General features: G+C 44.7%; 23 protein-coding genes, 1 non-coding gene and 3 pseudogenes across 37 annotated transcripts; 16 read left to right on the forward strand and 11 right to left on the reverse strand.

Annotated features, from left to right (window-relative positions):
- Positions 1–5,541: 5,541 nt before the first annotated feature.
- Positions 5,542–14,146, reverse strand: C4H3orf18 (chromosome 4 C3orf18 homolog). The gene is made up of 5 exons (XM_004615212.2): positions 13,898–14,146; positions 12,284–12,649; positions 9,136–9,161; positions 8,494–8,623; positions 5,542–6,949 (listed from the first exon to the last, which is right to left on the reverse strand). The coding sequence occupies exons 2-5, from the start codon at positions 12,515–12,517 to the stop codon at positions 6,869–6,871; spliced, it is 471 nt and encodes a 156-aa protein (XP_004615269.2). The 5' UTR covers positions 12,518–12,649; positions 13,898–14,146; the 3' UTR covers positions 5,542–6,868.
- Positions 14,147–15,817: 1,671 nt separating this feature from the next.
- On the forward strand, positions 15,818–26,826 carry HEMK1 (HemK methyltransferase family member 1). Of its 4 annotated transcripts, XM_055135554.1 has the most exons (12): positions 15,832–15,885; positions 16,951–17,026; positions 17,110–17,285; positions 17,630–17,721; positions 17,984–18,077; positions 23,182–23,313; positions 23,547–23,611; positions 23,843–23,892; positions 24,709–24,817; positions 25,896–25,991; positions 26,167–26,280; positions 26,425–26,826. In XM_055135554.1, the coding sequence occupies exons 5-12, from the start codon at positions 17,985–17,987 to the stop codon at positions 26,516–26,518; spliced, it is 753 nt and encodes a 250-aa protein (XP_054991529.1). In that variant the 5' UTR covers positions 15,832–15,885; positions 16,951–17,026; positions 17,110–17,285; positions 17,630–17,721; position 17,984; the 3' UTR covers positions 26,519–26,826. The 4 variants fall into 4 exon arrangements, with proteins under 4 accessions (XP_004615172.1, XP_054991527.1, XP_054991529.1 ...); XM_004615115.2 differs by having other exon boundaries at positions 15,818–15,885; positions 16,951–17,285; XM_055135552.1 differs by having other exon boundaries at positions 15,818–15,885; positions 16,951–17,285; positions 17,636–17,721.
- Positions 26,827–50,874: 24,048 nt separating this feature from the next.
- On the reverse strand, positions 50,875–57,034 carry CISH (cytokine inducible SH2 containing protein). Its single transcript, XM_004615211.2, has 3 exons — positions 56,706–57,034; positions 52,626–52,846; positions 50,875–52,415 (listed from the first exon to the last, which is right to left on the reverse strand). The coding sequence occupies exons 1-3, from the start codon at positions 56,723–56,725 to the stop codon at positions 51,883–51,885; spliced, it is 774 nt and encodes a 257-aa protein (XP_004615268.1). The 5' UTR covers positions 56,726–57,034; the 3' UTR covers positions 50,875–51,882.
- Positions 57,035–65,005: 7,971 nt separating this feature from the next.
- Positions 65,006–95,024, forward strand: MAPKAPK3 (MAPK activated protein kinase 3). The gene is made up of 11 exons (XM_055135601.1): positions 65,006–65,132; positions 65,394–65,670; positions 87,204–87,343; positions 88,828–88,892; positions 89,292–89,371; positions 91,505–91,628; positions 92,796–92,871; positions 93,117–93,241; positions 93,768–93,853; positions 94,073–94,153; positions 94,780–95,024. The coding sequence occupies exons 2-11, from the start codon at positions 65,446–65,448 to the stop codon at positions 94,930–94,932; spliced, it is 1,155 nt and encodes a 384-aa protein (XP_054991576.1). The 5' UTR covers positions 65,006–65,132; positions 65,394–65,445; the 3' UTR covers positions 94,933–95,024.
- A 19,760-nt stretch (positions 95,025–114,784) lies between these two features.
- On the forward strand, positions 114,785–555,158 carry DOCK3 (dedicator of cytokinesis 3). 5 transcript variants are annotated; one of them, XM_055135368.1, is made up of 53 exons: positions 114,785–115,192; positions 161,857–161,940; positions 207,204–207,244; positions 229,026–229,081; positions 248,474–248,570; positions 284,562–284,710; positions 291,617–291,701; positions 300,777–300,818; positions 302,767–302,921; positions 372,534–372,615; positions 380,481–380,541; positions 381,960–382,107; positions 392,938–393,026; positions 401,579–401,704; positions 411,733–411,857; positions 413,409–413,571; positions 414,082–414,188; positions 414,945–415,116; positions 415,863–415,960; positions 419,547–419,630; positions 422,666–422,766; positions 425,369–425,450; positions 432,891–433,061; positions 437,360–437,552; positions 442,204–442,331; positions 445,042–445,188; positions 447,657–447,755; positions 479,719–479,813; positions 484,323–484,398; positions 484,908–485,008; positions 485,284–485,342; positions 487,874–488,022; positions 497,775–497,860; positions 500,525–500,551; positions 500,683–500,778; positions 506,283–506,343; positions 507,562–507,655; positions 509,614–509,762; positions 522,844–522,930; positions 524,466–524,570; positions 528,247–528,388; positions 529,412–529,578; positions 529,726–529,812; positions 531,000–531,179; positions 531,782–531,865; positions 531,988–532,104; positions 536,230–536,351; positions 538,404–538,542; positions 539,052–539,199; positions 545,253–545,371; positions 546,378–546,465; positions 551,290–551,372; positions 552,179–555,158. In XM_055135368.1, exons 1-53 carry the CDS (start codon positions 115,156–115,158, stop codon positions 552,686–552,688), a joined length of 6,093 nt encoding a protein of 2,030 aa, XP_054991343.1. In that variant the 5' UTR covers positions 114,785–115,155; the 3' UTR covers positions 552,689–555,158. The 5 variants fall into 5 exon arrangements, with proteins under 5 accessions (XP_054991343.1, XP_054991346.1, XP_054991347.1 ...); XM_055135371.1 differs by having other exon boundaries at positions 539,118–539,199; XM_055135372.1 differs by having other exon boundaries at positions 539,118–539,199; positions 545,271–545,371.
- On the forward strand, positions 550,110–550,209 carry LOC129404602 (U6 spliceosomal RNA; annotated as a pseudogene).
- Positions 555,159–556,213: 1,055 nt separating the features above from the next.
- MANF (mesencephalic astrocyte derived neurotrophic factor) lies at positions 556,214–559,845 on the forward strand. The gene is made up of 4 exons (XM_004615208.3): positions 556,214–556,370; positions 557,054–557,181; positions 558,166–558,307; positions 559,407–559,845. Exons 1-4 carry the CDS (start codon positions 556,286–556,288, stop codon positions 559,589–559,591), a joined length of 540 nt encoding a protein of 179 aa, XP_004615265.3. The 5' UTR covers positions 556,214–556,285; the 3' UTR covers positions 559,592–559,845.
- A 183-nt stretch (positions 559,846–560,028) lies between these two features.
- On the forward strand, positions 560,029–565,164 carry RBM15B (RNA binding motif protein 15B). The gene has a single exon (XM_004615113.3). It carries the CDS (start codon positions 562,183–562,185, stop codon positions 564,847–564,849), a length of 2,667 nt encoding a protein of 888 aa, XP_004615170.2. The 5' UTR covers positions 560,029–562,182; the 3' UTR covers positions 564,850–565,164.
- A 3,519-nt stretch (positions 565,165–568,683) lies between these two features.
- Positions 568,684–653,653, reverse strand: DCAF1 (DDB1 and CUL4 associated factor 1). Its single transcript, XM_004615207.2, has 24 exons — positions 653,541–653,653; positions 640,642–640,759; positions 627,327–627,403; positions 623,414–623,487; positions 620,560–620,673; positions 617,782–617,919; positions 612,762–613,274; positions 612,187–612,288; positions 607,308–607,466; positions 604,954–605,133; positions 604,303–604,512; positions 603,214–603,383; positions 600,748–600,872; positions 598,233–599,496; positions 595,986–596,184; positions 593,763–593,845; positions 592,828–592,912; positions 590,192–590,425; positions 589,568–589,661; positions 588,352–588,456; positions 588,061–588,134; positions 586,960–587,061; positions 574,847–575,099; positions 568,684–569,667 (listed from the first exon to the last, which is right to left on the reverse strand). The coding sequence occupies exons 2-24, from the start codon at positions 640,749–640,751 to the stop codon at positions 569,609–569,611; spliced, it is 4,524 nt and encodes a 1,507-aa protein (XP_004615264.1). The 5' UTR covers positions 640,752–640,759; positions 653,541–653,653; the 3' UTR covers positions 568,684–569,608.
- A 32,459-nt stretch (positions 653,654–686,112) lies between these two features.
- Positions 686,113–805,098, forward strand: LOC101555744 (RAD54 like 2). Of its 5 annotated transcripts, XM_004615204.2 has the most exons (26): positions 686,113–686,308; positions 717,311–717,503; positions 730,874–731,075; positions 732,601–732,740; positions 733,229–733,345; positions 733,670–733,896; positions 735,014–735,196; positions 735,334–735,467; positions 738,312–738,508; positions 739,848–740,190; positions 741,298–741,475; positions 743,283–743,534; positions 743,750–743,868; positions 746,202–746,320; positions 749,314–749,413; positions 750,486–750,691; positions 751,115–751,287; positions 751,934–752,130; positions 756,548–756,747; positions 759,326–759,415; positions 761,087–761,179; positions 763,489–763,939; positions 776,524–776,815; positions 786,623–786,844; positions 801,200–801,368; positions 804,509–805,098. In XM_004615204.2, exons 2-26 carry the CDS (start codon positions 717,365–717,367, stop codon positions 804,799–804,801), a joined length of 4,836 nt encoding a protein of 1,611 aa, XP_004615261.2. In that variant the 5' UTR covers positions 686,113–686,308; positions 717,311–717,364; the 3' UTR covers positions 804,802–805,098. The 5 variants fall into 5 exon arrangements, with proteins under 5 accessions (XP_004615261.2, XP_054990384.1, XP_054990383.1 ...); XM_055134408.1 differs by lacking the exons at positions 686,113–686,308; positions 717,311–717,503; positions 730,874–731,075; ... (17 more) ...; positions 761,087–761,179; positions 763,489–763,939 and adding exons at positions 772,522–772,617; positions 773,612–773,788; XM_055134410.1 differs by lacking the exons at positions 686,113–686,308; positions 717,311–717,503; positions 730,874–731,075; ... (17 more) ...; positions 761,087–761,179; positions 763,489–763,939 and adding exons at positions 773,215–773,358; positions 773,612–773,788.
- Positions 757,615–757,720, forward strand: LOC129404578 (U6 spliceosomal RNA). Its single transcript, XR_008629970.1, has one exon. It is a non-coding gene; the product is annotated as a U6 spliceosomal RNA (small nuclear RNA).
- Positions 805,099–807,737: 2,639 nt separating the features above from the next.
- On the forward strand, positions 807,738–819,592 carry GRM2 (glutamate metabotropic receptor 2). The gene is made up of 6 exons (XM_004615201.2): positions 807,738–807,854; positions 809,961–810,542; positions 813,224–814,061; positions 815,766–816,841; positions 818,863–819,043; positions 819,232–819,592. Exons 2-6 carry the CDS (start codon positions 810,093–810,095, stop codon positions 819,300–819,302), a joined length of 2,616 nt encoding a protein of 871 aa, XP_004615258.2. The 5' UTR covers positions 807,738–807,854; positions 809,961–810,092; the 3' UTR covers positions 819,303–819,592.
- A 31,659-nt stretch (positions 819,593–851,251) lies between these two features.
- IQCF6 (IQ motif containing F6) lies at positions 851,252–852,024 on the reverse strand. The gene is made up of 2 exons (XM_004615200.3): positions 852,010–852,024; positions 851,252–851,783 (listed from the first exon to the last, which is right to left on the reverse strand). The coding sequence occupies exons 1-2, from the start codon at positions 852,022–852,024 to the stop codon at positions 851,373–851,375; spliced, it is 426 nt and encodes a 141-aa protein (XP_004615257.2). The 3' UTR covers positions 851,252–851,372.
- Positions 852,025–887,097: 35,073 nt separating this feature from the next.
- Positions 887,098–890,750, forward strand: IQCF3 (IQ motif containing F3). The gene is made up of 3 exons (XM_055137140.1): positions 887,098–887,201; positions 889,203–889,289; positions 890,266–890,750. Exons 1-3 carry the CDS (start codon positions 887,175–887,177, stop codon positions 890,659–890,661), a joined length of 510 nt encoding a protein of 169 aa, XP_054993115.1. The 5' UTR covers positions 887,098–887,174; the 3' UTR covers positions 890,662–890,750.
- A 14,273-nt stretch (positions 890,751–905,023) lies between these two features.
- On the forward strand, positions 905,024–907,990 carry LOC101553542 (IQ domain-containing protein F2). The gene is made up of 2 exons (XM_055136672.1): positions 905,024–905,038; positions 906,516–907,990. Exons 1-2 carry the CDS (start codon positions 905,024–905,026, stop codon positions 906,918–906,920), a joined length of 420 nt encoding a protein of 139 aa, XP_054992647.1. The 3' UTR covers positions 906,921–907,990.
- Positions 907,991–917,366: 9,376 nt separating this feature from the next.
- On the reverse strand, positions 917,367–919,596 carry LOC101553279 (IQ domain-containing protein F5; the record flags this gene model as incomplete). Its single annotated transcript, XM_055137244.1, has 2 exons — positions 917,367–917,786; positions 919,588–919,596. Coding segments are annotated over 2 exons (429 nt in total), but the record flags the coding sequence as incomplete, so codon positions are not given.
- A 12,987-nt stretch (positions 919,597–932,583) lies between these two features.
- Positions 932,584–932,684, forward strand: LOC129404488 (small nucleolar RNA U3; annotated as a pseudogene).
- Positions 932,685–940,459: 7,775 nt separating this feature from the next.
- Positions 940,460–940,885, reverse strand: LOC105943244 (IQ domain-containing protein F1). Its single transcript, XM_012934196.1, has one exon. It carries the CDS (start codon positions 940,883–940,885, stop codon positions 940,460–940,462), a length of 426 nt encoding a protein of 141 aa, XP_012789650.1.
- Positions 940,886–951,044: 10,159 nt separating this feature from the next.
- Positions 951,045–957,427, reverse strand: RRP9 (ribosomal RNA processing 9, U3 small nucleolar RNA binding protein). The gene is made up of 15 exons (XM_004615199.3): positions 957,271–957,427; positions 956,911–956,993; positions 954,605–954,717; positions 954,174–954,241; positions 954,057–954,098; positions 953,618–953,744; positions 953,216–953,340; positions 953,036–953,128; positions 952,662–952,762; positions 952,449–952,583; positions 952,317–952,379; positions 952,015–952,160; positions 951,849–951,928; positions 951,314–951,387; positions 951,045–951,209 (listed from the first exon to the last, which is right to left on the reverse strand). Exons 1-15 carry the CDS (start codon positions 957,355–957,357, stop codon positions 951,116–951,118), a joined length of 1,431 nt encoding a protein of 476 aa, XP_004615256.1. The 5' UTR covers positions 957,358–957,427; the 3' UTR covers positions 951,045–951,115.
- Positions 957,428–958,067: 640 nt separating this feature from the next.
- PARP3 (poly(ADP-ribose) polymerase family member 3) lies at positions 958,068–965,802 on the forward strand. The gene is made up of 11 exons (XM_055135951.1): positions 958,068–958,231; positions 959,281–959,467; positions 960,696–960,821; positions 961,038–961,226; positions 961,418–961,550; positions 961,639–961,865; positions 962,082–962,231; positions 962,528–962,614; positions 962,774–962,951; positions 964,475–964,630; positions 964,973–965,802. The coding sequence occupies exons 2-11, from the start codon at positions 959,288–959,290 to the stop codon at positions 965,140–965,142; spliced, it is 1,596 nt and encodes a 531-aa protein (XP_054991926.1). The 5' UTR covers positions 958,068–958,231; positions 959,281–959,287; the 3' UTR covers positions 965,143–965,802.
- A 7,953-nt stretch (positions 965,803–973,755) lies between these two features.
- On the forward strand, positions 973,756–975,857 carry GPR62 (G protein-coupled receptor 62). The gene is made up of 2 exons (XM_055134370.1): positions 973,756–973,885; positions 973,979–975,857. The coding sequence occupies exon 2, from the start codon at positions 974,004–974,006 to the stop codon at positions 975,240–975,242; it is 1,239 nt and encodes a 412-aa protein (XP_054990345.1). The 5' UTR covers positions 973,756–973,885; positions 973,979–974,003; the 3' UTR covers positions 975,243–975,857.
- Positions 975,858–975,938: 81 nt separating this feature from the next.
- Positions 975,939–985,517, reverse strand: PCBP4 (poly(rC) binding protein 4). The gene is made up of 13 exons (XM_055134372.1): positions 985,297–985,517; positions 979,405–979,548; positions 979,267–979,290; positions 979,149–979,181; positions 978,764–978,880; positions 978,447–978,578; positions 978,164–978,292; positions 977,849–977,923; positions 977,661–977,705; positions 977,513–977,576; positions 977,347–977,399; positions 977,088–977,257; positions 975,939–976,696 (listed from the first exon to the last, which is right to left on the reverse strand). Exons 2-13 carry the CDS (start codon positions 979,483–979,485, stop codon positions 976,408–976,410), a joined length of 1,212 nt encoding a protein of 403 aa, XP_054990347.1. The 5' UTR covers positions 979,486–979,548; positions 985,297–985,517; the 3' UTR covers positions 975,939–976,407.
- Positions 985,518–986,175: 658 nt separating this feature from the next.
- On the reverse strand, positions 986,176–990,935 carry ABHD14B (abhydrolase domain containing 14B). The gene is made up of 4 exons (XM_004615196.2): positions 990,580–990,935; positions 989,295–989,529; positions 987,493–987,734; positions 986,176–987,169 (listed from the first exon to the last, which is right to left on the reverse strand). Exons 1-4 carry the CDS (start codon positions 990,919–990,921, stop codon positions 986,990–986,992), a joined length of 999 nt encoding a protein of 332 aa, XP_004615253.2. The 5' UTR covers positions 990,922–990,935; the 3' UTR covers positions 986,176–986,989.
- Positions 990,936–991,446: 511 nt separating this feature from the next.
- On the forward strand, positions 991,447–997,144 carry ABHD14A (abhydrolase domain containing 14A). 3 transcript variants are annotated; one of them, XM_055134374.1, is made up of 7 exons: positions 991,465–991,623; positions 992,326–992,675; positions 993,248–993,371; positions 994,017–994,228; positions 994,682–994,797; positions 996,398–996,633; positions 996,826–997,144. In XM_055134374.1, exons 3-7 carry the CDS (start codon positions 993,255–993,257, stop codon positions 997,042–997,044), a joined length of 900 nt encoding a protein of 299 aa, XP_054990349.1. In that variant the 5' UTR covers positions 991,465–991,623; positions 992,326–992,675; positions 993,248–993,254; the 3' UTR covers positions 997,045–997,144. The 3 variants fall into 3 exon arrangements, with proteins under 3 accessions (XP_054990350.1, XP_054990349.1, XP_054990348.1); XM_055134373.1 differs by lacking the exon at positions 993,248–993,371; XM_055134375.1 differs by lacking the exons at positions 992,326–992,675; positions 993,248–993,371 and having other exon boundaries at positions 991,447–991,623.
- A 1,283-nt stretch (positions 997,145–998,427) lies between these two features.
- Positions 998,428–1,004,503, forward strand: ACY1 (aminoacylase 1). Its single transcript, XM_055134371.1, has 15 exons — positions 998,428–998,716; positions 999,090–999,199; positions 999,945–1,000,009; positions 1,000,093–1,000,197; positions 1,000,512–1,000,606; positions 1,001,719–1,001,795; positions 1,001,876–1,001,965; positions 1,002,059–1,002,115; positions 1,002,392–1,002,465; positions 1,002,546–1,002,595; positions 1,003,046–1,003,190; positions 1,003,288–1,003,356; positions 1,003,870–1,003,949; positions 1,004,059–1,004,119; positions 1,004,205–1,004,503. Exons 2-15 carry the CDS (start codon positions 999,106–999,108, stop codon positions 1,004,367–1,004,369), a joined length of 1,227 nt encoding a protein of 408 aa, XP_054990346.1. The 5' UTR covers positions 998,428–998,716; positions 999,090–999,105; the 3' UTR covers positions 1,004,370–1,004,503.
- Positions 1,004,504–1,006,062: 1,559 nt separating this feature from the next.
- RPL29 (ribosomal protein L29) lies at positions 1,006,063–1,008,211 on the reverse strand. Its single transcript, XM_055135691.1, has 3 exons — positions 1,007,797–1,008,211; positions 1,007,422–1,007,486; positions 1,006,063–1,006,603 (listed from the first exon to the last, which is right to left on the reverse strand). The coding sequence occupies exons 1-3, from the start codon at positions 1,007,831–1,007,833 to the stop codon at positions 1,006,166–1,006,168; spliced, it is 540 nt and encodes a 179-aa protein (XP_054991666.1). The 5' UTR covers positions 1,007,834–1,008,211; the 3' UTR covers positions 1,006,063–1,006,165.
- A 15,362-nt stretch (positions 1,008,212–1,023,573) lies between these two features.
- On the reverse strand, positions 1,023,574–1,023,693 carry LOC129404718 (small nucleolar RNA SNORA53; annotated as a pseudogene).
- Positions 1,023,694–1,054,266: the final 30,573 nt, after the last annotated feature.

The following is a 1,054,266-nucleotide window of genomic DNA, read 5'->3' on the forward strand; positions in this document are numbered from 1 at the left end:
AAAAAAAAAAAAAAAAGAAAGAGACAGAGAGAGAGAGAGAGAGAGAGAGAGAGAGAGAGAGAGAGAGAGAGAGTGTTCAGCAGGGAGCATCTAGGAGGGTCTGTTACTCCAGGGTATTTAAGGAGGATTTTCTGGACCAGCAGCCCTGGTTGGGATTAGTTGCTCCTCCCCCTCCTCCTTTTCCTTCTCCCTCCCTCCCTCCCTCCCTCCCTCCTTTTTCCCTCCCTCCCTCTCTCTTGTGGCCAGGCTGCTCCCAGCTGCTCCCAGCGCCCAGCCCAGCCACGCTGTGCAAGTGGGAGATGGTTCTGGGGAGAAGGTGCCGCCCCAGCCCTCCCAGCCACATAGCTTGGCTGCTGGTGACAGCAAATGTCCCATCCACTGCATTCGCTCGTGCAGGAGCTCAGGGGATACAGGAGTTAAAGGAGGGGGACCTGAGTGGCCCTGCTCTGAGGGGTGCAGGGAAAAGGGCGGCTGGTGAAGAGCCCCCTGAGCAGTCCAAGGGAGGGGCGGTTTGCAGCCTGTGTGACAGAGGACAAGCCTCTCACCTGGTGGATCCTCACGGTAGGTGGAGCAGCAGTGGATCTGTGAGAGTACTGGAAAGGAGGGACCTCCTTGATGGGGAGGAAGAAACACTTGCTCACTAACTTCCTGGGCTCCAGGGAAAGAGAGGGCCAGACATTTCCGTGGTGGTCCCTGAGCAGCTTTGAAGATGGCCCAGAGTAGGTTGTGTCAGGGGAGCTGTGGAAGCCCCAGTCTCCCTTGCTGACCTCCAGCCCTGTCTGGATGCAGTGGGGGTCTCTCTCCCTGCCCGAGGACACTGCCAGTGGGGCTAAGGAGCCTGTATCTGGTGCTCTCTGGTCTCCAAACACCCTCCAGGGCTACTGTGTTGAGCTGGGCCTTGGGGTTCAGTCTTTATCTCCTACTGGGAGAGGCTGTCTAGATCCCAGCGGGCAGCCCACAGCTGAGACCCCCTAAGAAGGGCCCTGTGTGATCTCCACAGTCCATGCACAAATAGCAGCACCCCTTGACACTGCCTCTCCGTGTGACCTCGCTTCTCTCCCAGGCTGGCAGAACCTGTCAGCGAGCCTCCATCCCGAGACAGCCCTGAGCACCCACGGCACCACTGGGCTCTGCTCTGGGGGTTCCCAGCAGGGAGGAACTAGCTTTCTGGGGGCACCAGTCATCCAGTCTCAGCTTCTCCAGGCTGTGGGAAAAGGCATCAAGGTCAAATTTCCCTTGGGGCTCCTCCCAAGCCTTGCCCTGCCCCCCTATCCGGGCCTGCATCGCCCCCAGGCGGTCACATGGGGAATGATTCAGAACTGAGCGCCCTGGCGGGGCTCTCTCCTCCAGGGAAAAGTGCTCAGCCTCGGAGGCCCTCTAGAGGCAGCACGGGAGGATGCATGGTCTCCCCGGGAACCATTCAGCCTCTCGTTGGCCTGGTGGTTTTTACAGGACAGTGTCTGGCTTCTCCTCCAGCCCCACACGGGCACAGAACACAAGAGGGTGCTCAGCCGGGACAACAGGGTATGACGTGGGTCTGGCCTTGACCAGGGGAGGCCCTGCATGTTGTCAGGGGTCCCTGGTGAGAGCTCTGTGTCCGTGTTCAACTGTGAAGAAGCCCACCAAGCTTTACCCCTCTGTCCCCCGCCCAGCTGAAATGTCTCATTACCTCATGTCCAAACCCAACATGGGGTCCAGAGCCAGGGAGGCCCTGTCTTGGCCCCAGTCAGCAGCGACGGTTCCTCTGAATTCTAGACCCTCTTATCATTCCTGGGGAATGTGTCCTGGCATTCCCGGAGGACGGGACTCTTCCAGGCCCAGCCCCATCTGGGTACCCCTCAACTCCAGAACCCAGCCAGGTGTTTGCAGGAGAGCTGGGAAGCCCTTGGGGAGGAGAAGTGTGAGAAGATGCATGGTGGTGAGGGGCGCAGGCACGGTCTTTCCTTCTGTGGGGGTCTCAGGTGTGCGCTCTGCACCCACAGGGGGTCAGACCAAGCCCTGCTGCAGGCTGCGTGTTGGACAGCCCCGTGCCTCAACTTCTCCACGTGTAGCTGTGAGCAAACCAGTGCCTGTTCTTTGGACTTTCAGGGAAGTCAGAGGGGCTTATTCTGTCTGCAGGTGCCCTGGCAGGTTTACAGTCAGGGTCTCAGCCACGGCAGGGATTTAGAGCCACAATCCCACCCTCCTCGCTCATCTGGGGCTTCAGTGTCTCCATATTGACCTGTTTTTGAGCCACTGAAAAGTCCCTTAAGTCTTTGATTATCTGCTGTTCTCCACTTCTCCCTGGTAATGAATGTCTCCAGTGAGCTCAGGACACGGCTCGGCTCATGCCCTTAGTGCTTAGCCCTCCAGGGCCCTCCAGGGCCTCCCATCCTGGCGCTCAGTGCCTGCCTGCTGGGCCCTGGTCAAGAGGGGCCCAAGGAGCAGGACCAGGACTTGACTGAGGGTTGAGGCTCCTGCGCATACATCTAAGGAGGTGCTCCCATGCAACTGGTGTGGGGGAGGGGGTGCTCCCATGTGGCTGGTGTGAGTACGGCGTCTCAGAGCCCAGCATGTACAACCTTAGCTCCCCCACCCTCACCCTAGCTCTGGTCTTGCCAGGTAACCCCCAGGCCAAGGTCTGTCATTTGAAGGAGAGGTTATCCTTGCTATATGGGGAGAAGCTGAATGTAGGCAAAGAATCTGGGGATGGGTCCAAGACCTCCGTGATCACCAAATAGATGACTAGGCTCAGGGTGGCACAATCGTGGCAGTGCCTATAGCTGCCAGTAGGTGGCAGCACAGTCCGCCATTGAAAGTTGGAAGACTGTTCAGTAGGAGTTTTTGTTTGTTGCTTTTTTGCTTCTTTTGGTTTTGGGGCTACACCTGGTGGTGCTCAGGACTTACTCCTGGCTCTGTGCTCACGGGTCACTCCTGGTGGGATTCAGAAGTGGGTTGCCAGGGGTCAAATTCAGGATCATCACCTGAAAGGCAAGTGCCTTCCCAATGTATTATCCGGCTCTTCTTTCCAGTTTCAGCTGAGAGGGAGGGAAGAGTCCTCCCATAGAACTCTGAGGGAAGCCCTAGAAGCAGCCCCTCCTGGGCCCCACATGCTCCCCAGCTGGGACGTGTCTCTTCCCAAACCCACCGCCCCAGGCACCCCCTACAGCTCACTTCCCTGGTCACAACTGCACCCGCTTTTTTGTTCTCCTCCAGCTGCCCTTCTGCTAGTTCTTGAAGATGTGCGGTGGGCTGGAGCGATAGCACAGCGGGTAAGGCATTTGCCTTGTACGCGGCCGACCCAGGTTCGATTCCCAGCATCCCATATGGTCCCCTGAGCACCGCCAGGAGTGATTCCTGAGTGCAGAGCCAGGAGTAACCCCAGAGCATCGCCGGGTGTGACCCAAAAAAGAAAAAGAAGATGTGCGGGTGTCCAGGAACCCCTGCAAAGTCAAGACACATGCCTCAACCTACATCCTGCAGAATCCAAGAGGGGTGGGGAGGGGCCGCTGTCCGGGGCTCTGGGTGGGGTGAGAGTGAGGCTCAGTTCAGGCCCAGCTGGGATGGCAACCTCGTCTCGTGCTGCGTGGCTGCTGGTAAGGGCTCTCCACTGTCTCGCCGCCTCTCTCACTCTTGCTCATTTCTCAGCACTTTCAAATCAGTCTTGCTAAAGATCCCCGCGAACAGATGCCCTCCTCCACCCTGAGACCTCAGAGCCGGGGGCTGGGGATGCCAGACCAGTAGTTTAGGGGACCTCTCTCAAACGCCTCCTAAAACAAGGCCCTCCACACCAAGGTCTATTGAGGGGTGCACATGGACATGGTAGAGTGGGGTGCCTGTCCCTGGCCTCTGGAACCCCTAGACTCCACCTTCTTTTGGGTAACGTGGACAGACACAAACACATAGACAATGACAGCATTTATACTTTCGCGCATTCTTCTCACATCTTTTTGTGTGTGGGGGGAAGGGGTTCACACCCTGAAGTGCTCAGGGTTTACTCCTGGTTCTGTACTCAGGGTTCACTCCTGGTGGAGCTTGGGGGACCATCTGGGGTGCCAGGAATTAAACCCAGGTCAGCTGTGTGCAAGGCAAGTGCTCTATCCGCTGTACTTTCTCTCCAGCCCCACCCGACCCCATCAAGAATGGAAGTATCACTGATAGGCCTGCATCTGTGGGGTTCAGAGAAGTTTCTGGAAGTGATTTGAGATCATCCAGACTGCTCTGCTGGAGTTCCTGACTAGATCCCATCAGAACAGTCCTTTGTGTTCTGAAGCCACCCCACTGTCTGCCTGTAGCCAGGCCACTCAGCCAGAGGTGACACTTCACTTCCAGACCCAAGGACGGCCTGCTTTGAGGGCTCCCATCTGTTCACCCTCATACCAGGCACTGCTAATCAATCCCAGCTGGAGCTAGACTGCTGCTCCCTAGGGTTTCACTATTGGGTACACACTGGGTAGGGGTGGAGGGGCTGCACAGGAAGCCCCTTTAAGCCCCTTTAAACATCTGGAGCAGAAGTGGCAGTAAGCAACTCTCTTTGTTCTCTCTCCCACTCTCCCCCTCTCCTTCTCTCCTTCCTCTCTCTCTCCCCCTCCCTCCCTCCCTCCCTCCCTCCCTCCCTCCCTCCCTCCCTCCCTCCCTCCCTCCCTCCCTCCCTCTCTCTCTCTCTCTCTCTCTCTCTCTCTCTGCTTGGCTGAGGATGCAGAGACTTCTGGGCTGTCCACCAAGCCATCACAAGGACTCAACTGGAAGCTTTCACCCCAGTAGTCATGGGCTCAGCACTCTGTAGAAGACCTGGACACTTGCAGGGGATTTGGTTTTCCTCCATGACTGGGAAAGACGAAGAACAGAGTGGACAGGAAAAGGGAACAAGAGAGCAGGATGCGGCCCCGCATCCCTGCACCCCCACACAGCGGCCTCAAGGGGCTAGCAGTGGGAGAGGATGTGGACAGGATCCTCCTGGGACCCTATTCCCAGGATGCGAGGTTTATGTTAGGGCACCCCAGACACAGGGTCTTCTGCGACTCACATTCTTGGGTGGCATATGGTGCCTTACAACCCACTTATATCTATCTCCTCCTCACCCTGTGCCCATCAGAAATCCAGGGTTGTCACTGACAGACCCTGTGTTTGTTTGTTTTTTGCGGGGGGGGGGTGCGTATACCTGCTGTGCACGGGGCTTACTCCTGGCTCTGCATTCAGGGATCACTCCTGGAGGTACCCAGGGAGCCATATGGGATACCAGGGTAGAGCTGCATGCAAGGCAAACACTCGAACCACTGGACTCCCTCCCCAGCCTGACCCTACTTTTTGACTCTAGTTGGGGGACCAACAGGTACTTGGAGACCCTCACCTTTGCCCAAGGCCCTCTCCAGCCCATCTCACCCTTTGGACTGAGGTCCTGGTGTGACCTGAGACTTGGGGCAGAGGCGTGTCATTGGTGAGATGGAAGGAAACCAGCTGGACGGCCGCCTCAGAGCTGGGGTGCCTCCCCCAGCCCCTCACCGGGCCGCCCCCCTCTGGGATTTCGCGCCCCGTGTGTCACAGGCTCACGTTCTCTTCGTGTAAACATCTTAATTACATCTTTAATGTGCTCACTTGGAGATGTTGCGAGCTAAATTACAGCTTCTGTGCATCCTAAATTACCCACAGCCCTCCAGTCGGCTCAAGTGCTAACGTATTTATAGCATCCAGAGGAAGGAATAAATCCAAAACCTTCACTGCACGGGCCTCCTGTGCCCTCACATCCTGACATGTGGCATTTGCCAACAGAAGATCCACACAGGCCGCCTCCGTGCCCCCTCCAGCCCTGCCATCCACCGGCACGAGCTAGGCTGGGGGTACTTCTGAGCAGGTTCTAGTGTGCCAGCAGGCCCAGGAGAAAAAACGCCCCCTTCTGGCACTTGGCCCAAGGCTTGCCCAGACGCCACGGACTGTCAGAAGCCTGAGGGTGAGAGGGTGGGGGCTGGAGGTAGGCTGGGTGGACCAAAGAACAGCCTGGGGTGCTCAGGCCTGTTTCTAGGAGGCTGTCCTCACCTGGCTTCAGATGGTCATTAAGTTCCCTCTGACTCACAGCCCTGGACCACCACCCTCCTATAGCAGCCTCTCCCCCTGCCCCAAATCCACAAGTAGACCAAAACAGGAACCTGATTTCAGAAGCAGGTTACCAGAGCAAACAGATGCCTGGGTGGTACTCGTGCCCTCCCCTGGACACGGAGGGTAGGGTGGTCTACCCCATACTGCCCAGGCAGCCCGCTCTCTGGCCCTCTGGCTGGGCCCACTTTTGCACATTGGTGAATGAGGCTTGTTAGATCTGGGGGCTGCGTCACTCACCCCTGCTGCCCCTCTCCTCCCTCCTCAGAACCCCGTGCCAGGGAGAATGGCTGGGATACCCCTAGGGTGCTCTGTGATAGAGATGGCCCCTGGGGACCGACACCCCTCTTCCGGGGCCCTAGCCCTGAGGCATTTCACCTGCATCCCAGGGCCTCTCCCAGGTGTCACCTTACCCTGGCTCTGAGACACGTGCCGCCTGTGGCCTCTCCAGGGGAAGCTACTGATCCCCAAAGCATCTCCCCTTGACTAGGGGACGCTCCTTCCCTCCCCCCTTCTCTGCCACATCAGAGGAGCAGACCCTGATTTGAGGGGTCTGGGCAGGAGATGATGTAGCAGCACCTCTCTGACCTGCTGACCCAAGGGACGGCCTCTCTCCAGGGACCTCAGATCCAAGCACAGAGAGGCCTGGCCTGCTCAGGGGCCTCTCGCAGAGCCGGAGCGTTGGCTGCAGGCCCAGGAATAGCTGGGGCTTCAGCGGGGCAAGTCCCACCAGAAGGTCTTAACAGTCGTGGAGTGGGAGATCTGGGCACTGCAGGCGCCGCGTCCTCATCGGGGTCACTCAGGCGTGGATGGCGTTGGCTACGTCGGTGAATACCAGCCGGCTGGGCCTCTGCACTGGGCCCTGAGAGGGGCGCGGGACCTGCGGACAGAGAGGCGAGGGCGTCAGGGCCCTTGACTAAGGCTGCGCCTCACTCCCATCCCGCCTCCGGGTGCAGGCTTGTGCCTGGCACTCACCATGCCTTCTGCCTGGAATTCTATCCCTGCAAGCGCAGCATAGACAGATGGCTCCTCCCCGTGGTACCCCACCCCCACCCCACCGCCCGTGCTTGGCACTCACCCTGTGAACCCCTATGCCGGTTAATCATGCAGTGGGGAGGTGCACAAAAAAAAAAAACTACTCTCAAACGGTCCATAGTTCCCTGGGCTGGCAGGGCCAAGGTTCTCAGCCTGACTTCCTGAGTGACACTGGGTGGGGGTGGGGGTGCAGCCTCTGAGCCAGTTACACAGAACTGGCGGCATAGCCAGCAGCTCTCTGGACAACTGGCTGGACTCTTCCTGAGTCCAGACTCTTAGTTCTGCCCCTGTAGGTCCTGCCCCCGCCCCCCGCGCCGCACCTGTGCATCAAGGCAAGGACAGGTGTAAAGGGGCAATCCACAGGCAGCCAGGCCTCTTCACGGTGCTCTGGCTCTTAGGGGGTCTCAGGTGGGGGCCACAGGGCCTGAGAGAATGGCCACATGGACCATCTGCCTTTTCGACTCAGGAAACAAGTTTGGGTGGGGTCTCCACCTGCTTGGGATCTATCTATGACTAGGGACCCAACAGACTACTTAAAGGTGCCCCATCCCCAAATTTAACCCAATCTCAAACTGCTCAAACTATTGACCCTCAACTGAGGACCCGAGGTCTTCATTGTATCACTGTCATCCTGTTGCTCATTGATTTGCTCGAGCGGGCACTAATAACGTCTCCATTGTGAGACTTGTTGTTACTGTTTTTGGCATATGGGTAGCTTGCCAGGCTCTGCTGTGCGGGGGAGATATTCTCAGTAGCTTGCTGGGCTCTCCGAAAGGGGCAGAGGAATCAAACCCGGGTCAGCCGTGTGCAAGGCCTTACCCACTATGCTATAGCTCCAGCCTGAGGTCTTAATCCCCAGTAATCTTACCATTAAGTCCTCACCTGTTTGCCTCACCAGTGTATGGGGGGAATACAGAGCAAAAATTATTCACTTATATTTTCTTTTTCTTTTCTTTTTTTTTTTTTTGTTTGTTTCTGGGCCATACCCAGCAGTGCTCAGGGCTTGCTCCTGGCTCTGTGCTCAGGGAATAGTCCTGGTGGAGCTCAGAAGACCATATGCTGGGGGTTTCAACCAGGGGTGGCAGCATGTTACCCCTTGCACTATTTCTCTGGCTCGTCTGTCACTTACAAACAAGAAATCCATGGCCCAGGAAGCCAGCAGACTTCTGAAGTCACCGGTGAGCAGGGGAGAGCCTGTCTGGGTTGCCAAACTCCAGGGCCGCACACAGTGGCTCTCCCAGGGGCCAATGAGCAACTCCACATCTCTGAACCAATCGAGAGCTGCCACCCCCTGGCCACAGGGGAAAGGAGGGAGCCTGGGGTGGAAGAGCCTCCGGCCTGCTGCGGGGCAAGGCTGGGGAGGAGGGGTTGCGGCTGGTCAGCACTTACCTTGCCCTGCAGGGCCTGCACGGAGGCTGCGTCCCGCCCATGCTCCAGCAGCTCCTGCTCCAGTTCATCTTGTTCCTCCGTGGGGTCAAAGTTGTACATGGGCATGAGCTGGTGGCGGAGCTTCTCCAACCTGGGGACACACAGGGGCTATGGAAGCTGGGCAAGCCTTTCCCCCCCACAGCCCTGGAGGTCTGGCTGAGCCAGAGAACACAACCACTGTGGGTACAGGGGGCCTGGGTCTCCCCTGAATTTAGTGAAAGACATTGTTTGTCTCCATTGTTCCAGCTCTACCCTTAGATGGGAGGAAGAGTTCCCTGGGGACCAGAGAGGGCGTCACACTCTGGCGCTGTCATCTGCAGGGCCCCAGGGACTGCCTGGGGTAGACCTGTGAGAGGTACAGCCTGGAGGGGGTGAGGGTGGGGGCCGGGGCAGCCAGAAATGGGGGTTCAATGCTGCCTGAGGGCAACAGTCACCCCAAACCTCAGTGGGTAGAAGCCTCTCTGACTCCCTGACCAGACAGGGGGCCCCTGATGGTGGAGGAATCTCCTTTCCCGCCCCAACACTCCCCTCCCAACCCCCCCTTTCCTGGAGTTCAGCCCAGAGCTGCCTGGAGCCAAGTTTTGAGCGGCAGCTGGGAGTTACCTCCTCTTCTTCCTGATGTACAAGACCTGCAAGAGAAGGAGCAACGTCAAAGACCCAGGAAGGGAGGCCCTCGTCAGCCCAGGCTAAGTCATGGGATCCCCAGAGACTGCATATCGTCAGAAAAATCCCAGGGACACACACCACCTGCATCTGTGCTTTCCTCTGATGTTAGGTGGGGAGGGCCTGACCTCAAGAAGGCCCATGAATGGGGGCTGGAGCGATAGTACAGTGTGTAAAGCGCTTGCCTTGCATACAACTGACCCCGGTTCGATCCTTGGCACTCTGCGCCCCCTAAAGTCCCCTGAGCACTGCCAGTAGTGATTCCTGAGTGCAGAACCAGGAGTTTCCCCGAGCACAGCCAGGAAATGCCATGGAGGAGGGCCACACGGTCAGTGCTGGCCTGGGGCTGGTGGGACACACCTCTTGTCAATAATGACAAAAGACTCCCTTGCTCAGCACCTGCCCTGGCCTCCTCAGGGAAGAAGCGAGAAACAAAGACCTCCGGACCACTTAGCTCTCTCCAGGCCCAAAGCCGGGCACAGGAAGAGGCACACTCCAGCACAGGGCTCTCAGAGCCAGAAATCTGCTCCCCGACTTCAGAGGGAGGCAGATGGCCTCAGCGTACAGAGGCTGGGGAGGAAGGCAAATCCAAAACCCTGATGCAGAAGGAACCTCGGATGTTCCTGTGTCTTGCCCCCTTCGCGCAGCTGGGAAGAGAAAGGCATAGCAGCCTGAGGAAAGAGCCAGGAAGCAAGGGCTGGGGCTGCAGCAGGAAGCATGGAGAGAGGGAGAACAGGGAGAGGACACTGGCCCCTGGGCAGAGCTCCAGGACTTTTCCCTCCTGCTCCCTGCCGCCAGGAGCATGCCATCTCAGCTCTGAGTGGTGCCAACACCCCTAGTGAACACCCTGGTCACTAGGCACTCAATGCCCATCCTGCTCTCACTCCCTGGGAAACAAGGCCTGGGAAGAAACTGAGGTGCTTCTCACTGCTCTCTGTTCCAGGCACCACGTGCAGGTGGCGACCTTCGTTCTCTGCTGAGCGGGATGCAGTGGCGCTTTGGGCCTTCTGCTCTAGATGCTCCAGCCTGGGCCAGTGGCTCCAGACCCAGTGGCCACACTCCCCAGCCCCTCAATGGCCCCAAACCTCTCCTTGCCTGTGGCCTTTGATACAGAAGAACCTTTAAGAGAGGCCGGAACCTCTGCCCAATTTCCATCCCTCATCCTTGCTACTTCCTTTGCAGAGTTTTCTGACACTAACAAACCCCTACAGACACATCGTGTGTGTGTGTGTGTGTGTGTGTGTGTGTGCCTGTGCCTCTGTGTATGTGTGTGTGTGCGCGTGCGCGCAAGCACACATGCGCACTCATTACTGAGAATTAGGGATAGGACCTCATACATACAAGGCAAGTGCTCTATCATTTTTTTTTTTTGCTTTTTTTTGGTCACACCCGGCGATGCACAGGGGTTACTCCTGGCTCTGCACTCAGGAATCACTCCTGGCGGTGCTCAGGGGACCATATGGGATGCTGGGAATCGAACCCAGGTCGGCCGCGTGCAAGGCAAACGCCTTACCCGTTGTTCTATTGCTCCAGCCCATGCTCTATCATTTTTATCCCTGGCTATCCACCCTTTTTTCTAAAATTTTTCCTATCTTTCACTGTCCAGCTGCAGTCCCATCTCCTCCAGGACTCCTGCCCATCCCCTCACCCTGGTGTGATGCTCACAGCCCAGCACTGAGGTGTGCCTCCTTGCACCCAGCACAATTCAACAAGGGTTGGGCTGGAGGCGAGGGGCAGCAGCTCCAGGGAGCAACTCTGGACCTGTGCCTGGTGTCCAGAAGCTGTTCCTTGCCCCCTCCTGCTCTGGCCCCACTACCACTATAACCGCCATAATCTCTCCACCATTCTGCTTTTGGTGAGAGTCATCTGCCTCCAGATTGAATAGTAAAAGAGTTCCAGAAGCTAAAATCTTGTTCCAAGTTCCCAAGACAAAAATCTTTTAGTGGGTCACATGGGCAGATTCTAGGGCCTGCGTTGCCCCTGAGGTTGGGAGTGTCGTAGTGTGTGTAACTGCCACAGAGTGCTATAGGGACCCCCTCACAGAGGGCCCACCCTCACTGCAGGACAGTGCTCAGGCCCTGGTTTCACTCTGTGCCACAACCTGGCCAGCAGCTGTTCCCTGGCCACAATCCCGAGCCTGCAGGGCCCATATGGCAACACTAGCTTACCCGCAGCTCCAGCCAGGTTTTGGAGGGACCAGCTTGTCCCTTTGTGTTCATGCAACATTCTATGATCTTGGATATCAAAGCTGTGAGGGCCCTAGACTGTGTGCTCCCTGCTCTTTGTCTCAGGTGGCACAATCTGAGGGACCTCTGAGTGTTTATGTATCATCCTACAGGACAGCCCATCACTTCAGGGACAGTGATCCCCAAATCTGGACACACCATAGCCACAATTAGGGACTTACAGCCCCTACCCCTATTTACCTCTACCCCTGCCCTTCTCGTGAGCTGGGGCCGGGCTGTCTCCCTGAGGTCTCAGTGCTAACACCACCTAAGAAGGCCTCTGCCTCAGCCCCCCGCCCAGTCCCCATGGCTTTCCTGGGCACCTCTGGTTTGTCTGTCCCCCTTCTCCACAACAGCCCAGCACCGGACTTTGTCTCCCCCATCCCTGAGGTCACTAGGTTTGGCCCAGAACAGGTGCCCAGTAAATAATTGCCAAGTGAGCAAATGAATGACCACTGCCTACCATACCTGGGGCAATCTACCTAGACTCCCCACAAATGATCCCAACTTCTTCTGGTCTCTATTCTTACTACACTCCCCAGACTCCCTTGCCTCACTCTCCTGCTTGCTGCACATGGAAATCAGTTTGCCTCCAAACTTTTGCCATCCAAGCTATCCACATGGCACTCCCTCTTCCCCTACTCCTATGTGGCCTTTGTGACCCAGCTCAAAATGCCACAAATTCCTCGGAACTTTCTCTGGTGCTTTTAACCGAGGGCAGTTTCTCTTCCACCACAAAAGCCAAATCCCTGGGGAAGGGAGAATTGCCCAACTGTTAACAGACAACTGCCACCTGGTTCTGTCCTCTAAATGCCCAATCTGCCCCTGCCCCCCAAGATCACTCTCTCAACCCCATCTCTCACCATGGCTACGGCCAGGCCAATCACCGTGATGATCCCAAAGGACAGAAGCATTGTGGCCACACCTCCAGGGCCTCCATCCACATCAGGGACTCTGGTGTCATTAAAGCTGGTAGTTTCTGGACTGAGGGTGGTGGTCTCAGAGGTTGGCCCATCAGTGGGAGGTTCCAGGTCAGACTCAGGCGTGGGTGGGTGACTGCTGAACCAGTCCCGGCCAGATGGGATCCTGGAGTTCATGCTGACACAGGGAATGCACGGCCAAGGGACAGCCTGGGGTCAGTCAACCTGTCTACTCACTCCTGACATCAGGACTATCTCAGCAAGGTCCCTCCTACCTGGGCAGGTGGCCACCTCCTTGGAAAATAGTTTCTGGAAAAGAAAGAAGAAAAGCCATCAGGCTGAGGATAGGGACTCTGGGATGAATTAGACTCTCTAAGCTTTGAAGGAAACAAGGAAACAAATTTGAAGGCAAAAGCAAATTCAGGGGACCTGGGAATTTAGAAGCATGGAAATGAAACCTGCCACCTCTTTGTGGACAAGAGGATCACAGCAATCAAACCTGGAACACTTGGAAGGGAAAAGTCTCTTCCCTTTATAATGCCTGTGCCCTCCACTCCCAGTGCCCCCTAACACCTCACTCCCTTCGATATGCAACACTCACCTCCTGCTTAGAGGAAAAATACTGGAGGTATTTCCTTTCCTGGAGGGTAATACTAGCCGAAGAGTCACAGGGCCTGTCCTTGAAGTCCCATTCAACCACTAACCCGGACTCCCCTCGGGGAAGTCTGTACCTCTCTGAGTTGGTTTTCCTGGGTCTTAGGAGGGGATAGTAAGAACAGCTCTCTCACAGGGTCACAGAATGAAACAGTCCCCTGGAGACTCAACTGAGCACTCCCTCCCCCATCCACTCTGTGTGTGTGTGTGTGTGTGTGTGTGTGTGTGTGTGTGTAGGTGGTTCAGCCCTCCCCTCTTCCCTCCTTCTGTGGGAGCAGAAGAAGGTGGGGAGACTGCAAGCTCAGAGTGTGGCTTAGGCTTTCCCAAACCGGGGACCCCTGGGGAAGACAGCACCGGAGGGACCTGTCAGGTGACAGAAGGGCTGAGTTAGGGACAGGAGGTGCTACATGGCCCATGTCTGCACACATGCCTCCCCTTGCCAGCTCATGGTCAAAGGGGGGTGGCCCAGTGCAGGTGCATGTGTGTGAGGTGTAGGCAGACCCACAGTGCACCCGTCCTGGGGTGCAAGGCCGGCGGAGGGACAAGAAGGAGAGCGGCTCATCCATCTCTGCCCTCTCTCTCTCTTTGGCCAGCCGAGGCGCAGTTCAGGAGTCCGGTGTTATGGGCATGTAAGGAGTCTTGGCTCTGTCACTGACCTTGGGCCAGACCCTTAACGCGCTCTCGGGTGCTCTGTTTACTTCACCATCCAAAGCAGAGAAAACACCCTCCTCATCACTTTCTGGGACTGTCTCAGGATCTGGATGAGAGGGAATTATTGAACTGCGACCTCCCAGATCCCGCCTACCGTTCTCCACCAGGTCCCTGTGTCCTCCGAGCCCCAATCCCCATCCCACCTCCGCTATTCCTCTGTTCTTGCAAAGAAGCAGCGACCTCAGCACTTACTTAATCCTCTCTGGGGCGCCGAGCTCAGGCGGAGAGGCTAGGGGTGGTGGCAACCAGCCAGGCCCGCGGTGGGGGCGGCGGGTCCGACCGGTGCTTCGCTCTCCCGGCGTGCGCCGAGCCGGGACCTGGCCCGCTAACCACTCACTGCCGGCAGCGGCTAGCGAGTCCCAGGCGTTCCCGGTCAGGACCCACCACGGGGGTGGGGTCGAGGCGTGCAACCTCGCGGGTCCGCTTTGCAACAGAGCCTCGCCTCTCCGCCCGCTCCGCGTCCCCGGCTTCCGATTGGCTGTCAGGCACCGAGTGCGCCCGACATTGGTCCGCTCGCTTGTCGCTTGGATCTGGCTCCGCCCTTAGCATAAGCGCCGCGTTGGGTCCCGGCTCTTGGGGACCACCCCTTCTCATCCATCGCTCTACGCTGAAATCGAGTGGGCCACTCACGCCGTAGGTAGGCAGGCCCTGCCGGGACTCCACCTCCCCCGAGACAGATTTGTCCTGCCAAAACTCAGAGGAAAGAGGAGACTTGGGGAGAGCACTAGACTGGGAGTCCTTGAGCCTGCATGAGCTCTGGCTCGACGCTCTCCAGGTTTTGTGACTTAAAGAAAAACGCCCCCAGTCCCTGAATGTCGCCTTCCCGTCCAGATGGAGTTCTGCTGTGGGAGTTTTGACAAATCGACAATGACACCAGGCAGGAATAGGAGCATCTTTATGCGGGTTCGGAAAAATCGGGAGCCAGAGAAACTTGTATTATTATCAGAGTGATATTATTATTGGCACCCTGACACTAAAAGCCTACATATACATCTCCCCCTTAGCCCCCCATAATAACAACCATACAGGGCCGATCATCTCAGAAGAGAGCCCCCCAGAGCCCTTCTATTTTTTTTTTCCAGAGCCCTTCTAATCCTTCGGTTTTCGAACGAGATTTTGAAGATTCTGGGAGTAGGAATAGCCAACAAGGTACAAGGAAAAGTTAACAAGGATTTATTTGTTAAATTTGTTTATTTAACAAATACAGATTCCTGTGGCTCCACGGGTCTGAGCCAGAGCCCGAGAAAAGGAAAGTTTTAAATGGTCAAGAACCATCTAGTTGGGACCGGCGAGATAACCGAGCATTATTAGTCTTACACGGTGCTGACCCGATTTCAATCCGTGGGACCTCAAGTCCCCCGACCCTGAGCGCAGAGCCAGGAACTGGAAATAAAAAAAACAACCCAAAATTAAAAAAACAAACTGATTTATTTAACAGTAGGTTCCGGTTGGGGGGGGGTGTCCACAGAGGACCGGCACATGAATGAAGTCTTGGGTTGACCAGAGTCAAGGTTCGAATCCAGGTGTCCAGCGTCGAGTGTCAAGGCTTTTTAATCCGAACCCTAAAATGCAAGGGAGGCGGTCAAGAGACTGACCCTCCAGTACCGCTCCGGTCCTTGGCTCGAGCCAATCCCGGGCATTGGGTCCCAACCCCCAAACTGGACCTGCCCCCAACTCTGGGACCAGCCTTGGCAGCTCACTGGCTGGGCCCAGCGCTCTGGCTGCACTAGATCCCGCCCCTGGACTTCGTTCCCCAATTCAGCGACCGCTCCCTGGCCGGCTGCTGACACGCCCCCTCGGGGGTCTGCCACATGCCCTCCGGTTACGCCAAAGTCCGCGCGCAGCCCAGCTCCGCGCTGACCTTCACCTTGACTGCTGGGTCCTGGATGCCCACGGGGCAGCCGCGCACACGCCCACGCACAGCCGCGCTAGTGTGCGGTCAGCCTGGCGTTCACCACTTTTCCCCCACGCCCCGCCCAGCCCCAGGTGGCAGGGGCCTCCCGCGTGGCCGTCAGTGTCCCCAAGGAACCTTAGAGCCGGGCGGCGGGCTCCGCCCGAGCCGTTTCCCAGCCGCGCCGGCTCCGGAAGCCGCGCGTCCGAGGGTGCTCCCGCACGGCCGGAAGCCGAGAGTCTGGCCTTTCCACCCGGGCGCTGGGCGGGTGGGTCAGCCAGTCGGGCAGGTATGTGCTAGAGCCGGGGAGGGGAGGAGAGGGGACCGCTGGATCTCAGTATCCTCGAGACCCCTCTCTGCCTTTTTTTGTTCGATGGGGAAACGGACTTGGAAAGAGGCCACCTGCCCTGGGCTATCGGCGGCGCCGCGTGCGCAGCGCCAGGGAAGCAGCACCCCTGACTTGAGGCTGGGGCGCTGCTTCTGGAATGCAGAGGACCTGAGTTCGCATGTGGGACAGTGCCTGGCCGGGCGACTTGGGCACAGGGTGCTCCCTCCTTTGCTTCTGAACATGTGGCACCCCAAATAAACGCTGGTTTGGACCTTGGTCTGTGTGAAAGGGAAAGGGAATGGAAAACCTTTGGTTGAATTCTGTGGCGGTAATTGTTGGCAGTGTTTGCTGAATTTAGGATTATTGGTTAAATGGGGTGAGGGTGAGGGGGGTTGCGCATGCATGTGAGAGTTCCGTAAAACCTCAGAAGCAAGCTTCCTGGCGAAGGCAGTCTCCTCCACTTCGTAACATTGGTTAAAAGCAGGTAGTATTTGAGTTTCTTCTGTGTTGAGCTGCCTGCCATGTCCTAGATATTCATGCTAGGGCTGATTTATTGCTCACCATGGGGTTGATGTATTTCCCCTGTTTTATGGTTGAGGTAACTGGAACTCAGAAATTCGTTTCCCAGTCTTCCTTACAGTGAGTGGGTCAAACAGATTTATCCAGCCCCTTCAGCCAGGGCCATGATCCAGCACCAGTAGTGCTGAGCTAAGATCATCATGAAAACATAAACATCCAAGATTCAAGCCCATGTGCTTCCTGGAACACATACCCCATTTGTCTCTGTTTCTTTGCCTATTTATTTCCACTTTGGAGAAGCCTCTGTTCTGTCTTGAGCAAGTACTTCTCTGTTTCTCTCCCCTCACGTCTTTCTAAATAAGTTTCAGGATAAAAAGAATTAGATAGCAAGCGAGGGCCTAAAATGGAGCAAAGGAGGTGGTAAAGCCAGAGGGTGCATCTCTCCAGCAGCAGATCAGGGGACAGTGGGTCATTCAGCTCAGCTGTCCTCCGTGTCCTGTCTTCCAGGTTCGTGGCCAGTGCCCGTTGCCTCTCCATCCCCGTCTGTCTCTGGTCCTCTCCACACATCACAGGGAAGATTCAGGTATCTTTAAGCACTCAGGGGAGCCTTTCCCTGAGACATGAATCTTGGGGGCCGAATGCTCCGGGCCCTCCTATATGTCCCAGGGAGTTGGAGAGGCACCCAAAGCTTCAGCTCATGGCTACCCCATCTCCCTGTGGCTGGATTATTGACCGCCACAGAACTGGTTAACCACTGGACGGCGGTCTTCGAAAGGAGAGGTGTCCCCGAGGCCCGGGAATCCAGTGAGTACATCGTGGCTCATGTCCTCGGAGCCAAAACAGTTAAGTGCGGTATTTTCAAGAGGACAGGAAGAGGGGGGAGGGAGGGCCTGGGGGAGAGACAGCTAGGCTTTTCTGCCCTGCCCAGATGGCTGAGAGTGGTGAGATTTCTCTAAAGAAATGTCTTAGGCCGGGTCGTAGAGAAAGTACAAGGGTTAAAGTGCTTTTCTGCATGTGGCCAACCCTGGTTTGATGCCCAGCACCACATATAGTCCCTTGAGCACTGCCAAGTGTGACCCAAAACCAGAAAAAGTAAGTGCTGATTCCACAGGCAGTGTCCATATAAGAAAGTTGGACCAGTCCCTTGGGCCAGGGGAGCCAGCCATTCACATTCTCTGTGGGCTAGTTTCAGAGCCTGAAGCCAGTACTTTACAACCAGCCCCTGACGCCTGGGCAGTTACAATGCATTCAGGAGCTGAGTAGCCGCCGGTTGCAAAGGTGAGCATCCATGAGCCAAATCAGAGGGTTCTGTGTGGGGAGCAAGGGTCCATCTTCCCCCTAGTCCTACCAAGTTCATGATCAGAGAGGAGATGCCCCAAGTATTGGGTTGAGGAAAAGATGGGAGGAGGGCTGAATCCAGGTAACAGGAAGGAGGGAAGAACGGGGGCTTGTCTAGTACTGGAGGACAGGACCTTCCCTGATGCCCTTGGTGTAGCCCTGTCCAGGCTCTAGTATTGATAACCAGCTGTTTCCTATGCAGGATGCCTGTGCAGTACATCCTCGGTGAGTGGGACTTTCAAGGGCTCACTCTGAAGATGGCACCCCCAGTGTTCATCCCTCGCCCAGAAACAGAGGTAGGTGTGCCAATCTTGACAAGGCTCATTGGGGATCAGTACAGGGATTCAGAACACTTGCCTTCCCCTAGGCTTCCTTCAGGGGGCGCTGGGGCCACATGACTGCTCCCACTGAGGCCGGGCCCTTCCATACTGATGTTTCCTAACAGGCTATGCAGATGGGGCCAAGAGGGCAGAGGTCTCTTGCTGTCTTTATTTATTTATTTGAGGTATTTTGACATCTGGTGGTGCTCAGGAGCTACTCAAGACTTGATGCTTGAGTTACTTCTCAGGTCCCAATTCTCTCAGATTCTGTCTTCTTTTTTTTTTTTTTTTCAGTTTTATTTTGGTCACACCCAGCGATGCTCAGGGGTTATACCTGACTGTGCACTCAAGAATTATTCCTGGTGGTACTCGGGAACCACTTGGGATGCCAGGGGTTGAACCCTGGTCAGCTGCGTGCAAGGCAAACAACCTCCCCTCTGTACTATCACTCTGGTCCAAAATTCTGTCTTTTTTGATTGTCTTCATATTTCAGAGTATCACCCCAGGTCTCACGTGCCCCAACTAGTCTTGCCTACTAACTGCTCAGCCTGTTCCTAGCATTTCCTAGGGTCTGTCCCCTGGAACCATGGCCTAGCTGGCTCATGGCAGACCAAGATGCTCTCCTCAGGAGACAGTGGGGGCAATGTAGCCATGTGACCTCAATCAGGTCACAACCTTCTCCAGACTTGGATGATGAGAAGGATAGACTTCCAGATCCGGAAGTGTGTGCCTTGGTGGGCCCCTCGGATCCAGGATCCAGTCAGGGAGTTGCCTCAGGTTACTAGACTCGGAGATGTGTGACCCCAGGCTGCTGTACCTTGCGGAAGCCCCATGACCCTGGCTTTCCACAGCCTTTCTTGAAGTTCCTGACCTCCTACGGAGCAGAGGTGGGAGACAGAACAAGTGGATGGGACTGGGTGAGGACCAGTGGGCAAGTCAGAGGGCTCCAGATTCTGAGAAAGGGTGTTTCTGGAAAGCAGCATTCCAGAGAAAGATTGGCCTCAAGTTCCTGTTCCAGCCATGGGCCCAGAGCGCCTCCTCACTTTCTGTTTCTCCCTCAACCAAGAAACCCTCTGGTCCCACTCACTTCGTTGGCATGTATTTAGGGACCTAGGTCCTCACCTCACTGTCCAGGAAGGGGGCTGCAGTCTGTGACCTTGCTGCAATCAAGGGTGGGTGGGGATCATGGGGCCAGCACTGGGACTTGTTGGCTCCAGGTCAGGACCCCGATTCTTCCATGCGCTGTCCACCTGGTTTGGGATGAGTTTAAACCAGCTGCAGAGTCCCAGGGCAGGATCTGGCCTGCCACCTGCAGGCTCTTGGGAGGCCACTCTGGCACTCTCCTGGGTGTGTGACCTCTGGCCAGGCAGTCACTCACCGAGCTGCTTAGGGTAGGGCATGGGAGGGAAGCAACCGCGATAACCTCGTGTCTCCTCAGAGCTGACCCGGCACCAGCGGGCGTGTTCGGGAGTTCTGAGAGGTGGGTGTGGTCTTCCGGCTCCTATGTGGTCCCCCCTTTCCTGGGTGGGTGTGGGCCAGGAGAGCAGCTCTGCTGTGAGCGGGGAGGCTGCGGTTGGAGGCCTGGTTCTTGCTTCATGGTACATGCATTTCTGAGAATTTGCCAGGTTCACCCCAATATAAACCACATTAGGGGGAGTATTACCAAGAACTTGAGAGGACGTGGCCTGTGGCAGAGAGTGGGGAGAATGGGGGCAGGGGAGGGATCGTTGGTGCCCAGCGCCTCACCCATTGGAGGGTGGTTTCTGACCGTGGGGGACAAAGGCTGAAGTGTGAAGCCGTAGGCAGCATGTGGCCTAGCAAGTGGGGTTTTCCCTGGGGGCGTTCAGGGCTGGGTCCCAGCGTGTGTACAGTGGGAAACCCAAGCTTGAGAGCATGAGCCATTTCTCGCAGCCTGGTGGGGAGGCTCAGCCTCTCATCTGACACTAGCTTGAAGGAGGCAAAAACACCATCCTGGGGCTGCCAGCCAGAGGTGATCCGAAGGGAAGGTTCTCAAAATGCCGGTCTCCACCTAGTCTCTGAACGTGGGTGGAGCCCTGCAGAGGTGGTAGCCTGGGCTGCCTGCTCCTTGCCTCTTTCCTGAATACTCCTCTAGCTCTGCATCCCGCTGGCTTCTCCCTTGGCCCTCAGGAGGAGGGGCCCTGGGACTGACCAGCTTTTCTACGACCTCCCCCAAAGAGCCACAGTTTTTTAATTTTTTTCAATGTTTTTGGCCCACACGTACCCTTAAACTTCCCTCCTGCTTTGGATGTGCGCGGGGTGAGAGGTAGGCCACACGGGCAGTGCTGAGGAGTCTCTCCAGTGGGGCTTGGGGGAGCAGCTGGTGGCAGGGATCTAATCCTAGCATGTACTCTACTCCTTTGAGCCATCATCCTGGCCCTCATTTTCTTCTTTGTAGAGACTCCTAGAAGTTCAGGATCAAAAGCTACATTCAGTTCCATTTCTGATACACCATATCTTTCTCTTCATTCTATTTCAATTAATTATTTAATTTTCGGTATTTGGGTCATAGCCAGCGATGCTCAGGGGTCCTCCTGGCTCTGCACTCAGGAATCACTCCTGGCAGTACTCAGGGGACATTATAGGATGCTAGTGATTGAACCTGGGTTGGCCATGTGCAAGGCAAGTGCCCTACCCACTGTCCTCCCTCTCCAGACTCCAAGCCAACAGCTTTAGACTGAGAAAGTCTCTTCCCTGGATGCAGAAGCTTTTTTTCTTTTTTTTCTTCTTGGGTCACATCTGGTGATGCACAGGGGTTACTCCTGGCTCATGCACTCAGGAATTACTCCTGGCATAATGGGACGGGACTGTATGGGATGCTGGGAATTGAACCTGGGTTGGCCATGTGCAAGGCAAATACCCTACCCGCTGTGCTATTGCTCCAGCCTACATCTGGATGCAGAAGCTTTTGAACTTCAAGAACGGCCTCTACCAACACCCCCAGGAGGGCTCCTTCTGTCAAGATGATCCTTTTTGTGGTCTGGGCTGTAAGGGAGAGGCTGTTTGCCCCAATTTCTCAGCTCTGTACCTTGCCCGTGATGGCCATGGCCATTCACCTCTATGTGTGTGTGTCTGAGACTGTGGGAATCTCCGTGAGGTGCCTGGCCCTGGTGCTGACTGAGGGGTCATTCTGCAGTCAGGGTAGATCTGTTTGTGGTCAGGAAACCAAGAGAAGCCCACACCCCTGACAGGTCTCAGTGGGCCACCAGCCGCCCAGCACGCGGCCTCACCAATGAGACCACAGGCTCGGCCGCAGCCTACACTGCTAGCTCTGTGCCGGTCCTGTGGGCTCAGCTTTGCGGCCAGCACCTTGGAGTCTCCACCAGTGCCTGGTTACAGAGCCTGTGGGAGTGTGAGAGAAGATTTCTCTGGCTGGAGCCATGTCTCACCTGTAGGCAGTTGCTTGGTGCTGAAGGGGCTTGGACAGGATTAGACTCACAGGCCAAGTTCTACCTAGAAGTTGTTTCACTGGGGACAGGCATGCTTTGCTCCTTCGGTGTGGGATGCTCAGGAGAAAATGCTTCTTCTGGGGACTCAGGACTGAGCAGCTTGGGTGAAAAATTGGATCCAAGTGGCCTGGAGCCACTTGGACAATTGATGTGGGGATTTGGGGGGGCTGGGGGACCTGGGACTCAAGAGTAGCATCCCGTAACCACCCAGAGCTTGCCCAGCACTGGGGAAACAGCCAAGAGGCCTCTGTAATGTGGGTGACACTGTAATTGGTTAGGGCCTGGCTTTCCCAAGGATTGGTATAATCCCATCCTAGCCCCTGAACTCATAGAGGAAGCCACGAGTGAATGGCTGGGCTGGCTTTTGTGTGTGAGTCAGGGAGCAGAGGTGTGTGTGTGTGTGTGCTGGGCTGGCGTGTGTGAGTCAGGTGTGTGAGTCAGGGAGCAGAGGTGTGTGTGTATGTGTGTGTGTGTGTGTGTGTGTGTGTGTGTGTGTGTGTGCTGGGCTGGCGTGTGTGAGTCAGGTGTGTGAGTCAGGGAGCAGAGGTGTGTGTGTATGTGTGTGTGTGTGTGTGTGTGTGTGTGTGCTGGGCTGGCGTGTGTGAGTCAGGGAGCAGAGGTGTGTGTGTGTGTGTGTGTGTGTGTGTGTGTGTGTGTGTGTGTGTGTGTGTGTGTGTGTGTGTGTGTGTGTGGTTGAGGGGAAGGCTCTAGGCATTTGCTCATCATACCTCTGGTTTCTGGAGCCTGCCCCACTTGGGGTCCCAGGGGCCTCTAGGGATCTACTCAGGCCTTTCATGGCCTCCTGCCTGGCTGCTCAGATGCCCACCGCTCTACTGGTTGGGAAATATCAACCCTAACCCTGACGGGCCTCTATGCACAGATCCTGCCAGGGGTGGGCGGACAGACAAGACCCTTCTGTTAACAAAGTGCTACTGTCTGGGAGTATCCCCCTTGATGCCTTTGCCACAGTGTGTGCAATGCATGAGGCACCACCTGCCACTCCATGCCCACCTTCCGTGGGCCTGTTGTGCCACACGCCCTTCAGGTATGGGATTCAGGCAGGACCATATTCTGCCCTATTCATGGAGGGAATTTTCTGTCCCTTTAGTCTAGGATCTTCCCCAAGGGCCTCCTAACTTCAGTTCTGAGGAAACTGAAACATACAAACCCCTGATCCTTTTTGTTGTTGTTGTTTTGGGGCCACACCCAGCAATACTCAGGGGTTATTCCTGGCTTTGCACTCAGAAATCACTCCTGGTGGTACTCAGGGGATCATATTGGATATTGGGAATCAAACCTAGGTTGGCCATGTGCAAGGCAAATGCCCTACCCACTGTACTATCTCTCTAGCCACTAAGCCCTTGATTCTTGGCCATCATGAATTATAGGCCAGCATGGATTAGTGCTTCCTGGGTGTGGGCCCCCTATTCCCTGCCACATCCTGGCAAAGTAGGCTAGTTTGACTTGTGCTCAGTTAACTAGGAGAAACAGATGAGGAGGGCCTGGCAGACGAGTCAGGCTGACTTTAGCTGGTCCTTGGGCACTAGCACAGGAACTGACTCTCTGTGCCACCAGGTGGGCGCCTCTCTGAGTCAGACCCCTCTTCCCTGCAGGAGCTGGTCGAATGGGTGTTGGAGGTGAGCCAGCAGGCCTGTGCCGTGGGAAGCCGAGGTGGTCCCCTCATCTTGGAGGTGGGCTGTGGGTCAGGAGCCATCGCCCTCAGCCTGCTGAGCCAGCTTCCCCAGGTGAGCCCTTTGCTTCCCTTCCCTGCTGTCTCTGCTGGGAGTGCCTCCGGCCCACTGTGGTCACAGCCTCTAATTGTGTCCCCTTCTCTCTGGCCAGACCCTGGCCACAGAGAGGAAGGCTGTTGGGAATTTACATTTTCTCCTGGTAGAAGGTTGGAAGAGGGCTTTGGCCTCAGGCCTGGCTCTCCCAGCCCTTCCTGGCCGCCTCCTTATCCCACTTTGCCCTTGGGCAGAGCCGAGTCATTGCCGTGGAGAAGGGAGAAGCCGCCATCCGCCTGACCCGAGAGAATGCTGAGAGGTAGGCAGGCTGGGGGCCTGCAGGGTCAGGGGCCTGACCTCTTCCCCCCTACGCGGCAACAAACCCACTTTCCTGAATGTGGAGAAACTGGGGTTCCTGGCATGGTCCTGCAGGGTTTTGAATAGTTGGTGGGTTTCACGGATTTCACCAGTCCAGGAAGGGGTCACTGCCAGTCCCTGTAGCAGAGAGTAGGTACTGTCCCTCACTCACAGTCATTTTTCTTCTCTCCAGGCTGCGGTTGCAAGACAGGATTCAGATCATCCCCCTCGATGTGACCTTAGGTACCTCTCTTGGGGGAGGGGGTTTCTAGGTATAGGTGCCACACGTGTGCACATGCACACAGAGAGTGTCTCAGACCAAGCTTTGCCGAGGACACACATACAGATACAGACACACACACACACACACACACACACACACACACACACACACACACACACACACACAGTGTCTCAGACCAAACTTTGCTGAGGATGGCAAATAAGTGTAATTCTAGCAGCTACTTTTGCTAGAGAGAAGCCTAAAGAAAGTCCTTAGGACCAAAGTATTGGAGCTCCTGCCTGGCCTGGGCCCTGCTCGGCTCACTTGGGGCCTTTCGAGGCTGCTTCAGGGTTCTGGTTCTAGTTTTGATTCTGTCACATGACTGCGGATCCCTGGGCCTCAGCTGCTCTCCCTGGCCCCCCTAGGAATGTGATGAATCTGGAGTAGCTCCTGGCACAGACCAAGGTCTGTAAATAGAGATGTTGGAAATCAGGTCAGAGAAGTCAGGCCTGCTCTGCATATGCTCGGCCCATGCTCACTCTGAGGCCAGTGGGGCTGCAGAGGACAGAGGTGCTTGCTTTGCCTCGGCAATCAGGGAGGACTGCCTGAGGTAGCAGTCCCTTTGGGTCTTGCTTACTGAGGAGGTCTTGACAAGAAAAGGAGAGGCCAGAACATCAGTTGCAGACCTGCCGTATCAGCACACATGTCCAGCGAGGCACTGATTCATGTGTGTGGACAACCACATCCAGAGACCAGCCGAGGGTGTGACTTGCAGAGAGCGACTTCTCACCTACCTCCCTGTGTCTGTCTCTGTTGTATATTCCCTTTGACCACAGAGGGGTGTTGGATGCAGCTCTTGCCTTTGGGCCCTCTGGACCTGGTCGTCAGCAACCCTCCCTACGTCTTCCACAAGGATATGGAGCAGCTGGCTCCAGAAATTCACAGGTACAGGGTAGGGTGAACCAGGGAGCCCAGAATGACCCATGAATGGTCTGGAAGACTTGGTGGGATGGGTATACCCGGAAGATTGCACCACTGGGGGGGCCGGGGAGGATGGGAAGGCTGCAAGAATCAGGGTTGACGAGAGTTGCTTGCTCTGGATTCCACAGACCTATTTGGGCTCCTTCAGCCATCTATTCAGGAGCACTGAATGACCATGAAACCTCTCTGAGCCTTTGGCTCCTACCTCTGAAAGTGGTAGAGCTTTGCAGGGCCACGGGCAGACTTAGCAACAATTTGAAAACAGCAGACACCTTACAGAATCCAGAGAAAGTACTCAGATGGGCCGGTTGTTCTACAGAGGAGACAGGCCCAGAAAGGGAAGCTGCCTTGATGAAGGTCGAGTGGGGCCTAGTTGGGGAGCCAGGAGGCTGTTTCTGCTCATGAACGGGCAGAGACAGGAGGTGTCGAGCCCCACCTGAGGCTATAGTAGTGGGGGTCAGGGTGTAGGCTCTCAGGAGTGGTCAGGGCCAATTCCGGGCCTTCCCTGGACCAAGAGCAGGAGCAGCCTTATCGGGCAAGAAATAGCCTGGTGGGTGCTGCTCTCTTGGGGCACTCAGATTTGTTTGCAATATGGAGCAGAGCTTCTGAGGTCCCTCCCTCCCTCCCTCCCTCCCTCCCTCCCTCCCTCCCTCCCTCCCTCCCTCCCTTCCTCCCTCCCTCCCTCCCTCCCTCCCTCCCTCCCTCCCTCCCTCCCTCCCTCCCTCCCTCCCTTCCTTCCTTCCTTCCTTCCTTCCTTCCTTCCTTCCTTCCTTCCTTCCTTCCTTCCTTCCTTCCACTCTTTTCTTTCGTTCCTTTTTTGGATCACACCTGGTGATGCTCAGGGGTTACTCCTGACTCTGCACTCAGAAGTAACTCCTGGCAATTCTCGTGGGACCATATGGGATGGTGGGGATTGAACAAATGCCCTACCTGTTGTATTGCCACTCCCGAGGGGTCCCTTTCATGGAGACACTGCTCAGCTCCTCCACAGCTTGTGGATGCCACCCGTCCCAGATTCTCCCCTCCCATTGTCCTTCTTTAGTTATGAAGACTTGGAAGCCCTGGATGGTGGGGAGAATGGCATGGACGTCATTGCCCACATCCTAGCCCTGGCACCTCAGCTCCTGAAGGACTCTGGGTACGATGTAGGGGGTTTCTCTGGTCTATCCCTGCATCCTTCTCCAGCCTTCCCAGTGTGCCCTGAGCCTGTCCTGGCCATCATCCTATTCCCACTCCTCCAACTTGGCACCCCCAGAGTCCAGGTATCAGCCCTGCCATGCTGAGCAGACCCCTCTCATCTCTCCCCTGTGTAGAAGCATCTTCTTAGAAGTCGACCCAAGACACCCAGAGCTTGTTCACAGTTGGCTTCAGAGCCGGCCTGACCTGCACCTTGATCTTGTAGCCGTGCGCAAGGACTTTTGTGGGAGGTGAGGCCCTACCAGTGTCTGCCCCACCCAGTATCCTTGCTGATGAGCTCAGGCTGACTGGAGTGTGTGAGTCATGCCTACTCCCTGTCCACTCCAGGATGCAGGAGCCCAGGCAGTAACTGGCCCTCTGTCCCTGTCTCTTAGGCCCCGGTTCCTGCATATCCAGAGGTCTGGGCCGCAGCGTGGGTACCCTGCAGATGCCTGGCCAGGGCCCCAGACTGTCGCAGTGCCTGGCTGACTCATCTTCCTGGAATGCAACTTGGAAGGAGGTGGATGGCATCATCCAGAACCCAAGATGCTTGCGGCATTTCCCGTCACGCTGTGATTTACTGCGCCCTTACGTTTCTAGGAGACCTGTGGGTAGAAGCAAGGACAGAGGTCTCCTGGGGGCGGCAAAGAGCCAGGATCCGGCTGCAGGAGCTCTGCAGGAGCCCAGTGTGGCTCCATCGCATCAGAGAGTTCCATGCCGGTGGCACCGGACTCAATGCGTGGAATTGCTTTGGAGACATTAGGAGTTATGACAATAAAGTGTCAAGAGACTGACAATTGGTGATCTAAGGTATTGTTGATATGTTTGTGGGTTCCCTGACCCCTCACACCAAGGTACTTCTGGGACTAAGCAAGGCTGGGGGATCGAGGGGACACAGCGTGATGCAGTGTGGAGGAAAGCGTGTGGGTGCTCCTCATTTCAGGTGGTGTGGCACTGAGCTGACCCCAAGGGTCCACTTACCTGTTGCTGCCCTGGGTATGCTTCCCACACCCCACTCTGAGCACAGGGTCTGATCTCAGGACTGACTGCGGGCAGGGAATGGGACTGAGGGTCTGACTGACCCTGGGACTGAGGGTCTCTGCTTTTGGAGAGTCATGCCTGGTCTGAGTGATGCCCCCACTGTGCCTGGGGCTTGCCTTCACCTTAGCAGAGGCTCTGCTGCTGCTCCTTGGTCCCAGTCCCCCGAGCCTGTCCTTGCACAGCTGCTCAGATTCCCGATTACCTCTGGCTTCCAAGAGGAGGAGCCAAGAGCTTCACCCCATGGCTACTCCTGAGGAATCTGGAATCCCAGTGGGGCCGGCAAGGGTGGGGGTCCCTTTATCGGTGAGGATAAAGCTTTCTGACCTTTGCCTGGGTCCCCATGAGCATTGCCCTGACCTCGCAGGTGTCTGTGTCCCCTTGGCCCCCTGGGCCACATCTCAGCCAGTGCCAGTTTCCCTGGACTCAGGCTACTGGCCTCAGATGCATTTCCGAGGAAAAGCCTTGGCAAGCATGAGGGTATGATTCCTCAGGAGGGTGTAATGATAGAGGGGCAGCTGGGGTCACTAGAGCAGGAGCTGCCCTTGGAGACAGCTTCTCAGAAAACTGTGGGGCTTGAGCCCCTGGGAGAAAGATCCAGGCCAAGTAGACCAGCAGGGCTAGGCCACTAGTTATACTGCCAGGCCTTCAGCCGTTGTCTCTACTGGGCCATGAGTATTGAGCTGTGGTGCTGGGGTGACACCAGCCTGCACCAGGGCAGATCCTGTCATCTGGCCCTTCCCAGGATCATCTCAACTCGGGCAGATGATCTTATCTCCTTTGACCTTGGTTTCCTAGGGTGAGAAATGGGACCAAGTGCTTTCTCTCCTTTTTTTTTTTTTAATTTTTATTTTATTGAATCACCGTGAGAAAAGTTACAAAGCTTTCAGGTTTAAGTCTCAGTCATATAATGATCAAACCTTCATCCCTTCACCAGTGCACATGTTCCACCACCAAGAGCCCCAATATACCCCCCCTTCCCACATCCACCCCCCACCTGAGTGGCTAATGATCTTCACTTTATTCTCTCTATACTTTGAATACTTTCAATATTTCAACAGAGAACTCACTATTATTATTTGGAATTTCCCCCCAACAATCAAACCTGCTGAAAATGCATTATTTGATAATTTGTTTTCCATTGCTGAGAATGAAGATTATATGAGCCTGCGTGGTTTTGGATTTATGATATTTTAGCTTAGTTCACAGTCTAGATGCATTTTTATAAGAAGCTGCTGGGTGCCAAAATGGGTTAGTAGACCTCCCGGATCATAGTCTTTATGCTGCGGATGTCATCTGGGTGGAGAGTGTGCCAGTAACACCCTCATCCCGTGATCTCCTGCAAGCCACGTCACTGCAAATTCATACCTCTGGGTTGTGAGTTCTAGAAGATGGCGGATGCCACGTGGGTGCTGCTGCTGCCGCTGCTGCCGCTGCCGCCACTGCCATCTCCCACATAGAAAGAGGGTTAAGAGAGAAAATCCTTTCCCCTCCCCGGGCAGCATGGGGTTGTAGCTCAGTTCACAGTCTAGGTGCATTTCTATAAGAAGTCGCTGGGTGCCAAAATGGGTTAGTAGACCTCCTGGATCATAGTCTTTAAGGAGCAGAGGGCCCGTTTTCCAAGTGCTTTCTCTTTTAGGAGGGCTACGGAAAGCCAATGGGAAGCACCATTCGTGGCCTCACACGCGTTCTCCTTGCCTGTGGCAGAGGGCAGGTGTATGGAGGGCCCCCTTGTTACTGGCTGCTGCTTGGCACCAAGACCGGAGAGACACTGCCATCCTGGAGGGAGGGAAGGCTCTCCGGGAGTGGAACCACTTGAAGGCTGTAGCCTGGTGGTCGCCACTTCCCCTCAGCCCCTTCTCTCCCTCCTTGCCAGGGCCTGAGCGTAACAAGATCCAGGCCAGAGTAGTCAGTGCATTTCCCGGAGCCATTCAGGGAAAGCCGGGCTTGCCTGCCCTTCCCTCTCCTGTCCCTGGGTGGAAGGCAGAGCAGCCAGAGAATGTGAAGTTGGTGAACAGTGTCCAAGCTCTGCTGGCTCTTCAGACTGTGTGGCCCCAGCTCCCACAGCCCACCAGGAGTCTGATTCATGATGATCCAGAAGAGCATTTCCATCCCCCTGCTGACAGCTAAGAAAACATCACCTCACTGTTACACGTTTTCCCCAGCTGCCCATGGGTTTCTCCAGGAGTTTCTCATTGAGCTGCTTTATTGAAACGTGTCTCCGTTTCAATCTCCTAACCTAAAAATAGGCCCTTTTCTGCCCTACCCCCTACCTCTCCACTTGAATACTGGACCATGCATTCTTCCAATCCCTGTCCTAAACTGTTAGCTGGCTCCCCATGACCTGAGTGGTCTTTGCCCTGCAGAACTTTGGGGGCCATCTCCAAGGTCCCCTTATTGCTCTGAGCAAGCTTGAATGGGAACAAACTTTGAGAACTGCTGGCTGAGGAAACAGACCTTTTACCCTGCATACTGGCATGCCCTTCCTGTCTACCTCTGGCTTCTTTTCTCCTCTGCCCTGAATCTCAGTCTCCCCACGGAACTCTCCATTCCCTAAACACTTGTCCTTCCCTTTGCCCTGGCAATGGAAAAACTCTTGCTTGCCAATGCCAGTTCAAATCATACTCCCTTTCAAGCTGCAGCATAATGGCTGCCTCATATATATACATATATATATATATATATATAGGCTATTTTTGTTATTGTTTGTTTTGGCCACTCCCAGCAGTGAGTGGTGTTTACTCCTGGCTCTGCACACAGGGATCACTCCTAGAGGGGCGCTGGGAGCACTGTTGGGTGCTGGGGATCGAAACTGGGTTGACTGTCCTAAAGCACCGTAGGCATGGCTGTCTCTCCAGCCTAAGGCTGCCTCCTATGAAAGACCCGCCCTGATCCCTGTGCTCACCTCATCTGCCCTTGCCCATACCTCTGCCAGCACCAGTGGCATTCTACCTCGGGCATTTGGAAACCGACCTGCCTTCTTTGTATCGCTGGGGCCCTGTGCTTGTCTGGCATCGTTCAGTTGAGTTCAGAAAATACCCACCAGTGCATGCAGTTTCTAAAATTGTGCTGTACTTCCCATGTGGTACACCTTTGACCTGGCAGCGGTGCTCACCTATTCTGGTCAGAAGGGCAAGGAAGCAGTGGGGGCCAGACCCCCTCCCCAAGACAGCAGCTGTCTAAGTGGAGCCGCAGCTGCTGCGAGGCCTCAAATGCACCTGACCTCCGAATGGTGGCCACATCGGGAGAACAGGCTGTTCCTGGCAGCAGCAGGGCCAGGCACTAGGTTTCCTGGAACTCTGGACCCTTGCCAGCCCCTAGCCAGAGTATCAGTCAAAATAATGCCTCCGTCCTTGCCCTCCCATTCCATAGTTACCCCTCAGTCTTAGAGAAACCTTTTGGACTGAACTTGGCGAAGCAATACCACCCTCTCTTCTGGTAAGCAGAAGAGTGACTCCGTTGGGTGCTCAGCATCTAATCCTCCAAACCTATGAATTTTACATAACAAAAGAGCCTCTGTGGATGTGATTAAGTTAAGGATCTTGAACTGGAAAGATTATCCTAGATTATCCATCTAGACTCAGTGTAATTACAAGCATCCTTAGAAGGGGGAATAGGATGGGCGGGTGGCAAAGAATTAGTATAGCAGATGAGGTGCTTGCCTTGTACGTGGCCAGTCCAGGTCCTATCCCTGGCACCCATATGGTCCTTTGAGCCCCAACAAGAGTGATTTCAAGGGGGAGAAAAGAAGCCAGAGGTGGACGGTTAGGGCATGTGAGTGCATAGGGTTGCTCCTTTAACCAGCAGTCCTCAAGGCTCAATGCCAAATATGACCTAAAAACAACCCCCCCCCAAAAAAAAGAAAAACAAAAATGAAGAGGGGACAGGATTGCCAGGGTCAGAGATGTGATGATGGAAGTAGAAGTCAGGGTGATGCAGTTTTCTGGAGGAAGGGGCCAGAAGCCAGGAAATGCAGACAGCTTCTAGAAACTAGAAAAGACAAGGAAATGGATTCTCCCTTAGAACCTTAAGAAAGAATGCAATTCTGCCAACACCTTAATTTCAGTCCAATGAAACAGATTTTTTGTTTGTTTTTGGGTTTTGGGTCACACTTGGCAACATTTAGGGGTTACTCCTGGCTCCTACATTCAAGAATTACTCCTGGCAGTGTTCAGGGATCCATATGGGATGCCAGGTATTGAATCTGGGTCAGCTGTGCACAAGGCAAATGTCCTATCTTCTCCAGTCCCCCAATGAAATGAATTTTTTATTTTCATTTTTGTTTTCAGGACTTAGTCCTGGCTCTGCACTCAGGGATTGCTCCTGTTTGGTTTGGGGGGCCATATAACATAAAAGGTGCTGGGATCAAACCCAGGTTAGCCCTGTGCAAGGCAAGCACCCTACCTGCTGTACTATCACTCTGGCCACAAATGAAACTGATTTTTATTTTTGTTTGATTTCTAGTCTTCCAAACAGCTCAGAGGGTCCAGGAGCCATTCCCATTGATACTCAGTCAACTGGCCAGGTGGTCCAATGCTTGGACTCAGTGATGTGGCGTTGCTCAGGCCTAGAAGTGCCAGGGGCTACTATGGTCATACCTGTTACTGCTTGGAGGACTCCAGGCCTATATATCTCATGGTACCAGCATTTGAACTTGGGTGCCTATGCATGCAAGACATATACTCTGCCCATTGAACCCTGATTTTGGATTCCTAATCTAGAACTACAAATGGTAAATTTTGTTGTTTAAAGTCTCCACATTTGTAGTCATTTGTTCCAGCAACTTATATAGATTTTGATATTGATTTTAGTAGAGTGTTGCTGTAACAAATAGTTAAAACTGGAAGTGGCTTTAGAATTGAAATTTGTAAATGAGCAGAGGTTACAAGAATGTTGAGGTGCATGATCGATGACCCTGAATAGCTCCCCTCTGAGAGGCAGAGTGACTATGATGGGGAATGGAAGCTGCATCGTCTCACATGGGACAGTGGGCCTTTCTGCAGAGTGAGAGGCAGAAGACAGCTCTTGAGGAATCCCACAGAGGCCAGCTGGAGCAGGGAGGCAGGTGGGAAATGGAACAGGGTCAGGGGAGAGGGAGCAAGTCTGCCAATGTCCATCTTCGGTGGCAAGTAAGCCCCTGAAGCTTTCAGGAAGGACCTCAGAGATAGTGCAGCAGGTAGGGCACTTGCCTTGTAAGCAGACAACCTGGTTTGATACCCGGTAACATATGGTCCCCAGGGCCTGGCCGGGTGGTCTTTGAGCACAGAGCCAGAAATGAGCGCTGAGCACTGCTGGGTGTGTACCGCCCTCCCATACACACATAATAAAAAGAACTTCTGAGACAGGATCCAAGCCTGACCCTGTACCTCTCAGGTGCATAAATACACACAGGTGCCCTGCACTCACTGGATTGCAGGTACCATGTATTTGATACTTTTTCTTTTTGTTTTGAACCACACCCAGTGATGCTCAGGATTTACTTCTGGTTCTGAACTCAGGGATCACTCCTGGGAGTGCTCGGGGATCATATGCAGCATTGGGGATTGAGCAAATGTAAAGCAAGTGCCAAAACCCTTATACTATCTCTCTGGCCTCTACCATGTTATTTGAAGCTGTGGTCACAACTTCTGACTCCAAGCTAGTGGAGAGGCCCCTCTCTGTAGGCTATGGAGGGTGGGCTCAACTCCTTTCAGCCACCAGTTCTTGCGTTCCTCCTGGGTGTCAGCAGTCGGAGAGGGGAGGGCACAGGAGGAATCCAGTAAGCAATGGCTACAATGTGGGCTAAATCCTTGAGGCCAGAAGGTAAGGGACAGTGGTGCCCTTGAGAGAGTTCCAGGTGCATTTCTGGGGACCAGGGACCTGCTACATGGTGAACCACAGGAAGCTCCGCTGCCAGAGCCTCAACTCCTAGAAGGGTCTCACACCTGGTGGGGAGTCACTGGGCTGATATGGGCTTCCAAGGCAAAGTAGTGAATCAAACAGAAAGTACCGGCTGTGGACTGGCTTCCTCCGCATGCAGCTGCTGACAGGTGCCAGACTTTCACCCCTTAGCAGAGGAGCCCTGGGAGTTCAGCGCTGGGGTGGGCGGGGAAGGGGGGCGGGCAGTGAAAGTGGCCGTAACTGAAAGGAGACTGATGTACTCCGGATGTGGGGTTGGGCTGACAGACGCCCAAATTCTGGTTCTCAGCTTCAAGGAGACTACAAGGGGCGGAAGCAGCCCTTCGGGTCCTCAGGTCTGGGAGGGCTTGGGAGGAGGTGCAGGATGTGGGGGTCTGAAGCCCTTCTTGAAGGCAGCTGCCAGGGCTCTGCTCCTGCCTGCACCTGAATCCGCGTGTCTTCCTCATTTCACCAACTTCCCACCCCACCCCCCAGCTTCGAGGCTTGTTCTTTCAAAACAACTTTCATGTGGAACACAAGTGGGTATTTCACAAAAGACAAACAGCATCTTTTTTTTTTTCTGCTTTTTGGGTCACACCCGGCGATGCACAGTGGTTACTCCTGTCTCTGCACTCAGGAATTACTCCTGGCGGTGCCTAGGGGACCATGTGGGATGCTGAGAATCGAATCCGGGGTGGCCTCGTGCAAGGCAAATGCCCTACCCACTGTACTATTGCTCCAGCCCGACAAACAGCATCTTAACATGACTGTTCTAGGAGTTCAGATTCTCAACCTGGAGTCTTTGACACTTTAGTGGTGGTGAAGGGGCAGTAAGTTTATATATCAAAAAGTACATGCTAACAGTATTGTAAATACAAGAAAATGAGACTCATTTTCACAACAATACAAACCACAGTGCTCAGCCTTTCTTAGCATGAAGGGCTCACGGCGAATGTCAGCACACAGATGTTTGACCTGGGGGCTGGATGGCAGCCACATAAGTTTCTTAGGACTTGATTTCAGGACCAAGCTCTGTTTGGAGAAGTGGTCACAGGCCCTGACGGTGTTTTTGAAGCCTCTCTGCTGTCTCAGGCCCATTTGGAGGGAACAGTAGGAGGAGCCTGTGAGAACCCAATGCATGCCCTGCTCTCTCACACAAACTGGACCGCAGGATCTGGGGGTCAAAGCTATTAACTTGAGTGTGAGGGTTCTAAAGTGGGTTTCAGATAATGGTCAACATATGAAAGAAATGACAGGTGAGCTGGAGAGATAGTCCAGTGGGTAGGGTGCTTGTCTGGCAAGCTGCTGACCCGGGTTCAATCCCTGGCACCATATATGTTCCCCTGAGCCCACCAGGAGTGACCCCTGAGCACAGAGTCGGGAGTCATTCCTGAGCACTGCCGGGTGTGGCCCAACCCTCCCATCATAAAAGGATAAGCAGGAGTAAAGAGAGAGGAAAGCGAGGAAAGGAGGAGGGGAGGGAAGGGGGAGGAAAAGCTCCCTGGGGTTCTTGGTATGGGTGACTCTGTCCTGAGTCTCCCCTCCTTCCTCCCCACACTCCGCTGAAGTCTCCAGAGTCGCCTCATCCGGCATCTCCCTTACCGAGTCCGGGACACACGCTCTGAAAAGGTCTCAAGAATCATGACTGCCCCCTCCACCCCAAGACACACACACACACACACTCACACTGACACTCACACATACACACGCACAGACCAGATACTCCATCCCTTGTCCTGGGGCTGGGAGGAGGTCCTAGTAGGAGATATAGATGACAATGGGGCTTCCTCAGGCCTCCTAAGGGGACCTCAGGGAGAATGGGGGAACCTGATGCTTCTGAAAATTTGGGGTTTCTTTAGTTCTGGGCACCTCCATTTCTGGGAAGTTGCTATGCTTTGGGAAGGGAGAAATGAGAAGCAAAACCCTAGAACACCTCCCCACCCCCCCTTCCTGTCTTCCTTCCGCTGAGTCACAGCCAAAAGCCCAGTATCTCAGCCTCCTCCAGGACAGCTGGGTGGGGTGGAATTCGGGTCATTCGAGGACACAGCATCTGGGACAGGCCCTTCTCTCCCTGCGACATCCATTGTGAGGGGCTCCAGGTTGCTTCAGGCTCTGCTGCTTTCCTAAGAACAGAAAAGGGTTGACTGAGGTGTCCTGTCCTATCCCCAGGCCCATGGTCCACCCACAGACATTGGCAGTAATGTTTGGTCAGGCCTGAGGGTGAAACGGGGAGGTCGTGCACATGGATACAGATTCTTCCTGTCCCCTTACCTCCTGTGCCTGTGGCCTTGGACCTGTCCTGCATAGCAGTGGCCATCCATGGAGGCTTTAGGCCCTGGAAGTCGGGCTACACCTCACATGGATCTTACAACAACTCACACCCTTCTTGAGGTTCAGGCACCCTAAGAATATGAAGGTGCACAGGTTGGGACAGAGCACATGGTCACCAGGATCACCAGGATCTGCTCAGGGTCTCCCTGGATGGGGGAGCCCCAGGCTCTGAGAACCAGGTCAGGACTATGTATGTGGGTGGGGGTGATGCCACCCTGTTCCAGAGGCCTAACCACTTCCTCTGCGTCATGGGAACTTGAGTACTGTACCCCATTTCATGGAAAAGGAAGCTGAGCATAGAAAGAGGCCATGATTTTCTCAGGGTCCCACAGCAGGATGGAGTAGATCTGGGAGGGGAATGAGGCAGACTTGGTGTCTTGTCCCCCTTCTGGCCTGGCACTAGGGGCTTGGCACCCCCTGATAACTATGGAACATTAGCCTCTGGCAGAGAGTGCCAAACACAGAACATCATCCTTTGTTCCTCGCAGACCTCCTTCCTCCCACATAGTGGCAGGAAGGGGGATGGTCAGGCCTCTGCCCCATGAGGTCCTGATCCCCCCCATTGCTATGTGACTTCCTCCTCTTTTCCTCCCCACCCCTCACTGGAAGCTGCAAAACCTTCTCCAGGGCTTCGACTGCTAGCCTCATTATGCCAGGCAGTGATGGAGCAAACACACACTCTGGAAAAATAAATTTGGGGAAGGACTTGCTTAGCTACATGACTTGGAGTCTCAGAGAATGTTTGGAACTCTGTGAGGGGCAGAGGCTTACAACTCACAGGGGAAAGTGTTACTCCCAGAGCTCACTCAATCTCTTAAGAGTTGCCAGGACCGAAGAAGAGTAAAACTGGAGTTTTATTCACTGCAGAGGGTCTTAGCCAGACACCTGGACCCCAAGTTGCAGAATATACTTTAATTTGTACTTTAAGCTACATTCCAGGGCCAGAGCAATAGTACAGCAGATAGGGAGCTTGCATTGCTTGTGGTCAACCCAGGCTCAATTTCCAGCATTCCACATGGTCCCCCAAACCCACCGAAGTGATTCCTGAGTGCAGAGTCAATAGTACCCCCTGAGCACTGCCAGGTGTGGCACCAAAACCAAAAACTAAAACTATAAGTAAACTACATTTTAAAGTGTCAATAAAGTCATGGGGCTGGAGTGATAGCACAGCAGATAGGGCATTTGCCTTGCACGTGGCCAACCTGGGTTCGATTTCCTCCTCCCCTCTCGGAGATCCTGGCAAACTACCGAGAGTATCTCGCCTGCATGGCAGAGCCTGGAAAGCTACCCGTGGCGTATTTAATATGCCAAAAACAGTAACAACAAGTCCCACAAATGGAGACGTTACTGGTGCCCGCTCAAGCAAATCAATGAGCAATGGGATGACAGTGACAGTGACAATAAAGTCATATTTGATTAACTTCAAATTTTACTTTTATCAGAAACAAAGCAACTTCCCCACATCCTAAGGATTTTTAAGTAAAATGAGATACAGTTACATCCATATATCAAAAGGGAGAGCAAGATATGGTTTCAGCAAGCTAGCCAAGGCATCAGAAAAAGGGAGATGAGATACAATTTCACCAGAGTGGAGAACCAGACATAGTTCGCACTGAGCTAATGGTCCTTTATCCTGTTCAGGGTCAGGGCACAATTTCTTTCAACCTTATCAGCACAGATGTTCAAGGATGAGATACAATCACATCAGAGGGGAAAACTAGACATAGTTCACACAGGAGCAAATGGTCTTTCCCACTGCTCAAGGTCAAGGCACACTTTCCCCAGCCTTATCAGCACAGATGTTTGCCTTAAATACTTTAGTCATCACCAAGCTGCAACTCCTTATTGCTCAGGACCTGACAGCATACGGATTCTATCTTAAACTTTTTAGTTACAAGGGTGTGTCTGTCCTTAATTAAGTGATATTTTAAAATATTATATCAATAATTTAAACTAACAAAACAATTTAAATAATTTATTTTTTTGGTTTTGGTTTTTGTTTTGTTGTTGTTTTTTTTTTTTTTTTTGCTTTTGTTTTTGCTTTTTGGGAACCTGGTGATGCACAGGGGTCACTCCTGGCTCTGCACTCAGGAATTACTCCTGACGGTGCTCAGGGGACCATGTGGAAGGCTGGGGACCAAACCCAGGTTGGCCGTGTGCAAGGCAAATACCCTACCCTCTATGCTATCACTCCAGCTCCCCAATTTAAATAATTTTGGCAGATAACAAGAGGAGGTGGCTTTGTACTAGCTCCCTACATCCATTTTCTCCTCCCTCGGTGGCCCTAGCACAGGCCCTGGTCACAGCTGCTTGTCTTCCTCGGTTGTTATACAGAGTTTGTTGCTGTTTATCCTGCAGAGAGACGGCCTAACTGGTTTTTGCTGCTGCCTGAGAATGCTGTTGATTTATGTAGTTTATCCTATCACTGGCCTCTTTGGTGGTTTCTCTTAGATTTGTTGTTCATTGCTTCCCTTGGATTTTCCACATTGACATTTTCCCATGAAAATAATAACAACACTGTCTTTTCCTCTCTAATATTCATAGCTCTAATTTATTTTCCTGCTCTTGTAGCTCTAATTTATTTTCCTAAGACTCTCCTATATACTATTGATAAATGGTGATAGTAGAACATTTGTATCACGCTTCCTACGTGCCTCGGATGCCTCTGGTGCTCCTCTGGGGCACTTTTGCTATGAATCTTAGATCGATAGTTTTTCCCTGCAGATGACCCAGTTTGGTCCTAGCTGACTTAGAGTTTTGTTCGTTTATTTTAGAAGATTTTTTTTTTTTTGGCATCACTCTTGGAATAAACCTTTAGTGAGTGTTTACTGGCAGCCAGGCCTACTCTCAGTATTAAAATATGTAGGAAAAATGGACTCAGTCACTGTTCTTGGCCTGGCAGAGGAGAGAGGCAGGAAAATAGACTTTTAACCTTGGGCTGTGTGTTGTTCATTCGGTCACTGTTTGCTTGGCATTGTGCCGGGCACTGGGGCTGAGTGTATTCAGATAAGGCCCTACCCACATGGAGCCCACTGTCTGGTGGGGCTCAATCAGCTCCATCCCCTGGCATTCAAATGCCCACACAACAGTCAGTTGTGATGCTCTTCCTAGCGTACCTGGAGACAGAGGCCATGGAGGTAAATGACCAAAAGCCCCAAGCTAAAAGACCAAAAGTGCTAAGCCATTCAGGGTGGGAGTTGAATGATACAAGCCTCTTGGCGTGGGTGGGTGTGTGTGTGTGTGTGTGTGACGGCAACCCTAAGGCTGCTGTCCTCAGCTGCAGGCAGAGGGAAGACACTGGTTACCACACCTGCTTTGGCTTCCTTCTCCTTCCCTGGCTCACTTCCCCTCACAGTGATGTGAGGGATGGGGAAGACTCTGAGATTTTATGCAACTTGCAAACTAGCAACTTAACCTGTCATATTCTCAAGGGTGTAGCACAGGGCACAAGACTTCTGTTCTGGAAGCGCAGATCATAGCAAAGAAACAACAGTAGATGGAGGATCAGCATTTTCTTGCACTATTGCCTCCCCAAGTCCCAAAGTGAATCAATAAGAGGTGAGTGATTTTTCATATCTCTGGGTTGTACTTCAGGAGAACCCTGGGCTCAAGAACCCAGACCTTTATTCTTTGCTTTTGCTTTTTGGGTCACACCCAGCGATGCTCAGGGGTTACTCCTGGCTCTGCACTAAAGAATCACTCCTGGCAGTGGTCAGGGGACCATATGGGATGCTGGGAATTGAACCTGGGTTGGCCGTGTGCAAGGCAAATGCCCTACCCGCTGTGCTATCACTCCAGCCTCAGGAACCCAGATCTTTTATGATACACCATAAGTAAACACCCAACCTTTGCCTCAGAAAGAGACAGTATCTTTATTACAGTGGACAATAAGCAAACCTGCCCTTTTCCCTGGAGGACAACCCTATCTCTATTGTCTAAGGCTTTTCATGACATGATCCCCATGCAAGGGTTGGGGTGGAGATGGTCAGGGCCTCCCTCAGGGTGTCTCCCAAGTTTCTACTGGATTTTGGGCCTCACCTCTTCAATAAACAAGCTGTACTTGGACTCTTGTCCCGAGCCCACTTCTGGGGAAACCTGCCCAGATGGGAGATGACACTAATTGGGTGTGTATGGATTTTGATTCAATTCTCAGACCCGCCCTATGTGGGAGGCAGAAGCTGTGGGAAGGAAGCCTAGGCTTGCTCGCCCAGGACCAAAGCGGCTGTGACTCTAGCGACATGCTAGAGAGCTGCATTCCCACAGTGGCTCCCTTCTGATCTTCATTCCCTCCCTTGACCCCCCTGTCTTACTGGTTTTGTGCAGCAGCCCATCATTTATGAAATTCTCATGTGTGACTCCTTTGGACTATCCCGAGGGCCCAAAGGGACCATATGGTCCCTAGCTGACTCCTCTAAAGGACTCTGAGGCTTTCCTAGTCCAGGTCTCAGCATTTAGCCCATCCAGAGTTTGAAGTAGTTCGATTTGTTTGAGCAGGCACCAGTAACGTCTCTCATTGAGAGACTTATTGTTACTGTTTTTGGCATATCCAATACGCATGGGTAGCTTGCCAGGCTCTGCTGTGCAGGCTCCATACTCTTGGTAGCTTGCCGGGTTCTCCAAGAGGGGCGGAGGAATCGAACACGTGTCAGCCGCGTGAAAGGCGAACGCCCAACCACTGTGCTATTGCTCCAGCCCTTGAAGTAGTTACCTATTGAAATAGACATTGGTCTGTATTTCCCTCCCCCACCCCCACCCCCACCCCCACCCCCACCATTGTTCCAATACCATTTACTGCAAAGTGCACATAGCCTGTTACAATTCTTTTATTCTTTTTGGGGATGAGGAGGGGCCAGACATGGTGTTGCTTGGGGGTCACTTTTGGTGGTGCCTCAGGAACCAAGAAATGTAAAGGCTCAAACCCATAGCTCTGATATGTGCTCAGCCTTCCAGCTATCTCCTTGGCCTTACTTTCTTCTAATCTGCTGGGAACCTGAATCTGTTACTTAGAATTGATCACAAACACGTACGTGCTTACTTGATAATAAATGTCCTAAAAACATGTCACTGTCCCATCACTGGAGATCGATACAGTGCCGGCAGTGTGACAAGCCCTACCCCACTTTTGATACCACTTAGACTGCAGGGAGATGAAGGCAGGCTGCGAATCTGCCTCAGAGGTAACATAGGATTTGACTGTGAATTGGGAAGATGGGTTTAAGCATTTAGCAGCTAATGAAAATTTAAAAAATTTATGAGTTAGATACAATTTGGTATTAACTTTTTCTGCATTAAATTTTGACAGTTCAGTTGACATTTTTCTTTTAATTTTGCTAATTTTTGTTTGTTTTCAGGCCATACCAAGTAGTGCTCTAGACTTACTCTTCGTTCTTTTTTCAGGGATCAATCTTGGCAGGGCTTGGGGGACCATGAGGGGTGTCAGAAATTGGACCTGGGTAGGCTGCAATCCAGGCAAACACCCTACCCAATGGACTATCTCTCTGGCCCCAGTTTTACTAATTTTGATTTAAAAAATAATCTTTTTTTTTTCTTTTTGGGTCACATCTGGCGATGCTCAGGGGTTACTTCTGGCTCTGCACTCAGGAATTACTCCTGGCGGTGCTCAGGGGACCATGTGGGGTGCTGGGAATCAAACCCGGGTTGGCCGCGTGCAAGGCAAATGACCTACCCGCTGTGCTATCGCTCCAGCCCCTAAAAAAAAATCTTTTGGAATATATTTAAATTACTTTCAGGATTGGGGAGATTACTCAAATGGTGAACATGCGTAAGCATGTGCAAGGCCCTGAATTTGATCCCCAGTGTACTGGTACACCCATCCATCACCTATGGGCATGGCCTGAGCACTGTGAGGTAAAAGAGCACTGAACCCTCAGGCCCACGTTGCTGTGCAGAGGATAGCTGGAAATGACCCTGCGTCTCCAAGTACCTTTTGGAATGGGCCCCACAATATATATTTATATAGAGACATAGATAAATATTTATCTTTTTTACCATATGGGGTTCTGGGGATTGAACTTGGGTTGGCCACGTGCGAGGCAAGCACTGTACCTACTATACTATCTTTCTGGCCCCTAATCTTTAAATTTAAAGTATCATCATCATCATCATCATCATCATCCCGTTGATCGTCGAATTTCTCTAGCAGTCTCAGTAACGTCTTCATTCGTCCTAGCCCTGAGATTTTAGAAGCCTTTCTCTACTCGTCCTTCCCAACAATGCTGAATTGGAGGCTCTTTCAGGGTCAGGGGAATTAAATTTAAAGTATATTTCATTTAAATAAATTTTTGTGCTCCTTTCATATATTAATTTGGAGGGGAATAATTGAAGAAGGAAGAAAAGAAGGGAAAGAAGGAGGCTTTTTGTGTATTTCAACATTTTAAATCCTGTCAAGAGAATTGTACTTAGAAAACAAAGAAAGAAAGAAAGAAAGAATTGTACTTAAGTGAACATTTTTGAAGAGTTAGTACAGGTTAAGGTATTTTGCCTTGTTCGTGGCTGACCTGACTTGATCCCCCGCACCACATAAGGTTTTCCTGACCACCACCAACAGTGATCCCTGAGCGCAGAGCCAGGAATTAAGTGCTGAGTACCCCCAGGTATGATCCAAAAAGAAACCAAAATTTATAACAACACAATACTGGAGTAAAAGCAAGAACAGTACATACCGTAGAATAAATGCACAGTGCCCTTTAATGAGGTGTGTTTTTATTCCTTTCTCACTTAAACTTCAGGCCTATCCTTGGATACATGGACATGAGCAGTAATCATTAAGTTCAATCTTTCACATCTGACTTTCTGACATTTAAAAATGATTTTTAGACACATAAAAAGCATAGACTTACAGACTTTATCATTATGAAAGTATATTTGTTGAGTGAGAGGAGAATGTATTTTTTGTTGGAAGTAGGTAGTATATGCGGTTAAATCATCAGACTGTAGTGGGGGGCTTCCACTGCCAGGAGCCCTATGTGTCTCAGGGCCAGTGCTGGCAGGGAAAATAGAGGTGCCCAATCCACAGGAAAGTACTTTTTGCTGCAATAAGGGTCAGAGAAAATGTGTTCCTGGGACTCTGTAAGGGCTCAAGGTTAGAGGGCTGGGGGTGGGAAGGACTTGGAGGAGACCCTAAAAAGAAGGGAGATCAGGGGTGGGGTAAAAAAAAAAGAAGGGAGATCAGCAACCTGCACATTTATTATTATTATTATTATTATTATTATTATTGCTCTTTGGGTCACACCCGGCAATGCACAGGGGTCACTCCTGGCTCTGCACTCAGGAATTACTCCTGGCAGTGCTCAGGGGACCATATGGGATGCTGGGAATCAAACTCGGGTCGGCCGCATGCAAGGCAAATGCCCTACCCGCTGTGCTATCGCTCCAGCCCCAGCAACCTGCACATTTACTCCCCATAGCTCCATTAGGAGAAAGGGTAACTTGGCTACCCTTTATAGAGGAGCTCAATGGGGATCACTAACCTGTTGAGTCGCATGGGCTGTCTGGTTCTGACCACCTCTGTTGGGGTATCAGAATGCCCTGCCATCCTGGTAGATGCACCCTGGCAGGTTCCAGTGCTTCCATGGTGTATTTTGTGGGTGTCGGGTCAGTGAGAACATGACCTTCCCATCCACTGTGTGGACTTGCGAACCTCTAACCCAGTGCCTAGACCAGCTACAACCCTAGGTTGCCCCACTGCTGTCCTGCATGGACCCCAGGATCTGTCATAGCCCCCCATCCAGGCAGAGTGTCAGCCCTTCTCAACCCTAGACTGGCCCCTGGAAGACAGACTGGCGCCTGCTTCCTTGTCACCTGTTGGATTACAAAGAACAGGTAGCAGGTAGCAGGAGGCTGGGTAGCCAGTGGAGAGCCATGCTCAGTGAGAGTCAGGGAATGGGTTGAGGGCATAGGGCAGAGGTCAGACCCTGCCCACAACTCTGTCCAGCCTTGGCTAAGGAGGCCTTTGTTCTTCTGAAGGCAAACAGATTTCAAGTGTTACAAAGATGCCTCAAGGGGCCAAGGACACAGCTCAGGTACTAGAGCAAATGCCTTTCATAGGCAGACCCTGGGTTCAACCAGAGTGCCACCCTGGAGCCCCGTGTGCCCCCCACAACTAACACCAACAAAAGGAAAAGGGAGACCCCCAGGCCCACTGAGCCAGAGAGGAGGACTCTTACTGTCCCTCTTGGCCAGTCCTGGCCCCACAGGCCTTTGCTGTGGAGATATGGAGGGGGACACTCCCAGCTCCCGTCTCATAGTGGATCAGTTTGAACACAGTCCCACACCCGGGTGGCACCCTTCAGGGGGTGGCTGGGTGCACCTGGGAGCCAGGCCGAGTCCCAGTGGCCCACACACTTGGAGCTGCTTTTTTCCATTCTCCAGGTTGGGAGACTGAGGCTCCACCAGGCCAGATGTGTTTCAGGGCAGAACAGCTGGAAGTACTCTGGTCTGGGGGTCCTGAAGCTGAACCAGGGCCTGTACCCTGGGGGTGTGCCAGGGATCTCCAGGGAAGTCTCAGAAGAGAAAAGTTTGGCCAGAGGCTGCCTTTCCCGCCACAGGAGCCTCAGCAAGCGAGTGCAACGGCTGCTCCCTGTCTGGCATATAGCCCTCACTGCCCCCTTCTCAAACCCACTACCCTGCTTTCTCAGTGAACTTACCCTGCCCTTTGCTCCTCTCACAGTGCTCTCTCTTCGCCTGCTGTGTCTGCTTTTCTACTCTGTCCCTATCCCTGGACTGGACACTGGGCCCACAGGGGCTGTGCCAAACCTGGGCCGACCAGTCTGCCCCTTTAGGGGGGCCCCAGACTTGGTGCGAAATGGGGGAGTCTAAGGAAGTCTCTAGCCAGGGAGAGCTTCCAAGAAGCAAGAACCCAGGGGAGACCTCAGCTCCCCTTTTCCGTCACTGAGGTCACTGCCTGCCCTTGAGCTTCTCTCTTTGGAGTGGCCGCAGGGTCCATGAAGCATCCCCTTGCCCTACAGGCCTGGTTCCAAGAACTGTAGCTCCCAGCAGGTCTTGCTCAGACCCTTTCTTGGAATGCAGGCCTCAAACTCCCCCCTCTCCCCCAGGCTGCTGGGGTCTCACTGTGCCCTGCTGCCCGCTTCTGCCCTTCCCTGGCAGCCCCTTGAGGCATGCTGCACAGACTTTCCTCTGTCCTCAGACCAAGGCTTGCTTAGGTAACCTCGGAGGGAAACTCCAAGGACAGGAGTGGCACGTCTGGAACAGGAAAGGGGACTGGACAGTCAGTATGGGGTCCTCTAAAGGACAGGACACTTGTGTTCCTCATCTCACTATCTCACCTAGCTGGGCTATCACAGAGGGAGTCACCCCTCCTCAGCCCATGACAAGCCAGTTTGGGCCTGTGGGAGTCGGACCCTGATTCATGAGCAAGGACAGGGTCCAACTTCCCTCAAGGTCACTAGGCCTCCCTCTCGGGTGTGTCTGCCACCCCCGCCATCTCTAACTTGGCACCAAGCCTGTCCACTCGCCTGGGACCTGCCAGATCAAGTTGAGCAACCAGTTCCTGAGAAGCGTTGAAAGCTGTTTGGTTTAAAATTAACTCCCCCGTGCCCCCTCCCCTGCCTGCGGCCTCCTCTGAGTTCTTGGAAGAGGCGCTTTGCTCTTCCTGGGAAGAGGCCCTCAGCAGCTGCTGCTGATTCTAGTGAAAACACCTCACCCACGAGGGCGGGTGCCCATGTGGTGCCTTCTGCCCTCTGCAGGGCCCGGAGCTTTCTCCAGCCCTGCGCCTGCTGCTACACTCCGAGAGACCCAGAGGAGAAAGGGAAAGACTACCAAGGTCTTGGCCCCAGTGCTCCAGGTCTGGCACCTCTGGAGCTGAGTGAAGAAGTAAAGGACTGAAGTGCCCTGTGGGCACCTCGGGGACCAGGGGGAGAACAAGCTGATAGCACTGACAGCAAATGCAGGATTTGGGCCAGCTCTGAACTCCATGTCACTGCCTGTCTGGGTCACCCTGCTAGTTCTGCTGAACCTTAAGCCACCTGCCTGCTGCCAGGCACCACTGCTGACTGAGCAAGGATGACCAGGGGCAAGTCCCATGGGCCCTCTGGCTTGGTGCAGGCTCTCGGCTCGCAGCCCTGAGAGGCTACTCTCCGTGCAACTGCTCCTGTGGCCATTCCCCACCCCATGGAGCTTTGAAAAACAAAGGAATATTGGCCAAGTAGAAAGGTCAACAAACACACACATACTCACACTCATACTCATACACACTCACACATATATACACACATGTACTCTCTCTTTTTTTTTTTTTTTGCTTTTTGGGTCACACCCGGTGATGCACAGGGGTTACTTCTGGTTCATACACTCAGAAATTACTCCTGGAGGTGCTCGGGGACCATATGGGATGCTGGGAATCGAACCTAGATCGGCCGCATGCAAGGCAAACGCCCTACCCGCTGTGCTATCGCTCCAGCCCCACACTCTCTTTTTCTCTCTCACATACACATACATACACATGCACATGCACACACACACACACACACACACGCACACATACGCTCAGTGCATGTAAGGGAGGAGGGAAGCTGTAAGGTTCTCAGGAGACTGAGGGCTGAGATGTACTTCCGTCCCCAACCACTCCAGGATTGAACCCAGGAACTGAAAAGTATTTTAATTTCATTTATTTGTTTTTGGACCACACCTGGTGATGCTTAGGTGTTATTCCTGGCTCTTCATTCAGGTGTTACACCTGCCATGCTCAGGGGCCATACGGATTCTGAGGATTGAACCCACGTTGGCCACATGCAAGGCAAGTGCCCTACCCACTGTTATATCACTTGGGCCCTGAGAAGTATTTTTAAAAAATAAAGCTTTGGTTCAACCCAGTCTGTGAGTGAAATCCTTAGCTCTGCTGGAGAAGTCCTGCTTGTGGAATGGCTCAGTCTGGTCCATTGGGATGTGGGTAAAGTCCCTGGACAAGAGTTCTCCATGGGCAGCATTTACTGGGGGTCGCTCGCCCTGTCACCATACCGAGTAGGGTCTCACTAGTGGAAATTAGTGGTAGAATAGTCCCAAAGGACTTCCTGAAAGAATCGTGGCAGTCCCAAGTTCTCTCAGCCTGCAGAGAGAATTTGACCTGCCTGCTTCAACCAGTGCTGGCTCATGGGAAAAACTGACTTTCCAACGAGCGGAAAGCTTTGGTCACAACAGAAAGGTTCCTCCTGTCCTGGGCTTGCAGCCTCTCCTGCTCAGTGTGCCAGCTTCCATTCACTCTGTTCCCCCAAAGTCAGGGCCAGCAACTTTCCAGCCACCTGTGACATGGACACAGCCACTATTTATACTAAACATAGGAAGAAATGGAAGATCCAAGAAGTTAAACTGTTTGCCTGAGGTCCCAGAGTGATGTGGAGAAGGGGGATGCGGTGCTGAGATTTGAACCCTGTCTGTATTCTTTTTCTTGGCTGAGTCGATGTGTCAAAGACCCCTAGAGATTTTCATGGGACGCACAGTGTGTATGTGTGTGTGTGTGTGTGTGTGTGTGTGTGTGAAAGAGAGAGAGAGAGAGAGAGAGAGAAAGAGAGAGAGAGAGAGAGAGAGAGAGACACAGACTGACTGACTGACTGAAGCCAAAAGAATCTCCTTGTGAAACTTCATAAGAAGCCAAAGAATGACTGTTTTCAGGAAGTGTATTTTCTCCTCTCTAGGCTGGAGAGAACTGGGAAGACTCAGGCTCTAGGGAGATTCCGCAGAATACAATCAGTATCTAAATCAGATATGAATAAGGAAGCTTGCTGTTGGAGCCGGGTGGGGTGAGGGGTAGGTCAGGAAAGGGAGCACTTCAATAATGGTGGAGGGGGAAAGTGCCTGACATAAAGGCAGGCTGTGGGTGGGAGGGAAACTGGGGACATTGGTGGAGAGGAATAGACACGGGTAAAATGGTTAGTGTTGCTGGGACATTGTAAAACTGAAACTCAGTAAAAATGAACTTTGTAATTCATGGTGAGTTCATAAAAATAAATAAATCAGCATGAAAAAATGAAGAAAATAAGAAAGGTTTCTCAAAGAAGGAACAACCAGATTGGACTTGGAAGGATAGTGGTGGGAGTGACGGAGGACATCTTAGGTGACCAACTGTTGTACTGGGCTCTTTGAGGAGAGCAGAATGGCGTGGCCCAGGAGTTTAGGAAACCATTTTCTAGAGTCTGGGGTAAGGCACTAGAAAGGTATGGGGGGAGTCTGTGAGTATCGCTAGGTGAGGAAGACAGGGCATGTGAACCCCTGAAGGGCAGAGCCAATAAGAGGCATCAGGATGGTCCAGTCAGGTGAGTGAGTGATGGACCCAGAGATCAACAGGTTATATATCAAATGAGTTGTCTCTAAGATGGAAGAAGAGGGTAGAAGCATGTCTAGGAGGAAATAAAAAGTTCTAGTCTGGACAGTGGGGGCCCAGGTGTGTCTCTGTCCCATTCCATAGTTGTAAGATCCACTAAGGCTCTGTGAGGCTGATGGAAACACTCCAGAACCAAGTGCACAACATACAACCCAGACTGGAGGAGAGACCTGTCAAAGGAGGTGTTTCTGTGTGTGCGTGTGCGTGTGGTGTGTGTATGTATGCACGTGCACTGCGTGCATGCAAGCTGCATTCATCCTCAGGGACCTCCTCTTTCTTGACTCTCAGATTCAGGAGCCCCAGCCTGTGACCACCAGAATGATCCCTTGGGTAGCTGACTGTGTAACCTGCCTAAGTCAGGGAGGGCCCAGACCCTACTGCTGCTTGTGGGCCTGATACCAGCACTAGGAGAGGTAGATGGATTTCTGGCAAAGCTCTAACTTGCTTTATGTTAAAACTGATTCAACAGGGGTGGATGAGATAGTACAGTGGGTAGGATGTTTGCCTTGCATGAGGCTGTCCCAGGTTCAACCCCGAGCATTCCGTATGGTCCCCTAGGCACCACCAGGAGTAACTCCTGGGCACAGAGCCAGCAGTAACCTCTGAGCATCACTGGTTGTGCTCCATTGTCCCCCAAAACAAAACAAAAACAGAAAAAAAAAACCACCAAAACCAAAACTGGTCCAACAGGCTGCAGGAAAATTGCTGCCCAGGCCTGCACAGGCTCTCTTTATCTGAAGGGAGGCTCTGTGAGTGCCCAGAACCCTCCTGCCTACTTGGGCAACTGATTTTGGGCCCTGTGCCCCTCCACTTCATTGTGGGCCACTGAACAGGTGGGAGGGTTCTCATCTGGGAGAGGAGCCAGGCCCCTACCATTCCCTCTCTCCTGCCCCAGTCCCATTCAGGCCGCAGATTTAGCCCAATTTAGCTACGGACAGCTGCTCCGTGGACAGCTTTTGGAGCCTCAATTAATGCAGGGCATGTGGTGGTCATGAGCAAACATTCCTATAAGGCCTTCCACTAATAAGAGAGACCTCATTGTCTCCCAGTGTTTTGAGTCCAAAGAGGGCCATGGGAGGGGACCCACCTCGCTGGAGTCTGGAAAGACTCCAGGATCCAGTCCCTGACCTTCCTCCAGAAAGCTCTCCTGTACCCTATCCCTGCCTCAGCTTCTTATGGGTGCCTGTGGCAGAGAGCAGAGAGGCAGTTACATAAACAAGGTCTTACTAATGTTTGAGCTTCCTGTGCCATCCTGCCAGGGCTGCCTCTTTTAGCTCCTCAGCTGGCAGCGGACAGGATTGCACCCACCAGGGATTAGCCCTTGCCCCCTCGGCCTCAGTGTCCTCATCTCTGCATTAAGAGAATATTTAGACCTATGCCCAGGGCTTTGGTAAACACTACAGCAGCACCCAGGGGCACCCTGAGCTATCTTTCTCTCTGCAACCATAAGCTATTTGCACTTTCTCTGACCCAGCAACCTTCTGTTTGGGTGGTGAACAGTCAGCCTCTGGCACCCTCCATGTCCTCTGAGTGACTCAGACCTGGGGAGTAAAGCAGACTGAGGGGCCACTTTAGAGCCTTTGGGAGTCAGAATGAGTCAGGGATCCAGGCTGAAGGAATGAGGAACAGAGGAACCATAGACATCTCTGGCAGGGGCATGGTGACCTGGGGAAGGCTGTCAGGTATTTGCAGCCAGCACAGAGAAAGTGCCAAGCTGGACACCTGGGCCAGGGCACCATGCCAGTAAGGTAGCTCTTTCCTTCCTCATCCACTTTTTACTCAGTTCTTTGCCACAATATCTCCATGCCCCATGAATGTGGGGTCTCCACAGTTCTTGTTTATCTTGTTTGGAGCTTGGAAGATGGAGGGGAGTGCATCTGGTGGTGCTTGGGGGACCATGCTGGTGATGGGACTGGAGCTCCCCTCATGTGAAGCATTTGTTCCTGCCCCTGAACTATCTCCCTGGCCCAGTTCTTATTTCTTATCTTTTCCTGCCTCCTTTGTCCCTACATCCCTTTGCAAACCCTCCTGATCCCTCCTGTCAGCATCGGCTTTTCTCACCTGCAACTTCTAACTGTCCCAGGGCTAAGAAAACAGGCAAGTTAGAACTGTTTCCAAAATTAGGTACAGCTGGCTCTGAACAAGATACAGAGCAACTTTCCTGGGAGGTGTTCAACACTGAAGCAGACAATTTCCAGACACAGCGGAATGCCAGGAGCTTCAGGCTGTCAGAACATGGAGAGTTTCATTTTAATTGTTCCCCCCGCCTCCCCCATACACACATACTTCTGATGTATAGGACCCTAAGCTAAAGAAAGGAACCCCAAACCCAACCAATTCCCGCTTCAGGCATCATACTACTATTCCTGAGTCTTGTTCTTTCACACCAATGGGCCTCCTGTGAAAGGGGTGCAAACTTCCCATCCTACCCTGCTGCCTCCGTACTCCCTGTACCTACTCCCTCTTTTTTGGAGGAAGGAGGCATACCTGGAGGTGCTCAGGATTTACTCTTGGCTCTGCACTTAGAGACCACTCCTGGGGACTGGAGCGATAGCATAGCGGGTAGGGCGTTTGCCTTGCACGCGGCCGACCCGGGTTCGATCCCCAGCATCCCATATGGTCCCCCAAGCACCTCCAGGAGTAATTTCTGAGTGCAAAGCCAGGAATAACCCCTGAGCATCACTGGGTGTGACCCAAAAAGCAAAAAAACAAAAAAAAAACTTAGAGACCACTCCTGGCAGATCATATGGGGTACCAGGGATTGAACCCAAGTTGGACATGTGCAAAGCAATCACCCTACCCACTGCACTATCGCTCTAGTTTCTGCACCTGCTCCCTCTTGACCTCCCCTGACTTCTCAGACCATTGAACTCCACAGCTCAGAGATGCTGCCTGGGAGTGCATGATAGCACGCTCCCTGGAATCCTCCACCCACCAGGCTTCATCAGGCTCTCCATGGGCATATTTTGGGTGCTCTGCCAGCCTTCCCCCTGGGCGGTCACTTGCAGGCAGTCTTACTGACCTTCACCTCCTTCCCACCAGGCTTTGAAGGGAGCAAGGGGGAATGAGGTGAGAAGGGCTGCCCTCTGTCCCTGCCAATCTTCACTGTGCCCCACAGCACCTGTCCAGCCATCAAGGATGTCTGGGCCTCGGCTGGCCCAGATGGAAAGTGGGGGATCATGATGAGGTCCAAGGGGCCAAATGGCGGACAGAACTCCAAAACAGGCCCCACTGAGGGTTTTGTAAACAAAAGGTACAACTTTATTGTCATGACAGTAAAGACCAGTGGAAGAAAAAGAACAACCAAACTGTTTGGAAATTCTAATAATTTTATAAAATCTTGTCTGATCTGTATTTTATTTTCTCATGTGTAGGCATCTTCTTGGGCATTAAGGTAACCCAGAAGCACTAGTGACAATCCTGGAATTAGCACCCCTTTTTCTTGACATATACAGGAGCGCCCGTAGGGCCAGGGCCAGCTGTGTGCAGAAAGAAGTCTGTCCTACAGCTGGGGAGCAGCAGGCTCTGTGGGGCCAATGCTTGGACTCAAGTTTCTTGTTCATTAGGCCACCCCCCACCCCAAAGCCAGGACTGCAAACAGAAGATAGTGGACCTATTCACAGGTGAGTGGGTCAGTGCCAGGGCACCCAGGACCATCTCGGTCTACCCATACATCTCAGGACAGGGCTCTCTGAGGGGAGGAACCAGAGAAACTGGGGGTTCTAGAGCACACAGCGCTCCAAGCAGAGGTGGGACTGGCTCATCCTGAGACCAGCCACAAGGAGAATAAATAAATAAATACCATAGAACTGTGCGATCCCCATCTGGCCTGCTCCCACCTTGGGGGTCTGCCACTGTCAGCTTCAAGTCTCTGGCCATTATTCTCCCGGAGACAGTCTGGTGGCAGGAGGGGGCCTGCCCCACCCCAGTGACTGAGAAACACGGGCTGGCGAAGTCTTCAGCTTAGGAGCATGGGTGAACACAGCTCACAGATGAGACCAGGGCCTGCCTGACCCCCTCTCCTCTGACACCGCTCACATGAATGGAGCCACGTGGGAGCTGGGGGGTGCAGATTCTAAGTTTTGACACTTTCTTCTCCTGCTTTTTCCCCATCCCAGCCTTGCTCTTTCTCCCTGGCGCAGCTGCCGGATATCAGGATGGCTGCAGGAGGAACGGCTGAGTGTAAGTCCAGCTGGGGCCCGTGCTGCCTGCAGGGTCTGTCTGGGTGAGGCTCCCGGGATGTTGGGTGGGGTCAGAGCTGGAAAGGATACTGTCGGAGGTAGTCGGCCATGCGCCGGGGCAGGGGCAGGCAGTCTACGTCGGCTGCCAGACGGTTAATGACCAGGCGGCATAGGTGCTGCAGGCTTCGGGCGCTACTTCTGCGCACAAAAGGCTGCACCAGTTTGAGATGCACAGCAGTGGCACCTGGTGCAGGCAGTGCTGGGTCACCAGGAACATCTTCTTTAGGGGCAGGCAGGGCGGGGGTGGGTGCAGGGTCAGGGCTGTCACTTCGGGTGTCCGCAGCACAGGAGGCCACATAATGCTGCACAAGACTGACCACATCTGGGAAGGCCAGGATGCGTGGCCTGGACAGGCAGTTGGAATCCAGGCGGAAGCTGGAGTCGGCGTACTCGATGCGGACGTTGGTGGGGCCGCGGGTGGTTTTGACTGACAGTGTGAACAGGTAGCTGGGGTGAGTGCTGTCGCGGACCAAGAATGTGCCCTCTGGCATCTTCTGCAGGTGTTGTCGGGCCTCACTGGCTGTAATAGAGCCCCAATACCAGCCTAGGCAAGTGGATAGGGGCAGAGAGACTGGTCACCATAGAAACGAGCTGGGGATACCCGGCAGGGCAGCTTCTTCCTGGGGACAGCTGTACCTCTCCCATTCGACCTTCCTGGGCATGGCCATGCCTCTCAAATCAGAATCAAGAGGCAGAGCAGTGCTTCCCTCATCAGACTTCCCAGGACAAGGCCTGCCTCCCTCCTCAGACTCACCAGATTCTCGAAGGTAGGAGAAGGTCTTAGCTATGCACAGCAGATCCTCCTCGGGGTCTAGCTCTTTGGCCTCGCTCTCTGGCTGGGCTGGAGTCTCCTCTGCCACCTCTTCCAACAAGGTCCCAGCAGGTAAAGGTTGCATTGCTGGCTCAGGCAGCTCTAGGGACTGGGCCCACTGGGGCAGCTGCCCAATCCGCTCCACAGCCAGCAAAGGACAAGGTCTAAAGGGGGCAGGGTGGACAGTGAGTGATGGCCCTGTTTTCCCCATATTTCACTTCCAGGGATTTCCTACTCCTCTGACTAGTTACATGACCTTTGGCCAGTTCATTTCACTCGGCCCATTTCTTCTCTGCCTACCCCACTCCACTTGTCATTATAAATGGCCCTCTGATTGCTTCCCCTTTTGTAGACTCACTCTTAGAAGAGGCATCTCCATCCTTTTGCATTTTTTAACTAGTAATTATTCTCATTCTTCATTTTGCAACAACCCAAACCTCAGATCAGTGATCATGAACTTTTTAGTTTCCAGTCACTAGTCGGTATCCCCACCACATTCTTGAAGTTCACTGCAAAAAATGTATCACACCAGTGTCCTCCTGGCTGAGGTAGGCTGAGTAAGTGGCATTGCTCCTGGTTGAGCCATGGCCTGTATGGTTTCCTCCAGAGAGGCACCAAGATACTGGTGGGAGGCCTGAGGTTACATGCTACCTTCCTGTGGATAAAAACATTTGTTGAAGGGACCTAGGATCGTACTGGCCAGGGCTTAGGGACTGGAACATTTTTTCCCCAAATACGCTGAACTCCCATCCTGTTCTCTGTTCCTTCTCGCTGAGAATCTGGGGTGGATAATGATTCATAAAGGTGCTGGCATAAATATGAGCTCCCAGTAAAGCACCAGACAATCATTCCAATTCTAGATCCTCACTTGGCAAAGCTAGGTTCTAAGAGAGGACTAGGTTCTATATGATCACTGTATCACTGTCAATCCATTGCTCATCAATTTGCTCGGGCGGGCACCAGTAACGTCTCCATTGTGAGACTTGTTGTTACTGTTTCTGGCATATCGAATACGCCATGAGTAGCTTGCCAGGCTCTGCCATGCGGGCGAGATACTCTTGGTAGCTTGCCGGGCTCTCCGAGAGGGGCGAAGGAATCGAACCCAGGTCAGCTGTGTGCAAAGCAAATGCCCTACCTGCTGTGCTATCACTCCAGCCCAGGCTGTATATGATATATTAAACAAAACTTACTCCTCACCAGGCTTTAGCTCCCTGCCTCCAATGAAGGGGTCTTAGTAGTCAGATACTGAGCACTTCAGACACATTATGTTCTGTTTTGTTTTAGGGCTATACTACCTAGTGCTTGGGGCTCCTCCTATCTTATTGTTCTGGAATTGCTCCTGGCAGTGATCAAGGCCCTTGAGGTGCAGGGAATTTAATCTGGGGCTCCTACATGCAAAGCTTAAAGTGCTCCAGTCCTCTGAGCAATCTCCCTGGCTCCTCATCCACACCATATTCCTGGATGGTTAGGATGGGTTTGCTGAGTCAGCCCTGATCTGAACAGTAGCTTCCCTCTAGAGGAGGCCCACCTGGCATGGTGACCCCAGGGCTTTCTGGGTGGGAGGGGCAGAGAAGCAATGTAGGATTCTGAAAGGTGGGACTTTTGGTCCTCCCTCCCTTCTCACAAAATACTCTGACCTCACTTCCAACTCTAAGGCCCTATTGGGCCTTAGGACACCAAGATAATGAAAACATTGGCCCTTCTCTTAAGAAGAATCTATAACCCTAAATCACATAAACATCACGCTACAAGGGAGCCAGGGTCTGCGTGTTCCCATCTGAATCTGCTAGATCAGTGCAAGGAGTGGGGGAAGGCACCCCACAAAAAGATTACAGCATTAAGCATAGGAAAGCAGTCCTAGGTACTGCTTACGAGGCAGAAAGAAGTGGGCAAGTGGGGCCAATAGTACAACGGGTAGGACTTTTGCCTTGCATATGGCCAATCTGTGTTTACTGCCCCCCTGACCCCCCGCCAAGAATAATTCCTGAGTGCAGGAATAGGAAAAAAAAAAACAAAAAACAAAACCTTACACTGACAGTAAGGGTTATAGGTGACTTCAAAAAGAAGAAAATTTTAACACATCAGGGTTTCATAATCACTCAGGAGAAGAGGCCACAGACCCCTGGCACACTACAGCCAACCTGATACTTCCTCTGCCTGCATTAGAGAGCTCCGGAATCCCACTCAAGGAGCAGGAGAGCAGCGGGGAGTTTTAAGTACTGGCTGCCTGCTGGGACCTGAGGTCAGCAAAGGCCCAGGAACTTTCCAAGCGCACAGCAGGCTGCTGGGAGGTGAGGACAGAGCCTTTGGGATGGTCACCTCTGATAACTTAGTGGTGTCCATGTGTTCATGAGCATGCTGGGGGCGACATGATATATCAGGGTGTGTGAATTCTCTGCACTGGTCCCCACCGACTCTTTGTGGGAGACTGTTTCTGGAGAAGGGTGTGTCCATGGCTGTGTCATCATCATGGCGGGGGTAGAGGCTGGTATGTTCCAGGTACATGTGTGTGACTGCTGCAGAACTCAACCTGTGAGTCCCACCTAGGAACACACGCCAATGAAGCAAATTCAGCCCTGGAGCAAAGCCCATGGCCCAGACCAATAGTTGGGAATCCCTGCTCTCTGCCGGGAGGTCACCAACTGGTCTATGAGGCACAGCTGTCTCCGAAAGTATGTGGCTGTATAAGTGTAAGTCTTAAAAAATCTTTGCTCTTTGGGCCAGAGAGATAGTACAGCAGGTAGGGCACTTGCCTTAAAGTGGCTAATCTAGGTTTGATCCCCTGGCACTCTATATGTACCCCTACACCGCCCCCCCCAGCACCACCAGGAATGATCCTTGAGCACAGTATCAGAATAAAGCTGTGAGCACCTCTAGATAGTGCCCAACCCCCCCCCCCCCAAAAAAAAATCTTGCTCTTTGACAATCAATGCTGGCCCTGAGGCTCCAGTAGGGGTTTTCAGCTGGAAGAAAATGAAAGAGAATGTGGAAGAAAATGAAAGAGAATGTGGTAATGAGGGGAAGGCATTGAAAAGGACTTGCTAAGAGTCCCAAAATTCAGAGGATGCATATGTAAGAGACAACGAGGGAGACATATTAGATGAGACTGTTCCTAGCATTCAAGATCTCCTCCCTTGGAACAGGGAAGCTCAGAGCAGGGGGTGTTTCAGGCTTGACCCCCCTTTCACGAAGTTCCTCACTTGGTACCATACCAATTTTGATGACAGCAGCTATTGTGCTACCCAAGCTCTCCCTGGGTGTGCAATGCCCACTTACATCTCTCCCTGGAGCTTTTGAATTCTTGTTAGAGCAGTCTGATGGGCATTAGACCCCTTGGTTGAAGAGGAGACAGAGAGTCATTCAGGGCCAAAGAATGTGCTGAGAATGTGTGGCTGACACCAAAACTGTCTTACCACTCATCCTGGCAGTCTTTGGGAAACTTAGAGAAGGAAGGCAGGAGCCAAGGTCCTTCTCACATTGGCATCCCAGATCATACCTAGAGGAGAATGTGGAGGTGCCCTAGGCCCCCCAAGCCCCCAAACCAGACTTTCTCAAGAGCTGTTGGTCATCTGGTGCCTTGCTGGAGAGACAGGGTTTCAGGCTGGCTTCCTGGGAACAGAGAAACTGCTAGCCTCAGGCAGCAGAACAGAAGCAGGAGAGAGAGGGGTAGGGACTGGTCCAAGGTCACCCATCGACCCTAGTGCCAAGAGCTAAAGAGAACTCCTGGCCCAGAGCGGAACTGGGTAGGTAAGCCAGGACACAGGGAGCGCGCTGGCAAGCGGCTCTGCTATTGGGATTCACCTGCCCCCGTCAGAACCCAGACTTAGCCTAACGTATGTTCCTTCCGACTATCCCCAGCTCCTCTGCCCACGGAGTGAACTGAGGTGGTAATATTATCGTGTCAGTCCTGCGCTTGGTCACTTCGGCCCACAAACCTCTCAGAACCCGGCAGCTGGCCCCAGCTGGTTACTCTGCAGCGCTCGCGACGCACAGGGGAGACGCGGAGCGGGGAGTCGAGCTTACCCCTGAACGCAGAGGACCATGTCCCGGCAGCGGCGGCAGCAGCTCTGGGGCTAGGGCTCGGCGGGACGGAGGCAGTTGGGGGAGCCCGTGTTCGTGGATCGGGATACCCCGGCGGCGCCCTCGTTGCGGGCAGAGACTGAGAGCCGCGGCGCAGGCGGGTGAGGAGGGCACAGGGGGCGGGACGGGAGGGAGGGGCGGGGCAAGCCGCCTAATCTTTTGTCCTCTGTGTCCCAGCCCTTCCTGGAAGCGTCGTCTTCCTAGAACCAAGAACTGTGCGCGCTTGCAGCCCAGGTGGGGCGCGGCCGGGGGCGACCGCTCTAGTGTCTGGAATGAGGAGCCGCTAAAGGAAACACCTTTGACAGAGTTCCAGGAACTTTCCAGGAAAAAAGGGCGGGGCCCAACGTGCAGGCCAATCGCAGCGCAGGGGGCGGAGCCAAATGCAGGGGACCGGCCAATTGCGGCGCGAAGACGCGAAGCTGACGTGATCAAGCGGGATTGGGCTAAGGAGCAGTAGGAACAACTGGTTGGAGAAATTCAGGGAGGGACTAAGGGCTCTGCCTACCAGAAGCCAGACTTCCTTCCGGTACTCCGCTTTTAGGGGTATAGACTCTCCCAGTGTTTGTGTGGTGTGGTGGCAGAGCGTGGGCAGGATCCCCAGCCTATCCTCCAGCAAGCCATTGCTCTAGGCGTTCTGCCTGAGGTGCAAGCGCCCTCCTGTGGTCCGCACTCAAACCTCGGACTCTTGTGGGGTTGAGTTGGATGGAGATGGCTTGGGGTAGGGCTGGGGTGTAGACCCCATCAGGTTTTCGGGAGTTAAGCTTGTGGTCGGTCACCAGTCAAAAGAATCCGCAGAAAAGCGTTTTTACTGAAAGAGTTGGGGTGGGGGGAAAGCACATCTCCACCTTGTACACCAGTGAGAGCCCCCTCGCTGATCAGTTAGAGAAATGATGACCTACTGGGAGGGGCTGGGAGGGATGGTCAACCTTCTGCTGACCTCACAAAAAAGTCCACATATGAGTTGGCAGAGTTTCCAAAAATGCAGGAGAGAGAATTTGAACTCCACATAGCCCAAAGACAAAATATACGGACAAAGTAGAGGGGCGTAGATGATGAAAACAGGGACACCTGCTCCTGTCTACATGAAATAGTTATTGCTCTCTTTATGCAGACAAGAAGACTGAGTCCTAGACAACAAAATGCCTTGCTTGGAAGTAGCAGGACCAGAGTTTCATTCCAACTACGAGTCAGAAGCCTACTCCTTTCCCTATGCTTTTTTAACTCTCTCATCTGGAGCAGTTTTTAAATTGTTGGGATATGTCCTGTGACGGGAGCTATTCCTGGCTCTGTGTTCTGGGATCATCCTGGTAGTGCTCACGTGGCCTCCCTCATGCAAAGCATGTGCTCAGTCCATTGAGCTACCTTTCTGACCACCAGGTAGCAGCATCTTGAGAGACCACAGGGGCTGTACACATTTCTCCAAGCCTTTGTAACAGATGTGGGGGCCATGGGAGAATTAAAGAAGTGCTAGAGTCCACCTCCCACTCTCTTCCCAGGGTATAATACATTCCTTGATGATAGTATCCAGATTTTACATAGAACACACGGATGTTTGCCCAGGCTGGGACAAAAAAAAAGGTTAATATGAGAAATGACTTCAGAGACCCACTTCTCTGTAAATTTCCTGAAGGGAAGTCCAGCTTTACTGTAGCCCTTTTCCATCTGAGTAAACCTGGCAGGGACAGGTGTGACCTCATGATCCTCTGGTAGGCACCTACAGAATCTAGCATAGGATCCTTCTGTCTGGTGCTCTCTTACCAGGGGGGCCTCCTTGCTATGAAGGTAAAGGAGCTTCACAGCTGCTACATAACAGTGCTAGAATTTGGATGTGGGTCTCTGTGAAACAAATCCTAAGCTCTCCAAGACTCTACCGCTTTTCTCTGTGATTACTTTGCTATGTGTTAATCACTCAGGAATTTCTAGCCCCATTTCACTGTTTGCCTATCACATATTGTTCCCTTTATACAGGTAAGGAAACAGATATAGAGAGGTGACAGCATTTTTGTTTGTTTTTTGTTGGAGCCACACCCACTAGCTCTCAGGCCTTACTTCTGGTTCTGACTCAGGAACACTTGGGGGGCTTGGGGGACCATTTCTGGTGCTAGGGATTGAACCTAGGTTGGTTGCATGCAAGACAAGTGCCCTATACTTATCCCTTGTATAATCTCTCTGACCTGAGAGGGGACAGTTTACCGTAAGAGGCAGACAGGTAGATAGAGGGCCCCTGGCAATGGTTTCAGGAAGTAATAAAACCAAGATCTGCTCTAAAGAAGTTAACTTTGTTGCCAGTCCGAAGAAGTATGGAAGCAAGAAGATTGTACCCCTTTGGAGTGGTAGGAATTAGGGTCCAATAAGACACTAAAGAATGCCAGCACCAGGGCTGGATCGATAGCACAGTGGGTAGGGCGTTTACCTCCACGCAGCCGACCCAGGTTTGATTCCCAGCATCCCATATGGTCCCCTGAGCACCGCCAGAAGTAATTCCTGAGTACAAATGCACAGGATAACTCCTGTGCATCACTGAGTGTGACCCAAAAAGCAATAAATAAATAAATAAATAGATAAATAAATAAAAAAGAATGCCAGCACCTGGCCAGAGATGGCTGGACCCTCTGTGGGAGGAGAAACATCAAAATAAACAAAATCCGGCTTAAGAATATGAAAGAAGGGGGGCTGAAGAGTGGGTAGGGTACTTGCCTTGCACAGATAACTCAGTTTGATTTCTCTAAAACACTTTAATTAAAAAAAGAAAACTATGAAAGACTGAAAAAATTCAAAGTTGTTCCTTTTGACACCATTCTGACAAATTTTATCATTACAAAAGGGTCCTAAAAGCAGAGTCAGTTCTGAAAAACCCTATAAAATTCACCTTTCCAAAAGCAAGTCAGGGCATTCCCATTCTGGGATTGCCAGTATTTGAATTTGAAATGTGTTACTTCCTTCTTTTACTTTCTGGAAGTTCCTCTTTTGTCTTCTCACTCATAAATAAAACTACTTTAATTCTCTATTGTCTTCTCTGGAAATTTGGTTTTCTGGTGGGGATTGGGTTACATCTGGCCATGCTCCATGCTCAGGGGTTAAGCCTATTGGTGCTTAGAGGACCATATGCTGTTCCAGGGATGGATAGGAGAGGTCCCATGGCAATGGAATTTCTGAGAAGTAATAAATCCAATAACACTGAAGCTGCAAAAATTAAAGCCTAGGCCTGATAAGATCTTCCTGGCACCCGTGACAGCCCCTGTGGATGTTGAGCCCCACAGAGACACAAACTTCAGCAGAGACAGAGACTACAATTAAAGATCTGAAGGAGATTTATGACACCTGAATGACCTCCACCTCTGCCAGAGAAGCTCCATACCAAGGCATCCCCTCTTAGCAACAACCCTAAACTCTTACCTAGCTAGAAATCCCCACTTGGGGGTAGGTTGGAGAAACTATAAAAGTCACCTTGAACGAAGGAAGGGTGTGCATATGCTGCCTGAGCCCATGTACTGCTTATGTCTACATGGCCAAGCACATGTGGTACCTGGGCACATGGGTTATGTCACCTGCATCTCCTGTCTTGAGATGCGTGCTGAGGCTCTCTCTTTGGAGAAGCCCACCTTCTTCCTTGGGTGTGTTACTCTCTCACTTTCTCTCCTTCCTTCCCCTTCCTGAAAACTGCCAAATAAGGTCTGCTTTTACTTCACTGTTCATCTACTCCTGAAATTCCTTTCTGCGAGGAAGACAAGTGCCTATAAACCCTGAATAAGGCGTAGGGCTGACTCTTCTTTCCTGCAAAGAGCAATTCCTTGCTCCATCCTGAGTCCCAGTCTTCCCAGCTGATCCCTGGGTGGCAGAGGTAGATCTGGACAAAGTGATTATCTGTCTCTCCTCTCTGCCTCACATAAACTACCCATGGGGGCCCACAGACTTCAGGATTGCCAATCTTTCACTTTGGAATGTGTAACTTCCTTCTTTTACTTTCTGAGAGTTCCTCTTTTCTCACTTATAAATAAAACTACTTTAATTCACTGTTGTCTTCTCTGGAAATTTGTTTTTTTTTTTTTTTTTGAGGGGATTGCGGGGTTATGTATGACAATGGTCAGGAATTACTTCTTTTTTTTTTCTTTTTGGGTCACACCCAGTGATGCACAGGGGTTACTCCCGGCTTTTGTACTCAGGAATTACTCCTGGCGGTGCTCAGGGGATCATATGGGATGCTGGGAATCGAACCCTGGTCAGCCACATGCAAGGCAAATGCCCTACCTGCTCTGCTCCAGGCCCCGTTAGGGATTACTTCTATTGGTGCTTAAGGGACCATATGTTGAGCCAGGGATGGAGCCAGAGTCCCCAAGTGCCTTACCTCCTGTACTATCTTGAGGCCCTTCTAGTGAGTTTCTTTCGAGGGGAGGTGACAACTTGAGAAACCTGGGTGAGGTCAGGACTGACTTTCTTCTCCTGCAAAGAGCATTCCCTTCCTCCTGCCTGAGGCAGCAGCTCCCCCAAAACTCAGGTGGTGGGGACCAGTTTCCATCTTGCATAGACCAAGTGGATCTCAGATGTAGTTTGACCACTACCTTGTGGGGCAGGAGGGACCCTATTGTCCATGCCCAGGCGCTTAGGGCAGATTTACCATTCCTCAACTCTCAGGAACTTCCCTGGGGAGACTGAGGTAGGTTAAGTTAGGACAGTAGCATCTCTACTGAGGTCACTATCTGTCTGGCTCCCTCAATCTCCGCTCACATCACTTAACCCTCACAGCTGGGGCTACCATGACAACTGCACAAATGCTAAGAATTCTCCAGGTTCTACTGGGAAGTAGTGAAGCTTCCCACTCTCACTACAGGCAATGTCAACACTGCCGGCTTTCCCTAGAAAGCTGTGACATTCTGTGTGTAAACTTAACTGTCTCAAGGTTCTGAGCCTCTAGGCTCTGTGAATCTGACAGCCTATGCACCTTACCTGCTTTGTGGGAACAGCAGTGCTTTTTTTTTTTTTAATGAAGCAAAATAATTTTTCATTTAAAGAAATTTGCTTAGAGACATGTGAGGGGAAAGAAAGAGAGAGAAATGTATTGAAGAGAGAACACTGTTTCTTCCCCCCTCCTGATGCCTGCCTGCTCTAGATTTTGGATCCTCCAGGCCATCTCATTATCATCACTCCTGATCTGGCTGCTCCACACTAACCCTAGGTCTGACTTGTGGCCCACACTGCCACCCAGAGGCAAGTTTTCAGATTCTTCCTTTTAGATTAATCTCTCCCCCAAATTGATGACCTCTTCCATCATCCACCTAGAAAAGTCGAAAGACTCTAAATCATGGTTTTTCCTCAAAGACTCATTTGGTTCCTATATTGTTACCAAGCACAGGCTCTTCTCTCCCCAAAGGACAGTTCACAGAAGTGTGGCTTATACGTATGTGTTTGTGTGTGTATGTGTGTGCGTGTGTGTGGGTGCGCACTCAAGGGAGGATTCAGCAAGCCCCAGGTACTCACTGGACCTCTTGGGCATTATAGGTTGTTCCAAAGGCACCTCAGACTATCTCCACGATATACCTCCCCAGAAGATCCCCCTGGTAGAGCTTGAATGATCACATGTGGCACAGGGATCTAACTGGGTCAGCTGCATGCAACACAAATGCTTTACCCCCTGTATTATCTCTCTAGCCCCTATAACTAAATTTTTTTTTTTTTTTGCTTTTTTGGGTCTCACCCGGCGATGCACAGGGGTTACTCCTGGCTTTGCACTCAGGAGTTACTCCTGGCGGTGCTCAGGGGACCATATGGGATGCTGGGGATCGAACCCGGGTCGGCCGCATGCAAGGCAAACGCCCTACCCGCTGTGCTATCGCTCCAGCCCCTATAACTAAATTTTTTAATAAAAAGGGTTAAGTTCAAAGATTCAATTAAAATTTTTTAATTTAAAAAATTGTTTGGCGGGGGCTGGAGCGATAGCACAGAAGATAGGGCGTTTGCCTTGCATGTGGCGGACCCGGGTTTGATTCCCAGCATCCCATATGGTCCCCTGAGCACCGCCAGGAGTAATTCCTAAGTGCAGAGCCAGAAGTGACCCCTGTGCATCGCCAGGTATGACCCAAAAAGCAAAAAAAAAATGTTTGGGGGTTTGAGGGCCGCACCCAGAAATGTTTGGAGGATACTCCCAGTTCTATGCTCAGGGGTCACTCTTGATGATACTCAGGGGAGCATGTAAATAAAATAGAATTATTGTAATCTAAGTATTTTAGAAAATAAAGCATCTTTAGAGACTACAGCGTACCTTGGCTGTGGTGGTGAGGAGCTAGCCTGCATCATCAGTGGTCTGGTCTTCTGCTTTTGAGTGTGAGCCTGTCTGTCCAGAAAGAGGTTTAGCTTGGTTTACCTGGTCTAAGCCAGTGGCCTCTCCTTCGCCTAAGCAGTAGAAGCTTCCAGATCACAAGGCTTCCTCCAAGGTGATGAGATTTTTTTTCTTTTTCTTTTTGAGTCCCCCCCAGTGATTCTCAGGGGTTACTCCTGCCTCTGGGCTCAGGAATCACTCCTGATAGTGCTTGAGGAACCATATGGGATGCCAAGGATCGAACCCGGGTTGGCCACATGCAAGGCAAACACCCTACCTGCTGTACTATTGTGATAGCCTCAGTGATGAGATCTTGGATCAGATTTCAGATGGGGCTAAGACAGAGATCTTAGGTCCAGATGTATATAAAGGGGTGTGTGTTGTGCATGGGAATGCACACATGTATCTCTGTGCCTAAGTAAACATTGTGTTTGTATGTGAATGTGTGAAAACATATTTCTCTCCATGGATTTGGAGAGGAGCAGGGAAATACACGAGAGGAGGCAATGCTTGAATGTGAGAGATGATCCCTAGAGTCATTCTTCAGAGACTGAGGTGGGGACTTGTCCATGGCAGACAAATCTTCCATGACTTGCTTGACCTCTAAGGGCTTGTGTGTTGTGTGTATATATGGGACACAGGATGGGAGTGGCCTTCCCTCCTCCAGCCCATTGAGGTCACAGGATGCCCTTCCAGAGTTTAGTTTGAGAGAAGGGTTCAGTACAGTCAGCTGTGGATCTCATTAGGGCCTTCCTCTCTGAATGATGCTAGTTTGAAGGTCATCTCAAGGAGATATAGTGCACCAGTACAGTAAGTTCCCAATTTCCAGAAACTGCTGCAAGTGCCTCATCATACATACTGGATATATCTGTGCTTTTTGGGTCATGGGAGGGGGGAGACACTCCTAGTCCCCACCGGGGAAGCTAGGAAAAGATTGAGACACAGTGAGATTGAGAAAAAGATTGAGACACGGTGGAATGCAGGCTGCAGTGCCCGCAATCCTGAGTGTAGCCTCTAGATGGCGGCAGAGGCCCGCAAGGAACTTCCCCACAATTTGCACCTTTTCAGTTCCATTCCAGCAGCCTACAGTTTAGGGTTGGGGGTGGAGGTGGGGGATTGCAGAGTAGCACAGATTTTTCTATAGAGACAGCAATACTGTCCTGAAGCTCTCAACAAATTGTTTCTTTTATAGGCTCTCAGTTTCCACATTTGCTAAATAAGTTCTTTAACAGCCCGTGATGGAAAACTGGCTCAAAGTCTACGGAGGGTTTTGACGAGACAGTGTGGGAGGCAAAACGGCAAAGCTAATAGAGAGCATCTCTCTAGGGTAGGAGAAAACCAAATGCCCAAACGTGAAGAGGAAAAGTTGATGAATCTGACCAAATGAGCACTTAGGGTTTCTGGTGTGTACGGATGCTGTGTACCAAGGGTGTGTTTGTGTGTGTGTGTGTGTGTGTGTGTGTGTGTGTGTGTGTGTTTGGGGGCGGAGAGTAGGGGAATCCTCAAGTATATAAGCAGGAGATGGTAGGAGAGAGATGCCCAGATGCTCCGGGGTCGAGAAACATGAATCATGATATGACACTTCATTGGGCATGTTGGCAAAAACTGAGACTTAAGTACGCTGGCTGTAGGTCACCCCTAAGGAGGTCTGAAGCCAGACAAGTGATGCTATAGGGCTCCCAGGCAGGGCACAGAGAAGACACCTGTGGCTCCAAAAGAAACAAAACTTCCCATGCTATCACTTCCTCGATCGCTTGTAATGAACTCTTGGGCTCACACTGTCCACTCGGGACTCGGGTGAGCGTGAACCCGGGTCTGGGCCTCCTGAAGTCCCGCCTCTAGGGCTGTCGCCCCCGCTGGGTCCCGCCTGGCCCTTTAAGGCTGACCCAGCCCTGCCCGAGTCCCCGACGCGCGCGGGGGCGGGGTGGGGGGGGCGGTCACGTGGGTCTCAGGCGGTGCAACTCTCGGCTCAGGGCGCTTTAGCGGCCCGGGACTTCCGCGACCGCCGCCCCTGCCTCTCCCGACCCTGCAGCCGACTCCAGGTGCACCGCCGCCAGGTACGCGATCCTGGGACCCTTCCGCCTCCCGCTCCCCGGCGCCTAAACTCTTCTCTTCTGACAGGTGTCCCGACCGGACTCTCTGGTGCTCGGACTCGCGACCACCGCCCTCTGCGGCCGGCGGGTTCTCTCCAGCAGTTCCCCCTGCGTGCCCTGTCCAGGCACTGATGCGGACCGGAGAACCAGTCCGCTCGGGGGGCTCTTAAGCTGGGTGTGTTGGAGAAGCCTGAGCTGAGCTGACTCTCTTTCCCTCTCCCCCAGGTGACCCTGGACGCGCCAGGCTGGGGGCACTTCTGAGAGCCCCGCGGGGCCGATGGAGGTGGAGACGGCAGAGGAGCAGGGGGTCCCCGCGCCCCCGGCAGGTGCACCCTGCGGACCTGGCCCTACCGGTGCTCCATCCCACGGCGGGCGGTGTGAGCCCAAGAAGTACGCAGTGACGGATGATTACCAGTTGTCCAAGCAAGTGCTGGGTCTAGGTGTGAACGGCAAGGTGCTGGAGTGTTTCCACCTGCGGACTGGGCAGAAGTGTGCCCTGAAGGTCAGTGACCATCTTTGCCACGTGGGTGAGCAGAGGGCCCCACGGTAAAGGTCTGCGGGTGCAGGCATTGTCCTTGGACCTTGTGTACTGCTAAGCTGCTTACTCTCAACACCAAGTTCCACTCATGGGTTCTTTCTAAAGACAGGTTCCTGGTCCTTTCTGCTTTACGAGGGGAGAAACTGAGGCTTAGCCTAGTCAAACTCTGGGTGTCCCAAGGAGCAAGGGCGGAGCCAGTATGGGGACAGCCTGCCCTACCCGGAAGCAGGAGAGGAGTAATTCCCAACTGAGGTTCTGGCTGGGACTAAGGTTTAGGCCCAAGGTGGGAGTGGCTTGCTCGGCTGACTTCCTTAAGAAGCTCTTCTAAACGGTCTGGGCTGGGGTTCTTCCTGGCCCAGGCTGAATCCCACCGAGACTTTGGGAGTAGGAAAGTTGAGGCTGCTTCCTCTTGTGGCTCTTTGGGCTCTTGCCTCCCTGGGCAGGAATGGTGAGACTGACTGGAGGACAAGGCAATACCCATCACGGCTGGCACGGAAGGCTGCTAATGGGGTCCTTCTGAGTCACTTATCCCTTGTTGAAAGGGACATGCCCTGTTCCAAGCATGATCCACCCTTGTTCCTGGGCAGAGGACAGGCCCATCATCTTGCTGGGTCAACACCACAGGATGGCTAGAGCTTGGCTGATCCTTACTGGATTTGGTGGAATCAGGGAATTCTGAGGGTGGCTGATCTAGTCATGTAGTTCTGCCTGGAGTCATATCATTCTGAGTTCAAACCAGACCCCATGCCCACAGTCCCTTGAATCTCTCATCACTGGGAACTTAACTGCAACTTTTATCAGTGGCCACCTGGATGGACAAAGCAAGGAAACTAACTTCTGAAAGTTATTGCAGAGCAAAGGATCTTCCTGTTTTACAGATATTGCAATTATGATCCTGTATGTAGAGTTTTGTAGATATGAGTCTAATTTCCAGCCTGAATTTGCCAGCTCTTTGAAATTAGAACCTTGAAACCAGGTTTATCTCTGTTCAGGGAGGAAAGGGGATTTATGTGTACTTGGTAGGATTAATGATACATGTAGGGTGATAAGAAGGGGATGGTCCATACCGAGAGAAGGACCCAATATCTGTAGACTATTAGCAGGGTCTGTGTCTTTCCCAGAGGTATGTGGACTGATGGGAGGGGGTCATGTCCTCGGGTGGTCTTGGAGGGAACATGAGGTTGGGTCTGGAGGAGGTTCAGGCTCGGCTGGTTCCACTTTTCCACCTTCTGACACTATAGTGGAGTGGAGTTAGGGGATCCATAAAAAAGGGAATGCCCTCAGTCCTTCATCTTCTGAGGGAGGACGGGACTAAAAGGATACAAGTGAGACTCTTGACCCTCTTCTTCAGCCTCATCTGAGGAACTCCTTCTCCTGTGCTTGAACTTGGGGGCAACTGAAGCCAGGAAGCTGCTGTGTGTGTGTGTGGTGGTGGGGGTGGGGATGAGGAGGGATGAGGGGAGGTAGGAGGGCACTTCCTGTGGTGTTCAGGGGTTGCTCCTGGCTCTGTGTTCTTGACAGTGTATGGGAGACCATATGGTATCAGGGATCAAATCTGGACCTCTTACATGCAAAGTAAGTGCTCTAGCCTGTTGAGCTCTCCCTCTAGCTCCCAGAGGATTTCTTCTTAAAACCAAGACCTGGGCCCTATGAGCAGGGCTGAGCTGTGACCAGCTTCTGTTCTCATTGCCATGAATGAGGCAGGAGGGAGTGGGAGATCAGAGTTCAGGACCAGTGGCACTAGCTTCTAGAAGGGCCATGCCTAGGTCTTCTCTGTAGGTGCTGTGTCTGACAAGCAACTTCCAGAGTGTATCCTCTGAATCTAAACCCTCAGTGCCAACCGGAGACTGGGGCAAGCCTAGAACAGATCCCCCTGTGGTACGCCACTCAGCAGTAAGGTGAGTGTGGCTAGGGCTACTTGCTTGGGACCTTCAGAACCTGCCCTAAATTAGCACTCTAAGGACACAGGATCTAATGACCTCACCCCCTGCCCTTGTGTGTGTGTGTGTGTGTGTGTGTGTGTGTGTGTGTGTGTGTGTGTGTTAACCATGCCCGGAAATACCTACCTAGCCAGGCAGGTCCTCACCATCTTCCAAGATGGGAGGAGCCCAATCTCCTTTCACCATGGTGGTGGTGGCTTTCACCATGAGGAGGAAGGCAGCATATTTCTGCTTCTAGCCTTGGGACCCTTTCCAGGAGGGACAGAACCTTGGGGCCTTGGCACAAAGGGGGCTGTGTCCAGGTAGCTCTGCCAGTTCATGAGTCAATTTGATCTTTTTTGCATGCTCTCTTTCTGACCTGCCCCAGGTTAGCCTAGTGGAGGCCCAAGTTCTGTATCTTTCTGCCTCCCCTGTCCTGTCCCCAGGTTCCCAGGCCAGCTTGTCTTGATAGCTTAGGTCATTCATTCAGGTCATTTCTGCTTTGCTCGGTGGTCCAAGTCTTGGTGGTCCAAGTGCCCTGGCCGCTTTCCCTGCCCATCCTCTCAGTCCTGTTACTTGAGTTAGAGAGTGCTAAGCATGAAGCCTGGAATGCAGCAGATACTCATAAAGCAGGAAGAACTGTGGTTGCTGTCCCGTAGCTATCACTATTTGATGAGAGCCCTAAAGGAGCAGTTCTCTCTTTTTTTTTTTTTTTTTTTTTTTTGCTTTTTGGGTCACACCTGGCGATGCACAGGGGTTACTCCTGGCTCTGCACTCAGGAATTACTCCTGGCGGTGCTCAGGGGACCATATGGGATGCTGGGAATCGAACCCGGGTCGGCCGCGTGCAAGGCAAACGCCCTACCCACTGTGCTATTGCTCCAGCCCCAGCAGTTCTCTCTTTTCAAAGGAACTGGGCCTCTCCCCCTTTCCCTCAGCTGCTGACCACTGGCATGGCCTTACTCAGTCAGCAGCTCCCTCCCTAACCCAGCTTCCACAGTGAATAGAATTCTTCCATTCTCCACTGTGAGCACTTGCTGCTGTGCCCTTGGCAGGAACTGGAGAACAGACTGCCAAGTACAGGAGGCAGGGAGCTGTCCCCTCCCAGGCCTAACTGGTTAATTGGCACCCCTCAGCTTCATTTCTTACTGGGTACAGCCTTGCAGATCTGTTCCCAAAACCTCATCTGAGACCCAGCTCCTTCTCCTTATCTCATAGTTGAACCCAGAATTAGTGGTCAGAGTCACATGACTTGATTGTCATTGGGATGAGGAATTGTAACTGAGGCCAGAGTCCCATTCCCTTATGACTTTCTACCCAGCCTGCTTGTGGTCCTTAGCTTCCTGGCAGGCAGACACCACCATGGTACTAAGATAAGCAAGCGCCATAAAAGGCCTTGGGGAGACGTTGGCGGGCAGATGGAGTCTTCCCGTGTCTGCTCTCTGCACTCTGAGGCTGGGACCCTTTCCCCTCCAGCTGCTGGGGTAGCTAAGAGGCCTGTGGGATTCTCAGTGCCCCCTCTTCCCTTATTAACCAAAGAGAGTGGAGTGGTTGGTTTGGGTACACATGCCTCAGAGCTCTCTGCCTGGCTCCATGGGTGGGGCTGACCTGTTGGAGCGGGTGCCGAGCTGGATTTCAGGCTCGGGTGGGGCTGCCAGCAGGCCAAGTACTTTCTCATTTGGCAGCTGCCACCCCTCACTTGTCTCCAGACCGGTCAGATCAGCCCTTACAGGGCCACCTGGTTCTGAGTTAACACAGCAGAAAATGTGGAGGGACTCATGGCCCCGTGCAAAGGAGTCGCCGGTAGTGGTTTCACAGTACCTCAACTAACTCTAGCCCCCTATTCTGTCCTCCTGAAAGGAAAGAATCTGGGGAGCTCAGCTTGCGGTACACTCTGCAGCCAGGGGTGGGCATTCACCTTTAAAGGGAAACCAGTAAACCCCCAGGAAGGCAAAGTCTATGGAAAATGACTTTGAGATTTGGGCTTCAGAAGGATGCTGGCCTCTTCCTCCAGATTCAACTCAGAATGAGTTGAATGAGCTGCCTTGCCCAGCTCAGCCCCCAATGAACCTGCTGGCGTTTGCCCCCATGGCCTCTCTCCCCAGCTCTTCTCATTTTCGGGGACTCTGTGCCTGAGAGTGGACGGGTGGTGGTTCCTGAGGCCAGCATTCAAGGATCCTGATAACAGCGGGCCACCTAGAAAGACTATGTGAATAGTAGCAAGCTTTATACATCTGGGGCCCTCCTAGCCCTCCCTGCAGTGTCTGGAGTGCCACAGGCAGGAGGTCAGCATGGTGAGAAGAAGTTATATCTGGGCTCAGAGCCACGGAGTCTTCCTAAAAAAAACCTGCAGCTTTATTTTATTTTATTTTTTCTGAGTAAACTTATTCTTTTTTTTTTTAATTTTATTGAATCACCATGTGGAGAGTTACATAGTTCTCAGGATTATGTCAATTATACAATACTCAAACACCCTTCCCTTCACCAGTGCCCCTATTCCATCACCAACCACCCCAGTATACCTCGCGCCCCCCCCATCCCCGCCCTTGTAATTGATAAGTTTCACTTCGTTTACACTTTATCTTGGTTACATTCTATGTTTCAACACATAAGTCGCTATTGTTGCTGGGGTTTCAAACAAGTCCCATTGTTTGTTACATAACTTTTCTATTTTTTCCCCCCTCGTCCCGTGCCACCGAATTCACGCCTGTTTAGTATTCACCACGCTGCCTGACAAAGGAAAAAAAACCGGAAAAGATGGTTATTTCCTGTCATCAGCCGGCGTGGGGCTCTGGCTTAGTTGATAGTCTGGTAGAAAGTCTGCAGTTTCTGGAACCAAAAGTAGTCTGCTGGTATTGGCCCCGACTCGAGATTCCACCAGCGTCCCGCTGTTCCATGTACATAATACTTTATTCCCTTGTATCCCATTCCCATGCCACCAAGTCCGTGTCAACTTAATGGACATTATACATACTTAAAGAGAGTGCAGCCACATGGGCTTTCCCACTTTGCCGCGCCCGCCGCTCCAGTATGACTGAGGAGGACAAGGGAGCTTTCCCACTTCCGCCCGTGCGGGGGCCCGGTATTTCTCTAGGTTTTCCCATCTTATGAGCACCATAAAAGGGTAAAAGATTGTAGCGATAGAATTTCAGGCAGAATTTTCCCTGGACTTTATACAGAAACCCAAAACCGCGCGGCCGCAGCAGCGGCCTCGCGACCTAATGTCATCTAATCATCAGCAATATGAAATGGTTCCCTTTTAATGGGTCGGACTTTGGTGGGAAACCCTAATAAGAATAGTAAGTTTTTTGTTGAAATATTGAAGGCAACCAAAATGGTAGCCATCTCTCTAGATTGAACTAAGCCATATCCCCACGCCAGCTGAGAAGAAATATCCTTCTTTCTGGGGAAGAAACGCGGCGTGGCGTTAACCATAGTATGATGTCCAAAAACTGCAGCTTTAATCCAGGTCCAAGAGCGTGTGCTTGACAGGCGGCCTAGGTGAGGTTGGGAGAGCTCAGCTCCAGCTCTGAAGCTCATTTCCTTACTTCAGTCCAATATCCTGGAAGGTGACCTCAATGGACCTACTGGCCAGGCTTAAGGCTAGGGGACAAACTTGGGGAACCCCAGAGGGAAAGAAGAGCTCTGAGGAAGAAGAGACATTTGTGTAGGAATGTGAAGGTAAGGAGAAAAGGTGGGCCATGATTACCCGTCTCCATTTGGCCACAGCTGAGGTTCATGTATCTCCCCATCAGAGGCCTATCTGGCTTTGGTACCGTCTTGCACTAGAGGTAAAAGTTACTCCCTCCTTCCTCCAGAGCTCTCTTTTATAACATCACCTGGACCCCAGGAGAAGCACTGTTTTTTGGGGTGCTGAGGACATCTGTTTCCCCAGGCAGTCATTGTTCAGGTTGTGCAGTGGGGTCTGGTGTGTCTCTGCTGAGGTTTGCATTTGGGGTTTGCTGTTTTCTGAAAAACTTTGCTCTTTTCCTACTTATAGTCTGACATTCTCACTGACATCCCAGGACATCACCAGGGGAGGCGTGTGAGAAGAGCCGCATGTGGGACATATGGCCCTGCAGCGCTCCGGCCTCCCTTGGTCCCAGCTGGTGGCTGACTGCTATATGTTGAGAGGTGATGGTTAGCCAGCAGGGGCTGAAGATGATGCCATCCCTAGATGAGGGGACGTTCCCAGCACACTCCTGCCCTAAGAGCAAGAGCGGACCAGAGTCCTTCCTGCACAGCTTCCCAGCTGCTGCCAGGGTTCCCAAATATTCTCAGGGGAACATCATTCTGCTGCCCTTGCTGCCATCTCTTGGAGATCTGGTGTGGCCCCACAGGGGAGACAGCCTGGGGTTCAGAAGGAGCGGTGCTCAGAGCTCCAAATCCTTCCCCCCAAGTGGTCTCAAACAGAAGACATTTTCAAGATCTTTCACCAAGGCATTGTGTTGGGGTTGCAGTTGAACCCTGCATTTGAACATGTGACAAGGAGCAGGATCCAGCCTCAGCGGTCATAGCTGTCCCCTTGTTTGTGCTTTGAGACAGCACAGTCAGAAGACAACCTCCGAGGTTGGGGTTCTCATTTGGGGTGGTCTGGGTACCCCTTTTGCCCCTGTGGCACAATATTGGTCTATATGAGGACTGATACTTGGGCTCCTTCTGCATTTGGGAAATGGATAGAGCTTCCACACCTTGTTTGGGGCATGTTTGGGGTCTGAGCTTCTGTCCACCTTCCTTCCCTTTTGGAACTGAGTGGATTAGGCCTGTGTAATTGTGGTTATAATTCTGTGATGTGAGAACCATGGTAGTTATGCCTAGAGCAGGAGTGTGTAGGCTCTGTTGGGGGGAACAAGGAGCCTTTTCGCCACTGGACAGGCCAGAGACTCCCCAAGTATTGATTTGGGTAGGGACGCTTTTGGCTATCAGAGATGCCTTTTTTCTGTTGACAGGGGAGCCCTCTGGTTGCCTTCACTTTGAAGTACTTTCTCTCCGTCTCCTCTGCTTCCTGTTCTCATTTCTTCTTTCCTGCTGTTGTTTCTCATGCTGTCATTCAGTCTCTCCTCTGCAGCTTTGGCGCTCTTTCTCTGTCTCATGGGTTTTAGGGATAGCTATGTCCCCTCTTTGCAGCCTGGCAGGCTGAGACCAGGTGGAGGATATATGGGGGCTGGTTAGGTGCTCAGGATTCACTCTCATTACCCTGAAATTACCACCAGGCCCCAGCTAAGGTGGGGATGGGACAGGGAAGAGATGGGGCCTGAGCGGATGCCTGGTCATAACCATGTCACTCACCGTGTCCCCGCTTGCTGCAGGCAGCCTTGGCAGTGAGAGCAGCGGTGTCAGGGGCATTTGGGCCAAGCTGTAACCTGAGGAATCCCCTGTGGTGTGTGACTGTCGCCTGTGCAGTCTGTTCTCCTTTTATGGCTCAGTGTTCTAAGGCTTTTTCTGGGGAGACAGTGAGGGACCAGGAGCATTAGGACTCCCAGGGGTACCCTGACTGGGGTGGGGGAGAGAAGAAGCTGGGGTCTGACTTAAGCAGGGGCCTCTGGGCCAGCCTGAGCACCTGCCTCCATCTGACCCAGGCAGAACTGACTCTGCACTGACCCCTGACTAGCCAAGTGAGCATCACTGAGTAGTCAACTCTATCCTGCACCCCTCTCCGACGCCTGCACCTCAGTGCAGCTCAGAGGCTATTGTCAGGAACATGAGGGCCCAGGCCTTGGCCTGCCATAGCCGTCACCTGCTTCCTAAGGGCTTGGGCTCCATGTGGGATTCATAGCTTGTTCTCAGGATGTCCCAACACACTCCTTCCTTCCCCCTTTTCTGAATGTGACAGAGGGGCTGAAGGGCTGCCCTCTGCACTCTCTGCCAGGGTTGGGGGATGGGGATAAGAGCACCCAATTATTCCCTGAGTGCTTCCTCCATGACGAGCACAGAACCAGCATGATCTGAGAGTGGCCTGTCATCACCTGTGTGTCATGAAGACAGAGGCTCTGTCTCAGGGCCACAGGGCAGGGACATGCCTAGGCTGGTCCTGCAGCCATCACTCCCACTGTAACAGGCTCAGTCTCCCTCCTTCCCCAAGTCCCAGTCTTCCTCCTGGTAATGTGAGGTCTTTGCTCTGCCAAGGGGTCCCTTGGTGGCTGTGAAGACTCTGGGTGGGCAATAACTGAGGTGTTGCTGGGCAGCAGGTCCACCTGGCTTCTTGCTGGGGCTACTCTTGGAGGCTGGTTACCTGGAGACTGGCTAGAGGGTGCCCCAGGGTGGCTCTGCTAAGCCAGTGAGCTAACTGTGTTCCCAGGAGAACAGCCCGCTGGGGTCTGTGTTCTTCTAGACCAGTGCCCAGGGATTTGGACTCAGCTCTGAAGTCCCCTTGGCTCTGTACTCCATTGCTTGGCTAAGAGTTTGAGTCGGGTGGAGTCTGTACCAGGCTGTGCCTCTACTGGAGGAAGGTGAGTCACCACAGCCCATCCCCATGGCAGAGATGCCCCTCAGTGCTGCCAGACTGCCAGTTTCTTCTCCCAAAGGGTAAGACCTTCCTCTCTCCACTTTCCCCTTCCTTATGGCTCTGGCTCCAGTCCAGAGTCGGAGACTAGGAAAGTTTTCCAGGTGCTGGCTAAGTGTTGGGGCCTTGGAGTGGGAGTGGGCCAGGGGACAAGGGAGCCCAGAACTGATATCCTAGCCTCTCCAGGGAGAGGCCTGAGCAGAGTGATGACTGCCCGCAAAGGGAGTTGCAGGATGGGGATGGATCCATGGGAAGAAGGAGAGATGTGGATGGAGATGGTGGCTTTGGAAAGAATGGCTCTGTGGGATGAGGGCGTAGGGTCAGGATTCCCTGAGCTCTCTGTACCCTGCCTCTGAGGGTGATTTAGTGGGGTCCCTCTGCCCCACAAGCTCCTTTGTCTTACTCCTTTGTCCTTTGTAGTGTCCCCTCCAGGGAGTGACAGACTGGCTGCCATTCTGAGAGCTGGAAGTGTGGGACCCCCATCCACAGAGCTGCCATAGGGGTGTTCCACAACACTCATGAGCCTGGCCATAGCTCTCCTGGCCTGTTCACCTTTTGCTTAGGAAAGGTGTCCCCAGCCTCCCGTGACCCTGTGCTACCTGTGTGGGTGTCACTGGAGCACAGCCAGTGAGCTGGACACAGACTCTGAGGCTGAGGTGGGGTCTTCTCAGGAGGAGGAGCCAATGAAAGAAGATATTTCTGAGATTAGAATGAAACACTTGTATTTGCTAAAATCTTCCAATCATATGATGAAAATGTCCTATTTTTACACTGGCATAGAAGAAACACAACCAGGGAATGTTTCTCCAATTATGTAGCTAATTTTGACAGAAAAAGCCCTATTTTTCCACTCTAAGAAGTTAAAGGGAAATAACAGAAGCTGAATGCTCTGAAAGGCGCTCAGGGAGCACACAGGGCACATGTGTGGCCGTACCCTAGCCTCTGCATGTGGGCTGCATGTGGTCAGAGTGTGGGCTCTGGTCCCACTCACTTATGTACCTTTTAAAAATTATTATTTGTAATTGGAATCACCATGAATCAGAGTTACAAAGTTATTCATGATTGAGTCTTAGGCTTGCAGTATTCTAACACCAGTCCCTTCGCCAGTGTCTCCTTCCCTCCACTAATGTCCTCTGTTTCCCTCTCGCCTCCCCCAGCCTGCCTCTATGACAGGTTCTTTTTTCTTTTTTTCTTTTTGTGGTTTATAATACTGTTGCTGATAGGGTATCATACATATCACTTTACCTCCTTTCATCCAGTTCTTGTCCAAAGTGGCTACTTCTCTCTAACATTTTTGTAGTGTTCCCATCACTGATCTAAACCTACCCCATACCCTCACCCCACCCTAATGGCAAACTTCCTACTAAGAACCTGTTCTCCTGCTCTTCGTTTCTATTGCCTTTGGGCATCAGTTATTCCCCTACTATGTCTCTTTATATTCTGCATATGAGTGAGATCATTCTGTGTCTGTCCCTCTCCCTCTGACTCACTTTACTCAGCATGATACTCTCAGACCCATCCATGAATGCAAATTGCATGACTTCATCTTTTCTTAGAGCCGAGTAGTGTTTCATTGTGTAGATGTACCTTAGCTTCTTTATCCAGTCATGTGCTCTTGGACACTTGGGTTATTTCCAAATTTTTGGCTATTGTGAATAGTGCTACAATGAACATAGGAAAGCAGATGTCTTTTCTGCATCGTGTTTTTGGGGTAAATTCTCAGAAGTAGAATTACTGGGTCCTTTGGAAGCTGAATTCCTAGTATTTTGAGGAATGTCCATATTGTCTTTCCAAAAGGCTGGACCAGTTGGCCATCCCACAAGCAGTGAGTGAGGGTCTCTTCTTCCCTTGCCATCCCCCATCCATTCCAACATTAATTGTTCTTTTTGTTGACTTCCACACTTTTTGGCCTCCAGCATAAGGGGAGTCAGTGCTCTCAGGCCTCTCTTCCCACTGGTAAAGTAGTGCTGATGATTCCATACATGCCTGCCCCTAGGGAGGAGGATGCAGGCCCATCACACGGAGGAGAGTCTGGGGCTCAGGAAGGTCGGGATCTGTGGGGCCTTACACACTTTACAGTAGGGAGCATTGTTCAGCAGGATGCATAGAGGATTAGAGCCTATGAAAGTAACTGCTCTCTGCAGGAGGTGGGTCACTGTGGGCAACAGGGATGTGTCCCCTCCTGCAGTGCACCAGAGCTGAGAGCTGGTTTAGTCCCCTGGTCTGGGTCTCTAGCTTTTAGCCCTGTTTCTCACTCCAGTGTCCCTTCCTTGAACTTGAGCTCAGTACCTTCTCCCTTCCCTGGAGGATCAGAGCCTTTCATAGGAAAACGGGATCCCACAGATTCTTGATTAGTGGTCAGCATTTGTAAAGCCCAGTCTGATTCTGCCTCTGTCAGGACCTGAGACCATATCCTGTGACCTGCTGGGCCAGGTGGAGTAGCATTCGTGAGGTCCCAAGGCTGCCTCTGGACTTCCCCAAGTTTTAGACCAAGAAAGCCACTTAAGGGCCAGACCCTGGGGAATCCTGAAGCCAAGCATCCCCAAGTAAACCTTGAAGGTCATTTTCATGGATAATTCAGTAACCTCTCAGTAGACTCAGGATGCATTTGGCACAGTTCTGATATGAGCTCTTTGTTTTCATTCCATCCTCATGGCCCCCTAGGGACATTTTCTGCATTCCCAGAATGTGCCAGTAAGACTCAGAGAGGTTGAGAGGTCTGCTTAAAGCCACAGGTGAGTGGGGGCTGGGGCTGGCCTCTGCTCTGGCATCCTGGTTTGTCTGATCCAAAGTCCTGTGATCACTGCTGGATCTGTACATGTACCCTGGCCTGGGGTACCAGGACGTCCTACTCCCACTCTTGCCCTGACTATATTCATTGGCAGGTTGTCCCTCTCCTTCACTGCCTGAGAATGCACCTTGGTTTCTTTCTGGAAGGTTCTCTTTATCCCTACCCTTTATCCCCTACCCTCGCTCCCAGACCTGATATTTTTGCCTCCATTCCCAGGTTGTCTGGGGCTGGTGGAAGAAGATTGAAGGAATCTTGTATCCCTGAGGTGTCAGTTTCAAAATGTGTGCTGGCCCCCCTTGTCTGCAGACCTTCCCAGGAAGTCAGTGGACTGGGAGCAGCAGCTGCTCACTCCCCTCGCAGGCGTTCTGGAGGAAAGTGGTTAGCGAGGCTCCCAGCCTACCTGCTGTGCCTTACCCCACCAATACCAGGGAAGCAGGTGTCCTGGATCAGTCCAGAAGGGGAGCAGCTGTTTGGGGTTATTCTTGTTTCTGAATTCCCTCAGGAGAGCTGGACTCCCCCAGCTTGCCTGCTCTGAAAAGAATGTCGGGAAGAAGCACCAAGACCACTTCCCTAGGGCTCTATGTTCTCATTACGCACCCCAGTTTGAAGTAACTCACCCACAAACCCCCAAATCCTTGAGGCCAGAGTGCCTCTGACAGGAGTCTGATCTCCAGGCAGACGTTTGCAGGAGTCAGGAAGGAATGGGTGGACTGGGCACCCTGCTGGGCCTGAGGGCTGGATCCTGGTTCCTGAAGGACTCCTGGGTTCAGCGTGGGCCCATATGTGAACCATGTGACCCGGAGATGCCATAAGTCCTCCTTGAACTTCCATCGCTTTATCTGAAAATGGTGGCTTTTGGAAGGCGGTAGCTAATTGGTATAATTTCCCTGATGCACAGCAGGGACTCTTTGAGCAGGCGCTGTTGTTGCAGTAACCCCCCAGTGGTCGATCTTGGCCTGGAATTGCAATGTCGTGCCAGATTCCGGAAGATTTTTTTTTTTATTTGTTTGTTTGTTTGTTTGTTTGTTTGGTCACACCCAGTGGTGCTCAGGGCTCATTCCTGGCTCTGAGCTCAGGGATCACTTGGGTAACTATATAGGGTGCTGGGGAATGAACCCAGGTGAGATGTGTGCAAGGCAGACACCCTACCCTCTGTACTATCGCTCTAGCCACAGATTCTGGGAGGTTTGGCTGGGCCTTCCCACTTTGCCATGAGGAATGCCATGTCCAAGCCTCATGACTGCACAGATGAGAGGCTATGCATCTATGCTGATGGCCCCCAGAGTTGAATTCAGCTGATCTAGGTTCAGTCTTGAGTCTCTGAGCCAGCCCAGGGACTTTCAGCAAGTTACTTAGCCTCTCAGAATCAGTTTCTCCACAGGGAGAAGAATGTGTTACATCTTCCTGAGGGAGCATGTTTGATGTAGCATTTGGGACCCAGTCCTGAGGCCAGCACAGCTCTGACCCAGCACCAGAGAGAAATGGCTGTTTTGAGGGGACACTAACTCCTAACTCGGACCTCATGCCAGCAGTTCTGAGCATATAGCTCAGGGCATGGTGGTGGTGGGGGGCTGTGTGTGAGTGGTGTCAGATCACATCTCCCTGGAGCATCACCTCTGAGGAGGGAGAGGTAAATGAACAGCATGAGATGAAGGACAGGATCTGGTCAGAACTTAATGAAGTGAGCTTTGATCTGGCGCGATGCCCACTAATCCATAGCTGCAAAATTGGTTCCATTAGCTCCCTTAATGAGCTACAAAAGCTGGAAAATGAGTGTGTGAGAGAATAATGGCACATGTCTGAGGTTCTAATTTGAAACTGTGGCTAAAAACTAAGATTTGACACTTCCGGCAGCTCTCCAAATAGCACCAGTGCTCCTGCGGCGAGCTGAGGGCTGAAGGCAGTGAAGTAGGGGATGGCTCTATTGGAAGATATCAAGGCTCAAAGGAGATTCCTGCTTCTCAGCCCAGAACTCCGGTTTTGTCTACAGCAATCCATCCCTGACATCTGCTTCCAGAGGCGAGGCCAAGCCTGTGGCCTCTGCTCTGAGTGGGCAGAGAAGCCAGCCAAGGCCTCCCAGGCTGGCAAAGGCACTGTGTATGAGCCTGCCTCTCAGCAACTCCTGGCCATAGCAGGGTGGTCTTCACAGTAGCCGTCAAATGATTCCTGCTATTCCTGTGATATCTTAAAAAATTAGAGCAGTGTCCCCAGGGGAAAACGTCCCAAAGTGTCACAGGATGGGAAGCCTGAAGGTATCTTAACTAAACTGGGTTGTTAACACTTGTCAGAGAGGGACTGGGGTAGCTTCAGACTTCTTTTTTTTCTTCTTCTTTTTCTCATTTTCAGCCTTCTTCTGTAGAGATTGGGGAGGCTGGGACTGTATTACAGCTGGTTGGGCATTTGCCTTGCATGCAGCTGACCTGGGTTTGATTCCCTGTGGCCCGAAAACAACATAAACAGTTGGGGGCCAGAGAAACAGTACTGAGGTTAAGGTGCTTGCTTTACGTGTGACCAACTTGGGTTCAATCTCTGATTCCACATATGGACTCTGAACACTGCTGGGTGTGGTGCCCTCCTGCCCCCTGCCAATTTTTTTTTTTAATGAAACAGCACGTAAAAGCTGTAGAATTCGTGTTTTTCTATAACGTAGCATTCTGTTTGGTTCTGCTGCCTGAATGTTTGGCATTGAGCACAGACACTGCAGCTTAAACATCAGGCCAGAAATGTCTCTGGCCAGCATTCTGGCCTGCCCTGCTCAAGGCTGGGTTAGAACCCCGCTCTCCCAAGGTGCAGCTGTCACAGTCCTTGCCTCTCTTCTGTGGCACAGAGCAAAGTGGGAACCCCAGGAAGTCAGAACCCTGATGATGCTTCATCTCACACTGCTAGGTGGAGGGCCACACTGCAGAGCCTCTGGATGGGCTGAGTACTTATGGAGAATCCATCTAGACTTATTGGAATCTCTGCATTGTTCGCAAAATTACTGCTGAAGATGTTGCCAGAATGTTACACTTTCCCTTCATGAAAGGTCTGAAACAAAACTCCTTTTAAAATATATGGTCTTGAAGTTTTTTCCATGAATGTCTCTGTCCTTTCATGGGGTGATAAAATCAGCAGAGCTAACCTAATTTCCTTCTTTTTTTTTTTGAAGTGGGGATGAGAACAACACCTGGCACTGTTTGGGGGTCTCTCTCAATGGGGCTTGGAGGAGGAGGTGGTGGCAGGGATCTAATTCTAGTATATCCTTTGAGCCATCTTCCCAGCTCCCTCATTTTCTTCTTTATGGAGATTCCCAGGAAGTTTAGGATTAAAAGCTCCATTTCTGGTACATTTTATCTTTCTCTTCATTCTATTTTAATTAATTAATTTTGGTATTTGGGCTACACCTGGCAATGCTCAGGGGTTATTCCTGGCTCTGCACTAAGGAATCACTCCAAACGGACTCAGAGAACCATATGAGATGTCAAGGATTATATCAGATTGACCCTGTACAAGGCTGTACTATTTCTCTAGCCACCTGTCTCTTCATCCTAAAGAAACCCTGGTGTGTGTTGTGTGTTTGGATTTTGGAGCACACCCAGCAGTGCTCAGGGATCACTCCTGGTGGAGCTTGGGGGACCATCTAGGGTGCCAGGGATTGAACCTAGGTTGGACACATGCGAAACAAGCACCCTACCCACTGTACTATCCTTCCAGCCCCTGATGTGTGTTTTATTTGGCTTCTGTCACACACTAAAATTCTAAGATGCCTGAAATCCTATGGTCAGTGAGCAGGGCATGTGTGGAGTTACCTTCAGGATAGTGAGAGGAACTAGATCTCTGGCCTCCGGGAGGTTCCCTTTGCTTCAGGACTGATATTACGTAGGCTGTGGGCTCTATGAAATCCAGCATTCATATTTCTTAAATTGCTACTGCCTCAAAGGAGAGAGAGGATCAGTCAGCTCTCTTCCCCCGGAAGGAGTGGGTGTCCCAGCAGAGGCCAGGCTGCAGGCTAATTGGCCAGGAGTGATGTGGGGGAGGCTGCCTGACCAGGCTGTTGGCCTTGGGACTTTGCATGTACTTGAGGCAGGTGGAGATACTATGAACACTTTAACATGAGCTGGGCATGGAGGTGGGCATGTCAGCCTTCCTGGACTGGGAGGTGGCTGGGGAAGGGTGTCAGGCATGGTTCCCAGGGCTGTGTCCTTCCAGAATAGCTGCGGCAGCCCAGCTCTGTCTGATGCTCAAGGAAGGCAGGCAGTGTGCCTTTCTAGGTCGGCCTGACGTGTTCTGACTGGGTTGTGGGAGAGGAGGTCTGAGTGGAGGGATCTGGATCTGGACCTGCTCTTTTGCTTCGGCGAGGCAACCACCAGTAGAGTGGTGGCAGCCAACCCCCCGGGTCTTTCTTGTGTATGCTTCCCTTCTGCCCAGTTTTCTATAATTGATTTGAGAAGGAATGAATGGACAGATTCCTACACCCTAAGAGGAAGCTTGCCTCACAAAGGCTGGAGACACATGTTTACTTCTCCTAGGCTCACCACACACACCCACCACCCCCATACTTCCTATACCCATCCACACACCCTTCCACATACATGTACCCATGTTCCCCTGCATTCACACCCCCACACATGCCCCTGCTCACACGCACATACCTCTGCCTCTATGCTCAGAACAAGTTTCCCGAGTCTTGTGTAAGCTATGGTTTTGGCCAGTGCCTCTCTATCTGGGAGCCACCCCCTCCTCTCATTTCCCCTTAGGGAGGGGGGTTGTCTGGATCCTCTTTCAAAAGCCCTGCTCTCCCTGTTTCAGCCTTGCCATGGTCCAGCCTGGTGGCCCCAGGGCAGTGACTTCATCCCAGGAGTCTGTCCTCAATCTGTAAATTGGGCCTGAGGTCCCCTCCCTGTTTGCCTCACTGGGTGGCACTCTTGGCATTCCCATGAGATAAGGGAAAGGAAAGTGTTTTGTAAACTGCAAATTGTTTTCCAAACAGGCAAGTGCTTCTGTTGTTTTCCTAGTTCCTGAACTCAAGAATTCCTCCACCTCTGTGAAAACCCTCTGGTGGGTGGTAAGGGAGGGGACACAGCTCAGAGGCTGTGGGGTGGCCTGGCAGGTTCTGAGACTCTCCTTCCGTCTGGTGTTGTGGGAGTGGCACCAGCAGGTCTGTTTGGTGGCATGACCCTCAGCCTTTGCTGGGGTCTATTGGTGGGGTTGCCAGGGGTCTCTGCTATCTGGCTTTGAATTCTGCGGGCAGGTACGAGAATTTGGCAAAGGAGAGTGAGGGGAGAAGGGAGAGGTCAAAAACCACTTCTCCAAAGCCTGAGACTCAAACAGTGACATGTGTTCAAGGAACAAGTTGTCTCAAGGTGAATTTTCTAGCTCAAGTTGAGGTACCACTTCAGCACAGCCTGGAGCCCACTCCCTTAGGAGAATCCCACGCTGTGTGTGTGAGGCTTGATGGGCACCAGCTAGAGCCATAGAGTGTCCCTTATGTCATAAATAGACCCTCCTGCTTGCGTGAATCCCTGCACCATTCCAGTAATGTAGCATGGGAGTGAGGGAAGGGTGGGAGTTTGTGAGTTGTCAGATCTTTTTTTATTTGTTGTGACTGGGGACCAAAGTACCATGTGGTTCCTGATGGATTCAGGGAACTGAAGCTCATGGAAATCCAGGAGCAGCTCCATGGAGTAGTGATGTGGACGAGAGTGATTTTCAGGGAACCCCTCTCCAGATGCCACCTCACCCCGTCTAATTCCAACCTACAAGTAAACTTGGGGAGAGCAGAGGCCCAGAGAAGCAAGGTCCAACTCAAAGTCACACCAAAGATGGGAATTGAACCTGGTCAATTATGTGACTGCCCCCAGATCACTCATGTCCTTATGTCCTTATGTAGGCCTGTGCTGAGTCCCCTGCTGGAAGGAGGGGCCCTTGCTTGGGGACATGTCTTTGTGGTAGATAATACAAATATGTACTGGCCAGAATGTAGCACAGGCTTGTGGACTGCAGCAGTCAGGATGAGTTCCTTAGAAGAGGAGATAAAGTCTGGCTCTCCAGAGATGGTGGATGAGGGATCCGGTGGGGAGCAGGTTTGACCAGGTTGTCATGTTTCATTTGTTGAGTCTTCTTGGGACTTCCTCAATTTAATCTTATTCTGGCTTCATGATGGTCTTATCTCCCTTGCCCTTTATACACTTTTCCATTACAGATGCAGATATTATCTGAGCTTGTGTACCCACTCCTGGGCCCTAGTCCTGGAACCCTGCTTGGGGGGACAGCTGAATGATCTGGGAGCAGTCACTTCCTCTCTCTGTGCCTCAGTTTCTCAGTTAACAAATGGTGGTTGTGAGGGGTCAGGGAGGTAGCTTGAGTATCAGAGCACTTGCTTAGTATGTGCAAGGTTCTCGGTGTGATCCCCAGCATCGTTTGGCACCCCATACCATCAGGCAAAGCCCTGGTGTTCTCCAGCACTGCCACCCCTGAGAATACAATGCTAGGCTCAAGCACCAATGTGTTAAGCTGCATTGCTGGCTGAGGGTCCCTGGGAATGACCCTGGTACACACCCCCTTCCCTGTGTGTGGCCCTGTTAAAAAAGTGAATGCTGATAAGGATGTCCTCTGCTGCTAATATTTATCAAGTGCTCAGCACAAAGCCAGCACATTGAAAATACAATATCTATATATGTGTGTTTGCTTGAAGAGTTATCAAAGGAACAAGCTAATTGTAGGTTTTGAGCAAGCACTGCACGGGAGGGAAATGGGTGATGACGTGAGAGCTTTCTGGGGAGCTGGAAATGTTTTCTGTCTTGGTGGGGGGGAGTGACTGTGGGGGTGTTAAAACTCTTGAGCTGAGTCAAAACTTAGACCTGTGCAGTTTCCTGTATAGAAAGCGTCCCTCAGTGAATACCAAGATCATAAACAGACAAGTCAAGGGTGAGGGAGAGTGAGGGCCCCTTGAGGACCTTTTGAGACAGGCTAGCTTGGGAGACTTGTGAGAGGAGGTGAAAGAGGAGGAAGCAATGGGGTAGAAAGATGAGGAAACTGAGGTTCTAAACAGTTTGGGGACACATTCCTGGTCAACAGACGGGATCAAGAATGACAACCCAGAGATTGCTTGGCAGCTGGACCACTCTTCCCTGCTAGAGGCCAGTGGGGCTCTCGTGTTTCCTGGGGGCAGCCCTTTCCTGCCTCTGGGCCTGTTCCCGGGGTCCTGGCACTCAGAGAAGGGCTATTTTAATCTGCGTGAGAAATGTTCCTAAATATGGACTCTGTGTGGTGGGAGGCACTGCAAGGCTCCAGCTCAGGGTGGTGCCACCTGCTCCTCCGCTTCAGCTAAGCCCAGGGTGCAGGCCCAGCCACAAAACCCCGTGGCCCCTCCTCCACCATCTCCTCTCCCTTCCACTCTCCGGGCTCCCTCCAGCCCCTCGAATATCTCCAGATCCCTTTTGTTCAGGAGCTCATTGTTTTCTGCGTGAGCCAGCCACCGCACTGACCAGTCCAGCCTATGCTTCTCAAGCTGCTTTCAGCCTGATGTACATAGACAAAAACCTCTGAGGAAGATGCTGGGAGGACTATCCAGAGGAGGAAGCATCTGAACCGAGCCCAGAATATTCCTAAAAAAAAAAAAAAAAAAAAGGGATTGGACCTGATGGAGAAGAAAGCAGGGCAAGAGCACATGTGGCCTCAGCATAGGGATTTGAGACTGTGGTTTCTTTAGGACCAGAATGTATCATCTGGCCAGAACAGAAGGAGGTTTGATGGCCAAATGTGACAGAAAATGAATTGGAAGAGAAAGGAAAGCTCTGAGTGCCAAAGGAGGAGGTGGCCATTATCTGGAGAAGGAGGGTGGTAGTGGAGAGTGTGTGTGTGTGTGTGTGTGTGTGTGTGTGTGTGTGTGTGTGTGTGTGTTTTAAAGCAGGGGAGAACAAAAGAGTCAGAGGGGAAAGTCTGACTGAAACCCATGGAAAGAGCCAGGCAGGATACCGCTGGGGCAGGCTGGAGTAGTTGGCGGAGAGTGGAGAAGGCGGGAGGGAGAATGTTGCATCTTGGCTGAAGACTGGGCTGGAGTCACTGCAGCATGTAAGGGGCCAGGCTTGGGGACGACTGAGACTGTCCCAGTGTCGTGAGCAGGAGGCTATTGCTCGGGGCATGTGGGCATGGAACTGAGGGTGTCCTGGGGGGCAGAGGCAGCAGAAGCTGGCACTATGGGTTCAGGGTTGAGGTGTATGTCCACAGCAGCCTCTGTGCACACGCCCAGCTTGGCCCGGATGATGGAAGAGGAGTCCCTAAGCTTGGGGGCTCACCCAACTTCTCACATTCCCAGGCTAGGGTGGAACAACTCCAGAGCAGAGGATCAGCCAAGGGGCAGTCGATGTGAAATTCACGTCTTCCTGTCCCCTCTCTGAGACTGTTTCTCAGCCTTTTCCCAACTATGGCCTTCTTCTGACTTTTCCCCTAAAGGTGCTGCCACCCCTATCCGTAGCCTAGATTCCCTGGTTGGACACCCAAGTCTCATGGCCCCCCATTTATGTATTTTTCACCTCTGGTCCTCTTGGAATATCTTGGGTCTCCCATTAAGAAATAACGTTGCTCTATGACACGACCTGCCCAGGTTTACTTTTGCCTAGAGAGTGTGGTCCCAGAGCCACCCTCAAATTGTGCCTTGGCACTCCCCATCCACAGAAGAGGAGTGCCAGGCTAGGGCAGCCTGGGGTCCAGCGGGTGCTGACAGGATGGGGCTGACCCAAGCCTCAGTGTTGGGCATCAGCCATCCTGGTCCACAGCCAGAGGAAACAAATGTAGTTGGGCCTCAGCTGAACAGCTCTCTCTGTCTCTCTGTCTCTCTGTCTCTCTGTCTCTCTGTCTCTCTCTCTCTCGTATGTGAGTGTGTGTGATTGTGTGTGTGTCTATGTGTGTATGTGATTGTGTGTGCATCTGTGTGTGTGTGATTGTGTGTGCATGTGTGTGTGCATGCATGTGTGTGGGGGTAATGGGATGGCTCATTTCTGCTTTCCCCCATTTTGGACCGCTTACCTCCTCCCGTGTGCTGATTTCTCCACCTCCACAACACCTCCTCCAGGTGGGACACTGCAGGGCCTTGCTCATTCCCTGGGACTGGCCATATGGTGGGCAGCCGTAGACCAGGGTGGAGTAAACCTGTGCCAGGATCCTGAGGCCGCCCACCTGTTGCCTGCTTTGCTGTGATGCATCCTGTGTTGGGGTGGGGGTGTGGGTGTGGCAGTGGTGATGGGGTGCTCTGATGACTCCATTCCACAGGCTTGTGGGGCTGTGAAAGTTTTCCTGAGTCATGGGAGGAATATAGTCCCCAAACAGTTTCACTCCTCCAGGCCATCATCTGAGCTGGGGTCCTCCCTGGGCTCAAACTCTGCTTCTCTGTCCACATCCCTTATGCTAAGGGCTATGTGCCTGGGCGGTGGTACCACCCTGAGACTGCCACCTCCCTTCAGCAAGGAGGGTGGCATATGGTCCCGCCCTGCATGGCAGACACAGAGAGGATGCAGAATCGCTCAGGGAGCTGGGCTCTGCCTGGTGTCCCTACCCGGGCAGCTCACATTAGAAGCAGTTTGCTTGATAGTGTCAGTTTTTTTCCTGTCCACACTCCTGGAGAGGTGAAGTTTTCACCTGCTGGAGTGTAGCCTTGACTCCGTCTTTTCCAGGTCTCGTGACCTGGAGGTCCTCGGTGACGGGAAGCCTCTCCTTACACCTCAGCAACCTCCTGGCCCTGCTGAACACTAACTACGGGGCCTATTGTCATGTCAGCACTCCTTTCCATATGTCTCTGCCCCTCTGTGTCAGAGAGGGACTGGACTAGGGTCCCCTATGTGATGGGTGCCATCCTGTTCCATCCTTACATGTGCCATTCCCAAACCTGGCCACCACTGTGTCCCCCTACTGTAAGACTGGGGTTCAAGGGGTGTGTGGTCTCTGGCCTGGATGTGGAATTTGATGACAAAGCTCAGTCAATTTCCAGTTCTCTTGTGCCCCCCCCAAGAAGGGCTTTAGGGGTTTCTCTAGCCTCTGGGAACAGCCAGCTGTCAGCTACCTCCAAGGCTTCCCTGGGTCATCAGCCAAACTGTGTGAGGCTCCCCGCCCCCACCCACCACATCTCCCTATCAGGTGCAGAGGCTTAAAGAGCCTACATCGGGGAGACAGCCAAACTCACCTCTTGCAAACTGTGTCACCTCAGGTTGCAGATTTCTCTGAGCTTCTGTGTCCTTGTGAGGGCAGGGGCATTGGGTGGCCACAAGGGTGAGTGGAAAGTGAGCCTGACATGTCTGCCCACCCTCCCTCAGCTCCTGTATGACAGCCCCAAGGCCCGGCAGGAGGTGGAGCACCACTGGCAGGCCTCAGGCGGCCCCCACATTGTGCGCATCCTTGATGTGTATGAGAACATGCACCACAACAAGCGCTGTCTCCTCATCGTCATGGAATGGTATGTTGGGTCACCTGTCTTGGACCTTCGTTGGGACTCCTGGGCCTCTGGCTCCTGGGCATTCTTCTCTAGGTCCTCTCTGTTCTTTTTTTGGGGGGGAGGGGGAGTGAGGGGTGGACTCCTAACGGGTGCTCAGGAGGTCCAGGGTCCCCTCCTAGAGGGCCAGCAGTGGCCCTCTCAGCTTTTTAGCTAGATGCTCTGAGAGATGTGCAGCCTCAGGGCAAGAGTGGGGGCCCCACGGGTCCTGCTTCGGGGTTATGCTGCATCCTCGCAGGATGACAACATTCAGGTGCTGGGATGTGGCCTCCTGGCTGTGCTTTACCTTCTGTAAGGAGGAGGGAGAGAGACGGCGAGGCCACCACACCCTGAATGTGGGGGTGGGGGAGGTCTGGGAAACACAGGACATTCCTAGACCCCTCTCCCCCCCACAGCCAGCACTACTGCATCTCTCACCAGGGGCCTTTCCTACCAGCCCCATGGCCCAGCCAACATCTTTCCAGCCCCTGGGCCTGGATTTCAACCCCTCTCTCTGCCTTTTAAGTCTCCCTTACTCCTGGGCTCGCCAGCCCTTGAGACAGATTTGAAGATCAGATTCTGACTCTGTCACCCAGTAGCTAAGTGACCCTAGGCAGCTATTAACCTCTCTGAATATGTATTTTTGTATAAAATGTGGAAGCAGATCTTAACAAAGCATCCACCCCTTTCCTGGCCCCTTTCTAAGGACTCCATGTGTGTTCTTTTTTCAGTCTTCAGAGATCTGTGACACTGGTGTTATAATCCACATCTTACAAAAGGGAAGGCTGAGGTACAGAGAGGTCAAGGCACCAGCCCAGGACCACACAGGAAACAGGAAAACATACCAAGGGGTTCATTCAGAGTACATGGTGGCTGGTGCTTAGAACACTGTGGCCCTGATGATAATTGGGATCTTAATCCACATTTGGGAAAACTGAGAAATTGAACAGGGGTGGAGCTGCCCAAGCCTCATGCCAGTAGCATTGTAGCACTGTAGTCGGGTTGTTCGTTGATTTGCTCGAGCAGGCACCAGTAACGTCTCAGTAACAGTAACCAGTAACAAGTGAGACTTGTTGTTACTGTTTTTGGCATATCAAATATGCCACAGGAAGCTTGCTAGGCTCTGCCATACGGGCGGGATACTCTCGGTAGCTTGCCGGGCTCTCCAAGAGGGACGGAGGAATTGAACCTGGGTTGGTTGCATGCAAGGCAAATGCCCTACCCGCTGTGCTATTGCTCCAGTAGGATGGGAAAACAGTGAAGATGACATGGGCTCCCTGGCAAGGATCTAAGCCCCTTCTCCTAGTTCTAAGACCTCAGTGAAGCCCATCCAAGCCAGTAGCCCCCCAGGCACTAGGCTCTGTAGGCCACAAGAAGGTCAGGAGTGATTGTTCTCAGGGGATGAACAACATGTTCTGAGGCCCCTGCTATGCCGATTCCTGCTTGATTCCTGCTTCCTTCTCTTACAGCATGGAAGGCGGTGAGTTGTTCAGCAGAATCCAGGAGCGTGGGGACCAGGCATTCACTGAGAGAGGTATGTTCATGCAGCTGGGCCAGTGCAAGACATGGGCTGGCCTGGACAGTTTTGCTCTGAAATGTCAGGCAAGGTGCCAGTCCTCTGTCTCAGTGTCCTCAAGGCCAGAGAGGCATTGACAGAGCATTTTCCTCCAAGTTGCTCTGTGATAGCTGAGGTCTCAAGCCTTCTTGGCACCAGCCAGCAATTGATCTGGGGAGAGATAGTCTAGGTCTGAGGAAGGAGGTCCAGGTGGGCTGGGGGTGCCCCCCGAAATGGCTAGGGTGAGAGTATGGCACAGGGATCCTGGGGGACGGGAGTGCTGCCCTCTGTTGGATGGTCCAAGCAGGACAGTTAGTGTGGGAGGTCCCCAGACTCTGACCTTTGACTGGCATCACTGTCCTCATCCATTTGGTGCAGAAGCTGCGGAGATCATGAGAGATATTGGTACCGCCATCCAGTTCCTGCACAGCCAGAACATTGCCCACCGAGATGTCAAGGTGAGGCTCCAGGACCTGGGGTGGAGGGAGGGAAGGGAATAGCATCACCTACACAGTGGCTTCCACCAGATTTAGCCAAGTGCCTTGGTGGGCATTTAGATACTAGACAGACTCTTCTCTGCCTCTTCTCTGATGATCCTAACATCCTCATTCCACTCTAGCCTCAGGGGTCTCCTGTCTCTTCCGAGTTCTGTGTGACTCCATAGCAAGAAGAGTAGACAAGTGCTGACCTCCAGCCACTAAGCCCTGACAAGTATCTCGTTTAATCCTTACCCAGCCTTGTGACTGGTAGCTTTGCTCATTTTACAGATAAGTAGAGTGAGGCTCAGAGAGATTAATTTTCTTGCCCAGGGCTATGCAGCTGCTGTGCTGGGATTTGTTCATTCATTTGTTTACTGTTTCAGCAAGGATTTTTGTGAACAATAATATGCCTGGCCTTAGGCAGGAGCTCCCTGGCACTGTTGGGGCTTCAGTGAGGGAATGGCCATAGTTTCAACAAATGAGGGCTTCTAATGCCAGCATATAAAGACCCATACGCTGGGCACTGGAGTTAGGAGCAGAGTAGTCCCGGTGAGGGGCCTGTTTGCTCCTTTAGTCAATGGACTTGAGAGACATTCTGGAGATTTGACTATTGAAATTTCTTATCAGGAAAGAAATGGGGTCTTAGGGTCAATGATGAAATGTCACCCAGTGCAGCCCCATCTGCACTTATACCTAGACATGTGAACCCACACACTTACACATGTACTTATATCTATTCTTGTGCACATACATGCATGCACTTGTGCTAATGCCTGTGCCACCCATGCTCACAGATAACCGATACCTATTCATGCATACACATGAACACTTATGCATGCTCTTGTCCTTACACATGCTCATGCACTCCTACTCTCACATGTATACACACACATGCACTTGCATGCTCACTTGTGCACACTTGTACCCACACACATGTGCCAGTCACCATCAGAGAAGAGTCTTCACTATCTGGGTCCTCTGCCCCAAGCTAAGAGCATGATACCCACCTCTCCTTCACCCCTTTGTTTATTCTCATGTGAAACCGGCAGAGGGTTCAGCTGCTGCATTGTTCTTCCCTCTGGCTGAGGACTTCCCAAGTCATACCTTTAGCCTTCACTGCCAGAAACATCTTCTGAATCCTGGTTTTACTTTGCTTCTCATTTCCTTTAGTCTCAAGGGCAGAAAAGTCTTCTGCAGAGGAAATGAGCTTGTACGGAATAAACCTACTTCCCTGGTTTTATCCCAGTCCAAAGTCAGACTGTCTCAAACAGGATCTGAGAAATAACTTTCACTGGCTCCACACTGAAACTTCATCTAACATCTCATCCTCTTGCCCACCTCTGATTGGAGATCCTTCCTGCTCCTCTCCATGGGCTTAGGTCCTGCTCATTCATTAAGAACTAGTCTCAGAGCTGCCTTCTCCATGAGGACTCCACTGTCTATACCTCTCTAATCCTCTTTCTGATCTATAACTAGCAAGAACAGCCCCTCTGTAGCTCTTTGGCCTCAGAAGAGACTTTCTTGAGCACCCTCAGGTGGGCCTATCCTGTTGGCTCATGTGGGCAGGCTATGTATTTGGTGCTCATGTGACTCGTGGGCAGCCAACCTCCCTACCCCCCCCCCATCTTGGCATTTCCTAGCAATTGCAACTTTGGTTCCTGCCCTGCACTCAGCAATGATACTTGGTTATCACAGCTTGACTGAAAACCTCACTTTCACTTCTGCAAATGGAGCTGCTTCCTTCATCTTCTCCATATTTGGCCCATGTGGTTGGTAGCCAAGGCCCAGGTCTTTCTTTTGACTTTGTTTTGTGTTTGATCTGGGGTCATACTTGGTGGTAGCCAGCAGCTATTCCCAGCTCAGAAGAGTGCTTCTGGCAATGTTTGCGAGACCATGTGATGCAGTGCTAGGGATGGTACCCGGGACTCCATCATGCACAGCACTCCACCCTCTGAGCCCCCACCCCTACCCAGCCCAGGTATTGTTCATGAGATAGACCTAGCTCCCATGTTCTGGGGCAAGGAAGGGAGGAATCCTGGCTAAAGATCACTTTGGGTGATGTACTTGATGCTTGACTCCAGACAATGCTTTCTCTCTCTCTCTTTTGTCCAGCCTGAAAACCTACTCTACACTTCAAAGGAGAAAGATGCAGTACTCAAGCTCACTGACTTTGGCTTTGCCAAGGAGACCACCCAAAATGCTCTGCGGACGCCCTGCTATACTCCTTATTATGTGGGTGAGTTGTTGAGGAGATGGCTGTTGCACCGGGCCCTGCTGTGGGTTGCAGAAGTCAAAGGGTTAAAGCCCGGTGAGGAGGGTGGGGGAGGATTCTGTCTGTGTGCAGGCAGTGATGTGGGGGGAAGGGGAGCAGGCGGAGGCTGCAAAAATATTCTCCCAAACTTGAGCTTCTGCTTTTGAAAATAGATCCAGGAAAATTTTGGCTGTGGCCTGCGAGCTGAGTGACATCACAGCAGCTCTAAATATATATGTGATAAAAGGCTGCCGTCAGCTCGGGATGGAGCCAGCCGTGCTGGTTTTCTTCCAACTCTTATCTTCCTGGATTCATATTCAGAAAGTGGGCAGGTCTTTCCTCCTACATTTGGGGCATACAGGGCACCAGCCCCCCTGCCGCAGGGAGAGTCTCCTAACTTAGGCCAGGGTCTGAGTAGCACCTGGGATGTGCACATACTCCTGCTCTGTTCCCCTGTGAAGAGAAGTCCACAGATCTGGAGATCCTGGCGGAGAGTGCCTTACCTAAAAGTGGGGTGATAACTCACCTCACTGAGGGTTTGTCTCCCTCAGGAGAGAGAGGCCTTTCAAGAAAATTGCTTAAGAGGTGGGGAGTCCCAGAGGTGATGGAGTGGCATTCTATTTGCCAGGAATTTCTACAGTAATTTGACAGAGAAATCTGGGAAATTTTTTTACCTGCCCCTTAGAGGGGAAGAGGCCAAGGCCCCAGGGGATGGTGGACAAGCTCGGAAGTGAGCCCCAGAACCCCTGAAACCACCTCTGCCTCCTGCTGGGCAAGCTGTGCATTCAGGGAGATAGGGTAGCCCCATCAAGCCCCATCAAAAGGACTCCTCCTTTTCTTCCCCTCCCTACTGAAGAGAGGGAAAGGCTGAGGCCAGCCTTGAGAGCGACTCAGGGCCCAAAGGAGTCAGGGGACCCACCCTCCTCTCAGCCTCCAAGCAGAGCTATTCCTCCCCCGCCCCCCCCAGCTGGCTTCCTTCCTCAACTTCGCACACAGGCTGCCTTCCCCGAAAGGTGCCAGACACCAGTCTGCACTGCCCCTCCCCCGCTTCTCCGCCTGGCACCTGCTCCCCACCTTGCCCAGGCTCAGGCTCCCACCAGGGCTCCAAGATCCCTGGGGCTGAGAGCCCTTCTGTGCCCTCTGCCCTGGTAGCCCCCGAGGTGCTGGGTCCAGAGAAGTATGACAAGTCATGCGACATGTGGTCCCTGGGCGTCATCATGTACATCCTGTGAGTACCCCCACCTCCAGCTCACATTCTCCTTCCTGTTTGTATCCTCAGTACCCTACACATATTGGGGTGGGACTTGAGTGGCTCCCACTCAGGCAGGCTGTCCTATGCTCACGCTATCCTGGACATGCCTCAGAATCCAGAAGATACTGTCATTGCCATGGAGCCAGGGACTTGGGGAGGAGAAGGCACCCACCTTGACCCTGCCCCCAATCCTGTGCCCAATGACCTCTGCCCTCCCCCAGCCTATGTGGCTTCCCGCCCTTCTACTCCAACACGGGCCAAGCCATATCCCCAGGGATGAAGAAGAGGATCCGCCTGGGCCAGTATGCCTTTCCACATCCTGAATGGTCGGAGGTCTCTGAGGATGGTGAGTGAACCCTAGCTTGCCAGACAGGGCCCCTTCAGCCTCATTCTGGGCACATCAGTGGTGTCAAACCTACCTGGGTTCAAATTCTGTCTCCGTCACATCTCAGCTGTGTTACCAGAGCCAAGCCACTGATGTTTATTTGCTTTATTTTTCCATTTTGTTTGGGGGCCACACGCAGTGGTTCTCAGGGTCTATTCATGGCTCAGTGCTTTGTGGTAACTCTGGCAGTGCTTGGGAGACTGTGCAATGCTGGGTATCAAACTTGGGCCTTCTGCATGTTACATATGTGTTCCCCAGCCCATTGAGCTTTCTCCTTGGCCCTTACCTAACCTTCCTGAACCTTAATCTGTTCTGTGTTTCTTCATAAATTACGGTAAACACAGTGGCTTAACCCAAACATTTATTAGTCTCTGTGGGTTAGGGCATTCAAGCAGTAACCACACCCACAGGGCCTCTGGTCCACCGGGAGATGAGGGGGGATAGCTCTGAGAAACTCTGCAACCCCTCTCTCTCCTTTCTTTCCTAGCCAAGCAGCTGATCCGCCTCCTGCTAAAGACGGATCCCACAGAGCGACTAAACATCATACAGTTCATGAACCATCCCTGGATCAACGTGAGTGTCTGCTACTGCCTGAACAGGTTCTGGAGGAGCCACTAGGAGACACAGATATCAGGGCATGCCCTGCCTACAACCTGACAGCCACTTCTCCTGTCTGACTCTTTCACTCTTTTCCCCATCTAAGACTAAAAGAAAGGAGCTGTAGTGGGGGAAGGGTACAAGTTGTCCTAGATGTCTGCACGTTCTAATATGTGGTCTTGGGGCTCCTTGCAGCAATCCATGGTGGTGCCACAGACCCCACTCCACACGGCCCGAGTGCTGCAGGAGGACAAAGAACACTGGGATGATGTCAAGGTGGGTGCACTTGGCTTCAATCTTCCTGTAGATCCCAGATTTGAGATTAAGGGCTGACAGGGTGGTGGGTTTCTGGAGCATATGCCTTCCTTTGATCCTCCACCCATGCTTGGAGCCTTTGGATGCCAGTCACGGCACCAATGTCTCGCTGTGGCTCTTGGAGCACTGATGTCTCCTTGCTCTGTGGGGGCTCAGATCCTCATTTGCATCCCCAGTGAAAGGGATTTGTAGACCAGAGGCTCAGTGAGGGAACATTAGCCTCAAGCTTTGGCCATAAATCTCTCTCAAAGCCAGCCTTTTGGAGCATGGCCAGCTAGGTGGTCCTGAAAGACTGGGTCTGAGCATTGCAGGATGCAATTCCCCATAGAACTGATGGGTCTGAGCAGGCGACATTAGTCTAGGCCCCTGTCTTACTTACCCAGGTCCCAGGCGGTGACTTTGTCCTTTTTGTGCCTTGTCAGATAAGTTCAGGGTCCAGCACAATGTCTGTCATGAAAATCAGGTGCCACAAAGTCGTGGTTCCCCATGCCCACGGGCACTGTTGTCACTGAAAGACTCCTAGGTGTGAGTATGATGACGTTTGGGCAGCTCGTCCTGACCTATGCCCCCTCTGGCTTTGTCCCCAGGAGGAGATGACCAGTGCCCTGGCAACCATGCGGGTAGACTATGACCAGGTGAAGATCAAGGACCTGAAGACCTCTAATAACCGTCTCCTCAACAAGCGGAGGAAGAAGCAGTCAGGCAGCTCCTTGGCCTCCCAGGGCTGCAGCAATCAGTAGCTTGTGGACTTCAGTGGAGCCTCTCCTCAGCCTGGGGGCAGACTGGAGAGCTCTGAGACCCTGAGTGGAGGATCCAGCACTCTTTTTTTTTTTTTTTAAAAAAAACAAAAATATTATTTTGTTGTGTTTAACTCATCTCTTGGGTCTTCAGGGTGGGGGATCCTGCCCCAAGTCCTCGGAGCCCCAGCCCGAAGGGCTCAAAGCATATAAATGGGAGACCTGCCTACTGCAGTCCTACACCTTTGATCAGAGGCTGAATGTTGGCAGCTCTGTCCACCTGTGGCCGTCATAGCCACAGGGAAGTGAGGGTCAGCTCCCCCCACTATAGGGTGGGCAGCTGGGCCTGGTCTTGGGAAAGGCATCTGACATTGGTTGCTATGGTGACCAGAGAGGTGTGTTGCCATCTCCGAATGCCAAGTGAGTGAGCTAGGGGAGGAGAACTATTGAGGTCCTGCCAGTGTCTTTGCTGGGAGGCCAGTCTCCTGCATGTAACCTGCCCCCCTCCCCCAGGCCTCAGCCCTCCCCTCTCAGCATGCCTCTCTGGTTTTTCTGAGGTCACAGCATCCAGTCTGTCCACCTTCTTGGGGTGGCATGATGATGGTGGTGGTGGGAGCTAGGGGATTCAAGCCCATCTTGCCACAGCCCCATCCTTCAGAGCCTCGAAATTCTTCCGCAGAGACCCAGCCATTTCCTTTCTATCTTCAATCAGAGTGTCCTCTCTTTGCTGAGTGGAAAGTATTTTTCATCCTTTTTAACTTTGGAAAGTGTTACTGTTACAAAAGCTCACACAGTTCCTCTGCTCTCCCAGCTCCCCTCATTCAGGCGGGAGAGCCCCTCTCCCTGATGTCTGAGCCACAGGGCTGGATCTGGGTACATATTTCTGAGAGTAGATGGCTGTGGGCAGCGGGGAGAGCCTCCCTATTGATCTGGGTTTTTTTTCTATACTCTGGGTTAGACCTGTGATGACGGACGGCCTCTGAGTGAAGCGCGGGAGGTCTGCTCCTGGCTGTAGCCTGAGTTGGAAGCAGGCAGGGCTTGTTTCTCACTGCCCTGGGCTTACCCAGCCCTTCACTGTCCAGAGAGTAACTTCAGGGTGCTGAGGGCCCAAAGTGGGTCTGACAAGTGCCTGACACCTGGCCTGGTGCCTGCTTCCTGCCCCTTCTCTTACTGACTGGAAAACTCTGGACCGTGTCACGTAGGATATTGCTGGACTTTAGCTCCAGACATTAATAAATTTAATAATGCCATTTTGGCATTTGTTGCCCCCCTGATTCCTAGGTTTCTCTTTATCCGAATGAGTGAATGAAAGTGGCTCAAGGGCAGCTGCTTGCGTCCAATCTTGGGTACTCCCCTCCTGGAAAGTGTGCCTGGGACATTTGCCAGCCTGAGACCAGGTGTGGCAAGGTCAGAGTAGCTGAGGGCGCATGGTGGCCCCCCAGCCTCCAGCTCTGTGCTGCCCTGGTGCCCTGTGTGTGTGACACCCACCTCCAGGCCCGCATGCGCCAGCATCTGCCCACAGTGGCCACCCCCAGCTGCGTGCCAGCCTGCTGAAGGGCGGGCAGAGTTCCTGCTGCAGCGCTGTGCTATTTTCAGAAGCTGCCAGATTTCATTTGGCAGCAAGAATGTTGGGGAGTGGAGGGGGCGGGACGCTGGGAGACTGTCTTTTGACTACTCCGGCAACAGCGCACCCTCAGCCGCAGGAACCCTTGCGGGCAGCCTTGAGGGGGCCTTGACAGTGGCATATTCTTTCAGCTCCAATCTCCACACCTCCTAGTTTTTCAAGAGCTCATCTGGCACCCGCAATGCTGCCTCCTCCAGGTGGGGGGGAAGGTGTGAGATGCTGGGAGCCAGCAGCAGGCGAGCGCTGAGATGTGTGCTGCTTCCCAGCTTGGGACCTTGGACAAGCCTCCAGGCTTTCCCAGCTTGGTTTTTCTAACTATGCTGTGGAGAATGACAGTGCCCACTGTGAAACCACCCAGGGGATCCAGGCTGTTATGTGAGTCCTTGGTTGGTGCGGAACTCAAGCCCAGCACCCATTTGCCACTCCAGAATCCTTAATCCTTAACGAAGAAGAGAAGCTCAAGGGAAAAGTCATTCAGCCTCAAATGCCGTACTGGAACTTTCCCACCCCACCAAAACTAAGCCTTTTCCACCCATGGGGGATTACATTCTCCACACCAATATCATAATGGGCTTCTGGGACCTTGATTTTAGCCCTGGGCCTCCTGAAGGGACCCTGGGCTCCACAAATGACTCCTGGGACCTTAAAGAGCCTGTGGTTTAGGGGCTGGAGTGATAGTGCAGCGGGCAGGGTGTTTGCCTTGCACATGCCTGACCCGGGTTCGATTTCCAGCATCCCATATGGTCCCCTGAGCACTGCCAGGTGTAATTCCTGAGTGCAGAGCCAGAAGTGACCCCTGTGCATTGCCGGGTGTGACCCAAAAAGAAAAAAAAAAAGCCTGTGGTTTAGATCGACCCTTGTGCTGTACTCAGTCTGGCAGAGATTCTCCCTAGGGGTAGACAAATTCCTTCATACAACTTCTGAGCAGCCTCCAGGCCTGAGACCAGTGCTAGGAAGATAGCAAGATAGCAAGCTGTGGACAAGGATTTCACCTCAGGGTATTTACACTGAAGAAGAAAAAGCTTCATACAAGTCCCTGTTCACTCTCAGGCTTGATGTGGCCAATGAAGGAATGATGTTGGCTTGAGGAGTTATGGTGCAGTTTAGGACAAAGGGAATTCTCCCATCCCAGGGTCTGGGAAGGGTGCCTGATGCTTATAGGCTTGGAACCAAAACTGTAGGGATCAAAGCTTTTAGGGAACTTGTGTGACCCTTAACTCTTTCTGGGGCTGGACTTGATCTGCCTTCATGGCCGCCTCCACATGCAAGTCCATGGCTACAGCAGTGCTTAGCAGGGGTACTTGCTGAGGTGTCTCAGGTGCATGTCAGTCCCAGAAAAGGATTTCTATGGGCTGTACCCGGCACATTGCTATTGTAGGGTGGTGAGTTCCCCTTCCTGTGACTAGTTCTATCTCTGTCTCTGTCTCTGTCTCTGTCTCTCCCTGTGAGTGTGTGTGTGTGTGTGTGTGTGTGTGTGTGTGTGTGTGTGTGTAGGGAGTTACTGCTCAGGTACTCAATAGAGGAGCAATGGAAGGGTTGATTCCCAATCTCCCACATTGGCTTAACCCCTTCCAAGAACCCATGAGTGCTCGGCCCAGTGGCAACGCAACCAAGTGTCTGGCCCCTCATATCTGGCATCAGGTGCAGCTCTCTAAAGCCAGAACTTGGAGGATGGCTGGCCAACTCACACTCTTTGGGCTTCAGTTTGACTGTGACATGGGAGCAAGCATCTGGCAATTCACTGGTATCAGTGAGCTAAGAAGTCAAGTGGCCATACATTCACAGCAGCCTTTTCAGACACAGGAATGGGCACGTGGAGCTTCCTTGGGAGCTTTTATGGGAGCTATAATTCCTTCAGAGATATACAAACAAATGCACATATGTAAGTGCACATGTATGGCACATATGTGTGTTAGTGCCTGTGAAGTGTTTATTCCTAGTGATGCTCCCCTGACCCAGTCAACAGCAGAGTTCTCTGTCTTGCAAACCTGGTGTTGGCAGGCTTCCAGTGGCCTGGCTCATTGCTATTCCACACCAGCCCCTCTCCGCCCTCGATTCCGCCCCTCCACTGCAGCAGCAGAATTGAGCCTCAGAATGCAGCCTGCTGCAACCTCTGCAGGGCTCTCCGAGCTCCCCGGTCTGCTTAAACGCTCTCTGGCAGGCATGGGAAGGGGACATAGACCCTAGCTGACTATCTTCCCAATTTGGCTGCTTTGGGTTGAGCCTGGTATTCCCAGTGGGGTTTTATAGCTGCCCCTACACTCAGATTCTTCCCTTTGTCTGATGGGGCAGTCAGCACGTTCAGTCCTTGGAATCTAGGCCAGCAGGCAGGAAAGGGTCTGGGAAGCCCTCCTCCTACCCTGTGTGTAGTGAATTTATTTAGAGACAGGAGTGCTTTAGTTTACATGAGGACTTGGGGAAGGCTATTCCGCTTTTTGAGGTTTCCATTAGTAAAGTGAGACACTGATTAATCAGGGCCAGATCTGATGGCACTCTTGGCAGGCAAGCTACCAGTAATTGATTCACTGTGAGCATGCTCTGCAGTTTCAAGCAGATGATGCATTTTGCTGGGCCTCAGTTGTCTTATCTCTTAAATGGGCTTATGCATCACAAAATGGGGCTGGGGTAGAGAAGGAAGAAAGGCTGTTATTCTATTAAACCTTTGCTATCAATGCATCTAAGTGTCTGCTGGGACTTGGTCAATTCTGCCAGCTTGTCTCCTCTGACCAAGAGGAGGCAGCTGGTGAGTCAAGGAAACCACTTCCTGGCTTTCAGAGCAGCTCAAGGCAGGTTAATTGGGGTGTGGGGCCATCTGCTGGTCAGTGGGGTGAGCACTTGCTACCTACTGTGTGCCAGAGCAGGGGGGAAGGGAACCATCGTGCTGCTCAGTAATGCGGGAGGTGACAGTAGAATCAATAGCTGCTGCTTCCTGAGTGCCTGCTGTGGGCTTGTATGGTTCTGACACTTTGCTGGATCAAGTCATTTAGTCTTCACATGGCCCTCACATAGCTGGAGACACGGAATGCAAAACTCTGAGCTACCCTCTCTCCCAAGCGCTGATGGAAGAATGCTGAGCCTGGCTGGGGAAAACCACAGAAAGCTTCCTGCAGGTGACAGCATGACTTTGAAGGGCAAGTCGCATTGAATAGACAGAGATTTGGGGGAAGGACATTCCTGCTAGTAGGTACAGAGTGAAACAAGACACAGAGGAAGAGAAGGAATGGCCCTTGCGAAGCAGGGACAACAGGTTGTTCTAAAAGGTGGGGAGAGGCAGCCTGGGAAGGAGGTGTCAGATTGCCTTGTTCCTTTCTCCATAGTAAGTCAGGATGGGGTACTCATGACCACCCCTCTCATCATGCCTAAGGGCAGTCTGCTGTATGGCAGATGCACTCCCCCATCCCCACATCCCTCACTCTTTTGGAGATAATAATAAGTTTGTGGTTCAGCTTTTCAAACAATCTGGCTGCCTTGTACTTGCTGCATTGGCCTTTATTTTCGGGTGGTCTGAGTTGGAGATCAGGGGCCTGAGTTGGATATCATTTTTTTTTCTCATCTGAAAATAAATTTGTTAGGAAATATCACATCATTTATTGTCAAATGAGTAATGAAAGCACACAATTGATACTTTAAATCAGATAAGCTGTACATTCCCCCCTTAATTATCTACATAAGCATTTCAGTATTCTTATTCCTATGACTTAAATCTTATTAGGCCCCATTAAGAAAACTTTTGATATGAAATCAGTTTTCAGTAACAAACAAGTTATTATTTTATCTGCACCTTGCTTAGTAGGCATCCTACTTAGTTCCATTCCAGGTGCCTCTGGAAATCTCCAAGGGGTAATTCACAAGTCAGTGTATTTTATTTTATTATTTTTTTGCTTTTGGGGTCACACCTGATGATGCACAGGGGTTACTCCTGGCTTTGCACTCAGAAATTACTCCTGGCGATATTCAGGTGACCATATGGGATGCTGGGAATCAAACCCAGGTCGGCCGAGTGCAAGGCAAATGCCCTACCCACTGTGCTATTGCTCCAGCTCCAAGTCAGTGTATTTTAGTAAGATCAACAAACACTATTCTCTACCACTTTGACCTCTTTTATCTATACCCTCTGTCCTTGGAATCATTGAATATGTCCATACTCCTGCCATTAATACTATTTTATTTCGAAAATGAAAACACAGTCACTATTTCCTCATACTCTCAATGTTTTCCACTCCTATAGTGTCAGAGTCCAACTCAAGAGCCAAATCTTTTTACACTGGTAAAAGTGTAAAGCCCCCAGGACGTGATTGTAGAATCCTAGAACACCCCACTCCTACTTCCAACAGAGCTATTTTCTCTGTCACTGTCACTGTCATCCCGTTGCTCATCGATTTGTTTGAGTGGGCACCAGTAACGTCTCTCATTGTGAGACTTCTTGTTACTCTTTTTGGCATATCCAATATGCCATGGGTAACTTGCCAGGCTCTGCTGTGCAGGTGCAATACTCTCAGTAGCTTGCCGGGCTCTCCGAGAAGGGTAGAGGAATCGAACACGGGTCAGGCGCGTGAAAGGCAAACACCCTACTGCTGTGCTATCGCTCCAGCCCAATCGAGCAAATCTATGTGTTTAAATTTTCTCTATCTCCTGATATTTAATTTGAACAAGGGTTTAATCACTTTCAAAAATTTGCATATCACTTCACCAGACAAATCCTGTTGGTAAGCACTGGAAAACCAAGGCTCAGAACCGTTGCATAGCTTGGGGCTGGAGATAATATGTGGGTAGGGTCTTGCATGCAGCTGACCTGGGCTTGATCCCCAGCACCCTGTATGGTTCCCCAAGCTCTGCCAGGAGTCATCTCTGAGCATAGAGTCAAGAATAAGCCCTGAGCACCACCGAGCACTGAGTATGCTCCCCCGTGCCCCCCAAAAAAGAATGACTACATGGCTTGCCAAAGTCCACGACAGGGCTCTGACATAGTGAAATGGCTTCAAGAGAGTAGCTACTTCACTGTCTGTGGTGGTGGGGAGGTAGGTGTCTCACTTCCAGATGACAGGACCGAGATTCATGGGTTATATCTCCTTTGCTGAGACACTGGGACTAAGAGCTCACTAAAAAAAGGTCAAATAGGTGAGGGGCTGCCTGGTTCTGAGGCTGGCCTTCTTTCGAGCACATGTTTGAAAACCACTTAGAGTGAGCTTGGGTTAGCTTGTATATGATCTTATTTATATTTCTGTGCTTTCAACAGATTTCATAGGGGCTGGAGCGATAGCACAGTGGGTAGGGCGTTTGCCTTGCACGTGGTCGACCCGGGTGCAATTCCCAGCATCGCCAGGGGTAATTCCTGAGTCAGAGCCAGGAGTAACCCCTGTGCATCACCAGGTGTGACCCAAAAACAATAACAACAACAACAACAACAAATTCAACAGATTTCATAGGCAGGGGTTATTCCCATCTTGTAGATGAAGTCACCGAGGATTGGATGATACCAGGATAAAACAGGATAAGGTGTTCAGCTGCCTGCATGTAGTACAGAGGTAGGCCAGTGTCTGAACCTGGAATATGTGGATATATAATCTCCACCCCAATAGGAAATTTTCTCTGCCCAGAGTGTACTAAATCTTTCTGACCCTTTGGCTGTGCTAGCATGGCCGGAGTGTCACAAATCTATCCCCAGGTTTTCTATGCCCCTGGTTTCCAGAGAAAGGCCTCTTTGGGTGATCTTCCAACCCTCTGAGAGGGAGTGCCAGATACCTCTAAGAATAGTTCAAGGACAGAGCATTTTCCTGTGGATGAGTTTGGAACCTATTCATAGACTGGCATCTCCCCTCACCGCACCCCAGACTATGAGACCATGAAAGGTGAGGCACAGCACCCCACAGAGCTCTCAGCATGCTGTGGGTTCTGAAAATGTCACCTCCTGCAAGAGACAGGGAAAGGACTGTTTGTATGGAAGTATTGAGTTATAGGCTGAACGCTTCCAGAAACAAGGCTATATTTTGGAGGAAAGCTGCAGTCAGAGAGCTGGTCTGATTTAGCTTATCACCTCCTCTTGTGGTCCCTCTTCTCTCTGGCCCCTGCCAAGCAGGGCCTCATGGGCAGTGCAGTGGAGCAGGCAAAGACCATTAGAAGAGACAGGTAAGACTTAGGAGAATCTGGTGAACTACAATAAGACAGATCCAGGAAACCCTTCCTCAATGGGGGCTACAACCAGCAATGATCAGGATAACTGGATAACCCCTGGCTCTGTGTTCAGGGATCACTCCTGGCAGTGCTCAGGGGACCATATGGGATGCTGGGAATTGAACCTGTGTGCATGAAAAATGCCCTACCCCATTCTACTGTGTTTCTGGTTCTAAAGATGGTTTTAACACTGCATTGCTGGTAATAAGTTGTACCCATTAAACTGGATATAAAACTCGGGCTGTTAACATCAGCACGGTCAGTGAGCAAGTTTGTTTCCACATTGAGAACAGACAGGAAGACATAACTCACCTCTGAAGGAAGATACTAGAGAGATAGGCCCTAGGGACTTGATTCTTCTTAGCTCCTAACTGGGGTTCAGTCTCACTGGAGTTATGTGAATATTTTAGCAGGAAAGCCTGAAATGGGAGTAATGCAGAGATTCTTAGTAACTGTCACACATGTTAATCTCAGCTGAAAGAAGACAAGAGTCTGTTCACATCAGCCCAGGAGTCAATGTAAGGCCAGGTGCCAGGATTGGGAGCACTGTAATAGATGACAGGACCCTAAGTGTTCTTCCTGGAACAGGCATCCTCCATGTCTGATCTTCAGGTTTTCTTCCTTCAGTTTTGGGCGAAGATTAGGTCAATTTCTTCAGAGATCTAACTCTGTGAAGCAAGCATTGCCGACCTAAAGCTGGGAGGCAAGATTGCTGTGGGTAGGAGGAAGCTGAGGGGAGGAGCAGGCAGCTAGACTCTGCTCTCTGGGAAGAAGGTGGTCAGAGGTCATCTGACTCATCCAAGGTCATATAGAATGTTAGTAGCTGGAGTGTGAACAAAAGAAGGATCCCTGGAGGTGGTCCTAAATTTGGAATGCCAAGGCACCCATTAAAAAAAAAATCACTTGGGGCTGGAGCAATAGCACAGCGGGTAAGGCATTTGATTGCATGCCGCCGACCCAGGTTCGAATCCCAGCATCCCATATGGTTCCCTGATCACCGCCAGGGGTAATTAGAAAAAAAAAATCGCTTGCTTGAATATCTGTGGTTCCAGTTCTGGAATCTTTTATTTTCCAGTGGCTCACTGTTGTCTATGTATTTGCTAGTGTCATGCAGTCTTTATTACACTCAATCCATGAACATGTGGCATATATTTTTGTTTGTTTAGGTCTTCTTTAATTTTTCTCTCCAATATTTTGTGATCTTACACATCTTGCATTACATTAATCCCTAGTATTTTTAGTTCTAGATGCAAATTTTATAATAGCTTATTACCGGTTTCTGAAAATATAATTTATTTTTATATGGAATCTACATTCTGTGACTTTGCTAAACTGACTTTTTAACTATAATTTTTTACATTCACAATAATGTTATCTGTGAATAAAGACTGCGTCACTTTTTCATCTTCACTCTTTATGCCTTTATTTTTCTTGCCCGTGCACTGACTGGGACAATGTGGGAATAGCAGTGATAAGAGTTGAGTAAGACTGAGTGAGTTCCTGGGGCTTTGTTTCTTGGGGCTGGAGGAATGACATGCTGTAATGCACACTTTTAAAAAATTCTTTGGGGCTGAAGCAATAGTATAGTGGGTAGGGCACTTGCCTTCCATGCAGCCGAACTGGGTTCAATTCCCAGCACTCCATATGGTCCCTGAAGGAAGCCAGGAGTAATTACTGAGTGCAGAGCCAGGAGTAAGTAATGGACATCAGCGGGTGTAACCTTAAAACTAAACAAAATATCCTCTGTGGCCTGAAGTAACTCAGTGGTAAAGCACCTGACTTGTAGGTATGAGGCCATGGTTTGATCCCTGGCACCACTCTTCACATCAAATGCCATCCTGGTGGCATCATCATTTGGGATTCCTGGCATCAAAAGAGAAAAAAATGCCATCTCCAGATGGCACCACAGTCAAGTGCTGAGCATTGCAACCAAGTGTGTATGACTTAGTCATTGTAACAACCATAACATGAACAATAATAGCAACCATAAAGGGAAGGGAAGGGAAAGTTTTTCTCTGGTTACCCAGGAAGAACTGTAGGGCCCAAAGTGAAAGCAAAGAGACAAACTAGGAAGTTGCAGAGTCTGAGTGATTGAGTGAGGTGGTTTGGCTTGGGCTGAGGGGAGATATGGGAGGCATTTGGAGTTGGGAATCACAGAACACATTGTGGAATGGACGTGGGGAAAGGAGAGAGATATTAAGAGTACTGATTTGGACTGCTGGGTTTTGGAGGTGGTGTCTCTTGAGATGAGAAGATTAGGTGGAGAGGAATGGCTTTGATCACTTTCAAGATAATATTAGACACTCAAGGTATTGGGACTTTGGCATGAATCCAAAGTCATACAATCTGACAAGAGGGGAGATGGTGTAGTGAGAAATGGGAGGGTGTATCAATTCTGGGGCATATATTGGGGAGACATGAAGGAACTAGGAAAGCATTCTAAGGGGGAACAGTGAGACAGGAGGAAAACCAAGACACCATGGTTTCTCAGAAGCCTCTTGAAGCAATGTTCCAAGAAAGGAGTTGTTACCAATATGCAATGCTGTGGAGCGGGATAGAGTAACAAACACCAGATTTTGCATCATAAACATTTATTCACACAGGCTTTAGAATGGGCATTTCAGTTGAATGATAAAACTGGAAGCCCACTTAAAGAGGACAGAGCTATAGTGGGGGCAGTGAGTGCATGAAGGGGAGTATTAGCCTTTCTGTACACACACTTAGTGAGGAGCCTTGAGTTCACGGTGTCTATGAGGGATCAATGTCCTCATTGACCTTGGTGAAAGAGAAAAGTGTGTCTTGTCCTCTAGAAGTCAGGCCTCGGGCCAGCCAGGGCTTGAATAGACATGAGTATACATGATACCCATGACAAGGTGGGTGAGAAAGAGAGGGAGTGAGAAACAGCAGGCACAAAAATCCATGCCCAATGCTATCCCTGGCTCTCTATCACAAGATCTCAAAAATCCTCTATGTTTATCCCAGGAGGGATGAGCTCCAAGGAAGGTGAGAGGGTGAATTCCGGAGTGTGGGGAAATCAATACAGCCCAGTTCCATCCCCATATATGTGTTATTTTCAGGAGAGAGCTGCACCGCTTTCTAGTGGCAAGTGTCATAAAAACAATACATACTCATTGGGAATTTGAAAAGGAGAGGGCAGGTTTCACTTCTTGGTTTATTCTACACTGGTTTGTTTCCACATGCAGCTATTTTCACACGATTAGAACCATGCTGTCAACAGTTTTAGACCTGATTATTTTTACTGAATGTTATATAAGAGACATTCTCCAAGTTGATATATAGCATTTATTGTTGCTGTTTGCATAAAACTGACTGACATAACATTTCATGTTCAAACAATTCATCCACTATGACTGGCTATCAGGTTATTTTGAATATCTCTGTGAATGGAACTTTCTCTCCATCTCTTTTCACAGAACTTAACATTTTTGGGGATTAGTGATATCCACTTGCCATGTTGTTGGCAGGTGTCAGATAGAACCACTTTTCTGGGAAATGCCACACAAAACAGTCTACTCTTGTATTTATAACACCTGAATATCATAATTTAAGTTCTTGGGGGGTTGAAGAGATAAGCAATTAGGGCGCTTAGCCTGGACACAACTGACCTGTGTTCAATTCCTGGCTCCCCACACAATCCTTTAAGCCCAGCCAGCAGTGAGCCCTTTGAGCAGAGCAATATGGCCCCAAACCAAAATAAGTAAATGAATAAATAAATTAAAGTAAAATTAAAATAAACTGAACACAGAATCTCAGGGTTAGGTTCCTTCCCCCCATCTCCTTCCGCCCTCTTTTCCCCGCCATCCACTCTTGCTTGCTTGAGGTGAATGATATCATAGACAGTGGAGAAAAGCATAAGGAAGTGAGAAATCTACCCCTATCCCTGTGTTCGTACCCTAGGGAGAAATTCTGTCTCATTACTTTCTGTGGGCTTTGTTGCTGCAATCTATATGAACTCCTTAAAACTAAGGCATGCACAGTTTCTTATATGCATAGAGCTTGTGTAGGTGAAGAGGATTTGTTCTTAGCAAATCTCACCTTCTCCACGCGTACCCACCCCAACTAAGTCTGTGATATTTATTTTTTGGTTTTTGGGGCGTAGGCCATATCTGGGAGTGGGTATTAAAGAAACGTAATATTTTTGTTTTTTTAAGGAGACAATATCTGCTTTCAGAGATCACTTATGGCAGGTTTGGGGACCATATGAGGTGATGAGGATTGAATCTAGGTCAGCCATGTGCAAGGCAAATACCTGACCAGCTTACTGTTGCTCCAGCCCCTAAGTCTGAAATTTTGTTCCTTTGATATATTTATTTATTTATTTATTTTGACTTTGAGTCTTACTTGGTGGTAATTAGGACTTACATCTGACTCTGTATTTAGAGATTACTCACAGCAGTGCTCAGGGGACCATGTGTGGTATGGGAATTGACCTTACCTATTGTAGTATTTCTCCAGTCCTTGCAATTTTGTTCATAAAGCCTCATTTCTTTATTGATGATCACCTGAGAAAACAGATACCCAGTGGGACCAGCCAGGGATATAACCATGACCGTTCACTAGACTTCAATCAAGAAGGGAATAAGCCTCTTGAGAACTGGCTTCCTAGGGAGTGTGGTGGGGGGTAAAATTATTCTTGGTGTCCTTGTACTAGGAATGAGAAGAAAGTAAAAAAAAACAGTTGGGATGGCACAGACATACTTTCCTTAACTCACAATTGATCCAAGAGGCCTTCATGAGACTTATTGGTGAATGATCAGAGCATGCAAGGCCTGGGGGATTTTTTTTTTTTTACTGAGAAGGGGATTCTTCAGACATAACCAGGTTGCACACACCACTGTTCCACATAGGATGCCTCTTTCTAGAAGAATTTGAGTTCTCACATAATTTGGAGCCCACCTGGTAATGCCTGGATTCCAGAGCTGTGGGTGCACACACATCATTGCACCGCAGAGATTTAGAAAAGCTTTCTCTAAAAATAACCACCGCGGAATATTTAATTTGAGAGCAAGACTGTGACTAATGCATGAAAAAAAACCACACACACAGAAAGAGAGAGTGTCTGTGTGACAAGACCCAGTACAATAATGGGGAGAAATTCATGGATGACCTTTAAACTAGTGCAAAATGAAACAGATCTAAGCCTTGGTAGCCGAGGATCCTGTGGGGAATGGCTATTAACAGTGGAGAGGATGATCATGAAGGAAAACTGATGGGAGATGTAGTTCTCAGGGGTGTTGCATCATGGAAATAGCTCAGAGAAATCAATACCTTTTGGTGTTAAATAGAGAGAAGGGACTGGTGCAGAGCTAAGTGCTGGCTGGGGAGAGATAGAAACAGGAGGCTTGTGTAGCTGAATGAGGGCAACCAACTAGCTCTTCCAGATCTGCTTGGAAGAGAAGCAGGTTCTCCAAATACAAAGAGACCCAGTATTTCTGGAAAGCAACCTTAGCCTGTGTGGGGAAGGGAGTGAGTTCCAGTGTTGAGTGAACCTTTATCCAGTGCTGGGCTCTGTGTGGAGAATTTCACAGGCATTATCTTTATAAACATCCCTGATATGAAAACATTATTCCCACTAGACAGAGGGTCAGAGAGGATAAGTTAATTGACATGAGTCACCCAGTTGGGAAATGTCTACAGATGGATATGACTCGGAGACTTCAAGTCCTATTTGCTGTTGTTAGACTACTTAAAACTTCAAAGGCTCAATCAAGGATTGTCAATCGGCTGGAGGAAGAGGTGGGGTGTGGGTATGGGACAGTTGAATCAGTGTGGTTTGGTGGGGGCCACCTATGTTGAATTCTTATGAAAAATTTCTAAGGCTCCTGTCATTACAAGTTTCCATATCAGGATCACTTCCCTCATCATTCTATAATTCATGATAGCGTATTATAAATTCTGGTCTATCAATCTCAGTCATAATTGGAGAACAAAATAGTCTTCATTCTTAGGGTTATTCTTAGGGTGACAAGTGATGACAAGCAGAAATGATCTTACTGATCTGCAGGCCAGGGTCCTGAATGTTCTAAGTATGCATATTAGGTAGGTTTTTGTGAGAAGGGCTTTAAAGATCTGGAATGGTGTGGGGCTGTACCTGGCAGTGCTCAGGGGCTGTGATCTAGGTTCAGGAGTGACTCTTGGCAATGTTCCAGGAACCATATGCTGTGTCAGGGATCAAACTGGGGTCATTTTCATGAAGGCAAGTGTCTTATCCCTTGTACTATCTCTCTGGCACATTTTAAGATTTAAAAGAAAATGGGCAGGAGAGATAGTACAGTAGGTACTTGTCTTGCATGCGGCCAATCTGGGTTTGATTCCCAGTATCCTATATGGTCCCCTGAGCACCTCCAGGAGGGAACTCTGAGTGCGGAGCCAGGAGTAACTCCTGAACACTGCCAACTGTGGCCCCAAAACAAAAAAGAAAAAACCCACCAACACCACCAACAAAAAGATTTAAAAGAAAATGTATCCTTTATTAAATGTTCCTTTCTCTGATTGGTTTAAAGACCAATTATTCCTTGGCATGGTTGGTGATGTTCTTCCCCTGGAGCCTAGTCTGTGAGTTGACAAGCAAGTGTTGAGATCTCAGATGAAGCAGTGGGACCCAGAAGAGTTGACTCCATCAGGTATTAAGTTGCTCTTCTGCTCTGATCCTGGTAAATGAGGGCTAAGTTTATGGCCATCCTTAGAATCAAGGAAAGTTAGGAATCAGGAGGAATAGGGAGAAGACTGGAGTGGTTCTCGTGAGGTGTGACTCTGCACATCTTTGTTGAGTGCTTTGAAAATGGGGTATGTGCAATGCTACCTCTGATCTCAGCACTCAAGAGATGCCAGCCTTTGCCTAGGTAGACTCTCCCTAAAGTCTACCCAAGATCTCTCTGAGGAGTGTCACTTGTCATCCCGTTGCTCATCGATTTGTTCGAGCAGGCACCAGTAACGTCTCTCATTGAGAGACTTATTGTTACTGTTTTTGGCATATCCAATATGCACGGGTAGCTTGCCAGGCTCTGCCAATCGGGCTTGATACTCTCGGTAGCTTGCTGGGCTCTCCGAGAGGGGCAGAGGAATCGAACTCGGGTCAGCCACGTGAAAGGCGAACGCCCAACCACTGTGCCATCGCTCCAGCCCTGTCTGAGGAGTGTGATTTTTAAAATTAATCAATTAATTAATTAATTAATTAATATTTTGGGGTCACACCGCACTGTGCTCAGGGCTTACTCCTTCTACTCTCAGGGATCACTCCTGGTGGTGCTCAGGGGGCCATATGGAGTGTCAGGGATTAAAGCCAGGTAAGTTGCATGCAAGACAAGTGCTCTACCTGCTGTACAATTGCTCTGGCTCCTTGAGGGGTGTGATTTTCACACAAATTTCTCATCTCTGCTATAACCCACATCCTGATAATAGTTGTTGGCTCCTAATATCATAGAACCAGAAAGGCCTCTTGACCTAGTACTGTGTCCCACTCCAGTTCCATCTTTCTCCACTTGCTGTTTACTTGCTCACTCATTATGTCATCCTGGTTACAGTGGCGTTTCTATTCCTTAACTGTATCAGGCTCCTTCCTCTCCAGGTTTATCTCCCTTAGTGCTGCATCCCTTGCCTAGAGCACCTTCTCTCCTTCTTTATTTGGCTCATGTCTGCATCATCAGGTTCCAGTTCAAATATCATTTCTTCCAGGAAGTCTTCCCTGACATGCCAAATTAGGTCAGGCCCCTTGGCAGATGCTCCTTTTGTCTGCTGTACTCCTGTCCTAGTACTTATGTCTCTAATTAGAGATTTGCTTGTGTGATAATTGGTTTAATGTGTCTCCTCTCATCCCCATCTCAGCTAGATGGCAAACTCTGACAGGAAGGAATGTGAACCTCTTCCACGATCTGGTCCATAATAGGTGCTCAATAAATATTCAATGAAGAAATAATTAATATACCTTACATTCAAGGTGACAATAATGAGAACTATGGGCATAAAGTCTCAGTTCCTTCTCTAGCCCCATACCCATTGTAATTCAAACATGGGGTAGGTGGTGCTACACCAAACAAATAGGCTTTATTTTGTGTTTAACTCAAGTGAATCAGTGAAGGCATTTCAATTGGTTGCTTTTTATGTGTAGAGAAATTACCTCTGTCCTGCTTTGCAATATCTGTGCTATTTTGGGCTGTTTTTATCTTTTGAGTCTATTTTTATTGGAGCAATAATTTCACCATTTGGCTACACAGAGGCCCAATTAATATTACAAATATGGTCCCATAAAATTCACTTCTTGACATTAGAACGTTTTGTTGCTAATTACTCTCCAAGGTTTTTAATTTCAATTCCTCCTTGGTGACTTAGTATAGAAATTCAAGGGCACAGTTATTTCCCCCAAAGGGAAAAGAGAACTAAGTAATGCCAAGTTTGTATCTACTTGCCCTTCCTTCTAGGAGATACCTTGTTTCTTTTTAGAAATTTATTACTTCCCATTTTCTTGACCAGAAAACCGATAAGCAAAGTTTTATTGGAATAAAGACATGAATTTCCAGAAGAAATGAAAGTAATCACTTGCAAAATAATTTATTCAAGCAATATTTAGTGAGCACCAACTATGTATCAGATCTTTTGAAAGATCCTTTATTAGGCTAGGCACTGAAGATGCAAAACAAAACAAAATACTCCAAACCCCAAAAAAACAAAAACCCAAAACTAGCAGCAAAAATAAACCCCATTAAATATATACAAATGAGCTTCGTACTGTCTCCAGGTAGTTAACAGTCTTGAGTAGGCAGGAAGGATATGCTGCAGAGTCTATGACGTATCTTTTCATGGTGGCATAGAGCCCATGCAAAAATGCCAAATCAGTCTTCCGGGGTTGAAATCAGGGATCCTTTGGTCTTTTTTTTCTATTGAAAGACCCTGGCTAACTACAAGGAGTGTGCATTTTAATAATATTTTGAATGGGTTGATAAAATAAGAACAGATGGCTAAAGTTTGTCATTTGAAGAAAAATAATGAAATATTGCACTGCTTAATCTGTCTCTTTTTCACACTCTTCCTTAACTCCTCCCCACTGCAAAGATATTCAGATGCAACAAATTTTAAAGCAAAATTCTAATAATATCTTCTTAGTCACTTAGGTCTTTTCACCTGAAAAGACCCTAACTTTGTCAGCCATCTCTGTGCTAATCTACTCTGTTAGCCATTTATACTAATGCTGCCTCCTGAGAGGAATTTTCCTAAAAGAAGTTGCTCTGGAAAAACATAAGGAATGGTGGTGAAGTGAGACTAGTTTGGGTATCTCTCTGCATTTGGGAAAAGTAGCTTTGTAAATGTTTTATTAACCAAAACAAAAAAGTACTAGAGGACCCTTGCTAGGTAACATTTTTTCTAAGTCTCCTATTCTCCTGCCCCTGGGCTGCATATGGCCATAAGTTCTTGCTGCATGTGCCTCCTAATCAAGAGAAGCACAATGTCAGCACATTCACCTAATCTTTCATGGATTATCCCTACACCGCTACTTTCCTCTGAAACTTTCCTAATACTCTGCTTCAACAAACATCAGATGAGATTAATTGCTAGCAGAGGGAAGTTACCACTGCTTTGGCAACATGGCCAAAAACTCCTGGGAGTCAAATGAGCATCTTGTGTTATTTGCCCACTGCTTGCTGACTTCAGAAGCATGAGCTTCCAGGATGCTCCTGGATAAACATCATCTCTGTGGCCACACATTGTTTTATGAGCTGAGTCATCAGACTGGCTGTCTCTTAAAGTGCTGCTCTCTGATTCTCCAGGCAGCAGAAGACAAAGATAGAAGGTATGAAATGTAGCTCGTTGGGCTTTGTAAAGAGGGCCAGTCTCATTTGCCAAAGGAGCTGTGGGGGTATTTATCATGACAGAGCTTGTTTCTATTAAAAATTGATTAATTTAGGTTTTATTTAAGAGAAAAAATGATACTATCTGCATGTCTTGTACATTATATAAAAATCTGTTTGATTATGGACTACTTTCAATAAACACCAGTCATATCCTGCTGAAAACTTGATTTCTTCCTCATTCATCAGGTTTGAATTTATTATCTGAGGTAATGAGTTTAACCCCAAATAATAGTGACAAGTTAAGTCAAACTGAAAACGTCTTTGATTTTTAGATAAATTGTTCCATCATGTTTATCTTTGATATAGCTACTAAATAACACATCTCAGTGGATTTTAAATTAAAGCCAGTGTGCCCTATATCAAGTAAATTTACTTTAATTAAATCATTTCCAAATTTGGAGATTTGTAATTTGCTGGAGTAAATCTCCCAGTTCTCTTCTCCAACCTATTTCATTCTAGTCTCAAACTAAACAGGCAGACCATTTACCCAAGAGTATATACTGAACAGCTATTAGGTGGCAGGCACTATATTGGGCTCTGTGGGGGACAAAATTAAATGAAGGGTGATCTTTGTCTCTGGAAAAGGAAACAGGGCTTTTTAAATGTGTACGGTGGAAACATTTGATTTCTTTGTTCCATTGGAGAGAAAAATTCGCTTTATCCAGGGATGCTTTCCTGGGAAAAGTGGTCCTGGGAAGGTTAGAAGCCATGAATTTCAAGATAGGATAGTAGGCTAGGAGATACTGTATACAAAGGACCAGCTTAAACCAGAAAACAGCTGATCTTGTGCCTGGAGTCATGATAGTCTGAGGAACTTTGGGGCTTACAGTTTCTCCGAGGTGACAGGACACAAACTAGACTATTGAAGGTTGAAAGTCTCCAAATTGTGTTGAAATAAAGGGATTTGGAATGAATGACTCAATCAAAGTCAGACTGAGGAAGGAGAGAGAATGGGAGATGAGAATACTGATAAAGTGTGTGTTCCTGGAATCAGGGAATGAACCTATAGACCAGAAGAAGATGAAAGGGAGCAGCTATGGTGTGGCAGATTCCTGGGGATCATGAGAAGAAGTAGGCAGTGAGAGCACAGTAAGAGCGGGTAGAGAGAAGGGGAGGCAGCTCCCATGCTGGGAGGGTGTGTACATGAGTTTTCAGATGCTGTCAGTTGTGTGAACCAAAAGCCTCAGAAACGGCTCACTGCAGAGGCTGCGGGTATAACAGAGCGGGAGCAGTTTTGTTGAAGTTTGATTCTTTAAGACAGTGGCGATGTCTTTGCTTGAACTAAATTTAGTACAAGCAGCAGGACTGTAGGAGCACTTATCATATGGCCTTCTCACCTTGATCTTTTTTACCCTTGGCGTGTTCGGATTAAAAACTCCCCCAATCTTGAACTGAAGTGTGCGGTCATGCATGAGGACTGTCTTTGCCTGGGAGTGTGAGGAACTACAGAAGGGTTTGTTTCTGTAGCGCTGAGATGAAGGATCTGGGGCCAGGAACACCATGAGACCCAGGTGTAGGTGGGCAGACGTCTGTCCGGGGTTCAGGCATTAGAGTCATCAGATTCTTAGCGTGGTGAGAAAAAGAAGGAAAAACTGGGGACCTAGTCAGAAATTCAGAATGGTGTGGAAGCAGCAGAGGCCGTGTTCCAGGATGGCACCCTAATGATGAAGTACTTTCTTACTAGGAAGGCAGGTTTGGTTGTTCAGGTCTCAAACAACCTCCGCAGAAACCAGCCAGAAGACGTCAGCGGCCTCGGGCCTTGAGGCATCCCAGAGCTCTCTAACTAAGGACTACGGACACCAATCTGCAGCTCTCCTATTCAGACTCCAAGCTGTGGGCCACAGAGACAGAGTAGTTTTGGAGCCCTTTCGGGTGATGTGGCCATGGCAAGCCTGTGGGAGATACTGGGATCGTTCTAGAAAGGGCATCGTTACCCCCGCCCCCAACCCCCCTTTCCTGGCGCTGGCTCTCTCCTTCTCGACGTGGGACTCGAAGCGATCCCTGACGCCAGGCAGGAGGCATAGGACGGGGGAGCCGGTCGTCCAGCGTCTGCTGCCGTCCAGGGCCCCGGTCCACCCCGATAGCCCACCGGGCCACCCAATCGCTTCTCGCGAATTTCCCTCCGCGGTGCGCGGCGGCGGCGCGTGGGTTCGCGCGGCGCGGGCTCGGGCGGCGCGAGCCCGGGCGGCGCGAGCCCCCGCGCGCCGGGGAGTGGCGCATGCGCGGGCGTTTTGCGAGCCCGCTGAGGCAAGCCGAGCGCGGCGGCGCCGGGAGCCGAGCAGCGGAGCTGTGAGGAAGCGAGCGGCGGCGCGGGAGCGGCGGCCGCGGACAGGTGGCGAGTCCTCCTCCGCGCATTCCGGGAGTGCGGGGCCGCCCGCGGAGCCTCTCGGTCTAGACGTGGCGGCGGCGGCATCCCGGACGGCCTGTGAGGGATGCGCCGCCTACTGCCCCGCGCCGCCTGACCGCCCCCGCCTCGGCTCGCGGTGCGCCACAGCCGGGCTCGCGGCCGTCCCTGCCGCGCTCCCGCCTGGCCCCGGAGCCCGCGGGTCCGCGCCCGGTCCGGCCATGTGGACCCCTACGGAGGAAGAGAAATACGGCGTAGGTAGGTGAGGCTCCGGCCAGGCCGCGGCGGGAGCTCGGGGGCCGCGCCGGGCAGCAGGGCCCCGCCTTGCCGCGCGCCCGCGCGCCCCCGCCCCTGCCCGCAGGCTGCACGGCCTCGTTGCGGGGCGAGCGCGGGCTGGGGGCGGCGCGGGCGCGGGGGTGGGAGCGGGCTCGGGGCGCGGGGAGGGCGGCAGGGGGCGCTGGCGGCGCGGCCTCGGCAGGTGCGGTGCGCGGGAGGGGCGGGCCGCCCGGCCCGAGGCCGCCCGAGGGTTCTGGTGCCCCCTACCCCCCCAGCCCCAGGCAGTTTGCTCCCCAGAGGCCCAGTCCTGGGCGTCTTGTTTTCCTCACTCTCGGACGGCGATTTTCGTGAGTTTCCGCACCCGAGTCCTCGAGTCCGAAGAGTGATTTTGGACCGGACCCTTCACGAGAAAGAGAACCACCTCCATAACGTTTTCGCTGTTCAGAATTTTGCAGTCGTCCAGTGACTGACTGCACGTGTCTGTCCAGTCTCGGGTTTTTTTTTGCCTGCCGTGTTAGGAATTTTTGCCTTACAAAAAAAAAAGGAGTGTTTTCGGTTGGTTTGCGGTGCTGGGCGGGAATCAAGCCCAGGGCTTCACACTTGCAAGGCAAGTGCCTTAGCGCAGAGCCACAGCTCGCCAGTGTTTCTGGAGCAGGCCTCTCTGCTCAGTTTAGTGTGATTTTGTAGTTTCCGCTGGTCTTTAAAACTGTCACAAGTATTAAAACTCCAGAAGCTAAATAATTTTTCGGACATTCTACTTCTGTTTGAAAAGGTATATTCAGTCATTTACGAATCTGAGTATTTTACTTTTAATAAATGTTAGCATTTTGTGGCAATTTTATGATGCAAGCACATTCATTTTTGTCAGAGACCTGTCAGCCTGTTCAGTTAAAAGATTTAACGTGTTCAGGAGTCCTCCCCCCCCACACTTCAGTCAAGACTTAGTTCACAACTGACTACAAAATAACTTTTTGAATAGTGGAAACAATTTCAGGTAAATGACCAAATGCACATTGAATTAATTTAAATGTATGGACCTGCAGAAAGATTTTATAGTCTGATAGAAAATCTTGTCTTGAAATGTAACTTTATGAATTTTTTTACTAACTGCATAATTTTTAAAATTAATTATCTCCAAGGCTGCTCCGATTATGACTGGGCCTCTTACACCCACATTCCCCATTTTCTGGTAGCTAGGCAGTCACACCCAGAAACTGCCCCCAGCCTCCTGTAATCCCATCAATGGCCAACCACACAATATCTGATAGCCTAGTTTTCCCTCTTGGAGAACCTGGAAGCTACAGAGAGTTTACTGCCCCCAAGGCAAGCTCCCCGGGGTGTATTCATATGCCAAATACAGTAACAATGATGGGTCTCATTCCCCTGACCCTGAAGAGCCTCTAATGTGGCACTGTTGGGAAGGATGAGTAAAAAGAGGCTGCTAAAATCTCAGGGCTAGGATGAATGGAGACATTACTGGGCCCAGATGAACGAATTGTTGATTAACGGGATGACAGTGATACAGTGGTATAACAACATATACTAAAATGGAAGTGATCGAATTATTCCTAGAGCTAGAAACTGTTGAGAGGGAATTGGGAAATGTGAATAGTCAAAATTAACTTCTGGGAACACTTACCTTTTCTCTTAGAGAATTGTCTTAATACTTAATAGATTCTGTAAAATGAAGAATTTGATGGTTTATCTTCTGTATAACTTTTAAGAACTGCTTAACTAGAATAACAATAAGTCAAAGTGGTCAGCTGTTCAGTGGCACCTGTGTGATAGTTTCTGGGGAGGAACCCTTGAATACCAATGTTGGCAGTTATGAGTCCCTCTTCCTCTTTTCTTTCTGATGTTGTTGGCAAGTAACTTAACATTATTTCCGTAATGCGTAAATTGGGGATAATATTTACCTATTTCATAGGTTTGTGAAAAATCAAGAGTATACCTAGTGTTCAGTAAAAGTTAATTTTCCTTTTCCCTTTAGTACTTTAGGGTAATAAACACTAGATATCTTCTCAGTGATAGTCCTGAGGAGGAGGCATTGCAGAGGTAGTCAGGATAAGCATATGTCACTCTCAAAGCCCTGGGATTTGGTGTGATTATTAAGGAATATAGAATAAAAATATTGAATTCTTAGGGCTACGTGTTTATTTTCCTGTGGAGGGCAGAGCTTTGGGCAGAGGACAGGACTTAGAATACACATTAAATGAGAGAGATAGTTACTCTGAAAACATTAGCAACTGCAATGTCATGTAGATAGATGCTTTTTTTTTTTTTGCCTAGCAAGGCAGCATTCTCCTTCACATATCTTCTAATCTTGCTCTCCCTCCTCTTTTTTTTTTTCAGTTAGCTTCTAAAAGTTCTTATATAAGTATAACTTCCCCAAAATTCAGATCCCCTGCCCCTCCTGCCCTGCCAATAAACATGTTAGGGCTATCTTCCCAGTTCTTTTTATAAAATCCAGTTAAATCTGTAAAGTAGCTTATATACTATAGTTGGAATGAGAAAAATAGTCAAATAATATTTTACTTGCATTATTTAATTGCTGTTTGGAAGATTGAACCATTATTATTACTCCTAAGATAAATGTTTTGAGTTTCAGTCTTGACTTTATGACCAGCTGGGAGCACCGATTTCTATTTTTGTGTGCATATCCTTAATTTGCATAGCAGGGAAGGAAAACATACCTAATTCCACCAATTTGAAGAAATTTCTGGGATATTGGTGAGGGAAGGAGTGTTGTGTGCAACACTGAAGAGGTCTTTCCTCCCCCCCCCCCCCCCCGCCCACACACACTGCAGCTGTTCATCTGTGTTTGACATTGGTAAGATTTTTGAGATCCTATAGTAATATTGAATTTTTTTTTTTTTTTTTGCTTTTTGGGTCACACCTGGCGATACACAGGGGTTTCTCCTGGCTCTGCACTCAGGAATTACTCCTGGCGGTGTACAGGGGACCATATGGTATGCTGGGAATCGAACTCGGGTTGGCTTCGTGCAAGGCAAACGCCCTACCCGCTGTGCTATCACTCCAGCCCCAATATTGAATATTTTAAAATTGTGTATGTGTACACCAAGGATCAAACCTAGGGCCTCATACATGTGAGGCATGTGCTGGAATAGTGTTGTATCCTTTGCCAACATTTTAATGATATAGGAATTATGGTTGAATTTAGATATTATGATTGGATTTAGAGGGAATAGAGAAAAGTATATCTTTTAGGAATAGGGACTGCCTATTGTGGTTCTCAGGTGGCTGTAGGCATCGCTCCAGGTAATACTTGGCTTGGTTGTAATGGCTTGATGATACGTCTCTGTCATGGAGAAACCGGAACCATCAGGGTCACCCTGATGATGTTTCGTGGCCCTTGGAGTTCTGGGATTGAATTTGGGGCCTTGAGCATTCAGTACATGCACTCCGACCCTTTGAGCTATCTCCCCAACCCAGCTACGCTTTTCTGAAGATGGTGGGGGCCAGTCATTGTGCTGGGGATTCTAACTCATGTTATACATGTAGATTCCCAGAGGAATCCTAAAGTTATCTTTATTATGGAATTGAAGAAGCTGCATCTCAGATTGTTAATCCTTTCTGTTGTTGTGTTGTTGTTGCTTTTTTTTTTTTGGTACTTCAACATTTAAACATTCTAAATTGTCTTGCTAGTAGGCAATAGTTTATGATATATTTTGGTCACATCTTTACTATCCTTCTCTAGTCTTAAGAAGGGACTTTTTTCCCTGAACTTTTTAGCTCATATTTTGACTTTTCATATCTCTTTCCTTTTAAAGAAGCTCTCCTTTCTTTTGTTATAAATGCTTGGAAATCCCTGCATTCTGTTATTCATTATTTTACCTAAGAAATTATATTAATTGGATAGGGAAATCACAATTATTTTTGTGAGACATCTGCCTTTTCCCATTTTGATAACACCCAGATTACTAAATATAGAAATCAAAACCAAGAAAATACATTTCCTGTCTTCTAAAATAGCAACAACATCACTACCAACCAATAAAACAAGAACATTTGTGGTTAAACTCTTACTCAGTGTAGCACCAACCATTTGAACACATGTGTATTAGTTTGATATTTCTGAAGTGGAAGCTATCTTAAAAGGTCATTTTGTATATTCTGTTGCTGTCATAAGATAATTAAAAATTTGGGGGGATTTTGTTGATTATTCTTTTTTAATTCCTTTCTTCATTACCAATTGGAATACCTTTATGTTTTAGTTTTGTAGTACTATATAAACTTTTTTTTTCTTTTTGGGTCACACCCGGTGATGCACAGGTGCACAGGGGTCACTCCTGGCTCTGCACTCAGGAATTACTCCTGGTGATGCTCGGGGACTGTATGGGATGTTGGGACTCAGGTTGGCTGCGTGCAAGGCAAACGCCCTACCCACTGTGCTGTCAATCCAGCCTCACTATATAAACTTTTAGAATAATTTTAAAGAGCATTGCAAGGCTGGAGAAATAGCATAAGTTGTTGAGTTTTAGGAGGACTGAGTTCAACCCCTGGCACCTGATGGTCGGTCCCCTGAGCACTATTGGGAATGACCCCTGAGCATGAGCCAGGAGTAGCATCCAACACCACTGGGTGTGACTCTTAAACTGAAAAAAAAAAGTAATGTATATATTCTGTGTATCTTTGACCCAATTTCCTTTTTAAAAAATTTCCCCAGGTGGGAAAAAAATAACTAAAAACAAAATAAAACAACCATGAAGGAGCAGTGACTTAAAGCTTTTTCTTGGTATGCCCAAGGTTGTTCAAACTTAGTGTCTCCCTCTAAGATCTCCAATAGGAAAGGGTAAGGAAGAGAATTCAAAGATTTAGAAAGTGCGTATTATCCACAGTAGTCCAAATCTGGAAACAACCCAAGTGCCCAAGAACAGATGATGATAAAGAAATGTACAACTATACAGTGGAATATTATGCAGCTGTTAGGAAAAATGAAATCATGAAATTTTCTTATACATGGATGGACATGGAGAGTATCATGCTAAGTGAAATCAGAGGGAGAGGGACAGACATAGAATGGTTGTACTCATTTACAGAATATATATAAAAATATAGTAGGAAAATATTAACTGAAGACAATAGAAATGAGGTGCCAGGAGGACTGGTGCATGGTAGGAAGATTGCCACAAGGCACAAAGGGGTGGGTGGAGGGCAGGTAGTATAGTTAGGACAGAGAAGGGACCACCATGACAATGATAGTTGGAAATGATCATGCCTGACAAGAACTGGGTACTGAAAGGAGGTAAAGTGATATGTATAACACTTCAGTAACAGTGTTGCAAACCATGGTGCCTAAAAGAAAAAGGAGAGGGGGAGGAAAGGGAAGGCTGAAAGTGGGGAGTGGGGGAGGGAGGGAGAGAGGAGAGGGAGAAAGAGGAAGGGAGGAAGGGAATCAGGGACATTGGTGGTGGAAAATGTACACTGATGAAGGGATGGGTGTTGGAACATTGTAGGATTGAAACTCAATTATGAACAACTTTGTGACTATTTCATGGTGACAAACAAAACAAAACAAAAAACCTGAACAAAAATAATGATGTGAAAGTTCTTAGGGCAAGCATGAGGTCTTGATCTTACTCCTGAGTACTATAGATGTTTTTTTGGTCTTTTTTTTTTGTTTGTTTGTTTTGTTTTCATTGTCCCTGGCTCTGTATTCAGGAATCACTTCTTAGAGATAGAGACATCAAGGAGTTGAGAATATTTTACATACCTATCTCTTGGTTATGTTCAGAAAAGTAAGAATGTACTGACAAATTGTGATTTTGGGTTCAGTGTTTACAGGAACTCCCATATTGAGTCTCATAGCACAATGTCATCTTTCTCCTCTTTTATAAACAGAAGAGAAGAAATGACTTAAGAGAAATGACTGTTCTAAGATTCTTTTTTTTTTTTTTTTTTTGCTTTTTTGGATCACACCCGGCGATGCACAGGGGTTACTCCTGGTTCTACACTCAGGAATTACTCCTGCGGTGCTCGGAGGACCATATGGGATGCTGGGATATGAACCCGGGTCGGCCGCGTGCAAGGCAAACACCCAACCCGCTGTGCTATTGCTCCAGCCTCTGTTCTAAGATTCTTAAGAGAGTGTTGACTTCAGTTTTGAATCTAGGACTATGGAATTCTCAAACTACAGCTTCTTTCGTTGTATCATGTGACTCTTAAAAGGAGTAGTGTATGTATATAGCTCAGAAGTTAGGACAGGCTCTATGTACAGACTTTTATTCATTTGTTTTTTTGGTCACATCCAGCAGTGGTCAGGGCTTACTCCTGGCTCCACATTCAGGGCTGTCTCTTTGTGTTGCACAGGGACCATAAGGAATTCTGGGGAATAAATCTGTGTTGGCCTCATGCAAGGCAAGTGTCCTATCCACTGAACTATCTCTGTTTCCCTAAACTTTTAAAGTGAAAGTAGTCATACTTCAGGGATTTTATAGTAAATGTTTTTGTTAGACTATATAATATATTCTGTTTTCATTGATAATGAGTACAGATTTATGAGACGACAAGGCAGAAGACAGGTTTTTAAAAGGTTCTGAGGATTTTTTCTTTCTTTTTGGGTCACACCCAGCGGTGCGCAGGGGTTACTCCTGGCAGTGCTTGGGGGGGATCATATGGGATGCCGGGAATCGAACTTGGGTTGGCCAGGGGCAAGGCAAATGCTTACCCTCTGTGCTATTGCCCTACCCGCTGTGCTGTCACTCTAGCCATGGTTCAGAGGACTTTGGTTGTGTATTGTTGCCCTCTTTTTTTTTTTTTTTTTTTAACCACACCCAGCTAAGTTTAGGATTTACTCCTGGTTCTGCCTTAAAGGATCATTCCTGGCAGTGCTGGTGGACCATATGCAGTGCTGGGGATTAAATCAGGGTTAGCCACTTGCTTGGAAGTATCTTACTTGCTGGACTACCTATCCAGTTCCTTAAAACATTTCTCCCCAACTCCCCCCCCCCCACCTTGTAGTGCTCAGGACTTAACTTCTGCCTCTTTGCTCAGATTACACCCTATACCCACTCTTGCCTTGAGGATTTGTTTTGATCTGTCATTTTTATAAACAAACAGGAAAGGAAATGACCAACATATTTTTTTTTTTTTTTTTTTGCGGGAGCTACATCTGGTGGTGCCCACAAAACCATATGGGTCATCAGGATCAAACCCAGGTTGGCTCTGTGCAAGGCAAGCACCTTATCCACTGTACTATTCAGCCCTGATTTACATTTTAAATAAAAATTCAACATACAGTACTATAGATGATTGAAATGTTAGTTAATTTCATCATACACTGTTATGAGAAGGAGCTTAAGAAACACTAAGCTAAGTTGCAAACATGGTGCCATTTTCTGGATAGCATTTTTTAAAAAAAAATATGAACTCTGAAGCATAGCAGTCTGAAAAGGATGATCATTAAGGTTGAAAGTACTTTACAGTCATAATATATTTTTATGTTAGTGCTGAATTTTAATCATTTATATTTTGAATCTTAAAAAAAATTCTTATTGGTGTCCTGAGAGATAGTACAGTGGGTAGGGTGCTTTAGAATGCTTGTCGTGCATGTGACAAACCTGGGTTTGATCTGTGGCATCCCATATGGTCCCCTGAGCCAGTCAGGAGTAATCCTTGAGTACTGTTGGGTGTGGTCCCAAAACAAAGTAAATCAAAAAACAAAAACCAGTTAACCAATCAACTAAACAAAAAAACCTCTCCTTTTTTTGCTTTTGCTGTTGAGATGCCTGGGGGGGTCTCACATTGCATCATTGCATGGTTGTGGTGCTCAGATACTCACTGGGGGGTTGTACCTGTTTAGTTTTGCTTTTTTTTTTTTGGTTTTTGGGTCACACCTGGCGATGCACAGGGGTTACTCCTGGCTCTGCACTCAGGAATTAGTCCTGGCGGTGTTCAGGGGACCATATGGGATGCTGGGATTTGAACCCGGGTCGGCCGCGTGCAAGGCAAATGCCCTACCCTGTGCTATTGCTGTGCTATTGCTCCAGCCCCCCTAGTTTTGCTTTTTAAACAAACTCTGCAGTTTGCTGTGGTGCTCACACACGTGCTAAGTGAAGGTGACATTCTTGGTGGTGATGCTCTCACATCTTTAGTTGCAGGACTTAACAAAGTCTCACACTCTGGCTGTGGTGTTTGCATACACTTGGTTGAACTCTAATTTTCTCACACTCTGTTGTGGCATCAGGAGTCCCAGAAAGCCGAGCTACACTTGGCCAGCATTGAGGACTGAACCTACAGCTCCACATTTGCAAGGAACTTGTTTTATTTCCTTTGAGTCATTTTACTTTGTGCCCAGGGTTGTTGTTTCTTTATTCTTGATAAGAGTGATCAAATTCTCAATGTTTATGCTTTTTTGCATATATTATATTGGGGTTTTAAAACCAGTGTTATGCCTTTACTTAATGAGCAAAATCTATTTGTGATTATGCTCTCAAGTCTCTTGTATATCCACTCTCCACAGATTTTTACATGAAAAATTTAACATAAGGTCTCTGGAAACTTAAAAATCTCATAAGTATGTTGCCAGATTATTTTAGCTGTGGCCCAAGTACTTGATTTGCTATGTTACACAGGATATATACGCTAGTAAGGATGATTACTAGACATTGGAAAATGCTATTCAAGGACTTCCTGTTTCCGCACATGTCTACAATGGAATAAAATCTCAACCCCCTGCTTCCATCTGTTTTCTTCCTTTCCAAAACTCATTCATTTGCTCTTAATAGTTGGCAAGTGAGAACCAAAATTGGTGAAAGAATTAGCATATGGTAAACATAGAACTTTATGTTGTAGGCTTGGTATCATACCTCAAAAAGATATGCGGTTGATTATTACTCAGATATATAGCTGACAGTGCTCTTACCACTTTTTGAGTCCACATCTTGTGTTAGACAATTGTGATTGGAACTTTTAAAAATATCCTATGATTTATTGAAGTAATATCAAATTGGTAACATTCTGTAACCTTCAGTTGCACATTATTATAAATCAACATCCATATGAACTAAATTATATTTACTGCACGAAGTCCTTCGCCATACAGTTGTTCCTGTTTACTTCATTTCTACCCTTTGCTCCTTCCCTTCTGATGACCAACAATTTGGTCTTAATATTTAGGGTTTATTTATTTTTAGGTCATTGATTTGTGTTGTTTGTGTACCACATATTGATGAAATCATACTCCAGTGTTTGGATCCCCAGTCTACCCATCTTGGTTAGAATTACAGGATTCCATCTATATTTTATTTTATTATATTTTTAAAACTTTAAAAAAAATTTTAGTGAGTCACCGTGAGATGCAGTTACAGACTTACAAATAAGTTTTTGTGATTACATTTTAGTCAAACAATGTTTAAGTACCCTTCCCTCCACCAGTGCCCATTCTCCACCACCAATGTTTCCATTGTCCCTCCCACCTCCCCCACCCCTTCCCACCCCCAGCCTCTGTGGCAGACACATTCTGTCTTACTCTTTCTCTCTCCTTTTGGGTGTATGGCTTGCAATATAGGTTCTAAACGGCCATCATGTTTGGTCCCGTAGTCTACTTTTAGCATGCATCTACTGTCCTGAGTGGTCCCTCCAACCATCATTTACTTAGTGGTCCCTTCTCCATCCCACCTGCCTTTTCCCCCAGCACATGAGATCGGCTTCCAAGCCGTGGCACGATCCTCCTGGCCCTTATCTCTACTGTCCTTAGGTGTTATTTCATATTATGTTACTTTATATTTCACAAATGGATATGGTCATTCTATGTCTGTCCCTCTCTGACTCATTTCACTTAGCATGATACTCTCCATGTTGATCCACTTATATGCAGATTTCATGGCTTCATATTTTCTAACAGCTGCATAGTATTCCATTGTGTAGATATATCAAATATTCTTTAACCAGTCATCTGCTCTCGGGCACTCAGGTTTTTTCCAGATTCTTGCTACTGTAAATAGTGCTACAATAAACATTCAAGTGCAGATGTCATTTCTACTGTACTTTTTTGCATCTATGGGATATATTCCCAGGAGTGGTATTGCTGGGTCAAATGGGAGCTCAATTTCTAGTTTTCTGAAAAATGTCCATATTGTTTTCCAGAATGGCAGAGGGTTTTGCCGACCTTTTCTTCAGTGTACCTTATGGATTCTGGTCTGATGTTGAATCTGACTTCTGTGCATGGTGTTAGGTAGAGGCCTGAGCCCATTTTTTTGGTTGTAGCTGTCAAATTTTGCCAGCACCATTTGTTAAAGAGTCTCTTCTTGTTCCACTTCACATTTCTTGCTACCTTATTATCAAAGATTAGATGATCATATATTTGAGGGTGTATGTAAAGATGTGGAACTTTTTTTCTAAGCAGATTCCCTATAAGTTGTTGTTTATATTCTGCCTCTCCATATTAATAATCTATACCATAACCCTTTAGAAATACATAGTTTTAAAATTGTAAGGGGTCTTAGAGGTAATATGATTTAATCTTTCAGAAAAAGATTAGATTGAAGGATTGACCAATGTTATGTGCCCGGCATTTTCATGTTATGGCTCAAATAAGTTTTTTAATCTTATTTATTTATTTATTTTTAATTGAATCACCATGTGGAAAGTAACAAAGCTTTCAGGCTCAAGTCTCAGTTACACAATGCTCAAATACTCATCCCTTCACCAGGAGGTTTACTGTGGTTCCTGGTGGTGGAATATGTGCACTGGTGAAGGGATGGGTGTTTGAGCATTGTGTAACTGAGACTCAGATAAGTTTTTTAAACCCTATCTGCTGGGCTGGAGCAATAGCACAGCAGGTAGGGCATTTGTTTGCCTTGCACACGGCAGACCCGGGTTCGATTCCCAGCATCCCATATGGTCCCCCAATGCCAGGAGTAATTCCTGAGTGCATGAGCCAGGAATAACCTCTGAGCATTGCCGGTGTGACCCAAAAAGAAAAAAAAAACCCTATCTGCTGACCTTTGTTTACTTTACGTGTATCTAAATGGAACTTTCCCCAAGTCTTTTCATGTGGACTCAGTACATGGTGCCATGAGCCAGGATCTTGTCATCAACTAAACATGTGCTAGGGTTCTATTTGGCAACACATACTAAACATATACTATTTTCTGCATCTTGTCTCTGTTTTTGTCATATTATATCTTCCACACGGGGTTCTTTTCCTCCTGCTTCATCTCTCACTTCTTTCTGTTAGGGCTCCTTACTATTTTTATAAATTTATATTACCAGACCTTGTTATAAATTTCTGTTACTAGTCTTACCCTTGTCTTCCTTTCTTTTTGCAATACAGATTTCATAAATTTATTTATTTGGCTTTTGGGCCACACCCAGCATTGTTTAGGACTTTTGCTCAGAGGTAACTCCTGGTGGAACTTGAAGGACAGTAAGGAGTGTTGGTGATCAAACCCGGGTTGACTGCATGCAAGACAAGCACCCTACCCACTGTACTATCTCCCTGACCCCCAGTTATATTTATTTATTTGCATGTGACTATTCAGTTTTACCAACACCATTTGTTGAAGAGATTTTCCTTGTTCTGTTACACACTCTCAATTCTTTTATTGCAGATTGTCAGTAAATCTGAGGGTTTACCTCCAGCTTTCTATTTTATTGCATTGGTGTGAGCCCTATTGAATTTATTATAACTAAACTCTAAGTTTTATTACCTAAAACTAAAGTCAGGCTAGATCTCTATCCTGAACTTGTACATTGGATAATAATCATACATATAAATTTGGCTCATTTAAAATATTTTATTTCCATTACATTTCAGTTGTATTTTGCTCATTAGTATAACTTGTTAAATATTTTTTAAGCTTGAGTTTATAATCCCATATACTCTGTCTGGACTGGAGTGATAGCACAGCGGGTAGGGCATTTGCCTTGCATGCAGCCGACCTGGGTTCAATTCCTCCATCCCTCTCAGGGAACCTGGCAAGCTACTGAGAGTATCCCACCTGCACGGAAAGCCTGGCAATCTCCCCATGGTGTATTGGATATGCCAAAAACAGTAACAAGTCTCACAATGGAGACATTACTGGTGCCTGCTCGAGCAAATCGATGAACAATGGAAAAGTTTATTTCCCTGAACTTTTTTTGGTGCAATTCACAAATTAATCTTCTTTCAAATATCTGATAAAAGTATTGAAAATGAGCCAAAAAATTTTACTACCTCAGGGCTGGAGTGATAGCACAGCCGGTAGAGCGTTTGCCTTGCATGTGGCCGACCCGGGTTTGATTCCCAGAATCCCACATGGTCCCCTGAGCACTGCCGGGGTAATTCCTGAGTGCAGAGCCAAGAGTAACCCCTATGCATCGCAAAACCCCTGTGTGACCCAAAAAGCAAAAAAAAAAAAAATTATTATCTAGAGGGAAATATCAGTTTATAAAAAAGTAGGTTTTGCTGTTTTGCATGCAGATGATGTGGATGACTTACTAAGCAGTCTATGACACTGCCAGCTATGCTGCTTCTGTTAGTGTTTGGAATTTGCACGGGCTCCTGACCAGATACAATCCATGGCAAAAGAGGATAGATACTGCTAAGAGATTTGTGCTGAGTTGATTACTTTTGTCTGAGTAGTGACAAAATGTTAGTGTTGAAAATATGTTAAATCCACTTTAATCTTTATGCGCAGGAAGAAAAGTAGGCACAGAATTTTGCAATTACTTGAATTTTGCTAATGTTCTATTCACATTTCCTGAATACACACACACACACACACACACACACACACACACACACACACACACACACACACACACACACACACACCCTCTTTCCCCATTTATCTGTGTGTATATCAGTATCTACATATACATATAAATTGCACAGTTTTTTTTTTTCCAGGCACAACTGGAACTTTCCTAACTTCATTGCTTTCTTCAGGTTCTTACAGTATGTCTGAATGCTCAGCACCTCCCTCAAAATCTGCTTTCTTTAAGTGAATGGAGAGCTACAACTTTCCCCTTCAATTCCTCCCCACTCCAGATTGAGCCTAAGGCATCTTCTTCCCTTTGTATCAGTTCTGTGCCTTCCTTCCCACCCCTTAGGGAGTGGTATTGTTCACACATCTAGCAACGGTGTGGTCAGGAAGTGGCCCTGGTATCTCAGCAAAGCTGCTAGGTTCAGATAGCAGAATCATTATTTTCAACCTCTTCTCCAGTGTATATGGAACTTGCTCCAGGATAGACAACCTGCTGGAACACAATGTAAGTGTCCATAAAAATTGTAAACATAGAAATACCAAGTGTCTTTTCATACACAATGCCATGAGGATAGAAATTAATGATACAAAGTAAATCTAAGAAAATTCTAACATTGGGACATTGAGAAACATATTGTTAAATAACCTCTGGTTAAAAGGGAAATTAAGAAGAAATAAAAGGATTTCTCTAAATGAATGAGAATGAAGACACAAAATATCAGAACCTATAGGATACAGAAAAAGCAGTAGTAAGGAGAGGTATTCATAGCAAAATAGACTTACGTCAGAAAAAAGAAAAACCCTACTAAATTACCTAATCTGACATCTTGAGAAATTATAAGAAGAACAATAAATGGTTGTTAAAGTAGAAGGAAATAAAAAAAAGTAAAATCAATGACATAGAAATTAAGTAAACAGTATAAATGGTATATGAAACCAGGAGCTAGCTTTTCAAAAGAATAAATAAGATTGAGGCTGGAGTGATAGCACAGCGGATAGGGCATTTGCCTTGCACGTGGCTGACCCGGGTTCGATTCCCAGCATCCCATATGGTCTCCTGAACTTTGCCAGGAGTAATTCCTGAGTGCATGAGCCAGGAGTGAGCCCTGTGCAACGCCGGATGTGATTCAAAAAGAAAAAAAATAAATAAGATTAACAAATTCATAGCTAGACTAACAAGGAAAAAGAGAGAAACCCAAGTAAATTGGATCATAGATGAAAGGGGAGAAATACATGATACCTCAGAAATATAAGAGATCATAAAAAGTTACTATGTACATTTTTTTTGTCACTAAACTGTATAACCTGGACAAAGTGGATTAAGTTTCAGGAACATACAAGTTCCCAAAGACTGAACCTGGAGGAAGTAGAAAAACTGAACAGAGCAATAAAAAATAAGGAAATAGAAATATTAATTAAAAGTTTCTTCAAAGACAAAAGGCCAGGTCCAGACAGGTTCACTAGTGAGTTCTACCAAACCTTTAAAAAAGACTACTTCTCAAACTTTGCAAACTATACAAAATAAAAAAACCCCAGGAATCCTTCCTTCTTTTCTTTCTTTTTTCCCCCCTTCTTTGTTTTTGGGCCACATCTGGAGATGCTCCGGGCTTATTCCTGGTTCTGCACTAGGGTCCATATAGGATGCTAGAGATTGAATCTGGCAGATTGGCTACTTGCAAGGCGGATGCCCTCCAGCTGTACTGTTGCTCCCCTAAAACAGGAATTCTTTCTAACAGCCTCTATGAAACCAACATTATCCTCATGCTAAATGCAAACAAAGATATTAGTAAAAAAGAAAATTTCAGGCCAGTATCCCTGTTGATCATCGATGCAACTTGGGCTGAAATAAAAAGAAAATTTTAGTGGATTAAAGAAAAGATTTGCACACCTTATATAAGATAAAGAACTAATAACCACCACATATAAGGCACTCACAAACAATGAAACACCATAATTGTATCAAAAAATGCGGAAAGGAGATGAACAGATACTTCGATAAAGAGGATATACAAATGTCAACAGACTTATGAGGAAGTATTCATTGTTACTTATTATTGGGGAAATTAAAATCCAAACAACAATGAGATATCATATCACCTCACTGAGAATGGCATATGTTAGAAAATCTAGAGGAACGAAGAGGTAGTATCAGGTAGTGTGCTTGTTTCACATGCTGGTAAACCAGGGTTCAGTCCTTAGTACCACATATAGTCCTCTGTGTACTGCCAAAACAAAAAACAACAACAAACCCCAAGAAAGACTGGAAGCAATCTGTGTTGGAGGGTGAAAAAGGTTAATTCATGGTGAATATCTTTCACTCATAGTGAGAATGTTGTCTGGTTCATCCTCTGGGGGAAACAATATTGAGTGTCTCAAGAAGGTAAGAATAGAGCCTCCATACTACTCAGCCATTCCACTTCTTTGCATCTGCCCCAAGAACACAAACACATTAACTTGAAAAATTTAGTATATATCTATGTTTATTGCAGTATTAAGTACAATAGCCAGGATATGGAAACAACCCAAATGTCTAGTGATAAATAAATGGATAAAGAAGTTGTGGTATATATACATAACAAAATACCACTCAGCTAATAGAAAAGATAGAATGTTGAAGTTTGGTGCTACTTGAATGGAACTGGAGAGCTTACTGCTAAGTGAAGCCAGGGGAGTAGGACGAATGTGAGATTATTTTACTCATTTGTGGTAGGTACATAGAGAAACTAAAGAAGGAAATAGAATCAAATATGAGAAACCCTCCTGGGAGCCTGGCAGTCACACCCACAAACTGCCCCTGGCGCCATTTAAGCTCATTATTAGCCATGATATAGACACTCACAAATAAACATCGGAAGAGAGCCACAAGCTGCAGAGATGCCTCAGACCCCAAAGTCACTATTCAGTTAAAAATTTAACTTCAGCTGTATTACCCTATTTAAAAATTTAAAATTCCTGGAACAACATCTCATACTTTATGCCATTGATGTACCAAGAGTAGCACACCACATTTGATGGGGTGTAAAGTAAAAAGGCAACCGATCTCAATAAAAAAAAAAAATTGCACATAGGCTCAATGTGTGACAACATGCTAGGAATCTGTTGTGCAAGGGCTTAATGGCTCCAGGGTGAGCTACAGCAATCTTCACACACTTTCCTTTAGGGAAACTTTTTGGGATCACTTTTAGTGGATTACTCATAACAAGCAATAAAAAATAAATTATTTAGGTCAGTCTTTGGGGGTGGTGGGAATATTTGAAATAATGGTGCTGGAAGATGCAATGGTGATGGGATTAGTGTTATAATATTGAATAATAAATTATTGTGAACAACTTTATAAAAAATAAAATAAATGATGACAAACCTTGTCATTTGACTATAAAACTGAGATTACCAAGCAATAGAGGAGGTCTTAGGAATTGGGGGCAGAGGAGAAAAGGATACTAGAGCTGACATAAAGACTGTGGTGGAGTACTGTTGGTGTTGGTGAAGATGCAGTTCATTTGTAAATCACAACCATAAACCTAAACACTATTGTAACTGTGTTAGCTAAACTATAGTGCAACTTTTGAGGAAATCATAAAGATAAAAAAATTATAATAAGGGCCTCATTCTCTATATGTGGTTAATACCAGTGATTGAATTTGGACCTTACACTTCAAGGCAAACTTTTGAAGCACTGTACATTACCCCCTGACCCTATTTCTATGTCTCTTTCTTTTTTTTTTTTTTTCCAGGCATGAGGTTTGGGTCACACCCACTGGTGCCCAGGGGCTGCTTTAGGCTCTGTCTCAGGAGTCATGCCTGACAGTGCTCATGGGACCATATGATGTTTTGGGGATTGAACTGGGTTTGGTCATGTAAACTGGGTTTAATCCCTTTACTAGGCCTCTGGGTATGGTTTTTTTTCTTCTCTGTGGATATTTTTAGTATCATTGTTTACCTTTTTCTACTTGCTAGCCACTCTGCTCTTTGCTTCTCTCCTCAGCCATATATTTGCAAGGTAGACCTGAATTGAATCAGTTCAGGGGAAACTGGTTAATGAGCATGTAAAAAACTGAACTGGTTCATTTCTTGTCCTTTTTGTTGCTATGACAAATTTGGTTGCAGTGCTCACATACTTGATTGCCATGCTTTCACACATTTGGTTGTATTTGCTGGGGTTGGACACTTAGTTGTGTTTGCACACTTGGTTGTGATGTATTGGAGTCTTCACACTTCATTGTTTATTACAAATGGCAGGGCTGCCAGGATTACACCCAGTCACCGTCACTGTCTCTGTCACTGTCATCCCATTGTTCATCGATTTGCTCGAGCGGGCACCAGTAATGTCTCAATTTGAGACTTATTACTGTTTTTGGCATATCCAATACGCCACGGGTAGTTTGCCAGGCTCTGCCGTGCAGGCTCGATAGTCTTGGTAGCTTGCTGGGCTCTCTTGAGAGGGATGGAGTCATCGAATCTGGGTCGGCCGAGTGCAAGGCAAACGCCCTACCCACTATGCTATCGCTCCAGTCCTTATACAAGGAGTGCAAGTGCTTGCAACTCTGAGCTATATCCCTGGGCCCATAAGAGTGGTTTTAATATTAGAAAATTATGAAAGAATAGTGGGATTTATTTTCAGAGTAACTACGCAATACTGTTTCTTACATGAAAAAATATTTAAGGGTTGTGAACAAATCACTTAAATACTCTCTGTTCGCTTCTTCAGATTAATATACTTACTTTTCCTCACATGAGAATAGAAGTTACGTATAATTTCAGTAAGAAAATATGTTGTATTAGGCATTATTGCTTAGTAGACGATATTACGAACTGTAATAAATGCAAATATATTTGTGGCATTTGGAGATTGTAAGTTGGAAATAGATAAAGAAATGGTAGTTATATTTTATTAGTTCATAAAGTAGATGAAATTAATACCTTGGACTCCATTTTTTTCCAAACATTTCTTCTGTTAGGTCAGTGACAAAAGCAATCTGGAACTAAACTTAAATGCTATATCTTTTTCTTTCTAGTCTTAATATTTTTAAAATTACTAAGGATTTTCAAAACGTTTTGTTATCATTATTATTGGACTGGAGCGATAGCACAGTGGGTAGGGCATTTGCCTTGCACAAGGCCAACCTGGGTTCAATTCCTCTGCCCCTCTTGGAGAGCCCAGCAAGCTACCGAGAGTATCCTGCCCACATGGCAGAGCCTGGTAAGCTCCCCGTGGTGTATTCGATATGCCAAAAACAGTAACAACAAGTCTCAAAATGGAGACGTTACTGTTGCCCACTCGAGCAAATCGATGAGCAACGGGATGACAGTGATACAGTGATTTGTAATTGGGATTTTGGACACCTCTACCTTGTGTCAGTGCTAGAAAAACTGTGTGCATTATTTCTGCTCTGAGAAAAGATTTTTGGAGAGAAAATGGCTTCAACTTCTTGACATATTTCTCTAATTGCTTGATGTCTCTAAGGCCAGGATGGAAGAGAGATTCCTTTCTCTCCTCTTCCATCACTCTAGCCATAGTTTCACCTTTCTTACTGTGCTATCCACTTATTTGAGATCTTTTTATTTTTCAGTAATCAGACATGACATGACCCTATCCTGACCTCATGACTGAAATTCACTTGGGATTCAGTCGAGATACCTAGTTTATACTTTCACATTAAGGCATATATACTCATCTTAATTTTTTGAAAAATTGAATCACCATAAGATACCAAGTTACGAAGTTATTCATGATTGAGTTTCAGTCTACAATGTTCGAGAATCACTTCACTCCACCAATTTCCCCAATTTCCTTTCTGCTCCCAAGGGAAGCAGACTCTATGGCAGACACTTATCTTTTCTCCTTTTAGGCACTGTGGTTTGCAATACTGTTACTGAAATGGTATGATACATTTAATTTTTACCTCCTTTCAGCACCCAGTTCTGTTTCAAATGACCACTTCTTACTCTTAGTGTCATAGTGGTCGTCTGACCTAACAGCTATACCCACATTTTGGAAGCTTGCTACCAAGGATCAATCTTCTGGCCTTTGTTTCTATTGCTTTTGGGTATTATTTTTCTACTCTTTCTTTATATCTCACAAATGAGTGTGATCATTCTATGTCTGTCCCTCTCTCTCTGACTCATTTCACTCAGTATGATACTTTCCATGTCCATCTCTGTGTATCAGCAAACTTCATGAATTCATTTTTTTCTAACAGCTGCTTAGTATTCCATTGTGTAGATCTACCATAGCTTCTTCTTTATCGACTCATCTTTTCTTGGGCACTTGGGTTGTTTCCAGATTTTGTGAATAGTGCTGCAGTGAAACATGAGTGCAGATGCCTTTTCTACATTGTGTTTTAGGGGTGATAAGGTATATTCCCAGGAGCAGAATTGTTTATTTGTATGGAAGCTCAATTCCTAGTTTTTTTTTTAAATTCCTTTTTTTTTTTTTAGGAATGTCTATATCATTTTCCAGGAAGAATGGACCAGTCAGCATCCCACCAGCAGTGAATAAGCAATCATCCCTTTCCTCTTATCTACACCAATACTGGTTTTTGTTCTTTGTGATGAGTGCCAGACTCTTTGGTGTGACTGAGGTGATATCAGATATCATTGTTTTCATTCACATTTCCCTAATTATTAGTGATATAGAGCATTTTTTCATATGCCTTTTAGCCATTTGGATACTTTCTTTGAGGAAGTTTCTGTGCATCTCCCCATTTTTTGATGGGATTGGGTTATTTTTTCTTGTAAAGTTCTACCAGTGCCTTATGTATCTTGGGTATTAACCTTTTATTGGATGAGTGATGGACAAAAATTTTCTCCCAGTCTGTGGGCTGTCTTTGTATTATGGTCATTGTTTCCTTTGAGGTGCAGAAGCTGATTAATTTAACGTAGTCCCTTTTGTTCATGTTTGTTTCTGCTTGCTTGGTCAGTAGTATTTCATCTTTAAAGATGCCTCTTGTTTCAGTGTCATGGAGAGATCTGCCTGTGTTTTCCTCTGTGTCTTATGAATTTAGATCTGATATTGAGATATTAAATCTGTTTTGATTTGACTTTGGTTCATGGCATCAGGAAGAGGTCTAAGTTAATTTCTTTTTCATGTAGCTAACCAATTTTCCCCAGTAACGCTTGTTGAAGATATTTTCTTGTTCCTCTTTATATTTTTTGCTCTTTTATTGAAGGTTAACTGAACATATACTTGAGGATCTATCTTTGGACTTTTAATTCTATTCTACTGATTACAGTGTCTGTCTTTGTTCCAGTACCATCCTGTTTTAGTTACTGCGGCTTTGTAATGCAGTTTGAAGTTGGGAAAAGTGAGTCTCCCAGTTTTTTTTTTTTTTCCCCAAGGATTGCTTTGGTCTTCAGGGAGGGAGGTGGTACTGTTCCACATGAATTTCAAGAATGCCTAATCTATTTCTTTGAAAAAAGTCATGGGAATCCTTATAGGGATTGCGTTGAATCTGTATAACGCTTTGGGGAGCATTGCCATTTGGATGCTGTTAATCTACCCAATCCACAAGCAGATGTGTTTTCATTTCTTTGTATCCTCTTATTAATTGAAGCAGTTTCTTTCCTTACTCCCTCCCTTTCTTCCCCTCTCTCTCTTTTTCTTTCTTTCTTTCTTTCTTTCTTTCTTTCTTTCTTTCTTTCTTTCTTTCTTTCTTTCTTTCTTTCTTTCTTTCTTTCTTTCTTTCTTTCTTTCTTCCCTTCCTTTCTTTCTTTCTTTCTTTCTTTCTTTCTTTCTTTCTTTCTTTCTTTCTTTCTTTCTTTCTTTCTTTCTTTCTTTCTTTCTTTCTCTCTTTCTCTCTTTCTCTCTTTTTCTCTTTCTTTCTCTTTCTTTTTTTGGCTTTTTGGGTCACACCCGCCTATGCTCAGAGGTTACTGGCTTATGCACTCAGGAATTACTCCTGGCGGTGCTCGGGGGATCATATGGGATGCTGGGAATCGAACCCGGGTTGGCTGCGTGCAAGGCAAATGCCCTACCCATTGTACTATTGCTCCAGCCCCTCTTTCTTTCTTTCTTTCTTTCTTTCTTTCTTTCTTTCTTTCTTTCTTTCTTTCTTTCTTTCTTTCTTTCTTTCTTTCTTTCTTTCTTTCCTTTCTTCTTTCTCTCTCTCTTTCTTTCTTTTTCCTTCCTTCCTTCCCATCTCCTCTCCATTCCTCTCCTCTCTTCTTCTCTCTTCTCTTCTTTCTTCCTTCTTATTAAATCACCATGAGATATACAATTACAAAGTTGTTCATGATTGGTTTTCCATCATACAATGTTCCAACACCCATCCCACCACCAATGTATCCAGTTTTCCTCCTTCCATCCCCAACCCCAGTCTACCTCTATGGCTGGCACTTTTCTCTTCTCTCTCTCTCTCTCTCTCCTTTTGGGCTTAATGTTTTGCAATACAGGCAGTGACAGGTTATCATCTATATCCCTTTACCTACTTTCAGCACTCAATTTTTGTCCAGAGTAATCATTTCCAGTTATCAGTGTCATAATGGTCCCTTCTCTATCTTATTTATTTATTTATTGAATCACCATGAGAACAGTTACCAAGCTTTCAGGTTTAAGTCTCAGTCATACAATGATGAAACAACCATCCCTTCACCAGTGTTCCACCACCAAGAACCCCAGAATACCTCCCATCCCTCCCCCCCACCTATGTGGCTGATGATTTTCACTTTAATCTCTCTTTACTTTGATTACATTCAGTATTTCAACGGAAAACTCGCTATTGTTATTTGGAATTTTCCCCCTACAATCAGACCTGCCGAAAAGGCATCATTTGATAATATGTTTTCCATTGCTGAGAATGAAGAGCATATGAGGTCGTGCGGCCACGCAATTTTGGGTTTCTGGTATTTAGTAATTAAGTTCAGAGAAATTTCTGCCAGAAGTTGCATCACTGCAAGCTCATACCTCTGTTTAGTGGGTTCTAAAAGATGGCGGTCACCATGCTGCCTCCGAAAGGAAAGGCCGAGAGAGTAAAACCTTTCCCCTCCCGGGGCGGCATGGGCTGTAGCTTAGTTCACAGTCTAGAGGCATTTTTTATATATATTTAAATATGAGTATTTATTATCATAACTCAGTTAATCTTTGTTGTTTTGGAAGGATTTAAAAAAAATAAAAATCAACAGACAAACTTCTGGTGCTGATTTTCAGAAAGCTAAGCAGTAGGCATTTCTGCAAGAAGCCGCTGGGTGTCGAAAGTAGTTAGTAGGCCTCTGGGATCATGGTTGCTCAGGGACGGAGGAGTCATTCGCGTGTGGCCACTTGGGGTCTTGCCTCCCTTCTCTATCTTAATTGGCCTCTCACCCATGTTTGAGGCAAGCTTCCCGTTGTGGGTCAGTCCTTCTGACCTTTGTTTCCACTGTCCTTGGGGTAATAGTCTCATTAGTCTCATACTTTTTTTTTAATATCCCACAAATGTGTGCAATAATTCTATGTCTGTTTATCTTCTGACTTATTTGACTCAGCATTATACTCCATGTCCGTTCATTTCACTGTCACTGTCACCCTGTTACTCATCGATTTGTTTGAGTGGGCACCAGTGACGTCTCCATTGTGAAACTTGTTACTGTTTTTGACATATCAAATATGCCATGGGTAGCTTGCCAGGCTCTGCCCTGCAGGTGAGATACTCTCAGTAGCTTGCCGGGCTTTCGGAGAGGGGCGGAGGAATCGAACCTGGGTCGGCCGCGTGAACGGCGAACACCTATTCGCTGCGCTATCACTCCAGCCCGTCCATTTATAAACAAATTTCATGATTTCATTTTTCCTGGTGGCTGTGTAGTATTCTAATTGTGTAGATGTAGTACCATTGTTTCTTTATCCAGTTGTCTCTCCTTGGGCACTCGGGTTGTTTCCAGATTCTGGCTATTTTGAATAGTGCTGCAATGAACATAGAAGTACAAAATGGCATTTCTGCTGCATATTTTCAGACCCTCAGGGTATATTTTTCAGAAGTAGTAATGTTGGGTCATATGGAAGCTCAATTTCTAGTTTTTTAGAGGAAGGCCCATATTGTTTTCATTAAATTTTTTAATTTTTTTTAATTTTTTTTTATAGTTTATTTTTAATTATCATTAAATTTTTTATAAGGTTGACCACAATATATGATTACATTTAATATTCAAGCACCAATCCCACCATATTTGGGATATTTCCATCTCAAGTCCCAATCCCTGTCCCAAAGCACAACTGAAATAATATATTTTGTATTGTTTGTTATGAAAAACCGCTGAAAATGCTACAAAAAAGTATTCATAGAGGAAACAGTGTGAAGAGTGCTGTTTTGGAAGGGCCATTAAGACATTCTTTAGGACATCACTAACATGTTGTTAAAGGTTGAGTGATGTGAGCTTTCGAATATATTTGAAAATATGTATATATGCATATGTATATTTCCCTCTATGATCGGTTGTCTATTATGTGAACCTATCAAGTGTGGTATGGTACTCTTGGAGAATAGGTAGGGAGTGTCTTATTATGTGTCACGCGGCACAAATGCAGCTGTGTGGTCCTGGAATACATTCACTTGTGCGTGAGGCTCAGCCAGAGCATGTGGGAAGTGGCCTTGAGCATGGCAGTGGTTGGGTTGTGGAAGTTTTCGGCTGCCGGGGCTGGGTCCCTTAGGGTGGGGAGGACTCTCACTGGGGCACCCTGAGTGAAGCAGCCTGGCGCTGGATCTGGTGGCATGGCTATGGTAGGCATCATGTTTCTCCTTTCTGGGAGAAAAAGCCTTGCAATCTGGATAGTGGCCGATGTTCAGATTATCTGGCACCTGCAGGAGGTGGTTTATGGGCGTGACCCCTTGGTCTCCTGAGACAGGGGGAAATGGGCAGAGGATCTCCACTTCTGGTCCTGTTGAACTCAGAGTCCCGAGTCACAAAGTTCCACGTACCTTGTTTCGTCGGGCTTCACTCATGCGTGAGGCTTGGCCTGAGCGTATGGCGAGAGGCCTTGAGCATGGTGGTGGTTGGGTTATGGAGGTTTTTGGCTGCCGGGGCTGGTCCAGTCAGCATTCCCACCAACAATGAATAAGAATTCCACTTTCTCCCCTCATCCTTGCCAGCACTGGTTGTTCTTTTTAATGTGTGCCAGTCTCTGTGGTGTGAGATGATACATCATTGTTTTGATTTGCATATTTCTGATGTTTGGTGATGTAGAGCATTTTCATGTGCCTTTTGGCCATTTATATTTCTTTGCTTTAAAAAAATTATTTATTTAAAAAATTTTAATAAATCACCATGAGATAGTTACAGATTTGCAAGTTTTCGTGATTATGTTTCAATCCAATAATATTTGAGTGGGCTGGAGCGATGGCACAGCGGTAGGGCAGTCACCTTTCACGAGGCCGACCCGTGTTCAATTCCTCCGCCCCTCTCGGAGAGCCTGGCAAGCTACCGAGAGAGTATCGCGTCCGCACAGCAGAGCCTGGCAAGCTACCCGTGGTGTATTGGATATGCCAAAAACAGTAACAAGAAGTCTCTCAATGAGAGACGTTATGGTGCTTGCTTGAACAAATCGATGAGCAACAGGATGACAGTGACAGTGAATGTTCAAGTACTCATCCCTCCACCAGTGCCCATTCTCCACCTCCAATGTTCCCAGTGTCCCTCCCACCACCCCCACCCCTTCCCACCTATGCCTCTGTGGCAGACACATTCCCTCTTACTGTCTCTCTCCTTTTGGGTGTTATAGTTTGCAGTATAGATACTAAGTGACCATCATGTTTGGTCCATAGTCTACTTTCAGCATGCATCTACCATTCCGAGAGATCTCTCACTCATCATTTACTTAGTAGTCTCTTCTCCATCCGACCTGCCTTTTCCCCTAGCACATGAGATCTGCTTCCAAGCCTTGGAGAAATCCTCCTGGCCCTTATCTCTACTATCCTTAGGTGTTATTATCCTATTATGTTACTTTATATTCCACAAATGTGTGCAGTCATTCTATATCTAGCTCTCTCTTTCTGACTCGTTTCACTTAGCATGATACTCTCCATGTTGATCCACTTATATGCAGATTTTATGGCTTTATCTTTTCTAATAGCTGCATAGTATTCCATTGTGTAGATATACTAAAGATTCTTTAACCAGTCGTCTGTTCTCAGGCACTAGGGTGTTTTTTTTTTTTTTTTCTCTCCAGATTCTGGCTATTGTAAATAGTGCTGCAGTAAATATCCAAGTGCAGATGTCATTTCTACTGTACTTTTTTGCACCTATGGGATATATTCCCAAAAGTGGTATTGCTCGGTCAAATGGGAGCTCAATTTCTAGTTTTTTGAGAAATGTCCATATTGTTTTCCAAAAAGGCTGGACCAGTCGGCATTCCCACCAGCGGTGAAGGAGAGTCCCTTTCCCCCCACATCCACGCCAACACCGGTTGCTTTTGTTCTTTTGGATGTGTACCAGTCTCTGTGGTGTGAGGTGATATCTCATTGTTGTTTTGATCTGTGTCTCCCTGATGATTAGTAAAGAGAATTTTTTCATGTGTCTTTTGGCTATTCAGATTTCTTCTTTGAGAAAGTTTCTGTTCATTTCATCACCCCATTTTCTGATGGGATTGGATGTTTTTTCTTGTATAATTCAGTCATGCCGTGTATATTCTTGATATTAACCCCTTATCGGAGGGGTATTGGGTGAATATCCTTTCCCATTCTGTAGACTGTCTTTGTATTCTTATCACTGTTTCTTTTGAGGTTGCAGAAGCTTCTTAGTTTAATATAGTCCTATTTGCTTATCTCTGTTTCCACTTGCTAGTTAATGGCGTTTCATCCTTGGAGATACCTTTAGCTTCAATGTTGTAGAGGGTTTTGCTGACCTTTGTTTCAGTGTACCTTATGGATTCTGGTCTGATGTTGAGGTCTTTAATCCACTTTGATCTGACTTTTGTGCATGGTGTTAGGTAGAGGTCTGAGCCCATTTTTTTGGTTGTAGCTGTCAAGTTTTGCCAGCACCATTTGTTAAAGAGGTTTTCCTTGCTCCACTTCAGATTTCTTGCTCCCGTATCAAAGATTAGATGATCATATAGTTGAGGGTGTGTGTAAAGACATTCAACCGTATTTCACTGGTCTGTGGATCTGCTTTTGTTCCAATACCATGCAGTTTTAATTACTACTGCTTTGGGCCGGAGTGATAGTGCAGCGGGTAGGGCATTTGCCTTTCACGTGGCTGACCTAGGTTCCATTCCTCCGCCCCTCTCGGAAGCCTGGCAAGCTACCAAGAGTATCTAACCCCCACGGCAGAGCCTGGCAAGCTACCCATGGCGTATTTGATATGCCAAAAACAGTAATAAAAAGTCTCACAATGGAGACATTACTGGTTCTCGCTTGAGCAAATCAATAAGCAATGGGATGACAGTGATGACAGTGGTGACAGTGACTGTAGTACAGTTTGAAGTTGGGGAAGGTGATGCCCCCCATCTTTTTTCTTCCCAAGAATTGCTTAAGCTATTTGTGGGGGCTTGTTGTTCCATATGAATTTCAGGAGTGTTTGATCAATTTCTTTGAAGACTGTCATGGGTGGAGCTGGAGCAATAGCACAGTGGGTAGGGTGTTTGCCTTGCACCCGGGTTTGAATCCCAGCATCCCATATGGTCCCCTGAGCACCGCCAAGGGTAATTCCTGAGTGCAAAGCCAGGAGTAACCCCTGTGCATTGCCAGGCATGACCCAAAAAGAAAAAAAAAAGAATGTCATGGGTACCCTTATAGAGATCACATTGAATCTGTATAATCCTTTGGGGAGCATTGCCATTTTGACAGTGTTAATCCTCCCAGTCTGTGAGCAAGGGGTGTATCTCTATTTCCTCGTATCCTCTTATATTTCTTGAAGTTGTGTTTTGAAGTTTTGTTTTGTTTTTTTTATCAGTTTTTCACCTCTTTGGTTAAGCTGATTCTTAGGTATTTGCTTTTTTTTTTTTTTTTTGACTTTTTGGGTCATACCCAACGATGCTCAGGGGTTACTCCTGGCTTTGCACTCAGGAATTACTCCTGGCGGTGCTTGGGGGACCATATGGGATGCCGGGGATCGAACCTGGGTCGGCCACGTGCAAGGCAAACGACCTACCCGCTGTGCTATCGTTCCGGCCCCAGTATTTGCTTTTTTTGAGGCACAGTTGTGAATGGGATTATTTGTTGGGGTTCTCTCTTTTCTATTTTATTGTTTACATATGCAAAAGCTATAGACTTTTGTATGTTAATTTTGTAGGCGGCCACTGTACTATACAAATCTGTTTTTTCTAGGAGCTTTTTAAAAGTCTTTAGGGTTTTCTAAAAAAAAAAAAAAAACCAGAATTATGTCATCATTTGCAAATAGAGTGTGGATGCCCTTAATATCTTTTCCTTGCCTAATTGCTAGGGCAAGTACTATCTCTCCATCCCAAGTTTCCAGGAATCTTTTGATTTCTTCTCGGTTACACTGGTTTTTCAGTAGTGAACTATTTATAGGTGTTTTGAGTTAATTCTCCATTTTTGTTTGTGATTAACTTATATTTTCAGAGCATTATGGTCTGAGAAGATAGTTGATATAATTTTAATCCTCTTTTGACTTTTTGTTTTGTGGCCCAGCATGTTTTGGAGAATGTCCCATGTGCATTGGAGAGAATGTGTATTCAGCTTTTTGGGGATAAAAAATCAGAAATTATTCTCATTATTCAAATTTGTTTCTTGCTGACAGCAGAATCACTGTCACTGTCATCCTGTTGCTCATCGATTTGCTTGAGCGGGCACCATTGATGTCTCCATTGTGAGACTTGCTGTTACTGTTTTTGGCATATCGAATACGCCATGGGTAGCTTGCCAGGCTCTGCCATGCAGGCGAGATACTCTCAGTAGCTTGCCAGTTTCTTTGAGAGGGGCGGAGGAATCGAACCCAGGTTGGCTACGTGCAAGGCAAATGCCCTACCCGCTGTGCTATTGCTCCAACTCTGACAGCAGAATGATGGATTCAATTTTCTAATCCATTTGCTACTCTATGTATTCGTGTGTTTAGACTATTGATATTGAGACAGATCATTGTCATGGAGTTTTGTGTCATCTTTCTGTAGGAGTTTGAAGTTTTTGTGAGAAGTTTTGTCTTGCTTTAAAGTAGTTTCATCTAGTTCTTCTTTTAAAATTGGTTTCAAGTCTGTAAAGTTTCTGACCTGTTGTTTTTCTATGAAGTTGCATATTGTTTCTTCAAATCTGAGTGAGAATCTTGCTGGCCATGTGTATTCTTGGTGAGACAGAAATTAATTGAGGTTTTTTTTTTTTTTTTTTTTTTTGTAAACTGTATTCTGCCATTGTTTTTGGACCTGGAGGGTTTTGTTTGGTAAATCTGCTGTAAATCTTAAGGATGTTCTTTTTTATATAATTTTTTTGTTTGATCTTGCTGCTTTCAGTAGTACATCTGTGGTTTTTGTCATTTTGATTAGTATGTGTCTTGGAATATTTTTATTTTGATCTCTCTTAGCTGGTACCTTTAGGCCTCCTGGATCTGCATGCATGCTCTTTTCAGCTCTGGGAACTTATCGGCAATGATATCTTTGACTGCTGCTTCTATATCAGAGCTGTCTTCCTGGCCATCAGGGACTCTGATGATTCTTAAGTTGTTTGTATTGAGTGCATTCCACAGTTCTCTTATCAGCTGTTCATTTTATTTGGGGCTTCCCCCCCTCCCCATCTTCTACTATTATCTGGAGGTTTTCTGCATCTCATCTTGATTTTTGTTCTCAGCCACTATTACTGTGCTGCTGAGGCTTCCAGTGACTTTTTCATTTCTTTTTTTTTTTAATTTCAGTATGCCTAAAGTTTATTTATTTATTTATTTTAATTTTAAATTTTTTAATGAGTCACCATGTGGAAAGTTACAAAGTTTTCAGGTTTAAATCTCAGTTATATAATGCTCGAATACCCATCCCTTCACCAGTGCACATATTCCACCACCAAGAATCCCAGTATAGCTCCACCCCGCACCCCCACACCCCTAACCCCCCCCACGCCCCTAGCCCCCCCACCCTTAGGCCCCCCGCCTGTGTAACTAATAAATTTCACTTTACTTTCACTTTGATTGCATTCAATATTTCAACAAAATTCACTATTATTGTTTGGAGAGTCTCTCCCCTAAAGTCAGACCTGCTGAAAAGGAAGCATTAGATAATTAGTTTTCCATTGCTGAGGATAAAGAGGTATGAGGTCGAGTGACCACACTTAGCGGCCTCTCTGTTTCGGGTTTCTGTATTTTAGTATTTTAGTACTAAGTCCAGAGAGATATCTGTCAGAAGTTGCATCATTGCCAACTTGTACTTCTCAGTTACATTATATTCCACATATGAGTGCAATCTTTCTATGTCTGTCTCTTTCTGACTCATTTCACTCAACATGATACTTTCCATGTTGATCCATTTATATGCAAATTTCATGACTTCATGTTTTCTGACGGCTCCATAGTATTCCATTGTGTAGATGAACCAGAGTTTCTTTAACCAGTCATCTGTTTTGGAGCACTCTGTTTTTTTCCAGATTGTGGCTATTGTAAACAGTGCTGCAATGAACATAGAAATATAGATGCCATCTCTACTATACCTTTTTGCCTCTCTGGGATATATTCCGAGGAGTGGTATTGCTGGGTCAAATGGAAGCTCAATTTCTAATTTTTTGGGAATCGTCCATATTGTTTTCCAAAAGGGCTGAACCAGTCGGCATTCCCACCAGCAGTGAAGAAGAGTCCCTTTCTCCCCGCATCCACGCCAACACCGGTTGTTTTTGTTTTTGGGGATGTGGGCCAGTCTCTGTAGTGTGAGATGATATCTCATGGTTGTTTTGATCTGCATTTCCCTGATGATTAGTGATGTTGAACATTTTCTCATGTGCCTCTGAGCCATTCGGATTTCTTCTTTAGGAAAGTTTCTGTTCATTTCATCACCCCATTTTTTGATCGGGCTGGCAGTTTTCTTCTTGTGGAGTTCAACCATTGCATTGTATATCCTGGTTATCAACCCTTTATTGGATGGGTACTGCGTAAATATCCTTTCCCATTCTGTAGATTGTCTTTGTACTTTGGTCACTGTTTCTCTTGAGGTGCAGAAGCTTCTTAGTTTGAGATAGTCCCATTTATTTATCTCTGTTTTCACTTGCTTGGCCAGTGGCGTGTCAGCTTTGAAGATACCTTTGGCTTCAATGTCGTGGAGGGTTTTGCCGACCTTGTCTTCAGTGTACCTTAGGGATTCTGGTCTGTTGTTGAGGTCCTTAATCCATTTTGATCTGACTTTTGTACATGGTGATAGGTGGAGGTCTAAGCCCATTTTTTTTTTTGCATGTAGCTGTCCAGTTTTGCCAGCACAGTTTGTTAAACATGCTTTCCTTGCTCCACTTCGCCTTTTTTGCTCCCTTATCAAAGATTAGATGGTCATATATTTGGGGGGATGTGTCAGAGTATTCAACCCTGTTCCATTGGTCTGCCGCTCTGCCTTTGTTCCAGTACCAAGCTGTTTTAATGATTACCGCTTTGTAATAGAGTTGGAAGTTGGGGAGGTTGATTCCTCCCATTTTCTTTTTCCCAAGAATTGTTTTAGCTATTTGTGGGGGCTTATTGTTCCATATGAATTTCAGGAGCACTTGCTCCATTTCTTTGAAGAATGACAAGGGTATCCCTATAGGGATCGCATTGAATTTGTACAATGCTTTGGGGAGAATTGCCATTTTGACAATATTAATTCTTCAGTCCATGAGCAGGGGATATTTTTCCATTTCGTCATGTCTTCTTTTATTTCCTGAAGTAGCGTTTTGTAGTTTTCATTATACAAGTCCTTTACCTCCTTAGTTAAGCTGATTCCGAGGTATTTGATTTTTTAAGGTACAATTGTGAATGGGATAGCTTTTATCATGTCGCTTTCTTCTCTCTCACTATTTGCATATAAGAAAGCCATGGACTTTTGGGTATTGATTTTATAGCCTGCAACTTTACTATATGAGTCTATTGTTTCTAGGAGTTTCTTGGTAGAGGTTTTAGGGTTTTCTAAGTATAATATATCATCAGCAAATAGTGAGAGCTTGATTTCTTCCTTTCCTACCTGAATGCCCTTAATATCTTTTTCTTGCCTAATCGCTATTGCAAGTACTTCCAGTACTATATTGAACAGAAGAGGAGAGAGTGGGCATCCTTGTCTTGTCCCTGGTCTCAGAGGGAAGGGTCTTAGTTTTTCCCCATTGAGGATGATGCTTGCCGTAGGCTTGTGGTAGATGGCTTTGACTATATTGAGGAAGGTCCCTTCTATACCCATTTTGGCAAGAGTTTTCATCATAAATGGGTGCTGGATCTTGTCAAATGCTTTCTCTGCATCTATTGATATGATTATATGATTTTTATCTTTTCTTTTGTTGATATGATGGATTATGTTGATTGATTTCCAAATGTCGCTGGGCCATGCAACATACCTCAACAGAATCAACAAAATAGACATTGTACCAGCTATTTTTTTCAGACCATGATGCACTGAAAATAGAAGTTAATCATGGACAGATGCAGAAAAATAAATCAAACTCTTGGAAATTAAATAGCTCGATGTTGAACAATGAGTGGGTCAGGAAGGAAATCAAGGTGGAAATCAAAATCAAAAGGTACCTGGAAACAAATGAGAATGAAGACACGAGCTACCAGAACCTGTGGGACGCAGCTAAAGCTGTTTTAAGGGGAAAATTTATAGTTATGCAAGCATATCTCAGGAAGGAAGAAAGGGCCCGCATAAACAACTTGACTTCACAGCTCAAGACCTTAGAAAAGGACCAACAAAAGGAGCCCAAACCAGGCAGAAGGAAAGAGATAATAAAACTTAGAGTAGAAATTAGCAACATGGAAACCCAAAAGACAATTTGAAAGATCAATGAAACCAAGAGCTGGTTCTTTGAGAAAATAAATAAGATTGATAAACCACTAGCAAGACTCACAAAGATAAGAGAGAGAGAGAACACTTATAAGTCGAATCAGAAATGAAAAGGGGGACGTCGCAACAGAAACCAATGAAATTCAAAAGATCATCAGAGACTACTTTGAAAATCTCTATGCCACGAAACAAGAGAACCTAGAAGAAATGGATAAATTCCTGGATTCCTATAACCTCCCAAGGCTGAATCAAGAAGACCTGGAGTTCCTGAATAGTCCTATTAACATCAAGGAAATTGAAATGGTAATCAAAAGTCTTCCCAAAAACAAAAGCCCAGGCCCAGACGGATTCACTAGCGAATTCTTCCAAACATTTAAAAAGGACCTATTGCCAATTCTTCTCAAGCTTTTCCAGGAAATTGAAGAAACAGAAACCCTCCCAAACAGTTTCTATGAGGCTCACATCTCCCTAATACCAAAAGCAAACAAGGACACCACCAAAAAAGAAAACTACAGGCCAATATCCCTGATGAACACAGATGCAAAGATTCTCAACAAAATATTAGCAAACAGAATTCAACAACTCATCAAAAAGTTCATACACCATGACTTTTTCATTTCACCTGTCAAATTCTTTAGTTCTGTCACTTTTATGTTATTATTACTATTATTATTATTATTATTACCTTATTTAAGCACTATGATTTACAAAGGTTTTTTTTGTTGTTAATATAGCCTATTATGGGCACTCAGTGTCCCAATACAAATTCCATCACCAGTGAGACTGACCCTGAAGGAGCCTCCAATGTGGCACTGCTAGGAAGAACGAGTAAAGAGAGGCTGCTAAAATCTCAGGGCTAGGATGAATGGAGATGTTACTGGCACGCAATCGAGCAAATCGATGATCAGTGGGATTACAGTGATACAGTGATATTTATTTCTGCCCTGTTTCTTCCCTTTTTAATTGTTTTTGTAATGGCTGGGGGTTGCATATACTTGGTTGTATTACTTGCCCATTGCTTGAAGTAGGTGCCAGAAGTCATAAGCTTTGGTAGCAGTGGTTGCTAGGGTCACAGCCTTTTGTTGTGTTCAAGGGCATTTTGGTTGTAGTGCTTGCTTCAGATTGAATGTGTGATTGTGGCTCTTGCATGCCTAGTTGTGGGGCTTTCAGGGGTTGAATTCTTTGTTGTGTTGCTGGGTGCCTAATGATTAGTGCTACTGTGAGGTGGAGACCAAAGTCAGCTGCATGGGTATAAGTCAGGTATTCTGCCAAACTCAGAATCATTCCAGATTCTTTTTTTTTTTTTTAACATTTTTCCCCCCTTTCTTTTTGGGAGAAGTACATGTTTGAGAGAGAACACAGACTTCTCCAGAGTGGAAATTAGCAAGCGAAGAAATAGAGAGAAACAATGAGATATGTATTCAAGGGAGAACAGAGGCCTGAAAAACAAGCATATTTTTAGCTTTTTAAGGAATCTCTATACTGTTTTCTGTTGAGGTTGTACCAATTTTTATTCTTACCAACAGTATATGAGAGTTCTTTTTTCCATACTCTAGCAAACACATGTTGTATTTCACCTGTGAGTATATAGGCATCCTGTGAGTATACAAGCATCCACAGATGTGAGTTAATATTTCATTATGAGTTTAATTTGCAGTTCCTTAATAATGAGTAAAGTTGAATGGTTTTTTTTTATGGATAAGTTGGCCATATGTATGTCATTTGAATCAAAAGTGTTGATTTTTTTAGATAATTAGTATAGTGTTTTATTTTGAGAAAGCACACTTTAGTTACTTCGTTTTTTGGCAGGGACAAGGGAGGATGTTTCTGCCTTGCTCAGGGGGCCTGGGTGTCACTCCCTGCAATTCTTGGCGAATTAGGTGGGTTGCTTATTGTGAGGGCTTGTGGATACCATGTTGCTCAGTACTTGTCATGCCAGGAACCACAAAGGCCACCCCAAGTGGTGCTGGGGCCTTCAGGGCTGCACTGGACAATGCTCAGGGGAACATGTGGTGCTAGGGAACTGGGTTGAGTGCCTGCCAGACACATGTCCTAACCTTTGTACCATATCTTCAGCCTTGAGAATAGCATACATTAAAAATATTTTAAAATTTGGGCTGGAGCGATAGCACAGCGGGTAGGGCGTTTGCCTTGCATGCGGCTGACCCGGGTTCGAGACCCAGCATCCCATATGGTCCCCTGAGCACCGCCAGGGGTGATTCCTGAGTGCATGAGCCAGGAGTGACCCCTGTGCATCGCCGGGTGTGACCCAAAAAGCAAAAAAAAAAATTTAAAATTAAAATTAAAAAACCTCCTGAGGTTCTGTGATTTACAATGCTACTAATAATGGTTTCTCAGAGCCAGAACGATAATACAGTGGGCAGGGCATTTGCCTTGCACGAGGCCAACCCAGGTTCGATCCCTAGCATCCCATATGGTCCTCTAAGCACTACCAGTAGTAATTCTCCTTTTTTTTTCTTTTTGGGGTCACACCCAGCAATGCACAGGGGTTACTCCTGGCTCATGCACTCAGGAATTACTCCTGGCAGTGCTGGGGGGACCATATGAGATGTTGGGAATTGAACCTGGATTGGCCGCGTGCAAGGCAAGTGCCCTATCCACTGTGCTGTTGCTCCAGCTCCCAGTAGTAATTCTTGAGTGCAGAGTGAGGAATAACCTCTGAGCATCACTGGGTATGACCCAGAAAAATGCAAAAATGCAATAATAGTTTCTCGTGAACATAATCCAACACCAAAGCCATCACCAGTATATCCCCTCCCTCTCCTAAGGAACCTCAGACTCTCTGCTCCCAGTCTCCCCAAACCAGTTCAATAGTGTGGATAATTCTTTTTTTTTTTTTCTTTTTGGGTCACACCTGGCGATGCACAAGGGTCACTCCTGGCTCTGCACTCAGGAATTACCCCTGGCGGTGCTCAGGGGACCATATGGGATGCTGGGAATCGAACCCGGGTCGGCCGCGTGCAAGGCAAACGCCCTACCCGCTGTGCTATCACTCCAGCCCCCCTAGTGTGGATAATTCTTACAGTATATTGTCTTTGATCCTTTGTTGCTATCTTGCTGTGTATCTCTAAGTCCCACATATGAGAGAAACCATTTTGTAACTATCCCTTTCTTTAAGACTGACTTCACTCAGCATATTTTCTAGTCCCAACCTTGTTGCTGCAAATTGTATGATTTTGGGCCTCCAAGTTGCTATGTGTTATTATTATTATTATTTTATCGAATCACCGTGAGATACAGTTACAAAGCTTTCATGTTTGAGATTCAGCCATACTATGAGTGAATACCCATCCTCCATCACTGCACATTTTCCACTACCGATGTCTCCAGTATCCTTCCCCCACTCCCCATTCCAGTCCTCACCCTTCCTCTGTGACAGACAGTTTCCCCAATAGTCTCTTTCTACTTTTGGGCATTATGTTTTTCCAGAATTTTCCCACCATCATTCAAGCCTGCCTGCCAGGAGCAGATGCTAGATAATTTATTATCCATTGCTCATTTTGAATATCATGAGAGTACAGTGGCTTCGTGCTTTTTGGGATCCTAGATTATAGATGGTTGGGTTCCAGAGACATCTCTGTAGGGCACTATATTTTGGGATTCAATAGGGAGTCTCTGGACCAGTGCTGTTGGTGTGCCAAGATGGCACCGGTTGAAGCTTGTGGGTGTGATAGCTAGGCCACGGAGCAGGCGGAGAGCCAGGGAGAACTGCCCAGCACCTCTGCCGCCATGCTGCCTGGAGATTTAGTCATGGTACCTGCATACCTGGGCCTTACTTGTGGGAGCTCTTGGATGCAGGGTTACATCTGGAGTAGGCAGGGAGACTGCACCTGTTCCATCTGGGGTGCCCTGACAAAATTAGCTTGGTGTGGGGCCCAGAAGTATCTCTGGTGCTGTGGTGCCCTCCGGGACTGGTTGCTGCGTCTCTGGACCAGGGCTGTTGGTCTAAAAGTGTTGATTCAGGTCTTCCTACTCCCCTCTTTTTTTGGGTCACTGTTGGTTGAGTTCTTACATAGTGTGTCCACTTGTCAAATGTCTGATGTGCAAATATCTTTTCTCATTCATTAGTTTCTTTTGTTATTGGAACTCTTCCTAATTTGGTGTAGTCATATTTATTTTTGCTTTTGTTTTTCCTTTGCCAGTGGAATTAGGTCCCCAAAGACATCTCTGAGGTTCATATTGAAAAGTATACTATCTGGAAGTCAGCCTCACATGCTGGGCAAAAGGCAGCTGAGATAGAGAAGGGACCACCAAGTAAAGGATGCTTGGAGGGCTCACTCGAGATGGGAGATGCGTGCTGAAAGTAGACTATGGACTGAACATGATGGCTACTTAATGTCTGTATTGCAAACTGTAACACCCCAAAGGAGAGAGAGAGTAGAAGGTAAAGTGCCTGCCAGAGGGGCGGGGATTGGGGGTGGTGGTGGTAGGGATATTGGGAACATTGGTGGTGGAGAATTGGTGGAGGGCTGGGTACTCGGTCATTGTATGACTGAAACATAAGCATGAAAATTTGTAAGTCTGTAACTGTACCTCACGGTGATTCATTAAAAAATAAAAAAAAATAAAAAATAAAGAGTATACTATCTGTTGTAGTGTTCTTACCTGTTGTACTATCACTTTGGCCCTGCATTTTAATCTTAAAACTTTTGCTTCACTTAACATTTTCTCACTTTGCTTTGGCCTATGTATTACAGAATTAAAGCAGTGTTTTGTGAATGACCCGGATTCTATCCATATGGTCCCTTGAGCTCTGCAAGAAATGATCCCTGAATCCGGCATGAAAAGTTTCATGCTAAGTGAAATGAGCCAGAAAGAGAGAGACAGACATAGAAAGATTGCACTCATCTATGACATATAGAATAACAGAGTGGGAGACTAACACCCAAGAATTGTAGAAACAACTACCAGGAGGTTGACTCCATGGCTAGGAGGCTGGCCTCACATTCTGGGGAAAGGGCAACTCAGAGAAGGGATCACCAACTATAATGTAGTCGAAGGCCATGTGGGAGAAGGGAGTTTCGGGCTGAATGAGGGCTAGAGACTGAGCACAGTGGCCACTCAACACCTTTATTGCAAACCACAGTAGCTAATTAGAGGGAGAGAACAGAAGGGAATGCCCTGCCACAGTGACAGGGTGGGGTGGGGGGAGATGGGATTGGGGAGGATGGGAGGGATGCTGGGTTTACTGGTGGTGGAGTATGGGCACTGGTGAAGGGATGGGTTCCCGAACTTTGTATGGGGGAAGCATAAGTACAGATGTGTATAAATCCGTAACTGTACCCTCATGGTGATTCATTAATTAAAAATAAATAAATTTATTAATAAAAAAAAGAAATGATCCCTGAATCAAGGGTAGGCCCTGAACTATGCTGAGTTTGACCCAAAAATAAAATTTTAAAAAATTATAACTCCCCCCTTGCAGTTTTACTTAAATTTTAGGAGGAAATGCATGTAGATCCTTATATTTGAAGTAGAGAAAGTGGTGATTTTACTTTTCTTGATAAACTCTAAGCAGAAAATTCCTTTTGATAGCACAGCAGGTAGGGCGTTTGTTTGGCTTGCATGCGGTCGACTTGGGTTTGATTCCTCCATCCCTCTCGATGTGGTTTATTATATTTTTCAGTTTGTGTATGTTAAATCATCCTTATATCTCCAGGATTATTCCCACTTGATCATGGTGTATGATCTTTCTGATGTGTTGTTGGACTCAGTTTCTGGTGTTCATTTTTTGTAGAATCTTTGCATCTATGTTCATCAGGGATATAGCTCTGTAGTTTTCCTTTTTCGTAATATCTTTGTCTACTTTTGGTGATCAGGATTGTATTTGCCTCAGAGAAACTGGTGGTGTTTCTGTTTCTTTTATTTCTGCAAGATCTGCAAGATCTTGAAAAGGATTAGCAATATATCTTCACTAAAGGTTGGAAGATCTTGCTGGTGAACTCATTTGGGCCTGTGCTTTTGTTTTTAGGGAGACTTGATTACCATTCCAGTTTTCTCCATAGTAATTGGTCTGTTCAGATGTTCTGTTTCTTCTTGTTTCAATTTTGGGAGGTTAAAGGTGCAAAATGTATCTATACATTTATAGATAAAAATGTATCTATTTTATGTTCTCTGATTTCATGGCATAAAGATTTTTCAAAGTAATCCTGGATGATCCTTGGGATATATGTAGTATCTGTTGTGATGTCTCGCCCCTTTTATTTCAGATCTGGTTACTAGGGTTCTATTTATTTCTTTGTGTATTTTACTACTAGTTTGTTGATCTTGTTTAGTTTTTCAAAGAGCCGACTTTTGGTTTCATTGATAATTTGGATTATTTTAAAAAATATTTCAATTAATTTTCTCTTTAAATTGTATTTTCTCTTTAAATTATATTAATTACATTAATACAAAGAGAATTGTATACAATTTCTCTTTAAATTGTATTATATTGTATTATAACCACAATTTATACAATACATGATATTTATTGTATAAATTGTGGTTAGATTATTTATGTAGACCTTTTTCCCCTAAAGATTGCTTTTATTGCTATGAACTTTACCTTCAGCATCACTTTTTCTCTATCCAGTTAGTGCTGGGAGCTTGTATCTTCATTCTTGTTTGTTTCTAGGAATTTTTTGATTTTTCTCTCTGATTTCCCTGACCCACTGATTATTCATTAGTGAACTGCTTAACTTCCAAGTATTTGAGGTTCCCTCCCCCACCATTTCTGTTTGTGTTGAACTCTATTTTCACTGCATCAGGGTTGAGAGGCTAGTTGATACAATTTTTTTTTCCTTTTTGGGTCACACCCAGCGTTGCACAGGGATTACTCCCAGCTCATGTACCCAGGAATTACTCCTGCCAGTGCTCTGGGGACCATATGTGATGCTGGGAATTGAACCCAGGTCGGCTGCGTGCAAGGAAAATGCCCTACCTGCTGTGCTATCGCTCCAGTCCCTAGTTGATACAATTTCTAGCCTCTTGAATTTATGGAGGTATGCTTGTGACCCAGCATATGGTTCCGTCTCGGATGGTGTTCCAATGGACATCAGAGGAGTGTATATTTAACTTTTTGGGGATAGAAAGCCGTATCTACAAGGCCTATCTCTTCCATTTTTTTCCTTCAAAGCCAGTGTTTCTTATTGAGTTTTAGTCCAGTGTTGAAATATCCAACAACCACTGTGTTGCTGTCAATAGCTTTCTTCAGGTCTTTTAACAGTTGTTTTATGTATTTTGATGATCCCTAATTAGGTTTATAAATATTCAGGTATGTGAGTTCTTCTTGAATGTGTATATATCCTTTGATAATTAAGAAATGACCATCTGTCTCATAACTTTTTAAAATTTGAAATTTTGTATAAGTGTGGTTATCCTGACCTTTTAAAGGAAATTGTTAGCTTGAAATACTGCCTTTCAACCCTTGAGTCTTATTTTTTAAAAAAATATTAAATTTTATTGAATCACTGTGAGATAGTTACAAACTTTCATGTTTGGGTTACAATCTCACAATGATCAAACACCCATCCCTACAACCAGTGCACATTCCCCACCACCAATATCCCGCCAACCCTTGACTTTGAGTCTGTGTGTTATCCTGACTTTTGGTTTCATTGATAATTTGGGTGTTGTAGTTTGCAACAGAGGTACTAAGTTGCCATCATGTCTGGTCAATAGTCTGCTTTCAGCACGCATCTCCCATCCCGAGCGGGCTCTCCTAGCACCCTTTACTTGGTGATCCCTTCTCTATCTGAGCTGCCTTTTCCCCCAGTATGTGAGGCTGGTTTCTAAGCTGTGGAGTAATCCGCCTGATACTTCTCTCTACTACTCTTGGGTGTTAATCTCCCATTCTGTTACTTTACATTCCACAAATGAGTGCAATCTTTCTATGTCTGTCCTCTCTCTGACTCATTTCATTTAACATGATACTTTCCATGTTGATCCACCTATATGCAAATTTCATGACTTCATCTTTTCTGACAGCTGCATAGTATTTCATTGTGTAGATGTACCAAAGTTTCTTTAACCAGTCATCTGTTCTTGGGTATTTGGGTTTTTTCCAGATTCTGGCTACTGTAAATAGTGCTACAATAAACATTCAAGTGCAGATGTCATTTCTACTGTACTTTTTTGCATCTGTGGGATATATTTCCAGGAGTGGTATTGCTGGGTCAAATGGGAGCTTAATTTCTAGTTTTCTGAAAAATGTCTATTTTGTTTTCCAAAAGGGCTAAACCAGCCAGCAATCCCACCACTGCTGTGAATCTTAAGGACACTCCTTTGTTTATAATTTACTTCTTTGATATTGCTGCTTTCAATATTCTAGCTTTATCTTTGTCTTTCATTATTCTGATTATGTTATATTTTGGGGTATTTAGCATGGTGTGGTTGGGGATAGCTGTTATTCCAGTACAAGGGGCCAAAGACAGTTCCTTGTGGCATACTAAAGGGGAGAATCTTCTGGTACTTGAGAGTTGCAGTTTTTCTGACTTGATGGTGGGGCCAGGAATCTGCTCTCCATCAGCTGTGATCTTGGGGTGTGTCCTACTATGCTTTATGTGGGCTGTGTGTAGGGGTACTGGGAAAAACCTAGGCTTTTTCATCTCTAGATTTGTTTTTATGTTGATTTCGCTGTATAAGTGGATTTCATCTTTGATCATCTCTGTGGGTAATCATATAGAAAAATCCTTTTTCAGGGACCCCTTATGATGTGATAACCACTCTTAATAAAACAGAGTAGGTAAGTCTATGTAGAGCAAATTTCAGTTGATATATTTCGTTTATAGTTAAAGATTTTATTAAAATCTTGGTCCAGATATAAACTTAATTATTCCAAATTCACTAAGGTGGCATTTAACTTACACTGTTTTCTTTGGAACCACATTTCATAGTTATCTTATTTTCACTTCTGTTTTCAGTTCATTATACACACTGGAATTTGCCCAGCTTCTCCTCTCTTCTTCTGTCCTGTCCTGTCTAGCAAGATAGATTTTATTGAACGAAACTTGCTTAGAAAGATGTGAGAGGAGGGGCTGGAGCAATAGCACAGCGGGTAGGGCATTTGCCTTGCATGCAGCCGACCCGGGTTTGAATCCCAGCATCCCATATGGTCCCCTGAGCACCGCCAGGGGGTAATTCTTGAGTAAAGAGCCAGGAGTAACCCCTGTGCATCTCCAGGTGTGACCCAAAAAGCAAAAAAAAAAAAAAAAAAAAAAAAAAAGAAAGATGTGAGAGGAGAAAAAGAGGGAAAATATGTGGTCAGGAGAGAACACAGATTTCTCCAGAGTAGAAATAAGCAAACAAAGAAACAGAGACAAGCAAGTGAGATATCTTTCAACGGAGAACACAGGATTGAAGAACAAGTTGGAATTTGCCCAGTTTCCAATATAAAACATATCCTTTATTTTGTATTGCAATGCTCCACTTGTTTTGCATGAGGTAGTGCTAATATATTCATTAATTATCATTTGAAAAAGAGGTGCATATTATTTTGAAATTATTCATGCAAACCTTTATATTCTTTAAGGACTTGAGAATGTGATTTAGTAGTAGAGCAATTTGCCTTGCATGCTTGAGGCTATAGGTTTGTTCTCTGGCATCATCCCCATCACTGAGAGAACAATCTCTGGTACTGCTATTGCAATTATAATGTTGTGCTGTTAGCGTTTGACTCCTTGTACTTCTTGTGTTCGGTTCTTAGTGATTACCACAACCAAATATGCGAACATCACTCACCAAAATAAAAATGAGAAGGAAAAAATTTTTGTTATCTGATAGAGTATGGGGGTTAAGGTGCTTGTCTTACTTGTAGCAATCACTACCTACAGATACCTCCAGGGGCCCCCAGAAATGATCTCTGAGCAAAGAGCCAGGAATAAGCCCTGACTGAGCACTATCACGTATGACCTTAAATCCAAAACAGAAACAGTTTCTTTGCCCTTCATTTAATCCCAAGATATGTGTTTTAATCCCTCTTCCACATGATGGAATGCAAATAACCAACTTCCCTCCCTTCCTCCCTCCCTCCCTCCCTCCCTCCCTCCCTCCCTCCCTCCCTCCCTCCCTCCCTCCGTCCCTTCCCCATCTCTCCCTCCTTCCCTCCCTCTCCCTTCTTCCCTCCCTTCCATTCTATTTTTTGGGTTAACCTTGGCAGTGCACAGGGGTTATACTCCTGGTTCTGCGCTGAGGAATCACTCCTGATTGTGCTGGAGGGACCATATGAGATGCTGGGGATTGAGCCGTTTTAGCTACATGCAAGGCAAGAGCCTTATCTGCTAGTCTATCACTCAGACCCCCAAGTTAGTTTCATTTTTGGAACAAGCAAAATATAAATGAGAAAAAAATAGGCCTAGGATATTTTTCTATTGTAAAGTAAAACAGATTATTTTGCTTGAACTATAATTTTTTCTTTCATTGGTAAGGATAATATAAAAATGAACTTTTGTTGGCATGGCTTCTTAATCAAATCATTCAAGTTTGATACAGCAATGTAATAATCCTTAAATGTAGCATTTTGCTGTTTTAACATATGTTATAATAAAAGAACTTAAGATATTTAATAATTGTGTAGGGTTTCTGAAGCAGTGCTCAGGTGATACTGAGGTACATTTGTTGTATTAAATTTCTTTTTTTTTTTTTTTCTCTTTGGGTCACACCTGGCAGTGCACAGGGGTTACTCCTGAATCAGGAATCACTCAGGAATCACCCCTGGCGGTGCTCAGAGGACCTTATGGGATGCTGGGAATCGAACCCGGGTCGGCTGCGTGCAAGGCAAACGCCCTACCTGCTGTACTATTGCTCCAGCCCCACGTTAAAACTATTTTTAAGGGAAAAGCCCATGTGGTAACTTTTCCCTGTGTCTTTGGTCTTGTAACATGATAGCTTCAGGGGGATTAAAAATATTTGAGTTTTTTTTTTTTAAAAAGCAGTTGTAGTGCATGCATGTATAGGCATTACGTTTTTGTAGTTGTTAAATAAAAGTTATAATAATAATTTTGAGATTATTGCTATAACAAAATAGCATCAATTAATTACATGCATAGTAGTTGTAGTGTACATAAATGCTCATTCTTGATAATTTAATGGTTTGAAATAAACTCAAGTACATATAATGCTCTTTTACCTTTTTCTCATTTCATAGGGAAGTAATCAAATAGTATAGTTCATAGAAAGCTTTCTTGGTATTTTATGAGAAAAGTGTTATGTAGTTTTAAAGTATACTAGTAAAGGGGTAATAAACTCAATGTTTATAGCGGATGTCAGTGAAAAAATGTTAACTAATTCCCTTCTAGAGAAATGACTTACACATTTATGCATTTATAATTTTAAATTAATTTATAAAATTTATAATTATAATTTTATTTATGAAATTTATAATTATAACTTTAATTTTTTTCCAATTTGATGCTACTTCTGTCACACAGTTTAACTTTCAAATACTGTAAATTATTTCCTGCTGGTACCACTTTTGCTTTGATTGGGAATCAGTCAATATTTTAAGAATCAGATAGTATTTAAACTTTTGAAGCAAGATGATTTTTTTTTTTTTGCTATTTTTGGGTCACACCTGGCGATGCACAGGGGTTACTCCTGGCTCTGCACTCAGGAGTCACACCTGGTGGTGTTCAGGGGACCATATGGGATGCTGGGAATTGAACCCAGGTTGGCTGCGTGCAAGGCAAACACCCTACCCGCTGTGCTATCACTCCAGCCCCAAGGCAAGATGAAAATTTGATATTATGTAGGCACTAATATAAAGGAGAAAGAAAATTACCACATATTGATGAAAATTAAAATGTAATTAGAATTGAGCCATTTTTTTGGTAATATACTACTTTTGGGGGGGCGCACGCTTGGTGCTTATGGCTTGCTTCTGGCTCTGCAGTCAGGGATCACTTCTGATAAGGATTGGGAAATTACATGGGATGCTGGGTTATCAAATCTAGGTTGCCATGTGTGTGGTAAGTTCCTTAGTCTCTACTGTGTCTCCAGCCCTGGTAATATACATTTAATGAGACGAATAGAACATTTTAGATTATCTTTTGGTTTAATTGGTATCCAAAGTTAGTGTTCCGAATGATCATTTGCAAATCTTTATTTGTTAATGATCTGTAATAAGTTTTTATATACTTCCTCCTTGTAAATACTTTTAGATAGTTATTGCTAAGAACTGATGTCAGGCCATGGAAAAATATTTTAATTTAGGAATTTTTGTCATAGTCATGATAATTGTGGAGTTTATTAGCATTTATTTATTTTTTACACTGTTAAAATATTCATGCAGAATAAATTATTGAAGATATAGTCACAATATTATTTCAAGTGAAAAATAGAAATAAAAATTGAAAATACATTATGTCCTCAGTGTTTTTCATTTAATGTTATTATTTTAACCACTTCCTAGAGCTGGATCACCAGATTCTAAAGGCATTTCAAGTTGGGCAGAGTAGACAAGTGGAAATAAACCCTCTCTGGAATTCTGTGTTTCTAGATCCCACTTCTACCCTGAAAGCTTCCAAAAGAAGCTTATTGATTGCAGACTAAAGTAATTGGTGATTAGGTAAAAGATTTTTAAATTGTCAAATGGGTCTTGAAATGGGACTTTTGGAGTTTCTAGAGACCACACCTGGCAGTGCTCAGGGGATCATATGCGGTATCGGTGATTGATCCGGGGTTGACCATATATTTGACAAACAGTTTAACCCTTGGACTTTTTCTCTGGCTTTAAATCTGACTTGTTTTCAAATGTGGGGCCAGATTTGGAATCCAGATTTCATGTATGCATTTAAAGTATGGATTTTTTTTTTTTGCAATTACATCAAGGCTTAAACAACTAAAGTGGTCACAGTGGGTAGGGCTCATGCCTGGCATGTGACTGACCTGGGTTTGATCGCTGACATACCACGTGGTCCCCTGAGTATGCTAGGAGTGATCATTGAACACAGAGCCAGGAGTAAGCCCCAAGTGCCTCTGGATGTGGCTCTAAATATCAAAAGAAAAATCAAGCAACCAAATGGTGAGCCCCAAAATGTTAGTGCTGCCCCAAAATGTTAGTCCAATTTGAGTGACAATGGACAATCTACTTTGATAGTACAGAAATGTATAAAGCTGTTTGAGGGTTGTAATTGAAGAGGTCTTTGAAATGACTTCACTATAAATTGTTTCATGTGTAAGCATGACATTAAATTTTATAAAGAAGATCATTAATATTAACAGAAAAAGCTAATTTCTAAAGTATTTATTATTTGATTATAGTGGTTGAGTGAAGTTCTCATTCAGGGAGATTCCAGCCATAGCATTATGCTTGCTAAATAAAATTTCACTAATGTGTGACACTACTCAAGCTATCTTGCTGTTATGTATTGAACAAGTCAGGATAGTTTTTTGTTTTTCATAGAAATTAATGAAAAGTGAAGACTCATGGGAAAATCTGTGAGAACAAATAAAATTTATTGTTATTAATGGTAGAGTAACACATTATTATTCATGAAATTTCAGCCAAATGCTTGCTGATGAATAATACAATAAATAGCTATAGCTTTTAAACATTGTCTTTATAATTTTTGTAAGTTTATTCATCTATACTTTTTCTGCTTCATGTATCTTTTTACCACAATTAATCACACATCTTAGTGGTGTGATTACACTTTAGATTGTACTTATTCCACCTCAGATTATACTGAGTTATTTAGTGTTGTACTTATTCAGGTTATACTCATTCCATGTTAGATTGTACTTATTCTACTTCTGATTGTATTTATTTTACTTCAGATTGTACTGAGTTATTTAGTGTTGTCTCAGCTTGTTCAGCAACTTCAGACTTGAACTGGTCTCCTTCAATATATGTTTACTCCTCAAGAACCAAGACATATCACTGGTATACTTTTACCTATAAAAAATCATACTTGAATATTATCCTATTCTGAGGTTTGTTCTGCTGCTATTTGTTCAGTCCACAATGGTAGGCTGGGCAGAGCTGAGTTATCAAGTTTGGTTAAGCAAGTGTCAGTGTTTAGAGATCTTAGTAGCATACCTCATGGGCATGGCCTCATCTGGGGATGAAAACTTCCAGTGCAGTTAGAGGAGGCAACAGAACACATCTTTCTGCTGCTATTATCACTACCACTACAGAGATAATTTTTCAGATGGACCCCATTTCTAATAAGTTTCTCTGCTGGAACTCAGATCAAGCTACATCTCTGCACTACTCTGTATCTTTTGCTGTCAAAGACTATCAAGTTCCTTCTCTCCTTTTAATTTTTATTAAAAGAATTATTTTAACCTTAAAAAATTAGACAACATGATTTACAAAGTTGCGAACTTTGAGACAATAAGGTTTTCAGACATATAGTGTTCTCACTTCCAATCCCACCACACTGTGACCCATCCTTCCACCTATTATGGTCCCAGGTTCTCTCCCACCTCCAACCTGACTCCTGGACAGATACATTTTTAAGTTTAATTTTTTTTTGATTTTTTTGGCTGCACCCACCTAGCTCTATGCTCAGGGATTACTCCTGGCAGACTTGGGACCCCAGGGGTGACTTTGTGCAAGGCAAGTGCCCTATCTACTTCACTGTTACTCCAGCTCATTTTTTTGTGTGTGTGTGTTTGAGGGGGACCCTCACCCAGTGGTGCTCAGGGACTACTGGATTTATGCTTGGAAGTTGCTCCTGGTGGTGTTTGGGGGAACATGCAGTACTGGGGGTGAAGCCCCCTGCCTTTTATAAAAGTGGGGTGTGGGGTGGGCTTGGATATAATTCAGTGGTAGCACTTGTCTTGCAAGTGTGATGCTTTGGATTCTATCCCTAACATTGCAAAAAGGAGAAGGAAAAAAATATGGCCAAGGGAATGGGTGGCATAAAAGGCAGGAGTACATGCTTTGCACATGGGAGTTCATGATTTTATTTCTAGTTCTATATGGTCTCCTGGGCACCATTTGGAGTGATCTCTAAGTGCTGAGCTTGGAATAGTTCCTGAGCATCATCTGATGTGGGGTCTCCCTCCAAAGTTATGTTTAATTTCAGTGATTCCCTGACTCAGTACTTAAAAGTGCTAATTTACTTGTTTTTCTTACCTTTTTTTAGTGATATGCAGCTTTCGAGGATCTGTCCCACAAGGGTTAATTTTAGAAATAGGAGAAACAGTCCAGATTCTTGAAAAATGTGAAGGTGAGTGATTTTAGTATTATATAAATATATATGTATGTATACACACAAACATAATTTTTTGTAACAGATTTTAAGAATCACTTTGAAGCCATAATTGTATTATGATATACTTTTATAAAAACTGGTTTATGTTCACAATAAAATTATAACTCTAGTAACTAATTGTTGGATCTCAGAATTTGAATTTTATATTCTATGTCAAATGTTTATTTTTTGTCTTATAAACAAATAGACAATGTACATAGACTTAACTGTACATTGACTATAGTTCATTTATATATTTCTGTATACTTGGATGAACATAATCTGTCAAAATGAAAATGAGATATTCAGTATGCTCAAATGAAGCTTCACTTAACTATGGTCCTGTTTGGGTGCTTATAAGAGGATTTCTGCTGTATCACATATAGTTGACATAGAACATCCTCAATAAAATAGGGATGGAAGGAACCTTCCTTAAGATAGTAATGGTCATCTATCTATAACAAACCCAATGTCAGTATCATTCTGAATGGTGAAAAACAACGCATTCATACTGCGATCAAGTATACGGCAAGGATAATCACTGTCTCCACTTTATTCAGTGTAGTATTAGTTGTCCTGGCTATAGTACAATTAGACAAGAAAAATCAGAGGGATCCAAATTGGAAAAGAAGAAAAATTACCACTATTTGCAGATGACATAATAGTATATCTAGAAGACCTTAAAGAATCCATTAAAAAGCTCCTAGAAACAATAAATCAGTGCAGCAAAGTAGTAGCTACAAAGTGAATATACAAAAACTGGTCACAGTCTTATATATAACAAATGAATAAGAGGAGAAAACAACGAAGGAATCTATCCCATTTAATGCAGTATCCCTAGATCAAATATCTAAGAATCAACTTAGCAAAAGACGCAGAAGATTATACTATGGTAATTTTAAGTCACTCAAGAAATATAAAAAATGGTAAGATATTCCATCCTTTGGGTTGAAAGAATCAATATTGTTAAAATAACTTATCTTACCTAAGCTATTATATAGATTCAGTGCAGTCCCCATCCAAATTTAGACATTTTTCGAGGACCTAAGAAAGGTTTTTATGGGATCAGAAGGGACTACAAATAGCCAAATCCATATTGAAAAATAAGAAATTGGGAGGTATCTCATCTAATTTGGAACTGTTATTATAAATTTATAGTGAATGCATAGTACTGGAATAAAGATTGCCTATCTGATAAATGGGTCAGACTCAAATACCCAAGGACAAAAACCACATATGGACAGTTTATTTTTGACAGGGGAACTGAGAACATGAAATGGAGTAAATATAGCCTCTTCAACAAATGGTGCTGGAAAAACTGGGTAATTATGTGTAAGAAATTAAAGCTAGATCCATATTTCACACCTTACACAAAAGTCAATTCAAAATGGATCAAAGACTTTGAGATCTGACCACAAACCGTAAAGTACTTTGAGGAAAATATAGGTAGAGTGCTTCAAGATTTGTATCTCAAAGGTGTCTTTAGTGATCTGATATCACTAGTAAAGAGAACAAAATCAAATATAAACAAATGGGGCTATATCAAATTAAAGAGTTGCTGCATGCAAAAGAAACAAGTGCTAAAACTGAAAGACTATTAGCTGAATGGGAAATATTTACATTCATTAGATAAGGGGTTGATATCCAGGATATAGAAGGTATTCACAAAAGTAAACAAAAAATTTCACAAACCTTATCAAAAAATGGGAAGAGGAAGTAAATAGACACTTCTCAGAGGAAGACAGGTGGGTGTCCAATAGTCAGATGAAAAAATGCTCATCTTCACTTAGCATTAGGGAAATCTAAATCAAGATGACAATGAGATACTCATTTCACGCTAGTGAGAATGGGTCATATAAAAAAATAGTAGGGTGAAATAATACAATCTGCCACTGTGTGGATGGAACTAAATGGTCAACTTCATGCTGAGTGTAGTCAGAAGGAGAGGGACAGATGATCTCTCTCATATGTGGGACATGAAGAAACATAAGAAGGGAACAAAAAGGCCAAAGGCTAATAAGAATATAAGAACTGGTCTACAGATCTCAGCTTACCAGAGGGGAAGCAGGAAGTGAATTGCAGAAGAACTTGGGCCATTGGTGGAGATAAGTGGAAATTCTGGTGTAGTTTGTGGTGTTGGAATATTGTACATATAAAATAATTTTTATCAGCAGTATTGTAAATCATGGTATTTAATTAAACAAATAGGAAAAAAACTTGCACGGTTAGTTAGAAGTTGAGTTAAATGGAAATAACTTTTGTATAAACAGTCTTAAAAGCTTTTTGATTTGGAATTCAAATATTTGTTATCAATAAAAAGATGAATCATGAGAAAAAAATGTTAGAGAAGCTTTGTTCAAGTTACTACAAACTGGAAAGGAACAAAATGTCAATGAGAGAATGTGTGAATTATGGGATATTTATAAAATGAATATAACACAGAAATGAAGATGAAGTTTGCTGCACATACAATGCAGAAGAGTCTCATATTCTAGACAGAAAAAGGGAGATGGAAGAGTTCATGCTGTTAATGTTCCAGGTATGCGAAGTGCAGAATAAGGCAAAACTAATATCTGGATCACTGTCACTGTCACTGTCATCCTGTTGCTTATCGATTTGCTTGAGTGGACAACAGTAACGCCTCCATTGTGAGACTTGTTACTGTTTTTGGCATGTCGAATATGCCATGGGTAGCTTGCCAGGCTCTGCTGTGTGGGTGAGATACTCTCGGTAGCTTGCCGGGCTCTCTGAGAGGGGCGGAGGAATCAAACCCGGGTCGGCCATATGTAAGGCAAATGCCCTACTCGCTGTGCTATCGCTCCAGCCCAATATCTGGATATATTTGTCAAAATTGCATTAGATAAACTTAGATCTAGCTTCATTTAGCAAAAGTGTGTTGTATCTTTAATACTGTTGTTTGTAGCAGTGCTACATTCAGCTGAAAGGTATGTGCATGTATAGACAAGAAAAGCAAGCTTAGATTTGGTGGGTCTGAGGAATATGGTACAGGTACAAAATGAAGAAAAGGGCATGTGTGTTAGTGGTTGAAAGAGCCACCAGTGACTTTTGGGTTGTTGCTAATGTTTTACTTTCTGAGCGATAGGCATACATGTATGTACTCTTTGAAAATTTAGTTAGCTGTAGACTAATGATTTGCACATATTTGGATGTTAAATATCAATAACAAATATATTTAAAAGAACTTTGTAAAAAGTTAATAAAATTTCAGAGAAGCAACAAGATTGAATCTACGAAATAGATTGAACAAGAGCTATATATAAGAGATTACGTCCTGTATAAACTCACTTCTGTGGAATTAAATAAGCTATTTTATAAATCCTTAGTGGTAGAAATCAGAAGTGGTTACTTTGGGAAAGATTGACTTAAAAGAGACATGAGAGAACTTTCAGGGTGATTGGAAATTTCTGTGTTTCAGTGAAATGTGAATTAAGTCAGTGTTACTTTTTTGATTTTGTTTTGTATTTTGGGGGCTATACCTGGCCGTGCTCAGGCTTATTCCTGGCTCTGTGCTCAGGGATCACTTCTGGTGGGCTCAGTCAGGTGCTGGGGATAGAATCTGGGTTTGACTGTGTGCAAGGCAAACACCCTACCCACGTTGCTATTGCTCCAGCCCCTACACTTCTTTAAAAAAATTGAATCATGTAAATTATGAAGTTACAAAGTTATTCATGATTGAGTTTCAGGCATTCAGTGTCCAATACCAGTCCCGTCACCAGTATCCACTTCCTAACACCAGTATCCCTGTTTCCCTCCTACACCTCAGTCTGCGTCTCTGGTCTCTAGTAGGCACTTTATATCTCCTTTCAGCACTCCAGACCACTTCCCTCTACCAATGTCATAGTGTGCCCTTTTCTGACCTGTTCCTGCCCCCCATCCCCAGTGGAAAGCTTCCAACTAGTTACCAGTTTTTTTTTTTTTTTTGGCTTTTTGGGTCACACCCAGCAGTGCTCAAGACTGACTCCTGGCTCTGCACTCAGGAATCACTCCTAGTGGCACTCGGGGGAACATATGGGATGCTGGGAATCCAACCTGGGTTGGCTGCGTGCATGGCAAACGCCCTACCCGCTGTGCTATCAATCACTCCAGCCCCTAGTTACCAGTTCTTATGTTCTATTGCCTTTGGAAGTTTGTTATTCCCCTCTGTTTCTCTATATTCCACATATGAGAGAGATCATTCTTTTTATTTATTTTATTTTTTAATGAATCACCATGAGATAGTTACAGACTTACAAACTTTCATGATTACCTCAGTCATACAATGATTGAGTACCCATTCCTCCACAAGTACCCATTCTCCACCATCAGTGTTCCCAGTAATGTTCCCAATGTTCCCGACACCCCTACCCTCTGCCTCTGTGGCAGGCACAGTCCCTTTTACTTTGAGAGAGCTCATTCTGTGTCTGTCTGTCTCCCTCTGGATCACTTCATTCAACCTGATACTTTCATTTTGAAACATTCACCTATCAATAAATTACAACAAATTGTATGGCTTCATTTTTTCTATGGCAGAGTAGTTTTCCATTATGTGCATGCACATAGCTTCTTTATTCAATCTTTTGTTCTTGGACATTTAGGTTGTTTCCAGATTTTTGGTGATTGTAAATGGTACTACACTTTTCTGCATTGTGTTTTAGGGCCCTTGGGGGGCATATATATTCCAAGGAATGGGATTGCTGGATTGTGTGGAGGCTCAGTTCCTAGTATTTTGAGGAATGTCAGAGAGGCTGGACCAGTTGACATTTCCATCAGCAGTGAATGCGGGTCCCTTTATCCCAGTATCCATGCCAACACTAGTTGCTGTTGTTGTTTTTAATGTATGACAGTCTCTCTGGAGTGAGGTGATATCTCATTGTTGTTTTGATTTGTGTTTCTCTTATTATTACTAATGTAGAGCTTTTTTTCCCCATGTGACCTTTGGCCATTTCTATTTTTTTTTTTGAGAAAGTTGCCGTTTATTTCTTTTCCCCATATTTTGATAGGATTGGTTTTTATTTTTTTCATTTAAAGTTCTACCAGTGCTTTATATATCTTGGATAGTAACTCTTTATCAGATGAGTAGTGGGCAAAAAGCTTCTCCCAGTCTGTGGGTTGTCTTTATAGTTTACTCATCATTTTCTTTGAGATACAGATGATTTTAATTTAATGTCCCATTTGTTTATTTTTGCTACCTTTTGATTGGTCAATGGTTTTGCATCCTTAGAGATGCCTCTAGCTTCAAGACCTTGGAGAGTTCTCCCTGTTTTCCTCTGTGTATCTTATAGATTCAAGAGGTCTTGAATTATAGAGGTCTTTCAATTGTTTTTTTTTTTTCAGACTGTAAACATTTATTTTTTTTTGAGGGTACAGTTACAGATTTATACATTTTTGTGCTCAAGTTTCTCCCTTACAAAGTTCGACAACCCATCCCTTCACCAGTGCCCATTCTCCCCCACCAGTAAACCCAACATCCCTCCCCCCATCCCCAGTCCCGTCTCCCCCCACCCCACACTGCCACTATGGCAGGGTATTCCCTTTTGTTCTCTCTCTCTGATTAGGTGTTGTGGTTTGCAATAAAGGTGTCTTTCAATTGTTTTGATTTGACTTTTGTGCATGGCGTTAGAGAGGATCTGAGTTCTTCTTTTTTTTTGCATGTGATCAAGTAGTTCTCAAATACCACTTATTGAAGAGGCTTTCTTTGCTCAATTTTATTTTTTGCTTCTTTATTCAAGATTAGCTGTCCATGTATTTGAGGATCTTTCTCTGGATTTTCAATTCTATTCCATTGATCTACCCTTATTCCTTATCACTTGTATCACTTGTAGTCCTGTTGATCTTCGATTTGCTCAAGCGGGTGCCAGTAACGTCTCCATTTGTTCCTGTCTCGAGCTAGTGCAGCCCAGTGATATCTGCTCGCTCCAGGAACAGGAAGAGCCTCAAATCATTTATTCAGAGATTTGACGAAGAAATCTGACCATCTAGTTGGTGGGCAGCCACGAGGTCTTCTGATGTCCCGTGGAATCCATTCGGTAACAGCTCTAGTCCAGTGGTTGTCTCTGAATCACATTACATGACCGGCCCATCTGATTTTTGATGCCTTGGCAAAAGAGACAGCATCCCTGATTTTTGACCATCGACGGAGGTCAGAACTCCGGATTCCTTCTCTCACCTGAGTGAGACATGATATTCCCAGCATAGCTCTTTCGATTCCTCTTTGGGATACCCTAATAGCATTCTCATCCTGTTTGCGTAGGGCCCAGGTCTCTGAGGCTTATGTTAGTGCAGGAAGAACGGTGGAATTGAAAAGATGTGCCCAGAGTCAGAGGTTCTTCGTTCTCTTAATACCTCTTCGACGCATTCCACGTTGCTCTCTTCCTCCTGCGCAGTTCTGGCACCAAGTCATTCCTTATGTTGATTTCTCGACCCAGGTACACATAGGCGACCTTCTTGGACCTATCTTGGCATTAAAATCACCAATAATGATCTTGTAGAAGGTGTGGTCTTTATAGAACTTCTCCAGTTCCATGTAGAACCTCTCAATTTCTCCTTTATCGTAGTTGGAAGTTGGTGCATAGACGATGAAGATAGAAACTGTAGGCAGTGAGCCACATCTATTCAAGCATAATGATCCAATTCAGGTTGTTAGGCATTCAAATGAATCGATGCTTATGGCCAAGTTCGTGTTGACAAGGACACCAACACCACCAACGCCTCTGTTGTCCCATGTTCCGAGGAACAATTCTTCTCCAGTGTCGAAAATGGTGTGATGTGATTGATGTCTCCTTGTTTCGGTCAGACCAATGATGTCGTACTTGATCTTCTGCGCTTGCACCATCAGGTCCTCGATGGATGCCAGTGTCTGTGCATTGAAAGTACAGACAATCATTTTAGTCTTTCTTCATTTTGGCAGTCCAGTTCATCACCGAGATTTTTTCAGCCTCTCTTTGCTCATCTTTCTTAACGCTGCCATATTGGGGGCTCTTTCGGTGACAGGTGAATGACGCCAATTGTTGTTACTGTTGTTGGCATATCGAATACGTGATGGGTAGCTTGCTAGGCTCTGCCGTGCGGGCGAGATACTCTCAGTAGCTTGCCGGGCTCTCCGAGAGGGACGAAGGCTTTTAGGGGGCCTCCAATTGCCCTTAGAGGTATTACCATGGTTCACACCAAATTTGAACCCTATCAAATATGGTGTGGGAATAATAGGTATTAAGTGTTTCATGGTGTGTTGCGCAGCCGCAACCTGTCTGGAGAGCAACCTGTAGCGTGGCAGTGGCTGGGTAGTGGATGTAGTGGGGGTCGGCCAGTGAGGTATTTATCTTGGGTAGGGTGGGGCGTCTGGGTTGGACCCCTCCCTCAGATGCTGGAGATTGGAGGAGGCAGACAGAGGATCTTGTTTCCAGGTCTCGTTGAACCTAGAGCTAAGGTCGCAAAGTTCTGCTTACCTGGCTTTACAGGGCTTCACTCGTGCGTGAGGTTCAGCCCAAGTGTCCGGAGAGCAACCTGGAGGGTGGTGGTGGCTGGGTAGTGGATGCTAATTCCTTATCATGCTGTTTTAATTACTACAGCTTTGTAGTATAGTTTGAAGTTGGGGCAAACAGTGCTTTGACTGTTCAAGGGGAAATTATTCCATATAATTTTCCCTTGAACAGTCAAATCAATATAATCATATAACACCATATAATCAATGGTGTTTGATTTATTTCTTTGAAAAATGTCATAGATATCTTAATAGGAACTGCAGTGAAACTGTATAGTGCTTTGTGGTAGATGCTTTGACTATATTGAGCAAAGTTACTTCAACTTCCATTTTATTGAGGGTTTTCTTTAAATCATGAGTGCTATATTTTTTCAAACACCTTCTCTGCATCTATTGGTATGATCAGAGGCATCGCCAGGTGTGACCTAAAAAGCAAAAAAAAATTATGTTGTCTTAGAAACCTTATTTTACTTTTTGTAAAGTTGGTTTCGAGTCTGTGAAGTTCCTGAGTTATTTATTTGTGAAGCTCTTCTCATTCCTTCAAATCTTTATGAAAGTCTGATTGGTTAATGTATTCTTGGACAAGCATTCATTTCACTGATTAAAATTTTTTTTTTAATTTTACACTTTTGACTTCAGGCTACAAGGTCTTGTTAAATAAATCTGTTGTGAATCTTACTGACTATTTTATTGTAATTTCCTTCTCTGATCTTGTTGCTTTCAATATTCTACTTCTATCTTTGGCTTTCATCATTCTGATTAGGATGTGTCTTGGTATTTGTGTGTGTGTGTTGTGTGTGTGTATGTGTGTATGTGTGTGTCTTTTAGCTGGTACCCTTCTGGCCTCTTGTGTGTGGGTACCCCACTGAGAAGTGGGAACTTCTCAGCAATTATTTCTTTGAGTACCTAGTGGGTAGGGTGTTTGCCTTGCACGTCGCCAACCTGGATTCGATTCCTGTGTCCCTCTCGGAGAGCCTGGCAACATCAAGAGTATCCCGCCCACATGGCAGAGCCTGGCAAACTACCCGTGGCGTATTCAATATGCCAAAAACAGTAACAACAAGTCTCACAATGGAGATGTTACTGGTGCCCACTTGAACAAAGCGATGAATAACAGGATGACAGTGCTACAGTGCTACCTTTTTTTTTCATTGGAGTTGCTTCCCAGGCCTCTGGGACATCAGTGATTCTTATGTTGCTCCTCTTGAATTCGTCCAAAGTTCTCTCTGCTGTGACTCATTTGAAACTTTTCTTGTTTTCTGCTTTTGTCTAGAGGTTTTCTGCGTATTGTCTTGGAGCTCACTGATTTTATCTCCACTGATATTTCTCTGCTACTAAGCTCTTCCATTGAGTTCCATTTTTTAAAAAATTTTTCATTTCACTTAACAAATTCTTTAGTTTTCTCATTTCTGATTCTGTTTTCTCACAAGTTCTTGTGTTTTCTTGGCTCTGTGTACCCCTGTTTTTTTTTTTTTTTAGTTTAGTGAACAGCTTCACCATTTCTTCTCTAACATTCTTACTAGAGAAACAATATAGGTGGTTAGAGCTGGTACAGTCTTCTGGGTGAATCTCTTCAACTTACCACTTTCACTCCTCCAGTGCCAGGAAGCTTTCTAAGTGGATTAGCTATTTGCGCTTTCTTTGTTCTCTGTAGAAGCTATGTAACTCACTTGTTGGTACTTGTGTTTAGATTTTTTTACGTTGTTTTTAGGAAGTACTGTGTTGGATATGTTAGGAGGGATGCTTCTGTACCTCTTAGGGATTTCCTGACCTGGCAGGTAGGATCACATGGCTCACCTGCCACACAGAGAGGCTAGCTGCTCCCCTGTCACTCCTGTCCCTTTTGGCCAGCTGGGGTCATGGCTGCTGGTCTTTGTGGTGCCTGGGGGTATATCTGTGACTGGTAGTTATTACCATGGATGGAAGGCACCGTAACTGGTTGGAATGTGGTGGCTATCACATGACTGAGTGTAGAGTAATACATTTAAAAAATTAAAAAGAATCATGATTTACAAGATTATCGATAGCTGAGTTTTTAGCATATAATATTTAAACACTAATCCTACCACCAGTGTCAACTTCCCTCCACTGGTGTTCCTGTATTCTATTCCTTCCACTCACTCAGTGCCTCACATTCCACCTTGATAGGCACATCACAGAGTTTGGTGATTATAGCTTAGATCTCACATTTTGATGTGGTTGAGTGTTACATTTCTTAAAGCTCACCACACTGTGCAGTCACAATTTATATATTTTACTGTATGTAATTATGTATAAGTGAACTTAATTAAAATTCAAAAAAGGATAAAGTCGGGGCTGGAGTGATAGTACAGTGGGTAGGGTGTTTGCCTTGCATGCGGCCGACCCAGGTTCAATTCCCAGCATCCCATATGGTACCCCAAGCACTGTCAGGAGTAATTTCTGAGTGCATGAGCCAGGAGTAACTCCTGTGCATTGCCAGGTGTGACCCAAAAAGAAAAAAAAAGATAAAATCAGATACTTAAGTGTATTATAGTTATAGGGGATGCCTAGATCCTCTTCACCCCAATTTTTAGAGAGGAGTAGGACAGAGAAAAAGAAAAATCAAGGAAGGAAGAAGAGAAAGGAGGTAATGGGTGAACAGGCATCAAGGCTTCTGTTATGCTAGTGATATGGGTGAGTGGTTTAGCCATATATCTAAAACACAGAGTCCACAAAACTGAAAACATGAAATCTAAGCTGCAACCACTGAAACTTTATAATGTGTCTGTCAGGTTGACATGTGGAGACAGGGTAGCAATTGGGGTGGGGAAAGAATATGGAAATACTGGTGGAGGGAAGTTGACATTGGTGGTGGAATTGGTGTTGAAATATTATATTCCTAAAACTCAACTATCGATAACTTTTTCTTTTCTTTTTTGGGTCACACCCGACGATGCACAGGGTTTACTCCTGGCTCAATCTAATGTGCACCCCTGACTAGGTGGCTCTCTGGACCCAAAAGAAGTACTTTTAAACTATCCTCATCAAATCTTCAGGCGATAATAAATTTCACTCAGTGACTCACTGTCAGCTGTTATGTTATTAAAATAATAAAAGAAATATAGTGCTGCATCAGTCATGATCCTGTAAGGAGACAGTAATGCTGAACATTGAGTCATATTTAATATAAATATATTTCAATTAGTAAAAAGTAGTTGACTACTCAAAGGGGTAAAAGAAGACTCAAAGGTTTATATGAATCATAAATGCAGAAATCAGCTCCTACATTTAGAGCTGAAGAAGAGCCCCAAGAATGATACTAAGAATTTAAGGAATACATTTCTGCTTCAAGATTCTATATTAAATACTTTTAGAAATACTCTAATGTCTGTAATAACATGAGAGGACTGGAGCGATAGCACAGTGGGTAGGGCATTTGCCTTGCATGTGGTCGGCCTGGGTTTGATTCCTCCGTCCCACTTGGAGAGCCTGGCAAGTTACCAAGAGTATCCTGCCTGCACGGCAGAGCCTGGCAAGCTACCCGTGGCATATTCGATATGCCAAAAACTGTAACAAGTCTCACAATGGAGACGTTACTGGTGCCTGCTCAAGCAAATTGATGAGCAATGGGACGACAGTGCTAATAACATGAGTAAACTTGCTGGAGGTAAGAGATTTGAAACTGATTTATAGAAATTATAGTTATTTCTATAAATTTTAAATTTTTTGGATAGCAGAAAACTTGTAGGGATAGTATGAGTGAACCAGTACTGAATTTAGTTTACTGGATCATTAACTCATTCTCAGGTAGTGGAGAGATATGCCAGAAAATAAGAACTATAGTGGTGCTGTCAAAGTGGCAGAAGTAGGTAGATAAGAACTGTGTCTCCAACATGTCAGTTAATCAGTTTGGGTACTGACAATAAAACAACAGCACATCAGACAATCCAAGGAAGATCTTTTTTTCCTTTGTGATTTTACAGTTTCCCATTAATACCCTTTTTAAAAAAAATATTTTTAAATTTTATTTTTTTATAAAGTAGTTCACAATATTTGATTACATTTAATATTTGAACACAATCCCATCATCAGTACAACTTCTCAGCACCATATGTTGGATATTTCCAACCCTAACCCCAACCTCTGCCCCAAAGCAGAACTGAAGTAATTTATTTTGCATTTTTTGTTATGAATAAAGTACTGAAAATGCTCCAAAAGACTTTCTTTAGAGGAGAGTGTGTGAAGATTGTTGTGTATCACCCAGGGACCATTAAGCCCTTCTATAAGAGATTACTAATATGGTGTTAAGGGTTGAGCCTTGTGTGCTTATATATACATATGTATTTATATATATTTGTAAAAATATATTTCCCTCTAAGATCAGTTGCCTTCTACTTTAAATCCCATCAAATGTGTTGTGCTACTCTTGGGGTATGAGTGGTGTGAGGTATAAGATATGTACGAATAGATTGAGTCAGGGGTGAGTCTCGGCCTGAGTGTGTAGAGCGGCCATGAGCATGACGAAGGTTGAGTTCTGAAGGTTTTTGGCTGCTGGGGCTGGGTATCGTGGGGCGGGGAAGGGCCTCATCTGCCCTTCTGTGGTGTGCCTTGAATGAAACAGCCTGGTGTGGGGTCCAGTTATGGCAGTTTTGTTTTATGCTCTCTCTGGAGTGAGAAGGTCAGTGAGTCCATTAATACCCTTTAGCAGAGGTACTAATCCTCAAACGAAGTGAATTTGCAAAGAAGAACTGTTTAGACTATATTAGTCAGAGTCTCCAGAGAAACTGTACCAGTAAAAGATATCTCTATTTAACTTTCTCTGTATATATAGATATAGATATATGTATCTTTTAGTAATAGGTATGTATATGTTTCCCCTGGGATATTGAAGACCTCATTATGGTGGGCAGAGGAGTATTGATTTTTGTGAAGAGGATAGATAGTGGAATCGTTCTTGGGAGACTAGGATTCTGTTTGAACTTTGTAATGGTTAATTTATTACAGTGAGGATGACCTTATGATACCTCAAGTTTCCCCTTAAAAGATATACATGAAAATTATTTTTTCATAGAAATTTAAATGGATATGTGGACTAATATTTTTGAAACTTTACCAGGAAATTAACAGTTTTTATTGAAGTGGGTCTTGGATGTTGTTCCTCTTAATTTTTCCTTAATGGCTTATTTACTAGTAGGGCTTAAAATATGTGTCCTTGTATCAGGCATTTATCTGCATTCTGATTTTAGTTTTAAATGTGACAAATAGGAGCAGTTTAAAAAGAAGTGTTGGGATTATAATGTGACTTGGGTAAAGTCCCTTCCTTTGGTCCCTTGCACCACCAAGACCAAAAACACCAAAATGAAATGTTACAGCTTTCAGCACTGTAGCACTGTCCTCCTGTTGTTTCTTAGATTTGCTCAAGTGGGCACCAGTAACGTCTCCGTTGCGAGACTTGTTGGTACTGTTTTTGGCATATCAAATATGCCACAGGTAGCTTGCCAGGCTCTACCGTGCAGGCGGGATACTCTCGGTAGCTTGCGGGCTCTCTGAGAGGTATGGAGGAATTGAACCCAGGTCAGCTGCGTGTAAGGCAAACCCCTGCACTACCCGCTGTGCTATCACTCCTGTTTGTTACAGCTTGTAACTAAGAATATTGCCCTGAGGGTATTCGCATTAGCGAATTCCGTCTGTGTTCTAACAATACTGATCACTTTCTATTATTTGGAATGTCTTTCCAGAGTAAGCTTGTGAATTCTAAAAAAGAATGGACATTTGCTACTATTCAAAAGAATGGGAAGTCAAAAGAATGGAGTCTTTTGACTTATAATAGAATATTTGTTTTTTTTTTTTTTTTGGTTTTTGGGTCACACCCGGCGATGCACAGGGGTTACTCCTGGCTCTTCACTCAGGAATTACCCCTGGCGTTGCTCAGGGGACCATATGGGATGTTGGGATTAGAACCCGGGTCGGCCGCGTGCAAGGCAAACGCCCTACCCGCTGTGCTATCACTCCAGCCCCAGAATATTTGTTATTTGCATATGATTATGTTTCTTTTTGTAACACTAAAAAATGCAAGTACAGGATTTAGAAAAAATGTATCTACAAGTAGAAACAAAGTTGGCAAGACAATGGAAGTATAGGAAGAACGTCTTAGCATTATCTCTAATAGTTGAATTCCAAGCATGTAGTTTGAATAACTGGACACAACATTATTTACACAGTAGATATTTAAAAGGTATAGTATATTATTGCACCAGGTTTATTTGGAAATGAGGATGAAGATATGTAAGTCTTTGTCCCAAATTCAACTTGCTTGGTGGCTATTCCTTGTAGAAGTTTTGAAGCTTCTTTTCTTTTTATTCATATTACTGGTTTATTGATTGATCTGTTTTTGGGCAATACCTGGTGATGCTCAGGGCGTACTCTTGGCTCTGTGTGAATCACTCTTGCCTGGTTCAGGGATCAAACCCGTAATCGCGGTGTACAAGGCAAATGTCTTTGCTGCCATACTCTCTTGCAACCCTATATTTAATTTTTTTAAGTTGTAGTAATATCTAAGTTAGGCTTTGTCAGGAAAGGGGCAGGATAGGGAGACCAGACTGGAAGATGAAGAAAGGATCTGCTCATTCTTATTCTTTCAGGGGGTCACTGTCATCCCGTTGCTCATCGATTTGCTTGAGCAGGCACTAGTAACGTCTCCATTGTGAGACTTGTTGTTACTGTTTTTGGCATATCGAATACACCACAGGTAGCTTGCCAGGCTCTGCCATGCAGGTGGGATAGTCTCGGTAGCTTGCTGGGCTCTCCGAGAGGGGCGGAGGAATTAAACCCAGGTCGGCTGTGTGCAAGGCAAATGCCCTACCCGCTGTGCTATTGCTCCAGCCCTCTTTCAGGTGGTCACTGTAGTTAATGGGGCCTCATGTGAGGTGTTTGGGGATATTAGGACCATATTGGAGGTGCTGGGGATGGGGCATGCAGTGCTGGGAGTCAGAGTCAGAGTCAGGGCCTCTTAAATGTAAGGCACTGCTACTTGAGCCAAATTCTTCTTTTTTTTTTTTCTTTTTGCTTTTTGGGTCACACCCAGCGATGCACAGGGGTTACTCCTGGCTCATGCACTAAGGAATTACTCCTGACGGTGCTCTGGGGACCACATGGGATGCTGGGAATCGAACCCGGGTTGGCCGTGTGCAAGGCAAATGCCCTACCCGCTGTGCTATCTCTCCAGCCCCTTGAGCCACATTCTTGGCCCAGGGTTTGTTTTATCTTTTTGGCAAACTTCTCACCAAACATTTGATACCTGCATTATTACCTGTTGCAGGTAGTGATCTTCTGATAAATGATCTTCAAGCAGCTCTTAACTTCAGCCATTGATAGATAGTTTATTTCTGTAGCAGCCCATTAATTTTTAGAAACTGTATCTTAAATTTTGGGGATTTCATTTTTTTCAAGTTATTAAGTGTTATATCTTGTTTACTCTCCCCTTATCCTTATGTGTGGTGTCCCTTTGGTATAGTTACTACCTTTGTCATATATGAGATTTCTTTTATGCATTTAAAATTTTCACTTTTGGCTATTTAATGATTATGTATATAAAAATTTCTTGTTTGAAGGTTATGTGCTTTATATCTGTTGGAAGACATGATGTCAGGGTCTCTAAAACAATGCCCAAAGGTTGGGGTGAGAGAAGGAGAAAGAGAGAGAGAGAGAGAGAGAGAGAGAGAGAGAAGGAGGGAGGAAGGGAGGAAGGGAGGGAGGGAGGGAGGGAGGGGGAGAGAGAGAGAGAGAGAGGGAAAAGCACTCTTACCTAGGTAGAAGCCATGGGTGCAGTTTGGGAGAAAACTTACAAAACCAACTCTACAAAGGCAACTAGCGAGCCTTTCCATTCTGGGGAGTGGTCCACATCTCCACTTGAGATATGTGCTCTCTCCATTTCTGGAGAAGCTCATGTTCACTCTTGAACTTGGTCATCTCACTCTCTTTTCTTTCTCATTACCTCAAAATCTGTTTTCAACATCATCTCCTTCTGAAATTATTTCCTTTGAGGGAAAGGCAACAGACTCCAAAAGCCTGGGTAAGATTTGGACTGACTTTCCTTTCCTGTAAAGAGCAATTTCTTGCTCCAGCCTGGGTCTGTGATACCTCAAGAAATTGGGTTGCAGGGATTATTTTCCATACCATGCCGAATAAGTGGATTTCAGGAGTAGCTTGACAGCTGTCTTGTGATACTGGTGAGACAGGAATTCTGGACTGTACAGATGCTCATTTCAGATTTTGATCAGTCCTTTCCTTAGACCCTTCCTGGGTGATCGAGGTGGCTAGAGAAGGATTTGGTAGATTCCACCTTCTTAAGACTATCATCTCTCCTTATTTGAAATGTGAGTGGTACAAGATACAAAAGATACAAAATATCTTTGATACCTCTAACATGAAAGAGGCTCTCTTACTTTCAATGGGCAAAATTTAAAATTAAAGAAAAGAAAAAGTAAAGGTCCAGAAAGATAGTACAGCAGGTATGGTGGTTGCCTTGCATGCAGCTGCCAGCATGGGTTCTGTCCCTGGCACTCCATATGGTCCCCTATGCCATGCCAGGAATTTTTCTGAGTGCAGATTCAGGAGCAACACTGGGTGTGACCCCCCACAACATAAAAATTAAAAACAAAACCAAAACAAAAAATAAAAAAGAGTACAATTGGGCTGTAGCAATAGTACAGTGGGTAGGGCACTTGTTTTGCACATGGCTGACCTGGGTTTGGACCTGGGCACCCTGGATAGTTCTTGAACCCATCAGGAGTGATCCCTGAATATCGCTGGGTGTGGCCTCCAAATGAAAACAAAACAAAACAAAAAAGAAAACAAAACAATAAAAGAACACCTTGCAGAATTAGAAAGGCAAAAAGGCGTGCCTTATCGGTATATTCTGAGGGAGAAAGAAATACGGGAATTTCTGAAATAAGAGCAAAATACTACAAAAAAATGCACATTGAGAGAACAGAACAGAGCACATGGTTTTTTTTTTCTTCCCAGATTCTGGCTATTGTAAATAGTGCTGCAGTAAGCATCCAAGTGCATATGTCATTTCTACTGTACTTTTTTGCATCTCTGGGATATATTCCCAGAAGTGATATTGCTTGGTCAAATGGGAGTCAATTTCTAGTTTTTTGAGAAATGTCCATATTGTTTTCCAAAAAGGCTGGACCAGTTGGCATTCCCACCAGCGGTGAAGGAGAGTCCCTTTCTCCCCACCTCCAACACTGGTTGCTTTTGTTCTTTTGGATGTGTACCAGTCTCTGTGGTGTGAGATGATATCTCATTGTTGTTTTGATTTGCAGCTCCCTGATAATTAGTGATGAAGAGCATTTTTTCATGTGTCTTTTGGCCATTTGAATTTCTTCTTTGAGAAAGTTTCTGTTCATTTCATCACCCTATTTTCTGATGGGATTGGATGTTGTCTTCTTGTAGAATTCAACCATGCCTTGTATATCCTTGATATTAATCTCTTATCAGAAGGGTATTGGGTGAATATCCTTTCCCATTCTGAAGACTGTCTTTGTATTCTGGTCACTATTTCTTTTGAGGTGCAGAAACTTCTGAGTTTAAGATCGTCCCATTTGTTTGTCTCTGTTTCCACTTGCTTGGTCAGTGGTGTTTTGTCCTTGAAGATACCTTTAGCTTCAGTGTTGTAGAGGGTTTTGCTGACCTTTTTTCCAGTGTACCTTTTGGATTCTGGTCTGATGTTGAGGTCTTTAATCCACTTTGATCTGACTTTTGTGCATGGTGTTAGGTAGAAGTCTGAGCCTATTTTTTCGGTTGTAGCTGTCAAGTTTTTCAGCATCATTTGTTCTCTCTCTTTTTTTTAAGAATTTTATTTTATTGAATCACCATGTGGAAAATTACAATGCTTTCAGGCTTACGTCTCAGTTATACAATGCTGAAATAACCATCCCTTCACCAGTGCCCATATCCCACCACCAAAAACAAACAAACAAAAAAACACAGTACACCTCCCATCCCGCCCCCCGCACCCTCCCCCCCCCCGCCTTGTAACTGATAAATTTCACTTTACTTTCTATTTACTTTGGTTGCATTCAATATTTCAACACAAACCTCACTATTATTGTTAGGAGTACCCCACTAGAGTCAGACCTGTTGTGAAGAGATATGAGGTTTTGGATTTCTATACTTTAGCAATTAAGTCCAGGGAGATTTCTTCCAGATATTGGATCATTGCAAGCTTGTAAACCCCATCTGTGGTCGTCATAATATGGCGGTCACCACGCCCTTCACCCCCGGCAAGGAAGAGGTGAGAGAGAGAGAAATACCTTTCCCCTCCTTGGCGGGCATGGGGCCGCGGCTTAGTTCTCAGTCTGGAGACATTCTGAGAGGAGCTGCCCATGCCGAAAAATTTAGCTGGCGTCTGGAGTCACGCTCGTGCAGCTGCGGAGAGGCCGCACACACATGCTGCCTCCGGGGATCACATCTTGGCAGCAGGCCCCAGCACCATTTGTTAAAGAGGTTTTCCTTGCTCTTAGATTTTTTGCTCCCGTATCAAAGATTAGATGATCACATATTTGAGGGTGTGTGCAAGGACATTCAACCCTATTTCACTGGTCTGTGGATCTGCTTTGTTCCAATACCATGCTGTTTTAGTTGCTATTGCTTTGTAGTACAGTTTGAAGTTGGGGGAGGTGATGCCCCCCCATCTTTTTTTTCCCCAAAAATTGCATAAGCTGTTTGTGGGGGCTTGTTCCATATGAATTTCAGGAGTGTTTGATCAATTTCTTTGAAGAATGTACTCTTATAGGGATCACATTGAATCTGTATAATGCTTTAGGAGTATTGCCATCTTGACAATGTTAATTTTCACAGTCCATAAGCAGGGGATGTGTTTCCATTTCTTCGCGTCTTCTTTCATTTCTTTTTTAAAAAATTTTTTAATTTATTTATTTTTTAAATTTTATTGAATCACCATGTGGAGGGTTACATAGTTCTCAGGATTATGTCAGTTATACAATACTCAAACACCCTTCCCTTCACCAGTGCCCATATTCCATCACCAACCATCCCATTATACCTCCCGCCCCCTCCCGCCCCCCCAGTCCCCGCCCTTGTAAGTGATAAGTTTCACTTTGTTTATGCTTTACCTTGGTTACATTCCATGTTTCAACACATAACTCACTATTGTTGCTAGGGTTTCCCCCCAAAAAAGAAAAGACAGTCCTACTGTCAAGGAAGCATTTGATAGCTCTCCACTGCTGAGAATGTAGAGATATTTAGTCCCGCTGTTTGTTACATAACTTTTCTATTTTTTCCCCCCTCGTCCCACACCACCGAGTTCACGCCTGTTTAGTAATCACCACGCTGCCTGACAAAAGGAAAAAAAAAAACGAAAAAGATGGTTATTTCCCGTCATCAGCTGGCATGGGGCTCTGGCTTAGTTGATAGTCTGGTAGAATGTCTGCAAGCAGTTTCTGGAACCAAAAGTAATACACTGGTATCGGCCCCGGCTTGAGATTCCACCAGTGTCCCGCTGTTCCAAGTACATAATAATTTATTCCCTTGTATCCCATTCCTACGCCACCAGGTCCGTGTCAGCTTAATGGACATCATACTATGGTTAACGCCATGCCGCGTTTCTTCCCGAGAAAGGATATTTCTTCTCAGCCAGCGTGGGGATATGGCTTAGTTCAGTCTATAGAGATGGCTACCACTTTGATTGCCTTCAATATTCAGCAAAAGACTTACTATTCTTGTTAGGATTTCCCACCAAAGTCCGACCCGTTAAAAAGGAACCATTTCAGGGGCCGGAGCGATAGCACAGCGGGTAGGGCGTTTGCCTTGCACGCGGCCGACCCGGGTTCGATTCCCCGGCATCCCATATGGTCCCCCAAGCACCGCCAGGAGTAATTCCTGAGTGCAAAGCCAGGAGTAACCCCTGAGCATCGCTGGGTGTGACTCAAAAAGCAAAAAAAAAAAAAAAAAAAAAAAAAAAAGGAACCATTTCATATTGGTGATGATTAAATGACATTAGGTCGCGCGGCCATGGCAGCGGCATCGCGGCTTTGATTTTCTGTATAAAGTCCAGGGAAAGTACAGCCAGAAATTACACGTCACTACAAACTTTAACCCTATTATGGTCCCCCCAAAGTCCAACCCATTACAAAGGAACCATTTCTTATTTGTGATGATTAAATGACATTAGGTTGTGCAGCCATTGCAGTGGCCTCGAGGCTTTGAATTTCTGTATAAAGTCCAGGGAAAGTACAGCCAGAAATTACATGTCACTAAAAACTTTAACCCTATTATGGTCCCCCCAAAGTCCAACCCGTTACAAAAGAACCATTTCATATTGCTGATGATTAGATGACAATAGATCGCGCAGCCGTGGAAGCGGCTGCGCGGTTTTGGGTTTCTATATAAAGTCCAGGGAAAATTCTGCCTAAAATTCTATCACTACAATCTTTTACCCTTCAACAAAAACTCAGTACTATTGTTTGGAGTTTCCCCCCACGGTAAGCCCTGCTAAAAAGGAACATTTACACGTTGCTGACAATCAAGAGATATTAGGTCTCGCGGCTGCTACTGCAGCCGCGCGTTTTTGGATTTCTATATGAAGGCCAGGGAAAATTCTTTTGGTAATTGCATCACTCGCTCCGAGCTCCGAGCACACAGTTTGGAGGCATTTTGGGGGCGCCACTCGTGTCCAAAGTGGTTCAGTTGCCTCCGGGGTCGATCTCGCGCGGCGGCAGAAAAGCCTTCTTTCATTTCTTGAAGTAGTGTTTTATAGTTTTCTTTGTACAGGTCCTTTACCTCCTTGGTTAAGTTGATTTGAGGCACTTGATTTTCTGAGGAATGATTGTGAACGGGTTTGCCTTTTTCATATTACTTTCTTCTCTCATTATTTGTATATAGGAATGCCATAGACTTTTGGGTATTGATTTTTATAGTCTGCGACTGTACAAATCTATTGTTTCTAGGAGCTTCTTGGTAAAGGTTTTAGGGCTCTCTAAATATAGTATCATGTCATCTGCAAATAGTGAGAGTGTATCTTTTTTCTTTTTGGGTCACACCCGGCGATGCACAGGGGTTACTCCTGGCTCATGCACTCAGGAATTACTCCTGGTAGTGCTTGGAGGACCATATGGGATACTGGGAATTGAACCTGGGTTGGCAAATGCAGTACCTGCTGTGCTATTGCTCCAGCCCCAGTGAGAGTTTGATTTCTTCTGTTTGGTCTCTGTTTCCTATTTGGATGCCCTTAGTGCCTTTTTTCTTGCCTAACTGCAATGGCAAGTACTTCCGGTACTATATTGAATGGTTGTAGTGAGAGTGGGCCTCCTTGTCATGGCCCTGATCTTAGACAGAAGACTGTTAGTTTTTCCCCATTGAGGATAATGCTTGCCATGGACTTGTGGTAGATGGCTTTGACTACATTGAGGAAAGTTCCCTCAATTCCCATTTTGCTGAGAACTTTCATCATAAACAGGTGCTGGATCTTGTCAAATGTTTTCTCTGTGTCTATTGATGGACTGGAGCGATAGCATAGTGGGTAGGGCATTTTCGTTGCACGCAGCCGACCCAGGTTCGATTCTTCTGCCCCTTTTGGGGAGCCCGGCAAGCTACTGAGAATATCCCGCCTGCATGGCAGAGCCTGGCAAGCTCCCTGCGGCATATTCCATATACCCAAAACAGTAACAATAAGTCTCACAATAGAGACTTTACTGGTGCCTGCTCAAGCAAATTGATGAACAACGGGACAACAGTGCTACGACAGTGTGTCTATTGATATGATTTTTTAAATCTTTCTTTTATTGATATGATGGATTATATTGATTGACTTGTGAATATTGAATCATCCTTGCATCCCCGGGATGAATCCCCACTCGGTTGTGGTGTATGATCTTTTTGATGAATTGTTTGATTCTATTAGCTAATACTTTGTTGCGGATCTTTGCATTCATGTTCCTCAGGGATATAGGCCTGTAATTTTCTTTTTTTATGGTGTCTCTGTTTGCTTTTGGTATTAGGGTGATTTGTGCCACATAGAAACTGTTTGGGAAAGTTTTTTTTTCTTCAGTTTCCTTGAAAAGCTTGAAAAGGACTGGTAATAGGTCTTCTTTAAATGTTTGAAAGAATTCGTTAGTGACTCCATCTTTTGTTTTTGGGAAGACTTCTGATTACTGTTTCAATTTCCTTGATGGTGATAGGTTTAGGTCTATTCAGGTATTCCATATCTCCTTGGCTCAGCCTTGGAGATATAGGAATCCAGGAATTTATCCATTTCTTCTTGATTCTCTTGTTTCATGTCATACAGGCTTTCAAAGTAATCATTGACGATCTTTTGAATTTCTTTTTTTTTTCTTTTTGCTTTCTGGGTCACACCCAAAGATGCACAGGGGTTACTCCTGGCTCTGCACTCAGGAATTACTCCTGGTGGTGCTTGGGGGACCATATGGGATGCTCAGAATCGAACCTGTGTTGGCCATGTGCTAGACAAACGCCCTACCCACTGTGCTATTGCTCCAGCCCCAGAATGTCTTTGCTTTCTGTTGTGATGTCCACCTTTTTTTATCTGATTCGGTTTATTAGGGTTCTCTGTCTCTCTTTGTGAGTCTTGCTAGTGGTTTCTCAATCTTTTTTATTTTCTCAATGAAACCAACTCTTGGTTTCATTGATCTTTTGGGTTGTTTTTTGGGTTTCCATGTCATTAATTTCTGCTGAGTTTTATTATTTCTTTTCTCCTGCCTAGTTTTGGCTCTTTTTGTTGGTCATTTTCTAAAATCTTAAGCTGTGATGTCAAGTTATTTATATAGGCCTTTTTTTCCTTCCTGAGAAATGATTTCAGAGCTATAAATTTTCCCTTTAACACTGCTTTAGCTGTGTCCCACAAGTTCTGGTAGCTCATGTCTTCATTCTCATTTGTTTACAGGAACCTTTGGATTTCTTCCTTGATTTCCTCTCTGACCAGCTTGTTCAATTGAGTTGTTTAATTTCCAGGTGTTTGATTTGATTCTACATTTCTGTGTGTGATTAACTTCTGTCTTCAGTGCATTGTGGTCTGAAAAGAGAGTTGATACAATTTCTATCTTCCTGATTTTATTGAGGTATATTTTGTGGCCCAGCATGTGGTCTATCTTGGAAAATGTTCCATGTGCACTGGAAAAGAATGTGTATTTGAGTTTTGGGGGGTGAAAAGCCCTGTATACATCTATCAGTCCTCTGTTCCATTTCTTCCTTCAAAGCCAGCAATTCCTTGGTGAGTTTTAGTCTTGTTGATCTATCAAGAGGTGATAGGGAAGATGGACCCTCTGCTCCTAAAGATTATGATCCGAAAGGTCATATTTTGGCACCCAGAGCGGCTTCTTACAGAAATGCATCTAGACTGTGAGCTGTGCTACAACCCTGTGCCACCCGGAAGGGATTTTCCCTCTCCACCCTGTTTTTCTGCACGGAAAATGGCGGCGGTGGCAACATCCATGTGGTGAGAGCCACCTCCTAAGACTCCCAGCCTAGAGGTATGAGTTTTGCAGTGACATTGCTCGTAGGCAATCATGGGAGGGTGGGGCTTAACCAGCACGCCCTCCGCCCAGATAAGATCCGGAGCTGCCGAGTGTGAAACGGACCCTCTGCTCCTAAAGACTATGATCCGAGAGGTCTTCTAACCCATTTTGGCACCCAGAGCGGCTTCTTACAGAAATGCATCTAGACTGTGAACTGAGCTAAAATATCAGAAAGCCAAATTCGAACTCATAGAATCTTCATTCTCAGCAATGAAAAGAAATGATTAAATGATGCCTTTTCAGCAGGCCTGATTGTTGGGGGAAAATTCAAGACAGTAATAGTGAGTTCTCTATTGAAATATTGAATGCATTCAAAGTATAGAGAGAATAAAGTGAAGATCTTTAGCTTCTTAGGTGGAGGGTAGGTGGGAGGGGGTTATATTGGGGTTCTTGGTGGTGGAACATGTGCACTGGTGAAGGGATGGGGGTTTAATCATTATATGACTAAGACGTAGACCTGAAAGCTTTGTATTTTTTTCACGGTGATTTGATAAAATAAAAATTAAAAAAAAATTTTAAGCAGTAGAATTTCTAAGATAAAAATACAGCATGAATTGAAAAAGCAATTTTATATTTGAGATTATTGCTGAAAACACTGATAGAAGTGAAATAAATGGTCTAAAAGTGAAAAATAAAAGAGGTGATGAGGCAGTGTTGAAGTCTGATTAATGTTGTGGTGCTACCAATGTCCTCCTTAAAATCTATTAGCAGTTATTTTATGTATTTTATGTATTTAAATGCACCTCATTGGGTGCATATATGTTTAGGAGTGAGTTCTTCCTGATGTACATATCCCTTGACTATTAAAAAATTACCTTCGCTGTCCCTTCTAATCTTTTTCCAGCTGAAATCTATATTGTTAGATACTAGTATGGCCACCCCAGCTTTTTTGAGGAAGTTGTTTGCTTGAAGAATTGTTTTCTATCTTTTGACTTTGAGTCTGTGTTTGTTCTGACTGTTCAGATGTGTTTCTTGTAGGCAGCAGATTGTTGGATTCAGGTTTTAAATCCATTTTGCCATTCTTTGTCTCTAAATTGGTACATTTAGACCATTGACATTGAGAGAGATTATTGTCATGGGGTTTTGTGCCATCTTTCTATAGAAGTTTGTTGTGCTTGTAGGGGTTTGTCTTGTCTTATAGTGGTCCCCTTAGTCCTTCTTTTAAGGTTGGTTTTGAGTCTATAAGATTCCAGAGCTGTTGTTTATCTATGAAATAGTGTATTGTTCCTTTGAGTCTGAGTGAGAATTTGGCTGGTTAAAGGATTCTTGGTGAGGCATTCGTTTCATTGAGTTTTTTCACTGTATCCCACCATTGTATTTGTGCTTGGACGGTTTCCTCTGATAAGTCTGCTATAAATATAAGGGATGCTCCTTTCTATGTGATTTTCTTTTTTGACCTGCTGCTTGCAGTATTGTGTCTCTATCTGTGGTATTTGTCATTCTGATTATCATATGTCTTGCAGTCTTTTTTATTGGGTCTCTGTTAGCTGGCACCCTTCGGTCTCCTTGGATCAGGATGCTTGCATTCTCTAGCACTGGGAACTTGCTTCCCTCATACAAAGTTCGGGAACCCATCCCTTCACCAGTGCCCATTCTCCACCACCAGTAAACCCAGCATCCCTCCCACCCTCCCCAATCCCATCTCCCCCCACCCCACCCTGCCACTGTGGCAGGGCATTCCCTTCTGTTCTCTCTCTCTAATTAGCTGTTGTGGTTTGCAATAAAGGTGTTGAGTGGCCACTGTGCTCAGTCTCTAGCCCTCATTCAGCCCGCAACTCCCTTCCCCCACATGGCCTTCGACTACATTATAGTTGGTGATCCCTTCTCTGAGTTGCCCTTTCCCCAGAATGTGAGGCCATCCTCCAAGCCATGGAGTCAACCTCCTGGTACTTATTTCTACAATTCTTGGGTGTTAGTCTCCCACTCTGTTATTCTATATACCATAGATGAGTGCAATCTTTCTATGTCTGTCTCTCTCTTTCTGACTCATTTCACTCAGCATGAAACTTTTCATGCCGATCCACTTAAATACAAAATTCATGACCTCCTTTTTTCTGACAGCTGCATAGTATTCCATTGTATAGATTAGTACTCTGATGATTCTTATGCTGTTCCTCTTAAATTCATTTCTTAGGTCTGTTATTTGCCTGAGTGCTATTTTGATGTCTTTTCCCATTATGTCTTGTATTTTGTATGCTTTCTGCAGCTCATCTTCAAGCTCACTGTTTCTGTCTTCAACTGTTGCCATTCTTCTGTTGAGGGTGCCCACTGATTTCATCTACCGAATCTTTTATTAGGTGACACTTCTATTTGTAGCTTTCTTATTTCTGCTCTCATTTCTTCCTGTATTTTGTTGACTGTTTGTCCCACTGTTTCTTTCATGTCTTCCTTTAATTTACTGGATTCCTGTTCCACTGTTTCTTTAAACTCATTAAACATTGTCAATGTTTCATCTCTGAATTCTTAATTGGAGAGATTGTATTTGTGGGTATTCCCTGTTGAGGCTTCAGGGCTCTTTTCTTCATCCACTCTTTGTAGTGGGGATCTGCGCCCTGTTTCTTCATGTTGCTGTGGTAGTATGGAGGTAGGTCCCTCCAGTTCACTATCAGTGACCTCCTGCTCGCTGCAAGGCGGGATTCTAGATGGACTCGGTCGATGGTTGTCTTCTTTACCCCGCTTTAAGAATACTACCTCTTTGGAGCTCCTCTGTGCCTTATGTGAAGCCACCAGTGCAACTTCAGCCAATGTATTCTTTTACATTAGGCTTGTTCAGATTCTTGTGTCACTGTTATTTTGGTGAGTTTTGGGAGTATGTTGATTGGAATAGGCTAGTGGACTATTGGCCTAAAGTGTTTGGGATAGCCAGGCTGTCCTCTTTAGAATTAGGTAATGGAGGCTGAGCTGTGAGTCCAAAGTGCTGGGAAAGGGAGAAAAAAACTACTGCAGACACCATTGATACTACGCCCACTGCGCCACTGAACCTGTTGGGGAAGGTGCTGCTTGGTGCCTTCTCGGGACTTGCAGTTCACTTCTGAGGCACTCATAAGACTTGTGGGGGTCCCTTTTGGCCAGGTGCTCAGAGGGCACCTGGCTGAGAAGGTGGCTTTTCAGGTTCCAGGTCTGGTAGTGGGGCACACTATCCCCTCAACAAGCATTTAAAGACAGAAAAAAAGTATAGCCTATACAATTGACTGAATTTAATTTTGTGAATTAGAATTATGGAAGCCATAAAACTGTGAAAGCTAGAAGACACTGAAGCAGTGTCTTCAGGATGTTGAGGAAAATTATTTCTAAGATTATCTAGAATTCTCGAAACACTATGAATTAGATTTGAAATAGAACTAATGGTATTTTTTGACATGTAAATATCTCAACTTTCCCCACATACAGCTTTTCTCTAGAAGCTACCAGGGATGTGTCATCTGAAACAAAAAAATAGAGAATACAAAGACATAGAATTCAGGAAATAGTAAGGACAGGAGAATCCAGTGCTGGAGAGACTTGTGAAAGCAATCCCTAGATTAGATTGAAGAGTGATAATTAGTATGAGAGTGAGTATATGTTGAAAATAATCAAGACAAGGTAGAGTGATGTGGTGAAAGGGGCAGGGAGTTGTAGTGGCAATTACTTTTTTTGCTTTTTTTTGCACTCCTCCCTCAATTTTATTGAGGCCTTGTGATTCATAAGAGTTTCATGCATAGGTGGCTCCAAAATACTCAGAAACTTTCTCTCTTTTATATAGTGCTGCTTTGATATCATTTTTTTTTGACACTAACATTTCTTTCAAAGACTGGTGCAAAAGGACAGTGGGTAGGGCATTTGCCTTTAAAGTGGCTGACCCAGGGTGGATCCCAGGGTGGTCCCTTGGGCCTGTAAGAAGTGATCTTTGACGTGGAGCCAGTAGTAAACCTATACCACTGGGTATGGCCCTGACCTGCCCACCCCCACTAAAAAAATAATGAAATATTTTTTTCAAAATTGCAATCAATCCTTTTAAATTCTTATATTGCTTTATCAACTATGCATTGTAATACTCTAAATTATTTGTTGTCATTTTAGCAATGTTCATAGCATCTTCAGTAGCATTAGATTCCTTTTCAAGAGGACACTTTCTTTGTTCATCCAGAATAAGTAGTTCCTCATTATAGTTCTATCATGAAACTCTAGTAATTTAGTCACATCTTATGCTCCAAATATAATTGTACTATTTTTCCATCAGTCGTTCCTCATCTGAAGTTGGGAACCCCACAAAGTTCTCCATAAGGGTTGAAATAAGCTAACTCTTGTTAATGTTGATAATATTGACATCCTCCCATGAATTTGGAATGTCCTTAATGGTATCTGGAGTAGAGAATTGTTTCCAGAAGTTTTTTTATTTTCTTTTTCCAGAACTATCAGAGGAATCACTGTGGTAGAATAGCCTTATGAAATGTGTTTCTAACTAAGACTTTAAAGTAGAAATTAGAAATTACTCCTTACTCCATGGTCTGTAAATTGGAGTTGTGTTAGCAGGCACAGAAACATTAGTCTTGTACACTTCTTTTAGAACACTTGGGGTTACCAGATGCATTGCCAATGAATAGTACTGTTTTAAAATGATTCTTTTTTTCTAAAAGTGATCCTTAACAGTGGGCTTAGAATATTCAGTAAACCACGTTGTAAACAGATGTGCTGTCATCCAGGCATTGTTCCATTTATAGAACGCAGAGTAGACTTAAGTGATTTTCAGAATAGTAAATGAACATTGAATTTAACTTAAATTCACCAGCTGCATAGCCAGCCCCTAACTTGAGACAGCTGATATTTTAAGTTTTCAAGCATTAACTTATTTCTAGCTATAAAAGCTTAGACCAGTGTTCTTCAGACTTTTCACACTTGCAGACTAGCACCTGTCCTGCATACTGATCATAGATGGGAAATTGTAACCAGAATCATAGAGCAGTGATTTTCAACATTTATACACTTGTGAACTGACACAGGTTTGTGAACTGGTGGTTGAAGACCACTACTTTAGATGAGATACTCTTCAATTATAAGACTTTTTTTTTTTCCACTCCTGGTAGAGCTCAGGGCTTATTCCTGGCATTACACTCAGGAATTACTCCTGGTGATCCTCAGCGCCCCATATGGGATGCTGGGGATTGAACCCACACTGGCTGTGTGCAATGTGTAACGACCTTCATCAATGATCTTAGCTAGATTTTCTGGATGTGTAACTTGCTACTCTCCTTTGCCACTTTTATTTGTTGGGGGGAGTTTTTGGGTCACACCCAGAAGTGCTTAGTGATTTCTCCTGGCTCTTTGCTACTCCTGGTGGTGCTTATGAGACCATATGCAGTAATGGAAATTGAACTGGGTTGGTCACACGCAAGGCACGTGCCTTATTCCCTTTACTGTCTCTCTGACTCTCCTTATCACTTAATATATTTATGTTTAAGGAGATGGCATCTTTTCTTAAATTTCATGAGTTAATGTCTTTTAGATTTAAACTTTTATTCTGTGGCTTCCTCACTTCTCGTCTTCAGATAATTATAGGTAATTAGGGCCTTGTTTTGTATTATGCTATGAATTAAGAACTATTGTAGCTAGTTTGATTTTTCTAACCAGGCAACTAAAACTTTCTTCGTATCAGTACTAAGGCCTTTTCACATATATGAGCACATACATTAAATTTTGTATCTTACTTGGACATGGCTTCTGGTGCCCCAAACAATTATAATAGCAGCATAAAAGTATACTGACCTTAGGGGCTGTACAGTGGTACAGTTATAGGACACTTGTCTGATCTTGGTTTTTTTTTTTTGGCACCACTTATGGACTCAGGACCCTTTCCAGAGTGATTCCGAACTCAGTGCCAGGGATAAGTTCTGAGTACAGTGAGGGTTAGCCCCCCACCACCTCCCAATACTGATCAAATATTGATCACCATAACCCATAATGACAAAAACTTGAAAATACTGTGAGAATTACCAAATGTGGCAGAAATATGAAATAAGTGTATGCTGTTGGAAAATGTTACTGCAAGGCTTACTTGATGCAGGCTGCCACAAGTCTGTAAAAAAAAATGTACTAAATCTTTGTAAAAAAATGTGAGTCTCAAAGTGACACATGGTAAAACAAGGTATTCCTATTTTGCATTGTCAAAATATTTATTACAAATATTGTCAATATTTCTTGATGCTATTATGTTTCTAAAATTTGAGGACATAATGACCAATTCAGCTTTCTCCAGAATTTCATGTGTACTTGTTTAGACAAATGCCTCCTCTTGTACATATACTGATTTTCTTATCAGTTGGTAATACTTTTTCACACACTGTCAGTGTGTATAGAGTTCAAGGAATAGGCTGGAGTGACCATACAGCTCATCTTAAAATGATTCCTAGGAACCCTCTGCTCCTAAAGACTTTAATTCCAGAGGTCTTCTAGCCCATTTTGGCACCCAAAGCGGCTTCTTACAGCTATGCATTGGGACTGTGAGCTGGGCTACAACTCCGTGCTGCCCGGGGATGGATTTTTCCTCTCCACCCTGTTTTTCTGCACGGAAAATGGCGGCAGCAGCAATATCCACGTGGCGAGAGCCACCTTCTAAGACTCCTAACCCAGAGGTATACGGTTTTTACAGTTGGTGGCTCATAGGCAATCATGGGAAGTGGGCATTACTGGCACGCCCTCGGCCCAGGTAAATCCGGAGCTGCTGAGCGTGAAACGGACCCTCTGCTAAAGACTTTTATTCCAGAGATCTTCTAGCCCATTTTGTCACCCAAAGCAGCTTCTTACAGCAGTGCACTGGGATTGTGAGCTGGGGATTGCAATTTCTGGCAGAATTTTCCCTGGACTTTATACAGAATTCCAAAACCACGTGGCCGCAGCAACGGCCGTGCAACTTAACATCTCTTAATTGTCAGCAATGTGAAACGGTTCCTTTTTTAGCAGGTCTGACTTTGGGGGGGAAACTCCAAACAATAGCAGTGAGATTTTGTTGAAATATTGAAGGTAATCAAAGTAGCAGCCATTTCTCTAGACTGTGAACTAAGCCATAGCCCTATGCCGGCCAAGAAGAGGAAATATCCCTCTTTCCCGGTTGCTTCCCATTTTCCGGGAGAAACTCGGCATGGCATCCATCATATTATGAGGCGCGGGAAGGGGGATGAGAGAAAAAAAAAGGAAAAGAAAAAAAAAGAGTTATGTACTTGGAGCAGTGGAACTACATATCTCTTCATTCTAAGCAATGGAAAACTAATTATCAAATGCTTCCTTGGTAGTAGGACTGTCTTTCTTGGGGGGAAACTCCAACAACAATAGTGAGTTTTGTGTTGAAATATGGAATGTAATCAAGGTAAAGAGAAAATGAAGTGAAATTCATCAGTTACACAGTTGGGGGCGGGGGGCGGGGGCGGGAGGTATACTGGAGTTTTTGGTGGTGGAATATGGGCACTGGTGAAGGGGTGGGTGTTTGAGTACTGTATAACTGAAACATAAGCCTGAGAACTTTATAACTTTCCACATGGTGATTCAATTAAAAAAAAAAGATTTCTAATGTATTTTTGATGATAATTGGTTACCAGTTCTCTCACACTATTAAATTCTTCTTTAATTTTTCCCCATTATATTGTTTCAGGAAATTTTTATATTTATTTTGCTCACTGTAAAATGTTTATTAGAATTAGAAGTTGGTCAGTTTATTATATGTATATTTCAGTGCTAAAAGAGTCTTAAAGTATTTTAATCATTGAAATTTGTTGGTGGCTTTTTCAAGTAGCTAATTTATTTCATTTTTTTGTGGGTGGGGAGAGTACCTGGCTATACTGAGGGCTTACTCCTGGCTATGTGCTCAGGGATAACTCCTGGCAGGCTCCTGAGAGTGGCTAACTTAGAGAAAACAGTAACTCATCTAAAGATTTGTTGTGGGTACTATACAGAGCAGTGCTGGAGGCTCAACAGTTCCAGGGAGTAAGCCTAGAGTTTCATACATTCAATGCATTGATTTGTTCCATCTCTTGAGTCACATTCCTGCCCAAAAGTTTTCAACTTTTAAATATACTTTTAAATTTTTCAACTGTTATCTTTTATATTTAGTGTTCATAAATGAAAGTTTAAAACTGTTCCTCTCTTTCTCTCACTATATACATATATGCATATATATATACACACATGCATACACACAGGAAATTATATATATGAAATTGCTCTTTAACAGTTTTCAGTGAGACTAATGAAAGGAGAATTTTGAATATTTCCCCCCATTTGGGTGCTTGAATTCCCTATAAGTATTTTTTTTAAAGCGGGTTGTCATTTTATTTCCTGCTTCTTAGTTATATTGGTAGGCTAAAGAATTGGTTAGAATGTACATGCTTTTACTGTTGTACCAAAGGAAAAAATTCATCGTCTAGAACATTATTTCTTAGCCTTTTTCGGACTATGGCACCTTTCTACTCTGTATCCTTCTTGACACTGTCCTGCCAGTTGGCCCCCTGGTCTCATTCACTTCTGGTATTCTTGGAACATCCTGGGTGCCCAAAAGGGTTTATATAGCATCTGTTTAAAAAAACAGACTTAAGACTCTTGGTTTGTGTTTTGACCTTTGATTTTATAATTGGTTACTTAAAAAAGTCTCAAACTGAGTCTACATGCAGATCTGCCCTTCACAATGAACCATGACTTTTTCAGTGGGGAATGTTGGTGGCCACACTGGGTAGTACTAGCTGCTAGTCTCCAATCTGTGCCCAAAGGCTCACATTTCTTGGTATTATCTGAGAGGCTCATGTGGTGCTGGGAAGTAAATATGGATTTCCTGCATGTAGATCATGTGCATAACCTGTAAAGCTATCTTTCTGATTCTTGGACTATGATTATTTTTTAATAAACCCTTCCCATTATAATATGGAATGGAATATTAATCATGCATGTCCTCTATCTGTATCTATTTCCTGTGTAGCTTTTAGCATGGGTAATGAGTGGTGGTAAATTTATTTGGAATTTTTGCCTGTTGTCAATAGAGTATGTTATGTCTTTAAAATGAAAAATTTGAAATTCACTGATGAAGAATGCTTTTTGTTGGGTTACATTTGGTACTTCTGATTTGACTTGATTGGTTTGTACCCTGAATTTTCATAAAGAATTACAGATTGTTTACTATCACAAGGCCTGATCTATATAGAGGCTTTATTCTTTTGGGTTAACACTGCTGACACTGTTCTGCTCTCTCTCTGTCACCAGCAATTGTAGTGTACTGTTGGCTCTTTACAGTAGTATAACCTCACTTGCATTGAATGACTAGCAAGGACATGTCAGAATCATTATCATCATCATCATCATCATCATCATGATGTGCATTTAAGAGAATTTATATGTATCTATAAATTCTATTAGTATTTCATATTCTAATAAATATGAAAACAACACAAAACCTAGCACAGAGGCAAGGACTACTGTTTTTATGTTTAAGTAATTGTAGATCTCAAGTGAATCACACACATATTTACACACTCAGAATATTTTCTCAGACTTTCTGTATATTTATTTCTCATATTTTCTAACTTAATAGAGTTATTTTTTTTGTTTTCCTTTAAACAATTTTGATTTGGGTTTTCAAAAATTTACGAAGTATGCTTATTATGATCAGTCATGGAGAGTGTAATCCAGATTAAGTTGACCAATATAGATTCTTACACTGAACTCATTCATTTTACACATTATTATTGCTGAATCCTTAGTGACAGAAAACACCCAACACATTATTATGCTATATTCTTAAATGTACTGCAGGTTGACTTTTGGTCTGAATTTGGACTGGAGCGATAGCACAGCTGGTAGGGCGTTTGCTTTGCACGTGGCTGACCTGGGTTTGATTCTTCCATCCCTCTCAGAGAGCCCGGCAAGCTACAGAGAGTATCCCACCTGCATGGCAGAGCCTGACAAGCTAGCCGTAGCATATTCAGTATGCCAAAACCAGTAACAACAACATTACTGATGCCCACTTGAGCAAATTGATGAACAACAGGACGACAGTGCGGTGCTACATTCTTAAGTTATCTGTAAATTATTTAAAATTTCAAGTTTCTATGAAGTTTTTATTAATCATCCTTAAGGATTTTATATTTAAGTTGTATTAGCTTTGAAAATATAGTGAATTCCTCTTTCTAAAATCACATTTTCTTCTTTCTCTTCAGTATAGTGTTATATTAAATGTTCAATATTTCTATATATTTTCTTGTCAGCTAATTGCTAAATTTATAATACATTTGAAATAGGTGTTATTATATAAATACATATACTTTTGTCATATAAATACATATACTTTTTTTTGGTGTCAGGTTGAATCCAGTGTTTCATACAATGTGATGTATGAAACACGTACTCTACCACTGAGCCACATTTCAAACCTGAAGAAAATGTATTTTGACTACCTCATTTTCAAATACCTAGTGATTTTAGTATAATGTTCAGTATTATTGGAAATTTTGTTTTGCTCATTACTCATTTGCTCATTTTATTTTACATTGCATTTTACAAAATTGTCAGGGGCCAGAGAGTACAGGGGGCAAGTCATTCCAGATGATTCCCTGAGCCTCTCAACTGAGTACCACCTTGAGTACAGAAACAATCAAAACAAAGAGTTTGTGTGTGTATCTATTTAGTACAGCAATTAGAGTACTTAACTTGCATGCTGCCTACCCTGGTTTGGTCCCCGGCACTCCAAAAGGTACTCTGAGTACTGCTAGAAGTAATCCCTGAGTGCATAGCCAGGAGTACACCCTGAGCACTGACAGGCAAAACACAAAAGCAAGTAATAAATGCATTTTTAGTCTAGATTTATGATGTACTTTTATCATTATTTTTGTAAGAGCTACATCCGGTGGTACATAGGGAGTTTATGATTCTTGCCAGTGATGCTTAACCCATGTGATTTTTTGGTTTGTTTTGGGGCCACACCCAGCAATGTTCAGGAGTTCTTTTTTGGCTCTGTGCTCATATCACTCCTGCTGATACTCAGGGGACCATATGCAATGCTGGTGATCAAAGCTAAGATCAGCAGCATGAGAAGCAAGCTCCTTAATCCTTTACACTATCTCTCCAGTCCTTATATGATGTTTTTAATGTAAATTTTTTTTTTTTTGCTTTTTGGGTCACACCCAGCGATGCTCAGGGGTTACTCCTGGCTTTGCACTCAGGAATTACTCCTGGCAGTGCTTGGGGGGACCATATGGGATGCCGGGGATCGAACCCGGGTCGGCCGCGTGCAAAGCAAACACCCTACCCGCTGTGCTATCGCTCCGGCCCCTTTAATGTAAATTTTTTGCGGGCCATGCCTTATCAGATTTTTAGCTTTATGAATGTATTACTCTAAAATATTTTAAGTGAGATAACCAGTTTAATGCACTGTAACACTGTCATCCCGTTGTTCATCCATTTGCTCAAGTGGGCACCACTAATGTCTTCATTGTGAGACTTCTTACTTTTTTTTTTTGCTTTTTGGGTCACACCTGGCAATGCACAGGGGTTACTCCTGGCTCTGCACTCAGGAATTACCCCTGGCTGTGCTCAGGGGACCATATGGGATGCTGGGATTTGAACCCGGGTCGGCCGCGTGCAAGGCAAACGCCCTACCCGCTGTGCTATCTCTCCAGCCCCCTTCTTACTATTTTTGGCATATCGAATATGTCATGGATAGCTTGCCAGGCTCTGCCATGTGGGCAGGATACTCTAAGTAGCTTGCCGGGCTCTCCGAGAGGGACGAAGGAATTGAACCCAGGTTGGCTGCGTGCAAATGCCCTACCCTCTGTGCTACAGCTCCAGTCTAACCAGTTTAATAAATATAATTAATAAGGTTTAAGTTGATTAAATGCAAATGTGTCAGTTTTTTATTGATCTTCTCTAGGATAATAAGATCTCAATGAAAGAAGATTACCCAATATGGACTATTTCTTCTTTGGCTTTGGGGCCAGACCTGACTATGGTCCTGGTGATGCTTTCTTTGGGGACAATACAGGGTACTGGATCAAACCTGGGTTGGTCTTATGCAAGGCAAACACCCTACCCTCTGTACTATCACTCTGGCCCCGAGTATAGATTATTACTTTATGAACAAGGACAAAATAAAAGAATACAAGCTTTATAAATAAACTTAAAAATTTTTTTCTTTGCAGACCAATTTATTATTTTTGCTCTTTTTAAAAAATTAATAGTTTATTTTTAATTAGTGAGTCAACGTGAGGGTACAGTTACAGATTTATACATTTTTGTGCTCATGTTTCTCCCATACAAAGTTCGATAGCCCATCCCTTCACCAGTGCCCATTCTCCACCACCAGTAAACCCAACATCCCTCCCACCCTCACCAGTCTTGTCTCCCTCCACCCCACACTGCCACTATGGCAGGGTATTCCCTTTTGTTCTCTCTCTCTGATTAGATAAGCTAAAAAATTTTAACTTATTTCCATGATGTGTTTTAAAGATTCTGGTCTTATCTCAAGGTCTTTGATCCAGTTTGAATTTCTTTTGTATAAGGTGTGAGATATGGATCCAGTTTCAGTTTTTTGCATGTGGTTACCCAGTTTTGCTAGCACCGTTTCATGAAGAGGCTGTCTTTTACTCCATTTCATGCTCTTAGCACCTTTGTCAAAAATTAGCTGACCATTTATGTAAGGGTTTGTTCTTGGATATTCTGTTTAGAATGAGATGTCCAGTAATTCTAAAATTTTAAATAGGGTGATACAGTTGTAGTTACATTTTTAACTGGATGGTGACTTTGGGGTTTGGAGGCATCTCTGTAGCTTGTTGCTTTCTTCCTCCAAGATTTATGTGTGAGACTCTGGATCATGGCTGTTAATGAGCTTTAAATAACACCAGAGGGAATTCACGGGAGTCACTGCCAGGCTCCCAGAACAATAGGGAGATGGAGAGAGGTTGCTCATTCCTGACTCTGTGGGAGCCTGGAGATTTTGGTAACAAAATTTACATACCTGAGTTTTTCAGCAGATTCATTCCCATGGATGAGCCTCATCCCTGTGGAGACCGTGAGCATAGCAGTGATTGGATTCTGGAGGATTTTGGCTGCCAAGGCTTTGTTAGGGCAGGTGGTGGGCTCACCTGCCCCCACTATGGGGTACCCTGGATGAGATTCAACCTCTCATTGAGTCTGGAGGCATCTCTGCAGCTTGTTGTTCTATTCCAAGATTTATTTGTGTACAGTGTTTTGAATGGGATAGATTCTTTGATTTCTTTCTTCTCTGATTCTTTTTTTGTAGATAAGAATGTGACCTATCTTTGCATATTGACTTTGTAGCCAGCCACTTTTCTGTATTGTTTATTGTTTCTAGAAAATTTGGAGGATTCTTTTGAGTTTTTATGTATAATAGTATGTCATCTGCAAATAGAGATAATTTGACTTCTTTTCCAATTTTCACCTCTTTGATTTCCTTTTCTTGCCTGATTACTACTGCTAGAACTTCTTATACAATGCTAGACCGAGGGAGGAGACATCTTTGCCTTGTACCTGATCTCATTGTAAGTGCTTTCAGTTTTTCACCATTAAGAATATTTGCTGTGAAGTTAAGATTTATCAGATGAGACTCTGGACCTGAAGACAATGGTGGGATATAATAAAAAAAATGAAACTAATACCTCACCAAGAATACTTTACCCAGCCAAACTTTGACTCAGATTTGAAAAAATGATGTAGAAACTTCATGCATAAACAGCTTGGGAATTTAATAAACTTGAAATCAACTTTACAAGAAGAACTGTAGAAGTTCCTTTAAGACAAGACAGATCTCACAAATATGCCAAACTTCTACAGAAAGATGGCACAAAATTCCATGATAATAATCTCACTCAATGTCAGTGGCCTAAATGCATCAATTAAGAGACACAGACTGGCAGGATGGGTTAGAAAATTGAATCTGACCATCTGCTGCCTACAAGAAACATTTGAACAGTTTGGGCAAACATAGACTCAAAGACAAAGATTGGAAGACAGTATTTCAAGCAAAAAACTCCCACACAAAGGGCTGGGTGGCTATGCTTGTATCAGACAACATTGACTTCAGTATTAAAAATGTTCTAAGGGAGAGAGTCATTTCTTAATGATCAAGGAATATGTACATTAGAAAGAATTCACTCCTAAACATTTATGCACTTAATCAAGTAAGAGCAAAATATTTAAAACAACTGTTATCTCCTATAAGGGTACCCATTACATATTACAAAGAAATAGATCAAACACCCCTGAACCAATTATCCCACCCCATTCTGGAGTTGCCAAAATAATTCTTGGGAAAAAGAAAATGGTAGACATCATTTCCCCCAGCTTCAAACTTGACTAGAAAGAGGTAGTAAATAAAATAACGTGGTACCGGAATAAAGACAGATCCTCAGATTAATATAATAGAATTGAAAAATCCAGGCACGGACCCTCAGGTATGTGGTCGTGGTCGGTTAACTTCAGTAAGAGAGCAAAACATACAAAGTGGAGCAAATGGAGCAAGGAAAGCCTCTTCAATTATTGGTTCTAGAAAAACTGGTTGGCCAAATACAAGAAAATGAATTCAGACTTTTATCTAATGATGTGCACATAAGTCAAATAAAAATTGATTAAAGATCTTATCTACCACTTATCCATTAAGGGGTTACTACCCAATATTTAAAGCACTGGTAGAACTTTACAGGAAGAAAAAATCCAGCTCCATCAAAAAGTGGGGGTAAGAGATGAATAGAGGAGCTGGAGCAATAGCACAGTGGATAGGGCTTTTGCCTTGCATGAGGCTGACCTGGGTTCAATTCCCAGCATCCCATATAGTCCCCAAGCACCGCCAGGAGTAATTCCTGAATGCATGAGCCAGGGGTAACCTCTGTGCATCACGGGGTGTGATCCAAAAAGCAAAAAAAAAAATAAAGAGAAATATATGATTGTTTTTTTTTAAAAGAGATGAATAGAAAGTTCCTCAAAGAAGATATAGAAATGGACAAGAGGCATAAAAATTCTACGCATCACTAATGATTAGGGAATGCAAATCAAAACAATAAGATATCACCTTACATCAGAGACTGAAATTCATTGAAGAGAAGAACAACTAGTGTTGGTGTGGGTATGTAAAAGGGACATAATTCACTACAGTGGGAATGCTGACTGGTTCATCCTTTCTGTAAAACAATATGAACATTCCTCAAAAAAACTAGAAATTGAACTTGTATACAATCAATCAATTTCAGTCCTGAGAATATATCCCAAGGGTCAAAAAACAATACAGAAAAGATATCTGCAATCCTATGTTCATTGCAGCACTATTCACAATAGCCAAAATCTGGAAACAACCCAAGATTCCAAGAGCAGAGGATTAGCTTTAAGGAAAGAGGTCATGCAATTTTTAATTGTATGGGTGATCTAAAGAGTATCTGTCATGCTGAGTGAAATGAGTCAAAGGGAGAGGGACAGATGCAAAATGATCTCAGTTATATTGCAGATATAAAGAGACATAGTAGGGAAATAACTAATGTTCAACAGCAATATAAGGAAAGGAGAACTGGTACTTGGTAGGAAGCGTGCCTCGGAGGGAAATGGAATAAGTTAGGGAAGGGACCACTAAGACTATGAGAGAGGAAAGTGGTCACCCCGAGGAGGACTGGGTTCTGAAGGGTGGTACAGTGATATGCATGATTAACAGGATTGTAAACCTCAGTGTCTAAAAGGTAAAATACAAACAAAAATAAAAAGTGTCTGCCATAGAGGCAGGCTTGGGGTGTGCGGGAAACTGGGGACATTGGTGGAGGAATGTAGATGCTGGTGAAGCAATTGGTTTTTGAAAATTGTATACCTGAAACTCAATCGGGAATAACTTTATAACTAACAATGATTCAATAAAAAAATTTAAAGAGGACAGAGTTTTTATATATTTCTTATCTGGCCCTTCATCGCTTCTGTCATTATTAATATTTCACACCAGAGGAGTTTATTTGTTATGATTGTTCAACTTACATTGGCAGGTGCCAGTATTATCTAACATTTGTAGTGTATTTTAGGGTTTACTTTTGGTTTTGTGCTTTATGTAGCTTTCTATAACAGTTGATTGGCATCTACAATGTAGTAGCAGAATAGACGAGTTCCTTTACCTATTTTGTCTTTTCCACTTCTTTTTTTTTTAATTGAATCACCATGAGATACAGTTACAAAGCTTTCATGTTTGAGTTTCACTCATACAATGATTGAACACCCATCCCTCCCACCAGTACACATCTTCCACCATCAATGTTCCCTGTATCCCCCCCCCTCCCCCTACCTCTATAGCAGACAATTTCCCCCATACTCTCTCTACTTTTGGACGTTATGGTTTGCAATACAGATACTAAGAGGCTATCATGTTTGGGCCTATATCTACTTTCAGCACACATCTCTCATCCTGAATGATCCCTCCAACCATCATTGAATTAGTAATCCCTTCTCTATTCCAGCCGCCTTCTTCCCCAGCTCATGAGGCAGGCTTCCAACTATGGAGCAGTATTCCTGGCCCTTGTGTCTACTGTCCTTGGATGTTAGTCTCATATTATGTTATTTTATATTCCACAAATGAGTGCAGTCATTCTATGTCTGTCCCTCTCTTTCTGACTCATTTCACTTAGCATGATACTCTCCATGACCATACATTTGTAAGCAGATTTCACGACTTCATCTTTCCTAACAGCTGCATAGTTTTCCATTGTGTAGGTGTACCAATATTTTTTTAACCAGTCTTCTGTTCTTAGGACAAATTCTGGATATTGTGAAAAGTGCTACAATAAATATACAGGTACATATGTCATTTCTGCTGTGCTTTTTTTCACCCTCAGATTTATTCCACTAGATTCTTCTGCTCCCCCCCCTCACCCTTTTGAACAACACCTGCTGGTGCTCAGTACTTATTCCTGGCTTTGTGCTTAGGAGACTAGGTGTAGTGCTGGGTATCTAACTGGGTGAGCTGCATATAAAGCAGCACTTTAACCCTTGTAATATCTCTTCCTTATTCCTAAATTCTGGCAGCTACTGATTTTTATTTTTTTTTTACTGCATATGGCAGTGTTCAGGGATTGCCTCTAGTTCTGCACATTCAGGGATCACTCTTGACAGCTCAACGCATCATCTGTAATGCGTTGGATTAAACCTGGGTCAGTTATGTGCAAGGCAAGTTCCTTACCTGCTGTGCTATCTCTCTGGCCCCAACCATTGTCGCCATGATTTTGCCTGTTCTAGTCATATTGTTGGAATCATACAGTACATTGCCTTTTAAAATGTACTTATTTAGTAATATACATTTAATTTTCAGTGCCTTTTCTGTGTCTTGATAACTTATTTTTATCACTGGATAATATCACAGTGTTTATTAATATGTGATAATTTGTTAGTTTGTAATCTTTCTTATAATATGAATTAACCTGATATAAACATGTATGCAGGTCTTGTGTATATATGTGTTTACAACTTAATTGAATAAGAAGTGAGACTGAAGGATTTTATGCCAACAGTATATTTAATTATTAGGAAAAATTCCAAATTATCTTTCAAATTGGCTCTACCATTTTGGATGAATGAATAAGAGCTTATGTCAGATTCTCACTAAATTTTGTGGTGTCAGTGTTTTGGATTTGTGTCACTTTATTAGTAGTAGTCTTATTGTTTTGGTTTTAAATTACTCAATCACGTGTGATGTAAATAATTTTTTCATATGTTTATTTACCATATGTATATCTTTTCCTTTGGTGAGGTGTCTATTAAAGTATTTTGTCAGTATGTTAATTATTTTCAGTTTTCTGTTAAATGTTTAAAAAATTGATGTAGTATAGTATTTTAGGGATACAATTTCATGCCTCTTGAAAATTTTTTGTATATTTAATTCATCATTTAAGGTCGTATAGAACCAAACATTTTAAATTTCTAAGTTATTTAATGCAGTTAAACTATATATATCAGAGTTAGGTCCAGGAACCCAAAGTAACTGTATTAAGCAAATAAAGTTTAAATATTATGAATAAATATGGACACAATAGTTTGATATTAAAAGTATAGGGTTTTGATTTTTAATAGCAGTTTTAAAAAACCTTTTGAAAAATTGAATTTTTCAAGAGGGGAAACACACTGGCTGTTACTGGTGCTTAGGGATCCATGCCAGGGATCAGACTTGGGACTCCTGCTGCAAAGTCTGCACTCCATCCCTTTGAGCCACCTATCTCACTCTTAAAATAAAATTTTTATGCTCGGATTGTAACAGTGGTTGAGCACTTGCTTTGCATATGTTAGACTCTGGGTTTGACACCTGGTACTGCAGACATTCAGAATTTTTTTTTTATTGAGGTAATTATTGGTTGATCTGAATGTAACTGTATATATGTTTTATGTATACAGTATTTTCATGCTATTTCCATTGCCACAGAGCCTCTCCACGATGGTCCATTTTAGTCTATTTCCCTCTCCTTGTTAACCACAGTTCTGTTACCAGTCTAAAGATTTAAGTGTTTTATTCTCACATCCAAAAGAACAAAAGCAACCAGTGTTGGTGCGGATGTCGGGAGAAAGGGACTCTCCTTCACTGATGGTGGGAATGCCGACTGGTTCAGCCCTTTTGGAAAACAATATGGATGATTCTCAAAAAATTAGAAATTGAGCTCCCATTTGACCCAGCAATACCACTCCTGGGAATATATCCCGGAGAGGCAAAACAGTATAGTAGAAATGTCATCTGCATTTGTATGTTCACTGCAGCAATGTGTACAATACCCCAAATCTGGAAAAAACCTGAGTGCCCCAAAACAGATGACTGTTTAAAGAAACTTTGGTACATCTACACAATGAAATACTATGCATCTGTTAGAAAAGATGAAGCCATGAAATTTGCATATAAGTGGATCAACATGGAAAGTGTCATGTTAAGTGAAATGAGTTAGAAAGAGACGGACAGACATAGAAAGATTGCACTCATCTGTGGAATATAAGGTAACAGAATGGGAGACTGACACCCAAGAATAGTAGAGATAAGGACGAGGAGGTCTGCCCCACTCTTTGGAAACTGGCCTCACATGCTGGGGGGAAAGGCAACTGAGATAGGAAGGAAACACCAAGTAGAGGATGTTGGGAGGGTCCATTTGAATTGAAAGATGTATGCCGAAAGTAGACTATAGACCAAACATGATGGCCACTCAATACCTCTATTGCAAACTACAACACCCAAAAGGAGAGAGAACAAAGGGAATGCCCTGCTGAAGAGACAGGGTGGGGTGGTGGGGGATGGGGTGGGGGTGGTCGGAGGGATACTGGGAACATTGGTGGAGGAGAATGGGCACTGATGGAGGGATGAGTAAACGATCACTGTATGACTAAAATGTAAACACGAAAGTTCATAAGTTTGTAACTGTACCTCACGGTGATTCACTAATAAAAAATTTAAAAAAATTAAAAAAGATTTGAATGTTTTCTTTGAACATTGTTTATACCCTTACTTTTTATAAAAGGACCATATATGGGTAAGTTCATCCAGTAAATGTGTTTCTCCTCCTGACTTCACTTAGCACAATCCACTCCAGTTCTATCCATGTTACAGCAGAAGATAAGGTTTCATTTTTTCTTACAACTGAGTAATAGATTATTGTGTATCTATGTAATATTTTCTTTATTGGGTACTTGAGTTATTTCCAGATCTTGGCTATTGTAAATAGCAGTAAACATAGGTATGCATATATCTTTTAAAATTAGCATTTTTTTGTATTGGGATAGCTACATGTGAATAGAGTTGTTGGGTCATATGGTAATTCTATTTTTAATTTTTGAGAAATCTTCATATTGTTTTGACAGAGGTTGAACCAGTTTTTTCATACAATGAATGAGAATTACTTTTTCTTCTTACCTTTGCCAATACTTGTTCCTGACATTATGATACACAGTCCATTCTTACTAATGTAGAGTGATATGATCTGTGATGATGAATATTTTTTCATGTGCCTTTTGGTCAACTATGTTTCTTCTTTGAAGTGTTCATTTATTTCTACTACCTAAGCCTTTATTTGTTAATTGAGTTTTGGGAGTGCTTTTTTGAGGGGAGGGGCGAATTCCCAAGCAATGCTTAGGGACCTAAGGGTCACTCCTGGTGGTAACTCATGAACAGGGCCAGATAGTTCAATGCTTGGCCTGGTGAGGTAATACTACTTGGGTCCAGAGTGCTGGGAACCACGAGGCCCATTCTAACAGTGCTTAGGAACCACCAGGACCATACCTGGCATTGTTAAGGAACCTCCAGGACTATATGAAATGGTTGTTGGTGAACCATTCAGGGACGGGGATTGAGCCTGGGACCTTGTGCATACAAGATATCTGTTATACACAGTGAGCTCTGTTGCTAGCCCCTTTGTGATACTTTTAAATTTAGATCTTTGTCAGATATGTAGAGTGCCATCCAGGTATATTTAAATTTGGTGCATTAGCCTTGCCAAACATTTGTAACCTCACAACACAGGACATTATTCAAATCTACTTGACCTTGCATTATAAGGTTGCTGCCATATGCTGAGAAATACAAATCTCATGGTACCTAACCGGTCTTCTAGGTGCTATCTATAGCTGGCTTATATATTTTAGACAGTAGTCCTTTATGAGATAAGTCATAAATATTTTCTACCATTCTGTGGCTTGCCTTCTCATTATCTTGGTAGTGTCTTGTGAAGTTTTTTGTTTTTGGGCTACACCTGACTTGGAGCTCAGGGATCACTCTCAGTGGGCTCAGGGGACTATATGGGATGCTGGGGATTGAACCAGGTCAGCCTTATGCAAAGGCAAGTACATTACCCACTGTACTATCTTCCTGGCCCTCTCTTGTGATGTTTTTAATTTTAATGAAGTGTGATATGACTTTAAAGATGTGACTTTCTGGATTTTCCAGTCTGCTTAATTTATCTGTGTATTTGTCTTAAACTAATTATCAGACTCTCAGTTATGATAATTTTAATCTTATATAATCATAAAGTCTGGTGGTATGAGTCATCTATTTTTAATTCCTTCTTTTGAAAATTGTTTTGACTATTACACTTATTTGCATTTACACATAAATTTTAGGAAGAATTGTAAAATGTAAATATATTTCTAGTATATATATTATTATTTATTTGTCTTTTTTAATTATTACGGAATGATTTTACACTTTTAATAGAACTTACCACCCACCATCAAAGTTACTTTATCATCTCACCATCAAAATGATTCCTTTAGGAACAGGACTGTAGCTTAGTGATAAAATACATGCCTCGGATTCAGTCCTGGCACTGCCCCCTCCCACCCATCCCTGACCCCCCACACATATCAGAACGACCCCTCTATCCTTCTACCTAATACACATTAACAGTGTACCCGAGATCCCTGACTCCTGTTCCCCCATTGCTTCCCTTTCTCTTCTTCATTCCCACCTAGATTTATTTTCTTCTTTGTGCTTCTCCTCCCTGTACTCTGGGGTCAAGGACGATCTTGGCATCTCCCCTTTAAAACATTGTATGGAATTGTTTCTTTTATATCCCAGCAGAGAAACTATAGCAAAACTCTGAAAAATTAGATTGAAATTGGGAGAAGTTGTTAGTACGTTTTCCTTTCTTTGAAGGAAAGAAAAGATTATTTATAAAGTATAGTTGAACCTTTTGTTAAGTGTATTAATGCTAAGAGGGACTAAATGAAACAAGAATGTCGAATTTAGTAGCTGTGCGATTAAGATTTGAGGGTAGGTCAGCTAAGTGCAAGGAACATCAAAGGAGACAAAATCTGGACCACTCCCTATTTGCTATCTTATGTAGAGATATCTTGGAATTTTTCTGCCCCTAAATCTTTCATCTGGAAATTTTCATGGACTTGAAGTACATGTCCTCTGAGTTATTATTTTTTTTCTTTTGGTTTTTGGACCACACCTGATCATTCCTGGCAGTGGACTTAATTTTGATACTGGGGATAGAACCTGGGTTTGCTGCATGCAAGTACTTACCTCCTGTACTATCGCTCTGATCTGATTTCTTTTAAACATTGTATCATATTTAGTTGCAAGTATTTTGTACCCTTTCATGAAAATTGGGAATGTTTTGTCTACTCTAACTGTTCTTTTAAGAGTAAACTACTCACAATGAAATCAAATGTAGTGTGCTTTTATCAGAAAGTTTTACATTCATTTTCTTCCTTAAACACTTTTATTATGTCGCTTACAGAAAATAGCAACATGAAGATTTTAATAACCTTTGTGTGCTTTGTTTTAGGTTGGTACAGAGGAGTTTCAACAAAAAAACCAAATGTAAAGGTAATTAAAGTTTATTGTTATATTTCCTAATGTAGGAAGCTACCTAGTATTTTTTGAAATATAAAGAAATTCTTGTTAACTTTTTACAGCATCCCCACTCATTCTTTCCAGTACAGAACTTTATCAGACTTTGTTTCAGGAGTATTAAAATCTTTTAAAAACAGATTATACTAGTACATGGGAAAGTGAAATGAAGTACAAATAAAATAATAGTCAAAATTTTTTGTTTAGTTTTTGTGTGATACTCAGCAGTACTCAGAGTTTACTCCTGGGGAGCTGGAGTTATGTGGTGCTGGAGGGCTGGGGATTGAATCCAGATCAGCTGCATCTTGCTCACTGTACTCTCTTTCCAGCCAATAGACAAAATTTTAAAATGGTAGGGAAGATAATGGTGCTGCTCAGGTAGTAGGGCGCCTGCCTTGCAATGAATCCTTATTCTTTGTGTTTCTGTTTCTCTGTGTTTGATCCCTGGGACCCCTCAGCTAGATGTGGCACCCCCCCCCAATAATGAAAATGTGATTGTAGCTGAAAAATTTATTTGTAAATATATGTTAATATTTGATAAAAATTAAATGGATACATTCTTAGACCTAATCCTTTGAACCATGAGATATTTTATATTAATTGAAGTACACACTGCATCCTTTTAGTAATGTTCAATTATATATATCTGTTCATGCTAATGTGATTTCTTTTTTTAAGTTTTGGATCACACTGGTGGTGCTCAGGGCATACTCCAGGCTTTGTGTGCAGGGAACAGGGAACACTCTTGACAGTGCTCAAGGGACTGTATGTCATAATGAGGATTGAACCCAGGTTTGGCTCTGTGCAAGGAAAACTCCCTGCTCACTGTACTGTCTCTTCAGCTCCCTGTACATAATTGTTGGAATATCAATTTAAGCAACACTTAAATTTTCAGAATAGTCTATAGAGTAAATTTTGCTTATTGTTATTAGTGGCTACTTGGTCAATGGAGTATATAAAACACATTTTTTTAATTGTAACTATAATACCATAATTATCTTTTTCAGTAATGCCTTTGTAAAAAAGTTTCTTTTGCTTAGTTTCTTCTGCTTATTTTTTGTCAATAATCACTGTATCACTGTCATCCCGTTGGTCATTGATTTGCTCGAGCGGGCACCAGTAATGTCTCCATTGTGATACTTGTTGTTACTGTTTTTGGCATATTGAAGATGCCACAGGTGGCTTGCCAGTCTTTGCCGTGCGGGTGAGATACCCTCGGTAGCTTGCTGGACTCTCCGAGAGGATGGAGGAATCGAACTTGGGTTGGCTGCGTGCAAGGCAGACTGTAGGATATCATTGGTTTGTCCTTTCTCCCTTGCCACAAAGAGTTTAGGTTTACCTGGTAATAATCTATAAACATTTTAAGACAACATTGGCATGTCCTGTTCCCCTTGCTACAGGAAGCTTAGGTTTATCATAGTGCTCCTGAGGCACTTCCATTCCACTGCATTTATCTCTAAACTCCTCTCTATGCTTTCTTCTCCAAGCGGTCTATCAACCTTTCCCCCCTAATCAGACTCTGTTAACTTGTAAGGTCAGATTCTTCAGAAATCTATGATTTTATATGTATAAGTGAAATACTACCTTTCTCCTCTCCTTATGTCTTTTGAATAGTTTAGTTTAAAGCAGTGTCCTTTTTGTATGGACAAAGGAAAACAGTCAATATTATGCTTTATAATTTGGGATTTGGCTTTGAATATTATTCATTCCCGGGCATCTGCTTTCTCGACTTAAGCCTCAGTTGCCCTTAGTTCCTAGCACCCCAAAAGCAGGGTCCTGACGAGGGACTGAAGGGACCCAGGGCAAGCTGTGAGCTACCCTCGCATTGATAGGGGCCAGGTCAAAGCGTCACGATTCTTAACTATGAGTTAAGAGTTTGATCATGGACAAATGCTGTCATGGTCCAAAAGCAAAAATGAGACTATGACCCTGCTAGGGATAGGAAAGACTAATCTGGCCTGAGCACTGTAGTCTGAGATCGAGATGGCCCCAAGAGAGCAATTCTATAAACTTAATGTATCTCTTACTGTGTCCATACAAAATGATTAATATTATGAATGCTTATATGTTAGTTGGACAAGGAGAGGAGAAACACACTCATGGGATTCTGCTCTTGGGTGGGTATCGTGCTGAAAAAGAATCTGTTCTGGGAGAAGCATCCCCTGAGGTAAAGAACTTTAACCCTATTGATTGTGACCATACCTATTTGTAAGCCCCAACCCCTCATGCTTAGGGATTTAACTAGGCTGTAAGGGTGGGCTTGGGGGTGCCAGATCTGGGGGATCCAGATCCAGATCCAGATCGAGAGGAGAATGAAGTAGCATGGGGGAGGGAGAAGCAGGAGGAGGATCAGAGGAGAATGGAAATGGGAATGGAATAAACCTTGGAGATTTAATGAGGCTGTAAGGGGCAGGGGTGGGGAGGGAGAAGCAGGGAGAGAGACAGGAGTGTATAGAGAGGATATTGGAATAAATGGCAGTTGAAACTAACCATTCTGGCCCTCATTCCTTCCTTTGACTGCCCTTTGCCATCGACCTCCCTGGGGTGGGGGAAGTGGCGTGAGTCTACTGAACTCGGGTGGCGGGAGAGATAGAGCCCCTTGTGCCCCTTTTTTGTGTTTACACAGCAAATGCCCTACCTGCTTCATACTGTTATTATTAAATATTATTTATTTATTATTAAATAAATATTTATTAAATATCTGAAATTTTAGTAATAATTTTAGTATTATTATAATTTTAATTCAGGATTTTGGGAATTTGACACTTTTTTGATTATATATACCTAGATTCAGTTGTTTTGTAGATCTTTAAAAGACTTGATTAAAAATTTTCTTTTCCTGTTGTTTACAGATATCTTCTTTTTTTTATTTATTTATTATTTATTTATTTATTTTTTTAAAACTTTTTATTAAATCACCATGTGGAAAGTTACAAAGTTCTCAGGTTTATGTCTCAGTTATACAATATTCAAACACCCATCCCTTCACCAGTGCCCATAATCCACCACCAAAAACCCCAGTATACCCCCCGCCCCCACACCCTACCCCCTACTGTATAACTAATGAATTTCACTTCATTTTCTCTTTACCTTGATTACATTCCATAATTCAACACAAAACTCACTATAGTTGTTGGGAGTTTCCACCCAAGAGAGACAGACCTACTACCAAGGAAGCATTTGATAATTAGTTTTCCATTGCTGGAAATGAAGAGATATGTAGCCCCACTGCTACAAGTACATAACTCTCTCTCTCTCTTTTTTTTTTTTTACCTTTTTCCTTTTCCCTTTTTTTTTTTCCCCTGATATCCCTTCCCGTGCCTCATAGTATGGTGTACGCCACGCCGCGTCGGCCAGCATGGGGCTTTTGCTTAGTTCACAGTCCAGAGAGGTGGCTGCTACATTAATAACCTTCAATATTTCAACAAAAACTTACTGTTATTATTTGGAGTTTCCCCCCCAAGTCAGACCTGTTCAAAAGGAATCGTTTCACATTGCTGACAATTATAAATGTTAAGTCGTGCGGACGCTGCCGCATCCGCGCAGTTTTGGAATTCTGTATAAAGTCCAGGGAAAATTCTGCCAGAAATTGCATAGCCCAGCTCACAGTCCCAGTGCATTGCTGTAAGAAGTCTCTGGAATCAAAGTGTTTAGGCGCAGAGGGTCCGCTTCACGCTCAGCAGCTCCGGATTTATCTGGGCCGAGGGCGCAGATATCTTCTATTTATCTTTTTATTTTTATATTTTTATTTTTTATAGGGGTCACACCTTGTGGTACTGGGGATGGCCTGGGACCAGTCTCAGTGATTGTTCCAACTCTTCAGTGTTCGGGGACCATTAGGACTAGACCCATGTTGTACTGGGAATTCAACTCAGGACCTCAAACTTGCTAGGCATCACATGAACTATCTCTTTGGTACCACCTTTTTTCTTAGAAGCATCTTAATTAGTTATACATGTCTAGCCTGACATTTAAATATCAATTCATTGTCATGTGTTTTTGCAATATAAGATCATTAATGATTTTTTTAAATTTTATTCTTTTATTGAATCACCATGTGGAAAGTTACAAAGCTTTCAGGTTTAAGTCTCAGTTATACAATGTTTAAACACCCATCCCTTTACCAGTGCACATATTTCACCACCAAGAATCACGGTATACCTCCCCCTCCCCCCACCTGCCCAGCCCCCCACCCCGCATGTGTACCTGGTAGATTTCATTTTACTTTCACTTTACTTTGATTACACTCAATATTTCAACAAAAAATTCACTATTATTGATTTGGAGTTTCTCCCCTGCTGAAAAGAAAGCATTCGACCTGTTGAAAAGAAAGCATTTGATAATTTGTTTTCCATTGCTGAGAATGAAGAGATATGAGGTCAGGAGGCCGCACTAGCAGCCGCACAGTTTTGGATTTCTGTATTTTAGTATTTTAGTAACTAAGTCCAGAGAAATATCTGCCAGAAATTGCAACATTGTAAGCTTGTACCTCTCAGCTACTTTATATTCCACATATGAGTGCAATCTTTCTATGTCTGTCTCTTTCTTTCTGACTCATTTCACTCAGCATGATACTTTCCATGTTGATCCACTTATATGCAAATTTCATGACTTCATGTTTTCTGACAGCTATGTAGTATTCCATTGTGTAGATATACCAGAGTTTCTTTAGCCAATCATCTGTTTTCGGGCACTCTGGTTTTTTCCGTATTGTGGCTATTGTAAACAGTGCGGCAATGAACATGGAAATGCAGATGTCATCTCTACTATACCTTTTTGCCTCTCTGGGATATATTCCCAGGAGTGGTATTGCTGGGTCAAATGGGAGCTCAATTTCTAACTTTTTGAGAATCGTCCATATTGTTTTCCAAAAGGGTTGAACCAGTCGGCAGTCCCACCATCAGTGAAGGAGAGTCCCTTTCTCCCCACACAAGATCGTTAATGATTTTTAAAATGAAAAAAATTATTTATGATTTAGGTAGTATGGTTTCAGTATTGTTAACTTTTATTTATTTATTTATTTTTGCTTTTTGGGTCACACCTGATGATGCACTCAGGAACCACCCCTGGCGGTGCTCAGGGGACCATATGGGATGCTGGGAATTGAACCCGGGTCAGCCGTGTGCAAGGCAAATGCCCTACCCGCTGTGCTATTGCTCCAGCCCCAAACTTTTATTCTTTTGGTATACAAAATTACTCTATTTCCACCACCATCAAAAACTCAATACCCTGCACTACCATTCTAGTTTCACTTATAATATGCTTCCTCCCTCTCCCTCCCCTTTATTGCTTGGTAATCTGTTTTTTAATCAAAAGCCAAGAGTTTGCCATCATTTGATATTTGATATTTTCTAGTCCCTTGTTTTGTTTATATAGCACAGATGTATGAGATTATCCAGTGTTTGTCCTCTTTCCTCTTATTTTGTTTAACATGGCACCATCAGTTCTATTCAAGTTGAAGCAAACAAGATTTTTATCTTATAGCTGCCTAATATTATGTATGTATACCACAGTCTCTTTATACATTCATCCAGTTTTGGACATTTTAGGTTGTTTTTATATCCTGACTCTTGTTCTTAATATTGCCATGCACATAGTTGTGCATCTATCTTTTTAAGGTAATTTTTTTTGTTTTCAGGATAGATGCCAAGAAGTGGGACTGCTGAAAACTCTAGTCTAATTTTTTTTTGAGAATTCTCTACACTGTTTTCCATAGAGGATGAACCAAACAATATTCCTATCACTAGTGCATGAGGGTTTCATTTTTACCACTTCCCTGCAAAACACTGATTGTTTCTATCTATACATATATAAATATATAAAAAATATATACATGCCATTCTCACTGGTATAAGATGATATCTCGTTACCATTTTGATTTGCATTTTTCTTTTTTTTTTCTGCTTTTTGGGTCACACCTCGCAATGCACAAGGGTTACTCCTGGCTCTGCACTCAGGAATTACCCCTGGTGGTGCTCAGGGGACCATATGGGATGCTGGGAATCGAACCCAGGTCGACTACATGAAAGGCAAACACCCTACCTGCTGTGCTATCGTTGGCCCCTTGCATTTTCCTATTAATGGGCGATTTCATCATGTGTCTACTGATCATTTCTTGGTATATTTTAATAAGTTTTTTGTTACATTTGGCTGTGCTTAGGACTTATTTCTGGCACTGTGTTCCTGGCAGTGTTCAAAGGACTGTCTGTTGTGTAACTGTCTGTTGTGCAGGGATCAGAGTGGTGTCAGTCATATTCAAGGCAAGTACCTTAACCCCTCTACTGTCTCTCTGCCTCTTATCAGTGTCTTTTATGGATTCTGGTCTATTTCTTTTTTACTTTATTGGGTCATACCTGGCGATGCACAGGGGTTACTCCTGGCTCTGCACTCAGGAATTATTCCTGGCAGTGCTCAGGGGACCATATGGAATGCTGGAAATCGATCCCAGGTCAGCTGCATGCAAGGCAAACACCCTACCCACTGTGCCATCGCTCCAGCCCCTCTGGTCTATTCTTAAAGTTCTTAATTAACTTTGAATTACTTTTTTGTGTGGTGAGAGATACAATACATATTTTTAGGTTTTTTTTTTTTTGTACTTGTGGCCATCCAGTTTCCCCCGAACTTTTTTGTGTTCCTTTTTCCACTTCATGCAACAGCACCTTTGTCATAGACACTTGTATCACTTGTCATTCCATTGCTTATTGATTTGCTCGAGCGGGAGCCAGTAATGTCTCCGTTCATCCCTGTCGTATGCTAGTGTAGCCTAATAGTATCTGCTTGTTCCAGGAACATGAAGAGCCTCAAACCGTTCGTTCAGGGTCTTGACAAAGAAGTCTGACCATCTCATAGGTGGACGGTCACGCATTCTTTTGACGTCCCGTGGAATCCAGTCGGTAACAGCTCTAGTCCATCGGTTGTCTCCAAATTGCATTACATGTCGGCCCATCTGAGTTTTGACTCCTTGGCAAACAAGGCAACGTCCCTGATTCTTGATCATTGATGGAGGTTGGGACTTTGGATTCCTTCTCTCACTTGAGTGAAACGTGATATTCCAAGTGTAGCGCTTTTGATTTCTCTTTGGGAGACCCGAATAGCGTTCTTATCCTGTTTTCGTAGGGCCCAGGTCTCTGAGGCATAAGTTAGTGCAGGAAGAACGGTGGAGTCGAAAAGATGTGCCTGGAGCCAGAGGTTCTTCGTCCTCTTAACAACTTCTTCAACGCTCTTGAATGTGTTCCAAGCCGCTCTCTTCATCCTTCGCAGCTCAGGTGCCAGGTTGTTCATCATGTTGAGTTCTCGACCTAGGTACACATAACTGCTGCATTTGGAGACGTTTATTCCATTGAGAGCAAATGGAATGTCAGGAACTAGTCCATTTCTCATGAACATTGTCTTCGTGAGATTCAGCTGCAGACCGACCTTTCCACACTCACAGTCGAAGTTGGCCAGCATTCGTGGTACTTGGTTAATGTTTGGTGTTATTAGAACGATGTCATCAGTGAAGCAGAGGTGGTGTAGTTGTTGACAGTCTATCTTCACTCCCATTCCTTCCCATTCCAGTCGTTGCATGAACATTAGACCGCGGCATTTATGATTTATAATTTTCACTTTTACCTCCTTTCCTAAAATGATTCCTAGATGTTTGAAAATATTTGGATATGATTGTAAATGGGATTAGAAACTTATTTATCTTCTATAATTCTGTTTACAGTAAGAGTACAGTAGATTTTTTTGCATTAAGTATAGTTTATTGGGATCATCCAAATAGTTCTCAGGAGTCTTGGAGACCCCACTTGGTAATTCTTGGTTAGTTAAGCTTGTGGTTCAATACTGGGGTTTTAAGATGCAGTGCTGCTTGGATCAGGATTACCCAGACCAACTTATAGTGCTCTGCTGCCTCCAGGGGCACACCTTGTGGTGTTTGGGAACCTCTATGACTGCACTTAGTGGTACTCAGAACCATGGGATGTTGAGGATTAAACTGGGGCAGGTCTCATGGAGGATAAGCACCTTAAACTATCTTTTTTGCTCTTCTGTGCGTTGATTTTGTATACTTCTACTTTACTGTATGTTTATTGTTTCAAGAAATTTAAAATATTTTTATATTAAATATTAAGAACAATTTCTATTAAAAATTAAGGCTTGCATTGTTATTTATAGTTGAGTTTTAGGAGTACAGTGTTCCAGCATCAATACCACCACCAGTGTCGATTTCCCTCCATCAATGTTCCCAGGTTCCCTTCCATCCCTCAGTCTGCCTCTTTGGCACGCACATTTTATTTTTTCAATCATTTTATTTTATTTTTTTGTGTTTGGGTCACATCTGGTAGTGTTCAGGGCTTACTCCTAGCTTTGTGCCCAGGGATCACTCACTCTTGTGGACCAATGGGACCATGTGGGATGCCAGGGGATGAAACCCAGGTAGGCTGCATGGAAGGAAAATGCCTTACACACTGTATTATCACTTCAGCCTCTGATGAGTGCATCTTAGACCTTGGCTATTGTAGTTTAATTCTCATGTTTTAAGTATTGTTTGCTCTATAGTTTGTATATCTATATGTATATCACTATTTACATGTGTATGCCTATACCACACCTTTATACCACCAATGTTCTTGAGGTATCTTATTCCTACTCCTGTTAGCTCCCATCCATCTCCTCTTACCACCCCCTTAGTTTCCTTCCTTCCATGTTCTTTATGTTTCTGTGATCAAGGGTGAAGGGTAGTCTGGGTATCCCTCTTTGCAGCCATGCATTCTTCCTGATACTCTTCTATGTACCACAGATAAGTCATCTAGGTGAAGTCATTAGTCATTTAGAGTTTGACCTTTTTAATTTTTTTTCTTTTTGGGTCATACCCAATGATGCTCAGGGGTTACTCCTGACTCTGCACTCAGGAATTACTCCTAGCGGTGATCAGGGGACCATATGGGATACTGGGGACCAAACCTGGGTGAGCCACTTGCAAGGCAAATACCCCATCCATTGTACTATCTCTCTGGCTCCTTTTTTCTTTTTTTACATGTATTGTCCAGTTTTCCTAGCACCATTTGTTGATAGGCTATCATAACTTCATGTGCTTAGCTCTTTAGTTAAAATATTCAAGTATAGATATGTGGGTTTGTATTTGAGTATTAAGTTCTCACCTATTGATCAGAGTCTTATCCTTTTTCAAGTACTGTGCTGTTGTGATCAGCATAGTTTTATAATATAGTTTTTTTTAAAAATTTTTTATTGAGTCACCATGTGGAAAGTTACAAAGTTTTCAGGTTTAAATCTCAGTTATACAATGCTCGAATACCCATCCCTTCACCAGTGCTCATATTCCACCACCAAGAATCCCAGTATAGCTCCACCCCGCCCCCTCACACCCCTAACCCCCCACGCCCCTAGCCCCCCCACCCTAAGCCCTCCCCCGCCTGTGTAACTAATAAATTTCACTTTACTTTCACTTTGATTGCATTCAATATTTCAACAAAATTCACTATTATTGTTTGGAGAGTCTCTCCCCTAAAGTCAGACCTGCTGAAAAGGAAGCATTAGATAATTTGTTTTCCATTGCTGAGGATGAAGAGGTATGAGGTCGAGTGACCACACTTAGTGGCCTCTCAGTTTTGGGTTTCTGTAATTTAGTATTTTAGTAACTAAGTCCAGAGAGATATCTGCCAGAAGTTGCATCATTGCCAACTTGTACTTCTCAGTTACAGTATATTCCACATATGAGTGCAATCTTTCTATGTCTGTCTCTTTCTTTCTGACTCATTTCACTCAACATGATACTTTCCATGTTGATCCATTTATATGCAAATTTCATGACTTCATGTTTTCTGACAGCTACATAGTATTCCATTGTGTAGATGTACAAGAGTTTCTTTAACCAGTCATCTGTTTTGGGGCACTCTGGTTTTTTCCAGATTCTGGCTATATAATATAGTTTTAAGAATCAGATGGAATGCTCTTTGATCTAATGTAGGTATGGCTGGCCTAACATTTTTTGGTCGATGATTGTTTTTTATTAGTTTACTCTGTTTTTGGTCTATGACTGTTTTCCACTCATTCATTCTGAGCCTGTGTTTATCTTGTAAATTAGTGTGTTTCCTCTAAGCAGCAAACTGATGGACTTTGCTTCCTGATCCACTTAGTAAATCTATGTCTTATAATCAGAGGATTTAGTTCATTATTTTTGAAATAAGAGACTATGTTGCCATTTTTCTGTGTGTGTGGGTCAGCTGTTTTTGGATTTGCCTATTTGCTTTTTATAGGCAGCCTCTAAGTAATTATTAAAGTATTGGTTTAATTGTAGGAAATACCACCAATTTTTTTTTGTTTGTTTGAAAATATTATTTTTATTTAGTTATTTATTTTATTGAATCACTGTGAGATATAGTTACAAGCTTTCATGTTTGAGTTACAATCACACCCCCCCTTTGGTGGGGGTGCACATTCCCCACCACCAAAATCCCCAGTACACGCCCCCTTTCCCACCCTCCAACTGCCTCCATGGCAGACAATATTCCCCAATATTGTCTTTTGGGCATTATGGTTTGCAACGCAGACATTGAGAGGTTATCATATTTGGTTCTTTATCTACTTTCAGCACACATCTCCATCCCAACCGATTCCTCCAACCTTCATTTTCTCAGTGATCCATTCTCTATTTCAGTATTTCAGTTGCCTTCTTCCCCCCCCCCAAAATCATGAGGCAGGCTTCCAACTATGGAGCAATCTTCTTGGCCCTTGTATCTGCTGTCCGTAGGTGTCAGTCTCATGTTATGTTATACTCCACAAATGAGTGCAGTCATTCAATGTCTGTCCCTCTCTTTCTGATTCATTTCACTTAGCATGATACGCTCCATGTCTACCCACTTATAAGCAAATTTCATTACTTCATCTCTCCTCACAGTTGCTTAGTATTCCATTGTGTAGATGTACCAAAGTTTCTTTAACCAGTCTATTCTTGGGCACTTGGGTTGTTTCCAGATTTTGGCTATTGTGAACAGTGCTGCAATGAACATGCAGATGCAGATGTAATTTTTACTGTGCTTTTTTGCACCCTTGGAGTATATTCCCACAAGTGGTATTGCGGGGTCAGATGGAAGCTCAATTTATAGTTTTTTAAGGAATTCCCATATTGTTTTCCGAAAAGGCTGGACCAGTCGGCATTCCCACCAACAATGAAAGAGAGTCCCTTTTCCCCACATCTCGCCAGTACTGGTTGTTCTTGTTCTTTTTGATGTGTACCAGTCTCTGTGGTGTGAGGTGATATCTCATTGTTGTTTTGATTGCATCTCCCTGATGATTAGTGATGTAGAGCATTTTTTCATATGCCTTTTGGCCACTTGTATTTCTTTTTTGAGGAAGCTTCTGTTCATTTCTTCTTCCCATTTTTTTTATGGCATTGGAGGTTTTTTCATTGTGCAATTCTACTAGTGTATTGTATATCCTGTATATTAATCCCTTATTATATGGGTCACTGTATCACTATATCACTGTCATCCCATTGCTCATTGATTTGCTTGAGCAAGCACCAGTAACGTCTCCATTGTGAGACTGTTTTTGGCATATGGAATACACCACGGGTAGCTTGCCAGGCTCTGCTGTGGGGGCGAGATACTCTCGGTAGCTTGCCAGGCTCATATTGGGTAAATATTCTTTCCTGTTTTGTGGGCTTTCTTTGTATTTTGGTCACTGTTTCTTTTGACATGCAAAAGCTTCTTAGTTTGATGTAGTTCCATTTGTTTATGTTTATTTCCACTTGCTTGGTCAGTGGTGTTTCATCCATGAAGATGCTTTTAGCTTCAGGATCACAGAGGGTTTTGCCTACATTTTCCTCTGTGTACCTTATGGATTCATGTCTGATATTGAGGTATTTAATCCACTTTGATCTGATTTTTTGTGCCTGGCATTAGACAGAGGTCAAGAGTTTATTTTTTTTGCAGGTAGCTGTCCAGTTTTCCCAGCACCACTTGTTGAAGAGGCTTTCCTTGTTCTGCTTCACATTTCTTATTCTTTTGCCAAAGATTAAGTGGTCATATATTTGGGAGTCTGTGACAGAATATTCAACTCTGTTCCATTGGGTCTATTTCTAGCCCAGTACCATGCTGTTTCAATATCTGCTGCTTTGTAGTACAGTTTGGAGTTGGGGAAGGTGATGCCACCCATCTTCTTTTTCCCTTTAGGTATTTGTGGGGTTTATTGTTCCATATGAATTTCAGGAGAGTTTTGTCTGTTTTTTTGAAAAATGTCATGGGTATCCTGATAGGGACCACATTAAATTTGTTTAGTGCTTTGGGCAGTATTGCCATTTTGATAATGTTAATTCTCCCTATCCATGAGCAGGGGATGTGTCAACATTTCCTAGTGTCTTCTTTTATTTTTTGGAGTAGTGTTTTGTAATTTTCCTTAAGAAAAATTAAGAGGTCCTTCACCTCTTTGGTTAAGCTGATTCCGAGATACTTCCTTAATTTTCTGAGGTACTATTGTGAACGGGATTGTTTTAAATTTTTTTTAAATGTCTCTTTCTTCTCTTTAGTTATTTGAATTTTTTTTTTTTTTTTGCATTTTGGGTCACACCCGGCAATGCATAGGGGTTACTCTTGGCTTTTCACTCAGGATATGGGATGCTTGGATTCAAACCCGGGTTGGCCGAGTGCAAGGCAAATGCCCTACCCGCTATGCTATCGCTCTATCCCCTTGAAAATATTTTTAATCCCTTCATGATAAGCATTGGTGCAACAATCCTTAACAAAATCTTAGCAAATCAAATTCAACAACATATTTAAAAAAATCATATACCACAGTCTAGTGGAATTCGTCCCAGGAAATGCAAGGATGATTTAACATTTGCAACTAATTAACATAGCACATGTCAGTAACAGGAAAGATAAAAATCATATGATTATGTCAGTCAAGGTAAGAAAGCTTTTGAGAAGATCCAACATTCTTTCATGATTAAAAAAAAACAAAAAACAAAGACACTTATCAAAATAGGGGTGGAAGGAAACTTCTTCAAGACAATAATGGCCATCTATAACAAACCCACAGCCAGTATCCTTCTTAATGGTAAAAAACTGAAAGCATTCCCTGTGAGATAAGGTGCAAGGCAAGAATGTCCACTGTCTCTGCTTTTATTCAACATAGTATTAGAAGTCCTAGTCACAACAGTTAGTCAAGAAAAACAAATCAAAGGGACCCGAACTGGAAATAAGTCAAATTATCCTTATTTTCAGGTGACATGAAGTCCCTAAAGAGTCCACAATAAGTTCCTAGAGACAATAAATCAATACATCAAAGTAGCCAGCTACAAAGTCAATACACAAAACTTGGTTGCTTTTTTTTTTTTTTTTTGGGTAGGACACAACCAGTTGTATTCAAGGCTCACTCCTGGCTCTGTGCTCAGGGATCACTCATGGTGGGCTTAGGGCACCATATGGGTTGCCAGAGATTGAACCTGATTAGCTGTGTGCAAGACAAACAACTTACAAGCTGTGCTACCTGGTCCTCAGACACATTCATATATACAAATAATGAATCAGAGGAGAAAGTGATCAAGGAGTGTATCCCATTTAAAATAGTGTTCAAAATCCATCAAATATCAAAATATGTGGGAGATCTACAATTAAAACTTTAAATCATTTTGAATATCAATAGAAGACCTTAGGAAATGGGAAAGTATTTCATGCTCATAGATTGAAAGAGTAAAGATGTTAAAATGCTTATCTTACCTAAGCTATTATTACAGATTCAACACAATCCCCATTCATATTCAGACAACATTCTTCAAGGACCTAGAAAAGTCCATAATAAAGTGTGTATGGAATCAGAGGAGTCCCTGGTTAGCCAAAACCATATTGAACAATAAGAAACTGGAAGATATTTCATTACCTGATTTTGGTCTGTACCTTAAAACTATGGACTGGAGCGATAGCACAGCGGGTAGAATGTTTGCCTTGCACTCGGCCGACCCAGGTTCGATTCCTCCATCCCTCTTGGAGAGCGAGGCAAGCTACTGAGAGTATCCTGTCTGCACAGCAGAGCTTGGCAAACTACCCGTGGTGTATTCGATATGCCCAAAATAGTAACAACAAGTCTCACAATGGAGACGTTACTGGTGCCCGCTTGAGCAAATCTATGAACAACGGGATGACAGTGCTACAGTGCTACCTTAAAACTGTAGTGACAAACCAGCATGGTACTGGACTAAAGATATGCTTTCTGACCAACATGTCAGAATTGAATACCCAAGGACAAAACCCCCATATATCTGTGACAGCTAATTTTCATCAAAGGAGCTGAGAACTTGAAATGGAGTAAATATAGCCTCTTCAACAAATGTTCATGGGAAAACTGTCACATGTAGAAAATTAGAGCTGGATCTGTATCTCACACCTTAAACAAAAGTCAGTTCACGTTGCATAAAAGACCTTGAGATCTGACCAGAAACTATAAAGCAAATCAAAATATAGGCAGAATTCTCCAAAATTTAAACCTCAAAGATGTCTTCAGTGATCTGATAGCACTGGCAAAGGCAACAAAAATGACTCTCTCAAATTAAAGTGGCAAAAGAAGCAAGGGCTAAAACTTAGACAGCTAACTGAATGGGAAATGCTATTCACATTAAACACTTCAGATAAAGGGTTGTTGTGCAAGGTATATAAAGTACACACAAAGATTTAAAAAATCCCTAAACCCTGTTAAAAACAGGGAGAGAAAATGAACATACAGTTCTCAGAGGAAGACAGGTGGATGGTCAATAGGCATGTGAAAAAATGCTTATCATCATTTATCATTAGAAAAGTCCAAATCAAGATCACAATGAGATATCATCTCATACCACTGAGAATTGCACACATCAAAAATAGTGTGAGCAATCTCTATTGGTGGGAATGAGGTAAGAAAAAGGATCTCTCACTCAGCACCTTTGTTGCAAACCACAACACCTAATCAGAGAGAGAGAGAACAAAAGGGAATACCCTGCCATAGTGGCAGTGTGGGGTGGGGGGAGACGGGACTGGGGAGGGGGGGAGGGATGTTGGGTTTACTGGTGGTGGAGAATGGGCACTGGTGAAGGGATGGGTTATCAAACTTTGTAAGGGAGAAACATGAGCACAAAAATGTATAAATCTGTAACTGTACCCTCACATTGACTCACTAATTAAAAATAAACTATTAATTTTAAAAAAAAAGGATCTCTCATCTATTGCTGGTGGGAATGTTGTCTGGTTCAACGCCTACGGAAAATTTTGTTTGGAGAATTTTCAGTGAACTTAGAATTAAGCTGCCACAAGACTCAGCAGCTCCACTTTTGGAATTGTGGAACCTACCCCCCAGGACACAAAAATATTCTCAGAATACGCTTAACTAAACAGGTGAAGGACCTATACAAAGAAAATGACAGACCACTACTTCAAGAAATAAAAATGAACACAAGAAAATGGAGACACATCCCCTGCTCATGGATTGGGAGGATTACCATTGTCAAACTTACAGTACTCCCCAAAGCATTATACAGATTCAGTCCAGTCCCTATAAGGATACCCATGTAAGTTTTCAAAGAAATAGATCAAACCCTCCTGAATTCATATAGAACAATAAGCCCTCACGATTGCTAAAGCAATCGTTGGGGAAAAGAAGATGGGAGGCATCACCTTCAACCTCAAACCATACTGCAAAATGGTAGAAATTAAAATAGCATGATATTGGAATAAAGACAGACCCACAGATCAATGAAATAGAATTGAGTATCCTGACACATATTCAAATATATGATCGCTTAATGTTTGATAAAGAAACAAGAAATATGAAGTGGAGCAAGGAAAACCTCTTCAACAAGCTGGGAAAACTGAGCAGCTACATGCAAAAAAAATAACGTAGACCTATTTCTAATGCCATCCACAGAAGTCAGATCAAAATAGATTAAAGACTTCACTATCAGACCTGAATCCATAAGGTACATGAAGGAAAATGTAGGCAGAACTTTCCATAACATTGAAGCTAAAGACATCTTCAAAGATTAAAAAAAAAAACACTGACCAAGCAAGTAGAAGCAAAGATAAACAAATGGGACTACATTAAACTAAACCAGAAAACTTCTGCACCTCAAAAGAAACAGCGATCAAGATACAAAGACAGTCACAGAATGGGAAAATTTATTTATCCAATACTCATCTGATATCAAAAGATATATAAGGCACAGATAGAACTTTACAAGAGGAAAACATCCAGCCCCATCAAAAATGGGGAGAAATGAATAGAAACTTCCTAAAAGAAGAAATACAAATGGTCAAAAGGCACAAGAAAAAATGCTTTACATTGCTACTCATAAGGGAGATGCAAATCAGTACAACAATGAGATATCATCTCACACCACAGAGACTGGTATACATCAAAAGGTACAAGAACAACCAGTGCTGGTGCTGATGCCAGGAGAAAAGAACTCTCTTTCATTTATGGTGGGAATGCTGAATAGTCCAGCCTTTTGGAAAACTATGGACATTCTTCAAAAAACTAGAAATTGAGCTTCCATATGACCCAGATACACTACTTCTAGAATTATACCCCAGGGGTCTAAAATTATGTGGCAGAAATGCCATCTGTACATCTATGGTTCACTGTAGCACTATTCACAATAGCCAGAATCTGGAAACAAGCTGAGTGTCCAAGGACAGACAACTGGATGAAGAAACTATGGTACATGTAGGCAATGGAATACTACACAACCACCAGTAAAAATGAAGTCATAAAATTTGATTATAAACGAATGGGCCTGAAGTACTGTATCGTGCTCAGTGAAACAAGTCAGAAGGTGAGGGAAAGACATAGGATAATTGCACTCATTTGTGGTATATAAAACACGTAGTATGAAACTATTACCCAAGGACAGTAGAAACAAGGGTCAGGAGAACTGGTCCATGGCCGGAAGCTTGCCACAAGTGTGCATGCGCGGTGTGTGTGTGTGTGTGTGTGTGTGTGTGTATGTGAGAGAGAGAGAGAGAAAGAGAGAGAGAGAGAGAGAGAGTTAGGATAGGGGAGGGACCACTACGACACCAATACCATGGCCGGAAGCTTGCCACAAGTGTGCGTGCGTGTGTGTGTGTGTGTGTGTGTGTGAGAGAGAGAGAGAGAGAGAGAGAGAGAGAGAGAGAGAGAGAGCGCAGTTAGGATAGAAGAGGGACCACTACAACACCAATACCATGGATGGAAGCTTGCCACAAGTGTGCATGCATGTGTGCTTATGTGTGTGTGTGTGTGTGTGTGTGTGAGAGAGAGAGAGAGAGAGAGAGAGAGAGAAAGAGAGAGAGAGCGCAGTTAGGATAGAAGAGGGACCACTACGACACCAATACCATGGCTGAAAGCTTGCCACAAGTGTGCATGCATGTGTGCTTGTGTGTGTGTGTGCATGTGTGTGTGTGTGTGTGTGTGAGAGAGAGAGAGAGAGAGCGAGAGAGTGAGAGAGCGAGGGCAATTATAGGATAGAGGAGGGACCACTATGACACCAATAGTTGGAAATGATTACTCTGGACAAGAATTGAATGCTCAATCTAGGTAAAGGGATATATAGATAACCTTTCAGTATCTGTATTGCAAACCATAATGCCAATGGGGATTGGGGTGAAAGGTGGGGAGGATGAGAAAGGAAGAGGAAAAGTGCTTGCCATAGAGGCAGGCTGGGGTGTGGGGGTGGGGAGTGACATGAGGGAAATTAGGGACATTGGTGGTAGGAATTTTACAGTTGTAAAGGAGCAGGTGTCGTATGACTGAAACCCAATGATGAACAACTTTGTAACTGTGTATCTCATGGTGATTCAATAAATTTTTTTTATAAAAAAACTCCATTCAAAGAAAATATGCACGCTATTACTCATTACAGCACTCAGTACAACAGCAAGGTAAAGACTAACCCAGGTATCTAATGAAAGATGAATAGATTATAAAGATGTGGTATGTATACACAACAGAATACTATGCAGCTGCAAAGAATGACGAAATCATGCACTTTGATGCACCTGGATGGAACTGGAAGATACCGTGTTGAGTGAAGAAGGACAACAGAGGACAATCTCACTTATTTGTGGTATATAATATAACTGGATAAAGGAATGCACTGTTTTCAAGGGAGGATTCCTAGATTACCCTTGGCCCCAAAGAATAGGGAGGAGGACAGAAAAGGAAAGAACTTGAGGGGAAAGAAGGAAGAAGATGAGAAAGGGAGAAAGGGAAGTAATAGAGGAGCAGGTGTCATTGGTAATGTGGGGGAGTGGTATATTTATATATTCAAACCACAGATTCAGCGACACTGAAAACATGACATCCAAACTACAAGCACTAAACTTTAAAATGTGCCTGTCAAGGTGGCAGGCAGTGGGACTGGGTCCTTTGGGGAATGGAAAGAGACTTTGTAATATTGGTGAAGGAAGTTGATACTGGTGGTGGGATTGTGCTAAAACATATATATTAATAAAGTTTTAAATCTTCTTGGTGTACAAAAACCTTCTATTATTATATAATGTCTATTCCTGTCTATTAATACCCTTTTTTTTTTTTTTTTGCTTTTTGGGTCACACCCAGCGATGCTCAGGGGTTACTCCTGGCTTTGCACTCAGGAATTACTCCTGGCGGTGCTTGTAATACCCTTTTTCTATTGAAGTCAGTTTTGTCTGTTGGAAGTATGGCCATCACTGCTTTAGTTTGCTTATGGCATTTATCATAATCCTATTCTCCAGCCCTTTACTTTGAATCTGTGTTTATCGTGGCATTTCACATGAATTTTTAGTGAGCAGAAGAAAGATGGATTAAGTGTTTTGATACATACAGCCACTCTGTCCCTTTTAGTTGGGGAGTTCAGGCCATTGGCATTAAAACTTATAATAAAATACAAGAATTTAATACCTTGTTTGTGTGGGTGGTTTCTGTAGCCAGTTTTGTCTTTTTAACTTTTATATGAGGCCAGTTAGTGTGTCTTAAACGACCATTTAGCCCTGGTTTAGTGAAAAAAATTTGCATAATTTGTCAGAGTGAAGTTATATATATATATTGCATGATTGAATTTGAATGATAGTTGGATGAAATACTTTGTTTGGCTGCCTGTTATTTTTAGTGTGTTATATATGTTGCACAGTTACCTTTTGGTCTGTAATGTTTTGTTTGAAATAACAGCTGTGATTTTTTTTTTCTTTTTGAGTCACACCCAGTGATGCTCAGGGATTACTTCTGGCTCTGCACTCAGGAATTACTCTTGGCAGGGCTTGGGGGGCCATATGGGATGCTGGGGATTGAACCCAGGTTGGCTTTGTGCAAGGCAAACATTATCGCTCTGGCCCAAACAGCTGTGATTTTTTTGGGAGCTTCCTTTTAGATAATGTTTGGGTTTGCTTTCACTGTTACCAGTAATATCTGTCTTTTTTACTCTTCCCATTTTAATTATGTTGTATCTTGGTGTTTGTGTTTACTTTTTTCACATGTAGCCTTATTTTATCATTTAAATCTTGATTGTATTAAACATAGAGATTTTCAAAAGTTCTGAACTACAGGAATTTAAATGGTTGAAATATCAATTTTTGATTCAAGTTATATAAATTAAACTCAAGTAACTAGAGTTTTTAATCAATATGATCTTCAGATTGTGGAAGTTTTTGATGATAATTTTCTTAGCAAAAATTCCCCTTCCCCCTGATTTCTCTTTTTACTTCTGGGGTATCTGTAACTTGGATGTTTCGTTTCTTCAGATGTCCGAAAGGTTGCTGACATTTTTGTCATTTTTCTTCTTTTGTTCTTACTGAATGGCTTTATGTTTATCTTAAAATAAAACTGTTTTTTAAAAAAGATGGGGCTGTTTAGAGGGGAAACCTAACCAATAAATGCCATATATTAGAAACCCACAGCTAATTAATCGATGGTAAAAGGTTGAAAGCACTTTCTCTCTAGCTGGAGCGTTCGCCTTTCACTCAGCCTACCCGAATTCGATTCCTCCGCCCCTCTCGGAGAGCCCAGCAAGCTACTGAGAGTATCGATCCTTCACGGCAGAGCCTGGCAAACTACCTGTGCATATTGGATATGCCAAAAACAGTAACAGTAAGTCTCTCAATGAGAGACATTACTGGTGCCCACTCAAACAAATCGATGAGCAACAGGTAGTGACCAGTGATTAAGAACAATACCAGGGTGCTATTTTCAATACTCCTGTTTAATGAAATATTTAATGTCCTTCCCAGAGCAATAAAATAAAATAAATACATTAAGAGAAAAAGTTAAGTTGTATTTGTAAATATTATATATGTATAAAATATCAAAGATTTCAATAAACTTAGAATCAACCAACAAATTTAATAAAATTATGGGATACAAAAGTAATTATTTTTGTATTTTTATACCTGAAAAATAGATAAATCTGACATATAAGCAAATGGGTTTAAGGATGTCTGGGCTTAATCACCGGAACCCCACGATCCCCAGAGCACTCTCAAGAACAACTCCCAAACACAGAACTGAAGATAGTTCCTGAGTACCTTGGGCTATGTCTCCCAAATAAGCTAACAAAAGTAATGGAAAAGGATAAAGGAACCAGTTCCATTCACAGTAGCACAAAAACCAAGTGTTTAATCAAGGAGGTGAAAGAGTTGTACACAAAAATCCCTATAAAAAGCAGTGCTGTAGTTCAGCTGTTGTGTATTTAGCCCATCAATATTTCCCTAGAAGAAAGTCTCATACATCAGAAAAAAGTAGTGAAACATTGAATGGGAAATAATTTTTTAAAAGCACTATGAGTCTTTATCATTTATAAATTAAAACAAAAACCACAAATAGAATTGTTGAAACTGGAAATAGTAAAAGAAGAGGAAGGGTTGGATAGATAGTTCCAGTGGGCAGGGTGCTTTCCTTGCACACACCCATCTGGGTTTTATTTCTATCACACCAGATGGTCTCCCAAGTGCCATCAGAAGTGATCCCTGAGTGCATAATCATGAATAAGCTCTGAGCACTGCCAGATGTGTTCCCCAAACAAAAGAAGAAATATTTATAGAGATTTCAAGAATATTTCATTTTTGTTAGTACATATGTTAACCAGAATCTGGGAAATGTTTCTTCACCTCTGCACTGGATAGTCTAAAAGTTACTGGTTAGATCATGCTAAGTGACATTGTAAATGCGTGCCAGGTTTATGTCTGTATTGTGATCATGATCTGATGGAACATTTTAAATGACTTAAAAAAATTAAAAATAACACTTGCACAGTGGCAGAGGTCTGGGCACTTTGATGGTAGTGGAGGGCTGTAACTTTGTACATTGAAAGCATAAAAATAAACCATGTTACCTCAACTACAATAAAAATAGGAAAAATTATAAAATATAAATAAAATTTTAAACAGATACAAATGGAAAGGAAACTATTTGGGAGTACATGGCTTGAAGCCCTGGATTTGACCCCTAGTACTGTGTGACCTGCTGAGCACTGCAGTTTTCATTTTTGTGTGACCTAAACACCACAGTGAGTAGCCCTCCTCCCCCAAATTAGTTGCTTTATATCATAGTTTTCCCTTGAGGATAGACACTGATTGCAAGTGATAATGAAATTCCTATCTAATACGTTATTTGTCAAGTCTGCCTTCTTAATTAGTATGTGAAGTGGCTTCTACATTAAGAGAGCTACTATGTTGTTGGTAGAGTATTTCAATACTGCAGTCTGATTTCTATTTTAGTATACATTAAATACTCATCACAAATTGCTTTTACTAATGGGAAATCTTTTCTTTCTTTTTTACAGGGGATCTTTCCTGCAAATTACATTCACTTGAAAAAGGCAATTGTCAGTAATAGGGGGTGAGTAGTTGGCCTTATTAATTTAAGATTTTTGTACTTGGAGCATTTTTCCTCTCTTTACTTCATGGTATAAAATATGCTACTGACATCTTTTCCTGCCAAGAATATATTTACTTTATCTGTAAATTTAATGACATATTTTTTCTTTAATGCTGGCAACTGTTACTTGATTTTCTATTACTATAACGATAACCTGAATTGTAAATTTTATTTATTTTTGGTGGGGGCACATCTGGTTGTGCTTAGGATATTTAGCTCTGCACTCAGGAATCATTCCTGGTGGGGCTTAGGGGACCAAATGGGATGTTGGGGATTGAACCCAGGTCAATCTGGGCAAGGCAAGTGCCTTACCTTGCTGTAATACTGCTCTGGCCCTGATTTGTAAATTTCATAAAAAACAATTGAACATGGACATTATTTTTGTGTGAAGTGGATATATAGTTTGGTCATAATTTTGATAAAATGAATTAAAGACACAGAAGATGTAAAAATAACATTCTTAGTGTTTCAAGTTTTTTTCATATTTAGCATATGATTTTTGTGTGGGTAGGTGACTACAATTAGGATGTCTTTGAATGCTCACATTAAGTTATGGAGAGTTGAAGAAATTCGTGACTATGGAGTGTAGCATTGTGGCCTTGTTCTTTATGGGCAGGGATAACCCTGACCTTGGGGGATGGGGACAAGATAGTGATCCTGAGTAACAAGCCAGCCCTGAGCACCAAAGCCGGCTGCTCTTGGGCTCACCTCAGTCTGGCATGGCATGTGATTTTTAAAAATTTGCTCTTTTGTACCACTACACATTAAAATAATATTTAGGTCCCATGATATGATTTACAAAGTTTTAAATAATTTTCAGGCATACAGTGTTCTAATAACTCCCACCACCAGTGTCTCTGTCCCCCTAGGTTTTTTCCCAATCCTCCAACTTGCCTCTTTAATAAACACATGATTACTATTATTTTTTATTAATTGAGATTCTGTGATTTACAATACTGTTAAGGTTTCCCATGCACTTAATCCCAATAATGCACCCATCAACAGTGAACCACCTCCCTTCCTCAAGTACCCCAATGCCAACTTCCTTTCTAGACCCCTCACACTCCATACACATACATAACTCAATTGTGTAGCTTCCTTTGTGCTGCTTTTGACTCTTTGTTGCTACCTAATCTGTAAGTTCCATATGAGAGACATATAGAGAGATCATTCTATTTGTTTCCTTCTGACTAACTTCACTTAGAATGACAATCATCAAGTTCTATCCATGTTGCAGCAAATTGCATAAGACCCATTTGACTTAAACACCATGATTTTCAAAGAAAATTGTGTGATTCTGTTCTTTAATAAAGCTGCATAGTATTCCATTGTATATATATACCACAACTATTTTTTTTTGTTGTTGTTGTTGAATCACCGTGAGAACAGTTACAAAGCTTTGAGGTTTAAGTCTCAGTCATACCATGATCAAACACCGGTCCCTTCACCAGTGCATATGTTCCACCACCAAAAACTCCAGTATATCCCCCATCCCACCCCCCACCCTGTCTGACTGGCAGATGTTTTTTACTTTACTCTCTCTTTACTTTGATTAGATTCAGTTTTTCGACAGAAGACCCACTATTATTATATGGAATTTTCCCCCAACAATCAGACCTGCCGAAAAGGCATCATTAGATAATTTGTTTTCTATTGCTGATAATGAAGAGCATATGATGTCGTGTGGCTGCTATTGCAGTCACATGGTTTTGGATTTCTGGTATTTTAGTGATTAAGTCCAGAGGGATTTCTTTCAGAAGCCACTGGATTGTGAGATTGGTTTGTGTGCCTCTGGGATCATGGCTGTTCAGGAGTGGAGGAGCTGTTTGTGGGCGGCCGCTTTGGGTCTCGTCTGGGCAGGGGAGCAGAGCCAGTTCCACCCCCATCCCGAGATTTCCCGCACACCCCGTCACTACTCTATACCATTCTTTTTTTTTTTTTTTTTTTTTTTGCTTTTTGGGTCAGACCTGGTGATGCACAGGGGTTACTCCTGGCTCTGCACTCAGGAATTACTCCTGGCGGTGCTCAGGGGACCATGTGGGATGCTGGGATTCGAACCCGGGTCGGCCGCATGCAAGGCAAATGCCCTACTCGCTGTGCTATCGCTCCAGCCCCACTCTGTACCATTCTTGATCCATTCATCTGTATTTGGACATTTGGGTTGTTTCCATATCTTTACTGTTGTGGTAAGAGTGATGGTGAATAAGCTCTGCATATATTCTTTTGAATTTATATTTTGTGTTTTGGGGATAGATGCCAAGAAGTATTATCACTGTTCTGTATGGTAGTTCTATTTCTATATTTTAAAAGGCATCTCCATACTGGGCTGGAGCGATAGCACAGCGGTAGAGCGTTGACCTTTCATGCGGCCGACCCGTGTTCGATTCCTCTGCCCCTCTCAGAGAGCCCGGCAAGCTACTGAGAGTATCTAGCCCGAATGGCAGAGCCTGGCAAGCTACCTGTGTGTATTGGATATGCCAAAAACAGTAACAATAAGTCTCTCAATGAGAGATGTTACTGGTGCCCGCTCGAACAAATCGATGAGCAACGGGATGACAGTGACAGTGATCTCCATACTGTTTAGGCTTATTGAGCTTGGTGATCTTCTACGCGACTTTCCAGTCAGATTTGCTGTGATGCTACTAGGTTAATAGTACATGAAATTTGGATGTGCAGTGTGACCGCGTATGTGGCCAAGTGGTCTAGGAAGTATAGATCTGGAACAATTTGGTAACTTGGAATTTGATGAGGTCAGTTGTAGAGCTGGGTGCCATTTTTTTGGAGGGTGTCAAGTGTGACTGTGTATTGCTGTGCCTCCAGGTAGAAAGGGGAATTGCTTGCCCCCATTCTGAGAATGTTGGTCCCCCAGAGTAATCAATCCAGACCAGTCTACCTGGAAAAATTAGGTGGGTTTATGTTCTTTTGGAGATGCTACACTGGACTGTTTCTTGTTTCTCTGCCAGCAAGATGGCAGGTGTGGGTGGGGGCTGCTGGGTTTTCCGGTGGCAGAGATGTGTTTCACAGTATTCAGCTCACCCCAATCTGAAAATACACAGTGTTTTCAGCCTGTAGACTGGTCACACCTGGGAAGATTAATCTACTCATCATTCTTTTTGAGATTAGATGTGAAGCTGGGCTGTTTCTATGTTAGAAGGTGTTGGATGTTGAAGGCTGCAGACTGCTGTGCCTTCAGGCAAAAAGGTGAATCTGCCCACCCCTATTCCTAAAAGGCCCCAGAGTTCTTACCCTGGCCCAGTCTACCTGGGAAGATTTGGTGGTATCAAGAAGCACCTTTTAAAATCTCTTTTCACAGTATCTATCTAATTCTTTCAGATGACAGAGGAGCTTTGGAACAAAATTTGCAAATCCCAACTCTAGAATCTGTGCTTAAAAGGGTAGAATGGGAGGTGCAAGTTATAAGTAAATCATTGATATGTTTTCTAAAATACGATACAATGAAAGAAAAATTTCAGATTCTTTTAGTGAACCTTTGCAACAGTACTTTATAATCGCAACTTTTTATGACCTTCCAAAAGTGTCAAGATTCTGGGTAGAAGTTGTGTCAGAACTGCAAAACATTTACTGTAGAAAATGTTATTAGCACACTGAAATACAAAGCAGATCTCCCCAATTTATAACACTTCGGTCAGCAGTGGAGCTTATAAGAGCTAATATATTGTAGAAAATGCATAGCAGTAAGATTTTAAATGGAGCTATAGAATTCCTTTTTAAAATTATCAGCAAAATAATATACTTCCTGGTAGCAAAAGATTTATCTTATGTCCGGATTATAATAGTTGTAAAGGTAATTGGGAAACAGTTTTCCCAGCAGAAGAATTCCTACCAGAATTCAGTTACAGGAAAGCAGAGGAGATATAGCTATATTCACACAGAGCAGATGTATTTATTAGATGCATTCATTTGTTTTTTTTGCTTTTTGGGTCACACCTGGTGATGCTCAGGGATTACTCCTGGCTCTGCACTCAGAAATTACTCCTGAAGGTACTGGGGGAACCATATAGAATGCTGGGGATCGAAGCTGGGTCAGCCACATGCAAGGCAAACATCCTACCTGCAATACCATCAATCCAGTCTAGATGCATTCATTTTTTTAACATGATGTAATAAAATTATTATTAAATTTTAGGCAACATGATTACAGTAATGTTCATTTATTGATGTGCAAAGATTCTGTATCACACCACCACCAAAGTGCCCAAGACCTTCCACCACTGTCCCTATATTACCCTTAGTCTACCTCTTTATACCCTCAGTCTCTCTCTCCACTGTTTGGTAATCTGAATTTTATGATCCGGAACCAAAAGTTAGTCATTATATGATACTGTCTTTTCCCTTGTTTTGTCTCTGTACCATTGATGGTATATAGATGACATAGATGTATAAATGATATACATGCTACATCCAGTATTGTTCTCTCTGATGTCTCTCTACTTCTCCTCCCTTCTTTGATTAGTTTTATCCACATTTTAGGGAACTCCAAGATTTCATCTTTAGTTAGATACGTTCTTTCTGGAAGCAGAGGACTAGGGTTATTTTGTATATTTTGTATATAAATCTATAAAGCTATGTGGAATCAACTTCAGCATACAAATCTCCTGCAGATTTTTCAGAATAATATTGATAAAACCTGAGAAAAATATGTTTTGGTTTTTGCACTACACCCAGCTGTGCTCAGGGATTACTCCTGGCTTTGCATGAAGAGATCTCTCTTGGTGATGCTTGGAGCACCATATACAGTACTGGAGATCAAACTCAGGTCAGCTGCATGCAACTTATCCAGCTCCCCACCCCAATATTATCTCTTGGGTCAAAAAAGTTTTTTGATTGCTTGCAAGTTTTGAAGAACAGTTAATATAGGTAGGATCTTCAGAGGCTACAGCCTTTGAAGGTATGCATACACAGAGAATTTTATTTTTGTTTTGGCAGACTGATAGTAAACAGAAAGAGATAGTCTTTTAAAGGTGAGGAACACATTTAAAGTCTTTTAAAGAGTTTGGAACTCTCCGGGATGCTGGAAATTAAGGGGCATAATTTTATTTATTTAAAATTTTTTTATTATTGAATCACCATGTGGAAAATTACAATGCTTTCAGGCTTAAGTCTCAGTTTTACAATGCTGAAACACATATTCCACCACCAAAAAAAACCCAGTATACATCCCATCCCTCCCCACACCTTTATAACTGATAAATTTCACTTTACTTTCTCTTTACTTTGGTTACATTCAGTATTTCAAAAAAAACTCACTATTATTATTAGTAGTTCCCCACTAGAGATAGACCTGCTGTGGAGAGATATGAGGTCTTGGATTTCTGTATTTTAGCAACTAAGTCCAGGGAAATTTCTTCCAGAAATTGGATCATTGCAAGCTCCTATCTCTCATTAGTGGTCCTCATAATATGGTGGTCCCCACGCCCTTTTCCCCCCCAGCAGCTGTGCCCGCCAGAGCGGCCCAAATTCTTCATTGCTGGTTACGGCAAGATGGCGCCGAGGGTGGGTCGAGGGCATGACTTCCAGAGGCCAGGGCAAATCGGGAACTGGGCTGGCACCGCCCCACTCCCAAAAGGGGCATAATTTTAAAGAGGAAAGAAACCCTAGAGAATTAGGACCTTAGTCTACATGAGTGAATTTTCCCAACTTCTTTTGAGCTGTGATGACTCCAACAATCTTAGTGAAAGAATATAGCTGGCAGGATGAAAAACCTTAGTAGATGTCACCAGCCACTAAGTTCTGGTGAGACAAGTATTAGAGTTCACTTGTCACTTGTCATCCCGTTGATCTTCGATTTGCTTGAGTGGGCACCAGTAATGTCTCCATTTGTCCTTCTACGTGTGAGTGTAGCCCAATGATATCTGCTTGCTCCAGGAACAGGAAGAGCCTCATATTGTTCATTCAGGGTTTTGACGAAGAAGTCTGACCATCTCATTGGTGGGCAGCCACATGGTCTTTTGACATCCCGTGGAATCAGTTGGTAATAACTCTAGTCCAGTTGTCATCTCTGAATCACATTATGTGTCCGGCATATCTGATTTTCGACTCCGTGGCAAATGAGACAGCATCCCTGATTCTTGATCGTCAACGGAGGTCGGAACTCTGGACTCCTTCTCTCACTTGAGTGAAACGTGATACTCCTAGCATGGCTCTTTCAGTTCCTCTTTGTGATACCCAAATAGTGTTCTCATCCTGTTTATGGAGGTCCCAGGTTTGAAAAGATATGCCCAGAGCCAGAGGTTCTTCGTCCTCTTAACAACTTCTTCGACGCTCTTGTAGGCATTCCATGCTGCTCTCTTCCTCCTGCATAGTTCTGGCACCAAGTAGTTCCTCATGTTGATTTCTCGACCCAGGTACACATAGCTGCTATTCGGAGATGTTCGTTCCATTGAGAGCAAATGGAACATCAGGGACTAGTTCGTTTTTCATAAACATCGTTTTGTTGAGATTCAGCTGCAGTCCGACTTTTGCACAATCGTGGTTGAAGTCGGCCAGCATTTGTGCCACTTGGCTAATGTTTGTCGTTATGAGAACGACGTCATCAGCGAAGTGGAGGTGGTGTAGTTGCTGACCATCTATCTTCACTCCCATTCCTTCCCATTCCAGTCGTTGCATGATGTTCTTGACGGTGGCACTGAAGAGTCTTAGTGAAATGGTATCACCCTGCTGAACTCCTCTTTTTATGTCAATGATTACTTCCTTGTAGAATGGTGAGATTCTGGTGGTGAATCCATAATACAGCTTGCAGATGATCCTGATGTATTCAGTTTGAACACCCTGTTTGGCTAGGGCTTTGATGACTGCTTCAGTCTCAACAGAATCAAAGACCTTTAAATTGATGAATGTTAGACAGAGCGGCATCTTGAACTCTCACGAAACTTCAGTGAGCTTGGTCACTGTGGTTGGATATGGTTGATCGTGCTGAATATTTTTTGGAACCTGACTTGGTGGCATGGTTGTCCTTCATCTAGTGTTCTGCCTATTCTATTCAGGATGACATGAGTGAACAACTTGCAGACAATAGACAACAGGCAGATTGGGCAATAGTTGCCAATATTGTGGATGTCTCCCTTCTTGTAAAACAGAATGGTCCTGCTGATTTTCCATTGGGACGGAACCTTGCATTCGGACAGGTAGCATGTGAGCCAGTGTGTTGACAAGTACTGATGGCAGATTCTTCAGGTGTTCGGGTCTGACCTCGTCTGGACTGGGTGCTGTACATGTCTTTACCAATGAAATGGTGTGTCGGATTTTGGAAGGGAGGATGTTGGGAATGACATATCCATCCTGAGGAATTTGGTATGTGGGCAGGTGGACGTGGCTGTCGAAGAGATCCGAGTAGAAGTCGTGTATAATCCTCTCCATTGCCCTTCTGGAAGATGTGATAGATCCATCAGGACGTCAGAGGGCAGTCATCTTGGTCTTGTAGTTGGTGAAGGACAGGTGAGCGTTGTGAATACTTTTCCCGGCTTCTGCTGCATCGCCAACAAAGGCTTCTTCTCTCTTTGAGGCCTTTCTTTATCGCTTCTCTGCACAGCTTTTTGAGCTTGGACATTAGCTTGTGGTTGCCTGAGGCTTGTGCCAAATCACGTTGGCAAATGAGCTCGAGAGTTTCCAAAGACAGGTGTCTGTTTATGGCTTTCCCACTCGGCATTTTTTTGCGCAATCATGGAGGTGCTGAACTAGTCAATTGTATTCCTCGTCGATGTTGTCAACGGTGGCATCTTCCCACATTGCCGCAGTAGTGTCAAAGAGGTCCCAGTTGGTGGTCATTCTGGGAGTTCTTTTCTTAAACTTAAACTTGCAGTCCTTTCTCCCTGCTCCGTGAAGTAGAATTTTGCACGAAGGAGATAGTGGCCCGATTACGTTTGGAATTTTGGGACAACAGCGATATCAGTCAGGCAAAACCTTCGATTGAGTATGATGTGGTCAATTTCGTTGTGGAACTGTCAACTCGGAGACACCCATGTCCAACACTTAGATTTGGCCTTTGGCTTTGGGATTAGAATTCAAGTACTTGCAAATTATGGCATAACCTGGAAGAATATCCAAGGTTTCTTATCCTATTATATGCTATTTGCATCACAAAAATACTGGTTTGAAATATACATAGTAGGTGTTAGCAGGAGTGAAGTGTGATCTTTTGAACCAAAATCAAGGGGGAGTATACATATTCACATATCACGGGGATGTTCTTAAAAATATTATAAATATATACTGCATTTAACAAAATTTTCATTAACAGAAAATATTTCTAAGAAGTGGACAGACACATTAATTTATCACGTATGTTACATGTCCAGTTGCAGTTAGATATTTAAACATTGTAAGTAAGAACGGGTTGGATTTTATCTTATGTCAAAAGACATTACTCTATTACTTGTTGTTTTTTTTTAACTTTTTATTAAATCACCATGTGGAAAGTTACAAAGTTCTCAGGTTTATGTCTCAGTTATACAATATTCAAACACCCATCCCTTCACCAGTGCCCATAATCCACCACCAAAAACCCCAGTATACCCCCCGCCCCCACACCCTACCCCCTACTGTATAACTAATGAATTTCACTTCATTTTCTCTTTACCTTGATTACATTCCATAATTCAACACAAAACTCACTATAGTTGTTGGAGTTTCCACCCAAGAGAGACAGACCTACTACCAAGGAAGCATTTGATAATTAGTTTTCCATTGCTGGAAATGAAGAGATATGTAGCCCCACTGCTACAAGTACATAACTCTCTCTCTCTTTTTCCTTTTTCCTTTTCCCTTTTTTTCCCCCTCATCCCCCTTCTTGTGCCTCATAGTATGGTGTACGCCACGCCGCGTCAGCCAGCATGGGGCTTTTGCTTAGTTCACAGTCCAGAGAGGTGGCTGCTACATTAATAACCTTCAATATTTCAACAAAAACTTACTGTTATTTTTTGGAGTTTCCCCCCCAAGTCAGACCTGTTCAAAAGGAACCGTTTCACATTGCTGACAATTATAAATGTTAAGTCGTGCGGACGCTGCCGCATCCGCGCAGTTTTGGATTTCTGTATAAAGTCCAGGGAAAATTCTGCCAGAAATTGCATAGCCCAGCTCACAGTCCCAGTGCATTGCTGTAAGAAGTCTCTGGAATCAAAGTGTTTAGGCGCAGAGGGTCCGCTTCACGCTCAGCGGCTCCGGATTTATCTGGGCCGAGGGCGTGCAGGTTACGCCTCCTTCCCATGAGTTCCTGGGAGCGCCAAGAGTAAAAACCGAGTACCTCTGGGTTTGGAGTCTTACAAGATGGCGCCTGCCACGTGGGTGCCGCCAACCCGCCGTTTTCCGTGCAGGAAGACAGGGTGGGGAGGAAAAAATCCACCCCTGGCAGCACAGAGTTGTAGCCCAGTTTGCAGTCCCAGTGCATTGCTATTAGATGCTGCGCTGGATGCCCGAATGTGTTAGATCTTTGGAATCAAAGTCTTTAGGCGCAGAGGGTCTGCTTCACGCTCAGCAGCTCCGGATTTATCTGGGCCGAGGGCGTGCCGGTTACGTCCCCTTCCCATGAGTTCCTGGGAGCCCCAAGCATTACTCTATTACTTGTGCCCAGACTCTGATGACTGACAAGAAGCTAGATCAGTATTTGTAATTCCTTGATAGAAAATGGTAATGATATCATTGGAGTGACTGCTGTGTTTATTGATCTTGCAGGAATATATAGATGGCAAATAAGTGAAATAGGCAATGCTATGTTATTTTATATTTTAAATAAAATATTGCTTCTATTTATATGCAATAATTTTACTCTTTTGCTTGTTTGGGGGTCACACCTGGCAATGCTCAGGGCTTGTTCCTGGCTCAGTACTCAGGAATTATGCCTGACAGTACTTGGGGGAATGATATGGGGTGTTTAGGATTGAACTGAGGTGGATATGTGCAAAGCAAATTCCTATCCACTGTACTGTATCCTCTTCAGCTTCTCATTAATTTTACTCTTAAGTATGGGTCTTTGTAAAATAAGTTGGACCCTAAAATGATCTATGCAGCTGTTAGAAAAGAAACCATGAACTTTGCATATAAGTGGATGGATATGAAGAGTATCATGCTAAGTGAAATGAGTCAGAAAGAGAGGGACAGACATAGAATGATTGCACTCATTTGTGGAATATAAAGTAACATAATAGTAGACTAACACCTAAAGATAGTAGAGATAAGGGTCAGGAGGATTGCTCCACGGTTTGGAAACCTGTCTCACATGCTGAGGGAAAAGGCAGCTGGGATAGAGAAGGGACCACTAAGTAAATGCTGCTTGGAGGGCTCGATCAGGATGGGAGATGCATGCTGAAAGTAGGCTATGGACCAAAGATAATGGCTGCTTTATACCTTTATTGCAAACCATAACGAGAGAGAGAGAGAGAGAGGGGGCGGGGGGAGAGAGGGAGGGAGGGAGGGGGGAGGGGGAGGGGAGAGGAGAGAGAATGTGTCTGCCAGAGGGGAAAGGGGGGTAGTGGGAGGGATACGGGAATGAGCACTGTTGGAGGAATGGATACTCGAACTTTGTATGACTGAAACGTAATCATGACAGTTTGTAAGTCTGTAAAAAAAGTTTTTTAAAGATTAAAAATAAAATAAACTTCTTTATGAATTTATTAAAAATTAAAAAAGATCCTCCCTAAAGTAAATGAGAACAAAGTTTTGTTTTTTTTTTAGTTTATTTTTAATTAGAGAGTCATCGTGAGGGTACAGTTACAGATCCATACATCTTTGTGCTCATGTTTCCCCCATACAAAGTTTGATGACCCATCCCTTCACCAGTGCCCATTCTCCACCACCAGTAAACCCAACATCCCTCCCCCACTTCCCAGTCCCGTCTCCCCCCACCCCACCCTGCCACTATGGCAGGGAATTCCCTTTTGTTCTCTCTCTGATTAGGTGTTCTGGTTTGCAATAAAGGTGTTGAGTGGCCATTGTGTTCAGTCTCTAGTCTGTATTCGGCCTGCATCACCCTTCCCCCACATGACCTCCAACCACATTTTACTTGGAGGTCCCTTCCCTGAGTTACCCAGAATGAGAGACCAGCCTCCAAGCCATGGAGACAATCTCCTGGTACTTATTTCTACTATTCTTGGACGTTAGTCTTATAGTCTGTTATTCTATATTCCACAGATGAGTGCAATCTTTCTATGTCTGTCTCTCTCTTTCTGACTCATTTCACTTAGCATGATACTTTCCATGTTGATCCACTTATATGCAAACGTCATGACCTCATTTTTTCTAACAGCTGCATAGTATTCCATTGTATAGATGTACCAGAGTTTCTTCAACCAGTCATCTGTTCTAGGGCACTCGGGTTTTTTCCAGATTCTGGCTATTGGAAACAGTGCTGCGGTGAACATATAAGTGCATATGTCACTTCGACTATACTTTTTGGCTTTTCTGGGATATATTCCCAGCAGTGGTATTGCTGGGTCAAATGGGAGCTCAACCTCTAGTTTTTTGAGAATTGTCCATATTGTTTTCCAAAAGGGCTGAACTAGTCGGCATTCCCACCAGCAGTGTAGAAGGGTCCCTTTCTCCCCACATCCTCTCCAACTTTGCTGCTGATCTACCAGAATCTGGAAGCCAACTAGACTACTTTTGGTTCCAGAAACTGCTTGCAGCCATGTCTCTAAACTGTGAACTAAGCCATAGCCCCATGCCAGCCGAGAATGGGAAATATCCTTCTTTCTTGTTTTTTTTTTCCTCTGTCGGGTGGCGTGGCATCAGCCATATTAATGAGGACTGTTAAGCAGGCACGAACTTGGTGGCGCGGGAAGGAGGGAAAAAAAGAGTTAAGTACTTGGAACAGCGGGACTTCATATCTCTTCATTCTCAGCAATGGAAAACTAATTATCAAATGCTTCCTTCGCAGTAGGGCTGTCTTTTTTTGGGGGAAACTCCAACAACAATAGTGAGTTTTGTGTTGAAATGTGGAATGTAATCAAGATAAAGAGAAAATGAAGTGAAATTTAGCAATTATGCAGGCGGGCTTGGGGGGGCGAGGGGTGGGATGTATACTGGGGTTTTTGGTGGTGGAATATGGGCACTGGTGAAGGGATGGGTGTTTGAGTATTGTATAAGTGAGACATAAGCCTGAGAACTTTGTAACTTTCCACATGGTTATTCAATAAAATAAATTAAAAAATTCTACTAGTGTTGGGCCTGGAGTGATAACACAGCGGGTAGGGTGTTTGCATTGCATGTGGCCAAACTGTGTTCGATTCCCAGCATCCCATATAGTCCCCCAGCACCGCCAGGAGTAATTCCTGAGTGTAGAGCCAGGAGTAACCCCTGTGCATCGATGGATGTGACCCGAAGAAGCAAAAAAAAAATTCTACTAGTGTATTTTTCAGAGAAATATATGGAACACTCCTGAAAGTCATATAGACAATACTTCTATCTTTATAATGACCAAAGGTGGTAGGAATCACTATTATGGAATTCAGACTGTATTACAAAGCAGTAATAATTAAAACAGTGTGGTACTAAAATGTCTATATTTTGGATATTAACCCTTTGTGGTGGGCAAAAATTTCTGCCAGTATGTATTATGGTCATTATTTCCTTTGAGATGCAGAAGCTTATTAATTTAATGTAGTTCCATTTGATAAGCTTCCATTTGCCTTCTCAGTGGTATTTCATCCTTTCAAGCTTCAGTGTTATAGAGAGTTCTGTCTATTTTCCTTTATGTATATTAAGGATTCAGGTCTGACTTTGAGATCTTTTTTTTTTTCCTTTTGGGTCACACCTGGCAATACATAGGGGTCATTCCTGGCTCATGCACTCAGGAATTACCCCTGGCGTTGCTCAGGGGACCATATGGGATGCTGGGATTCGAACCCGGGTCAGCCACGTGCAAGGCAAGTGCCCTACCCGCTGTGCTATTGCTCCAGCCCCTGACTTTGAGATCTTTAATTCATTTTGATTTGACTTTTGTGCATGGTGTTAGAGGGAGGTCAGACTTTTTGTCTTTTGAGGTGTTTTTTTTTTTTTTGCACATGTACAACTACTTTTTCCATCACCACTTTTTAAAAGGGCTTTCCTTGTTCCACTTTTTTTTTGCTCCTTTATCAAAGATTAACTAATCATATACCTGAGGGTCTACCTCTGAATTTTTGATTCTATTTATTTCAGAGATGTCTTTATTCTAGTATTTTAATTATTATCTAGTGTTTTAATTATTACTGCTTTGTAGTACACACCACAGTGACAGGCACACTTCAAAAAGAATAGCCAGTGCTGCTTTGGATATAGAGAAAATGAGACTCTCATTCACTACTGGTGGGAATGCTGATTGGTCCAGCCTTTCTGAAAAATAATATGACATTCTTCGAAACACTAGAAATTGAACTTCTATACCACCCAGTAATATTGCTCCTGGGAATATATTCTAGGGGCCCAAAAACACAATGTAGAAAAGCCATCTGCACTTCTGTGTTCATTGCAGTACTGTTCATAATAGCCAGAATTTGGAAACAACCCTAGTGCCGAGAACAGATGAGTGGATAAAGAAACTATGACTCCAGGTTTTGTGGTCTTGATAACTATAAGGGTGTACTTGCCAATTCCTGAAATAGTTATTCTGTAAGAGATTATGACAACATTAGCTGGAAATGAACACTCTGGACAGGAACTGAGTGTTGAAAGTAGGTAAAGGGGTATTGATGATAACCTTTCAGCATCTGTATTGCAAACCATAATGCCTAAAATAAGAAAGAGGGAGAGGGGGGGGGAGGTAGGGAGGAAGGGAGGGAGGGAGGGAGGGAGAGAGGGAGGGAGAAGGAGGGAGAGGGAGAGAGAGACCTGCCAGAGATGCAGTCGGGGATGGGGGTGCTTGCAAGGGGTAGAAGGGAAACTGGGGAACTGGTGCTGGGAAATTGCACTGGTGTAGGGATGGATGTTTGAACATTGTATGACTGAAGCCCAATCATGAACATCTTTGTAAAAAAAATAATAAAGGAGAAAAAGATTATGTTGGGGCCAGAGCAATAGTGCAGTGGGTAGGGTTAGGGTATTTGCCTTGCACATGGCCTATTGGGGTTCAATCCCTGGCATCCCATATGGTTCCTAGAGCACTACTTAGTGTTAATTCCTGAGTTCAGAGCCAGGAGTAAATCCAAAATGCAAAATAAATAAATAAATCACCCATGTGTTAAAATTCTTGTTTTAAAATTCCTTTTGTTAGATTATATTTATAAATAATAAAAATTAAGGAAGGCTGTTGTAGAAAAAAGATGTTTGGGGAGGAAATAATAGTTCCATTTTATTTATTTTTTTAAATTTAATTTTTATAAAGTAGCTCATAATATTTGATTACATTTAATATTCAAACACCAATCCCACCATCATTTCACCTTCCCACCACCATATTTCTGATGTTTCCATCACGAACCCCAACCCAAGCGCCCCCAAAAAAGCAGAACCAAAATAATTTATTTTGTATTGTTTGTTAAGAATAAACTGCTGAAAATTATCCAAAAAAGTTCCTTAGAGGAAAGTGTGTGAAGATTGTTGTATTTCACCAGGGATCATTAAGCCCTTCTATAAGAGATTACTAACATGTTGTTAAAGGTTGAGCCTTGTGTGCTTTTATATATATGTGTGTGTGTATACATGTCATGTATCATATATGATATATATAACATGATATATACATATATATCTCTAAAAATATTTCTCACTAAGATTGATTGCCTTCTACTTCAAACACCATCAAATGTTGTGCACTATTCTTGAAATACTAGTGGTGTAAGGTATGAGCTGTTGTGCGGTCCAGGAATAGGTTCACTCCTGAGTAAGGCTTGGCTGAGTGAGTGAAGATCGGCCATTGAGCATGGTGGCAGTTGAGTTCTGGAGGTTTTCAGCTGCTGGGGCTGGCTCCTTGGGACAGGGAGGGGGACTCATCCACTCCCTCTGGGTTGCCTCAAATGAAACAGCCTGGCTTGGGGTACAGTGGAATAGCTATGGTGTGTTGTTTTATGCTTTCTTCTGAAAGATTTATAATGAATCTCTGGATCATGGCCATTGATGATATTATATGGCACCAGCCAGAGGTGGCTTGTGGGCGTGACTGCCAAGTTGCCGGAAACTGGGGGGACATGACAGTGGGATGTCCCCCATTCCTGGTTTCGTTGAACCTAGAGTTTTCAGTCACAAGTCCTGCATACCTGGGTTTTCTGCGTATTCACTCATGGGTGAGGCTCGGTCTGAGTGAGTGGAGTGCAGAGAGTGGCCGTGAGCATGGCAGCAGTTGAGTTCTGGAGGTTTTTGGATGCCAGGGCTGGTTCCTTGGGGTGGGGAGGGGCCTTACCTGCTCCCGTCCTGGTTTCCCCAAATGAAACAGCCTGGCAAGGGGTCTGGCGGCATGGTTATGGCATGTCATTTTACGCTCTCTTTCGAGAGATTTATAATGAGTCCAACATAGTTCCGTTTTAGACATGCTAAGTTTAGTTCATATATTCAAATGGAAAATCAAGTAAGACTTGACTATGTTATTGTGGAGCTTGGGGGGAATGTTGGGGGTTAGAGACATAAAATTTAAGTTATCAGTGTTCAGACACTATTTAAAGTTGTGGGTCTGGGTAAGAATAATTAAAATATTACTGTAAATGGAGAATTATTGAGAGAAGACAGAATCCTGATAATTTGTGTTATTTTAGGTAGGAGGATGAGAATCAGTCAGAATAATCTGAAAATTGTGGCCAGTAAGGTAGATGGAGATATGATAGAGTTGTATTTTGGAAAACAAGGAAATGTTTAGAGAAGATAGTGGTCAAATGTGTCTGACATTAAGATTGAGTAATTCTGAAGATTTTATTTTATTTTATTATTATTTGGGGGGGGAACACATTTTGGTTACACCAGTGATGCTCTGGATGGGGTTATTCCTGGCTCTGAGCTCAGGAATCACTTCTGGCAGTGCTCAGGGACCACATGGGATGCTGGGGAACGATCTCCAGCCACTGAAGATTTTAATAAACATTTGCAATAAAGTGATGATAAAAGAGTTTTGAGATAAAAAGATTTGATGGAGAATGAAAGAACCAGAATGCAGTATAAAAGATGCAAGTTATATGTAATCCTTTTAAATTTATATTTTTACCATTTTAACTGAAAATTTAGTTGCAGCGGTAGGGTGTTCACCTTTCATGAGGCTGACCCGGGTTCGATTCCTCCGCCCCTCTCGGAGAGCTCGGCAGGCTACTGAGAGTATCACTCCTGCACGGCTGAGCCTGGCAAGCTACCCGTGGTGTATTGGATATGCCAAAAACAGTAACAGTAAGTCTCACAATGAGAGACGTTACTGGTGCCCGCTCAAACAAATCGATGAGCAATGGGATGATAGTGACGGTGACCATTTTAACTGAGGTATTATGATTTATAGTACAGTTTATTATACTTTTCATGCATACCGTGTTTCAACACCACACCCGTTATCAGTGTTCACTTTCCTCTATTAGTGTGATTATCATTTGATTTCCCTGACAAGGGATATAGAACATTTTTTCATGTACCTATTGACTATCTGCATGTCTTCTTTGAGGACTATTTTCTCATTTAGAATATTTAGCATTCTTTATGTTATGTCATCTACAATGATAATTTTACTTTATAATTAGTATGCTTTCTGTATCTCTTCTTTGCCTAATTGTTCTGTCATGGACTTCTGGTATAATATTGAGTAATAGTGGTGAGAGTAGACAGCATTTTTTATGCTTTATCATAGAGGAAATCTTTGAGTGTCATATTAGTGTTGATGTTTCTTGAATCTTCACTCAAGGATATTGTCTGTATTTTTCTTTTTTTGGGGGGGTGTCTTCTTTTGGTGTCAGGATAATGGTGATCTAGAAATTATTCAAAGAATTTCCTTTTCTTCATTCTTATGAAGAGCTTGGGAAAAATAGTTAATGTTTAACAGACCTTGGGAAGGTCTGTTAAAGCTTAATAGTAAAACCATAGAGCTGTGGAATTTTGTTTTGGGAAGACTTTTACCCCATTATCTTTATTAACTTACCAGAATTTACAGTGCTTCAGTACTGTTAATTATCTTTTCATACATACATCATTCCATACCACACTCATTGCGAGTGCCCACTTTCCTCTACCAGTATTCCTCCACTATTTTCCGGACCCCACTCACAGGTCCCTCCCAGCTCAGTTTTATAGACAAAATCTACAGTTTCAATGACTTTGGCCATTTTCTGTTTCCTTATATTTATTTATATCCTACATATGAGAGAGGTCTTTAAAATACATTATTGTGGAGGTACTTTTAGTACACACTGTATCACTGTCATCCCGTTGTTCATCAGTTTGCTTGAGCAGGCACCAGTAACATCTCCATTCGTCGTAGCCCTGAGATGTTAGCAGCCTCTCTTTATTTGTCCTTCCCAACAGTGCTGCATTGGAGGCTCTTCCAGGGTCAGGGGAATGAGACCCATCAATGTTACTGTTTTTGGCATATCAAATACACACCACAGGGAGCTTGCCAGGCAATGTCGTGTGGGCAGGATACTCTCGGTAGCATTCTGGGTTCTCCAAGAGGGAGAACTAGACAATAAGAGGTCGAGCGGCAGCTCTGGGATCTTTGTTTTATAGTCTCTGGATCTTGGCCATTGATGGGATCACACAGTGCCGGGGGCAGTTTGTGGGTGTGACTGCCTAGCTACTGGAAAAAGGGAGATCTGGGTGGAGGAGGCCCAGTTCCGATCCGAGCAGGCTTGGAGATCTCAGCCCTGGATCCCGCATACCTGGGTTCCTCTGCCGGTTCCTTCATGTGTGAAGCTCGTCCAAGCGTGTGGAGAGTGGTCTTGAACATGGCTGTGGCTGGATTCTGGAGGTCTTTTTGGGGTGAGGAGGGAAACTCAACCCGCCCCCTCTGAGGGGCCTTGGTGAAGACAGCCAGGCGTGGAGGCAGGAGACTCTGCTACACACATATAATTGAATAAAGCTAAGCTCTGGAAATTACACAAAATTATAAATGATAAATCAATAAAAATATTTTAAGAACTGTGTTTATATATTTATAGATTTATAAATTTAAAAATTAGTAGTATGAGTAATTCTATGTTTATGTGTTAAAATTTATATGAAATAGATAAATTCTACAACACAGAATTTGGTGTGAGAGTATAAAAAAATTAAGGGGAAATAGATGGGTCTATAAAAGTATAAAACTATTTTATCCTAAGAATAGAATATTAGTTTTATGTTAGAAAATATAGTTTTATGGATAATTATTAAGTATAGATAAATGAGTAAAATATTCCAATAAAATAACAGTGTAAAGAAAATCACCCAAATGACATAGAACATTCAATATAAATGCTAATGAAACATTAATTCAATATTAAAGACTATTAAATTACTTAGCAAACTAGGAGTAAACAGGTCTTTCTTACTCCAGTAGGGAGCAAGCATAAGTGACATGAGTGAATGCCATACTCAATGGCAAATAGGACTGAGGAGAAAGCATAAGGATAAGAAGCACATGTGCAGGCCATGATTTGATCCCTGGTGAGACTGCACAGCTCCAGAATTGGGGGTATGCTCTAGTAGTTGCTGGCATTACAGGTCCTGAGCAGTTCAAAGCCCTGGCTTTGAACTACCTGGTCTCATTGGCTGAGTGTTGCCAGGAATTGCCCATGGTCCCCTGAACACTGCTTGGGAGGCCTGCCCTTGCAAAAGAAATAAAAAGAAAAAAACAAACCTTTTCTAAAAATTTGTCTTTTTAAAATTTTATTTGGGCTTTTGGGATTACACCTGGTGATGCTCAGGGGGGTTACTCCCTGTTCTGCACTCAGAACCACGCCAATCACTCCTGGCGGTATTCAGGGGACCATATGTGATGCTGGGGATTAAGCCTAGGTCCGCCGCCACAAGCAAGTGCCCTACCCACTGTACTATCGCTCTGGCCTCAAAAATGTCTGTCTTAAGACAGTGTTTCTGAAAGTAAAAATTGAGAATTGACACAGTATAGGTAAAACAAAGTTTTTACATTAATTCTGTTCAATTTTAGTATTGTAGTATATCTTTGTAAAAGAACTTTCAAATCAGTTAAATGTGCCTATCTAAATCAACATGAGGAACTGGAGAGATAGTATGTTGGGTAAGGCACTTGCCTTACACGCAATTGTGTTGGGTTTGATTCTTGGCATCCCATGTGGTCTCTGGAGCATTGCCAGGGATGATTCCTGATTACAGAGCCAGGAATAACACTTGAGCATTGACAGGTGTGGCCCCAAAACAACAATAAAAAATTACTATTTAAGTAAACATGGTGAAAATATTCTAGTATTTTCTTCAAAGATAATGTAACTGTTGTGGTTCTGCTTCTAGGCAATATGAAACCGTGGTTCCACTTGAAGATTGTATTGTGACTGAAGTTACTACAACTCTACAAGAATGGGCCAGTCTATGGAAACAGCTTTATGTGGTAAGTAGTTGACAGCTAGTTTACTAGTGCTTTAAAGTTTTATTGTACCAAGTGGAAAAAGTGTTCTAACCAATGTTGCTTTTAGGCCTGTATTACAGTTTTTTAAATGTGCATTCCTGATATTAATTGAAACATCAATTGACTTTTGTCAAACTTAAAAAGTATTAGTTACATGCTTGCAGTTTCTTCTACTGTATTCCTGTCAGTAGAATGCAAATTCCTGTGAGTAGAAAGAAATGAGTTTAGCTATCTCACTCATCCATGTACCCTCATATTTCAAAAAAACAGGTATTTTCTTAATGATTGTGCAAATGAGTTATTTGACTTCTGTCTTTTAAAATCTGCCAACTTGTGTTTGAATGATGTCCATGAGAAACCATTATTAATAGTGTTGTAAACAAAAAATAATAAAATTATTTTAAAAAAACCTGCTATCTTTTGTTTACTAGACAGGGAGGCGGGATTAACCAGGGATCAATTCATTGGATTGTGGTGAAGGGATTGGTGGTGAAGGGATACTCTGGTGATGGTTGTCATATGGTAACAGATACCTTGAATAAATATTAAATTGTACTAAAAGCACATAAAATTTAAATTAATGTTCTCTCAATACAATTAAAAGAAAACAATACAAAGATTCTGGAACCATGTAGAGGAAATAGATTGACATACAGGGGCTGTGAACAACACCTCACCCCTTTTCATTCTTAGTGTAAATAATATTCCTATGGAATATGAGGAGTTTGACTGTTGGTTTTGCTCTTCAGTGTTTCCTTAACATTAAAGGTACCATTTTAAAATAAAACTTTTGTTTGAAACAAAATTTTATAACAAATCTGTATATTCTTTCGAGTTTTACTTCCAATTCTTAGAAAGTGATTTACATTCAGAATAGGTGATACTATATTAACTATGACACCATAAAGCAAATATAAAAATACAGAAAGAAGAGGGCTGTCAGTACCCAATGCAGGTATTTAAAAATGAAGGAGGGGGGGTAACTTATGTGGCAGGTATGGTGAGCTTGGAATAAAATGAAATCTTGCATAGCTTTAAAACTTAGTGTGAGGGATTGTAAGGAAACTAGGAATTGGATATTCTCATGTCAGAGGATTTGATGCATTCTATTATGGATTTGTTGCCCATAATTTAAACTGAAATAAGCTATGTCTTTGGTGATTACAGGAAGGAAATGGATAGGGTAGTAAGAGGAATTAGTAGAGTCATCTTTTTAGTGATGATGTAGTAAGTCTTACATATACATATTGAGAGTGTGAAGATAAACCTTGAAATTCTGTAGTACTGTAAACCAATGAAAATTTAATAGTAAAATGTAAATTATAAAATAATGTTTTTATTCAGAAAAAAATCATCTGTTCATTGGTAAAGGCCAATAAGTTATAACACCTTTTCTTTGTGGGCGTGGGAATGCTAGAGATTGAACCAGAGCCTCATATGTGTGACACATGTGCTCTGTCACTGAGCTATATCCCTGCTCTCTCAACAGTTCTTAATAACAGTTCTCTAAGCTTAAAGAATATGTCAAATGGGACAGAGAGATTGTATAGTGGGTAAGGTGTTTGCCTTACTTTGGCAAAATGTGATTGACCTATCATCCATCCCTGGAACCACATATGATCCCCTTGAGCACCACCAGAAGTGACTCCTGAGCACAGAGCCAGGGATAAGCCTGAACATTGCCCAAAATGTGGCCCAAAATCTGAAAAAGAAAAGAAAACAAAGAAAAATAAGTCATATACAACAGTTTTTACTAGTCCAGTGACTAATAAAGTTTAGTGAAACAAACCATTTTATATATTCTTAATACATATGGAGAATGATAGGACACATAAAATCTAGACTAAGTCACAGGATTTGGATTTTGGTCAAAATGGAGTAAACACATTCTATTTTATTCCTCCTACTAATAGCAACAAATATCCTGGACAAAACATATAAATCACCTACCAGAAAACTGAAAGTTAGGGAAAAGAAGATGGACTGACTAGGGACCTTGGGACTCAAGGATTGAGTAAGTTCATGGATTGTTGTTTTTATTTTCTTGCCTCCCAAATGTCTTTCCCTGGGTGCTGGAGAAGCTGGAATCCCCACAACCTGGAAATGCTAGTGGGTACAGACAAAAAATAATTCTAAGAAAGCCTGTTATCTTTAGCTAACAGCAAGACAGAAACTATTTAACTGTTCCAGAGAGACATCACGGTTAAAGATGTACACTTCTCTATCCTAGTGGACATTGTATTAATCGAATGCTAAAGTTTCCATATATCATAATTAGAGTTACATCTGTACACATAAAACTCTATACCCCATGCACCTGTGATAACAGGAATATGTTTTTCCATGCTGGAGCTTGTTTGATGATCTCTGAATTTCATCTCCAAATCTTTCCAAGTTTAATGAGGTTCATCTCAATATAGCCTAAGGAAAACATTCTGATTTTCACACTACCTACAGAAGCGAAGTGGCTCTACCCAGCAAAGTCTGTGTGTTGAACTATGGCTTTCATAACTATGTAGAATTAAGAAGGTGTTGCCCTTATCCTGAAGAGTTTTCTGGACAAAATCCTAGAAGTAAGAAAGAAGAATATATATCCAGGGGAATCTGTTGTTAGAGGTTTTAATTTCTGGTAATAAAATTACCCTGCTCAGCTGAGCTTCTTGGCAGGACCCTGACTTCTACATATTTCCTACCCCACTATTGAGGCAGTTCTCTTTTCTGGAACATCTTGTGGACAGAGTTCTATGTTTCATCTTTACCCTTCTGAAATGAAACAGTTCTTTTTCCATTTTAATCCAATCTGAGGATAAAGTGAAGTTGTGTTAAGACAAAGATGGGGGAAGCCAGAAAAGACTTTTAAAACTAAATTGACTTTTGAATAATAGCCCACATAAATAAGGCTAGGAGTTAATTTTGAATCTATATAGGTAGAACATTTGCAAAATACTTGGAATGAGTGGCATACAGCCTAAAATTATTTATTATAATTAGTAAAATCTCAACATAAATAAGGAAAGACAATAGATACCAAATTTGAAATGATGCTATGATTCATAAAAAAGTATTTTTAGTTAGAATTTATAAAATTTTTTCTTTCTTTATTTTTCTTTCTTTATTTTTTGCATTTTGGGTCACAGCCAGTGATGCTCAGGGATTACTCCTGGCTCTGTGCTCAGGAATTACTCCTGGTGGTGTTTGGGGGACCATGAGGAATGCTGGGGATTGAATCCGGGTTGGTCATGTGCAAGGCAAACGCCCTACCCTCTGTGCTATTGCTCTGGCCCCTATAAATTTTTTTCAAAGAGCAGTTGCGTTGTTTGAAGAAATGCAAGCATAGGAAACTATTGCAAAGATGAATCCTAATAATGAAGAGAAGGTAAACTGGTAAAGTAAGATTTAGGTGATGGAGAGATAGTGTAGAGGTTAAAACACTTGCCTTGCATGTGGCTTTTATCCATGACAGTGGTTTGAATCTCAGCACTACATATGGAATTGCTTCCTGTGTATATGGAAATAATCATAGGATGTACTAGGGGTGCTTCCTGAGCTCAGACCCAGGAGTGGCCTCTGAGCACTGATAGGTGTTTCCCCTCCCCTGAGAAAAAGGAAAAGTAAGCTTCAATTCAAAGTACTGCGGGGCAATAGCCAAAGACCTAACATTCGTGGCATTATATACTAAGGATAATAAAATGTGGAACCAATGAGACATTTGAAGAAATAATGCCTTAAGTCTCTCAAAATTTTGCAAGATAATTAAATGCTCAATTATGGATTAAATGACAAAGATATCCACACCAGAAATATCTAAGCTTTTGAAAATTAAGGCCTGTGGCAAGGATATGGCAATTTAAATGACAGCAGATTTCCCATCAGAAACTATAGAAAACTGAAAGAAGTGGCACAACATTTTTTTTCTTGCTTTTTGGGCCACACCTGGCACTGCACAGGGGTTACTCCTGGCTTTGCATTCAGGAATTACTCCTGGCAGTGATCAGGGGACCATATGGGATGCTGGGAATCGAACCCAGGTAGGCCGCATGCAAGACAAATGCCCTACCCGGCTGTGCTATTGATCCAGCCCTGGAACAGAATTTTTTTCAGCAACTAAAAGAAAATAAAACACCTCATGTTACTGAAGAATTTCACATCCATGAAAAACATACTTCATGAATAAAGGAGATGTGAACCCATTTCAGAAAAAGGAAAACTAAGATTTCATTACCAACAGATTGCTTAAAAAATAAATGACTCATAGGAAGTTCATCAGATACAAAGAGTTAATGGGAAGGACACATGGACATTAGAAATGAAGAAACAGTGAAAGAGGTACATGTTTTTGGTTTCTTGTGGCCTCCCAAACAGTGCTCAGGAGTCCCAGTGGCCCTTTTGTGGCCCCTTTAGTGCTCAGGCCCTTTGGTGTGGCAGGTTATCCAGGCCAGCCGTGTGGTGCTTAGGGACCTTCAGAATTACACAGCGAGATGCTTGAAGCCAGGTCAGTTAGGTTGTGCATCCTAACCACTGTGTTATTTTTCAATCCTGAGGTACCATGTTTTTGTTCTAGTACCACACTGTTTTAATTATTACTGCTTTGTGGTAGTTTGAAGTTGGGAAAACTAATGCCTCCTATCTTCTTTTTTCCAAGGATCTCTTTGGTTATTCAGAGGGGTAACTGTTCCATATGAAATTCAGGGGTATTTGATTGATTTCTTTGGAAAATGTCATGGGTACCCTTATAGGGAATGCATTGAATTTGTATAATGCTTAGAGGAGTATTGCCATTTTGATGATGTTAATCCTTCCGATCCAGGAGCAGGGCATATATTTTTATTTCCTCATGTCTTCTTTTAAGAAGTATTTTATAGATTTCTTGTGTAGGTCTTTTACCCTGTTAGTTAAGCCAACTCCTAGGTACTCGATTTTCTGAGGAACAATTGTAAATGGGGTTGACTTTTTTTTGGGGGAGTTAACTTTTTAATATCTAGTTCTTCTATTTAATTATTCATGTATCAAAAAGAACTAACAACAACTGGTATTGGTGAGGATATGGGGAAAGATGGACCCTCATCCACTGTTGGCTGAAATGTTGACTGATCCAGACTTTTGGGAATTCAATATGGTCATTATTCAAAAAGCTATCAATTGAGCTTCCACATGACCTAGCATTCCCACTCCTCAATCCAAAAGCACAATCCAGAAAAGATATATACACTTCTTGCTCTGTTTAGAATAGTCGAAATCTGGAAACAACTCACGTTTTCAAGAACACATGACTGGAGAAAGAAACTGTGGTACATGTACACAGTGAAATACTACTCAGGAGTAAGAAAAGATAAAGTCATACAATTTTCTACAATGGATGGATCTGGAGAGTATCATGTTGAGTGAAGTTAGTCAGGGGTTATGGACAGATAGAGAATGATCTCTTATGTGGAATGTAAAAGAACTTAAGCAAGGAAAAACAAAGCGCAAATAACAACAGAAATAAAGAGCAATATAACTGTAGGAAGCTTGCCATGTGTGAGATTGGAGGTTTGGGTACAAATTATGGACATGAACACTTGCTCAATAGGAAGGCTAGGAGATGGGTGGAAAACTGGGGACATTGATGGAGAGAAGTGGACACTGGTGAAGGGATCGGTGTTGGAACATTGTATGCCTGAAATTTAGTAATGAAGAACTTTGTAATTCTGCATGTAATTCACAGTCACTTAAAAAATTGTTAAATAAAAAGATAGTGGAATAAGGAGAGATTCTCAGACCACAAAATAGAATTGAGAGCCCAGATATACTCTCATTTTTGGACAGTTAGCCTATGACAGAGGAGCTGGGTACATGGAAAGTAGCAACGATAGCCTCGTCAATAGATGTTGCTGGGAAAACAGGATAGCCACAGGCAAAAATAAAAAAAGAAAGAGCTGTACTTCTATTTCACACAGCACACTAAAATTAGTGCATTAGTGAATTAAAGATTTTGAAATTAGGCTAGAATCCATAAAATACGTTGAGGAAAACATAGAACTCTCCAGGATATGGACCTCAGAGGGGACTTTCTTTAAGGATTTTATTCAATTGACAAAAACAAAAAATGGACAAATGGGTCTGTACCAAATAAAAATGGTTTTGTGTGATAAAGGAAGTGAGTTAAAATTGAAAGAAATCCTATGGAATAGGAGAAAATACTTTCACTATATGCATCATAGAAACAACTGATATCCAAGATAAAGTACTCATAAAGCTCAGCAGCCACAAATATTCAATAATCCCATCAAAAATGGGAGAGAAATGGAGACTTTCTTAATGAGACCAGCTAGTAGGATATGAGGAAAATATGTAGTCATTTGTTATCAGGGAAATGCAAATCAAATAAAAAATGAGATAAAGGTACAGTATTGAGAATGTAGAAAACCTGAACAGACCTATCTCAAGAAAGGAAATTGAAACAGTAATTTAAAATTTACCCAAGAACAAAGGCCCTAGTTCAGATGGGTTTACTAGAGAATTATACCAAACCTTCAAAGAAGAAGTACTCCCTATACTTTTCAAACTCTTCCAAAACATTGAAGAAAAAGAAATCCTTCCAGAAAGACCTATGAAACCAACATAATCCTAATACAGAGAACCCACAGTGAAATTACTAAAAAAATTAAATTGCAGACCAGTTTTCCTGATGAACACTAATGTGAAACTCCTCAACAAAATTTTAGCAAATCGAATGCAAGCACATGTCAAAGGGCTAATGCATTATGATCAAATAGGATTTAGCCCAGGAATGCAATGATTACTCAATATGTGTAAAATCAATTATGTAATAACCAAATCAACAAAATGAATAATGAAAAAAATAATATTAATTGATAATGAGGAACCTTTTGCTTACATTCAACATCTATTTATGATAAAAGCCCCAACAGGAAATGGGAAAATATTCCATACTCATTAATTGGAAGAATAAATATTGTCAAAATATCTGTCCTCCCCAAAATACTTTATAGATTTAATGCAGTTTCCTTCAAAATGATGATGAAATTCTTCAAGAAATTAGAACAGACACTATTAAAATTTGTATGGAAGCATAAAGCTCCACAAAAAGATGTTGGGAGGTATTGAATTTTCTGACTTTATACTATGTTTCAGTATAGTTTTGGTATCAAAACAGCATGGTACTGGAATAAAGATAAGCTAACACCCTAAATGGGTCAGAACTGAGATCTCAGTGATAAATCCTCAGTTATAGAGATAGTTAATCTATGACAGAGGAGTTAGGTGCATGAAGTGGAGCAATGAAAGCCTATACAACAAATGGTGTTGGGGAAACTGAAGAGCCACTTGTAAAAAAAAGAACTGCATATGTAACTTATACCATACACTTGGTAGCTGGAAGTGCTTGAAGGTGTCTAGGGATAAAATTGGCAGTGTTCAGAGGACTATGAATTATTAAGGATCAGACTATATTTTGCCACATGCGAGTTAGGTGCCCTAACCCTTGTACTATTTCTTCAGCCACAGATGTTCATTTTTTTTATTTTTAAATTTTCTTTATTGAGATACAGTTACAAAGCTTTCATGATTTTTAGTCAATGATTGAATACCCATCCCTCCACCAGTGTACATTTTCTACCACCAATGTCCCCAGTATCTCTCCCGCCACTCCCACCCTACCCCACCCCCTGCCTCAATGGCAGGCACTTTCCTTCTTTTTCTCTACTTTTGGGCATTATGGTTTGCCATGCAGATACTGAGAGGTCATCATATTTGGTCCTTTGTCTACCTTCAGCACACATCTTCTATCCTGAACAATCCCTCCAACCATCATTGACTTAGTGGTTCCTTCTCTATCCCAAATGCTCTTCTGGTCCCTATTTTCTTGTCCATAGCATTGATGAGTTTGTTCAAAGCAACATTATTTAACTATGTAAGCATTTTTAAAAAATTTTTTTATTAGTTTATTTTTAATTAGAGAGTCATCGTGAGGGTACAGTTACAGATCCATACATCTTTGTGCTCATGTTTCCCCCATACAAAGTTCGATAACCCATCCCTTCACCAGTGCCCATTCTCCACCACCAGTAAACCCAACATCACTCCCCCCCTCCCCAGTCCCGTCTCCCCCCACCCCACCCTGCCACTATGGCAGGGAATTCCCTTTTGTTCTCTCTCTCTGATTAGGTGTTGTGGTTTGCAATAAAGGTGTTGAGTGGCCATTGTGTTCAGTCTCTAGTCTGTATTCGGCCTGCATCACCCTTCCCCCACATGACCTCCAACCACATTTTACTTGGTGGTCCCTTCCCTGAGTTACCCAGAATGAGAGACCAGCCTCCAAGCCATGGAAACAATCTCCTGGTACTTATTTCTACTATTCTTGGGCGTTAGTCTTATAGTCTATTATTCTATATTTCACAGATGAGTGCAATCTTTCTATGTCTGTCTCTCTCTTTCTGACTAATTTCACTTAGCATGATACTTTCCATGTTGATACACTTATATCTATGTAAGCATTTTTAAGACTGAGCATTTATAAAGTTAAGGAATTGGTGGTATAAGTGAAAGTAACTCCACTGATGCTAAAGTGATGCTTTTTAATGTGAGAAAGGAGGAAAGTTCAGCAAAGATCTTTTGTTTCTCTTACCATATATTTGAGGCGAGCTAAGAAGTTGGGCATATGTTGATTCATTGTTAATTATAGGGTAGAGTGATAACAGGTTTGGGAGTTAGTCACTCTTAGTCTTTGACAATAGCTCTTAATGCAGGAAGAAAGGGTTTTTAAAAAAGAGAGAATTAAGAGTATTCCATTATATATTCCAATTCTTTGGATTTGGGCCTTGAAATAACTTTATCCTGGTGAAATTCCAAAATACATTTTTTTCTATTTTACATTTGAAAGCAGTATTGCTTATGAATTACACTTTTATGGATAATCATAACGATGGCATCATTTTTCTAATGTTCAAGTAAAGTATGTCATTGAAATAAGGATAAGTACCAACAATAATTTCAGATTTGTTAGTATCCATAGTATTGTTTCTTATCTTTATCAATACCATTATATTGACAGCTTCATGACACATAATTTTATTTCATCATATCAAATTCCAGATTCCAAATTATTTTAAACTTTCAAGTATAGGAGATTCTAATCACTGCCCAAGATCCTTGAACTGAATTATAAAGCTATTAAGTTTAACCAATGTTGATAAAAATTAGGGGTCATAAAGATGTATAATTTGAACTAAAAGAAAAGACTTGAACAGGAGAGCAATTGTAGCTACCAAGAAAGCACAAGCTCTTGGAAATGTTAGTGAGAGGAAATAGAGTGCCCATGTTCTAATTTTAGTGCTAGATACAACTTTAAAAGGAACAGTCATTTGGGGGTTTCGTTTGTTTTTGACCACACCTGGTAGTGCTTGGGGTTTCCTTCTGGATCTGTGCTCAGGGACCACTCCTGGAGGACTGTGAGGGGACCATGTGTGGTATTGGGGATTGGACCCAAGTTGGCCATGTACAAACGAGTGCCTTACCCAACTGTGCTATTTCTCTAGCACCCAAAAGAAGATTTTTAAAAGTAGGTTAGCATCTCCCAAGAACTTTAAAAGTAATTTTTTCTGCAGAAATGAGTGACACAACTATTTTGGTCAGGGGAAGGGTAGACTTGTGCACCCAAGTGGGTTTTTTTTGTTTTGTTTTGTTTTTGGTTTTTTTTTTTTTTTGCTTTTTGGGTCACACCTGGCGATGCACAGGGATCACTCCTGGCTCTGCACTCAGGAATCAACCCTGGCGGTGCTCAGGGGACCATATGGGATGCTGGGAATCAAACCTGCGTTGGCCACGTGCAAGACAAATGCCTTACCCGCTGTGCTATCACTCCAGCCCCGCACCCAAGTGTTTTTTAAGGGGTTACTGCTGGGTCTGTGGTTAGGGATCATACCTGGTGGTGCTGGAAAATGATCAGTGGTGACAGGGATGAGCTGGAGCTGGTTACATATAAGGGAAGCACTACCTTTCTAGACTCAACTTACTTGTTAGAATGAATTAAATTCATTCTAAAAAGTATTATATTATCAGCAAATAATGAAAGTTTAATTTCTTCTTTTCCATTTGTATCCCTTTTATTTCATTTTCTTGCCTCATTGCTGCAGCTGCTACTTCAGTGTTATGATGAGTAATAGTGATGAGAGTGGAAATCCTTGTCTTGTGTCTAATTTTAGGGGGAAAAATGTGTTGCCCATTCTTGCATTCTTGGAATAAATTTCACTTGGTTATAGTGTGATCCTTTTGTTTACTTGTGTATTTTTAATTGAATCACCAAAACATACAAAGTTGTTTATGATTGTTTCAGTAATACAGTGTTACAGAACTCCTCCCTTCACTAGTGTACATTTCCTGCTGTATGATCCTCTTAATGTAGTGCTGAATTGAATTTGTTAAGATTTTGTTGAGGCTTTTTATCTCAGTATTCAATAAGGATAGTGGTCTATTGTAGAATAACGCTGGTTTGCCCTTCCTCCCTGGCCTCAGGGAGCGTGGAGCTTGGGTTTGTTGATTGCTCCCCCAGTCTGTCAATTACCTTTGTCTCCTGATCAAACTCTGCTGACTTGTAAATATTGTTTTTCTGATCTCCTTAATGTCCTTTGCATGGTTAGTTACTTCTGAGCAATTACTTTTTGTATGGACAGAGGAAGACAGTTACAAAGATAAGTTTGAAACTTGGGAGTTAATTGACTCCAGATAATATTACCTTCTGGACATCTGCTCTCCGGACTTAAGCCTTAATTGCCCTTACTTCCTAGATCCCCAAAAGCAGGGTCCCAATGAGGGACTGGATGGACCCAGGGCAAGCTGTGAGCTGCCCTGGCATCAAAATGGGCCTGGCCAAAGTGCCATAATGCTTAACTATAAGCTAAAAGCCTGGTCATGGACAAATTCATTTATGATTGAAAAAGTAATAACTAGATTTGGACCCTGCTAGGGTTAAAAATGATTAATCTGCCTGAGCACTGTAGTCTGAATCTGTGGCGAGATGTCCCCAGGAGAGTCGTCCTACAAGCCTAATTGTCTATTACTGTGTCCACACAGAATGGCAAATATTAGGAAGTAAAATTAAGATGTTAATTAAGTCACGGGTTTAAGGAGAGGAGAAACATACCTTACTGTGCTGTTTTGCCCTCATGGGCTGCAGATAGTCAGGAAGGCTTGAAAAACGTTGATTTGGTTTGGGGGGAGGGTGGAGGTGTGGTTAGAGAAGAGGTGGTAAAAGAGGACAGTAGATACTTGGGCCGGGAGGATTACCCCATAGCTAGAAGACTGCTTCGTGAGCGGAGGGGAGAAGGCAGATGGAATAGAGAAGGGATCACTAAGAAAATGATGGCTGGAGGAATCAGTCGGCATGGGAGATGTGTGCCGAAAGTAGATAATGGACCAAACATGATGACCTCTCAGTGTCTGTGTTGCAAGCCATAATGCCTAAAAAGAGAGAGAGAGTATGGGGAATATTGTCTGCCGTGGAGGCAGGGGGTGGGTGGGAAAGGGGTGGGTATACCGGGGTTATTGGTGGTGGGGAATGTGCACTGGTGGAGGGATGGGTGTTTGATCATTGTGTGATTGTAATCCAAACATGAAAGCTTATAACTATCTCACAGTGATTCAATAAAATTTTAAAAAAAAGTGGTGGCTTCGGAGAGTTGGTGAAAAAAGGGGGAGATAGAGAGTTGGAGAGTGGTAGAGTGGGAGCTGTGGGCAGAGCAAGAGACAGCAAGAGAGTTGAGAGAGCATTGTAGAGCAAAGTAGAGGGTTGGAGAGAGAGAGAGCTAGAGAGAGAGAGAGTGAGAAAGTTGCAAGTTGGGGAGAGAGTTGTGGCCAGAGGTGGAGAGAGTTGTGGAGAGAGTTTGAGACAGCTGAGAATGGAATAAAGTGCAATTAATCACCAACCAGCTTGGCCCTGTTCCTCCTTTGTTGGCCCAAGGCAACAGCCATCCCAAGTGGGGAGGCATTTGGAGAGAGCCGACCAGAAAGCCAGCAAACATCCTTTAATGTGTAAATGGCGTCATCCAGGTAAAAGGTGTTTACACAGCCTGGGAAAGGGGCTTATACAGTCTGTACTTTCTTTCTTTAACATATTTTTCTGCTTTTGGGGTGGTTTGTTTCTGGATTTAGTTTTTTGGGCCACACACAGCTGTGCTCAGGGTTTACTCTTAACTTTGCACTCAGTGATCACTTCTGGGACCATTAAATGTGTTATTTAGGGGCTGGAGTAGTAGTGCAGCATTTAGGGCACTTGCCTTGCATGTGGCTGACCCAGGTTTGATCCTTAACATCCTATAAGATACCCCAAGCACCACCAGAAGTGTGATTCCTGAGCACAGAACCAGGAGCATGGGTATGACTCCAAAACAACCACAACAAAAAGTTTTGTTGTTGTTGTTGTTGTTAAACAGGCATGCATATATGGTGTACCACTGTATCACTGTCATCCCGTTGTTCATCAATTTGCTTGAGCGGGTGCCAGTAACGGCTTCATTTGTCCCTGTCACATGCTAATGTAGCCTGATGGTGTCTGCTTACTCCAGGAAAACAAAGAGCACGTTGTTGTTAACTGTTTTTGGCATATCAAATACGTCATGGGTAGCTTTCCAGGCTCTGCTGTGTGATATGGTGTACATTAATTATATAAAATTGATGTTATCATTTCTGTTATTTAATTTAGTTGTATTTATATTTTATAATCATTAATATATATGATACATTAATATATATACCATATAAACATAAATATATGGTATAAATGTTTATAAAACAATAAGTGTGACTAAATTTATAAGCACTATAGCACTGTTGTCCCTTTGTTCATCAATTTACTCAAGCGGGAACCAGTAACGTCTCCATTGTGAAACTTGTTACTGTTTTTGGCGTATTGAATATGCCACAGGTAGCTTGCCAGGCTCTGCCATGCAGGCAGGATATTCTGGGTAGCTTGCTGGGTTCTCCGAGAGGGAGGAAATGAACCCGAGTTGGCCACATGCAAGGCAAATGCCCTACCTGCTGTGCTATCACTCCAGCCTTAAATTTAAATAACAGAAATGATAACATCAAATTTATGTAATTTTTAGGAGGCAATTCAGTATGTCAGAGCAGAGCTGAAGACTCTTGGGATGCAACAGGGGTCTGATACTGTTGTTTTTCTGATAATTTTTTTTTTAATCAATGCCCAAATCTGAACGATAACCTTGCAGGACAGAGAATTCTTCATTGAAGGTTACTTTCCTTCAGTGTTTTTGAATATATCATTCCATTCTCTTCTTGCTTTAAGAGTTTCATTTGGAGCTAGAGCAATAGTACAGCAGGTAGGGCATTTGCATTACACGTGGCCAACTCAGGTTTGATTTCCAGCATCCCACATAATCCCCTGAGCACTGCCAGGAGTAATTCCTGAGTGCAAAGCCAGGAGTAACTCCTGTGCATTGCTGGGTGTGACCCAAAAAAGCAAAAAAAAAAAAAAAAAAAAAAACCCAAAACAAAAACGAGTTTCATTTGAGAATATAACATGAATCTAATGTTTTTTACCTTAATTATGATACTCTGCTCTCATCTTGTCAAGTAATCTATATTTCTCTTTGAGTCTTGCCACTACATCTTATCTTGTTCTTGTTTTATATACACTTATTTTAATTTTTTTGGCACTCTTTAGGCCCCTGGATTCATATAGTCCTCACCCTTTTTGTACTAGGGAAGGGGAAGTTCTGTGCTATTTCTTTTACTAGCCATTCTTTTTTTTTTTTTTAAATTCTTATTTATTTAAAAAACTTTTTTGTTTTAATTTTTTAAATTTTTAAAAAAAATTTTTGGGGGGATCAAAGCTTTTTATTCACCGGGGGCGTGTGGGGGGTGGTGTCTTCTGGGGAGGGTTGGAAGCTGACGCCCTCGGCCGGCAGGATTTCCGCAGAGCCGCAGAAAGCTAAATTTTTTTATTTTTAAAATTTTTTATTAGTGAATCACTGTGAGGTACAGTTACAAACTTTCGTGCTTGCATTTCAGTTATACAGTGGTCGAGTGCCCAGCCCTCCACCAGTGCCCATTTTCCACCACCAGTGGTCCCAGCATCCCTCCCACCACCCCTTACTAGTCATTCTTTCCCTTTATTTCCTCTCTGTCCAGAATTCCCTCTTGTTCCCTCATCTTAAAAACCTTTACCAATAAATCTTATTTATCCATATGTCTTGAGTCATGAATCTTGTATTTGAGGTCACTTACTCGATTTTCAACTTATATTCTGCTGAGTCCTGCTACTACTATATTCTATAGCTCTTTCAATTCTGTTTCAATGAATTCTTCATTTTTTCCCTATTTTTTCCTGGCTTTTCCTGAATTTATCTTCCAATGATTTGCTCATTTAAGTGACCATCAACTGTGTTGTTTCTCTGGCAATACTGCCTTAGGCAGTATTCAAAGTTCTGAGTACTGAGGACCTCAGCTTCTGTATCTATCCATTGAAATGGAGGAATTATTTCACTTTATCACTTCATGGTGCTTATGTGATAATTTCTCAGATATGAAGGGATGGTGTTAGGAACAGGAACTCCAGCAAGGCAGGACCTTGGGCCAGCCAGGATCACAGGGAGTCCTTGTTACCTCCGCTGGCAGGAATGTCAGTTTTGGAGCTTGACTTAAGATTCTTGACAACCACCTGTTAATGGAGGGAAGCAGTAGGTGAGAGGCAACAGACCCATGATTGGTCTCTCCTGCCAGAAGACAAGTGGGTGGGGACACAAAGTTCCTGGGAAGCAGGAGTTTTGAGGTCTGGCATAAGTGGTGTGGCCTATGGCTGGTCTTACCTATGACGAGGCCCTATTTTATCTAGTTTTATAGTAGTGTTTTTCATTGTCATTCCAGTACTAATCTGTATGTGTAGTAAGGTTGTAAATCACTGATTAAAACCAATATTATATTCAGTAAGTGTACAAACATTGTAATATAGTTTATAAGCATATGTGTGTTAAAAACTTTTTCTCTTACAAGTATCATTGTTGATACATGAGAATTAGAGACTTATTTTACTTGGTTAAGAGAATAACTTGATTAACATACTTTTATTTTTTTTAATTCTTGATTTTATATAATGGGGACAATAATCTGATACTGGCTTAAAAGGTCATACCTAGAATTTAGTGCAAAACTATATAATATGTTTTAAGGGATATATGAGAGAGTTAAAATGTAGAGGGACAAGGACACAGTAAACAGTATAATTAAATGTAGAGGGTGAAAAGGATTATTATTATGAAGGTACAGATAATAAGACTCAAGGGTAAAAGCCAGGCATACTACCCTGACAAGAACGTCACAGTCATAGTTTGGAAGCACACCCAGATGATGGTGATATTTAGGAAATAGATCCAAAGCAGTGTATGTTGGAGGCAAGGCAAGGATTTTAGCATGAGGTGAAAGTATGCTTAACAACACTTAATAGATTCTTGGCATGGTTAAGTTTGTTAAGAGTCCTAGATAAATTTTCTTTTGTTGTATTATTTAATAGAATGAGTCAAGCAAAGTCACACAGAAGTTGATAATTTGTCCACGGAGTGACAGTTGACAAAACTTAGATGGAAAACCAAGCATTCTGACTCCAGAGCACAGTGGACCTGTACTCACTAAGCTGTTGTATCTCTTTATTAAAGAGTTGTGAAACTATAAAGCAAAAATCAACAGTAGAAAGACAGTAGGTATTCTGGATAAATTTTACAGGTTGAGTGGTTTTAATGGTGTTGAAATTGAAGACAAATGATAAAGGACAGAATAGTGGGTTGAATAATTGTTTAAGTCCCAACTGATTGTTTTTAAGTAGTTAAGACAGAATCATCTAAAAGGGTCAAGGTAGGACTTTAACATATTAAAATCTTTCATGCATGCCTTTGATATTATGGCAATGTTTAAAAAATACTGCTCATAATGCTTCTCTAGATAACTGGATTAGAATATGTATCTTTTGCCTTTTCACTTTTTTTCCTGCAGCAGTCTGACTCATATCCTGAAGATGCCAGAGTAGCTGCTATTATTTCTACCCTGTATGTGCTGTCACCAGAGTGTGAAAACAGCGAACAAAAAGATGCTATGCTGTAGTCAAGAGATAAAGCTTTCTCCAGGGTATTATTCTGCTGTGGAATGTGTTTCATTTCTCATCTGCTCTGAGAATGAATGATTAGCTTTTTAAAAAAATTTATTTTTTATTAGAGAATCATTGTGATGTACAGTTACAAACTTATGAACTTTTGTGTTTGCATTTCACTCACACAGTGATCGTTTACCCATCCCTCTACCAGTGCCCATTCACATCCACCAATGATCCCAGTATCCCTCTCACCACCCCCCCACCCCATCCCCCACTACCCCACCCTGCCTCGGCGGCAGGGCATTTCCATTTGTACTCTCTCCTTCTGGGTGTTGTAGTTTGCAATAGAGGTATTGAGTGGCCTTCATGTTCAGTCTATAGTCTACTTTCAGTTCGCATCTTCCGAATGGGTCCTCCCAACATCCTCTACTTGGTGTTCCCTTCTCTATCTGAGCTGCATTTCCCCCCAGTATGTGAGACCAATTTCCAAGCTGTGGGGCAGACCTCCTGGTCCTTAGAATGATTTAACTTTTATGTTAATTCTGACTGAATAATTGTACTAGTGCAGATTTTAACTAAAAAACATTTATAGTGTCATCATCATCATCATTCCATTGATCGTCGAACTTCTCGAGCGGTTTCAGTAATGTCTCCATTTGTCCTAGCCCTGAGATTTTAGAAACCTCTCTTTACTTGTCCTTCCCAATGATGCCACATTGGAGACTCTATCAGGGTCAGGGGAGTGAGACCCGAAGATAGCCAGCATTGTTACTGGTTTTGGCATATGAATACACCATGGGGAGTTTGCGAAGCTCTCCCATGTGGGCAGGAAACTCTTGGTAGCTTGCCAGGTTCTCCCAGAGGGAGAAGTAGGCTACAAGATGTCACTTCTGGGAGCTTGGTTTTAAGTCTCTGGATGTTGGCCGTTGGTGGGATTACACGATGCCGGGGGTAGTCCCTGGGTGTGACCGCCTAGCTACTGGAAAATGGGAAATCTGGGCGGAAGAGGCCCAATCCTGATCCAAGCAGGCTTGGAGGTCCCAGCCCTGCAGATAGTCTCTTGCCTGCGTGCCTGGCTATCTTTCTCAGGGGTCCCTCAGAGGGGGTGGGCTCCAGCTTCCTTCCCTGTCCCAAGCAGAGCTCCCACAGCCAAAGACCTCTGGAGCCTAGCCATAGTCATGCTCAAGGCCCCTCTCCAGACATTCGTATGAGCCTCACACATGAAGGCACCAGCGGAGGAACCCAGGTGTGTGGGACCTGGGGCTGAGACCTCCAAGCCTGCTCGGATTTTTAGTGTAACAACTAAATAACAAATACTTGTTAATATTTTAGGTAATAAATAGCAATGGAGGCTGAACTGAAACTCCATTAAAGTTTCTGACCCAGAGGCTAGAGTGATAGCACAGCAGGTAGGGCGTTTGCCTTGCACACGGCTGACACGGGTTCAATTCCCAGCATTCCAAATGGTCCCCTGAGCACTTCCAGGAGTAATTTCTGAGTGCAGAGCCAGGAGTAACCCCTGTGCCTCACCGGGTGTGACCCAAAAAGAAAAAAAAAGTTTCTGACCCAGAGAAATGACGAGTATGGTAGGGGAGTGCCTTTTATGGCAGAAGTGATTAAAAATAGTCACCTGTTGTCTGGACTCATTTGTGGAATATAAAATAACTTAATTTCAGATTGACGCCCAAGCACAGTAGACACAAGGGCTGGGAATACTGCTCCATAGTTGGAAGCCTACCTCATGAGCTGGGGGAGTAGTCAGCTGAAATAGAGAAGGGACCACAAAGTCAATGATGGTTGGAGGGATCATTCAGGATGGGAAATGTGTGCTGAAAGTAGGTAAAGGACCAAACGTGATACCCTCTTAGTATCTGTGTTGTAAACCATAATACCCCAAAATAGAGGGTATGGGGAAATTGCTGTAGAGTCAGGGGAAGGGTTAGGATGGGGTAGATATTGGGTGGTGGTGAAAAATGTGCACTGGTGGAGGGATGGGTGTTTGATCATTGTATGACTGAAACTCAAACATGAAAGCTTTGTAATTGTATCTCGAAGTGATTCAATTAAAAAAATGTAATCTGTATGTATTTTTTTAAATTATGTATTAAAGTAATGTAAGCCTTTTTGTGAAAATAGTAGTTAGTGGCCCTATTTTTTACCATTCTGATCATTACTTCACATTTATTTTACTCAGTTATTTGAGGTATTTTGATATTTTATAAGCATAAATAATATTCCCTTAGTGTATATCTTTTTTCTTCTATTTTGTATATAATGATATTTATAGAAGAGAGAAGTCCTGAGTGTTCTTTTCTATACACATATATTATTGCCCTCCTTTACTACTTACATAGTTACATTATATCATCTCTGCCCCCCCTTTTTTTTGCTTAATATGCAGTTGCTACTGTATCTAATTAATAACTTGACATTTGTGTCACATAGTAAATAAAAGTTACATTTCCATTTTTGTGTAGTTTTTCTTTTTTATGTATTTAATAGTCTTTTTCTTTTTTTCATCAGTTTGGTTTCCTGTGTTTTTTAGGTCCTAACCTTTTGACAAAATTAAACACCTCCTTGTAGTGTGTTCACACACTTTAGGTATTTTTACCATGACTGCCCCTCCAGACCCCCCTCCCCCACCATCCCTCCATGATATCTTGGATTGAACCCTCCAACCTCCTGTTTTATTTGAAAACTTTTGTTAGCTCTCCTTGGTTCTTTTAATGTCCTGGATAAAGTCAGTGTTACCTTTATTCTTGGTTTGATTCCTAATTTGATAAATCCCTTTCCCTGTAGATTCCTGAGAAGAATATCTAGGAGAAATTTCTTTTTGAGATTATTTACAAAGTCTCTATTATATCCTAATCCTTGGCTGATAAGTTAACGAGATATAAAACATTTTACTTAAAAACAAAGCATGGTAGTTTAAAATATTCTCTCATTATTTTCCAAATTCCAATGTTATCGTTGAGAAATTCAGTGCTATACTAGTTCTTGATTCTTATACTGAGAAGCTATTTTCCCAAAAAGTATTAGAATCATTTTTTGTCCCTATTATTCTGCAGTTTTATAAAGATGTTTCTTTACTGTTTTTTTTATTTTTGCTTTATTGGTTATTCTAACATCTGAGTAAAACCCATTATATCTTCAGTCCTCATTCAAACAATTCAAACAACCTGCCCATTTAAGTCCTGAGAAATTTATTGCATTATTTATTTTACTGTTTCTTTCCATTTGTTTTCACTGGTGCCTCATCTTAGAACTCTTATTATAATTGGACATCGTGGAATGACTCACAAATTTTCTGTTTTCTCGCTCACTTGTCCATTGTATTACTTTGTTCTATTTTCTGGTAAGAATCCCTCAGCTTTCTCTTCTATTATTTTTACTGGATTTTGTTGTAAATTATAGCTATTTTATTTCTTAACTAAAAAAAATCTTTGTGGGGAGGGTGAGGAAGGCTCTGAATATCTTTTGCAATTTCTGTTATATTCTCTCTCTTTCTCTTACACACACACACACACACACACACACACACACACACACACACACACACACACACACCCCTATATATATACACCCTCATAACTGGTACTCAGGAGGCCCAGGGAATCCTTCCAATAATTCCCAGGCAACTGAGCCACCCATTCAATGTGAGGGCCCAAGGATATGGTACTGTTTGGGCTTTGTGGTGCTTGGAGTTATCTGGGCCATCACAGTGGTGCTTAGGAATCTCCAGGGTAGTGTTCACTTGGGATTAACTGTGGATCCACTACATCTGAGATATGCCTCCTTCACCCCTGTAATTGTGTTTCTGGCTCCAATATCCTATTCTTATTTGTAGGTATGTTCTTTGAATTTTTTTTCTTTCTTCGAAAAAAAATTTTTTAAGTTAAAACAAGTTTTATTTGGAAGTTTTGAGAAAGGGGAAGGGGGGAAGGGAGAGGGGGAGAGAGAGAAAAAGAGAGAAAAAGAGAGGGTGAGGGAAAGAGGAGAGAGAGAGAGAGAGAATAATGCACTTAGGACTCAGAAGAGAACATGGGCTTCTCCATAGTAGAGAGGGAGCCCTAGTATATATCCCAGTGTTAGATATGAAAGTCCACATCTCAAGAGGAGAGATACAGGCAACGCATGTATTCAGGTACCACATGTGCTTGGCAGCAGCACATGGAGACAGGCAGCAAATGGGCTCCGGCAGCACATGTGAATGGCAATTTTTTAAATAGCATTGTTTTTCTTTCTGGCAATTTCCTCCCCTCCCCCCATCATTTCAGTCTCAGTTTTTTACTTTGAAAGCTTTCTTCATGATATGCTGTTCTTTTCTATCAATCTTTAAGAAGTATCTTTAAAATGTTGACACAAAGCACCATGAATGTGGCTAATATTTATTAGCTGAAATACATTTTAGTAGTTTGACAAGAGAAGCCTAGATTTTCACAGGAGAAAGATTGAAGTTGTCAGTGTTTCTGTGTCCTTTCCTCTAGGCAGAAGGAATCCTCCATTCTCTTTCCTAAGAAAGTATAATCCGGGTAGCTTTCAATTTTGTTTCCTCAATACAGAAAGGGCAATAGGGTTCCATAATTTACTGCATAGTGTTTGACTTACTTTCTGTATTTAATTTCATCAGTCCTGTTTGATTCCCTCCAATATATAGACCCCGTTTTAACCTCTGAAAAGAGCAAACTATCAGGTGGAGAAAATCTGAAAGAATATTATTAAATGGATGGTTTTCCAAGAACCTCAGAATCTTTTAAAAATATTTTATACAAAATCTTATTTTCATTTCCAGAGCAGACCTGCATATATCCATGATACAAACACAAGTACATAAACATCTTCAGAAGTTCAAGGGGCAGGAATGCATGATGCTTTATGTCTGGGAATCCTAGGTTCTATTTTTGGCACTGCATGGTCCTCTAAGCCTTATTGAGTTTGGCTCCCCCAAACAAAAAGCAAGCCATAAAGAATATTGCTATACTTTTGCATAGATACTGCGTATATAAATATATGTATATGCTTGTGGTATTGCATGTTTTATTTTAAGTGTACATGCATATATGTTATGTGTCTATACACATGTAAATACTTATATATGATGCTTCAGAATGTATATAGCTCGTTATACTTGACTTTGAAAGACATAGCTACACTGGGGCTGGAGCGATAGCATAGTGGGTAGGGCGTTTGCCTGGCACGCGGCCAACCCAGGTTTGATTCCCAGCACCCCATATAGTCCCCCAGCACTGCCAGGAGTAATTCCTGAGTGCAGAGCCAGGAGTAACCCCTGTGCACTGCTGGGTGTGACTCAAAAAGCTAAAAAAAAGAAAAAGAAAAAAGAAAAAGACATAGCTACACTTAATTAGTAATGATAAATCTCAAAACTATCTCTCTATGGAATAACCTTTCCCAAGTTAATTTCAATTCCCACTCTTAATAAAATTAACATCTCTGTTCTCCGACTTTTAACCTTCCTGATGACCTTGGCTTTTCTTTTATTGAGAATAATCAGAGGAATCTAATTCTCTTGTCACTACATCTCCCATCTACCTGTATTACTACCCATATTTTATGCCTTTCTTCTTTATAACACTGAACTAATCTACCTTCTCCCTTCTTGAGACCTGAGGCTCATGTATTTTGGGATTTAAAGCTTGATTGTTCAAAATTTCCTTCTCTGCTAGATAATTCATTTCAGGATACAAATTATTCAAATATTTTGGAATCTTTTCCCATTGAAAGCCCTCTAGACTCTTGTTTCTCTTTAGATATTACAAATCTTTTTACCTTTTAAGCAAGTCCTTCTATGAAGGGACACTTTCCTGAAGAAAGTGGATGGCCATTAGGAATATATGAAAAAGTATCATTATCACTTCTTATCAGGGAATGCAAATAAAACAACAAATATTTTCACCTGAGTAAGAATGCATATATCAAAAAGACTGAAACAGTGGTGGGGAGGATGTGGTGTAAAAGGAACTCTCACTATTGTTGCAGATGTCATCTGTTTCAGTTAGTCTCTTTGGAAATCTGTATGGAGTTTTCTCACAAAAATAAAATAGAGCTTCCACACAACCCCGTGATTCCATCTACCCCCCCACCGCACAAAAACATTAATCCAAAAAGATATACACACATATATAAATTTGTTTTATTATTTAAGAATTATTGAATAGTTACAAGCTTTCATGTTTGGGTTACAATCTCACAATGATCAAAAACCCACCTCTCCACCAGTGCACATTCCCCACCACCAATATCCTTGGTATACCCCCCTTTCCCACCCTTCCCCTGCCTCCATGGCAGACAATATTCCCCATACTCTCTCTCTACTTTTGGGCATTATGGCTTGCAACACAGACACTGAGAGGTCATCATGTTTGGTCCATTATCTACTTTCAGCACCCATCTCCCATCCCAACTGGTTCTTCCGGCCATCATTTTCTTAGTGATCCCTTCTCTATTCCATCTGCCTTCTCCCCTCGGCTCATGAAGCAGTCTTCTAGCTATGGGGCAATCCTCCGGGCCCTTGTATCAACTGTTCTTGGGTGTCAGCCTCATGTGATGTTATTCTATACTCCACAAATGAGTGCAGTCCTTCTATGTCTGTCCCTCACTTTCTGACTCATTTCACTTAGCATGATACTCTCCATATCTATTCATTTATAAGCAAATTTCATGACTTCCTCTCTCCTAACAGCTGCATAGTATTCCATTGTGTAGATGTACCAAAGTTTCTTTAACCAATCATCTGTTTTAGGGCACTCAAGTTTTTTCCAGATTTTGGCTATTGTGAAGAGTGCTGCAATGAATATATAGGTACAGATATCATTTCTACTGTGCTTTTTTTGTATTCTTGGGATATATTCCCAGAAGTGGTATTGTGGGGTCATATGGAAGCTCAATTTCTAGTTTTTGAAGGACTGTCCGTGTTGTTTTCCAGAAAGGCTAGACCAATCGGCATTCTGACCAACAGTGAAAGAGCGTCAGAGAAGATCAGAAAAGATCTTTTTTTTTGGTCAGAAAAGATCCCTTTTCCCTACATCCACGCCAGCACTAGTTTCTTTTGTGCTTTTGAATGTGTGCCAGTCTCTGTGGTGTGAGATGATATCTCATTATTGTTTTGGTTTGCGTCTCCCTGATGACTAGCGATGTGGAACATTTTTTCATGTGCCTTTTGGAAATTTGTATTTCTTTTTTGAGGAAACTTTTGTTCATTTCTTCTCCCCATTTTTTGATGATGTACACACATTGCGGCACTAAACAATCCAAATGTTTAACAGCAGATTTAAAGTTATGGAACATATGCACAATGGAATGCTATGTAGCTTTGAAAAGAGATGAAATTATCTGGTTCCTTTATTGTAGGTTATCTATTAAGCAAAATAATTCAGAGGGAAGACAATTACTAGATGATATTACTCATTTGTGAAATATAGAGAGACAAAACAAGGGTGTAGACATTATCTCACAATGACAAACCCTTGGTCTTAGATTAGAAAACTCATCACCAGTCATTTGGGGGAAATGTAGCCATACTTGAGGTGACATAGGGACAGTGGTGGAATATTGTGGCTATAGTTTGTTGTTGGTGGAGAGTGTAGTGCAGGAATTTTTAAAACTAACACCATAAACTTTAACACTATTATAACTACCTTACCTAAGCTATTAAAACTTATTTTTTAAAGAACAGAAACTCCTAAGAAAAATTTTATTTTTAAAGTGTTTTTTATTGAATCACCATGAGCTACAGTTACAAAACTTCCATGTTTGAGTTTCAGTTATGCAATAATTGAACACCCACCCCTTCACCAGTGCACATTTTCCACCTCCAGTGTCCCCAGTACTCACCCCTCCATCTCAACCCTCCCCCTGCCTTTATGGCAGACAGTTTTCCCCATACTCTCTCTACTTTGGGGCATTAGGTTTTGAAATACAGATTCTGAGGGGCTATCACGTTTGGTCTTTTATCTGTTTTCAGCACACATCTCCCATCCTGAACAATACCTCCAACCATCATTAACTTAGTGATCCCTTCTCTATTTAGCTGCCTTCTCCCCCAGCTCATGAGGCAGGCTTCCAACTATGGAGTAACACTTCTGGCCCTTGTGTCTACTGTCCTTGGGAATCAGTCTCATGTTACTTTATATTCCACAAATAAATGCAGTCATTTTATGTCTATCCCTTTCTAATTCATTTCACTTAGCTTGATACTCTACATGACCATCCACTTATAAGCAGATTTCATGACTTCACCTCTACTCACAGCTGCATAGTTTTCCATTTTGTAGATGTACCAGAGTTTCTTTAACCATTCGTCTGTTTTCGGGCACCCAGGTTGTTTCCAGATTCTGGCTAGTGTGAACAGTGCTTCAATGAACATGCAGGTGCAGATGTCATTTCTACTGTGTTTTTTTGCACCCTCAGGATATATTCCCAGAAGTGGTGTTCTGGGTCATATGAAAGCTCTATCTCTAGTTTTTTAAGGAATTCCCATATTGTTTTCTAAAAAGGCTGGACCAGTAGGCATTCCTACCAACAATGAAAGAGAGTCCCTTTTTCCCCACATCTGTGCCAGCACTGGTTGTTCTTTTTTTTTTGGGGGGGGGTCACACCCGACAATACACAGGGGTTACTCCTGGCTCATGCACTCAGGAATTACTCCTGGCGGTGCTCGGGGGACCATATGGGATGCTGGGAGTTGAACCCGGGTTGGTCATGTGCAAGGCAAACACCCTACCCGCTGTGCTATTGGCTCCAGCCCTGCACTGGTTGTTCTTGTTCTTTTTGATGTGTACCAGTCTCTGTGGTGTGAGATGATATCTCATTGTTGTTTTGATTTGCATCTCCCTGATGATTAGCGATGTAGAGCATTTTTTCATGTGCCTTTTGGCCATTTGTATTTCTTTTTTGAGGAAGCTTCTGTTTATTTCTTCTCCCCATTTTTTGATGGGGTTGGAGGATTTTTTTTCTTGTACAGTTCTACTAGTGTCTTGTATATCCTGGATATTAACACCTTATAAGATTGGTATTGGGTAAATATTCATTCCATGGGCTCTCTGTATTTTGGTCACTGTTTCTTTTGAGGTGCAGAAGCTTCTTAGTTTAATGTAGTCCCATTCGTTTATGTATATTTCCACTTGCTTGGTCAATGGTTTAAAGATGCCTTTCGCTTCAGTGTCACTGAGGGTTCTGCCTACATTTTCCTAAATGTGCCTTACGGATTCAGATCTGATATTGAGTTCTTTAATCCATTTTGGTGTGACTTTGTTTGTGCCTGACATAGACAGAGGTCAGAGTTCACTTTTTTGCAGGTAGCTGTCCAGTTTTCCCAGCACCATTTGTTGAAGAGGCTTTCCTTGTTCCACTTCACATATCTTGCTCCTTTATCAAACATTAAGTGATTATATGTTTGAGCATCTGTGTCAGAATATTCAACTCTTTTCCATTGGTCTCCGGGTCTATTTCTATTCCAATATCATGCTGTTTTAGTTACTACTGCTTTGTAGTACAATTTGAAATTGGCGAAGGTGATGTCACCTATCTTCTTTTTCCCAAGGATTGCTTTAGCTATTCGTGGGGATTTATTGTCTGTATAATTTCAGGAGCGTTTTATCTACTTCTTTGAAGAATGTCATGGGTATCTTTATGGGGAACACATTAAATTTTATAATGCTTTGGGGAGTATTGCCATTTTGATAATGTTAATCCTCCCTATCTATGAGCAGAAGATGTGTTTCCATTTCCCGGTGTCCTCTTTTATTTCTTGAAGTAGTGTTTTGTAATTTTCTTTGTATAGGTCCTTTACCTCTTTAGTTAAGCTGAGTCCAAGGTACTTGATTTTCTGAGGCACTATTGTGAATGGGATTTTTTTTAATATCTCTTTCTTCTCTTTCATTATTTGTGAATAGAAAAGCTATGGACTTTTGGGTGTTGTTTTTGTAGCCTGCCACCTTACTATACAAATATATTGTTTTTTAGGAGCTTTTTTGTAAAGTCTTTAGGATTTTGTAAGTATAGTATCATATTGCCCACAAATAGTGCTAGCCTGAACTCTTCTTTCCTATCGTTATGCCCTGGATATCTTTTTCTTGCCTAACTGCTATGGCAAGAACTTCTAGTACTACATTGAATAGGAGTGGCGAGAGTGGGCAACCTTGTCTTGTCCCTGATCTTAGAGGGAAGGCTTTTAGCTTCTCCCCATTGAGAATGATGCTTGCTGTGGGCTTGTGGTAGATGGCTTTGACTATATTGAGGAAAGTTCCTTCAATGCTCATTTTGCTGAGAGTTTCATCATAAAGGGAAGCTTGATCTTGTCAAATGCTTTTTCTGCATCTATTGATATGATCATATGGTTTTTATCTTTTCTTTTATTGATATGATGAATTATGTTGATTGATTTGCAAATGTTAAACCATCCTTGTATCCCTGGGATGAATCCTACTTGGTCATGGTGTATCATCTTTTTGATGAGTCATTGTATTCTGTTTGCTAGAATTTTCTTTGCATCTGTCTTCATAAGGGATATCGGCCTGCAATTTTCTTTCTTTGTGGTATCTCTCTCTTCTTATAGTATCAGGGTGATATTTGCTTCATAGAAACTGTTTGGAGGTGTTTATGATTCTTCAATTTCCTGGAGAAGCTTAAAAAGGATTGGGAGTAAGTCCTCTTTAAAGATTTGGAAGAATTCACTAGTGAACCCAGCTGGGCCAGGACTTTTGGTTTTGGAGAGACTTTTTATTACCATTTCAATTTCCTTGATGGTGGTAGATCTGTTCAGGTACTCCAGGTCTTCTTGGTTCAGCCTCAGGAGGCTATAGGACTCCAGGAATTTATCCATTTCCTCAAGGTTTTCTTGTTTCATGGTATAAAGATTCTTAAAGTATCTCTGATGATCCTTTGAATTTCTGTAGTTTCTGTTGTGATGTCCCCCTTTTTGTTTCTGATTCGGTTCATTAGGGTTTTCTGTCTCCCTTTCTTTGTGCATCTTGCTAGAGGTTTATTGATCTTGTTTATTTTCTCAAAGAACCAGCTTTTGGTTCATTGATCTTTTGAATTTTGGGGGGATCTTCTATCTTGTTAATTTCTACTCTAAGTTTTATTATTTCCTTACTCTTCCTGGGTTGGGCTCCTTTTATTGGTCATTCTCCAAGATCTTAAGCTGTGAAGTTAGGTTACTTATGTGGGTTTGCTCTTCCTTCCTGAGGATTCCTTGTAGAAATATAAACTTTCCTTTTAACACAACTTTTGCCAGAGCAGATGATTCTTAAGGTGTTCTACTTCAAAACATTCTCTTTTTTAAGGTGAGTTTGTAAAAATCTAATATAACACCTGATATAATAGCACAGCGGGCAGGGTGTTTGCCTTGCATGCGGCCATCCCAGGTTCGATTCCTTCATCCCTCTCGGAGAGCCTGGCAAGCTATCGAGAGTATCCCGCCCGCACAGCAGAGCCTGGCAAGCTACCCGTGGCGTATTCAATATGCCAAAACCAGTGACAACAAGTCTCACGATGGAGACGTTACCAGTTTCCCGCTCAAGCAAATCGATGAACAATGGGACAACAGTGCTACAGTGCTACCACCTGATATATCTAAGAACTATGATGTTCTGAACATTTTGATTTCATTAAAATTACTGTCATCCAAAGTTACTGGCAGTTTTCTCAATAATTTTATTTATAGCCATTTGAATAAAACTCATTTTTGGATGAGCCTTTTCAGGGGAAATTGCACATAGATACTTTCCAGCAAGCATAAGTAATAAAAGAATTCTTTAATAATTAAATCCAGAAATTTTTGTCATAAAACTATGTTTATTTATAACAGAAACAAGTGAAAATTCCCCCAAATCAAATTTTACTTGTGAGAAAATATAGCTCTATTTTTTAATGTACATTTTTTTCAGAACGTTTTTTTAAGGCCTGGGCCAAGATAGCCAAAAAGGAACAGTTCTTTGAGCAATCCTGTGGCGTCAGCACAATGGATGCATAAAAACAACTGAACACAGCATCCCGCATGGAAACTTACTGATAAAATGCACTGGAGAACACAACCATTGCCAAGGGGAGATTTATGTTTTATATCATAAAACTGTGGACAAGTTCAGAGCTAGGGAGTAGCTGGAAGGGGAGAAATGGCGAAGCAGATACTGAAAGGCACCGTCAAACAGGTGCCAGAATACAACATCAACCTAGAACAGGAAAATGCTCAACACAAAGATTTTACAGGCCTTGGCTTTTTGCCAGTACTTACTGTGTGTAAAGCAGTCTACTTTCCCCTTTAATACAAGCAGGAAGCAGCCATTCTCAAGGTGAACATTGCCCACAGGGTGGCAGTCTCAGCTCTTCCTGATCAGGTTTGTTGCCTAAGTGACATGGCCCTGTACTACCTGACAGGTACATGCCAGGGTGCTGAGTACATTTTTATTTGTTTATTTTTTAAAAAGCCCATCTTTGTACTCACACTCACTGAGTTAGAAAGAGTTTGGAGACTTGTAAAAACCAACAGTTATCCCTAGCCTGGCCTGATGCGGCTATTCCTGAAGTGTAGTCTTGGCCTTACCCTACAGGTCAACAGCTGTAGTACAATATGACAGGTTTGTATCCATAGTCATCTCAAGACAAAAGGAAGCATCCCTCATATTGCTCTACCAAGTTTAGACTTCAACTTAAGATGAAGTACATTGAGCACACAGGCTCCCTGGAGAAAATATATTTTGTGTCTATACCCACTGTATTAGGAAGAGACTTGGAACTAGCAATACCATGCACAGACAGTGCAACTGTCCCTGTGCTTTACCTGAGGGCCACCATTCCTGAGGCTATAAATAGAAGCTACCATCCTAGAGGTACAGCAACTTGTAGGCAATACAGAGGTGAATTCCACCCATAAGGCCTTGGTTCAGAACAGCCATCTCAAAACTGCTACATAAAAATGCAAAAATCCTCTTACAGCGACAAAGATAAACTTCCTGAATATTATTGGGACATGTGACCGCAATATCCATCACTGCCCAAGGCAATTGAACTGAAATACTGCATCAACTACTAGGCACCAGCAACTGAGAACACTAGATTTTGGTGTTAGAGTATCTATGTGGCATTGGTTACCCTGTTACCCTCCAGCACTGGATACTCTGTTACAACTAAAGAGCCATAGGCATCAGTTTAATCATATAAGCATTAAAAATCATCCCAAGGCATTCGTAATGGTCAGAAATTAGTAGATTCACAAGAATCCACCAGATAATATAAACAGATGATCAGATTTCTTTTTAGCTCAGCTGGAACTCAGAGCTCCATAAGCACTAGGAATAATTGAAAAATGAAGGAATTCTGTTGTATTAGTGGATAAGGATAGAAGCCCAGGAAAGCCCAAAATTATATAAGAAGTTTCTAAATGGCCCAAGTCTGACTTTAAAGGAACAATCTTCTCAATGATCACTGAACTGAGGAAATCATTGGCCAGTGGAAGAAATAATAGCTGAGAACTTTCCCAGTCTAAGGAGGAAGACTTGTGTACTGGTACAGGAGACCCAAAGAATACCTAACAAATAGTACTTGGTAACCAAACAGAATAGTACTAATACACATTATGACCAAATGGCAGTAACTATAGGAAATGATATACTGTTTAAAATAGCAAAAGAAAAACAAGCATTGATAGACAAAGAAAAACTATAAGATTCACATCAGATTTTTCTAATGAAACTCTGCATGCAAGAAAGAATTGAGATATATTCAAAGTACTAGATAAACCAAGAATTCAAGACTCTTTCAACCAAGAATCCTCTGCCTTGCAAGATTATCACTAGATTGAGGGAATGATAAAAACTTTCGAGAACAAATGATATCTGAAAGAATATCTTGCATCTAAATCAGCTCTGTAATTAATACTGAATGACCTACTATAAAAAAACAATGGAAACAAAATGGAAAATGGCCAAACAGCCAAATCCTCAAAGAAAACTGAAAATAAATAAATACATCATACCAACAATTTATCTATAGGGAATTGTGACAGGAGTTAGGTAAACACAGGTTCAGAAAACAGGGGTGGCCATGACCATATTTGTATCAGAACAAATAGTGTTCTAACTGAAAAAAAAGTTAACGATTTGACATTGCATGCTAAGAGATCAATGGATCAACAGGATTTAACTTTCATAAATATATATGTACCAAATGAAATGACAACAAAGTTCATAAAGTAATTGCCTCTGAGGATCAACAGAAACAAAATAGTAGTGGAAGATTTTAACATTTCACTCTTATACTTAACAAATCAATTGGATTAATAAGGAGACAAGAGCCCTAAAGGAGAAATTGGAAGAACTGAGATTAATAGGCAAGTATAGAACTTTCTAGCCATAAAAAAAGGCCAGATATACATCGTTCTTCAGTACATATGGAAGAATATATTGGAAAGACATATGTAAAGCACAATTTGAGTGTCCATACATCACCAAAATAAAAATATGTAGTATCTTCTCAGATCCTCATAACATGAAGATAGAAATTAACTATAAAAGCAAATGTTTAGGAAAGCTTCAAAATTTGGAAACTTAAGTACATGCTGTTGAATCTATGGAGTATGACAAAAGGCATAGTAAGGGTAATGTTAATAATAATACAGCCTTGCCAAGATAGGAAACAACCTGAATGCCTAGCTGCAGATGAATGGATCGATAAATTGTGGTACATATATACAATGGAATACTATGCAGCTCTAAGAAAGAACAAAGACATACGATCTTCAGGAACTGGAGGATATCGTGCTGAGTGAGTCAGAATGAAAAGGACAGATACAGAATGATCTTTTTCATATTTGGGACTTAAAGATACACAGCAAGGGGCTGGAGTAATAGCACAGCGGGTAGGGCACTTGCCTTGCACACGGCCAACCCAGGTTCGAATCCCAGCATCCCATTTGGTCCCCTGAGCACCGCCAGGAGTAATTCCTGAGTGCATGAGCCAGGAGTAACCCCTGTGCATCGCCAGGTGTGACCCCCCCCCCCGCCAAAAAAAAGATACACATCGAGGTAGCAACAAAGATCCAAAAGTAGCATAACTGTATGGGAAGCTGACCCACACAGTTGAATTGAGTGGGGAGAAGAGCAGGGAGCTGGATTTCTTGGGGGATGGAGATGGTTACACTGGTAATAGGGGTGCTGTTGGAATTATGTCCATGAGAAATGATTATTTGTAGTATTGTAAACAAAAAATAAAACATTAATATGAAAATGGCTTTTTTCAAAAACAATGATGAACACAATTAAAAACACACAAAAAATAATATTAGCTTGCACCAAGAAACAAGAAAACATATAAAAATAACCTCAAGCTTGATAACTTAGTAAAACTCAATGAATAAATCCCACAGTAAATAGTTGAAAATGATTTTTAAAAATAGAGCAGAAATCAATGATATAGAAAAAGAAAAAGTATAAATAAAAACAGCAGCTGGTTTGTCAATAAATAAGGTTGACAAATTGCTAGCTAGACCCCAAGGAAAAAGGCCTCAAATCAGATGATGTATGAAAGAGAAAAAAATTACAGGATATCTCAGAAATACAATCAAGAGTTTACTGTGAATGACTTCATGCCACAAAGCTGAAGTACCCAGAAGAATTAGACGTGTTTTAGAATCATATGTACCCCCAGAACTGAATCATAACAAAGTAGAAAACCTGAATACAGGGGAGAGTAATACAGAGCAATTTGTCTTACATGCAATTGACCCAGGTTAAATTCCTAGCACCCCTTGTGGTCACCTGCTAGGAGTGATTCCTGAGCACAGAACCAGGAGTGAACCCTTAGCACTGGATGTGTCCCCAAAACAAAATGAAAAACACGAATAGTCTAATCATGATTAAGAAGATTGAAACAAGTGGGCACTGGTAAAGAGATTGGTATTGAGAATTATATGCTGAAATTCAATCATGGATTTCTTTGTAACTTTGTAATTTACAACATCTATCAATTATAAAAAGAAGGAAAACTGAGACAAAATTAAGAATCTCTTCAATAGCAAAAAAGTAGGCTCATCACTGGTTAATTAATGAGTTCTACCAAACCTTTAAGTTCTACCTATACTTTTCAGGTTCTTTGAAAATATTGAAAAAACACAATCTTTCCTAATAGCTTCTATGAAGTAAACTTTACCCTAATGCAAAAAAGACAGAAACAGTACTAAGAAAAGAAAATACAGGACAATATTCTTGATAAACAAGGATGCAGATGTCTTTAATAAAATCTTAGCAGACTATATTCAACAGTATATCAAAAGGATCATAGTCTGATTAAGTGATTTATTCTAGGGATACAGTGATTCACTGTACACAAACTAGTTTATGAAATTCATCATATCAATGAAAGGAAAGTTTAAAATCTTATCGTATTGGGGTAGACAAGTAGTACCTGTCTTAATCACCTGGATAAGGTGATTCAGGTTTTATTCCTGCATTGCATATGGTCTGCTGATTTCTGCTAGGAGTGATCCCTGAGCAGAGGCCGGAATAAGCCTTGAGTACAGCTGGGGGAAAAACAAAAAGAAGTCTATCAATAGATCTGGAGAAAGCTTTATAAAGATTCATCATCTATTCGTGATTCTTTAAAAAATCTTAATAAAAAGTGATAGAAGAATGTACCTCAAGATAGCGATGCTATATACAACAAACCCACAGTCAGTGTTCATTATTGAAAAACTGAACATCTGGGGCTGGAGCAATGGCACAGAGGGTTGAGCATTTGCCTTGCATGTGGCCGACCCAGGTTCAATTCCCAGCATCCCATATGGTCCCCTGAGCACCACCAGGGATAATTCCTGAGTGCAGAGCCAGGAGTAACCCCTGTGCATTGCCGGGTGTGACCCAAAAAGAAAAAAAAAAGAAAAAACCCCGAAAAACTGAACATCTTCCATCTGAGATCATGCATAAGGCAATGATGTTCATTTTCTCCACATTCAGTATAGATTTTGAAAGTCCTTGCTATAGCAATCAAAAAAAGAGAAAAAGTCATGCATTTTGAAAAGAAATCCATCAGTATTTACATATGAAAATATGCATGAATGCCCTAAAGATACTGATTTGTTTTGTAATTTTAAAAGATTTTTTTTGTTTGTTTTTGGACCACACCTAGCTGTGCTCATAATTTACACCTGGCTCTGGATTCATGTATCACTTCTGGTGGTGCTCAGTGGACCATATGAGGTGTCAGGGACTGAATGAACTCTGCTTAGCTGCATGCAACACAAGTGCCCTATCTGCTGTATTGTTGCACCAACTTCTCCACCAAATTTTTTTTTTTTTTTACAAAACTTAGCTGAAACACAAAAGAGGCAGACTACAAATATGCAAAAATCCATTGCATTTCTATATGGAAACAATAAAGTAGAAGAGAAATAATTAAAGATTCCATAAAATAGTATTAACTAAGAACTAACAAAGGATGTAAAGGCATATACATTGAGAATCTAAAGTCACTATTGAAAACATAGACAAGGAGATCGATCATGCAATGAAAAAATATTTCATGTTCACAGATTGGAATGATTTACTTGGGCAAAATGACATAGTACCCAAAGAATTACACAGATTCAATGCAATTCCTAGCAGAATTCCAATGACATTCTTCAAGTACTTATAAAAATTTCCCCATTAAAATCTATGGAACCATAAAAAATCCCCAGATGCCAAAGCAGTTCTCAGATGAGGTATTGAGGTATAAATGGGAGAAAAATATTTGTGTCAGTACATCAGATAAAGTGCTAATATCCATTGTGAATAATACACCCACAAAGCTCAACAAGAATAGAAAAACCAATTATTCCAGCCAAAAATGGGGGGTGGGGGGTAATCAGATTTCCCCAAAGAGAACATACTGATTTTTACCTATACTACAAAGCCATAGTCATCAAAACTGTGTGATGTTGACCTAAAGGCAAATTCTTAAGCCAAATAAACAATTGAGAGTCCTGAGATCAACACATCAGATCTATGATAATTAATTTATGACAAAGGAACTAGTGCATGAAGTGGAGCAAGAAAAGCCTCTTCAACAAATGTTGCTGGGGAAACTAGATAGCCACAGGCAATAAGGAAAGAAGGAAATTGGTTCTCTAGCTCACACCATACACTAAAGTTAATTCAAAGTGGATTAAAGACCTTGAGATTAGACCAGAATCCATAAATACATTAAGAAAAGCATAGATGGGAAATTACTGGGTATGGATTATTGATGTATTTCAGTGATAATACTCTACTGACAAAAACAAATGGAGCTGCATCAAACTAGTTTTGGCATGGCAAGAAAAACCCAGACTGAAATAAACAGACCCTACTAAGTGGGGAAAAGATGTTTGAATCCAGTACACCGGATAAAGAACTAATGTCTTAGGTAAAGAATACATTCACAATGTACAGCAAGAACAACAAAAACTAATCTCAGCCAAAAATTGGGAGAAGAGATAAAAGACTTCCCCAAAGAGAACATACTGCTGTATTAAAATTAGGCATATGAAAAAGTGTTCATCATCACTTACCAGGAAAGTGCAAAATCAAAATGACAATGAGCTATTATCTCACACCAGTGAGGATGGCATATATCAAAAAGATTGAAGACAATCTTTTTGGGATGTAGTGGAAAAGTAACTTCCCTTCATACACTGTTAGTGGAAATGTCATATAGTTCAGCCTCTATGAAGAAAATAATACGGTGATTTCTCAAAAAGTAAGAATTAAACTTGCATATGATCCAGCAATTCTACTTTTTGACATTTACTTTACAGAAGCAAAACATTAACTCAAAAAGGTACATGCACACCTGTGTTCATTGCAGCACTAAATACAATTATCCAGGATATAGAAACAACCCAAATGTCCAACGACAGATGAAGGAACAGAGGAGTTGTTGTATATTTGCATAGTAGAATGCTACTCAGCTATAAAAAAAGATGAAACCCTGTAGTTTGCTGCAACTTGAATGGATTTGAAGGACACTGTGTTAAATAAGTAAAAGGACAAATACTGGATGATCTTACTTATCTGTGTTATATACAGATAGAACAAGGGAAGACAATATTGAATGATGAAAAAACTCTTGCCTTCATCACCGTGACTTTTATATAAAAGTGCAGTCACTTTTTATATAAAAATATAGTTGTTAATACTGTTGTAACCATGTTTCTTAACATATAAGAAAATATGTAAATTTTAATGAAAATGTAAAAGTATTTTTTGCTTAAGCATCTACTGTTGTAGCATTTATAATAACTAAAAGCATTATGTTTTCAATAATTGTTCTTATTAAGATGATCCCACTTAAATCATATGTAGGCGATGTTTTTCATTAAACTTGGAAAGAGTAGAAATCTGTGGCACTAGAGATGCCTACAGTTTGCAGAAACTAATTAAAGCTGGATGAGGTGTGGATAACTTAAGTGAGTATCACTCCAGAGACTTCTTGATTTAATGTTGAAGTTTCTTCAAAATAGAACAAGTTCTTTTCTTCCTCAATGAGTAATCCCTCAAGGAGAAACAGGAGCTGAAACCTTTGATGTTACATAGTAACTACTGTTGGGCAGCTGCACCTGTAACAAACTTTCTTTTCTGAGTTAGATTAGTAATAGTTTGTTAGAATGTATTGAGGATGGAGTAGAGATAAACTAAAGGCACTTTGCATGATCCAGTAAGTTGTTTAACACACTGGAAATCTATATGGTCTTTTTTTTTTTTTGACAATAGGAACTAATTAAGTTCTTTTTCACATTGTTTTTAAAGAGATTCAGAGAAATAATTTGAACTTTCTTTTTCTCATCCCTTTCTGTACCCCCCACCCTTTTTTTTAAATTTCACCCTACACCAATAATACCCTTTCAGAAACACAAAGTAGATCTTTTCTACAAGCTTCGCCATGTGATGAACGAGCTTATTGACCTTCGAAGGCAGCTACTGTCTGGTCACCTAACTCAGGATCAGGTTCGGGAAGTTAAGCGACACATCACTGTGCGCCTGGACTGGGGTAATGAGTAAGTATGAGTATCACTTGAGCATGTCTCACTTTTGGTGACTCAGTTTTATTGGTTTTAGACCTTCATGATCAGAATACTCTGATTTCATCTTGTAGTTGTTTTCTAGTTGTCTTCATCTGTACTTGTAATGTTCTTCATCTGTACTTTAGCATGTTAAAGCATTTTGTCATTTAATACATTGGTTAATTAGCTATGGTTATTTACATTTTCTGTACAGATAACATTCTGAGACTTTCTATGAGATGCTGCAATATTCAGATTTTTGTTAATTTTGTTACATGTTATATTTTGTTACATTTTTGTTAGTTTGTTATATTTTACATTTTCTTACATTCTTACATTTAATAATGGATATTCTTCTGAGGTGTTTATTTCAAAACCAGTTCTGTTGAACTTTAAAATGATCAGTTTGCTTCCTATTTAATATAAACAGATACCTTAAGAATACTTTAGTACTAGTCATTAGTTCCTGCCATTGAAAGGATAGAAAATAACAAGACTAGAAGGCACCTAATTAGTAAATGAAATATATAAGCCAGTTCCTTGAATCTGGAAAGTAGATGGAGGGTTATTAATAAGGGGAGCCTGTGTAAAGGAGCTTTAAGTAATGCTCTCAGAAACATGAGGAATGTATTCCTTGAAACTTACAAAAAAACAATCACATGCATAAACAGGATAATCTACTGCCCTGAAAAGAAAATCTGGGTGCAAGGTGTTTATGCCTGTAGATTAATTTAAAAATACAGTTGCCAAGGAGGAAATTGTGCACCTAGATTAAGAACTGTAACCTTATTGCAGAGCCCTCCATATCATGATATTTAAAATTTTACAGATAATCAGATTGTTTCTATTTATTAAGAAAAATAAGCTTCCCCATCAATCTATCAATGTATTTTCCTTCTAAAAAATATGTATTAGGTGCTAAATGCTGTGATATATTACTGTCACTTTCATCCCGTTGCTCATCAATTTGTTAGAGCGGGCAGCAGTAATGTCTCTCATTGTGAGACTTATTATTACTGACTTTGGCATATCCAATACGCCACGGGTAGCTTGCCAGGCTCTGCCGTGCAGGCTCGATACTCTTGATAGCATGCCGGAGAACATTTTTCACATTATATTTTATGGAGGTACTGTTATTTATAATACTGTTATGATACTATTATGCATACATCACTTGAACACCACACTCAACACCAGAGTTCCTACACTAATGTCCTAAAGGTCTCTCCCATTCACCCTTCTCTCCACTTGCCCTGGAAATTCAGTTCCTTTCAACCATTCAGTTCTGTTGTCTTTGGCCATTTGTTACTATGTATCTTTATATCCATATAAGAGAGATCATTCTGTAATTGTCCCTTTTGTTCTTAAATGATTTCACTCAGTATGATGTCCTCTAGTTCCATATGTGTAGTAGCAAATTGCATGAATTTTTTTCTATTATAGCTTCATAGTATTCCACTGTGTAAATATGCTGGACATTTAGGTTATTTTCATACCTTGGCTATTATACTAAGTGCTGCAATGAACATAGGTGTGCATATATCCTTTCAAATTAATGTTTTTGTGTTTGGAGTTTAACTATCAAGAATTGGTATCACTGGGTCATATGGGAGTTCTGTTCTTACTTTTGGGAAAAATCTCCTTGTTGCTTTCCATAGAGTTTGAGCTGGCTGACATTCCCACCAACATTGATTGAGGATTTTTTTCTTTATCATGTTTCTGCCAAAACTGGTTATTCACAGACTTTTTGGTATATACCATCTCACTGGTGTGAGGTGATATATCATTGTTGTTTTCATTTGCATTTTCCTGATAATTAGTGATAATAAACACTTTGATATGCCTATGAGTCATCTTTGGAGAAGTATCTGTTTATCTTCACCCCCCCCCTTTTTTTTTTTGCTTTTTGGGTCACACCCGGCGATGCACAAGGGTTACTTCTGGCTTTGCACTCAGGAATTACTCCCAGTGGTGCTCAGGGTGGTGCTCATGGGATGCTGGGAATCGAACCCAAGTTGGCCACATGCAAGGCAAATGCCCTACCCACTGTACTATCTCTCCAGCCCCTGGGTTTTGTTTTGGGGGTCACACCTGAGCATGCTCAGGGCTTACTCCTTCCTCTCAATCAGGAATTACTCCTGGGAGTGCTCAAGGAACTATATGTTGTGCAGGAATCAAACCTAAGTCAACTTCATGCAAGGCAAGTATCCTACCTTCTATACTATCTCTCCAGCTCTTGTCCCTGTTTTTGATGGGGTTATTGGATATTTTTGTTGTTGATTTTTGAGTGTTTTATAAATCTTGGATATTAGCCTTTTTTCTGATTTATTGAGTGCAGATATCTTCTCCCATTAATTTGGGTGTCTTTATTTTTAGCCCTAGTTTCTTTTGCCATGCAGACTTATTTTAATATAATATAGTCCCCATTTGGTTTTTTCTTTTTCCTTTTCTGCCTGTAGAGTCAAATCACTAAAGACACTACAGCCGTCTTTCTTAAAGAATTCAGCCTATTTTTCTCAGTATATTTTTATAGATTCTGGTCTATTTTTGTGGTGTTTAATTTATGTTGAGTTAACTTTTGTGGCATGTGGCTATCCAGTTTTTCCAATATAATTTTTAAATCCTAGTGACAATTTAAAGGGCTTGGAAGAACTTATTTACATTTATGTGGGCCCCTACAACTTCTGGAATGGCCAACACAATTCTAAGGAAAAAAATATGGGAGTTATTGTATTTTCCAATTTTGAATTGTATTACAAAATTATAATAATAAAAGTGTATAGTTTTGGCATAAAGGTAGACAAGCAGACCAATGAACAGAATTTAGAGTCCTGAGATGAACTTTCACATTTTTGGGAAGTTAATATACAACAAAGTAATCAACTATGTGAAGGAAAGTTTCATCTACAGATGGTGCTGGGAAAATTGGACAGCTATATGTGAAATAAAAACAACAACAAAAACAGATCTGAAACTGTGTCGCACACTATTCACAAAAGTTAAAAGAGGATTGAAGACATATCAATATATATATATATTTTTTTAAATTGGTAAAAATAAAATTGTATAGTTTAGGTGAAAGGGTTACAATAGTGTTCAAGATTCTGTATTGATGTAGAAAGTTACTGCACACTCTCGCCATGAAAGTGCCCACGATTCTTCCCCTACCCATTTGTATGTCATTTCATGTCTATTGTTCCTTCCCACCTACCCCTCTGTACATTGTTTGTTAACTGAAAGTTAACATCTTAGTAAATACTGTTACCTCCCACCTATATCCTCACCCTCCACTTATGTTCCCATATTACTTCCAGTTAATGGTGTTCATTCACCTCATCCCAAATCTGGCACTCTCAGGTCTGTATTCCAGTATTCAAGGCTCATTATTTATTGATGTTATCCATGTCCTTTATTTGTTTCTCTGTATACCACAGATGTATGATATTGTACTATATTTACCTGTTGCCTCTGACTTATTTTGCTCAGCATGATGCCTTCCAGTTCCATCCAAGTTGCCGTGACTTGGAAATGGAACTAGCTAGGGAAATAGCTAGAACTAGGGAAATAGCTAAAAGACTGAAATGTATGGCTACCATGAACGTGACCTCTGAGAGGTTGATCCCTGGCACCACAGACCCTCTGAGCACTACTACTGGGTTTTGCACTAGTGGTCTCCTGCATTGTCAATCTGAACAGCTCTGCATCACTTCCCTGAACACCAAAGCTGTCAGGGTCACACAGGCTATCAGGGTATCACTATGGACCTCAAAGCACCACTGGGGAGCCCTCTCCCAAAATGAAGTCATTTATGCCATTATGCACTTGTGCACATTACATTTGAGCACATACAACTATATTTATTTTTCCTGTTTATTTGACTTATTCCATACTTCTTTTTCCACCACTATTTTTTGTTTTATTTAATTTTTTAAAAATTTATTTAAAGAACCATGATTTACAAAGTTAGGTCGAGGTCTAAGCCCATTCTTTTGCATGTAGTTGTCCAGTTATGCCAGCACCATTTGTTAAAGAGGCTTTCCTTGCTCCACTTCACATTTCTTGCTCCCTTATCAAAGATTAGATGATCATACATTTGGGGTTGTGTGTAGGGATAGTCCACCCTGTTCCATTGGTCTGCGGCTCTGCCTTTGTTCCAGTACCATGCTGTTTTTAATTGTTACTGTTTAGTAGTAGAGTTTAAGGTTGGGGAGGATGATGCCTCCCATTGTCTTTTTCCCCAGAATTGTTTTAGCTATTCTTGGGTGTTTGTTGTTCCATATGAATTTCAGAATTGCTTGATCCATTTCTTTGAATAATTTCATGGGTATCCTTATAGGGATCACATTGAATCTGTATAATGCTTTGGGGGGTATTGCCATTTTGATAATGTTGATTCTCCCTATCCATGAGCAGGGAATATGTTTCCATTTCCTCATGTCCTCTTTTATTTCATGGAGTAGCGTTTTATAGTTTTCTTTGTAGAGGTCCTTTACTTCTTTAGTTAAACTGATTCCGAGGTACTTGATTTTCTGGGGCACGATTGTGAACAAGATTACTTTTTTCATGCTGCTTTCCTCTGCCTCATTGTTTGTGTATAGGAAGGTCATGAACTTTTGGGTATTGATTTTATAGCCTGCGACTTTACTGTACAAGTCTATTGTTTCTAAGAGTTTCTTGATAGAGGCTTTATGATTCTCTGGATATAGTATCATATCATCTGTGAATAGTGAGAGTTGTGATTTCTTCCTTTCATATCTGGATGCCCTTAATATCGTTTTCTTGCCTAATGGCTATTGCTAGTACTTCCAGTACTATATTGAAGAGAAGTGGTGAAAGTGGGTATCCTTGTCTTGTCCCTGATCTTAGAGGAAAGGCCCTTAGTTTTTTCCCCACTGAGTATAATGCATGGGTTTGTGGTAGATGGCTTTGACTATCTTGAGGAAAGTTCCTTCAAAACCCATTTTAGTGAGAGTTTTCATCATAAACTGGTGTTGGTGTTGGATCTTGTCAATAGATGCGATCATATGGTTTTTATTTTTACTTTTGTTGATATGATGGATTATGTTGATTTCATGAATGTTACATTTCATGTAATGAATGTAACATTTCAAGAATGTTAAACTATCCTTGAATCCCCAGGATGAATCCCACTTGGTCATGGTGTATGATCTTTTTGATGAGTTATTGGATTCTATTTGCTAATATTTTGTTGAGGATCTTCGCATCCATGTTCATCAGGGATATTGGCCTATAGTTTTCTTTGTTAGTTTGTCTTTGTTTGCTTTTGGTATTAGGGAGATATGGTTCCACCACATTTTTATAAATTTCATAAAAATACTGATATTTAGCACATGTTATCATATGGTAAATGCATAATTGTTTATTGGATGTATTTTGTGTTTTAATTTGCTTGTATTTATTTTTCATTAATATGACAATGTTTTACAATAGGATAATTAATCTTAGCATTAGAAGAATACCTAAATAAAAATATAGTATTTTAATAATATAATGTAATATTTCTTCTTTAGGTAGATTCCACAGTTTGGAGTAACATGCACAGTGTATAGGCTTTTGTTTAATATGAGATTTTTCCTATATATCAGTATTAAATAAAATAATCTTATTGTGAAATATGAACACTTAAGACAAAGTAAAATAAACACATAATTTCTGGTTCTTTCTCTCCCTATCATATTCTTTTCCTTCTCCCTTGCTTTTATTTGTATTTTCATGTCTTAACCCACCCATAATTTCCTTCTTCTTGATTAATTTACACTTCTCACTAAGGTAATATTGTAACTAAAGTTATTTCTAAACCAATTATGACTGAATGGTTGTAATCATTTATAACTATTAGTATTTGAGGGCAGGGGCTTTGGGGCCACACCCAGTTGTCATCAAGAATTACTTCTGGCTGTGTTTGTGGAACCATATGAAATGCTGTGAGCAAACCAGCATCTGTGTATTTGAAGCAAGTGCCTTAACCCCTGTTCTGTCTCTCTGGTCTATTATATATATATGCATATATATATATATATTTTTGCTTTATGTGTCACACCTGGCAATGCAGAGGGGTTACTCCTGGCTCTGCACTCAGGAATCACCCCTGGTGGTGCTCAGAGGACCATATGGGATGCTGGGAATCTAACCTGGGTTGGCTGCATGCAAGGTAAACGCCCTACCTGCTGCACTATTGCTCCAGCCCCTATAATTTTGATAATTATTAATACAAAGACAACAGGTAAAATGAAAGTACCATAAAACAGTCCCATTTAAGTTAACTCAGTTCTCTTAATGGATAAGTTTAGATTTTAATAAGGCCCAATCACCAGACTGAATTTTGATTAGGATTAATTCTACTTGATCGAGGTAAAACAGCATTTCTGTATTTCTGAACTGCCTGCTGAACCTGTCCTAAATTAATAACATAGTTAATCTTAAATATTGAATCTAATAAAAAGTTGTTTAAAAGGACCTACTATACAATAGGTCAAAGGGAGAAATTTTGCTGTAGGAGCTATTCTATACCTGAGTAGGGCTATAGATGAGAGAGAGAGAGAGAGAGAGAGAGAGAGAGAGAGAGAGAGAGAGAGAGAGAGAGAAGGGGGAGAGAGAGAGAGAAGAGAGAGAGAAGTTTCTTGACATGATTTCCCTAATATGTACCCCAACATCACCAGGAGTGATCTCTGAGTTTAGAACCAGGAATGATTCCTGAGCAGCTCCAGTTGTAGCCCAAAACCAAAAAAAAAAAAAAGGTAGATTTCAAATAAATAAAGGTAAGCACAATAAGATGTTATTGGATAAATGCTAGGGCAGTTTCTAAACTCTCTTGAAAAAAGTCATGGCAGCTACGAAGTCTGAAGCATTTCATGCTGAGTGTGGTCTTTCTCTTTCCAGGCATTTGGGACTGGACCTTGTGCCCCGAAAAGACTTCGAAGTAGTGGATTCGGACCAGATTAGTGTCTCAGATCTCTATAAAATGGTAAGAAATCTAATGACTAACTAACTTAATTTAAAATACTTAATTTTTCTTGTTTACTTTCCTTAATAATATTATAAAACCAGTTTTTACTAAAATTATTTGTCTTTTCCCAATGTATTTGAAGGGTTTTCTTTACTTGGATAGTACATATCACACTTGCTTTCTAAATGGGATTACTGAACAGGGCTGTTAGACATGATGCAATATTGTGGGGTTCTTTCTCTGTTATAACTGTAACAGTTATTAAAATTCAAAATCTTCGCATCTATGATAAAGTAATTTAAAAAGAGCCAACTTTTTTGTTAATATAGTGATTAACTCTTAACATATTAGTCTTTTTGACAGAGTCAGGGTCTGGTAAATCCTAAACTGTCTATTGGTTATTATAAAAATGCATTAGTTGATTAACATTCAAGATTATGTCCTTCAGCTTGACTGAAAAGAGAAGACTAAAAGAAAGGTATAAAATTTTTGACTGAATAATTATTGGAAAACCTTAAGTGATTATAAACTCAAGTAAAAAAGAATGCTCCGGAGCATTCTTGGGCTTGCAGTGCCCGCCGGCCAGGATTCTTCACTGCTGAGTGTAGCAAGATGGTGCCAGGGGCGGGTTAAAGGCATGACTTCCGGGGCTAGAGGCAGGATGGAACCACCCAATTCCAGTGTCCCCATGGAGAATGCTCTGGACCCCAGACCACGCTAACAACACCATGGTGCCCCAGATGGAGAATGTCCAGTCTCCACACCTTCTCCAGATGGAATCCCGGTGACACTGACTTACTTAACATGGCTCCAGTAGGTGGAGACTGGGACTATTTCTCCAAGAAAAAGTTTTTAAAAAACAAAATTTGTTTTAAATTTGTAATTTTTATGAATATACATTCCTTAAATATGTATTCTACCACTTAAAAATTAGTCCTTTCCTGATATACAAAAAACCTCTCAGGAATGGCTCCTCTGCCCCTGAGCGGCCATGATCTCAGAGGCACACAAACCAATCTTGGAATGTAGCGGATGCTGGCAGATATACTCCTAGGCTGTGAACCAAGTTATGGCCCCGTGCAGCCCCGGGAGGGGAAGGGTTTTTGTTCCTTGGCCTTTTTCCCCTTGCGGGAAATGGTGACTGCCACCTTTCAGAGCCAAATGGATAGAGAGGGAGGAGCTTGCAGTGATGGGGTGTGGCGGAAATCTACCGATGGTGGGAGGTGGGGGGCAGAACCAGCCCTGCTCCCCGCCCAAATGAGACCCCGAGTGGCCGCCCACGAACAGCTCCTTCGCTCCTAACAGCCATGATTCCAGAGGCACACAAACCAGTCTTGGAACGCAGCGGCTGCTGGCAGAAATACCTTTGCACTTAATTGCTAAAATACCAGAATTCCAAAACGACGAGGCAGCCTTCATGGCCATGCAACATCATATGCTCTTCATTATCAGCAATAGAAAACAAATGACCTAATGATGCCTTTTTGGCAGGTCTGATTGTTGGGGGAAAAAATCCAAATTATAATAGTGGGTTTTCTGTCGAAAATTGAATGTAATTAAAGTAAAGAGAGAGTAAAGTGAAAGTCATCCTGCCACATAGGCAGGGTGGCGTGTGGGAGAGAGGGTATACTGGGGTTCTTGGTGGTGGAACATGTGCACTGGTGAAGGAATCGGTGTTTTATCATTGTATGACTGAGACTTAATCCTGAAAGCTTTGTAACTGTTCTCATTTCAATAAAAAAATGAATAAATAAAAAATTTTAAAAAATTTTAAAAAAACCTTTTTTTTTCTTTTTATGTCACACCCAGTGATGCTCAGGGGTTACTCCTGGCGCTGCACTCAGAAATTGCTCCTGGCAGTGCTTGAGGGATCATATGGGATGCATGGGATCGAATCCATGTCAGCCTTGTTCAAGGCAAACGTCTTACCCACTGTACTATTGCTCTGGCCCTAAAAACTTTAAGGAAGATATTTTATGTATATTCTCTTATGTATATTAGTATACAAAAAGAATTTGGGCCTAGTACTTTAACTATATTCTGCAGTGTGATAATTTACAAAATACAGAAGTTAAAGATGAACAAGACCTATCTCTTCCTTCAAGATTACTCCCATTTTGAATTCTGATTTCTCAAAATTTGGGGGCCATGGGGAATTAAATAAAATTTCTCCACAGGACAAAAAAATGTAGTTTTTCATAGTTATACAATCAACTATGGGAAATTGATACATGATTTTACTCAATACTTGCCCTGAAGTTCATGCTTGAACCTTGTATTTAGGAACTACTCTAGTGGAATAAAAGAGTCTGGTGTTTCTCAGCATAGGAGCATATTTGTTGACCCCACATCCCAGAGGACATAAAGTACATAAATGGGTGTGATAGCATGAAACTTGGGGACCAACTGATAGAACAGAGAGCCACAGAAAGGAAATAAGATTGGAAGGGAGCCATGGTTGGACAAACATTGAGAAACACTGAAACAGACCATATAATAAATAATCATTAGGTATGTACTACATGCAGTCAATAAGATCTACACTCATTCTCTTAGATTAACTTATTTCCTGAGGCTGGGTAAAATCAGTGAAAACTTCCAAAGCCAGTAATACATAAGATGAGTCTTAGGGATGAACAGGGTTCCACTAGGAGGAGAATCAAGAAGGAAATACCTCAGCTAAAGAGATGTGCAAGCACCATGACAAGGAGATGCAGCCTCTGACAAGCATGTGTGAGCACCAGAGCAACCCCTGGTGAGCACCAAAACTATAACTTGTGGAGCTGCAGCAATAGTACAGTGGGTAGGGCATTTGCCTTGCACGTGGCCAACCTGGATTCGATCCTCAGCATCCTATATGGTCCCTTGAGCACTGCCAGGAGTAATTCCTGAGTGCATGAGCCAGGAGTAAAACCCCTGTGCATCACCAGGTGCGACCCAAAAAGAAAAACAAAACAAAAAAACCTATAACTTGTTTGTTTCATCTAAGAGTTTGAGCCCTGGCAAGTGCAAGCACTGCAATTTAAAAAAAAATGTAAATCTCACTGAATACCATGGCTGAGTGTGCAATCACTATCATAACCTGATGTGCAAAAAAACCTGGCCAACACCGTAGCCAGGCATGTGTACAACCCCAAATCATAATAGCAACAACTAACGTAATCAACAGCAACGAAAGGAAATGTGTGAAGGAAATGAAAAAAAAATTTAATAAATTTAAAAAATTAATGCAAATTTTATCCATAAAAAGTGTAAAAAGCCGGAGGAAGGATATTACTTACATTATTTGGGTAAGCAATAATGACTTGGCACTAGTTGGAATAGATAAGAAATGCAGGAGAAAATTTGGCGATTAATTAAATGAAAATGAATTTTGGCACAATTAGATGTGAAAAATGAATGGTGAATGAAAGTTTGAGGCTTAGACCTCCCCTTGGGCCACATGAGGTGGATAAATTTTATTTTTTAATCATTTATTTCTTTTTATCCTTTTACTAATGTCATTACAATGGTTTTAATGTTTATGATATTGATATGCACAATTACTTGCACCCACCACTAAGTGTCCATGACTCTCTCTCACTGACACTTCTAGTCCATCTTCACTTCCCATCCATTTCCCCAAGTACTTGTTAATCTGAGTTTTATAATCCGAGCCCAAGGGTTTATAATCACTGGATACTTCTCTTTCCTTGCTTTGTATCTATACCACTGATGAGTGAGATAACCCATTATTTGTCCTTCTCCTTGCGATTATTTCACTTAATATGATCCCATATTGTTCCATCCATGTCACAGTGAACTACAGTATTTCATCTTTTGTTATAGCTGAATTGTATTCCATTATGCACATATACCATAACTTCTTTACATTCTCATTTTTTGTTGACATTTGCATTGTTTCTAAATCCTGTCTATTGTAAAAATGTGCTATAACAAACATAGGCGTACATATATCTTTTCAAATTAATGTTTTTACGTCAGCCTGTTTGATACCCCAAGCACCACCAGGAGTGATTTCTGAGTGCAGAGCCAGGAGTAAATCCTGAGCACTGATGTGGTCCAAAACCATTGAGCCTCGTGTGGCCCCAAAACAAAACAAAAAACCCCACTTGAGGTCAAATTAATATTTCTGTGTTTGGGGTAGATGCTAAGAAGTGATGTCACTGGTCATTGAGTCATAAATGAACTTTATTTTACTTTTCTATGGAATACGCATTCTGTTTTCATAGACGCTAAACCTGATAATGTCCTTACCATAGTGAATGAGGATTTCACCACATCCTCACCAGCACCGATTGTTTCCAGTCTTTTTCTTTTTGGTATATGGATGGCACTTATATTTTAAAAGGATTCCTCCAGCTGATGTGTTTGAAAAGGAATGGAGTAGTTCAGGAACAGAACCTAGTAACATTTATTCAAGCAGAAGATTTTAATTTCAATATTAAGGGCTACTGTTGGAATTATAGAAATGATATGAAGTTGTTGCATCCCTAATATGTATTAGAGTTAGACTAGAGTTGTTGATACATTGATTGTTACATATGTGTACCATAGTTTCTATCAGTGTGTTTCCTTAGGTCTGTGAACAACTTTATACACTTTGCTAACTCTTCATTTGGTGAATATACATTTATGAGTACTTCTTGATCTATTGTTTCCTTAGCCAATAATTAGTATCTGTTCTTACCACTAATTGCTTCTTTTGGATTGGATAATATTTGATGTGATATAAATATGGCTGTCCTAGCATTTTTGTCTGCCATTGACATTATGATTGTTTTCCATCCATTCTTTCTGAGCCTGTATTTACACTGTGAACTTAGATGTACTTCCTGTAAGTAACGAGTAGTTGAATTTTGTTTCCTGATCCTTCTAGTCACTCTATGTCTTTTGAGTGGTGGGTTTAGTTCATTGATATTCAAAGAAATTATTGATATAAAGGGCTGTTCTGCCATTTTTCTGCATGGGGTTTAGTTGTTTTTGCAATAGGTCTTTTGCTTTATACATGTGACTTTTCAATAATTCTTTCAAGGTTGTTTTAGGTGTAATAAATATCACCAGCTTTTGTTTGTTTGAGAATGTTTCAGTCCCCCCCTCAAATCTAAATAGCACATTTCCTCAGCATATATTCTCCATCCATATATCAGCATATCACATGACTTCATCTTTTCTTACAACTGAGTTGTATTCCATTGTGTATATGTACAATAGTTTCTTTAGCCAGATATTCTTGAGCTCTAGTGTTATTTCCAGATTTTAGCTATTATGAATAGTGCTGCATTGAACACAGGAATGCAGATGTCTATGAGATAGAGGGAGAGGGACAAACACTGGATGATCTCAATCATATGCCAGATATAAAGAAACATAAATGCTTCCGAAAAGCAGTAAAAATGAAGAGCATTAGAACTGATCCTCCGTAGGAATCTTACCACTGTGGGGGACTGAGTGGGGGGGGGGGTCAGGAAAAAGCAGAAATAGATTAGGAAGAGACTACTATGGCAATTTTAGAGGGAAGTGGTCACTCTATCAATTGTTCTTCCATTTTTTCATTTTTCTCTCCTTCTAATATTCCTATAATTTGGAGATTATTTCTTTTGGTTTTACCCCTTAAATATCTTTCATTTTCTTACATTCTTTTGCCTCTCTTTTCTTTCACCACTTCATTATTATTTCTGGGTTTTAATTTCTCCAAGTTCACAAATAGGAGAATTATGTTACTGTGGCTTATTTTTATATTCCTTAGCTCTTCAGTTTCATTTATTTGGATTCTTTAATATCTGAATCAATTCCTTGAGTTGAGTGCATTTTTCTTTCAGTGATTGCTTAACTTTGTTGCATTGCATGGAGTGTTAGTTTGAGGTCCTTCTCGATCAGGCTTGAAAATTTTGATGAACTCAAGGGATTGCCAGACTTTTTCTTGTTTTCTAGTGCAATTAAAATCCTGTGTTTATCCGTTGTTCTTGTTCAAGCAAGATGTTAAAGTACAGTTTTTTTTTAAAGAATAACAACAGGTAAGTTAAAAATGAAGAATAGAACTTCCATTTATTTCACTTCTTGGCATCTATCCCACAAACACTTTAAATATATTCACACACTTATGTTCAGTGCTAAGTACGATACCCAGGGTATGCAAGTAACCCATATATACAATAACAGACAAAAATGTACATACATATATATACACACACATGCATAATGGAATACTACTCAAGTATAAGAAAAAAATGAATTGACCTAGAAGGCATCATGTTAAGTAAAAACAAGTCATGGTAAGAAGGACAAATACCAGGTAGTCTTACTCATCTGTGGTATATAGAAAAATGAAACAAGGGAATAGCCATTATTTAAGGACAAATATTTATCCTTATATTACAAAACTGAGCTTACTAAGCAATGGGTAGACTTAGTGGAGAGGAAGAAATGATGTACTAGAAGTGACAGAAGAACAGTGGTAGATGGTCTTGGGCATATTAGTGGTGGTGAAGTGCAGTAACTTTGTACATCAAAATTATAAATGTTAACTCTGTTTCAAATGTTATCTAAATAACATTAAAAATAGATCTAAACTTATTCCAAAGGTTAAAAACATAGTTATATAGGAATAGGTGAGTTTTCTATATAACAAGAACTTTCTTCTGTATAATAGCAAATATATACCCACTTTAAGAATAGAAAATTGGTACTCCCAAATTAGAGCAACAATAAAATATTTGTACTAATCTTTGTCACACATCTTTGAAATGTGGACACTTGAAAACTACAAATATGGGGAGGGAAAGGTTGTATAGCAGGGAAAGTGCTTGCCTTGCACACTGACAACTAGGGTTTGATTCTCTGTACCACATACGGTCCCCTGAAACCTGCCACTAGTGATCCTTGAGCATAGAGCCAGGAGTAAGCCCTGAGCATTACCAGATGTGGTCCCAAATACCAAAACTAAGCAAAAAGGAAGCTAAAAATATGAGAACAAATGATAGTAAGGTTTAGTATAATAATTACATTATTGCTTCCTGCTGCATTGTTATTCTTCCACTTTATCCTGTGTTGGGAATTTTGTTAGTTTGTTATTTCTAGTGTTGATTAATATTTTTAAGGGGCGGGGCCTGGAGCAGTGGCACAACAGGTAGGGTGTTTGCCTTGCATGCAGCTGACCTGGGTTCGATTCCCAGCATCCCATATGGTTCTCTGAGCACTGCCAGGAGTTAATTCCTGAGTACATGAGCCAGGAGTAACCCCTGTGTACCGCCAGGTATGACCAAGAAAGCAATATATATATATATATATATTTTTAATGGGTCAATATTTATATTTCCATATCTGGATTTAAATTAGTTGGCTATATTATTTAATAATTGGCAGACTTTGTGGTCTAAATGAACCAGAAATTTCCCAGAGCTGAAAAATACTTCCCTATAGAAAAATATATGGCAGACACTAATATTGGCTACATTTTCAATTAATTTATATATTTGAAATATGTTGACCAGTACTGATAATATAAAGGTGAATAAGACTGTTTCATTGTACCCTGGTAGGGGAAAGTCTAGAGTTGGGTAGTAGTTACTAGAACACTATCACCAATGATGCTCTGAAGAAGGAAGTATCAGCTGATCCGCTGATGGCTGCCTGAGGTTGTGATAGTGACTTTGCCTTACAGTGCCATGACCAAATAGCATCCTTTCTCTGGCCATTCTCATGATGTACTTTCAGACTATGCTGAAGAATTCTTCCTAAATTTTATGCCTCTTAAATGTAAAATGACATTTGCTATTGTCAACATTATTGTTTCATACTGAAATTACCTATGAATTCCCATAAATAGTTTTGAGAATTTACGTTTAGATTGGTTGCCATTTCAGGAGTGTCACTTGAAAAGAGTGACAACACAAGTCCTGAGTATAAAAATAATGTAAAACTAAATAATGGAAAGCATTTTAGACAATGCTCAATAGGTTATGGAAAAGTAGTGCAGATAAAGCCTGATTTTCTTTAAAGTCTGATTTGTAAAGTATTTTTATGGCTTATTTTACATCTGACATTTTCTTTTCTGCTATATATTTTTCTAATACGATTTTCAAGAAAAATGGTGAACTGTCTTTTTATAAATAGGGTGCACACCCAGCAGAGCTGGTAGTTGGGTTCAGCATGCCAAGGACCTGAACCTGGTACTGAGGGCCTCTTCCAGCAGTGCTCAGCCTGGTAGTGTGAGCCTAATGGTTCAGTACACAGTCCTGGCCCTGCAGTGCTGTTCAGGCCTGGGAGTGCTTGGAGGCTACCAGTGAAGATTCATTTTTATTATATGAATTAAGGGGATATTAGTCTAATTGTTAAGCACTAGTACTTAAAAATCTCATAGATTAGTGGTGTTCATGTGTATCTAGTAGTGAACATGCTGTTGCTAGTGATTTGCTTTCAAATATATAATTTTACTTTAGTTTTATTTAGGGATGAATGTGTATGTTTGGAAAAGAAAGTCAGTGCTACTTAGCAATCATTCTTCTTACCCATGCTATCTACGCAGAACAGTTTCATAAAGTGAGTGCTGTTTCATACATCTAGGCCCTTAGGGGCCCATTTGGGACACCAAGGGTCGTACCTGGGTCTGCCTCATATAAGACAAAATGCCCTATGGATTTTACTATTGTTCCAGCCCTTCTTCTTTTAACTTTAGTCAGCATCATAGAAAGCGAGAGATGTTTGGGAGGGTTCTCCTTTTGTTTAAAGGCCATGTGTGGAGAATTTTAAGAAGGTGTATCACACAGCTCAGAGTGTGGACAATATGTGGAGAGGACAATGCTGAAGCAAAAGTGCAGTAACAAGCTCCTACTTGTAGTTTGGTACTCATAACTGAAGAGACTTAGGTTTGAATGCAGTTTATGCCACTGTCTTACGGTGTGACCCTTAGCAAATCATTTCCTTACACTAAGCTGTTGTCTCCATCAACTACAAATACCTAACATTTAGCATAACCAAGTCAGATCATATATATGAAAAGTAACAGAATGCCTAACGTGTAACTAGTGCCTAATAAAAGTTAATTTCCTTCCCAGTTGAGAGATTTTTTCCTTTTTATCTGTCTTTCTATAGCATTTATCTAGTCGGCAGAGTGTACAGCAAAGCACATCTCAGGTAAGCAACTTGTCCAGACTTCTGTCTTTTCCTTCAATTTGTATTTTAAGAGATCAGAACATTTGTACTTTGTAGTATATCATTGGTTTGACCTTTCTCCCTTGCCACAAAGAGTTTAGGCATATCTGGTAATAACCTCTAAACAGTTCTAGACTACATTGGTATGTCCTGCTCCCTTTGCCACTAGGAGCTTAGGTATATCAGTCACGCCCATCAAGGTGCTCCTGAACCACTCCCATTCCTTTGTCTATCCTTAATCACTTCTATGCTCCCTTTCCCAGCTAGTTAATTAGCTCTTCCCCTAATCAGACTGTTAATTTGTAAGGTCAGACCTTGCTAGCACAGTGAGCTTGTATTGTAAGTTAATATTGCCTTTCTCCTCTCCTCATGTCTTTTGAACAGTTTACTTTAGAATAATATTCTTTTTGTATGGACAAAGAAAGACAGTTGTTAATATGCTTTGGTAACCTGGGATTTAATTGGCTTCAAATATTATTCACTCCCGGGCATCTGTTTTCTCGACTTAAGCCTCAGCTGCCCTTACTTCCTAGCACCCCCAAAAGCAGGGTCCCGATGAGGGACGGGACGGACCCAGGGCAAGCGGTGAGTTATGTGCTACCCTGGCATCGAGATGGGCCTGGCCAAAGCGCCTAATCCTTAACTATATGTTAGGAGCTTGGTCATGGACATGTCATGTCATGATCCAAAAGCAACGACGAGACTAGGACCCTGCTAGGGATAGGAAAGACTAATCTGGCCTGAGCACTGTAGTCTGAGATCAGGATGACCCCAGGAGAGCAATTCTATAAGTTTAATGCATTTCTTGCTATGTCCATACAAAATGATTAATAATATGAATACTTATATGTTAGTTGGACAAGGAGAAGAGAAACACACCCATGGGATTCCGCTCTTGGGCAGGTGTCCTGCTGAAAGGGTATCTGTCCTAGAAGAAGCATCCCCTAAGGGATAGAACTTTACCCCCTATTGATTGTAACCACACCTATGTGTAAGCCCCAACTCCTCATTCTTAGGGATTTAACTAGGCTGGGAGAGTGGGCTGGGGGCCAGTCCCAGGGCCAGTTTCAGGGCCAGTCCCAGTGCGAGTCCCAGAGCGAGATCTGGAGAAGCTAGACCAAGATTCAGATCCAGAGGAGAAGGAGTATGAAGTAGCATGGGGGAGGAAGAAGCAGGAGGAGAATCAGAGGAGAATGGAGATGGGAATGGAATAAACTGCAACTGAGACCAACCAGCCTGGCTCCGTTCCTTCCTTCGCCTGCCTCATCATCGCCATCAACCTCCCCGGTGTGGTGCCCGCTTCCTTTTTCTTTTTTGTATTTTTACACAGTATTTAGGAAATGCAAATTTGTTTTTTTAAGAGATCACAACACATGCATTCAGGAAATGCATCTACTTCTTGATTTTATGGTATCTTTCATCTAAGAATTCCTGACCTACAGGCATATTTGTCCATTGTCTACTCTGCAATTTACAGAACAATTGAAAGAAAGTAGACTTAAGGCTAAAATAAAATCAGGGATAAAATTATAATGTTCTTTAAAATGGTAACTGTTTCCATAAAACAGTGCAGTCAAAGGTGTCATGGTCATGATAGTGTCTCTAAGAAATGACTTTAGAAAAGGATTTCATGGAGAATTTAGATATTAATGGTAAAATGGAGAAATTCTGCTCACTCAAATTTGGAATCACTGTTTCTCTATGTCCTTCACTCTGTTTGCTTCTTTCAGCTGCATATTTACCTATCTAAAACCAAGCATATTGACATAGCACCCTCTGGTAGCATAGAAAATATCTTTGTCTCCCTCTTAGATAAATGGTCTCTTAAGTGTATGGTAAGAGTTATTCATTCAGTGTTTATCTTACTTACGATGACTGTAACAAATAACTAAAATAGAAATCACTTTTTTTTTTAAACCTTCTTCATTAGGTAGATACAATGCGCCCACGTCATGGGGAAACTTGTCGGATGCCCGTACCACACCACTTCTTCCTCAACTTGAAGAGTTTCACCTACAATACCATTGGGGAAGATACTGATGTCTTTTTTTCCTTGTATGATATGAGGGAAGGCAAGCAGATCAGGTAAACGTTACCATAAGTCCTAATGAAATTGAGGTTATGTTAGGATGGTATAAACTTGTTCTTAGGTATTTTTGACCTTCAAAGCAGTAGATAACACATGGGAGGCATAAAATGACAGAGAAATCTTCTTTTATTTAGCTGTAAAATTTGCCTTAATTTGTAGTGTAACTTGATGTTATCTAAACCATAATATGTATGTGGCTATCTTTTTGTCCTATATCTATCTCCACATGGAATCTTAAATCCTAGATCTGACTATTGTCATATCAGTGAGAGAAAGAAATGCATGTATTTATTGTCAGGGAAAATGCAAAAGAAAAACATGAAACACAGAAAATTAACCAGAGAAGCCCAGTTCTAGCACACAGGAAGCCCTGGGTAATGTATTTGCTATACCTTGGAGAGAGGATTCAGATGAAAATAGTGTGCTTTCTAAGGACAGTCCCACCTTCTTAGCCCTATAAAAGGGAGACCAGATTCTGGGAATAAAGAACGTTGGCCTAATAATCATTCCTCTTTTCCTTGGATTGTAGTAAAGGTAGCAGAACGTGACTGACATGTAGTACACTATGTATCTTGGTGGAAGCAATGAGACTATGATTGAGACAGAGCAATGAGGCAACTTCAGCAGTGCTTCTCCCTTGAGAGCTAAGGAAGGGTGAAGGGGACTTCTCATGGCCAGCTAGACTCTAATGAGATAAAATTCAGAGCCAACTAGGAATTTTAGGGAGTTAAGGCACTTCTTTGTGCTGTCTTCTAGGTGGGAAAGAGAAAATGAATCTTGAATTGCTTCTGTATTTCCTGAAAACTTAGTATAATGAGTTCTTTTTAACCTTTTTTTTTTTTTTGGCTGTTTTACTTAAAATTTGAAAACAACTGTAAATATTTTTCCACTAGTTATCTGTGAAAAATTTTTAAATGAAAGTTTTATTAGAGTACAAAAGAAAAAGTTTATTTCCATGTTCTATGGTACCTCTGAATTTTTATCATCACTAGAAAAATTTAGGCATTGTGCTTTTCTGTGACATAGGAATAAAATGGTATGGTCATTGATCAGGTCATGTGGAATTTTCTTGTCACAGTAGTTCCCACTACGCATTTCTGTGCAAGTTGTTGTACAGAGGTAGTAGTGGCAGTAGTGGTGGCCGTGACAGCTGCTCACAGGCAAGACTTAAGACTTGGTCTCCATGGGTCTAGATTCTGCTGCTTTTGTTTCTGTTTTTTTTTTGTTTGTTTCTAGATCAAAGGATTGTAAGTTTTATTATTTACTTTGATGTTTAGAATAATTCTTTCTTCTAGCTAAATTTTGTGAGAAAATTCGATATATGAAACAGATAAAACTAGTGTTGAAGGGGAAAGAGAAATGTAAAACAGTATTTTTTTTTGATAGAGTTGCAGGAAATCTTTAGGTTATTTACAATCCATGTTAGATAACTATACCATCTTCCCATCACACAATAAAAATGTAACGTCCTTAATTGAAACTACCACCCCCACTTTCTTTAGTTTTAAGGGTGAACTAGTAAGGAGAATTTTTAAAAAATTTTATTTTAGTCACCATGACTTGCATTTCTTTTAATGATAGGGTTTCATGCAAATACTGTTCCAACCGCAGGCGTGTCTACTTCCTTCCACCATTCAGACCCCATTCCAGCTCCCTTGCCTACCTCTCAGAACTTTCCTGCCCATCATAGTAAGCTCAGTTCTGAATAACAGATTGTAGGTTCTGTTGTTTTGGGCCACTTGTTAATCCCTTACTATACTTATTTTTATACTACATATGAGAGCCATCATTTTCTGTCTCTTTTCTGGCTGACTTTGCTTAGCTTGATACCCTAAATCTAGGTTTTAACATGCACTTTCTTCTTTCCATAAATATTTATTTAAACCCTCAAATATTTTAGATTTTTGAACTGGTATTACCCATGCTCAATGCTAGATAGTTATGCTCTTATTGTGATAAGGTATTAAATTGGTCATTTCTCATCTGTGAGCAGTTGTCAGAAGTCACAAAATGTTAGAGGTGTATTACATCAGGTGCACAGTTTTGATTTAGATCGATACATACAATTGCTTTTTCTTCTTAAAATAAACCACTATATTTTCAAATATTGGTAGTTCAGTTTCAAATTTAATGGTGCTAATCTTTTTTTAAAAAAATTTTATTGTAATGGTGCTAATTTAATGTTCAGTGTTACTAGAATACTCTCACCTGTGTGCCAAAAGGCACATATGAGCAGGGGAAGAAGGCTAAAGAGAGACCATATATGCCACTACTTTCGGTTTCATTGGAATTCTATTGGCAAGCATATAACAGACTAAAATGAATGACATGTTACAAAGTTACATCATGCATCATGATCATTGTATCACTATCACTGTCATCCCCTGGTTCCTAGATTTACTTGAGCGGGCACCAGGGCACCAGTAACGTCTCTATTCCTCCCAGCCCTGAGATTTTTAGCAGCTTCTCCTTACTCGTCTTTCCCAATGATTAGAGGTTCTTTCAGGGTCAGGGGAATGAGACCTATTGTCATTGTTTTTGGCATATCGAATATGCCATGAGTAGCTTGCCAGGCTCTGCCTGTGCAGGCGGCATACTCTCGGTAGCTTGCCAGGCTCTCCGAGATATATATATATATGTATACATATACATATATACATACATACATATATATACATATATGTATATATTACTCTATGATTTGTTGCCTACTTATTTAAGGATAAAAATAAGATTAGGAATTTATAAAACTTGCTCTGGGCTGATCCCATGGATCCCTCTCCATTCCCTAACCACCAAAAAGGAAATTTATCCCCTGTCAATTGTGAAGTTCTGACCGAGGTCGGCAGGAGATGCCTGGAGCTTCCATCTTGGCCACCCCACTTTGTGTGTCCAGGAACGGCTCTTGGAGGGGGCACAGGGCTATGGTGAGGAAGGGCACCACACGGAGCTACCAGAGCTGTGCTCTTGCCACCCACACTTTCCGTGGGCCCAACTTTGACTGCCTCCACAGCGGGCTCCCTTCTGCCCCAGCAGGCCTGGATTTAGAGTGTCACTTCACTGGATGGGTCCCTTTACCAACGCATATGATTAGGGCCTAAAGCCAAGTACTAGTACCTAGCAACAGAACTCAGATCAAGCATCATGCATCATGATACTTTTTTTTTTAATGTAGGGTTACTGCTATTTATTCAGCCATTGATTAAGTTGATTGAATTGGGCACGAACTTCACATTACTTTTCTTAAATTTAAAACTTTTTTAATTGAATATCTATGAGATAGACCATTACAAAGCTGTTCATTATTGGGTTTCAGTCATACAGTGATCCAGCACCCATCGCTCCACTATTTTGCATCTCCCGCCATCAATGTCCCCTGTTTCCTTACCACCATCCCCCAGCCTCCCTCTATGGAAGCACTTTCCTTCTTCTCTCTCTCTCTCCTTTTCCTTTTATGCATTATGGTTTGCAATACAGGTGCTAAGAGATTATGGTGTTTGTTCAGGACAATCAGTATTTTTATTGGGACGGTAAGGCTAGAGTAGCTTTTCAGTTGGGTGGCCATTTTGGGGTATGGATGTGAATGCTGAAGCTTCCATAAATACAGGGAGGTGGGGGGGAGGTAACTCATCCCAACCCCAAGAAAGCCTGGAGATTTCAGTCACAAAACCCACATACCCAAATTTTTAGTAGTTTATATCTTGGTGAGGTCCATCCTGAGATGGTGGAGTCAGGCTGGGGGTATGGCGGTGATTTTGAATTATGGAAGCAAGCGGCTGCCAGGGGCTCTGCTTGTGTGGGCCCTATACTAACCTGTCCCCTCTGATTTGCCCCCGTCTGTTTAGTAATGTGCGGGTACGAGATTAACCTCAACTTTTGATTTATTTCAAGATTTATTTATGGGTCTCTGAAACAAGACCAGTAGTAGAGCTTACATGGTGGTGCTGGAGTTGGTTCATGGGGGTGACTGCCAGTGCTTCCAGGAGTATTGGGAAGTGGGGGGAGGTAGACCATCCAACTTCGAGAAAGTGTGGAGATTTCAGTCATAAAACCCACATACCCGAATTTTTAGTATATTTTGTCTTGTGAGATATATCCTGAGATAGTGGAGTCAGGCCAGGGGTATGGTAGCAATTTCGGATTGTGGAAGCCAGCGCCTGCCATGGGTTCTGCTTGGGCACACACCAGGCAAACCCACCCACCTCCAATTTATCCCGGTCTGTTCAGCCATGTGTGGATCCAAGATTAACTGCAGCTTTGAGATCTTTTAAGATTTATCTAATGGTCTCTGAAATAAGGCCAATAAGTGAGTTTGTATAGCTGAGCTGGAGATGGTTTGTAGGCATGGCTCCCACATACCTAACTTTTGGTCGTTTAATTTCTTTGTAAACTTGGCCCCAAGTTGTTGGGGTCCGGCCATAGGCACAGCGGCAATTTTGGGGTATCAGGAAGCCTGAAGGCACCATTAGGCTGCTGCTGCACTTTCTCTGCAGGTACAGGTTGACCTGCTGGTGGCACCATACCCTCATATCATGATAGTTATTGACTGATGATTATTAGGTGTTTTTACAGGAGGGAAGAACCTGACGCAGGCTTGGTAACTCTTGTTTATTTTTGTGTGTGTGAGCATAACCTTAAATATTTTGCCTTGAAATGTAGATATCCAATTGAGACCTTCCCCCTGAGCTTTAGGTCCCGATTTCTTTTTTCCTATCAAACTTGCCTTTGAACAGCCCTTAGACATACTTTTAAAAGTTTTTCTTTCTGAGTGTTTTATAAACATTGAATGTTTATGTATTTTTGAGATACGGTGTTACCATATCTTACTACCACCAAAGTGGAAATATCTTTTCATCACATTCCATTGAGTTTTTTTTTTTAGCACCTTCCCCATCCCATCTTGGTAACCTCATTTCTGTGGTCATAGTCTGTGGGTTTGTTTTCATTTGATATTGTTTTCCCTTGCTTTGTTTCTTTTTATAACACAGCATATGAGAGAGATTATCTGGTATTTGTCTTTCTCTTCTGATCTCCTTTGCTTATCATGTACATTCATGAGCAAAAGGCAAGATTCTTATCTTTTCTAATAGTTGTAGTCGTAGAGTAGTATTCCCTGTATATATGTAGCATATCTTTTTCTTTTCTTAAATTTTCTAGTTCAAATTTTTTTTTGGGGGGGTCACACCTGGCAATGCACAGAGATTAATCCTCGCTCTGCACTCAGGAATCACCCCTGGCGGTGCTCAGAGGACCATATGGGATGCTGGGAATCGAACCTGGGTTGGCTGCGTGCAAGGCAAACACCCTACCCACTGTACTATTGCTCCAGCCCCCAAATTCATAAAAAATTATTTTAGGTTATGTAGTTTGCAATATTGTTAATGATAGGGTTTTATGCATAACATCAGTTTCTGTTGCCTTTTGTCTACTCATCTGTCCTTGGGCAATGTGTTGTTTCTGTTTCTTGATTACTGTAGATAGTGCTACAACAAATATAGGGATACATATATCTTTCAAAATTAGTGGCTTTTTTTTTTCTTTCAGTAAATACATAGAATTAGAATTATTGGATAATGTTCTATTCTGATAGTTATATTTTTAATTTTTTTGAGAAATCATAATAGTATTTTCCATAGATGCTGAATCAGTTTACATGCCTGTGAACAGTGAATTGTGGGTTTATTTTTCTCTGCTCTTCCCACCTACACTTACTACTTCTGACTGATAGAATAAATGCCAGCTCATTGATATGAGGTAATATTGATTTTGCATTTCCTGATAATAAGTGATAAGGAATGGTATTTTTAATAAAGCATATTTATTTCAAAATTGTTTTTATGTTTTTAAATTAGGCACCATGATTTCCAAAACTAATCAGTAATAGTTTTGCACCACTGAATTGTCTAGTGTTTTGATACTAGCCTACTGGCCATTGGTATATCTTCTCTTTTTTTTTTTAAATTAAAAAATTTTTTAAAAAATAGTTTATTTTTAATTAGTGAGTCAACGTGAGGGTACAGTTACAGATTTATACATTTTTGTGCTCATGTTTCCCCCATACAAAGTTCGATAACCCATCCCTTCACCAGTGCCCATTCTCTACCACCAGTAAACCCAACATCCCTCCCACCCTCCCCAGTCCCGTCTCCCCCCACCCCACACTGCCACTGGCAGGGTATTCCCTTTTGTTCTCTCTCTCTGATTAGGTGTTGTGGTTTGCAATAATGTTTTGTTTTTGGACTACACCCAGTAGTGCTCAGGACTTACTCCTGGCTCTGCACCCAGGAACCACTCTGGTAGGCCTGGGGAAACATGTGGAATGCCAGAGATTGAACCAAATCAGCTGCATGTAAGGCAAGGGCTCTACGTGATGTACTACCTCTCTGGATCCCTTACTTTCCATTTGAACTTGCTGTGTACAAAGCAAGTGCTTACCACTCTCCTGTCACTCTGGCCCAGTATATCTTCTTCTTTTTTTAAAAAAATTTTTATTAGTGAATCACCGTGAGGTGCAGTTACAGACTTACAAACTTTAGTGCTTGCATTTCAGTCATACAGTGATTGAATACCCATTCTTCCACCAGTGCCCATTCTCCACCACCAATGATCCCAGTATCCCTCCCACCATCCCCCCACCCCACCCTGCCTCTGTGGCAGGACATTCCCTTTTGTTCTCTCTCTCATTATGGCACTTAGGCCTGGCCCATTTCGATGCCAGGGTAGCTCACCACTTGCCCTGGGTTCATCCAGTTTCTCCTCGGAACCCTGCTTTTGGGGATCTAAGAAGTAAGGGCAACTGAGATTTATCAAGAGAGCAGATGTGCAGGGGGTAATATTATCTGGAGTCAATTAACTCCCAAGTTACAAACTTTTCTTTTTTAACTGTCTTCTTGTGTCCATACAAAAGGCAATTGCTCGGAAGTAACTAACCATGCAAAGGACACTAAGGATAAGAGAAAAACAGTATTTACAAGTCAATAGAATCTCATCAGGAGGCAAAGGTAATTGACAGGTTGGGGGAGCGATCAACAAACCCAGGCTCCCTGAGGCCAGGGAGGAAGAGCAAACCAATGTTATCCTACATCCAGGGAATAATAAGGACATTGTAAAGTAGCATCATAAAAGATGGTCTTTGTTCTCTGATCTTACTGCTAATCCTCTTAACTTATTCATAGCTTCTAATGCATATGTTTTTTCATTTTAACCTTTATCTTGCTAAATATTCTTGCTGTGGTGTTAATCTCAAATTATCACATCACTTCATCATCAAAAAGTTACTGATGAAGAGTGGTCTTTGTTTTGTTTTGTTTTTTTTGGAACATCTAATCAGTGCTCAGGGTTCTAGGGCCACTTCAAGCAACACTGGGCTGGTTGGCTCAGTGCTAGGGTCTGAGAATGTGATGTTGCTTGGGTCATGTGCTGGAGACCATCAGGATCACCCTGTGGTACTTGGAGTCCTCCAGGCAAACAGCCAATGATGCTTAGTCATGTCATTCCAAACATGTGCTCTAACCCCTAGACTCTCTTCCAGCCCCAAGCAGCATCCAAGCTATATAAGGTTATTGTGATACACTTAATGTTCTCAATGTTATCAATCTCAAAATGCCAGCTGCAACTATGTAAATTATGTCTGATTTGGACTGACTCTGGAAAATGTTAGCAGCATTATAATTGGTATATTATGGGTTACTAGTTTTTCCTCTCAAAAAAGTAGTAACATTGTTATGTCATCATTCAAATCCAAAATATTCAGCCTGACTTTCTCAATATTCACTAAAGTATGTTCTTATTCTTGGAGTCATGTATTTAGTGATCTCTAAACTAGTGAGCTAGTCTCTACATCATACATCAGATCATAAGCTCCAAGAAGACACACGGATAATATACTTGCTCTTCTCTATCCCTAGCAGCATTAGAATTGGTATATTATAGGTGATCCAATGCTTAGTAGATACTTAAAATTGGATTACAAAACTGAGATTACCAAGCAATGAGGAGATGGGTGAGTGAGATGAAGAAGTGGACTAAAAGTCACATAATGTGGAGGGTCTTAGGTATATTGGTGGTAGTGAGGTATAGTAACTATACATAAAAACCATAAACATTAATACTGTTGTAACCATGTTACCTAAACTGTAATAAAATTAAACATTAAAAAAAATAAGTTAAGCTTGGGAAGAATTCTCAAATGACTGGAGTGCATGCCTTGCACGTGCAAAGACCCTGAATATCAGCACCTCATGTCCCCCTGAGCATCTGTAGAAATTGCCCTGGAGATACCCATGCCCCCAACTCCGCCCCCACCCCAGTACTGCCAAGTATGTCCATGGTGTCCCGTAGCAGTGCTTGGTGCTGAAAAACATCATAAATTAGAGAACAGTTATGAAATATCACTGTACTCAAGCATTGAACATCTGGCTCAGTTAGCCAAGTATCAGAAGAAAAGTCCCTTAATTCCCTCAGCATTGCTTAATGAAAAAAAATTAATTTAAAATATGCAAATAATTAACAAATTCTGGCTCTATATCTTCAGGAAAATACAAATCTAAACCACAGTGAAATACCACTTCATATCCATTAGGCACATAATAACCATTTACATAATAAGTGTTTATAAAGATATGTGACTATATCAACCTTTATATAATGTAGGTGTGAAAATATGTTTTGCATTTACATTTTACAGTGTAAAATGGTAGGTATCTCGTACAATAATTAGATAGTTTCTTAAGAAGTTAAGCAAAAAGTTGCCATATAACTTAGACCATCAGATATATCCCAATAGATAAGAAAAAATAAGTTTACACAGAAGCTGCACATGAATATTTCTGTAGTTGATAGTAGCCAAATATTGCTCACTGTGGTCAGATGGTAAAAACAGGGCATATGCCTTGTACACAAAGATGGTAAAAATAGGTAAAAACGGCCAACTCAGTTCCTGGCATTACATATGATCTCTTGAGCCTCTCCCATAAAAAAGTGGTCCCTGAGCACAGAGCCAAAAGAAAGCCCTGGACATTTCCAGATGTGGCCAAAACCAAACCAAAACAAAAAAGGGTTAAAACTTTTTAAACATTTTAAAACTAGGGTCTCTCTGACCAGGTATCACAAGGCTGAAATCAGTGGTCTGGTCTGAAAGTTCTAGGGAAATTTTTGCTTTCATGTTCTTTGGTTGTTGTAGGTAAGATTCATTTTCTTATAGTTGTGAATCTGGGTACCTATGTCTTTGCTTTCTCACAGCTGGGAGCTGCTCTTAGTTCCTAAAGGCCACCTGTTTTCTTTGCTATACAGATTCCTCTATCTTCTGGTCTGCAACACTCTATGAATGCTTCTCATTCTTTGAATCTGAGATTTCCCTTTCTGAAGGGAAAGAGAAAGAAGAGAAAATTCTTTGAAAGGGAAAATTCTGCACTTTTTAATGACTCATGGGACAAGGTCAGACTCACCTGGATAGTCTCCCTGCTTTACCATGCCATAAAACATATAACTCAAGAGTGAAAAACACATACTATATTTGTAATCCCAAGGGCTATGTAATTCCAGGATTGGGAGGAAATTTGGAGCATCATTTTAGAATTCTGCCTACAACAGGGACAATTTCTGTATACACATATTCTATATGTGAAATATGTAAATAAAGATACATTTTTTAGAGAAAACAGTAATTTTAAAATTAAATATTACAAGGACTGGAGTGATAGCACAGCAGGTAGGGCATTTGCCTTGCATGTGGCCAACCGGGGTTTGATATTTCAAAGTAGGAAAAATCATATATGTTTATTTGTATGATACATGTGTATTAAAATCTTTAGGAGCCGAAAAGAGAGTACATGGGTTAAGGTACTTTCCAGGCATGCAGCTGATCCTGGTTTAGTCCACAATATTAAATGTGGATCCCCCAAATACCACCAAGAATGACCCGAGAACATCACTGAGTGAGGGCCCAAAACAAAAAGTATTTGTTTATTGGGGGTCATACCTGATGATACATGGGACTTGCTTGCTCCTGGCTCTGTGCTCAGGAATCACTTCTGGTGGGCTCAAAGGACCATATGGGGTGCTGGGAATCGGACTCACGTTGGTCACATGCAAAGCAAGTGTCCTGCTCACTACACTTTGCTCCAGCACCCCACTTTAGTAATTCTTTAAAGACAGTATTTAAAAAGAATTCCTGAAATAATATATTTGAAGTTTTATATTTGTAAAAGAAGCTAGCAGTAGTCTAAAAGTTAAAAAAAATTATAGAAAATATGACAAATATTGGCCTTGCTATGCAAATAAAAAATAATAAGCCAGAAAATCTAAAATGTATGTATTTTCCCTACAAATAATCACATTGACAGTGTGAAATAAACATCTGCTTTGCTTTTGAGTAAAAGGCCATAAATGACCAGAATTTTACATGTGTCATATTTTACTAATATCGCAGAATCCTCTTCTAAATGGAACTTACTGTCTTTGTTAAAAATAATTCTGTTAATATATTGGTTGTGATGTGTAACCATTATCTTAATCTAATATCACATAATCACTTTCTCAAAAATAACAAAGAATCTACTATTACAATAGAATTTTCATTATGATCTATATTTGCTTCTGTAAATGCACTTACCCCTTATATTATGTGAATTTCCTTACACACAAGAGACATATTATTGTATAACTTACTTTATGTGCACTAATTATGTGTCTGTTAATATGCCTGGTTTTCTCACTGGCCCTCTACAAATTTAGCAGAGTGCTCTAAAGCCTCAGGGTACCAGCAATTGATTTCATCATTCATCTCTTTTTCCCTATGGAATCTTTTCTGTGCCAGGTTTTTATGCCAGGTTTTAGAAATATAAAATTGCCCTAAAAACCACTGTCGATTATCATATGAAAACACTTAACGTTAACTAGCTTTTCATTGTGCAAAGCATATTGTTCAAAATAAGCTTAGAAGCCTCATTTCTTGTGGAGCTGAACAATTGTACAGTGGGTAGGGTATTTGCCTTGCATGTGGCCCACCCGAGTTAGATCCCTAGGACCCTACATAGCCCCCACAAGCCTGCTATGAGTGATCCCTGAGCACATAGCCAGGAGTTAACACTAGTATTTCTGGGTGTAACCCCAAAACAAAACAAAAAGCCTCATTTCTTATTAATCTTAGAGTTAGTATTCAAAATACCATTGTGGAGAATAAACTTTTCCTTGAAAATCAGCAGCTACTGTAATTGAACTAGAGGAGACTCTTTCTTAGAGTTAAGCATTCTACCCAAATGATAAAATCTGCCTCTGTGGAAATCTTAGGAGCCTGTGGAGAGAAATATTCTTTTTAAATGATGGGTGAGAAAATTTTTAATTAGTTTTACTTCCCTCTGCGATTGAGGTCTCATATCTTATAATATAACTGAAGCATATCTTCAAAGAGCTCGGGCATTCAGTAATGAACTTGCAGTTTAGTCTCATCCTTATACTCAACTTATATTTAACTTGGTCTGGGACATAGATGTTAACTTACTATCCACAATTTTTATTTTCAGTGAGTCTCAGCAAAAGGATGATTGATCATATAGTGACTCTAATAATAATCATTATTATTTTCTTTTCTGATGTTGCTCAGTAGTCTGTCATTATTAAAATCCGTATCTTGGCCAGAAATGGCAAAAGCCTAAAGAAATTTAAAAACCAACTCCCACACAAAGTATAGTGTCTATGCCCTATGGAGGGAAAACTCAACATATTAAGTGAATTAATGTATATCTTGGTGTCTTAAAAGTTTTCTCAATAATATTCTTACATAACACAAAATAGTATGAATGATAGTATAATTTAAACTAAGGATATGTATTGTTTCAGTGTCCATATCATTCCAACATGTTTCTAAATATATGCCCAATACAGATACTGTTTAGAAACATTAGGATGAAAGTCTGATGGCATAGTCAAAATAAAACTATCTTCAGATTTAAAAAAGCTAGGTTTAATCACCAGTCACAATATATATGTAAAAGGAAAGTCAGAAATTTCCTCCTCAGTATGTTTTTATTTTTATTTATGTTCTTATTCTGTATTTCAGGATGGAGGAAAAATTAATGCACTTAACTACATAAAGTATAGATAAAAGCAGTAAAATAAAAGAAGTCTTCTAAAAAATTCTTTGTGTACAGTAAACTTACCTTTTGTCTAGAAAATAGCCCACAGTATAAAATAGGATAGAATTACTTAATATTTCTAACAAAGTACAAAAACAACAGCAACCCTAAACCCTTTACCTCCAGAGGTGAGACCACCCATCAGACATTGATTCAGGATGGAAAGTGCCACCCCACATATGCCCCAAACTGGTACATACCAGGCAAATTCAAAATTTGTCCAGCAGCTATAAAGATCAGCTTGTTGAACAGCTGCTATTTGGAACATGTGACCACAAACTCTAGCTACTGCACAAGTTATTTGGACTGTGGTACCATATAAATTGTCAAACAGCTGTATTATAGACCTTGGACCACATCCTTAGAGCAGGTAGACCCTTGTGCTATTATAGATATAGTACATTAGTCCTATAAATACTCTGTTGTCATCCAGGTACACATAACTCAGAGCCACAGCTACAAATTCATTCTTTGAGGCGTGGAATCATTCCTCGCAGATATTTTTGGGAATCAGAAATCAGTTGAATCACAGGAACCAGCCTGATATTGCAAATGGGAACACCAGATTTCTGCTTAGGCCAGCTGGAATTTGGAGCTTCATCCTTAGCTCCTATGAAACACTGGGGATAATGAAAAAATGAAGGAATTAAGCCACCTCAACAGATGCAGATAGGCGGCCAGTAAAGTCCTAAACCACATCAGAACTTTCTAAATGGCCCGAGGTTGACTTCAAAACAACATTTCTCTTGATGTTCACTGAACTGATAAGACCATTAAAATCAATAAAGTCGAAGAAAGATTGAACCTTCCAAAATGAAAGCGCTCATTCAAACATAAAGTTGAATACAGTAGAAGGACACAGCATTGGAAGTAAATCAGAATCAAAAATCAAATCAGTAACTTCAAAGACAAGGCACAGAACATTATCAGTAAAATTGAGGTGATAGGAAATTTTTTAAATGAAGGAAATATGAGATATAATTGACAATAGAAAGAGGAACAACCTCTATATCATATGATTTCCAGAAGGAGATGAAAGAGGTAAAGAATAAGATATTTGATGAAAGAAATAAAAGCTGAGAAGTTCTCCAGTCTGAGGAGAGAGACCTGTGCACTGACCCAAGAGACCAAAAGTGTGTCAAACAAAATACACCCAAATAGAACAACAAACCAAAATGGCGGTAACCAGAGGCAAGGAAGAAGCAAAGTCTCACATACAAGGGAAGCACTATTATATTCAGATCAGATTTGTCAAGTGTAATAACTATACAGACAATATTTAAACTACTGGATAAAAAGAACCTCTATTTATGCCAGAGCAATAGTACAGTGGGTAAGGTGCTTGTCTTAAATGTGCCAGCCTGAGTTTGATTCCTGGTTCCACTTATGATCCCCAAGCCCTGCCAGGAATGATTCCTGAGCACAGAGCCAAGAGTAAGCCCTGAGCACCCTGGGTATGTCCCTAAAGCCAAACAAAACAAAAAAAGAGAACTGCTAAGAATCCTCTGTCCTGCAAGGCTGTCACTGAGGGAGTAACAAAAAAAAATTCTGTGAGAAGCAATAGATGAGGGTATTGCATCTAAACCAGTTCTACCGGAATACTGAAAGGCCTTTTGGGGTGGGGATGAGCCTGGAGGGGGGTTGTTTGGACCACACATAACAGTTCTCAGCATTCCTGGCTCTGCACTCAGGGATAACTCCTAGAGGGGGCTCAGGGACCATATGGGATCCTGGGGATCAAGTCCAGGTCAGCTGTGTGCAAAGTATCACCTTACCAGCTGTGCTATTGCTCTGGCCCTGAATGATTTTTAATGAAAAGAAAATTTCAGATGGCAAATACAACTGAAATTTTTGTAGAAAAATATGGCAGTAGATTAATTTATATCAGTAATTTCTCTAAATGTCAATGTATTGACTTCCTCTATCAGAAGGCAGAATGGGTGATTGACCAGGAAACAAAATTCAGCCTTCTGTTGCTTGCAAGAGACATGCATACTGGAAATCTCACCATAAACACAGGCTTAGAGTAAATGTTGGAAAACAATTATAAACTCTAATGGTAGAATTTTTAATTGGTTATACTTGTATCAGGTATATAGCATTCAACCTAAAGAAAGTATAAAGAGATTGAGATGGACATTACATACAGGCTAAGGGATCAGTAGATCAAGAGGCATTAACTCTGATAAACGTCAGTATACCAAATGAAGAGGCAGCAAAGTTTAAACTCAACCAGTCTTCATTTATAGTTTTATATACATATAATTGTATATATGTACTTATATATGATAGCATATATACGATACATACATACATATGCACACACATATAGCAACACAATAGTGGCAGGAGACTTTAACCACTCTTTTTTTTTTTACTTTTTGGGTCACATCTGGCAATGCTCAGGGCTGACTCCTGGCTCTGCACTCAGGAATCACTCCTGGTGGGCTCAGGGGACCATATGGGATGCTGGGAATCAAACCCAGGTCGGCCGTGTGCAAGGCAAATGCCCTACCCACTGTAGGGCAAAGAATCGCTCCAGCCCCGAGACTTTAACCATTCTTGTCGTTTGACAGATCACTGATCAATAAATAAGAAAGCAATAAAAAATGAAGAGCCCTAAATGAGGAATTGTAACAACCAGGATTAATAGACATGTACAGGATCCCCACCCACACACGCACACAAAAGTAAACATATTTACCAGGATGGAAAACATACTAGGGGTGCAATTCAAGTGTCCATAAAGTAATGAAAATAGAAACCATATCAGGTGCAGTTTCAGATCACAGTGCCATAATGATAGAAATTGAAAAAGTTTGGAAAAGCTCCAACATCCAGAAATTGAGCAGTGTACTATTTAACAAATTAAGAAAAGAAAAATCTTGGGGTTGGAGTGATAATACAGTGGTTAATTGGGTGTTGTGGTCTGCTTGCCTTGCATGTGCCTGACCTGGGTTCAATATGGCATTCCTTATGGTCCCCTGAGAACTCCCAGGAGTGACTTCTGAGCATAGAGTGAGGAGTAAGCCATGAGCAACACAAGGTGTGGACAAAGAATCACTGTCACTGTCATTGTCATTGTCATCCCGTTGCTCATCGATTTGTTCGAGCGGGCACCAGTAACATCTCTCATTGTGAGACTTATTGTTACTGTTTTTGGCATATCCAGTACACCATGGGGAGCTTGCCAGGCTCTGCCGTGTGGTCGCCATACTATCGGTAGCTTGCCGGGCTCTCCGAGAGGGCTGGAGGAATCGAACACAGGTCGGCCGCGTGAAAGGTGAACTACCACTGTGCTATCACTCCAGCCCGGACAAAGAATAAAATAAAAAATAAAAAATTTTAAAAGAAGAAAAAAAATCAGCAAAGAAATGGAAGTAATTCCTGAAATAAATGAGAATGAAGACACATGCAGCCAGAATCTATGGAACACATCAAAAAAGTAATAAGGAGGGAGTTCAGAGAAATGCATGCTTATACTAGGAAACAAGAAAAAACTCAAATAACCTAACTTTATAGCTTGAGAAACTCAAAAAAAGAACAACAAATGATTCTGAAATTTAAGTAGAAGAAAGCAAGTAATAAAAATCACGAAGGACCAGAGAGATGATAAAATGAGTAGGGCAGTTGCCTTCCACCTGACCCAGGTTTAGTTCCCCAGCACCACTTATGGTTACCCAAGCACCACCTTAAGTATTCTCTGAGCACAGAGTAAGTAGTAAATGCTGAGTATTTCTTTTTTTTTCTTTTTTAATTAATGAGTCACAGTGAGGGTACAGTTACAGATTCACACATTTCGTGCTTGTTTTTCCCTCATGCAGTATTCAGGTGCCCATTCCTCCACCAGTGTTCATTCTCCACCACCAATGAACCCAGTATCCCTCCCACCCCCCAATTCCATACCCCCCACCCCACCCTGCCTCTGTGGCAGGGTATTCCAATTTGTTCTCTCTCTCTCCTTTTGGGTGTTGTGGTCTGCAATAGTGAGTATTGAGTGGCCATCATGTTCGGTCACTAGTCCACTTTCAGCACGCATTTCCCTTCCCACGCGGGATCTCCAATCACATTTCACTTGGTGTTCCCTTCTCCATTTGGTATGACTATCCCCCAGCGTGTGAGGCCAGCTTCCAAGCTATGGAGTCAACTCCTGGTATTATATACTACTATTCTTGGGTATTAGCCTCCTACTCTGTTATTTTATATTCCACAGATGAGTGCAATCTTTCTATGTCTGTCCCTCTCTTTCTGGCTCATTTCACTTAGCATGATACTTTCCATGTTGATCCACTTATATGCAAAGTTCATGACTTCATCTTTTCTAATAGATGCATAGTATTCCATTGTATAGATGTACCAGAGTTTCTTTAACCAGTCATCTGTTCTTGGGCACTCGGGTTTTTCCAGGTTCTGTCTATTTTAGACAGTGCTGCGATAAACATATAAGTGCAGATGTCATTTTGACTATACTTTTTTGTTTCTCCAGGATATATTCCCAGAAGTGGTATTGCTGGATCAAATGGAAGCTCACTTTCTAATTTTTTGAGAAGCGTCCATATTGTTTTCCACAGGGGCTGGACCAGTCGGCATTCCCACCAGCAGTGTAGGAGGGTCCCTTTCTCCCCACATCCTCTCCAACAGTGGTTGCTTTTGTTCTTTTGGATGTGTGCCATTCTCTGTGGTGTGAGGTGGTATCTTATGGTTGTTTTGATCTGCATCTCCCTGATGATTAGTGATGCAGAGCATTTTTTCATGTACCTTTTAGCCATTCGTATCTCTTCCTTGGAAAAGTTTCTGTTCTTTTCTTTGGCCCATTTCCTGATGGTGTTGGATGCTTTCTTCTTGCAGAGTTCAACCAGTGCTTTATATACCCTTGATATCAACCCTTTATCAGATGGGTATTGGGTGACTATCCTTTCCCATTTTGTAGATTGCCTTTGTATTCTGGTCGCTGTGTCTTTTGTGGTGCAGAAGCTTCTTATTTTAATATAATCCCATTTGTTTATCTCTTTCTACTTGATTGCTTAGTTCGTGTCATCTTTGAAGATACCTTTAGCTTCAATATTGTGAAGGGTTTTGCCGACCTTGTCTTTGAGGTACCTTATGGATTGTGGTCTGATATTGAGGTCTTTAATCCATTTTGATCTGATTTTTGTGCATGGTGTCAGGTCGAGGTCTAAGCTCATTCTTTTGCATGTGGTTGTCCAGTTATGCCAGCACAATTTGTTGAAGAGGCTTTCCTTGCTCCACTTCACATTTCTTGCTCCCTTATCAAATATTAAGTGGTCATACATTTGGGGTTGTGTGTAGGGATATTTCACTCTGTTCCATTGGTCTGCGGCTCTGCCTTTGTTCCAGTACCATACTGTTTTAATTGTTACTGTTTTGTAGTAAAGTTTAAGGTTGGGGGGAGTGATTTTTTTTCCCAAGAATTGTTTTAGGTATCCGTGGGCGTTTTATTGTTCCATATGAATTTCAGAATTGCTTGATCCATTTCTTTGAAGAATGTCACGGATATCCTTATAGGGATCACATTAGATCTGTATAATGCTTTGGGGAGTATTACCATTTTGACAGTGTTGATTCTCCCTATCCATGAGCAGGGGATATGTTTCCATTTCCTCATGTCCTCTTTTATTTCATGGAGTAGCGTTTTATAGTTTTCTTTGTAGAGGTCCTTTACTTCTTTAGTTAAGCTGATTCCGAGGTATTTGATTTTTTGGGGCACGATTATGAATGGGATTGCTTTTTTCATGTTGCTTTCCTCTGCCTCATTGTTTGCATATAGGAAGGCCATGGTTTTTTGGGTATTGATTTTATAGCCTGCGACTATACTGTACAGGTCAATTGTTTCTAAGAGTTCTTAGTAGAGCTTTTAGACTTCTCTAGATATAGTATCATATCATCTGCGAATAGTGAGAGTTTGACTTCTTCCTTTCCTATCTGAATGCCCTTAATATCTTTTTCTTGCCTAATGGCTATTGCTAGTACTTCCAGTACTATATTGAAGAGAACTGGTGAAAGTGGGCATCCTTGTCTTGTCCGCGATCTTAGAGGAAAGGCCCTTAGTTTTTCCCCATTGATGATAATGCTTGCCATAGGTTTGTGGTAGATGGCTTTGACTGTCTTGAGGAAAGTTCCGCTAAAACCCATTTTGGTGAGAGTTTTCATCATGAATGGATGTTGGATCTTGTCAAATGCTTTCTCTGCATCTATTGATATGATCATATGGTTTTTATCTTTACTTTTGTTGATATGATGGATTATGTTGATTGATTTCCGAATGTTAAACCATCCTTGCATCCCTGGGATGAATCATACTTGATCATGGTGTATGATCTTTTTGATGAGTTGTTGGATTCTATTTGCTAGTATTTTGTTGAGGATCTTTGCATCGATGTTCATCAGGTCTATAGTTTTCTTTGTTAGTGGTGTCTTAGTTTGCTTTTGGTATTAGGGGGATATGTGCCTCATAGAAACTGTTCGGAAGGGTTCCTGTCTTTTCAATTTCCTGGAAAAGCTTGAGGAGAACTGGCAACAAGTCTTCTTTAAATGTTTGGAAGAATTCGCCAGTGAATCCGTCTGGACCTGGGCTTTTGTTTTTGGGGAGACTTTTGATTACAGTTTCAATTTCCTTGATATTTATGGGTCTATTCATGTATTTTAAGTCTTCTTGGTTCAGTCTTGGGAGATTGTAGGAATCAAGGAATTTGTCCATTTCTTTTAGGTTCTCTTGTTTTGTGGCATACAGACTTTCAAAGTAGTCTCTGATGATCTTTTGAATCTCCTTGGTTTCTGTTGTGATGTCTCCCTTTTCATTTCTGTTTCGGTTTATTAGGGTTCTCTCTCTCTCTTTCTTTGTGAGTCTTGCTAGCGGTTTATCAATCTTATTTATTTTCTTGAAGAACCAGCTCTTTGTTTCATTGATCTTTCAAATTGTTTTTCAGGTTTCCATATTATTAATTTCTGCTCTAAGTTTTATTATTTCTTTCCTTTGATCTGGTTTGGGTTTCTTTTGCTGGTCCTCTTCTAAGATCTTGAGCTGCGAAATCAAGCTATCTATATAGGCCCTTTCTTCCTTTCTGAGGAAAGCTTGCAGAGCTATAAATTTTCCCCTTAACACAGCTTTAACTGCGTCCCATAGTTTCTGGTAGCTTGTGTCTTCATTCTCATTTCTTTCGAGGTATTTTTTTATTTCTTCCTTGATTTCCTTTGTGATTCTTGATTTCCTTTGTTCAACAGTGAGTTGTTTAATTTCCAGGTGTTTAATTTGGCTCTCCATGTCTGTGTGTCATTAACTTTCATCTTCAGTGCATCATGGTCTGAAAAGATAGTTGATACAATTTCTATCTTCCCGATTCTATTAAGGTATAATTTGTGGCCCAGAACATGGTCTATTTTGGAAAACGCTCCATGTTCATTGGAAAAGAATGTGTATTTTTTCTTTTTGGGGTGTATAGCCCTGTGTAGGTCTATTAGCCCTGTCTCCTCCGTTTCTTCCTTCAGAGCCATTATTTCCTTGCTGAGTGTTGTTCTTGTCGACCTATCTAGATGTGATAAGACAGTGTTGAAGTCTCCAACTACTATCATGGTGCTAGTTATGTCCCCCTTAAATTCCGTTAGGAGTTCTTTTAAGTATTTTGCTGGTCGATCATTAGGTGCGTATATGTTTAAGAGTGTGATTTCTTCCTGTTGTACATATCCCTTGATGAATAGAAAATGGCCTTCTCTGTCTCTTCTGATCTTTTTTCAGCCTGAAATCTATGTTGTCAGATACTAGTATGGCAACCCCAGCTTTTTTGAGGGAGTTGTTTGCTTGCAGGATTGTTTTCCATCCTTTGACTTTGAGTCTGTGTTTGTTCTGGCTATTCAGATGTGTTTCTTGTAGGCAGCAGAAAGTTGGGTTTAGTTTCCAAATCCATTTTGCCACTCTGTGCCTCTTGATTGGTGCATTTAGACCGTTAACATTAAGAGAAATTATTGTCATGGGATTTTGTGCCATCTTTCTGTAGGGTTTATTGTTCTTGTAGGGTTTTTCCTTGTCTTATAGTAGTCCTTTTAGTCCTTTTAAGTTTGGTCTTGAGTCTATGAAGTTCCTGAGCTGTTGTTTCTCCTTGAAATAGTGTATGGTTCCTTCAAGTTTAACTGAGACTTTAGCTGGGTAAAGCATTCTTGGTGAGGCGTTCATTTCATTAAGTTTTTTCACTATATCCCACCATTGTCTTCGGGCTTGGAAGGTTTCCTCTGATAGGTCTGCTGTGATTCTAAGGGGTGCTCCTTTGTATATGATTTCCTTCTTTGATCTTGCTGCTTGCAGTATTGTGTCTCTATCCATGACATCCATCATTCTGACTATGATATGCCTTGGGGATTTTTTATTTGGGTCCCTTTTAGCTGGCACCCTTCGAACTCCTTGGATCTGGAAGCCCACATTCTCTAGCTCTGGGAATTTCTTAGCAATGATGTCTTTAATTGTGTTTTTTTCATTGGGATTGGTTCCCTGTGCTTCTGGTACTCCAATGATTCTTATGTTGTTTCTCTTGAGGTCATCCCCTAAGACTCTTATTTGCTCTACAGCCATTTCAAGGTCTTTTGCCATTATTTGTTGTTGCCTATATGCTTTCTGCAGCTCATCTTCAAGCTCATTGATTCTGTCTTTGGCTGTAGTCATTCTACTATTGAGGGCTCCTACTGAATTTTTTATTTCATCTACCGATTCTTTTAATTGTGTCACTTCTTTTCGTAGCTTTGAAATTTCTGCTCTCATTTCTTCCTGGATTATCTTGGTGGACTGTTCCAAAGCTGCATCCATATCCTCCCTTAATTTATTGGATGTTCGTTCCATAGTTGCTTTGAGTTCATCAACCATCTTTACGATTTCCTCTTTGAATCCTTTATCTGAGAGGAGGTTGTATTTCTGGGAAGTCCCAGTTGAGGTTTCTGAGATCCTCTCTTTCATCTCTCCTGGCGGTGGGGATTTTTGCTGTTTCTTCATGTTGTTATGGGATTTTACTGTTAGGCGCACTACCTTTGCTTGTGAGGGGCCTCAGTTGAAGACGTGGGGCTATGGTCTCTTTAAAAAGGACTTTTTGTGCAGCTTTGATGTGTTCACTGACAGTTTTTGTGAAATTAGGATAGGCTAGGCTAGTTGACGATTAGCATATAGTGACTAAGATGACCAGAGTATTCTTCAGAGGAATAGGTTATACCAATTGTGATCAAAGCTTGATCAATGGAATGGGAGAAATAACTGCGGCCTCTCCAGAAGGAGGCCACTCCCCCTTTTTGAGACCACGCCCCCTAAAGTGAGGGCATGCCCCCAACGACCTGCAGAAGAGGCGGGATTCAGGGTGGCGTGAAGAGATGACTGAGAGCCTTGAGGCCAGGCTGGGAGCTTCAGAGCCCCAGACCCCGGGCGGGGGGCGATAGGAGAGCTCTTCTTCTTTTTTTTTTTAAGAATTTTATTTTATTGAATCACCATGTGGAAAATTACAATGTTTTTAGGTTTAAGTCTCAGTTATACAATGCTTAAACAACCATCCCTTCACCAGTGCCCATATCCCACCACAAAAAAAAAAAAAATACACAGTACACCTCCCATCCTGCCCTCCCTCTTTGTAACTGATAAATTTCACTTTACTTTCTATTTACTTCGGTTACATTCAATATTTCAACACAAACCTCACTATTATTGTTAGGAGTACCCCACTAGAGTCAGACCTGTTGTGAAGAAATATGAGGTTTTGGATTTCTGTACTTCAGCAACTAAGTCCAGGGAGATTTCTTCCAGATACTGGATCATTGCAAGCTTGTAAACCCCATCTGTGGTCGTCATAATATGGTGGTCACCACGCCCTTCACCTCCGGCAAGGAAGAGGCATGAGAGAGAAATACCTTTCCCCTGCTGGGCGGGCATGGGGCCGAGGCTTAGTTTTCAGTCTGGAGACATTCTGCGAGGAGCTTCCCATGCTGAAAAATTTAGCTGGTATCTGGAGTCACGTGCTCGTGCAGCTGCGGAGAGGCCGCACACACATGCGACCCCCGGGATCACATCTTGGTGGCGGAGAGCTCTTCTTCTTTGGGCCAACCCTGAGTATTTCTGAGTGTGTTTCCAAAAAACAAAAATGAGAGTAGAAATCATAAAAAAATGCAAACAGTAAATAAGATCAGCTAGTTTTTCGGAAAAATAAAACAAGATTTACTAGCCATTATTCTCAAGAGGAAAAACAAAAATATACAAATATCAGATCTTTTTACTATAAAATTAATTACAGTTTGATATTCCTGATGAATGTAGATGTAGTGATGCTCAACTAAATCTTAGAGAACCAAATCCAATAATATATCAGAAATATCAATCTGAGGGATTGAACCCAGGTCAGTTGCATGCAAGACAAAAGTGCCTTCTGTGCTGGCTATCACTCTGGCGTGGCTTCTTTAGATTCCAGCGGCACTTGAGAATTAGTCCAGTGGGTCTTTGTGGTTCTCTGTGAACTGAAGTAGACGAAATGATTCTTAGTTTTGATCATCACTTATGTACTGTATTTATGTTTTTTGACAAATTGATTGTCATCTGTTATTTGCCTCGTATTTTAAAAAGTCTCACTTAGCTTCTTCTTAAGGGAATATTAGTAAACATCTGTTAGTAAACATTTATTGAACACCTATAATAGGTGTTTTGGTACATTTTGTGTGTGTGTGAGATAGATTTAATCACTTTATTTTTAAAAACTGAAGTGAATTTGTAATAGATCATCTGGGAGTGGGAATGTAACAGTACAGAGATCATGGGTTCTCTTTCTAGCCCCAAAATGTATAGAAATGCTGCATGTATGCCTACCTGTATGTGCATGTGTATATATACATGTGCTGAGTGCATGTGTGCACGCACACACACGAACCTGTGGGGTAGGGTGAGGAACCTTTTTCTGCCAAGGGCTGTTTGGATATTTATAATCATTCACAGGCCATACAATATAGGCACATGGCCATAGGCAGCTGGCAAGGAGCACATGTGTCTATCTTGGTATGTACCAGGGCCAGACCACGTGATAATCATGGGCTATTTGTGGTTTGTGGCCTGGACAATCTGTAGCCTCTGCCACCCTCCTACACTAGCCACTGTTGATATTCGGGTTCTTGTGTAGATATATTAGTGCTGGGGCTACCAGGCTACCCTGGTTTGGCGAGACACTGAAGTGCTGGTGATCAAACTCGGGGCCTTGTGCACCTATCCTGTGCTTTGCTCTGTCGTGCTGTCTCTGGCCCCATTGTTCATACTGTTCAGCAGTACTTATAGATTACTCCACTCATGGCTTGGTATTTGAGAGCCAGAACCGATCTAGATGAGAAGACCAGAAGGGAAACTTGAGGGAATGAAAGAACTATTAGTGGGCAAGTGGAAAGTGAGGAGGAATGTTACAGGGCTGGGGCAGGATAAGGGGAAGGTGTCCAATGACTGAGGCCTCTTGTGGTAGCTTGGCTGCCCTGGGATGATTTATGGGAACCTTGTCCTAAGAGGTTCGCTGACATGGATGGGGAGGAGAACTGGACCTCTGGGGATCCTGAGGCTTATTTGAAGCTCTTCACTTTTCAAGTCACTGCTAGTAGTTAATATTTTTTTATGAATATCCAGGTAGAGAGGAAAGGCGTCATAATTTGACTGCATTTAGAAAGCCACCAAGTGGGACCGTGGAGAAAGCACAGTGGGTAGGGCATTTGCCTTGCATGTGACCAACCAGGGTTTGATTTCTGGCATCCCATGTAGTCCCTTGAGCACTGCCAGGAATGATTCCTGAGTGCAGAGCCAGGAGTAAGCCCTGAAAATCTGGGTGTGGCCCCTAAAACAAACAAAAGCCAAAAAAAAAAATCACAGTTCAATACAGAGTTCAGGGAACTAACTATGGGGGAGCTTATTAGTGATTTGATTGAATTTTGTTCAGATAAAGTGCTGCTGTTAATTTGCATATGATAAATTTTTATTTCTACTTTAGATGTTTGAACCAACATTTATTTTTTGTTTCAAATTGAACCTGGAAATAAATGAAAATTTTTTTAAATCATGTTATTTTTTATTATAAAATATTTCCATCATCTGATGAATACATTTGGTTTAAATAGATGAATATCAGATTATAGTTTATTGATATTTAAGGCAAAATACATAAGAAAGTTTGTATTGCAGTTTTCAACTAAGTCTAGAAATAGTTTTTGCATTGGCACTAAGTAAATGTTACAACAATTTTTTTATATCTTTATTTTCTGTTATAAATTTCACATTTTCGGCCATATTCTCATAATTTTAGCTGATTTTTGTGGCTAAAACAATGTCACAGTTAGGATTTTAATCCTTTTTAATATGTTTAGGGACTGGAGAGATAGCACAGCAGGTGGGGCACTTGCCTTGCACCTGGCCAGTCTAGATTCCCAGGCAATTTCATACAGATTCCTGAACTACACCAGGAGTGATTGCTGAATGCAGGGCCAAGAGAACCCCCTGAGTAACTCTGGGTGTGCTCCCCCCAACACACACAAAATTCACTATGTTTCTGAATGACTCATTTTTTTTATCACATTCTGCAGTGATTTTTGTTTTTTGGTCACAAGCTGTCATCATTGCCTTAATAAAAATAAATGATTACAATTCTTGAGTGTCCTGTTATATGAATTTATAGAAAATTGGAAATTATTAGACTATATCAAAAAGTCATAGGACAACTACGGAAACTCAGGAAAGTATTTTTCACTTAATTTTTACTCTAACTTGGTACATTCTGGGAGAACTGTGGTCAGAAAGTCATTTCAGTAACTTTTTGTTTATGTCTTTAAATTGGGGCTCATATTGGCCGTATGTTATATTTGTATGGTGAATACATGTGAGTCCTAATTTTCATTGTCCAACAGTTTAGATGATGGCTAACATCTTTTTTATTAGTAAGGAAATGTTTTAAAGTTAAAATATGTGCATTGTCTTATTATTTATAATGCTACTGCACATTAATACATTACTACTGCACATTGATAGACTTTGAACAGGACACTTAATATTCCTTGGGAACCAACAAATTTGTGACACCGTGGTGATAATAATTTTTATTGTAGTGTTCTGGAACCAACTTGCAGCATTTCTAGGTTTTTCACTGTTGATAAAAATGGTCTGAGATAAAATTTCAGTTTTAGAATTGGTTTTCATGTTCTTTGGTCTGTTCTACATAATAGGTAGGAAAATAGTAATTATGTTTACTGCTATAGTATACTCTAAATCAAAAAATTTAAGGAGCTTAATAGAAATTGTCATGTACTTAGTTGTTTTATTTATTTATTTATTTTTGCACTTCTAAACTGACAACACTGAGTAATAAAGCCCGTTTTAAAGTTACAGTAAAATAAGTTAGGCTAATTTTTGTTTTTTCCTTTTTGCTTACTAGCTTCTCTGAAAGCAGGTTCCAATTAAGATATTAAAGATAAGCTTTGACTGTATTTCAGCACACTTTTGTCTTTTTGTGTTGTCTGCAGAGGAGATAGTTTCCTTAGTTTGTATATTAATACATAGACATGGATTCTTTTTTGTACCAGTTTCCAGTTTTTTTTGCATCTGTTTGAGGGGGGAAGCGCCCCAGTATGTTAGCTATTTGAGATCTGAGATATTAATATATAGAGATACTCCTCGGAGTTGATACTAGTTACAATCCCGATGGCAGGAGAGCAGCATCCAAGTAGAAATGTTGATTTCTGATTTCTCAGGAAAACAAATTTTATCATGGAGACTTTTAAAGGAAGAGCCCCTTCATAGCATAGTTGCACACATCCGACTTAATCATAAATTGCATCTCTGTTGGTCTGATAAGTTAAAGGTCTCTTCTATAACTCTTCTAAAAGAGCATCTGGTAAGCTCTCTCTACATCATGGTTAGGTGTAGTGACCAAGGTAAGGACTTTCAGGTGGAAGGAAAAGGTAAATCTGGGTGGGCTGTAATACGGAACATTCCAGAAGGGTTGAAATGAAAGTTGGTGGGAGATGGGGGGATGTGCTGAGGTATTGGGTACCTAAACCCCCCACAGAGGAGTGAGGCTTCCAGTTCTCGGGCTTTGGGGTGTGAGCCATCAGCTGTGGCAGGCAGCCAGCCCAGTGGCAAGATAATAGGTGCACTGCCCAGGCCCCAAGGATGCCTTCGACGGGCAGCACACTGACCGTGACTGCCAGTGGACATTGCAGGACACTGGAATGCCATCAGAAATTGTGTTGGTTCTTTGGCTGTTTTCATATTTAAGGTTAGCCGGCCATTCTAGAACAGCTTTGGTAGATTCCAAGTTTTGAAGCATATTTCCATGAAATAGCAGACAGTAATTGAAACTTGTATTGAGTCTTAACTCTGTGGTCTTTACATTAAATACTGGCATAATCAAAGAAAGCAAAATTATCTGTACTCTGATATGATTCAGTATCTGGGGAGATGTGGGCATGTATTTGAAAAAAAAAATCTTTTTAAATTGCCTGGATTTCATTTAACTGTAAAGGGTAAGTTGGCATAGCAGTGAACACACATAGCAAAAAATCCCTTCCAAAATAGGGATATTTTGTTTTGAGGCAGTTCCCAGTGGTGCTCAGGATTTATTGCTGGCTCTGTGATTAGGAATCACTCCTGGCGATATTCAGGGACCATAATGGGGAATGGGGGATTGAACCAGGCTTGGCCCCATGTAGGCAAGAGCCCTACTCACTGTACTCTTTCTCTCTCTGGTCCCCAAATATAGGGGTATCTTATTCTTTTTTAAAATTTATTATTATTTTTACATCTTATATACATTTTTATATAGCTGGAACAATAGCATAGCAGGTAGTGTTTTTGCCTTGCATGTGGCCCTCCCAGGGTCGATTCCTCTGCCCCTCTCAGAGAGCCCGGCAAGCTACTGAGGGTATCTCGCTCGCATGGCAGAGCCTGGCAACCTACCCGTGGTCTATTGGATATGCCAAAAACAGTGACAGCAAGTCTCACAGTGGAGACGTTACTGGTGCCCCCTTGAGCAAATTGATTAGCAACAGGGTGACAGTGACAGTGATTATATCTCATGATCAGGTGGGATTTATTTCAGGGATGCAAGGATGGTTTAGTGTATATGCAAATCAGTTCATGTAATACACTATATCAACAGAATTTAAGATAAAAATCATAGCAGTAGATACAGTGAAAGCTTTTGACAGGATTCAATATCCATTACCCATGAATGATTAAAACCTCTAACAAATTAGGGATAAAATAAATATACCTCCAGATTGGGATGCAACCTTTAAAAAACACACAGCTAACATCCTCAATGGTTATAGTTTTGGAAGTTCTAGAAAAGAAAGTTATCCAAATTTAAAAAGTTATGCTGTTGCTATTTTCATATCACATAGTAATGCACAATGAAAACCCTAAAGACTGTATGCAGAAAACCCACACATAAAAGAACTCTTAACAAACAATAAGCCAGTTTAAAAGTATCTGGCTACAAAATCAGTACACAAATGTCTGTTGCATTTTTGTATTCAAGCAATGAACTAGACAAGAACAGTTGAAGCTCCATTTAAAATATTGACCCAGAACATCAACTACCTTGGAATTCACTTAACATAGGATGTGAAGACTCGTATCTCGAAAAGCATTCCACTAACCACTATGACAATGATAGATGGAAATGATCACTCTTGACAAGAGTGTTGAAAGTAATAAAGGGATATATGTGAAAACATTTCAGTACCTGTATGGAGAACAGTAATACCATAATGCCCAAAGGGGTGGGGAGAGATAGCAAGAGGGGAAAAGAAAAGAGAGAGGAGAGTGAGAAGAAAGGTGCCTGCCATAGAAGCCGGCTGTGGTGTTGCTGGGGAAGGGGACCCTAGGGAGCGATGACTTTGGCAGAAAGGAAACTGGAGACATTGGTGGTGGGAAAAGTACACTGGTAAAGGGATGAATATTGGAACATTTTATGACTGAAACCCAAATCATGAACAATTTTGTAACTATCTCACAATGATTCAATTTTTAAAAATTATACATCTATTAAGGAAATGAAATTATTTTCCATATGGCTGGAGCAATAGCACAGCAGGTAGGGTGTTTGCCTTGCACGCAGCTGACCTGGGTTTGATTCCTCCACCACTCTAGGAGAGCCAGGCAAGCTACTGACAGTATCTCACCCTCACAGTAGAGCCTGGCAAGCTACCTGTGGCGTATTCTATATGCAAAAAAACAGTAACAACTACTCTCACAGCGGAGACATTAATGGTGCTTCCTTAAGCAAATCAATGGGACGACAATGGGATGACAGTGACAGTGATTCATGGATTAGAAATTAACATGTCCAAAATGACCATCCTACCTAAATCAATATGCACATTAAATGTAGTTTCCATCAGCAAATCAATTTCTAATAACTTACTGGCTCTTCAGTACCTACAATGATGCTGTGAGCCAGTCACTGTGATAGTTCACTGTAGTGGTAATGCTGATAGTGGGCATTATATTACTTCAGTGAAAAGTCATGGTTTCTGGCTTTTGTCTGATGATGGTAGATGCATGCTGAAAGGAAACTATGGACCAAACATGATGGCTGCTTATGTCTCTGTTGCAAACCATAACACCCAAAAGGAGTGAGAGAGCAAGAGGGAATGTGTTTGCCACAGAGACGGGGTGGGAAGGGGTAGGGGTGGCGGGAGGGATACTGGGAACATTGGTGGTGGAGAATGGGCACTGGTGGAAGTACTCCAACATTGTTTAATTAAAACGTGATCACGAAAATTTGTAAGTCTGTATCTGTATCTCACAGTGATTCATTAAAATAAAAAAATTTTAAATAATTTTTTTTAATTTAAAAAAAGAAAAGAGGTGCCCACGTTATTGAAGAATTCTGTGGCCTGATGTCAGATATTTCAAAAACTTCAGAATCTGGATATATTTTATTCTATCAGTTAGGAAGATAACTTTTGGGGCTGGAGCAATAGCACAGTGGTTAGGGCATTTGCCTTGCATGCAGCTGACCCGGGTTCGATTTCCAGCATTCCATATGGTCCCCTGAGCATGGCCAGGAGTAATTCCTGAGTGAAGAGCCAGGAGTAACCCCTATGCATTGACATCTGTGACCAAAAAACACCAAAAAAAAAAAAAGGAAGAAAATAACTTTTTAAACAAATAGATTAGATTATTTTTAAACAAATTATCTAAAAATTAGATTATTTTAAAACAAATAATATAAAAAAAATCTAAAAAAATCAGCACCAAGACTTGTGGTGCTCATTCTTGTGGGGAGAAAGTTTAAAGAAGTAGGGGCTAGAGTGATAGCACAGTAGGTAGGGTGTTTGCCTTGCACGCAGCAGACCTGGGTTCGAATCCCAGCATCCCATATGGTCCCCTGAGCACCGCCAGGAGTAATTCCTGAGTGCAGAGCCAGGAGTAACCCCTGTGCATCGCCGGGTGTGATCCAAAAACCAAACAAACAAACAACAACAAAAAACAAACAAGAAGTATTCCTGAGTTCTCTGAAGACTGTTCTCTTCCCTGGTGGTCCACCAGTGGTATTACTTGGTAGTCTCAATGATCTTGCTGTGTTAGAACTCTCTCCTGATGTATTTATCCATACAGCACTGTTTGTGGTTTTATTTTAGTCTGATACAGTGTGAACTGCAGCCAGATTGTAGTAAGGTTTGTTTGAATTACAGTTGCTAACTTTAGGATTGGGTAAATGCTACTCCACTGGCTATGTCTGGCTGAATTAGAATGACATTTCATATAAATGTGTGCAGTCTCTTTGGAGTGTTTGCTAAAACTTCCTAAATGGCTTCTGGATTCTCCTTTCAAGACATTTTTTTAACTTACCATTGGAAACATTACTAATGATTTTTAGTAGGTAGATTATCACCTTTTAGGATGCCAACTATAGCTTTAAGTTTGTGCAAGTGCAGGTGTTGAAAGTGAGTCACCTCAATACTCAGAACATCCTTGACAATAGAACATGGTGAAGAGAAGCTGTTCAAGGTGGCAAGCATATGTCCCTGACTGTGCCTGCCAGGCTGTTATAATTCCAGGGCCTGAGATGGTACAAAGCTCAGAACAGGCAAAGCTCTATAGTGATGCTTTTCTTCTATAAGCTTGTTAGAGTTTTATTTATCTTTTATTTTGTACTACCAAGCTTCCAAGGGATTTTTCCATTATATTGGATTCTGTAGTCTGTGTTCCCTGGGCTGAGATAGCATCTGGCCCTGACAGAGCTCTCTAAACCAGCTAGCACATTCTTTATCAGGAATAGTGAAGGTATAGGACCTATACTACCATCAGCCACATTTTAACATTTCGCTGTTTACTGAGGCACTGGCTAATCCCAGTGTTGACAAGGAACCCTTCTTGGAGGACATTCTGGAGTCAGGTGGATAGGAAGGGAATTCAAAGGAACTGTCAGTGGACAGGCAGAAGAATGAACAGAATGACAATGTTTTTTTGACCTAAATTCCTAGAGTGATTACTGAGGTGTACTTTCTAGAAGACACTATTCTTACCACAATTATTTTTACTTTTTCACTTTTGTTATAAATGCAGTTACTAGATCATTTGAGTATTGGTTTCTTTATTTATTTTGGTTTCTGGATCACATCTGATTGTGTGCAGTGTTACCTCATGGCTCTGCACTCAGGGATCACTTCTGGCAAGGCTCAGGGGGCAAAATGTAATGCCGGGGATTAAATCCATGTCAGCCGTGTACAGACAAGTGCTTTAACTGCTGTACTATCTCTCCAACTATAGTATCTTATTAAAAATCAATTTTGTATTCACCATCAAGCTACTGTTTGGTTAACTATAAATATTGTAAGTTATAGATCTTGACTTCTTTGAGACATCAGTTGATTTCTATACTCTATCATATACTGTGTACTTCTTATTTTGTTACCCAATAAGTCATTGAACAAACATGCGGACTTTCATAACATGAACTAAAATTCAGTTTGAAAATGGAAGTGGTCATTTTGCAACAATTAATAACACTTTATGGGGCCAGAATTACAGTACAGAGGGTTGGACATTTGCCTTGTACATGACTGACCTGGGTTTGATTCCTGGTACCCCATATGGTCCCTCAAGTACACCAGGAGTGATCCCTGAGCACAGGGTAAGCCCTGACTGAACAGCACAGGATTGTTCTCCCATAAAACAAAACAAACCAAAACAAAAAAGCATAGTACTTTAGATAAAAATTTGATTTAATATTTGAAATGTTTTGAATTGGTTATTGTTCAGAACTTAAATAAGAATCCTAACAATTTGTTCTTGCTTCAAGAGAAATAAAATATTTTGCTTTTTACTGGAAAAGACAAATAAATGATGCTTTTCATATTTTCATACAAGTGGTGAAAATATAGCTTGCCTCATTAAAAAAAAATTTTTTTTTAAGTTTTTGGGCCATGCCTGGAGGTATTCAGGGCATCCCCTGGCTCTGCACTCAGGGCTCACTCTTGGTAAACTCAAGGGACCATATGGGGTGCTGGAATTGAACCTGGCTCAGCCCTACCTTGCTGGCTCAGCAAGGCAAGTGCCCTACCTTCTGTACTATTGCTTTGGCCCCTAACTTACCTTATTTAAAGGCAGATTCATACTTTAAATACATTTGTCTGCATTTTCCTTTCATGAAACATGCAGTATTCACTTTTCCCCGGAAAGTGGGCTTTTATTGTGTTTCTAAGGAAAAATACTTTTCAATTGAAGATGATTGGTATTGAAAGTGTTGATTATCAGGAAATTAAATTCAAAACAATGAGATATCTCATATCAGTGAGAATGGCATATATCAAAAAAGACTGGGAGCCAGAGAAATAATTCAGATGTTAATGTGCTTCCCTTGCGTGTGGCTGATCCCAGTTTGATCCCCATAATAGCCTATGATCCCTCAAGCACAAATTCAGGAGCAAGCCCTAAGCATAACCAGGATGGCCCCAAATAAAAATATTGGAAGCGACCAGTGTTAAAGAGGATGTGGCACAAAACTCTCATTCACTGTGGGAATGTCATCCTGTTCAACGTCTATAAAAACAGTTTTGAGATTTCTTGCAAAAACTGAGTACAACTTTCATCTGACCCAGAAATTCCACTTCTTGGCTTCTACCTCAAAAACACAAAAATGCAGTTTATTGCATATTGCTAAAATAGCCATGATATGAGAATAACTCATATTCAAAGACAGATGAATGGATAAAGAAATTATGGAATATATGCACAAGCAGTACTTCTCAGCTATGAGAAAAGGTGAAACTATAGTTTTGGCAACTTACTGGAAGGTATCATGTTAAATAAGTCAGAGGATAAATGTCAGATGGTCTCAATCTGTGGTATAGAAAAATAAAATGAGAATGTACAGTTTCAATCACGAATCATGAAATCCCGTTAATCGTCGATTTCTGAGCGGGCTCAGTAACCTCTCCATTCGTCCTTTACCTGAGATTTTAGAAGTCTCTCTTGACTCGGCCCTCCCAGCGATGTCACACTGGAGGCCTTTTCAGGGTCAGGGGAATGAGATCCATATTGTTACTGGCTTTAGCATATGAATACACCATGGGAAGCTTGCAAGTCTGTCCCATGTGGGCAGGAAACTCTTAGAAGCTTTGCTTGTTTCTCCCAGAGGGAGAAGTAGGCTACAAGATATCTCGTGGCTGCTTTGGCCACGCGCTTCTGGGAGCTTGCTTCTAAGTCTCTGGATGTTGGCCATTGATGGGATTACACACACCTGGGTTCCCCTGCCGGTACCTTCATGCGTGAGGCCTGTCTGGACGTGTGGAGAGGGGCCTCGAGCATGGCTGTGGCTAGGTTCTGGTGGTCTTCAGCCGCCAGGAGCTCTGCTCAGGGCGGGGAGAAAAGCTCCCTCCAAGGGGCCCCAGGGAAGACAGCCAGGCATGCGGGCAAGAGACTCTCTGCCGTACAGTTTCAAATGAGTACAAATCTTGGTCTTGGAGTACAAAACTGACATTAGCAGGCAGTGGGGACTAAGAGAGGGGAGGCATACTAGAAGTAATATATGAGCAGTGGTGGAGGGTTTGGGACAGTTTGGTGGTGGTAAAGGTACAGTAACTTTGTCCATTAAAAAATATGTGTTCTTGAACATTGTATGACGGAAACACAAGCATGAAAATGTGTAAATCTGTAACTGTATCCTCACGGTGATTCACTAATAAAAAATTTTTTAAAAAATGTTAGTACTATTATAACATGTTATCCAAACTGCAGTCAGAAGCTTGCCATACTTTTAATTGGAAGAATCAAGAAGTGGAACCTGGGAAAGTCATAACCATAACCACTGAGAGTCCTGGAAAGGCGAGAGCAAGAAATGAAGACTAACATATTTCACAAATAAACTCTGCCATGACACTGACTGATCTCATAAGCACACATATGTCAAACAAATAGAAAGGAGCTAATGTCTAAGACTAAAAGAATACTGAGTTTTGACCTACCAGCAGTTACATGAGAAAGATTACAGATGAAGTCTAAAAGAGTTAATTTCCCTAATAGAAAATACTGACCCTCTTCAGAAGAATATAAAAAAATCCAGAATCTGCCACACAGCATGTCAGGACACAATTCAAAATATGGGAACATAAAAAGATCCAGGGAAATGCAACACATTATCAGAGGAAAAGACAAGCAAAAGTATCTATGCTGAGATAACTTTGGTGCTGAAATTAGAAGGCAAGTCATCACTTTTCATTATCACTTTCATCCCGTTGATCAAGGATTTGCTTGAGCGGGCACCAGTAACGTCTCCATTCTTCCTAGCCCTGAGATTTTAGCAGCCTCTCTTTACTCATTCTTCCCATCAATGCCGCATTGGAGGCTCTTTTAAGGGTAAGGGGAATGAGACCTATCATTGTTACTGTATTTGGCATATTGAATACTCCACGGAGAGCTTGCCAGGCTCTGCCAATTATAAATTATAGACAATGAATTATGCTTACAATATACCTAGGATAATGATTCACTTTAAAAATAGTCTATATGTGCTGGAGAGATAGTATAGCTGGTAAAGTACTTACTTGCCTTGCACGTGTCCAACTACGAAATATAAAAGATAGTGACATGAAGTCATTTCAAGGTTTTTCTTTGTGTGTTTGTGTGTGCCACACTCAACTTGGTGCTCTGGGTGTATTGTGTGTGGCTGTGTCTCTGTGGACCTCAAATGTATCTCTTGTGTCCTGTTTCCACCTGGGAAGTGATAAGAGGCTACTCACACTTGTTGCTTGTGTAGGGGGGAGGGAAGGGAGTATAGGAAGAGGGGCACACTCAGGAGTGCTCAGGGCCTACTCCCAGCTTTGTGCTCCTTCAGGTGTCTAAGCAGGATAGAATCCAGGCTCCTGCATGCAAAAGATGCATACCAGTCAGTCCACTAAGCTATTTCTCCATGTTTTCTCTACTCAGGTTTGAGTATTTCAGTAATAAATTTAATGTATAAAACAAACTGAAAGAGAAGCAATTTCTGAAGGCTTTCGTTCTCTCTAGACTTAAAAATGTATTCAAATTTGACCTTTTTTTACTGTTATATATTGAAGGAGTTTGTTATTTAGTTTTGGTTTGGGGGCAACTTCACACTGTGCTCAGGAGTTTCTCCACTCTTGCTCTGGGCTCAGGGTCAGAAGACTGGATGGGTGAAGGGGACTGAGCTGGGGCCAGTCTCCTGCCGGGAAGTGCTTTATCCTCTACTCCACCTCTCCAACCCTATTGTTTAAGTAGTTTAAAGCTTTGAGATATTTCATGAAATCTCTTTACTAGGTACTGAACTACTTTTAAGAAAAGTTTTTCTGAGCATGGAGCCAACTTGGATTTGATGATCCTTAGCACCACATAAGGCCTCCTGAACCTATTGGAAGTGATCACTTAGCACAGGCCAGGAGTAAGCCCTGAGCACTGCTGGGTGAACCCTGCCAAGAAAATACTTTCTACAGCTTAGTATTTTTTATGTTTATGTTGTTTTTAAGCACTAGTGACTTGCTGTATAATATTTATAATATAACATGCCTAGTAAAAATTTTAGTAGAAAATTATATATAGATAAACTATAAAAGAAAACTATCTAATATTCAATTTCTGAGAGCAGTTTGTGTAAGCAGATAGATAATTTTTACTTTAGGCTAGCATCATCAAACTTTTCAACAAATATAACAGTATATTATCAACTATGCTTAATATACAAATAAGCAAAAAACAGGCAGTCTGAAAAAAGGATTTCACAAAGAATGCATATAGAAAAACAAAATGTCAGGCACACAAAAGATGCTCCATTTCCTGACTAGTGATCAGGAAAATGCTATTCTAAGAACAACAACGAGAGAATAGTCAACCAGATTTACATTATCAAATGATATTCAAGTTCATACACTGCTAAATTATTTTGCAAAGTAATCAACTAAAAGTACAAATATATTCTTATCTAAGATATCCAACCTACATGGAGTACAAAGGAAATAATAGCAACAATATGCAAATATACACATGTATCTAGCAGTACTATTAATAATGGGAAAAAGAGTGGGAGAAATTGAATGTCCACCAGGACAGAAATGATGGAATAAACTTGATGTCCCATACTGTGGCATATTATGAAGTTGTGCAAAAGAAATCCTATTACCTCGATATATGCTGTATTTTTCAATACAAAAAACTATAACAGAGTAAGAAAATAATTATTACTAGGAACTTATGATTTCTGGTTAGCATGTGAAGAGTCAGAAGCTCTATTCTCATTTCCTCTTTTTTTTTGAGTTTTTTCTCAGTTTTTTTTTAGTTTGTTCTGCTAGAAGAAAAATTTTTCATTTATTTTTATTTGAATAATTTTTATTTAGTATTGGCTTACAATAGTGTCAGCCAATTTGGGTAGTACAACTTCAAACCTTTATGAGTGTATAAGCCTCACCACATCTGTCACCTAAGCTCTGCCATCAACTATCAAAATCATCCTATTTGCTTATTTCACATACTAGTGAAATAAGTCAGAAGGGGAATGACAAATATTGGATGATTTTACTCATATGTCTTATATAAAGTTGAAAAGAATGGGAACAGAAAACCTGAAACAAGCACGTGGAATCAGGTCACAGCTGTGGTTTCCAAAGGGGATGAAGGGATGGTACAGTAAACTGTGATCGATATTGATACTTTGGTGGTGGCTGTGGTGTAGCAAAGGCATGAAATGGTACTTCTGAAACATAGACAGTCATGTAAACTAGTGTCTCAATCTTAAAAGACCCCCTGTATTCATTCTTCTCAATAACGCTCCTTGGTAAGTTCATATTTTCCACATATTCAGAGAGTTATGTTGTGTTTTACTTGCTTGTTTGTTTTAGATATTATATTCCACATAAAAGTGAAACAATCCAATATTAGTATTTAACAAACTGGTTTCATTTAGCATAATCACCTCAAGTTTCCATGTTGTCACAAATGTATGAGTTTAATCTTTTTAAGTTAATAACAAAATATATACACTGAGTATGTATATATGTGTGTATATACACAATCATAACTTTTTTTTTCCAATTTTCCAGGCTTTTAGGTTGATTTAGAGGTTTTGGCTTTTGTTAATAATATTACTAAGAAAAAAAATAATGTTACTAAGAATATAGAGACACAGGTATACATTCAAATTGGTCATTTTCCCCATTCATATGACTACCTAGGAGTGGTATTGCTGGGTCATGCATTTTTAGTTTTTTTATTCTTTTAAAGGCTCTACAGTTTTTCAGAGACTATACTAGTTTACATGCCTACCAAACTTAATATGAGATCTTTTATCCCACACCTTCCAAATACTTGCTGTTTTCAATCTTTTTTATATAGACCAGTCTCATGGGTATCAGGTAATTGCTTATTGTCATTTTTATATGCATTTCCCTGGGTAATAAGTGGTGTTAAACATCACTTAATATAATGCCTGTGAGCCATCTGTATGAGTTCTTTGGAGAAGTGTCTATTCAGATCTTTTACCCATTTTATGGGATTATTTATATGTTGAATTTTTAGTTCTTTGCATATTCGATATGCCAAAAACAGTAACAATAACAGGTTTCATTCCCCTGACCCTGAAAGAGCCTCCAATCATTGGGAAAAATGAGTAAGGAGAGGCTGCTAAAATCTCAGGGCTGGGACGAATGGAGATGTTACTGATGCCCGCTCAAGTAAATCGATTAACAATGGGATGACAGTGATACAGTGACAGTATATTTTAGGTATAATTTGCCTGTCAAGTAAACAGTGTGTGAATATTTTCTCTAGTCACAGTTATTCAGATACTGTTTGCATTTGGGTTTTTGTTATATTTGGGGACCACACCTGGCAGTGCTCAGGGCTTACTCTTGGCTCTGTAGTCAAGAGTCTCACCTGGCAGGCTCAGGGGATCATATGGGGTACTGGAAATTGAATCTGGGTCAGTCTTGTCAAAAAAAAGCACCCTACCTACTGTACTATCATTTCAGCCCTGTCTGGATTTTTCTTGTTGATTTATGTGTTTTTTTTTTTTAATTTTATTGAATCACCGTGAGATAGTTATAACTTTTCATGTTTGGGTTACAATCTCACAATGATTTGTGTTCTTAGGGACAAAACCCAGGGCTTCAATATGTCAAGCAAGTACATACTACTGACACAGCAGGTAAGGCATTTGCCTTGCACGCGGCTGACCTGGGTTCAATTTCCAGCATCCCATATAGTCCCCTGAGCACCGCCAGGAATAATTCCTGAATGCAGAGCCAGGAGTAACCCCTGTGCATTGCCGGGTATGACCCAAAAAGCAAAAAAAAAGAGTTATTTTGTTGTACAGAAGCCTTTTAATTGATGTACTCCAATGTTTATCTTTACTTTTATTTCAGTAATAGTTCTATTTCCTTGGAGGAATTCCATTAGAATTTTGATACAAATTGTAATCTGCATAACACTTTAGGATAGTAATTTTTTTAGGATAGTAATTTTTTTAAAAAGGTTCATTCTTTGAACCCATGAACATAGATATATTTTCCATTTTTTTGTCTTCTATTTCTTTTGTTAGTAATATTGTTCTACATATGTTCAGTCATCCTTGCATTTCTGAAATAAATTTCAACTAATCATGATAAATGTAATATTTTTATGTATTGTTGACTTTTGATTTTTTTAGATTTTGTTAAGAATTTTTTCCCTTTTCATCAGGGAAAGTTGTCATTTTCTTTTTCATGTGACATACATCTCTGTTTCATTTGGTAGTTAAGGTTTGTGTCATCACTATTTGGAGGAATTTCTGTTTCTTTGGTATTCTTGAAGAGCTTTATAGGGGTAGGTAATAGGTCACTTATGAAAGACTCACAAATAAGCCCATCTGGACTTGAAATTTTATTTGGGAGTGTACTTTTGATTATTGTTTTAATTACTTGATTGTAATTCACTATTCATGTTTCAGTTTCTTCTTGAGTCAATCTTGGGAGGTTATAAAATTCTAAAATCCATCTTTCTCTCTAAGTTCTTCAACCTAATGGTGTAAAATTGTTTATAATGATTCCTGTGATCTTTGTGTTTTTGTGGTATGCTGTAATTTCTCCCCTTCATTTCTTATTCAGTTTTGTAGGGTTTACACTTTCCCTTTGTAAAGAGTAAGGGTTTTTCTATCTTGTTTATGCTTTCAAGATCCAGTGTGTTACTCTTACAGTCTAAAGACTTGGGGCACATGCCATTTAATGAAGCATAGTGTCACCAAGACAAACTAAATGTGCTTGACCATCACATACTGCCAGCACCTAGGAGCACCTAGTACTGTTCTAACACATGGCTCTGAATGCATAAACCAATCAATACATGACACAGGCTGAATGGCTGAATTCTGAAATCAGGAGACCCCTCCACTTCATTTTAACTCTTAGCTCATCTCTGAAATAAATTATCTCCATACTAATCACTTGAATACCTATGCCCAAATTTCCCTTTCTAGGAAATCAGGAGGTGGTTGGATTTCACTATAAAATTATCTTGAGATTTTGTCTCAGCCCTAACAACTAAGCTGAGGAACTTGAATGAAGAATAAAGACTTTATGTTTCTGTAAAAAAACCAACAAAAAAAACCCCAGTGTCTATACTTTTGATACTACCAAAAGTATATATAAAAGTATGATTATATCATAGTTTTATATCAAGTAGATTCTTCTAGTAGTGAAATATTATGTGCAGGGGATGTTTCTGATGTAGAGAAAGTTTCTAATAATATTAAATACATGACTATGACTACCATATATCCCAGCAGTTCTACTTCTGTGTTTGTGCCTAAGAAAAATGAGGCATATGTCCATAAAAAGACTTAAAGGAGCTGGGAAGAGTCAGAGTAGAGTGCTTGCCTCCCAATTGTGTTTAATTCTTGACACCTAAAATAAAGAGAAAAATCACTTTAAGAAGAATACGAAGAGTTATCAAGAGTGCAAGTTTGTCCTGTGACAACACCCAGATTAACCTTTATGCAGAAAACTCCAGGCCCAGACAATTCAGATAAATCGTATATAATTTTCTCTCAAAAGCCATTCTCTGTGTTTTTTTCCCCCTCTAGGGAAGCCTGTGTTCTGGTTTTTTTTTTGTTTGTTTGTTTGTTTGTTTTGGCTTTTTTGGGTCATATCCAGCGATGTTCAGGGGTTACTCCTGGCTTTGCACTCAGGAATTACTCCTGGCAGTGCTTGGGGGACCATATGGGATGCCGGGGATCGAACTCAGGTCGGCTGTGTGCAAGGCAAATGCCCTACCCACTGTGCTATCGCTCTGACCCCAGTGTGTTCTGTTTTAAACATATATCTTTATCCTTTTTCTCCCCTCACACTTCTTTAATTAGAACTACTTTGATTCACTAAAAAGGAAAATAAAATTATTCACTGAAGCTGTGTTTACAATAGTTGATCTGAATACAACCTATACGGTATCAATAAGATAATGGATAAATAATTATAGTGTGTTCTTATGATTAAATGCTACTAAAATGTAAAAATAATTATGTATACATGAAAAATGGTCATGAAAATCAATGAAAGGTAAACCTAAACTGTAGTGAGGGTCAGAATACTGCCAGATTGGGGTGGGGATGGTATTCACTAGTTCGAGTAACAAAAGAACATTTTTAGGTAATGGAAATATAGTATAACTAGATCAGTATTCCCAAAGGTATCACCTCCTGCCTAGGGTATATTCACTTTCACATTAAAGTTTATAAAGGCTCTAAAAACTTCCACAATAGGCTCCCAGTAACTGAAACTCAACCAAGTACTCTCTCAGTTGCTAATTTCCAAATTCCTTCAGTCTCTGAATTTGGCAAGATAATGAATCTCTGACTCATTTTCAAAGAAAGGGGTGATATTTTAGCCTGAACACTGGAAATACCACATAAGTCTGCAGAGTAATTAGGATTTGTATTGTAGAGAATTTTTAAGTGGTTTAAAACTGCTTGGAGGTTGTAATGGTTTGTCTTAAGAGGAATAATTTTATGCCAGAGATGTATTGTCAACAATCAATGATTATTGAAACAAAAGAGTAGTTCAGATAATCAAGTGGGAAATATTTTGAAGAAAGTACTAGGGAAGGAAGAGGGAAAAGATTCAGATAAGGAGTTAGTCAGATAGAAGAGGAACCAGTAAGAGCCAATAAAGGGAGCATTTCAAGAGCAGAGACAGAGAGGAACATTATTTCATACAAACGCTAATGCCAGAAGCTACAGAGTAGTGAAAAACGATGACAGTCATTAGTAAGGAGCATGACGATAACAAGATATACAGCAGGGCATAGTTTATATTCCGTTGAGGGAAAGAATAGAAATGCTTAGAATCATAAATTGAATTAGGCTATGATAAATTTGGAAGATATTTATATCCAATGATTTTTATTTTTCTGTGATACATATATGTATAGCTTTTAATCTGTTTTGATAATGAAGATAGAAGGTAAAAGAAATGAGCATTACTTGAGTATATATCTCTTGTTCCAAACCCCATTTCAGAAGCTTTACATATGTCAGTTAATTCAGTCTCTATCTCAGTTCCAAGGTTGAGCAGTTAGAACACGATTCAACCCCAATCTTCTCACTGATTCATTTTTATTATATCATATTTCATTGTGACTCATGAGAGAATATCCAAGCATTTTGAAGGATTAGCATGAGACAGAAATCAGAAACTTCTAAGAGGGTGTAGAAATCATAGTCATGAATTCCTGCAATCCATGAGTCTGTACTTCATGGCTGCTTACTGGTTCTTTCAGTAACCAGTGAACATATTTTGCTATCAGAAATCCCATGAGGTATGGATATTTTTTATGCCAGAAATTTGAATCTCAGGAAGCAAAGCACATCATGAACACAGATTTAAAAGAAAAGCTAAGAAAAAACACTTAGATAAAAAGTAAATATTTATCTGCTTCAAAAGTCCCAGGAGATAAATTATTTTATTCCTTAAATACTTTACTTTAAATTTTTTGCACTGAAATATCTGTAGTCTACAGATGAACACACCCAGTCCTGTCTGAAATGTCTTTGTTTCCATTAAAAAACTTGTGAGGGGAGCCCAAGGATGCCTCAGTAGCAAAAATACCTGCCTTGCTAGTGTAGGGCTGAGAGTTTTAACCACAGTGTTGCCTATATGCATCAAGTGCGGTTCCTGCAACACTGCTCTCTGGTGTTGTAACAGAGTTCACTTAATCACACAGAAACCATCTTTAGGTGAGAACACAAGGGAATTAAATTATTTAATGTTAAGATGGACTGCAACTAGGCAACAACCTGAAGTTGTAGCCCAGAATCAGTTCTAAGAGGGTGTAGAAATCATAGTCATGAATTCCTGCAGTCCATGAGTCCGTACTTCATGTCTGCTTACTGGTTCAGAGAACTTTTCATTTTTTAAAATTTTTTATTGAATCACCGTGAGATATAGTTACAAAGCTTTCATGATCGGGTTTTAATCTTACAATATTACAACACCCGTCCCTTCACCAATGTACATTTCCCACCACCAATGTCCCCAGTATCTCTCCCGCCACCCCCACTACACCCCCACCCTCTGCCTCTATGGCAGGCAGTTTTCTTCTTACTCTCTTTCTCTACTTTGGGCCATTAGGTTTCGTCCTCTGTCTGTTTTCAACACACATCTCACACTTAAGCAATCCCTCCAACAATCACTGACTTAGTGGTCCCTTCTCTGTCCTAACTGCTCTCTCCCCAAGCACTTGAGACAGAGGCTTCCAATCATGGACCAGTCCTCCTGGCCCTTGTTTCTAGTGCCCTTGGGTTGTTAGTCTCATAACTGTGTTATTTTATATCCCACAAATGAATGCAGTCATTTTATGTCTCACCTCTCCTTCTGACTCATTTCACTTAGCATACTCTCTATGTCCATCCATTTATAAGTGAATTTCCTGACTTCACTTTTTCTAACAGCTGCATTGTATTCCATAGTGTAGATATCAGACTTTCTTTAACCAGTCAGTTGTCTCTTCTTGGGCATTCGGATTGCTTCCAGATTCTGGTTATTGTGAAGCGTGCACTATTTATAGTTGTTTTTCTGACAGTCATAGCAATGTGAGACGAAGAGTAGAAGGGCATAAGAATGGAGGTGTTTGATTGGTTACTTGCCAAAATTCATTACCGAGTGTGGATCATAAATGGGAGTATATAGAGGGTACTAGCACAGAGCTTCTGTTATAGGAATCTTTATATTTAGTAATTTTGTTTTAGTTCCATATAGACATTCATTAATATACTAATTATTTAGCTGGCTCTGTCGCTCTTCCAGTTTGGTCTGGAGCCTTCTGTTCTGAATCATAACTTATGTTTTATGGCTTATTCACTTTTTTCCCTGTCTCTTAGTTACCCATTTAGCAACTTGTTTATGCAGCTACTATGTTTCCAACTTTCCTAGTTCTAAAACTGTGACTAAGATAAGGCATTTAATTCAAAAGGGTACAGGGCGAGCAGAGCAGAAACTGCAGTTTCACCCTCACATATCACACTGGAACCCCTGCACTGCATGAGCATATGTGATCTTCACTACACACCCAGGTGTGTGCAAGCACTGCAGCTAAACTGTGCAGCCCGTTGTGAGTACCATGCCTAAAAGTATGTATGAGTACCTCAGCAAGAGTACCCCTGGCACACATTGCAGCCACAATTTACATGAGCACATCTAAAAGAATGTGACTCCTGGCAGGCATGTGTGCAAGCACAGCAGTCCCCTGATGAGTACCCCAACCAGTTGCACAGGCATTGCGATCAAGCATGTGTGTGATACTAGTCATCACAACAACAAAAGGAAGGAAAGAGCTAAAAATAAAGAGAACTTTGTGGACTTTATTAAGGCTTACACTAAAAGCTAAACACCCAATGAATGACGTCAGATTAGTTTATATTAGTTAGTTAGTGGTAGTTAGTGGTTTGTTTTGTTTTAGACAAAGTTCAAAAATATGGCTGCAGAGAAAATAAAGAAAATATGTCTTGCAGCGAGCACAGTCCCTGATAGCATTCTGGAATCTGATATAGACCTGCAAGTTTTATGAATGTATCACTGTATCACTATATCACTGTCATGCCGTTGATCATCGATTTTTCTCGAGTGGGCGTCAGTAACATCTCCATTCGTCCTAGCCCTGAGATTTTAAGAGCCTCTCTTTACTCGTTCTTCCCAGCAGTGCCACATTGGAGGCTTTCAGGGTAAGGGGAATAAGACCCATCATTGTTACTGTATTTGGCATATCGAATACTCCACAGGGAGCTTGCCAGGCTCTGTCCAGCGGGCAGGATGCTCTCCGTACCTGGCCAGGTTCTCTGAGAGGGAGGACTATAAGAGGTTACAACCTCTTATAACCTACAAGAGGTTGCGAGGCCATGAATGCAGGTGTGCACTTCCGGGAGTGTTGTTTTATAGTCTCTGGATCTTGGCTGTTGATGGTATTACACAGCTCTGGTGGCAGTTTCTGGCAGAGTCTCTAGCCCCTGCACCTGACTGTCTTCACCGGCCCCTCAGAACAGGGCGGGTTGAGTTTTCTGTCCCTCCCGGAGCGAAGCCTAGGCAGCTGAAAACCTTTGGAACCCAGCCACAGCCATGCTTAAGGCCCCTTTCTACATGTTCATTTGGATGAGCCTCATGCATGAAGGAACCGGCAGAGGAACCCAGGTGTGTGGGATTCCCGGCTGAGATCGCCAAGCCTGCTTGGATCGGGACTGGGCCTTGTCCACCCAGACGTCCTATTTTCCAGTAGCTTGGCAGTCACACCCTAAGACTATGTTTAAAAAGTAAATCAAGTCATTTTTTGTTTCCCATGGGGGGAGGGGCACACACAACTTGGTTTAACTGTCTATAATTACTATATCTTGGTTTTGTGTCTGGGCCACGCCCAGAGATCTGCTGGGCTTACTGTGCACTCTCTGCTCACGGATCACGCCTGGAGATGCTAGGGATGTATGAAAATCCAAAAGTACATCAGGTATGATCCACACTCAGTATCAGCTCTACCTGAAATTCTGTAATCTCAGATCTGGAAGTCAGGACTCATCATGATTCTTGAGTTTCACCTCTGAAATCTGTCTTCTTGCTTTGTCCAAAATCATCTGAACATAGACTTCTATTCAGGCCTACCTGCCTTTCCATGATTTATGCTAGACTGCTTTCATTTCCCCAACTATCAAATAATAGTGTCTGCTTTATCAAAGTGGCAATGTTTTGTCTCTAAAATAGACCCTAGCAGATAGTGAATCTCAATTTTTAGTTACCCTCGTATTATACTATATTAAATTGAGAGTTTGTCTTTGATCCCAAATGTAAATTTTAAATGGCCTTCTGAAATACATGTAGGACAAATAAAGGTCATTTGTCACCGCAAAGTCTTCCTACCACCGCGACTTTGTATTTGCTGAGCACCTAGCAGGTATCTTCCCTTATGACCTGAAGTGACAGGATCTCACTTTGTTAGATTTGCCTGGGCAGCAGAATAGCAGAGAGATTACCTTAAGCTGAGATGTCATCAGTGCCTTGTGGTAGCAGCAGGCACATTCAAAGCATTCATTTATTACCAGGAAGCCCTTGAGAGGGTTTAAAGCAGGAAAAAAAAAAGGCTCTGTGTGTGCAGATATGAGTCTTCAGTGGGGAAAACTGCCCTTTATTGTTTCTCAGCGCACTCTCAGCTTCCTTGATATTTAATTTTGTTGTCCTTATAAACAAAGTCATTAGAGGTCAAGAATACTTTATAAGGTAAGTTTATTTTTACACAGTAAATCCCATAAACTATAATCCTCTATGCTGGATTCTTTAAAGATTACAGAGATATGAGAGAGAAAGAGTTTTGGCTATTTTACAGACAAGCCCCACTTGAATTTATGAGAAAATTTGTATGTGACACCATGGTTTACAATTCTGTGAATGTAGAGTTTTATGTATACAATGTCCCAACACCAGTGCCCACATCTCTCCGCCATTGTCTGTGTTACACCCACCCAAACCCCATACCCCAACTTTAGGAAGCTCAGTTCTACAGACTGGTTCTCATTTTGCTTTATTTGGCCACTTGTTATTCTCTTACAAGCCCCATTTGACTTAACTGATATGTTGAAGTGCCCCAAATACAACTGTTAGTGATAATTCTCTAGATAGATTCATGGAATGAACACAAAGTTTTGTTTGCTGTTTAATTTTTTTAAGGCACTGTGATTTACAAAGTTATTCACGATTGAGTTTCAGACGTGCAGTGTTCCAACAATTCCATTACCAGTGTCAACTTCCCTCCACTAGTGTGCCCATTTTTCCTCCCCATCAGCCCCCACCTGTCTCTGTAACAGGTATTTTTTTAAAGACACTCTGATTTATAGTACTATTACTTATATGGCTTCATAGTTTTACTCATAGCTGATATTTTTACATCAGCATAGTAAGGAAAAGAACAAAAAAGCATAATAAAGATGTAAGAAGAGTCTGGAGGAGTCCATGTACACACAGTCTTTAAATTTTTATTTAAAGAACTGTGATTTTTTTGGCTGTTGATCTTTCTGAGTACTTTTTATATCCTGTATCTCAGCCTAATGTGTTGAGTGCAAATATTTTCTCCCACTCATCTGTCTTTTAATTTTAGCCCACGTTTCTTTTGCCATACAGGAACTTTTTAGTTTGATATAGTTCCATTTGTTTAATTTTGAATTCTGTAGCCTTTGTCAATGGCATCACGTTGTTGAAGACTCCTTTGAGGTCTAGGTCTTGAGGCATTTTGCTTATATTTTCCTCAGTATGCTTTATAGCTTCAGGTCTGATCACAAGGTCTTTAATACATTTTGAATTTGCTTTTGTGTAGTGTGAGATATGGATCCAGCTTTAATTTATTACACAGGGTTATCCAATTCTCCTAACACCATTTGTTGGATAAGCTGCCTTTATTCCATTTAATATTCTTAGCTCCTTTGTCAAAAATTATCTGAACATCTATATGGGGGTTTATCCTTGGATATTCTATTCTGACCCATTGGTCAGAGAGTCTTTATTTTTTTTTGTCCCAGTACCACACTGTTTTGGTCACCATGGCTTTATAATATAGCTTCAAGTTAGGTAATGAGATACCTCCCAGTTTCTTATTTTTCAGTAATGTTTTGGCTATCCAGGGTCTTTTACGATTCTACACAAACTTTTAAAAAATTTATTTATTGAATCACTGTGAGATAGACCCTTACAAAGCTGTTCATGATTAAATTTCAGTCACACAATATTCCAACACCCATCCCTCTATCAGTGTACATTTCCCAGCACCAGTGTCCCCAAGTTCCCTTCTATCACCCCCATACCCCTAGCCTGCCTTTATGGCAGGGGCTTTTCTTCTGTCTCTGTCTCTGTCTTTCTCTCCTTCTCTCTTTCTCTCTCCTTTTGGGCATTGTGGTTTACAATATTGACACTGAAAGGTTATCAAGAATATCCCTTTACCTACTTCTAACCCTCAGATCTTGTTCAGCATCCACACAAACTTTTAGTGTCCCCACAAACTTTTAAATTGACTATTACAAGTTCTTGAAGAATGTTGCCTGGATATTGATAGGGATTGCATTCATCTACATAGTTTTAGGTATGTTGATTTTTTTTTTTACAATTTTCATTGTTCCAATTCATGAGCAGGGAATGTTTTTCCATTTCCTAAGGTCTTCTTCAATTTTTTCCTTAAGTATTTTGACATTTTAGTGGTATAAACATCAAAGAATGGGAAGAGGAAATAGACACTTCTCTGAAAAAGACCAGTGGGTGGCCAACAGGCACATGAAAAAAATGCTCATGTTCCCATCATTAGGGAAATCCAAATCAAGACAACAATGAGATTTCATCTAATACCAGTGAGAATAGTGTATATCAAAAATTGTGGGAACAATCTGTTGGCAGAGATGTGGTGAAAAAGGGATTCTTATCTACTGCTGGTGGGAATGTTTTCTGGTCTAGCCCCTGTGGAAAACAGCATAGATGGTTCTCAGTAAACTCAGAATTGAGCTCCCCTATCCAGCAGTACCACTTTGGTTATCTGTCCCCAGGACAGAAAAATATTCATTCAAAAGAATGTGTGCATGCCATTATTCATCACATCACTCAGTACAATACCTAAAATTTGGAATCTAGATGTCCAACAACAGACAAGTGGATCATAGAGATGTTGTGTGGAATACTACATATCTGTATGGAATGATGAAATAATGCAATATGTGACAACATGGATTTGGAACTGGAGAATGCCATGTTAAATAAAGTAAGCCAGAAGAAGAATAAATAGAGGATGTTATTACTGACATGTGATATTTAGAATACCTTGATGAGGAAATGCAGTGTGTTTAAAGGGGGATGCCCACAAAATGGGATGAACCTCACCAGAGAGAGGACAGGCAGGAAAACCCAGATTTGCAGAACCTGTGACTGAGATCTCCAAACCTGCTTGGATCGGCACTGGGCCTCCTTCCCGCAGGTCCCCAGTTTTCCAGTAGCTTGGCAGTCACACCCACATACTGCCCCTGGCGCCATGTAATCTCATCAACAGCCAAGACCCAGAGACTATAAACTAAAGCTCCCAGAAGAGAATTACACAGAATTTCCTGGATATTATATTCTATCCATAACAAGCAACACAAAACAAATCATCTAGCATTGCCTTTTCAGCAGGTTTGAGTGGTGGTGAGAATGGTGTCACAATATTGACTGTAACCAAAATAGAGAGAGAGTGTGGGGGAAATTGTCTGCCACATAAGCAGGGGAAAAGTTGGAATGGGGCGGGGAGGGGCAGGGGAGAGAATACTGGGGATTTTGGTGGTGGAAAGTGTCCACTGGTGAAGGGATGGGTGTTTGATGATTATATGGCCAATGCTCAAATATGAAAGCTTTGTAGCTGTATCTCATTGTGAATCAAATAAAAGGGGGAAAATAATAATAAAGTAATAAAATAAAGTTAACATTCAGAATAGAATAAAAAAAGTAATGTGGAGTTCATGCCTAACTCAAATCAGCTTAATGGTTGAATAAATAACAGTACTTCTACATTATTAAAATAATGATGATGATGATGATGATAATAATAATAATAAAGGGGGATTCCCATATCACTGTTGGCCACAGAGTATAGGGAGGAGAAGGAAAGAAGTAAGCGTGGAGAGGAGAGGTAGAAGAGACAGATGAGAAGAGCAGAAGCAACAGGGCATGGGGGCTTCAGGTACATCAGTGGTGTAAAGGAATGATAGAGCTAAATATCTAAACAACGTTAGTCAACAACATTGAAATCATGATACTCAAGCTTTAATAACCGAACTTAAAAAGATGCTTGTCAAGAGGGCAGGCTGGCATTGTTTTTTGGGGGTGGAGAAGGAATGGGAGGGAATTTGGTAACACTGGTGGAGGGAAGTTGAGATGGTGGTTGGACCAGTGCTGGAACATTGTATGTCTAAGACTCAACTATGTTTAACTTTGTAAATCATGGTTCTTTAATAATATTTTTAAATTTTAAATAAAATTAAAACAAAGAATTGTGATTTACAGTTATTGATAATTCAATTAAAATTTATAAGTTCTGTCACAGTCCCACCACTGGTGTCAGCTTCCCTCTACCAGTGTTTCCATGTTCCCTCCTGCCACTCCCACCCCCATCCCCAGCCTGCTACCTAGAAAGCCACATTTCAAAGTTTGGAGTTTATAATTTGGATCTCGTGGCTTCAGGGTTGATGTCTGGTTTGGATATATATATTTCGCATTACAAGTATACCCAAGTCTTCTCTGGCCCTGTTCCCCTGTTATTTTCCTTTGTCATCTTTATACTTCTCACCTCAATTTTTTTCCTTTTCTGTCCTTCTCCCTGTACTCCGGGTTAATGGGTGATTTAGGAATCCTCCATTTAAAGTATTGCATTCCCTTATCCAGTTACTCTATATGCCACAAATAAGTGAGATCATCCTGTGTTTGTCTCCACTCAATATAATATGATCTCTTCCAGCTCCATTCAGGTTGCAGGAAAGTGCATGATTTCATTATTCCTTGCAGCTGCACAGTATTGTTGTTTTTGTATACCACTTCATAATACATTCATCTGTTGTTGGACACCTAGGTTGAATCAGTATCTTAGCTATTGTATCAAGCAATGAATAATAGTGTGTTTATGTCTTTAGAATGAATGTTTTTGTGTCCTAAAATTAGATACCCAAAAATGGAATTGCTGGGTCATATGATAGCTCAATTCTAAGTTTATTGAGAACTTTTCATACTTTTTCCCACAGGGCTTGAACCAGACAACATGCCCACCAGTAGTGGATGAGAGTTCTTTTTACGCCACATCCCACCTATACTGTTTGTTCCCAGTATTTTTGATAAGTAACATTCTCAGTGGTGTGAGATGAAATCTCATTGTCATCTAATTTGGATTCCCCTAATGATAAGTGATAATGAGCATCTTTTCATGTGCCTGTTGGCCACCCATTGGTCTTCCTCAGAGAAATGTCTGTTAATTTCCTCTCCCTATTTTTTTTTCGTTTTTGTGTCACACCTGGTGATGCACAGGGGTTACTCCTGCCTCATGCACTCAGGAATCACTCCTGGCAGTGCTCAGGGGACCATATGGGATGCTGGGAATCGAACCCAGGTCGGCCGCGTGCAAGGCAAATGCCCTATCCACTGTACTATTGCTCCAGCCCCTCCTCTCCCTATTTTTTTGATAGTTTTGGGATCTTGGGGTGACCTTTTCAAGTACTTTACATATTTTGGATATCACCCTTTATTTGATATTTTGAATGTGAATATTTTTTCCATTCAGATAGCTTTTACTTTTGCCTGTGTTTCTTTTGCCTTGTGGAATCTCTTTGATGCAATTCCATTAGTTTATTTTTTATTTTTTTTCCAGTGGTATGATATAATTGAAGACTCTTTTGGGTTCCAAATCTTGTAGTATTTTGTCCATATTTTCCTCAGTGTACTTTCTATTTTTGTGTCATATCTCAAGATGTTGATCCACTTTGAATTGACTTTTGTGTAAGGTGTGAGTTATTGATCCAGCTTTATTTTTTTACATTTAGTTATCCAGTTTTCCCAGCACCATTAGTTGAAGAGGCTATATTAACTTCATTTTATGTTCTTAGCTCCTTTTTCAATAATTAGCTGTCCATAAATATAGGGTTTTATCTTGGGTATTCAGTTCTAACTCATTGTTCAGAGAACACATACTTTTTTTACCCTTAACTGTGTCTTCCATGAGGCATCACATAGAGCATAGTCTTCGAGAAGTAGAAATGCAGTTATACACACACATACACAAACACAAACATACACACACAGAGAGAATGTTTCTGCTGCAGGAAGTACATTGGCAACCATGCACTTCCACTGCTTAGCACACACAGAATTCTCAGTAGGCCCTGAGAGATATCACAGTGGGTAGGATTCTTGCCTTGTATGGAGTGACCCAGGTTTGATTCTGGCATCTCATATGGTCCCCTGATCACTGTCAGGAGTGATTCTTGAGCACAGAGCTGTGAGTAAGCACTGAATACAGCCAGATGTGCTCCAAAAAGCAAAAACAGCAAAAAATTAGTAAACAAGATTTCTACTGTGGAAACAACTGTTAACCATGAACAAATATTTTTATATAAACAGTATAGATGCACCTTTTCTGTTAAGAACACTCCAAGTGCCAAATTCCCAGATACTAGCCAGAGTCTACAAGGTAGCCTCTCTACGAATAGCCATCTCAGACTTTTTCTAGTAACTCTTAGGTACAGAGAAGGAGTTACATATATACACAGCCAGTTCTGGTGCTCGCCTGTCGTAATTCTGCCATAAATGCACAAGATGTTAGAGGAATAGATTCCTTCTCATTGGTGAGATCAGAAAGCCTTCATGACACCATCTGTGAACTGATTCCTAAAAAGTAGAATTTAAGCAGCAGCAGAAGTGGGAGATAAGATGCAGTGACAAGGAAGAGTATCGTAAGGAAAGGCAAGATGACCTACATAGCCTGAAATAGAATATGAAGATGGAAGTAGGGTAATCTTAGAAAAGCAGGAAAGGGAGGATCCTGGGCAGCCTGAAATGACAGGTAGTACTTATAAACTTCATCTGCAGATATTAGCACGATGAAGACTTACGTTTTAAGAGAGTCATATAATTCAAATAATATTTGCAGAAAATTAATCTGAGGGAGATAGGTCTGAAGGTTGCAGTATTTATAAATAGAAGTGGAAGTCCATTCAAGATAACTAGACATATTTCCAAAGGACTTAATTCCTGAACCTATCTTAACATGTGCAATGAGTTTGTACCAACTAGTTTCAGAGATTGATTTTACTTAAAATTTTTATTCAATGTGCACTGATTACTCATAAAATGACAAATGCCAAGTCTGCACAAATATCTCTCAGTCTTATCCCAGCCCCTTAATCATGGGTCAGAAAATTTCTGACCATAGTACACCTCCCTTCATGAGACTGTAAACACGCTGTATGCATACATCTGTATTTCAAAGCTGCCTGAAACTCAATTAAAGATCAGAAGCCAAAGAGCAGATTAAGCCTCAGACTTAATTGTTGTTACTTCTTTATATTCTGATTCCCTGAATTCTTGTTCTAGATTCTTGGCCATTGATATTTCAAACTGTGTCATTTGTGTCTTTATCTCCTGGCTCACATAATTTGGTCCAGCCCTTTTCGAAGAACACAGATTTATGTGGAAATCACTTATTCTGTGATTTCTAATTTTCAAATACCAAGTTGATTCTCACATATCTCCAAGCCTTAAAGACAAGAAATGCCTGTTTCTTATTTTTTAAGTTTTTAATTTTTTTGCTTCTTGGGTCACACCCAGCAATGCTCAGGGGTTACTCCTAGCTGCACTCAGGAATTACTCCTAGTGGTGTTTGGGGGACCATATAGGATGCCAGGGATTGAAACTGGGTCAGCTGCGTGCAAAGCAAATGCCCTACCCTCTGTACTGTCGCTCCAGTTCCAATGCCTGTTCCTTAGAGATATTTTTAGACCTGAACTTCTGAATAACTTTTCTTCAGTCCTCAAACATCACCTTTGTATTCCTGATCCTGATGTTTTCAGCCTTACAGTTTTGTACTTTTGAACAATATTGCTGTACAGAGCAATATTTTTCTCACCACAACCATCATACCACAGACCCCACAGAGCTGCTCTGTCCAATAAGATTTTCTAAATCATCTATCTATGGTAGAACATCATATTATGTATAGTAGCCACTAGCTATGTGTGTGTGTGTTGAGTACTTGAAATGTATCTAGTGTGACTGAATTGATATTCTAATGTTATTAACTATAAATGTACATATAAGTAGCTATATGAGGCTATGAGATACCATATTGTCGAGCACAGCATAGAATGTAGTGAACTGAGTGATCTGGTGAACTGATAGTGCAGAACTATGACAAAAGAGGTAGAGTTTTGTGCACAAGTTGTTACAATAAAAAATATGAAACAAAAGTGTAAAATTCAGAATGAGAGTTTTTTTACTCTTGTGTATATCCATTTGTACATACACATGTGTGTATATATATAGATATACATATAATTTACGTGTGTGTATATATATGTATATATAACTTAAAGACAGCTATTCCCAAATTAGTTTTTGTTTTGTTTTGGGGTCACATCCAGTAGTACTTCAGGGTTAGTCCTGGCTCTACACTCAGGAATTACTCCTGGTGGTGCTCTGAAACTATATGGCATGCCAAGGATCAAACCTTGTCATGTGTGCAAGGCAAGCTCCCCACCCGCTGATCTAGTTCCAGTTTATTTCTTTTAAAATCAATATTTAAATCAAAGTTTTACTATTATGGGCCAGAAGTAGAGGGACAGATGTAGAATGACTGTATTCACTTGTGTTATATTAAAAAAAATACTATGAGACTAATATCCAAGGCCAAGGAAAATAGGGGCCAGGAAGACAGGTCAGTGGTTGGAATCTACCACAAGTTTGTGTGTGTCGGGGGAGGGGTGGTGGTGGTGGTGGAGAGTAGGTAAGTGAGAGAAGGGACCGGTATGACAATAATAGTTGGAAATGATCACACTGGGCAAGAACTGAATGTTGAAAGTAGATAAAAGGATATACATGATAACCTTTAGTATCTGTATTGCAAACCACAATGCCCAAAAGAAGGGATGGGGGAGGAGGGGGAGGGCGAAAAAAGAGAGAAGAAAAGTACTTGCCATAGAGGCAGGCTGGTGGGAGGGAGGGAAACTGGGGATATTGATGCTGGGAAATGTACACTGGTGGAGTGATGGGTGTTGGAACATTGTATGACAAACCTAATCATGAATAGCTTTGTAATGGTTTATCTCACGGTAATTCAGTTAAAAAAAACTTTGTGAATAGTAAAAAAAGAAATGACCATTTACATATAATGAGAGGCCAGTAAGATGACTCAAGGACTGAAGCATGTGCTTTGCAATGTTGTAACCTCAGGTTTAATCTCAGACACCACCTGCTCCCCCTGAGCACAGCACCAAGAGTAGCCTCTATGCAGTATTGGGTGTGTCCTTCCCAAATAATAATAAATATATTTATGTATATATCCTGAAAAAATTTTTAATGAGTATATGCTTTGGACAATCTAAACTTGAATTTTTTTCTCTTTACTAGCTATATTGCTATAAAATTTTTAAAATTAAAAAAATTATATTAATTTTCCACATTAAAGAATTTAGCATTGGACAATAAACAATGTTCTTGTATTTAAGACTTTTTTTAAAGTGAGAATTCTTAGCCTAATACTGTAAAAGACTAGAAAATAGCTAACAAAATGTCTGAATGAAATATTTAGTATTCAAGTTGCTGAATTTTGTGATTTCCAACAAGCACTGTAGCACTATAGCACTGTTGTCCTGCTGTTCGATTTGCTCAAGCAGGCACCAGTAATGTCTCCATTGTGAGACTTGTTGTTACTGTTTTTGGCATATTGAATACGCCACGGAGAGCTTGCTAGGCTCTGCCGTGTGGGCGGGATACTCTTGGTAGTTTGCTGGACTCTCCAAGAGGGACGGAGGAATCAAACCCAGGAGGGTCGAGTGCAAGGCAAACACGCTAACCACTGTGCTATCACTCCAGTCAGAAAGAATTAAAAATTTTCTATTCTGTACATTTATATCTTTGTTCCTATAAATTCTTCTATACTTGTCAGGACTCTAATATGTTGTATACTACGTTAAATGGCCAAAGTTTACTTCGTTAGAATTCATATTAGAAATGGTAACGACAAGTTAAATGTATAAATAATGTTATGCTATATCCTTAGAGGACTTAATATACTTAATATAATTTGAATTTTGGATTTCATATAACAAGCCAAATTTGTGGGAGTATTTGTGGTTGTATCTTATGTGGTTGACCAGAAAACTGTTTTTTTTTCTTTTTGGGTCACACCTGGCAATGCACAGGGGTTACTCCTGGCTCATGCACTGAGGAATCACTCCTGGTGGTGCTCAGGGGACCATATGGGATGCTGGGCATCGAACCCGGGTCAACTGTGTGCAAGGCAAACACCCTACCCCCTGTGCTGTCACTCCAGCCCCCCAGAAAACTGTTTTTAACAAATGCCATAATTGTTTTCTTCCATCTATGAGTATTCCTCTTATTCCATCTATGAATTCCTCATTTTGTTTATAATACCAAACTGGAAAAAAATTTCATGAATGGAGGAATAAAATTAAAAAGAAAAGTTCACAACTGAGAACTAAAAATCACAGAACAATCTAAGTCAGAGTAAGGAGGATGGAAACAAGGAACTTTTCTATTTGCTTTTATTTATTTATTTGAATCACTGAGATATACAGTTACAAAGTTGTTCATGATTGGGTTTCAGTCATACAATGTTCCAATACCCATCCCTTTAACAGTGTACATTTCCCACCACTAGTGTCCCCAATTTCCTACCCCCACCCCTGCCTCTATGGCAGACTCTCTCTCTCTCTCTTTCTCTCTCTCTCTTTCTCTCTCCCTCTCCCTCCCTCTTTCTCTCTCCCTCACTCTCTCTCCCTTCCTCCCTCTCTCCCTCCTCCCACTCTACCTCTCCCTCCCTCCCTTCCACTCCCCCCTTTCTCTCTTATTAATGGATGGATATGGAAAGTATCATGCTGAGTGAAATGAGTCAGAAGGAGAGAGACAGATACAGAATGACTGCATTCAAGCTTTCCAACTTAACAGATGAGGTATATTGTATGATAAAATGCTATCAAAACTCAAAAGTGTAATATACATGTTGGTAGTTACTGTTATCTCCTAACCCCCTTGTTTTTTGTTTCATTTCTGTTATGCTATGTATAAACATTCTGAAGTCTTAAATATAAAAGCTGAAAAGCTTTATGTATCAGATTTCTGGTGAGAATTGTATTTTCTCATTTGAAGTTGTTGGGTTTTTTCTCTTTTATTAATGTACAATTGGATCCTATTTATGAGAAGGTGAATTTTTTTTCTTTTTGGGTCACACCCAGCGATGCTCAGGGGTCACTCCTGGCTCTGCACTCAGGAATTACCCCTGGATGTGCTCAGGGGACCATATGGGTGGCTGGTAATCGAACCCGGGTCAGCCACGTGCAAGGCAAACACCCTACCCGCTGTGCTATCACTCCAGCCCGAGAAGGTGAATTTTTGAGGCTATATTTTTCCCCAGTGACTATAATATACGTTAGGAAGATAATATTGTATTGTTTCTGATTATTCATAAAATAGTTATCTCCATATAGTGTTATAACCAAATCATTTTTTTAACTATCATGAGTACATAGAAAGTAGGAACACTTTGGCACTTGTTTTTGTTTATAGATTTTTTAACAATTTAAATTTTTTTCATTGACATATCGTGTAACTGGTTACAACTCCCACCACTAACATCCTAGTGCTATACTACCACTAAAAGGAGCCCTTCTGTTCATTTCTTTTCACCTTCTGGTAACCCACTATAGCTTTCACTAAGCCTCAAAGTTAATTTTTGTTTTTTCCCGATTCATTTACTTGAATAATTCATATTCCACATCTGAGTGAAACTATCTGGTATTTGTCTTCCATTTCCTTGTTTATTTCTTATAGTATAATTAACCCAAATTTATCCATGTTATCTCAGTGGACATGAGGTAAAAAGCTGAGTAATATCCTATTAATGATACATGCACCATAGTTTCTTTGTCCAGTCATGGGTTGATGAGATGTTTAGGTTGATTTTATGTCTGGCTATTGTTCATTCTATTGCATGAATGAAGGGGTAAAAATATCCTTTAGAATTAGTGTCTTTATATTCTCTTTTAAAATTGTAAATGCCTTTTTCTTTTTGTTTTGGGACCACAACTATCTATTCTCAATGCTTGGGCCTTGTGATGCTGCAGGAGAGATCATACAGACCTGGACCTCAAAAGGGAGCTTTGTGCATGCCCAGCATGGACTCCAGACCTTTGGACTATCTCCTGAGGCCCATCCATTTTTATTTTGAGAAGGAACCTTCATAGCATCCACTGATGCTATATCCACTCCCACCACAGAATGTTGGTAACACTCCACCATTGCCCCAAGATCCCTTCCTCCCAATCCACTGCACCCAATTTGTTCCCAAAGTTCACTGTTCTATTGGCAATATCTTAGGATCTGTTTTCACTAGAAGTTGTTATCCTCTTGCTTTGTTTCCTTATACTCCGTATATGAGCAAGATCATCTTTTATTCTTTTTTCTGACTCAATTCACTTAGTTTGATGCCCTCCATTTCCATCCAAGATGCAGAAAACGTCAAGATTTTGTATTTTCTCGTAACTAAGTAGTATTCCATTGTGTTTGTATATTACATTATATTATCCACTTAACCTTTTGTTGACTTGGATTGTTTCCAGATCTTGGCTATTGTTTTGGCATTTGTTTAAATCTTTACAGTTTGCATAGTAAATGCATAAGGAAGCTTTATAAATATGGAAGCATTAGATTGTGTTATCATGGATTCTATCTTAAATGCTTTTTTCTGTGACTCTGATCGACCATATATTTAACAAAAAATAGCTGAGACTCACTTTCTTAGCTCTGTAGGTAGCATCAGTCTTAAACATTTAACAGAGAGATTAATTAAGATGGAGCATTCTGTATACTTGGTGAAAGAGGTCTTAGCTAAAAATATTTTTCAGTCTTCTTTTGCCATTGAAATTTCAGTCTTCTTTTGCTCAGAAATTTTTTCAAAACTACTATGTCTGGGATACTCTTGTGAGGTTGTAAAGAGGACCCCTCTACATAAGGTACATTTATCTAATCATGCAAAAGATCTGCACCTGAATATAAAGCAACAGTATACTTTGTTGTGACTTTTTTTTTGCATGAAAGGCTATTATGGTTACTTTTTTATAATTTATCAGACTGACCTTTAGCTGAATAGTGTAAAACCGTGACATTTCTCTAGGTCCTATAAGCATGATAAGAAAAATGTGGGTCAGTTTCCTTCTTCTAACTTCCCCACATAGATGTATATCTTCCTTAGAAGTATTATGGCCTAAATTTTGGATATGGGAAAGGTGAATTCACCCGGTTTTATGATTTCCTGTCAACTAATAATCCCTCTCAGTTATTCTCCTCAGTATTCATATGAATGCTTTTTATTATTAGAATCGGAAACATGATCCTAGGATGAGAGCATTAGGGTAAAAACAACTTTCTATCATTTACAGCATAACTGATCATTAAGTTACCATTTAGTTCATTTTCATGCAAAGTATATGATTTCTAAAGACCCCACAGAGGTTGTGTAGTTATTGAAATTCTGCTATAGCTATCTGGGATTATGTGATGACAGATTTACTTGTGTAATTCTCTCTTGCTTTGGAGAAAATGAAGATTCTGTTTTCTGGGATGTTTATCAATCCCGAGTCTTTCCTTTGTTCCAAGTCAGGCCAAGTACTGCCCTCATCGTCTTTCCATCTCCTAAGTGGTAAAGCTATGAAATTCACACTAAGTGCCACTAGCAGAACTGGAGTAAATGCCTAGCATAGACTTTTTAACAAGATAGGATGTCTCAAAGGTTGCAGTGATAGTACAGTGAGTAGGGTGCTTGCCTTGCAATAGCTGACCTGGATTCAATTCCTAACAACTCATATTCCCCTGAGCACCACCAGGAGTAATTTCTGAATGCAGAGCCAGGAGTAACCTCTGAGCACTGCCAGATGTGGACTAAAAACAAAACAAAATAAGAACAACAAAAAAGAATACCCCATATGAATGATAAAGATCCCGGAACTAGCTAGATTTTCTTCATGCAGCACCTGAGAGTCAGTGTGGCACTGTTTCTCTAGGGCAAGCTATGGTTTGCAGCACTTACAGATGTATTTGCCTATAAAACCTTTCTGACCCCTGACAGCGTTCAGAAAACCATATGTGGTGCCTGGTATCAAACCAGGGTCAGATGCATACAATGGCAGTGCCTTACCTCCTGTTCTGTCTTCTAGCCTCACACATTTTTAAATGTTTGTTTACAAGATAAAATATAAATAAATCATATACTTTGAGTTGGATATGAATTTCATCTTCACCAAGTCTGTACATTTGATCTTGATTTTTGCCCCTCTGATTTTCGATTTCTTTGCCCCTCTTATTTTCGATTTCTTCAAGAGGAAAATACCTCTTATAAAGCTTAAATGTAATTAAGCAGGGAAGAAGCACTTTATCTAATCCCTGGGACACAAAAGACATTCATTAAGTGGCTGCTGCTAATAGCAATCTGATGAGTACCAGAACTCTCCCACCTACACCTTTTCCCTGAGAGTCAGACTTGGTACTTTTAGCTGCTTCTTTTTATTTCCTATAGAAACCATTTAGCATATACAACTGAACTTTCTATATTCCTCCTCAATCTTCTCCGTTGACTTTACCACATGTAATCAACTACTAAATCTGGTCAGCTCTATCTCCTACATATATCTCATTTACATTTATCTTTCTTTAGTCCTAAAACTGTATCACAGCTTGCTGGAGTCAGACCAGTTGTCTTTGGAGTATTTTCAGTTACTAACCCAGTTTCAACATGGCAGCCCAAGTGATCATTTAGGAGAATAAAGGTTTATGAGATCAATTCTTGTAGTTTTACTTCCGGTTCCCGAAAAGGATTTTCCAAATTTACTAATCCTAACAGCCAAGACCTTTTAAAAATACAGATTCTAGACTGGAGCAATCCTAGTACTTGCCTTACATGTGGCAGATCCGGATTTGATCCCTGGCACTCCATATAGTCCCCTAGCTCCACCAGGAGTGATCTCTGAGTGCAGAACCAGGAGTAAACCCTGAGCACTGCTAGGTGTGTCACCCAAACAACAAAAGTTAAAATATAAATTCTTGGACTGGGAAGATAGCTCTAATGGCTTAAAACAAGTTCTGCATGCAGGAACTCTGGGTTCAATCCCTGGCACCAGAGGGAGCAGATACACCCAACCTCCATAGCAACACGCCGGAATACCATATATCACAATATAATCACATACTGTTTTTGTTATTGTTGTTGCTATTTTCAATAATACCAGCACAATTTTTTTAGGCTTTGTAGGATGACATTGCTGTGTCCCTTCCCCCTTGCCACTAGGAGCTTAGGTTTATACCGTTCACACCCATCAAGGTGCTCCCGAGTCACTCCTATTGCTTTGTTTATCTGTAACTACTTCTCTGTGCTCTCTTTCCCAAACAATGAATCAGCTTTTACCCCTAATGAAACAGTTAATTTGTAAGGTCAGATCTTTCTAGGACACTGAACTTATATTGTAAGTTAATATTGACTTTCTCCTCTCCTTATGTCTTTTGAATAGTTTACTTTTTTTTTTTTTTTGCTTTTTGAGTCACACCCAGCGATGCTCAGGGGTTACTCCTGGCTTTACACTCAGGAATTACTCCTGGTGGTGCTTGGGGGACCATATGGGATGCCGGGGATGGAACCTGGGTCGGCCGCGTGCAAGGCAAACGCCCTACCCGCTGTGCTATCTCTCCGGCCCCTTGAATAGTTTACTTTAAAGCAATGTCGCTTTTGCATAGACACAAGAAGACAATATTATTCTTTTGTAACTTAGGATTTAATTGGCTTCAAATATTATTCATTCCTGGAAATCTACTTTCTCGACTTAAGCCTCAGTTGCCCTCAGTTCCTAGCACCCCAAAATCAGGGTCCCAACAAGGGACGGGATGGACCCAGGGCAAGCGGTGAGTTTTGTGCTACCCTGGCATCGAGATGGGCCTGGCCAAAGTGCCTAATTCTTAATTATAAGTTAAGAACTTGATCATGGACAAATGCTGTCATGATCCAAAAGTATGACGAGACTACAACCCTGCTAGGGATAGGAAAGACTAATCTGGCCTGAGCACTGTAGTCTGAGATTGAGATGGCCCCACGAGAGCAATTCTATAAGCTTAATGCATCTCTTACTGTGTCCATACAAAATGATTAATATTATGAATGCTTATATGTTTGCTGGACTAGGAGAGGAGACACACACTCATGGGATTTGCCCTCGGATTGGGTCATCCTGGTGAAAGAGAATCTGTCCTAGAAGCAGCATCCCCTGAGGGAAAGAACTTCAACCCTGTTGATTGTGACCACACCTATGTGTAAGACCCAATCCCCTCATGCTGGAGGGATTTAATTAGACTATAAGAGTGGTTTGTGGGGGGGGAGAGATGAGAGCCGGGAGAGAAAAGAAGCAGAGAGAAGTAGTTACAGAAAAACAAATAAATGGGAGTGACTGGAAGCACCTTGATGGGTGTTACCGGGATAAACCTAAGCTCCTTGTGGCAAGGGGGAAAGGACAAAGTAATGTCATCCTACAAAGCTTCATATAATGGTCACATCCCATTTCCCCTCCCCCTGCAAAAGATAAATAAATGACATAAACTATGTGACAGTTATATGGTTAAATACAGTAGTGGCAACCATGCAAGCAAGCTGGGTTCCGGAAAGGATTCAGCATGATCAACCATATCTCCATATTGTAACCAAGCTCATTGAAGTTTTGCGAGAGTTCAAGATGCCGCTCTAACATTCATCGATTTAAAGAAGACCTTTGATTCTGTTGAGACTAAAATGGTCATTGAAGCCCTAGCCAAACAGGGCATTCAAACTCAATATATTAAGATCCTTCTTGAGCTGTATTACGGATTCACCACCAGGATCTCACTATTCTACAAGGAAGTAATCATTGATGTAAAGAGAGGGGTTCAGCAGGGTGATACCATTTCACCAAAACTCTTCAATGCCACCCTCAATAACGTCATGTGACCACTGGAATGAGGACGAATGGGAGTGAAGATAGATGCTTGGCAACTACACCATCTCCACTTTGCTGATGATACTGTTCTAATAACACCAAATATTAGCCAAGCGGCACAAATGCTGGCTGACTTGGACCGCGATTATGCAAAAGTCAGACTGCAGCTGAATCTCACCAAGACAATGTTCATGAAAAACGAACTAGTCCCTGGCATTCCATTTGCTCTTAATGGAACAAACATCTCCGAATGCAGCAGCTATGTGTACCTGGGTCAAGAACTCAACAGGAGGAACAACTTGGCGTCAGAACTGCGCAGGAGAAAGAGAGCAGTGTGGGATGCCTTCAAGAGTGTCGAAGAAGTGGTTAAGAGGACGAAGAACCTCTGGCTCCGGGCACATCTTTTCGACTCCACCATTCTTCCTGCACTAACATACGCCTCAGAGATCTGGGCCCTACCAAAACAGGACAAGAACGCTATTCTGGTATCCCAAAGAGGAATCAAAAGAGCTATGCTTGGAATATCACATTTCACTCAAGTGAGGAAAGGAATCCGGAGTTCTGACCTCCGTCGACAATCAAGAATCAGGGATGCTGTCTCGTTTGCCAAGGCATCAAAAATCAGATAGGCCGGACACGTAATGCAATTTAGAGCCGACCGCTGGACAAGAGCTGTTACTAACTGGAATCCACGGGACGTCAAAGACTGCATGGCTGCCCACCTATAAGATAGCCAGACTTCCTCGTCAAAGCCCTGAGTGAACAGTTTGAGGCTCTTCGTGTTCCTGGAGCGAGCAGATACTATTGGGCAACACTAGTACGCAACAGGGATGAATGGAGACGTTACTGGCACCCACTCGAGCAAATTGAAGATCAATGGGAAGACAAGGGATACAAATGTGATACAGTAGCAGCAGAGCTCTACCAGGTGTGATCTAAATAAAAGCGGAATACAGATTCTTGTACTGTACTTTTTTGGACTGAATGGCAGGAGTTATTTTCTCTAGAAGTTCTGATCTGTATAAGCAAACTTTAACAAGCTTCCAGATATTGATAATACCCAAGTTTAGAGAATCCTTTTAAGATTTTGACCACTGTCACCCAGTTCCTTACACTTTGGCTCTCCAGTGTCCTCTTCATTCATGTTGTAAATTCTGTGATGCTGCCACATACTCCAGTCTTCACTCAGTGTACTGTCTTCCCGCAGTACCTTCTCTTCATCTCTAGCAACTCCTTACTAACTGCCAAAAATTTAGCAGGGTTGCATAAATATGTTTCAAAATATTTATCTCCTACAGAGCTTGATACCACAAGTGTAAGTGCAAGAATAGTTTTTTCTCATTGTGTTTAATTTGATTTATATGTGTCTCTCTCATTAGACATATATTTGATAAATAAAGTCAAGTAATCTCTCAGTTGGAAGATGAATCTCTGAGGTATTCTTAAAGATTTGCTAATATGTTGAGTTGAACCATGTAATATATATAGCCTTGTGCTTCTTACCTGGTTTTAAGTACCTAGTAAGTAAACATAAGAGAGATACTAAGTAGTTGACATCCATCTCTGCAGAGAAGAGAAGCATAAAGACTTCCTCTGAATTATTTGAGAGGCATATTTACATTTCCAAAACAGAATCTTTGGAAAATACTCTTCCTGACAATCAGAGACTCTACCTTTACTCTTGGCACAAGTTAACATGTTGTTGGCAGTCTTAGGACACTTGCTATGGTGATAAATTACCATCAATGGGAAAATTTGTGAAATGCAAAACCAACAGAAATTATAACTCATATGAAAGCAAATAATCTTAATAGTAATATACTGTTATATTTGTTACCTATTCAAAATACAGAATTAATTTCTATAGAATTGAATTCATTGTGTAATACTATGAAAATACTGTAATTTCACATACAGTTCATGTATCACTTATAACAAAGAATTAAATATAGAACAGTGTCTTACTACATTACTTATGTTGAGCAAAAATTGAACACCACCTCTTTTTCCTCTTAATAAAAATTAATTTTTCCCAGGACCAGAGAAGTAGTATACTGGCTTTGCATGTGGCTGACCCAGGCTCAATTCCTGGCACCACATGTAGTCACCTGAACACTACCAGGAGAAAGTTCTGAGAATTTACAGGTGTGACCCAAAAATAAAAGACAAAGAAATTAGTCTCCCACATAGATTATTTAACAGGAAAAACTGTTGTGTTGATTTTCTATAGATAGGTAGATTTTATAAGCCCTCATAACCAATTTTATTCTTTGCCACAATTCCTTTCACATTTTTAGTAAGAAACAGGAATATTATCTGTACTGCTTGTTGGAAAATAGATTTGATTGATACTTGTCAAACTGTGTTTATATAGATTTCATGGCCTTAAAGGTTATGGATTGAGGTACTTTAAAAATCATAACATTTTAGGCTTCTGAGATGTTCTAGAGGTTATGAACCTGTTTAATTATAATCAGTGGAGTATTTCCCTATAATCACACTTCTTTTGTAAAGTAGTTGTTGCCTACTCAGAAAACAATGGATTAATAATTGTTTTCAAATCATTTGAATGTTAAAGGAAAGCAGAATTTGTCATACTCATTATTGATACTAGCAAAATAAAAAACAATTAGCTGTATACCAAAAATTTTGGGGGATTAAAAAAAAACAGTTTTGTGAATTTCACAAACTGAAGGCCAGGTAAAACTACAACATGAAAGACTCTAGGAAATGCAAAACTTTGGGGGCTCTGTGAAACTGCCTTAGGAACGTCCTTTCAAGGGACAGAGGAGTATGGATTGTGATGTCAATAACTCAGTCTATGTAGAAATTATTTATTTATTTTTTGTTTTTCTGGTAGTGCTTGGAGTATTACAGTAATACAGTAATACAGTCCAGTAATACAGGCCCACTGTTTCAATGTTAGAACCTAGTGATGGGGGCCTTAGGGTCCAGCAGTGCTGGCGACCACACCAGGGTAAAATAAGGCAGTGCTCAGAGGGCCCTGCACTGCCAAGGTCAAACTCGGGACCTCATGCATACACATCCTGAGCTTCAGCCCTTTGAACTAGCCTCAGCCCTCCCAAGGAATTTGTTAACATATCCTTTTGTCTCTGTTCTAGAGCCTGCTGTAGTTCCTCCAATATCATCTCCACTCTGTGAATATTAATAGTCTCCAGACTTCAGCCTCTTTGTGTGTTTGTCCTTGAGACATAGAGTGGTAGTGTTTTGTTAAGAGTGGTTATATATCTTCTTTCCAAAGAAGAGTAGAGCAGTAATGATAAATTTTCTTGAAATGATACAGAATTGGGGCTGGAGTTATAGCACAGCGGGTAGGGCATTTGCCTTGCACGCGGCCGACCCGGGTTCGATCCCCGGCATCCCATATGGTCCCCTGAGCACCGCCAGGAGTAATTCCTGAGTGCAAAGCCAGGAGTAACCCCTGAGCATTGCTGGGTGTGACCCAAAAAGAAAAAAAAAAGATACAAAATTCTTAAAATTGCTTTTATACTTCTATTATATTAACAGTTCATTGTTAACTGTTAACTGTATCTGTTATATAATAGGATAGCTCAATTATTTTATCAAATAGAATAACAAAAAGATAAAAGAAGTATATCTGTTGCTTGTTTATCCACACTGGGTGGGTAAATTTGCAGTAAATAGGGTCTTATCTATGCAATTGTAGAATAAACTCAAACTAAACTCATGACTAACATGATGACTGAGTGAAAGTTGCCTTAGGGACATCCCCACTCCAGGTGTCTGGAAGGGAAAAGAACTTGGAGATATACAATAATAGTTTTTTGAGCCAAGCATGTAAATATTACACATTGCTTCTGTCAGCACTACCACAAGTGAGCAGATAAAAGAATTTACCAAACCTAAAAACCCTAGAGAGAGATTTATTAGATAGAGCACATTAGCAAGTGTAGGCATGTTAGAGGAGAAAAAGCTTCCCCAAATAGAGAGCAGGGGTGCATTTAAAGCATTTTTTGTTTGTTTTTAGACTACATCTGGCTGTGCTCAGGGCTTACTCCTGGCTCAGTGTTCAGGGATCACTTGTGGCAGGGCTCATGTGGCGCTGGGGATCAAATCTGGGTTGCAGTATGCAAAGCAAGCACCTTATCTGTTATCTCTTTGGTCCTTAAATTATAATATAGGTAACGTGGTTACAATAGTGTTAATTTTCATATTCTTGATGAACATGGTTACTACTCCATCACCACTGAAGTGCCAAAGACCCTCCATCACCATTCCCATTCAACACCCTATGTCTCCCACTTCTCTACACTAACCCCTGCCCTCCCCCCACTGTCTTGGTCATCAGTTTTGCAATTATAGACCAAGGATTTGACCAGATTCAATATTTTCTATTTCCTTATTTTGTTTCTTTCTATACCACAGATGAGTGAGATGACCTATAATTTGTTTTACTCCTTCTGACTTACTTCATTTAACATGATACCCTCCAATTCCATTCACAGAAAACTGCAAGATTTCATATTTTCTTTCAGTGGCATAGTATTTCATTGTGTATATATGCCAAAGCTTCTTTATCCATTCATCTGTCATTAAGTATTTGAGTTGTTTTCATATCCTAACTATTGTAGCTAGCACTGCAGGGAACATATATATGCATACTTTTTCTTTTTTTAATTAATTGTTTTATGTCCTTCGTATATGTGCTAATAAAGATTTACAGGGTCACAAACACCTTTTGGTTATTTTAAGAGAGTAAGTAAAAAGAGGTAATGTATTTGCTTTGCAAGAGAATACAGCTGCAGATCTTGTTCAGATCCCCAACACTGCATATGTTTCCATGAATACCACCATGGATCACAGAACCAAGAATAGCCCCTGAATACCACTGGATGTGGCCCAAAACCAAAACTTTTTAATTTATTTTTTATTTTTTAATTTTTTTGAAGTAAATAGATTTTATTTAGAGATTTCTGAGGGAAGGAGAAAGAGATAAGTGGGAGAGAGAATAGTGAAAATAACGCGCTCAAGAGAGAACATGGGCTTCTCCAAGGGTGGAGGAAGCCCCTACACATAACTGAGCTTTAGACACAAAAGTATGAGAGCATGAAAGTACACATCTCAAGAGGGGAGATGCGGGCGACACATGTGCTCGGCCACGTGGGCACAAGCAGCACATGGGCTTAGGCAGCATATGTGCACCAACTTTTTAATTTTTGCTTTCTGGGTCACACCTGGTGATGCACAGGGGTTACTCCTGGTTCTGCACTCAGGAATTACTCCTGGCAGTGCTCAGGGGACCATATGGGATGCTGGGGAATCAAACCCGGGTCTGCTGCATGCAAGGCAAACGCCCTACCCGCTGTGCTAGTGCTCCAGCCCCAACAAAACTGTTTTTTAATTTAAATTTTTTGGTTAGATATTCTTGATCTGTTGATATCTTAACCAGTATATAGTAATGTCTATTTATGTTTTGTTTTCATTTTTAATCTACCATTAGCATATATGGATTGTTTTCCAGCCTTTTACTCTGAGTGTTACTGTGAGAGTTCATGTGTGTTTCTTGTAAGCAGCAGGTGGTTGTCTTTTGTTTCTTGATCCATTTATTCCTCCTATACCTTTCTTTGTGTGTGAGGTACACCCAGCTGTGCTCAGGGCATACTCCTGGCTCTGAACTCAGGGGTCACTCCTGGTTGGACTCAGGGGACCATATATCTGGCCTGAGATTGAACCCAGTTAGCTGTGTGCAAGGCAAGCACCCTACCCATTGTACTATTTCTCCAGCCCCTCTCCCTCTCTTTATCTCTTTTTTCTATTTTGTTTTTGGACCAGGTCCAGAGATGTGCAGGGCTTACTCCTGGTTCTGTACTAGGGATCACTCCAGGCAGGCTTGAGGTACCATATAGGGTGCTGGGAATTGAACCTGGGTTGGCCATGTGCAAGGCAAATGCCCTACCCACTGTACTATTGCTCTGGCCTTCTCTGTGCCTTTTGATTGTTAAGTCACATCTATTAACATTTAGAGAAATTGTTGAGAGGAATTTATTGTAATTTCATATGAGCATTTTGCATTTTGCCACTTGCCATTTGCTTTTTACTGGGGCTTATTCTGTATACTTTTGCAGTGCTGATTTAGATGTAGCAAATGCCCTCAGTTGTTGTTTGACCCAAAATGTGTTTATCACTCCCTCAGATATAAGTGATAATCTTGCAGGGTTGCAATTTTTGTGTAATACTGGAGTATTACAAAACTGTTCTTTTTTTACCATTTTGGATCTGCCCCCACCTCAAGTTGTTTCTGTAGTTCCATGTTTATATTTAACACACAACCTTTAACCATTTGTTGACTAAATGAACAAATGATAGATAAGTTAAGCAATAGGAACCAGTATGAGAATAGTTGGAAATAATCACTCTGGACAAGAACTGAGTGTTAAAAGTAGGTAAAGGGATATACTCGATAACCTTTTAGTGTCCATATTGCAAGCCACAATGCCCAAAATGGGGGGCTAGGGGGAGGAGGGAGAAAGTGCCTGCCATAAAAGGCAGGTTGGGGAGGGGGGTTGGTGATGGGACGGAAACTGGGACCCTGGTGCTGGGAAATGTACACTGATGAAGGGATGGGTGTTGGAATATTGTGTGTCTGAAATTTAATCATGAACAGCTTTGTAAGGGTCTATTTCACAGTGATTTAATTAAAAAATCTTATAAAAATAAAATCGGATAACAATAAAAAGGCAAAAAATTAAGCAATATGTACATTTGGTATTATAGCATCTTGTAAATATGCTACTGTATTTAATATTGGCTCTTTGATACCACGTATGTGTACTGAGTACATGGCTTTGGACACAGATGTAGCAAACTACTTTTGATATCATATATTTTGTCTTTGCCATGGTTATTTTCTGTTATAGTTGATAGGGAATCTTGAGATGAAGAGATGTGAATAAGATCCTTGGCAGGCACAGGAAGGATATGAGAAAGCAGAGACATTTCAGCAGATGTTTGCCTGTGGATTCAGTGCTACTTGGGCCCTGCAGTGCTGAGGACCACTCCAGCCACCCCAAAGCTTTGAGGCCTCAGTGCCATACCTGGCAGTGCTTGGGGTATACCGAGTGAAGCTTGTAGTGCCAGGAATCAAATCCAGATGGGGCACATGCAGCACATAGGTCCTAACCCTGTTCCCTACCACCTAAATTTCAAGTTTGACTTAAACTATATTATTCTCTTTGACTTTTCACCCAAATTTTTGTGAATTTCTATAACATTTTTTCTTTTTTCTAAGCCCTAAAATGATTCTCTAGAGTTTTGAGTCACAAGTATAAGAAGACAGGAAAATATGAATTGAGTAATGTAGATTCTTTGGGATCCAGTATGAGAAATATTTTTATAATGATTTGAGTATTCACATCAGAGATGTATTTATTCATTATTTGCTTATCATTATGCCTACAACTCTGGTGGGGTTGGGGAAGAATAAGACAATCCTCATTGCTGCTCTCAGAGAGATAAGAGCCAGTAAAGAAAAAAAAAGTAAAGAAAAATACTTCTTAAGCAGCTAATGATATCTATCGTGTGATATTTGGAGATAAATATAATGTCCTGCCACTAGACATGTAGTTTGATCTTGCCTGTCACTTGAGATGTTCTGAAACCATTAAGGTTTATCTGTAAATGTCAGTTTTACTTGTTCCAGAACATAAAGTCTATTACATTTCTCTCTATCTCTCCTACATTTCAGTGAGCGGTTTCTGGTGAGACTGAACAAGAATGGTGGGCCACGGAATCCAGAGAAGATAGAACGAATGTGTGCTCTTTTTACAGTATGTGTAAATTCTCTTTGTCTTCTCTGCTATTGACTCTGTTTGGGGGCTTCCTATGTGGATATTGTCACCCAGGAAACAAGCACTTATCCTTTATTTTCTTACGCTGGAGAGATTGCGACTTGATTTCTGTTCCTATCAAGTGTTAATGAAATTTTTTTTTTTTTTTTTTTTTTTTTGCTTTTTGGGTCACACCCAGCGATGCTCAGGGGTTACTCCTGGCTTTGCACTCAGGAATTACTCCTGGCGGTGCTTGGGGGACCATATGGGATGCCGGGGATCGAACCCGGGTCGGCCGCGTGCAAGGCAAACACCCTACCCGCTGTGCTATCGCTCCGGCCCCAGGAAAATTGAAATTAGCCACAGTTCTCAATTATTATTAAAGAAATAATTGTATTCCTTTCTTTTTAGTTTTTGGGCCACACCCAGCTGTGCTCAGGTCTTACTCTTGACTCTGTTCAGAGAACATTCCTGGCAGGGCACAGGGGACCACTCTGACTCTCAAGTACCTCTGTTGATATAAGTCTCATAAGATATTAAATATGATAGATACTGAAAATTTGAGAAAATTCTTAAAATTCTTACTTAAAGCCATTGGGAAATATCCTGTTATGTATGAATAGTTTCTCTAAAGGCATTCACTGAATTGATAGTTTTGCAGGTTTTTTTTTAAAGAATACATTTAAAAAGAGACTAACTAAATGGTCTTCTCTTTCAAATACCGAATGGAGGGTCTTTATCTGCTATGATCTGTACTTTAGTTTTTTTCTGTACTTTAGTTTTTTTCTGTACTTTAGTTTTTTCCGAATAACCGTGCTGTTATTCATAGTCTCTTAAGGTCATAGACTCATCAGGACACAGAAGGCTTGGTAATGTGCTTATTGAAAATCATTAAATCTCACAATACCAAACCACATTAGCTTGGATTTCCCTTAAGTTGATTCTGATTAACTATGTTACCCAGTTAAAAATCTGTACAGTTTGTTTTATGTTTTTTTATTATTATTATTTATTTTTCAGTGTGAGAAGCACACCTGACTGTGCTCAAGGATTAATCCTTGCAGTGCTTGGAGGATCATAGTTGGTGCAAGGAATGGAACCAGGGTTGGCCATGTGCAAAGAAAGTACCTTATCCCAGTATAACTCTCTAGCACCAGTCCTATTTTTTTTATTTGACTTATTTGCTGAAGATAAATAGAACTGTAATTAAACTTTTAACCTATTTTGACCGTTTTACTCATACTAAGGTGTCTCAAAATCCATTAAGTATAAGGAGTCTCAGAGATCCACTTCTCTGGGTATGGTACATGATTAATGAGTGACTTTGTGTCTCAAAGTCTACATTGTGCCTCTTAAACACAAATGGCATTTATCTAGAGATCTGATATGTGACTCTCTGGAAGATAAATTGAATTTATTTGCCTAACTTTTAAATTCATTTACTACAGCTTTATCTTTTAAAACTTAAAATGTAACTGCAGTCAGAAACTATTTTCACAGGATAGCTTTAAAAAAAAATTTCCCAGATGTACAGAAATATTAATAAACCTAGTTAAAACTAAAATGATTTTTGTCCATCTTTGAACTTAGTATTAAATGCATAGGAAATAATACAGCAAAAAGGAGCAGGAAAATAAAAAAAAGAAAAAGTAGATCCATGGAGATGAGAGTTGCAGTTGTTTAATCAATGAAGATCTGTGCTCTCTATTCAAAAGAAAAGGAACAAGGGTTAAAGTCCAAACTGCAGTTAATAGGATTTCGGTTTCAAAACTGTAGGAGGGGAGAGCCTCTGAAATGAAAGTGGCTAAATGCTAATGTGATTATCTGGGGCTGCCTTTCTGAAACAGAATTAGAATGAGATGAGATACCCCTCTGTTTAGAATGTATCAGGGACCATAGAAGATTTTTCTAGATCCTGATTTTCTGATATTATTTGATTAAAACAGCAAAAGAAATAGTTGATATTTGTTCTTTTGGTGTTGTTTGCAAGTGGGACCACTCAGGACCACTCAGCAGCGCTCAGAAGACCATGAACTGCCAGGGACCAAAGTGCTGAAATCCTTTGAGTCTTTTCCTTAGTCCATACTTCCCAATTTTTTTTTTAAAAGATCTAAAAAATGTGAAGTTTTGCAAAAAGCAAGACATTTTATAGCAGATTTCTGTTGGCCAAGATTTTCATATTTAAGCTTTACGCTGGTTGAAATAATAAATTTGCTGAACATATTTTTTGTTTTTGTTTTTTAATCTAAGATTTGAGTTCCTTTTGTGGGCTAAAAGGGACTTTTCAGATTGGCATATGTGCTAAAAACTTTCAGAGTAAGTAAGAAATGCAGCCACAGTGTTTGGTTGTTGTTGTTTCTTTATATTGAATCACCGTAATTCAAAGCTACAAAGCTTTTAAGTTTGAGTTTTGGTCATACAGTGATCAAACATCCATCCCTCCACCAGTGCACATTTTCCAGCACCAATGTCCCTAGCATCCACTCCTCCAGGCCCATCCCTCATCCCAACCCTCTCCTCTATTGCAGACAGTTTCCCCCATACTCTCTCTACTTTTGGGCATTATGGTTTGCAATATAGATACAAAACACTTCTTTTGGTGGGGCGGGAGTTTGGCCACACCCAGTTGTGCTCCTAGCTTACTCCTGACAGGGTTCTGGGGAGCCTATGAGAGTGTCAGGGATCTAACCTGGGACACCTGCATGCAAGGCAACAGCGTTCCCTGCTTATACTACCTCTCTGGCACCCCATAGTTTTGATCCATGCCAACGTTAGTTTAACATAGTGCTAAGAAAAGGGGACCATACAAATTTAGGTTTTATGGGGTCACTCAAATAGCCTTCAAAACTACATGCAGCTCATTATTCATGGCATAACCCTGAGAGTTTAAGTTGTTTAGTCAACCTTATGTTTTTGTTTTATTTTGTTTCCCTTGTTAAATTTGAAAACTCTCTAGTCGGGAATGATGTTAGGAAGGAGGCATTACATATTTGTGTGATTTGTTATCTAAAAAAAGAATGTTTACGTGTTTAGTTGAGTTACCATTTCAGAGAATGAAATTCTTCTGTATTCCCTGTATTAGTAGGCACAATATTTTACATACTTATTTATACTCTTTAACATTTCAACCTACAATTTTAGGTGGCTATTTCTTGGAATTAAGAATGAACTTGTTTTGGGGGTGAAGTAGTAGCACAGTGGGTAGGGCATTTGCCTTGCACGAGGCCGACCCGGGTTCGATTCCAGCATCCCATATGGTCCCCTGAGCACTGCCAGGAGTGATTCCCGAGTGCATGAGCCAGGAGTAACCCCTGTGCATCGACAGGTGTGACCCAAAAAAGCCGAAGGGAAAAAAAAAAAGAACTTGTTTTAACTCTACATATACTAAAACATTGCCCTCTTTTCTGAAGCACAAATATAAATGGCTTTGATTTCTTTTTTAAAAGTCCATAGCTCTATAGAAAAAAGAGCAGTCTAGGCACAAGGAAATGAATTTGACTTTGCCATATTTCAAATGGAGCATTGGTGTAACTAAGATACTGAGCTCCAGTGATTGCTTTTTCTACCAACTATATAGTTGGGAATCAGCTACCTAGTTATGTAATATTATAGGGGGAGTGGTTAGTCTTAGAAGTAAATCTTAAATTCAAACCCTGCTTACAGAATAAATGGTCAAATCCACTTTTCATTTCTTGATTTCAAAGGTGTTTTGTGTATTTTAACATGAATAGCCATACTTGGTACTTAAAGTCTTAAAGAGTATATGCTTAGTAACTATGAAATTATATGGGAATAGAAAAATAATTTTGGGCTGGAGCAATAGTACAATGAGTAGGGCATTTGCCTTGCACGCAGCCGACCTGGGTTCGATTCCCAGGTCCCATACAGTCCCCCGAGTGCCTCCAGGAACAATAACAATTCCTGAGCGCAGAGCCAGGAGTAACCCCTGAGCATCGCTGTGTGTGACCCAAAAAGCAAATTACTTAAAATTTCTCACACTGATTAGCATCATCTTATTTGGGAGTAAGGGGGATGGGTGAGCTAAACCTAGCTGTGCATAGGGTTTACTCCTTGCTCTGCACCCTAGTGGGACTCAAGGGACCATATATGATACTGGGGATCAAGCCCAGGTCAGGTACATGCATGGTAGTGTACCTTTCCTTTGGATAGTACCTGATGTACTATTTATCTAGCCCCTGATACTAATTTTTATGTTAAATTGTTTCAGAATCTATTTCATTGTAAGTATATGTTATTACTTCGTCAAGAGTTTGGAGAAATAAGTATCTAGAATCTAGAAGCCTCTGTTTCATCATTTCCCATCAGTTTTTAATGTCTCCTTTTCCTTTATTATTATTATTTTGGTTTTTATTGAGATATCATGATTTACAACATTGTTAATGGTGGAATTTCATGTATACATCTTTCTAATACCATACCTACCACAAGAGTGTTCACTTCTTTCCACCAGTGTCCCCAGGACCCCTCCCATCTATCCCCTGTATCCTCCAGGTAAGCTCTTTTCTGTAGAACAACTTTCAAGTTCTGTTACCTTTCGATATGTGTTGTTCCCTTATGTTGTTTCTTTCCTTTCATTTGTTCTGGTCTACTCTACAGAGGCATTAAAAAAAAAAACAGTCTAGGAGTGAGACCTTACAGTTTGCATTGTAGATGCCTTGCTTGCCCTTTCTCTTGCCCCCACTCTAACCTGCAATAGGGTTTTTAAATAATGGAAACTTGGGCCAGAGAGGTAGTTCAAAGGGCTAGAATACATGCTTTGCATGCAAGACCTCTGGGTTACATTTTACAAGTTGCATGGTCCCTCAAGCAATGCCAGAGAGACCCCTAAGCCCTAAGCCAGGAGTAACCTCTGAGCACCAGTGGGTGTGATTCAAAAGCCTACATAACGGGAGTGTGTTGCTGCCAGCAGGTCAACCTGTATTCGAGGGATGAGTGCATCAGCAGCCTGATGGCACCTTCAGGCTTCCTGATACTCCAAAACTGCCACTGTACTTCTAGCCAGACTCCAACAACTCAGGACCAAGTTTCCCAAGAAATTAAATGGCCAAAACTTAGATATGTGGGAGCCACATCCACAAATCACTGTGGGCTCAGCTATACAAGCTCTTTTATTGGTCTTGCTTCAGAGACCCATAAGTAAATATTGAAAGAGCTCAAAAGCCACAGTTAATCTTGGACCCATGCAAGGCTGAACAGACCAGGGTAAATTGGAGGGGCATGGGTCAGCCTGTGCATGCCCAAGCAAGAGCCCCTGGCAGCCACTTGCTCCCACAATCCAAAATATCCACCATGCTCCGGCCATACTCCACCATCTCTGGACAGACCTCTTCAGGATATTAACGTGTTGAAAATTCAGATATGCGGGTTTTGTGACTGAAGTCTCCAGGCTTTCTCCCCCCACTTCCATATACTTTTGGAAGCACCAGCAGTCACCTCCATGAGTCCAGTGCTACCATGTAAGCTTTTTTACTGACCTTGCCTCAAAGACCCATAAATAAATCTCAAAAGAGATCAAAAGCCACAGTTAATCTTGGACTATGCAAGGCTGAACAGACCAGGGTAAATTGGAGGGCCTTTGTTCAGCCTGGTGCATGGTCAAGCAGAGTCCCTGGCAGCTGCTTGTTCCCACAACCCAAAATCACCACCATGCCCCTGGCCAGACTCCACCATATCAGGGTGGACCTCACCAAGATATAATCTGCTGAAAAATTGCCTATGAGGGTTCTGTGGCTGATATCTCCAGGCTTTCTCAGGGTTTGAATGGGCTACCTCCCCCCACCTCCCTATACTTACAGTAGCCTTGGCAGTCATGTCCATACCCCAAAGCTGCCACCCAGTTAAAAAAGCTGTTCCAGCCTTACCTTCCTGATAAAAGTACTGAATGCCCTGAACAAACACAATGACCTCTTAGTATCTATATGGCAAACCATAATGCGCAAAAAAAGAGAGAGAAAGAAGAAAAGTGCCCACCATAGAGGCAGGTTGGAGTTGGGGGGTTGGGGATTCACGGTTGAGGGAAATGGGGGTCATTGGTGGTGGGAAATGTACACTGGTGGAGGGATGGGTATTGGGTCATTTTATGGCTGAAACCCAATCATGAACAGCTTTATAATGATCTATCTCACTATTTTTCAATTTTAAAAAAGCCTAAATAAATAAAGCAAATTCTAAATCTCAAAGTTCAGTCAAAATCATAATTGCTGTTTGATTGCTTGTTTGTCCCTTTCTATGCTTTATTGAACATAAAACAAATATCTGAGACCATTAAAAAGAAGAAAAATGGGAAGAAAATGTACTCAAGAATGTTCGGGGCTGGAGCGATAGCACAGTGGGTAGGGCGTTTCTCTTGCACGTGGCCGACCTGGGTTCAATTCCCAGGACCCCATATGGTCCCCGAGCACTGCCAGGAGTAATTCCTGAGTGCATGAGCCAGGAGTAACCCCCTGTGCATCACTAGGTGTACCCAAAAAGCAAAAAAAAGAATGTTTTCCTAGAAGTGAAAAGAGAAATCATGAGTACCTGTTCCATTAAATATAGAGTTTGCCTCATCAACCATAATAAATTCACAGCCATAGGATGTGAGTTGATGACGTGATGAAAAATCTGAAACATTGTGTCTTAAAGGAAATTTTATTGTTTTGAATACTATGTATTCATATATATATGTATACAGTCAAACATTTTAGTATGTTCAAAATACAAATAATTCAATATGTAAAATTATCTTCATAATTCTAGTTTTAAAATTTTTAATTTCTGAATTACATTTACTTACTTGGAGATTTATTTACCTTAAAATTTTCCAGGTGGTTATTATTAACTTTAAACTTTAGAACAAATAATACATATTTAAATTTAGAAATTGTAATCAAATTTATCTTACTAAGACTTAATCTATATGTCTCATGTCTAGTATATGAGATTAAGTATCTGGTATATAATAATGTATCTAGTATATAATAATCATTCATGGAAAACAGAATAAACTCAAAATTAGTGGAGAATAAACTTAAAAAAAAGTGTATTTTAATCACTGCTTTGCAGTTTTACAGTACTGCCAATGGTAGGATTTTATGTCTACAACATTCCAACACCAAACTTTATACCAATATATTGATTTCCCTGCACTATTGTCTCTGGATTCCCTCTTGGGTTTCTGTGCCTCAGTTTTCCTCCCAGAGTGAAAGAATAAACTTTTAGATTTAAAGAATTAATGTGCTTTTGAGGTTTTTTTCTTCACTGAAATTTTCTAGCCCAATACATTTTTATGTCATTAGAAAAAGACACGAATAAGGCTGTGTCATTAATATTTCTAATGTGAAAATTCTTGCAAGTGTTTTAAAATTTTGGATAGGTGCTCAGGATCTACTCTTGGCTTGATGATTGCTGGTTATCCCAGCAATATTTGAGGGACCTTGTGGTGCTACATATTGAACTAAGTGTTTCCATATCCAAAGTGTGGACTCCAGTGCTTTGAACTGTCTGTTGCAGATATTAAAGTTCTTAAGTGTTATAAGAAAGAACCTTGTTGCTCAATTTTACCGCATAAATATTAACACTGTTGTAAACTATGTTACCTTAATTACAAATTTAAATGAATGAATAAATTAAAACTGAGAATATTGTCAATAAAATTAACTTTCAAAGACATTTAAGGTATTCAAACTTTCGTTGCAATGATCTCATTAATGCTAAACTGTTATGTTCATTAAACCTCCCACTGCAACTCGTAATGTAGGTTAAAAATGACAAAAGCAAATCAATATGAGGTTCAAACTGAAGTTTTAATTATTTTTTTGCATGTTTAATTATTTACATTGTCTTATTTGTTTCTCTTTTCTTAGGACCTGAGCAGCAAAGATATGAAGAGAGATTTATATATAGTTGCACATGTGATACGAATAGGTACTGTACAACCTTATCCACTAATATGACTAAGAGAAGCCCAACTTGAGATAATTATATACTATGTATGATCTTTATTATTTCAGATCCAGGTTTAGTCTCATTTGGGTTGGAATTCTACCTTAGTCTCAGCTGCTATGGTAACTGAGTTTTATATAAACGAATCTATTTTTCCTTCACTTGACACATTGTATTTCATATTTATATTTGCCCAACCTTTTGTCTTAAGTTATCAGTTTTTTTTTTCATTCTCTCCGTCATGATGTCCCAAGTGTTATACCAGCCTTCCGCCTCAGAGTTTTTAGAGAGGGTTTCTTGGATTGCTAATTTAATAAACAAAAAATGGCCTTCACTGTGTTTTTTTTATCCAAAAGTATGTAACTATACTTCTTCCACAAAACTAGAGTTATAGTCATTTCTATAGTAGGTGGTGGTATCTAACCTATATCCCACCCAATTTGAAAGTTTTTGCTATTGCCCAGCCTCATTTCAAGTTTAGAACATAATATGTAGCATATGGTTTACCAAATATTCTTTCATAGATATTTTGGCATATCTTGTATATTTTCATCAAAAATATTTGATGAAGTAAAATAGTTTTATTTAGGAAATAGAAAGGAGAAAGAGACAGGGAAGGGGAAGGAGTTAGAAGGAGGAGAGGGCCGGAGTGATAGAATAGCGGAGAGGGCGTTTGCCTTGCATGCGGCCAACCCAGGTTTGATCCCTGCATCCCATGTGGTCCACTGAGCACTACCAGGAGTGATTCCTGAGTGCAGAGCGAAGAGTAACTCCTAAGCATTGCCAGGTGTGGCTCAAAAAGAAAAAAAAAATAATAAGTTAAAAATAAGAAAAGGAGAGGAACAGGAAGAGGAAAAAAAGGAGGTTATTCCAGATGTCATGTGCCCCCAAAATATTTTTTAATCCCTCCCCAACAAATCATTAGCCTAGTATTTACCACACTTTTGCTTTTTGTTTTGTGTAGCTTTGCTTAAACAATTTTTGGGAGTTCCAGTTTTCATTTGCAATTCTCTTGCCACCAGTAAGCACAGCTTTGACAAGCAAGAAATGTAAACTCTTACCCACTTTCTACTTACTCCAGCAGTGGTTCAGAGCAAATTTGACAGCAGAATTTGATTGGAAGAATATAACATTGTTCTTTTTATCTGTGCATATATAGTTGTTACCTAACAGCCAAATATTAAACTTTATATCCTTAATCTGCCTCAGAAGTTTAAATAAACTTATGTATTTTTTAAGAAATTCCTGAAACCAGTTATTTTTTCTCTCAGGTTACCATAAATGAGTATTGGCTTAGGGGTAGGTCAAAAAGTTGATTGAGGGCTGGAGCATTTTTGGATGACAGTAGATGAAGATTGAGGAGTCCTTCAGTCTTTCTGGTGTTTTCTTCTCTGCTCCAGGCCGGATGCTTCTGAATGACTCAAAGAAAGGCCCTGCTCACCTGCACTATAGACGCCCATATGGATGTGCTGTTCTAAGCATCCTGGATGTCCTACAGTCACTCACAGAATTAAAGGAAGAAAAGGATTTTGTTCTTAAGGTTTACACGTGAGTAATATTGTGAATATTAATTATTTGCAACATAAGACATAACAGCACTGCCCTTGAAAGCAGCAGTTCTCCAAACCTTATGGTACCCAGAATCATCAGGGTATATAGGATAGAAATAGTGGGGGTTTGTTTTGCTTTTCTGCTGTTGCAAAGATTTTGATCAAAAGTTTGAAGTTTGTGGTGAGACCCAAGCACCTATATTTTCAATTAGATTTTCAAGGTTATTCTGAAGCAGTTGAATTTGGAAAACTTGGTGGAATATATTTCCTCTTCCAAGATTAACCAGCCTCATTACTGAAAAGCTAATAATTATTTTTTCATGCGTCTTAGTTTTTAAAGTCTTCCATATTTAATACTTTCACCAACTATTGTAACTGATAATACTGATCATGACTACTGATGCAGGTTTCTTCAGACAATTATTTCGAGTCTAGTGTCCTGTCTTTGAAGAAAAGCCCGTTATTCTCAGGAGCTGTGATTTTACTGTTCACTTCTGCAGAAAGTGTATGACAGATCTTGTAAGTCTTATCCATCCAGACAAGAAATTATTTTTAGTGTTCATATAGAAGCAGTATATTTGTTATTTGTTCTTATAAAGCAAGAAAAAGAATAAAGTGGTAGAATCCTTTATTATCTTCAGGATTGAACCAGGGTCAGCTGCATTTAATTGCAGGGTAGGTGTCTTATTTAACCCCTGTACTATCTCTCTGACACATCTGTCTCTCTTTATAAATACTTAAGGTAAGAATAGAGTAGTAATGAAAAAGTAAGTTTAGCAAATTTTAAAAACAAGTGAATTTCTAGTTGGGAATTTTAAATCAGTTTTTGGTTTTAACCCAATATTGTTTTTTTTAAATAAAATCTAATACTGTTAGTTATGATGTTGGTCTATCTATTGTAATGGATCTTTTTGTATTGACTTATCTCTTCAGTTCAGGTATTTATTTAATTCAGGATTATACTTAATTTGGACTTTTAACCTACCACAGTTTATTAATTAAAAATTAAAACCCAAGTCTCCTCATAGCCTTTTTTTTTTTTGCCTTTTTTAGGGTGTGTCACACCCAGTGATGCTCAGGGGTTACTCTTGGCTCTGCACTCAGGAATCACCCCTGGCGGTGCTCGGGGGACCATATGGGATGCTGGGAATCGAACCCGGGTCGGCCGCGTGCAAGGCAAACGCCCTACCCGCTGTACTATCGCTCCAGCCCCCTCCTCATAGCCTTTTTTTGACAAGCTCTGTTTGTATATGTTATGGGATAAGGATATTTATTTGGGATAGTAACTTATAAATGAAATTTTTTGGTGGGTCTTCTCTTTTATGTATCAGTCACAGACTTTCTCACTATATTTAATCTGTTCACTTATTGCTGGTAAGATCTGCTTCTTGATATATTTTCCTCCCTTTGAAAATGGCTAAAAGAAATAAAAAATCATCATTATTATTATATTATTCTACTCTATCCTTTCCAAGAACAAGGAATTTATAGATAGCACTCCAGATTGCATCTTTTTGCATGTATCAGGTTTTTTTTTTTTTTTTTTTGCTTCAGTGCCTATTCTTATTGTAGATAGGAGCTTGCACAGCATTCCTCTTGAAATCATGCTGTTAGGCTTAAATGACCTAAATGCTTCTAAAAACAACCACTTTCAGTACTAACATGTCACTTTGCAAGAAGTGGTATTTATATATTGCTTTTTCTTAGTTGTGCCTCTGAGCTATACCTAATATATCAGTTCTAAGGAGACAGTGGTGTTTTTATAGAGAAGATATTCAAAATAATTTTTTAAAACCAGCAGGGTTAAAGTGTAGAATAAATTTTCCACTTGAAAATATTAACAGGTTTCCAAACAGCTCCCGGCTGCATATTTATGAAATTGATTTTGTGAGTAGTAGGGTTTTTTTCTAGGATTAGTGTTTTAAATCCACATCAGCACAGTGATCAGTCTCAGAAGCAGCAATATTTTTTTAGTATGTTTCAGGGGACACATTTGTTATATTGAGTTGAAAGCTTACAGGGTTTACTAATTGCTGCTGATACCGCTTTAGTCTTTGCAAGCATAGGATTATGCAAGGATGAAAGCCTTACATATAGGGTCAAGAATATCGCTCAGTGAGATAACATATGTTTCATATGTGTGAAGACTTGAGTTTGATTCTCAGAACCACAAATATAAATGTATAATGAATTGGCAAAATATAGCAGTATCTCATCATTACTTTCATTATTCAGAGACAGTCTTATCCAGAGAAGATTTTAGTTCCTGTATGTCTTATTATTTTTACTGATTTATAGACACTATTATTCAGTTTCATGTGTATACAAGAATGCACCACAGTCTTTTAAGAAAATCACAGCAAGTATCAAGGCCTGAAAATTAGGTCACTTACTAATGAACAAAATGCCTTTGAAAATCACAGATAGTAATTATATGCAGTTCAGTCTGATATAGATCTCATGTTACCTCTTCATTTAAGGGACAAGAGTTACAAGCAGACCATAGCTTGATGAACTGGATCCTAGGACACAAAAGGAAAGGAAGACCGAGGATCAAAAGCCATCAATGGGGAAGAATTAGGAAATGTTTATAAATAATGCATGTGAGGGGTCCAAAGTGATAATATAATGGTTAGGGCATTTGGCTTGCATGCCACAAACCCAGTTCAATCCCCAGCACCACATATGGTTCTCCAAGAAGCCCTGCAAAGAGTAATCTCTAGCACCACTGGGGGTGACCCCCAAACGAAACAAAACAATAACAAAATGCATGTGATTTTGTTATGTCAATGTGTGGTGATCACTCTCCAACTTCACAATGAAAAAGGTCCAAATAAACATTTCTTTTGCAATAATAGACTATTTCATCAGTTATGTTAAAAACCACATTACATAAAATATCTGTATTGTATGCTAGTCAATTATATGTAGCACTGTAGCACTGTCATCCCGTTGTTCATCGATTTGCTTGAGCGGGCACCAGTAACGTCTTCATTGTGAGACTTGTTACTGTTTTGGCATATCAAATATGCCACAGGTAGCTTGCCAGGCTCTGCCATGCGGGTAGGATACTCTCAGTAGCTTGCTGGACTCTCTGAGAGGGATGGAGGAATCAAACCCGGGTTGGCCATGTTCAAGGCAAATGCCCTACCCTCTGTGCTACTATATTATATATTATTACATATAATATATTATATATCATATATTATTGTATATATAGCAATTATATACATTATGTAAAATTGAGAAATATTTTCCCTGGGACCCTTTGAGCCTCTTGGATTTTGATGCCTATAATCCTCAACTCTGGGAATTTCTTATCAATGATTAATTATTGTTTCTTCACATTTGCCTTACTGTTCTTCAGGAATTCCAGTGGTTCTTATATTGTTCCTGACACCCCAAAATTGCTGCTATGCCTTTGGCCGACCCCAACAACTTGGGATCAAGTTTACCAAGAAATTATATGGACAAAAGTTAGGTATAAGGGAGCCAGGCCTACAAACCACGTCTGGCTCAGCTATACAGGCTCACTTATTGACCTTATTTCAGAGACCCATAGATAAATCACGAAAGAGATCAAAAGCCATGGACCCACGCATGGCTGAACAGACTGGGGTAAATTGGAGGGGGGCAGGTTGGCCTGTGCCTGCCCAACAGAACTCCTAGCAGCCACTTGCTTCTACAATCCAAAATCACTGCCATACCCCTGGCTTGACTCCACCGTCTCAGAGCTCACCAAGATATATTCTGCTGAAAATTCGGGTATGCAGGTTTTGGATTGAAATCTACAGGTTTTCACGGAGTTGGAATGGGCCATCTCCCCCCACCTCACAATACTGCCAGAAGCACTGGCAATCACCCCCATGAACCAACTCCAGTGCCACCCTGTGAACTCTATTACTGGCCTTGCTTCAGAGACCCATAAATAAATCTCGAAAGGGATCAAAAGCCAGTGACATAGCAGCGAGTCCCAGAAGACACCACAGAGTTGGAGATCTCTCTTGGCCCCATACCAAGCCAGTTTCTCAGGGGCACTCCAGATGGAGCAGGTGCAGTCTCCCCACCTACTCCAGATGGAATCCCGGCAACCAAGAGCTGCCACAAGCAAGGCCCAGGTATGCAGGTTCCTGGACTAAATTTCCATGCCGCATGGCGGCAGAGGTGCCAGGCTGTTCCTCCTCGGGTCCCTGCCCACTGGTCGGCCTGGGTGTCATGCTCACAATGTACCTCTAGGCGCCATCTTAGGGCACCAACAGCCCTGGTCCAAAGACTCCCAATTGAATCCCAAAATAGATTAGTGCCATACATAAATGTCTTTGGAACCCAACCATTTACAATCAAGGATTCCAGAAGTACGTGGCCATAGCACCCATGATATTCAAAATGAACAATGGACAATAAATGATCTAGCATCTGCCCCTGGCAGGCAGGCTTGAATGGTGGTGGGAAAATTTGAGCAAAACATAATGCCCAAAAGTAGAAAGAGAGTATTGGGGAAATTGCCTGCCATGGAGGCAGGGTGAGGACTGAGTTGGGGAGAAGGATTTACTGAGGACACTGGTGCTGGAAAGTGCGCACTGGTGGACGGATGGGTGTTCAATCATAGTGTGGCTGAATCTCAAACGTGAAAGCTTTGTAACTGGATCTCATGGTGATTCAATTAAAAAAAAAAAAGAGCTTCTCTAAAGGACAGGAGATATTTCCCATTATGTGGTATTGAGTATGGTGCTCATTAGTGTTGTATATGGCTGTCTTTATCAAATTAAGAAAGGTTAAAAACATATCAATTAATCATTGCAAGTTAACTTTTATTCATATATTTTCTAATAACTGTATTTGCTATTCTTTTAAGGTTTTTTGACCAAATAATATGAAATAAATGGGGGGAGAAGCCTCATAAGGTAATTACTACAAGAATTCATTTTTTTTATTGAATCACCACGAATTACAAAGTTACAAAGATATTTATGATTGAGTTTCAGGCATATATTGTTCCAACACGAATCCCTTCACTAGTGCTCATTACCCTCCACCAACATCTCCAGTTTCCCTCCTACATCACAGCCTGCCTCTGTAGCAGATACTTTTCCCCTTCCCCATTGTCCTAGTGTTTCCCTCAGTGAGTTATCTCCCCACCCTCCTGTTCTAGTGCCAAGCTTCCTACTGAAGAGCAACTCTACCACTCTATTTCTGTTGCCATTGGGCATTTGATAATCCCTATGAGGTGTTTGGTTTTTTTTTTTTAATAGTCCACAAGAAGGATAATTCTGAGTGTGTTTTCCCTCTGATTGATTTCAATCAACATAAAACTTTTCAGATCCATCTACATTGCAGCAAATTGAACAAATTTATCTTAAGGCTGACATTCACAAATTTTTTTTTCTTTTTGGGTCACACCTGGCAATGCACAGGGGTTACTCCTGGCTCTGCACTCAGGAATTACCCCTGGCTGTGCTCAGGGGACCATATGGGATGCTGGGATTTGAACCTGGGTCAGCCGCGTGCAAGGCAAACGCTCTACCCGCTGTGCTATCTCTCCAGCCCCTGACATTCACAAATTTTAAGGATCAAGATCAGGGAATATCTTTTCTTTTTTTTGTTTGTGTGGTTGGGGGGGCCAGTGTGTCACTATTCAGTTCACTAAAATTTATGATTAATATAAGCCCAGTATCAGAAAGGCTTTTAAAGTGTTTTTTTTTCTTTTTGGGTCACACCCAGTGATACACAGGGGTTATTACTCCTGGCTCATGTACTCAGGAATTACTCCTGGCGGTGCTTGGGGGACCTTGAACCGGGTTGGCCGGATTCAAGGCAAATGCCCTACCCGCTGTGCTATTGCTCCAGCCCCGCTTTTAAAGTCTTGATCACTGTGAAACAGTAGGGGGCAGAGAGTATGTGCTCTCTATATATGGGTCCCCAAAATAGAAAAAGGCAGAACTGATTTAGTCATACCTGGGTGCTTCTCCCAGATTAGCTGACCAAAGAAGTCACTCCTTTTTCCAGGATGAAGAAGGTGAAGAAGGGGCAAAAGTGCTACTCATGGGAGCCCTTCTGCCTAGAAAGAGGAATAAAATTAAGTATTTAAATATTCCTACTTATGCACTACAATTATGTATAACTTATACATTTCCTTTTTCCCCTTATTACTGTATTAAAACATTCATGTTTAACTTGTAAGAAATAGTTTGAAAGTTTAAATGTTTGTGTGTTTGGGAACACACCTGATGGTGATTAAGGCTCACTCCTGGCTTTGTGCTCAGGTATCACTCCTGGCTGACTCAGAACTGCAAGAAAAGCAGCCTACCCACTGTACTATCTCTCTGGCTCCAAAGTTAAATTTTTTAATAAATAAAAAGGTAGCTTGCACTGTTTACAATAGCCAGAATCTGGAAAAAACCCGAATGCCCCAAAACGGATGACTGGTTGAGGAAACTTTGGTACATCTATACAATGGAATACTATGCAGCTGTTAGAAAAAAGGAAGTCAAGAATTTTGTAGTTAAGTGGATGGGCATGAAAAGTTTCATGCTGAGTGAAATGAGTCAGAAAGAGAGAGACAGACATAGAAAGACTGCACTCATCTATGGTATATAGAATATCAGAGTGGGAGACTAATACCCAAGAACCGTAGAAATAAGTACCAGGAGGTTGACCCCATGGCTTCGCGGCTGGCCTCACGTTCCGGGGAAAGGGCAACTCAGAGAAGCGATCACCAACTACATTGTAGTTGAAGGCCATGTGGGGGAAGGGAGTTGCGGGCTGAATGAGGGCTAGAGACTGAGCACAGCGGCCACTCAACACCTTTATTGCAAACCACAACAGCTAATTAGAGAGAGAGAACAGAAGGGAATGCCCTGCCACAGTGGCAGGGTGGGGTGGGGGGGAGATGGGATTGGGGAGGGTGGGAGGGACGCCGGGTTTACGGGTGGTGGAGAATGGGCACTGGTGAAGGGATGGGTTCCCGAACTTTGTATGAGGGAAGTATAAGCACAAAAGTGTATAAATCTGTAACTGTACCCTCACGGTGATTCTCTAATTAAAAATAAATAAATTATAAAAAAAAAATAAAAAAATAAAAAGGTAGCTTGCAAGTTATCCAGAATGAATCAGATTGGATAGTTTGTATCAGGTTGATCTTACAGACTCTCTTCAATTAGTACTTGATGAAAATAAAGAAATGTGTGCTATTTTTTTAATCTTTATTCTTTTTCTTCTTGTACTCTATAAGAACTATATGAAATGGTACTCAGCAGCAGTGTTTTTAAATCCCTAGGCTGAAGCATCTGTTCTATTTTATTAGAACTTGGAACCAAAGGCCAAAATAAAAGTTGATACACCCAAACTGGACTTTTAATATGGAGCGTTTGCATTAAATTAAGCTCTGAGACAATCAAGACTAGTTGTAGCTATGTAAATACAAACAAAATGGAAAAGCTACCAGTTATCATAAAGCTGGGTGTCGGAGTAAGTTAGAGTATCTTTCAGCCTCTCTATCTCCATCCCTTATTCTGCTTTTGGGACCACCATATACCTCTGCTTTGACTATGTCTCTCCCATAATCACCTGTAGAATGAACATAATACATATCACATGGGATTATAAGAACTAAATGAAATAAAATATGGTAAATAGCCCAACCATTTCCTTCCATCGGTACCCTTATGAGAATGCACACATAAGACTTTATAAGTAACTCTACATTTTCTTAGGTGCTTTTATGGGTTGCCTACTTCAAACAGAATTACAGATGAAACTGAGTGACACCCATTAGAAACATAGAAATCAAGAAATATGAGGAAAGATGAAAATGGTGAATGAAGTTTGGCACATGAGAAAATAAGAATAATATTCTGAACTTTTTGTCAAGCAGCACACCTGTTCTGGTGCTTCTGAATTCCATGTTGAAAACTAAAACTTTTTTTTTTCTTTTTTGGGTCATACCCGGCGATGCACAGGGGTCACTCCTGGCTCATGCACTCAGGAATTACTCCTGGAGGTGCTTCGGGGACCATATGGGATGCTGGTAATCGAACCCGGGTCAGCCGCATGCAAGGCAAATGCCCTATCCCCTGTGCTATTGCTCCAGCACCGAAAACTAAAACTCTTTATCCCTTGTCTCATTTTGTTTAAGTAAAAGCTTTCACGTAGTAGCTGAAGTGCCATTTCATTGCTTGTTAGCTCCCTTGTGGAGAAAGTGAATTGCCATAGAGGCAAATAGGCCTCTTTCAATCACAATCCTTCATGCATCTTATGATAGAGGAAAAACTGTAAGTATCAGTAATTATGCTCTAAATATTAATTTGATTGGATGCAGCATAATCATGCTTCATTATAATCAAACTAATGCTTACACTTACAATTTTTCCATATAAGCTACACCCAGTGATTGGGCTAGTTAATATAGGATTATAATGCCATATCCACTTAGTTGCAGATGATTTCAGTAGCTCCTTTTGGTATTTTGGAAAGAGATATATGAAAGGCAATTAGACATGGCTATTTTGATCTAGAAGAGAGGACACTGCTTAAAAAAACAAAAGCAAAGAGGAATGTCTGATATGACTGCAAAATGTATAGAATGTGGTGAGAGCTAGAAGGTTCTGGTCTGGAGACAGTGGATTTCCCCCAGTAGAAGGGAATCTCTGGGAGCAATGTGGGGGAGAGATGATAAACTCTCCTGTGAATATACAGTCTTAAAAGTTCCTCAGTGTGACTCAGGACTAGAAACTTATTTGGGATTTGGCAGCTTTGGGTGGTGATTGAAACTATGAGAATAGATGAAATTGCCCAGGAAAGCTACTAGAGTAAGAAAGAAATGGGTTAAAGGCAGACTGTTAAGGGCACAATTGTGCAAAAGGGAGTAAAGAGGAGTAGCAAGAACAAGGTTGTTGTCTCATAGATGAGTTATATTGGTTGAGTTAAAAGGTATACATGAATAAAATAATGTACCTTATCACTTTTGGTGTCATTGACAAAACACCAGCCCCTTTATGCTGAGTAACCCCCAATGATCGTGTTATTGGAGAAATACTGAATTTAGATCATATATTGGAGGAATTTAATTAACTTTAAATACTGTTTGCTTGAATATTTCTGCTTGTAGAGGGAACATGAGAGGGAACCAAGAGCCTCATAACATGAAACATATGGTCTACCACATCCAGCCCCACAAATCCATCTTTTGAAGAAAGGGGAAATTTGTCATAGCAAATAGTCAGGCTCCTGTTAAAGAAAGTGACTGCTGATCTTGTAAACCTAGAAAATGACAGAAAACTGATTGTAAGACAGTTCTTTGAATTCTCACCAGCTGGGCACTTACTTCTCTGATGTGTTGTCTGGTTGGAAGAGATGGGACTGTGTGCATGTCAAACAGAAGTGACTGAATGGACTTCTGCCAGCACCTCTCATTTTTTTATTTCCAGCTGAGCTGTTAAAATACAAATGATAATTTTAAAGTTAACTCTCTCCCTTTCTTTGTGTGGAAGAAATTCTTCAAACAAGAAACTATCTTCACTGCTCTGAAATGTGAAACCTCATTTTTCAAAATTTGGGGCAGCATCTCTGGGTCAGAGGGACTTATTTATATTATGGAGTTGAAAGGCCAATGATTGAATAACAAAATCAGCTAGTGACCAACATCCTTTATCTCTGAATTGCCTCTATACAAGCCCTTTTATTTAGAAAAATGTGCTTCATGTTGCTGTTCAGCAACTGAGAGTGCTATTATTGGGATCCCCACTTGGAAGTCATTGTGCTGCATTGAACGCTTCTGAGTATATATGGAACTATCCTGAGATTATTCTTTGTATGGAGGTCCTGTTTTCTGAATCAGTGGCTCCATATATGCCTATCCAGCAGGCAAGGGATAGATCAGGCTATGGGAATTCTACATCAAATGGAATTTCCAAGTGACCTCATTCTAATTGTTTTATCAAGATGCCATCATTAAGATGAGGAATTCCTTATTTCTAACTAAACTGTACCGTGTTATGCTGAGTGAAGTCAGAATGAAAGGGACAAGTTATGATACAGTTATGATCTGTCTCATGTGTTTAACTTAAAGATACACAGTGAAATAGCAACAAAGATCCAAAGGCAACATTAAGAATTTTCTGCAGGAGAGAGGGATACTGGGATCATTGGTGGAGGTGAATGGGCACTGGTGAAGGGATGGGTAAATGATCACTGTATGAGTGAAATGCAAACACAAAAGTTCATGAGTTTGTAACTGTACATCACAGTGATTCTCTAATAAAAAAATTTTAAAAAAGAATCATTAGGCTTTTTTCACACTGGAAAAGTCATGCTTTATCATAAACATGTATTCCCTTTTCTGTCCTCTCACGCTTCTCTAAATAAATTTCTTTTCATCAGAAAAAAAAAGAATTTTCTGCAGGGGAGTAGTATAATGACAGTAGAATGACAATATGAGGATAATACAAAGTATGGTGATTTCTAAACAGTAGTACTTGTCAAGTGGTGTTATTTTCTTCATTAGGAACTTTCCTCTGGTGTTATATGCATGCATGAAATTGTGTAAGATCAAGACTACAAAAGACAAGGTATCAGGAAGGAAAGTGCTACTTCAGAGATTAGACTATCATATTGTCACTTTAAAATATTTGTAAAAAAAAAATTTGTAAAGATTCATTTAGAATTTGTGCTTTCTTCCAAGTATTAATCTTACGTTTGCCATAATAGAAATCAAGACTTTAGTTAAGTATAGGTTCATTTTTGTAGGAAAAATAATTTGAAGTTTTCTTTCAAATTTAGTGTTAAACATTGGAATATCGAAATAGACATAACTTATGTACTTCTGTTGCAGGTGCAACAATGAGAGTGAGTGGTCCCAGGTCCATGAGAATATCATCCGCAAGTCCAGTGCCAAGTACTCTGCCCCCAGTGCAAGCCATGGTGATGTACTTCTCTGGATAGAAAACTCTGTGTTGCATTTGCAGTTGCTGATCACATGTTTCTCTGTTGATTTGTTCTCACTAGTTGCCATGTACAAAGTTCAGTTCTTTACAGACATTTATTCTCATGCCTAGGCACTTCCAATTATTTCTTTTTGTTCCATTTTGAGAGCTTCCCTGATTGCTTCTAGCCAAAATACATTTCTATTCTGTGATGGATTCCATGCACTTTGAGACATAACTTGAATTCCAATTTAAATCCACAGAGAAAAAGTGTTGCATTTGAAGTGGTTTGACACATTGTGAAGTCTGTGCTTTCCCGAGTAAAGATTATATACTCAGTACCCAGCCCTTAAAAAGATATATTGATATAATTTTTCTGTTCCTGTTTAGTATTAGTATCATCACCAGAAAAGCTAGATTATAAAGAGAGGATCAATGAGTAGTCTGCCAGTATCAGTCATGTATGGACTTGAATAGGAAATCTTTATTTTAGAATTGGGGATGAAGAGGGCTGGGAGGGAACTGGGGTGGAGTAGAAGAAAATCTTTGTTTCAGAGCAGCTTTTATTTTAGCTCAGCTTCCCCTTTTCCTTTTTCCTACACTAAATAATTGCATAAATAGTAATCTATCAAAATAATTTTATCTGTAAGTACTCAATGCAATTAATCATGGAAAAAATATACTGTTTGGGGGGCTGGAGCGATAGCACAGTGGGTAGGGAGTTTGCCTTGCACTTGGCCAACCTGGGTTCGATTCCCAGAATCCCATATGGTCCCTCGGGCACCGCTAGGAATAATTCCTGAGTGCAAAGCCAGGAGTAACCCCTGTGCATCACTGGGTGTGACCCCAAAAAGTAAAAAAAAAATACTGTTTAGGGGCCAGAGATAGTACAGGGGTTAAGAGACTTGCTTTGCATACAGTCGACTCTGGTTCTAACCATTGTTAGAACCAGTACTGCATTGTTCCCAAGCATCACCAGGAGTGATACCCAAACACAGAGCCAGTAGTAGACATTAAGCACTGCTGGTGTAGTCCAAAACTCCAGAAAAGGGGTTGAGGAACAGAAAAGAACTACGGGACTAGAATGATAGTACAGCAGATAGAGTGCTTGCCCTGCCTTGCACGTGGTCAACCTGGGTTCAATTCCCAGTTCCTCATGTGTCCCCAGAGCCCAACAGAAGTGATCCCTAAGCACAGAGCCAGAAGTAAGCCCTGACCACTAGGTGTGGCCAAAAGCAAACAAACAAAAAATACTGTGTTTTCCAAATTTCTTTCATTGAATTAGAACTATTTATGTACCTCTGAGCTCTTATACACCCTTGAAGATAAGTATAAAATGTACATAAAATTGTTATCCTGAGTTTTTGATCTCTAAACTATGTCTTATCCTCTTTCATATAGCCTTCTTTTTAACTTTTATGGTCTTGTCTGTATAAATAAGCCTTAAGTAACAGTTTATTTATTTAGTTAGTTTTGGGGAAGGCCACACCTCAGGATGGTCCTCAGAGCTTACTCCTGAATCTGAGCTCAGACATCTCTTCTGGTGGGAACTGGGGATAGTGTGGTGCTGTGGATGGAACCTGGGTCAGCCTTGTGGACAAGCACCCTACCAACTGTACTGTCATTCCAGACCCTTTCAGCAAGTTTACAATCACTGCAAAGCATGGCAGTTTGCTGTTATTGAGAACCTCTTTATCCTTATTCTTTCAGTATCAGCTGGTAGTCAGTTAAGTAGTTCCTCAGAGCAGCTTCATACCAGAAGCTGCAAAGTTTGAGACCCTTAGCTGGAAATATTTGATTTCTTTAAGATTCTTTATAGCATGCTGATCCTTAGAATGGCTCTCACTATTTTGAATCCCTTATGTATATGCCTGTGTGCCAAGTCTCCATGCTGTTGCTTGGAAGTAGGAGTTCATATTCCTCCCTAAAACTAGACTAAAGCAAGAGGAAAATAAAATCTTACTTTTTTAATGTAGAAAAGTTACTAGCAATTTGAAAAACTACTGACTGTTCAGTATTTATAGTAGTCTTTCTTTACTTACTTGATTTGTAAAGAGAAACCCTTGGCTATATGTTCTTAGGACATGATATTAAAATATGAGAACTATCTTTCAAGAGAGATGGTATAAATAGTACATTAAAAAAAACAGCTTAATAGACAGATGGTAGAAACTTCACTTCTCAAGGTTAAGATGTTGAGTTTTGTTTTACTCCCTAACGCAGGAGCCATAGAAACTTCAGCTTGGAAATGCGCCTATCCCTCTGTTTCAAGGGCGTCAGACTTCACAGAGCTCAATTAGGATTGTCTAATGAGAAAAGGTTTCATACACATATAGAAAAACTAAGAAGTAAAATAGGCAGATTGACTTGGAGAGCAAATTAAATAATTGAGAAAAATTGAAGTACATTTGAATGACTTAATAGATGGACCTTGAAAACTCCATAAACTGTCCATCCAGTTTATTACCAAACTTCTAAACATAGATTTCCATTGCTGGACTTAGGAATTTTGAGTCAAGGAATTAAAAAAAATTGTGAAAAGTATATTCAGGTGTTTATTAGTGTATTTCAGTAAAAATAAAGTTTTATCAGTCATTAATTTGCTTTGCTATAAATGGCACTCATCTTGATAAATCATAAATAGTTCATTTTATTGGTAGTTCTGTTTCAGAAATACTTTCTCTTTGAGTAAAATCATATAAAAATGCAGAAAGAATTGCTCTATTGGTTTTTTTGGGTTATCACTAACTCTCTTAGGTTTAATGTTTGTGGCTCATTTTCTTTTTAGCCTCTTAGATTTGCATTCACAAACCTGATTTTAGAAATCCCAGTAGCATATTGAGAACAAACGATGACAAAATAGTTGACACATTGGTTTAGGTTTTGGTTATGGTTTTTTAGCCATACCCCGGAGTAATCAGAGGTTACTCCTGACTCTGTGAGTTAGTGCTTTGGGGACCATATGTGGTGCGGGAGGTGGGGGGATCAAACGGGGCCATCTGTATCTACATACAAGGCAAGCACCTTAATTTCTGTATTCACACTCTCTCTCTCTCTCTCTCTCTCTCTGTATTTTAATGGCTATTTATTATTACTTTTTTTACACATCTTGGATTAATATTTATACTATTAATTCTTATCTACCTTTTACACGGAAGATGGGGTGGAAAGATGCAACACTGGGCTGCTGACTCTCCATTATTATACATGAGTCAGTTTTTTCAGTCACATTTTTTTTTTTTTGCTTTTTGGGTCACACCTGGCAATGCACAGGGGTTACTCCTGGCTCTGCACTCAGGAATCACCCCTGGCGGTGCTCAGAGGACCATATGGGATGCTGGGAATCGAACCCAGGTCGGCCGCGTGCAAGGCAAACGCCTTACCCGCTGTGCTATCGCTCCAGCCCCTCAGTCACATTTTTATCATGTAGTCTTCAACCTGGGATGAAATCATTAAGAAAATAGTTTCCTTGTATCAGGAATCAGATTAACAGAAATATTGTATTGACCTAAGTGCTTTCTTTTTCAGTTATTTATTCACTTTCCACAATTTTCAATCCTGTCTGAGATTTGTGGTCAACTTCACACACTGATACATAGATATACTACATCCGCCCACAACTATAATTGTAGTTCCATTTACCAGCACCAACTTTACTCACTTTACCCATTTGAAACTATCCAGCATTTGTCATTTTTTACTTTCTGCATTATTTTCACTTAGCATGATCACCTAAATTTCCATTCATATTGTCAGGTAGACAAAACAGATAAAAAAAACCTGTTTCCAGAATTTTTATATAGGCTATTTTTATAGTTGTGAGGTAATATTTCATTGTGTTTTTGAGTTCCCTAATAATACATGATACTGAATTTCTTTCATGTGCCTATTTTTCAAATGTGTATCTGCTTTGGAGAGTGTCTATTAAATATTCTGCCTAAATTTTAGGCTCATAAAACAATTGTGGTTCAGTGAACCAAGTAACTAGTTTATTAAAAATTACCTTACGGGACTGGAAAGATAGTACAGGTGTTAAAGCTATTGTCTTGCACACAGACAACCCAGGTTCAATCCCTGGCTCACAACTGGTCCTGTGAGCACTGCCAGTGGTGGTCCTTAAGCACAGATTCAGGAATAAGCCCTGAGCACAGCTAAGTATGGGCCAAAATCAAAGCAAAACAAAAATTACCTTAGGGTGATCAAAATCTCAAACACCAATTGATATTTGGTTCCCAGACTTATTTGGCTTACAGAAAAAAAATTCTTTTTTTAGAATTAACCTTTCCAGAAAAAATTACTCAGTGGCCCCTCTGGAAATATACCTTAAGTAAACAAAGCACCCCTAATTTCACCCTAGACTGCCCCTGGTTTTCAGTGCCTCCACCAGGGTAGTATCGTGCACTTTGAGAAATATTGGCCTAAACCAGAATACCTTGTGATTTTTTTCTTCTCTTTTCTTTTGTTTCCATTCTTTTCTTTTTGTTTCCTTTTCTTTTATTTTATTCTTCTCTTCCTTTCTTTATTCTTGCTGTTGTTACTAGAAATTGAACCCAGGAAGTCACACTTGTCAGGCATGTTTTACCCCTGAGCTATATGCCTGGCTCTCATAATATTTAGTTTTCAGAGCATGCGATCCTGTTTTTAGTGACACACATGGATCATCATATGTGTAATTCTAGGGGCTTGGGGGCAGCATAAGTTTAGCTGAAGCAAGAGGTTATCTTGAGGTTCTACCAGGTTTGTTGTAGAATTCTTTATCATGGTTCAATTGTGAAAATGCTTGTTCTTAGTTACTGGGATACATTGATAAGGAGTTATAGTGTAACTCAGTGGTAGAGCCCTTGTCTTTATGTGTGAGACCCTGGGTTTTATCCCTGGTCCTCCAAATAGAGTACGTTCATCTGCCAAAATGGTGCATATGACTCCTCTCTCTGACTTCTCATTATCCACTCTTCATCGTCTTTCATTATGTATTTGCAGATATTTTTTATTTTCTTGTGCCAGTGATGAAAACAAGTTCTCATCATTGCCAGAGTGATAGTACAGTGGCTAGGGTATTTGCCTTACATGTGACTGACCCTGGTTTGATCCTTGGCATCCCATATAATCCCCTGAGCACTGCCAAGAGCAATTCTTGAGTGCAGAGCCAAGAGTCATTGCCGGGTGTGACCCCAAAATAAGTAAATAAATGAAAAATAAAACACATTCTCATGCATGCAAGGCAGCTACTTTACCACTGAACCACATCCCTGGTTATGCAGACCATTCTTATTCTACAATTCCACATGGTATTATCTCTATTGTAGACATTTTTATGATTGTCCCATATATCCTAATTGCCCTTCCCTCATTTCTAGATCTTTATCTACTCATCTCCTAAGTTCCTAGATCAGTAAGGGTGCTTCCTGCTGATTCATATACCAGAACCTAAATTAAGTTTTATACTAGCCATTAATCTTATGCAGTAATATCAGAGGCTCTCCTTAATCATCTAGCCTTGATCTCACAGCCTTCTAGCCAGTGGTTAGAGTGATGAGTCATGTGGCAAGGGAGAAAGTGGTTTCTAGGATATTATTACTTTATGAAAAAAAATCCTAGGAACAAGAGATCATATTGCCAAAAAAGACAGTATAGTTTAACCTCACAAAAGCACTCTTTTCCTTGTAGTACACCGCTTCCTTGCAAGGGGATGATTGGGATGTGATGGATGATTTGTTGTTTTCTTTACAAGTCATTGTAAGGTTGACCCAGCAAATTGATTCCCATATTTTGACATACTTCTAGCATGAATTAATGCCTCCTAATTCATTCACTTTTCTGGCTGGTGGAGCTCCCTAACACAAGTTATTTGGTCACATTTATTTCTACTCTTCCATTGTTTTTGTGTCTTCCCTGGGTCCCTAAATATATACATAGTCCAACCTTACCACTCAGTGTTCACTAGAATTGAGACTGTTCTGGACTGGATACTGGGTAACAAAAAGGAAGGGAATTCAGTATCCCCAGATTTAAGACTATGTTAAATAGACTAGTTCTCTAAGTATTTTTTTAATTATTATAGGTTATGTGATAGGCTCATCTCTCTATCCACTCCAGATCAACTTCCCACTCCTGCCCCCATTACTTGTTAATTGACAGTTATGGTTTTAGTGCACATTGTCACCTCCCTTAGCCATTCTCAGATTCTAGAGACTCTCCACTTACGTTCTCATGTTACTTTTAGCAGCCTATTCATTCCCTTCACTTTCTCCCATCTAACCTGGCACTGTCAGTTCTTTATTCTAGTATCTGCGGTTTATTTTGTCAGTTGATATTTTTCATACCCTTCATTTGTTTTTCTGTATACTACAAATGAGTGAAATCATTGTTTTCCTTCTGCCTCTGTCTTATTTTACTCAACATAATTCCTTCCAGATCCATCCAAGTTACCATCCAAGTTATCCATACAAATTACATGATTTATTAAAGTAGATGAACAGTATTTCAATATGTATATAACACAACTTCTTTTTTCACTTATATGGTGTTAGACATTTGAGTTGCTTCCATATCTTAGCTTTTGTACTAAGATATGCAGTGAACATAGGTGTGCATGTATCTTTTCAAATTAATGTTTTTGTATTTGGTGATTGTATTTTGTGTCTCATACCAAATGAGAGCTCTATTCCTACTTTTATTCCTATTCCTACTTTTTTTGAGAAATCTCCATAATGTTTGCCATAGAACCTGAACTAGGTAAAATTCCTACCAGCCATGAACGAGACTTTCATAGCAACTAGATCCCTGCCACGTCTTGTTGTTTTCAATTTTGAAAAACATATATACTTTCTCACTGGTGTGAGGTGATACCTCATTGTCGTTTTAATTTGTATTTCCCTGATAGTAATGAGCACTTTTTCATATGCTTACTGGCTATCTCTATTTCTTCTTTATAGAAGTGTCTACTCATCTCATCCCATTGTTGATGGGGATGTTGATTTTTCTTATAGTCTTAGAATTCCTTATCATAGCAATTAGACAAGAAAAATAAATTTTAAAAATCCAAATTGTAAAATAATTCAGACTTTCACTATTTTCTAATGGCATGGTAATACATATAGAAAACCTTTTAAAAACTCCACTAAAAAAAAAACTTAAGAAATAATAAACTAGTAAAGTGAAGTAGCAGACTACAAAATCAGTACACAAAATCTTTTGCATTTGGGGCTGGAGCGATAGCACAGCGGGTAGGGCGTTTGCCTTGCATGCAGCTAACCCGGGTTCTATTCCCAGCATCCCATATGGTCCCCTGAGCACCTCCAGGAGTAATTTCTGAGTGCATGAGCCAGGAGTAACCCCTGTACATCGCTAGGTGTGACCCAAAAATAAAAAAAAAATCTTTTTCATTTCTGTATGCAAATAATGAACTAAAAGAGAAGGATATATAAAAACAGTCTACCCCATTTAAAATAGTGCCCCCAGAGTCAAATACTCAGGAGTCAACAAATAATGTTAAAGAGTTATACCATGACTATAATCACTCATGAAAGAAGTAGAAGAGGACAACAGGAAGTGAAAATAATTCCATGTTCATGGATTGGTGGTATTAATATTGTCAGAATACCTATCTCACCCAGAAAATTATACATATTTAATGCAATTCCCCTCAGAATCCCAATGACATTTTTAAGAGAATTAAAACAAACATTAAAATTTGTATAGCTGCATAAAACCCAACAAACACCAAAGCTATCCTGGGGGGGTGAGGGGACAGATTTGGAGGTCTCACATTCTCTGACTTTATAATAGTAAAGAATTGTACTTTAGTACAATTAATTAGTAATCAAAACAACATGGTACTGGAATAAGGATAAGATGACAGACCGATAGATTCTGATCTATTGGTCAATTCTGATTGTGGTTCCACTCATAAATCCTCAGATATATGAACAATTAATCTATGATAAAAAAATTGGGTGCATGAGATGAAGTAAGGATAGTCTCTTTAGCAAATGGTGTTGTGAACAGTAGATACTACTTATAAAAAAACGGAAACTATCTTTATCTCACACCATACACACAAAGATCAAAAGCCTAGAGATTAGACCAGAAATAATAAACTATATTGAGGAAAACATTGGCAGAACTCTCCAGGATATCAACATCACAGGGTTCTTCAGTAATCTGAATCCACTGCAAAGGTAAAGAAAAAACCAAGAATTAGCAAGTGGATTATATAAAATTGAAGGTTTATATGTGGCAAAAGAAACTTGGGTTAAATTAAAAAGACACCCAACTGACTTTAACTTAGACACATAATGTCTAAATTAAAGAACTACATACAAAATCTATAAGGCACTCATAAAGTTCTTTCGTGTATTGAGGTCATCCTAACTTAAATTCCTTTAACTTGGTAGAATATTTCTTTGGAATAATGTATGATTTCTCCATCAAAAATTTTCTCCCAAGATACCTAGTTTTTTCATAGAAAACTGTGACTATGTCTTTTCTCGTGTCATAATACAGGTGTAAAGTGTAGTTCTAAGTAAGAAAATGCTTTTATTTTTGCAGGTCTTATTATTTCTCTTCAGCTTCTTCGTGGAGACATGGAACAGATTAGGAGAGAAAATCCCATGATATTTAGTAGGGGATTGGCAATAACAAGAAAATTGGGATTTCCTGATGTTATCATGCCAGGTAAGTAGAACTTCATGGGGCTGGGGTAGGACAAGGATAGGAGAATGAAATCCAGTGCTACTCTCATGAGCAGGTAGTGAACTATCCTGTGGAGGAATCCTTCAGTCATTAAAACCTCTGCATTCTAAATCATGTTGCTGATGAGTCTCCAGCCTTTCACTCCTTTGACTCCTGTTGTGATATTTGTTCTTTTTCCAAAGCCCTCCACATCACATTCATCCATGAAACATGACAGTTCAGCAGATGAACTTTGTTGTCTTCTATGGAGGTTAGATGGTGGCAACCAACAAGTAACTCTTTGTGGGTATGTGTGAAGAGTTGCTTTTCTCCAATCACATTTCATAGAAGAGCATCAGCTCACAAAAACTTCATTTAGAAGAAGAATATACCAAACTATGTGCAGTATCAGTGAATTCTACATGAATCCAATTCATATAGGAGTAAAAGATTAATTTAGTTAACAGGAAGATGGATAAGACAAATGGTAGGAATTAGACATTGTTATTGCCTACCTGTTCTGTCTCTCACCCTGACCCCTTCCTCTGATATCTAGTGGAGAGTCAAGGCAGGAAGTGGGAATGCATTGACCCTCAAATGTAGTTCCAAATTTATCAATCTCAGGTTCATGATTCCTAGTCAGGAATATGCAAGTTAAAACTGAAAAAGTGGATACAAACAAGCTATCAAAACCTAGGGGCTGTCTGGAATTGGGGAAGAGTAGAAACCTGTCTCCAGTGAATGATAGGTGGTAGGATAATCAGAGAAACTATATATAAGGATAGGGAAATAAAAATATAAATATATGATTTACTGGATCAATTACAGAATAATTGAATTTATTTTTTCCATTAACTTTTATGCTCTCCTAAAGTCTTGTTTGCTTCTGTTTAAAAATCTAGAACTGATTGTGACCAGTCTACATATTACTTCTTTGGAAACCTGCCTGTTGGGTTGTTTGCTAGAAAGAGCTGGCAGAGCTAAGTACTGCAGCTGAAATCAAGGATGAATCACAGATAGGAAGCAGTGTTTTGTACATAGTCTGTCACCTCCTATACTTGTCTTCCCTATGAGGAAAGAGTCATTGGTGCAGATAGTCATTTCCAGGACTATAAGCTAACATCTGAAAGCTCATTTAATGCACCATAAGGTATTATCAGAATGTGTTTGTCATCATTGAGCAGGAGAATTGGGTTGACTAGCCCCTCAGGTCCTGTTGGGGGAGCAGCAGGAAAAGTGAGCAGGATTTTTTTTTTTATATTGAAATCAACATGTCTTGGAAAACCATGATTGGCTGGAAATTCTTTGGTAAATCTTCCAAACCTGCAGTTCTACCCTTCACCTGTGGGGATGTTGTCACTATTACATCTGGGCTGCAGTAGGCTGTCAGTCTTGATAGTGTTGATGAAACCAAGTTACAAGAAATTGCAGCTTCTTTTTATTGAAGGGTGAAGGAGGAGAGCTCACAAATTCAGAGAACCCAGGGGCCACTCCTAGGGATATTCAGCCAGCTGGAGCTGGGGGAGGGAAGCGGGGGAGGGTGGCTCAGTGCCAAACCCTGAGGATGTAGTGCTCCTCAGACCCTATAGTTCCAGAGACCACTAGGGCACTCTGGTGGTGTTTGGGAGGCCCTGTGGTGCCACCAGGGATTAAGCACCTGGCCCCAAGAAGTTGCAACTTCTTCTTATAGACATAAAGGAAATGAACAAAGAAATAGTCAGTAATTGCATCTCATCATTTATATCTAAGAAATCTGAGTAAATTGAAAAATTGTAATTACTCATAAACTGTGATCCTTGTTTAAAGCAAACCATCATTTGGCAGAAATTACCAGACATTCCTTTGGAGAAGTCTTTTTCTGTCAAGATGGTTTCGATTGGGCCTTGTCAAAGTGTATTGACAGAGCTATAACTCTGCACACAATTACAGCATTCAGCCAGGCTCAGCCATATAAGTATCCAAGATACCATTTAGAAAAAAGCCTTTCTGATTGTGTCCCATTGTTTCCACAAATATGTACATACACACCATGTGACCGCTATGAACAAGAGAGGTTCAACTCTATACATAGCTGAGACCCTAACTACATAAACTCCTAGCCCTTCCCATTAATCCATGATAATGAGCAAGAGTCCAGAATATCATTGCTGGTGTTTAGGGAGGTCCCAGAGATAGTATAACAGCCTAGAAATTGCCATAGTAGATTATAGACAACAAATAGATTTGTTTAAACTAAATTCAGGCCTAATTCTGAAACTGAAGACTTTCATTAGTTTATCACCATTTTTTAGTATTTATTCTTCCCTTCAAACTCATTTTGTTGAATTCAAAACCTAATAACTTTATTGCACATTGTATTTCTTCCCTAGATTTTTTTTGGGGGGGTGGAGAGCTTAAGAATAGAGTTGGTTTTTTGAGGGGTTTTTTTTTTAATTTTTTTTACAAGAGTATAGCTGGGACACTGGCTTTCAACTCGTTCTTTCCTTTTCCCAGGAAAAAGTTCCATACTTTCACAACTTTGTGATTTTGCTGTTCCTGCTCTCCTCCGCCTCAGTCCCTGGTGGAATTGTGCTCTTTAGCTTTCAAATTAGCTACTGCTCTTTGTTCCACAGCCGGGCTTTTCTCCCAGAATTGGTGATGAGGTCCTCCAGTAAACTTCCTCACTAGGGTCCCATACAGGATTCTGTATTTAATTCAATTTTAACATGTTTTTTGTTGTAGTATCACAAGTGTTTCTCTCATTTCCATCAATTTGACCCTGCCCCTGCCCTCTTCTTCCCTAGAAATTTTTTCAGGTAGATGGACTAGAAAGACTGGAGCAGGAGAGGTATTCTCGGTGAAAAAGTTGAAGTTAACAAGATAACCAAAACAAAAATTTCGAGGAAAATCTTAGTTAAAAAAAAAATCTATACTGAAAGTATTTAAAACTTCAAAAAGAGGCTGTGCCTTTCTTCGTGTGTAAGTAGAGATGTGGTCCCCACCATGTAGGGCCTTAATTTTCAGCTTTTCTGAGAAGTTTGTTTCTTGGAGTCAGTAGGAATACATAGCTTTGTCTAGATTTTTGTGGGAAGTATTATATTTTAACTTAATTCCTCAGCCTTGATTTTTTAATTTTTACTGTGAAACTGCAAGTCAAATATCATGTTAGTTAAATGGTCTTCTGTATTGTCAGAAGTTTACCCTTTGATTTCATTTTCCTAGCTGATGACTGTTTTTTCTAAAGAAGTGGTTCTCTAAGTTTAGAATATATCAAAATCACCTGCAGGACTTGGAAACACCGAGAATGATGTTCCCATTATAAGAATGTTGATATAGTAGGATTGGACTATAACCCAACAGTTCATATTCACAAGCTCTCAACTGATGGTGAGGCCGCTGGTTTGGGATTTCTCTTGAGAACCATGTTCTAGAAAGTGCTCTGCATTAAAGGTGCTTTGCCTCTCCTTGGCACAGGTACTGTTCCTTTCTGGTTTGTCTCAAACATACACATGAGAAGGCAACTATGCACACATAGCATCTTCTAGAGACTCTCTGACTCCTGATGAAAAATGCATGCTTCATCACTGACCTGAAAGTGATGGATTTTTTTTCTCTTTTCCTGTTTTTCTTAATTGTTCTTATTTCTCTCTGTGCTGTCCCCTCATTCTCGCCCCTTTCTCTCTGGTGCAGAGATGAAGATAGTTGGGTGTAAGTTCTTCCTTTTGTGTCATGTCTGCTTTTTGCCTGCTTGGTTTTCATCCTCATTTGTCTCATGGAATGTTTCAATGCTGGGGCGGGGTGTCACATACATTATTAATCCTTCATCAGCCTCACCTTTTGGGATAATTGACATTTTTTAAAAGAAACTACCAGCCCAGTCCAGTCCAGAAAACTATGTATTACTTTGGGTGTTTATTAAGATCTTAGGAAACTAAAGACATTAGAAATGCTTTGAACCTTAATTAGTCCAAGGCGTGTAGATAGAAGAAGCCCTTTTATGAAACATATTAGCTACTCCCATTAAAAGTAAAATTGGAGGGTGGGGAGCAGAGAGATAGTACAGTGGGCAGGGTACATGCCATGCATGCAGCCTACCCAGATTCTTTCCCTGGCATTTGACATGTTTCCCCAGCATAGCCAGGAGTAAGCCCTGAGCACTATTGGGTGTGGCCAAAAAAACAAAACAAAAACAAAAATAAAATAGCAATGCTTAAAAGAACCAAAAAGTCAGAAAACTGTTCTTTTCAGTCCTGTTGGATACATTAAGTACAAAGGGCCAACACATAGAGCCATAACTTTTGTAAGAAAGGGGGTGAGGAAAATATTTACAACCTGTAAATTCAGAAGATAGTGTTCCATTTAACTATCAAATGAGGCTGTGGTAATATATCTAAGGGATGGTTTTGAAATAACCATATATGGTACCAAAATAAGTTGGAAGATATCACATTAAGTCCCTTCCTAGGGCAGAAAATTTTGTAACAATAAGGTCAGTAAAAGTTCCAAGTCTTCCTAAGAGTCTTTTTGGGTCTCTTCTTCGAAATAAGAGCTACTACAAAATAAAGCATATGTCATATGCCTGATTCTGTCTAGATTAAATGGTTGTTAACATCTCCACATCTCCATGTCAGGAAACTTTACTCTTATTCTGTCAACAGATAGAATTGGTGACAAACTGAGCTGACTGCTGTGTCTCCTGGGGAAAAATTAGCTCTAGTTCTATATTATTTAAAAGTGAGAAAGCACTGTTTGCAGACACCCTTTCTAATTCTGTCTAAAAGTAAACAGGGTGTAAATAGTATTAAACATTGTTATATTTGAATCCAAAGGCATCTAATGTGTTATATCTTACACAGAGTAAAAATATTATAGGATCATAGATAAAATACAGGGATTAAGATTCCTGCATTGCGTACAGCCAACCCTGGTTTGATTCCCAGCACTGCATAGGGTTCCCCAGCACCACCAGAGTGAACCCTGAATACAGAACCAGGAGTAGACCTTGACCCTGCAATATATGGTACATCCCCCTCAAAAAGAGAAATATAAGACATTCAAACAAGACTCAAAACTTTAAATGTTCTGGAACATTTCTCTTGGGACAAAATTTCACAAAGATTGGAACCATGTGGCCCCAAAACTCCAAGGCAGGCTGGAATGTCTCACAGGAGATTTTCTTGCTTATACATGCTCCAGTGTTTGAGATAGACCTCAGTTTCTGAAACCTCTATGGAAACTGTTCTCAGAAAAGTTCTGCAAATGTGTTGTGAGCTCTCTCCAGAGTAATACTAGGATGCTGGTCTTTGGAGTATCATTCCTGAACACAAAGGCATGCAATTCTCCATCACTGCTAGACACCATGTCCATGGTTTGTAGCAACTATCATAGGGCTCTCCCAGTCCCCTAAGATTCCTCAGAGCTGGAAGGCATATTTTCTGGAGCTAGGGATATAACTCAGTGGTAGAATGTTAATCTTGAGTGTGAGCTCCAGGTTAATTCCCAATACCACACACATACACAAAAAGACGAAAGCACCATTTTCTTTTAATACATCTTTGTAAGGTCCTCAGAACATTCAGGCCAATACTTGCCATAATGAAAATAACCTCAGGCTTATTACCTTACTGCTTCCCAACATTTATTTGTGTAGACATAGGAATCTGGATTTTGAGTGAATATTTGTAATGTGGTAAAGCTATTCTTGACATAAACACTGAAAACTAGATATCAGCGTAGCACACAAGCCAAATTCAGTCATATGTGTGCGTGTGTGTTTATGTGTGTGTGTGTGTGTACTGCCTGTCATCTAAGAATGACTTTTCACATTTTTAAGAGGATATGAAAACAACATGTGATATAGAGCCTAAGTTAGCTACTATTTGGTCTCCTGTAGAACAAGTTTGCTAAGCTCTGCCTATTCTTCAGTTGCTCCGCCTACACTTTATCACTTGTTCTCTGAACTGCAGCTTTACCAACAACTAACACTGGCTAATGTATAGAACTGTTGAAGGTACAAAAAGATGATTTATTCTGGGTCCCTCTTATAAAGGCACCTTCAGCTTCATTCATCTTTACATTCAGGTAACTGTTGCAAGTTAACCCAGTTCGAAGCTCTAGGGGGTATAATATATTAATGCTAGAAGATGCTCTGCCAACCTTAGGAAACAGAGGACACCTGAAAAGGGGGATCTGACAGCCCTCAATAATACTTGTTCCTACTTCCGAAGAAAAATGCCCCCTCACAGCATTCCTCCATGCTGCTTGAGAACTTCTCAGCTCCCCACTCCCAACCCAATTTTACCAGTGTTCCAAAAAGAATCCCTTAATCTGATTTCTTAAAATTAAATGCTGGTAAGCATCAGAATAACCTCTTGATTTTTTTTTAATTTAATGCATGTACACAAGCTCTACTCAGGCCCCACTGAAATCTCAAGGGACAGATGCTAGAAATCTAGTTTTAAACCCCCTCCCCCAGTTGATTAAAATACAGCCAACCAGCCAGTGGTCCACAAATGAACTTTTGTAGGCCTTCTGGCAGAATGATGAAGAGACTAGAAGTGACATAGAGACAATGGTGGAGGGTTGTGGGCACTTTGGTGGTGTTCGAGTACAGTAAGTTTGTACATCAATATCATATACTTGAGTACTATTGTAGCTGTCATACCTAAACTATAACAATTTTAAAAGAAAACAATAGGAATATCAGATATAGCTTAAAGGGGGAGGGGCTTGTTCATCTCCATAACAATATACCCGTTCTTATCACTTGATAGATTGATGATAACTTTTATAGACACCTTCTGGAAACCGTGCCTTAAACCAAAGGCATAGCTCGACTGGTAGGCCCTGTAAGCATATGACATGCAATGGGGACAAAGAGCAGAAAATGCTAGGAGGCTGTCTGTAAGGCATGATGGTCATTAATACTTAAGAGGTTTTGTTTTGTTTTGTTACTTAAGAGTTTTTTATTCTCTTCCTAGATTTTCTTCTAAATTCCAGTTAGTGGAAAGCTCAATGTCAAAGATTTCCCAGAGAGTTTTTGACAAAAAGGCTCCAGCCATGTTAACTTTTACAAAACTTCATTCTCAAAATTGGTGCCATATCTTACAAAATGTCAAGCTATAACGCTACTTAATATTTACTCCTACTGAGAATAGCCGTTGTCTGTTCTCAGATATCTGACAAAACCAAGCTGTGTGAATCTAAATCTCAGAGTACCGTTACTTTTGTCAATAATTTTTACCTTGATGATCACCAAAAGCATTCTGCTTAAATAAAATTTTTTTAAAGAATTAAGAACTTGGGGCTGGAGCGATAGCACAGCGGGTAGGGCGTTTGCCTCGCACGCGGCCGACCCGGGTTCGATTCCCAGCATCCCATATGGTCCCCTGAGCACCGCCAGGGGTAATTCCTGAGTGCAGAGCCAGGATTACCCTCTGTGCATTGCCAGGTGTGACCCAAAAAGCGAAAGAAAGAAAGGAAGGAAGGAAGGAAGGAAGGAAGGAAGGAAGGAAGGAAGGAAGGAAGGAAGGAAGGAAGGAAGGAAGGAAGGAAGGAAGGAAGGAAGGAAGGAAGGAAGGAAGGAAGGAAGGAAGGAAGGAAGGAAGGAAGGAAGGAAGGAAGGAAGGAAGGAAGGAAGGAAGGAAGGAAGGAAGGAAGGAAGGAAGGAAGGAAGGAAGGAAGGAAGACTTAACAACTTTAGGAATATCTGATCCTTTCATTTGAATTGACATTTGGATGTAAAATGCCCTAGACAAATGGCCCAGAAACCATTAGCTCATTCTGTAAAACACCAACTAAATAAATTTCCAACACACAGGACCCAGTTTTATATTAGCGTCCAATACCATATATTGCTAGAAAAAGGTATAAATGTTTCATTTACAGAACGTGTTTACTGTAACATACTTGTATGTAAACCCACAGAAATAGACAATGATTTACAGCTTAAAAGTATCATTGCTGGCAGCAAACCACTGCTTTTAAAAAGCCATGTGGATTATCTAGAGAATTAACTTTCAGAGAGTGTTGGTTTAAACAGGACAATTTTTAAACACAGTGCCTGTACTTTAAATCATACATTTAAATTCCCTGGACTATTCGCTCTATGCCAAATCAGCCTAAAAGTTGAGTAATTGCTTACATTCTATAGGAAAACTAATATGTAACTAAAAGGCTTTAATTAGAATTAGGATCTGAGGTGTCTGTTCCAATTGTTAAAACTTTTAGGTGTAACAAAATCTGATTTATCAATTATAATTACAGTAACTGAAGTAAAATTCCCAATTACATTTTAATTTTACTTTCAGCACTGACTTTGCTCATCTTCTGTCCCTGACAGTAGCAAAATAATAAAGTTGAGTTTGCCTTTTCTTCTGTTTACCTCCTCCACAATATCTGCATACCTGGGTACTAGGAGGGTTACACCAGGGATATTCAAAAGGCACAGTTTAAAACTCCAAACTCACCCAATTTCACTGTGCATGCTCTTCTTAACTCAACTGTAGAGCTATCCTATCTGCCTAGTAGTTGCATGTGTGTGTGATTTTTCAGGACACATTATCCTCTAAAAGTTCATTATAGCATCAGGGTTGTTTGAGAAATGGACAGCTTTCCTATATTAGAGAAAGTTCTTATGACTGTCAGAGAATAATTGCTTCTGCTAAGTTATTCTTTCCTGTAAAGTATTTTGAGAGTTCATTATGTGAAAAAAAATTAATCCTAATTGCAGTAACAGAATTGGATTGAAAGGTGACTTGAAGAATAGAAATCTGATCATTAAGACCAAACCAAGCTCCAAAATATTTGTCAGTCCTGTTTCAGACGTAAGAGACACTCAGATACTGCCACAATTAGGGTAGTTAGTCAGTTCAGGGAAAATGCCATCATGTAGCTGTTGCTGACCAAACCAGAAAATTCACTTGCAAACTAAAAACAATCTCTGTCATTGGGATTTCAGGTAATAAAAATATTTACATGTGCTAGATTTTCTTCAAACTGAAGTAGAATCTATGGCTTCAGAACTAGTTAAATTTTCAGGTTAGTTCTATCATATTTTATTTGTTTTCTCCAGGCTACATCACACATCTTTCCCTTGACCTTACCTTTTCTCTTTTGCCATTCCCTTCCTTTGAAGATTTTTTCACTGTCTTTCCTATTTTTCAAAGCAAAAGCTCTTTGGGATATCTGAAAACTGGCTAAGTCACAAATTTAGAAGCTTAGAGCAGTTTAAATGAACATTCCCATCCTCCCTTTTAAAAGGTAGTTTTAACTAGGGTCCTTTCAGACTTGCAGTATCAGAGAAACTTTTAAACTACAATCACAGGCCACAAATTTATCTCAAACTACAGTCTCAAGCAAAGTGAACTGGAGTCAGACACAGGGAAGTGAGGAGAACACAGTCTATTGCTGCTCCAGTGCTATTTAGCACCTATGCTTCCGGAGAGTCATCTGCTCCCAAAGCACCTCCAAGAAAAAGAAGAAAAAAGTGACAGGTAATGCAGTGACTTCTGTCCAGCACTCCAAAAGGGAATGAGATTTGGAGTCAAACCTCTAGAAGGAAGAAATAGTTTATCCTTCAGTGAGACTCATAGGACTAAGGACTGAAAACCGTAAACCTATTAAAGAAAATTGAAACTGGTTTTTTTTTTTTAAGGAAAACAAGAATCAGTACTTAAGACATAAACATGATTAAAACAAAGTGTTATTCCTCTTTAATATAATATCTTTTTTATTTGGGAGACTAATTAGATTATAATTGTTCTGCTGTAGGGTAGGTAGAGACTGAAAAGTTACCTGTAAATCCAAAAGATGATTCTCTGCCCTGTCTTGTCCCATCCTCAGCCAAGCTGTGGTGAACACCTATAGAATTCAGATTTTAAAACACATGACTAACCAACCTGCACTGATAATGGTAGAATATTCATTGTTATTAACCAAGCTTGGAATGCCCCACCTGAATCCTGGAGGGTCCAAATGCTAGCCTAGTCCTCCATTCAAATGAAAGGTACTGTTTCTGTAGTCATGGAGACATGGCGTTTCTTTCCCCACAGGTGACATTCGCAATGACCTATATCTAACTCTGGAAAAGGGGGATTTTGAAAGAGGGGGAAAAAGTGTGCAAAAGAATATTGAAGTAACCATGTATGTGCTTTATGCAGATGGAGAAATCTTGAAGGTAAGACTTGCCAGTTTGTTTGTAATAGATATTTATTCAACAATAATTCTAGTATTTCTGTGGACTTTGTCTAGAGACCCATTCTCTTTAGGCAGTACTGAACTCAAATCATCCGTAGAAGTACCTTTTCATTTCTTAAGTGAAATTCTGTAGTAAACCTTGATAATGACTTCCAGTATTACTAGAAATTCTTTTCAGTTTCTTGTCCAAACCCTTCCTGCTCCAATTTAGAGCTATTTCCTATAGTTATGTCCTTTATATTGCTTCTGCCACTCTCTCTAGTATCACTATCCATTTTTGGCAACAGCTATTAAGTCTACTTTTTTACCTTATTGAACTAATAAAAAAATTTCATCCTTTGATCTTACTTACTTGCTCATGGCCAACTTATATGACAATGAACTGCAGATTCGGCTCTAAAAGATTATTTCCATCCAGTATAGGACAAGGATCCTATAATTCTATTGAAATTAGAGACCCTGAAGTGCTGCTTTTCTACTTCTATATTTCCATTTTTCCTCAGTAATGTTTTAATGAAGTCTCTGGCAAATAGGAAGACAACATTTACCTTTGGTAGGAAGCAGTTAAGTCTTTTACAAACCTTGCTCCTGTATATTAACTATAGCCTTGCCATTTAAATATAGCACTAATAATAGTTCACATTTTACAGAAGGAAAAGGATAAAATTGGTAAAAATGTTGCAAATCTATAAAAGAAGATAATGTTAGAAGGGTAGTAGAAGTAATGATTTGTATATAATTTTAAAATTCAAGTCCAGGGAAATAACCTAGGGATCAGAGAGAGGTACATCCTTGTATGCTCTAAGATCTGACTACTATTCCCAGTACCATGAAAGTAAATAAATAAATGTTTTTAAAATCCACTCCATGTATTAAGTCATGTACCTTTTTTATGGATAATGCTGAGGTCAGCAGAGCTGTCAGCTATTGATATCACTCAAGTGAAGACAGGGAGCTGCTCCTGATTATAGTGGAGCATCAGCCTTCTAGAAAAGGGGCATACACAGCCCCTTCCTGGCAATATCTGGGAACTTGGGTTAAGTTAAATCTTGTTTGCTTTTTTCACATCAAAAGACAGTCTACCAAAGTCTACCTAAAATACTAGTTCAAATTGGACTGAGGAAAAATGGAAAACAAGTACTTTACACTTTATAGCTAATTATTTTTCTAATCTAATAAAGTATTTTGAACTTTTCATTTCTCCTGAGGAGTTTGTTGGTTTTTGTCTTAGTGAAGATGATACCTAACTCAGTGATGCAGTTGCATCACTCTTGTCCTTTCAATTCATTGATTAGTATGTTTGGTTACTTTTGCCCCAGGGGAAAAGAAGCATTGTAACTGCTGATTCCTTATACTACACAGAACTGTTTCCGAAAGTATTGAATTTAATTTAAATGAAATTTCCCATTTCATAGATTTGGCCTGGTGGGAAGATGAGGTGTGCTCAGCGGAGAAAATAGTGTGTCTTAGTGACAGAAATCCAGAGGCTCCCTCTAGGATGATGGCATCTTATTTTGCTTCTGTCTTGCAGGATTGCATCAGCTTGGGTTCAGGAGAGCCAAATAGGAGTTCCTACCACTCCTTTGTCCTCTACCACAGTAATAGTCCTCGCTGGGGAGAAATTATCAAATTGCCGATCCCCATCGACCGGTTCCGGGGCTCCCACCTGCGCTTTGAGTTCAGGCATTGTTCTAGTGAGTGAGATTTCTCTCCACATTCCTTTGAGGATATTAATATAATTCTGTCCTCTCTGGAACAGAATTAAGAGGTTCTTGTGAGCAATTGTGAATAATGAGTACTCACAGACAGGATGTGATCAGAGGCTGTAATTTGGACAGTGATTCAAAATCCTGAGGCCTCTCTCTAAATCTGACCTAGACACTGGATAGTCCACATTCATTATCTTTGATTGTTTCCTTTAAATTATTAAACTGCTTAAAGAGCCCCTTATTTACCAATACCAGCAATTTAGTTTCTATTTAGTTCTAGTAGCCTGTATACCTTGAAATATAATTTCAATTCAGTTGTAGTTCTAGTATATTTTTCATCATTCCTGCAGTCCTGTTCCTTAATTAATGAAAGTTCCTAATTAATTAAAGAAGGAAGGAACAAATAAATAGCATATTAGTTTTCCACAAGGTGAATTTATGTTAAAAAGCAAAGTTGGTGGCAAGCAGACAAGTGACATTTGACTATGATTGCAGCAAAGGATAAAGGGGAAAAGAAACTCTTTGGCTTTGCATTCTCACCCTTGATGCGAGATGATGGCACCACTCTGTCAGATGACATCCATGAACTCTATGTGTATAAGGTATGGAATCTGACTCTCTCACTCAAATCCCTGTTCCCTTGTTGGTTTTCATTGTGTGAGCTGGAAAATTCAGGGTAGTATGATGGTGGGTAAAAGCAGGACTGGACATTTGTTTCCCCTTGCAAGTAATGCCAATACATCATTTGCAACCTTTCACTACACTAATGGAAATACACCACCAACCCTTGTTTTCCATCGTGTCCTTGGCCAGTATGTTCAGAGTCCCTCTATTTGAGATCATGTTATGTCATCGGTCACAATATGGCTGCCTCTGAGGTTGCCAGCACATTAAGTAGAGGCCATGTGTACACCATGTTCTCTTAAAAAGGCACCCAAGCTATTCTGGGGAGTTTCTGAACAGAAAGGACTTTTGGAGGGTTTTTGGTGTGGAGGGAAGAGAGGATGAAAGAGAGAGTAACACGCTCAAGAGAGAACACAGGCTTCTCCAAGGGCGGAGAGAGCCCGTACACATCCCGGTATTAGATACGAAAGCATGAAAGTACACATCTCAAGAAGGGAGATGCAGGCTACACATGTGCTCGGTCACTACATGTGCTCAGCCACGTGGGCACAAGTAGCACATAGGCTCAGGCAGCACATGTGCCTGAACAGAAAGGACTTTTGTAGGAGCACCTGAGATTCAGGGTCCTGCATCAAGAAAATGTAAGAGTAAACATTAACACAGAATTCTCTGGTGCCTTGTTACGTATGGCCTGGTTTAGGAAAAAATCCTACATTCTCTACTTTTGCCTACAGTGTGATGAGAATAGCACATTTAACAACCATGCTCTGTACCTGGGCCTACCCTGCTGCAAAGAGGACTACAATGGCTGTCCAAACATACCCTCTAGCCTCATCTTCCAGCGCAGCACCAAAGAGTCTTTCTTCATTTCCACCCAACTCTCCTCCACCAAACTCACCCAGAACGGTAGGTGATGGTGCTGAAAGGTGGTATGATTCACTGTTCTCAGTTGCTGGTTACATGTTGCTGATGTATATTAAGGGGTACAAAAGTTACTACATTTTTATGCTATGGTCATGGAATTCTTTTTGTTTGAATTTAAAGGAATCACTCAATAATAGCAGCCAGCCTACAAGGTTTTCCGTGGTTTTAACAGCACCAGAGTGCATTTCCAACGTTCACAAATGTGTCTTTAGTCTTTTTTTTTTCCTGAAACATTATTTCAGGACCTGCTGTATCAGATAGATAGATAGATAGATAGATAGATAGATAGATAGATAGATAGACAGACATATATATCCTTTTTTAGTTGAATCACTATGAGATATAGTTACAAAGCTTTATGTTTGAGTTTCAGTCATATATAATGATTGAACACCCATCCCTCCACCAGTATACATTTTCCACCACCAATGTCCCCAGTATCCCTCCCTTGCATCCTACTCCTTCCCTTGCCTGTATGGCAGATAATTTACCTCTTATTCTCTCTCTACTTTTGGACATTATGGTTTGCAATACAGATACTGAGAGGCCATCATGTTTGGTCCTTCATCTACTTTCAGTTGTGTCTTTGGTCTTGGCCTCAGCACTGAAAAGGCTGTTTATAATGCTTATAACTACTTCTCTTTCTCTAATTTGCATTTGTCCTCAGCTGAGAGTGTCTGGGCTTCTCTTGTATGCCAAGGTTCCCATCTTTTGTGTTTACGTTCTAGTGGACCTCCTTGCTCTGTTGAAATGGAAAGCCTTTCCAGACCGGATCATGGACATCCTAGGACGACTACGGCATGTCAGCGGGGAGGAAATTGTTAAGGTAGAATTTTCATGCATTTTATGCATTTTGTCTGAATTAGAATTTGGGATAAAAGGTTTTACTTTTTTGTTAGTTCCTGCCAGTAGCTTCTAAGATCATTTCTCTAAGTTTGTGATAGATTTATTAATAAAAATGAAGGGATTTTACCCCTTCTCAAAAAGTCTCAGACTTAGTACATTTTAGCAGCTATATTTAGGTTACAAAATCTATTTTCTGACTGGTTTTTCTTCCTATAAAACAAAACAGTGAATAAAGGTGAGTGGTAAACACATCCACTTAGAAACAATCCCATTACTTTCTTCTGTCTGCATTCTTGTAGGTCTCATTGCTTTCTTTGGTCTTTTTCTCATTTCACATTTTCCTTACTTTGGAATTCTTTTACCACAAACACCGCTTGATGTCCTTCTGTAGATGCTCTCTTGGTTGTCTCTAAGAACTCTAAATTATGCTCTCCATTAATTTGTAACTGCTGATTTTATGCATTCTCTCAATATCTATATTTAGGAAATCTTTTCTACTCCCCTTCCTTAACTACTTTTTCTAGTTGCCTTTGTGAAATCTCCTAAATAAGGAATGGCCTTAGCAAACTGACTGCTGCACTGTCCCATCCTTATGAGGATTCTTTGTACTGAACACTGCTTACCTGTCTGAGAAAACTCTCAGGCACTTTCTGGTAGTGAAAACCCAAAAGATGTATTATATACAATAGGTTGAACTCTCCTGAGGAAATGCAGATGTAAAATCAATAGACAGTAAGATAGAGATTAAATATCTGTCTTAAGTTTTCTAGGGAGGTAAAATAGTTTATAGAAATTTACTTAGGAAAAGGAAGGACAGAGAGAGGAAGAGAGAAAGGAGAGAGACAGAGAGAGAGAGAGAGAGAGGGAGAAAGGAGAAGAGAGAGAACTAGGGAAAACATAGGCTTTTCCAGAGTTGAAAAAGGTTTTGGAAGAAGGGTATATACAGTTTTTCCAAATGGAATTAGCCTGTAGTTTTCTTCATATATAAAAGTTAAACTGGGTATTGTCACAGGAGAAAAGCCATGGACTCTTGATAATTTTTAAATATTCTTGGGCTCTCCTACAACTTTCCCTTTTATGAGGGGTCCACCTTTCTATGAATGGTGCCTCAGTTTTTACATCTGAGTGGTGCTTCTATTTCTCCAAAGAGCTAAATTTTTGTTCCTCATGCCTTTGGGCTAGTTCAGGACTAGAGAATTTCTTCTTAGCTTTATTATGTCCTCAAAACTCATTACCAGAGACCCTAGTTTTTGAGACTGAAAAATATCACTGCCTCCTGACATTTCTCTGGACTTAGTTACTAAAATACTAAAATACAGAAATCCAAAACTATGCTGCTGCTAGTGCGGCCTCCTGACCTCATATCTCTTCATTCTCAGCAATGGAAAACAAATTACCAAATGCTTTCTTTTCAGCAGATCGACTTTAGGGGGGAGAAACTCCAAATCAATAATAGTGAATTTTTTTGTTTAAATACTGAATGTAATCAAAGTAAAGTGAAAGTAAAGTGAAATTTACCAGTTACACATGTGGGGTGGTGGGCTGGGGAGGTGGGGGGAAGGGGGGAGGTATATCGTGATTCTTGGTGGTGGAATATGTGCACTGGTGAAGGGATGGGTGTTTGAGCATTGTATAACTGAGACTTTAAACTGAACGCTTTGTAACTTTCCACATGGTGAATTAATAAAAGAATTTTTAAAAAATCACTGCCTCCAAAATTCCCCCCCCTCAGAAAGTCCACCCCTTTAAATCTTTAAGGAGTATATGGATGATGATCTCTCTTATATAAAATTGCTTCCTGTTGGCAGAAGGTGTGGACCCACCTTAAATATCTTTAAAGGCACCTCCAAGTGTCTTCTCATCTTTGTCGTTGCAAGTATCAAATCAAGGGACAGTTTTAAAATTTGGGAAGTATGAATTTTTTTCACAGCAGAGCCTGGCAAGCTACCTGTGGTGTATCTGATATGCCAAAAACAGTAACAACAGGTCTCACAATGGAGACATTATTGGTGCCTGCTCGAGCAAATCAATGAGCAATGGGGTGACCGTGATTAAGAATCATAATTTTTAAAAAGAATACTTTACAAGCAAATTAATACTAGTTTTTAAAGTTAAATTCATACATAAGATTCTTTTTACTTATATATGAAATATCAACCAGTAAACAGGCCAAATATATTTTAAAATCTGATCTTTTCAAGTTAGAGTGTCATATTCCTGATAACTGAATATCCTACCAGCTATCTTTTTTTTTATCGTTAATTTGTCTCAAGTCAGAAAGAATGTAAAGAGTATGCTAGCATTATTTTTTCACTTTTCATAGGAAGATTTAAAGCATATACAAGATAAACAATAATATAAAAAATTCTCATGTACCTATCACCCAACCAGCAATAATTGTCATTGACCCATGGCCAGTCCTACCCATCATCACTCCATGAAGTCTTTTGCCTTATATATTTTTAAGATAAGGCATAAATATTGCTCCATTAAATTGCATTTGACCAACAGAATGAGATTTTGTATTAAAAGACTTAACTGTCATGAGCATCTGTTATTTCCTCCTTGTTTTTTGTAATTTCAAAAGAAGGATGCTCAAGGGATATGTACCAGGGCTCTCTCTCCACTCTTGAGCAGCCCCTATCTTCCCATGAGCACATTATTCTCTCTCTGACTCTCTCTCTGTCTCTCTCTCTCCACCCCCTCCTGAAAACTTAAAAAGAAAATCTATTATACTTTAAAAAATGCTGAAAACAGATAATACTTTTAGATATATTATGTTTACTTATAGTCCTCAGCAGCAGCATTTGTCCTTTTCCTAGGATACTAATTTCTAGTTCAAGAAATAGTTTCTGTAAGTAAAGCCTAGCTTCCATCTCCTAATCCTAATGTCTTCTGTGGAGTCAAACTCTAATAGAGAATAAAGGACTACAAAACTCTTTGATATCCAAAAGAGTTAGCTGTTTTTCTAAAGAGAATTTTTTTTAGAATCACCTTGTCTTTTATTTCATAATTGCAATTTTATAAGAATGTTCTGTTTTGGGGCTGGAGCGGTAGCACAGTGGGTAGGGCATTTGCCTTGCAAGCGGCCGACCAAGGTTCGATTCCCAGCATCCCATATGGTCCCCTGAGCACCACCAGGGGTGATCCCTGAGTGCAGAGCCAGGAGTGACCCCTGAGCATTGCCGGGTGTGACCCAAAAGGCAAAACAAAACAAAACAAAACAATGTTCTGTTTTGATATTGGTAATCAAATTTGGGGCCTCATGCATGTGAAAGTACCATGGACCAACATTCCTGGCCCTTCAGTCCTATGTTTTTTGATAACTGTTCTTTTCTTAGACATTTAGCACTTGTCTCTTTCAGGCCCATTGGACTTTAAGAAAATAACCCCTAGATATCCCTTCGCAGAGTAGATACAGAGTACTAGTTACTATTTTTAAGTGGTAGTTTGAGATCAAAGATCTTTGGTTTGATTTACTGAAATATTAGTCATTGGTGTATGATAGTTTGGCCATATGTACAAGGTTTCAAGACCTAAGCCCTCTGATTTCTATGCTGTTGCAGTTTCTGCAGGACATCTTAGATACACTCTTCGTGATTTTGGATGATAATACAGAGAAATATGGCCTGCTGGTGTTTCAGTCTTTGGTGAGTCTTACCCTCCCTGCTTTGTAAATTTTGATTACCTATACTTAAATATAAAGTTTTGATTTAATAAAATTAATTTATTAAACTCAATCATCACATGGTGTAGCTGTTTCCTATAAATGAAGGGCTAAGAAGTATCACCCAAGGAAGATTGACCAGCCAACATAGGCAGATCCCTACAAGATAATGTTTCAAAATTTTAGCATGATCAAAGCCAGGTCACAACTTTATATTTTTGACACCGAATTTCATCACTATCGCAGGGATGCCTGACCCTTGTAATAGATATTTTTACCAACAAAAAGTGCAAAGACTAATATAAGGAAATTTTTTTTTTATTTTCAAAATGGGGTGTAGCCACAAAAAAATCAGATACTTGTACTAATCTGAGTATTGGTTATTTGGGATAAGCAGAACCTCAGAAGACTGCTTAGTGAAAATAAATATTTAGTGCATTCTGCTTACTATATCCAATAATACAGAGGGTTTTATGTTTAATGTTTATGCTTTATGTTTATATATATGGTTAATTCTCATTAAGCATATATATAAGCATATATATGATATGCTTAGATATGTTATGCTTATTTACAGTCCTCAGCAGCAGCATTTGTCCTTTTCCTAGGATACTAATTTCTAGTTTAAGAAGTAGTTTCTGTAAGTAAAGCCTTGCTTTACTTCCATTGAGTATATATGTGTATATATATATATACTCAATGACTACCTAATACTTTAAGAACAGTTTGAATGACACTGTTTATCCATTTAGATTTACTTCTTCCTGTATTCCTTATCTAGTCAGTGCCAAAGCTAAAGGGTATATAGCCATTTGTAGGCTTATTTGTCCCAAAGGACAATATTTTGACTCATTTCCAGGTTTTTGAGATAACTCAGTATTTTTAATATCTACCCATGGCATATTCGATATGCCAAAAACAGTAACAACAAATCTCACAATGGAGAGGTTACTAGTGCCCACTCAGGCAAATCGATGAACAACTGGATGACAGTGCTACAGTGCTGCCTAAAAATTGGTTTTCTTATCCTTGGTTTGTCTGTATTGTATCATGTAGCATTATTGTGAAGAGGATCAGCTCCATGTCTGAATTGGAAGGTCAGGGGTAGTAAGAATAGAAGAAACAAGACAAAACTACAAACACAGTTGACTTAGATGTGGTACAGGGTGAGGGGGGCAGCAGTAGGGGTGGGGAAGAGACCCTTATTTATTTCTGGTTGGAATATAGGCTGGTCAAGCCTTTTTAGAAAACAATATGAACATTCCTCAAAAAACTTGGAAATGAGTTCTTATTTGACCCAGAAATTTCACTTCTTGAAAACATAATGGAAAAAAAGACGTTTGCAGTCCTACATTTCTTGCAGTCCTGTCTATAAAAACCAAAAATCTTTAAGTAACTCAAGTGTTCAAGAACAGATAACTAGAGGGGCTGGAGTTTTAGCACAGCAGGCAAGGCGTTTTCCTTGCATGCAGACAACCTGGGTTCAATTCCCAGCATCCCATATGGTCCCCCAGCACCGCCAGGAGTAATTCCTGAATGAAGAGCCAGGAGTACCCCTGTGCAATGTGGAGTGTGACCCAAAAAGAAGAAAAAAAATCCAGATCATTACATAAAGAAACTATGGTTCATATACACAATAGAATATTACTCATATACACAATAGAATATTACTCAGCCAACAGAAAGTTAAAATCATGAAATTTGCAGCTATGTGGATGGATGAAGAGTATCATGCTGAGTGAAGTTATTTAGTTGGAGACCTACATAGAATGATCTCTTTCATATGCTGGTATCACTGTATCACTGTCATCCTGTTGCTCATCGATTTGCTCGAGCAGGCACCAGTAACATCTCCATTCATCCCTGTCATATTCAGGGTCAGGGGAATGAGGCCCATTATTGTTACTGGTTTGGGCATATTGAATATGCCACGGGTAGCTTGCCTGGCTCTGCTATGTGAGATTCTGTATCGCTCTCTTCCGGGAACTTTTGTTTTTCAGTCTCTCGATATTGGCCGTTGATGAAATTATATGGTGCCAGGGGCAGTTTGTGGGTGTGACTGCCAAGCTACTGGAAAACTGGGGATCTGGGTGGAGGAGGCCCAGTCCTGATCCGAGCAGGCATGGAGAGCTCAGCCATGGGTCCATACCTGGGTTCCTCTGCTGGTTCCTTCATGCATGAGGCTCATCCGAGCATGTGGAGAGGGGCCTTGAGACATGGCTGTGGCTGGGTTTTGAAGGTTTTCGGCTGCCAATGCTCTGCTTAGGGCAGGGAGGGAAACTCAATCTGCCCCCACTTCGAGGTATCAAGAAACATAATCGTAGAATAGCAAATGTTGAAAGGTAACAAAAACAAAGAACAGGAGAACTAGTTTTCAGTAGGAAGCATGCCATGGGGGGTGAGGATTGCGGGGGCAAATAAAACAGGGAATAGAACACTACAACAGTGGTGGAGGGAAGTATTCAACCAGGAGGAAGAGTGGGGGCTGAAAGGTAATAAAGTATTATGCATGAAACTATATCAGCAACAAACTATATCAGTGTCAAAAGTTGTATGTGTGTGTGTGTGTGCGCGTGCGTGCACGCGCTGCATGTGTGCAAACACACAGACACACAGGCAGGCTTTGTAATTGACAGTGACTTCATTTGTTTTGTTTTTGTTTTGGGGGTCACACCCAGTGATGCTCAGGGGTTACTCCTGGCTCTGCACTCCAGAATTACTCCTGGTGGTGCTTAGGGGACCATATGGGATTCCAGGGATCAAACCCGGGTCATTTGCATGTAAAGCAAGTGCTCAACCCTCTATACTGTTGCTTTGGCCCTGCAGTGACTTAATTTAAACACACACACACACACACACACACATACACACACAATTTTAATTTTACATTAGCCCCCATGGGAGACATTAGAGAAATCCTTGACCATTTATCATTTTTTAAAAAAGCAAAAGTTGTGATTCATGTGAGGAATTAGTCTGAGACCTTCAGTGAACATTGGTATCCTTTGTCTATCCTAGGTATTCATCATCAATCTTCTTCGAGACATCAAGTATTTTCACTTTCGACCTGTAATGGACACCTACATCCAGAAGCACTTTGCTGGAGCCCTAGCATACAAGTAAGTAGCATTTGGCATCATTATTAAGACTTGTGTTTTAATATAAAGATAAAATTTGTTTTGAGATTATACCTGATGATAGGGGACTATGCCATTTCAGTATCAAATCTGAGCCTATTATATATAAGTCATGTACTCATCAGCCCTTTGAGTAGATCTTGGGCCCAAAATATAGAATTTTTTAAAAGTTCAGTGGCAACCGCAACCATGTTTTGTTCAGCTAACCTTATTTTTAAAAGTTTATTTCTGACATTAGAAGAAAATGTTCAGTTTTTCATTATTGATTATGATGTTATCTATAAATTTTCAGCTGTCATTTTCAGCATAGCACATTACACAGTTTCATACTTATTCTGAGAATGGCAAACTTAAATATAAGTCTTGCTTGGTCTTGGAGCAATAGTACAGTGGTATAGCGCTTGCCTTACACATGACTGACCTGGTTCAACACCCAACACCACATATGGTTTTTGAGTCCTGAGTGCAAAGCCAGGAGTAAGTCCTGAACACTGCTAAGTATGGCCCCCATCAAAAAAAAAAAAAAAAACCCAAAGAGGCCTTGGTGGTATAGTGGTTAGCATAGCTGCCTTCCAAAAAAAAAAAACCCAATAATAATAAGTATTGCTTTTCCTATGAGAAATATAGATAAATATATAACACAAATGTCAAAGAAAAAATTCTACCTAATATAAAAAATAATATGATTGGTAAACACAATCAATCTAAAAAGGCAGGTTGGATCAATAATTCAATAGACTAAGTGCACACGTAGAAGGCAGGAGACAAAATTCAGTCTCAGTACTGAATTTTGGTTCCCAACACAACAAAAAATGATCCCAAGCATCAAGCTGGAAGTAGCCCTAAGCACTGCTGGTATGTATCCCAAATCAAAAATTAAAAATCATTAAAGCAGTTAAAGTGTCTACTTCCTTCTTTTGAACTGATACAGTATTTGAAAACATACATTAAAACCCTGGTGTGGATTAGAGAGGTAATACAGGGTTATGGCATTTTCCTTGCACTCAGCTGACCCAGCTTCATGTGTCCAGTGCCACACGTAGTTTCCCAAGTACCTTCAGGAATGATCTCTGATCACAGAACCAGGAATAAGCCCTGAGCATCACTATGTATGACCTCCTCCAAAAACAAACACTAATGTTGCAAGACTGTGAAACCATTGTACATGCTGCCTAGAGAATAGGTGCTGTGCTGTGTGCTTTGCATGTGTCATCTCAGTAGAATTCACATTAACTGAGATATACTACTTTCCCTTTCCATTTATTAAGTGAAAAGAATGAGCTACACAGAGAGTAAATAACTTGCTCATGGATACAGATCTATAACCATAGGTTCACCTGTCATCTGATTAGGGTCTTCCCTCTTGACCTCTGTGCTTTATTACCTTGTACTCATCTCTCACTCTGTCAAGCCATTCTACTTAGGTGACTTTGTTCTAGAGAAATAAAATCATTGAGATGGAAGTTGAACAAGGAGAGACACAGAACTATGTACCATTATTCAGTCTGTTAATCTTTGTTGCATGTTCTAGAGACAGCAATTTTAGACAAAACAGAAAGGTATATAGTCCAAGACTTTGGGGAAACTTTTTAAATTTTTTTTAAATTTGTGTCGGGGGGCTGGAGCAATAGCACAGCAGGTAGGGTGTTTGCAATCCATGCAGCCGACCCGGGTTCGATTCCCAGCATCCCATATGGTTCCCTGAACACCACCAGGAGCAATTCCTGAGTGCAAAGCCAGGAGTAAGCCCTGTGCATTGCCAGGTATAACCCCAAAACAAAACAAAACAAAAAATTGTGTCAGGGCCACTGATGTACCAAGAGTAGCACACTACATTTGATGGGGTTTAACAAACATGTTAGTAATCTCTTATACAAGAGCTTAATGGCTCCAGGATGAAATGCAGCAATCTTTACACACTTTCCTCTAAGGAAACTTTATTGGACAATTTTTAGCGGATTATTCATAACAAGCAATATAAAACTAATTGTTTCAATTCTGCTTTGGAGGTACAGTTTGGGATTTGGGGTGGAAACATTCAAAATATGGTGGTGGGAAAGTGCGACGGTGGTGGGATTGGTGTTTGAATATTAAATGAATTATTGTGAACAACTTTATAAAAATAAAATTAAATTTTTTTTAAAACGTGTGTCAGGGGCCAGAACAATTCAGCAGCTCAGGTGCTTGCCTGCATGCAGCCTTCCCCGGTTTGATTATCAGTGTCCCATATGGTTCCATGAAGCTCTGCTAGTAGTGATCCATGAGCATAGGCCCCAAGAACTACCCCTGTGCACTGCCAGATGTGCTTCCCACTCCCCTCCTCCCACCACCACCTCCAAAAAATAAAAGTGTGTCAGAAAGAATGGAAAAAAATGATTATATAGTTAATTAATGTTTGGCAACTCTTTTGTCAGTGAGTAGTATTATCTGGTCTCAGATGATCCAGAATTCCTCAGCTGTAATCATACCATTCGAGTTTATCAGCCATATGTTATTTCTTATATGGCTAACTCAGGACAGTGCATAGTTAAGGCTGCATTACTTTGGGACTAAAGTGGATGTCTGGAACTGTTCTCTTTCCCAGGGAGCTCATCCGCTGTTTGAAATGGTACATGGACTGCTCAGCAGAACTGATTCGTCAAGATCACATTCAGGAAGCCATGCGGGTAATTATTGACCTCACTATACAAAAAAGGGCCCAACTTGTATTTTTTGTGAGTAATCTCAGTGGCGTAGTATGTAGGACAAGTATTTCATCCCTCTACTGTGGCCTACTTCCCCAAAAACCCTAATTCACATAATTCTCCTTTCCTCACCTTGATTTTGCCCAGAAGAACTTTTTAATGGAAGTAACTTTGGTTGATAATATAATATAGGTTTAAGATATAAAGCATTATAATTTTGCATCTATATGTACTGCATAATACATTATGCAACCAAAAATATAATATCTACCCACCATTATGGTAAATGACTGCTTTTCATTCATCCAATCTATCCAGTTCCTACATCTTCTCCAATGAAAACTACCATTTTGTTCTCATAAATGAATATTTTTGTTTTATTTATCTATTTCTTTTCTTTATCTTGCATACAGGAATATGTATTTCTCTTTTTTCATATGACTTATTTTTACTTAGCATAATGCCTTCTTGGTTTATCCAAGTTGTCATAATGGTAAGACTTCATCTTTTTAAAAAATAGCTTGGCATTATTGTGTAATAGCATCTTATCTATTTATTTTTTTATTTTTGCTATCAGTTTATTCACATAAATCTATATAAATATGTTAATTTGTGACATTATAATACAGCATACAGATTTGTTGTAATTATCACATGAACACGTGCGTGTGCATGCTTGCACATGTGCATGCGCACACACACACACACACCACAGTACGTTACACGGTACTGTGTTAAGTGGTTTCCAAAATAGATATTTTGGGTCAGAGCAATAGAACAGCAGGTAGAATGCTGACTTTTGACAGGGCCAACCCCAGTTCAATCCTCAGAATTACATGTAGTCCTTCAGCACTAGTGATGAAAAACTATAAATATTTTATAATTTTTTTCCTTTCAATTTTCTTTCCTTTGGATTTTAGGCCCCTCCCAGCCATAGTCATTGCTTACTCCTGCCTCTGTGCTCAGGGATCACTTCTGGTAGAGATTGGGAACAAGTTGCTGGGTTAGGATCAAATCTTGCACCACTGTATTTAAATAGCATCTTATTTAATCGCTCATTCATTGATGTTTCCCATGATGCTTATTCCTGATAGTTTTATGTTGAAGCAGGAGAGAGAACTGATGTGTACACAGGTTCTGGCCATCACTCCTGTCTTTTTAACCAGCGGTATCGGTTTTTTCTTCTATGGCGAAAATGTCGTATCTCCTCCAAGCAAATGTTGGTGCACCAACATTATAATAATTTTCCCTTCTTCAGTTGACAACTAAACATTTTTTTGGTTTAATTTGGGGTCCATACCCAGCAGTAGGGCCTACTCCTGGTTTGATTGCCCAGGGGTGGCTTATGACAGTGCTCAGGAGACCTTGGAGTACTAGGAATCAGAGCTGGGCCATGTGCAAAGCTTGTACTCTAGTCCTTTATGTTATGTCCCCAGCCATAATTGTTTTTAGAGCTGTTTTAAGTTACAAGAGGGTTGTGGAATGTGACATATAGCATATACTTGCCTGTGTGAGGTTGTGAGTTGGAGCCCTGGCATTGCTCAAGATGATTCTGGAACTGTCATATGTGATCCTTGGTACCACAACCAAGTATGGTAACCCTACACCACAAATAAATATGTAGTCCCAGGATTTGAGGGCTATCTGGCTGTGACATCTATCACCCCATTAATCACCAGGGTTGATTTGGCTGGTTGGCTGGCTAGGTGACTATCCCCTTCCTCTGTCACCACTCCAAGTGCCTCCCTCCCAAAGCTGCATGCTTGGTAAAAGAAGACAACCTTCCCTGAATATGAACTAACTGTTCTTCAGTCAAGAGTATGTGAGTAGATGCATTCCCCTGCTAGAACCTCCAAACAACCTACAAATCTCTACAAATACAAATACAAAATAAATCACTGTCATCCCGTTGCTCATCGATTTGTTCGAGCAGGCACCAGTAATGTCTCTCATTGAAAGACTTATTGTTACTGTTTTTGGCATATCCAATACACACAGGTAGCTTGCCAGGCTCTGCCATGCGGGCTCCATACTCTCTGTAGCTTGCCGGGCTCTCCGAGAGGGGCAGAGGAATCCAACACAGGTTGGCCGTGTGAAAGGCGAAAACCCAACCACTGTGCTATCGCTCCAGCCCATAAAATAAATATAAAATATAAAATAAATATAAAATCTCTACAAATATAAAAATGTAGAGACCTCAACTACACACATAATAAAGTTGCATTATATATTTTTTTAATTTCAAAAATAATAGGTTCAGAATGCCCGAGAACAGACATATGGATAAAGAAACCGGTACATCTACACAGTGGAATACTATACAGCTGTTAGGAAAAATAAAGTCATGAAATTTGATTATAAATGGATGGACATAGAGAATATCATGCTGAGTGAAATGAGTCAGAAGGAGAGGGATAGATATAAAATGACTGCATTTATTTGTGGGATATAATAAAAAACCCAAACAGCATCACACTAATACCCAATGCCAGGGAAAATGGCCCAGGAGGACTGGTCAGTGGTTGATCAATGGTGTGGGAGATGGATGGTAGTTAAGACAGAGGAGGATCCATTATGACAATACTAGTTGGGAATGATCATCCTGGACAAGAACTAAGTCTTGAAAGCAGGTGAAAGGATATATATGATAGATAACCTTTCAGCATCTGTATCACAAACCATAATGTCTAAAATGAGGGAAAGAAAGAGTAAGAGAGGTGCCTGCCATAGAGGCAGGCTGGAGTGGGGTAGTTTGAAGGGGTGGAAAGGAAACTGGGGACACTGATGCTGAGAAATTACACTGGTGGGGGTATGGGTGTTAGAACCTTGTATGACTGCAACGCAATTATGAACACTTTTGTAATGCTCTATCTCACAGTGATTCAATAAAAAAAATTTAAACAATAGTGTATACTTTTACCTGGACCACCACAGTAATTCTTGGGGTTCTTCCAGGCTATGTGCAGTGATAATAAGGGACCATGTGGCATTGGGGATAGAACTGGAGTCAGCTGGATGCAGAGCATATGCCTTTACTCCTGTATAATCTCTCTGACTTCTAGAGTTACTTTTTTTTAAAAAAAATAGCTTTTTTTAGAGCCAAAGAGATAATATAGCAGGGTACTTGCCTTGCACACAGTAGATCCATGTTTAATCCTTGGCATCCCATATGATCTGAACACACAAGAGAGATCCCTAAGTGCAGAGCTAGAAGTAAGCTCTGAACACCACAGGTTGTGGCCCCCAAAATTAATTAATTGGTTACATAAACAGAAAGAACTTTTTAAACCATTTATTTCCTACTCCTCTATTTAGCAGTAGAAGAACAGCAAAAAAAAAAGTCTTTTGGTATCACATCATCTGTGCAAAGTACTCTTGGATCTGTAATTTTGTTATTCTTTTCCATATGGTGACAGATAAAAGTGATGTTTCCTCAAGCATTTTCAGATGTAGAGGCAAAATCAGATCATAAATCTCTTTGCCCCTGCTTCTTCTTTGCACATTCTATAAAATTTCAAAGCCAAAGATCTCATTTCTGTCCTTCTTCGTACAATACATGTCTTCAAAGGAGTCAGCATCTGCAATAGGCATTAAAATGACAAAAGGAGTAAGACCATCCCAGTCACCTAAGGGTGAACAGGCACAACCACAGCTGTAGTATAGCATTCTGGGTAGGGTAGAGGGTAGAGGGTAGAGCCTGGGTTCTGGTCTCCTCTGTACCCCAGCATCTGTCAGGTATCCTGTATATTTGAGGGGATAAAAGTTGCACTGAATGCAAAAGTCAGTTTGAATCTGTAAATTATTTAAGATAGTATATTTAAGATACTATAGAAAGTATCACAGGGGAAAATAAAGTATCACAGAAGAAGCTGTTTCTCATAAGAACCATTCATTCATTCTTTTAGTCAATATTACTTGATTCCTCCCATGTTTACTAGCCCTGGGGGGCCCAAGAGGAAAAAACCTAATTCATCGCATTTTCAGTCTAATGTGGAAAACAAACATGTACATAAAGTCAATTAGGAGAAAAACACAATAAATACTATGTCAGAAATAAATAGGATCATAGTACTGGAGAGAAAGGTTTACCTTTGATCTAGAATTTAGGGTAAAACCCTAAAATCAGTGAAATCAGTATAAAGAGCTAGGAGAAAAACATTCCAGAGTGAGGAAATATGTTTAAGTCTGGATGAGAAAGAATTTAAGTTTTCATGCAGCAAAAACGTGCCTCATGTGACCAACACAGGGGCTTTCTAAAGTCAGATTGAGTGTAGAAAGTGACAGAAAGGGACAATAAAGGCTGTTTCCAGGGGGTCTGGCTGCATCATTATGATTGATAGCAAGACCACTTATGATGGTGTAGAATTCATGAAGAAGACCAATCTTGGGTGAGGAAAAGAAAGTTTGGAGCACTTTTCTGCTTGTTCTTACCCGTCCAATCTGTTTTACTTACACATATAACAAATATATCTAGTACTAAGTTTCATCAGTCCATTTTCCCTTTATTAAAATCTCAGCTTTTAAGTCCTCTTGACCAAACTAGTGGTCACTATCTCATCTTTCACAGGAGGTATATGCTTCTAACTTAGCATCTCTCTTTCTGGCATACTGTTTGTATGCATTTATTTTATTTTTTTATTTTTGGATCACACCCGGCGATGCACAGGGGTTACTCCTGGCTCTGCACTCAGGAATTACCCCTGGCGGTGCTCAGGGGACCATATGAGATGCTGGGAATTGAACCCAGGTCGGCCGCATGCAAGGCAAACGCCCTACCCTCTGTGCTATTGCTCCAGCCCCTGTATGCATTTATTAAACTCTCTTCACACTCTTAAACAATGCATTTTGCCACACATATTCTATCTCTTCCCTTCACTCTGTCATAATTTTTCCTAAAATGTTTGATCACTAAAGAAGTATAAAATGAATATTTCTTACTTGGCTACTTTATGTGTTTCCATATAGTTTTCATATAGGTGCATCATTGGAATTTGAGGATGAATTTTTACAGGGTGCTCTAATAAAGGGCACTCTTCACTGATAAGTATGTCAGATCCTTGCCAGGAAGCCATAAAGATGAAAGAGAGGGCACAATGGGTATTCTGATGATGGAAAGGTTGCAATAATTTCTAGAATGTATTTTTCTTTATTATCTGGTGCCAGCAAGGTGTGGCAGGGTGTGACTTATGGGTGTGATCCCTGGCTCACCGGAGGTTGGGGGATAGCAGGCAGAGGATCTCTGTTTCTGGTCCTGTTGAGTCCCGAGTCCGAGGTCACAAAGTTCCGCATTATCTGGGTTCCATGGGACTTCACATGTGAGACTCGGCCAGAGCGTCCAGATCTCAACAGCTGCTCCTCCCAGATGGGAGTACAAAATGAGGCCCCCATAGCCATGTCACCGGACTCCATGCCAGGCTTTTTTCACTCGGGGCACCCCAGGGGAAGGTGGATGAGAACCCTCCCTGCCCCAAGGCACCCAGCCCTGGCATCCGGCCTCCACTACCCAACCACTACCACGCTCCAGGCTGCTTTCTGGATCATGCTTCACTGCCGCACAACACATTATAAGACAGTTCCTACCCATTTTCCATAATTACCACACCATATTTGATGGAGTTCAGACAGCAGGTAACAAACCAAACAAACAAGCCTTTCTCTAGTAACAACTAGGGACCACAGATTTTATTTTTGTTTTATAAGTTCTTCCAGCAAATGGATAGGCTATGAAAGGTCATTTGGAAATTGTCTCCTGTTAAATATATATCTGTATATATATGATCTATCATCTATATATATATCCCTTTATTTTTTTCAAGGAGCAGATGCCATTATTTTATCATTGGATAGTTTCTTTCCAGTGTCTCTGGTTTTCTAGTGTGTGGGAATCTCTGCTATTTCTTTAATTAGAAATCATTGTCTTGGATCTTAAATTATATTTTCTAAAAAAAAAAAAAGAATTAATCTAGTCATTATCATGATTCAAGTTGCAGGGACTCCTTAGAATATGATTCTGCACCCAGAACACTTTATCTCTGTTTTGTTTAAGAACTATTCCTGGCTGGTGTTCTGGTCTGCAGGAGGCCAAAGAATAGTGTCTTAGTCTTCCAGTTGTTGTGCAACCTGAAGTAAGTTTTCTCTGAATTTGACCACAGGAGAGAAGACTGGCACTCTGTAAGGCCCGAGATATATATCATAGATACAAAAGACTTGTTAAAGAATTTTTGTGCAAGTTGTAGACTATAAACCGAACATGATGGCCACTCAATACCTCTATTGCAAACTACAACATCCAACAGGAGAGAGATCAAAAGGGAATGTTCTGCCACAGAGGCAGGGTGGTGTGGTGGGGGTGGGGGTGGGGGTGGTGGGAGGGATACTGGGAACATTGGTAGAGGAGAATGGGCACTGGTGGAGGGATATAAACCAAATGCAAATATGAAAGTTCATAAGTTTGTAACTGTACCTCACAGTGATTCATTAATAAAAATTTAAAGAAAAAAAATTTTGTACAAGAGACAGAGAAAAAGTACAGTGGGTGGGGCACTTATTTGCATACGACTGATCCAGGTTCAATCCCTGCCATCTCATATGGTCCCCTGACTACCACCAGGAGTGATTTTTGAGCACAGAGCCAGTGTACCACAGGATGTGCCTCCCACCCAAAAAATAATAATAAAAATAATTTTTGTGCAGGTGAGATAGTACAGGGGTTAAAGCAATTGCCATGTATGTGGCTATCCCTGGTTCAATCCCCAGCACAACATAATAGTCTACTGAGCACAGAGCCAGAAGTAAGTCCTGAGCATCAGGTCTGGTGCTGAACAAAAAAGAACCCTTAAAAAAGCAGAACAAAAAAGAACCCTTAATTCTTGCACCCACGCCTGCCTCTCCGTGGTGAATGCTGGTCTGCAGGTCTTGCCCGTTGCTTCGGGAGTGAAGGGGCGGCTGTGTCTGGGAGGAGAAAGTTCCTGGTGCACCAGGGAGTTGCCTGCACAGACACAGGGTCAGCTCAGTGTCTGCTCCAGGTATTCTTGGAATAAATTAATGAAATGAAATAGTCTTATATTTTTGCCTTTGGAGCTTCTTTCCAGACCACAAAAAAAGTTAAGAAAAGCTTAATTTTCTTTCCATCCTACTTGTTCTTGAATTAAGCTACTTCTATTGTAGTCTGTTGTTACTAAACTCTCAGGACCTCATCAAAACTTGAAATAAGTTAATAATTATCAGTAACAACAGCTTCTATCCAGTGATCTTCTGAGGAAAAAGTTTGAAAATTAAATAAAGTGTTTATTTCTATAGTTTTGAAATGTTCATTGTCTGATTTTGGTATCAAATTTGACATTATTTTGCCTTTTATTTCCTTTCATATTGGTTCCCACCCACTTCAAAACCTCTTAATTTCTGTTTCTCCCACACATCTAGGCCTTGGAGTATCTTTTCAAGTTCATTGTACAGTCAAGGATCTTGTACTCACGAGCCACCTGTGGAATGGAAGAGGAGCAGTTCCGGTCCAGCATCCAGGAACTTTTCCAGTCCATTCGGTTTGTGCTCAGTCTGGACAGCAGAAACTCAGAAACACTCCTTTTCACTCAGGTCTGTGAGCTGCAGGGAATGTTTGCTGCCTGAAGGGAAGTTCTTTTGTCTTAGCAAGTAGTTTATTTGTACTATTTCTGGCTTAGTGAAGCCCCAGCAGACTTTGGCATGTTGATTAAGAACCTTATAGAATAAAATGCTGATTTTATTTCAAAGATCTGTCTGCTTTTGATACTGCTTTTAATGTGAAGCAGTTCAGTGTTGTTGGCTTTTGTGTTTTGTTTGTTTTGATGAAGCACAATGTTGTTCTCAGGAACATGCTCAATGGCAGATTTTATTTAGCTACCATACTATTGAATGTTTATGAATGTCTGATTTATAACAGGTACTTAAAATGTCATGATGATTTTGTTTCTGAGTAATTAATTTAAGAGACTTAGAACAGGGACCAAAGTAATACAGGGGTTAAGGCATAAGCCTTGCATGAAGCCAACCCTCATTCAATCCCCAGCACCACGTGGTTCTCTCAGCATCATTGGATTTGGCCCTGCAGGCCCTTTGCACTCCTGAGTATGCACCTGGAGGCCTTCAAGCACCTTTAGGATGGCCCAGGTCATCTCTGCAATCACAGGGCCAGAGAAGAGCATCCTTAGATCCTGATACTGAACTTCCAGCCTGGCTCACTGGAGGTCACCTTCAGGCCTTTTGAGCTCCTCCTGGGAAGCCTCCGCCCCCAAACTTAAGAAAAAGAAAATGTTTAAATAATATATGTCTATTATAGGGGTTAAGAATGAAATCGTTGGGGGCTAGAGAGATAATACAATGGGTAAAGTGCTTGCCTTGCATATGGCCAACGTGGGTTCAATCCCTAGTATCCCATATTGTCCTCTGAGTGCCACAAGGAGTGATTGCTGAGTGCAAAGCCAGTAGCAACCCCTAAGCATTGCTTTGTGGCCCAAAAAGAAAACAAAAGAATAAAATAGTTTGAAAACAGGAGAAATTCATTAAATTATTTGACAGCGAATTAAGTTTATATTCTTTAGAAGTGCCAGTGTAGGAGGGACATTTGCTTCCTTATCTGTACCATTTCCATGCAACTTCATCTATAAAGGAACAAGAATATTGTTCCAGTCATTTCCCCAGTAACAGAGATTTATTTTTTTTAAATATCAGAATTTTATATACTGGATTACATTTATTTGATTTTTTAAAGTCAATTACTTGATCCTAACCTGTAAAAAAAAGACCTCTTTCATGTCCATTCACTTAGTTACTATAAGATTGTCATTAGTGCAAATGTGTCACTGTATCACTGTCATCCTGTTGATCATCAATTTGCTCGAGGGGGCACCAGTAACGTCTCCATTCATCCTAGCCCTGAGATTTTAGCAGCCTCTCTTTACTCATTCTTCCCAGCAGTGTTGCATTGGAGGCTCTTTCAGGGTCAGGGGAATGAGACCCATCGTTGTTACTGTATTTGGCATATCAGATACACCACAGAGAGCTTGCTAGGTTCTGCTGTGCAGGCAGAATGCTCTTGATACCTTGCCAGGTTCACTGAGAGGGAGAACTAGGCTATAAGAGGTCGCTTCCGGGAGCGTTGTTTTATAGTCTCTAGATATTGGCCGTTGATGGGATTATATGGCGGTTGGGGGGGGGGGGGCAGTTTGTGGGTGTGGCTGCCACACTACTGGAAAATGGGGGGTCTGGGTGGAGGAGGCCCAGTCCCGATCCGAGCAGCTTTGGAGATCTCGGGCCTGGGTCCTGCACACATAGGTTCCTCTGCCGGTTCCTTCATGCATGAGGCTCATCTGAACTTGTGGAGAGGGACCTTGAGCATGGGTGCGAATGTATGATTGAATATTTCATTTAAAAATCGATGAGCTTTGACTGAGTATATACTTTGCATGCAGAAAACCCAGGTTCAATCCCCAATACATGGTCTCTTGAGCACCTCAGGGAATGATCCCAAAGCACAGAATATTACTGGGTAGTAGCTCTCCAACACAGCCGCTGTACTCATTACTCTGATCTTCCCATATCACTACATGCTGTGGCTCAAAAGAGAAACAAAAATAGAATAGACTGCTTTTTTGTGATGTCTTTATTTTGTTTTATCTTCTTTTTACAAAAGACAAAAAATATCTTATCCTTGTTAATTTTTGACAGATTTTTGGTCTATACGTGGCTCAGGTGCTCAGGGTTTAATCCTGGCTCTGTATCCAGGAGTCACCCAGGAGGGCTATGGGAACCATATGGGGTGCTGGGGTCAGGCCCAGGTCAGCCTATTACAAGGCAAGCACCTTATCTGCTGTACTATTTTTCCAGCCCTTTTGATTTTGATCTAAGTAGTATTAAGGTTTAAGTGTCCATCAGTCTTGGTGCATAAATATAGGAAATTTCACCATTTAAGAGAGTAAATTAGTTACTCTTTGTTGTTAGTTATAAAAATCTTGCTTTTCCCCATTTGTCTTTTGTATATATCTGCTTTTGCTATTATATTTTGTGCTGATTCTGAATACTACAAAACAATCTTAGTGATAGTTCAGGGAGTTATAAATCATACAAGTTTTATATACCTGGGTCTGGTCTGAAAATAGACAGTATAACAGACCTACCATGGCATAAAATGTTCATCATTATCTACTATCTGATGAAGAGGTCAAGGAAAACAGCCTCCCCCCTACAACGCCCCCCCCACACACACACCATAAATACATATGCCACACACACACTCACATAATACGTAATTATAAATGCTTAAGCCTTCCTTTGTCAAAGGGCTTGTCCCTTTTCTCTTGTGAATCTTGAGTTAATGATGTAAGAGACTGAGAAGCAAAAAAAGACCTCCAATTTGCCTCTTCTATTTAAATAAGAGAAGAATGAGAATAATATTTTTGAAGGCCTGTGTACCAGGCACTCTATTGATATATCTATATTTCTCATATCAATACCAGACAATTTATTAAATATTCTTCATTTCTTTAGTTAGCAAAATGAGAATTAGTTATGTGTCAGAGAAGTGGTAAAACTGGTGTTTGAACTCATATTCAAGAGGGATTTGTACTAATTCCAAAACCCATTATCTTTCTTTTATAGTACTCCCTTTCAAAGGCTTTGGAAATAACACATTGTCCTCAAGGATTTCCTTCATGTACCTACCAGAGCTATGATTCTAAAAGAGAACACAAACACACATACTCCACTACTTACCTAGGCAAATCTCTGCCCATACTGCTAACCTATGTCAACATTATCAGTAATTATCAAGAGTTTGTGACGAATTCCAAACATTCTCCATCCTTTTGGATTTACACTTGCATTTGCCAGGAATTATGTTAAGGAAATAATTCACAAAATCTTCAGATTTCATGGCTTTAAATAAAAAGTCTCTATCCTGAAGTAATGGTTTACTCTCAGGGCTAAATTACTGTACAGGGCTATGAGTAGAATTCAGCTAGTATTACTTGGACATGCCCAGCTATCTCTACCATATGTTCTTTGAGAGGTTTCTAGTTTGAATTTGGAAACTCAAACCTTCTGAAATTGGAAAGCCAAACACTTGAAAACGGAGACAGACAAAATTAAATTGTGGCCAGAGAGCTAGGACAGCAGGTAGGGTGCTTGGTTGTACACACCAAGCATGCTTTAATTCTTGCTACTACATATGATTCCCCAACCCACCAAAAGTAATCCCTTAGCACACAGCCCGAAATAAACCCTGAGCCCTGCAAGGCCTGGCACAAAAAACAAACGAAAAAAATCATGATATTTTTTTTTAATTTTGTGGTCCAGGGACTAAACTCAGCGCCTCACAGAGAGGAGGCAATGCATTCTATTGTTACACCACATCCCTAATACTTCCCTTAACTCCACCTTTTCAGCAAAATCATCTGTGAGAGATCTAGCAAATGTCTTGGCAATTTAAGAAAATTTGAAGTATCCTATCTCTCAGTAAATTGTCATATTTCCTTCTTATTCTTCTTTCCCCAAGAAGCACTTCTTGCCCAAAGAGCACTGTGAAAATGAATAGATTCAATGAATAATACAAACCCACCCTTCACAGGAGTGCCTCTCACTACTACCTGTTAATGACTAAACATAAAAGTTAGACACATATCTAGCACTGAAGCAATAGTATAGTAAGTAAGGTACTTACTTTGCCCATAGCTGAACCAGGTTTGATCCCCATCCTCCCATTAAGTCCCCTGATTGCTGCCAGAAGTAATTTCTGAGTGCAAAGCCAAGAGTAAACCCTGAGCATTGCTGCGTACGGCCCTAAAACAAAAAACAAACTAAAAAAAAAATTAAACACAAACCTAACTCTGGCTAACCACAGTTTCACTTTGCTTACACAGGCTGCGCTCCTCAATTCCTTCCCAACCATCTTCGATGAACTGCTGCAAATGTTCACTGTGCAGGAAGTGGCAGAGTTTGTGAGAGGAACACTGGGGAGCATGCCCAGCACTGTACACATTGGGCAGTCGATGGATGTGGTAAAGCTTCAGTCCATTGCCAGAACTGTGGACAGTCGCCTCTTTTCCTTCTCAGGTAAATCATCTTGGGATGAGGGTCAGATTCTCTTCCTTTTCAGGGTGGTAGCTGAGTGGTATAATCAAATTTAAACCATCGTGGCCAGTAAGCCACGAAATGAAACTTTTGTTTAACTATATTAGAGAATACAGTTCTATAAGAGGCCTGTTGTCCAAGTTTATTCCTAGATATCCACATCCTGGGGCATGCCCATGGGGCAGCTGCAGAGCAGCCCTCCAGCCCCACAAGTTTAGCCAACCTCTGAGAATGGGACACCCAGGTTATAAAAACAGAAGAAAATAAAGGGAACAATAGGGAAAGTTCTAGTTCAAGAAAATAAGGAAAATCAAAGGTAATAAGGGGGAGGCCCTGAGGACTCAGTGTATTTTCTTGGTTTTGTTTCTCATCAGAAATCCCATTTCTTCTCTATGAGGGAACTTCTAAGGATTAGACAATAAGGTATATAGGGAGATCAGGGCAGTATAGTAAATATCTTCAGCAGCTCAGAGTTGCCTTTCTGAAAGAATATCCAGATTCATCCCTGAATCTGGATAAATCAGGTTGGGCATGCTCAAATTCAGCCTTCTTGTACTACCAAATACTCAATGGCAAAAATTTTTTTTGATTGATGTGCTGTGATTAATAATAATGTTCATGATAGTTTCCTGTAGGATAACATTGGTTTGTCCTTTCTGCCTTGCCACAGGGAGCTTAGGTTTATTGGGCTACTCCCATCACAGTGCTCCTGATACACTCCCATTCCTTTGTGTTTACCTGTAACTTCTTTCTTTGTGCTCTGTTTCCCCAACCAGTCAATCACCTTTATCTCCGAATCAGACTCTGTTAACTTGTAAATATTGCTTTTTTTCCCTATGTCCTTTGCATGGTTAATTCAGAGCAATGTCCTTTTTGTATAGACACAGCAAGACAGTTAATGCTATGCTTTTGTAACTTAGGAGTTAATTGACTCCGAATAATACTCACTCCTGGGCATCTGTTTTCTCAACTTAAGCCTCAGTTGCCATTTATTCCATTCTCCCCATGCACCTGTTTCAGTCTCACTAAACTCCCTATTCCACCCGCCTCCTGTCCCCCTTGCTAGTCTCTCTGAGCTCTGACTTGCAGTCCTAGTCTTTCCTCTAGTCTCTCTCAACGTCCCAACCTTGGCGGTAGCAACCACACTGGTCTGATAGCACAATCAACATATCAAAACCCTTCCTGATCACCTGCAGCCAGGAGATCTGGCTTAAGGGCAAAATACCACCTAGGGTTTGTTTCTCCTTTCCTTAGTCCAATAATCATTTAAACATACATCATAATTCTACTTCTTAATATTAGTCATTTTGTATGGGCACAGTAAGAGATACATTAAGCTTTGTAGGGTGGCTCTCCTGGGGACACCTCGCTATAGATTCCAGACTACAGTGCTCAGGTCAGATTACTCTTTCCTAACCTTAGCAGGGTCCTAATCCAGTTGTTACTTTTTGGATCATGATAGAATTGTCCATGACCATGCTCTTAACTTATAGTTAAGTATCATAGTGCTTTGGCCTGGTCCATTTTGATGCCAGGGTAGCTCACAGCTTGCCCTGGATCCATCCAGTCTCTCGTCAGGATCCTACTTTTGGTGTGCTAGGAAGTAAGGGCAACTGAGGCTTAAGTAGAGAAAACAGGTGCCCAGGAGTGAATATTATTAGGAGTCAATTAACTCCCAAGTTACAAAAGCATAGCATTAACTATCTTCCTGTGTCTATACAAAAAGGACATTGCTCTGAATTAACTATGCAAAAGACATAAGGAGAAGAGAATAGCAATATTCACAAGTTCACAGAGTCTGATTAGAAAATAAAGGTGATTGACTGGGGAAGCAGAGCACAAAGAAAGAGGTTACAGATAAACACAAAAGAATGGGAGTGTCTTGGGAGCATTGTGATGGGAGTAACCCAATAAACCTAAGCTCCCTGTGGCAAGGCAGAAAGGACAAACCAGGAGCTGGAGCTATAGCACAGAAGGTAGGGCATTTGCCTTGCACATGACTGACCAGGTTTGATTCCCAGCATCCCATATGGTCCCCCGAGCACTGCCAGGTGTGATTCCTGAGTGCAGAGCCAGGAGTAACCCCTGAACATTGCTAGGTGTGACCCAAAAAGCAAAAAGAAAAGAAAAGAAAGGACAAACCAGTGTTATCCTACTGTTTCCCATACACATAATTCAGCAACATCCCCATCACCATTGTACCTACCTCCTTCTCTCAAAGACCCTGGTGCCTCTCCCACCTTCCACCAACTCAGTTGTGTTCTCTTACTATGTTGCCTTTGGACCTTTGGACCTTTGTTGCTACCATATGTATCTTTAAGTCCCGTATTCTGAGTGATATTATTCTGTATTTGTTCCTTTCTTTCTTACTGACTTCACTCAGCATGATAACCTCTAGTTCCATCCATGTTGCTGCAAATTGCATGATTTCATTCTTTCTTAGAATTGCATGGTATTCTACATCCACACCATCACTTGTTCTTGTGCTTTTTGATGTGCACAGGTGGCAGTCTCTATAGTGTGAGTTGATATTTCATTGTTGTTTTGATTTGCATCTCCCTGATGATTAGTGATGCAGAGAATTTTTTCATGTGCCTTTTGGTTGTTTGTATTTCTTCTTTGAGAAAGTTTCTGTTCATTTCTTCTCCCCATTTTTTGATGGGGTTGGATGATTTTTTTTCATAAAGTTCTACCAGTGCCTTATGTATCTTTGATATTAACCACTATTGGTTGAGTGTTGGTTGGGTAAATAATTTTTCCCATTCCATTGGCTGCCTTTGTATCATAGTCATTTCCTTTGAGGTGAAGAAGCATCTTAATTTAATGTAAGCCCTAAAACAAAATGGAGAAAAGACATTTGCACCCTGTGTTTTTTTGCAGCGCTATCCACAATAGGCAAAATCTGGAAACAACTCACAAGAATAAATGATTGGATAAAGAAACTATGGTACATATACACTATAGAATATTATTCAGCCATAAGAAAAAAGAAACTCATGAAATTTGCTGCCAAACAGAGTGACCTAGAGAGTAAAATTAGTCAGAGTGAGAGAATACCACAGAATGATTTCATTCATATGAAGGATTTAAAGAAATATAATGGTGAGATAACAAATACCCAAAGACAAAGGAAACAAAGAACATGAGAACTGGTACTTGCCACTTGGGGGACTGGAGGATTAGGGTACCGTATAGGACAGTGAGGGACAACATCTGTGGTAGAGGAAACATTAAACTGGGAGGAAGAGGTGGTACTGAAAGGTGGTAAAGTGTTATGTATGAAACCCTATCATACACACACACATATACACACATATATATACACACATATATGCATAAAGTCTCTTACAGAAACAGATTGGTAGACTAGTATGAAGGAGGCCAGTGGGAGGGGAGCAGTGGTGGAGGAAAGTGCACACTGATGAAGGAAATTGTGTTGTAGTGTTGTATGCCTGAAACCTAATTATGAATAACTAATAATCCAATTAGATTTTCAGTCAGATATATTACTATAATATTGTACAATTAATGGCCATGTAAGTGTGCAGAAATTCAGAAATATGATAATAGTTGTATTTCACTTTAAATCTTCTTGCCACACCTATACAGTAAAGGCAGAGAGACCATTGGCCCCTCATTTTTATTTGGAATGAGATAAATCCCATAGACAAAGGCAACTTAGCTAAGATCTTAGATACAAAAATTTGAGTTAGGATTCAGCCTTCTAGAACTCAGGGTTCTAAATATAATCACCTCCTGATAAAAATGCTATTCATGTAGATCTGAGGAGAGAATAAGCCATTTGAACTTATGCATTGGGCTGGACAATAAAGGTTAGATGATTGTTAAAGGCTTATGAGAAGACAGAAATCCTGATTCTATTTGCTTCACTGATGTGGACACACTAGAGACCCACTGTCACTGTCATCTTGTTGCTCATCGATTTGCTCGAGCAGGCACCAATAACGTCTCCATTGTGAGACTTGTTACTGTTTTTGCCGTATCGAATATGCTACACCAGGCTCTGCTGTGTGGATGAGATACTCTTGGTAGCTTGCCGGGCTCTCCGAGAGGGGCGGAGGAATCGAACCCAGGTTGGCCACGTGCAAGGCGAACACCCTACTCACTGTGCTATCACTCTAGCACCACAGTTGAGAGGAAAAGAAGCAAAGTAATTACTCACTGAATAGAACTGTGATGCCACTTAACCAGGATATCAGGAAAAGAGGTTGCTTATAATTCATATCAACCCTGCATTTAATATAGTCCAGAGAGCTAGATATATCATTTAAATGGGGGTGTGGTGTTCACTCTTAGTTTTGCTTTTAATTTGAAGTTCGGTCATTAGAGAGATTTTATTTTCAAGCAATCTCCTAACTTTGCTACACAAAGTGTCTCGGACACTAAGGCTTAAAATGAGAACTAATGGGAGAAATAAAATTTCTGGAATTTCTTAGAGTATCCATGACATGGACTTGAAGTTCTTCATAAGGGAGAAGGGTGACTTCCTTCAGTTTCAGTGCTAACCTCCCACCTAATTTAAGACCTTCCAGGTTCCACAGTATTATAGCTCTATTCTTCACTTCACTTGAGTCTTCACTTGCTCTTCTTCACTATGTCTTTTCTCTCCCAGAATCTCGTCGCATCCTGCTTCCAGTGGTTCTTCATCACATTCACCTTCACCTGAGGCAGCAGAAAGAGCTGCTAATATGCTCAGGGATTCTCGGCAGCATCTTCTCCATTGTCAAGACCAGCTCTCTGGTAGTGACCTCATATCCACTTTGCCCCTTTTAACTCTTCCAAGTCATGTTTCTCAGTCAGAAGACTTTGTCAATGATAGTAAGGTACCCCCAGTGAATGGATATGGTGTGTTTCCAACAGACTTCCCAATGTAACAGTTTTCTCAATTAAAAAAAAAAGTGAGTGAGGCTCAAGTGATAATATAGCAGGTAGGGTGTTTGCCTTGCTGGCAAGTAACCCAAGTTCAATCTCAGGTATCCCATATGATTCCCCCAATACCACCAGGTGTGATTTCTGGGTGAAGATCCAGAAGTGAAGACCCAGAAGATCCCTGAGCATTACTGGATATGACTCCCAAAACAAGAATAAATAAATAAAATAAATTTTAAAAGGTGTTACCATGAATGCACCCAGAAACATCTGGAGTACAAGAAAACTCAATCCTATGTCATGTTCTCTTTCTATCAAAAGTTATTCTTTATAGTTATTCTGAAGATATTCAGGCAAGAGTATCAGGAGGCAAGCCCAGGCTGAGAGACAGCTTGCTCATTCAGACTTTTCTGGCAGCTTTCTGGCAGCTTGATTCCACCCATATGGCATTCCTTTAGCATGCCAGATGAGGTCAAGATATATGAGAGAGAAATGTTCCTCACAAGAGCTCTGAGTTTTGTGAGTTGGTAGAATTGTACTTTAGGGGTGAGATAATTTAACTAGTAATAATTTTTCCTATTTCCTTTCCTCTTTTGCTTTTCTTTTAAAAAGAGATGGAGAGGGAGGGGGAAAACAGGAGGAAAGGAAAGACATATCCTAGACACAGATAACAAAAACAATTTATTTGGGGGTTGGAGATATGGCTCAATGGTAAGACCTGGATTTGATCCTAGAACCACAAAGAAAAATTATTTTAATGAAACCTAATATATATATTTATTTTATTAGAAGAAATAAATATTTGAAAACTATAGGAAAGTTAAAAATAAGAAAAGAATATGTTTTGGAACTATAACATATTATTGAGATTAGGTTTTCAGAGAATAAAATTTTAAGTGCATTTAAAATATTAAATGCACCTGGATATTAAGGCTAGTATCCAGGTGATGAGTACATACATATTGAGACTATGTGAAGATGGAGAGATGCCAGAAAGAGAGATTATGCTTGGTTTGAATAATATCTAGGACCTAATAAAATGCCTTATGATGACAAGGGATCCAGTTTGGCAAAGTGACTGTGATGATTTTAGTGGCCCTGTTGTTGGCTCTTGGCTCCAGGTGAGTTGTTGGCTCTTGGCTCCAGGCAGCTCTTTTTCCCAGAAGCAATACCAGGCCCATAGGTCTGCTAGCAGAGTAACCCATGTCAGGATAGGGAGGAAAATGGATGGAGGGCTTAATACTGAATAAGTGAAGTTAATTGAAGGAGTAAAAAAGTGAAGAGAAAGAATGGGAAGAAATAGCAAAGTATAAATCTAAAGGAATTGGTCTGTCTATATGCTGGGCTAGAAAATGAGGTGCAGTTACTTATGATTACTCAGAGACTTCACAAATATGAGTGTGATGATGCATTCAACAGATGAGAAAGTCAACTTTGATGCCCATATCTGCTTAAAACCTTCATATTGAATAAAACACAGTGTAATTACATTGAATGGGCAGGGGATGTACAAATTTTAAATTCCATGAGAACAGAGATATAATCTTTCTTGTTTATATCTATGTACTTAGCTTCCTAATGACTTGCATATGGTAAATGTTTAATGAAAGATGGATAAAAGGACAGATAAGACATTTGAATCAGTAATGATATAAAGAGACTATAAAAGAAGCAATGGGGGGGGGGGGCTGGAGTAATAGCACAGTGGGTAGGGCGTTTGCCTTGCATGCGGCCAACCCGGGTTCGATTCCCAGCATCCCATATGGTTCCCTAAGCACCGCCAGGGGTAATTCCTGAGTGCAGATCCAGGAGTAACCCCTGTGCATGCCGGGTATGACCCCAAAAGAAAAAAAAAAGAAGCAATGGGAATCTCTTTGTTAGATATTTAAAATCAAGCTACAAGATCTAAAATTAAATGTGTAAAAAAGCTCTAAAAAGATAGCACAGACTCTTCCTAAATTCAGAGCATGGTCACTGGGAAGCAGTCCTTAACAAGGAGACATGCTTCTCTTGTTTTAGTGATATTGCCTGAGAAAGATGTACTGAGATCAGAATCCTTCAGGAGCAGGCATACATACTAGCAGCCATCAAATCTTGCAAAGATTGCGATCAGCAGAGGATAAAAGTCCTCAGAATACTGAGATACTTCTTTGTACCTTAGCAAATGTGAAACTGATGCCACCATACTTTCTTGGTGTGAATACCACTTTCTCAAAGTTTGAGTCAGTACTACTATGCTTTCTCTTGATTTTTCTAGGGAAATCAAAGACATTTGACTCAAGATCTCCACTTCTGCCCTGTTTATTGAAATTAATATATGTGCTTGAAGTTCAGAATTGTTGATATATTAAGGTAGTTCTGGTTAGAGTAAGGACCAACCAGGTTAAGAGCAAGAGGTGTGCCTCGTGTTCTCTCAAAGTCATCATACAGGTTTTTTGACACTGCATACTTACAGGCTGGGAGCTCAGTATTGAGAATCCAGTCAAAACTTCGGTCTTGATGTGGCTGGCTTAATAAGTACTGCCAGCTGCATGTCAGCGACACCTGTGCTAACAGTGTGTTCTCTTACTGCTTGATCCAGGAGACAGATGTCATGGAGGAGGTAGAAATGATGGTGGAAAGCCTCCTAGACGTGCTCTTGCAGACTCTGCTCACCATCATGAGCAAATCGCACGCTCAGGAGGCGGTAAGAGGGCAGCGGTGCCCGCAGTGTACAGCCGAGATCACTGTTAGTAACTAACGTTCAGGTTTCTTTCTTTTCTAACCTGGGGTTCCTCCATGCCAATCCTCATCTCATCACTTCACTACCTTCCTGTCAGCCGTCCTTCCTGCATGGTTGCCAGCATGCTGTTTCCCCTCTCAAATTTGACCCCATCTTCACTCTCAAAGTTCTAGGTTCATACTTCTAAGAGTCTAGAGCAGAATCAGTGTGCCCATTAGCCTTTACCTTTAAGCCATCATGTTTTCTATAGTATGAAATAAAGTAGGTTTAAAGCTTAGATGTTGAAGACAATAAACTGTTTATTCTGAGAACAAGTTTTCTTAAATGGTGTGCAGAATAGAATTAATTTCCTCATAATTTGCTTGGGCTTATAAATTAATTTGTGTTGGTCTATATAGTGTTTGTATTCAAATGCTACCAAAACACCAGGAAAAATATGAGTTAGATTACATTTGCTTACAGAATAATGATCTCCTGGGATCTAATTAGAACAGAAAGCAGACTGGGAAAGCATTTTAGGAAAGGTAAGAGAGTACAGCGGGTAGGGCGTTTGCCTTGCACGCGGCTGACCTGGGTTTGAGTCCCAGCATCGCATATGGTCCCCTGAGCACTGCCAGGAGTAATTCCTGAGTGCAAAGCCAGGAATAACCTCTGTGCATCGCCAGGTGTGACCCAAAAAGAAAAATAAAAAAGATAAGAGATAGCATCTGGGCTCTCAGTGCCCTCATTTCTATACCCAAAATACTCCTATCTTAGAATATTATCACCAGATTTCATGGAAACTTACAAATGAGAGACTACAGTGATGCTTTTGAAGAAAACCTGCTATGCCCCAGACTATGCCCCAGATACTAAACAGCAGAGATTTGGGGGGAGCATTTGTCTTGTAAAGAATGTCTGCTCTTTAGACTACTCTCACTGTAGGTGAAAACACATGCACTCTAGGAACCTCAAAATCCATCCTTCTAATCCACATAGTTTAGTGCTTGTTGTGAGCCAGCCCCCATTGAATGCTTTTTACAAATAATAACATCAGGGGCTGGAGCAATAGCACAGTAGGTAGGGCGTTTACCTTGCACGCAGCCAACCCAGGTTCAATTCCCAGCATTTCATATGGTCCCCTGAGAACCACCAGAAATGATTCTAGAGTGCAAAGCCAGGAAGTAACACCTGTGAGCATCGCCAGGTGTGACCCAAAAAGCAAAAAAAAAAAAAAAAAAAAAAAACCATTAAAAAATAACATCATGATAATTATTTTATATTATGGAGATGGTCAGTAAATGAAGATGGTAGCAACCACAATTGATTGAGCACTTTTTCATGTGCTAGATATTTTACTGAAATATTTTATGTACATCAGTCCTCTGATCCCCTACAGTTATTAATTGTGGTTTATTATATCTGTTTTAAGATTTACATATATGCATCTATTTTATAGATATATGTATCTAATAGTTTGATTAGCATAGAAAATATTTGAGACACTATAAAAACCTTTGTCAAATCCCCTTGTTTTAAAAATATTTGAAAATTATTCAAATTAAGTATATTTCATTTATCTCTTTTTTTTAAGAGGCAGGAGAAGTCATGCTCAGCTGCTCCATTTCAAAAGTTGCCATTGGATCATTAAAATCTTTGGAATCCATAAATCTTCTATGAACCACAGTTGAAACTTAAAGGTTTAAAATTCCTTTTATCATTAAAATGTTAGTGCTTAAAAGTCTATATACCAAAAAAATTCTATATCATTTTCTCAGAAAGCTCAGTTCAGGGCCAGATAAATAGTACAATGGGTACTTGTCTTGCACACAGCCAATCTGGCTGGATCCCCACACTATAATATGGTTCCTGAGCCCTGCCAAGAGTGATCCTTGACCACAGAGCCAGTAATATGTCCTGAGCACAGCCATGCGTTTTGCCACCCCCTCCAAAAAACAAAGCCAGGGTCAGTTCAGACTCTTCTGCTTTCCAAACAGCTATGATGATCTAGTATGCTCCATCTCCCTGATTCAATAACTATACATAATCTCTGGGAGAACCAGGGAAATTTTTGATGAGGGGCTCCTCAGCGTAACAATTTGGGCAGATTCCAAATTCTCTCTAGAGAAAGCCAAGCACCCTATTTCAAATATCTCCTCCACATTTCGGTATGATACCCTAACAACAAATTGTCACCAAGAATTGGCAAAACTTTTTATAGCAAAAGCAAAACCTAGACTGTCTGTCTGACTTTGTAGTACGTTATTGTTGTAGGTTCAGGTTTTTCAATTAGCCCTGAGCTGCAGAGATCTTATCATACTGTCAGGCTCATCAGGCTTCACTTTGCAGGAGAGAAAATTCACTTTCAGTTGTCACCTTCCTTTTCATGATCATTGGGGCCATTTCAGACCCTTCCTTCTCTCCTTGCCCTCTGTGGATTGGGGAAACAGCCACTGTGATTGACTGTGCTAAGTGCTTTTTGGGTTGGTCCACAGGGTGAATATGTATCCTGCCTTCTTTCATTGCTTCGTCAAATGTGTGATACCCATTACCAACACCTCCTGGACAACTTTCAGAGCAAAGATGAACTCAAGGTAGGCAACAAAGCACTGACATTTTACCTAAAAAGAAATAAATTTAGCTGAGACTACTCAGAGGTTTTCAACCTGCCACAAGGTAATTGCAAGTGACCAGCGCTGAGAACAGTGTAGGATTCACCAGCCTCACTTTTATAGCTGAGTTAGAAACTGAAAAACAGCAGTGTCCCAGATAGTTAGACTCAGTAGCAACAGGAAGTTTTCCCTAAGTAGTAGCAGTCTTATCGCCATGTGTCTCTATGAGAGAGGCTATTCTAGATCACATTTGTTATCGGCAAACCAGCACTCATCCGCTTCTCATTAACTCAGCAGTTCCTTTATATATTGTTCCCTACAAACCAAAATTTATTGTTAATAGCTAAATTAATAACAATGATGACACTTTTTCTTCATTCAGATATATTTCTGGAAGAAACTTATTAACAGCAGAACTGAACACTGTCCAAATCTGGATCTGAGCACTGAGGGACACAGTGCAGAGAAATAGGCCCATAATCTAGATGAGAGGAGAGCATTCCCAAGCTCTGCATCATAGTAGCTGCTGACAGATTGATGGGGGGGGGGGGGTTGTGTGTGTTTGCATTATAATGCTATGACTTACTTAATCTCTGAATAAAGAAATTATTAAAAACTTTAGTTATATACTCTGCCTCCACCCAGAGCCAGGTCACTTACATAATATAGCATTGCACTTTTTAACATTATTTTTCATTTGTCTGAGCATATTATAGTCTTTAATAAGTATCAGCTATCATGTTTTGGTATCTGGTCCTGCAGATTATAGTAAACCAAATCTATTTATTTCAGTGAGATGAACTTAATATTCATTGAAAAGCTTTGTCCAGAACCTGGAGTTCACATCAGATGAATAAATGTTGCTTGACTGGGCCTGGAGCGATAGTACAGCGGGTAGGGCATTTGCTAAGCATGCAGCCGACCCGGGTTCCATATGGTCCCTGAGCACCACCAGGAGTAATTCCTGAGTACAAATCCAGGAATAACCCCTGAGCATTGCTGGATGTGACCCAAAAAGCAAACAAAGAAAATTTTAAAAAATAAATATTGCTTGACCTAGGATATAGTGTCCGAAGCTTCAGTCTTGGCTGTTTAGAACATTTATAGAGTGCATTATACTAGCTGATTCTAAAGAGGAAGTGCAGGCCAGAACTGTCTCTTTTCAATTGAATGTTTGTTTGCATCACATTGCTATATATACACATAAAGCAAAAAAAAGAAAATTTTTTAAAATAAATATTGCTTGACCTAGGATATAGTGTCTGAAGCTTCAGTCTTGGCTGTTTAGAACATTTATAGAGTGCATTATATTAGCTGATTCTTAAGAGGAAGTGCAGGCCAGAACTGTCTCTTTTCAATTGAATGTTTGTTTGCATCACATTGCTATATATACACATAATTCTATCTAAGTATGGTACAAAGCTTATAGCATAAAGCAGCATCCCTTGTTTCAGCCTAACCCATGTCTAGTTACTACTTCTCATTTTGAACTTTTCTTCTAGTTGTTCTTGTTGCTATTTTAAGATTTTTTAAATGTTAATTTTATCTATATCCTCTTCCCATAGAAAATTAGAATGATTTTTCAGAATCATTCCTCCTATATCTGCTCCTCTTTTCAGTCTTCTAATATAGCTTATATACATATCTGATTAAATTGGTAATTGACTCTTTACTATAGCTAGGTAAATGCTATAGAAAACTATAAGCTATTAATTCCTTTCTTTTAAAACTTTTTGTATTTCCTGGAATTAATCGCCTCTTTTGTTATTGTTTGTTTTGGGGTTTGAGGGTTTTATTTATTTATTTATAGTTTTCAAATCTGCTTATAATTTCCTACTCCATCTAGCATCTCTGTATAGAAACTCATTCTTCCAGCTTTCATCATGGTCAAATCAAGACCAAATTGATCAGGTCAGATACTTTTTCTTTTTCTCCAGAGTGCTGTCTTCATTTGCTCCAGTCCCTTTCATCTTATATGTCCTCCTATATGTGGAGATCCTGTATGTCTATTTGCATTCAAAAGTGGGGTTCTGTGTTACTTAATAGAAGCTGTGTGTATATAGACCTTATCTCCAGCAGGCTTCCCAGTAGAGGACCAAAGAGAATCTGGCCATTTGGTGAGGTCATCCTCTAATTCCTCTGTCTGTTGCCCTGTATCCTTGGACTTACCTATTTTCCTGGAGAGGAACCCTTTACAGTTCCTAGGGATGGAGTAGACTGGTAAACTGCCATTGTTTTGAGAGCCAAATAGAAAAAGGGACTGGGGTGGGGGGGCAGGGTGCAGAGTGGTAGTATAGATAGGATGCTTGCCATGAACATGCTCAACCCTGGTTCTATCTTCATGGTACCCCATATGGTCCCTTGAGTCCACCAGGATCACTATTCCTGAGCACAGAGGCAGGAGTAAGCCCTGAGCACTACTAAGTGTGACCCAAAAAACAAAGTAGGAAGGAAGGAGGGTGTGGCCCCAAAACAAGGAAGGTGGGAGTACAGGAGGAAGAGAGAGAAAGAAAGAGAGAAAGGGAGAAAGAGGAAGGGAGGAATAGGAGGGAAGGGGGGCTGTGTCATGAGAGATTCTCAGTGATCAACTACTACAGAAACTGTCAGCCTGCAAACAGAGTGGGTAAGTTTGTTTATGGAAATGAACGTGGAAATGGCAGAGGTGATCTCCTGGAGACTTTAAACAGATCTTTGTGTTTCAAATTCTTTTACCCTAATCCCACAGAAGTACATGGTGATGCAACTCACTTTCTAAAATTATCAATATGTGTGTGTTAATTGAATCACTGTGAATTACAAAGATACTTTTCTCAAATTCTTGCTTCCTGTTGCTATCACCTCCAGAGACTTTTGGCTCAGCATTCTCAAGTATAGTAAATCAATTACTTCAAAAGCTTTCAAAAATTGTCTCTTTTTGTTTTGTTTTGTTTTGTTTTTCTGGGCCACACCCAATGGTGCTCAGGGCTTACTCCTGGCTCTGTGCTCAGGTATCACTCCTGGTGGACTCAGGGGATCATAATGGGTGTCTGGGAAAAAACCCAGGTCTCCCACATACAAGGAAATATCCCACCAAGTATACTCTTTCCAGCCCCAATTTGCCTCTTTACATTATATTCTCCTTTCCTGTTGCCCTGTGAATCAATGCATACCTGTCACTTGTAATTTTAGAGAATTTGAGGAGAAAATGAAATGAGAGAAAGTGTTTAGTCTATCACATGATGCACAATACTGTATTTTTAACTATAAAACTTGCACTTTATAGAGAGAGAGTATGGGGAATATTGTCTGCCATAGAGGCAGGGGGAGGGTGGGAAGTGGGGGTTATACCCGGGATATTGGTGGTGGGAAATGTGCACTGGTGGAGGGATGGGTGTTTGATCATTGTGAGATTGTAACCCAAACATGAAAGCTTGTAACTATCTCACGATGATTAAATAAAATTAAAAAAAAATTTAATTGCATTCTTTTTATTTTTATTTTTTTGCTTTTTGGGTCATAACCCAGTGATGCTCAGGGGTTACTCCTGGCTTTACACTCAGGAATTACTCCTGGCGGTGCTTGGGGGACCATATGGGATGCCGGGGATCGAACCCGGGTAGGACACGTGCAAGGCAAACGCCCTACCCGCTGTGCTATCGCTCCGGCCCCTTAATTGCACTTTTAAACTATTGTAAATCAGTGTCTGACAGTGCTCATCTTTTTGTGTTAAAAAAGAAGTTTATAACAAAGTCACAGTAAAGTTGGCAAGTTAAAACTTCCAATAAATAAAAGCCTAAGAACAGATGATTTTATTGGTAAATTCTGCCAAATTTGTAGGGAGAGCACATCCAGTGGTGGGGGGTGGGGGACGGGGAGGGTGGCTATTTCTTACTCTGTGCTTAGGTGTGATACCCAGAGGTGATTAGGAGACCATATGAGGTGCCAGAAATGGAAGCAGGCTCTGCTGCATGCAAGGCAGGTCTCTAACCTCCTGTACTATCTGCCTGTCCCCAATTCTACCTCTTTGTAAAAGTCTAATAACTGCTTTTTTACAAACTCTTCCCAAAGATAGAAGAGAAGGGGATATCTCCCACCTCCTATTTTGAAGTCAATTTTACCCTGATACAAAAACCAAGTAAAAACTAATCTACTGATCCCTTGAGAATTTGAATGCATTGGGCCAAGACAAGTCATGTAGGAGCTTAGAGTGTAGGTGCCTTGCGAGTGTGTGATCGAAGTTCATACCCTCATTGTCCCATCTATGTTGAGCATAATCCTGGCAGCTCTGCTCTTTGAACATGATAGCTATGTTATCTGTGATCCCCAGTGGCACAAGTGATTTCCAAATGTACCACAGCCAGGGATATATAAGGACCCCAAAAAGGACAGTGGGGGGAGGGGCATTGTTACCCACAGCATCCACCACAACTAAAAAGATATGAACACCACAACCTAGAAGCATGATTTCTGACAAGGTCAAGGGAACACTAAAAAAAAAAAAAAACCTTAGCAGGTACCATAGCCTTCTTTTGTATGCCTCAACCAAGAGTGCTCACCCCAGCACAAAAGTGCTGTGGCCAAGTGTGCAAGCACCATAGCCAAGTTTGTGTGTATTAATTTCCAGTCATCACAGTAACAGCAGCAATAATGGCAGGGTCGGAAGTGAATAAAAAAGAGAACATGCATGAAAAACTCTTCAAATTAACAAACTAAAGCACTAAAATATAAGAAGAGTGTAATTTATCCCCAAAATGCAATTCTTGTTAATTTAATGAACAACCAGTGCTATATACAGTTAAAAATAGTTTAAAATATGATAGTAAAAATACACATAGAAAAAATATTTGGAGGCATCCTGAGTGGTGATTGGGTTGCCAAGGGTCACTCCTAGCAATACTTCCTAGTCCTGACGGTACAGGCCTACGGATTCAATGATGGAGCTTGATGATACAGCATTGTTTGTCCCCAGCCATGATGTGGATCCACAGAGCCACACCCAGCATTGCTTGCGTTACTACTAGGGCTATGTATGACAGTCCTCAAAGGGCCTGTGGTACCAGGGGGGCCTCACACATGCAAGGCCTATACTCTTCCCCTTTCAGCTATCCCTCAAGCCCCAAAATTATTTCTTGTATTTTGGGGTATTTTGTTTGTTTGTTTGTTTAGGGCCACATCTGACAGTGCCCAGAGCTTACTCCTAGCTGTGTTCAGGGTCACTCCCAGCATGGATCAGGGAACCATGTGAAGTGCCAGGGATTAAACCCGGGTCAGCGACGTGAAAGGCAAGCACCCTACCTGCTGTAATATCACTCTGGCCCCCAAGCCCAATAAATATTTTAAAAGAATCCACTGATCTTTCATGATAAACTAATTCAAAAAACTAGAAGTAGAAGGAAATTTCTTCAAACTAATAAAGGACATCTGTGAAAAAAGAAATAAAAGGCATATAAATTAGAAAGGAAAAAGTAAAAGTATCTTTAACTTCACAGAAAAGTTTAACTCTTTCTAAAAAACACTTTTTTTTTTCATTTTGTGTCATACCCAGCAATGCTCAGGGTTACTCCTGGCTCTGCACTCAGGAATTACTCCTGGCGTTGCTTGGGGGACCACATGGGATGCCAGGGATTAAACCCAGGTCGGCTTTGTGCAAGGCAAACACACTACCCGCTGTACTATCACTCCAGCCCCTAAAGAAGTACTTTTAAAAGTATTAGACAAGCAGGGTTACAGAATATGTAGTCAGTATAAAATCAATTCTGTCAACTTATAGTGTTGAACAGTTAAAGATGGAATAAAGTAACAGTTCCATAAAATGAACAATAATTAGGAAAAGAAATTAAAGAAGACCTAAATAAACGGATCAACACCCACTGTGCATGGATTGGAATACTTGATTTTGTTAGAATTTCAATACTTAATAAAGTGATCTACAGATTTTATGCAAGACCTGTCAAAAAGTTTCAATTAACTTTTTGCACAGATTATATGATCTATAATATCATGTGAAAATGTAAATAATTCAGATAGCTAGATAATTTTGAAAAAATAAAATGTAAGTGTCCACATGGACCATTTTCAAAACTTACAATAACCAACAGTAATTAAAATTATTACTGGCATGAAGATCGACAGATATATAAATGAAATTGGATTGAGAATTCAGAAGTGTTTCTATTTACAGTTGATTGATTTTCAGTAATGGTACCAATAAAATTAAATGAAAGACTATTTTCAACAAAAGTATTGGGCAACTTGATAGATTTATGCAAAAGAATGAAATTGTATTCCTATCTTACAGCACCTATAAGATTAATTCAAAAGAAAGCATGCACTTAAAATGAACGTGCTAAATCTCCTAGAAGAAATATAGAAATATTTATATCTCCTTGGGTTAACCAGTTCTTTTAAAGATAAAACAGAAAAAGTACAAACCACAAAATAAATAAGCTGGACTTCCTCAAAATTTAAAAAAAAATTGTATATCAAAGGTTATCATCAACAAAGTGAAAGACAGCCCTAAGAATTGAAGATTATATATCTAAGAAAAATCTTATATTTTAAAAGTATAAATAACTCTTACAACTAAACAATAAAAATCCAAACAACCTAGCTAAACACTGGGCAAAGAATCTTAATAGTAATTTACCAAAAAATGCTATTCAAGCCCTACACATAAAAAAGATGTTTGACATCAATAGTCATTTTAAAATGCAGATAAAAACATTTAACAGATTTCACCAGTGAAACCATCTGGTACTGTAATTTTGGGTTTTTTGTAGTGTAACATGGTTACAGTAGTGTTTGCTTTTATGGTTTTTATGGTGTTTATTATTACATCTTCACATCACCACAGCCTAAGACCTTCCACCACTGATCTGTGTCAGTTCTAGTCAGCTTTGTTCTTCCCATTCAAACCTGACTTCTTGCTAATTTCAGTTCTTTGAAGGTTTGTCATTGTTTAATACTATCTATTCCCGTTTTGTAAGTGTTTGTGTTGCTCTTGAATTGTATAGTTAAGGTTCAATATACATATATATTTTAAATTTTTATTTTTTTATGCTTTGGGGCAAGCTAGAGCAATAGTACAGCGGGTAGGGCGTTTGCCTTGCACATGGCCAACCCGGGTTCGATTCCTCCGTCCCACTCAGAGAGCCCAGCAAGCTACTGAAAGTATTGCGCCCACATGGCAGAATCTGGCAAGCTACCTGTGGCGTACTCGATATGCCAAAAACAGTAACAACAAGTCTCACAATGGAGACGTTACTGGTGCCCACTCAAGCAAATCGATGAACAACTGGACAACAGTGCTACAGTTCTCCATATACCACACATAAATGAGACAGTTGGTATTTGTCCTTCTCCTCTTGACTCTTCTCCCCAGTTCCATCAAAATTGTAGCAAACTGTAAGGTTTTGTCTTTTTATAATATTCTATTGTGTGTGTATCTCAAAACTTCATATCTAGCATATTGCACTTAGTGCTTCAGTGAACATAGGTGTGCAAATATCTATTCAAAATAATGTTTTTGTATTTGGGACTAGATGACAAAAAGTAGAATCACTGCATTATGTGCAAGCTCTATTCTTTTGTGATTAGTCTCCATACACTTTTTTCCATAGAGGCTAAACCAGCAGTATATTGAACTGTTCCTGGCTTTTCTGAGTTTATATCCTTCTTAAGGAACCAGTGATCCAATGAGCAATAAGGTTTCCTGAGTTCTGTAATACACATCAGCAAACTGAAACCTGAGTATCCTGAGACTTTCTGACCTTTAGCCAAGTGGTCAAAAGCACAAATTAAAATGTGTGTGTGTGTGTGTGTGTGTGTGTGTGTGTGCGCGCGCGCATGCGCGCGAGCATATGCATGCTCCAGGTATTGGAAGTATTCAGTGTTGATATTTCATTTACCTCTCTATAACCAAGAGGATTCACAGCTGGTTGGTACTGGTAGAGCTTTCTGTGCTATTATCTTCACTCATTTAGAACTTTTCCATTTTTTTAATGTGAGATTCATAGTTTATTTCTTATACTTGTCATTTCAGACAAGTTTTACTCATTTACTCATTATGTAAATATAATTGAGACATTTACTCATTATGTAAATATAATTGAGACATGTTTTATATTTTCTGTTCTGGAATAAGTATAGGATATTACATGGGCATGATCTGTTGAAAGTCGCAGGATCTAACATGGGCTAGATTTCCTTTAGAGTTGATTCTCCGGCAACATTTTTATTTTGAATACATTTAAGTTTCTCTATTGAACCCAGGTTGGCTTATACAGGCAAGGGTCCTGTCCACTGTATTCTGTCTGGTCCCCCAAACTATATATATATACATATATATATATATATCTTTTTATAGATCTATAAATTTAAAGAATTAAGATAGTATGAAGAACTTTATGTTAATACAGCTTCAAACATTACATTAAATAGATAAATCCTACAAATATAGGATTTATATGTTTATACACACACACATATAAAAACATTTTCCAATAACTTGGCAGCCACACCCACAAACTGCCCTGGCACCGTGTAATCCCATCAACAGCCAACATCCAGAGACAATGCTCCCAGAAGCGCCAGGCCACACTTGCGGCCGTGCAACCTCTTATAGCCTAGTTCTCCCTCTCAGAGAACCTGGCGAGGTACCAAGACCATCCTGCCCACACAGCAGAGCCTGGCAAGCTCTCCGTGGTGTATTCAATATGCCAAATACAGTAACAATGATGGGTCTCATTCCCCTGACCCTGAAAAAGCCTCCAATGCGGCACTGTTGGGAAGGACAAGTAAAGAGAGACTGCTAAAATCTCAGGGCTAGGACAAATGGAGACATTACTGGTGCCTGCTCGAGCAAATTGTTGATCAGCAGGTTGGAAGTGATGAAAGTGATGAAGAGGCTAAAACAGATAACATCCTCACAGTGAAAGAAGGTTCCCTTTTAACCATATCCCCATCAGCACTAGTTGATTCTAGTCTTTTTATTTTGTTTTGGGTTCACACCTGCTGGTGCTCAGGGCTTACTCCTAGTTCTGCACAAAGGGATCACTCCCTGGGGACCATATGGACTACCAGAGAGTGAACATAGGCTGGTTGCATTTAAGGCAAGCATCCTACCCACTGTATTATCTTCCCAGCTCTTGTTTATAGTCTCTTTTTGATATGTATCATTTTCATTGATATAAAATGATCCTTTTAGTCATTTTGATTTGAATTTCTCTGATAATAAGTCCAAGCGAACACTTTTTAATATGTATTTTCTTAAGAAAAAATCTTATTCATCTCCTCTTCTCATTTTTGGTGGTTATTGGTTTTTTGTTGTTGTTATTGTTGAACTATATGTGTGTTTTGTTTTGTTTTGTTTTTTATTTTTTATTTTTAAGAATTTTATTGAATCACCATGTGGAAAATTACAATGCTTTTAGGCTTAAGTCTCAGTTATACAATGCTGAAACAACCATCCCTTCACCAGTGCCCATATCCCGCCACCAAAAAAAAAAAAACACAGTACACCTCCCATCCCGCCCCCCCGCCCCCCTGCCTTGTAACTGATAAATTTCACTTTACTTTCTATTTACTTTTGTTACATTCAATATTTCAACACAAACCTCACTGTTATTGTTAGGATTACCCCACTAGAGTCAGACCTGTTGTGAAGAGATATGAGGTTTTGGATTTCTGTACTTTAGCAACTAAGTCCAGGGAGATTTCTTCCAGATATTGGATCATTGCAAGCTTGTAAACCCCATCTGTGGTCGTCATAATATGGCGGTCCCCACGCCCTTCACCCCCGGCAAGGAAGAGGCGAGAGAGAGAGAAATACCTTTCCCCTCCTGGGTAGGCATCGGGCCTCGGCTTAGTTCTCAGTCTGGAGACATTCTTCAAGGAGCTGCCCATGCCGAAAAAAATTTAGCTGGCGTCTGGAGTCACGCTCGTGCAACTGCAGATAGGCCACACACACATGCGGCCCCGGGGATCACATCTTGGTGGCAGGCAGGGCGGTGCCACCCACCTTCCCCTATATGTGTGTTTTATGTAACTTGCATGTTAGTCATTTATTTGTGTATGGTGTACATCCATTCATAGGGTGTCCTTTAATTTTACCCTGGAATTCTTTTTTCCCCAAACTTTATTTTATGAAAGCACCACGATTTACAAAGTTATTTATAGTTGGTCTTTTTTGGGGGGGGGGTCACACCCATCGATACACAGAGATTACTCCTGGCTCTGCACTCAGGAATCAACACTGGCGGTGCTTAGGGGACCATATGGGATGCTGGGAATCAAACTTGGGTTGGCCGTGTGCAAGGCAAATGCCCTACCCAGTGTGCTATTTGCTCCAGCCCCTATAGTTGGTCTTTAGACATAAAATATTCCACCACTGATCCTGCCACCAGTTTCATCTTTCTCCACCATTGATCACAGGCTCCCTTTCCTACCCCCACCCCACTCAGCCTGCCATCTCAACAGACACCCTTTAAGTTTGTTTAGTAAAGTTTCGGTCTCCTTATTTTAGTGTTGTTGACTCTGTGGCCTGGATATTTAGCTTTATCATTCCTTAACATCACCAATGTACATTGACCTTTGCCTCTATTGCTTCTCTGCCATATACACATTTTCATTTGAAAATAAATAACCTCCAATTATTTATTTTTATTTTTTATTTTTTCCTCAACACACTTTATTGATTCTGTTCTGATATCCGGGTCTTCAGTACACTTTGAATTTATTTTTTTAATGATGTGATTTTGAGATACAGATCCAGTTTGATTTTTTTCCATGTGACTATTCTATTTTCCCAGCACCTTTTGTTAAGAGACTTTCCTACTCCACTTTCTCTATCCAGCTCCTTTGTTATAGATTAACCATGTATATGCCTAAAAGTTTTTTTTGTTTGGTTTTTGGAGAGGAAGGGGGTGAGGTTTTTTTAATTTGATTTTTTAATTGAATTATCATGAGATACACAGTTACAAAGTTGTTCATGCTTGAGTTTCATTCATACTATGTCCCAACACCCAGCCCTTCACCAGTGTACATTTCCCACCAGTAATGTCCCCAGTTTTCCTCCCACCATCACATCACCCCAGCCTCTCTATATGGCAGGCACTTTTCTTCTTTCTTTCTCACTGTCTCTCACTTTTTCCTTTGGTGCATTAAGGTTTGCATTACAGTACTAAAAGGTTATCATGTTTGTCCCTTTACCTACTTCCAGCACTCAGTTCTTGTCTAGAGTGATCATTTCCAACTATAATTGTCACAGTGGTTCCTTCTCTATCCTAATTGTCCTCCCGCCCCTCTCCACTTGTGGCAAGCTTCCAATCATGGGTCAGTCCTCCTGGCCCTAAAATGTTTTTGTTTTGTAGCCACACCCAGCAGATCTCAGGACTAACTCCTGACTCTGAGCTCAGAGATCACTCCTGGTGAGGCTCTGGGGACCATATTGAGCTTCCAGGGATTGAACATGAGTCAGCTGCATGCAAGGAAAACACCCCACCCACTGTATTTTTTTTCTCTGGCCAATATGTCTAAAGTTTATCTCTGAGGGGGCTGGAGCAATAGCACAGTGGATTGGGCGTTTGCCTTGCACGTGGCCAACCCGGGTTCGATTCCCAGCATCCCATATGGTTCCCCGAGCACCGCCAGGAGTAATTCCTGAGTGTAAAGCCAGGAGTAACCCCTGAACATCGCTGGGTGTAACCCAAAAAGCAAAAAAAAAAAAAGTTTATCTCTGAATGCTCAATTCCATTCTATTGGTCTAAAAGTCTAACTTTATTCCATAGTACTCTGATTTTTAATTATTCATTTGATTTTCATTTTTTTAATTTTTAATTTTAATATATAAAGAAGTCATAACAGTTGAAGTCATAACAGGTGATGCAGTCTAGAACTAAATCTATATAGCAAAGCTCAAATATTAAAATCTGTAAGTATAAAAAATCATTTTATGTGAAAATTGTTATATCTAATCACAGGGTTGTTAATTCCTTGTTTAAGAATTTACTAAGCTGTTTTTTGCTAGTTGAAGCATCTGATATTGTTTTTGTTCGTTGAATTTAGTTGGTTTCTATGTTGCTTTCTAATTTGGTGTGCTCTTACTGAAATTTCAGTATTGAGGAATTATGAGGTATTGTGTAGTCGTATATGCAGCTGTGCAGCCCAGAGGCTTCAGGATCTACGATCTGGACCAGTGAGTTGACAAGGCAGGGCTTTGGGAAGTATGTAGCTACAGGGACTTTTGGAAGTATGGGGGGGGCAGGAGGAAGGCTACCCAGCCAATCTCTGAAAAACATCAGAGTTCTCAGCTTCAGAACTGGGTACCTGAAATTATTTGCAGTTTGGCAGCTTTGCAGAGAATGGTTGGGAAGCGGTGGAGTTGAGCCCTCCACGAGGCTGCAGTGGTTGGGTGTGGGTGTGACTGCTGGAGTTTTCGCTGGGGGCTACTCAGGCAGACCCCCTCCCAAGGGCTCCCTGGACTTTCCAGCCATGGGGACCGGTGATTCCATAAAATTTAGGTGCTTGGCATACATCTCCTGGGAGTTTTAGTCAGGAATTAGTAGAGTAGGCCTATGTGTGCATCAACCTCGCAGCGGCTCTTAATCTCCTTTTATGACACATCTATTTGGATTTTCAGACTTCCTCTTAAATTTTGGTAACTATGTCTCCCTAAGACTTGGTTAATTTCATCTAGACTTTATAATATGGTACAGTGAATTTGTTCTTAAGTTTCTTAGAGTTTTACTATTGTGTTTTTATAATATTTTTAATAAAAATTTTATTTTATTAAATCACCATGTGGAAGATTACAACGCTTTCAGGCTTAGGTCTCAGTTATACAATGCTGAAACAACCATCCCTTCACCAGTGCCATATACCACCACCAAAAAAAAAAAAAACACAGTATACCTCCCATCCCGCCCCCCCAATCCCCGCCTTGTAACTGATAAGTTTCATTTTACTTTCTGTTTACTTTGGTTACATTCAATATTTCAACACAAACCTCACTATTGTTGTTAGGAGTACCCCACTAGATTCAGACCTACTGTGAAGACAATGGTTTTGAATTTCTGTACTTTAACAACTAAGTCCAGGGAGATTTCTTCCAGATATTGGATCATTGCAAGCTTGAAAAACCAATCTGTGGTCATCATAATATGGCGGACACCACGCCCTTCATCCCCGGAGAGAAAGAGGCAAGAGAGAGAAATACCTTTCCCCTCCTGGGCGGGCACGGGGCCGAGGCTTAGTTCTCAGGCTGGAGACATTCTGCAAGGAGTAGCCCATGCCGAAAGAGGTTTTGCTGGGTCTGGATTCACGCTCTTGCAGCTGCAGAGAGTTATAATATTTTTACTATTATATTTTTATCACAGTGTCTTTCTTCAGTCCTTTTAATAGTTGCTTTCTGAATTTTTACATTCTTTCATTGTGCATATGTTGTAACTGACTTCACTTAGTCACACCAAGTCTCAAGGCAAGAGAGGAAGGAACTCTAATAACATTAACGAGGACTGGAGCAATAGTACAGCAGGTAGGGCATTTGCCTTGCACACAGCTGACCTGTGTCAATCCCCAGCATTCTATATGGTCCCCCCAAGCACTGCCAGGAGTAATTCCTGAGTGCATAGCCAGAAGTAACCCCTGAGCATCTCTAGGTATGACCAAAAAGACCTAATAATAATAATAAATAATATTGATTAACTGAATTAGGCAGTCATCTAAAATGACAGCCCCGAGGAGTGGTACTGAACACTTTATATAAGAGTATTTCAGGAATGATAGTATAGCAGGTTTGCCTTGGACATGGGTGACCTGGGTTCAATCTCCATCATCCCATATGGTCCCCCAGCACTGCTGGGAGTAATTCCTGAGTTCAGAGGCAGGAGTCATCCCTGAGCATTGCCAGGTGTGACCCAAACACACACACACACATACATGCAGGGGGGGGAGAGAGAGAGAGAGAGAGAGAGAGAGAGAGAGAGAGAGAGAGAGAGAGAGAGAGAGAGAGAGAGAGAGAGAGAGAGAGAGAGAGAGAGAGAGAGAGGAGAGAGAGAGAGAGAGAGAGAGAGAGAGAGAGAGAGAGAATGAATATGTCTGGCAGCATATAACAAATTGTGTTTCCTGATTGGTTGCTTCGAGACAATACATCGAGAAAGGCAGGTACAAAAGATGCTGGTGCAAAAGGCAGGTACTCCAGAGGACTAGCAATGACCGTGTTGCTATGGAATATATAGACTCTTACTAATTGTTTTTGTGACCCTGTCCCATCCCTACCTAGGCAACTAGGTTTGTCTGGCTGCTCTGTTCTGATAAGATCTCACAATTTATGGCCTGTTCATCTCTGCCCAGTTCCCAGGATGTGTCAGAGCTCCTGCCTCTAGTTACCTGCTTATGTTTCTAACTTTCCCACTACTACACAGTATATCAAGATAAGATATTTCTCAAGCCAAAAGGATTTTGCAAGTGCAAGGAAGTTCACAACAAATACAAAGAGTACATTGGAGAGCAAAGTAGCAATTAAACCCTTGCATATCATACATATAAATGGTAATGAGTGTTTGTCCTCAATGTATTAAACTCTTAATATTTCCATCCTAGTCTCTTAATAACTTTCTTCATTTGAGATATATTTGTCTATATAAGTATGATGGTCCCTATCGCTTTTATGGTACCATCTGCCTATATTGTTTTCCAACTTTTTACTTTGTTTTTATCACTAAAGTTCAAGTGTGGCTTCTTAAGCATCAAGTGTTGTGTGTTATTTCCTGATCCATCTAGTCCTTGTAATAGGTGAGTCAGGCCATTAAAATATTTGTAAAATATTGATGTAAAAAATTCATTCTCATTTTTTTCTATATAAATTCATAAATTCTGGGTGTTTTTGTAGTTTGTCTTTGTTTCTTTCGTCTGTTCTTATTTTTCTATATAAATTCATAAATTCTGGGTGTTTTTGTGGTGTGTCTTTGTTTCTTTGGTCTGTTCTTATTTCTGCCCTCCCCCTTTTAATTTCTTGAAGTATAGGTTATGGATTTGAGATCTTTCTTCATTTAGTATAGGCACTTCTCAGTTTCAGTTTCATAATTTTTCATAATTTTTTATTTGATATCAAAAGATTTTCTAGGTCAGGGAAATGGCTCAAGTGTTAAAACACATACCTTTTATGAGTATGATCCTGACCTGAATTAGTCCCCAGCATGATGTATCTCCCAGCCCCCAAACTAGCACTTCTGGGAGTAGCCCATATAATTTTTTTTTTTTTTTGCTTTTTTGGGTCACACCCAGTGATGCTCAGGGTTTACTCCTGGCTCTGCACTAAGGAATTACTCCTGGCAGTGCTTGGGAGATCATATGGGATGCCAGAGATTGAACCCAGGTCAGCTGTGTGCAAGGCAAACGCCTACCCCGCTGTACTATTGCTCCAGCCCCCCATATAATTTTTTGCATGATAATTTCCTTGTATTTTCTTCTTTAACCTATTGATTATTTCAAAGTGTTGATATTTAATTCCATTAATTTTCAATTTTTTCCAAATTTCCGTCTTGTGTTGATCAAAAACTCCTGTCCATCATGGCTGGAAAATTGCTTTGTATGCTTTAGTTCTTTCAGTAGTTTATAGCCTAACATATGGCCTATACTTAAAAAAGTGAATGCAGATATTCCTCTATGTGCATTTGAGAATAATAGTATCTGTGTTCTGCTGTGGCAGATGGAGTGTTGAGTAGATGCCTGTTAGGTCTAGTTAATTTGTAATGTTCTGTCTTTCTTTTTCCCTGCTTATTATTAACTTTTCTATGCATTAATGAAAATAATACGTCGACATCTCCTACTGTTATGATTGAAGTGTTTATTTTTCCTTTTAATTCTATTAGTCTTTGCTTTATATATTTTGAGGCTACATTAAGTGCAGACATATTAGCCCCATTCATCATTATAAAATAGCCTCTTTGTCTTTAGTGACAGTGTTTGTTAAGTTCTCTATTGTAACTTATACAAGCCAGTTCTTTTTTTAGGTGGTACTACTTTTATTGCATATATTTCTATATAATTTTACTTTCAATATATCTGTGTTTGAATCTGAAGTATTTCTTATAAGTAGAATATAGTTGGATCAAGTTTATTTATGTTTTTGAACTGCATATAGTGTTCCTGAGGAGCTATTCCTACTTGGTTTCAGGATTGCTCTCAGTAGTGCTCGAGGCCAAATCTGGCTTCTGCATGCAGAGTAGGCAGTCCAGATATGATTTGTTTGTTTTAGTAATTTACATTTACTGTTATTATTAACAAGTTAGGATTTTCACCTGTGGTTTTGCTATTATTTTTACTTCTATATGATTTTCTTCATTCCTTTATTTCTCTATTTCTGCCTTATTTTCTGTTCTGTAAATATAATTAGCGTGTCATTTTAATTCATCACTTATTTGAATATATATTTTCATGTTATTAGTCGTTGCCCTGGACTGGAGTGATAGCACAGCGGGTAGGGTGTTTGCCTTGCCCGCAGCCGACCTGGGTTTGATTCCTCCATCCCTCTCGGAGAGCCCGGCAAGCTACTGAGAGTATCCCGCCCCACACAGAGAGCCTGGCAAGCTACTCATGACGTATTTGATGTGCCAAAACCAGTAACAATAAGTCTCACAATGGAGACGTTACTTGTACCCAATCGAGCAAAATGATGAACAACTGGACAACAGTACTACAGTGCTACAGTCATTGCCCTGTAAATTGCAATTAACTTAAGCATTCTTAATTTTTAATTTCATTTTTTATAAAGTTATTCAAAATAATTGATTACATTCAATATTCCAACACCAATCCCCACCATCATTATACCTTCCCACCACCACTATTTTGAATTTTCCCACCACCACCTAAGCCTGCCCCACAGGCAGATGCTAAATAATTTATTTTGTATTGCTTGTTATGAATAATTGACTAAAAGTGGTCCAGAAAGATTTCCTTAGAGGAAAGTGTGTGAAAATCGTATCTCATCTTGGAGCCATTAAGCCCCTGTATAAGAAATTATTAACATTTTATTAGAGTTTGAGCCTTTGTGTGTATATTTACACATATATACATATGTGTATATGTATATATGTGTATATATACATATATATAAAATCAAGATCTGTTGTTTTTTACCTTACAACCCATCAAATGTGGTGTGCTACTCTTGGTATATCAGTGCTATAAAGTATGAGATGTCACACAGTCACAAAAGCGGCCATGCACTCCTGGAATTCTAAAATTTTAAATAGGAAGCTAAAGCTGGAGTTAATTTTTTTAACTACATGGTGATTTTGGAGTCCGAAGGCATCTCTGTGGCATGCTGCTCTGTTCCGAGACTCATTTGTGAGTCCCTGGATCATGGCTGCTAATGTGCTTAAATGGTGTCCAGAGGCAATTTGTGGGCGTGACTGCCAGGAACCTGGAAGGGCAGGGAGATGGGAAGAGGAGCCCATTCCTGACTCAGTGCAAGACTGGAGTTTACAGTCACAAATCCTGCATACCTGGGTTTTTCAGTGGATTTGTACTCATACGTGCAGGACTTGGAACGAGCCTATGGAGGTCAGCCGTGAGTGTTGTGGTGGTTGGGTTCTGGAGGTTTGCAGCTGCTAGGGTTCAATTGGGGCGGGCGGAGTGACACACCTGCCTCTATCTGTGGTGCCCAGAAGAAATCAGCTTGGCACAAGGTGGGGAGACATCTGTGCAGTATGGTGCTCTCTTCCAGGACTCATTTGTGAGTCCAACTTGAAACATTCCAATTCAGGTTAAGATCAGTTTGTCTTCATTGTACATAAAACACTTTTCTCAAGTATTGCTCTATTTCTTCTCCTTATTGATACTATTACACAAATATAAACTTCATTGTTATACATTATAATCTTGTATTTTAATGGTCTTATAACTATTGCTTTGTATAGTTTTCTTATAAATCAAGTATCAGTTAGAAACAAATATGCATATACACTATCATATATTTTTTGTAATCTTTCTTGTAATCTATCTTTTTTGTAATCCTTTCCTAGTACTCTTCATTTCTTCATCTAGACCTCAGAGACTCTCTAAACCATCAGTAACAAGTTTTCAGAGTTTTTTTAATCTAAGAATGTCTCAATTTACTTATTGGTTGGTGTTATTTTAGTACTTTGAGTATGTCATTCCTTTTCCTTCTGGCCTCCTTTTATTTGCTAGTAACTCATCTGTTTATTTTATTGAGAATCACTTGCACCTGATGACTTGTTTTCCTCTTGTCACTTCAAACATTCCTTGTTTTTCACATTTGACATTTTCACTGTAATGCAAACAAAGCTCTCTGATTTTTTTGTTGCTGTTTCCTCCCTAAATGCCCGCCTCTTCTTTGATTTTTATCCTGTTGATCTTCTTGTTTGTATATGTATTAGAGGGTTTTTTTCTTCAAAATTGGGGCATTTTTATCCGGTATTTCTTCAAATATTTTTTCTGTAAAGCTTTTTTTTTTTATCTTCCTCTGTTTCTGACACATTATTTCTGTGTTTATACATTTGATTGGTATCTCACAGGTTTCTGATATGCTGTTAATTTTTACTTTGTTCCTCTGGATACTTTAAATTACTCTATCCTTAAATTCACTGACTCTTCCTTCTGCTAGTTCAGATCTTTTTTTTGTTTTTGTTTTTGTTTTTTTAATTTTCTTGAATCATCGTGTGATAGTTACAAGCTTTCATATTTGGGTTTCAATCACACAGTGATCAAACACCCATCCCTCCACCAGTACATGTTCCCCACCACCAGTATCCCCGGTATACCTCCCTTTCCCACCCTCCCACTGCTTCCATGGCAGACAATATTCCCCATACTCTTTCTCTACTTTTTAAAAAAAATTATTTATTTTATTGAATTACCATGTGGAAAGTTACAAAGTTCTCAGGCTTATGTCTCAGTTATACAATACTCAAATACACATCCCTTCACCAGTGCCCATATTCCACCACCAAAGACCCCAGTATACCTCCCAACCCCCACCCCCCGACCTCCCATCTCTGCCTGCGTAATTGATAAATTTCACTTCATTTTCTCTTTACCTTGATTACATTCCATATTTCAACACAAAACTCACTATTGTTGGAGTTTTCCCCCAAGAAAGACAGCCCTACTGCCAAGGAAGCATTTGATAATTAGTTTTCCATTGCTGATAATGGAGAGATATGAAGTCCCGCTGTTTCAAGTACATAGAATTCTTTTTTCCTCCTTCCCGTGCCACCAAGTTTATGCCTGCTTAATAAATAGTCCTCATACTATGGCTGACACCACACCGCCCGACGAGGAACAAGGATATTTCCCGTCCTCGGCCGGCATGGGGCTATGGCTTAGTTCACAGTCTAGAGACATGGCTGCAAGCAGTTTCTGGAACCAAAGTAGTCTAGTTGCCCTCCGGATTCTGGTTGATCAGCAACAAAGCAGCCGCACAAAAGTGTGGCCACCCGGGTTGAATCTCGGCGGAGCATGTGCTAGTACCGGCCCGAGACTGCCCAAAGCGTCCCGCTGTTCCAAGTACATAATTTTTCCCTCCCATTCCCGCACCTCTAAGTTCATGCCTGCTTAATAGACCTCATAATATGGTGGACACCATACCGCGTTTTTCCCCGAAAAGGGAAAAGAACTGAGAAAGGAGTTCTCGGCCAGCGTGGGGCTATGGCATGGGGCTATGGCTTAGTTCACAGCCTAGAGAAATGTCTGCTACTTTGATTACCTTCAATATTTCAACAAAAAACTCAGTATTATTGTTTTGAGTTTCCCCCCACAGTCAGACCTGCTAAAAAGGAACCGTTTCACATTGCTGACAATTAAGAGATATTAGGTCATGCGGCTGCTATTTTGGATTTTTGTATGAAGTCCAGGGAAAATTCTGCCAGTAATTGCATCACTGCAAGCTTTTACTTCCCTTTTGTGGTGCTCATATGATGGAGAAGCCTGGAGAGAGAAACCCTGCCCTGCTGGCGCCACATGGGGCAGTGGCTCCGATCACAGTCTGGAGGCATTTCTGTGAGCTGCTTGTGTCCAGAGTAGTTCAGTTGCCTCCGGGATCGTGCTCGTGCAGCAGCGGAAAAGACCGTACCTGTGTGGTGCTGTGCTTAAATATCGGCAAAGGGTGGGTCTGGCAATCCCACCCCCTGGGATCTCCCAGGTGTCCTGGTGGTACCTGCATTCTGTCTTCTAAAAATCGGCAATTGCCACGCTGTGCCCAATAAGGAAGGGTTGAGAGAGAAAAACCCTGCCCCCCTGGCGTCGCATGGGGTAGTGGCTCCGATCACAGTCTGGAGGCATTTCTGCGAGCTGCTCAAAAGTCTTTCTCTACTTTTGCGCCTCAAAAGAAATAGTGACCAAAATACAGATCTGTTCTTAAACCCCTTTAGTGAAAGTTTCATTTCATTTAAGCTGGTCCTCAAGTCTAAAATTTCTATTTGTTTTTAAGTAAATTTATTTTAAGTAAATTAATGTTATATATCTCAGTATCATGAGGTACTATTTTTAACTGAGATTCTATGGTTTATAATATTGTTAATAATGGTTTATTACGCACATAATTCCAACACCACACCCATCACTAAATATACCCATCTTCTCCCTTAAGGACCTCAACACTTTTCCCTCTCCTCCCCTACCTCAATTCAATTGTGTGGATCAGATTCTCCCATTATGTTGCCTTTGGGCTTTTGTTGCTACTTTGATGTGTATCCTTAAATACCACATATGAAAGAGATCATTCTGTATCTGTCCCTTTCTGACTGACTTCACTCTAGTTACGTCCAAGTTGCTGCAAATTGCATGATTTTGTTTTTACTTAGAGTATAATATTCCACTGTGTAAATATCACAGATTCTCAATTCATTTGTCTGTTGTTGGACATTTGGGTTGTTTCCTTATCTTGGTTACTGTATTAAGTGTAGCAATAAACATAGATGTGTGTTGGAGTTCTCCCTGGCATGATCCCTTGACCAGTACAGGTCACTGATGGACCAGTTGCACAGCTGCATTTTTATAACAGGGGTTTTCTTGGACTTAGAGAGTCCTGTGAGGGAGGGTCTTAATCTGAATCTGAATCTGGATCTGAAGTAAAATCATCAGTTTCCACAGGATCATAATAAAAATCTGCCATGTCTATTTGCAGAGAAAGCTCATAAGGAGCAGACATAGACTTTTTTAGGCTTTAAAACAGTAGTCAATAGAAATTTTTCTTTCTCTCCACTAGAAATGGGAGAAAACACAATAGCTTTTAGGTTTTCAGATGCAAAATTCTTTTCAGTTTCTTTTTTTTTAACCTTCTCCAGAATTTCCTGGCCTAGGTAATTTTCCATCAGGGAGGCTTCAGTTTCATTCTTAATTTACTCTTCCACTGCTGTTCCTTTGTAGCCATTCTCGCAGCTATGGAGATTACACACACACACACACATACATATATATGTGTATATATATATATGTGTGTGTGTATATATATACACACATATGTACACCCACACATACACCACCCCATCACCCCATTCTGGAATCTCCTAACCAGGTCATACTCATGTTGAAAGACCTCAGTTTTGTTCCTTATGTCTTTTTCCTTACCTGTTTCTTCCAGGATCTATTTTGTAGCTGACCAGCAACTACAGACAATCTTTTGGGGCCTCCTATTTTCTTGCCCTGCTTCAGTTCCTGAAATACATCATCTCTTGCCCTATGGTATACCATATCTTAGTTTCTAGAGTTTCTTCGTCTGGGAATGACTGATCATAAATAAAGAGCCTAACTGCACTGATTTTGTCCCATTTTTTTTACCCCACTTACCACATTTTTGTGGCATCTCCTTGTTAATCCTCCACAATTCAGGGTCCTTGATTGAAGCACCACTTTGTACTTATCTCATAACTACAGAGACCTGGAGACCCAGGGAACAAGAAGACGGTCTAGGGCATGGGATGGTCTAAGACTCATGTGCCTAGCCGAGACAGATCCACCCATACAGGCCATAGATTCGTAGTCATATAATCAAGTTTATTAGGAAATGTTGAGGGAGAATGCCTACATGTACTAATTAGCAGATGGTGGAGGGAGACAGGGTATTGTTATGAATAGGAAGAAGCTGCTGGAGCACTGTCCTTGATGCTCTGAGGCAGAGGCAAGGTTGAAGTATTTCTGACATCCAAAGACATCTATTTCCCACATCTCAATCCATCCACCTAACTCTGCACTACAAGTTAAAACCAATTAATCTATGTTATTCTTAGAAATGGTAGGTTCCTCTGGCAACAGCCCTGTTCCCAAAGAAGTTGGTAGTGGGGGACTCCCTACAGGCCCAGAGACCTCTAGTGGTCAAGATGTCGTGCCAAGGAAAACTCCAACAGGTGTGCAATATAAATAGGTGTACAATGAACAAAGGATGCATATATCCCTTCCAATTAATGTTTTTGTGCTTGGGACATAGATGATAAGAAGTATGTTTCTGGATTGTATGGGAGTTTTGTTTTGTTTTGTTTTGTTTGAGAAATCTCCATACTGTTTTCCATAGTGGCCAAATCAGATGATATTCCCACCAATAGTGGATAAGGGTTCCTTTCTAACCATGACCCTCTCAACACTTGAGATACTAGTCCTATATTTGCCTTTCATTTTCTCAGTGCTTTCTTGAAAACTTTTTTAAATTGATACATCGTGAGGTATAGTAACAAAATCTTCATGTTTGAGCTTCGATCATACAGTCATCAAACACCCATCCCTTCACCAGTGCACGTTTTCTACCACCCAAATCCCCAGTATTTTCCCCCTACCCCCCATTCCACACCTCCCCTGCCTGTGTGGCAGAAAATTTCCACAATACTCTCTTTCTCTAGTTTGATATTTCAAAATCAGTCCCACCATCACTCATACCTGCTGAAAAGGCAATGCTAGACAATGTGTTTTTTTTTTTTAAAATTTATTTATTTTTAATTAGAGAATCACCGTGAGGGTACAGTTACAGATTTATACACTTCTGTGCTCACACTTCCCTCATACAAAGTTTGGGAACCCATCCCTTCACCAGTGCCCATTCTCCACCACCCGTAAACCCAGTGTCCCTCCCACCCTCCCCAATCCCATCTCCCCCCCACCCCACCCTGCCACTGTGGCAAGGCATTCCCTTCTGCTTTCTCTCTCTAATTAGCTGTTGTGGTTTGCAACAAAGGTGTTGAGTGGCCGCTGTGCTCAGTCTCTAGCCCTCATTCAGCCCGCAACTCCCTTCCCCCACATGGCCTTCGACTGCAATGTAGTTGGTGATCGCTTCTCTGAGTTGACCTTTCCCCGGAACGTGAGGCCAGCCTCGAAGCCATGGAGTCAACCTCCTGGTACTTATTTCTACAGTTCTTGGGTGTTAGTCTCCCACTCTGTTATTCTATATACCATAGATGAGTGCAATCTTTCTATGTCTGTCTCTCTCTTTCTGACTCATTTCACTCAGCATGAAACTTTTCATGCCCATCCACTTAACTACAAAATTCTTGACCTCCTTTTTTCTAACAGCTGCATAGTATTCCATTGTATAGATGTACCAAAGTTTCCTCAACCAGTCATCCATTCTGGGGCATTCGGGTTTTTTCCAGATTCTGGCTATTGTAAACAGTGCTGCGATGAACATACATGTGCAGATGTTGTTTCGATTGTACTTTTTTGATTCTCTGGGATATATTCCCAGCAGTGGTATTGCTGGGTCAAATGGGAATTCAATATCTAATTTTTTGAGAGTCGTCCAAATTGTTTTCCAGAAGGGCTGAACCAGTCGGCATTCCCACCAGCAGTGAAGAAGGGTCCCTTTCTCCCCACATCCTCTCCAACAGCGGTTGCTTTTGTTCTTTTGGATGTGTGCTAGTCTCTGTGGTGTGAGGTGGTATCTCATGGTTGTTTTGATCTGCATCTCTCTGATGATTAGTGATGTAGAGCACTTTTTCATGTGCCTTTTGGCCATTCGTATTTCTTCCTTGGTAAAGTTTCTGTTCATTTCTAAGCCCCATTTTTTGATGGGGTTGGATGTTTTCTTCTTGTAGAGCTCAACCAGTGCTTTATATACCATTGATATCAACCCCTTATCTGATGGGTATTGTGTAAATATCCTTTCCCATTCTGTGGATAGTCTTTGGATTCTGGTCAATGTATCTCTTGCGGTGCAGAAGCTTTTTAGTTTAATGTAGTCCCATTTGTTGATCTCTGTTTTTACTAGATTGCTTAGTTCCGTGTCACCTTTGAAGATACCCTTATCTTCAATATCGTGGAGGGTTTCGCCGACCTTGTCTTCAATGTACCTTATGGTTTGTGGTCTAATGTTGAGGTCTTTAATCCATTTTGATCTGACTTTTGTGCATGGTGTCAGGTCAAGGTCTAAACCCATTTTTTTGCATGTGGTTGTCCAGTTGTGCCAGCACCATTTGTTAAAGAGGCTTTCCTTGCTCCACTTCACTTCTCTTGCTCCCTTATCAAAGATTAGATGGTCATACATTTAGACAATGTGTTTTGTATTGCTTGTTAGGAATACAATATAATGTCTCACAACTGCACGCTCTAGAAATTCTAAAATTTTTAATAATTAGGATCTGGAGAGATCACTGCAGCAAGTTGCTCGGGTCTGAGATTCGTTTGTGTGTCTCTGGATCATGGCCATGTGGGAGCTTAAGTAGACAGTGATCGGATGTGGCGTCATCTCAGAGTCACATCAGGGCAGGGGGAAGGAGAAGAGCCCAGTCCTCCCCGTCCTGTGAGGCCTGGTGTTTACCACCACCGCCACTCGTACCTAGAGCTTGTCGCTGACCTCTAGCAAAATGGTGGCCTCCGGGGCAACTAGAGGGCAGGCAGAGGGATGGCACCTGCCCCCATCTGGAGTAGCCCAGAAGAAATGGCCTATTAAAAAGTCCAGGGCCATCTCTGCAGCAAGTTGTTTGGGTCCGAGATTCATTTGTGTGTCCTCTTGAAAACTTTAAATAAAATATTAAAAGAAAAATGTAATGATTCATAGCATACTTTTTTTTCAAATCAGCCAATTTTACATGGAATGACACAAAAAGAAATTTAAATTACCAATTGCACATCAGTTTGATCCACATATGTAAGTTTTGGGGGGACTGAGGGGGTGGAGTAAGCTGTGCTCAGGGCTTACTCCAAGCTCTGTGTTCAGGGATCACTTCTGGTGGACTCAGGGGATCATATCTGGTGCTGGGAAATGAACTTGGTCGACTGCAAGGCAAGTGTCCTACACACACTATACCATCACTCAGGCACCTGATCCAGTCTTTTTTTTTTTTTTTTTTTTTTTTTTTTTTGCTTTTTGGGTCACACCTGGCAATGCACAGGGGTTACTCCTGGCTCTGCACTCAGAAATTACCCCTGGCAGTGCTCAGGGGACCATATGGGATGGGTCCCTATGGGAATCTAACCCAGGTCAGCCGCATGCAAGGCAAACGCCCTATCCGCTGTGCTATTGCTCCAGCCCCTAGGAAATCACTGTCACTGTCATCCCGTTGCTCATTGATTTGTTCGAGCAGGTACCAGTAACGTCTCTCATTGTGAGACTTATTGTTACTGTTTTTGGCATATCCAATACGCCCCGGGTAGCTTGCCAGGCTCTGCCGTGTGGGCGAGATACTCTCGGTAGCTTGCCGGGCTCTCCGAGAGGGGCGGAAGAATCAAACATGGGTTGGCTGTGTGAAAGACAAACGCCCTACCGCTGTGCTATCGCTCCAGCCCCTAGGAAATAACCGATGCAAACACCCTGAAGGTTCCACACAGTGTTCTTGTCTGTGAACTGACAGTGCCACCCTCTGATGTTACTGTCAACTGCTTTCTGTCAGCTCCTAGCAGAGCCAAATAGAGTAGTGACAGACAGCCAAGCTCACCCCTCTCCCCCAGTGAGCCTTTTATTCTTTAGACTGTTTAATTATTTTGACATGTACCTTATTTTCTGGACATATTTATATTAGCTGATTTAGTTTTTTCTTTGTCTAACATTTGAGCATCCTCAGGAAAAATGTCTGTTAACTTTTTTCCCTAAATATAGGTCATACTTTTCTTGTAACTGTTGTTGAAAATTGGGCAATTTTAAACTTAATTTTAAAAGAAACCAATAACCTTCCCTACCCCCACATCTCCAAAGTTATTATCCTGTTATTGATAATGTTTATTTGGTGACTATCCTGAACTAATTTTTTTTTTTTTTTGCTTTTTGGGTCACACCTGGCGATGCACAGGGGTTACTCCTGGCTCTGCACTCAGGAATTACCCCTGGCCATGCTCAGGGGACCATATGGGATGCTGGGATTTGAACCCGGGTCGGCCGCGTGCAAGGCAAACGCCCTACCCGCTGTGCTATCTCTCCAGCCCCCTGAACTAATTTTTTAATGTGTACATTCTTTGTTATATGAAACTACTGAAGTATCCATTCAATTAGCTTAGTAATGACCTAGTAACCAGACAGAGATTCCCTTAAATGTTTTAAATTAGTAAGTCTTCCACACTCTGATAAGTGACTCTATTTTGGGGGACTTGCTTTTAGTGTCTGTATATATTTACATTTCCTCCTTAACCTTCACATCCTCCTTGCACAGTCAGCCAAATGTGAAAAATTAGACTTCTTACATTTTTCCTGGGCTGGAGCGATAGCACAGCAGGTAGGGCATTCACCTTGCACACGGCCGACCCGGTTTCCATTCCTCTGCCCCTCAGAGAGCCCAGCAAGCTACCGAGAGTATCTCGTCCACACGGCAGAGCCTGGCAAGCTACCCGTGGCATATTCGATATACCAAAAACAGTCACTACAAGTCTCACAATAGAAATGTTACTGGTGCCTGCTTGAGCAAATCGATGAGCAATGGGATGACAGTGACAGTGACATTTTTCCTGGAAATGTATATATCCCCAAATACATATATGACCTTCTAGAATTCCAGGAATCTATCAGAGCTTTTCAAAGCCCCATCACTATGGTTTCTCTCATTACCAAACTAATCTTTTAATTGTTTTCATGATGCCTTTTTGTCCCAAATGATATTGTTAATTTGGGAAGTTCAGCTGTTAAATTATGACTAGGTTAAGAGATATAGGTCAAAGAGCCTAGAATTAATAGGCCCCTTTTACCATATGGACTCTCAAACACCACCATATATAGCCCTGGTGGCCCCTATCACTGCTGGGAGGTCCCCCCAAAAAACATTATTATAACTGTTTCCAACAAATGTCCTATATAGGGCTTTTCTCATTGAGTGAGCTCTGAATCAGGTGAAATAATCCCTCTAAATTGGTATTTTCCAGGGATCTGCTAGACAGATCAAAAAATAACTTTTTGGGTATGAAATTTTTTTCAGAGTTCCAAAACCATTTTGTCTTTTCCAATGATGACTAAACTATTGTTTTTTCACTACTAGTGTAGTTACACACCAGCTTCTATTCAAGGCTACCATGGAGATAGTAATGCAAGAACAAGAATTGGAACACAACAAAGCTTACTGTTCTTTCTGAGATTCAATTATTTTTCTTGAATAAACTCTGTTGGTTGCTTCAGGCCTTTGTCTGGCTAGCTTTTGTTACTATTCTTATTGCATTCATGCAGAAGCAGATATTTTTTATTGAATCACCATAAATTGTAAAGCTACAAAGACATTCATAATTGAGTTTCAGGTGTACAGTGTTCCAACATCAATCCCTTCACTAGTGTCCATTAATCCTCACCAATATACCCAGTTTCTCTTCCACCGTAGCCTGCCTCTGGAGGAGGCAATTTTCCACTCCACCATTATCCTACTGTTCCCTTCCCTGCCTTAGTGGGAAGCTTCCTACTGAAGATGAGTTCTTCTCCTTGTTTCTATTGCCTTTGGTCACTTGATATTCCCCTACTAGGTTTCCTTATATCTCACATGTGAGAAAGATCATTTGGAGTCTGTTATCTCCCTCTGATTTCACTCATGATACTTTCCGTTCCATCCATGAAACTCAAATTGCTTGACTTCACCTTTACTTACAGCCATACAGTATTGTTATGTATATATGCACCATAGTTTCTTTATCCAGTCATCTGTTCTTGGACATTTGAGTTTTTTCCATATTTCGGCTATTATGAATAGCGCTGCAGTGAACATAGAAGTGCAGATGTCTTTTACTGCAATGTGCTTTGGGGCACTTGGGGTATATTTCCCAAGAGTGAAATTGCTGGGTCATATAGAAGCTCAGTTCCTATTTTTTGAGTAATGTCCACATTTTCTAAAAGGATGTACCTGTCAACATTCTTACCAGCATATGAGGGTCTCTTTCCCCCACATCCTCATCACCACTGGTTGTTGCTGTTTTTTTTTTCTTTTTTTTGGGTCACACCTGGCAATGCACAGGTGTTACTCCTGGCTCTGCACTCAGGAATTACTCCTGGCGGTGCTCAGGGGACCATATGGGATGCTGGGAATCCAACCCGGGTCGGCCTCGTGCAAGGCAAACGCCCTACCCGCTATGCTATTGTTCCAGCCCCTGTTGCTGTTTTTGATGATTATCAGTCTCTGAGGTAAGGTAAGAGAACCTCGAAGGAGTGGATAACTTCTTAAACTCCTGTAACTTTTGTTTGGGGAGAGACTTTTTATTACTAGTTTGATTTTCTCAGTAGTGACATGTCTGTTCAGGTGTTCCATGTATTCTTGTTCAGCCTGAAGAGATATAGGAGTTCAAGCATTTATCCATTTATTCTAGGTTCTCTCATTTTGTGGCATAAAGTAATCTCTGATGATCCTTTGAATTTCTGTGGTATCTGTTGTGACATCACTCTTTCATTTTTTATCTAGTTAATTAGGGTTATCTCTTTCTTTATTAGTCTTGCCAGTGGTGTATTGATATTTTTATTTTTCCAAAGAACCAGCTTTTGATTTTGTTTTTATCTTTTGTGTTTTTTTATTGCAACTTACTCATTTCTGCTTTAAGTTTTTTTTTCTGCTTTAAGTTTTACTATTTTCTTTTTCTCTCCTACTTTGGGCTTATTTTGTTAGTTGTTTTCTAGCTTATTTCTTTTGTTGTTTGTTTGTTTGTTTGTTTGTTTATTTTAGGATTACAGGGGTTATTCCTGGCTCTGCTACTCCAGGGACTATATGGGATGCTGAGGATCGAATGGGTAGGCCATGTGCAAGGCAAATACACTATCCACTATACTATCACTCCAGCTTTTGTTTTCCAGTTTCTTAAGCTGTGCAGTTAGGTTATTTTATATATGGGCCCTTTCTTGCTTCCTGATGAATAAATAGCTATGAGCTTTCCTAACATCAATTTTTCTGTGTCTCACAAGTTCTGGTGGTTCATGTCCTCATTCCCATTTGTTTTCATGAATCTTTTGTTGTTGTTGTTGTTGTTTTTATATAGTTTATTAATTTTTTATTGAATCACCGTGAAATACACAGTTACAAACTATTTGTGATTGGGTTTCAAATCATACAATGTTCCAACACACATCACTTCACCAGTGTACATTTCCCACCACTAATGTCCCAGTTTCCCTCTCACCCACCCCCAGCCTGCCTCTTATGACAGGCACTTTTCTTCTTCCCTCCCTCCTCCTTCCTTCCCTCCCTCCTCCTTCCTTCCCTCCTTCCCTCCCTCCCTCCCCTCTCCCTCCCTCTCTTCTCTCTCTCTGTCTCCTTTTCTCCCTCCCTCTCTCCCTCCTTCCTTTTTAGGCATTATGAATTGCAATACAGGTACTGAGAGGTTACCATGTTTGTTCTTTACCTACTATCAGCACACAGCTCTTATCCAGAGTGATCTTTTCCAACTGTCATTGTCATAGTAGTCCCTGCTCTATCCCAACTGCCTTCTCTCCCCAGCACTTGAAGCAAGCTACCAACTGTGGACCAGTCCTCCTGGCTTTATTTCTACTGTCTTTTGGTATTAGTCTCATACTGTGTTTTTATAATATCCCACAAATGAGTGCAGTCATTCTATGTCCCTCTCCTTCTAACTTAACTCAATGTGATAGTCTCCATGTCCATATATTTATAAGCAGATTTTGTGATTTCATTTTACCTGATAGCTGTGTAGTATTCCATTGTATAGATGTACCATAGTTTCTTATTCAGACATCTGTTCTCGGGCACTTGGGTTGTTTCCAGATTCTGCCTATTATGAATAGTGCTGCAGTGAACATGGAAGTGCAGATGTTTTTTCTGAAGTGTGTTTTTGTCCCTGGGTTTATTCCCAGTAGTGGTATTTCTGGGTCATGTGGCAGCTCAATTTCTAGTTTTTTGAGGAATAGCCATACTGTTTTCCAGAGAGCCTGGACTATTTGGCTTTCCCACCAACAGTGAACGAGAGTCCCTTTCTCCCCACATCTCACCAGTGCTGCTTGTTCTTGTTCTTTTTGATGTGTGCCAGCCTCTGTGGTGTGAGTTAATACTTCATTGTTGTTTTGATTTGCATCTCCCTGATTAGTGAAGAGAACTTTTTTATTCATGTGCCTTTTGGTCATTTTATTTCTTATTTGAGGAAGTTTCTCTTCATTTCTTCTCCCCATTTTTTGATGGGGTTGGATTTAATATTTTTTTGCTTTTTTTTAAGGGGGGATGGTCACACCCAGCAATTCTCAGGGGTTACTCATGGCTCCTCACTCAGAAATTACTCCTAGCAGTGCTTGGGGATGCCAGGAGTTGAACCCGGGTTGGCCGCATGCAAGGCAAACACCCTACCCTCTATACTATTGCTCCGGCTCCGGATGTATTTTTCTTGTTAAGTTCATATCTTGTTAAGTTAATATCTTTGATATTAACCCCTTATCAGATGGGTATAGGGCAAATAATTTTTCCAATTCCATGGTCTATCTTTGTATCTTGGTCGCCGTTTATTTATTTATTTTTGAGGTACAGAAGCTTCTTATTTTCATGTAGTCCCATTTGTTTTGCTTCTACTTGCTTGGTCAGTGGTGTTTCATCTTTAAAGATTCCTGTAGCTTCAGTGTCATGGAGAGTTCTACCTATGTTTTTCTCCAGGAATCTTTGATTCCCTCTCTGACCTACTAGTTGTTCAGTAGTGAGTTACTTAATTTCCAGAAGTTTTGAATTATCACTCTGTTTGTGAACTTCTGTTTTGAATGCATCATGGTCAGAGTTGATATGACTTCTGTCCTATTTTTGAAGGTATGTTTTGTGGTCCAGTATGTGGTCTATCATGGAGAATGTCTCATGTGCAGTGGAGAAGAATTTGGCTTTTGGGGAATTAAAAGCCCTAGCCATATCTTCTAAGCCACTCTCTTTCAATTAGAGGCAGATTTCTGAGGGCCCTTTACTCTTCCATTCCTAAACTGCTTCCCCTTTCAATGTGTTCTTTAACAACCAAGGATGCAGTTAGTACAGTAAGTGCTCAAGATCCATGCACCAAAGATTCACTCCCACAGACTTAGTTGGATTCTAGCTGCTCCATGATTTGGGCTTTAGGCTCTGGACTCAGTGTATACAGAACTGCTTTTCTTCTAGCCAGTTTGAAATCTGCTCCCATTTATGCAACGAGAGTGCCTAACTTAGCTCTCATGTAGCACACCAACAGAAAATCAGTTTAGGATTTGAAAAAAAATGAAATAAGAATAATAAATTGGAGGGAGGGGGAGAAAATCAGTTCACAAAAGAATCAAAATCTATTGACCCCCACCCATTCTCTTAGTCTAGATCAGCATTTTCCAATATGGAACATAAGAGTCTCTAAGAGTGTTGGAATAATTGCTGAGGGAGCAGGTAATAGAGGCCTCGGGTGCAGGTGGGACTGGAGAGTGCTTTTTGTCAGTTCACTTTCAGGGAAGTAAGAGCAGTGGGAGGGGTGTGTAGGTGTGGGAGCACTAAGTGATTTTTGTTTTTCTGGAAAGAGGGCTTAGTCTAGATAAGTGTAGGTTATCTAGATGTCAGGAGGGACTTAATGCAGAAATGTATGCTGCAGTGGTAGTGGTGGTATTTCACATCTAATTTTCCTCTCTGGTCAGGAATTTCTGCTGAAGATTTTCTGTGTATTCCGGAACCTAATGAAAATGAGTGTCTTTCCTCGGGACTGGATGGTAATGAGACTTCTTACAAGCAAGTAAGTATGGAAAGACCCTGCACCCGCATCCATAGAGTTGTTGTGCATATGTGATAGAGAAAGCATGAAGAGCTTAAGTTCAAGGTCTTGTGAATTCATCAGTATTTAGTCACCACAAGCTCAGAAAAGAATCTAAGGAAGACCCCAAAAATAGAGGAATTGTCTGGGAAATGATGTTATGATAAAGACAGAAAATAAAATATTAAGGATAATGCAGTAAAGGGCTCATTCTTTTGAAAATTCTGTTTGTTGTTTCATAGACTACTGTTATTCTCCAGTTTCAGACAGTATCCCTTTCTCTGTTTTGTATTCTCTGACAAACAGTTCTTGCCTCCTACAGCTAATACTAATTATCACCTGAGTCCTAGCTCTAAAACTATGATTATTCTTACTCCAAACACAGAATCCACCCTAAGTTGAACCCCAAGATTTCCTGCCACTTTTCTAATTCTAATATGTGCTCTTTCTTGGCATGAGGAATGAAGAAGGGATAAGATTCTTACCTGTCTCCCTACGCTTACGAGAATACCATTTGACCTTCACTTTCTAGATCACTGCCTACCCTTGCTCCATTGTTCTGCTTTGTATGATGATACTGTGCAGAATGTGTTAGGTGTATTAGCAAAGTGTCACCTTATTGTTTATACTTTGTACCTTTTGTACTTTTTCAAAACTGCATTTTAGGGGCTGGAGGGATAGCACAGTGGGTAGGGCGTTTGCCTTGCACGCAGCCGACCTGGGTTCGATTCCTAGCATCCCATATGATCCCCCGAGCACCACCAAGAGTGATTCCTGAGTGCAAAGCCAGGAGTAACCCCTAAACATCGCAGGGTGTGACCCAAAAAGAAAAGAAAAACTGCATTTTATGCAAAATAGAAGAATCCATTAAATCAACTTAAACAGATATTTTCTCAAATAGTTTGCTTTTAATTTCTGTTTTGTTTTGTTTTTGTTTGGGGGGAGCATACCCAGCAATCTCAAAGGTTATCCCTGGCTCTGGACTCAGGAATTACTCCTGACAGTGTTCAGGGGGTCGTAGAGGATGCCGGGGATTGAACCCGAGTCAGCTACTAGCAAGGCAAGCACCTTACCTGCCATTGTTTAATTTCTAAGTGTTTGAATATTTTTCAGATTTCTTTCTATGGTTAATTTTTACCCTCAAAGCATTGTGGTCTGAGAAGTTACATTGTATTATTTTATTCTCTTGATTTTATGGAGTCTTGTTTTGTGTCCCAACATATAGTCTATTCTGGAGAATATCCCTGTGCATTGAATTAGAATGTGTATTCAAACTTTTGGGGAGGAAGAGACTTCAAAATGTCTGTTAGGTACATTTCTTCCTTTAAGTAAATTTTTTCATATTTATTTTTTGCCTAATTGACCTATGCAGAGATGAGAGGGAGATAATTAAAATCTACTACTGTATCACTGTCAATATCTTCTTTTAGGTCTTTTATCAGTAGCTTTATACATATTGATGATGTGTCATTTGACACATATTAATGAGCATAATAATACTCATTAATATGTATATCCCTTGATCATTATATAATGTTCATCCCTGTCCTTTATGTTCATTTTTAAATTTGAAGCCTAATTTACATAAGTATGACTATCCTTTCTTTTTAGGCCATTATTAGCTTATAAGATTATTTTTTGGCCTTTAACTTTGTTTCCTTTAACATGTGAACTTTTTTTCTTTTTTTAAATTGAATAACAATGTTACACATATTTCCAAATTGTTCATGATTGGATTTCAGTCAGATAATGTTCCAACACCCATCCCTTCACCAGTATACTTTTCCCACCACCAATGGCCCCAGTTTTCCTCTCATCCCCCCATCCCACCATCTTTCTCTTTTTCTCTCTCTTCCTCTCTTCCTCCAACTCCCTCCCTTTCTCCCTCCTTCCCTCCCTCTTTCTCTCCTCTTTCTTTCCTTTTGAGCCTTATGGTTTGTAATAACACATAATGAAAGATTATCAGTTATATTTCTTTACTTTATTTTTTTACTTTACTTTTCTTTATTTCTTTATATTTCTTTACTTTTACCTTTCACTCCCCACATATTCTTGTGGCAAGTTTCCAACCATTGACTTCTCTTCCTGGCCCCTGTTTACACTCATCTTGGATATTAGTCTTATATATATGAGACTGGGATATGGGATATATATATATATATCCCAAAAATGAATGCAGTCATTTTATACCTGTCCCTCTCCTTCTGACTCATTTCTTTCAGCTTGATACTCTGCATGTCAAACCATTTATAAACAGATTTTATTATTTCATTCTTCCCAACAAGCTGCATAGAATTCTCTTGTATAGATGTACCATAGTTTATTTATCCAGTCATCTCTTCATGGACACAATATTAAATCTCTGGCCTTTTACTTTGGACCTCTGCTGACCATTGAGGTATGCCTCTTGTAAAAAGTATAAGATTGAGTTAAGTTTTCTGGTCCATCTGGCAACTCTTTGCCTTTTGATTGGAAATTTCAAACCATTAATCTTAAGCAAAATTTTTAAATACAGGGAATTTATTGACATTTTTCAATGTGGATTCTGAGTATTTGTGAAGTTCATCTTTGCTTCTTTGGTAAAAATAATAACCTAACCTCACCCCTCAAGGAATTAGAAAAAGAACAAGTAAAACTGAAAGTAGAAGGAAGGAAATAATAAGAGCTGAAATAAACAAAATAGAAATGAAAAAGACAATGCAAAGGATAAGTGAAAGCAAGAACTGTGCTTTGAGTAAGACATACGAACCCTTAGCTAGACTTCATTAGGATAAAAAGAAGCGAAAACTAAAGATATAAAATGTGAAAAGTTATAATAGGTACTACATAAATACATTGTCGAGATTATAAAGGGTTACTTTGAACTACTGTAAGCTACTGTGAACCTACAGTGGTTCAGAGTAGGCATTATAATCTCCAGTGCCTCTAAATTGGAGAAATTGGGATCAGAGAGAAATTACAGTGGGCAATGCACTTGCCCAGCCCGGCTTTGCACACAGCCAGCCTGGATTGAACTAAGAATATCTGGATGAGGCGCCAAACCTGAAATCAAAATTAAATATATAAATGAACTGAGAAATGGAAAATACAACCTCACAATATTGAGTCAGGAAATAGAAAACCTGAACAGGACAATTAACAACGAAGGGAATTGAGAAAGGAATAAAATAGTATTTTTTTCATTAGAATTCATCTTGTTTATAGCTCTTCCTTCTTTGGAACACTACTCAGTATGTCCTAGTCCTATCCTGTAGGTGCACCTTCTTCGTTCAGTGCTTTGCCTTTCAGATTTGTAACCCTCTGTGCTAGCAAATTAGTTTCTCTAATATACTATTCTTGTTTGTCCTTGTTCTGCACCAAAGGTCAGATGTCACTGTTAGGCATAAACTGCTTTATCAGGCAACCTAACTCTGTATTCTGCCTATCCCACTTCATTTTCTTTCCACTTTACCCTGTTTCTTCAGTTCTAGAAGAGTGTCTCTCACATTTTCTCCCTTATGTAGTCTGTCTAAAATTGAAAGAAATATTCTTGGCCAAATCCTAAAATCAAATGACTTATAATGAATGACAAGAGTATTATATAACATAAGAATTTACTACTATACAATCATGTTACCAAATAAAATAATAAAATTATACTTCAACTCCTCTGCTCACATCATGAGCATAATGTGTGTTCATTACCCATTGGTCCCCAAAATATTTAGTATATTTCTAAACTTGAATAAACTTTTAATTACCATCAAAACCCACATGTTGTCCTCCTTTTATCGACAATAAAATTGAAGTCCAAAGAGAAATCCTACCAACATTGGTTAATAGTGGAGCTAAATCTAGAACCCTTCAGTGTCTTAGACTCTCCTGCCAGCTATGGAGCATTTTTTTTTAATTAGTGAATCATCATGAGGTAGAGTTACAGACTTACAAACTTCCGTGTTTGCATTTCAGTCATATAAAGGTCAAGTTTCCATCCCTCCACCAGTGCCCATTTTTCACCACCAGTGATCTCAGTATCCCTCCCACCATCCCCACCCCGCCTCTCTGGCAGGGCATTCCCTTTTGCTCTCTCTCTCCTTTTGGGTGTTGTCGTTTGCAATAGTGGTATTAAGTGGCCATCATGTTTGGTCTATAGTCTGCTTTCAAGGTGTGTCTCCCATCCCGAGTGAATCCTCCTAGCACCACTTACTTGGTGATCCCTTTTCTAACTGAATTGCTTTTTCCCTCAGTATGTGAGGCCAGCTTCTAAGCTATGGAGTAATCCTCCCAGTACTTACCTTTAGTAATCTTGGATGTTAGTCTATGGAGCATTTCTTTACAACTGGTTTTCTGTGAAGTTTTATGCCACCTGTATCTTCCATTATAATCACATATCACTATATAAGAATAAATTTTTCTTATGAAGTTTTCACATAGGCAATTACAATTGATGCTAAGCTGTTGTATTCCATTGTTAGCCTTTTAACTCTGCAATACCTTATTCCCTTGTTGCAGTATTATAGTCACTACTGTCCAGTACCTGTCTTCTGCACTGCACAAGAATTTCACAGAGACAGACTTCGATTTTAAGGTAGGAGAAGCTGAAAGCCATCACTATCTCTGTAATAACCATAGAAAGTCAAACTAGTTCATTGTTTGAGGTTTTGTTTTACCTATAAAAAGTTTTGTATTGTTTTTATAATTTTGTGGTCAGGAGTTTGAAAATGACTTTTCTGGCTGTCAGGTGGGTAGCCAGGAAATGAGGGTAAACTTGTTGGACTCTGTTTCATTAGCATATTCATATTATCAGTGTCCAAGCTGATTATGATTAGAATATGACCTGGCAACCCTTCTCTTGAAAGAAGAGGAGCTGACATCTATGAGAGTACTTTCTCGTATGAAATCAATACTATACTTCAGAGGAGTCAAGAAAGGAAAAAGATGTCCCTGTTTGCAAAAAAAGAAAAAAAAGTTAGAGGAAAAAGTGAAGGTCTAAAATGGCAAAATAAATTTTATACTATATGCATATAATTAGAATCTCTCTTCCCAAGGTTAAGGACTCAAGCTGTCATACATTTCATCCTTCTCTGATCTCTCTAGGTGTGGAATTCTTATTTCAGTCTGGCAGTTCTGTTCATAAACCAGCCAAGTCTCCAGCTAGAAATCATCACTTCAGCCAAGAGGAAGAAAATTCTAGATAAGTAAGACATGTGTTTCTTACTTAACTCTCTACTTATAAGGCCAGATGTGGTTATGTTTCCATTAGAAGTTCTTGCAAAAGTCAAAGTTCTAACTGAGTTAGTTTTCCAAAGGCGTCAAGTGTGAGAGTTCAGTTAAGGTCTAAATAATTTAGCATTTGGTTAGGGGCTAGAGGAAGCATTAGAAATACTACTAAATTATTGGCCTTGGAGGTTTACAGCCTCCTCTTCCTGAGTCTTTTCCTGCTAATAATTGGATATTTTGTTACTATTACCAGGTATGGGGACATGCGCGTGATGATGGCTTATGAGCTGTTCAGCATGTGGCAGAATTTGGGTAGGTCTTCTTTCCAGATTTTCCCCTTTCATATATCTCAGAGCCAAAGAAAATGAGATAAGACTCTTTTTCTCCCAGGTTTTATAAAATGTTAATTTAGATCCAAGAGATATTTACATATCTTTAACATAACACCTCAGATGGATAGTGTAGCACATGTGCACAAAGCACTTGGCAAAAAGAGTTAGGCTAAAAACTGGGATCTCAGAAATACATATGCATGTTACCTATTTTGAGAGCTGAAGTCAAAAGAAGAAAGGGTACTAGTGGGTTTTTTTTTCCAATTTAAGAGTTTATGGCTTTAAGATACCTTTATGCTCTTCATGTACTAGTAGATTTTGTAGGTATAAATTCATAGATATTGAATATACTCATCACATAAGCAAGTAAATCATCAATTTTAATAAAAATTGAGTACCAAGAATGTATTATGCAGCATTAGCCTTAGGTCCTAAGTTTGTTCCTTAAGTATCTAGAAGATGACTCAGTGACTTTAAAGAACTTGCTCAATAACCACAAGTTCAAATCCCAGTGCCATCACTTGCACTGAAGCAATTATGAGAGTTTGCTGATTTCCGTTTTTTGCTTGATTTTTGTCCCTGCAAAATAAGGACCCAGAAGTTGTTTCAGTGGTTAGGAAGCTCCTGGGACAAGATGGAGGTCATAAACTTAATCTCTAGAGCTACTGTTTGCATTGTTGTGGTCTTGATAGCCCTGCTTCCTAGGAATCCCTGTCAAAGATTTGGGTTTTTTTGTTTGTCTGTTTGTTTGTTTGTTTTTTGGGTTGGGGCCACACCTGGCAGTGCTCAGGCCTTATTCCTGGCTCTACATTCAGAGATCACTCCTGATGATACTTGAGGGACCATATGTGATGCTGGGAATTGAACCCAGGTCAGGCATGTGCAAAGCAAGCACTTTACTGGTTATACTATCTCCCAAGGAGAATTTTTTTCCCTTAGATAAACATTCCAGTGAAAGAATTTAGGGAGGCCACAGCCAGTAATGCTCAGGGGCTACTCCAGATTTTGTGCTTGGGATTTTACTCCTAGTGGGCTGGTGGTGTCAAGGAACAAACCTGAGCCTCCTATATCCAAAACATGCTCTCAGCTCATTACCCTATCTCCCCAGACCCCCAAATGAAATAAATTTTAAAAGACACTGAATTTGCCTGGTAAAGCACTCCTTACACCAGTATTTTTTTTTTTAAAGTATGTTTTTTATTTATTTATTTATTTATTTATTTTTGCTTTTTGGGTCACACCTGGCTCTGCACAGGGGTTACTCCTGGCTCTGCACTCAGGAATTATCCCTGGCGGTGCTCAGGGGACCATATGGGATGCTGGGAATCGAACTCGGGTCAGCCGCATGCAGGGCAAACACCCTACCCGCTGTGCTATTGCTCCAGCCCCAACACCAGTATTTTTTATTATATTCTAGTTCTTAAGAACTGGTTTACTTATTATAGCACAGAGACCCACAGTTTGTCTTCTTAGTCTATAAAGGATTGAAAGCAAAGTTGTTGAAGAGTATCCACTGTTTCTCCCTTGCAAAGAGCTAAAATTTTTGTCCTGTACTTCTCAGTACTGGCTCTGGCTTCTAAGAACTTGCCCCAGATGGCTGTTTCATCACAAGAATTTGATAGAACATATTCTTGTGATAGAACTCACATCACCCAGTTTTTAATTAAAAGACCTCACAAAGCAAGTTGAGGAATGAACTAAGCTTGTCTAAGTCGATATCGAGGTGCCATAAGAAGTGTGGTGAAGACAAATGACAGGCAGAGAGAAAGTCTTGAAGCCAGTCTGTCATGGTGTAGGGCTTTAAGGGTGGTATCTGCCAACTTGAGGAAAGGACCCTTTTGATTTACAGGGAGTGCATAGTGAAGAGGCTGATGAAATGGATACTGAACAGTGGATATATTATTTGAATGTCTGATTTCCAAGGCATGTGATTAAGTGGAAATAAATGGATATTCTTTTACAAAATAAATGGTATTAATAGAAAATTTCACAGATTGCTCCAAAATATCACTCTTTCTAGAATAGTGAACTCTTGGTCTCAGAATTAATTTTGGGTAAATTGTGGAACCTCATAGTGAATTCTTTGAAAATACTGTTTGTTTTGGTTCTGTTCTTTAGTTTTTTGATTTGGGGGGCACACAGAGCAGTAATTTTGTTGCAGGAGCACTCCTGTCATAGTGCTCAGGAGTTACTCCAGGCATTTTTAGATGATCATGAGGTGCTGGAAATTGGACCTAAATCAGCTGCATTTAAGGCTAGTGCTTTAACCTCTGTTCTGTCTGCCCTAGAAAGGCACTCACTTTATGCCTCTTGGACACTTGCTCTGATTGGACTGAACCAACTTTATCCATTAACTCTAAAAATAAAGGGTGTGTTTTGTAGGGTTCTCTATAGTTTTTTTTTCTTAAATGCTTCCAATGACCATCAAATAAATGCTGTGATCCCACTTCAGAAGCTTGCATGGAAAGTAAAAAACAAGCACAAACTAATTTGTTGGGTTTTGTTATCCAGGTGAACATAAGATCCACTTCATTCCTGGAATGATTGGCCCCTTTCTGGGTGTGACACTGGTCCCACAACCAGAAGTACGGAACATTATGATTCCCATCTTTCATGACATGATGGACTGGGAACAGAGGAAAAATGGCAACTTCAAACAGGTAAGATAATGGATAAAAAGTAAGGTCATGGAACCACTTGGCAGTGTTCAGAGTGCTGTCCTCTAGAATAGAGAGAATAGATCCCATTTGCGAGGCAGGTTATCCAAATGAACAGACCATGGTTTCCATGGAAATCAGTGATAGCCTGGCTTTCTCCTACTCTGTTCAGGAATTTTCCCTTTTTTTTTTCTTTTTCGGTCACACCTAGTGATGCTCAGGGGTTACTCCTGGCTCTGCACTCAGGAATTATTCCCAGCGGTGCTTGGGGGACCATATGGGAAGCCCGGGATCGAACCCAGGTCAGCCGAGTGCATGGCAAACGCCCTACCTGTTGTACTATCGCTGCAGCCCCGATTTTACTTTTTTTAATGGCCAGAATTGATTTGTGAATTTCTTCATGAAGTTTCCCTCAAATCAGAGGGAAAAGAGTGAATATCAAGGGATAGAAACTTTCTGCTGTAAGAGAGAATGGCTGAGATTGTAAACTCCCACCCCACCCCCACACCCCTAACTAACTCAGGAGAGTGCCCTGGAAGTATGATGTCCTTCCCCTAGATATGGTAAGGTGCAGTTCTAGAACTATTAAAACTGTACATTTCTTCTTGGTTGTTTTCTGCCTGATTATAAAAATGTATCTTTCGGGCCGGAGCGATAGCACAGCGGGTAGGGCGTTTGCCTTGCACGCGGCCGACCTGGGTTCGATCCCCGGCATCCCATATGGTCCCCCAAGCACTGCCAGGAGTAATTCCTGAGTGCAAAGCCAGGAGTAACCCCTGAGCATCGCTGGGTGTGACCCAAAAAGCAAAAAAAAAAAAAAAATGTATCTTTCTTCTAAGTTGTTCTCATGCAGATGTTCGTAATAGTCTATTATAACTGTATTTCTGTAGTACTGGTTATAACTTTGCCTCTTTCATTTTTGATTATTTTCATCAGGGTTTTCTCTTTTCATGAGCATACAGAGGAGGGCTTACCAATTTCATTGATACTTTCAGCAAAAAAAAAACAAAACACTCCTGCTTTCATTGATCTTTGTTATTTTTTGGCTTCTATTTCTTCCCTCCCCCCTCCCCCTGCTTAAAATTTTAATTCCTTCTGCTGATTTTTTGTTCTATTTGCTAATTTTATAGTTCCTTCAGGTGTAAAATTATTATTGGTTTTTGAGACTTTTCTTGTTTATTGATATGGCCTGTATTGCTCTGAACTTCCCTCAGAATGCTGATTTTGTTCCATCCAGCAGGATTTGATAGTTCTTCTTGTTGTTGTTATTGGACTCCAGGTAATTTTTTATTTCTCCTTGATTTCTTCAATGACCCCAAAGCTAGCTAAAAGGATGTTTAGTTTTCGTGTCTGAGGCTTTGTTGTTGTTTTTGTTGTTGCTGATTTCTCCTCATACCATTGTGATTAGAAATGACACCTAGGGACTAGAGGGATTATACAGTGAATAAAGCACTTGCCAATCAGGGTTCAATCACCAGCAACCCATATGCTCCCCTGAGCACCTCCAGGAATAATTCCTGAGTGCAGAGCCAGGAGTAATCCCTGAGCGTCACTGATTTTGACATAGAAACAAACAATAAAAACAAAAGGGAAATAAGGGAGGAGGGAGGGTGTGAGGGAAGGAGGCAGGGAAGGAGGGTGGGAAGGGACAGAGGGAAGGAAGGGAAGGAGGAAGGATGGAAGTAAGGAATGCCTGAGGGACCAGAGAGCTAGTATAGAGGTTAGAGTGTTTGCCTTGCATATGTCCACCCAGGTTTGATCCCTGGCAGTTTTGTGGTATTACACTGAATCTGTAGATAAACTTGGGAAGAAGACATATATAATAATATATCCATAAAAACTCCAGTTTTAAAAAATTTGGTTGTGGTAGGTGGTGAAGAGAGAGTACAGTGGATGTCACTTGCCTTGCATGCTGCTGACCCTGATTCAGTCCCCAGGACACTTATGGTCCCCACCAAGCATAGCTAGGAGAGATCCTGAGTGCGCTCAAGAGGAAGTCCTGAGCACTGCCAGTTATTGCTGTCCCAGGATTTATTTTTATTTATGCCCTGTGATATTTCTCCAATTCTTTAGATGGTCTTTTATTTCCTTCATTGTTATTTTGTAGTTTCAGTGTATGTATGTATGTATATATATATATTTATATATACACACATATATATGTATGTATGTATATATATCTTGATAATATGTTCTTAGATTTATGTGTATTTCCTGGATTTTGGTACTATTATAAATTTGTCTCATAGTTTAAGTTTTATTTTCTAAATTTTTGTTACAAGTATATATTAATATATTTGTTTTGTATCCCTAGTATCCTACATTCTTGCTAAACTCACCTATTGGGTTTTTGACTTGAGGTCACCCTAATCAAAGACTTCTCTTGGTAGGATCAAGCAATACTCAAGGGCTACTCCCAGTGCTCTGTGCTTGGGGTGGAGGTTACTCCTGGCCCTCCAGCCTTTTATCTTAGTTTTTAAAACTTTCTTTGTAGGTCCTTGAGATTTTCTATTACCCAATAGTTAGAGCTCATCCTCTCACCTGCAGATATAGAGTTATTTCTTTTTTTTTTAAATCTGCATTCCTCTTCTTTTTCTTGCCTCATTGCACTATCTAGAACCTCTAGTCTGATGTTAAATCAGAGTAATGAGAGTAAACATCCTTGCTTTGTTTTTTAATCTTGGTAAAACATCCAGCGTTTCACAACCAAATATGATATCTAAATATCTCTAGGTTTATATATATATATATTCTCTTTGTCATGGATATATAGAATTTAAGATAAGGATACATTTGGGGGAGTGTATAGATTTGATACTTTCAGAACTTCAGAGGAATAATAACTTAAGAATAAGAACTTTTTTTATGCTGTCATAATCTGTGCCTTCTAGTTAAAAAAAAAATGCAGAAATCACCTAATAAGAAAACTCAGTAAAGGACAGAAAAGTAAATGACAGAAATCCTAGATTTCAAGTAAATATACAGAAAAGAACTTCTCTGTGGATCATGAGTCTACTAAAAGAGGAATTAGTTGCTAATATTATACTATCACTAACATGGAATGAAGAAGGTTAGCTTTTTGGAAGACAAGTTAGAGCTTATTTTCCTCACACTTCAGACTTACCTGACGAATTGTTTTCTTTTCCCCTAGTATAACTGTCATAAATAATTGGTATCCAGAAAACCTTGTAAATCTTGTTTTTTCTAATTAAAAGTGCTTGATACTGCTTCCTTATGCTGTCAGGTGTGTGGGAGTACACCAGGTGGTACTCAGGGGCTACTCCCAGTTTGGTACTTGGGGCTCACTCCTAGCAATTCCAGGAGGATTGTGTAGTACCGGGGGTTGAATGTCAGGTTTGTATATGCTAAGGTTGTGCTCTAGACCTTAGAGCTATCTCTCTGGCCTCATCTGTCAAATATTTTATCCCATTTCTCTTCCCACCCCATTGTTCAATATGTTTTTGTTTTTGCTTCTTGGGTCACACCCAGAGATGCTGAGGGGTTACTCCTGGCTCTGCACTCAGGAATTACTCCTGGCTATACTTTGGTCCTTGAGGACCATATGGAATGCTGGAGATTGAACCCGAGTCAGTTGCATGCTGGTACTATCGCTCTGGCCTTCAGTATGTTCTTAAAGGTCACCCATAACCTACGGATTACCAAACTACATTGATTCTTCAGTCATGATACCATTTGTGTTTTACATAGCTTTGAATTTATTAATGACTCCCCTGTTTTTCACTCTTTCTCCTCCTCCTCCCCCTCCCTCTCCCCTTCCTCTTCATCTTCCCCTTAACTTCCCTCTCCCCCTCCACCTCCTCCTCATTTCTTTTTTTTTTTTTTTAAAGAAATATTTTATTGAACCACCGTGAAAACAAAAAAAATACAAAGCTTTCAGGTTTAAGTCACAGTCAAATACTGATTAAACCACCATCCCTTCACCAATGCACCCATTCCACCACCAAGAACCCCAATACACCCCCTCCCACCCCTCCCCCCATCTAAGTAGCTGATGATATTCCCATTATTCTCTCTATATATTGAGTACATTTCATATTTCCATACAGAACTCACTATTGTTGATTGGAAATTTTCCCCAACATTCAGGCCTGCTGAATAAGCATCATCTAATAATTTCTCTTCCTTGGTAAAGGTGAAGACTTTGAGTTTTGGGTTTCTAATATTTAGCTCAGTTCGCAGTCAAAATGGATGGCTGCAAGAATCTGCTCTGGTGCCAAAATGGGTTAGGAGACCTCAGGATCACAGTCAGTAGGCGGGAGGCTCTGCTTCTCGTGCCGCGGCTCTTGGTTCATCTCTGGGGGCGGAAGGCGCGCCGGGAACACCTCCCCTCCCAGGATCACCTACAGGCTACGTCACTAAAGAAAGTCCTACCTCCTGGTGTAGGGGTCTTAGAGGGTGGCTCTCACCGCGTGGCTGTTGCCGCTGCCGCCATTTTCGCTCAGAAAAATGGGGTGGAGAGGGAAAAAAATCCCTCCCCGGGCTGCACGAGGTTGTAGTTCAGTTCGCAGTCAAAATGCATGGCTGCAAGAATCTGCTCTGGTGCCAAAATGGGTTAGGAGACCTCAGGATCACAGTCAGTAGGCGGGAGGCTCTGCTTCTCGTGCCGCGGCTCTTGGTTCATCTCTGGGCGGAACACCTCCTCCTCATTTCTTAAAACCTTATTGTCCAGTAACTTCAGATCTCCAGCCACCCTTTCTGTGTGTACTCTATCAACACTGCACATACTGCACTGTGTTGGGTATTGCCCCTGTCACCTCTGCAAGATTATAAGTTGTTAGAGACCCCGAATATTTCTCAGCTTTGTTTCTTAGAATCCAACATGGTGTGTCCAACATGATGGTTCATGGAAATGAAAATCAAAGCTAACATTTATTGAGTACTTCCCAGAGAGGAAGAACAATGTTTCCAGCAATTACTGCTTCATACATGGGTAATAGACTTACAGAGATAACTATTTTGTCTAGAATAGTTGTCACCTGTTGTATGTGAAGACATATATTTGTTGAATGAATTAATAACAATGTTTCACTGCAAGAACATTATTATTAGGGTCTGGAGAGGTAGTACAGCAGACAGGATATTTGATTTTCAAGTTGTCTACTGGGTTCAATCCCTGACACCCCATGTGGTCTCCAAAGCATCTGTCAGCATGATTCCTGAGTGCAGAGCCAGGATTAAGCTCTGAGCACCACTGGGTGTGGCCCCAAAACAAAAATGAACAGTAGTATTGTTATATAATAAAGGTACCTTAGTAAATCTGAAGTTAATATTATCAATGTTGGGGGTGTCACACCCACCTGGTGATGCTCAAGGGTTACTTCTGGCTTTATACTCAGGATTTTTTTTTTTTGCTTTTTGGGTCACACTCAGTGATGCACAGGGGTTACTCCTGGCTCTGCACTCAGGAATTACTCCTGGCGGTGGTCAGGGGGACCATATGGGACGCTGGGAATGGAACTCGGTCGGCCATGTGCAAGGCAAACACCTATCCACTGTTCTATCATTCCAGCCCCAGGAATTACTCTTGACAGTGTTCATGAGACTAAATGAGATGCCACAGATCAAACCTGGGTTAGCCATGTGCAAGGCAAAGTGCCTTACCCACTATACTGTCACTCTGGCCCTGCAGTATTATCAATTATGACATGATGTATTTGAAGAACTTAATGTTTATGTGGGGTGTTTTTGGTTATAAGCATTTATTTTATGCATTAATCATCAGAATCACCCATTTTAGATTTCTCAATTTCTCCTAACTTCTTTATAAGTTATAGATGTTGCTGTTACAATGTAGTGTCCCTCATATCATCCTTTGTCTAATACAGAAGTACTAATACTTGGGTAGGCATCAGAATTGCTTTGTTAAAACACTGTTGAGCCCCATGCCCAAGATTTTTAACTGATGGAAGCCTATAAATGTGCATTTCTCTGTATTCTGCTGGCCAGGTGACCGATGTAAACAACTCCAGGAATCTTCTACACTCATATTCGTACTATTGTATTCTGCTGTGCCAGGTCCCTTCCCCACCTTTAACCTGTTCATGGAAGTATAACCTAATACCTGTATATAGCACTGTAGCACTGTCGTCCCCTTGTTCATCAATTTGCTCAAGAGGGCACCAGTAATGTCTCCATTGTGAGCCTTGTTGTTACTGTTTTTAGTATATCAAATACGCCATGGGTAGCTTGCCAGGCTCTGTCATGCAGGCGGGATACTCTCGGTAGCTTGCCAGGCTCCCCTAGAAGGACATGCCTGTATATATGAGGTGAAATTAATTGTTATAAAAGACGCTTCTTCTCTTGGAAGGCTTCTGGCCATCTGATTAAGCCAGTGAAATGCAAGACAAGCTTTGAAATGGGAATGAGGCAGGGGGTTGCCTTCTAGGCCCAGATCTACCAACTTTACATGACCCAAGGCAAGTCCCTGCTAATGTCCCTTCACATAGAGAGGACCCAGCATGGATCCTAGTCTCAGATTTTCTGTTCCCTCTGAATTGTATATTTAAGCTGTTGATTCATTAAGCCGAACAGTATATGAAAATGGTCTTCATCCTGACCATACAGTAGACTGTAAAAAAGATAATTTATCCATTCTCATATTATGTTGATGGAATCTTAAAACTGTAATTGCCATCTATTTCCTAATTCAATAATTATTTTATTGTTAGTTTGTCTGAGAACTCCTTGACCCCTAGTAAGAAAGTGCTTCTGTTTAGTTCTTTATTAAATGAAACCATGCATTTTATTGTTCTTAAAATTATCCAGATTGATATTATCACATTTCAAAAAGATTAATAAAGAGTTTTAAAATTTTTTCTCAGGGCCAGAAAAGACAGTACAGAGGTTAAGGTATTTGCCTTGCATGAGGCTGTGGCCACAAATCTGGTTTATCTTTGATCTGGTTGATCTGGTTGATCTTTGGAATTACATAAGGTCCCCTAAAATACTACCTGGTGTGGTCCATGATCACATAGCCAGGAGTTGCCACTGAGCACCATTGAGTGCTCATCCCTTAGAAAAAGATATTCTCACTTAGTTATAACTATGACTGAGTTCTTCTCATCTCAGAATAAATCCAATTAGGCTTGTTGGGAAAGTGAGCACTGCTAAGCATCTTGTAAACAAGTGCGGGGTAGAAACAGATGTGATACTGTTCCTCATGGTTAAGTTCCTCCAGTAGCAAATGTAGATGGTACTAATGGTAAAGCAGTGGAAAGGTAAGAGTGTGGGAAACACCTGGGGATTTATATGCTATAGAAATACACAGTGGAAACTTTATTCCAAATAAAAATCTCTGAAGGAAATGCATCTCACTTAATACAGACTTCTGTGAGTCACTGGATCAAACCCCTGGCAAACTTCCTTCATGACTGGGGCAAGAGTTCTGACTAAGTCGATTTTATACACACAAATTCTCCTGAATGAGGGGTGGGGGCGGTGACCCCCGCCCACCGCAGATAGATACTTAAACCCACCTCCCCCACGTGTGCGTTCCTTTTGGCCCTGCTGCGGAGCGAGCATGATGGAAGAGCCCAAAAGAACACCCTTGGACTCCAAGCAGCCCACTGAACTAATTCCGGCACGGGATCGGAGACCCCCACGGCGGGCTGAGACAGTGGAAACCGGGCATCCCCCAATTCTTTTAACCTCTCTCTCTCAACCCCTTCCTCCCGAGCACAGCGCAGGGTCCACGGCTTTCTGAGCGCAAAATGGAGACGTCGAGCCTCTCTCTAGGTTTCTCCATCTTATGAGCACCATAAAAGGGTAAAAGTTTGTAGTGATGTTATTTCTGGTTGTACTTTCCCTGGACTTTATACAGAAACCCAAAACTGCGCGGCCATGGCCGCGCGACCTAATGTCATCTTAGCATCAGCAATATGTAATGGTTCCTTTTTAATGGGTCGGACTTTTGTGGGAGATCCTAACAAGAATAGTAAGTCTTTTGCTGAAATATTGAAGGCAATCAAAGTGGTAGCCATCTTTCTAGACTAAACTAAGCTATATCCCCACGCCGGCTGAGAAGAAATATCCTTCTTTCTCGGGAAGAAACGCGGCATGGCGTCAACCATAGTGTGATGTCCATTAAGCAAACAGACCTGGTGGTGTGGGAATGGGATATAAGGGGAAAAATTATCTACATGGAACAGAGGGACGCTGGTGGAAACTCGAGCCAGAGCCGATACCAGCGCAAGACCTTTGGTTCCAGAAACTGCTTGCAGACACTCTACTAGACTATCAACTAAGCCAGAGCCCCACGCCTGCTGATGACGGGAAATAACCATCCTTTTCGGTTTTTTTTCCCTTTGTCAGACAGCGTGGCAATTACTAAACAGGCATGAACTCGGTGGCGCGGGGCAAGGGGGAAAAAGAAAAGTTATGTAACAAACAGCGGGACTTAATATCTCTATATTCTTAGCAAAGGAGAACTATCAAATGCCTCCTTGGCAATAGGACTGTCTTTTTCTTTTTGGGGGGAAACCCCAGCAACGTTAGTGAGTTGTGTGTTGAAACATGGAATGTAATCGAGATAAAGCGTAAACGAAGTGAAACTTATCACTTACAAGGGTGGGGACTGGGGAGGTGGGAGGGGGCGGCAGGTATACTGGGGGGGTTGGTGATGGAAGATGGGCACTGGTAAAGGGAAGGGTGTTTGAGTATTGTATAACTGACATAATCCTGAGAACTATGTAACCCTCCACATGGTGATTCAATAAAATAAAATAAAAAAAATGATCCAACACTCAAAAAAAAAAACCCCAAATTCTCCTGAATGAACTTATTTTAAAAGGGGACATGGGGGTAGAAGTGAACATCAAAGATCTCTTTCTATATCCAAATTACTTAACTCTCTAAAGAATCTATACCTTTAACCCCCTACACTGGGAAAAGACAATTACACCAAAATTTCAATTCAGGGCTGAAGCTATAGTACAGCAGGTAGGGCATTTGCCTTGCACGCAGCCAACCCGAGTTCAATCCCCACCACCAACTGATGTTGGCTGCTGAACCCTGCCAGGAGTCATCACAACCCAGAGCCAGGATTAAGCCCTCAGCATGCCAGGTGTGATGCCCTACCACGACCCCCTACCCTCCCAAGAAAAATAAGCAATTTTTATTTAGATCTCTAAACTAGGAAGCCAGAGAGATAAGACAGAATTAAGGCTCATGCCTTGCATGTGACTAACTCTAGTCTGATCCCCAGCACCAATGGATACAGTCCAGGTAATCCCCAGCACCACAGGACCTGAGTAGCACTGAATCCTTGGGCCCTCACATTGAACTATAGTCGAGTGGTTGACCAAGAGGAGGTCTCTGGACTCCTCAGCACTGCTTGGGAACCCCCTAAATAAATAAATAAACCAGTAAAGTTGGAAGGCCTTTTTGGCAGGAGAAAGAAAGAAAAGGTAGTTGTCGTTTTTGGGCCACACCCACTGGTGCTCAGGGCTTACTTCTGGCTCTGTGCTCAGAGATCACTCCTGGCAGGGTTTGGGGAACCTTGAAGTTCAGGAAATCGAACCTTGGTCTGCCACATGCAAGCCCTTCCAGCTGTTATATCTCCGAAGCCCAAAGGTGGTTTCTTAATGTTGTAGTTGGGCTCCTGCCTTCCACAGGATTTATTTGGTACAAGAATAAAATCTGAAAGCCCTTTCCCATCATCCTCACCTTCATAGAGGTTGGATTTCCCATTGTTTCAGAGATCAACTTGGGTTTACAAATTCTCTACTTTCTTCTAGGTGGAAGCTGAACTGATTGACAAATTGGACAGCATGGTGTCAGAAGGGAAAGGAGATGAGAGTTACAGGGAGCTCTTCAGCCTTCTGTAAGCTGCTTCAGCCCCAGATACACCATATGTGGGGGAGAGAGTAAAATGACCTAAGATGGTTATGGGTGCATCCTGCACTAGGCAGGCCCTTGAGGGTGAATCTCGGGAGAGATTTGGGTTCTTGCTAATGGTAGCATTAGCAACATGCTTCTATCAACAGGAACATGGCACTATGGCAGCAAGCCAGTCAGCAGGCCAAGATTGCCGTAGTTGTCTGAAGAGATAAAGAAAAGTGGTTCATTAAACTCCTGGTTTTTGCTTATAAGAAAAGGGTCAGCCTTTCTTTATAACACACTCTGTCCAGCTGGGCAAGTAGTTTATGGGAACTTAATGTTAGCATTTTTGTGAGGTAAAAAGAGGGACAGATAAATCCATGCTTTGTAAGGTGGTATAAAGAAGACCAGAAAGCATAAAGACTACCAGGGATACTCCATTTCCGTGTTAGTTTCCCTGTTTGTGAAATAGGGTGGTTGTACTAAATGACAGCAAGAGTCTTCCAGGTCCACTGATGTTTTCTGTCTCGAATTGATGTGAGTCAAAAGGACATACCACAACAGAAATACAAAGAACAAATTCAGAACAAATTCAAGTGAGCCACAGTTCTCCCATTATATAATAATGTTGGATATGTTACCTTCAACCTTTGTTTTGTTTTGTTTTGGGGTTACAACCAGCTGTGTTCAGTAATTACTCCTGGCTCTGCACCCAAGGATCAGTCCAGGTGGGCTCAGGGACTATATGGAGTGCCAGGGATCAAACCTGATTCATCTGGGTGCAAAGCAAGTACCCTACCCACTGTGCTATCACTCCATCCATTAAAAAAAATTTTTTTTCTCCGTGGGGAGTGCCACACCTGGTGGTGCTCAAGGATTACTTCTGGTTCTGCAACCAAGAATGATTCCTACTGGGCTTAGGGGATCATATAGGATACCAGGAATCAAACCCAGGTTGACTGTGTGCAATGTAAGCACCCTATCCACTATACTATCTCTCCAGTCCCCCCCAAAAAGAATTCTTAAGATATCTAGAGCTCTAGAGTTCCTCTTATTATTTCCAGTTTTGAGATTCTCTTTGTTCTAATGCCATTTTGAAGAAAAACCTGTAACATGGTTTCAGCAATAATACTATACATTTGCTTCTAACTTTACAGTAAAACATATTGTTACTACCTAATACAATATACTGTGAGGTAAATAGAGAATATCCTATCCTGGTTAATAGAAGTGAAACAGAGCTCAAAGTGGTAATATGTTCTCAGGTTCATGATCAGTAAGAAGCAGCTCTGAGAGGAGGACCCAGGACTTCCCATTTCAAGAGGAGGGAATCTTTTAATTGTACTGTACCTAGTTTGTTCCCTTATGGGTTGTAAACTACAGTATGAAGCTACTTGAATTTTAAATAATTTAAATTTTTAAAAATGAATCTATCATTTCGTATTTATCTTTTGATCAAGATATTTCTAATTGTGGAAATAAAGCAGAAATACCTAAGACCCTAACAGATGATATTACTATAAAGCACAAAAATGCTTTTATAAATTTTAAATAAGTTAATTAAAATTAAAAATAACTTTAATTACAAATTATCTGACCAGATTCCATAGTCTTTCAAAATTGTGTCTGACAACTGAAAGCCACTTATAATCTTCCCAATTTATGTTTTGCAAAAGATGTATGTAGTTTGTTTTTTTTTAAAGTATAGTGTATGATGGGCTTGATTTAGAATTTTAAAAATATAAAGAGCTGTCTGAAATGTAGAACTTCTCAAGGTCTTTAATATGCAGAAATATGTGAAAGATCTCCAAAAGGAGAGTATAGTAGCCAGCCTTTCCATGCTAGTTTGCTCACAGAACATTTCTCCCTATCCTTCAGGACTACATTACCCTCTAATAGACAGTTTCTAGAAATGTTAACAAAGACTTCATCTTCACAGGTTCTGCCTTCTCTCCAGCACCATCAGTCACATGGTAAACTCACATTCCCAAAATCCTCAGTTCAGACCAGATGCAGCATTGACAGCATCCAGGCTATAGGAGTAAAACTCCCCTGCTAGGCCCGTAACTGAAACTACCATCTCAGGAGACTTTCATACCTGACAGGATGCAAAAGAACCTAGGCTCATCACTGGAGAAAGAAGAGCCTAGGTCATAATTCCCTCAGAGAGATCTCTGAGAAAACAGAGGACATCAGAAGTTAGGCTCTCAGTGGAATGAGCTGGCAGTTGAGAAAGAACCTGCACATGTTGCACTTGACTCTGACATTTTATTTTGGAGCATCCCCTGAAAATGAAAAATAACATAAATGTGGCTACTCATTAACCCCTCATTCTGGAGCTTTTGAAACTGGTAGAAATCTTCCCCTTGGTTTACACGAAAAGATTGGCTTGTATGTTTGCTGAGGATGGGTCTAAGCAGTGATAGTGGCAGTCAAACCAATTGGCAAGGCCAGGCCCAGCCATCCACAGGCTCTTTACTCAGCTGCTGCTTCAGAGTAAAGCTCACACCTAAAGGAACTAGAGGTTTGAAATCCCTCCCTTGGTCTAGTTACATCCTTAGAAACTTGTACAGAAAAGTACGTACAGAAATGTGTACAGGAAAATACGGTCATTTATTACTGCAAGTTCAATAATCACCTTGTCTTTGCTTTCTGCTGCATGGAGTAGAACCCAGCTGTTTGGGCCCTACCCCAGGTAAGACTGCAGTGTGGTAAGTCTGCTGTCTCCAGATCCATCACAGACCCCAGGGGCTCTGGGACCTCATTCATGCCCAGATACAGCTTATGAATTATGCATTGTATTTATTTCCCCCACCTTCCCAATAGCCTCCTGGAGAAGGTTGAACAAGAAACATGGCGTGAGACTGGCATTTCCTTCGTGACCTCTGTCACCCGCCTCATGGAACGCCTTCTTGACTACAGGTATTACCTCAAGCCCTACTTGACCACTTCTCTAGTTATAATATTCCCCCCAGAAAGGATATCTCCTGACCTTAAAACCAAGATCAAGTGCCATTCAGGAGGATAATTGAACTGGCATTGGGTACCATCACTATAGAACTCTATTGATAGCCAAGGAGAGAATAAGACAGCCTTATCAAAGGGGTAGGTCAAGGTTTCTGGGATTCTTCTTGGTAAATGAGTCTATCTATTCAGGAGGCATTCCAGAAACTTGCCACTGACTTTCTAATAAGAAAATTCATGACTCAAAAGGATAAATGCAAAGAATGTATGAGAAAGACTGTCTTCAGAACAAGGCAGGACAACTATGTCCTCAGTTCAGACTTCAGAGTCCAGTGAAAGTGGGCAGGGAAATGTAAAATAATATAGAAGGTAAGCCAGGAGGACTTCTAGCTAGATATTTTGAAGACTGAGGATTCCACTTTTCCCTGCCTGTATTCTTTTTTCTATAGTCTATTATTTTACTTTTTTTTTCTTAGCATGAGCAGATTAGTGGGATCATCTTACATGCTCAGACATACTTATGCTCTGTTTAGTCTGATAGTTCAGTGAAATTATTTTTATCATGAAAGTGTACCATGCCTTCTCGGTCATGACATAACTTTTGAATTACTCCAAAATGACTATGAAGCTACTACTGTATTCTCCCATTAGGTTTCTGGTGGATGACTAGGTGTCCTTTAGTGCTAAGAAAAAAGTAATAGGAATAAATAGAATCTAGTACCAAAAATAATAGTTGAATCCTTTCTCTAAAAGACATGCAAACACCAAGGGAAAGGTTTTTAACTCCTGGGTCAAAGAATGAAGAAATTTGAGTTACCTCCACTTGCTGCCAATAGAAAGTTCTGTATGCCAAGATTTCCATCCTGCAGAAGACTCAACTGTCCAATGCACTGGCCTGGATATGGTATTGAAATTCCTGAAAAATGTGTTCCCATTTTGAGCATCCTTTCTTCCTATAGACAGTTATGTTTTTGTAAGCTTTATCTTATTTTTCTCTGCATCTTATGAACAGGGTCTTTGTTGGGACATTATTAAGATAAAGAATCCTTTGATCCCTTTTCTCTCCTACACCTGTCCTCAGTCATCAAAAAAGAAGGGGAAAAGCACTATAACTCCTCCTCACTACAATGTTTAGTGAATTTTGACCCTATTTACTGTGGCCTATGAGAAAGAGCAGACATTTTCTTGAGCTCCAAGACCTTGTTCTAGCTGTTTACTACTTGATTTTTCTATCTCCCTTGCACACACAACTCAAAGTCACAATCAAAATCTATACCATTCTCCTGTATTTCTTACCCCAATTGTGATTCCTACAAAACAAAGTTCAAATTCTTTCCCAGTACATCAAAGCCTTTCATAAGCAGCCTTTTGCCCACCTCCTGCCAGTTCCCATACACATGTCCCGTACTCCACCCTTCCAGTGTTAATCCCTTAGATCATGAAGCACCATGATATTTATGTGAGTTATCATCTCTTTAAAATACACCAGGCTCTCTGTATTTGGAAACCACATCTCTCCTCATCTCTCATCCCCGTAAGCAGCCCTAGAGAATTGTCCTTGTTTTGACCAGTGAGGCAAGAGCATTAATAAGAAGTACCATTTCCAAAATTTGAACACCAATTTATCTGGCCCAGGAGCAGTGCCTAATCATGATGCCTTCCATGTTTCCAGTACTCACATCCTTCTCCTCATGATATGTCCTCCCAAGAGTGGCCTTCCAACCCTCTGAATCAAGGAGCTTTCCCAGACAAAGACTTTATCTGGTTCTTGGTGAGCACTTCATTCAAAGTGGTGATTTGTCACTTGGATGGTGGTGATTGGTCACTTTTCTGACTAGTCCAACAGAGGAGAGCCAGGTTCTCAAGGATACCTTGTCCATATCTCTCTCATCCCCTCCATGGATATTTAATGATCTCCAACAGTACAGATTGACTAATTGGATAAATTTACTGGGAAAAAGTATCTTCTGCCTCAATGCACTGTCTGTAGCACTGTCTTCCCGTTGTTGATTGATTTGCTCAAGCAGGCACCGGTAACGTCTCCATCATGAGACTTTTTGTTGCCCCAACGCAGTTCAGTAAGAACTTACTAAGAAAATGGGGCCCAGGGATATCCCAGTGGTAGATAGCCTGCCTTATAAGTATGGGGCTAAAAGTCTGATTCTCTATGCTGCCCCATATGCCAAGTGTGATGCTGGCATCACTGCCCTTTGGTTTCCTTAGCACCACAACAGAAAGTATGAAATTTCTAACATACTACAACCAAGTATTTGTGGGCACTTAAACTAAAGTATATGACCCACAGTGAGTACCACAGTTAACTTTGTGAATACTACAACCAAATGTACAAAATGCATGGATGTGAGTGCTATGACTGTGAGACCCCCCAGACACCTTAGCAAGTGCATCCTCTGACATCACAACAACAATAATGAAAACAACAAAGAAATGGGGAATGGAAAGAAAGGAAACTAAAAAGTAGGGAACAATTTAAAAATTAAGCATTTTCCCCTTTTTTTCTGGCTTTTTAAATCACACCTGGCAATGCTCAGGGTTATTCCTGGCTTTTCACTCATAAATTACTCTTGGAAGTTCTCAGGGGGACTGTACATAGGATTCTGGGGACTGAACTGGGTTGACCATGTGCACGGGGCAAATGCCCTGCCTACTGTACTATCACTTTGGCCCCCTTATACTGTCAGTTTTTTAAGTTCATGCTTCTGACATTTCTGATTTTAGTATTTTTTAAAATGTTGTTACTGGCATTTCAGTGTTTATGTCCTGTGGAAATCTGAGGGGCTTATATAGAAATAAGCCTTCAAGGATGGCAGGGGAAAACTTAAATTTAGATAGTATTCCTCTAAGTTTGTAAGGTTTGTATCAATCTAAAATTGAGTTTCAGGGGCTGGAGCGATAGCACAGTGGGTAGGGCGTCTGCCTTGCACGCGGCCAACCCAGGTTCGATTCTCAGCATCCCATATGGTCCCCTGAGCACCGCCAGGAGTTAATTTCTGAGTGCATGAGCCAGGAGTAACCCCCCCCCCCGTGCATTGCCAGGTGTGACCTAAAAAAGCAAAATAAATAAATAATATTGAGTTTCACACTATTGGTCCAGTTTATTCTGGAGTACAACACATGATCATTGTTTAAACAAGATATAATTTTTTTTAACCTTAAGCAGCTATTCTCATATAAGCTCTTTCCCTTTTTCCTTTCCTTTGCTGTTGTTGGGCTGGGTGTTACACAGACTTGGTTGGAGTATGCCAAGGGCTGCACTTGTAGGGAGATGCAGAGTAGCAGTCTGTTGGCCTCCCATATGCAAGGCAAGTACTCTACCACTGAACCAAACCCACTTTTGTGTGAAGAAAAGATGTACTTTTATTCATCTTTTATGTTAATGTCTTCAACTTTTGGGTAAATCCCAAATATTCTATCAGATATAAAGATGCTCATCTTTTATGGTATTTTCTCATATAGGGAGCAGAGCCCTAAAAACGTTTCCTTAGTGCCCTAGGACAGATATGGGAGAAGGGAAGGCTTCTAAACCCTTGAAGTTCTAAGTGGAGCCCCCACTAGGGAGAAGCAATTGAAAGTTAAGGAGACTTCCTTTCCTAAACCTCTCCAGTTAACAGAGAGCTGCTTGAGTACTGGCCACATTCAGCCCCTATTCACAGCCACAGCCAGATGCTCCATGTGCCTCTTCAAGGAGAATCTTCTTGCCCATACTCCAGAGAAAGAATGAAAAGGAGAGTCATGGCTATGCCCAACCCAGAGACTTGAAAATTGTCTTCTCTGTTGAAGAGAAGAGAAGTCTGCTCTTAGCAGTGCAGGAAGGGAGCAGCCGTGGAGCACCAAGACGTGTGGGAGTATCCCTGGCATCTCACAGTGTGGTAGCCGGTGCCTATTTTATTGGTTTGGCTAGTACGTTCTGGTTTTGGGCAAACAGAAAGCAGTAACTAATAAATATTTCAGATGATTTCTAGAACAATCAAAATAACTAGATGAGAATTCATTTCCCTTCATTGGGCCACTTTACCAGATAGACAAGTTCCTCCTGCCATGTGGGCTTCTTGAAACAAGCTGGTTCTTAGATTTATTCCTCTTGAAAAGTCACAGAAGCTTTATATACTAGTATGAAGAGACAGATTGTAAAGTGGCATGTTACAGAAGATCCCCTCCCTGTCTACAAGAAACCAAACACCTTATAAGCTTATGAGGAAACCCCAGAAAGAAGAACCTGTTCAGGACCCCCACATAGCTATCAACTCTGACAATAAATTTTCTCCCATCCCTATGGATGAAGGACACTTGGCTTAACAGAATACCGTAAGAGTGGTGTGGATTTTTAGTATCTCTTTCAAAGAAACCATGCTTCTATGTACTGAGATATATCTGGGAAGGTGGGAACTAACTGTTTCTCAAATGACAGATCACTGGTTTTGGTATAGGGTGCCTGATTCTTCTCAGATGTGATAATCATCAAAACTGTATATGTCAGTGGAACAAAATCAAGATATACTCTATCATACCCTAGTGGTCCCTAAACTCCCTTATGTAACCTTTCCCCAAAGCTGCTAGTAAATAGCTGTACAAAGAATATGGTACAAAGAATTCTGACTTCACCAAAGTGTGGGGTGCCATGGAAAGAAATCTAGCTGGCAGATGGTAACATGGCTGGATGTGTGTAAATAGGAAACTTCTTACTAGATGTACCAGACTAGTCTTCATTTGCCTTAACTCCTTATACCTCTCTTCCTACTCTGAGAAGCTTGGTTTTTTGACCACTCTCTTTCTCTATTTTGGGAATGATTCATTCTCGAAGTCCCCATCTTCCTGTGACTCGTAGACTAGCTCTGACCCCTTCTATTACTAATCCTTCTTCGCACGGGTCAGCTAGTTCAGCCCTAGATGAAGCTCCTCCTAAACTAGAAAGTAACTCAAAACCTAGTGCTTCTAGTTCGAGGAGTTTTCAAAGACTTGTACATGGGAGGAGAAAATGGAAAAAGATGAACCAGTGTCTTGGTGAACGTGGTGATCAGACCAGTAATATGCTGAAGCTGTTCTCTGGAGAAGAGCATCTTGATTTCTGTACAAGCCAGTCCTACTAAGACATCCCTTTAAGGGGCACTCTGTACCTCCACTTTTGGGAACTTGAGGATTCTGCCTTCTACTTCACTGATAAACTCCTTAAGCTGAGTACACTGGTATGGTACCATTTAACTCCCTGATATAGCATCTGGTCTCTAATTTCTGTCCTCAGGACACAGGGTTCAGTTAAGCAGATAGGTCCAAATCTCAGAAGAAACTGAGAGTACAGTCATCCTGAGAAAGCAGTTCTTGTTGACAAGCATCCTAATTTGAACTATGGTCATATGTAGGCCTACTTGGACACTACAGTTTGATGTGTTGTCCTAGTAGCAATGCTTCCTGCCAGGGACACTCATCTATGCTTTTCTTTCCAGAGACTGTATGAAAGGAGAGGAAACAGAAAATAAGAAGATTGGCTGCACCGTTAACCTGATGGTAAGAGGAAATAGGCTCTTCCTCCTAATTTGCCTAATGGAAAGGTTACAGATCCTCACTGTGATTGACTTGGTCTTTCTACTAGAAATTACTGTAAGCCTAAGAGTTTGGTCTGCTTTCTTACCTGTATCAGATTCCTGTACTTCATCAGTTACTTTACTGTGTGGGGAAGGAGTAAAATGAGCTTCTCTTTGGACAGAACTCTAGCCTGGCCTCTTGTCAAGGTCTACCAACCCTGATACATCCTAAGACCCAGTATTCTCTGACTTCCTCTCTACCCTAGGACTCCTTCTCTTTCTCATTATTCATCTCCTACATATCTGCCAGTACTTACATCCCAAGTATATGTGCCTTTCAGTCGGTTCTTTCTCTGGTACTGTGTACCTCCACATCCCACTTTCCGCCTCTTACCAGAACACACAGGGCTTCACCTGCCCAGAGCTCAGCTATGATCACTACAGATGGAAAATTTTCTCTTTTTAAAAAAAAATAATTTCCTGGGGAGGAGAGAAGAAAAAATAATTTCCTATTAAAATGACCATTCTTTAGTATAGATAAGTACCAGGAGGTTGGCTCCATGGCTTGGAAGCCGGTCTCACATGCTGGGGGGAAAGGCAGCTCAGATAGAAAAGGGAACACCTGTAAAATGTGGTTGGAGAACCTGTTCGGGAAGGGAGATGCGTGCTGAAAGTAGACTATATATTGAACACAATGGCCACTCAATGCCCCTTTTGCAAACCACAACATCCAAAAGGAGAGGAGAACAAAAGGGAATGCCCTGCCACAGAGGTGGGGTGGGGTAGGGGGGATGAGATTGGGGGGTGGATAGGATACTGGGTTCATTGGTGGTAGAGAACAGGCACTGGTGGAGGAATGGGTTCTTGAACATTGTATGAGGGAAACACAAGCACAAAAATGTGTGAATCTGTACCTGTACCCTCACAGTGATTCACTAATTTAAAAATAAATAAAGTAATGAAAAAAATAAAATAAGATAAAATAAAATGACCATTCTTTGACATTAAAAAAAAATTTGTATTAAATCACCTTGAGATAAACAGTTACAAAGTTGTCCATGATTGGGTTTCAGTCATACAATCTTCCAACACCTATCCCTCCCTTCATTGGTGTACATTTCCTACCATCAGTGTCCCCAATTTCCCTCCTTCCATTACCACCCAGTAACTTATTTTTATGTGTATTTCTTCTATCTTACAGAACTTCTACAAATCTGAGATTAACAAAGAAGAGATGTATATCCGCTACATCCACAAGCTTTGCGACATGCATTTGCAAGCCGAAAACTACACGGGTAAGTTGGGGAGAGCCACGCCTCATGAGAATAGACTGGACATGTATAACAGGCTAGCAGAGCAAGGCTCTAGAATGTGTCTGCCAGATCTTTTAAAACATCAGAATCCATGCCAGTTCACTGACTGGTGGTTGGAGAATGTTACCTTTTAATACATAATGGAGAAAAGCAGGAAGAACATCTACTTATGACGTTTTCCTGTCTACATATATTAAGAAAGTTGAATGCCTCTGTGGAAACAAAGTCCTTTCAGAAGTTTGCAGAGTTACTTTTCTTACTGTCCCCTTTCAGAAAAAAACAAAAATCACTCAGTGCCCTGAAATTTACTTTCTCTAATCACCCAATTGCACCCGAGGCTACTTCTGCCTTGTAGATCAGGCCAGTAATCCCCAGGGAAGCAGAATCTTCCACTTTGGGAAGTGTTAGTGTTTGATGTAGATGCCATCTTTCCTCACCCACAGCTTGGCTTGGCATCTAAAATTACATCCGAAGATTATATCTTTATGTCCTGTTCATTTATGACCCCTTGGGAAAAGAGTGAGAGGCTCAGCTAGATTCCATGTATCAGGAAAGCATGTACTAAGCTCCTGCAAGCCACAAATAAGAGGCTGAGTCAGGGATTTAGATTGAGAGGGGATACATAATTGTTTCTCATGTATTAGGAGTGGCATGTAAAGGAATAGGCAGGAAAGAAAAATATTTTACACATTTTTTAAAGTTTGGAGTTTTTTAAAGCTCCACTGAAAGGCCTTGAGAGCCTAAGGGGCTTATCTCCAGAGAGGAAGTACTATCCAAATCCAATAATTCATTCCTGGGCCATCGGGTAAGTGGCCAGAGCAAAGCAAAGATAAGGGAAGCCTAGAGAGTGACTACAGATAGTTGTGCCTGGTTAGAACTGGGAGGAGGGCAGAACATCTACAAAGAGAGACTGGTGGGTAGGGCACTTACCTTGCATGTGTCTGACTTGGGTTCAACCTCCAAAACCCTGTATGGCCCCCTCAGTACCACCAGGACTCATCCCTGAGTGCAGAGGCAGGAGTAAACCCTGAACACCATGGGTTGTGGTCCCTAAACTAAACTAAATAAAAATGATAAGATTAAATTGGGAGTTTAAGATAAAATATTACAAATATGATTTTTCATAGTCATAGAGAGCAATCTTAAGTAGAACTGTGAAGACCAGATAGAAGCTGAAACTAATTAACCTGCTAATAAGAGATGCCCACAGAGTAAACAGAATAGAAAAGAGAAGACTCTATAATCAGGAACCTGGCTGTAATTTCATATGACTCATTCCTTGGAATATAGAAAACCACAATATTCCATTGCTATTGTTTCATATAATCCTGTTGCACATGTAAAGAATAAAGTGTCACTGAACCTCTGTCCTGGGTCCAACATCAACTTTGGATTCTGCCATGAATAGAACTGCTGACTCCAAGCCCATCATGCAGTTACCATTATCCACACTCCTTTTCTAATCCTTTCATAGATGAGAGGAAAGAGCCAGTGCTGGGGCCAGGTTGACCTCACAAAATACAACTGTAGGCATTAAAACTGTCTTAAGGAGATTCCAAAGGAGCCTTAGTCAGTGTTCACCCCAATAAGCCAGTTCTAAGAACTGTGGAAAGGAAGTCCCTAGTCAAGTGAGCATAAAACAGCTTAAAAGTTTTCTCTGATATGTCAGTATCTTCCAAAGGTGCATGTGCATTCTCATAGCTACACTTTATCTGGAGCTAGAACAGCTAACCAGTCTGTGATGGGAGGATGTCTATCAAGATTTTGTCTCCTTCATGCTGACTGTGGTTAAAGGTTATTAGCAGACTGAGCCCCTCTCTCTCACTTTTAGTACTCTGTGTCCCTGGTATGCTGTTTACTTAGCCCATTCCCTTGACACCAGATTGTTCTAGAACCCCTCAAGAGAAGTATCTGGACCTTCATATTGCCTGTCTCCACAGAGGCTGCTTTCACTCTTCTCCTTTACTGCGAGCTGCTACAGTGGGAGGAACGGCCACTACGGGAATTCCTCCATTACCCATCCCAGACAGAGTGGCAACGAAAAGAGAGCCTGTGTCGCAAGATCATCCACTACTTTAACAAAGGCAAGGTACGTGTCATCTGGCAAGCCTTTGGGCCCCTCAGCATCTGCTATAATGCATGGCATCTTGCAGTGCCCCTGCTGCAATGGGTGGTATGAAAGTCAGAGAGTAGGTGATGTCCACATCTGTATCAGATTTACTCAGTGATGGAGTGGAACAGCAAGTTAATTCTGCAGCCTCAAAGAATTCCAGAAGGGAAGTATAAGAGACAGTCTTACACACTGTCTTTAAATATCTATAAAGGCTAATGCTCCTATAGCAGGAACCTTTGGCCATGCTTACAGTTACTAGTTTTACTTAAAGAATCGAAGGAACTTTTTTTTTCTTTTTGGGTCACACCCGGTGATGCACAGGCATTACTCCTGGCTCTGCACTCAGGAATTACTCCTGGCAGTGCTCAGGGGACCATATGGGATGCTGGGAATTGAACCCAGGTCTGCCGCGTGCAAGGCAAATGCCCTACCCGTTGTGCTATTGCTCCAGCCCCATGAGGGAACTTTTTTAATCTGTCATATAAAATTAGAATTGTAAGAATGAATGAATTTCTGTCATGGCCAAAGGGGATTTGTACCATCTCTTATTAATGTTATTTTAGATTTCTTTCCCTCAAAGTACACTCTGGGGTTTTTTCATTGGAGTTATTCTCCATCAAACTTGATTCTGTGGGATGGGTAAGCATTCTCACCAATAAGTCAGGTTTTCTTGAAACTTTCTCGCTGTCCTGCCCCATCTCTGGGAGAGTTTCTTGTAGGTCTGACCCACACTCTGGAAAGTCTGGGAGTATATAATTTATTGAAGCTATCCTTTCATTGCCCAGATCTGCATGTTTGGTTTGGGGTATTTTTTTTTTTTTAGTTGAATTGAGTCATGATTTGGTTTCAGTCATACGGGTTCCAACTCCAACACCCATCCCTTCACCAGTGTACATTTCCTACCACCAATGTCCCCAGTTTCCCACCCACCAATACCCCACCCCACCCTGAGCCTGCCTCTTCCTTCCCCCCCCCTCTCTCTATCCCTCCCCTCCTTTCTTTTTCTCTCCCTTTCCTTCTCACCTCCCTACCTCCCCCTCCCTTCCTCTCCCCACCTCCTGGGTATTATGGTTTTCAGTACAGGTACTGAATGATTATCATTCTTTTACCTACTTGTAGGACTCAGTTCTTGTCCATTTGACCATGTTTTAAAAAAGCAAAATAAGATCATTCAGAAAAGTACAGTGGCTAAGCCCCTGACTTAAGTGAAAATTTGTCCTTGAGTATATTTTTAAGCATTGTGGGGCCACATCAATGAAAAGAAAGCCCTGTAAAGTGTTCAGGGCCCACCAGGACTGCATCTGAGGATTCTTGGGCAGTTTGTGGTGCCCTGGGATCAAACACATGGTCAAACACAGGGTCTTATGAATAGCATATGTGCTACCACTGGAATCACATCCTTGGTCCTAGATATTTTTACTTTTTCTTTCTTGTTTGGGGGAAGAAAGGAGTGCACAGCCAGTGGTGTACTCATGGCTCTGTGTTCAAATATCACTTCTGGTGGGGCTCAGGGACCATATGTGGTGCCAAGGATTAAATCCAAGCCAACAGCTTTCGAGGCAAACACCCTGACTGCTGCACTACTGCTCCAATGCCTAATGACATTTTCTGTTATGTAAAAATGTTGAAATGTTAGCCTTGAGTACATTTGATGACTGAGACTTGTCATGTTCTTGTTTTGTCAGGGTTCAAGGTGATGTGTCTACCTTTGAGTTGAGAAACTATTTAACATGTACCTTCTTGTTCATTTTAGTACTCTAAAATGCTAGTATGAGTCGCATCAAATACTTATATACTGCTTTAACACATCACTCCAAGAACTAAAAAATTCAATGTGTTTTTTCTACATTCTAAATCATCTGCACATTTTTCCAAATAAATCTGTACTGAAGAGGTTAATGACTTTTGCCCACAAATAAGAAGCATCTATTAGTTTTACATAACATAGGCAACTTCTTTATCACTGTCATCCAGTTATTCATTGATTTACTCGAGTGGGCACTAGTAACATCTCTATTCCTTTCAGCCCTGAGATTTTAGCAGCCTCTCCTTACTCATTTTTTCCCAACGCTTGGAGGCTCTTTCAGGGTGAGAGGAATGAGACCTATCATTACTGTTTTTGGCATATTGAATACACCATGGGTAGCTTGCCAGGCTCTGCCTGTGCAGGCGGGATTCTCTCAGTAGCTTGCCGGGCTCTCCGAGAGGTACATATATATCTGTTACTGTATTTGGGATATGAAAATGCCACAGGGAGCTTGTCAGACTCTCCCGTGTGGGCAGTAAACTCTAGGTAGCTTGCCAGGTTCTCCAAGAGAGAGAACTAGGCTATCAGATGTCTTCTGGGAGCTTGGTTTTATAGTCTCTGGATATTGGTCATTAATGGGATTACACAGCACCAGGGGCAGTTTCTGGATGTGACTGCCTAGTTACTGGAAAATGGGGAATCTGGGTGGAAGAGGCCCTGTCCTGATCTGAGCAACCTTGGAGATCTCGGCCCCGGGTCTCGCACACCTGGGTTCCTCTGTCAGTTCCTTCATGCGTGAGGCTTGTCCGAATGTGTGGAGAGTGGCCTTGAGCATAGCTATGGCTGGGTTCCAGAGGTCTTCAACTGATGAGACTCTATTAGTTTTACATAATATAGGCAACTTCTGTATTTGTCAAAAATATTTGCCCTTTAAGAGACTGCACCTGGTAAGTAAGAACCTTTCCCAGACCATTTTGGTAAACAAGCCCTGCTCAGCTCTTAGCCAAACACATGTAGTGGCTCTGTAGTGCCAGCTGAAAGCCTTCTCTCCTTGCTTGACCAGGACTATCCTTTTGGTCCCACACTCACAGATTTTCAGGTCTGTCTTCATGTTCACCCATCCCAGTTGGCACTACTACTTACACATACACAGCAAGTCCTCTCAGCTGAGAGAAAACGGCTAAGCATGTAGGAGTGGTTTTTGGTGTGCTAGCTCTCAGTTCTCTCCATCCACACAGAGTAGAGAGCAATTCCAGTCTGACTGTGTCTACCGTGAGACATGGGAACGTGAATGTTAGTCACACACTGCAGTAATATTTAGAACAGTGGCTTTCAACCATCTGCAGACTGGTGCTGGCTTCAAAAAGGTTAGGCACCACTGGTTTAGAAAAGCAGGATTTAAAGCTTAGAGAATGATGTACAAGGTAATAATGAGCAGAAAAGGAAGGACTGGGAGCTTCCGTAGGCTGCCTTCTCAGGGATCTTCCTCTTCTTCCAACAATTCACTACCTATGCTGTGAATTGCTGGGCGAAAGGTTCTATACTCAGTACATATAGTTTGGGGGGTCCTCCCATGAGCTCATCCTCAAAGTGGTATTTAGTAGATTTATCCTCTCAGACTCATATAGAAGGTCCAACTTCTCTGTTTCTGTTCTTCAGTATATGCTAGAACCAGTGGGTAGGACTAACCAGTTATTCATTTTTTCCCTCTAATAAATGTTACTATTTTAACAATTTCATGTTCTTCTGCACAATATGCATCACAACACAAAATTTAAATTTTATCCAATTAACATCTAATTATTGTGTTTAATATATATTTATTGATTCATAATTAAGGCACCATGATTTACAAAGTTTTTCATAATAGAACTGTTTCATACATATAATGTTGCAACACTAATCCCACCACCAGTGTCTTCAGAATCCCTGCCACCCCCTAGCTTACCCACTTGGCAGGCATATAACTAATTGTTAATTCTTGTTAACACACTATGCTGAGCAAAATTTTTGAGTTTTATAAACATTAACTTATAAGTACACATAAGATACTGATACCTTGAAAGGCCTTTTTTTTTTTTAAGGCACTGTGATTGAGTACTCTCAGTGGTAGGATTTTATGCACAAAAAACATTCTAGCGGGGCCGGAGCAATAGCACAGCGGGTAAGGCGTTTGCCTTGCACTCGGCCAACCCGGGTTCAATCCCCGGCATCCCATATGGTCCCCCAAGCACCGCCAGGAATAATTCCTGAGTGCAAAGCCAGGAGTAACCCCCGAGCATCGCTGGGTGTGACCCAAAAAGCAAAAAAAAAAACAAAAAACATTCTAGCGCTTGGGGACTGGAGCACTAGTACAGCAGGTAGGGAGTTTGCCTTGCACGTGGCCGACCCGGGTTCGATTCCCAGCATCCCGTATGGTCCCATGAGCACCACCAGTAGTAATTCCTGAGTGCAAAGCCAGGAGGTAACCCCTGTGCATTGCCAGGTGTGACCCAAAAAGCAAAAAAAAAAAAAAAAAAAAAAAAAATTCTAGCACCACCCCTTCCACCAGAGTATGCGCTTCACTCCACCATTGTCCAGTGTCATTCCCACTGTGCTCCCCTCCTGTTCCCAATCTCACAGCTTCCCCTCTCCCCCACTCTCATGATAGGCTTTCTGCTAAAGAGCATTTCTCAGTTTCTGTTGCCTTTGGCATTTGTTATTTCCTTGCCTTTTTCCTTTATATCCCACATATGAAAGAGATCATTATGCTTCTGTCTCCTTCTGACTGACTTCACTCAACATCATACTCTCCAGATCCATCTATATAGTAGCAAATTGCATTATTTTATCTTTTTTTATTAATTAGTGAGTCACCATGAGTGTACAGTAACAGATTTACACATTTTCATACTTGTGTTTCCCTCATATAATGTTCGGGCACCCCTTCCTCTACCAGTGTCCATTCTCTACCACCAGTGATCCCAGTATCCCTCCCACCATCACCTCTCCCCCCCCACCTCTGTGGCAGGGCATTCCCTTTTATTCTCTCTCTCTCCTTTTGGGTGTTGTGGTCCGCAATAGGGGTATTGAGTGGCCATCATGTTCAATCTATAGTCTACTTTCAACACACATCTCCTCTCCTGAGCGACATTATTTTATCTTTTCTTATAGCAAGTAGTATTCCATTGAGTATATGTACTGTAGTTTCTTTATCCAGTTATCTGTTCTAGGACACTTGGGTTGTTTCTAGACTGTGGCTATTGTTAATAGTACCACAATGTACATAAGAATGCAAGGTTTTTTCTTTTATTTTTTTAATGTAGGAATACTGCTATTTATTCCACTGTTGATTAAGCTGATTGAATTGGTCATGAACTCCACATTACTTTGTTTTTTTTTTATTGAATCACCATGAGATAGTTACAAAGCTTTCATGTTCAGTATTCAGCTGTACAATGATTGAACACCCATCCCTCTACCAGTGCATACTTTCCATCACCAGTGTCCCCAGTATATTACCCCACCCTGATCCCAGACCTACCCTGCCTCCATGACAGGCAATTTCCCCAATACTCTCTCTCTCTACTTTTGGGCATTTTATTTTGCTAAAATTTTCCCCCCACCATTCAAGCCAGCCTGCCAGGGGCAGATGCTAGATCAGTTATTGTCCATTGCTCATTTTGAATATCATGGGTGCTGCAGCTGCACACTTTTGAAATCCTAGATTGTAGATGGTTGGGTTCCAGACATCTCTGTAAGGCACTAATCTATTTTGGGATTCAACTGGGCGTGTCTGGACCAGGGCTGTTGGTGCACTAAGATGGTGCCCGGAGGCACATTGTGGATGACAGCCAGGCCTACGAGCTGGTGGGGAGCCAGGAAGGGACAGCCCTGTGCCTCTGCTACAACGCAGCATGGCAATTTAGTCCTGGAACCCATACTTGGACCTTGCTTGGGGCAGCTATTGGTCACTGGAATTCCATCTGGAGTAGGCGGGGAGAGTGAACCAGTTCCATCTTGGGTGTCCTGGTGAAATTGGCTCAGTATGGGGCCCGGAGAGATCTCCGGCTCTGTGGTGTCTTCCAGGACTCACTGCTGTGTCTCTACCATCTGGTGGTAGATGCCAAGAAGTGGAATTGCTGGGTCACATGGAAGCTCAGTTCCTAGTTTTTGGAGCCCATATTGTTTTACCCAGAACCTGGATCAGTCATCATTCCCACCAGCAGTGAACGAAGGTCCTCTTTTCCCCTGAATCCATACCAACACTGGTTACTGGCTATTTTTGTTGTTTGTGATATGTGCCAGTCTCACTAATGTGAAATCATATCTCATTGTTTTGATTTGCATTTCCCTGATGATAAGTGATGCAGGGCATTTTTTTTCATATGCCTTTTGGCCATCTGTATATTTTCTTTCAGGACATTTCTGTTCATCTACACACACCACCTCTCCCCGCCCCTGAAATTTCTATTTAAATTGCTTCATTTGGGGGACACACCTTGTTGTATTCACAGCTTAGTCCTGGATCTGCACCATTTGCGAAACAAGTGCTGTACTATCTCTGCAACCCCAGTCTTCCCCCCATTATTTGATGAAGTGATATTTTATTGTTGTTTAAACTTGCATTTCTCTGATGATAAGTGTTGAAGAGCATTTTTTACTGTGCCTTTTAGCCATTGTAAATCATCTTTACAGAAATTTTTGTCCATCTCTTCATTCCATTTTTTATAAGGTTCTACCAGTGCCTTATAAGTCTTGGATATTAATCCTTAAAGATGAGTGGTGGGAAAATATTTTCTCCCAGTCTATGGAGTGTCTTTTTATAATGATTGTTTCATTTGAGGTGCAGAAGCTTCTTCATCCTCTACAATTCTTAATAAAAATTAAAATGGTACTAATAAATAATCTGAAATTATTAATTCTATTAATTCATTAATTGGGTTGGAAAATTAATGAATTAATAGAATTAATGAATTAATTAGTAGCACAGTGGGTAAGGCGTTTGCCTTGCACATGGCTGACCCGGGTTCGATTCCTCCGCCCCTCTCAGAGAGCCCAACAAGATACTGAGATTATCTTGCCCGCACGGCAGAGCCTGGCAAGCTACCCAAGGCATATGCTAAGAATGCCAGAAATAGGGGGCTGGAGTGATAGCACAGCGGGTAGGGCGTTTGCCTTGCACGCGGCCAACCCGGGTTCAAACCCCAGCATCCCATATGGTCCCCTGAGCACCGCCATGGGTAATTCCTGAGTGCAGAGCCAGGAGTAACCCCTGTGCATCGCCAGGTGTGACCCAAAAAGCAAAAAAAAAAAAAAAAAAAAGAATGTCAGAAATAGTAACAAGTCTTACAATGGAGACATTACTAGTGTCCACTTGAGCAAATCGATGAGCAATGGGATGACAGTGACAGTGACCATGAATTCATTACTTATATATTAAACAATCTGAAAAAATTCAGAAGATAACTACTATCATATCTAAGCAATGTCAGAATTTTAAAATATTCCCAGATATTAGCTATAGCGCAGTAGATAAAACCAACCCCCAGGCCTTAATGCACTTTGAATCCAGCAGATCTTAATGAACTTCCCCAACTGCACAATCCAAAAATTAGGAGGAAAAACAAAAACTAAGTTTGGGAGTTCCTTGTCAACTTGGAAATTAAGATTTCTTTAGCTATTTAAGTTCTGTAGCATTGGTTATCTAAAAGCATAAACTACACAATTACTTAAACCAAATCTTCCATTCGTAAAGATGATAGACAACTACCTACTACTGATTACCAAAAAATTCCGCCTCCCATTTTATGAAAGGTATTTTCAAAAGACACGTGTTTGAAAAGTTAACTTCTACACTGGCCTAGTCAGGTGCTTCTGAAGATTTCCTGATATGAACCAAAGGTGCACAATGCCATACCTTTTCCTTTATCCTAAGAATATTCTTCCAAGAGAAAAAAGTAGCTCCAATACCTGCTCATGCCAGTAGCGTAACAGTACGATCCTTCTCTCACCCAGATTCTCAATAATTCTGTAATATTAGTGTAAATCTTAGGAAAAAATTCTCTTATACCCACTTCCCAGTTTAGGCTACTTCAAAATAGTTCATGTAAAAATAGCCAGTTGTGGAGAGCTATTGTGGGATACAGGAACTTTGTAGATTAATACTTTATGCTTTGACAATAAATGTAACCATCAAACCCAGACTATAATAAAATTTAATTTTCTATTTCAGTGTATAAAAACTGCCAGTATAAAGGGTGAAATACTTTAAAAATATGTTGAGGGGCCAAAGTGATAGTACAACATTAGGATTTTTGCCTTGCGTATAGCTGACCCGTATTCAATCCCCTGCACCCCCTATGGTGCCGCAACCCGACCAGGAGTAATTACTGTACACCTCAGGTGTAACCCCTGAGTAACCCTTTAACATTGCCAAAAAAAAATAAAATAAAATAAAAGTCTAATACATTTCACCCTCAGTGTGACTTTCGTGCTATTCCCATCCAGGAACAGCAAGAGTATGTAAAAGTACACATCTGCCACAGCTGGTAGAAATGATTGGGTTTAAGACACTGCACTGTTAAGGTTTTTTGTTTGTTTGTTTGGTTGGTTGGTTGGTGTTTTTTTTGGGGGGGGGCAATTGAGTTATCTTTGCATGATGGAAGGAAATTGATGGAAAAGATATAGATGGGAATGCACTGTATTTGTAGTAAATTTCCTACCTGCATTCAGAGGCAGTTCTCAAAACGCAGGATCCATCAGCATCTCAGCAGTCCTTCAAAGGTGACAGAGTGTCTTAACAGATATGATCCACCAGAGACTGGCACACATTCAAAAGCACAAAAGCAACCAGTGCTGGCATGGATGTGGGGGAAAAGGGATGCTCTTTCACTGTTGGTGGGAATGCCGAGTGGTCCAGCCTTTCTGTAAAACAATATGTACAGTCCTTCAAAAACTAGAAATTGAGCTTCTATATGACCCCGCAATACCACTTCTGGGAATATGTCCCAAGGATGCAAAAAGCACAGTAGAAATGACATCTGTACCTATATGTTTATTGCAGCACTGTTCACAATAGCCAAAATCTGGAAACAACCCAAATGCCCTAGAACAGATAACTGGTTAAAGAAACTTTGGAACATCTATACAATGGAATACTATGCAGCTGTTAAGAGAGATGAAGTCATGAAATTTGTTTATAAATGGATAGACATGGAGAATATCATGCTAAGTGAAACGAGTCAGAAAGAGAGGGACAGACATAGAAGGACTGCACTCATTTGTGGAGTATAGAATAACATAACATGAGGCTGACACTCAAGGACAGTAAATACAAGGGCCAGGAGGATTGCCCCATAGCTGGAAACCTGCTTCATGAGCGGAGGGGAGAAGGCAGGTGGAATAGAGAACAGATCATTAAGAAAATGATGACTGGAGGAATCAGTTGAGATGGAAGATGTGTGCCGAAAGTAGATAATGGACCAAACTGATGACCTCTCAGTGTCTGTGTTGCAAGCCATAATGCCCAAAAGTAGAGAGAGAATATGGGGAATATTGTCTGCCATGAAGGCAGGGGGAGGGGGGAAGTGGGGGTATACTGGGGATATTGGTGGTGGAGAATGTGCACTGGTGGAGGGATGGGTATTTGATCATTGTATTATTGTAACCCAAACATGAAAATTTGTAACAATCTCACCGTGATTCAATAAAATTAAAAAAAAAAAAAGATGTGATCCTCAGGAGCCAGAGTAGGTTGGGCGTTTCCTTGCACAAAGCCAACCTGGGTTCGATCCCTAGCATCACATAGGGTCCCCAGGGGTAATTCCTGAGTACAGAGCCAGGAGTAACCCCTGAGCATTGTTGGATGTGACCCAAAAACAAGAAAAAGAAAGGAAAGGAGAGAGGAGAGAGGAGAGAGGAGAGGAAAGGAAAGATGTTATCCTGGGGTCAGGAAGATAGCTGAAAGAGATAAATACATGCTTTGCGTTCAGGAAATTCGGGTTCTACTGCTGGTTCCAATATGGTCCCCTGAGCACCTCCAAGAGTGGCCAAAAGAATGAAAACAAAAAACAAAAGGCACTTGGTCCTGGCTTATTTTAAAGCTAATTTAAGAGGGTAGAGAAAAGGTTTGGTCTACTGGGAGGTACTGTCAGCAAATACTGTCTCTAGTTAAACATGGGATCCTCATCACCTAAATGAGCAGCTCCCCGTGGAGTAACCTTGGCAGGCTGACCAGATAGTGTGCAGTTCAGCTTCTTGGCCAGCCCCCTGGCCCCCATGCCTGCTAGAAGACTATTGGCCCTTCTCTGAAACTTTCCCCAAAAGTGCTTGGATCTGAAGAAAAGACTAATATGTTCCCCCTTAAAGGCTGAAAAGGTGAAGTGCAAGACATTTTCTAGCTCACTGAAGCACAGGCACTGAATTGGGTCAGGCAGTCTGAGTCTATTAAAATTCATATTATAATCCGTTTTTACCAGTCCTACAGTTTTCCTCCACATGGCACTGTTTCAAGGGACAGAAATTAGCATGCTCTTTTTGAAAAACATTTATAAATGAAATAATTTTTTCCTTCTTGACACTTTTTAATAGTAATTTTAAAATAAACCAGACAATATTAAACATTTATAATGAAATATTTGTGAATTAAAACATAAGCTGTTGAGTTAAAAACTATAGATAGAAGCAATATAAGTGAATATAAGGGGTTGGAATGAGATGAGAGGACATGAGTTGGTCTTTGTAGCTAGATGTTAAGTAACTAGAAGTTTATTTTCTATATTTTATATGCTTGAATTTTCCTATAATAGAGATGTTAATTAGTATATAGAGGGGGATAAGAGCTGATCAAATATACCAGTGCTTCCAGCCAAGGGGCAATTCCCTGTCTAGCCAAGGAATAAAGCACTGTGTTAAAAGGGGGAGGAGATGGGTACTATTTCCCCAGAATTTACTACAGCCCATTTCACACAGCTGTTTAGGTGGGAGGAGCTACAGGAGAAGCACTCTATACCCTGGGACCAAACTAGGAAGGAAAGGATCATCTAAAGTCTACTTTAAGATTGGTCCATAGGTATATAAAAAAGTTGCCACCATCACTTACTATCAGGGAAATTGCAAATTAAAATAACATTGCAATACACCTCACATTAGTGAGAATAACATATATCAAAAAAAATTAAATAGGGCTGGAGTGATAGCACAGGGGGTAGGGCGTTTGCCTTGCACGCGGCCAACCCGGGTTCGATTCCCAGCATCCCATATGGTTCCCTGAGCACTGCCAAGAGTAGTTCCTGAGTGCAAAGCCAGGAGTGACCCCTGTGCATCGCCAGGTGTGACCCAAAAAGCAAAAAAAATAATAATAATAATCAGCTTTGGCAAGGATTTGATGAAAAAGTAACCCTCAGTTACTGCTGGTGGGAATATTGTCTGGTTCAACCTCTATGGAAAACAGTATGAAGACTTCTCTCCAGAAAAAGTAAGAATAGATTTTTCATTTGACTCAGCAGCATCATTTATTGGAATTATACCTCCAAACATGAAACAATAATTTGAAAAGGTATGTGGACACCTGTGTTTGCTGAGACATTTAGTACAATATCCAGGATATGAAAACAACCCAAATTTTCAATGACAGATGAATGGATAAAGAAGTTGTGACACATACACAATAGAATACTATTCAGTTGTAAGAATAGATGGAACTCAGAAGTTTGCTGCAATATGGATGGAACTGGAGGCTATTGCTAAAGTAAGTGAGAAGGAGATGGACAAATAGTGATCTTGTTCATCCCCAGGGGTGAGAAAGAGAAAGGAGGGGGTTGAAAATATCAAACTGTAATGAACTCTTGGCCTTGGATTATAAAACTACCAAATAGTGGGGGGAGCAATGGAAGAATGCAGAAGCAGACTAAAGGTGATATGGGACAACAGTCTTGGGCACCTTGTTGGTGGTGGTGTGCAGTGGCTTTGTACATCAGTACCATAAACAATACTACCATAACCTAAACTATGATAATTTAAAAATAAATTTAAAAGGAAAATACTTAATTCTTTCTTTAAAGGAAACTATTACATCTATAAGAGATTGTTATATCTATAACCAAATCCTTGGGGAATTTTCTTCTTGGTTTTCATACTTGTGCACCTAAAGTATCTTAATTTTAAAGATATTGTTTCCTTTATTAACTCACTAAATCCTTATGGAGTACCTTTCCTTGCCTGTTCTAGAATCTAAGGATAAATTAAATAATTTCTTCCCTCCTGCACTTTATCATCTAATTGAGACCAATACAACAAAAAGTCAGTACATTTTAAACATGAAATGAACCGAAAATGGATAGGGGAGGCCTGTCCTTGAGATGGTAATCAGAAAAAGATCTCTTAGATATATTTTTTAATTTTTTATTGAATCACCATGTGAAAAGTTACAAAGCTTTCAGGCTTAAGTCTTGGTCATACAATGATCAAAACCCATCCCTTCACCAGGGCACATGTTCCACCACCAAGAACCCCAGTATACTTCCCATCCCACCTCCACCCCCACCCCCTGCCTCTGTGGCTGATGATTTTCACTTTACTTTCTCTTTACTTTAATTACATTCAATATTTCAACATAAAACTCACTATTAATATTTGAAATTTTCCCCCAACAATCAGACCTGCCGAAAAGGCATCATTTGATAATTTGTTTTCCATTGCTGAGAAAGAAGAGCATATGAGGTCTTCTTTGGATTTCTGGTATTTTAGTAATTAAGTCCAGAGAAATTTCTGCCAGAAATTGCATCATTGCAAGCTCATACCTCTGTTTAATGGGTCTTATAAGATGGCGGTCGCCACACCGTGAAAAACCTTTCCCCTCTCGGGGCGGCATAGGGCCATTGCTTAGTTCACAGTCTAGAGCCATTTCTGCAAGAAGCCGCTGGGCCCCAAAAGTAGTTAGTTGGTTTCCAGGATCATGGGCATTTAGGAATGGAAGGGCCACTCGTGTGTAGCCATTCAGGATCACATCTGGGCAGAGAGCAGCGCCAGTAACGCCCCCATCCTGAGATCTCCCATGCGTCCTGTCACTGCAAGCTCATACCTCTCTTTAGTGGGCCTTATAAGATGGAAGATCTCTTAGATCTTTATAGTCATTTGGTTGAAAATCCTACCTTGAGCTGAAAAACACAATAATGTGTGTTATGTTACACAGTTGGGTTTGAACATATGTTCTTTGTGGCATGTTAACTGCAAGAGGCCTTTTGTTGTGCTCTGTAATGTGTTTGATGGGGACTTAACAATTCTGAGGATGCTTGAGATACTGATATTTTATTTCTATTTCTGATACAGAGCTGGGAGTTTGGAATCCCACTGTGCAGGGAGCTGGCATGTCAGTATGAGAGCCTCTATGATTATCAGAGCCTCAGCTGGATTCGGGTGAGCTTTCTCCATATTTCCCTACCTCAGTTCTGAGAGAAAATGCCAATACTTTCCTGGCATTATTAGTCTAATGGTTCAAAAAGAACAGAAGAAGAAGTCAATATTCCTGCTCTCAAGATGCGTATAGTCTGACTGGAGAACCAAGACACAAACAAAGCTGATTAATGATTATATAATCTATACCTTAAAGCATCCGGTGCTCGGGAAGGGCAAAGCAGCATATATGCATTAGAGGATGAGAGTTTCAAGGAGGTGGCAGATCTGCTTCATGAAGGAGTTTTCCTGAAATGGTTTTCTTTAAGAAAGATTCCTCTGAAAAACTATAAACTTTTACTGTTTTTCCCTCATAGTACTATCAAATGTTTTGTCTTACTTTCCTTTTAGAAGCAAAATATTTAAAAATAAGCAAAATACTCCATGGATTTTGAAAGGATCCAACCATTTTTTTCTGGTTGCTTGAAGATTCTGATAGAATCTTTTTTATTGGGGGAGAGGGTGGACTTTGCCTTATTCGTTGTTTTATTTGTCTTGCCATGCCAGAGAGAGAGCCCAAGGCCTCCTATATGCAAGGCAAGTGTCTACCAGTTGACTACATCAGCTGGTGGTCCGTTCTGAATCATAACAGGTGTTTGAATATGCTGGCAAAGAGAGGGCAACATTCTCACTTTATTCTCTTCCTGTATCCTTGTCAGTGTGGCTACCTTTATTTTGTTCTCTGACATAGATGTGGAGTTTGACATGTGATTTAGTATATGTGATTCTCTGGCACCAACTTCTTAGTCTTTGAAGGCACTGACAGACTAATTTGACTGGAAAGCATTAAAACTAACTGGACAGTCAAGTTACTTTACTTCGTTTTTCTGATTTTTTTTTCCGGTGGTGCTGAGAATCAAACCAAAGTCTGAGGCATGCAAGCCACCCACTTTGCTATTGAGCCACAGTCACAACCTTAAGTTTTTTCTGAACGTGAAGTCGAGTTAGCCATGATTTAAAAGCTTAAAAAAAGTTGGTAATGCCTGACATCATGGGTGTCCAACTTTGAAAGTTTTAAATTACTAGAACATATGGTGCTAGTAAGTTACTGTCCTCATTCTGTTAGCATCTCTACTCATATGATACATGAACAAGAATATTTCCATTGGATTGATATAAAACAGTGCCGAGAGAGCTGTTAGTAGGTATAGTGAGGATCACTCAAAACCAGACATCCCTACAAAAAAGACAAGACCCTGTTACTGAACATGTAGGAAGCCTGAGCCCCTGTGGGACTATGTCCACCAATCTGCAAAGAACACAGACAGTCTCACTGCTAGACACCCACCAACGATGTCAATGAAGTCTTCCTCTCAGTCATGTAGTTCCTTTGGGAGAGACTCACCATGGCTTGAGGCTCATTTTTTTTAGGGGGCTCATATCTTGTCCTAATTAAGTTTCCATGTTCTTTTTCCAAAAGACATTGTTGTCTTCGAGCCTTCCTTGTATGCCAATAGAAGTCAAGCCAACCTAAAATTGACTACCTCTCTCGTTCACAGAAAATGGAAGCCAGTTACTATGACAACATCATGGAGCAGCAACGCCTAGAGCCTGAGTTCTTTCGGGTTGGCTTCTATGGCAGGAAGTTTCCTTTTTTCCTTCGGGTGAGTCCATCCAGGTAGTCCCCCAAATTTTATTTTACATATGACTTTAGCATTCTGGCTTGTTGTTGTTTTACTTTTTGTCTGTTCTCCTGAATGCCTCTTTTGTTGGTTTTTGAACACACCTGGTTGCACTCAGGGCTTACTCCTGGCTCTGTGCTCAGGGCACTGAAGACCTAATGATATGGGGTACCAGGGATAAGACCTAGGTTGGCCAAATGCAAGGCAAGTGTCCTACCCACTTGTTATCAGTCTAGTCCCTAAATCCCTAAATGATTCTTCTTGAAAGACTGTATTTTTTTTTTAAAAAAAAAAGGTATTTGGTTTTATTGGGCTGAATTGGTTACCTTCTTTAGGCTCTGGAGTTTTTTCCCCTTTTTATAATTTTTATTTATTTACTTTGAATCACCTTGAGATAGAGAGTTACAAAGCTGATCATGGTCAGGTTTCAGTCATAGTGTTGCAACACCTCTCTCCCTCCCTCCCCCCCACTCTCCCTCTCCCCTCCCCCACTCTCTCCCCACGCCCAAGCATTATGATTTGCAATACAGGTACTGAGAGATTATCATGTTTGTTCCTTCACCTGTTTTAGCACGCAGTTCTTACCCAAAGTGATCCTTTCCAACTATCTTAGTCATGGTCGTCCCTTCTCTGTCCCAACTGCCTTCCTCCCGGCATTTGAGGTACATTTCCAATCATGGGCCAATCTTCCTGGTTTAGGCACTGTTTTACACAACTATTTTATGACAGTCTGGAATGTGTTAGGATGGATTTTTGATGTTTTTTTCCAAAGCAACTGAATTCCTACAAGAAATGGCCAAGATCTGAGAATGCTCCATAGGTAAGTCTAGGAAACCTTTCATCTTCTGCTTCTAGTGATTGGAATGCTCCATAAATCCTATCTTAGCCAGACAGAATTCCAATAGAGCCCTGTCCACAAGAACTGCTTAGTGATTGTCATCTGAGATTATGGCTCTTCTCCTGGTTGCCCAGTGAACTGTACAACCATGAAGGACCATTATTTAGAGAGAACCCACCAGAAATGATCCCTGAGCACAGAGATGGGAGTAAGCCATGAAAACATTGGGTGTAGCAAAAAAACTGGGAAAAAAAGAAAGAAATAGAGACATGCAGCAACAACAGAAGAGGAGCTGTTGAAGAATTAGAGTGTTGACAGTTAGAAAGAAGCCAAAAATATCTCCTCTAACAAAGTTAAAATTTTAAATTATATATATATACATGTATATATATAATGTATATGTATATATATATAAATCCCCACACTGTCCTTTGACAAATTAATGATTTTTCTTTCTCATTTTGTCATTGTAACTTAACCCTTACTGTCATTTTATTCTCCTTATTTAGTCCCACAATATATATTTCATAAATAGATTTTACTCCAAATGTATTTTTGGATATTATAAAATTGGGTATCCTTCCCTGTCCCCAATTTCTTTACATGACAAACAGGAACTATCCATCATGATCTGGTCTGAATTCCACATTCTCAGATTCATGTGACAAGACACAACAGTGTCCCAGGGATTTCAGAACTGTCAGACAAGTAGGACCTGGCAAATAACATGTACCTGAACCATCCAAATAATGCTTTCAATCTCCATCTGAATGTCCATAGTTTTGCTAGTAGTGGAAGAAAAAGATCAAGGAATGTTAAGAAATGTCACCCATCGGTCCATCACCATCTCCATGAGATTAAGTCCCAGGGCCAGAGCAATAGTATAGTGGGTAGAGCATTTGTCCTACATGTGGCTAACCTGGGATTTAATCCCCAGCATCCCATAATGGTCCCCCAAGCACCACCAGGAGTAATTCCTGAGTGCAGAGATAGGAGTGACCTCTGAGCATCTCCAAGTGTGCCCCCTGCCCCCAAATAAAAATATTTTCTAGTGCTATCGTTCACACAAACAAATATGCCTGGCCTAAGCATATGCTGCCTTCCTTTTCATCAGCTGCTTACTTTATCTGTAGTGAAAAAAGTGCCGGTATAGGTAGCTTGTTTGCCTTGTGTGTGGCAAGAACAAAGTAGAAAGAGGTGGCAATCAGTTCTGTCTTGTGTGGGATGCTGGGACTCTCGCCAAACAAATTTGAAATTGACAACCAGTTTCAAGGTCGATACCATATACCTTCCTCCTGCTGGGTCTTCCCCAGAAGGCCACCTACTCCCCTCCACTTCCTTGAACACATAGGCCATCTATTACTTTAGTTCTGCCAGCTTGGTTTCTCTAAACCATCTGCTGCGACCTTGCTTCACAAATGTGATTTTCTACTCATCTGCACAGAGACAGGAAAATATCCAGCCCTCCTTTCTTGAGGGTAATTTTGTTTTCTTTTCACTTGACTCATGAACACACATCAGTAAAGATAGTGTATTTTTGAATGCATTGTGAAGATTGTATGTTTGTGAAATGAAGAGTCCAATTCTTTATGTGTTATTTATGTATTACCTTCTTTGTCAATTCTCCCCTCAAGCAAGGGACTTATAAATTCCTCTGTCTTTTAACTACTGGTCTGTTCTGTTGGAGATACCTCCCTGATCCTCCAGTCCTCATTTCCCTTCCAGTGCTGCCCTTCCATTTGGTTATGAATGGACATGTGGCTCAGTCTTTTGAATTCTCCCAAAGTAAGAGAACAGTTAAAACTGGGCAGAAAAAGGCTGAGATCTGTCTAGGTCTGCATATCATCCTTGTACCGGGAAGCAGATGGCTGACCCTGTAGACCAGCTCTCTCTCCTCTCCTCTGAAGACATGCCAGGAGAGATTGCCAATATATGACACTTTATCAGTGGATCGAGTGAGGTAACTGGGCAGGCAGACAGATGTCACCAGGGAACTCAGGAACCTCCTCCACCAATTAACTCTTTAAGCCCTGTGACCAGTGCAGCAGAGTTGAGGGTGCCTTGTTATGATTCCACCCTCAAAGGAAAAATGAAAATCTAACCCAAGCCAAATATTATGTAATTACAGTTTCATAAATGTTATTAAAAATATGTTCAGTGCTATTCTGACACCTTTGCAAAAGAATGAATGATACTGGGTTTATTAATGTAGTAAACAGTTACTAATGGACACTGGACAATATTAAACTTATTTTTTCAGCTGAACAAAGTGATTCTTAAACAACACATACCTGACCATCCCCACTTTAAAAAAATTATATGGCAGCCCTCATGGTGGTCACTCTTTGGTACATGTCTCCAGCCTCCTCAGTCATCTTGCCATCAGTCCTCCTGTGCGTCTTTTCTAGCTGCACCTTTTCCTGTCTTGACTAGTATTGTGGTTACCACTGTATTCACATGGATTTCCCGTCCCGCCTTTTTACTAAATTAACCCAGGTGTACCTTTCAGGATTCTTTTCTGGTGTGGTTTTCTCCAAAACCCCACTCTACTTTTCATCCCGTCTTCCTCCTTGCTTCCCGCATTCTTTGTTTCCACACTCACACTCATTAGGCTGCCGTATCACAGTGCAATTCTCCCTTCTTCTGTCCCTCTTTATTCTTGACCACCATTTCCCTTAAGGCAAGGATTAAATGCGGTGACCCTTGCCTGCCTTGGGGGCTCCTAGGACAATTTGGAGACATGAGTGTCTATTGACACCCGTGTAGATGGAGATGGGAGCTACAGGCAAGCCATAAAGTGCGCTCTCATGTTTGTGGCAGAACAAAGAATATGTGTGTCGCGGCCATGACTACGAGAGACTGGAGGCCTTCCAGCAGAGGATGCTCAGCGAGTTCCCACAAGCTGTTGCCATGCAGCACCCCAACCATCCTGATGACGCCATCCTGCAGTGTGACGCCCAGTGTATCTTTCAACACTCTATGGGGGAAGGAGGGCTGGGGCCCTGGGAGGTCCTGAGATCTACCCACTTGGCTATTTTTTTGCCATATTTTGTTGGCCTTGTGGGTTGGGTTACTTATAAGTCCTAAGCAGAGTGTATCCTCATCACTGAGCCCTCACTTAGGAGGCAGGGCACTCATTCTCATGGAGAAAGTGTTGAATGCTCGTAGCTATTTAGGACCATCAGGGTTTTAGGACACCTTTATCCTGAGACTGGCTGGGACCAGAACCTTATTCCCTACCCTGCCCTGTGAGGGGTACTTTGAAGCAAGAATAAAACATGTACAGGGTTATTTGGAATCCCACAAAGACTCTTGCCACAAAGGAAGCACAAGCACTGTATACTTGCAGGCCCCTCTGTTTTAGTCTCTAGTCTTTGTCAGGAAGCTCTAGGAAGCGGAGTAGAAATGAGAGGGTCAAGAGATGGGTAGTGCTTGTGACCTTGGTGGTACTTGGAAGTCTGAATGCAAACAGTGGGCTGCCCTTATCTCCTTTATGTGGCCTCCTTGGAAAAGTCACTATAACTATGACAATCTTGTTTCAAAGAGTAGAGGGCAGGAGGACTTCCACATGTTCTCACCCCATAAAGACCACAATGAGTGTTCTGTTAAAAGGATTTTTTACATTAAATATAATTTACCAACGTTGAATAGACCCAGACCCACAACTTCCTCACTCTTGTGGGGGTGCACACTTGCATTTTCCTAACCCACGTCCCTTCTTTCTTGGAGGTCAGGGAGAACGTGTGGCTATTGACATCTCAGCTTGGCTGAGTGCTCTGAGACTCACTGCTGGATCAGAGATGGGGTACAACAGGGGAGGATGACATAACTATATTTGGATTTACTCCACTTCTTGAGGTGCTGCTGCCACTAGTAGGAATTGGGGTTCTTTGATGCTCCTCTCATCCTTGGAGGGATGACCGTGGTCAGATACTTAGATCCATCTCTGACACATACGAGTTTTCCCTTTACTTAACTTGCTCAGACTTGCAGATCTATGCAGTGACACCCATTCCAGATTACGTAGATGTCCTGCAGATGGATAGAGTTCCAGATCGAGTCAAGAGTTTCTACCGTGTCAACAATGTGAGGAGGTTCCGGTATGACAGACCTTTTCACAAAGGTCCCAAGGACAAGGAGAATGAATTTAAGGTAAACAAATCTGGGAAATCAGGCCATGTATGACAAGGCTGGGGCAAGTCCTCTTTTTCAAGAACTTGTCACTGTTTTATCCTTCAGGCAGACAGGGTGTGGCAAAAATTGTCTAATCACCTGTACCTAACTCTGCCCTCTCTGCAGAGCCTATGGATTGAGCGCACCACACTGACTCTGACTCACAGCTTACCTGGCATCTCTCGGTGGTTTGAAGTGGAGAGGAGGGAACTGGTGAGACATGTTTGGGATGAGTTGGTCCTCACAGTTGCTCCTTCAGCTCTGGCATTGGGGACCTTAGTCTAAAGAGAGTGTCAGCTGCATGCCTGGCCGAGAGTACCCAAGCTAATTCTATGCTGCGGGCTTTGTAATCTTCTGTCATTTTTTTAAACAACTATTTATTTATTTATTTATTTTTAATTTATTTTTAATTAGTGAACCACCGTGAGGGTACAGTTACAGATTTATACACTTTTGTGCTTATGCTTCCCTCATACAAAGTTTGGGAACCCATCCCTTCACCAGTGCCCATTCTCCACCACCAGTAAACCCAACATCCCTCCCACCCTCCCTAATCCCATCTCCCCCCACCCCACCCTGCCACTGTGGCAGGGCATTCTCCTCTGTTCTCTCTCTCTAATTAGCTGTTGAGGTTTGCAATAAAGGTGTTGAGTGGCCACTGTGCTCAGTCTCTAGCCCTCATTCAGCCCGCAACTCCCTTCCCCCGCATGGCCTTCGACTACATTATAGTTGGTGATCCCTTCTCTGAGTTGCCCTTTCCCCAGAATGTGAGGTCAGCCTCCAAGCCATGGAGTCAACCTCCTGGTACTTATTTCTACAATTCTTGGGTGTTAGTCTCCCACTCTGTTATTCTATATGCCATAGATGAGTGCAATCTTTCTATGTCTGTCTCTCTCTTTCTGACTCATTTCACTTAGCATGAAATCTTCTGTCATTTTTAATCTTCATACTTCCCCTAGGCAGTGGGTATTTTTTTTGCTTTTTGGGTCACACCGGCGATGCACAGGGGTTACTCCTGGCTCTGCACTCAGGAATTACCCCTGGTGGTGCTCAGGGACCATATGGGATGCTGGGAATCGAACCCGGGTCGGCCGCATGCAAGGCAAACTCCCTACCCGCTGTGCTATTGCTCCAGCCCCGGCAGTGGGTATTTTTTAACCTCCCAGTTTACAATTGAGGAAACCAGTGCTCTCTGACTGGAGAAGTGGTTCACCCTTGGCTGTACTTCTAAGTACCTAAAAATCAGAAGTGAGAGATAGGAAGAGCCCAGGGAATCTCCAGTTTGCTGGAATAAGGGTGGGAGAACAAGCACTTTATGTCTTAGAACAAGCACCCTGCTCTCAGAACCATGATGAGGGAGGGTTTGTCACCATGACTGTGATGACACTGTTTACTCCTAGGTGGAGGTGAGCCCTCTGGAGAATGCCATCCAAGTGGTTGAGAATAAGAACCAGGAGCTGCGGGCCCTGATCAGCCAGTATCAACACAAGCAGGTGCACGGCAACATCAATCTGCTCAGCATGTGCTTGAATGGTGTCATCGATGCTGCAGTCAATGGAGGCATTGCGCGCTACCAAGAGGTGAGCCGAACCCATACAGAAAGCCAGTCTGGAAAGTCAGTTCTTGGACGTCTCTTAAGATTCTCCTGCTTGCCTTCCAGCTGAGGTTGCTCCTGGAATGAGGTTTTAAAAGCTTCCTCCTAGACTCTGTATCTGTGTCATAGCTCTCTGCTGGGACACTTCCTTCCTTTCAGTCTCTTAATGCTAACAGATGAGTAATTCATCTGATTATGGAAGATGTTAAATGGACTCTGAGAGGAGCCCTCATACCCAGCCCTTCTCCAAAAAAATGTGTGGGGTAGCTAAAAGACTTTTCTCCCTCTGCACTGTGGCCACCAGTCTTACCTGCCCAACCCAGGTTATCCAGGCTCAATAAGGACCTGGGACCAGCATCCAGGCTTAGATGGCTTGACAACTTCCAGTCCTCTTATATACAGAAAAAAAATTTTAAAAACACCTGAAATTGTACATGATTTATGCAAACCAGCAGGCTAGAGGCACTTTGTGGTGTACCCATGAAAAGGTAGCCTGGCTGCCTTTCTGGAAGCACCTTAAGACTTCAGCTTTCCGAGTCCCAAATAGTCCTGAGGAGAGTCTTCCTGACATGGCCTTTCCTTTCACAGGCCTTCTTTGATAAAGACTACATTACAAAGCACCCAGGAGATGCTGAGAAGATCACCCAGCTCAAGGAGCTAATGCAGGAACAGGTATGTCTTACAGGGCTGCGAGGCTTGTGGCCGAGAGGGAAAGACTCTGCACCACAGAGCAGCTACAGTTCTCAGGGATTGCTCCCTGGCTAATACAGTGGCCTTCGGTGTTACTCTCATAGGTCCATGTCCTTGGAGTTGGACTGGCAGTTCATGAGAAGTTTGTACACCCAGAAATGCGCCCTCTACATAAGAAGTTGATTGATCAGTTCCAGATGATGCGGGCCAGTCTTTATCAAGTAAGCTGATCCCTCCCCTTCCCCTGCTTCAGATAGACAAGGTATCACTTCCTCTGGGTCTTTACCACAAGCCAAAGAAAAGTTAGGGTTGAAGTACAGACAAGGGAACAAAAATGTGAAGGAAAAACTGTCCCAGTCCAGGAAGATGGCTCAAAAGTCTGTATCACAGGGGCTGGAGAGATAGCACAGCGGGTAGGGCGTTTGCCTTGCACGCGGCCAACCCGGGTTCAAATCCCAGCATCCCATATGGTCCCCTGAGCATGGCCAGGGATAATTCCTGAGTGCAGAGCCAGGAGTAACCCCTGTGCATTGCCAGGTGTGACCCAAAAAGCAAAAAAAAAAAAAAAAAAGTCTGTACCACAGCTTTGCAGACAGGAGTCCCAGGTTTTATTCCCAGCATGTCATAGTTCCTGAGCACCACTAGGCGTCACCCTAATAATTTTGTACCCTAATACAAAAGTATATACATATTTTGAGGGTCAAGGAATGTAGCTAGATGTAGATCATTATTTGCCTTGTATATTTGAAGCCTGGGTTCAGTCTCTAGTACCAGATAAAGAAAAACTTTAATTATATTAAATGTAAATAAGATTAAATGTAAATAAGTAAATCCTTTTTTTAAAATTTACATCAATAACTATCAAATGTGCCAAAAACAGCAACAAGTCTCACAATGGAAACGTTACTGGTGCCTGCTCGAGCAAATCGATGAGCAACTGGATGACAGTGCTACAGTGCTACATCAGTAACTAAACTTCCTTGAAAAGAAAGCCTTAAAAACATAACAGGTTATTCTTTTAAGTAAATGATCATCCTCCTTCTGCTTTGGTTACTATTGCCATACATTTTCTCTGCAGTGAGAATTCTTTGTCCAAGCATCCAAAATCCCTCCAAGGCATAGGGCATACAGTACCAGGGACTTGTTCTAAAACTTCTTTCTTCTCCTCTTCCCGTTTGACCTGGTTTTTCTCTCATAACTCAGATGGTCACCTCACAGCCATTCTTCTATCATTTGAATCACTCTTTTCTTTAGTCTTTGTTTCCAAAAAGTCTTGGCATGATATCCTCAGACCAAGAGGGGGACAGCAGGCAGTCCAAGGGTCTCAGCCAGAGCGTGTGGGGCTCTGTCCAAGTCATGTTGCTGCACAGGAGGTGACGTGCCTGCATCCTGGTCTGGTTAGGCCACCCTCTGTGGGACTAGACCTCCTGCTGCACCAAGTGCATCACATGTGCAGGCAGAGTTACTTCGGTTCCTGTGACAGCCAGCAGTGGGCAGTCTTGGGCAGAAGGTACCTTCCTTGCATGGTGCTGAAGGGCAAATTTCTTTAAAAGCTGCCAGGAAAAGGATGCCCAGGGCCCTCTGATCCTGTTCTAGGAATGATTCATATTCAAAAACAAAAAGTTTTTTCTGCCCCTATGCTGGTGTAGAGAGGTTTTCAGATGAGGAGGAGACCGGCTCAAATACATGGCTCACATGCAGGGATCTCTTTAGAGATGTTTTCATCCCTAGAGCCTAAAGGAATAAGATATAGTCTGAGCCAGTCCTCACACCCTACCTGCTCTCATCCCCTCCTCACCCCTCCTACTTGCCCTTCCTTCAGTTTTGCGGGGGAGGGGGATAGGGGATGGAGGGAGGGGGGAAGGGAGAAGGAGGTTGAGAGGGTTGCTGAAGGCCTCAAATATGCAAAACAAGAGCTCTGTTGCTGAGGTACACCCCAGCCCCAACCTTGCCCTTCTAATTCCCTTTCCTTTTTCCCTTTCCCACGCAAATTCCTCTTACATAGTATGATCCAAGAACACATCTGAGACAGCCATAGTTTAGGTAGGAAGAAGTTTCATAATACTGCTTTTAGAAGGATTAAGCACATTCAGAGTTTGGTCCAAGCTATAGAAAGCCCTTATAGCTCTAGCTTGGCCTTCAGGCCACCCTGATAGGATTTGGCACATGTAAGAATAACTGGAACTTTTGTTCCAAGACTAATTTCCCTTGGGGTTTGGGGGAGGCTTACAGAAAGTGCTGACTGATAAGAATAGAGTTCAGGTGATCTGCAGTCCCCTGTTCACATATTCTTGCCCCATTTTCAACCAAGGAACTGACTCCCAAGTATTTCCTAAGGAATCCCTCCTGCTCTATGAACTGGCTGCCAGATCACAAGGAGTGAAAAGCACCAATTACTTGCTGCTTTCTTCTCATTACTTCTCAGTAATCTCATAGGGTTACTAGGAAAATTAGAGAGAGGCAAGGGATCTGGAGTTGATCAGTATAGGGCAAGGCCATAATAAATTAAAAGTTCCCCTTCCAGGGGCTGGAGCGATAGCACAGCGGGTAGGGCGTTTGCCTTGCATGTGGCCGACCCGGGTTCGATCCCTGGCATCCCATATGGTCCCCCAAGCACTGCCAGGAGTAATTTCTGAGTGCAAAGCCAGGAGTAACCCCTGAGCATCGCTGGGTGTGACCCAAAAAGCAAAAAAAAAAAGTTCCCCTTCCAGGGATAACCACTGACCACTGAGGTCCTGATAAGATTGGGTTTGACTTGTCCTGTTTTTTTTTGGATTCTGGGTATTCTAGTCATCTCTGTCCTTTGCTGTATAAGTATGGGAAGCATGAAATGTAAACCAATATTTGAAACAGAAAAAACAACCTTTGCAGGGGCCAGAAATAGAACCACAGGTAAGGTGCTTGACTCACATGCAATGCAACCCAGGTTTGATCCCTGGCTCTGCATATGATCCCCCAAGTATCACCAGTAGTGATTCCTCAACACAGAGCTAGAAGTAAGCCCTGAACACTGTCAGGTGTGGTCCCAAAACCAAAACTAAATTAAATTAGCCTATTGTTGGAGAGCACATTTTGAGGAAATGCATAGTTTGAGAACATATTTTCAAAGTAAAGATTTCAGAGTCTCAAATTTTTTCTCTCTGAAATATTTAATCCATGGTATCTTGAAGTAAAATATGCAGAAAATCTTGTGTTTTAATTCTTATGTCCCGCCTCCCCCTAAAATTAAAATGTCCACTTAGTAAAGAACTTAAGAAGTATCACTAAATCTAATGGATGTTTTATTACCTCCCATTCAACTGTCTCCTGCTTGACTGATCTCTACTATATACAACAGGCGAGAGCCTAGCCAGTAGAACAGGCTGGAGAGGTGGTTTCAGGTCAGTGCATTAGAAAACACAGAATACTGGCCCATACACCTCAAAGTGCATGCAGGCAGGTGTCTCCTACAGCAGCAGAAGCATATTTCCACTTTGTATATACTTTGGAAGGAGGGCGTGTAAACCTCGCTGCTTCTTCAGGCCAAGCTTCCCCACTGGACTTAGGGCTTGAGGAAACATCAACAGTTATTCTTTGTTTCTCCAGAGTCACAAATAGGGACACAAAGCAATATGCCATCAACCAAGAGGATTTGGAGCCAAAAGTTTCTGCAAAGATGTCTGTGTGCTTAGTAAGAATTTAATTCTGCTGAAACAGTACCATGCTGCTTTTCAGTCACAGGACACAAAACCCTAATATAGATTGAGAAATTTGCTCTTTTGTTCCAGGATTATGAAAATGTGTTCTCTATGTACAATTTAACCCAGGTCATTAGGAGCTGGACCACTTAGCAATCCTATAAAAACCCAACCCCAATCCTTATGTAAAAGGCATTCACTGACTGACAACTGATAATTAGCTCTCCCTCTCCTGCTTCCCGGATCTTGTTTTGTTTTTTTTCTGTAGTGAACAAATCTCTAAACACTGATACATGACCAATTTCAGCCTGTTCCGTATGTGTTCTTTCAGTGAAGTCAACCCAGTACCTCACTCACTGGTTCTTGTGTTTATGTTTAGGAAGCGTTTTAGTTGTGAAGGGGTCATTCCCAAAAGAAGTTAGTCATTCACATTCAGTCAGCAGCACCTATTTGTTTTTATGTTTGTACCACCAGCACAAACATCAAGCATCAGGATTCATGGCACTGTTAATTATTGAGTTTTATGCATACAACACTCCAGCATCTCACTCTCCATTAATGTCTGCTTCCCTCCATCACTGCCTTAATCTTCCCTTCCAAATTCCCCCCACCCTTTGAAAACCTGTTTTTCCTTTACTTTCTGATAAAGGGACACTCATGTCTCAACAGGAATTTCCAGGTTTGGACAAGCTAAGTCCTGCATGCTCAGGCACCAGCACCCCACGGGGAAATGTCCTAGCATCCCATAGCCCCATGAGCCCCGAGACCATCAAGATGACCCACAGGCACAGGTATGGCCATAGGGCTGTTGAGGGGTCTCCTCCATAGAGGTAAGTCTGAATGTCAAAGGTCAGAGCAAGTGAATACTAACTAGTGCTCATGTGTACTCACCCACATGTTCTCTTACCCATTTGCAGAGAAAATAATTATTACTTAAAATAACACAGCTTTCTGCTCTAGGGCTTATGCTCTGCATGCAGTCAGTCACTATCCTAGGTCACTAAAGACCATACATGTTATTATGGGAACCCTAAGAGAAGGGGGAAAAGGATAAGTATAAATTTTACAGGCAGAAAGAATTGGGATTAGGAGGGGAACTGATAAAATGCAGAAACAGAGCAAAGTATATAACTGGCATTTATAGATGCCTCAGAATGAAAATGAGTCAGTCTAGTTAGTGCTACAGGTAAAGTCATGTTGAGCTGGAATGCAAGGTGAGAACGTGGAAAGGAGCCTGGGTCAGCTCTAAAAAGGCCTTTGGAATTGATCACAAGAGGACTAAGGGAAAACAGTCTGTTTTAAGAAAACAACATGAGGGCCTGGAATGATAGCATAGCAGGTAGGGCATTTGCCTTGCACACGGGTTCAATTCCCAGCATCCCATATAGTCCCCCGAGCACCGCCAGGAGTAATTCTTGGGTGTATGAGCCGGTAGTAGCCCCTGTGCGTTGCCATGTGTGACCCAAAAGCCAAAAAAAAGAAAAAAAAACATGATGATGATATGGATGTCAAGGTGTGATTGCTCTGAACTCGGGAGTCCTGGTCTGCCTGGACACAACTAAGCACTGCACTGTAGCACTGTCGTCCCGTTGTTCATCGATTTGCTCGAGCGGGCACCAGTAAGTCTCCATTGTGAGACTTGTTGTTACTGTTTTTGGCATACTGAATATGCCACGGGGAGTTTGCCAGGCTCTGCCTTGAGGGTGGGATACTCTCGGTAGCTTGCCGGGCTCTCCGAGAGGGACAGAGGAATCGAACCCAGGTTGGCTGCTTGCAAGGCAAACGCCCTACCCGCTGTGCTATTGCTCCAGTCTTACACAACTAAAGATATACAAAACCTCTAGGGCAAGAACGCTAGGCCTTAGACAGAGTGTGTGAGAGGAGCCCCTCACTGGATCTGTTTTCCGTGTGAGAAGCAAGTCAGCACAGAGTAGGCACTTAGTAAATGAAATGGGAAGAAGGGAGGGAGGAACGAGTAAAGGAAGGAATGGATACTATTGGTAGAGGCCAGCCTTTGGCCATAGTCATGGGAGGATGCCAACAGATTGTTTATAGCCAGCTATTTTGATAGTTTTCCCATACTGAGAAGACACAACCCTAACCTAGGAATAGATCCCAGCAGTGAGTGGAAACAGACTGAAATTAAAACCCCATAGTAAGGGGGCTGGATCGATAACACAGTGGGTAGGGCATTTGTCTTGCATGCGGCCGACCCGGGTTCGATTCCCAGCATCCCATATGGTCCCCTGAGCACCGCCAGAGGTAATTTCTGAGTGCAGAGCCAGAAGTGACCCCTGTGCCTCGCCAGGAGTGACCCAGAAAGCAAAAAGAAAAAAAAAAAAACATATAAGGATCCTTTGACCTGATTCCCTTTAATTGAGAAATTGCTGGTATATCAGACTGAGCTCCTATAGCCATTTTCCTCCAGGCAAAGGCTGTTTCTGTGTTTCTGTGGCCTCCCACTAGCCCTCCCAGACCAGGGGCCCCTGAGCAGCAGAGTGGGTTCCAAAATTGCTTCAGGCTTCAAACAGGCATGAGTATTAACTTTGGAACCCTCCAAACCAGTGGCAGCTAAGACTGAAGATAAATTTGGCACGCTGGGCTGGAGAAATAGCGCAGTGGGTAGGGTGTTTGCCTTGCATGCGGCTCACCCAGGTTCAATTCCCAGCATCCCATATGGTCCTCCGAGCACCGCCAGGAGTAATTCCTGATTGCATGAGCCAAGAGTAACCCCTATGCATCACCAGGTGTGACCCAAAAAGTAAAAAAAAAGTTTAAAAATTTGACACGGTACTAGTCAGCTCTGTACCTGACTCCTCCCTATTTCCCACACTTGTTTGCAGCCCCATGAACTTGATGGGCACAGGCCGCCACTCATCGTCCTCTCTCTCCTCACATGCATCTAGTGAAGCAGGAAACGTGGTAATGTTGGGTGACAGCTCCATGGGCGAGGCTGCTGAGGACCTGTACCACCACATGCAGGTACAAGAGCTGTCTCAAAGTGGCCAGGGCACCATATCTTGAGTACTTACCTCTCTGATAGTTGGTCTGATCCAAGTGTTGGCAACCCTGCCTAGTTCCCCTGTTCCTGAATTTAGAGTACCCAGAAATATTAAAAACTGTCTTCCCTCCACACTAGCCCATGTCACAGTTCCCATGTCTTATTACCCAAGAAGAAAACACAGCTCTGGATGGCTACTCATAGAGACCCTGTGGGAAAGCTCCTCTGCCAAGTTGTCCTCCCTTATGGCATTCCCAATGGCTAAGTCCTGCTTCCTCCAGAGCCACTGTCACTAGGGCCCAACCAACAACCCTGTTCCTTGGGTGGTGTGGGCAACCTTTACTGCCAGACACTAGTTTGGATTCCTCTAGGGCACAGGACCTAGTAGCAGATATCAGTTCCAGGCACCTCAGAACACAAAGCCAATTCTAGGCCAGTTGTAGAATCCAAGCATGAGACCTCTATCCTGCTGATTTTTCTTCCTTTGCAGCTCTCTTATACCAACCCCAGGTACCAGGGCTCAGTCACCAACGTCTCTGTTCTGTCCTCGTCCCAGGCAAGCCCTTCTTCCTCCAGCCTGAGTTCCACTCACTCAGCACCATCCCAGATGATTACCTCTGCTCCTTCCAGTGCCCGAGGTAAGGATGGAAAGGTGCCATTGCAGAAAGAAGAGGAAAGGGCCTCTTGAGCCCCATTTGTCTTGATGTGGCTTTGTCTTTGAAAGTGGCTGTGTCTGTGACAGAGAGGATTACTTAGATAAATAGATAGTTTGATAATTCTCGTCATGTCTCTCTTCACCTTTTCTGTCCTCTTTCCCTCACCTTTCCTCTATTTCTGCACTCCCTCTCTCCTTCCTCTTTTTTTCTATTGAAATATTTAAGTCAGAGTGAATCTTATCTTGGGGGCTAGAGCAATAGCACAGCAGTTAGGGCGTTTGCCTTGCACACGGCTGACCCGGGTTCGATTCCCAGCATCCCATATGGTCCCCCAAGCACCACCAGGAGTGATTCCTGACTTCAGAGCCAGGACTGCACCCCATATGGTCCCCTGAGCCCTTCCAGATGATCCCTGAAAGAAGAGCCAGGAGTAAGCCCTGAGCATTGATGGCTGTGGCCCCAAGACCAAAAAATAAAATAATAACAACAATCAACATAATGCCTTTGCTCAAGAGAAATAGCTATTTTTTTTTAAAAAAATAGCTACTTTATTTACTTTGCTGATAGTTGTCTGATTTCTTTTTCAGTTAAGTATTGTTCTCTGAGAACCAAATACTTTTTTTACTTTTTTTTTTTACTTTCTAATACTGGTTTCTACAAGAGAAAAATGATTCTCTGGTTTTTTGGGGGAGGTTAGATAGAAATTTTACAGTAGAATGGAAAATAGCTGTGGTAATTGAGAATCTGGTGCTTGCCAGGGTTGACTATATGGAATAACAGCAGAACAAAGCAGCATGAATTTGCCCTCTAATCACTGTGACTTCTATATATAGTAGAAGACTAATATCCATGGCCGGGGAAAACAGGGGTTAGGAGGACTGGTTGATGGTTGGAACTAACCACAAGTGTGTGGGGGGCAGAGGGAAGGTAAGATAGAGAAGAGACCAGTATGACAATAATAGCTGGGAATGATCACGCTGGACAAGATCTGAGAGTTAAAAGTAGGTAAAGGGATATTCTTGATACCTTTTCAGTATCAGTATTGCTGAAAAGGAGAGAAAAAGAGAGGGGGAAATAAAAGCACCTGCCAAAGAGAAAGGCAGGTAGTTGGGATGGGGTGGGGGGTGATGGGAGGGAACCTGGGGACACTGATGCTGGGAAATGTACACTGATGAACGGATGGGTGTTGGAATACTGTATGACTGAAATCCAATCATGAATAGCTTTTTAAGGGTCTGTCTCACAGTGATCCAATAAAAAAGTTAAAATAATTTATTTTTAAAGTTAAAAAGAAAAAGGGCAAAGTGGGAAGATTCAGTGGCTAACTAGAAAAAGCCCTGGCTGATGACAGAAGGGGGATACATGCTATAACAAGCACAGCTACAGACTTTCACTTGAAGCATCCAGCCCAACTCCTCACTTCCACTGGGATAAGACTGGGAGAGGAGCCTAAGGCCACCAAACCAATTCATGGTGAAGCTAAAATCAGAGTACAAGTCTTTACACTCACCAGCTCTTTTTCTGTTGCACATTCCACTCCCTGATGTTGCCTTCCTAACATGAACTGTGGCAGTCAAAAATGGAGAGATACCATTTGAAAGAAATCATTTCTGTGGCGAAAAGATGACAAATTTACTACCAATTAGGAATATGTTGAAGATTTTTAGATATGTAAAAATGGGGGAAAAATGTTAAAAAGCAGAGTGATTGATACTATAAAACAAGCACATTGATTGATATTATAAAACAAGCACATTGAGGGCCACAAAGATTGTGCATGAGTTAAGGTGCTTGTACTGCATTCAGCCTACCCAGGTTCTGTTGCCAGCACCACATATGGTCCCTGGAGCACTGTCAGGGGCCACTCGTGAGCATAGAACTATTAGTCTACCCTGAGCACTACCTGATATGGTCCTAGCCCACCCTCACCCCCAAAAAGGTTACTCTGAACTATAACTTTGGGAGTGTAAAGAAAGGAAACTGAAAAATTAGCCACATCAGCAGATATTTTAATGGAGGGAACAGATTCTGTAATCTGTTGTATGTTTATTGTTTTCTTAGCTTGAACTCTCTCTAAGATATATTCAGCCATATCTAAGTCTTTGTCTGCATATTCTTGCTAAAAACAGACCTCTGAACCATGATTGTTGGTTTTAAACATACACCTATAGGACAGCAAAGGATGGACATTGTAACTCAAATCTGCCCTGATATTTCCCAGACACTTCTAGGCTCTGTCTGGTCCTTAATGCCCTGACACAAGGTCAGTGACCACACAAGGTTGGCTCTCCTATTTTGTCCTTCCCACTAGCCATCTGATGTGACCACTCATGATGCCTTTTCTAAATGTTTAGGGAGAGATCTGTATGACTCGTACACTAGCCGAGTTGAATAGGAAAAACTACTTTCTCTTTGGAACTAGTCCCTTCTTATTTCAAATGACTTGATTATCTATTACTGCATAAGAAATCAGTCCTGAAACTTGTTTCAAGTAATTGGAACAATTTCTTTTCATTTCTCACAGTCCTGTTGTTTAACAGGGCACAGCTGCATTGTCTTCTGACTTCCAGTCAGATGCCACCTGGAGTTAGAATCATCAAAAGATTCAATTAGGCCGAATATACAATATGAGACTCATGAGACTTATAGCTGATAGTCACTGAAGTTCAGAGCTCTGGCAGAGCTGTCAACCAGTCTCTACCTATGACCTTTCTTTGTGGCCTGGGCTTCTCATAGCATGCTGCTGATTCTTCCCAAAGCAACCATCCCAAGAAACCCAGGCAAAATTGCAGGGCTTCTTACTACCCAGCCTTGGAAGTCTTTAGAATGTCCTTCTACCACATTCTACTGTCTATTCAAGGCACTACATCCAACCAGATTTCAGGTTGGGGGGATATAATTCCATTTCATGATATAAAGTGTGGCATACACATCCTAGGAGGGAAGGTATTGGTGATTGTCATCTTTAGAAATGAGAAATCATAATAATCTAATTCCACCATACCATATAGAAAAACTGAAATTAATCCTTTCCTATTCAGCCCTATTCCCTTCCTGGAGTAGATAATACATATTCAAGTAAATGAAATGGTGAAATAAAATTGGTCCCAGAACAGGGAATGGTATGAAGGACAGAATCAAGAGAAAACAGAAAAGTCTGTTTTAGGCTATGATGTCACGCAGGCCCATCTGGCAAAAAAAAGTGACCTCACATGTAACAAGCATAGTATTAGGCTTTAAAAAGGAAGGTTCATACCCGCTGTCATGAAGAAGAGCAGTATTTTCAGACAAATGCAGTAGATGCAGTATAGGCATAGAAGGAAGGGAGTGGCTCACTCTACTGGTTATGTCTGGTGTTAGGATAAAGGGGAAGGCTTTTCTTTTTTTTTTTAGAATTATTCAGGACAGTCCTCTGCACTGTAGTCACTTTCTTCATCCCCAGGGATGGCAAGAGAGTAGTGGCCTTCCTTACATTTCCCAGTAATACTATGCAAGGGAAGGAAGTTCCAACAAGGCATTCTAGATGCTTCTTCTAGGGGGACTAAGAAATTGACTCTTACTATTGATCACCTTCAAATAACTTAACCATACTAGGATTTGGCCTCTCTGGGGTTTACCAAAATACGAGCTCAAGTAGTTCAGAAGTTTTGTGGTGCTGAAGCCCTTGTGATATATAAACGTTTTTATGAAAAGCATTTATAGCTCTCTTACCGTGGGATTGGCTGGCAATGGGAAGAAAGTAAAATGGTAGAGTTGGAAAATTAGGTGGTAGCATAGAGAAAGTCACTGTATAACATGGACACAAATCCTCAGAAAATTCCTATGACCTCTGGCTGCCATCCTCCTATCCTACCCACCCAAGATACATCAGGCTATTGAATGTGAATATTGGTGATTGACCTCATGAGCCAGGCTGTGAGGTCAGGGATCATGGCCAGTCTATACAAGTCAATATTATACCATGTTCAACCATATACCAAGTATGGAATGTTTATCAGATAAGAGTTTGGTGTTACTGAGTTGATGTGATAGGGTTTGTATCTTTTTCTGTACATACTAAGGGGAGGATAGACTTTCGAGAGCTGTGGCCGGTAGGGCGGTAGGGCATAAGGAGCACTGAGTTTCTTACTGGAAACAATCATTGAGTTTACTACTTCTGTCCTATTATAGTTTTTATTTAATTTTTTTATTTTTTATTTTTTAATTAGTCACCATGAGGGTACAGTAACAGATTTACACATGTTCATACTTGTGTGTCCTATTATAGAAGTTAATGGAATTAAAAGCACTTTTTTTTTCTTTACACAGCCATGTTCTCTAAGGTAAGCTTCAGAGCATAAAATCTAGAGGAAAACACTGAAATCAGGTTTAATTTTTGATTGTTTGGCCTTACCTGGTGATGCTCAGGGGTTATTCCTGGCTCTATACTCAGAAATTACTCCTGACAGTGCTAGGGGGAACCATATGGAGTGCCAGAGATCGAACCTAGGTTGGCTGTATACGAGGCAAATACCCATTATACTCAGGCCCTGCTTTGGGGTAGGTGGGGGGAAGCCTTATCCTCTTATCAATGAAAGATATTTTTAAGATGGAGTCTTAACATCATCCCTGAGGTTTTACAAATAGCATCACTGAGATCATTAATAGAGAAAGTTAAATAAATTTCATTACTAGGATTCTTATAACTGATTTTTGTTACATAAGTATTTAAAGCTTATCTTCTTGGACTAAAATGAGTACAAGAGAAAATTCTCAAGGATTCCTAGGGCTACAAGGTTGAAGATCCTTTCAGATGTGTTCTGGCAGGACATATGCTGCACATTTAAAGGAACGCCCCAAGATCCAGGGTCACCAGCACAGAGCCTGTAGAGCTGCAGAGACTGACAGAGCCCATGGGCTGATCTCAGCCCTCCAGCTTCACTAAGAGACCAAAAAGACGGGTTCAGCAACTCGAACCAGCTAGAGGCTGCCAGTAGACAGGTAGGGGCAGTGGGGTCAATGTAACCCACCACTATGAGGGATCCAGAAGACCCCATTGGTTTCTCATGGATTTTCTATTATCTGGAATAGTGAAGGACACATATTTGGAGAGCCTTTCAGATTACCCATTCCCCAGGAACACTGCAAGTTATTCTACCTCTGTGGAAGGTTCGGTTTAGGATCACCAGCCTATAGGTTCCTAAACCTGTCACTGTTGTCTGCATTGATAGAAACTGGGCCATATTCTACGTTGCATGGTCTGACCTCCATGAAAGTCACTCAGTCTCAAGGAAATAACCACAGAGTTTTTAGAGGAACATGAACCAGGTCGACTCACGAGCCTGAGAGCCTCACCACTCCCAGATAAGCTCCAAGGACCCTTAAGACTGAGTCTGAGAGTAAGAAACCCTGGAGAACCACTTAGGTGCAGAAGCCTGGCCCCCATATAGCCTGACTTCAGAGCTGTATTGGGGAGGCCAAGAAGGGAGAGGCCAGGAACACAGAGCTTGGATTCTGGGAGGAACAACCCTTAGGGAAAAGGTAGTTGCAAGCCAGCTGAGAATAGGGCCAATGATACCTAGAGATGGTAAGTGTGTGAAGACACGTGTGTCAGATCAGAACTGTGCTGTGTTCTATGAGCGTCTCTGTTTCTGTGTGATGGCTCCATTACAAGCTGGCCTGTACCCATGCCTGAGACAACCCAAGCATCCAAGCTACACCCATCTTCTAAGAGTGCTGGGTGCAGAAGGTCCCTAGGGGCCAGCTCCAGCTCTCAACTGTTCTTACATTCTGGATCTGAGCATGGTGGGGACTTTATCAGTGGACAGACATTGCCCTGGCCTGCAGTGTGTCTGTCACAGCTGAGATGCTAAGTGAAGCTCCACTGCCATCTAATCACCAGGCTCTGCTTCATTCCTTCTGTGCTTGCTGAGCTCATTCTCACCCCAACTACCAGGAGGAACCTATCCTGGTTCCCTGGCCCTAAATATGCTTGCCCGCTGGGCCCTCCATCTGTGGCTTGTCATCTGTGCGTGATTGTTCTCACTTGGTTACAGGCTCTCCCTCTCTGCCAGATAAGTATCGCCACACCCGAGAAATGATGTTGCTGTTGCCCACACACCGGGACCGCCCAAGCAGCGCCATGTACCCAGCAGCCATCCTGGAGAATGGACAGGTAGTAGAGCCGTGTGCCGCGGAGCAGTGTTTTGGCCTCACTGCATTTTCTAAGCTTTCTATGTCATCCCATATGCCTGCCTTATTGTCCTAAGATCCTCAGAAAGCTGCTGGGCTCCTAAATGGGGACTACAGTGAGTCTGGGGACCAGAAATCTGGACAGAGTGAAGCTCTGGTACTGTGGCAATGGGATTAGAACCACCATCACAGTATGATTCTGTCCTTTTGGCTGGCCTCCTTCATTTCTCATCTCTAGTGCATCGGGTACAATTGATTTTTTCTTGTGCCAAGAAGACAGAGGTGAGCATGGGTCCAGATGACCTTCCTCCCTGTGTGTGTGAAGGACATTCTCATTGGGGAAAACTCTGCCTCTTAACCATCCACCTACAGCACTACTTGCTGGCAGTTCTCCAAACCATTTGCTTTTCAAATACACTACCTAGGAGACTTGCACAAAAGCTATAGGGATTAATTTCTTCCTCTGTCCAGTCTGTGTTGCCCTTCTATGCAAATGACCTCCATGCAGCCACTGCCTAGTCCCAGAGTGCCATGAGTTTCTCAGCACCACCTCCCAGATAGACTGAGGAAGGTGTGCTCCAGACTGCCCTTTCTCTAACCTCAGTGCTAAGATGGGACTGTAGGGGTTCTCTCCAGAAATTTAAGCCCCATTGTTCTTGTATGAAAGGCAATTTATGTGTCTAAGTCCTTTATGCTGATGGGATTCCTAGTAGTATCAGATATAGTCCATAATCTCTGATGCCTTTGGCTATGCAAAAGATAGCCTAGAGCCCAGCCATAGCCAGAAGGGTAGCACTTCAAACATCAGCTGCACTCACAGCCAAACTCTGCTGAAATTCCCAGCATATCACAGGCGCGATATGTACCACTGTTTTGATTTCTCTGTGCCTTACCTTGGCATGTCCTGACTCCTGTAATTCATGACACTGTCCCTCAGGTATAACTGGTTGTTAGCCCCCTCTTTGATGTTTTTTTTTTCCTTTCCTCAGATGCCAAATTTCCAGCGGGCCCTGTTCCAGCAAGTGGTTGGAACCTGCAAACCCTGCAGTGATCCCAATCTGTCTGTGGCTGAAAAAGGTATTGTTTCCCCACTCCAACTGGCGTCTTCCATGCCTGTCCCCATCCTGAGCATCTAAATCTTATCTGTGAGAGCATCACTGGCCGAGGCTAAGCCACACTTCAACATCCAGGCCTGAATTTCTATTCAGAGTCCTGATGAATTCCTGAGCACTGTGTTTTATTCAAGCCTGGCTTGATGCTAGGTTTGGGTCCTGTTAGCTTGTCCTAACAGGGTCCTGATGGTTCTTCCTTTCCAGAACCCACTTTCATAGAGGTTCTGCTCACTACCTTCCTCCAGACCACCTTTATGAAAACTGAGGCTACTGTGGACAAACTATGGGCAACCACTCGCTGGGTCCCACTAGCTCCAGAACTCAGGAGGCCTTGTGAGCCCTTTTGTCTCTTCCAGGGAATCTCTACTGGGTATCAGAACAGCCTGTGACCAAGCAACCCAAAGAAGAATGGGACCAGAGGCGAGGGTGGGGGATACAGACAAGGGCAAGGGAAAAGTGAATTTTCCAGAGATGGCCTCTCCCAAGGAAGCTTTGGGTGCTCTGGAGAAGTCCACTTCCCCTGGCACCACCCTGGCCAGCATGTGCTGGCAAGATTATGCCCATTGCAAGACCATCAAACAGAGGCTATTTAGTCATTGAGTTTTACCCTGTGTTCTGCACCTGAAAGCTAATGGAACAACCAAGGTTGGACCTATTTGACCTGAGCTGAAGCTCAGGCATGGAGACCAGAGTTAATTTTAACACACAGCATTGTCTATATGGAGACTCTGCCAAGCTTACCTGCCCCAGATAGCCTGACCCCAAAGCACCTCTCCCTCCTCAATCTTTTGATATTAAGGGCACACTCAGTCCCCAGTAATAGACCCTGATTCATCAGAGCCTATTCTCCAGAGTTGTCATCGGGTTGATACTGCACCTCCCTACCAAGTGCTTTAAACTTTCCTGACAGTGTATTGTTCCTCCCTTGCTGCTCACAGAGGACAGAGCCCCTTGTCCTCTTGAAGGAGGTCAAACATCATGACTTCCAGTGCCTGGTGGGCATTGGTGCTGAGCACTCAACCACACAGAACATGGACACTCTGGCTGAAGATGCCTTCTTGACTCAAGTCTGCACATTCCCAAATGTGCAACTCAGCTGGACCCCTGCACTTGTGCACCTTAAACAGAGAGCACTTTGAGATTCAATAGCCAGAATTTGCAATGACTTTTCTTCACTAGAGATGGAATAATCTCGAAACTAGCTAAGAGCACAAACAGGCATAGAGCTCAAATTGCTGATGGTGGACAGCACAGAACCCTACACCCATTGGACAGAGAATTTCAGATCTCATACAGGTTGCAGCAAATATCTGGACACACTCCACACTCATCTCCAAGTCTGGAAAGGAAAGAGGTTTGTCTGAGAATAGAGATAGCCCAGAGTAGGCAAGTCTACACCACAGTAACAATACTTGGTGGGCAGCAAATTTGATATTTGCCTAGTGGGAATTCATTGGTCCAGAGTAATACATTCCCAACTCTTTACCTGGACCCTCCACAGCAAGAACTATACTTATCACCATTATCTCATCATTAGGATCCTTAGTCCCTGGAGGACCCCACTTCTCATATGTATATAGGGATCTCTCTTTACCAGGAAGTGACCCCCCCAGACCAAACAAGCAGTCCTGCCCTCAGCACTGTAAACTGCACTAGGGATCACAGACCACTGTCAAACCATTCTTAACACAGAGAGAGAAAAATAATTGGGATATGGTGGGGATTACCTTTCTTCTTGGATGAATCATCCTACTTTTTAGTCCCCTTTAGCGCTTGTGTTGAGTAACAAAGGTCAACCAGCCTCATTACTCACAAACTCAGGTAGAGGTGAACTTGATGTCTGTTTCAGATGTAGCATAGGCAAGCACCCTCTTATAAACCATTGGCCCTTTGTCTACTTTCTCCTCTCCCATAATCTTACCTCCCACAAGTTCCTTTGGACCACGTAAGTGGACTTTGGCAACCTGACAATTTTCTCAGGGCCTCCACATGATCTTGAACTGTCAGAAACCTTTTAAGGGAGCTACCCAGTCCTGTCTCCAAGCTGATTTCCCTCTGTGACTTACTGGCTTTTTTTGGAGACATAACTTTTGAGGAAGAAAGATCTTCAGTGCTGAAGACTGGGAAGCTCATCCTGCATCTTAGAAGAGCCTGGATGAGAATAGGCCTATTTGGGCCAGAGCAGTATACAGCAGGTAGGGTCTTTACCTTCCATGTGGCCAATCTATGTTTGATTCCTGGCATTCATATGGTTCCCCGAGTACCGCCAGGAGTAATTCCTGAGTGCAGAGCCAGGAGTAACACTGAGCATCGCTGGGTGTGACCCAAAAAGAAAAAAGGCAGGGGGACCTATTTTAGAGGGCGACTTGGCCACTGAGATGTCTTGCTGGTGGCGTGCACTTGCTGTTCTTCAGATTCAGAATTCTTTCCTTCCTTCAGGTGACAACTCAGCCTGCCTATAGAAAGGGATCACTCTCATCCCTTCCTTCTTGCTGCCAACTATCAACCATCCCACAAGATTAAGCAATTCTGAGAACTGAGGCCATTTAGATAGCAGTCATACCCTGTGCTCTGCCACAAGCACACACCCTTCCCTAGTAAATGGGGAAGAAGAGAATGAAATTACAACTTTATCTCTGGGTCACCATAGGGCCCAAATGCTCACCTTACCCTACTTGAAGACTAAACTCCAGACACTTTCACAGTTCCAATTAGACTCTGACATTCCCCGTGTAGTACCTGCACCAGGAGAAACCCAAACCCCAGCTTCCTCAGACTCACTTTACCTATGTGTGCCCCAGAACAAAACTTAGGGCCAGGACTCTGGAAAAAGGGCTTATTTCTTGCTGCTGACAACCTAAGAGGGAGATTGTGCTTGTCTAGGGGGTATTTCTAGACAAGATTTGACTTTTGACTCTCAAGAACCATGCATCCCATTATTCCTACAAACTAGCACTCGAACCCCAAGGGCCACTTCTCCCCTCCTTCATAGTCATTCGCTGTGACTGAGGACTCCTTCCTTCACATAGGTGATCACTCTGTGTCTAGGGCCAACTCTGTCCTGCCTCCATGGCATTTTGTGTCAGGATCTGGGCCTGTCTAGGTGCCCAAAGGCACCTAGTGCCTCTGTAGATCTTCCTCATCTCAGAAAGCAGTAGGTTCAGCTAGACATTGGCCACACATGAGCTTTATGCTCTTTAATTCAGCTGAAATAGTAAATATGAATGCTTGCATAGAAAAACCCTAGGCATCCTACACCAGCTAGTAGGCACAAAAACAAATAGACAAAGCCTAGGGCCAATTTGGGGCACAGCTTTTGAGTATTCCCTGGCCATGCATCAGCTCTCAGAGATAGTTGAAAAGCTCCTTTATTTTCCCACTGGGCTGAATCAGTAAAACAATCCTGACTCTTTGATAAGAAACTCTGTGACCAGAATGATAGCACAAGTGGGTAAGGCACTTGATTTAATGTAGCCCACCCAGGTTCAATCCCCAATATTTCATGTCACCCCCCAAGCACTTCCAGAAGTAATTCCAGAGTGCAGAGGCAGAGCCAAGAGTAACCCCTGGGCACCCCCTGCCCCCCAAAAGAAAGGGTGATGGGGGAGTGTGCTTGCTTCAGCAGCACATATACAGATGTCAGAACAACACAGAGATTAGTGTGGCCCCTGAACAAGGATGACAAATTCATGAAGCAATCCATATTTAAGAAAAACTGTTTGCCCTGCTCACTCTCTCGCTCTCCCCCGCCCCTCACTCTCCCCCTCTTGCTCTCCTTTAGGGCCCCGCTCTCGCTCTGTGTGTATTGTTTCACCAGCTTGTTCCATTCTCTCTTCTCCCTTTCTCTGTTATCTTTTCCTTCTGGCAAATCCTGGAGGCTACAAGTTCCTCCTTGCTGCATTGATCCTCAGCTTGCCTCATCCTGAGTGCACTCCAGTTATCAACACACTCAGCTGTCATCCTTTTAAGTGGCTTCAGCCAATTAAACCACACTTCTCTCTGGGCTGGTGTTTTGTTTGGCCATCATTCCCAGGTGCTGGCATATTATTCCCACATTGCTGGGACACATTACATACCTGGGGAAGTCATGAATTGTAAGATGGCCTTCTCCCAGAGTGGGCTCAGGAAGTATCCCCTTCATGCTGCCTCCACCCTTCAATGGTACCAGCAGCCTGCAACAGCTGGAAACTGCATAGCAGAACCCCAGAGGCCCAGCCCTACCTGTCCACGCTCCTCCCCCAGTGCCTCCCCAAAGCCTGCTGCATGGTAAGACCTCTTGCAGGTCCCCCAGTTCTTCCCTGACCTCAGGGGCAAAGGCTAGGCTAGGCTAAGATGCTGTTCTTCAGATTGACTCAGCCAAGGATAAGCCGTCGGACCACAGGAAGGACCCTCCTGGGCTGTGGAGTCAGTGATATTTCTAAGTCCAGCTGACTTACTCAGTGAGGCCTTCCCAACCAGTGAGGCTGAAGACAGTGAAACTGGCCCTGCTGACCCTATCATCACTATCCTGTTACTGCCTAGCAGAGCACCGGAGAGTTACTGCTGCCTGCGGCCTGCTTTCCCACGAGCTCGGATGTACATAGCCCTCTTGACTTGCTGTGTGGAATGGGTATCTTCTACTCCAGCAGCCTGTGTTTTGGAACACTACATCGAGAAGTGGCTTTTCTATGCTTTGAAAGCTGAGGGGCCCCAAGACTCCTCCCACGTCTTCTCAGTTGGCCCAGCAAGATGTGTGGCATGCAGCCCAAGAAAGGCCCCGGTTGAGACTCTGGTTCTGTTCCCTTTGCAGGTCATTACTCCCTACACTTTGATGCCTTCCACCACCCCCTGGGTGACAACCCCCCGGCCCTCCCTGCCCGGACCCTACGTAAGGTAATGTACTGAAGCACTGAGCTGTGAGGTGAATCATCTCATCTGCTCTAGAATCACCCCCAGTGCCTACATAAAGAACCCAAGCTTTCCCGCTATCCCAAGAGCCCAACCTGACAAAAATTGGCCAGAGCTACACTGACAGCTGCAGATGGCCAAAACATGTCCTATAACAAATGTGGTGGGGGCAGGGAGACTAGAGGGGCCTGGAGACAGCAACACAGGGTATGCAGAAAAAAGTGGGCAGTAAGTCAGAAGCGAGGGTACTCTCTGCCAACATCACAAGTTCTCAACACACCACAGTTAATGAGGTGTAAACTCCTGTGCTGGATCATAGAGCACTTGAGAGTCCAGTCAAAGCAAGAAGCATCAGGCATCAAAGCTTTGTGAAAAACCCATTGATTCCATTTTTCTGCAAACTAGAAACTAGAAATCACAGATTTAGCAGCAGAATGCATTTATCTATCCCATTTTCTGTTCTCCATCTGACCTAATAACACAACCCATGTGTCCGTTCCCCAGAGCCACAGCCACTAGCCTCAATGAAAACTGGCCTCCGCGGGGCACAAATACCCAGCAGACAAGGAATGGCTATTTTTTTTAGACCAGGGAAATACCGGTGACTCTGGGGTTCCATTGGCTTGCTGAGGGCAGGGGGGCAGGTTGCTAAATAAACAAAACACTTGCTGTTGATGAATTATTTTAAAGGTCACTAATAAGCAGACTCTCAGTCTTCTCTTCGGACAATGGGCCAGTTAGCCTTTCTGGAGAGAGGGAGGCTAACATGACCACCACCCTTTCTTTTGCAGTCTCCTCTTCACCCTATCCCGGCTTCCCCCACGAGCCCCCAGTCAGGCCTGGATGGCAGTAACTCTACACTGTCCGGCAGTGCCAGCAGCGGTGTGTCTTCCTTAAGTGAGAGTAACTTTGGGCACTCCTCAGAGGCCCCACCTCGCACCGATACCATGGACTCCATGCCAAGCCAGGCCTGGAATGCTGATGAGGATCTTGAGCCACCCTACCTCCCTGTCCACTACAGTCTCTCCGAGTCTGCCGTCCTGGATTCCATCAAGGCCCAACCATGCCGAAGCCACTCGGCCCCAGGATGTGTCATCCCTCAGGACCCCCTGGACCCACCTGCGCTGCCACCCAAGCCCTACCACCCCCGCCTGCCAGTCCTGGAGCACGATGAGGGTGTGCTGCTGCGCGAGGAGGCTGATAGGCCTCGGGGTCTGCACCGCAAGGCCTCGCTGCCTCCTGGTAGTATCAAGGAAGAGCAAGCTCGCATGGCCTGGGAGCATGGCCGAGGGGAACAGTGAGGGACAGAGAGGCAGCTAAGACAGTAAGCAGCTTCCCCCAGCACTCCAGGTCTGAAAAGCAAGTTCCACACCCCTATCCAGGGAACCAGAGAGGCCTGGCACTCAGGAGAGAACCATCCCAGTCTATGTTCTACTGCCGTGAACTCGTGTTGCCATGTAGAGGCTGCAGCAGCATGAAGGCTTGTAGCTTCTCTTTTTATTTCAATTTCTACATTTCACTTCTGAGTATTTCTTTCCTTTGTGCAGTAGATGCTTTCTTCCTCCTGCAGTTCCAGGCACACGGAGCTGGAGCTACATGGAGATATTGCACAGACAGAATTGCTTTGCAGCTTAGCAGGGCCAGGCAATAGGAGCCCAGGTCCTCCCTCCAGGGTAAAGATGCACAGAAGAATGGGAATTGCACTAAGGACCTCTTCCTTTACTGTGTGAACAGAAGAGCTCATGGTTGTTATTCAGGGATTGCAAGAACGTGGACTACATGTCACAGGTGGACAAGGGGACTACAAGCTGTTTTGCACAAATACTTGCCCACCTGTTCACTCTTCCATTCAGGAATGTGCGAACGAAGGGCTGGTTAAGCCAACCTGCCATGCAGGCATGTGACCTGGTCAGTGTATATCCAGGGCACAGAGGCTTCTGTGGGCCAGCCTTGTCTCCTACTCTACCTTGGGTTTTTCTCCATCACTTTTATTTCTAACCACTTGCTTCCTTCAGCATTTTATATGCTTCATGCCCAGCAGGAGCCCACTTAGATTCGTAGAAGTTATACTCTACCATCTAAGGTTAGGGGAATGTGGAGCCAGGATGGCCCAGCTACCTTCCTCCTTAGGTCCTGGGAGGATATGAGGTGAGTGAAGCATGGTCATAGAAATGATGCTGGGGTTTGGCAGGGACCGAAAATCCTGAGCTAAATCAGAGGTGGCCAGAATGCCGGTCATCCAGCTCCCAAATCAGGGATTTTCAGCACTACCTCCTAGCAGAGGGTTTGGCTGCCCAGCCAGGCTTCCAAACCTTGAGGATGTGGTCAGGCTCAGCAAGCTCCTGGGGTAAAGACAAGGAAGAGAGCGCCTCCTTTTGGAAGCGGAGTGCTAAATAAGTGGAATTACCCTCTCTCAAGTGAGCAAGGAAATGCAGGGGCTCCACTGCAGGCCCACCGGGACTACCACTCAGGGTTCAGGCAGGCAGGACACTCTCCAGCCTCCTGTTAGGTAAAGCAGTCTGTTAGGCAACGTGCAGTGGTCTTTATAGGAAATTTTGATCAGGGCACTGATTTTCCTCTTGGTTCATTATTGGGGTGGGGCGAGTTGAGTAGAAGTGGCAATAGTATTACACCAGGGTGCTTCTAAGTTACTTTAAAAGAAAAACAAAATCTACAAAGGTATTTTTTTTTCTTTCTTGTTGAGTTAGTATGCTCTCCCCTAGTCCCTGCATGGCCAGCACCCCGTCTCATCCCTTCCCCATAGACTCTCTTTCCAAACGGTATTTCTGTCTTGTACGCAGATGCCAGCTTGTTAACTGGAATGCCACTGAGTGAACTATGAGGAAAACTGGATGGCCACATTATTCAGGAGAGCTGGGTTTTCTTCCCCCCCCCCCCCCCCCCACCGGTGAGGGTCCTTTCTGATGCTGTGAGGATGACTCCAGGCAGAGTTGGGTCAGTGCTGGCAGCACCCCAACCTCCAGTCCCCCTTACTTAGAGGAAGGCTTGGACCATCGTGTGTTGGAGGTGTTTGAGGGTCAGGGCTAGCTTTGTATTTGTTACATGGGAAGGCATCTTTATATTTTAGTGCACTTTTGAATCTCCATTCCTGGACAAGGCATTCATCACATAAAAATGTCTACCTTCTTCACATGGTGGCATATGGAGGGGCCTGTGAGTTTATCTGGCCTTGTTTTATGCAAGGTGACACTTTATTTTCCCTTCATTTTTCCTAACTGGGTGAAAAGGACATATTGGACATGTTCTAAACCCCCTTTTATTGGAGAATCAGCCAATCTGAGGGGCAGTAGGAGGCCAGAGGTAAGAATCCTCTGAAGATTGTGAAATAATGGTTTTCATTCTTTCAGACTTCTTTGTAAATATCTATTTGAATGCTGTGTATTTGTACAGGAATTTGAGCAAAAAAAATGTATAGAGTGTGATGTCCAATTGGTATTCAGCCCTATAAATGTGTTTTTAACCTCTGGCATTCTGTGCTTATTTAAAATAAGAAAACTTCTAACCATTTTTTGTGTGTATTTATGTTTTTAAAAAAGGTGATTTTAAATTGATCTTACCTGTGCCAGAAAGCAAAGTTGAAAGAAAAAAATTTGTACCAGTGTCCCAAGAGGTATTTTACTGTATATATTGTGGTAGCATGTTCTAAACCCAACAAGTAATGTGAATTTTAGATGTAAATATCTGCCACTTGATTTTCCCCTTTCCCCACCCCCTTGACTGCTGTGATGTGAATTAAAGATGAATACCAGATACCGACCCGTTCAATTCACTGGCGGGAGCGGCGCGGGCACCCTCCCCAGCGGGGCCCTGTGCCCAAGCTCGTTGAGCCCCCCAAGGAAATCTCCTTTCTGCCCGGAGCGAGCGTAGTGCCGCAGAGCCCGTCGCCCCTCTCCCCCCGCCCCCCGAAGCCCTGGCAGGAGGAAACGCCGTGGCGTGCCCTGACTCGAGGGTCACTTTTCTCGGGAGGCGCCCTGGGCGCTGAGTTGAGAAGCAGGCGGGGGACGGGGGCAGCCACCTCGGCCGGGCCTCCGGAGCTGCTGGTGAAATGCTGGGCAACGCTGCCACGACTCGGGCACAGACTACCTTAACCTCCACCTGCCCCCCGTGAAGCCGTAAAACTGACCCAGATCCTGGCCGCGCGCCTCGCATCCTGCCCGGGCTGCGTCTACACAGTGGGTCGCCCGTGACCGCAGGGGTCCCACATCTGGGGGACAAGCCGGCGGGCGTCTGCGCGGAGGGGTAGGCTCGGACCGGTCGGCAGGGCTCGAGGCGATTCCCCGAAGACTGGCCCCAGCAGTCTGGTGGTGTTCTTGACACTTCTAAACGGGTCAAAGCTCTCCAGAGCCCTGCCAGCTGCCTGCCGCGGCCGCCCTGGCACTCCCGTTCGCTCGCGGTAGACCCCAGCACCTCTAACCTACTTCACAAACTAGGGGCCTTGGCGAAGTTCACAAAGCTTTTCGGGCGGCGTGGGACCCAGGGCAGGCGGGCGCCGCACAACTAGGCAGGCGCAGGGCACGAGCCGAGGCTAACTTCAGCCCGCGGCGCGCGACGCCAGCCAAAGCCGCTGCCCCTACCTAAGATGGCGTCCCATGCCGCTTCCTCCGCCTCCGCGGCCGCTTCCTGCAGATCGCCCAGGTTCAATCAGCAGCCGACAACTGTCTAGGGCCGTGGGCGGGCAACACCACCAGCCAATAGGAATGGGCAGCGTGGAGCCGCCCGTCTGGGCTCCGAGGAGCGTGGACCAATGAATGTGAGATGAGTGGGTGGGCTCTGGGGCCTCCCGCCAATCGGAAGCTACGGCGCGCAGCCGAGATCTGGAGGCAGTGCGGTTCGGCAGGCGCGGTTCAGTCGGGCGGCGGCGGCGGAGGAGGAGGAGGATGTTGGCTACGCACGGGCTAGCGGTGGCGCTGGCTCTGAGCGTGCTGCCGGGCAGCCGGGCGCTTCGGCCAGGCGACTGCGAAGGTGCGGCGGGGCTGGGGGCCGCGTGTGGAGGCCGGCCTGGCGGGGGCGCTGATGCCGACCTAAACACGGAGCGTCGGATAGACCCGGATTGGAGCGGGTGGGGGCGGCGGCGGACCGGAGGAGGGGCAGGTGCCGGGCCATAAAAACATTGGTCCAAGGGGACAACGTCGGAACTGAAGGGTGCTGAAAACTTGGCCGAAAACTGAGACGACGTCGGAGATTTGAGTCCTCTCCCCATTCTAATCAGTTTCTCAAGTGGCCCTGTCCTGTTTCGGGACGGGACGGCCTTGGGCACCGCGCCCGGTCTGGTAGGGTTTTTGAAGCCACACCCCAGGGTCTGATGTTGTATTTGCAAAAGAGCGGCATTTTTGTCGTTTTTCTCCTCGGCCTCCAGTTTGACCGTTTCTGAGGTCACAGAGAACCTATCTCAAGGACACGTGTTCATTTTCGTCTTAAACTTTATAGAAAGAGCAGGGACTAGCCCTGTTGTGGGTCATTGGGTGATGTTTGTTCTTGCATGTCCGGGTGTAAGAGGGGACACCAGCATCTTGGAGTACTGTACACCTGGGAAAAATGGGTGATGAAGAAACTCACCTCTTCGTGTCTGTTAAAAATTGCTGGTGGAGTGCCTTGGTGGATTGGGTGCAACTTGATTTGCTGAGCATGTCCCCTCTTTTTTTCAGTTTGCATTTCTTATCTGGGAAGATTTTACCAGGACCTCAAAGACAGAGATGTCACATTCTCACCAGCCTCAATTGAAAAAGAGCTAATAAAATTCTGCCGAGATGCAAGAAGCAAAGAGAATCGGTTGGTGAGTAAGTAGCCAGTGACCCTGCCCACTTGTCTATTCAGCAGGCCAGCTGTTCTGTGAACTATGCAGGACTGAATCCCTGCAGTTGTGATTGTCTTTTATGCTGTTAGATTTGATAAAACAACTGTTGTATGCTGGGAACTGGAAATATCAGGGGAAATAAGTAATAATAGGACAAAAAATGTGTTGGCGTGAAGAAAAGGGACCAAGTACAAAGATTGAGTGTTGATTCAGACAGCAACCAATCTCTGTGCTGGAGGAAAGCTTCCCAAGCAGAGGGAACTACTAGTGTTCGTCCACAACCGTTAGAAAGAGCTCAGTATGTGTGAGGCAGAGAAGATAATTGTGTAGAAAGGGTGGTAGGGCCAAATTAAGGACAAGTGCACTATTGAAACAATAGTTTTGTAACTTAGTTTTCCTGGCAGTCTCTGGCTTGTATCTCTGCTTAAAGGTTTGAACTTAATCAGCTTACTCAATGGCTGAATAAATAGCAGTACTACATTTTTTTTTTTTAATTTGAACTTAAGGAGAGATATCTCAATAGGCTGGAGCACAGGCCTTTGATGCAGGCTACATGAATTCAGCACCAAGTATCGCCAGGGGTAGCCCCTGAGCACCCCTAAGTGTGGCCCAAAAACTGTAACAGATAAATGAAGGTACAGACCTTTGCTCAAAGGGCTGGGGCATAGGCTTTAAAAGCAGGAGTCCTGGGTGTTCGCTCTCTAGTACTAAGTGATCCCGAGCGCTGCCAGGTGTGATCTAAAACAAGATGGACTCTGCCTGCCTTTAGTCAGTCAGTTCTGGGGTCGAGCATGTATTAAGAGACAAGGGTTTATAAAGACTGAATCTATAATTGCTTATAAAGGCAGCACATGAAAAAATAAGACCCCAGAGAAGAGGGTGATGGTTTGAAATATTTATATAATTTGGGGGAAAGTCTTTTGAGTAGTACCTCCTAATGGCCATTTTCCTTTCTTGCTGCAGTGCTACTACATTGGGGCCACAGATGATGCTGCCACAAAGATCATCAATGAAGTGTCTAAGCCCCTGTCACATCACATCCCTGTGGAGAAAATATGCGAGAAGCTCAAGAAGAAAGATAGCCAGATCTGTGAGCTGAAGTATGGTGAGTGTGGCCAGACCTTGCTTAACAAGCACTGTGTACCTCTGGCTTTAGACCTTAAATTTATTTTCTAAGGTTGGGAGAGTCAGATGGTCGATGGGCCATGATATTTGATCGTGGTCTCAAATATTTGATATTTGAGCGTGGTCTGTGGCTAAGTGTGTGTGTGGGGAGGATGTGGGGGGTTGATTGCAGATGAGGCGAATTATAGGATGGCTGTTAATCCAGCAAAGGCTAATGTAATAGAAGTGCATTCCAGAGGAAATAGGCAGTGCAAGGATAGCCAGAAGGAAAGAAAGTCAGGGTTGGGTCACAGAGCACTTAATAAAGGTTTTAGTCTGAGTTGGGAGCATTTGTTTTTGAGCAGAGAAGGGATGTGGTCTGCTTGGGTATATCAGGCTTTTTCTGGCTGCAGTTTTGGAAGGCCTAGCACTCAATATAAAGTGCTCAAAGAGTCAAGTCCCTGAGTCATGGGCACCACAGCATCTCTTACTGAATAGGTCTCTGGTGAATGAAAAGCACAGTACACATTTTCATAGAGGTAGGACCAGAAGTAGTTGCCTTCTTCTGTAAGACGTAAACACATGTGTTGTGCCTTGAGGTCCCAGGACCTTTGCCCACTTGTCTCAAGGATACCTGGTCTGCGGGTGGTACTGGGACAGGTGCAGTGGGTCCCTGTGGTCACAAGTGGTCATGGAAATTAAGTTTCCAATTCAAGGACCTGAGTAGGGCCTGTGTTTGGGAATCAGGAGGTAAGTCTGTTCGATAGCTACAGTGATTTTAATATGCATCTGGGGGAATGGGAGCCCCCACTCCTTACATAACAAGACTATGTGGTCTCCATCTCTGTCCTGACAACCTGCATATCTGAGATGCACTGTTACAAGGGCAACCTTCCTGAGAAGGGGGCCCTAGGTCCTTCCCCCTCTTAGGGACAGAGGCCACTGACATGCCTGCATGTATCTGGAAATGTCTCTCCCCACTACCAAGAGGTGCCTGTTTTAAGGAATGGTTTGGCTATGCAGGGCTGATCTACCATGGGAATATTGGGAGTATGTGAGCACTCCTTGCAGCTGGCTACTCTCCCTGCTCTCTTCTCTAGACAAGCAAATTGACCTGAGCACAGTGGACCTGAAGAAGCTGCGAGTTAAAGAGCTAAAGAAGATCCTGGACGACTGGGGGGAATCGTGTAAAGGCTGTGCGGAAAAGTCTGACTTCATTCGGAAGATTAATGAACTGATGCCTAAATATGCCCCCAAGGCAGCCAGTTCACGGACTGATTTGTAATCTGCCTGATTGCTGCTGCACCTGAGGGGAGGGGAACAAAAAACAATTCGTCTGTATCTTTCCCAAAACAGCCTTTTGTAATTTATTTTTTAGGCAGGCTCCTGACAGTGTCAGGTGTGAAGCCTGGAGCTTTCTTAATGCTGGCTCTCCAGAGCCCCGTTGGGGGTGTTCACTCTATTCTGTTGCTGGTTTACTCTAGGACTTCAAAGTGTGTCTGGGATTTTTTTATTAAAGGAAGAAAATTTCTAGCTGTCCTTGGAGAATTAAAATGCTGAAATAGGACTTTACTGATATTGAAGACCCCACCAGTTTGTGCTTCCAATTTACAAAGAGATATCAGGTATATTCTTTTTTGTTCCTCAACAACCAGTGTTGGAAATACTGGACAAAGGGGCTGAGCATGATGCAGGACTAGAGGGCAACCAGGGAAAAGATGGGGTTAGGTCCCTGCCGTCAGAAACTACCCAGGGGGGAGGGGCTATAGTAGGTCTCTGCTAGGAGAACAGGGGTAATGACTAGTGTGGTTTTCAGTGATTTGACCAGTGACTTGCCTATGTTTAGTACAGTCACATTTCTAATGATACTCTTGGCCTTGCTACCTCCACCAAATATTGGCCAATTCTAGCGATGTACTTGCTTATCGGATTTTAGTCTACTGTCAGACCCAAATCTGATACCTCTTCCAGTTTTTGCAAAATCAGTAGGATTTGACTTTACAAAGAGGCAGTAAAAGATTGCCATTGTTTAAGACAAATGCCAGTTGAGGTCTCATGGATTTGTCCCCAAGGTGTCCACAAGAGTCTTGATTTTTAGCTGTTACCTGTGAGATTGTACTTAACCGCATGAGCTGTAGCTTTATGGAGGCTCTTTGACCTACAGATTACGCATGATGAAAGGACTAAATTTTGCTGTCCAGGAAATTGGTGAAACCTCACTTGACATCATTTGTGCAGCTCCTAAATCCAGTGTCTGTAAAGGGCATTAGATCCAGTGTGGCAGTCCTACATTTTGTTCCTCTTCAGGACCAAGAAATTAGAAGAAGGTTGAGCTATTTCTCAGGTCATGATTTTCCTGTTTGGGAAATTAGACGGACTTAAGATCTGACAAGCAGTATCCTTAACCTCTGAAAGGTGCTGGGAAAATCCACTGCTGAAGCCAGAGTCTTCTGAGATGAAAGTTTCCGAGCTTACCACCCTAGCTCTATGATCCTGTGTTCTCCAGGCCATATTGCACTTGGGAACAAAGAATCCTGGCTGTTCTAGGAGTGAGCCACTAGGATTATCTATGAAAGAGTTAATGTCCTTTTTGGAAGTTGACTTCAAGAGGTCGTGCAACATTAAAGGTGTTTCTTCTAAGACCTACCCCTGCAGCTCCAGGCACTTTCTGTTTTGGGAAGAGCTGCATTGATGGCTGAAGCTGGGTGATGGCTCAAGCAGCATCCTTGGAGAATTAAAGGTTTCCCCATGAACATGGGCACCTGACCATGATCCCCTCTCTCACCTCAGAAGAGGTCCTGCCCTAGAAGTGGATAGGAAGGTACTGGTCAGCAAGAGCTAATCCTGACAAACTATTGCCTATTATGTTAGGCCTTGTGGCCCATGAGTCCAAGGCCCTGCCCTTACAGCCCACAATCAGACACAGCAAAGGGTGGTGTCAAGAAACCTCCCGTTCCACTCAACTGCAGGTTGGTTTGGGATTACTGTGCCTGAACCCCAGTAGGTTGCGCTATCCTCTATGTATATGTGTGGTTCTTAAGACATTTTAGGGATAGTTGCAGGTAGAAGAGACAGAAATGTGTGCGGAGCCCAGGGGAGCTGCATGCTTAGGTTCTCAAGAGTTGGCCATCCCAGACCCGTCTCGAGATGCCATGATGGAGAATTACGATTTATCTGTTGGAGGAGATAGTACCGCCAAAAGACGAAATTGGGGCTAAATAAGGCAGCCTCTCAGGGTTGGAGTGATAGCACAGCGGGTAGGGTGTTTGCCTTGCACGCGGCCGACCCGGGTTCAAATCCCAGGATCCCATATGGTCCCCTGAGCTGCCAGGGGTGATTCCTGAGTGCATGAGCCAGGAGTGACCCCTGTGCATTGCTGGGTGTGACCCAAAAAGCGAAAAAAAAAAAAAGCAGCCTTTCAGTGCTAGTTCCCACTTTGCTTCAGTCAGCAAAGACCACCGTGACACCCAGAGCCCAGGAAGGCCTAGGCTGGGATCTGATTAGTAGGAGATGCCCAGATCACCATCTCGCGAGGCGTCTCCGCTAAGTTCTGAGGTATACTGACCGCACGGTGGCGCCAGAGTTCGCTCTTGAGCCGCGCCTAGGCTACCGGTGTGTAGGATGGCGCGGACTAATGACGTACTCCGGCGCAGCCGTCGCCCCGCCCGCTACGCAATCACGTGGGGGGGCGGCGCAGCCTGATAACGCAAGGCCCCGCTCCTGGGCGCCACTCCTGCCCCGCCCCGCCGACACCGCGGTGCCGAGTCCTTTTGTCCAAGATGGCGGCGCCGGGGGCGCTGCCTCCTCAGCCGCGGCTGCCGCCGCCGCCGCTGTGAAGGGCCTGCGGGCCGCCCGCCCGCCCGCCGCGCCGGCGCCATGAAGAGACAGAGCGAGCGAGACTCCAGCCCGAGCGGGCGCGGCTCGTCGTCGTCAGCCAAGCGGCCGCGGGAGCGCGAACGGGAGGCGGAGGCGGGCGGGCGGCGGGCGGCGCACAAGGCCTCGGGCGGCGCCAAGCACCCCGTTCCAACGCGGGCCCGCGACAAGCCCCGCGGGAGCGGCGGGGGTGGACATCGCGACGGACGCGGTGCCGGGGACGCGAACCATCGTGCCAGCAGCGGCCGCTCCTCGGGCTCCGGCGCCGGCGGCGGGGGACGCGGGGGGAAGGCCTCGGGGGATCCGGGCGCCTCAGGCTCGTCGCCACGGGCGTCCCCGCTGCCGCCGCCGCCGCCGCCCGGGGCCGAGTCCGCGGGTCCCGGCTCGTCAGCCGCAGCGCCCGAGTACAAGACGCTGCTCATCAGCAGCCTGAGCCCCGCGCTGCCCGCCGAGCATCTCGAGGACCGGCTCTTCCATCAGTTCAAGCGCTTCGGCGAGATCAGCCTGCGCCTGTCGCACACCCCCGAGCTGGGCCGCGTGGCCTACGTGAACTTTCGGCACCCTCAGGACGCACGCGAGGCCCGCCAGCACGCCCTGGCCCGCCAGCTGCTGCTGTACGACCGCCCGCTCAAGGTGGAGCCGGTTTACCTGCGCGGCGGCGGCGGCGGCGGGAGTAGCCGGCGGAGCAGCAGCAGCAGCGCCGCCGCCTCCACGCCGCCCCCGGGACCGCCCACGCCCTCCGACCCTCTTGGCTACCTGCCTCTGCACAGCAGCTACCAGTACAAGCAGCGCTCCTTGTCCCCCGTCGCCGCCCCGCCGTTGCGGGAGCCCCGCGCCCGCCACACTGCCACAGCCTTTGCCTTGGACGCTGCTGCCGCAGCCGCTGTAGGCCTGTCCCGAGAGCGGGCTCTGGATTACTACGGGCTGTATGACGACCGCGGGCGCCCTTACAGCTATCCGGCCGTGTGTGAAGAGGACCTGATGCCCGAGGATGACCAGCGGGCTACGCGCAACCTCTTCATTGGGAACCTGGACCACAGTGTGTCTGAGGTGGAGCTGCGACGGGCCTTCGAGAAGTACGGCATCATCGAGGAGGTGGTCATCAAAAGGCCTGCACGAGGCCAGGGTGGTGCTTATGCCTTCCTCAAGTTCCAGAACCTGGACATGGCCCACAGGGCTAAGGTGGCCATGTCAGGCCGGGTGATTGGCCGCAACCCCATTAAGATAGGCTACGGCAAGGCTAACCCCACCACTCGCCTCTGGGTGGGTGGCCTAGGACCCAACACCTCACTTGCGGCTTTGGCCCGGGAGTTTGACCGCTTTGGAAGCATCCGGACCATAGATCACGTCAAAGGTGATAGCTTTGCCTATATACAGTACGAGAGCTTGGATGCAGCCCAGGCCGCCTGTGCTAAAATGAGGGGCTTTCCCTTGGGTGGTCCAGACCGAAGGCTGCGTGTGGATTTTGCCAAAGCAGAGGAGACTCGGTATCCCCAGCAGTACCAGCCCTCCCCTCTCCCTGTGCACTATGAACTTCTCCCAGATGGATATAACCGGCATCGAAACCTGGATGCTGACCTACGGGTGCGGGATAGGACCCCTCCACACCTTCTGTATTCAGACCGGGACCGGACCTTTTTGGAAGGGGACTGGACCAGCCCCAGTAAAAGCTCTGACCGCCGAAACAGCTTAGAGGGCTACAGCCGCTCTGCACGCAGCCGGAGTGGTGAGCGTTGGGGAGATGGGGACCGGGGCCTGCCCAAGCCCTGGGAGGAGAGGCGGAAGCGGAGGAGCCTTTCCAGTGACCGTGGGAGGACGACCCACTCCCCTTATGAGGAACGGAGCAGGACCAAAGGGGGTGGACAGCAGGCAGATCGAGCCTCTGACCGAACTCCTGAGCGCAGTCGGAAGGAAAACCACTCAGGCGAAGGGACCAAGGAGTGTAGCGGCAACTCCCTCAGCAACAGCAGACACGGGGCTGAGGAGCGGAGCCACCACCACCACCACGAGGTTTCAGACTCTTCTCATGGGAAGAAAGCAAGAGAGAGCGAGCGCAATCATCGGACCACGGAGGCTGACCCCAAGCCTCTAGAAGAGCCAAAACATGAGACCAAAAAGCTCAAGAATCTTTCAGAGTATGCCCAGACACTGCAGCTGGGGTGGAATGGGCTTCTAGTGTTGAAAAACAGCTGCTTCCCAACATCTATGCACATCCTAGAAGGAGACCAAGGGGTCATTAGTGGGCTCCTCAAGGACCACATTTCTGGGAGTAAGCTGACACAGCTGAAGATTGCCCAGCGCCTTCGACTGGACCAGCCCAAGCTTGATGAGGTTACCCGGCGCATCAAACAGGGGAGCCCCAATGGCTATGCAGTGCTCCTAGCCACCCAGGCCACCTCTAGTGGACCTGGCACTGAAGGGATCCCCACGGTGGAGCCAGGCCTACAGAGGCGGCTTCTCAGGAACCTGGTTTCCTACTTAAAACAGAAGCAGGCGGCAGGGGTGATCAGCCTGCCAGTGGGTGGGTCCAAGGGCAGAGACAGCACAGGCATGCTCTATGCCTTCCCACCCTGTGATTTCTCACAGCAGTACCTCCAGTCAGCACTAAGGACATTGGGCAAGCTAGAAGAAGAACATATGGTGATAGTTATAGTAAGAGACACTGCCTAGCCCAAATCTGTCTTTTCCAGCCCATGTTTGTGTCACAAAAGCAGTTACTTTAAAATCTGACATCCCCTCCCCACTCCCTCCTTGGTTTGAATTCTCTGCTGGGTTATTTTGATTTCTTTGGTGGGGGCCAAAGTCCTGTTCATCATCAAAACTAAGTTAAGTTTTGGTATTTTTTTTTTAATATAGCGCTGAGAAGGGACTCCTGTCTGTTGATTTCTAGTGTAAGAGATACTGTCTGCTGTGTTCTGTATTTTTTTATTTTTTATTTTTTGACTAACTGTATGGAAAGTTGTGAGTAAAGCTTTTGTCAGAGGATGGATTTTTAATCCTGTTCAGAGTCCTGGTTTAATCAAGTTTTCCTCAAAGAATAGAAGGTTTCTCATTGAATGTGCACAAATGCCCAGGTTATCTTTCCAGCACCGCCAGGTCTAAAAGCCCTCTGTCGAGGCTCTCAGCCTTCCTTCAGTTCTCTGGACTGGCAGAAAGGTACTCACATTTATTTTTAATCTTGACGGAGCAGGTGGGCTTCAATCTGGGAGCTGGATTGCATAATGTCAGCCAGAGCACAGCCCATGCAAAGGATGGGGGCGGGTGAGCCTGAGGTCTGTAGCCAGCAGCTGCAGCTGATTTCAGGATTTGATTTCCCACCATAACCACTGCCAATCCATTGGAGCTGCAGCTAGTGAACAAAGTGCCAGTTCCTAACGCCACCTTGGAAGCAGGTAGTGTCCAGGCATGCAGCCTTGTCCTCATGAGGAGCAAGTGGTGCAATATTGACACTGCAGGGTCTAGATTCAGCCAGGATGGAGGGCATACTCAGGCACACTAGAAGCCCACTAATTGATGGCAGGGTGTTGGTTAATACTGATCCAGTGTTGTGAATCCTGGCCTAAGCCCATTTATTCCTGGAGTTTTGAAGAGAATTTCTGAGATGCTATACCACTCACATTTGTGATAGGAAGAAGCCTTTATGTGACTAAATTTTCCTAGTCCCTAAGCCTCTTGCCTCTCTACCTCTATTGAGGAGGTAGGGACACTGGGAAATACGAGCTTACACTCACTGAGTTGCTGGGGATGCTGGAGCTCAAGCCAAGCTTGAGAGCTGGGGGTGGGTAGATCATGGAGACACCCCTAAAACAAATACGGCATGAAAGGGTCTTTTTCAATACTGTCTTCACTTGTTTCTATGTCCGTATGTATGGCTACACTGGCAGGTGAAGCCAGTGTCAGAGAATAGGGCAGGTAACCAGAGCTAAATAGCAACTAACCATAAAACACAGCTCATATGCCATGCTTCAGAATGTTTCTGTGGCAGTTTGGATGTTCCAAAAGAATTAGACACTACATTAAGAGAATGAACCCCCTAAATTAACCCCCATAGGGCTGGAGCAATAGCACAGCGGGTAGGGTGTTTGCCTTGCACGAGGCCGACCCGGGTTCGAATCCCAGCGTCCCATATGGTCCCCTGAGCATGGCCAGGGGTAATTCCTGAGTGCAGAGCCAGGAGTAACCCCTGTGCATCACCGGGTGTGACCCCCCCCAAAAAAAATAACCCCCTACTCCCCACCACCAACATCAAATAATTGGAAGGAACCTCAGGTTCTACTGACCATGCAAACCACTACAAGACTGATCTACTAAATCTAGCTTAGCACAAGTGACAACTGAGGTTTGGCAAAGTTTATGAGATGGAGTCTGGGGCTCTGAAAAGGCATGGAGAAAAAACAGGGGGTTTGAAACTGATCAGAATGAGACCTAAGTCATGCTGTTCACTGAGCTTCAACTGGCTTCTGAGAGAACAAGTGCATTCATTACAAAATATTAACACAGAAGTATTAAACATGTTCATTTGCCTATTTGTACTTAGCCACAACTGACACTTATCTAAGCAAGGGGAGGGCAGACCACCGGGCATCTGGTACTGCCACAAGCAGGATTGTGCCTTATCTTATTCAGAGCAAATGATGTAGAGACGGTTTGAAGGCTCAGTGCATGAGTTCTTGCAATTCTTTGGCAAGTGCTTGGGTTACAGACCAAAACTGCTTTGCTGAATTAGTTTCTATAGAGAGCTGCTGGTACTCAAATCCAGAATATATCACCTACATCTCAACCCGTGCCTTGTCCACCCCTCTTCAAGGATAAGTGTTTCAAGCCCCAAGAAACAGTTATAAAAAAAAAAAAATCAGTCTAGTATGTAACTTTTTCCTTCTCCATTCTTCCTAAGATCCTATTGCTCAATCACTTTCTTCCCTTAGTTTTTAAAATATAGCAGGTTCTGTGACCTTACAAATGACTTGGCAGCCACAAGGAAAGTAGGTGAGGTCTGGCTAATTTATAAGATCTCCACCCTCACCTCCATGGAAAGAAAACTTGAACTGCATATACCGGAACCCTCTATCTGGGATTCAGGCATGGCCAAAGGTGTTGCTTAAAGGCAAAAAACCTAAGACAAAATTTGCCTCATTTGTAATTTACTTAAGCCCTGCCGAGTCAGAACAAGGGGTGCTGGTTCCCTTAGGCCCTTAGGGCACTTTCCCAAGGGTCTGTTGCCAAGTCAACCAGAATTCTGCTTTTCTTTTAAAGGCCTCATCTCCACCTCAGAGACAGTTGGCTCTCCCAAGAGCTCTAAGCAAAGTCCTGGGAGATAAGGACTCTGATGACTTAATGACTATACTGCTTTTACCACTTCTTTCTTGATTTTGTTTTCTTCTAATGCATCAGCTATCAGATTATTCCATTGGTTAGATGTTAACAACTCACTTGAGCTAAAACATAAACTCAGCTGAGACAAGGATGATTTCAAGCTGGGCTGTATTCTACTTGAACACAAATTCCTCTCTTCTCTCCCCTCATCTCTAAGTAAATTTCATTCAATGAAAACTTAAAAAGTTTTAAAAATTTTAGGTGCTGGAGCGATAGCACAGCAGGTAGGGCGTTTGCCTTGCACGCGGCCAATCGATTTCCAGCATTCTATATGGTGCCCCAAGCACCGCCAGGGGTAATTCCTGAGTGCAGAACCAGGAGTAACCCCAGTACATCACCGGGTGTGACCCAAAAAAAAAAGTTTTTTAAATTTTAAAAAAGAAGTTAAGACTTCTGCTCTCAAGAGGACCAGAAGGGACCTGTTTGGCACAGGCCCACATAGTGATCAAGTGTCTGGTGCTCTGAAGCCTGGTAGCATTTACCCTGCCTCTGGTGTGTTTTAGCTGTCTTGTCTTGCTTGTTTACAACCAAATGTATCCTACTTCTATCAAAGGAAGAAACTAGGTACCCATATGTATAGTGGGAAAGAAAAGCAGTTAACAGGCTAAGAGAACCTTGGTACTTTCCCTCGTGATAGCAGTTTAACCAGAAGCCAGTTTTAGAGGCCTGTTGGGTATGCGCAAACCCAGTTGCCCAATAGAAGGCATGCTCAAGTCCAGTTATACTTTCCTTCAAGAAACAGTAATGCCAGTTAACCATCTATAGTGATGACCAAAATACTTCTATTCCTTAGCTTTGTCAGCTCATTCCTCCCCAAAGTTTCCCAGGACCCCCTAATTTTTCAGCTCCATTAAATCTTTACTCTGGAACTACCTTGATTCAGAGGCCAAAAACCATGAGAAATGTGTCTTAACAAATGGTGTCCCGAGCTCCTTCCTCCATCCCTAAACTATACAGGGCTGGACAGTCTATTTGTTCATTCCCTCCCAGAACGCTTTAGTTGGGCAGAATTGGTCTCACCACCATGCTGCACTGCCACTCTTGAAAGGCGTCCTCCACTGCCTGGCTAGTGCTGCAAGGAAACAGACAGATCCCACTCTGGTTAAAAAAAAAAGGGGGGGTTGTGGGGGGAAGGCTATAAACAAACAGACAGACTTGTTTATTTTGTATTTTTTTAAATAAATACACTTTACATTAAAGAAAAAGGCCTTTGATTTGTAATTTCCACATTGGGAGAAAGGGAAGAAAAAAGGATTTTTGAAAATAAGAATCACAAAGAAAAAGAGGGAGTGAACTTATATCCTAAGTTCCCTCAACTCCACAAAACCAATATCCACAAAGACCTTGCTGCCCCCCCCCCAAGGTGGGGGAACCTGGGCATTTACTCCGCAAACAAGCAGTGCCTTCCCCCCACCTCTAGTATGGAGAAAAACAAATTAACCTGTGACAGCATATGAGGCAACAAAACAGGTTAAAAAATCATATATTATATTTATAATAAAATATTCTTAATCCTTATCAATTTAAGAAACCACGATTTTCCTTTTCATTTAAATATGTATGTAAAAATGCCTCTATATTGTTCTTTAGACATCATTTTCTTCCATAGAAAATGAGGTGCAGGGACAAGAGACTTGGTGGATATAAGTTCATACCCTCAGTTATAAATGCCTGGTTTTTTTTTTCTTTTTAAGTTTTATAAAAAACTATTTCTTGTTCTTTAAGTAAAGAGCATTATACAAAGAAAATATATTGTGAAATAACCCCAGAGACATGTTTTGTTTTTTCCCTTGAGGAAAGATGTCCATCCTTGGAGAAGGGGGAAGCAGATTGGGGCCTAACCCCTTTTGTCTTTTTCTGTGTGTGGTGGTTAACTTTTTAGAAGGACCCTCAGATTCCAATGAGACTCTCCAAGCCATAATCCTCTGAATGCAGGGCATACAGTTCCTTAAAAGACAGAAAGCCCTGGGTTGAAAGGGAAGGAAATTCAAATGTTCTGAATTCATTTGACTCAGTTTCTCGCCTGCCAAAATCTCTTCTACATGATGATAGCTCCTCACTCATTCAGCGATAAGATGATGTCATCTTCCAAATCAGAGTTATCAGAGCTGTCGCCTGAAAGGTAAGAAAAAGGAGAAACTATATTACGCACAAGAATTATAAGAACCTTTCAGGAAGGAAGCACCCACACAAGACATAATTCACGCCTGAGCAAGGTTAATTAATCACCAGCTTCCAGAAATAAGAAAACACATCAATTAACTCCTTGGAGTTGGCTCTGGAGAACATACTGTTGCCAGTGGCAGTCACCCCTGGGACCTCTTTGCTCTCTTACCTTTCTAAGGGCCTGGACAGGATAAGATGCCTTCTGCTTCCACCTCTGTGCTTTGAATGGCAGCAAAGGGGAAGGCTGAAGGGAGAAAGCAGTGAGGGAGCCCCTACTGCCCTTTGGTACCTGGAGCCCTTCACAGATAGGCACAGGCCTGTCTGACCCCTAGAACCACTAATAGACTAAGCCCAATGAGAGACATTTCTCTTATTAAACTCCTTATAGCCACTTTCAGAAGACCTCATATGGGCAGAGATAATCAATTTAGGATTCCTTCATTTCAGTTTTTTATTATAATCTGGGGGTGGGGGAGAATTCCCCAAAAGGTGCAGGCCAGGGGCCAGAGAGATCACAGAGGTTAAGGTGCTTACATTGCATGCAGCTAACCCCAGTTCAACCCCCTGCACCACATATGGTCCCCTGACCCTGGCTCAAGGGTAACCCCTGAGCACAGAACTAGGGATACATTTTTAGCACCACCAAGGATGGTCTTAAAAAAAAAAAAGGTACAGGCCTGGGTCAAAGCAATACTACAGGTAGGGCACTTTCCTTGCATGTGGCCAGCCTATGTTCAATTCCCAGCACCACATATGGTCCCCCAAGCCCGCCAGGAGTGAACCCTAAGCACAGCCAAGTATGGTCCAAAAACCAAAACAAAAGGTGGAGGTCAGTCTGCAGCGTTAACCAAGGAATGCCTAGAAACTCCAAGCTGGTAGCCTGCCAACACAGCACCATACTACCAACACATCCAGGGCCCTTTCCTTGACCATGTGCCTCCAGCAAGGAACAGACCACAGTAACACTTCTGGAAAGATTCAGAGGAGAAAGTAAATGGAGCGAAAATAAAACACTTCAAATGAGGATACAGCTGATCAGAGTCACAGAGAAATATAGTTGCAACTAGTTCACAAGGACTCTGGTGTTAAGAAAGATAGATAAATCTAGTTTACAAAAGCAAATAAATCTAATAAAATAAAGGTAATGGAAAGGTCATCTTGCCCACTGGGATCATACAGCTCAGGAACAAGGTCCCTAGGTAACTAACAGGCAGATTCTGTATTAGAGATCTGCAAATGCCCATAGGCTGTGGCAGCATTCTTCAACCTTTAACACCTGTGCCCTAGTAACAGTCCGGTATCGGTCTACAGGCCGACTGTTACAGAGAAGACCAGTGGTTTCCAACCTGTCAACACCTATGAACCTGTACCAGTCTGCAGATGGGCAGCTGGAACTCCTAGGCTGTGGAGTTCCCAGAGGAAAGGGGCAGCCTCTGGTTCCAAAGAATCCCTTGCTCACCTATACCAGACACCTGAGTAACAACTTCAAAGAACAGAAAAATGCACGTTCTGAGGATCTTTCTGCTTTGTTAACTATGATCTTTAGGAAAACCAGAGTAGATAAAGTAAAACCAAGGAAAGTATAGTTAGCAAAAGAAATGAAAAGAGCATTCGAGGCTCTAAACGGACGAGTATCTGAAACAGCAAAGCCACACTAAGCTTCACTAGCTTCTTTGGTTCAAAAGCTCCAAGAGAAATGCCAGCAGGGGGGCTGTGGAGGGCCACTTCTCCCAGAGCTAAGGTAGAACTCAGAGTAATTTCCCAGTGCAGTGCTCATGTCTTCTATGAGTCAAGAATGCCAGACCCATGTGCCTGCATTTCTCAGACCATTATTACTAAGACTTAAAGGCATCAACCCTGTAGGACTTCAGAGGTTTGTAAATGCAGCTGGACCGAGCATTATAGTACAATCTTCTTCAAGAACTAACTCCCCTCATGGTCATGTCATGGTTCTCTCTTTCCTTAGCTCTTTGTCATTCTCAATGTTGAAGAGATGCAATCCAAGCTCCTAGTCAAGATCTCCCCTTTTGAAAGTCTCTGAGGTAAGGGCAGTGTTGATTTAAATCAATGCCCGAAGCGCAAAAACTTCTGTTCTACAAGAGTGTTTTTTAAAGTGGGTGATAACTGTGCTCCCAATGTGTACTGGAACAGGGTAATAATAGCTTCAAGTAAAACTGGGGAAGCAGTTAAGTATTTCCGGTGGGGAGACAGAGCAATAGTACAGCAGGTAGGGTGCTTGCTTTGCATAAAGCCAACTTGAGTTCAATCCCTGGCACCCCATCTGGTCCTCCCAAGCTACACCAAGAATGATCCCTGAGCACAGAGTCATGAGTAAGCCATAAGAACTGCCATGTGCTCTCCCCACCAAAACAAAACAAAAAGATTTCCAGAGGGTCACTGAGTGATTCCCCCGCCCCCCCGCCCCCCCAAAAAAGGACAGTGAGGTTAATCAGGAAGTTTAATCAAGTTAATCAAGAACCTCTGCTCTACTACATGCAGGTTTATTAACTAAAAAATAGAAACACAGAAAGACCTGAGTCAGGGTGTCTCTTTTAGGGCTAGAGTTCTGCATCTAGAACCAATCACTGGGTCCCTTATGGGAACCAGGCCAGAGTCTACACAAAGGTAGGGAAAATGATGTGGCTTTTTATAGTCAATGATTTTCATCATGTCCTGAAAGGGGTTCATAAGTCCCCAAAGAAGAGGTAATACAGCAAAGCATTAACATGAGGCAAACTATTGGCAAACCAAGGATGCTGTGGACACTCCCTTTGCCCACTGTTTTAAGCTGCACCTTTTTTCCTGTCTCTAGGAAAACAGGAAACAGGACCAGGGATGTGGCTCAGTGACAGAGTAGGTCCCAAGTTTGTACCACATCAACAACAGAGGAGAAAACAATGAAGCAAACACTACAAATACCATATCTACACTTCCACCTGGTTCTAGAGCCCAAACAGGAATACCTTCAGGTTGTCAATGTATTGTGGCATTTTCACCAATAAATATTCCCACCAACTTAAAGTAACATTCTTGTAACAGAAACAAGTTTTCCAATACCTCCTGGACTTGAAAGAAACTTCCATACAGGCTAAAAATAAGGCTTTAATTTTACAGGTCTAGTATAAATTAGTGACTTTTCAAATTAAAAATTAGAAAAATTTAAATGATAATCTCATGTAGTGGTACTACCACCAGCTGGAATATAACCTGCATCCCCTCTTTGCAATTTGTAACTGAAGGGAAACAGAACTTGCACTCCACATCTTACTATTTACAGAAAACAAAAACGTTCATTAAAATTTGCCTTGTGGGACCAAAGAAATAGTACAGTGGGTTAGGCGCTTGCCTTGCAAGTAGCCGACCTGGGTTCAATCCCCAGCATCCAATATGGTCCCCTGAGCCTCTCCAGGAGTAACCCCTAAGTGCAAAGCCAGGAATAACCACTGACCATTGCCAGGTGTGGCCTCAACACCCCCCCCCCCAAAAAATAAAATAATGAAACTTTCTTTCTTATTCCCAACAATACTGTCATGTTTCTCTCATCCTCAGTGCATTACCTTCTGAACATGGCTAGGGACAAAGCAAGTCCTCCACTGGATCACCCCTGACCTCCGTATTATTCTGATAAACAACAGATGGGCCCCTCCTCACAGTGTCCCCACCTCTGAGTTTCTCAAAATAAAACTTTGTCACAAAGATATATAAAAAACAATGTCCCCAAAGCCATTTGCCCTCAATCTTAAAGTTTAGAAGCACATAGAAAATTTATCTTAAAGAATATAGATTCAAGTCACTGTAGAACAGTAGAATCTTTTGTATGCTTAAATATATACTGCAATCACCCTCTCCCAACACAGACACACTCATACACTCTTTCTCCTACTCCCAAACACCAATGCTTACAGAAACCACGCCCTTACTTTAAAGAAGCGTGGCATTTGTTGAACCTAGGCCAGAACAGAATTTTTTGTAATGATATAAATATTCTCTCTAGTTCACTATGGCAGCCACGTGTGACTACGGAGAACTTGAAATGTAGACATGAAATGTAGACACACATGAAAATGAAGAACCTAATTTTTAATCCAATTAATTAAAATACTAGTAGCCACATGTAGTTAGTGGCTACCATATTAACTTTAATACCTACCATGTTTATATGAATGCTGGCCAGGTTAGCTACATGAAAAATGGCTGGATATCACAGGGATTACTCCCCAATCAGGCAGTGCAGCACTAGGAAAAACCAAGACCACAGCAAGCATGATTCTGTCAATGTGACACATGTCACAGAGATGCTGCCAAGTATATCTTCTTGAATATGCAGAGTATAACTGCAGAGCTAAGCAGACCCTTAGGATCATTATGGCCTACTTAGAATTCACAACCTAGTCAGAGCAACTTAACTTCACAAACCTGTCCTACTGAGGAATTACCAGAAAAATTGGACCTTGTTTTTCATTAACTTAGAGTAAGGGGGTAAAGCACAGAACAAACAAAAGAGAAACCTTTGTTCCCTGGCCTTTAAGAGGGATTAGGAAAAGCAAACATCAAGAAAGGGCTCCTCACAAGAGGATTTTTCTTTATAATTTTAGGAAGGAGCAGGTACAATAACCCACAGCAGCTATTTATGATGATTCTAGCTATGTCTCTTGGGAAAAACTACTCTTTGGCTGCCCATTCTAAGACCAGTCCTCAAAACCAGGGGTTGACAAACTACAACCCACAGGCCTAACCTTAAAAAACTTTTTGTTTTTTAATAAAACTTCATTAGAACACAACCACACTGTTCACCTTATCTCTGGATGCTTTTGCACTACAAATGTAGGGTTAAAATAGTTGCAACAGAGATCATGGAGCCCACAGAGCAGATAATATCTGGCCTTTACAGAAAAGCTTGCCAATCTCTGTTTTCCAGGTAAGAGATAACAGCCATTTGGTTACACAGTCCAGTGGAAAAGCAGCTATTAGAGATGTGGAATTGCTGGTCCTCAAGGGGTGAGAGTAGAGAGACTACAGTTATGGGCACAGAACCCTGGTATAGCTTGCCCTCTGGGCTGTGCTGGCACAGGAAAAGAATCTTTCCCTGGGTGCCAAGGCTCAGTCCCATGGTCAGCCCTAGACTTACTGTCCCCCAGGATCAGTTCCACTTCCTCGTCTGCATCAGAGTCTTCATCATCCCCGTCCTCTCCCTCCTCTAGAAGGTTTGCTAGCTCCTCGTCTGAGGGAGAAAAATCATTGTCCCCATCCTCCCCTGCGTTCTCGTTGTTGTCATCCTCCTCCAACTCCGCCTCTAGCAACTGGTCAGTGTCGAGCTCATCTAGATCATCAGTGTCATCATCTTCATCATCATCATCTTCTTCCTCCTGTTCTTCCTCTTCCTGGTAAGAGAGCAATGAGGTTCATTAGGACAAAGACAGAGGCCTGACCCATGTAGGCCACATAGTTGGTCAATCTATCCTGTCCAAAAGGCCAGGGAAGGAAACTATTGATACAAAATAGCCTAAGTTAACACAGACTTCATGGACACCCATCTTGTCAATGATGGCTAAGACTGACACATACATGTCCCTCAAAGCACTCCAACAAGCCCCACTCTCAGATAAAAGATGACTGATCACACAGCCCTGACTCAAGGTCACTGCCATCAATATTTTAGGTTGCTGACTTAACTCCAGGAAGTGCTTCTCTCTCCTGCAACCAAACCAAGTAAAATTAGTTGAAGCAATGAAACAGAAACTCCCACCTGGAATCCAAAAAGCAACGCTTTAAAAACAAGAGGAAGAACACAGCTGGTAAATCATCAGTTTTTCAGCCATTCAAGTTTATGTCCTTGATCTTATAACCCATGATATGAGTAAACCTCTCAGAATACTGTCATATGCACCAATGACTTAAATGTTCAATAAAACAATTACAATATAAAACACCAATGGGTATCATAATTTGTTATAAGTCAACTCTTAAAAAGAAAAAAAGAAGTCATCCCTCCATCTTTATACCCTTCTAAAGGCAAGAAAGTACATGAAATATTTGATTCTAGGTAGCCCAGGTTTGCTATCTGATACATTCTGACACATCTGCCTGATTTCAAATTTGCACTACAATCCAAATAATTTCACTTCAAGCAGAGGAGACTACAATGGCAGCTCTTTGCTATGAGAAGGATAACAATGTTCTCACATAAATGTGACCAATATCCAGTCACTTTCCTTCAGCTCACACATTACCTGTCAGCCTTGCCGGGAGCAAAACATTTCTAAATTCTGCACTATCAAATTAATTTAACATGGAGCTGGAGCGATAGCACAGCGGGCAGGGCATTTGCCTTGCACACGGCTGACCCGGGTTTGATTCCCAACATCCCATATGGTCCCCCGAACACCACCAGGAGTAATTCCTGAATGAAGTGCCAGGAATAACCCCTGTGCATTGCTGGGTGTGACCCAAAAAGCCAAAAAAAATTAATATATTGGCCTAAGACAGTCAAGGGGTCCCTGCGTTCCGGGCTGGGCTCCGCATGCGCTGACGGCCACTGCTCCGCTCCCCTGGCACTCAGGACTCGCACTGCGCTGGTCTGTTGGGGAAGGAGACCGCAAGGAGACGGCAGACAATCTGGGAGACGAGTGGTGGAAAAACCAGACCACAGCAGGAGCAGTCAGTAGCCCAGAGCCTGGCAAGCTACCCGTGACATATTTGATATGCCAAAAACAGTAACAACATGTTCTTCATGTTCCTGGAGCAAGCAGACGCCATTGGGCTACACTAGCTCTCAACGGGGACAAATGAAGACGTTACTGGCGCCTGCTCGAGCAAATCGATGAACGGGATGACAGTGATACAGTGAAGACAGTCAAGATAGAATAAGCCCAATTAAACATAAAAAAAATATAACTTAAAGGGGGCTGGAGCAATAGCACAGTGGGTAGGGCATTTGCCTTGCACACAGCCAACCCGGGTTCAATTCCCAGAGTCCTATATGGTCCCCTGAGCACCGCAAGGGGTAATTTCTGAGTGCAAAGCCAGGAGTGACCCCTATACATCGACAGGTGTGACCCAAAAAGAAAAAAAAGTAACAAGCACATTGTTAGGGTCTAAGAGCTTAACTATCATCACTGCTTGAAAGGAGCTGAAAGAGCTTGAAAGCAGAAACCCTAGGGTGAAACACACTTTTCAAGCAGCTGCTGCCCTAGCACCTAGTCCCAAGCATATCATCTCATACAAACAGCTGCATAAAGATCAGGGAAACAATCGAAATTACATGTTAGATTACAACTTTTTTTTTTTTTGAAAGGGGGAACACCCAGCAGTGCTCAAGACTTACACCTGGCTCTGCACTCAGGGGTCACTCCTGGCAGGGCTCAGGGGACCATCAGGGGTGGCCAAGATAGAACCAAAGTCAGCTATATGGAAGGCAAGCACTTTGCCCTCAGTGTTATCCCTCTGGTCCCCTAGATTACAACATAAAACAAAGTTTTTATTATAGTTCAGGTAATATGGTGATAATGTTTAATTTTATGATACTGATGTACCATAAGTTACAAAGTTACTGCACACTACTGTCACTGAAATGCCCATGACCCACCCTCCTCACCATGTCACCTCTGCTCTGACATTCCTCCCCAACCACCTTCCACTGTTTGTTGACTGACAATATGGTTTTCTTGCATGCTGTGACCTCCCTTAGCACTCATGTGCTCAAGAACCTCCAACTTAGGTTCCCATGTTACTTCCCGCCAACCTATTCATCTCTCTCACCACCTCCCCTCAAACCTGGTACTTTCAGGTTTGTATTCCAGTATCCAAGGAATATATTGTCCTGATATCAACTGATATTGTCCGTTTTTTTTTGTTTGTTTTGTTTTTTGAGTCACACCCAGCGATGCTCAGAGGTTATTCCTGCTGGCTCTGCACTCAGAAATTATTCCTGGCTGTGCTTGGAGGACCATATGGGATGCCAGGGTTGAACCTGGGTCAGCTGTGTGCAAGGCAAACACCGTATCCACTGTACTATCACTCCAGCCCCTTGATTCATTTTCTATATATACCACAGGTGAGTAAGATCATCCGATATTTGTCCTGCCTCTGGCTTACTCTCATCAGCACGATAACCTCTAAACTGCAGTGAACTACGTGATTTTTTTCCTGTAACTAAATTGTTGGATTACAACTTTTGCCGTTTTTTTCCCCCTAAGTATATTTTCTTGGCCTTGATCAGAATAAATCTCTTACCCATATCACCATTCCACTGTTAATAAACAGTGCTCAGGGGCTGGAGTGATAGCACAGCGGGTAGGGCGTTTGCCTTGCACGCGGCCGACCCCGGTTTGAATCCCAGCATCCCATATGGTCCCCTGAGCACTGCCAGGGGTGGTTCCTAAGTGCAAAGCCAGGAGTAATCCTTGTGCATCGCCAGGTGCGACCCAAAAAGCAAAAAAATAAAATAAAATAAACAGTGCTCAGTAACAAGGCTGTCTTGATTAAATCCAAATTTTATGGTGGGTGCCTTGCCTTGTATCCTGGTTTGAACTGCAGCACTGGATATGGTCCTCTGAGCACAGTCAAAGCAGCTAGATGTGGCTGAAAACTCCCCCTCAAAAAAATATCCAAGCTCTATTAGCATGATGATTCACTTGGTTGATTTAACTTCATAGGAATACTAAGATTTAAATGTGAGGGTGGAGAGAGAATATGTATATATGTGTGTATAAGTGCTTTTTAAAAAAGTAAGTGGCTCAGGCCAGAGAGACAGTATGTAACAGATAAGGTGCTTGCCTTGCACACAACTGATCTGGTTCAATCCCTAGTACTCCACATGGTCCCCTGAGCCTGTCCAGGAATGATCCTTGAAAACAGAGCCATGATTAAGCCCTAGCACCAGTAGATGTGGTCCAAACTCCTCACATTTCCACTACCCCCTCCCCCCAAAAAAAGTGGCTGGCAAATATTTCAAACAAGTGTCAAGTTTTCTGTTTCTTTATATTGAATAAAATATTCCTAAAGGCGGGGGCTGGAGGAATAGCACAGCGGGTAGGGCGTTTGCCTTGCACGTGATCGACCCGGGTTCAATTCCCAGCATCCCATATGGTCCCCTGAGCACCGCCAGGAGTAATTCCTGAGTGCAGAGCCAGGAGTAACCCCTGTGCATCGCCAGGTGTGACCCAAAATACAAACAAACAAACAAACAAAAAAATTCCTAAAGTGGGGCTGGAGAGACAGTACAGTTAATAGGGCACTTGCCTTGCATGAGGCAGACCCAGGTTCTATCCCTGAGCCTGCCAGGTGTGACCCCTTAGTGCAAAGCCAGGAGTAAGCTCTGAGCAGCACCAGGGGTGCCCCCCAACCCCCCTACCAAACACACACATACATGAAATCTTCCTAAAGAAATATAAGTCTGTGGCTGGAGAGATTGTACAGACGTAAAGGCATTTGCCTTGCATGCTGCTGACCCCAGTTTAATCCCTTGCACCCCATAAGGTTCCCTAAACTCTGCAGGGGTGATAACCTCTGAGCACCGAGGCAGGAATAAGCCCTGAACACCACAGGGTTTATCGTGAAAACAAGACTGGAGAAACTACAATAACCAGTAAGGTGCTTGCCTTGCACATGGTTGACCCAGTTGTGATCTCCAGCATCCCACATGGTCCCTCGAGCATTGCTAGGAGAGGTCCCCGAGTGTGCAGAGCCAAGAGTAACCCCTGAGTATGCTGTGTGGCCCCCAAACAAAAACAAACAAAAATCACACACATACATAAATGATAAGGGTCAGAGAGAGATCAATGGGCTGAGCACATATTCAGAAGCCCAGATTTTTATTCTCTAGCAAATGAATGCTTCCCCACCCACCCACCACTACCTAAAATGAACCCTAAACACAGAGTTAAAAGTGGCCCCTGAGCATTGTCAGTTGTGTCCCTAAAATTAAACAGAAAGAAAAAAGAAATACAAGCACTTTTATGGCTAATCATGGGGCTTCTCTACAATGACAACTGACCAATCCTCGTCTCCACTGCTGGCCTGCTCACCTCTTCAAAATCTCTTTTTCTGAGCAGTGGATTCTCACAATTTTTATTTCTACCTTATTTCCTCTCAATCATAAATTTTGAATTTTCACTAGACAACTCTATCCTTGTATGTCACAAAATCTTAAATCCCTTCATTCAAAAAGTAAAATCCCTTAATTCAACAACAGAACTCAAAGCACCCCTAAACCTAGCATCGATTTTCCACACTTATCAGATGAGAAATCTCACATACAGTGTACTTCCCCTAGTTCTATAGTTACACACCGAATTAACTATTGTTTTCCATAAATCAAGACTCCCCAATAATCTTTCATAACTCTTTAAAATAACCATTTAAGAAGCAGTTTATTGCTGGACCATTCAATCAGATGGCAGTTTCTGGGTTTAATTTGCTAAAGTGAAAAGGCAAATTCAAAGGTAACAGGTGCTGCATACCTGAGTAATTTAAATAAATCACACCAGGAACAACTAAAACCTGAGAAGAGAAAACTAAATCAGGACAAAACTTTGAATAGCAAATGACTCCTATGAAAATGAAGTCTTGTTTCAATTAAGATGAAACAAAGAAAAGTTTAAAAGAACAAATTGAGTTGGCATAAGAAGAGATGGAAGGAAAACTCTGACACTGAGGAAAAAAATAGCTAAATATGACTGTAAGATGCTCGGAAGACATGTCAACAGAGTTGATGTCACAAAAGAAACTTGCTTAAAGTTTGTATCATCCAATAAAAATAAACTCACAAACCAAAAATGCCAAAAGCAAGGCTGAAAAGTTCTCTAATTTATATCCATCAAACATGAAAAGCATGAGATGATCCCTACGGACTACAGTATCAGTGCAATATACCTTGATCTTGAAAAATACAGAAACAATGCTAACTCATCCACTCCGCCCTACCAAGGTACCTAACTTTTCTTCCAATTAGAAATCTCACAAGCTCTTCCAGTCTGAGCCCTAACAACCCTTCATTAAGGCTATCTAAGTCTTGACTGTTCCATGGCAAGGAAGTTGCATCTTCCTTTGTACCAAAACTTAGAAATCCTAACCACCTTGTCCTACTGGGTAAGGGCTGAAGAGACTGGAGAGACTATCCTTCTAATTATCTTGCTAAAACTCTCAAAAGAAAATTAAAACAATACTATAAAAGAGAAATCAGTGTTTTCTCTGACCCAAGCATCCCTGAAGAGGGTGGGATGGAAAGACAGAAGCACTTGGACCTGAGAGATAGTACAACCAGGAACGAGCTTGCCTTTCATGGAGTCAACCCTAGTTCAATTCCTGGCAAGCACAGCAATGAGTGATGCCTAAGCATAGAGCAAGAGTAAGCTTTCAGTGTGTGCCCCCCAAATCGTACCACTACTCCACCACCTCCTCCCGTGCCAAAAAAAAATAATAGACAGTAGCATTTAAATTGTCCCTTATGGTGGTCTCTTACATAGCTAGTTACCTAAAATTCACAACCATTCACTCCATGTCTGCAAGAAAATTGAGAATAATTACAAGAATAGTCCTCTAACTACTGAAGTACCTAAAGTAATAGTTCCTGTCTTTTCTTTCTTCTCTCTCTCTTTTTTTTTCCTTTGATTTTTGGGCCACACTGACAAACAGTTCCTATATTCCTGGCTAAGTGCTCAGAAGTGACTCCTAGAAATGTTTAAGGGGTCATATGTGGTACCAGGGATTTGAACCAGGTTTGCAGCTACCACAGCTACATGCAGAACAAGGGCCTTACCTACGATTCTATCTCTCGGCTCAGCTTCTCTTTTCCTTGACTTTCTCCATAAAGACAGTCTTTTTACAGTTCTCAGAAGACTTGCCCAGAGCTTCATAAACAGCAACAATACGGAAAGTTAGGGATAATGATTTACACAGATAGCAAGGACCAGAGCAATAGCTCAGTGGGCTGGAGCACATGCCTTGCGTGTGTTAGGCCCTGGGTATAATCCCTGGTGAGGCCCCAAAGGACCTCATGCAAATAGCCCTGGGGCTCCCAGGCTGAACAGCACAACTTCACCAAGTCCAGGAACTAAGCAATTAGCTCCGCTTAGGAGACCCAGATCCTCTCCTCCCCACCCACTAAAAAGCAGCAAACAAAAAAGAACAGAAAAAGGCTCTCCTCCAACTCTACTCACTAATCTTAAATCTACTAACCCAAATACAGAGGCACTTTCCTTGCTTGTTTTAGTCAGAAACCCATTTCTGGGACTAGTGAATAATCTCTGAGCTGTAATAAAAACTTATTCAACTAGTTAGAACATTCCACCAAAGGCTATGGAGATCACAGGACTTTTAGGTCAATCTGTGTTTTAGCTTTTTGGTCACAGGTAACAAAGGATATTTAAAAGATAGTTTAAACCTATAAAAAGTCCAACATACACCAAAATCTCAAACATCCTTCCTTAGTTAGACTAAGTGCTGTCAAAGAAAAAAAATCTAAGTGCTCTGCCCATAATATAATTTGAAATTTTTTTTAATTACAGTTTTCATCAAATACCTAGGAATTAATTTAACACAGGATGTGGAAGGCTTAATATACTGAAAAACGGTCGCTACTGAAAAGAAGTAGCAGAGAATACCAAAAAATGGAACAATAGCTCATGTCAATGAATTAGAAGTATAAGCATCTGTCAAAATGATCATCTTAAAATATCATACAGATCCAATGCAATTCTCATCAAAATTATGATAACTTTCTTCAAGGGCTTAAAACTCTACTTAAATCTATATGGAATAATAAAATTTCCTTAAATAAGGGCCAGAGAGAGAATACAGCAGGGAGGGCCCTTGCTTTACATGAGACTAATCTGGGTTTGATTACCAGCACCCCATACAGTCCCCACACAGTCAGAAGTGATCCCTGAGTACTGAGCACTGTCCAGTGTAGTCCAAAAATAAGAATAATAACAACAAAAATTCCTTAAATAGTCAATGCAATTTGAAGATAAAATAAGAGGGAGAGGGAAGGCACTGGATCCAGACTTTAAATTATACCATAAAGCTACAATAATCAAAACTATTTAGTGCTAGACTAAAGACTCTCAGACCAATGGAAAAGAATTAGTCCAAAGACAACACCTTAGATTAACTGTCCATAAAACTTGGAGATGATTACAAGAAGTGTAGCAAAGAGTTCTCAAAAAAATGTAACCACATGCAAAAAAAGGGAACTGGATTCATATCTCACACCATTCACAAAAGTCATTCAAAGTGACTTTTAAAAACTTTGAACTTAGATCAAAATCCATAATGTAAACAGGAAAACATAGGCAGAATACGATATGAACATCAAATAAATCTTCAATAACGTAATTATACTGGTAAAGATAATAAAGATAAACAAATAGGACTGTATCAAATTAAAGTTTTTGCATGGCAAAAGAAGCTCCAGCTAAAATAAAGACACCTGAGACTCACAAATGAATCTCGGAATTGAGCAGCTCGCTGCAGGGATGGCTCCAGACCCTGCGCCATGGTGATTTCACCAGGGCACCTCAGATGGGAGCAGGTATCCTCTCTCAGCCTGCACCAGATGAACCCCGGGAGCCGCAAGCCTCCAGAACACAATCACTGTCACCTTCACAGGCTCATCCTGGCCCCCCCCCACAAGAGAATAAATCCACTGAAAAACCCAGGTATGCAAGACAAGTGATGAAAATGCCAAGCCTCATGGGATAAGGACTGGGCCTCCCTTCTCATCTCCCCGCCCTTCCGGGGTCCTGGCCGTCAAGCCTGCTAACTTCTTCTGGGTGCCATGTAAGCACAGTAACAGTCATGATCCAGAGACTCACAAATGAATCTCAGAACCGAGAAGCTCACTGTAGGGATGTCTCCGGACCCCATTTATTTAAATTTTTACAATCCCAGGAGCATGCGACTGACTGGTTTCGCAGCCCCACGATATGAATCATTGTGAGGTAGACCCTTACAGGCATCTTATACTATTCATAACAAGCAATACAAAATAAATTATCTGGCATCTGCCTGTAGGGTATTCTTGAGTGGTGGTGGGAAACTTCAAAATAATGGTGGTGGGAAAATGTAATGGTGGTGGGATTGGTGTTGAAATATTGAATGTAATCAATTACTGTGAACAAGCTCATGAAAATGAAATTTAAAAATAAATAAAGACACCAGAAATAAAGACACAAAAAATAAAGACACTACATAATGGGAAAAAATATCTACACACATAGTATCAGATAAAGGGCTAATATCCAAGATAAAAAAACTCGGGGCTGGAGCAATAGCACAGTGGGTAGGGCGTTTGCCTTGCATGCGGCCGACCCGGGTTCGATTCCCAGCATCCCATATGGTCCCCTGAGCACTACCAGGGGTGATTCCTGAGTGCAGAGCCAGTAGTAACCTCTGTGCATTGCCAGGTGTGACCCAAAAAGAAAAAAAAAAAAAAACAAGATAAAAAAACTCAACAGCAAACAACAACCAAATAACAGTAATCCTATCAGGGGCTGGAGCAATAGCACAGCGGGTAGGGCATTTGCCTTGCACGCGGCTGACCCGGGTTCAATTCCTATCAAAAATGGGGAGAGAGGGGCTGGAGTGATAGCACAGCGGGTAGGGGCGTTTGCCTTGCATGCGGCTGACCCGGGTTCGATTCCCAGCATCCCGTATGGTCCCCTGAGCACGGCCAGGGGTAATTCCTGAGTGCAGAGCCAGGAGTGACCCCTGAGCATCGCTTGGTGTGACCCAAAAAGCAAAAAAAAAGGGGGGGAGAGATAAACAGACACCCCAGAAAAAATATATGAACCACCACTAGGTATATAAAAAAGGGTTCATCATTAATTATCAGGAAAATAGGATCAGAGATATAGAACATTAAGATAGGTGCTAGTCTTGCACGCAGCTGACCCACGTTAGATCCCTGGCACCCTGTATGGTTCCCCAATCATTGCCAGGAGTGATCCCTGAGTATACAGCCAGAAGTAAGCCTTTGAGCACCACCAGATATGGCCCAAAAAACCAAAAACCAAAAAAAAAAAAAGATACTGACAGAATGCAGAGATGCCACTGGACCCCATGCCAGGGTTGTTTCATCCAGGGCAATGTGGAAGGGGATGAGTGAGTCCCACCACCTGCCCCAAAAGAGACCAGGAAGCCAAAAACACCCAGAACTCAACTGCTGTCATGCTCTCGGTCAATCTCCACAGGCTCAGATGAGCCTCAACCATGAAGGAATTTGCTGAAAAACCCAAATATGTGGGGCTTGTGACTGTAATCTCCAGGCTTGCACAGAGTCGGGGATGGGTAACCTCCCCCATCTCCCAGCACCTTCAGGAACCTGGCAGTTATGTCCACAAACTACCTTTAGTGCCATTTAAGTTATTAACGGCCACGATTCAGAGACTTACAAATAACTCTCAGAAGAGGAAGAGAGCAACATAACACAGAGATGCCTCCGGACCACAAAGTCACCATCCAGTTAAAAATTTAATTGTAGCTGTATCACCTTATTTAAAAACTAAGAATTCCTGAAGCACATGGTTACATCCATGGTCACACAACATCTCATACTCTACACAAGGGCTTACTGGCTCCATGGTGATATAACAATTTTCACACACTTTCCTCTAAGGAAACTGTTTTTGGATCCTTAGTGGATTATTCATAATAAGCAATACAGAATGAATTATTATGTTCTGCTTTGGGGGCAGGCTTAAGGGACGGGGTGGAGTAATTTGAAATATGGTGGTGGAAAGGTATAATGGTAGTGGGATTAGTGTTGGAATATTAAATGTAATCAATTATTAAGAACAACTTTATAAAAATAAGATAAATTTTAAAAAACTGATGCTGACAAATCACACCAAGTAAGTACCTCCATAGTATGACCACCAATTAAAATCCCCTTTGAGGATTAATGCATATACCTTGCGTGCAGAAGGCCCAAGTTCAATCCCCAGCAACATATAGAATCCTGAATACCTCTGGGGAGCAATCCCCAAGCCAAAAGGTTATGGCTCCAAAAGACTAAAACAACAAAATAAAGTCCCCAATGAAAAAAAGAAAAATCAAGATCATTAAGATACTATTGAACACAACACCTCTATTCATTCTATAAAACACTTACTTTCTAAAAAGCATCAAAATCTTCTCTTTATCTATAAACTCCATTCTATGACTGGAGTGACAGCACAGCCAATAGGGCATTTGCCTTGCACACAGCCAACCCAGGTTCGATTCCTCCATTCCTCTTGGGGAGCCCAGCAAGCTACCGAGAGTATCCTGCCCATACAGCAGAGCCTGGCAAGCTACCCATGACATATTCAATATGCCAAAAACAGTAACAAGTCTCACAATGGAGACGTTACTGGTGCCCACTCAAGCAAATTGATGAACAATGGGATGACAGTGCTACAGTGCTATGACTCTGAAAATAAAATAAGGAACATAAAAATCAAACCAGAACTCAAAGCTAAGCCATTTCTATAATCCAGCTCAGCAGAGTGACATTTTCCTGTTTTTAACTAACACTGGGAGTGTGGGAAGTGCTAATCCTAAAGCCAGAAAGGATTCCAATGATGATCCAAGAATAGGCTCAAGATGCCTAATACAAACTCTGAGACTAGTAATCTACACATAAACCTATAGATGGAACACACAGAACCACCTCATACAAGTTAAAGTATTATTAATAACAAAAACTTTCTCCTGAAATCAATGAAAAATTACACATGTCTGGTCTTCAGAATATTACAACAGGTAGCAAAGGTTGGTATTTAAAAGTCCCACAGGGGAACCAGAGAAATACCTTAACCAACTAATGCATGCAAGCATGCAGGAGGCCTAGTTTCAATCCCTGTAAAAATATGATACCTCAAGCATCATAGGGTACAACCTTGAGCAGAAAGCCAGTAGTAACCCCAAACCCACTAGTACTACTGTGTGTGGTTCAAATAACAACATTAAAATTACAGATCCAGAGACAGTACAGTTCAATATATAGCTGGATGCCTTCAACAGCCAACCTGGGTTTGATCCCCAGCATCCCATATGATCCCCCAAGCCCACCAGGACTGATCCCTGAGCACAGAGCATGTGTAAGCCCTGAGCACCATCAAAAAAAAAGCCCCCACACACACACCAAAAAAATAAATAAATAAAACCCCTATACCAATAAGTGGAAAAGCATAACTTCTATAAATACTCTAGCAAAACAAACAAAAACAAAAAAAACCCAAAATATCAAAGAACACTAACCTGGTCCTCCTCTTCATCCTCATCTTCTGCCAGGCGCTGCCTGCCCACTTCATATAGCCTGCATACCGTGTCCATGTTCAGGGCATCCATGCTGCCTTGGTTCTACGAGAGAACACCCAGTTCAAGGAACAATTGTTTTAGAAGGTCCAAACCACTCTTCAGCTCTCATTAGCATCCATGCCTCTTGATGCTGTAAGACTATAAAACCTTTCAAATACTAGTCAAAGTCCCTCTCGGAGAGCCCAGCAACCTACCGAGAGTGTCCCGCCTGCTGGCAGAGCCTGGCAAACTACCCGTGACATATTCAATATGCCAAAAACAGTAACAACAAGTCTCACAATGGAGATGTTACTGGTGCCACTCAAGCAAATTGGTGAACAATGGGACTACAGCAGTGCTATAGTGCTACTAGTCAGAGACTGGTAGGTGGCTCAGTGGCAGAGCACTTGCCTTGCATGTGTGAGGCTCTGGGTTCAATCCCCAGCACCTAATTATAATAAATAAAATAAAACTTCCAATACACAAAATTCTTGAAGTTACATTAAAGATATTGTACCTTAGTAGTGAAAGGGGGAATAAAAGATAATATGGCTTAAGTACTGAGCAATATAGGCATAAAAGGGATCATCTTCCTTGGAAACAAATTTTCCTTGCTCTAACAAAAACTCCAGATTCCTCAAAAGCAGGAATGACAGTGCGAGTCCAGGAAAAGAGATGAAACTCTACATAGTATTTCAAGCCAGGGTTTTCTTACTAATCTTATACCATATACCCTATCAAATAAGGAGGCTACTAATAATCTACAATCAGGAACATATCAATTTAGAAAACTTTAACAAAATGTTTAGTTCAACTTGAAAATGATCCTACACAGGGGTCGGAGCAATAGTACAGCAGGTAGGGCGCTTGCCTTGCACTCAGCCAAAATGGTTCAATCCCCAGAACCTCATATAGTCTCCCAAGCCTGCCAAGAGTGATTCCTGAGTGCACAGCCAGAAGTAAGCCCTGAGCACTGCTGAGTGTGGCCCCAAAACAAAACAAACAAAACAAAGACCCTAAACATCAGGAAAAATCAGCAATATTTCTGCTGGCTCCCTTTACCTCAATAACAGCAAGATAGCAGTCTTTGGTGTCTGTACACAGATCAAAGATGTTCCGTTTCACATCAATGGTTGCTAGAAAACAAAACGGCAAGACTCAAGCTTTAATTATTGATATGATTTTATGTTTTCCCTCCACAGGAAATTAAAGTAATTGTTCATAGATACGTTCTTTGTTTTGCAAAGAACATATTTATGAACAATTACTTTGACTTCCTCCCAGAAATGGATTTTAAATAAGGAATCTCAAAGACATTAACTAAAAGAGTTAATGTCTGCCCCTTAAACTCACCTATAGGTTTGTAGTCAGTTGCATTAAATGTTCGGAAGGATGACCCAAAAGGGCTTTTCATCCTCTCCTCCATTAAGTCATCTTCATCATCTGCCTGCAACATAGCTAGGCGGGAGAGGATGAGAAAAAGAGGTGCAAGAGCAAAAAACTATTTATAATCAGAAACATTCTCATTCATAAGAGCAGAAAATATTAATGGAAAAATCATGATATCATGAATTTTCTTAAAATCATGTGCATTGTATTTTCTTTCAAAATACCCTTCTTTCATGTAATAACTGTGATGAACATTATAGCTTCTCATCTAGCTCCCAATGAATTACATACTAAATCACAGAAAACAAAGGAAAAGTTTGTCAAGTATATGATACATGACAAATTATTGCACAAAATTTCTTTCAATAAATGACTTGCTATCCTTTTCACTGATTCCTTCACACCTACTTTCCTTCCTCATAATTGCTATAAAACTTGGGGTTGCAAGCATGTCTAGCTGTGGCTGTGGTACTCACACATTTTTGTAGCTGTGGTTTTTGCCACAGGTCACACCATCAGGTTGTGGTGCTTACAAGTTTAGCTATGGAGTTCACAGAGGCTTGTAACCCTTTCAGTTGTGATCACACAAATGCACCACTGTGTTCATTACCAGAGTCACACTCTCAGCGTAGGTACACAGGGATCTCTGCAGTGCTCACACAATGTGCTTGCCAGAGTTTACATCTCCTGGCCATGGCTCTAACACTTTAGTTGCAGTGCTTGCAGGGCTTCACACTCCCTCTGGTGCTGCTTGCATACACTTGCCCGTGGTGCAGCCAGAAACTGCTTGTGCTAACAAAGAGAACTGCCAAAGGCTCATACAGTGGAGCTTCCTGGATCACATTCAGAGCATTTCAAACACCAGGGATTCAAACTTGTCAACACATGGCTTGCAAGACAGGTGCTCTAACTCTGGCACTATTTTTTTTTAAGTCAAGATTTGCTATCCTTAAAGTCAGTGGGTTTTCCTTATAAAATCAGCATTATTTTCATTTTTTTCTCTGGCTACCATTTAATCTTTTTTGGTCACCATTTATGCTATCATTTTGCATTTGTGACTACTTTCAAATGCTTTCTAAGTCACATTTGGAAGGTATTTCCATAAAGAAGTTCCAAATTAAGTCGGGGAAGAGGGAAAGAGAAACAAAATAACTTAAAAAAAAAAAAAAAAGGTTTATACCTCCATACATCACAGTCCCTGTGTGGTTGAAGACTACACGACACTGATCCAGAGCTGGAACTGTATGTAAAAGATGAAAAGTTCGAAGGTCCCACTAGAAGGGCTACAGTCAAAGAAAATCACTTTACACAAAACTTTTTACCCACGGGGGACATTCTGAACCATCACTTTTCCTCTCTACTAGGGATAGATGCACTGAAAGCAATGAAATCAAGATGAAACAAGAAACTTAAAATACTATTATTAAATAACTATGCTATAATCTCTTATGATATCATCATATATATGAAAGCCACATGAGCTTCTTTACTGTCAATGTGGTAGCACTTCATCTTGGCCTCTGTCTAGCAACTGATTCATATAATGCAATAGTAAGAAATCCTCCTGAAGATTAATGTCAGCTCAATAGCAGGATTAAGTAAGAGTCTGGTTGCTCACTGTTTTCAACACATTGATATGCTATTGAAATAAATACAAATACATTTCAGTAAAAGACACTGGTAATTTACCAACATCAACAAGAAATCACTGAAGACTAACACTTTAACCAGGTAATAGGAAGAAAGCTAATTCTGCATTACAAACTAAGTAATAAAAAGAAGTAAGACGTGATACAAAGGATACAATTTCTGTATTAATGATAACCTCTAGTCCATTTGGATGGAAAACACCACTGATGTTCATGTTGAATTTGTCAAACTTGTGGATGGCTTGTGCAGAGCGGACATCCCAAAGGACGCCATCATTTAAGACAAGATCATCTGTAGGATTAAAGGTGGCAGAGTTCCTCTTGTAGTTGTTGGCAAGATCTGGGTTAAACAGAGTCAACAGCTTGTTGCCAGTCTGAATATCATAAATCTTTAGAGAAGAAGGGGTGGGAAGAGAAAAATCAGACCAGTATACTCACTGATAAATTGAGAAAGAAGTTATATGAAATAACTCTCATGCTTTCCATTCCCACTAAAATTCTAGCACTAATTATTATAAAGGAACTAGAAAGGAGGAAGACCACACCCATTTAATCAAAGTTTAAACACTGGTTCCCACTCTAGATTTGAAGTGACAAATTTCTCACAAGAAAAAGACAGCAAAATCAGAAAACCCTATTCCTCCTCTCACCCTTTTTAAGAAACAAAAGGTTTCTAAAATTAAAACTCAGATACTTTATATATAGCTTAATTAACAATTATTTATAGATTACTCTTAAAGAACTACTTTTTGGAAAAAAGGCATTAATAAAATACATTTTATATTTTAAAATATCCCAATATATTAAAAAAAAATTTAGCCCTACAAATACCAAAAGTTTCAAAGTTTGTAATTTATATCCCAAAGACCAGGTCTTTCTCATCAGCTTACAGACATGCTGTAATATTTCTAATCTTAAAAAAAAAAAATCCTCCTTTAATACAGGAACAGATAAGGCGACATGACAAGGAAATAATCAAACAAATTCAGATCACAGGACAAGACAACTAGCCTGGTCTCTTCAAAAGTCAATGTCATGAAAACTGGAGAAATGGTTCTTGTCTTTAAAACATTAGTGAGACATAACAACCAAATGCAGTATGTGAATCTTAGCTGGATCCTGGTTCAAAAAACAAAAAACAAAAGCATTTGAAACCAAGCACATCAGGAACAATCAAGAAAACTGAGTATGGAATGATTATTAGATGATATTTGGGTACTATAATTTTTAAAAATTTGACAACTGAGTATGGTTATGTGTTAAAATGTCCTTATTGCTAGGATACACACACTGTAGGATTTAGAAAATGTTACGATGTTTGCAACTTACTTTTAAATAACTGAGAAAAACACACATTATACCAAAAAAATTTTTGACAAGTATTAAATTCATGAGTCTACGTACTATTCTTTAAACTTTTTGTGAGAAGTTCAAGAGAAACCCATCCCTTACCAGTTCTTCCTCCCCCTGCTACTACATCCACATCATCTGTTCTACAGCAAAACCCTTGAAATGACAGGTCTATACTTAGAGAGTTCTTTCCTATTTTATGAACTCATTCTAATTTTCATCCTTTTTTTCAGAACTAGTTCCTAAAAAAGGATAACAATGACCCTACATTCTTAGATTAAAGGTAATTTCTGACCCACACGATCAATCCTTCTTCAAATCTGTCTTACCTTGCTTCTAGGGCAAAATGTTTTCCTGGAGTCTCCTGCTGACTTATTGGTCACTCTTTCATTTCCTTCACATATTCTTACTTGGAAACTTCAAAATATTGGCAGGGCTCTATTCCCACACTTCTCAATTTTCCTTTATAGTCCAAATTCATGACTCTAAATACTATTAACATAGACAACTCCTATATTCATCTCCATTCCAGACTGTTCTCCTTAACTCCCAAACACCCATTCTAAACTTGAAAATCTCAGAGCAACACAAACTCTATTTGTTTAAAATCCCAGAGCCTCGCAACATCACTTCTCACTGACTCCACTATGACTTTCTGGGCCCAGCTTCATTCACCAACTACATGTGGGCTGGCATAACGCTCACTTAACTGAAAAGTGAAAACCCTACTTTTAACCTCTCTCACTGAAACCAGAATCACACTTTAGCAATTTTACAACATCCTGACATGTGTGCTCTGCTCACCTCCGCATCATCTCAGGCACAGTACTAACAATAGTCTACAAATAATACATAATAAATATCCCCTGAACACAACTTCAGTTCTTACCTTGTCCTCTTCTCCCACCTCCCTTGCCATTCTCTTGATAGAATACTCTACTACGTATAAGTAGATGCTTCCTTCAAGATGCTGTTTAACTATGTCCCAATCAGTAACCCTGACTATCACACATAAAATAAAATCTATAATAAAACAAAATCTGTGATAGAACTATTACACTGCCAACAAGCAAATTCCTCCCTCTTTTTTCTATCCTACTTTCTTTTTCTAAGCAGCATCTAGAAACCTGACATACTTATTTCTCTATCATCTCCCTAGTAAATCTCAATAAAGGTAGTGACTTCACTTCACCTAAAACTTAACTTGAAAATATCTGCTATGCTATTAACATTTTTCTGAAATTGCCTAATTCATATTCAGTTTTCTTATATATTTTTAAACAACTGTATTTCACTTCTTGGATTCTTACTCCAAAGAATATCACTAAATATCACTCTAGACAAAGAATATCACTCTAGCTGCCCACATTCTTTCTAGAAGATTGCAATAAAAACAAATGGACAGAATTAGTTTGAAAGCAGTAGATTCTCAAGTACTTACATGGGCAATGTCTCCTTTTGTGCCTATGACCCGATCCTGAGAATGTTTACTGAATTCAACATAATGATCTTCTGTAAAGGAATGCCTATGGACAAACAGAAAGACTAAAGTAATGGACTATTAGAGCACATTCATTCAACCAACTGAAACTAAAGGTAACCCCCAACTCTTCCCTAACCATATATACACATCTAAAAGCTTCAAATAAGGCAAAAAAAAATATTATATAGACAGAATTAAAAATCCTAGAGCTGGAGTGACAGTACATCAAGTAGTACATTTGGCTTGCATGTGGCCAACTCATAATGAATCCCTATCACCACATATGGTCCCACTAGCCCTGCCTGAAGTGATCCAAACTCAGAGCCAGAAGTAAGTCCTGAGCACAGCCAGATACGCCCCAAAAACCACAGAGAAAACTTCTTCTATTGTTTGCCCCAGATCTAAAATAATTAATGGAAATGTCTTGGTTAAAGAAATGGCTAATCACGTGCATATGCCTTTGAAATATGCAGCAGAAAAGAATGCAACTATCATATGCAAGCATAAGAAAATACACATTTTAGATTACTGATTCCTCCCTTTTTTGCAGGGAGGGGGTCCACATCCAGAAGTGATTGAAGACCATATAGTATCAGGGATTAATGAAGGATCTGCTACCTACCTACTGGGAATGTATTTATTTGATTAAGAATATCAAGGATTGTGGGGCCACAGCGACAGCATTAGGGCAACTGCCTTGCATGTATCCGATATGGATTTGATCCCCAGCTCCCAATGTGAGTTTAACCGCAGCATTCCATATGATCCCCTAAGCCCACCAGGAGTGATGCCTGAGTTAGAGTCAGGAATACGCCCTGAGCACCAACAGGTGTGGCTCAAACTATCCCCTATGCCAAAGAAGAGAAATACTAGTTATAAAAGTAGATACGTACTTCATATCAAATACTGACTTCATTCCCCAAAGAGCAGACAGAGGCTGGCTCCAAGTAGCAGATGTTAGTAGCAAGGATCCATCCTAAAAAAAAAAAAAAAAAGGCCCAAGGTTGGTAACCATGCATAACCACATGCTTATAAAATCACTATCTTCATTTTTAAAACAACTTTAAGGGGCAGAGGGACAGATCAATGGCAAGAATCACCTGCTCTGCAAGCACAAGATCACAAGTTCAGTATCTAGCACCACCCAAAAGGCTTGAACTGAATTCTAGAAGCACTGCCGTTGGGATTCCTGGTCCCCAACAAAATGTGTCATCTCTGATGCACTGCAACCCAGTACACTAGAACACCACAATCAATGTATGCAACCTATGGTCATCACAACTACAAAAGAAGGGAAGGAAAATAAAATAATAACAAAATAAGCACAGGCTTTAAAAAATACTGTTGCTGGGGGCTGGAGCAACAGAGCATTTGCCTTGCACGTGGCTGACCCAGGTTTGATTCCCAGTATCCCATATGGTCCTCTGAGCACCGCAGGGGTGATTCCTGAGTGCAGAGCCAGGAGTAACCCCTGTGCATTGCCAAGTGTGACCCATAAAGAAAAAAAAAAAAATACTGTTGGACAAAAAGAATTCTCAGGTACTAAGAAATAGTCATAAGTTGTTATGATTTAAGTACTTATACCGGCAATGTCCCTAAATGTTAAAGAGAGTATTTAATCTCCCTGAGCTGGTAAACATAAAATACTGTAACAGTTCCATAAGTAAGGGGGTGGGGGGAAATGGTAAGACATCAAAATAATTCTTTCCTTTTTTGTGGGGATGGGGGTCCACATCCAGAGGTGACTGAGGACCATGCAGTATCAGAGATTCAATTTGGACATAATTTCAGCCCTGTGGGCCACCTGCCTGGTATTTTCTCCAACTTTTTTTTTATTTGATGGTGCCAGGGATTGTACCCAAGACCTCATACATGTAAGGCAAGTACTCTACCACAAAGCTACATCATAGATGTTTCTCATTAGTATTTGGCTATATGCCTCAGATTTCCGCATATGAAACACCAATCAATTGAAAGTATCTGTGAAATTTTATAACGATGGGCTTTATTTTTTTTCCTTCTTGGGCCATATCTGGTGATGCTCAAGGATTACTCCTGGCTCTGCATTCAGAAATTACTCCTGGCAGTGCTTGCAGTTTGAATGGGATGCTGGAGTTTGAAACCGGGTGGGTCAGATGTAAGTCAAATGCCCAACTTGCTGTACTGTAGCTCCAGCCCTCACCGCAGGCGCTTAAAAAGATTGCATAAGACTCTTTATTATAAAGGGTGAACCTCCTTTACACTCAAGAAAATTGGTGGCTTTTTTTTAAATTTTGGGGCAACACTCAGTGGTACTCAGGACTTACTCCTGACTGCACTAAAGGGTCACTCCTGGCAGGCTAAGGGGATCATCTGGAGTAACGAAGATTGATCCTGGATCAGCCATGTTTAAGGCAAGCACCCTACCTGCTGTACTATTATTACTCTGGCCCCTGTTGCCAGCCTTAAAAAAAAAAACAAGGGGTCGATTCCACTCACAGAACAGTACTCTTAATATACTATGATCCAGTGGATCACAAAAAGATTTTTTCCCTAAAAAGAAATATTACAGAACACTTTCACAATTTCTTCTAATAGGGCCACACCTGGCAGTGCTTAGAGCTTACTCCTGGCTTTGCATTCAGGGATCAAGGGTCATTCCAGGTGGGCTCAGGTGGCAAACTCCCTACCCACTATACTATCACTCTGGCCCCCAAATATAAAACTTTTTTATGGTCACATCTCTCAGGGTCTTTGTTTTTTCCTTTTATGGCTTTTTGGGTCACACCCGGCAGTACTCAGGAGTTACTCCTGGCTCCGCACTCAGGAATTACTCCTGGCAGTGCTCGGGGCATCACATGGAATGCTGAGGATCGAACGCAGGTTGACCGCATGCAAGGCAAGCGCCCTACCCACTATACTACCGCTCCGGCCCTGTGTTTCTCAGTTTTTGATACACACACACTCCCTTACTACAACTGGCTTTAGAACAAGAGTTGCAAATTTACTCACAGGAGCAAACAGTAAATAGTTGGGGGAGTGGTGGGAAGTCTGAGTGAGCATTATACAAGTGTCAACGAGCCAGTCCACATCATTTACCAACCAACCCATCTTAGAAGAATGCTGAAAGCCCTCACCCTGGAAGGCTCAAGGTGTGTGATGGCCGAGTTATGACAGTTATAGCTGGCCTCCTCCTGTCCACTAAACACATTGTAGAGCTTTAACTGCCCAGTGCAGGTACCGAGCATCAAGAATCGCTCCCGTGCTGAGAATGCACAGCAAGTAAAGCCACTCTCATCTTCATTGGCTTCCCGAAACACTGAAATGGGACGAAACCTAAGCAAAAAAACAAAAAAGTCAGAGACAGAGAACGTGTGAGGACTCCAAACAAAATATCTTTAAACTTAGCTAGAAAAATAAAAGAAAAAAAAAGCATTTATGTTTCAATTTAGTTTCTTGTGCTTCAAATAGTTTGGGATCATGGGAGGGGGTTAGCATACAACAGGTAGGGAGAGGGCAGATTTGGGATCAATCCCTGGCATCCCAGAGCACCCCCAGGAGTAATTCCTGAGTGCAGAGTCAAGAGTAACTCCTGAGCATTGCCAGGTATGGCCTCAAAACAAAACATGAAACAAACAAAATCAAATCATTTCTTCAAAATCTATCACAGTGACCACTGGTAATTCAAAAATGTTTATTAAAGCAATGCTAGGATCTCACTCCCTGTGGTTCTCAGGGCACCAACCAGAGCTGGGGATCAAACTCTCATTTCCACTTTAAATAAGAGAAAAGGTTCTCCACTTACACATTTAAACAAAAAGTTTCATATTTAAAAACTGTGATCACAGGGCTGGAGAGATAGCACAGCGGGTAGGGCGTTTGCCTTGCACGCAGCCGACCCGGGTTCAAATCCCAGCATCCCATATGGTCCCCTGAGCACGGCCAGGGGTAGTTCCTGAGTGCAGAGCCAGGAGTAACCCTTGTGCATCGCCAGGTGTGACCCAAAAAGCAAAAAAAAAAAAAAAAAAAAAACCACCCTGTGATCACATGACCTTTATCTAAGATCAATAAAGAATAAAAATAGGGGGGTATGGTGCCACCAGGTCAACCTGTTTGTGGGGTAAGTGCATCAGCAGCCTGATGGTGCCTTCAGGCTTCCTGATAACCCAAAACTGCTGCTATGCCTCTGGCTAGACCCAACAACTTGGGACCACATTTCCTGAAATATTAAACAGCCAAAAGTTAGTTATGTGGGAGTCATTCCCACAACCCACCTCCCCAGCTCAGCTATACAAGGTCATATTTTGGTCTTGCTTCAGAGACCCATAAATAAATCTCAAAAGAGATCAAAAGTCACAGTTAATCCCACACCCAGGCAAGGCTGAGCGGACCAGGGTAAATTGGGGGGGTCAGCCTGGAGCCCTCCCCCAACGCAGAGCCCCCAGCAGCTGCTTGCTTCCACAGTCCAAAAGTACCTCCATGCCTCTGGCCTGACTCCACCGTCTCAGGACAGACCTCACCGAGATGTAATCAAAATCTGCTGATAATTCGGGTATGTGGGTTTTGTGACTGAAATCTCCAGTTTCTCGGGGTTGGGATGGCATACCTCCACCACCTCCCTGTACTTCCAGAAGCCTCAGCAGTCACATCCACACCCCAAAGCTGTCACCCAGTTAAAATGCTACACCAGCCATACTGTTCCAATAAAAATAATGAATGTCCTGAACAAACATGATGACCTCTTAGTACCTGTATTGCAAACCGTAATGCACAAAAATAGAAGAAGACTGGGGGTGAGGAGTGGGAGTTGGGTGATGATGGGAGGGAAATGGGGCCCTCCCATTTGTTATGAGAAATGTACACTGATGAAAGGATGGGTGTTGGATCATTGTATGACTGAAACTCAATCATGAACAGCTTTATAATGGTCTAGCTCAATGATATGCAATTTAAAAAATTTTAATAAAAAATTAAAAAGTAATAGGGTAAGACTAGGGCTTTAGCAGAGTTACAGAGCATAGGACTTACAGAATGAGATCCTGCATTCTGTACCACCCAAAGGAAAAATAATTGTAATAATCAGAATAGCAGGCAACTTAGGCCTGCACAGAATGATATAACCTAACCAGGCTCAGTATATTACTTGAGTTCCAGATGCATAAAACTTGTATTAAGAATAGAGAAACCAAAAAAAAAAAAAAAGAATAGAGAAACCATTTTTGACAAAAGACAGCACAGTCACGTTACTCATCACAAACTCACCATCATCAGTATTTCAGACCAACTAATGGCTTTCTGAACTAAATACTGTCTATTTTGATCAAACACTGATTTAAATAGAATAATTATTTCAATTCCCACAAAAGGAGATAGCCTTTCCTTACCTGCTAAAGATAAGGTGCCTATCAAAGCATCCGCCATCCACCCCTCCATACTTTGGAAATGATGCCCTGCGATTTAGCCTTGAGGTAAAGTTTATTGGCGCTTGCCGCCTCTGTTTTGGCTCAGGACATTGGTGAGGAGTAAAGAGAGAGAAAGGTGGACAGGTGGCAACAGGGTTCTTGCAACGAGCATGCTGTTCTCTAAGATACTCTGTGATGATACTGTCCAACGTAGGTGGGGAAGGAAGATGTCTGTCCAGCTGTTTTTTTATGGCTGGGCTTTGGCTGTAAGCACCATGGTCCGACTTCTGCCGCAACACTCTGATTTTCCTACCATTGCAGGGTGATGGCCTCTCTCTGATAAAACTAATCCTACCAATCAAAGGAGAATTGCCTGCGTAAGATGGGCCAGGCAGAGCTAGTGAACTCTGTGGGGGCCGTGGTTGAGGATGGGCAGTGGAGGCAGGAGGAGCAGAGGCACCCACAGCAGCATGGCTGCCCAGTCGAGTCGCAATGCCATTGGCAATTCGAGGGGTTCGGGGAAGAGACACAGGAGAAGCAGCAGCAGTAACTGGGGTGAAGGCAGAGGAATGGGAAGCAGCAGTCATGGGCAGGTCAGCCTCTTTTGTCAACACAGTTGCTGTCTCCCCAAGCCCTTTTGAAATGAGATGGTTTCGAATCAGCAAAAGCAGCTCTTTTTCAGGGAAGGAAATCCTTGACTGGGCAACAACATCTGCCTTCTGCAGCCTTGCCAGGGACACATCAGTGCCAATGAGAAGTGGCTTTCCTGATACCCGTTCAATGAGCTCAGCAGCGTACTTGCAGAACTTGACATGGTCACTGCGTTTGTCCTGTAGCACAGGCTCCTTCATCAGCTGCTGTATCTGGCAGCTACTGAAAAGAGGCAGTTTGCTGATGATCTGCCGGACAGTGCTACTACGAGAAAGGCCCACTAGAGCTTTGCAGGCCAAAGCTCGGATCTGATCTGCATCTGTGATGGGCATCTTGATGGACAATAAAGACAGGAGCACCTTGATACCATTATTGGACTGAACGACATTCCACATCTTTGCCAGGGTATGTTCACTGCTTTTGGGAGTCTGCGGCAGCTTTCTTCGAGGTGTTCCAGAGATAAATTTGCCAATACTGGAAATTCGGTTATCTGGGCCACACACACAATTGATGATAATCTGAAGTGCTGACTTCTGAATTTCAGCATCATGGATAAAGAACTCACCCTCAGCCACTCCCAAAATAATGCTGATACCTATTGGGGGTTAAAAAAAGAAAATGGTCAATTTCAACAACTGTTTTAAGTCAAAAGTTCTATTGATTTTGTTCCACTTAGGACTATGACTTTTTTTTTAAGTACAAGCATTTGCATTACAAAACTAATTACAATTAGTTTTAATATAATGTATCTTTAACATACACTAATGCAACTGTTAAGAAGGGGAGTAATGTCAGTATTGTATGAAGTAATTGAGGCTTATAAGGAATTTAACCTAATTAAAAAAAACAGTGGGAGTAAATTAAAACCTTCAGCAGAAAAAAGCCTCAGGCATCCTGCTACAGGAGTAGAAACCCTTTTTGTTACACATAAACCAGTTAAAAAGATATGTTTGTGCCTTGAGTTTCTCTATAGAGTAGAAGGACTACACAGCCAGTCACACTTCTTTCTATGCTAATCTTAGCAGCAGCTCTCGTCCACTCTTAAGAATTAAGTAAATTTTTAAGTGTACTTTCCTTTTTGAAACAATTTTTTCTAGCTTTTTGTATCTATTCTAAGGTATCTGACAATGACCTATCTTGTTAGGGTACAGGCTACAAAGATGCTTAAATTTTGTACTATATGCCCCAACCCTTTCCCCTATAAAACTATATTTTGCATACAACTCCCCAGGATACAAGGTTTTCAGGAACATATAGGTACTCTAAAACAAAAATGCCTGTAGAACTCAAAATACATGAGTTAACAAATACCACTCCCTTATGTGAAACTGTATTTAACAAAGAACAAAGTACCGTTCCCTCTAGTACCTTATTTTGTGTATTATAAAATTAAGTAAGTAAACTGGGGGCTGGAGCGATAGTACAGCGGGTAGGGCGTTTGCCTTGCACGTGGCTGACCTGGGTTCAATTCCCAGCATCCCATATGGTCCCCTGAGCACCGCCAGGGATAATTCCTGAGTGCAGAGCCAGGAGTAACCCCTGTGCATCGCCAGGTGTGACCCAAAAAGCAAAATAATAATAATAATAATAATAATTAGGTAATTAACTAGACTAAAATAGCAAAGAGGGGCCAGAGTGATAATAGAGCAATAGGAAGTTTGCCTTGCACGCAGCCCACCCAGGTTCAATACCCTGAGCACTCAGGATTAATTGCTGAGTGCAGAGTCAGGTGTAACCCCTCTGCATCGCTGGGTGTGACCAAAAAAAGAGAAAAATAAAATAAATAAGATAGTACAGAGAAATAATCCAGGTGAAGTAACAACAAAAATAGCAAAGCATAACCTACCTACAGTGGAGACAGTGGAGCCAGCCTCATCTAGCACATCCACTGATTCTGCCAACTGGAGCTGGATTTTTGGCACAACAGTGAGAATTGCTAGGACATCCAAAGCAAAGCGTACAGTGTCATTCCTGGACAGAAAGAAGAATTAATGAGGAGAAAGTAACAAGAAACAACAGCTTTAAGAAAAAATAACAAAACAAAACATAAAATGGATCAGAACTACTACCTGTGTGGCTGTGTTCCTATCCCTGGAAGCAATAAATTATTCATAAAGCATCCTGAATCTTCTTTCAAAAAGCATGGACATATCAGGACAGAGAAATATTCGTGAGTTAAAGTGCTTTTCTTACATGCAGCCAACCTGGGCTCCATCATTGGCACTATACAGCAGCCCCTCAAGAACCATCAGGAATATATCCCAATTATGTGGCCTAAACTCCTCCCCAAGTTCCCGGGGGGGGGGGTGGGGGGGAAGAGATGGAATATTCTTCTATCAAACAGTAACATTAAAAACAAAGGATAGGGGCTGGAGTAATAGTACATCAAGTAGTACATTTGCCTTGCATGCAGCCAACCCTGGTTCGATTCCCAGCATCCCATATGATCCTCCACAGCACTGGCAGTAGTAATTCCTGAGTGCAAAGCCAGGAATAACCCCTGTACACCGCTGGCTGTGACCCAAAAAGGGAAAAAAAAAGTAAGGGCTGGAGTAATAGTACAGCCAGTAGGGTGTTTACTCGCACATGACGACCCAGGTTTGATCCCTGGCAACATGTATGGTCCCCTAAATCCCACCAGGAGTAATCCTTAAGCACCACTGGGTATAGCCGAAAACCCAAAAAGTAAAATGGATTTATAATCTTCCTAAGTATCTGAAGATTTTATCCATTTTCAAGCAAAGTTTCCAAATAAATACAATAACCTACTTCAATATTCTAAATCAAACTGGAGTTAAAAGCCCACTTGGAGTGATCCGAGTGCAGAGCCAGGAGTAAACTCTGAATACAACCCAGTGTGGCCCAAAACTGAAAAAAAGAAATTAAAATAAAAATTTCTCAGCTCTGTAGCAGTGAAAGTCAATAACCAATGTTACTAACTAGTCACTTCAGACTCCACCTTATTGAAACTAGTTTTAGGGGCTGCAGAGGTAGTACAACAGGTTTGCCTTGCAGAAGGCTGACCTGGGTTCAATCCCCATCATCCCATATAGTCCCCGAACCCTCCAGGAATGATTTCTGACTGCAGGGCCAAGAGTAACTCCTGAGCTCTACTTGGTGTGGCCCAAAAACAAAACAAACAAAAAATATATATAGTTTTAATTTTTTTTTTTTTTTGGTTTTTTGGGTCACACCTGGCAATGCACAGGGGTTACTCCTGGCTCATGCACTCAGGAATTACCCCTGGCAGTGCTCGGGGGACCATATGGGATGCTGGGAATCGAACCTGGGTCGGCCGAGTGCAAGGCAAACGCCCTACCGCTATCATTCCAGCCCCTAGTTTTAACTTTTTACAACGTACCCAAATAAAGCCTTCCAATCTCTGAATTCTTTCAGCTCTCCTTTTCTGTGCCTCAACCAGCTCTCCTCTGTAATTGTTTTAACTGAATTGCAAAATATCTTAAGATTTATGTAAAATTTAAGCTTTATGTGAAAAAATATAAGTTTAAGTACCAATTATTAAACTCTAGTCTGGAGACAGGACTTCAACTCCACTGCAGCAGCTGTAGCAATATTTATTATGTAACTTCTTTAAGAGTATTGATAATGATTTTTATTTAGAGTGAAGCATTTGTAATTACTAAAACTATAAATAAAAGCAAATTAAAATTGCTATTATCAAACCAAGGGTATAGATCAAAGGTAGAGAGCACTTTACCTGGGTGTAAGGCCCAGGATTAGATCCCTGGTACCACATCACTATCACTATCATCCCGTTCCTCAACGATTTGCTTGAGCGGGCACCAGTAACGTCTTTATTGTGAGACTTGTTACTGTTTTTGGCATATTGAATACGCCACGAGTAGCTTGCCAGGCTCTGCCGTGTGGGCAAGATACTATCAGTAGCTTGCCGGGCTCTCCGAGAGGGACAGAGGAATCGAACCCAGGTTGGGGCGTGCAAGGCAAATGCAAGGCAAATGCCCTACTGCTGTGCTATCGCTTCATGACAAAAAAAAAAAAAAAAAACGGTCAGAGAGAGTCCAGAAGACACTGGCCTTGCACTCCAAAGACCTGGTCTGATCCTCAGAACCTCCTAAGTTTCCCTTCTCAAAGCAAGAAGTGTCTAAGCATAGCCATGTGTGGCCCAAGTAACCTCTCCCCCAAATTACCATGATTTATTTAGTTTCTCAGATTCAAGTTCTAAGTTTCAATTCCATTCAAGAAATATTTGTTAAATGTACCATATGCACAACAACATTAACTGCAGCAAAAAAAAGCAGAATTTAATTTCATTGGAAATCTCTATTCCTACCTTGCATAATAGGTCTTCCAATTACAAGCAATAGAAATAAGCTGCAACAACAACTGGACACAAGAGAGTTTGAGGAAGACTTCAGCTGGTTCCCAATATAGCTGTGCTGGGCCATATTCTATCAAAAACTCCATCATCTCCACAATTTGTTCATGAGTATATGAACATGCCTATAAAGAGAGATATGCATCAATTAAAAATTATCATCAGCCTACCAATTTCTCCAGCCCTATTCACAAGTCAAAGATTTAAATAAAGTTAAATAATAACAGCTTTCAAATATCACAATTCTTGTGTCAGTAGCCCATGTAGTAAAATAAAGTATGAACGCTTAATCTTTTATCTATAATGGTTTAAAATATATTTTGCCTCATAAATATGTTCAATTTGTTGGTGTTCTTATTTCACAATTAAAAAACTGGTTTCTGACGCAAGCACCAAAGTTCGTAAGCCTGCAACTGTACCTCACAATGATTCACTAATAAAAAAATAAATAAATAAAATTTTTAAAAAACCTGGTTTCTGGAGCCAGAGCAATAGTTCAGTAGGTAGGGACTTGTCTTGCATGTGGCTCTGACCCAAGTTCAATCCCCAGTACTCCATATAGTCCCCCTCAAGGCCACCAGGCCACACTGAGCAATGCTGGATGTGGTCCAAAAGACAAAAACAAACAAACAAAAAAACCTGTTTTAAATCTATGATTTTTATAAACATATAATCTTTAGGTTAGAGAGATAACACAGCAGGTAGGATGCTTGCCTTGCATGTGGCCAATAGGGGTTCAATGCCTGGCACCACTTATGGTCCTTAACACCGCCAGTAGCAATCCCTGAGTACAGAGCCCTGAGCAATGCCAGTTCTGTCCCCAAAACCAAAAAACTTTCATACATACAATTCCTTAATTCTACTATCACATATAGATAGCAATGTACAACTGGGAGCAAGTCCTTAAACTTCACCTCCTATATTAATTTTTAAGTAACTTATATCTTCTTACAGGAGAAATAAACCCAACAATATCTATCCTAAATAGACTCCACTGATCTGCAATGAGTTTAGACCTAAGATGCTAAGACAAGCTTCTCTCACCTTATATGGGGGTTGAGGATGAACAAGAATACCCCCCTCAGTCCTCTGAAGTGACTGCTTCACTTGTTCCAACTTAATGGCCAGATGAGCTTCAAAGTACTTGCGCAAGGCCATGCAGGTATGTTTCCCAGTTTGACGGCTAGCAAATATTTCATCATCACTCAGAAGTGCACCCTGATCTTCCAAATTTAGAATCTCCAAAGTACTTATCTATTAAGAAAGAGGCAAAAGAAAAGGGTAAAACAGGTGAAAGTGGGGGAATCAACAGAGAAAAATGAAGAAAACAGTTAAAGGAGGAAAATGTTATCAAGAACTGCAAGAACATAATAAAAAAGAGTAGTCATACAAATGCAAAACAGTAAACTCATACTGGAAAACTATATAGCTTTAAATCATGAAAACAAATGCAAAACTTGCTTTCAGAAAGACCAAGATTATTGAAAGCAATTCACCCTACAGGATTACTATCAAGTCCACAATGACACCTCTAATTGCTTAAGAGAAACTTCTGAGTTAAGGGAGAAAAAAGATTTTATCATCTAAGAGCAATTTTCAAGTACACTGATCCTCCAAAGTTCCTCCAATCAGAGGTTTCTGAAGGGCAGTCAAGATAAACTCTGTGCAAAGAAGTCATTGAAAAAAAAATCTCACCAAGTTCACTAGACGACGAAGACCATCATATCGGTCAAAGAGCTCCAGCACAGCTCGAAAGGAGAAGCAGATTGAGAAAAACATGGTAGCATGGCAGCATCCTGAGGCATGAGAACATTCCATTAACCACAAGGTATAGTTCACCACATCAGACAGAACATTGTGGGGATGCATGCAAACCTGCGGGAAAAAAAAAGTAAAGGACTCTGAAAAATTTACCAGTGTACATACTTATCTTTGAAGAATACAATGATCACTCTTTTACAAGTCAATCTGAGTTTACAAGTCAACTTAAGATTAGGTAAATATTAAAATTAACCTAAACTTTAGTAAATGTTAAATATTTACATACTATGTTCACAAAACTGTTATATAGATTCTACGATTTATATGTAACACACAAGGGAAAAGGCTCACAGAGGCTAAGGGACTTCTTCGGTACGATAGAAGTGGCTGAACTTTCTGATGAACTCTAGACCCTAATTTTAGAATTCATTCACAGAGATTAATTCATTTTGATGTCTTCCAGGGATCGGATCATGAAGTCTTTTAAATTATTCCCCAGGTTTGTTATTCAAAAAAGACTACATTCCCTTGGGAACCAGAAGATACTTAAGTACTGCTGAGCCAACCAATGCTTCATCACTGGGCCCAAGCATTAAACTTTTTGGCCAGGGTGGCTGAGTATCACCAGGAGTAGCTCATAACCCTAAGTAATTCTGAGGAGCTAAATGTTGATCTCAAGAAGGAAAATAATTAAAATTGAAACAGTAATTTTATTGGGAAGATAAAGATGGCTAAAGACTAGAATGCATGCTTCACTTATAGAAGCCCTGGATTCAATTCTCAGGACTGCATGGACCCTTGAGTGTCAGTGGGAGTGCATTCCCCCAAAACAAAAACAAAAAATTCCAAAATGAAACTAAATCAGGCTGGAGCGATAGCACAGCAGGTAGAGCGTTTGCCTTGCGGCCAATCTGGGTTTGATTCCTCCGTCCCTCTCGGAGAGCCCAGCAAGCTACTGAGAGTATCCATCTGCATCGCGGAGCCTGGCAATCTACCAGTGGCATATTCGATATGCCAAAATCAGTAATAACAAGTCTCACAATAGAGACGTTACTGGTGCCCGCCCGAGCAAATGATGAGCAATGGGACAAACAGTGCTAGTATTAGTAAAGATGCAGTCAAAGTGAACTTACCAACGTCACTTTCCTGGAAAATCTGTATCATGGGGACTAAGTACCCGAAAAAAAGTGTCCAAATACAGAAATAATAATTTCCATACGAATACCTAGGGTACTTCTAAGACTTTTCCTACATATAGCACATTTTGCCTGAGAAATTTTTATATAACCCATAAAACAGGTATATAAATAAAACACTGATTATAAATCAGACATTTATGTAAAAACAAGTTTTTTAGGATATTTTCAGGACCCCTCCATCTCACATTAGGCTAAGCAACCCCATATGGTGTTATGACCTATAGTTTAAGAAGCAAGAGTCTAGAACCAGAGTGAGAGCTCAACAGACTAAGCACATGTTTTTGCATGTAAGAGGGCCAAGTTCAATCTCTGGCACAACATGGTTTCCCAGAAGTATGCCAGGAGCAATCACTAGGCATGGAATCTAGAGTGGCCCTTAAGCACTGCAGGATATATGCCCCCAAAGCAAACAGAACAAAAAGCTGGGGTCTAGAGAACCATTACCTATACTTTCTAAAATGACTAAATTAAAATCTTAATTTTTTTTTTTTATTTAGGCACTTTGATTTATGGGTTAATGTTTTGGGTAAGTTTAAAAGTATTAAGGGAAAGCAGAAAAACAAAATGGAAAACCCATGAAGCCCTGAGACTCCTAGAGTGATTTTACTGTCTCTAATACAAACTATTTGTTAGCATACACAAAGCTAAAAAAAAAAGTTAGTCTTCGATAAAAAACTAACTAAAATACACGAAATAAAATTCCCCTGTAGAACATCTGAAAACAAATCTACAATCAAATCCTAATGCAATAAAAGCAAAAAATAAAATTCCCTGATTCCATTTCACATTTTTTTTATTCAGTCAGAAAAACCAGCATCTTTTCTAAACAACATGTTCAGAATGTCTAGTGAAGACTGAATTTTCAGGTTATTTGTTTCTTTCATTAAAAATATATTATTCTTTCTTCTTATCTGTAAGTTATTTTGGAGTCTGGGATGCAGCTCAGTGATAGAATGTGCATATGTGTGGCCGTGGGTTCAACTCCCAATATTGCAAAAAACAAAGAAACAAACAAAAAACCTTCTATAAATATGCTACCACATTCCCCCAGCCAATCCCATTCCCATACACTCAAATGACTAAACTTACTCTTTCCATAGCATCCTGGTTGTAGGAGAGATAATACAAGCACATGGACACACCAGTTGCAGCCATAGAAGGACGAGGAATTTCCAGTAATTTCTGTACTCCCCCATGGGCAACAAATTCTGTGGCAAACTTGTTATGGAGTAGAAGAGATGCTAGATGCTAAATAAAGAGAATATGGTGTTACTGTGGGAACAATATAGAATAATCACGTAATCTCTTCACAAGATGTTAAATTAAGCTAAATGTAAGAAATGTTCAAAGCAGACAACTCCCTTACACAGAAGTAAAACCAATATTGCTTAAAGGAAACAAACAAAAAAAAAATGCTAAGAGTCCACAACATTTCCTTCTAACACAAAAATTTACAAGGTCAAAAGTGAAAAATGAAAATGATTGCTACAATCACTGTATTATAGTTTCCCTAAAGGATTATAATTCTCCCATTTTAATTCTAATATAATCAGTTCCAATCAGCACCACACTATAGCTTTAGTTCAGTTACTGATCAGATTCATCATCAAAAAAAAAAAAAAAAAAGGGATCCAGAGAAATAGTACAGTGGATAAAGCACTTGCCTTGCATGCAGCCGACATGGGTACATTTCCCAGCAGCCCATGTGGTCCCCCAGTCCTGCCAGCAGTCAGAAGCAACCCCTGAACAACACTGGTTATGACCACACACACACACACACACACAGAGCTTGGTATTCTGACGCTACTCCTGGCGTGGTACTCAGGAGTTGCTTCCAAAACTGTTTGGGGCACCACTGTGTTTCCCAGAAACCACAGTCAGAAGCAACCCCTGAACAATACTGGTTATGACCATGACCACACACACACACACACACACACACACACACACACAGCTTGGTATTCTGACGCTACTCCTGGCGTGGTACTCAGGAGTTGCTTCCAAAACTGTTTGGGGCACCACTGTGTTTCCCAGAAACCACAGTCAGAAGCAACCCCTGAACAATACTGGTTATGACCATGACCACACACACACACACACACACACACACACACAGAGCTTGGTATTCTGATGCTACTCCTACTCCTGGCGTGGTACTCAGGAGTTGCTTCCAAAACTGTTTGGGGCACCACTGTGTTTCCCAGAAACCACAGTCAGAAGCAACCCCTGAACAATACTGGTTATGACCATGACCACACACACACACACACACACACACACACACACACACACACACACACACACACAGAGCTTGGTATTCTGATGCTACTCCTGGCGTGGTACTCAGGAGTTGCTTCCAAAACTGTTTGGGGACACCACTGTGTTTCCCAGAAACCACAGTCAGAAGCAACCCCTGAACAACACTGGTTATGACCACACACACACACACACACACACACACACACACACACACAGAGCTTGGTATTCTGACGCTACTCCTACTCCTGGCGTGGTACTCAGGAGTTGCTTCCAAAACTGTTTGGGGCACCACTGTGTTTCCCAGAAACCACAGTCACACTCTCAGCCCATGTGTTCTCTTAAATTCTTAGAGTATCCTCAAAAAACAATTTTCACAAAATTATAAAAACTGAAAGACACAAACAAATCTCAGCACCAAGCAGCTTGCTCCAGACTTTGCAACAGGTCACTTTTGTCAGGCTACTCCAAACAGGAGCAGGTGCTGTCCCTCCGCCTCCTCCCTAGGAATCCCAGTGGCTGCCATCTTCCAGAACTCAACAAAAAGCCAAGGTATGCGGGAGCAGTAGTGGCAAACACCAGGCCTCACAGGATAGGAAAGGAGCCAGTCCCTCTCCTTTCCCCAGCCCCGATGGGACTCTGAGATGACAACCATGAACTGCCCCCAGCTACTTATTAAGTTCCTAAATAGCCATGATCCAGAGACACAAAAACGAATCTCAGAATTGAGCAGCTCACTGCAGAGATCTCTCCAGACCCTAATTATTAAAATTTTAGAATTCCAGGACAGCACAGCGCTCTTGCGGCTGCATGACATTATATGCCATTCATAACAAGCAATACAAAACAAATTGTCTAGAATTGCCTTTTCGGCAGGTTTGAATGGTGGTAGGAAAATTCCAAATAATAATGGTGGAACTGATGTGAAAATATTGAATATAATCAAAGTAGAGAGAGTATTGTGGAAATGGTCTACCACACAGGCAGGGGAGGGATTGATATGGGAGAAAAATTGGGGATTTTGGTGGTGGAAGATGTGCACTGGTGAAGGGATGAGTATTTGATCATTGTGGCCGAAACTCATACATGAAAGCTTTGTAACTGTATCTCATGGTGATTCAATAAAAAAATAAATTATAAAAAGTTTTAGAACTAATCACTTCAGGCGTTTAAAAGTTTATCTTCCAAGTTTTGTTAATTTCATACTCAATTAACCATGAGTCTCTCCAGGTACCTGCCATCCCCTGGGCAACTGGGAGGGATGGGTATTTTTCTGGCAGGGTGGAAGTGGAGTTTCGATTTTGCGCCACATCTAGCTGAGCTCAGGGATTACTCCTGGCTTTGGCACTTGGACTTCACTACTAGAGAGATCAGGAGACCACATGGGATGCCAGGAGACCATATGGGATGCCAGGAATCAAACATGGTTGGTTGTGTGCAAGGCAAGCACCCTATTACTCTGTACTATCTTCCTGACCCCTGAAAGGAATGTGTTTGAGGGCAATGGCATTCCTATCAGTGCTCAAGAGTCACTAAGGCCATTCCATATGTAATGCAGGACCATCAAAGACACTCCTAGAAGTGTTGGTTGATGGGTGACAGGGCATGTAAAGTCAGAAATTGAATCCAGAACTTCATACATGCAAGATGTATGACCTGGCCACATCTCTGACCTTGTGAGCACTTCCAGGGTATGGAATGCAATGCAAGCAGCAGACTGCTTGATGACTAAACCCAGACCAATGTGCAAAGGACCACAGGAAAGCTAGAGCTCCCCCTACTGCTTCTGAGGCCAAGGTTTCTTTTAAGTGCCGACAAAGGCAAAAGGTACAGACAAGAGAACAGAACTGGAACTAGAGAGAAAGTTCCATTCAACCCCTGGTTCAACCCTCTAGCACCACAAGGTCCCTAAGAATAGCCAGTTGTAGCACCTGATCACTGCTGGGTGCAAGTCAAAAACAAAACAAAACAAAAAAAGAGAGAGTAGAGGGAGAGAAGAAGTAGAGAGGGGGAGAGGGAGAGAAGGAGGCAGGGGGAGAAGTGGAGAGGGGGAGAGGATAAGAGGAAGAGAGGGAGAGAGGTGAGGAGATCGAGGGGGAGGAGGGAGGGAAAGACAGAGAGAGAGAGAGAGAGAGAGAACCAATTTGCAAATATAGATACACCACTCCCTTATCTATGGTTTTAACTTTCCATGGTTCCAGTTACTCATGGTCAACTGCATTCCAAAAACACTGTTTACAGAGGGCAGGGCACTTGCCTTACACACAGCTGATCCAGGATCAATCCCCAGAACCCCATATGGTCCTGAGCCCTACCAGGAGTGGTACCTGAGTGCAGAGCTAAGAGAAAGCTCTGAGCTCTGCTGGGTGTGGTCCAAAAACCAAACCCCACTCAGGCGTAAGCCCTGAGTTAGGTGTGGCCCAAAAACAAAACAAAAATATTATGCATAATAAGATATACTGAGAGGAAAATATATAACCCACATTCACCTAAGTTTTACTGTAGCAAAATTGTTCTATTATTATTGTTTAGCAAAGATATTTATAGTTAGGAAATGCACACGCATTAGGGAAAAAATATATATGGAATCCAGTACCTTTTGTTGTTTCAGGCATCTACTGAAGGTGTTACAACCACTGAGGTTTACCATTAGCAAAACCAGGGTCATGGAGATAGTACAAAGGATAGAGTACATGGGGAGGGAGCGATAGCACCGAGGGTAGGGTTGTTTGCCTTGCATGCAGCTGACCTGGGTTCGATCCCTGGCATCCCATATGGTCCCCTGAGCACTGCCAGGAGTAAATCCTTAGTGTAGAGCCAGGAGTAACAATTCCTGAGCTTAGCCAGGTGTGACCCAAAAAGCCAAAAAAAAAAAAAAAAAAAAGATAGAGTACTTGCCTTGCACACAGATGACCCCAGTTCAATTCCCATTATCACATATGGTCTCACAATCACCCCTAGGAGTGAGCACAAACTTGGGAGTAATCCCTGAGCATCACGAGGTGTGGCCCCAAAACACAAAAAGTTTTCAGTGCCTTAGGAGAGACAGTACAGGAGTTAAGGCACTTGCCTTGCATACAGCTGATTCCAGTTCATACAGCTGACTCTGGTACCACATAATTCCCAAACACCACAAGCCTGGGCATGGCCCAAATCCTCACTACCACCCCCCAAAAAAATTTCCATGTCTTTGGAACACTTAACAACATTTTAAGTGCTCACCAGTGATTAGCAGCTACTGAACTGATTAACATATAGAACATATCCACCACCAGAGTTCTATTAGACAAGACAGCTCTGGACAATCAAGAATTGTGTCTGAGGCTGGAGGGATCACTCAACAGGATGAGTTCATACCTGGCATGAAGTAAGCCTCAATTTGTTTCCAGGCACCACAAATGGTACCATACACATACACACACACGCACAAACACATACACACACACACGTGCACACACAAAACACACACACACACATACACATACACATATGCGCACACATGTGAGCGCGCATGCACTACCAAGAGCAATACACAAGCACAAAGCCAGGAGTAACTCTCAAGCAATGCCAGATGTGGCCCAAAAACAAAAAAGAAAGAAAAGCAAAACTTTTGTTTATTACTATTGTTGACACATACATAGAGATGGTATATACCAAATTACATCAGCATAATTGTCAATAAAATGCTGTGAGCTATTTTTAGTAACTTTACCTTAAGTGCTTCAAATGTCAGCAGGACATCATTGGTCTGTTTCAGGTCAATATAGAACATCATCAGCTCCCGTGATCCAAGTTGCATGAATATGGGAAGTAACTGAAATCAAGACCAAAACAGTCTGAATATCTAACTTTATTTCAAAGAATTTCCTATTCCATTAGGAAGACAGAAAATGTACCAAGTACCTCATCCACTGCATACCTTTAAGAAGATAAGCATAAATATACTGATGAAACAGGCCTTATCAGAGGTGACCTGCATAGGGGCTGGAGTGATAGCACAGCGGGTAGGGCATTTGCCTTGCACGTGGCCGACCCGGGTTCGGTTCCCAGCATCCCATATGGTCCCCTGAGCACGGCCAGGGGTAATTCCTGAGTGCAGAGCCAGGAGTGACCCCTGAGCATCGCTTGGTATGACCCAAAAAGCCAAAAAAAAAAAAAGTGACTGCATAAGACTGTACTAATTTGGGACAAAAAAATTTTCAGTAATAGAGCAAAAAACAATCAATGTACAGAATGCTACCGTAAGATACCCCAGAACTAAGCACAACATTCCCCCGATAAGCTTACCTCCTGATATTCTCCGAGGGGAGTCAAATACTGGAGAATAAGTCGCTGCTCAATAGCAGGAGTCATAGGAAAAAGGGTATAATTGGTGCCAATCACCCAGGGGGACATTTCTGACCAGCTGCTATTAGATAATTCAACAAATACTCGATCTGGATCAGAAGATGAAAAACCTAACTTTTGTTTAGCTTTTCTAAAGCTTTCTCTGTCACCCTGCTTTGCCAACTTGCTTTTCCTCAACCCTCCTTCCTCAGGTTTGATTGCTGAGTTCACTCTGCTACTAGTCTTGTGGCTTGAATCCAGATGAAAGGAGAGCTCCACATCTCCAGAAACTTCATGGTCTCCATCCACTCCATCTACTGCAGCCATGTCACCATAGTCCATATCCACAGCTTCTTCATCCAGAGGCAAAAGGGGTTCAGAAGAGGGCTTCCGTGGGCTAGGACGCTTGCTTTCCTGACGCAAAGTCACTTCTTGAAGCTGTAGCTCCCTCAGTCTTCGGAGTACAATTGCCACCTATCAATAGATAATGAAATGAAATTATCTCTTTAATATTACAATTTAAATATTTTTATTAATTCTTGCTTCCACATAAGGAGACCTGAATATTTATTCAGTTGTCCCAATGACTGGTAATAATAAAAGATTTTTGTGTGTGATGTTAGCATCCATGTTGCATAGAAGCTTATCACAGACTTTATCAGTCCTAAGCAAACCTCAGTCCCTGGAAGACTGAGGTGGGTTGAGCCTTCTCTTATGGCTACTTCCCTTGCTCCCCTTCCCAACAAGTAACTTACAATACTTGAGGCGAGATAACCAAAAGTCAGGTGATCTATAACAATTTGTGAGCCACATGGGGAAGCCAGTTTCTGATGGTATTCACATCTTTTACTGCAACTTTTTTTGGGGGTGTAGGGTGGGCACACCCAGGGTGCTCAGGGCTTACTCCTGAATCTGCACTCAGGAATCATTCCCAGTGGTATTCGGGGACCATAAGGGATCCCGAGGATCAAACCCAGGTTGGCCACATACAAGACAAGCACCCTATCCACTGTACTATTGCTCCGGTCCACTCTACTACAACACTTTTTTTTTTTTTTTTTTTTTTTTTTTTTTGCTTTTTGGGTCTCACCCGGCGATGCACAGGGGTTACTCCTGGCTTTGCACTCAGGAGTTACTCCTGGCGGTGCTCAGGGGACCATATGGGATGCTGGGGATCGAACCCGGGTCGGCCGCGTGCAAGGCAAACGCCCTACCCGCTGTGCTATCGCTCCAGCCCCTACTACAACACTTTTAACAAAATTTCTTTAGGGGTCAGAGCAAGTAGAGCAGGTAGGGTGCTTGCCTTACATGTGGCCAACCCAAATTCGATCCCTGGCACCCCATACAGTTCAGCACACCAGGAATGACTCCTGAGTGCAGAGTCAGAAGCCCTTGAATACTGCCAGGTGTGACCACAAAACAAAAACAAAAGTTCTTTTCAAAAATTTGGTTGTTGCAGATTGCAAGTCCTTCTCTCCCAGAAGGGAACATAACTTGATGCTCGCCATAACCATGCCGCTGGACCCCGCACCAGGCTGTTTCACGCGGGACGCCCCAGAGTGGGACAGGTGAGAGCCCTCCCTGCCCCTAAAGACCCAGCCCCAGCAGCCAAAAACCTCCAGGACTCAACTGCTGCCATGCTCACGGCTGCTCTCCACGTACTCGGGCCAAGCCTCACCCACAGTGAACCTAGTCCTAGACACTTCATAGGACACACCCTACCTATACTCCAAAAGTACTGCACCACTTTTGATGGGGTTCAAAGTAATAGGCAACCAAACTTAAAGGAAAATATACATTTTTTACAAATATATATAAAAAAGCACACAAGGTTCAAACTTTAACAACATGTTAGTGATCTCTTATAAAAGGGTTTAATGGCCCCTGGGTGAAATACAACAATCTTCACACTCTTTCCTCTAAGAATACTTTTTTGCAGCATTTTCAGCAGTTTTTCATAACAAAAAATACAAAATACATTATTTGGGACAGGGGTTGGGGTTCAGGATGGAAACATCCAAAATATGGTGGTGGGAATGTGTAATGGTTGTGGGACTGGTGTTTGAGTATTAAATGTAATCAAAAATTGTTAACTACTTTATAAAAAAAAATGTTGTTGTTGTTGTTAGCTTGGATTTGATTTTGGGGCCACACCTGATAGTACCGAGAAACTATTCATAGTTCTATATTCAAAAGTCACTTCTGGAGCCTGAGGTATAGTAAAGTGGTTAGGATGCTTGTTTTGAACGCAGCCGACCCAGGTCCAATCCCAAGCACTTCATATGATCCCCTGAGCTCATCAGGAGTAATCCCTGAATGCAGAGCCAGGAATAAGCCCTGAGCATTGCCATGTGGCTCTAAACCAAACAAATAAAAGAGTGACTCATGATGGTGCTTGGGGGACCAATATTTAGTGCCAGGATTTTTTTTTTTTTTTTTTTGCTTTTTGGGTCACACCCAGTGATGCTCAGGGGTTACTCCTGGCTTTGCACTCAGGAATTACTCCTGGCGGTGCTTGGGGGACCATATGGGATGCCAGGGATCGAACCCGGGTCGGCTGCGTGCAAGGCAAACACCCTACCCGCTGTGCTATCGCTCCGGCCCCTAGTGCCAGGATTTGAACCAGGATGAGCCAAATTTAAGGCAAACTCCTTAATCTCTCCAGCCCAATAGTAGATTTGATTAAAAACACTGGCCACGGGGCTGGAGCAATAGCACAGTGGGTAGGGCGTTTGCCTTGCATGCAGCCGACCCGGGTTCAATTCCCAGCATCCCATATGGTCCCCCGAGCACCACCAGGAGCAATTTCTGAGTGCATAAGCCAGGAGTAACCCCTATGCATTGCCGGGTGTGACCCAAAAACCAAAAAAAAAGAAAAAAAAACTGGCCAGATTCCTATAGCTTAATGACATTAGCAGTGTCTAAAAAAAATTTCACTCTACATAAAATTTCCCAGAAAACCCAAGCCAGGAGATTTATACAAAAAACATTTAACATTCAGAACATTTCTGTCTAAATTAAACTGAGCTAGACATCATGCCTAAAAAGGCACAGTACACATAGTCACAATTTTTTAAGTGTCTCTAGAAGTCCAGAAAGATAGTACAGTAAGGAGGGTACTTGTCTTGCACACAGCCAACCCAAATTTGGCATCCCAAGACCCACCAGGACAGATCCCTGTCTACAGAGTAAGCCCTGAGCATCACCAGGTGTGGCCCAAAAACAACCAAACAAAATAGGTCTTGTTGAAAATCAAAATTAAGTTTTCTCAAACTTACATCCATTTTAAAGTTTGTTACACTTTATAATTATGTAGTCTATTTTTTAAAATACATTGTATTTTACTTTTACTTTTAAGTACTTTTTTTTAAAAAAACCAACCCTAATTTGTCATGTGTCCTGCTGAGTCTCTTTTAAAGAGAAGATGATAGAAGGAAGTAGACACTGGTGGAGGGATTAGTGTTTAATTACTAGATGCCTAAAACTCAACTCTCAGGAATTTTGTAAATCATGACTCTTTAAGAAAGGGGTGAAGGTAATATATGCAATTAAATTTGACCGTGCTTTTTTTTTTTTAGTGTCAGAAACTAAACCCAAGAACTAAATTATTTTGTTTGTTTAGAGTACTAGGGATGGAAGCCAGCAACTCACACATGCAAGGCCTGTTCTCTAACAATGAATTACATTCCTCGTGAAATATGTTATTTAAAAATGTGAACTGTGTATAGAATATAGTAAAATATTTACAGTCAATTTAAGTAGAATACATACAGCCTTTCACTGTAAAATTCTTTCAGTTTTTCTGTTTGTGTAAAACTTTTAATCGTCCAACCATGGACCAGTTCTCCTGGCCATTTTCTGTCGTTGGGTATTAGTCTCATACTATGTTTTTTTAATACACTAAAAATGAGTGCAATGATTCTATGTCTGTCTCTGCTTCCAACTCATTTCATTCAGTAAAATATTCTCCATATCCATCCATTTATAAGCTGAAGGGTTGCGGGGAAAGGACATTTGGGATAGAGAAGGAACCAGTATGACAAAGATAGTTGGAAATGATCACTCTGGACAAGAACTGCATGCTGAAAATAGGTAAAGGAAGAAACATGATAATCACTCAGTGTTTGTATTGCAAACCATAATGCCAAAAAGAGAGAGAGAAAAAAGGGAAAATGTCTGCCATAGAGACAGGCTAGGGGTGGGGTTGGGGGACAGGAGGAAAACAGGGGACATTAGTAGTGAGAAATGTACATGGTAGAGGGATTGTTGGAACTGTATGACTGAAACCCAACCAGGAATAACTCTGTAATTGTGTATCTCATGATGATTCAATAAAAATAAAATTTTTTAAAAATTTTAATTCTCATTAATTCAAATATTGGAGTAGCAAAGGAAAGGATATGATCCCTAATCTGACATAAACTAATGATAAGATAAAAAAAACTGCTAGTTTTATACTAAGAAAAGAGACTCAGGCCAGAGTGATAGTACAGTGGGTAGGGCGTTTGCCTTACATGTGGCCCACCCAGGCATCCCCTATGGTCCCCTGAACACCACCAGGAGTGATTCCTGAATATAGAACCAGGAGTCACCCCTGAGTATTGTCAGTTATGACCCGAAAAGAGCAAAATAAATGAATAAAAATTAAAAACAGAAAAAGAGACTCAAAACTCATAAATAATCTTGATGTCCATATAGAAGTGCATGCTTTGCATGCAGAAGGCATGGGTTTGACCCCCCAGTACTGTATGAACCCTAACAACATCAAGATTGACACAACCTCCCTGCCCCCCAGCACTGAGCCAGGAGTAACCCCTAAGCACCCACCACTGGATAAAGCCAAAAACAACAAAAAAATGAATGTAAATAATCTTACATGGTTTTGTGAACAAGATCTACTTGTCCTAGTTTAGGTACAAAAATGAGCTTGCAAATACTCACCCACATTTTACACAAAAATTTATTCTGGCATGGTCCTTACCAGCTGTGAATTTTCATCCCTATAGTTGGCAGCAATATCTTGATTTTCCATGGCACCTCCTAATAGTCCAGTAGAATATGTCCTTAATGGCTGATCAGCTTCTCGGGCCCACTTGAAAAGATTCTCAACAATTCCTTCCTAAAATTAAAAAAAAATAATAATCCCCAAAACATAAAAATATTAATTCTCAAAGATATATGCACATCTTTGTTCATTGCAATTTTTCATTCCCGCTGATCATTCTTCAGGCTTCTACTGCTATGAAATACTTTATGTGATTTATAAGATAAGTTTTTAATTTTTCTTTTTTTTTATTTTTCTTAAATTTTTAAATTACACTTAATATTTTACTTTCTTGGAGAGAGATAGTACAGTGGGTGTTTGTCTTGGATTCACTTGACCCGGGTTTGATCCTGAGTACCCATATGGTTTCCTGAACAATGCCAGGAGAGATCCCTGAGTGTAAAGCCAGAAGTAAGTCCAAACCCGGCTCCCAAGCCTTAAAAAAAAAAAAAACAGTAGTATTTTCTTTTCTCTCCTTCCTAAAATTATTTTTAAGGATTTTCTTGGCAGGGAGGGGATTAGAGATAAAACTCTGTGACATCTCATACCACTGATGTACCAGGAGTAGCACACAATTGATAGGATGTAAGCCAACCAATCGAAGTAAAAAAAAAAAAAGCATACAAGGCTCAACCTGCAACAATGTTAGTAATCTCTTATACAAGGGTTCAATGGCTCCAGGGTGAGATACAACAATATTCACACACTTCCTTCTAAAGAAACCTTTTTTGATCATTTTTAGAGAATTTATAACAAGGAACACAAAATAAATTATTCAGGGCCTATTATTAGGGCAGGCTTGGGTAGTTTGGTGGGATTGGTGTTGGGATGTTAAATGTAATAAATTATTGTGAATAACTTTATAAAAACAAAATTTAATTTTTAAAAAATAAATACAAAAATACTGGGCCTCACATAGGCAAGCACTCTTCTCCTGAGATTGCTGGGCTACTCTTTTGATGTATTATTATATATATATGTTTGTGTGTGTGCATATATATATATGTGTGTGTGTGTGTATAAAACGGGATGATAATGTGTATATACGTGTATATGCATGTAATATATATATATAAAAACATGTATGTAGAAAAATAATATGTATATTGGTTTGGGAGAACACTAAGCAATGCTCAAGAACTATTACTTGGCTTTGCTCAGGAGTGACCCTGGAGGTACTCAAGGGATCTTATGAGGTGTCAGTGGATTAGAACCAAGATCAGCTACATGCAAGGAGAATCCCTTAACCTCTATATTACCTTCACTTTATATTTTAAGAATCATTTTCTGGGCCAGAAAGATAATAAGTGGGTAGGGTGCTTCCCTTGAACAGCACTGATGTAGGTTCTATCTTTTGTACAATATATGCACACTCACCCCACCCCAACACCTCCAGAAGTAATTTCTGAGTGCAAAGCCAGAGTATGGGCCAAAAAACAAACACAAAACAGAACAAAAAGGAAAAATATAAAACCACTTCCTTGGGGTCATGAAGTCATTTCACTATGTATTTCCAAACAGTTCAAACTTTTTTTCAAATTAGCACTCGGGGGCCAGAGATACAGAACAGCGGTTAAGGCATTTGCCTTGCAAGTGGCCGACCTGGTTTTGATCTCTGGCACCCCATATGGTCCTGCAAGCACTGCCAGGAGATTCCTGACTAGAGCCAAGAGCAACCCAAGCACCACCAGGTGGTCCCAAAGACAAAACAACCACCACCAAAAAAAAAGGGGGGGGGGGGAAGCCCATATAAAGAAATCTTGAAGGCTACTAAAGATATTTAACTATAGGGGCCGGAGCGATAGCACAGCGGGTAGGGCATTTGCCTTGCACGCGGACGACCTGGGTTCAATCCCCGGCATCCCATATGGTCCCCCAAGCACTGCCAGGAGTAATTCCTGAGTGCAAAGCCAGGAGTAACCCCTGAGCATCGCTGGGTGTGACCCTAAAAGCAAAAAAAATAATAATAATAAAAAAATAAAGATATTTAACTATATAATGTATAAATGCAATGCACACTGACCAATCAAAAGTGATACTGATTAGGGTTAGGGATGAGAATGACAGTACAGTAAAATGGGTAGGGTATCTGCCTTGCACACTGGCAACCCAGATTTGATACCCAGCATCCCATCTGATCCCAAGTGACCAGTAATGATGCCTGAGCACAGAACCAGGAGTAAATCCTAAGCACTGCTGGATATGACACCCCCTCCAAAAGAAAAAAAGAAGTGATACTGACTAAAACAAATAATTTTTTAAGAGGCTGGAGCAACAGTACAGCCGGTAGGGTACTGTACGCGGCTGACCCAGGTTCAATTCCCAGCATCCCATATGGTCCCCTGAACACTGCCAGGAGTAATTCCTGAGTGCAAAGCCAGGAGTATCCCCTGTACACTGCCAAGTGTAACCCCCCAAAAAAAAAATTTACAAAGGGCAAAAAATATTTTTTAAAATAGAAATAAAATTTTTAAAAAAAGAAAAGGCTAAAAGACTAACATGCTTCCTCATACCAAGGAAAAGACAATGACATCTAATTTTGCCCATTTCTATGTAGAACAGTAGTGGACGTTCTTTTTAGGTAAGAAAAAAAAATATCTAGTAATGAAAGAAGAAAATAACATTTGTATTTAACATAATCCTACACATAGAAAACTCCAAACAGGAGTCAAAGAAATATTACATTGGGTAGAACATTTTTAGTAAGTTAAATACCTTTTCTTGAAAGACAACAGCAGTTTCCAGCCCTGGCATGATGTCCAGCAGGAGTCTGCAAGCAGCTGTGTTTAATGGGGGTTCTCTGCTCGTCATCACATACGCATTTACCAGCTATAAAGAAAAGGATGATGATACATTCCAGTCAAATGAATGAAATCTAATAAGTTATCAGATTGGAGTGATAGCACAGTGGGTAGGGCATTTGCTTTGCACGTGGCTGACCCGAGTTCAATTCCTCCGTCCCTCTTGGAGAGCCTGGCAAGCTACCAAGAGTATCCTGCCCACACGGCAGAGCCTGGCAAGCTACCCGTGGTGTATTCGATATGCCAAAAACAGTAACAGCAAGTCTCACAATGGAGACGTGACTGGTGCCCGCTCGAGCAGTAAGTTACCAATAAAATCTTTAACAATATAAACTGTTGTTATAAATACATATAAAGGACCAGAATGAGAGTACAGCAGGTAGGGCATTTGCCTTACATGTGGCTAACCAAGGTTTGATCCCTGGCACCTCATATGGTCCTCCGAGCACACCAGGAGTTAGCCCAGAGCATAGAGCCAGGAGTATACTGAACACTGCCAGGTATGGCCCCAAAACAAAATACGTATGATCCAACTGAGCATGATGATAACATTTTTTCTTTCAAAAGTTTTATTTATTCTGTGGAGGACCACACCCAGAGGTGCTCAGGTCTTATAAGATGATGGATAATAAAAACATTTTGTTTTTGTATAATTATACAGAATATAAATTTGAGGGTGGGACAACCCACGTCTGGTAGTACTTAGGGGCTACTCCTAGCTTTGTGCTCTGGGGTCACTCCCTGTGCTCTGCAACTTGATATATGAACCCTGGTGAGCATCACAGCTAAAAAAAAACCATAAGCACCACAGTCAGACATGTGTGCAACCCTAGTCATCACTACAACAATAAGAAGGAAAAAGAAAAAAAAATTTTTTTAATTAAAATAGGAGCTGGAAATAGTTCAATTGGCTCAGTACATGTTCTGCATGCAGGAGGACTGGGTTCCATTCCCAGCAATGCATGGTCACCTTAGCACCACTGGAAGCAATTCCCTGAGCACTGCAAGGTGTGGCCTAAAAGATTACCAAAAAAAAATTAATTAAATAAGGGCTGGATAAATTACAGGAAGCAAAGCACTTGCCTTGTATGTGCAGTTCTAGCAGCTGCAACCCTGGTTGGAATCCCTGGCACATACAGTCCTCTAAGGTTTGCCTAAGGTCACTTCTGAGCATAGAGTCAACATTACCTGAGTACCACTAAGTGTGGGCCCAAAACCAAAATATTAAAATAAGGGGCCAAAGCAATAGTACAGCAGGTAGGGCGTTTGCTTTGCACACAGTCAACCTGGATTTGATCCCCAGCATCTGATACTGTCCCTAAGCACCCCAAGAAATAATTTTTGAGTGCAGAGCCAAGAGTAACCTCTGAGTTATCGCCAGGTGTGGCCCAAAAACCAAATAAATAAAACAAAAAGGATCACATAGGGATATGACACAAAAATAAAATTTATACTGAGGCTGAAGCGATAGTACAGCTGGTTGACCTTGCATGCAGTAACTCAGGTTCTATCCCCAATATCCTCTATGGTCCCCTGGGATCACCAGGAGTAATTCTTGAGCACAGAGCCAGGAGTAACCCCTGAGCACTGCCAGGTGTGGCCCAAATACCCATGGGGAAAAAAAAAAAACAATCAGGGCCAGGGAGATAACTCAAAAGTACTAGAGCACAGATATGTATGTGAGAGTCCCAGGTTTGATCCCTGGCACTGCCTGGTCCCCACTAAGCTCCACCAGGTACAATTCCTGAGCACCAAGCCAGGAATAAGTAGTTACTGAGACAGCCAGGAGAGGTACCAAAATGTAATTCAAACTAGAATAAACAATGAAGCTATATTTAAGTTCAGAACACAGACCCCAAAGACCATGTTATCAAGCATCACCTTATTCTGTACCCAAAAACAAACCAAGACCAGGGCAATAGTTCAGAGGCATGTGTAAACCTTTGCATACGGGAGACCCAGGTTTGACACCCAGTCGTATGGTGCCTTGGCAATGCACCGGGAGTAGTCACTGATCATGGTAAGGTAGTTGCCACCAAACAGACACACACACACACACACACACACACACACACACACACACACGCATGCGTGCACACACTAAAGTTAATTGAGCAATTACTCTATTCAGAAGCTATAAGTGCTACGTATACATTTTCCTCCCTTGTATACTCAATATTCCAGTATTACAACATTAGAGAAGGCACATTTCCAGTACATACATGTATGTAGAACCACATGGTAGCCCTATAATTTTTCTAGTTAGAAACCAAGGAGGATTCCCAAACCCAGTATTATTTTGCCCAGGGATAAACATAAGAGGCTAAAGAAGCCCTAACCCATATTCAACTGAACAAAATGTACAGCAAAAAGATACTAGGACCACAGCTAGACTTGGATAGGAAAGAAGTTCAGGGGGGCCAGAGAGATAGTAACACAATGGGTAAGGCACTTGCCTTGCACACAGCCAAGCCTATTTCTATCCCCCGCCCCCCATATGGGTGCTGCCCCCAGTCATGCTAGGAAAGATTCCTAAGCACAGAGTTAGGAGTAAACCCTATTGGATGTGGCACAAAAAGAGAAACTAAAATAAAGAGGAAGTCCATGATTACTCTTATGCCACCAAATTTCAAAAGTCTACCCACTTTGTTCCCATGTTCCCAACTTTGTCAAAGTCTTAGGATACTAAGTAACCAAAAGGGAAAAAAAAAGAACACTACTGGTACAGTAACTGCTGATGTCTGGATCGGAATAAGGAGTAAACCTACTGCATTCATGAAATCATCATTCTTGAAGAGTATTCTCAGCAAATGGCCCAGCATACACTCAGGATCAGCTCGACCTACCAAATGAAGAGGGAAGGAACAAAGGAGTAAGTAAATCATCACGGTCAAGCAGCTTAGACCTACAGGAAAACCCCTATGGTTATTGTACTATTAAAAAAATGACCAGGGGCCAGAGAGAGAGTACAGGTATTAAGATGCGTGTCATACATGCACCAGACCCCAGTTCAATCCCCAGTACAACATAATACCCCTCTCCAAGCATCACCAGATATAGCCCTTGAAGCCACCAAGCACTACCAGGTATGGCCCGGAAGGTCTCCAAGAACCAAAGTAACCCAGGTAACCCCTCCCCCTCCATGCTACACTGAACCACTAGCAGCAGTTTGCTAAAAATCACCCATCACCAAGACAGGCCCCTAGATTCCTGGGTACCAATTCAGAGGCACAAAAATAAAAAGATACCCAAGATAAAAGATTATTGTGTGGGGTGAGGGGAGAAAAGTAGGTAAAGCCTTACACAAGGCTGACCCAGGTTTAATCCCCAGGATCCCACATGATTACCCGAGCCCAATCAGGAGTGATCACTGAGCAGAGAGCCAGGAGTAATCTATGAGCACCACAGGAATGACTCAAAAAAACAAAACAAATAAAAAGATTTTTTTTTTGATAAATCAGATTTTATAAAAAATGTTCCTTGGGGCTGGAGCAAGAGCATAGCGGGTAGGGCGTTTGCCTTGCATCAGGCCAACTCAGGTTCGATTCCCAGCATCTCATATGTTCCCCCGAGCACCACCAGGGGGTGATTCCTGAGTGCAGAGCCAGGAGTTAACCCCTGAGCATCGCCAAGTGTGACCTTATATTTTTTTAATTTTGCCTAATGGCAAAGAGTTTAACAGCAGTAAGGAGGAAAAATACTCTAAATTTTTAAAGACATACTACAGTCTCTTTTGTCTCATTGCTATTTTATCCTTTCCAAGATAATGGCAACAAATATGATTCCTTTTCATAATTCCAGAGTTACTTAATTTCTTATTTTATATTCATGTTCTTTCATCTTCATATTCTGCAGTCTACTGAAGACAAGTGTTAAGGACTGGGGTGATAGCACTGGGATTAAGGAACTTGCCTTGCATGCAGCAGACCCCAGTTCAATCCCCAAGACCACAGAGAGTCCCTCACGCCCTGCTTGAGTGATTTCTAAGCAAAGAGCCAGGAAGTAAGCACTGAACACTAGCAGGTGTGCCCCCCAAATAAACAACAAAAAAATTAATAAATATGAGTTAAAAAATTAATTGGGGGGTCTGGAGTAATAGCACAGCAGGTAGGGCATTTGCGTTGCATGCAGCCGACCTGGGTTTGATTCCCAGCATCCCATATGGTCCCCTGAGCACCACCAGGAGTAATTCCTGAGTGCAGAGCCAGGATTAACCCCTGTCCATTGCCAGGTGTGACCCAAAAAGAAAAAAAAAATTTTTAATTAATTTGGTGCTTGCCATTACCACTGGAACCAGGCAGCCATTGGACGATAGCTCTACATTTTGCAGGGTCAAGTATCATCTGGAATGAGGGTTCACAACACACTAAGAAGATTCCTAAAACTTAATAGGTAAGCAACTAAAACTAAAAGTTCATTTGGGGAAAAGGGACTATGCTTAGGTGTTGACTCACATCTCTGTGCTCAGATGTTGCTGCTACCAGTATTCAGGGGACCATGCTGTGCTGAAGACTGAACCCAGGTCACCAGCATAGAAAGCATGCACTCAGCCCACTAAACTATATCTCTGTCCCCCTAATTATTTTTTTATGTGAACTGTTTTGTTTTGGGGCCACACCGAGTGCTCAGGCTGTACTTCTGGATGTGTTCAGGGATCATTACTGGCAGGGACTGAGGGTCCATAAGTAATGCAGAAAATTAAATTCAGGTCAGCTACATGGAGGGCAAGCACCCCACCCACTGTACTATCTCTCCAGCTCATAAAGGTGAACTGTTTACTGAAGTCACAAGTGGAGAAAAGTCTAGAACAGAGCAGCAGGTAACATCACATAAACAAAAGTGAATCGGAAATATCTAGCTTACTTATGTCTAAGGTGTGGAGCGATAGCACAGCGGGTAGGGCATTTGCCTTGCATGAGGCCAACCTAGGTTTGATTCCTCCATCTCTCAGAGAGAGAGCCCAGCAAGCTACCGAGAGTTATCCCACCTGCACGGCAGAGCATGGCAACCTACCTGTGGCGTATTCAATATGCCAAAAACAGTAACAACAAGTCTCACAATGGAGATGTGACTGATGCTCGCTCAAGCAAATCGAGCTCAACAGGAGGACAGTGCTACAGTACTACTTATGTCTAAAAAAAGTCTAAAAATAGAAATAAATCTTGCTCCTACTTGTTTTGACTTTCTCCACATACAAAATCTCAGTCTCTTTCCTCTCCATAAAAGAACACATTTGGTTATATTAAAAGAAAGTTTACATGCATTATGGGCCCATGTCTTACTAAAGCTCGTAAGTAACCTATCTTAAAAAAGAACATGAAAGGACAAACTCTCAATTCTCTTCTTTTGTTGTTTGTTTTGGGGTCATATGCAGCAATGTTCATGGGTCACCCAAACTCTACTCAGGAATCACTTCCTGTTGGTGCTGGAGGACCATATGAGATGCCAGTGATCAAACCTGGTCAGTCAGTGGGCCACAAGCAATGCAAATGCCCTACTCGCTGTACTATAGCTCTGGTTATGAACTGTAATACAGTTCTATAACATAGCAAATGCTAACCTACTCAGGTTGGGTTATCGTGGCTCTAATTAATTAGCCCAATATAAAACCAAAAGAGGGGGCCAAAGCAATAGTACAGCAATTAAGGTACCTGCCTTACATGCGGCTGATTCGGGTTTGATCCCTGGTACCCAATATGTTCCCTGAGTCCACCAGGAGTAATCCCTGAGCACAAGTAGTCAGCCCTGAGCATCATCATGTGTCATCCAAAAAACAAACAAAAACAAAAATTAAAAAAAATACACAAATGAGAAGGCATACTTCAACTGCCAGATAAAAAACTGACAACTAACATCAACCCAGAGAAATAGCTCAACAGTCTGACTGCATACTCTTCATGAGAAAGACCTGGGTTCAATTTCCAGAAGAACCCAGCACCATATGGTACCCTGAACGCTGTTGGAAGGGACTACTAAGCAAAGCCAGGAATAGCCTCCAAACACCACTAGGTGTGGCCCAAAACTAAATTTTGAAATAGACATCAAGAAGTATCTTTATAGGCTGGGGGTGTGGCTCGGCAGTAGAACACATGCCTCATATGTGTGAGACTCCAGATTCAATCTCCAATGTACAAAATAAAAGAAAAGAAAAAGAAGGGTGGGAAGATAGTTCAAAGGGTTACGTGCATGCGTTTGCATGCAGGAATCTCACACCACAAGAAACAACCCCCAAATATCAACAGGCTTGGCTCAAAAAAAATAAAGGGTCTATTATTTAAGGTTCCAAGTATCAACTTCATAAATGTAAGCAAGATACTGAATTTAGTCCCAACTATGTTTCCCCATCAGTAAAAAGGATACTTAGAAAGATAAAGGCACAGAAGATTTAAGTCTTTGGTTTAAGTTAAAAAAAAAAAAAAACCGTTGCTTTTTTTCTTTCTTTTTTTTCTGCCCCTGTATTCCTATAAATTTAGTTCCAATTATATTCTGTGTAATATAAACACATTATCTCAATTTTCCTAGGAACTGGTTTTTCTTCACTGACCCCACCTTGCTACAGTATTTTATGAAGGAATTTTAATATTTTTATAAAATGCTATTTTAATTTTAAAAAGTACTCCCATTAATCAATTTTATTTTGTAAGAATATCAGAGTCAGGCTTAAGAGAACAGAGGTCTCACCAGGATGTCGATCATCAAATGGGTCTGGATCCCCTTTACGATATTCTTCAGTTTCTTTTTCAATCAATTCAGACATCCTAGCACAAAGGGAAGACAGGGTCAAATCTAGACAAACATATCAAAAAAAAAAAAGAGAAAAAGAAAAAGCACCACCACCTAAAATAGTCAATATAATAGACAAGGTGTAAAAATAAAAGCAAAAAGTTAAAGGATATTTTCTTAATGAGAGTAAGAAATCTAAACAATAATTCATCTACCCACTTTCATGTCTCAAAAAAATAGCATCCTCTCAGAACTCAAAAACCTTGGAGTAACCATTAAAATCTTCCTTTCCTTAACCCCTGTAATTCCTGTTAGTACAATCTACAAAACATAATCTTGGAGTTGGAGAGATAATTCAGTAGGTAGGGCACTTGCCTGATACAGAGCTGATCTGGGTCTGATTCCTGGCATCCCATATGGTCCCCCATGCACCACCAGGAGTAATTCCTGAGTGCAGAGATAGGAATAACTCCTGAGCATTGCTGGGTGTGGCACCAAACTCTTCCCCCATCCCCCTAAAAAAAAAAAGAAACCCACATAATCTTGATTTCTATCATTTCTCTACATCTCAACCACCTTTTCTTTTTTGGGGTCACACCCAGCAATGCACAGGGGTTACTCCTGGCTCATGCACTCAGGAATTACTTCTAGTGGTGCTCAGGGGACCATATGGGATGCCGGGAATCGAACCCGGGTCGGCCACGTGCAAGGCAAACGCCCTACCTGCTGTGCTATCACACCAGCCCCTACATCTCAACCACTTTTATTCTCATCCAGACCATCACCAAACTCCTAGACTATACAGACTACATGCAACAGCTTGTTCCTAATTTCCTAATAGCTCACAGGGCTAGAGCTCACACTTTGTACACAGAAGTCCCCAGCATTGCATGGTCCTGAAGAATTGCCAGTGACCCCCAGATATTGCTTTTGAAAAGATTAAGTACCAAGTGTGGCCCAAAAACAAAACAAAAAGAGATAGTACAGTGGGTAGGTCATTTGCCTTGCATGCAGCTGACCCAGGTTCGATCCCTGGCATCCCATATAGTCCCCTGAGCACTGCCAGGAATAATTCCTGAGTGCAAAGCAAAATATGTAATATGTACCCACCAAAGCTCCAATAATCTTTTTCCCTTTTCTCTGTTGCTCTGATGACCAGAGGTCATACAACGGCCTGGCAATAGTGCTTTATTTAGTCTTAGTGCCTGGTGAGGAGAGCAGTAACCGTATCAGGTTGTGGTACTTGCATGCTCATGCTCAACCATAGTATTCAGCAGGGGTCATAATGCCTTCAGTTGTGGTGGTCACACACATTCCAGTTCTAGTGCTCACCAAGAATCATTTTGGTGCTCACAGGAGTGTGCTGGGGGTCTGGGGCTAGTCGCATTCCTGGAATGTAATGTCTATTCATCATTTCTGTCTTCTTGGTTTTTGTTTTGGGGCCACACCTTTGGCACTCAGGAGACCATACAGTGCTGGGTATAGAATCCATGCCTCCCACATGCAAAATATGTGCTCAGTCCATGAGTTGATCTCGCCTCACCAGCCTCATCCCTCATGCTTTTCAGTGATATTACTCTCCAAGTCATGCCCTTTCAGGTAAAGTGCTTACACACATCTGGCTGTGGTGCAATAGAAAATAATGGGCCAGAGCAGTGAGTACAGCATCTGCCTTGCACACAGCCAACCCAGGTTCGATCCCCAGTCCCAGATATGGTCCCCTGAGCCTGCACGAAGTGATCCCTGAGCACTGCTGGGTATGGCCCAAAAGCAAGAACAAAACAAAGATCACTAGTGATACCAGGATCACAAAGAGCAGAGCTGCCAATATCATACTCAGCACATGCAATGGCACTAGGGATCAAAGTTGTAACCTTACATAGCCAAGTAGGCACTTTAGCCAGTGAGTCATCTCTTGGCCCCAGTGATCAGCTTCTATCTGCATCTGATTATTTCTTCTACTTCTTCAATAAGATTCAAAACTATTTCAGGACCTTCCTAAATTATATCTACCTACAATATCCTTCCTCCAACCTATGCTCCCACTCCTGAATCAAATAACCAACATATCTGTTTTCTCTGGAGATGAAATTGGCTCTTAACCTCTGATTTCTGTCATGAAGAATATTTTTAATTCTCCATCATGTTTTATGTATTAATAGTCCTTTGATTTTATGTGTTCTTTGGAGGGGGCAAACGGATGGTGTTCAGGGGCTACTCCTGGCTCTATGCTCAAGGGCCACAATGGTGATGCTCAGAGGGAACATATGTGGTGCTGAGAACTTAACCAGAGCTGTCCACATGCAAGGCCTTAAACTGAATTACCTCTCGAGTCCCCATGCATTCTTTTGTTTGGTTTGGTTTTGTTCTGGGGTCACACCTAGCAGTGCTAAGGGCTAACTCTTGGTTATGCACTCAGGGATAACTCCTGGTAGGGCTCAGGGAACCATACATGGCTCCAGGGACTGAACTCGGATCAGTCACACGTGAGGCAAATGCCCTACTTGTTATTCAATAGCTCCAGCTCCTCTGTGCACTCTTTTTCAAACCAGAAAAACCACTTGTCAAGGGCCAGGTAGCAAATGTACTCAAAGTTAACAAATGTTTTATATGCATGAAGCACCAAGTTTGATCTCTAGCATTACATGGTCCCCACAAGCACTGCCAGGTATAGTCCTGGAAACCCCAGAGCACTGCTGGAGGTGGCCCATATGATTCCTAGCAACATAACCCAAGAAGCACCACATCACCAGGCCTGAGTATTGATCTGTCCAGGGCAGTTGGCAGAGTATCAACAGGAGAGGTGCCCATACTACCTGAGCATTCCTTAAGAGTTTCCAAAATAAAATTCACTTGCCAAGTACCCTTAGTACTTTTTAATTTTGCCAATAATAAATCTGATTAATAAATCTGATTATTTATCTACAGAGCTACTATACCACCAATATCTAGCATGTTCTGTCCTAACTCAAACTCTACATTTCTGCAAAATATTTTTTTCTTTTTTTTGAAGCACCAGGGATTGAATCCAGGTCTCATGTATCTAAGGCATGACTAACACTGAACCACAATCCCACATCTTTGCATTTCCTAGTGTTAAGCTCCCTGCAAACAAAAAACAAAAAGCCCCACCCCTCCCCAAATTTGGGGCCAGAGCAGGCATTGCTCAGGAATTTTCCCAACTCGGTGCTCAGTCGACCACACAGTGTCAGGAACCAGGCATCGTGTATGCAATTTATGCACTTTAGTCCGATGAGCTCTCTCCAGCTCCCTGCAAAACAGAGCTAGTACAGGAGGTACAGCACTTGCCATGCATTTGGTCCATTCCAGTTCTAAGCCCTGGCACCATACAAGGTCTAATGAGAAAAGACAGGGGTCACTCATGAGCACAACCAGGAATAGCCCCTGTGCAATTGGGTCACACTTGGCAGTGCTCAGGGATAGTGCTGCTGGAGGTTTTCAGAGGACCATGTGGCGCTATGAATAGAATAGAGGCCTTCCACATGCAAAGTATGTGCTTAGCCCACTGTGCTTTCTGTCCAACCTCCACCTGCAAAAATTCTTTCTCACTCTGACATAATTTTTCCCTACCATGACTCGAAAGTATTTCTCCTTCTTCTGCCTTACCCTCAAAACTCTGAAAACTGTTAGCCATAAAATAATTGTGGTGGCTCTCTCTCTACCCTAGAGTTAGCCCATATTCTCTCTTGCTACTCTCTCTCTTTCTCTCCCTCTCCTCCCTCAAAGCTTCCAAATAAAACCTGCTATACTTTAGGAGGGAAACAAACTGTGAAAAAAATATTTGCAATACACTTAAAAGTGAAAACTACACAAAATATAGCTACCTATTATTAAGATCTTCTAGTATTTTTAGTAAAACTTTGCAATACAGCACAGCAGTTAAATAAAAACATGAGTTCTGGGTTTGGAGAAATTTAACAGCAGGTAAGGTGCCTTTGTCTTGCACAAGGCCAACCTCAGTTTAATCCTTGGCACCGCATATGGTCCCCTGAGCACTATTCGGAGTGATCCCTGAGGAATAAGTCCTAAATAAGCACTGCCAGTTGTGGCCCAAGCACCCCACCAACTCCCCTCAACAAAATATGGGTGAGACGATCAATGAGATAATTCAATGGGCAGTAGTACATGCTTTGCATGCAGAGGGCAGAGGCTTTACTGCATGGTCCCATAAGCACCATCAAAAGTAGCCCATAACCAACAAACTTAGGAGCACTAGTGGTCAGGTGTGAACCAAAAACCAAAAACTAAACAAAATCTAGATTCTGGAGCCGAGGGCACAGCTTAAAGAACTAGAACTCATGCCTGGCGAGCAGAGGCCCCAATCAATCCCCAGACCTTCATGGTTTCCCTCACCCCAAAACCAACGAAGAGCAGCTCTCATGCACCATCAGGAGTGACCTCTAAGCATAGAGCCAAGAATAATCCCTGAACACCACCTAATATGGCCCCCAAAACTCAAAAACTAAACAAGGGCCGGAGTAACTGTACAGCAGGTTGGGTGCTTGCCTTGCACACAGCCAACCCAAGTTCCATCCCCAGCATTCCATATCATTCCTTGAGCCCTGCCAGGAGTGACCCCTAGGTGTAGGTAGAGTCAGAAGTAAATCCTGAGCATTGCCAGAGTATTTTGTTTTGGCCAAGAAAACAAACAAAAAAAAATTAATTAAAATAAACATTAGCACAAGTTAAAACTACGGCATTTCCTTCAAGTTTAAGTTCCTTAATATACTGCTTACAACAAAGTCTGATACGTGAAAGCTACTTAGGTATTACTATCAAAACTATAAATCAAAACAAAATAATTCAAGGAAGATACCAACTGGATTGGGGCAAAAGGGAGCCTTCTGGAATATATTCAAGTTCTCTAATATCCTATGATAAAGATTTATATTAAGCACAATAAAATTAATAACAATAACTAATATAAAATAAATTATAAGTCAGAATGAATGTGGTCTCCGTCTCTCAAAATCGCCTACTGTATATATCTTGACTTCCAGACTGCAGTTGACCCTCAATAAAAGTAACCCTAGGAAGAAAAACTTGGGGCTGGAGAGATACAACAGATAGGGCATTTGCCATGCATACGGCCAACCAGAATTCAATCCTTGGCATCCTATACTGGCCCCTCACCCCCCCACCCTAGCACTGCCAGGAGTAATTTCTGAGTGCAGAGCCAGAATTAACCCCTGAGCATCGCTGGGTGTGACCCAAAAAGAAAAAAAGAATTCCCCAATTCCTACTCACCTCAACACTGTCACATTTTTCATTTTTCATCAAGCTATATTCTACCATCTTTTAACTCCCTATTACAAGAAATCTTTTACCACATCAAGTACTGAAAATCTCACTGTAACTGGAGTTAAAATCCAGGATTCAGGATATATGGATCAGTGATAGAGCACATGCCTTGCATGTGTGAGGCTATGACTTCAATTTCCTACAACTGCCAAAAAAAAGGGTCTAAATTAACTTTTCACTGTTGACTATGCAATCATGCATGTAACTGAGGACATCTGTCTTTTAACAATGTCTTTTCTCTTACTAATAAGCAAGAAAGTTGAGATACATGTATTTCCTATAGTTCAGACACAAAAAAGATCTTCAAATATTAGTTCAAACAAAAAAACTGGCTTAAGTTCTTCCCTGTCTCATAACCCTTAGAATATTTGTTAACCAAACTGCCCAATTAAGTACAACATCATATGCTGTTTTGTATCCATTAATTGCCTCCCAGATGATTATCTCCTTAATGTTAAGACCCATTTAACTTAGGTTTTGCATTGCTGAATACCTTTAGTATATTTAACAAAGTTAAGGATCAAATATGGTGATTATAAAATAATCTTGAAAAGATTGGAGTCTGAGAGATAGTACAGGAGTTAAGGCTCTTGCTTTGCATGTAGCCAACTCCAGTTTAATTCCCAGAAACAAAGGTCCCCCCAGCACCACCAAGTTAGGCCTGAGAATCAAGTCAGGAATAATCCCTGAGTACCACCACGTGTGACGCCCCCCCAAAAAAAGTAAGAATCTTGAAGGGGTCTATAATTCTATTTTGTTTTGTTTTAGGGCTACACCCTATAGTGCCTGGGGGATCATTCCTGGCAGTGCTTTAAAGACTGGCACCAGACATCAAACCCAGTTCTCCCACATGCAAAAAGCATGCACCTGGCCCTTTAAACTATCTCCCCAACCTCTGTAATTCATGTTTTGGTTTTTTTGGTTTTGTTTTGTTTGTTTGTTTGTTTGTTTAACTCTATGAGGTTCTCTCCTCTATGGAAAAGCCCTCAGGTTTCTACCTTTTAATAAAATTTCTTTACTCCAAAAACAAATAATAATTTTGAAAGATAAATTTAAGTACTCTTAGTATGTACACTCAATAAACTTTTTTTTAGCATGTAAGTAACTCCACAAACATTTTATTTCATTTAAGCTTTCCTTTCAGAATTTTATCAGCAACCCCAGGGCCAGGAAAATGGCTCAATGAACTGGAGTACATGCTTTCCATGCAAGAGCCACAAGGTTCAATCCCTGGTGCTAATAATGGTCCCTCAAGCACCACCTGAGTTGTGTTGGGAAACACAAAAAATAAAAATTAGGGGCTGGAGAGATAGCACAGCGGGTAGGGCGTTTGCCTTGCACGCGGCCGACCCGGGTTCAAATCCCAGCATCCCATATGGTTCCCTGAGCACGGCCAGGAGTAATTCCTGAGTGCAGAGCCAGGAGTAATCCCTGTGCATCGCCAGATGTGACCCAAAAAGCAAGATAAATAAATAAATTAATTAAATTAAAATTATCACAACCCTTATGTTAACCATAAAATACTTTGATTCCTTAAATCACTAAGGCTACATTTCAAGTATATTATCATTTACAGTACTTTTGTTTTATTTTGCTTTGGGGCCACACCCAGCAGTGCTCAGGGCTTATTCTTGGCTCTGTGCTCAAGGTTTTGGTGGACTCTATGGGATGCTGGGGATCAAACCCAGGCTGGCTGAAAGGCAAGCACCTTACCGTTTAACTATCTTTCAAACCCCTCTTTATAGTTCTTAATCTTCCTCTAAAAATTAAATTCATTTTAATTTTCAACATTTATCCCTTATTCTTTTTTTCCTTTTTGGGTCACACTGGCAATGCACAGGCGTTACTCCTGGCTCATGCACTCAGGAATTACTCCTGGCTGTGCTCGGGGAACCATAATGGATGCTGGGAATCGAGCCCAGGTTGGCTGCGTGCAAGGCAAACACCCTAACGCTGTGCTATTGCTCCAGCTCATCTTCCTTAAGATTCACTTGTATCACTTATCCCATTGCTCATCAATTTACTTGAGCTGGCGCCAGTAACGTCTCCATTTATCCCTGTCGCATGCTAGTGTGACCCAATGGCATCTGCTCTCGCCAGAAACACAAAGAGCCTCAAACCATTCGTTCAGGGTCTTAACGAAGAAGTCTGACCATCTCATAGGTGGGCAGCAACGTGTTCTTTTGACATCCCTTGGAATCCAGTCAATAACAGCTCTAGTCCTGCAGTTGTCTCCATATCGATTTTTGACGCCTTGGCAAACGAGACAGCATCGCTGATTCTCAATCATCAACGGAGGTTGGAACTTTGGATTCCTTCTCTCACTTGAGTGAAACGTGATATTCCAAGCATGGCTCTTTCGATTCCTCTTTGGGAGACCCGAATGGCTTTCTTATCCTGTTTTCATAGGGCCCAGGTCTCTGAGGAGTATGTTAGTGCAGAAAGAATGGGGAGTCGAAAAGATGTGCCCAGGGGCTGGAGTGATAGCACAGCGGGTAGGGCGTTTGCCTTGCACGCGGCCGACCCAGGTTCGATTCCCAGCATCCCATATGGTCCCCTGAGCACCGCCAGGAGTAGTTCCCGAGTGCATGAGCCAGGAATGACCCCTGTGCATCGCTGGGTGTGACCCAAAAAGCAAAAAAAAAAAAAAAAAAGAAAAGATGTGCCCAGAGCCAGAGTTTCTTCATCCTCTTCACAACTTCTTCAACGCTCTTGAAGGCATTCCACACTGCTCTCTTCCTCCTATGCAGCTCAGGTGCCAGGTTGTTCGTGATGTTGAGTTCTCGACCTCAACTGCTGAATTCGTAGATGTTTGTTCTGTTGAGAGCAAAATGGAACATCAGGAACTAGTCCATTTCTCATGAACATTGTCTTCGTGAGATTCAGCTGTAGTCTGACCTTTCCACACTCATGGTCGAAGTTGGCCAGCATTCATGCTGCTTAGCTAATGTTTGGTGTTATTAGAATGATGTCATCAGAGAAGCAGAGGTTATGTAGTTGCCAACCGTCTATCTTCACTCCAACACTGCTGCTCTTCTCTCTTTGAGGTCTTCCTTTATCACTTCTCTGCACAGCTTTGCAAGCTCGGATGTTAGCTTGTGATTGCCTGAGACTCGCGCCAAACCACATTGGTGAATGAGCTCGAGAGTTTCCGAAGACACGCATCTTTTTTGTGGCTTTTTCTTTCTTGGCGTTCCTCGAACAATCGTGGAGGTGCTGAACTAGTCGATCGTATTCTTCATCAATATTGTCAACGACAGCATCTTCCCATATTGCCACAATAGTGCCAAAATGCTCCCAGTTGGTGGTCGTTCTGGGAGTTCTCTTCTTAAACTTTGCAGCCCTGTCTCCCTGCTCCGTGAAGTAGAATTTTGCACGAAGCAGACAGTGGTCTGATCCCGTTTGGAATTTTGGAACAACAGCGACATCAGTCAGACAAAACTGTCAACTGAATATGATATGGTCAATTTCATTATGGAACTGTCCACCAGGAGATTCCCATGTTTAATGTTTAGATTCGGCCTTCTGGAACTGCGAGTTACCATGGATGGTCTTAGTCATCAAGATGAACTCAGACAGTCTCTCACCCTGTTCCTTCCATTCTAGGCCATGGGTCCCAATGTGGAATTCTTCAGGCAACCTTCTCGATTCTATTTTGGCGTTAAAATTACCAACAATGACCTTGTAAAAGGTATGGTCTTCTTTACAGAACTTCTCCAGCTCCATGTAGAACTTCTCAATTTCTTCTTCGTTGTAGTTGGAAGTTGGTGCATAGATGACGAAGACAGAAACTGCCGGCAATGAGCCACATCTATTCAAACTTAAGTGTCCAATTCGGGTTGTCAGGCATTTGCAAGAATCAATGCTCATGGTCAAGTTCATGTTGACGAGGACACCGACACCACCAACGCCTCTACCATCGCACATTCCATCGCACGTTCCAAGGGACAGTTCTTCTCTAGTGTCAAAAACGGCATGATGTGATCGATGCCTTCTCATCTCGGTCAATCCAATTATGTCGTACTTGATCTGCACTTGCACCATTAGGTCATTGATGGATGCTTCCGATGCCAGCGTATGTGCAATAAAAGTGCAGACAGTCATCTTAGTCCTTCTATTTGGCGGCGTAGTTCAGCCCTGAGATTTTAGCAGCCTCTCCTTGCTCATCTTTTCAACACTGCTGTATTGGGACCTCTTTCAGGGACAGGGGAATGAGGCCCATTTTTGTTACTGTTTTTGGCATATCGAGTATACCACAGGTAGCTTGCCAGGCTCTGCCGTGCGGGTCACATGTAGAGAGGTGGCCCCCTTCCTACTCCTCACTTATCTAAAATTTTCTTAGGATTAAAGTTCTCATTTTCCCTGAATAAATCATTGAATTAAGCAAAAAGGTTTTTTGGCTATAACAAAAATTGGTTCACTGCCGCATCGTGGCAGGGGGTGGCAATAGTGCCAACTGGCCAAGAGTGAACCAACAGGTGCTGCCCAGAGACGCAGGCAGGTGCGTGTTTGTCAGCATGCAGATCATTACAACATGCCAGTCTACCAAAAGCTTGCATTTGGTAGACTGGGAGCACCTGTAAAGGCAATTAGAGGGCCATTCCAGAAGTCTCCGTCCCACTCAGAGAGCCCAGAGAGCTACCAAGGGTATCCCACCCGCACGGCAGAGACTGGCAAGCTACCCATGGCGTATTCGATATGCCAAATACAGTAACAATAATGGGTCTCATTCCCCTGACCCTGAAAGATCCCCCAATACGGCAGCACAGGGAAGGACGAGTAAGGAGAGGCTGATAAAAACACGCAAACAGGAACAAATGGAGACGTTACTGTGCCCACTCGAGCAAATCGATGAACGGGACAAGTGATACAGGGAATACAGGTGATACAGGAACAAAAATTGGGTATTAAAGATTTCCATTTTCCAATGACTTTCCCTTTAGGAAAACCACAGCATCCTTCCCTAACTTTATATTTCACTTTCTCTACTTAACACAATCACTTAGGGACCAGAGAAATAGTACAGCAGTAGGGAGCTTGCCTTGCACGCAGCTGACTCGGGTTTGATCCCTGTCCTCCCATATGGTCCCTGAGCATTGCCAATAGTAATTTCTGAAATGCAGAGCCAGAAGAAACCCCTGAGCATCAGGTGTAATCAAAAAAACAAAAATTAACTTTTTAAGAAGTACATTCATTTAGGGGTCAGAGCAATAGTACAGTGGGTAAGTCGTGCAAGTGACAGATTCAGGTTTGATCCACATTTCACATGGTTCGTTGAGCACCATCAGGCATAATTCCTGAATGCAGAGCCAGGAGTAACCCATGAGCATCCCCAGGTGTAATCCAAAAAAAGAAAAAAAAAAAGTACATTCACTTACTAAAACAATGTCCCATTCAGTTATTAAGTTATCAGTGACTGAGTAGGTCACTATCTGAAAAGAACACTAGGGGCTGAAGAGAGAGCACAGTGAGTAGGGTGCTTGCCTTGCACACTACTGACCTGGATTTCCAAATCTCATATGGTCGTCCCCCACACACCACCAGGAATGACTCCTGAGTTGTAGAGCCTGGCATAATCCCTGGGCATTGTTGGATGTGGTCCCAAAACAAAACAAAACAAAACAAAGAAAACAATAAAAAGGCACATAAAACCTGTCTTTAAAAGCTTACAATTTAGGGTGCTGGAGTGATAGCACAGTGGGTAGGACGTTTGCCTTGCACGCAGCCGACCCTAGATTCAACTCCCAGCATCCCATATGGTCCCCTGAGCACCGCCAGGGGTAATTCTTGAGTGTAGAGCCTGGAGTAACCCCTGAGCATCACCGGGTGTGACCCAAACAAAAAAAACAAAGAAAAACAAACAAACAAAAAAGCTTACATTTTAGTGAGAAAACAGATGCAAAAATAATTATAACTAAAGTGAGGTAAATTATACATTAATAGGGTTATTAAAGGGAAAAAAGTGTCCAAACCAATCTAGCAGTGTCAAAGACAGAGAAGGTCTTACAAACTTCATTCTTAACCTGCTTCCTGAAAGGACTAGAGCTTGCCAGACAAAAGTACCAAGGAAAGGTATTTCTGGCCAAAGAAAGAGCAAGTGCAAAAAGCATAGAGAGGGCTAAAGCGATAGCACAGCAGGTAGGGCGTTTGCCTTGCACGTGACCAACCCAGGTTCGATTCCCAGCATCCCATATGGTCCCCTGAGCACAGCCAGGAGTAATTCCTGAGTGCAGAAATAGGACTAACCCCTGTGCATTACCAGGTGCGAACCAAAAAGCAAAAACAAAAACAAAAACAAAAAAAGCATAGAAAAAATATGATACTATTCCTTACTGGGGGGAAAAAAAAAACACTATAAAAAAGAAAGAGAGCAGGACTGAAGCGATAGCACAGCAGGTAGGGCGTTTGCCTTGCATGCGGCCGACCCGGGTTCAAATCCCAGCATCCCATATGGTCCCAAGCACCGCCAGGAGTTAATTCCTGAGTGCAGAGCCAGGCATTAACCACTGTGCATCACTGGGTGTGACCCAAAAAGAAAAAAAAAATGACATAAGCTGTATATTAGGGAGGTAGGGTGAGGATGACAAGCTCTATTTTGAACATAGTTATGTTTCAAGTGTGTGTGGAGTCATCAGGTAAAAAGATATACATTGAGCAGTTATAAAAATTTTTTTTTATTTTTAAGATAAGATTTGAAAGTTAATAACATAATGTTTTAGGCCAGGGAGACAGCTCAAAGGGCTGGAGCACGTTTTGCATACCAGGGTACAGGGTTTAACCCCCAGCACCTAATGATCTCTTTCACCCCCTTCCCAAACAACGACTGGGAGAATCCCCATGCATCTTCAGGAAAGAAAGGAGAGTGAGAGAGCGAGAGCGTGAGATCGAGAGTAGAGAGCGAGAGTGAGAGAGCGAAAGAGTGAAAGTGAGAACGAGAGCAAGATTTTAAATTATACACAGGAATAAAACTAGGTAGGATAGGGGGTGGAGAGATAGCACTGCGGGTAGGGCGTTTGCCTTGCACTCGGCCAACCCGGGTTCAAATCCCAGCACCCCATATGGTCCCCTGAGCACCGCCAGGGGTAATTCCTGAGTGCAGAGCCAGGAGTAACCCCTGTGCATCGCCGGGTGTGACCCAAAAAGCAAAAAAAAAAAAAAAAACTAGGTAGGATATTTAAGGTTAAGAGAGAAAAGAGTCACAAAATCTTGGGGTTAAAAAATAGGCAAGGGGCAGGAGAGAGTGTACAGCCATTCAAGCACCTGCCTTGCACATGGCCTACCCAGGTTTGATTATCAGCATCCTATATGGTTTCCCAGCACCATCAGGAGTGATTCAACCAAGGGAGGAATAAGCACCCCCATACAAAAAAATAAAAATAAAAACACAGGCAAGGGCTAGCAAGACTGTTCAAAAAGGGCTGAACATCTGTTTGGCATGCAGAAAGACTAGGTGCTATCAATAGCACAAAGTCATAAGCACCACCAGAAATGACCCCCAAGCACAGAGCTAGGAGTATCCCCACACAACACTAATGTGACCCTCTAAATAAAATATAATTGAAACACAGACAAGAGGGTCAGGAATGTAGCTCAATGTTAAGTACTTCCTTGTGTGAGAAACTAGTTTTGATCCCAGACATCACAAAAAATAATATACATAGACAAACGAAGAATTTATAAAGAATCGAAATCAAAAGGTCTGAAAGGAGAGAAAAGAAATTTAAGAAGCTTCAGGAGGGATGTAAGGGTCATGGAGATAGCTCAATGGCTAAGTGCATGCCTTGCATGCAAGAGACCTGGGTTCAATCCCTAACACAGAAGGAAAGCAGACAGACAGGAGACTACTTCTGAAATGAAAAATATATTTAAAATTCTCAGTTAAGATTAGAATGTTCCTATCTTATACTCCTAATTTCTATTTTAGGAAAAGAAAATATATTATTGTTCATACCTAGTAAGGATAGGTACCATGTCCTGCCCACTGCCATGTTCTTTCTCCCACTGCTCCAGCAGGGTAGTGAGCTCAGCTTTGGAGTCCACATGTACTGCAACTGTAGTCATGGCTTGGCCTAAGGAAGCAAAAATTTAAAAATTTAAAAATAAACACAGGCAAAAGCATCTGATATACTTTCAATAAAAAGAAAAGTGAGGGGTAGGGAATAAGAGACAAATAATTAGTAGCAATGGAAATTTAACTAGACACTTTATTTTTGTTTTTTTGGTTTTTTTTGCTTTTTGGGTCACACCTGGCGATGCACAGGGGTCACTCCTGGCTCATGCACTCAGGAATCACCCCTGGCGGTGCTCAGGGGACCATATGGGATGCTGGGATTCGAACCCGGGTCGGCCGCGTGCAAGGCAAACGCCCTACCCGCTGTGCTATCACTCCAGCCCCTTAACTAGACACTTTAGATGATTTGAAGTATAATATGGTTTTAAGAGTTGCATACACAATAATAATGAGCAAATTTTCCTTGCATTGCTCAACTTCAGTTTGCTCAATTATAAAACAAGAAAGAAGTGGGTCAAAATTTTGATCTTTTGAGCGATGCAAAGGGGTTACTCCTGGCTCTGCATGCAGGAATTATTCCTGGTATTGCTTGGAGAACTTTATAAAATGCCAGGGATCGAATCCAGGTAAATTGTGTGGAAGGCAAGCATCCTACTCACTGTATTATCTCTTCATCCCCCAAATTCTGAATCCTAACTTCTTAAGGATCAGGAGTCCCTCCAAGAATCTGAAGGAATCTAGTTTTTCACCTAAAGAAGGCATTTTCACTTGACAACATGAGGTCTGAGAAATATAGTTGGTAAGGCACTAGCCTTGTATGTGTGACCAACCCTGGTTTGATCCCCAGTAATCACCTACGGTCTTCTGAGCCCAAGAATGATCTCAGAATACAAAGTCGGGAGTAAGATCCAAGCACCTTTGGGCAGGGATAAAAAAAAGAAAAAGGACAAAAGTATATACAAAACAAAGAGAACTCAGTGGGCTGAGTGCCCAATTCTATCCCTCATACATGATCCCCTAGAACCTCTGGGACGGAACCTCAGGAACTGATCCAGGAGCATTCGAGTACATCCCAATACAGCCCCAAACAAAAATAAATGTGACCACAAGCAAGCATGTACTGTATAATAACATCTAAGGGAGTGCAAATCTCAGGGATTCCCGCTGTAGCCTTAATTCAATGTGCAACCCCTAGTCATCACAACAAAAGGAATTAAAAGTAAATTACATAAACTTCTCGTAAGAAAGGAAGGAAGGAAGGAAGGAAGGAAGGAAGGAAGGAAGGAAGGAAGGAAGGAAGGAAGGAAGGAAGGAAGGAAGGAAGGAAGGAAGGAAGGGAGAGAGAGAAAGAAAGAAAGAAAGAAAGAAAGAAAGAAAGAAAGAAAGAAAGAAAGAAAGAAAGAAAGAAAGAAAGAAAGAAAGAAAGAAAGAAAGAAAGAAAGCACACAGCTATCATGCACAAGGTCCAGAATTCAACACCTGGAATCATGTGGCCACATGCACTGAAGTGTGGCCCTGGGGCTTCTGAGCAAGCACCAGCAGCCAAGCACTCCACCACCAGACTTATTACTGAGCCTCAGGCCCAAACCACCAGGCTGAGCCCAAACAGGGGTGGCACCTACTTTTATCTTAATGGCTAAGAATTCAGTTAAAGTAGTAGAGTACATATCTACCATGTCCCAGGTCTTCAGTATGGTACTGGACATCACAAGTGTCCTGAGCAGGCTAGAGCAGGAGTACAATAGGCTGGTCATGTGCTTTGCACAAAAGAGGTCTGGTTTCAGTCAGTGGTATCACATACTGTCACCCAAACACCACCAGGAGCAACTCCCAAGCATAGAGACCAGCACCAACAGGTGTGAAGCATAACCTACATGAAGCACTACCAGGTGTGGCTTTCTAAATAAAAGTATTTACATATAGGGGATAGAGAGATAGTACAACAGGGAGGGCACTGATCTTGCACCCCATGTGGTCCCCAGATACTGCCAGGAGTAATTCCTGAGCACAGAGCCAGGAGTAACCCCTGAGCACCACTGGATGTAGGAAAAAAAGAAAGAAAAAGTATTTACCTATATCCCATACATACAATAATCCAAGCCTCAATCTAATGTCCAAAACTTTGAGGATACTTCTTTTTTTTTGGTTTTGGGGCAATACGAGGCAGTACTCTGGGCTACTCCTGACTGTTCAATGGGCCAGTGTTGCTCTGTGTGTGTGTGGGGGGGGGCTACTCCTGACTGTTCAATGGGCTAGTATTGCTCTGTGTGTGTGTGTGTGTGTGTGTGTGTGTGTGCGCATGTGTGCACACACTCCTGGCTCTGTGCTGAGGCATCATTTCTGACAGTATTCATGGAAACAGCTGTGGCACTGGGGATTGAACCTAAGCCAGCCATACTCAAGGTAAAAACCTTACCCATTGTACTGTCTGTAAGGCCGACCTCCCAATTTTTTTTTTTTTTTTTTTTTGCTTTTTGGGTCACACCCAGCAATGCACAGGGGTTACTCCTGGCTCTGCACTCAGGAATTATCCCCTGGCAGTGCTCAGGGGACCATATGGGATGCTGGGAATCGAACCCTGGTCGGCCTCGTGCAAGGCAATCGCCCTACCCGCTGTGCTATTTCTCCAGCCCCCTGACCTCCCAATTTCTTATTTCTCAGAATGGCTTTGGCTATTTGGTGTGCATTATGATTTCATGTCAATTTAGTGACTATTCTAAGTCCTTGAAAAATGGCATTGAAATTTTGGTGGGGATTGTGTTGAATCTATATAGTAATTTAGGGAAGTCAGTCATTTAGACAATGTTGATTCTTTCAATTCATGAGCATGGATTATTTTTCCATTTCCTGAAGTCCTCTGCTATTTTTCTAAAGTAACATAATTTTCTAGGTATAGGTCTTTCACATTTTTTGGTGATTCCTAGGTACTTTTTTTTTTGATGGGGCAAGTCGGTGGCTGTTTTGTTTTGGGGCTACATCCAACTGCTTAGAGCCTACTCCTAGCTTTGAACTCGGGTAATCATTCCTGGTGGTGTTCAAGGACCATATATGATGCTGGTAAACAAACCTGGGTCAGCCACCTGCAACGCAAGTGCCTTTCCTGTAGTATCATCCTTCCAGCCCTAAGACTATAGTTTTTGAATGCAACATGTAGCAACAATATTCCCCAAAATATTTTGTCTTTGGCAACTTTTTGGCAGAATGTTCTATAAACATGTTGCTGTTAACTTTGTCTTGGGGCGACACCTGGAGATGGCTCAGGACTTACTCCTGGCTCTGCACTCAGATATCATTCCTGGTGTAGCTCAGAGACACCAACTACATGGGCACCAAGTCATTGGAAAGGCAGGCACCCCACTACTATAGCTCCAGCCCTGTTAATTCTTAACAAAGGCCAAAAACTCAAAACTACTGAAAATTGGGAAGGACTATTATAAACTTCTTCTGTTTTTCAGGCCCCTAACACCCTTCTTCACTGCTGATTTTCTGGAATGAGAGTAAGAAAAAAGGCAGAAAAAGTTGCCAGTTCAGTGGTCAGTTCAGGGGTACAGAAGGACAGAGAATGAGACAGGCTTTGGAATGCTTCAGATATCCACATGAAGAGAGGTTGGTTGGTTGGTTTAAATTTCTTATATAGAGGACATACCCAGCAGGGTTAGGCCAAAAGTGCAAGTATGATGGTTCAGAGTTTAGGGGCCGGAGCGATAGCACAGCGGGTAGGGCGTTTGCCTTGCACGCGGCCGACCCGGGTTCAATCCCCGGCATCCCATATGGTCCCCCAAGCACCGCCAGGAGTAATTCCTGAGTGTAAAGCCAGGAGTAACCCCTGAGCATCGCTGGGTTGTGACAAAAAAAAGAAAAAAAAATGACGGTTCAGAGTTTGGGGGTCACCAGGGCCATGCCTGGAGATTTTGGGGTAACCAGGGCTACATTCAGCAGAGTTCAAAAGACTATATGCAGGGGCTGGAGCAATAATACAGCAGGTAGGGTGTTTGCCTTGCACACAGCTGCCCCAGGTTCAATTCCCAGCATACCATATGGTCCCCCGAGCACTGCCGGAGTAATTCCTGAACGCAGAGCCAGGAGTAAACCCTGAGTATCGCTGGGTGTGACCCAAAAAAAAAAAAAAAAAGACTATGCAGTACTAAGAATCAAATTTAGGCACTTACATGTACTATACATGTGCTCTTTTGAGCCCCAAAAGAGGTTTTATAAAAAGTTCTAAAAGGGGCAAGAAGCAACAGTATAGCAGGTAGGGCATTTGCCTTGCCCACAGCCAACCTGGTTTCAAACCCAGGCATCCTATATGGTCTCCCCAAGCTCCACCAAGAGTAATTCCTGAGTGCAAAGTTGGGAGTAACCCATGAGCAACACTGTGTGACCCGAAACACAAAAATAAAAACAAACCAAGACATTCTAAAAGAGGATGTGACCAAAATGAATTTATAAACCAACCTCTTGACAAGATAGCTACAGAAATAAAGCTTCATATCCCATCATGCAAAATATGTATTTATGTATTTCCACAGATATATTATTCTATAAATTGGTGCAGAAGGTATAGCTCAGGTATAAATTTCATACCTGAAAAGTATTGATAAGATTACCTACAACTATTGCTCACTCTTCTAAAAATACCCAAACAAATACATATCAAAGATGATACCCCCAGGTCTAGAATACAAATACTTTGCGGTTGTTGGGTTGGCTTTTAATTTTTTTTTTTTTTTTTTGCGGGAGGGAGGGGAGAGCGGGGAGGGGCACACCTGTAGTGCTCAGGGATCACTCCTGGTGGGCTCAGGGCACCATATGGGGCACCAGGGACTGAACCTGGGTTGGCCACAAACAATGCAAGCACACTATCCACTGTACTATCACTCCAGTCCCACAAATATTTGCTTTAGTAAGAAATGAATCTTAAAGGGGCTTAACAATAATACAGTAGATAGGTTGTTTGCCTTGCATACAGCCAACCCAAATTCAATCCCTATATAGTTCCCTGAGTCTACCAGGAATGGTCCCTGAGCACAGAAGCAGAAGTAAGCCCAGAGCACCGCCAGGTATGACCTAAAAACGTGTGTGTGTGGGGGGGGGGGAGAGATAACTCTAGTAGTAATGATTCATGTCACCTAAGCTACATATAGCCAAAGAATTTTTTAATCAAAAGGATTCTTTTCTACAGATAATCTTACACATTTTCTATTCTAATCTAATCCAGACTTTCTAACCAAATTCACTAAAAAATGCTGCTCATGTGACAGATTAACATGGACTCTGACCTTTATCAGAGAAAACTCAGGACTTATTTTTGTTTAATTTTTTTTTCTGGATGAGTCACACATGGCAGTCCTCAGGGATCATGCCCTGAGGTTCTCAGGGGACCATATGGGATGCCAGGGATTGAACCCAGATCAGGTAAATGCAAGGATCAAAATCAAGTCAGCTGTGTGCTAGGCAAGTGCCTTCCCCCCATTACTATAGTTCCAGCCCCAACCTTGACAATCTTAAAATGTACTAGTCAGGTCCAGAGACAGTACAGCAGGTAAGGCGCTTGCCTTGCACGTGCCTGACCTGGGTTCAATCCCTAGCACCACATATGGTCTTCTGAGCACCTCCAAGGGTGATCCCTTAGTGCAGAGCCCGGAATAAGCCCTAAGAACCAGGTTTGACTGAAAAGCAAGCAAACAAAAGAAGAAATGCTAGCCAGGATATTAGGTTAAGATAATAAAATTTAGCATTTTTTCAACAAAACTTTACAAGAAAAGTAAAAGACCCCTAAGACTAAGCAAAACAGTAAAATTTATCAGCAAAATTAATCCACTAAAGTACATCCAAAAAGGTACAAAAGGTGGTTTTCTCAATAAACACTATCAACATTAAAAAATTAACCACAATACTCTAAATTATTCCAAAAACAGAGGACACATCCTAGTATCACCATTACTTTATTACAAAAGTCAATATTAACATCAAAAGAAAACCACAGTTCTTAAAAAAAGAAAAGAATAAAGTAAAAAGTGACTATCACAGAAGCAAGGTGGGAAGCTGGAAGAAAACTGGGAACACTGTTGAAAGGAAGTGAACACAGATGAAGAGTTAGTGTTGAAACACTATACACCTGAAACCTAATCATGAATAACTTTGTAACTTTGTAATTCCTGACTAAATAAGAATGTTTAAATAATAATTTTTGGAAAAACTATAACCAATATACTTTACAAACAGATGCAAATTCTCAACAATATAGCAGCATGTGGGGGTCAGAGTGATAATACAGCAGATAGGGTGTTTGCCTTGCACACAGTTGGTCTGGGTTCGATCCTGGGCATCCCATATGGTCCCCTGAGCACCAGCAGGCATAATTACTGAGTACAAAGCCAGGAGTAAGCTCTGAGCATTACTGGGTGTAGCCCAAAAAACAACAAATTAAAAAATTAAAATATAGTAGCAAGCAGAATGTAATAGCAAAGTAAGATATGTATGGTGGCTAGAGAGATATTACAGAGGGAAGGACACTTAACTTGAACAGTCAGCCAGGGTTCAATCCCTGGCACCACATGTAGTCCCCTGAGCCTCCAGGAGTGATTCCTGAGCAGAGAGCCAGGATTTAGTTCTGAGCACTCCGGGTGTGGCTCCCTCTCTACAAACACACACACACACACACACACACACACACACACACACACACACACACACTCTCACACACAAGAAAGACATCCATATGACCAGATAGGGTTCACACTAGGAATGCATGAATGGTTCGACACACAAAGTCAATTCATGCCCTAACAAGATTGCTCAAAGGGCTATAACACATGTTTCCCATTTGGAAGACCTGGATTCAAAATTAGCACATGGTCCCCTAATGTTGTGGGAAGGAAGTAACCCCCAAACATCTAGGTGTGCCTCAAAAAGCAAAATATTTTTTCAATAAAATAAACAGGGGCCAGAGTAATAATAGTACGGTGGATAGGGTGATTGCCTTGTACATATCCCACCTGAGTTCAATCTCCAGCACCCCATATAGTCCCTCAAGCAATGCCAGAAATGATCCCAGAGTGCAGAGCCAGGAGTAAACTCTGAGCACAGCTGGATGTGAGAGAGAGAGAGAAAGAGAGAGAATTGAGAATAGATAAATAGCACAGCAGGTAACACCCTTGTTATGCACAAACGACCTATGCTTCATCCAGCAATGCGTATGTTCCCCAGCACCACCAGGAGTGATCCCTAAGCACAAGAGCCAGGAGTAAAGCCTGAGCACTGCTAGGTATGGCCCAAAAAACAAAATAAATATTGGGGAAGGCAGAGTTTGGTGTGCAAGGCAAGTGCAAGACCTATCTAGTATACCACTGCTCTAGTCAATTTTTTTTTTCTTTTTGAGTCACACCCAGAGATGCTCAGGGATTACTCCTGGCTCTGCACTCAGCAATTACTCCTGGCGGTGCTTGGGAAACCATATATGCCAGGGTCTGAACCCGGGTCAGCTGCGTGCAAGGCAAATGCCCTACCCGCTGTACTATCGCTCCAGTCCCAAGTCAAAATCTTTAAAAATTAAAAAAAAACATACACCAACCAAAATGCCCATCAATGAAAGGCTGAATTAAGAAGTTGTGGTTATATACTCACTGGAAAACTATTCAGCTATTAAATGTGCTTCTGTGACAACATGGATAGAACTTGAGAATAGACAAAGTCAGGTAATGAAGTAAGAGTACTCAGTAAGTTTCACTCATGAAAAATAACCAAGTGGGCCAGAGAGATAGTACAGTGGGTAAGGCATTTGCCTTGCATGCGCTGACTCAGGATCAATAACTGGCACCCCAAATGGTCCTCCAGCACAGACAGGACTGATTCCTGTGAGCAGAACCAGGAGTAACCCCTAAGCATATCTGGGGAAGGAAGGAAGGGAGGGAGGGAGCCAGGATCAACAACCAGCATCCCATATGGTTCCCCAGCACAGCCAGGAGTGAATTCTATGTGCAGAACCAGGAGTAACCCCTGAGCATCCCCAGGGAAAGAAGGGAGAGAATAAAGGAGAATGGAAGGGAGGGAAAGAAGGAAGACAAAAAAGACAAAAATAACCCTTGCAAACTATTATAAAAATTAGTTACTGGGGAGGGGGATTGGAGGAATGGGTAGAACTGTCATTTTAGATGCAATGGCACTGAACTTCAGTGGTGGGGGTATAGTGATGTGAGGCCAGAGAGTAGTAGTACAGGGGTTAAAGAGCTTGCCTTGCATGTGACTGGTTCAATCCCCAGCACTGAATATGATCCCCAGGCAACTGCCAGGAGTGGTCCCAGAACTTTACTGGATATGGTCCAAGTCAACAATAACAAATTTCAATTTCTTCATCTACAAAATAAAAATGGGAGCCAAAACAATAGTCCAAAGGGTAAGGCATTTTTGTTGCACACAACTGACCCAGGTTTGATCCTCAGGATCCCATATGATCACTCAAGCACCATCAAGAGTAATTCCTGAGTGCAGAGCCAGGAGTGACCCCTGAGCATCACCAGGTATGGTTCAATAACCAAAAATAAATAATTAAATGAAAATAGTTGTGAAGATTAAATGAAGTGACTAGAAAGAAAGAACAGTGGGAAATGTACTTGCCTTGAACGTGGCTGACCCAGATTCCATCCCTGGCACACCATATGGTTTGCTGAATCCTGCCAGGAGTTATCCCTGAGCAAAGCCAGGAATAAGCCCTGAGCACCAATAAGTGTAAGCACAAAAAAAAAGGGGGGGGGGGAAGTAAAACAGTATTATCCACTGGACAGTATTATAATAATGAAATATAAAGCCCTAATAAAAAATTATGTCATATCTTCTTATCCTAATGGATATATATAAAAGTATATATATATATATATATATATATATATATATATATATACCCTACCTGCTGTACTATATGTTTGCAGTTTAGTTGGGTTTTTTTCTTTTTGGGGGGGAACCTCACACCAAACAGTGCCCAGGACTTACTCCTAGCTCTGCACTCTGCATTCACGGATCATTCCTGGCAAGATTCAGCAAAACATACGTGACCCCAGGGATCAAACCCAGGTTGGTCACGTGTAAAGTAAGCAGCACCCTACCTGCTGTACTATCTTTCTGGCACCTGAGACTTACTTTTAAATTATACTAAAATACGACAGTATACACATGCCTAAATAGGAAAGTTTGGCCAAACATTAGCAGTTGTTGAATCTGGATGGATAAACAAACATGTTTGTTTTACTGCCTTCAACTACATACAAATTTTTTTTAATAAAAAGTGGAAAAATGAGGTTAGAGAGACAGTAGAGGTTAAGGTGCTTGCCTTGCAAGAAATCAACTGAATTTAATCTTCAGTACTCTATAGGTGGTCCTTGGAGCATTACCAGGAGTAATCTTTTGAGAAAAATGGGGTACGCCAGCCCCCCACCAAAATAAGTAGAAAAATTATGAAGCATTTCCTATTTTAATCTGAACGAAGTATCAAAATGAGAAAGAAAAGTTGGTCTCTCTACCTGGAATAAAATATCCCTGAAAGAATATATAAACAGATGTCTACTACTTCTATGGCAGAAGAGGCTCACTATACATTATTTCCTTAGCTTTACTATTTTTTCAATGGTAAATTTACTCTGAACATTCCTGGCTATGGTGCCACTATAGCCAAAAAAATAAAACATATTTCTGGGCCTAAGATATTTCCTTTTCCTTTTTTTTAAAAAAATTTGGTTTTGGGTCCACACCTGGCAGTGCTCAGGGATTACTCCCGATAGTACTCAGAGAAACACAGGAGATATCAGGAATAAAACTGGGGTCAACCATGTGCAAGGCAAACATCCTATACACTATAGCTATTTCTTGAAAATGTAGCTCAGTAAGAATTTGCTTTGGGCCCTGAAGTTCCATTGTGAGAGAGATCAATCTCTCTCTCCATTGTGAGAATTGCTGTTACTGTTTTTGGCATATCGAATAAACTACAGGTAGCTTGTCAGGCTCTCCAAGAGGGGCAGAGGAATTGAACCCGGATCAGCCGTGTGCAAGGCAAACTCCCTACCCGCTGTGAAAGACCTAAGAATTCAGAATGAGCTAAGTAATCTTCTTCCAGATAGTAACTAGCCTTCATAGACTCAGAGACACTCAGACATGGTTCTTCCTTGGCAGAGTGATGGGAGGAAGAGAAGGAATAGAAAGAAATAGGGGGAAAGCGATGAGAACAGACACTGTGAAACAATAGAGAAAAAATAAGAGAAATTTTCTCTACTGACTTTGTAGTATTTTGAGTGCATCCTCGCAATAACAAGTAGAAATCATCACAGTTTGCTTTCAGTAATTATATACCATCTTGCTGAATGTAGAAGAAACAGAGTATGGCCTCCAGGCACCACAGCCTTGGACACTAACACTGACCTGCTATCCTGGGGAATGGAATAGCACTGGAAGTTGGCCCCCACTTGGGAGGCCAAAAACGAATGAAATTATAATGTCATCTTCCTTTCAGTTTGTACTCTAGTGACCTTATGCTTTATTTTAACCTGTGTACCAGAACCCACAATACATTACAAATATTTTAAATTTAAAATATACTTTGGGGGCTTGCTAAGCTGGTATGGAGGTTAAAATGCTTACCTTGAACCAGCTTCCCTACTTCATCCCCTAGGCATTGTCAGGTATGGCCCAAAAGCCAAAAGGTAAATAAATTCCTGTTACTTTCATCCATAGGTCGGAGCGATAGCACAGCGGGTATTTTTTACAGCAAAGAAAATCATCGGGCTAGGGAGAGAACAGCAGATAGGGCGCTTGCCTTGCACATGGCGGACTGGTTTCGATCCTCAGGTCCCACATGGTCCTCCAAGCACTACCAGGAGTAACCCCTGAGCATCACCAGGTGTGGCCCAAAATACAAAGACAAAAGAAAAAGAAGAAAGAAAATCACACTAATATTTTCTGTAACGTTAATATTCTTCATTGTAACTGGTAGTCTCATCTAATCTTTTTATAAAATCTCATTATTTTAAACTTAAACTACAGCTTCAAAGTCCTTTGGCTATCACTAAGGTTTAACCATACCGTCTCAGTTTTAGGGTTAGTAGTGATGCCTTTACTTAACCAAACAGTTCTGTCACCTTGTTTGAAAATGTCTATGATTTAATGAATCTTTCTGTTCTCATGAAATGAAATAATCTTTGTTGAAACAATTTTATTTAAAAAAAACAAAATGCGATTAGGAGAGATGACATGGGAAAAAATTAATAATTACAAAGACATATATGATGTATAACAATTTTCTCTTACAGTCCCTTACCACCTATGAAAAACAAAAAAATTGTTAATAAGTCAATTTATATCACTTCCAACTAATGTATGATTCTACCAGATTTCTCCTCTATCAAATTGTACAACTGTACAAAGGTAGAAAGGTAAAAGTACTGAGTTCAGCAACTACAAGAGATCTTGAGCATTACTTCCTATACCTTCCCTGAACTCTTTATCATCTCAATATGTGATATCCTACAATCCAAAAATAGGTAATTACTAAATACAAAACTCGACGGAGCTGGAGTTACAGTATAGTGGGCACGGCACTCCCCTTGCACACACCCGACTCGGGTTCAATCCCCAGCACCTCAATGCCCCTCCTATCCAGCCCAGCAGGAATGGTCCCTGAACGTGAACGAAAATCTGAGTAAACCACGAGCACCGCCGGGTGTGGCCCAAAAACCAAAACCAGAACCAAAAACTAAATAAACCCTCAGCCCAACAGCATAAAATCGCAAAAAAATAGATCCCTACGAGAGTAAATAAATATACAAGCATAAATATAAACGCCAGTAAACTGCAGAGCATTACAGGACAATATTGCCAATCAACAGCTCATTCAATACACGAACAATGCATTCAGAACAGGAAGATGCTAATATGAATCAATAAAACATATAATTAAAAGGCTTCACTGAAGTCAGAACAGGTTAAAAAAAAAAAAACCTGGGACCAACGTGACGAGGACAAGTCTTTTGGGACTGCAAAAGAACTACAACATACACTCCGAAACTACTTCCACAGACGGTGAAACCCGAGCCCTAAAACTGCAGTAAGAGGAAGTGAGACATAAACCGTCTGGGAAGAGAAGAGGGAGTTAAGCCAAAAGCCTGACACCCCAGTAGGAAATGACTATAAATAACCACGAGAAATAAGGTCCCGGGAAACTAGGCGAGCACTGGGGGTTTGGCTCCACGCTGCAGGGACGCGCACGCCTCCCTCCAGCCTCCCGGGCACCCCGGGGTGGGAGGAGCGTCCGGGAGGCTCCGCCCCGGCCCCGTAAGTGCAGAGCCGGTGCAGGGGGAGGTGGCACGAGGCCGAGGGAGGGGAGAGCCCGCCCAGGTGACTGGAGCAGGAGGCGGAGACACAGTCCGGAAAGGGGGCCGTACGGCAAGGAAGATGGAGCCCCCCAGCCCGTACGGAACGGAGACGGAGAGGGTAGGGAGGGAAAAGGTGAAGTGGGAGGTGAGGGGCACCTCCTCCTGCAGGCAGAGAAGGGCACACGTCTGCCCCCGCCCCCCCGCCACAGTCCGGGCGGAAGAGTTTCTCAAAGGGAGCTTCTTTGGGGTACTGGAGGGAGAACGTGGAGGCCCCGCCCCTGAGCCAAGAACCTGGAGAAAGCGAAGTCCTGTCAGGCCCCGAGCCCAGCCTCCCCGGCTGCCCGGCCCGCCCCCTGCCCGCCGCTGGCCCAGGCAGGTGCCGCCCCTCCCCCAGTCCGGCGCCCACTCTCCCGCCCGCCCGGCCTCGCGCCCGGTCTACTCGCGCTCTTCCCAGAGAGCCGCCTAACTCCCCGGCCCACTCACCTTCCCGGGCGGCTCCGCCGCTGCCCCCTGACCCCGCCAGCGGCCACAGTTCCCACACACCGACTCAGGTCCCGCACTCACTCTCCCTCACTCACACACAGCGCGACCACGACTCTAGGGCGGCACGCATATTATGCGTCACTCGCGCGCTACGTACCGCGCGCGCGCGCGCCCCCAACTTGGCGCGAGGCTCGCTAGCGAGGCGGGAGGAGAACGACTGCGAGAGCGGGGCGAAGAGCAACGAGCCCCGGAGCCGTCTGGGAAATGAAGTTCGGCTTCAGAGCAGGCGGGCCCACCCACCCCACCCGACCCCACCCCGGTCTCGATTGGCGCATGGGCACGTCCTGCCTGTCGCAATCCTTTCTGGGATTTGTAGTTTTTTTCAAACGACCGCGAACTGCGGCGCACTCATTGGCTGTTGCGGAAGCGGAAGCGAAAAGCAAGACTACAATTGCTTTATCCAGTCTCTAACTCGGCTTGTATGGCTTTGTGTTAGTCTGCCGTTTGATTCCCTGTGACTAGAACGTACCGGGATTTGAAACAAGATTTCCCGCAAGCATATCAGAAATCACATGCCGATGGCACTCAACTTTTTTTGTCAAGACTTAGGCTGTGGGACCAACAAATATTTATTTTAGGTATTATATGTGAGCCAGAGAAGCTGAATTATTGTGTTTAATTCCTTTATTTCTCATCTGGGAAAAGGGAGACCGAGAATGAGTGACTTGCCCAACATCACAGAGTTAATAGCAGAACCAGGATTCAGAGATCCGTTTGACAGACTTAAAAGATAAGTGTGACGAGGCCCAAGGGATAGGCTTGCCTTGCATTAGGCCAACCTGGGTTCGATTTCTGGCATCCCGTATAATCCCTCGAACCCATCAGGAGTGAGTGATTCCTGAGTGCAGAGCCAGGAGTAACCCCTGAGTGCCGCTGCTGGGTGTGGCCAGAAAACAAAACAAAGACAAATGTGAGGAGTCAGTGTGACAAGTCAGAGTGAGTACATGGTTAAGGAGCTTTGTCTTGCAAGCAGCCTACCAGGGCTTGATCCCAACACCCCATATGGTCCCCCAAGCCTGCATGGAATGATTCCAGAGTACAGAGTCAGGAATAAGTCCTTCACACAGCCCTGTGTGGCCCCCAAACAAACAAAAGATAAATGTGACAATATCTTTATCGAATCTACTCCCTGATAAATTTCTGCTTACTGTATATCCCTCCAAAAGTCATGATCTAGTTTCTGGGTATTTCTAGAGTCTTCACAGCTCCATATGCACATAAGATGCAAGGACCAAAGCAAGTCTACTGCTATTTCCAGGTGCCACACATAATACAAATAGAACCACCAAAAGATGAGAGAGGGGGACAAGGAGAGAAATAGAAGCAGAAGGAAGATAGGAACAGCTAGCCAGATCCTTTATGTGGTCTCTCTTGATTCCATTCTTCACTGAACCCTATTCCCCTCCTTCCAGAAAAGAAACCTTCATCCTTTACTAAGTGTGTAACTTGGAGCAACTGCTCAGGCATAAAATTCTAGACTGTGGGGTAGTAGTGTTAAATACATCACTTCTCAAAAAACTCTGAACTTTTGGAACTTTGCTACATTAGTAATAAGTACTCCCATTTCCCTTCACTATAGCTCTCAATGTCACCTCTGGTTAGCTATACTGTATCACTATCACTGTCATCCGGTTGCTCATCGGTTTGCTCGAGCAGGCAGACCCAAAGAATAGGACCCAGGTTCATGGGTGCAGAGGCCACATTAAAAACTTTTACTCCTGTCCTTCTAACTTATTTAGCTGGATTTTATGTCATGCCTCCTTGGGTCATAAGCACAAAGTGCATGAGGATATAGAGTTCAGACTTAAATATCCTTCTATCCAGGCATTAGCCAATACAGTGATGACTTCCCAATTACCTTGGGTTCTGAAAGGCTTTTCTTGTGGCAACCCAATCAATGTCCGACTCATGCTTCTGGCACAGCTTGAACTGTCCACCAGATGGCACTGCTCTTCTTCAGAAACACAGACTGGGGCCCTGCGTCAGTGATGCGCTGTGAAGCAACCAGGACCCTAAACACTAAAGCAGAACTGGAGTTATAAGGGTCTATCCAGGAGCCTCTTCTGCCAGAATCGCTATTCTATTTTGCCTGCATAATGAATCAAATCCCCCCCAACACATACACAACACAGCCAAACATACTGGCAGACACTCCCAGATAACTCCCACTTTGGAAAGGGGAAGGAGCAGATTCAGGTTTTCAGGGATGCACACAGATTCAAAGCATGCTCACTGATGCATTTAATTGGTGGACATTTCCTAGACACTTCCTAGAAAGCATGCACACCAATCTATTGGCACAAATGCTCATCGTACTTTCACGTCTAAGTATTATAAAAGCACAGATAATCCAATCACAGATCCATCCAGCTTGGTTTGGCACACTATTTCTGTATCTTTGTGGGGGTTCTGGTTTGGTTTGGTTTGGTTTGGTTTTTATTGTTTTGGGGAGAGTACACTGATTGATTCTCAGGGGTTACTCCTGGCTTTGAACTCAGGAATTGTTCCTGTGATGCTCTGGGGACCATAAGGGGTGCCAGGTTTCAAATCCAGGTTGGCCTAGTGCCAAGCAAGTGTCCTACCTACTATACACTAGCTCTCTGGTTCTTATATCTTCAGAAGGTTATAGAAATTCCTTGGCCATTTTGAAAGAATATCTGTTAAGGGTAGATAGAATGCTACTGAGCGATACAGTGTTTGCCTCACATGTTTGATGGCCTAGGTGCAATCCCTAGCACAAAAGTGGGGAAAAATTTTCTGGACTCCATGTGTTCTATCTATGCTTATCACACCTGTGCTGTGCCTCAGAAGGGAGCCTCTATTCAAAAGGATAAAGAATTATGCTTTCAGGACCACCCAATGGCAGAGAAAGGACAAGAATCACTCAGTCCTGGCCTCAACACCAAGAGCTATAGCTGGGAATTCAGCACCTACCCTTTTCCCCAAGAGAGTTCATTCACTGAGTTAGGAAACTCAATAGCACAAAATACTCTGGACCTCAGGATCCTCTTCCCTTGACCCTATTTCTAACTCTCCACCCTTCCACCGCCATTTTCTTCTATCATCTTCCAGATCATCCAATCCGTATGCTCTCCTCAGTCTATCCCTGGTACCAACCATCTCCAAATGCTTCTTTGCCCCTTTTTGTAACTTCCTATGGACAGGAAGTAAATTTGAGGTAGTAATGGCAATGTAGGAAATTAATCAGGAGTAGAAAATGATTAACAGATAGATAGAAACAATGAAAATTCTTGTGGTTTGTAAGTTTCTGTGGTCACCTTCTTGATAAAAAAAAGAAAAATAAATTCTAATCAGTTAGGTATATGCTTAGGGGAGAGTCCCCTGAGCCAGATTTCACTTTTTTCTTCACTTAAGTCAAAATATACATTAATAAACAGATTAATTTGGGGGCTGAAGCAATAGTACATGGGTAGGATGTTTACCTTGTATGCAGCCAACCCGGAATAGATCCCTGGCATTCGATATGGTCCTCCGAGCACCGCCAGGAGTAATTCCTGACTGCAGAGTCAGAAGTGACCCCTGAGCATCATCGAGTGTGACCCAAAAAATAATTCTAAGATTTATAATGAGATGTTGATGATACAAGTGATCTATGAGCAAGTTTATAATCCCATTGGGAAAAAAAAAAAAAAACAGAAGTCCCAGGAGCTATCAACTAGAGACTTAGAGCTACCAAGCTCTGGAAACCCCTGCCTGGACAAAGAAGGAATTCAATTATTTACTCCTCCCTGCCTGAGATGCACCTTCCCAGACTCACATAAAAGTGGAACACTTACCCCCAATGCCCAAAAGGTAGACAAATTGCTTCTCTTATAGACTCTCTCCATATTCACCACTTATCTCCTGTTAATTTTTCCCTTTAGTTTGGTTTGGGGTCAGCCCATGGAACTATTTTTCCAACCCCTCCACTTTCCTTTAGAGAGGGAGAAATGAAGCTCCAATAAGACATCAGATTCAACTGCTACCTTTTCCAACAGCCACTAATAGCTGTCATCTCCAGAAATGAATCCTTGTCTCCTGCCCCCCACAACCTCATAAAAAATAGGAAATGAAACTGCAAACCCCTGCTCACCCCAGCTCCTATGTTCTAAGATCTCATAGCCAGGAGCCCCATGAAGTATTTTAACTAAAGCATATATACTTGGGAGTGCGGGATGGGGAGGACATATGTGGTGCCAGGGATCAAACCCAGGTCAGACATGTGTAAGGCAAGCACCTTACCAGTTACACTATCTCTATCTATCAGCTATACTATTCGATAGGCCAGACGTATTTTTAAAGTTATGATGTATCTAAAATTAAAATTCAGCTGGTCATCTTATATATTCTCTGGTTTTCTCTGGTAACACTATCTCAGAACCATTGCTCAGGTTTTTTGGGTTTTTTGGGGTTTTTTTTGTTTTTTTTTGCTTTTTGGGTCACACCTGGCGATGCACAGGGGTTACTCCTGGCTCTGCACTCAGGAATTACTCCTGGTGTGCTCAGGGGACCATATGGGATGCTGGGGATCGAACCTGGGTCGGCCGTGTGCAAGGCAAACGCCCTACCCACTGTGCTATCGCTCCAGCCCCCATTGCTCAGGTTTTAAAAATCGCTGAGGACTTCCCTCCTCTGAACTCAAGGGCCTCATTTTAACTATCTGCAAAAAGTTCTTAGGAGCAAATTAGAAGTCACTGCTCAATAGTTCTCAGTAGAGGTTTGAGAGACCAGAAGTCAGGGCCTCCTTGCCCTGGGGCTGGGGAGATAGTACTGCAGGTAGAGTACTTGCCTTGCCCCCACCAACCTGGGTTTGATCCCCAGCACCCCATATGGTTCCCCCAGCCCCTCCAGGTGTGACCCTGAGAGAAGAACCAGAAGTATAAGCCCTGAGCATCTCCAGGTATGGCTCCCCAAAAACACAAAACAAAGCAGCAGTTGGGGGAGCTTCATTACCCCAAAACTGATGATCTGGGTGATATTAAATTTAAATTATTTACTTCTGTCCTTCTCTCTTTAACTCTGTCATAAGTGGTTAGAAATAATTTAAAAAATAATTTATTTTTGTTTGTTTTGTTTTGGACCACAACCAGCTGTGTTCTGCTCTTAGGAATTACTCTTGGCAGTGCTGGGAGATCATATGGGATGCCAGGGATCCAACCTTGCTGTGTGCAAGGCAAATGACCTACACATCATACTATCACTCCAGTCCCAATAAAATCATTTCTATGCCTCTTTATTGGGAAAAGTTTTGGTGAAACAGTTCAGCAGTTGAATGCTGCTTCGGAGGCAAACTGACCTGTATCCTTTTACTGGTTGGGTATTTAGACATTACCTCTACACCTTTACTTTCCACAGCTAAAGTGGGAAAAAAATCCTGACTTTTTCCCCCTATTCTGGTGTGGAGGATTAAATGAAACAATGCAAAGAAAGTGCTTACTGTGGGACCTGGAGCATATTAAGAGATAAGTGATGACTACATTTTTAGGATTCTTTCTGTCTATCTCTGTTGCAGGCTTTTAAATTTTTGTTTTGGAGCCAAACACAGCAATGTTCAGGGGTTACTCCTGGTGGTTTTCTGGGGACCATACATGATGCCTAGGATCAAATCTGGGTGGACCATGCATAAGGCAAGTGCCCTCTCCACTGTACTGTCTCTCCAGCCCCTCTTACGGTTTTATTTTTTTGTTTTGGGTTTCCACTATCTCTACCCACTATTTCCACTCTCTCTCCAGACTCTTACAATTTGGTTGTTTTGTTTTGGGTTTGGGACCACTCCAGATTCTGTACCTAGGGATTGTTCCTAGATTAGTCCTCATTCAGGGGACCATGTGGTGCCAGGGATATAATCCAGGTCTTAAACATGCAAAGCATGTGCTCAGTCCACTGAGTCATCGCCAGCATCCTGTTGGATGAAATTTTTCAGATACTCTTAGCCCTAGATAGTTTATCTCTTTTTCATGGTTTAGGGGCCATATCCAGAAGTATTCAGGGGCTCCGTGCTCGGAGGTCACTCCTGGAGGTGTTCAAGAAACTGAACAAGCTACCAAGGGTATAACAGAAGTTGGCCACATGCAAGTCATGTACCTTAACCCTGCACTATCTCTCTGGTCCCTAGATGATTTATCTTTGGCTTCAATACTGCCTGCTAGAGTTCTCAAGCTTTTCTCATTTAATGTCACTGTCACTGTCATCCCGTTGTTCATCAATTTGCTCGAGCGGGCACAAGTAACGTCTCCATTGTGAGACTTGTTACTGTTTTTGGCATATTGAATACACCATGGGTAGCTTGCCAGGCTCTGCCGTGTGGGCGGGATACTCGTGGTAGTTTGCTGGGCTCTCCGAGAGAGACGGAGGAATCGAACCCGGATCAGCCACATGCAAGGCAAACGCCCTACTCACTGTGCATTCACTCCAGCCTTGCTATTGCTCATCTAATATGAGAAACAAACTCCTAGTCAGGGAATATTTTCAGAAAATCTTGGGAATTAGAGGAGTAGCACTTCTTGGGATCACATTTCCACTCTTTGTCCAGGCACAAAATTGAGTGGATCAGAGGTGGATTTAAGAGGATTTCCTCTTGAGCCTCCAATTGTCTGCAACGGCTACCAGCCTATCAAACATAAAGACATCCAAGGACAAGGAGCCTTATCGATGTGCAGTCAGACATTTGCACAAACTAGCTCATTGGCAACAGCCTCTTTGCTTGGATATGTCCTGCATCTGGAACCTTTGCCCAGGGTCCTAACACTAACTCTCAGGAATTTCTCTAGCGTAATGGCATTGTCATCATCAAAATAGAGGCCAGAGGGAGAGTAGTCACATATACTGTGCTACGCCTCTTGTCCAGCACAAGCAGCATGAAGAAGGCAAAACTATGCCTCTGAGTACTCTCAAAATTATTTCCATCACCCAGTATCACTGCTAGTTATTATATCTGCTGATGTCTAGGCCCTGCCTTCCCCAGAGGCTTTGCTCCAAGTAGGTGCTAGATATTGGAAAACAAGTGGAAGGAAACTAAGGAGAAGATACCCATAACCACTTGTCTCCAGTCAGCATCCTAGAATTGTCTTTCCAGGAATAAGAGCAGAGTAGGCATTTGAGTGGGATTTGGAGAAAGTCTATTTATAGCTAAAAAATCTTTCTATAGGGCTTGAGGATCAGTAGCCTGACCCATTTGAAAATCCTCTGGGGATGAGTAGGGCCATTCTTTCTTTTTTCTTTTTTTTTAATTGGTGAATCACCATGAGATACAGTTATAAACTTATAAACTTTTGTGTTTGCATTTCAATCATATAGTGATCATTTACCCATCCCTCCACCAGTGCCCATTCTCCTCCACCAATGTTCCCAGTATTCCTCCCACCACCCCCACCCCATTCCCCACCACCCTACCCCACCTCTGTGGCAGGGCATTCCCTTTTATTCTCTCTCCTTTTGGGTGTTGTGGTTTGTAATAGAGGTATTGAGTAGCCATTGTGTGCTCTATAGTCTACTTTTGGCACATATCTTTCAACCCTGAGAAGTGCTATTCTTTTTTTTTTAATCCCCCCCCCTTTTTTTTTTTTTTTTTGCTTTTTGGGTCACACCCAGTGATGCCCAGGGATTACTCATGGCTCTGCACTCAGGAATTATCCCTGGCGGTGCTCAAGGAACCATATGGGATGCTGGGAGTCGAACCCGGGTGGGCCACGTGCAAGGCAAATGCCCTACCTGCTGTGCTATCACTCCAGCCCCAAGAGAAGGGCCATTCTTAATAAAGACTCAGATCAAATAAAGCTTTCCACTCCATCAGTTCTTGCATCCTGAAAATCCTGGAAAAGAATGGCTTTGTCTAATGGGATGAAGCAGGTCTAACCCCCAATTCAATGGTCAGAGACTCACCACCACCTAGAATAACCTCCCCATGCCCTTCTCTAAACATGACTTCAGTAGTCCTGGGATTCTGAGAAACTTTACCAGTCATTTCCAGAAGCTCCCAGTTAGACCCACAGCCAAAGACCTCAAAGGAATGTTTCTTTTTGTTTGGTTGGTTGCTTTTGTTTGGGGGCTACACCCAGCTGTGCTCAGGGCTTAGTCCTGGCTCTGCACTCAGGGGTCATTCCTGGCAGTTTCAAGAACACTACATACATTGCCAGGGATTGAACTCAGATTGGACACCTGCAAAGCAAGCATCCTTCCTACTGTACTATGTCTTAGGTTCCTCAAGGGAATATTTTCAAGCATATAATGTACCCTAGGCTCTTACCATGAGGCAATTTATCCTCCTTCCTTCAGAGGTATGGGTGTCTATGAAAAGTCACATGCTGTTCCTGGTAAAAAAAAACCCTACTGCCTCCCCCCTGCTTCACTAAGCCCTGACTTGTCACAAGAAAAACTTTTGTGAAGTCACAAAGCTAGCTGCCTACTCACAGGACCAGGGATCACGACAACCAGGGACTAGTAGATATGACTTGGGGTGGGAGTGGGGTGAGAGGACAAAGGGTTCATAAGTGATCTTGATATTCTGGAAAGGTGTAGGATCTGGAAGGGTTCCCTAGAAGAAATATGTTCTTATTTAGCCTCCAGTTGAAAAGGATGAGGGGGACGGGGGCCCTGTCCTAGATGAGGTGCTCCTCGACTTGGTTTGCCAGGAGGTGAGAACAGCTGGGGCTGGAACTGTTGTCTTTGGCCATGACCTATTTCCTTAGACCCAGGGGAAGAAGGCTGTCCCACTTGAATTGATAAAAGGTCCTAATCTCTGATGTTCTGGAGTGTTCCATGTCAAAAAAGGTTCCTCTGAGTTCCAGGAACTACATCTTCTCTATACAATCCATTCATGCTCATCACTTAAATTTTCCACCTGCTTCCTGACAAATTCTTACTGCCAAAATTTGTTATTGAATTTGTTGTATTTTTTCTTTGTGAAGGGCAGGCTCACTCAGGTTATGAACCATGCTGCCAAATTCTGGTGCAAATAAGCAATCGTGATGGCTTTGTGGTGCTAAATGCAGAGCCGAAGCTGCGTGTTTGTGCTTTGTACTCTGGCGTGTCTCAGGTTGAGGCGTTTATGGTACGTGGTGGTAGAGAAGACCTGTGCTCAAAGGCCCACAGATTAAGGACTGAGTGACCCTAGCAGCCTCCCTTAAAGAGAATTCTGCTTCCCTTGGAAGACAGGGAAGCCTGGAACCTATGAGTCCCACCTTGCAGGTCAGGGCCCTTTATTTCCCTGAAGATAAGAACAGACTATAATACTGAGTATCTGATGGTTGAGCCGTCTGTACACATTAGCCTCTCTGGGTGTACAGATCTGGGTCTTGGTTCACTTTGGGCCCCAACATCTGAAAGTGTTTGGGGACTACTCTGGGCTGACAACTTCAACTATAGACTTAGGGGTAATTTTCAGCAGTACTTGAGGACCTCAGGGTACATCCCTGGTTCCACTTGCTTAGGTTTATTGAGCGACGCCCATAACAATGCCCCCGAGGCACACCCAGTTTCATCAAGCACTGTATCACTGTCATCCTGTTGATCATCGATTTTCTTGAGCGGGCGCCAGTAACATCTCCATTCATCCTAGCCCTGAGATTTTAACAGCCTCTCTTTACTCATTCTTCCCAGCAGTGCCGAGTTGGAGGTTCTTTCAGGGTAAGGGGAATGAGACCCATCATTGTTACTGTATTTGGCATATCGAATACACCACGGAGAGCTTGCCAGGTTCTGCCATGTGGGCAGAATGCTCTCGGTACCTTGCCAGGTTCTCTGAGAGGAAGAATTGGGCTATAAGAGATTTTTTTTTAATTTTTTATTGAATCACCATGTGAAAAGTTACAAAGCTTTCAGGCTAAAGTCTCAGTCATACAATGATCAAACACCCATCCCTTCACCAGTGCACATGTTCCACCACCAAGAACCCCAGTATTACCCCCCATCCCACCCCACCCCACCCCACCCCCTGCCTGTGTGGCTGATAATTTTCACTTTACTTTCTCTTTACTTTGATTACATTCAATATTTCGACAGAAAACTCACTATTATTATTTGGAATTTTTCCCAATCAGTCCTGCCGAAAAGGCATAATTTGATAATTTGGTTTACATTGCTGAGAATGAAGAGCGGTTTTGGATTTCTGGTATCTTAGTGATTAAGTCCAGGAAAATTTCTGCCAGAAATCACATCATTGCAAGCTCGTACCTCTCTTTAGTGGGCCTTATAAGATGGTGGTCGCCATGCCACCGCTGGGGAAAGGAAAGGCCAAGAGAGGAAAACCTTTCCCCTCTCCGGGGCGGCATGGGACCGTAGCTTAGTTCACAGTCTAGAGGCATTTCTGCAAGAAGCCGCTGGGTGCCGAAAGTAGTTCGCTGGCCTTAGGGATCATGGGCGTTCAGGAATGGAGGGGCTGCTCATGTGTGGCCACTCGGGATCACATCTGAGCGGAGAGCAGCACCAGTAACGCCCCCCATCCCGAGATCTCCCGCGTGTCCAGTCACTGCAAGTTTGTACCTCTCTTTAGTGGACCTTATAAGATGGCGGTCATCACGCCGCCTCCAGGGAAAGAAAAGGCCAAGAGAAAAGAACCTTTCCCCGGGGGTGGGGGGGTGGAGGGGTGGCGCTATAAGAGATTCTGGGATCGTTGTTTTATAGTCTCTGGATCTTGGCTGTAGATGGGATTACATGGCCGCTGGGGGCAGTTTGTGGGTATGGCTGCAAAGCTACTGGAAAATGGGGGGTCTGGGTGGAGGAGGCCCAGTCCCGATCCAAGCAGAGTTGGAGATCTCAGGCCCGGGTCTCGCACACCTGGGTTGTTCTGCTGGTTCCTTCATGCATGAGGCTCGTCCAAACGTGTGGAGATGGGCCTTGAGCACGGCTGTGGCTGGGTTCTGGAGGTCTTCAGCTGCCTGGGCTCTGCTTGGGGTAGGGAGGGAAACTCAACCCACCCTGCTCCAAGGGTCCCTGGTGAAGACAGCCAGGCGCAGGGCCAAGAGACTCTGCATCACTCTCTTGCAGGAGCATTGTTTCATAGTCTCTGGATCCTGGCCGTTGATGGGATTACATCAAGCACTAATAATCCTATATTGCTTTTCTCTTTCCTTTATCTCATTTGCATGGTTTATTTAGCAATGTTCTTTTTGTATAGACACAGGAAGATAGTTATGCTATGCTTTGTAACATGGGAGTTAATTGTCTCCAAAATAATATTTACTCCTGGGCATCCATATTTACTTGACTTAAGCTTCAATTGCCCTTAGTTCCTAGCATCCCAATAGCAGGGTGCCAACAAGGGACTGGATGGACCCAGGACAAGCTGTGAGCTACCCTGGCATAGAAATGGGCTAGGACAAGTGCCAAAATACTTAACTACAAATTAAGAACACGATCACAGACAAACTGTTAAGACCCACAAAGAAGTAACTGAATAAGGAACCTGCTGGGTTTGGGAAAGACTATCCTGGCCTGAGGACTGTGGTCTGGAATATATAGCGAGATGTCCCCAGGAAGAGCCAAGCTTTAAGCTTAATATACCTCTTACTGTGTTCATACAAAATGACTAGAAATATTATAAGAAGTAAATTTACTGTGATGGTTTAAGTGGATTACTAGCTGAGGAAAGGAGAAGCCCTAGAAAGAATCCTGCCCTTGAGCACATCTCCTAGTAATTGGAATAATCTCCTCAAATGAGATTTTTGTCCTTGAGTTAATCTCCTGAAGGAGTGACTTTACCTCTGTTTGTTGTTATGATAATGTTCAACCTCACCTTTGTGTATCCCCCACCCTTCATGATTTCTATATAACTATGCTGTAAGGGGTAAGAGGTAAAGGGGGACTAGAAAGTTGACTATTAGAAAGAGGAGGAGAACTGAGACTTCAGGACTTTGGGACTAGAAGGAGGACTAGATGGTGACGATGACTGGAAGTAGAGAACTATGAGACTACGATGAGATGAGAAAGGAGATAATGAAGGAGAGGACTTTGAGGTCTACGAGGAGACTAGGATGATGGAATTTTGATGACTGGATCTACGACCAAAATGTCTTTTATCTCCTCCGCTGTAAGAGGAGAGATTGGACTATGTTGGGAGGAGAGAGAAATAAACTGACTGCCTATCAGGCTGGGGCCCCGTTCCTGTTTCTCCATTCCCCATGCCCCCGGTCCTTTGTTCATCCGTTTGTCCATTGCTGTGTCATTCGGCCTGGGAAAGTGGCTCTTGACCACCGAATGCTCGAGTCCCCCTGCGTGCCCACAGCGCCTTTTCCTGAAAACTCACACCCAACTTTGCTTCTTTCTTCTGGCTCCGAAATTATCCAGGTCTCTGTGACCTAAATCCACATAGGGATTCTAAATGAAGAGACTATCAGGCACTTCTCTAGACCTGAGTTCACTAGGCAGGAGACAGGAAACTCTCCAGGTAAGATTCAGTTTTGTCTTTCTTCAAAATCCATATAGCTTGGGGCTGGAGCAATAGCATAGTGGGTAGGGCATTTGCTTTGCACGCGGCCAACCCGGGTTCGATTCCCAGCATCCCATATGGTCCCCTGAGCACCGCCAGGAGTAATTCCTGAGTGCAAAGCCAGGAGGGAGGTAATCCCTGTACATTGCCAGGTGTGACCCCAAAATAAAAAAAAATCCATACAGCTTGAGCCAGAAGTAAGCCCTGAGCACTGCACTATGTGCCCCCAGCGCCCCCCCAAAAAAATTCCTTATAGCTTCCAGAATTGTACTTCTACTTTTAAAAATACAGGTTAACTTGATTTAATGAGGTTGCCTGTGTCCCGTAGGAGCCAGAAAATTCTTAGGTCAGAGTGAGTGAAGAACAAACCTTGCTACCCCATTAATTTTTCCCTAAGGTGGAGATTTGAGGGAATGTGAACAAGAGTTTTATTCCTGGGAACTTTGAGGGGGGGGAATACCTGGAACTGCTCAAGGTTTACTCCTGGTTATGCTCTCAGAAATCACTCCTGGTGGGGCTCAAGGGACCATATGGGATGTCAGGGATCATACCCAAGTCTGCCATATGCTAATCAAACCTTACTGTACTATCGCTCTGGTCTCCTGGGACTTTATTCTAAATAGTCCATTCGAGGCATGATGGCCCTGGCTACTCTAAGGAGGGCACAGGAGAAGAGAGTAATGTTACTATGAGCCTTGTATCAGGGAAGGGTAGATGTGTTGGAGCTGAGAACAAAGGTTGCTCTCCCTTATGCTTGGGGAAGCAAAGTAGAGCAGAGACATTTCCTAGGGTTAGAATAAACAAGTGAATAAACAAGGCCCTGTGATAAAATCTGGCTAGTGTGAGGTTCTCTAAACAGGTGGCACTTTTAAATTACCATGGAGCTTTTACCACCTCCCAGATCAATTAAATCATCTCTACAGGTGGAGCACAAGTTTCATTGTTCTCTCTCTCTCACTCTCTCTCTCCCTTCCCCCTCCCCCACCCGCCCTCCCTCCCTCTTTCTTTTCTTTCTTCCTCCTTTTCCTCCCTCCCTCCCCCCTTTATTTCTTTCTTAAATTTTATTTTTATAAAGTTGTTCACAATAATTCACTGTCACTGTCATTGTCACCCCGTTGCTCATCGATTTGCTTGAGCGGGCACCAGTAACATCTTGATTGTGAGACTCGTTGTTACTTCTGTTTTTGGTATATCGAATACGCCAAGGGTGATTTTGCCAGGCTCTGCTGCGTGGGCGGGATATTCTCGGTAGCTTGCTGGCTCTCCGAGAGGGGCGGAGGAATCGAACCCGGGTTGGGTGTATGCAAGGCAAAAGCCCCACAATAATTCATTACATTTAATATTCCAACACCAATCCCACCATTATTGCACCTTCCAACCACCATATTTCAAATGTTTCCTCCCCAAATCTCAAACTCTGCCCCCCAAAGTTGGAACTGAAACAATTAATTTTGTATTTTTTGTTATGAGTAATCTACTAAAAATGGTTCAATAAAGTTTCCTTAGAGGAAAGTGTGTGAAGATTGTTGTATTTCATCCTGGAGCCATTAAGCCCTTGTATGTGCTACTCTCGGTACATCAGTGGTACTCCCTCTCTTTTTTTTTTATTCTTTTCTTTCTTTTTCTCTTCTTCCCTCCCACTCCCCTCTTTCCTTTCTTTCTTTCTTTCTTTCTTTCTTTCTTTCTTTCTTTCTTTCTTTCTTTCTTTCTTTCTTTCTTTCTTTCTTTCTTCCTTCCTCTTTCTTTCTTTCTTTCTTTCTTTCTTTCTTTCTTTCTCTCTTTCTCTCTTTCTTTTTTTCTCTCTTTCTCTCTCTTTCTTTCTTTCTTTCTTTCTTTCTTTCTTTCTTTCTTTCTTTCTTTCTTTCTTTCTTTCTTTCTTTCTTTCTTTCTTTTTCTCTTCCTCTCATCCTCTCTTTCTTGCTTTCTTCTTTCTGCTTCTGGTTGTTACTGTTGTTTTGGGTCTCTGGATTGATTTCTTTTTTTTATTTTGAGGACCTGGGTTGTGTGTAAGGCAAACACCCTCCCTGCTATACTATCTCTATGGTCTGACCTTTACTTTCAATCCTTGAAAAAGGATTATTGAAATTTCTACAGTGTCAGTAGGATTTTTTTTTAATTTTATTGAATCACTGTGAGATACTTACAAGCTTTCATGGTTGGGTTATAATCTCACAATGATCAAACACCCATCCCTTCACCTGTGCACATTCCCCACCACCAATATCCCGGGTATACCCTCCTTTTCCCACCCTCCCTCTGCCTCTATGGCAGACAGTATTCCCCATACTCTCTCTCTATTTTTGGGCATTATAGCTTACAACACAGACACTGAGAGGTCATAATGTTTGGTCCACTATCTACTTTCGGTATGCATCTCCCATCCCAGCTGATTCCTCCAGGAATCATTTTCTTAGTGATCCCTTCTCTATTCTATCTGCCTTCTCCCGTCCGCTCATGAAGCAGTCTTCAAGCTATGGGGCAATCCTCCTGGCCCTTGTCTCTACTGTCCTTGGGTGTCAGCCTCATGTGATGTCATTTTATACTCCACAAAGTGAGTAAGATTTTTAAAGTGTCCTTAGAAAAATCTTAATTTGGGACCCATGTTTGAAGCTGGGGACAGAGAGTATTGTTCAGCCAGTCTTGCCATTTGGTCCCATAGGGGCTGAGTGTCCCTAGTCTCTTTTGACTGTTAGAGATTTATTATCTCATACCAAGGTTGTGTTCCCTGGAGGTTGTAGAGCATAGAAGGAGGATGCCACTCTGCCATTGTGGCCTGGGCTTGGGATGTGGAAGGGTGGGGAGGGCAGAAGAGATTGGATTTTACGGGCCTTTTTTAAGCAGTGATGGGTAGCCACACCTGATAGTGCTCAAGGACTACTCCCTACTCTATGCTTGGGGGTCTCTTCTGCTGGTGCTTTGGGAACCAAGTGGTACCAGGGATCAAACCAGAGTCAGTCACATGCAAGGTGAATGTCAACCCCTATGTTGTCTCTCTGGCCCCCATATGTTCTTATTGTTTGGGGGTACACTTGGAAGAGTTCAGGAGCTACTCTCAATTCAATACTCAGAGGTTGCTTCTGACAGTACTCAGGGGCCCAGCTGATGTCAGAGATTGAAACTGGGTGCCCAACATACTATGCTTGCCCTTTGAGTTATCTCTCTGACCCAATACTATTTTTTGTTTTTGTTTTTGGGCCACACTCTGCAGTGTCCAGGGCTCACTTCAGGCATGCTTGGGGGACCATATGGGGTACCAGGGATCTAACTCATATTAGTTGCGTTCAAAGCAAGCACTCTATCCACTGTACTGTGATTTCAGCCCTCTAATGGTACATGCTTAGTGGCTTCAAAATGATTACAAGTAAAGGGCTTATATGAGGGGGAGGGGTCAGAGAGAGAGAGAGAGAGAGAGAGAGAGAGAGAGAGAGAGAGAGAGAGAGAGAGGATCAGTGGTCTAGAGTGTATGTTTTGCATGCAGGAGACCAGGTTCAAAACCCAGTACCATATGGCCATGTGAGCACCACTGAAGCAACTCCTGAGCAATGAGTCAGGAGGATTCCCCCAAGCACTACTATGTTCTAAATAAACAAACTCATCTATTAAAAATATAGAACTGGAGGCCAGAGAAGTTGTATAGCAGGTAAGTATAAGCAGCTTGCCTTGTATGTATCTAACTTGGGTTTAATCCCCAGCATCTCAAATGGTCCCCCCAACCTTGTCAAAAGTAAATCCTGAGTGCAAAACCAGGAGTAACCCCTGAGCATTGCCAGTGTGTCCTTCCAACTCTCCAAATAAATAAAAATATAGGGTTGGATAGTATAGTGGGTACACTTGCTAGTGTGTGTACAACTTGGGTTTGATCCTTGGGACCACATATGAGCACAACCAGGAGTGATCTCTGCGCACAGAACCAGAAGTAAGCACTGAGCACCACTGGGTGTGACTCAAAACCAAAAACAAATTGTGAAACTGACATGCTAATAGCACCCTCGTGTTTGCATAGACCAGACAAATTAATGAACCTAAACAGATTGACCTAATTGTAAAGATGATACACATTATGAATTGACTTTTGTGTTTTATTCTATTGGTGGGCTGTCTCTGTTCCATGGTTTCCTCTCAGCTTCCATACACGGGAGGGAGGTGGTAGGCCCCACTTGTTATCTCAGGATGCTGAGGCACCCAAGGCATTGTTCTTAGCTGAATCACATGGTTTAGCTGGTGATGCCTCAGTCAAAGTCAAGCCTTTGATGACAATTACCCTTATTTGTAACTGGAGCTCAGTACTCAATTCTGGGCCACAATAGACACTGAGCACCTATGTTATGCAAAGAACCACACAAAGCATTCTTTCCACAGTCTTGCAGGGTAGGCATCATGCACTACCTTAACCAACAAGTAATCTGTGACTTAAAGAAGTTAACTAAGTGCCAGATTGCTCAAGCACTAAGTTCAGTGTTCCTTCTCTCTCCTCCAAGAAGAATGGAGGAACGGGGGTGAGCATCTAATCAATACCTCAAGGGGATTGCTTGGCATGTGGCTTTCACCCCTTCTCTCAGAAGCCTAAAGAACAACATCTTGGAGGGTAATATCTTCTAGAGGAGTTAGAGCAACCTCTGGTCTATTGATACAGCTGGTCTGAGAGGAAGAAATAGCTTAGTCCCTCTCCTTTGGGATTAAAGTGCTGGGGCCTGATTCCTCAGGCTTTTTTGTTTTGAGGCCACACTTGGTAGTATTCAGGGGCTATTCCAGGCTTCTTTTTTATTTGTTTGTTTGTATGAGTGTTCTTAAGGACATCATTATGTAGTTTTCCTTTATTGTAATATATATGTATATATATACATATTGTTTGTTTGGGGGACACACCTGTCTCTGCATTCAGAAATTATTTCTAGCAGTGCACAGTGGACCATGTCAAGTGCCCGGGATTGAATCCAGGTCAGCTGCATGCAAGGAAATTGCCCTATCCACTATACTATCTCTCTGGCCCTTCTTGTAGTATCTTAATCTGGCTTTGGTATGGTAATGATTGATGGCATTAGAGACTGATTTAGCAAGTATTCCCTTTTCACATATTTGGACAAGTTTGAGAATAAAGAGAATTAGTTCCTAGATATTTGGGACTGAAGAGATAGTACAGGAGTTAAAGTGCTTGCAACTGACACTGGTTTGATCTCTGGTACCACATGGTACCTTGTTCCCCTCCTGTTCCTGACCTGGCCTGGGAGTCTAGCTAGCCTCCAATCTTTCACTTAGCACAATTGTGATGTTAGGCAATACCTCTGAAGCATAACAAGATGATAATTTTTTTTTCTTTTTGGGTCACACCCGGTGATGCACAGGGGTTACTCCTGGCTCTGCACTTAAGAATAACTCCTGGTGGTGCTCAGGGGACCATATGGGATGCTGAGAATTGAACCTGGGTCGGCCACGTGAGAGGCAAACGCCCTACCTGCTGTGCTATAACTCCAGCCCCAAGATTATAATTTAAAAGAGGAAAGTTGGAAAGCCACAAACAGACACCAGTCTTCAGAAACTCTCAAGCTCATTTGTCAACATGATTTGGTGCAACCACAAGCTAACTAATGTCCAAGCTCGCAAAGCTGTGCAGAGATGCGATAAAGGAAGATCTCAAAGAGAAAAGAGCAGCAGTGTTGGCTGATGTGGCAGAAGCCGGGAAAAGTATTCACAACGCTTGCCTGTCCTTCGCCAACTACAAGACCAAGATGACTGCCCTCCGATGTCTTGATGGATCTATCACATCTTCCAGAAAGGCAATGGAGAGGATCATTCATGACTTCTACTCGGATCTCTTTGACAGCCATGTCCACCTGCCCACATATCAAATTCCGCAGGATGGATATGTCGTTCCCAGAGTCCTCCCTTCCAAAATCCGACATGCCATTTCATTGGTAAAGACTCGTTACAGCACCTGGTCCGGACAAGGTCAGACCCAAACACCTGAAGAGTCTGCCGCCAGTACTCATCAATACACTCGCTCGGCTCTTTACACGCTATCTGTCTGAATGCAAGGTTCTGTCTCAGTGGAAAACTAGTAGGACCGTTCTGTTGTACAAGAATGGAGACATCCACAACATCGGCAACTATTGCCCAATATGCCTGCTGTCTGTAGTCTACAAGTTGTTCACTCATGTCATCCTGAATAGAATAGGCAGAACACTAGACGAAGGACAACCATGAAAGCAAGCCGGGTTCTGAAGGGGATTCAGCACGATAGACCATATCCATACAATGACCAAACTCATTGAAGTTTCGCTTGAGTTCAAGGTGCTGCTCTGTCTAACGTTCATCGACTTAAAGAAGGCCTTCGATTTTGTTGAGACTGAAGTGGTTATCGAAGCTCTAGCCAAACAGGGCATTCAAACTCAGTATATCAAAATCCTACTCGAGCTGTATTGTAGATTCACCACCAGGATCTCACCATTCTACAAGGAAGTGATCATTGATGTAAAGAGAGGGGTGTGGCAGGGTGATACCATTTCACCAAAACTCTTCAGTGCCACCCTCGAGAACATCATGCGACGACTGGAATGGGAAGGAATGGGAGTGAAGATAGACGGTCGGCAGTTACACCACCTCCGCTTTTCTGATGACATCGTTCTCATAACACCAAACATTAGCCAAGTGACACAAATGCTGGCCGACTTCAACCACGAGTGTTGAAAGGTCGGACTGCAGCTGAATCTCAACAAGATGATGCTCATGAAAAACGAACTAGTGGGCTGGAGCAATAGCACAGCGGGTAGGGCTTTTGCCTTGCATGCGGCTGACCCGGGTTTGATTCCCAGCATCCCATATGGTCCTCTGAGCACTGCCAGGGTTGATTCCTGAGTGCAGAGCCAGGAGTAACCCCTGTGCACTGCCAGGTGTGACCCAAAAAGCAAAAAAAAAAAAAAAAAAAAAAAAAAAAAACCTGAACTAGTCCCTGAAGCTCCATTTGCTCTCAATGGAACGAACATCTCTGAATGCAGCAGCTATGTGTACCTGGGTCAAGAAATCAACATGAGGGGGCTGGAGTGATAGCACAGCGGGTAAGGCATTTGCCTTGCACACAGCCGACCCGGGTTTGAATCCCAGCATCCCATATGGTCCCCTGAGCACCGCCAGGGGTGGTTCCTGAGTGCGCAGCCAGGAGTAACCTCTGTGCATTGCCAGGTGTGACCCAAAAAGCAAAAAAAAAAAAAAGAAAAGAAAAGAAAAGAAAAGAAATCACCATGAGGAATGACTTGGCTCCAGAACTGCGCAGGAGGAAGAGAGCAGCATGGAATGCCTTCAAGAGCTTCAAAGAAGTGGTTAAGAGGACAAAGAACCTCTGACTCTGGGCACATCTTTTTGATTCCACCATTCTTCCTGCACTAACATATGCCTCAGAGACCTCGGCCCTATGCAAACAGGATGAGAATGCTATTCGGGTATCCCAAAGAGGAATCGAAAAAGCTATGCTAGGAGTATCACATCTCACTCAAGTGAGAGAAGGAATCCGGAGTTCTGACCTCCATTGACGGTCAAGAATCAGGGGTGCTGTCTCGTTTGCCAAGGCATCAAAAATCAGATGGGCCGGTCACATAATGCGATTCAGAGATGACTGCTGGACTAGACTGTTTCCAACTGGATTCCACAGGATGTCAGAAGACCGCGTGGCTGCCCACCAACTAGATGGTCAGATTTCTTTATCAAATCCCTGAATGAATGATTTGAGGCTCTTCCTGTTTCTGGAGCAAGCAGATATCATTGGGCTGCATTAGCACGTGACAGGGACAAATGGCGATGTTACTGGCGCCCGCTCAAGCAAATCGAAGATCAATAGACGACAAGTGATACAAGTGATACCATCAGGAATCCTAGTTCTTCCCTCCTTCCCTCTGTAACTTTCAACCCAGTATCTACTGGCTGGTTGCTTCATAGCTCTCTGTATCTTTAAAATAAATCTCAGCTTTTGGAATATGAAATTCATAGCCCAAACTATAATTAGGTATTCTTCCTGGGCCAGTCAGCTACTGCTCGGGGACTGAAACACATAGTACCAACATAATCTCCAACACTAACTGCTGAGACAGTGGGCAGTCCAGGAAGGGAGCATAGGTGAAAAAAACCCCAAAGTTGTTTCCTGTAACTCTCAGTATTTGCTCATTGATTCCCTCTTGCAGTGGTGACTCTGCGTCTAATCTGCCTCATTGAATAACTCTGTCTTCAGGGCTGGAAGAGACCTATTGAGTATTTGTGTGATCAAGTGCCAACAGATCCCAGAAAAAATGTTTCATCTTCAGGTTTATGGGAGCATCAGGTTTATAGGAGCATCGGCATCAGAGCAGGGCATTAAAAACAGAGTGAGGGGATGGAGAGATAGTAGAGTGAGCAGAGCATTTGCCTTGCATGTGGCCAAACTGGGTTTGATTCCCAGCATCCCATATGGTCACCCAAGCACCACTAGAAGTAATTCCTGAGTGCAGATCCAGGAGTGACCCTTGGGCATAGCCATGTGTGGCTCTAAAACCAAAATAAAATGAAATAAAGACAGTGAGTTTACTAAGTGGGAGTAGAACTTAACTGGAGGAAATGATCACCTTGTGGCATAAATTGGTCTACTAGCACCAATGATCAGCAGCACATTGGGTGATTGCTACCAGCGTTAGGGTTAGAACTGGATGCAGGTGAGTAGTAGTTGAAAAGACTATAATTGTGTAGTGTCTCAACCAAATAGTTCTTCCTCTGAAGCCCTGATGATAGTTTGTTCCCAAAGGAGTCAAGGTTGCATTATAATTGTGTTTGTGAGCCTATTTCCCTCAGGAGTTTCAGGGGCTGTGTGCTTTTCATCTTTGTATGAAAAAAAATCCGCTGGGTCTTTTGAATGAAACCAAATAATATCTTGGAAAATGGGGAATGTGACTAACCCATGTAAAGGGAACCTAATAATAAACTAGATTTGGAGGTTACTGTGATGCACCGGCCTGGTCCCATCTGGGAAAGTCCTACACAATTTCAATAAAAATGAGGTAGGTTCAGGGGCAGGAGCAATAACACAGGGGGTAGGGCATTTGCCTTGGGTTGAATTGAATGGCCGACCTGGGTTCAATTCCCAGCATCCCATATTGTCCCCCGAGCAACGCCAGGAGTAATTCCTGAGTGTGGAGCCAGAAGTAACCCCTGTGCATCGCCGGGTGTGACGCAAGAAGCAAAAAAAAAAAAAATTGAGATAGGTTCAGGGGCTGGAGTGATAGCACAGTGGGTAGGGCATTTGCCTTGCACACGGCCGAACCAGGTTTGACCCAGGATCAATATTATCCCCGGAGCACTGCCAGGAGTAATTCCTGAGTGCATGAGCCAGGAGTAACCCCTCTGCATTGTCGGGTGTGACCCAAAAAGCAAAAAAAAAAAATGAGATATATTCTATAACCAAGAAAATTGTACCTCAAGGGCCATGGCTCAAGGGGTAGAGCACACGCCTTGCATGAAGGTTCTGAGTTTGATACCTGCCACACTAATCCCTCTGAGCACTATTTAGGTATAACCTTGGTGGTCCCTGAGTATTTCTAGGGGTGGTCCTTCCAACTAGAGTGTAAGCTTAGAGTGCATGGTTTGCAGGTAGGAGGTCCAGGTTTGATCCCTGGCATCACAGGGTCTCCTGAGTACTTCTAAGAGTAACCTCTGAACAGAGAGCCAGAAGTAGGACATGAGCAGAGCTGAGTTTGGCCCCAAAGCAAAAAAAAAAGTGTATTTCTGCTGTCTGAGAGGCCCAAGAATGACTAAGTGGTAGAGCACCTCTCCTGGAAACGTGAAGCCCAAGAGTTTGATCGCCAACACCACCCACCTACCAAGTATGAAGCTGGTGCCATTTCTCTTTGTAGTTCTTGGTGTCTCAATAAAGTGTGCAAACTCCAAGTATGCACACTTTATTGCCAAGTATGTATTCTGCAAAAGCACAACTAAAAGACCAGAGAGATAGTACATCGTGTAGGGTGCTTACCTCGCATGTGGCCGATCTAAGTTCTACTCAGGGTACCCCACATAGTCCCCTGAGCACTGAGGAGTGATCCCTAAGCACAGAGCCACAAGTAAACTCTGAGCAGTGGCAGATGTGGCCCTTCCCCCAAGAAAGCACAATGGAAGTCTTTATGAGCACCACAACCGAAATTTGTGACCTCCAACAAGAAGCACAACTTTAAGTGTGTGAACACTGTAACCAAGTGTGTGATCCTTGGTCGTCACAACATCATCATGTTGTTGATGCTGGACCATTTATAATGCTTTTTAGAGTGTGCATAATCATTTCCCTATTTTGACCTCTCCTTTGCAATCATGTTATTTCTATTTTGTAGATGAAAAACACCTATCAGGAGGTTAAGTGACTTACCCCCACACAGCATGTGAGAGGAGCTGATCCCCTATCATCTTCAGAAAGAATCTTCCACTGCTTGTGAGGACTAACAGGCTCTCCAAGACACTCAAATTCTCTCTAGACCTCAGAGCTTATAAATTGGGGATATTTCCTCCCCTACTAGAAAAACAAGTACTGGGAGCCAGAAGATGTCTTAGTGCCTAGAACACCTGCCTTCGTGTAGGAGGTTGCCAGTTCAATCCTTGGTGCCACCTACATATACCAAACTCAATCCATAACTCTGCTCTTTGTCCCTTGCAACACGAGCAATTTAAAACTGCACTACAGGGGCTGGAGTGAGAGTAGAACAGATATGGTGGTTGCCTTGCAAGCAACCATCCCAGATTCAATCACAGGCATCATATATGGTCCCCTGAGTAATGCAAGGAGAGATTCCTGGGTGAAGAGCCAGCAGTGACCTCTTAGAAACACCAAGTATGGCCCAAAAACAAACAAAAATTAAATTAAACTGCGCTTTATTTAGATGGATCCAAGTACAGAGCCGGAGACATAGGTCATTGGTTAAGGTACATGCCTTGCATGTGGCCAACTCTGGTTCGATCCCTGGCACCACATTGCTGGATATATCCCTGGAGATCTCCAAACACTACTGCATGTAATCACAGTAGTCTCTCTGAGCACTGCAGAAATGGTCCAGGTAAGCCCTGGCACTGTAGGGCCTGAGAAACACTGCATCTTTGTCCTGGTTGGCAGAGAATTTCCCAGTGTTTCCTGGGCCCTTTGAGCACCCTTTGGGACTTCCCCCATGCCCCCTGCCCAAAGTGCAACACCTGTAAAGCACTGGAGCTTTATATATGAGGACCACCACTAGGACTGCCCTGTCTCAGCAAGTGCATATGTGCTCACCACAACTTGAGTGTGATTACTGCAAGGCCAATGATCTAGCTCAACAGGCTAAGCACATGCTTTGCCAACTGGAAACCTGGGTTCCATCCTCAGCATTATGTGATACCCCAACCATCACAGAGAGAAAACCCTGAGCACAGAACAAGGAATAGCCCCTGAGTAATTCAGGGTGTGGCTCAGAACAAGATGAGCCAATGCCTTGGCAGAGTCCTTGCTCAAAGATCTATGCTTTGCATAAGGAGTCCTGGATTCAATTCCTGACACCACATGATGCCCAGGTACCAGGAGGAGAGAGCTATGAGCACTGAGGCAGGAACAGCCCCTGAGCACCACCCTGAGCCCCCAAAATCAAAAACAAAAGAAAAACCAGTATTTGAGCATGTGATATTTGAAGGCACTGACCCAGCTGCCTTATTGAAATGGGTGCCCTGAGTATCAGCTTAACTAATTCACCCCAGAAGCAAATATTATCTTCTCACAGTAAGACAAATAAATTTTTTTGTTTGTTTTTGGGTCACACCTGGCGATGCACAGGGGTTACTCCTGGCTCTGCACTCAGGAATCACCCCTGGCGATGCTCAGGGGACCATATGGGATGCTGGAAATGGAACCTGGGTCGGCCACATGCAAGGCAAATGACCTACCCTCTGTGCTATCGCTCCAGCCCTGACAAATAAATTTTAATTCTTTGATCTAGGTTCAAGTTGTGGTTCTATCAGCTGTGAGATCTTATATAAATTAACCTCTTTGAATTTTAGTTTCACTTGTATTAATTGAGGCAAAATTCATATAACATAAAATTGGCCCTTTAAAGTGAACTATTCAGGACCTTTAGTATATTCCAAATGATATACAATCACTATTTCTAATTACAAAACATTTTCATTACCCAAAATAAAATCCTCTGTCCATCTAGTAGTTTCTCTCTAGTCCCCACTTCTCCAGTCCTGGGAACCAATAATCCATTTTTCTGTGTGTGGGGGGGTCATACTTGGCAGTGCTCAGAGCTTACTCCTGGCTCTGTACTCTGTACTCAGGACTTATTCCTGGTGGTGCTCAGGGGACTATAAGGGATGTCCGAAATAGAACCCGGAGCAGCTATGTGCAAGGCAAACACCCTACCTACTATATTATTGCTCTGGCCCCCAGTAATCTACTTTTTATTTCTGTGTACTTAACTCATTCTAGATATGTCCTCTAAATGAAATTAAACACTTAAAAGCAAACTTAAAATTAAACACTTAAAAGCAAAGTTCAGGGATGAGTTCAATACACATTTATATTTATTAAGTATATTAATTAATTATAGAGACAGGGATGAATCTATGATCTCACATATGGGTCATGCACCCTCTCTATCACTGGGTCAAATTCCTGGTCCCTGAGCATAACTGAACTTTCCTTCCTTGTTCTATGTATTAGGGATCCTGATTGGTCACATTGACAAGGTCTTTGAGAAACTCAATCTCATGAGAAGAGAGATGATAAACAATGTGAGGCTGTATTTTGTCAAAAATACTGATTAAGTGTTGTGTTGTCATGGTTGACTGGGCAACTGCGAAGGGCTGGCAAGATGGCCATGGTCCTGAGGAATCTGATGAAGCTAGTGAAATGGAATAGGAATCAGTTATCTGAATTCTAATTATGGTTTATTTATTTAAACAGTTTTAAAAATTTAGGCATCATGATTTACAAAGCTGTCAACAATAAACTTTTAGGAATACAATGTTCCAATTCCAGTATCAGTATCCTTCCACCAAAGTCCCCAGGTTCCCACCTTCCTCCCCAGCTCACCTCCTTAACAAGCATGTTTTTAAGTTTAACTATTATAGTTTGGGTTCCATGTTTAGAGTTCTGCTGGCTCTAATGTTTTAGATAAATGCAGATATCCTGCCTCTATACTACTAATATATCTAAGGCCTCTGATCCATGCCCCTATGTTACCTCCAGACCACTTTTCTTACTCCCCGTTCCATTTTCCTTCTACCCTGTCCCTTCCTTCTCTGTAATCTAGAACCAAGGGTCTGCCCATCTTTGATACCTTACATTTCCCTGTTATATTATTCTATATACTATAGATAATTGAGAACATCTTGTATTTGTCCTTCTGACTTATTTTACTTAATATGCTATCCTCCAGTTTCATTCAAACTACAGTGAATTGCATGATTTTATCATTCTTTGTGGTTGTATAGCATTCTATCATGTATTTGTAGCATACATTTATTACCCACTCATCTGTTATTGGACATCTGAATTAATTCCATATACTAGCTATCATACTAAGTGCTACAATGAATAAAGCTGTCATACGGCTTTTCTTTTCCTCTTTCTCCCTCTTTTTCTTTCTTCCTGCCTTTTTTCCTTCCTTCCTCCTTATTTCCTCTCTTTCCCACACCTAGGTTGTCTCAGGGCTTACTTCTGGCTATGTGCTTAGGAAAGCACTCCTGGAGGGCTCAAGGCACCATATGGGGTTCTGGAAATCGAACCCAGGTTTTCTGGGTATAATGCAAGTGCCCTACATGCTGTAATGTTGCTCCAGATCAACAGTAGTGTTCAGCATTATTCATTTTCATTAAAATTTGAAATTTTGTAATTTGGTGGGGAAAGGTTGGGGAGGGGAGAGGAAATTTTGGCTACACCAGGCTGTGTTCAGGGATTACTCCACATTCTGGGTTCAGAGATCACTCCTGGCAGGCCTCAGAGGACTATATGAGGATCCAGGAACCAAACCTAGATCAAGTGCATGCAAGGTAAATGCTTTACCCACTTTACTACCTCTCTGATATACAAGTTTTTTGTATTTGTTTTCCCTATTATAGAAAGTATACTAGCATAGGTTACATACTTGTTTTTTTTCTTATTCATTACTATGTGCTCCAGAGCCTACATCAGCATCTGAAATATAGTTGGGGGCAATAAATGTTTGGTGAATGGGCATTCACAGAGGGGAGATAAATTTTGTTATTGGGTTTTGTTTTATTTTGGGGGCCAAACACAGTAGTACTTGGGGATAGTTCCTTCCTAACTGTGCTCAGGGACCATGGAGCACTAGGGATCAAATCCAGGGTTCCCACATGCATGCCATGTCCTCTAGTTCTTTGAGCTCTGCCTAGGCCTGACAGATTTTTGTCATTCACACTTTACAATCCAGAATCCTCCAAGCTCAACTTTGAGTAGAGTTTTTCATTTACTTTAGGACATAATTGTAAGAGTAAGCATTGGGAGAGAGAAAGGGAATGGGGGATATATATATATATACATATATATATATACACACATATATATATATATATAGAGAGAGAGAGAACATCAGGTAAAATGCCTGTCTTATTTGTAATCTACTCAGATTAGATATCCAGCAGCACATATGGTCCCTCAAACATTATCACTGTATCACTGTCATCATGTTGCTCATCGATTTGCTTGAGTGGGCACCAGTAACGTATCATTTGTCCCTGTCATGTTCAGGGTGAGGGGAATGAGGCCCATTATTGTTACTGTTTTTGGCATGTCGAATTATACCACGGGTAGCTTGCCAGGCTCTATCATATGAGATTTTGCATCGCTCTCTTCCAGGAGCTTTGTTTTATAGTCTCTGTATCTTGTCTGTTCATGAGATTACGTGGCCCCAGGGGCAGTTTGTGAGTGTGACTACCAACTTACTGGAAAACAGGGGATCTGGGTGAAGGAGGCCCAGTCCCGATCCGAGCAGGCTTGGAGATCTCAATCATGGGTCCCGCATTCCTGGGTTTCTCTGTCGGTTCCTTCATGGGTGAGGCTCATCTGAGCATATGGAGAGTGGCCTTGAGCATGGGCTGTGGCTGGGTTTTGGAAGTTTTCAACTGCTGGGGCTCAGCTTGGGGCAGGGAGGGAAACTCAACCTGGCTCCTCCTCCAAAAGGGTCCCCGTGAAGACAGCCTGGCATGGGGGCAGGAGATTCTGCCCTCTCAAACATTACTGGGAGTAATACCTGAACATGGAGTTAGACATAAGTGCTAAGCACTACCAGGTGTGGCCCAAAAGACAAAAACAGAACCAAAATAAATGAGTGAGCTTTAGGCTTGTTTTTTTTTTTTTTTTTTTTTTTTTTTTTGCTTTTTGGGTCACACCCGGCGATGCGCAGGGTTTACTCCTGGCTCTGTGCTCAGGAATCCCTGGTGGTTCTCAGGGAACCATATGGGATGCTGGGAATCGAAGTCTGTGTGCAGGGCAAACGCCCTACCTGCTGTGCTATTGCTCCAGCCCCCTAAATGAGTGAGCTTTGGATATAAATGCTTTGTATTCAAAGCCACCCAATTTTTTTTTTACATTTCAGTTTTTCTGCCTTTAAAGTGGGGTGGTAACTGTATATACCTCATAATGTTGATGTGAGGATTGATTGATTTGAAATCTGTAAAATTCTTGGTGTATGTTACTATTCCTCAGTATCAAAATAGCCTGGTACAAGATAGCCATCCGGGAATTAGTTGCTGAATGAGACATTTTCTGAATTTTCCATTGGTACTTCATTAGACCTTGAGTGATTTTGTTCTTGCAAGCCAGGATTGAACAGGGCTAGCACATGTATGATGTAATTTTTTTAACCACAGATCTACATCCCTGGAATTGGGTGGATAATTTTTGCGGGATTCTTGGGCCACAGCTAATGGTGCTCAGGGCTTACTTCTGGCTCTATGGTCAGGGATCACTACTGGAGGGGTTCAGGGGAACCACAAGTGGTGCTGGAGATTGAACCTGGGTCAGCTGCATGCAAGGAAAGTGCCCTACCCACTGTACTATCTTCCCAGCTCAAAGTGTGAATATTTTTAAATTATTTCATAAGTTACTTAGTACGAGATAAGTGTTTCTCAGCCTAAAATTCAAAACACCCCTGTAACAGGATATGTAAAAAATACATCTGTGACCTTGGAATCTGGTTCACAGTGATAATGGCTAGGCACTCAAGTCCAGGTGGACAGGAAATATGACTGGTGTGGGGACACTTAGAAGGTCTCCAGTGAATGAAGGAAAGGTTAAACAATTAAAGAAGGGTATTTTTCAGCAATGGAGGAGGCCTATTTTGAATTTATGATTGACAAGTCTCTGGTGAGAATTATCTAATTTCAGCAGGACATTCCAGATTTTTTGTTTTGGGGTCACACTCAGAAGTGCTATTACTCATGACTCTGTGCTCAGGGATCACTTGGGGTTGATCACAGGGATCAGGCAGTGCTTGGGAAACCATGTGTAGTACTGGGGATCAGGCCAGATGTGCTTGTAGCCATGTACAAAGCAAGTGCTAAATTCCTGTACTATTTCTCTGGCTCTCAAATGCCAGTATTTCTTTTCTTTCAGCTTGCTCAGGGGTTGCCACTGGCTCTCCCCTCAGGAATTGTTTCTGGCAGGGACTGGATGGGGGGCTGTGGATGGAACCTGGGTCAGCCATATGCAAGGCAAATGCCCTACCACTCTACCATGTCTCTAGCCGCAGATCTTAAGTTTTAAAAATCACTTCAAAGAAAAGGCATTTATAGGCAGGTGAGTATAAATCACCTTAGAGATTTTCTCCTGATAGAACCCATTTTCCTACAGGTGAACCTGAGGTATCACAAACCCATAGGTGGTTATGAGAGTTTAATATCATCCCCATAATTGGGAAATTCTGCGAGGGCAAGGAATCAGTGAAGGGCAGTTGAATCCTGGAGCATTCCGGAAGAGGCTTCCATCACCAGAGAAACAAATCCTGCCCTTTATCAACGGGGGAAAGTTAAGTGTAGGTGTCTTTGGTGGCTGTTTACTGGGTATATATAAAGGGGTAGGGCTATAAACAACAAACTTTTGAAGTTTATTTTAAAATTTCTGGCCAACTTTAATTTCCCATTCCTTCTTCCTTTAGTCTTTTTATTGACACACCTTGGAGAGTTCAGAGGCTACTCACAATTAATGTTCTGGGTTGCTTTTGGCAGGAAAACATGGGATGCTAGGAATTGAGCCAGACCTTGTCTTCCATTCAAAGTATATGCTCAGCCTGTTGATCTTCTCTCAAATACCTTTGGTCATTTTTAGGGCCCCTCTAATCATCTGGATTTTCTTCAATCCTTGGTACCAAATCTGTTTTACATGTCACAGAAAGCTCAAGCTAAGAAGTCATTTGGAGAAAATGCAAGACCTGGAGCAGGGAGGGATTAGATCTGACCTCGGATGGTAATAAAGGTAACCAGGAGCAAGAGAGGCTAACTGAACAGGGAGTAATCCCTGAGTTAGATGGGCATGGAAACAAAAATCCTTGTACCCTCTCTACCTCCTATTCCCCATGGACCTTCACACCATTATATATTAGTTACTTTTGGAGTAAATTAGGTTATAAAAATACAGGTATGGGGCTGGAGTGATAGCACAGTGGGTAGGGTGTTTGCCTTGCATGCGGCCAACCCGGGTTCGATTCCCAGCATCCCATATGGTCCCCTGAGCACTGCTAGGGGTAATTCTTGAGTGCAGAGCCAGGAATAACCTCTGAGCATCACCGAGGGTGACCCAAAGAGCAAATATATATATATATATATATACACATATATATATGTACATGTTCCCAAGCTACCTATGGCTTCATTCTCAGGGATCACTCCTAGTGGGGTGCAGGGGGCCGTATGGACTATCTGGGATTGAACCTGGATCAGCTGAATGCAAGGCAAGTGCCCTGCCTGCTGTACTATTTCTCTGGCCTCTGCTCAGGTGAGATTAATATTAAAGACTGATAACAGACACTCTGGAAATTCTCTTTGGACAAGGCAGAGGGTAATAAAATAAAATGTCTCAAGTTTCAGAAACCAAGAGAATAATAAAAATAGAAAATTTAGAACATGTGAAACTATGACTTTTGGAGCATCTTTTGCAAATCTAAGTTCCCATAGATAGTTTAGGAACATGTACCTGTATTTTTATAACCAATTTACTCCATAAGTAACTAATATCTAGTGGTGTGAAGGGCCAGGGGAAAAAATAGTGAGGGTAAAAGGATTTTTGTTTCCATGCCCATCTAACTCAGGGATTACTCCCTGTTCAGTATTGTGCTGGAAGACCATGCAGTGCTGGGGATTGAACCTGAGCTTCTCTGTGCACTCCAGCTCATTGATCTCTCTCTCCAATCATAAAATGCCAACCCTTTTTTGGGGGATGGGGGCTGCATGTATAAGTGCTCAAGCTGCCTCAGTGGTCCTCAGGGGATATTTGGTGCTAGGAATGGAAGCTAGGGCCTCACACATGGAAGCATGTGTTTGACCACATCCCAGCTCCCAGCCTGAGAAGATTTTCTCTTCCTTATCTTGATTTTAGTGTTTTTTTTTTTTTTTTGGACAGGGATGCTCATAGGCTATTCTTTTTTTTTTTTTTTTTTGCTTTTTGGGTCACACCCGGCGATGCACAGGGGTCACTCCTGGCTCATGCACTCAGGAATCATAGGCTATTCTTGACTCTGTCCTTAGGAATGATCTGGCAATGCTTGGCTGGAGTGGGGAGGGTACATGCAGGCAGTATGTGGTGCCCAAGATTCCAACTGGGCCTGAGCATGATGGCAGGCAAGCCCCTAATCTCCTGCAACTAAACTCTTTTTTTTTTTTTTGCGGGGTGAGTGTGGGGGCAGGGAGAGAAGAGGAAGGAATCTGGCAAAGCTCAGGAATTTCTCCTATCTCTGGGCTTAGGACCATATGGGATAGTGCTCGGGGGATTTTATGGGATGCCAGGGATTGAACCTGAATCAAGCCTCAATCCCTGGCATACCATATAGTCCCCCTGGGTTGGCAGATGCAAGACAAACGCCCTTATCTGCTGTACTATTTCTCCGGCCCCATCCAGCCCTAACCTCTTGATTCCGTGAGGAAAACAAAATTTTTATAAAAAATACGCTTTCAGACTGAAAAAAATCATCTCACCAGTATTAATTGGGAGAAGGTGAAGAGAAGAAGGTGGGGCCGTAACGGAGAAAGCTGACGCAACACACATTTTCCTTAGCTAACTGGAGAGTCGGCATCCTAACCTCTCTCAGTCAGTGCTGGAGAAGGCACCTTCTTGTTCTTCCCTGGTAATACGCTGAAGTCGATAGAAACAGGACGGAAATAGAGGGAAAATCAAGAGTTATTGGATGCTCATCAATTTCAGGAGCACTTCAAGGTCCCTTGCTCACAATCTCTGTAAAAGGCGACGAACGGGCGTGTGTGTGTGGGGAGGGGGGGAGGTTTGGTCCAGTCTTTGGAGGCAGATGGCTTAAAGGGCTGGAGCTCATGATTAGAAGTTTGACCCCTTTCATGGCACTGTCCCCTGAATACCAGAAGAAGGGCGATCCCTGAGCAAGGAGAAAGGAGTATACTTCATGCACAGATCAGGTATGGCCCCCAAAGCAAAACCAACAAATAAATAAGAGAGGCGATGATAGTAGTAGTAGCAATTATCATTGGCAGCATCAGCAATGACTGCGCTCCAATGATGAATCCCGTATCTCCGCGCCAGGCATTTGCATCATCTCATTAAATCCTAACCCACCGAGGTTGTACCCCAGAGAGGAAAGAGCAGGAAGCAAGGCTCAGGCTTCTCCGAGGGCTGCTGGAGTGCAAACCCCAGTCCGTGGAACCTGGATTCCGGCTTGGGGCTTTCCGTGCCACCTTCCTTCCCAAGACAATCATCTGTAGCATAGATGACTCTGCCCAGGAAGGAATCGCTGTCTAGCAGGCGCAGCAACTGTCTTGGCTCTCTCTACTCTCCGCGGAACTTTCCTGTCGGCGGCGCTTGTTCCCGTCCGAGCACCAGCGCAAACGGGCCGGGAGGGGGACGCTTTCTGGCGCGGACCGAGAGCGGAGGCTGTGAGCGCCGCCGCCGGAGAAGACCGACGCTCCGCCGGAGCCAGCCTGCGGCGCCGGGGCCTGGCCGGCTACTTCCCGCCTCCGCTGCCGCCCCCGCCGCCCCCGACACCGCTGAGGCGGGCGCGGCAGGACGCGCGGTCACTCGGCCCTGTCCGGCCGGGCGCGGCCCGGAGCCGCGGCGAGGGAGGTGAGTGCGGGGGCCGGCTCCCGGCTCTTCTCTTGGGCCGCCGAGACCCGCAACAATGGGAGCCGTGTGGGGACGCCGCCAGGGCCCCGGGGCCGCAGCAGCTGGGGGCTGCAAAACAGGCCCCGGGGTTCGGGGCGCGGAAGAAACTCCAGCGGTCGGAGGGCTGGCGGGGGTCCGGGCTTCGACCGGGGGCCTTGGGTGGCTTGGTCGTGAGGGTTTTTGTAGCGGAGGAAGGGAGGCAGGGGGCACGGAGACGTAACTCTAGCGGCGTGCGCTCTCGTCACTTGATAAAGACGCCCTGGAGGCCGATCTCAGCGGGTGTGTGTATGCGCGCGCGCGGCTGTGTGTGGAGGGGGCTGCTCCTGTTCGGAATTCTAGGGCCCTTTGTGTGCTTGGTCCCCGAGGCGCATCCGTCTGCGTCAGCCCCTCCCCCGTGGGGGTCTGAGAACTTGGCAAACTGGGGTCGGACTGGGGAGAAGCGCGGAGAGTTTTCGTTTCTCAAGGGGTGGGCGCCGACTAGGTCTCGGGAAGGCTGGAGCTCAGGCGCCTGGGCAGTTGCGCAGAGAGCGGAGTTCTCCCGGTGCCCAGATGCATCCTGGCGTGGGAGCGAGTGATTTCTCCGGCAGGAAACTCGAGCAGCCGAGTGTGGCACGGTGAGTGTCCGGAGCTGTGATTGGAGGTGTGCAGAGGCGCGTTGGGAGGCTGCTGGGGCTGGAGGATCGCTTTACGTGGGCAGCCTGGAAGATTGAGTAGGGGGAACTTGGAAGCCTTGTCTTCCTGATAAGGAATGGTATTTTACTGCGGGGGTGGGGTGGGGGGACGACAGTGTGTGTGTGTGTGTGTGTGTGTGTGTGTGTGTGTGTGTGTGTGTGTGTGTGTGTGTGTGTGTGTGGTGTCTCACAGAGACAAGTTAGAATTCCTGTTGGCTTGCTAGGTGCTGCTGACTCTATTGGTTGGATAGGACTGGAAGACCATGACTTTCATTTCATTTCCCTCTTAACTCTCCCTGGGCGTTATTTTCACTAGGGGTGTTTACAGGTCTTCAGTGAATCTGGTGTGTGGGAACAGAATGAGTGTGTTCCATAATGGAAGACTGGCCCATTCTTAATTCAAATCAGAATGATAGTTGTATAATTGACAGTATGTATATTTCGTTGTGTTGGGGGTTGGGGCGCACACTCTGTGGTGCTCAGGATCTTTTCTAGTGGTACTGGAATTTGAGCCTTACCTCCCAAATGCTAAGCATGCACTCTTGCCCCTGACGTTTTTAACTAAAGAATTTTCATGTATTTGGAGTCAAAGCTTTCCTCTCAAATTTTTTCCTCCATTGTTTTTAAATTCTGACTCATGTTTTCATCACTGTGACTGAATTGTAATGACTGATGTTAATTCAGGGGTTTTCAACCCAATGTCCCCTTTCACTAGTTTATGTGTCATTGTTTAATGTGTGTCCTCTAGAAAGGAACATAAAAACCCTAACAGCTTATGTTGTTACAGCTCTTTAAATCCATGAAACTTTATTTTCTCCTGTTGCCCTGAAATCATGTTGAATTATTAAATTTTAGTGACTCTCATTTCAGCACCCTCTTAACTCTCACATGGCATTATTTTCAGTAGGTGTTGTCCATCTTCAGTGAATTTGGGTTGTACACATGTCTCATCTGTGTCATTGAAGGGTGGCATACAGACTCCAACTCTGAGATCCACAGTTGTGCACAAAAAAATGTATGGAGTATTCAGGCCAAAGTTGATGTATTATCTGTCTATGGAAGAGAGATCAACTCCTGCATTTGGAAAAAAAAAATCTGTCAGAATCATTGTACCTTCTGATCAGAGTGTTCGGAAGTTTTATCTTGTTGGAGTCTAGTATAAATTTCCAAGGGGGATAGGATGTGTATTTCTCTTCGTAGTTGTACTAATAGTTTTTTGGTTTTTTTGTTTATTTTTGTTGTTGTTGTTGTTTGTTTGTTTTTGGGCCATACCTGGTGATACACTGGGATAACTTCTGACTCTACACTCAGGAATCACTCTTGGTGGTACTCAGGGGACTGACTATGGGATTGAGAATGAACCTGACTATGTGCTAAGGCAAACACTATCTCTTCGACTTCAGTAATAGTTATGGTGGTTGCTACCCCCCCCTTCCCGGGGGTGGTTTGAGGGGCATTGTGGGGGCATAGTTTGACTCACACCTGGCACTGCTTAGGCTACTTCTGTGGTTCTCAGTACTCAAAGGTCCATGCAGTCCTGGGGATTGAACCACGGCCTTCCACATGTGCTCAGCCTGTTGAGCTCTGTCCCCCTTCTACCCCACACAAAATATTTTTTGTCTTTTTCCTGTCTCTGTTTCACCCTCCTTCTCATATTTTCTTTTGTGTGTGTGTGTGTGGTGGTGGTTGGCAGAGCAGTCACTTAACTTTGCTTTTCTTCTAGGAGTCTCAGGGGACTATGATGTGCTGAGGATGGAACCTGGACTTAATGAAAGGATGGTCTCAGTTCTCTCTGGCCCTATAACAAGCTTGTTCTTAATTTTTGATCATAATCAGTGGTATTCAGGGCATAGTCCTGCCTCTGTGTTTAGGGATCACACCTGGTGGGGCTACGGGGACCATATGGGGTGTTGGGGATTGAACCTCTGTTGACTGCTGCATGCAAGACAAGCACCCTCCCTGTTGTACTATCTCTCCAGCCCCTCAAACAAGCTTTTAATCAATAAAACTCAACTAAATATATATTTTAAAATTTTATTTATTTATTTATTTATTTATCTTTGCTTTTTTGGGTCACAGCTGGCGATGCACAGGGGTTACTCCTGGTTCTGCACTCAGGAGTTACTCCTGGCGGTGCTCAGGGGACCATATGGGATGCTGGGAATCGAACCCGGGTCGGCCACGTGTAAGGCAAATGCCCTACCCGCTGTGCTATCCCTCCACCCCCAACTCAACTAAATTTTTATAAAGAATTTATTTTCACTAGTGACAGTTGGTTATTTTCCTATGCTTTCTGTTGGGAAAAACATTATGTGTTCACATTGGCACTCATTTTTTTGGGTGCTATTTAACTTAAATCTGCCTGTTAACTTTATTCCTATAGACAAACATTTTTGTTTGTTTCTGTAGGTCTACAAGAACAGTGATTTACAAGTACTCTTTATCTACTCATGTTTCCCAGAAAGCATATTCAATATTATACTTTCCTTCCTAGTGTGTTTTGGGAAGCATGAAGGTTTTGGTTTCCCCCTTTGTCTGCTCTAATGCTTGTTGGTTGGGAGGATCTGTCCTTTTTTTTTTTTTTTCTTTTTGGGTCATACCTGGTGATGCACAAGGGATACTCCTGGCTTTGTGCTCAGGAATTACTCCTGGCGGTGCTCAGGGGACCATATCCCATATGGGATACTGGGAATCGAACCTGGGTTGGCCACGTGCAAGGCAAAACGCCCTACCCACTGTGCTATTACTTGCTGGAGGAGGATGCAGAGTTTCTTGGACCTGCAGTGCTGGTGACCATTAAGGCCACACTGGTGGTGCGTGTGGGGAGTTTAGATTTCTTCATAAAAGTTTGGAGGTGCCTGGTACAGTTCGATGTTCTCTCGAATTAGCCTATTTCTAGATTTTCCTACTTGTTTTTGTTACAGAGAAGTCTTACCTGATGATTCTCAAGGACTACCATTAGCTCAGTTCTGGAGTTGCTCCCAGTGGTGCTTTGGGGGACCTTGCAGTGCTGGGCATTGAACTTGGGCCTCCTCACATGCAAAGTATGTGTTCAGCCTGTTGAGTAGTCTCCTAGTCTCCTGATCTTGCTAACTTTTTATCTGGTAAACTGTTAACCGTTCAGAGCTATATTTTACATTTTATTTTATCTATAAAATGTGTCTGATTTTACTCAGGTTGTAATGAAAACTGGATATTAGGGCCTGTTGCTTCATGGGTATTCAGTGCTTGCTCAGTATTTAGTGTCAAAGGGATACTGTTCTTGGTATTGTTAGTAGGATTGTAGTTGGGTCTTACACATAAATGAGAGGCTCAGTTTCCTTATCTGCTGATGAGAGCAGCTCACTGTCTGTATCTGTTGGCACTTTGGACAGGTGAGAATTTGAGGTAGTCTTGATCCAGAATTGATGAGTAGAATCCACACTGTGAAATCCAAGGTCATTTCGAGCACTCGTAATTTTTTTCCTGGCAATTTCTATGGCAAAGCCAAGAGCTGTTTGGCGTTTCCTTTTGGGAAAATGCGCATGCCCATTGACAATAGTAGAGTATACCAGGGAGCATCATATTTTGGATGACCGGTAATCAAGACGCTTTTTCAGACTTTTTCCTTTGTCATCAGAGACCTGGCTTTGTTGCTGTTCCCCCCTAACCCCCCCTTAAAGGTTCCAGATGCAGCTGAGATACAGTAGAGAGGGGCTTTCTTTAATTAGGCTAATAGAATGTAGCAGTCTGTTCAGGAAGATTTTTTTGTTTTGTTTATGGGCCAGATCTGGTGGTGCATAAGACTTACTCCTGGTTCTGTGATCAGGCATTATTCCTGGTGGGCTTGGGGGAACATATGGGGTTCTAGGTATCAACCTGGGCTGGCCACGTGCAAAGCAAATGCCCTACCTGCTGTACTATTAGATCTTGGATATCTCTTAGAAGAGAATGTGAGGTTTTTTTTTTTTTAATGTGGTTGCTTATTTTATTAGTTTTTGGTTCACATCTGAAGATGCACAGAGGTAAAAATCCTAGCTCTGTACTCAGGAATTACTCCTGGTGGTACTCGGGGGACCATATTGGGTGCTGGGTATTGAACCCAGGTCAGCCGTGTGCAGGACAAGTGCCCTACACAGAGTACTATCTTTTCAGCCCCTTTGTTATATTTTAAAAGAATGTGATTTGGAAGTAGGAGAGAGAGAGTACAATTAGGTAGGGCACTTCTTCTGCACTTGGGTTCAATTTCTGGCACTCTACCAGCTCTCAAGCCATACCAGAAGTGATCCCTGAGTGCAGAGCCAGGAGTAAGCCCTGAGCACCACTAGGTGTGGCACAAAAACCAAAACCAAACCCCAAAAAACAAAAGTTTCCTCTGTGACTTACAAATTTACTGATATTTGAGATTTAGACATATGTTAGAGCACCAATACTACCACCAGTGACAACTTCCCTCCACCAGTGTTCCCATGTTCCTCTGTACCCTTCTAGCCTGCCACCTTGACAGGCACATTATAAAGTTTGGTGCTTGTAGCTTGACTCAACACACGAGTGAATATCATGTTTGGATACACTCCCCCACAGTACCAGTATAATTGAGTGCCCCGGCCCCTGTTTCTCATCCTCTTCCCCCCTCAGTTTCTTTCCTTCTCTGTCCTTCCCATAGTCTGAGGTCAAGGGTGATCTAGGCATCCCTCTTTAAACATTGTATTCCCTTGTCTAGTTATTCTGTATACCACAGTAAGATCATCCTGTGGTTGAGTGGCTGTTCTATTTTTGGGGATTGGTTGTGGGCAACACCTAACTCTATGATTGGAGGCCACACATTGTGGTCCTGGGGGGTCCATGTACTTGCTGGGTTTTGAACTATGGTCAGCGTAGCTGCATGCTAAGTAAGGGCCTTAATCATTGTATTATTTCTGGCCCTCAGTTGACAGTTCTTTATTGGAATTAACTAGATCTTCCATTGTTCATTTATTTCTCTGAGTACTTTCTCCCTTATGTGTGAGGAAGAGTTACTAGTCGGTTTGGATCACAAGGTCTCTAGGCAAATATTGATTATCTGGGTAGTGGGTAATGGATTTCTAATGATTATTATTAATTTTGGGGGAGTTTGGGGTCATACCCATCTGTGCTCAGGATTTACTCCTTGCTCTTTGCTCAGGGATCGCTCCTGGCAGTGCTCAGGGGACCATATATGGTGATTTGGATCAAATCAGGGTTAGCTGCATGCAAGCTGTACAAATACTAGTGCATAAACCCCTGTACTATCTCTCCAGCCAGGTAATGAATTTATCAGTGGGATGTGACTCTGATCAACTATAGGTCTTTTTGGAGATCTCGCTGAGCTCTGTTACCATTTTCAGACTATAATATTACTTGTCCAAACTTTATTTAGGAATTTGAAGTCAGTGACTCAGAAGTTATCTGTACAGTTCTTTGTTAGCCTAATGTTGTCCTAGCACTGAAATTAATATATTCTTCGCTTGGAGACTGTGTGTTCTGAGTTATTTACCTAGGTATTACAGACTTGTGCCAATTTATTTAGTCATTTTTGGTTCTTCTTAGTAGTGTAATAGCGTGAGAATCTGTGTCTAAGTTACTTTAATTTTCATGGTTGATCAGATGACTAAGAGACCTGGAGGTCAGGTTATGAGGAACATCTGTGATCTGTGATATATATATTTCACAAATATATAAATATATATATCACAAATATATATAAAAATATATATCTCCTGGGTCTGCACTCAGGAATCACTCTTTTTTTTTTTTTGCTTTTCGGGTCATACCCGGTGATGCTCAGGGGTCAGTCCTGGCTCTGCACTCAGGAATCACTCCTGGCAGTGCTGAGGGGACCATATGGGATGCTGGGAATCGAACCCGGGTTGGCCGTGTGCAAGGCAAACGCCCTACCTGCTGTGCTATCACTCCAGCCCCAGGAATCACTCTTGGTGGGCTTGGGGATCATATGAATGGCAGGGATTGAACCTGGGTCTGCCAAGTGACTGCAAGTGCCATACCTCCTGTACTATCTCTCTGGCCCCATATGATGAAACCTACTTTAAGCAGTTCGTTTTTTTCATGCAAGTGAAAACATAACAGAAAAGCAAAACATGAAATACAACTAGGTTAAAAACAAAATTGATATGAAATACAGAGGAAAACTGAGGCAAAGCAAAGACATTTTATATGTGGCAAGCAACTGTTAAATTGAAGCTTTGTTAGCAGTATTGAGATGGTGAGAAGGAAGTCGTTATAGGCTAGAAGCAATACAAACAAGGATAGTTTCAGTTAGCACTGACATTGAAAGTACTAGTACTACTTTTATAGCACATAGGCATAGTTCTTTTTTGTTTAGTTATTTATTTTTATTTGTTTGTTTTTGGTTCACACCTGGCAGTGCTCAGTGCTAATTCCTGCCTCTGCACTCACTCCTGGTGATCTCAAGGGACTGTGTAGGGCGCTGGTAATCAAACCCAGGTTTGCTAAGTGCCTTATCGTACTATCTCTCTGGCTCCAATATTTATTTCAGTTTCGTTTTTGGGGGGCCACATGAGTGGTGCTGAGAGCTTACTTCTGTCTTTACACTCATGGATAACTGCTGTTGGGATTCAGATAACCGTATGGTATGCTGGGAATTGAACAATGATTGTTGCTCAAGGCAAATATTCTACTTGTTGTACTCTTATGCCGGCCCCAGCATAGGCATAGTTTTATAAAGGCAAAATGAAAAATGTTTGCTTTGATATCATAGTTTATAAAATATATTCAAGACCATAGATACAGTTCAAAGGGCTGACCTCGTACCTTTATTCACTAAAAAATTTCAAACACATTTATATACATGCACTTAATTTCTCCCAACAATCATGGGAGGTGGATACACTCATTTTACAGGTTAGGAAGAAAGTACCAAGAGGTGAAAGTATTTACTTTCTAGTACACAGGCCAATAATAGTAAAACTGGGCCAGACAGATAGTACATCAGATAAGGCACTTGCCTGCACAAGGTCGACCTGGGTTTGATTCCCACCACATCATGTCTCTTTTTTGCTTTTTGGGTCATACGCAGCGATGCACAGGGGTTACTCCTGGCTCTGCATTCAGGAATTACCCCTGGTGGTGCTCAGGGGACCATATGGGATGCTGGGAATTGAACCTGGGTCGGTCGCATGCAAGGCAAACTCCCTATCCGCTGTACTATTGCTCCAGCCTCCACCACATGTCTCTTGAGCCCTGCTAGTAGTAAGTCTTGGATACTGTCTGGTGTGTCCAAATAACCCTCCCCACCCACCCCAAACCAAAAAAAAAAGAAAACCCCTGTGGACTTTGTACCCTTAAAAAATATATTTTTTTTCAAGAATACATTCTACCACTGTCACTGTATCACTGTCATCCTTTTGCTCATCGGTTTGCTTGAGCAGGCACCAGTAACGTGCCTATTGTGAGACTTGTTGTTACTGGTTGTGGCATATCAAATACACCACGGGTAGCTTGCCAGGCTCTGCCGTGTGGGTGGTAGCGGAGAGCCCGGCAAACTACTGAGAGTATCCCGCCCACATGGCATATTGGATACATTCTACCACTGAGGTTAAAACCCCAGCAATGTGCCAGGTTTTCTTATCCTAAATTTAGGGCCATCTTTTAAATGTCCTCATGGGATATCTTAGGACTTCAGTTTGGGGTGATGGTATTCCTGACTTTTGGCCAATAGAGGATACACAGAAGGCAGGGTACACAAGGAATACAGCTTCTTTTCTGCCCCGTTAGCAGCAGACTGGTAATTCTGGAAGAGCTGGGTGAGTGAGGAAGCTAGAGGCAATTCTCTATTTACCTCACAGATCAAGCCTATGACCAAGGTATGATGGCTTTACAAATGAGACTAGGTTACACAGTGGGGTAATTTATGATAACATAAAGAAGTTAGAAGAAAAGGGGCTGGCGCCATAATACAGTGAGTCGGGCACTTGCCTTACATGCAGCTGACCCAGGTTCTATCCTTGGCACCCTCTGTAATCCTGAATGAAGAGCTAGGAGTAAGCCCTAAGCATTGCTTGGTATGGCCCCTGCCTCCCCCCCCCAAAAAAAAAAATGGAAGAAAAATGGTTATTTGGAAAAGAATCACATACATGATTCTGGGTTGAACTCGGGCTCTTTGACCTCATTATGTTTGACAGTCCCACTGTCTTCCCATACTTTTTTCTTCACTGTATCATCTGCCTCCTGTGTTATTAGGTTGGATGCTGGTTTGCCATGGTCTGCAGTTTCGGTGTTGCTTGGTTGGACTGAGAGAGAACCCTTTGCCTGCCTGACTTTGTGCTGTCTGTTTTGCCAGTTACCAGCCTTTAATTCTCTTTCCTTGACTTTGTTTGCTGTTCTTAGGCTGTCCAGTGTCTGTGGAATCAGGGATATGGGCTATCTTCCCCTCCCTCCCTCCCTCCCTCCCTCCCTCCCTCCCTCCCTTCCTTCCTTCCTTCCTTCCTTCCTTCCTTCCTTCCTTCCTTCCTTCCTTCCTTCCTTCCTTCCTTCCTTCTTTCCTCCCTCCCTCCCTCCCTCCCTCCCTCCCTCCCTCCCTCCCTCCCTTCCTTCCTTCCTTCCTTCCTTCCTTCCTTCCTTCCTTCCTTCCTTCCTTCCTTCCTTCCTTCCTTCCTTCCTTTTCCCCTCCCTTCCTCCCTTCCTTCCTCTCTCCCTTCCTTCCTCCTTCCCTTTCTCCTTCCCTTTCTCCCTTCTTCCCTCCCTTCTTCCCTCCCTTCTTCCCTCCCTCCCTCCCTCCCTCCCTCCCTTCCTTCCTTCCTTCCTTCCTTCCTTCCTTCCTTCCTTCCTTCCTTCCTTCCTTCCTTCCTTCCTTCCTTCCTTCCTCTTTTTCTCTCTTTCTCTTTTTCTTTCTTTCATTTTTGGGACACATCTGGTGGTGTGGTGCCTAGAGGTTACTCCTGGCTCAGGAATCACTCCTCACAGTGCTTGGGGGACCATAATAGGATGCCAGGGATCAAACCCAGGTCGGCTGCGTGCAAGGCAATAACCTTATCTGTGGAACTGTCTCTCCAGCCCCTGTAATTTTTATATAAAAATTTGCTTTCCCTTCAGCCATTTTCCCCAGTTTGTGTATATTTTTTGAGGAGCCAGGGTTTTGGGCTATAACCCTGGAATAGAACCCAGGAATAGGCTCTATTCCTGGGTTCTATTGGCGCTTGGGGGACAATAGGGGATCCTATGGATCAGATCTGTCTTGGCTGTACACAGGGCTAGCATTCTACCTGCTCTGTCTCTCTAGAGTGAGTTTCTGTACCTTTCAGTAGTTTTTTTTTTTGTATTAATTTTCATTATCCCCTGATAAACGGTCTGCTTTTGGCAGTTCTAAACGGTCTGTTTTTGGCAGTGCTCAGAGATCACTCCTGATGGCATTCTGGGTATAGTTTACAGTGTCTTTGAGTGAACTTGCGTTAGCTGCATGCAAGGCAAACACCTTAAACCTTATACTATCTCAGGCCTAGACTATTCGTATTTATTTTTTTTTTCAAGTTTTGTTTTATTTATTGGCCATACCCAGCAATGCTTAATGGTTATTCCTGGCTCTGTGCTCAGGAATCATGCCTTGTGCTGCTCATGGGAACATATGGGATGCCAGGGATCAAACTCAGGATGGCCACTTGCAAGGCAAGTGTCCTACCCACTGTATTATTGCTCCGGCTCCCTATGATGATCTTTTTTTTTTGGGGGGGGGGGATTGGGTCACACCCAACAATGCACAGGGGTTACTCCTGGCTTTGCACTCAGGAATTACTCCTGGTGGTGTTCAGGGGACCATATGGGACGCTGGGAATTGAACCTGGGTTGGCCACGTGCAAGGCAAACGCCCTACCCACTGTGCTATTGCTCCAGCCCCTATGTTTTTCTTTTTTAATGGGGAATTCTGTGATGCCACTCTCCAAATTAAAATCAGTGGCTTCCATTAGGGAAACGTAAATTATGGGAAAATTGAGTAGGTGGAGGAGAGAATTGAGTTTTAAGCCCAGCTATGAAAGACTTGATGCCATAATTTGTCTGCCAGAGGTACAGATAGGAAGGTGGTGCCAAATGCCACTTATTTGTCAATCCTAGTTTAGAACAAAGTTCAGAGTCCTTAGCAAAGTCCTCAGGAGGCAATGCTAGATCCAGATCTGGCCTGTCTACTTCTCATCTCTTGCAATCTCCCCATTTATTCCCTCCAACCTCTAATCCCGTGAAACCAACGTGTTTCATTTCCTCCTCTTGAATGACTTCATCCTTCTCTGCTTAAAGAAGGCTATTTGTCCTTTACTATTCAGTTCTGTTTCCTTTTCTGAGAAGCCCTCAGTATCTTCATCATCATCATCATCATCAATCATCCCGTCGATTGTCGAATTTCTTGAGCGGTCTCAGTAATGTCTCCATTTGTCCAAGCCCTGAGATTTTAGAAGCCTCTCTTTACTTGTCCTTCCCAATGATGCCGCATTGGAGGCTCTTTCAGGGTCAGGGGAATGAGACCCAGCATTCTTACTGGTTTTGGCACACCATGGTGAGTTTGCGAGGCTCTCCTGTGTGTGCAGGAAACTCTTGGTAGCTTGCCAGTTTCTCCCAGAGGGAGAAGTAGGCTGTAAGATGTTTCATGGGCAAGAGACTCTCTACATCATGCGCTTCTGGGAGCTTGGTTTTAAGTCTCTGGATGTTGGCTGTTGGTGGGATTACACATCGCCAGGGGCAGTCCCTGGGTGTGACCACCTAGCTACTGGAAAATGGGAAATCTGGGTGGAAGAGGCCCAGTCCCCATCCAAGCAGGCTTGGAGGTCTCAGCCCCGGGTCCCACACACCTGGGTTCCTCTGCCGGTACCTTCATGCATGAGGCTCATTCGAACGTGTGGAGAGGGGCCTTGAGCATGGCTGTGGCTAGGCTCCGGAGGTCTTTGGCCGTGAGGGGGGGGAAGACAGCCAGGCGAGTGGGCAAGAGACTCTAGTTATCGTATTGACTCTCTTTATCTTAGGAAAGTTATATTCTTCTATGCCTTATAGCAACTTAGTCTCCCCAACCCCTCACCTTTTTCTATTTGCTTTTTGAAATATAATATACTTACAATAAATCATGGGCCAGAGTGATAGTGCAGCGGGGATAGTGCAGTGGGTAGGGAGTTTGCCTTGCACGTGGCCGACCTGGGTTCGATTCCTCCACCCCTCTTGGAGAGCCCGGCAAGCTACCGAGCGTATCTTGTCCACATGGCAGAGCCTGGCAAGCTACCCGTGGTGTATTCAATATGCCAAAAACAGTAACAAGTCTCACAATGGAGATGTTACTGGTGCCTGCTCGAACAAATTGATGAGCAATGAAATGACAGTGACAGTGACAATAAATCATTTAAAAAAATTTAGTTCAGTGGCTTCATTTGTTAATTTTTTGTGGGGAGCACACCTGGCTCTGACTCAGTGATCACTCCTGGCTGGACTCAGAGAACCATATAGGGTGTAAAGGATTGAACCCAGGTTGACCGTGTGTAAGGCAAGAACCCTACCTTCCATACTATCTTCCCAGTCCCTGAATTCAGTGACTTTTTTAGTATATTAGTAAGATAATACAGTCATCTCTTAATTCCAGAAAATTTTAATTACTACAGAAATCAACATCCTTATTCAACACACATACGTGCGTACATGTGCATGCGCACGCATCCACACATTTTTTGGTGTGGCGCCGGGCATTGAACTTAGTTATCATGCATACAAGCATGAACATTACCACTGAGCTACATTTCGAGTCCTCATGGTATACATGTACATATCTGTGTGTCAATTTACTGGAAAACCTTTCTATAGTAGCAATCCTCACTTTATAATTGGGGTTATTTCTTTTATATACCTTCATTGCCCACCAATATTAGTAAGTAGTAGATGTTTTTAATTAGTGTGGCAATTTTATTTTCCTTTCCAGGAAACATTTCTGCCTTTTCTGCATACTTCATATCTAAACCTTGAGTCTTGTTTGGAATGTTTTCTCCTTTCACTTGTTTGAATTTTTTTTACTTAAGATTTTTATTATTTATTTTTATCGATCTATTGTATTTACAATAGTGAAGTTATTTTATAGTTGCAGAGGTGCTGCACCAAACCCTCCACTCATGTCTCAAGATTTCTCTGCCATTATCCCATGATCCATTACCCTCCTCCTTCACTTGTCTAATTTTGCTCTGCTTCTAATGCTGTCTTAAAGTTTGTCTCTTGTAGGAATTTTTGTTTTGTTTTGTTTTGGGGCACCACCCGAAGGTGCTCCAGGATCACTCCTTGTAGGACTCAGAGGACTATATGGGATGCCAGGGATCTAACTCGGGTTAGCTGCATACAAGACAAGTGCCTCCCCACTGTGCTGTCTCTCACTTCCCTCTTTCAGGAAGTTTTCCGATAGCATTTAGCATTCAGAGTTTCCTACTTCTCTGAACTTTGGTGCCTTTTGAAGGTGGGGAGGGGATGTTTGTTATTTATTATGCACTTGACATATGTAATCTTGACCATAGCTAAATTGACAATAAATCGTTGACATTAAAGACTCCTCTTTTTTGTACTCCTAATACAAAGATGCCATAATTATATAGTGAAATAGCATCCAACATTTTACTTAACTATGTAAAGGAAAAGAAATGCATAAAAAAAGAAATGATGATTTGGTCGGGGGGGGGGCGATTTGCTTGAAATTTGCTCTATTTTATGTTCTCACATTCTCTAGTGGTCAGGTATCTCTTTGGCAAAGCCATCTGTTTTAGATGTTGGAAGATTTTTTTCATAAATCTCACCAAGTCTGTCTTGTAATCACTAGTTAGGGTATCTGTTGACCCAGCTGAGGCAGTAACCCCAGAGTCTTTTATCAAAGACTTGTTACTTGATCTCATCTGTCAAATCAACCCTATTAGACTTGGTTTTCAATTTGCCGACTCGATAGTGGATTTTGAAGATTTTATATGGGGGAAAAAATTCTAAAAGATGTTTAAAGAAAGATAATACTTTTAAAAGTATAACAGAGCACATCCTTGCATATGGCCAGCCCAGGTTTGATCCCTGGCACGCCATGCAGTCTTCTAACCCCTGCCAGAAGTGATCCCTGAGAGCAGAGCGTAGGATTTCTGAAAACTGTTGGGTGTGCGCCCTTCCACCCCCCAAAATAGGAATTACATAAGTGTTTTTAAGGCCCAGAAGTGCTGTGAGGCCACTAGGGAAGTCCCAATAGAACTTAGGGTACTATATTAAGCCAGGGAGAGAATTCAGGGCCTTGCACATGCTAGCCATGTGCTTTATTTTGCTTTATTTTTTCAGTGTTGGTGAATGAACCCAAGGGCCTTATGCGCACAGAACAAGTACTTTACCACTTAGCTATATTCGCTGGCTCCCAAGACTTGGTTGTTAAAAAATCAAATAATATGCTATAGCAGCATATTATTTTATTAATTTTTTTGGGGGGGTCACACCCAGCAATGCACAGGGGTTACTCCTGGCTCATGCACTCAGGAATTATTCCTGGTGATGCGCAGGGGACCATATGGGATGCTGGGAATTGAATCCAGGTTGGCCGTGTGCAAGGCAAATGCCTTATCCGCTGTGCTATCGCTCCAGCCCCTGTTTTGTTTTGTTTTGTTTTGGGGCCACACATGGCAGTGCTCAGGGTTTACTCCTGGCTCAGCACTCAGTGGGTTTGGGAAACATCTGTGGTGCTGGGGAGCTGACTTGGGTCAACTATGTGCAAGACAAGCAAACACCTTACTTGTTGTACTCTCTCTCTAGCCTCATGTAGCAGCATCTTGAGAAACAATTTCATGTCAAGGGCATTTTGACATGCTTTTCTCTCTTGAAAATAGCACAGCGGTAGAGAGTTTGCCTTGCACGTGGCCGACCCAGATTCAATTCCTCTGTCGCTCTCAAAGAGCCCACCAAGCTATTGAGAGTATTCTGCCCACACGGCAGAGCCTGGCAAGCTACCCATGGCATATTAGATATGCCAAAAATAGTAACAAGTCTCACAGTGGAGCTGTTACTGGTGCCCGCTTGAGCAAATCCATGAACAACTGGATGACAGTGCTACAGTGCTATTGCCTCAGTGAAAGTAGCAAAGAATGCCTTGTGTACTATACATACTATCAATAACTTTCCATATGAGAAGTTGTGAAATAGTAACATTTAAAAATATAAATAGTAACATTGTGAAATAGTAACATTTAAAAAAACAGTCTAGTGAGTGGCAATCATATTTTTTTTTACATTTAATGTATTTAATTTTTATCTGTTGATACCTGTCTTCCCTAGATTATATCTGTCCAGCTTCTTAGCACCTCATAAGAATTTTTTTTTTTCTTTTTGGGTCACACCCGGCAGTGCATAGAGGTTACTCCTGGCTCTGCACTCAGGAATTACCCCTGGCAGTGCTCGGGACCATATGAGATGCTGGGAATTGAACCCGGGTCAGCCGCGTGCAAGGCAAATGCCCTACCAGCTGTGCTATTGCTCCAGCCTTCTCATAAGAAATCTTGAATTATAGGGCAGGAGCGATCGATAGTACAGTGGATATGGCTGACCTGGATTCAATCCCCAGCATTCCATGTGGTCCCCCAAGCCCACCAGAGCTCAGAGCCCAAGAAAACAAACAAAAAAACTTTCGGTGGGATTGGATTGGGGAGGCACACCCGGTGGTGGTCAGGGGTTACAACTGTCTGTGTTCAGGGAACAGGGATCAAACCTAGGTCAGCTGTGGTAGAGCCCTTCGCCTCTGTAGTACCTTTCTGGCCCCAACAAAAACAATCTTGAATCAAGATTATGGGTAGAGCATTTGATTCTTAGTGCTCCCATAAATCTTCTCTTATTTACGAGTCAGCATTCCAGATTTTTTTTTTTTTTCATTTGGTTATCATGGTGGTTCAGTTTTGTTTGTTTTTGCAGTGGGGGAGTGGTACAGGCATTGAATCAAAAGTCTTATGCATAAAAGAGACCTTTACCACTGGCAATATACAATAATCTATATTGCCAGATCATGTGCTGGATGAATTCTTATCGAACCTAAAGTGTCAGTGTCATTACCACAGATGTGGTGAAGTTAAGTAATTTACTCCAGTTAGAGTAAATTCACCTTTTTTTTTTTTTTTAAATCTGATACAGAAGAGCTCCTGCTCTCTGATATAACTACTGTCTTTTCATCTGTGGTAATTTTAAGTGTTGGGATTTGTAGCATCTGGTCTTCAGTCTGGATAGTGTCTGAGGAGGAGGTAAGAGCAGCAACCAAGCCTTCTGGTTTGGGAAACCACATGTGTCATTTACTCTTGTTGAGGCTTAAATATGGCATTTTACTAGCCCTGTTTATTATATTTGCTAAATAGTTATCAATTTGGGCTTTTATCTGGCTTTTAATAAAATCTTGATTTGTTCATCTTAGTTCCCATGTGCCTCCCCTCATTTTTCCTCTCCATCTATTTTAATCAAAGTTATTAAGGGGTACTAGGAGATAGCTCAAAGGGTCTTGTGGACCTGAGGTTGATTGCTAACTCTGCATGCTCTCCGACTCCCCAGCATTGTTAGGTGATTCTGGTGTTTTGGTGGCTGGCAGCACTGTGTTGTTGAGTAGCATTGGGCACACCCCTTACTGACATCAGATTATCAGTCAGGCCTAGGAATGTAGCTTAAGGGGAGAGCACATGCCTTGTGTGAGGCTCTGGGTTCCACCTCCAGCACCCTGTGATCCAGAGCACCACCAGGTGTGACCCTAGTGGACCCTAGCATTGCTAATCATGGCTTCACTTCAACCAATGGGGGAAAAAATCTTTCAAGGTCAGCAGTTAGCATGTAGGAATACATATCAACCAAAAGTGTTTATTTCTTTAAAAAAAAAAAAAAAAGGAACAACACTTGTTGGGAGGCTATTTCCGAGGGCTGGTAGAAGTTTTTTGGCATGCGTGAAGCCCAGAGTTTGGTTCCGAGCGTTGCATACCCCTCTAGCCCTGGTGGTGTCCAGGTAGTGCAGCATTACTTTCCCAATCACCAGAACCATGCTGCTGGATATCACTGGGATAACCTCCAGGCCTCCAAGCACTGCTGGGTGGCCTCCTCCCTCAGAACCCCCACTTTACTTGGGTGGTACATTTAGTGACTTTTAACTGATGTAACTGGTGGTTAAATCTACAGATAATTAAGTATTGACTTTCCCCGACACTAAAAAAGGCTCAGGTGTGGGAGGATTAATCAATAGGTAGTAGAGTATCAGTTTGTCCTTAGTGATAGCATGTGGCACTGAGGATTGCGCCCAGGGCTTTTACATTCAGAACACGTGCTTCAGCCCTTGAGCTATCTCTGGCCTGGTATCTTTTTAAAAATGGGTATTTGTTGGAACAGAGTGATAGCTCATAGGACTGATTAAATATTTTGCATGCTGGAGGCCCAGATTTGATCTCTGACTCCACATGGGCCCTTGACCACTGCTTGGAATGACCCCCAAGAACTAGGCTGGGAATAACCTTGAACACCACCAGGTGTGACACAACCCCTTTCCCCACTCCATCCCACCCCTGGTAAATTAATTCTTATTGTCAAGTTAAGTGGCAGCACAGAAGGAAACAACTTCCAAGCAAACTTAAATAATTGATTCAGCTGCCAAGACTTGAGAGTTTTAAGTTGACTAATTTAATATTGGTATTAATAAGTTGTGTAGTTTTATACCTTTTGAATACTTTCTAAAGTATTTTAAAGTACAGCCAGGTGTACCTTAACAGGTGTTACGAACTCAGAATATCCACAGCCAGGAGTGTCTTCCCTAAGAGCAGTGAAGCAGTTTCTCTTTTCCTTACACAGTAAAACAATGAATGCCTCAGTGGGCCACAGTTAACAGAATGCAGTAGGTTTGGGTTCCTCCATTTCACAGTCTAAGATGTGAAATTTGTTACCTAGGATGCATAAGCAAATGTAAACAAGAAGGAGGAGTTAAAAATAGAGGGCTAGATAAGAATTTTAAGAAGTGTTGGGGGTCTGTTCAATCTCAAAGTAAATAAATAAAAATATATAAAATCTTTGAACCCAGAGCTTCAACATGCAAGACGTGTACTCTACTACTTGTCTGACACCAATTTTTTAATTTTGTTTTGCTTTGTTTTGGGACCACACCCAGTGATGCTCAATACTTACTCCTGGCTTTGTGATCAGGGATTACTTCTGGTGGTGCTTGTGGGACCATCTGGGGTGCCAGGGATGGGACCCATGTTGGCACATGGAAGTGCTCTGCTCATTGTACTATCTCTCTGGCCCCCCAAATTTTATTGAATAGGTGAAATCTTCATTAGGCTTTCTGTTTTATTAGTTGCCCAGTCCTATAGTTTTGTTGGTTTTTTAAGTCCATACCTAGTAATGCTCTGGGGCTACTCCTGGCTTGTTTGTGAGTTACTCCTAGTGATGCTAGGGGATCAGGTAGTATTAGGATAATCTAGGACACCTGTCTACAAAATATGCACTGCAGCTATTTGAGCTTTCTCCCTAGTTTCTCTTAGTACCACCTTTCTTAGCTTTTTTGAGCCCAAGATATTATCTCTTAAACTCTGTTCCTTCCCTCAGTCCCCAAGATTAACTCATTCCTCTTCTCCTACATCTACTTTATTGCCAGCTCTAGAAGAGTATTGGTATTTGTTTGCAGTTTCCTCCATCCTTGATCCTTGAGGATTTCTATTCCTGGCAGGTTCAGGAAAACCATATGTGGTGCCAGGGATTAACCCGGGTTGGCCGTGTGCAGGGCAAGTGCCCTACCAGCTGGACTACTGCTCCAGACCCTCAATTATGATTTCTTTTCAAGCAGCTACACTTGGGGCCGGGGCAATAATAGTATAGTGCGTAGGGCGTATGCCTTGCACCCCGGATTCAATCCCTGGCATCCCATATGGTCTCCCGCGCACTGCCACAGCACTGCCACGAGTATTCTTGAGTGTAGAGCTAGGAGTAACCTGAGCATAGCTGGGTGTGATCCAAAAAGCCAAACCCAAACAAATAAATACAATAAAAAGCCCTAGCTACAGTACACCAAGGGTATGGCCAGGTTTTGACAGAAGTGGCACCCAGGCTCCCTGAACACCACTCTGGAGGTGAAAAACAAATAGCTCTGTGTGTGTGTTATATTTTGTATTTTTCCTAATTGCTATCTACTATAAACAAAAGGGTTTTTCTTTTTGAATTTTTTTTTCTTTTTTGGGTCACACCCCGAGATGCACAGGGGTTACTCCTGGCTCTGCACTCAGAAATTACCCCTGGTGGTGCTCAGGGGACCATATGGGATGCTGGGAATCGAACCTGGGTCAGCTACATGTAAGGCAAACGCCCTACTCGCTGTGCTATTGCTCCAGCCCTAAACAAAAGTTTTAATGACTGTCTTTTCACCTGTACTGTTATATTTTCAAGATATTCTATAGAGAAAACATAATATACTCTAATCTTTATATGTTACTCAGATTTTTTATTTTGCTTTGCCAGTGACTTGGGAACTCAGCACTCAGTTCCTTACAGACATAAATTTATGACTAGAGAGAGCACAGGGCTTAAATCCCTTGCCTTGCATGGAGTTAGCCCCATTTTAATTTTCTACACCATGCTCTTCTGCACACACTTGGTCAGCCAAGCACTGCCAGGAGTGATTCCTGTGCACAGAGTCAGGAGTAACCCGTAATAACCACCAATTATGGCCCAAAACCGGAAGGAAAGGAGGGAGGAAGAAAAAGGAGAGAAAGAAAATGGCATAGAAGAACTCTTCTGATTCCACTTTTCAAGTGAAGCACCACATATGTCCAGAGCACAGCACTGGAAGTATTGACCAGCCCCTCTCCCCCCATGCACCACTCTGTACAGCCCTAAAATGGAAAAAAAAAAAAAGGGTGTAGGAGGATATTGTCATGGTAGAGGGTCTGAAGGGCAAATGCTGAGGGTAGCTGTAGCACTGTAGCACTGTCTTCCCGTTGTTCATCGACTTGCTCAAGTGGGCACCAGTAACATCTCCATTGTGAGACTTGTTACTGTTTTTAGCATATCCGATATGCCACGGGTAGCTTGCCATGGTCTGCCGTGTGGGTGGGATACTCTTGGTAGCTTGCTGGATTCACTGAGAGGGATGGAGGAATCGAACCCAGGTCGGCCTCGTGCAAAGCTACCCACTGCTATGGCTCCAGTCTGAGGTTAGCTACTTAAATAAATTCTTTTGTACGGAATTTTTTTTAAAAAAGTTTTTAATTGAATCACTGTAAGTTAGACCCTTACAAATCGGTTTATAATTAAGTTTCAGTCATACAGTGTTCCAGCACCCATCCCTCCACCAATGTACGTTTCCTAGCACCAGTGTCTCTGGTTTCCTTCCCATACACACTTGGTTGGGGGATGGGGACACACCAGGTAGTGCTCAAGGATAACTCTCGGCTGTGCACTCAAGAGTTACTCCTGGACAGTACTGGGGGTGGAGGGAGAGAGCACATGGGATCTGGAATTGAACCCAGTTCAGCCTCATGCAAGGTATCACTTTACCCACTGTATTATCTCTCCGGCCCCAGCTATTTTTTTTTTCTCCTTAGAATACTTAAAATACTTGCTGAGTGGAGGTAGCTCAACTGAAGGCCCAATTCCAATCCCTGTACCATGTATGGTTCCTTGAACATCACTAGGAGCAACCCCCAAGAAACAAACTAGAAGTAGTTCCTGAGCACGGATGGGTATGGCCCTAAAACTTAAAAATAAAATAAAAAGCTTACTCAATGTGTACTCCATCCTGACCTAAGATGTGCTGCTCAGTGACCTGTTTTTTTTTTTTCTTTTTGGGTCATACCCGACAATGCACAGGGGTCACTCCTGGCTCTGCACTCAGGAATTACCCCTGGTGGTGCTTGGGGGACCATATGGGATGCTGGGAATCGAACCCGGGTCGGCCGCGTGCAAGGCAAACGCCCTACCAGCTGTGCTATCGCTCCAGCCCCATCAGTGACCTTTTCAATGAAGGGACTATGCCGAGGGAAATTTGTAGGGGGAATACATGGAGCCTCAGTCCTTGGCCTTTTTATTTAATTCTTTTTCAGGGGCGGGAGGGCACATCCAGCAGTGCTCAGGGCATACACCTGCCTCTGCATCCAGGAATCAACTCCTGACAGGCTCAGGAGACCATAAGGGGTGCCAGAAATTGAATCTAGGTTGGCTGCATGCAAGACAAATGCCTTTCCCCTTTACTGTCACTGTGGGCCCCTAGTCCTTGGCCTTTTAAAAGGATGTTAGGATTTCAGTGGTAAAATAATTTTTTTTTTTCTTTTTGGGTGACACCTGGTGATGCTCAGGGGATACTCCTGACTGCACTCAGGAATTACCCCTGGTGGTGCTCGGGGGACCATATGGGATGCTGGGAATCAAACCTGGGTCGGCTGTGTGCAAGGCAAACGCCCTACCCGCTGTGCTATCACTCCAGCACCCCCACCCCCGTAAAATAAAAATTTGACTTGCAAATGTAATATTAACTTTAGTAATTAAGAAAGTTTGCCCATTTTGACTGTATCACTGTCATCCCATTGTTCATCAATTTGCTTGAGCGGGCTCCAGTAATGTTTCCATTCCTCCTAGCCCTGAGATTTTGGCAGCCTCTCTTTACTCGTCCTTCCCAACATTGCCACATTGGAGGCTCTTCCAGGGTCAGGGGAATGAGACCCATCATTGTTACTGTTTTTGGCATATCGAATACGCCATGGGGAGCTTTCCAAGCTCTGCCGTGCAACACACACATCTGGGACTACACTCTGATACTCTGGCAACTGGAATAATTTATTTTCACCACTTCTATATGTTCCATTCCTTCAAGCAGTTCCCACGATATGTGACAGGAACTTGTTGTCTCTTTCTGGCTATTATTTTATATAAAATACAGCCCATTTTGACTAACTTATGGTATATGTCATTTATATATAAAATTGCTTGGTTTGTTTATTTTTAAGTACAGTATGGAACTTTTTTTTTTTCTTTTTGGGTCACACCCAGCAATGCACAGGTGTTACTCCTGGCTCTGCACTCAGGAATTACTTCTGGCAGTGCTCAGGGGACCATATGGGATGCTGGGAATCGGACCCGGGTCGATTGCATGTGAGGCAACGCCCTACCCACTGTGCTATCTCTCCAGGCCCTGAGTATGAAACTGTTTAAGGGAGAGAAAAAAAAAATATTTTGTTTAGGAGCCATTCCTGGTGCTTGGACTTGGTAATCATATTGCAGATGACTTATGTAAAGTGGGAAGAAGAGAGATAGCAGCCTTCAGAGGGGAGAGCGCTGCTTTCCAGTCCCTGTGTACCACTGTCAACCAGGGAAGTGCTCAGAATAGTTCAAGTTTGTTTTAAGTGTACTACAAGCAACTACATGGTACAGAACTTGGGTTTTACCAGCCCCACAAGGTGGTCATCGAATTTCACTTGAGTCCCATTTGTTCTCTCCGGCTTGGGAAATGATTCCTGTCACCCAGTTTCATGGGGAATCTTGGCGCGCATGTTGGAGTGGGGAATTGCTCTTTGCATGGAAGGAAAATCCCTACTGTGTAAAACACAAAAATAAAAAGAAAAGAAGGGCTCGGGCGGCGAGTCAGGCGAAGGACGGAACGGAGCCAAGATGGTTGGTCTCACTTGCAGTTTATTCCAATCTTCCCTCTATACACTTTCCTCTGGAACTCTCCCGGCTCTCGGTCTTTCTCGATCTGTGGATCTGGCCCCCAACCCACTCTTACAGCCTAGTTAAATCTCCACAGCATGAGGGGGTTGGGGCATACACATAGGTGTGGTCAGCAATAGGGTAAGGTTCCTTTCCCTCAGGGGATGCTTCTCCTAGGACTTAATTCTCTTTCAGCAGGAGGATCCACCCAAGGGCGGAGTCCCATGAATGTGTTTCTCTTCTCCTCAGCCAGCAAACATATAAGAATGCATAATATTAATCATTTTGTATGGACACAATAAGAGATGCATTAAAGCTTATAGAATTGCTCTCCTGGGGCCATCTCAATCTCAGACTACAGTGCTCAGGCCAGAGCAGTCTTTCCTATCCCTAGCAGGGTCCTAGTCACATCATTACTTTTGGATCATGACAGCATTTGTCTATGATCAAGCTCTTAACTTATAGTTAAGAATTAGGCACTTTGGCCAGGCCCATCTTGATGCCAGGGTAGCACATAACTCACCGCTTGCCCTGGATCCTTCCTGTCCCTCATCAGGACCCTGCTTTTGGGGTGCTAGGAACTGAGGGCAATTGAGGCTTAAGTGGAGAAAGCAGATGCCTGGGAGGGAATAATATTCGAGGCCAATTAAAGTCCCAAGTTACAAAAACATAATATTGTCTTCTTGTGTCTATACAAAAAAGACATAGCTTTAAAGTAAATTATTCAAAAGGCATAAAGAGGAGAGAAAGGCAATGTTATAATATTCAGTATCCTAGGAAGTTCTGACCTTACAAATTAGCAGAGTTTGATTAGAGGAAGAGCAGATAAACTGGTAGAAGTGGTTACAGATGAACAAAGGAATGGGAGTGACTCGGGAGCACTCTGATGGGCATGACTGATATACCTAAGCTCCTAGTAGCAAGGGGAGAAAGGACAAACCAATGATATCCAACACCTACTAAATTCTGCCCAGACTTTCCAGGAATACACTTCACCTTTACAGAATAGAATTTCAGGAGGAGGTGAATAGCGAAGTAAGACTTCGTAAGTTGATAAAATTTTATTTAGAAATTATGAGGAAGGAAAGAGTAACTTGTTCAAGAGAGAACGAGGGCTTCTCCAGAAGGCAGAAGCCTGATTAGGCATCTCAGGTGGACATATGGGCAGTCCCTCCCCCCACCTCCAATATGGGTACGTGTACTGCTTGCCTTTGCAGTCGGTTGTTTTGTTTTGTTTTGTTTTGTTTTGCGTTTGAGCCACACTGGGCTATTTCCAGCAGTTTGAGAACGGTTGTGGTTGTCTCAAATGGTCTCAAATGGGCTACCCTTTGAGAAATATTTGTTGTTCAGAATTGGAAGGGATCTTAAGATCAACTCAGATCCATCTCTCTCGGGCTCCAGTAGATAGGGTAATGGAAACTGAGCAAACACTTATTCAAGGTCATGCAGCTAGTTTCCTATAGAGGTGTAGTTAGAATTTAGGTTTCTTGACTGATTTATAAACTTGTTTCTAGTGCCTCCGCTAAGCTTGGCGCTGAATGCCTTTCAGAGAGTGTTTTTAGTCCTTTCAGAGAGTGTTTTTAGTCACTTTTCCTTCCTTAGGTTGTCTTAAGTTTCAAGTTGCCAAAATCTTACTTGATTTATATTGATCTGTATTGGTTAGCTCTGTAGCTGCTTTATATGTATTAAATATAAAGTAACAAATATTCAGAAGGCATTTGGGTACATGGAAGTTTGAAGTACATAAACCATTTTGAAATGAACTTGACAGACCCGTTGGTGGATATCTTAGCAGAGTGGAAGAATCTTCTGGGTACCTAGTGAGTACTATATGGACTGTGAACTACATTTACCCCCTCCCTTCAAATTATATGAATTATGTGACTAATGGTTTTCTCTGAAGGGATCTTACCCAACATTTTGTGAAGAATGATTTCAAGCTTTTAAACTCCTTTACCCTTATAAACTTCCCTTATAAATGCCCAATGCATGTTTCATTTTAGTTTTGTACCATACCTTGCAGCTCAGGAGCTACTCCTAGCTCTGTCCTCAAAGATTGTTCATGCCAGTGCATGGTTTATGACAGTGCTTACACAATGCCATGTGTGGAATCAAACCCAGGCAGGCCTCCAGCAAAGCTTGCACTCCAGCCCATTGAGTTGTCTAGCCCTGCATGTTTATCCTATCTATCTTATCATCTATAATGTATATATTTGCTTTTGTTTTGGTGCCACACCTTGACAGTGCTCATGTCTACTCTTGGCTCTGTGCTAAGGAATTCCTCAGGGCAGTTTCTCACTCAGGACCATGCAGTGGTGGGGATCAAATCCAGACCTTCTAATTTCAGAGCATACTTTGCTGGTGGGCTGGAGCGATAGCACAAGGATAGGGCGTTTGCCTTGCATGCAGCCGACCTGGGTTGATTCCTCCGTCCCTCTCAGAGAGCCCGGCAAGCTACTGAGAGTATCTTGCCCGCACGACAGGTGCTTAGTCATTTTGAGCTCTTTCTGGCCTGTAAATAAATACTTTTTTTTGGGGGGGGGTGGGCTGGGCCACACCTGATGGTCAGGTCTTACTTCTGGCTCTGTGCTCAGGGTTCACTCCTGATGGGCACAGGACAAGATATGGGGTCTGGAGATTTAACCCAGATCAGCAGCAGGCAAGGCAAACACCCTACCTACTATATTATTATTCCAGTTTCCCTAAATATATATTTTTTCTTTTTGGGTCACACCTGGTGATGCACAGGGGTTACTCCTGGTTCTTCACTCAGGAATTACCTGGGTGGTGCTCAAGGGACCACATGGGATGCTGGGAATCGAACCCGGGTCAGCTGTGTGCAAGGCAAATGCCGTACCTGCTATGCTATCGCTCCAGCCCCCAAATAATTTTTTTTATTTTATTATTTTTTAAAAAAAAAATTATTATATCACCATGTGGAAAGTTACAAAGTTTTCAGGTTTATGTCTCAGTTATAGCAATATTCAAACACCACCCCTTCACCAGTGCCCAAATTCCACCACCAAATATAACTGATGAATTTCACTTCATTTTCTCTTTACCTAGATTACATCCCATATTGCAAAACAAAACTCACTATTGTTGTTGGAGTTTCCCCCCAAGAAAGACAGCCCTACTAAGGAAGCATTTGATAATTGGTTTTCCATTAAAAGATTGTATGTTTTCAGTTTTTAGAAAAGGTCGCGCGGCCGTGTTAGCGGCCATTCGGCTCGGATGTGTTCCAGTCCCGCAACCCGGAGCTGTGTTAGTTGCTGCTCAGTGTCGCCAGGGCTCCATCTGGAGAAGGTGTGCAAATAAATATTTTTAATGGAAAAAAGTGAGTAGCACTGCTATAAAATTGTTTTGAGGTTATTTGGAGAAGTTGAATGCTAATCGGGATCACCAAGTTAATGAGAACTTGAACTTGGTAATTTGTAATTGAATTCAGTCAAATGCAGAATTCAGATGCTGCTGCTGATTAGAGAGACGTTTTTGAAACCAGACAGGCTGCCCCATAGCGATATGCCCACAGTTTTGTGATTTTACCGTGTGAATTATCAAGTGTGGTCTGCTCTTAGAGCCGGAGGCTTTGTATGCATCAGGGTGTTTACTCTTGTTTCTTTATTTCTGTATTGTTTGGGATCAAAACACTGGCCCCACATGTGCAAGGCAAGCCCTTTACCATTGGAGCCATATCCTCAGATATTTTCTCCTGTTTATTCTTCCCTCAGGGATATATCTAAGGGCTGTTCCTGAATTAACAGTTTGCTGGTTCTTGGGCAGCACTGCTCTGTAGACAAGCGTTAACTGTTTTTGAACCAATCAGGCAGAACTTTCCTCTTTATTCTCAAGATTGCTGTGGGAGGCAAGATGGGTTTGCTCTGGGTTGCTTTACAATTTTAGCCTCCTTTTAAACAAACCCAGTATATTTAACTATACTTCTTTTTATTGTTGCTGTGAGAGGACACCTGCCAGTGCTTAGGGCTTACTCCTCGCTTTATGCTCAGGGATCACTCTTTGTGGTGTTGAGGAAAACCATATGTGGTGCTGGAAATCAAACCGGGGTTGGTCACATATAAGGCAAGTAATTTAATCCTGTACTCTTTCACCTAAACATAGACTTCTTAAAATATCGTTCAGAGATAGAATATTTGCTTTTTGAAATAGTTCTCTTTAGTTTCTTTAGTTCATCAGTTTTATGAAAATGGAATTTAATTCCTAGACTTTGCTGTATAAATAGTTGCAGCATACCCAGAATCACTCTGCTTATTTACCTACATATTAGAAGCAGACCCTCTTCATTGGGAATTGTTTTGTTTTAGGAATCACACTCAGCAGTACTTGTGGGTCATTCCTGGCCATGCTTGGATAACCAAATGGTACCAGAGATCAAACCTAGGCCTTCTGCATGCAGGGCTTATAGCTCCAGTCTGTTGAGCTGTCTCTCTGACCCTTCATTGGAAATTAAAGCAGTGTTCCACATGAAATGAGCAAAACAGGGAGATACGTATTTTTTCCCTTACTTTTTTCCTTGTGCTTATCAGTTCTACTAAGAGCTGCTTTCCTGAATTACATCTCTCTTTGTGTTTTGAAAAGCTGAACCATATTGATTATCTGGGGGGATAAAATGGGGAGGAGTGCAGGAGGCATACCTGTCTCTTCTTCCTCTAAGAGACAATATAAATGTGCTGCTGCCTCCCAAGTGGTGCTCAGAGGGCCCCAGTGTGACTCCTAGCAGTACTTGGCCAGCTGGGCCAGATAGTTCAATGCTTGGCCCTGTGGTGCTAAATATCACCAGGGCAACCTCTCAGGTGCTTGGGTGCTTGGGTGCTTGGGGACCTGGTGGTGCCTAGGAGGCCATGTAGTTCCAGGGATCCTAGCCTGCATCTCAAGACATGAGTACCTCACCACTGAGCTATCTCCTGTGCACTGGTTTTTGCTTTTTTTGAAGATCAGAAATAGCAGATCCTCTCAAGTAGTTGACGTGATTCTAAAGAGCTAAGAAAGTATTTTATTGTGTTACTTCTATAAAAAAAAATTCAGTTGTTTGAAAGGGAGGAAAAATTAAAACATACCTAAGAACTTAATCATTTCCAGTTTCTGTGATAGTTTGGATATTATTTAGTGTCCTGTTTTTATTAAATTTTAATAAATTTTTAAATTGAATCACTGTGATATATAGTTACAAAATTGTTTCTGATTGACTTTTAGTCATACATTGTTCCAGCACCCATCCCTTCACCAGTGCACGTTTCCTGCCACCAATGAATGTCTTTGTTTTTCATCTCCTCAGCCTCCCTCCCACCCTGCAGCCTGCCTCTATGGCACAAACTTTCTGTCTACCTCTCCCTCCCCCCCTCCCACGCGTGTGCACACACACATTTTTTTAGGCACTAAAAGTGGTTTGCAGTACTGTTACTGTATCATGAATATCACTTTACTCCTTTCAGCACTAATTTTTTTATCATTTCAGAATGATCATTTTCTATTGTTATTGTCATAGTGTCCCTTCTCTGACTCCTCCCTTATCCGATGGTCCTCTGCCTCCCCCTTTGTAAGCTTCCTACCATAGACCAGTCCTCCTAGCCCTTGTTTCTACTGTTTTTGGGGTGTTATTTACATATTCTCTATGTGTGTGTGTGTGTATTCACATACTTTTAATGCAGTCACTCTGTGTCCTTTTCCTTCTGACTCATTTCACGCAATAGGATACTTTCCATGTCCATCCATGTATAAGCAAATTTCATAACTTTGTTTTTCCTAACAGCAGGATAATATTCCGTTGTGAAGATGTATCATAGTTTCTTTATCCACTCATCTGTTCTCAGACACTTGGGTTGTTTTCAGATTCTGGCTATTGTGATAGTGCTGCGATGAATATAGGAGTGCAGATGGCTTTTCTGTATTGTGTTTTGTTTATTTAGAATGTTCCCTAAATTGAAAAAATGGGTATCCTCTATTTTTACTTATATATTTTATTTTTTCGGCCACACCCAGTGGAACTCAGGGGATACTCCTGACTTCGCACTCAGGGATCACTTCTGGAGGCTGTACTTGGGACCAGATGGGATGCTGGGGATCAAATTTGGTTGACTTCGTATAAGGCAAGCTTTGTACTTGCTGTACTATCACTCTGGCCCAAGTGTCCCTGTTTTTAAAAAATGTTTTAGTAGAAGGTTGAGCTGCTCACATATTCTAATAGTATGTGTGGTGGTTAGATTTTTAATTGATATTTGCTTCTATGAAGAGGTTGGGGAAGAGGTTATTTGAAAGATGTTTGCTAACTGGGAATTTACTGGGCACTTTACTGTGTTCCTGTTTGCCACTAAGTCATTGGCATTAGGATTAACCAAATGTATTTGCTTTAAAAAATTGTTCTCTAAAAGACACTCCCATAACCAGCCAGGCACACTGAAAATAAAATGCAAGCAACCTAGAGTGAAACAGAGGGTTCATGTGGTTCTAAACATCAGTTTTCAAACCCTCAGTAGTTTTATAAATTATCAGTGCACATTTTTGAAAGTTGCTAGTACTTAACTGCTTACTACTTTTCTTTCTGAAAATGGATAGTAAAAGATACAGTACTTTTCTGAGCTTTGTAATTCACATTGTTACTCAGTGAATGGAAGCTCAGCAGTAGTTACATTAATTGTATTTATGAATGACCTTGTTTTTGCTTTAATGCTCTTGTAGATTATTGAGAAATATGTTATTAATACAAAACTGAAAAATGTTTTTGTTTTTGGGCCACATCTGATGGTGTGCAGGGCTTACTCCTGGCTCTTCTCCACTCAGGGATCACTCCTGGTGGGCTCAGGAGATCATATGGGGTCCTGGGGATAGAACCTGGGTCAACTATGTACAAGGCAAACACTCTACCTGCTCTACTATACTTTGGCCCCCCAGCTTAAAAATTTTTATTACTAAATAATTTCACAGCTCTTCTTCGCTTTAGTTGTCTTGAGAGGTTAGATGTATAGTCGGAATTTTATTTTGGTGGTGGTTGTGCCACACCCAGCAGTACTCAGGGAACTGACTATATTCTGTGCTGGGGGATCAAACTTGAGCTGGCTGCAGTGCAAGCTAAGTACCTACTGCTGTAGTATTTTTCTGACCCCAAAGTTAGAATTTTTAACTGAGCAGTTTAAATTTAAATACTATGGTTTTTGTTGTTCGTTTCTGTTCTTTTGTTCCAGAGCACATACTCATTGCTTCAAATTGTGTCTGGATGGACCTTAATAAGAAATTTTCTGGTATGATTTTTGTGTCGATGGGGCCAGAGACATAGTACAGTGGGTAAGGCACTTGCCTTGTACGCATCTGACCAGTTCAACCTTCAGCATTACATATGATTGCTGAACCACACCAGGAATAAATCCCTAAGCACTGAAGGTGTGGCCTGCCCCTCTCACCCCCTGAAAAAAGATTATTTCTTCTCCCCCACTGTTTTGTTGTGAATATTTGAAATAAACAGAAAAATGGAAATAATTATAAGTGAATTTGTATTACCAGTTTGCTTCATTTGTCCTATTTTTACCCATCTAGCTTTCTGGTTTTTTCATGGGGAGCTGGCACACCTGGTGTGTCCAGGCTACTCCTGATTCAGTACTCTGGGAACCTACCTAGTTTTCTCTTTAACTTGTTACTCGACACTCCATAATCAGAAATAAATAACCTTTATAATCATTTTTGGTAATTTGGAGAGAGAAGAGAGAAACAGACAGACATAGATGCACACAATGCCTGGCATAGAATAGGTTGGCACATGGATGTGAGTAAATGAGTAATCTAAATCTTTGGGTCCTGCTTGTTCAGGCAAGATACTGAAAAAGAAAAGAAGCGGCAAACAACTTTGCCAGGTAGCCCATATCCCATTTGGCTTGATTTTTTTTTTTTTTTTTTTTTTGGCAGAGGTTGGGCACATCCAGTAATCTCAGGGTTTACTCCTGGCTCTGTGCTCAGTGACCATTTGGGAGACTATATGGGTACTGGGTATACAATCTGGGTTGGAGGCAGGCAGGCAAGCACATACATGTTGTACTATCACTTTGATCCCTGAAGTTTTTATTGATGTTGATAGTATGGTTAGCAAGATTAGAGTTTAGAAATGGGTAATGTAATCCTAGAAAGCTGGGGCAGTTGACAAAGGCTTCTTGTAAGAACTGGACCATGAGGTCAGGTAAAGCTCAATAACAATCATGAGTGTGGTCTTGAGCCATGTGGCATCTTAGGCTCCTTACATGGTTGAGCAGAGTCACAGTGTGATAAATAGGAACTGTCCTTCCTTTAGGTGCTTAGCTTAGAAGATGAATTATTGGAGTGATTTTTTTTTTTTTTTTTTGCAGGGGAGGGTGGGGGTAAGGTTTTTCTTTTTTTCCACCATAATACCTGGCAGTACTCAGGACTTATTTCTGGCTCTCTTGTGCCTAGGGATCACTCCTGGTGGAGCATGGGGGACCACATGTGGTACCAGGGGTTGAACCTTGGTCAGCCACGTGTCAGGCAGGCTCCTGAATTCCTGGGTCACCAGAAGTGATCCTAGAGTCAAGAGTAAACCCTGAGCACTGTGGTGTGGCCCAAAACACAAAAAAAATTCATGTTCCTAAGAACACCCTGGTGATTCTGATCCTCTTTTTCTTCTCAGGACCCCTGCAGTGGACCATGAGTCGGTAATGCCCACTGAAGACCTCTGGGAACCATGTCAGACGAATCCGCCTCAGGGAGCGACCCAGACCTGGACCCGGACTTGGAGCTGGAGGATGCGGAAGAGGAGGAGGAGGAGGAGGAGGTGGCAGTGGAGGAACATGACAGGGATGATGAGGAAGACCTGCTGGATGGTAAGTGACTACTTCTGGTAGAGAACTGCACCTCTCAGATTCTGGCTATTGGAAATAGTGCTGCAATGAACAGACAAGTGCAGATGTCATTTTTACTGTACTTTTTTTGCATCTCCGGGATATGGTCCCAGAAGTGGTATTGCTGGGTCAAATGGGAGCTCAATTTCTAATTTTTTCAGAAACATCCATACTCTTTTCCAAAAGGGCTGAACAGTCGGCATTCCCACCAGCAGTGAAGGAGAGTCTTTCTCCCCACATCCACGCCAACACCGGTTGCTTTTGTTCTTTTGGATGTGTGCCAGTCTCTGTGGTGTGAAATGATATCTCACTGTTGTTTGGATTTGCATCTCCCTATGATTAGTGATGAAGAGCATTTTTTAATGTGCCTTTTGCCATTTGGATTTCTTCTTTGAGAAAGTTTCTGCTCATTTCATCACCCCATTTTCTGATGGGGTTGGGTGTTTTCTTGTAGAGTTCAACCAGCGCCCTGTATATCCTTGATATCAACCCCTTATCAGATGGGTATTAGGTGAATATCCTTTCCCATTCTGTAGACTGTCTTTGTATTCTGGTCACTGTTTCTTTTGAACTTCTTATTTTAAGATAGTCCCATTTGTTAACTCTGTTTCACTTGCTTAACCAGTGGCTTGTCATCTTTGAAGATACCTTTAGCTTCAATGTCTTGGAGGGTTTTGCCGACCTTTTTTTCAATGTACCTTATGGATTCTGGTCTAATGTTGAGGTCTTTGATCCATTGTGATCTGACTTTTGTGCTTGTTATTAGGTAGAGGTCTGAACCCATGTTTTTGCATGTAGCTGTTCAATTTTGTCAGCATCATTTGTTAAAGAGGCTCTCCTTGCGCCACTTCCCATTTCTTGCTCCCTTATCAAAGATTATATGATCATATATTTGAGGGTGTGTGTAAGGATAGTCAACACTGTTCCATTGGTCTGCGGCTCTGCCTTTGTTCCAATATGCTGTTTTAATTATTATCGCTTTGTAGTAGAGCTTGAGGTTGGGGAAGGTGTTGCCTCCCATCTTCTTCTTTTTCCCAAGAATTGCCTTAGCTGTTTGTGGGGGTTTGTTGTTCCATATGAATTTCAGGAGTGTTTGAGTCATTTATTTGAAGAATTTCATGGGTATCCTTATAGGGATTGTGTTGAATCTGTATAATACTTTAGGGAGTATTGCCATTTTGACAATATTCATTCTCTCAATCCATGAGCAGAGAATATGTTCCCATTTCCTCATATCCTCTTGTTTTGTGAAGTAGCATTTTGTAGTTTTCTTTGTACAGGTCTTTTACCTCCTTGGTTAAGCTGATTCCGAGGTACTTGATTTTCTGAGGCATGATTGTGAACAGGATTGCTTTTTTTATGTCACTTTCTTCTCTCATTATTTGCGTATAGAAAAGCCATGGACTTTTAGGTATTGATTTTATAGCCTGTGACTTTACTATACAAGTCTATTGTTTCTAGGAACTTCTTGGTAGAGGCTTTAGGATTCTCTAAATATTGTATCATATCATCTGCAAATAGTGAGAGCTTGATTTCTTCCTTTCCTACCTGGATGCCCTTTTTCTTTCCTAACTGCTATTGCAAGTACTTCCAGTACTATATTGGACAGAAGTGGTGAGAGTGGGCATCCTTGTCTTGTCCCTGATCTTAGAGGGAAGGCTCTTAGTTTTTCCCCATTGAGGATAATGCATGATATAGGCTTGTGGTATATGGCTTTGACTATATTAAGGAAAATTCCTACTGTACCCATTTTGGTGAGAGTTTTCATCATAAACGAGTGTTGGATCTTGTCAAATGCTTTCTCTGCATCTATTGATATGATCATGTGATTTTTATCTTTTGTTGATATGATGGATTATGTTGATTGATTTCTGAACGTTAAACCATCCTTGCGTCCCCAGGATGAATCCCACTTGGTCGTGGTATATGATCTTTTTGATGAGTTGTTGGATTCTATTCGCTAATATTTTGTTGAGGATCTTTGCATTCATGCTCATCAGGAATATCGGCCTGTAATTTTCTTTTTTTGTGGTGTCTCTGTTTGCTTTTGCATTAGGGAGATATGTGCCTCATAGAAACTGTTTGGGTGAGTTTCTGTTTCTAAATTTCCTGGAAAAGCTTGAGAAGAACTGGCAATAGGTCCTCTTTAAGTGTTTGGAAGAATTTGCTAGTGAATCCATCTGGACCTGGGTTTTTGTTTTTTGGGAAGACTCTTGAATACAGTTTCCATTTCCTTGATAGCAGTAGATCTGTTCAGGTATTCCAAATCTTCTTTGTTCAGCTTTGGGAGATTATAGGAATCCAGGAATTTATCCATTTCTTCTAGGTTCTCATATTTCATGGCATACAGACTTTCAAAATAGTCTCTGATAAACTTTTGAATATCTTTGGTTTCTGTTGTGATGTGCCCCTTTGCCCCTTTTCATTTCTGATTCCGTTTATTAGGGTTCTCTTTCTTTTTGAGTCTTGCTAGTGGTTTATCAGTCTTGTTTATTTTCTCAAGGAAACAGCTCTTGGTTTCATTGATCCAGATTGTTTTTTGGGTTTCCATGTTTTAATCTCTGCTTTAAGTTTTATTATTTCTTTTCTTCTGCCTGGTTTGGGCTCCTTCTGTTGGTCCTTTTCTAAGATCTTGAGCTGTGAAGTCAAGTTATTTATGTGGACCCTTTCTTCCTTCCTGAGAAATGCTTGCGGAGCTATAAATTTTCCCCTTAACATGGCTTTAGCTGCATCCCACTGGTTCTGGTAGTTCGTGTTTTCATTCTCCTTTGTTTCCAGGTATCTTTTTATTTCTTCCTTGATTTCCTTCCTGACCCACTCATTGTTCAACATTGAGTTGTTTAATTTCCAGATGTTTGAATTGGTTCTCTGAGTCTGTGTGTGATTCACTTTTATCTTCAATGCATTGTGGTCTGAAAAGATAGTTGATACACTTTCTATCTTCCTGATTCTATTGAGGTATGTTTTGTGTCCCAGCACGTGGTCTATTTTGGAAAATATTCCATGAGAACTGCACCTCTGTAGCGTATAGTTTAAACTCCCGTTCCCAACCCCCATTTGGTTTGCATGGCTTGCCCCTTCCTTTGCCCCCAGCTTGTTAAAGTGGCATTGATCTTCTTCATTGTAGGTCATCTGACTAGCTACAGGGCTTGTCAGTTAATTCCAGTCCTTTGTGGTATAATATACATGATTCAGTAGTTTGTCAGGTTCCTATTGAAGGTTTGAATTTTGTTTTCTTGTATTTGGGACCGCACCTGGCTGTGCTTAGGACCTATTCATGGCCTTGCACTCAGGGATCACTCCTGGTGGGTTTGGGGTGGGGGTGGGGGCAGGGCTTGGGGTACTACATAGGGTGCCAGGAATCAGTCCTGAGTTGTGGTGCAAAGGCAAATGCCCTGCCTGTTGTACTGTCACTCCAGTTCACAAGAATTGGTTTTCGTCTGTTTCTAACAGACAAGTTTAGTGGAACATTGTGTGCGATCATCATTGTAGTAAAGGAGCCTTGTAAAATTCTTCAGATTCCAGGAGAACGAACATCAATCCTTTTTCTTTGCTGATGATATTGTCTTTGGTTTTGTTTTGTTTTTCCGGCCACACCTGGTAATGCTCAGGAGTTACTTCTGGCTCTGCACTCAGGAATCACTCCTGGTATTGCTTGGGGGACCATATGGGATACTGGGGATCAAACCCAGGCCTTGTGCTTAGGGAACAAAATGGGGGCCCAGGGATGGATCCCTGGTCAGCCAATGTGCAGAGCAAACATCCTACTTGGCTTTCTATTGCTCCAGCGCCCCAATCCTGCTTCATTTCTTTTTTTTTATTTGCCTTTTTTTTTTTTTTTTTTGCTTTTTGGGTCACACCCAGCTATTCTCAGGGGTCACTCCTGGCTCTGCACTCAGGAATTACTCCTGGTGGTGCTCAGGGGACCATATGGGATGCTGGGAATCGAACCCGGGTCAGCCACATGCAAGGCAAACGCCCTACCCGCTGTGCTATCACTCCAGCCCTCAGTCTTGCTTCATTTCTGACAGGCAAATTGCCATTTCACTTTTTCCCCCTTGACTGTTTGCTGTCCAGTGCTATCTTAGATATCTCCTCATATCTAGTTTTGTACCTCTTTTCTTTGCAGTAGAATGAGTAAACCTTATGAAAGATAGTTACATGAGGCTACAACAACAGGCTTTCTTGTTTGTTTCTCATGATTCTCAAAATGGCTTTTTAGATTTGGGATAGCATTTATTTTTCCCCTTTCAGAGCATCTCAGACTGTGCTGTGGTCAGGATCTCCTCAAGCTTGCCCTGGGTTCTTTCTAAGCCACTGTGTTGTATTCTAGGCCCCTTTTCTTTGGAAATTCCTAACAGCAGTACTGTTAGGATTACCTCTGGTTTGCAGATGTCACTGAGGTTCGAACTTACACACTTGACCTTTAATTCACTAACTTAAATTCTTCTGAGCTCTTTCTCATCAGAGATCAAAAACTGTGGGACTGTTCTGACCACTTAAGCACATATATATGGTAGTATGTGAACGAACTCAAGACGTTTGCTTGCTTGGCAAGTACTTTAAGCCTCTGAAACTCCTTTAGTGTGCCCTCCCCCCATTTTTACTTTTTATAATGAGTTATCAGAATTAAACATTTAGGTACTAGTAGAATTTTGTCAGGTTTTGTTTGGAATTTTCATACTTTTTTGTTGCTTGGAGGTGGGAGGTTGGGATTATACCCTGCAGTATTTAGGGGCCGTGTTCAGGGCTCATTCCTGGCAGTGCAGGAGATCATGTACAATGTGGGGGATCAAACCTGGATTGGCCACAATGCAAGGCAGTCGCCTTAATTCCTGTACAATCTCCCTAGTATTGAATTTTAAATGCTACCAATGAATGTAACAGATATAGCCATACTGTTTTCCATCTAGGCTTCTTGGAATTCTTTCATTTTCATCAAATTCTTCTCTTTTTGGTAAGGCATTTAATTGTATCAGTTTCCCATCAGTACAGAAGCAATTTAATAATTATGTTGGTCTTTTTCATAGGTTGGAAGGGGGCTATTACATTAAAGAGTCCCATAGTTTGCATTCTCTCTTGTTACTTAAATTCATTTTCAACCTGAAGTATCTCTTCTTCTAGTTAACTAAATAGATGTGGTGGACCTGGAGGCCCCACCTACTGTTGTTGGCCAATTAGACTTGCAGTTCTATTCAGAGGCCCAAGAATGAATTGCTTCTCAGGTCCCATGATCTTGGGCCTTGCATTGTGGGGAATTACCTGGACCACCCTGGAAATGCTGTAGGCCTCCAGGGCTGCATTTGACAAAGCTTGGGGGACCTTGTGGTGCTGAGAATTGAAGCTTAGTTTGACACAGACTAAGCATTTTTATCTCAGTAACTTTCGGTTTGGGGACCACACCCAGTAGTGCCCAGAGGCTATTCTTGTCTCTTTGTTGAGGAATAACCCATGGCAGTTCTCAGGGACCATATGTGATGCTAGGGATCCAATCAGGGCTTGTGGGATGTAGGCATACACCTTATCCTCCCTGTGTTGTCTTGCCTGCCATGGTCTTCTAATTTATTTAATATGTTGGTTTTATTTTAACCACATTAGTTTCTCATTTGTAATGTCGTTTATATACTCCCTATATTTTGCATTTTTAGGGATTTGAATTAAGAACTTTAGAAATCTCCGTGTAAAATATTCTTAGCCTCTTATGTGAATCTCACAGATGAGCCAGTGATTTTCTTCAGCAAAGGCAGGGCTGATGAATTCTCAAGAGTCTTTATATTTTGGGGTTTTGGGCCCTGAAGTGCTGAGTTTACTCCCTACTCAGTGCTTTGGGATTACTTCTAGCAATACATAGGAGACCATATGTAGTACTGGGGATTGGCATGGATTGGACCAAGGTCAGCCATATGCAAGGCAAATGTCTTAACCTGTACTCTTTCTCCGGTCCTCAAGAGTCTTAATTACTTAAAAGATATGCGATATACTTTTGGGATCTTAATATTATTTATATGGAAATGGGAAAAAAATTCGGCTTTATTTTGTAATAGTGTAGCACTAAACTGTTTTGTTCTGTTTTGTTTTAAAGGTCACCCCCAGTGATGCTAAAGGAATGTTATGTAGAATATTAGGATGAATTCAGGGCTTCACACATGCTTTGAGTTATTTTCCTAGCTAAGGTTCAGAATTTTTTTTAAGGAGTACTTAGAGTCAGGGGAAAATAGTATATAGGGATTAGGATGCATAGTTTACTTTTTTATCCAGTGTAATTTGTTAGTATTTAAATTGTAATATTTAATCCACTCATAATTAATATATGGGTGTAGTTGTATTGAAATTTATATTACTATTTTCTAGTTTATCTTTGTTCTCTTTATCATTTCTTCTCTTGAATTAATCACACTTTTTATAAAAGGATATAGGTCCTGAGGAATATTGTAAGTGCTTGAAGCACTTGCCTTGCAAACATGGTTGCAAATTATAATCCCTGATATCTCACATGTGCCAGCGTGATTCAGGCAGCTTTGCTGATATGATCCTTGGTGCCACATGAGGTTTCTTGCCCATAACAACATCAAGTACATTGTATGCAACACAAAACATGAGTCCCATGATTAGGAAACGGGACCTCTGATGGATAGGCTTGAATGTCAGCATGACAGCAGCTCCTGGTTAGGTTGATGGTACCTCAGCTAAGAGTGTGAGCCTTGTCATTGCAGTGGCTCAAACCTACTTCTTTATCCTAACTGTTCTGGATGTGCTTAAACCTTTAGGAAGTGAGAAGGTAATTGAAAATGGTCTGGAAGACTTTGATATTTGCTTAGACAGTAAACCTGCTAATACTGGCTTTAAGAGAAACTGCTGGAGTGGTAATATGGAGGGTTCGGTGCTTGTTTGCATGCAGCTGACCTGTGTTCGATTCCTAGCATTCCATATGGTTTTCCTGAGTAGTGCCAGGAGTGATCCCTGAGCTCAAAGCTAGGAGTAACCCTAAGCATCACCGGGTGTGACACAAAAATAACAATAAAAGATCAATAGTTAACATCAACAGCTTTTATGTTCTTCATTTCTTTCTACATTTATCTTTTTTTTTTTTTTTTGGTGGGGGGGGGTGTGATTTGGACAATACCCCATTGTATTCAGGACTTACTCCTGGCTCTGCACTTAGTGATCATTCCTGGCAATGCTTGGAGGAAAATATGCGGTGTTAGGGATTGAACTAGAAGTCAGCAACATGCAAGGCAAGTGCCTAAATCCCGGTACTGTTTCTCTACATTTATGTTTTCTGTCTGAGATAGTTTTTTTCTAAAGGAATTTCTTTTGAGAGGCCAGAGAGGTAATACAATGAGGTTAAGGCACTTGTCTTGCATTTAAATATATAGCATTTCAGCACTAAGTATTCTCAGCATCTCTTTAACACTTTTAAAAGATTTTTAAAGTTGTTTTAAAATTTGATAGTATTACTAATCATTCTTGGTGCTTCAAAGAATATTTTTCCTCAAGCCATTTTCATTTTAGCTGAAGCAGTATTTAACCAACTTTTTAAAAGTTATTGAGCTACAATTTGTTATTAAACTAATTTATTTCCATTTTAGTCTGTATTCATCTCATTGCCTGGGAGTTTTTCCTGACAATGCTTTGGGAACCATGTGTAGCTGGGGATTAAATCCAGGCATCCAGGATGATGCAAAGTATGTGGTCCAACCCTTTGAGCTGTTTCTCTCTCTCTCTCTCTCTCTCTCTCTCTCTCTCTCTCTCTCTCTCTCGTGGTTTGCTGCAGTATTGATACTGAAAGGTTATCAAGAATAGGAAGGTCTCTTTATCTTCTAAAGGTGGGTTACAGCCTATATACATTCTTATCAGTGAAATAGGGAATACAGAGGTAATAGGTAAAAGAAAAATCAATGAACCGTTCCCACATGATATGGCCTTCAGGTGCTCAAAAGGAAAACAGCCAGTGTCAGTATATCTTGTCCATTTTGGTGCGGCCTTCAGGCATGATTTCCCATGCACTCCCATAAATCTGTCGGGCCCAGTGCGCTCCCATAAATCTGGTGGGCTGGTGACCCCTAAACTTGGTTGACTGGGGTCATAAAAGGAATGCTTCTACCTCCGTTTTCATGTTTAACCTAGGAGTCAGTTTCAGTTTCCCAGTACCCACTATATTTTCTTAGTTCTCATTACATACAACTTTTTATTTGTCATTATGTGTGTGTGTGTGTGTGTGTGTGTGTGTGTGTGTGTGTGTTTTCTAGCACATCACTTTAAGAGATACACATAAACTTGGAATCCACATGGGAATGAGGAGGAAAAGGAGATGAAATATCTGGGTGAAAAGTTTTGGAAGTGTACATTTTACCTACCCCTAATGAATGAAATGCAGGGCCTTTTTTTTTATTCAAAGCTACTCTTGCCTAGTCATTTTTGTTGTGATGATGTTCATAACTCATTCCTGAGAAGCTTATGTAAGTGCTCGTTGATGTTTATATAACTCTAGTGATTGCTGCTCACAGCTGGCTTGGGAAGGAGAAAGTTCAGAAGTATTTGTGACTAGATCTGGTTCTGTGATTCTGAACTTGGGGGTGGTAATAATCATTGACCTTTAGTCCATGTGAACACTAATTTTCCTTTGTTGTTAAAGCACATGTCTCTGCTACTCGTTGGAAGTTTTCTCATCTTCAAGGTGTTTTGGGAATTACATTCTGGAATTTTGGATAGGATTTTGTTTTTAAAGTTTATTCTTTTGATGAGGTATACATGCGCCTGGCTCAGTATTCAGAAGGCACATAAGTGAAAAAGCTCATAATAAAAGATTTTATTTTGGTTTAGAGAAAGATTAAATCATTCTTGGAATAGCTTTATCTCGATTATAAAACTACTTAATGGTTTTATTAATAATAGTTAAGATCTGGTACATGGAGTAATGTTATAGAAACCAGAAATAAGCGGTGAGTTCAAGTAAAACACTGACTTAGGTGCTTTTTTATCCATTGACCAGATAGCTAGAGGTATCTGCATTATCCATGTAGCATGGGTTTTTTGTTTGTTTTAGTTTGATTTGGGTTTGTGGTCACATATGGTGGTACTCAGGGCTTCTGGTTCTGCACTCAGGGATCACTCCAGGCTGGCTTAGGGGACCATGTGGGGTGCTGACAATAAGATCCTGGTCTTAAGACAATGTAAGACAAGTGCTCTACCCATTGTACTATCATCACTCCAACCCCTCTAGAATATCTTTTAAGTTTTTTAAAATTGCTTCCTGTCTGGTCAAGTAAAGATTTTATTTTTTTTTCTACTTTGGTCACACCCAGCGATGCACAGGGGTTACTCCTGGCTCATACACTCAGGAATCACTCCTGGTGGTTTTCAGGGGACCATATGGGATGCCGGTGATCAAACCCACCCTCCCCACTGTGTTATCGCTCCAGCAACCTCAAATTAAGATTTTTAAGAGCCTTAAATTTTATTTTTTTATTTTTATTTTTTTTTATTTTTTATTTTTTATTTTTTTTGCTTTTTGGGTCACACCTGGCGATGCACAGGGGTTACTCCTGGCTCTGCACTCAGGAATTACCCCTGGCCGTGCTCAGGGGACCATATGGGATGCTGGGATTTGAACCCGGGTCGGCCGCGTGCAAGGCAAACGCCCTACCCGCTGTGCTATCTCTCCAGCCCCAAGAGCCTTAAATTTTATTTTAAAATTAAAAAAATTGTAATAAGTTTACAACTTGGGGCCAGAGAAAAGTACATGAATGAAAGATCTCGCCTTGCATGTGACTGACCCTGTTCCTTCTGTATCACATGGTTTCCCCAGCATCACTGGGAATAGTGGTTCTAGGGGTTCTTGGACTCTACTGGCTGTGGTCCTGGAGGTTCCTGAGCACCGCTGGAAGGCTGTTTACTCCCAGCTAATCCCTGACAATGCAGGGTGCAAGCAGCACCATATGATTAGGCCCCCTCACGTTGAACTGCTGGCCTAGTTGACCAGAAATTATCAGGAGGAGCCCGTAGGCCCCCTGGATACTATTTGGGGAGCCCCCCAGCCCTGGGGGAAAAAAAAATCCCATTTTAGTTTTGTTCCCAACCACTGTAGTTCTAGGGATCACATACTATAGAGCCACCAAGATTGTACTCAGAGTGTGGGGTGGTTCCTAGGATTGAACTCTTAGCCTCATGGATGCAAGGCAGGTGTTCTACTGAGCCATCCTACTGCCCACACCTGATTATTTTTAAATTGCTACTATAAGTTTTTTGTATTTGGGCCACACCTGGCATTGCTCAGAGATCACTCCTGATGGTGCTAGGGTCCATGGGACTATATAGGGGATACTGGGGATTAGACCCCAGTCAGGGGTGTTAAAGGCAAGTGTTTCACCCACTGCACCTTTCTCCACCCCATAAATTGCTACTGTATTTGGCCATATTCAATCCCATGAGAGACAGGAATGTGTGCTAGACGTGAATTGGTAGCTAGACTTCACAAATTGGAATTTGTGTGTGGGCCACACAAGGCAGTGCTGAGATAGAGATCTTGTGTATGTGCTGCAGCCCTTTGAGCTATGTATCCTGCCTTCAAGTTGGAATGTTGTTTTCATTTGGTTTGGTTTATTTGGGGGCTACTCCCAGCTCTGTGGCATGGAGGAGGGTGATTTGCTGCCAGTGCCTGGGATTGAATCTTGACCCCCAAATGCAAACTTTGAGCTCAGACTCTGGAGCTATTTCTCTGGTCTTTTAAGTTAGAATTCTTGATGGTAAATTTGTGTGATACAGAAATGCTAGTAGGTTCTTTTCTTCCTTCATCCCAGGAACAGCTCTTTCTGGCAGAAACAAAGTTGGCAAACCAGTTTCCAGCACCTAATAGGTTAAGTTCAAGCCCCCTTGGCCTGACAATCAGGACCTTTCCTCTGTACTGTTCTGTCCTACATGCCTACTCCCTAACCTTGCCTCCAACTGTTTCTCCAAATGGTTACTCAATACATTTGCTTGTGAAATAGAAACAAAACAAAGGGCCTTTAAGCCAGGAGAGCTTCAAAGGTCATTGTCAGTACCAGACCAAAACTACAAAACACCAAGTTGAATGCTAGGAATATATAGCCTTGCCTTTGTGAGCCCTGAGGTTCCTTTCTTGGTGTCTTTGGGAAGCCTTCTGTAAAAGGCCTGCTTTGTGAATCTAGTGGTTATTGAGAGGGGATTCTGATGTTTCAGCCTTGTTTTTGTATTAATGGTAAAGGAGTTCCCCTTCATGAACATTCATTATCTGGTGCTTACGACCCTTTTGTTCTTTTGCTTTGTGGCCACACCCCATGGTGCTGAGAATCTACTCCTGGCTCTGCGCTCAGGGATTACTCCTAGCAGTCTCCAGGATCATATGGGGTACCAGAATCAAACCCAGGTTAACCATGTGCAAGGCAAGCTCCCTCTTCATTGTACTATTGCTCCAGTCCTCCCTTTGTTCTTCTCAAAGCAGAAATTATCTATCTGAAACCTTTTGTATGCTCTCAGTGTGAGTGCCAAAGAGGTTCTTTTGTTGCTTCAAGTGAATGAATCACCTGTACATGTGGGTGTGAATGAAACGTGCACATCGGTTCACAATCATCTATTCCTCTTTATGCAATTTTTAAAATTGTATTTTTTAATTTGTTAAAAGTTATTCACAATAATTTATTACATTCAATATCACAACACCAATCTCACCACCATTACACCTTCCCATCACTACATTTCAAATTTTCCCACCACCCACCCAAGCCTTCCTCCAATGCAGGTCCTAAATATTTTGTACTGCTTGTTAAAAATAATCAACTAGGGGCTGGAGAGATAGTACAGCGGGTAGGGTGTTTGTCTTGGACACAGCCAACCTGGGTTCAATTCCCAGCATCCTGTGTGGTCTCCCGAACACTGCCAGGAGTAACTCCTGAGTGCAGAGCCAGGAGTAACCCCTAAGCATCGCCAGGTGTGAACCCCCCCCCCCAAAAAAAAAAGGCAAAAAAAAAAAAGTAATCAACTAAAAATGATCCAAGAAGAGGAAAGTGTGTGAGGATTGTTGTATCTCTGGAGCCATTAAGCCCTTGTATAAGAGATTACTAACATGTTAAAAGGTTGAGCTTTTGTGTGCTAATATATATTAGATCAGAATGAGAACAGTTGCCTTCTACTTTACAATCCATCAAATGCAGTATACTACTCTTGGTACTTCAGTGGTGTAGAGTATGAGATGTTGTGCCACCAACAATGCAGCCATGCGCTCCAAGAATTCTAAAATTTTAAATAGGGTGATACAGCTGGAGTTAATTTTTAACTGGATGGTGACTTTGGGGTCCCAAGGCATCTCTGCAGCTTCTTGGCTCTCTTGAGCCAGAAGACTCTCTGGATCATTAAGCCACTTTTTTTTTTTCTTTTTGGGTCACACCTGGCAATGCACAAGGGTTACCTCCTGGCTTTGCACTCAGGAGTTACTGCTGGCAGTCCTCAGGGGACCATATGGGATGCTGGGAATTGAACCCAGGTTGGCCGCGTGCAAGGCAAACGCCCTACCCGCTGTGCTATTGCTCCAGCCCCTAAGCCACTTTTTATAGTGACCATATTAGCTTTCCTTTCCCAACCCAAACTCCAGCCAGTAAAATGTAGAGTGTTACAGGAAAGAAAATGTCTTGGGGTAGCCCTTCCTGAAATAGAGATTGGCTTCTGTGCCAGCATCCATGAAAGGTCTGGATCTGTACCCCCCAAATCTGCATTTGTGAGGGGTTCCTGGGGAGAGATAGGCAAGTCCTTGTTTGCTCCTGCTTTGCTTAATTAATTTTAGTCAACATTGAATTGTATTGCTTATCCCAGTTGAGATCTTGTTTAACTGTCTCTGTTCCTTTTCTGTATGCTTCTGTCTCTATTTTTTTTTTTAATGCTTCTATAGCTTGACTAAGATATTCTTTCCTCCTTTGTTAGTGCCTACTTCATTCTCTTAGATTAAACCTAGGTCTCCCCTTTCCCAGGGAAGTGCCCAGCTTTAGCCAAGACTGAATTAAGTGTTTCTCAGGTGTTGCTGCTGTTAGGCACTCACCACAGTGAACTGTATTGATAATCCATCCTTCTCTTTCTGAGTAAACTTCTTCCTCATTCTAATTATAATTACAACAACTCAGGGCCTAGGTTGGTTCTAAACATGCATTTAATTATTCTTTACAATAGCTCTAAAGTATGAGCATCACTATTCTCATTTTATAGATAAATCAAGAGAATGTGAGAGAGAATAATATGTTGCTGATTAAGATATGAATTAAAGTATGCCTCACATAACCCGTTTTCCTCCTAGTGAAGTGATCTTCACTGAGGTCCCTGGCACTTCTTTCTCCTTGTCTTTCCAGATCAATCCCTGGAAGACATGTGTGGCACTGACTGTGCCCAGCTGGGGGAAGATGGGCAGCAGCCACCACGGTGCACTTCAACTACCTCATCTCAGTCTGAGCCTTCAGAGCAGCTTAGGCGCCCCCAAGCCAAGAATTTAGCCTCTGAGGACTCCAAAAAGAAGAGAGCTCAGAAGCCTTCCCATATGAGGAGAAACATACGGTGAGCTGTTGATAAGAGGAGTAAATAAAGGTGGGGCCGGAGAGATGGTACAGCAGGTAAGGCTCTTGCCTTACAGGTGGCTGACCTGGGTTTGAGCCGAAGTATCCCATGTGGTCCTCCTAGGACTACCAGTAGTAATTCCTGAGTGCAGAGCCAAGAGTAACCCCTGAGCATCGCTGGGTGTGGCCCGAAAACACACATACAGAGGAGTAAGTAAAAGAATACTTTCAAGACTTCAATTAGCACCAAGATTTGTTTGAGCAGGAGAGTCATTTTACCCAAAGGGTAAAGTTTAAGCTGTATATCCCCACTAATAGTGAAAATATAGCTAAGGATTCCTGGATTGGCAGGTGATGCAGAGAGATTGGGAATGACACTTGTCCACTGCTGGGAGTATCCCATCTTATGAAACCCTGAGAATTGTCCCAAGGGTGCTAGGGTGCACTCTTTAGGCTTTTTTTTTCTCTTATTTTTCTTTTTATTTCAAAGAGGAAATTAAAGAAGTTGAAATCTCATATTCTTAGAACATTATTTTAATTTGTTAATTTATTCTCTAAAGCATGGCTTAATCCAGCAGATGAAACTTCCTTTACCAAATCTGAAACAGTTCTTCCTTCTGCCTACATTGTAGTTCTTCTATATACATTGAAGGAAGTTAAGTTTTATTTTTTTCTGCCTTCAGCTTAATTTTCTTTTTTAAATAAAAGCATAACTAATTGAAGCAGTTTGGAAAATAAGGTGGTGAAATCAATCCATAACCCTACTTTCCCATGTAAAGACAATACTGCTTTCAGTTTATGGAAAGTTACCATATTTGACTCTGTTATGTGCAGAGATGAGCTGACAAGTTAATAGTAAGTTCACCTGTCATCTGTCACCTGTCGTCCCTGTTGCTCATCGATTTGCTCAAGCGGGCGCCAGTAACGTCTCCATTCGTCCCTGTTGCATGCTAGTATAAACAATGGTGTCTGCTAGCTCCAGGAACACTAAGAGCATCAGTTTTAGCAGCCTCTCCTTACTTCCCAACGCTGTGTATTGGGGGCTCTTTCAGGATGTGTATTGGGGGCTCTTTCAGGATCAGGGGAATGAGGCCCGTTATTGTTACTGTTTTTTGCCAAAAACTGTAACAGTAACAATAGTAAGTTAGGACATTAAATAAAATTATGTTAGCCTTAAACTACCTGAACCTTCTGTCTGTTGTTGCATGGGTGTAGGGACTAATGTAGATGTTCCTCCTGCCTCAGTGCTCAGAAATGCTCAATGGTCTTTTCCCTCTTTAGCTTGGCATTACATTACCTACATCTCAGGTGAACCACAGTGTACTGTTTATTAATTTATGTATTTATATATTTATGGTTTTCAGGTTACAACGGTGCTAAAGGACTACTCCTTGCTTGGTGTTTGGAGGTCACTCCTGGCAGATTTCAGGAGATGATGAGCTGAGAATTGAATATGGGCCTCGACAATGTAAAATGTGCTTTAGCTCATTGTACTTTCTATCTCTGGCTCTTATTTTAATATTTAGAAAGCTGCTCCGGGAGGATCAGTTGGAGCCAGTTACTAAAGCAGCACAGCAGGAGGAATTGGAAAGAAGGAAACGCCTGGAGCAGCAGAGAAAAGATTATGCAGCCCCTATTCCCACTGTTCCTCTGGAGTTTCTTCCTGGTAAGGAGTGGGGTAGCAGGAAATCCTCTGTATTGGAGGGAGAAGAGGTCCTCAGCAACACTGGTCAAGGACAAGTCTGGAGTAAGATTATGGCCTCTTGGGAAGTTGTTTGAACCATGTATCTTCTTGGAAGCATACAATCAATCAGAAAGATCTCATTGTAAAATATTGAGGTAGATGAATTTTGTTGATTTTACTTAGAGTTCCTCATCCTCGTCTTTCCCTACATCTTTGATTTTTTTTTTTAATCTTTGATTTTTAATTTGCTAATGGACTAGGACCTTTTCTAGAAGTCAGTTAGACTCCCGGAAGTAAGAACTAATAAGAGGAAGGAATTTGGAAAGGGTACTGAGGTTTCTGAGATGCCTCTGTTTTTCTCGTTAGAGAATGATCTCAATGAAAGCAACAGAGAAGGAGAATGGTGAATCATTTTTTTGAAATATATTTGAATTGAATATAATTTGACATTTCCCCCCATATTTTCCTAGAGGAAATTGTCTTAAGAGCAAGCGATGGTCCCCAGCTGCCTCCTCGGGTCTTAACCCAGGAAATCATTTGTTTGGACAGCAGCAGTGGCAGTGAGGATGAAAAAAGCAGTCGAGATGGTAAGAAAAAGCCAGAGATCCCCTCCTTTTTCTTGATTTAGTGTTCACCCTGAGAGATTGGTTGTATCTTTGAATAGATATTAATTCAGTTCTTCCTCATTCAATTTGGGGTCTGATGATGACAAAATTTCCTGAGTTTCTGTATTAAATATAAGTTTTTCAATACCTTTCATTTGAGTTAGAAGAGAGGAATAATAAGAAATTTTAAAAATATTAAGTAATAATACATTTTTCTTTTCCATGCTTTTTTAATTTAATCATGAACAGTACAACAGTACATTATCTTTGAAGCTTTCCCCCACCCCCTTTTGTTGTATGTCTCAGAGGTGATTGAACTGAGCTCTGGAGAGGAGGACACTCTGCACATTGTAGACAGCAGTGAGTCTGTCAGTGAGGAGGATGAGGAAGAGGAGAAAGGTGGTACCCATGTGAATGATGTCTTAAATCAGCGCGATGCTCTGGGGCGGGTACTTGTCAATCTGAACCACCCTCCAGAGGAAGAGAATGTCTTCCTGGCCCCACAGTTAGCCCGGGCAGTGAAACCTCATCAGGTAAGCAAATCAGACTCTTCTTGCTTTCCTTTCAGCTTCCGTATTATGGGATATAGCCTCTTGATCATTTTTAGCAACAGAACCTATGAAAAACATGTCTGGTACCTTGGGTAATTGTTGCTTCAGGATTTCTACTGAGTGGGAAGGGAAAGGTCTTAAGTTTTACTCTATCAAGTAGAAGGCAGTGGATCTCTTGACTTAATAATCTTGGACCTCTTAATGTGAGATCTGCAGAATAAATTAGATGGTATTTGGAGAGCTGGAGCTGTGCTTTAATTGGGGTGTTTTGGCTCCAGAAAAGACTGCAGAGTCAGAGGTCCGAGGTACTTGATGATTGGAGGAAGTAGAGTAGTTTATGTTTACCCATAATTTGGAGCAAATAGTGAAAGTTCATTGAAGGCAGAGATCTCTGATAGTAAGAACTCTTCTATAACAGATCCCTAACATAAGATCCCTTCATAAGAGTAATAAGAATTACTCTTCATGAAATGGACAATTTAAAGGTAAACAACAAAGGCAGTCAGGCCTTGGCTGGGTGAAGGATCCTCTCAAGAATTTGCTCTTGCAGATTCTTTTTCTTCTTTTAAAAAATTTGAAGGTGTGTGTGTGGGGGGGGGGAGGGTGGCACACCCAGTACTCAGGGCTTACTTCTGACTGTGTTCATGGATCATTCCTGGTGACCTATTTGTGGTACCAAGGCTAGAACCCAGATCAGCCTCATGAAAGATAAGACACTCGTGTATGATGTCTCCAGTACAGAATTTGGAAATTTTTAGGGGCCATCTTCAACTCATTTTGGGAATACATATGGCTCTGGAAATTTAACATAGGGCCTTGTACAGGCTTGACATGTTTGTTATCACTTGAGTTATCTCCTCAGCAATATTCCTATAGATTGTTTCCTCAGACATCCATTGTGCCAGGGGAACACTTCTGTATTTTCTTCAGAAGACTGCCATCAGCATATAGAGTAATCAGGATACATGAAAATTTCCGTAGCTGTCTGCATCAGTTGCTTGTATCATGTTCATTATTTCTGAAAATTCTAAAAATGAATAAAACTGAGCCCTGGTCTTTTGTCAGTCCTTCTGACATTTATCTGTTTCTCTTTTGTCAGATTGGTGGGATCCGGTTCCTATATGATAACTTGGTTGAGTCCCTGGAGAGATTTAAGACCAGTAGTGGTTTTGGCTGTATCCTGGCACATAGCATGGGTCTAGGGAAAACTTTGCAGGTGATCTCCTTCATTGACGTCCTCTTCCGCCACACACCAGCCAAAACTGTTCTTGCCATTGTGCCGGTAAGTGTTTGAAAGGGCACTATTTGGTCACCCTTAAAAGAGCTCTGGTTATACTTTACCAGATGCTTAAAACACTAAAGAGCTCAATTCTTAGCTGATTCCTTAAGCCTTTCTTTTTGAATTTGGGTCTCTCATAGGTTAATACTCTTCAGAATTGGCTGGCAGAGTTCAATATGTGGATTCCAGCACCCGAAGCCCTTCCAGCTGACAATAAGCCTGAAGAAGTTCAGCCTCGATTCTTTAAAGTTCATATCTTGAATGATGAACACAAGTAGGTGATTTTCCCTTTCCTCTTAGACTCTTTTCTTTTCCTCCTGGAATCTAGATGATAAGGCAGAGTTTTTTTTTGTTTTTTTTTTAATTTATTTATTTTTAATTAGAGAATCACCGTGAGGGTACAGTTACAGATTTATACACTTTTGTGCTTATACTTCCCTCATACAAAGTTTGGGAACCCATCCCTTCACCAGTGCCCATTCTCCACCACCCGTAAACCCAGTGTCCCTCCCACCCTCCCCAATCCCATCTCCCCCCACCCCACCCTGCCACTGTGGCAAGGCATTCCCTTCTGTTTTCTCTCTCTAATTAGCTGTTGTGGTTTGCAATAAAGGTGTTGAGTGGCCGCTGTACTCAGTCTCTAGCCCTCATTCAGCCCGCAACTCCCTTCCCCCACATGGCCTTCGACTACAATGTAGTTGGTGATCGCTTCTCTGAGTTGACCTTTCCCCGGAACGTGAGGCCAGCCTCGAAGCCATGGAGTCAACCTCCTGGTACTTATTTCTACAGTTCTTGGGTGTTAGTCTCCCACTCTGTTATTCTATATACCATAGATGAGTGCAATCTTTCTATGTCTGTCTCTCTCTTTCTGACTCATTTCACTCAGCATGAAACTTTTCATGCCCATCCACTTAACTACAAAATTCTTGACCTCCTTTTTTCTAACAGCTGCATAGTATTCCATTGTATAGATGTACCAAAGTTTCCTCAACCAGTCATCCGTTCTGGGGCATTCGGGTTTTTTCCAGATTCTGGCTATTGTAAACAGTGCTGCGATGAACATACATGTGCAGATGTTGTTTCGATTGTACTTTTTTGCCTCTCTGGGATATATTCCCAGCAGTGGTATTGCTGGGTCAAATGGGAATTCAATATCTAATTTTTTGAGAGTCGTCCAAATTGTTTTCCAGAAGGGCTGAACCAGTCGGCATTCCCACCAGCAGTGAAGAAGGGTCCCTTTCTCCCCACATCCTCTCCAACAGCGGTTGCTTTTGTTCTTTTGGATGTGTGCTAGTCTCTGTGGTGTGAGGTGGTATCTCATGGTTGTTTTGATCTGCATCTCTCTGATGATTAGTGAAAGGCAGGGTTTTTTTGTTTGTTTTTGAGCCACACTGTGTGGTGCTCAGGGTTTGCTCCTGGCTCTGCACTCTAGGATATTCCTTGCAAGCTCAGGGGACCATATGGGGGTTCAGGGATCAAACTTGGGTCAGCTGCATGTAAAGCAAGTACCTTACCCCCTGTACTATCTCTCTGGCCCAGTCTCTTTAAAAAAAAATACGGGTTTACATAGAGTTGACCTTGATTGGTACAACTTCTAAGATTTGAAAGATGTAAAAGCTTAGCTTTTTGGCTTTTTAAAAAAAAATACTAGATTTTGGGGGTTGGAGCAATAGCACAGCGGGTAGGGCATTTGTCTTGCATACGGTCGACCCGGGTTCGATTTCCAGCATCCAATATGGTCCCCTGAGCACCGCCAGGAGTAATTCCTGAGTGCAGAGCCAGGAGTAACCCCTGTGCATCGCCAGGTGTGACCCAAAAAGCAAAAAAAAAAAACCAACAACAAAAAAAAACACCCCAAAGCATAAAAAAAAAACAAACCCTAGATTTAAATGAATACACTTAGAATTCCATTTTATAAATTAAACCTGATTTCCAAATAGCTAAAGCTAAATCATGGTACAAGCCAGCTCTACTTGAGAAAGTAAACTTTTAAAAAAATTCTTTCTGTTTTTATTTCTGTTTTATTTTGGGGCCATTTTAGTACTGCTCAGTGCTTGCTCTTGGCTCTGCACTCAGGAATTAGTCTTATGGGAATTCAGGGAATTTTGAGATGCTGGGGACTAAACCTAGGTTGGCTACATGCAAGGCAAGCTTCCTTACCCACTGTTTCTCTCTCTCTCTCTCTCTCTCTCTCTCTCTCTCTCTCTCTCTCTCTCTCTCTCTCTCTCTCTCCCCCCTCCCTCCCTCCTTCCCTTCCCCCTCTCTCTTTCTCCCCTCCCCCATTGTAGTTTGGGTAACATGGATACAATAGTGTTAGTATTTATGTATTAATAAACAAGTTACTGTATCCCACCACTATCAAAGTGCCTCAAGACCTTCCGCCACTCTCCCTATGTCATCTCTACCTACCTGATAAAATAGACTTTCTTGTCTGCAGAAGCTGCCTTTATAAATTTCTTTATTTATTTATAATGTAGACAGATGCCACAACTTTTGATACAGTTTTAGAGTTGAAATTGACTAGGTTACAAAGTGCCAATATTAAAATCTCTAAGTATAAAAATCAGTTTTTTTATTTGAAAATTATTATATCACACCATGGGGTTTCTTAAATCCTTGTCTAAGGATTTACTAAACTGTCGTTAGTTGAGCCATCTGTTTTATTTTTGTACGTTGAGTTTAGTTGGCTTCTATGTTAGTTTCCTATCTAATGTGGTATGCTCCTACTAGAATTTCAGTATTGAGGAATTTGGAGGGGTGTGTGTGTATAATTTGAATAAACCGGAATTCTGCTTCTAGTGTAGGATTGTAATTGTGCATGTATGTGTCCAAAGTAGGTTTTTTTTGGGGGGGTCTGTTTTTTTGCTTGACTTGCATTGTACCACTGAATTTCTGGACTCTACTGTTTAATAATTATCAGTGACACAGTGTATCCTCAATGTAAATTAGTTTCTATAATGCTTCGAAAACCCTTGAGCAACTGACCAGTCTTGTGCTGTAATCACATGAAGTCTTTGACATTAAGGAGTTCTGAATACAAATCATAGCTTTCATTATGATGAAGTTTTTCTGTGGAAGCATGGAAGCAATAATGCTTTCTCTCTGTTTACTTTTGTAGGACAATGGCAGCTCGTGCTAAAGTGATGTCCGATTGGGTATCAGAGGGCGGGGTGCTCCTGATGGGGTACGAAATGTACAGACTCCTCACCCTGAAGAAATCCTTTGCCACAGGTAGACCGAAGAAAACCAAGAAACGCTCTCACCCGGTTATCATTGACCTGGATGAGGAGGACCGACAACAGGAGTTTCGGAGAGGTGGGCAGCCTATCCAGGGAATACTTTTGTGAATTTTAGGTAAAAAGAATTATTGTCTGCGTCTGGAGAGTTAGTAAGGGTGCTTGCCTTATATGTGGACAATGCCCATTTGATCCCCTGCATGTGTATGGTTCCCTGAACACTGCCAGGTATGATCCCTCAGCACAGAGCCAGGAGTAATCCCCCGGAAAACCTCAAAACAAAAGAGATATTGTCTGCATTAGCACTTTGTCAAATTGGCTGATGTAAGTTGTTGCAAACTAGAAGTCACAATCCCAGAATAGGGGAGGTGACCTCTGCTGGCCCTCATAGAAAGTGCTGCTTTCTCTGCAGGCAGTGGATCGTGTTTAGGCCATAGCACAAATGGATCACAGCAGACTTCCCTGCCTGTTTGCACCTGTATTTTCAGGGGGCAGTCAAGAGAATAACTCTTTCCCTTTACCATTTCCTATAGATGTTCTGATAAAGTAAAGTATTTAAATCATAGACTAGAGTAGTGATCTGCAGACTAGTAATATTGTTTGTGACTTTATAAGAGAATTTATCTGACTTGTTCTTAGGGAATATCTATTGCTCAGAGAGTTTTATTTACTTCGTCTAAGGGCCTTTAGTGGAAATAAGTTGTAGTGTTGTCTTCAGCTTTTTATTTTTATGATGCTGGGCATTGAACCCAGTGTCTCACACAGTCAAGACAAGTACTCTACCACTGAGATGTATCCTCAGCTCTTGGAAAGAAAGATTTAAGGATTTAAAAGCTGTTGCATTTTATAGATTTTCTCCCCCTGCCTCCAGTCTATGAGTTTGTTTGTTTTAGGTTTGTTTCTGTGGTAGAGTTGAGATGAATTTGCCATGTAGCAATGACAGGGTAATTCTAGCAAGACCTTGTCCTTTAGTTAGCTCCCACAAGCCAGCCCTCAGATGGTGCCAATATACTAACAGTGGTAAGAGCCAACTGGTGTGCTTTATTCCTATAAATTTTATTCAGACATATTTTTAATCCTAGGCTAGTGCTAGGATTAAAAGTAAGTTGCCCATTTGATCCCCAGCATGTGTATTGTCCTGGGAATACCAAGTCAGTTTTACTCTTGCCTAAAAACAAAAATGAGAAAGAAAAGGGGGAAAAGGGATGTTTACTGCAAGAGTCACCAGCAGGTTAGTATGTCACACCAGATGCACGGGAGCTTGGATGGCTGGCTCCCTTTCACTAATGGGGGCTGACTCTTGCTTTCCTGCTTCCTTCATTTCTTCTGTCTCCTCCAGGGTGCACCCCTACTTCTCATATTGTTGACTAAGAGCAGGCCCTCTCACCCTCTGACTCCGGATCCTCTTCCCTCCCTAGAGTTTGAGAAGGCCTTATGTCGCCCTGGCCCTGATGTGGTGATATGTGACGAGGGACACCGCATCAAAAACTGCCAGGCCAGTACCTCGCAGGCCCTGAAGAACATTCGCTCTCGCCGCCGGGTGGTGCTGACTGGGTACCCTTTGCAGAACAACCTCATTGAGTACTGGTGCATGGTGGACTTTGTGCGCCCAGACTTCCTTGGCACCCGACAGGAGTTCAGCAACATGTTTGAACGCCCCATCCTAAACGGGCAGTGTATTGACAGCACGCCTCAGGATGTCCGCCTCATGAGGTACCGGAGCCATGTCCTGCATAGCCTTCTGGAGGGCTTTGTGCAGAGGTGAGCCATCCCCAGGACCAGATTTTATGAATCTCTAGAGCACTGGTATAATGGGAATGCCAATGCTATTATGAGGGAAAGATGTTGCATTGTGGTACAATAGTAAAATCTTTACTTCAGATGAATAGCAAGCAGATGATGAATATTCACTTTTATTTTTCTTTGAAAATTTGACCAAGGAGTGCTTTTCTCAAAAGTTAATTCTCCTATGTTTATTTGTTTTGGGGCCACACCTGGATGTGTTCAGGGCTTACTCTTGACTCTACCATTGGGTATCACTCCTGATGCTCAGGGGACCACAGGGGGTGCTGAGAAGTGAACCCAGGTCGGCCATGTGTAAGGCAAGCATTGTGACCCACTGTACTATCTCTAGCCCTGTTTCCAAGTTTTTGACACTAGCCATTCCTACCAGTATAAGGTAATAACCTCACTGTGGTTCTGATACACATTTCCCAGATAACAGTTTATTTGTCTGTGTGTAATCTATTTCTTCTGTAGTTAAGTGTCTTCAGGTCTTTGGCAATTATGCAAGGCAATACCTTACCTGTTGAACTAGATCTCCAGCTCTCTAGCTTCAATTTTCCCCAATACAGAAATAGAAAAGTTTTCCTAGTACTTTTCACTGAAGAAGCTTTCCTTTCTCCATTGTTTGGTTACGTGAGTTTATTCTCCATGGTGCTAGAACCAATCTCTATTACTCCAGGGCTGCAGTGAATGTTCATTCAGATCTTCACAAAGGCAGTGTTATGGTTTCATTTCGTTTTTTGAGTGGTGAGGATTAGTCAACACCCATCAGTGTTCAGGGTTACTTGTAGCTCTGCGCTGAGGAATCTATTCTGGTGCTCCTCGGGACCATATGGGATATCAGGGATCAAACCCAGGTTGGCTGCATATAAGGCAAGCTCCGTACCTGCTGTACTATCGCTCTGGCCTTAAATTTTGAGCTTTTAAAGGTTTTTTTTTTGCCATTGTTGTATTTTTATCCTGTGCTAACCCCTCTGGACAATGATGCACTCATGCACATGCATTATCTCCCCCAAACCTCTTCACATTCTCTCTCTGCCTTACATTCTTATATCATTTCTTACTTTCTGATCTCCTTTGTAGAAGAGGCCATACTGTGCTGAAAATTCATCTCCCTGCCAAAGAAGAAAATGTGATCCTGGTACGGCTCTCTCAGATCCAGCGAGATTTATATACACAGTTCATGGATCGCTTCCGGGATTGTGGCAGTAGCGGCTGGCTGGGGCTGAATCCCCTCAAGGCTTTCTGTGTGTGCTGCAAGGTACATTGGCAGATAAGAGAGACTGAGATAGAGGCTAAGGATACATGTTCTCAAGGGACTTACTCCTTCTGGGAGTCTTCGATAAAGGCAAAATAAAGTGTGAGGGGACCACTTAGAATCACTGCATTGAGGAAATGGGATATAAGGAGAGATGTGCTGGTTATGTACTACACAATTTCAGATGTGTTTTCTTGATTATAATGTAAATTTCTTGATTTCTTGATTATAATGTAAATCATACCTCTGGATGTGCAACTCAGTTGCATAATTTGTTATATCAAAGATCTGCAAATTTCTTTTTCACTATAATCACCATGACACATGAATTGGAGAGTTTATACAGGGATGATGAGATCATGTTTGATACTTATCAAAATTGCTGTAGGCTGGAAAGAGTACAGCAGGTAGGACTTACCATGCATGTGCCGATGCTGGTTAGGTCCCTGTAACCACATATGGTCCCCTGAGCCCCTCCTGGTTGGGCCCTGAACATAGAGCCAGGAGTAAGGAGTGAGCACTGGGGGATGTTGACCACCTCCCTCCCCCACCAAAAAAAGAGAAGAAGAAGAAACAGCAGACCAGCTAAAAGTTGTAAAAGAAATAGAGCCCTCATAGATCAGCAGGAAACACTTGGCCACATCCAAGAATACTCAGGCTCTAACAAACTATTGCCTATTGATGAAGACATGTTTTAAAAACCACTTGTGCTTTACTATCCCTAAACTATCTCAAGTTTTATTAGGGTAAAAGATTTTAATTACATCTTTAATTAGATTTTAATTTGATTTAAAAAAAGAATTAAGGGACTAGAGAAATTATACAGGAATTAAAGCATGTGACTCTGGTTCAATCCTCGGCCACACATATGACCCCCTGAACAGTTAGAAGTAGGCCCTGAGCACTGCCAAGTGTGGCCCCCCCTAAAAAGAGCAAAAAGGGCCAGAGCAATAGTCAGGGTAGGTCATTTGCCTTACATGGAGCCAACACAGGTTTAAGCAATGGCATCCCATATGGCCCCTGAGCACTGCCAGGAGTAATTCCTGAGTACAGAGCCAGTAGTCATCCCCAAGCATCACTGGGTGTGACCCAAAAAGACAAAGGGAGAAGAAAACAAAAAAGGAATCAGGTTTGGAGAGATGACATGGGTCAAACAGGCCAAAGCAGAAACCTTGCCAGCGGCCAAACCTGGTTCATCTCTAGCTTCACAGGGTTCCCTCAACATTGTCAGGTGTACCCCTAGAGGACCCTTGAATACCTCCAGTATGGCCTGGATAACCCACTTCAGTTTCCTGGCAGCATCACACTCTCAGGATATTTTATCAAACCTTCAGTTGAGAATTGGCCAAAAATTTCCAAGAGGGCTCCGTTGGCTTCTGAACACTGTTTGAGCACTGTTCCCTCCACCCAGGGGGGAGGAATTGAATGGAAAGTACTCCTTAAACCTTATATATGTATTTTGTTCTTTGTTGTTGTAGTTAATTTGGGGACGACACCCAGAGTTACTCAGGGCTTACTCCTTCCTGATACTGAGCTCACCGATTGCTTCTGGTGGAGCTTGGGGGATGAAAATGAGGTGCCAGGGATCAAACCTGGGTCTGCTGTGTGCAAGGCAAATGCCTCATTCGTTATGCTCTCTTGAGCTCCCAGATACATACTTCTTGAGTGTTGAGAGTTCCTTTAATTTGGGTTGTGACAGTATATGCTGTGAGAGGCATGTGTGTGAGCAAGTGCAATTCCAGGATCTATGGAACAACCTTAGCATGTTTGCTATATACTATGTCATCTTTCTCTTTAATTTGAAACTTAGATCTGGAATCACCCAGATGTGCTGTATGAAGCCCTTCAGAAAGAGAACTTGGCCAATGAGCAGGACTTAGATGTGGAGGAACTTGGCTCGGCAGGAACAAGTGCACGATGCTCATCACAGGGAGCAAAAGGCAAAGCGGAGGACAGTGCCTTGGCCTCCTCAATGGGAGAGGCAACCAATAGCAAGTTCTTACAAGGGGTTGGCTTCAGCCCTTTCCAGGAGCGAGGCAACAACATTGTTACATATGAATGGGTGAGTTCAGCAGATTCTTCTGAGGCTGAGAAGCAAACCACTTCTGAGAAGGGATGATGAAGACCTGTTTCGGGTGGAAGTGTGGAGTGCACAGTGTACGACATTGCCAAGATCTGCTGCAGAAATTAAAGGCTGCTGTAAGCTGCTGCTTGGAGGGCTAGAATATTATTTCTAGAGATGTGGCCCATTCATGCTGCCTTATTTCTCTATTTCAGGCCAAGAGCATTTTGACTAATTATCAGACTGGAGTCTTAGAGAACTCTCCCAAGATGGTACTGCTTTTCCACTTGATTGAGGAAAGTGTGAAGCTTGGAGACAAGATCCTTGTATTCAGGTATGAAGAGACATTCCTAGTGATGGTGTATGTATGTCTCAGAGAGTGACAGTCCCTTTAGAGTGAGACCATCTGGGTTTTACCAACCCTCTTCAATATGTGTTACTCATGCTTCGTGTAAGCATTTTCTTGCATTGTAGTGTGTTAGTTTCTTTACTTAAGAGGATTTTCTTTGTGAAGAACAATTTCAAAGCCTAGATTAACTTTAGAGCTCACAGACTAATCTGGTCTGTGTCCCCCCTCCCTTTTTTTTAATAGCCTGAAAGCTAGTTTAAAAAAATTTTTTTTTTCTATTTAAAAAAGAAGAGGAGCTCGAGAAATAGTTAAGGAATTAAGGCATATGCCTTGCATGCATCAGAACCCGGTTCTATCCGCAGCACCACATAGTCAGTTCCCTAATATCACCAGGTGCAGTAATGAAACACCTCAACCTCCAACACTGCTGGGTGGCTTAGGTTATCCCCATCACCATAGGACCTGAACAACAGCACATCCTAAGATCCTCAGGTTGACTTAAGAATCACCAGATTGGATTCTCCCTGCCCCTACCACATATATTTACATATTTGGACCAAGTAAAGAGTTCAAAATGCTGGAAGCCCGCATTCTGTCCTCAGCGTCACATTGTTAGTCCCCTACCCTCACCCTCAACAACTTCCAGGAGTGACATATGGCTCCAAAGTAAACAAAAGTTCTATACACACATATATATCTATACACACATAGAGATTATATATGATGTACAAAATCTAAAATATATGTTGTCTGACCTTGACTGAAAATATTTTCTGAGGGCTGAAGTGATAGATAACACAGTGGGTAGCCTTGCAGCCGACCTGGGTTCAATTACCAGCATCCCATATGGTCCCCTGAGCACTGCCAGGAGTAATTCCTGAGTGCAGAGCCAGGAGTAACCCCTGTGCATTGCCAGGTGTGACCCAAAAAGAAAAAAAATTTTTTGATTTACTTCTATCCTTACCTGGGTCCTGCATACCTGGGTTCCTCTGTCAGTTCCTTCATGGGTGTGGCTTGTCCGAGCACATGGAGAGTGGCCTTGAGCAGGTATGTGGGACCCATGGCTGAGATCTCCAAGCCTTCTCCGATCAGGACTGGGCCTCCTCCACCCAGGTACCCTGTTTTCCAGTAGCTTTGCAGCCACACCCACAAACCACCCATGGCGCCATGTAATCTCATCAGTGGCCAAGATCTGGAGACTATAAAACAAAGCTCCTGGAAGAGAGTGATGCAGAGTCTTGCACAGCAGAGTCTGGCAAGCTACCCGTGGCGTATTCAATATGCCAAAACCATTAACAATAATGAGCCTCATTCTCCTGACCCTGAACGTGGCAGGGACGAATGGAGACATTACTGGCTTGAGCAAATCGATGAGTAACGGGATGACAAGTGATACAGTGATACTTCTAACCTTGTTTTTTTTTTTTCATATATAGCTTTACATATAAGATTAAATAAGTAATATCATCTGTTCCAGAGTAATACTTCAGTCTAGCCATAGTTTCTTATTTTTTGGTGTCTTTTTTTTTTTTTTTTTTTTTTTTGCTTTTTGGACCAGGAGTGCTCAGAACTTATTCCTGGCTCAGTGCTTTGGAGTCACTTCTGGCAGGGCTTGGTGGATCATATATGGTGCCAGGGACTGAACCTGGGTCAGCAGCATGCAAGGCAGGTTTTCTGCCTGCTGTACTCTCTCTCCAGCCCCTCCCTCTTTTTTCTTAGTAGATTATACTCCATGAGAGCTAAGTGGCAGGAGCCTGGCTTTAGAGCCTCATAGGTTTCCACAAAATGATACTCTTAAGAGGATAGCAGTGACTTCAACTTGGGGATTGACTAATGTTCAGCTATTTTTATGCATCACTTCTTAGTGTTCATCTGCTTTTATGGATTACTTCTGAGGAGATTTACTCTATATGATTTCGAATCTCTCTGAATGTTGTCTCCTGGTATGACCCATGATATTGCTTCTGGCATATAATTAATTCTAACATATTCACACAGTGCTGGATTTTTATGCTGAATGCTATTTGAGATTATGCATTAAGTTGATTCCCCAGTATTCAGTGTGAAAGTTTCAGAGTAGAAAAATATTTAATGGGGTTGTGGTAATAAGCATCTGTTCTCATTGTAAGCTAAGAAGACCCTTAATCTTTCTGTCACATTACCTCTTTGTGGGTAGTACTAGGACTCAAGCCCAATGTTTAGTTTAGAGTAGTTTGTGGCAGTTCCTACTTCCAGAAGACAGCACAGCTGTGGACCTGGTGGGGAACCAGATTACCTTGCGTTTGGGAAACTTCTCAATCAAATGTTGTCCCTTTCAGCCAGAGCCTTTCCACCTTGGCTCTCATCGAGGAGTTCCTAGGGAAACGTGAAGTACCCTGTATATCTTGTGCTGAGGGACAAGGAGTACAGAAATGGGTTCGAAACGTCAGCTATTTCCGTGAGTTTATTGTTGCTTTGTTCCTAAAGCCTTACTAAGCAAGGTTTCCTAAAAGGTTTCCTTTCCTTTTTCCCTTTTCGTCTCTTTCTCTCTCTTCCCCCCTCCTCCTCCCTCTTCCCCTGTCTCTTACTCTTCTTATCCACCTCCTTCTCCCCTTCCCTCCCATCCTCTGTCACATGCCTAGGAATGACTGGTTAGTGAAGGAACAAGAAAAGATTGAGCATTGGCTACTGTGTTTGAAACACTGTTCTCATTGCACTTGGTGTCAGGGATCTTGGGTGAGAAAAGAGAACACAGACAGATAGAAAATACAGGCCCTTTCTTTATCTGAGATTAGACAGCATGAAAACAGCTAGGAAATAACACTGATTGAGTACATTAATTGGGGGTGCTAGTGTTTTTGAGTAATACAGTTTTGTTGAGGGGGGGTCTTAATTTTGAGGAGAATGTAGGCTGAGAAGGAGTGATAGGAGTATCAAAAAGTATAAAGGAAATTAGGATCCTAACATAGGGCATGGGCAACCTCAGCGTGGAGTGCTGTGAAATAAAGGGAAGAAAAGTGATGAACCCTGCACTTGAGACACAGCAACTCTAAGATGCAGTGCACCCCAGTTGGGATTTTAAGGGCAGAATCATCATGGTGGGATGATTAGTGAGAATTTCTGAAAGGGGAAGAACTTTCACTAGATTTACAAGCTGAAAATTTCAATACCTTGAGCCAGTATGACCCAAAGATCATCCTAGGTGGAAGGGGCAGAATGAGCAGGGGTCTAGATGATGCATTTTCTATGAAGAGATGTCATATCTAAGGGGGTAAACTGGTTTTCTACTTAAAAAGTATTTTTAAAATATTATTGAATCACCATGAGATATATAGTTACAAAGTTGTTCATGATTGAGTTTCAGTCATACAGTCTTCCAATACCCATCACTTCGCCAGTTGGAATGATTCACTGTTTTCCTCCTGCACTGCAGAGCAGTATTACATTGCTTGACTATACTTCAGTTTATTTACTTATTACCTATTGATAGGTTATTGTCTAAATTTTAGGGTTATTAATAGCTTTTGGGGGTTGGGTTTTAGATAGACGTAAAACTACCATTGCACTTTCCCCCACACCCACGCACACATTGAAACACTGTGGTTTACAAAGTTGTTCATGATGATATGTTACAGGCATTCAATATTGCGGCACCAATCCCACCACCACTACCACCTTCCCTCCACCATTGTCTCCAATTTCCCCAACTACCCCTCAAGTCTGCCCCCAGAGCAGGCCCACAATAATACATTTTATATTGCTTGTTACCAATAAATTGCTAACGTAATGATCAAAAAATTTTTCCTTAGAAGAAAATTAGTGAAAATTGTTGTGTCTCACCATGGGCACACTAAGTCCTTGTCTGAGGGATTTACTAAAGCTGTTGTTAAAAGTTAAACCATCTGTGTTAATGTTTTTGTTAGTAGAGACTGCATGCTCCAGGAAATTCAGAATTTTTAATTGGAAGGTGACTTTGGGGGGTGTGTGTGACTGTCAAGGCTTCCAGGAGTGCAGGGAGGTGCAGGGAGATAGTGCATCCCTGTTCCAGGAAGGCCTGGAGTTTTCAGTCCCAGGGACCCACGTACGTGAGGTTTTCTGTGTGGCTCAGTCCTGCGGAGATGGAGTCCGGCCAGAGGCATGGCAGAAAATAGTTTTTGAAAATAGAAAACGTTAACTTTTTAAAAGTATTAGTCACAAATACACAGAGTAAAAACATCTAAAATATGTGGTATCATGAGAGGGGTTAATATATGAAAAGACCCCTTAAGGAGTGGTAATGAAAAAAAAACTTGAGAAGTATTCACCTCAGGCATTCACTGCCCAAATATTAACATTCAAATCACATTTTTTTACGGGGGACTGTCGTGTGGAATGTAGGATGTTGAGCATCATCCTTGGTCTTCACTCACTAGATGGCAGTAATATCCACCTAATTATAACAACCAGAAATATCCTGTGTTGTTGCCAGATGTTCCCTGTGGAGTGAGAGGGAGGCGAAGCCCATGTAGAGAATCACTGACCATAAAGAAAGGAAGAATCAGGAGCTGATAAGGGACTGGACAAGAGAGGGTCTAATTGGTGAGAAGACCCCCAAATAGGGTCTGTCCTGGAGGCTTGTCTTAATTGTATCCTTGCTCAGTGAGTCAGGGATGAGCTTTGCTTGGAAAATATGGGAGCTTAATTGGATAGGCAGTTTGGGGTGCTGATTGATCAACTAAGTGACCTCCAGTATTAAACAACTCAATTAGTATTGAAACTTAGTAAATTAGTTCTCCTTGTGATATTTCATGGTTTTGGCTTTGCTCTTTTATTTTACTAAAGATAACACATTTTGCTCCTCTTATTAACCAAAGTCTATTTTTTCTCCCTCATTTGAGTTTCTCCATTTTCATTCATATTTCCCGTTCCACTTCATGTTAATAATGTAACTTCTTGGTGGGTGGTGGACCATCACCCTATCAAAATATAAAAACCCTTTGTCCCTCTACACCAAGGCAGAGAGATCACACTGAACAAGTGTTTACCAAGTATCCTTATTTAGGGTGATTCTTGTTATACATACTGAGTTTAGGAAACTTATCCTTAGAATTAGCCCAAAGCACAAAGGGAAAAAATAATTTATTGTCAATGAGAATCACCCAGGATATTTCAAAATTGTAGATGCCTAGTTTTCACTTAGACAATCTGAACATTGTAATTTTATTGTTTTGTTTTTAAAGCACATTTTCCCAGGGACCAAAAATGGTATAGGAGGTAATGCAGTGGCCTTGCATGGAGCTGACCCTGGTTCAATCCCTGGCACTGCCTAAATTGCCCACGCACTGCCAGAGGTCTCTCTTGAGCACAAGTCATGAATTGCCCCATTGCACTACACACACACACACACACACACACACACACACACACACACACCACAAATGATACTGCTATTGTAGTTTTCTTCTTTCTTAGGGCTAGATGGAAGCACCCCTGCCTTTGAGAGGGAGCGGCTCATTAATCAGTTCAATGATCCCAGCAACCTGACTACCTGGTTGTTCCTTCTCTCCACAAGGTGAGTTGATCCTGACAGGAGAGGTCAGAGCAATTGGCCACTTGAGCAGATACCCCAGAGGATAATCCAAGTTCTATAGGAAGAGATTTTCTCAGGATTGACTTGGTTTTTTGAGGTCAGAGAGGAAATCCCAAAAGGAGTTCTATTAGAAAAGCAATTATGATAGGGTCTTTAAGAATTTCAGTAACAATGGCCATTAATAATTTTTTCTCTCAGTAATGTTCTGAGGCTTAAAGTAATGGTGAATGTGAAAATGCTTTGAAAAGTAGAAAGTGGAGCTAGAGCAATAATACAGCAGATAGGATGCTTGCCTTGCACGTGGCTGACCCAGGTTTGATCCCCAACATCCCATATGGTTATCTGAGTACCACTAGGAGTAATTCCTGAGTGTGGAGTCAGGAGTAGTCCCTGAGCATTGCTAGGTGTAGCTCCCCCTGTTTCTCCCTGCCTCCCAACACAAAAGTAGAAAGTGCTGGGACCAGAGAGATAGAGTAATGAATTACTCTACTGCATGCTTGCCTTGCATGCAGTTGATCTGCGTTCAACCCCAGCACCATAGAGGGTCTGTAGGAGTGACCCCTGAGTGTGGAGCCAGTAGTAAAACCTGAACACTGAAGGATATGATGTAAAAACCAGAAGGAAAACATTGAAAGTGTTAAGTAGGGGAAAGTGAGAAGGACTTGTGGCATTGTTTGTCTCTTGCCAAGCAATTTGAAAGCTGTGTTGCCTTTTATCATTAGAATGTTTTTGATAGGGCATGAATCAGTTGTTTTCCTCAGTTGTTAAAACAAAAACACAAGAAACAGCTGTGTGCAGATGTTTCCCTTCACCAAGGACCTTCTTCACTCTAAGGCAGGATGTGGGAGGACTTATTCATCATTGAGAGTTCTTAAGCATCAGTGCTTATAGAACATATTCTTCATTAGGAGAACAGCAGAACCCTTGAGTATGTTGAATTTAACAAGAGGGTGAGATTACACTAGGAGTCACAGGATAGAAGAGTTTGGTGAAACCAATTTGAAAATCATCTTTAAGACTAAAGGCTCTTTGACTGTTGGTTTGTATTTTATAGGGCTGGATGCTTAGGTGTGAATCTGATTGGTGCCAACCGAGTAGTGGTGTTTGATGCTTCCTGGAACCCTTGCCATGATGCCCAGGCAGTATGTCGCGTATACCGTTATGGCCAGAAAAAACCCTGTCACATCTATCGGCTGGTGGCAGATTTCACCCTGGAAAAGAAGATCTATGACCGTCAGATTTCCAAGCAGGGCATGTCAGGTGAGCTATCTTGCAGGCTCAAGAGAGAGACATAATACTATAGGCTGGCACCTGATAATATTAAGGGTCAGAAGGGAGGGACTAGATATGGAATACATTAGGCCTCCAGTGTTAGAAAGCTAGCAGTTCCTCCCTTCTCATTGTGATTAAAAGAATTGCTTAAGAGGAGATTGACCTCAACTTGTTGAATGTAGATTTAATGATAAGAACCATGACAGTTGTGTAGGTTTTTCTTAATGATATTCTCTTTCACTCCTTCCTCTTTAACTTTCAAATATGGGTTGACTTGAGGTGATTTAGATATCAGTGACTGTTACACCACTTACACCCTTTGTTCTCTCTGCCAACATTTTAGTGCTGTTTTTGTTTTTTGTTTTTTTTTTTTTCCATATACTGACTTTTCGCATGTCTTCTCCCTTCTAGATAGGGTAGTAGATGACCTCAATCCAATGCTGAACTTTACTCGGAAAGAGGTGGAGAACCTGCTGCATTTTGTTGAGAAGGAGCCTGCTCCCCAAGCATCCTTGAACATAAAGGGAATTAAGGAGCCAGTTCTGCAACTTGCCTGTCTGAAGTACCCTCACCTCATCACCAAGGTAAGAAAGTGGCATGCATATATTCACCAATACTGAGTCTCCTTTGAGGTTTATTTGGGAGATTTGTCCTTAATTTAAAGTTTTGTTTCATGTGAGCAACTTGACCTTAGCTGATTCTTTATGGTGGTGTTGGTGTGGAGCTCACACCTAGAACTTAATAAGGGCAGAAGATGCTGGGAATTGAACTGAAGGGCACTGTAACAGCAAAACACTTGAGCCACATGCCCACCCTCTTAGCGGGTTCTTTTCCTTCCCCCAGTGCAGGCTCTTTTACCACCTCCAGCCGCCTAAACCCACCTCTGACCTGGTCCTATGAGTGCTGGGTTTAGCCATATGGGCTAATTTGGTCAACGTCAGTTTTCCGAGCAGAGAGAGAAGAAATTCTTAAATATAGTTTAATTCTCTGAACTTTTTATTTTAATATGGAAGGCATAAGATTGTCAGGCACTGATCCTAGGTTACAATGGTGGATCATATTTTTAACAGAAAAATAGTGAGCCTTCCTGTTTGTCTGTGAGCAGGGTCTTTGCTACTGCTAGAGATGCCCAGCCCTTTTTTGGTTTCAAAGTGAGGCTCATTGTATTATCTGTCATGTTGGCACAAAGATTGGTGGTAATTAAATCAGTATCCTCCTGTGTGTCCCCAGGAGCCTTTTGAGCATGAGTCATTGCTCCTTAACCGAAAGGATCACAAGCTGACCAAGGCTGAGAAAAAAGCAGCAAAGAAAAGCTATGAGGAAGACAAACGTACATCAGTTCCCTACACCCGCCCATCATATGCCCAGTATTATCCTGCCAGTGACCAGAGCCTGACCAGCATCCCTGCCTTCAGTCAGAGAAACTGGTAAGTCCCTGAAAGAGGAAGAAGGTGCTGCTGGGCCAGGCCCATACTTTTTGACTGGAGTCTTTTGTCCACTTTAAACTGGCAGGTTTTGCTTTTTGATAAGGTGCCAAAGTGGTTCAGCAGTTCTGGTATTTTAAGTGGTCCTGGCTGGAAAAATTAATTGCTGGCTTTGTGCTTCATTTCTTCTTTTGAAAGGTAGGTTCCCAAACACAGGCGCAGCCTTTCCAGACAGCTGCCCCATACCTGTAAAACTTTGGTCCTAGGACTAGCTTTGCAGGGACGTACAAGGGTATAAGACAGATTTTTGAGTCTTGGATTGCATTCAAGGAAATTCTGCTGCTTCTTTTGAAATTTTATTCTATGATGATGCATGAGCCTGAGCAAAAAAAATATTTTTATTCTTTGTAGTATATATCCTTTAGAACTGTTCAGAGCATAAATAGGATGAAAACCAAATATCAGGACAAGAGAAGCTCTTTGTAAGAAATCAGTTATCTATGTTTAATTTTTAAGTTAAATTTTTATTAAATTTCAAAACTAAGTGTCCCACAGTTTCTACCAGTTCAGCTCTCAGACTGACTTACTTGCTTTTGAGTAGGGGACTCCACTGGCTGCTCTTGGCTGGCTGGGCTGGTGGTTTAATGCAAAATCCAACGTTGCAGTGCTGCACAGATCCTGTGTGGCCAAGGGTTATTTGGGCTACCCTGGCAGTACTGAGGCTCTCCAAAACTGCAGCTGGCCATTCTCTGGGAGTAGGTCTTGTGAAGCCTGGGATTGAACTGCAGTATTTTCTTCCAATCTATGTTTGCATTTCTAAATTACTTATCTTCACATCAGTATAATTGTTATGTTTGAAATGAATAGAGTTAAAACTTATGAAGAGTCAATGTTTTTTTTTTAATTGAATCACCATGAGATAAAGCTTTTATGTTTGTTTCAGTCATACAGTGATTGAACACCCATTCCTCCACCAGTGCACATTCTTCCTCTCCCCCCCATGTCCTCAGTAAGCCCCCTCCCTTTCCAGCTCTCCCCTGCCTCTATGGCAGACAATTTCCCCCATACTCTCTTTCTCTACTTTTGGGCATTATAGTTAGGTTCAATGTTTTTAAAAACAAACAACTTGAGCTATGGCACTACATTCCCCTGAATTCTGCCAGATGTGGTACAAAACAACATAAAGTGCCAAATCAGGGGCTGGAGCTTGCCTTGCATGTGGCTGACCTGAGTTTTATTCCCGGCAAAACACACTGTCCCCTGAGCACTGCCAGAAGTAATCCCTAAGTACAGAGCCAGGAGTAAGCCCGATCACAGCCGAATGTGGCTCAAAAGCATAAATGTTTCCTCAGAATGAGATTCTGAGGAACTGAAACCATGTGACATTTTATGTAAGATGTTTAATTTGGGGCTAGGAATGTGGCTAGTGGTAGAGCATATGTCTTGCATAAGTAAGATTCTGGGTTTGATTCCTAGCAACTTAAAAGAAACAAAAAGACCTTTTTTTTTGGTCGGGGAGGGGGCATGGTGCAAGCGGAAGTGATAGTACAGTGGTTAGAGCATTTTCCTTGCACACAGTCATCCTGGGTTCAATTCCCTGCATCCCATTTGGTGCCCTAAGCACCACCAGGATTAATTTGTGAGTGAGAGCCAGGAGTAACCTCTGGGGATTGCTGGTATGGCCCCCAAACAAACAAAAGATTCATTTTTTGGTGAGTGAATTTCTACTTTTTATGTACAAGATACATTCAAATTGAAAGTAATTCTCTCAAATTCTTCAGTTTTCCATTATCATTTTGTAAGATACTGTTGGCTGGGTGATTCTCGTTTCTTATCCTCCACCCATTTTATCTCTCTTCCGGGCTTTTTTGTGTTACAATAGGAATGGATTAAGCCTGATTTCAGTAAGAGGAAAGCTGTGTGGATGGGAGATGGCAAATCTGCTGGACTGTGAGATGTCAGCTCCTTTTCTAACCCAGTCTGGCACCAACCTCTCACAGCATTTGATAAATGATATCATAAGCCTGCTGATCACTGGTCTGTCTGAGTATATGTAAGAAGGCCTTCCCACCAAAATTTCTAGCTCACCCAGAGTAAGGATGTTGACTTTGGTTCTTATACTTTTTGACTTTGATCTGGGGACAAGTGTCATTGGCATCTGACCATGGCATCTGACCAGGACCTCTAACTCTTAACAAGTTAACATGGGAGCACATTGAGGAAACATCCCTCAGATCTGTTCTGTCTGGGATTGTGAAAGTCTACAGCATCCTGAGCTGTCAAAGGGGCCTGCAACCACCTGAGAGAATGTGAGTGAGCCGTCTTGGAGACCAACGCCAAGAGCGGAGTGGTGGGAAAGTATTTTTTCATGTAATGTTCTTTAGTATGATAGGAAAAATAGCACTCCAAGGAGGTCTCATCCACAGGTTTAAATACTAAAGATACAGACGTTACAGAGCTTAGAAACAGAGTCTTAATTTTAAAAAAATCTTAGGAGTAACTTTCTCAAGGTGTCAACATCCAGTTTATTTTTTTAAATTATTTTTTCATTTCAGTCATATCTATTTTATTTTTGTGTGTTGTCACTTTCTTTTAAAATTTTTTTATTGTATAAAGTACAATATTTGGGGCTGGAGCGATAGCATAGCGGGTAGGGCGTTTGCCTTGCATGCAGCCGACCCGGGTTCTAATCCCAGCATCCCATATGGTTCCCTGAGCACCGCCAGGGGTAACTCCTGAGTGAAGAGCCAGGAGTAACCCCTGTGCATCGCCGGGTGTGACCCAAAAACCAAAAAAAAAAAAAAAGTACAATATTTGATTACATATAATATTCAAACACCAATCCCACTATTATATCTTCCTACCACCATATTTTGGGTGTTTCCATGAATCCCCAATTTCTTCCCTAAAGTAGAACCAAAATATATTTTTTGTATTGTTTGTTATGAAAAACCGCTGAAGGGGCTAGAGTGATAGCACAGCGGGTAGGGCGTTTGCCTTGCTTGCGGCCAACCTGGGTTCGATTCCCAGCATCCCATATGGTCCCCCAGCACCGCCAGGAGTAATTTCTGAGTGTAGAGCCAGGAGTAACCCCTGTGCATGGCTGGGTGTGACCCGAAAAGCAAAAAAAAAAAAAAAAGGAAAAGGAAAAGAAAAACTGCTGGAAATGTTACAAAAAAGTATCCTTAGTGGAGAGAGTGAAGATTGTTGTATTTCACCCAGGGGCCATTAAACCTTTTTATAAGAGTTCATTAATGTGTTGTTAAAGGTTGAGCCTTGTGTGCCTTTTAAATATGTATCTGTAAAAAAAAAAAATGTATGTTTTCCCCTAAGATTTCCCCCTAAGTTGCCTCCTACTTTGAACCCTATCAAATGTGGTGTGCTAATCTTGGAGTATGGGTAGTGTGTGTGGTTTGAAGTATCACACAGCAGTGAATGCGACTGCACGGTCCAGGAATAGATTCACTCGTGGGTGATGCTCTGCCTGAGATGTGGAGAGCAGCTGTGGGCATGGTGGCGGCTGGGTTCTGGATGTTTTTGGCTGGATCCAGGGGTGGGGAGGGGTCTTACTTGCCTCCCTCTGGGGCACCCCGAGTGAAACAGCTTGGCGCGGGCTCCGGCAGCATGATTATAGCGAGCATCACTAACATCCAGTTTAAAGGAAGGTGAAGAATGAGGAATGAATGCATTCTTGGTCATCAGATATATTTTCTCATGTTGGTAATAACAGTACACAGCTGGTGCTCAGGCTAGTCAGGGCCATGTTCAATTTAGAAGCTTGGCTTTTGTGCCCAGCATTTTGCCTACTCCTACTTGTAAGGTGATTATGACTAGGAAGATGCTTTGAAAATTGACCCCAGGAAGAGCTCAGTGCAAAGCAGAGGAGAGGCATCTGCATTACTTACTGAGACTTGTGGTCTCACAGAGTAAAGATGATGGTTACATTACAGTAGCCAATCTCTCATGATCACTTGGCATTATATAACCCTTTCTTTTTGGGCATGTGGGAAAATTCCACCCACTTTTCTTCAACTTAGTATACACTGAGGTCTGAAGAACTTTTCCTCCCTTGTTACATTTTTGCCTTTTTCTAACTACCCGGCAAGGACTAATTCCTAATGTAGACAGTTCAAATTCTGAAGGAGCAGATGTAGTCTCACATCTTTTGAAAGGTGCTAATCTGCTGACATCTGAATTTGTACTCTTGAGAAGCTTTGTTTTTCACTACCTCTGTCTGCCACTCTGTCTCAGTCCTGCCTTTAGTCTCCTTTTGAATTAACCTTACCCAGCAGTTTCTTCTGACCTCTCACTTATCAATAAGGGTGCATAATGGGGAAATTTGGAGAGACTACAGCATTTGCAAAAAGGTAAGTAAGGCAATTTTACCAAACTCCCTTGGTGCATTTGTCTGTTTTCTCAGGCAACCAACACTGAAGAGTGATGAGAAACCTGTGGCCAGTGTTCGTCCTGTACAATCCACTCCAATTCCCATGATGCCACGACATGTCCCACTGGGAGGCAGTGTAAGCTCTGCCTCTGGCACAAATCCAGCTATGAACTTCCCGATCAACTACCTGCAGCGTGCAGGAGTCCTTGTGCAGAAGGTGGTCACCACAACAGGTTAGAAACTTCTGGGTTCCATTCTAGGAATGCTCTCCCTTTCAAAATTACTTTAGTTGTTCAGGAAGTAGTTATTATATACCTTTTGTGTTCTGGGTTCTTAGCACATTGGCACTGTAGTTAAAAATAGAGAAGATAGCAGTCGCTGATTGAGGAATTTACATTGGAATGAAATATTTTAAGAATTGGGGCTGGGCATGTGGCTCAAGTGGTAGGGCACATGGTCTACATGCTTGAGAAACTGGGTTCCATTTCTGGCACTAATGACCCTCCTTCCCCCAAGTACTGCTGTGTATAGCCCTGGTTTACCCTACACAGCACCAGACCTGATCATCATCCCCCTCTCCCTCTCCCCCCCCCACACACATACTACACCCACCCTGAGCATCACTCAAGCCCTTACCCCTACTGCAACATGCTTATCGTAGCCCCTAGATTTGAAAAGAAGAATAGCACGGAACTGGTTTTCTTGACTGTGATGGGTGGAATAGAATGAGCACTTTATAGATTGTTAGAAGTGTCACTGACATTTAGGGTTAGTCTATAGGACAGCTGGTCATAATGAACAGCTGTCACTCTCTACATAAATAGACTTGAATAGCACTTGTTTCTTTCTTTGTGAGTGTGGAATGAGCATGGTGGACCTGTGGGCAGTAGAAAGAGGTAAGCAGCCTACTGTCCATTGACTCTATGGCTCAGGGAAGGCAAGTGTTTGATTATGCTTTTTTGATTTGTTGTCTAGAAATAGTTGCAACATATAAATTGTCATGAAAATAACTGATTTTTTTTTCCATTGTGGAAATAATGCCCTTTGTATAAAATTTGAAATGAGTAAAGAAACCTTTCCAATAGAAAGAAAGCCTTCTAGACTTGCTTTGGCAACCCATATTCTAAAATTAGAATGATACAGAGGAAATTAGCATGGCCCTTGTGCACAAGTGACATGCAAATTTGTGAAATGTTTCATGTTTTTCAGAGACAAATCTGGTATATAGTATTTGCTTCTTTACTGTTTTTTTTTTTTTTATTGTCTTTGTTTTTTGGCCATACCTGGCACTGCTCAGGACTTACTTTTGGCTCACTGTGCTCAGGGATTATGCCTCGTTGGGCTCCGGAGACTATATGGGGTGCTGGGGATTGAACCCAGATGGGACTTACACAAGGCAAAAACCCTACCCACTGTACTATCGTCTGATCCCTGATTTTTCTTTCTTTTTTGCTTTTGGGCCACACCCTGAGGTGCTCATGACTTACTCCTGGAGGGCTCAGGGGATTATATGGTATGCTGGGGATTGCACCCAGGTTGGCTGTGTGCAAGACAAGCACCATACATCGCTCCAGCCCTGATTTTTCTTTCTTTTTTTAAAATTGAATCATAGTGAAATAAACTGTCACAAAGCTATTCGTGATTGGGTTTCAGTCATACAATGTTCCAACACCCATTCCTCCACCAGTATACAATTCTCACCACCAGTGTCCCCAGATTTTCTCCCACCAGCCTCTTGTACTCGACGCGCGCGCGCGCGCGCACACACACACACACACACACACACCATCTTTCTTCTCTCTCTCTCTCTCTCTCTCTCTCTCTCTCTCTCTCTCTCTCTCTCCTTATGGTTTGTAATACAGGTACTAAGAGGTCACCGTGTTTGTTCAGGGTGTTCAGTATTTTTTGTAGAGTGCAGCTGGAGTAGAATTTTTTCACTGGGTAGCAACTTTGGGATGTGGACGTGACTGCAGGGCTTCGGTAAGTACAGGGAGGTTGGGAAAAGTAGCCCATCTCGACCTGGAGATTTCTATCACAAAACAATCCATATTTTTAGCAGTATGTCACTAAGGTCCAGTAGAGCATTTGCCTTGCATGTGGCTGACCTGGGTTCAATTCTCTGCATCCTATATGGTCCCCTGAGCACCACCAGCAGTAGTTACTGAGTGTGGAACCAGGAGTAACTTTACCCCTGAGCATCGCCAGGTGTGACCCAAAAAAAAGCAAAAAAAAAAAAAAAGAGTGCTGAGAGAGAGAGAGAGAGAGTGCCTCTTGTAATCCTCTTTCATTACTAATTCTTGAATACATTTTAGTTAGCTGTGGCATAATGTCCAGGATGAGGCTACTTTTGGTGCTTAAAGTTATACAGAACATGCAGGTAACGTTAGAGAAAAGAAAAAAGTAGCCATAGAAAAATACCATTGAACTAGAACTTTTCCATATTATGAAATTTTACTTAAATCAAGGGAAATGGATCAGGAAGTTTGCCTGTTTCTTATAAGTTTCTTTGGGGGCAGGATAGAGAGATAGTAAGAGGTTAAGGTGCTTCCCTACATGTAGTTGACCCTGTAGCCTCTGAGTACTGCCAGGTGTAGCCCCAGAACAAAATTAAAGTTTCTTGTTTCTATAGTATTCTTCGTTTAGACTTAGGAGAGGGGTCATACTTGCTTCACTTTCTTTGATTCTGATCCCTGTTCCACTGAGAGGCTCTTAGGGAAAATAGTAAGGAAACCGGGGTTATCAACTGCATTTTCTTTTCTTCCATAAGTCAGTCCCCATGAAATCTAAATTTGAGGTCTCTGTCTTTACTAGATATTGTTATTCCTGGACTTAACAGCTCCACAGATGTACAGGCAAGAATTAACGCTGGTGAGAGCATTCACATCATTCGTGGAACAAAAGGTAAGCATCTTATCTTTTTATGGAGAATGAGTAGACATAGTATTTGTGTCAACGTTAGTTTATTGATGGTGATGTTATCAGTTAGGAAGGAGTGCTTGAGGCATTCTCCTGTCCCCATTTGATGACTTACTTATAGACTAGAGCCAAAAGCTATATTCTGGCTGAACTGGGCCTTATTTTTGACCCTGGTTCTCAATGATTACAAGGTACCCCTCACCAACAGCCCTCAGAGAACCTTAAAAAACAAAGTTTAATACTTAAGAGACCCTGGGGAGTACATGACAAGCAAGAAGGTGACATAAGGTGGTAGGGAGAAAAAGAGCAAGAGAAAGTGTAACAGGTCACTGCCTTTATTAGGACTAAGGGTAAGTTGGGTAGGCTTCAAGAGTTAATTTTTTGTTTGTGTCTTTGAGCCACACCTGGTAGTCCTCAGGACCTGCTTCTGGTTTTTCACTGAAGGATCAGTCCTGGCAGGCTTGGGGAACCATGTGAGCGCTGGTGGGTATGGCCCCCCAAACCAAACAACAAACATCAACAAAACAGTTCATTCTTTGTTGAAGTTCGAACTTCACCAGGGAAATGGCTCATTTCTAAAGTGTATGCTTTGCATGCATGATGCTAAGACCTGGATTTAGTCCCTCACACTGCAAATTACATTTAAAAAATAAAGTAACAGGAATTCAGATGTGGAAAGGGAAGGCAGGGTTACCCAAGTTGTCAGTTTCTAGGTCATGTAGAGCTTTCTGAAAGGGGAACTTCACGGGTGGGTGGCCTAGTTCCTTATCTAGTAGTTTAACTAGTAACTATGTCTTACAGTTATTTATTTCATGTCCATACCAAGTGATACTGGGACTTATGCCCAGCTTATGACTCGGGTTACTCCCAACAGTGCTTGGGGGACTGTGGTACCAAGATCAAGTCCAGGATTTCTGCATGCAAAGCATGCGTTCCAGCCCTTTGAACTATCACCTTTGCCCTGGTATTTTATATTTTTTAAATAAATATCTTGGCAATCAGAAGTTTATTATCAAGTATTACACTACACACAGGGAGACCTGACAGTAGAGGGGAAAGCTATGGAATGGGTTATTACATGATATTTATAATGCTTACAGTAACAATGTGTGTTATTGTGTAATTGCTCACTTTCTGTCACTAGCTTGCTCTCTTGCCTCCCTAGCAGTGCTCAGGAGTCATGGCGGGGCTGTACCTGGCAAAGCTTGGGGGCCATGTCATTCCCGTGACCAAGCAGGGCTCTGTGCCACACAAGACATGTGCCTTAACCACTGTATTATCTTGTATATATTGTGTATATTGTGTATGTTGTGCAATTTCATCTACATATTTTTACTCTACTGCTTGTAACCTTTTCTTATGCTATTTCCTGAATAACTGTCCCATGTTGAGCTCTATGAGGTTGGCCATTTTCTCACTTGTGAACATCAGTGTCTAGAACTGCTTACAGGGTGGTTATGTGATTATGAATTTGTGGAATAGGTGAATAATTATAACTTCCACAGCCCAGTTGCTGTATTTCTCATTTCAGAGGTCTTGAGAAAGGATATATAACTATTTCCCAGCCCATGATGCCTAAGCCTAGGATTCTCTAGGATGGCTGTATTTATTGCATGTTCTAACATTCCTAACATTCTTCCTTATGTTTCTTCTCAGGGACATATATTCGTACCAGTGATGGGAGGATCTTTGCTGTTAGGGCAACTGGCAAACCAAAGGCTCCTGAAGATGGTCGTATGGCTGCCTCAGGTACAGTGGCTTCCACTGTCTGTTGAGTTACACAATGTTTTGATTTGCTAATGTGTACCTGGCTCACAACTCAAAAGGTATAAGAAAGGAATAAAGTAAAAAATAAATATGTATTCCCCCCATAACTTGTCATCCATTGTTTCTTCCTGGAGGTTCTATATTCATTTATATTTCTTTTCTTTTTTTCTCTTTTTTTATTTATATTTCTTGATATAGTCTAGTATACAAGAACATGTATGTGTGTCTAAGTGTATAGTACAGCAGTACATTTTGCCTTGCACGTGCCTGATCTAGGTCCAATACCTGGCACCATGTATAGTCTCTTGAGCCCCTCCAGGAGTGATCCCTTAGCTGAGTCAGGAGTAAACCTTGAGGATTGTCAGTGTGGCCCCAAAACAAACAATACATATGTAATTTTTCTTCATATTTTATAACAAATGCTAACAGTATAACCAGTTTACCCCCCCCCTTTTCCCCCTGACCTGGCCCTATTGATTGTCTTAAAAACTCACTGGTAATATCTTACTGTTTTTATTCTTACCATTTTTTGTAGATGTGCCTAATTTAAGGTTTGCATAGGATGCCATTAGAGGATATAACACATTATCAGGTTCTCTGCCCTTGAATGTTTAGATTTTTATTTCACTGCTACAGTACTGGTTCATAGTCATGTTGGTGTATCTATAGGATAAATCCTAGAGGTACATTTGCCAGGCCAAAGAGTGTGTGAGTAGCATATTAATGATGTGAAGAGCTCTTGCCAAATTCCATTCTCTGATAATAGTTCTTCTCATTTATTTTCCCACCACCAAGGTATGTGAGCCAGACTGTTCTTGTTCCCAGGTTTTATTATGGACATGTTCATACACATAGATACGCTGAAAGAATAGCATTGTGAGCATTCATGTACTGTGCATGTACATCCAATAACTGTTCTTGTTCTCATAAATTTGTCTTCTATTTGATCTACCTTTAAGTTGAAGACATCATATTACAAAACCTTCAGTACTTCAACTTGCTTATTCTAACATTAAGGACATTCTCTTCAGGCTGGAGTGATAGTACAGCAGATAGGGCGATTGCCTTGCATGCGGCCAACCCATGATCAATACCCAGCATCCCATATGGTCTCCTGAGCACTGCTAAGAGTAATTCCTGAATGCAGAATCTAGAGTGACCCCTGAGCATCGCTGGATATGGCCCATAAAGGAAAAAATGAGAAAAAACAAAGGATATTCTTTTCTCTTTCAACACCATCATTATACTAAAAAAGAGTTAATAATTTCATGATATTTTCTGGATCTAGGCCATATTCAGGTTTCTTTATTTTCCCAAAATTTTTTTGTTATGGTTTTGGCTTTTGTTTTTAAGTAAGCATGGACTGCTTGTGGAGGAGGTGCGGGGAGCATTTGGGGCCACACTCAGTGGTTCTCAGGACGTACTCTTCTCTCTGCACCCGGTGATCACTTCTGGTGGTGCTTGGGGGACCATACAAGATTAATCCCAGATCAGCTGTGTGCAAGTCAAGCAGCGCCTTACCCTCTGTACTACAACCCAGCCCCATGGACTGCTTTTTAAACTTCATTGTTCTCTTTTCTCCCACCTGCCAACAAAAAAATTTTTTTTTGTTCAGAGAAAGGTTTTTTTTTTTTTTCTCCGCTTTTTGGGTTACACCCAGCAATGCTCAGGGGTTACTCCTGGCACTGCTTAGAGGACCATATAAGATGCTGGGGCTTGAATGCAAGTCAGCCGCATGCAAGGCAAATGCCCTTCCCGATGTACTGTCACTCTGGCCCCTCAGAGAAAGATTTTGACTAGTGATCTTTTAGTGTTTCCTCTTCATTATTTTTGAAGAGTCATCTTAGTGGAATTTTATAGATTGGAGAATCAGGGATGAGATAATGAAGTTCTGTGTCTTGTCATGCATAGATCTACTTCCTAGACCAAGTGTTTTTTCTTTGGGACTGGAAAAAATTGGGTGTTATTGTGTTTTGTTTTGGTTTTCTTTTTGGGTCACACCTGGCAATACACAGGGGTTACTCCTGGCTCATGCACTCAGGAATCACTCCTGGCAGTGCTCAGGGGACCATATGGGCTGGGAATCAAACCCAGGTTGGCGGCGTGCAAGGCAAACACCCTACCCGCTGTGCTATCACTCCAGCCCCCAAAATTGGGTGTTATTGTTGGTACATCAAACTATTAGAATTTGGGCACTACAGGACAGGATTTTTTTTTTTTTAATGGAATTTTCTCTTGTACCCTCCTCTGTCTAGCCATTCTGGTTCTGATATACATAATTTTGCCTCCAGGTTCGCAGGGGCCTTCTCTCGAGTCCACAAGCAACGGCAGACACAGTGCCTCATCACCTAAAGCCCCTGACGCTGAGGGGCTGGCCAGACCCGTCTCTCCAGACAGCCCAGAAATCATCAGTGAGCTCCAGCAGTATGCAGATGTGGCTGCTGCCCGGGAATCCCATCAGAGTTCCCCAAGCTCCAATGCTACCCTTCCTGTTCCCACAGCCCAACTTACGGACAGCAGTGCTGTTCCTGGAACAACTCTCGGGACTGAATCTCGACATGGGGGTCATTGCCTCAATAGCTCCCTCTTGGTGACTGGCCAGCCCTGTGGTGACAGACAACCATTGATGGACTTAAAGAGCCACAAGCGAAAATTGGCCACACCACCTGCTGCCCAGGAGTCAGTCCGCCGGCGGTCTAGGAAAGGCCATCTGCCAGCCCCCGTGCAGCCGTATGAACACGGGTATCCAGTTTCTGGCGGGTTTGCCATGCCACCCGTCTCCTTAAACCATAACCTCACCCCTCCCTTTACCTCCCAGGCTGGGGAGAACTCCCTATTTATGGGCAGTACCCCCTCCTACTACCAGCTGTCCAATTTGCTGGCAGATGCCCGCCTGGTGTTTCCAGTGACTACTGACCCTCTGGTGCCAGCAGGCCCCGTCAGTTCCTCTTCCACGGCTACCTCAGTCACTGCCAGCAACCCTTCCTTCATGCTCAACCCTTCTGTACCAGGGATATTACCCAGCTACTCACTCCCATTCTCACAGCCACTCCTGTCCGAGCCGAGGATGTTTGCGCCTTTTCCTTCCCCTGTCTTACCCAGCAACCTTTCACGGGGCATGTCTGTCTACCCAGGCTACATGTCCCCACATGCAGGCTACCCAGCTGGCGGCCTTCTTCGGTCCCAGGTGCCTCCATTTGACTCTCAAGAGGTTGCTGAGGTGGGGTTCAGCTCCAATGATGATGAGGATAAGGACGATGATGTTATCGAGGTCACTGGGAAATAGCTGGGGAACCCCTCTCTGCCTCACTCTGGGGCTCCCAGCAGGTTGCCTACTAAGCTGGAAGGCAGTGTTCTGGGCTTTCTGAGAAAAGGGCACTTGGCAGGAGGGAAAGGAAGAGGACAAAGAAAGATGGTTGACCATAGTGCAAGGCTCTGTTGCTTGCTGTTTAACAAGAGAGGCAAAAATACCCAACAGAGCAGCAATAGTGAAATATCAGGGACCCAAAACAGGAATGGAGGGACAGGGCAGCCTACCTCTCTTCCTGCCTGCCTTGCTTATGCTGTCTGCTTGCTTGCTTGCCCATCGGAGTGTAGAAGCTCACATCCCACTTCTGTCATTGGGAACATTTCTCTCCCAAGAGCTGCCTTACTGGGTGACTTAGCTTGACCTGGAGGGGAGGGGAGGGAGGGAGGGTGAAAGATGGTGGGCAGGAAAAACAGATTGACTCCACATGAAGTGGAATCTTTTACGGGGTGAAAAAAAAAAAAGCAGACCAGGTATGTGTGTGCATGTGTGCGTGTGTGTGTGTTTATGTACATACATGTATGTGACAGCTAGGGTGAAGGGGGGAGGGAAAGGGGGAGGGAGGGACTAAGGGGGAAACTGAAAATGAATTTATGTTTTTAAAAATGTAAATCAGAGTATGGTGGCTCATGGCAACTATTAATATGAACATCAGGTTGAGCCCAGGAGAAGAGCCATGGAAATCACAAGTTTCCTTCTAGTTGGGTAAAGAGAATGCCCAGCTAACTATAGTCCCAGGTTTTTAGAACCTTGTTTGTTTTAGGTTTGGAGAGAAATTATGAGAGAAAATGGGCTTTACCCACCTCTGCCTCTTTCCCCAGTAACGGTCTTTGGGCAGATTTCTCATTCTCATTCCAGGGTGTGAGGTTGCCCAGAGAAGTGTGGGAGGGAAAAGCAGTGTGATGTGTGAGTGAGAGGTCATGGAATTGTGGCCAGAAAGACTTTTCTTCACAAGGACAGAACTGAGTCCCCAGCTGCCTGTCCTGGTGGTCTTTCCTTCCCATTAGAGAGCTCCATGTTAATTTATTTCTTGTGGACAATTATTTATTATTTGGACTTTACATGTGTCTTATTTGGTGGGGGTGGGGCAGGGGTGGGAGGGGAAGTTAGGGGTAAGGAGGGTAGGAGATAGGAAAGGAAATTTTAAAATACCTGACTCCCTTGCTGCTGGTGAAAATAACCCTGGGTAGATAGTGAACTGACCAAGGAAAGAGGCTTGACCAGGCTCTTCAATAAATCGCTGTTTTCAGGAGATGTCCTCTCAGGAAGATCAGGGAATCCAGTGACTGAAAAGCTGATGAATGAAAGACTTCATTCTACTAAGATTGAAACTTGGAATCGTGGAGTTTGCTGTTAGGGAGGAAGTGACCCAGAATTTGGAGCTGGGTCCTCCTGGCGTGACCTTAGAAGCAGAAGGTCTTTTCTGCCGAATAGTGAAGTTGTGTGTTGGTGACTGCTGGGTTGAAGGAACAGACTATTGACTTAAGCCCACCTTTCCTGTTGGGAAATGCCTTCCCCAGCCTATCAACTCCTCAGTCTGGGCCAGGTATCTACTGTTTTCATCCTCTTTGAAGGAATATGGAAAAGCCCTTCCTCCGGGAGAGTCTGGTTTTTGTCTGTTATCTTAAAAGAACACCCCAGTCATTTTGGATCTCTCCAGTCCAGCTAGTTTCAGTGCCAGGAAGGGAGGGAGGCATCTGGTCTTTAAGCAAGCATGATTTTTGGTTGTCTTCCTCTTCTCATTCCCTGATGGGATTTTGCTAAGTGGTGGTTTATGATAAATGAACTTTCTGATTTTTGAGCTTTGCCATTTAACCAGGGGTTTCTCACTGGGCATCTGCTGCACCAGTGTCCCCAGCCTTGGAGGCAGCCTAGCCAGATCACCCCTATTACTAGCTGCTTCTACAACTCTTCTGACCACCCCCTTTTCATTGTTGTAGGGCCTTAGCACACTCTGGGGTTTGGTCCCCAGAGAAGAGAGAAGGAGATATGACTAATGGGTATGTATGCATGTGTGTTTATGTGTTGCAGTTACTCCAAAACTGGAACTTGAGCTTTCACTTTTTCCATAAGCACCCTATCAAACACCCAATTCTCCTACTCATAGAAGCCTTAGACCTACAAGTTAGCTATGCAAATTATTTTTAATAATTTAAAAATAGCAATTCCAGCCAGTGCTTTCTCTTTCAGATGCATCCCAAGGATGAATGGTGAAGGGACTTAGTTGGAGTGGGTTCTTAGGTTGAGGGTTGTAGGAGTGAGCTAGCCTGGATCTCTGATTTGTAGATCCAACTCACAATTAGAGGCCTGAATATTGGGATCCCAAAGGAGTGAGTTGAGTGTGAGTGTGTGTGCGCACACGAGTGCCCATACATGTACATATCTTTTGTTGGGAGAAGGGGTGTTTCTGTGTTCACTTCTAGGAAGTCACAGCAATGGGCTGTGATTATCCAGAAACTGTCCCAACAAGGAATAGTGACTGAAAGGCAGCGTATCCCTGCTCTCTATCTGTGGTCCCTGGGACTGCATCTTGCTTTAGCTAGGGCAAGGCCTTGGTTGGAGAGGCTGTTCCGTCTAAGAAGACTTTCTTAGATATGTGCAACTGTTTATATTGTTCAGGTGGTGGGGATAGGCTCATGGGAAATTGTAGAATGCTACCATGGTTTTTATTTTTGCTTTTAATGTATCTGAAAATCCTTTCCTTCTGTCTCTCTTTATGTGCTGGTAGGCAAGTATACACTAGCAGTGTACAAGGGAATCAGGAAATGTCTCAGAGTCTTACAGCTTCTTTGATCAAAAGCACTTGGTGGTGACTTCCACCTGTCATCAAGACCTGAATGAGGGAAGGATGGTGATATGACAGAGGACAGAAAACTAGGCCTAGGCATTTCCCTCACTCTTGTCTTCCACAGAAAATTTTCAAGGGCTCTAAAGCCCTATTCTGGTTTTGTCTAAATTCTCAGCCTAGGAAATACACTACTACTTATTAATTTAGGATTACTATTTGTAGTGACTCGACTTTTTTACTGTCTTTGTGAATAAAAATTAAGCAGACTAACCATTTAAGAAAGTAAATGAACCAGCCTCTATCAGTTCTATTCCTTCCTTCAGATTACCTGGAGTCTTTACCACTACTTTCCCCTTGAGTTGTGCTTTTTTTTAAGGGGGTTGGAGGGGCGTGCAGTGGAGAGCAGGGCTACTGCCAGCAAGTTGCTCAGGAGTCACTCATGGCTCTGCTTGGAGAACTATGCAGTGCCAAGGATTGAACTTAGGCCTCCTGCATTTAAGCATACTCTGTAGTCTTTTGAGCTATATCCCTAGCCTTGAGCTATACTGAAACTTCATTCTTTGCATCTCCTAATTTAGGATAACTTCATCTGGTTGTTGGAATTCTCTTCTGTAGGAATTAGTGTGTGAATACTTGTGATTCACAGTGAAACATGAAATTTCTCATTTTGGTACATGAAGCAGATAGCTGGGATACATTTTTGTTGACAATTTGAGGTACAGTCAAGCTTCAGCAGTGTGGGTAAGGCTCTCACTACAGAACAAGTCTCTGCCTCAGTTTCTTCAAGCATGGAATGAATTGTTCTAGAACTGAGCCTAACACCTTGGAGAAGATGTGGAGGCTCTTAAATCATGTCACCCCCCTCCTGCTTCTCAGTTCCCTGTGATTCCTCAGAAGGCAGGTCTTCTTTCTGAGCCATGGCTTTCTGTACACCAGTTAAATCCCTCACTAAAATTCTTCAGAATTCCTTCCCCACAACTCACCTCTGAGATATTTGATAGTACTCCACTATCCCCACCAAATCTGCATCTCACAGCCTGTCTGAGAAAGCTGCCATCTCCATCTCTTACCTTCAGATATCATGCCATCCTACTGACTGTTCTATGTATTCTGCTGGGACCCCTGTCTATTTTGTGCCACTAGGTTGGCCTAGGCCTTTTATGAATACCTGAGTCTTACAATGAACTTCCTGAGTAGGCACTGTCCAACTTCCTTGCTTTTCAGGGACCTGAGTCTATCCTTTTCCTCTCTCATAGGTCTATTTGATACAGTAATCCAGTGCATTTGAATTGGTAGCTAGGCAGGAGACAGAGGTGGTGCAGTGGGTTGGGGAAGACTTGGGTACTCTGTTACCACCAATGGGATACTTAAAAGAGAGGGGACCTCATACTGTGACCTGACCCAAAATCCTCCCTTAGAAGAGAGCTCAGCCCGTGTGTGTGTGTGTGTGTGTGTGTGTGTGTGTGTGTGTGTGTGTGTGTGTGTGTGTGAATGTGAATGTGTGAGCACACGTGTGTAAATTGTTATCTGGTTGTGTTACTCAGGGTGGGCTGGGGACTCACCAGAAGAATCCCCTCAGCCTACCCAAGACTGGTTTTTTTCCTGTACCCTCTCCAGAGGGCTCAGGGGAAGGGGGTCCAGGTGAGTTGAGGGGGTCGCAATGGATAACCACTAAGGCCGCACTGTTGCCAGGAGTAGTGGGGGAAGATGGGGTGACCCCAGGGACCTGGCACCTGGCTTTGGTTTTCTGTCTTCTTTCCTCAGGACGCCCCCTGAGGCCTGGGACCTGCACCTGACTTTTGAGGAGCATCTGTGGCTGGTGCTCCAGCTGCTGGTGTGATTATGGGCTTCCCTCTCTCAGCAGGGCAGGTGCTCCTGCCCCAGAGGCTGGGCAACTGGCTGTTTCTATGACGTATTTATTTTTACTTGTGTTTCATGTCACTTTTTTAAAAAAGCAAACAGAACAATTGTAAGTCAGTATAACTGCCTATCAGTTTTCTTTATTTCTTTTTGTAAAATAAAATTTAAACTCAAGAAGGCAGTGTTGTGTGATCAAGGAATTGTCTGAATAACTATTTGGCTGGGTGATAGTGAAAAGAATATAACAACTTACCATGTTGGCACTGGGATGTTATGAAGAGGATTAGGAGAAAGGAGCCTGGAAAAGAGAGCAGCCTGCTGACTATTGGCAGTCTTTTTAGAATAGGGTTATAATAGGGTTTGCTAGGCTTTTCCCGCCTTAACTTATCTAGGGAGACTCAATTCCAGGCTCTAGAACTTTGTTTCTGCTTTATTTCCCAAAATGACCAACCCTGGGGCTACTAGAATTATCTAGGGAGTAGTAATAACCCTGGGTGCAACTTGGGAGATGCTTTCTATTTGTTCACTTAAGGTACATTTCCAGAGGAACACTGAGTAATTTTTTTCTGAAAAAGGATTTGTCAGTTACCTTTGCTCTAGAGAAAACAATGAAGTTGACTCAAGAGGACTGGTTCTCAGTCATAACAGGCCCTCTAAGGACAGCCCTAACTAGCAATCAGTGACCTGGAAGTGAGTGCTCTATCATTGCTCTCAAGAGGTGGGAGACCTGGCCCCTTCTGTTTGTAGAGCATCTTACACTACATGTACATTCTGTCATATGAGTTAGAGGATCTCACAGAAAACTAACAAGGGCTTTCACATTTGAGATGGTGGAGGGAGGTAGAGATAGATGACTCATTGGCTTCTCAAGTTTAGTCCCTTAAAAGAGGGACATGAAGTAGAGAATTTATTGTGTTGGGAGAATATCCTTTGTAGGGGACCTGGGCTTGGTCCTCAGTACCAGATGATCATCTGCACACCACCAGGAGTGACTCTTAAGTAGTGAGCCAGGAGTAGCCCCTGAGCACTGCCAGGTGTGGCCCGGAAACCAAAATTAATGGGGAAGGTTACTGGGGAAATTTCCAGAAATTTAGTTAGGAGATATTAAGGGGTGCTCTGGGGATTCCTTGGACCATAGAAGTCCAACAGCACTTGCCTGATGTTTCAGATCTGCATTTAATCCCCCAGAGATAAAGTCTGGGTTCTGTGGAAAAGTGTATATACATACACACACATATATATACTCATATAGTATATCTATATACATGCATATATACATATATATATATATATCTTTGGAATAGAAAATTAGGCATGGAGCATGAATGGGAAGATGGCTAGGTGATCAGGTGAACTCAGTCATGCTACAAGGAGAATAAAGTGCCTTTTTCTATTGCCTCTTGGTAGAGTGAGGTCTTCCAAGGTGTGAGAGGGACAGTACGTTGGTTAGGACTTGCCTTACATGTGACTGATCTGGATTCCGTACCTGGCACCACACGATTCCCCAAACCCCACCGGGAGTAATCACTGAGCTCAGCCAGATGTACCTCTTTTTTACCACCCCCCCAAAAAAAAAAAAAAAAAACCTTCCAAGGTGGAGGTTACTCTTGGAGACTAAAGACAAGTACTGTCAGGCTGATGACCTGCAGTTCAATTTTTGCTTATAAACACCATAAGACACTTGCAACATGTCTTTCCTATGACACATGTCTTGCTGGGGGACCTGAAGAGTGTGCTGATGTGTCTGGTGTTCATAAGCAAAACAGTACTGCTGCAACCCTGCTAGCCCAGTCCTTAGTGCCTGTGCATGGTTAGCTGCCCGGTCTGCCAGTTTCTTCAGAGGGCAGCATACCCTTAACTCTAGAAGTGGTTGAATCTTCTGTAGAAACTACAATATGAAACAGGGAAGGGATGCCAGGATTTTGAATATCCCTCTCTCCAGCCTGCTCTTGACTAGCACAGAAGTGGGATCCATAAGATGATTTCCATTTCTCCCTGTCAGGAACACCATGAAAGCTCTTTGCCCACCTGTCTTGTAGCCACATTTGTGTACATAGTTGTTCCTCCAGGTCCTCCACTGCAAGACAGAGACTGTCTGGAAAGTAGACTTTATCTTTGGAGCCCTAAAGGGGTTCTTCCTAGTTTGAAGGTTGTCAGGATAGAAGCTGATGATTGGAACTGGGGATGTAGGTCAGCAATGTAGCATTTGTCTTACATCTGTGAAGCCCTGGACTCAATGCCCAGCACTACCAAAGGGAAAAGGAAAAGCAAATGATTGAACTTGCCTTCAAGGTGTTTTATATTTGACCTGCAGTTGCCTACACTCAAGTTCTAAGTGCAGACAAGCCAACGGTTCCCAGCCACATACAAGACTTTTCTGATCTTGCACTGTGGGAAGAGGATGTAGCCCTAATGAGCTCCGGGAGGGCGGGGCCCTGGCTTTATTCACTCAGATTTCCCAGATTCTACATCTGACTTGACGGCAAGTGGTAGTCAATAATGTTCACTGTATCACTGTCATCTCGTTGCTCATCGATTTTGCTCGAGCGGGCACCAGTAACGTCTCCAAGTGAGACTTGTTACTGTTTTTGGCATATCGAATACGCCATGGGGAGCTTGCCAGGCTCTGCCATGCGGGCGAGATACTCTCGGTAGCTTGCTGGGCTCTCCGAGAGGGATGGAAAAATTGAACCCGGGTCGGCTACCGGCAAAGCAAACGCCCTACCCGCTGTGCTATTGCTCCAGCCCTCAGTCAATAATGTTAGGAGGATTAATAATCACTCCTATACTGACTGATGGGGCAGGTAGCAGGATGGAGGGTTGGAGGCAAGGAAGCCTTTATTGAACTATCCAAAGTTCAAATCCACCAGCTTCTCTGAACCTAGAGTGCCAGGAGCAAGTGGCCCTGCCTTGCTCAGTTTCCAAATCTGTTGAGAAGGCCCAGTAGGAAGTAGCTGGACCAAGGTTGGAAAAAATGCCGGAGGCTCACTGTTGGCAACAATTCCCAACAGCACTCTTCCAACGGTCCTCTTTGGTTTTGGTTTCTTGGGACTGCCCCAGCCTGGCTCTCACCTGTGGACCACCTGACTGATTCTCCCACCCCCGGGGCCAGGCAGTTGTGCTCTTCCCAACCCTGATGCCAAGGGGTTGCTAAGTTACCCTTGCAGCCTCGTAGTTGGAGGGAGGCCGGAAAGTGGCAGGAGGGCTCCGCCCTTGACAGCTCACTCCCGTGGCGGTGTGGCGGTGATGGGTGGCTGGGCGCAGCACAGACGCACACTCGTGGCCATGGAGACCGGGCGGGGCTGGCCTCCGCCCTCTGGGTCCCGCGCGCACGCGCCCACGACCACGGCCACGTCCCCCCGCGAGAGGGGGCGGAGCGAGCGTGCGCAGCGGGCGCGCGCAGGCTCCGCGACCGACCCGGGAGCCGCCTGCGCGGATCGGCGTCCGCGGCGGGCGGCCGCTGAGGTGAGCGCCCGGCTGGAGGAGAGGCGGTCCCCGTCGGGCGGCCCCGCGCGCTCCGTTAGCCCCGGACTTCGGTCCTCCCGGGCGCAAGCTCAGGGACCCCCGTCCCCTTCGTGACCACCCCTACCCCCGGTCTAGGCCGCTCTTGGCGTCTCGTCTTGCCCACCACTGGCCACGGCCCGGTTTCGAGGCCGCGAAGGCGACCTTGGGGCCGCCCTCCCACCCGGGGTCGCCGCCCCCCGGCCCGTGCGGCGGACGCGGGGCACGCCCCGGGCCCGTGGGGCGGGGGGGGCGGGAGGGGGGACGCGGAGAATGGAGCCGCACTCGGGCTCCGCCCCCGTCCCCGAGGCCGCGCCCCGCCGCCGTGGCTTCAAACTTTAGCGTCCTTTAAGTTGGCGGAGGAGCGTGGGGCCCCGTCAGGTCGTGCCTGGGAAGAAAGGGGCTGGGCGAATAGGTGAGGCGCTCTGAGGAACGGCCGGGAGCCGAGAGTGGGAGGCGGCGCCCCCGCCGCGCGCGGCGCAGGCCCCGGGCAGCCCCCGGCTTCCCGCCCGGCGCTGGCTGCCTTTGCCCGTGGCGGGGCCCTTTAAGGGCCCGCGCCGCCCGCCGCGGCGCACGTGAGCGGCTCCAGGAAGCCGGCGCGGGCAGCCCGCCTGACGCTCGCCGGCGCCCGGCCAGAGGCGACCACCCCCGGGCCGGCGAGCCGGGGACCACCCGCGGCCCGCGAGGGGCCGCTGCCTGCCCAAGGTCAGCGAAAGGGTCCGATTCGGGGCCGGAGGCGGTGGATGGCTCTCCCGAGAAGGGGGGCTCGAGCAGAGCCCCAGGAGAGAGCGGACATGGGGAGGCCCCGTTTGACTCCCGAGTGTTCCCGAGGACGTGGTCGGGTGGCAGCCTTGGAGGAGGGAGGAGTTCCTGGAGAGGCCCGAGGGGCATTCCCAGAAAGGAGGGCAGTCGGGACCCGCTGCCTGGCTCGGTGCTTATTTTCTCTCTGCCCCCTCAGCGCTGGAGCCCTCGGTCCCCGCGGCGCCGGAGGCCGTGGTTTGCTAGACGCGAGCCTGGCTTTCCAGGTGAGCGCTCTCAGCTCTTTCCTCACGCCTCCCGCCTCCTGCCCGTGCTGCCCGCAGCCCCGGGACGCCAGGGCGTGTTCCCCCTTTTCGGAGCAGTGGTGAAAAGAAAGGTGAGGACTGGTTGTGTGACCAGAGGGGAGGGCCCTCCCAGGGCAGGTGGCACCCCTCGAGGCGGAGAGTTTTCTGCTGCGAACCTGGGTTCAAAGAGATCCAGGGTGGATGAGGTGCTTGGGTTTTTCTGGTCGCCCCCTTTGCCAGGGAGAAGAAAGTTGTAGTGGGAACCCAGATTATCTAGGTTAGCTGTGTTATGGCCCAGGGGCTCTTTTTGTTTGTTTGTTTCGGGGTCACTCCCAGCGATGCTCAGGAGTTACTTCTGGCCATCATTCAGGAAATGCTCCTGGCAGTGCTTGGGGGACGAATGGGCTGACTGGGATCAAACTGGGCAAATGCAAGGCATGCATCTTCCGCACAGAACTATCTCCCCAGCCCGTGGTCTCTTATTAAATAATAATAATCTTTGTGACCCTGGACAAGTCACTTGTAATCACTTGTTTTCTGACCTGACCTACCTTATTTCGAGGATTGTGAAGTAACTGTGTTTCAACATGTAGACCAGAGGTCCCCCAACTTATTTGGCCTACTGCCCCCTTTTCAGAAAAAAAGTCACTCATCCCCCCCCCAAAAAAAGCACCTTATTTAAAACCACAAACAGTGCTCCCAGTTGCATCAGAGGTTACTACCAGCCCCCAACGCCTTTCCCCTTTTCTGTAGTGGGGGTGGTAACCTCTACTTTTGTAGGTGGGGACCACACCCAGCAATGCTCAGGGTTACTCTTAGCACTGTGCAGGAGTTACTCCTGGCAGTGATGAGGGGACCATATGGGATGCTGCAGATTGAACCTGGGTGGGCCGTGTGCAAAGCAAACACTCTCCCCACTGTAATATCACCTACTTTGGAAAACTAATTTTGACAGTACTTACTTAGCACATAATCAGTTCTCAGAGAAAAACTTATCAGAGAAAATAAGAGTGAAACTACCCAGAGGCAAAATGAATATGCCAGGGAATGTGTCCAAAAACAGTGAAACCGCAACAGGAACGTGGGTGGGTGAAAAAAACCCATGGGAAGCACCTTAATGTTGACATCCAAGTTTTAGATGTTTAGGTTGCCGGTTGCCTCTTATGCATATCAACTCCAAAGACAGAATTTTCAGCTAAAGTGGTGACACCAGAACCTTCAGGGAACAAATTATTTAACAGAGATAAGTTTTTCATAGAACTGAAGTACTAAATACATTGGATGGAAATTTTCCTAGAGTGGGTCTCTTGCTTTCCTTCATCTTTAAACTGATTTTTTTAAAAATTTAATTAGATAACTAGAACCAAATGGCAGGGTTTGGAGCTTCTGTTCGTCTTTGTGGAAAGAAAGGCTCACATACCACATTTGTTATGTTCCTGGACTTGCTCTTGGATTAGTTCTCAACTTTTTTCTGATTTTTTTTTTCTAAAGCAATTGTCTTTATTGCTTAGACCATGCAAATATACCAGGCATGGGGAAAGGCTAGTAGGGAAGAGGGAGAATTGTTAGATAAACTGCATATACACACTAAAAGTAAAAAAAAAACAACAAAAAACAAAAAACCACACACACAAAAAAAAAACCACATGTTCCACCAGGATTGTCTTTGAACTAGCACCTGAGGTGGGTGGGGAGATCAAAACCACAGAGATTACAAACACCATAGAGGGGGTGGAGTGAGGGTGAGAGGAGGAACAGGGTAGTCAGTGAATCCGAGACTTGGTTCCTTCCATAGGCCAGCACCTCTCCCCCACAGAATGAAATGCTCTAGCCAAGGCCGAGTCAGCTTTTACTTCTGTTTTGTCTTCACATCTACACTGCCTTTGCTCCTCCTCCTCCTCTTCCTCCCCCTCCTCCTTCTCCTCCCCCTCCTCCCCCTGCTCCTCTTTCTCCTCCTCCTCCTTCTCCTCCTCCTCCTCCTCCTCCTCCTCTTCCTCCTCCTTCTGCTCCTCCTCCTGCTGCTCCTCCTCCTCCTTCTCCTCCTCCTCCTCCTCCTCCTCCTCTTCCTCCTCTTCCTCCTCCTTCTGCTCCTCCTCCTGCTGCTCCTCCTCCTCCTCTTCTTTCTTGCTGTTTCTAGTCTATTAACTGGCAAAGTGTGATGAAACTTAGCACTGGCACTCAGATCTGCAGAGGACAGTGCTGTACTGGCTCTGGGGTCCTCTGAGTCTGGGTAGTAAAATTTAGAGGACCAGGTGTGCTTAGCAAAGAAGAGTTTGCTATGAAGTTTCTTCCTGAGGCACAACTTCCCCCTGGGGTTTGGTTTCTCCTGGTTTCCCTGTTTGTTAATAAGTGTTTGGACCCTGCTGTTTGCCCCTCCTCTTGCTGGCAGTGGGCCACAGAGGCTTGGGGAGGCTGGACTGGCACCATGGCTCAGCCTTGGGAAGGAGGAGGCAATGTGGGGAAAAGGCAGAATGACCCATCTCTGGGGAGTCTGGTCAGGGCTGTGAGTATGTCCTTGGTTGTGACTCATACCTGTGACCTCCTATGACTCAGTTTCCCCAGGTGTAACCAAGACTTCTAGCTGACAGGCAGAGCAGCTCTGAGAGCTTCAACGATTGTGATTAAGAAATAAAGAGGCTTGTGGCTTCAGTCATCCTTTGTAGCTCCCTTCTAGGTCACTGTGTGTAAACACTTCTGGCCCCTCCCCCTCCTGGGCCAGAGCTCCCCAGGCAAGGCCAAGAGGTTGGGCCAGACCTAGCTGGCGGGCAGGTGGGCACATTGGTCAGAGCAGGCTCCCAGCCTTCTCTCCCTTCTGTCTCCTTTGCAGCTGCCTCAGGGTGCGGCGTGGGGAGCACAGAACCATGTCTGACCTGCTACTCCTGGGCCTGATTGGGGGCCTGACTCTTCTGCTGTTGTTGACGCTGCTGGCCTTTGTGGGGTACTCGGGGCTGCTGACGGGGGTAAGAGTAAGTGCTGGCTCACCCCCCATCTGCAATGTTACTGTGGCCTACAAGTTCCACAAGGGGCCCTATGGCGAGACAGGACGACTTTTCACCGAGAGCTGCAGTGTCTCCCCCAAGCTCCGCTCCATCGCTATTTACTACGACAACCCCCACACGGTAAGCTGCCTTCCATGCCTTGGCCAGGATTCTGGCCTGTTCGTGACATGGGCAGGGCTTGTTGGGGTAGGGGCTTTTTAGTGTCTGAGGAAGGGGTGGGAAAATCTTTGCACCAGCCTTTCAGACCACCTTCTTTTTGGTACAATTATTCAAATACTGACTTTCTATTGCAGACTTGGGTCTTTTTCCTCTATCTTTGTGGATTTCTGTGAGTTTGTATATATGTGCGTGTTTTGATTTTGGAGTCATACCTGGCTGTGCTCAGGTCTTACTCTTGGCTCTGTGCTCAGGAATCACTCCTTATGGGGCTCAGGGGACAATGTGGGGTGCCAGGGATCAAACCCAGATGGGCCATATGTAAGGCAAACGTACTACCCACTGTACTATCTCTTCAACCCCTCTGTGAAGTTTTGAGCACTGGAACCTTGCCCCGGTGAGTGCCCAGCCTGTCTGGGTTTTGGTCCTCCACCCCTTCCCCTTGCTGGCCCTCCCTCTTCCATCTCCCTTTGAGGCCAGTACTCTGAGGTCAGCTCTATAGATCCTGCTCTCCCTTTGAGCTTGTTATTTTGTTGCTGTACCTTCCCATTCTCAGTTCTTCTGCTAGGGCTGCTGCTTATCCAAGGGGGATTAGGAGTCCTCCCTCCCTGGCCATTTTGGAGACCGGATGTTTGGATGCTCAGCTCTCTGCTTGGGAAAGGGTCTGAAGTCAAGTAAAGCCAGGTGAGCTGCCCAGAATGTCCAAGATGCCAGAATCAGAGACTAACCCAGCATCACTGGCACTCTGTAGGCGTCTGGTTGTACTCATAGCCTGCAGTGAGTCAGGACTTACCAATGTAGCTTCCTACCATACCACAAGGTGGTGCTGCCCACAGCTACATGAACCGGAAGCTTTGCCAGAGCTTCTTTAGCCTGTGCGCTGAGCCTTAGGTGTTTTTGGGATCTCCAGCACTGGTTTACTTCTTGGAGAGCTTAGACAAGGTCTACGACTTGCCCACTAGTTGCTGACCAGACCTGACAGGGGCCCTCTGTGAAACAGAGTATTTGGACTCCCTGCCTGTGCTAGCTTGTGCCTGACCCTGCTCTCCCGAAACGAATGAGTCTGGTCTTGTGTTCAGGGAACTTTGTGTTTGGTGGCAAGTCTTCCAGCCCTCCACAAAGGATTCTCAGATAAGGGGCCACGCTTTATTCTCACACAGCTTTGAGCTATGGGTTCAGAAGGGGTACCTCCTATCTGTAGGGAAGTCTGAAACAGGAAACAGATTATAGCTGGACCTTCTCCCATGAGTAGAGTTTTGCTCTGCTGGTTCAGGCCTGAAAATCAAAAGCAGAGACCTGGAGTCCTAGGGTGACAGAAAGTGGGGCTAGTGGGCTAGTACACATGTGGTGGGCAAAGAGAAGGGTTTGCTGGACCAGGTGATGGGACGCACTGCAGGTTGGGAGGAGTGATACCACACAGTGTGCCACCTGCAATTCAGTGTGCTGGCAGGGTGGCAGGTGGGGAAGAAAGGAGATGAGGCACAGAGATCATTGGGAAGATTGGACTGGGGCCAGATGATCACTGACATGACCTACGTGAGGGATGAGTAGACAGGTTTTGATGTCATGTGACTTGGAAATTGCTATGAGTGGGGTCAAGAGCACTGAGGCCCTATTGGGCTGTAAGAAGTTTCTAAGACACTTGACTTGTACCCCTGCAGGGCCTATTTTGTTAGTTTCTTCCCTTCTTACATGAACTCTTTCCTGGTGTCTTCCCCTCCTTCCACATCTAACCCCACTGGATCCCTCTGCAAGGTCTCAATGGGGGAGAAGGAAGAACTTGCCTCTTCCCTCATTAGCATGTTTGCTGTTCCAGAAGTAGCACATTGCCCTTGGGGTTGGAGGTGCCAATTTCAGAATGGGAAAGGGCCAAGACAGCAGGATACCTTGGGGTCAGTGCTGGAGACTAATCCAGAGAAAACTGAGAGAGGGGCTGGAGCGATAGCACAGCGGGTAGGGCGTTTGCTTTGCATGTGGCTGACCCGGGTTCGAATCCCAGCATCCCATATGGTCCTCTGAGCACCGCCAGGAGTAATTTCTGAGTGCATGAGCCAGGAGTAACCCCTGTGCATCGCCGGGTGTGACCCAAAATTAAAATTAAAAATAAATAAATAAAAATAAAGGCCTAGTCCAGACATTATTTAAAAAAAAAACAAAAACCAAGAAACTGAGAGAGAACTCTGATGCTGTGGCAGCACCACATTTGGTCTTACCAGCACAGCCAAGGGTCACTCCTGAGCATATCCAGAGATAGCCCCTAAGTACCACTAGGTGCACCCCTGAAATCCCCTCCCCCCAAAAAATCCCCACTGTGGCATAAGGCACTCTCTCCATTGCCTCATGGTTCATTATTGTCTCTAGGCAACCCACTGTAGGGCTTTCCTGGGCATGTTGGGTTGATTTGGTCTGGCCCGACAAGGATGCCAGTCTATGGGATCATGCCTAAAAGTACAGCCTCAAGGGCAGCAGGCCTGGATTCCGATTCTGTCTCACACTGTCCTACTATGTGACCTTGGGCATATAACATTACCTCTCTGAGCTTCCATTTCTTTGTCTGCTGAATAGTGATAAAATATCTTCCAGAGGCCAGAGAGATAGCTCAGTAGGCTGGAGTACATGGAGGCCTGGTTTCGATTCCTGGCACCACAGGGTCTCCTAAGCACCACCAGCACAACCCCTGCGTACTGCTTGTTGTGACCCAAAAACCTAAACAATGAAAACAGAAGAAAAATTATGTTTCATAGGTAGGCAGGCAAGGGTTAACTTAGTGACTTAAATAAGGTATTCACCCTAGTACCTGTCCTTGAACAGATTTCTACCAACACCATGAAAGGAAAAGATAGGAACAAGCATACGTATTGAATAGTTGTGCTGGGGCTTATGCTTTGTCATGCCCATGCCTAGACCCTTTGCTTACCTATGGACATCTGGCCAACCCAGAGGATGGTGTGTGAATAAAATGTCCTACGCTTCACACCTCCACAGGAACTGAAAATGTGAGCTCGGCTGTTCTCTCAGGGCCCTTCCCAGCCCTGGTCAGTCCAGAGGTGCCTGTGTCCCCATGTGGAGTTAGATCCTACTCTGACACCTGGGATAGCTCATGGATGCTTAATCCCCACCTATTCTGGGAGCTCGGTGATATTCTCTGCCTGGTAGAGATTGTCTTTGGTTCAGGGAATTTGGCCCTCAGGCTATAGGTACTCAGGACCATCACAGGCTGTGTGGTCGGTAAGGACCTGAGACCATTGAGTCCTGATCTTATAGAGTTCACTCTTGTGCTTCTGAGCGTAGGGTATCTGGAGAACCTGGAGGACAGATCCCATCCTGTCCTGCAGAAGCAAATAACTCAATATTTCTATTCCCAAGCTGCCTCCCCCAGTTTTAGATAGTATAAGGTCCTCCAACAAACAGGCTTCAGCTCCTGACCTCAGCTGAGCAAGGGAGACTAGTTATGGAGAAAGGCCTGGTGAGAACTCAGGTATTTTTTGTTTTGTTTTTTTTTTTTGTGGGTCACACCCGGCAATGCACAGAGGTCACTCCTGGCTCTGCACTCAGGAATTGCCCCTGGCAGTGCTCAGGGGACCATATGGGATGCTGGGAGTCAAACCCGGTTGACCATGTGCAAGGCAAATGCCTTACCCGCTGTGCTATCGCTCCAGCCCCAAACTCAGGTATTCTTATATTAGGTCCAGGAAGTGACACAGAGAAAGCATCAAAACAGCAGGATTGAAGTGATTGCCATGAACTCACGTGCTGCTCAAGCACATACATTGTAGTGATACACGTGTATATATGTATATATGAATGTATTATAAATATATACATCAGCCTAGGGCCCTGTGTGGGAGGGAGCTACAAAATCTGAGGAAGTGGTTCCTCTGGGGCAGAAGAAAGGATTTCATTTTCTGTCCCGGAAGGCCTTGGTGGAATTGGGGAGGAAGAGGGGGGCACGTGACAGGAAGTAGACAGATTCTGGCAGTGGTTTATAGACAGGACCCCGCATTCATAGAGTGCAGACCATTTCTTCTTCCCAGTCCTGAGGAAGGTGGATAAGTTCCAGAGTCTGTCAGCTATCTCCCCGTGTGTGCATATACAAGTGTGCACACACATGCAAGCATGTGTATGCATGCACACATGCACAGTGGCCTGTGAACAGTGGCCAACCACAGGTGCAAGTGACTTGCACCAGTTTTGGCATAGGCTGGCAGATAGAGTGAGAGGGTTGAGGGCACTTGACTTCTGTATTTTATGAGATAGACTGCCATTGAAGTTTCCTTTGTAAACTCTAGTGGTTACATTTTTGTCACTGTGCCCTTGGGTCTGTCATCTGCCAGCCTTGCTCTCTAGGTCCTGCCCCACCCTGCACTACCTCACCACCTCTACTTGTACTTGGGGCTTAATCAGCCTGCCAGCCTGTCCTTGTGAGGAGCTTGGCTGAAGCTGGTGGGTCATGGCAGCCAGTTCAGTTTGCTTGGCTGAGGCCAAGGTGCTTGCATCAGTCGTGGCGTCGACCAGCAGATAGAGTGTATGTGTGTGTGTGTGTGTGTGTGTGTGTGTGTGTGTGTGTGTGTGTGTGTGTGTGTGTGTGGCGGGTGGAGGGACGGGTGTTGGTAGCACTTGAGTTCTACCTTTTATGCGATAGACTGCCATTGGAGCTTCTTTTCTCTCCTTGTCCCTTGAGAGCCCTCAGTCTGCAGGGAAGAGTTTAGTCCTTGTTTCCCCTTCAGTATGTGCTGAGCTGGGGTTCTGCCGTCTTTCCTAGGAATTCCAACATCACACAGGTGGCATCTGGAAAGGGGTGAGGGAATAAAATGTTCTAGGATTTGCACCTCCAGCATGGGCACTGAAAATGTGGGCTGGGTTGTTCCCTCAGGGCGCAAATTGTCCCTCCCTGTCAGCCTTTGGTGATTTTCTGCCCGGCGCATTCCAGCATAAAGCAATACTGCTTACCAGCCCGTGACTGAATGAGCCAGGCTCCAAGAATCCTTAACCTCAGGGTTTTTATTTGAGGGGAAGCTAAGTAATAGAATAAAATCTGGCCTTTCTTTAGTCCTTGATATATTTGGCATCTGCCCACGCTCTTGAGGGCTATGTGCTGTGGTAATCCTGTCTTCCTCTGGCCTGGCCTCCTGCAGGTGACCTGGGCTGTGTGAGGAGATAGTGTTCAAGGAACCTTTGTGCAGCCCCTTCCTAGCCAGGGTTGATTTCTCAGCTTCCCGAGTGAAGTCAGTCAAGTCATCCTGGGTTTGAATCCTGACTGCAACAGTGCCATGCTGTGTGACCTTTACTGACTAGTTTTGCTCTCTGGGCCTCAGGAGCAAGTTGCTAACATCATGCATTCCACGGTGCTGTTTGGGTTTCACAAACTGATATGGATAGTGCAACAACTAGGGCATGCAGTGAGTATTCTGCCAGATACTGTCAAGATTATAATTAGAAGTGAAAAGGGGAGATCCTGAAGCAATAGTTGGGAGCTCCCAGAAATTTGCTAGAGCCCCCTTTGGAGGTTGGCATCCTGCTGACTCTCTCCCCCTGACTCAGCCTTGCCTTTAGTGTGGGTTTGGGCTGTACCCCAGCTGTGTACGCTGCCCTGTGTGCACCTCCTGGTGACTGGGGAGGTAAAGGAACTCACTATCACTCTCCAGGAATGGGCAGGTGCAGCTGCTATACTCCCCTGTGGCGTTAGTGCAAGGGAAGAGTACTGCCCCCACTTGTACCCTTGCCTAGGCCAGCCCTGTGCTGGGACTCTGGCATGGAAAAAGTTACTTTGAGCATGTGGATGGACAGGCTTGGGACTGGCCATGTTTACCAAACCCAAGACCAGCTGTCACCACTTTTCCTTCCCGGCCCCTGAAAGATGTTGCCCAGTGGCAGACTCAGGTCTTGGGGAGGTGTGTCCTCTGCAGTGGCTCTTATTTGGCCTCCCGTAGCAGGGTCAGCAAGGAGCTATGAGGCCTCCAGAAGGAGCAGTGTGACCAGCTCATACAGGGAAGCTTCTGTTTCTCCTCAGAGTGTGGGGGTTCAGAAGGCCTCCCTGTCCACAGGAACTGTACTGGTGTCTCCTCATGCTCATGCTTTGTGGCTGGACCTACCATAACCCAATGTAGTGGTAGATTCTATTTCCCTTATGCAGTTCCTTCCTGGTGCTCATCTGGCCCAGCTTTTACTCTGGGCATAGAGGACAAGAGAAATGACTGATAATGGGTAGAAAAAAAAAAACAGAAACATGAAAGAGATGGAGCTAGGAGGCTAGGCTGGCCGAGAGTGGAGCCTAAATAATGACCTTTTTGGGGCCAGAGTGGTAGTATAGCGGGCAGGGCATTTGCCTTTCATGCGGCCCACCCAGGTTCAATCCCCAGCATCAGTTCCTATGGATATGGTCCCCCAGTCCCCCGGTAAAAGTGATTCCTGAACACTGCTGGGTGACCCAGAAAACAATAAAGACCTTTAATTGGACCAAGGTAGATGAGCTTTCTAACCATCGGACATCTAACTTTCTAGGCCCCTGATAACATTGGAGGGGAGCTTTTGGGTCTCGCAGGAATCCAGGAAACCCACCCCCTGCTTCTAGACTACCATTGCCTCTCCCGGGCTTATCTCAGGGCCTAGTTCACCTCCTGTTGGTGCTTGGTTCCACTGCCTCCCAGGTTAGTATGGGGCTGCTTAGCAGATGGTTTGCTTACTGAATAACCTTCAGGTTGCTCCTGGCCAGCCAGGGATGGGAGCAGGAAGTGTCCTCACGTATGGAATTGAGAAATCAGTCAAGCCAGAAGAGAGCACCTGTGTCCTGCACAGTCTGGGATCGCGGGAGATGAGCTGTTTCTCTGCCCCGTGATAAGAGTTCCCTCTTTCCCAAGGTGCAGGGAGAGGAACTGTACTCATGCTATGTGCCCGTGTATGTGTATGAGAATGCACGTGTTTACTGTGGCCCAGCACAACCTGCTATGTGCATAGGGCTCTCTACCCATCTGCCTAGTGGCTCAGGGTGGTGGGAGGGACAGGAAAGCTGTCAGTTACAATGCAGCGGAGACTGCTCCCTCCTGGTGGGCATTTGGAATCAAGAGAGGAGGGCTGCTTGGTGATGCAACAGAAGGCTTTGAGGAGGAGGCTTGAGTCTTGAAGGATGGGCTAGAGTTTCCCAGGCAGAAGGGACTCTGGAGTAGGGTGAAAAAGGACATTCCTCTGTCACAGGCAGAGGAAGTAGCTTACGCAAAGGCAGGAAGCCTGGGAGGACGTGGCATGTTTGGGGAGCTGCAAATAGTTCCACGTAGGTGTGTGCGGGGGTGTGGTGGGAGAGGAGGCTGGCAAAGCAGGCTGGGCCAGAGCCTGGATTTGTCCCTCCCTCTGCCACTCAGAGGCTCAGTGGGTGTCTTCCCACCTGAGTTCTGGCCCCTACTGGGTTTGGGGAGAGGGGAAAAGGAGTGCTGGAGGACTGGGCAGTCCTTAGCAGTGTTGTGTAGGCCACTCATTGCATGCTGCACTCTGGAATGTTTTGAGTTTTTTCATTTGTTTCTGGGCCACACCTTGGAAGTGCTCAGAGGGCACTTACCCCTAACAGTGCTTGGTGGTTGCTTCCAGCAATGTATAGGAGACCTGATAGTATTGGGATCATGCAAGGCATGCACTCAACCAGTTTGGGACTCTCTCAGGCTCAGGAGTTTCATTCAGAGATGAATTGGGAGTCAACACGATGTCTGAACAGGATGATAACAGGTGTTTTCTTGCCTTTTATGCACTGAGGAGGATGTTGAGCTGGAATCCCCATGAGGGCTGCTGGAAATGATCACCTGAGAGACTTGGGGAAGCCAGGAGTTGGAAAAATCGCATCCTTCCATCCATTTCCCATCTAACCCAGAGGGATGTCAATTGTAAATATAGTGTAGGTTGTTAAGTACTGGTAAGAAAGACCAGCTTTGAAGCAGGCCCTTCCTTGGAGGGAGAGGGTAGGCTACTGGAGGGGGGTGGGAGGGGGGTTTATACTGGTCTGTGCCTGCCAGAATCCCCTGCCCTTCTGGCCTTCCTCTGATCTTGAGGTGTAAATGAGGTAGTTGCACCATCTGTGGACAAGAGTTGGTACTGCAGGGATGCCCTTCACAGTCTCCCTGGAGGAGTGACGTCTTAGGCAGAGAAAATGACTGCCGTGAGGAAGATTTGGTGTGGGGAAACGTTCAGAGCAAAGTGTTGGGTTTATTCAGAGATGAATTGGGAGCCAACAAGAGGTGGAATGCCGTGAAGTTACCCCGGAAGGTTCCCCAAAAGGGTGTTTGAGCCAGTGGGGTGGTCAAGGAAGAGCAGCATATTTAGAGGTTTGGTGTCTGGACATTCTAGGCTGTTTATTTGGCCTGCATCATAACTGCTAGTAACCGACAAGTTACAGGCATTTGCTGAGTGCTGGTCAGGCTGAGCCCTCATGTGAAGTACCTCATTTTGAATGTATTTAACTGGTGGAAAGGTGAATTTCTGGACACAGTTGGCTGGGTATTGCTTGAGGACCAACACATCAACATCCAGCACTGCTTGCACATGGTAAGGCATGTTATCTATCATCTGAACCATGTTTCAGGCCCCAAAATATCTTAATATGCCCTTTTTTATTGATGGGGGAGGTGGCGGGCGGGAGGGGTGGGCACACCCAGTTGTATTCTAGGCTTACTCCTCATGCTGTACTCAAGGATTACTCCTGGAGTGACTCAAAATTGACTCCCAGAGGTAGTATTCCCAACTACTGGAGTGGTGAATGCATCATATTTATCATCATATCACAAAGCCCTGAGGTACAAGGGGATCAGAGTAGAAGAGAGTTGGGGGTGACTCTGTACGACTGCCTAGAGGTGAGAGTCTAGAGGTGGTGTCCAAGTCTCAGGCAAAGTGAGAATTCAGGTGAGACCCCTCTCAGTGTTTGTGGGCAGGCCTTGAGAAGGTCCAGGATGGGAGAACAGAACAGCTGAAATGATGTCCCGGTTCTGGGACTGTAGACTGAAGGAGGAGAGGAGCCAGTAGGGTAGAGGGAACTTAAATTTGGGGGTTAGTGGGCCCTGGATCTCAGGAGAAAGGGGCCTTTCAGATCAAGGAAAACTCAGAATTGAGACTAATGAATCTCTTAGAATTAGGAACAGATAACCACTAGGGCACACAGGAGATGAGACAAACTGGGGGTGCTTTGATGCAGAGAAAATATGGAAGGCCTGGCCTCACAGGCCTGTAGTCAGACCCAGGAATTGTCAGCATTTATATAGACGTGTCACTTGGGTGGGGTTTGAGGACCCAGGAAGGGAGAACAGCTGCAGAGGGAAGCAGAACTCACTGAAATGCAGGTACTAAGACCCAGAGAGACTCAGAGGAGACTCAGTCTTGGATTGAGTCGAGAGGGGCTGGGAAAGTGGGGTGGACCCTAAGAAGGGGCAAGGGTTGTTGGAAAGGTGAGGAGGTCCAGGTGCTGGTGGGACCCTACCTGAAGGCAGGAATCAATAGTCATGAGTTCAGCATGATCCCTCTTCCTAACCATTGCTTCCCACAGTCCTGCCACTACAGCATGAGAAGGATGGCTTCTTCCTCGCACTGTACTCAGAGATTACAGGCCTATACTTTAGTAAGGAACCAGAGGCCAGGAGTATGGGTGCCAGAATGTCTCCCTAGAGAGTCTTTAGCTCTGTCCTGGTATCTGAGTCTGCATGGCCAGCTAGAGCTGAGCCTGAGCTGGCCTGGAGTCCAGGAGGTTGCAGGGTCTTCTTCCTTTGCCAAGCCCTAACACGCTGCTCTCTGCCTCCCCAGGTGCCCCCTGAGAAGTGCCGCTGTGCAGTGGGCAGCATTCTGAGTGAAGGGGAGGAGTCACCCTCCCCAGAGCTCATCCAACTCTACCAGAAATACGGCTTCAAGGTGTTCTCCTTCCCAGCACCCAGCCACGTGGTGACGGCTACTTTCCCTTACACCACCACCCTTTCCATCTGGTTGGCAGCCCGCCGGGTCCATCCTGCCCTCGATACCTATATCAAGGTGAGACACAGATTGAGTATGGGCTGGGAGGCAGCAAGGGAAGATTGCCTGGGCTGGGAGGAAGAGGGTGGTTTGGGGTGGACAGCACTCCAGGAGCCTTCCTTTGGAGCTTGGATTATGGGCAGAGGCTGCTGCCATTTTTTCCAGGTATTTGGAGCCTTGTGGGTGCCAGAATGTCTCCCAGGAGCAGGGTTAGCTTTTTCCAGGGCCTTACCTTGTCACTTCGACTCTGGCTTGGGCCAAACACATCCTCGTGCTCAGTTCCCTATGCAGAGGGGTGGGATCGACCCACCCCTCCTCACTCGACTAGAGGCCAACTGACTGTGGCCCTCAGGCTTCCAGGGTCTGGGCAGGCCACATGATCCTTATGTTGTCCCTAGCCTGGCCTCTACATAGACATATAAACTGGTTCCTTGAGCCCAGTTCCAGGGGATCAGGGGTAGGTCCTGTCCCTTCCTATTTCTGACCTGGCCATTGGCACCATTGGCAGAGAAGTTTGCTTGGAAGAAGAGAGCCAGCTATTAGGAGAGCTGATGTGAGTCTCTGTGACCGCTTACATTTTTTCAAATGTATCCCATACCCTTTCTCTTCTAAAACAATTTTGAATGTGGATGCTAGGGAAATAACCCTATTTGGACTTGGTAGTGCTTGTTTTTATTCATCTGTTCAGCTTATACATGTTGAATGTCTGTGTGCCAGGTATAGTGCTGGCTATGATGTGAGATGTTGGTACATGAAATTGGCATTGATCATGAAGTGCTGGAGATGGTTTTGTATCAGATGGATATGGGCTATGTGCTAGAAAAGATCGGAGTGTGACCAGTTGGTCAGTATAGTCAGGGACAGCATTTGGGGGGAGCTAATTCTTTGGGCAGAATCCTAGAAGTGCCTTTGGTGAAGGGGTAAAGGGTTTAGGGAAGAGTAGGGTGAGGGCAAGAGTCTGATCTAAAGGCAGTGACAAATCACTGATGTGTTCTAGCCAGGAAAGCAACTGGATCTGAACCGTATCTCTACAAGAAGAGCTGTCCCCTTGGGCAGGATAGGTTAGGACAAAGACCAAGAGGGCCAGGTTGAGGTGGTTAGCAGATAGTCGGGTATAAAAAACTAAAGCTCGCCGAAGGGCGAGGGCGAGTGCACTCTCGGGCTCTCGGGGCGGCTCTGTCTCACCGCCCGCGTTCGGTGCCCTGGAACCGCAGTGTGTGGACTGGATCGGGACGGCCGGTGGTCAAGGAAAGGCGAAGGAAGAACGAGGACCAAGCTGGTTGCTGATTAGTTACCGTTTATTCAATCTTCCCTCTTTCTCATCTCCCGCACTCCCAGCTCCGGCCTCTCTCTGGATCAACTGCCACTTCTTTCTGGCTTCTCTGTCTCTTTTTCCTCTCTCGCCCTTGCCCCTAGGTTACACCCAGCCAGGTAGCAAAATCAACATAAGAAAGCCCTTCCTGAGGGCTGGTAGGCAAAATACCTCTTAAGGGTTTTTTCTCCTCTCCCCATTCCAAACACTCATTAACATCTTAATACTAGTTATTTTTGTATGGACATAGCAAGAGATACATTGAGGTTTGCAAGGCAGCTCTCCTGGCAGCTTCTTGCCAAAGGCTCAGACCACAGCACTCAGGCCAGATTAATCATTCCTCACCCTAGCAGGGTCCGAATCTAGTATCACTGTTTGGATCATGACAGCATTTGTCCATGATCAAGCTCTTAACTTATAGTTAAGCATTAGGCACTTTGGCCAGGCCCATCTCGATGCCAGGGTAGCACACAACTCACCGCTTGCCCTGGGTCCTTCTTGTCCCACTTCGTCGGGACCCTGCTTTGGGGATGCTAGGAAGTAAGGGCAGCTGAGGCTTAGGTCAAGAGAACAGATGCCCTGGAGGAAAATATCATGTAGAGTCAAATGACTCCCAGGTTACAAAAGCATAACATTTGCTAAGTCTTCCTGTGTCCTTGCAAAAAGGACTTGCTATGAATAAACTATGCAAAGGACTCAAGGAGAAGAGAAAAACATTATTTACAAGTCAACAGAACACTAAGAAAGAAGCTACAAATAAACAAAGAGGAATAGGAGCACTGTAACGGGAGTAACCCAATAAACCTAAACTACCTGAGGCTATGTTATCCTACAGTCGGGAATCCCAGTATGAATGGATGTGGGGTGGCTTGGAGTGGGACAGTGACTGTATATATGCAGAGAAAGGAGTTTTGTGTCTCATTTGGAGGGAGAATTGATGGATGTGAGGAGGGGAGAGAGTAGGAGGAATTTAGGCATGGTGAGGGGAACTGGTCCCCTCTGGGCACCATCAATGGGTTTGTGGTGGTGCTTTTCAATGATATGTGGAGAGTTAAGAGAGAACCTGGTTTTGACATGACATTCACTGTCTGAAATGGCGGAGAAGCAGCCAACTGGGGCTGTCAGCAGTGACATGTAGACTGGAGTTCTGAGATATCTGGAGACACGAGCCTAGTGGCAGTCTTTGGAAGACAGTATTGTCCTCTGGCAGCTTAGGCTGAACAGAGGCATGATCAGTGTATCTGGTGTCAGGAAACAAGAAGAAAGTTAGCAGGAATGAGAACTTGGCAGAGTCGAGGGAACCTTGTGACTTATTTACTCCGGAGCAGCTTGGGAAAGGAACGGCCTTGATGATGGAAGTGGCACTCAGGCAAATCCTGCTTGAGGAGGTGCCAGACTCTGTTGTTATGACTGGGGAGGAACAGAGTAGGCCTGGGTCACCAGTTGTGGTCTTGGTAGACCGGAAGAGAAGAAACTGGGATAATTTTTGTGTAGGGCAAGGCACAGAAAGGATAGAAACCATTCCTTTCTCCGATGGGTGCTGTGGAGGTTTTGCTTCCCTGGGAGGGGATTGTACTGGAGGCTGGGGGCCAAGGTGGGATGGCCAGCAGAAGGCAAGAGCAGGGATTTCCCCCAAAATAAAGCAACGGGGCCAGAAAGATATCACAGTGGGTAGTGCACTTACCTTACACGCAGTTGACCTAGGTCCAATCCTTGGCACCCCATATGGTCCTCCATGCCCTTCAGGAGTGATCCCTGAATGAAGAGCCAGAATTGAATCCTGATCACAGTCAGGTATGGCCCCCCAAAACCAAACCAAACCAAAAAAGAGCAGGGATGGCCCTGCTCAGAGTATCTCCTAATGGGGCCTCGCCCATGTCACCCAGGGAGGGGCTGGCATGTGGTGTCTCTGTTCCTGTATGTGCCACCCTCAGCCTTCGGGACCATCTGGAGGAGCACCCTTTGGGAAGAGACTTTCTGGGTTCTAGTCCTCAAAACAGATCGCATGGCATGTGGTGTGGTGGCGAGCAACTCAGCCACTAAAGCCTTTTCCTGGCTTCAGGGGTTTATTTTTAGACACCTTTGTCCAAATTTCCCGGCCCCTGACAGCTTCACAAGTTGCCTGGTTTTGACGTCACCTCTTTGATGAAAGCCCTTCCTCCCTCCTCCTCCTCTTCCCATGGGAGCTTGTCAGCTGTGCTCCAGGCTTGAGTCTCCTGAGGTGGGGGCTGGAGTGGGGGGAGTACCATGTTCTTTCCTTCCTGGGGTGAAAAGACAGGGGTACCAGGAAGCGCAGGGAGGTTTTTCTAGGACTGACTTTGGGGCTTGGGCTTGCTGTGGGCTTGGCCACCTGCTAAGACAGTAGTAAAGGTGCCTGTCATAGTGGGGGCATGGCCAAAGTGATCTGCTGGATATTGGGGCAAGAGGTCACCTCTGCCCTTGTGTTTTTAGCCTGGTCTTTTGTCCTGGAAAACAGAATTAAGTGAAAGAAGAGGAAAGGACTCTCTTTGTTCATCTCTGCAGTGGACAGGAAAGTGGTCCTGTGCTTCTCTCATGCAGGAAACAAAGGAAAAAATCCTAGGCTTCCTCCCACATGTGCCCTCTTCCCTGCCGCCCTGAACCAGAGAGAGGAGGCTGCTAACAGCTCTGGGCTCATATGACTCTTTCACTGTTGACAGCTGCCTTAGCGTGTGTGTGTGTGTCTGTCTGTCTGTCTGTCTGTGTCTGTGTGTGTCTGCCTGCCTGCCTGCCTGTCTGTCTGTCTGTCTGTATCAGAGGCTAGGTTTGCGGTACTTCAGATGAGGTGACAGTGACCATTGCTTTCTGTTTCAGGAGGGGGTGAACAAGACCAGTAACCCTGCAGCAGGAAGAGGGAAGGGAGGTCTTAGCAAGCTCACCTGCCTCCTCAGAGGCTGAGGTGAGGGCCAGGGCAATGTCTCTAGAGCAGCGCTGCTCTCCTGGCACTTTCACACCTGCCTGATCCTGGGGCAGGACACGTCTCATGGGACAGCAAGGGTCACTGGGAGGAGCCAAGGGAAAGCTGGGTGGGTGTTTCTGAGAGAGCAATTGGATCCCCACCTTGTGTTCTGTGTGGCAGCCCTTGGTTCTCTCACCAGCCTAGCCTCACTAGCTTGGCAGCCTGACAGATGGAGCCACAGGGTCAGGAACTCTGCCCTTCTGCACGGAAACCTTGGGGGACGTAGGTGGAGCGCACTGGGTCAGTGTGTGTGTGGAGGGGATCCTAGGGTAGAGGTATCTCTGTCTGGAAACAGCTTTTGGTCAGTCAGGCTGCTCCACCAGAGTCCTAGAAGGCTGCTTCCTGAGCTCCCAGAAACTCCAGAAGGGAACTGAGTTTCTTTGAAATTGCAAATCCATAGAGGAAATGGGACCCACAGGTAATAGTGAAAGGTCCCAGAATTCCCCACAGAGTTGAACCAGTGGGAGTCTACGGCAGGCTTTGGGGAATGCTCAGCAGACCAAGACTGAGGGCCTGATCTGGGGATCTTGGCAGAGGTGAGGGAGAGAGGGGTTGTATGGAAAGGTCCCTGAACTCAGAGCTTGGCCCATATATCTATAGTAGTTGGTGAGCTGGATAGAAGGGTAAAATCACTGAGAATGTAGACTTTTCTTAGACTTGTTTGTTTTTTATTGGTTTGGGTCCGTACCCCGTGGTATTCAGGTCTGACCCAGTGGTATTCAGGCCCTGTGCTCAGGGATCACAGGTAGGGTTGGGAGGACCTTATGTGGTGGTGGCAATCTGGATTGACCATGTGTAAAGCAAGTACCCCGCCTGCTATATTATCTCTCCTGCCTGGATAGTAGATCCTTTTGTTTGTTTGTTTTTGGGGTCACACCTGTCAATTCTCGTGGTTACTCCTGGCTCTGTACTCAAGAATCATTCCTGGCAAGCAAGACCCAGGGGACCATTTGGGATGCCATGGATGAACTTCAGTTGGCCATATGCAAGGTAGCACCATACCAGCTGTACTATCTCTCTGGCCCCAGAGTGTTGGATTCTTAGTAACAATTCCCACTGCCTGAATTCCTTCTGACAAGATCCGTAATTTTCTCCACAAACCCCCTTTTCCGGGTCATTGCTATTCAGTTTATAGGAAGCTCTTTCCCTGAAATGTTTGGGTATCTCTTCCTAAGTTTAGAGAGATAAGACATTGTCTGCAAGGAGCCTGATTGACTGGCAAGTGCAAGAAGGCTCTGAAGGTTAGACATTTGCTCTTTGTCCAAAGAAACAATTGGAGAGAAGCGCAAAGTACCAGTGGATAGAATGAACTAGTTGAGGAGTAGGAGGCTTGGGGGTTAGAGTTCTGAGACAGCTCGGTTGATGGAGATATCCTTTTGGAACTTAAAGTGGTCTGGGATTCCAGACTCCTCTGGGGCAGGAGCCTCGAGCTCTTTCATTGTGCCTCCAACCTGACATGGGCTACATCCAGTGGCGGGGGCTGCACCCTTAACTTCTTCGACTGGAATGGCTCTGCTTCTGGGTTTTCCGAACCAGGTGACTTCACAATGCTCTCTTTGGAGGAGGATTATTTAGTTTGAAAACTTCGCTGCTCTGAGGTATACACAACTGGACTGTCCCTCAGCCTGAGATAGCCACATTTCTATGCTGGGTCCTAAGGATGCAGAGCACTGCTATGTGAGTATAGCAGGAGGCCCTGGGACTGCAGGCAGGACAGGTGCTCCAGGAGAAGTGCCTATTTCTGAAGGAGTGTGATGACAAAAAACTGGAGGTTGCATGGAGATACCCCTCTTCAGGACCGGACTTTTTTTGTTTTGTTTTGTTTTTTAAAAATTTTTTATTAGAGAATCACTGTGATGTACAGTTAGAAACTTATGAACTTTTGTGTTTGCATTTCATTCATGCAGTGATCGTTTACCCATCCCTCCACCAGTGCCCATTCACCTCCACCAGTGATCCCAGTATCCCTCTCACCACCCCCACCCCATCTCCCACCACCCCACCCTGCCTCAGCGGCAGGGCATTCCTTTTGTTCTCTCTCCTTTTGGGTGTTGTCGTTTGCAATAGAGATATTGAGTGGCCTTCATGTTCAGGACCAGACCCTTGAGTGGTGGAGTGAGGTGGAGCAATGACACTGGCAGCTGCCAGCAGTTAAAGAGGGATCAGGGACCTCCACAATAGGGTGCCTGCTGGAGTGGGTCAGGCTGGGAATCAGTTCCCAGAAGCAAGAACGGGACCTGGGGTTCGTCCAGTGGCTCAGGATTTCCTATTGTTTCCCCTTATCTTACCTGGGTGATAGAGAGGAATGGGGTGGTGGGTTGGTGGTGGTTTGGTTCCATCCTGTGGCCAGAACGCTAGCTGGACACATCAGGAATCAAAGTGGCACATGGTATTTGGGTTCATCTCTGCCTTTGTGCCTGTCACCTTTGCTAGAATGAATGTAGATGGTTTTTGAGTACTGTTTGGGGTTAGGGGCTGGAGAGGAAGGAGGATGGGTTTGGGCCATACCCAGCAGTGCTTAGAGACTATTTGTGGCTTTTTGCTCAGGAGTGGCCCCTGATGATGCTGGGGCACTATTCACTGTTCAGGGTAAGGGCTAACCAGCTGGGAAGCAGACAGGAGGTCCTAGTCAAAGCCAGCATCCCCATTGTCTTACATACAGACTTGGAGCCTGAGGTGGGCAAGGGAAGGTTACCCAAGGTCAAGAGATGAGATAGTGGCTGAGTCTAGACTGGGCCCCTGGGCTGAGAACTGATGACTTACATGCCTTTCACCACTCTGCCCAGCCCTTGAGTAGACATAGGTTTGAGAGGCCATGAACTTGGGGTACACTTGGAATGGTGCCCAGGGTGGGCTTGGGATAGAAGTACTGTAGCCCAATGCCCACAAGAACATTTCCAGCCCTACAGGGCAGAGTTGGAGGCTGAGTTCCTGGTCTGGAAATTGCTTGGGAACTAGAGGCAAAAGAGCAGGAAGATCCTGGCTACCCACCTGTCCAGCAGGACAAATCATTAGGGGAGGCCTTGGTGACTGTTTCAGGCACAGAATACCAATGCTGTAAGTGCCTTATTGAAACTCATTCTCACCCGCAAGGATTGAAGGCAGCAACACCATTCCCAGGCTTCCCTCATTGGGCATTCTAGTGCCAGATTCCCTGCCAGCTTGCCACCTGCAAACTGGCCTGCTCTACTTGAGGAGGAGGGCACTGTTAGTAGTGCCAGGACCTGGAACCAAGAGACAGGTTCTGGAATTCTCCCCCCACATGCTCCCCCCATTTCCAAGCCAAGGGGGTGGAGAAGGAATGGATTCACTGGGAAAGGCACAGCAGTCTCTGTGTGAGGGGAGCATCGGGGCTGAGCCTGGAAGCACTGATAACATTCCCTTGGCAGCAAGGCAGGCCAGATAGAGGCATTGACTTGGGCGTGGCTTGCATAGATATTATAGATGGGGTGCATGGGGTGGAGCAAAAATACGAACCCTAGAGATGAAGCTGTTTCTTAGAGATCCCAGGGATCCACTGATCGTGAGTAAGGGGGTGAGGCATAGCATTCTGGCTGGGATTTAGAATAGGATTTGAGCATGTGACAATGGGGAGGAAGAGCTGGAGGCCACAGTCCAACTCTGAACGACGGTGACAGAAGTTAGCTGAGATTAGGATTAATACTCCATTATCAGATACCTGCCAAGCTAAGAGGAGACACCCCCCAGACCAGACCTTGGCATTCCATCTCCTCAAGGGTGTGTCTGCTGGATGGTAAGGTTGGGGACATGCTCAAGAGAGGACAAACTTCTCCTTTCTGCCAGCCCAGACCCTAGAACCTGCTCCTTAGCATTTCTGGCTTCCCCCCTTCCCCACTCCGCTACCCCAGGACTGAAAGCACAAAGCCAGCCTTTGCTAGGGCGGGCGTGGGAGTCACCACTCTCAAAATACCAGCTTGGATGTGGTAGCTTGGCAGCCCCGCAGGACCCTGGGGGCTGAGGCTTGTCTGGATAGTGCTGTGGGGTTGGGCCGTCACCAGTCTAGAGGGAGCCTCTCCCCTAGGCAGATGGAACTTGCCAAGGAAGAATTCTGTTGCTCTTCTTCAGAAAGCTTAGGATTCTGGGAGTGTGGTAGAAGGAGAAAGATTTTGAGGAGCAGACTTGTCCTTCAGAACAAAGCAGCTGCCCTTTTGCCGAGCCCTCATGTGAGGAGAGGCTGGCTGGCTTTTTACACAGATGGGACACTGAAGGACACTTCAGATTGCTGAAGCTTCACTGCCCACCTAGAAGCCCACCTCTGGGGGTGAGCAGAAGTTAGGTGCCCTTTGAAGATGAGAAGTTTGGGGTCTTCTCTTCCCCTTCTATCCCTGCTTCCCCTCCTCACTTCTCTCCTCTTCTCCATCTCCACTTGCCTTCCTGTCCTTCCTTTCTGGCACGTCTTAATTCCTCTGGCTCCCAGGTGCTTGGCTTTGTGGCTCCATCTGCGCTGAGCAGCCTGCCTGCTGCTGGATAATCAATCAGCAATATTTTCATCGGCCTGCAAGCCGGATGCAACTCAAAGTCCTTGACTGCTCAGATACTGCAGAGTGGCTGGGTTTGGGAAGGTATGGAGTCTGGCCCCTGCTAAGGTAGCAGGGGCTCTGTGGGCTCAGCCGCTCTGCCGTATTTGGAAGGGAGAGTGGTGGAATCTGAGGGCCTGAGCTCCCTGGGGGTGCTCACCCCCACTCACCTGACATTTGTCCTGCTGGTAGAGCCCAGGAAGGCCAAAGATGAGCTTGGTTGGGTATTGGCTACTTGGGCCCTATAGAACCAGGGCCCAGACCTATAGAACCCCTATAGAGCCAGGGCTTCCCTGTCCACCCACTACCAGGATGCTTGAGGGTTTATGGGCCTTGGGCTTGCATAGAAGGAATCACCCACTTTGGCCCTCAGTGCTATAGTCCACCCTAGACTTGACTACTGCGTAGGCCTCCCTGTATGGGCCTCCCAGGAAGCCAGGCCCTAGGTCTGCAGGAATATGAGCAGAGGTGTAAATTGTGTGGCAAGCTGCCGACTCTGAGGTGAAAATGAAAAGTCTTCAGGCAGCGACAGCAGCAGGCACAGCAGGCTGGGGTGCCAGGCACAGCACTACTCCCCACTCTACTCTCTCTCACACCTTCCTCTTTCTGCAGTCTTCCCCAGGCTCCCTCCCAAGCTTGGCTCCTCTGCCATCCAGGAGAGGCTCCCACACCAGCCTGGCTACACCCAGCCCAAAAAGGGCTTCATTTCTTGCTTTCATTTGACTTCTCACAGGCTCACTGGCACACAGAAAGGGCTAGGCTTTGTGACCTCAGCATTTGTGGTAGTTTCTCCCGTGTGTGTGTGTGTGTGTGTGTGTGTGTGTGTGTGTGTGTGTTTAAGTGTGTGTTTAAATGTTTTTTTTAAATAGTACTCTTACATGTCATTTCCATTTCTTATTTTTTTTGAGATTACCTGTTTCAGTCTCTATATATTTTGGGGGGGTCTGCCAGGTGCTGCTTGATAGTCCAGAGGACTCCTACCAGCAGCTCTCAGCCAAGTAGGCTGGTTACTGCAAGAGTTGAGGATGTGGCATTGTTCAGGCCCTGAGTCCAGGGATTACCCGACAGCATTGAGGGGAAACATGTGGGGCCAGCATCGAACTGGGGCCTCCCATGAATTAGCCATGTACCCTAACCCCAAGACCACCTCTCTGGTCCCACTCTCTTTTATTTTGACAGTTGGGGGATTGAGACCCAGAGAGAAGCCTCTAGTTTGTCAGTTATCAGACCAGGGTGCTGGCTCCTGCCTGGAAGCTCTCTACCACTTCTGCACCTTTCTCCCTTTCCCGGCGGTGCCATCTCACTTCTTGACTCCTTGGTCATTTCCAGAACCTTGGGTTCTCTTGCTCTGAGCGGGAGGCCCACCCTTGCCAGCACCATAGGGTTGTCTTCTGTTGTCACCTCTGCCCCACACGCAGATCAGATTCTGGGCCAGAGGGTGCTGGGAGGCCCAGTGAGGATGAGAGGGTGCTGGGGAGAGGGAAGTTGACGGAACTTCCTAGGTGGAATAATAACAACATGCCACATTCCAGCCATAGCCCCTGCTGTGCCTCCCCCATCACTTTGCACATATGATGAGGACTGGCTGCCTGAGGGGCCTCCAGGGTCTGAGCCCCCACTGCTGTGTGCAGGCGGGTGCATGTCGTGTCTGTGTAATTAAAAATGAGCATGCCTCACTTCACCCAGTGAGAAGATGCCACCACCTTGGGTGGGATGCAACAGCTGTTTGCTGGCTGGGTGACTGCCTGGCTGTCCAGCCTGGCACAGAGAAATGAGTAGAACTGGGTGACTCGAAGGAAGCAGAGGGGCTCATCCTCCCCACTCCAGGAGGTACAGGGTTGTGATGGGTGGAAACAGAGCTGACTTCATCACTTTCTGGGTCTGGAACTCATGTGGCCCAGACCTGATCTGCACACATTGCTTTGTGCTTTGGGGAACTTGAGACCACCACTCAATGCTGAGAAAACCCCGCCCCACTCAGGGAATGGCCTTCACAAGCATCCCCATACTCGAGGCACTCAAAGGGGTCCAAAGGGAAGCCACTGAGTGGCCATCAGCTACTTGTCAGTCAGCTCTCGAGGACTGTCAAGAGCTGGCTTTCAGGGATACTCACAGAAATTCCAGGGACAAAAGAGCTCTACCCCAACTCTGGCTGACACTCAAGACCCCAAGCCCCTGGTGGCAGTAGTGGATGGGCAGTTGAAGGGATGGTGAAAGGAAACCGTGTGCTCTCACCACTCTCCTCTGCATAGGGTGGGCAGCACCAGGCAGCCACCCTGTGCCACCTGCTCTGCCAGCCCCCTCATTGGCAGGCGGGAGGGAGCTCTGCGGTTGCTCTGCGCATCTGCCTCCTCCGGAGAGCCCAGCTCTGAAGTTGCCTGGCTGTGGACAGCCCGTTGCCATGGAAACTGCATCCTCCATCCTTGCCGTCGCCTTCATCTCAAAGCCATCGGGGAGAACAGAGGAACAAGGGAGATAGGAAAAGGAGAGAAAACTGTGGCCTGGCTACACAGCCTTTCCTTCCTTTCCCAATCCTCTCTTCACAGTAATCCCGCACAGGAAACGCCAGCTGCCCAAGCCTGTCTCCCGCCCCCTGGAGTGGCAGCCTCTACCCAAGCCCAGCCCAGTTGGTCCTGCCCCCCACCACCTGGGGACCCTTGGCCCTCCCTGCTGGAGGAAAGCATGGAGCTAATTAAAATCTCATTGATGGCTCAACCCCAAATCATTTTAACACATGCCGGGTCCTGTCAAAATTCAGGCTCAGGGGGCAGAGAAGGGGCAAGAAGGCAAAGGAACAAACTTCTAACCTAGGCCCTCAGCAGGAAAGGGACTTCCAGTTGCTCCCACAGCCTCTCCTGGGAGTTCCTTCTCCTTGGTTTTCTCACTAGGCAACAGTCTGGTAGGGGCTGGAGGGCAAAGACAGGACTAAGTAGTCAGGCAAAGCGGACAAGCCCTTTTTGCTTCCCAGCTGGTCTAGCCTCAGAGGGAGCAGTGGACAGCCAAGGGCTACTTCTCAGGCCCTCATAGCACAGCAGGAGCGGTGGTGCCAGCACATACCGGTGAGCTGGTAAATATTGGAAAATCGTTGGAGGAAGACAAGGCCAGCTGCCTCTCCCTCGGCTACCCCTAGGGAGTCCTTGGAGAACAGACTGCCAAGGGCACTCAGTCAGTGGCACTCAGTCAATGGCACACTGGGCTGGTACAGCTGAGGAACGACCCTGGATGGGCCTTGTAGTCTTCAAGGACTGGTCGCACCCACTACCATAGCCCAGAGAGAGGCTTGAGGGAGAAGATGCTGGGATGGGGGAACCTGCTCTGACCACTGAAGCCACCGGCCCTCGGATAAGGTCCCACACTTGAGCCACTCATTCCAACACAGAATTCAAGGCAGCAAGAGCAATGAAGTCCACCCTGTCTAACAGGAAGTCAGCTAGTGCTGCTAGCTGCCAGCAGGCACTAAGGAACTAGCTTCAGGAGTTCCAGCCCCTCAGATACACTTCCAAACCCCCATCCCCTACTCCGGAGGAAACAAGAGGGGACCTTGGGACTGCCCCCAGTGGGGGAATTTCAGGAGCCCTCAATCATCAGCACCAATCCCTTCTAACCCCTGCACTGAGACACAGGACTCTCTGTGTGGTACCTCACCCACTGGCTTGCTCTCATGGGGGATGAGGGAAACAGCTTCTCCACCCCCCACCCTTGCCACTGCCTGGGGGGTACTGCCTCACTTCCCTCGGAGCACATCACACATGCCCTCCTCTGCTCAGGCCCAGTTCACTTGAGGTCAGTAATCAACTGGGGCGGATCTGGACCTTCTTTGGCCGTGGTCCCAGGTGGTGCACAGGGGAGGATGGTCCAGTTCACTGAAAAAGGCTCAGGTGTGAAAAATTCCCACCCACCCCCACCCATTGCTGCCTCTGGAGGGGCCCAGAGCCAGTGATCCCTGCTTCCTGATATTGTATTCTTGTTCAGCCTCCTCCTAAGGCCAGAACTGGAATGAGAGTGCGGGCAGAAATAAGGGCAAATGGGGACATGAGCTCATGGCCATGGCCCGACAAAGCATCCAGGTGGTGAAATTTGGACTCAAACTATTAAAAAATAATGACTTTCCTTCACTGCCTCTGGAGGTGTCGGGCTAGGAAGGCCCACTCTGCTCTTGAGCACACAGAGACTTAGGTTGAAAGGCCTTGGCTGGAGCCATGAGTCATGCATTGGAATCAGAGGCTAAGCTCCAGTTAGACCTCAGGCCTGGTCACCCCCGCCCCCCACGCACCTTCTAGATGCACCCTGCCTCCAGCTGGCTGCTGAAGGGTCTCACCAAGCTAACTTCCCAGACTCATTCCTCCTCTCTTCCCCCGCAGGGGAAAGTGTCCTTACCCCTCTTCATTCACTTTAATTGGAGGGGTTCCTCAACCCAAGGGTTGGCCAGGCAGGCAGACAAGTGGAGTCCTGGAGTGGCTTCTCCCCACCAGGCGCTAAGTCTCTCATTACTGCTAAGTGGAAGGCTCATTTCAGAGCTCGTGGTGAGAGCCAGGCGGGTGCTATAAATAGCCGTGTTGTGAAGGTTGGCGGGTGAGCAGTGACAGGGCAGGGGCCTCGCAGTCATTTTCAGTGGGTAATTGCACTGCATCACAGGAAAGGGGGCCAGGCTCCGCAGCAAGATGCATTTGACCCCTGTTCTGATTGTTCCAGCCTCAGGGTAGCAGACAGGTCCTTGTGCCCCCCTCTGTGTCCATGCAGGGTGCCCGGGGCGCCTGCCTGTCTCCAGACTGGGAGTCCTGTAAGCTGGTGGGAAGTTGTTTTAATGTCCAGTGCTAAACCTATTTTTGTTGCTCCAGCTGAGGGTCACCTCCTCCCCATTGGCTGGAACTCTGGACCCTGGTGGGTGAAGGGGAGGGAAATAACCACACACCTAGCACTGAGGAGCTAGCATAAACTTGAAGCAGCAGAGAAACTGGAGGAAGGAGGGTCCTTCATCCTCTGTTCAGGGTCTGGTGATAATTTGCTCTACAAAGGCAGAACCTGGAGCCCTAAGAGCTAGGGACATTGGCCATTCTTGTTATCTGTGGGCATCATATAGGATAGGGGGTTAGGGGGCCCAGGGTTGAGGAGTCCGATAGGTCAGACCTTAATTTAACTTCTCCTGGGTAATGGGGCTTCAGTTGATGGAGCCCTTCTTCTGGACTTATCTGGCATACAACATTTGTTTCATGGCTTTGTGAGACCTTCTTTTTTGGAAGACCTTTTGGTCCCAGACACGTAACATTAGCAGTGCCAGGATTATGGGTTCTTTCAGCACTTGTCATTGGGTATTGTTCTTAGAACTCTCAGTTTCTCAGCCTCTGGTCTTTGAAGTGGTAGGGGGTGGGCATGGGCACTGTTTTTAGGGTGCTGAGTATGTACCCAACTTGATAGGGGCTGGGAACCTGGAGCAGATTATGGCAGGAGGTAGAGCCAGACACAGGGGAAGGAGTCAGTTGCAGGGCTCACTCAGGGATCAGTGGGTCTGAGACCTATAATACTCTTATTATGCACCCTCCAACCAGGAGCGGAAGCTGTGTGCCCACCCTCGGTTGGAGATCTACCAGCAAGACCAGATCTATTTCATGTGCCCACTGGCACGACAGGGGGACTTCTACGTGCCTGAGGTGAAAGAGATGGAGCGGAAGAGCCGATGGCCCATGGAAGCCAGTGATGCCCAGACGGATGGCACAGGTACAGGGCCAGGGGTGCTTGGGCAGGGCCCTGCCCCAGTCCCTTCCTGGCACTTGCAAGAATGTGGTGGAGGAGGCACCTCCCTGGCTGGGTTGGCACTGGGGATGTCTGAGCTATATTTGGCAGAGGTGGAGGATGGAGAGCCACTTACCCAGGACCTACATGTAGAGTTGCCTATCCCAGACACGTGTCACCTAGATGTGGATTCATACATGTCACCCCCGGCAACAGATCCAGAGACCTTGTCCGGATTCCCTCCCGATGCGACAGGAGTGGCCTTGGAAATCCAGACCCCAGACAGCTGGATGCTCAAGGGAGGGGGCTGAGGCCACTCAGGAAAGGCCACACTTGGGTGGGGCTCATCCTGAAATAAGATTGGCACTGGATCTGCAAGGTAAGGAAAGGAAGAGGCATCTCCTGCACCCTTTGTCTGAGACCCTCCTTGCCAAAGGGCCCCAAGTGAGGAGTGCCCAATGCTTCTGCAATGTCAGCCTTGCCAGGGGCTCGCCTGCTCCGCACCTCCAGTGTCTCGAGGCTGTCCTTGGGTCAGGGTGGTCTGCCAGAAACATCCAAGTGGCCCTAGCGGTCTGCGCTGGTGGGATCTTTTGTGACTGGAGCTCCGTGAACTGTGGTGCAGGTGGCAAAGGCAGTGGCTGTCCCTCATCTCCTCTTAGGAGAGTCCCTCTGTCTAGTCCTCACAGCCAAGGTCACCCCAGAGGGGCATATTGGGAGGAGGGTGCAGAGAGGCAGCCTCTGCTCCCTGGGGGCCATGTCCAACACAGTTAACTTCATCTGCCATTTAATTACCTCCGTGGGGCCTGGCAGCCACTCTTCACTGTTCCTGCTGTGGGCGCACTTGTGTGGCACTCGGTCAGCAGGCAACTCCCTGGTCTTGTGTTGACCTCCTGTGACCTCCCTCTGCTGCCTGTGGCCCCCCCCCTTTGCCCACCCACCCTCCCACCCAGCTTTCCTCCAAACACTGCCTGCCAGGGGTGGTGAAGGACTGCTTGGCACCCGCCACAGCTGGCTGCAGCCTTCGCTCCCACGCCCCCAGCTCCTTGGCCTGTCCTCCCTACCAGCCTGCCCGCCCTCTCCCAGCTGCGGGGGCCGAGGGGTCTGTCCGCCTCTGACGGGGTTTGCCCTGGCTCCGGGGCGGACTCTGGGTGTCTGCCTGCCAGGTGCTTGCCCTTGTGTAGCAGTGAATGGTGGGTGCCTGGCCGCCCCAGGCTCGGCCTGTCCCTGCCTGCCTCCCTGCTGGGGCCCAGCTTGGGCTGAGAGGTGAAAGGGGGTGATTAGCTGCCTTGTGCCTGTTATTACATTGATGTATTATTTAGCTCCAGAGAGGCGATGAATATTTGATCTCCTTCCCCGGCTGTGGGCAGTGGAAAAGGGAGGGACTAGGGTGAAGGTGGCAGTTTCATTCCCTTGCCCAGCAGCCCCAGCGGTTTAGGGCTTGAGTTTTACCCACTTCTTCCCTGGGACGCAGACCCAGAATTCTGGGTCTTCCTCCTGTGCAGGACTTGGTGGCTAATGGGATGACACTTCCCTGCCTCAGACTCCTTTGCCAGCTATGTCCATATGTCTCCAGAGACTGTCCTCATTCCATCATGCCTGGCTGTGGCCTGCGGGACACACAGGTTCCTTCCTCCAAGCTGAGGGAGGAGGCAGCTGGCTGACAAGCAGGCAGGGTCTCCTGTCTGGGTCCCAAGAGAGCCAGGGAATGGGCAGGCAGGGAGAAGGTGACAGTTTAATGGGGTCTGGGAAGAACAATTGCCTTCCTCTGCTCCTCTCATGCCTGGAGCCCCTGGAGCTCCGATTGTTAAAGGAAGGAATATGGCTGGAATCCTGCCCCTGAGTCAGGGCATCACACAGAACTTGGGGTGCAGCCTGGGCTCATTCTTGAATGTCTTCAACCTAGGAGCCAATACTGGGACCCTAGTGAGGGAAAGGGCCCTGGGCCAATGACTTGATACTTCCAACGCTCACTTCCTGCCAAAGTGGCATCTTATGATGAAGAGGATTGAGGAAACAAACCCCATTACCTCACCCCCTTCATAAGTCTAAGCTGAGGCTCAATGAAAGTTCTAGACCGAGTGACCGAGTCAAAATTCTAGGCAGACCCCCAGCTTGACTCAGGGCACAACCACTGTGGCTGCTAGTCCACCCTCACTTTCTGTGAGGATCCACTGCTGACTCCCTCCATCTTAATTAGGAGGGGACACCAGCCTTCCTGCACCCCAGATTTCTTCCCTCTGTGGCCAGAGCACCACTCCACCCCCAGCAGCTGTCAGTTCCTCTGATGTGTGAAGATGAATTAAAGGATTGCAATGTGGGGGATATTTTGGGAGTAAGAGGAGCAAACTGGGAGGGATCTGGACCCTCAACATGGAGTGCTCCCATGATCCCCTTCTGCTTGTGGCTCCAAAGCCGCCAGTAGTTGGGGGGTGCGTGGCATGACTAAGGGTCCTGTGGGATGACCCAGGCAGAGGGGAGAGAGCCTCAAAATGCTCTGTCCCACCACCCAACTTGTGTGTACCTAACTGGGCATTTCTTGGGACTTCCCCATCCTACTCGTGACCCAGCCCCCTCCTCAAGCTTGAGTCCAACATGGTCCAGAGGCAAAGGCCCATTGACTTCCCTTGGGGAGTCCTGCAAGGGGTTATGCGAGAGGCCTCTTGTCCTAGTCTCCTGTCTTATAAGCAAGGCTCTGGCTGGCCTTGGACAAGCCTTTCTCCAGGCTGAAGTGGGGGTGGAGGAGGGGATACTAGTTGGGTCTCTTTGTTCTGCCTTCAGCTCCTCACCTCAGGCTGAGTGGTCTGTCCTTAATGGACTGTCACAGGGAGGCGGGGGAGGTGCAGGGATTCAGGCTTGTGGGAGTGCGGAGAGCTGAAGCTAATTCAGATTATAGAGAGGAGCATGGACAGACTGCCCTCGCCCTCTCCCCCTCCTGGGTCTCTTCTCTGCCCTGTCAGTGTGGCCCTGTCAGGGTAGAGGGCAGAGGGCAGCTGGAATGCCTCTCCTGAGACGGGCTGCTGCATTATTCATGAGCACACTATGCAGGGGCTGGTGGGGAGCCTCCGTCCCCTCCCTTTATGAGGGGAAGAGGTCCTGGCTAACCTGTGTTCCTCTTCCTGACCCAGGAGCTGATACCATGAGTGACACGAGTTCTGTGAGCCTGGAGGTGGGTCCTGGCAGCCGGGAGACTTCAGCTGCCACGCTCTCCCCTGGGGTGAGCACCCGTGGCTGGGATGATGGCGACACCCGCAGTGAGCACAGCTACAGCGAGTCTGGCGCCAGCGGCTCATCCTTTGAGGAGCTGGACCTGGAGGGCGATGGACCTCTGGGGGAGCCAAGGCTGAGTCCTGAGGCGGAGCCCCTGGGAGCAGCCAAGTGGCCCCGGGAACCCAGTACCCCTGAGAAGGGTGAAGAGTAACTCTTGACCCTCTCCCCCCATGGTGCAGTGCTATGGAACTAAGCTGACTCTCCAGCCGTCTTCCTCCTCCACTTCCCTGGCCTGGACTGGGCCGGGGCTCTCAGGGGGACCTGACTTTCGCCACCCCGGGACTCTAGCTAAGCCTTCTTCTCACTGCCCTCTGGGCTCCCCCGGGCCAAAGGAGCCAGAAACTGTCTTCTACACTCAGCCCTCGGGGCTGCCACCCTGTTACATCTTTTTCAGATTCACATTGGAGCTTCCAGGAACCAGAATAAAGCAAATGATTTTCTTGTTTCACTTTGATTTGTCCTGTGTGTTTGTTGGTTCTGCCATGGGGGGCTCTGCATTCAGACTCAGGGAGGCAGGGTTACCTCCAGGCTTAGAAAGGAAGACATCTAGTCAGCAGTCCTGCTAACAGAAAGGGGCGTTTGAGGCCGTCCCCTCTTCTTTGTGGCTCCCATTGACCCCATTGACTGTCCCTTCATTGCAGAGGTGCCCATAGGGCTTTGGGGAGCGGGCAGAATTGGGCAAAAGGATGTGAGAGCTGAGCACAGGTTCCCTTTGTGGCTCAGGAGTGAGAGCTCTAGCTCTGCCTCTGTGAACTTCCAAAGGAGGCCTTTGTGTCTGTGGCTCTGCCATGCCTGTGCTCACACAGGTGTCTGCCCAGCAGGTGAGGACAGTCCTGCTGTGACTTCAGTGCCTGGGACCAGCATGTGTGTGCCTGCCTGCACATGGGGCTCAGGTTCTGTCTATGGAACCGGGTGGTCATAGGCCTGGGAGAGACTGGTACCCTGGTGGTCTCAGAATATGCATGTACCTGGATGGGGCTGTAATACCTATCTGTGTTGTATTATAGGTGAGACTGGCTAGCCAAGAGTCTTGTTATGGAAGCTTGCTCCATGTATAGCTTCACTTACTCTGCATGTGTGTGTGTGTGTGTGTGTGTGTGTGTGTGTACATATGCTGAGCTCTGTGTTTGTGTCCACATGTAGAGCTGTAGGCCTGTGTAGCCATGTCTCAGCACAACTATGAGTGGATATATCCACAGCATATGTATATGGTTCTTTGTCCATGTGTGCAACTTATTATGTGTCCACATATAAAACTATTACAGTTGTGTGTGTGTACAGTTATGTGAGGTGGTTTACATACACCACTGTGTCTGTGGCTGTGTTGACATGCACATCTCTGTGAGGCTGTCTGTGTGTGTATAGCGGGATGTGGCAACTGAGATGCTGCATGTCCATGTGCTGCGGTGGGACTTTACAGCCCACTAACTGTGGGCCATGGAAGGACCCTCTCACTGTCGTGGTGTTTGAAGCCTGTGTCTTAGGAAGCTGCTGTGGTGAGTGTGACTGGGACTGCTCTTCCCATGTCAGCACCCTGCCGCTTTCTAAAACCCTCTGTCCCTCAGCCCAGCACAGCCCCCCCATCTACCCACAAGCAGCCTTTGAGTTAGCCAGGGAGGGCGAGAGCAGCAGAGGCAGGATTTCTGTCCCTCCAGCCTTGTCTGACAGCTCTGAGCCCGCATCCTGCTGCCACCTCGCCTCCCATCACTGACTGAGTTTGTGTTTGTTTGGGTTTGATGTGTTTGTTTCACAGCTGTGCTTCCCAAAGCAGTGGGGCATCGGGTTTCTGTGTCTAGAGAGGAAGCCTGAGAGGAAGCTCGTCCACTCCAGCCCACCTCCAGCTGCTCGCACACACATGTAGTGTGTGTGTCAGAGGGGTCTGGGCTTGGCATGCATTTATTAACTTGTGTGTCTGAACTAACCTTGCCTCTCCTGACACCTGTAGAAGAAACAATACCGTGTGTGTGTGTGTGTGTGTGTGTGTGTGTGTGTGTGTGTGTGTGTCTTAGGTGGTGTGCATTCTCTCGGCAGATAGCACAGGCTTGGGGGCTAGGTCTGGGTTCAGGCGCCCTCCCCAGATCCTTCAGCGCAGGCTGGTTCTGCAGCTCTCCCAGCACCCCGGAACCAGGGATATCCTTCCCCAGCCTGCTGCAGGAGGGAAGACAGTCGAGAGCATGTTCTCGGAGCTGTCCTCCCTTTGCTCAGGCTCCAGCTCCTGCTCCCTCCTACGCAGCAGCCAGTTTCAGGAGCCTCTTCACCTTTCCTCCCTCCCAACCTCCCAGCCCAGCATGTCCCTCAGTGCTGGCCCTGGTCCCTGAGGTCTTTATCCTCCATCACAGGTTTGGTGCCTGCTATAAATATCCTTTGCATAGATACTGGGGGTTAGTGGTTGTGGTGGTGGGTAGGTTGGGGCTGGGTGTGTGTCGTTGGTAATTTTAAAGGTCATCAGCAGGAAGAAGAGGGCCCATTTTCTTCTGCCCTCTGCCCCACCTCATCTTTTCCTCCTAGTGACTCAGGCCCTAGCTTTCATGCAGGGCTGAAGATACAGGCTTCCACCCCAGGCCTGGCATAAGGTGAGCTGCAGTCTGGGAGGGAAGAACAGATGTGAGGCCAGAGGCAGACTTCCAACAGCAGGCGGGGCTCAGCACTCCACCAATCTCCCACAGGAGCCCTTCCCTGTCCTCCATGGGTACCTGCGACCCTGGAGCCAGACCTTCAGCCCCCGCAAATGGGACCCCCCCTAGCACCACGCACGACTCCCAGGACCCAGTGATCTTCCCAGCTCCGTGCTCCACGCCCCTGTTCCACGCCCCTCTCTGGGACATAGTCGAAATCGCGGGGTGGAGGGGACCCAGGTTCCTGCTACCGAGCGGGACCGGGTCCCTGAGCGTTCAGCACCACGCGGCGGACAGCTCCGAGCGGGCGGCTGGTGGAAAGCGCTAGCGAGCGAGCGAGCGCGGGAGGCGGCGGGCCAGGCGCAGCGGACAGCGGAGGGGGGCGAGGCCCGGCTGCGAGCGGGAGCCCGGAGTTGGGGGGGGCCCGGGGGAGGGGCCGGGGGCGGGGCGGGCAGGGCCGCGCCGCGAAGGAAAGCGGCGGGGCGGGCGGACTGAGCGCGCAGAGCCGAGCAAGCGAGCGGGAGAGCGGGAGCTGAAACCCGGCGCCCAGCTCCTTCGGTTCTCACCGCGCCAGAGCCGGGCGTGCCAGGTAGGGTAAGCAGGTGGTGCCGAGGCCGCCGCCGACATCTATCCTGACCCCGCGTCTGAGTCCTGAGGATCCTCGAATTCCGGGGCTCCCGGGCCGAACTGGCCGGGGATGTCCGGGCAGCGCTCTGCAGGAGCCCCGGGAAGACAGCCCCAGGCTTCCACCTTCTCTCCGGGGGGATGCACGTCCTGCCTGGCTCTCCCTTGTTCCTCTAGCCTCTCTGTCCTTTTGGTCCGTCCTTCTGTCTGTGCCTCTGTCTTTGTCTCAGCCTCTAGGACTGGATTGTTCCCTGCCCGGATTTGTGGCCCAAGGCTCTGACTGCACCCCCCTTGGGTTCTGTCTCCCCCGGAGTTCTATCCCCAACGCAAATTGGGTTCAGAAGCCCTTGTGGGAAACTAGTTGTCTTGACCCCCATCTGGGTCTCTATTTCCATCTCTTGTTTTTCTTCGGGCTTGCCTCTGTCTACTGTTTGCCTGGTTGAATGGTCCCTTGGGGGATCCCAGACCCCCTGTTCTGGCTCTAATGGGCGATTAGCCCCAAGGAACTGAGGGGACAAAGCAAAGAGCCCTAGAATGGGCCAGGACACAGGGCACTGGAACTAGTCTCTGCTTTTCGTTGGCCTCAGTTTCCCTCTCCTAGGTGGAGGGGGTGTCTGGGGCACAAATGATGGGGCACAGAGGAAAAGGAGAGGTTTCTGAGGGCCAGAGACAGGGTGGATGGAACCCTGAGGCTGAGAATGAGGAGAAGGGAGATACTGGTTTCTCTGCTTGGTTCTGAGCAGGAGAAAACAGAAAGTCTCATACAGCTGTCCACATACCAAAGTCTCACACTGAGCCTTGGTTAGAGATTTTTTTGTTGGTTTGATTTGGTTTGGGGTCATACCTGGTGGTACACAGGTCTTACTCCTGGCTCTGCGCTGGGGAATCACTCCCGAAAGAGTTTGGGGGAATCCTATGTGGTGCTGGAGATTGAACCAGGATCAGCTCTGTGCGAGGCAAGTGCCTTATCTGCTGTACTATATCTCAGGCTCAGGCCCCTGTTTTGAGATTTTTTTCCAGAGGATCTGCTCTCCTTCCCCATCACACACATATGCTCACTCCTCCTTCCCTGTTTGTTGCCTCAGGACCTGTGGCCACACTACTGTCTGCCGCTGGGGCAAGCCTCTTCTGGCCAGCTAGCTCTTAGGGCTTAAAATCTCAGTCAGGAGAATCTGGGAATGGCTCTTGGGGGGCTGGAGAAGAAAAGGAGCACACCCAGTGATACTCAGGGCTTACTCCTGACTTTGTGCTCAGGGATCACTTCTGATGGACCATATGGGGTGCGAGGGGTGGGGGGTTAAACCTGGGTCAGCCTCGTCCAAGACAAATGCCCTGCCCACTGTGCTATCACTCTGGCCCCTGAGGAGGACTTTTTAAGAAACAGACTTGCATTTTCTTGGGTACTCACCAGGGCATGAGACTGCCTTTTAGAGACTCGTCCTTTCTTCTTCCCGTGGGTGAGCAGCAATGAGCCTGCTCTGGAAAGCCAAGGCTCATGATGGTCTATGTCCACTTCCCCCCTCCCACCCCCCAGTATGTTTCTCCGATCTCTCTGCTGCGGAGGGATTGACCATGAAGCCGTGGGAGATTTGTCTGGATATTTGTCTACTTATGGTGGGGAAACGTTGTTTCTGGGTTTTTTGGGGGGAGCCACATCTGGAGGTGCTCAGGGCTTTCTCCTTGCCGTGTGCTTAGGGATCACTCCTGGAGGGGCATGGGAGACCATATGTGTTGCTGGTGATGGAACGGGGATTGTCTGCTGCATGGCAAGTGCCCTGCCTGCTGTCCTATCTCTCTGGCCCTGGGAAGGGGGCTGATTGGGTCTCTCATCTGTTATCTGGGCCTTTAGCCTCTCCCAATTGCTGAGGACGTGGGGCCCATCTCCACACCCAGAGCAGGGCAGGGCTGAGAGATGGACTGGGGGTGGGGGGGTTTCTAGGAGCCTCTACCCTAGTGAGCACTTCCACTTTTTCCTGGCTCTGAGTCCCTGCAGAAAGGGATCAGGGAGACAGTCGGAGGGAAGCCTCTCTCACCTTCCACTTCTCTTCTGTCTGTCTGTCTGTCTCTGCAGGAACTGCGTCCTTTCTCATTTCTCTTCCTGCCTGTCCTTTTCTGGTTCCTGTTTTCTCTCTTTGCCTTTGCTGCCTCTCCCCCCACCGCTGGAGGCCCCGGTCTCCTGGGCCATCCATCCCCCTCTGGGACCATGGGGTCGCTGCTGGGGCTTCTGGCGCTGCTGCTGCTGTGGGGCGCTGTGGCTGAGGGCCCCGCCAAGAAGGTGCTGACCCTGGAGGGGGACCTGGTGCTGGGGGGGCTGTTCCCGGTACACCAGAAAGGCAGCCCCACCGAGGAGTGTGGCCCTGTCAACGAGCATCGCGGTATCCAGCGCCTGGAGGCCATGCTTTTCGCACTGGACCGCATCAACCGCGACCCACGCCTGCTGCCCGGCGTGCGCCTGGGCGCGCACATCCTCGACAGCTGCTCCAAAGACACACACGCGCTGGAGCAGGCGCTCGACTTCGTGCGCGCCTCGCTCAGCCGGGGCGCCGACGGCTCGCGCCACATCTGCCCAGACGGCTCTTACGCCACCCATGGCGATGCGCCCACCGCCATCACCGGGGTCATTGGCGGCTCCTACAGCGACGTCTCCATCCAGGTACTGAATGGTGGGTGGGGACAGGGTACTACCAGAATGGGGGTGAGGGAGAAGGGCAGGGGGTGGATTACTAGGATGGAAAAATAAAAAGGACTATAAACGTCTTCTGAATAGCTTTTCACGAAGACTAAGAAAGGGCCTCTGTCACCTACCAGGAATTGCTTCTCAGAGACTGTATCAGGGAAACATTCCTCTTCCAACATACCACACACACACACACACACACACACACACACACACACACACACACACACACATGCCCCAAAAAGCTTAATAGTCTCCCTTACGTGAGCCCATGCCAGGTCTCTTAGCTCACAGTTCCGAGTCTGAATTTGGGTTTACCAACTCACTGTGGTGGGACTCAAATACTTGTCACTCTTAGAGTTGTGGTGAAAAATGATTAAATCTAAATGTAAAGTAATACATAAAAGTGTATTCTGGGGACCTGGTATGTCTCAAGGGCATGCATCTATATTGGCTGCTATTATTAACCCACTTTGTAGATGAAGAAATTGAGACTTGGAAAGAGTCAGACCACTTGCAAAAGAGAAAACTAGAGCTCTCAGCCAAGGGCCTGGGGCCCCCCAAATCATTTCTCTGTGAATTGCAAAGAGGTGCCAAGTTTCTCCCAGAAGAGAGAGACAAGGTTAGGGGAATCTAGGAGGAAGTATAACATGGGGCTTGGGGAGGTGGGGAGGGTACCCTGAATTATCCAGAGGGTGCAGGATTTGAAGGGAGGGAGGTAACCAGACCCTCCCTCCTTCCACACTCCTGTAGGGGTCAGCAGAGGGTACCGACCTGGGGCATGTCCCTAGGCACCCCTGGCAGCTTTCAACTAGGTGGATGGTCTCAGGCTCTCCTGGTGCCCAGTAAGCTCAGTTGGAAGATGAGGCCAAAACTCAGATCAGAATGGGGATGCTGGAAGAGCTTTGGAGGTGGGGATTGGGAGGCACACCTCAGCTTTCTTTAGAAGCTGGCAGGGCCAGGCCCCCTAAACTGGAATGCTTGTTCCATTCTGGGGAAAATTCATGATCCTGAGCCATGGAGGAACTTCTGCCCCAGGTCAGGAGAGGCTGTTCATCCCTCTACTGCAGACAGTGAGACTTGTTCACCTTTGGGGGTGTCTTGAATACGTTCCTCCAGCCCTGCTGGCACAGGGATAAGCAGGCAGCCTCTCACCGGCTAATGTCTCCAAGAGCCTCTAGGGTACTGTTCTAGCAGCCTCATCTCCACAATTCTCTTCAGGGGCCCATGCATTCCTCTTTTGGAACCCAGTTGCCTCTCTCTCTCCCCCTCCTATCCCCCCATCCCTAGCCGCCTGCCTCCTGGGCCCTGCAGCCCACACCTCAGCATGAGTCTGCTTTCTCTGTGTTTGAGTCAAAACAACACCCAGCCCTCATTCTTAGCTGCACCTGCCTGTTAATGATCCCTCCTCGTTCCTGCCCCTTCTCTCTTGCCTAAATCTCTGTCATCTTCCATATGCCAGCAACTGTGGCTTTGCATGCATTATCATTGCAGGGAGGGGCACTCCCAAACACTGCTCAGGGAAACTGGGGGTCACTCCCAGTAGTTCTCAGCCAACCGGGCCTGCTGTTCAATGTGGGGGTCTGAGGACACAGTGCTCCTCAGATATAGTCCCCCACAGTACTGGAGACCACCAGGGTCACACCTTATAGAGCTCAGCGGCCTCTAGGACTACACCAGCAGTGCTTGAGGGTGCCATATGGTACCAAGAATCAAACCACAGTCAGCCATCTACAAGACAAATACCTTAACCCTTTTTAAGGGTGAACTAACTCTTCAGTCATGCATTATCATTTAGTCTGTGCAGAAGCCTTGTAAGCAGGAATGAGAAACCGAGGCTCAGGGAGACCTGTTCCCCCTATTCAGGGACACAGAGGTCAGAAATATGGGAGTGGACATTTCTGTCTTCATGAGAGCCTATGTCCCATCCACAAATACAGGCCCAAACTCCCTTCCGTGGGCCCAGGCCAGGTCCTGCCCTCCCTATAGGCCATGCCCTCAGGTCTTTGTCTGGGGCCCTGCTTCAGAGCAGGTCCCCAGCCCCTGAAGTAGGTGCCAGCTGCTGGCATGAGTGGGATACAGGAAGCCTGGGACTCACTCAGGCCTAAACATGCAGTGAATACCCATTGTGGCTCCCAAGGTCTCCCTCCTGGGGAGTTTTTTTCTTCTTTGTTCATCATCCTACGGCCTTGAGCCTTGTCCAGGAAGGGTGGGCTCCAAACAGGTGGAGACCATGAAAGTCCTGATCATCCCAGATGCCTCTGTGCCTCTTTCTGTCTTGACCAGACGTGGGCTAACCTTTCTCAGCCACAGAACTTTGACCTGCGCTGGGCTCCTTAGTTTGGCCACGGCCATACACCTCCAGGGGGTGACTGGGAGCTACTTAGGACCCCGAGCTATGGCTTTGGCTTTTCTCTCCTTGGGAGTAGAAAATACCTTGTCCCCAGGCAGATGGCACATCAAGAGATGAGACAAGCTTTTTGGGAGAGGTGACCTCAATGTGACCTCAACGTGACCTCCTTGAGGTCAAGACTCCAATCCTAATAGTTGGTGTGTCTGTGTGTGCCTGTGTGGGGGTTGGTGTCAGAGAGGGGAGACACATCTCTAACCTTCAACCTATTCTCGATCTTTCCATCTCATCCCCACCTTCCACCCAGGTTGCCAACCTCCTGCGGCTCTTTCAGATCCCTCAGATCAGCTACGCATCCACCAGCGCCAAGCTGAGTGACAAGTCCCGCTATGACTACTTTGCCCGAACTGTGCCCCCTGACTTCTTCCAGGCCAAGGCCATGGCCGAGATTCTCCGCTTTTTCAACTGGACCTACGTGTCCACTGTGGCATCCGAGGGTGACTATGGTGAAACCGGCATTGAAGCCTTTGAGCTGGAGGCCCGTGCCCGCAACATCTGCGTGGCAACCTCAGAGAAGGTGGGTCGAGCCATGAACCGCGCGGCCTTCGAGGGCGTGGTGCGTGCCCTGCTGCAGAAGCCTAGTGCCCGCGTGGCTGTCCTGTTCACACGCTCCGAGGATGCCCGTGAGCTCCTGGCGGCCACCCAGCGCCTCAACGCCAGCTTCATCTGGGTGGCCAGTGATGGCTGGGGGGCCTTGGAGAGTGTGGTAGCCGGCAGTGAGAGGGCTGCCGAGGGTGCTATCACCATCGAGCTGGCCTCCTACCCCATCGGCGATTTTGCCTCCTACTTCCGGAGCCTGGACCCATGGAACAACAGCCGGAACCCCTGGTTCCGCGAGTTCTGGGAGCAGAGGTTCCGCTGCAGCTTCCGGCAGCGTGACTGCGCCACCCACTCGCTGCGGGCCGTGCCCTTCGAGCAGGAATCCAAGATCATGTTTGTGGTCAACGCGGTGTATGCCATGGCCCACGCACTGCACAACATGCACAGGGCCCTCTGCCCCAACACCACCCGCCTCTGTGATGCCATGAGGCCAGTCAACGGGCGTCGTCTCTATAAGGACTTCATCCTCAACGTCAAGTTCGATGGTAATGGGGCTGGCCAGTGTCCACCAGGAACAGACCCTCTCCCTCTATTACTTGGTTAAGTGAAATGTAGACCTCAACAAGTCAGGACTCTCCCAGAGGGGCAGAGGCGGAGCTTGCAGGGGGCTGCCAAGGCAGAGAAGGTACCAAACCCAGCCAGGGCTGTGATTCTGCTTCCTAAGACCCTCCAGGAGAGATCACTGATCTGACCCATTCCTTTGAAAGTCTTAAGGTCTGGGTTGGATCCTGCCTGCTATCTCCTGCCTCTGTATCTCGCGGGGTATGAATCAGGAAGCCTCAGGCCCATTTTTAGGCAACACAACATGGGCGAGTGTGAGAATAAGGGGTGGGGAGGGTCTGAGTCAGCTTCAGGATGACATTCCCTCCTGCAGGGAAATTCCTATTCATACCCTTAATTTTCATCCAAGACAGTCAAGCCTCTTTAACCCAGTGACTTTTTGGGGGGTTGAGGGGCTTCCACGTGGTGCTTGGGAGGTGGGGATCCCACCGGTGAGTCTCAGCCCACTCTGGGTCAGTCGTTCAGTGCAAGGACCCGAGGATAAGGTACTGATGGGGTCCTGCTGTGCTGGGAATATCGCGCCTTTCTGGCATTGCTGGGGACCTCCAGGGCCACACTCTCACATTCTCAGGGGGCCTCCAGGGCTGCACTCGGCAATGCTCAGGGCACCAGGTGGCACTGGGACTCTAACCCGGGTCGAGTGCATGCTGGGCCACTGCTCTAACCACTGTACTACATCCCAGCTCCCCTCTACCAAAATGATTTTAGTGAAAAGTTCCAGAATTAAGGGAAAAAGAAGCCTGAGAATCATCACTGAACCTCAGGAAGAATCCTTAGGGGCAGAGGGTGTCCGGCTGGCCTCACTCAGAGCAGTGGCCAAGGTGCTCTGACAGGGAGGATTCCTGTGGGATTGAAAGTGGGGTGAGGGTCTGGGCCCTGACTGAGGTTAACTTTATTTCAACCCTCTTCAGCGACCCTGGGCTTGGTGGGGTTTCTGGTGGGGCTCAAGTTGAGTTTTGAGACTAAGATAACAGGGTGGGCAGTGGGGAGTACCATTACCACGGGGCTTGAAGCATATCATCTGCCTGCTGGGGACTCGGGACCATGGTCCTGCCTCCTGAGCCAGGCTGGGAATATGGGGTTTGAAGGGGCATGGCCGGGTCTGGGTGTAGAAGCAGTTTGTGACCTGCCAACAGGTGGTCGTTGAGGTGGGATTGGTTGGCTCTGAGATGGGGACTAGGACTGGTTGGGCCAGGAGTGGGGACTGTCAGGGACAGGATTAAGGGGGATCCATCCCAGACCTGAGGCTGAGTTTGATTTCTGGTGTCTACATGTTAATCTTGGGGAGAGGACTGTGGTGTGTCCAGTTGGGGCCTAGATTGGAGAGCAGCTCTCAGCCTGGGGCTTGAGACTGGATGGTTGGGGGTCCAGATGGGCTGTCGTGGCAATGGCTAAGGCTGTAAGAGGCCTTAGGGTCTCTGAAGTTTAGCATTGGAAATTGTTGGAATCCCCCATTGAGAAAAATGAATGGGATCGGGTGAACTCTGGGTTTGAGGTGAGGATCAAAAGGATAGGGAGTGTGGTCTTAGTTTGGGGCGAGATTCCATGTTTTGGACAGGTTTGAGGTTCGTCAGGATGATACACCCATTCACCCTCTCTTTCTTCCCTTGTCCCCCACCCGCTCCCAGCCCCATTCCGCCCAGCAGACACCCACAGTGAGGTTCGCTTCGACCGCTTCGGCGACGGTATCGGTCGCTACAACATTTTCACCTACCTGAGGGCAGGCAATGGGCGCTATCGCTACCAGAAGGTGGGCTACTGGGCAGAGGGCCTCACCCTGGACACCAGCCTCATCCCGTGGGCCTCGCCCTCCGTTGGCCCGCTGCCCGCCTCTCGCTGCAGTGAGCCCTGCTTGCAGAATGAGGTGAAAAGCGTGCAGCCAGGAGAGGTCTGCTGCTGGCTCTGCATGCCCTGCCAGCCCTACGAGTACCGGCTGGATGAGTTCACCTGCGCCGACTGTGGCCTGGGCTACTGGCCCAACGCCAGCCTGACAGGCTGCTTCGAGCTGCCCCAGGAGTATATTCACTGGGGCGATGCTTGGGCTGTGGGGCCGGTCACCATCGCTTGCCTTGGCGCCCTGGCCACCCTCTTCGTGCTGGGTGTCTTTGTTCGACATAATGCCACCCCTGTGGTCAAGGCCTCGGGCCGGGAGCTCTGCTATATCTTGCTGGGTGGCGTCTTCCTCTGCTACTGCATGACCTTCATCTTCATCGCCAAACCGTCCACGGTGGTGTGCACCTTACGGCGCCTGGGTTTGGGCACCGCCTTCTCCGTCTGCTACTCAGCCCTGCTCACCAAAACCAACCGCATTGCGCGCATCTTCGGCGGGGCCCGCGAGGGAGCCCAGCGGCCACGCTTCATCAGTCCTGCCTCCCAGGTGGCCATCTGCCTGGCACTCATCTCGGGTCAACTGCTCATTGTCACTGCCTGGCTGGTGGTGGAGGCACCAGGCACGGGCAAGGAAACCGCCCCTGAGCGGCGGGAGGTGGTGACACTGCGCTGCAACCACCGCGACGCCAGCATGCTGGGCTCGCTGGCCTACAACGTGCTGCTCATCGCACTCTGCACGCTCTACGCCTTCAAGACTCGCAAATGCCCCGAGAACTTCAACGAGGCCAAGTTCATCGGCTTCACCATGTACACGACCTGCATCATCTGGTTGGCCTTCCTGCCCATCTTCTACGTCACCTCCAGTGACTACCGGGTGAGCCCCCTGTGAGAGATTGGGCGGGAAGGATGTGAGAGCTTCTGTTCCCTGGGGTCTCAACGGAACTCCAGGACTCTGAGGTTAAAGTGGCCCCCTCAGGACTAAAGGTCTGGGGAAGGAGGAGAGCTGAGGGGCCCCTGGGAAACAGTCAGGGAGTTGGAGGAAAGAGCAGGAGTTGACATTTCAGGAAGAGGGACTGGAGTAATAGTATAGTGGGTAGGGCATTTGCCTTGCATGCGGCCGACCCGGGTTCTATTCCCAGCATCTCATGGTCCCCTGAGTACCGCCAGGAGTAATTCCTGAGTGTAGAGCCAGGAGAACTCCTGGTGCATTGCCAGGTGTGACACAAAAAGAAAAAAAATTAAAAAGAGATTTCAGAATGCAGATGCCATCTCCTAGTCTAGGAGGAAGGCGAAGCACAGAAATAGGTTGCCATAAACAGGGGTTCTCCCCTGTTCCATATATGGCTGTGAGACCTGGTCTCTGCTCTTCAGGAACTCGTGGGCTGGAGCTAAATTGAAAAAATGCTGCTGTCTGGATGACCCAAGACCCAAGTGAGAGTGCAGGAGAGAGGGGTGATGGTGGTGACAGTGGTAGCAGTGGCAGTGGTGGTGGTGGTGGTGGTGGTGTGTAAATGTGTGTATGTATGTGTGTGTGTGTGTGTGTGTGTAGATATCTGTGTAGGGAATCTGGGAGGCTTCCTGGAAGAGGAGTCCTTGAACAGCATGTATGATTAAGGAGGCAAGTGTAGGGAGGGACAGTCAATATGGAGGCTGATCGTGACAGAGGGTCTGCACTAAGGAAGGGATGCCGTAATCTGGAAAGTAGGTGGATGCAGGTGGAAATCTGTAATGGGGAGCTCAAGCTCTGGAGGACCCCTGGATGCCTCTGGGAACAGGGCACTGTTGCACAGAGTCTTAGAGCCAGACAACTCCAGGGTTGAGAGCAGATACTAGGAAGGCAGAAGCCAAGAGGGGTGGGGTGGGGGTGGTGGTGTTAGATTTGCAAGGGGGACCAGGAAAGGTGAAAACGGTACTCAGTGGCTTCTGAGCCAGATTGGAACTAGCATCTCACTGGGCCTCCTCAGCATCCGGGTCCTGGGGTGCTGCAGACGGTGTGAGGGAAGCCCCTTTCCCGGAGCCGACCATGAGCTCTAAATCCGAGGACCATCTTGGTTAATTTTCCATTAACCTTTCCTCTGGAGTAAACTCCATGACAGTCAAGAAACAGACTCTGAATTAATTCCTTGCCTAGAATTGATTCAGAGATTGTGAGTATAGCTCAGGGTCTGGATTGACAATCCCAATAACAAAGGAGCAAGAAAACAAGAGCCCCAGAGAAACCATTTCCCCCAGAACTGAGGTCTAGTTGGCAGCGCTGGGGGCCAGGGATTGCCGGATTTGGCTGGGCTGCTGGACTCGGCTCTTCTGCTTTGCACCTGCTGGGCCACCTGCGTGGGGAGCAGAGACCAGGGCTGGGGAGGGCAGCTGCTCTGACTCAGCCTGAATTTGCATAGAATTTGCATTTGTGTGTCAATCATAGGCAACTAAGGACTCGCCTGGGACAGACACACACAGCCTGACCACAGGCCTGTGTCTGTACTGACATAGGGCACACATATGTGCACGCACATGCATGCCTGGAGCATAGGTCTTCCCACCGACACATATGTCCACATGCTCACCCACTTATACTCACACAGGCATAGACACTGCCATGCAGGGCTTCATACGTGTGCCTGTGTATACTCTTGTATGCACGCTTTCATGCCCACAAGGCCCCCTGCACGTTCACCCCTAGTGAGAAGCCTGGCGTCCCCGGGAAGATGTCACTGGTACTGATGGAGGGACTGTGCCTGACCTTCCCATAAATCCTCTGGAGCTTGGCAGATAGACACTTGCTGGCCCCCCGGCCCTGCCTGCTCCCTGCCCCACAGTCCCAGCATGGGGTGGGGGCTGGGGGGCGGTTCTTTGCACCAAGCTCATGCTTGCCACCCCTCCTGCCGCCCTCCCTCCCAGGTGCAGACCACCACCATGTGCGTGTCCGTCAGCCTCAGCGGCTCGGTGGTGCTCGGCTGTCTCTTCGCCCCCAAGCTGCACATCATCCTTTTCCAGCCACAGAAGAATGTGGTGACCCACCGTGCGCCCACCAGCCGCTTTGGCAGCGCAGCCGCCAGAGGCAGCTCCAGCCAGGCCCAAGGTCAGAGTCTCCCTGAACACCCCTGTCCGCCCAGTTCCCGGGCCTAGGCATCAGGTGGCTGAGAGCCCTCGTCCCCACCCCCAGCCAGGGGATGGGTTTGGTGGGGGGTGAGGGGGCGGTGGTGGAGGTTTCATCCTCAGCTGCCCCCTCTCTGGAGATTGGCCCCAACCCTCAGCCCCTTTCCACAGGTTCTGGCTCCCAGTTTGTCCCCACTGTCTGCAATGGCCGAGAGGTGGTAGACACGACAACGTCGCTGTGAGGACCCCCCACACCCACCTGCTCGCCACAGCTGCTCCCCGCACCTGTGCCAGCGAGCCCCGAGGCCAGGAGGAGGAGGGCTGGAGCACTGCAATAATGCCAACCCCGTGGGCCCCCAACTATCCATCTCCCTCCAACCCTTCAGTCAGAAGTCAGAGTCCTTGTCACAGAGCCTCTGCCAAGGCCACCAGCTGCCCTTGAAGCCGGGTCCCCGCCAAGCCAGGGTGCACTGCCCTGGACGGAGGCGTGGGTGGCTGAGGACTGCAGAGCTCTCCACCCCCACCCCCCCCATCAGAACGGTGCTTCCAGCCCTGCCCTTCCCTCCTTCTAGGGCCTTTTTAATTTTTTATATGTTATTCTGGGATGGGGAGGGGGGGTAACTCTGGGGCCACCTCCCCCGGCACACTAGTCTGTCCTGTGGTTTATTTTGTATTTTCTGTAAATAAAGTGTCTTTAGTAAAAAAGTCTTTCTTTGCCCGTGGCCCAGGGAGGTCCCTGCAGGTCTCCCACCGTTCATATCTGCCACTGTGTGTCGACTCTGCCCCGTGCCAGCTCTGGGCCCAGCACAGCACCTGGTGGCAGCAGACCAGACATACAGAAAATGAATGAGCTGCTGTCCTTTGGCAGAAGAGGGAGGATGACGGAGGTTTAAATGGTCACAGGCTCCCCTGGTGGTTGAGAGGAAGACCTGGTAACGGGTGGGTGACAGGGCAGGAGGGACAAGGACTCTGGACTTGTCGCAGCTGGTCTGCATGGGGAGTCAGAGCCAGGCCACGTGTGTTGTGTGGAGGCCCAGTGTCCCCTGTTTCTCGAGGCAAAGCCAGAAAGAGCTGGTGAGGAGGTGGGGCATGCAGCAGAACGGGCAGGGCCAGTGCTGTCCACCTGGTGGGAAGTGGGAGAAGGGTTCTTTGTCCAGCTTGCAAGAGCATCAGCCCCTGAAGTCCTTTGCTCACCAGCAGAGGGCGCTAAGGCGCTGCGTCGGCCCTAGGGCTGGGCCAGCCACTGTTTCCCTCCTACCGCCTACAGGACAGTGGGTGCCCAGCTGGTCAGGGCAGAACCTGGCAGCTCAGAAGGATCCCCCAGATGGCAGTATCTTAGAAACAAGGTCCTACAGTAAGACGGGCAGACCAGGAACATCTGTGCTCAGGGTTACTCCTGGCTCTGTGCTCAGGGATCACTCCTGGTGGGGATGGGGAGACCATATGGGGTGCCAAGGATAGAACACAGGTCGGCCTTATGTAAGGAAAGCGCCCTATCCGCTGAACGCTGAACTATATCTTCGGCCCCAACATCTGTTCATTTTTAAGTACAAAACAAAATGAAATGAAATAAAATGAAATAATTTGCCTCGACAAGCCGGTGAGGATATAGAAATTCATGTTAACAATAAAACCTGAAAACAGAAAAATGTATAAAGAAGACCTCAGGATTGGCTTTCTCTCCCACCCATATTTGGAGAGGAAGGCTGCTAAATAAGAGATAGAATGCCCAGTTAAGATTGAATACAAAATATGTTGAGTAATGTTTAAGTGTTTATGTATATATGTATCCCAAGTAATACTGGGGACACACACTGAACATTTTTTGTTGTTTGTCTGGCATCTAGACTTATCTGGGCATCTTATTTTTATTTGCTAAATGTACTAACCTGACGGGTCTCAGTTCCCAATGTTCTGGATTTGGGTGGCCCCAGTGAAAGCCCCCCAGGGAGCTGCCTTCACCCCCTACCCCCTACCATCTGTGGCACTGAGCCTGCTTCCAGTCTGACCTTTTCTGGATCTTCCCACCAAACTGGACCCAGGGCACAGCTGCCAGCCCTCCTGGCCCCTGGACAGATTGAGGTGGGGCTCTGATCCCCTCCTTTATTTTTTTAATTGAATCACCGTGGGATAGAACATTACAAAATTGTTCATGATTGCATTTCAGTAATACAATGTTCCAACACCCATCCCTCCACCAGTGTAATTTCCCAGCACCAGTGACCCCAGTTTCCCTCCCACCCCTTCAAGCCACCCTCCACCCAGCCTGACTCTATGGCAGTATAGCAGGCACCTCTATTATCTCCCTCTCCTCTCTCTCTCTCCCTCTCTCTCTATCTCTCCCTCCCTCCCTTCCTCCCTCTCTCTCTTTTAGGGATTATGGCTTGCGATACACATGCAGGTACTCTGATCCCCTTCTTGCACCAGATTCGAAACAGTCCTTTGCATGGTATTTTCTGTAAAATGTAATAATAATAATAAAGACAATAATGATTGCAAAGAAGCTTCTCAGGGGGTCTGGAGCAATAGGGCAGCAGGTAGGGCACGTGCCTTGCAAGCCCCTGACCCAAGTTCGATCCCTGACATCCTATTGGGGCCCCTAAGCACTCCCAGCAGTGTAACCCCTGAGCATTACTGGCTGTGGCAAAAAAAAAAAAAAAAAAGGAAAAGCACCTTTCCAGGATAGTAATTACCACTCACGGCAAAAAAGGTGCAGAGGATATCAGTAAAGACACTCCTCTTCCTGCCATCCACAGGGGTGCGGGTTGGGGGTGGACAAGGATCAGGTCTGGGAGTCAGGGAGGAGGGGCAGGGGCTGAAGAATTAATTCCTGGGCACCAGCCAGAGCCAGAGCCCCCAGCTGTCCTTCACTGGCCCCACTCCCATGGGGCCGTAAGCAGAGAACTTACCTTCACTCCTCAACCTTCAATCCTTACTAAGACTGGGCCCCTCCAACTGCCCCCAGACTCCCTCACCTCCCCGTGCTGAGTGACCTGAGCTTAGGTCTCTGCCTTCCTCTGATTTCACATCTGTGTCTCAGGAAACCCCAAGTGTCTGCCTAGGAAGTGGGGGGAGGGGCTCAGGGTCCCTGCTCAGGGACCAACTTGCCTTGTGAGACCTGGAGTCTTCAGGTGAGAGGCTGCCTTTTCTGGGGAATGCTGTGCAAGAATGCCAAACTTTAGGGGTCTGTCCCTCTGCAGTCCAGGGAGGTGGAGTGGTTCCCCTTGGTCACAATCATCAGCTTCCTTTACGTCCTCAGGGTGGCCGCGCCTGCCCTGAGCATGGCTGTTTCTCCTGTGGCTTTGTTCAGAGACCCCTCTCCCTTGCCCTGTCTCCTGCAGGGAGGTTTCTGTCTCTGAAGGGTGTCCCTGAGACGAATGAGGGTGGCTGAGGTGCTCACTGCTCCCTCCCAGCCTTGGCATGGGTAGCAGCGAGAGGGCCTGTCCAGAACCCTCAAAGAGAAAGACGGGATACAGCAATCCAAGGAGAAATTGGAGAGAAAAATAAACGGAGCTGGGAGATGGCATGGAAAGTCTGACTCTTCCACATCCCACCAGAATCCTGTAGAACTTTCCATTCCTTCACACAGCCTGGCTGCTTTCTTTTGTATGTGTGTGTGTGTGTGTGTGTGTGTGTGTGTGTGTGTGTTTGTGTGTGTGTGTGTCTGTGTGTGTGTGTGTTTATATGTGTTTGTCTGTCTTTTTGTCTGTCTGTGGAGGGGGAAGAAAGTTGAAGGGAAAGGAGTGTCCACTGAGGGTCTTAAAATCCTCTAGTAGTGCCCCTGCAACTCCTGTGGGAAAGAGGAAATGTGCCTAAAAACCTACCCCCAGGGTCCCGCAGGGCAGTCAGCTCTGAAAATGGGGCGATCTTAGTCTCAGGCAGAAGGACCAAGGAGACCTGGAGGAGATGCTGGCAAGAGGGAGGAGCAGGAGGAAGCAAGCAGTGTAGAAGCTTGAAACCCCCAAGGGCACTCCCCAAGTTGTTAAGGTTTTTAACGTTCTTCCTGTGAAAACAATATCTGCTCCCTATCAACAGTTTAGGCATTGGGGAGAAGTACAGAAAAGAAAATGAAAGTATTACCTCAGTCTCATCATTCAAATATAACATCATTAACATTTCTGTACAGCATCCTTGACATATTTCTATGCATTTTTACAGAGAGGAGAGATAGAAATACTTTCATAAAAATGGGATCATGCCATATGTCTATTTTTTTTTAGTGGAGATTTAATTTTACTTGATTCTAATTGAAGAAAATGAATCTCAAGTAAAACCAAAGAAATTCTTGATCTTCACGTATATAGTTTTTTGATCTCAGAAATTATTTCCCCATGGGTCTGAGGGAAGAGAGTGACATTGAGAGGTAAATATTCCTTTAGTGTCAGGGAATCTGAGGACAGTTTGACTCCTGGTTAAATTTCTTGAAAGATAAATGGAAGGTGATGACCTGATCGAGTCCTTCTAGGGGTTGGGGGATGACACCCTCATACACTGGGAATTCACCTAGTTAAGGAGTTAAGTTAGTTAATTTAACTAGTTAGTTAAAGAGTCCTGGCGGGGGGGACACTCACATCACTTCTCATTGATCAGGGGTGGGAGTGCACCTGGTCTCTGAGGCCTGGGGGTCCTGAAGTCCTGATTCTTGATTCGTCCTCCAGATGAAATATACTCAGTGCTGCGACAGCCCTGTGTCTTGTTTCATTCACAAAATCGCAAACTCAGTCTGATGGTCTTCAGCAGCTTGATGCTACCCCATATATCAGCTCTATTTTCATTGTAGACATATCAATTCCTTGTTGAGAACTAAGAACATTTTTATCACATCTCTCAGTTGTCTTGTGACTGATCCTTTTCTCCTATTATGATCTCCTCTCCCTTCCCTAATGTAATCTCTATTCATATTCATTCTCCTGGATGCAGCGGTCACCAACTACCTCTTATTTCAGCTTCTCTTTACTTACTTACTTACTTACTTACTTAATTAATTTTTTGCTTTTTGGGTCACACCCAATGATGCGCAGGGGTTCCTCCTGGCTCTGCACTCAGGAATTACCCCTGGCGGTGCTCAGGGGACCGTATGGGATGCTGGGAATCGAACCTGGGTCGGCCGCATGCAAGGCAAATATCCTACCAGCTGTGCTATTGCTCCAGCCTCTTCTCTTTACTTTTTAAAAATCAACTTTTTATTGAGGTATCATAGTTTACAATACTATGTATTTTGTTTTGTTTTGTTTTCTATCCCACACCTGAGTGTGATCAGGGCTTACTCCTGGAGTCGTGCTCAGGGGTCACTTCTAGTGATGCTCAGAGAGACCTTATGCAGCCATGGGTCAAACCCAGGTTGGCTGCATGTAAGGCAAGAGCTCTACCCACTGTGCTATCTCTCTAATCCCATATGCCATCAAAGTGGTTGCTGAGCTACAGATTTACCTTTTTCCTCCCTTACACTTTTTATAAACACTGTGGTTTACAAAATTGTTCATGATAATTTGTTACAGACATTCAATATTCCAACACCAAACCCACCACGTTACACCTTCCCTCCACCATTGTCTCCAATTTTCCCAACCATCCCTTCAGCCGGCGCCTATAGCAGGCCCTAAATAATTTATTTTATATTGCTTCTTATCAATAATTTGACAAAGGAATGGTCATCAAATGTTTCCTTAGAAGAAAGATAGTCGAGGCTGGAGTGATAGCACAGCGGGTAAGATGTCTGCCCTGCACACAGCCGACCCAGGTTCGATTCCCAGCATCCCATATGGTCCCCTGAGCACCTCCAAGAGTAATTCCTGAGTGCAGAGCCAGGAGTAACCCCTGTGCATTGCCGGGTGTGACCCCAAAAAAGGAAAAAAAAAGAAGAAGAAAGTTAGTGAAGATTGTTGTATTTCACCATGGAGCCATTAAGTCCTTGTATGAGAGATTACTAAGATATTATTACAGGTTAAGCCTTCTGTGCTTATATTTTGTTAATAAAAATTGGTTGCTTTCTATATTACATCCTATCCAATCTAGTGTGCTATTCCTAGTTTATCAGTGTTGTAGAGTTTAAGAAGTTGCACAGCCGCAAATGTGGCCTCATGCTCCAGGAAGTCCAAAATTTTTCACAGGGTGATACAGCTGGAGTGAAATTTTTTACTGGGTGGTGGCTTTGAAGTATGTGTGTGACTGCCAGAGCTTCACAAGGTATAAAGAGATGGTACAGGTAGCCCATCCCGACTCCGTGAAAGTAAGAACTCCACCCATTGTACTATCTCCCTACTCCCCAAAACTGCATTCCTGAGTTTTTCAGCAGATCAATCGGCACAGTGGGTAGGGTGTTTGCCTTGCACTCGCCTGATCAGGGTTCTATTCCTCCATCCCTCTTGGAGAGCCCGGCATGCTACCGAGAGTATCCCAACCGCTCAGCAAAGCCTGGCAAGCTACCCATGGCATATTCGATATGCCAAAAACAGTAACAACGTCTCATAATGGAGACGTGACTGGTGCCCGCTCGAGCAAATCAATGAAGAGCCGGACGACAGTGCTACTTTCTGGATGAGGCTCATCCTGAGCAGTGGGGTTCAGCTGGGAGCTTGCAGCAACTGTGGAGTGTGGAGGCTTTCAGCTGCTGGAACTCTGGGCGGCCACTGGGCTCATCCACCCCCGCTCCAGGGTGGCTGGGACAACTCAGCCTTGCTTGGGGTCCGGAAGAATCTCTCATTGATTTACATTTTATTGTAAAAATTTTCTTCAAAAAAAGTTCCTGGGTGGGATAAGAGCAAAGTACAGCGGGTAGGGAGCTGGCTTTTCACTCAGCTGATCTGGGTTCAGCACCGCATATACACCCCCAAGTCCCGCCAGAAGTGGTCCCTGAGCACAGAGCCAGGAGTAAGCCCTCAGCACATTCTGAGTTCTTTACATGTGGATTACTTTTCCCCCTTCTTTCTGTGTATAGTATTATAAAAATGTGTTTTGTTAGTCTATTTTACCAAATTTTACTTAAGTCATTTTAATAAAAACATCCCCTTGCCTCCAATGATAATCTCCCACTTTTATTATAAAATTTTAATTTATATATGAAAAAGTGAAATGCCTCTCAGAACCTCTTAGCTTTTAGAATTAGCCTCCGGTCCCAAGTGACCCCATACTTTACTTTCAGTCCCTTTCAGAACTTAAAAATATAAATCCAGGTAGGTACACGTATCCTTAAAATAATATGAGACACATCAAACATTTACTAGGAGTTCTGGATTTTATTGTATACACATGTTATTGCACATATTAAATTTTTAATTCAATTTAATAGTTATATTAGTTACGTTCCATTATACAGATGTGAGAAAAGTACAACTCACAAAGAAAAAGTTCAGTGGATATTTTTTTCACAAAGTGAAAAGTAAGCACATCTTTTAATGATAGAAATGTTTGTCACTTGGGGCAGGAATGATAGTACAAATTAAAACTGCAATAACAAGGGTGTTTGCCTTGCACACAATAGACTAGGGTTTAATCCCCAGCATCCCATAGGCCCCCAGCATCACCAGGACTAACCGCTAATCACAGATTCAGGAGTAAGCCCTGAGCGTAGCTGAGTGTGGTTGTAAAACAAAACAAAAAAGTTTGTCACTTGACTTTTTCGAAGGGGCCACACCCAGCAGTGCTCAGGTGTTATGCCTAGCTCTACACTCAGGAATTACTTCTGATGGTTCTCAGTGGACCATATGAGATGCTGTGGAAACCCAAGTCAGCTGCATTCGAGACAAAAGCCTGACCTGTTTGTACTATTGCTTTGGCTCCCTTATCTATATGATTTTTTTTCTCTTTTTTTTTTCTTTTTGGGTCACACCTGGTAATGTATAGGGGTCATTCTGGCTCTGCACTCAGGAATTACTCCTGGTGGTCCTTAGGGGACCATATGGGATGCTGGAAATCAAACCCGGGTCAGCCGCGTGCAAGGCAAACACCATACCCACTGTGCTATCACTCCAGCCCCATATATCTATATGATTTTTAAGCAAATACTTGAGGACTATCCTACATGCTATAAAATGCACTGATTTTTAAGTGTGCAATTCTGTGAGTTTTGACGAATGCATAAAAATAAAAATTTCCTATTACTCCTAAAAGTTTCCTCAGGCATCCTTCAGTAACTACAAAAACCTCTTCCCAGAGACAACCACTGTTCTGATTTTCTCCATTTTATTGCTGATTAGTATTAGCATAAGTATATTCTGTTTGGCTATCCATTCTCTTGTTGATATATCATTAGATTGTTTCAAATTTTAAAGTGACTATAAATACATGCATTATGAACTTTTCTTAATCCTTTTATGTCCACAGGTTTTTAATTTGAAGGAGGAGAATACACCCAGCAGTGCTCAGGGCTATTCTCTGTGGTCACTCACTCAGGCTAGTGGTGCTCAGAAGCCACCAGGGTTGTCCTTGATAATGCTCAAGAGGCCAAAGAGATCAAAGGACCAAATTCAGGTCTAGTTCATCCAAGGCTTGTGCTCCGCTACTTGAACCACTTCCCTAGCTTCTCTAGATTAGTTTTAAAAAAATTATTAAAAATTTCCAGATGGTTTTATCAAGTTGCTGTGGAATTTTACAGCAAAGTATTGGACCTCCTTTCTACTTACAGTCCTTTTAGCTCTAATGGGAGTGTAGGGGTATGTTATTGTGGTTTTAATTTGTAACTCTCTGGTGACTAATAACACCAAGGATATCATTATATTATTTTGGTATTCATAAATCTTGTTTGATGAAGTATTGATCCAAGTCTTTTATTTGTGTTTTTGGGGAGTCCCACCTGGTGGTTCTTGAGGAGCAAGCTCTGTGCTCAGGGATTGCTCCCAATAGAGCTCAGGGGACCATGTATTGCCAGGGATTGAACTAGGGTTGGCCACATGGAAGGCAAGCGCCTTAACCTCTGTATCTCTCTTGCTCATATTTGTTCAACTCTTTATCCCATTTTAGTAGGTTATCTTTGTTTTAGTGCATTATTTTTTTAATATTGTTTTAAGGATAAATCCTTCATCAGGTAAGTGTATTGTAAATTTTTTCCCTAATCTATATCTTGCTTTTTTGGTTATCTTATTCTTTTTTTTTTATCTTTCTTTGTTTTTGGGTCAGGTCTGAGAGTCAGCTTACGCCTGACTGGGCTCGAGGATCATTTCTGGTAGTGTTTGGGGAGCCATAAAGGGTACTGGGGATGTAATCTGGGTCTGCCACATGCTAGGTGACACACCAACTCTATTATCACTATGGCCCTATAACACCTGAAAATTATTAAACTTCTAATCCATGAACACAGAATGTTTTTTCTATTTATTTAGTTCTATAAATTTATTATTTGTAATTACAGCAAACTTTTGTTTCTTCTGTGTAGTCTGTCTTTCTTCCCCTTTCTGGATATATTATTCTTTTTTATATTATTATGAATAAAACTTCTCTCTTAATTTCCTTTCAGATTGTTCATTGTTCGCATATAATAGCACAATTGCTTTTTAGGAATTAGTTGTAATTAGTCTGATTCTATTTATTAACTGTAGCAGTTTAATTTGGAAGGGGATTTAGGTTTTGGACCACACTGTTCTCTGAGCTTAGTCCTGGCTCTGTGCTGAAGGGTCATTCCTAGTGAGCTTTGGGGACCACATGGGGTGCTAGGGATCAAACCTGGATTGATCACATGCAAGGCAAATGCCTACCGCTCTAGCCCATAACTCAAGTAGCTTTAAAAACTTCCTTGGATTTTTCTATTTGTAGGATCATGTCACCTGCAAAGATAATAGCTTTACCTTTCCTTTCCAAGTTGGACGCTTCATATTTCATTTTCTTGCTAATTGTTTTGTGTTTCCAGTATAGTACTGGAAAACTGATGCAAGTTGGCTGTCCGGGTTGGAGAGATAGTATAGTGGGTAGAGCGCTGGACTTGCAAGTGGCCGGCCCAGATTTGATCCTGGCACCACATATGGTCCCCCAAGCATGGTCAGGAGTGATCCCTGAGCATAGAGCCAGGAACAAGCCCTGAGCACTGCCAGTTGTGGCAAGGAAGAAAGAAAGAAAGAAAGAAAGAAAGAAAGAAAGAAAGAAAGAAAGAAAGAAAGAAAGAAAGAAAGAAAGAAAGAAAGAAAGAAAGAAAGAAAGAAAGAAAGAAAGAAAGAAAGAAAGAAAGAAGAAAGAAAGAGAAGAGAGAAGAGAAGAAGAAAGAAAGAAAGAAAGAAAGAAAGAAAGAAAGAAAGAAAGAAAGAAAGAAAGAAAGAAAGAAAGAAAGAAAGAAAGAAAGAAAGAAAGAAAGAAATGGATAGAGAGAAGAAGGAGAAAGAGAATAAAATGGTATCCCTTTCTTGTTCCTATGTTTAGGGAGAAAGATGTCAGTCTTTTAATATTGAGTATGAAGTTAACTGAGCTTTTAAAAAGTGTTCTTTATCATTCTGAGGATATATTTATTCCTTGTTTTCTGCTACTTTTTTATTTTAAATTTTTGAGGGTTTTCACTCTATCCATTGAGATGATCATGGGATTTCATTTGTTCTATTCATGTGGTATGTTAAATTGAACAGTTTTTGCATATTGACCCACCCTTCAATTCTGAAGATACATAGCATTTGGTCATGCTATTCAATCTTTTGTATTTGGATCTGGTTTATTAGCATTTTGTTGATTATTTTTTCATTCATATTCATAACGTGGGGCTGAAGCGATAGCACAGCTGGTAGGGCATTTGCCTTGAATGCAGCCGACCCGGGTTCAATTCCTTCATCCCTCTCAGAAGAGCCCGACAAACTACCGAGAGTATCCTGCCCCCACGGCAGAGCCTGACAAGCTTCCCATGGTGTATTTGATATGCCAAAAACAGTAACCATAAGTCTCACAATGAAGATGTTACTGGTGCCCGCTCTCAATGAACAATGAAATGACAGTGCTACAGACAGTGCTACAATGCATTCATAAGGTATCTGATTTGCAATTTTCTTTTTTAGAGGGCTACACTTCTGGAGTGCTGTGTGGGGACTACTCCAAACTCTGTACTCAGAAGTTTCTCCCTGAAGTGTTTGGGGGACTGTGTGATACCAGTGATTGAAGCCTGGCTTGCATGCAAAGCATGTGTTCAGCCTGATGATACAGCCCTGATACACAATTTTCTTATTTTGGGGTGGCCTAATCTGATTTTGAAATAAGGCTAATGAGGCTAAGTTCATAGACTGAGCCAGAAAGTGTTTTCTTCTGGAGCTGAAGAGATAGTGTCGTTGGTAGTTCATTTGCCTTATACATGGCCATTCTGGGCTCAATCTCCAGAACCCCATATGGTATCCCGAGCCCTACTAGGAGTGATCCCTGAGCTCAGAGTTAGAAGCAAACGACAAATATAGTCAAGTCGGGCCCCCAAATAAACAACCAAGTATATATATATTTTTTTTTTCTATTTTCTGTAAAAATTTTTTTCTTTCCCCCCTATTTTCTCTAAGACTTTGAAAAGAGGGCTGGAGAGATAGCTCAGAGGGTTGAGTGTGTGCTCAAGGATCAAAAGTTTGAACCCTGGCACTTCATGGACCCCCTGACCACCACAGTAAGCAACTCCAGAGCACAGAATCAGGAGTAGCCCCAGCATGAACACTGCCAACTACGATCTAATACCTCCCCCTATCCACAAATAAAGTTCAGAAAGGACTGGGTTTTTTTTGTTTGTTTGTTTTTGTTTTTTGGCTTTTTTGGGTCACACCTGGAGATGCTCAAGGGCAACTCCTGGATCTGCACTCAGGAATTACTCCTGATGGCTCTCAAGGGATAATATAGGATGCCGGGAATTGAACCTGTGTTGACAGTGTACAAGGCAAATGCCTTACCCACTGTACTATTGTTCAGGCCCCAAGAAGTAAGTGGTTTATAACTCTTCTGTAAACATTCAGTCAAATTTATCAGTCAAGTTACTGGATCCTGAACTTTTCTTATTGATAGGGGTTTTTTGTTGTTAATTTTTTGTTTTGGAGAAGTACCTGTTCATGCTCAGAGATCACTCTTGGCAGTGCTTAGGGAATCATATGCAGTGCTGGGGATCAAATTGGGGTTGATCAGATGCAAGTCCTTAACCCTTGTACTATCTTCCCAGCCCTTGTTGATAGGTTTTAGATTGCTGATTCAGTGTTTTTTAATCTCTTCATACTTTTATTTCTTCTCAGGAAATTCTGGTAACTTGTCTATTACTAATAATTTGTCCATTTCACCTATGTTATCCACTTTGATGGAAGGACTATTGTTCATAGTATTTTCTAACAATTCTTTTTAAAACCACCTCAGAGGGACTGGAGCAATAGCACAGCGGGTAGGGTGTTTGTCTTGCACTCGGCCGACCCAGGTTCAATTCCAACATCCCATATGGTCCTCTGTGCATCTCCAGGAGTAATTCCTGAGCGCAGAGCCATCAGTAACCCCTGTGCATCTCCGGGTGTGACCCAAAAAGCAAAAAAAATTAAAACCACCTCAGACCCCTGAGGACAGAGCCAGGAGTAAGCCCTGAGCACTGCCTGGTGAGGCTCCAAAACCAAAAAATAAAATAAAAGCCACCTAAGGTGTTCATGTATATACACACATTTTCTTTATTCATCTATCAATAGACATTTAGGTCATTTCCATGTCTTGACTACTAAATAATGCTGCTATGAACTTGGGAGGGCAAATATCTCTTTGAGCTCCTGGATCCGATTCCTTTGGATATGTGCCCAGAAGAAAGATTTCTGGATCAAATGATGATTCTACATTTTATTATTTGAGGCACCTCTGTACTGTCCTCCATTGTGGCTGAAGTGAATTACATTTCTGTTAACAGAATGCAAAGATTCCTTTTTCTCCCCACTCTTGCTAACGCTTATTATCTTTTGCTTTTGTTGAATGAGTTTGATTTGTATATCCCCAGGGATTTTAATGAATTCCTTTTCATCTGTCTGTTGAATATTTGCATGTTTTTCATCTGGGAAATGTCTATTTAGGCCCATTTCCCACCTACCCTGTTGAGATCCAGGAGTTCTTACCTATTTTAGATATCAAAGTTTATAGTCCCTCATTCTTTAGGTTACCTTTTCACTTTTTTGGTTATATCTTTTCCTGTTTCTTGTGAAGAGGTCTTATTTACTTTGTTTGCTGCTTGCTTGATATAATCCTGTTGCTATTTTATTGTAGTCTTTACCTAATGTTTTTATTGTTGTTGTTGTTTTCTAAGTTTTGGGTCACACCAGCAATCTTCAGGTCTTATCCCTGGCTCTGTGCTCAGGAATCACTCCTGGAGGGGCTCAGGTGATTATATGTGTTGCTGGGGATTGAACCAAAGCCGTGTGTGTGTGAGTGTGTGTGTGTGTGTGTGTGTGTGTGTGCGCGCGCGCGCGCGCACAAAGACTTTAATCCATTTTACTTGATTTTTAGAGATGTGTGAGATTAGGGTCTTTTGTATATAGGTATTCAATTTTTTCAAATCTACCTATTGATGAAACTATTTTTCCCTATATTGTAATTTTTTTTTTTGCTTTTTGGGTCACACCCAGAGACGCACAGGGGTTACTCCTGGCTCATGCACTCAGGTATTACTCCTGGGGTGCTTAGGGGATCATATGGGATGCTGGGAATCGAACCCAGGTCAGCCATGTGCAAGGCATACATCCTACCCACTGTGCTATCACTCTAACCCCTGTATTAATTTTAGAAACTCCCTCTGACCCCCCTTCCTTGTTCTTGTGATTATTCAGGGTTTCTCACATCTGACTGCAGTGCTCGTATATTTTTACCTACGGTCCTCACCAGGGGTTGTGCATCAGATGTCATGCTCATATACTTGGCCACAGTGCTCACCGAGGCTAGCATTCCTCACACACAAGATCATCAGGGTTGACACTCTTAGGTTGAGACACGTCAGCTGTGGTTGTGATGCTCACAGGGGTGACTGCAGAGCTCACACAGTGCTCACTAGGGAGTGTTCACTAGTCATGACACTCATGCAACATTTCTAGTTGCAGTGCTTGCTGTGAGTTGCGCTGTTTTGTGGTACTAACACACACCTGGCTGCAGCACTGAGATTCCATATTGAAGTTTCAGAAAGCAAAGCTGCCAGGCTCGCTCTCAGCACATGTGGAACCTGAACTCATGACTATATGTTTGCAAGGTGGGCAGTGTACATCCCTGTACTTAGAGTGGGGACTCTCTGGCCCCACCCCTCATTGTGCATTCATGAAAGGTGCTTGCCTTTTACGTGGTTAACCCCATACTGACTTCGCCTCTGGGCACACCAGGGGTCACTCCTGAGCATAGACCCAAGAATAGCCCCTGAGTACAATTGGGTTTAGTCCTGTTTCCAAAGAAATTTTCCATTCTTCTTGTCTTCTTTGTCATTCTCAGTGTGTTTATGTTTGGCTTTTAATTCAATTCCACAAGTTTGTACATACATTTGTATTTCCATACCATAGTTGGCTCTTTGGGGTTTTTGTTTGTTTTGGAGCCACACCTGGCGATGCTCAGGTCTTACTTCCGGCTCTACATTCAGTAATTACTCTTGGCAGTGTTTGGGGGTCCATATGGGATGTTAAGGGTGGATTCAGGTCGGCTGTGTGCAAGGCAAATACCCTACATGCTGTACTATCACCCCAGCCCCTGTTGTTTCATTTGTTTGTTTTTTAATATCAACCACACTCAACATTTCTTGATGGCCACTAGGGCTGAACCCAGTAAATACCGTATAATTTTAATTACTATTGCTCAGTAGTATAGTTTGTTTTTTTTAATTTAATTGATTTATTTTATTGAATCACCCTGTGGAAAGTTACAAAGCTTTCAGGCTTATGTCTCAGTTATACAATGCTCAAACACCCGTCCCTTCACCAATGCACATATTCCACCACCAAAAACCACAGTATACCTCTCACCTCCCCACCCTCCCACCCCTGCCTGCGTAGCTGATAAATTTCACTTCACTTTCTCTTTACCTTGATTACATTCCATATTTCAACACAAAACTCACTATCATTGTTAGAGTTTCCCCCCCCAAAAAAAAACAGCCCTCCTGGGATTTCTGTATTTTAGTAACTAAGTCCAGGGAGATTTATGTTAAAAATTGCATCATTTACCTTCCTGAGGCAGCATGGGGGTATGGCTTAGTTCACAGTCTAGAGACATTTCTGCAAGCAGCTGCTGGTACCAAAAGTAGTCTAGCTGGCCTCCGGATCGTGGTCGATCAGCCGCAGAGCGGCCACACAAATGTGTGGCCACCCGGGTCGCATCTTGGCGGAGAGCACACTGGTATCGCCCCCATCCCGAGATCATGCACTTGTCCCGCTGTAGCAAGTTCATACCTCTTTTTATTTTTCCCTTCCCGAGTCTCCAAGTTCATATCTCCTTAATGGTCCTTATAAAATGGCAGACGCCATGTCATCTTTCCCCGAAAAGGGAAAAAAAGCCGAGAAAGGAAGACCTTTCCCCTCCTCAGCCCGCGTGGTGCTATGGCTTAGTTCACAGTCTAGAGACATTGCTGCAAGCAGCTGCTGGTACCAAAAGTAGTCTAGCTGGCCTCCGGATTTTGGTCGATCAGCCGCAGATCGGCCACACAAACATGTGGCCACCTGGGTCGTATCTCGGTGAAAAGCTCAGTAGTATAGTTTGAAGTAACATTATGCCTCCATCTTTCTTTTTCCCCTCCTAAGTATCACTTTAGCTGTTCAAAGTCTTTCAACATTTAGCTTTTAACTTAAGTTTAATATTTTTGGTACTATTTAAAAATATAATTGGACATTCTATTGGTATTTCATTATATCTATATATTTATTATTTTGGTTATAAATCCTCCATGTACATGGAATTTCTTTCATCATATTTTGTTCTGCTTTTTTTTTGGCTTTTTGGGTCACACCCAGTGATGCACAGGTTTTACTCCTGGCTTTGCACTCAGTAATTGCTCCTGGTAGTGCTCAGGGGACCATATGGGATGCTGGGAATCGAACCCAGGTCGGCCGCACGCAAGGCAAACACCCTATCTGCTGTGTTATCACTCCAGCACCTTGTTCTGCTTTTTAACAGTGTATATAGTTTTTGTTATGTAGGTCTTAACCTTATCTTTAATTCTTATTTCTTTGTTAAATTTATCTCTAAGTACTTTACCTGTTTTTCTCCCTCAACAGGGACCACTTACCACACATAATTAGGTTCCTCTTGGCACTCACACCCTACTTAGGATTAAGCTCAGGCCCTCACTCTCGGTCCCAGGTGCTTCCTAAGTCCTGGCTGAGTCCTGTACTGGGCCCTTCCTCACAGAGGGTCCTCGCAGTCGGGCTGTCAGTGCTTATGGCAGCTCTAGACTTTGAACATGTATCTTTGTGCTTGTCAGGCAAATGCTTTCAGCTACTAAACCATTTTCCAGTCCTCCTATCCATAAATATTTACTCTTTTGGACACAATTATAAATGAAATTATTTTAAAATATGTTCCTCTCATTTGTTTTTTTATAGAGAAATGCAAATGTGACTAGTCACTTGCTGTGTTCATTTCTAATAGCTTTTTAATAGTCATGAGAATATTCAATACAAATATAGTCTATGAAATGATAGCTTCAGATTTTCCTAAGATGGCTTTCTTTTATTTCTTGTATAGTTGCTCTACGATCTTTACTACTATTTTTTTTTTTTTTTTTTTGCTTTTCGGATCACTCCCGGTGATGCACAGGGGTTACTCCTGGTTCTGCACTCAGGAATGACTCCTGGCAGTGCTCAGGGGACCATATGGGACGCTGGGAATTGAACCCGGGTCGGCTGCGTGCAAGGCAAACACCCTACCCGCTGTGCTATTGCTCCAGCCCTTTACTACTATTTTAAATACAAGTGGTATGAGTGGATAACCTTGTTGTTACTGATTTTTGAAGAAAGCACTTTTCACCATTGAATATGATATTATCTGTGGGATTCCTCTCTTTCCTTCCTTCCTTCCTTTCTTCTCTCCCTCCCTTTCTTTTGACCATGTGGTATTGATGTTAGGGATTGAACAGGGTCCAGATACAAAGCAAGTGCCTTAATGTCTATGTTATTTCTTGACCCTCCAGACACTTCTTAATTTCTACTTTAATTTTTTTCATCAACTCAACACTTGTTGAGACACATGCTTTTATTTATTTATTTATTTATGTATGTATTTTGCTTTTTGGGTCACACCTGGCGTTGCACAGGGGTTCCTCCTGGATCTGCACTCGGGAATTACTCCTGGCGGTGCTAAGGGGACCATATGGGATGCTGGGAATTGAACCCGGGTCAGCATCGTGCAAGGCAAACGCCATACCCACTGTACTATCTCTCCAGCCCCATGAGACATATGCTTTTAAATCTTCACATATTTGGAGTTTCTCCAGTTGTGTGTGTGTGTGTGTGTGTGTGTGTGTGTGTGTGGTTGATCTCTAATTTCATAACATTCCTGTCAGAACAAAAAAAAAACCAACTTGATGTAACGTCAATCTTCTTAAGTTTACTGATATTTGTTTTTCATCCAAGCATATGGTCTATCTTTGAAAACATTCTCTGCACTTGAGAAAAATTTAAATTTCACTATCTTGAGTGAAATGTTCTTTAAATATGGCTAAACCCATTTGTTCTACAGTTCATAATTTAAGGCTATTGTTTCCTTATTTCTTCTGTTGATAGTGGGTGTTAAAATTGCTTCCTATTATTGTATTACTGTTTATATTGCTTTTTTATTAAGAGCTGTTTAATATATTTTGGTGCTTCTTCACTTGGTATTAATAACTGTATTGTCTTCTTGTTATTCTGTAGTGCCTCTAATCATTATATAATGTTTATCCCTATCTATGATGATTATTTTGGGTGCAGTGAGTCATTGGTATTCCTGGCTCTGTGCTCAGGAGTACCTCTGGTAATGTTCAGGGAACCATGTGCAGTGCTGGGTTGTCAAACTGGGGTAAGCAAGAAGTAAGGCAAGTGCCTTAATCTCTCTACTATTTCTCCAGGTCTTATTACTTTTTGTGTGTTGGGGGCCTAGAGAGGTTGGCCACATCCAGTTGTGCTCAGTGATCACTCATAGTGGGGCTTGGAGGGTCATACAGGGAGCTGGGGATTGAACTGGGGTCTGCCACATTATCTTACCTGCTATTCCTCTATCCCCTATTACTTTCATTTTTATAAGTGGAAAGCTATATTATCTGATTTAAGTATAGTTGTACCTGCTTTACTTAAATATTTGTTTATTTTATTTTGGGGAGGTCACACCTGGCAGTGCTCAGAGCTTACTCCTGACTGCACTCAGGAATCACTTCTAGTGGACTCTGCGGACCGTATGAGATGCTGAGAATCAAACTCTGGTCAGCAGTGTGCAAAGTAAGTGCCCTATCCGCTGTGCTTTCTCTCAGGCATTTGTAACTGCTTTTAAATATGCCATTTACTTGTAAGACTATGTTAAACTCTTTTTCTCTGAGTCTATGCATCTTGGGAGCTGAGTTTCCTATAGACAGTAAAAAGGTAGGCATTTTTTGATCCATTTTACCTTTTAATTGGTGAGTTCAGACCAATCTTTTGTTTGTTTGTTTTGGGTTTTTTTTCTTTTGTTTTGTTTTTTGCTTTTTGGGTCACACCAGCGATGCTCAGGGGTTACTCCTGGCTCTGCACTCAGAAATTATTCCTGGCGGTGCTCAGGGAACCATATGGGATGCTGGGGATTGAACCCAAATGCCCTAACCCTATCTCTCCAGGTCAGGACCAATCATATTTAAGGTTATTGTTTAACTATAACTTAATTGCCATTTTACCTGTTTCTTTCCTAGTGCTTTAACATCTTTTTGCGTTATGTTTTATTTTCTTTTCCAATTTCTTTTATTTTTATTCTCTATATTTAAATCTGTCCTGAAGTTTAAATGTAAAGCTCCGTATGTATGACCTACTGAATAGATTGGTATTACATTCATTTTAGTAAGCAAAAATTTTTCTCTTCTCTCTCCACTGCTCACATTGTATAATTTTGGTGTCTTAGTATTTCTATAGCACAGTGGGTAGGGCATTTGCCTTGCATATGGCCGACCCAGGTTTGATTCCTCCCGTCACTCTTGGAGAGCCCGGTAAACTACAGAGAGTATCCCATCTGCACAGCAGAGCCTGGAAAGCTACCCAGGGCGTATTCAATATGCCAAAAGAGTAACAAGTCTCACAATGGAGACATGACGGGTGCCCGCTCGAGCAAATCAATGAACAATGGGACAATAATGCTACAGTGCTACAGTATTTCTAACTGGCATTGTGTACCACTTTATGTGTCCCCTTAATATTTCTTGTAAGATTATCTTGGTAATAAGAATTACTGTAATTCTTTTCTTTTTTTTTTACTTATTTTTTACTGTAATTATTTGTCTTGTTTTTGCACTGTAGTTGACCGTGCTCAGTTTTTACTTGATTCTGTGCTTAGATATCATTCCAATGGGGCATTTAGGGGACAATATAGGATCAGCTACGTGCAGAGTAAGCACCCTACCAATTGGACTCTATCTCCAGCTTGTTACTTTATCTTTTTGCACCATTGACTTTAATTTAATCTTTTCTTTGATATTAAATTATAATCTGGTATGGTAACATATTCTTGGTTGAAAATCATTTTTTAAAAGACTGAGTATCTTGTGCCATCCCCTTTTGCTTAAGTGGGGAGCCTCCTAAGCAGTGCTCGGGGATCTTGATTGCTCTTTGTACCATTCTCAGTCAAATGTGGTGACAGCTTGATGTAAGGGCTTGAGTTCCTGATTGGGCTTTGCAATGTTGAGGGTTATTGGGGTCTCCCAGTAGTGCTTGTGGGCCAGTAGGGCTTACCCCAGCAGTACTTGGGGTCACCAACGTATATCTGGCAGTGCTTGGAGCCCTCCAGAGTTATGCCTGGCAATGCTTGGGGCATTAGTTGCCCTAAGGTTGGACTTAAGTCAAATGCATGCAAGACCTGGGCCCTGATCCCTATCCATCTCCCCGACCCTCACCATTCTCTGGACGAGGTGTGTCACATTGATTTGGTTGATAAATCCTCCTTGGTCATGGTGTAGAGAGCTTTTTGTGAGCTTCAAGTTTGGCTGGTTAGTATTTTGTTTAGGATTTTCCTGTTTATGGTCATCAGTGATAATGGCTTGTAGTTATATTTTCAATTGTGTCTTTCACTTAGTGCCAGGTTACTATTGACCTTATAAAATTAGTTTGGACATGTTCCCCTTCTTCAAACTATTGTACAAGTTTACAAAGAATTGAGGTCTGGAGAGATAACTTAATGAACTGAGTGCATGCTTTGTATGCTGGAGGCCCAGATTCAATCTCTGACACCACATAACCCCTTGAACACTGAGCCAGATACAGACCAAAAACCAAAATAAATATGGACATACTTCATAAACCTAGGGCTGGAGAAATATCACAATGGGCTTAGTGCAGGAGGCCTGGGTTCAATCCCTAGTACCACCTGCTTCCAAATACTGAGTCAGTGAGCCTCCAAGATCCCCCGAAAAGAGGGTTTTACATTCATTCTTCTTTAAATGTTTGGGAGAATTCACCTCAGATTGTTATCTGGTCTTGAACTTTCATTTGTTGGCAGTTTTTGGATTGCTGAGCTAGAGCCTTTTACTTATAACAGGTCTCATTCCCCTGACCCTGAAATGAGCCTCCAATCATTGGAAAATACAAGTAAGGAGAGGCTGCTAAAATCTCAAGGCTGGGACAAATGGAGACGTTACTGGAGCCTGCTGAGTAAATTGATGAACAATGGGATGACAGTGATACAGTGATCTTTTACTTATATGTTATACATTCTATTTCTTACTATGTAGTTTTCACAGGTTGTATGTATAAGAATTTCTTCTTTTATGTTGTTATTTGTTAACATGTAACTGTTTGTAGCAGTCCCCTTAGTTTTCATTTGTAGCATCTCTGTCATGCCTCCCCCCAAACTTTTTTTTTTCAGCTTTTTGGGTCACAGCCAGTGATGCTCAGGGCTTACTCCTGGCTCTGCACCTGGCAGTGCTCAGGTGACCATATGGGATGGTGGAAATCTAACCCAGGTCAGCCGCGTGCAAGGCAAACGCCCTACCCGCTGTACTATCACTCCAGCCCCATGTCTCTCCTTTTTAAAATTATTTTATTTTGCTTACAATTTTTATGTGTGTATTAGACTCATTCATGCAAGACATGCACTCTTTCACTAAGCAATATCCTGACCTGTGCTTTTATTTCTCTCACTCTCCTCTCTCTGTCTCTGTCTCTCTGTCTCTCTCTCCTCTGTCTCTGTCTCTGTCTCTCTGTCTCTCTCTCAAGCGCTTTAAGTTATTTTTAGGAGCCAGAGAGAAAGTACAGCATGTAGGGCACTTGCCTTGCAAGTGGCCAACCCATGTTTGATCCCTGGCATCCCATGTTGTTCTCTGAGCAGTTCCAGGAGTATATTCCTAAGTGTAGATCCAGGAGTAACCTCTGAGCACAGCCAGATGTGACCTATTCCCCCAAAAAAATCTATTTGATTTTGCTTATCTTTATAAAAATGAATTTTGTCAAGTTTTAGTTTTTCTATCATTTTATTAGTTTTGTTGATCTTTATTATTTCCTTCTTTATGCTTATTGTTGTCTTGAAGTTCACTGAACTTTCTGGATGCTTACACTAATGTGCTTTAGACCTTTGTTTCTAGTCACCACATTTTCAAATGTTTTTCCTACCCATTTCTCTCCTTATCCTAGGGCTCTCATTATGCATTTTATTATACTCTGGATAGTCTCGCAAAAGTCTTCTTAGGCTCTGCTGATTTTTCTTTATTCTTTTTTAGTTTTCTCTCCAGAGTCGATAATTTCAATAGATCTCTCTTTAAGGTCATTAATTCTTTTGCCTCATGAGATTATCCATGAAATCCCCTATTGCATTTTCTTTTTCAACAATTACACATTTCAATTTCAAAATTTCTATTTCGCTCTTTTTTTTTTTAAATTGGGGCTGGGGTTTGGAGTAGTACAGCAAGTAGGGCGCTTGCTTTGTGCATGGCTGACCCGAGTTTGATACCTGACACCACATGTGGTCCCCGAAGCCTCGTCAGGAGTGATCCCTGAGTACAGTCAGTCAGGTGTGCACAACCCACCCCCACGCCCGGAAACAATAACAACAAAACCACAAAGGAGTCAGCCTCGGCTGTGCTCAGAGAGCCCAGGGCTAGTCCCAGGCATATTCACCCAGGTCAGGTGATAATCGTGATACCCAAATCTAATGCTTGGGGGGGTCCACCAAGGCCACACACAGAAGTGCTCAGGGGAACATGTGATACAAGAATTAAGTTCAGGATGCATCTGGAGAGGCAGTACGAAGATTTAGGCACTTGCCTGCGATGTGGCGGCAGCCTCAACTTCAGCTTGGCAGACACCCTACCTGCTGTACTATTGCTCTAGCCCCCTGGCTAGGGACTTTTCTAGAATTTTTTAAAAGTCTAGATATATATATTTTTAATATGTGGTCTTTGCTCTACCACATGGCTCAAGTGGTAGAGCACTGCCTTGCAAGAATAAGGCCTGAACCCCAGCACCCCCGGATTTGGTTCTGGTAGCCCCCAGAATTGCCAGGAATGGCCTCCACAGAGGGAAGGAGGGAAAGAAGGAAGGAAGGAAGGAAGGAAGGAAGGAAGGAAGGAAGGAAGGAAGGAAGGAAGGAAGGAAGGAAGGAAGGAAGGAAGGAACGGAGGGAGGGAGGGAGAAAAGCGGACTTGTTACGCAGATTGCATGTCTTTTTTTATTTTTTGTAGATAATATCTCTTTTACTCTATTATTTATTTATTTTTTTTATTCATTTTTTATTAATTAGTGAGTCACCATGCACCCTGAATGAGCCCAATCTCATCTGATCTCGGAAGCTAAGCAGGGTCTGGCCTGGTTAGTACTTGGATGGCAGACTGCATATCTTCTGAGACTCTCTTTCAGCACTAGCCAGACCATGCTGATTCACTTCCTTTTTTGTATTGAGATGGAGATCAGACAGAGGTGAAAGTTCCAGATCTCAAGGTGATTTCTGATCCTTCTAAGCATGAGTTCTGTTCTGGGCATGCACAAGGCTCTTTCCCAGTATACACATGCAAATGAATTTCTGAGAGGCACTATACCCAGATTTCCTCTCAGGCCTTCATTTACCTTGTTATTTATTTATTGGACAGAGGTGTTGGGTCACACCTGGTGGTGCACAGGGGCTGTTGCTATTCCTGACTCGGCTCAGGAAGGAGCCCTGAGGTGCTCAGGGGCCCTTACATCGTGTTGGAGGCTCTGTGGAAGCTGCCTGTGAGGCAAGTGCCTCCTCAGCTTCTGTAGCAGCTCCCTGGCCCGACTCCCAGGCTTGTATATGCCAGCTCTGTTACATGCCGGAGTTGTGCGCTTGTGTCCCATGTAGCTGAGGTTGTTCATCATTCCAGGAATAGTGTTTCCCACACTGAGTTCTGAGTCTGGTATAATACAGGCATGTACCTCCCGAAGTCCTTCGGGCAGCCCAGAGACATGAGGACAGACACAAAAGGTTCCTTGGGGAAATGGTGTTTCTTTTGCTCACTCTGAGACCCAAAGCCTAGTCTCACGGGGGTGTGGGCTATTATCTTCAGAACAGTGGACACACAAAAGCAAAAAAAAAAAAAAATCCACAATGTTCAACTATTTTGTTGCTTCCTTTTTTTTGGGGGGTGCAGTCAGGGAAACCACAGCCAGCAGCACCCCGGCCTTACTCCCAGGAGTGCTCTGGGGAATGTATGTGGTGCTGGTATTTGATCTGGGGTCTGCTGCTTACAAGGCAGCCTTATCCTTGTCCTTACTGCAGTCCTCCCACCCCATTTGAATGCCCTTTTCTTGACTTGGTACTGATTTGGTTGCTAGAAAAAAAAATTTGGTTTTGCTTTTGTTTCATCATGTTGGGGCCCCTCGGAGTGGTGCTGGGCGGGACACAGTTCCGTGCTTGGGAACTGCTCCTGGCAGTGTGGGGTTGTGGCAGGTGGGGTGGCCCTGGCTGGACAGATCTTTGAGCATTCCCCGAACTCTGGGACAAAGTCCACAAAGTGGAGTCTGATCATTTTTGTTTGTGTGTTTGTCATTTCTGTAGGGAGTTCGGCTCCTGCGGATACCGCTTTGCTCATTTTACTGAGGCCATTCTAAATCGGATTTTTTTTCTTAGAGGCTTCATTTGTGGCTTCTGCATTTAGAACTTAGAGCTTTGGAGACTTAATTTTTTCCACATGGTGTGAAATGAAGGTCATTGTTAGTTTTTGTCCAAATGGGTTATTGCAGCTTGTTCTACTCCATTCCCACACCGAGCCTTGAGTGTCTGACATCAAGCTGTCCACAGAGAGCTCGAAGCTCGGCACTGATATTGCTGACTCCAAGTCTCTCACTTAGATATTTGTTTAATCTGTGTCCCATCTGTTCTTAGATAGAGTCATTTTAGTATTTAACTTCATCTCTCTTATAGTTACTTCTATACCAATTTGACTTAATATTAAAGAAGTTATTCTTAGCACTAAAACATGACTCAACTTAGAACATCTCACCTTTAAATGAATATTATGTAACTAAACAACCTTACACTATATCTCCACTTATTCCCCTCCAACACTTACTTATTTTTGTCATAACATTTATGTATATGTGCTATAAATCCTATAATTCCTTATTTTTATGTCCTAATCAGGTAAAAAACAAAGTAATAAAAATATTAGTTTATATTTACATTTACCAATTTTTTTTCTCATTTCACCTAGGTCAGTTCCTTTTGTTTAAAGACTTATTTTGTTTGTTTTTTGAAGGGTGTATCACCCAGGGGTGCTCAGGGATCACTTCTGGTGAGTTCTGGGGGTTGCATCCCATGTAGGATCCATCCTGGAAATGCACGATGGAAGGCTAGACCCTTATTCACTGTACTGTCTCTCTGATCCCAGTTTGTTCATCTCAGCTTTGGTTTTGGGGCCACATCAGCGGTGCTCAGGGCTTACTCCTGGCTCTGTACACAGGGATCACTCCTGGCTGGCTCCGGGGTCACACAGGGCTCTGGGGATCGAACCTGGGTCAGCTGAGTACAAGGCAAACACCCTCCCCACTGTACTATCTCTCTAGTCTGGCCCCAGTTTGAAGGCTTTTTTAAAAGAAAATTATTTCTTGCTAGTGACAGTTCTTGAAGCAAAAATGACAGTTTTGTTTGACAATATGTTTCATCTTAACAAAAAATATTTCCCAAACCAAAAAAAAAAAAAGTCTAGGTTGACCAGATTTTTCTTTCTGTATTTTAAAAACATTATTCCAGAGACTGGGTTGGGGGGATAGTTCAAACAGATGATGCCACACTTTGCTTGTGCGAGACCCTGAATCCAATCCCATGTATCCTGGGGTGGCCCTGATGGTCCCCAGCATCTCCCGGCCAGAGCATCACACAACGGTCAGGCCCTCAAACACTGAACTGTCAGGCCTGCAAGGCACCACTAGGTGGAGCGCCACCGGTGTGGCTCCCAGGACCCCATGTTCCCAACACTGCTGGGCACATAATGAAATTAAGATAAATTAGAACTTCGGTAAAATATAAACAATAACAACAAATTATTCCACCCCTTCCATCTTCCACCATTTTTGGTAAGTCATTATTATTACTACTGTTGTTCACCTAAATGTATACTTACTTAGTGCATTTGTTCTCACAGTTTAACTATAATACTCCTAACTGGACTCATTTTTGTGTTTACCTTGTTTAGTGTTTACTCTGGCTCTGAGGGCTCAGGTTTGATGTAACTCATCACTTTGGGGCATTGGAATTTTATCATCTTTAAATATTTATTTGGTCTTTTTTTCTTCCTTCATTCTGGAATCCAAATTAAACATAAAACATATCTTGATTTATTGAATGCTTATTTTTCACTCATTTCTCTCTTCCAATTTTGGTCATACTTCTCTTGTATGCAGCTCGCTATTTATCCCTTCAAATAAAAAATTTTTGCAGGGGGTTGGGGGTGGTGGGCCACATCCAGCAGTACTCAGGGCTTACTCATGGCTCTGTGTTCAGGGATTACTCTTGGCAGTGCTCAGGAGACAATATGGAGTACTGGGGATTGAACCTGGGTTGGCTGCATACAAGTCAAGCACCCTACACACTGTCCTGTCGCTCTGGCCCCACAGCAAATAACTTTTTCATTTCATATATTTTATTTTTCAATTCTAGGATTTCCATTTAGTTCACTTTGAGGATTTCCCTTTAGGGTCCCTATTGAGATTAATGGCTGGGCCACCCCAGACAAGCATAGGGGCCAGGTGGTATCAGAGATAGAACTCAGGGCCTTATACGTAATGATATGTGCTCCATCTTAACCGTCATCCACTCAATTTTTTCATGAAAATTCTTCAATCTAATATTGGCTGTTTTAAAGTTCCTATCTGCTAATTCCACTGAGTCATCTGAAAAATCTGTGCTGATTGAGTCATTGTCCTTTTACAAGTCACATTGAAATTTTTGTATAAATCTAGAAATTAAAAAAATGAGTCTTAGAAATTATACATAATGTATTGCAGTGACTCCTTGATAAATGTTATTTTCCTCTAAAGAATGTTGCTTTGTTTGTTGGTTTATTTTGTTTTGGTTTTGGACCACACCTGGCAGTGCTCAGGGCTTTGCACTCAGGGATCCTCCTTGCGGTGTTCCTGGGACCATATGGGATGCCAGGAATCAAATCCAGTTGGCCACGTGCAAGGCAAACACCCTACCTGCTGAACCATTGCTCCTGCCCCAAGAATGTTGCATTTCAATCTGGGGGACAGTTAAACTACTCCATAGTTTGGGTTTCAGAGTGAAGATTACATGGGATGATTCTCTAGCTGACTTGTGAAACATATAATAAAGAAGCAAACCCTTGTGGGGCTAAGCTGCTGAGATTCTGAGATTGTTCCTTAGCACATAGTAACCCAGCTTAACCTAAACCTATGACCTTCCCTCATTTCCTTGGTGCTTGCTTAATTGCAAAGAAGACTGAGGGAGAGTTGTGGAGTGAGGTGGAATGTAGCTAACACGTCAGAGGTGCTGCATTCTGCATTCTTCAGTGTCACTGTTTCACCAGTATCCAGAAAGCAAAGGTTCTTCCTATGCTCAACCCCTAGAAAGTCTAAACTCCTGGCTCCTGCCCTGGACTCCTGCACTTTGCCTCACTGGCCTGGCTCACCTCTCCGATATCCCAAACAACCCCACCTTCACCCGCTCCCCCAATCTCAGTTGGCAGAGCAGGACTTTCAAAATCAGTTAAGTCATACAGAAAGCCTACTGGCTTCATAAATTTGTGCATCACCCACCCCAGCTCCCAAAGATACCTCCATCTGGGGAAGAAATTGAAATAGCTATAAACCATGGGGTTTAAACTCTGCCATCAATGAAAACAAGGTTGGGCCATAATTTTTGATGTGGAGGCACATTCTGTGGATGGGGTCATCATCAGGGTAGAGCAGGGGAAACAGGCAATTTGGGGGCTCCTACCTGGGAAAAACAAATCACTATATGTATCACTGTATCACTGTCATCCTGTTGCTCATTGATTTGCTCGAGCGGGCACCAGTAACATCTCCACGTGAGACTTGTTGTTACTGTTTTTGGTATATTGAATATGCCACAGGTAGCTTGCCAGGTTCTGCCATGTGGGCGAGATACACTCGGTAGCTTGCCAGGCTCTCCAAGAGGGGTGGAGGAACTGAACCTGGGTCGGCCAGGTGCAAGGCAAACGCCCTACCCGCTGTGCTATCGCTCCAGCCCAAGGAAGAAGAATCTGAGTCCTTCCATTAAGCCACTGGCGATGGAGTCCCTTATGTCAGCCTTTAGGGGGTCAGTGATCTCAATGTGAAACAGCAGTAAGTGGTTGTGACCACATAGGGGCACAGGCCTGGTACTTGTGGCATTGCTAGTGGCACTGGAAGATGTGGGTGGCACTGAGCATTTGGCAGGATTCCTGGCGAATATGCTGTGCTCTGTGAAGTAAAGGCGGAGCGTCCCCTCTATATAGACAACTGGAGAGGCACGAACTCTCGACGGCCTCCCACTGCCAGCTTCCTGGCCCACTGACCCTCCATGGCAGCATCTCCTCTTCTCTCCCCTTCACACAGGAAGCGCTTAATTCCTCTTAATGGCATGTGACCGTACATATGACATGCTATATACCAGTGAAGTTAACTGGAACCTAGACCTTGGGCTTGTTCTGTTGATAGCCTCTAGATTAAAGTCAGGTATTCAGCACTTTAAAGTATGATGCTTGTAAAAACAATTTATTTATTTATTGAATCACCATGATAGAGCATTACAAAGCTGCTCATGATTGAGTTTTAGTCATACAATATTCCAACACCCATCCCTCCACCAGTGTAATTTCCCAGCACCAATATCCCCAGTTTCCTCTCACCCCCATCATATTCCTCCACCCAGCCTGCCTCTATGACAGGCACCTCTCTTCTCTCCCTCTCTTTCTCTTTCTCTCTCATTTTAGGCATTATGGTTTGCAATACAGATGCTGCAACATTATCATGTATATCCCTTTAGCTACTTTCAACACTCAGTTCTTGTCCAGAGTGATCATTTCCAGCTATTGTTGTAATACTGGAGTATGTTATCATACTTCTCTATTTTAAGTACCCTTCCCCACACACACTTGTGGTAATTTCCAACCATTGACCCATCCTCCTGGTCTCTGTTTGCTATGGCCTTGAATATTAGCCTCATACTATTTTCTATATCCCACAAATGAATGCAGTAATTCTATATCTGTCCCTCTCTTTCTGACTGATTTCACTCAGTGTGATATTCTCCATGTCCATCCACTTATGGGCAAATTTTATATCTTCATTTTTCCTAATAGCTATGTAGTATTCTATTGTATAAATGTGCCATAGCTTATCCATTTGTCTGTTCTCATACATTCAGATTGTTTCCAGATTCTGGCTATGGTGAATAGTGCTGCAATGAACATAGGAGTGTAGATGGTGTTTCTTCTGTGTATTTTTGGGCCTCCCAAAAAAATATTCCCAGAAGTGGTATTGATGGGCCAAACGGGAGCTCAATTTCTAGTATTTTGAGAAATGTCTTTATTGTTTTCCAAAAAGGCTGAACCAGTCAACATTCGCACCAGCAATGAATAAAAGTTCCTTTCTTCCCTCATCCGTGCCAGCATTGGTTGCTCTTGTTCATTGGGATGTGTGCCAGTCTCTGTGGTGTGAGATGATATCTCATTGTTGTTCTGATTTGAATCTCCCGAATGATTAATGTAGAGAATTTTTTATATGCCTTTTGGTCATTCAAATTTCTTTTTTGAGGAAGTTTCTGTTCATTTCTTCTCCCGATTTTTTGATGGGGTTAGTTCTTTTTCTTGTAAAGTTCTACAAATAATTTGGATTCATTAAATAAACTTATCAATTAGAACAATGGGGCAACACTTCCCAAATTTCAATTTCCTGACACCAGATAATTGTTGGCAAATATTCTCTCCTATTCTGTAGAAGCCTTTTCATCTTGTTGATTATGTTTCTTGCTGTGCAAGAGCTTTTATTTGGTAGAGTTTCACTTGAGTATTTTGCTTTTGTTCTTTTTGCTTTGGGTGGGTTTTTTTAATCATCGATGAGACCAAAGCAATAGAACTGTTGGTAGGGTGCTTGTTTTGTACGTGACCGGCCTGGGTTCAATCCCTGGCACCCGAATATAATCCCCCAAACCCTGCTAGGAGTGATCCCTGAGCTCAGAGCCAGGAGTAAGCCCTGAGCACCACTAGGTGTGACCCCCCAAAACAAAAAAATAATATTTTTATTAAGACAGTGTGATTTAAAAAGTTACTCATAGTTGAGTTCTAGGCAAACCATGTTCCAGCACCAATCACACCAACTTCCCTCCACCAGTGCTTCCAGGTTCTGTCCCACCCAGCCCCACCTCACATCTTGCCTCTTTGATAAACACAATTTTTGTTATTTGGGGGCCAAATATAGTGATGCTCATGTGTTATTCCTTGCTTTTCACTCAGGAATCACTCCTGGAGGTGCTTGGGGGAACACATGGGATGGCCAGGGATCAAATCCAAGTTGGCTGCATGCAAGGCAAACACCATACCTCCTGTCTGAGGTATGGGTCACTCTGACCCCAATAAATACATTTTTAAGTTTGGTTGCTGTAATTTGGATCTCCTGATTTCATTTTATTGACTCTGCGGTTTGAATATCACAGCTATACCATGCCTTTGCATACTTGTGTACCCAAGGCCCTTGACCCTTACCCCTCCTTATCTTATTTTCTGTCTGCCTCTTCTTAGTTACTCTCAATTTCTTTCCCTCTCCTTATTTTCTGAGGTCAGGGTGATCTCAGCTGACACAGCTTTTTAAGTAGCCAGGAATCTGGATTGCTGAAAATACTAGATTTGTTGATCAGGCCTAGGACATCTATCATTCCTGGCAGGCTCAGGGGACCATATGGGATATTAGGGATCCAACTGAGATCAGCCTCTTGCAAGGCAAGTGCCTTACCTGCTGCACTATTGCTCTGGCCCCAGGACATTTATCTCCTGAGGTCATCGAACCCCTCAGAGGAAGGAGCAAGGATGGAGATACAAGGGCCAGAGCGATAGTAAAGCCAGTAGGGCATTTGCCTTGCATGCGGATGACCCAGGTTTGATCCTCAACATCCCATATGGTCCTCTGAGCACCACCAAGAGTAATTCCTGAGCACAGAGCCAGAAGTAACTCTTGAGCATAGTTGAGTGTGGCTTAAAAAGAAAAAGAATAAAAATAAAAGAATGTAGATACTAAGTCCCTCCAAGTATCCTCAGCCTAGGCCTCAGTACTGTAATGCTGCTTACCCCCCCCCCACTTCTTCTAGCACTGTGGTATATGCTCAGGCAGAGTCCCTGACACCTGTCAATCATCAGTGCAGGAGGGCAAGAGACCATCTGGAAGGTTCTTTAAGGATTGAGAGGCCCAGCTCCTAAATGGGGCTCCTTAATGGCACACTCTTGTCTACATCGCTGTAATCTACAACTACTGGAGGTGACAGGTCTCAGACTGACCAGATCTGGACAACGGTCATGGCTGTGCTGGAGACACCCTCCCCAGAACATGTGCATGTGTGTGCACATAGGTACACATGCACACACACACATGCTCACACATGTTTTCTGGAGTGAGGGAAAGCCTTACACAACTGCAGACCCTTGAAGACCTCTGACTTGTGGAGATCTCCAATTGGTCCTCCTGTTCCTGGTGCAAGGCCACCCACTACCAAAGCCTGGTGGGTCATGGTCCTGCCCTCGTGCTCTGGGATGCAGGTACAGGATCAAACATTAGAGAGAGGGTGGGAGGAGGGACCTTGAGATGGGAGAGATCACGGTGAGACATTCTGTCAAGACAGAACGGAAACTTCACAGAGCATAGACCCATGAGCACCCCAGAGGCAGAACCAGTGGGTGGCAGTCTGGAGGGCGGGGGTGGGTGGGAAGAGAAGGAGTCTGGGGGGAGGTCAGAATGCTGCTGTTGATGCAGGATTTAGAGTCTGTATCCCTGAAGCAAGGACCACCAATGGCAGAGCGGCAGCCCCTCCGCCACCCCGACTTTCTCTCCCTTTTCCCACCAGTGCCCACTCTTCACAGGAAGTGGCCCACAGTGGGGAGGAAAAGAAGCCCTGGGTGGGGAGAGGCAGTGGGGTAGGAAACAAAACCCTGTAGGGGTGGGGGCTACTGCACACCAGCTCCTGCCCTGTCCTGCTCTTTGCCAAGCACTGTACTGCCACAAGGGCCTGGCCCGGCCCAGTGGAATCCTTTAAAATTATGGCCTCCCAGCTGGTTCTGCCTGAGCCAGACTCTCTAGTGGCCGGATCTGAAAAGAGGTTCTAGCAGGGACAACAACAAAGCCGATTCCCATTTTCACATGTACTGGTGGCACGAGCTGAGACCAGGCTGGATGGCATTTTAAGAATCAAATCTGGATGTGAAGTTGGCAGGTTTTCACCAGGCATAAGGACCAGGGTGAGTTGCCTTGGAATGAGCTCTAAACCAGCATTCTCAAACCCAGGGCCATCTGCCCCCGGGGTGGGGAGGCCAGGATATTCCACAAGGGAGCCACTGGTGAAAACTTCCTAAATGAGAGCCATAGCACAAACTAGGGGACTGTACAGTAAGGTAAATGGTGGTTGGGGGGCGGGGGGGGACAGGAAGAAATTGAGGTTGGAAGGGGACCTCGGTTGAAGATTGAGAAACTGTTCTTGTCTAATTTCTGGGGCCAAATGCAGGAAAGTGAGGGCAGAAGCTCTGCTATGGGTCTGATTTCCAAAGGGCAAGCTGTGTCCAGAAAGCATCTTTATTGAGAGAGACATCCCGTGTCCTTGGCTCTGCCAGCACCATAGGTCATGAGGATTTCGATGTCAAGCTGCAGCCGGCTGGCCTTGACCTCATAGCGGCCACGGATGAGGCCCCGGGTCTGGCTGGCATGCCAGCGCCAGTGAGACTGGATGACGCGCGCTGCTTGGCGCGTCTGGAGAAACTGTCTACGGGCCTGCCACATTCGAACCTGCGCTTGCACCTTCACCACGGCCCACTCCTGGCACGTGTAGAGTCTTAGTGCCAGACGCCGTCTTTGTTCCAGCATTTTGGCCTGCACGGACCTCCACCAGCTCTGGATGACCCAAGCCTTGAGCGCAGCATTCAGTAAGCCCTGGCGCACCATGGTGCCTCGCCACCATGACTGAATCGTGACAGCTGCCTTCTCTAACTGGTCAGAAGGAAGAGCACAGGGAAGCAGAGTTGGGGGTCATCTCCCATCTCTAGCTCCACCTCTGATGCAGTGAGGAAAGGGGCCCTGGATCAGGCCACCAGCCCTCTCATTTCCTGAACTGACCCATCCGATGTCCACCTCCTGCCCCCACCTCCTCTCAACACACCTTTAGACGCTGCTCATCATCTGCTGGATCTGTCCCTCCTGCAGGGGCCTCAACCACATTTTCTGTGTCCATGGCCCTGGTCTTCAGAGACCACTTGTCTACCAGGTAGGCCACCCTAGTCTTTAGCCCCACCCTCAACTGTTAGTCACCTCCATTAGACTCCGCCCACATGTACCAGGGCTCCCCTTTTCATTCCTGTCCCTCCGCAGTTTAGCCACATCCCTCTCTCCTCTGCTTCAGCTTGTATGTCCTTGTGGATTGGTCAGGGTTGGGCCCACCTTTGCCTCTTGCCTTCCATTCCTTTCTCAGACCCAGCATTAGGTTTCTTAAGTCTTGGTTTTTTTCTGCATCTTCCAGTCACTCTTTTATATTCCTGTTGATGGCAATGAGAGAGGTTTAGATGGCTTTGTTCCAAGTAAGGGGCTTTTCTTTAGGAGTAATTATAGCCAGGGTGGATTTCCAGGATGTATGTTCCAGAACAGGAGAATCGCCTGAGCACTTTGCTCAAGTTGGTATGTTTTGTACAGAATCTGTAAAACCAAGAAATTTTATTGTTGTTGCCTTGAGGCCACAGACAGTGGTGCTCAGGGCTGACTTCTGACTATGTGCTCAGGGATCACTCCTGGCAGTGAAGAATAAAACTCGGGTTGACTGCCTGCAAGGTAAGTGCCCTACCAGCTGTACTGTCTTTTTCATCCCAGAAACAATGATATTTTAACAATTGGAGGTGCCTCTCTCTCCTCTGGCTCTCTCTGGCATTCTTGGTGGCAATGCTGTGGAATGCTGCCACCTTTCTGGGCACAGGGCTCAGGAGACATAGTTAGGTAATACAATAGGAAAGATTTCTGCAGTTTGTAGACAGCTCTGAGAACGTTCTTATGAGACACTCTGCAAGAACTGACTTCCAGGGGCTGGAGATAGCACAGCAGGTAGGGAGTTTGCCTTGCATGTGGCCGAGCCAGGAGTAACCCCTGAGCATTGCTGGGTGTGACCCAAAAAGCAAAAAAAAAAAAAAAAAAAAAAAGAACTGACTTCCAGGAGTATCTATGGAGGTTTCTCCATCTCTTACCTGGGTCATGCTCTGAAGATGTAGGATGTGGCCACAGACATGCTTCTCTGGTAAGATGAACACTTTCTAGTGCCTGGCACCAGCGTTTGTGCAGGGAAGGAAAAATAAGGTTTGAAAAATATGGAGACAAAAGCTGTCCTGAAGATAAAGCTCCTGTTTGGACATGTAAAACTGTAAGTGGAATATTCTGCTCTGTTGATATCTGATTAAAATTAAAGCTCTGAAGTTCTATTTTGCCAGAGAATGTACTTGATAATGCAAGGATACCACTGTAAATGTACTCTTCTTTTTGGTGTGAATTTTATGAAATAGAATTTAACAGAACCAGGGCACCAACTGGCAGGACTGTGATGAACAGTATATAAGTCAGCATGTGAAATTGTGTTATATATATGTTAAGTTTAACAAGTTTCTATAGCACTGTCATCCCATTGTTCATTGGTTTGCTCGAGCAGGCACTAGTAACATCTTCATTGTGAAACTTGTTACTGTTTTTGGCATATCGAATATGCCACGAGTAGCTTGCCAGGCTCTACCATGTGGGCAAGTACTCTCAGTAGCTTGCCGGGCTCTCTGAGAGGGGCGGAGGAATCAAACCTGAGTTGACCACGTGCAAGGCAAATGCTCTACCTGCTGTGCTTCATTCCAATAAGTTTCTATGAATAATAAAATTATTTTATAAAGTAATAAAAGGCTATGAGCTCAAAATGGAGGGAATATATCAGAGGTATGATAGCCAATTAAACATAATGCTTGTGGTGTTTGTCAACTTTAAATATTTGGGGGCTGGAGAGAGAGTACAGGGATGAAGGCACCTGCCTTGCCCAGGCGGTCCCCATGGGCATTGCCAGTGAACAGCAGGGCCCAGGGAGCACTCGGGTCCCCTCACTGAAACACTGGCCTGATTGGCCAAAAATTGCTAGAAGAGAACTCCAGGCACCACTTGGGAGACTTCCCCACCCCCCAATTTTAAAAATTCTTTTTTCATCCTAAATATTCATGTACCAAATTTATAGCTAAAATTTTGTGTTCTTTTCCCTCCCCCTTCCCTTTGTGGTCACGAGGACAGTGGGGCTGGGGGGTAGGGTTTGTTTACAAGCTGTCTGCAGTACTCATATACCTGGCTGTGGCACACACTTACACTTGACTCTACCTCCTGGCATTCTCACACTCCGTTGTGGCACCAGAAGTCCCCAAGAGCAGAAGTTCCTGGACCATGTAGCACATGCAGGGAAAGTGCAGGGGATCAAACTCATGGCCTCAGGATTGCAAGGTGGGCACTTTGGCTACACTCCATGGTACTCAGGGATTGCTCCTGGCTCTCTACCCAGGGAAAACTCCTGGTGGTGCCAAGGGGCCGAAAAAGATGCTGGGGATCAAACCTGGGTTGGCTGTGTGCAAGACAAGCACCCTACCTGCTGTGTTATCCTCCAGCTCTCCCTTATGTTATTCTTTCCCTTAAAGTAGGTCTCCCAAGTGATATCAACTTCAGAGTCCACAAACCTTGCTCCACCCTGCCAAGAGGTAAGAGTGCACTGTGCACCCACGCCTCCTGGCACCCTGGGCATTCCTGCAAAGCAGGGTTCCATTTGGACTGGAGTTGCACCAGCCAATTATGTAGAAATACTGGAGGCTATTTGGCTCAGATATTGACCTGTGTGACACTGCTCATTTTTCTGCATTGAGCTTGCTGGGTATAAAGTATAAACTTGAGTGGCAACAAACTCTGTAACTCCTGTGTGTGTGTGATGCCTTATGCCATCACCTGTGCTACTTGCCACGGCACTGTCCATTATGAAGTCCGACCAGTTCTGGTCCTCTTTACAACCAAACATCTTTGGATTATGTCAAAAAGGAGGTTGGGGAGATATCTTAAAGGGCTTGATGTGTGCCTGGCATGCACAGGGCCCCAGGTTTGATCCCTGGAAATATGTGGCCTCCCAAGCACCACTAGATGCTCCTCTAAAAGCCCCTCCAAAACCAGAAACAGGCAGTAAGCCGTCCAGAGTGAAGCCTGTTGCTGCTTTTAATGACTGTCAGCCTGCTAAGCAGACAGCAAGTACTAGCCATCTCAGACGCTTCCTGTCACCACACTAAACCATAGGTCTTAGTGTCAGGGTTCACTCCCAGCCCGAAGTGTTGAGTTATGATGCAGGGTAGAGACGTGGTCAGTGTTGTGTTCCAGGTGCTGAAGTTAAGATGCTACTTCCCACTGTTGGATATCTCCCCTTCTCCACTCTGGCCTTGTCCCCATAGAAATTCCTAGGGGGATAAATCTGTCATTCCTCCTACCCCCTTCCTGCCTTTTTTTTTTTTCCTTTTTGGGTCACACTCAGTAGTTCTCAGGTGTTACTCCTGGCACTGAGCTCAGATATTACTCCTGGTCGTGCTCAAGGGACCATCTGGGATATGCCGGGGATAGAACCCAGGTTAGCCTTGTACAAGGCAAATGCCCCACGGATGTACTATTGGTCCAGGCCCCTGCCATTTCCTTTTCTGACCATGCTTTGATAGTTCCTCACAAAGTGACAGCAGCTGGGGTGAAGGGATAGAGGAGCTGCCTGGATCTTACTGTTTCTGCAGAGCACCACCCCTGTGTGTGCATTTCCTCACTCTCTCTCTAGCTCCTGTTAGTTGGCATTTTTCTAATAGTGTATGTCTGTGGATAAATTTTCAAATACAGAAAGAGATAAGGTGGAAAGATATTTTCTCATACATTTTCCCTCAGAGATATATCCACAGACTAATGTAAAACTTCTATTAAAAATAATTTATTTGGGGGCTGGAGAGATAGTAGAGGGGTTAAGGCACTTACCTCTTGCCTTACATATGGCGCCCAACCCTGGGTCCATCCCTAAATACCACCAGTGGTCACTCCCTAGCACAAAGTCAAGAATGGCCCCTGAACATCACAGGGTGTGGCCATTCTCTTCCCTAAATCTATCTTTAATTTATTCATTTCAAGCTATAATTTCTCTGGTGACTAATGTTTTCTTTGCTATATTATTACCTCTCCCAACTTGGACAAGTAGCTAGGTATTTATAGACACTATATTCATGAACTTCTAAGAAATACAAAACCATCTTGTGTTCTTCTATGTGTCTTCTTTAATTGAAGTAGAAATAACATACAAATGACTTTTAATCATTTAAATACAGTGCATAATTCTATGGCTTTTTTTTCATATTCACAATGCTGTATAACCATCACCACTAATTCCAGTTTCTAATTACATCTCATGTTATTTATTTTGTTTATGTTTTGGGAGCCACACCCAGCAACGCTCAGGTTATTCCTGGCTACGAGTTTAGGAATTACTCCCAGCAGTGCTCCGGGCACTATATGGGATGCTATGGATTGAATTCTGGTTGGTTGTGTACAAGGCAAATGCCCTCACCTCTTTACTATCACCCCAGCCCCAAATTCCATCTCATTTTAATTCTACCCCCAAAGTCTTGAGCTCATTAAGCTGTCACTTTCTCTCCTCACCCCAGGCCACAGCAACCACCAATCTGCTCTTAGTCTCTCTGGATTTGCCTGCCTACTGTTGGTATTTTGCTTCAGTTGAATCACTGAAGCAACGGCCTTTATGTCTGCTGCTTTCACTGAGCAGGTTTACAAGGTTCAGCTGTGTTGTAGCCTGAATCAGTTCGTCATTTCTTTTTTTGTTCTATTGCATAAGTAGACCACATTTTGTTCATAGATTCATAAGTAGACCAGACTTTGAGTTGTTTTCGCTCATAGATGGTTGTGAAAACAGATGCTCTGAGACATCATGTAAAAGTATTTGAAGTCCTGTTGCCAGTTCTTATGGGCATACACTGAAGAGTGGAGTTGTTGGGTTATATGGTGATTCTGGGTTTAACCTTCTGAAGAACCAACAAACTTTTTCACAATAACTGAACAATTTTACATTTCTGCCAATCTCAACATCATCACCCACATTTCTTTTCTTATATTTTTAAAAATTATTATTGTCATTCTGGTTTGAAACAGTGTCTTGTTGTGATTCTAATTTGTATTTCCCTAAGATATGACAGACATCTCTTGGGGACACATGTATCTTTCTTTGGAGAAATGGAGAAATTTCATGCTGTTGCCACTTTTTTTTGGAAGGGGGCACACCCAGCTGCTTTCAGGGCTTATTTCTGGCTCTGCACTCAAGGTCACGCCTGGGTGGCTTGAAGTGCTGGGGATACGGGTGCTGGGCATGGAACTTGGGTCAGCCACAAGAGAGGCAAGCACCTTCCTTACCCGTTGTACTATCTCTCTAGGGAAAAAAAAGTTCATCTTGTTTTGGTGTTAGGAGGTCTTTGGGAAGGAGAGGAGTTCGGGGGTTAAGACATATGCAAGTAGATGTGTACTGAAAGTAGATAAAGGACCAAACATGATGGCCTCTCATCTGTATTGCAAACCATAATACCCATAAGTAAAGAGAGAGAGACAGTAAGAGGGAAATTGTTTGCCATAGAGACTGGGGGAGGGGGGCCGGGAAACAAAGTGGGATAGAGATACTGGTGACATTGGTGGTGGAAAATGTACACTGGTGGAGGGATGGATTTCGATCACTGTATGACTGAAACTCAAACATAAAAGTTTTGTAACTGTAGCTCGTGGTGATTCAATTTCTTTTTAAAAAAATACATATGCAAGCATGCATTAGATCCCAGTTCAATCCTAAATACCACATGACTCCCTAGCACTGAGTACCTAACACTGAATATTGCATGGTACCCCTAGGACAGGATGCCCTAGACCTTGGCACAGTGAAACCTTAGCACTGAACATTAGTCCAGTAGCCAAGAATCACCAAAAGTGTCTCGGGGCCCTCTGGTACCACTTTGGAGCCCCTAAGCCCCTGCAGGAGAGTGATTTTATTTGTTCATTTGCTTTTGTGGGAGGCTCAGGTCAGTCCAATCCCAAAGCGCAAGCCCTTGAGCCTCTCGGTCCTTTCTCCTCCATCCCTTTCTCCTCCTGCCCCCTCTGCACCTCTCCTCTAGCTCCACACTGCTGCTTTCTGCTGGGGCCCAGCTGATCACAGACACATTTTGCCTGAGTGAACCGCCGACCTCTCAGCAAAATGTGTTATTAAAACCATCCATGTGAGAAGGGTGCCTTTGAAAACGTGCTGGGTCCCCCAAATAAAATCCACAGCAGAAAGCAGAATTAAACACAGCATCTGCTTGTAGCTCTGCAGAAGACAATGACAGAAATAACTAGGGTGGGGTTTTGGGAGATTCTCAGACCTTGGGCAGAGAGATCAGGAGCACATTGGGGTGGGGGTGGGGAGGGGCAGGAGACTGCCTAACCTGGCCCAGGACAGGGGAGCTATAGGCTGAAACCTGTGCCTTGGCCTATTTGGGGGCCATTAGGAGGGACTCCCAAGCAGTGCTCAGAAGACTGGGGCTGCCCCTACGGATTCTCAACCAGTTCCCCAGTAGTTTAGATCTGGGACCCAAGGCTGCACTGCCAAACAGCTGTGGTGCTAGGGATTATCAAATCCCCAGCAGTGCTCAGTGGACCATGTGGAGGCAGGGATTAACTGGGGTTGACTATATGCAACTGCATGCACTTAACTCCCATACTATCTTTCCAGCCCTTTGAAAAACTTTTCCCACACTAAACCTGATAGGGTGGCTAGACTAAGTGCAGGAAAGGGGCCCAGGCCCGCAGTAGACTTGTATCTGTGACCCCTTCAAGCTGGTCCCAGTAGCAGTTTGAGGCCATCAAACCTGGGGCAGAATAGTGGATACAATGAAGCTTGCTCCAAAAGGAATCAAAAACTGCCCTTCCCCCAACCACTGCATCTGAGCAAGTGCTGACGTCTGCTGAGAGTCAGAACAGAGAACTCCTCTAGACTAAGAATTAGTTCTAGGGACCAGAGTCCGCACTGAGGGTCAAGGGTATGCTTTGCCTACTTCAGACCCTGATTTGCCCCCCATCACTGCAGTGTAACACTGAAACCCCCCTCCCCACCACCACCACCACCACCACCACCACTCTGTAGCCCCAGAGGCCCCCAGCATAGCAGACCTAAGCAGGAGAACATCTTTGGACCCCCTACACCCCAGCCCAGGGGGCAGAGTACTGCCAGAAATGGCTCCCTGGCCCCAGGAGCACTACTTTGGAGCTCCCCTCCAAAAAGTACCCCCAAGCCCCAAATCCCAAATCTGGATCTATTGCATGCTTCTTCCTAAACATATGGGATTTCCACAGTAGGGCAGTGGTAAGGCACCAGCAGATATAAAAGCTGGAAGGCAGATTGGTCTGTGTCTGCAGGGATAGAGCTAACACACTAATTCCCACCTATTCCCAGGAACAGTTTACACCAACACAAATTCAGTGCCACAGTCTCTGTGTGGAATTGGCAAGTGTGAACCCTAGACTGCCCCTCCATCCTGAACAAAACCAAGTTTCAGGCCTTGCCTTCACAGCACACCAGGTACAATAAAGTGAAGAAACTCAACTGTATTAACAGATGAAGATTAAACCCAGGTAAACTCCCAAGCACACAAAATCCCTCTAACCTCAATGACAGGACTTAAAAGTGACAACAGTGTGTTCACTGAGTTGAGGAAAGCAATAGATGAGAATTCCAACAAGGGAAGAGGAAGTATGAGAAAACATCAATCAGAAATCACTGAACTGAAAAATATAGTAGCTGAATTAAAGGGGAAAAAAAATCCTCAATACATGGGGTCGGTGGCAGTGGCAGAAGTAAGTACAGCAGTATGTCTGAGGATAAGATACATGAAAATATCAAAAAAGAAAAGAAGGAAAAATGAATGAAGAAAACAGGGACCAATGGGACAGTTTCAAGAGAAGCAATACTCAAATTATAAGAGTTCTGGAGGGAGAGAATGGGGAAGAGTAATTGGTAAAAGAAATTATAACAGAGAACTTTCCTAATCGAGGATCATATCACATTCAGATTCAAGAAGTTCAAAGATGGGACTGAAATGATAGTACAGAGGGTGGGGCCCTTGCCTCACACGTGGCTGACCTGAGTTCAATCCTCAACACCCCATATGGTCACCAGAGCACATTAGGTATATGATTTTTTTTTTGCTTTTTGGGTCACACCCAGCGATGCACAGGGGTTACTCTTGGCTCTTCACTCAGGAATTACTCCTGGCCGTGCTCGGGGGACCATATGGGATGCTGGGAATTGAACCCGGGTTGGCCGCATGCAAGACAAACACCCTACTATCTGTGCTATTGCTCCAGCACCAGGTATATGATTTTTATATCCCTGAGCACAGAGCCATGAGTAAACTCTGAGCACCACCAGATGTGGCACCAAAATAAAGCAAACAAAAGAGTTCATCAAAGATATCCAAGGAAAGTAAATCCAAATAAAACTCCAAGACAAACTGAAATTAAAATGGCAAAGCCAATGGAAGGAAAATCCTGAAAGCATTAAGATCAAAACAAAACCTTATATAGAGATGAACCACTGTAAGACTCATATCAGATCTATTTATCCAGCCCTATTACATTTGTTTTTGGTGGTGGGGGGTAGAGCAAACCCAGCTGTGTCAGGCCTCACTCCTGATCTCTCAATTCTAATCCATCAATCTGAAGTCTATCCTAGAAGATCTTTCTGAAGTCAATATAATAGAGAATTATATTACCTATATTTTCTTCCATAATAGAAATTTGGTCATATCATGAACTTTGACCCATTTTTAATAAAGTTTAAAAAACAATTTTGGGTCACACCCAGTGGTTCTCAGGGATTAGTCCTGGTGGTTCTCACGGGCACAAAAGGTGGTGCTGGGGATTGAACTGAGGTACTAACAGTACGAATTCCCTGGCCTCTGAATTCAAGTTTGCCTAAGATAGGGAGAGGTCCAGATTCATTATTTTGCATGTGACTAATTTTTCCAGTACTATTTACTGAAGAGGCTTTCCTCATTCCAATTCATGCAACTGGTTCCTTTGCCATAAATCAACTACCCATACCACTGGGAGTTTATATCTGACTCTCAATTATTTTTCATGGTTCTGAAGGTCTGCTTTTATTTCCACACCACCTTTTTAAAAATTACTCTAGTTTGATAGTATAATTTCAAGTCAGGAAATGAAGTGATTCCTACCCCATACTCATTTTTCTCAGAATGATCTTTATAAAAATCATAGCATATCTATCTCTCTAGCTATGTGTTACTTTTATTTTTTTTTTCTTTTTGGGTCACACCTGGCGATGCACAGGGGTTACTCCTGGCTCTGCACTCAGGAATCACCCCTGGCCGTGCTCAGGGGACCATATGGGATGCTGGGATTCGAACCCGGGTCGGCCGCGTGCAAGGCAAACGCCCTACCCGCTGTGCTATCGCTCCAGCCCCCATATGTGTTACTTTTATAGTGGGGTGGGGGGCACATTCGACTGTGCTTAGGACTTAATTTTGACACTGCACTCAGTGATCACTTCTGGTGAGGTTCGGGACCATATAGGGCACGAGGGATCAAACCCAGGTCAATCATGTGCAAAATAAGCTCCTATCTGCTGTCCTATTGCCCTGGCACAGCAAATAGTAGGGTAGAAGAGAAAGACATTTTTTAAAATCCCACTTACAGTATGCTAAAAAAAAAATCAAGTACCCAGGAATCAACTTAACAAATGAGATAAAAGACTTATTTAATGAAAACTGTATGTCACTATTAAAAGAATAGAAGATAGGAGGAAATGGAAGCATTCCATGTTCATGGATTGGCACTATCACTGTATCACTGTCACTGTCATCACTGTTATCCCATTGCTCATCGATTTGCTCAAGCGGGCACCAGTAATGGCTTCATTGTGAGACTTGTTACTGTTTTTTGGCATATCAAATACGCCACGGGTAGCTTACTAGGCTCTACCATGCGGGCGAGATACTCTCAATAGCTTGCCGAGCTGTCTGAGAGGGGTGGAGGAATCGAACCCAGGTCAGCCACATGCAAGGCAAACACCCTACCCACTGTGCTATCGCTCCAGCCCATGGATTGGTACAATTAATATAATTAAAATGACTACCTGACCCAAAGTACTAAAATGTGATACCCATCAAAGTCATCTTTAGAGACATGAAACAAGAATGATTAAAATCTGTATGACATTAATTGTGGGATTTTTAGTTGTCCTTTAGTCTGGTTGAAAAGTTCTGTAGAAATAGTACAACAGGTAAGACACTTATCTTGCACAGTGTCTTTGGATTTATCATCAGCACTCTGTAAGGTCCCTTGAGCACCTCCAAGAGTGATTCCTGAACATTAGCCAGGAGTTACCCCTGAGCACTGCTGGATATGGGAATAAGAGAAAGAGAGAAGGAGGGAGAGAAGGAGAAGGAAGGAAGGAAGGAAGGAAGGAAGGAAGGAAGGAAGGAAGGAAGGAAGGAAGGAAGGAAGGAAGGAAGGAAGGAAGGAAGGAAGGAAGGAAGGAAGGAAGGAAGGAAGGAAGAGAGGGAGGAAAGCGGGGAAGGAAGGAAGGAAGGAAGGAAGGAAGGAAGGAAGGAAGGAAGGAAGGAAGGAAGGAAGGAAGGAAGGAAGGAAGGAAGGAAGGAAGGAAGGAAGGGAGGAAGGAAGGGAGGAAAGAAGGAAAGAAGGAAGGAAGGAAGAGAGGGAGGAAAGCGGACAAGGAAGGAAGGAAGGAAGGAAGGAAGGAAGGAAGGAAGGAAGGAAGGAAGGAAGGAAGGAAGGAAGGAAGGAAGGGAGGGAGGGAGGGAGGGAGGGAGGGAGAGAGGGAGGGAGGGAGGGAGAAGGGAAGGTTCCCTCCTATTCCGAATTAATAGCTTTATTTTAAACCACAAAAGTTTTTTTTAATTCTTTTTTTAAATTTTTATTAGTCAATCACCATGAGGTACAATTACAAACTTATGAACTTTCGTGTTTGCATTTCGTTTACATCCCTCTTTAATTCTTTTTCTCTAACGAGATGATCATGTGTTTTTATTCTATTAATATGGCATATGATTTTCATATACCAAGCTTCCTTCCTCCTCTGCATTTCTGGAATAAATCCTATTATAGGTTTTTGTGTATGCCCCTTTCAATAATCTTTTGGATTTGATTTGTTAGTATTTTGTTTAAGGTTTGGCATCAGTATTCATAACCAGTATTGATCTCTAGTTTTCTTTTCTTATAGTATCTTTTCTGGCTTTAGTGTCATGGTAACCAGCCTCAAAGAATAAGTTAGAAAGTTTATAAATTTTCTCTTCTAATTTTTGAAGGATAAAACTCCATAAAGTAAACTGGTCCTGGTCTTTTCTCTATCAGTCTTTTTTTTTTGCATTTTATCTAGTTTGTTCATATACAAACAAATGAGATAAAATACCATAGATATTTTGTTTGCTCATAGATTCTTTATGATCCTTTATCATTTGGTTCCCACCTTCATTTCTGATTTTAGTATTTTGAGTTTTTCTTTCACTTGATAAGTTTAGCTAAAGGTTTGTGATATTTTTGGTCTTTTAAAGAGTCAACTTTAAATTTTATTGATCTACAATTCTATTTTATCTCTGCTCTGCTCTTTATTTTTCTTCTACTTAATTTATGTTCAATGTGCTCTTCTTTTTCTAGTTTTTTGAGATGCAAGTTTTAATTTAGTTACTAATTTGGGAAGTTTCTCCTTTTTTAAAGTAGTCATTAAGAACTGTAATTTCCCACTGAACACTACTTTGGTTGTAGCCTCGCTGTTGGTGTTTTTGCTTTCAACTATATCAAAGGTTTTTTTTTTTTTTCCTTTTTGGGTCACACCCAGTGATGCACAGGGGTTACTCTTGGCTCTGCACTCAGGAATTACCCCTGGCGATGCTCAGGGGACCATATGGGATGCTGGGATTTGAAGCTGGGTTGGTCACGTGCAAGGCAAAAGCCCTACCCGCTGTGCTATTGCTCCAGCCCTATCAAAGTATTTTCTAAGTGTCTGTCATTTCTTTTTTACCCCATTAGTTGCTTCAAAGTGTGTTGTTCATTTCTGAAAACAGGTGATTTTTTTTCCAGGTTGCCTTCTATTATTAATATATACTATTGATTGATATTATTAATGTTAATGAATTCTATTATAATTCAATTGTCATCAGAGAAGATGCTCTAAATAATTTCAATGTTTTTCAATTTACTGAGATGTGTTTTGTGGCCTAACATATGATCTATCATGGAGAATGTTCTTTTGTTTTTGTTTTGGGGTCACACCTGGTGATGCTCTGGGGTTATTCCTGGAGTGGTTACTCCACTCAGAAATCACTCCTGGCAGTGTTCAGGCAACCATATGGGATACTGGGAATCCAACCAGGGTCAGTTGCATACAAAGCAAGTGCCTTAATTGGGGGCTGGAGAGATAGCACAGCGGGTAGGGCATTTACCTTGCAAGCGCCCGACCCGGGTTCAATTCCCAGCATCCCATATGGTCCCCTGAGCACCACCAGGGGTAATTCCTGAGTGCAGAGCCAAGAGTGACCCCTGTGTATCGCCAGGTGTGACCCAAAAAGCAAAAAAAAAAAAAAAAAAAAAGCAAGTGCCTTATTTACTGTACTATCCAGACCCTCCTGGAGAATGTTTTATGTGCATTTGAGGGAAAGGAGCGTTTTGTCAGTGTTGGGTGGGGTATTCCATATATGTGTTGGATCTAGCTTTGGTACAACAGGTACTCAAATCCTCTAGTGCCTTATTAACCTCTCTTTAGTTTATCTGTTATTAAAGGTGGGATATTGAAATCTCCAGCTATTATTGTTGAACTTTCTTTTTACCCTATAATTTCTGTTTGAGGGGTTGTCTCTTATTATACATATGTGGGGGGGGGGGTTGGTGGGAGGCTTCCAATTCTACTCCCAGCAATTCCCAGTCAACCAGCTGGTGGTTCAATGATAGGACCTGAGTTTGTGTTGCTTCTCTAAGCCACCAGGGGTTCAACCAAGGCTATACCTAGCCTTGTTCGAGGAACCAGATGGTGCTGGGAATTCAACCAGGGTATTTCTCTCCTACTCCACAAGGATTCATGTTTATAATAATTATCACTGTATCACTGTATCACTGTCATTCCGTTGCTCATCGATTTGCTCAAGCAGGCATCAGTAAAGTCTCCATTGTGAGACTTATTGTTACTGTTTTTGGCATATCAAATACGCCATGGGTATCTTGCCAGGCTCTGCCGTGGGAGCAAGATACTCTCAGAAGTTTGCCGGGCTCTCCAAGAGGGGTGGAGGAATCGAAACCGAGTTGGCCGTGTGCAAGGTGAACGCCCTATCTATTGCACTATCGCTCCAGCCCATAATAATTATATATTGATAAATTAACCTTTTGTGATTAATACTACATTATTATAAAGAGTTAAAAGACCTTAACAGGTCTATTTTATCTGATTCAGTAATATCTACTACATTCCTCTTTTAGTATTATTTGCCTAAAATACTTTTTCAACTTCTATCAATCTAGCTATGTCCTTGGAGCCAAAGTGAGTCTCTTTTAAACAAAATATAGTTGAACTTTCATTTATTTTTAAAAAATAACACAACATTTTGTTGGAATGGGAGATAATATAGTGGATACCATGAGCCAGGAATTTGTTCCCTGGATTTGATTCCAGGATTTGATTCCTGGTCCCCTGAGCATCCCTCAGTGCAGCTCTGGAGGCCCCCAACACTGCTGGGGTGTCCCTAGTACTCTGGGCACTGCAGGGCTTGAGTAAGCATCACATCTTCTGGACTCTGCATTAAGGCTCTGACCTGGCTGAAAGAGAATCATTGATGATGCCACAAACCTATCTACCACCTCCCCAGCCTCCAAATAAAAATCAAACAAAAAATTATTCTGTTTTGATTGTGGAGATTAATATTTCTGACAGAAGATATTTTTGCCACTTAGCTGTTTGTTTCTATATGCAGTATCAATCATTCTGCAGTTCCTCTACCAGGAACAATTGTCACTTGCTTCTTATTTCCTTTATGACATTCTTCAGGGTTGTGGTATTTTTTTTCTTGAAGTTTTGTTTGGAGGTTACAAGCTAGCTGAATTAAACACTTTAATTTCAGTAGTAACTTATGTCCTTATGGTTAAGTTTTTGGTGCAAGTGTGCTTTGGGTCAAATATTTTCTTCAATTCAATTTACATTTGATTACTGTTATTCAGAAGAACATTATTGATTTCTGTATATTTATCAGTCCTATCAACAATTCTCTATTATTTCTCCCAAACTATTTACTTACTCCTTTCTAGTAATACCTTAAAATTTTTAGGAATATTATCATATCAACAATAAAAATATACCTTAGTTCTCCCTCTCAGAGAACCTGGCATGGTATCGAGAGCATCCTTCCTGCATGGCAGAGCCTGGCAAGCTCTCTGTGGCGTATTCGATATGCCAAATACAGTAACAATGATAGGTCTCATTCTCCTTACCTTGAAAGAGCCTCAAATGCAGCACTGCTGGGAAAAAAAAGAGAAAGAGAGGCTGCTAAAATCTCAGGGCTAGGACGAATGGGGACGTTACTGGTGCCCGCTCAAGCAAATCAATGATCAATGGGATGACAGTGATACAGTGATACAACAACAAAAATAAATGCTTATTGTCACCTTTTCAAAAGTAGATGGAATTTTTCAATTTGTTGTATTTGCTGGAAACCAAATGAGGCATCTAACAGTAATGACTGAAGGTAACCCTGTCAGCTTCCTGGGTTTAGTGAAATCATTTTCTTTCCCTCCATCATTTAGAATTGGTTGCCTTTAACAAACAAGCAAACAAGCTAGTCTTTCCCAATTTTAATAAGTTGCTTTTTGTGCAAAACATCTTGTATATATTTTTTAATGCTAACCATTATCTTTAGCATATATTGATTTGACCAGAAGGTTTTACAGCTCTCTTTAAATTGCCTGCTAAGAATATATGCTAAACACAAGGTTCAACCTGTAACAACCTGTTAGTAATTTCTTTTACAAGGGCTTAATCGCTCCAAGACAAAATATGACAACCTTCACAAACTTTCCTCTGAGGAAACTTTTTTGAATCATTTTTAGTGGATTGTTCATAATAAGCAATACAAAATAAATTATTTAGGTCCTGCTTTAGGGTCAGGCTCTGGGGGTTAGGATGGAAACATTTGAAATTGAAATATGATGGTAGGAAGGTGTAATGGTGATGGGATTGGTGTTAGAATACTAAATATAATAAATTATTGTGAATTTTATAAAAATAAAATTAAATTTAAAAAAAGAATATATGCTAAGTGCCTGCCATAGAGGCAGGCTGGGGGGGTGGGAGGGAAACTGGGGACATTGTGAAGTGAGGACACTGCTGAAGGGATTGGTGTTGGAACATTGTACACCTTAAAATGCAATAATGACTTTGCAACTCATGGTAATTCAATAAAAATATAAAAAAAAATTAAATAAGAATATATGCTAAATTTTCCTGAAATTGAGACTTTCCTAGAATAACCGTTATCTTTCTGCATTATTTTGACATATTTCTAACTTCTATTTGACATTGTCAAATATAGTTGTTTCAGATATTCAATGTTCCAACAATGCCACCACCAGTGTGATCTTCCGTCTACCAATGTCCCCAGATTCCCACCTACCCCCAAGCCCCTTAGTAGGCACAAATGTGCTTCATATTGCTTGTTACAACAAAATGACAAATGGAATTATCAGAAAATAGATCAATAAAAGTCAATTTGTGATAATTGCTACATTTCACAATGTTAGTAAAGTCATCAAGGAATTACTGAGCTGGTTGGTGCTGGCTGAGCCTCCTGTGTTGTTGTTTTGCTCATTGTGGACTTCGATGCAACTTCCCCATCAAAATGCGTTGCTCCTACTGGGCTGTCAGTACTGTGAAATTTGTAGGTGCTTCGCAGCTACATATGTGGTCACATGCTCCAGGAGCTGTGGACCTGGGACGTTTATATGTTAGAGGATGTCAGAACAGGCTGGGGAATTCAGTCCGCCCCCATCTCAGAAGGCCACAGAATTTTCAGCCTGGAAATCAACCTACTTGGGATAATTTGGCAGCTCGGTGGCTTCATGAGCGATAGTCAGCATTTTGTTTTGGTTTGCCTCCCATCAGATTTTTTAAATTAAAAATTTAGAGACATTTAATTTAAAAATTAAAATTTTAAATTATTTGTGTCTTTTTTTAGACATAATCACTGATTATACTTGTAAAGTAAGCTTCCTTTGGTGTGAATGTCAGTTCTTTGAAATATTCCATGAATGAGAAATAAATCACTATTCTGTACCTGGAATATAGAGGGTTCTGTATGTATCTGGTAATTCTGTGTTCTTGACTAATGTTCATGGAATTCCTCTGTCATTTTGAGGCTTAATGTAGTGAAATATTTTGTGATTGTTTTATTATCTTTGCATTTCACAGTGCTAATGATTAGTTGGTTCTTTGAGTTGTTTAAAGTAAAAGGCCATGTTAATAGTAAATACTGACGATACATATACTTCTTTAAAAAAAATTTTTTATTGACTCACCATGAGATAGACCATTACAAAACTGTTCATTATTGTGTTTCAGTCATACAATGATCCAACATTCATCACTCTACCAGTGTACATTTCTCACCATCAATGTCCCTAATTTCCCTCCCATCATCCCCCAAGCCCCCACCCCCAACACCCCAGCATCCTGCCTCTAGAGAAAGCACTTTTCTTCTTCTTTTCTCTCTCTTTCTCTCTCTCTCTCTCTCTCTCTCTCTCTCTCTCTCTCTCTCTCTCTCTCTCTCTCTCTCTCTCTCTCTCTCTCTCTCTCTCTCTCTCTCTCTTGTGAAGTATGGTTTGCAATACAGGTACCAAGAACTCATTGTGCTTGTTCAGGGAGGGAGTTCAGTATTTTTATCAGGAAGGTACAGCTGGAGTAACTATTTTAATTGTGTGGCAGCTTTGAGGTATGGACATTGTTGGATATTAACCCTAAGTGTATTAGGCTTCATCAGTGAATCGCCCCTTTTCCTCCTCCTAGAGAAGTTTACTGTTCTCTTGTGAGTATTCTTAATCTCCTGAGCTTATCTTTAACCTTTCCTTTGTGTTTTACCTCTCATTGTCACAATTCCCCAAGTCAATCTTGGTTACTTATAAGCCAAAATTTTCTGGCAACTCTGGATTTTGTATTTGTAGTGAATTACTTGCTTTTTTATTTCCCCTATAGCCTTTTTATATTTTACTATAGAGCAATGTTCTTTGCTTAAACACAGAAAGACCATTAGTGCTGTGCTCCTAACATTTGGGAGTTGATTGACTCTGAAATATACCTACTCCTGGGCATCCACCATAATTACTTGACTCAAGCTTCAGTTGCTGTAGTTTCTAACACCCGAAAAGGGAAGTCCTGCCATGGGACTGGGATGGACCCAGGTCAAGTAGTGAAGCTACCCTGGCATTAAAATGGGACAGTCTGGAAAGCATAAGTGCTTAGTCTTAATGCATGCTGTTATGACTTAAGAGAAAGAACCCCTATGGGGTAGGACAAGCTGAACTGGCCTGAGGACTTAGGCTGGGATTTATGGTAAAAGTCTTGCTTGCTCTTAGAACCCACAGTATTAAGTTTGTGAATCTATATCTTTTACTGTGTTTATCCAAATTACGGCAAGTATTAATCACTGTCACTATCATCCTGTTGCTCATTGATTTGCTTGAGCAGGCACAGTAACGTCTCCATTTTGAGACTTGTTACTGTTTTTGGCATATTGAATACGCCACAGGTAGCTTGCCAGGCTCTGCTGTTTGAGCGAGATACTCTCAGTAGCTTGCTGTGCTCTCTAAGAGGGGCAGAGGAATCGAACCCAGGTTGGCTGCATGCAAGGCAAGTGCCCTACCCGCTGTAAATTTAATTGTTTAATATGCACAACTAAAGGAAAAGCAATATAGATGTCCCTGGAAGACAGAGTGTCTCCTTGAGTTAATCTCCCCAAGAGATTTGCCTCTGTAAATGATCAACCACATCTACATGAAGTCCTACATCTTGACCCCTTCAAATGTTCTATAAGTATGCTAACAGCTCTTAATTAAATGGGCCATTTTCATCATCACTCTGTGGCCCCCAGTATCTTGGTTCCTCTGCTGGGGATGCCTGGGGAGGACAAGGGGATGGCTCTGGATCACCAATGCATCACAAACCCCCGTACTTTGTGGACTCACAGACGTGATTGCTGGGGCTTCCAGACATTTAGGAGGTGGGGAGGTAGCCCATCCCAACCCCAAGAGTCTAGAGATTTCAGTCACAAAACCCACATACCTGAATTTTCAGCAGATTATATCCCAGTGAGATCCATCCTGAGATGGTGAAGTCTGGCCGGGGTCATGGTGGTAATTTTGGATTGTGGGAGCAAGCAGCTACCACGGGCTTGCTTGGGCAGGCACCAGGCCAATCCATCCTCCTCAATTTACCCAGGTCTGTTCAGCCTTGCGTGGGTCCAAGATTAATTGTGGCTTTTTTTTTCTCTTTTAAGATTTATTTAAGGGTCCCTGAAGTGAGGCCAAATGAAGGAGCTTACATGGTGGTACTGGAGTTAGTTCATGGGAGTGACTGCTGGTGCTTCCAGGAGTATAGGGAAGTGAGGAGAGGTAGCCCATCCTGACCCCAAGAAAGCCTGAAGATTTCAGTCACAAAACCTGCATACCCGAATTTTCAGCAAATTAGTATCTTGATGAAATCCATCACAAGACTATGGATTCAAGCCGGGGCCGCTGACATATACTTCTTTGTTCATCTTTTGTTGTTACCCAAGGGCCCAAGTGCAATGTTGGAAAGAATCTGGAAGAAGTGGCACTGCTTATCCTAGGAGTTTAACATGCTTTATGCCAACAATGTTCGTAGGAGGTTTGTTTTAGCTAGCATCTTCAAATTAATTTGTTTTTTTCCTATTCTGATAAGCTAATTTTTTTTTAGACCTTGTTCCTTATTTTTAAAAAAAGACTGTTTCAGAGCAGTTTTAGGTGTATTACGAAACCAAGCAGAAGGCACAGGGAGTTCCCAACATGCCTGCCCCAACACATGCCTAACTCCCCCTACTTTCAATATTCTTCACTGACACAGGCCATTTGTTACAAATCTTGAACCAGTACTGATGCATTATTATCACCCTAAGTCCATGTTTTAAGGTTCCCTCTTGGTGCTGTATATCCTGTGAGTTTGAACAGATGTATAACACATGTATTTATCATTATAATATCATACAGAGTAGTTTCACTGCCCTTAAAATCCTCTGCTCTTCATATTCATCCCTCCCTCCTTCACCCCTGGAAGCCACTGATTTTTTTTTATTCTCTTTTTCTGGTTTTGTTTTTGCTATTTGGGTCACACCTGGTGATACTCAGGGGTTACTCCTGGCTTTGCACTCAGGAATCACTCCTGGCAGTGCTCAGGGGACCATATGGGATACTGGGAATCAAACCTGGGTTGGCCTCATGCAAGGCGCTACCCTCTGTGCTATCGCTCCAGCCCCAATTTTTTTTATTGTCTTCGTCGTCCTAACTTTATTAGGATGTCACACATATAAAGATTATATTGTTCATTTCTAACTATATGACATTCTAGTAGTATTTTTAGATTTATTTCTTTCACTTAATGAGTGTCTTTTCTGATTTGATCATTTTCTTTTAGCTTTTGGGGTCACACTCAGTAGGGTTCAGGAGACCAAGCTGAATTGGCTATATGCAAAAGCCAGTGCTTAATCCTTGTGCTCTGGCCCCCATGAAATCTTATTCTTTGATTTTTCTTCCTTTGTTTTATGTTTTCTGAGACAGGGTCAAGCCTAGGGACTCACTGCATTGGGAGTTTTGTTTTTACTTAGAAATTGATCAATACTCCGTTGTCTGATATACCACAGTTTATCCATTCACTTACAAAAGAATATCTTGGTGGCTTCCAAGCTTTGGCAACTGAAAATAAAACTGCTATAAACACTTGTGTGTAGTTTTTGTATGAACATAAATTTTCAACTGCTTTGGGTAAAACCAAAGAGCAAGATTGGAGGGTCCTACTGCCAAACTCTCTGAAAAAGTGGCTGTGTCCCAGGTTGGATTCCCACCAGCGAAGAAGAGGGCCAGTGGCTCCACGTCCTCACCAGCATGTGTGTTGCTTGCCTTCTGGTGTCTAACATGAGTGCCTTTCCGAAGCTCTTTCTCATTTTAATAGATGTGTCTATTATAAGCTATAGCTCATTGTTCCTTTAATTTGCATTTTCCTGGTGACATGAGGTAGAACATCTTTTCATAGGCTTCTTCACCATCTGTTTATCTTCTTTCATGAGTTGTCAAGGTGTTTTCTTTAAAAAGTACTTTTTCTAAAAATTGCACCAAGATAAAGCAAAGCTCTTGCTAATTTTAATTTGTTTAGATGAAATCAGTATTGCCCTCTCTATGTACTCACTGGACAGTAGGGAAACCCCAAGAAAAGTATTGTAGGGGCTGGAGCAATAGCACAGCGAGTAGGGCATTTGCCTTGCACGCGACTGACCTGGGTTCTATTCCCAGCATCCCATATGGTCCCCCTCAAGCACTGCCAGGAGTAATTCCTGAGTGCAGAGCCAGGAGTAACCCCTGAGCATTGCTGGGTGTGACCCAAAATGCAAAATAAATAAATAAAGATAAAAAAATTTTTTTAAAAAAAGAAAAGTATTGTTTGACCCATATTAGTTGGACTGATGACTAATAGTTTTATCTATTTTTTAAAGTAGGGACTGCACCCAGAAATGCTGAGTGTGTGACCATACCACTCGTGGTGATAATTGTTGATTGACCTATGGTGCGATTGTTGATTGTTCCATTGGGTGTTTAGTCAATGGTGCAGGGCTCAGTCAAGCAGTACCTGGGGACCACCAGTGCTACCCCAGAAGCTTTGGGAGAGGAGTGGGGGATGTAGTCTACTGCTTGAGCCATCAGCGCAGCCCACTAATAGTTAAAACCAAGATTTTTACTGAGTGCTTTTTTTTAATGATTGTGCCTGATCCCCCCTTTTTTTTCCTTTTTGTTTTTGGGCCACACCCAGCAATGCTCAGTGGTTACTCCTGACTCTGCACTCAGGAATCATTCCTGACGGTGCTTGGGAGACCATATGGAATGTGAAGGATCGAACCCAGGTTGGCACCTGCAAGGCAAACACCCTACTTGCTGTACTATCATTTTGGCCCCAATCTTCTTCATTTATCTGTTAATACCATGATTTAATTTCTTTTTTTGCTTTGGTGAAACTCTAAAACGTAGAGTGCCAACAACTATTTCTTAGGTTCTCTGGCACCTTAGCCCCTTCCCGTGTTTGGGGTTTCCCTTCTTATTTGTCTTTGTGGGAGATAGTGTGCCTATAATTAGAAAATCAAAGTACCAGCTTCCTGCTTTTCTAGTTTTCCTGGTTTCTGGGCAAACAGTGACCAGGTACATACACACTAGGTGGGCCAGGGAGATAGTATAGTGGGTAAGACACTTACCTTGCACACAACCAACCAGGGTTCAATCCCCAGTTCTACACATGGTCCCCTGAGCACCACCAGAAGTCATCCCTGAGCACAGCCAGGTGTGGCTCAAAACCAAAACCAAAATTTCAAAACCAGGGGTTTCATGTCTAGGATGACGAAGCAGGAAATCACTCTGTGCCAGTGGTGGAATTTTCATCAGATTAGTTCTGTAGTGTGATATTCTGATTAAACAATCATGCATCAGTTCATAATATTTGGGCTTAGGAACAATGTTCAACAATGCAATGTTTGCTTGGGTTCATGGGATAACTCTTACTTGTTCAAATATTAGTTGAAACCTCCACTGTATTCTGCTGGGTTAATATTTGCATCTAGTGGGGGTCTGGAGAGATAGTATAGCAGGTACGGCTCTTGCCTTGCATGTGCCCATCCCATGTTCTATGCCCAGCATCCCATATGGTTCCCTGAGCACTTCCAGGAGTAATTATTGAGTAGAAAGTGAGGAGTAAGTCCTGAGTATTTATGGGTGTGACCCAAAATTTAAAAAATAGAAAGGAATTTGCTCACAAGTCAACTAGTCCTAAAATCTTCTGTGATTTTGTCCTAATCTTATTTTGGTGTCAAGAGGGTGATAATTTTGATGTACATGTGTGTGTATACTAGAATAGAATCCAGTGTGGGGAATATTTCTGGAGGAAAATGCCCACCATGGAATTGTAGGATTAAGAGGTTTGCACATTTGGGGCTGGAGCAATAGCACAGCGGGTAGGGCGTTTGCCTTGCACGCGGCCGACCCGGGTTCGATTCCCAGCATCCCATATGGTCCCCTGAGCACGGCCAGGGGTAATTCCCGAGTGCAGAGCCAGGAGTAACCCCTGTGCATCGCCAGGTGTGACCCAAAAGGAAAAAAAAAAAAAAGAGGTTTGCACATTTTCAGTTTTTATAAGTATTGTCATGTTGCTACTCAAAGAAGCTTTGCATTTTACATTCTGACCTATAATAATGCCTATGAATGAGAAAACACGTTTTTTCTATATCCTTATATGGAGAAACTGTCATCACAAATCTACCTTTAATTTTCTTATGGATGAGTTACAGCTTAGCTTGTGTTCAAAATACTTCTTTCCTAGAGGCTAGAGAGATAGTACAGTGAGTAGAGTACTTACCTGTCCAGGAGTGATCCCTGAGTGCAGAGCCGAGAAAAAGCCTTGACCACAGCCAGATGTGACCCCAAACAAACAAAAATCTACAAAATTCTGACTCCCCGCACTCCCCTTTCTTTAAATGAAATATCAGTTTATATCCTTTGTTTGAATGGTTGGCTTTTCTTATTTTAGTTTAATGTTTTGTCATCAGTGACTTTATTTTCTTGTGTAACATTTAGGCCAAGTTCCCTCTTACACTGACTGCTTTAACGGCCTTAGAAAGACTCCCATAAATTTAGAAAGACTCCCATAAACTTGAAGGGAAGTTGGCATTGCAGACTTTGTCTCCTAATTCAAGATACTCACTTTCCATTAACACTGATTATGTAATGATTTTTTATTAACTTGCAAAAATTTTGAAACAAAATATAATTCCTTCCATTTTCCTTAATGACAATCACCTGTTCTATGTACCAATCAAAAAATATTATACTTCTACATTTTAAACCAGTGTATCCAAAACACAATGAGTAGGGGTGGATACGTGCTATGTAGGAGAGGAAATTTATTTCCAAAGTTTTCAGCTCTAAGAAAATTTGTGAGTCACATTCCTTCTGACAACAAAATTACATAAAAAGAAAACATTTTTGTTGTGTAGAAACATTTCCAGTGGCATCTTATTTTGGCTGATGAGGAGCTCCCTCTAGGGGCGAGTAAAAGGAAAAGCAAATTCCCCAGAAGCTTTCAGAAGCTTCATAGTTAGTTTAAGCACTTTGCAGGAATCTAGACAGTCCACCATTAAAACCGGTACATTGGTCGATGCACAGAAGCTGCAAACAATTGTCCTAAGTCTCATTTCAAGAAAGCATATTTGTTTCTTTTCAAATAAATAGAATCTCCTTCAGTTAAGGACTTGACCATTTCTATTGTTAAGACAAAGAAGTTCAGTAATTGGGGCCAGAGCAACAGAACCATGGATAGGGTGCTCGCCCTGCATGCAGCCAACTTGGGTTTGATTCCTGGCATCCCAGATGGTCTCCCAAGCTTTCCAGGAGTGATTCCTGAGTGCAGAGACAGAGCAATTTCTGAGCACTGTCAGGTGTGGACCAAAAACAAAGCAAAGCAAAAACCAAAAATAAAATTGGGTTTTTTGAGAATTGTTGAATGAGAATGACTAAACCTTTGAATGAAAGGTCTCATTAGATCTATAGTCCATTTATTAACAGGGACTTTTCTGTGATCTACATCTGAATAACGTGGGCTAACTGGATTTATTTCTTTATTTTGGTTTGGGGGCTACACCTGGGTTATATGTGATACCAGGAATGAACCCAGGGCCAGCTGCCTGCAAAATCAATGCCCTGCTCACTGTACCATCTCTCCAACCCTAACTGGATTTATTTAACCAACTTAAATCAAAGTTATTTATTCAACACTTATTTATTAAGCACCCAATTCCGTGACAGTGTTGAAGGATTGATAACCTAACTGTCACTGTCATTCGTTGCTCATTTATTTGTTCAAACGGGCACCAGTAATGTCTCTATTGTGAGACTTGTTGTTACTGTTTTTGGCATATGGAATACGCCACGGGGAGCTTGCCAGGCTCTGCCGTGCGGGCGGAATACCTTCAGTAGCTTGCCAGGTTCTCCGAGAAGGGCAGAGGAATCGAACCTAGGTCGGCGGCATGCAAGGCAAACGCCTTAGCCACTGGGCTATAGCTCCAGCCTAGAAGTTTTTTTTAAAAAAAAAAAAAAAAAAGAAAGAAAATGAGATCCCTGCAGTTAGAGAAGCTATTCAGAGTATTTAAAGGGCTGGAGCGGACTGCACGAATGTTCATGCAACATTTGGCGCCCAAGTGTGGGGCCTAAAGAAAAAGAACGTTTCTGGTGTTCCACAAAAAGGCTTAACTTTGTCCATGAATCTGATCAAGAAGAAACAGATGAATTGGCTATGAAAAAAAGATGAAAAAACTCAGGATTAGTGATCTTGAGTCTGGATCGGAATGCACTCACTCAACTTAAGAGGCCTTCCAACAACACAGCAAGAGGGGATTCCAACACGGGAAGATATTAAGACCCTGACTAACAATGCTGACAAGGTATTGTATGACACTAACACAAAGAAAACTCCTGAAGATTTCTTGTTACCTATCATATCTCTAATGAAATAATAAGTGCCTCTACTCAAAATCTAACCTATTGGGTTTGCCTTCCTAGTTTAACTTAATAGAGGGTGTGTCTTGATAAGACGAAGTGTTAACTATTTAAATAAGGAAATATTTTGGCTGGAAATATATCTATCTGGAGAGTATAGAAAAATTTATGTTATTAGATTTCTTGGAAAAATTGTAGAGGATTAGTTGCAAAATTTTATATTATGATTTTGTTAAAATTGATTGGAGCCCTAAAAGTTATGTTCATACAGACAAAAGAGTAGAAATAAGCCTGGTATGGCAATTTAAAGATAATCAGTGTATGGATGCAATAGATTTTTTCTTACTGCATCATTTTAATTTGGATTTTTAAGGTAAATTTACTAATGTAAAATTGGCCTTGCTCTGTATGAGTATGCCTTATGGCAGGGAAGCCAAACTAAGAATGATACTATTAACCTGATGTATTTCAACAGAAATTTAATCCTTTCTGTTTTAGCTTGTGCACCCTTTTTTCTTATGTGATATGAAGGAATGATTTCCTGTAGACAGTGTTCCATGTATACTTGTATTAACCAATCTATGAGATTCCTCGAGGAAGGAACTTTTTGTTTTTCAGAGTTTGAGTAGGTGTTTGAATGCTGGTGACTTTTCATCGACCATGGGAGAAGAATCCAAGGACTGAAGTGCATTGTCAACTGATCATCTATCTTCTCTGATGGATCCAGAGATTTCTTAGCCTGCTCATTGCTGCTATCATGGGGATCATCACAGCGACAACAACAATAGCTGTGGCAGACATAGCTCTGAAGCAAGGGACATAGACTGTGGTATTCGGCCAGAAATGGCGTGAGAATTCTGAAAAATTACGGACTGTTCAAATATAAATGGACTCTGAACCGCAGTCTGAATCGGCTGATGCCCTTTGAACTGTTACTTAGCTTGGTGAATAGTCAGCGAGTCACCACTATAAAATGTGATTGGAATATTGCTTTATTCTGTATAACACTTGTGCTGATAATGACTGAATTTTCATGGGATAATGTTAAAAATCATTTGTTAGCATATAATATGTATATGAACAGTTAGAATAATGGATTTGTAAATTCATGGTACCTGTAATAACTATCCTTCTGGTATTGGGTTTTCAGATATATGGCAAAGTATTTTTGATGAGTTAAATCTATGATTTTATATGTATGAGTGAGATATTGTCTTTCTCCTCTCTTCCTGTCTTTTGAATAGTTTAGTTTATAGCCATGTCTTTTTGTTTGGATAGAGGAAGACATTTAATATTATGCCTTTGCAATTGGGATTTAATTGGCTTTGAATATTATTAATTCCCGGGCATCTGCTTTCTTGACTGTAGCCTTGGTTGCCCTCAGTTCCTAGCCCTCTAAAAGGCAGGGTCCCTGCGCGGGACGAGACGGACCCAGGGCAAGCGGTAAGTTATGTGCTACCCTGGCATCGAGATGGGCCTGGCCAAAGTGCCTAATTCTTAACTATAAGTTAAGAGCTTGATCATGTACAAGTTTTGTCATGATCCTAAAGTAACGATGAGAGTAGGACCCTGCTAGGGATAGGAAAGACTAATCTGGCCTGAGCACTGTGGTCTGAGATTGAGATGGCCCCAGGAGAGCAATTCTAAAAGTTTAATGCATCTCTTGCTATGCCCATACAAAATGATTAATATTGTGAATGCTTATATGTTTGTTGGACAAGGAGAGGAGAAACACAACCATAGGATTTCACCATTGGATGGGTCCTGCTGAAAGAGAATCTGTCCTAGGGAATAGGTGTTCTGCTATTGTTATTGAACTTTTTGTGCCTAGCATTTTATTTTAAGCTTGAATTGTTATGATGGTTAAAATCTGTCCTAAACAAAAAGGGGGAGATGTTGGGGACACTGTACAGCAAACAGGAATATTTTCCCCTTTTCAGCTGCCTTCTGGAAATCATTTCAGAGGCAGTTTTGACATGCAGATCTTAGATGCTAGCCAGACCTGACTTGACATTGTAGATTCCAGGCTCTGGCCTGCCCTAGTTTTTGGGATGTAGATTTCAGGTGCTACCAAGCTTGTAATTGACATGTAGATTTCCTGTGGCAGCCCAGCCTGGTCTTTGGGATGTAAATCCAAGTGCTTTCAGCCCAAGGAAGGTTTCGGTTTTGGTTTTGTATCTTCTTTCTGGAGGCCTAGATTAATGGCCTATAGATACAAGAGAATAATGTTGTCTCAATGTTCTTCCTGTAACATCTTTTGGTGCCATTCGGTGACGTCAATGTATTGCGCCCTTTGGAAGTGCCATGATCAATAAAAGGAGATCCCTGAGGCCCTCTGCCTTTGCTAAGAGCCAGAGCAAGCCTTAGTCCTCCAATCAATACAAAAAATAAATAAATAAAAATAAATAAATAAATAAATAAAGGGCTGGAGCGATAGCACAGTGGTTGGGCATTCGCCTTTCACGCGTCTGACCCGAGCTCGATTCCTCCGCCCCTCTCGAAGAGCCTGGCAAGCTACCGAGAGTATCAAGCTCGCACGGCAGAGCCTGGCAAGCTGCTCGTGCGCATTGGATATGCCAAAAACAGTAACAATAAGTCTCTCAATGAGGACGTTACTGGTGCCCGCTCGAACAAATCGATGAGCAACGGGATGACAGTGACAGTTTAAACTATAATATTAGTTGTGGAGAAAACTTGAGCAAAGGAGAAAAAGAGAAAGTCGGTGGAAGGGATGTCTTGGTTCTGTAAGGATGCTCAGAGTGTGGCACTGAGAGGTACAGGAGGGAGGGAAGAGCTAGGTAGCCCTCTGGGGACACCAAGGCTCCAAAGCAGGAAGCTACATAGCACATTTGAGGAGCACCAAAGAGGTTAGTGAGGCAGGAGCATTGTAAGGGAAGGAGGGAGCAATGGGAATGAAGTCAGAAAGATTAAATTGGGAGATCTTTCCACACACATGGGAAATTTCTGTTTTCCATGTGTAGGTTAAAGGGAAAAGTGGGCCTAGACCTCTCTTTGCTTTTACAGATGTCCGGGTTGCCTTTAGGGACCACCTCCCCCTAAAGAGTCTGAGCATAATTAGGAGGTGTCAATTCCTACCGTTATTTTGATGTGCTCTTGTTTCAGTGCTTTAAGATAGCACAGATACATAAGGAGGAAGCTGCTGGGCCAGATGCTTACTAAGTTAAATCAGAAGAATCCCACAAGGCAACAGGGGGGGAGAAACAATCTCTCTTATCTCAAGCCTGCAGGGTATCTGGTCAGTTTAGCCCTGCCAGCCACCCTCACTGACCATGAGGAAGCTTGAAATGGAAACTTGTAAAACCTCCTGGCAAGGGCCTGAAAGATAGGACAGTGTTGGCCTTGCATGCCGCCAACCCAGGTTTGATCCTCCTCATTCCAGATGGTTCCCCATGCACCACGGTGAGTAATTCCTGAGAGCAGTCAGGAGTAATCCCCAAGCATCTCTGAATATGGCCCAAAAAAGAAAAAGAAAAAAAATTAAAAAAAAAAAAAAACACAGCCTTCTGGCATCTGCCGACTCCTAAAGAAACAACCTCCCATTCAAGATGACAGGAAAAGTTTCAATTGCCTAACACAGATAAGATTTTGGTTGCCTCATCCAACAGGATTGCTGGACTTAAACTTTTGTTTTACTTTGTTTGTGGGCCATGCCCATTGGTGCTCAGGGCTTACTCCTGGCTCTGCACTCAGGGTTCACTTCTGGGAAAGCTCAGGGGACCATATGGGGTGCTAGGGATGGAACCCGGGTCAGCCACATGCCCGCTGTACTATCGCTTCAGCCCCGGAGATCATAAACATGTATCACAGACTGCTGATTGCACCAAACTTTTTAGTGTGAGTAGTGATGGCCTGGACTTCTGCCGGCCGGAAGAGATGAAACACGGATTGTCGCCAACATCTTTTGTTGCCACTGAGATCAGTGGTATATTTAGGCGATTCAGTCCTAGATGGGCAGCCTGGTTGTGGTCAATACTTTATTTATTTTCTTATTTTTTATATTTATTGGATAATTTCTTCCAGAATTTCTTTTTTTATTGACTCAGTAGGATGCACAGTTACAAGGTTGTTCAAGATTGGGTTTCAGTTATGTAATGTTGCAACACCCATCCCTTCACCAGTGTGCATTTCCAACCACCAATGTCCTTAGTGCCTAGTTTCCCTCCTTCCCCCACCCCCACTGCCTAAATGGCAGGCATATTCTCTCTGTCTCTCCATAGTCTCTGTCTCTGTCTCTCTCTGTCTCTCTGTCTCTCTTCTTTTTTTTGTCATTATGGTATGCAATGCAGATACTGAGAAATTAATATCAACCTGCAGAACTAATGGAGGTCGCTGGTATGTGGGGCAGGAGATAGGGCTATCACAGGGACTAGTTGAAATATATACTTCAAGGAAGAGCAGCAAACTTTCCAGATGATGCAGTTGGCACAGAGACTTTCTCTAGGGAATCTGTGGCAGGGCACAGTGCTATGTGGCACCACCAGCTGACAGCTCCCTCCACAGTTCTCCTGTGTCCCAGAGAATTGAGAACACTGAAAACTCATTACAAGTTAAGGAGAAATCTCAAAACAAGCACAAGTAACCAATCAAGGTTCACCAAACTTTGGGAGAAACCAATAGTGTAGAAAAGCACCTGTAGGGGCTTAAGTAATCGTACAGGGGGTAGGGCGCTTGCCTCTTGGCACCCCATAAAGTCCCCTGAGCACAGAGCCAGGAGTAAGTTCTGAGTATTGCCAGGTGTAGCCTAAAAAAAACAAGAAACAAACCAAAAATAGAAACAAAGAAAAGAAAGGAGGGGATAGCACCTCTAAAGTCAACAAGCGAAAACATAAAGGCCAAGGGAAGACAAGAAAATTGTCTGAAGACAATTTTAAGTTGTACCATTAATAGTTCTAGAAGGATGGATTACTTGCTATGAAAGAAACAACCATTATTTTTGTGTTCATCACAAAAACGTCCAGACACCCTCCACCATTAACCCATCAGCTCCCTCCCGTTCGGCTCCAGCAGACACACTGATGCCACCACAGCCTTGGAACCTGGCTTTGTTTTGTTTGCTCATTTGCATTCTTTCTTTATATTCCACAACTGATTGAACTCACTTGGTGTTTCTTTCTTTGTCTGACTTATTTCACTTAGCATTATATACTTAGCATAATACATTCTACCGCCTGGTCCCAGATAGCACTATTTCATCTCTCTTTATGGCTGAGAATTATTATAATGTTCATAATACTTTCTTCTCTACCCAATCACCACTGGCTGACACGGGGATTGTTTCCATGTCTTGTTTATTTTGAGCAATGCTGCAATGAACATAAGGGTGCAAATATATTTTCCACTTTTTTCATATTTTCAATACTCAGAAGGGGGCTAGTTGGATCTTATTCTGTCTAAGTTTTTTGTGTGTGTTTTGTTTGGGGACCACAATCAGCTGTGCTCAGGGCTTTTGGCTCTCTGACCAGGCATCACTCCTGGCAGGCTCAGGGAACCATATTCAAAGCCAGAAACTGAACCCCTGTTTTCTGCATACAGGACAACTGCCTTATCAGCTGTACTCGCTCTCTCTTCAACCCCTATCTTTTAATTTTTGAGGCATCTACATACTGTTTTCCATAGTGATGACACCAATTTAAATTCTTACCAACAATAAAGTATTCTATTTTTCTTTTTTTTTTTTCCTTTTTGGGTCACACCTGGCAATGCACAGGGGTTACTCCTGGCTGTGCACTCAGGAATTACTCCTGGCAGTGCTCGGGGGACTATATGGAATGCTAGGGATTGAACCCGGGTCGGCCGCGAGCAAGGCAAATACCCTACCCTCTATGCTATCGCTCCAGCCCCGGATTTTATTTTTCTTGTCAATATTTTCTTTTCTTGACTTTTTGATAAGTCATTCTAGCCAGCCTAAGATAAAAATCCCAATTCATTTGCCTGTTAAGTGATGCAGAACATCTTTTCAAATGCCTAATGATCATTTATCTAGCTTCTTTGGAGGAATGCCTATTTAGATCCTACTTCTTTTTTTATGTTTTCTGTTCAATTTTTTAATTAATTAATTTTTAATTTAATTTTAAAATTTAATCACTGTGAGATAGTTACAAAGCTGTTCACAATTACAATTAGGTTTCAGTCATACAATGTTCCAATACCCATCCCTCACCAGTGTACATTTCCCACCAGCAATGTTCCCAAATTTCATCCTGCCACCCCCTCCCCAAGTCTCTCTCTATGGCAGACATTTATTTTCTTTTTCTCTTACTCTCTTGCTCTCTTTCCTTTGGGGTATTATGGTTTGCAATACAGGTATTGAAAGGTTATCATGTTTGTTCCTTTACCTACTCTGAGCGGGCTGGAGCGATAGCACAGCGGGTAGGGCATTTGCCTTGCATGCGGCCAACCCGAGTTTGATTCCTCCACACTTCTCAGAGAGCCCGGCAAGCTACCAAGAGTATCCCGCCCACACGGCAGAACCTGGCAAGCTATTCGATATGCCAAAAACAGTAGCAACAAGTCTCACAATGGAGATGTTACTGGTGCCTGCTCGAGCAAATTGATGAACAACCAGAGGACAGTGACAGTGACAGTGACCTAGTTTCAGCATGCAGTTCTTATCCAGAGTGACATTGTCATAGCGGTCCCTTCTCTATTCCAACTGCCTTCTCCCTATACCACTTGAGGCAAGCTTCCAACAGTGGACCAGTCCTCCTGGCCCTTGTTTCTACTGTCCTTGGGTATTAGTTTCATACTGTTGGTTTTTTTTCATATCCCACAAATTAATTCAGTCATGCTATGTCTGTCCCTCTCCTTCTGACTCATTTCACTCAGCCTGATACTCTCCATATGGGTTCTGTTGGTGCTACTGAGTTGTAGGAGTTATTTATATATTTTTTTAGATACTTTTACTTTTTGTCTAATAAATGGTTGGCAATATTTTCTAATTCAATAGGTTTCCTTTTCATTTTAACATATTGCCTCATTTGTTTATATTCTCTATTGTTTCTTGGGAGACAAATTTACAAAGATATCACTAAGGCCAGTATCTAAAGAGTTGACTAGCTGTGTTCTCTTTAGTGCAGTTTATGGTTTTATATTTTTTCATTTTGTTTCATTTTGGGTCCAAACCTGGTGGTGCTCAGGGCTTTCTCTGTGCTCAGGGAGGGACTCAGGAGACCTGTCATATGCAGTGCTGGACATGGAACCTGGGTGGGCAGCACACAAGACAAGTGCCTTAACCACTGGACTATCCCTCTGTCCCTGGCCCCCTTTTAAAAATTTATTTAGGTCTTGGAGCGATAGCACAGCAGGTAGGGCATTTGCCTTGTACGCAGCCAACCCGGATTTGAATCCCAGCATCCCATATGGTCCCCTGAGCACCGCCAGGAGTAATTCCTGAGTGCAGAGTCAGGAGTAAAATCCCTGTGCATCGCCAGATGTGACCCAAAAAAGCAAGAAATATGCTAGAAAAGTATGTGAGGATAGAGAAAGGGAGAGATATACATATTGAAGAAAGAATATAGGCTTCTCGGGAGGCGGAAAAGCTCGGAAATGCTCCTCTCCTGCCCCTCTAAACTACTTTGAAGTGATTGGGTATGTTATATAAGACAGTGATACAGTTTCATTCAGTAATTTAGTTTCATTTGGGGGAGGTGGGGGACATGGCTATAACTAGAGATTCTCAGGAATATGCTGGTCCTGTGCTCAGGAATAATTCTTAGTGGTGCTCAGAGGACTATCTGCAGTACCTGTGGATCAAACTAGAATTGGGTAAGGCAGCACCTAACCCTCTGTACTATCTCTTCAGCTCTCTACTTTCATTCTTTAGTATGCGACTGCCTCATTTTTCCAGAACCATTTATTTATTTGTTTATTTTTTGCTTTTTGGGTCACACCTGGCAATGCACAGGGGTCATTCCTGGCTCATGCACTCAGGAATTACCCCTGGCGGTGCTCAGGGGACCATATGGGATGCTGGGATTCGAACCCGGGTCGGCCGCGTGTAAGGCAAACTCCCTACACGCTGTGCTATCACTCCAGCCCCTAGAACCATTTATTTAATGGACATTTTTTTCTCCATTTTATGTGCGTGGCTTCTTTATCATAAAGAGTCTATATTTATTTGGTTTAATTTCTGGTCTCTTGATTCTATGTTATTAATCTGTGTGTGTTTTTATTCTAATACCATAGTTTCATTACTACAGCTATGTGATATATTTGGAAATAAGCAAGCATGATACCTCCATAGTTGTTCTTTTTCCTTAGGATTTTCTTTTTTTTTTTTTTTTTTTTTCTTTTTGGGTCACACCTGGCGATGCACAGGGGTTACTCCTGGCTTTGTACTCAGGAATTACCCCTGGCGGTGCTCAGGGGACCATATGGGATGCTGGGATTCGAACCCGGGTCGGCCGCGTGCAAGGCAAACGCCCTACCCACTGTGCTATTGCTCCAGCCCCCTTCCTTAGGATTTTCTAATCTGCATATAATGACAGTTTAATTTCTTCTTTGCCAATATGAATACCTTTTTCTTTTTTTCCTATCTAATTGCTCTGTTCAGGAGTTCAAGTGTTCTGTTAAATAATAGTGGTTATAAATATTTTATTTTATGTTGTGATTGGGCATGCTTGAACAAATCGATGAGCAATGAGATGACAGTGACAGTGAGAGTGACAGATGCTGTGATCATAATTTATTTAAATTTCTTTTTCTGTTAATTTATTGTGGATCTCAGCAAACTACCTGGGAATGTTTTTTCTTCATTTTTTGTGGATGAAGGGCCATACTCAGCTGTGCTTGGGGCTTATTCTTGGCTTTTGCCTTCAAGGTTTACTCCTGGCAGGCTCGGGGGAACATCTGACATGCCAGGGTTTGAACTAAGGTCAGCCATGTGCAAGGTAAGTACCTAGCCCTGAGGTACTATTGCTCCAGCCCTCTGTGTATTTTCTTGTCTTGGCCATAACAGAAACTCAAGAAAGCAAAAACACATGGGAAAAATCTTTCAAAGCCGAGGTAAAATTTGCATGATATCCTTTCACCTTATTTTACTGGAAGTCACATAAACCCAATCCAAAGCATATGAAGACAGAATCTACTCCCTCAGGGAAGGAATTACAAAGTCCCATGGCAGGGGGCTGGAGCGATAGCACAGCGGGTAGGGCGTCTGCCTTGCACGCGGCCGACCCGGGTTCGATCCCCTGCATCCCATATGGTCCCCCAAGCACTGCCAGGAGTAATTCCTGAGTGCAAAGCCAGGAGTAACCCCTGAGCATCGCTGGGTGTGACCCAAAAAGCAAAACAAAACAAAACAAAACAAAAAAAAACACAAAGTCCCATGGCAAAAAAAGATATTAATTGGGGCTACTAACACAATCTACCACAAGTTCCAAAGAACAGAATAAATGAATAGTGATGTTTGGCATCTTCCTCTGTTTTATTACCCTTGATTGAAATGGCACCATGCAATTGAGTTTCTCTTCAACTACTTCTTCAATATAAATAGACAATGAAGGACCATTACCATCCGTATATTTTCATTACCATCTGTATAAGACTTCTAACATGAGAAACTGGGGGGAGGAAAACAAGGCGGGGGGGGGGGGCGGAGGGAGAGACAAAGGAGACAGAAAGAAAGTTTAGAAACAACCCACCTGAGGGGGCCAGAGATAGTACAGTGGACAGGGTGCTTGCCTACTTTGCCTGGCACACAGTAGAGCATTTGCCTTGCACACCGCTGACCCGGGTTCGATTTCCAGCATTCCATATGGTCCCCGAAGCACCACCAGTAGTAATTCTTGAGTGCATGCATGAGCCAGGAGTAACCCCTGTGCAATGCCGGATGTGACCCAGAAAGAAAAAAAAACTAATATAATGAAGTTTTCCAGAGATGACTGATAGGATTTTCTAAACTAAAAGGCTAACCAGGTGATTAAGCAGAGGAAATAAAATTGCCTTTCAGAGAAGCCAAAAACAAGTGATTGTGTATGAAGAGTCCATGGTTGGCTGAGAGAATGATTCAGGGATGTCAGAACAGTTGCTTCTAAGAGCAGTATTCCAACCAAGTTGAGTCAACACGTCTAAGACTTGGGGAGATGCATGTGTTTGTTCCTTAAATAAATATTTAATGAAGCAATAATGTCAGAGCATCAAACATAAGGATAAGATATGAAAAACTTCCAGAGGGGGGAAAACGTCCTATCTCATGCACAAAGGAATCAAAATATATTGGATTTTTGGAAGTGGAATAAAATCCCAAACTTTTGAGGAGAAAAATATTTTCATTCCATTTTATAGTAACACAATGTTTGAGAAAAATATCATTTTCAGATGTGCAAACCTCTACAAATTTGTAACCATGTGTCTTTTCTTAGTAAACTGTCATAGAATGTCACAAAAGAAAGAAAGAAGAACCAAATCCAAGAAATAAGAGACACAATGTGAAGGATTATGCTCCATCCTAGTGAACCCCTCAAGGTAAAACATACACCAGAACCTAAAAGAAAACATGCTACAAACTAAATTTTTTTCAAAAATGCCATCTATAAAGGGAGAACTGGAAAGATACCTGGGTGCTGAAAGATGCCAGATAAAAGTTAGCAGGCAGATGTCAGTCTAGGGAAGGATATTTAAAATTTTAGGTTATCCTAGGAAGCATAACAAGAAAATGATTGGCAGCCAATAGAAAAACAGAACCAGGCACTCCCACAGAAATGCCAAATAGGCAAGATTCAATAATAAAGTTGCAGCGCTAACCACCACAAGGTACTATTCCAAGGAGAGCATTGGAATTCCCGCTCCCCAAATAGCTTAAGGAAGGATGAATGGATCAACTCCACTTTACCCAGGAGGAAACAAACCTAATGGGACTGATAGTCTAGTTCAAGTTTACATAAAGGGTCTGTGTCAAGATTAGAACTGTTAAGAATCACTCTGCACAACTCAGAGAAAGACAAATGAAGACAAGGTGACAATTTGCATATTTCCATTCTGCAAAAATTAGTAATGAACAGAAATTAGATTGAAACTTCCATTGTGAGAATGGTCTGTTGGAACTGAGTGGTACAGAGAAGCAACCAGTCCTTCAGCAATTCACCCAGTGTGTGTTACCGAGAGAATAACACCACCGGAGCACAGAGATTCAAGGAAGATGTGCCCATGACACTGTCATGGTGTCAATTGCAGAAAATCATTGGAAGGGACTTAGAAATTAATTCCTCAGTAGAGAAGAAAGGAGAAAAACAGGTTTGCTGGGTCATGAGTATATATGGAGCAATCTGTTATAGCTTGTGTATGTCTTAACAGTTTATGATAAAAATGCCTTTTATGAAGCTATTCAAGAAATAAAAGAATTAGCGTGGTCCACAGCAAAGCTGTCGGCACAAAATGAAGTTTTCATGGTGATTCAATAAAAAAATTAAAAGAAAAAAAAAGAGAGGGACAGACAAAAAGAAAAATAAGTCTTTATCTTCCATGGTGGGATGTTGGATGATAATGCCTAGAAATGAAGAGATGATGTCAAGCTATTAGGTACCTGGAGAGAGCCGTCTACAAAGCTAGTTAAAGAGAATTGGACCTGGTTGGGAAATGGTGCTGGGAACCAGAATGATTGTTTGGGAAAGTAAACAAATAATGATTCTAAAATGTGTTCCAGTGCCACCACCAAAGGAATATTTGGGGAGGAGGGAATGAACACTCCCCCTAGTTAATGACTTAGATGCTAATAAATTCCTCAAGACCTAAGTTTCAGAGGCAAGGCTTGCTTTGCTTTAAGGAACATGGTGTGAAGGCTTGCTAAGTACCACCCAGCAGTTTCAGAAAGACCAGGTTACAGCTGCTGAAGGGAAGTAAACAAATTGACAGAGGTGCCTTCAGACACTTCTCACCTCTTCTCATGCTGCACACCCACAATGAGCCCCACGAAAATCGACTTTCTCAAGCATGGAGGAAGGACGCTGAACGCCAAAGAGTACAGAGAAGCAGACCAAAGCATTCATGTTCCTCCAGGGCCGACTTGCTAGATGACCTTGTGGATGGGCCAGACTGAGAGTCAGTCCTGGAGTAGGACACACTGACAGTGGTTGCTTCTACAAACTCCTCTTCATCACTGACAGGAAGGGACCCTGAGTGTTTCCTCCACCTCTGATACCTTTGAGCTTGAAGAAAACACCTGGTCCTTGGGTCATAGTTGCCCTTGTGACATCAGGTTCTCTCTTCCTAGACCACACTCTCTCTGCCAGAGTCAATGGAGCAACAACCTGAAGGGGTGTGAACACCTAAACTATCCCCAGACCATGGGCACTAAATACAGTGTAAGACTTCATCATATGCCTTCTCCCTAGGAGTAGACAGCTGCCCAGGTGGAAAAGCAAAACCCTGATGATTTCACAGGACCCAAAAGAACAGGGATATGGAATTGTAGGGACTTTGCACAGAATCTGGTTATCACTCCTACTTTCTCCCCATTTCTGATTGCAGAAACCTAAACTTCAGAATATCAAGAGGAAGAAGAGGAAGAAGGCAATAAGGAGAGTTGCTATCAAGAAGGTTGAAGAGGTTGAAGAGGTAAGTAAGATCTCAGAGCATTGAAGAACCGCAGATCATTGTCTGGGTGCACTCAGAGCCCTTTGCTGTGGAGGATCCATCTTTGAACCCACAAAAGTCAACTCAACATTGCTCCCTCCAACCCCATAAATTCCCTCTCTATCCTGGGTGAGCTATGCTGCCCATGGAGAGGGAGAGTGGAGTGAGGAATCAGGATACAGGTAGGATTAGGCAGGCAGGACATAGCTCAGTGGGAACTAGTCACTGGAAACGGAACAGTCTAAGCTTAGAAAGTATTGGGGGAGGGGCTGGGGCAATTAGTACAGTGGGGAGGGCATTTGCCTTGCATGTAGCTGACCCAGGTTCAATCCCCGGCATCCCATATGGTCCCGTGAGCAATGCCAGGAATAGTTCCTGAGTGCAGAGCCAGGAGTAACCCCTGAGCATCCCCAGTGTGACCCCCATAAAGCCAAAAAAAAAAGTGTGGAGGAAATAAAAAAGCAAGCATGAGAATGTTCCTCACCCATGATGGGTATTTTGTGTCAGAAAGTTGTTTCCACGGGTTCCACAAAACTGTGAAAACCACTGGGAAAGAATATTCCCATTTTATATTGGGCAAGACAAAGAGTACAGCGAGTAGGGCATTTGTCTTGCACATGGCAAAGTGGGTTTGATCCCCAGCATCACATATGGTCCCTTGAGCACCTCCATGGGCATTTCCTGAGCGTAGAGCTAGAAGTAACCCCTGAGCATCTCTGGACATGGCCCCAAAACAAAACAAAATAAAGAAAAAACAAAACATTTTATTGAGATTAGGACACTGACTCAGAGAATGGGCAGATGTGCTCAAGGGAGAAGGGAGATAAAAACCCCTCACCCCACATTGTCATCCTAGTCCTCAGAGCCACCACAGGAAGGATTGATCATTAAGAGGAACAGTGCAACAGACACCAGAACTGTGCCTGACGGTGACAAATATATTGCTTTGCTTGGTTAGAAACCTAAACAAGATAAGGAAGCCAAAGGAAGGTCAGCTCTGATGATCCAGGCCTGGTGGCGTGGTACCCTGGTGCGGAGGACCCTACTGGCGGCTGCCCTCAGGGCCCTGATTATTCAGCGCTGGTGGAAGATGATAAAGTTCAATCAGAAACAAGAACTGAAGCAATGGATCCTGGACATCTATGTCATACAGGAACAGGCAGCAGTCAAGCTCCAGTCCTGGTTTCGCATGTGGCGGTGCCATCACCGCTACTGCCGAATGTGCAATGCTGTCTGCCTTTTCCAGGCCCCAAGCAGGGAGCACTTAGCCTTCCCAAATGCTGAGTATTTACAGATGCAGTTCCAAAGCACTTTCAACCCCGTGGAGTTCCACATTGAAATCCTAGCAATCTAAAAGCACTACAAGCTAGAGAACCATTGCCCCAATAAATGTCAGCTCAGGTTTTGTGTGACTCAGTGACTCACTCCTATGGGACCCCAAAGACTCAGGCCCTGCATTTCCTTTTCTGCTTGAGGCCAGACCTTAATACAGATTCCTCACACCCCGTGCCTGCTGCCCCCTGCCCATGATCCCTATTCCAACCTCACAGTAGCCTCAATTCCTCAATTTCTTATTCTCTCTCTCTCTCTCTCTCTCTCTCTCTCTCTCTCTCTCTCTCTCTCTCTCTCTCTCTCTCTCTCTCTGGCCTCAAGTCAGAAACTTCTGCCTAGACTGTCCTCACACCTGCAGGGTCATGTGTCCACTCCCAGATATCATTCCTGTCTCCTGACCCTGCAGTTGGGAAGACCCGGGTGTCTCCTCATGAAAACGGCCTCTGAAGTCATGCCTTGTCAGCCTGCCAACTTGACTCCAACAGGAGCTTACAAATCTGGCAGGCTTTCTAATGGGAGGCACCAGAAAAAAAAAAAAAACTGGCTCTTGGGAACAGTGCAGACCAGAAAAAACACAGGAGGCTGCTCTCTGTACTTGCAAACCTCAATTCTGGGTGCCAGAGTGACGGTACAGTGTACAGGGCATTTGCCTTGCACACAGCTGACCAGGGTTTGATCCTCAGCATCCATTATGGCCCCCGAGCACTGCCAGGAATAATTCCTGAGTGCAGAGCCAGGAGTAAGCCCTGAGTGCTGCTGGGTGTGCCCTCCTACCCTGTAAAAAGAACCTCATTTTTGCCTCTGTCCTCCCTTCTTAGGACCAGCTTCCCCAGGATGCTAGACATAAATGGGAATTCCCACCGAGATCGCCTCAACCCTACAACTGATTCTATTCTTTTCATTTATGCCTCCCCTTCCTTTCACTGTCTTAGTTGTTACAATGACCTGAGGTCTCTCTCTCTCTCTCTCTCTCTCTCTCTCTCTCTCTCTCTCTCTCACACACACACACACACACACACACACACACACATGCACGCGCGCACACGCACACGCACACACACACACACACACACACATACATACACACCTGGCTGTGCTGATTGCTGATTGCACATTTTTTAACCACGGCCAGGGGCCACACTTCAAGTTACAGTGCTTGCTGAGAGCTGCACTCCTTTAATTGGGATAATTGTGCATACGCTCACCGGGGATTATACTCAGCTGTGGTTCTCACACATTCTGGTTGCTGTGATGCTTGCAGGATACTCACAAGAGCTGCATCTCCTCACTAAGGCTTGTAACCCTTAAACTGTGCTCATACACACCAGCTAGAAATCACTCTCTGCACCTCGGGTGGCACCAGAACTGCCAGGATCACTTTGTGCATGTGGAAGCACTAGGGAGTGAATGCTCAGCCTTACGCTTGCAAGATCCCAGATATCCCTGACACGGTTCATTTTTTCTTCTTAATCTCTTTTTTTAGTATTGGTAAGAATCTTCTCATTTGAAATCTCAAAAGAGATAAAAAGCCTGTTAATCTCAGACCTGCACAAGGCTGAACAAACCAGGATAAATTGGAGGGGGTGGCAGGTCAGTCTGGTGCCTGCCCATGCAGAGACTCCTGCAGCCGCTTGCTTCCACAATCCAAAATTTCCATATCCCTGGCCTGACTCTACAGTCTCAGGATGGACCTCACCGAGATATAATCTGCTGAAAATTTGGGTATGCGGGTTTTGTGACTGAAATCTTCAGGCTTTCTCAAGGTTGGGTTGGGCTACCTCCCCCAACTCCCCACTACTGGAAGCACTGGCAATCACCCCCACGAACCAACTCCAGCACCACCATGAAAGATCTACTACCAGCCTTGCTTCACAGACCCATAAATAAATCTCGAAAGAAATAAAAAGCTGCAGTTAATCTCGGAACCTGCACAAGGCTGAACAAACCAGGGTAAATCAAAGGAGGGAGCAGATCAGCCTGCAGCCCACCCAAGAAGAGCCCCCAGCAGCCGCTTGGCAATCAAAATTCACTGCCATACCCCTAGCCTGACTCCACCGTCTTTGTTCAGGATGGATCTCATGGAGAAATAATCTGCTGAAAATTCTGCTATGCAGGTTTTGTGACTGAAATCTCCAGGCTTTCCCAGGGTCGAGATGGGCTACCCCCCCCCACCTCCCTATACTTCCAGAAGCCTTGGCAGTCACTTCCACACCCCAAATCTGCCACCCAGTTAAAAAGTTACTCCAGCCTAACCATCCCAATAGCTATACCAAATGCCCTGAACGAGCACCATGACCTCTTAGCACCTGTATTGCAAGCCATAATGCACAAAAGAAAAAGGAGAGAGAGACCAAGAAGGACGTGCCTCTCATAGAGGGAAACTGGGGGAGGAAAGTGGGGTTTTGGAGGATGGTGGTAAGGAAACAGGGGACATCGGTGATGGGAAATGTACACTGGTGGAGATATGGCTGCTGGATCATTGTCTGACTGAAACCCAACTATGAACAGCTTTGTAATGACTTATTTCACAGATATTCAATTTTTAAAAATTTTAAAGTAATGTGGATCCAAAAGAACAAAAGCAACTGGTGTTAGCGTGGATGTGGAGAAAGGGACTCTCTTTCACTGCTGGTGGGAATGCCGACTGGTTCTGCCCTTTTGGAAAACATTATAGGCAATTCTCAAAAATTAGAAATTGAGCTCCCATTTGACCCAGCAATACCACTTCTGGGAATATATCCCAGAGAAGCAAAAAGTATAGTAGAAATTACATCTGCACTTGTATGTTCATTGCTGCACTGTTTATAATACCCAAAATCTGGAAAAAAACCCGAGTGCCCAAGAACAGATGACTGGTTAAAGAAACTTTGATACATCTACACAATGGAATACTATGCAACTGTTAGAAAAGATGAAGTCATGAAATTTTTTTTAATTAATAGTTTATTTTTAATTAGTGAGTCAACGTGAGGGTACAGTTACAGATTTATACATTTTTGTGCTCATGTTTCTCCCTTACAAAGTTTGATAACCCATCCCTTCACCAGTGCCCATTCTCCACCACCAGTAAACCCAACATCCCTCCCCCCCTCCCCAGTCCCATCTCCCCCCACCCCACACTGCCACTATGGCAGGGTATTCCCTTTTGTTCTCTCTCTCTCTGATTAGGTGTTGTGGTTTGCAATAAAGGTGTTGAGTGGCCATTGTGTTGTCTCTAGTCTATATTCGGCCCGCACCATCTTTCCCCCACATGACCAACAACCACATTTTACTTGGTGTTCCCTTCTCTGAGTTGCCCAGAATGAGAGAACAGCCTCCAAGCCATGGTGACAACCTCCTGGTACTTATTTCTACTATTCTTGGGTGTTAGTCTTATAGTCTATTATTCTATATTCCACAGATGAGTGCAATCTTTCTATGTCTGTCTCTCTCTTTCTGACTCATTTCACTTAGCATGATACTTTCCATGTTGATCCACTTATATGCAAACGTCATGGCCTCATTTTTTCTAACAGCTGCATAGTATTCCATTGTATAGATGTACCAGAGTTTCTTCAACCAGTCATCTGTTCTAGGGCACTTGGGTTTTTTCCAGATTCTGGCTATTGTAAACAGTGCTGCGATGAACATATAAGTGCAGATGTCATTTCGACTATATTTTTTGGCTTTTCTGGGATATATTCCCAGCAGTGGTATTGCTGGGTCAAATGGGAGCTCAACCTCTAGTTTTTTGAGAATCGTCCATATTGTTTTCCAAAAGGGCTGAACTAGCCGACATTCCCACCAGCAGTGTAGAAGGGTCCCTTTCTCCCCACATCCTCTCCAACAGCGGTTGCTTTTGTTCTTTTGGATGTGTGCTAGCCTCTGTGGTGTGAGGTGGTATCTCATGGTTGTTTTGATCTGCATCTCTCTGATGATTAGTGATGTAGAGCACTTTTTCATGTGTCTTTTGGCCATTCGTATCTCTTCCTTGGTAAAGTTTCTGTTCATTTCTTCGCCCCATTTTTTGATGGGGTTGGATGTTTTCTTCTTGTAGAGTTCAACCAGTGCTTTATATACCCTTGATATCAACCCCTTATCTGATGGGTATTGTGTAAATATCCTTTCCCATTCTGTAGATAGTCTTTGTATTCTGGTCGCTGTATCTTTTGCGGTGCAGAAGCTTTTTAGTTTAATGTAGTCCCATTTGTTGATCTCTGTTTTTACTAGATTGCTTAGTTCCGTGTCAGAAAAGATGAAGTCATGAAATTTGCATATAAGTGGATCAACATGGAAAGTATCATGTGAAGTGAAATGAGTCAGAAAGAGAGGAATAGATGTAGAAAGATTGCATTCATCTGTGAAATATAAAGTAACAGAATAGGAGACTAACACCCAAGAATAGTATAGATAAGGAACAGAAGGTTTCCCCCATGGCTTGGAAGCTGACCTCATATGCTGAGGGGAAAGACAGCTCAGATAGAGAAGGGAACACCGAGTAAAGGGTGTTTGGAGGATCTGCTCAGCTTGAAAGATGCGTGCAGAATGTAGGCTATAGATCGAACACAATAGCTACTCAATGCCACAACACCCAAAAGGAGAGAGAGAACCAAAGGGAATGCCCTGCCACAGGGCATTTATATTTTATCTGAAGCACTGATTTATAATATTGATAATGGCAGGGTTTCACGTAAAAAATATTCCAGTGTTGGGGCTGGAGCGATAGCACAGCGGGTAGGGCGTTTGCCTTGCACGCGGCCGACCCGGGTTCAATTCCCAGCATCCCATATGGTCCCCTGAGCACCGCAAGGGAGTGATTCCTGAGTGCAGAGCCAGGAGTAACCCCTGTGCACAGCCAGGTGTGACCCAAAAAGCAAAAAAAAAAAAAAATATTCCAGTGCAATACCCTCTGCTGGAGTGTTCTCTTCCCTCCACCCATGTCCGTCTCACTCCTGTTCTATTCCATTTTTCCCAGTAGTACCAATATTATGGGGTGGATTTTTTTTTTTTTTGCTTTTTGGGTCACACCCGGAGATGCTCAGGGCTGACTCCTGGCTCTGCACTTAGGAATCACTCCTGGGGGTGCTCAGGGAACCATATAATATGCTGGGAGTCGAACCCAGTCAGCAGCGTGCAAGGCAAATGCCCTACCCGCTGTGCTATTGCTCCAGCCCCACCAATATTATGGTTTTATACTTGCGATGCAACTCCTGCACCATGTGCATGACCAGAGTGCAAAGATCCCCTCCACCATTATCCAAGGTTCCTTCCCCAACCCCAGCGTCTTCTGTTATCCTATTGGCCATGTCTCAGGGTTTGTCTTCCCTGGCAATTATCTAATCCCTTGCTAGCTATGTTTCTTTAACTTGCCCATAGGAGTGAGACATTGAATATTTTTCTTTTTCTTTCTGACTCACTCCACTAAGATGATACCCTCTAGATCCATTCAGGTTACAGAAAAATGCAAGATGTCATCTTTTATCTTTTCTCATGACTGAGTAGTATTCCACTGTCTTTTTTTTTCTTTTTGAGTCACAGCCAGCGATGCACGGGGGTCACTCTTGGCTCTGCACTCAGGAATTACCCCTGGCAGTGCTCAGGGGACTGTATGGGATGCTGGGAATTGAACCCGGGTCGACCACATGCAAGGCAAATGCCCTACCTACTGTGCTATCACTCCAGCCCCTCCACCCTGTCTTATACCATGATTTCTTTATCCAATAATCTGTTATTGGGCAGTTGGGATGCTCCTAGATTTTGTCTATTGTATATATTGCATATATTACAGCAATTAACATAGATGTGCATATGTCCTTTCAGATATATGTTTTTGTGTTCTTAGTATGGATGTCCAGAAGCTTGATACCATTTTTTATTATTTCAATAGCACTATAGCACTGTCATCCCGTTGTTCATCGATTTGCTCAAGCAGGCACCAGTAATGTCTCCATTGTGAGACTTGTTACTGTTTTTGGCGTATAGAATATGCCATGGGTAGCTTGCCAGGCTCTGCCATGTGGGAGGGATACTCTTGGTAGCTTGCTGGGCTCTCTGAGAAGGACGGAGGAATCGAACCCCGTCAGCCATTTGCAAGGCAAACACCCTACCCGCTGTGTATCGCTCCAGCCTATTATTTCAATACTGACCAGATAATGCGCCCCAAGTGTTCTTTGCCTCTTATGTCCAACTTCTGTCCTACCTTGGTCACCTGCCAAACAATCACATTACAGACCACTGTGGGGAAGAACCTGTTTTTTAAAAACTGTTCTACCCATCACAGATCAATTCTTTGTGTGTCTGTGTGTCTGTATGTGTGTGTATTGAGTTACACCAGGCTATGCTCAGGGCTTACTTTTACTGACTCTACACTAGTAATTACTCCTGGGGTGGAGCAATAGCACAGGGAGTAGAGCATTTGCCTTGTACACAGCCAACCCAGGTTTGATTCCCAGCATCCCATATGGTCCCCCAAGCACTCAAGGGGTAATTCTTTTTTTTTTTTTTGGTTTTTGGGTCACACCTGGCGATGCACAGGGGTTACTCCTGGCTCTGCACTCAGGAATTACTCCTGGCAGTGCTCAGGGGACCATATGGGATGCTGGGATTTGAACCCGGGTCGGCCGCATGCAAGGCAAACGCCCTAACCGCTATGCTATCACTCCAGCCCCACAAGGGGTAATTCTTGAGTGCAGAGTCAGGAGTTACCCCTGAGTATTGCCAGGTGTGGCCACAAAAAAGGGAAGAATTACTCCTGATAGTGCACAGAGGGCTTTAGGGGATGCTAGGGATTGAACCTGGGTCAGTAGCGTGCAAGGCAAGTGCTCTACCCACTATACTAGTGCTCCAATCCCCTAATTCTTTTTGTAAAACAATAACTGAATTATGAGAAAATTAATGAAAGAGGCACACAGAGCGACTTGATTTTAATTATTAGGCATCCATAAAATTACCATTTCAATTTGTTAGAAATGTTTCTAAATGCTTACTCTGAATCTCTGGTAATTACATTTGGGGTAGCACTGCCCTAATTTTTGTCAATACCCATGAATAGCACAGCAACATTACTAGTTCACATTATTTTGTTTTCTAACTTTTACTTTCTATTCTTTAGAGCAGACTCAGAAAACCAGACCTGCGGTTGAGTAAACTATATGAACATCAATCCAAACATGCTTCTATATGTACATATAGAAAAAAGTTTGCCACCATTTGTGTTAGAACCACTGTTTATTTCTCTCTCTTCTCTTTTTTTCTTTTCTTTTTGTTTTTGGGTGATACCCAGAAGTGCTCAGAGTTTATTCCTGGATCTGCATTCAGGAATCCCTATTGGAGGGGTTCTGGGGGCAATATTAAGAACTAAGGACCTGGGCTGGAGCAATAGCACAGCGGGTAGGGCGTTTGCCTTGCACGCGGCCGACCCGGGTTCAATTTCCAGCATCCCATATGGTCCCCTGAGCACCGCCAGGGGTAATTCCTGAGTGCAGAGCCAGGAGTAACCCCTGTGCATCACTGGGTGTGACCCAAAAAGAAAAAAAAGAAAAAAAAAAGAACTAAGGACCAAACACTGGTCAGCTGCATGCAAAGCAAACTTCTTACTTGCTGTACTGTCACTCCAGCCCCTAGAGCCATTGTTTCTTAAGCACTGGTCCAAAGGTTTGTTTAGTTCTATGAGGATGTTACATGAGTGACTTGCTAAGATTTTTACCACCCATCAGCCCATCATGCTCTCAGTCCTGGTGTGCAAGTCATGTCAAGTCATTCGTTGATCATTCTCTTAGAATTTTATCACCGTTGGTCCACTCTTTCCACCTTTAGATTAATTCAGTTCTGCATCCTACACCAGGAGTACTGAACTTCCTTAAATAAAAACAAATCACCATTTCATTTGTATTCAGGACTGTATACACTCTTCTCAAGATACTTCTCTGTAAGAGTGCTTTTATTTTTTTTTTATTTTTTTTTAAATTTATTTATTTTTAATTAGAGAATCACCGTGAGGGTACAGTTACAGATTTATACACTTTTGTGCTTATACTTCCCTCATACAAAGTTTGGAACCCATCCCTTCACCAGTGCCCATTCTCCACCACCCGTAAACCCAGTGTCCCTCCCACCCTCCCCAATCCCATCTCCCCCCCACCCCACCCTGCCACTGTGGCAAGGCATTCCCTTCTGTTTTCTCTCTCTAATTAGCTGTTGTGGTTTGCAATAAAGGTGTTGAGTGGCCGCTGTGCTCAGTCTCTAGCCCTCATTCAGCCCGCAACTCCCTTCCCCCACATGGCCTTCGACTACAATGTAGTTGGTGATCACTTCTCTGAGTTGACCTTTCCCCGGAACGTGAGGCCAGCCTCGAAGCCATGGAGTCAACCTCCTGGTACTTATTTCTACAGTTCTTGGGTGTTAGTCTCCCACTCTGTTATTCTATATACCATAGATGAGTGCAATCTTTCTATGTCTGTCTCTCTCTTTCTGACTCATTTCACTCAGCATGAAACTTTTCATGCCCATCCACTTGACTACAAAATTCTTGACCTCCTTTTTTCTAACAGCTGCATAGTATTCCATTGTATAGATGTACCAAAGTTTCCTCAACCAGTCATCCGTTCTGGGGCATTCGGGTTTTTTCCAGATTCTGGCTATTGTAAACAGTGCTGCGATGAACATACATGTGCAGATGTTGTTTCGATTGTACTTTTTTGCCTCTCTGGGATATATTCCCAGCAGTGGTATTGCTGGGTCAAATGGGAATTCAATATCTAATTTTTTGAGAGTCGTCCAAATTGTTTTCCAGAAGGGCTGAACCAGTCGGCATTCCCACCAGCAGTGAAGAAGGGTCCCTTTCTCCCCACATCCTCTCCAACAGCGGTTGCTTTTGTTCTTTTGGATGTGTGCTAGTCTCTGTGGTGTGAGGTGGTATCTCAAAGTTGTTTTGATCTGCATCTCTCTGATGATTAGTGATGCAGAGCACTTTTTCATGTGCCTTTTGGCCATTCGTATTTCTTCCTTGGTAAAGTTTCTGTTCATTTCTTCGCCCCATTTTTTGATGGGGTTGGATGTTTTCTTCTTGTAAAGTTCAACCAGTGCTTTATATACCATTGATATCAACCCCTTATCTGATGGGTATTGTGTAAATATCCTTTCCCATTCTGTGGATAGTCTTTGTATTCTGGTCACTGTATCTCTTGCGGTGCAGAAGCTTTTTAGTTTAATGTAGTCCCATTTGTTGAAGTAAGAGTGCTTTTAGACCTAAAAAAAATCACATTCTTTCTTTTCTCTTCATATGGGCAATTCTCCTCCTTATCAGCTTGACCTCAAATGATGCCACCACACTTTAGCTGGAAAAATGGCTTCAGACTGGGCCCCCATCTGTCGATCTGTCGATCATCTTATCCTCCACTTCATTCTAGTGTGAACCATGCTTGACAATATTCTTAAACTCAAATGAATTCTTTGCTCCACTAAGTAACACCCCTTCCATTTCTTGTGCTTTTCTCTTGATCAATATCACCTCTTGTCATAACAGTGATGCCAACTTAGAGCATTATTCCTGGGGCTGGAGCAATACCACAGCAGGGAGGGTGTTTGCCTTGCACACAGCCAACCTGGGTTCGATTCCCAGCATCCCATCTGGTCCCCAAGCATCACCAGGAGTAATTCCTGAGTGCAAAGCCAGGAGTAACCCCTGTGCATCGCCAGGTGTGACCCAAAAAGGAAAAAATAAAATTAAAAAAAAAACATTATTCCTAAGTCATTATCTACCTTTTCATCAAATCATTGCCATCACTGTACAAAGCATGTGGAATAGGACAGGGAGGGGAACACTAAGACAGTAGTAGATATAAGTGGTCTCTCTGGAGAAAGAGAGGGTGCTCCACATCTTGGAGTGTATCCTAAGGGCCCCAAAACAAAGTGTATATAGAAGAGAACAATAAATGGCCAAAGGCAACAGAAAATGAAAGCTAAGCATACATTGGTTGATAAGAGGATGGGAGTAGGGGGCTCAGGAGCACTAGGAAAATAGTGGAGGGAAGTGGACACTAGTGGAAGGTGTGGTGTTGGAACACTTTACACATGAACCTATCATTAACAGTGCTATAAATAATGGTGCCTCAAATAGATTTTTTTTCTTAAATTCCTGAGAGACAATCATGTTATGAGAAGGAACTTAGTATCATAAAGACAATATACTTTCTCTGGACAGTGTTGAAGAAGAGTAACACTTTGGTAGGGGGTGTAACACAGTGTCCCCCAAAAAATAAAGTTTCCATGCTCTAAACCAACATTATCTCAATAAATCCAAAAATGTTTTTGTTTGTTTTTATTTGGGGGCCATACCTGGTGGTGCAAGGGCTTATTCCTGGCTCTGTGGGCTGAGGGACCATGCCTGTCAGAGACTGGGGGACCATCTGGGGAGAGGATTGAACCCAGACAAGCTGCATGCAAGCCAAGTGCCTGACTTGCTGTGTTGTCTCTCTGACCCCCAAAAATACTTTTAACAGTCTTAAAATTTAATTCAATGTGTATGTAATTTTCAGGATTTCTAGTTGGTTTTTGGATATACATATTCTTTTTGCTCATGCCTGATCATATGACACAACTTTTGTTTCGGCTTTGGGGTCAAACCTATGTATTCTCAGGACTTGCTTGTGGCTCTGTGCTCAGGGATCAATCCTGTTGAGCCTGCAGGGATTATATTGGGATCCAGAACCTCTCTGACTACATGCAAAGCAAATGCCCTACCACTGTACAATCTCCCCAGCCTCCTTCACACAAGTTTTTTATTTTATAATTTAGGAGTACTATTTATTCAGCCATTGATTAAGTTGATTGAATTGGGCATGAATTCCACATTAATTTTTTTATTCAGAATGTTAATTTTATTTTACTATTTATTATTATTATTATTATTATTATTTAATCACTGTAAGATACAGTTACAAAGTTTTCCTGTTTGAGTTTCAGTCATACAATGATCGATCGCCCAACCCTCCACCAGTGCACATCTCCCACCACCAAGGTCCCCAGTATCCCCCCCATCCCACCCCTTCCCCTGACTCCATGGCAGAGAATCTCCCCCATACTCTTTTGTATTGCCTATTATGAATAGTATAAGATACCCCAGCCGCACTCTTCTGGAATTCTAAAATTATTTTTTTTTGCTTTTTGGGTCACACCCAGCGATACTCAGGGGTTACTCCTGGCTTTGCACTCAGGAATTACTCCTGGCGGTGCTTGGGGGACCATATGGGATGCCGGGGATCTAACCCTGGTCGGCTGCATGCAAGGCAAACGTCCTACCCGCTGTGCTATCGCTCCGGCCCCTAAAATTTTAGATAATTCGTGTCTGGAGAAATCTGCAGCGAGCTGCTTGGTTGGAGATTCTTTTGTGTGTCTCTGGATCATGGTCATTAAGGAGCTTTAGTAGCAGCTGGACGCAGTTTGTGGGTGTGGCCTCCAGGGTCCCATGGGGATGGGGAGATGAGAAGGACCAGCCCATCCCCTATCCCTTGAGGTCTGGAGTTTTCCACCACTGAACCCTTGTATTTGCACTCTCATTGGGTTCTGGAAGTTGGCGGCCGCCAGGGATCTTAGGGGGCAGGTGGAGGGACAACGCTTCCTCCTGCTGAGGCATGCTGGTGAAGTCCGGAGACATCTCTATAGTGAGCTGCTCAATTTGGAGATTCTTTTGTGTGTCTCTGGATCATGGCCATTAAGGAGCTTAAGTAGCAGCAGGAGGCAGTTTGGGGGGGGCATGAGAAGGACCCGCCCACCCCTTTCCCTTGAGGTCTGAAGTTTGCGGTCACTGGACCCACATACCTGCACTTCTCATTGGGTTGTGGAAGTTGGCAGTCGCCAGGGTTTTTAGGGGGCAGGTGGAGCAGAGGCTGCTCTTTCGGGATGCTGCTCTTTTCTGAGATTCATTTGTGAGTCTCTGGTTTTGGTGTCTTATTCAGTGATTATATTTTAGTAGCCTTCTCTATTATCAGTTTTTATGTATTCAATCACGTTTTCCTTTTTTTCTTTTTTATTTTCTTGTCTTTTGAGACACAACCCGTGGCACTCCTGGCTCTACACACAGGAATCACTGCACTCCTGAAAGGACTCAGGGGACCATATGAGGTGCCAAGGACTGAATCTGGGTCAGCTGCATGTAAGGCAAACACCCTACCTGCTGTACTATCTCTCCAGCTCCAGTAAATTTTCTTAGGTAACGTTTCATTTAATTTTCAAGTGTGTTACCAAAAATTCTCCTGCATATATTTAAATCACTCTTGATTATTTTCCCTTTCTTATTCGACTTTTTTTTTTTTCTTGATCATCCCAGCTCACAGAATGTTTCATACTGGTGACTTTGTTTTGTGGTGTCTTGGAATCAAATCCAGGCCTCTTATATTCAAGACATGTCCTTATCACACTAGGTTCCCCAAAAAACAACTTTCTCACCAACTTTTTAAAATTTAATTTATTTAAGTTTCTATATTTATGTCCTGCTTTTTAGATTCATCTGATCGCTCTTTTTTTTTGGGGGGGAGTCACACCCAGTGATTCTCAGGGGTTACTCCTGGTTCAGCACTCAGGTATTATTCCAGACAATCCTTGAGGAACTATATGTGATGCTGGGGATCAAACCCTGGTCAGCCACGTGTAAGGCAAATGCCCTACCCACTGTATTACTGCTCTGCTCCCTGCTCTCAATTTCTGTGGTATTGAGATACTGAAAATGTGGTTCAAGAAAAGGTAGGAAGAGCAAGACTGAGAAAATACCAGAGAATTCTATTAGAGATGAACTGCTATGATTTCTGTTGTTATCCAGAAGACTTATAGATATGTTATGTATGGGCCTCAGTGAAGGAGAGACCTGGCATGAAATGGCACTCAAATGTCCTAGCTTTGCACACCAAGTTCTAGTATATCTCTGAGAGAAAGGATATTGAACAGACAAGACAAGTTCTCCTGGAGCTAATTCTGAAGAAGTCTCAACTGTGTGACAGATGTCCTAACCCATATGTCATAATGCAGTTATGAACTCATAACCCTCACTTTCATAGTACTCATGCCAGACCTTTGGAAGTAAAGAGACCGAGTCATCTAGCTATAGTCATGAGAGTTAAATTATGTGTAAGAGATATGGCCTGACCCACTAGGCCAAGCAGGAGTGGGAAAAGAGAGGACCAGATGCAGAGGCAGTGAGAATCTGGTACAGAAATAAAGAAATAGTAGTCTTTACTCACCATTCATTTTCTATTTAATCCTGATGACAGACAGAGGATCATATAATTTTGGTTGTACTCAATCAGAAATCCAAGCACAATATGCCACAGAAAAAAGAAGTAATCATTAAGCAGCCCCAATTATTAACAAGAACAAGGTGGGTTAAATCTTCATGGATGCCCCCTAAAATACCCGGTGGCTACCAACTTCCAGAACCCAATGAGAAGTGCGGGTATGCGAGTTCCGTGATGGCAAACTCCAGGCCTCAAGGGACGGGATGGACCAGTCCCTCTCTTCCCCTGTTCCCATGGGACCCTGGGGGTCACGCCCACAAACTGCCTCCAGCTGCTACTTAAGCTCCTTAATGGCCATGATTCAGAGACACACAAAAGAATCTCTGAACCAAGCAGCTCGCTGCAAAGATTTCTCCAGACCCTAATTATCTGGAATTTTGGAGTTCCAGGAGCACATGGCCACTCTCACAGTTGTGCAACATCTTATGCTATTCATAAAAAGCAATACAAAAAAGAGTATGGGGGAGATTTCTGCCATAGAGGTGTGGGGAGGAGGGGAGATACAGGGACCTTGGTGGTGGAAGATGTGCACTGGTGAAGTGTTGGGTGATCGATCATTGTACAACTGAAACTCAAACAGGAAAGCTTTGTAACTATCTCACAGTGATTAAAAAATAATAATAATAAATAAAATTAAATTAAATTAACATTCTGAATAAAAGAAAGTAATGTGGAGTTCATGCCCAATTCAGTCATCTTAACCAATGGCTGAATAAATAACAGTACTCCAACATTTAAAAAATGATAATAATAGATAAATCTTCATGGAGTTGAGATATACAGAACATTTATGTCTAGTCCTGAGGGTAGGGGGTTGTGCCTTTTGTGGATTTATAGTCTAAACAATCTAATAACAATTTAATTTTGGCTTATTTTCCTTTGCCTTCATGGGTTCTGAGTCTGTATCTCAATGATGAAATGAAGCATGAAGGCAAAGAATAAAAGTCATCAAGAAATATGGGAGGAGAGGGCACGTTGGGCAAATATGTAGCTCAGCAATACAGCACATTTCGCATTTGTGACACCTTGGGTTCTATCCCTCACCCTAAAAAAGTGGCGGGGGGGGGAAAGAAAAGAAATGACTGGTGAGTATGTAAAAATTGTTAGCTAACTAGCAGAATGCTGGAAATCAGGGTAATAGCACAGTGGTTAGGCACTTGCCTTGCATGCGGTCAACCCAGGATTGGCCATATGGCAACCTGGCACCTCCCATGGTGCCCTGATTCTTCAGGAGTGATCCCTGAGCAGGAATCAGGAGTAAGATCTGAGTACTGCTGGGTCTGGCCCCAAAACAAAATAAACAACAAAAAAAATGAAGTGCTCAAGCTGGAAAGACAGTACAGGTGTCAAGGTACTTGCTTTGCATGCATCTAACCCAGTTTCAGTCCCCAGAGTCATATCCTCAACCAGCACCAGGAGTGATCCTGAGCACAGCCAGGTATGACACAATAAGCCCTGCCTCCCCAAATAAAGTAAAGTGTTCACTCTGTAGAGAAAGAATGGGAACGGAATATGTGACAGAGGTATTAAAACTTATAATAAGGTATTGAAACTTGCATCAGTTAGGGCAGAAAGAAATCAACCAATGGTGGTTTGGGAGTAGAATGAACAGAGAAAATGAAGAAATCCTATTATTTGGAAGGAGTAGAGTGGAGTTTTTTGTTTGTTTGTTTGTTTGTGGGCCAAACCCTGTGGTGCTCAGGGGCTACTCCTGGCTCTGCACTCAGGAATCACTCCTGGTGGGATCAGAGAAGCATATGGTATTCTGGGGATTAAAACCAGATCGGAGCTTGTGAGGTAAGCAACTTACTCACTGTACTATTGCTCCAGCCCTTAAATACATTTCCTGCCAAAAATCACTCCTGGCAGAGCTCAGGGGACTAGCTGGGGTGTTGGAGAACAAATCTACTGTGTGCGAGGTAAATGCCCTACCTACTATTGCTCCGTCCTGGAAGGGGCAATTTAGACCATGCCTGCCTGTGTTCAAGGGTGGGTCCTGGTGGTGCTTCGAATCGAATCAGGGTTGGCCACAAGCAAAGCAAGAACCTTAACCCCTGTACTATCTCCCTGAAGCCCTGGGAAAGCATTATTAAGCCAAACCTCGCAGACCTCCTAATAAGCACTGTCACTGGAACATGATTTTTAAAATCTCTCACGGATTCCTGAATGCACCCAGCTAATTACTAATGAGTTCTTCCTTGATTGATGCACCTGCAGGGGTGAGAAAATGGAGTGTTGACATAGGAAAAAGTGAGGAGGCCTCACCAGCCAGAGCCTCCAGGTCTCAGGCTCTCAGTCAGTCTCATGCTAACTCAAAGAAGGGAGAACTGTGAAAGATTCTAGGCACCTACAACTGGGGCTGGAGTGATACTATAGTAGGTAAAGTGTTTGCACATGAATGACCCAGGTCCTGCACTCCATAAACTCCCCTGAGCCCACCAGGAGTGATCCATGATACCTGGGTGTAGAGCCAGGAGTGAGCCCTGAGCACAGATGGGGTGTGCCCCCTCCCCCCAAACACACACAAAAAAAAGTCAGGGCACCTACAACAGCTTTCTGGTAGCTCAGGTGAGGAAGTCCACTGGGTAATTGCTCTCTCATCTCTGCCTAGAAACCTTCACTGAAGCATCCAAAACAGAAATTAACTGCATCAAATGCGGCAGTTAAGATCCAGGCCTGGTGGCGTGGCCTTTTGGTGCGACGGACACTGCTGCACGCAGCCCTCAGCGCATGGATTATTCAGTGCTGGTGGAGGACACAACTGGAGAAGATAAAGCAGAGTAAGAAGAAGGAAGCCCTGATTGCCTACGCGAGAAGAGAAAGGGCAGTGATCAAACTCCAATCTTTGATCCGTATGTGGCGCGTCCGTTGGCGATACTGTCAGGTGCTCAATGCCATCTACACCATCAAGTACCATTGGCAATGCCAAAACTGCCAGACTTGTTCTCTTCTTCGGGGTCAATGTGTAGTTACAGCCACTCATTTGCAGTTTCACATTGAGGTCATCAACCACTGAAGGCTGGCATGAAGGGCGAATACTGCATCTGGTGTTCTCAGTAAAGGTCAACCTGGTCTGGTATATTACATGGTCTCCCCCAGCTGATGGGAACCTGAGAACTTAGGTCACGGTGCTACTAACTCTCCCTGGGTAAAGCTCCTGAGAGGTTTTCACCTAGGTGTCCGCAGCCCATTCTGTACTGACAATAACCATTTACCCCTTGCACGTATTTTCTTCACCAGAACAGAAACCTGAAGTTCAAACCTAACCCATTACCCCCAGTTCTAATCTCAAATTCATTCTTTTCTTCTCACCTGGAAGGAATCAGAGTGGGATGCAGCTCCCTGAAGACTCTGGGCAACTCTACACCAACACTTGACTAACTCTATAGGAACAGTCTAACACAGCCCAGATAGAAAACAGGATGCCAGGCCGGAGATTTAGTACGGTGGGTAGGACACTCCCCTGGTACACAGCTAACCAGGGTATGATTCCCAGGACCATGTATGGTTCCCCAAGCCCTGCCAGCGGTTATCACTGAGCATTGAGACAGAAGTAAACAATGAATACTGCTAAGTGTGGTCCAAAAACAGAAGCAAGAAAAACCAGGATGTTAGCCTTGATGGGTGAGACTGGGCATGCTGATCAACTGGTGCTGACCCTGAGGATGAATAGAAAATGGGAATTTCAGGGTCTGAAGCCAGAGCACAGGAGGTAAGGCACTTGCCCTGCATACAGTACTCATATGGTCCTCTGAGTACCACCAGGAATGATCCCTTAGTGCAGAACCAGGAAAAAAAGCCCTAAGCACAATTGAGGGTGGCCCAAAAGCAAAAGAGAAGGAAGGAAAGGAGGAAAGGGAAGGTAATGGAGGGAGAGGGGAAGGGTGATGAGAGGGAAGGAAAACAGGAATTCCAGCTCTTCAACTTTGTCTCCACAATTTTTCCACCAAAACATCTCTCCTCCAAGAATGGCAACAGTAAAACTTCCTCTGATATCGTCATCCCTACTCTCATCCCTACTTCTGGTGACTCTCTCACTGTCCAAGGTGGTCATACTTATCTCCTTATCTTTTTTCTTTTTTTTTTTTTCTTTTTGGGTCACATCCGGCGATGCACAGGGATTACTCCTGGCTCATGCACTCAGGAATTACTCCTGGCAGTGCTCGGGGGACCATATGGGATGCTGGGAATTGAACCCAGGCCAGCCTCGTGCAAGGCAAATGCCCTACCTGCTGTGCTATCGCTCCAGCCCCATCTCCTTATCTTTTACCTCTACATTTCTGTATCTCTCTCTCTTCTCTTGTCTTGTCTTTTCTCTTCTCTTCTCTTCTCTTCTCTTCTCTTCTCTTCTCTTCTCTTCTCTTCTCTTCTCCTCTCCTCTTCTTCTCTCCTCTCCTCTTCTTCTCTCCTCTCCTCTTCTTCTCTCCTCTCCTCTCCTCTCCTCTCCCTTCCTCAGTCGCTTCTTTGGTCATGCTAAAACATTCTCTACAGCTGTTCTCCAATGGTTGTGAGTCACACATAGTTGTAGAGTCCTTGGAATGTGTCTAGAGCAACTTAGAACAGTGTTTTTCTTTTTATTAAAACATACTTAGCTTAAAAAGCATACATGGGTTTTGTCTAGATCACTAGACAATGAGTTTTTGGGATCATTTTCACCAACAATCACACTACTTTCCAAATCTCTTTCTAGGGTTTTATTATCTGAAAACTTTATTATTTTCTTCCAGTTTATTTTCAAATACACCCAACAAGATAGTTCTTCTAATGCTGTAAGTCTTCTATCACTTGTCCCCACCACATTTTGGGGACAAGTGATATGCTGAGCATTTTTCTTCCTCCAATTCACAATCTAAGGTTATTATAATCTCTATCCTCTTAACAATCTGATTTCCCTTGGTCCTCTTCTCCCACTTCCAATGTCTGTGGGACAAAATCAACCATCAGTCTGTCCTGTGCCTGCAGAAGAGTGAGCCTGGGTACTGGAAAACAAACCCATAACTCATGGCTTACATCGATAACAGTTCCACTGAACAACATTTCCAATAAATTTCTGGAATATTTTCATGTTTATTTTTTCTAAATTGGATCATTCATACCACTTCCTCTCCTCTGTTCATGTCCCCCATATCTCCTTTTGAATTAAGTGATGAAGGAATGGAAACAGACTCAACTCTCTCTTCCTATCACCTCATTTTCTTCCTGGACCACACCAATGCTACCCTCTGAGTGAAATAAGTGAATAATCTAATCCTACCAAAGGCCAAACCCTTTGCTACCCTATTGTCATTTCAACATTTTGATTATGCATTTATAACCCTGTGTCAAAAGTACCAGTTTATATCTCTTCCATCTCTAAAAAGAAAGCCTTGATGAATGACTGTGCCAGTTCTTTGCTCCCCTCATAGCAAAACATGTCATTGTTTACACTTCTATACCTACCAGTTTATCTTCGTCACATTCCAACAAAAATTTAAAATGTGCCTATCAAGATGGCAGGATGGGAAATAGGAGGGAACTGGAGGGAACTTGATACTGGTGATAAAATTGGTGTAGAACATTATATATCTAAAACTCAAATATCAGTAACTCTGTAAATCATGGTTATTCAATATTTTTTTTAATTTTTTTGGTTTTGGGGCCACATCTGGGGGTGTTCAGGACTTATTCCTGAATCTGCACTTAGGGATCAATCATGGCTGGCTCACGGAACCATATGTGGTGCTGGGAATCGATCCCAGATCAGCCAGTTGCAAGGCAAACACAGGTCAGCAGGTAGGGCACTTGCCTTGTAAATTCTGACCTGGGTTCAATCCTCAGAATCCTATATGGTTCTCCAAGCACCACAGGAGTAATCCTTGAATACTGCTGGGTGTGGCCTCAAACCCAAAAATAAATAAAATACATAATTCAAAACTCAATAAAAATACATAACAACTCATATAAAACCTAATAAATATTCCTAGCAAATAAGCACCTTATAAAAAATATAAATGGAACTGGAACGATAGTACAGTGGGTAGGTGCTTGCCTTGTATACAGTTGAGCCTGATTTGATCCCAAGCATCCAATATAGTCCCATGAGCACCACCAGCAGTGATCCTGAGTGCAGAACCAGGAGTAAGTCCTGAGCACCAGTGGGTGTGACCCCCAAAATAAATATATATATGTATGTATACATATATACTCATATCTACTACATATATGTGTTGTATTTATATATGTTGTATATATATATATTTATGTTGTGTATATACAGATACATCTTTTTGGTCATTCCAATAATTCCCTAATAATGTGTATGCACCTAATAACTGAACTTCAACATACATAAAACAGGGGACTGGAGCCATAGCACAGCAGGTGGAGTGTTTGCCTTAAACGCAGCCGACCCAGGTTCGATTCCCAGCATCCCATATGGTCCCCCGAGCACCTCCAGGAATAATTCCTGAGTGCATAAATCAGGAATAACCCCTGTGTATCACTAGGTGTGACCCCCCAAAAAATACATAAAACAGAATCCCTAGTTCCCACCACTAGAATCAAACACTGCCACCAGCAGACCTAAGCAATTACTTATCTGTACTATATTCTTATTTTTTCTTTTCCAGAAAATTATTTCTTTCATAAATAAATATAAATTTTATAGTTTGTAATCTGATTTCTTTTACATAGGGAAAATAACACATTGAGGGTTTTTTCCTATGGTATTGTGGGTATTCATTTGCTTTTATTGGCAAATATTAGTATTAATAGCAATCCATTCTATTACCAGAGGCATATTACCAGAGGCCTTTGTGAATTGGAAGGTCTTGGGTTATTTCCAGGTTTGAGTGAATACAACTGAAACTGCTATACATATTGTAATTTGTATTTTAGTTTGTGAAACTAAAATGCAGAATTTATTTTGGTCTAGAAACCAAAGGTGTGATGTTGAAGAGCCAGTACAATAGACTGGAGCATGTGTCTCACATGGAGGCTAAGGTTCGATTCCCAGTGCCTCATGATCCCCTGAGCATTTCGAGGGGTGACCCTAGAGCTGGAAGTAGCCCTTGAGCACTGTCAGGTGTGACTCAGAGACAAAACAAAGTCAAAGTAAAAAAGTTGAGACCAATTCCCAACTAAATCTCCCAAGAGATGCACACCAAGCAGCTAAAATTATGGAATTACTGGTCCACAAAACTTTAAGGCACCCTCAGGAGGTAGGCAGCTGAATACCTGTCCAGCCCAAGATCCAAGCAGCTGCACCCATACCTCACCACTCCACAAATATTCTCTGCATAAATGCCAGTCTTTAATTCAGGTACCCGGTCCCCAGGCTGAGAAGTTTGGTGTTTTTTCAGAGTCAGGGTGAGAAGCCCCACTCAACCCACCATACTTTCAAAAACCCCTGCAGTCATGCCCCACCACCACAGCCACCACCATACCTACTCACTGGACCAAAGCATAGACTCTGAAGTCTCTGGACCCCATGGCTGCTTAACAAATTTTTTTAAATTATATTGAATCACCGTGAGATACAGTTACAAAGCTTTCATGTTTGAGCTTCAGCCATACAGTGATCAAACACCCGTCCTCCACATGTTCACATTTTCCACCACCAATGTCCCCAGTATCCCACCCCCGCCCCCCGATGTCTCCCAGTCCTCATCCTGCCTCTGTGGCATACAATTTCCCCAACACTCTCTCTCTCTACTTTTGGGCATTATGTTTTGCCTGAATTTTCCCACCGCTAGATAACTTATTTTCCATTGCTCATTTTGGATATCATGAGAGTTTGCGGGCCCGCAAAGCAACCGCATGCTTCTGGGATCCTAGATTGAAGATGGTTGGGTTCCAGAGACATCTCTGTAGGGCACTAATCCATTTTGGGATTGAACTGGGAATAGTCTCTGGACCAAGGTTGTTGGTGTGCCAAGATGGCATTGGCAGAAGCTTGTGAGTGTGACAGCCAGGCCTCAGAGGAGGTGGAGAGCCCGGGTGGGACAGTCAAGGCCTCTGCCACCAGGGGGCCTGGAGATTTAGTCCTGGTACCCACATACCTGGGCCTTGCTTGTGGGAGCTCTTGGATGCTGGGATTCCATCTGGAAGAGGCAGGGAGACTGGACCTGCTACATCTGGGGTGCCCCGGAGAAATTGGCTCAGCATGGGGCCCAGAGGAATCCCCGGTGCTGTGGTGCCATCTGGGACTCACTGCTGTGTCCACTTAACAAATTCTTTTTTTTTTTTTTTTTTTTTGCTTTTTGGGTCACACCCGGAGATGCTCAGGAGTTACTCCTGGCTCTGCACTCAGGAATTTACTCCTAGCTAGCGGTGCTTGGGGGACCATATGGGATGCTGGGAATCGAACCCAGGTCAGCCACATGCAAGGCAAATGCCCTACCTGCTATGCTATCGCTCCAGCCCTACCCCCACCCCCTGCTTAACAAATTCTTAACCAAGGACTTAACCTTGCAAGGATAAAAGGATTGCAAGGATTACCCTGCAACCAGATATAACAATTTTAACATAAATGAATTATCTGTACCTCTTGATTTTTAGTATTGCAGCTTTGTTATCTAATCAGTTTTATTTCTAGAATTGTATCAACAGTTGTGACTTTTTTTCTACATCAAAAAAAGTACTTAAAGTTTTAAAAAATTAAGAGTGAGAACCTCTGGGTCTGAAGTGATAGCACAGCGGGTGGGGCGTTTGCCTTGCAAGCGGCCGACCCGGTTCGATTCCCAGCATCCCATATGGTCCCCTGAGCACCACAAGGAGTAATTCCTGAGTGCAAAAGCCAAGAGTAACCCCTGAGCATAGCCGGGTGTGACCCAAAAAGCAAAAAAAAAAAAAAATAGAGTGAGGACTTCTTCAGAATTTATCAAGCCCAGTTCTCCTTTGGATCTTGCTTGCTTATCTCTGGGTTTCTTTGCTGTCCATGTTCTCGTGAGCATATTTTCCCCTCTTTCCCTCCTCCCACACCTTTTTAAGCAAATTGGATAACCTAGATGAGAGCATCAAATTCTCAGAAATACAAAATCTACCAATACTGAATCACAAAGAGAAAATCTGAATACTGAGCACTGCCGGGAGTCACTCTAGAACACAGAGACAGGGATAGTCCCTTAGCACCACCAGGTGTGACCCCAAAACAAGCAAACAAACGGGGAAAAAAAGAAAAGAAAATCTGAGTAGACTTATAACAAGAAAATTAAATCAGTAATCAAAACCTATTAGCAAAGAAAGGCATACGGTCCTGATGGTTTCATTGTTAATTCAAGAACCAATATATGAGTTCTTCTAAATTCTTCTCAAAATTGAAAAGGAGGGAATAATTCCTAACTTGTTTTAAGTCTATTATTATACCATACCAAAATCATATAAAAACTCCAAACGAAAATGTGTATCCCTATTCCTGATAAATATTGATGCAAAAAAAATCTCAACAAAATAACAGCAAACAGAATTCAACTACACCTTACACAAATTATGCACTGTAAGGAATATTCCTAAATAAAAATTTTGTTCAACACATGAAAATCACCTCAAATGCCTTACCTAAATGTACTCTCTCTATAGCTCCTATAAGTAGAAAATTCTGAAGATTTTGTATACACACAAAATCCTATTATAACTAATGCATTCAGCAAGGTAGCAAGATACAAAGTCAACACATAAAAATTACATTAGAAGTCATATTAATGGGACTAGAGTAATAGAACAGCAGGTAGGGTGCTTGCCTTGCATGCAGTCAATCCAGATTCTATCCCCAGCACCCCCATCTGGTCCCTTGGGCCCCACCAAGACTAATCTTTGAACGAAGAGCCAGAAGAAAGCCCTGAGCATTGCTGGGTGTGTCCCCCCAAAAAAATAAAAAGGAAAAGAGCATTGCTGGGTGTGTCCCCCCAAAAAAATAAAAAGGAAAAGTTATAGGTTTCAAAGTCTCTGATTTCAAAACATATTACTAATCTATGATAATCAAAAGTGTGGGACTGATATCAAGATCATTATATGTGTATAAAAATATACCAGCATAAAGGTCCATATTGATCAACAGACTAGAGTTGACAGCTCATAAATGCTCACATACAGTCAAATGTATGTATGTATGTATGTATGTATGTATGTATGTATGTATGTATCTTCAGCAACAGTCCCCAGGCCATTTAATAGGAAAAAGATAGTCTCCTTCAACTCCTGGTGCTGGGAAAGCTGGTTATCTAACTATGAAAGAGCCATAGATGAACTCTTATATCACTAAAAAAGAGACTCAAAATGGGTCAAAGTCCTATACTTAGGATCTAAAGCCCAGGACCGGAAGATAGTATAGCAGTTTAGGGAACATGCCTGGCAGGTGCCCCACTCAGCTCTGATTCCTGGTACCACATGGCCCCTGAGCATTGACAGGTTGCAGCGCTGAAGACCCATGAGAACTGCACCAGGCTGACCCAGGTTTCCCCGGGACCTGAGCAGAATTGCCTGGGCCCTTCCACTGAACCAAAGGCTGGATAGGCTAAGAATAGTCCCTGGGGCCCGGGTCCACCCTTGGGAGGACCACAAAAAGGATCTAAAATTATAGAACACAGAAAAAATAATCCAATTTATGATATTGGATTTTGTAATGAGTTTAGTTTTTTTAATTTTATTTTTAACTGAATCACAACATGATTGAGTTTCAGGTGTATGATTTCATTTTTGATACCAAAAGCACAGGCATCAAATGTAATGTAATTTAATTACACAATGTAATTGGCATAATCAAATGTAATTACATCACATGTAACTTGGATTATACAAAAATTTAAAACTGCTGTGCATCAAAGAATAAAAATAAGTGCGTGTGGGGCCGGAGCAATAGCACAGCAGGTAGGGCGTTTGCCTTGCACGCGGCCGACCTGGGTTCGATCCCCGGCATCCCATATGATCTCCCCAGCACCGCCAGGAGTAGTTCCTGAGTGCATGAGCCAGGAATAACCCCTGTGCATCGCCGGGTGTGACCCAAAAAGCTAAAAAAAATTTTTAAAAAATTTTAAAAAAGCTGCGTGAAAAGATGCTCTACATCAATAGTCATTAGGGAAATGTGAATCAAAATTACAATGAGCTACACTTCACACCAATAAGATAGCTACCCATTAGAAAAAAAAATGTAAAGCCCGAAGTTTGGTTCAGTGGCTACAGGTGCCTGCCTTGCATGAGGCCACGAATTCAATTCTGGTGCCACCTGTATGCTCTGAGTATGGTCCTGGCAGTTTTTGCTGTCTGGCCCACTACTGAAAAAACACTGTATGTGTGAGCACAGCAACTAAAGTGTACAACTCCCAGCAAGCACAGCAAATAAAGATGCACAGGCAATACAGCCACTAGAGCAAGCCCCAGTGAGTACATATGTAAACACCAGACTCAACTTTAGCGAGCACTACAGCCAAAATGTTTGCAAGCACCACAAGTGAATGAGTGCAATCCATTTATTTGGGCTGCTTTCATTTATTGTCAACACCAAGATTAAAGTGTGAGTTCCCCCAGTAAGCACCATATCCAAGTATGAATTCACCACAACCACATGCACAAAACCAAAACCAAGTGTGTGCAACCCCCATTCATCACAACAGCAGCGGTAAAGGGAAAGGAAGGGAAGGAAATAAAACATGAGCAAGAGTTGGAAACCTGCTTGCTGCTCCGCCATCCCAGACGATGTTCGCCTCCAGCTGATAGCACTGGGTATATTCTGGAACAGGAGACAGACGCCCTCCCTACCATGGGTCCCAACAGCCACCACAGCTAACTTGTGTCATATGAAGGTTCCACATCATAGTACCTGAAATTCAGTCATGTAGAAAACTTTACAGAACAAATACATGCTAATCACAGTTATTCTTTTTGTCATTCTGGGAGGATGGGGAAGAAGAAAGCGTAATTTCCAGCTTAATCTCTCAGTATCTTCTAGGGGGGATGTGGAGTAACTACTAGAACCCCCAGCACAACAAGAACACAAGGAAACCAAAGATGATATAGCGGTTTGTGCAATCCATCCATTCTGCTTCTTGGTATATACCCAAAAGACTAAAGGCAGAATTTCAAAGAGATCCTGAGACACCCATACTTAGAGTAGCATTATTCACAATAGCACCAAGGTAGAAGCACCCCACGAATTCATTGGATGGATGAATAAATAACCAGAATCTGGTATTTACATACTACTATAGATAGTAGAAGTGAAGGCTTAAATAATAAGAAATCACAAAACGGGGGCCCCCTCCAGAGCAATAATACAGTGGGTAGGGTGCTTGCCATGTGTATAGCCCACCCAGGTTCAATCCTCGGCATTCCTTATAGTCCCCTGATCCCCACCAGGAGTGAGTCCTGAGTGCAGAGCCAGAATTAAACCCTGATTTTTTTCTGGGTGGGGTCCAAAAACAAAAAGCACCTTCCATTTTCTGGTGGGCCAGAATGATAATACAGTGGGTAGGGTATTTGCCTTGTATGCAGCTGACCTGGGTTCAATTCCCAGCGTTCCTTATGTTATGGCTCCCTGAGCATCGCCAGGAATAATTCCTGAATGCAGAGCCAGGAGTAACCCCTGAGCGTGGCTGGGTGTGACCCCCAAAAAAAATCACAAGAGAAAATACAAAAGGGAAAATACTCTATGATTCCACACATATGGAGTATTTAGAACAAACAAATTCATAGAAAAAGTAAAATGTTGATTGCCAAGTGGCTGAGAGGAGAGAATTGCTAACTATTCTTTAAGACTCAGTGTTTCAATTTTGCAAGGCAAATGAAATTCTAGAGATAGTGGTGGTGGTAAGAGCTGCACAGCAGTGCTTTTTGTTTATCTTTGTTTTTTGGTTTTGAGCCACACCCAGCGATGCTCAGGACTTTCTCCTGACTCTGCACTAAGGAATTATTCTTGGCAGATCTGGGGAACCATATGGAACTCAGAAGATTGAACCTGGGTTGGCCACATGCAAGGTAAACACCCTGCCCACTGTGTTACCTCTTCAGTCCCAGCAATAGAATATACTTACTGCCACTTAGCTGTTGTCTTAATAATTATTCAAGAGATAAATTTTACACAAATATTTTTATTAATTTTTAAAATACAATTTTAAAAAGATTTTGAGAGGAAAAGATCAAACATTGATACAGTTTTTACATACAATTAATGCATAATTAAAGCAGTACTTCACAATGCACAACTACAAGGGGCGCACCATTTACATAAACCACACTGTGGCGTCCTCTTGAGTTAGTGAACTTAACAATATTGCAACCCCAAGTCTTTTATACGTCGCAGACACTGCCAACCAATCAAAGACCTTGCTCTTCTAGCACTAGGCTTCAGAATCCTTCTCTATGATAAACACCAGACAACCCCTACGACCTCCTCAGAGTTGACTGAAGAAATGTTAATTATTTACTATCATTAACTCAATGACTTCTTTAAGACTGACAAAGAAAGGGGACACAAATATAACAGACCTGGTCATTCCTTTATTGGAAGAGATATGCATTGTTGTACTCTACAAGCCTGTGAGCCCAAAGAGATTTCCAGTTGAAATTTTAAATGATTTCCTTTTAGGTCATAGTGGCCCTTGATAACGCCACGGGTATGACAACTATGCAAACGCCAATACACCTGGATAATTCGGGCAGCATGAAGCAAACGGCAGTAACGAAGCCGGATGCGCCACATGCGGAACCAGGACTGTATTCTGACAATTGCCCATTCGTTCTGGGTATAGACCTCTATGGCTGCTCGACGTCTTTTTTCCAAAGTCTTTGCACACCTTTTCTTCCACCAGCACTGAATAATACATGCTCTTAGTGCTGCATGCAGAAGAGTCCGGCGCACCAGGTTGCCCCGCCACCAAGCTTGGATGAATACAGCTGCTTCCTCCTTTGACTTAAAGGTCTTACGTTCTTTTTCCTCGTCTTCCTTCTTTGACTTGTTCTTACGTTCTTTCTGCTGTTCTGGGCCTTGCAAGAGAAAACAGGGGACATATAAGAAAACTCAGAATTTCTGTTTTAAGGTGAGCCAGGAATGGGTTCTGATGGTGTCTATCAACCATCATCCCTTTCTTTGACATCCAGTGTTGGATGTCAAATCAAAATCTCAATCTAGGAGGCCAAGTAGCCTTCTGGCTTCAGCTAATCTCTGGGTAATGGATATGGACACATCATCTTCCCCTTTGAGTCTCAGGGTCTCCGTCTGTAAAATGAAGGTATACTTCACTTGCAACCTCATTCAATTTTTCATGAATGTGCTTGGTGAGTCTAGGCAAGAAAACTATATTCTAGAGGTGAAAGAGATAAAAATTCTTCCAGACTCTTACTGCCTGCCTGAGATCAATGTCTCTTCAGACTCTCCCACCATCTGCTGAGAAGTAAAATCATTCTCCCCTATCTCTGTAGCTCCCAGCCCTATGAGGCCTGGGTGCACATTAGCCTCCCTTTTTGGCACAATTTACCTGTTTAGACAGATCCACACCTCTTAACTTAAGAAGAAAAAGACAGTCAAGAATGAACAGACAATCCCTGTTCATTCCAGCCCTGTGTATGGTGAGCACTCATCCTGTTGGTTTTTTTTTTTTTTTGGCACACCCTGGACTAGTACCTGTTGTCCTGGCCCTACTTCCCATTAATTCACTGAACTCATCTATCTTTAGACAATAAATAACACAGTAAGATCTATCTCCACGGGGATGTAAGCGTCAGAGAGAACTGTCAAGACTCTCCCCAACACAGCAGAACCTGGATCCAGCTACTGATGGATAGATAAGGTAGGGAGTAGGAGTAGTGGGGTCATTTCCTCTTCTCTCCTTTGCACCCTCAAGCTCTACCACTGTGATTTCATCCTGTTTAACTATAATTAGGTTTTATGACCTTCTGTAATCAAAGTTTAAAGGGAAAAATGGCAGAAAGTAAGCTCTCACCACACTAAGCTCCAAATCAACCATTCAACTTTCTATATTTCACTGGGACCTCAGTATAGAGGTCTTCAGTTAGTTATAAAAATGTACTGGCTTCCCAGAAGTTGAGGTGTATAAAACCTGACAAAATATAAACTTCCCAAGACTTGGGGTAGCTGGCCAAATCCCCTCAGGTCTGCCTCTACTAAATTACCCATAGCTAGGAGCTAGATGGTGCCATCATCCTCAGGTCTGTTCTCCAGGCACACTCTGGAGAGAGGAGTAAAAGGAGGATGCTGAGCTATGATGTCATAAGGGAGCCTATTACTCAGGCACCAGGACGGTGCCCCACAGTGGAGTCCCTTCTTTTTTTTTTTTAAATTGTGTATTATTGAATTTTTAAAATTATTATTTATTTTTTATTAGTGAATCACTGTGAGATAAAGTTATAGACTTACAATTTTTCATACTTATGATGTTCCAGTCATATAATGATCTAGTAACCCATCCATCCACCAGTGCCCATTTTCCACCACCAATGATCCCAGCATCCCTCCCACCACCCCCATCCTGTCCTCTTCACCCCACCCCGCCTCTGTGGCAGGGCATTCCCTTTTGATCTCTCTCTCTTTTGGGGTGTTGTAGTTTGCTATAGAGGTATTAAGTAGGCATCATGTTAGTCTATAATCTATTTTCAGCCCGTATCTCCCATCCCTAGTGGGCCCATCTAGCACCCTTTGCTTGGTGATCCCTTCTCTATCAGAGCTGCTTCTTCACCTAGCATGTAAGGTCAACTTCCAAGCTGTGGAGTAATCCTCCTGGTACTTATCTCCACTATTCTTGGGTGTTAGTAGTGGAGTCCCTTCTAAAGAATACTTTAGGGGCCGGAATGATAGTACAGCAGGTAGGGCATTTGCCCTGTGCGCAGCCAACCCGGGTTTGATCCCCGGCATCCCATATAATACCCCAAGCACCGCCAGGAGTAATTCCTGAGTGCAGAGCCTGGAGTAACCCCTGAGCATTGCTGGGTGTGACCCAAAAATTAAAAAAAAAATTCATTAACAATGTCTTTCATTTTTCTTTATGAGAATACTTCTTTTTGTTTGTTTTATTTTGGGGCCACACTTGGCTTTGCTTGGGGTTTTACTCCTGAGAAATTAGGGGGACCATCTGAGGTGCTCAGTATCAAACCCAGGTCAGCCACGCACAAGGCAAGCATCTTACCCACTGTACTATCTCTCTGGCCCAAGAAGAGATTTGTTCTGAGAAATACACCAGTTAGAAGATTTCATCATTGAGTGAACATCAAAAAGTTTAATTACACAAATCTAAATAGTATTTCCCGTGATTTCATATTGTTTTTGTCTTTTGTTGGGTTTTTTTTTGTTTTTTTTGGGGGGTGGTTTTTTTTGTGCTTTTTGGGTCACACCCGGTGATGCACAGGTGTCACTCCTGGCTCTGCACTCAGGAATTAACCCTGGCGGTGCTCAGGGGACCATATGGGATGCTGGGAATCCAACCCAGGTCAGCCGAGTGCAAGGCAAATGCCCTACCCGCTGTGCTCCAGCCCCCTGTCTTTTGTTTTAAAGTTTTTGTTGGTGGTGGTGGAGGCAGTGGTGGTGGTACGGTTTTGTTTTGTTTTGTTTGCAGTCCAGGAATCAAACCCAGAGCTTGAGCCATATGAAACAAGAGTACTTTCTCTAAGCCACATGCCCAGATGTCTAGGTGCCCAGTGATTTTTAAATCACTGGTCCACAAGTTTCCTGTTGGTTCATGAAAAAGCTTTAGCTGCTTACCTGACAGAGATTTTCAAACTTTTCACTTCTGGGGAGTAGTGTGTCTAACAGACTGCTATCAGGGCCAGAGCAATAGGACAGTGGGGAGGGCACTAGCCTTAAACACAGCCAACCCAGGTTTGATCCTCAGTATCCCATAGGGTCCCCTAAGCACCCTCAGGAGTAATTTCTGAGTGCAGAACCAGGAGTAACCCCTGAGTATTGCCAGGTATGGCCCAAAAAGCCAGTCTACAATAGATCTAGTATAGCCCTGGGACCACCTCTGTACACGTGTCTCATCATAGTCTAAAAGGCCATTATGTGTGACTTATTATAGACATACATCATAAAACTAAGTAATCTACAATATTCCTAACAAGATAGCAACAAATGATAAAATTTAGAAAATTGGGGGCCTTCCAAATCAGTGCTCAGGGATCCTGGGGGCCTAGCAACAGATGCCAGGACAGAAGATTTAATGCTAGGACCCAAGGATGCAGTACTCAGAGGCCTCCACAGTTAGACGTGGGGCTACTCATGGTCAATTTAGTGAGGAACTGAACTGGGCTCCCAAGTCTACCAAAAATGTGCCCAAGGATCCTGTGTATCTCCATAGCCCTTAATCTAAAAAACTTTAAATTGAGTATCACAACACCTGAAAAGGTTTTCACAAAAAAAGTAACTAATAAAATGGCAAATATTTTCTACTTCAATAATTCCTTTAAATGTTAATGGCCTTGGGATAGCACAGCGGGTAGGGCATTCGCCCTGCACGCAGCCAAGCCGGATTCGATCCCTAGCATCCCATATGGTCCCCCAAGCACTGCCAGGAGTAATTCCTGTGTGCAGAGCCAAGAGTAACCCCTGAACATCGCAGGGTGTGACCCAAAAAGCAAAAAAAAAAAAAAAAGTTAATTAATTAGTTAAAAGGCAAGAAGTGGCAAAATGGAGTGATAGTACAGTGGATAGGGTTTTGCCTTGTACACAGCAGACCTGGGTTCAATCCCTGGCATCCCATATGGTTTCTCAAGCACCACTAGGAATAATTCCTGAGTGCAGAGCCAGGAGTAACCCCTGAGCATCACTGGGTGTGAACAACAACAAAAAAAAAAAAAAATCCTGGAGTTAGAGAGATGGCTGAAAGGACTGAACACATGCTTTGCATGCAAGAGGTTCGGGTTCAATACCTGGCACCACAAGGTCTCCCAAGCACCTTGGGAGCAATCCCTGAGCACAGACCCAAGGGTAGCCCCTGAGCACCACCAAGTATGAACCCAAAGCAGAAACAAAATTATTTTTATTTTTTAATTTTTACATTAACAGGGTTTGATTTTGGCTTCACATATGTAAGACAAGTATTTTATCACTGAAGATCTCTGACCCCAAAAACCAAATTTTTGCTGCCCATAGGAAATACATCCTCATTTTCAAAATAGATACAGGCTTAAAATTAAAAGCTGGAGGAGGGGACTGGAGCGATAGCACAGAGGGTAGGGCATTTGCCTTGCACACAGCCAACCCGGGTTCGATTCCCAGCATCCCATATGGTCCCCTGAGCACCACAAGGGGTAATTCCTAAGTGCAGAGCCAGGAGTGACCCCTGTGCAACGCCAGGTGTGACCAAAAAGCAAAATAAATAAATAAATAAATAAATAAATAAATAAAGGCTGGAGGAGATAAAAGAAAAGAATCATAGAACAAAAGAAAAGTTGGAAAACAATCCTACAAGTAAATGAAACTTTTAAAAAGGCAGACAGCTGCATGACCATGGCCCCAGAGGCCAGCTAAACTACTTTGGCACCAGCAGCTTCTTGCAGAAATGTCTCTAGGCTATGAACTGAGCCCCGGCCGCCATCTTATGACGACCACAAAAGGGAGGTATGAGCTTTCAGTGATGCAATTTCTGGCAGAAATTTCCCTGGACTTAATTACTAAAGTACAGAAATCCAAAACCTATTGCGGCCGCGCAACCTCATAGCTCTTCATTGTCAGCAATGGAAAACAAATTATCAGATGCTTCCTTTTCAACAGGTCTGACTTTGAGGGGGGAAACTCCAAACAATAATAGTGAGGTTTTTGTTGAAATATTGAATGTAATCAAAGTAAACAGAAAAGTAAAGTGAAATTTATCAGCTACATAGGCGGGGGATAGGGGGCGGGGTGGGGGAAGGTATACTAGGGTTCCTGGTGGTAGAATATGTGCACTGGTGAAGGAATGGGTGTTTGAGCATTATATAACTGAGACTTAAGCCTGAAAGCTTTGTAACTTTCCACATGGTGATTCAATAAAAAAAATTTTAATAAATAAATGAATAAAAATTAAAAAATAAAAAGGCAGACACAACTACATTTATACTAAATAACATAAATTTCCTGCTAAAAAAATGTAATATTAATGAATAGTATATTATTCATAATACTTAGGGCTCATTACAATAAGACATTACACTTTTTGATATATAAACATTAAATGAAAGAGTATCAAATATGTTAAAATTATTACTAGAAAGAGTGAAATCCATACAGTAATGGTAGGGATTTTAACACTACACTTACAACTTTAGACAGACCAACTAAACAGAACATCGAAAGAAATAATATCCTTAAATAATAAGCTAGAATAAGTAAGATTAATAGGTATTTATAAAATATCTCACCCTAGGGCCAGAAAGATAGGCACAGGGAGAAGGCACTTGCTTTATATAAAGTCAATCCCAGTTCAATTTGTGGCCTCCCTTTGGTAAAAAAAAAAAAAAAATTTACTCCTTTTTTCATTTGGTGGGGGGGTGACCTTGAGGCACACCTGGTGATATTCAGGGTCTACTCCTGAACCTGTGCTCAAGGATCACTACTGGCAGTGTTTGGAGAATGATATACAGTTCTAGATACCAAATTAAGGGTCTGCCTCATGCAAAGCAAGTGAGTTTATTCCTATACTATCCTTCCAGCCTTTATGTCTTTTTTCAAGGGCCCACAGAAGTTTTTCAAGTGTAGACAATATTCTGGGACACAAAATATGCATCAGCAAATTTACAAGGATTGAAATTATCTCAAATTATTTTTCTGATTCTAAAACTATAAAATTATACCTCAAATAAGAAAGGAAATCAGGGGCTGGAGTGATAGCACAGCGGGGAGGGCGTTTGCCTTGCACTCGGTCGACCCGGGTTCGAATTCCAGCATCCCATATGGTCCCCTGAGCACCGCCAGGGGTAATTCCTGAGTGCATGAGCCAGGAATGACCCCTGTGCGTTGCCGGGTGTGACCCAAAAAGCAAAAAAAAAAAAAAAAAGAAAGGAAATCAGAAAACCTCAAACATGTGGAGACTAAACAGTATGCTTCTTGGTGCCAGTGATCCCTGAACCAGGAGTAAGCCTTGAGCACCCTTGAGTGTGGCTGCCCAAACAAACAAAAACAGAAAACAAACCAAAAAATTTTTTTAAAAAGTATTTGTTGAAGAAGTTAAGCAAACACTAATTCAGTACAATCTGAAGTAGAATCTACACTGCTATAAAACTGGTGAAATATGGAGAGCATAGATTTCACTAAACAAGTTTACAAAGTTTATAGAAGCATTAAGCCCTGAAAGCCTTTGGTTATCTGCCATTCATCATCAAATACTTTGTGGGAAATATTTGGATCATGTTACCAACCAGTACTGTTAACAGTAAATTTCAGACACCTAATGACTGCCCATCATCAACTCCATAAACTTTTAGCAGTAAAAGCTGAGTACTCTAACTCATTCATGCACACACAACAGTCCCGTGGGTTGGCAGTGACTGGTTTACTGAAGACTGTTAAGTACTGGCTCAAAATTCAACTTTTTTGAAAAGAAAAGCGGGGCAGAGAGATAGTACAACCGGTAGGGCACTTGTTAACCTTATAGACATCCACCCCAGGTTTGATCCCACGTCCTATATATGATCCCTAAGTGTGCATGGCCCCAAAAATTAAAATGATTTTTTTTTTCTGAAAAGAAGGAAAGCAACCTCAACTCCTGATGATCAGACCTTGAAGGATTTTTCTCTTCAGGATCCTGCAAGTGGGAAGTAAGGAATGAAAGTGCGCTGGCTGCTGGGATGGACCTGGGTGCCTGCCTCAGTTTCTCCTGGCCAAGGGGGGCGGGGAGGGCAGGCAGGGCAGAGCTCAGGCCACAGCAGTGCCTGGAGCAACAGATCAGAGTGGGACTGGGCATGACCTCAGGGCTGCGAAGGCAGTTCCTGTCCCAAGACGCCCCCCTCCCCTTCCCATTCACCATGCCCAACGCCATGCACACATGCCCAGGTCACATTTCTGACCCATGGTTCCGACTCTGTGTGTTCGCCAAGGGTGGCCCCGCTGGTGGCTGCTGCCAAGTGGAAGGCGGTTTATCAGGAGCGGGACAAAGTGGAGACGCTCCGAGATACAAGGGCAGGGACCACGGACCAGCTCTGGGCCTCCAAGGGTTTGAAATTTTACATGCAGAGCCCAGACCTGTGGCCACGGGAGCGACGAGCCTGAACGCAACCGTGTCCACTTGGTCCCTTGCCCGCGGACCCCGTGCTGCTGACCTAGGCTTAGGCTGCCACCCTCCACCAGCAGCTGTCCAACCTCTCCCTCATTCTCTTGTTATGTGTGAGCGAGGAGTAGAAGTGGCCACGTGACGCTTTCGGCCAAGTCATAGCGCAACGCTTTTTTTTTTTGGGGGGGGGGGTCACACCCGGCAATACACAGGGGTTACTCCTGGCTCTGCACTCAGGAATCACCCCGGCAATGCTCAGAGGACCATACGGGATGCTGGGAATTGAACCCCGGTCAGCTGCGTGCAAGGTAAACACCCTACCTGCTGTACTATTGCTCCAGCCCCATACAGCAACGCTTTTGTCGGCTGCATTCCCACAGGCCTGGTGGGCTCAGCTTCTGAGACCAGGGAGCACCACCTCCCACACCCTGGGAGGACTTGCAGGCAGCATCATGGCCCATGATGAGTTAGATCACAGCTTTCTTCCCACGGAAGAATATAGGTGCAGAGAAAGTTTTGAAGCTTTTGATGTATCTGAGGCGGGGCCTTCAAACTGTTCCCAATATGTCATTCTGGCTACTTCCAGGTGGGACTGTCTCTCTCTCCCAGACATTGAGAGTTCCACCCTCAGCAACTGTGCAATGTCAGGTAGTTACTGCTCACACCTTCAGGCATCTTTCCTGCCAGAGTGGTCACAGTGACAGCCAGGACGCAGACCTTCGTGCCATAACCAGGCATCTGTCCCTTGGAGTCTGGGCCTTCTCCAAGCAAGAGGGTTTGGAGAGCTGGAGAGGCCACCATGCCAAGCTTTATTTGCTCTCAACTGCTGTGACTTTGGATAGAAAGGCAATCATGTGACTGGAGCTCAGGGGAACAGATGCCTTTATCACAACTTGACAAGACTTTCAGACACTGATATTCAGATTTTGAGAGGCAGACTGTCAATAGTAACTCAGACCTTGGGGACTTTCCAACTTGATTTTTTTTAAGTCTGACCATAATAGAATCAGTTTATATTTATCTGTAAAGGTTCTTAAATATTAATTGAAATTGTTTAAGGGGCTGGAGAGAGAGAGTACAGTGGATAAGGTGTTTACTTTATATGTAGCTGACCCAGGTTCTATCCCTGGCACCCCATACCCCAAGTCCGCCAGGATTAATCCCTGAGCACAGAGTCAGGAGTAAAGAGTGAGTACCATTGGGTGTGGCCACAAAACTATAAAAAATCATTTTTTTTAATAATCAGTCTCCAGGGGCTGGAGAGATAATACAGTGGGTAGGGTGCTTTACTTACACATCGCCAAACCAGGTTTGAACCCCAGGATCCCTTATGATCCTCTAAGTACTGCCAGGTGTGATACCTAAGTGCAGGGAAGGGGTAAGCCCTGAGCATTGCTGGGTGTGGCCCAAAATAAAAACAAAAAACAAAAAAACAAATATATGTGTATATGTATATGCATATATATATATATATTTTAATCAATCTCAAAAGAGATGCCAAGTGGATGAAACTTCTAGGTACACCAATCTTTGGGCTGAAAAGTCTGGGGCCTTCTCTGAGTGAAGGTGAGCCATCTCCCCCCACCCCTTTACAGTCGGAAGCCTCAGCAACCACCCACACCCCACCACCTTTGGCATATAAACAGTCCAGTTTCCTGACATGATTAATCTCAGAAGAGATACCAAGCCAATGAAACTCCCAGGCACACCCATCTTTGGGCTGAATAGTACCAGTTCTATAGCTGCTAGAGCATGCAGCCACATATGCAGCAGTGTGACACCTTCAAATTCCATAATACTGTAGAAGCACAGCAAAATAGACGGGAAAGTAGTATAGAAGCCCACTACACTCAGTAAGCAAACACAATAACACAGAAGGTTCAGTTAGCAACACACAGCTCAGAAAATCCTCAGACCATTACTTTATTAACACCACTGTATGAAATAACAATTTTCACAAATTTTCTTTTCTGAAGTATTTTTTTGATAATTCCATTTACTATTTTGTAGTAATAAGCAATATAATATAAATTATTTTGTGTCTGCTAAGGAAGCAGGCTTAGGGGTTGGGTAGGAAGCTGGAGACAATGGTGAAGGGAAAGTCACACTGGTGGTAGGATTGGCATTTGAACATTGAATGTTGGAAACAATTGTATTATGAACAACTTTGTAAACCACACTGTTTACATTTTTTTAATTTTAGTTAAGTAAATAAAGTAATAAATTGCATTAAATCTATAGATAACTTTGAGGATAACTGACATATTTTCCATATTGAGTCTGCCTATCCATGAGCATGACTTGTTTCTGCACTAATTTAGATTTTCTCTGGTATCTTTCATTAAGTTTATGTAGTTTTCCATATGCAGATTCTATTCATTTTTCCCTTGCATTTTATTGAGGTACCATGATTTACAATACTATTGACAGTCATGCATCCATCATTCCAACACCAGAATGCATCCTACAAGTTTCAAAATGTTAAGAATTTCACTGTATAAAAGCTTTTGTAATTGTATTGTAATTGTAATTTTTAAATATTTTATTTTTAAGGGACTAGAGTGATAGCACAGTGGATAGGCATTTGCCTTGCATGCAGCCGACCCAGGTTCAATTCCTCCATCCCTCTTGGAGAGCCCAGCAAGCTATTGAGAGTATCCCGTCCTCACAGCAGAGCCTGGCAAGCTACCCCTGACGTATCCTATGTGCCAAAAACAGTAACAAGTCTCACAATGGAGATGTTACTGGTACCCGCTCGAGCAAATTGATGAACAATGGGATGAACAGTTGTACGAACAGTGCTACAATGCTTATTTTTCAGTAGTTTTTTGTTAATATGCAGAAATATAACTGATAGCTATCAGATGGCCATTTTTTGCATCCCTATTCAACATTCTCAGTTCTAGGAGAATTGAGGTTTTGTCTTAAGCTTCCTTGGAAATTCCCTTATAAATAATCAAGTTGTAAAAAATTAGAGTTTCCAGCAATACCACTTCTGGGAATATACCCTGGGGGCCCCAAAACACACAGCAGAAACACTATCTGCACTCCTATGTTCATTATAGCACTATTCACCATAACCAGAATCTGGAAACAACCTGAGTGCCCAAAACAGATGAATGGATAAAGAAACTATGGCACATCTACACAATGGAATACTATGCAGCTGTTAGGGAAAATGAAGTCATGAAATTTGCATATAAGTGGATCAACATGGAAAGTATCATGTTAAGTGAAATGATGGACATGGAGAGTATCATGCTGAGTGAAATGAGTCAGAAGGAGAGGAACAGATACAGAATGATTGCATTCATTTGTGGTATATAAACAATATAAAGTAAAGGACTAATATTCATGGTTAGGAAAAACAGGAATTAGGAGGATTGGTCAATGGTTGAAACTAACCACAAGTGTGTGAAGCTGAGGGTAGGTAAGATAGAGAAGAGACCAGTATGACAATAATAGCTGGGATAATAGTATGACATTAAAGCAAGGAATGATCATGCTGGTAAGATCTGAGGTTAAAAGTAGATAAGGGATATTCTCAATAACCTTTCAGTATCAATATTGCAAACCACAATGCCCAAAAGGAGAGAGAGAGAGAGAGAGAGAGAGAGAGAGAGAGAGAGAGAGAGAGAGACAGAGAGAGAATGGGGAAAAGCGCCTGTCATAGAGGCAGGCAGGGGGTAAGGGCAGGGGGGGGTTGATAGGAGGGAACCTGGGAACATTGGTGCTGGGAAATGTACACTGGTGGAGGGATGGGTGTTGGAATACTGTAATGACTAAAATCCAAGCATAAACAGCTTTGTAAGGGTCTATCTCTCAATGAGTCAATAAAAGTTTTTAAAAAATTAGGGTGTGTTGGGGCTGGAGTGATAGTACAGCGGGTAGGGCGTTTGCCTTGCACGCAGCTGACCCGGGTTCTAATCCCAGCATCCCATATGGTCCCCTGAGCACCGCCAGGAGTAATTCCTGAGTGAAGAGCCAGGAGTAACCCCTGTGCATCGCCGGGTGTGACCCAAAAAAAAAAAAAAATTAGGGTGTCATTAATTTTTTCCAATCTTTGTATCTTTATTTCTATTTATTTCTTTACATCTGATCTTTGTTTTTTATTTTATTTTATTTTTATAAAGTTGTTCACGATTATTTACTACGTTCAATGATTCAAATGATTTATTACATTCAGTATTCCAACACCAATCCACCACCATTACACCTTCCCACCACCATTATTTCGAATTTTCTCAACCACCACCCAAGCCTGTCCCAATAACAGGCATTATTTTGTATTTCTTGTTATGAATAATTCTCTAAAAATGATCAAAAAAGATCTTCTTAGAAGAAAGTGTGTAAAGATTATGTATCTCACCCTGAATCATTAAGCCCCTGTATAAGAGATTACTACATCTTGATAGAGGTGAGGACTTCTGTGCTAGTATTTTCTTAATCAAGATTGGTTGCCTTCTACTTTACGTCCCATCCAATGTTGTGTGCTACTCCTGGAATATCAGTGGTGTAGAGTATGAGAAGTCACTCCAGGAATTCTAAAATTTTGAATGGGGTGATACGGCTAGAGTTATTTTTTTTTCTTTTTGGGTCACACCTGGCACAGGGGTACTCCTGGCTTTGCACTCAGAAATTACTCCTAGCGGTGCTCAGAGGACGATACGGGATACTGGGAATCGAACCCAGGTCGGCCGCGTGCTATTGCTCCAGCCCCTAGAGTTAAATTTTTAACTGTATGGTGACTTTAGGACCAAGAAGCATCTCTGCAGCTTGCTGATCTCTTCAAAGATTTATTTGTAAATATCTGGATCATGGCCAGTTAATGAGCTTATATGGCTCCAGAGGCAGTTTGTGGCTTGACTGCCAGGCTCCCAGAAAAGAGGAGTTGTGGGGAGGTTGCCCATCCCAAACTCTATGGGAGCCTGGAGATTTCTTATGTCAATCTTTGTATCTTAATGCTCTAACTAATATTGGTGGGAGAGAACGTCCTTCTTGCCTTGTTCTGAATCTTGATGGAAAATATTCTTTCTTTCACCATTTAATAAATATTATAATAAAATACTTAATAAAATATTTGCTATTTTATTTATATTAACTGAAGTATTTTAATAAAATATTTTTATTTTAATAAAATATTAGCTGAAGTATTTTTGTAGGTAACCTTTTTAAGATGTAAGAAGTTTTCAGCTAGTCCTAATTTACAATTTTTACTCTAGCACTGTAGCACTGTCATCCCATTGTTCATTGATTTGCTCGAGCGGGCACCAGTAATGTTTCCATTGTGAGACTTGTTATTATTTTTGGCATATCGAATATGCCATGGGTAGTTTCTAGGGACTATATAGAATTTGGTACTACTTATAAAATATTAGGTAGAATGTGATGGTAAAAACATTTGTAAAGTCTTAGACTACAAATTACGGTATTTAACTGTGTGATGAAACAGCCCAGCTTCACAACTGATCTCAGGAGAGATGCAAGCCAAGTGGACGAAACTCATGGGAGTTGTGCCCCAGTTTTGAATCCCCAATTGCGGAGAGACCAAGTCCACACATGATAATGCAAAAGCTAAGGAACTTTATTGCTAGCTCGAGCTAGGGTCCAAGTCTCATCCAATGCATTGGAGTCTTGACAAGGACCCCGACTCCAAATCACAAGCGGTTCATATGGCGCAAAGTGAAGGGCAGTTCACATACTGGTCTATTCTTAGCATTGGCCCTATTATAACAGTGGCCAGCAATTTGACAATAGTTTCCTCAGTAACAGTAACAGTTTCTAAGGAGGGTACAGAGGCCCTTCACGACCCGTCAGACCCCAACTGCCCAGTTCTTTATCTAGGCAAATTACTCAACTGGGAGTTTACCAGAAACTGCAAGTTATGTTTCCGGGAAACAGAAACTCAGGCCTAGTGGAAACTTCTGATTATCTGTAGCTTCACAATGGGTATACTGGTCTTAGCTGGAAACACCGGGGCACCCTCAGGAGGGGTGCAGGCAGAGACCCCACCTTGCTGAAGCCCTGGGAGCCATACCCACCTCCACAGCTGCAGCCACACAAATGGCCCAACTTCACTGCTTCACAAGTAATCTCAGATGAGACACCAAGATGAAACTCCCAGGTACACAGATCCTCGAGCTCGTCCAATTGCCACAATACTGACAGCACAGCAAATTAGATGGGAAAGTAGTGTAGAAGCCCACTAAACTCAATAAACCAAAACACAGAAGGTTCAACAAGCAACAAAGAGCTTAGTAAATCCTCAGACAATTTTTTTAATAACCCCATTGTGAGATATAACAAATTTCAGGAACTTTCTTTCACTGTACTATTCTTTGGTTTGTTTTGTTTTGGGGCCACACCCTGCAATGCTCAATGCTTACTCCTGGCTCTGCACTCAGGAATTTCTCCTGGCAGTGCTCGGGGAATCGTACCTGGGCCTGCCATGCACAAGGCAAACACTATACCCCCTACACTATCTCTCCAGCCCCACACTGTACTGTTTTTGATAATTCCACTTGTCATTGCATTGTAACAGTAGCACAGTAGCACAGTTGTCCCATTGTTCATCCATTTGCTCGTGAGGGCACCAGTAACATCTCACAACGGAGTTGTGAGACTTCTTGTCACTCTTTTTGGCATATCAAATACACCACAGGTAGCTTGCCAGGCTCTGTCGTAGCGGGCGAGATACTCTCGGTAGCTTGCCGGGATCTCCGAGAGGGGCGGAGGAATAGAACCCGGGTCGGCTGCGTGCAAGGCAAATGCCCTACCCGCTGTGCCATTGCTCCAGCCAAGCAACATAAAATAAATTATTTTGAACATTCCAAGAGGGCAGGCTTGTTAGGACAATTAGATGATGGGATTGGTGTTGGAACATTGAATGCCTGAAACAGATGTACTATGAACAACTGTGTAAACCATGGCAGTGATTAAATAAAGTAACTAAAAATAAATAACATGGGATGATTCATATTGTTTCATCTTACACAAGTTTTAATAGTTTTTATTTCAAAGAATTGATGTATTTCATTAGAGTTGTTGAATTAATGTATGTGCCGCTATATTTTCTTCGTCATCTGGGATAAGTTATTTCTGCACTTTGAACAAAAGAAAGAACTTAATCCTTGTGGGCTTCTCATAATGTACCCAGAACAAATAAAACTGCAGCTTCGAACCACTGCCAGCCCCCTCACCTATGGGCTGTGAGCACTGAAAGGGCTTGTCAATAGAAAAAGAAAAAGAAAGAACTTGAGTTATTTCAGAGTTTTCAGAGCTAGTCTGAGAAATGTGAGTGTGTCAGCTTCTTCCCCTTTAAACACAGAACACTAGGTTTGTAAGCTTTGAAAGAAGGGCCAGGAGAGAAATTTACATTTGAAATAGTTTAAGAAAAACAAAGCACTTATTGGAAGGCCTCTGGCAATTCTAACGTCTAAGCTAACTGTGGTGAAGTATAAAGTAGGCAAGGCATAAGCATATGCAATTTTGGGGCTAAGAATCTCACATTAGAAGACTGGATTTTCAGGGATCATTTCTATAGTTCATTACTAAAGAAGTTTCTCTGCATACAGCAGTGTCTCTCAACCAGAGGGCCATATCACCCCATAGGTCCCCAGGACTTTCTAAGGGACCACAGGAAAAAAGCAGGTGGGGGCCATGGCACAAGACTAGGGAGTAGTTATGGGGTGGCAGGCGGGTGGGGGTCAAGGCACAGAGAGGAATCAAGATCTTAAGGGAAGAGGCCACCTTGGGAAGAGGGTTGAGAAACATTGGTGCAAACACCTGAAACCCCTTGAAGAAGGTACAGCATTCGCCCTGGCTATGAGGTCTGATCTAGGTATTGCTTCTGCAATGGCCTTTTCTCATTAATGATAGTTCTTCTCTTCTTTCGGGAAAGTAAAAGAAAGAGGATGTAGTCTGATCAGTTTTTATCATATTGTTTAAATAGTATTTAAGGGGACCGGAGCGATAGCACAGCGGGTAGGGCGTTTGCTTTGCACGCGGCCGACCCGGGTTCGATCCTCAGCATCCCATATGGTCCCCCAACCACTGCCAGGAGTAATTCCTGAGTGCAAAGCCAGGAGTGACCCCTGAGCATTGCTGGGTGTGACCCAAAAAGCAAAAAATAAATAAATAAATAAATAAATAAATAAATAAATAAATCGTATTTAAGGCCAGAGCCAAAGTACAGTTGATAGGGCATTTACCTTGCACATGACTGACCCAGGTTCTCCCAAGGCATCCCCTATGGTCCCCCATGCACCACCAGGAGTAATTCCTGAGTGCAGAGACAGGAATAACCCCTGAGCATCACCAGGTGTGACCCAAAAAGTTAAAAAAAAAATCATTTATAAAGTGTTAAAAGAACCCTAGGAGCTGGAGAGATTGTACAGTGGGTAGGTTGGGGTGGGATAATTTTTGTTGTATGCTAAGCTATTTCTTTTCTTTTCTTTTGTCTTGGGGTCAAGTCTGGCAGTGTTCAGGGCTTGCTTCTGGCTCTGTGCTCTTTAATTGCTCCTAGTGATGCAGTGACAGAAATTAAAGCCAGTTTGGCCATGTGCAAAGTAAGCACCTTACCTACTGTGCTCTCTCGCCAGCCCAGTTTTATCAATTTTATGATATTGTACAATGTTATGTGGAATCTTATGCAGTTGAATCACTGTGTAAAGTCTTTAGGTAGTTGAAGGGAGAAAAGTAAGCTTATAGTCATGCTATGTGCCTGTCATTGTAAGATAAATTTATTGCCTTTTCCATAATGACATTGGACCAATAATACCCATTTGTCATAACTGTCTCACCATTAGGTCAATTTCAAAGAAAGATGTCATATTGGGAATTTTTTATTCATTTCTTCTGCTGGCAAATTGAACATAACAGTAATGATGTAGGGAGTCAGGTAGAACTCCTAGCATGAAACTTCAGGGAGAAGCAAAAAGCTATGAAAACAAGGCCCAGACCACTTCATCGGGGTGCCTCAGACAGAGGCAGGCATCGTCCCTCCACTGCCCCCTAAAAACACCGGCAGCCGACGACTTTCAGAACCCAATGAGAAGTGCAGGAACCCATGAATCACATGGGTTCAGTGATGGCAAACTCCAGACCTCAAGAGATGGGGAATGGGCCTGGGCCAGTCCTTCTCATTCAAATGTGCCCATGGGACCCTGGAGGTCACACCCACAAACTGCCTTCCGCTGCTACTTAAGCTCCTTAATGGCCATGATCCAGAGACACACAAAGGAATCTCTGAACGAGCAGCTCACTGTAGAGATTTCTCCAGACCCGAATTATCTAAAATTTTAGAATTCCAGAAGCGCTGTGCAACATCTTATGCTATTCATAACAAGCAATACAAAAGAGAGTATGGGGGAGATGGCCATAGAGGTGGGGGTGGGGGTGGAATGGGGGGATATTGGGGACCTTGGTGGTGGAAGATGTGCAGTGGTGGAGGGTTGGGTGATCGATCATTGTATGACTGAAACTCAAACAGGAAAACTTTGTAACTGCATCTCAGTGATTTAAAAATAATAATGGTCCCCCGAGCACCACCAGGAGTAATTCCTGAGTGCAGAGCCAGGAGTAACCCCTGTGCATTGCCGGGTGTGACCCAAAAACCAAAATAAATAAATAAATAAATAATAAAAATAATAATATAAAAATGATAACATTAACATTCTGAATTTTAAAAAAAGTAATGTGGAGTTCATGCCCAATTTAATCAGCTTAATCAATGACTGAATAAATAGCAGTACTCCTATGTGTAATCTCCGGGCGGCCAGGGGAGCCCCAGCGGCTCTCCCCCTCACCGCCCAGGTTGAATGGGTCTGGGGCCGCTCGCCCAGCTGGGGTGGCCCAGGACCTGGGGCAGACGGAGGAGGAAACAAGGGCCACGCCAGCTGGTTGATCAGTTGCCATTTATTCCATTCTCCCCAGGCGCCAGTTCCAGTCTCCCCATTCTAATCTCGCACTGCTTCTCATTCCTGTCTTCTGTCTCTCCAGCTCATCTCTCTGCGCTCCCTCTGGAAGTCTGGGCTCTCTTTCCCAACCTCTCCACCCTTAGCACTCTGGGCCAATACTATACCCGGCCCAGCAGCAAAATCAACATAAGAAAGCCCTTCCTGACTGCCCATCAGGCTCCAGGGCAGAAACACATCCAGGGGTTTCCTCTTCTCCTAACATCTTGATTAACACCTTAATATTAGTTATTTTTGTATAGAGACAGTAAGAGATACATTGAGGCTTGTAGGGCAGCTCTCCTGGGAACATCTTGCCATAGACTCGCACTACAGTGCTCAGGCAAGATTAATCATTCCTAACCCTAGCAGGTTCCAAATCTAGTTATTACTTTTTGGATCATGACAGAATTTTCCCAGGACCATGCTCTTAACTTATAGTTAAGCATTATGGGACTTTGGCCAGGCCTATCTCAATGCCAGGGTAGCACATAGCTCCCCACTTGCCCTGGGTCCATCCAGTCCTTCGTTGGGGCCCTGCTTTTGGGGGTACTAGGAAGTTAGGGCAACTGAGGCTTAAGTCAAGAGAGCAGATGCCCAGGAAGTAAATATCATTGAGAGTTCATTAACTCCCATGTTACAAAAGCATAGCATTTACTATCTTCCTGTGCCCATACAAAAAGGACATTGCTCTGAATTAAGTATGCAAAGGACTTAAGGAGAAGAGAAAAACAATATTTACAAGTCAACAGAGCACAAAGAAAGAAGTTACAAATAAACACAGAGGAATGGGAGTACTGTGATGGGAGTAACCCAATAAACCTAAGCTCCCTGCGGCAAGCAGAAAGGACAAATATTATCCTACACTCCTACGTTTAAAACTATATAAAAACAGGGCCCAGAGAGATAGCACAGCAGGTAGGGCATTTGCTTTGCATATGGCCTACACGGGTTTGATCCCCAGCACCCTATATGGTTCCCCAAGCACTACCAGGAATAATCCTTGAGCACAAAGCCAGGAGTAAGCCCTGAGCACTGCCAAATGTGGCAAAAAACACAAACAAAATAATAAGTGCTTTTTTCCAGGCCCAAGAATGTGTCTCAGTGGTGGAGCACTTGTCTTGCAAGTTTTCACTCCTGGCACTACCTCACTGCCCTGGGGATAACTCTTGAGTCATCCAAGGCCACGAGCATGTGACCCCTGGCACAGCACAACGAAGCATGCAACCTCCAGTGGGCACTGCATTGTATGAGACCCCTTCAATCACCATACAACCAAACAACCCCCAGACAACACAAACAACAAAGGGTAAGGAAGAGGGGTAAATATCTTTCCTCTTGCCCTTACGCTTGAGTGGCATTTTAGGGGGCATATTATTCAATGCTTACAATTTATTTTTCAGAGCACAGGAGATTGCTCCTTTTTTTCTTACCCCCCAAGTTGCTCCTGAGAAAGATAATATCTATCTAATGCTTATTCCTTGGTGATTTGTTCTATTTTTTCTCTTTAGATGTTTAAATATTTTTCTCTTCACCAGTTCTGAGATTGTTCAGCAAGATGGAGCTCCATCTGTTTTCCTTCACCTTTTGAGGGCACTTGAGTCTTTTTGAGCTCTGAGAAACTCATTAATGCTGAGAATGTTCCTGCTCTCCATCTCCGTCCTGTCTTTCTCAGGAACACCAGTTCAACCATGACTGCAACTTCCGCATCAACATCCCACTCCTTCATGTCTTTTAGCCTTTTCATTTCTTTGCTCTTTTGCATTGCTTCCTAGAGGAGTCCTGGGGCAGACATTCCACTCCCTGATCTACCCTGTACCATGCTCCCTATTCACCCTATCTCTGAGCTTTTGAGTTTCTAAGATCCTCAGGTGGCTCCTTTTAATAACGGTTGGTCCTTTTATAGCCAAAGTGTTTTCTCCCATCCACTGATATAGTACCTTTGCCTCCTTAACTCTTCCTTTGATCATCACATTTCTGACTTGAGTTTGGGGGTGTTTTTTCATGTTTGGGGTTTTCTAATGCTTGTTGAATATTCTTTATTCTGCGATTTCCTCTTTTCTGGTTGATGAGTGTCATTGTCAGGGCAGAGGAACAGACATGTAATGCAGTTTCTTGAAACAATTCACCGAGAGGATTATGGAAAAATTCCCTAACTCCAGCCTTACAACTTTTTAAGACTATCTTTGGGCCTTCCTAATTAAAGACTCCTGGTTTTATTTTAACTCCTGCTTCATAAATCCCACCCCCAGAGCTGCTGCCCCATTGCAATTTTGCTTTGAACGTGCTATTTTACAACTCTATTCCCTCTTTTAAATTTCACTTAGCCTCAAAATAGAGGCTCTGTTATCCCATGCTCATCAGTCATGTTCCTGCCTCAACAGATGGGCTGTCAGCGCAGTGTCAGTGGGTGGTGTCCCGGGCACGGATCATCATGTACACGGGTGTCACATAGCACCAGACCCTGTTCACATCTCCCCCAAGCCAGCCACAGCTCCTCCCAGGAGACAGACCCACTCTCATCAGCATATACACCTAAAGCAGGACTAGAATATTGGCTGCTGCTCTTATAGGAACATTCCAACCAGCCCCCACAGTAGCCCACTGCCCTTGGGTTCCTATATCAGCTTCTTCCAAGCACACAGCACACTCTCACTTTTGGATAAGACCAGTTTTCGAGCTTCAAATGTTTACACAGTATTTTTCTATTTGCCTTGAATCTTTTGAAAAGTCTGCATAATTTCTGCCTACCGACATCCCCTTGAGGTAGTATTTTTTAGGTAATATTAGGATTTTTTTTCAATGGACCTCTATGAATTTGAGACCGTGCTCAAAGGTTTTGATCCACTTTCTCTTGGACACTTTCAGTATTTCCTTTGAGATGAAAACAATGAAGCCAATTTTAGCCTATGAACTGAAAGACTTTTGTGAGCTTGAACTCTCTTATTTTTTTTATTTTTATGAAGTCACTCAAAAAACAGAAAAACAAAATAAAATCACTTTTCAAAAGTAAAAATCAAGCATATTTATAATATCAGTATTTTTATATGAATCAATACTTACCATAATGCCACTACATGACACCAGCAGTCCACAGACCAGGAGTTGAAAACCACTGACCTAGACCCCAATCAAGAGAGTAACTTTCACAGGAAGATCAAAGGGCCAGCTCTGGGGTCAAGGAGAGAGCACTAAGGCTATGAAGCACATTTGCATGTGAAAGGCCTAGATCCCTGTCACTTCATGGAAAAAAAAGCATCAAAAGTCCAGCTGGTGGGGCTGGAGCGATAGCACAGCGGGTAGGGCGTTTGCCTTGCACGCGGCTGACCCGGGTTCGAATCCCAGCATCCCATATGGTCCCCTGAGCACCGCCAGGGGAAATTCCTGAGTGAAGAGCCAGGAGTAACCCCTGTGCATTGCCGGGTATGACCCAAAAACCAAAAAAAAAAAAAAAAAAAAAAAAAAGTCCAGCTGGATGCCATAACCAGACCCCGTGCCAGGCTCTTTCACTCTGGGCACCCCAGACAGGGGGTGAGTGAGACCCTTCCCTGCCCCAAGGGACCCAGCCCTGCAGCCAAAATCTTTCACAACTCAGCCACCACCATGCTTACTGCCACTCTCCACACGCTTGGGCCAACCATCACCCACAAGTGCATTTATAAATTCCTGGACAGCACAGACGCAAATGTGGCCACAGGACACATCAAACCACATACTCTACCCATACTCCAGGATTACTGCACCACATCTGACAGGGGTCAAAGTAGGAGGCAACCAATCTTAGAGGGAAATAGACATATTTTTTTACAGATATATATATATATATATATATATATATATATATATATATATATAAACAAGGCTCAACCTTTAACATGTTAGTGATCTCTTACAGAAGGGCTTAATGGCCCCTGGGTGAAACACACAATTGTCACACTCTTTCCTCTAAGGATAGTTTTTTCTAGCATTCTCAGTGGATTTTCATAACAAACAATACAAAATATATCATTTTGGTTTTGCTTTGGGGCAGGGATTGATGTTTGGGATGGGAACATCCAAAATGCGATGGGAAGGTTTAATGGTGGTAGGATTGGTGTTTGAATATTAAATGTAATCAAATACTGTGAACTACTTTATAAAATTTTTTTTTAAAGTTGAGCTGAAGCAGCCCCAGCACTAAATGTGGCCCAAAAACTATTCAAAAAATGTTCCCAGCTTTGGGCTGGAGTGATAGCATAGCAGGTGGGGCGTTTGCTTTGCATGCGACCGACCCGGGTTCAAATCCCAGCATCCCATATGGCCCCCTGAGCACTGCCAGGAGTAATTCCTGAGTGCAGAGCCAGGAGTAACCCCTGAGCATCACCAGGTGTGACCCAAAAACCAAAAAAAAAAAAAAAACTTAAAAAAAAAAAAATGTTCCCAGCTTTGCCATGACCAGCCCTGGAGAGATAGACTGTAGAGAGTGAGCAGGAGACACAAACACACCTCCTGACGCCTCCACCTGACACTCAGCAGAGCGCCTTTGCCCACGTCCATGCCTGAGGCCCTTGCCAGGTATGGAGGACCAGTCCTTGCTTCCACTTGGGTGTGAAGGGTGAGTGACCGAGTTTGATGTGGGAAGGAATAAAGGCGAGCTATGCACCCCAACAGCTTCCAGTTAGAGTCTCAGATTCTGACTTGGAAGTTAAGTATGAGGCAACACAGGCACCCCACCCCTTGATTAGGTTACCAGGATTCCAGACCTAGGATTGGGTGGGCTCCTCTAATCAGAGAGGAACAAGCCCTGAGCTACAAAACCTACACAGCTGAATTCCTAGAAATTGCCATGAATTGGAGAAAAAAAAAACTGCCCCACACACAAAATGTTTTTATTACACAAACACAAGCCTGGATCGAGAAACCATCATGTGCCTCTGCATGTGCATGTGCCTCTGTGTGCATGCCTCAGTGCATGTGTGCCTCTGTGTGTGCATGTCTGCATATGTGTGCTTGCATCTGCACATTTCTGAGTCTACGTGTGTGCGCCTGCTCGTGTACCCGCGTGCACATCTACAGGTGTTCATCTGTGTCTGCACATGTGTGTCTGCAAGTGTGTGCATTTGCACATGTGGCCGTCTCTGTGTGTGTGTGCATCTGTATGTGCATGTGCCTGCAGACTCATGTGTGTGAGTCTGCATGTGTGCATCTGGTCTGTGGACAAAGACCAAACTGGAAGGATGGTGTCCCATGATTTGGTCTACATAGCAAGAAAGTTATTGCTCTAATTTTCCTACCTCTAGCAGACATTAGTATGAATCTAATGTTTGCTTCCTCAGGACAAGGGTTCAGAATCCTCCTGCTAACTTGTCACAGAGAGCACCTAGGAGATCTGAGTATCTGCCACGCTTGCTCTGGCCACCTGGAGCATGTCAGGGAGAGACCAGGGAAAGACCAATTCAGTGCTTTACTGTAAGGGGAATACACTCCGTCACAATGTAAGGCCCTGAACCCAGCAAGAACTCTAACTGGAGATGCAGCTGGTCTGCCGTAATTTTGTACTGGCCCTTAATGAAACCCCGCGTCTGGCAGGAGTGACACCTCCAGAAGGCCTGGATGATGCGGGTTGCATTGAGCAGGCGGCAATAGCGCTTACGGATGCGCCACATTCGGACCCAGGACTGCAGCTTGACTGCTGCCCACTCCTGCCGGGTAAAGGTCTCCAGTGTCGTCTGCCAGTTCTTGTCCCACAGCTTTCTCCTCTTCTCCTTCCACCAGTTTTGAATGATCCAAGCACAGAGAGCTGCGTGCAGCAATGTTCGGCGCACCAGGGTGCCACGCCACCATGCCTGAATCTTTATAGCCTGTTTATCAGAAGGGGACATAGTTTTCTTTCCTGAGACCTTAAAATAAAAGGGGGAAAAAAGGACCAATCAGAATATTTTCCCCATAGTACTTAACGCCAGAATGTACCAGGGAAGAATTAATTCCCTACCCATAATTACTCCTTCAACTGGACCTCAAATGCACTGGACACTGGAAACATAAGATCAGATAGATGTGCTGTATCTGCTGCTCTCTGGTTAATGGACACTGACCCTAAATCCCAACATCCCCATCTGTAATATGGGAGTATATGTTCTGTCAAGGACAAGAGCATTATGGCCTATGGACACAGGTTTCCCATGGGCCATGACCCTGCCTACTTAATTTGGCCCCGAGAACTTCCTTCAGTCCTTACCCAGATGCTAAAGAAGTTGTCTCCAGAGTCTTCCCTCAATAATGTGGCCTTGGAGCCAGAGACAGTACAGTGGGTAGCACTTGCCTTGCACACAGCTAACCCAAGTTCGATCCCCAACCCCATATGGCCCCCCCAAGCCTGCCAGGAGTGAACTGTGAGTGCAGAGCCCCTTTTCGTCCTTCATTCTAGCTCACTCCAGTCTTCTCTCTTCCTGCCATGACAGTGTGAAAAGTCTCTCCTGGGCAGGTCTAGCCTGCAGAGGCTCTGATGTCAGTCCCTGGCACCACACAACAGTCCAGGCATCATTGAGTATAGCTCCAGTGAACCCTGAACACTGCCTAGGTGACCTTGGTCACCTGCCAGAGACTTTGTCCTTCCCTGATCCCACCCTATACAGTTATCCCTCTTATTTCTTCCCCATCTTCACTTCTCTTGACTTTCACATTTTAAATCATCATTAATAAGCAAACATATATGCACAATTCAAACACATACAGATAAAGGCAATATTGGTTACAATTAGTCCAATAGTGTGAGCCTGGAGCCAGAGACAGTACAGCGGGTAGGCGCTTGCCTTGCACACAGCTAATCCAAGTTCGATCCCCGACCCCATATGGTCCCCCTAAGCCTTCCAGGAGTGAACCATGAGTGCAAAGCCAGGAATTAGTCCTGAGCGCTGATAAAAAAAAAAAAGCATTGATAATTTGGGCTGGAGTGATAACTCAAATGGTAGAAATCCTGGCTGGCATATGGAAAACCCATGTAGACTTTCCTGTACCACATGGTTTCCCAAACACTACCAGGGTCAACTCCTGAGCACCAAACCCAAGAAGAGCCCCCAAGCATCACTCGCTATGGCCCAAAAAAGAAAAAACAATACTGTCCAATTTTTTGCTGCTGCAAATAAAGTTTTGGCCTGGCTACAAAGATAAGACATTAGAATCATTGGCCATTTGATATAAAGATAATGATCGGAATAAACCCAGTGGCTAAACTCAGGGCTGGATTTAATGGTTTGAAATCCTTTCATTCTATAAATACTATAACTATTTTTTAAAGTCGTGGGTAATGAAAAGAATCATTAGTGTGATCTATCTGTACTGCTCTATACACACCAATGAGTATTCAAGAAGTAATATAAATGAGGGGCTGGAGCGATAGCACAGCGGGTAGGGCGTTTGCCTTGCACGCGGCCGACCCGGGTTCGAATCCCAGCATCCCATATGGTCCCCTGGGCCCCGCCAGGGGTAATTCCTGAGTGCATGAGCCAGGAATGACCCCTGTGCATTGCCGGGTGTGACCCAAAAAGAAAAAAAAAAAAGAAGTAATATAAATGAGAAAGTAGATTCATATCAAGACCCATAGTTATACACCAAAGTAGTTAAAGCATATGAAAGACGAGAAAGGTGAATGCGCCAAACTGCTATCAGTGATCTCCATAGGGAAAAAGAGCTGAATTACTGGTCTGTGTCTGACCCCTCAGACAATGCCAGGGAAGCCCACAAGGCTCTGAGATCCCAGGGATTCCCAGCTCTGGTTCCAATGGGTTCCAATAGATGCCTGCCTTCTCCCCTGGAGGGACTCAAGAGCACAACCAAACGGGTAAGGGACAGCCACTATCTAGGGCCTTAGCTCTGACTCTGACTCGTGCAAAAGACAGTCACCACAGCACTCAAACGTGAGAACCAGTGGCATCGAGTCAGGATTTCTCCTACCTTATCCTCTCCTAAAGGCTCTGGTGGTCGGGGTTTAGCTGGCTTTCCACCAGCTGGCCCATAAGACTGATTCTCGGTTTTAATGGGTTTGTCAGATATTTTTTTTTTCCTGAAATGAGCATTTAAAGGAAAGGAACAGGGGCTGGGGCAATAGCACAGCAGGTAGGGCGTTTGCCTTGCACGCGGTCGACCTGGGTTCGATTCCCAGCATCCCATATGGTCCCCTGAGCACCACCAGGAGTGATTCCTGAGTGCATGAGCCAAGAGTAACCCCTGTGCATCACCGGGTGTGACCCAAAAAGAATAAATAAATAAATAAATAAATAAATAAATAAATAAATAAAGGAAAGGAACAGGTGAGGCTTCTCTCCCTTCCTCTCCACTCGGTGTCACACACATCTCAGTTTCCAGTTTCCCAGAATCTTCTGATCTTAAAATGTCCCTGAGAGCCAACAGAGAAATCTCTGAGCCATCCCTAGGCAGCCTGGTCTGTCTGTCTCTTTCTGACTCACCATTGCCCCTACATGGATTGGAATAGATGGAACAAAGCCCCTCAGGTCAGTGTTTTTCTAGCCATGGCATGGGAAAAAGTGGAGGGAAGAACGTGTGATGTCATAAAGGCAGCTATGACACAGGCGCCAGGATGACTCCCAAGAGTTGAGTCTCCTTATGGGCCAGCAGTGAAGAGACACTCAAGGCCTCATGGGATGGGGGTGGAGCTGGCCCTTCCCCCCCTCCAAAGAGATCCAGAGTCACCGCCCCTGAACGGCCCCTCTGGCTACTGATCAAGCTGCTTAACGACCATGATCCCAGAGACTCAGAAACAAATCTCAGGGAACCCAGCAGCTTTTGGTAGAAATTCCTCCAGATTTAATTATTAAAATTTTAGACTTCCAAAATCACACACAACATCATATGCTATTCACAATCAGCAATAGGAAAGAAACTGTCTAATGTTGCCTTTTCAGCAGATCTGAGTGTTGGGGTAAAATCCCAAATAATAATGGTGGGTCTGGTGTCGAAATACTGAATGTAATCGAAGTAGAGAGAGAGTAACATGAAAATTATCTGCCACACAGGTAGGGGGAGGGTATGGGATGGGTATACCGGGGTTTGGGGTGGTGGAAAATGTGCACCGGTGAAGGGACGAATGTTTCATCATTGTTCGACAGAGATTAAACCCGAAAGCTTTGTAACTGCTCCCATGGTGATTCAATAAATAAATTTATTAAAAAAAAAAAAAGAGCTGAGCCTCCCTACTCACCTCCGCAAAGCGGTGTGTGCGGGGTGGGGGCGAGGTGGGAGGAAAGAGTACTGTTTGGTACCTGAGGATTTCCTCAACTAAAAGAGGCTAAGAGTTCAACTCCAAGCATCGCCTTGCGTGCCGAGTGCACTCTCCAGGGTCCTGTGGTTTGGGATCCCAGTGCTTCAACAGTGGGGGATTTCTGGCGCTTGGAGTCAAGTTCGTATGAGCATCACAACCAAGTGTGCCATCGCTGCAACCAAGTACATGGGCCCTGGCAAGCACTGCAACCAAAGCCAGCTCAAGCACCACAACAAAGTAGTAACTGCCAGTCATCAAGGCAACAGTAACAACAACAAAGGGAAAAGGAAATGTTAAAAAAAAAATTGGTGGAGGAAAATGTACCCTGATGGAGGAAGGGGGTTGGAACACTGTATGACTGTATGACTGAAACCCAAACATGAAAGCTTTGTAACTGTGTATCTCAGTTTTATTCAATTAAAAAAATTTTTTAAATAAACAGGACTAGGGCTGGAGTGGTAGCACAGTGGGTAGGGCATTTGCCTTGCACGCGGCCGAACTGGGTTCAATCCCCGGCATCCCATATGGTCCCCTAAGCACCGCCAGGAGTGATTCCTGAGTGCAGAGCCAGGAGTTACCCCTGAGCAACGCTGGGTGTGACCCAAAAAGCAAATAAATAAATAAATAAATGAACAAACAAACAAATAAACAGGACTGGAGAGATTGTAAAGGGATTAAGGCTCTTGCCTTACACCTGAGCTATGCTGGTTCTATCTCCGACACCACATATTGTCACCCAAGCACTGTCAGGAATGATCCCTGAGCACAGAGCCAGGAGTAAGTCCTGAGCACCATCAGGTTTGGCCCAATACAAAAGCAAAGAAAATTGATAAGGAGACATTGGAGTTGCACTATACTTTAGACTAATTAATCTAGCAGACATATACAAAACAGCCTCTTCAAGAGCACATGGAACATGTTCAAGAATAGATCACTTTTAGGCCAGATTGAGGAAGGGTGAAGACAGAGCCGGGAGATAGCTGTGTGGAGCACATGCCTGGCGTGTGAGGGACCCTGGAATTGATCCCTGGTACTGCCGGGCATCCCTGGCACTGCTGGGCCCAGCGTCTCAAGGAGGAACACTACTGGGAAGATCCCTATTTTTTAAAAAAGCAGGGGCTGGAGAGGGAGTACAGTGGATAGGGCTCTTGCAGGCAGCCACCCCAGGTTTGATCCCCAGCGCCTGATATGGTCGTTGGAGCATAGCCAGAAGTGATCCCTGAGCAGAGAGCCAGGAGTGAAGCTTGAGCACTGCCAGATGTGACCCCCGAAAAAAAAAAACAAAAAGAAAACTTTATATAATTTTAATCTTTTTGGTAGATAAGTAGGGGAGTGTGGAGGCGAGGCGGGGGGGAAGTGCCAGGGATCAAATCCAGGTCAATCACATGCAAGGCAAAAACCCTATCAGCTATACTATCAATCTGGCCCCTAATATATCTTTTCTAACAATGATATGAAATTAGAAGTCAGGGGCTGGAGCGATAGCACAGCGGGGAGGGCATTTGCCTTGCACACGGCCAACCCGGGTTCGATTCCCAGCATTCCATATCGTCCCCCAGCACCACCAGGAGTAATTCCTGAGTGCAGAGCCAGGAGTAACCCCTGTTTATCACTGGGTGTGACCCAAAAAGAAAAAAAAATTAAAAGTCAGCAACAAAAGGAAAACTGGAATAACAATCACAATTATGTGGAAATTAACACAATTCTGAATAACAAAGAAATATTCAAAAAGAAAATGGAATGGGGGTGTAGCTCAGTGGTTCAGTAGTCCAATACTTGCTTTACATGTGTGAGTCCCTGGGTTCAATCCTTAGCACCACAGAAAAACAAGAAAAAAATTTTAAATAATATATACATACATATATGTTATATGTATATATGCATAAAAAGAAACAAATGAAAACGAAAACACACCAAAAGCAGTTCTAAGAGAGCATTTTAGGGGCCAGAGTTATGTACAGCAGTAGGGAGCTTGCTCTGCACTTGGCTGACCTGGGCTCGGTTCCCAGCATTCCATACGGTCCCCTAACGAGCCAGCAGGGATACCTGAGCACAGAGCCAAGAATAAATCCTGAGCACCGCTGGGTGTGATTTCCCTCTCAAAAAAAAAAAAGAGAGAGAGAATTTTATTTAAATAACTGCCCACATTAGAATAACCACAAATAAACCTTCTAACTTTATACATCAAAGAATGAGAAAGAACAAACTAAGAAAGTTATTAGATGGAAATAAAGATAGCAATGGGACTGAAGCAATAGTACAGCGGGTAGGGCATTTGTCTTGCACATGGCCGACCCGGGTTTGATTCCCAGCATCCCATATGGTCCTCTGAGCACCACCAGGGGTGATTCCTGAGTGCAGAACCAAGAGTAACCCCTGTGCATTGCCGGGTGTGACCTATAAAGCAAAATAAATAAATAAATAAAAGGAAATAAAGATAGCAGAAATAAATAAGATAGAGACCAGAAAAGCAATAGGAAATAACAAAACTAAGAACTTGACTTTGTTTTATTGTTTTCGGGGCTGGAGCTGTAGGAAATAAACATGGGATCAGCCTTTCACCCCGGCAGCTATCCTGACCTAGGCAGCTAAGTCAGTATTGTGCTGGATCATAGAACATGTAGCTGGTATCAGAGCATGGTTTTGTAGGGTGTGAAAACATCCTACCTTGCATGGGTCATGGGCCAGCCACATTCAAGGCAACACTTCACCCTCTGTGCTATCTCTCGGGTCCTTCTCTGGGGCTTTTGTCAAGCCACATATGTCCACCTTCGCAATCATGGCTTCTCTCTTCGTGTGTCCCTAGTATTCAGGCTCTTTTCCCACCTGGACCACAGCTGTGGGAATAATCCCTCCATCCTCCGAACTAAGCCTGGAGTTCAAGGTTCTGTTTGGGCAGAGGGGCAACTGGCTGCACCACTATGCCTTAGTTGCCAGCATTGGGAACAGAGTGATAGTATAGTAGGTAGGGAGCTTGCCTTGCACGCAGCCAACCCAGAATCAATCCCCAGCGTCCCATATGGTCCCCCAAGTATCACCAGGAGTAATTCCTGAGTGCAGAGCCAGGAGTAACTGAGCATCACTGGGTGTGACTCAAAACAATAACAATAACAACGGAAAAAAAAAACACAAAGTAGCCAACATTCAGGACTTGGACACAGGGGCCAGCCTCAGATTGCCATGCAGGTCTTTCCCTCCTTAGGGTTCCAGTGGGGTCCCAGAGCTTGGGGTAACTCACACAGCCTTCCCATTCCTCCTGCTGGGTCTGAAATTCTCATCTCTGTGGCTCCTTCTAGGCAGCAGCAGGAGCTCTGATTTCTCAAGTCCATCCTTCAATGTCCACCTTTGAAAATGCAGATCTGGGGCTGGAGCGATAGCACAATAGGTAGGGCGTTTGCCTTGCACACAGCTGACCCGGGTTTGGTTTCCAGCATCCCATATGGTCCCCTGAGCACCGCCAGGGGTAATTCCTGAGTGCAGAGCCAGGAGTGATCCCTGTGCATCACCAGGTGTGACCCAAAAATAATAATAATAATCACTGTCACTGTCATCCCGTTGCTCATCGATTTGCTCGAGCGGGCATCAGTAACGTCTCTCATTGTGAGACTTATTGTTACTGTTTTTGGCATATCCAATACACACGGATAGCTTGCCAGGCTCTGCCGTGCGGGCACGATACTCTCGGTAGCTTGCCAGGCTCTCCGAGAAGGGCAGAGGAATCGAACACGGGTCGGCCCCCATAAAAGGTGAACGCCCAACCACATAATAATAATAAAAATAAAAATGCAGGTCTGGGGGCTGGAGCAATAAAACAGCTGGGAGAGTGCTTCCTTGCATGCAGCCAACCTGGGTTTGAGCCCTGGCATCCCATATGGTCCTCTGAGTACTGCCAGGAGTAATTCCTGAGTGCAGAGCCAGGAGTAACCCCTGAGCATCACCAGGTGTGGCATCAAAACAAGAAAATAAAACATACAAACAAAGCAGGTCTCAGGTTAATCAGCAGTCCTGGGAGAGGCTGGAGTTGAATGAGAAATGAGAGTTGTGGTTCATTTCTGGGATTTTTTATTATGGAGATTTTTTTCTCCATGTTCTGTGGGTGTGGTTCTTTTTTTCTTTCTTTTTTTTTTTTTGAATCACCGTGAGATAGTTACAAAGCTTTCATGTCTGAGTTTCAGTCATACAATGATCGAATACCCATCCCTCCACCAGTGCACATTTTGGGTGTGGTTCTCTTTCATATTTAATCTTATTTGTCTTTTATTTATTTACTTATTTACTTCATCCCCTATCTAAAGGTTTTGTCTATTTTGGTTCTCTTTAAAAAATATTTTTAAAATATAAATATAAAATAAATATTTTAAAAATATAATTTAAAAAATATATATCCAGTTCTGTGACTGGAGTGATAGGATAGTGGGCTTGCCTTAAACATGGCCAATCAGGGTTCGATCCCCGGGCACTCCATATAGTCTGTCAAGACCCGTCAGAAGTGATCCTTGAGTGCAGAACCAGGAGAAAGTCCTGAGCTCCGATGGGCATGACCCAAAAACAAACAAAAAATAAGCTGTGTACTAGAACGATAGCACAGTGGGTAGGGCGTTTGCCTTGCAGGAGGCCAACTTGGGTTTGATTCCTCCGCCCCTCTTGGAGAGCCCGGCAAGCTACTGAGAGTATCCCGCCTGCACGGCAGAGCCTGGCAAGCTACCTGTGGCATATTTAGTATGCCAAAAACAGTAACAAGTCTCACAATGGAGACGTTACTGGTGCCCGCTCGAGCAAATCGATGAACAACAGGAACACAGTGCTACAGTGCTACAGTGCTACCAAGGATGGGAGGAGAAAACAAAGATGTATGTTTTTATTCGTACAAGTATCTGAAGCAGCTGGTCCATGGAGACAGAAAGTAGAGGGTGACCAGAGGCCGGGCAGGAGGGACGGAGAGCAGCTGCCAAGACGCAATGCCTCTGTTGTGCAAGATGAGCACGATTAGAGAGCTGTGATGCAATCATGTGAATATATGCATCTCTGCTTTACTGAAAACTCAAGATGGTGTAAACAGTAAACAAGGGGTCAGAAAGTAAAGCAGGTAAGGCAATTAGATCTACAGTATCCCATAAGGTTCCCCAAGCTCAACCAGGAGTGATCCCCAAACACAGAACCAGGAGTAAGTCTTGAGCATAGTGAGGTGGGCCCCAAAATCAAAAAGGAAAAAAGAAAAGTATGTATGCTTTAATTGCCATTAAAATAAGAGGGTCTGGGCCTGAGAAATAATACAGTAGGTAAAGTGCTTGCCTTGCATACTCCCAACCCCCAACACATCGGGTCCCCTGAGCACACCAGGAGTGATCTCTGAGTCTGGCAGAGCCAGGACCAAAGCCTGAAAAACCAAAAACAGTAAGAGGGTCAGGGAAGATGGCTCAAAGGGCTGGAGACACATATATGTCTAGCATGCAGGAGGCCCCAAGTTCAATCCTGTCGTGACATGGCCCTCCAAGTACCACTAGGTATCACCCTGGAGTGCCCCTCATCCTCCAGAGCACTGCTGAGCTCAAGCGCTGAGCCAACCAGCCCTCACAGCTCGGGCTCCCAAGCGCTGCTTGGGGGACCCCAAAGTAAGGCAACACTGGACTGAGGAGACAGAGCAAAGGAAATGCAATCCCTGGGCTCAGTACCTCGCACACATACTCCCCTGAGCACTGTCAGGAGCCCCCCCCCCGACTCCTGAGCACCTGACTGGGAGGAACCCCAAGCACCACCAAGTGTGGCCGCAGAACCAAACTAGTAATAAAATAAATCACCACCACCGAGAACCAGGCCAATGGGAAAGGCTAGAGCAGCCTTGAGCTCCTTCCCAGTTCCCACGAGCCACACCTCGGCTCACCCCACCTCTCTCCTCCGGAGGGTACCCCTCACACCAGAGCTCAGGTCCCAGCTGTGACCCCAGCTCTGACCTTGGTCCCAGGCAGTAAGCAGTTCAGGGTCCCACCCCACACCCCCAGGGGCAGCCTTCCAGCGGTCTGGTCAAGGACGAGGAGTGGGCTGGAGAGCCCGTCCCTGAGGGCCTGACGGCTTCAGTTCTCAGACCAGACCCCAGCCAGTCCTCACGCAGAGCTGGACAGCCACAGCGCCTTTCTGTGACAGAGATGGGAACTCCTGCAGTGATCGGGGACCATGAGGAACCAGGGAGCAAACGCGGGGCTCCCGTGTAAAGCACATGCTCCACCTGTGAGCCAGCTTCCCCGTCCAGACAGGATGTCCTGCTGGTCTCTGGGAGGAAGGTGAGGGGCTCGGGGTAGAACCCAGGCCTTATGTATATGACGCATGTGCTGTACCCCTCAACAGCATCCAGCAGCCACAGCTTAGTGGCCAGACCAGAGCAGAGGGCAGGGAGCAGGTCTAGTGAGGTGAGCACAGGGACCAGGGACCCGGAGCTGACAGTTTCCTCCCCGGGTTCCCTGGGAAAGCACCAAATGCTGGAACTGGAGTGACAGTACAGCGGGCAGGGTGTTTGCCTGACACGAGGCTGATGGGGCTCCATCCCTGGCCCCCCTCGTGGTTCCCTGAGCCCTGCCAGGAGTGCCCTGAGCACAGTCAGGAGCAAGCCCTGAGCACCATGTGGTGTGGCCCAAAAGAAAGCAAAAGAAAGGTATGAAGTGCTCCAAGCAGCAAGGGAGCAACTACGCCTTCCAGCCTGCCTCCACCCTGCGCCCCAGAGTATATCCTCCCCATCTCCCTCTCTCCACAAGACACTGCAGGAGACGAGGCCTGAGAGAAGAGTTTTAATACAAAGAGGGCAGGGCAGGGCTTGGGAGAACTTAAATAACAGGCAGCAGCGTCAGGAGCCGGCAGCCGGGGACCTGGGGGCCCTGCGGAGCGGGATGATGCAGACAGAGTTCCGGGCCTCTTTGATCCGCCACCACCGGCCAAGCCTGCGGGGGCAAGAAAGGCCGCTGAGGCCCTGCACACACCCCCACCCCCAGGCTGCACCCCATTCAACCCAGCCAACCCCCCCCCCACGAGGGGCGCACCCTACCTGTGCTCCTGCCCCACCCCAGCCACCAGGAAGTCCCCGGCACTGGAGAACTTGAGGCTGTTGATAAAGCCCACCTGAGAAGAGTGGGGGCAGCGTCACGGGATGAAGGACAGACCCCTACAGCCCGCCCCACCTGGGGAAGCTCTGCTGCCTGGGCCTCCCGCTCGGACCAGGAGGGGAAGGGTGAAAGGGTTTGCCCCAAGCACACTGGGCATGAACCAGGGCAGGGCCTGGCTCCTGGCTCAACCCTGTGAAACATCACCACTGACCCAAGCCCTACACCTGCACCAGATGTTGCTGACAACACCAGCCCAGTGCCCAGGATCACCCCAAGCCCACATTTCACCCAGGCCAGCAGAAGGGCCGGGAGAAGGGCCTTGGGCAAGGGAGGGGGTGTGGGAGGGGACAGAGGAGGGTGGGAAAGGCCCTACCCCGAGGAGGGGCTGCAGGTAGGAAAAGGCTAAAGGACCAAAAGGCAGGGTCCTGCACCCCAAGGAGCGTGGCCAAGACAGGCTGAGCATGGGCGCCCACTCACCAGGGGGATGTCACAGAGGGGGTCCAGCTGCCGGAAGCCCTCCCCGCACTGCCAGAGCCGCACGCAGGAGTTGTGGGAGCCTGAGGAGCGGACACAATGAGCATCCCCCGGCCAGCCCGGCTGGGAGACCCTGACCCTCCCCACCCCCCGCATGCAGGGTACTCACCTGTGGCAACGAGGTCTGTGTTGAGCAGGGCCGCTACCGATGACACCCAGAAGGGCTGCTCCAGGCCTGGCTCCCCCCGCAGCCCGTGGGCCTCACGCTGCAGGGCCAGTGGCCGCTTCTTGGAGAGACCCCACACGGCGACGGATCTGTGGGCAGGGGACAGTCTCAAGGGGACGGCACAGAGCAGAGAAGGCCCCTCCTGGGACAGGGGACAGGGGCACCTGGTCACGAGCCCGGGCAAGGTCTCAGGGTCCCTGTCCCGGGAGAGCCGCGCGGGCAGCAGGGCACCCCCCTGCCCTTACCCGTCGTCTGCGCCTGACACCATGTGCTCCTCGTTGATGAGCTGGATGCAGTCAATGGAGCCCCTGCAGGGAAAGCAGTGAGGGCCGGCCTCTGCCCCCCGCCCCGCACACCCCGGTCGGCAGGCCCCTTACTGGTGGCCGTAGAAGACCAGCTGGGACTCCTCGGGAATCTTCCACACGCGCACGGTCCCGTCACGGCCCCCCGCGGTCACACAGCACTCCCTGCTCAGCGCATCCAGCGCGGCCACGGCGTCCTGGTGCCCAAAGCTGGAGGGGCCAGAGGGAGGTGTGGGGTCACAGGCAGCCTGTGCATCCCAGCCGGCTGCCCCAGGGGCGCACACTCACAGCGTCTCCACGTAGGAGTTCTCGGCCACGTTCCACACCTTCACCGAGCGGTCGTGGGACGTGCTGTAGAGCTGGTGGGTGCCCCTGCGGAATGCCAGCCCCTATGGGTGGAGAGGTAACGGGGATCCAGGGCTGCTGCAGGCAAGACAGAGGGCAGGCCAGGGAGCAGCCCCCCGTGCTCATGCCGCCCCACCTGCCCTCAAACAAGGCAGATTTCTCAAACCTTCCTGGACCCCAACATGCACCACTACCCTCCTGCCCTCCTACCTTCCCCCCACCCCATGTCCCTTCCAGGGCCACGACTGTACTGTCCCAGGTGCCTCTTTCCAGAGGGCCCAGGGCGAGCACCAACCCACACCCTCACACAGGCTCACCGACACGGCGTCCCGGTGCCCCGTGAAGGTGTACAGGTGCCGGCAGCTCTGTGCCTCCCAGATGAGGATGAGCTTGCTGCAGTCACCAGATGCCTGCAGGGAGGAGGGTCACTGTCATGGTCCCAGAGGGGCCCATTCCCGGGAGCTGCCGCCCCATCCCAGCGGGCCACGCTGCCCTACCAGGTATTTGCCGTCTGAGGAAATGGCCATGCAGAGCACGGGGCTGCTGTGGCCGGGTGGCTGCCCCTCGGCCCCTTTTTTGACTCGTGGGATCACATGAAGCTTGCGGGCACTCTCCACGCTCCCTGCCGGCAGGGGGGGAAAGAGGACAGGCTGGGACGAGAGGCGGCCACAGTTTCCTCAAGTTAGGTGGTGACCGTAACACCGAAAGGGGGGCTCCTGGCGATGGATGAGGTTCCACAGCTGGGCAGAAGCTGCCAGTCACCCAGGGAAGACATTTACAGTGCAGACCAGCTCCAGAAGCTTCCCCCACTGGGTCTCAATTTGTCCTGATCACTCCCATTCCAGACCAGCCTGAGCTGTCCCCAAGGCTAACCCCCACCCCACCAGACACTCACTCACACTTAATAATGGTGCAGTCTTTGGAGGCGGAGAAGATGGCCAGGTCGTCCGGAGTGATGACCAAGCATGTGATGGAGAGCTTGTGGCCCCTTAAAACTCGGATGTCTGCGGGGGCCGGGGTCTGGATCTGGGCAGGCAAGGGCTGGATCACTATGACCAGGACACACGACACACAGAAACACACACACACACACACACACACACACATACACACACATACACACACACACTTACTTCAGCACCTCCCTTTCCCACCACCTAGGTAAAAGTAAAGTGAATCCAGGGAGAAGAGACCAGATCCTTCCTACATCTGCCCAAGTGTCACATTCCTGAGCAAAGGCCCTGCAGCCTGAGTCCCCAACAGGCCATCAGCCCCCAACCCCAGTGGGGCCCCAACCCTCTCCACTCTCATGCAGCAGTGCCCTCCCTGCCAACTCACCTCCTTTGCCACCGACTTCTGCAGCCTGCCCCTCTGCTCCAGCTGCAGGGAGAGGGGAGGGTGAGAGCCCAGAAGGACCAGCCCCGCCCCTCAGGCCTCCACCTCCTCCATACTTACCACATCCTCCTTCAGGCGCCCCGCAACCTGGTCCTCCTCAAATTCCCGGGCCTCGGCCTTCTCCTCCTCTGTGTAGGACAGACCAAAACAAGTCAAGGGGAATCACCCCATTTCTGTCTTTTGATTCGTACCCCAACAGCTTGGGCCTGGCACCCAAACACTTGGGTTGGGACTTACAGGAAGTTCAGGATGGTTTGGAGAAAAGGAAGAAGGGCTGGGTGTTGGCTGCCTGCCCGTCCCCTGCCTTTACTTCAGAGATCAGTAGAAAACCTGCCTCTACCTTCACCCCCACCTTGCCACCGTCCCACAGGACAGCCGGCACAGGCAGTCTCCCAATACCTGTGAATCCCCCACTGGGAAGCTGAGGTGATGGCAGTGGGCAGCGGCCCTAGGCCCCCTCCCCGCCCTCACCTGCCCAGTCCCTGGCTCACCCTGCTGCCTGAGCTGTTCGAGGTAGAGCTTGGCCAAGCGCAGCTTCTTCTCCTGTGCGGTCTCCTCCAGCTCCTCTTCCTCCTCCTCCTCCTCCGTCCTCTGGGGAGCTAGGCTGTAGGCAGGAGGTGCTGAGTTCAAAGGGCCTTATCCTCTGGCACGAGGATCATGCCTCCTAACTGCTTCCCCATCACTCGGCCAGCCCAATTCCTGCCTACTGTGTGATCCTGCTTCCGCCAGCAGGAAAATCCAAGGGCATGATCTTGCGACAGAACAGCCCTCCAGTATCTAACATCAGGGTAGAAACACACAACCAGAGAGCACTGTAAGAGCTCTCCGCTCTAGAGCGAGGGAGAAGGAAGGCTCTGCAGGCTGGGGAGGGCGGAGGGGCTGAGAGCGCCTGCTGTGCAAGCATACGGTCACAGACTCAAACCCCTGGCATCCCACAAGCAAGGAACGCACTCCCGGACGCTTTGCTGTCTGATTCCCTGACCCCCCTAGCAATGTCCAGCCACACTGCAGCCGGCTCTGTGAGCACCACAAGAAAGAGTAAGAGCCTGGGCAAGCACCTTAACTGAAAAGATATGTGAGGCCCACAGCCACCCCGGACAAGCGGCACAACCCTGACTTGTGCACCTGAACTAAAGGTGTGAGTCCCAGCCAGCCTGCGAGAGCACCGCCACGAAGGGAGTGCGAACCTCAGGGAGCACCACGGTCTGTCTGTGAGCACCGCGTCCACAGAGCAGCAGGTATGCAAGCCTGGTCAGTGCACCATCAACAGCAGGCAGAAGTGGAGCAGGGAGGAAATGGAAAAGGTGAATTAATTCTAAGAACAGCGGACGGTTGTGCAGGGGGGAGGGGGGAATGTGTTGCTCACTGGTAGAGCATGCCTTGCTTGAGGCCCTATGTTCTATCCCTGACACCCACCATGAAACAAACAAACAGAAAGGTACACTAACTCCCCACTCCTTCCAAACACCATGAAACAAACAAACAGAAAGGTACACTAACTCCCCACTCCTTCCAAACACAAAGAAACATTGGGGCATCTAGGTCTTTGCAAATTAGGTAGTCCTTCATCTAAGTGGGTAAACAGGTTTCACCATTTCACCATTTCTATAGTATAAATATGCTTCATTAACTTCTATATTGATATATTTCACAACACATTTTTAAAATACCTAAAGAGTTTGGAGAGGAAACTCAATGGGCTGCGTACATGCTTCTGCATGCCGAAGGCCTGGGTTTGATCCCTGGAAAGCCACAGTCTTCAGAACATAGTCTAAACTGTCCCCTGAGCACCAAGCTGACAATAACTCCTGAGTGCCACCATGTGTAGCCCCAAACCCCAAAAAAGCAAAAACCCAAAAGTCTTAGCATTGAGCCTATCACAGACTCAAAGTACTAAGAAAAGTATATTGCTGTAGCCAGAAAGATAGTACAGTGGCTAAGGCACTTGCTTTGCACAATGCTGACCCTCAGTGGATCCAGCACTACCGATGCTCCCCTGATAACTGTTAAGAGTGACCCCTGAGCACCACCCACCAGGTATTGCCCAAAAGCAAAAGAAAGAAAAAAAACCACTCAATTTTGGAGCATATTTTTGAAAACCCAACTCTTGATTAAAATAACAGACCCCCTGGTATGGAGCTTCCACTGCCCAGGGTACCTGACACTTGCTCCCCACCTCTCTGGAACCCAGCTCATCTCCACCACCTACCGCTACAGAGGAGACATCTGTGCACAGCCCTCCACAATCTGGATGTGTCCTTCCGCATCCATTCTGGTGCACACTCAGAACCCAGACTTCCCTCCAGGTCCTAAATGTTTTCCCGAGCCTTCACAGCAGGCTCCTCCTCATCTCTCCAGGCTCCCTTTAAATGCCCTTCCTCTGTCCCAAGAACGCACAAGGCTTTAAGAGCCACATCCCATGACAATACATTTGTACTCTCGACATGAAGCAAGCACCCAACACGTATTGAGTCAGGCTGGAGATCGGCAACTCTGAAAGTGTTTGAAAATAGAAGGAAGAACTAGACAGCATGTCTTGCACTGCCCTCCCCCCGCCTGTCAATTCAGCTTCCAGTGGGAAACCAAGAAAATCTCACAGGCCTCCACTGGGGCTGAGGGTTCTCAGACAGAGACCCCGCTGAAGAGAAGAGACTTCTCAGGGCCAGAAACTGGAAAGGGCCACGACTGAGTCCCAGACTGGAGACTTGCCTTTTTTGCCCACCTCAGCCCCGACTCCCCACCCCGCATCACACATGAGCTTCGGCCGTTCCCTTCTACTAGGTGCAAAAGAGCTCACCTCTCACTCTCAGAATCACTGGAGATCTCTTCGTTCATCTTGCCGCCGCCCTTGGACTTGCCTCTGTCCCCGGCAGGGTCGGCCTGGGGATTACAGGGTCGTTTCTTTAGTCAGGGCTCCGGGTCACCCCGGCAACCTTTCCGACCTCTCGAGAGCCCGACAAGATGGAAAGACGGTGACCACCCCTCCCTCGCCCCCCAAGCCCAAGGGCAAGGTTTTCCTGCGTTTGGGCCGCGGAAACGGTGACGAGCCTGACTTCAGACAGGGGTTCATGTAGGATGGGGCGGGGAGGGGACAGGATGCTGCAACGATGGTCCCAGTCGCGGGACTGACCCCGGACCGCGGGAGCGCCACGCTCACCTTCCGTCGCCGCTTGCTGGCCCCGGCTCCTGCCACAACCCCCGAGTTTGGCTTTCCCCGCTTCCGAGCCGCACTTTTCGCCGACATGCTGCCCACCGCGAGGGCTCCAGCCGCTGCTGACGACTCACGTGGCTGCAGAAGCCCCGGCAGTGAGGCAAGACTCCGCGCTCCGATAGGTTCCCACCACCCGGAAAGCCCCGCCTCCCAAAGGCTCCCGGTGAATCCTTCCGTAGCCTTCGCCACACCCCCAGCCGCTCATAGGTTAGCTGCCTAGAGCCCCGCCTCTTAGAGCTCCTATTGGTTTCCGCGCCAGGAGTCTCCTCTTCCCTCCGCTTCCGGGCCAAGGCCGAAGCGCGTGCGCGCTTCGGGTAGCTGAGGTCCTGGGAAGAGAGGGTTAGGCCCCCGCTGTGTGTTTGCGCCTCTTGGACGCTAGGGGGCGCTAGAGGCGCGGGGTTCTGAGTCCCGCGGCACGACTCCTCCCCGACCGGGGCGGGGCGAGGGTAAACCAGCGCATCGCTGGATGACGGGGGGGATCCGGGCTGGCCCCGGAGAGGGAGCCCGTGCCGCAGCGCGGTCCCCAGGGCGCTGGGCACTGCTTGGACACGGACTGCATGCCTCAGCGCAGAAGAGCAGCGCTAAGGACGCGCCCGCCTCCTGGGTCTTGACTGTGTCCTAATCCAGTGTCCACCCATGCGTGGGACAGGCCGCCGCCCAGGGCCTGCCCCGCCTGTAACTCGCCCTTCTAGTGGCCAAAGGACTGTAGAGCTACGCACACACACACTCCTCCCTGACAACCTCTCCCCCTCCCCCCCACACTGCCGGGAAGTTCCTCCCTAAATCAGGCTTAGGGTTTCAGAGAATAGCCAGAAGGCTCCTAGACCTGGCCAGCAGTGGCCATCCACATACCAGAGGACACTAAAGCACTAGGCCGGCCGCAGCCATACTCCCTGGCTTCTCCGAGGTGAGTGTCTGAGGTTTTGCCGGCAGCACACACTAGGGCAGGGCTGAGCAGGGTGGGGTGGACCAGGCCCTTGCCCTTTGGCAGTTCATGGCCACGGCTCCGGGATCCAGATTGGCACCCTAGAACTCTTGAACCCTCCCCTTTGAAAGGGTTTCTTCACCTCTGGGTTCTGGGAGCCCTGGGGCAGAGGGCAGAGGTTCCCAAACGTAACTGGCCTCCTGCCCCATTTTCAAGAAGAAAAGAAAATGGGTTGTTTTTTGGGTTTTTTGGTGGGTTTTTTTTTTTTTTTGCACACATTACTCATTGCACACACTTTACTTTTTTGGGGGAGGGACAGTAGGACCACACCCAGTCCAACAGTGCTCAGGGCTGGTCCCTGGTGGGACTCAGGACCCAACTCCTGTGTGGTGCCAGAGACTGAACCAGGGCTGGCCACATGCAAGGGGAGCACCCTCCCTGCTGTACTATCTCTCAAGCCCCTCAGTGGGGCTTGAGGAAATTACCTTCTGGCAGCAAACAGCACTGCCCAGTTTCACCTGACACTCACGTGTCACTCCTACAGCACTCAGGGGGCCCGTGTCACTCCTACAGCACTCAGGGGGCCCGTATTCCCTCAGTTTGGAAAAGACTTGCCTGGGGGGACATGTGGTCTGACTCAGGAATGCTGCCCCCTCATCCTTCGTGAGTGACTCAGCTTGGCAACTATGCTGATCCCTGTTAGCTGAAAGGGAGGAGCCAGCGGTCCCCTGAGGGTGCTCCAGAGGGAGGAGGATCTGGGTGGGGCCCAAGAGGGAGCTGCTTCTTTCACTTTCCTTGTGCCTGGCACCCAGGAGCCGGGCTGAGGGAACCACTGTCCTGGACCAGAGTGGGCCGCCCCTGGCGCCCCGGGCCAAGGGCCAGAGCTGAGGTGCAGAGACATAGTTTGGGGCTGGGGCTGCAACTCGGGGAGGCAGCGGAGTGGGGAAAGGGGCACCAAAGAGCAAGCCCAGGGTGGGGGAGCAGGTGCTGTGCCTCTCGGGAAGCATCTGAGAGTGTCTTCCGTGTCCCAGGACCACCATGGCTCCAAAGCGCAAGTCCACGGCACAGCCAGGGGGCCCTGGGAATAAGAAGGGGCGGCAGGAGGAGCAGGAGGACAGCTGCCGCTCCGCTGTGGAGGCGCTCAGGGCTGCTCCGGCTGAGAAGCGCATGGTCCGAGTGGACCCCGTGTGCCCGCTCAGCAGCAGCCCCGGAACCCAGGTAAGCTGTAGCCCTCCTCGGGACAAAGGCCTTAGTAGCCCCTACACACACACACACACACACACACATACACACACACACACCAGGACACACACACACCCTAGGCTTAGCTCAGGTCTCTCAGGCTTCCAAAGGTCAACCAGGGGGTTGGGCCCTGTCACAGCCAGGCAGGGCCCCCCAGGTGCTCAGGCCTCCCCCCTCAAAATTTAAGGCAGTGCTCTGAGCCCCTGAGTCTCCCCAGGGCTCCCCTAAGACCCCTCAAGGCCTGCCCCCAGAGCAGGGCCATGCTCTACAGAGACCCCCACCCCTTGTCAGACTGATGTCGGTGGGCCCCACGGGTGACTTACGTGAAGCGGGGAGGAGAAAGACGGTTACTTTCTCTCCAACCGCCTCAAACACCCGGGACCCAGGGTTACTGGGTTCTTGTCTCGCTCGCGGAAAAGAATTTCAGAAGTAGACAAGCAGTGAAGTAACAGATTTTATTTAGAGGTTTCTGAGGGAAGGAGGAAGGATAAGTGGGAGAGAGAATAGTAAGAATAACGCGCTCAAGAGAGAACGCGGGCTTCTCCAAGGGTGGAGAGAGCTCTACACACACCCTAGCACTGGACACGAAAGCATGAAAGTACACATCTTAAGGGGGGAGATGCGGGCGACACATGTGCTCGGCCACATGGCACAAGCAGCACATGGGCTCAGGCAGCATATGCGCCCCCTTCCTTTGTTCAAGGTGGCCTTTATAGGGTTTCTCCAACCTGCCCCCACGTTGGGGCTTCTTCCCAGGTAAAAGTCCGTTGCTAAGGAGGTTACCAGGGAGGTTGGGAGTGGTAATGGTCTTCTTTGGGGAACCCCCTGGGGAGGGGTCTATTGTCCTCAGAGTCTGTTGAAGGTCTTATCAGGTGCGTTTCCTGTACCCACAGGGTGGGTCAGTCTCAGGATTCTCCTCCCCGGAGACTTTGATGATCTAAGTTTCATTGCCAGGGGCCTTTCCCTATCTACCTGCCTACATCAAGACCCCCAGCACCAAACCCTGTCTCACTCCAATTCCCCCACCCAAAGTGCCCCAATTCCGCTGTGTCTGCTCAGAGGGCCTCTGCCAGGGCCAGGCACCCAGCTCCTCACCAGCCTCTGCACCGGATCCCCCTCAGACCCCAGTCAGGGTACAGCTGGGCACCATGTCCTGCCCCAGGGCCACCCCAGCCTGCCTCCCTCCCTTGCCCCACCGGTCCAGGTGCACGAGGACTACGACTGTACCTTGAACCAGACCAACATCGGGAACAACAACAACAAATTCTACATCATCCAGCTGCTGCAAGAGGGCAACCGTTTCGCCTGCTGGAACCGCTGGGGCCGCGTGGTGCGTGGTGCCCACCCACCTCCTGCCTCCTTTGCCTCGCCCAGCATGAGCCCTGACCCCCATAGTCCCCTGGCCGCCTCAGGCACTAAGAACACAGCTGCCCGCTGAGCCCACCCGCATGGCCAGCTGTCCAGGGGCACTCGGCACAGGGCCTGGAACCTGGGGGCGTCGGGGGGACACTGGGGTGGGCACACCCCTGAAAGCTGTTGGTTGCAGGGAGAGGTGGGCCAGTCAAAGCTCAGCCACTTTGACTTACTGGAGGATGCAAAGAAGGACTTTGAGAAGAAATTTCGGGACAAGACGAAGAACAGCTGGGCCGAACGGGACCACTTTGTGGCCCACCCTGGCAAGTACACGCTGATCGAAGTGCAGGCCGAGGAGGAGACCCAGGAAGCTGTGCTGAAGGTGCAAGACCTGGGGTGATGAACGAGGCTGGGCAGAGAGACCCTGTGGGCTCGGCCGAGGCTCAGCCGCGGCCTCAGCACAGATCTCCCCTCTTTGGCCCGGTCTGGCCAAGGGCTAGCTAGTGCCTGCCACTACCCCGGGCTCAGGTGCTTTGTCCGGCTGCCCTGCCCACGTGTGTCCTCTCCTCCCAGGTGGACGGAGTTCCCGCCCGTACCGGGCTTCAGCGGTTCCAGCCCTGCTCCTTGGATGCAGCCACACAGAAGCTCATTGACAACATCTTCAACAAGGACATGTTCAACAACTCCATGGCACTCATGAACCTGGGTGAGGGGAGCTGGGCCCGGCACAGGGGACAGGGCACCAGCGAGACGGGACACGAGGCTGAGTCTTGCCCCTCATGCCCACCCCCCAGATGTGAAGAAGATGCCCTTGGGGAAACTGAGCAAGCAGCAGATTGCCCGGGGCTTTGAGGCCCTGGAGGCCCTCGAGGAGGCCCTGAAAGGCTCCGGGGCCAGAGGCCCCAGCCTGGAGGAGCTGTCTTCCCACTTCTACACTGTCATCCCCCACAACTTCGGCCGCAACCGGCCCCCAACCATCAACTCCCCGGAGCTTCTGCAGGCCAAGAAGGACATGCTGCTGGTGAGGCCGTGGGGGCCGGTCAGGGATGTGGCACCAACGGCCCCGAGGAGGCGGATGGATGGGCTGCAATGGGCACCGCCCATGAGGACCAGGGAGGGCAGGCTGGGTAGATGCAGAGGGGCGGGTGGAATGTAGGGGTTGGCCACCCTCACTCCCAGTTATGGGGAGGGGAAGGCTGGCAGACTGGCACGCAGGCTTCAACGCCCGACACCCTAGGTGCTGGCGGATATCGAGCTGGCCCAGACCCTGCAGGCAACCTCCGAAGAGGAGGAGAAGGTAGAGGAGGTGCCGCATCCACTGGACCGAAATTACCAGCTCCTCAAGTGCAAGCTGGAGCTGCTGGACTCCAAGGCCCAGGAGTACAAGGTGTGCCCCGGGCCGACCTCTGACCCCACCTGGAGCCTCTGTCCCTGTGCCATAAGAGAGATAGTACAGCGGGGAGGGTGCTGGCCTTGCGTGCAGCCACCCCAGGTTCGACCCTCACCACCGCATATGGTTCTCCCGAACCCTCCAGGGGTGATCCCTGTGCACAGTCAGGAGTAAGCCCTGAGCACCACCAGGTGTGTGACCAAAGAGAGAGAGCTGTGGCACGGAGGATCCGAGGGGCTCAGCCTTGCACCTTGCACCTCTCACCCTTGCACTCTGCATCTGCTCTCGCACAGGTGATACACACCTATTTGGAACGTACTGGCAGCAACCACAGGTGCCCCTCGCTCCAGCATGTCTGGAAGGTGAACCGAGAAGGAGAGGTGAGAAACCATCCTGCCCCGCCTCCTCCTCCAGTCACCACCTGGGCCCTCAGCACATCAGCTTAGCAGTGCTGCCTGTGGGCCATCAAAGTGAGTGACCCAGTGCCCACCCCAACCTGGCCCTGGTCCTACCTGCCCGCTGTTTCTCCTCTGCCCCAGGGGGACAGGTTCCAGGCTCACTCCGAGCTGGGGAACCGGAAGCTTCTGTGGCATGGCACCAACGTGGCTGTGGTGGCCGCTATCCTCACCAGCGGACTTCGCATCATGCCCCATTCTGGGGGCCGCGTGGGCAGGGGCATCTACTTTGCCTCGGAGAACAGCAAGTCTGCTGGCTATGGTAAGCTGCTCCTGGGGGCCAAGCTCCGGGCAGGATGGGCCACAAAGTGATCCCGGTACCTTAGAAACTCATCAGAAGAGGCACCTTGAGGAGCCAGAGCATAGTACAGCGGGTATGGTGCTTGCTTGCCTTGCTCGCAGCTGACCTAGGTTCAATCCTCAGCATCTCATATGGTCCCTGAGCACTACCAGGAGTGAGTGATTCCTGAGTGCAGAGCCAGGAATAAAATTCTGAGCACTGACAGGTATGACCCAAAGAACAACAATGAAAAATGGAGAGGCACCTCGAGGCGTTTGCTGGCCCCAGTGTCGAATAAGTTGGCTAGGGTTTGGGAAGACCCAGAGCAGGCATCTAGGAGCGCATCTCCTCAAGGACAGGGTGCCCACAGGCTGAGGGGCTGAGCAAGGAGCCTGTGAGGGAATAGAGGGTAGGTGCCACCTGGCTGGGAGTGAGCAGCCGTGGAGAAGGCAGATGGCGAGGCCCCAACAGGCTCAGGGAGTAACAGGGGTCCGGCTGGAGGTGTCTATGGCAGGAGCTCCCCTGCAACACCTGGGGATTGGGGGGAGGGAGAGGGCAGAGGTCACGGGGAGCCTGATGTGGAGTCACCCAGGCAGTGGAGGTGGGGAGGAGAGAACCCTCAAGAAGGACCTGTGGAGGCGGATCATACAGCATGTGGGATAGGGTCCAAGTTACCTTTACTGACCCCCAAGTTTGTGTACAGCGGTGTCCTCGCTGACCCCCAGGCTGACGCCGTCATGGGAGATCACTCGCACCCCCATCCAGAAAAGCAAGGTTTGAGGGTTTATCTAAAGATGGACAGGACTGAAGCTCTAGGGCCTCCCATCCCTGAGGCCCACAGGAGGGCAGAGGATCCTTAGAAGAAGTGAAGGGTGGGCTTGGGAAAGCCGGTGCCAGTAGAAGCCAGGGCGAGGGTGAAGGATGGTGCCAGGGGCACCTTCAGCAAAGCCAGTCAGGGAGCAGCCCCCCGCAGATTTGGTCCTTGGGAGTCATTGCTGATCCCCACCAAGGCAGTGAGGGGTGCAGAGGCCTGGACCCCGGGAGTTGAGGATCAACAGGGGTGGGGGCGGGGGGAGGGTTGTAGCCAAGACAAGAGGTGTTCTTTTGGGGGTGGAAGGGCCATATCTGGCAAGGCTCAGGGACTACTCCCAGCTTAGTGCTCAGGAACTACTCCCAGCAGGGCTCAGCTCTGCCCAAAAAAGGTGTTCTTAAGGATGGAAAGAAAGGGGTCCGAGAGACAATACAGGGATGAGGTGTTTGCCTTGCATACAGCCAACAATCCTGGTTCAATCCCTGGTGCCCTATATGGTGCCCCAAGCACTGCCAGGAAAGGCTCCTGACCGCAGAACCAGGTGTGAGTCCTGAGCACTGCCAGCTGTGGCCCGAAACTAAACAGAAGGATGGAGGGAGAATGGACAAATCTCTGGGCTGGGAAAGCCAAGCCAGAGGTTCCCCCAAGGCCTCGGGCAGGAGGGCTGAGCTGCCCACCCGCCCTGTATCCCCAGTTACTGGCATGCCCTGCGGGTCCCACTCCATCGGCTACATGTTCCTGGGGGAAGTGGCTCTGGGCCGAGAGCACCACATCACCGTGGATGAGCCCAACCTGACGGAGCCGCCATCTGGCTTCGACAGTGTCATCGCCCGAGGCCACACGGAACCTGGTGAGTCCCAGATGACAAAGACGGGATGGGGGAGGGGACCAGGACACATCCAGAGAGGAGGCAGGGGGAAGGGAGAGGAATGAGGAGTCTCCACACCCCAGTCATTCACTCTGTCAGTCAGCCAACACTCGCTGAATCCACAGATCAGTCCCGGGCAACTGAGTGGCCCTCGTGGACAGCCCCGGGAGAGAGGGGGACGCTCCTAGGGAGATAGTCGGGGGAGGAGAGTCCAGACTTGAGAAATGGGTTTGGAGATTGGCCAGGAGGGAATGAGCAGGCACTCCTGGTGCCAGAAGTATATGGCACCAGGGCAGGACCAATGTCCCTGGCTGTGCCCTGCAGATCCAACCCAGGACACCGTGCTGGAGCTGGATGGCCAGAAAGTGGCAGTGCCGCAGGGCCCGCCCAAGCCCTGCCCGCAGTTCAAGGGCTCCAGCTTCTCCCAGAGCGAGTACCTCATCTACCAGGAGAGCCAGTGCCGCCTGCGCTACCTGCTGGAGATTCGTCTCTGAGCTGGAGGTCGCCTCCCCGAGTGACCGGGATCATGCCTGGCGGTGCTCAGGGGACTGTCCTTAACCTTTAACCTTCATACTATGTTTCTGGCCCCTCATTGGTCTCCTTTCCCTGCCCGGGCTCCCTCCTTGCCTTCCATCTTCCTGTCCCCCACCACCCTTCCTTCCCACATCTCCCTTTTGTGTCCCATCCACTGACTTTGTCCCATCTTTGTTAGCCCTGACAAAGCCGAGGCCACAGAGCTGATGGGCCTCCCTGGTGATGGTTGGGGTGGGGCAGGGGCAGTCCCAGGTCACCGAAGGCAGACTCGGACGAGGCTGTGTGATGAGAGGCACAGGCTGAAAGGAGCTGGACTCCATCTCCACTTGGGCCGTCCACCCTGGCCCACACTGTCCACCCGATATCTCCAAGCAAGTGAACTTCAGACATGTATAGATAAGTTTATTAAATATTGTGTTTGCTCACCACACAGCCTTTGCTTGTCTGTGTGCCACTGGCCCGGCCAGTGCAGGTGCCAGGAGTACATGCTATTGGGGCAGAAGCCAGAGTCCCAAGCTGTGCCCGGTGTAGCTCTCCAGGCAACACTCCCCACGAGCTTCCACCACACCCCATGGAGCAGCGCACAGGTTGCTGATGTGGGTCAAATACACACACACACACACACACACATACAGACACAGAGACATACACACACACAGACATATACACACACATACAGACACACAGACACATACACACATATACAGACACATAGACACAACACAGACAGATACACACATACACACACATACACACACACACACACACACACACACACACACACACACACACACACACACACACACTGGGTTCTCTACAGCCATCACCATAACAAACAGCCTCATCTGCTAATGGATTCTTCAGGACGGACCTTGCCCATCAATTCAGAACCATTGGCCGCTTGGGAGCCCATCTGGTTATTCAGTTCCTTAGATCAGATGTTGCCAGGCAAATAAGCATTCCTCATACCTTGACACTAAATATCCCCATGTCTGATAACGCAAATATTATACATGAATGTATCAGAGGGGTTTATTTCTGCTTTTTTTCTCCTTTTGTTTGTTTTTGGGCCATGCCTGGTGGTGCTCAGTGTTTACTCCCAGCTGTGCACTCAGGGATCACTCCTGGTAGGGCTCAGGGGACCATATGGGGGGCCAGGGATCAACCCCAATTGGCTACTTGCAAAGCAAGTACCCTACCTGCTGTACTGTCTCCACCCCACCCCAATTCTGCATTAAATAAAGGAATGCCGCTGTTACCCCAGTAACCCCACCCACAAACAAGGGGTACAGAACACTGGACAGTGGGCCTGAATTTAGTCCAGGATCAGATGCTACATGTGATGGTTGTGGCTCATTAGTCTCCTTTGGGGTGGATAGAGGAGGCATATATTTTTTTATAGTTTTTTGCATTTTTGGCTTTGGAGCCTCACCTGGCATTGCTCAGATGTTATTCCTAGCTCTGTGCTCAGGGATCACTCCTGGCAGTGCTCAGGGGACTATCTTTAACCTTTTTTTTTCTTTTTGGGTCACACCCAGCAATGCTTGCTCAGGGGTTACTCCTGGCTCTGTACTCAGGAATTACACCTGCTGGTGCTCGGGGGATCATATGGGATGCCAAGGATTGAACCGGGGACAGGCGAATGTCCTACCCATTGTACTATCGATCGGCCCCCTATCTTTAATCTTTAACCTTTGTACTTTCTCTCTGGGTGCTCATTAGTCTTCTTTCCCCTTTGCTACTGAAGTTCTTAGCCCCCCTAAAGAATACAGTTGATCATTTTATAGAGTCTCTCCCAATTGGGTTTGTCTGATGTTTTGTGATGATTAGATCAGGTATTGCAGTTTGGATTAAAACATTATATAAATGATGTTTATATACTGTCTGTCGGGTGGAGGAGACAGCTGAAGTGGCAGAGTACATGCTCAGAAGTATGGAGGTCCTGGTTTTGATCCCTGGTACCACATGATGTCCCAGTACTGTCTGGTGTAGCCCTGGTGGCCTCTGACCAGCTCAGAAAAAAAAAAAAAATTATGTGTCCTTCTATATACATAGGAAGGGCCATGTCCTTAGTACATATGCAGATAAGCTATGTTGACTATACAGATTGATAGGTTGACTTTGATTTTTTGTTTTGTTTTGGGGGAATCATAACTGCTGGTGCACAGGGGAAAATACTGGCTCTATGCTCAGGAGTGATCCCTGCTTTTGCTTGGGGAACCAAATGTGGTGCCAGGATTCGGGCCAGGGTTGCAACTGCGGCTGCATGCAAGGCAAGAGCCTTGACCTCTGTGCTCTCTCCAGCTCTGACTTTAACCACTTAATTAAGGTAGTCACCACCAGGTTTCACCACTGGAAATTGCCATTTCTTCCCTTTGTCATTAGTCAGTAACCCCTGTGGCAAAATATTTTTAGGATGTTACTGTTCCATTCTTTAGTTTGTTTGTTTTGGACCACAGCTGATCCTGGCTCAGGAGGGAGCCCTGGCATTGCCTGGGGCCCGAGACGTGGTGCCAAGGACTCAAACTGGGCAAGATTGGCCATGTGCCAGGCAGGCGACATCACCCCTCTGTGACCCAGCATCCCACTCCGATTAACTTTTTACCGATTCCCTTTAACATGCATTGTGATTATTTCTCCATGATTGCCATTTTAATCACAAAGTGTGAATACACGTATTCATATACATTTCAGATGTCATAAAAACACATAAGCCTGGGAATCAAAAAGTGAAACCAGAACAACCATTTCAAAGCTTTCAAGGTAGTGGGTGGGTTTTAAAGATTTCACCATAAGTGTTCTGATCTATTTCAGAAAAATCCTCAGGCTGTGACTTTATACAGACAAACATATCATGATCTTTCACAGCCTACCATTGGTCTTGCTGTTTTAATAGGTGAGATCCAACAAAAAATAAGTGACATAGAGCAGCTGGCTGTGCAGACACACCTGCAACATCAGCCACCACCAGATCACATTATTGATTAGGTCCAGGCAGTAGCCCAGAGAGCCGGTGTGGATGAGCCAAGGGTCACGAAGCCCGGGGGAGGAAGGCTCTGGGCTTCGTTGGGCAACCACTTCAAAGGCACCCAGTCAGGCTGTCCGCTCATCATGGTGGCCCCACTGCCCTCTAGCCCACCCAGACAGCCACTGGCAGGGAAACGTGGGACCCCTCACGGCCACACCACACTTCCATTGTGATTTTTATTTGAATTCATATTTGCTAAGACAGTTGCAAATAGTTATCTAATCCCAACATTCTTTTATATTTACTATTTTTAATATGTATTAATAGGGGCTGGAGTGATAGCACAGTGGGTAGGCGTTTGCCTTGCACGCAGCTGACCCGGGTTCAATTCCCAGCATCCCATATGGTCCCCCAAGCACTGCCAGGAGTAATTCCTGAGTGTAGAGCCAGGAGTAACCCCTGTGCATTGCCAGGTGTGCCCCCCCAAAAAATGTGTTAATATTCCCTTTATTTCTTATCAGTACAGATTCATAGGTTCTTTATTTCTGTAATGGGCCATTGCTATCTTCTTTTGTTGTTGATTTTGTTTGGGAGCCACACCCTCAAGGCTTATTCCTGACTCTGGGTCAAGTATCACTCCTGGTGGTGCTGGGGTACCATAGGGGGTGCTGGGGATAGAACCTGGCCCTTCCATGTGCAAGACAAGTGCCCTTGCACTTGTACTATCTCTATGTCCTTTATTATTATTTATTTTGATTTCCAAATTGTCCCAAACTTTTGCATAGGGGCCACACGTAGCAGTGTTGGGGGCTGTGACTGCTCTCAGCAGCACTCAGACCCTGCAGTCAGTTGCTCAGGGGTCACCGGGGCCTTATCCAAGCCCCATGAGGGCTCCAAAGTGCCAGGGCTTGAATTCAGACACACCAGGCATGTGTTCCATCCCTTGAACTATCACAGTTGTTCCAGAGCTCACCCGCAGGAAATCCTTCAAGCTGACTTCTGCGCCTCCATCAGCTCTTGATGACTTGCTTACTTTCCAGTTTACTTTCTTACTTCTAGGCTTATCTTGAACAAAACTTTAAGGCACCCTGGTTCCCTAGACTTAGAAACAGTATTCATATCTGGGCAGCAGGTACGTTTCCTGGTACAGGGGTGTCATTGCTTTTCAGTCCTCATAGCAGGGGGCTAGAAAATAGGATGTGTGGGGGGGGAAAAGTCCACTTTATCCATTTCTGTTTCTCCAATTCCAGCCCAAGACCAGGGTTTTTCCATTCTTCCCCAGCACATATCGATTCCACCCCTTCCTTGTCGTAAAAACCCAGGTTCCCTTCAATCCCACACAAAACGTTTTTTCTGCTTACCCCCATACAAAAATAGTTTCGGAATTGCTAGACTCAAGCTGGAGAAATAGTACAGTGGGTTAGGTGCTTGCCTTGCATGCAGTCAAGCCAGGTTCGATTTTCAGCATCCCGTATGGTCCCCCGAGCACAGCAGGAATAATTCCTGAGTGCAGAGCCAGGAGTAACCCCTGAGCACCTGTGTGTGTGGTCCAAAAACAACAAAAAATAATTGCTATACTCATGCTGTTTTGAAAAACAAACTTTCTAAGTTTCTGATAGAGTTAGTATTCAGTAGTCTTAGAGCCAATGGCCAAAGTAATAAACTGAACACAGTTTAAATGTTACTAGGACTGGTTATTTCTCTTCTGTTGTTCACATATAATCACATTTGATTCTGCTTATATTAACTTTTTTTTTCTTTTTGGGTCACACCCGGCGATGCACAGGGGTTACTTCTAGCTCTGCACTCAGGAATTACCCCTGGCAGTGCTCAGGGAACCATATGGGATGCTGGGATTCGAGCCAGGGTTGGCCGCATGCAAGGCAAATGCCCTACCCGCCGTGCTATCACTCCAGCCCCTCTGCTTATATTAACTTTCAGGGAGATTTCCCCACCTTGACTGATTCAATAAGTAGAACATTAGCATAGCTCCAAAGGTCCATTCTATACAAAGACCTATGTTCCAAAGTGACCTGCTCCCAGTCCTTTTCCTCTGTTCCCTCCAACCTGTGCTAGGAAGCCAAGGCCATTACTTTCTGGTTTAGGTTTTGCAAATAAAAATATAAAATGTATATAAATCAGAAGAGAGTACAGCAAGTAGGGCCCTTGCCTTGTACGCAGCTGACCAGTGTTTGATTTCCAGCACCACACATGGTCCTCTGAGCTCACTAAGAGTAATTCTTAAGCACAGAACCAGGAGTAAGCCCTGAGCATTGCTGAATGTGAGAAAGAGAGAAAGAAGGAAAGACAGAAAGAAGGAAGGAAGAAGGAAGGGAGGGAGGCAGGAAGGTAGGAAGGAAGGAAGGAAGAAAGGAAGGAAGGAAGGAAGGAAGGAAGGAAGGAAGGAAGGAAGGAAGGAAGGAAGGAAGGAAGGAAGGAAGGAAGGAAGGAAGGAAGGAAGGAAGGAAGGAAGGAGGAAAGGAGGGGGGAGGGTGCTTTAAATTCTTATTTATTTGAATGATTCTGAAGGGAGAATGCACTCTGCAGTCCACTATAGTGAGGTCCCTGGTGGCTCAGGGACTGCCCAGCCCTGCAGGCTTCTCCTTCCTTTGAACCAATTCCTCCAGAATTCCAGCTTCACTTTCTAGTGTCGAGTCACATGCTAAGAATTTGGCCAGGTGCAGGAATTGTTTCTACGTGGACAGAGGCTAGGAATAGGTGACCTGGGCTCTACATACAAGTCAGCTAGATGATCTGAAACATGTATTCCATTTCAGGGTTTTTGCTTTCTCATCTGATTTGTGGAAAGTTTGACCCACCGCCATTCAGATTCCAACAGGAAATTAGTCAAGCCTGGCAGTCCATTCCCTGGTCTCTACTGCCTGGGACTGCTGACCGCATGCCTGCCATGGGCTTCAGGGCACTGGTGTCAGCAAACAGAGACCAGGTCCCTGCTCCCCTGAAGCGCGCCAACTGGAAAATCGGGTTCTAAATAACACACACATATATGAAATAGTTTAGCAAGCAGAAGGGTCCAGAAAAATAGGGTAAAGGGAGTGACAGAAAAGTAGGCTGATTTTAGGAAAGATGGTCACTGAATGGGATTAGACACTCATCTTGCTTGAGATCCTTCCCTGACACTGCTGGTTATCTAGAACTGTCAGGAGCAAGACATATATATATTTAAATCCTGGGGCTGGAGCGATAGCACAGTGGGTAGGATGTTTGCCTTGCACGCAGCCTACCCGGGTTCAATTCCCAGCATCCCATATGGTCCCCTGAGCACCTCCAGGGGTAATTCCTGAGTGCATGAGCCAGAAGTGACCCCTGTGCATTGCCGGGTGTGACCCAAAAAAGAAAAAATAGTCCTATCCGAAAAACTGAAATCAGTCTAAATTTCTCAGACAAGGGGGCCGGAGCAATAGTATAGTGGGGAGGGCATTTACATTGTACGCTGCCCACCCAGATTCAATCCCTGGCATCCCATATGGTCCCCCGAGCACCACCAGGAGTAATTCCTGAGTGCAGAAGCAGGAGTATCCCCTGAGAACTGCTGGGTGTGATCCCAAAAAGAAAAAAAACATTCATCACAGGGAAGAAACTGAACCACCAAAGAGGAGGATATAAGACAATCAAGGCAATAGCAGGAATCAGGTTGTGGTTCTCACCTAGAGTCTGGAGGGATGATGGAAGCAAAAGGTATTCGAATGGCCCAGTGGGACTATCCTGCCCAAATCAGCTGCCATGGAGAGAGGCTGCTCTCCCCGGAGGGAGAGACAGCACCCCAGGCTGAGAGTGAGAGGGAAAGACCCAGCTTTGTGCCTCCTTCTGAGGGAGGAACTCAGCGTAGAAAGGTAGAAACACCCTGAGAGAACAGAAACGCCCAAAACTAACATTCTTGCTGTGCTTCAGTTACCAGGTTCTGATAAGGGAATTCAGAAGACCTAGACTCCAACAGGTTAAACAATGGGTCCGTGCTAGTGTGGAGATCCCTGACCTTGATTTCACCCTTTCCCTTTTTGAAACCCCAATTCATATTGATTCGCGTGCTCTTAATGTGTAAAAAGAAGCTATTGATCCATCTGACACAGGAGCAAGCCTGTAATTCCAATACACCTGGTCAAATATACCTAAAAGCCTATTGGTAAGGATGTATGGCAAGCACAGTTCTCTGATAAGTAAAGCATCACTGAGCAAAACCGGGGGGAAGGGGAATAGACTTGGGCGAATGATCAGAAACAGGCACAAGACCAGAGGGCAGGAGATCGGTGACTAGGACGTTGACAGGTCCAGGAGATAGATGGCGGCTGGGACCAAGGGACTGATGGTGAACATTGGCTGTATTGATATGCCAATGGATTCAATGGTAAGAGGCATCCATAAAAACTTTGAGGTGGAGTCTGTTAAGATGGAGAACACTGAGAGGAGTGGGCTGGCAGGGTCAAGAGGCATCCTTCTGTTTGTGGACTGGACAAATAGCTCTGCAGGCTGAACACACATACCACACTGCCCCCAGGCACCACAGGAAGCAACCCCCAAGCTGAGCCAGGAGTAGCCCCTGAGCACCACTGGGTGTCCCCCTACCTCCAGTTTAAGAGTCACCTTACTGTTTGGGACATAGGAAGTTTGAGATGCCCGGAACTCAAAGCACAGAGATGTTGAAGAAGCAGCTGAATAAATAACCAAACTGGGGACTGAGGAGCGAGGTACTCCGGATACAAATTATGTCAGGGTGCGGATGGGGGTTTGTAAAACTGTAATTCGTATGAGTCACATGGCTTTGGGGGGGGCAGAGAAGACAGTACAGGGGTAAGGTGTTTGACTTAAGGTGCTTGAAGCAGCTGACCCTCGTTTGATCCCCAGCAACACATATGGTCCCCTGAACACCACCAGGAGTGATCCCTAAGCACAGAGCCTGGAGTAAGCCCTGAGCACATCTGGATGTAGCCCAAAACCTGAAGGGGAAAAACAAGAGTTGCAAGGGCTTTTCCTGAGCCAACCATCTGGAGCGGGTGGCAGGTGCCATATGCTGATAAGGACTGGATTTCATACCTACCCAGGAACATGGAAGGTGGGGATCTTGCCCACAGCTCCGTAGCCCACATGTTCTCAGAGCTGCAGTGGTTTCCTGACAATGGCTCAGGCAGCACTAAGCGGACCTGTTCGCTAGCGGCAACTAAGACCAACATGAGCCATTGTCCCCCAAGGCCTGCTCTCATTTACTTCTTATACCATCATGAAACAGCTATTCCGTGCCAAGTTAACAAATATCAAGTGTCTACTATGTGTCAAGCCCTTGATTTATCCCCACTACATTTATCCAGCACCTTATTTTCTAAGAGATCTAGCCTTCCTGGCGTTCAGAGGGTCCCTGGGACTCGTACTGCTCCTGTTCTTGTCACTAACACACTCCAGTTCCTGCCTATTGTGTGTTCCTACTCTGGGCCGGCCTTGGAGGCACCCCCGCTGCCACAGCAGAGCTCTAGCCTCCAGCTGCCAGCTGCTAGGACCCAGAGGGCGGGTGTGGTGCCAGGCCCTGCCCCTCCCTTGCCAGCTCTGCTGTCTCCAAAGGCGACATCAAAGTGACAGCCAGTACCATCCCCAGCAGGGGCTGAGTCGCTGGGGTAGAGAAACGAGCCCACAGTCCCAGCCGGCCGTCCCCTGCATGGGGCCGGCTAAGCTCCCAAGGAGATGGCAACCCACGCAACGGAGCCGGCGCCTGGACAGCCTGTGAGGTGAGGGGCCAGAGGAGCATGGGCCCAGCGCTGGGCAAGGAGGGGTGGAGGGTGGGTTCGGAGAAGACTCTCCATTTCTTCTCTGCATCCCAGCACAGGGTGAAGCCCGAGCGCGCGGATGGCCAATACCACAGGGCTGACCAGCACAGGGGTCCCAGGCTCGATGGCACTGCTGCTAGCGGCAATCGTGGAGGTGGCCGCACTGCTGGGCAACGGCGGGCTGCTGGTCGTGGTGCTGCGCACGCCAGGTCTGCGCGACGCGCTCTACCTGGTGCACCTGTGCATCGTGGACCTGCTGGCGGCCGCCACCATCATGCCGCTGGGCCTGCTGGCCTCGCCGCCGGGCTTGGGCCGCGTGCGCCTGGGCCCCGCGCCCTGCCGCGCCGCGCGCTTCCTCTCGGCGGCGCTGCTGCCCGCCTGCACGCTGGCCGTGGCGGCGCTGGGCCTCGCGCGCTACCGCCTCATCGTGCACCCGCTGCGTCCGGGCGCGCGGCCCGCGCCCAGCCTGGTGCTCACCACCGTGTGGGCCGCGGCCGGGCTGCTGGGCGCGCTCGCCCTGCTCGGGCCGCCGCCCGCCCCGCCCCCCGCCCCGGCGAGCTGCTCCGTGCTGGCGGGGGGCCTCGGGCCCTTCCGGCCGCTCTGGGCGCTGCTGGCCTTCGCGCTGCCCGCCCTCCTGCTGCTCGGCGCCTACGGCAGCATCTTCCTGGTGGCGCGCCGCGCGGCCCTGAGGCCCCCGCGGCCTGCGCGCGAGGCTCGGCCTCGCTCCGACTCGCTGGACAGCCGCGTCTCCATCCTGCCGCCCCTCCGGCCGCGCCTGCCCGGGGCCAAGGCAGCCCTGGCCCCAGCGCTGGCCGTGGGCCAGTTCGCAGCCTGCTGGCTGCCCTACGGCTGTGCGTGCCTGGCGCCCGCAGTGCAGGCCGCTGCGGCAGAGACGGCCGTCACCTGGGTGGCCTACTCGGCCTTCGCAGTGCACCCCTTCCTGTACGGCCTGCTGCAGCGCCCGGTGCGCAGGGCGCTGCGCCGCCTGGCCCGCCGAGCACTGCCCAGGCCTCCGAGGACCTGCGTGCCAAGGGCCTGGCACCCGCGGGCACTGCTGCAGCACCTCCACGGGCCTCCAGAGGGCCCTGCAGAAGCATCGGATCAAGCCCGAGCGTTGGCAAGAAAGGAATCTGAAGATGTTGGAGGCCACCTGAAGGAAGAGCTCTCACACACACCGAGCCCAGGGCTGCAGGAAGGAGGGTGGAGGGTGGTATCAGAAGGGTCCCGTCCAGCCTCCTGCACAAACGTTGGCAGGTGCCCTGCTTTGACTTCCAGCTCCAGCTCTGGAACAGGTGGTAAGACGCCCGCTGCCTGGTGAGGCCCAGCGGCTTCTGGGAGCCAGGACTGTTGGCCCTTGTGTCCTTGTGCACACCTTCCACAGACCTTGGCCTTCCCTCTGCATTCTGGACCATGACTAAGGGTTCCTCCAGCTTAAGGCGGCTTGGACACTCATGGATGGCCGCCAGGCCAGAGGAGCGAGGTGGGCAGGGACACAGGAGAGGGCCCTAGGGCTGCTCACAGCTAAACGATGGGCAGAACAGGGCAGGGCCCAGGTTCCAGCCACAGCAGGAGGAATGAGTGGAGAGAAATTCAGGAAGACTTCCCTGACGTCTGGGCTGAGGAGAAGCCGGTCAAAGCTGCTGGAATTTCTCCATCTGCTTCTGAAAGGTCCAGCCAACACCTGGCTCCGTTTGGTGCCAGAGGCAGAAGGCTGTACATCACGGTATTCTAAAGGTCTGGAATCCCCAGAACTGACATGTGGAAGGGGCCAGAGCCCAGCTGGAATTTGTGGAGTCACAGATGGGGGGGTGTCCCCCGGAGCCTTGGCTACACCCATTTCCTAGGGAACTCGCCATCCCCAACACCCACAGTGTTTCACAGCTTCCTGGTCTCTGAGAATATTTATTCAAAAACAGGGATTGAAAAAACTGTACAGAGTGTCTGCTGCCGAGAGAGAATGCGGCCCCGTCCCCCTTGCCGCTCCCCCACCCCCACCCCCCGGCTCCCCAGCAGCGCTCCCTCTCTGAGTTGCCCTCTGCCAGCCCCAGCCAGTCCATTCCAGTCAAAAAGGTATCAGTGGAAGCAGCAGGAATCTGCAGGGAGGTGAGGTGAGAAGCGTGGCCCCCAGCCCTCCTCCCTGATCCCCCCAGAGGGAGGGGCAGTAAGCTAGGAAGCGCTAAGGAGTGGGGAGGGCATAAGTAATCCCTTTCCCCTCCCAAAGCACTAAGGATGCTCCCTGCATCCAAGCACAGGGCTGGGGGAGGGGTAGAACCCCTATCTTGGTGCTGCTGCAGCTCCCAGAGCCCTGGGCCCATATCTGCACCCATCCAAGAGAAGGACCTCCCCGCTGGCTGGGGCAGGGTGAGGGGGTGCATCCATGCGTCTGGGCATTAGCGGCATTTGGAGTTTCCTTGGGCAGGTGGGGTGCAGAGGCAGCCCCCTGCCAGTGGTCCCCTGCGCCTGCGCCTGCGCCTCTGCCAGCCTCAGTAGGGGGAGAATTTCTGCCGCTCAGCTTTCTTGCTCCCATTGGCTGCTGCCATCTTAGCAGTGTAGGCCGCCAAGCCCGGAGGCGGCCCTGGGGAAGCAGGTGGTAGAGCCAAGAAGGGCACAGGCTTGAGGCCGATGAAGTTGGAGAGGGAGATGGCATAGGGTGTGCCCAGCAGGCCTGGGGGAGCCGTGGGCAGGGCGGTCAGGGGTGGTGAGAAGGGGGCAGGCAGGTCTGCAGGGGCCGAGCCGGACGTCCCCCCAGAGGTAGACTTGGCCGTTTCTAGACTGAAAAGAGGGATATATGGGGGAGATGAAGGGGAAGGCGGGGTGAGAGAGGGGGCGAAATTAGATGAAAACAGGAGAGAGGAGCTGAGGAGAACATTGACCTGGGGTGGATGTGTTTGGGGGAGATAGGACGAGGGGCAGGGATGGTGAGGAGGGGCAGGAAGGGCAGGCTGGTCCCAGGGAGGGGTGGGGAAGGGAGGCCAAAGATCCCGGGAAGGGAGACATGGTGATGGAAGGACATGAGGGACGTAGAGGGAGGGGAGATGGGGCAACATGGAACGAGTCAGGCAGGGTCGAGATGGCAGAGGACAGGCTCAGAGAAAGACGGTCAGCGCCCCTGCCCCACCTGTGCCCTTCCCAGGCAAGCAAATCTGCGGCAGCCCACACTCACCAGGCAGTGATGAGGTACTGGGCCAGGGCGATGGAGACCGGCGAGCCAGTGATGGTCACGTGCCGCTCCCCAGCGCCCTCTGCTTGGTTCCCAATCTTGATATGTGCCCCTGACATCTGCCGGATCTCGCTGATCTTGCTGCCCTGACGCCCAATCACGCAGCCGATGAGCTGGGGGAGAGGGTGTGATTCAACCGGGGCGAGGCCCAGACCCCGGGGCCCTCCTCCCTGCTCTCCAATATCCCATTTGTCCTGCTCACATCATTAGGAACCAAGAATTCCTGTGAACTGGTCTGGGCACCAGGATCCAGTCCTGCATGGGGTGGGGAGAAAAGGATCTGGGTTTTCCTGCCTCCCGGGTCCCTCCCAGAGGGGCTGCCTTCCCCTGGGCACCTGCCCCTGGCTTCCTCTCCAGGGGCTGCTTACCTGGCACCATGCTGGGTGAGGCAAAGGGAACGGCGTGGCCAGAGAGCTGCTGCAGCTTGCTGACCTGTGCCCAAGGAGAGGGGTCAGGAGTCAGAGGAGGCTTGGCTTGGGGGGGGGGGAGGCGAGGCTTGGGCTATAGGTCACTCACCTCGGCTGGGGTCACAGCCCCATACTGACCCTGGACAGAGAAGCCCTGTAGGGACACAGCGTTAGAGGGGGTTAATGACTATGACGGGAAGGAGGGAAGCTGGGCCAGAGTCAGTCTTCTCCCTTTTCCCTGGCCCCCAACCCTCCCTCCCCTGGTAAGCCCCCTACCCGACTACTGCTCCCCCTCACCTGATTGGCAGAGAGAAGGACAGTCCCTAAAGAGAGGCTTGGGTGATACGGGATGGTGGCTCCTTTGGGTGGGGACTGGAGGACACAATGGGAAGGGGGGGGGGTCTCAGGATCTACTCAGGCCCCCACTGACCACCCCCTCCCCAAGGGACCTGTGTTCATGAGGCACAGCACCCAGTAGTCCGCCTCTGACCTCCCAGAGCCCTGTGTCCAGCCTTCTAACCCCGCCTCACCCACACCTGTGTGACAGGCATAGGGTTTGAGGGTCTGTCAGGGCCAGTCCCACCCCTACATCCCCTGGCCCCAGGGCAGCACCTCCAGGATAACAGCACAGATCTGGCGCACACACAGGATGATGGCATCAGGAACCCCAGATACGGTGACTGCACGCTCCGTGGAGTTGGGAAGCAGGTCCCCGGCCACCTGCACCTGGGCACCGGTGGTCTGCGAGGAGAGGACAGGGGTCACCTCTGGCTGCTCCCAACACCCAGATTCAGAGAGGCCCAGAAGACAGGCAGTCCTAAGGCCAGAAGCCCTGGGTTTGATCTGCAGTACTAACCCCACCATTCCCCAGGGCTGCTGGCCCCTCTCCCCTCACCTCTCGGATCTCCTTGATTTTGGTGCCAGCCTTCCCAATCAGCGAGCCGCACTGGCTGGCGGGGATGACCAGGCGCAGGGTCACTGGTGGCCTGGAGACACTCCCCCCGTTAGCAGGTGCGGCACAAAGATCCTGGGCAGAGAGACAACGGGGTTCACTGTGCCCCCTGCTAGTACCTCGACCACCTTCCTGCTAAGGGATGAAGGAGGGACCCCACCCTCTCCAAGTCCCACTCCAGGGAGAAAGTCCCACCCTGGGCTGCCCGCCCCCATCCTGGGCTCTGGGGTAGGAAGTGTCCCTTGGCCTCCACTGCAGACCTCATCCAACTTGAAGGCGATCATGGAGACTGCATGGAAAACAGCTGCGGTGGAGCCGGTGATGGTGGTGATGCGCTCGGGGCAGGAGCCCTCAGAGATGGTGATCCGGGCACTGCTCTGTGGGCAGAGGACAAGCCGTGGGTAGTGGGGCATCTCCTCCACTTCTTCCCAGACGTTAGTACCGCAGATCAAACCCAGGGATTCACGCATGCAAGGTATCTGCCATGCCACTGAGGCACATCCTAGCCCCACCTTCTCTACTTCCTTACCACCAACCTGTCTGACCCCTGTGTCCCCACTAAGGACAGGGGTTAGCAAGATGATGGGATTCAAAGAGAAGGTGGAACCAGGACGTCCCCCCACTATCCCCAGACACCGTCCTCACCTGTTCCCGGATTCTCTTTACAGTCTCTCCTTTCTGCGGGAAACAAAACAGATTCACACTTAGCCTGAACGGCCGCAGCCCCGGAAAGAAGTGGACATGGCGCAGAGCTGGCACCTACCTTCCCAATGATGCTGCCCACCTCCTGCAAAGAGACAAGACCGAGTCACAGGAGTACCAAAGCCCCCTCCTCCCTCCTCCCGACAACCCCCTCAGCTTGCCCTCCCCCCTCCCACGGCCAAGCCAAGCCACTCTGTACCTTCCCGTGCATCAGCATCCGCAGCGTGAGCGTGATGCTGAGCTCCGGCTCCTCCTCCAGCCCCGTGTCGGAGCCGCTCATCCTGTCAGGCGGGGCCGGGGCCACAGCGGCCGGGGAATGCGTCCACGCTGCACCGGGCCGGCTCTGCGGGAATGCAGAGAGTGAGAGGGGACTCCTTCTCCCTGTTGGGCCCCCTGCCCTTACTGTGAGACCCCAGAGTGAGGCTGCCAAGAAAGGGAAGAGAGCCTGGATGCAAGTCTCTAAGGGGGCACTAAGGCGGCGCCTGTGTGCAGCCCCCTGGCCTTGGAATCCTGGAGGGCTGGGCTAATCCATCCAAGCCTCAGCACCTTACCTGAAAGAAGGACCCCCGCTCCTAACCCCATCGGCTTAAGATGTAAGTGCGTCACGCCTGGCGATAAGTGTCTTTCTTTTTGCTCATATACTGGAGAGCAAAATGAAGCCATAGGGAGCTGAGTAGAGAAACTGCTCTTCCCGAGCTGGGGGGCAGGGGGCGGATAGGAAGGCAGGGCCTCACAGGCTGAGCGAGGCTGAAAGGTCACTCCAACCAAGAAGCCTTGTGGCCGGAGCCCACGGCTACACAAGCACGGAGGAGCAGCCAGGGTGGAAGCTGGAGCTGCCGGGAACAGGCATTTTGAGAGGAGGCAGCAGGTGAAGGCTCAGGATGGGACCTACCTGCTCGTGCCTCCCCCGCCCTCAAAGGCTCATGGGGCGACTCAGCGCCCTACCCTAAGACTCCTGTGGCCGCAGACAAGGAGAGCAGGGGGTCCTTGCGAATACTTCGGAGCAGAGTTCCCGCAGCACCCCTGGCCTGGTCTGCACACTCGGCAGCCCTCTCCTCCAGGCTGAGGGGATACAAAGTGTCCTGGCTGGCCACAGGCCTGGCCTGCAACCACCTTCTATGGTACTCAAATCACTTGGGCTCTCAAATCCCAATTTCCTCACTGGAAAATGGAGAGAATCTGTGCCCCCTGGGATGAGGTGGTGGGGAAGAAGGGAACTGGGGGTGGGGGGACTGGGGAATGTCAAGGCCGCAGACTGAGGGAGGAAGGAGGGGCCAGAGATTAGTTGCTAGGATTAGCCCGGCAGCCAGTGCTCCCCACCGAACCCTCTTTCATGCTCCAGCTTAATCCTGAACCGTAATCCTGCTGGGAAATCCCTCTCCCCCAGGGGCTGTCTCCCACCGCGCCCAGCCTGGCCCAGGAGCACACTAGGGGGCCGGAAAACTGGAGCCAAGTCAGAAGCACTACCAAGTCCTAATGCTGCAAATGCCTTCTGCCCCGGAGGGCGTGGGGGAGAAGGATGGAGGGGTGCCAAGCTAGCTCTCTAGGCACCTTCCTCCTAGCCCCCTATTCTGACCCGGGGCCAAGGGCACGGGGCTCTGTCCCGTGTTCTCTCCTGAACCCCCAAAGGAGCCAGTGTACAGGCATGGAGGGGGAAAGGTGGCCTTTCTCAGGAACAGGAGGCTGTGTTTTAATCGGGTACAATGGGGGTAATGACCTGTCCCCTCCCCTGGGCTCCTGTTCCTCCAAGTCCCATCCAGAGACCACAGACTGCTGGGGTCAGAGGTCAACAGTGTCTGCCTGTGCCCGGGCATCCTGGGCAGCCTCAAGCTGGCTGCCTCCGCTCGGCGCATTCCCCCCCCCCCCCCGCTACCTGCAGCCCCCAGCACTTGTGGTGCTCAGCCCATCTCCCAAGACAGTCAAGGCTGAGCGCGGAGCCACTGCCACCTCCTGCTCCCTGGGTGCCCGGTGCTGAGCTCCGAGCCAGGCCCCAGAAGGTACAGGGTGACCCTGGCGCCTGGAACAGATGAATGCACCAAACAGACGGGAAACCCGATGCCTAGGGGGTCTGTCACCTGCCCAAGGTCACAGGGGAGTGGGTGGGGAGGGTAGCACTAGCTTGGGTCAGGCCATCACAGGCCGGGACACATCCTCTTTCTGGCTGCCCCTGCCTGGTCTCCCTTCTTAGAGAGGGACTCTCCAGAGGTGGGCGGGACGCGGTAGTCACCCCCGAGACCTCCGCCCAGCTAGGAGAATGAGACGGGTTTGGAAAGGGCTGGTAACTTGTTCCAAGTCAGGATTTAGGGTTCTCTAGGCCTTGAGCACCGCTTTGGAGTGGACATGGGTGTGAGACCCCCACAAATGGTTTCCACATTGCCTCTCGTGGGCAGAATGGTCTAGAATGAGGCCAGAACCAGAGCCCTTGCCCTGACCACACACCTATGTCTGCAGCAAAGCCCCACGGCCACAAATTCAACGGGGGACCTGGGCCAGGCCCTTACCACACCTGGACTCAGTTTCCCCCCCTGCTCCATGAGAGTGTGCCCCATGGAGGGGAGGGTTGTGGAGGGGGCACTGGTCTCTATGTCCTTCCTGCTCAGCGGAACCCACGACACAGTTCTTTGCTATCTTTAGGAGAACCCAGGGGGTTCTGACAGGTCTCTCAAAGGATTCTCTAGGGGGCCTAAGAATGCGTGGTCTCTGCACCGGGACCACCCCCTGTGCCCCCACTAGGCCTCCAGGGAGTTCTTAGCTGCTCCGGCCAGGTGGGTTCTTGGTCCCTGCTGCGCGACCCACATGGCAAGCACGGGACACACCACACTGACCTCCAGCTCACCTCTGGGGGTGCCCAGCCCCCTCTGGTCAGCAGGGCTGCCTGGCAGAACATTCCAGGTTCAGACCAGGCCCTGACCTCAGGCGTTCCCTCCTGCTCCTCAGGCCCCCTCCCCAGCTGCAGCGCCCACTCTGTCTGCCCTGGCTCCCAGCCATTCGGGCTGGAGGGGGCGGAGGGTGCGACAGCTGTGTGGCGATGGTGGCTGCCCCTTCCTGCCCCTCCCCCCCAGCTGTCGCTCTCCTGACAGCTGCCCAATCAAAGGGCTGGGGGCTTAGCCAGCTCCCCCCCCAACAGGCAAGGATCAAGTGTCCACTCTGGCTTTGTTCTGGAGCAAGAACAATCCCGGGGAGGGAGGGCTCCTGGGGCCAGGCCTTGGATTGGCCCGCCCCTTGGGGGATTCTCTGTTCCCGGGCCACAGGGCCTGGACCAACTAGGGTTTACAGACGCACAGGGGTCCGGGAGAAGGGAGGACAGGTTGCAAGCCCTTCCCCCACCGCACATCTCCCCACACCCCCGCAGCACCCCAACCCCCTGAGCGGCATTCTCCTTTGACTCCTACAGCCGCAGCCATGCTGGCCACACCCAGTGATGCTGGGGAATGGCTCAGGGCACCAGGGGAGGCAGGGCGTGGCAGGAGGGGAGCACACCGGGCCTGGGGGACAGCACTGAGAGACCCCCCAACTGCCCGGCCCGACCCCTTCTCCTGGTATGCTCATGACCCCTCATTCGCCAGGCCAGGCCACCACAAGAACTGCCGGAGAGTCTGGGGGCGCATGCACCAGCTCGCACGGCCTCGAAGCCTTGCAGTCTCCCCACCCCCACCCCACCCCCACCTGAGGTAGGGAATGGCCATTCATGCCCCAAGCCCAGCAGGGTGGGGGGCGGGGAGGAGGCACCCAGGATTCTCAAACTCCTGCCCCTGTTTGCCCGTAGGACCAGGGCTGCCTGACAGACTCAGCTGGCGGCAGGGAAGGGAAGCTGACAAGCAGGCTGATGCTACAGCCTCCGGGGGGCATCCTCACAGCCAGGGGAAACTAAGGCAGGCCAGGCCTAGGCTGGACTCCAGGAGAAAGGGCACAGCCCCAGTCACTGCACCCACCCCTCACGGTCTCACGCACATTGAGGAGAGTCTTCCATTCTCCCGGACAGACACGGTTCACTCCGCTGCTCAACAGTCATCAGGGGCTCCCGGTGCCCAAGGAATAAAGGCTGAGCTTCACAGACAGGCACCCAAGACTCCACAAAATCCAGCCCCTGCCAACTTCTCCTGTCTCATCTCTACCCCAGCCCCCACATTTGCCCCACTGCAAAGCCCTTCTAGCACCTCCAGGCCTCTGGGCCTTTGCCCAGGCTGATCCCAGATCGAAATGCCCATCCTCCCATCTCCATCAAAACCCTGCTCAAATGCCGTCTCCTCTATGAAGCTTTCTCCAACCTTCCAAGTGAGTGATCACATCACTTGGGCCTCAACAGCCCCAAAGATAGGTCTGCAACTCAAAGGGGCCCCCACTGTGCATTTCTGAGCCCATCTTTCCACTGTCCAGAGAGCACCCCACAGGCAGCAAACACCAGGAAAAAGAGCTGGGGCTGGGCATCCCAGCAGAGCCGTGAGGGTGGGGTGAGGGGGCAGGCCACGGACAGGGACCAGCCGAGGGGAACCAGGCCCTGCCTTCACAGCTCCTTCCTTAGCACCTCTGGCCTCTGCTTCCCCTCTGGCTTTAGGACCTCTCAAGCATGGCAGTGAGACAGAGGATCTGCAAATACTTTCCTGGGGTCAGGGTGGGTTTTCCCATGGGGTACCAGCTGGAGTGTGGTGGGGGGGGGGAAGGGAAAAAGAACGGGGTGTGGCATAGGTTTCACAAAGTCAGGTTCAGTTCCTCACAGCGGGAAGGGCCGCAGCATAGAGAGGTGAACCAAGACCCCAAGAGAAAGGGACTCCTTTGTAAGGCTAGATGGGAGGCTGGCGGGAGGGCATGGGCAGCCATGGGCAGCCGGGGTCTACCTCTGTGGCTCCGAGCTGAGCTCCTTCCTCAAGAGATCAGCACCACGGGTGGGGAGTGGGGGGCGGTGCAAGGGGAGCAGTGATGGGAGCAGGAAGGATGGAGAGGGCCTGGCGGGGGCCACAGGGCGGGGCAAGCCAGCCTCCCGGTGGCCAGGCCTGCCAGGGTGTGTGGGCTGCCTGCTCCCAGCCCCCCACCCCGAGCATGCAGGAAGAACAATCCCCTTGTGTTTGGGCAGCCGGAGCCTGCATGCTGATGAAGGCTGGGGGGTGGGGGCTGGGAAGGGGGTGCCTTGGAGCTTGAAGGAAGTTCCAGAGCCTCAAGGGGCTAGGGAGCCTTCCGCTGGGAAAAGGAGAGAGCCCCAGGTGCTGGCTCTGAGGCCCGGAGTGACCCCAGGAAAGAAAGGGGGTCAGAGCTTAGGTTTAAGCTCCTGGGGCGGGCGGGCTTCCGTGGGGTGGAAGAGCTCTTTGTGAGGGAAGGCGGGTCCCTGATGCCACATGCTCTGTGGGTCCAACAAGAAGAAGATCATCCTGGGCTGGGGGGGGCACCAAGAGCCCATGTTCTGGGAGGAGGGCATGCAACTGGCACCATGCATCCCTGGGAGGTCCACTTCCTGGGTGCTGAGGACCACTCCCGGGTGGGGCACTGGGTGCCACAGGTCTCAAGATGGCGGGCCTGGGATGGGGGAGTGAGGAGCGAGCACCTCCCTTTCGGGCGGGCAGGAGGGTCAGGGGCCCCTACCCGCCTGGACTCGAGCGAAAAAGGTAGGTCAGACCGCAGGGCTGCGAGCCACGGGGCAGGAGGGGCCCTGCGAGAGCCCCCCCATCGTGCCTGCACCCACTCCCGGCCTGGACCTCTGCGCCTGGCCCCCCAGGACTGCAGAGAATGAGAAGGGGTGTGTGCTGGGAACTGCAGGGAGGAGTGGGATGGGGGATGGAAGGCAGGGACAGCGATGGAGCAGAACCCGAACCAGGGCAGCAGGCCGGGATTAGAGCGGGTCCAAAGGACAGAAACAGCAGGTGGGATGGGGGCCCCCAAAGCCGGGGTGCGGCCCAGAAGCCCCTCCTCTGGCAGCCAGCCCCCCACCCCCGCCACCTGTGCAGGCTGGGGCCTGTGAGGGACAAGGAACGTGCTCCGCGCCCCGTCCCGGTGCCTCCGAGCCCCGCAGCCCAGCGTGCGGAGCCGGGCGCGGGCTCCCCGCCCCGGCCGAGCCCCCAAACTTCGCGGCCCTCCGCGCCCCGCCCGGCCCGCGCCCTACCTCTCTGGGGCTGTCCTGCGGCGGCGGCGGCGGCGGCGCGGCGGCTGGGCCGCTCAGTCCCACATTGTCCCCGGGAGAGGCGGCCGCTCACAACTGCGAGTGACATCAGCTGCGAACAATGAGGGGTTTGACAGGCGCGGAGCCCGGCCGGCCCGGAGCCCGGCGCGGCGCTCCCCCCCACCCCGGCCCGCCCGGCCCGGCCCCTCCCCGCCCCCTGCCCGGATCCGATTACAGCGCGCCGGGCCCGCCCCAGCGCCCAGTGCCGCAGCCGCGCCGCCCCGCCCCGCCGAGCCCCGCCGAGCCCCGCGCCGCGCTTCCGGCGGGCCGGCCCCCCGCCCCTCGCGCTCCCGCCCGCCCGGCCCGCACCCCTCCGGCCCCCCGCCCGGGTGGGCTGCGGGAGCCGGCCCAGCCCCCCCGCGCCCCCACTCCGGGTTTCTTTTCTGGAGGGGCGAGGGTCGCAGCGCACTTGCCTCCTCATCTAGAGAAGGGGAGAGAAGACGGGACGGGGGGCGGGGGGCACTCTGCTCTTCCAGAGCCTTCGCATTTTCCCTGCTGCTGCTCCCTGGGGAGCATATCTGCCATCCCCCCACCCCCAACACACACACACACACACACACACACGTGTCCCCGTAATCGGCTCAGCCTGGGTCCCACTGACCTCCCCTCCCCCTCCGCTGTCTCGGCACCTGGGAGGTGGGGGTGGGTGGAGGAGGGGAGTGCAATCTCCCTCCCCCTCCATCTGGCCTGGTGGACAAAAGGGCAGGGGGGACCATCTGGTCCCGCCAGGGTGGGGGAGGAGCCCGCAGTAGCGGTCCCCGGAGGAGGGGGAGGGGTGGGAGGGGGAGGGGCGGCGCTCGGAGCCGGCAAGAGCCTGCAGGGTCTAATTGCATCACTTTATTTCACCGACCACCGCTGTCCCCCCGCCACCTCTTAGAAGCCCAGAGCAGGAAACAAGCTTGGCTGATAAGACCCCGGCCTAATATCCTGGGGAGGTGTGGAGCACCCAGAAGGAGGGCAGAGGTTGGGAGGTTTGAGGGCCAGGGGGAATCCCCCCAATTTGAGGGAGGTGGCAAATTCATTCTGGAAGCAATCTGCACCCGGACGATGAGTGGAGTCTAGGACTGGCCACTCCCTCAGCTCAGAAGACAACCTCCCACAAGGGGGCAAGAGATGTCCCATGGGTCCCTGCCTTCCCGTTAGCACAGTGCACAGTGGTTGAGGGGCATGCACAGGCCAGCCATGTGTGAGTGTGCGCATGCGTGCACCTGCGCGGTCACTTCCAAGCAAAAGAGACTCTGGGATCATAGATGGTTGGTTCTGCACGTGAAGGTGGAGCGTGGGTATAGAAGAGGCTGCGGTGTGATGTGTGTATCCCACAGAGCACCCAAAGAGGAGGTCCGGGGTAGGAAAGGGAGGCAAGGCCCGCATAGGAAGGAGTTCAAGAGGCTGGAAAGCTCTAGAAGCTCATCTAATTAATGGTTTACCCTCCACCAGATTGTGTCCTTGATGTCTGCCTTTTTTTTTTTTCTCTTGATTTCACCTCCTTGGTCTGTCACTGCAAGAGAAAGAGGAAGAGACAGAACCCCAAAACCAGAATGCAGAGAGATAGATACCCCTGTTGCTGGATGCGCAGGAGCCCCTGGCAGGAAAGAGAAGGAGAGAGACCCAGGGAGCCCATCATCAGGGCTGGTCTTCATGCTAGCCCCTTGAGAAAATCCAGCAGCTTCGTGTGCCACTCCTCCGGGTTGTCAAGGTAACAGGGGTGCCCTGCATTCTTCATGACGAACACTTGGTGATTGGGCAGCTGCTTCAGGTGCTCAAGGCTGGTGGGACCCATGGGGTCCTTGTCTCCATATACAATCAGAGCCGAGGTCTAGGAAGGAAGGAGACGAAGTCATTGGGGACACCCATCCTGCTCAGCTAGGGTCACCCAAAAGGGGGACGGACTGATAGCTGCATAAACTGAGTAGGGGAAGCAGACCCAAGGAGCGGGTGTTGTGCCCACTGCAGCACAGGCTGGTGCAGGGCTTGGCACAGTACATCAGCTGCTACGAGAACCAAAAGGCTGGAGCATGATGGCTCACTGCCTCCCAGAAACCACCCCAGGTGACCCGCCCCCCCCATGGGGGGAAGGCCCCAAGGATGAACACTTCCTTGATGGTGGCAAGGATGCCTCAGCTTCCCACACAGTGGTACCTTCACACGGCCATAGGCAGCAGCATCAATTTTGTCAGTGCAGATGGGGGCCACAGGCACATAGCCCCGGAGCTGGGAGCCTGGGGCCGTGAGGAAGGGCAGGGAATACATGCCACTCAGCGATGGGCTAATCACCACTGGGGGGCCCAGTTTCAAGGCATCCACCACAGCTGCCAGGAAGCTGCTAGGCGCCAGCTCTCCAACAGCAGCAGGGGCTACAGCTTCTTTGGAGTTCCCCAGACCTGCAGGTGTTCAGGTGTGGGAGAGATAAGACAAGAACAGTGAGTAGGAAAAAGTGGAGGAGAACGTATACCTTCCTCCAGGCAGCCTTCCTAGGTCACTCTTGCTGTGCCAAGTTCCTGCAGCCCTGCAGCACCCAGTATACCTGAGTTTCTGCCTACAACAGCCGAGGTCTGTCATGTCAGTAGCCAGCATGGGGCACGGCCTCCCTGTTTGTGCCTCTCTTCCCCCAGTGGTACAGTGTCCTGGCCAGAATCAGACTCTTAATTTCAACACAGCGGGATCCAAGTCCCAATTCACCACTTATCTTACAGGCCGTGGCAAAGTCCCTTGCCCCTCTGGCTGCTCAGTTTCCTCATCTGTTACAAAGAGATAGCAAAAGTATTATCGTTTTAGAATTAAAGTTAACTACCTAGGAGATACCAGTCCAAGGACTGACTTGGGCTGGGTATCTCCAGGTAAGGGGCTGGGGGCAGGCACTGAGCACATACTCAGCCCTCCTGTTCCCACCAAGATTAGCTCTAGACCTTTGCTTTGAGGCTCAGCCCAACCCACTGTGGGAACCAATCCTGTCCTAGCCTGGAGACCTGGCCTTGGGCACTGAAATCACACCAGCCTAGGCCAGTGAGGGGGCAGGTCAGCCACTGCTTCTACCAAACTTAGACCCCAGGTTGGGGCCTGCAGGGCCACGTTATACTGACTGGCAGTCTGGGGGCTTCCCTGTCTACTTCAGGACCCAGTTTAGAACTCTGCACATAGAAACATGACTGGGACCCTTAGTCACCAAGCCCTGCCCTGTACCCAAAGGTGTCAGGAGACTGAGACTCACCCCCACCCCGAACCCCCGACCCCCCCACCTCCACCCCTAGGCTTCCTACAGAGCCAGTGAGCTGTTAAAAAGAGTTTACTGCCAGGGCCAGGGAGATAGCTCGAGGGCTATGCAAATATTTTCCTGGGGAGGCTCAGGGGTGACGCCTGTTACTATAAAGTCCCCCAAGCACAGTTAGGAGTGGCCCCTGAGCACTGACTCAGGAGTAATGCCTAAACACCATCTGATGTAGCCGTAAAACAGAACAAAAGTTAAAAATGTATTTTACTTCAATAGCCTGAGCACCAATTATCAAGTGTCAGTGTTGATCACAAACACACAGTATTCTCATTCCATCTGCACTAGAGCCAGGCCCCCAAAATGAGTCTGTTATCACCCATTACAGATGGGGGAACCGAGGCACAGAGAAATAAATGAGCAGTGTCCAGATCACATCCAGATGAAGACTAGAGGGTCTCAGAGCTGGAGACCGGATAGAGGATACGGTTCTGGTCTTGCAAGTAGTGGACATGCTTTGTTCCCCAGTACTCATGATCCCCCAAAGTACTGAAGTGATTCTGGAAGCAACCCCTGAACACAACCCAATGCTCCCCTCCTCCCCACCCTAAAGAGCCATGGCTGTTTGCCCTGCGCCCTGACAAGCTCAGGGCCAGCCAGGCTAGATCTTCCCAGTCCCCAGCTCCCTAGCCTGGGTCCCGGTGAGTCCCCCATAACCCTGCCCACCCTGAAGTACCTGGCAGGTCAATGGCCACAGCTCGGTACCCAGCCTCAGCCAGCCTTTTCAGCGTGCCCAGGTTCTGCCAGGTCTCAGAGGAGAAGCGAATGCCATGCAACAGCAGCACAGAGAAATGGGCAGCCTGTCCGCCGCCTGGCACAACCTCTCTGTAGAACAGGCTCTGGCCTTGAACCTGGATGGTGCCCTGCCGCTCCTCCGTGCCCGCCATGTCTGCTGCTGTGAGGTGAAGGGCCTGTGGAGAAGCACAGAAGAGTCTGCCCAGGTGCAGCCTGTGGACAGCCACCAAGAAGAGGGTCCCATGGTGGGGAGAGCAAGAGGAGGCCTCCAGATACTCTCAGAAGTAGGGCACACGCTTGGGGGTGAGGAAGACAGAGGGGTTATGGCTGTGACTTTGTGCCTCTGTTTTCTCAACCAAAATAAAGCCTACCTAAAGAACAAAAGAGGTTTAGAAGGAACAAAGAAGGGCCGGAGCAATAGTACAGAGGGTAATGTATCTGCCTTGTGTGAGGCTGACCCGGGTTCAGTCCCTGCCATCCCATTTGTTCCCCGAGCACCACCAGGAATAATTCCTGGGATTCCTGAGTGCAGGAGCCAGGAGTAACCCCTCAGTACTACTGGCTGTGTCTCCAAAACCAAAAAGTAAAATAAAAAAGAACTGATAAGAGTACTCTTGATAGGAACTCAATACATGGGGCTCCCATTACCATGTTGCTCACTGTTGCTATCCCTTCCTAAGAGCCACAGTATCTAGTATCACAGTATTTAGCTCACAGGTGGCCAAAAGGATTAAAGGAGCATGGACAGCCCTTGCAGGAGAGCCTGGCACATAGTTCACACAGTAAGTGCACAGCCAACAGGAGTAGCCAGCAATTTTGTTTATCAGCCTCATCCTCTTCAAGGGAAGAAGACTGGAAGTTGGGACTTCAGGCCCAAGGCGGGGCAGTCAAGATTGGAGCCAAAAACACACATTCCGGAGGCGGAAACCGCGCAGAACAGAGAAAGACTTTGGAGTTCCAGCCCCCAAGGACCGCCGGGTGCTGTGAGCTGGGCCCACGGGGGTCCAAATCAAAGAGCCCTGTGGTCCTGGCACGATCACCTGAGCGCCACCGCCCTCCCCACCCCCTCCGCTGACCTCGGGCACAGGATCGCTGGGCCTGGTAGGGTGCATGGGGAGGCTGATGGGGCAGACTCTGGGGAGCCGAAATAGAAAGGAGAGAGGCGAGGGGTAGGGGTAGAGAGGGGAGTCTAGTTGGAGAGAAGATGGAGGACGAACGGCCAGTACCTGGGGAGCTGCCGGGCTCGCGCAGATACGAAACTGGAGAGTGCAGGCGACGAATGGGGCCTGGGGCGGGGAAGCAGGGAAAGGGTTGGAGCGGGAAGCGGGGCAGTGGCCCGGCCTAGGGCGGGGACCAGGCCTGCTACCGGGTGCCCTCTGGTGGCCAAATGCGGTCATGGGGCAACCAGACCAAGTTTTTGTGACAGCAGCATGGGGTTCCCAAAGCCCCTCTCCGGCCTTGCCGTGCTCAGCCACAGGCTCACCCAGCACTTGCAGCAGCTTAAGGAGGGAAGTTCCTACGTGTTCGCCTCCTTGCTGCTCCTTTACCCGTCCTCCAACCGCCCTCATCCCAGCCAGGACTGCCCAGTCCCAGTGCTATACACCCTCGTAGTCGCTGAGGTCCTACAGGATTGAGTCCCAGGCGCTGCCAATGCCCACAGGGGCTGCTACCGTTTCCCCAACTCCCCGAGCCTCTCTCCTTGCCCACCTTCCAGGAGAGTGGTAAGGAGCAAGACCCGCCCCTGGTGTGAAGGGAGCCACAAGAGCTGAGCCTGGGGACAGGCCAGACGTTGGGCACACACCGCGCTAACCAGGATGGGTGCCTTCAGGGGTTCAGAAGACACCCTCCCCACTCTGCGTGGACACAGGAGGGGGTCTGGACGTGGTTGTGCTGAGACCTGGTGCTGTTTTAAGACGTGGCGCGTCCTTAGACCAGGCTGGGCGGTGGGTCTTGACCTTAACCCCACTGCACACATTAGAGAACTGAACCGTGAGCTGGGAAGACGTTCTGGTGGGAAGAAGCCAAGTGTCTCCCCCACCTCTTAGGACCAGAACCATCCAGAAAAATCTAGAAGGAGGGTGGACTCCGGGTGCTTCGGTGCGCCGCCCCCACGCAGCCCTGCCATCAGTACTGCGCAGGCGCGCCGCGTCGCCCAGCGCAGCCTCCAGAGCGGCCGCGGCAGTGCCGTGATCGCCGCTGCCTTTGGCGGCTGGTTGCACTGGGGCGGAGCCCGCCGCGCGGCAGCCGGCACCGCCGTCCCGGTCCACCCGGTGAGTGTCCCCGGAGAGGGATCCGGCAGGGTGCCCGGGGGCGGGCCGGGCCAGCCTTGCTCCGCCCTTTGCCCCGGCGCCTAGTGACAGTCCTGTGGGAGGGGCGCGCGCGCACGGGCAGGCAGCGAAGTGTGTGTTTTCGCGTATTGTGTGTGCGTGAGGTTGCTTGCGCGTATTCTTGGGGGTGGGGGGGTAGGGGGCTGGATTTCGTGTAAGGTCGGTGTATTGTGTGCATAAACTGTTTTTTTTCGGGAGGGCCTGGGGGGGTGTGAACTCATTTCTTTGCGCGTGTAATTTTGAGTATGTTGTGTGTGTGTTGTGTTTCTGAGGGTTTCTCTGTGTGTGTCCCGCTGCCTGTGTTTATGTGTCCCTTTGCAAGCGTGTTTCTTGTAGGCGTGCGTAGCTTGTGCGTCTGTGTGAGCGTAGGCTTGAACTGGGCAGATCGGCATAAGGTTTTGACAGCGTGTTGCCTGTCTGCCCGCTCGCCCCCCCTGATGCCTGACTCTCTACGTGGTTTTGAGGCTGTTTCAAGGGATCGTGGCTATGCAACGAGTCTGCGCGAGCCTGCGGGAGGATACTAGCTTGTGCAAAAAATGGTGGGGGGGACTCTCGATTTTTCTGTGCTTGTGTGTACACCGTGTGTCACCGTCGACGCGAATGCCAAGGGCCTACGGCACAGCTACCCCCACCCCATCTCTATAGCATAGACCCAGCTGCCCGCCCCCAACAGTTGTCTAGCGCTCCAGCCGCCTGCGTTGCCAAGGCAACGGCCGAAGTCCTGCCCCTCCCCCGCCCCGCCTGACGTCTTTGGCCCTGCGCGCCGAGAGCTCCTGCACGCACCGATGCTCAGCCGGGGCGAACCTAGACGGAGCGCGTCTGGAGGCGAACGTCGGAGGATGTCCGGGGTCAAAAAGAAGAGAGGAGCACGCACTATCTCCGCTCGTTTGGTTCAGCACCAGCGGCGGGGCCCTAGCCCACCCACGGTCAACCGCGTAACCCGGAAGCGTAGGGGTGGGGCGTTGGGAGACATCCCCGAAGAAAATTACGAAGAGGTGGGTGGGCTGAGATCCGTTCTGGCCCCTAGCTCCTTCCAGGGCCCAGCTAGCACTCAATAAAGATATTCTTTAGTGGAGTCTGGGAACATGGCAGGCATGCTTCTCCAACCAAGGGCAAGAAATTGGTTACCAAAAAAAAAAAAAAAAAGACAGCCCCTTGGGACAGAGCCATACCACAGAAGGTAGGGTACTTGCCTTGTACCCGGCCTGCAGGGTTCAATCCCGGGCACATCATCTGGTCCCCTGGGCACCGCCAGAAGTGATCCCTGAGCACAGCCAAGTGTGCCCCCACCCTCAAAAAAAAAAAAAAAAAAGACAGCCCCTGGTTACATCCGTGGTAGTATTTAAATCTCTAAAGAGGCTTGGGAGGGCTACTGTGAGGTTATCCTTCTCATTCGATGGAAAGACTGAAGACACTGCCAGGAGGAAGCAGAGCCCAATCTCAAAGCCAGGACTAGCTGAGGCCAGTGTTCTGGGCTGGCAGAGGAGCCAGGCAGCAGGAATCCTTCAAGCAGGCCGCGTGGCATTTTGACCCTCTGCAGCCTTCATTCAGCCCTCTCCATTTCCAGGTGCATCATGTTCGCGGTCCCACACCACCTCATGCTTCAGAGTTCTCCATCACCGATGTTCTCTATGAGCCCTCCTCCCATTTCCTATCAGCCGGCATTAAAGCATCATGAACTCCCATCAACTGTAAACACATTTCGGTGTTAGCATTATTATTCGTGTATGCAGTGTGCTGAAAAGAGAACCATTTCCAAGCATGCCTTTCGTTGAGCTTTGCCTTGCCATCTTTCTTTTTCTTTTGCTAACCCTCTCGAGTCTTCATGCATGAGGGCTCAGTTCACCTATCACCTCTGGGGCCTGTGGGTTCCTTGGCACAAAGGAGGATTAGATGCCCAGTCCTGCACTGAAGTCTCACCTCCTCCATTTGCTCTTCTGCTCTTTGGGCAAAGGAATTTACCTCCCTGAGCCTCAGTTTCCTCAGCTGTAAGAGACCTAGAATCTTATCTACCCGATGTACTTGTGTGGATTTTATGAGCTGTGGCATGTGAAGGGCCAAGGGCAGAGGCTCGCTGTCACAGGCTCTGTGAATGGAAGTGCTTTTCCCTGGCACAGTGATGAAAGTGGTCACTGAGCTTGCTGTGTGCCAGAGGGATACATCAGATGTGTCTCACCATAGCGTGTCTGAGCCCTCGTCCTGGTTCGTGTAGCTACTGGGTGTGAGCAGGGGAAGGGGTAAGGACTGGGGTTTTTCTTCTGCTGGGGACTGGGGATGGGATCCAAGGGGCTTCTCAGGGCTCAGCCCCAGACATTTCTCTCTCTCCTCTTCTCTAGAGTATGGGACAGCCTTCCATAACTCGATCCCAGCTCGCCCTGATGGGCCTGTCCCTGCTGCTCTTACTGCTCCTGTGCATAGGGATACCAGGCGCCCCTGAGCAAACCACATGGCCCTGGTCAAACCCCAATATTTCATCCCTGACCGGTATCACTTTTGGAGAAACCCCCGTCTTTTTCCGTGAGGTGTACCCGAACCGAGAGGCACGCAGGTAGGTGCCGACTTTGGGGTGTACTGGGAAGGCTGACCCTATGGGGGCTCTCTGTGGAACCTCAGCTCAACTCAGGGCACTTGGGGCCTGGGAACTCAGTGGGAGAGACCCGGTAAGAAAGAACAGCGGGGTGGGGCAGGGCCAGGAGCAATAGTACAGTGGGTAGGCCAACTTGCACATGGTCAACCAGGCAGGATTTGATCCCCAGCACTCCATATGGTCTTCTGACCCCACCAGGAATAATCCCTGAGCTACACAGTCAGGAGTAAGTCCTGAGCACTGCTGGGTGTGACCCACAAAAGAGAAAATAGTGGGGAGGAGTTGGTGGGGTGAGGGTTCAAGATCTGAAGTGCATACTTCGCATGCAGGAGCTCCAGGCAGGTTTGATCTGTAGCACCACATGATGTAAGCAGCATGGGTGCCAATGTACATGCTTCTCCTCTGTGCCCACAGGCTGGATGTGGTGTTGCTCCATGGAAAGGCCTTTAGCTCCTTCACGTGGGAGCAGCTGGGCACACTGCAGGTGCTGGCACACCGGGGCTACCGGGCTGTGGCTATTGACCTCCCAGGTGAGAGTGCTATTTGCTGGCCTGGGGAGACAGCATGAAGCACGTATAGTATAGTGGGCTGCCTCTGAGAGAGGGGACTGAGTGAGGTGGGGAAACCCTGAAGTGTGGGTGGGGGAATCTAGACCCCACTTTCTGGGTGGGCAACAGCAGTTCACAGTGAATGAAGGCACTATGGAAAGGTCTGTGCTTCTGTTTTCTACTTTGAAAGCAATGGTGTGAATTGTGCATGCCACTGAACAAATAGAAATGTCACCACATGAGCAATTGTATGCATCTCATATTTTTTTACTAACAATTTTTTTAAATTTAGCTACACAATATATAGTGTCATTGTCATTTAAAAAAAAAAATCAAGGGGCCAGCGTGATAGTACAGCAGGTATGGTATTTGCTTTGCAGATGGTCATCCCAGGTTCTATCCCCAGCATACCATATGCTCCCCCATGCACTTCCAGGAGTAATTCCTGAGGGCAGAGGAAAGAGTAACCCCTGTGTGACCCAAAAAAGAAAAAAAAAAGCCAAACAGGGTTCAGAGACAGCTCAAAGGGCTGAAGTACACATGCTTTGTATGCAGGAGACCCAGGTTTGATCCCTAGCATTGAATGGTCCACTGAGCACCATTAAGATTAACCCCTGAGACCATGGGGTGGGCTAAAAGAAATAAGCAAGGCAAACGATGATGCCTTCAGAGTCATGCCACATTCATGCCACATTTCTCTCCTCACTTCTCCAAGTAGTGTTGTGTTGGAAGCCCTACATTTTTTTTTTTTTTTTGCTTTTTGGGTCACACCCTGCAATGCACAGGGGTTACTCCTGGCTCTGCATTCAAGAATTACCCTTGGCAGTGCTCAGGGGACCATATGGGATGCTGGGATTCGAACCCGAGTTGGCCTCGTGCAAGGCAAACACCCTACCCGCTGTGCTATTGCTCCAGCCCTAGCCCTACATTTTTGGTATTTTCTAGAAATAGGTACAAACAGTATGCTGGGTTGTGTCATGGGGTGTAGAGATGACTAGTGCCCTGCTTGCTTAAAGAATCCAGCATTTTCTCCTGTTGGCCATGTCTCACAGGTCAGGCGTGCTGCATGAATCTTCACTCTGTCATTTACGGTAGGAGGTACCGTGAGAGGGATGGGCAGAGTTCAGCTGCCTAGTCGGCTGGTGGGCATGTAGGTGACTTAGAGTTTTCAGTGTCAGCTGAAATTCTTTAGGAACAGAACTGAAGTATCTTTGGGTGTGCTTCTTTGAGCTGTGGGTAGCTGTTGAAGACAATTGGTGGGTCAAAGGCTGCATATTTTGTTTTTTGACAAATTCACCTTGCCCTCCAAAAAATGCTATGTGGATTGATCCTCCTATCAGTTCTGTATGAATGACTCGTTCCCCAACATCTTCTCCTCTGAGGGGCAGTACCAGCATTTTTGTTTGTCTGGTCTTGCCCATCTAATGAATAAAAGTTTTTTTCCTACTGGACCTATCATGTTACACAAATTGGCTTCTGGCATGTTTGGGGTGGCCTGTGCCCCTGCCCACCCCTCTCCTGCCATTGGCAGGAAATCTTGAAATTCCCGTCTTCCTCAGTGGATGCCTTCTGCTGTTCCCAGGTTTTGGGAACTCAGAACCCGCAAAGGAGGCTAACACAGATGCAGGGCGGGCAGAGCTGATGAAGCAAATGCTGGAGGACCTGCAAGTACGAAAGGGGGTGTTGGTGAGCCCCTCCCTGAGTGGCCAATATGCCCTACCCTTCCTGATGCAAAGCCACTACATGCTGCGTGGATTCGTGCCCATTGCTCCTGTCTACAACCAGAACTATACCCGGCAGCAGTTCTGGGCCGTGAAGGTAAGGAGGGCGGGGAGGGTCTGCAAAGGTCTTGGGGGCAGGAGAGAGGACTTTTATCTCATTTGGAGGACGTGACCCCATCCCTGATCTGAATGGAGGAGATGGAGTGTTTGGGAAGATTTCCTAAGGAGGTGGCCTCAGGGGCCATCCCCAGCAGGTCACAGGATCATAGCCCTTTGCCTTGCCCTGCAGACCCCGACCCTCATCATGTACGGAGATATGGATCACTTCCAGGCTACAGAGTCGATGCAGCAGCTCCGCTTCCTTCCCAACCACTCTGTGGTGAAGCTGCACAATGCAGGCCATGCCTGCTACCTCCAGAAGCCGGAAGACTTCCACCAGGCCCTCCTTGACTTCCTTGACAGCCTTGCCTTCCAATCATCGGATGCTTCGACCCCAGATGAGGTCTGAAGAACTGTGCTTGTGCCCCTCCCACCCCTCCCAGAGAGCTAAGCCCACCCATGACCTCTCCTCATCTCGCAAACTCAATAAAAAGCATCTTTGTAGTGTGCCTGGGGAGTGAAAAGCTGTTTGCTGGTGGTGCTGAGGTGGAACAGGAGTGGGAAGCCAGTCTGGGACAGCTTCAGGGCTCGGAGGTGAAGCGGCCTCGGTCGGATAGAACATGGGCTGGCTGGCCTTACCAGTCCGTGCCTCAATTTCCTCATCTGTAAAACAAGTAAAATAACACCTTGCTCAGAAGGTGGTTTTAATATTGAATAAGTATTTGGTCACACGGGGCTACTGCTGCCACAGGTCCACTGGGATTGATGGGGAAATCAGGGCCCTAGAGAATCTGGAATGCAGGCCCAGTGGCCCAAAGGGAGCAGGAGGTGTAGGGGTGGGGCGGCAGTTTAACAAATAATGTTTCGCTAGTGGCATGGCCCCTGGGCATGTGTAGGTCAGCTACCCGCAATCTCCAAAGGGTTGACCCCTATCCTCCCCTCCCAGCTTTCCTCCTCTGGGCCCAGAGGTTGAAGTCTTAAGTCCCTGCCCCTCCTCAAGCTGGCTCAACTCCTGGAGCAGAGGGCAGAACTGGCTAAGGGTACAAAGGGCATCTGGGCACACAAGTGGCCAATACAACTGTTTGCTGTCTGTGGGTGGCCGGTGGGACACCTGAGCCTCTTTATCCTCCCTCTCTTGGTTGCAGAAGTCTAGCCCAGGGTCAGCCAGAGTGTGGCATCTCCATTGCATTCTCCCACCACCACTCGGTGGAACTCAGTGGAACTCTTACAGTGATTCCCATTACCTCCGTCACAGGCGCTGTCATACCCACCATCTTCTCCCATCCATGTCATACACAGCCATGCCTGCTGATCCAGATTTGCCTGCCCCATGGCACGCAATCCCGGCCTTGCCAGGCGCGGAATTAACGGCGCGGGTCCGTGAACCAATCTGGAGCTCAGCGTCTGGGAAGCAGATACTAATAACCTCTGCACATCTGGGCCTGAGACAGGGAGGAACCTCGCTGAAGTGCTGAGGCACAAAAAGGAGAAGCGTGGGATACTCATGTAGGAAGTAGGGGAGCAGCCGGGCCCAATTCCATAAAGACTCGGGAAAATAGAAAAAGATTTGGCGGCGCAATACCAGGCGGGCCTGACTGCGGTCAGCGCCCTTTCGCCTCAGGGCCCGCCCTCCTCTCTCGCTGCCCAACCCGCGCGCACCGTTCCGCGTCAGGGCCCGCCCTCCTCTCCCGGCCCAATCCCGCGCCCTCAGGGGTGGAGCCTTCGGGGAGGCGGAGCCATACGGAGCGCGCGCTCTGGAAGGTGGGCCTTGCTGTGGGCGGGGCCAGCCGGGACCCCGCAGGCGGCTGCGGGGACTGCAGCTACGGGGCGGGCTCTGGGGTTCGACCCGCGGAGGCCGGAACGCGAGGCGGGCGGAGACTCCCGCGCGGTGGCCGCTGCGGAGACCCGATCGGCCTTCACTTGCTGTCCTCGGCCCCGCCCCACGAGCCGGGTCCGGCCACGTGGTGGGCGGGCTGGGGCGGATCCGAGCCTGCGACCTGGCGGGAGCCTCCCTCTGTCCGGGACACAGTCCGCTGCTGTCTCCGGGAGGTGGACGCAACCCGAGACCAGCAGAGCCCGAGGTGGGGGGGCGCGCTGGACCGGGATCGGGGAATGCGGGGGTTCTTGGCACGAAATCCGGGCAGTTGGGAGAAATTGTTGGAAGACGGCGGGGTGTCTGGGTTCAGACCTGGCCCAGCTACTATGGCCGCCCCTGAATCTCTGAGCCTCAGTTTCCTCCTCTATAAAGTGGGCATTCAGAGGCACGAACTTCGTCGGGGCTTTGGGGCTGTAGACTAAGGAAATGTGTTGAAAGCTACCAACGCAGCACCTGGGACCGAACAGGGGCCCTAGCAGGCGGCTCTAACTGGGCGTCCTCTTCCTGTGAGACAGGACTGGGACCGTCCTGGGGAGGGGCTGTGTGCGAATGGAGTCCCAGACTCGGTTTGTCCCTAGCTCACCGCACAGAGCCATGGCCAGCAAGGGTATCCAGGGAGAGCACCCATCCGTGACGCTCTTCCGCCAGTACCTGCGCATCCGTACGGTCCACCCTGAGCCTGACTATGGTGAGAGCGCGCGGCCCGGGGCATGCATGGCCCAAGGGGTGGGAGTACTGCCACAGCCAGGCTCCAACTCCTGCTATCACCTGCCTTGTTCCCCAAAACCTGTGCTCTTTAAAATTGACCCCAGCCCGACCTCACTTCCCGTGGGCTTGTAGGGGAGCTCTGGGGGAAGACTTTGCAGCCCAGGCAGGCTCAGAAGTCTCCTGGGGCTTGACCAAGGTCACGTGGGAATCAGACTTGCTGGCTGGAAACTAACTGTACAGGGGTTCTTTCCTGCTTACTGGGAAACTGGGCAAATGTTGTGCCACCTCCTCTGGAAGGAGGATGAGAGTAGTAACTGTCTCTAAGCCTGGACTCTGCTGGTCTCCCCCCAGAGAACCGTGCACCAAAAATACCTTTTTGGGCAAGAGACGTAGGTGTTGGGACCAGAGATAGTAGAGTGGGTAGGGTGTTTGTCTTACATGCACCCAGGTTTTATGCACCCAGGTTTTATGCCCAGTACCCCAGTGGACCCCTGATACTCCAGGAGTGAACCCTGAGCACAGAGACAGCAGTAAGCTGAGAGAGAGAGAGAGAGAGAGAGAGAGAGAGAGAGAGAGAGAGAGAGAGAGAGAGAGAGAGAGAGAGAGAAGCAAGTTTTTTGGGGGTCTGTTCCCTTCTTTGGATCTGTCCCCCAGCTTTGTCTGGGAGGGAGGCACATGTAGGCACATGTAGGCAGAATCAGCTCTAAGCTTCTCTGTGTCCCCAGCGGGAGCAGTGGCCTTCCTGGAGGAGCAGGCCCACCAGCTGGGCCTGGGCTGTCAGAAAGTGGAGGTGAGCCTGGGGCCCTGAATAGGGGGGCTGGGGAAGATCCTCCTCACTCTGCACTGACTCCCCTCCCTCCTGACTCTCTCCAGGTGGCACCTGGCCGTGTGGTGACTGTGCTGACCTGGCCGGGCACCAACCCCAAACTCTCCTCCCTTTTGCTCAACTCCCACACTGATGTGGTACCTGTCTTCAAGGTATGTGGAGGGGGGGGCGCCGGGGGAGGGTGATGCAGACCTGTTAGCCTTAGAGAACCCATGTGCTAGTCTTCACTCCTTCGCAGTGTCACTGTGCATCACACCTCTCGGCAACCTTTGCTGGCAGCCATTCATTCCCGGGATGTGGGGGAAGGTGGGAAATAGTTGGAGGCTGCCATTAGCTGTCTTCAGCCCTTTTCAACACCTGCCACCCTCCCCATCACCCCAGCCCTGAAGTGGGACCCTAGAACTGTGCCAGCGTGGACTGGTACCAGATATGTAGCTTGGGCTCCTCTTCCCATCCTTGCCCTTAGGAACACTGGAGTCACGACCCCTTTGAGGCCTTCAAGGATGCAGAGGGCTACATCTATGCCAGGGGCACCCAGGACATGAAGTGTGTCGGCATTCAGTGAGTGTGTGCCATGCGTATCCCCACAGTCACCCTTTCACAGCGGGCTGTCTCCAGTCCGGGTGTGGTTCGTCTCGGGGTCACATTGAAAAGGTTTCTGTATTTTGAATTGTATGTACAAAGAGTGAGCATTGTTTGTGCTGGAAGGTAGGGGTCTGTGTGACCAGTTTCAGGAAGTTCACTTAGTCTGACTTAACGAAGCCTGTCTCCTGGCCCTCCTGATAGAAGCACAGATTGTATTTCTCGATTAGACCGTAGTCTCATGGATTTGTATTTCTGGATTAGACCCTGGTGATTTGAGCAGAGTAGAAACTGGATCGGGTTTTCTTGGATGGCTCCAGGATGGCTGGTGACCTGTCTTGCTTTCTCTGATGCAATGAGGCAAAAGACCCAAGGAACTTCTTGTCTTTCCGAGATGGGGTTGAACAGGGGCTCACACATGTGAGTCATGTGCTCTACTGCTGAGCCATGTCTCTAGTCCCACAAGGAACATCTTTTCTGATTTTGGGCCAAACCCAACAGTGCTTGGGGATTGCTCCAGACAGTGCTGGGGGCCACATGATGGAGTCAGGGATTGGACCCTGAGTAGGAACTGGGTCCTCTGAGCCAATCCCCAGCCCAACAAGAAAGCGCTTTGCTTCTTTTGTCTTCTGGGGGACTTCCTGCTTGGAACCTAATCCTGTTATTAGGCTGTATGGTGCTTGGAAGCAAACCCAAGCCTTGTGCATGCCAGGCATGTACTCCACTCTTTGAGCTGTCTCCCCGCCCCAAGAAACATCTTCACCCCTCGCTCTGGGCAGCAGTTACCTTTTTATTTTGTTTGTTTTTTGTTTTGGCAGTGCTAAGGGGCTACTTAGCTCAGTGCATGGGGGTCACTCCTGGCAGCACTCAGGGGACCATGTGGTGCTGGGGGTCATACCCAGGCCTCCTGCATGAGAGCATGTGCACCTAGCCTGCTGAGCCGTCCTCCAGCTCTTAGGCAGCAATTTGCTTGTAACTGTTGCATGAAAGGGGAGCACAAGACCCAAGGCCCAGAGCTCCTGCCTATCTGCCAAAGCCATCTATTTGGTGGCTCTCCAGCCCCTTGGCTGAGCCCCTCTCACTGGTTTCAGGTACCTGGAGGCTGTGAGGAGGCTGAAGGCTGAGGGCCACCGTTTCCCCAGAACCATCCACATGACCTTTGTGCCAGGTAGGAGTGATTGGGGCGGGGCACCTTCAGAAAGGGCATGGGTGGCCCCCCTTGTCTCATGTCCCTGCTGCTCCTTACAGATGAGGAGATTGGCGGTCACCAAGGCATGGAACTCTTTGTGAAGCGGCCAGAGTTCCAGGCCCTGAAGGCCGGCTTTGCCCTGGATGAGGGTGAGAAGGGTGGCAGGCCTCTGAGCAGCCAGCAGGGGTAGGAGGGCTGCTGGTTGGGTCACTCCTCTCTCTGAACCCCACTTCTCTCCGCAGGCCTGGCCAGCCCCACTGACGCCTTCACGGTCTTTTACAGTGAGCGGAGCCCCTGGTGTGAGTATGGGTTTGGAGAGGGGGCCTGCCAAGGTCACAGAGCGGCTGGGGACCTTGAGTAGGCCTCGAACCCAGGGCCTCTCTCTGCCTTCTTGTTCCTTTTTGCCTGGGCTTCTTGAGCTTCAAGGGTCGGTCCCAACTGTGGGCAAGAAACCCAGCTCCGCGCTGCCCTGCCACAGGCACTCAGGGAGGGAGCTCCTGGAGCACCCTGGGCTGATTGTGCACCCTTCAGATCCTGCCATGCTGAATCCCTGTCCTTCCCTCTGCGTGCCCCAGGGGTGCAGATCAAGAGTACCGGGAACCCAGGCCATGGCTCGCGATTCATCGAGGACACTGCAGCCGAGAAGCTGGTGTGTGGCACACGGGCAGGACTATGGGATTCCTGGGCACTGCCTGGGCTGCTCTGATGTCTCTCCTTGCCCTCTCCTAGCACAAGGTCGTGAGCTCCATCCTGGCCTTCCGGGAGAAGGAGCAGCAGAGGTGAGGCAGCCCGGGCAGGGGATGGGTCCCTGGAGGCGGGGGAGATGAGGGAGGATGAGCTGCCAGCTTAATTTTTTTATTTAAGGACTTTGGGGGACCATACTGGGCAGTGTTCAGGGCTGCTGGGGCTCTGTGCTCAGGGTTTGCTCCTGGGGACAATGCGGTACCAGGGATTGATCCTAGATCTTATGCTTGTAAAGCGTGTGCTCAGCAGGCTGTCATCTCTCTGGCCCTCAGGCACCTGTTTTTATCTCTTTATTGATTAATAATGATGATGGTGATGATGAGGTTGGGCCACACCCAGAGGTGCCAGGGGCCATGCAGAGCTCAGGAGTGACCCCTGGTGGTGTCGGGATCAACCAGTGTCAGCCACCCACAAAGCAGGAACTCTGGATCTGGGCCACTGCTCTGATCTGGAACTCCCCCTTGTCACTCCTGCCCCCACCACAGGCTGCAGTCAAACCCCCGCCTGTCAGAGGGGGCTGTGACCTCTGTGAACCTGACTAAGCTAGAGGGCGGCGTGGCCTATAACGTGGTACCTGCCACCATGAGTGCCAGCTTTGACTTCCGCGTGGCCCCGGACGTGGACCTGAAGGTGCTGCTTCCACCTGGTTTTAGAGGAAGCCTGGTTCCGCCTCCTGTGCCAGGACCTTGGGGAGAGCCTGAGGGTCCATTCATTCTCCCTTCTGTAGGCTTTTGAGGAGCAGTTGCACCGCTGGTGTCAGGAAGCTGGCAAGGGGGTCACCTTAGATTGGATCCAGGTATGGACTGGGGACCCGCCGGGGGAGCCAGGCTTGCCGAGCAAATTCCGGTAGCACGTGTGTGGCTGGAGTGCTTGTGGATGCCTGTGCATCTCTCTAGAGAAGTTGACATTTGATCTTTTCACCAACCAGCATTAGTTATGGAGGCGGTTGGGTGCAGGGAAACTGTAGGAGTAAAGTTAGTCTTGGCTGTCACCCTCAGTCCTCACAGCAGGAATGGAAAATAGCTGCGGACGCAGTATTTCTGGATTACCAATGTGGCCTGGGAAGGAATGGCACCTCAGAGCCTCTGTGATTGGATTAACTGGTCTGAGATGGAAGGGGGAACGGGCTAGGATCTGAGGCTGGATAGAAGTAGGTGGAGCAGGGAAGGTGCCACGCCTCGGCCTCTGAGGGATGGCATGAGGACCTGTGGCTGGAGTTCAGAGAAAGGCGTAGATGGGTGCGCGAGGGTTAGGACCAGACAGCCTGTGACACACAGGCCGTCCTGACCATCATTCCTGCTCCGCACAGAAGTGGGAAAACCCCCAGATAACATCGACTGACGACTCAAACCCCTGGTGGGCAGCCTTTAGCAAAGTCTGCAAGGACATGTGAGTGGACGTCCTCTCCTCTGCCCCTCCCTCCCCGGCCTTTGCCCCTTCAGCCTTGCCCCACTCTCTCCCGCCGCTGTCCTCCATCCTCATGCTCTCCCCTCTGCAGGAAACTGACTCTGGAGCCCAAGATCTTCCCGGCCGCCACTGATAGCCGTTATATTCGAGCGGTGAGTCAGCAGCTGGCAACAGGGGGCCAACGCGGTGGCCTTGGATGATGGCCTCCCACTAAGGGCTCGTTCTCACCGCCTGCAGACAGGGGTTCCCGCTCTGGGCTTCTCACCCATGAACCGAACTCCAGTGCTGCTGCACGACCACGATGAGCGGCTCCACGAGGATGTGTTCCTCCGCGGGATCGACATCTACATGCGCCTGCTCCCTGCCCTGGCCAGTGTACCTGCATTGCCCAGCGATGGCTGAACCCCCTCCCTGAGCTCCACCCCTGGAGCTTCCACCCAGCAGTGCCAAGGACCCTCTTCCCTACTGCCTGATAATAAAAGCTGCATGGACAGGGGCTATACCCTGAAGTGCCAACAGCAAGAATGTTCATGGAACAGGGGCTTGAATTTCTCTGGGGACATGCTGTTATCACCCTCATTTGACAGAAAAAGAGGCTGGCATTGGCACCCGGCACCCTTACACACAGTACTCTATCTAGTCCAACCCAGATATGCCTGCCTAACAACCGGACACCCTTTGTAACTGGGGGCCGTTGTTTGGGTTCCCAAAGCTCAGGGCACTGCTACTGAACTTGTGACATTGGTGGTGGTGGTGGTGTGATGGGGATACCATTTATTTTGAAGGTAGACAAACAAGGATTTCAGGAAACTAGTCGACAAGGTGTCCGTGTAGGCAGGATCTGTCAAAAGCCCTTTGGTCAGGGCTAGGGCTAGAGGCCCAGGTTCATGCCTCGTATTTGAGCGCCCTGACCAGAAGCCTCCAGATCTGAGCACAGCTGGGTGTGCTCTCAAACCTCCCCACAAACCCTCTGGGTGTGGGAAACGGGGTAAGATGCCAAGAGCTGGGGGCTCATGACTTGTAGGCAAGCTGGCTATGACCTCATTAAACAGCTGATGGGGCCAGAAAGTATAGCTAGTCAAGTGCTTGCCTTGCACATGGCCACCCCAGGTTTAAGCCTTTCAGCACCAGTGAGGAGTAATCCCTGAGCACTTCTGAATGTGGCCCAAGAACTGCAAAAAAAATACCCAAAAAAAGCCAGAAGACAGCTTAAGCCCAGGTTTAATCTTCTGTATCGTATACCCCCCTCCCCCCGACACCTGTAGTGACCCCAGCACTGAGCCAGGAATAGCCAGAGAGCACCACTGGGTATGTTTAATAGAAAACCTCACTGAGGGTTTCTGAAAACAAGGGCTAAAGCTCATGCTCTGTTCATTAGAGGTCAAGGTGCTTACATTGGCCATGCTCCCCAACTATACCATCGCCCAATCTTGCCATTACAAGATCCTTGTGCTAGAACCTTGTGGAGTGGCCCCCAAACCAAACTAGCTGAAGTCTGGGAAAAGGCCTCCCTCCCCACATAGAACACACTAGGATTAAACACTAACGAACAGCAACTAACAAACGGTTAGTTGGTTAAACCAACTAACCTCCTAGGGTCGCACACAAGGCCCTCATGTCCTCGTGCTACCCCCATCCCTTCCTATTATGAAGCAAAGTAGCAATGATACAGTAAGTTATTAACACTTTCTTGATAACTGTAACTTTAGGCTGACAGTGACAGGTAACACAGCACTTGAAAATCTGCCCCACCTCCGTCAGCTTGGGGGGGGGACCTGCACAACCCAGAATCCCTCAGGTACACTAGCAGTAACCCCTTTCCTCCACTGAGTTAAGCTTTGACCCCCCACCCCAAGATCAAAAGCTGTTTGGGAACAGATCTCTCCCTTTCTTCAGCAGTCTGCCCAACCCAATGAGCTACCCGTCCCAAGGGCTCCAACCATTCTCAATTGGCAGTCACCCTTCCCTGGTGCTCCATTCCCCAACTCCACCCATACCCTATCATTCAGAGAATTAAACTTTCTCCATACAATGGAAACCACCACCCCGCCAAATTCCCACCCCCAGCTCCAGATCACAGACATGAGCCCACAGATCCTGCTCTCAGGTTTATTTGTACAAATAGAACAGGAGGACCCAGACTGGAGACAGCCCAGAGATCGCACCAGTCCTTCCACGCTCACACTGACAGCAGCCTCTTAGGGAGCCTTGGCAGGGGCCTGGGCACCTTTGGAAGCTTGAGCTGGTGCTGGAGCTGCAGCCGTCTGGGTCTTACTCTGGGGCTTGGCTTTAGCCTTCATTTGAGCCTTGGCTTTAGCCTTCATTTGAACCTTGGTTTTAGCCTTGGTTGGATCCTTGGTTTCAACCTTGGTTTTTGGCCGGCAAAGCCTGAGACCCTTGGCAATGCGGGCACGAGCATTTTTCCCAAGCCTGGGGTGAGCGATATACGCAAGTCGACTGAGCTTGCGACTGTTCTTCTTTGTGACCACGGGCCTAGGCTGCTTGGGCTTCACCAGGGCCTTGATGGCCTCGGCACGGGCGCTCATGGCCTTAGCATTATTGGCCTGCATCTTCTTCAGGCCCTTCTTGTTGTGCTTTTTGGCAAAACGCATGTTCCTCAGGAATTTGGGGTCCACCTGGAAAGCAGAAAATACACAAGAGACTAAAACTAAAGTACGGTAGCCAGGGACCCCCAGAGCCTCTCTCCAGAAAAGTATCCAATAGTCTATTTTCCCAATGGGCCACTGGGGGCACTGACATCTAGTCAACCTTAAATGATGAACTAGCCGACCCTCAGAAGCTTATCTGCAGGAGCATGAATGTGGCATCACCCCAACCTGCTTAAGCCACACCATGCACTATTCAGAGCCACATGCCCAGAACCCAGCAGAGTGCAAAGCTGAGCACAAGTGTCCCCCTGCCAGGCTTACAGGGTTTCCGTTTCTTCCAACAAGGCTTCCACTCTTCCTCAACCTCCTGAAAGGCCCCAGCGCCCAGAAAGCATCCACTCCCCATCCCAGTACAAGAGTTACAGCAAAGCAGACCAAAGTTGGAAGACCAAGACTCACTCCACATACCAGGAAAAAAAATAAAAACACCCACTTCTGCAGGGAGCAGCAATGGAGCAAAGCAACAGTGCCACTAGGACTGCCCCAGGCTTCAGCCCCTCCAGCTAATCCCCAGAACTTCTTGGCACAGGAAATAAAGCCAAGCCCCCTCTCCAGGTACAGATTAGATCAAAGACATGGTGCACAAGGTAAACAGGTGCCAGTCCCTCCCTCAAGAGCTCTGGGCAAGGGTGTGGTCACACAGGCAGGCCCCATCTTGACTGGGGTTCCATATGGGCCAGCCAAGCTGGAGAAAGGCTTTATTAGAGATACAAGCAGTTAATTTCATTGCTACAGATGCAGAAACTATCAGACACAATGCAACCGTGGTTTGAGTGCACACTCACCCCTTTAAGAGACTCATATCGCTGTGACCGAGGTTTCTTAATGCCATTTCTGTGCCATTTTCGAGCTGCGGAGAGAATTAAGTTATAACAAAACTGCAATCGTTTCCAGTAGACCACAGACATCACAAGTCATCTGTCAGATCTAGGAATACTGTCAGGCCTTTTTAAGATCTGAGAAATGCCTCATCCTTGAACTAAAAGGAGAAAAATAAAAGGAGGCACGTGAGCCTTTCACGGGCACCGTGCACTTTACATACACAAAGATGAAGGTGATGCTAAAAGCACACTCAAACCCCGGCACGCCTGCCCTGCGTCGGTGTCCCTGAGCCTTCCAGGGGGCGGGGGGTGGGCTGGAGGCTGGGCCTCCCAACTTACACTGGTTGTGCGTGGTGTGGTTCTTGGACTTGGCCATGTCTGCACCTGGAGGATGAAGAGCGGAGAATCAGACCGGGAGGGAGAGGGGGAAACGGTCTCGCCTAGGCCCAGCGCTGCCGCCCAGCACGTAATTGGGTGACAGCAAGAAGCCAGAGTGAGATCTAAACCGCAGCCTCCATCCTCCTGGGCTCCTTCCCACGGACCCAACGCGGGTTTCGACGCGGCAAACGCAGGCAGTGGTGGCTCAAGAGCATCCCGCGCCGCCGGTTGCGCTCTTCGCCCCCAACCTTGCCGCCCCATAAGGATCCCCGTCTCCCATCCTTGCTAGTGAGCCCACAAGCAGCACCCAAGCCCGCCCTCTCCGCTCCCCGGAGCCAGGAAGCCGGCCTCTCGGTCCTTCCCACGGCTTGCGTCTCCACCGGCCCCCGGAAGCCGCGGATGGCTTTGGATTTCGGCGTCCACCGAACTCACCACGACGGCGGCTCCCCGAGCGCTGGAACCGGAAGAGAAAGGGGAGCCGTGGTGCAGCACGGGAAATAGGCTCTTCGGGGCCGGAAGGCACGACTCGAAGAGCTTTCCCCAGCTCCGAAGAAGAAAGGTTCCGAAGGAGAAAGGTTCCTGACAAAGCGCAGTCACGCCAGAAGGCGGTGCTACGAGCTCGGCCCCGCCCCAGCCCCGCCCCTCTAGGTTTTACCTGCTCCTCTCCCTTCTGTACCCCCCCGCCCCCCACCCCCCGGTGGCCTTGGCTCTTGGGTCCTGGGTCCCAATGAAAGTTCTAAAAGCGAACGAAAGGGAAATCTTTTATTTTTTCTTTTTAGTTTTTGGGTCCCACCCAGCAATGCTTAGGGTCCCATACGGGTTGCTGGGGATGGAAACCAGGTTGGGTGTGCATAAAGCGAGAGCCTTACCTGTTGTACTCTCTCTCCAGCCCAGCTAAGTCTTGAAAGATACATATTAGGCAGAGAGTGACAGGAGATCTGTGTTCTTAAAAAGTGTCCAAGCTGGAGCCGGACCTATAGTACAGCGGGTAGGGCTTTTGCCTTGTACGCATCCGACCTGAGTTCAATCCTCGGCATCCCATATGGTCTCCCAAACACCGACAGGAGTAATTTCTGAGCGCAGAGCCAGGAGTAATCCTTAAGCATCGCTGAGTGTGACCAAAAAAGAAAAAAAAAAAAAAGCGTCCAAGCTACTGGGTGGAAACGAAAAAAGCAGCAGGCAGAACTGGGAGGAGGCTGTACTGAATGTCATGGGAGAACTCTGGACCCCAGCTGGGGCAGTGCATGCAGATACAGTGGAAAGGATAGGAACTGAGCGGAGACTGGAATGCAGTTAATGAGGAAGAGAAAGCGAAGGTCAGGAGAGCCCGTATGTTTCCAGCATGAAAATCTGGGTGAAGGGTGATGTTGGTCACAGAAATGGGACGACTGGAGAGAGGAAGAGGCTTTACTGCTATGTTTTGAGTGGCTCAAAGACCCAGGTATTTCTTTTTAGACATAATAAATTTGATCATGCCTACTGGACACCCAAACCTGACTAGATACTGCCTCCTAACAACTGTTGTCTCTTTTTCTCTTCTCCTATAGTTCATTCTCCACACAGCTGTGAAGTCAGAGGGCACAGAAGGAATAAAAGTCTTTTTGTTTTGTCTTGGGCCACACTAGTGCTTGAGTCTCCTCCTGGCTCTGTGCTCAGGGATCACTCCTAGTGGCACTAGGGAAACCACATGTGAGCCAGGGATCAGACCGGGGACAGCCCCATGCAAGGCAAGCACCTTAACCCCTAACCCCAGAGGTTGTCTCTGGCTTTGGGGTGAGGGAGGGAGGCACACCAGCGGTGTTTAGGGGCTACTCCCAGCAAGATACTCAAATTGGAGCCTCCTCCTAGCAGTCCAACTGTTTGAGTTATTTCCCTGGGCCAAATACTGTCGTTTGAAGTCTGTTACTTGAAGATTTTCCTCTTGAGGGCCTGGAGCAATAGTATAGTAGGTAGGTGTTTGCCTTACATCATGCAGCTGACCCGGGTTCAATCCCAACACCACATATGGTTCCTCGAACCTTACCAGAAGTGATCCCTGAGCACAGAGCTAGGACTAAGTCCTGGGCACTGCCAAATATGACCCCAAGATAAAACAAACAAGTGAACAATTTTCCCCTTGAAGTTTAAAGTGTTCAGAGTGGCCTGCACTTTGGTAGTGGAAGTGGTGTAGTAATACCACCTTGCATCCCTAAAATAAGCATTTAGTCTTATAACCAATGTTGCAACAACAAAACATAAATTCAGGAGTTGAGGGAGGCTCTTCTTGCCTTGGAGATAAATTATTTACCTCAGGCTGGCAACTCTCTTCTTATCCTTCGGTTCTTTTGTTGCTGTTGTTCTTTTTTTTTGTTTGTTTTTTGGTCACACCTCAGGGATCACTCCTGGTGGGTTCAGGGGACCATAAATGGTGTTAGGGATCAAACCTAGCAGAGTGCAAGACAAGCACCCTGCCCTGTGTACTATTGCTCTGACCCTTTTTTTTTTTTCCTCCTTTTAGAGTCACATCCAGAGATACCTGGGATGGCACTTTCAAAGATGCCTCAGAAAAAGAGCTCCAGCCCTTTGAGCCATCTCCCTGGCCACACTTTCACTCCAGACTCCAGACTCTTTTTTTTTTTTTCAGACTCCAGACTCTTGCGAAGCACTTGGTCCTGCCCTAAGACTTTCATTCTGCTTTCCCTCCACCAGGACCGCCTTCTTTCTTTGGATGCTGTGCTCTCCTCCTGGAGAGGCCTCTGCAGACAGCGTAACTACAAGAGTGACCCTCTGCCCCACTTCTCCAGTTATTATGTCCTCTCATTCTGCTACTCTGCTTTCTTCATAGACCTCCCCCAATCCTGTATGTGACTGGTCACTCTGTCCATGACCATTAGCAAGAGCCATGAGTTTCAGGGTTGATTTGTTCACTTTCATTTTCAAACCAAGTCAGACCAGGAGCATAATAAACACCTGCTGAATAGATGTTTTCTCAGAAAAATAGGGGTTTTCTTTCTTTCTTGGCAGGGGAAGTGTGTGTCTCCCAAGTAGTACTCAGGAGGCCCGGTTCAGTGCAAGGGCCTGAGGATGCAGTGTAGCTCACTCCGGGTGGGGATTACCCAGGCCTCCAGGGTCACCCCCATGGTGCTGGGCGTAGGGTCTCCAGGGCTGTACCTCACAATGCTCAGGGAAACACATGGTGCTGGAGATAGATGGACGGCGGGGTAAGGCATGTCCCCCCTTACCCCTGTGCTGTCTCTCCAGCCCCAGCTCTGCATGCCAGAGTATGTTGCAGAGTTAGTCAGGACATGCAGGTGACTCCTTCAGGAAGAGTTCCTGGGAAAGGGGAGCCAGCTCTGACTTAGAGCAAAGCGCAGGCCCAGGTACCTAGTCCACCAGAGAAATTGCTGAGACCATTTCAGAAGGTGTCTCTTCGGCTTCTTTTTCTATTTGTTTTTTTTTGTGGTGTAGTAAGCCCTGGACACAGCTGCATACAACTCAAAAATCAAGAAAGGAAAAAAAGGTGGGGAGGGGATTTCTTTCGTTCACGCTTGTTATTAAGTTAGTTGCTGCTTATAAAAATTGTCAGTGTTTTCCAGTTGCCAAAATTCTTTACTTTGAGGGTTTTCTACAGAAGTATCTACAATGCAGTTTTGCATTTTTGTTTGTTTTGGAGCCAGACCTAGCATGGGCATTGTTTACTCCTGGTGCAGTGCTCTGGAGTCACTCCTGGAAGTGCTTAGGGACCCGATGGGGTTTCAGAATCAAACCCCAGTCAGCCTTATCATCTGCACTATTTCTCTGACCCCTTTGGTCACTTTCATTTCTTTTACTCTTATTTTTTTTGTTTGTTTAGTGATGCTCAGGGGTTTCTCTTGGCTCTGTACCTGGGAATTACTCCTGGCAGTGCTCAGGGGACCATATGGAATATTGGGGAGAGTATGCGAGTCACTGCATATAAGGCAAGCCCCCTACCCACTCTACTATCTCTCCGGCCCCCTTCAGTCTACTTTTCTACTTAAAAGTCGGAGATTGCTTTCTTAAAACTTAGTACAGAAATTGCAAATGATTGCTATAATACTTCCAAAAATTGTGGTTAATCTGACTTACCAGAAAATATACAGAAATGACATTCATTCAGTTATGGAAACCTATCACCATGTAAGTACCTTTTTATCTTTTCGGAAGTTTTGGGGCCACACCTTGCAGTGCTGAGGAGTTATTCCTGGTTCTGCATTTAGGAATCACTACTGGTGATCCTCCAGGCATCATATGGGGTCAAACCCAGGTCACTTATGTGCAAGGCAAGTGCCTTACCTGCTGTACCCTCTGGCCTCAATCTTTTTGTATTTAAAACTAAAAGATAGGGGCTGGAGTGATAGCACAGCAGGTAGGGCATTTGCCTTGCACGAGGCCAACCTGGGTTCAATTCCCAATCCCATATGGTCCCTGAAGCACCTCCAGGAGTAATTCCTGAGTGCATAAGCCAGGAGTAACCCCTGTGCATCGCTGAGTGTGACCCAAAAATAAAGCAAAAAAGAAAAAAACCCTAAAAGATAAAACCGAGGTGTTAATTGACATTTATGTGAGAATAGGGGTGTAGACCTTTTTAAAAAAAATTTAGGCACATAATTTGCAATACTGTCAACGATGGAACTGGAGTGATAGCACAGTGGGTAGGGCGTTTGCCTTGCACACAGCCCTCCTGGGTTCGATTCCTCCGTCCCTCTCCGAGAGCCAGGCAAGCTACCCAGGGTATCCTGCCCACATGGCAGAGCCTGTCAAGCTACCTGTGGGTATTCGATATGCCAAAAACAGTAACAACAAGTCTTACAATGGAGACATTACTGGTGCCTGCTCAAACAAATCAATGAACAGGAGGACAGTGCTACAGTGCTACAGTATATCATAGTAGTCAGGGCTTACTCCTGGCTCTGCTCAAGGATAACTCCTGGCAGTTCTAGGAGCATGTATGGTGTTGGGGATTGAACCAGGGTTTGACACTGCAAGTAAGTAAGTAAGGCAAGTGTCTTAACCTCCTGTACTATGTCTTCAACCCAAGGGTAAAGTTCTTTTTTTTTTTAACGTAAGAGTATTGCTATTTATTCAGTCACTGATTAAGCCGATTGAAGCAGGCATGAACTCATTACTTTTTAAAAATTAAAAAAAATTATTTTCATAAAATTGTTCACAATAATCGTTAACACTCAACATTTCACCACCAATCCCACCACCATTACACCTTCCCACCACCATTTCAAATTTTCCTACTGCCACCCAAGCGTGCCCAGAGGGAAATGCCAAATAATTTATTTTGTATTGCTTGTTATGAATAGTACGAGATGTTGTGGAATTCTCCTGGAATGCTCCTGGAATTCTAAATTCTTTGAAATATCTGGGGTCCGGAGGCATCTGTGCATACTGCTCCCTCCTGAGATTCACTTGTGAGTCTCTGAATTATGACCCTTAATGCACTTAAATGGCGCCTAGAGGCACTTCTTGGGCGTGACTGCCAGGAAGGGAGGAGAGATGGGAAGACAGTCCATTCCCCCGCTCTGTGAAGTCTGGAGTTCTTAGTGACTAGTCCCGAATACCCTGGCTTTCCAACAGATTCGTTCTCATGCGTGGGGGGCTCTGGAAGGGCCTGTGACGGTCAGCGGTGAGTGTGGTGTTCTGGAGGTTTGCGGCTGCCGGGGTTTATTTGGGGCAGGCAGAGGGACACACCTGTCCCCCTCCATGGTGCCCTGGTGAAATCAGCCTGGCGCAGGCTGGGGAGACATCTCTGTGGTTGCTGCTCTCTTCTGAGATTCATTTGTGAGTCTGAATCATGGCCACTAATGTGCTAAAGTAGCCTGATTTTGATCTCTTTCGAGATTTATGGGTTTCTGAAATAAGGCCAATACATGAGCTTGTATAGCTGAGCCAGAGGTAGTTTGTGGGCATGGCTCCCACATACCTAACTTTTGGCCTCTTAATTTCTCGGGAAACTTGGTCCCAAACTGTTGGGGTCTGGGGGCTGGAGCGATAGCACATCGGGTAGGGCGTTTGCCTTGCACGCAGCCAACCCGGGTTCGATTCCCAGCATCCCATATGGTCCCCCAGCACCGCCAGGAGTAATTCCTGAGTGTAGAGCCAGGAATAACCCCTGTTTATCACTGGGTGTGACCAAAAAAGCAAAAAAAAAAAATTGTTGGGATCCATTCAGAGGCACAGAGGCAATTTTGTTGTGTCAGGAAGCCCAAAGGCACAATCAGGCTGTTGATGCACTTGCCCTACAGGTACAGGTTGACCTGATGGGTGGCACCGTACCCCCCCAAAGGGTAAAGTTCTTGAGTGGAAAATTGAGTGGGTAAATATTTAATCTGTAGGAGATCAGAATAGCGGGAAGGGCAGAAGGAGGAGGCACCTGGACTCTAGGTTGAGCTTTGGATCTGACTAAAAATTCCTGAGAAGGCCGAGGAGATGACTCAAAAGGCTGGAAAAGTCATTTCTGGAACAAAATCTCCTTTAGATCAATGGATTTAGTGACTGGGAATAGGAACAAATTATGGGCGTGGGGGCTGAAAATCCAGCCTTCTGTTTTGTTTGGGGCCACTCCTGGCTCTGCTCCTGGGCTCTGTTCAGAGATCTCACCTGGGCCTCCGGCATGCAAAGCATGTGCTTAACCCCTTGAGCTATTTCCAGGGCCCCCAACCTCTTTGCGGGGAGGGGTTCGGACCACACCTCGTGGTACTCAGGCTCTCCTGGCTCTGTGATCAGGAGTGACCTCTGCACAGAGGACCATAAGTGGTGCGGGAATTTGAACCCTGGTTGTGGCTGCTGCAGAAGCCAGTGCCTGGACTCCAGGGCTATCTTTCCGGCCACCCCGGGAAGCCTTTGACTGGAAACACAGTTCTTCTTGGTTTTGTTTGGGGGCCACATCCCACGGTGCTCAGGGCTTATTCTTGGCTCTGTGCTCAGGGATCACTCCTTACTCAAGGAGACCATATGAGGTGCTCATTTGGCCACAAGCAAGGCAAGCATTCAACCCAGTGTAAAATCACTTCTGGTCCTGACTGGAGACACAACTCTTTTTGAAATTACTAGTCCTGGTACCCCTGGGGTACAGCAGCTCAGAGATCAAGACCCAAGCTATGGCTGCTGCCACTTGGGCCCAGTGGTGCTGAGACACACCAGGGCCACAGCTGGTGGTGCTCAAGGGACCATGGAGTGCTGAGGATCAAATCTAGGTCCTCTAGCACTTTGAGTGCGCCCCTGGCTCTAGAAAATACAATTCTTAGTTTCCTTCTCCTGGAGCCTGGGACTAACGTTCCCGGGAGAAGAGGTGCTGGACAGCCACGCCAGGCTAGGGCTCAGGGTCTGCTGGGAAGGGCAGAGCTTGGAGGTGCCGGCCTGTGTGGCTTGGGGGACTCTTCTGCAGACCCCATCACTAGCTTCCTCTCTGGGGCCCCTGGGGCTGCAGGGACTGGTACCGTTCATCCACTTGGGGGCAGCATGGCACCACAGACAGAGCCAGGCTGCTCCAAGGAATCACCAGGCTCCTTCCTGAGGGAGCCCAGGCCAGCCCACCCATCTATCCCCCACCCCAACCTGCAGATCCAGCTCTTCTTGTGCGCTTTCTAGGCAGGCTGTCTGGGGTGGGGTGAGGGGCTTCCCGAGACAGGGTTCAGAGCAGAGATGGCAGAGTCCATGGGTGCCCTGGTGGTACTCTCCCTGTGGGTTCCCCTGGAAGTCCTAAGGAGCCAGGTCTCGGGGGGAATAGGAGATCCGTCCCCACCCCTTGTTCCCACCACCCTCACCCCAACCCAGGGCTGAGCAGACAGTAAGGCCTGGGCCACAGGACACTCCCCAGGCCTATCTGGTCCCTCCCCAGGCCTGTCCAGTCCCTCCCCGGGCCCATCCAGTCCCTCCCAAGGTCTGTCCAGTCCCTCCCTGGGTCTGTCCAGCACCCAGCTCTATCCAGCTCTCAAGCTTATCCAGGCTCTGGACTGTCCAGTCCCGCGGTTTATACAACCCCAGGCCTATATAGTCTCAGGCTAGTACTCCCCAGGTCTATACAGACCCCAGGCTGGGGTTAGGGCCTTGGGCAGTTACGAGAGACAGGGATGTTCAGGGGGACACCTTGTCACCTCTGTGGCTTCTCGTCCCCCACTCCACAGAGAGGTGAGAGCCCCGTGCTGGATTCGGAGGGATGTTTCTCCCTCGGCTATGGGGCCACACCTGCTGGTGTTCAGGGGCTACTCCTGGCTACTCCCTGTGGTGCCTGAGGGACCAGGTGGTGCCCAGTGGAACCTGGGCCTCCTGCACGCCAAGTTCCTACTAGCCGCTGGAGCTCTCTGGGCCCCCAGGGCCTTTCTTTCCTCACCCCAGAGAAGGAGGAATAAGCAAGCAGCTGGGGTTTGGGAGCACCGCCATGGTCGCCACCGCCCCTTCCAGCTCCCCGTCCTGCTTTAGCACCTCTGCCTGGTGCTCCTCTTGCCTGAGTCACCCTCCCAGCCCAGGTCAGGGAGGCTGGGGTGTGCGCAACAAGCAGCTCCTCAGCCCCGGTGATGCAGAGCAGGGGCCCAGGCCCGCCTTTCCTGGGCTGAAGTGGAAGGTTCTCTGAGGAGAGAGACCAGAAGTCTTCTGAAGCAACAAGGGACTCGCCTTGAGGCCCCCCACCCCTAACCCAGGAGCACAGCAGGAGGGTCAATCCGTGGCCTGGGGCAGGGGCCCGGAACATTGCCTGGTTCCCCTTGCCAAGCCCGTGAGGGGAACGGAGGGCTGGAGAGGACACAAAGGCATATGTGGGTCATCAGAGAGGGAACCCGGGGAAGCAGGGGTCTTCCTTGTGTTAGGCTGAAGGATGCAGAAACCGGGAAGGCCCAGGAGCAGTGCCCCAAAGCAGGCCGAGGCTGGAGGGCACCCTTGCCCACTTCCCACCTGGTGCTTCAGGCACAGTATGAACTGAGGGCCCAGTGAGCCCCCTGTTTAGGCAGGTGCCTGGAACACCAAAAGGAGCAGAAAAGAGGTCCTGGTAAGGCCAGGGGGACTGGCACCCCAAAGGGCTCACCAAATGTCCCCTCAGCCTCTAGCGGCTGTGGGCCACAGGCCACGGACCTCACCCAAGCGCAGCTCTTTCCCAGTTGAATGTCACAGGGTAAGTCACTCAACATCCTAGGGACGGTCCCTCGCTCCCCTGCCCCTGGGTGAGTGGGGGGATTCTTGTGATGGAGCAAACGTACAGGGGCGGGGGGGGGATGTCCAGCTTTGCCAGTGAGCTTTGTGGACAGGTGCCAGGGGCTGCAGTGTCTGAGGGGTTTTGGCTACTGTCACGGGAGGGTTTCCTGTATGTTGGGCAAGTTCCCCAAGGTGCAGAACATGGGGGTGGGCAACCAGGCCAGGACCCTGGGGGCACTAGGAGAGGAGACTGCTGCAGACGAGGGGGATGTTACATGGCAAACTGGAGGGCCAGAGGCCAGCCTGAGCCCCTGTGGCTCTCAGAGGGGGGACTGTGCCACAGTGGGGTCCTCACCCTCCAAGCACACAGCCATAAGTGGGGCCCCTCTGTCAGGGCCAGTCCTGGAAGCAATTCAGTGCTACAGACAGGGTAAGGAATCTCTGCTGTCTTCCTGTCATGGATGGCAGGTGTTTGAGGGCCCCCCACTCCATTTATCACTGCCTCCTTCCTTTCTTTTTTTTTTTTTTTTTTTGCTTTTTGGGTCACACCCAGCGATGCACAGGGGTCATTCCTGGCTCATGCACTCAGGAATTACCCCTGGCGGTGCTCAGGGGACCATATGGGATGCTGGGATTCGAACCCGGGTCGGCCGCGTGCAAGGCAAACGCCCTACCCGCTGTGCTATCACTCCAGCCCCAAAACTATTTTTTTTTTTTTTTTTTGCTTTTTTGGGTCACACCTGACGATGCACAGGGGTTACTCCTGGCTCTGCACTCAGGAATTACTCCTGGTGGTACTCGGCAACCATATGGGATGCTGGGAATCGAACCCGGGTCGGCCATGTACAAGGCAAATGTCCCACCCGCTGTGCTATCGCTCCGGCCCCTTGCCTCCTTCCTTTCTATGCTGCCTGGTGATCTGGCTATGCTCAGGGGTTATCCGGGTTACTCCTGGCTCAACACTCAGGAATTACCTCTGGCAATGCTCAGGGATGCTGGTGATGGAGCCCGGTGCAAGGCGTGCAAGGCAAACACCATACCCAGTGTACTATCACTCTGCAGCCCGTGCCCCCACCTTCTTCTTGCGCGGGTTCATCTCATTCATCGACCTGGTGGGAGCAGGGCCCACAGTCGGGCCTTTAGCAGAGAGTGCGGCGAGCAAGCACTGGCCTCTCCTGTAGACCCGGATCAGGGAAGCGCTCCCAAGGCAAGGCTGCAACTGGCAACTGTGGGGGTCCTTCCCAGCGCCCAGTTCTCCCTGGGAACTTCGGGAGGGGCTGGCACGGTGGTGCGTGCTAACTGTGGGCAGGGCAGGGCAGGGCACGGCGGGTGGAGTGCTGCAGCACGGGGCTGCGGGGGCATGCGGGGTCCCGAGCGCCGCAACCCCGAGGGCCTGGAGCGGGGGTCTGAATCGATGCTGCTCTCGCAGGCTGCTCCTGGAGGCGCGGGGGTGGCTTCCCCTGCCTGGTCTAGGAGGATGCAGCGGCTAAAAATAACCCGGATGGCTGCGCTCCCGCCCCGGAGCGGAGGAGGGGCCCTGGGGGCTGCGGGGGCGCAGGCAAGGCTGCAGCCGGCAGGAACAGGAACGGGGTTCCCTCGGTGGCAGCGGCGGCGGAGACGGGAACAGCGCAGCGTTGGCAGGTGGAAGGGGGGGCAGGACAGGCAAGCGCCCCGCTCTGCTGTCCCCACCCATTTCTTCCCGCCCCACCGCCGACTGGAGGGCTTGGGTCCCTAGTCGAGATGGGCTTGGGCGCCTGGGAGGATCCTCGCCCCCCCACACCCAGCCCACTTCAGGGCAGCAGCCCCCCTTCCTCCCAGCACTGTTGAATGCCAGCTGAGAAGGATGGGGGCATGTCTGGACTCAAGTCCCAGCTCTCTGCCGTGCGCTCTGCCACTGAGGCCTGGAAACTGGGTGCCACTGTCACCCCGGCCCCTGCCTCCTGGGCTGGCTCAGGCCCCTCTGTGAGCAGAGCAGGCTGGGAGGAAGCGGGGAGAGGGGTGAGGGCTCCTGGAATAGAGAGTCCAGCGCACAGTAGGTGGCTGGCCCTGTTCTAGGGATGGAGAACAGCCCCCCACCTCCGACTCTCGCCCCCCAGCTAGTTCTCCCCAGAGCTGACACACTGGCCGGAGTGTGGCGATCAAGGACAAGGCGGGGGTCACAGGGAAGAGAGGGGACAGCCCAGTGGGCCCTGCAGACACAGATGCCACAGAGGCTGTGGAGCCTATGGGGTCCACCACTGAGCCCTCCAGCAGGAAGGCGCAGGGGTCTGGGGGCCGCCATGGAGAAGCTTCCAGGCCCTGCACCTTAGTTTCTCCCCTGTGTAAGGTTGGATGCCCTTGAAAGTCACTGACAGCCTCTAGGGCCAGACAGAGAGTGGAAGAGGAAGGACAGCAGGGAGCTCACAGCCTTGGTGTGCTCCGGGAGCACTTTACACACGGCTCCTCGAGATTCAGCAGAGAGAGGTGACTGGCCTGGCTCATACCTGGTCCCCAACCACCTGAGCACTCCAGTCGCGGGCGAGGCGAGTGCGGGGTCTGTTTCTCCGTTTAGTTGGTTCTGAGTGCAGAGCCTGGTCCGCCAGAGGAAGTTCGGTGGCACCTGCTGTTCGAGGAAGCCTCACTCTGTGGTGAAGGAGAGGGATGCTAGCCACGCGGTCAGTGAACCCCACCTCAGCACTCTCCTAGGGAGAAAGGCAGAACACAAACACGGGGCCTGGGGCGGCACATATCAGGCCCTGTGGCAGCACGGGCACTCCCTGAAGTGTAGTCCGGGGAGAAGGGAGCTCCATTTAAAGCCAATTGTATAGGTGCCCCCACAAAGAAAAGCCAAGCAGTACCATTTTCTGGGGGTAGGCCCTTCCTGCCTACCATCAGCAAGAAGTAAACTCATCTTCCACTTCAAACACAAAAACATTCCCACCTGAGCAGGTGCCTTCTGGAGGCTGAGCTCCTCCCCCGGTGCCCAGGCCCATGGCAGGAGGGAGCCAGATGGTACAGGAGAGCACTTGTCTTGAGTGCAGCTGGCCTGGGTTTGGTCCCTGATACCCCCCAACCCCCCATATGATCTCGCGCCCATCCAGGAGTGATCTCGGAGAGCAGGGCCAGAAGTAAGTCATGCGCGCAGAGGGACAAAAGGTGATAAACCAGGATTCAGGATTTGGGGGGGGGGTGGTACACCCTGCAGTGCTCAGGGCTTACTCTTTGCTCAGTGCTAAGGGTTCACTCCTGGAGGAGGGGACCATATGCAGTAGCGGGGATCAAATTAGGGCCAGCTGCATGCCAGGAGAGTGCCTTACCCCCTGTACTATCTCTCCAGCCCCATTGAATAGGATTCCTGATACACACCGGATGGGGAGATGGTTGGAGGTGTCAGGGTTTGGTCATGATACTGGGGTGCAGGCTGGAGCACAGCACACATGGATCCCTGCTCTCAGAAGGCCGATTTGGTTCCTGTGCTTTTGTAGAGCGTCACTAGTACCCCACACAGTACACATATTAGTATGTGTTGCCCCTAATGTTACGTTGCAGGGGTTGGGGGAACACCCTGCTGTGCTCAGGACTTAGCTCTGTGCTCAGGAATCAATCCCGGTGGTGCTTGGGGAACCATACGGAGTGTCCAAAATCAAAGCCAGGCCATGGGCAAGACAAGTGCCTTACCAACTGTATTCTCTCTCTGGCTCCTGGGTATTCTTTTTTTTTTTCTTCTTTTAGGGTCATACCCAGCGATGCACAGGGGTCACTCCTGGCTCTACACTCAGGAATTATTCCTGGCGGTGCTCAGGGGACCATATGGGATGCTGGGATTTGAACCCGGATCGGCTGCATGCAAGGCAAATGCCCTACCCACTGTGCTATCGCTCCAGCCCCATCCTGGGTATTCTTTTATGTTAATCAAATATTATATTTAAACCAATAAAGAGGGCTGTGAGAAGTAGTGTAGGGGCTTAGAGAGCCTGCGTTACAAGCATATGGTCGTGAGTTCAAATTCCTGGTCTTCCACATACGCTGAATACAGTTCTTGGCACCAAGAGCAACTTCTAGTCAGGCTACAGTCAGGTGTGTGTTTGTTGCAACTGACCACCCACCCCTTTCCTGCCCACCATCATCAGGAAGTAAATTGATCTTCCACTTCAAAAACAAAAACATTCCCACCTCAGTGGGTGCCTTCTGGAGGCTGAGCTCCTCCCCCTGTGCCACGTTCCATCACAGAAGTGGGCCAGAGAGATGGTACAGTGGGTAGAGCACTTGTCTTGAATGCAGCTGCCCTGGGTTTGATCCCTGGAATGCCCCTCCCCCCCATGACCCTGAGCCCGTCTAGGAATGATCTCTGAGAGCAGAGCCAGGAGCAAGCTATGAGCACAGCTGGGACTTGCCCAGAAACAAACAAGCAAAAGCAGTCCACCCAGACTCCGGTCCTCCTTCCAGTCCTCAGGCCCACCTGGTCCCCTAGGCTATCCTGCTCAGCCACAGACAGAACCATGGAAGAGGAGGCAGCCAGGCTATTCCCCACACAAGCACCTCCCCACAGCTGCTGTGGGAGACAGACTGGTGGCAGCCGATCCCTGGCCACCAAGATGCAGCTGTGGCCTGCACGCCCTATAGAAGTGCTACACGAAATCCAGCTAGTGGGTGGGAGAAGGGGTCCCCTGCTCAGGAGAGACAGAGCTGTTTGGAGAGAAGCAACCACTGGGCCAGGCAGAGCCTAGTTCCGGGCCTGTCACTGCTGTGACAGAGCATGCAAGCTCAGGCTGGGCATGGCCCCACTCCGCATTCTCACTCCGTCCCTGGGGAAAGGGAGTCTGCACTGTTGGCTTCCAGATGAGAACTGACACCGAAGACCACCCCGCACCGGCCTGGCCCACAGGAAGCCCGCGCCTGGCAGCAGAGACTCGCATTTGTTATGCTTCCAGCCTGGAGAGTAGAGGCATGTGGCGTGTTGGTGCTGCAAGCGTGGTGTGGCCTCAATCCTTCCTGCCTGGGGAGCAATTTCCAGTCTTCCACCTGGGGTGCAGGCCTCAGTGTGCCAGACTGTGGCTTGCGGCCCCGGGGCTCCTGGTCCTGGGAGAGCCTGTGGTCTGGAGAGCTGCCCAGACCCTCTGGGCCTGGGGCACAGTCCTCAGAGGCCAGCTCATGTCACTGTCTCCAGGAATAGCCTGTCCTTGGCGTGTCCGAGGAAGAGGCGAGGAGGTGCCGCCTTCCCACCTGACCTCACAGGCAGGACGTGAGTTTGGCCATGTCCAGCAGCTGTCTCTGCCAGGAGTGTGGCTCAGGAGAGTTTCCTGGGCAGCCAGCCCCAGATGGGGGCGGGGAGCGGGTGGAGGGGGATAGCATTGAGAGGGGCAGTGGAAAGGGCAATGTCAGAGAGACTAGGACTCTCTCTCCTCTCTCTCCCTCTCCTCTCTTCCTCTCTCTCCCTCTCTCTCTCCTCTCTCTCCTCTCTCTCCCTCCTCTCTCTCCTCTTTCCTTCTTCTCTCTCTCCCTCTCTTCTCTCTCCCTCTCTCTCCCTTCTCTCTCCCCCTCTCTCTCCCTCCTCTCTCCCTCTCTTTCTTTCTCCTCTCTCTCCATCTCTCTCTCCCTCCTCTCTCCCCCCTCTCTCTTCCTCCTTTCTCTCTTCCTCTCTCTCCTCTCTCTCTTCTCTCTTTCTCTCCTCTCTCCCCTCTCTCTCTACTCTCATCTCTCCCTCTCCTCTTTCTCCTCCTCTCTCTCTCCTCTCTCCCTTTCTTCTCTCTCTCCCTTCTCTTTCTCTCTCTCTCTGTTTCTGTTTTCCTAACACACACACATACACACACACACACACACACACACACATACACACACACACCCCTCCTGACCCCTCTTACGCTCCCTGTCACTGCAGCCCACCCTGTGGGGACCCCGTGTTGGGTCCCGGGTCTCAAGGACCTGCACTGTGTTCCTGAAGCTCTGTGTCCCGGGAAAGCCCAGCACAGCACGAGCCCAGAGTCTGGGATTCTTGACACACTTGGTGACAATCTCATCAGAGGACAGACACCAGCATTGGGAACATGGCTGGCCCTCGGGGCCCATTTCAAGGGGGGCAAGGGGGTGGAGAAAAGGGTTTGAGAACTGCTTTTCTTTTTGTTTTGGGGCCACACCTTGCTGTGCTCAGGGCTTACTCCTGGCTCTGTGCTCAGGGGATCGATTGCCGTGCCGGGGACTAAACTGGGTGGGCTGTACTCGTGCCCCATCTGCTGTTCTGTCTCTCCAGGGCCCCAAGATGTTCTTTTCGTCTTTTTTTTTTCTTTTCAATAAAGTGATAAATTATCAGTTTATTCCTTGAGCTTTTAAATCCTCACTATTTTTTTTCTCTTCTATCTTACAAGCAACTCCCTTGCAGAATCTAGGAGACTCGCTTAACTCAGTCATGGCATTTTCATAGCAGAAATTTTCATCATTTACAGAAGTGTTCTCACACTAGTCAAGTCCCAGTAGTCAAGAATGTCATGGGACTAGAGGGATAGTACAGCAGGTAGGGTGCTTGCCTTATTACAGCCAACCCAGGTTTGCTCCCCGGCATTTTATATGGTCCCCCTGAGTGCTCCAGGAATAATCCCTGAGTGCAGAGCCACCTGAGTATTGCTGGGCGTGGCCCCCAAACAAATAAAACAAACAAAAAAGAAATTGCAGCATAATTGCAGTATGTTTCTTTCGGAACCTAAGATTAACATGCAGGTATATTGATCTCACATGCCAGTGGTTTATGTGTCTGTTTATTTCCGTAGTTGCTTGTCACACTCTCCACCTCCCTTCATTTCATAGATGAGGAGCTGAAGCTCAGACTTCTAATGCACAAGACTCAATCAAAAAGCACCAGGAAGAGGGCCGGAACGATAGTACAGTGGGTAGGGCATTTGCCTTGCATGCGGCAGACCCAGGTTCAATCCCCGGCATCCCATATGGTCCCCAAGCACCGCCAGGGGTAATTCCTGAGTGCAGAGCCAGGAGTAACCCCTGAGCGTAGCTGAGTGTGACCCCAAAAAGAAAAAAAAAAGCACCAGGAGGGGTTGGAAATAGGTTGAATAGTAGAGCACAACGCCTGGTATGTTCCAGGCCCTGAGTTCCAGGCCCTGGTGTCACATACTCCTACACCACCTGTAGCACCATTGGATGTGGCTCAGGAGACTCCAGCAGCCCCAGAACCCATATTCCACACCACGCTGCTGGCTGAGTACCAAAGCCTCAGGTCTGCAGGGCTGATGGAGCATTACCAGATACGGCCTCAGCCCCTAACTACTGCTGGATGTGGCCACTATAAACAGCCATGAAGCCTCTGTGCCTCCTTCTCTCTTTTTGTCTTTCTGTCTCTGTCTCTGTCTTTGTCTCTCTGTCTCTCTGTCTCTGTCTCTGTCTCTGTCTCTCTCTCTGCCACATCTAGCAATGTTTAAGGCTCACTCTTGGTGGTTCTTGGAGGACCATTTGGGGTGCTAGGGACCAAACCTGGGTCGGCAGCGTGCAAGGCGAGTGCCCTACCCACTGTTTTATTGCTCTGGTCCCATCTGTTTTCTCCTTCTGGGTCATGGTGGCAACGCTTGAAGACACTCCCTGCTCGGTGCTGGTGGAAGGACCCTCTAGTGCTGGGGACTGAACCTGGGGCTCTAGCAGCCCTGAGCCATCTCCCGGCCCTGGGGCCCGCAGGTGCTCGGGCTGGTTTCTGCCTGTAGAGTAGTCCTTGGTGTTCCGAACTGTCGTGGTGTTTGTGTGCAGCCTCTCTTGGGGTCTCCTCAGGCGCTCCTGCCCATCTTGTGGCTGCCCCGGGTCTGGCAGATATCATTTCGCCTGGCTGGAAGCACTCAGGGTCAGGGGCTTTCTACGGGGGTCCCGGAAGCCCTCCCCGCTGTCTTCGCAGGGTAGGCTTTTAGGAAGGAGTGGGCTGGGCGCAGATCCCAGGCCCTTCCTGAAGCTCTTTCGGGGACACACTGGGCAAGCAGGGCCTTCGAGTGGCCAAATGCCAGGCCTGCTCTGCGTGTTGCCCCAGCACCTGGGACGGAGGGAAGGACTCAGCCAGACCCAGGGGGCAGGGCAGGCTCGTGCCCCCACCCGAGTGCCTGGTGTATAGTTGGTGCTTGTCAGGGCTGTCCCCTTCCACCCCTGATTCCAACAGAGAACAGGTCACCCCAGACCTAGGCCAGTACATTGCCTCCAATTCCACCCTCTGCCCCCCATTCTCCGAGCTCAGCTGATGGCAGGTCATGGCCTCGCGGAGGGCTTCTGAGACCACCCCGGCAAGGCCAGGCCCTGCTTTCACACCCACGACTGGGCTGCACCCTGGGGTTGCTGTGTCCAGGTCCCTCGTCCCTCTGGGCGGGGAGAAGCCCTGGAGCCAGCGAACGGCACAGTAGTTTTTCCTGAGGGGCTGACCCGGGCAGCCTCTTGGTCTCCTCCCCAGCCGCCCACCCACCAGGAGGGCTCCAGCACGCTCACTCCCCCAGAGCTGCTGTGCAGGAGAACTGGAGGGTCCCCAGGGGACCCCTCCCACGCTCCCTGTGTCACAGGCTTTGATTGGCACAGGGCGGGGGATGCGGGAGCCGATAGGGGCTCAGTCCAAATCTAGGTCGCCCCAGCCTGCTCAGCAGCCGTCTGTAATTAGGGGCCAGCAGGCGGGTGGCAGGAGGCCTAATTGTCTGATTTTTCAGGTAATTAACGGGAGGCTGTCTGGCCTGTCCCCAAGAGACCCGGCATCCGCCACCCTAGCTCCCCCGGGCAGCCCCAGCCGCCTAATGAGGCAATTACTGTGTGGTGCCCAGTCCCTCATTAGCCACCTGGAAAGGGGGTGTGAGACCAGCCCCATGGGCACAGGGCTCAGCCAGGCACAGGTGGGGGCACAGGAGGATGGCTGGGCCACCCCCAAACATGATACAGGAGGTCCAGACCATAGGCCTCGGCTGCTGCCCCTGGGGGCGCTCAGTCCCCAGCCCTCAGCCCCTCACACCTCCTTCTGGGCTCCTCTGGACAGCAGCGTCAGGCCAAATGCTGCCCTGCCACTTCCCAGCTGGGTCATGCCCTGTGGGACCCTGTGCTTCCTGAATGGGCCGTGACAGATAGAAAACATCCGGTGCCCAGAGGGTCGGCGCTGAGGACACCAGGAGTGGCCTCCTGGAATCTCAGCCATTGGGCAGGGAAGTGGGGTGGGGTGCAGCGGGCGAGGGGTAGGGGGGATAATCAATATAGGGCCAGGCAAAGACTGGGGTCTCTAGGAGCTTTAGGCCTCCAGACCTCTGAGCCCAGAAGAGTGGGGAAGGAGGAAATCCTCAGAAAACGGGGGAGGGGTGATTTAGGGCCAGGTGGACTGGGGGATGTTCCAGGACTCCTGGGGAGACTCGGACAAGCACGTGCTAGGGCCCAGCCTGCTGTCCCAGGCTCTGTTGGCCGGTCCACACCACTCTTGGCCCAAGAAATCAGGAAGCACGGTGCCTTCAGAAGCTGAGATTTTTGGCGTCTGTGACTCCTCTGTTTCAAGAATTCTGTGACCTAATTCCATGCTGACAAATTCCATGCTGTTCCGGCTTCTGTCATTGTCAGTGAATGCTACTTTTGGTCCCACTGCCAGCCTAGAATCTAGGTCAAGGGTTTTCAAACTGTGTCCCCCAGGACCCCTAGGCGGGGGTGGCGGGTGGGGGGGAGGAGTGGATGGGAGGGAGGATCCTGACCCTCCAACTGGTGCAGCTCAGTTCTGATCGCGGGTAGAATAGCAGCTGCTGCTCCCTCATGAGCTCTTGCCACGATGCCCAGCCTGCCCCAGATGCTGCCTCCACAGTGGCATTTTGTCCGCGTAGAACCTGTGTCACGTTCCCATTTTAGGGCCAGAGCAATAGTACAGTAGGTAGGGCGCTTGCCTTGCACGAGGCCAGCCCAGGTTCAATCCCCAGCACCCGTACGGTTCCCTGAGCCCTGCCAAGTGTGATCCCTGAGCGCAGAGCCCCTGAGCACTACTGATGTGCCTCCTGCACTCTCCAAGAGACACATTCCAATTTTTTTTTGGGGGGTGGTGATGGTCACATCAGTGATGTTTAAGGTTATTCCTGGCTCTGCACTTCTGGCGGAGCTTGGGGAGACATATGGGATGCTGGGGATTGCACCTGAATCAGCCTCATGCAAGGGAAACACCTGCCCACTGTACTCTCACACCAGCCCCACATTCCGATTTTACAGGTGATCATGTGGGGACTCTGAGGGGACCTCAGCATGGTCCCTGGAGGACCTTGTGATGCTGCGATGGAAGATGCAAAGCATGTGCTCCGGTCCTCCGAGCTGCCTCCCCCGCCTGGGAACATGGAGACCCCTGGAGGTGGGGCTGAGAGCAGCCTTTTCCCGCCCAGCCCTTGCAAACATGGTTCTGTAAGTTAAAGGAAAGAAGGTGCAGGAGTGGGGGGCTTTCCGTGGGCTCCCTTTCATCCTTGGTTTCCTCCAGATGAGAGAGTGTGGACGTGCAGTCCCACACAGGTGCCCCTGCACCCCTGCACCCCTCTGCGGTGTCTCTGCCCTTTCGGCCATCTCTGTCTCTGACCACCCGAACCAGCAAGCTCCAACCCAATAGCACGGTCTCGGCTCCCGCCCAGCCCTGGAGGAGCACTAGGGGCCTTCTCCAGTTGAGAAGCCGAGACAGAGTTGTGGGCTAAAGAGATAGTACAGGGGGTAAAGGGGCACTTGCCTTGGGTTCGATCTTTGTAGTGCCGTAAGGTCCCCACAGCCCAGCAGGAGTGATTCCTAAGTGCAGAGCCAGGAGTAACCCCGAGCGCTGCCACTGCCTGGTGTGGCCCAAAACACACCCTACCCCCCAGCAACATAACAACAAAAGACTAAGAAGTGGGCCCAGAAGAATCAGGGGACGGGGCAGGTGCTGATGAGGCTGGTCTGGGAGTCGGCCTGCTGGTCTGAGGGTGGACACTTAGACTGGAGCTGAGGTCAGGGGTCAGAGGACTGGGCGTCAGTCTAGTTTAGCAGTCAGAAGTCCAGATGTGGCTCGGAGTCAGAGGTCAGAGGGTAACAGGCCAGTGTTTAGCCCTTGACCATTAGGAGTTGGTTTTTGTTTTTTTTTTTTCCCCAAGGAGATGGGGAGGTCCGCACCTGACAGTACTCAGGGCTTAGTCCTGGCTGTGCTCAGGGGTCACTCCTGGCTCAGGGGACGGAAGGTGGTGCCAGGGACGGCATGAGGGTCAGCCACGTCTGAGGCAAGCTCCTTCTCTTCAGCCCAGGCACAGGGTTCCTGACGCGGGTGAGTCTGTGGCAGGACTCAGGCTGCGCTGGGTCAGAGGTCAGGGTCAGTCTGGTGCGGAAGGCTATAACTGGCCACAAGGAAGTTCCACAGGGACCCAGTAGCTTTCCTGTCTCTTGGAAATGAGCAGGAGCAGGGCTGGTGGGAGAGAGGGTCCCTCTAGAGGGGAGACAGGGCTCCGGGGACCGCCAGGACCGTGAGAAGGACCTAGAACAAATCTCTATCCAGAGCTGCTGCGGCAGGGCTGGTTCACCCCGCTCAACGCTGAGACGTGGGTGATCACAGCACCCACCTCCAGTACGTGGCAGTGCCCCTCGGTGCTGCCTCTTCTCCCTGGACCCCTGGGCCAGAGGAGCTGGTGCCGCAGAGGCTGATGCAGGCGGCCAGAGGCACCCACCCACTGGCATCTTCCCTGCCTCCTTGTTCTGCGGCCTGGGGACAGAAGTGCCTCGTGGCTCGAGGTCCGCTGCCACAGCTCAGGACCCCCACATTTCCCCAGCTCGCCTTCCCTCCCTAGCTTAGCCCGCCCGGCAGCTCTGTTCTCAGGACCTTCTGCAGTCCCTGCTCTGCCCGCTTGGGGTCCCGTGCCTCCTCACTGTTCTGTCCCCAGCATGGACAGATATCTGGGGACCCGTCCACACAGCAGCCGGGGGGCCCAGGAGGTGGAGTAGGCCAGCAGGAATGAGAGGCCAGTGGGCACAGGAGCCGGGTGCCAAGGAGGAAGCCTCACAGGCCTCTCTGTTCTCATCTCCCACGGCCACTTATGGAGCCGCCCCAGGTCACTGCCCTGCCCCTTCGGCCCTGACCCCAGAGGTCTCCCTTGCCCAGGGGAGAGCAGGACAAACCCGCCAAGGAAAGCCAGGCGTGAAAGCGGGGTGGGCGCTGGACGGGGGGTGAGAGGAGAGGTGTGGATGGCAGGGGCCAGCCTGCCAGCCAGGAGGCTCGGCCTCCGGGCTCTGACTGTGAAGGGCCGGGCCCCCTCCCCCAGCTGAGCTATTAATACCCAACCACGACCCGACCCACGCACCCTTGCTGGGAGGACGCCGAGTTCCTCGGGGGCTAAAAACAGTCTGAGGGGGGCAGTGTTTTCCTCTCTTCTTGTCAGAGACACGGGGTCGAAGGTCGCGCTGGCCTGGAAGGGGGCCCGGAGCCAGCTAGGGTGCAGCGGGTGACTGAGCCCTGAGGGTGACCTGAGGCCCCGGGTGGGACAGGAAGGTGCTGGGCCTGTGCTCACCCCATTGCTCAGAGACCGGAAGTTGAGAGGCTCGCTGTGGTCAGCACAGGGATGACCACTTAGCCCTCCTTCCCCTTGCCCTACCCCAGCCTTCTTCTCTTTCCCTTCAGGCCTCAGTTCGTGTCACCCCAGGGCTAGAGGTCAGGAGTTGAGTGTCTCCTTACGGAGAAGGGGCTAGGGGTGCCAGGAAGGAGCTTTTTATAGGGGGAGGGGAGGGGAAACTTGGGGGCCCAAACTGGTGATGCTTGGCGGTTCTTCCGGTTCTGTGCTGGGGGGGGGTTCACTCCCTGCAGGGCAGGGGACCATGTTTTTGTTGGGGATAGAGAGGGGTTAGTCTGAAGCAAGCCTTCACCCCAGCAACCTCCTTCACCCCTCACCCTTGCATCTCTCTCCGGTCTCCAGGGGAGGTTTTGTGAAAACAAGAGGTTTTGAGCCTCTTGTGGGAGCCTGTTTCAGCTTCAAAAGGCAAAAGTGAATTTTTGCAGGCGTCTCCATGGAGGGCATTGCCGGTGTCCACTTTCTAAAGGAAGAAACTGAGACTCGGTCTTCTCCCAGCCCCAGCCACTGCTGCTTCCTGGGTGAGCCTGACAAAAAGCGGGGATTCCACAGTCTGCCGTTTCCCGCCAGCACCCCTGTCACAGTGCGCAGGCCCACGGGACAGCCCTTCCCAGGACACCCCGCCTCTCCTCCCCCGTGCTCAGGGCCCCTGTGGGTCTTGCAGGCTCTGGGTCTCCCCGGCCACCTGCTCTCTGCGGACTCCCCCTCCCTCCCCGTGACAGATGCTCCAGACACAGCCCCTGAAGTATGCAGACGTGGCCGAGAGAGCCCAGACAGGAACGTGGCTGAGAGAGGTGTCAGCCCTCGGCGGCCCTTGCGCCGGAAATCCTGACAGCTGCTTGGCTCGCCCGAGGCAGGCACTGGGCCTGACCCTGGGCAGGCGGGGGCTGCGTCAGGTGTCCCGAGGACTGGCGGGGCTGGGGCCCGAGCCAGGGGCCTCTGCCTGTGACAGAGAGGCTGTCAGCACCTGCTGGGCTGCAGAGGCAGAGGCAGGCCGGGAGACCCAGGAAGGATTTTGTTCTAGATGGGAGACGAGGGGAGAGGCGAGCCCCGTTCTGAGAGTCTGAGGGGAGAGGCAGGCTCAAGGGGCAAATGTAAATTTACTCAGAGTCCGAGAGGGGAGGCGGGACTGGAGTGAGTGGTGTTTTCCTGGTGGGGAACGGAGGACGGAGTCAGGGAAGACGGCCCAATGTCCTGGGCTGGGAGGGAAGCTGGGGGCCCTCCTGTCCCCACTGTGACTCAGCGGGGGGGCAGGGGCCCAGTAGGCCTGGGCAGGAAGCCTCTGGCTGGCCTTGGACTTCCACTTCTCCTGTCCAGGGAAGGACACAGCCTGGCCCTGTCGGACAGCCCTGGCGATGGCAGTGCTGGTGTGAAGGGGGCCCTGGCCAGTCTCTAAAAACCAGGTTCCAGGGGTGCGTCTGTTGGGCCAGGCCCCACCTGCTCACTCATTCCAGACATCCTCAGTCCCACTACTGCCTAGAGGCCCGCCCTGTCGGGGCACACCCCCAACAGACCTCTGGCCGGGCAGAGATGAGCCCACCAGGACCCCTCCCGTCCTGACACCCACGCCATGTCCACCCGAGCTTCCTGGAGCCCCCCAGGGGAGCTGACAGGGTGGGGGCTCCATCTCCCTTCCTCCAATCTGGCTGCCCCCCGGCCCTCAGGTCCTGCCTGCAGAGCCCCAACCCCGGCAACTTTGCTCCACTCCGCTTTATCTCTGTTCCTCAGCCTCCCAGCAGACTCCGTCTCTGGCTTGGGCCCCACCTCTGTCCCTCTCCGTCTCTGCAGTGGCCCTCTGTCACTCCCTTGTCCCCTTGCACATATCCTGATGATCTCAGTCTTTCTGCTACTGACTCCAGTCCTGGCCTTCTGCACCTGGCCCGGTCCTCCCGCACCTGGCCAGCCTCCTGCTCAGAAATCTGCTCTTGTCTGCCTGCCGGCCCCCTGAGGAGAGTTCAGACAGCACTTGCGGGCTCACCTCCAGCCCTGATCCCCGGGCCCCAGGAGTTCCCAGACATCAGACGAGGGAAGACAGGCCAGAGGGCTCTGTGCCAGCCTGGGCCCTGGAAAGCCTCACCCGCCAAGGTCCTGGGGCTCCCTCTGCTCAGGCCACTGGCCGTGGTCCCTCCCCAAGCCCCCAACTGCCAGCACCCCCGAGTTCACACTTTATCTCCCCATTATTGCTGGGTGGTGCTACGGAGGACACTGGGGAATGAACTGTGCACACATGGGGGCCCTCAACCTTGAGCCCACCAGAGTGCTACCCAGTTGAGACCCCATCACTCTCTGGGTGCCCTTCCCCAGGGTTTTATTTTTATTTCATTTATTTATTTATTTATTTACTTTTTGGGTCCATTCAGGAATTACCCCTGGCAGTGCTCAGGGGACCGTATGGGATGCTGGGAATCGAACCCTGGTCGGCCACGTGCAAGGGAATCGCCCTACCCGCTGTGCTATCGCTCCAGCCCCTTCCCCAGGGTTTTAGACCTTCCCAGAGGGCAGGCTGGGGGCTGGGCTGGGCTTTGCTGCTTAAAGGGTCCCAGCCCCCCACCCCCTGGAAGCTCTTCCTGTCTCTTCCTCCTCCGGGGACTGCCCCCACCCCCAGGGCGACCCAGTCTTCAGTGCAAGCCTGAGTCGAACACTCACCAAATTAATTGCTGTTGGCTTGGGGATATATTTTTTGAAGAAGCCATTTTTTCCAGGGGGGAAAACACGCAGGAGCTATAATTAGCCAGGGAGAGGAGCGAAGAGTGGAGCGTGTGAATCACCAGCCCCCGCGACAGACGGCAGCACCGAACAGAAGTTTGGAGAGACATGCTGAGGTGTGGGTGCGCTGCCCTCAGGCAGGCTGGGCTCCTCCAACGCCCGGGGCGTCCAGGGCTGGGGTCCTGTGCACCAGAAGTCTCTATGCACCTCCCAACGGCCACCCCAACCCCAACAGTCCCTCTTGGCAACTCCTTCCTACACTGGCAGTTGATCCCTGGGACTTGGGCGTCTCTCGGTGATGCCCAGCCTGAGCCTGGGACGAAGGGGGGACATGGCGGAGGTTGGAGCGGCTGGGAGTTTGGCGACTATTCCCTTCCCTGGTTCCTCTGCCGGCTACTGCTGGGTGCTGGGCTCACAGGCAGACTGAGCCCAGAGTCCGGCTGCACCTGGCCCAGGTCACACAACTTTTCAGGTCAGCAGCTCTGCCTGCTCCATCACACTGACTCAGAACCAAACCTTCAGTGGGACTCTGGGCCTCGACAGGCTCCCCTCCCGCTGTGTCACCCTTAGCTCAGGGCTGTGGAGTGATTGGAACCAGCTTGGTGGTGACCGAGAGCATCAGAGGGCAGGGAGGTCGAGAGTGTTCAGAGACAGGGACAGCAGGATGGCCTCATGCAGGAGGATCCATGTGACACCGTCTGGGCTGGGGGAGCAGAAGGAGGGACGTGCCGGAAGGGGCCACGTCACCACCAGGGCACATTCCACTGCTTCTTCTTGCTTGGCTTTGGGGCCATACCGGGCTGTGCTCGGTGCTCAGGGATCAGTCCTGGCCAGGCCTCACAGAGGGGGCCTCTGGGCCTCCCACCCCGGCCTCCCCACCCCCCACTTGCAGGTGACCTGAAGCGTGTGGAGAAAGACCCTTGTCAGCAGACACATGGGAGTGTGACTGCATCTGTGTGTCCTGAAAACAGAGACGCCTTCCTAGCTTTTTCTTTTTTTTTCTAATTAGGTTTAGGCCTTTTTGTGTTTTTGTTTTAGGAGAAAATGATCATAGCTGTTGGAAAGAAATGCAATTAGCATCCGGACAGGGAGCGCAGAGAAGGGAAGGCGAGCCCCTCCCGAACAAGCTCGCCCACTCCCGCGTCCCAGGCAGGAGTGAGGTGGGAGGCGAGACAGCAGGAGGTCCCCACAGCCATCGCTGCCAGCAGTGGCCCCCATGCCGTGGAGCGTGCTTGGTGGGGGGACCTCACCAGGGACTTCCTCCGGTTTCCCATCTGGCTTGTTCACCTCCCGGGACCGTGAGCTCGCTGCTTCCCCCACTGCCCGTGCTGGGCTGCCTGCTCTGTGCTTCTGAGCGGGGGGCTGCTCCCACCTCCGCCTCACTAGGCCTCGTCTTCACTTCCTCTCTGAGGTGGGGCTGGGGTGAGGTGGACAGAACCCCGGGCTCTGGGGGCTGCCTGGCACTCGTGGCCTCTCTTACGCTGCTGCACAGTGCCTGCAGTTCTGTGCCTGCGGTGGGGAACGCTTCCAGCCAGAGCGCCCCCCCCCAGCCCCCAGCCAGTGGGGGTGCATGTGGAAAGGTACCTCGCCTCTTCCTGGGGGCTGGCCTGTTGAGTGTGTCCACCCTGGTGCAGCCTGACTCGGGACACCGGTGGACACAGAACCTGAGAGTCCCTGGACAGGGCTGTGCATTTGGTTGGTTTTGAGACCACACTTGGCCGTGCTCAGGGCTTACTCCTGACACTGTATTCAGGAATTATTCCTGGAGGTACTTGGGATGTGGGATGCTGAGGATTGAACCCTGGTCATCTGCATGCAAGGCAAGTGTCCTACTCACTGGACTCTGTCTCTGGCCCTAGCTGGTTTGTTTTGTTCTGGGTCTTTTTTTTTTTTTTTTTTTTTTGGCTTTTTGGGTCACACTCAGTGATGCACAGGGATTAGTCCTGGCTCTGCACTCAGGAATTACTCCTGGTGGTGTTTGGGGGACCATATGGGATGCTGGGAGTCAAACCCAGGTTGGCTGTGTGCAAGGCAAACGCCCTACCCGCTGTGCTATCGCTCCAGCCCCTCTTTAGCTGTTGTCCTGGGTCTGACCCTGGGAATGTTTTTGGGCTGGAATCTGTGGTCTGGAAGACAACAGAGAATGACAAAAAATATAGCTTAGCTACATTGCTTGGTCTGGAGAGAGTTAAGGGGGAGAGCACATGCCTAGAATTTGTGAGGCTTGAGTGCCTTACCCAGCACTGTCCTCACTCGTCTGAAGTGGTCGTATTAAAAAAAAAAAATCTGGGGTAGCCGGAGAGATAATACAGGGGTAGGGCATTTGCCTTGCATGCAGCCAATTGGATTCTATCCCCAGCACCACATCTGGTTCCCCAAGCCCTACCAGGAGTGATCCCTAAGTGCAGAGCCAGGAGTAAGCCCTGAGCACCACCTGGTGTAACCCCAAACCCCAAATCCAGAAGCGAAATAATACTAATGGTGATCTGGGGCCAGAGAGATATACAGCCTGAGGATCGCTCGCCTTACATGTGGCTGACCCTGTTTGACCCCAGGAGGGATTTTGAGGGTCCCTCGAGAAGAGCCATGTGTGGCCCCGAATCAAATCGATGACAACAAAACTGCATTCCTAGCCAGACCGGCAAAACCAGCTGCAGACTTCGGGGAACGAAACCAAACATGGTCCCTTTCTACTGGGCGCTGGATAAGGCCTGGAGATGGCCTCTGGGTCCCCGGCTCCTCAGGAAGACCAGCCCTGGCTCCCCACTGCTGGGCCATGATGCCTCACGCCCCTGCTGAGATGACCTCCCCCCAGCCTTGTCTTGATCCCTAGGCCACATTATGCGGCCTCAGGGTGCGATGGCCTCAGTGTCCAGGCTGTTCTCTTTCCTCACACGCTACCTGCTACCTCTGACTCACTCTTCTGGGGCAGCTTCCCAGTCCAGCTCCCTCCTGCAGCTGGCCTGGTCTCCAGACCATGATGGCTCCTGTAGGTGGAGAACTCACGGACTCACAGCGCCGAACCGGAGCCTGCCTCGTGTGCCTGTCCGAGTGACCTCTGCCCCTGTGAGGGAGGGTCGAGAGCTGGCCCCAAGGCTTAGCCGCAACGAGCCCAGAGTGTGTGTGTGTGTGTGTGTGTGTGTGTGTGTGTGTGTGTGTGTGTGTGTGTGTGTGTGTGTGTGTGTGTGTGTGCTTATTGGAAGTTGAATGATGAGTGAGTGAATGTAGAACCAGAATTTCCATGAATCAAAATCTCAGTTCCGGCACAAGCCGGGTGGCAGGATGGAAAATGCACGCTCGTTCCCCTGTGCTGAGGATGCCTCAGAGTCGATTCTGCTGGCTCGGGGCCCACCCCCGCAGCCGTGACACCGGCTGGCAGGGAGCAGCCTGGAGTGGCGGCAGCGGCACTGATGCTGGCGTGTGTGAGGAGCTGTCGCAGCCCCAGTCAGTGCAGGCTTTGGTTTCCAATGAACATTTGGATGCAAGAACTCGAGGCACCCAAGATTCATTCACCAACAGATATTTCTTCAGAGCCCCTGACATATGGGCGTGGGGTAGATTGGGGAGGCACCTGGCTGAGTGCTGAAAGTTTGGCCGTGGACAGGCTGACCTGTCTTTCCTGTACTGGCCTTAGGCTAAAAGTCAGGAGGAAAAACAGTGGTGAAGGTCATGACCCTGGGCCTCCCACTCAAGAGAAAGGAAGAAGCTTCCTCCCTCTGAGCACTGTGTGACCTCTGAGCTCCGTTATGCTCAAAGGGCCACCCTTTAGCCTGTCCTACAGGCCCCAAGGGCACAGGGCCCACCCCTGGAGGCTCCTGTGCTGCTGCTGGACGCCCCGGCTGGACCCAGGCTCAGGTAGCAGGCATTTGCTCATCCTTTCTCACAGGACACTCCAGCATACAACCCATATGGGAAGCGGCTTCAAATAGAGCTTCAGAGCGGGGTCCCCAAGAGGTGAAGCTCAGCCCCTCCCTGCTGCCTGTCCGGCTGGCAGAGCCCAGGTGGGAAGTGGCGGGGAGGGGGCGCTCGGGGAGAAAACCCTCAGTGTGCTGTGAAGACAGGCCTCTCCCCCAGACAGGGGCGTCTCGTTAGGCGGAGCCCCCAAGGACTGTGCCACGAGCAGAGGAGTGACAGCCCATGTCCAGCGGGCCCCTCCTGTCTAGCAGGACCTGAGCGTCCAGCCCTGCTGACCGCTGATGTGCGTGCGGAGGCCCAGGCCCAGACAGCTCTTCCTCCACCGGCACTGGAAGGCCGTTTATCAGGGAGATAAGCAGTGGCCAGAGGGCAGAGTTGGCAGAAGGGGCTGTCTGCCGGAGATAACCCAGGGTCACTCAGAGGACACGGAAGGGCTCAGGACACCACTGAGGGCCACCCAGACCCCAATCGAGCTCTGTTCCACACCTGGCTTGGGGCCACGCAGGAAACTGAGGCCGAGGGCTCCGTTGAGCCCTCTTGTCATTGAAAGTGAGCGCAGGGAGAGCCCCACCCTTTGCCCTTCTGCATATCCAGGCTTCCTCCCCTCTGTGAGTCAGTCATCACTCCATGTTCCTTTTCTTTTCTTTTTTTTTTCTGGTGGGGGGACAGGGGTTGGGCCACACCTGGTGGTGCCAGCATTTCTTTTTTTTCTTTTTTAGGTTTTTGGGCCACACTCAGAAGTGCTCAGGGAATACTTCTGGCTCTGCATTCAGTGATCATTCCTGGCAGTGCTAGGGGGACTGTATAGGATGCTGGAGACCAGACCCGGGTCAGCCATATTCAAGGCAAACACCCTACCTGCTGTACTATCACTTTGGCCCCTATACCAGCATTTCTTTTTTTTTTTTTTTTTTGCTTTTTGGGTCACACCTGGCGATGCACAGGGGTTACTCCTGGCTCTGCACTCAGGAATTACCCCTGGCAGTGCTCAGGGGACCATATGGGATGCTGGGATTTGAACCCGGGTCGGCCGCGTGCAAGGCAAACGCCCTACCCGCTGTGCTATCTCTCCAGCCCCTATACCAGCATTTCTGAGCAAATCAATAAGCCAACAAGGATCCAGGGTCCTGGCCTGGGCTCTTCCACTGCCAGGTCTTCTTGGAAATGCCATTAGAAGAAACAAGGCCACATTTGGGAACCCAGAAGAAAGGGACACCAGGCTGCAGCAAGGGGAGGAACAGAGCAAGGTTGGGGGACATACACCTCTCAGAGATACAGCCGTCCTGGCCGCAGCACTGCCCACGGGTTGGGGCTGTTGGCAGGGCCAGGGCTGGTCTCAGGATAAACTTGGACTCTGGGAAATTATGATTATTATTAATTGCTTATATGTGAATTTCTATTGCTATGGGGGTCACTCCTGGCTGTGCTTGGGTCTGCCAGTGAGGTAAACCATCCCCAGACTCCTGGGAACTGATTTGATCCCAAACTGTGCAAGCTATTTTCCTTCCTTCCTTCCTTCCTCCCTTCCTCCCTTCCTTCCTTCCTTCCTTCCTTCCTTCCTTCCTTCCTTCCTTCCTTCCTTCCTTCCTTCCTTCCTTCCTTCCTTCCTTCCTTCCTTCCTTCCTTCCTTCCATTTTGGGCCATGCCAGGTGGTGTCAGGGCTTACCCAGGGATCACTCCTGGTGGAGCTCAGGGGACCATGTGTAGTCTGGGGGATTGAATCTAGGTCGACCACAGGCAAGGCCAGTCACGCAGTGCCCTAGCTTTTTTACTATCATTCTGGCCCTGGAAAGTATTTTCTATATCAAGGGATGAGGGGTCCCTTGGGGAGCTTCAGAATTTTGGCAGCTTTGTTTGTCTGGCATGGGGGGATCCACGTGACTTTTAAGTGGGCGGGTTGTCCATGATCACCTTCAGGGAGCTTTGGGTTCACTGGGATCTGAGGTTGTGCAGGCAAGAAGGGAGCTGGAACATGAGACAGATCTTGGACAGGAGCCCGGGGTGGGGAGAGAGGAAGAAACCGAGACCGAGGGCAATGGTGACCAGTCCCTGAGGAGTCCTTCAGCCCTTCCCAGAGATTACCAGGGCCATTGATCCTCAGGTGTGACTGGGTTTTCACTCTATGACCCTGTTGGGGTCACCTCTTGTCAACCCAAAGGGAGTCATGGGCCTCCAGTCCTCAAGGGTCAGATGTCCAGTGCCCAGCAGGCTGTCCCTGTCCAGCAAAGACCAGTCCTGGACTGGAAAGCATACCCCACGGCCGTGTGTGCACTGGAGGTGGGGTCGAGCAGAAGGACCCCACAAGGAGTGGCTCCGGCCCCTCGGGTGACAGCGCTGGCATATGACAATGGTATTGCTGATGACAGCAAGCCGGGAGAGGCACCCCACGCCTCGCTGTGCTGCAGACACGGGTGAGCTCAGCTTCCCGCTGCTCTTCATCTCCTGGCCCCCTGGGGTCTGGCCCTTAGTTACTGAGCCCTCAGCCCTGGGTCCCACAGCTCTACTGGTCCTGGAGTCGGTGCACACACCTGACTGGGCTACGCCTCCCAGCCTGCTCCTTGCGGCGGGGCAGATCGACCACATCGACTGGGTGTGTTCTAGATGCAAAACCCAGGGCCACTCCGATGAAGCCATCTTGACATACATGCTGATGGCCCAGGACCCCCAAGGACCACCCCCAGTGTGGCGCATATGCTCCCACTTACACACAGATAGATCCCCCTCTCTCTCTCACTTCCTGCAGCTCCTCCACCCCCCTGCAGTCTCCCTCCCACTTGGCTGGGGTTGAAAGAGCTCCGGTTCAGATGTGGCATCCTGGGGGTGCTGTGGAAGGAGCCCCCCAGCTGTCCCGGCATCTCCCACTCTTCCTCTCTCTTGCTCTCTAACTCCCATCCAGGCTGGCATGCCAGGGCCTCTGAGCAGTCCTCTGCAGGGCAGGGCATGCAGCCACCACCACGTCACACGCAGGGCCTCCCTCCGCCCCGGAGAGGAGAGCCGCGCTGCACACATCCTCCCTCTGGGGTCAGGCTGCTCCGGGAAGCTGCAGCCTCACACTGGGCTTGGGCTGCATTTGAACCAGATGCAATTAGGAGCCCCTAGCTAGGGGGTCCCCGCCTCCCACAGCAGCCCTGGGTGGGGGAAGTGCCAGAGATAGAGGGGATTGTGGGGGCGGGGGGATGAGTGGGGGCTGGGGAGGCACAGGAAGCTGCAGCCTCACAGACAGGCCCGTGGGTGTGGTGGGGCTGTACCACACCCTTACTGCAGGCCTGTACTGCTGCCTGCACCAGAGACGCAGGACAGGAGCAGGACACCAGCTGTTTTGGCCAGAAGTTAATATGGTCTCTGGGTCAGAGTGCTTGAACAGTGGGTAGGACATTTGCCTTGCTCGAAGCCAACCCAGGTTCAATCCCCATTGTCTGCTCAGAGTGATCCCTGACCTCAGAGGCAGGAGTAAAATCCTTGAGTACTGCCAGGTATGACCCCCCCAAAAAAAAACAGAAAAAGAGGGCTGGAGTGATAGCACAGTGGGCAGGGCTTTGCCTTGCACGCGGCCAACCCGGGTTCGATTCCCAGCATCCCATATGGTCCCCTGAGCACCGCCAGGGGTAATTCCTGAGTGCAGAGCCAGGAGTGACCCCTGTGCATCGCCGGGTGTGACCCAAAAAAAGAAAAATAAAAAACAGAAAAAGAAAAAAAAAAAACCCTTGGCCAGTCAGGGCAGCAAATAGGGTTCAATTTCCACTTCTGTCAAATGGGTGATGCCCAGGCTGGGGGAAAGAAGCAAAGGACTGAGAACGTGCTTGACATGTGGGGGTTCTGGGTTAATCTCCTGAGCACCTCCAGGGGCAACCCCTGAACACCACGCTGGTTAGTCCCTAAGCAATGCCAGATATGTCTTAGACCAATGAACTACTAGTTGGAGCCCTGAGAAATGGTACAGCGGGTAGGGTAGGGTAGGGCGCTTGTTTGCACGTGGCCAACCCAGGTTAGATCTCCGGCATCCCATAAATCCCCCAAGCACTGCCAGGAGTAGCCCCTGAACATGGCCAGGTGTGGCTCCCAACTTCCCCCCCAAAAAAAATAATTTGGGGCAGTACAGCAGGTAGGGCACTTGTCTTGCACATAGCTGACCTGGGCTCAATCCGCGGCATCCCCTAAACCCGGGCACCATTAGGAGTGATTCCTGAACACAGAGCCAGGAGTAACCCCTGAGCACTGCTGGGCGTCGCCCCTGAACAAACAACAGCAACAACAACAAAATAAAACCCAAAAACAGCGAAGTGAAACAATGAGTGAAGACAACGTGGGGTAACGGTGCAGGCTCGGGGGTGCCCACCAGGAATGGGCGGGGGGTGTCAATGACCAATCACTATAGGCTTACGGGCGGTCAGGCCCTTCTCCTTGTCCCCTGCGCCATGGCCAGCCCAGCACCATTGTTCTCCCTCCCAGATGTGGAGACTGACGTGGCACACGGCGGGCAATGCTGGCGCCAGGAAGGGAACTGGCTGCTTCTCTGAAGCTGGGACTGCCATCCTGACCCAGGACGGGGACTTCCTGAGCCCCGCACAGACCAGGGGTGGCCCCGCGAGCCCAGCCGGCGTCCCCCCGCCCAGCCCACCATGTTCAGGTCTGCTGCAGGCCCCTCTGGTGGCCGAGCTGTGGCCATGGCTGCCCAGAGCCCACAGAGAAGTGGCAACATTCGGTGTCCACTGGGCCCGCCTCCCTCCAGTGGAAAATCTCAAAGGCTGGGACCCAGCCCCCACCCCGCAATCCCGGGCGCTGCTGCTCATCTTTCTCTAATGGGGGGCTGGACACCTCCTTCCTGGCCCTCTCCTAGAAGCCCTCCTGACTGCACCCCTCCTCAGGGTCAGAATCTGCCCCCCACCCCCAGTAAACAAGGTGTGTATTGCCTGGCTCCAGGTACAGCCGGCTAGGGACCAATGGCAACACCACAGTGAGGGGGAGACAGGGGTACTCTGGTGTCGGGACACTAACCCAGCGGGCTTGTGGGGGATGGGAAGACCAGGCTGGCCCCTGGCATGGGGTCTCCACATCGTCAGGTTGATCCTGGGGGGCCGCCAGGCTATTCTCTACTTGCTTGGGACAGGGTGTGCTCACTCTCCACGGCTAGTCTGGGGGCCGGCAGAGCTCTGACATGCAGAGACGGGGGGCGTGGGGAGGCGGGGGGCTGCAGAGGTGCGCCTGGGGCTCACTGGATCTGGAGAAGGGCCCACCCTGGTCTTCCAGACTCTGCCTCATGCTCCTGAGCTGGGGTGTCTGTTTCATGCCTGGCCGGGGTGAGTGAGCGTCGGGGGCTCCCGGGAGCTGGAGCAGGCACGGGGCGAGGAAGAGCTTCGGAGGGGGGCCTGCTGGGATTAGCCCTCAGACCTCAGTTCCCGCTGCTGAGAGTGTCTGGGAATAGCACCACCTCTGGGCTTTCAAACAGCTGATCCTGGCGGCTGGAGCTATAGAACTGTGGGTTGGGTGCTTGCCCGGCACTCAGCCAACCCAGGTTTGATCCTGGTCACCTTCGATGGTCCCCCAAGTCCCGCCAGGAGTAATCCCTGAGTTCAGAACCAGGAGTAACCCCTGAGTGTCGCTGGGTGTGGCCCAAAAACTGTGTGTGTGGGGGGAGAAGCAAGTGATCCAGGGGCCAGAGCAACACTGCAAAGGGTAGAGCACTTGCCTTGCACGTGACTGACCCATGTTCAGTCCCCAGCACCCTTCTGAGTTGTATCCCATGCACAGCAGGACGCTGTGAGCACTGCAGTGTGAGCCTGCCCCAGCACCCTTGGGCCCTACCACTAAACTGTCGGTCCTGCCCCTAGCCCCCCTCATCAGGACAGGCCAGCCCCCAGCCTGCCCCCCACCTCACCGCTACAACAGGCTGCTCCCCACAGTGTTCCCTCCCCTTCCTACTTCCCAAGGGCAGGATGTGTCCCTGCCTTGCCAAGCCTCCATTTCTCCTGCTGGAAGATGGAGTGAAAGAAGCGAGAAGCCTGAGAGTGAGTGTGGTGAGCACGTGGTGCGGGACGTGAAGGCAGCGCCCCCCCCACCCCCCGTGGGCTCAGTCCCACATCCCCACTTTCCCCGGAAGGCATCCCCGTCTTGTACAGGCTCTCTCTGTCTCTGTCTCTCTCTCTCTCTGTCTCTGTCTATCTATCTTTCTATCTCTCTTTCTTTCTTTCTGCTTTTGGGCCACACCCGGCGATGCACAGGGGTTACTCCTGGCTCTGCACTCAGGAATTACACCTGGCAGTACTCAGGGGACCATATGCCATATGGGATGCCAGGGATAGAACCCGGGTCAGTCGTGTGCAAGGTAAATGCCCTATCCTATGCACTGGTGTCCCGTTCACACGGTTTTCTGGGCTGCCTCGCAGGACATCAGAGCCCTATGACTGTGAGCACAACTCCAGGCTCTGTGTGGCCCTGCACGGTGGGCTCTGAGCCCAGGTGGGTGGTCCTGGCACCGTGGCCCAAGCAGGGCAGCGAGTGACCAGAGTCTGACTCACTCCCTCTTCTCCACATGGGGATCCCTGCAGAGGGCCCAGCTGCAGAGGCAGCACCAGCAGGAGCCCCGCCCGGCCTGCAGCCGCTGCCGAGGGCACCGGGCAAGTGGACGCTGCACACTTTGGAATTCAGGGCACATCTTGAGGCTGCGGCAGAGGCTGCGGGAGCCAAGGCCCCCTGCTTGCCCGCACCTCCCCTCTGCCTACTGCTGCAGGATCTGGGCGCAGCGCCTTCCCCTCCCTGGGAGCTGTGGTACTGCCCGAGAGACGGGGGATCTTCCCTCCCCGCTGAGGAGGGAGCGAGGTGCCCAGCACGGGGCTGCACCAGCAGGGCGCCATGGAGGAGGAGCCCTCGCTGCTTTACTGAGGGCAGACCGGGAGCCTCCGGGAAGTGGCCGTGGGAGGGGACGTGATCCCCCAAGGCCTTCCCGGGCCTAGAGGCAGGGAAGACGAGTGTCTTTCCTGTGTCCGGGCATCCAGGCTAAAGCTGTGCAGATGCTGGGGAGTGACCAAAGAGGGACAACATGTGGGTGACCAGTGACGGCATCCAGTGGGTCCTGGGGGGAGGTACTGCCTCACATCTTCCCAGGGATGAATGACAGAGGGTGGTGAAGAGCACCCTGAAGGGCAAATTCATCCCCCTCCCCAGCACATAAACCACCTACAGGGAAGGTAACAGGGTACAGAACTCCCAGAGGTGAAATCTGGGAGGACTCCCTGGAAGAAGTGGGCTCTGAGAACGCTAGGCTCCAGGGGAGAGCAGTTTGAGTCCCAGAGTGGAGGGAGGGAGGGAGGGCCAGTGGAAAGAACCACAAGCAGGCACCCTGGCACGGCGGGCAGGACCCTCTGTGAAGGTGGCAATGAGAGTGCCCCCTCCCCTGGTGGAGGCTGGATGCCCTCTCCAGGGGCGGGAGTATGGCGGCTTGGCCTGGTCCTCGTCCAGACAGCATGAGGCAGTGGCGTCAGAAAGCTGTGTTGGATGGTTGGCTTTGAGGGGCCACAGCTGGTGGGACTCAGGGCTTACTCCTGGCTCTGCACTCAGGGATCACTCGAGTGATGGGGTTTGGGGGACCATATGGGGTGCCGGGGACTGAACCTGGGTCAGCCACTTGCAAGGCAAGCGCCCTACACACTGTAGCATCGCTCCGTGCACGCCCCTCCGCACTCTTGCTCCAGCCCCAGGAAACTGGTGCTCTTCCTTCCCTGCTGCTGGGGCCTAGTGGCCCCCAGCACCACATCCTCAGCCCGGGAGCTAAACTGATGCCCACCCAGTTGACCAGGACTCACCACTGGGGCCCTGGGCCCTCAAAAACACTGCTTGGGAGCCCCACGCCCAATAAAAAAATACTGAGGCTCCGAGGAGTGAAGTGAATGACCTGAGCTGGGCAGAAGAGAAGCTGGTCCCCAAGGGGGGTGACCTTAGCTCACCTGAACTCTGGGGGTGGGTCAGGACATGGGGGCTCTGCAGGGCCAGGCCTGTACCCTGCTTTCCACCGTGGCCTGCCTGCCCGGCCCCGCGGCTCTGTGGGCATCACCCATTTGCCTGCCTCACTTCCTCTGACTAAGGCTAAAGAATCACCCCTTCAGGGGACCAGGCCTGGCACCCATCAGCAGGAAACGCCTGGCCCAGCTCACCCCAGAGCTTGTCTGCCCTGGCAAACCCCCTTGTCTGGGCTTCCTGGAGCACAGGGAGGGGTGGGGCTGTCCTGGTTGGAGGGTACCAGCCTGGCCCGGGCCCACATCAGGCGGGAAGTGGACAGGAGTGCTTGCCGACCCACCCTGGTGAGGGCCCCTTCTGGATGATGACCCCCAGCCTCGGAATCTTTGGAGGTTCCCACAGCCCCTCTCGAGCACCCTGGGAGGGAGTCCAGCTGCAGAGGGCCTGGGCACTGAGCACTTTCAACCCACTGGAGACAGAATCACCTCATGCTCTGGGGGTGCCTGGCACGTGTGCTCACTCGGTTTGGTGGTCCGGGTCCGAGGGCTATGGGAAGGGCAGTGGGTGTGGCCGTGGCGGTGCCCTGGCGAGCTAGCTCTGCAACCTGGCAGAGAGGCAGGTGGTGCCGACCGGCTGGTTTGCAGCCCCACCTGAGGGCGGTGTCAGCCAGCCCACAGCCGCCTTGGGCTCACACACACAAGGGGGCCTGGCTGCAGGGCGGGCGGCCCAAGCCCCAGGGCGCGTGAGCATAGTGACTGGGGGTGGCAGCTCCCAGACACCCCTCAGGGGAGCCCTGGGCCAAGGCTGGATTCCCAGTTTGTCTCAGGTCGCCGTGGTGGAGAATGAGCCCTGGAGGTCACCTTTAGCCGCTGTCCTGGTGGCCACACCGGAGCATGGAGGGCTGAGTACTGCCTTGGAGGGATTATTGGAGACCCCTGGGGCCTGGGTGCTGGGTATAGCGGGCAGAGGGACAGTGTTAAGCCCTCCAGAAAGGGGTCTCTGGAGCCTCAGCGTGACTCAGCGCTGGGGTGAGTCCTGGGGTCTCTGTGAGCTGCCTGTGGACCCAGCCCTGCCCCCTGAGCAGAACGTTGGGGCCAGTGGAGCCTTTCTCAGAGCTGCTGCCCATGCATGCTCCGTCCATGCTCCTCTGCTAGGTCCCCAACGCGCTGCTCGCATGCTGTGTGAGTGTGGGCATGGATGCCCGGAGATGGACCTTCACTAGGGCGGGTGGGGGGTCAGAACCGGGGGCAGAATGGGGTGCTTCATTCTGGGCTTGGGCCTGGCCCAGAAAGGTCCCCCTCTGCCCCAGGCCCGCGGCTCACACTGCCTTCCTAGGGCTGAGTTCAGAGATAGTGTCTCTCCCCCTGCTCGCCCTGTGTGGGGCTCCTCCCGCTGTGGGTCATCGTGGGACTGGGGGGCAGGTAGGGCTGGTGCTGCTCTGCAGTGCCCCCCAAGGTAGGGCCCATGAGGCCATGGCCTTGAGAGGGCTCTGACCCAGCCACAGATCGACAACGACTGGCCCTAGAGCATGGAACTCGGAAACGCGTTCCAGGGCTCATTTGGCACTGAGTGTCCAAGTCCCCACATCTGCCTAACCTCAGCCCCCTGATCCTCCCCCATCACCTGAAGGAAGCGACCCTCGGGGAAGGAGGGGCTTTCCTTGTGTCTTAGAGAGGAGCTCCTAGGGCCTCGGTCTCCCCAGCTGTAGGCAGGGCTGAACCTTCTGGCCGGCTCGCCTCCCCGGACTCCATATCCCCTCGATAGGCACTGATCACAGACGTCTTCAGAGGCCCGAATCCCACATCTCCTGACACCCTGAGCCAGGTCCTCCCACTCGGGGCCCGCTAGTCGAGAAGCGTCAAGGGGATTCGTCAAGAGGCCCTCCCGGGGGACCAGCCTGACCGAGGCACATCTCCCACCCACCTCGTGACTCCTCTGTACACAGTGGGACCCACATATTCCTGGTACTCCCTCACCCCAACATTAGCAGCCTCCCCTCCCGGTGTGGCCCACTCTCGGGGTCCCAGGGAAAGTCCATCAGGGTAAGGAGACCACCCTCCCCCACCCCCAGGAGCAGGGGTGCCCCAGGCCCAGAGTGCAGGCCTGCCTGGGCTGGCAGTTGGGCCCGGTCCCTGCCTCTGAAAGGCCCGGCTGTGGGCACCCCCCATGATAGCCTGGGAGCCTGCAGGACCACGGCTGTGGGCGTCCCCTGGACTCCTGTGAGACCAGTCCCTGCTTCTCGGGGCGGGTCCTGATTCTCGAGGTTTCCCCTGACCCAGCTTCCATCACAGAGGATAGGAACCATCACTTCTATTTCCCCAGCCATGGTCCCTCCCCACTTCCTGTGCGGACCCACAGGGAAGAGGAAGGAAATGGTTTTTTTTTGTTTGTTTTTGGTTTTATTTTTTTGGGTCACACCCGACGATGCACAGGGGTTACTCTTGGCTCTGCACTCAGGAATTACCCCTGGCGGTGCTCAGGGGACCATATGTGATGCTGGGAATCGAACCCGGGTCGGCCGCGTGCAAGGCAAACGCCCTACCCGCTGTGCTATTGCTCCAGCCCCCAAGAGGAAGGAAATGTGGGGGTGCTCAGGGAGCCAGCCCGGGTCCCTCATCACAGGAGGTGGAAGTCGGGGCTGGGTGGGGAGAGTCCTCCAGGCCCCTGCCTGCCCGCCCCAAGGGTGCCATGGAGGGCCCAGCTGAGTGAGGGGAGCCTGGAGCTAGGAAAGGGTCTGAGAGCCGAGGCAAGGCCGGGTAGGGGGCTCCATTCCTCGCCCACCCCCCTCAGGGTCACAGGGATGGATTCTGGGATCACCACACACACCCTCCCGCTCTCCCAGACCCTGCCCCACCCCACCACGCCCTTTTATAGACAGGAAGGGAAGGACCAACCGTGGCGCATCCCTACGAACAGCCACTGAACCTGAAAGGGAAAGGCAAGGAGGGCCAGGAGGGTCCAGGAGGGAGGTGGCTGGGCCCTCGGGAGAGCATCCGGGGCAGCCTCCTGGGCGGGGCGGGTGCGGCTGTTGATCCAGCCCAGCCCGGATGAAACGGCCCCTTTGTCCCTCAACGCCAGAGTTGCTGTGGCTGGAGGAGGCGGTGTATGAAAGGGTCATTGTTCCCACTTGGGCAGCCACTCAGGGAGCTGGAGGGCCAGCCGGGCCGGCCAACGGCCAAGGCTGCAGTCCTGCCTGCTGCCCGTGGCGGTCGGGGTGTCCTGGGCTCCCGGCCTCCAGCAGGGGAGCCGGTTCCTGAGCTCAGCTTCCCCTGTGTGCCCTCCCCGTGTCCCCCCTCTGGAATCAGGACGCTGTGGCTGAGGAATGCAGCTTCCCCTGCATACCCCAGGGCGCGGGCATCCCCATGAACACAGCACCTGGGGCTTAAGGAAGGAGCTCGGTCTCTCCTGGAGACCCAGCACCACCGGTCCCGGGGGACCCCACTCTCTCTCTTCCTCACGCATGGGGGCAGAAGCCCCAAGAAGGAAATTGGGTGGTCCCAGGCTACCCAGCACTGGCGGCCTGCTGAGTCCCAGCTCCGACCTTTCCCCAGCCCAGACCTTTCCCCAGCCCAGTGTTCTCAGAAGCACCCTCCTCCTCAGCACCCACCCACCCCCTACCCCACCCCCACGAGAAAGCCCAAATCTAATCAGGTCACTTCCCGACTCAGGGCCTGCAGAACCCTTAAATCCACAGAGAGCCCACGCTCTTCTGCTGGCATCCAGGGGCCTCACTGCAGCTGTGGGGGACAGTGGCCTTATCTAGGGGTCCCCTGTAAGGGGCCACGGCTCCAGGAGAGACAGAGGAAATGGTTTTTTTTTTGGGGGGGGGTCACACCCAGCGATGCACAGGGGTTACTCGTGGCTCTGCACTCAGGAATTACCCCTGGCGGTGCTCAGGGGACCATATGGGATGCTGGGAATCGAACCCGGGTCGGCCGCGTGCAAGGCAAACGTCCTCTTCCCCTGTCCTCTTCTTCTCTTTTGCTCCTGCTCCACTGCCTCTGGTCTCTGAGGCTCAGCGGGTGAGACTAGGCAGGGCTGCTCAGGAGAGGCGGGTCCAGGTCAAAGCTGGAGCCCTCATCTCTCCACCCCACGTGGCCGTGTGGGCCCCACTGCCCAGAGCTGCTGCCCTCCAGGGCTCTCCACTGCCCCCAGCAGCTGGCATCAGGCTCAGCCTGACCCAGGCTAATTAAGCCCTCCTCCAGCCCCCGAGGAGGCTCTGGCTCCAAAGCGAGACCTTGTTTCCCTGGAGGGACAGAGCTAATTAACCGAGAGGGTTTAATTAATCAATTAGCGTGGCCTCCAGACCCTTCCACTTAACTGTGGCAGTGGCGGATGGTTATAAATAGGAGCAGCCAGCCGGTCCTGCTCTGGCTGAGGGAGGCAAGCGACCATGGTGGGCATAGAGGCGGGGGACCTGGGGGTGCGTGCCCACCAAAGGCCTGGGCAGCCGCAGGACCTGTGATGCCTACCTGCACAGTGGGGTATTGGCGCAGGGGCTCGCAGCAGCTTGGGGGCTTGTTCCACATTGACATCCAGAGTGTCCCAGTAGAGGCCAGAACGGCTGATGCGGTCCAGCTGGACCTAGTACCCCGGCCAGCCAGGTGTCCAGGGGACACCTGGGCCTGCACAGGGGGCCTGTGGAGTCTGAGAAAGCACCAGAACCGCAGCAGCAGGGATGGGGGGGAATGTTCGGAAGCTACTAAGCCAAGCTCAGGGGAGGCAGATCTGGGGAACCAACTGAAGGTTGTGGGATGGCGAGGGAGGGGTGTGGGGGGTAGAGCCAGCAGGGGTAGGCAGAAGCAAAGAGGCTTCGCCACAGTGTGGTCTCTCCTCTGAGGAGCCCCCGGCTGCCTTCCCTCCAAGCTCTCCATGTCCCTGAATCTGCCTGACCCCGCTCCAGCCGGCATGCTCTGGACAGTGCTGACCCAACACTCCTCACTGTCCTTCCCCGGGGGGCAGCAGGTACCCTTCCCTGCACAGGCTGCTTTCCTGGTGGGTCCAGGTGGGGCACAGGTAGGGTCAGGACCAGAGCTGCTCAAAGGCCTGGAGCTGCTGCAAATCTCTCAGGCCAGGGGCTCCTGAGCCAGCCAGACCCCGAGCATGGCCCTTCCAGGCCTTGGTCTTGGTCTTCTCTGACCACGGGGGTGACCCAGCACATCTCTCCCATGACTGGTGGAGACCTGAGTCTCATGACCCAGAGCTAGGGCCCTGCATGTTTATTATTTTTATTATTTTTTGGGGGGGGGCGTTAGGGCCACACCTGGCTGTGCTCATGATCTACTTCCAGCTTGGTGCTCCTGGCTAGGTTCAGGGGACCCTGCGGTGTCGGGATTGGAACCTCACCTCCTGCATAGGAAGTCTGTGTCCCAGCCCCTGGCGCTCTCTCCAGCCCGTTCCCCTCTCCTGACTGCAGTGCACACTGTCGGAGGACCAGCGACAGCAGCAGGTCTCCCTGGCAGGGCTGCCCTCAGGGGCCGCAGAGCTGCTGGTCTCGGGCTTGAGCGGGAGGAAGGATCAGCGTGAGCGCTTGGCGGGACCCCTGCTGGGTGCCTGGCACGGGGACACACGGCTGCTCAATACCAGCCTCGGTCACAGCCAAGTGCCAGACGTGTTCCTTCTCTGTGAGCGTGCCGGGCACGGCGGGACACAGGGGTCTGCCCAGCAACGCCTGACCCCTTGTTCTGTGGAGGTGGTGATAGGGCAATGGAGGGGTGAGGCAGCCAGGGGGCCCAGACGACCCAGGGGCAGAGGCACTGGGGACCCGACTCCCCCTTTCCTGCATGGTTTGCAGCAGGCCTGGCCCCAGGAGTCTGAGGACCGTGAGTGCAGTTCTGTGGGTGAGATCAGAAGCAGCTGCAGTGGCCCCAGGGCTTGGCCGGTGTGGGGGGATGCGAGGAAGGTTCATACAGGGTGCGGAGGGGCAGAACACGGGAACCTGGGGCGCCATCAAGAAGCACCTTTGGGCAAGTAACATAGGGAACAGGCAGAAGAGAAATAAAGCAGGAGGGAGCGGGAGAAATCAAGGTGCTCTCTGACAGACGAGTAGGACACCCCGGGTCTGTGGTCACACCATGCCCAGGGCCCTGTTCCCGGGCAGTGCTCTAAATTCTTCCGGGCCTTGGACTTCTGAGCCCTGGGGAAGGCAGGGAGATAAAGAAGCAAGAGGCTGCCGCAGAGGTCTCCTGGGGCCCAGGGGCAGGCTGGCCCACCATTGCCCCACCAGACACCCACCTAGCCCCCATGCCTGGACCCCATTTCTCCTCTCAGGCTGGGCCCTGGCTCTGAGGCTGCTTTGGCAATGGGCTGGGAGTCCACCGTGGGACAGAAGTGAGGGTCGGGTCAAGGTGCCAATGGACCCCACAGCTCTTTCATCTCTTTCCTGTGCTGGGACTGGTTAGGAGAGGAGACTGGTGCCCTGAAGTCGCAGATGGGGCCCCCAAGGCTGGCTCTGGGGAGGTGCCACTCAGCCGGGGTGGGGTGGCCACAGTCAAGAGTCAGAGCTGGTACCCTGCAGCCTCCTGGAGGAAGGTCCTTCATCGACTTTCTCCTCTTATGTCCCAGAGGGGTGGCTGGGGCAGTGCTGTTGAGGAAGGTGCTTGGGGACGTCAGTGTGGGGGTACAGCGAGGCCGGGCCCGGCTCCCCTGGGAGTGGTGTGGGGTGAGGGGCTCAGATCCGGCATCCAGGGCCCCATGGGGGCTGATATCCAGGTTTCGACTTGGTTCTGGCAGCTGGTATTTGGTCACAGACAAGGGGCAGAGCAGCTAGAGCCCTCTGTTCACCCAAATCCAGCCTCTGGTGAGACTGGAGTCCCGCTGATCCTCCAGAGGGTCCTTCTTGCCCCTCGCTTGGCCCAAATCACCCCAAGTGGCCATCTCTGCCCACTCATCTGTCCTACACCCCCGATCCCCTACCCCACCATTCTGTGTTCTGCGATGTGTCCTCTCCAGTGAAAGCTGTGCAGGGCGTCCTATCCCCTAGAACAGAGCCTGGACGAGCCCACAGGCCCACCCAGCCTCTCCACTCTTGGGGAGGGGGGTGAGCGAGGCCGCCCTCCAGGTGGATGGCAGGAAGCTACAGTGCCAGGGCAAGTGATGTGTCCTGGAGGGGCAGCCTGGGCAGAGGCCTGTCAGCGGCTGGGGTGCTGCTGGCCCAGTCAGAGACTTGGGGGTGAGGCCTCATCTCACCTCGAGACAATTGCTAATGATGGTCTTTCAAGGCCAGGCCCGGGAAGGGGTGACCTCACCCAGCCACACCCCGCTGAGGAGGCTGCAGTCAGAGGCGGGCGGCTCCCCCATCACCCTGGGGCCTGCTGCGGCTTGCCTGGTCTGAGAAACGAGGGGGCAGTGTGTTTGCACATGCGTGCGCGTGCGTGCCTGCGCATGTGAGTGCGTGTCTGTGTCTCCATGGGCTGGGCTGGCTCTGAGCCCAGTGGGGGAAGCAGGACATGGGTGGAAGATGCACTGCAGGGGAGCAGGAGGCCAGCTTCCACCCACGACACCCCGCCCTAGTGTGGTACCCCACCTGAGCCGTGCTTCCCTCATCTTCACAGGGTTAGGGGGCAGGCAGGACACTTCTGGACTTTGGGTGCTGGGAGGCAGAGGAGGTAATCCCGGAGAGGGTCTGGGAGGAGGTGAGAGGGCTGTGCCAGCTTTAGGTCAGAACAAACAGGGTAAAGGGGTCAACAATACCCCTGCCCACTGCTCCCCAGATCCTTGGGGCACCCAGAGGGGAACTTTGCTAGCTTGCTCCCTCCAGAGGTAATGGCCCAGGGTAGCTTGCTGGATTCTGTTGAGGATTTGAGTGTGGGTCCCCAGAGTGGGAAGGAGCAGACCCGAAGGGGGAGGAGGGCAGGCCTGAGGGTACCAGGAAGGGTGGCAGGGAGAGGTTCCAGCAGGGGTGCGCTGCCCACTGGCCTATGAGGCGGCCCCTCTCCTGGTCCAGGCCTAAGCAGGGCCACTCAGGGAAACGTTTGTTTCTCCTGTGGGTCACTATCATGCCCCTTCCAGGGCGACTCCACGGTGACAGGCTCCTTCTGGTGTCCAGCCTTAGTCATTCTTGCTGTTGCACCTGATTCATTTCTGAGGACACAGCGGGAGCCCCATTATCCTGTCACCCCACCTGACATCACTGAACTGGCCTCAGGCGTGTTCCCACTCCCAGGGCGGCCGGAAACGGTTGCTGGATGAATGTAGAGTGAGCGAGCGAGACCTAGCAAGCAGGTGAATTCTCCTCCCATGAGGATGCTGAGAAAAGAGTGGTGTGTGTGTGTGCGCGCGCATGTAGTGTATGTGTGTTGGGTGTGTGCGTGGGGTATGTGGGGGGTGTATGTATGGAGTATGTATGTGGTGTGTGTGGTATATGTGGGTGTGAGGTGTGTGTGGTGGGGTGTATTGGGGGGTGTGGTGTAAGTGGGTGTAGCGTATGTGTATGGATGTGTGTGTGGTGTGGTATATGTGGGGGGAGTGTGTGGGGTGTGTGGTGTACGTGGGTGTGGTGTGTGTGTGTGTGTGGTATATGTGTGGTGTGTGGAGTGTGTGTAGCGTATATGTGGTGTGTGTGTGTGGTGTATGTGTGTGGTATATGTGTGTGGTGTATGTGTGTGGTATATGTGTGTGGTGTGTGGTGTGTGTGCATGTGTGTGGGGGGTGTGTGTGGTGTGGTATATATGGGGGAGTGTGGGATGTGTGGTGTGTGTGGTATGTGTGGTGTATGTGGTGTGTGTTGCATGTGGGTGTGGGCTATGTGTGGTGTGGTATATGTGGGGGAGTGTGTGGGATGTGTGGTGTGTGTGGTGTGTGTGTGGTGTGTGTGGTGTGTGTGGTGTGTGTTGCATGTGGGTGTGGGGTGTGTGTGTGGTGTGGTATATGTGGGGGAGTGTGTGGGATGTGTGGTGTGTGTGGGGGTGTGTGTAAGTGGTGTGGTATATGTGGGGGGAGTATGTGAGGTGTGTGGGGTGTGTGGGGTGTGTGGGGTGTGCGTGTGGCGTATGTGGGTGTGGTGTGTGGTGTATGTAGGTGTGGTATGTGGGTATGTGTGGGTCTGGGGTGTATGTGTGTGTGTTGGGGGGTTTCCCCGTGGCCTGGTCCGAGACGGCGGAGACAGGAGCAGAGACCTAAAGGGAAGCCAAGCCCCAGGAGCTGAGGGTCCACCAGCCCAGCGGGTGTCAGTAGGCAGCCTGGACAGACAGTGCCGCCTGGTCAAAGTAGGGCAGGCACAGGTGGAATAAGGAGCGCGAGGGAGGAACTGTGGGACCTAGAGCCTGGGCCTAGCAGGGGCCAGTGACCCGGTGACCAGAGGAAGCTTACCCAGAACAAGGTCACAGAGAGGACCCAGTCCTCTCTCCTCACCACACGGAAGCGGAAGGGCCTGGTGCTGAGGGGGACAGGGCTGCACATGAGGACTCTGAGGGTCAGAGAGTCCTTCTGGCCCGAGGTTGCCCAGGAGGCTCCAGTCCTGCTTGAGGCGCTCAGGAGGCAGCTCCCACCCCCGTCCTGTGCTGGGACACACTGGCACCGCCGGGCACTTACACGGCAGTCAAGGGCCCAGCCCCCAGCCCGGCACCCGCGGGCTTCCCCAGCTCTCGCTGAGGACAGTGAGAGGGAACAAAGACCCAGTCTCTGTCTGCTCGGCACCCCCTGCCTGCCCCTGGCACAGAGGGGTCAAGGGCCCGAGGAAGCCCAAGAGGAAAAGCAGCACGCCCCTCCCCCTCGCCAAGGCTGCGAGAACCCCCTCCTCCCGCTCACTCCAGGGCCGCATGAGTGTCCCCCTCAGAAGTCAGGTCAGGGCTGCAGAGGGGCTGGCAGACACACACCGGGGCTCAAACCTGCACCTAGGCCTGCGGGGCTGCCTTCCGGCCCTCCTGTGTGTCTGCAGGTGCCCGCACAGGTGGCGGTGGGGCAGGGGCAGTGCGTACAGCCCAGCAGGGGTCTGGCAGGTGTGACCCCCATCTCACGCACGCAGTTTTCCTGTGACTCCCCAGTGCTGTGGCCACCAGCCACCCCTAGACCCCCTTCTGGTCCCCTGCTTCCCCCTGGAGCCGGTGCCGGGAAAGGCATGGGGGGCCGGAGCGCCCACTCTGGGCCTGATGACCAGGCTGGTGGCACCCCATACATCCCCGCCCCGGCCTAGTAAATGAACCACGTACTCATCAGCCCCCAAATACAAAAAGCTCCGGATCTGCGTGGCTGGCCCCCACTGCCT

The sequence above is a fragment of the Sorex araneus genome, chromosome 4, assembly GCF_027595985.1.
Source record: "Sorex araneus isolate mSorAra2 chromosome 4, mSorAra2.pri, whole genome shotgun sequence".
Taxonomy (NCBI): Eukaryota; Metazoa; Chordata; class Mammalia; order Eulipotyphla; family Soricidae; genus Sorex; species Sorex araneus.

Bases quoted from the DNA above. Each gene is read 5' to 3' on its own strand.
- C4H3orf18 (XM_004615212.2), bottom strand. From the start codon at position 12,517: ATGAACTCCAGGATCCCATCTGGCCGGGACTGGTTCAGCAGTCACCCA. The intron at 9,162-12,283 runs GTGAGAGATGGG...CTTCTCTTGCAG, and splicing joins TTGGCCTGGCCGTAGCCATG to GTCTTGTACATCAGGAAGAA. The intron at 8,624-9,135 runs GTAACTCCCAGC...GTGTGTCCCCAG, and splicing joins TACATCAGGAAGAAGAGGAG to GTTGGAGAAGCTCCGCCACC.
- HEMK1 (XM_004615115.2), top strand. From the start codon at position 17,064: ATGAATCTTGGGGGCCGAATGCTCCGGGCCCTCCTATATGTCCCAGGG. The intron at 23,314-23,546 runs GTGAGCCCTTTG...GCCCTTGGGCAG, and splicing joins TGCTGAGCCAGCTTCCCCAG to AGCCGAGTCATTGCCGTGGA. The intron at 23,612-23,842 runs GTAGGCAGGCTG...TCTTCTCTCCAG, and splicing joins ACCCGAGAGAATGCTGAGAG to GCTGCGGTTGCAAGACAGGA.
- CISH (XM_004615211.2), bottom strand. From the start codon at position 56,725: ATGGTCCTCTGCGTTCAGGG. The intron at 52,847-56,705 runs GTAAGCTCGACT...TGCCCCCTTTAG, and splicing joins ATGGTCCTCTGCGTTCAGGG to ACCTTGTCCTTTGCTGGCTG. The intron at 52,416-52,625 runs GTGAGTCTGAGG...CCACTTGCCTAG, and splicing joins CTCCTACCTTCGAGAATCTG to GCTGGTATTGGGGCTCTATT.
- MAPKAPK3 (XM_055135601.1), top strand. From the start codon at position 65,446: ATGGAGGTGGAGACGGCAGAGGAGCAGGGGGTCCCCGCGCCCCCGGCA. The intron at 91,629-92,795 runs GTGAGTTGTTGA...CTGCCCTGGTAG, and splicing joins CTATACTCCTTATTATGTGG to CCCCCGAGGTGCTGGGTCCA. The intron at 92,872-93,116 runs GTGAGTACCCCC...GCCCTCCCCCAG, and splicing joins GGCGTCATCATGTACATCCT to CCTATGTGGCTTCCCGCCCT.
- DOCK3 (XM_055135368.1), top strand. From the start codon at position 115,156: ATGTGGACCCCTACGGAGGAAGAGAAATACGGCGTAG. The intron at 248,571-284,561 runs GTAAGTAGTTGA...ATACCCTTTCAG, and splicing joins TATGGAAACAGCTTTATGTG to AAACACAAAGTAGATCTTTT. The intron at 380,542-381,959 runs GTACTGTACAAC...TCTCTGCTCCAG, and splicing joins TGCACATGTGATACGAATAG to GCCGGATGCTTCTGAATGAC.
- MANF (XM_004615208.3), top strand. From the start codon at position 556,286: ATGTTGGCTACGCACGGGCTAGCGGTGGCGCTGGCTCTGAGCGTGCTG. The intron at 556,371-557,053 runs GTGCGGCGGGGC...TCTTTTTTTCAG, and splicing joins TCGGCCAGGCGACTGCGAAG to TTTGCATTTCTTATCTGGGA. The intron at 557,182-558,165 runs GTGAGTAAGTAG...TTCTTGCTGCAG, and splicing joins GAAGCAAAGAGAATCGGTTG to TGCTACTACATTGGGGCCAC.
- RBM15B (XM_004615113.3), top strand. From the start codon at position 562,183: ATGAAGAGACAGAGCGAGCGAGACTCCAGCCCGAGCGGGCGCGGCTCG.
- DCAF1 (XM_004615207.2), bottom strand. From the start codon at position 640,751: ATGACTACAGTTGCAGTACATGTGGACTCCAAAGCTGAGCTCACTACC. The intron at 627,404-640,641 runs GTATGAACAATA...CCTTTGTGCTAG, and splicing joins ATGGTACCTATCCTTACTAG to GATGTCTGAATTGATTGAAA. The intron at 593,846-595,985 runs GTGAGGGCTTTC...TTTTTTTTTTAG, and splicing joins CACACCTTGAGCCTTCCAGG to GATGGATCCTTGCTACTAAC.
- LOC101555744 (XM_004615204.2), top strand. From the start codon at position 717,365: ATGTCAGACGAATCCGCCTCAGGGAGCGACCCAGACCTGGACCCGGAC. The intron at 735,197-735,333 runs GTAAGTGTTTGA...GGTCTCTCATAG, and splicing joins CTGTTCTTGCCATTGTGCCG to GTTAATACTCTTCAGAATTG. The intron at 786,845-801,199 runs GTGAGACACAGA...CCCTCCAACCAG, and splicing joins CCCTCGATACCTATATCAAG to GAGCGGAAGCTGTGTGCCCA.
- GRM2 (XM_004615201.2), top strand. From the start codon at position 810,093: ATGGGGTCGCTGCTGGGGCTTCTGGCGCTGCTGCTGCTGTGGGGCGCT. The intron at 816,842-818,862 runs GTGAGCCCCCTG...CCTCCCTCCCAG, and splicing joins TCACCTCCAGTGACTACCGG to GTGCAGACCACCACCATGTG. The intron at 819,044-819,231 runs GTCAGAGTCTCC...CCCTTTCCACAG, and splicing joins CAGCTCCAGCCAGGCCCAAG to GTTCTGGCTCCCAGTTTGTC.
- IQCF3 (XM_055137140.1), top strand. From the start codon at position 887,175: ATGCTCCATCCTAGTGAACCCCTCAAG. The intron at 887,202-889,202 runs GTAAAACATACA...TTCTGATTGCAG, and splicing joins ATCCTAGTGAACCCCTCAAG to AAACCTAAACTTCAGAATAT. The intron at 889,290-890,265 runs GTAAGTAAGATC...TTGCTTGGTTAG, and splicing joins AGGTTGAAGAGGTTGAAGAG to AAACCTAAACAAGATAAGGA.
- LOC105943244 (XM_012934196.1), bottom strand. From the start codon at position 940,885: ATGTCCCCTTCTGATAAACAGGCTATAAAGATTCAGGCATGGTGGCGT.
- RRP9 (XM_004615199.3), bottom strand. From the start codon at position 957,357: ATGTCGGCGAAAAGTGCGGCTCGGAAGCGGGGAAAGCCAAACTCGGGG. The intron at 954,099-954,173 runs GTAAGTATGGAG...CTCTCCCTGCAG, and splicing joins GGCGCCTGAAGGAGGATGTG to CTGGAGCAGAGGGGCAGGCT. The intron at 953,129-953,215 runs GTAGGGCAGCGT...TCCTCCCTGCAG, and splicing joins CCTCAGACGGCAAATACCTG to GCATCTGGTGACTGCAGCAA.
- PARP3 (XM_055135951.1), top strand. From the start codon at position 959,288: ATGGCTCCAAAGCGCAAGTCCACGGCACAGCCAGGGGGCCCTGGGAAT. The intron at 960,822-961,037 runs GTGCGTGGTGCC...TGTTGGTTGCAG, and splicing joins GGAACCGCTGGGGCCGCGTG to GGAGAGGTGGGCCAGTCAAA. The intron at 962,615-962,773 runs GTGAGAAACCAT...CCTCTGCCCCAG, and splicing joins AGGTGAACCGAGAAGGAGAG to GGGGACAGGTTCCAGGCTCA.
- GPR62 (XM_055134370.1), top strand. From the start codon at position 974,004: ATGGCCAATACCACAGGGCTGACCAGCACAGGGGTCCCAGGCTCGATG.
- PCBP4 (XM_055134372.1), bottom strand. From the start codon at position 979,485: ATGAGCGGCTCCGACACGGGGCTGGAGGAGGAGCCGGAGCTCAGCATC. The intron at 977,924-978,163 runs GTGCTGCCCTGG...TGTGTCCTCCAG, and splicing joins TCTGTGCTGTTATCCTGGAG to TCCCCACCCAAAGGAGCCAC. The intron at 977,577-977,660 runs GTGAGTGACCTA...CCTTGGGCACAG, and splicing joins GGGCTGTGACCCCAGCCGAG to GTCAGCAAGCTGCAGCAGCT.
- ABHD14B (XM_004615196.2), bottom strand. From the start codon at position 990,921: ATGAGGGCGGTTGGAGGACGGGTAAAGGAGCAGCAAGGAGGCGAACAC. The intron at 989,530-990,579 runs GTACTGGCCGTT...GCTTCTCCACAG, and splicing joins CGAGCCCGGCAGCTCCCCAG to GCCCTTCACCTCACAGCAGC. The intron at 987,735-989,294 runs GTACTTCAGGGT...GAACACCTGCAG, and splicing joins TGTGGCCATTGACCTGCCAG to GTCTGGGGAACTCCAAAGAA.
- ABHD14A (XM_055134373.1), top strand. From the start codon at position 992,466: ATGCTCAGCCGGGGCGAACCTAGACGGAGCGCGTCTGGAGGCGAACGT. The intron at 992,676-994,016 runs GTGGGTGGGCTG...CCTCTTCTCTAG, and splicing joins CCGAAGAAAATTACGAAGAG to AGTATGGGACAGCCTTCCAT. The intron at 994,229-994,681 runs GTAGGTGCCGAC...CTGTGCCCACAG, and splicing joins CCGAACCGAGAGGCACGCAG to GCTGGATGTGGTGTTGCTCC.
- ACY1 (XM_055134371.1), top strand. From the start codon at position 999,106: ATGGCCAGCAAGGGTATCCAGGGAGAGCACCCATCCGTGACGCTCTTC. The intron at 999,200-999,944 runs GTGAGAGCGCGC...CTGTGTCCCCAG, and splicing joins CCACCCTGAGCCTGACTATG to CGGGAGCAGTGGCCTTCCTG. The intron at 1,002,466-1,002,545 runs GTGTGTGGCACA...GCCCTCTCCTAG, and splicing joins ACACTGCAGCCGAGAAGCTG to CACAAGGTCGTGAGCTCCAT.
- RPL29 (XM_055135691.1), bottom strand. From the start codon at position 1,007,833: ATGGCCAAGTCCAAGAACCACACCACGCACAACCAGT. The intron at 1,007,487-1,007,796 runs GTAAGTTGGGAG...TTCTCTCCGCAG, and splicing joins CCACACCACGCACAACCAGT to CTCGAAAATGGCACAGAAAT. The intron at 1,006,604-1,007,421 runs GTGAGTGTGCAC...TCTGCTTTCCAG, and splicing joins GATATGAGTCTCTTAAAGGG to GTGGACCCCAAATTCCTGAG.